The 1,153,433-nt window shown below is 37.7% G+C and overlaps 1 protein-coding gene, 2 long non-coding RNA genes and 2 pseudogenes across 13 annotated transcripts; 1 reads left to right on the top strand and 4 right to left on the bottom strand.

Moving 5' to 3' along the window:
• Positions 1-142,766: 142,766 nt before the first annotated feature.
• Positions 142,767-144,704, bottom strand: LOC144291387 (heat shock cognate 71 kDa protein pseudogene; annotated as a pseudogene).
• A 199,451-nt stretch (positions 144,705-344,155) lies between these two features.
• CNTNAP5 (contactin associated protein family member 5) lies at positions 344,156-1,140,868 on the top strand. Of its 2 annotated transcripts, XM_077861335.1 has the most exons (24): positions 344,161-344,480; positions 518,765-518,869; positions 538,655-538,848; positions 678,456-678,603; positions 700,300-700,503; positions 714,548-714,732; positions 732,702-732,845; positions 762,963-763,227; positions 779,969-780,118; positions 782,914-783,085; positions 812,851-812,957; positions 861,227-861,346; positions 887,896-888,096; positions 986,100-986,256; positions 1,002,415-1,002,542; positions 1,002,712-1,002,882; positions 1,012,367-1,012,585; positions 1,036,296-1,036,535; positions 1,044,102-1,044,323; positions 1,088,100-1,088,230; positions 1,096,013-1,096,100; positions 1,128,980-1,129,198; positions 1,130,918-1,130,989; positions 1,133,544-1,140,868. In XM_077861335.1, the coding sequence occupies exons 1-24, from the start codon at positions 344,399-344,401 to the stop codon at positions 1,133,738-1,133,740; spliced, it is 3,921 nt and encodes a 1,306-aa protein (XP_077717461.1). In that variant the 5' UTR covers positions 344,161-344,398; the 3' UTR covers positions 1,133,741-1,140,868. The 2 variants fall into 2 exon arrangements, with proteins under 2 accessions (XP_077717462.1, XP_077717461.1); XM_077861336.1 differs by lacking the exons at positions 1,088,100-1,088,230; positions 1,096,013-1,096,100; positions 1,128,980-1,129,198; positions 1,130,918-1,130,989; positions 1,133,544-1,140,868 and adding an exon at positions 1,048,349-1,048,483 and having other exon boundaries at positions 344,156-344,480.
• On the bottom strand, positions 449,638-452,618 carry LOC144291941 (uncharacterized). The gene is made up of 3 exons (XR_013359482.1): positions 452,385-452,618; positions 451,219-451,260; positions 449,638-450,661 (listed from the first exon to the last, which is right to left on the bottom strand). It is a non-coding gene; the product is annotated as an uncharacterized LOC144291941 (long non-coding RNA).
• LOC144291655 (uncharacterized) lies at positions 470,520-512,431 on the bottom strand. Of its 10 annotated transcripts, none has more exons than XR_013359017.1 (5): positions 512,160-512,431; positions 473,948-474,047; positions 473,798-473,830; positions 472,588-472,845; positions 470,520-471,077 (listed from the first exon to the last, which is right to left on the bottom strand). It is a non-coding gene; the product is annotated as an uncharacterized LOC144291655 (long non-coding RNA). The 10 variants fall into 10 exon arrangements; XR_013359015.1 differs by having other exon boundaries at positions 472,588-472,752; XR_013359019.1 differs by lacking the exon at positions 472,588-472,845.
• Positions 867,666-869,408, bottom strand: LOC144291657 (elongation factor 1-alpha 1 pseudogene; annotated as a pseudogene).
• Positions 1,140,869-1,153,433: the final 12,565 nt, after the last annotated feature.

The following is a 1,153,433-nucleotide window of genomic DNA, read 5'->3' as shown; positions in this document are numbered from 1 at the left end:
ATCTCCATATTCTTGTGACCTGTTTCATTTACCTGTTATCCTATTTAACTATTTTGATGATTTTACAAAATAAACTCAGAAAGAGCATGTAAAAGTGCAAAGAACAATTAAAGGAATACAGACTATAACTGCTCTTTTCCTTTAAGCTTCTAAGCGAAAACCTGTTATATAAATCTAATCTCTCCCTTCCCAATACACACAAAACAGCAAAATACAACAGCAGTAAAGTACATATGTGAGCTTCATGTTCAACGTTTGGTAATGATTCACAACTTCAGATAGTTTTAGCCTGCCAATTGTCTAAAATAAAATTCTGTTACCCCACTGATGATTAATCATATTCAAAAATAGGAGAGCTTAAAGCAGTGGATAAAAATAGGAAAAGGAAATGAAGAACGAAAAGATCAAAGATGAAATGTAATTTTTGTGAAAGAATTAGTTACCTTCCTTGTTGGGATTTTTAAAGTTATTCTCTAAAGCGAAGCCATCTGGGCTAAAAGGATTTAGTATTTCTCTGTCTCTGCCTTTTTAAAGCCAATACCTTATGACATGGTTAGTCATGCCCACTCAAGTCTCCACTTAATCTACTTGTGCCAGACAAAGAATGGTGATGTTGGGGAGAGGTTGATTCTGTCTTTCCTCTCTCTACATTATTGTTGTAAGTTTGCTTTAAGATCAGCTCCTAATGGAAACATTGGCTCTGTTTTATACATGTAAGATTTAATGCATTTGATAGTAATTAAAAAGAGCTTAAAGGGGGGGGGGGCAAATATTTGTTGGACTTGTACTGATGACCTTACCTTGTTTTACTCAATTTTTGTGAGGTTTTATTTTCATATCAAGTAATAGTCCCAGGATCTCTCAGCTGGAATGTGATACTGCTAGATTATATATGTGTCTGCCCTCAAAGCTATGTCCCTTGATTCTGCTATGTCTGTGGCCTGGCATCCATGTACTTCCATTTTCCTCCACTTTGATATGTATCACTGGAGGCAAGAATCTACAGTCAACTGTTAAGGATATTTACATATGAATCCTCTGCATTCCCTACCTATAAAAACATACACATTCTCTTTTAGTATGATCTAACCTTTATTTAAATAGGATCACTCTGACTGCTGGCTTGAGAATAGGCTTGAGGGAAATAAGGAAAGAGAAAGGAAGATGTATTAAGAAACCACTTCAGTGTCTCATGTATAAAAACAGAGGCAAGGAAAAAAACAGAGGCAGGGAAAAGTGGTAGGAACATGGATATATTTTGAAAGTAGAATTAATAGTATCTCCTAAAGGATTATAAATTTTGGTATGAGAGAGAAAGAGAAGCAAAGACAGAATTCAGCTTTTGGCCTGGATAAGTGGAAGACTTCCATTGATTGAGATGGAAAAGACCCACAGTGAAGGATGTTAGTGAACGCATGGCGGCCAGTGTAAATCAGAGACTCCATTTTGAAAATATTGGATTTAAGATACGATTTGCACAGGTAAGTGGAGATGTTGAGTGGAAAGGTAGATATATAGTCTGCAGTTCAGTTGGGTGGTCTAGGATGGCTATATAGATATAGGAGCCCATATACAAAGATAATATTTAAAGTCATGGGACCAAATGGAATCATTTAGGATATAAGCATAGTTAAAATTGAGAAGAGAATCAATCAATGGTAAAACATAAGATATACCAATATTAGAATACTGGGGAGAACAGGAGGAGGTGGCAAAGGCAACAGTTGTGGGATGTATCTTATACGAAAGCAAATCCAATAAAGTTTCACCAAAGGGCTTTATATGCACGGCATCCACTTCAAATAAACAGTGCTTTAGATAAACTTTATTTTGTCAATGGAACAAAACTTCTATGTTTAATTATTATTTCAGGCAGCAAACAATAATTGAACAGTTACTCAGTGCCATGTAATGTCCTGCATGTTTGCAAAATAAAGATGAATTTTTAAAATCTTTACCCTCAAATAATTCAGTTCAGAAATTTTTTAAAAAGCTAACATAGGAAAAATGCAATTAAAATTATTAAAGCATTATATCATAAATGTAAGTCAAGTGCTGTGCTCCAAGACTCCCAACTAAAACACCCTTCAAGTTTGTCAAGTTCAAGGAGAGAAGTCATGTTTGCTAATGGAAAAGGGGGACTTGTAATCAGAGTTTAGAATTCCTTTTTTTTTTTCTTTATTTAAAGGGCTTCTTGGCTAGCTCTGATGGTTCTGCAAAGTTCATATGTCATATGCAGGCATTTGACTTTTTTAATATGGCAGAGTCCAGGAGGACACCTTAACTACTTTCTTTTCTGAAACCAAGTGACCTTCAGCCCCTCTCTCCTAGATGGAACAGAGTGAAATTATCTTAAATGATACTAAAATGAAACCTCATACAATGAAATAGGTGGAGTATTTTCCAAATTCTGGAGAGTTTCAGTAAAATGGTAAATAGAAACTATACTTTTAAATATATCTAGCAATAAGCTGAAATCTTCAAAAAGAGGAGGCTTATTCTGAAGGCCCAAAAAAGTTATTTTCTTTAGACACCCCAGTCTGGAGTGTCAGGGGTGCATGTATGCTTCTCACCACATTACATGCCTTGGAAACATAGTAGACAAGCCTAAATGAAGCATCAGGCCAAATTGTCCTCTGTTCAGATTCAGGCTGCATCTGAGGCTGCATGCAGAACAGATCTTCAGTGGAAAAGGGATAAGCAGCTATTGATTTCAACAACCTAAGTAGACTAAACAAAAAATAGGGACACATAAATACACTATGCCATATAGAGTTATACAATTAGCTATTGAGACATTTTTATTACCCCAAAAAGATGAAGAACATATGGATACATGCTCCCTACAATATGCTACATGGAGAATTTACCAGAGAGTGACCTGAAAATGGAGAATTCCTGCTGTCTACCTCACCAGCTCATATCCCAAGTTCTTCTTTAAAAGATTCTTTAGCAAATATCTATTCTACAGAACACATGCTTAATTCAAAGATGAGTAATTATCATAAGAGTACCAGAGTGAAGTCTTATGGCTACAAATTATGGGGAAAAAAAAAGAGAGAGAGAGAGAGAAAGAATCTTAAGTCAAGCATAAAATGGATATAAATGAAAAGAAGAAACATGTCATAAAATAGATGTCAAAGAAATATTTCTATATTATATATATATATATATATATATATATATATATATATACACATTTCTATATAAAATAAATTAATGAATTAAGACTTAGGGTCCTGGACTGGCTCAGTCAGCAGAGCATATAACTCTTGATCTCAGGGTCATGAGGTCAAGCCCAGTGTTGGATGAGAGATTACTTAAATAAATAAATCCTTTTTAAAAAATAAAATTAATTAAAAAAAATAAAATTAATTAATTAAGCCCTTTAAAAAATATCTATATATACAACATAATAATATAAATATGACAATTGATGCAATCCAGGAAATAATTAAATAGAAAAATCAATCCAGTGATATGAATGTCTACCTTACAACCAAAATATGTAAGAAGCCAGCTGAAGACACATTGGGGGTAGGAAAAAACAGTCCTATTATCTAGTAGATACATTTGAACAAAAAAAAAGAGTTTTAAAAATAATAATAAATGAGAAAACTATAGTATTAAAAATGAAGATGTTAATTCAACATATTTGTTATCCCTGCAACAAATAAAACATACACCTAATGAAAAGTATAGTAGAAACTGTCTTGAAATAAAGAATACGTGAATCTATAGATGAAAAACATGTACAATATCCAGGAAAAATTTTACAGAGAATGATTAATCTAAGATATATCCACTTGAAGCTACAACGATTATAACAAAAAGATAATGTTAGTTTTCAATCCAAATCCAAAGTACTTACACCAAATAACTTAGAAGAGGGGATAGCTAGCTATATAGACTTTCCAGCAACAATGGAAAATAATGCAGGAAACAATGGAAAAAAGTTCCCAAAATATTCAAGAGAAAGAAGTATGAACCAAAAATTGAATACTCAAAAAAAAAAAAATTGAATACTCACCAGAAAAAAAATATAGAAAAGAAAGAAACTGAAAGAAAGGATTTGATACTTAGAACTTTGTTGTTCTAATGTAAAGGCAAAAACAAACAACAGAACTTTTATTCAAAAATGTGATTTATTAAAAAATGTGAGAATTAAAAAAATACAGCATCCTTCTTTTCTCAAATTTTTCCTTTAAAAAAATCTAGACAGTTATGTTTTATCTAGAGAAGTGCATTGTCAATTAAATGGATTTAAATACATATTAAAGCACAATAAAATGCTGTGGGATTGAATGCTGTTGATTGAATACAATGTATTTTTTTAATACTAGTCAAACCAAGAAGTAAAAAAGATGAATCTAGTCTAAGTTTGCTATTTCTTCATTATTCATTCCAAAGTCAAATAAATATTACTTAAACATAAATCAACAGAGATAGGCTTAGCATATAAAGTTATAAAAGAACTAACTTAAAAGTGAAAGGAATAGACTGTCAATCTCCAAAGTATAAAATATGACAAAGTTTAAAAAGGGAAATCTTGATAAAGTGTAAACAAAAATATTTAAAATGTATTGGAAATTAGGTAAGATAATTATGCAAATGAAATACAATTTTGCCTTTCAATTCAAGTGCAGTATTGAATGGTAGTTAATGTAACCATATGGCCCCAAGAGATTAAAGTATTTACTGTCTGGCCCTTTACAAAAAATGTTTTCAACCACTGCCTTATTCTAGAAAAACATATTATAACCATTAAAGATCTAAATGCCATGAAACTTTATTCCCCATATATCATTGCATCAAAATAGATGAATAAAAAAACTAATAAATTAAATTTAAAAATGGTAAAAAACACAACTTAATAATAAATAATTAGCCTGCCTATCTACTTCGTGACTATTCAAGTGGCAGAGCATAAGTAAGCGTATAGCAGATTTAAATAACATAACTGACAAAGCCACCTACCAGCCCAAACTATGACACAATATGAATACAGGCATATCGTATATTGTTAGCGAATGTGGGTGTAGACTCAATGAAGAGTCATCTGGCATTACCCACCAACAGCAGCAATTGCATTTCTAAGAATTGGTTCTGAATTATGATACATGCACTTTCATGTGATACAAAAATTTGTGTACAAGAATGTCTTTTGAAGCATTGCTTATGATCATAAATTCAACAAACACAAATTCAAAACAATAAAACAAAACTGGAAATAACAAAAACATTAACCAAGAAAAGAGTAGTTAATATATAAACTTTATGATAGGTATGATGTAGTCATTAAAAAGAATGAGGTGAATTTATATGCTGCAGAGAAATACAAAGTGAGATGTATATGCCAGAAGCAAAATAAAATTATAATACTCCTATGTATGTAAGTACATGCATGGAAAATTTGTGAGCAATCACATAAAAATATTAAATGAGCTTATCTTTCAGAATTAGACTTAGGAATCAGGGCTGTGGGGATTGATTCTTTTTATTTTTTTCATTATTTTGACAATATTTTTATAATAGTGAATCACTTGACTTAAAAATGTAGATGTCAAAACAATTTTAAAATAAAAATTAAAAAATGTAGATGTCACAGTTAAATGGTAGTGGTATTGGGATTTTTTTTTTTTTTTTATGAACATGGACTGTATTAAAACCAAGAGAATGGCTGAGGTTTATTCTAGGATTTCACATGCTTGACTATGGACACATTCCTGCCTTCCCTGGATCCTGGTAAGACTGTTATTATGAATATTTGTGTAATGTAAATGTATCATCTGCTCTCTTAGAGAAGTTGTGTGGACAGAGCTGAAAGCTTCAATTTCCTGCTTTGCTCCTGGGATATTATGACAACCTGCCTGTATAATTTTGCAATATCCAAGCAATTCATCTCCAAAGACAGTGGGCTACAGGACCTTACTTTCCCTCATTTCCCTTTAATGAGACATCCAATTTGGACAACTCATTTCACACTTGTTTTGTCTCTCTGCAGGTGATGTGGTGCTCATTGCTTGCTCATAATCCTAAATGTAAACACATCAGCACCTACTGACTATACTTACACAACATTTTCTGGGAACTGATTCAATGAGTTTTTTATGTGTTGTGGAATTTCTTTTTCTCTCCCAATGCTGAATCAGTTCTCTCTCTCTCTCTCTCTCTCTCTCTCTTTCTTCCCCCCTTTCTCTCTCTCTCCTTTCCTAAGGGAACCTATAAGTAGAACAAGTCTTTACTTAATAACCCAATGAAGAAACTATTTAGTTCTTATTAAAAAAAACAACAACAACAAAATTTGGCCTTAGTGTTATATTTTTGGACACAAATGGAGACTCAACATCTAGAAACTATAATTTTGCTAGGTTTCCTTTATTTTTGCCCACTAGACTTCCAGTACTAAAGACATATGAGTGACAGGCAGAATGACTTCAATCATCTGGAAGTAACTGGACCAACATGCATGATCAAAGCTGATGAGAACCCCAGTGCGACTTCTCCCACTTGGCCGGTGATGAGCTAGTCATCAGCACAAGTGCCTTTCACATGTATAAGGTTTTGTTTTCCACCTCGGCTCAAGCTTTTCTAGCTATAGGGTTGATTTTCCAGAAGGATGATCTTCTGTGACTCCACAGCTCCCAAGACTAAGGTGGACTCCTTAAAAATTTTACTTAATGAGATTTTATATTTAGAACATTTGGAATAGGGACATTGAAGTTTGGGCTCAGTTGGTTATTGATTTGGAGACCAATTTGCAGATCAAAATCCTGGAGCTTTGCAGCTACAACTATGCACGAAAGAGAAAATAAGACAAGAAGCAGAGAGAAAAGTATGAAGTGGATAGGCAGAAAGAAAGGAAGGGAGAAATTATATGTCTAAGGAGAGGCAGAGAAGGGTTCCTGATGACTTTTTAGTACAATCTTGGTTGCCAATGAATTCTTTATTTATAAGGGACAGAAAACCTAATTTTGGAATTAGGTTTGGAATTTTCTCAAGCCAAAATAGGAATTATTTATTCATTGGGATGAAAATATCAGAGGGAGCCAAATATTTTTTCAACACCATTTTTTTTTTCTTCTTTTTCCATTTCCTCACTCGACTTCCTTAAAATCTACTTCTCCATTCTGAGACCATCTCCTTCCTGATAGTGTCAAATTGGTTGCCAGTATTTCCTGATGACAAATTCAGGTTAAAGTCAAAGAAAGAAAGAGAGAGAGAGACAGAGAGAGAGAGAGAGAGAGAGAGAAGAAGAGAAGAAAGAAAGAAAGAAAGAAAGAAAGAAAGAAAGAAAGAAAGAAAGAAAGAGAAAGGAGGAAGGAAGGAAGGAAGGAAGGAAGGAAGGAAGGAAGGAAGGAAGGAAGGAAGGAAGGAAGGAAGGAAGAAGAAAGAAGAAAGAAAGAAAGAAAGAAAGAAAGAAAGAAAGAAAGAAAGAAAGAAGAAAGAAAGAAGAAAGAAAGAAAGAAAGAAAGAGAAAGAAAGAAAGAGAAAGAAAGAAAAAGAAAGAAAGAAAAAGAAAGAAAGAAAAAGAAAGAAGGAAAGAAAGAAAGAAAGAAAGAAAGAAAGAAAGAAAGAAAGAAAGAAAGAAAGAAAGAAAGAGAGAGGAAGGAAGGAAGTCCTTTGTCCAGATGTCCACTGAAATTCTTTTTTTTTTTAATTTTTTTATTGGAATTCAATTTGCCAACATATAGCATAACACCCAGTGCTCATCCTGCCAAGTGGCCCCCTCAGTGCCCATCACCCAGTCACCCCAACCCCACCACCCACTTCCCCTTCCACTACCCCTTGTTCATTTCCCAGAGTTAGGTGTCTCTCATGTTTTGTCACCCTCACTGATATTTTCACTCATTTTCTCCACTGAAATTCGTATGTGTTTTAGCAGCTCAGACTGAGTCCTCAGACCCAAATTCTGCACCCAGGCTATCTATGGACTGAATTATGTCCCTATGTTGAAGCCCTTAACCCCAAATGTGAATATATTGGGAGGAAGAGCCTGTAAAGAGGTAATTAATGTTAAGTGAGGTCATAAGTATGGAGCAGTAATCTGATAGCTCTGGTGTCTCTATAAAATGAGGAAGAGACGCTAGATACCTTTCTCTCTCTCCCTCTCACCTTCCCCCTCTTTCCCTCTCTCCATCTTTCTCCCTATCTCTTCAACCTCTCTCCATGGGGAGAAAATGCCATATGAACACACAGGGAGAAAGTGGCTTTCTACAATCTATGAGGAAAGCTTTGAAACTAACCCTGATGGCACTTTAGACTCCCAGCTACAGAACTGCAAGCAAACGCATTTCTGCTGTTTAAGCCACCTAGTGTGTGGTATTTTGTTTTGGGACCCCAAGCAGGTGAATACAAGGGTCTAGGTCTGCTAGGTGTGTTTTCTAAATGTCATTGGATAAGTTACAGCTTTCCATAAACTCCTGGTATTAAATACAAATATTTGTTTCCTGAAGTAACCTGACCCCATCCACAAGAAAGTGCATAAATTTCATCAAACATTCAAAATATCCACAGCCCCAAACCCCCAAATTCTCACATTTTAATGTATATCAGAATGGCTTAGAAGCCTTATTATAAAGCACAGAATCTCTGATTTTATTGGTCTGCACTGGGGCCAGAAATATTGCATTTCTAACAAGTTCCCAGATGCTACTGCTGTTGCCTGTCCAGACACATAGTTTGAGAGTTCGAAATATATCTTTCCCGTTTGCATTTCCTGAGAATCAGCTCCGGCTTCTGAACAACTACTTAGATACCCCAAAGGAACCAAAAACACAATACATGGACAACTGAAGTCTGCATTTCCCCTATGAACCTCTTTTCTCAATTAACTCTTCTGTGCCCTCCTTTCCACCACCTTCTAAGCCTGCAATCTAGAAACAGCCTTGAGATTCCTTCAAGGTCACATCAACCTATCTCCTTAATAGGTTTGCATTCAAGTTGTGGGTTTTTCATCCTTTTTGACACTGTTTAAATTCAGGCACTTGCCTATCTTACATGTAAGCTTACGGAAGCTGCTCTCATAGATAGCATTAAAATATCAGAAACTTTTGACTGTCATTTCTATGCTGAATTCTTTTGATGGTTCCATGTTGCTTACCAAATGCAGATTCCTAACTATGCACACAAATCTCTTTATGATTTGATCCTAATGGCCTTTTATTTTCTGCTTCTGCTCACTACATACTCTGTGCTCTACCAAAAGATTATGCCCTTGGATCAAGGCCTATTTTTCAGAACTGATCTCAAATGTGATTTCCTTCTGGAGGCTTCTTTGGCTATATTCCCCTACAAGTCTGGATTAATGAAACCTCCACTGTGCACACAGACCCCAGTAATGCCACATACCATACTGCATCACATACCAACTCGCATTTTGCCTTGTCTTCCCACTAATGAAACAGCATCAGAGGCCACAAATGGTGTGATTGTGGATGCTTTTGTTAGTATTTTAAATTTTGTGTCCTTCCTACCTCACACACTAAATGGCACACAGCAGCGGCTCAGTAAAAAGAGCTTCCTCCTCCTATATCCTCAATCCGTGAAAGGGAAATAGTAGCCATGTCTGGGGGAAGCTTTGCTACCTAGTGACTAATGCCCTATAGCATCACGAGGAGCATGCACCTATGTATAACCTATTGGTCAATCTCCCTATAGTTTGTCTTCTCAGCTCTCAAGATGGACTGTGCAGACAGCAATTTGAAAGAGAATCCACCTGAATGCTCTTCGTAAGATCTTGTTACTATAATAATATAGGATGCTTTGTAACACATGCAAATTGATGACTTCCAAAGTGTAAAAAATAACTTGAATTTATGCATACTTAGTTCAATTATAGTAGCTTATTCTTGAGGCTAGTTTGGGAGGGAAGATAATCATCTGTAGACAAATGCAATTTTGCAGTGAATAAGCCTCTTAAGATTAGAGAATTAAGACTGACATTAATTATACATAAGTCATTATTGTATTTAACTCCTTGGTTAGGGAGAAAAAGACATATATAATGATGGTGAAAATTACCAGTATTTATTCAGGTTACAGTTAGAAATCTCCTTTCTCACATCCTTGAGGAATACCATCTGGCTTGAAATATTGGAGCTTGCTAAATGCTCTCTAATTATAAGAGTACATTGAATTGATTTGAAGAGTGTTTTAATTTTTTTTCTTTCCTGAAAGCAGGAATGAAAGTATTCTTTGTAATTCTAATTATTCTATTACATTTTGGTAAAAGGGACAGTTTTCTTTTAATTCTCTCTCTCTCTCTCTCTCTCTCTCTCTAAATTCTTTGAGAATACCTATTCCAACCAAAGTGGAAATCTAGGATTGACTGCTGGAATCAACTTTTTCCTGCCCTTGTTGTTTAATTTTTCTGACACTCTGTCATATTTTACGTTGACTTGTTAATATACCATAATCGTTTTAAAATGTCCACATAATTGTATGGGTAAAAGTTAAATTCCTCTTTCCCTGTAATTGGTTATGGTGCTATGATAGAATGGAAAGGGACTGACTTGAGATAGATAAGGCTTGCTTCACATTTGTGATACCTTGGCAAGCCCCTAAATCTCCATGAGGCTGAATTATTTGATAGCCAAAAAACAATAAAACCATCTTTTTTTTTTTTTTTTTGCTTTCTGCGACAAATTATAAACTTTGGGAAATATAATACATCACATGAAATATTTTCTGTTTTCCCTTCTGAGAACTTGCAACAGTTTCAAATTTTATACTTGTTCTGTGATTATTTTGTAAATAACTGACCCACCATTTGGCTATGGTCTCCATGGCAGTACAGACATATCCGCTTTGTTTGTGTCGTAGTTTTGACATCTAGCAGAGTGCCTGGCACATGGTGGCAGCTTGGCAAATATTTCTTGAACAGTTAATGTAAAATTACAGTTTTAATCAACAACAATAGACCAATGTTTGCCTTCACCAATAAATGAAGAAAGTAACCTTAAAGTTTTCTGAGGACAGAAAGTGCAAGAAAGTGTGGTTAAAGGTGTGTTCCTCAGTTCTAGCTAATGCAATGCACAAAAATATTAAAAATACTTACAATGAAAAATCATATTTACAGTTGGTGCTCATTGCATAGTATTTACATTCTGGGAACTCCTTGAGCTGAAACCACCAGGAAATTTTGGAATCAGAACTTAAATACATTTAGATTGTCCTGAACAAATGTCCCTACAATAATGGATTATCAGACTTTTAAAATTAAAATGAACCTGAAGCTTTTTCTAGTTGAATTCTTTCCTTTAGGGGTCTTTCCTTTAGGGGACTGGATACCCAAAGTTCTAATACATGAAGAGACTTGCTTATCACAAAGTAGTAATTGAAATGGGCCCTGGTGATCTCAGAGGGCTAGATATCTCCAAAGATTGTCCTCCCTGAGAGCATCAGTCAATTTAAAATGATATTTGAAGCAGAGGAAATATGCTAAGTTAGGTGCTGTGGAGCCAAAATAGTCGAGTAAGTTACATGGATGACATTTGCAAGATGAATGGAAAGGTGGTAGTTTCATTGATAATATGAACTTAAATGTGACACCTTAACCTTAAAAATCTAGTACTTTTCCCCACTTCCTTTTAAAAAAGAAATTGAAAAAAAAAAAAAAAGAAATTGAGATATTCTCCTTGGCTCCATAGTTCTTTATGCAAACCTCTGACCTAGGACCCGTAATTTTGAAAAGTTTATTTTAGACAGAGTAAAACATTCTGAAAATTTTAAATTTTGTCTTTAAATTTTTTAAAAAAGTAAAATTTACCTCTTTGTGGTATGCAGTTCCACAAATTTTGCAAGTGTGTGGATGCTGGTAATGCCATCATAATCAAAGCAGTGCAGTTCCATCACTATATGTCACACTATACCCCCGTCCACTCCTAATCCTAGCAACACTGAGATGTTCTCTTTCTATACAACTGGATCTTTGTGACAATCAAAAATAGCATCACATAACATGCGAACTCTTGAGACTGGCTTCCTTCATTCAGTAGAATGCCACTGAAAATGTCTTTGAGTCATCTAAGTTATTTCCTATTTCAAGAGTTCACTCCTTTTTGCTGTAAAGTAGTATTCCTTGCTATAGATGTGCCATAGTTTGCTTATCCTTTCACCTGTTGAAGGATATTTGGGTGATCTCCAATTTTGGCAATTATGGATAGAGCTGCTATATATATATATATATATATATATATATATATATATATACAGATCATTTATGTGAATATAAATTTTCATTTTTCTACGACAGAGATTAGAAAGCTAAGGCCTCCAGGCCAAATCCAACCTACTGCTTTTTTTTTTTTTTTTTAAGTAAAATCTTATTGGAACACAGCCATACTCATTTGTTTGCCCATGGCTGCCTTCAGGCTATAGTTGAGTAGCTGTAATCAGGTCTTATGGTCCACAAATACAAAAACTAAAATATTTATTACATGTTTTAAAGTTTTCTTACCTTTGCTCTATGATAAATATTCAGGAATGTGCTAGGTAGTTTTTGTTTGTTTGTTTGTTTGTTTGTTTTTTGTTGTTTTTTTGGTGTGGTGGATAGGCTGAGGTGGATCTCAGCAATCTCTGCCTATGGGTTTTCACTCCTTCACGAATCCCCTGGAGCATGGGCAGGACATCCACCTTGCTTCTAACTAACACAATAGGACAAAGATCTCACTCTTGTGATTATATTATGCCATAAGACTCTCTCTGCTGATTTAGTGAAGCAGCCATCTATGGAAATCCCATGTGGCAAGGAATTGCCCCAACAGCTGTCATCTGATGACAAGCCAAAAACTAGTCCTACAGCTACAAGGAAACAAATTCTGCCAAAGAAACCTAGAAAGCTTGGAAGTAAATTATTTTCCAATAAACCTCCAAATGAGAACACAGCCTATCTGACACCTTGATTTCAGCTTTGTGAGGCCCTAGACTAAAGACACGCTGGTTGTCCCTAGACTCAACCCAGAAACCATACAATATGTGTTATTTTAAGCCAATAAATTTAGGGTAATTTGTTATATACCAATGGATACATACAGTAAATGTATGTGACACTTTATAGAAGTCTACCAAATTGTTTTCCAATGTGGTTCTACCATTTTGAATTCTCATCAGTCATGTATGAGATTGCTTTCCTGCCTTTACCTGCAGGTGTATGTGTGAATATGTTTGTATGTGTCTAATAGAAAGGTAAGAATATCTAAGTGTAGCTATAATTTGAATTACTCTAGTGGTTAATGATGCTGACTATCATTTCATTTGTATATTTATCATCCATATATTGTCTTGATGAAATATCTGTTCAAATATTTTATTCATTTTTAATTGCATTTTTTTTGAATTCTGAATTTTTTATGTAGTGTAGATACAAGTCTTTTAACAGATGTATGATTTACAATTTAAAAAAATTCATTCTCTCAATAGTGTACTTTGCAGAGCAAACGTGTAATTTAATGAGATATTGTTTCTTACCTTTTATATTATGTTTTGGTATTATCCCAAAATTCTTTACCTAAACCAAATCACAAAGGGTTTCTCTTATTTTCTTTTATACTTTATGTTTAGATCTATAGTCAATTGTGAGTTGGCACTTGTATGAGTTTACGATATCTATCAAAATGTATATCTTCATATTTGGATGTCTAATTATTCCAACACCATTTGTTAAAATACCCCCTGGCCTCACTGACTTGTCTTTGCATCTTTGCCAAAGCCAATGGGCCATATTTGTGCAGGACTTTTCTTCATTACTTGTTCACTGCCATCAATCTATCTTCATCTCTTTGCAAATACCACAATATCTTGATTGCTGTACTTTCATAGTAAGCCTTAAGATCATGCTGCATAAGTGCTTCTATTTTTTTTTCTTCTTTTTCAAAACTGGTTTACCTACTCTATTTGTTTGTTTTTTCTGCATAAGATTTAGAACTACCTTGTCTATATTTACAATAAATCCTTCAAGGATTTTGACTGGAATTGCATTAATCTATAGATAATTTGGGCAAAACTGACATATTTAAAAGATTGATTCTCCCGGCAGATAAACATGATATATTCTGACTATTTAAATCTGATTTCTTTCCTTAGCCTCTTACAGTTTTCAGCATAAAGAATCTGAATATGTTCTCTTGGGTTTATTGTTAAGTATCAAGTTTATTTTTTTTAATTTTTTCATTTGTATTTATTGAAGTTCAATTTGCCAACATATAACACCCAGTGCTCATCCCATCAAGTGCCCTCCTCAGTGCCTGTCACCCAGTCACCCCAACCCCTCGCCCACCTCCCCTTCCACAATACTTTCTTTGTTTCCCAGAGTTAGGAGTCTCTCATAGTTTGTCTCCCTCTCTAATTTTTCCCACTCAATTCCCCTCCTTTCGCTTATAATTCCTTTTTAGCTTATAGTCAAAAATATTCCTCAATCTATTAAAAGTGGTATTATTTCTTCTTATTTCTAGTTGCTCATTTCTAGTAAATATAAATACAACAGATCTTGGTCTGTTGACTTTCAATCCTGTGAAGAATATTTTTAAATGCTTCATTAGATATCCTATATACACAATCTTATTGTGTGCTAATGGGGACAGTTATTTTAGTTATCATTTTAACATGCATGTCACTTATTTTATTTTCTTGTCTCATGGCAAAGCAAACATCTTTGCCTTTGTTCTCTGTCAGGGTATACACTGAAGATACTTTATACATGCGTGAGTGTCAGATTCAAAATCTTTATGTTTTTCCTACTGTGGCAAGCTTGACTGACAGCTTTGGAATCTTCAATGACTTCCTCTGCCCTTCCCACACCCATAAACCAAGCCCATGCCCAGATGACTGATACCTCAACCCTTCTCCCTTGGAGTTGTTACCATGGCTTCTCTGAGTCATTCTTGATTGAAGAAAGAAAATAAGAAAGAAGAAAAGAAAGAAAGAAAGAAAGAAAGAAAGAAAGAAAGAAAGAAAGAAAGAAAGAAAGAAGAAAGAAAGAAAGAAAGAAAGAAAGAAAGAAAGAAAGAAGAAAAGAAAGAAAGAAAGAAAGAAAGAAAGAAAGAAAGAAAGAAAGAAAGAAAGAAAGAAAGGAGAAGAAAAAAAGAAAAGAAAAGAAAAGAAAAAAGAAAAGAAAAGAAAAGAAAAGAAAAGAAAAGAAAAGAAAAGAGACCCTTTCTCCACATTCACACAACAAGAAAAGGCAGAAAGATGCATTTGATGACCTGCTTTTCTCCTTGATTCTTCCAGGAGCTCCTTCTCTGAATGGCGATGTGGGGCAACAGAGGCAATGATGCAGTCACAAGGATGGGAGTGAGGAGAGCAGGGTGCATGTGAAGCAAATGCAGTCATCAAGCAAAAGCCCAGGATCATATCTCAATTTTTGTAATTCAAACTGCTTCATCTTTTTCCTTTCTTCATTTTGTTTCGGCTTCCTTGGCAGTTACAAAGAAAATTGATTGCTCTCTCCATCCCTGCCAACTAAACATGGTTTCCTATGAATCACTCTCCTAATGAATAAATCAATAGATTATTGCTGAATAGTCACTCAACTCTGGCCGCACACTAGAATCATCCAGGGGACCCCGGAACCTACTATACAGATTCTGATTTAATTGTCTGAAAGAAGCTCAAGCATTGTTATCTGCTAGGAGCTTCCCAAATGAGATTAACATGTAGGCAGGCTTGAATACTACAGACCTGCATCATGCCTGGCAGGGTGTAGTCTCAAAGGAGTAAAAGTTGGGAACCCACTCATAGGTTCTAACAGCCCATTTAAGTGGTGTTACCAAATCTGTAACTGAATAGACAACACAGGAAATGCTTACCTGACATACAGAGTTCAGGTCCCAAATGAAAACTTCTACAGTTGTTGGAGAAGGTTGGTGAGACATGAATGAACCTTGGCCAAATATATTTGACTGTATTCTCTTCTTTTCTAACAAGATTTTTATCTATACTTATAGTAAGTTCCAGGCAATTCCATATATTTGACCAATGTTTGAGAACGATTGGTAACTAACATGGTAGTGTGTCACAAAACATAGACGTGAGGTTCAAGATGGGACAGGGGGCTGAGGCCACAGGTAATGAAGGCCTATGGGGAGAATGGGGGCTGAACTAAGACCTGAAGTTATTGTAGGCATTTAATAGGCAAAAACGGATGAGGTTTGGGAGGTACAAGCCATATTCCAGGAGTAATGAAAAGACAACTACCGTTCTCCTTCTGGCTACATCAAGCCTCACACTGATACATACAACAGAAGACTTTTTACTCACCCAACATTATTTACAGAGAACAGAAAGTTCTGCATTTATCTTTTCTTTTCTTTTCTTTTTTAAGATTTTATTTATTTATTCTTGAGAGACAGAGAGACAGAGAGACAGAGACACAGGCAGAGGGAGAAGCAGGCTCCATGCAGGGAACCTTATGTGGGACTCAATCCTGGATCTCCAGTATCAGGCCCTGGGCAGAAGGCGGCGCTAAACCGCCGAGCCACCCGGGCTGCCCTGAATTTATCTTTTCACACTCTTTTCACATTCTCTCTGAAAAGTGAACATTAACATCTCATATATGCATTTTTTTCTAAAGAAAAATATTTTTTCTAAGAGTAATTCTTTTTTAAAAAATATTTTATTTATTTATTCATGAAAGACACACAGAGAGAGGCAGAGACATAGGCAGAGGGAAAAACAGGCTCCCTTTAGGGAGCCCAATATGGGACTAGATCCCAGCACCCCAGGATTACAACCTGAGCCAAAGGCAGATTCTCAACCACTAAGCCACTCAGGCATCCCATAAAGAATAATTCTTTATGCCAAGGTACTATGGTGCTTTAAATTATTAGGTCATTTTATTTTTATTCCAGATCTATGAAACATTCCTCCAGAGAAACAAATCTAAAACAGAGAAAATATGTAATTTGCTTAATATTCTGCAGCAAATAATAAGCTAGGTGAAGATCTAGACCATCATGTGATTGGTTTTAAAGTCAAAGGAAAACCAAATATTTTCTTTAAGTGGGAAACAACCAAATCATTTATTTGAATGCTAATGAAATTTTGAAAGCATATGATGCTCTTACCAGTGGAGAATATCTTCAATTAATTTGGCACAATGCAATTATGTCAAAAGATAGGGATGTACTTAAAAGCATAAATGGAGAGATATGATGAAACAGAAAAAGGGGATAAATAGGTGTTTGTCTGGTTGCACTTCACTCCTTTTACTGTCAAACTTTGAGGGTTAACTGACCAAACATCTATGAAAAGAGAAAAAACAAACTATCACTAACAACCTCAACAAACAAAAGCTATGTGGGACTTCCTGCATCTGAGGAAGTGATTAATGAGGTACATCATGGCGAAGAGAGGGATGTAGCATAATATATTGTCACACATGGTCAGCTAAGGTCAAGTAAATGGGTACAGTGCAAAAGATAGATGCCCATCAACGCAGGAAAATGAAAAGCACTCTTTCCATTCTCTATTTATATAGATACATTTTTTCCCCTCAATTCCATGCCTTTAAGTCGTCTGATATGTCCAGTGAAGGATCTCGCCTCCCCTCCCCCCCAGATTTGGGGCTGCGCCATTCCTACAGACATAAATGACTATGACTTGACTGGTTTGGCCAGCCTTGAAGTCTATGTGAGGACATTGACTCTTGGCCTTTACCTTTTCCCATTCATGGCCTCACCAGCAAGGATGCCCCATCCTAACTTTAGCCCCCAGGACTCAAGCTCCAAGGCAGACTCAGTTGAGGCAGAGTTACTATGATATTTATAATAATAACTTCTTTGATCTGTGTATCATTCAACGAATTCCTTTGATCTGTGTATCATTCAACGAATTCCTATGGTAGGAAGATCTAATGGGTTAGCTCACCTTCTGCATGAGAAAACTTTGGTATAAAGGACTGATGTTTATGGCTATTAAGTGACTCCTAATAGCCGGTCACTGCTATTGACGTGATGACAGACTGCAAAATAAGATTAGAAATACATACCACTGCCAACTCATCCCCTCAGTGGATGTTGAGGTTCCTTTGGGGGAGAAAAAAATGCCACTGTTACCTTCAGCTCATATTCATTACAACTTCCAGGTTTGGCGAAACTGCTGGAGAATTTATAAAATGACAATTAATTGTACATTCAGAACGAGCTCTTTTCCTCCCCCACGGAACATGTACTTCAATTATAATAACACTTTTAACAATAATGCAGCACTTTAATGTGAGATTATTTTGCCATCATTAATTAATGCATTCTGTCAAGGATATGCATCTTTTGCCTCAAATTCCTCCAGCCTGTCTCTTGCAGTTTAAAGAAAACCACTCAGCAGAGCCATCCTTCTTGGTACATCATGGCTCAGAGCGTGGAGTCTAGTTAGCTTGTTTCTTCTGTCAGTATTTGCCACAAATCTCACAATCATTGTCAAACACACAGCTTAGGTTGGCGGTTTTTCTCCCCCTAAATCTATTTTCTATACCTCCCTTTTAATTGGAGATTAAAAGTCAGTGAAAAGATTAAGTTTAATTCCATTCAGATGTGAACAGTTACTTGCTCAATCAGCTCTGGCTGCTGAATTCTTGTGTCCCAGGCTAGTACACATTAACCAAATCCACTTTATTTTTAGTTCCTGTCTTCTGTTCTGAAAATATAAAATGTTTCATCACCTTCAACAACGTCCCAGGGTACAGAAATCTCTTGGGAGCTTTATGTTCACACTGAGAGAGATCTACATAGGTAATTCAGTGACCAGGGAAAGTAAAAATATACATGATTAAAAAAATGTTAAGATAAAGAGAGGAAGGTAAAAAAGAGTCCTTTTAATTGATTGATGGACTTAATCTTCTTATATAAAAAAAATGGAATGCTGCTATGAATTTATTGATGTTGAGAATATCTCAAGATGTGTTTTTTTTTCCCCCATATAATATTCATCAAGGACCCTGTCTGCCAAGCACTGTGCTGGGTACTGCAAAGCTAATAATTCCCAAAGCCACTGAGCATTAAAATCACTAGATACGTTTGGGTTTTTGGTTGGTAGGTTGTTGATAAAACAGATATCCAAGTTCCTTTCCATTAGAATATATCAGAATCTGAGTAAGAGGTGGGGTAGCCAAGATGGGAATTATCAATATAATCTTCTCAGATGATTCTGATGCAACCCAGTTGGTCCTTAGACACTTGTGCTATCAAGGACAACAGAGCAAGGCTTCATTATCTGCTTATCTGTATACTGGTAAGACAAGATAAAAGCATCTTACTTATCATTTGATGCACTAGGTGCAAGGATTTATGCTTGGGATAAGCGAGGTGAGACCTATGGGCTAACCCTGGCCCTATTCCCTACTTTTTTATGTCCTGATAATTAAAGAATCTTTTTCTATTTTTACACAGAGAAACAAACAAACAAACAAAAAAAAAAACAAGAGCACTATTTCATGTCACATAAGATATATGTGAAATTCAAATGTCAGCCTCTGTAAATAAAATTTTATTGGAACACAGACACCCATTTGTGTACATATTGTCGATGACTGTGTTCATGCCACAATGGCTGAGTTAAATATTTCCAACAGAGACTGTATGTGAACCACAAAGCCTTATTAATATCTAATACTTTACAGAAAAAAGTTTACCAGTTCTTTATGTATCCCTTATTCTGAACAAAAAATTCCAAATGCATGCTCTACCAAAAAAAAGCACGTTTTAGTGAGAAATTGAAGGTGCAAATGCATCCAGAATCCAGTATGGGATTTGTTGCATGCCAGGAAAGAAAACTCTGACACTTTATCCTCTGTTTCTAGAAATCTGCAGCAAGAAAGATGCCCCCTAGGACAGTGGTTCTCAAAGTTTCTCGTTAGAACAAGCAACACTGCTTAAAAACATGCTGGAAATGCACATTCTCAGACCCCACCCCAGACCTACCAAATCAGCCATTCTGGGGTTGAGGTCCAACCATCCTTGTTTTAACAAGCCCTCCAGAGGATCCTGCTCCACATTGACAATAAATGGGGGCCACTGTTTGGGAATCAATGTGCTAAGAATGATTCAGAAAGAAATCAGAAAATACTTATCAAGAAGTAGAGAAAATGCTGCGTAACCAAATGTGTAAGTCCATATTTTTGGTAATTGCTTGAATGTTGGCAGAAAAAAGATATTTCTAGACAAACATGAAAAAAAAAAGAAAATAAAATTCTATTCTGTGTGGTAGAACACAAACTTAGAAAGTTTCTTAGCTGAGCCTTCAAGATAACAATGGTCCTAAATTTTATGTTGACAGGAGGTTTCTGATAGAGATCAAACACTGAGTAAAATTGAACATGTTTCTGACATCTGACATAAAAAGGCAATTTATGGGAGGTGAACTATATTCATCCTATATGCAAAAGACAGAATGTCATTAACCTAACCACTCCTCTGCAAATATTCTCTCCTCTCACATTCTCAAGAAATTTAAATAATTCACTGTGAAGATTCACACCTGTTCCAAACACATTCCTTTCAAGTTATCATACCTCCCTTTCAGAAATATAATCCTGAAAATACTTAAAAGGACAGAAATCTTGAAAGATGAGATCATAACACTGAAGAGGCTCTCCAGGGGCAGTGGGAACATTTCCAGACGATGACAGACCACAGCTTTTTCCCCAGGATTCTTGACTATGTCATGTTTTGCTTTCTAACTATAAATCCAAACCAAACAAAAACAAAAGCAAAGGAACCCACTAAAGTATTTCTTGGTGGCAATGATAATCCTAAAAACAATGATAAGAACGTGTCTCGCATTTCTGGAGCACTCTCTATGTGCCATACACTGTTCCAGAAATTCTCCATAGAGTATCACACTTTATCTTAGCAGAAATTCAGTGAGGTATGTATTGGGTCTACTTGTTAGAGGTAAGAAATTTGAGTTGTTTTAAACTTTTTGGTGGAAGAGAGGTTTGAAGGAGATATTCAGAAATATTAGTCTCTGGCTATAAAGAAATTCTTCTGGGAGCAAACTCTCCTACCCACCCTCAACCTCTCCAACAGAGAACACAGCATAACATTGTCCTGGATCTCATATTTCCATCCTCTACCAAGGCTCAGAAGCCATGAAGTGGCCTAGAAACTTGTTCTTGACATTAATAGGCCTTTCCTTCAGGATGGCACTGCCAGTAGCACATGGGGACAAGCAGTGGCTAAAGGAGGGGCTGTAAGGCAGATCAGCGTCAGTGTGAAAAAAGTGCTGGCCGACAAGGGAGCCATCACTGGACAGCCTCCCTGAACTCCTTGGGAGTCTAGGGAGCTAGTCTTCCTCCTATCCAGTTGAGAGTCAATGGATATATGGGATATGGTGTGTCTTTCAGAATTACAGTATTATTATTTTCAAAATCGAAGGTGGTCCTGCTAGGTCCTTTTGCACCATGATTTAGAAGTTTAACATACACTAGGATTGAAATTGATAGTAGCATTTATGTCAGTCACAAAGACCAAAAGCTTAAAATATTATCTCTGGGAGTAGAAAGAAGACTTACAACCCTTGCCCCTGGGTCAGCTCAAAAGGCTGAAAAGTAGATGTCCCACTTCTACCACTGACTTGCAGCACCTCCATCAGAGGTTGGACCTAAGGGAGCCAAGGATGGGTCAGGAGGAGAAAGCCAGCTCACATTTGAATCCAACTCAACCAGTGTGTTGACAAGATAGCTCATCATTTTCTCTACCGGGGAGAAGTTCTTATTCTCACACACTCTTTCCCATTCTCTTCTTTTTGCCTCTCTCTCACAAACACTCACACTTAGAGGTAACTACACACACACTAACATTCAAATCTACAAAGACAGTGTACTCCTGAAATCAGTGTATTTTACTGTTAGTAAACTGCTTTGGATTGTCCATGCATCATTAGTCACAAATAAGTGACTTTGTGTCCTGTACATGAACCATCATATTTAATCAGCAATGAATCTCAGTAAATGTTATCACTACTATTTAAAGCAGAAAACCAAGTTCACAAAGTCAAAACACTTTGCTCAAAGTCACACCTAAATTTGACTTTGGGTCTTTTGAACATATATGCTCATGATGAAAAGTCTCTTGGCTATAAATAGGCATCCTGAAAGCACTACTGAAATAAATGCTATGTTACCCCCGCATGCTACTTCCACTTCACTGCAGGCATTTGAGTGGTTTTAATTCTTCTCAAAGTATTTTCGACCTGGTCCTGTCATTTGAAATTCTACAATACATTCTTCCTTTGAGCAAACCACAGACCCAAATAGCATGAATAACCAAACAATTTTGCATCTAAGACTTTATTGTCATTGGCTTTTAACCATATTATTAATGGTGACGTTTTAAAGAAAGAAAGCACACTTTGGAATATGCAGCAAAATTTGAACTCTGAATGTCTAGATACTGTTTCTGTGTCTCCCTCTAGGTCTTTTGTAATTATGGAAGGTGAGTTCATCTTGTTTTGAGACCCATCATTTCTGCCCCAGGGCACCTTTTGGAAATAGCTATTTCATCAAAGAAATAATCGTCAGACTGATTATTTAAATAAATACAATAAAATTCTGTTGACCTTTGACCTTAGGAAAATATCATGGCAGAAAAGCCTTGGAAAGGGTTGTGCTTTCAATGGCAGGCTGCCAATCCCAGAACAGGGCCTTCCCTGTAAATTGAACTTAAAAGTAAATCTACTTTTTTTGTTTTCATGCATTAATCTCTTAAGTTAATTTTAATGTCCCCAAGATGTAAATCTTTTACAATGTGAAGATGAACTAATATAAAATATTCATTGGTTCTGAATAGAACTGGACAATTTCAGCTCTGTCCTACAAGCTTTTACAAATGAAAGATAATCTCCATGAAGAATTTAGGTGCCAGTTTGAGTTATGACTCTTGAAACAAAATAACCTCATGCATATTTAGATCTTGTATATTCATGACTGTTTTTTGTAGGAACATTTATTGCTGGTTACAATAGTATTCAGCTAACAAATCAGCCCTGAACTGTGATTTACCAGACTCCTTGCTGTCAGTTACAATGATAATCTTACAGAAGTCTGTCCATTTGCAAGAGTTTTTAAGTAGACAAGCCCTTTATTTCAATTGTATTGTATATACTGACTCATTGCTGTTTTTATCAAGAAATGGATCAAAATTAACATGGCTTTTTTTTCCAATGGAAGAAGACACATAATTTTTATATATCTTTACATAAGATATAATTTAGCTTATTTTCAAAACTTAGGGCTAGAAACATCTCCAGTGATGAAATCCTTGAATCATCTTTAACTCCACTTAAAATGGTACACAGATATATTATAATTATTCTGCCAAACACCTCTATGATTTAAGTATTATTGTGTCTGTTTTACAAAGAGCAGTCAAGGCTCCAGGTCTTGTCCGCCTACTACAGGATAATATAGCTATAGTTTCCCTAATATCTTAACAACCCCCAAAGTTGATGCTTTTTAGTCACATTTTATAAAAGAGAATCTTCTTTTCAGGTTTTCATACCTCTGTGACACAGTTCTCAAATAGAATGTGATGACCAATAGTTATTCCTCTTTCAAAAAAAAAAAAAAGCCTATTCTGTTGCTAGAGACGTCTCATTTGTAAGCAAGTTTCTCTAAGAGACACACACAAAGCAAGGTGGTGTTTTCCAAACAATTTTAGTCACAGACTCCTCTTCTTGGCACAACTCCTTATTAAACTCATTAGAACACAGCTTTACACTCCATGGAGCTATGAGAAATTTCTAGAGATATTAAGAAAGCAAAACAAAACATGATTTCCAAAAATCTTATTTCCTTTTAATTATTTTTAAAAAAGGAAAGAAAACATGCTCTTGAGAAATGTTCATTGAGGAGAAGGTCTTAATGTTTACCATGGATTTAGTTGTCCAAGTCAGTTTTAGGGTTTTACGGGGATTACACAACACCTATCAGCATTTTCCAATAATCATGACCACATATCCAAATACATTGATCTAGAGGTTTTAAAAACTGAGCCAAACATTTATGTTTTGCTCTTCTATATGATACCAAATAATTTATTTGACTATAATTGATCATTTACAACTTGTTTGTCTCTTCTTAGTCATCATGTAGAGGTGTCTCAACAAACTTTTTTTTTTTTTAAGATTTTATTTATTTATTCATGAGAGACACAGAGAGAGAGAGAGAGAGAGAGAGAGAGAGAGAGGCAGAGATACAGGCCAAGGGAGAAGTAGGCTCCCTGCAAGGAGCCTGATGAGGGACTCAATCCTAGATCCTGGGATCATGCCCTGGGCGAAAGGCAGATGCTCAACCACTGAGCCACCCAGGCGTCCCTCTCAACAAACTTTAAAACTAAGTCTGTGCTTCTCTTGTCACATCAGCATCTATCTTGCTGGACATTACAGAACATAAGCTATTATTCTTAGGCAATCCCCATAGCCTGTTTCAGTGGTTGGTATGTTTAAAAATAAGGAAAGGAAGTAGGAAAAAGGAGACAATGATAAAAAAAATAATGAGAGGATAGACTTCACAGAACATAGAAATAGGATCTAACTATCTCCTGGAACCAATTTCCTAAACTTGACACAAGTATTTGCTCTGTTACTTCCCCTGACAGTGCCCCTGTAAATCATGCTCCCTCCTTGGTGCTGGCACTCTTCAAGTGCCATATGTTGTGCTCATTATTGTAACTTGCCTGGGGCTGTTATGACAAGTGCCAGATACATGCAGAAATGGAAAGGAATAAGAATGCTTAAAGATACTTTCCCCCTAGCTATTGCTAGGTCATAATAAACATGCTAATTCTTTCAATTTTGCTTCATAAACTCCATCCTCCCAGCTTCTACTCAATCATTTTTTGGTGTGAGTGATCATCAATGCCATTATCATCCAGAAGCACTTACTGGATGTATGCATGTAAATGCAATTTGTTATTCAAAGCAAATTATACAGCCTGTATCCATTCACCTGGCATTTTAATGTTAGGAGGGGGACTAAGGACAGAAATGTGCATCTTTCAAGCCCTCTTCCATCTCAAAAGAAAGAAGAGCTTTGAGGTGGTACAAGTTAAGATGATAGACTCGCATCTCACCCTCTGCCCTTTAGGTTAGCTGAGGTGGTATGAAGTTGTACAAGCAATCCTTTGTAATTTTAAACAGGGGTTGGAGTAGTGGAGTAAGTTACTGATTGATTTATTGAGCTTTTTTTTTTTTTCTTAGAACTGCAGTCACACTTTAAATGGCCAAGAGAAAAACTTCCTTCCCTCAAAAACTACTATATAAGTGTAATGTAGCATATATCCATGAACATGCAGATAAAACCCTATGTCAACTATTCATCATAATCCACGTGCCATCCATATGCTTTCCCATTTTGGAGATGAGAAATTTAGGCCTGGAAAGCAAATTAGAAGTGGAAATACAATGTAGTAAAAAATCTCCGGATTTTAAATTATGTTTCCTCTGCATTGTTTCTGTGCAGAAGACAATTCTAGATGGTAAATACGTAAGTCCTTAAAGGAGAAGAGCAGACTTTAAAAGTGATGTTGGAAAACAAAGGAGGAAGAAATCACAGAAGGACAGAAGAAATAAAAAGAGGAGACAAAACTTGAGAAGGCTTAGGATAATGTCTTTGGAGGGAGAAGCCACAGGATTGAGGAACCAGCCCACACAAACACACGTATCAGAAGGAACAGGTCCCTAAGGAAAAAAGGTGTGTGTGTTTTGATCCATTCTGTGTGAGGAAAAATGGTAATGACAAATAAGTACGATTTTTTAAATTCAAATTTTAATTTTAATTAATTTTTTGCCAAGGAAGACTTTGAATACTGCCCTTGTTTACAGCTTCAAACAGGGAGTTGTTGCTGCCTGCAGAGCACTCAGGGCAGAAAGTAATGTTGGAATTTCACGTGTCTTAAGTCACATTAAGATTGAAGTTCGTGGCTTTCACTCTGCTTGAAAAACGAGGAGGTTTAATTCACAGAAATTCTCTTCTTATCCCTAGGTGTTACCACACTTTGTGGGTAACTCAAGTATCTCTCAGTTTACCTAAAAGCTGCACAATTTGGGGTGTGTGTTTCTGAATGTGGCACAATGCAGAGTCCGGAGCCCATAAACATCCTTTATGGATCAGGAAAGAAAATGAGAATAACAGCCTGAGCGGATCTCAGAAGATGTAGACTAAGTCCACGCATCGGCTACCAGAGCCTCCCCTCTGCCTTTTAGCATTACACAGCACTTTAAATTGTTACCTGTTTTCTTCTGTTTTTTTCTTAGTATGAAAGAGACAGCTCAATTAAAACTTGGATGGACTTAACACTCTTTTGGAAAACAAAGTAAATATTGAGACCCAGTTGGCAAAATCATGTCAGTGAGCCTGTCCTCTGTTTAGCTAGCAAATGACCCATGGGCCCAGGGACTTAAAACTCATGGCAGTATGATAACAACAAATATTCTCTCTTCTGAAAGCAGGGCTCACTACGGTACCAGCTGGTTAGCTGTCATCATCTAGTGTTGCTCAAATAGATTCAAGTCTCATGGGCTTTGAATTTCATCTGATAAGTCCTCCTTCCTCATCTGCTCCTTACAATTTTGGTTACTTCTCTGACTTTCAGATGACATAGAGTGATCTAGGACACTGGGTAAGGAGTAAGTGATCTATAGACTTGGCCATTGATTAGTTGTACATTGCTCTCAGTTTCTTTGCCCCACAAGTCCTCAGTTTCCTCCCCTGTACCATTCCAGAAGATCCATTTGGTTTTGAGATCCTGTGAAATAAAACTTTAGAAAACAAAATGTCTAGAAGCAAGACATTTAGCCTTACAGAGGTAAGACATTTAGTATCAAAGATGATGTGAAACTCAGATAGTATCTCCACAATCAATCTTTTTTTTACTATTTCTGGTAAAATGTTAATTACCAGTCCCATTGACAAATCTGAGTGATGTCTTCCCTCTTTCCAGGACTAAAAAATTCTGAAAAACTCCTAGGATACCAAATAGCCAGATTGAAAGGAGGCGGGGGGGAGTTGAACATATAGCTATCCATTTGTGGACCATGTGTTTTACCACATTATCACAAATACTATGATATATCCAGAATTATCCCTAACTTTTAAATAAGCTATTAGAATGCAGAAACCATATCTTATTTGACTTTGGAATCCTAGTACCTCAATGCTGGCACATATCAGTACTCAAAAAAAAATTTTTTTTTTTTTTGAAAATGGGAAGGGAGAGAGGAAGAGAGAAGAATCAGTCAGTAAGTCACTTTCTCTAGGCTAGCAGGAACCAGAGTCAGGGTAGATAATCCAAAGCCCTCAGCCTTTGACCAAAGCCTTCCAAGTGTGGCACTGTCCTATCAGACTTTAGTCAGAGCTAGGCAGTAAAGCTAAGCATCATCCTGAACAAAAGATAAAACAAACAAAACTATAGTGTCTTAAATCTTTTAAACACACTCCATAACCAAACATCCCATTCATTAAGAAACAGCTCTGGCCACACTGTTTTTGCTGACAGTAGACCAAGTGAAAACATGACATATGATGAGCATACAACCAACTCCTATTGTCTCACCTCTGTGTAGTCATATTGATCTATTTTTCAGTGAACTCTACTGAAATTAAAACTCAATTATATAAAATGCACTGCATTTTAATGGAGACGATTGTTCTTCAGAGTATTTGGGGAGACAAATGACCTTCTGGGTGGTGCTGATGGTTTCAGGTAGCAGAATCCCATTAATACCAGCTGGCTATTTGTTCTAAAGAAAGATTTCTGTGAGAAAGCTATTGCCAATATAAGCTACTTTTAAAACTATAAACACATGGATGATTCAGGGACTTGGCTGTTGTATAAATTGGGCATTTTGAGCAGGTAACATGTTGATGACCCCATTGTAAAGTTTGGTAATTAATATCACCCGAATGACTCAAGAATCCTTGGGTGGGGTGACCTTTGCCAACACTAGCGAAGACATTGCTTCTGTTCATGTTTTCTCACAGTTGAGAAAATCACAAGATCTTCCACTGCAGTAAGCCCATGTATTTACTAATTCCGTCATTTGCTCATTTATTTTTTTTTCTTATGCTTCTTTGTTTCCTCTCAACAATGAACATCTTTTAAATATCATCATTTATTTTTAAAAACTGAGGGATTCAAAGATGAGAACGGTATAATTATTTTTCCTAAGGACTCAATCTGGACAGGAAAAAGTAATATAAACAAAAATGTATGAGACAATGAGGTGTATGCTCTTATAGAGATTATAAGTAAGATGGTAAAGGATCACAGAACAGAGACCAGGACACTGAAGTTAGCTGGGTCCCTATGTGTGTAGAGGTGGGTGTGAGTGTGTGGGTGGGAGGAGCAGTGGAATGAATGGCTGAATGGCAAGGTATTCTGTTAGAGCAGTTACTGGAAGTAGTGACATCTGGATGAACCTTAAAATATGTATGAAGTGACATAGATGAGGGGAAAATGAAAGATATGATTGTCAATCCAAATAAAGCCAATCAAAGGAAGTGACGAAAAGTTTGGTATTTCCTTGGAAATATAAGGAGTCAACTCATACAGGGGGAAACGAGGGCCTTCTTAGTGCTAGAATGTAAACTTCAGAGTAAGAATAGGTCAAAGATAATTCTGGCTCAATAAGATGAGATCAGAGCACAGATAATCTTTGGTATCATTTTACAAGTTTTGATTATCCATCATGCAGTAATTTGGAAGCACCCACTGAAATATCAGAAGCAGGGGAGTGGTAGGATCACATGAAGTATGTAGAAAAATAGATCTAAAATACTTTATTACTTATATTTGCAAAATCAAAAAAATAATAATTTTTAAAAATCTGAAAACTATTTGCTGCTAACTCATTTTATGATAACACCTGACCTGAAATGATGCAAGTTATTTGTAGTCTTTATTTATTCCACACGGAATGAATGTTAATGTGTTTTGCTATTGAAATATTAACAGGTTCTAATATGAGATGTGGCTCCAGAACTTTCTGGCTGTCATAAAATTAAAGATATAACACTCCTTTGTGAACTACTAAAGATTCTGAATTCTGAAATTATCTGGCCTATGAGTATGGGATAAAGGAAGTATAAGTGGACCACCCTGGAAGCTGTGTAGCTGGTGGGAGGCAAAATAGTCAGCAGTTAATAATATCTAAAAAGATCTTTCTCTCTCAAAAAGATTCAACAAATTATAGACTGAAACTTATGGAATATTAAATGAATCCCAAAACAGATGAGTTGGCCCTAAGAAAACTATGGAGTATCTTTGGAGTGGGGAATCTCTCATTAAAAGTGATACAGTCCTAGGGATGCCTGGGTAGCTCAGTGGTTGAGCATCTGCCTTTGGCTCAGGTCATGATCCTGGGGTCCTAGGATGAAGTCCAACATCCAGCTCCGTGCAGGGAGCCTACTTCTCCCTCTGCCTATGTCTCTGCCTCTCTCTCTCAGTGTCTCTCATGAATAAATAAATAAACTCTTTTAAAAAAATTTTAAGGGATACAGATATTAATACATGGTCAGGACATTTGGGGAAAAATGGGTCATGGAGAACTAATTCTTCGTGTGCTAAGTGAGACTATCTTATCAGAGAAATGTCCATGCTTATAAAGACTTTAAATTCTCTTTGGTTCCTATCTTTTAAATACTTAATAATAATTTTTTAAAGATTTTATTTATTCATGAGAGACAGAAAGAGAGAGGTAGAGACATAGGTAGAGAGAGAAGCAGGCTCCCTTCGGGGAGCCTGATGTGGGACTCAATCCCAGAACCCCAGGATCACACCCTGAGCCAAAGGCAGATGCTCAACCACTTAGCCACCCAGGTGTCCCAATACTTTTTTTCCCCCAATACTTAATAATAATTAAATTTTGTTCAAACTGCCCAGAGAGTTGAAATTTCTTTATGTATATTGATCCCACTCAAACTGAGCTTGATCATGTGGCAAATGTAAACCCAAGTCGTATGTACATGAATACCTGACAATCAAAGCAGACAACAGTGATCCATGTTTTATCTATTTTCACTGTTAGTGTCCTAATTTAGGATGAATCAGGATAATTTAAACTTTCTCCTAACTGGGCTTTTTGCCTCCAGTATGGCCTGTCTCCAAATAATTCTTTAGTTACAGGCAAATTTGGTGAAGCAACACTATTATGCTATTATGCTTTGACTTGATTGTATAATTTATTTTGTTCATTTTATGTGGTCTTTTTTGCTCAATCCCCCTTTTTTCCAATATCTTTACATGGGTCCCATGCTGATACATTTCTTTTCATTATACATCTTGGGAGCCTTTTATGCCCCACTCATTTACTGACAGGCAGTGAAGAAAGGCAAAGGAATGAATTGGGCCCAGGTATTATCGGATTCTGTTGCACCATCTCTGAACCTTGTCACTAAGAGTCAGCTCCATGAGCTTGGCTCCTCTCTGAGCCAACAGGAAATTACTTGGGTAGAAATGATGCCTTATGTATCACAGATCCTTTTTTTTTTTTTTTTTTAAATCACAGGTCCTTTATGAGACCATTTAGTATCCTAGCATGTATTTCTCTTTGGTAAAGTAAGATCCTCAACTGATTGCTATGTTCTATTCTGACAACTTTCTTTTGCAAAAATGGAGTGGCTGTCTGTTTCTTTATTCAGCTTTACCTTCTATGTGACTCAGCAGTGTCAAGAGAGAGCTGTGGAACACTGAAAACTTTTCCACTTACCCAGAGCCTGTCGATCCTCACAATGGATTTTTAATAAGCATATAAACTTGGAAGATCTGTGTTGTCAATGCCTGTCTGGCATGAATTTGTCTTCAACATCCTTACTTGAGCAATTTTCACTACAGTTGACAGAGCTTTATTGATTATAGTTTGCAATTAGGTAGTTTTACATAGTTTTTATGCATGGTATTTTTCATTTCTTATTCATTTGGTTTTGATTTGAATGCAGAGAGAAAAGTCCTTAGTTCCCTTTTACTTGAAGTGCAGAGTGAACTTTCTGAAGCAAAATCTTGACTCCTTTGTTTAAAATTCTCCAGTGACTCTACTATCTTCATGGCTTATCTAAAGTTCTTATGGTAGCCTTCAGTGGTCTTCATGATCTGATCCCTGCCAACTCTCCAACAATATTGCTAAAAACTCTCCTTTCATATTCCAGGCTCAAGACATCCTGAGTCATAATCACTCAAAAAGTCCTGCAAATATCCCAATTCTGTTTACTTCGAGGCCCCTACCATTCTTCTGGAATTTCCTTTAAAGTGAGACAGACAATTTTTAAGTTGCTCATGGGTAGAATGTTGAGATAACTATTCTAAATAGTAATTTCTATTTATAATGGGATGCATGATAGATTGAAAGTTGTATTTTTATTCTCCAAGGACTTAGTTTTAAAAATTGGATTCATTTCCATTTCAAAGGGAAAAATATTATAAAAAGAAATAAGGTCCATCTACTTAATCATTTTCCCAGTAATGTGCTAAATAGGATATATACAGTGATACTTAGAAATAGCTGGTGTAAAAATTATTCCATCTTCATTTGATTTTGTATCAATTGGAGTACCAGCAGCTAGCCAATAATCAAACCTCAAATTTTCAGAAATTTCTTTCTTTCTTATGTATTAGTCCATTGCTGGTGTTTCTGGCTGTGGCACTTTACTGTCACATGGTGATTCAGGAACTCAGGGTGCCTCCATTTCAAAGCTTTGAAATCTTTTAGTTCTTTAGAATTTTCCACATCCAGATGGCAGATTAAGAAAGAGTAGGGATAGCCCAAACTTTTGTTAAAAGCCCTGACCACAGTAGCATATATAACTTGGGATACATTCATAGGCAACATCTAATTACAGAGCCAAACCTACATGCAAGGAAAGAGTTGGGAAATTGATCTTATGTGAATCTTCTTCTCAGGGGCAACTCAATAAATACTGAAGAGGAAAGATGAATGTAATCATTTCTGGCATAGTTACATACTAGGTCATATATGTCCTATAACTTCATTTTTCAATAGATTTTTCTTTGAAAGTTTATGTCACCAAATTAATACTTTGCTTAATCCATCAAGGTCAAAAAGTTAGCTGGAAAGGAAAAAAGCAAGTGTGATTATAGGGAGCATTTTTTTTTTTCTTTTCAACGTAGCAAAACAGTGTGCCAATGTCCATTCTCTTAAGCCAGGGGTGGGGTAATTAGTAATAGCCTTCTCCAGTCTGCAGGTATAGGCCCTGACTGGCTTATACCAATTGTCACGTCTTATATTCCAGGCAATTGCAACTAGCCAAGAATGGTCACAGGCACCATTTTAAATCAGGAAGAATCAAGGACATACTTTTTTTTTTTTTTTTTTAATTTTTACAGACAGTCAAAGCTTGCATTTTTTTCATTGATCTTGAAGATGAGAAACTATATGGTGTGGAACTGATGTCCTTTTTTCTGTCAGAAGGAGAGAATTTTTCTAAAAGTAAAGTTGATATTGAGGAGGCGGGGCTAAGGGAAAGGGAGGGAAGGAGAAAGAAGTTAGATTCTCTTGACATTTTTTGGACATCTGAATCAATCACGCTGAGTCTACTACTAGGATTTTTTTTTTCCTGAGAAAATAAATTCTACTTATGTTTATTTTTAATCCTTTTTTTTTCTATCAGTTGAAATGGAATTAAGTGCTACAAATTCCAAATAAATATTGTAGAGTTTAAAAGATCTGGGTTGTATTCTGAAATCTAATTAAGAAATACAAGTTACCACGATGCCTGGGTGGCTCAGAGATTGAGTGTCTGCCTTTGGCTCAGGGCGTCATCCCGGGGTCCTGGGATCTAGTCAAGTCCCACATTGGGCTCCCTGCAAGGAGTGTGCTTCTCCCTTTGCCTATGTCTCTGCCTCTCTCTCTGTGTCTCTCATGAATAAATAAATAAAATCTATTAAAAAAAGAAGTACAAGGTACCAGCAAAAACCTGAAGAAATGCCAACAAACTAGCAACATTCCAGATAAGATAAGAATATAAGCTTATGGACTTTTATTCATTGATAAAGATCTTCTATCTGAATAAGATATTGATTATGCTACCCAATATCTGATTAAAAAAATAACTGGAAAGAAGATAATGAATCATAATCTATTTGAATTTGAGAGGAATGAAGGGAGTATTTGATCATTGTTTTCTGGTGCAGAATAATAAAGCTGGAAAATATCTATAAATTTCTTACTTAAACCTAGTTTGTCTAGACAAGAACTTACAGGCACACAATTAATTGAAACAAGATCAAATAAGAAATTGCACTTTATGCAAGATATCAAGATATGAATTTTGTATGTCTATGTGCATTAAATATTTATATATTAGATTATATATAACAAAATGTATTTTATATATATGTGTATATATACATATATACGTGTGTGTGTGCATATATACATATGTATATAAATAAGAACAAGTGAGAGTCTTTTATATCAGTCAATAATATACATGCTAACATTCTACAATCTTTGTTGACTCTCATCTGGTGTGGAAAAAAGAAGTTGATAGACAACATGAAAACATTTTAATACATCACAAAGTATTAAATACATGACAAGTATCATTACCCTGGCTATGATTATGCAAGAAAAAAATTAATGTCCACCAAAATTCAAGTGTGGGAATACTAACAACATTTTAAATAGATTAAAGAAAAGGAAGTCATTTATGTAAAAGCATTGAAAACTAACATCCAAATTCTTTAAAAATGAAATTGTTTGCATTAAATGCAAATACAAGCTTTCAAGAGGCACTTAAGCCTATAAAAGAAATTTGCCAAAAAGCATTATCTTGTAGACCCTGAGAATTGTAAATGTGAATATATAATTGCATAATTAACATTATAATGTCTTTATTTTTTTAAATCACCCAGCATTTATGCAAAACACTCAAAAAATGGCATAAAATCATACAGAAGATATGGTGCTGCTGGACCACTGCAGAAATTAGAAAGAATCGAAACTTGAAAAAGGATCACTGTTTAAGAGGTACATAAATATATTTAAATATAAAGCAGAAGAAGATGATGTTGAACCATCTCAGATTGCCTCTCTGTGATTCATATTATGTGTGAGAATTTTCAGTCATCTTTGTTTAGGATCAGCTTCTGAGTTTCTTTTATTTCAAACCGTTATGCGGTAACTAAGGCAATTTGGCAAGCAATTTTAGAGGTGGTTGCAACATATCCTGCTAAATTGTCTTTTTTCTCCCCCCACAAAACACCTAAATAGCACAAATACTTTGTCGGATCAATAGTAAAATACTCTCTAAATGGAAGACTGAAGACCATTAATCAAACCTAAATCAAAGTGAACGGCTTAACTTTGCTCCATTTGGAGATTAAATGTCAGCATTTAAATACACACTCCATAAAAATATATAGTTTTCAAAATTTTTCATCCATTCACTTTTTATATGACAGGAATAGTGCCAAATTTGAAGCTTTATTTTACTCAAGAACTGTCTTACAAATTACTTTGCAAAACACTTTATATACTTTAATAGTGGAGAACCAGCTTTAGAAATAATTCTAGAAGAGGTAGGAATGGAAATCTAGAAACCTGAGGGGAGTAAGTCACAATCAAACTGAGGTACGTGTTTTGACTGGAGGCTTTAGGAGTTCCCCAACTACTAGACCCTCCATAGGAACTGCACAATTCACTGTTTTGCTTTTATTTGTATTTTTATGCTCTTAGGACCACATCACTTAAAATTAGATCCTCTTCAAATAAAAGCCCAAGAAGGAAAACTATGGCTCAGAAATCCACCTTGTATTTTTCTTAACATGGGCTCTGTATTCCTTTCCTTTCTGTGAAGTTTAGGGCTATTTGGCACCTGCCCTCCCCTTTCCTTCCAGACCTTTTGGTTTTGTCATCCCTTTCTAGGTACGTTATATTTTTTAGCTGAGAAAGGATTGATTGACCCTCCATTGCCCAGAGTTTTTCTCTAGCTCTGACTTGGTTGGTCATATTCTCCTCTGGGTGGATCCCTCTGGTTAGGGCTGATCCCCAGTCTGATCTGTGCTTGTTACACAATTCCTGGCTCCTTCCTTTTATTTAAAATCTACAGCCTAGAAAGAGGTCCCCAGAGTAAACCCTTCCCAGTAGGACAGAAACATCTTCACTTTCTACTAATGATTAAAGGACGTTTGCCATTTTTTATTTACTCAAATTGGAAGAAAGCCAAATAACAAACAGATCTTTTACTTTAAAATAAGATGATAATATCTGCCATCATTTTGTTCAAATAAAGACTTGTTCCCAAAAATTTGTGTTACAAACTTTCCAAATAATGTTGCTAAATATTATGTAAAAGTTTATCAGCCTGAAACTAAGAGCCAAGTTTTAACTGAAATATATATAAGTAGATTATGGTAGAGTTAAAAATGGTGCATAAGACCTATAAGCAGTTTCTATCTAGTAAGCAGTGAAACTAAATTTAAACTTGGAAGAATTTTTCTTTAGCTAGGGTTGGGGCCAACTTGAAATAGATCTTTTGGTAACAAAAATGTCAAACATGTACTCGCATACTCATTGTTACTGAGGAAAAATATGAAGTAATCTTGAATGTGTGTTGTTGACTGAGGAGTCCAATGTGGTTTGATAGGTACATAATTTTAGCTGTCACAGGTAAGTCTTGTTCTACTTGGTAGGGATTTTTGTTTGTTTTTGTCTGATGTATATACATAATGTGCAATGTGTCCTGTACACTATTGAAGGATCTTGACATGTGTGTGTTCTTATTTAAGCAGTTACTCCTAGGAAATGAGAAACTGAGGTAGAAATTGCTGGAGAAGGCTATGAAGGATACTTCTTCCTTTCTGCAGGAGGAAAGGTTGTAACAAAGAGATCAAAAGAGTTTGCCATGATTAAACCTGGGTTGGAATTAGAATGCCTTACACATGGCATTATTAAGGAAAGTAATCATATTGGGCTATGTATTTTGATGTTATCGTATTGGGACAGTGTAGGAGGACATGATTTACAGGTGAGGTATTCTCTGAAGGAGACTGATGTTTCCAAAGTGAGTACACTGAGATGAGAATTTGGATGGGAGGTGAGAAATGGGGAAGCCAACCATAGATTAAGTGAAAAGAGAAAAAATTCCCCTTTTAGGAATTTAAAGGTAGTTGAATTACTAGACAGCAAGTATTCTTAAAAGGATTCACATTGGTAGGCAATAGCTGATTCTCCAAAAACTGGAAATAACTTGTCCTAAATGATTCCAGATACTTTTTGCTCCAAAACTTGATTGGAAATAAGGGGAACTAATCCTTCTAGTTGCTTAGGCCAAAAACTTGAAGCCACCCTGGATCCCTTTCTTTTGCTCACATCACATATTTTATCTTCAGGAAGACTTTCTGGGTTTTATATATCCAAAGTATAAACACTTCACAACATTGTCTCTGGTACCACCTGAGCTTGATTGCATGAGTTATTACAATGGCTTGCTAACTGCTTCCACCTTGCTCACAGACAACCTATTGTACTCACAAGTCAGTCAGTGCATTACTGCTAATTTTAATTTGACCAATGTGACTATGCTTCCTCTACACCCGTGGTGGCTCCCCATTTCTCTTCAAAGTAAGAAGAAATAATGTCCCTTATTGTCTGAAAGGCCTAAGGTGCCCTATATTATCTTATTCATTGGCTCTCATTATCTCTCTAAATGTAAAGCCCATTTTTCTTCCGTTTTGTTCATTCTGCTTTTACCACTTTTGGCACATATTTTTTAAATGCCAAGCCAGGAATGATGTCTGCAAACAAGGTAGATTAAGGAACATCAGGCTCTTGTTCTCCCATGGAGACATAAAATAGGGAACTAGACAGGAACTAACATCATAGGAGCTTTGGGAATCATCAAAAGAACTACAGAAACCATGAAAATGCCCAGTCAAAAACAAAATTCAAATGATAGGAAGTTTTGTTGTTTTTACATGCCTTTGTTCCCCCTCTCTGACACAGCATGGCATGGTTTGGGGATAGCAGGGGGCTGGCTCCAATTCCCATCCATGAGCAACAGAGAACAGAACAAGTAGAATTTACAAATACAACCCCTGTGCACAGTTGTCTCTGCATCAACTAACTCAGAGCTCAAGTGGCCAAGAACTGTGGGTAGCAGTGGGCATGGGTTGTGAAAGCCAGAATTGGACTATGACCTGCAGATATGGTGTAGAAAGAGAGTACACTTCACTCAACAAAGGCAGAATACACATTTTTCTTAAGTGAGCATAGAATATTATTCAGGACAGACCACATTTTAGGCCACACACAAACAAATATTAACAAATTTATAAGGATTCAAGTCATACAAAGTATCTTTTCCAATCACAATGGAATGAAACTCAAAGTCAATAGCAGCAGGAAAAGTGAGAAATCCACAAACATGTGGAAACAAACAGCACACACTTAATCAAAGAAGAAACAATGAAGGAATGGGATGCAATGAAAATAGTGCTAAGGGAAACTCAGAACTGTAAATGTTTACATTAAAAAAAAAAGAGAGACCCAATTCAAATCAACAATGTGACTTTACACCTTGAGGAACTAGAAAAAAAAAAGAAGTTAAAACCAAAGCTACTGAAAGAAGGAAATAATAAAAGCTAGAATAGAGAGAAATGAAATAGAGAATATAAAATAGATAAAATCAACAAAATCGAAATCGTTAGCTCATTGAAAATAACAATAAAATTGACAAATCTTTAGCTAGAGTGACACAGAAATAGAGGACAAGAAAAAAACATCAGAAATGAAAGAGGGGATATCACTACCAATTTTACAGAAACTTCACTATCTATGATAGCTATAGCCTTACAAAATGCATTTTTAAAAAATAATAAGACATGAAAGTCGAAATTACTCCTTGATTCATGGACTTTGAAAATGATGATGCATTAGCATGCATGAAAACAACATAAATCTCGTTGTACATCTCCATTAGAACTCTTAGGTGAAAAAAAAAAAAAAAAAAAGAACTCTTAGGTGACCAGGAACGTTATCAATGAACAGTCATGTTTTTTTCTGAGCAGTATGTCTGGACAGATCTATGCACTCCTTTATTTATTGCAGGTTATTCACAAGGGCCAAGATATTGAAGCAATTGAAGTATCCATTCATAAATATGAATGAATAAAGAAGATGTGGCATATATTTATATGCATAATAGGATATTAGCCATAAAAAAGATAATATCTTGCCATTTGCAATAACATGAATGGGCTTAGAAGATACATGCAAAGTGAAATAAGTCCATCTGAGAAAGAGAAAAATACCTTATGATTTCACTCATATGTGGAATTTAAGAAAAAAAAAAACACAAGTGAACAAAGGAAAAAAAAAACAGAACAAACAAAAAACCCCCCAAGATTCTTAGATACAGAGAGCAAATGAGTAGTTGACAGAGGGGAGGTGGTTGGGGAATAGGTGAAATAGGTGAAGGGGATTCAAAGTACACTTATAATAAATATGATAAAATATAAAATATAATAAAAACCTACTGAATTGCACACTTAAGAATGGTTTAAGTTGAAAATTTTATGTTATATATATTTTGCCACAATAAAAACAATGCTTTAAATGTAAAAAACAAAAAGGGTGCATGGCTGGCTTATTCAGTAGAAGATGTGACTTTTGTTTGATCTTGGGGTTGTGAGTTCAAGGCCAAGTTGGATATAGAGATTATTTAAGAAAAAAAAGTATTAACAATGTAAAAAATATATACATCAAGCATGATTTCACCTCAAAGTCTGAATTGCCTGTTTCCTCTACATGGAATATTTTTTCCCAATTTACCTACAGAATTAATTTTCTTAGCTCTTCCAGTCTTCTCTCAAATGTTATTTTTAAATGAATCTATTCTCTGAGTATCCTGTACAAAACTATCCCACCCAGAAACCCCCAAACTACCTGAACCCAATATAATTTTTAATAATACTTACCACATTATACTTAACTATTTACTTATTACTTCTACCATTTTTATGTTTTCCCATCAGACAGTAGTCTTCATGAGAGCAAAAGGTTTTTTTTTTTTAAGATTTTATTTATCTATTCATGAGGGACACAGAGAGAGAGAGAGGCAAAGACAGGCAGAAGGAGAAGCAGGCTCCATGCAGGAAGCCCAATCAATCACGCAACTCTGTGATATCGCCCCGAGTCAAAGGCAGGCACTCAATTGCTGAGCCACTCAAGAGCCCCAAAAGTAAGGATTTTTATCTGTTTGCTTCCACATGATCCATGACAGTGCTTGACCCAAAATAGATGATCCATAAACCTTAATCCTGAAAAATGAAAGGATATTTCCATACAACTAAGTACATGTATGATGTCCTACCTGGGCCCATGAGTACTGAGACATACCAAGTCTAACTATAAGCTGCTGTGTAGGTTTTACCTTTCATTAACACTGGTCATAGAGATATCAAAGGCGCACTGTGATCTCAGCTGATATTTTTGGGAAAAAGACAGATAATATCCATCTAAGCTTGGAAAAAATACGGGGGAAAAATATCCTAGGGAAAGTTCAGTACAGAACTTGTAGATATGATCACAAAAGAGCAAACTGGGAAATGACAAGAGGAAATAGATCAGCCCTCAGAACCAGATGAATGGTCACGGTGCGAAGAATAATTAGATTTTATTTATGGTTATCTCCAGAGTTTTCCCAGAAATATCTGGTGTTGTAGAACCTAGTGGAAAACTGGTTTCCAGCAGTCGAGGGAGATGGCATTCCAAAGCCACTGTGTTTTGTAATATTACCAGAAATATTAATTCATAACCTGGTGAAGGATAGAATAGTCCACTAATCTTCTAAAATGATGCTACTCTAAAATAGATGTTAATATATTTTAATTTTATGAATGGGAAACCTTAAGCCCAGAATGTCCTACAATTTTCTTAATTACATTGTACCCTCATCAATCTGATTACAACATAAAACACTCTCAGAACCAAGAAAGTAGTTTTCTTGAACAATTTTTCAAGAAATCATACAATTTAGTTCTAAGATTTAATTCTATTTTCAAGATAGCTAAGAATTAAAGAGAAAAAATTATGACATGAATCAAAGGTTTTCTGATAAACCAATTTATATACTCTTCCATACTGAAAGTGTAAATGTTGAAACAAGACAGCCAAGAAAATAAATAATAATATAGAAAAATATGTAAAAAGATATTAAAAAGGACATAGGAAATTAGTAACATAATTCATGAGTTTTATCCTTCAGAATATATGATATTTTAATGAATATCTTTTGAATATAGTCATGTCATAAAGCATTTTCCCTTTGAAATTGCAATAAACTTTTGGAGATAACGTCACCAAATATCTATTTCAACTGCAGAACACAATGCACCTGGGTATAACTTAATGGTTTACATATTAATTTTCTCATCTCACTCTGATGAGCAGAAAAATTCTTTAATATAAATGCAGTTAGGTTTGTCATTTTCTATCTACTCGGTATAGTTCTCCATATTTATTATGAGTATCATCAAATTGTTCCTAGTATTTTCAAAGCATTCAGGGAAGAACAATGTGTCAAATTGAAAAAGAAGTAGAACTTTCCTGAGCATAATTAATTTCCATTTTTATTTTTATTGTTTGATCAACTGTTTTAAAAGGTTAGAAGATAATGCAATAAAATTTTGATTGATACACATAACCAATATCTTAGCACTTCAGGAGGTAAAACAAATTTCAATAAAAACAATCATAATAAATTCTACCAGAAAAGAGAAAATAATTAGTTCAACTGAGATTTCTCACTGGGCTTAAAAAAGTATGAAATTAAGGGCAGACGGAAAACCATTACAATCTCTGGCTACAGGATGCCCCAAAATGTGATTGATTTACTCTATTTCAGGACAGATTTTCAAGCCAATTACTTCACCTTGTGTTACACAAAGCAATTATTTTATTTGAAGGTTTCTGGTGATTGTCTAATGGATTGTGTGTAAAAGTACCTCTTCTGGCTGAAGACTCACCCTCGACTCAGGTACAAAAACTGTATGCAAATCTTAATCCTAATTCAAGTGCTTGTTTGTAGTTATGTTCTTGTAAATAAGACTTCGTTAATTTAATCTGAGATCCTGGGAATTCCCAGATATAATAATTCTTAAAAATTCTAAGTTATGTTTTAAACAGTCAGATGTGTGGAATCCATACATAAATGTGTATATCTATACATAAATACTTTAAGTATCCCTGACAGTCCACCAAACCTGATTCAAATAATGAAAGGCTTCCTGTTTTACAAATTTTAAAAAGAACAAAACTGTGTATCATTAATTACAAAGCATAATAAATAAATACTTTTCTGAATACTTAGGTCATTTTGCTAGGCCCTGGAGATAAATCAGTCTGTGATATCAAGTGGAAGAATCATCAATCTCGGGCAAAATGTCCTATGGAGGGCAGTCTTGTATATTAAGGGGATGGTAAGAGTTCATTGTTTGGGGCAAAGGTCAGGGCTAAAAGATAGTGGATATGATTCCTAGCAAAGTCACTGAAAATGAAAATTGCTTAACATACACAGAGAACTAATAGTATGGTTTTGAATTGTTAGCCAATAAAAATGTAAGGCAGGAGAAAGATAAAAAAGGAGATGTAGGAAGGAACCAGAGAATCATAACTATGGAGGGAGCTTGACTTATATCATATGGGTGATGCAGAGCCTTTGAAAGGTTTTAACTAGGGGACATCATTGGACATAAAGAATTAATGTTGTTAGGGGAAGCAAAACAACAAGTAGGGACCAAGGATTCCTAAAACAACCGTTATAAAATAATAGGGACATGTTTTTAGGGTTTTTTTTGGACATATTTTATGCTGTAATTTTATAATTCTTAGGATTTTTTTTCTTTCATCTATTGCTGTTTCATGTGGCTATAATTGATAGCTGTCATCAACCAAATCAACATGGAATCAGGGAAAGTTCTATGGAATACTTAAAATCTCAACTGCACCTTAAAATATGCAAAGGATAAAATATACAGAAGGACTACAATGAGATTAAACTGAGTTTATTTCAGCAACCATTTATCCATCTAATCTTTCATCCATCCATCCATCCATCCATCCATTCATTTCTCCTCATCTTTTTGCCTTGTACATGTTTTCACTTTCCAGTATGTTTGACACCATCTTCATTTTGAGTTATAAGTCATTTCAGGTTCATCTAATACATTTCTTGCTCCAAATCTGGAATTGGCTATTTATCTAAGAGCTCTTGGTTGCTTTACATACCATATGATATTATCTGGATGCAAGAGATGTTCTTTGTTACTGACTTGGTCATTATTTTTAGGACTTGTGAGTGCACAGAGTTAATATGTCATATATATATATATATATATATATATATACACACACACACACATATGTCTTTGAATATATATATATATATATATGTTCAAAGAGAAAATATATCATGAATCAATAGTGATATTTTAAATTTTTAATATTGATTAAAATATATAAATATACATGTAGCATCACTCCATTTATATAAAACTCAAGAACATAGAAAACTAAATGGTTTCATTCATGGATGCATAAGGTGGTAAAACAAGGCAAGTAAGTGATTTCTTTCCCAGACAAGATATGGTTATCTCCAGAGGAGGAGAAGTTGGATAAAGGGGTGTTCAGAAGCTTCTGGGAGCGCCGACAATGCCTTTTCCCTTGATGGAGGTGGTTATATAAAGTGTCTGTTAACTTTAGTTTGCTAAGTTAAACATATGTTCATACAACTTACTGTATATGTTAAAATTCACAGTATAAAGTTAATTTTTAAAAAATTGCTGTGGCCTGCTCTTCTCAACTTTTCTTGAGCATCCTAATTTTACTCTCCCAACTTTCTTTTCCCAATTATTTTAGTGCTATTTTTGATACTCCATGCCTTAAAAATTTCATGCACAGCATTTGAAGGTTTTTGGAAGAATAACACCAAAGACTCCTAATAAATACACTTTGGCTTGTTAGATTAGCTTTACTAGGACTTTTTTTTTTTTTTTTTCTGCCTTGTACTATTGGTCCACAATAGGTTATAACTCCATTTTTTTTCTCATTAACTAAATTATCAAAGTCCACCATCCTGGCCTCTACATCTTTAATTTGTGATTAATATATTTCAAACCAAAAACATTTGCTGAGCATTTAGTAGTTGCCAAGAACTGTGCCATACACAAACATTTGCATTATGTTGATGAAATATACTGTTAGAATATTAAATGATTGGAAATTGCTTTTACACTCAAAATCTATAATCAGTTAAAAAACAAATGCTATTTTTATTTACTCAGATTTAAAATTATAAGAAATAAATCTGATCTCTGAAATATGTTGATAATAGGTGCATGGTCTTATAAAGGAAAGGTAAATATTATTTTTTATTCACATTAAATAGGCTCAGGTACCAGATTAATTTTTTATATTTGTGGTTTAGTTTGTTTTGTGGTTATTGTTTAGAAATAATTGGTAATTGGTAGAGCTGGGATTTGAACTCTGGTCACAGGTCTTTTACTTTCTTCCAAAAAAGTTCATTCCAACTTCTTCAATCAAACATACTTGATTCATCAGCCCTACTAATTACTGCAAACATGACCCAATCCTATATGCAAGCCAAGCTTTCATTGCATCTATTTGGTGTCTCTGAACCTTCTGAATCCCAGAACACTGGGAAAACTGGGCTCTCATACAAACATACTGACTGAATCTGAAAATATCACTTACTTATAAAACTGGGAAGCTTTTATGGAAGACTCTTTTAGCATTAAAAATGGGATAAGTACTAAATTCAATGACTTTTGAGGCCTACCAAGCAGGAGAAAGAATCTTGGTTTGGAAGCTGGGAAACATGGATTTATATCCAATCTCTGTTGCTAGTGTGAGGTAGTAAGGAGGCCAGCAAACTGGCAGCTCCCTATTATTTCATAGCTCCAAATTTCACTGCATTCTTGCTTCAGCCTAGCTTTCTAGGCTAAACACCTCAGTGCTCTCTTTCTCCCTTCCTTTTTGTCCAACACGTGCATGCATGCCCACACACATCATTCTGTTTTGCACTCAGCATGCCATGAACCTTTCAACCTCATGGCTGACATGTGGGCAGTTCTCAGGAACTGTTATTTGATTTTTTCCTGAATCAGCAAAGTAGTGTTCTATTATCTTTGTCAAGGTTACACACGCATGAAATAAACTGACCTAAATAAAAATGGGAACATATTATAAGGGGCTTTCAAAGAAACCAAAGAAACAAAACACAGCTGAATCTCTTGAGAACATAGGCTGAAGATGTCAGATACTGAAGTAGGATCTGATCCCTGAAGTAATGCTAGGGTGGGAAAACCTAAAGTGTAATTTGCTGGAGGCTTAGTGTGGATGAATCTGGGAGTTTAAAGTTCCAGAGGGGAGTTTATCTTCTAGAGCTCTACAGAGTTCTCATATTTTAAGATTAGAGAAAAATCCTTCCATGCCTCTGGAAGGGAAAGGGGAAATTTTGAAATATGGTGGAATATTCTGTTCTTTTTAACCAGGTCTACCTTAAAAGGAGTTTTGTCAGGGCCTAATTGACTGGGAGAAGGGAAATACCCAACTCCAGCCCATTCTAGCTTTCGACATAGGAATGAAAATTACTGCAGCTCTCTCCAGTCATTCTGTTCCATTAAAGTGGGAGGAAAAAAACTCAGTCACTTGCAAGCTTCACAGCTGAGAAGCGTAGGCTCCTTAAAAGACTGTAGCCTAATCATAGGACTACAGAACATTTCCCTGCTCCACACATCTAACCACATCACCAAAGACCCATTTACCAGAGTTACTTTGGCCCACGACATTATATTGAGCTCTCAACAAGATACTAATAGGCATAGTAAAAGGAAAAATACACAGTGTAAAGAGATAGGGCAAGCATCAGAACCAGACTCAGATATGACAGTGATTTTGGTATTATCAGATGAAGAACTTTAAGACGTTATGATTAATAGACTAAGAACTCTAACATAAAAAGTAGGCAACATGCACAAACATGGATAGTGAAAGCAGAGAGAACGAAATTGTAAGAAAGAACCCCCCCCAAAAAAAATGCTAGAGATAAAAAACACTGTAGTGGAAATGTAGAATCCTTTAGATGAGCTCATTAGTACACTGCACGAGGCTGAGCAAAGGACCTCTGAACTTGAGAATACATGCATAGGAACTTCCAGTACTGAAAAGCAAAGAGAAAAATACTACAAGGGATTATAAAGGAAAGGAAGAAAAATGAGTGGGAAAAATTAGAGAAGGAAACTAAACATTAGAGACTCCTAACTCTGGGAAAGGAACAAAGGGTAGTGGAAGGGGAAGTGGGCAGGAGGATGGGGTAACTGGATGACAGGCACTGAGGGGGGCACTTGACAGGATGAGCACTCGGTGTTATACTATATGTTGGCAAATCGAACTCCAATTAAAAAAAAGAGAGAGAGAGAAGGAAAGTAAAAGAAATATAAAATCCCAGAACTGAGGGAGAGCTACCTAAGACTCATGTAATGGGAAAACCAGAAGAAGAATAAGAAAGAGGAGGAGGAGGAGGAGGAACATAAGAAATATTTGATAATTACAGAGCATTTACCCAATTCAATGTCACAAACCAAACCAGAGATTCAGAAAGCCCAGCGACCATCAAACACAATATATTTAAAAAACAAACAAACAAATGAAAAACAAAAACCAAAAACAGAACAAACAAATAATAATAATAAAAAAAAAAAGACACATAGGTGTGACATATCCAACTTGCAGAACATCAAAGATAAAAAATTCTGAAAGAAGCCACTGGTTAAATGACAACTTTATCTATACAGGAGTATAGATAACAATTATATTTGACTTCTCCTCAGAAACCATACAAGCAAGATGAGAGTGGAGATAAACTGTTTAGAGAAAAATTCACCAACCTAGAATTCTGCACACTGCAAAATTATCCTTCAAAAGTAAATGAGGGGACACCTGGCTGGCTCAGTTGGTAGAGCATGCAACTCTTGATCTCATAGTTGTGAGTTCAAGCCCCATTTGGTGTATAGAGCTTACTTAAAAAGAAAAGCAAATGAGAACTATAAACTGAGGAATTATACTGAAATACTGAGAAATAAAATTGAATAATTTGTTGCACATAGACCCAACTTGCATAAAATGTTAAAAAGAAATTCTTCAGGGAGAAGGAAATTAATATGTGTCAGAAACTCAGAACTATGCAAATAAAGGAATAATATTAGAGAAAAAATATGTGTTTTTCTTTTTCTTAATTGATAAAACAGAAAACAATTTGTTTAAAACATTTATATCCTTATATGTATGTTAATGTTTGTTTCTATGACTTATATATATATGTATATATATTTACTTACATAAATATAAATTAAATGAAAGAAAGCAGTGATTTAAGGGATGGGAGAAAAGAATTGGAATATTTTATTATTATAAAGTACTTGCATTATCCATGAAGTGGCATAGTGTTATCTGAAAATGGATGACTAGGCAAAGTCCAGAGGATTTTTAGAGCAGTAAAACTATTCTATATGATGCTATAATGTGAATACATACCATACATATATTTGTCAAAACCCATAGAATGTATAAACAGCAGGAGTTAACCCTGTTGTAAACTATGGAATTTCAGTGATAGTGATGTGACAAAGTAGGTTCATCAATTAAAACAAATGTACCACTCTGCTAGTGAGTGAGGAGTGAGGCTTTGCATATGTGGGGTCAGGGGGCTTATTAGAATTTTGTAGCTCTGCTCAATTTTGCTGTTTTTGTGCTAAAACTGCTCCCCTCCCAAAAAAAATAAACTCTATATAAGAAGGAAAATGTTGAGGAAGAACAACTATGGGGCTTTTCATTTTTGGTGAGATGTCAGGCCAGGTGCCTTCTACTGCTGCTGGAGCTCTGGCTGGGATCTAATCTGATCTTGTCTGATCCAATCACTGGAGTTGCAATCAATGATGATGTTTGAAAATTATTTAGTTGTTTTAAGTTGTAAGAATAGTAAGAGTAAAGGTTAATCTTTTAGGTTAAGGCTAGGTGCCTGAGTTGGCTTGACTTAAGTCCCATAGCTGGCAGGCAGGTTCATTAGAGCAAATGACCATTGATTCATTCTTTCATTCTTTCAAGCAAATTTATTTGGTGCCTATGTATCAGACTTGGCTTTGGGAGAAAACAAGACATATGGATTAGTAGTACCTTCTAGGGCTAAGCTATTCAACTTTAGACAAATCCATTTCTCTCTCTGGGTACCGACACATGACTACACTGCTTAGATTCAAATTCTACTTTGTTTCTGTCTGTTAGGTGATTGTGTGAAAGTTAATTTGATCTCCCTGAGCCTCAATTCCCTTCTCTGTATAAAGGAGATAATATAACCCATTTCCTTGGGTTGTATTGAGGCTAAAATTAAGATAACCACTGGCACATAGTCTCAAACTAGAGTGGTCATGATTGACTGGTTGATCTTTCTGGAGTGAGAGTGGGTCAGCCAGCCTAGGGACCACTGACAGGTGTCAATTAGGGCATGACTCACAGCTCCTTTGCAGAGGTGGAGGGAATATGTGGTTAGGATTTGTAAGTTCAGGATCTGGTGCTGGGTTTTCTTCAGTCTTGGGTGACATACTGGCAGTTGTTCCAGGGATAAGTGTGGTTGCCCAAAGTCCAGCAAGGAGCCAACAGGCCCAGAGTGTTTCCCAGGGGCATGCATACCCAGGCCCAGGTGTGAAGCCCACATAAGGTCAGTAGCACCTCAGCCCCCTCTGAGGATGCATGGAGAGCAGAGCTGCAATCATAGGACCAAACCAGCCCACTTCCATTGAGGAGGCATTGCTGGAACAGTCATAGTGCTGGCGACAGGATTGGCACTCCAAATTGTGGCACCTACAGCTTGGCTGCAAACTTGAACCCTAAGAAGCAAAGAGAATAAAGAAACTTTCCATTTTACCCATTACTGTAACCATTGTTGTGGAGAACAGTCATGAGAACAGAAAATACTTTGTGAAAACATGAGCACGTTGCTAGCTTTGCCAGGGACTTAGTGGCCCAGTGAAAAAAGTTGATTTTTATATAACAGAACATTGAGACTGATGGAAAAGTCTTGAAAAAGAACGATTGTTGAAAGTGCCCCAGGGAGGAGCTTCAGAAGGAGGAAAAAATGGAGAAAGACTACCAAGAAAATTGGACAGCTTCCAGAGGCCTATCAACATCCTTAACCACAGACAAGGGATAAAACAAAACAAAATTTGGAAAATTCAGAGCTGGAGAGACCTCACAAAGTATCTCATAATTGTGAGAGCAGAGATGAGAGAAAGAGGTACCCCAGAATTTCATCAGCTTATTTTTATTCTTATTCCTCAGACCAAGAATCTTCTGATGACCGCCATGCTCTGACATCTCTATCACCTCCCTGTCCTCATCAGATGTCTATGGACCATTACAGATCTCCAGTGTAGCAACACCAGCCCACACTTCCACACCAGAGACCTAGCCACATAATGGCTCCCAGAACAGTCTAGGGCTCAGTTAATAATGACACCTCACTGAGCAGAAGAGGAAATGGGCTCTGAGTCAAAACAAGGAGCACAAAGGTGCCCACAAAGAAAAACTTTTGGAGGATACCCAGGGTGATGAGAATTCATCTGCTTTGATCAGCAAGAAACCACACAAGGTAATCTCCAATGAGGAAAGCCAAAGGCAACTCTCTGGGATAGAATGAAGGAGAAACCATTCCCTAGTGGTGTGAAGAAAGAGAAGGAAGGAGAAGGCAGCAGCATCAAGAAGTTTTTACTCCCCTGGGAGATTTCTTTAGACAACCATTTTAAGAAGTCAAACTACAGTATTAGAGAAAACCAAACCAAACTAAATAAGCCAAATCAAGAGAGTAAAAACCCAAGAAAGGGGCCCAGGGTATAAGAAGCTTCTAATAACCTAAAGCCTTAAGAAGGGAAACTAAAAACTTCTAAATTGAATAAAAAGTCAGTGGGTTCTCTTCCTGAAGTGGAAGTGGAAGATATTGATAATGAATTCGAGAAGCCCATCATGTCTTTGGAGTCGTACCTTAGCTATGACCAGCCCTGGGAGAAAAAGACAATTTCCTGTTTGTGAACACGTTAATCACTGCACTTGGAGTGGAAAAAAAAAAAAAAAGACAAAAAACATTTCTAAAAGCACTAGTTAAACATGGACTCCATTCAGAAATTATCTAGAGTGAAGGAAAATTATTCAGAGAAGGTACAGCCAAGTGGAGTTGATTCTGCCAAGCTTGGAAAGGTCCTCATTGATGCATTACCATTGTTATCAGACCTCCTATTATCAAGGTTAGAGGTCCATTACCACATACTGCCTCTCCTTGAATTGATGTTCTCCTTCCAATAAAACACAAAGACCCTCTTCACCCCAGGAAAAAGAAGCTGACTTACTGAACTCAGAATGAATTCTAAGATGCAGGTATATTCTGGTTCAGTGAGTGCTTATCTCCCCAAAACAAATAAGAGTAGACAATAGGGGATCCTAGGGTGGCTCAGCAGTTTAGTGCCTGCCTTCAGCCCAGGGCGTGATCCCCGGGGGGCCCGGGATCGAGTCTGCATCGGGCTCCCTCTGCGTGTGTCTCTGCCTCTCTCTCTCCCTCTCTCTCTCCCTCTCTGTGTGTCTCTCATGAATAAATAAATAAAATCTTAAAAAAAAAAAGAGTAGACAATTGGAATAAAGTTAAATTAATCAGATAAGTAAAGAAATCTGTATTCTTGTATATCTGGTAGTGGAATGAGATTCATACCAGTTACAAATAGCTGCTGGTGACTTTCTTATGTCTTCCCTTAACAGCCAGATAGTCAACACTTATGGAGTCCCTATTTTTAATGGGTATGGTATTAGTAATTGCAAAATGAAATGCCATGTTTCCTTTAAAACCTGGAAATCTATACAGGAAGATATGCTAATAAGAAATTTAGACGTGTGATTCTTCAGTAATAACTTTTCAAGGATATTTTGGAAAAAAGTGCTTCTTGGGTACGAATTCACTTTTAATCAGCAATTTTCTTTAACGGGATTGCTTAAAATGGCATTTCACACATACCATTTGTGAGTTCAGTGGCATACATACAAAACAATCAGTAAGTGTTCTTTAATTATTTTTTCCTTTTTTTAAAAAAAAGATTTTATTTATTTATTCATGAGAGACAGACAGAGAGAGGCAGACACGGGCATAGGGAGAAGCAGGCTCCATGCAGGGAACCTGATGTGGGACTTGATCCCAGGACCCCGGGATCATGACCCCGAGCCAAAGGCAGACGCCCAACTGCTGAGCTACCCAGGAATCCCTAATTATTTTTTTTCATTTAGGGAATCATAGGTACATTTCACATTAGTTCTTAGTAAAGGACAGAGGTTTTAAAATTACTAAAGTTTCAAAAACATTTATTTAAGTAAAAACTTTAGTCAAAGTAGGCTACAATAAAATCCTAAGAATGCCCATTCTTATGGCTAATAACCTACCTGTGTTTGAAAGCAGTCTGAAAATATTATTTATTTTAATAAGCCTTGAAAATAGTAGACATGAAAAATGGCTATTGAATAAAAAGATGAACAGATAAAAATGAAAATGAGTTAATACTAGGAATCATATTTGCTAATTGAAGTGTGGAGATTTAATGAATGGACTTTCCTCAAATCATAGTTAGGCAAATGCAAATAATTTCTCACTTGTAAGTGGCTACACATATATAGTCCTCCTCCAGGCTAATACTTGAATATACATCACAATAAAAACTGGAAGAGGGATCCCTCGGGTGGCGCAGTGGTTTAGCGCCTGCCTTAGGCCCAGGGCGCGATCCTGGAGTCCCAGGATCGAATCCCACGTCAGGCTCCCGGTGCATGGAGCCTGCTTCTCCCTCTGCCTGTGTCTCTGCCTCTCTCTCTCTCTCTATGTGACTATCATAAATAAATAAAAAAATTTAAAAAATCCTTAAAAAAAAAAACTGGAAGAAACTTAGAATGGAAGAAGTTACATAAAAAATATGTGAAGAGTGTTTAGAATAATGTGTAATACACAATAAGTGTTTTATGTTTTAACTATTATTACTTGCTACTAATACCATTAACACTATAACTTTAGATAAAATAGAAATGTGAAATATCAACAATTTAAAGTTAAAACTGTCAAACATTACTTGGATTGTGTGCCTGGCTGGCTCAGCCAATAGAATATACAATTCTTCATCTCAGGGTCATGAGTTTGAGCCCCACATTAAGTATAGCACTTAATTAATTAATTAATTAATTGATTAACACTATAACATGATTATCTATCTAGAAAAAATTATACAAATATTTGAACTAATCCACAAGTGTAGCAAGGCCACTAAGTAGAAGGTTAGTATAGAAAATTCAATTGCTTTCCTATAAACCAGAAATGAATATTTTGAATTGGCATTAAAAAATAAGACCCAAAATGGAAGTGCATGAGTATAAATATTATAAAAAAATATATGGAATCTTCATGCTGAAAACTACAAAACACTGATGGAAAATCACAGATTTTGTTCCCACTGATGGGTAGATTCAATATTATTAAGATACCAATTCCTCTCAGTCTATAGATTCAGTGCAATCTCAATCATTCTAAATGGAGGAGGGCAAAAATAACTACTCATTGCTCATGAGTGGATAAAATGGTACAGCCACTTTGGAAGAAACTGAGAAAGTTTTGGAAGAAAGATGAATCATATTCAGAATAAAGAAGAATAGTATTGCTGTAAGAACTATCAATCATGCTTCTAGTTATATACCCAAATGATTTGAAAACATCTGTTTACATAAAAACCTGCATGCAAATTTTTATAACAAAATTATTCATAATAGCCAATAAATGAAAGCAATGAAGTTGTCATTCAACAGTTGAATTGAAAACCAAAAGGGCATGACTGTACAAGGAAATGCTATGCACTGATAAAAAGGAATATCTCATTAAGCCATGCAAATACATGGATGATTTTTAAATGCATATGACTATAAATGTCAACATATCAACTGCATGAAACCAGGCTGCTACCATCTGCCATTTATTACATAACTTTTCATTTCTAGCATAAATAACTAGTGGTTTTAGAATTGTTGACTCAATATTTGGGACATTCTAAAGAATAAGTCTGAAGTCTATATAATGTATGATTCCATTTATATGACATTTTGTAAATGCCAAAATTAAAGAGATTATTACACAGATCAGCATTTAACACACTTTTCGCAATGTGACATTTAAAAAAAATAGGTGAAGCACAGAGAAAATTTTAAGACAGTAGACATTATTTGTGATATATAGATGCAAAAATTTTCAACTATTTGCAAACTATATTAAACAGTACATTAAAAGATCATATACCATGATTAAGTGGAATTTATTTCAGGATGCAAAGATGATTCAATATCTGCAAATCAAACAATGTGATACACCACATTAACAAAATAAAGTTCAAAAACCATGTAATCTAATGGATGAAGAAAAAGCATTTGAAAAAACTCAGTATCCATTTATGATAAAAACTCTCAACAAAATGGGTATAGACAGAATGTATTTCAGCATAATAAAGGCCATATATGAAAGATAACATAATACTTAATGATTAAAAGATAGTACATTTCCTTTGAGATCAGAAATAAGAAAAGAATGCTCTTTCATGTACCTTTATTCAACATAGTGTTGGAAGTCTTTGCCAGGGCAGTTAGACAGAATAAATAAATAAAAAGCATGTAAATTTGAAAGGAAGAAGTAAAATTATTTGCAGACCACGAATTTATCTATGAAATGCCATGAGATCCCACCAAAAAACTCTTAGAACTAATAAGCTAATTCAGTAAAGTTGCAGGATACAAAATCAATATATAATAGTTGCATTCTTATACACTGACATGAACTATTAGAAAGAAAAACTGAGAAAACAACCACAGTTACAATTGCATCAAAAAAACAAAAACAAAAAACTAGTAATGAGGGATCCCTGGGTGGCGCAGCGGTTTGGCGCCTGCCTTTGGCCCAGGGCGCGATCCTGGAGACCCGGGATTGAATCCCACGTCGGGCTCCCGGTGCATGGAGCCTGCTTCTCCCTCTGCCTGTGTCTTTGCCTCTCTCTCTCTCTCTCTCTCTGTGTGTGTGACTATCATAAATAAAAAATAAATAAAAAATAAAAAATAAAAAAACTAGTAATGAATTTAACATAGTAGATGAAAAATCTGTATACTGAAAACTATGACATTGATTTAAAAAAATGAGGAAGACACACATAAATGGAAAGATATTTTGTGCTTATGGAGTAGGATAATTAATATCATTAAAATATCCATACTACCCAAAGCAATTGGCAGATTCAGTGTGATCCCTATCAAAATTCCAATGGAATCATACACAAACAGAACAAATAATCCTAAAATTTGTATGGAACCACAAAAGATCCTGAAGAGTTAACCCAATCTTGAGAAAAAAGAACAAAGCTGAAGACATCATATTCCTTGATTGCAAACTATACTACAAAGCGATAACAATCAAAAATAGTATGATTTTTGTCATAAAATATAGACATATAAATCAATGAAACAGAGTGAATATCCCAGAAATAAATTCACATGTATTAGGTTAGTTAATTTATGACAAAGGAGGCAAGACTACACAATGGGGAAAATTAATCACTTCAATAAAGAGTGTTGGGTAAAGTAGACTGTCCTATGCAAAAGAATGGACTACTAACTTAGAGCATACACAAAAATTAACTCAAAATGGATCGCCCAAAATGGACCAAACATTGAATCTAAGTCCTGAAACCATAAGACTCCTGGAAGAAAAGTTAAGGAGTAAACTCATTGACATCAGTCTTGACAATGAAGTTGAATCTGACTCCAAAGGCAAGGACAATAAAAGAAAAAAAAAATGGAATTACATTAAACTAAAACCTTCTCTACAGTGAAAAAAAACATCAACCAAATGAAAAGGCAACCTATTGAATGGGAGAAGTTATTTTCAGATTATATATTTGATAAGGGATTAATATCTAAAACATGAAAAAATTATACAACTCAATAAAAATCCATTTAACTCTGGGAAATGAACTAGGGGTGGTAGAAGGGGAGAAGGGCGGGGGGTGGGAGTGAATGGGTGACGGGCACTGGGGGTTATTCTGTATGTTAGTAAATTGAACACCAATAAAAAATAAATTAAAAAAATAAATAAATAAATAAATAAATAAAAACAAACAAATAAATAAATAAATAAAAAACAGAAAAAAAAAATCCATTTAAAAAATGGGTGGAAAATCTGAATGCACACTTTTCCAAAGGAGACATGCAGATGGCCAATGCTACTAATCAGTAGAAAAACGCAAATCAAAGCCATAATGAGATATCACCTCACACCTATCAGAATGGCTAGAATCAAAAAACAAGAAATAAGGGTTAGCAAGGACGTGGAAAAAATAGCACTTGTGCACTATTCAAGGGGATGTAAATTGGTACAGCCACTATGAAAACTGGTATGAAGCTTCCTCAAATTTTTTTTAAATGATAGAAATACGCTATGATCCAGAAATTCCACTTCTAGGTATTTATCCAAATAAAATGAAAATGCCAAATAACAAAGATATATGCACCTCTCTGTTCATTGCAGCATTATTTAAAATAGCCAAGCTAGAAAAGCAACCTATCTATCAATGGATAAATGGATAAAGATGCAGCATATATAAACTCTACTCAACCATAAAAACCAGTGAGCTCCTGCCATTTGTGACAACATGGGTGGATCTTGAGGGTAACATGCTAAGTGAAATAAGTCAGATAAAATTGACATTACTGTATGATTTCACGTACATGTGGAATCTAAAAAACAAAACAAAATAAACAAAATAAAACTCCAGGACGCTGAGAACACATTGGTGGTTTTCAGAAGGGAGGAGATTTGGGGGTAGGTGAAACAGGTGAAGGAAATCAAGAAGTTATAAGATAGATCATACACATGTAGTGTACAGCATGGTGACTATAGTCAATAATATTGCACTGCATATTTGAAAGCTGCTAAGAAAGTAAATCTTAAAAGGTCTCATCACCAGAAGAAAAAAAACTGTAGCATCACGTGGTGATAGATGGTAACTAGACTTATTGCATTGTTTATAATACGTACAAATATTAAATCAATATGTTGTACAACAGAAACTAATGTCAATTATACGTCAACAACAAAAAAATAAAGAGTACAGGATATAAATGGTTCAAAACAGACTTTACAGTGGATAAATCTAACAAACACTACCTCCACCGCATGATCAAGGTTAACATCAACTATACGGGTCATGCTGATAATATGCACCATTGATACCATGTAATGAAAATTACATTTTTGATATTTTCTTCTCTTGAATCCCAAACTCTAATATAATCATGAAAAAAAAAGTCTGATGAATTCCAATAAATAGGTTAACATCCTACGAAATATCTGACCATTACTTCTCAAAACTATCAATGTCATCAAGAAGATGGGGTGATGAAGAAGGTGTTACAGTCAAGGGGAGTCTAAACAGACAACATGAGTGAATGATGTTATATGGTATACTGAATGGAATCCTGCAACAAAAAAGGATAGTAGGTAAAAACTAAATAAATCTAACTGAAATATAAATTTCAGTTGATAATAATAAATTGATATTAATCTCTTAACTGTAACAAATGTACTATGCTAATATGACGTTAATAATAGTGGAAACTAGATGTGGGTACAGGAACTCTCCACTTCTTTCTTAAAAATCAAAAACTATTCCAAAACAACAAAGACCTGGGATCCCTGGGTGGCTCAGCAGTTTAGGGCCTGCCTTTGGCCCAAGGCGAGATCCTGGAGTCCCAGGATGGAGTCCTGCATCAGGCTCCCTGCATGGAGCCTGCTTCTCCCTCGCCTGTGTCTCTGCTGCTCTCTCTGTGTCTCTCATGAATATATAAAATCTTTAAACAAAACAAAACAAACAAACAAAAAAACAAAGATCTTATCTAAAAATATAACCAGACATTTGCCTGAATCATTTTGTAAAAACAAATTTTCTAATTCACACAGAAAGATAATAGTGGTAAAGTAAGGAAAGAAAAGAAGGAAAATTGGAACATTCAATATGTGCAAGTACCCCTGTAGACACATTGCATATTCCATGTAATTTACTTTATTGTTATAATAGCATGTAGGAGGACATTGTTATTGCCAATTTTTAAATGGATAAACTAAACAATTTCAAATGGCCTAATATCAAAAATGCAACAAAGAACATTAAGAGTTTAAACCTAAGCTTGTCTATTTGTTTAAATATTTTGTTGTGTGTATGTGTGCGCGCGCGCGTGTATGTGTGTGTTTCCATTTTAACCAGTTTTTAAGTGAACGATTCTGGGACATTAATTACAATCAATGTTGTATTAACCTCACCACCAATTCCAAACATTTCATCCTACCAAACATAAACTCTGTATATATTTTCCCATTTTACCAGTTACACGTAACCCCTAATCTCTATGAATTTCTTCATTCCATATATTTTATTTAAATGAAATCACACAGTATATATTATTTTGTGAATGGCCAATTTTATTTAGCATAATGTTTTTAAGGTTTATCTATGTGAAAATGTGTATCAGAACTTCATTAATTTGTATAGCTGAATAATACCCATTGAATAGTCTATTTTTGTCAATTGATATATACTTTGTTTATAATTTTATGGGAATTTAAGGAATTCCTGTTTCCATTTCGGAAAAAAATAGTGGCTGTGTCATAACTATAAATACCACTTTAGGTAGTTTTGGCATCTTTAAAATATTAAATCTTACCTGTGAACAGTAGGATATCTTTCAATTAATTTTAGGTCTTCTCTGATTTCTTTCAACAATGTTTTGTAGTTTTCATTATAGAGTATTTCACTTTTTAGTTACATTGATTCCTCAATATTTTATGCTATTATAAATGGAATTGCTTTTAAATTTCCTTTTATGATTGTTCATTGTTAGAGTGTGGAAACAACTGATTTTTTTTTTCATTTTGCTCTTGTATCACTCCACCTTGCTGAATTAATTTGGGGGGTCCTTAGGGTTTTCCATATTTAGAGTCATGCCATCTGTGAATTGAGATAGCTTTACTTCTTTCTTTCCAATTTGGATGCTTTTGTCTGTTTTCTAACTGCCCTGGCTAGAATTTCCAGTACAATGTTGAATAGCAATGATGAAATTGAATATCCTTGTCTTGTTCCTGATCTTAGCCGACAAGATTGCCATTTTTTTTTACCAATGAGCATAATGCTAGTTGTAGGATTTTCAATAATGCTTCTTATTATATTGTGGAAGTTCACTTCTATTCCTAGTAGTCTAAATGTTTTTATCATAAAAAGGTATCTGATTTTGTCAAATGCATTCTCTGCATCAGTTGAAGTGATCATGAGTGTTTGTGTTTTCATTAATTCCATTTAAAATGGTGTGTTACATTGATTAATTTTTTTTTTATTTTGAACCCCCTTGGTCCTTGGGATCAATTACACCTGGCCATGATATATAATTCTGTTAATATGTTACTGGATTCATTTTGCTAGTCATTTCTAAGAATTTGTGCATCTATATCTATAAGGGGTATTGGTCTGCAATATTCTCTCTTTTGATGTCTTTTTATGGCTTCTGAGTAACTCTGGGCTTCTAGAATCAGTTAGGAAGTGTTGCCTCCTTTTCTGTTTCTGGGAAGAGTTTGAGACAGATTGGTGTTAATTCTTCTTTAAATGTACTTAAAAATATAGTGTATTAATGGAACATTTGAGGTATAGTAAGACCAACAGAGCAGGAGATGTTTTCCACTGAAAAGATAATTTGTGATTTCAACAGAATAGGGAGTGACAGGACACAGTGGAGGCACATGGTATTTTAAGGTGGAGGGAGGTCAGTAATTTATCTTCCCGGCTGAGAAGACACTTTAATGCTAAAAAATGAAGCAAGGCTCTCCATATCATTTACACAGTTTTATTCAGGGTAACTTACTGATTGGGGCACTCAGGCAAACAGACAATATAGGGGCGTTTTCTGTCCCTATACTCCACCCCTATCCAGAACTTAATCCCCAGATTTTATGGGATGAAGAGCATCATGGTGAGGTCACAGGGTAGTTATCTAAAGTGGGGCAGCAGAGGCTCCCTTCTATTTACATAAAGTGGCATCACCTTTAGGCCAGAGGGGAGAACAGGATGGAGGATTCAAGATGCAGTCAGTGTTGCCAGCGCTTCTACACATAATAAAGCAATAAGGACTATCACAAGGCAAAGAGAGGGACAAGATCCACAGATAAGAGAATTTATTGTAGATTCTTCAGGAAAGGGAAAGGCAGGATTAAGAGGTTTAGGATCCGCTAGTTTAAATCATTTCCATGGGCTTTGGGGATCAGAGGCTGTCCTAGTTGTTTGGAACCTGGTCCTGGGGTGGTTAGGGCAAGTTAATAGTAGTCCAGAATGTGAGAGCCTGATCAAGATACTGGTAAGAGTGTGGGTTCTGGATGGTTTATATTTATGTCAATGATCCATTCTGAGTTTTTTTTTTTTTTTTTTTTTTTGGTCAGAAATGAAAGACTTGCACTTGAGATATATATATATATATATATATATATTTTTTTTTTAAGATGTTGTCCAGTTGTTCCAACACCTTGTGTTGAAAATACAGTCTGCCGAATTGCATTCTCTTTACTCCTTTTTCAAAGATCAGTTGATTATATTTTTTTGGTCCTACTTTTGGATTCTAGTCTGTGAAATTTAGCTATTTCCCATTCTTTTTTTTTTTTTTCCTATACTACAGTGCCTTTATAACAAGCCTTGAGGTCAAGTTCTTTCAGTACTCTGACTTTCTTTTCTTTCAGTACTGTGATGGCTATTATGGGTCTTTTGCCTCCCCGTATTAGTTTTAGGATCAGTTTATGAATATGTACAAAATGACTTGGTAAGATTAGAGTTGAGATTATATTGGAACTATAGATCAAGTTGGAAATAAGTGACATCTTGAAAATATTGAGTCTTCCAATTTATGAACATAGAATATTTCTGCATTTATTTAGTCCTTTTTACTTTATTTCATTAGAGTTTTGTAGAAACTAGGTCTTTATCTAGATCTTGTACATATTTTTTAGATTTATATATAAATATTTGATTTCAGAGGTGCTAATATAAATGGCATTGCATTTTTAATTTCAAATTCTACTTGTTCATTGCTGGTATATAAGACAGTGATTGAATTTCATATAGTAACCTTGCATTCTAAAACCTTGCTGTAATTACTGATTAGTTCTAACAGTTCTTTTTTCCTCCAATTATTTTGGATTTTCTACATAGGCAATCATGTCATCTATGAAAAATTTTGCTTTTAATTTCCCTATCTGTACACATTGTTTCTCTTCTTTTAATTTTCCTCTCATTATTCCCATTCTTTTTCTGTCCCTTCCCGCCCTTCCTCTTCCTTCCCCTCCCCTCCCTTTTTCTCCCTCCCTCCCTTCTCCCTCCTTCACCTTTATTTCCCTTTGTGCATTAGTTAGGACTTCCACTACAATACTATAATATTGACAAGGCACATTTTTTCCTTGTTCCTGATTTTGATGAGAGAATCTCTTACCACAGTTATGATATTACCAATGGTTTTATGTAGATGTATCAAATTGAGGAAATTCCCTTCTATTCCTAGTTTACTAAGAGATTTTATCATGAATAGGTGTTGGATTTAGTCACATGCTTTTTCTTCATTTATTGAGATGATATTTTAGTTTTTTCTTCTATTGATTTGAGACATTACATTAATGAGTTTCAAATACTTAAACATCTTTGCATACCTTAAATAAATATCACAACTAGTCTGTAATTTTTGGTTTCATTTTGTTTATAATGTCTGGTTTTATTTTATTTTTTTATATTATTTTTTTAATTTATTTTTTATTGGTGTTCAATTTACCAACATACAGAATAACCCCCAGTGCCCGTCGCCCATTCACTCCCACCCCCCGCCCTCCTCCCCTTCTACCACCCCTAGTTCGTTTCCCAGAGTTAGGAGTCTTTACGTTCTGTCTCCCTTTTTGATATTTCCCACACATTCCTTCTCCCTTCCCTTATATTCCCTTTCACTATTATTTATATTCCCCACAAATGAGAACATATAATGTTTGTCCTTCTCCGATTGACTTCCTTCACTCAGCATAATACCCTCCAGTTCCATCCACGTTGAAGCAAATGGTGGGTATTTGTCATTTCTAATAGCTGAGTAATATTCCATTGTATACATAGACCACATCTTCTTTATCCATTCATCTGTCGATGGACACCGAGGCTCCTTCCACAGTTTGGCTATGGTGGCCATTGCTGCTAGAAACATCGGGGTGCAGGTGTCCCGGCGTTTCATTGCATCTGTATCTTTGGGGTAAATCCCCAACAGGGCAATTGCTGGGTCGTAGGGCAGGTCTATTTTTAACTCTTTGAGGAACCTCCACACAGTTTTCCAGAGTGGCTGCACCAGTTCACATTCCCACCAACAGTGCAAGAGGGTTCCCTTTTCTCCACATCCTCTCCAACATTTGTGGTTTCCTGCCTTATTAATTTTCCCCATTCTCACTGGTGTGAGGTGGGATCTCATGGTGGTTTTCATTTGTATTTCCCTGATGGCAAGTGATGCAGAGCATTTTCTCATGTGCTTATTGGCCATGTCTATGTCTTCCTCTGTGAGATTTCTGTTCATGTCTTTTGCCCATTTCATGATGGGATTGTTTGTTTCTTTGGTGTTGAGTTTAATAAGTTCTTTATAGATCTTGGAAACTAGCCCTTTATCTGATATGTCATTTGCAAATATCTTCTCCCATTCTGTAGGTTGTCTTTGAGTTTTGTTGACTGTATCCTTTGCTGTGCAAAAGCTTCTTATCTTGATGAAGTCCCAATAGTTCATTTTTGCTTTTGTTTCTTTTGCCTTCGTGGATGTATCTTGCAAGAAGTTATTGTGGCCGAGTTCAAGAAGGGTGTTGGCTGTGTTCTCCTCTAGCATTTTGATGGACTCTTGTCTCACATTTAGATCTTTCATCCATTTTGAGTTTATCTTTGTGAATGGTGCAAGAGAGTGGTCGAGTTTCTTTCTTCTGCATGTGGATGTCCAATTTTACCAGCACCATTTATTGAAGAGACTGTCTTTCTTCCAGTGGAGAGTCTTTCCTCCTTTATCGAATATTAGTTGACCATAAAGTTGAGGGTCCACTTCTGGGTTCTCTATTCTGTTCCACTGATCTATGTGTCTGTGTTTGTGCCAGTACCACACTGTCTTGATGACCCCAGCTTTGTAGTACAACCTGAAATCTGGCATTGTGATGCCCCCAGATATGGTTTTCTTTTTTAAAATTCCCCTGGCTATTCGGGGTCTTTTCTGATTCCACACAAATCTTAAAATAATTTGTTCTAACTCTCTGAAGAAAGTCCATGGTATTTTGATAAGGATTGCATTAAACGTGTATATTGCCCTGGGTAACATTGACATTTTCACAATATTAATTCTGCCAATCCATGAGCATGGAATATTTTTCCATCTCTTTGTGTCTTCCTCAATTTCTTTCAGAAGTGTTCTATAATTTTGAGGGTATAGATCCTTTACATCTTTGGTTAGGTTTATTCCTAGGTATCTTATGTTTTGGGTGCAATTGTAAATGGGATTGACTCCTTAATTTCTCTTTCTTCAGTCTCATTGTTAGTGTATAGAAATGCCACTGATTTCTGGGCATTGATTTTGTATCCTGCCACACTGCCGAATTGCTGTATGAGTTCTACAAATCTTGGGGTGGAGACTTTTGGTTTTTCTATGTAGAGTATCATGTCATCGGTGAAGAGGGAGAGTTTGACTTCTTCTTTGCCAATTTGAATGCCTTTAATGTCTTTTTGTTGTCTGATTGCTGAGGCTAGGACTTCCAGTACTATGTTGAATAGCAGTGGTGAGAGTGGACATCCCTGTCTTGTTCCTGATCTTAGGGGAAAGGCTCCCAGTGCTTCCCCATTGAGAATGATATTTGCTGTGGGCTTTTCGTAGATGGCTTTTAAGATGTTGAGGAATGTTCCCTCTATCCCTACACTCTGAAGAGTTTTGATCAGGAATGGATGCTGTATTTTGTCAAATGCTTTCTCTGCATCTAATGAGAGGATCATATGATTCTTGGTTTTTCTCTTGCTGATATGATGAATCACATTGATTGTTTTATGGGTGTTGAACCAGCCTTGTGTCCCAGGGATAAATCCTACTTGGTCATGGTGAATAATTTTCTTAATGTATTGTTGGATCCTATTGGCCAGTATCTTGTTGAGAATTTTTGCATCCATGTTCATCAGGATATTGGTCTGTAATTCTCCTTTTTGGTGCGGTCTTTGTCTGGTTTTGGAATTAAGGTGATGCTGGACTCATAGAATGAATTTGGAAATCTTCCATCTCTTTCTATCTTTCCAAACAGCTTTAGGAGAATAGGTATGGTTTCTTCTTTAAACGTTTGATAGAATTCCCCTTGGAAGCCATCTGGCCCTGGACTCTTGTGTCTTGGGAGGTTTTTGATGACTGCTTCAATTTCCTCCCTGGTTATTGGCCTGTTCAGGTTTTCTATTTCTTCCTGTTCCAGTTTTGGTAGTTTGTGGCTTTCCAGGAATGCGTCCATTTCTTCTAGATTGCCTAATTTATTGGCGTATAGCTGTTCATAATATGTTTTTAAAATCGTTTGTATTTCCTTGGTGTTGGTAGTGATCTCTCCTTTCTCATTCATGATTTTATTAATTTGAGTCTTCTCTCTCTTCTTTTTAATAAGGCTGGCTAATGGTTTATCTATCTTATTAATTCTTTCAAAGAACCAACTCCTGGTTATGTTGATCTGTTCCACAGTTCTTCTGGTCTCGATTTCCTTGTGTTCTACTCGAATCTTTATTAACTCTCTTCTTCTGCTGGGTGTAGGATCTATTTGCTGTTTTTTCTCTAGCTCCTTTATGTGAAAGGTTAGCTTTTGTATTTGAGTTCTTTCCAGTTTTTGGATGGATGCTTGTATTACGATGTATTTCCCCCTTAGGACTGCTTTTGCTGCATCCGAAAGATTTTGAACGGTTGCATCTTCATTCTCATTAGTTTCCATGAATCTTTTTAATTCTTCCTTAATTTCCTGGTTGAGCCTTTCATCTTTTAGCAGGATGGTCCTTAACCTCCCCGTGTTTGAGGTCCTTCCAAACTTCTTGTTGTGATTTAGTTCTAATTTCAAGGCATTATGGTCTGAGAATATGCAGGGGATGATCCCAATCTTTTGGTATCATTTCAGACCCGATTTGTGACCCAGTATGTGGTCTATTCTGGAGAAAGTTCCATGTGCACTTGAGAAGAATGTGTATTCAGTTGAGTTTGGATGTAAAGTTCTGTAGATATCTGTGAAATCCATCTGGTCCAGTGTATCATTTAAAGCTCTCGTTTCTTTGGAGATGTTGTGCTTAGAAGACCTATCGAGTATAGAAAGAGCTAGATTGAAGTCACCAAGTATAAGTGTATTATTATCTAAGTATTTCTTCACTTTGATTAATAATTGATTTATATATTTGGCAGCTCCCACATTCGGGGCATATATATTGAGGATTGTTAAGTCCTCTTGTTGAATAGATCCTTTAAGTATGATATAGTGTCCCTCTTCATCTCTCACTACAGTCTTTGGGGTAAATTTTAGTTTATCTGATATAAGGATGGCTACCCCTGCTTTCTTTTGAGGACCATTTGAATGGTAAATGGTTCTCCAACCTTTTATTTTCAGGCTGTAGGTGTCCTGTCTAAAATGAGTCTCTTGTAGACAGCAAATAGATGGGTCCTGCTTTTTTATCCAGTCTGAAACCCTGCGCCTTTTGATGGGGTCATGAAGCCCGTTCACGTTCAGAGTTACTATTGAGAGATTTGAGTTTAGTGTCATCATGATATCTATTCAGTCCTTGTTTTTGTGGATTGTTCCACTGGAATTCTTCGTAAAGGGGAATTTTAAGAGTCCTCCTTAAAATTTCTTGCAGAGCTTGTTTGGAGGTCACATATTCTTTAGTTGCTGCCTGTCTTGGAAGCTCTTTATCTCTCCTTCCATTTTGAATGAGACCCTTGCTGGATAAAGTATTCTTGGTTGCATGTTCTTCTCATTTAGGACCCTGAATATATCCTGCCAGCCCTTTCTGGCCTGCCAGGTCTCTGTGGAGAGGTCCACTGTTACCCTAATACTCTTCCCCATAAAAGTCAGGGATTTCTTGTCTCTTGCTCCTTTAAGGATCTTCTCTTTATCTTTGGAATTTGCAAGCTTCACTATTAAATCTCGAGGTGTTGAATGTTTTTTATTGATTTTAGGGGGGGGATCTCTCTATTTCCTGGATCTGAATGCCTGTTTCCCTTCCCAGATTAGGAAAGTTTTCAGCTAGAATTTGTTCAAATACATATTCTGGCCCTCTGTCCCTTTCGGTGCCCTCGGGAACCCCAGTTAAACGAAGGTTTTTCTTCCTCAGGCTGTCGTTTATTTCCCTTAATCTGTCTTCACGGTCTTTTAATTGTCTGTTTCTTTTTTCCTCAGTTTCCCTCTTTGCCACCAACTAGTCTTCTATGTCACTCACTCGTTCTTCCACCTCGTTAACCCTCGTCGTTAGGACTTCTAGTTTGGATTGCATCTCATTCAATTGGTTTTTAATTTCTGCTTGATTGGATCTAAATTCTGCAGTCATGAAGTCTCTTGAGTCCTTTGTGCTTTTTTCTAGAGCCACCAGTAGCTGTATAATAGTGCTTCTGAATTGGCTTTCTGACATTGAATTGTAATCCAGATTTTGTAACATTGTGGGAGAGGACTGTTTCTGATTCTTTCTTTTGAGGTGAGGTTTTCCTTCTAGTCATTTTGCTCAGTGCAGAGTGGCCAAAAACAAGTTGTATTGGGAAAAGGAGAAAAAAAGAGGAGAGAAAGAAGGAAAGAAAAGAGAAAGAGAAAAAAAAAGGAAGAAAAAAGAAAAAAAAGAAAAAGAGCAAGAAAAAGAAAGAAAGGAAAAAAAGGGGTGGGGGAAGGAAACAAATCAAAAAACAAAACAAAACAAAACAAAACAAAACAACAACAACAACAAAAAAAGAAAGAAAAAAAGAACCACGGGGGAGTATCTTCTGATTCTGTGTACTTTAAGTCCCTTGGCTTCCCCTGGAACTTGTCCGTCCAGCTGGTCTTCTGGGGGAGGGGCCTGTTGTGCTGATTTTCAGGTGTTAGCCCTTGGGCGAGCTGCTCTGCCCCAGCCTGGTGCAGGGCTCAGTGGGGTTGTTTACCCCGTGACCCCAGGAGGAACAACCGCAGTGGCGGGGCCAGCTCTGCAGCCCTGGAGTCAGCTCCTGCAGTAGCTCTGGAGCTCTCCGTCTGCAGGGCCTGGAGGCTCCGGGACGGGGCCTCTGATCTGCTCAGCTCGGGGCAGGAGCGTCCTCGCTGTCCTGGGTCCTCCCAGCCTCTGCCTGTCCCGGGGGGAGGCCGGATCCTGGGCTGTGTCCCGGCGCCCTGTGCTCCGGGGCCTGCGCTGTTGGATTTGTGCTCCTGCCCCGCAGCCCCCTCCGCGGAGCCGCCCCCGAGGCCCTCCAGCTGCTCCCGCCCCGCAGCCCCCTCCGCAGAGCCGCCCACGAGCCCCCCGAGCTGCTCCCACCCCGCAACCCCCTCCGCGGAGCCGCCCCCGAGCCCCCCGAGCTGCTCCGGGTCCCGCCGTGCGCGCTGCAGCCCTTAGGGAGCTCGGCGCACTCTCCCGGGGCGCAGGTGTCCGTTAGTGTCCCCGGGAGCCCGAGGGCATCCCCGCCCTCCTGGGTCCTGCTCCACCTCCCTGGAGCCCCTTTTCCCCGGGAAGGTTGGTGCAGCTCCTGCTCCTCCGGGACGGGGCTCTCCCGTCCTGGGGACACTCGCCCCGGCCTCAGCCCGGCTCCTCGCGGGCCCCTCCCCCTTGGAGGCCTTTTGTGTCTTTATTTCTTTTTCCCCGTCTTCCTACCTTGAGAGAAGCGCGAACTCTTCTCACTGTAGCATTCCAGCTGGTCTCTCCTTAAATCTCAGGCCGAATTCGTAGATTTTCAGGATAATTTGAAGGTTATCTAGGTAAGTTGGTGGGGACAGGTGACTTGGGGACCCTACTCTCCCGCCCTCTTGCTCCTCCCCCATAATGTCTGGTTTTAGTGTTAGGGTAAAAAGCTGGTTCCATAAAATAAGTTAGGGAGTATTCCCTCTGCTTCTATCTTTCTAAGAGAGATTATACAGAATTTGTATAATTTCTTCCTTAAATATTTGATTGAATTTGTTAATAAACCTAGTTGAGTCTGATGTTTTCTAGTATTGGAAAGTGATTTATTAAATTTCATTAATACATATTAGCCTATTTAAATAATATATTTCTTCTTATGCAAGTTTTGGCAGATTGTGTCTTTCAAGGAGTTGATTCGTTTCATCTGGGCTATCAAAATTGTGGCTATTGGGTTGCATAATATTCCTTTACTATCATTATAATGTCCATAGCCTCTTTAGTAGTGTCCCTCTTTCATTTCTGATATTAGTAATATGTGTTTCTCTCTTCTTAGTCCTGTTAGAAGGTTTTCAACTTTATTTTTCCAAAGAACTAACTTTGGGCTTTATTGATCTGCTCTATTGCTTTTCTGCTTTAAATTTCATTGCTTTCTGTTATAATTTAAACCATTTCTTTAGCTTACTCTGGATTTAATTTAATTTTCTTTGTCTAGTTTCCTAGGATAGTTTATTTATTTTTTATTTTTTTAATAATAAATTTATTTTTTATTGGTGTTCTATTTGTCAACATACAGAATAACACCCAGTGCTCATCCCGTCAAGTGCCCCCCTCAGTGCCCATCACCCATTCACCCCCACTACAGCCCTCCTCCCCTTCTACCACTCCTAGGTCGTTTCCCAGAGTTAGGAGTCTTCATGTTCTGTCTCCCTTTCTGATATTTCCTACCCATTTCTTCTTCCTTCCCTTCTATTCCCTTTCACTATTATTTATATGCCCTAAATGAATGAGACCATATAATGTTTGTCCTTCTCCGATTGACTTACTTCACTCAGCATAATACCCTCCAGTTCCGTCCACATTGAAGCAAATGGTGGGTATTTGTCGTTTCTAATGGCTGAGTAATATTCCATTGTATACAAAAACCATATCTTCTTTATCCATCCATCTTTCGATGGACACCGAGGCTCCTTCCACAGTTTGCCTATTGTGGACATTGCTGCTAGAAACATCGGGGTGCAGGTGTCCCGGCGTTTCATTGCATCTGTATCTTTAGGGTGAATCTCCAGCAGCGCAATTGCTGGGTCATAGGGCAGGTCTATTTTTAACTCTTTGAAGACCCTCCACACACTTTTCCAGAGTGGCTGCACCAGTTCACATTCCCACCAACAGTGCAAGAGGGTTCCCTTTTCTCCACATCCTCTCCAACGTTTGTGGTTTTCTGCCTTGTTGATTTTCCCCATTCTCACTGGTGTGAGGTGGGATCTCATGGTGGTTTTCATTTGTATTTCCCTGATGGCAAGTGATGCGGAGCATTTTCTCATGTGCTTGTTGGCCATGTCTATGTCTTCCTCTGTGAGATTTCTGTTCATGTCTTTTGCCCATTTCATGATGGGATTGTTTGTTTCTTTGGTGTTGAGTTTAATAAGTTCTTTATAGATCTTGGAAACTAGCCCTTTATCTGATATGTCATTTGCAAATATCTTCTCCCATTCTGTAGGTTGTCTTTGAGTTTTGTTGACTGTATCCTTTGCTGTGCAAAAGCTTCTTATCTTGATGAAGTCCCAATAGTTCATTTTTGCTTTTGTTTCTTTTGCCTTCGTGGATGTATCTTGCAAGAAGTTATTGTGGCCGAGTTCAAGAAGGGTGTTGGCTGTGTTCTCCTCTAGCATTTTGATGGACTCTTGTCTCACATTTAGATCTTTCATCCATTTTGAGTTTATCTTTGTGAATGGTGCAAGAGAGTGGTCGAGTTTCATTCTTCTGCATGTGGATGTCCAATTTTACCAGCACCATTTATTGAAGAGACTGTCTTTCTTCCAGTGGAGAGTCTTTCCTCCTTTATCGAATATTAGTTGACCATAAAGTTGAGGGTGCACTTCTGGGTTCTCCATTTTGTTCCATTGATCTATGTGTCTGTGTTTGTGCCAGTACCACACTGTCTTGATGACCCCAGCTTTGTAGTACAACCTGAAATCTGGCATTGTGATGCCCCCAGATATGGTTTTCTTTTTTAAAATTCCCCTGGCTATTCGGGGTCTTTTCTGATTCCACACAAATCTTAAAATAATTTGTTCTAACTCTCTGAAGAAAGTCCATGGTATTTTGATATTGATTGCATTAAACGTGTAAATTGCCCTGCATGGAATTTTAGATTGCTGATTTTAGATCTTTCTTTCTAACATGCATTCAGTGCTATCAATTTCCCTCTAAGCACTGCTTTTGCTTCATCCTACAAATTTTCATAAGTAATGTTTCATTTAGTTCAAAATATTTTAAAAAATTATTTCTATGGTTCATTTTAGACTCATGTTTTATTTATAACAAATTGGTTAACCCCATATTTTGAGATTTTCCAACTCTTATTGATTTCAAAATAGGTAATTCTCCTCCATTCTGCCAGAAGCATAGGGAATTTTTTTCAGGTCTCCAGTATGAGAACCTTTTTGGATAACTAGATGTTAAACTTATAAAAGTATGAAGCCTCCCTAATAACGAGTCATCATGGAGTTTTTACTCTTATATTTGTTCACACCAAGGATCCAACCATTCCTCAATTACAGTTCCAGGTTGCCTTCTATCCTAAGGGATCCCATGATGTTTCTGCTCATGTATTTTTGCATTAGGAAGTCATCATTGTCTTTATTCCCCTATCTGTCCCTATTTTTGTGGCAATGGTTTGTCCAGTGACCTCACTTTTATGATAAATCCAAGAAGTATTGTTAATTTTTTTCAGGTTATTCAATTTTCTACTTGTTAGATTCTAGTAGCCAATTTCATGCTCCTTACATGCTGGACGAGAAACTGACAACTTTTGCTTTTGAATGGAGAAGTAATCCATTTACATTTAAAGAAACTATTGATAATAGAGGACTTATATCTCCATTTAGATTTTTAAAATATTTTTCTGTATATTATGCCATTCTCGTGTTTCTTATTTTCTCTATTATTGAATTCTTTTGCATTCATTTGATTGATTTTTTTTTTTTTTTTTTGTCTTTGGTAGGGGATCCTTTTGTTTCCCTTCTTATCTAGTTCACGGATATATTTTAGTGTATTTTCTTCATGGTTACCATGGGGTTACACTTAACATCTTAGCTTCATAGCAGTCTAGTTCAGGTTGATATCAACTCAATTTCAGCAGCATACAAAAACTCTACTCATATACATTTTTACCATCCCCCACAAATATTGTTGTCACAAATTACATCTTTAAACCTTGTGCCCAATAACATATTGATTATTCTTATGCATTTGTCTTTTAAATCCTATAGAAAAATAAAAAAAGTGTAGTTACAATCTAAATATATAATACTGACTTTTATACTTGCCTATGTATTTATCTTTACTGAAGACCTTTATTTCTTCATGTGCCTTTGAGTATCTTCATATGGCTGGCATCATTGCATTTCAATCTGAAGGACTCTTTTTTCACATTTTTTGTAGGGCAAGTATGGTGAAAACTACCTTATCTTTTGTTCATCTGTGAATGTCTTAATTTCTCATTCATTTTTAAAATATTATTTTTTCAGGTCATAGGATAGTTTTTCAGGTTATAGATTTCTTAGTTGTTTTATTTTCCTGTCAGCACTTCATATATTTCATTCTACTAACCTCTATCCTTCAAGTTTTCTTATTTTCTTTTCTATTTTTTTAAGATTTTATTTATTTATTCATGAGAGACACAGAGAGAGAGGCAGAGATATAGACAGAGGGAGAAGTAGGCTCCTCGAGGGGAACTTGATATGGAACTCAATCCCAGGACTCTGGGACCATGCCCCGAGCAGAAGGCAGATGCTCAACCACTGAGCCACCCAGGCATCCCAATCCTTCAAGTTTTCTGATAAGAAATCAGCTGCTATTAATTTTATTGAGAATCTCACATACATGATAAGTTGCTTCTCCTTTGCTTCTTTGAAAGATTTCTAAAAAAAAAAAAAAAAATCCCCCAATTTTGAAAACTAAATAACACATTTCTAAATTACCCACAGGACAAAAAATAAGTCAAAAGAGAAATTAAAATATATTTTAAATTGAATCAAAATGAAAACATATTGCATGATGTCAATAATTAATGGGTCACTGCTGAAGCAATTCAGAGGAGAATTTACATCACTGAATGGAAATATTAGAAAAGAGAAAAGGTCACAAAATTAGAACATCATCTAATTAAACTGAAAGAAAGCAGAAGAAATAACAGGAAAAATCACAGGATATTATTGAAACAAAAAAGTAAAATTGTAAGAACATCCATGAAACAAAAAGCTAGGTCTTTGAGAAGATAAATAAAGTTGATAAATCTCTAGGCGGGTTGATCAGGAAAAAGAGATGAAACAATTGGCCAATATCAGGAATGAAAGAGGTGATATACTGTAGATTTTAAAGATATAAAAGATACTAAATCAATATTATTAACAAATTCATGCCAATAAACAGAAAGTTAGATAAAATGTACAAGTTACTTTTTAAAAACAAACTGCTAAAAAAAAATAAAAACAAACTGCTAAACTCACTCAAGAAGAAATTGAATGGCCCTGAATCTATTAAAGACACTAAATATATAATTTAAAACTTTGCTACAAAAAACAAATATATCAATTAAGCAAGAAATAATATCAATTATATACAAACTCTTCTAAGAAATGAAGAGAAATAATATTTCTTATTCCATTCTTTGAGATCAGAATTACCCTAAAATTAATACCAAATAAAGGAAAATAGAGATCAGTAATCCTTCTGAACATGCAAAAATCCCAAATAAAATTTTAGTAAATCAAATCCAACAAAATATGAAGAGCTAAGGTATAATAACCTTGTGCCATTTATTTTAGGAACATAAGATCGATTTGCCATTTGAAAATCAGTCCACATACCAGAAAATTAATACATATGAAAAAGACAAAATCTTATGCCTAGCCCAATAGATGCAGAAAAACCATTTGTCACTACCCATCACATTTACCCAATAACAACATTTAGCAAATAGAAATGGAAGTGAACTTCCTCAGGGTTTCATGATCTGATTATGTGGGACCTCATATACTAAGATGGAGATTTTGGCTCCTGCATTGGGAATATAAGAGGTCATTGTGTAGTTAGAAATAGAGTAATGTTTCAAATCTAGCCTGCTTGATTACATAACCAGTATCCCTTTTGGTCAGGCCAGGGATAGCAGGATCCTAAGCTGATAGAGAGCCCTCTCCTGTGATTCATACTTTAAACATTTGTGGAAGGGGAGTGAATAATGCAGGAACAAGTTTTTAGAGACCAAACATAATTGCACCTTACCTCAAGCTCTTTGTATTTCTCAAACTTCATTAGGAGGAAGGGTATGTGCTCATTCATTCTCCTTTTTTCTCTTTCTCCTCTCCCCTCTCTTTTTTCCTCTCTCTCCCTTCACCTGTCCCCTCACATCTCTTTCATCAAGTTTCTTTACATACTGCGATTTCTCCAGCATTTACCTCTTTAAAATGCCCCTGACCATTCTCCTTACTCCCTGGCCTTGTCTCTCTCCCTCTTGATGGCCAACAGAAATTCACCTTCTTATTTCTGGCTACCTGGTGTTTCTGGACTGATGGGCACCAGGTGGTCCTAGTTCTTATCCATCCACCCTGCCACAGAATGTATTCCCTGACTAGAGAATGAATATATTCAGGTCTTGTTTTATTTGAGAGGAATAGGCTTCTCTGTTTCTATCTGTGCCACCCCTTACCCTCTTCTTTCCAGCTCTGTAGGTGTGAGATACTGTGAATGTGTATGTTTAATATGTGTGTGTGTGTGTGTGTGTGTGTGTGTATGTTTATGTACTGATATGGAGTGAGGAGGAACCAGCCAGACTTAATGGCCCAGATAAATGGCTGATCAATCAGAACAGCTAAGTATCTGCTCCATATATATACCTATGTATATTCACTGTCTAACCATATATTTACTAAAATAATTCTCATGTATATTTGACTTTATTATTGACACAGACTTTGAAAAATATTTTATTGGGATAAAAATGCATAACATCAAATTTACTATCCTAACAATTTCTAAGTATACAGTTCAATAGTGCTAAGCATATTCACATTGTTGTACAACTAATCTCCTGAACTTTTTTTGTCTTATAAAACTGAAACTGTATTGATTAACAGCTCTCCACTTCCCTCAACCTCAACCCTTGGCTCCTATCATTCACCTTTCTATTGCTATGAGCTTGATTACTCTAGATACCTCATATAAAAAGCATCATATAGTTTATCATCTTGTGATTGGCTTATTTCACTTATCACAATATCCTCAAGTTTCATCTGTGTTGTAGCATGTGTCACAGTTTCCTTCCTTTCAATACTAAATAATATCCCATTGTGTGTCTATACTACACTTTGTTATCCATTCAACTCTAGGTGAACAATCTGGTTGTTTCTACCTCTTGGCTATTGTAAATAATGCTGCTATGAATGTGATTGTACAAATATCTCTTTGAGATCTTACTTCAATTATTTTGGAAGCATACTAAGAAGTGGAATTGCTGTATTATGTTATAATTCTATTTTTTAATTTTTTAAATGACTTTCATACCATTTTCTTCAGCAGCTGCACTGTTTTACATTCCCAACACCAGTGCACAAGAATCCAATTTCTCCATATCTTCACTGACATTTGTTATTTTCCATTTTGTTTGTTTTTTTGACAGTAGCCATCCTAATGTTTTTCAAACTGACATATAAGCTTTAGGTTTCTTAAGGATTGAAGAGTGATTCTCGCTTGTTTGCTTGCTTTTTGCTTGACACAGTCTTGGGCACATAGTAGGTATTCAACTTATAATAAGTCATTCATAGAAGATTATATTGGTGGGGAAATATCCCTTTGCTGATAAATAATTTCTACAAAAATATTGAAATGTAAAATTTTAAAGGACAGAGTCTTGTTTTATTACAAACATATTGGGAGTTTCATACAGACCACTAGTTCACATCATCTGCATATGACCAAGGAACTACAGAATGAATTTCTGATGCATTATTCATCCCTTATGGATGTAGTTTTGCTTTTGTATGCTGATCCATAAATGCATGAGTGCTTAATTTAATCTGATGTCACTCTTCAAAGCTGGTGCAGATCTACCATTTTTTGCTGTCCCAGTTAAGGGGGGGTCAAGTTGTATCAACTAGGGAGGCCTGAACACTAGGATATATTTATGATTTAGATATAATTACTATGGTGCAGTCAAATTAATATTGAATTTATAAAAGCTATGTTCTCCATATAATCTATGTATAATTTAAAGCCATCCCTGGGTTCTCTCAAGCCAGGACTGCTGCTCTGGAGGGCTGAAGCATGCCAGGAACAGAGCAGACAAATTGTTCAGTGAGGTTTAATTTTTTATGCATGTTTTATACATAAGTAAATTGGAACATGGAGATTAGATCACACTCCAGCTGTTTCCTTTTAAACTGTGTTGTCCCTTTTATGCTACTCCAAGGTAATAAGCACTTTCTTTTCCCCAGGGTTATACATGAACATAGTACAAAAGCAATGTTCAACTGAGTCATGTGCAGACCATTGCATGTCCGTTGTTTAGGCAGTGGTCACTATCAAAGGGATGCTTCCCTTTGCTCATGCCATTAAATTGTTCTTTAGGTTTTTAAGGAGTTCATTGATAAATATGAGAATCATCGAGATTAAACCAGTCACCCAAGTTCACTCACTCTGTTAACACATGAGGTGTAACTGTTATTAATTAAGCCCTATTGAATGTAGTGAAACATGCTTTTCTCCTAGATAAACCTTGATTTCAATTCACTAAGTGTATCTTCCAGGCACTTTCTCTAGGTAAAGTATGTACTGAAAGAGATGGATGGTAAAACTATAGCCTCATTATAAAAACTTTTTAAAATTGCATATGAAGACTAGTTTATATAGGTTAAATGTATTACATCGTGTAGCAGGTGTTCATTGATTATTACATCTAAGGTATCAAGTGATCTCAGAGTTTAAAAAATACTAAGTAAATGCATGGTCTTTATGTGAAAGGAATATGTTTACTGGTTACAGGGAGAAGATATAGAATAGTCCCTGTTGTCCACAAAATATGAACATCCTGTACGAAATGTACATCTTCCACAATAGTGTGCATTCAAGGACCACGCTACACAGTATGCCTGGCTTGTTCTGGCTTATTCTTCCCCTTCCTAAATGTAGTTTTGGAACATCTTTCCTTCTCAAAATATCCCTTTCCAGTAAGAAGGACCAGCCTGAGGAATGTAGATTGACTGACTCTGGAGAGGCTTAAATATGATGTGACAACTCTGTAAAACTGACCCTGGTCAGCTTTCTCGTGCCAAAGAGCTGCATAGGAATGGAACAAGAATGGTGAACTGAGCTCCTTGAATAGATGAGATTCAAGATGTTTTGACATGTTATCAAAACCCAATAAAGTGACTATGTTATATAATAATGTAGATCAATTCCATAATTTACAAGTACTCCTTAGTAAGGTAATGATCACACCCCCTTAAGTGAGTGAGGAAGCCACTTAAATATGTTTCTTCAATTTCCTTGGCAGTTATCATAGGAAGCTGCCATCTATATGTTATTTTTCCTCTTGAAATGTTAATAGATTTCTGTGTCTCCTACTTATGACTGTGAGGCACTTAGATCACCTTCAGAAAGGTCAAACTTTCTCTATTTTTAAATGCTGTTTATTTCTCTACAACTGTAACTGGTGTTTTTACTCTGTAATCTTCCTAATCTGTTGTGTGGTTCCCTCTTTGTATATCAGATAATATTTCAAATGTCTGTCCTTAAGGAGTTGCCATTATATTACTGGGCATACACTAAATTAGACATTCATCAAATACCTTCGTTCAAAGGAACAAGGAATTCTCTGAAAAATCCTACTTTTTACTGTTAAATTGGCCTTGATAAAGAGCAAAATGCCTTTGAATTATTCCTATCCTCATCCAGAAATTTTTAAACAAAGCTATTTAATTCATATGTGAATTTTATAGTGAGAGAATTTAAAAAGAAGTAAAGCATTTGCCATTATCTTCAAGATTTTAGACTTTTTGACTGGAGAACCAAAATATTTGAGCCAGTTAGAAAAAAAAAAACAAATAATACTATTGTCAAGCAACACAAACAATATATTCTATTAGATGTTTAGTTTAAAGAGAGATTGTCATATGGACAGGAATGAACTAAATTCTATTTATAAATAACAAAAGCATATAAAGAGATTATTTTACGCACAAGATCTGACATGTCAAACTTAAATTCTGAGGTAGTAAATTTTGCGAGAATTAATTACCAGAAAACTGCCCCTGCCCTAGGCACTGTGTTATGTGATGATAACAAAATGATAGCCAAGAGTAATTGATATACAAACAAATATTGCTAAAATTGGAAAAAAGCTAAAGTAACAAAAGCATGACCCACATATGAGATGATCAAAATGAGAGATTAAGATTTGTTTGTAGTGTTTAGGTGATAGAAATGTGTGCTGATGGATGTATTTGCCAGGATCGTGTGATGTTGATAGGATCAGGGTATAACAGGGTTTGTGTGTAAAATACCAAGAATGAGGGTATACTAGTTTCCTATTGGCACTGTAATAAATTACCACAAACTTAGTAGCTTAACACAACCATAATTTACTTTCTTACCTTTCTGGAGAAGTACAACACAGATCTCACTGGACTAAAATCAGGGAATAGGCAGGGTTGTATTCTTTTCCAGAAGATATAGAGGCAAATCTGCTTCCTCACCAATTCCAGCTTTTAGAGGTCACCTGGATTCCTTGGCTCATCATATATCCTTCCTCCATCTTCAAAGCCACCAAATATTCCATTGTTTCCTGTGCTTACAGTTCTCTCTGACCACAGGAAAGAAAAGTTCTCTATTTTTAAGGAGTGGATTGATTAAATTGGCCTCACAGTGATAATCTACCATAATCTCACCTCAAGGTCCTAACTTTAATTACATTTGCCAAATGCCTTTTGCCATGCAAAGTTACCTATTCACAGATTCTTTGGCCTAGGATGTGGAGATCTTTGTGGATTTACCATAGATAGTATTTTATGTGTGCAGTCATTTTCTGTCTGCTTGCCTTGTTTTATCAACCAATGTTTTTCTACTGACCGTTATGTGACAAGCTTTTTTTAGATACTGATGACAAGAAATCCCTACTTTAAAGAAACAGACAGAAAGAAAGATAGAAGGATAAATTCTTAGGTAGTTGTAGATACAGCTATGACACATATGTGTGTAGGTAATATATATATAGATATGATTTATATTTTATTTATATATAATTATACATTTAAATATATGTGTATATATATTTATAAATTCATATAATGCACATATATGTATATAATCTTTATGTCCTATCTCCTGTTTCCACATTTCCTGCAGCATCTAAAACAGGGCTGTGTACAGGAGAGATATTTGGGAAATACCTACTGATAAATAAAATGAGCATTTTCTCTTTTGCTCTATATGATTTTTGAACTCCTGAAACTTTAGAAAGTGGCCACCATGGGTGTTCAGGTCTCTAACAAAGCACTAAGATGGTCCTGTTGCACTGATAAAATCATAGACAAAGCATAAATCAACCAACCTATAACATCATATTCATCACTCTCTCCTATCTTGAGCACAGATATAAAATACAGGCACCAATCTGCCAACCCTAATTTCTCAGAGTTGAACCCAAAGGAGGACATTCTTTCACTATGCCCTACCTTGCAGTACCAAGGAATGCGTAACAACCACATTGTGTCCTTATATTCCCGTCACTGCGTATACATGTAGGTAACTCACTTGAGTTATGTTTATAACAGCATCAATAGCTAGTTGGTTTTTGCAATGGAGCCTCACAGGCAAGAGCTGATAGAATGGGAGATGTCCCTATTTGAGTTATAGAGCTGTGCCAAAGCGACACAAAAAGCAGCAGACCCTGCAGCCACTGTCATTACCTCAAATAAATACTTGTTGAATAGATGCCCTTGCTATGCAATCTTTTTCCTTAAGGGCACCACAAGAGGGAGTTAACTATTGATGATAAAGTGAGTCTTTCCTAGCAGTGAACTTACTACATCGATTGGACTTTAAATAATCAAAATAAGTCAGAAAAAAAGTGACCAAGTTTAACTGAGTTCAACAAACCTGCAACAAACAAGCCTTTCAAGCCAGGTACAGTGCCAGGTGCAGTTAAACACAGTTAAATGAGGACTTAGATTTGGGCTCTGTTTTCGAAGAGCTAATAACTTAGTTGACAGAGTGACATAAAAGCATGTGCAGTACATTGATATGTCTATGAGATACAAAGAGAACAAAGAAAAGAAACTACACCCAGGGTATTGTAAGAGAAACTTTCATAAAGAAGGAGATTTATAGATAACTTTATTACATCCTTCATTTCTTTGTTGTGTAGAACAGTCTCTAATTTTTTGGTTTCAAGTCCTCACTTATGATCCATTAAATTTTGAGGACCCTGAAGAGTGTTTATATGAGTTATGGCAATCAATATTATTATAATAAATTAAAATTTAATTTAAGTATTAATTTGATTCATTTACAAATTATAGGAAAGATATTTTATTAATATTTTCTGAAAAATAGCTATATTTTTTAAAAGAACAATTTATTAAAGAGTGTCATTGGCTCACATTTTTATATCTTTTTAAAATCTGGTTGGAAAGAAGACAGCCATATTCTCATACCTACATTCAGTAAATTACAATATGTTCCTTTGGTTTAAGTATATGAGGAAAATTTAATGGACATAGGTATATCATTGGAAAAGAGAATTTATTTGAACAGGCATTTCAGTTCATGTGGATAACTTTTTGCTAATACATTAGAACTCAACATCTGATATTTTCTTGAGATTAGTTACAATGTGCCATTAGGAAACATTACAAAAAACGTTTGAAGTCTGTTACACTAAAATTAATTAGAGTATCTTGAATTTTGAATAAATCTTTTATCCATGTATGATTTTGTTGCATTGTGATTTGTTCACTTAGAACATATCAATTCACTAATTCATGCATATATGCCAAATATTGACACATTTCATTATATAATATCAAAAAATCCATATCATTAGTAATATAACTGATCTCATCGGGAAAACTTTGAATATTGTGAGGCTATCATATTCATATTGGCCAATACTGGTTTTCTAAGATCTAACTTTCATTTGAGAATTTAAAACTTATCATTGGCAAAAATACTACAGTTATTGTCTTTGAGGTGACAAATTCACTATATTTTCTTCAAAATGTCTGCCAAATATCCAAATTTGAATAACCATTGTGTCATTCTTTTGGGAACTTCCTTGTATTTACATTTAACTCTTAGAGGATTTTCCACAGAATATCTTTATTTCAATTTTTCCACTGAATATATGTGTTTAGAGAAAAGATTAAGATTTTGGGAGCCTAAAGATCATATAGAGTTTCTCTATTCTGTCACCGCTACTAACTAATCAAATTTCTGATTAATACATATATAGCTACATATATACATATACATGTGTGTATATAAAAATATATATATAAATTATTTAATCAATATTATGAAAGCCTTCAATATCTTTACATATGTTTCTCTGAGTTTGGCTTCACTTTAAATCCATAGATTTGAAATTTTTGGGTCATAGTGCTATGCATTGTTTGGAATTACTAACATATTTCTAAACTATATCCCAAAACACCTACAACTTTTTAAATCTCCACTAGTATTGTGTGAATATGTTCATACTATATACCAATTGAACTTTATACATCTATTTAAAATCGTCCTAATCAATGTGATTAAAACATGCTGTTCTGTAATGTTAATTTGCATCATTGGTTTGATTTCCTTGAACAGAACTTAAAAAAAAAAAAAAAGAAGATTGGACATGTGCACCTGGCTGGTTCAGTCAGAAAAGCATGTGACTCTTCATCTTGGGATCACGAGTTTAAGCCCCAATTGGGTGTAGAGATTACTTAAATAAATACAACTTTTAAAAAATGGAGGACATAATACTCTAGTTCCATCCATGTCCACAAATGGCAAGATCCCATTCTTTTTATGGCTGAGTAATATTCCATTGTGTGTATATACCACATCTTCTTTATCCATTCATCAGTTGATGGACTTGTGCTGCTTTCATAATTTGGCTATTATAAATAATGTTGCTATAAACATTGGGTTGCATGTATCCCTTTCAATTAAGTATTTTTATATTCTTTGGGTAAATACTTAGTAGTGCAATTGCTGGATTGTAGGATAGTTCTATTTTTAACTTTTTGAGGAACCTCCATACTGTTTTCCAGAGTGGCTGCACCAGTGGGGAGGATGGGGGGATGGGTAATACAGGTGATGGGGCTTAACGAGGGCACTTGTGATGAGCACCAAGTGTTGTATGGAAGTGTTGAATCACTATATTGTAAACCATAAACTAATACTGTATAATAACTAACTGGAATTTAAATAAAATTTTTTTCAGAAAAGGAAGAAGATTGGACAATCCATACATTGTAAGATTCAGGGGAGAAAAGGGATGAAAGGAGGGCTTTCATACAGGTAAAATACAGACATTTGCTATAATCATTCAATTGAAGAGTGTTTCTTTCCAGTATTTAATAGTCAACCAAATAAATTTCAGATGTATATGTATGTGTTATGTCATCCTGCAAAAGCAGGGGACCTGCTCTCAAAATTTGTCAAGACTAATGACACCACACACATAATAAGAAGCTATGAAGGGTTTATTCCTTACATAAGTGAGGTCTTTGGGGAGAGCAGGGCAAGCCTGTCAACTGTTCCCGAATGGCTAGAGAGGGCACGGGAAAGAGAGTGGCCTGGGTGCTTGCTGTGGTTGCGGTGGGGCTGGGTTCTCAGGTGCAGCCAGGGACCTGTGTAGCTAGAATCATCCACTGGCACCAGAGGAGAGAGCACCCAGGTTTTCTTATCAACTTGCCCAGAAGTGGGGCACAAGGAGATGAGGAAGGGGTGAGAGTAAAAGCTGACAGCAGTCATGTTGAAATTTGGGGTCAGACCACTCAGTGTGGTGTGTTTGTGTGTGTTTGATTATCCTCAATTGCTCCTGTTTTTGTGCATGTAAGGCTCTTCTATATACCCCCAAGTAATGCTCATCTTCATGAAAAGGCCCTATTTGCTCTTGGCTTCTGTTTCTGTAGCCTCAGCAGCGAGTTCTTGGTTTGCTTTCTCTTTCTAATATCCTTTGTTCACAAGCATCAATGATGCCCTTTAGAACTACTTTTTCATTTGCTTGGTTTAATTTAGCCTGGCGATTCTCAAAAATTTTGTGATGTTTCGAGTATTTCTAAAGCTCATCTCCAAACAACCTAATGAAAAGTGCTCTGACTTTAGAAAATAAATCAATCATTTTTGAGTAACACAGAGAAGTTCCCAACTCTGGCTTCTGTTCTTGGTCCTAGCGATGGCCACCTCTTGGAGAGGAAAGTGATAGTGTCCACTGAAGGCAATCCTAGGTGTCCAGAGTGTGGAAGGCATAATTCTAAGAGAGCACCTAAGGTTCCTGCCCTGTAGGATACACACCCTGCATAATCCTTAAGGTTTGCCAGTATGATCGATGGTCATTCCTATGAGGAGGTTTGTTAAATGATACAGCTGACATCAAGAAAAGGAAATCATCCTGGGTTGACGTGACCTAATTAGATAAGCCCTCAAAGTGGACTAGAGTTTTCCTAAAGAAGCAGATTCTCCATTGCTGGCTTCTGGGATGGAAAGGCCAACTTTCTTATGGCTGCAAGTGTCTAAGAAGTCTCTACCGGCAGCCTGCTGGATTCCCACCAATTCTTCCTACTGCTTATCCTCCTCTAACTGTGACTCCCATGACTCAGAATAGTTCATGTTAACCTAGAACCCCTACTACATGCCATGCACTGTTTTCCAGATAGCCACAAGAGAAGACTGAGCTCTTAGTGAAATATTTCTGTTATGGTTGAAATTGTCCTCAATTTCCTTAAATAACTTCAGTCAAGTAAACCCATGCATATATTGTCCCCTTTATTTTAGTCACAAACTCATTTTTTTACCCTAAATGATATGACTCAGCTGATTATTTACCGTATCTCTCAAACTTGTCCTCTAGGGCAAGGGCTGGGATGCAGAAATTTGCCAGAGCAAAGAATCTGTCCTATCCTATGAAAGATAAGTTATCCAGAATAGCTTCCAGCATCTGGATATTTTAAAAACTGGCCACACTCCTTAAGTCACTGGCTTTCAAATATATGCTTCCTTGGATTAGTGAAAAATATTGATTTCATGTCTTGAGATTGGTTAAAAAGGTATGTGGTTTATTTAGCATAGTTCCCCTCTAAACTGCTGAAAAAGCAAGAGCCAACCACCAGAAAATATAAAATTAAATGCCAACTAACATTTTATGCTTGTAACACATTTTTAGCTGTATCTCTGATTCTGAAAAGAAAATGTGTTTAACTTTACTCCTTTCTGCTGTATAATTGTCCTAGCCATTTCCATCCAGTTAAAGTAATGTTTGTGTCCTTTTCCCCAGCCTGAACTCTTCTCTGGACAAGAAGGTCAGTGTTTCTTAGGTTATCATGGAAAGAAGATTAAACCAGAATACATTTGCATTGTCAGCCAAGCACTGTGCCTCTGACATTCAAGGCCACATATCAATACTCACCAAAAATGTTATAAGATAGAATACCATTTCACAGGGGATGAAAAAAAGATGAAAGAGGGAAATCACATACTCTGCTTTGATTACCCTCTTCTCCCAAATTATCCATTACTAAATGGCAGTTGTAAGTAGCTATGGGAAGGTATTTGGTACTCCTTCAACTTTGGCAGTTACAAGTACGCCTGGTTTCCTAAAAGAGGGAAGAAATTACCTTGATAATCCCAGGGATTTCTTCTTATGGATTGTGCATCTGAATTGAGGTCACTACAGAAAACCCCAGAAGGGAAAAGTTACCATCATAACCATAACAATCTACTCACTTTCCAAATAAATTAATATCTAAGAAGCACTGAAATAGCAAAAGAAGAAAGTCATAAGTTATTGTCAAGCACTGATGAGAATAAACAAAGAGGAAAGAAGATGAGTTTAGCATTATCGGTTTCCCAAACTGGGATCACATGATTGAGGTACACAGAAGACTTACCGATAAGACACGATGTGAAACTGGAATGCAATGTCAGTCAAACTGTTCATGAAGGCAGGCAAGGTCAGTGCTCTTTCCTTAATGTGGTGGAAATAGAGCCAGAGCTGAGCAATCTCTACAGAACTTTTGCAATATTTACTCATGAGATATGACTAGATAGTACAGTATAACATCTTAACATAAGGGCGAGGGATTTTTTTTTCTTCTCCAAACTTTGCAGAAGTTTCCAAATCTCATTTTAGCATACATTAAGTCAATTGTATATTAATCACTAATTTGGGACTTTTTAAAATTGCAATTAGTAGAAAAATGGAATTTTGCATGTGTAAAAAGGTATCTCCTGACCTTTGGAAACCTTTGTTCTTTAGTTAACTAATTGTATGCAAATGAAAAAAATCAGTGAGCATATTTAAATGTTAATTTTACATCTTTTCTCTCATTTTTAAAAAAGTAGGTCTAGTTCTTTCACTGGTTTTGTGCCAACAGCTCAAGAATGTGGGTTATTTATGTTTCTATTTCTGCTGTGTACCTAAGATGTGAAAACAGTTTGTACCTTCATTAAAAAGTCATTTTAACAAATGACCATAGAAAGCCTCACTACTTCCATCCACCCTCCCGCTCTCTCAAATGAGCCAGAAGCACTTGGGTTCACACGTCCATGGAAGCCAAAGCACCCTGCATCCAAATCTGAGATGCTAATAGCACCATCTTTAGCCTGCCCTCACCACCAAGCAAGATTGATGAGGCCCCCATGTACTCATACCATTGAACCTGTCCCGGTTTGATGTTAGCTGAACAGTTCTCAGTAAAGTCAGTTATTAGGCTGATACCAATGTGATGGATACACAGGGGCACAGGGGAAAGAAAGTGAGGACAAATTCCTACTGAACATGTTGTCTGTGCCCCACACTGTGCAAGGCATTTTACATATTCCACATCATTAAATATTCATAACCTTGCAAAGTCAAGCAAACTAGGCATCATTGTACTCTTTCCAAGTAAGAAATACTAGAATCACATTGAGAAAAAAATAGCCCAAAGTAAAATAACTAAAAAGTAAGAGAATTTACATCTAGGTTTTTCTGAATCCGATTCCTTAAGGTTATATGATTTATTTTGTTTTATTTGCTTGTTTCACCTCCCTCCTACCACCATTCTCTCCCCCAGACACATACAGCCAAATAGATCCTTATCCATAAATTCAGTGAGTATTGCTCATGCACTATGACAGAGGGGCTTTGTCAAGAGTTTTTATACAATAATAATTCCCCAAGGCATTTCTTTGCCAGTGTCTGAAATTCCCTCCATTGAGATACGAGAGTAGTAGGGACTTCACCTACATGTCAATCTACTCCTCAGAAGCATTCACCTTGCTTCAACTGTGTCTGTTCCTTATTCTAATGATCAACTCAGATCAGATAAATGAAAGATATTAAAGGTGAACCACCTGAAGCAAATGTATGATCTAACGAAAAACCAAGCCCAGGCTGGTAAGTAGGAACACACAATACAGAGCACACAGGAGCCTGTTTGTTCTGTGCTCTTGCCAGGAACTACAAAGTAGCCAACAGTGGAGCAATGCTCATCATCAATATATCTTCTTTGGTCCTGTCTAATGCTGCAGAGACATAAGCTTCCCTTTGCAACCAGACTCACCTAGCCCAGGCCTTACCATTCATATGGGGGAGAAGAGGTACAAAGTTATTAAAGAAGAGTAGACCTTTTCCATTCTCCAAACCAAGATTCCATGACACCTCAGAGCATTATCAAAGTTACATAGAAAATACTTCTCTTCACGTTCAGGGTGTATTTATTGAATTTAGACGTTGTATCATTGTTAGAGTACAAATTCCACTTTAGTATTAAAAATTGGCCACCATAACCCCCAGGATTAGACAATATCTATCTAATCCCTCAAATAATGAAACACATAAGAAACAATTAGTAAACCAACAGACATATACTCACTTGTTAAATGTTTTAACAGTGCTTTGCACATAGCAACCATTTTGCGCATGTATATATATATTTAAACTGTCTACCTATCCAAATATCTAATGAATGATCTAATCTACCTATCAAATATCTAGTGAATGATATATTCACTAGTCTGTTTTCTATGTCTTTATTTATATTTTTATCTGTGCAGAAAGATAAAAAAGAGCAAATCTATTCTTTGATGGGGGAGTGACCCATCAAGGAGAGAGCATACAGGGATTTATGAAGACAGGTAAAACAAGCTCTTTAGGAATTTGTAATTAAAAACTACATACTCAAAAGTTCAACAAATACTCCAGAAAAAAATATATAAAGCAGTCAAAGTTGTGATGTGGTTGGAACATGTTCAGAGAAGCATCTGTGATATGGAGTTTGAAAGATGAGTAAGGGAGACTATTGCTATTTGCCAGGCACTAAAGATGGGTGGTAAGTATTTTGCATGACTTCTTTCATTTAATTTTCATAACATGGTAAGCTGGATGTTATTTGTCATCATTGTACAGATGAGGAATTTAAGATGAAGGTCACAGTGTTACTGTGAAGTAGAGCAGGGTTTTCGGACTCGTATTCCTTTAATCTTCATGAAAGCCTGCCCCTTCAAAGAAGAAAAAAAATCCTAGGTTATTTTAGGTGGAGAAAATGGCAAGCCCAAAGATGTGGTATGCGGAAAAGGAGGGGGAGAACAAAACATTTTATGAAAGTAAAAAGAAGCTAAAAAGTGTTTAGAATTTTAATGTTTATTTTACATTAAAGGAAGCAAAGAAACAGTAAAACCAGTGTAAACTGTAGCAAAATTCAGCATTTTGAAACATTTTGTACATAAATGATTCACCAAAATACAAATCTGATCATCCTGATATTTATGTGGTTAAATTGCTTCTGTGACTTACCACTGGAAGAAAGATAGGGTCTCAATGCTTAGGTGGCTTTACAAATTGCCCACTCTCCACCACCTCACCTCACAACACACACAAACTCTCACACATTCACTCACCTTTTTGCCCTTTTACTCTCTGGCCATTGCCTCATCAGTTTCAATTCCTGCCATATATTTGCTCCTCCAACAACTCTGTAAAGCTTGGAGTTGTTTTCAACTTGGAATTCTCCATACCACATTTTGGTGTTTTCACATCCATGTCTTTGCCTATTCCCTTTCTCTTTCTCTCTCTCTCTCTCTCTCTCTCTCTCTCTAATGAATTTTTCTCAAATTATTAGGTTTTCAAAGTCTAGGACATGCTCTAGCACTTCTATCTGGAAAACAAAAACAAAAACTATTACTTGTAGTTGACAGCTTTTGATACAGCTCCTAATGATCCCTTCCTCCTGGTCTTCTCACCCTTGTGTCATCATGTGAGTATGGACCACACCATATGACTTCCTTCTTTAACCAATAGAATAAGACAAAAGTGATCAGATGCCACTTTTAAGTTGGCTTATAAAAGATTGTGAATTTTGTCTGTCACTCTCTTTAAGCTTCTGGCTTGCCAGTTCTAATGCAGCTAGGTGCTATATGGAGAGGCTCATGTGGTAAAGATCTGAAGGCAGCTTTTGGTTGGCAGCCAAAGAAATAAAACCTTCAGTGCAATAGCTCAGAACAAACTTCATCCTGCCAATAACCACATGAGTAAGCTGGAAAGCAGATCCTTTCCCAGTTAAGCCTTAAGATGAGACTGCAGTCTACTGGCATCTTGACCACAGCCTAGGAAAGATCCTGAAGCAGAGGGTCACAGCTCAACCACGCCTTCTGTACAGAACCATGTACAGAAACCATGAACATATAAATGCTGTTGTTTCCAGTCGCTACATTTTTGGACAATCATATGCATAGCAATAGATGACTAGTACAACATACTATGAGAGTTTAAACTTTATTGAGTTTGTTTTACACAGGCACACAAGCACAAACACGCACACACACACACACACACACAGTTTAGCCATCTCATTATTTTTCATGATTTGGACAGACCTAATCAAATATAGATACATACTGATGAAATCAGACATGCCCTTTGTTGTTAAAATGAGTTAGATACTCTTAAAAATTAAAACAGAGCCTGGATATAAAATAACCTTCATGTCTCATAAACATTAAAAGGCAGAAACTTATAAAATTCTAATTCTCACAAGAAAGAGAACTCCTGAAAATCAGACAAATAATCTTTTAAAGACATTATTTTGTATTTCATCTGGTAATTGTAATCCCATTAAATAGCCAATCTCAAATATAGATTGGGATTCTGTTCAAAGTTTGGCTAACTCAGGCATTGGAAATGAATTACATTTTGAAGATTATACAATACACAATCAAAATATCTTTTAATAACATTTCAAGGCTGATTCAGTTTATTCCAGAGCAATCAGATGACATTTATTGTTATTCATTCACCTAGAGGCAGTGACAATATTTTGTTTTTCGTCTCAAAATGCCCAGAGATAACACTCAATATCTTCAGTTAAGGAGATTCAAGAACCATCAACTGGGCATCTCTGAGAAGACATAAAAATAACAAAAAGAACAATGAAACTGGTCAAACAATGCAAAGAGAAGGTAAAGTGTCAGGGAAACTTCCCCAACATAGTATGCTTTAAAGACATGTTTATTTTAACAATCCAATTTGATTTTTATCTCCAACTCAAGATTCTAAGTTGAATTAGAGCTGAGAAATGAAACTTAAAACCATATAAAATATAATTATTAAGCTAAATACTTCAAGAGGGTCAAACTCACTCATGTCTTCCCAGAGCATGAAGCACAGACAAGGTAGGAAGTGAGATGTTTCCAACTGCACAGCAGTAGGAGAACAACAAAGGGATTTTCTTGCAAAAGGCAAAGGCAATGGAATTGCTAAAGCCAAGACAATAAGTACATTAAAGAAATACATTTTAAAAATACGTCTTATTTGAACTGATTGCAAGGATTGTTATCACTGACCAAAGTTCATTCTTTACATAATTCTCAGAAAACATGAGAAAATGCAATAATATTACATATGCAATAGCATAAACACCATAAAAATAAAGGCAGTGGAATATAAAATGATGACACTGTTGGGGTGTAGGTGTTTTTATGTTTCAGTGTATCTTTTTTTTATATTTAGCAGAACTTACAACTTGAAACAAGGGTTGTGTTTTTCTTTTTGAAGAAACCATGAATATTGTAGTACCACCAAAAGTGCTTCAATAATTCTCAGAGTGCATCCTTAAAGACCCTTCAGAGACAGTTGGCAAGCAAATGCTCACAGAGAGGCAGATAATACAATTAATTTTAGCAGATTGGCTGAAGTAAGGTAAATGTGATGGAATCAAAATGAACTGGAAAATATGGATTCCGGTTATAAGGGACAACCTCCACTCAGCTCTGACCAATTGTTGCCATAAGGGCTTTCTGTAACTATATTTTCTCAGTTTCAAGAGAAGCCGGACATACGTATTTAATGTGAGCTCCCTGAATTTTATGTTGGTAATTAATTTAAATGCAAAATTATTTTGCAAGCTAAAAATGCTCAAATGAAACAAAATAGATCCATAAGTCAGATTCAGTTTAGGATAACTGGTTGGTTGTTCATCATCTATTCCATTGGCAACCCAATGGGTCTGGTTGGAAACAGTGACTGGTTATTATATAATGATGGAGGAGGGGAAACATGCAATGTTGACAATCTTTCAGTGAAAAGCATTTGCGAAATAAACTTAGGACCAGAAAAAAAAATAATAATACTGAAGGAAGTTTCCAAGGACTATAACCTAAGAGTAGAGATATATCAAACCAAATGTTTTCATTTAAGAGGAAGAGTTACACAATAAGGAAAATCTAAACAACTGAATTTGAACTAACCCTTAAATAGAAAAAGCCTCCTTATATAACCTCTTGAGAATGCCTATTGGACTAAGAAACCTATGTATGTAGTTCTGCTGCTTAGACAGAAGTCTTGTGAAATTGCTTTAAGGCTACTTGTTTGTGAGTGATAGCTTCCCAAAAAAGGATATATATTTTATGGAATAAAAAGCCAGTTGTTAAAATGATCCCATTATCTCTACTTTACATAAATATTATCTATCAGAATAAATAGGTAGACCAAATAGAAAGCTTTTAATCCCTTCCAAAATATTTGCTACAGATGTCCTTGGGATTTTGGTAGGAGTTATACTAAATCTATAGAAAATTTTGAGTTATATTGCCATCTTAGCAATATTGTTTTCCAGTAAATGAACATGATATATATGTCCATTTATTTATGTCTTCTTTAGTTTTTTTAACAAGATTTTGAATTTTCAGTGTACAAGTCTGTGAGGTTAAGTTTATTTATATATATTTCACTTTTTAGTATTCTATTGTAAATGAATTATTTTCTTAACTTCTTTTGTGGTTTGCTTATTGTTAGTGTATAGAAACCCAATTAATTTTTGTGTTGGGTTTATATATTGCAAACTTGCTAAATTCATAGTTCTAGTGGGGTTTTTTTTGGTTGGTTGTTTTGGTGTATAATCTTTAGAGTTTTCTACATAAAAGATCGTGTCATATGTAAACAAGGATAATTTTACTTCTTCCTTTGTCATTTGGGTGACTTTTATTTCTTTTTCTGCCTAATTGCTCTAGCTAGCCTTTCTAGAACTATATAAAATAGAAGTGAGAAAAGCAGACACTCTTTTCTTATTCCTAATCAGAGAGGAACACTTTTATCTTACATCACTGAGTATGATGTCAGCTGTGAGTTTTTCATATGTGGCCTTTATCATGTTGAGGAACTTTCCTTTTATTTCTAGTTTATTTGATGTTTTTATCATGAAAGTGTTGAATGTTGTCAAATATTTTTCTTCCTTTCATGGAGATGAACATTTTTCCTTTACATTCTATTAATGTAATGTCTTAGATCAATTCATTTTGATATGTTGAAACTTCCTTTGAATAGGTAATAAGTTCTGCTTGCTTCAGGTTTATAATACTCTTATTACTGTGCTCTAAATTTGGTTTGCTAGTTTTCTGTTGATGCTCTTTGCATCAATAGTCATAAGGGGTATTGATTGGTCTATCGTCTTCCTTTAGCATCTTTGTCTAGATTTGGTATGAGGGTAAAGTTGGCTTTAATAAATGAAGGAGTATTTCTTCATCTTCAGTTTTGTAAAAAGATTTTATTTATTCATTCATGAGAGACATAGAGAGAGAGGCAGAGACACAGGCAGAGGGAGAAGCAGGCTCCATGCAGGGACCCCGACGTGGGACTCGATCCCAGGCTCCAGGATCATGCCCTGGGCTGAAGGCAGCGCTAAACCACTGAACCACCTGGGCTGCTCTTCATCTTCAGTTTTTGAGGACAGTTTGAGTACCATTGGCATTAGGTCTTTTTAAACATTTGGTAACTTATAAAGTTATCAAACTTTACTAGTGACGCATCTGTTCCAGGGCTTACTTTGTTAGTATTTTATTGTTAATTTAATCAACTTACTATTTATAGATATATTCAGATTTTCCCTCAATCATGATTTAGTCCTGATAGGTTCTGTGTTTCTCAGAATTTGTGCATTTCATGTAGGCTATTTAATTTATTGATATATTCTTTTATAACATAATAATAGCATTATTTCATATATATTTATATACTCATATCTCTGTAAATATAATTTTTATTATCCTTTTATTTCTGTAAAAATAAAGGGTTTGTAGTAACATCCTTATTTCCATTTCTTACTTAGTAATTGGAATCTTTTTTTTTTCTCTTGACAAACTGTTTGTTCATTTTCTGGAATTTTTCCAAGAGCCAATTTTTGGGTTTGGGTTTATTGTTTTATTTTACTGCTTTTCTACTTTCTATTTTATTTGTCTCTGCTATATTCCATATATATATATATATATATATATATATATATATATATATATATATACTTGTTTTGATTAGTGGATAGATATTTTGTACCTTGAATTTCCCACTTTATGTATTAAAATTTTTCTATTAAAGTTGGCTACAATTTACTGAGTAAAAATATTAGTCTTTCTTATTCTATTTTTTCTTATAATTTTAAGCTTTCAGGAATGAGTGTAGTTTTATTGTCTAAAATTTATGATATGGCATATAAGATAAAGACTGATTATAATTTAATAGAAACGTATTATCCTAAAAGTCTATATTTTAAGGCAATACTTCCAGACTATTTATATAGATTTTCAAGTTTTCTTTACTCATCCTAGAGAATATTAGACTTTGCTTTGGTTTCTCTGTTCCTATTTTCTCCATTCTTCTACTGAAGAAGTATACAAATTTATTTGTAAAGTTGTGGAAGTACATTTGCATGTTTATTTTTTTCTCCTCTCCAATCATTACAAATAAATGGATCACTTTCATACAAGCAGCATTGGTTCTTGCCAAGGCTGATAATACATTCCTCAGTAGAACTGGTCTGGGCCAAGTTTGTTGCCTAGCATACTGACCTCCTGATCTGATTACTCTTTGTGACATCCTGACCTACTGAGTTAAGAGATTTTGAAACTGTAACCCCAAACATTTAATTCATTCAGATGATGTTCATATAATCATATTTTTATACAGCCAATTTCTACCTCTATTTAGATAAAAAAGGGGACGTTTTAAGATCCTCAGAAATTTGAAATTATATACAGTTTCAAAATATTCTTGGATCAGAAGATTTTGGAAGAAAAGAGGAACAGAGTCAGAATGCTCTTACCAAATTAGTGCTGGTCAGACCTACCACCTATACACACCAAGAGTTTTGGAGACTGGAGGAATAAGGAGTAGGGTAGTTGAAGGATACTGAGTTTATGCTGATCAGAAATAAATTTTCTGAAGGTATTGTTGTAGCTGCCTTAATCACATAAACATGTGCTCACTTATACTTTTATTTATTTCATGTATTTATGAGAAGTTCTTCCTCTGTCACTGGCTTGCCTTTCTCCAGAACCACCACTCAACCACTAACTAGCTTAAAGCAACTTAACAAATGGTCTCTTATGTCACCTGTTGATTAGACTAGAACATATTAGAAATCTAATACGTTTCCTGAATACGAACTTTTGATCTGAAGTACAAATGAGTGTGGACAGATGGGCAACTAAGGCTTATGATAGACTTCTTCGATAATGTTATACTAATAAGCATATCTACATTTTGAAATAATTTGAAGTTTATAACACATTTTGATATATGTCACATCATTTACAACCTCATGGAATATATGCTAATGATTTTATTATTTTCATTTATGATTAAGATTAATGAATTTATGTTATCTGATCAAGGTTTGGCAGATAATAAATAATACAGGAAGGCCTTAAAGCATACTTTTTAATCTAAATTCAGATTTTTTAAAAAGATTTTATTTATTTATTCATGAGAGACACACAGAGAGAGAGAGGCAGAGGGAGAAGCAGGTTCCACTCAAGGAGCCTGATGTGGGACTGGATCCTGGGTCTCCAGGATCACAACCCAGACTGCAGGTGACACTAAACCGCTACGCCACCGGGGCTGCCCAAAATTCGATTTTTTTTTTCAAAACAGCATAGGTTCCTGACAGAAACGTTTGTGTAGAGAATCCATGATGGAAGGCTTACCCATAAATACTGGAAGTAAACTGTGGCTACAATAATCAAAAATTTCTATTAAAAAATCTTATTCTATGTTCTTGCCATTATTTGATGCATTTTGAGCAGCAAAACTTTTTGCCATAGGCAAAAATAGGGGGATACAGTAGGCTGGATAGGATAAAGAAAAATTAAACTCTAATATTTTGATCAAAATTTAAACCTTTCATAACCAGGATATGTGTCATTTTTGATAAAATATGAAATTAAACTCTGTAATGATATAAATAGCATCTTGGATAAAATTGTGCTGATACCTAAGTGAAAGTAGCAGTAGATTTTGTAACCTAGCTTGGAAAGTGACAATTTTTATGTAATAGCATTTTCTCTGTAAATGACAAAACTACATAAATATAAAGAAAAAATGGTGTTTAAAAAGCCAGAGTACAATATTTAGTAGATATAGTCCATTGCAATAAATAAAATATTTATATGCAGAATCTGTTTTCTTATTTAACTCAAATACATATTTGTAGCATATACTATTTTTAATGCTCTTATTACCTTTATTATAATTTAGAACTTGCTCTGCAGGTCAAATGGCAATGTTGTGTTCTTGAGTTTTTCTCTCCATCATACCCTCAAAATAAAATATGGAATTTCTGATGTTAAATGCCTCAGTCCACCATTTAGAAATTTTCCCTAAGGAGTGACAAGAAAAGACGCCAAACAGAGAAAAAGTCAAATTTTTATGGAAGTGTGTATATATTTTCCCCTGAAATCTAATGGAATAACACTGGCAATATGTATATATGAGATAACTCTGATCTCTTAAGGTATAATTATCCATGTATTTGTATACTGTTTAAACAGATTTATTATTCTGATTTCCAGTTCCTAAAACTTGCAGCACCTTCACAGTTATATCTAACACCTTCCAATTTAGATGCTGTTGCATGTGAAGAATTTGCATCCACTATGTATTAAATAAAGCCTGATAAAATATGATAAAGCGTATCAAACCTCCCACTATCCATCTCTGCAAAATCACATAATCTCATTAGATATGTTTAAAGGTTAATCACTGATATTCTCTCTGCCTTAAAATTCCAACTGATAGTTACCAAAAATAGATTTTTATAAAAATAATATTTCATATGCCTACTTTATTCTTTTTCAAATTCTTTTGTATCTAATTCACTTCCACAAACCAGTATATAGGAACTAGAGAAAGTATCTCAATTCCATTTGATACATGCAGAAACTGAGGCTAGGAAAGGGGGCCACATTTATGGCAAAATTAATAACAAGCATCCTGATATCAAGTTCAATGTATGGCAAATAGTTTATGTCTAAACTATTAGAATGATAAAGTTGGGAGAAATATTGAAAAGGGCAAAGGCTGAAGTGGATGAAATGATGATGAAAATTAATTGGAAATCTCATAAATGACCTGTAACAAAATGAATTGTCACAGCCACTATAGAAATCCAATGGCTTTCTCTTATAATGTTTGACATACAGTGACCATATGATCCAGCAAGCCTACTCCTGGTTTTACTCAAGAGAAACGACTTACCTTCACACAAAAACGTGTACGTGAATTTGTGAAGCAGCTCTATTCATAATCATCCTAAAATAGAAGTAATGTAAATGTCTTTTGATGGTTGAAAGGATGAAGTATGGTGCATTTATACAATGGAATACTATCAAAGAATAACATCAGAACAAACTACTGTTGCATACAACTTAACTGAATATCAAAGCTCAGTGAAAGAAGTCCATTTCAAACAGTTACACATTGTATGTTTTCAATCATGTAATAGTGCCCCCCCAAAAAAATTACTAGTGTGACAGAAAACACATCAGTAGTTTTCAGGGGTTATGAATGGGAAGATTAGTGCAACTATTGAGATAACCAGGGAAGGACTTTGGGTTGATGAAAATGTTTTTATTCCTGACTATGCTGGTGGCTACAAGAAACTAAAGGTATGCTGAAACTTGTCAAAGTATATAAAAAAAAAACTCAGTTTTACCATAAGATAATTTAAAAACTATAATTTAAAAATCAGTAAATGAAAAATAAATAAATAAATAAAAATCAATAAATGTTTTTAAAACTGTGTATGGCCAAAATAATTAATAAAAAAAATAAAACTGTATATGGCCAATGTAGGTCAAGGCAAATTTAATTGATTTTCTAGTATACTTTGCTAGATTAAATATATCTACAGTATAAATTACAAAAACAAATTAAAGGCTTTCTTTGTCAAATTTGGATTCAAAAAAAAAAAAAACAGGTAAAGGAAAATTACCTAAATGATATAATCAAAGAAGTATCATTTCTAATTACAGCCAATATTTTCTTGATATCTTATGAGACTCCAAATATATCTTTTTAACCTACATGGCTGTCAATGTTGGTGTTATGCATTCAAAATAACTCACATTTGCAGAGACTATGCCTTTTTCTTTTGAAAACCCATACCTGAAGAGTTTTAAGGCAGTTTATTTGTCACCGATGCTCGGGAATAAACTAGAAATAATATTCTCAAGGAAGCTGGATCAAAATAATAATAGAAATGCTCTGAAAGATTGTGGACTGATTAAAGAAGAATTATCTTCTGCTCTCCCCTCAAGGATTCTGAAATTTGCAGCAGGTGCCCATAAATATTGAAGACAGATTCATGAATTCCTCTGGGGTTTCCATTCACAGTTCTATATTATTTCTGATTAACATGCTAATGAAGAGTGATCTAATTCAATAGTAATATGTTAACATTCAGAAAGCAAGCTGATAATACTCTGTGGATAAATTCAGATTTCATTTAAACGGTTTCCTTTCTATCAGATTATTTTGGGTCAACAAATTCAGATAGAAGTTGCTTCATTTGTGGCTTTTAAATTATAGTTTTTAAATGCATAAATAATTGAGGTGAACAAAATCTACATAATAATATCAGGGATTCAATAGGATAGATATTTAATGAATAGATTTACTAATAAATGATAGAAAGGAGTATCCTACCAATAAGAAAACCTCTGCGGACTTAATAGTTTTATTAAAATATAAATTATGTGCCTTACAATTTACTGTTTTAATATACAGTAGACTTTAGCATATTTACACACTTGGGCCTCCATCACTATAATCAAATTTTAGAACATTTTTAAAGCTCAAAAAAAATCTTATGTTCATTTGCAGTAACTTTCCATGTCCCCCACCTCAAGGAAATAATTAATTTACTTTTCATCTCTATAGACTTGTCTGTTCCAGGCATTTCATAGAAATGAAATTGCACAATGTGTGAACTTGCATTTTGTATGAATATGTTTTTTCATCTTGTACAGATACTTAGTAGTGGAATTTCTGGGTCTTATTGTAACTCCGTGTTTAACATTTTGGGAAAATATCAAACTGTTTTCCAATGTACCTTTAAAAATGGTACTAATTTATGTATGTACCAGCAAATTCTAAGGATTATAATTTTTCTGTATCTTCCAACACTTATTATTTTTAAAATTATAGCCATTTTAATGGGTGTGAAATGGTATCTCATTGTGGGTTTGATTTTCAGTTCTGTAATAATAACTAATCATATTGGATTACCATTTCCTTTGCTAAGTGACCACTCATATGGCCATTTTTAAAAATTGTGTTACATGCTTTCACATTATTAAATTTCACAGTACACATTTTCATATCCTAAGGATATAAGTACCCTCTTAGATAAATGATTTCCAAATATTTTCTCCCTGTGTGTATTGACTTTTCACTTTCTTATGCTGGACTCTGGACCACAAAAGTTTTACATTTTGATGATCAAGAAACTAAGGTGTATGCAGAAAATGCACATTATGAGGGTCCTGTAAATTCTAGTATTCCTTGTAATTTCATATTAGACTGAATTATGAACACAAATGTCTATTCTTCAATATGAATTTTGCGCTGAGCTAAAATGTAGTTGTGAGCAGTAGTGAGCTGCAGTTGCTATAGACATGCTGATGAGGTTTAGGTCCAGCCTTTCTGGCAGCTGTAACTTCCACCTGTGTTAACTGTGTGACTGTCTTACTGAGACTCCTAAAATCAGGGGATGGTGGACAAAAGAGATGTGGACATATTCATAGCTCTTCCAGTATTCCAGTTCTCTCCCTTCTAGGTACATGTTAAGATTGCACTCCTTCATCCTTCTAAAGCTGTGCCCATGTCTTGTGAACCAAAGCACTAACAGCATTCCTACTGTTGGTTAATAGTGATTATCATGTATTTTTCCTTTTTGCCTGGAGCCTAGCAGTGTTTGAGAGAGACACTATCTTCACAGGCTGTGCTCTAGAATGAAGATGACATGGAGCAGAGCCCCCAGCTCACTTTCAATGGACATGATCCTTGAGTAAGAAGTAATCCTTTGTGGCTTCAGGAAACTGAAATTTCATAGTTGCTCATTTCTGTAGCATCACCTAGCTTCCCTGACTTGGCAATTACAAATGTATTAAGCACACATCTCCTATGGCCATGGATCATATATTTTCTTAGTATTAAACCGGTATTTTATCTCCATTTAGCAAATAAGAAAACTGGTTTTCTGTAGGTTATAATGCCTTGGGCATTTTAGTTAATTCCCATGAACCTCAGAGTTGTCTGAATTTAAAGCTCATGTTCTAGAAAACTCTGCTTTCTTGGTCCATGAGTACATATAAAAAACAACAGCAATACCATTTAGAATCACCATAATTATAAATTCAAGTGCTGCGACTAATAGGTTTTGTTTTATCTACTTCCATCTCCTAAAATAACATCTCTGTTACAAATTCCTTAGTTGATTTGCATCTAGATATTTATAAAACTGGATTTTATATACTAGAGTTACAATCCCTTATCCAGAAAACAAACAAAAAACAGCAAAATGAAATAAAAGCTGCATTTTGTGGTCTCTTTTTTGATTAAAATATATAGACTTAAATGGAAAAGACATGAAGACAACTATTTTGCCAAATATTTCATTTGCAGACAAATAAAATAATATAGAAATGTAGATATCAGACTCCAGAACAAGGAATTAGAGACACTTGAACTTCATGAGGATATAGAAGGCAAAGCAGAGAGAGTGGGAAATCAGTCACACTTAAAGCACTGAAGCCAAGTCTTCTGCCCCAAGAAACCAAGTGCAGGATTTCTAACAGTTATGCCTTATGATTTGATGAAATAGTATGTACTATCAAAGAAAATTCTGTTACCTGTGTCATGAGACTTTACCATAACAAGAAATAGATTGTAGGGGTAGTGTTGTTGTTTGGTTGGTTTTGCTTGTTTATTTTACGCAAGTTGAAAGAAGCTATGGGACTGTCTGTGAGACTCCTATAAATTCAATAACTAAGCTATGTGGGAAAGGAGGAAAACATTCTGTGTGTGCATATGTGTGCATGTTGTATGTCCACGTGTGTACATGTTTTCTTAGAGATACATTTGCAGGCAGAGAGAATTGGAAACACAGAGTGAACATAAATCTAAAACCACCACTAACAGTGTTCATTTAAGGGTGGAACAGATGTGGGAAGCAAGGTGGGAGCAGTTGCCTTAATCCCATTAATTTCCTGTTAAGGAGAAGCATGAAACAGGGAAAGAACATGAGTTGGAAATTAGGCTTACTCATTTTGAATCGTTTTTGTTTTTAATTCATCTGGCAAAGTAGTTTACCTCCTTTGCAAGTTCATTGTGCAAATTAAAGGAGTTCATCTTGTAATATGCCTGGCATTATGCCTGGCACGCAGACACTCACACAAGCACTTGGGCAACAATGGCTATTATTATAGATGAGAGGACAGTTGCACTGAAATTTTCATTTTCTCTCCTGTAAACTAATAATAGAAATATTCTGCTGGTTGTAGTGAATACACTGACTAATAAGTGTAAAATGGCAAACAGTATTAGCCACTCTCCCGTTACAAACACACACACACACACACACACACACACACACACACACACAGAATGTTTTACTTTTTTCCCACATGGCTTGATCATTAAATTTTACTTATCTTACATAGCCATATAATTTCTTCCAGTTTATGTAAATCAAATGTTGCTCTTTCATAAAACAGGAAAAATCCTTTCCAAGCATCATATTAAACTTTATGTGACAAATAAATAAATTTAGGTCTTTTTTCAGTTTATTGCTAAATTCATATTTTCTGACAAAGCAAAACAATACAAAAACTACTAGGCCTTCTTAGAATAATCCTGACATTAAGAGTTTTATACAAATCCAACTGTAGCAATCTGTTCTCCTTCTTTCATGTGTGCTTAAACTCTTGTGTGAGCTTTTAATACTACCAGTTGTATCTATTTACCTTTTTTATACATGAATAACACATTGAACTTCTGAATGCAAGGCCCTGTTGTACTCTACCCTCTGTGCTTGTGAGTTCTCATATATTTCTGTTTCTTATTCATTTAACTATGCCTTATTTCCCTAACCAAGGAGGGAATAAGCAACAGCAGGAATGCAGTCACCATTATATCCTCCAAAGAATAAAGCACAGTAATTGACATAACCTACATGATAAACATATGTTTCACTATAATTTAATTTTATCTTTGGCTAGGAATTCAAATATGTTAGTTCTTGTAAAGTCCTGATTAAAAGGACTTTGTAATCAGAATCAACCGGTTTTAATCCCAGCTCTGTCACATTTTATATAGGTGACTGTGAGGAGAGTTCTGTAAGCCTCAATTTATTAATCTATAAAAAGGGGACACTAGTCTTTAGCTGACAGTCTATTATGAAAGTTAAAGCATGATTTTCTAACATGCCTAACATATAAAGTGCCATTCAGTAATGAGGACTTTATGTTTTACAGATGAAGGAACAATGCTTAGGTAAAATGATTTGGCCAAGGTCACATAACTTGTTAATTGCAAGGTCAGGAGATACAATATCTAATTCCCTTTATAAGATACATCTTGCTGTTCAGTTTATGTAAACCTGCAGCTTTTCCTCATGTGAAAGCCTATTTTGTGCTGCCAGTTCAAGTTTATTTATAGTCTGAGCTAGAGAACCCTTATTTTAAAATTGCTAGTTATTTGACATATTATGTTTACAAGATTTAACTAATAACTTAGGTGTCAGAATTTGTGATTTGAATTACATGTTATTGTCATAGGATGACCATACATAACTATGGTCCAAAAGAGGACACCCTGAATAGTGAAAGATGGTGAGACTAATAGCCAGAAGGAATGCCAGGACAACTAATGAGAAATGAAATTGCCCTGAGCAAGGTAGGACACATAATTACTCCATTTTCAGAATAAGTATAAGATCAAGGTGGCAGTTTTAGAAAGTAATGAATACTACAACTTTAAATAAATCTGTTGTATCTACTTAATAAATTTACTTATTTATTTATTTATTTATTTATTTATTTATTTATTTATTCATTCATTCATTCATTTATTCATTCAATACCTAAAATGAATGGAAAATGTAAGTAAAAGAAATACCTTGGATGAATCATTAACTCATAGCTATGATTATTATTCTGAGTTTTGGGAAATATCCTAGCAAACATATTTGATAATATTATCAAAGAACAATGTCTGTGTCAATTTCTAAGTAACAAATGGATAAGCTGTTTCTTCAAAATGTACTGATGAATCTCCGAGCCATAAACTTATGCAAGTTAATTCTCTGAGGTCGATATCTAGGGAGTGTGTATATATGGGTTGGGGAATCCACGCTGTTTAAGAAATGAGCAGAAAATTCATCTTAGCCCTTACTTCCCTTCAAGTTTCCAGACCTTACAATGGGCTTATAAAATGACTACATTTCTCTATATTTTTTTAAGTTAAAAAAAAAAAGTACATCCATGCCTCTCAAAGTCTGACTTTTACAGGGCATATGTACTCATGTGCTCAATATCTTGGACACTGATTTGCCATGAGAGTGAGTTTTCTTAGCTCTCTTCTAGTAACCTATGTGGCTATCACTGACTTTATAAAAGCAAGAAAAAAATATTTATTTATTTTAATTTTTTTAAAAGATTTTATTTATTTATGAGAGACACAGAGAGAGAGAGAGAGGCAGAGACACAGGTAGAGAGAGAAGCAGGTTCCCTGCAAGGAGCCTGATGAGGGATTCAATCCCGGATCCTGGGATCACAACCTGAGCTGAAGGCAGATGCTCAACTGCTGAGCCACCCAGGTGTCCCAAGAAAAAACATTTTAAAAGCCAAATAGTTAAGAGTTAAATTTTGAGATTTAAAATCATAATTCTGATACATAATAAAACTGAGGATTAGTAAGGATGACCTAAAATAAATATTGTTTCAAAATTATATCAGCAAGTTTATTAACTAACAGACTCACATCCACCATTGAGTGATATATACCTTTTCATAGAAATTGGGTAGATAGTTTTCTGCTTATGTTCCTCCATGATGAGGACTGATCCAAAGTCTGTCTTATTCACTGTCATCCAAGGCCTTAATCTTGATAGGCACCTATTTGTATTTGTTGAACATGTGAAGAATTAGTACATGAAGTGGGTAAATTACAAAGCCCCATTTGGAATGGCTGTAGTTGCAAACCAACTCCCTTTCCTGTATAGAACTTGAACAGGAGTTGGTTGGTGAGTCAGGCCTGAGTTTTCTCACTGTTTTAATAACTCACTAACCACAGTTTTTATTCTTTTCCTGAATGAGTTATGCCACACCCATAACAATCTATCCCCTAGGCTCTGGGTCATGATCTACTACAGTTGATACTTGTCAATTAAGCAAAAATATTATATGTGTATATAATCTGTGTTCTAGACATTTTTAGTTGATCTTTGTTGGAGAGAAAGAAAAATTAAAGAAATAGTAGTAAAACAATAGAGAAAACAAAAAGGGTAAATTCTGATGTTACAGGACTTTTGTATATGTCACTTCACAAAATACCATGTACTCTTATAATCCGTTATTATGTATTATATATTAATGTTATAAAATGTGAATAATAAATGCAATATTAAAATACTAGAGATCCAGTAACTTCCACCTTACACATGAAAAAACGGGGACTCAAAAATATTAAGTGATTTGCCTAAGGTTATATGCAAGTTTACAATATGCAGAAACTGTATCTGTCTCGTTCATATAGTCATGCTTTTGTCAAAATGCCACTTTACTTTTCCTAGGAAAAGGCAAATTGTGGATTAGAAGTTCTGCAAGCTTTGAAAAAAACAGATGTTAAATTGAAGTGACTAAAAGAACAAATGGTATTTATTAATCTGTCCCACTTGATTTCTCATCTTGTCACTGATAGCACAGAACTTGGAAGATCAAGCAAGATCACTCAAAAAAAAATTCCATATGTAACTTTGGGAAGTAATCTCTTAGCTCTCTTTTGTATACATGCTTTGGTAATGTGTTTGTAGCCTCAACAACTAGATTTTAAGTTTTATCAAGCTTTGCCTACACCAAAAATAAAGGGGGGGGGGGAGAGAGAAAGAGAAAGAAAGAGAAGGGAGAAAAAAAGAAAAGGAAGGAAGGAGGGAAGGAATGAAGGAAGGGAGACCAGATAGGAGGAAGGATAGGAGGGAGAGAGGAAGGATGGAAAGAGGAAGTGCTTCCATTCTGGTGTTCCCTGGTTTCCTGCAGAGCTTGGAAGCATTATTTTTTCCAACATCTTATGCTTTTATGTTTTCTGCAAAGATCTATATTCTTTATTTGTTAAATGTCTAAGAACATTTGCTTATATAAAGGGAGCCTTAAAGTATTAGATATTAAATGTTTGCCTGGTTTAGAGAAACATGGATCTTTTGGAATAAGTAGTCATGCCACCAGCAAAAAAACGTATTGAATAATAAAATGTTCACAGTGCCCAGTATTTTTTGTAACTCTAAATTTATTTATAGATTTTGACTTTCTAATAGTAATCTGTGCATCTCTGTTTTATGGTGTGCAAAGGCACCCAGAGGGAGAATTCATTCTAATCATATTTAGCATCTCAGAAATAACCGCACAAACAAATCAGCCAACCCCTCATATTGTAAACACTGGGTAGACAGATGATTACATTGCTAAGTTATTTTACCTTGAAACAAATTCTCACTGGTTGAAATGCTGATTTCCTTTTTACAAACTGCATTTTTTTTTCAGTGTAAGATACATTTTGAAAATCTACTAAGTTTCTGACAAAGTTTAAATATTCTTTCTCTTTTTTACATTATTGATTGACCTATACAATTTGTCTAAGAAAGGACCAGCTATTTTATGATAAAATTTCAGGTAGTCCAAAAAATGTTAATGCATGTAAGAATAAAATAGAATAAAAATAAGGAATTAAGGTGAAAATTGTGTATAAATTAAATCACATACATACATATTTAGTTTTTTGCCATGTCAAAAAAGAAACCCAAGGCGTTACATTGTTCTGTAGGAAAAGTAGATAACGCAGTAAGAGCCTGTAATTGAAATCCCTCACAATCTTCTGTACTTCAGCATTATTTTTTTTTTGTAGTTTGTACCAAACACCAAGTTTTAAGCATACTTTTAATTCTCAAAATTAACTTTCTTAAACAAGAATCATAAAGATAGTGGAAGATGGCATGTTAATTTATATATGTATTTCTACTACCAGATAGAAGGCTGAAGCTGTGCCTTTTTTAATTTGCTGTTGTCATTATATCCCCATTACAGTTTCTTGAAAGGCCAAGGAGTGAAAACTGTCATTGAACCAACCCCAAAATAGGTAATTATATGAGAGAGATCCTCATTAGAAACCAAGGCCATAGGTAGGGCAATGTGGCCAAAATACTAAAAACTGGAAAATGAGGAAGCCAGGGAAAATGAAGGAACCTAATTTCACCACCTGCACTCTAATTGGCTATATCTCCAAGTAACTAAACCTAACTAGAATTTAGGTTTCATTAGGATGACCTAGAACCTTCTGCTACAGTCCATAGAAATCAGCCCACCAAGATACATAACAGAATTATCAAGGATGGAATGTGGATCCAGTAAATACATAAGAACACAGTTATAAGAATAGACAAGGCATTCATTAAGAATTTCTAATTGGAAAGATTTGTCCTATCAAATGTAATGATTTCTTATAAAGCTACAATAATTAAGACAGAATGGCACTGGCATAAATTAAGTGATTAGAGCAATGAAACAGAATTAAGAGATTAGAAACAAGTTCATGCATAGGTAGCTTTTCAGAGCAGTAAAAATAGGGTAATATTTTCAACAAATGGTGTTGCTACCACTGGATATAGTATAGAAAAAATGAAACTTTCATACAATGTATAGTTCAAAAAGACTGGAAAGGCTGAAAAAATATTCATATCCAGAGTATATAAAGAATATTTATATATCAGTGAGAAATAGACAATCTAATTAAAAACAGCCAATGTACTTAAAAATATACTTTATAAAATTGGTTGTTCAATTGGCCAAGCAATGTATGAAAAACATAATTAGGAGCAAGGGTCATTTCCCCACAGGAACAGGATGGAATGGAGATTTTAAGGATCAAGATACATGTTGGTGATTACATGTTTGGGGGGAGTCTCATAGTTATCTTGTGATTACTTCTATTTTCTCATTGACATAAGAAACAAGGTTAATGACTAATGATAGTGAGAGGAAGTGCTGGACAACCTAAAGATATGGACAATTTCCTAGAAAAATAACAGCCCATCAAAACTGAATGAGGAAGAAACAGGAAATCTGAATAGACAAATAACAAGTAAAGTGAGTGAATAGGCAACAAAACTTCCAAACCAAGAAAACCCCAGAACCAGGTCCTTTTACAGATGAATTTTACCAAACATTTAAAGAAGAGATAAAAGGAATCTAAATCAGAAAGATGCAAAATCATCTCTGCCTTCACATGACATGATCATACTGTAGAAAACCCTTAAAATTCTTTAATAAAACTGTTAATATTAATAAGTAAATTCAGTGAAGTTTCAAGATACAGAATCAGCATACATAAATCAGTTGTATTTATATACATTAATAACAAACTATCTGGAAAAGAAATAACGAAAATAATCTCCCTCACTATAGCATTGAAAACAATAAAGTACCTAAAAGTAAACTTATCCGGGGATCCCTGGGTGGCTCAGCGGTTTAGCATCTGCCTTTGGTCCAGGGCGCGATCCTGGAGTCCCGGGATCAAGTTCCACGTCAGGCTCCCGGCATGGGCCTCCTCTTCCCTCCTCCTGTGTCTCTGCCTCTCTCTCTCTCTCTCTCTATCATAAATAAATGAAAATTGAAAAAAAAAATTAAAAAAAAAAAAAAATAAATAAATCTTAAAAAAAAAAGTAAACTTATCCAAAATGGTAAAAGAACTGAAATGAAACCTATAGAACATCATCGAAAGAAATTGAAGAAAAAGATATGCATAAATAAAATATGAACAAAAATAAATGGAAAGATATCCCATGTTCATAGATTGGAAGAATGAGTACTGCTAAAATATCCATACTACACAAAGCCATTTGCAGAGCCAGTGTGATCTCTATCATGATTCAATAGCGTTTTTTTAAGAAACAGAAAAAATAATTCTAAAATCTGTACAGAACCACAAAATGTGCCAAACAGCAAAAGGAATCATAAGAAAGAGAAACAAAACTGGAGTCATTATGCTTCTTGAATTCACAAAAAGCAATAGAAATCAAAATAGTATGGTACTGACATTAATATAGACACATAGATCAATACAACAAAATATAAAGCCCAGAAATAAACCCATGAAGGAATATACAGTAAAAAATGCTCAACAAAGTTGTCAAGAATATATGATGAGAAATGTCAGTCTCTTCAATAAATAGTCTTTGGGAAACTAGTTAGCCATATAGTGATAGAGTGAAACTTGACCCTTATTTGTGCCACTTACAAAAAAAAAAAAAAAAAAAAAAAAAAAAAAAACACTCTAAATAGGTTAAATACTTAAAAGGAAGACCTGAAACCATGAAACTCCTAGAAGAAAACATAGGGGAAAAACCCTTGGCATGGGTCTTGGCAATGATTTTTGGATGTGACACTAAACACAAGCAACAAAAATGAAAAATATGAAAGACTACATCAAACAAAAAGCTTCTGCACAGCAAAAGAAATGATCGACAGAATGAAAGGCAACCTATAGAATGAGAAAAATAGTTGAAAATCATATTTCTGTTAAGGGGTAAATATCTAAAATATATTTTAAAAAGTCATACCATTCGATAGCTCAATTAAAAATGAGAAAAATACCTGGATATACACTTGTCCCAAAAAGATAACTTAATGGCTAACAAGTACATTAAAAAAGGTGTTTGACATGACTGATCATAAGGGAAATGCAAACCAAAACCACAATGCAATATCAACTCACACCTGTTAGAATTGCTATGATCAAAATACAAGAGACAACGAGTGGCAATGAGGATGTGGAGAAATAAGAATTCTTGTTCACTATTCCTGGGAATGTAAATTAATGCAGTCATTATGGAAATCTGTATGAAGTTTCCTAAAGAACTTAAACACAGAACTACCATATGATCCAGAAATTCTACTTCCTGGGTTTATATCTGAGGAGTTGAAATCAGTTTCTTGAAGAGATATATGCTCCCCCACATTCATTGCAGCATTATGTGCATGCAGCCAAGACATGGAAACAAGCTAAGTGCCCATTGACAGATGAATGGGATGACCAGAACTTATTCATCTTATAACCAGAATTTTAAACCCTTTAACCACATTCAATCATTTCTTCCTTGCCCCTACTCCTGATAGTCACCAATCTACTATTTATTTCTGTGACTTACTTTCCACATATAAGTGAGATCATGTAATAATTATTTTTCTCTGATTCTTTTCACTTAGCACAATATCTAAAAAGCATTCAGTTTTTGAGGCTAAAGGAGATGTAGTTTCTTTTTTTAAAAAGATTTTATTTATTTATTCATGAGAGAACAGAGAGAGGCAAAGACATAGGCAGAGGGAGAAGCATACTCCTCGTAGGGAGCCTGATGTGGTACTCCATCCCAGGACCTCAGGATCATACTCTGAGACTAAGGCAGACCCTCACCTGCTGAGCTACCCAGGCATCCCAGAGATGTAGTTTCTTCAAGGGAAAGCAATGTCAAGCTTCAGGAAATGTTCAGAGAAGTGAATAAAAAGATATTGTGTGCTGATAACTCACTGGATAAAATGCAGTCACAAAAGAACAAGTGAGTGTGGGAGGAGGGGCAAGAGGGCGGAAGAGTAGGGTCCCCAAGTCACCTGTCCCCACCAAATTACCTAGAAAACCTTCAAATTATCCTGAAAATCTATGAATTCGGCCTGAGATTTAAAGAGAGACCAGCTGAAATGCTACAGTGAGAAGAGTTCGCGCTTCTATCAAGGTAGGAAGACGGGGAAAAAGAAATAAAGAAACAGAAGGCCTCCAAGGGGGAGGGGCCCCGCGAGGAGCCGGGCTGAGGCCGGGGCGAGTGTCCCCAGGACAGGAGAGCCCCGTCCCGGAGACGCAGGAGCTGCACCGACCTTCCCGGGCGGAAAGGGGCTCGTGGGGAGTTGGAGCAGGACCCAGGAGGGCGGGGATGCCCTCGGGCTCCCGGGGACACTAACAGACACCTGCGCCCCGGGAGAGTGCGCCGAGCTCCCTAAGGGCTGCAGCGCGCATGGCGGGGCCCGGAGCAGCTCGGGGGATGCTCGGGGGCGGCTCCGCGGAAGGGGCTGCGGGTCGGGAGCAGCTCGGGAGGCTCGGGAGGCTCGGGCGGAGGAAGAGGCTCCGGCAGAGGAATAGGCTCCACAGAGGGGGCTGCGGGGCCAGAGCGCGAATCCAACAGCCCAGGCCCCGGAGCACTGGGCGCCGGGACACAGCCCAGGATCCGGCCTCCCCCAGGACAGGCAGAGGCCGGGGGGCCAGGACAGCAAGGACGCTCCTGCCCCAAGCTGAGCAGATCAGTGGCCCCGCCCCGGAGCCTTCAGGCCCTGCAGTCCGAGAGCTCCGGAGCTACTGCGGGAGCTGACTCCAGGGCTGCAGAGCTGGCCCCGCCACTGCGGTTGTTCCTCCTGGGGCCTCATGGGGTAGACAACCCCCCCAAGCCCTGCACCAGGCAGGGGGCAGAGCAGCTCCCCCAAGTGCTAACACCTGAAAATCAGCACAACAGGCCCCTCCCCCAGAAGACCAGCTGGACGGACAACTTACAGGGGAAGTCAAGGGACTTAAAGTACACAGAAACAGAGGATACCCCCCCCCCCCCGTGGTTTTTGCTTTTTTTTTTTTTGCTTTTTTCTTTTCTTTTTTTTTTTTTTTTTTTTTGCTTTTTGATTTCTGTTTGCTTCCCCCACACCGTTTTTTTCCATTTCTTTCTTTTTCTTTCTCTTTTTCTTCTTTTTTTTCATTTATTTCTTCCTTTTTTTTCCTCTTTCTCTTTTCTTTCCTTCTTTCTCTCCTCTCTTTTTCTCCTTTTCCCAATACAACTTGCTTTTGGCCACTCTGCACTGAGCAAAATGACTAGAAGGAAAACCTCACCTCAAAAGAAAGAATCCGAAACAGTCCTCTCTCCCACAGAGTTACAAAATCTGGATTACAATTCAATGTCAGAAAGCCAATTCAGAAGCACTATTATACAGCTACTGGTGGCTCTAGAAAAAAGCATAAAGGACTCAAGAGACTTCATGAATGCAGAATTTAGAGCTAATCAGGAACAAATTAAAAATTAATTGAATGAGATGCAATCCAAACTAGAAGTCCTAACGACGAGGGTTAACGGGGTTAACGAGGTGGAAGAACAAGTGAGTGACATAGAAGACAAGTTGATAGCAAAGAGGGAAACTGAGGAAAAAAGAGACAAACAATTAAAAGACCATGAAGATAGATTAAGGGAAATAAACGACAGCCTGAGGAAGAAAAACTTACGTTTAATTGATGTTCCCAAGGGCGCCGAAAGGGAGAGAGGGCCAGAATATGTATTTGAACAAATACTAGCTGAAAACTTTCCTAATCTGGGAAGGGAAACAGGCATTGAGATCCAGGAAATAGAGAGATCCCCCCCTAAAATCAATAAAAACCGTTCAACACCTCGACATTTAATAGTGAAGCTTGCAAATTCCAAAGATAAAGAGAAGATCCTTAAAGCAGCAAGAGACAAGAAATCCCTGACTTTTATGGGGAGGAGTATTAGGGTAACAGCAGACCTCTCCACAGAGACCTGGCAGGCCAGAAAGGGCTGGCAGGATATATTCAGGGTCCTAAATGAGAAGAACATGCAACCAAGAATACTTTATCCAGCAAGGCTCTCATTCAAAATGGAAGGAGAGATAAAGAGCTTCCAAGACAGGCAGCAACTGAAAGAATATGTGACCTCCAAACCAGCTCTGCAAGAAATTTTAAGGGGAACTCTTAAAATTCCCCTTTAAGAAGAAGTTCAGTGGAACAATCCACAAAAACACGGACTGAATAGGTATCATGACGACACTAAACTCATATCTCTCAATAGTAACTCTGAATGTAAACGGGCTTCATGACCCCATCAAAAGGCGCAGGGTTTCAGACTGGATAAAAAAGCAGGACCCATCTATTTGCTGTCTACAAGAGACTCATTTTAGACAGAAGGACACCTACAGCCTGAAAATAAAAGGTTGGAGAACCATTTACCATTCAAATGATCCTCAAAAGAAAGCAGGGGTAGCCATCCTTATATCAGATAAACTAAAATTTACCCCGAAGACTGTAGTGAGAGATGAAGAGGGACACTATATCATACTTAAAGGATCTATTCAACAAGAGGACTTAACAATCCTCAATATATATGCCCCGAATGTGGGAGCTGCCAAATATATCAATCAATTATTAACCAAAGTGAAGAAATATTTAGATAATAATACACTTATACTTGGTGACTTCAATCTAGCTCTTTCTATACTCGATAGGTCTTCTAAGCACAACATCTCCAAAGAAACGAGAGCTTTAAATGATACACTGGACCAGATGGATTTCACAGATATCTACAGAACTTTATATCCAAACTCAACTGAATATACATTCTTCTCAAGTGTACATGGAACTTTCTCCAGAAGAGACCACATACTGGGTCATAAATCAGGTCTGAACCGATACCAAAAGATTGGGATCGTCCCCTGCATATTCTCAGACCATAATGCCTTGAAATTAGAACTAAATCACAACAAGAAGTTTGGAAGGACCTCAAACACGGGGAGGTTAAGGACCATCCTGCTAAAAGATGAAAGGCTCAACCAGGAAATTAAAGAGGAATTAAAAAGATTCATGGAAACTAATGAGAATGAAGATACAACCGTTCAAAATCTTTGGGATGCAGCAAAAGCAGTCCTAAGGGGAAATACATCGCAATACAAGCATCCATTCAAAAACTGGAAAGAACTCAAATACAAAAGCTAACCTTACACATAAAGGAGCTAGAAAAAAACAGCAAATAGATCCTACACCCAGGAGAAGAAGAGAGTTAATAAAGATTCGAGCAGAACTCAACGAAATCGAGACCAGAAGAACTGTGGAACAGATCAACAAACCAGGAGTTGGTTCTTTGAAAGAATTAATAAGATAGATAAACCATTAGCCAGCCTTATTAAAAAGAAGAGAGAGAAGACTCAAATTAATAAAATCATGAATGAGAAAGGAGAGATCACTACCAACACCAAGGAAATACAAACGATTTTAAAAACATATGAACAGCTATACGCCAATAAATTATGCAATCTAGAAGAAATGGATGCATTCCTGGAAAGCCACAAACTACCAAAACTGGAACAGGAAGAAATAGAAAACCTGAACAGGCCAATAACCAGGGAGGAAATTGAAGCAGTCATCAAAAACCTCTCAAGACACAAGAGTCCAGGGCCAGATGGCTTCCCAGGGGAATTCTATCAAACGTTTAAAGAAGAAACCATACCTAGTCTCCTAAAGCTGTTTGGAAAGATAGAAAGAGTTGGAGTACTTCCAAATTCGTTCTATGAGGCCAGCATCACCTTAATTCCAAAACCAGACAAAGACCCCACCAAAAAGGAGAATTACAGACCAATATGCCTGATGAACATGGATGCAAAAATTCTCAACAAGATACTGGCCAATAGGATCCAACAATACATTAAGAAAATTATTCACCATGACCAAGTAGGATTTATCCCTGGGACACAAGGCTGGTTCAACACCCATAAAACAATCAATGTGATTCATCATATCAGCAAGAGAAAAACCAAGAATCATATGATCCTCTCATTAGATGCAGAGAAAGCATTTGACAAAATACAGCATCCATTCCTGATCAAAACTCTTCAGAGTGTAGGGATAGAGGGAACATTCCTCAACATCTTAAAAGCCATCTACGAAAAGCCCACAGCAAATATCATTCTCAAAGGGGAAGCACTGGGAGCCTTTCCCCTAAGATCAGGAAGAAGACAGGGATGTCCACTCTCACCACTGCTATTCAACATAGTACTGGAAGTCCTAGCCTCAGCAATCAGACAATAAAAAGACATTAAAGGCATTCAAATTGGCAAAGAAGAAGCCAAACTCTCCCTCTTCATCGATGACATGATACTCTACATAGAAAACCCAAAAGTCTCCACCCCAAGATTGCTAGAACTCATACAGCAATTCGGTAGCGTGGCAGGATACAAAATCAATGCCCAGAAATCAGTGGCATTTCTATACACTAACAATAAGACTGAAGAAAGAGAAATTAAGGAGTCAATCCCATTTACAATTGCACCCAAAAGCATAAGACACCTAGGAATAAGCCTAACCAAAGAGGTCAAGGATCTATACCCTAAAAACTATAGAACACTTCTGAAAGAAATTGAGGAAGACACAAAGAGATGGAAAAATATTCCATGCTCATGGATTGGCAGAATTAATATTGTGAAAATGTCAATGTTACCCAGGGCAATATACACGTTTAATGCAATCCCTATCAAAATACCATGGACTTTCTTTTTTTTTTGTTTTGTTTTTTTTTTTTTTTACCATGGACTTTCTTCAGAGAGTTAGAACAAATTATTTTAAGATTTGTGTGGAATCAGAAAAGACCCCGAATAGCCAGAGGAATTTTAAAAAAGAAAACCATATCTGGAGGCATCACAATGCCAGATTTCAGGTTGTACTACAAAGCTGTGGTCATCAAGACAGTGTGGTACTGGCACAAACACAGACACATAGATCAATGGAACAGAATAGAGAACCCAGAAGTGGACCCTCAACTTTATGGTCAACTAATATTCGATAAAGGAGGAAAGACTATCCATTGGAAGAAAGACAGTCTCTTCAATAAATGGTGCTGAGAAAATTGGACATCCACATGCAGAAGAATGAAACTAGACCACTGTCTTGCACCATACACAAAGATAAACTCAAAATGGATGAAAGATCTAAATGTGAGACAAGAATCCATCAAAATCCTAGAGAAGAACACAGGCAACACCCTTTTTGAACTCGGCCACAATAACTTCTTGCAAGATATATCCACGAAGGCAAAGGAAACAAAAGCAAAAATGAACTATTGGGACTTCATCAAGATAAGAAGCTTTTGCACAGCAAAGGATACAGTCAACAAAACTAAAAGACAACCTTCAGAATGGGAGAAGATATTTGCAAATGATATATCAGATAAAGGGCTAGTTTCCAAGATCTATAAAGAACTTATTAAACTCAACACCAAAGAAACAAACAATCCAATCATGAAATGGGCAAAAGACATGAACAGAAATCTCACAGAGGAAGACATAGACATGGCCAACATGCACATGAGAAAATGCTCTGCATCACTTGCCATCAGGGAAATACAAATCAAAACCACAATGAGATACCGCCTCACACCAGTGAGAATGGGGAACATTAACAAGGCAGGAAACAACAAATGTTGGAGAGGATGCGGAGAAAGGGGAACCCTCTTACACTGTTGGTGGGAATGTGAACTGGTGCAGCCACTCTGGAAAACTGTGTGGAGGTTCCTCAAAGAGTTAAAAATAGACCTGCCCTAAGACCCAGCAATTGCACTGTGGGGGATTTTCCCCAAAGATTCAGATGCAATGAAACGCCGGGACACCTGCACCTCGATGTTTCTAGCAGCAATGGCCACGATAGCCAAACTGTGGAAGGAGCCTCGGTGTCCATCGGAAGATGAATGGATAAAGAAGATGCGGTTTATGTATACAACGGAATATTACTCAGCTATTAGAAATGACAAATACCCACCATTTGCTTCAACGTGGATGGAACTGGAGGGTATTATGCTGAGTGAAGTAAGTCAATCGGAGAAGGACAAACATTGTATGTTCTCATTCATGTGGGGAATATAAATAATAGTGAAAGGGAATATAAGGGAAGGGAGAAGAAATGTGTGGGAAATATCAGAAAGGGAGACAGAACGTAAAGACTCCTAACTCTGGGAAACGAACTAGGGGTGGTAGAAGGGGAGGAGGGCGGGGGCTGGGAGTGAATGGGCGACGGGCACTGGGGGTTATTCTGTATGTTGGTAAATTGAACACCAATAAAAATAAATAAATTAAAAATAAAAGAACAAGTGAGTGTGATTCAAGGAACATAACGGTGAAATTATAAGTGGTGGCAGCAACAAGATAGAATTTTAAAACAGAGCCAAAAGGATTTTTCACTGCATTGAAAGTGTCCCATGAATGAAAGAGGAATCCTAAGTTGATTCTATATATTTAAGATAAAGCATCTGAATTCATACTGTTATTGGCAGAGATTAGAAAGGCTGAGAGAATGACAAAATAGAGAGGTGGGTAGGAATAAAAATTTGAGCATATGGTCTATTGACAGGGAGTTGTTGAAAAGCAAATGGGTGCAAAAGGTCAAGAAAGCAGTTGGTGGCATCAGCATATACCCAAAGTATATTATTACATTGCTTTTTTTGAAAAGGACATAAAATCCACATGTAAACAGATATCAGTATAGCAAATATCCATTTTACACCCTCCAGATAAAAAAAAATGGAGCATTGTCAGAACCCTAGAATCCTCTGACTCTTGACATCTTTACCTAACTTAACCTCTCTCTCATCCCAACTAGGAGAAATCTAATCATTGAAATATGTGATACTAAATTACTTGTTAGCTTTATAATGTTCACATCTATCAAGGCACTCATAAGCAATATGTTAATTTTTTTGTTTTTGAAATTTACATGAATAAGAATATGTTATATGTATGCAATTTCATTTTGTTTCTTTTGTTCAGTATTAGGTGAGCCACGACACTTAGGTGATAGAGGTGATAGAAGGGACTCCCATCCAAATGGGAAAGGATAAAATAAAATTATCTCTTTTTGCAAATAACATGGTCTCATATATCGAAAATTGTTACAAATCCACTCAAAAATTTATAGAAATAATAACTCCAACAAAGTTGTAAGATACAAGATCGACTTTTTCCCCATTGAGAATGATATTTGCTGTGGGCCCTTCACAGATGGCTTTTAAGATGCTGAGGAATGTTCCCTATATCCCTAAACTCTGAAGAATTTAACACCCAAAAGCATAAAATACCTAGAAATAAACCTAACAAAAGAGGTAAAGGATCTATACCCTAAAAAATACAGAACACTTCTGAAAGAAATTGAGGAAGACACAAAGAGATGGAAAAATATTCCATGCCCATGGATTGGAGGAATTGATATTGTGAAAATGTCAATGCTACCCAGGGCAATTTACACATTCAATGCAATCCCTATCAAAATACCATGGACTTTCTTCAGAGAGTTGCAACAAATAATCTTGATTTCTGTGAAATCAGAAAAGATCCCATAGCCAGGGGAATATTGAAAAAGAAAACCAGAGCTGGGGGCATCACAATGCTGGACTCCAAGTTGTACTACAAAGCTGTAATCATCAAGACAGTGTGGTACTGGCACAAAAACAGACACATAGATCAATGGAACCAGAAATGGGCCCTCAACTCTATGGTCAACTAATATTGGACAAAGCAGGAAAGACCATCCACTGGAAAAAGGACAGTCTCTTCAATAAATGGTGCTGGGAAAATTGGACAGCCACGTGCAGAATAATGAAACTAGACCATTCTCTTACACCATACACAAAGATAAACTCAAAATGGATGAAAGATCTAAATGTGAGACAAGAATCCATCAAAATCCTAGAGGAGAACACAGGCAACACCCTTTTTGAACTCGGCCACAGCAACTTCTTGCAAGATGCATCTATGAAGGCAAGGGAAACAAAAGCAAAAATGAACTATTGGGACTTCATCAATATAAAAAGCTTCTGCACAGCAAAAGAAACAGTCAACAAAACCAAAAGACAACCTACAGAATGGGAGAAGATATTTGCAAATGACATATCAGATAATGGGCTAGTTTCCAAGATCTATAAAGAACTTCTTAAACTCAACAGCAAAGAAACAAACAATCCAATCATTAAATGGGCAAAAGACATGAACAGAAATTTCACCAAAGAAGACATACACATGGTCAACAAGTACGTGAGAAAATGATCTGCGTCACTTGCCATCAGGGAAATACAAATCAAAACCACAATGAGATACCGCCTCACACCAGTGAGAATGGGGAAAATTAACAAGACAGGAAACAACAAATGTTGGAAAGGATGTAGAGAAAGGGGAACCCTCTTGCACTGTTGGTGGGAATGTGAACTGGTGCAGCCACTCTGGAAAACTGTGTGGAGGTTCCTCAAAGAGTTAAAAATAGAGGTACCCTATGACCCAGCCATTGCACTATTGGGGATTTACCCCAAAGCTACAGATGCAGTGAAAAGCCGAGACACCTGTACCCAAATATTTATAGCAGCAATGTCCACAATAGCAAAAATGTGGAATGAGCCTCAGTGTCCATCGAAAGATGAATGGATAAAGAAGATGTGGTTTATATATACAAAGGAATATTACTCAGCCAATAGAAATGACAAATACCCAACATTTGCTTTGACATGGATGGATCTGGAGAGTATTATGCTGAGTGAAGTAAGTCAGAGAAGGACAATCATTATATGGTTTCACTCATACGGGGAATATAAAAAAAACTGTGAAAGGGATTAAAGGGGAAAGGAGAGAAAATGAGTGGGAAAAATCAGAGAGGGTGGCAAAACGTGAGACTCCTAACTCTGGGAAACAAAGTTTTGTTTGGATGGGAGGATGGGGTGACTGGGTAACAGGCACTGAGGGGGGCACTTGACAGAATGAGCACTGGGTGTTATACTATATGTTGGCAAATTGAACTCCAACAAAAAACATACCGAATAAAAAATATACCAAAAAAAAAAGATACAAGATCAACATACAAACTCATTATATTTCTATGTGCTAGCAACAAACAATCTAAAAAGGAGATCAAAAAAACAGTATCATTTAATGGCAATAAAAAATAAAATAAATTTAGGCATAAATTTAAGGAAGTAAAATACTTGTACACTGAAAATGTCAAAACATCACCAAAATAAATTAATGATGACCCAAGTAAATAGAAAGGCATTAATATTCATGGATTGGAAGGGAATAAATATTGCTATAATGGCAGTGCTGTCCAAGTTGATTGAAAGATTCAACACAATCCTTATAAAATCCTACTGAGCTTTTGTAGAAATAGACAAGCTCTTCCTAAAATTTATACAAAATTGTTTGGGACACTGAAATTCAGGAAAAAATATTTTAAAATTAAAACAGAGTTGGAGGGTTCAACTTCCCAATTTCTATATATATTTTTTAAAGCAACAATAATCATGGAAGATTGATACTAGCCTAAGAATGGATATATAAATAAGTGGAGTAGAATTGACTGTCCATAAATAAGCCAATATATCCATGGTCAATTGATTTTCAACAGGTGTGCCAAAACCATACAATGGAGCATGAATAAACTTCTCAGCAAATGGTACTGGAAAAATTAGATGATCCTCATGAAAATGATTGAAGTTGGGCCATTACCTGGCATTTATACATTAATTGACTCAACATGGACCAATGACTTAAATATAAAGGCTTAAATTACAAAACCCCAGAAGAAAACATGGTAAATCTTTATAACCTTGAGTTTCAAATCTTGTGATTATTAGATGTTACTTGAAGCATGAGCAAAAAATGAAAAAGTTAGATAAATTAGACTTCATAAAAAATAAAAACCTTGTATGTCAAAAGCTACTATCATAAAAAAATAAGACAGCCCACAAAATGGGAGAAAATGCTTGAAAAAGAGATGTAACAACTTCATACCCCAAAACACAGACACTCCAATTAAAAAATAAGGCACAGAAGCCAATTAGACATTTCTCCCAAGAAGATGCACATAAACACATAAAAAATACTATCATTAGGTAAGTGCTGATCAAAACCACATGATTAAAAAAATAAAATAATGGCAAGGATTATGGAGGAATTGGAACCCTCTAACATTGTTCTTAGGAATGTAATATGATTCAGTCATTGCAGACAAGTTCGGTGGCTTCTCAAAAAGTTACACAGAATCACCATATGACCTTATAGGTCTACTCCAAGGAATATAACTAGGAGAATTAAAAACTTATATTCAAATACTTCACACATGTTTATGGCAACACCATTCACAATAGCTACAAAATGGAAACAATCCAAATGTCCCAAAACTTGATAATTGGATAAACTAAATGTATTATATTTATTCAATGGAATATTAACCATAAATATAGGAATACATGCCATAAATAGATGAATCTCAAAAACATTATGCTAATTCAAAGAAATCAGATATAATATATATTGTATAAATCCATACATATGAAATGTCAGGCAAATGAAGAGACAGTAAAGTAATGCTTGCTAGGATTTGGTCAGGGTGGTACTGGAAGGGAGCTGTGGTTTTCTCTTTTTTGGGAGATGAAAATGTTCCGGATAGTGGTGATGCTTGCTCAATGTTGAAAATGTACTGAAAGCCAATTATTTGTACAATTTTAAATATTCAAAGTGAAAAAATAAATAAATAAATAAATAAATATTCAAAGTGTTGAGCTTTATATTGTGTGAATTACACCATAATAAAAATCACGTTTCAACATATTATCCTTATTCATGTATTATATTTCCTATACATTTATAACTGAGGTTTGCTTGAGTTTTCTCCTCTACTTATATGGTTTTGATATTACAATCATGCTAGCCTCATTTTGTGACTTGAGAAATTGTCTCCTTTATTATTTTTTCTGTATTCTCTGAAAGAATGTATGTATGATAGGAATTGTTTTTTCCTAGAATGCTTGATGGAATTCATCAGGGAAATCACTTGATCAAGGAGATTGTTTTGTCAGGAAATTTCTACTCTGAAATAAAGATATTTAATGATTATAGCAAAGCTGATTTATGATTTTTTTGTGTCCAATTTAGTAGCTTTCATTTTTGTGATGTCTATTTTATCTATATATTTTTTTAAATTAGTTTTTATTTAAATTCCAGTTAGCTAATATACAGTGTAATATTAGTTTCAGGTACATAATATAGTGGTTCAGCACTTCCATACAACACCCAGTGCTCGTCACAAAGTGCAATCCTTAATCCACATCACCTGTTTAAGCCACCCACACACCTCCCCTCTGGGAAGCATCAGTTTGTTTTCTGTTTCTTGGTTTCCCTCTCTATCTTCCTTTTTCCCTTTGCTTGTTTGTTTCTAAAATTCCACATATAAGTGAAATCACATGGTATTTTTCTCTCTCTGATGGACTGGTTTTGCTTAGTATAATACAAGCTATCTCCACCATGTCTTTGTGAATGACAAAATTTCATTCTTTTTTTTTTTAATTTTTTTGTTTTTATTTATTTATGATAGTCATCACAGAGAGAGAGAGAGAGAGAGAGAGAGAGAGAGAGAGGCAGAGACACAGGCAGAGGGAGAAGCAGGCTCCATGCACAGGGAGCCCCACGTGGGATTCGATCCTGAGTCTCCAGGATCGCGCCCTGGGCCAAAGGCAGGCGCCAAACCGCTGCGCCACCCAGGGATCCCTCATTCTTTTTTTATTATATACATAGAATAGAATATTACTCAGCCATAAAAAGAATGATATATCAGATATATATATATATCTGATTTTTACACTTTATCCATTCACACTTAGGCTGTTTCCATAATTTGGCTATTGTAGGTGATGCTACTGTAAATGGGTGCATGTATCCCTTTGAATTAGTACTCTTTTGTGTTCTTTGGGTAAATAACAAGCAGTGCAATTACTGGATAATAGGGTAGTCTTTTTTAACTTTTTGAGGAAACTCCATACTGTTTTTCAGAGTGACTGTACCAGTTTGCATTCTCACCAACAGTGTGAGAAGTTTTCCCTTTTCCACATCATCACCAACATCTATGGTTCTTTGTGTTGTTGATTTTAGCCATTCAGACATGTGAGTTGATAGCTCATTGTAGTTTTGATTTGCATTTCCCTGATGAGAAGCAATGTCAACCATCTTTTCATGTGTTTTTTGGCCATCTGGATGTCTTCCTGGAGAACTATCTGTTCATGTCTTCTGACCATTTTTAATTGGATTATTTATTTTGGGGTGTTGACATTTTTAAAATTTTATATTTTGTATTTCATTTATATTTTCAAATCAGTTCAAAATATTAGTAACACACTTATTTTAATATGCCAACCTTTCTTGTCAATATCCTGATTTTTCATTCCTGGCATTGCTTATTTCTGTCTCATTTCTTTTTTATAGAACCTTGAAATTTAATATCCCTTTTAAATACTTCTACTTTCGTCTTTATTGATCCACTCCGTTGTATTTGTTTTCCATGTCATTAATTTATATTTTTAACTTTATTAATCTCTTACATATAATTTGTGTTCATATTGCAGTTCTTTTTAAAGCTTTAGGAATGGATATTTAGCTCATTAATTTCAATACTTCTTTTCAGGTAAATACATATAAGCCTGATTATTTCTTCTAATTACTTTTAGTTGTAGCATATAAATTTTTATTCACAATATTTTATCATTCACTTAAACATTATTTATAAAATATGTCTTTGACACATCACTTATTTAGAATTTTATTTAAAAATTTCCAAATATATGAATCTTCCTAGTTATTTTTAGTTTTTTCTTTCTGTGTTAATCACATTGTGGTTGATAATATGTTCTATATGATTTAAAGTAGTTGAACTTTACTGAGACCCTATGACCAGTGTAATACTCAATTTTTGTAAATGTTTAGTGTGTGCTTGAAAATAATGTGTTTTCTACACATTTTTGAGAAACAAGAAAAAAATAGGAAGACAGCACCCCCTATAACTTTTCTGGGCAATAAGTATTTAGAAGGGAGGCAACTGATAGCAAATATGCATATTGATTGCCAGATTCAAGGAGCAGTTCACAGGGATCTACCAAGGCCAGATGTCAGACTACAGGAAAGGAAGTGTATATTATATCTATATTTATTATTATATTTAATTTGTAGGGGTTTTAGGCTGAATCACTCATAAATAATCAGAGATGGAGTCCAAATTGGCAGACCTTCAGTACAAGACAGCTAACCTCAGGTTCCAGTTTTGCGCCACCACTTAAACATTTATGATTTACATGATCCTTGACATAATCAGGAAGCTGAAGTTCAAGGCTTGCCTTTATAAATCTTTGATATATTGAACCAATGCCTTGAGAATTCAACCTTAGAATTCTACCAGGATCAGTTGCTTTAGCACTTCAGTTATACTTTATTTTCATGGGGCTGGGCAGAAGATTAATTGTCTTTAGGCCAACCTGAAGAACTCAGTCTTGAACGAATTGACCCACATGAATCCACACATGGTATGCCAACTTTAAATTTATCCTCTATATTAATTTTTTTTATACTGGGTGATTATTTTCTGCTTATTCTATGTGTCAGTAAAAGGAGTTTCTTTTTAAGATTTAATTTATTTATTTGAGAAAGATAGAGCACACACATGAGCACAAGCTGAGGCAGGGGCAGAGGGAGCAGGAGAAACAAACTCCCTACTGAGCATGGAGCCTGACACTAGGCTTGATCCCAGGACCCTGAGAGCATGACCTGAACCCAAGTCAGGCACTTAACTAAATATGCCACCCAGGCAACCCTGAAAGGAGTTTAATGAACTCCTTCAGTATGGTAATAGATTAGTCTATTTCCTCTTGCAGTTTTGTTAAGTATTGGATTAAAATTTTCTGACTATATAATTAAGTACATAGAAATTTAAATGTTAATATTTTTGTATTAAGTGAATGTTTATAAAAAAGTGACACTTTTTATATTTAGTGTTACTTTTAGTGTTACATTTAGTGTTACATTACCTTAAAGTGTTATTTAGTGTTACATTTAGTGTTACATTACCTTAAAGTCTAATTTTATTTGAATTAATAAATCTATATAGGTTTCTCTTGATTCATATTTGCACAATTTATCTTTTCTCAATATTTTTCTTTCAAACTTTTAGTCTACTTTATTTTTTAGATATATTGTTTTTAAGTAGCACATAGGTGGGTGGCATTTCAAAATTAGATATATTGTTTTTAAGTAGCACATAGGTGGCATTTCAAAAATCTAACTTTTGTCATTTACTACATAATTTGCGTTTACTGTTAACTCAGAACAACTTGGGTTTGAACTGCATAGGTCTACTTATATGTGAATTTTTACAGTATAATACTGTAAATATATTGCCTCTTATGATTTTCTTAATAACATTTTCTTTTTTTTATCTTACTTTATCATAAGATGAAAGTAGTATGTAACATATAAACATACATAATATGTATTAACTGATTATTTATATTCTTGGTAATGCTTCCAATCAATAGTAGACTAGTAGTAGTTAAGTTTTGGGGGATTCAAAAATTATTTGCAAATGTTTGACTGTGCAAGATGTTGTTGTCCCTATCCTCTGGATTGCTCAAGGTCGACTGTAGTATCATTATTGATACAAAAATTAAGCCTAGTATTTTAAAACATTTGTTCTGTTTCTTTTAAATTTTCCATGTTTCCTGTTTTCTTTGTTGACTTAATTTTTCATTAAAGGTTTTACCGCTATTCCCCCCCCCCCCCCGCTATCTTGGAGATTATAAACTGTATATTTTCAGGGGTTGTCTTAGAATATTCAACACACATATTTAAATTACGTGTGTAATTTAGTTTAACCAATACTTTAAACATCTTCCAGACAGATCAGGGATTTTAAACAATTTTATTTTTCTCACTCCCAAATTACATTATTATGCCCATGGTATTTTCATTATTTTATTTAATTCCTTTGAAACAATCCACATGACATTATTTTTACTGTTTTTCGACTCAACATTTATTAAGATTTAATCATAAGATTAGCTTTTCCCCAAATCATTATTTATTTTTACCTCATGCATTTTGCACTTGGAATCACAATCTGTCTGCCTAGGGTATCTAATTGAGAATCTCCTTTAAGGATCTGATGCTCTTTTTTTTTTTTTTTTTTTTTTTGGATCTGATGTTCTCAAACACTTTGGTTTTGTTGTTTGAAAAAATGTCTTTAATTTGTCACTTATCATAAAGGGAATATTCCTTGAACATAAAATCCTATGTTGGCAGTTCTTTGTAAAATAGTAAAGATATTTTCTATTACTTGCCAGCTCTCATAAATTCTGGTATTCTATTATAACATTAATATGAATGTGTTTTTTCTCCCCATGTCTAGCTCCTTTTAAAATTTTCTATGTCTTTACTGTTGGTTTGTTTGTTTTTCTCCCTCAGATGTGCCTCATTATAGTTCTCTTCCTACCTTTCTTGGTTCATTTGGGTTGTGTCAATTGAAATTTTAGATTAATTTCTTAGATTACTTATAGAAAATTTTATCCCATTATATATTCAGATATTGCTTCGATCTGGTTCCTTTTCTACTCCAATCATTTTACACCTCCTCCTGCATGTTTCTTAATCTTCATCCCAACTTTTTATCTCTGTGCCTCATTCTGGAAAATTCTTCTGATTTATCTTCAGAAATTCTCTTGAGCATTATCTATTCTGCTATTCAACCTATCTATTCAGTTTTAAATGTTATCAATTGTATTTTTCAAAGATCAATTGTATTTTTTTTAAATTTACCTAGTCATATTTTATAGTTTCCTGGTCCCTGGGGAACTTTTCAAAATAGAAGTCTTTCTTTCATTTCTCTAAACAGAGTAAGCAGGCTTGCTGTATAATCCATGTGTCTGCAATGCTCATTCTACTATATGTCTGTCTGTCTGTATATGTTAATTTCTTCTTATTTTCTCTCATAATGTCTTTCCTGTGTCTGCCTAGATTTTTTTTTTTGTCCCATGTGTCCTCATTATCAAAAGTTTAAATGTGGAGGCCAAGAATGAAATTCCTTCTTCTAACTTATAAAATATCTGAGGCCTCTGAAATGAAGTTGAAATTTTGAGTTATTCTCTAAGAACAGCTATTTCCTTCCTATTCAATTCTGGGCCACAGTATGTATACTTTCTAATCCTTGTAATGTGGTAGAGGGAAGTTTATATGAGTCTATCTTAACCCTTCTACTATCATCTCTTTGTGTCTTTAGCCTCCCGTAGATGGGTCTCCAGGTGGCTAACTTCCTTGGCCTGAAATGTTTCTGATTCTTTTTTTTTTTTAAGATCTTGTTTATTTTTTCATGAAAGACACAGAGAGCAGGCAGAGACACAGGCAGAGGGAGAAGCAGGTTCTTCTCAGGGAGCCTGATGTGGGACTCGATCCTGGAACTCCAGGATCACTCCCTGAGCTGAAGGCAGATGCTCAACTGCTTAGCCACCCAGGAATCCTAAATTACTGATTCTTTCATATATATATACAAACACATATACACACACATGTAATATATATGTATATTATGTAATGTAATATTATATATAATACACAAACACATATATAATAATATATATAATATATGATAATATATATATATATTAATTTTGGTTGCTTTTGACTGAGATTTAGTTCAAATAACCTGCCCTGTATTAGTTTAAAAAAATCACTTTAGGAATAGTATTATGACATAGCTTATTATATCCACATATTAATATCACAAGGTAACTTCAGATTAGAACTGCTAGATCTTTTTTTTTTCCTCTTAAGAGCCAAAATAGTAAGCTATTTGGGTTATCAGTGTTTGTTTAGTTGGTGGAGTGTCAGTGGTCCAAAACTCCCAACTATTTAGAAAAAAATATATGAACAAAAAATACTAAGTAATTTATTTAAGTAAATAGGAAGTCAAAACCACAGCTTCAGAATATATAGAACCAAAATTAGAGCATTGCATATTGCAAATTATAGAAATGTTTATAACAACAGTAAACCCCCTCAAAAAAATACTGTTAGAAAAAAAAACAAAAAAAATAAAAAACAAAAAAACAAAACAAAACAAAAAATACTGTTAGTTTAATTTTTAAAAATCAGAGGACTTCTATTTCTGGGGATGTGCACTAGATGTACTTTTCCTCTACCCCCCCCCCCCCCATTAAGGACAATAAAACCCCATGGCACTGTATATAAAACAAATAAATGGATAAAACAGTGATTGTCTAGAGATCTTAGGAGCCAAATAACCAATAACAGTAAGTTTTCTTATTCATCCTTTAGCCCATCTTTTATCCCACACTGTATACTGGAGAAGCTGGCAACCCAGAAATCTGATGGCATAGATGGCAAAAAAATTAAAATTAAATTAAATTAAGCCCCCCTCCCCCAAAGTCTGTTCTTTATAGCCAAAGGACCAGGAAGGGGAAGAAAACTTTTAGAAAATGAGCATTTTACTCCAGTTGAATTCTATATGCATACACTCACACATACAAATGTTGCCTCCCTCCCACTTATATTAGCTAAGTGGGGAGCCTAGATTCCCACCCTTGCCAAGTTGTAATGAGATACTTTTCCCACCACTGTCTGTGGAAACCAGATGGGGAGCCTGGCTCCAGTTAAAATAACAATACCAAGGGGCCCTTCCATGTCCTTGTAGAGGTCGTTCCAGAAAAAAACCTACTGTAGACCCAGGACTTTCAACACCACTCAGAAATGAGATCAACCACTCTACATTGTCAGCCATGTGGGGATGATGCATGTCCATCTCCACAAAGAACTAGTGAGATCACCTTCATCCTCCCCACTGTGGTGGTATGAGAAGAAGCCCGAGAAAATAAGGATTTATACCACCTTTCAGTGGTAACAAGGCCACACCTACATGGTAGCAGAGAAAATCAGTTGGTAGGCAATAACAAGGAGCCCCTGGCCTTCTGAGCCAGGATGCAGGTACAGTAAGATACCTGAACCTCTTCATCAGCAGTAGTAAGGAGCCCACTTCCTGATGTCAATGGAAGTTAATTATAAAATCTGGTAATTCACCATTTGTCTGGAAATAGAGAAGTAAACCCCCCTAAACATATTTGACATTAGAACCTTCTTAAAATATGATTTTTTTCAAAGATTCAGTCTTAATAATCCCCCTAATGTCCAGGTTTCAATAAAATATCACATATTATACCAAGAACCAGGAAGATCTAAAACTCAAGGAGAAAAGAGAATCTTAAAATGCTATCACTGAGATGACAGAGACAGTAGAATTATCTGGCAATATTTTAAGCAGCCACCATCAAATCTTCTAGTGAGACTTTCCAAACATGTTTGAAACAAATGAAAATGTTTTAACTGTCAGCAAATAAATAGAGAATTTCAGGAAATACAAAGAAGATATATAAAAAGTGAAAGTTTTAGGATTAAAAACTAAAATAATGAAAATTAAAAAGCTAAATGGGTTTAACATCAAATTGGAGAGCACAGAGGAGTGACTCCGTGAACTTGAAGATAGAATAATGAAAATTACACACTCTGAAATACAAGGAGAAAATAGACTGGGGCCAAATTAACAAAGCTTCAGCGATCTATGAATCTATGAGAAAAGATGCCACATTTTAGTCATCCCAGTCAAGAAAGGGGGCAAATCTGTACAGGAACTTAAAAAAATAGTGGCTGAAAACTTCCCCAATTTGGCAAAAGGCATAAATCTACCAATACAAGGAGTTGCTAAAACTTTAAAACATAATAAGCTAAAGAAATAAACACCAGGACATTTCTTAGTCAAATATATGAAAACTAAAGATGAAAATAAAATTTGAAAACAGCCAGATAAACAACACATTAGTATGGGAGAAACTATTTGAATGACAGCAGATTTTTTAACAGAAACCATGGAGGTTGGGGTGAAGTGGAACATTTTTCAATTGATAAAAGATAACCACTGTCAGCCTCCAATTCTATAATCAGTGAAAATACCTGCAAGTAGACTTCTAAAAAAAGTGTTGTAAAATGAAAAAGGCTCCTCCCCAACATGGGTATGTTGTAATCCTTGGAACCTGTTAATTTTATCTTAACTGGAAGAAGGGTCTTTCCAGATGTGATAAAGGAAGGGATTGTAAGAGGAAGAGATTATCCTGGGTTATTTGAGTGATTGATAAATGCCACAAGTGTCTTTTTGAGACAGGCAGAGACAGTGTAGAGACAATGTAATTCTGGGACAATGTAACTACAGAAACAGGGAGTGACACAACCACAGGTCCAGGAATGCTGACAGCCACCAGAATGTAGGAGAGGCAAGTGACAGATTTTCCTCTAAAGGCAGAAGTGTAATCCTGCCTAATTTCAATTTAAGCTTGAAGATATGGATTTTTGAACTTTGGTCTCTAGAATTGTGAAAATAAATTTCAATTATTTTAAATTATATAATCTAAAAAAAATAATAAATAAATAAATTATATAATCTAGTAATTTGCTACAGCAGCTGCAGAAAAATAATATAGAATCTATGGTAATCAGGGCTGTGTGATATTGACAGAGGAACAAATACATAGATCTGTGCAACAGAGGAAAATAAACTTAAAAATGAACTTCCACAGCTAGTTGTTTGTTGCAATTTGCTGTTGACAAAAGTATAAAAGCAATATAATCAAAGAAAAAAATTTTTTTAAATAAATAGTGCTGGATCAATTGGATATACATAGATGAAACAAAACAAACAAAAAACTAAACAAAACTTCAACCTGTCTCACGCATGATATAAATGTTAACTCAAAATGGATCATGAAGTTAAATATAAAATGTAAAACTATGTAACTTTTAGAAAAAAATGAGAGAAAATATTTAGGATCTAAGGCTAGACAAAGCATTCTTTGACTTAGTAGCAAAAGTATAATACATAAAAGAAAAATATATAAGTAAGACTTCAAAGTTTAGAATTGTTCTCTATGACAGAGACCCTGTTAAGAGCATGAAAAGAAAAGCTGGGAAACCAGAAATATTTGAAAACCAATATCTTTAAAGGACTAGTATTTAATATAAAGCTGGGAAACCAGAAATATTTGAAAACCAATATCTTTAAAGGACTAGTATTTAATATATAAAATAACTATCAAAATCTAAAAATTAAAACATAAAACTTAAAAAACAGTATAAATAGAAAAGTGCAAAAAAATGAATAGAATATCTAAATGAAGAGAATATGCTGATGAAAATTAAGCTCATGAAATGAGTTTCAATGACATTGGCTGACAGGGTATGCAAATTAAACTACAATCAGATAACATTACACACCTTTTAGTAAGGCTAAAATAAAATAGTGACCACAACAAATAACCTAAGGTTGTGGAAAAACTACATCACTCATACATTGATTATTGGAACGTAAAATGTTAAAGCCATTCTGAAAAACAGTCTGATAGTTTCTTATAAAAGACATAATTGGCATTCATCTCAGAGAAAAGAAAACTTTTTCATATGACTTGTACTTGAATATCTGTAGGAGCTTTATTTTTAATTACTCCAAATAGGAAATAATCTAGTTTTCCAATACATGAATCCTGTTTAAATTATTATTTAAGCCTGTAGTACATTCATACCTTGTAATACTATTAAGAAATAAAAGGGAATAGATTATTGATACATGAAATAATCTGAATAAATGGACAGAAAATTATGTTGAGTGAAAAAAGTCAATCCCAAGATATCACATATTATTTCATTTATGTAACATTCTTTTTACATTTGTATTTATTTATTTCTTAATTCAAGTATAATTAACTTACAGTGTTATATTAGTTTTAGGTGTACCATATAATGATTTGGCAATTCTATAGATTACTCAGTGCTCATCATGATAAGTATACTCTTTTTCCCCTTCACCTATTTCACCAACTTCCAATAGCCTCTCCCCGCTGGCAAGAGGCTATATAACATTTCTGAAATTATAAGATTATAGGAAGGCAGATTTGGTTAGTGGTTGCCAGGTCTCAAGAAGGGGTGATAGCAGAAGAGTAGTGAGTTTGGCTAAAGAAGAGAACTTGTGGTAATGGAAATGTCCTATATCTTGACTGTATTAATGGGAATATCTTGATTATAATATAGTGCAATAATTTTGTAATATAGTAACATTAAGTAAACCTAGATAAAGGGTACATAGGATCTCTGTATTATTTCTTGCTCCAAGTGAACCTATAAGTATCTCTAAATAAAAAGTTTAATTAAAAAGAAACTGTAGGAAAACAGAAGGGAGGAACTGAGAAAGATTAAAAAGCATTTTAAAATAGCAGAGAGCAAAAGAAATGATTAATACACTCAAGAACCCTATCTCTGAAAATGACAACATATTTATTTGATAGAACATATTTCAGTTGATCTTCAAATGTATATGGACTCCAGATGATCAATAGAATCTTGAAAAAGAACAAAGTTGAATTGCTCATAGTTCCTAATTTCAAAATTACTACAAAGCTTTCGGAAACACAATAATGTGACAATGATATAAGGATAGACATATAAAACAATGGAATGTAATTAAGTGTTCAAAAATAAATCCATACATCTCTGATGTATGGCTTTTTATGAGGGTGCTAAGACTCTTCAGTGATGAAACCCAGTCTATTCAACAAGTGCTGGGACAACTGAATATCCACATTGAGAAGAATGAAATTGAACTTCCTCTCATACCATATACAAAAAAATAACTCAACATGGATTAACAATCAAATGCAAGAGCTAAAAATAGGAGACTTTTAGAGGAGAGCCTAGAAATGCATCTTCATGACTTCACATTTGGCAATGGAATAATGGATTTGACCAAAAGCATGATCTATCAATTAAAGAAAATAAAAGATAAATTAGACTTCATGAAATTTAAAAACTTCTGGGCATCAAAGGACACTTCAAGGAAGTGAAAAGACAGCCTTGTGAAATGGGAGAGGATGATTTGCAAATCCTATATTTGACAAACATCTTACTCTGGACTGAATGTTGTGTCCAGAAAATTCATATGTTGAAACCGCAATGCCCATTACATGATATTTGCAGTTGCAGCTTTTAGATCTTTAGGTTTAAATGAGGTCATGAGGATGGGTGGGCCCCAGAGATAAGATTAGTGTCCTTATCAGAATAGGAAGAGACCAGAGCTGTCTCTCTTCTTCCTGTGAGGATAGAGAAAGAAGGCAGCATCTGAGAACCAGAAAAAGGACCCTTACCAGACATAGAACCTGCTGGTGCCTGGAATTTAGACATCCAGGTCTCCAGAATTATGATAAATAAATGTGTATTGTTTAAGTCACCCAGTCTGTAGCATTTTGTTATCATAGCCCAAACTAAGACAGCTCTAGTATCTAGAATCTATAAAGAAATTGTACAGCTGAAGAAGAAAAAATACATATTTAAAAATTGAACAATTAGCATAAGTATTAAATATTTCCCCAAAGAAAATATACAAATAGCTGATAAGTTCGTGAAAATATGTTCAGCATTATTAGTCAGTATGGAAATGCAAATCAAAATCACAGTATGCTAACACTTCACACCCACCAGAGTAGTTATAGTAATATTAAAAAGAAATAAAATCAGAAAATAAGAAATTTTGGTTAGAACCTGAAGAAATTGGAACCCTGTGCACTCCTGATAGGGTTGTAAAATTGATTCAGCTGCTATGGAAAATAATTTGGTGGTTCTTCAGAAAGTTAGACACAGAATTATCATATGGCCTAACAATTTTATCCCTAGCTATTAAGCTAAGGAATTCAAAACATTTATGCAAGTAAATACATGTACACATATGTTCATTGCAGTACTATTCACAATAACCGAAAAATGGAAATGGCCCAAATGGAGATAAACTTCATGGATGGATAAATCAATCATACTATATTCATACAATGAGTTATTATTCAGCCATGAAAAGGAATAAAGTACTGATGCATGTAATAACATAAATGAATCTTGAAAACATTTTGAGTAAATGAAGCCAGACACAAAAGATCACATATAGTATAATTCCATTTTCATGAAATATTCAGAATAAGTCAATCTGTATATAATACACATTGGTGGTTGCCAGATGCTGGGGGAAGAGTGGAATGGTGAGCAGGTGCTTGCTGACTGTGGTGTTTCAGTGTAATAAAAATCTGGTAATAAATACAGGTGATGGTTATACAACATTGTAAATGTACTAAAGACCACTGAATTGTTGACTCTAAAATGTCTAATTTTATGTTATGCACATCTCAACTTAATAATTTTTTATATTTTTTATTTTTTATTTTTCCTTCAACTTAATAATTTTTAAAATATTTATATGGCATTTACCAACAAAAAGATATTTCTAATGCAATTAAACTTTTGGGGAGAGAGATCCTCTGAATAGATTGTGAAAAATAAAAAAATAAAACATACTACAAGAAAACTACAAACCAATCTAATTTATGACTATTAATACAATAAAAACAAATACAAAATTACCCTACAGAGTCTAGCTATGTATTAAAACCATATTAGCCCATGACCAAGTGAGATTATCTTGAGAAATTCCTGAAAATACAGGAAAACTCTTAAAAATAATTAATCAGTTTACCTCAAAGCAAAATACAACAATATGCTTAATACTGAGAATAAATGGGACACCATTGTGGCTTAGGGGTTGAGCGTCTGCCTTCAGCTCAGGGTGTGATCCCAGAGTCCTGGGATCGAGTCCCATAAACTGGCTTCCTACATGGAGCCTGCTTCTCCTGTTTCTGCCTCTCTCTCTGCCTCTGTGTCTCTCATGAATAAGTACAAAAATCTTTTAAAAATATATTGAGAATAAAAGTAATTATATTAATCATTCAAAATAAGGACATATTCTCTCCATCTTCATAATAAGAAAATAAAATGAAAGTTTATGTACAGAATAGGAAAAGATGAACAACAATCTAATTATTCTCTGCTAACATGATAATATAGAAAAGTCTAAGTAAAGCAGCTGAAAAATTATTACAAGAAACAAGATATATTATAAAGTTCAGATTTATAAGGATGGCCATATTTTATGTAATACTTTTCTTTACACTAAATATTGAAGAAGATAAACCTTAAAGTCCAGCAAAACACATCTGTGGGCAAGATTTCTTTTTTTTCTTCTTTTTTTTTTTTAATGTTTTATTTATTTATTCATGAGAGACAGAGAGAGAGGCAGAGACACAGACAGAGGGGAAGCAGGCTCCATGCAGGGAGCCCAATGTGGGACTTGATCCCAGGACTCCAGGATCACACCCTGAGCCAAAGGCAGAGAGAGGCCCAACCACTGAACCACCCAGGCATCCCGTGGGCAAGATTTAATTCTCAATCTGATAGTTGTTGATTTTTGGCCACATGATAATTAACATTTTTCCTACATTATATCTTACAAAATAGAGATCTAAAAATATTATGCAATGTTGATAAATCTATATTGTGTTAGAATCTGTATTTATATCCTTATCTTCCTGAAACGAAATCATAATATACAATCACTAATCTATACTCTAGTAATAAAGGATTAAAAAGGACTGAATGGGTATTCATTCCTGTGTACCTATGTAATTTTAAGAGAAAATAAACATTTGGAACCCTACAGAAAAAAGTTCACATTAGTGGCAGTGTTTACTAACTGAATTCCCCCCTCCTTTGGGTCCTTTGTTCCTTTATTCCCTCCTCCCTCCTCTCTCTCTCCTCACTCCTTTCCTCTTTTCCTCCGTCCTCTCTCTCTCTCTCTCTCTTTCTCTCTCTCTTTTACTATCTATGTCTCTCTCTCTCTCTCTCTCTTCCTTTGTTTTTGGTGAGGTAGGAGTTCTTCAGAAGAACTGCTCTTATCTAGGCTAATGAAAGTATACTCCCCAGCATTACAGAGTCACACAGAGCCTAAAGTCATGCAAAAATCCAGAGGTGATCAAGGAAGAATGATAACAATTGGAACAAATGTAGCAAAAGATTATGGTGGATTGTTGCTCAAAGCCAAGAAATGAAACGGAGAATCTGAAGCATAAGCACTTTCTGAGACTTTGAAGAAATAACAAGAATGTGATCCCAGGGTGTGCTAAATAGCTTAAAAGTCCAAGAACCAAGTTGAATGGTGCAGGCAAGTCATGCCTTTAATGTTCATGCTTTTCCTTAACTTCTTTCCAGTTGCTATGAGACTTTACTTTAATGAGGCTAGGTTCAAAAATTTGTGAACTTAATGCAATTTATCAAGAGATGGAAAAGAGCCACTAAAAAAAAGTGTAATTACCTAAATATTTGCCAGCGATATCATTTTTGCTACAGCAGTATTGAGCAAGGAGATGGAAAGGGCCTTAAGTGAGTTCCACAAAATCTGTGACAAAGAGAAAATTCAGGCTATAATTCATTCTATTCTAATCAACTGATCTCATCTACATTAAATTAAATCTACAAGCAAATAAGTAATTTTGTAATGCCATTTATCAAAACAATTCTAAAAGAAGATAATTCAAAATTTCTTCACAAAGTTTGCCAAGCATGTAGCCAAAGCATTATTTTTTTTCAAGACTCTTTTAAATATGTTTTTGTGATGAAGAAGTTTTACATTTATCTTTCTACATGTATCCATCTCAGAAATGGAACAGGAGTGGTTTGCTCCTCATCATGAAAGATGAAGACATTAACATATTAGCATTCTTTTCACACTGTCCACCCTCCACACCTGTTCCTTTCATGGGCATCCAATGAGATTGTTTTTCCCCAAGGGAATAATTTTTAAATTCTGTTTATGTCATATGGCTATTATTTTAAGAATTATAATGTGTTTTTATTATGCATTATATTGTATCATAGTTGATATAAACTTGATTTCATTTTTAAGTGGACAACATATTCTCTGTAAGTCATTTCACATGCAAATTCCTGCTTCCTCTGAAGATATTTCATGATCAAGTTGAAGTGATTGTTTGCTTGTTTTTCTCCATTAAAAATCAGTGATAATAAAGCTATTGGATAATTTTCATATCTGAAAATGTCTTTGGGATTGGAATTCACATTGTACAACTTAAATGCATGTGGAAAACTCAGTTCAAGCTGTACATTCTATTCTATTTCATTCTGGAATGTAAATATGATGCAGTTGAATAGAAGGCTGTTAAAAGCCTTTTTTTTTTTCCTTTTGTACTTTAGCCCCAGTGTTTGCAGGATTTTGTTTTCATCATGCTTAAAATTAAATACTTTCTCAAAAATATAACTTCATATGTGTTACTCCTACTTATCCTGAGGAATTACTAGATAATACTGATCAACAAATTCTGTTAGCATATGACTTTTTCTCCTATTTTTTTGTGGAAAAATTGCTCTGTTCATTATTATGTTCTCTATTGGAGAAACTCAAATCATAAATTTAACTTTCTATTGTTTTTTTCCCTTAAGATACTTTCCTTGAGATCTCAAGTGCTGATGCTGTATTAAATTCTATGATCATATTATCCGTATATGTGAAATGCTCTATTTTCTCACATAGATACTTTTTCCCCAAGATTTATTTATTTATTTATTTACTTATTTACTTATTTATGAGAGGGGGGGTGCAAGTGAGGGGAAAGGCAGAGGGAGAGAATCTTTAAGCAAACTCCCCTCTGAACACTTAGCCAGATGTGGAACTCAATCCCATCACCCTGAGATCATGACCCGAGCTGAAACCAAGAGTCAGACACTTACCCAGTTTAGCCCCCCAGGTGCCCCTCACATAGGTACATTTTTAATCTACATTCTTAATTGTAACTTTTGTTTCACAGTGTTAACACTTTTGTTGTTTCCCTTTAGAGAGTAGCGTATTTTCTGCCTAAAGTTGTATTTTTTTTCTAGAGCTGAATTGTCCCAAACTCTGTATGGTTCTCTGAAAACACACACTGTCTTAAAATTTTCTTTTTTGAAGTGATTTTTACAGCTCCTGTGCTTTTTTTATATTGTTTGTTCATCTCTGAGTAGAAATATATCTAACCAAGTCTTCCTTTTTAAACCTGAAAAGATTCCTCTTGGCAACTTTGTTTACCATCCTATCACTTCAGTCACCTGGGTGGGAATAAATTTAAAAGGCTTGTGTCACAGATTTCTAAATTATATAGGGTAACTCTATCAGCTACAAAGCGGAAAGCTCAACATTTCAGTAGTTTACCACAACAAAAGTTTGTCATCCATCCAGTGTTGGTATTCCTAGTCTCAGGTAATTAAGGAATCTAGGCCTCTTTCATCTTGTAGCCATAGGATTCTCTAGGGCCCTGGCTTTTGTTTTCAACCAGCTAGCATCCAAAGAAGAGGATATGAAGAAAATGTCCTGGTCAAGAATAACACTCTGCATTTGCTAGCATCTAATTGGCTAACTTAACCTGTTAGTCATTCTTAGAAATGGGTGAGAGTGGCTGATAATTGTGCTGTCCTTCTGGGCATCTTCTCTGTATTTCTCTATACCAATATTATGGAAGGGAGGAGTACACATGCTGATGGACAGCTTCCACCTCTACAATGCCTCTCCAGGGAATATAAGCCAAAGCGCTCTCCAGTCACAAGAGCCGGCTCAGAGTTCAGGCTCTCTGGGTGATGTGCAGTCCTCTCCTTCAGTTCTGGATGTGGCTTGAAGACAAGTCATCTTATCCCTTACTATCAAGGTACTAAAATGACAAGATGAACTGCAATAAAACCCCCCATTGAGGGGCACCTGGGTGGCTCAGTGGTTGAGTGTCTGAACCTTGGCTCAGGGTGTGATCCCGGCATCCTGGGATCCAGTACTGCATCGGGCTTCCTGCATGGAGCCTGCTTCTACCTCTGCCTGTGTCTCTGCCTCTCTCTCTGAATAAATTTTTTAAAAATGTTTTGAAAAAAAAAAACCATTAAAAGAAGGGAAGAACGTCTCCATAGTGAGAAAAAATACATGCCGGTCACCTGTTATGAAGACCCCTGCCCTGGCAATAGATGCAGTTCCTTGTTTGGACGCTGCTTCTGCTCCCTGGGAATAACTATTTTGTCCAGGTTTCTCCAGATGCCCTTGGCACTGCCTTCTGGGTTGAAATTCCTTGTCTTTCCTCTAGCTCTTTCCAAGGTGGTCACTGAGAGTATGCATTCCTTGGAGGACATACAGCTCCCTCCTTGTGCCAGTTATTATGCAACTGTTTTCAGCTCCAAACACACCCTTCTACCTTCTGCTTGGTGATACTGATGCTAGTGCTATGCAAGTCACACTTCTGCTTTGCCAGCTGGCTCCTCGTTCATTTCTACCCTTAGGGGCACTGAAAGAAAACTGTGAGGCAGAAGTAGTGAGAAGAAATGTGTTCTTTCCTGTCTGCACCCCAGAAGTATTTCTTTACCATAGCTATACTAGTTCCTTCTTCCAGTTGAATCCCTGGAGTTTGGCATTTGTCCAACATTTGCAGATACAGCTAGGTTCATATCCCTCAGAGACAAGCATCAGCCCAGCAGTTCCTCAGCCTCATAGGTATGGATCCCCTCCTCAAAATACCTAAGATTTAATTATTTCAAACTCTTTGCTTTGTTCCTTCAGCTCTAGGGATAATAACTGCCTCCTGAAGTGACCGCCTCTAAAAATATCTTATTCTTGTCTCTTTTTAGCCTCTTTATTCATCTAGTTAACTATTTTATATCAGATGAGCAACTCTTTCTATTACATTATCTCTGTTAAAATGGCCCTCATGATTTCAGCCTCCTGACTGGATGGTAGCTGATGGAGACATGGGTACCAGAATAGGTACTTAGAAGTTGAAACTCGAAGATGGGGTTTGGGCATATTAGCTGAGTAGTATCCTTGGGTTTGAACACAGCTGGCTTCTTGCCAATGGGTAATGAGATTCTCCCTAATGCGTGGAATATCAATGGAGCCAGGATTCACCAAAATTTCACTCGTGGCTATTATGATAACTGAGAACTAAAGGAATTGCCTTGGGTAACCAAGGGGTTGCTGTTATTAACTCATGGCATTTATGATGACTGCAGGACTGTGATATGGGACAGATTTTTATAATTATTGTGGAACATCTACAGATAGATTACAAACCAAGGCCATTAGACTCTCAGCTCCAGCCACAGAGAATGAGAGTGCTTCTAAGGAAACCTTAAATTCCCTCTGTTTTCTTAGAGCAACAGAAATAGTATATCTGAAAATAAAACCAAAATTGAATTGTGTGGTTTTAGACTTACAGTGTAATCTGAATTCACAGGATCACCAATCTTTAGTGTAGAAATTAGAGCACGTCTGAAACATAGAACAAGGACTTGTGGTTCAATTCAGATAAAGCTAAGAATCTTGGAAGTTCAAGTCACTGTGAGTTTCCACTGACATAAAAGCACTTTTCCCTACCAAGTCTGAGAAAACTAATTTGCTTCTTCTTGAAAATCTTATAGCAAATTTATCTAGGGAAGATGTTTTATATAGAGATACCAATTATCCTCAAGAGCCCACCCCAACCAAACTTTGTTGCTGCTGGCCCCATGATTATGGTAACATATTAACATGTTCCAAGAGTCAATTACAAATCTTATCCAGTAAGAAGTAACTTATACACCCAAAGTATTGCAAGATATTATGGATTTAATTAAGCAGAAACTTGAAGGATTGTCATTCAAAATATGCTAGACGAAGAAGTACAGAATACAACACTGGATAAAATATTTTGTTCTGTTGTTTATTTGTTTTGGGTTTGGTTTTGGTTTTACTTTTGGGTTTTTATATGCATACACTTGCTAGAGAGTCTAGGAATGAATCCTCCATTTCATTTGGTTAATTGACTGAACTTGGTTTAGTAATGATTTATATTCAATGAGGCTGAGTGAGATGTCAGAATTTCCTTTGCAGGAAATATTTCCTGGAGGAAAATATCTAACAGCTTAGGGAAATAGAAATGTCAGAGAGGATTTATCATATGTATACCCTTACCTCATAGGCCAAGACAGCCCAGAGACCACTCTCCTCAGTAAGGCATTGAAAAATCTACTAGTGAAGGGAAACTTTATGGTGCTGTCCTGTCTTGGCCAGGAATGATGACAGCAAAGGCCACCATTGAACTTTCTGAATTCAAAGGGAATTATAAAATCTCAGAGTAGCAGAGGCCAAATGATAATGTTTGATTATTAAAGATGAGGCAGGTACATTTATCTGAATGGTTAGCAGGTACCAAATAGTTATCAAAATGCTTAACTGCAGGATCTTGATCAGTAGCTCATTTATGACAATGTTCCTAGGAATGAAATAGATGGGTGTTTCCTGCTATAATAGGAAAAAACTCCATTGGTGGCCAGAAATATGAACTGATCACAATGAAGCATCACACCTTTTCACTGTATTTTCAAATCTAAGCCAAAAAAGAAGAAGGTGATTCCCCTTGAGTAAAACCTCTGTAGCTCTGTCACTGTAAATCATCCTCTGAGCTTTCTTCTGAGAAATTTATAACTAATTACTTGAGTAACTATGCTTGGGGAAAAGGGATATGAAGATTTTTCAGAGATTACTAGATACTAGTCTGTGTCACTAATACCTGGGTACTGAGTCCTTAGCCATGGTGGTCTCTAGTTTAAAATGGAGTTTTTGGTGGAGTCTTGACCCAAGTTCAAAAGAGAGTGTGCCATGTACCTAGTAGATCTACACATCCCTATGGTTAATTCCATACTTGCTATACTTGAAAGGGCCATTCTTAGAAGATGGTAGAATGCCTCCATTAAATCACAGGATTTCTCACCAGGCTCATGTTCTTTTTGGTAACCCATTTCCTTCAGGAACAATATAGGTCTGATCTGTTTGCATCCTATCTGTTCAAAATCCCAGGAATCACATTGAAAGTTACCACTTAGATCTAAACAAAGCTCTCAAACACTTCTGTGCTTCCTTGCCTTATTTATGGGGCTGAAATAACTTAATAGGTGCTATCACCAGATCATCTAAAACAAATAGTCTATAATAAGGAGGCAATACCCTAATCTAATCTGGCCTTCTGAGTTGTACTAGGAAATTATTTTACCAAATATTTTGCCTATTTATTATTAGAGGCTTCTAACTTTTTTTTCTCTCTACCTAAGGAGAAGTTATGAGGAGCAGAGATTTCGGGTATTTATCTCCACTACCCAGGCTTTCTGGCCATGCCATCACTGCCTTGGCCAGGAGCTGGTCAAGTGTGTAGTGTCTAAAAACCAAAGAAAGCTGAGGCATCTCAGTGACTCAGTCAGTTAAGTGTCTGCCTTCATCTCAGGTCTTCATCCAAGGGTCCTGGAAGTGAGTCCCTGTGTTGGGCTCCCTGTTCGGTGGAGAGTCTGCTCTTCCCTCTCCCTCTACCCCTCATGCCTACTTGTTCTCTCTCTCTCTCTCATAAATAAATAAATATAAATAAATAAATAAATAAATAAATAAATAAATAAATAAATAAATTCTTTAAAAAAAATAAAAATAAATTAAACCAAAGAAAGCAATGGCCTAAAAGAACCTAGAACTGCAAGGAGTCAACCAGGGGAGAAAATGGGCTCTTCAGCAGCCTAGTGGTCTAGAACCATGAAGAGACAACCTTTTCTTCTTCCACTGTTCCGCCTGTGCCTTCTACTACAAGACCTGACATTGTGCCACTGGCAAAAAGAAATTATCTGCAGGACCCAGCTGCATTACAACAAAGAGAGCAAAAGCATGAATTTATAGTTGAGAGCCAATATGTTGATCAGTGGCACAGATGGTAATAACACATTCCCTCTGTTCACCCAGCACTGGGAAAAAGTGGTTGGTCATGTGGTCACATTTAGATAGAAAGGAGCTGAAAAAATGTACTACCTCAATGAGCAGCCTTCTCTCAATACTATGCCCTGGGACTGAGAAATGGAATTTTTCTGGAAGCAACTATTTCTGGCACAATTCAGGTTATCCATGCATTCCTCAGCTTGTTGGCAATTGAGAGAATATTAGAGGGTTTTATTTATATTCATTCATTGAAATATTTGATAAATCCACTGTGGGTCAGCTTGCTGATACTAAGGAGTTTCAGAATTTCACTGGTATTCATTTCCTTCTTTGGTGTGAGCCAGTCTATTTAGTGAGAAGTCAAGAGAGTCAAAAATCAGATTATCTGTCCTTTCTGATTTGAGGATGGTATATATTACCTAGCATGTATTTCTCTTTGTTTCTTCTAGTGTGCATTTGTGAAAGTGGTTCCCACTACATTATTTTCTGATCTACAAGAGTTTGCCACTGACACTGGACTCCTCCATGTACCATCCTTGATGCCAGTTTTTGTACTTTCATACTGGGGATATTAGTCATTTTCCTTAAATCCCTATACTGAATTTCTGGATGATATAATCCTTCTAAGAAGAGGAATTATACTCCTTTTTTAAAAAAGATTTTATTTATTTATTCATGAGAGACACAAAGAGAAAGAGAGGCAGAGATATAGGCAGAGGGAGAAGCAGCTCCATACAGGGAACCTGATTGGGACTTGATCCCGGGACCCCAAGATCACACCCTGAGCCAAAGGCAGGTGCTAAACCATTGAACCACTCTGGGATCCCCCGAGGAATAATATTCCTAATCAGGTTTTGGTTCTATTTTTCCTTACGTTTGGTTACATATTCAGATTCTTAGGGATTTCCTATTTTAAAAGTTAGTTTAATTATTGCATTATTGCTAGGAATTATTTACTTACCTTTAACTAAGTTAATTCAATGAAATGCTGATTGCAGGACAGACATGTATTAATTGTCAAATTTGTATAAAGAAGAAAAGTAATCCTCAATGATCTTATAATTCAGAAGGATCTACCATTAGTTTTAGTGGGTATGTCTTTATAGTTCCTTTTTTGTACAAGTTTAATATATTTTAATTTATGCTAAAATGAAGTTTATCCTTTTAAAAGTAGGATATAATATTAAGTCCTTGTAAATATAGTTTGTAACATTTGCAAAACACTACTAATATTAGTATGCCATGTTTGAAGTAGTCACTCTGCTACATTTGGAATTTGTATTGGATTTAATTTTTCTTTATTATGCCTAACATTGTGACAGATAGGTTTACAAATAAAGCAAAAACAAAAAATTATTCCCCTAAATTTAAATTGTCTAGAAACAGATTTACAAAGGTCAAATTTCAAATGAAAAAAATATGAAATGTTTAGGTCTTGATATATATTGACAATTGTTGTCTAAAATATTTTTTCAACTCAGGACACCTGGATGGCTCAGTCAGTTAAGTGTCCATCTCTTGATTTTTGGATAAAGTCAGGATCTCAGGGTCATAGATCAAGTCCTACATCAGCCTCCACTCCCTGTGCTCAGCAGGGAGTCTACTTGAAATTCTCTCTCTCTCTGCCGCTTCTGCCCCTCCCCCCAGGCAGACTCTCTCTCTCTCTCTCTCTCTCTCTCTCATAAATCCTTAAAAAATATTAATGATAACTTTTCATCTTAACAAGAATCATGACATCATTTTAATGAAATTCTCACCAACACCAACACACATTTTTCATGTCCACCTACTTGAACTGATATTGTCCCCTTTGTAATCCCTTTGCACCCAATATCATCCTAAACACCTGCTGTTAGAAATTTCTGTCATGTGATACTGCAGATATGTGTCTCTGAAAGTCCCCATCTGTCCCCATTTGTTTGGGGGATTATCTCAATTCTTTTTTAATATTGAATTTGTTATTTCCTCCCTGAGAAGTAACTAGGAAAGTAAAACTAACACTTCTGATATTAGGTGTTTTTGTTTTGTTCACATGTAAGGAATCTTCTGATATTCTTGATATTTATAGATAACAATACTTCCTATCTGAAATCCTATGTAATAATAAAAGAATTAGTTATGTCTTAAAACAATGTAGGACTCATGGTAATGACATTGAGTTTGGTGAGCACCCATTTGCCAAATACCTAGCAGAAATGATCACATTCAAGTTTGAAAGCAACTTTGAAATAGTGTTAACTTGGGTACTGCATATATACTGATTTCACACAGATACCAACATTCAATGGATTCAACATAGTGTAGTTGTCATCAACCTCTTTATGTCCACAGTTGGCTCACATGCCTACCATTGACTCACCAGAATACCTCTTGTAACCCTCAGTGACTCTCAGACAGGGAATGATGCCACCTTCTTCAGGAAATCATCTCAACTGCATAATGTCATACCCATCCCCCCACAAAAAAAAATAAAACAAAACAAAAACAAAAACCTTATAATTCTGTCAGCGGCCTACATGGATCCTCTGTAAGTTCCTCCTGGTTTACTCTGCAGCTACTGGAAGGTCACTTTGGAAAGATGACCTCATTCACATATCCAAAAGTTGCTGCTGGCTGTTGGCCAGGGAGTCTTGGTTTCTCCTTCACGTGGTCTCTCATACTCAATAGGTTATATTGGCTTCTATTCATGAAGGTTGTAAGACAGCATTCCAAGAAATTGAGAATAGAAGATGTAAGGTCACTTAAAGTCTAGTCTCAGAAACTGTGTAATATCACTTTTGTTAAATTGTATTGGTCAGTCAAGGTAAGTCACAAAATCACCCCACATCTAATGAGTGGGAAATCCAGTCCTCCACCCCTGGATTGGAAAAGTGGCAAAGTCACATTGAAATGGCCATGCATATCTGATTGGAAATAATTTGTGGCCATATTTTGCAATCTATCTTAGACCTTGTCCAACCACAACTATTTACATTCCTCCTTCGTGAAAAACTCACTCACAGGATCCATATGATTCATCCAATTATGGTATTGGGCTCAAAATCCGGTACCTCATGATCTGAATCTGGCTCATATACAGATGAGGCTTCTTGGGTATAGTTCCTCTTGATCCAGAAAACAACAAAACAAGTTATAAAAACACAATGATGGGATGGAACTGGATAAACATTAGACATTCACATTAAAAAGAAAGAAGAATGGAAGAACCTAGTAATTACCACTTTATAGTAATTTGTAAATTCAGTCAGACACATATTGCCAGGCCTCTTTACTCTAAAGAGCAGGGTCTGATCCTTGATAAAAACCTTTTTTTGTTTTTAATTTTTCTTTTCTTTTCTTTTCTTTCCTTTTTTTTTTTTTTTTTTTTGTCTCTTCTAGGAGTACTTTTCTAGTGTATTTTTCTAAACACCTTTTGCCTATTCCCTCTTGAATCATCTAAGAAAATTTTTTTAACAAGAAAAATAGTTTAAGTTTATGACTGCATTATTCTCTCAGCCTGCTTTCTGACCATATAAATTTGGTGAAAAAGGTCTCTTTTCATTTTGAACTATCTCAGTTATTTTAATATAAACTGACACTATTTTCAATAATACAACTCTATTCTAAAGTCTGTGGGTTTCCTAGAAATCTGATTGTTATTTCCTCATGTTCAACAGACAAATGTATAATTGTTTTGAAAACAATCATTCTACATTGGGTCATATGTGATTTTGCTATGTGGTTGCACACTCTGTTTCTTTCTATTTTTATAAACACTTTTTTTTTAAATGTAAAGTTTTACTATGTGTTTCTTAAATTTTTCAGAATGCTTAATAAAGAGTTTTCTGCTTTGTTTTCAAATTTCCTTTTTTTGCCTCAGGGTTAATTCTTATTTTGGGACTCTCTTCTGGGCTGACATGAGATGAGAAACAGCTTTATTTCCAATTCAACCATATGCTGGATCTTCTCGATTTTTTTTCTATATTCTGCTTGAGAACTAAACATTTCCTTCATAAGTTCATTTCTGTTTCACATGCCTTATAATAGCAATCCAAAAATATTCAACCACCACTTTCAGAGGCATGCCTGGAAATCTCTATAGCCAGTTTCAGATATTCGTTAATTACATGACTAATATTCCACACTACTGTAGGAGAAAATTCACCAATTTTTCTGCCACTACTGAACAACAGTTTCCCTTTTTCCAGTCTCAGAGAACAAATTTCTCACCACTCTTCCAGCTTTGATGTACTCTCTGGTCCCACGGCCAATGCCACATTTGAGGTTTCTGTTCAGGCAGCATCACATTTCCTGATACCAACTACGGTAATGTATGTAAAAACACCTCAAAACTCAGTGACTTAAAATTGTAACTACCATTTATGTCTTCACAATTTTCCATTTGGTCTTAGGCTTAGCTGGATGCCTTATTTCTGTTCCATTTGGCTCATTCATGCATTCCTAGTGATTGGCTAGAGCACAAATCTGCTATCTCAGTTATCCTAGATGACTGGCATGCTAGGATCTGGTTGTTCCTTTCTCTACTCTTGTGTCCTTTTACTCCTCAAGAGTTTCTCTTTCCATGTTCCTTTTCATCTTCAAGGATATTCTTTTTTTTTTTCTTCTGCCAATTTTAAATACAGTTTTATTTAAGACATTGCATTTTCCACTTAACAATACAGTGCTTATAAAGTGCAATGTTTATTTCCTTTCCCTGTGCACATATTCCTTATTCAAATATCAAGAATATCCAGTATATTTACTATAGCAGCTTGGCTTTAAAACTGCCATGGAATTTGCTATAAATTTGGGTCCTTCAAATGTGTGGAACAATGCTAGACCTGTCATCAGGTTGGCTCAATCTCTTCAATAGTAGGCCCAGAGGAGGCACCACCAGAGGGAGGAGCTCCACCACCAGGGAAGCCTCCAGGCATTCCTCCTGCCTGGCATGCCTCCTGCACTCTTGTATAGTTTTGTAATGATGGGGTTGCAGACTTTCTCCAGCTCTTTCTGCTGATGTTCAAATTCTTCCTTCTCTGCAGTCTGGTTCTTATCGAGCCAGTTGATGATTTCATTGCACTTGTCAAGAATCTTCTGTTTGTCTTCGTCATTGATTTTGCCCTGAAGTTTTTCATCTTCAACAGTTGCTTTCATGCTGAATGCATAAGTCTCAAGCGAATTCTTGGAAGACACCTTGTCTCGCTGCTTCTCATCTTCAGCTTTGTACTTCTCAGCTTCCTGGACCATGTGCTCAATGTCCTCCTTGCTCAAGAGGTCTTTGTCATTAGTGATGGTAATCTTGTTCTCTTTTCCTGTGCTCTTATCCACAGCAGACACATTGAGGATACCATTAGCATCAATATCAAAAGTGATTTCAACTCAAGGAACGCCATGAGGGGCGGGAGGTAAGGCTGTGAGTTCAAACTTGCCAAGTAGGTTGTTATCCTTGGTCATAGCATGCTCACCTTCATTGACCTGAATAAGCACACCAGGCTGGTTGTCAGAGTAGGTAGTAAAGGTTTGTGCCTATTTGGTAGGAATGGTAGTATTGCACTTGATGAGCACAGCCATGACTCCTCCAGCAGTTTCAATGCCAAGAGAAAGTGGGGTGACATCCAACAGCAGCAAATCTTGGACATTTTCAAATTTGTCATCAGAAAGAATGGGTGTCTGGACAGCTGTACCATAAGCAACAGCCTCATCAGGGTTGATGCTCTTATTCAGTTCCTTTCCATTGAAGAAATCTTACAGAAGTTTGTGAATCTTGGGGATACCAGTAGAACCACCTACCAGGACAATATAGTGGATCTGAGACTTGTCCAGCTTGGCATCCCGAAGAGCTTTCTCTACAGGGTCCACGGTGGCACAAAACAGGTCAGCATTTAATCCTTCAAATTGGGCATGAGTAATAGAGGTAGAGAAGTTGATTCCTTCATACAGATAATCAATCTCAATACTGGCCTGGGTGCTGGAAGAAAGTGTACACTTAGCACATTCAGAAGCAGTATGGAGACGATGGACTGCCCTCTTGTTTTTGTTGCTGTCCTTCTTGTGTTTGCGCTTGAATTCTGCAATAAAATGGTTGACCATTCGATTGTCAAAGTCTTCTCCACCTAAGTGGGTGTCTCCAGCTGTGGACTTGACCTCAAAGATCCCATCTTCAATAGTAAGGATTGACACATCAAAAGTGCCACCTCCTAAATCAAAGATCAACATGACTTTCAGCTCCAACCTTCTTGTCTAAGCCATAAGCAATAGCAGCAGCAGTCGGCTCATTGATGATTCGAAGTACCTTGAGACCAACAATAGTTTCAGCATCTTTGGTAGCCTGACGCTGAGAGTCATTGAAGTATGCAGGTACCATGACAACTGCATTGGTAATAGTCTTCCCAGGGTAGGCCTCTGCGATTTCCTTCATGTTTGTCAAAACCATAGAGGACACCTCCTCTGGATAGAAACTTTTTGTCCCCCCCCTTGTAGTCTACTTGGACCTTAGGCCTGTCAGCATCATTCACCACCACGAAGGGCCAATGCTTCATATCAGATTGGACGACAGCATCATCAAATCTACGTCCAATCAGGCATTTGGCATCAAAACCATGTTGGTAGGGTTCATCACAACTTTATTTTTCGCAGCATCACCGATCAATTGTTCAGTATCAGTGACTTGGGCTGGTTCGGTTTCCCTGATCATTGGCAATTATTTTCACTTTCCCGTGCTGGAAGACACCCACACGAGAGTAGGTGGTGCCAGGATCAATTCCAACTGCAGATCCCTTTGACATAGTTGCTTCTGTGTGGGCTGGGCTTGGCTCGAGGAGAGAACAGTTGTCTGCAGATCTGGCGCTGTGTTCAATCAAGGAGATTCCTTTAAATGGCATCTCAGAGCAGCAAGAGAGCAAAAGCAGTAGCTGGAAAGCCTTGTAAGGCCCAGTATTGGAATCTTCACAATGATATTATAATATTCTAGTATGGAAAAAAGTCAAGGATCAAGCCAGCTTCATTGTGCAACGGTAATATACAAGAGGTAAATTCAGCAAGATGTTATTCATTGATAATCTTATGACAATCCATTACATTGCCTTGGAACAAGGGATATTATATCTATACATTTATACATCTATATCTATATATCTATCTCTGTAAAGATTGAAACATCATTCTAAAGCTTACATAAATAGGAACAATCTCATTATAACCAAGTCCTACTCTGGTTAAGAATATTAACCAAGTAACTAAATATTTGTGGAGGAGCATAGCATAGTGGTTAAAGTCATAAATTAGAGATAGAATACACAGCATCCTGGGTTGGCTACCTGTTGTTACAGGATTATGCATATTGCTTTGAGTCTTAATATTTTTTTATCTGTGCAATGGGATTAGGAAGCTAATAGCTATAACCTATCTTATAGGTGAAATGAAAAAGTTTGTACAATAGTTTCTGCCTTAAGGTAGCCTTCCTCAGCTATACATGTAAAAGTGATGAATAAAATTGGAGGTAGATGAGAGGAAGCAAAAACACAATTATAGCTGAGGATTTGAATGTTTTGAAAAATGTATATTCAAGATCCTAGGGAAGCTCAGAAGTGGGGTTTGCAAGGAAGATACAAGACACCATTTTAAAATATGAGTGGGAATGAAAGGAAGGAGATGTGGCACCATGGAACCCTGAGAGAAAAACAAGCATGTGGAAATGCAGGATAGGGAAACTGAGTGGGGGCAGTGGCAGGGTCATGGTTCAGCAGCAGGAGGAGATCAGAGATGAAGGCAAGGGTCAAAAGAGTTCCGTGATCTTGATAAGATGTTTCCCTTCCTACTCGTATTTGTGGGGAGCTATGGACATACCTTATGTTGAGTAATTTCATGCATGTAATTTAGCGCTTGTCAGCAAAGTGATAAAAGTTTTAAAAGACCCTCAGAGAGAATCTCTATAACCTGGTGCCTCGTTGGATGGTACCATTTGCAAGTGAGAAGAAAGAATTGACGCTTTAATGTATAAGAAAAGATTTTTATATACATACTATTTCTTGGTAACACAGCTGCTGCATAAAATGAGGTGTATATGTACACTTATGAATATGAAAGAGTTTTCCAAAAAGTAATACAGGCCTGCAGCCATTTATACAAAATCCTGAAATCTATAAAGCTCAAAAAACAAAAAAAACTTTCTTTTGGCAACAGAAACTCACTCTACTTGACATTTGTGGTAAAATTGACTGTAACCGATATGTAGTATTTATTATGAAATTTTCCCACTTAAGTATATGTATATTCTTGTGATTTATTTTTAATACAAGGTGGATATAAAATATATTATATATACACCATATTACCATTCTAAAACAATATATGTGTTTATATATATAGGAATTCTGAAATACTTATGGTCTCAGGAGTTTCAAAGATTATGTCTCTGTGCTATATAATTATAAGAATTTAATAGCATTATTATCCAAGTCAGAGCAAGAAAAGCAGTCAAAATATCTAATTAAATGCATTTCAAACAGAGAAAAGGAATTATTTCTATACACCTTACATCATCTAGCGCCAAATATTGTTAACTTCCAATCTGGTTGACAACACCAAATTCTACCTAACCTTGTTACATTCAATCATGACTCCAGCAAAGCAGTTTGAATAAACAAGTGTGTTATGACTGTCATATCTTGTTAAAAGGAGATAAAAACACAGAGCTGGGGGAGACCACTGCATATGGCCAGGAGATTGTAAAAGCAAGTACTAACTAGAAACCAGAAGAAGAGCCCACAGCGTTGTTCTCAAACCATCTGCTTACAAACTGGCACTCCAGTGCTTGCAAGATCATTATTTTATAAATTTAGAAAGATCTCTATGTATTTCCATATCATTTAAAATAGTTAAGATGTCAAATATAGGGAAGCATTTGCAATGATTTTATGCAGCCTCTGACTCTTCTGAAGTTTATTTATTTATTTAAACATTTTATCTATTTATTTGAGAAAGAGCATAAGCGAGAAAGGGGCAGAGGGAGAGGGAGAAACAAACTCCCTGCTGAGCACAGAGCCTGACATGGGGTTCATTCCTAGGACCCCTAGATCATCACCTGAACTGAAGCAGATGCTTAGCTAACTGAACCATCCAGGCACCCCTGACTTCTGAAATTTAAAAGGTCTCAGGGGAATGAATCTGAATAGCCTTCAACCCATTTTATATTTTCCATGGCACCCAGTAGAATGTGACTTTCAGGTTTGGCCTCAGCAAACCCTTACTGGTTGCATTAATTTTCAGCTTTCTTCTAGACTTTCTAGGGATTAATGAAGTCATACATACACTACTATAATAATATATTGTGTTAGCTCATATATCATCTTGGTCACTCATGACCATGTGAGCATATTGTCCAACTTTTCTAAGTGTACATGAAATTTAGGAGTTCATGAGCCCTCTGTTGATGTCCCAAAACATTTCTAATTTCCCTATTACTGTAGCATATATTTAGTCCTATAACACATTGTAATTTTATCTCATTACATTAAGGATTTTTTTGGCAGGGCACTGGGGTGGCTTAGTCGGTAAAGCGTCCTACTCTTGGTTTTGGTTCAGGCCATGATCTCAGGGTTGTGAGTTGGAGCCCTATGTTGGACTCCACATTCAGCAGGGAGTCTGCTTTAGACTCTCTCTCCATCTGCCCCTGCCCCATAAATAAATAAACCTTTAAAAAATTTCTTTAGCTATTTAGAATTAATTGAACATATCTTTCATAGACAAGCAAAAATAAGGCACGGCAGTTGCATATTATACTATCAGAAACTAGTCAAATCTGAGAATCTCCTTACGTAACTTTCTCATATGAATGACAACTTGGTTAGATAGATAGAGTTTTTTTTTTAAGATTTTATTTATTTATTCATGAGAAACACAGAGAGGAGAGAGAGAGAGGCAGAGACACAGGCAGAGGGAGAAGCAGGCTCCATGCAGGGAGCCCGACATGAGACTCGATCCATGGTCTCCAGGATCACGCCCTGGGCCAAAGGCGGTGCTAAACTGCTCAGCCACTCGGGCTGCCCTAGATAGAGCATTTTTGAGACATCATTTTGCTCTCAACATTTATAAATGGATTCATTGCTCTCCTGGAAATAATGATGTAGAGAAGTCTACCATCACAGTGATGTTTTCTCTCTGAGTTTCTGTTTGTGCCTCAAGCTTGAAGAACTCATTACTTAACCTTGAAGTTCACGGCTTTCACCCGGATATATCTGTTTGCACATTTGCTGATGTGTGCAGTGAAACAATACTCCTAGGAAAAAAATTTTCACGGTCTCATGATTTGATAAATGGATTATTCTGTATCACCATTCCTGAAGAACTATGGTACACACTAACTTGTCAAGTTGTAAGAAATCCACAGTCTGGAAACCCAGTGAATCCTGGCTCTATCCAATGTTCTCCAAACTCTTTTAAATATTCAAACACTTGTTTCCTATCCCTTTTAGCTACATCCATGGACCATTCTTTTAAGAAATGTTTTATAGATATTAGTACCTTTTGAGTAATTTTTGGTACCTTGTAAGCTTTTACAATATATAAATCCCCATATTATATTTCAATGGGAAAGCTTTGTTTTATTACATTATCAATTATTGTTCCCATTTTTTTCTTTTTTTTAAGCAACATTTGACATCCTTTTCCTCTCCTTTATTTCAATCATTATTTCCTCCTTGTATGTTTCCATAACTTTCTGAATGAAGTTCATTCCCCAAAATCACATGAATTAGATTTCTTGGTTTTAGATAACAGAAATGAACTTTTCACAGAATTCAGCAGAAAAGGTATTTGTAGAAAGCATATTCAAATACTAAATTTGTGCCCTGAATCAGTGAGTGGGCTGCAGGACTAGACACAAACAGTTTGCAGAGACAGAGGTGGCAAAGCATGGATGAGAGCACCACCAGAGATCATCTGACTTCGAAGATGCATGGCCACCATGGCTTCTGGACACCCACCTGGCTCAATGTTTCCAATGCTTCTGGACATGCAAAGGAGTCCTCTGTGGCTCTACTCTCCAGAACTTTTGCTGCCACACTGCTGAATGCTGGATTTGAAATCTCTCCAAAAATCCCCTAATTTATCTATGCAACAGTATTCCATTCAAATTCCTGAACTATGCTTTCAACTAGGCCAACTTCAGCCACATTACTTCACTATGTGGCAGAGACACAAAGGGGGAAATACGGGCCTTTCTTTAAGAGGAGCAAAGCTTTGTGTCTTTCTCATCTTCAGATTTCCCCCAAATTAAAGAGTGCTTTTTGACTAGGCAACTGAAGAAGACACACACAGCAATGTTCATTAAATCACTAATTTGCCTTTTGAATTATCTTTTTTAAGGGTATGCGTAATGTGAAATGTTTATAATTATGTTGATGCATATTTGATTTTATAGCATTCTTTATATTATCTAGTTTATTTGTTTTAAATTTCTGCTTGCCTTTCAATTAACTTTTCACCTCACACTGTTATCCTATCTTATCTCTCATTTTGTAAAATCCATGCTCCATAAATTTGACTAAGATAACAGCAGATGCTGTTTAAAGTTTACTTCTCTTCCTTACAGTGAAGCTCTTGAAAAATATGTACTTCTGCCTTTATTGTTATTTTTTGTCTATTTGACATAATAGAAGATTTCCTTTGGTTTAATATTATTTTTTCCATCTTTATTCATCCTTTTAAAATGAGATAACTGTTAAGATTTAGTGTCTGCTCCTAAAACAAAATAAGGATAATTGTCTTTGATATGTCACATTTACATTTAGATGCCTTCTCTCCTATCTGTGTCTGGGAAGCTGATTCAGCAGCTCAGAACATGTACAAAGGGCCAGAGGCATAGGGAATTGAACAGGGGAAATTCATGACCCCTGCCAGGCACCAAATCTCATGAAGCTTATATGTTATCTTGCTACTATCACCTTTAGTATTAATGAATAGCATTTAGACTTTCTGAAGAAACTTTTGTTATTTCTCCAACCCCCCATCAAGTGTGTTTGGTGGCTTCCTCCCTGTGCTAAAACCTGTCTCACCAGAAAAGAACACTGTCATGTCTCCAAAGATGCCACAGGGGGGCATTCCATCATTCATGGATTCATGACTTAGTGAATCCTGAGTTCACTGGATTATTTTGCACACATTTTTCAGTGCCATCTGTGAACTGCCCCCTGCCATCTAAAGAACAAGGATATCCTACTTTTTCTCCATCAAGAGCTAAAGCTAATACCCTCCTTTTATCTGGGGCCCATTCCTTGGACCTCCAAGGTCTAACCCCCCTCAAATCTGTCATTGGTCCAAGTGCTACTGCCTGTTCACTAGGGCAGCACATTTCTACTCTGGGGAAAATCGTTCCCTTGATTCCACAGCCCACCATTTCCATGGCTTTTATTATTTATATATTTTTAAAATTATTTATTTATTTATTCATGTGAGACATAGAAAGAGAGGCAGAGACACTGGCAGAGGGGGAAGCAGACTCCATGCAGGGACCCCAATGTGGGACTTGATCCCAGGATCCTAGGATCAGGCCCTGAGCCAAAGGCAGATGCTCAACCACTGAGCTACCCAGGTGTCCCTCTATGGCTTTTATTCACTGTATCCAAGTGGCACATTCTCTAGATATCTCAGCCTCCTCTTTTCATTACAAACTCTAGAGAACTCATGGAATTCAGAATTTTTTTTTTTTTTAGTTAATTCCTGCCTTCGTAAAAAAAAATTTCAGTCTTGTCCTCTCTCAGAAGTAGTGGTATAGGAACATCACCTATTTTTATTTTCCAGTAGAGAGCAGTATTATTTTCATATTCTTATTTTTTATTGCTGGAATCTACTTCCTCCCAAGCTTTTCCCACATCTGGATCTGTATGAACTTCTCAGCATTCTCTTTGGATCTCATACCTTTCCTTCCTTATAAATAAATTGCAATTTTCAGGGATTTGGTCCTGATATTACTAGTTTTATATTTTTTTTAAAAGTGGCATTTATTTATACAATTTTTATGCTAATTCAGGAAGTTACCATTTTGCTATTTTACTTGATTGTAATTCATTAGGTTGACTTAGCTCAGTCTTACAGACCATTGTGACAATTTCTTCAGTTATTCTGGTAATTTTTTTAAACAACCTCTACCCTTGTGTTTTGCATTTCAGGCTTTCTATACATCCTTTTAGCTTCTTGATTAAAGTGCTAAATATAAAAGTGACAATGACAAAAGTGCAGTCCATGATATAAGACAGCCCTTCTTCCATGAATTACATTTCTACTCACCATCATTATCACCTTTCTTCACCTTATTTCTAAGGGTGGTTTGTGATGTGATAGGTTTTGGTTATTAATAACTTTGGTTAAAGCACAATAGAATTTTCCAAAATATCTCCCTAATGCAAATTAAAGTATCTCATCACAAAGGGAAAAAATATTCTATGATTTTCCTTAGGGAATTTAACTTTATTAGTGCATAAAAAGCATTATCAATAATTTATCTAGAATTGTTTCTACATTCTAATTTGTGCCATTTGTTCCTTCCATCTGACTTTCATCATGATATTTTATTGAAGTATAATTGATACAAAATGTCACATTAGTTTCAGGTGTGCAATATAGTATTTTAAGAACTCAATGCATTTATGCATGCTCACCACACGTATTTTCATGATTTCTTTAAAGATTAAACCTATAATAATATTTACTACTTTCTTTGAAGTAATCTGGTATAGAAGCACCTGGGCAGCCCAGTTGGTTAAGCATCTGACTTTTGATCTTAGCTCAAGTGTTGATCTTAGGGTTGTGAGTTCAAGCCCTCTTTTGGGCTCCAAGCTGGGCATGGAGCCTACTAAAATAATTAACTAACTAACTAACTAAATAAATAAATAAATAAATAAATAAATATTCAAAAAATAAAGTAACCTGGTACAAAAAACCAGGTTCATATTTTGCAACTGTTGCAATATGATGTCTAGATTATGTGAATACCAGGGATTGGTTGGTTTTTAATTGAACAAAATCTGCTCTGAATGGAAATTACCTCATCTAGAAATAAGCTTTTTTTTTTTCCCAATAGAATACAATACTGCTGAAAAAACAAATTCAGTAGTTGTTTTCATGGCAAAATGGGGTAAATTCTAATGATTCCAAAATTTGACCTAATCATTTTGAACACAATTGTATAATGAAAGATCAGTTTAGTGTCTCTTGACATTTTAGAAAATATACAATATCTGTACATCTTATTCTAATAACCTCTTGTCCCTAAGACCCAAGCTACCATTTCTACTTTGGCAGAAAGCTTCTTCCATGAATAGAATCATTGTGAAGAATTAATCCTTTGAAAGAAATCTGTGTTAAATTCTAGGTCATATTGGGAAGAAGGAAGAGAAACAGAATGATTGAGAAGGCCATTTAGCAAAGGTGTCATTTCTAAGACTTTAGGGAAAAATAACTTCATGCATTACTTAGTTGGTTGACCCATTAGTGTTCATTTTAAATTGGCCAGTAAATTAATACGAGGCTTATTATAAACTGCAGTCAAACTTCACCACACTTTATGGAGTGTGCTTTTTGGAAACTTATTTTTGTTAATTTTATTTTCAGTGAAAGTAAACTTGCAAGAAGGCATGGCCATGAACAGCCACAATACACAGGGTGCCTTAGCAGTAAGCATTTCTGGAGTGATTTAAAAGCAGTCCGTGCTTGTCCTGCCTTCTGCAAAATTCCCAAACTAAGACAGTTGTGTACTGATGTACACAGGAAATTGAAGCTTATCTCACTTTCTCATTCTTGTAGAAAATTAAACATACTAAAATATTTACAAAAATGTATGTGCTCTCTTAGGCTACTAGATCTTTCTTTCAAAAAGAGAGAAGATCTTCCAAACTATATGAATTTAGCATGTAAGTAACAAAAACTTAAGGATCTACAAAAAAATACTTAACATATCAAATACTGAAAACAATTATTAAGTACAGAAAAAACCCTATCAAAACCATTGTTAAAACACTAACATTGAAAAATGAAAGTTGAAAATGTCTTTGGGAGTGAAACATAATCATTAAATCAGACACATCACTGGAAACATACTGATGGGCTAGGTGTGAAGAATGGCCAGAAAACCAGGAATTTCTGAAAGTGGACTTCTCATATAGGTGTAGATAACGTGAGGAGAGAATGACACAAGCCCAAGGAAATAATTCTGAAGGACAGGGGACCTCCATCCTCATCATTATCACTCATTCCACCAGTGAGAGTCTGAAACCTAAGCTAACATATCCCCAGTAAGAGATGCTTTAATTACGTTTTATTTTCATACACCTACATTTACTTATTCATATCCACAAATATGTATTACTTTTTTAAAAATCCCATGAGTATTGACAAGATTATTGGTAATTGTATAAAACTAGAAAGAAACTAAGTGTCTAACAACAAAAATGTATTTCAGCATATATATCAGTGAACTATCAGGTTGTTGATTCAAGTGATTGTTCACATCTGATAATAATTACATGTGAAAGTAATTATGATGTATAATTACATAGAGTTAAAGTGGTTGTGTTTAGATATCAAATTATGATCTTATTTGGTTTGAGGATTCTTATCTAATTATATTAACAAATATTTAATAAAGTATGTAGTAGCAATACAGACAACACATTGAATGTATATTATTAAATAAAAGAAGCCAATCTGAACAAGTTATATGTTGTATGATTCCAACTATATGACATTCTGGAAAAGGCTAATAACCTGTGGAGGCAGTAAAAAGATCAGTGATTGCAGGGATGGGGACAGGGCTAGGAAGGGAAGGATGAAAAATCCAAGCTCAGTGCATTTTCAGGTCACTAAAAATACCCTGTATTATACAACAGCAATGGAGACATGACATTATATGCTTGTCCAAACCCATAGAATGTATAACAGCAAGAGTGAACTACATTGTAAATTATGGACTTTGAGTGATTTTCATAGGTCACTAAATCCTTCACTTGTAACAATGTACTACTTTGGTGGGGAATGTTGATAATGAGGGAGGCTATGCACGCACCGAGGCAGGGCAGATATGAGAAAGCTTTGTATCATCCTTCTAATTTTGCTGTGAACCTAAAACTTCTCTAAAAAAAATATTTAATTTAAAATGTTAATATGGATTTTGTTAAAGCACATTAGTTAAAGTAATAACTTCAGGTACTGTTCCAAATAAGCCCTCAAGCCCTAGGGTTTAAACATAATAAAACATTACAATAATTTTAAACTATTTTTAGCAATAAATAATATATTTACAAGACAGGTAGCAAGCAACACTATCATATATTTAGAGCCCAGTATATTATAAGTCCTCTACATATTCTATCTCTAATTTCAATCACTCATACCAATATGCATTATTATATATTCTTCATAAATATGAAAACTAAAGGTTGACAAACTTAAGTAACTTGCCCAAGATCATATTGCAATTAAATAGAAAAACCTGGATTCAAATCTATGTCTGTGTGACTCCATCTTCACTTCATTGTCCATGTGGAACGTTCATCCATTCATAAACCAGTATCTTCATAGTAACAATGAGGAAACTCAAGGTGACATTGCTCAAGACTTCGTTCATGACACCTTTAGAAAGAAGACAATCTATTTTTACTTTGTCCTATATTGGGAATTGTTTTCACAGAACTTCAAGTCCCCACTATGAGAAGGTCTCCATTTGATTAGCTATCACCATCCCCTGATTTACAATAGCCATTAGTTAGGGCAAGTCACTTTTACAGGCATCATGCTCCACTGAGGTGATTTGTCCATGGTCATATATAATTATAGTCCAATTGGATCAGGCAGGGACTGTCCAACTACTCAGACATTCATTTTATTATCAACCTTGATTTGAGCTTTAATTAAATAATAATTTATTCAGTACCTCCTTCAAAACAGCCTGGCACAATTAATACTCATACATCACTTCAAGTGTCTATACATACTGTGGAAACTCAATAAATGGCGCCGACTAACTTCATGCCTGGCGGAAAGAGAAATATTGTTGAGGCAGTTGAGGTGGAAACAAACCCAGTAGTGCCATATATAAAATCGAATCAGTTGATCTTTTCATTAGTTAACACAGGGACACAGCCAGGCATCTGGTGAGAGCCAAGAGTTTAAAGCCAACAGAATCAGCTGCATACCCTTTCCTGCTGTGCCCACTGGCTTATTTCTTGTGTCCTTAGAAAGATCAGGTATGGCATTTTCACCAACCTATTAGCATTTGACATAGCAGGCTTCCCTGGGGGTTAGTTGCATGGTGGGCTGAAGCCCCATCAGCTACTACAAGATAGCTCTCTTTCACTTAAGCACTGGGATCCACACAGGAATGGCAAATGCATGCTGTTGACATATAATAAGACCATGCTGTTTATTTCTAGGAGAAGGAGTTAAGATGCATTTGCAATGGAGGGAGTTCACCAGTTCTGTGCACACCATCTGCATTATACAGATAAGAATATAAACACCCAATTATAAATAAAACATAAATAAAACAAATGAAGGTAGTCAGATCACATGCACACCACACATACAAAGGCACAAAGCATTAACTATTATAATGAGGAGTATAAACGGCAAAGCCATCTCTACATGTACCTCTGAATCTCTTGCTTCTAGGAGAAACAGGGATTACTCTGTTCTCTCATCTTCCATTCCCAAGATCTCCCTTACACTCTCTGTCAGCCGAAGACAACTATGATTCCTTTTCTTGTGGACACACATCTCATGTTTCTGCTCTCAGGGTAACTGTCAACTTTATTTAATCATAGAATTTCACGAGCAATGAGGCTAAGGGATAATGGGAGTAACATTGGATTCCTTTTTTATGTGAAGATTTTTTTTCTTTTTTCATAAACAGAGCCCAATTCTTCTCCTGACTACACAGATTTTATAAGCTCCTGAGGTTTATCCAGAATTGCAAAGCTGTGAAGGTCATTGTAAACTACAGAGACTAAGCAGGATGTATAATAATGACCATGTCTTGCCAAGCTTCATGACAGAAGGAACTGCAACAAAGGATATTTTGGAATCCAGAACACCAGTAGATAATATTTTACAAGAACAGGGGTTCTCAAAAGTCCACCTTTACTGGTTTTTTCCATTTTGGCAAAGGAAAACTTTAGTTCACCAGCTGTTTAAGGCCAAAAACTTGGAATTATTTTGATTCCTTTTCTTCACTCCTGCTATACATTGAAACCATCAGCAAATGCTGGGAGCTTTGCCTTCAGATTGTGTTTTCTGTCTGCCAACTACTCCCTATGTTCTCTGTTACCAGCCTAATTGGAGCCTCCATAATTCTTTGCCAGAATGTTGGCAATAACATCTAAACTTATCTCTGTTCCCAGCATGGCAGCCCTACCCTCCTTCTCAATGGATGACCTAGCACTATTCTTTTAAAACATGAAAGCATATTTTATGTGATCCTTTTGCTTAAAAGCCCCTAAGAACTTTGATTTCATTTAGAGTAAACACAAAAACCCTATTATGGTAAAAAAGACTCTAAACAGCATGGCCCCTGCCTATCTTTCTGTCTCTGTTTATGTGGCCTTAATTCTTCTTTGCTACCCCATTCAGACTGGATTCCAATCACAGGCAGTCTCCCACCTGAGTGCTTGTTTGTATTTTATTTTCTCCAGTGGGGCTTTACTAGAAGGGTAATCTGCACATTCATAATGTTGTGCAACTATTTATTTCCAGACAGTTTTCAGCATTCCAAGCAGAAATTTTGTACCCATTACACAATATTCTCCTCCCTCCAGGACCTCATAACCTCTATTCTATTTTATACTTCTTTGAATTTACCCCAACTAAGTAGACTTATATAATACTCATCCTTTTGTGTCTAGCTTATTTCACTTAGCAAACCTTTTCATGATTTATATAGGTAATTGCAAGTATCAGAGTCTTATACCCTTTTAGGCTGAATAATGTTTCCTTATATGCATATTTCACATTTTGCTTATCTATGTATCTATTGTTGGGCATTTTAATTGTTTTCAACTTTGGGCTATAGTGAGTAATGCTGCTATGAGCATTGGCATACAAGCATCTCATCAAGTTCCTGCTTTCAGTTTCTTTGAAGCTGAATCACACGGTTATTAAATGTTGTGCTTGTTGAGAAAGAGCAGAACTATGATACCACAGACATTCCATTTTCTCCATATCTTTACTAACACTTGGCATTATCCATTTTATTGATCATAGTCATCCAAGGGTGCCTGAGTGGCACATTTGGTGAAGCATCAGACTCTTGGTTTTGGCTAAGGTCATGATCTCAGGGTCATGAAATAAAATCAAGCCCTGCCTGAGTTGGGGGGGGGGGGCAGGGGCGGTTTCCTGTGCTTAGTGGGGAGTCTACTTGGGATTCTCTCTCTTCTTCTTCTGCCCCTCTCCCCACTCACTTTCATTCTCTCTAAAATAAATAAATAAATAAATATTTTTTAAAAGAAAAGATAATAGTCATTGTAATAGGTATGTTATGGTATCATATCATGGTTTTTATTTGCATTTTCCTAATGACTAGTGATATGGAGCATCTTTTCATGAGCTTATTGGTCATTTGCATATCATATTTAGAGAAATGTCTGTTTAAGTCCTTTGCCTATTTTTAATTTGGGTTCTTTGCTTTTGCTGTTGAATTTGAGTTTTTATATAGCCTAGATAATAATGTTTATTATATGTAGGATTGGAAATATTTTCTCCCATTCCATGGATTGTTTTTTTCCAATATTGACAGTGCCCTTTGATGCCCTTTGATGCACAAACTCTTTAATTTTGATGTGGTCCACTTTATCTTTTATTTTTCTCTTGTTGCCCATGTTTTTGGTATCAAAGCCAAGAAATCATTGGCAAATTCAATTTTATAAATGTTTTCCCCTGTGTATGTATAAGAGATTTATTCTTTTAGTTTTTATTCTATTATTCTATGGCTTAGATCTATTTTCATCTAAATTTTTTGTGTGCCATCATGTAAGTGTTCAAATGTGTGCTTTTATATGTGGGTATCTAACTTTCTAAGCACCATTTGTTGAATATTATCCTTTCCTTATTGAATGATTTGGCATCCTTGTTGAAAATAATTTTCCCATATATATGAGGTTTATTTCTGGTTTCCCTATTCTATTTCCTTCGTATATACGTGTTCTTATACGAGTACCACACTGTATTAACTACTGCAGCTTTCTAGTAGGTTTTGAAATTTAGAAAGTATGAATCCTCCAAATTTGTTCTTTTTTCTAGATTTTTTTGGCTACTGTAGGTCGCTTGAGATTCCATGCGAGTTTTAGGATGGTTTTCTTGATTTCTATTAAAAAAATGCCAATGGGATTTTGATAAAAATTGAATTGAGTGTGTATATCACTTGGGGCAGTAATTTCATTGTAAAATTATTAAATCTTCCAATCTATGAGCATAGGATATCTTCTTATTTACATCTTCTTTAATTTCTTTCAGCAGTAGTTTATAGCTTTTAGTGGTGTGTACCTTTCGATTCCTTAAATTTATTCCTACAGATTTTATTCTTTTTGGTGCTATGTTAAATTGAATTGCTTTCTTAATTTACTTTCAGATTATTTATTGTTGGTGATTAGAAACAGAACTGACTTTTCTGTTTATATTTAATATCCTGAAAAGTTTCTGAATTTATATACTAACTCCCACATTTTTTAATGGAATCTTTAGGATTTTCCACATATGAGAACTGATTATCTGCAACATAATTTTAATTACTTAATTTCAGTTTGAAAGTTTCTTTTTCTTTTCTTTTTCTTTTCTTTTTCTTTTCTTTTTTTCTCTTTTCTTTTTTCAGCTAAGTGCTCTGGATAAAACTTCCAATGCTATGTTGAATAGAAATGGTGGAAGTGGACATCCTCTTATTCCTAAACTAGAATGAAATAACTTTCATTCTTTCACCACTGGGCATGACAGTATCTATCAATTTTTCATATATGATCTTTATCATGTTTAGGCAGTTTTCTTCTATTCCTAGTTCGTTGAAAAGTTTTATCAAAAAAAAAAAAAAAAAAAAAACCTGTTGAGATGCCTGGGTGGCTCATTGGTTGAGCGTCTGCCTTCAGCTCAGGGCGTGGTCCCGGAGTCCCAGGATCGTGTTCCACATCAGGCTGCCCTCGAGGAGCCTGCTGCTCTCTCTGCCTATGTCTCTGCCTCTCTGTGTCTTTCATGAATAAATTAATAAAATTTTTTTTTAAAAGATGTTGAATTTTATCAAAGGTCTTTTTTTTTTCTTTATCGATTTAGAGTATCATGTAGGATTTTTGTCTTTAATCCATTAATGTAATATATTACATCTATTGAATTCCATATGTAGAACCATCTCTGAATTATAGGAATAAATACAACTTGACCATGATTATAATCCTTTCAACACACTGCTGAATTGGTATGCTAACATTTTACTAATTTTTAAAATCAACATTCTTTTTAAAAGTTTTTATTTAAATTTCAGTTAGCTAATGTACAGTGTAATATTAGTTTCAGGTGTACAATATAGTGATTCAATACTCACTGTCCATCACAGCAAGTACATTCCTTAATCCTCATCACTTGTATCACCCATCTCTACCCCTCACCCTCACCCATCTCCCCTCTGCTAACCAGCAGCTTTTTCTCTATAGGTAAGAGTCTATTTCTTGGTTCGCCTCTCTCTCTCTTTTTTTTCCCTTTGCTCATTTGTTTTGTTTCTTAAATTCCACACTTGAGTGAAATGATAAGGTATTTAAGGTATTTTGTCTTTTTCTGACTGCCTTATTTTGCTTAGTATAATACTCTCTAGCTCCATCCATGTCCTTCAAATGGTAAGACTTCATTCATTCTATGGCTAAGTAATATTCCATTGTGTGTGTATATATGTGTGTAAATATATATACACACATATATCCAAACATATGTATGTGTGTGTGTGTGTGTGTGTATCTTCTTTATCCATTCATCAGTTCATAGACACTTGACCTCTTTCCAAAATTTGGCTACTGTAGGTAATGCTGCTAGAAACATCAGGGTGCATGTATCCCTTTGAATTAGTATTTTTGCATCCTTTGAATAGATATCTCATAGTGCAATTGCTGGATTGTAGTTACTTCTATTTTTAATTTCAGAATGGCGGCACTAGTTTGCATTCCCACCAACAGTAGAAAAGTGTTCCCCTTTCTCAGCATTCTTGTCAACACTTCTTGTTCCTTGTTTTGTTAATTTTAGCCATTCTGACAGGTGTGAGGTGATATCTCATTGTAGTTTTGCTTTGTATTTCCCTAATGGTCAGTGAATTTTAAGCATCTTTTCATGTGTCTGTTGGCTATCTGGATCTCTTCTTTGGAAAAATGTTTATTCATATTTCCTTCCCATTTTTAATTGGATTATTCTTTTTTGGACACTGAGTTTTATAAGTCCTTTATATTTGAGATGCTAACCTTTTATCAGATACATCATTTGCAAATCTCTTCTCCCATATTGTAGGTTGCCTTTTAGTTTTGTTGATTGTTTCCTATGCAGAAGCTTTTTATTTTCAACAAATGGTACTGGGAAAAGTGGACAGCAACATGCAAAAAGAATGAAACTAGACCACTTTCTTACACCAAACACAAAAATAAATTCAAAATAGAATTAGAGACCTAAATGTGAGACCTGAACCATAAAAATCCTACTGGAGACCAAAGCTGGCAAACTCTTTGACATTAACCATAGCAAATTCTTTCCAGTTATCACCTCCCGAATAAAAGGGTTACAAAAGCAAAAATAAACTATTAGAACTTCATCAAAATAAATCAACATTCTTAATGATATTGCTCTATGTTTTTTTGTTTACTTGTTTTTCATGAAATGCCTTTGTGTAACTTTGGGATCAGGGTAATACAGGCCTTGTAGAATGAGTGAAAAAGTGTTTTACTTCATTCAATACTGTGGAAGAGTTTGAGGAGGATTGTGGTTAATTCTTTAAATGAAGTAAGACTATTTAAAGACTTTATTGAGAGGTTTTGATTACTCATTTCATATCCTTACTATTTATAAATCTATTAAAATTTTGAATTTCTTTAAAGTTTAGTTCTGGTATATAGCATTCCTTTTTATTTTTCTAGGAACATGTCCATTTCATCTTTCTTATCCAATGTTTTGGGGTAAAATTTGTTTATAGTATATTCTTAAAATCCCTGTCATTTCTCTAAATTCAGTAGTGAAGTATTCACTTTCATTTCTGATTTTAAAAATTTAAGTCTTGTCTCCTTTTTATTAGTCAATCCAGCTAATAATTTTTAAAATATTGTTGATCTCTTCACTAGACAACTTTGTTTTTTTTTTTTTGACAACTCTGATTGTATTGATTTTTCTCTATTGTTTTTTTATCTCAATTATATTTATCTTTGGACTAAGTTTTATTGTTTTCTTTCTTCTGCAAGCTTTGGGTGTAGATGGCTCTTTTTCCCCCTAGTTCATTAAGGTGTAAATTTAGTTTTAGTGTCTGTGTTTACAGGTATAAATTTCCTTCTTATCACTATGCTCACTGCATTCCATAAATTTTGGCATGTGTTGTGTTTTCACTTTATTTGTCTCCAGATATGTTCTAATTTTTCTTATGATTTTGTCTCTGACAAAATAGTTGTATAAGGTGTGCTATTTAATATTCATGTATTTGTGAATTGTCCAGAATTTTTCTGTTGTTAAATTTACTTTTATTCCATTGCGGTCAGAAAAGATACAATGTAAGATTTCAATGTTGGTATATTTTTTTGAGATGTGTTTTGTGGCCTAACAAACATTAGACTTCTTTGTGGTCTAACTTGTTTTTTTGGTCTTCCTGGAGAATATTTATGTGCATTTGGAAAAAAAAAAAACATATTGTTGGATGAGTGTTTTACGTATGCCCACTAGTTCAACTTTGTTCATAGATTTTGTTTGGTCTTCTATTTTTTTTATTGGTTTTCTGACTAGATATTCTATCAATTTTTGAAAGTAGTGTATGGAAGTTTTTAAAATATTAGTGTAGAATTAATTCTCTCAATTCTGTCTATTTTGCTTTAAATATTTTTTGTTTTGATATCTGATGCATATATACCTATCATTATTATATCTTCTAGGTGAATTGACAATTTTTTATTATAAAATATCCTTTTGTTTCTTAAAAATATTTGATATAAGGTCTATTTTGTGTGATACTACTATAGCCACCACATCTGTCTTTTGGTTACTATTTTAGTACAATATCTTTTTTCATACTCTCACTTTCGATGTGTTTTATCTATTTTGATCATTTTGACCTATTAAGGTCTACTGCAGTTTCTTGTAGATAAGAGAATTAGATCATGAGCATTTGCCTATTTGAGCAATCTTTGCATTTTTATTGAAAAAAAAATACAGTTACATTTCAAGCTATTACCAATATGGAAGGAGTTATTCTGTCATTTTACTGTTTGTTTTATGTATGCTTTATAGTTTTTGTCCTTCATTAACTCCATTACTGCTTTTCATGTTTAGGTTGTTTATTGTTTTTTTGTTTTAATAGTGATACATCTTGATCTCCTTATCATTTTATTCTGTGGATATTCTATAGATATTTACTTTCTTGCTACTGTGAAGATTACAAATAACATCCTGAAATAATATCTATTTCAAATTGATGCCAACTTAACTTCAATTGCATACAAAACTATAATCCCCATTCAAATATGTCCCCTACCCATTTGTGGTTTTGGTGTCAGAAATTACATTTCATACATTGTGTGTCTAATAACAGATTTATAATTATTTTATATATTTTATTGTAAATTCTATAGTACATAAAAAGTGGAGTTATAAAACAAAATTGCAACAATATCTACTTTTTAATTTCCCTATGTATTTATTTTTATAATAGATCCTTATATTTTTATGTGGGTTTGATATCCTTTTATTTGAAGCTGAAAGACTTCCTTATCCTTCTTATCAGGTAGGTCTAGTGGTAATGAACTCACACAGCTTTTGTTTATCTAGAATTATCTTAACTTCTCTTTCAGTTTTGAAGGACATCTTTGCTGGATATATGATTCTCAGTGACAGGTTTTATTTGTTTGGTTTTGGTTTTGATCATTTTCCCCTTCAGCACTTTACCGATATTATTCCACCAAATTTCTGCCTCCAAGTTTTCTGATGAGAAAGTGAAAACATTATTGACAATCCTTTTTATGTGAGTTACTTATCTCTTGCTGTTTTCAAATTTCTTTCTTTATCTTTGATGTTTGAAATTTGGGTTGTAATGTATCTTGGTATGGGTATCTTCGAGTATTCAACTTCGGATTTCTTGAGTTTGTGGAATTGTGTCTTTCATATAATTTGGAATGTATTCAGACGTTATTTTTTGAAAATGCTTCTGCCACCTTTTCTCTCTCTTTTCTTCTGAGATTCCTACAATGGGTATATTGCTCTGCTCCACAGAATTCCACAAGTCCCTTAGGCTCTCTTCACTTCTTTATTATTATTATTTTTTCTTTTTGTTGCTCAGACTTGATAATTCCAGTTGTCATCCTATTTCGTGTTTACTGATTCTTTCTTCTGCTTGCTCTAATCTTCTTTTGAATCCTTCTGTATAATTTCCATTTCAGTTATTTTACTTTTCTGTTCCAAAATTACTTGTGGCTTTTTCTTATAGTTTTTATCCCTTTACTGATATTATAATTTTGTTCATACATATTTTCACCCTTGTCCATGTCAACCTTTAGCTCTCTGAACATTTTTAAGACAGTTGTTTTGAAGTCTTTGTTTAGTAATTCCAGCACTTCAGCTTTCTCAAGTATATTTTCCATAGATTTACTACCTTCCTTTGAATGGATCAAAGTTTCTTGTTTTTTTTTTTTCTATGCATTGTAATTTTATGTTGAAAAGTGGACATTTGAATCAGATTCTTCCTATTCCCATGGGTTTGCTGCTTTTTTCTAATTTATTTTTATTTATTTATGGTAGACATAGAGAGAGAGAAAAAGAGAGAGAGAGAGAGGCAGAGATGCAGGCAGAGAGAGAAGCAGGCTCCATGCCGGGAGCCCGACGCAGGACTCGATCCGAGACTCCAGGATCGCGCCCTGGGCCAAAGGCAGGCGCAAAACTGCTGAGCCACCCAGGGATCCCAGGTTTGCTGTTTTAATAGTCATATGAATCAGCATGAGATGAAAGCTTCTTGGGTTAAATAGAAAAAATATCAATTCCTATGTTACCTATATTCAGTTTAAATCATGGATGGATTAAAAATCTGATGTAAAATATAGAATCAGGGGATCCCTGGGTAGCCAACGGTTTGGCTCCTGCCTTTGGCCCAGGGCGCGATCCTTGAGACCCGGGATCGAATCCCACGTCCGGCTCCCGGTGCATGGAGCCTGCTTCTCCCTCTGCCTATGTCTCTGCCTCTCTCTCTCTCTCTGTGACTATCATAAATAAATCAAAATTAAAAAATAAATAAATAAATAAAATAAAATATAGAATCACAAAAGCATCAAAAAAATTTTAATAAATTGCATTGAGCTTATAAATAAATAAGATATTAGCGGACAAGATAAAAATTCAGAAGCTATAATTTGAGTATATAAAAAACTAATGGTAAACAGCAAAAGATGCAATAAATAAATAAGTAAACAAACAAAAACTATATACTGGAAGATATATTCCTTCTGATATAGCTAAAAAATACTAGAATTAATATATAAAATTTAGGAGTTCTACCAATAATATAGAAAGGCAAATAAACCAAAATATAAATTTGCAAAGGATAAAAACTGACAATTCCACAAAATAAGACATACATAAGGCCTGAATATGTGAAAATATGCCCCACTTTTCTAGTAATTAAAGAAAAGCAAATTAAAATAACAGTGTCTGTCCAGATTGGTGAAAGTTTTCCAAGTTTGATAATGTTGAGTGTTGTCATGGGGATGTGGAAATAGAGTGGCTATTTCATAAATTGTAGATGCAGAGTAAAGATTACTTCAGTCACTTTGGGTTTTCAACATGCATAGCCTTTGACTTAGAAATTTTATTTTTAAGAGTTAATGAAAAGAAATATATATGCAGGTAAAAATGTAAATGATCTATGTAGGAACAAATTGAACATAGTTAAATAAATAATATATCTATTAGGAATAGTAAGGAGTCATTAAAAAGAATATATGAAGTCTGTATATTTTGAAAAAAAAGTTAGGTAAACTTTATGTTAAAAGCAGAGTGATAGTGCAATAAAACTACTGAGATTCATATGTTCTTAGAACAGAAAAGTTTGGGAAGATGTAGTCCTATTAACAGTAGGTATCTCTAAAATTAGTGTTTGTGTTTGAAGAGAGAAAATGGGCTTGAGAGAATAGGAAGGGAGCTGATAAATTATTATTATTTTTGCTCCACAGTTTTCTGTATCATTCTTAACATAAGCATATGTCTACCCTGTAAAAAAATTTTAAAAAGATCAATAATCATAAAACAATATTATCCAATAATAGGCAGGTACTGCACATTATGAAAGGACAGAGGTGATCTCAAACTAGCAGAAAATAAGTTCTTAGTAAAGTTGGTTGGTTTATTTTTTTTAAGATTTTTTTTGTTCATGAGAGACAAAAGGAGAGAGGCAGAGACATAGGCAGAGGGATAAGCAGGCTCCCTGTAGGGAGCCTGATGCAGGACTCAATCCTAGAACCCCAGGATCACAACCTGAGGTAAGCCACCCAGGTGCCCCTGATAGAAAATTTGGTTTAAATAAAAAGAGCAGAGAGGAAACATTTTCTGAGAAGTCTGTGCTCTACAAACAGACTTTAAATCACTTTTTATTACTATTGTTAAATACCTGTAGATGAGTAAATCTTAAGATCATGCTTGCCTGTATCCTTGAATTTTATCAGAAATTTCCATATGAAATCCAGAATTTGTCTATGAACATGCATATGTGTGGTTATTGCGTATTCATGAATTTAAGATTAAAGACTTAAAAATATATTGCTTATCTGTCACTTATTGTTTTAAGGCATCAGTTAGGCAGAACTTCAAAGTATTTCCTGATTAACTTGTGTCTCTTTACCTGACTATTGCTTGAGACCTGCAGATATTTATTTCCAAATAAATTGTGGATATAAAACAACAAAGGAATGATGTTTCCCCTAGATATGCAGTGATAGAAAAAGAAGTTTTTGATCATTTTGGAAAAACTAAAATTCTTCTGTCTCCATTAAACGTGAATTTTTTTTCCTCTAAAGCCTTTTACAGTGTAGTTGCAAGATTGACTACCAATAGCTTTCCCTAGGTATATTTATTGAATTTAGTAGTTTCATTTTGTTGCCAGAAATGTCATAATTGTGAAAAAATAGCAAAAGATAATAAAATATAGATAGAATCAGCCTGATCCTGTCACCTCTGGAAATGTTTTTTGTGGGCCTTAAATTTGGATCCTGACTATTTTATTCTGTTCAGTGTTGATGGAAGAATGAAATGCAGACCTTACTAGCCAAGTAAAATACTACCTGAATCATCAGGTAGGTGTGTGGCAAGCAGCCATACAGGAATTTAGACTCAATAAATCTAAAAATCCATGCAAAGGGAGAGGCAGAGATCCTCAGAACACCATTGCTGTAGACAGCATCTGTTCATTTTGCCAATCACCCAAGGCAAGTTCAGAGCCCTACAGCTCTTGAGAGAACTGGATACACAAGATTTTTCATTTAATTCAATAGATCTAGTCTAGAAGTGCTATCTGTCTCCTAAACTCAGTTTCTAACCAAACCACTTCTCTGTGGCTGGAAAAGTAGTTGCTCATAATAACTCCTTTTTTGTTAAATATTTTTCAAAGTACTGACATATCAGATCTATGCCATATCTGGAAAGATTCAAAATTTATCTTCTGTATTTTAGAGATGGGAACACCTACATGCAGTAGAGGTTAACTGACTTGCCTAGATTCATAGCAAATTTGTGGCAAACATGAGACTATGCTCAGGATGTTTTCTCTCACAATCCAGGGCTTTTTTCTGAACCATACTATTTTATCAGCATGAAATGTGAATTCCAGAAACCATTGACAAAAAGAGGGCAAAAGAAGATTTTATATGAAAAAAAGACATGAACAAAGAAGAAAGAAATGTCAAATCCATGTCATCAAGTCTTTCCAAATAATTCAAGTTAGTTTTCATAACATAAAAAGGCAAAAATGGGGATGGGGTAGAGAGAGAGAGAGAGAAATAGAAAGAGAGAGAGAGGAATATGGAAGGAAAGAAAGCTGGGGTTTGTTTGTTTTTGCTTTTGTTTTTTTGGACCCATTTGGAATTTTTCACGTAATATTAAATTATGTAAAGCACAGAAAATTTTGGAAACAACCACATCCAGTAGGAGGAGCATGGTACAGCCATATTAGACAAGGACTTACTAGCAGGGAGTATTCCGGATTCCATTAACATCAGTCTGTAAGGTTTATGGAGTGTAGATTAATGCAGTGCATTATTAAGTGGAAGTCAGTTCAGAGAGCTTCTACTGCAAATGACCAATAACCATATGTTGCCCTTTCAGCTCTAGCTTTCTGAAATTGTTCTGGAAATGAACTCAGTTGGGAGGCATTCCTCTAAGTGATTTAAAAGAATGAATTTAGAAGCCTCAAATGTATTCTGACTGTGAATAAACCTTGTTCTAAATCCAGAAAGGATAATTTTCTCCTCTCGGGATGATACCTCAGTGTGGGAAACCCCATCTTCCAGCAGCCAGAGTGATTTCAGCACATCATCAGCACACAACTAGGATGATAGGCCCTACATGTGGCATTCTATTTTGTGTGTGTGTGGCATTCTTTCATATGATATCTGTAAGATGTGAGCCACGCTTTTCATAATGTTTTTCTCCAAGTTTAAGGCAGAGTAGCTGAGTCAGATGTGAGATAAGTTGGCCAAAATTATTCTTTTGAATTATTGAGTATTCTTGGTGATAGAAAACATAAATCTGATACAAATTAGGTCAAAGTTTCTGAGGAAAGGAGGAGGGGCAAGATGACTGAAGAGTAGGGTCCCCAAGTCACCTGTCCCCACCAAATTACCTAGATAACCTGCAAATCATCCTGAAAATCTATGAATTCCGCCTGAGATTTAAGGAGAGACCAGCTGGAATGCTACAGTGAGAAGAGTTCGCGCTTCTATCAAGGTAGGAAGACGGGGAAAAAGAAATAAAGGAACAAAAGGCCTCCAAGGGGGAAGGGCCCAGGAGGAGCCGGGCTGAGGCCGGGGCGAGGGTCCCCAGGACAGGAGAGCCCCGTCCCGGAGAAGCAGGAGCTGCACCAACCTTCCCGGGCAGAAAGGGGCTCCAGGGAGGTGGAGCAGGACCCAGGAGGGGGGGATGCCCTCGGGCTCCCGGGGACACTAGCAGACACCTGCGCCCCGGGAGAGTGCGCCGAGCTCCCTAAGGGCTGCAGCGCGCACGGCGGGGCCCGGAGCAGCTCGGAGGGGGGAGGGGGCGGCTCCGCGGAGGGGGCTGCGGGGCGGGAGCAGCTCGGGGGCTCGGGCGGAGGAAGAGGCTCCGCGGAGGGGGCTGCGGGGCGGGAGCGAGTCCAAAAGCGCAGGCTCCGGAGCACAGAGCGCCGGACACAGCCCAGGATCCGGCCTCCCCCGGGACAGGCAGAGGCCGGGAGGGCCCAGGACAGCAAGGACGCTCCTGCCCGGAGCTGAGCAGATCAGCGGCCCCGCCCGGAGCCTCCAGGCCCTGCAGACCGAGAGCTCCGGAGCTACTGGGGGAGCTGACTCCAGGGCTGCAGATCTGGCCCCGCCACTGCGGTTGTTCCTCCTGGGGCCTCACGGGGTGAACAACCCCCCTGAGCCCTGCACCAGGCAGGGGCGGAGCAGCTCCCCCAAGTGCTAACACCTGAAAATCAGCACAACAGGCCCCTCCCCCAGAACACCAGCCGGACGGACAAGTTCCAGGGGAAGTCAAGGGACTTAAAATATACAGAATCAGAAGACACTCCCCCGTGTTTTTTTTTCTTTTTTTTCCTGCTTGATTTCTGATTGCTTCCCCAACCCCCTTTTTTTCCCCTTTCTTTCTTTTTCTTTCTCTTTTTCTTCCTCTTTTTTTCTTTTTTCTTCCTTTTTTCTTTTTTCTTTTTCTCTTTTCTTTCCTTCTTTCTCTCCTCTCTTTTTCTCCTTTTCCCAATATAACTTGTTTTTGGCCATTCTGCATTGAGCAAAATGACTAGAAGGAAAACCTCACCTCAAAAGGAAGAATCAGAAACATTCCTCTCTTCCAGAGTTACAAAATCTGGATTACAATTCAATGTCAGAAAGCCAATTCAGAAGCACTATTATACAGCTACTGGTGGCTCTAGAAAAAAGCATAAAGGACTCAAGAGACTTCATGACTGCAGAATTTAGACTAGTCTAATCAGGCAGAAATTAAAAATCAATTGAATGAGATGCAATCCAACCTAGAAGTCCTAACGACGAGGGTTAATGAGGTGGAAGAACGAGTGAGTGACATAGAAGACAAGTTGATGGCAAGGAGGGAAACTGTGGAAAAAAGAGACAAACAATTAAAAGACCATGAATAGATTAAGGGAAATAAACAACAGCCTGAGGAAGAAACACCTACATTTAACTGGGGTTCCCAAGGGCGCTGAAAGGGACAGAGGACCAGAATATGTATTTGAAAAAATCATTGCTGAAAACTTTCCTAATAAATAATAAAGATTTGAGCAGAACTCAACAAAATCAAGACCAGAAGAACTGTGGAACAGATCAACAGAACCAGGAGTTGGTTCTTTGAAAGAATTAATAAGACAGATAAACCATTAGCCAGCCTTATTAAAAGAAGAGAGAAAAGACTCAAATTAATAAAATCATGAATGAGAAAGGAGAGATCACTACCAACACCAAGGAAATACAAACGATTTTAAAAACATATTTTAAAAACGATTTTAAAACCATATTATGAACAGCTATACACCAATAAATTAGGCAATCTAGAAGAAATGGACGCATTCCTGGAAAGCCACAAACTACCAAAATGGAACAGGAAGAAATAGAAAACCTGAACAGACCAATAACCAGGGAGGAAATTGAAGCAGTCATCAAAAACCTCCCAAGACACAAGAGTCCAGGGCCAGATGGCTTCCCTTGGGAATTCTATGAAATGTTTAAAGAAGAAACCATACCTATTCTACTAAAGCTCTTTGGAAAGATAGAAAGAGCTGGAGTACTTCCAAATTCGTTCTGTGAGGCAAGCATCACCTTAATTGCAAAACCAGATAAAGACCCCACCAAAAAGGAGAATTACAGACCAATATCCCTGATGAACATGGATGCAAAAATTTTAAACAAGGTACTAACCAATAGGATCCAACAGCACATTAAGAAAATTATTCACCATGACCAAGTAGGATTTATCCCCGGGACACAAGGTTGGTTCAACACTCGTAAACAATCAATGTGATTCATCATCTCAGCAAGAAAAAAACCAATAACCATATGATCCTCTCATTAGATGCAGACAAAGCATTTGACAAAATACAGCATCCATTCCTGATCAAAACTCTTCAGAGTGTAGGAATAGAAGGAACATTCCTCGACATCTTAAAAGCCATTTACGAAATGCCCACAGCAAATATCATTCTCAATGGGGAAGCACTGGCAGCCTTTCCCCTAAGATCAGGAACAAGACAGGGATGTCCACTCTCACCACTGCTATTCAACATAGTACTGGAAGTCCTAGCCTCAGCAATCAGACAACAAAAAGACATTAAAGGCATTCAAATTGGCAAAGAAGAAGTCAAACTCTCCCTCTTCACCGATGACATGATACTCTACATAGAAAACCCAAAAGACTCCACCCCAAGATTGCTAGAACTCATACAGCAATTTGGCAGCGTGGCAGGATACAAAATCAATGCCCAGAAATCAATGGCATTTCTATATACTAACAATGAGACTGAAGAAAGAGAAATTAAGGAGTCAATCCCATTTACAATTGCACCCAAAAGCATAAGATACCTAGAAATAAGCCTAACCAAAGAGGTCAAGGATCTATACCCTAAAAACTACACAACTCTTCTGAAAGAAATTGAGGAAGACACAAAGAGATGGAAAGATATCCATGCTCATGGATTGGCAGAATTAATATTGTGAAAATGTCAATGTTACCCAGGGCAATTTACACGTCTAATGCAATCCCTATCAAAATACCATGGATTTTCTTCAGAGAGTTAGAACAAATTATTTTAAGATTTGTGTGGAATCAGAAAAGACCCCGAATAGCCAGGGGAATTTTAAAAAAGAAAACCGTATCTGGGGGCATCACAATGCCAGATTTCAGGTTGTACTACAAAGCTGTGGTCATCAAGACAGTGTGGTACTGGCACAAAAACAGACACATAGATCAATGGAACAGAATAGAGAACCCAGAGGTGGACCCTGAACTTTATGGTCAACTAATATTCGATAAAGGAGGAAAGACTATCCATTGGAAGAAAGACAGTCTCTTCAATAAATGGTGCTGGGAAAATTGGACATCCACATGCAGAAGAATGAAACTCGACCACTCTCTTGCACCATACACAAAGATAAACTCAAAATGGATGAAAGATCTAAATGTGAGACAAGATTCCATCAAAATCCTAGAGGAGAACACAGGCAACACCCTTTTTGAACTCGGCCACAGTAACTTCTTGCAAGATACATCCACGAAGGCAAAAGAAACAAAAGCAAAAATGCACTATTGGGACTTCATCAAGATAAGAAGCTTTTGCACAGCAAAGGATACAGTCAACAAAACTAGAAGACAACCTACAGAATGGGAGAAGATATTTGCAAATGACGTACCAGATAAAGGGCTAGTTTCCAAGATCTATAAAGAACTTATTAAACTGAACACCAAAGAAACAAACAATCCAATCATGAAATGGGCAAAAGACATGAACAGAAATCTCACAGAGGAAGACATAGACATGGCCAACATGCACATGAGAAAATGCTCTGCATCACTTGCCATCAGGGAAATACAAATCAAAACCACCATGAGATCCCACCTCACACCAGTGAGAATGGGGAAAATTAACAAGGCAGGAAACAACAAATGTTGGAGAGGATGCAGAGTAAAGGGAACCCTCCTGCACTGTTGGTGGGAATGTGAACTGGTTCAGCCACTCTGGAAAACTGTGTGGAGGTTCCTCAAACGGTTAAAAATAGACCTGCCCTACGACCCAGCAATTGCACTGTTGGGGATTTACCCCAAAGATTCAGACGCAATGAAACGCCGGGACACCTGCACCCCGATGTTTCTAGCAGCAATGTCCACAATAGCCAAACTGTGGAAGGAGCCTCGGTGTCCATCGAAAGATGAGTGGATAAAGAAGATGTGGTTTATGTATACAATGGAATATTCCTCAGCCAGTAGAAATGACAAATACCCACCATTTGCTTCAACGTGGATGGAACTGGAGGGTATTATGCTGAGTGAAGTAAGTCAATCGGAGAAGGACAAACATTATATGTTCTCATTCATTTGGGGGAATATAAATAATAGTGAAAGGGAATATACGGGAAGGGAGAAGAAATGTGTGGGAAATATCAGAAAGGGAGACAGAACATAAAGACTCCTAACTCTGGGAAACGAACTAGGGGTGGTGGAAAGGGAGAAGGGCGGGGGGTGGGGGTGAATGGGTGACGGGCACTGAGGGGGGCACTTGACGGGATGAGCACTGGGTGTTATTCTGTATGTTGGCAAATTGAACACCAATAAAACATAAATTTATTTTTAAAAAAAGTTTCTGAAGAAAGAGGTAAAAACTGATTTTTTTTTTTTTAGGATCTGATTACTATGTCCAACTTTGTATGCATTTGTGTTCACATATATGTGTGTTCATGTGCACATTGCCTGTTTCCATTTCTTTATAAAAGCCCACTCTGTAACAATCCAAAGAAGCTAAGCAGTAATTGGGACAAGTACTCATTTTATAAAAATGTCTTTTAAATATTTATTGAAATAAAAGCTTCGTATGTGTACTTACTGTTCCACTGAAACATACATAGCTCTCTAGGACCACATTAGTGTAAATAACTTGGGATTGATGCCCACCATTAATCTTGTCTCATCATCCACAGGTAATATAATTGAAGGACAATAAAGCTTAATAGGACGCATCACCTTACAGTTATTTGTCCTGGACCCTTCTTACTTTGCTCGTAATCTTTTTCTTCTCTGATTCAGCTCCACCTGCATTTAAATGAGATTATTTTGCTACTATCAATAATACATATGCCTTTTAATTTTTAAAGCATTTTTGATACATTTCTTATTTTCTAGATAAGAAAAAAAATCAACTTGACTCCTGTCACATACAACCATGCTTGGAAACATCTACTAACTTGAAATCCACGGTTTCCCAGATTGATCCTTAGCTTCCCAGGGGATGTGGGATTTCCACTCACTATTTATTTTATCTAATTTAATGCGTATGAGTAACTTAACTTAATGCTAGCCTTTTGGAAGAGAAAACCCTAGCTCTACTACTATCTTTCTTAGTTCTGTAGAACTAGATTAGTAATATACAAAATACATATGCAATTGAACTTTAGTAAATTTAAACTTTCTGCTCTGAGAAAGAATACTATTAAGGAAATGGAAGGACAAACCAGAGAATCAGATAAATTATCTGCAAATATATACTTGAAAAAGAATTTGTTTCCAAAATATAGGATTGTAGGAACAACTCTTAAAACTTAATAATAAGAACATAGTACAAAATCGGCAAAAATACTTCACTAAAAGTGTTAAATAGATAGGAAATAAATATAAGAAGAAATGTTCAATATTGTCAGCCATTAAGTAATTGCAAATTAAAATAACAATGGGATACCACTACACCCCTATTAGAATGACTAAATAGGCAAACAAACATTATTATTGCTATACATCAGCAATATTAATTGCTAGCAAGGATGAGGAGGAACAGTGACTCTCATTCACTGCTAGCAGGAATGAAAATGAAAAATGATACAGCCACTTAGGAAGATATTTTGACATGTAAGATATTTCTCACAAAGCTAAATGTAGACATACTATATAATTTAGCAATTGTCTTCTTATTGATTTGTCCTCATCCGATTTGAAATCTTGTGCCCAAAATGAAAGAAAAATCCGCATACAAATTTTTATAGCAGCTTTATTTATTACTGCCCAAACTGGAAGCTACCAAAATGTCCTTCGGCATTTTGGTTACTGATTCAATCTTACTAGACATATGCACATTCCATTTCTTCGTGATGGGTTCTTCTTGATGGGTTTTGTGATTCTAGAAACATGTCCATTTCATCCAGGTTACCTAATTCATTGACAAATAATTACTCATAGTGCAGTCTTGTTTTTTTTTTTTTATTCTGTAAAATTGGTATTAATATCTCTAATTTCACTTCTGATTTTATCAATTTGAGTCTTCTTTTTATCTCAATAAATCTACTTAAGTTTGCCAATTTTGTTAATCTTTTCAAAGAACCAATTTTTGGTTTCCTTGATTTTCCTTACTGTTTTCTATTCTCTATTTTATTTACCTCTCATCTGTTATTTCTTCCATTCTGTTACTTTGGTTTTAGTTTGATCCTATTTTTCTACTTTGTGAAGTTTTAATTTAAGTTTCTAAATTGAGATATTTCTTACACATTTCCTTCTTAGAACTATTTTCACTGGCTTCAATAAGTTGATATGTTGTCTTTTATTTTCACTTGTCTTAAAGTATTTTTTAATCTTCATATAATTTTCTTTGATTTATTTGTTGTTTGAATGTGTTGTATAACTTCCACATATTTGTGAATTTTCCAGTATTCCTACTGTTTGATCTCTATTTTATGCTATTGTGATATGGAAAGATAGTTTGAAAAATATCAATCTTTTCAAATGTATTAAGATTCATTTGTGACATAACACATGGTCTATTCAAAAAAATTATCAATGTACACATGAGAGAAATACACTTGTTGTTTTGTGGAATATTCTTTATGTGTCTGTTAGATTCAATTAGTTTATAGTGTGGTTCAAGTCCTCTATTTCCCTTTTGATCTTCTATTTGGTAATTCTATCCATTATTAAAAGTGGGATTTTTTAAAAATTTATTTATGATAGTCACAGAGAGAGAGAGAGAGAGAGAGGCAGAGACACAGGCAGAGGGAGCAGCAGGCTCCATGCACCGGGAGCCCGACGTGGGATTCGATCCCGGGTCTCCAGGATCGCGCCCTGGGCCAAAGGCAGGCGCTAAACCGCTGCGCCACCCAGGGATCCCTAAAAGTGGGATATTCAATGGTCTTGCAGAAATGTCCGTTTCTCCATTAAATTCTCAATATATTTTTATACTCTAATGTTGGGTGTATCTATTTTTATAATTCTTACATCTTATTGATTACTGTCCCTTTTATCAATATACAGTGTCTTTCTTTGTCTCTTCTAATAGTTTCTGACATAACATCTATTTCATCTAATATTAGAATAGAGGCCTAGTTCCTTTGTGCACTCTCTCTCTTACTATTTACGTGATGTGTCTTTTTCCATTCCTTCAGTTTTAACCTAATTGTGTCTTTAGATATAAAATTATTCCCTTATGTAGTCATCATAGCATTGAATTTTTTTATATATATACCATCAATTTAAGACCTTTGGAGATTATAATCCATGTACTTTTAAAGTAATTACTAACGAGGAGAAGTTACTTTTGTCATTTTATTATTTTTTGTTTGTCTTACAAAATTTGTCCTTTATTTTCCTTATTACTGCCTTCTTTTGTATGTAGTTTTTTTTCTAGTGACAAAGTTTTTATCAAAGAATGTCTTAAATTATTCATCATTTTTAAAGAAAGTTTTCCTGGATATAGAATTATTTTTTCCCTCAATACTTTAAACATAATATCACATGGCCCTAAGGCCTTTGGTATGAAATCTACTGATGCTGCCCTCAAGATCCTCTCTTTATCTTTATCTTTGAAAACTAGATTATAATGTGTCTCAGCGTGAGGAACTTTAGGTTTTTCCCACTTAGATTTCATTGAGTGTCTTGAATTTTTAGATCCATATCTTTCCTTAATTTGAAGATGGTTTCTGCCATTATTTTCTCAAATAATGTTTGCCCACCTCTCCCTCATCTATTTGTGAGACTTCAATAATGCATATATTGATCTGTTTGATAGTATCCCTTAAGTCCATTTGTTTTCTTCACTCTTTTTTCTTTCTGTCCTTAGCCTCAATAACTTTAATTTTCCTATCCTCAAGTTTACTAATTCTGCCTTGCCCACCAATAAAAATATTCAGTTATTATTATTACTTTAGCTTCAGATTTTCTGTTTGGTTCATTTTATCAATTCTATTTTTTTTTGTTGTTGACACATTATTTTCCTGATTCCTGTAGTTCTTTTCTATGTTTCCTTTAGCTCTTTAAATAAAGTTAAGACAATTGTTTTAAAGTCTTTGTCTAGTAAATTTAATGTCTATGTTTCCTCAGAGATGATTTCTACAAACTTATTTTGTCCCTTTGAATGAATCATTTTGTTTCTTTGTAGTGTGTAAGTGTATGTGTGTTTAGTGAAAATGGTTGGTTTGAGAAAACAGTAGCCACAATTCCTAGTTTTTGCAGACTGGTTCCATGCCAATCCAGTACATGTCTGATTAGCTGGGACTCCTCTAGGCTTAGGGATCAACCCAAAATGAGAACTTGAGACATTCCCAAATATGTTCTGAACATATTTCTTGACTGAGTCTGCATGTAGCTTTCTTAATTTCCCCACATATATGACTGCTTTTGAACAACATAACTTTAAGATGTCTCAGTCCAGCATCTCACAGCATCAGATGGTCAACTATATGCCTCTAACCATTATCTCTTGGTCTTTTGTTCTAGGTGTCTGTAGTGCTCCTACCACTTTCATGCCAGGGATGTCTGCTTTTCTTTGCCTGAGACTTGAGTTAAGCATGCCAGAAATCTGTCTTTCGGGAGGTCCCCAGACATGATAAAACCTTGAAAATAAAGTCTGGCTCAATAATGTAGAAAGGAACTGGGTTATCAGATTCTCTTCCTTACCACACTGAGAAGTTGTGGGGCAAAAACAAATAAAGATGTAAAAAATTTCCTGTTCTTTTTAAGGTGGCTTTTCTTTATTGGGCATTTGGTTGGTTGGTTGTTATATACATTTCACTGTTTGCCAGGATGTCTATTGGGTTGCTTCAGTCAGTTTCTTATTATTTTGTGATGTTTTAATGGGAGAATAAAGCTTTAGAGCTTCCCTGTCTGGCATTTTGCTGATATCACTTCCCCAACTAGCCTAAACGTATGTCTTGTTACTGAAATAATTATGAGGAAGGCATTTGCCAAAACATGTTGCTACTGCTGTGTGTGTGTGTGTGTGTGTGTGTGTATGTGTCTATATTTCTAGCAATAGCACATATGGAGTTGCAACAAATTGTACCTATGAATGGAAAGATGTGATCTTTTGTTGTACTTCTTATTGCAATGTTGTAAGATGGATTGGTTTAAGTCAACAGCCATTTTTTTGAGTACCAGAGAATTGGCCAGGTATTGTGCTGAGAATTAAGTATATAAGGGGAGATAGGATAATACTAACGTCTAAAGTGTTTCACAGATTAAAATTAACATCTGAAGTTTTCACAGACAGGTAAACACATTTTATTATAGTTTGAGAGCTGCCATAGAAAAAAGTATACAGGAGATGGGCATGAGGGGGTAGTAAAGAAGTCAGTATGTGTTTTGGTGATGTCAGGAAAGAGTCCCAGAAAAGCATCATCTCCACCAAGTTTGAAATATAAATCACTGTTTTTTTTTCAGAAAGCTGATATAGGGTCTGCAGATAAGAAACAGAATTGTAAAGGTTATCTGTGTTGAATTTAGGAAGATTCACTCATTTATTCAAAAAGTGTTTATTGAGTAGCTACCACATTTTAGGCACTGCTTTGGGTGTTTGAAAGGCAGCAGTAGAAAAAAGCAAAATACTCAAACTATAAAATTTAAACTCTGTTTGAATAGAAGACAAAAGTCAATGATGATATTCTCCTTTGGTTATCAGGAAAGGTTTTACTGAGGAAGTAATATTGAGCAAAGTCTTGCAAAAAGTGAGGAAAGAAGCTACGTGAATAACTGGAGGGAAATCACAACTGGTAGTACCTAACTATAACAATGTTGTAGGTGAAGTACACTTGGCTCATTAAAGGGACAACAAAAATTTTAGGTGCCAGAAATAGCTAGAAAGTGGAAGGAAATTAAATCACTGAGGTAAGCAGATCACATAGCACCTTGTTGACCTTGTTGTGTTATAACTCTGAAAGTAGACCATAATCGTGCCATAGTCCCATGGGATTGGATGGGGAATTGGTGGTAAGAGCAACAGAGTGGAGAGCTGGATGAAACTCACAAAGCAATAACTGAGTGGCTGGTAGTCATTCTGAATTTTATATGGAAAAATACACAACTTTAGAAATATAATGTGGACAGAGGACAGCTAGAAGCAAGCATGTCAGCCAGCAAGATATGTGTATATACATATTTACCTATCTTTTTAAATTTTTATATTTTATATATATTGATATTCATATTGATATTTATATACATACAGAACTTTCTCTCTATCTCACCCCACACACACACACTCAGCAATATGTAAAGATGGTTTGAGAATAGAGCCTTTGCCTCCCAAAGTGTTATTTTCTCCACCCCCACCCTTTCTCTTTTTGGAGCTTTTGGAGGTTCCTAAATTTCTATGAGAATTTCCAAACTCTTTTTTTTTTATCAAGATGAAACCTTAAGTAGTAATACTGTTTTTGCTATATAAATTTAGGTTTAAAGCAGATACCTAATTGCACCATCCAAATATATTGCCACCTATTTCTCTTGGATAGAAGTCCACCATGAACTGGCATTTGTTTTACTGTAAGCCTAAATGGATAATGCTAAGGATGTGAGATACAGAGTAGTATGCATTTTTGATTGGCAGACTAAGCACATAGTTAGGATACCAGCTGAGCAGAGGTACCAAAGAAGTGAGAATTTTGCTATTGAAACTTCCCGGGGAAAAATACTTTTTAAATATGATTTAGTCTTATTCTATTTATTTAGGTATTTTGGGAATATGTGGGAGAAAGATTAGAGTATCAGTCTTTTTGGAACTTGCAGCCTCTAGAGTTCTTCCATTGATCTGATATGGCAATAATGGGGACATGAGGGCAACAGTCTTGAGTAATAATACAGGATGAACAAAAAAGTGGTCTTGAAGAATATAAAAACAAATATATTCTTTAGAATACTTGTTAGAAGGAAGAGAAAATTCCTGCTGAAGGAGAAAGAGATGAACCTAAAGCATCTGGCCCAAGCCAATGTCCCCATGAATATTATTCAAAAGAATACTAAAGGCATATACTAAAAAAATTAAAAGCATGTTCATGTCAGTTTGAGACACTCTGGATATAATAGAATCATTCAGAATTATTTATTTTACTTCTTACTAAAGGTGCTTCTCAGCACTTATGCTATGCTAATCCAGTTCATTTGAATAGGCAAGTTGGGGTACAGAACACAGCATTTCCTCTGATAAAAAATGCCATCATCCTGATTTCCTGGGAGCATTCATTAGCACCTCTCAAAAGTTGTGTTTGCAATGCCAAATTTGAGAAATTTTTGGACAGATAGTGTTTTTTTCTAGAAATGGAGAGCTAGTTTTAGCCTCTCAATCCTCTATAAGGATGAGGATTCCTTTGGAAGAGACTCTTTAGAGCAATTTACCATTAAGCTCTTTTTCTTTCCCCAGCTTCATTGAGATATAATTAACACATACCATTGTGTAAGTTTAAAGTGTGCAATGTGTTGATTTCATGAACTTATATATTGCAAAATGATTACCACAGTGGGGTTGGTTAACACCCCTATCACCTCCCATAATTACCAATTCCTTTTGTGGTGAGAACATTTATGTTGCTGCTCTCTTAGCAACCTTCAAGTATATAAGACAGTGTTGTTAACTATAATTACCCTGCTATGTATCAGTAATCCAGAACTTATTTCTCTGACAGTTGGAAGTTTATATCATTTGACCAACATTAACATCTTAAGCTGGTTTTTCTAAAATTTGGTATTTATTAAACAAAACTTATAATATTTCTAGAAATGAAGGTCAAAATTATGTGTTTTGAGAACCCTAATTTTTTGATAAGTTCATGCTTCCTTTTGTTTGTACAGATTTATAAATAAAATTACTGCAGTTTATGAAAATATACATTGTTAATGTTGGTTTAAAGAAGTCATGGTTATCAAGTCATAGAGCTATATGTAAATACATTTTAAAATATTTTTGCAGAGTTAGATTTCCTATTGTTCAGTATAATTGCTATCCTATAAATATTTAGATTTTTAAAAATTCTCTTACATCAATGAATTCTTACTTCCCTAAAATATAAGTGTAGGGGAGTAAATGGACCTGGAGTCTTTTACCTGGCTTTAGGAGGGCTGCCAAGAGAACAAACAAGCAACAACAAAACAAAACAAAACAAAACAAAACAAAAACACACCTAAAAAAAAAAAAAAAACAAAATACACACACACAACAACAACAACAACAACAGAAAACTAGTCAAAACCACTCGTTCACACTTACCATAGCCATGCTGGGGAATATTCCTGAAATTCAAAGAGGTCTTTCTCAACTGTCTTACCCATAAAGTTGCACCTATTTGTCATCATGTTTGCTTTTACCCTTCTTTTTTTTTTTTACTTTTCAAAATATATGTCAGTACCTGAAATTTGCTTATTTGGTTTTTAAATTAATTTATTTTCTCATCTCCCTTGAGATGGCAAACTTTATATGGATGCTTTACTTAGTTGCATTTATCACTAAATTCCTAGTGTCTAGGACAGTGACTGGCACAGAATGGAAAATAATTATATACATATTTTGCAGGAAGGATAAAAGAGAAAGATGAAGAAAATTTTTTTTAAAAGGTGGAAGATGAGAAGGGAAATTAGAAATAGAAGAGAAAAAGGGACACCTGAGTGTCTCAGTGGTTGAACGTCTGCCTTTGGCTCAGGGCATGATCTCGGGGTCCTGGGATCCAGTCCCACATCAGACTCCCAGCAGGGAATTTGCTTCTCTCTCTAAAACTAGCTCTCCATTTCTAGTCTGTGTCTCTGCCTCTCTCTTTCTGCATCTCTCTGCATCAAATAAATAAAATCTTAAAAAAAAAAGAAAGAAAAAAAAGACTAGAGGAAGAAAGGGATGAATACAAATAAAGGAGAGAGAGGAAGAAGGCAAAAATTTTCAGTGTCTCATACTTTCTGTACACTGGTAATGCCTACCATAATATTTAGTACTGCATCTTTCTTATATAGGCCAATAATCTGAAAATAACCTGAAAGCAAAACTTCAATATCTTGCCCATTGCATTTCTCCCTTGTATTCTGCACTCAACATGTGCCAACTCTTCAAGGCTCTTCAATGCTATGATGTGTGTCCCCTTTGCCCTCCAATCCTTTTGCTATCCTCCTCTTGTAGGTCTCTTTGTACCACCTAAGCCCTAGAGAGATAGCCTTTTTACAAGTACCCCTTCTTTCTCAAAATATTATCAGGTTATTCTTCCTAAAGCACAGATCAATTCATGCCCATTCAAAAACCAAAAATTAAAAGTCCTTAATTATGTAGAGAACAGGGCTGAGTCTTGTCAGCCTCATATTCAAATAGATTTTCTCATAAAACTCCCCCCCAGATTTTCTACTTGATTTCTTACCAATAGCAGTAAAACATGGTGTCTCAGAACACAAACCAAAACAAACAAACAAACAAAAAGCCTACTCTGAGGTCATGTGGTCATGTGGGGCTAATTATTTGTTTTCTGTGCTTCCAACCTTGACATAGAAAAATAATGTATATAAAAGATGTGCCTATGTTATAAAGTTGTTGCTGTGACCATGTGCTATATATAAAGTACCTGGATCTTTGGGTTCAAATCCCAGCCTCTCCATACTTACTATGTAATTCAGTTTCTTAAGTATGAAATTGGAATAATACCTACTTCATAGGCTTCTTCTAAGGATTCAATGAGTTTAAAATTTCAAAGTCTTCTAAACCACACAATAATGTTCATGTCTGCTAATTCGTAATATGCTTTCACATAAACTATCCCTTTAAAAAATAGATTTCCCTGTTTTCTTCTTCCTTTTTTTTTGTACTTTTTTTAATGGGAAGCCCCTTGACAAGTCTGTCAATAAAAATTATTTTCACTTCAATACTTCTTTCTGAACCTTCCCTGCTCCCTTCATTGAAGTCCTGGTCTACCTGCAAATCCTTGTTTCTTTCTTCTTTAAGGCTTCACTGATGCATGGCTTTCTCACAGTATTGTTCTTGCTCTTCATTTACTGACTAATTTAAAAAATAATTCCTACTTAATTGAAATGTACTTTTTTTCAGACACTATATTTTTGTTACATAGACAACTTTTAAAAATGTAACTACAATGGGACATCAGCAAGATGGCAGACTAAGAAGCTCCAGGTCCTCCTTCTCCAAAGGAAACATAAAAGCAAACAAACAAAAACAGCTAAAGAATGGTAAAATATAGCTATTACAGAAGTCAAAGATTGCAATAACCACACAAATGCTCAGCCAAGAAAAAAGCTATATGCTAGGGCACTTGGGTAGCTCAGTCTAAGTGTCTGACTCTTGGTTTTGGCTCAGGTCATGATCTCAGGGGTGTGAAATCCAGCTCCACATAGGGTTCCATGCTCAGTGCAGGTCTGCTTTAAATTTTCTTTTTCCCTCTGTCCCTCCTCCTGTTCATGCACTTTCTCTATCTCTTCCTAAAAATAAATAAATAAAATCTTTAAAAAAAAAGTAAGAAAGAAAAGTCTACATGCAAATGATAGGAAAGATTGTGGCAATTTTATTCACCCTTATTGCATGGCCTCCCTCCTGTTGTGTGATGAAGAAGAAGCCCGGTTCCTGGTTCACTCTCTTTAACAGGAAGGAGTAAAGCAGAATTTATTTGCAAAAATCTAAACTTTCCATGGTGTGTACCTTAGGGACTGGTCTGTTTTGCCTGACTGAGAGCTCAGATGAGGAAAGACAGCATAGCTCAGATTTCAGGCGGAAAGGCCACAGAGAGAAACGGTTTACTCTACCATTTGTGACAGCTTCAGGAGGACTGAACAGGTGTTCTCAAAAAAAGAACAAGAGATTGTGGCTAGAGAAATACAATCAAGCCCCTAAGGCCCTGAGAAGGAACTGAAGTTAGTCTTTGGGAAATTAAGCTCTTTAAAAGCCACTGTGTATATGAGAGGGTTTTTTTGTTTTTGTTTTTGTTTTTGTTTTAAAGCACACACACAGTTCCATGAAAGACTTTTCTGGAAAAGAGACATGAGACTATATTAAACATTCTCCCAAAACTGATCCCAAGGTCAGAACATGCCCAGTTAATTACTGAAATTCTTTCCTGCCAATCTGTTAAGACTCTGAGAAGTAACTGTTTTTCCTACTTCAAAACAAAATATCTTCAGACATACAAAGAAGTAGGAAATTAGAAACTATTAAAAAAAAAAAAATCTCCAGAAACCATCTCTGAAGAAACACAGGCATCAGACTTGTTAGACAATTACTGTAAAACAACTGTTTTAATATGCTTAAATAGCTAAAGGAATGCATTGATAAAGAACTAAAAAAAAAATTATGAGAATGACATATGAAGAAAATAGAAATATCAACAAAAATAAATATTTGGGGGGATTCCTGGGTAGCTCAGAAGTTTAGCACCTGCCTTCAGCCCACGGTGTGATCCTGGAGTCCGGTGATTGAGTCCCATGGCAGGCTCCCTGCATGGAGCCTGCTTCTCCCTCTGCCTGTGTCTCTGCCTCTCTCTCTCTCTGGGTTTCTCATGAATAAATAAATAAAATCTTTAAAAAATAATAAATAAATAAATATTTGGAAAAAGAAGCTAAATAGAAATTCTGGAACTGAAAAATATAATAACTGAATTTAAAAATTCATGAGAGAGAAATCAAATAGGCTGAAAAAAGAATCAGAAAACCTGGGGATAGAAAAATTAAAATTACTGAGCCTCAGACAGAAAAAAAGAAAAAAGAACAGTAAAATGGGCCTAAGCGATTGTGAGATATGATCAAGTCAACCAATACATACATTATGATAGCAAAAGAAGAGAGACTATTTGAAGAAGTGATAGGTAGAAACATCCCAAATTTGAGGGAAGGCATGAGTTTGCAAATCCAAGAAGCTCAATGAAATTCAAATAGGATAAACCCAAAGAGATCCACATAGAAAACATACTAAAAGCAAACAATTTGAAAGACAAAGGAAAGAGAGAATCTTGAAAGCAGTATAAGAATAGTAACTTGTCACTTAAAAAAATGATCTTTAAGAAGCTTATCAGAGATTTCTCAGCAAAATCTGCAGAGGCCAGAATGCAGTGAGATGATCTGTTAAGAGGGTTAAAGAAAAAGTATAAACCTAGAATTCTGCTTCTGCCAAAACTGTCCTTCAAAAATGATAGAGCAATTAAAGCATTTCAAAATGAAGTTGAGAGTTTTCATTACCATTACACCTGTACTACTAGAAGTACTAAATGTAGTCCTTCAAGTTGAAATGAAGTAAAACTAAACTCTTGTTCAGTCACATGAAAATATGAGTTCTCTGTTAGAGTTATACACACATGGACAAATACAAAAACCAGTGCAATCAGAATTTTGATTTATAACTCCACTTTTTATTTTATGCATAATTTTAAAGACAAACATATAAAATATGCAAAATCTATGTTAATGGGTACATATATATAATGATTTAATTTGTGACATCAACATCATAAAGTGCAGGAGAGGTTTAATTTTAAGTAGAGTTTTTATATGCAATTAAATTAATTTGGTATCAATTTAAAATAGGATTTAACACTTTAGGAAGTTATATGAAATCTCTGTGCTAATATTTATGATATGAAGAATATATCTATAGACTATATGCAAAAGAAACGAAAATGGAATCAAAATATGCCATTACAAAAAAATTGAAATGAATAGGAAAACAGTAATAGAGGAAATGAAGGACAAGAAGCTAAAAGATACAGAGCAAATAACAAATACCAAAAGTAAGTCATTACCTATCAGTAATTAATGTAAATATGTTAAATTCTCTAATCAAAGGATGTAACTGGATGAATGAATGAGAAAACAAGATTCAACTACAGCTGTCTGCAAGAGTCTAACTTTAGAACTAAGGACATGAGTAGTTTGAAATTTTTAAAAAATGAAAAAAAAATTTCCACGCAAATATTAATTAAGGGAGAGCAGGGATGACTATGCTAACATCAAAGAGCCTTTTAGTCAAAAACTGTAGTAAGAGAAAAAAAAATTATATAATGATGAAAGTGTAAGTTAACCAAAAAGATATAGCAATTAAAATCATACTTATACTAAATATTAGAGTTCCAAAATATATAAAGTAAATGCTGACAGAATTGAAGAGATAAATAAATAGCTCTACAATAATAGAAAAGACTTCAATACCCTACTTTCAATAATGGCTAGACCAATTAGAGGGCGTATGAATAAAAAGATGTTACATAATACCTTTACAACATAATGTTATTATGTTTATCTGTGTTCAGAAAAAATTGTCTACCTATGTATTAACAATGGCTATACTATTCAAATTTCTCTATTTTCTAAGTTTTTGCAGTGAATGTGTATTATTTATGAAATGAACAAAATTAATGTTAAAAAATAAGGACATAGAGGATTTGAATAACACTAAAATCAATTGGAACTAAGAGCATTTTACAGAATTCAACATCCTATTCTAATTAAGAAAAAAAAAAAGCAAAACAAAAAACAAGAAGACATTCAGTATACTGTAAATAAAAGGAAACTTCTCCAACATGATATAAGGAAATTTATAAAAACCCAGTTATCAGAGTTGAATGATGTTTTCCCTAAGATAAAGAACAATGTAAATGTGACTACTTTTGAGTTCTATTCGACATAGTACTATAAATTCTAGCCAGGTCATTTAGGTAAATAAATAAATAAATAAATAAATAAATAAATAAATATTCAAATTGGAAAGGAAGAAGTAAAATTATCTCAGTTTGCAAACTACACAATCTTACGTGCAGAAAATTAAATATTCTACACATAACACACAACAGGGAAAAAAATGAATTCTGTGAAATTCAACACACAAAATTCAGTTGCATTTCTATACGCTAACAGTGAATAATCTGAAAATGAAATTAAATAAACAACTACATTCATAAGAATGTCAACAGGAATAACTTAGAAGTAAACTTAATCAAGGAGCATACCTACACTAAAAATGACAAAACGTTATTGAAAAAATTTTAAGGAAAATACTAATAAATGGAAAGACATCTTATGTTCATGGGTTGAAATACTTAATATTGTTAAGATGTCAATAGTACCCAAATGATCACAGATTCTATACTAAACCTATCAAAAATTATAATTTTTTTCTTTTGCAGGATTAGAAATATCCACCTGAAAATTCATATAAAGCCTTGAGGAATTCTGAATAGCCAAAACAATCTTGAAAAAGAGCAATGTTGGAGGCTTCACACATCCTGATTTGTTTACTTACTACACAGCTATGGTCATCAAAACTGTGCAGTGCTGGAATAAAAAATATGGACCAATGGACTAGAATAGATTGCCCAGAAATAAAGCCTTACATTTATGGACAAATGATTCTCTTCAGTAGTTCCAAGACCATTCCATGGGGAAAAAAACATGTTTGTAATAAATGATGCTGAGAAAACTGGATAGCCACATGCAAAAAAATTAAATTGAGCCTTTATCTTACACTATACACAAAATGAATTAAAGACATAAATGTAAGACCTAAAACTAAAACCGTCAGACTGAAACAAGGGGAAATCTTCATGACACTGGATTTGGTAATAATTTCTCAAGTATGAAAATAAGAGCACAGAAAACAAAAGAAAAAATAGGCAAATTGGACCTCATCAAAATGTAAAACTTTCCCACATTAGAAGACACTATAAACCAACTAAAAAGATGACTCATAGAATTTGAGAAAACATTTACAAACCACATGTATTTTAAGAATCAATATCCAGCATATATAGAGAACTTCTAAAACTCAACAACAACAACAAAACAATTTCAAAGTGAACAAAAGGCTTAGATAGCCATTTCTCCAAAGAAGACCTATTCATGGCTGATAAGCACATGAGAAGGTGCTCAATATCACTAATCATTAGGGAAACGTAAATCAAAACTACAGCAAGATATCACTTCACACACACTGGGATTGATGGCTATTATAAGAACAAGAAAATAAGAGAAAATAAGTCTTGTTGAGTCTGTGTAATCAGAAATTTTGTGTACAGCTGGTGGGAATGTAAAATGGTGCAGCTGCTATGGAAAACTGTGTGGCAGTTTTTCATAAAATTAAACATAGAATTAACATATTACCCAGTAATTTCATTTTGGAGCACATACCTAAAAATACTTAAAAGTATGTATTCAAAGAGATAGTTGTACATTCATGTTTATAGCAGCATTATTCTTAATAGCCAAAAGGTAGAAATAACCCACATGTTCACCAATATGTGAGTAGATTTTTAAAAAGATGGTATATAAAACAATGGAATTTTATTCAACCTTAAAACATAAAAAAAATCTAATATATTCCACAACATCAATGAACCTTAAGGATATCATGCTACGTGAAACAAATTAATCACAATGGTACAATATTCCTCTTATTTGAGATATCTAAAGTAATAATAACTGTATAGAAAGAAAATAGAATGATGGTTGCCAGGAGCAAGAGAAAGGAGAGAGTTATTAGTGTTTAATGGGTATTAAAAAAAATTCTGGAGATGGATGGTGGTGATGGTTGCACAACAAGGTGAATATACTTAATGCCTTTGAGCATTTAAAAATGGAAAACCTAAAATCACAATCCAAAAATGTAACTCCTATAAAGTTTATAATCTATTCGGAATTGCAAACTCGCAGACATTCAGCACTGGGCAACAAAAGACAATGGGATAGTAGGGATGATGTTATAAACAAAGAATGGGTTTCCCACCTACTAGCATTCAAATTTAAACAAACAAATACATAAACAAAACAAGTCCATTATTATACTTAACTCACAAGTCTTACATTTAACCCTTCTAGTTTAGATTTACATTTTTTAAAAAGACCAAAAAAAAAAAATGTTGTGAAAGGTATGGTATGTAGGTAATTAGAAGGAAAACTGCAATGATAAAATACTGATTGCATTCAGAGGGAAGGGAGGTCCCTCCAGGGAAGGAAGCCAGGTTTTCCAGGCAGGCTGAGTTCCACTACTGTGGTCTACTGGATTGTCCAATCCTGCTCCCCTCCATATCTGATGCAATGCAGATCAGTCTTTTGCTAGATGGTCAAGTAATAGGTATTAGATTGTATATATTGAATTTCATCTGTATAATCACTTCTTGGCATTCCTGATTCAATTCCTTGACAGCTAGCCCATCCTGCTTCTCAGTAGCTAAAGACCTAAGCTTTAAATTGACAATTCCCCAAATTAGCCTGAAATCTTTTAATGTGAAAAAATTTCAACCTAAACACTGCTCTCTTGTGCTCCATTCTGGGCTCACATGGACATCTCTCTAGGGTTAATAATGTGACATAAAGAGACATTTTATTCAGTCTTTATAATTTAAAGGGTCACTGTGTAAAAGCAGTAAAATTAAACTCCCAAAGGTACAATTCAGGCATGAACAGAGCTGTACCATTATTCATTCAGTTCTACCATTCCTTAAGAAGAAATTTTAAACTTGCTCTTCCTATTTCTTTGTCTACTAATAAAGAAAATTATAGAATTCCCTCTATAGTTGATACTTCACTATAATGACATTTGAAATATACTGATTAGGCCATTATAGAAAGTAACTTAGCAATCTTGCCTCCTGTCTGCTTCAGAAAAAAAAAAATAAGTCAAGGCTATCAATGTGCTGTTAGAAATGATGTCCAAGAGGTACATATAAGAGCTTTCTGCCTCTCACATTTTATCTTCATTTGAGAAAAACCTTTAGAGGAACAGCATGCCCATGACTCCTTCCCATCCCATCTTGTCCATCAGAATCAATATAAAATTCATTTCTTGATTGACCCACATCTCTCTGGGGTCTTTTGCATCACTCATTCCTAGAGAGAGTCCTTCTTCCCCTCAATCCTGTACTTGCTTACCCTCATCACCTGTACCGACATTCTAATTCAAGTAAGAGGTAGTTTGAGCTTGTAGACAATGCTTTGCTTGCACTGAGTTCTTTGACAAGTTTTATATACCATGTGCCATCCTTGCTGTGTTCTTAGGGGTCTAATCTGCTAATTCATAGGAATATACTTTTTACCCATAGATAGTTCTTGAAAAATATGTTCCTATTTAAGAAGAACAAGAATATAGAAATCTAATAACTGAGTGTTTAGAATTATAGACAGCATAAATTTGGAGAGATTTTGTAGCAAAGAAGCCTTCACAAAGTGATATGCTAAAGCTAGCACTTCTTTTCCCTAGAATTCAATGTGGCTTCAATATTAGTTTTGGAGTGAGATTGATTGGGATTAACTCCCTGAGCTATCATTTCTAACTATGTGACCTTGGGAATGTTGCTTGCCTCCTCCAGTGTCTTATTTTCTTCATCTATAAAGCAATCTATAATAATAATAGTAATTAGATCAAGTTTTTTTTACAAGAGGCCAATGAGTAATTCATGTAAAATGCTAAAAAAGAGGATGTTTGACAGAAAAGAAATAGTAAATTTCTAACTGCAGGAATCATACTTATTCTGGAATCAGGCAGATGTGGTTCAAATTCCAAACCTACTTCCTAATTTAACTGCAGAGAACTTTACTCATCTGAAAAGAACAGACAAAAAGGTTATATAGGTAATCAATGAGACAATGTATATAAAAATCTTATTAAAATGATGGTAATCCAATATTAAATAACTTGGTAAACATGATGATAATGTATTTAAAATAAGAAGTTGCTATGAAGTCAATAAGGAATAAATATTAGTTTTCTGTCTCTAATATTCTAACCTCCCACTTTGTCAAGGCCTTCAGACTGTGTAAAAGATGTGACAGATAGAAGGAAAAACAAATCATTTGACCCAAATTAGCTAAGATATTTTGCACTTCAAAATCAACCCATGTTTGAAATTAATGACTATAATAGTCATCATTTACTGATTATCTTCTTACTGCTTCACACATCATCTTGGTGCTCTGTAGAGTCTTAAAGGCCCATTATTATGTAATTATTACACCTGCTTCTCTGATGGATAAACCATTGCTCACACAATGAACCAAGCCAGGTACAGACATCACAGATAATACAAAGCAGAAATTGACTTTGAAAGCAGAAATGTCCATGCTCTTTTTGTGACACCTGCCTTAAAATCAAAGTAAATGGCTTCTTTAAATATCAAAGATTTAAGTTTTATGAAGTCAGTATTCATTTTCAGGGAAATTCCTATAAATTGTTCTCAAATATCGAGACTATTAAAAATAAAAATAGAAAATTATTTCTGTTCTGAAACACAAAACAGAATACCTAGAAAGCAAATGAGCCTATTCAAAGACATGGTGAATGAGAAAGGATTATAGAACCACCAGGGCTGGTAATTAGCTCTGGAATAGCCAGCTAGCCAGCTTTTTTTAAGCAAACAGACTGGGTGGAGATCATTATATAGTGATGCCCAATTCAAAAAAAAAAAAAAAATCATACTTGTTGAACACTTAAAAGAGACTCCAGGACTGGCCTTTCCACTTTGAAATTTGAAATGTCTTGGGCTTAGAGTGCATAGTGGAATGCATTTAGTGTCTGTTTCTTTCTAATGTTGAAACTTATTAATGAAGTGAATTGTACATAAAACACTGATAATCCCCCTTCATACGCTAAAAAGGGCTAGGTTGTAAAATTTTAAAATTACAGTCATAATTTATAATAATTACAGTCTATTTTGTAATAACTACTGTAATTACATAATTATAGTCAAATAATTGTAATTGTTTATTTGAATTAAATTAAATTTAAAAAATAAAAGTTTTGAGGAATAGAGGGTTTGGCCTATTTTGTTTTTTATTTGTTTAAATGTTTATTTATTTCTGATTGGCGGGGATGGGCAGAAGAAAAGGGAGAGAGAATCACAGCAGATTCCCCACTACGCACAGAGCCAGATATGGGACCTGATCCCATGACACTGAGATCATGACCTGATACCAAGAGTCAAATGCTTAACCGACTGAGCCAGCTTGGCATCCCTGGCCTGTTTTCAAATAAGCTTCAAAGTGGTCCTCCAAATAAAAGTTCCAGAGAAGAAAAACAAGTGTTGGATGTTTATACTTAGCTAACTCAGAACGAATTTAATTCTATCTTTGACTTCCCCCTTTAATTTGGTCACTTTGTCAAATCTACCCAACCCCAACATAATTCAGTTCAACACCATTTGGTGTTGGTGCCTTTGCCAGGCATCTGCCATTCTGCTTGGCAGTGAGGGTTCAGCAAATGACCAACCAGACAGCTTGCTTCTGGCAGAACCTCTCGTCTAGTAGAGATAAGCATGATTTTCCTTGCAATTGATATTTGTCTTAGTGTAGAGGATGGAAATATTTGCAGGCCAGTTTTGGAACCAGGATGGGCTGCTGAAATGAGCTAGAATTCCATATTGTACCCTCAATAGTTCCTTTCATATAATGTTTAGGTATTGGAGAAACTTGGCAGGGCAGAGAAAACTGAAGAACTTAATTTATCTGAAGCATTCAAAATTCAGGATAGAATTTGTGGACTATATTGTTAAGGTTATGGTGGAATAGGTTGACCCTGATGTCAGTTTCTCCATCATTACAGTCTATAGAGCATTCTTTGCACTCTCATTTCATCCCCTGTAGAAATGTTCTGAATTTCTGTATATTCTGAACAATGTTATAGTTTTATGTTTATTCAGGTTCTGAGTTGTTGTGTTTTTTTAATTATTTTTTTTCTACTGAACCCATTACTAATGTGTCAACTCAAAGTTATCTTCTCAGTGGCCCCTTTCAATTGGCCCTGCTGTTAGGCTGTTTCTTCTGACTGCCACTGAACTCAAAACTTAAAAATGTTGTAGCAATGCAAACAACTTTAAATTCGGTATTAGACATTTCTATAGTTAAAAAATCACTCTTAGAAATGGTTTAAGATGGTGGAATAGGAAGATCCTGAACTTAGCTCCTTCAGTGGACACAACAAATTCACAGCTACATATGGAATAATTCACTCCAAAAAAACCTTGAGTACTTGCTGAACACCTGTTCCACAACAAAGGATGGAAGGACCACACTGAGATAGGTAGGAGAAACAGAGAAACATTCGTGCCCAAAACTCCACCCCTGGGGTGGCAGCTCACAATTTCCAGGAATCTCAACAAAACAAAGCAAATATTCAAAAGAATACATAAATATATACATATATAAATGGAGTCTCATATTACTCTATATTACAGAGTAATGCGACACTACGCACTCCAACGCTCAATTCTGGCATTAGAGAAAAGCCCCCAAAACATCTGGCTTTGAGAATCTATAATTATTACATTCAAAGTAAATATAGAGCTGTAGAGTATGAAGATTCTCTTCTTTGAGGGCTTGTGTGCAGACCCATTTACCTCAGGACTCAGCACAAAAAGCATCAGTTTGAAAAGAGCCAAGACTGTAAGTGAAGAAGATTCACTTACTAAGTTTAAAGCATCTGCCAGAGGGGCAGAAGTCTGTTGGCACTCTCTCCAGGGACAGAATGCTGGAAGATGACACTTTTTCTGGGCCCCCTCTGCATTACCAACACTGGTGCTGGTGGGTACCATTTGTCCACCTTTTCTCTTATGACCTAACAGCAGCAGGTGAATCCTCCTGTTCCCCCACCACTCACACAGTACTGCCAGGCATGGAGAGTGAGCTGTTTCACACCTCCATGCTGCTTGTATTGCTCCAACAGGCACAGCAAGTGAGGAGACATGTGGATCCCCAACCACATAACACTCATGCAGCTCTGATAGATGTAGCAGGTGAGAATTTCTGCCTCCCTGTGCTGCTCTTGCAACCTCAACAGAGTCAAGTATTCCAGTGCTCATAGAAGACTCCCCTTCAGGATCAGACTCAGGGAGAATTGTATTGCTGGGCCACACAAGTCTGAAACAAGCAGAGTGAACACAAGAGATAACAAAGCACTATGGAAAGGTTAAATGATAAGGTACATCTTTGACACAAAGCCATTCCTTTAAGACAGGGAGGGACAGCTATTTCACCTACTACAGAAACACAGAGAATCAAGAAAAATAAAGAATTGGAGAAATATGTTCCCAGTAGCACGTATGTGATACAATAGAATGGATCAGTGACCTAGAAGACAGGGTAATGGAAATCACCCAAACGGAACAAGAAAAAATAATAATAATAACAATTGAAAAAGTGAGAATAGCTTCAGGGATTGGTGAGACATCATCAAGTGTATTAACATATACTTTATAGGAGTCTCAGAAGGAGAAAAGAGAGACAAATGGGCAGAAATCTTATTTGACAGAATAATGACTAAAAGCTTTCCTACTCTGAGGAAGGAAACAGACACCTACCTTCATAAGGCACAGAGAGAGTACTAAGTAAGATGAATCCGAAGAGATCCACAGCAAGACATATTATAATTAAAATATCAAAAGCTAAGGATAAAGAAAGAACTTTAAAAGCATCAAGTGAAAGATCATGAATACAAGGGAAACCCTGCAAGAATATCAGCAAATTTTTCAGTACTTTGCAGACCAGAAGAGAATGGCACGATATATTCAAAGTGCCAAAGGAAAAACAATCCAACCAAAAATTATATATACAGCAATATTATCTATGATCATTCAGTATTGAAGGAGAGGTTAAAGAGTTTCTCAGAAAAGAGAGTTTATTGCTATCAAACCAGACTTACACGAATTGTTAAAGGAACTTTTTAAAGCTAAAATGAAAAGACCATAACTTGAAATAAGAAAATATATGAAAGAAAAGAATGTCACTGGTAAAGCAAATATATGGTAAGAGTATTGATTCAACCACTTACATAGCTAGTATGAAGGCTGAAAGCAGATATAGTGACATCAACTATAACCACAAAATTAAATAAGGGATAAACACAATAAAGAGATTTAAATATGTCACCAAAACCATGAAACGTAGGCGGAAGAAGTAAAAAGTCATGCTTTTATAATGTGGTCCAACTTAAAATAGACTGAATATATGTATATATTTTCACGTTATTATACATGTTATTATATATGAACCTCTTGGTAAATACAAACTAAAAGCCTAGAATAAATACACAAAAAATTAAGCCAGAAATCTAAACATGACACTAAAGAAGGTCATTAAACTGCAAGGGAAGACAGTAAGACAAGAATAAAGGAAAAAACCCAGAAAACAATTAAAACATATATATTCCATATTTTATATGTATATATAATATGTACATTCCTCAGCCATGAAAAATAATGAAATATTGCCATTTGCAGCAATATGGATGGATTTGGAGCATATTATTTTGAGTCAAATAAGTCACACAAAGAAAGATAAATATCACATGATTTTCTTGATATATGGAATCTATAAAACAAAACAAATAAGCACAACAAAACAAGAACAGAAACATTGACAGATACAGAGAACAGAGGTTCAAGTAGAAACTTTTAGTTATAAAATAAATTAGTCATGAGGATGTAATGTGCAGCATGGGGAACATAAACAATAATATCGTATTAAATTTGTATGTTATAGATGGTAACTAGACTTATAAGGGTGATCGTTTTGTAATGTATATTACTGTCAAATCACTATATTGTATACCTGAAACTGATATCATATTGCATGTCCATTATACTTCAATAAAAATTTTGCTGTCATTTCCCAAATTTAGACAATAGATTCTTGCATGTCCTTTACACTCCTTCCTTGTTTCAACCCTCTCTTCTAATCCCCAGGTTCCACTATCCATTTCCAGTCAAATGATTTGTTCACATATGAATCTTTGTTCCTTTGTCTAGACTAGAGATAAATTAAGCTCCTAGAGTTTTATTTGTTCCCCCAAGCATCATTTAATAATATTTCTAAAAGAAAGAAAAATTTTAGACATGAACTTCAAGATGATATACAGTTTTACTTTTCCATGGTATGTAAATAAACAGATGATTTAACAATAAAAGTCATATATATACCTTGTCTCCCAGATGGACTTTATATTCTTTATGAATGATATTCATATTTTAAATTCCTTTGAATCGTATATTTCATTTAAAATAGCACTTTAAACACACTACTCTTGGTAGGCAGGGACTGTTCTGCATGCTAAGAGAACATATGTTGTCCTTTTGGTTGCAGCAGCAGAATGTAGGAGGCAGAATGCAATGGAAAAACAAGCTTTTGATCTAGATTCTATTAGCTGCCTACTGTATGAATTTGGAGTAAATCGTTTAACTATTCTGCACTTTAGTATCTTGATTGGCCAAATTTATTCTATATGTCTCAATAATGAGAGGATTAAATAAGGTAAGAAATCAAAATGCAATTATGTTTCTTCTTTCTCTTCAATGTATATAGTTTATGAATAAAAAAAGTATAAGATGAAAAGTTTTAGGTGCTCCTTGTAGCCATCAAGTCAATGTACAGGGAAAATTTTGATTTATTGAGAGTCTGAGTATTCTGTCTTTGTTACCCTTCAGCCAACTTGCATTCACTTCTAGTGGAAAACAATGTGTTGATTTTGTTTCTAGCTTCTGTAAATATGTGTTTTAACATCTGCCCTGCATACGTATGCTGGATACACTTGCTCTGGGACAATATGATAATATGCCTGAGTTATCTGCCCTTGACCTCCTGTCTTCCATATGGCTCCTTTCCTCCTCAGGAGAAGCCCCCCTCCAAAAGGCATAATTTTCAAAAACAAACCAACCAATCCAGAGTTCACACTCCAACCTCCTCCTTTATCAGGCTCTCAAACTCTAGCTACTATATATCAGTACTATTACCCTGAGGTTAGGTACCAGACAACAAGGAACATCCCCTAGGCTTCAGAGCCTGTTGAAATTATTCAAAGTAGCCAATCCTAAGACTACTCACCCTGCCTTACCTGTTTTTCTTTCATAAATAATGACTAAGACTCTTACCCACAGTTCTCCCCTTTCCCTCTGACTTATAATCAATCCTGGTGATTCGCTGATTGCTCTATGATCCCCTCTCACATCCATGCCATGATATGTACACTTCCTCTTGGAATCTGTGATAAGTAAACTATTTTTTCAATGACAATCCTCTCATAATCTATTGTTCTTGCTATACTTCAATTTTCTAGTAACACACTTTATTTTATAACATACCATCAGCATTAATCAGTGAGGTACCAATAGGAGCTTCTGGTTCCCATTGTGCCAATAAGTTGATATTTTATCTTCACTAGATTTCAGAAAATGAATTATATTGGTGTAATAGTTATATGATTTATTTCATTTATGAAGAACACTCAGTATTTGGTTTCTTGTTGGAACTAATTATGTTATTTTTATTATTTTTGGATATATGATGAACACACAGGCCACAGGCTCTAATGGAACTCAAATGTCAGTAAAGGAGACACACACACACAAACTGAACAAATGTGAGTATATGACATTTCAACCACATGTCAGAGAGTTGGTAAAAGAAGAGCTTTGTCACTACTCTCTCATCAAACAGAGTCTTCTGGAAAAAAAATAGAAAGCCATAGAACATGTATATTCTTTAAAAATCTACAGAACTTAGCTCAACTGGCATAGTTTTGTTGTGAAATTTGATAATAGACACATTTACATTGATTAGTGACCAATCACCCATGTTAAACATATTTGGAAAGAAAAAAAAAAACTAACTCAGCAATAATACAATACAATATTAGGAGACTGAAGTTGAAAATGGAACTAACTGGAAATGTAATAAAATATTTCTTCTTTAATGTATTGGAGAGATAATACAATGCATGTAATATATGTTCAATGCATAGCAAACACCGTATCCTTCATTTGTTCATCTATGAAGTATTTACTAAGAAGCTACTGTGTTATACATACACAAGATGTAATGAAGAGTCAGATTTATTGTATGAAAGGTTTTACTACAGAAGTGAGGATGCCATATAAAGACAGACACATCATTACCACACAAAGACAGCTACACATAAAACTTCCATAAGAAGACACCTAAGAGGGAAACTATAGTAGACAGAGTCCTGAAGGCTTTATAAAGAAAAAGACACTTAAAAGGAGTCTAAAAGAAGTAGATGGCATTATTCTCACTGAGATTCTTGCCACACCTAACACCTAAGCAAAAAAAGACAGGCTGGGAACACAAGGAAATGAGAAGATTAGGAACATCTTCCATAGAAATTTTCATATAATTTCATAATCAGAATCTCAGCAACGTGTTCTTCATTTTATGACAAAAATTTGCTGAGACCTCGGGAGGTCAAGTGACTTGCTAAGGGCTACACAACTAATTAGCTCCTTAGCCAGAACCAGACTTTCTGCCTCCTAACTCCACAGCATGTGGCAGTAACTGAAGCCATACAGAAAAAGTAAAAGGGCTATAACATAATGGTGAGGTATTTTAGGGACATGTTCTTATCCTAGAGTCTTTTTCAAGGCTTTGTGCTGCCAAATGTGTTTGGGAATAGATTCATTTCCCTGTCCCCATGTATCCTCAGAAGGTTACACTACAATTGACCCTACTAGGAAAAACCCACAGGTGACAGGAAAACCTCAATGCAAAGAAGTCAGTTCACCTCTGGGGTCACTAAATAGAGAAAACAAAACTTTAAATCAAGGTTGGAAGAATTTTTTAAATAGAAACTTAGACAAAAAGTATATTGACGTATTAGTTTTTTCTCTCATTCTTTCCAGAATATATGTTAGCACAATAGAGGAACAAAATATTTTTTTCTTTCTGTTTTTGATGAAAGGACCCACATATTGGATCGGAAGTATAGTTTTAGTTTTGTTAGTTGTGTCTTCAAAAAGCTAAGGCTACTACCTTGCATAACACATAGTTTTCCCTTACCTAAATGGCATTCGTATAAGCAGTTAAAGTAGTCATTCAGAAAATAGTAATTGAGTACTTAGCAGTAAGTCTTATATTGTGTTACTATTTTGGATAGACCATTAAGCTCTCTCTTCATTTAGAGCCTAATATCTCTTAAGGTTGGAGGGGGGAAAACCTAAAAACCAAATACCAGCCTATCTCTCAGCCTGTAAAATACCCCACCTCAATTAGCCTTAGTTGTGTTTATTCTTACGATTTTTTTAAAGATTCAACTCAGGTATCATCTTCTCTGCCTTTCTTGGCCTAACCTTCCCCAAATGGATACTATGTTCTTCCTCTGTGCCCTTGATGTCACTCTTACATACTTCCATAGTACTGACTACATCAGACTGAAATCATACGTGTCTTTCTCTCTCACCTGATTGTGAACTTCTGAAGGTCAAGGAATATATTTTATTTTACACTCTTTACATTCTGAATGAAAGAATGTAGAGTGCTGTAGATGTCCACACAATAAATAACTGAAGAAAATTAAATTCGTGCCCAATTGTTGCCCTATTTATCATTTAAATTCCAATAATTATCATATAATGTATTATTGGTTTTTCAGAGGTAGAGGTGAGTGACTCATCAATCTTATATAATTTCCAGTGTTCATTAAATCATGCGACCTCCTTAATGCTCATCTCCCAGTTAGCCCATCAGGCACCCCTTTCCCCTCCAGTGACCCTGTTTGTTTCCTATGATTAAGAGTTTCTTATGGTTTGTCTCCCTCTTTGATTTCATCTTACTTTATTTTTTCCTTTCCTCCCATATGATCTTCTGTTTTGTTTCTTAAATTCCATTTATGAGTGAGATCACATATTTGTCTTTCTCTGATTGACTCTTATCATTTAGCATAATAGTTACTAGTTCCATCCACATTGTTGCAAATGTCAAAATAACATTTTTGATGGCTGAGTAGTATTCCACTGTATATACATACACACCACATCTTCTTTATCCATTCATCTGTCAATGGACATTTGGGCTCTTTCCATAGTTTGGGTATTGTGAACATTGCTGCTATAAACATTGGGGTGTAGGTGCCTCTTCAGATTAATACATATGTATCTTTGGGGTAAATAGCTCGTAATACAATTGCTGGGTCATAGGGTACCTCTATTTTCAACTTTTTGAAGAAAGAACCTCCATACTGTTTTCTAGAGTGGCTGAACCAGTTTGCATTCTTACCAATAGTGAATGAGGGTTCCCCTTTCCCACATCCTCACCAATATCCATAATGACTTGTTAATTTAAGCCATTCTGACCGGTGTAAGGTGGTATCTCATCATGGTTTTGATTTGTATTTCCCTGAAGCTAAGTATTGTTGAGCATTTTTTCATGTGTCTGTTGTATGTCTTCTTTGGAGAAATGTCTGTTCATGTCTTCTGCCCATTTCTTGATTGGATTGTTTGTTCTTTGGGTGTTGAGTTTGATTAAGTTCTTTATAAATTTTGGATACTAGCCCTTTATCTAATATGTCATTTGCAAATATTTTCTCCCATTCTGTTGGTTGCTTTTAGTTCTGCCAACTGTTTACTTTGCTGTGCAAATGCTTATTATCTTGATGGAGTTCCAGTAGTTCATTTTTGCCTTTGTTTCCCTTTCTTTTGAAGACATGTCTAGTAAGAAGCTGCTGTGTCTGAGGTCACAAAAGTTGTTGCCTGTGTTCTCCTTTGGGATTTTGATGGATTTCTGTCTCACATTTAGGTCTTTCATCCATTTTGAGTCTATTTTGGTGTATAGTGTGAGGAGATGATCCAGTTTCATTCTTCTGCATGTGGCTGCCCAATTTTCCCAACACCATTTATTGAAGAGGTGTTCTTTTTTCTATTGAATATTCTTTCCTGCTTTATCAAAGATTAGTTGACCATAGAGTTGAGGGTCAATTTTTGAGTTCTTTATTCTGTTTCATTGATTTATGTGTCTATTTTTGTGACAGTACCATACTGTCTTGATGATTACAACTTTGTAATGTAGCTTGAAGACTGGAATTGTGATGCCACTAATTTTGTTTTTCTTTTTCAACATTCCTTTGGTTATTTGGGATCTTTCCTGGTTCCATACAAATTTCAGGATTATTTGTTCCAACTCTGAAATAAATAGTATTTTGAAAGAGATTGCATTGAATGTATAGGTTGCTCTATGTAGCATAGACATTTTAAAAATGTCTCTTCTTCCAATCCTTGACATGGAAACTTTTTTCCATTTCTTTGTGTCTTCCACAATTTCTTTCATGAGTGTTCTATAGCTTTCTGAGTACAGGTCCTTTGCCTCTTTGGTTAAGTTTATTCCTGGTCATCTTATGGTTTTGGATGAAACTGTAAGTGAGATTGACTCAATTTCTCTTTTTGCTATCTTATTGCTAGTGTATAGGAATGCAACTGATTTCTGTGCATTGATTAAAATCATGCACATTGATTAAATTCTGCAACTTTGCTGAATTCTTATATGACTTCTCGTAATTTGGGGGTGAAATCTTTTGGGTTTTTAATATAGAGTATCCTGCCATCTGCAAAGAGTCAGAGTTTGACTCTTCTTTGGTGATTCAGATGCTTTTTATTTCTTTTTGTAGTCTGCTTTCTGAGGCTAGGATTTCTAGTACTACATTGAACAGCAATGATAGTGGACACCCCTGCTCTATTCCTGACCTTAGGGGAAAAGCTCTCAGTTTTTCTCCATTAAGAATGATTCATTATGGGCTTTTTGTAGATGACATTTATGATATTGAGATATGTCTCCTCTATCCATACACTGTGAATAATTTTAATCAAGAAAGGATGCTGTACTTTGTCAAATGTTTTCTCTGCATCTATTGAAAGGATCGTATGTTTTTTTTTTTCCCTTTCTTTTACTAATGTAGTATAGCATATGGGTTGATTTGTGGACATTGAACACCCTTGCAGCCCAGGAATAAATCCCACTCAGTTGTGGTGAATAAACCTTTTAGTGTACTGTTGGATTCTATTGGCTAGTATCTTGATTAAAATTTTTGCTTCCATGTTATCAGGGATAATCATCTGTAATTCTCCTTTTTTATGGGCTCTTTGTCTAGTTTTGGGATCAAGGTAATGCTGACCTCATGGAAAGGCTTTGGAAGTTTTCTTTACAGTTCTATTTTTTGAAACAGCTTCAGAAGAATAGGTATTAATTCTTTAAGTGTTTGGTGTAATTCCCCTGAGAAGTTATCTCACCCTGGGCTCTTATTTGATTGGGTGATGTTTGATTACTGCTTCAATTTCCTTGCTGTCATGCTCCTGTTTGGGTTTTCTATTTCTTCCTTTTTACAGTTTTGGTAGTTTATATGTCTCTAGGAATGCATTCATTTCTTCCAGATTGCTTAATTTTTTGGCATATAGTTGCTCATAATTTGTTCTTATAATTGTTTGTATTTCTTCAGTCTTGGCTATGATATCCTCTTTCATTCATGATTTTATTTATTTGGGTCCTTTCTCTTTTCTTTTTGATAAATCTGGCTAGGGATTTATCAATCTCATTAATTCTTTCAAAGAACTGCCTCTTAGTATTATTAATCTGTTCTGCTGTTCTTTTGGTTTCTATTTCATTAATTTCAGCTCTAATCTTTATTATTTCTTTTCTCCTACTGGGTTAAGCTTTATTTGCTGTTCTTTCTCCAGTTCCTTTATGTGTAAGGTCAGTTTATGTATGTGAGATCTTTCTTGTTTCTTGAGAAAGGCTTGTATTGCTGTATATATGTCCTTTTTAGGACCACATTTGCTGAATTCCAAAGGTTTTGAACAGTTTTTTTTTTCATTTTAATTTGTTTCCATGAATTTTTAAAAATTATTCTTTAATTTTCTGGTTGACTCATTCATTCTTTAGTGGGATTCTCTTTAGCCTCCATGTATGTGAGTTCTTTCCAAATTTAGCCTTGTGATTGAGTTCTAGTTTCAAAGCATAATATGCATAAGCATTGAAAATATGCAGGGAATGATCCTTTTCTTTTGGTACTGGTTGAGACCTGATTTGTGACCCAGTATGTGATCTATTTTGGAGAATGTTCCATGTACACCTGAAAAGAATGTGTATTTTATTGCTTTAGGAAGGAATATCCTGAATATATCTGTGAAGTCTGTTTGATTCAGTGTGTCATTCAAAGCCCTTGTTTCCTTGTTGATATTCTGCTTAGATAATCTGTCTATTGCAGTGAGTGGGGTGTCAAAGTCACCTATTATTAATGTATTATTATCTATCTGTTTTCCTTAATTTTGTTATTAATTAGCTTATATAGTTGGCTGCTCCCATGTTAGGTGCATACATATTTGTAATTGTTAGATCTTCTCGTTGGATAGATCCTTTAATTGTAATATATTGTTCTTCCTCATCTCTTATTACAGTCTTTGGTTTAAAATCTAATTTTTCTGATTTAAGGATTGCCACCCCAGCTTTCTTTTGATGTCCATTAGCATGATAAATGTAGCTTATCATTTTAAATCTGGAGGTGTCTTTGGGTCTAAAATGAGTCTCTTACAGACAGCATATCAATGGGTCTTGCTTTTTTATCCAATCTGATACCCTCTGTCTTTTGATTGGGGGCATTTAGCCCATTTACATTCAGAGTATATATTGAAAGATATGAATTTATTGTCATTGTATTACCTATAAAATCACTGTTTCTGTATATTGTCTCTGTTCCTTTCTAGTCTATGTTACTTTTGGGCTCTCTTTGCTTAAAGGATCCCTTTTAATATTTCTTATAGGGGTGGTTTGGTGGTCACAAATTCTTTTAGTTTCTGTTTGTTTTGGAAGCTATTTATCTGTCCTTCTATTGTGAATGACATCATAGTTGTATAAAGTATCCTTGGCTGCATATTTTTCTCATTTAGCACCTTGAATATATCATGCCAGTCATCTTCAGCCTGCCAGGTCTCTGCGGATAGTTCTGCTGCCTATGGATAGACTGGCAGAAACACTACGTTCTACAAGAGGTTGCAGACCTCTTGCCCTGAGTTGCTTTCAGGGTTTTCTCTTTGTTGCGGAGTTCTGCAAGTTTCACTATCCTATGTCAAGGTGTTGACCTATTTTTATTTATTTTGAGGGGGGTGTTCTGTGCCTCCTGGACTTGGATGCCTGTTTCCTTCCCCAGACAGGGGAAGCTCTCCACTATAATTTGCTATAATATACCTTCTGTCTCCCCCTCTTTAAATTTCTTCTGGGATCCCAATTATTCTAATATTATCTCACCTTGTGGTGTCACTTATCTCTCAAGTTCTCTCCTTGTGATCCAGTAGTTGTTTCTCTCTTTTTCTCAGCTTCTTTATTGTCCATTCCTTTGTGTTCCATATCACTAATTCTCTCTTCTGTCTCATTTATCCTAGCAGTTAAAGCCTCCATTTTTTGTTGCGTCACATTAATAGCCTTTTTTACTTCTATTTGATTAGATTTTAGTCTTTTATTTCTTCAGAAATTGATTCTCTAGTGTCTTCTATGCTTTTTTCAGGCCTAGCTAGTATCTTTATAATCATTATTCTGAACTTTAGTTCCAACTGATTAGGTCCTGGCAGTCAATACTGTCACTTGTTCTCTTTTTTGAGGTGAGTTTTTCCATCTTGTCATTCTGTCTAGGAAAGAATAGATGAACGAGTTACTAAAATGGGAACAACTCCAGGAAAATATATAATAAACAAACCAGAAGAGACCAGAAAAAAAAGGACTATAATCAGACAGCTGAACAGAATAAAGCAATACAATGAATCCTGTGTATATTTTGGTCCATTTGTTAGAAAACTAGATCCCAAAATTGTAATGAAGTAAAAGCTTATATATGTACAAAAAAAATTAAATGCAATAAAACGGGACACCTAGGTGGCTTAATGGTTGAATGTCTGCCTTCAGCTCAGGGCATGATCCTGGGGTCCTGGGATCAAATCCCACATCAGGCTTCCTGCACGGAGCCTGCTTCTCTCTCTGTCTCTCTCTCTGTGTCTCTCATGAATGAATAAATAAGATCTTAAAAAAATACAATTAAAGGTAGAATGTAACTGTAAAAATTAAAATTAAAAGAAGGAATATAAATAGGTTAAGAGAACAGAGCTATACACTATATCCTGAGTGTATTTTGGCCAGTTTGTTAGAAGAAACTACATCTCAAAATTGTAAAGCGAGAAAAACATATATACAAAAATAAAATTAAATATGTTGACAGAATAGAATGTAACTGTAAAGATGAAGATTTAAAAAAGATTTAAGCAAAACAGAAAAATAAAGAAGAAAAAAAAAGCAAGTATGATGAGACAGATGAAGAGAACAAGAACAGAGCCATACACTAGATTTTGAGTGTATTTTGGTTGGTTTGTTAGAAGAAACTACATTTCAAAATTGTAAAGAGAGAAAAACGTTTTTACAAAAATAAAATTAAATATGTTGACAGAATAGACCATAACTGTAAAATGACAATTTAAAAAAAGACTTAAAACAGAAAAAATAAAGAAGAAAAAGAAGGAAAAAAGCAAGTAGGATCATACAGATGAAGAGAACAGAGCCATACGCTAGATTCTGAGTGTATTTTGGTCTGTTAAAAGAAACTGCATCCCAAAATTGCATAAAAAGAAACACACACATGCGTACACACAAACGCACACATATAATTAAATACAATGAAAGGATAGCATGTAACTGTAAAAATGAAAATTAAAAAAAGATTTTTTAAAAAGAGTTGATAAAATAAGAAATGGTTTGGAAAAAGAAAGAGAAAAAAACCCTAAAATTGAAAGACGAATGGATGGGGTGGGAACCCATGAAATCTATATGCTACATTCTCCTAGCTCTGGAGTTTTGCACTTCTAAATGATCCAGTAAACTTGGTCTTTGCCGAATGTTTTTGCTGATCTTCAGTGGGAGGGTCTTGTTGCCTGATTCTCAAATGTCTTTGCCCCCTGGGGTGGAACTGCACCACCCTTACCAGTGGGCCAGGCTAACCAATCTGCTCTGGATTGCTCTAAGTGGCTTTTGTTCCCTAAAGGCTTTCGAGACTACTTTAGAGGATGAGAGTGAAAATGGTAGCCTCCTAATCCTCCTAATCTCCAGCCCGGGAGGTGAGAGCTCAGGGCCCCACTTTTCAGTGTGCCCTCAGAGGAAAGCCATCAATCACTCCCGTCTCCCTGGTCTCTGCTGGCACTCCATGCTCACCCAGCCTGTGACTCAGCATTTCTTTCTCAGGCACATGACCCCATTTTGAGCCTCCAAACCCTGCAGACCCCTATGATGTGCACTAGGGCGCTTGTCCTGGGGAATGATGGGGGTTCTCCATGATTCTGCCTGTTTGTTGGGCCACTGCTTTGAGAGCAGTCACATGAGCTGTGCTAGGGTTCATGACTTATGTCATCCCTGATCTGAAAGCCCAATCTTTGGATCGCTGATTGCAACTGGCTTCCCTGCCCCCAATTTCTGGGAACTCTGCTGCACTCAGGCACCCTCAATCTTCCTATCACCCTGAGAAACCTGAGACCACCTAGGATTCTCACCCACTTCATTGCCTGAGCACCTTTCAGGCAGGAACATCCCTCATGGTAGCAGGCTTCTAAAAGTTCCAATTTTGTGCTCTACCGCTATATCACTTTCCAGGATACTTCTGCCCAGGGATTATCTTCCTGTATATCTTTTGAATTCATGTCTCTGCACCTCCTACCTTGCAGAAAGTGGTCTCTTTTCTATTTGTAGAGTTGCAGCGTCCTTTTTCCTAGATCTCTGGTTGAGTTTGCAGGTGTTCAGAATGATTTAATAGCTATCTAACTGAATTCCTGAGAGCAGACACACTAAGGTCTCCTACTCCTCTGCCATCTTGGACTTAACTTGTACAATTTATATAGGTGGGGATTGTGTCATATTCATGTTGGCATTAGAGAATTTTGAGCTTGATACAGAGTGGAACTCAATAATTTTGATGAATGAATGTGAATGAATGGAAGGTAAATTGGAGGGGAACCATTAATGTAATAATAAAGAAGAAAAATATTAACATTAACTAAAACAACAACAACAAAGGATGTTTTTAGATAATGAGAAGGTATTAACTGGACCTTGGAAGACCCTAAATTTGGATGGACATCAAGGAAAGGGCTAAGAACTTCAAGTGGGAGACAACTAATACAATGATATATTGGTGAGAATGAACCTGGAATATTTGAAGATCCATCTTTTGGGATATTACCATATGGGTTGGGCAAGTCTGAACAGGGAAACCTACGTGTGATTCACATGCCATATCTTATAGGCTCTTGATGGTTTATTATGAGAAACATTAAATAGATATAGGTTAATACTCACATTTTAATCAATCAAGCACAGTCATTGCCTAGTGATGCAATGACAAATTTCTACAACAGTCTTTACACAAGGTTAATCTTTACTTGTCTAATTAGTGCTAAATGGGAATACAGATTTGTTAATAGACTTTTCACACTCCACAAGATGTAGCAATGAGGAAAATTAGCAGTTAATAAAATTCCTTTGGCAATATTATCTAGAAATACATAAGGTTTCATAAACATGACTTAGACAATGATAATTGAGTTCAATTTATGTAATCTCTACCAAAGCCAATAAAAGAAATTTACCAAATAAGAAGATTTAGAACTTGTCTACCCATTACTATATGATCTGACTAGGAAATTTCCAAGGATATTAGAGATAACTTCCTCCAGAAAAGCCAGAATATGCATTGGAAGCAGATGATCTTTCAAATAGCTGCTTTACTACTTACTATTTCAGAAGGTACTTAACATGTTTGAGCCTGATTCTCATCTGTAAATGCCTACCTTGTGATACTTACCTCAAAGAATTACTATTAAGATCAAAAGAAATAATTTTTTAAGGTGTTGAGTATAGTATCCAGCATATATTAGCACCAATAAATGCATTTTTTCATAATTCATATATTTTATTTATTATACTTCAGTTATGCATTGACATTCAAGTATTTCCCATTCATATATTGTGTGATAACTATGTGTGTTTAGTTCTATTGTTATGTGCTAGCAATATATCAATAAATTAAACAGAAAAAAAAACAATCCCTACTCTCCTTTGCTTATATTCTGTTGGAGAGAAGGAGAGGAAATAACAACCACAGTGAAATAAAGAAGTAAACCATATAATATCTAATATAAATGGTAATTACTGGGGAAAGGAAATAAAGCAGGGGAAAGCACAGGAGTGTCAGAGGCAGAGGGGTTATAATTCTAAATAAGGTAGTCAGGGAGTGACCCCCTAAAAACTAACAGTAAGCCCACACTTTCAAGAGGATGAAAGGCAGACTCCACCCCAAGATTGCTAGAACTCATACAGCAATTTGGCAGCGTGGCAGGATACAAAATCAATACCCAGAAATCAGTGGCATTTCTATACACTAATAATGAGACTGAAGAAAGAGAAATTAAGGAGTTAATCCCATTTACAATTGCACCCAAAAGCATAAGATACCTAGGAATAAACCTAACCAAAGAGGTAAAGGATCTATACCCTAAAAACTACAGAACACTTCTGAAAGAAATTGAGGAAGACACAAAGAGATGGAAAAATATTCCATGCTCATGGATTGGCAGAATTAATATTGTGAAAATGTCAATGTTACCCAGGGAAATTTACACATTTAATGCAATCCCTATCAAAATACCATGGACTTTCTTCAGAGAGTTGGAACAAATCATCTTAAGATTTGTGTGGAATCAGAAAAGACCCCGAATAGCCAGGGGAATATTAAAAAAGAAAACCATAGCTGGGGGCATCACAATGCCAGATTTCAGGATGTACTACAAAGCTGTGGTCATCAAGACAGTGTGGTACTGGCACAAAAACAGACACATAGATCAATGGAACAGAATAGAGGACCCAGAAATGGGCCCTCAACTCTATGGTCAACTAATATTCAACAAAGCAGGAATGACTATCCACTGGAAAAAGGACAGTCTCTTCAATAAATGGTGCTGGGAAAATTGGACAGCTGCGTGCAGAATAATGAAACTAGACCATTCTCTTATACCATACACAAAGATAAACTCAAAATGGATGAAAGATCTAAATGTGAGACAAGATTCCATCAAAATCCTAGAGGAGAACATAAGCAACACCCTTTTTTGAACTTGACCACAGCAGCTTCTTGCAAGATACATCCATGAAGGCAAGAGAAACAAAAGTAAAAATGAACTATTGGGACTTCATCAATATAAAAAGCTTCTGCACAGCAAAAGAAACAGTCAACAAAACTCAACCTACAGAATGAGAGAAGATATTTGCAAAATGACCTATCAGATAAAGGACTAGTATCCAAGATCTACAAAGAACTTATTAAACTCAACAGCAAAGAAACAAACAATCCAATCATGAAATGGGCAAAAGACATGAACAGAAATTTCACAGAGGAAGACATAGACATGGCCAAAAAGCACATGAGAAAATGCTCTGCATCACTGGCCATCAGGGAAATACAACTTAAAACTACAATCAGATCCCACCTCACACCAGTGAGAATGGGGAAAATTAAGAAGACAGGAAACAACAAATGTTGGAGAGGATGTGGAGAAAGGGGAACCCTCCTGCACTGTTGATGGGAATGTGAACTGGTGCAGCCACTCTGGGAAGCTGTGTGGAGGTTCCTCAAAGAGTTAAAAACAGACCTGCCAAAAAAAAAAAAAAAAAAAAACAGACCTGCCCTACGACCCAGCAATTGCACTGTTGGGTATTTACCCCAAAGATACAGATGCAGTGAAATGCCGGGACACCTGCACCCCAATGTTTATAGCAACCATGTCCACAATAGCCAAACTATGGAAGGAGCCTCAGTGTCCATTAAAAGATGAATGGATAAAGATGTGGTCTATATATACAATGGAATATTCCTCCGCCATTAGAAATGACAAATACCCACCATTTGCTTTGACGTGGATGGAACTGGAGGGTATTATGCTGAGTGAAATAAATCAATTGGAAAAGGACAAACATTATATGGTCTTATTCATTTGGGGCATATAAAAATTAGTGGAAGGGAATAAAGGGAAAGGAGAGAAAATGAGTGAAAATATCAGTGAGAGTGACAAAACGTGAGAGATGCCTAACTCTGGGAAATGAACAAGGGGTAGTGGAAAAGGAGGTGGGTGGGGGGTTGGGGTGACTGGGTGATGGGCACTGAGGGGGACACTTGGCGGGATGAGCACTGGGTGTTATGCTAAATGTTGGCAAATTGAACTCCAATTAAAAAAAAAAAAAAAAGATGATGAAAGGCTGAGCCATTCAAGGTCAGAGAGAACATTCCAGTCAGAGAAAAGAGGAGTGCTATTGCATGAGGTGGGTTTGGCCAGACTTCATCTAAAAACAGCAAAGAAAATGGCATTGTCGGAAAACAGGAAGCTGGGGAAAGCTAAAGGTGATTTCAGAAAGGGAGTGTGGCCAACCAGTTAAAATTTAATGTTTTTCGGACGCCTGGGTGGCTCAATAGTCAAATGTCTGCCTTGGCTCAGGTCCTGATCCCAGGGTCCTGGGATTCAGTCCTGCATCAGGCTCCCCATGGGGAGCCTGTTTCTCCCTCTGCCTAAGTCTTTGCCTCTCTGTGTCTTGCATTAATAAATAAATAAAAGTCTTTTAAAAAATTTAATGGCTTTGGCTTTATTTCTAGTTAACATGGGAAGAGTGAAGGGAACTAAGCAGAGAGAGAGGTGTTGTCACCTGACAGGTGATAGGTTTAATAAGGTAGTTTTGGCTGTCTTGTGAGAACAGACTAGCAAGAACACTAGTTAGGATGGGGCGGGGGTGGGCAGTAGAAGGATTAGAATGGGTCAGAATCTGGATACAGTGCAGATACACTAGACATAAAATGTGAGTATTCAACTCTTGGTTTTGGCACTTATCATGATCTCAGGGTCCTGAGATGGAGCCTTGCATGGGGCTCTACCCTCACCAGGGAGTCAGATTCTCCCTTTCTCTCTGCCCTTCCTCCCGGTTGCATGCTCTCTTTCTAAAATAAATAAATAAATAAATAAATAAATAAATAAATAAATAAATAAATAAATAAATGAGTGACACAGGTCTTTGGTCAAAACCATCAAGAGAAAGGAATTGCTTTAATAGGTATACAGAAAACAGTGGAAGAAATGATTCTGCCGCCCTCATGCCTCCTTCCCAAAATTGCAAATTCTGCAAAGGCCATATCATATCTATATTCTACTTGTATCTCTAAAATGTCCCGATAAAAGTACTAGTCTCATATAGCCAGTGGTCAATAAGTACTTGAACAGAAAAAACTAACTCTTGTTATAGTGTCTCTATGACAGATACTATGTTAAGAATCTCAAATAAATTATTTCATTGAATGCTTGAAGAGTTTTGTGACGTTGTTTTATTATTGAGTAAAACTTGAGGCTTTGGATGGTCTGTCTACACATTCCACTAAAATTGTCAGTGACTTTTGGCATTTGAAGCATATCATGTTATTTTTTTTTTTTAATTTCTATTTATTTATGATAGTCACAGAGAGAGAAAGAGAGGCAGAGACACAGGCAGAGAGAAGCAGGCTCCATGCACCGGGAGCCCGACGTGGGAATCGAACCTGGGTCTCCAGGATCGCGCCCTAGGCCAAAGGCAGGCGCCAAACCGCTGCGCCACCCAGGGATCCCGCATATCATGTTATTGATGAAATGTTTCCAAAACCTATAGAATCAGAATTTTTTGCTTTGAACCCTAAGAATTTTAACAAGGGCATATGATTTTAATGCACTCCCAATTTTTGGAATCATTATTTCAAAGCAAAGCTGGGTGACTGATGGATGATTATAAAGGAATAAGGTGATAGAACAGATGATCCTCCATGGTAACTATAATGGGCCTCCATTACTGCTAGGGTTCTAGCCACCACTTTATTTTTATTTCAGATGTTTGAATATGGATGTCTACAGAACATATCTGCATATAGCTTATTATGTCATCATTGTAAGTTTGTGTCGATATAGGTAAGTCACAATCTCTTTCCAAATAAGCAAGAATAATACATTCTAGATTTTATAAGTTTATATGCAAAATATCCAAACCACACCTCTATTTACAGTTACTTAAAGTAATTGGTTTACCAGGTAAGATACTGTTCTTTTAGAACCGACAGATGATATCTGTTCTTAATATTAAACCCTTAAGTGAAGTCTGTTCTTGATATCTTAAACCCACAAGTTATATCTGTTTTTATATTATGCTATAATAATCAGTGTTTAATAGATAACACTGATAGTTTTTTTCTTTAAACCCACAAGTGATATCTGTTTTTTATATCATTCTATAATACTCAGTGTTTAATTGATAACACTGGTAGGTTTTTTTTTAATAACAAAAACTTTTGACAATTTCAACCCAAGCATGCATGTATTTTCTTTTTTAAAATATCAGAATTAAAGATTAACTTTTGGGGAAAAAAGAATTCATGATGAGGAACCAGAAGGGAATTATTACTTAAAATAAAAAACAGGAACTATATTTAGGTTTGTTATTCAAACTGCTTTGTTAGTCACTCTCTGTCTACCACCCACCATGCTCACTCACTGTTGAATTAGAAAACCATAGGTGTATCCTGGCTGGAGATTTAGTTCTGCAAATAATCCAGGTAGTTTTGATAAAGTTTGGAATTTAATGAAAGTTTTTCTATTACGCTCACTGATGGCACACTAATATTAGAAAATTGAGTACAGTTTGTGCCTGTGGTGTCTTTTTTTAGAGTCAGATCAACTTCGGCAATGATGTAAGTCCTTTCTTGTACATTATAGTTTCCACAGAACTACATCATTATATATTCATGAAAGCAGACTTTTCTAATTTGTGTTCTACGGGACACTAGTTCCAGATAATGCCCTGAGGTCAAGAGGATATAGGAAATATGTTTTCTCTTAGAGCATACCATAAACTCTAGCAAATTAAGGGTCTCAGATGTCCTGTTGTAAATGAACATGCTTGATTTTGTTTAACTTGTTGTTACCGATGTTATTGTAGCATGGAACCATTTGCCACCCAACAGGGCAGCGAAATGGAATATCATGAAATGCACTTGGGAAGCACCACTCTTTTAGCTTAATATATAGGTAATTTTGACTGCTAACTGTCCGAAGTATGCTTGAGTATATACAGTTGCCATATCATTTAACAACTCCAGGCATTTCCCAAATATTAATTCTCAAGACTATAAGTTCTGTAAACTTATCATACTACCTATATGATAGGTACTGATCACACTATGTTCCAACCACTTTGGTAGGCACTGGGGATGCAGTAGAAAATATAATCTCTCAGCAAGTCACAACAGTAGGGGAAGGGTGACAAACAGTTAACAACTAGAGCTATGATAAGGTTTTATTGGGGGGGGGGTGTAACATTCTTTTTTTAAAAAATTAAGTTCAATTATTAATATATGGTGCATTATGAATTTCAGAGGTAGAGGTCAGTGATTCATAAGTCTTATATAATACCCAATGCTCATTGCATCATTTGCCCTTCTTAATGCCCATCATTCTGTTACTCCATCCCCCTACCTCTACAGCAACCCTCAGTTTGTTTCCTATAATAAAGAGCTTCTTATGGTTTGTCTCCCTCTGATTTCATCCTGTTTTATTTTTCCCTCCCCTCTCCTGTGATCTTCTGTTTTGTTTCTTAAATTCCACCTGGGAGTGAGATCATATGATAATTGCCTTGTTCTGATTGACTTATTTCACTTAGCATAATACCCTCTGGCAAATAATGTATATGAAGAGCAGGGCCTGGAAGTTGGTATATGCCTTACTGTCATTTTCTCTCCTTTCTCCTTCCCTCAATTTTGAGAAGTAGCATAGCAGTACATGAAGAGGTGAACAGTAGATATTAAGAGTAGGTCTTGGTAAGAGTTTAGCACCAACTCTCAGAAGTCTGCCTATGGAAAATAAACAGAGAATTCAAACCAAAGGTGGATGCTTAGTAGACTCAGGAGCATAGATATTTGCATAGGAATGTGGTCCCAAAGAAGACTGTGAGTAGCAATTTGGGCTCAGAAGGAAGCTCTGTCATCCTCATTCCCTGCCCCCTCAATATTAGAAAAAAATGACACTCCTAGTCAATGATACTAATATGTGAAAAAAAAAAAGGAACTAATTTTGTGAAAATGTAGCAACTGAACTGGGAAAGGCAATCTTCCATTTACTGAAGGAAGAGAAGATGATTAGTGTGTGATCCACATGGGCTGACTTGATATGGAGACTCTGGGTACTAACTTGCCATTTCCTAAAAGGACTCCTCCAGCCTCATCCCTGGGATAGAACTCCAAGTAGGGGACCAAAGGACTTCCAGAAAACTCTAATACCTCCAAGGCCATTTTGCTGATATTGATTTACTGAGCTTATTAATTGGCTCTAAGAGCTGTGATTGTCAACCTGTCAGGAGAAAAGGGAAGTCAAACCGAGTTGAGAAGAATGAGCTTTAACCTTTTAGACTCTAAACCTGATGGGGGAGTGGTTAAGGTTATAAAGAAAAATCAGGAATAAAACCAAAATGTTATAGTGCCCTGGAACAGCCTCTTGGGCCTGGTTTCTGCATTTTCCCCCTAGGAGTCCTGGGTACATACCTGCATGTGTGTGCACATGTACACTCCCACACACACACACACATTCTGAAACCAAATGAGGGGCTTTCTGGGACACTTTTAGCTAGACCCCCATGGTAAACTTTGAGCAAAGTACCCAAACTGCCCTAGATACAGTGTCCCATGAAGTAGTTATTTGGTGACTTAGTCATGTGAAGAATTATTTTTTAACCTATAGATTGTTGGCAAATTGTTCTACTTCTACCAAAGCAGGGGGCAAGACAGATCTTTCCACATCCTTTTTTTTTCTTTTAAGACATGTAAAACAAAACAGATCTTTCCACATCCTTTTTTTTTTTCTTTTAAGACATGTAAAACAAAACATCAGCAGAAAACTCTTGTTTGCTAGTTTTGTAAAGTAAATATGTTTGACACTGATACATTTCAATTATTCTCTCTCTTCTAGTTGCTATATGTCTAGCTCAGGTTGGGGAGAGGGGACCTAGCTACTATCCCCAATCCCTAAATCCCTCTGCTCTGTATGTCTACTCAGGCATCTCCTCTTCACTGATGTGTCTGTTTTAAAAATTATCTTCCCCTTTCCTCATTCTCAAATGCTCATTTTTTGGTAAAGTGTTATAGAGAAAGATGGTTGATTAAAATAGTTTGTGTTAAGGTGTGAATGACTCATAACTCACTTGATGCACCAATGGGTGCTGAATCTTAATGAACACCTTTCTGACAATGATAGTGGAAGTAAAAAATTTTATCTGAGAAAGGAGAAGACAGTACCTGCCTAGAATTTTCTAAATTTCATTATTTAATGCAAGTGTTCATTTTGAGTCTAGGTCTTCATAGCAGATATGAAATTTGAGGTAACTTTAAGGGAAAAGAGAAGGGGGATAGAATTTAGGTCTAAATGATCTATATAATTGGTTCAATTCTGTTTTATTTGGGCTTCCTATAACTGACTTTACCAAGAAAAACTTCTGCAAGAAGCCAACATTAACAATTCCAACAGAGCAGTGAAATTCTAAGAAGTATAGCTAATGGAGAAGCCATACAGAAATAATGAGCTATGAGTTTCAATTGTTGTCAAGCTAATGCTGCATCCTTATGACAGAAACACTAATCAAGTTTAGAACATCCGGTTCATTTCCAATTTTTTTCTTAAGTAACCAAATTAGTCACCCATACAATATTAAATTCCTTGTTCATTATCCATAAAATGTTTTGCTTTATTTTTGGATAGAAGTTGCTGAAATTAAACAGAGAGTGACACATAAAGCTATAACTAGTTTTCCTGTAAATGAATGTCTTAGTGTTGCATATATTTTCCTTTCTCTAATGCAGTTAGCTTCATGCACATCATAATTCCTGCAGGAAATTCAACTTTGATACTCAAAACAAACATTCCTGCAAGTTTTATTGTCCTGTATTATCTGGTATAATTCTCATCTTCCTGAAAGTTCAGCTACTTTGGTAGAAAAAAGACCAACTGAATTGGTTATTCCCTTGTTAAATTTAAGCATGAGTGTGCATGTGTGTGTTGGATATTTAATAGAGGATCAGACTTAGAGCTGGGTCAGAGTCAAAACTGTAAATCCACATCACTGAAACTGTATCAGGATCTGGTTCTTTGGGCTATCACAGAGCATACTGGAGATTAAGGAAAAGGAGATGAAGTGGATGGCAGAGTAGGAAACTATGTTTTTTTAAAAGGCTTGAGATAGATGAAGGAAGATTACAAGTCAACCTATGCTGCAAATGGAGGGCAGGTGGCTGACCTGGTTAGTTCAAGGGATATAGTCAAGAGAGAGTGTCTTTTCTGCAGGGCTGTACAATGGTGAGGTCATCCTGGAGAAAGAGTCAGGTAACCCTGTGTGTCTGGTAATGAAGCAAGATTGCTGCTCAGAGTCATGCTTGTTGCACGTTTGCAAGCAATATACGCAAATGAAAGGTGTAAACTTCCATTGCATATCTATGATGACTTTCCAAATGATTCTCTCTGAGGCTGTACTTCCTGAGAAAAGGAATGATTAGTTATAAAGAGAATTTCATACAAGCTCCAGGTAGCATATCAACTACCTGGAGAAGAACTATTTGTTGACTCGACAGCTCATATTGGCCACATTTAGCATCTCTCTTCATGGTGTAGGATACTGGGCTGCCTTTGTTCTTTTTGCTTATTTGTTCTTAATGTTCCATGTCCCTACCAGATACAGTCTTTCTTCAGTTCCATTAAGCTTACTTAAGCTATAATCAAGTAGCTGTCTATCCATTTAGGAATGCTCTGACTCTTCCTAGGTATTAGGAATTCACTTTGGAGAAATGGCAACAATATTTACTTTGTCTCCAAGAGTTTTAAAAGCACCTACTTTTATCTCCAGATGTTGCCTTCAGTGGCTCAAATCCTCTAGTTACTAACCAACATTATGGACGCTCAGATTTCCAGTAGAGAGTGGCCAAATCTATTGACAGACTTCAGAGTGTTCCATTTTGGACACAGACGTTTAATGAGCAACATCATACACTGCCCACTGACCTCATAAAAGCATCCAATATTATTAGGCTTTCATTTGGCAGCCCTTCTGCAGGGTTGATTGCCATGAGAAGTTCAGAGAGAACCTCAGGCTATTGGATTATGCTGGAAAATGTCATCCACAACTGGTAACACCATAAAATTGTGCTAACCACAGCTGGGCCCCACTGAACCTTAGTATCCCTTTATTCGTCTCCAGTTGGCTTCTCAACATACCTCTGGCAAAGGGGTTTCACTATTTCCAATGATAAAATCCTTTCACTTGCCACAGATGAAAATGTACTAGTGCTTCCCAAAGACTACCAAGGCCTTTCTATATACCTTTTCTATTTCAAAATGATCTTCCTTGCCTATTTTATGTTTTCTTCAATCCTTCTTTTCTCTACCCTACTCAGTTTCTCCTCTGTGTTTCCTTCTATTTTTGTTTAAATTTAACAAGCATCTGTTCTGAGGTTTATTAATCCCGGGGTTTATAATCTAATGCAAATTCCCTTCTATCTTGAAGTAAATGTCGCTCTTCTTCCTAAAATGAGAATTAAAGTCTTAATCAGGTAATTTTTTTTTTCTGAGAAGTGTCCTCTGAACTTTCTAGGCTGACTTGGATTCTCCCTTTCTGTGCAGTCAGAGACCACATGCTGACCCTTAGCAAACTCAACTGTAATTACCACTCACTGTTACACTGCTGGTTGCACTCACTTGTGATCTTTTTGAAGAGAATAGTTGGCTGCCTTTGGTCTTTCTTATGCTTTTTATAGTATCAGGCACAGAGGAAGTTCTCAATAAATATGTGTTGGATCATGCACACAAGCAAGCAAAATTATTTCTTATCCTTCTCTATGCTTATTCATGGACAAATTATTCCCTGTCTTTGTCTGGAACACATCCTATCTTCTATCATTCTTTTTTTTTTATAGCTTAATATGTCCTTAATCTCCCTTATTCAACAGACATCTTCTTGATCCTCCTAATAACTCAAAATATCTTTCATCACTTGGGAGAATAATTTCTATTTGTTCTCTTCACTTTATCACCTTGAATTCACCATTCTACTCCAGTGGCTTCTCACATCGTGGTTCCCATATAGGCATCACTGATATCTCCTGTGAACATGTTATACATGCAAATTCTTCGTCTCTATCCAAGAACTAGTGGATCAGAAACTCTAGGGTGAGACCCAATCATCTACAATTTAATAAGTTCTCCCTATGACACCACACCATGCCAGTATTTGAGAATTATTGTCTTTGAATTGTTTTTCCCATACAATTAAAGACCCTGAGTTTGAGGTCAAATTAAAAACAACTCTTTAGTTTTCTTCCTAATGGATATTTAGAAAGCATTCATAAAGCTCCATAATGTATCACATACTACAAACAATGACATACAGCTAAAATAGTACTTAGAAGAAAAATTATACCATTAATTGAAATTATTAAAAGATTGCTTCTTATTTTTCTCCATAAGTATTTAGAAAATCTTTGTTTCTAAATATTTCAGAGAAGTTCTTATTGGTTTCTAATTTTATTTCATTGTGATTAGAAAACAAGATCAATATGAATAACTATCCTTTATTATTTTTGGATATTTTCTTTGTGACCTAGTACGTGATCATTTTTCCCTTTGTGTTTGAAAAGAATGTGTATTCTATAAATTAATTGTTGGTTATAATTCTCTATCTATGCTATATTAGGCTTGATATTAGGGTTATTAAAATCTTCTACTAGCCCTACTTGGTTGAATGGATTGTTGTCATATGGAAATTAATATTACTGAAATAATATTAATTGTGGGTTTGTTAATTTCTACTTCAAATTTTGTTACTTTTTACTTTGTGTAGTTTGATATTATATTGTTATACATATATAATTTTACATTTCTTTTTATTTTATTTATCCATTATTTTCAGCATTTAGTCATCTTCTTTGTAAATATATTTTGCCTTACTATCATTAATGTAGCTATACTAATATCTTGGTCATTATTGGCTTGTTAGATTTTTTCCACCTTTTATTTGTGTGTGTGTGCGTGCACTTCAGAAGAAATTAGTAACGTGAATTTAGTCAAAAAGTGCTTAACATAAAAATGTTAATTTTTTTTAAAACTAGTTTCTCTTTTGGCAGAGGTGATCTAAAGTGAAAAACAAGGCATTATTGCGGCAAGAGGAATAACAGTTAAAAGTAGTAAGGAAAGATGAGGCCCCTGGGAGGCTCAGTCCACTAAGCTCAGCTCATGATTTCAGGGTCCTGGGATCCAGCTCCCACACAGGCTCCACCCTATGCATGGAACCTGCTTAAGATTCTCTCTCTCCCTCTCCCACTACCCTTCCCCACTCATGTATGCCCCTGTGAATGCTCTTTCTCTCTTTAAAAAAAAAAAAAAAAGTAAGGGAAGAGATGTGCGCAAAAAATGGAAATGTTGAAATAGAAAGAGTCTTTAAACAAAGTAAATGCAGAGGAAAAAGACCAAGAGATTAATAAAAATAGACTGTAACAGATGTCAGGACAAGGAAGAACTGTATCCCTAGCTCCTGGCACTTCAAATATAATAAGCACTGAGTTTGATCCTTGGATGTGCTGAGGGGATGACCAATGACCAGAGCTGTTCCTCTAGAGCAGGGTGGGGAGAACACCATAATGGACAGCAGCTACAAGAGAACGAGCAAAGTGAAGAAAGCAAGTATAGGCAACTTTTGTGAGCAGTTTCATTTCTAAAATAATAATGATAAAGAAATGTTTGAAACAGTCACTTATAAGAGGAAACACAAGTGTAGTTTGCAGGAAGAAAGTGGAATGACAGGAGAGAAAATTGTAGGCAAAAATACTCCCAATCTTTTATTGATTGACAGTGGACATGAAAGTTATAATTAATGTGTAAGAACTTGGAAATATATAGTATGCATGTAACTTTCTTTAAAAGAAATGAAAATTGGCAAAATCCAAACAACCTAAATGGCTGTGGTAAAAGTGCTATCTTAACTACAGAGCATAAGAAGCCACACCTCCAAGTGTCCAAGCAATTGTAAATGGCTGAATAAACTTATATTTAGCCAGCTTTTCCTCATATATAAAAACAACATGCAGACAAAGCCAATAACACAAGAAATTAGAATATGCCAGATCTAATCTATTTTTATAATAGCTATATTGTGATGAACTAGGAAAAATATAAGCCAAAATAAATGACTGAAGAGTGAAAAACCTATGGCAAACAAGCAGGCAGTGAATATTTCATCCTCTGAGACATTGAAATAGGATTAAAACCATCTGGTAATTATACTTACAGAAACAAATGCAAATGTTCTGAACTCTAACAGGGTTAATTTTTTTTCTTTTTAGTTAACTAAAAAAATATGGAGGTCAGAGGGTGGAAGAGGTGAGAAATCTTACGGTGATTATTTTCTCAAGTTCTGAAGTAGGGAAAAATCGCTATATGTAAAATTGAAATATGTAATTAATGTGAAATTATTGTAAATGTGAGATACTAATGTTTTTATAATAGTTTTATGATAATTTTTATGATAGTGAGGTATTTTAGAAATCAATATTTCTTGTTTTGTTTTTTGTTCTTTTAATATTTCTTGTTTTGATTAAATATTTATATTTATCCATTATTTAAAAATCACCTTTGTTTTATTTTCAAATTTGATGATGTATATGAAGTGATATAATTTTATTCTTTTATAAAATTATTTCTAAATACCTATTAAGCTATTTATGAATACTTATAGATCCCTTTCAGTGTATACCTATGACAAGATTTTTGGAATGTTAATACTAATTTATGCTAGGTGACAAAATTTTTTTCTCTTTTTCTTTTTTAGACTTTTCAATACTGTTGAGATTTTGTTATTGTTGTTAATAAGGATCAGGAGTCATCTTTATAAAACTATAGTATCTTTATTTGTATGAAATATAATACCTTTAAAAAAAAGAAATATAATAACTTTACTTTAAAATACATTTTGAAAACAGAAAAGAATATAGGTCTTTTGTATTCATTCCACCTGGCATCCGATTTACTTACTTAGGAAATCCTTAGCTCCCCCCACTGTCTTCAGTATGGAACTCAGGTGACTTCCTAAGTCACAGGCAAGGCTGTCAAACCCACTTAATCTCTCCTGGTACTAAAATATGCCAATCTGCTTTGAGCTGGCAAAATTAGAATATACATATTGAAGTGACTGCATAGCTGCAAATTCTCGTCCATTCATTTCTTTAAAACAAAATGAGGCTCTCACTGACACAAGTCAATTAGTCATGAGATGAGCTCACATTGGCAGAGAAGATAGAAGAATGATGTAAGTTTCTGACTCAGTGTGCTTGAGGTGATGGTAAAGAAGTTAATGGATGTGATGTAAGCAATAGAAAATGCAGGATTGGGTGGAACCTTAGGGCTGGCACTATACATTAGAGAATGTGAGAGCAATGGATTCTCCAAAGCTATCCAAGTGGTATGTGGGGGTTAGGCAGGGTGCAGAGAGTTCTAGGGGCCACCAGCATGGGCAGGTATCACAGGATGATATCATTATTTCCTGTTAGTAGCTTCTCTCCCACAGTCATTGAAGGATATCACTGTATGTGCATGCTAGGGAGATGATCACATCAAGACTGTCATTTGCAGTCTTTAAGACAATATGGAATACTGTGTGTAACTAGCACATAGAAATTAATTCCAATGGAAAGCAACTGTATCTCTACAAGAAATTTTAAATGTTAAGTTATCCTTTTATGTGCTGTGGTATATATATAATGTTTTAATGTTTCTTTCGAGCTCCAGAGATCTGTCTCCGGATAATCAAAGAAGAAAGCATGAATGTATACTTTGTTCCATTAAATACATGTGTATGAAGGTCTTAGACATTCTTGGATGATGACTGAAAGTTTCATATTTACTAGGAAATCAGAATGATAAAATCAAAATTGGTGAAGCAAAAAGTTTTCCAGATGATCCTCTTATAGACCAAAATGCTATTAAAAATAATTACTAAATAATTCAGTGGTTTTGTCTGCATTTTTTTTCTTTCATCACTCCTGCTTAACATTTTGCTATACTTTATAGTACTTAGTAATGTCGGCTCCAAAAATAATAGCAGAAAATAACACTACCATTTGGTGGAGCAAACATGGACATTAAGAGAAAAAAAAAAACTGAATGAGATTCAAATACCAGTTCTACCATTTAATGGCTGTGTGACCTTGGGAAGGAAACTCACCTTTCCTGTTATAGTTTCCTGTATAGCAATATGGGGTCATGCTTATCACACACAGGGGTTGTGAGGATGATATGGAACGATGTGTGCCAAGAGCTTAGAATGTAGTAAGGGCTCAATGACAGCTACTGTTGCAATAGACTGCAGAAAAAATATATTTTGAAAGTTTTGTGCCTTTAGAGGATGTATAATTTGACATCACAAAATCCTTATAAATTTTCAGGGTTTTTTTATTAGCATCCTCATTTAATTAGCAGATGTACTGTTATTGGCACATGCTGCTATTTCTTAGGTAGGAACATTTGCTTTCAGCTTATTTGGCTGACATTCTCAGTTATATCCTAACTAACTATGATCTCACATTCTGTCCCTGAAGTACTGAGCACTCAAAAGCACATTCATTTTTTTTTGCTTGAAACAGACATGAATATGATTGCACAGTTGTTGATGACATAAAACAGTCATCAATATGGTTTACTCATCTAATCCAAATAAGTTATGTATCCTGGATCAGATTCAACTAGATAAATCCCCCTTTCAAGCCCAGATACTTAAAACAATTTGGATAAAGAGTAAAGCATGGGTTGGACCATGTGTTCTCCCTGCTTGCAATTTCTCCTCTGCTGTAGCTCAGCTTATACTTTGAACACCAATGCTTCCATTCAATAATATCTTAAAAGTTTAAAAAATATCCATGTGTGAGGCAATGTATTAAATGATTTATATATATTTAATACATTAATTCCTTATAACAATCTTGAAAGGTTATTTTCAAATGAGAAAATTGAGGTTCAAAGGGTATATATAATTTGTCAATACTTCACACCCAGAAACCAACAGAGCTAGACTTTAAGTTTGTTTTCCTAACCCCTAGACTCAGAGGTTTCATAGAACACAGCACTGCAAAATTATGGTCACTAAAACATTCTTTCTCCCCCATCCAATTTTCCAATAAAATATCCATCCCTGACTCCTCACTGCCTAATAGGTGAAGGTCACATGTTTAGGTCATTCATAATCTCAACTTGAGCTTTGTTTCATTTTAATTAAATTACCTCCTATACCAAAGAAAGCAACCTGCCTTCTGGCAACCCTGTGTCCCTCACTCTAGTGAGCACCTGGTGTTCTGAACCCACTCTGGAAAGAAATATGTAAATCAAATCCATTTCAAGCCAGGATGACTCAGATGATTCCACAGGGAGAAGTGGAGACCTACAGAAAATGTTAGGGGGCAATCATTTAGGACATCTTTAGAATACCCTATAGCTCTTTATCTTATTTCTTTGTTTGTTTGTTTGTTTGTTTGTTTGTTTTCTTAAGGTAAGTACTTCCAGTGTTCTTTTCATCTATAACGGCTAAGGGATTTTCTTGATATGGAACATGATACAAAATAGATAACACAGTGTTTGGCTCTGGTAACTTTCGATTCATTTCAAATTTTCATTAAGTACACAGTATAGCAGTATACTAGGTTTGGTAGACGGTATAGGCATATACTGTATATGGTAGAGTGCACAGTTAAATTAAATAGTCCCTTTTATTTAAAGAGTAGAATACAGGGCAGCCCCGGTGGCTCAGCGGTTTAGCGCTGCCTTCACCCCAGGGCGGTTTCCCTGTCAGGCTCCCTGCATGGAGCTTGCTTCTCCCTTCGCCTGTGTCTCTGTCTCTGACTCTCTCTGTCTCTCTGTCTCTGTCTCTGTCTCTCTCTCTCTCTCTGTCTCTCATGAATAAATAAATAATTTTTTTTAAAAGAAAGAAAATAGTAGGATACAAAGGCAATGCCATTATTTAGACAAACAGTTTTCAATTATGGGTATGCTTGCTTGTTGTTAAATGCTCCCTTAACCACAGTAAAAAGGCTGAGAAGGAGACATGACATCCAAAAGTGAATTGACCATACAGGCATAGATTCACTTCTAGTCACCCCCCGGCTGGGTCATACATTCATTCCAATTATGAGTTCCAATTTTGGAATTGCATAAGTTGACTTCATCAGAGAAATTAATGATTGGATTCAAGTGTACTTATGTGAACTGAACTTACTTTTTTTTAAGATTTTATTTATTTATTCATGAGAGACACACAGAGAGAGGCAGAAAAGCAGACAGAGGGAGAAGCAGGCTCCATGCAGGGAGCTGGATGTGGGACTCCATCCAGGGACTCCAGGATCACGCCCTGAGCCAAAGGCAGACGCTCAACTGCTGAGCCACCCACCCAGGCGTCGGAAACTGAACTTACTTGACTCGCATATATAAATTACATTTCAGGGTGACTTTTATAATTGGGTTTTTTTCCTTTCCTATGACTGAAATATTTGACCCTTCCTTTTTGAAGTTAGGGCCAAGGAAAATGGATAGTCTCAGTAATATTTACCAGATCTAAGGTAAGCTTTGTTGAAAAAGTTTTCCCCACAATAGGATATACGACCATAGGGTTTGGAATATTTAGGTCAAGACAATCCTCTGCATTTTTATAAATAATTGCCTCTGTAATGATAACACTGCTCGAGAATCATTTTACTCATTTCTATTTTTTTTTCTTTGCAGAAGATTTCTGCGACTGACTGTATCTCACTCCCTGTGGAAGGAGTCTGTAGGCATCCATGCAGTTGCCCTGACCTACAGGGGTGCTGATTGGATGGGTGTTCCATGGGACGATGCCCCTGACACTCTCTTGTTCCCACTAAGAGAATCCAGACCTGTTCTACAGCAGTTCCTGTCTCTCCAGACTTTGTGACATTGACTCTTAAACTTTTGCCATGAAAAATAGAGTGAAAATAGAGAAGGTAGCAGGTCGCTGGGAGTGCGTGAGAGCCAGGGCTGGGGGCAGTTTTTCAAGAACACTGAGGAAAGTAGCCCAGGTGAAACCACCCTGTAAGAACTTGCTTAGCATGTAGCATGTATTGGCTTTATTTTAAGGGGGAAGCAATTGGATTTTTAAAAGCTTACAAAACAGGACTATTTTTGTTGTTGTGAAATTGTGCATCTTTTCTATGAAGAAACACAAATAGAACACATAAATTTAAAATTCCATTTGATTGCATAGGCTTAACCTTCCATTCCTTTTTAGCCTGATATTACCTTACCAATGCATTTGTCCAGTATAGCCCACTTTTTCAGTGTGCTTAATACGTTGTTTTGTTGTTATATATTAATACAAAATGCATATGTTGTTTGCATACTCTTTAATTTACTTAATGGTATATGGTTATATAGTACATTATTTCTTCAATGTTTTTATTAATCACTTAGATTTTAAGATTCATCCTTATTCCTATGTATATTCCTAATGTAGTGCTTTCATTAGTTATGCTAATGTAATGCTGCAAAAAAACTCCAAATGTTTACCTGCCCACTCTCCTGGTTTTAGCCACACAGATTGCCCCCAACTCTCAGACACTATAGAGACTACTGCAATTAGTATTTTTGTATATATTCCTTTATGGACCTAGGTGAAAATTTATTTGGTGTATATTTATTGGGATATATTTGAGATACCCAGAAGCAGAACTGTCAAGTCAAAATATATGCATATATTTAATGAAACTGTCCGTAACCACTGCAAACACTGGGGTTTCACCATCTTTATAATCTTTGTCAAATTAATAGGTTACAATCTAGTATTTCAATGGTATTGCAATTCTAGATGATATTATTTAGATGGTATTATTTTAACTATCTCAAAATTTTTTAATTGAGTTATGCAGGTTATAGTTTCTTAAGGACCACAACTCTATGGTTCCAGTTAAAATAAAGCAGATTAGGACTATTCTAGCCAAGGGGAAGGTTGAAGTCTGCATTTAATTCATTTTGGTTTGGAAGATAAAAAGACGGCAAAAGTCAAAGACCTCTAGCAAGCAATTGAGAGCTTAGCATAGTGGCTTCCAACCCTACAATGACCAATATACCGCTTCATAATAAATGTTTCATAATGCTCCTTTATTATTTTCAAGTGAAATTTATAGATAATGTAACTTACCAACACAATATTTTTAAACTATGCTCTAAGACTAATATAAAAGAGAAACTAAAGGAAAGTAATTTATAATGAAATAGTATGCTTTTCAACTTGCAAATGACCAGGAAACTCTAGTAAAGAAGACATAAAGTAATAAATGCTCCCATCTGTGCATAGAATGATAATGAAACAACAGCTATAGAAGCTGCCTGAAACAGGTGTATTTTGTTAGCAATTCAAATATTACAGCATTGTTCCTCATGATGTGCTTTTCCAAAAGAGTGAACGATTCCTGGCAGCATTCTTAACAAAAGAAAGTAAAACCTTGCCTCAATTTACAGGTTAGTTACATTATTGAAAAAACTAGTAATATTGAAACCATGAAAAAAAACTGTTTTCTAAATGTAAAATGGATTTAGTTTCTAGGATCAAAATTTTTAATGAGTTTTTCCTCCTGTATGAATGTCCATTCAGGTGTTTGAAAATGATGCAGAATGCAGGGTAATTCATTTTGGGGGATCTCCCCCATGCTCCACTATGTTTGTCTCTGTCCATGAAACCACCAGCAACACCCCTCAATAAACCAAAACATCTCCCAGATCTGGAAAACTATTGGCTTGGCTAAGTGATCCTTGAAATCAAATCTAAACATGTCACTACTATTTTAAGTATAGTTAAATCTTAACCTTACAAGTCACTAACCAGTTACTGTTCAAGCTGAGTAAATACCAACATCTAATTGCTCAGTCCAAATAAATCACGTAGACAAAACCATGATATGTGTATAAGAATAAACAACTAAATTTGATAAAGCTAGGGTCAATATCTCTCACATCATCTATGATAGAAGCAGTAGTTGCCAAGAATAAGGAATATAGGTTTTTGATCTATTCGTTTGGTTTTTAATCTGATTCTCTCAGTAGGATATAAAATCAATCAAGTTACATATCCTCCCTAAGCCTCTGACCTAACTTGATAAACTGGGTTGTTGAATTTTGGTACACTGCATTTTTGTTTAGTATATATGTGTATATATACACTACCATGCCCCAGAGCAGACAGCCAATGAAGGTCACTGTACTTCCAATGATGGATAATTTTCTGTAAATGAACTTCATGTCATTGACTGTAGGAATTGTGTCTGTGTGGCTTCATCTCAGTAAGTACACAATAAGTTCTGTAGATTGATCCACTTCTAGCTAATTATAGACAGAATCATTTAAGGTGAAATCTGCTCTATAAGCTCTACTTTGTATTAACACAAAAGAGAAAAAGAAAGATTAGTGAGAGGAAATATTAGTGAGAAGGCAGATGAAACTTTTTGAACATTGGGGTTAGGTCTTTGCTTCCAGATTCATTCTGTAGCATTCCATAAGTCTTTGGAAGGCAGAGCAGGTTGAGTTCCACATTGGATGTCTAACACACCTTGAAACACTGCACAAGAAGGGGGACATTCTCGCCTTGTTATTTATTCTCTAAAGAATCCACTGCGTATGTGTGTGTGTGTGTGTGCACGTGTGTGTGTACATTTAAAGTGCATCTGTCTATTCAACTTCATGATGGGCTTTAGATTCTTAATGTATTTAGGTCTCTTGACTCCCTTCTGTGGATTCTGTTATAACGTGCTTTTTAAGAATTGATTTTTTTAAGTAATCATTCCATCTATCATATTTCATTTATCATATATAGTTGGTCTTAAAGTTTCATCCTCCAACAGCCCTTTTAAAACACTACTCTTACACAGAAACTACATTTTAATATTTACCTACAATGCCATTTAAACAATTCATGCATTTTAAAGAAACAGGAACAGCTCCAGCAAGCACATGGACTCTTTCCATTAGTCTAGAATCCATTCAGGCAATGCAATATCATAAAGAGAGTGGCTTGCATCCAATTTCCCCTTTGGGAACGAAGGACAATAGCAAGTTTTGTAAAGCATTTATGGAGTGGTTGGAGATCCTGAGATGAAACCTGTAGGAAAAGAGGAAAGCATTATAAATGGAGTACGGTGGCTTTTATCTTTTAAAAGAACAGTCTGATCTTTGCTTTCTGCATCTCTTCATCCAGACACAATGAGATAGGGGAGGAGTGTGAGAGTGCACAGGCACACAGTGTGGGGAAGGGAAATGGGCCCAGAGAGATGAAAAGAGAAGTGGAGGCTCAGAAGCTTCTTTCCAGAGTGTGAAACAAGAAGCTTCTTGCCAGCAGACAAATTTACGAATGATTTTGATGCTCTTTTATCTTGCTGTTGTTTTTCAATAGTTGAAAGTGGTTAGGGGCAGGCATAGCTGTCTGCATTGAGACAGTCTGTTTGTTTTAACAGAACACTACATTCAAAGTCTGTCCAACAGTGAGAGTTCAGATGATCTTCCGCATTTACCTGGAGCAGAAAATAACCCAGGCTCACACCTCCACTACTGCAAAGGTGTGTGACTAATTATGGGACTGAGTTTCTGAGGTGAGGCTGCATGTAGCTGAAAATGTAGAAAAACAGAGAGGATAGTAAGAGTCTGTGGATAAAGAAGCCATACTATCAAAGAAATGCACTGCAATAGGACCAGACTAGTCATAAGGATAAAGAATAAAAATGGAATGTACGTTTGAACTGGTAAAGTAGGAATGTCAAATTTAGAGAAATCGAGTTAAGCAAACCTTGGGACAAGGAAGTTTAGAAAGATCTATCCAAATCATAAAGACCAGAAGGATCAGTCAAAATAGAAAGGAAGAGAGGGAAATCAAATGTTTACACTCTACAGATGGTTAGACCCTGTGCTAAGGCCTTTGTTTTTATCAGGTTAGGGGCTCTCAAAACATGATCTCTGGACCAGCTGTGTGAGCATTGCTACATTTTTAGCATAATTGCAAATTCTCATGGTCTACCCCGCACCTGGATTCAGAACCTCTAGGGCAAGCCTGGAAATTTCTGCTTTAACAAATCTTCAGGAGATTCTGATGTGTCCCTAATTCGAGAAACTCAGTGTTAATTTATATAATCTTTATAACAGCTCTGCGGGCTGAGGATTGTTTAGATTGACTTTTAAGATAAGGAAGCATCTCAGTGAGATTATGGAACATGTAAAATGTTAACTCTGGGCTAATATTTACACCCAGATCTGGATTGCTTTAGAACCTGCTTCCTGTCTGATTTTTCCCACACTGATTCCCAATAGGCACTATAAATATCTGGTATGGATGTAAGGGGTGGAGAGGTATTACATAACCCACCAAGGTGTGAAGGCTCAGTGAAGAGTTAGTATGAGTTAAGCAGGGAGTTATAAAGGTCAAGACTGCAAGTGTTTTGGATTCTGACAACAGAATCCTTAAAAGTGGTTTACCCATAGCAAAAGATTAGAGTAGGTTACCCACAACAAACAGTCGAACAGTGAGCCCAAAGCCCTTCTGAGCCAGCATCTCCCTGGCCAGGGCAATGATTTTCAGTGTGCCCTGAACCACAGCATCACTTAGGAACTTGTCATAAATTGCAAACTCTGGGCTCAAGAAAGAGGATCTCATGGAGCAGAGCAGCCTTTATCTTAGCAAACTCCAGGAGACCAAGATGCACGCTGAAGTTAAACTACTGAACTGGAGACAAAATTGGGCTCTGAGGGAGGACAGGAGAGAGGTCATAAAGGAAGTAATTAGTAATTAAGTGGATTGGGTGAGCAAGGGAAATGCAGGGAGCAAGCCAGGCTAAAATGTGGGGCTGCAGGAAAGTAAAACGAGGGACCTATAGAAAATCAAGACAGGCTTAGGGAAAATAGTTGTGGGTACATCGGTTTTCTTTTCCTCTAGCATCTTCTTTCTGCTTGATCAATGGAAACTACGTGTCAAAAGGTAATTTATTCACTGTTAGTGAAGCAGTTAATGGTGGTGTAATTTTGTTCTGAATAAGATATTATACACTTATTATTTTATGTATTTAACAGAGCTTGAAATTAACACTGTCGTCAGACCGAGACTCACAGACGGTGCCTCCAGCCCTGGCAGAAAGTGTCCTTTTACAGAGTATCCTCATGCTCCTCTGTCAGTGGTGATGCTGCCAGAGTAGCTGCGTGATAGACTCAGAAACAATTAGGTTCCTAACATCATTATCCTTTTTTGTTATTAGTGCTTGTTTTCAAGGTCTGTAATGATCACTTTTCAGCTTATGAGTTAATTTTACTGGTTAGTGTTAGGAAAGGGAACACATCTGAATCATCTAGCTTGTTATGGAGTAAAATAAATGTAAGAGCTCCACCTTGGATCCTTTTCTATATATTCAGGGAGGGCCACTTCCCCCCCCCCCACCCCAGAGAACCCAGTCACACTTTCCCATTTAAAAGATGATGTAAAATAAAAAAGCAATGAGATTTGGCATCAGGGAAATAGAGGTCTTTAGTCCATTAATGAGGCTCCTTGGAGCCTCTCTTATCAAATATGTACATCAGGAATAATGAATCCTAACAAAACTATTGCTTGTGGGAGTCAAACATGATAACAGATATAAACAGCATGGAACAAAATCATAACTAGGTTTATTGAGCACCTACTCTACACTAGTTATTTTTTAAATTTTTTTGCTCTAGAGCTTCTCAAACATTTCCACTGTAATAACTTTAATAGCAAAGGGGATAAAAATGATACCACAACAATCCAGAGACAGAGTCCAGTGAGACCTATAAATAGCATTAGGTTTATATGAATACATGTTTCTTGTGTTAATTTTTATGTGAATTATAACTCTGAAATATGATTCTATTTGTTTTTATTAAAATATATTTTTGGGATCCCTGGGTGATGCAGCGGTTGGCGCCTGCCTTTGGCCCAGGGCGTGATCCTGGAGACCAGGGATCGAATCCCACGTCAGGCTCCCGGTGCATGGAGGCTGCTTCTCCCTCTGCCTATGTCTCTGCCTCTCTCTCTCTGTGTGTGACTATCATAAATAAATAAAAATTTAAAAAAAAGAATATGGCATAAATAAAAATAAATAAATAAATAAAATATATTTTTAAAATTACTTAACTCAAGTAAATAGGTAATAAAAAATATGTTGCCTTTACCCCCTGGCTTCAATTACAATGAATGGTAACAAAAACTAATCGGAAAGCAGAGTGTGTCATTCCTCCCAGGGACCAGGTGAAGTGCTTTCCTTGCATTATCTTGTTCAGTAATCACAATAATTTCATGTGGTGGATTCCACTGTTATTTTCACTTTCTAGTTAAGAACAATGCACTCTGAGAGCTTAAGTAAACTCAAGATTGGAAATGTTGCAAGGGGTCAGAATTTGAACCCAGGTTGTCAGCCTACACATGCCAGGCTCCATTTCACATCCCAGTGGAGGTTTTATTTTCCTTTGATTTCTCTCCTCACCTATACATGTTTATTTCTGAGTTCTCCTTTGAACTCAATTGTTTTTCTAGTCTCTATTCCATTTATTTCTGTTCTATTTTTGCCATTTCCTTCCTTCTGCTACCTTTGGTCTTATTTTGTTCTTTCTCTAGTTCCTTGAGTTACAAGATTGGGTTGTTTATTTGAGTTCTGTCTTGTTTCTTAATATAGGCACTTATTTTTTTTTTATGATTTTACTTATTTATTCATGAGAGACAGACAGAGAGGCAGATACATATTCAGAGGGAAAAGCAGGGTCCTCGAAGGGAGCCTGATGCAGGACTCAATCTCCAGACCCAAGATCACACCCTGAGCCAGAGACAGATGCTCAACAACTGAGCCACCCAGGCATCCCAATATAGGCATTTATAGATGTAATCTTCCCTCTTAGAATTGTTTTTGCTGCATTTTATCAATTTTGGTATGTTGTTTCCATCTTCATTTGTCTTAAGATTATTTTTTCTACTTCATAAGGAGTGTATTGTTCAATTTTTATATAAATTTGAATTTTCCCATTAAAAAAAAATAAAGTTAGTAACTTTGTAGCTACACCCAGAAAAAAAAAAAGAGAGAGAGAGAAGCCTCAAATAAATAAAACTACAAGTGAAAAAGGAGACATTACACCTGATACCATAGAAATACAAAGGATGATAAAAGATTGCTATAAAAAATTACATGCCAGCAAATCAAATAACCTAGAAGAAATGAATACATCCTTAGAAACATACTGAATCTGAATCAGGAAGTAATAGAAAATCTGAAAGACAATACCAAATTAGATTAAAGTAATAATCAAAAACTTCCAAATGAACAGCTAAGGATCTAATGGCTTCACTGGTGAATTCTACTAAGAATTTATAAAAGAATTAACACCAATCCTTCCCAAATTCCTCCAAAAAATGAAGTGCAGGGAATACTTCTAAACTCATTTAATGAGGCCAGAGTTACCCTAAAAACAAAGGCAGGCAAGGTTATAAGAACACTACATGTCAATATCCCTGATAACTACAGGTACAAAAATCCTCACCAAAAAAGCAACAAACTACATTGAAATACACGTTAAAATGATCATACATCATGATCAAGTGGGATTTATCCTGGGAATACAAAGATGGTTCAACATATTCAAATCAATAAATATCATTCTTGACGAAATGAAGGATAAAAATCACATGATCATCTTAATAGTTGCAGAGAATGTATTTGACAAAACTCAACATGCTTTCATGATAAAAACTCTCAACAAATTAGATATAGGAGGAATGTACCTCAACATAATAACGCCATATATGACAAACCCACAGTTAGCATCATAGTGAAAGGTGAAAAGCTAAACAATCCAATCATGAAGTGGGCAAAAAACATGAACAGAAATCTCACAGAGGAAGACATAGATATGGCCAACATGCACATGAGAAAATGCTCTGCATCACTTGCCATCAGGGAAATACAAATCAAAACCACAATGAGATCCCACCTCACACCAGTGAGAATGGGGAAAATTAACAAGGCAGGAAACCACAAATGTTGGAGAGGATGTGGAGGAAAGGGAACCCTCTTGCACTATTGGTGGGAATGTGAACTGGTGCAGCCACTCTGGAAAACTGTGTGGAGGTTTCTCAAAGAGTTAAAAATAGACCTGCCCTACGACCCAGCAATTGCACTCTTGGGGATTTACCCCAAAGATACAGATGCAATGAAACGCCGGGACACCTGCACCCCGATGTTTCTAGCAGCAATGTCCACAATAGCCAAACTGTGGAAGGAGCCTCGGTGTCCATCGAAAGATGAATGGATAAAGAAGCTGTGGTCTATGTATGCAATGGAATATTCCTCAGCCATTAGAAACGACAAATACCCACCATTTGCTTCAAGGTGGATGGAACTGGAGGGTATTATGCTGAGTGAAATAAGTCAATTGGAGAAGGACAAACATTATATGGTCTCATTCATTTGGGGAATATAAATAATAGTGAAAGGGAATAGAGGGGAAGGGAGAAGAAATGGGTAGGAAATATCAGAAAGGGAGACAGAACATGAAGACTCCTAACTCTGGGAAATGAACTAGGGGTCGTGGAAGGGGAGGAGCGCAGGGGGTGGAAGTGACTGGGTGGCAGGCACTGAGGGGGGCACTTGATGGGATGAGCACTGGGTGTTTTTCTGTATGTTGGCAAATTGAACACCATCAAAAAATAAATTTATTATTAAAAATAATAAAAATAAAATAAAGTTAAACGTAAAAAAAAAAGAAAAAAAAAGAAAAGTGAAAAGCTCAAAGCTTTTCCTCTAAGACTGGAAATAAGACAAGTGCTACTCATCATAGCACTAGAAATCCTGGCCAGAGCAATTAGACAGGAAAGATAAATAAAAGGCATCCAAATAGAAAAGGAAGAAGTAAAATTGTGCCTGTTTGTAGATGATGTCATATTATAAATGGAAAACTGTAAAAGCTCTGCTAAAAAAAAGTTAGCAATAAAACAATTTTAGTAGTGTTGCAGAATAAAAAAGTTGATACTCAAAAATCAACTATACTTCCATACACTAACAAGAAAATATCCAAAAAAGAAATTTAGAAAATAATGCTATTTATAATAGTATGAAAATAGTAAAATAGAAATAAATTTAACCAAGGAGGTGAAAAATCCATTCACTGGAGGCTATAAAACACTGGAAACCAAATAAATAAATAAATAAATAAATAAATAAATAAATAAATAAATAAATAAGTAAAATTTAAAAAACCACTGAAAACCATAGAACACTGTTCACTGGAATGAAATTAGAGATGATACAAATAAATGGAAAGATATCTTGTGTTCATAGATTGGAATAAGTAATATTGTTAAAATATCATACTACGCAAAGAAACCTACAGACTTAATGTAATCCCTATCAAAACTCCAATGTCATTTTAAACAAAATGGCAAAAAAAATAATATCATAATTGATGTAGAATCATAAAAGACCCTGAATAGCCAAAAGGATCTTAAGCATAAAAAATAAAGCTGGAGTCATTCTGCTACCTGATTTCAAAATATACTACAAAGCTATAGTAATCAAAATAGCATGGTACTGACATAGGAACAGACATATAGACCAATAGAACAGAATAGAGAACCCAGAAATATATCCACACCTTTATGGACAATTTGTTTTCAAAAAAGTTGCCAAGAACACACAAGGGATAAAGACAGTCTCCTTAATAATAAATGATGTTGGGAAAACTGGTTATCAACATACAGAAGAATGCAATCGTTTCTCATCTCATACATACGTAAAAATTGGCTCAAATGTGTTAGAGAGTCACATATAAGACCTAAACATTTAATACTATTAGAATAAAACATTTGGGAAAACCTTTTTTTTCCTGTGACAACACGGATATGACCCTACAAAAGCAAAAATAGACAAGTAGTATTGTATCAAACTAGGACACTTCTGCATAGTAAAGAAAATAATCAACAAAGTAAAGAGACAACCTACAGTAGGGAAGAAACTATTTTCAAATCATACATCTCATAAAATATATAAGAAATTAAAAAAAGAAATTCATATAACTCAATAGCAATAATAATAAAAATTTAAAAATTGGTAAAGGACTTGAAGAGTCATTTCATAAAAGAAGACATATAAATGGCCAACAAGTGTATGAAAAACTCCTCAACTATCACTAATCCTCAGGAAATGCAAATTAAAAACTAAGAGATCACCCCACACCTGTTAGAAACATTAAAGATAACTATTGGCAAGGATGTGGACAAAAGGGAACCCTTTCAAACTGTTAGTGAGGATGTGAATTAGTATAGCCATTGTGGAAAACACTATACTAAATTTAAAAAAGAATTCCTCAGAAAATTTAAAAGAATTACAACTTTTATGATCCAGTGATACTACTTCTGGACATGTAATTGGTATCTTGAGATAAAAGCACTGCCATGTTCATTGCAGCATTATTTACAATAGCCAAGACATGGAGCTCAACCTAAGTGTCTATCACATTTGCAACCATATGGGTGAAATTTGAGTACATTATGCTAAGTGAAATAATCCAGGCACAGGAAAACACAAAGAAATAAACAAAAACACTGCATGATCTTACTCATGCTTGGAATCTAAAAAAAACAATTTCATAGAAGACAGCAGAATGGCTCTTTTCAGGGGCTGTGGGGGAAATGAGAGATGATCAAAATATACAATGTTTTTGTTATGCAAGATGAATAAATTCTGTAGGCTTAATTTACAGCATGATGACTGTATAAAACCATAGTTATATATAGTTAATATAACTACATTGTATACTCAAAATTTACTGAGAATAGACTTTAAAAGTCCTCACCACACACACAAAAATAGCTATGTGAAGTGATGAAAATGTTAATTAGCTTGATTGTGGTAATCATTTCAGGATGCACACGTACATCAAAATATTTTGCAAAGTAAATATATATAATTTTTATCAGTTCTATCATAATAAAACTGGAAAAATAGTTTTTCAAAATCTTTCCATACCCTCCGTTTCACTACTCCTGCTTTTGTTTAGGATTTCGTTACTCTGCAATGAATTACAAGTAAGCAGATATTATGAAGTAATTATTTCTATAATCGAAGATGGTAAAATTTGCCGCAAAATTCATAACAAATAGCGTGGAAGGTAATAAATAGTGTAGCCTAACACCAAGATAAACACTTTATACATAAAAAGACCTTCAATAAATGTTTGCTGAATTTAATAAAAGCTTGTAAGGAAAGCAAGTGACTAAACTAAATTAGTTATCTTAGAAGAAACTACCATATAGAATTATCATGGTAACTGACTATAATGCAAATATATTTTTTTAAATAACTTCCCAAAGTGCTTTAAATTCCATCAGTTTAATTCAAGCTGTTCATTCACTCCACCATTTATTCATTCATTTATCTGCTGTTTACAGTGTTACAGAAACTGCCGAATCCAGGAAATATAAAGGAGAATCCAACACAGCATTTGCCTTTCAGAAATCACAACTTGGTGAGACTACTGATATACTGTGTTTAATTGTTATATTATCAGAAACTAACAAGGCTATCTATCTTTACAGTCTTTCCACACAAGGATTTTACCGATTCACACTGACAACTAATCAAGTTTGTTAAATAAGGAGGATCTGAGGTAGGCTTGCCAAATTTAGCAAATAAAAATTGCACACAATAGATTTGAGTATCACGTAAGTAATGAATTTTTTAGTGTATGTCTCATGTAATACCTGGGCTATACTTATATAAAATATTATTTGTTGTTTATCTGGAACTCAAATGTATCTGTGTGTCCTGTATTTTTATCTGGCAACCCTAGCTTGGGGGCTTTTTATAATCTCTTTCTCTCTTCTGGTTTTAATAGAGTTGTAAAGGTACACAGAAAAGAGCAGAGCCCACTGAGGCCTCTTACCACCGTGCACAAACCACAGAGTCTCAGTACCTTAAACAAAGCTAATGAGGTTTTGAGACCCTTGTATGAATGGCATTTTTCTCCAGGAAAACTATGTACCCTGTCAGACATATTTTCCACTCAGAGAGCAATAGTTTTCTCATTTAAGTCTGCCTGTCAGGGAATATTTTGAGTGTGGTGATATTTTTAATATCATATTTCACTCAAGGATTTCAAAGTACTTTAGAAATAATTACATTATTAATGCCTCTGTGACCCCTGTGAAGTAGTAAGGGAGCATGTATTATTTATAATCACATTATGGATGGAGAAACTGAGATAAAGAAAGGCTTAGTGGTTCAATCAAGGTTGTGGAATGAATCACCAGGGAAGCCAAGCACAGAACTTACAACTGGTGACCAATACAGTTCTGTGCATTTAGGGTATGTGTGTTGGGGCAGGGGAGTGGAGTTCACCAGGAATAAATTTTGGTGGAGTCTTTGAAATAGAGGGGGATCACAATTACAATAAACTAGGATTATTATTTATGATCTTTCCTTGTCCCTGCTCATCTCTCCTGCCTCGTCCTGTCACATGGCAGGTGACATGGGAAATGAAGAACTTTAGGGTGTGACATGATCTGTGTTCTGCTCGTGATTCTAATCCGATGAGGCAAATATTAGAACCAAACAAGGTCAGTGTCAATACCAGCCTTGTCATTGCAGTAGATGTGTAACATTGGGCTAGGTGTGCAACCCTGAGACAGCCACCAATGTTTTCCAGCTTCAGGGCCTTTATCTCCATTATAAAGATATTAGTATCAATCTTGACATGTTGTGGCACTATAAATGTGATTCATAAAAGACTTAGCAAATTGTAAGTACATATTTTGACCAAATGGGCTGAAATAAAATATTCTACATAATTTCTCCTTCTTTCTGGTTCTTGGTTTCATCAGCAGGGGAAAATTATGGCATTATGAAGAGGTGACCTCTGGCTTTAAGATGATATGATTTTTGTGGATTGGAAGCTTTTAAAAAATCATGAAGTTTCACCTTAAAACAATGCTAGGCTTATAAACTGTCTCTTAAACAGACTTCGATTCTGTATGGTTCTGGTGCAATGATGCTGCTACTGATAATCCATGTGCAGGGGGCAGGTAACATTTTTTGCACACACATAAGTACCCTCTAATAGCTGAAGGTTTATTTTTGACATTAAATAGAACCTTTTTTTTTTTTTTAAATCTCAAAAAGCCCTGAAGTTATGGTATTTACATTCAAGCTGTGGCTGTAAAAAGCAGGGTATCTCTGCCTGAAACCAATTTCTCTGCATGTTGGGCAACACAGAAATACTCCTGGACTTTGGAGATAGATCTTCATTTGACCTTAGGTAGGACAGTTAATTTCCCTGGGCCTTCCTCAATTACTTTATATATGAAGTAGATATAACATGATCTGACTTACAAATGTGTTAGAAGTTTGTTATAAGAATGAAATGACATAGTAAAAATATTCTCTTACATAAGTTTCCATTTTAATTAAATTTCCAACAAGTTGAGGTTGGAAAGCTTCATTCATTCCTATATGCAGGTCTTTTCGGGGCACTCTGCAATGAACAAACAAAGAAGTGCATTTTTTAAAAGATTCAACCATCCATTCATTCCATTTACTCATTCATTCATTCCTAAGAATATTCTTTTTTATTTAAAAACAGTAGCAGGTTATTACAAAGAAGGACATTTTACTCATATTAACTAAAAGACCTTTTTTTTCTTAACGATTCAACATTTGAAAACATGTGCATATAAGATAAAATATCCTTTAATTTTTCTATTTCAGTCAACTGATCGTCCACCCACAATTTGAAACATCTACTCAATTTTATAGTGATGTGCCAAATGAGAATAAGAGAAAAAAAAAGTAGAAAACTACAAAATTGGTAGCAAGTTGTCACACACTCACACAATTAAAAAGAAAACATTTCAGTGAAACAACATATTCTTCTAAGTAACTGCTTATGAAATCCCAGATAATGATTCACCTTTCAAATCCCATTTCTGTAATCTTACCTACCTTTAACCATGCTATTTCAGCACCTCCCACATCAGGTAGAAGTCATGTCTCCTGGGGGATTATAGCCCTGACTGTTTACCAGGGCAGCAAAACACAAAATTGCATAAGATGATCAGCTCCCATGTGGCACCATGATCCCTGGACAACGCTGCTTGCCACATTTCCAGGCCACCTCTCTCCATTTGTCAGTGTCCTAGCTGTGACAGCCAGGTCTATCTATCAGTCCACCTCCATCAGGCACCACTCTCCTCCATTTATGCTCCTTCCCACTGCATGTCCCCCTTTCTCACTCCATGACCAAGAAACTACCAGGACTTCTACGTGAGGCTGACTCATGCCTCTATATATTTGTAGTGCTTCTGTCTCTATTCCAGACACCACCGCCAACACACTTCATTTCCCTTGATGCTTCTCTACTCAGATTCTGTTGCTTACATAAAGACTTCTGTGGCCATTCAGTCTGGCCTAGACACACTTTCTATCATGAGCTTTGATCCGTGAAGCTTCATTCAGAGCACCTATTACCATATTGATTGCCTATGAGCTTAGGAAGGCCATGACTATGAGAGACCAATTTTTTCATTTCTGAATTCCCACTGCCTGTCATGCACAAGCTAAATATATGGCGTATTAGTGAAACAGTGCGTAAATGGAAGAACATATTCATGGATGTCTTCCATAGATAACTCTGTAGCCAATCTGTAGGTTGGAAAGGAGCTTATGAAAAGGTCCTGCATGAAGAACTTGGCCCAACATAGGTAAAAGCAAGAAGATTGTGTTTAAAAGAACCAAAAAATCTTTCTCAGGAGTCTGGGTGTAAGATATATGGAGAGTAAGTGCTTGGTGTTTGAGGCAGAAGCCGGATAGATACAAGAAGAAAAAGCAGTATGTGAGCTTACAAGAAATCATCTACAGGGTGCCCGGGTGGCTCAGTCAGTTAAGTGACTGACTCTTGGTTTCAGCTCAGGTCATGATCTCATGGACTGTGGGATCCAGCCCCATGGACTCTACACTCAGCAGGGAGTCTGGTTGATATTCTCTCCCTCGGCCTCCCCTCCCCCATTCTCTCTCTCAAATAAATAAATGAATCTAAAAAAAAAAAAAAAAAGGAAATCATCTGCAGTATGGGTGTGATACATGTACTTGCCTCACAGGTATTTTGCAAAAATTTAAGAAGTGCATTTATGACACTTAGAATTGTGCTTGGTTCCAAGGACAAAGTCAGAAAATGCTAATGAAAATAATCATTATTATATTTTTAATTATAGGCTTTCATGAAGATGCTCTCTGTGCCTAAACTTTCATGATACTCTACTATATCTGTAATTAGTGATGCCTGATCTATTGATCCAAAAAATGCACTTGCCACATCCATATTGAGTGCTATATGATAGCACAAGCTCTCTTCTTGGTATTTATTTTACCCCTATGTGGTAAGCTTTTGGTGACTATATTTCTTATTGAAGCTAACTGACCTATTTCATTATATTAGTTTCAGGTGTACAATATAGTTTATTTATATACATAATGAACTGATCACTACTATAAATCTAGCTACCATCTGTTACCAAAGGTATTAGAATATTATTAACTATATTCCCTATGCTGTACACTGCATCCTTGTGTCTTATTGTATAATAGGAAGTTTGTACCTTCTGCTTCCCTATTTCCCCCACCACTTCACCCTCCTTTCCCTCTGGCAACCATCATGTTCTCTATATCTATGAGTCTTTCTCTGTTTTGCCTGTTTGTTTTCTAGATTCTGCATATAACTGAAAATATGTGTCTATTTCTGTCAGACTTATTTCACTTAGCATAATAACCTCTGACTCCATTTGTTGTTCAAATGGTAGGATTTCATTCCTTTTATGGCTGAGTAATATTCCATAGTATATATACACACCACATCTTTATCATTTATCTATTGATGGACAATAGAGAATATGAAGTACGATTAACAACTTTTTTCCCCCACCATGTGTACAGATATTTTAGCTTAAACAAAGTTCGAGCTCCTTATGGAGATTCTTTATAAGTTTCCCAAGAGGCTCCTAGTTTTCCTGAAGTTGCAAGCAGATGACTAGACTCTCTGACATCTCCAGAGCAATTATTAGAAAAGGATCTCAGTCTTTGCTTTTGAGGGAAAACAGGATCATATTGGATAAAAGATGTGTGTGGCCTTTTGTGAATATTAATTCACAAATTTGTGTTAGTATCTACTATATGCTGGGCAATTTTTCAATCACAAGAGATAATTTTTTTAAAAATCTTAGGCTTTTAGGAGCTCAGTTATGAAAACCAATCATGACAAAACAATTTGAAAATATCCATCATACAGAAGTATAAGCTATAAGAGCATATAAAAGGGATACCAGTAGGGGAAGGAGAGGCCAGGGACACCTTCCTAGAGGAGGTGCTATTTAAAATAAATTTTGAAAAAATTCAGTATTAATGAGATAGTAAAGGAGAAGATTTCAGGAATAAAGAATAGTGTTTTGAAGGCAAAAGATATAAACAGCAAAAGGTACCCAAGTGATTATCTATGCATAATTTAGACGTGTTTAACTACAATATGCAACATTGAAGTACACATTCATCTATGTATTTTACGCAATTAGATTTAAGAGAAGTGAAAAATCAAAAGAATATATTTTGATGCATAAAGCCAGATTTATTATAAGTCCAAATTTCTTGATGAAGAAATTGACCTTTGATAACTTCACTCCACTTATTTCTCTTCTTCCTACTTCCCTCTTCCCTAATGATAGTCTTTAATTGGGTGTGGACACATTTTTTTCTATGAAGGACCAGATAGTAAATATTTTAGAGCTTGTGGGCCAAATAATCTCTGTTGTGACTACTCAACTCTATTGTTGCATGAAAGCAGTCATAGGCAATACATAAACATATGGGCATGGCTGCGTTCCAAGAACACTTTTCTCATGAACTCTGATATTTGAATTTCATGTAACTTTCACATGTTATGAAATTTTATTTTCTTTTGACTTGTTTTTCAATTACTTATAAATGTAGAAAAGTCTGTTAGCTTGTAGGTTGTAAAAAACAGTGGTGGGCTGGATTTGGTCCTCAGAACATAGTTTACCAACTCCTGTTTTAGAAAATCATGACAACTTAGTGGTTGAAAGCTAATGCAGAAGGCTGATGGCCTGGGATTTACTCACAACACAGTCACTTTATTATCTTTGTAATCTTGAGCTCAATAGAGAGAGCTTAAGTAGCTTGCTCAAGATCATCTGCCCTGTAGGTGATAGGGAGTCATTCAAAGATTTTAAACAAAACAGTGGAGTAGTACGATTTGCATTTTAGAAAAATCTTTTTAACTAAGGGGTTGAACTTAACCAAGAGGGAGCCAGTTGGATAAACAAAGGACAATTAGGAAGAATTATAGAACAGATTTTATAGAACAGATTTTAGTCATTTCATTAGCTTTTTCTCACTGTAAGACCTGAAATCAGAATACACCATATTTAATTGTTGTATGTATCAATACTGAACTTACTGAGTTATTTTCTAATGTCACTTACAAATATGTTGGATTTTCCATTGCAGAGTAATTAAAGGTCAACTGTAGGTGACCTTGTGAGTATCACATTTGCTAGGAACGGATTCAGAACCTACGAACTGCAGATAGGAATGCCTTTAAAAAGCATTTTTGCCAGGAACAGAGACCATCTGTTTCCTTGGGTGATACTGTATCTCAGTCCACAAAGTGGTTCCAAATGAATAATGGAGATTGGTTTTTACAAGTCAGCTTTATCTGTTGTAGCAATGATTAATGGCCCCATGGTCCACCTTGCTTACAAAAGGGAGAAAACATTGTGAAAGCAATCTTGTATCTAAGTGAGATGAATCCAAATCTTGCAAATAAAATTAAAGTCAACAGACAGGTGCCATTGAGTGTAGAGCTTTTCCTTATTGTTGTGTTTAAGGGAAAGAATGTGGGCATAGGATACTGTATATCTTGGGTTAGGAACCAGGTTATGCCTTTATGTGGCCTCTGACAAATCACCTGACATCAGTGAGCATTTCATTTCATCTCTGTGAAATGGGGATTCCAACACATGCCTTGTACTATTTGTGTAAACATTTGTCATTTTTGCATGTAGAGCATCTAGAACATACTAAACCACATAATATTCAATAAAGTATTTAGACTTGTTTATGCAATGATATATGTGTGGTGGTGATGGGGAGCATACCCCTAAATAAATTCCAATCCAAAAAGCTCTCATTCCAAATTAGTTCTGTTTTTTAAAATTGGTACAACTTTTATTTTATTTTTAATTAAATTATTTATTTTTCTTTGTTTTTATTGGAGTTCGATGTGCCAACATATAGTATAACACCCAGTGCTCATCCCATCAAGTGACCCCCTCAGTGCCCATCACCCAGTCACCCCAACCCCCAACCACCTCCCCTTCCACCACCCCTTGATCATTTTCAAGAGTTAGGAGTCTCTCATGTTCTGTCTCCTTCACTGATATTTCCCACTCATTTTCTCTCCTTTCCCCTTTATTCCCTTTCACTATTTTTTATATTCCCCAAATGAATGAGACCATATAATGTTTGTACTTCTCTGATTGACTAATTCACTCAGCATAATACCCTCAATTCCATCCACCTTGAAGCAAATGGCGGGTATTTGTCGTTTCTAATGGCTGAGGAATATTCCATTGTATATGTAGACCACATCTTCTTCATCCATTCATCTCTCGATGGACACCGAGGCTCCTTCCACAGTTTGGCTATTGTGGACATTGCTGCTAGAAACATCAGGGTGCAGGTGTCCCAGCGCTTCACTGCATCTGTATCTTTGGGGTAAAACCCCAGCAGTGCAATTGCTGGGTCGTAGGGCAGGTTTATTTTTAACTCTTTGAGGAACCTCCACACAGTTTTCCAGAGTGGCTGCACCAGTTCACAATCCCACCAACAGTGTAAGAGGATTCCCTTTTCTCCTCATCCTCTCCAACATTTGCTGTTTCCTGCCTTGTTAATTTTCCCCATTCTCACTGGTGTGAGATGGTATCTCATTGTGGTTTTGATTTGTATTTCCCTGATGGCAAGTGATGCAGAGCATTTTCTCTTGTGCTTTTTGGCCTGTCTATGTCTTCCTTTGTGAAATTTCTGTTCATGTCTTTTGCCCATTTCATGATTGGATTGTTTGTTTCTTTGCTGTTGAGTTTAATAAGTTCTTTATAGATCTTGGATACTAGCCCTTTACCTGATAGGTCATTAGCAAATATCTTCTCCCATTCTGTAGGTTGTCTTTGAGTTTTGTTGATTGTTTCTTTTGCTGTGCAGAAGCTTCTTATATTGATGAAGTCCCAATAGTTCATTTTTGCTTTTGTTTCTCTTGCCTTCATTGATGTATCTTGCAAGAAGTTGCTGTGGCCAAGTTCAAAAAGGGTGTTGCCTGTGTTGTCCTCTAGGATTTTGATGGAATCTTGTCTCACATTTAGATCTTTCATCCATTTTGAGTTTATCTTTGTGTATGGTGTAAGAGAATGGTCTAGTTTCATTCTTCTGCATGTGGCTGTCCAATTTTCCCAGCACCATTTATTGAAGAGACTGTCCTTTTTCCAGTCGATGGTCTTTCCTGCTTTGTCAAATATTAGTTGATCATAGAGTTGAGGGCCCATTTCTGGGTCCTCTATTCTGTTCCATTGATCTATGTGTCTGGTTTTGTACCAGTATCATACTGTCTTGATGATCACGGCTTTGTAGTACAACCTGAAATCTGCCATTGTGATGCCCCCAGCTATGGTTTTCTTTTTTAATATTCCCCTGGCTATTCGGGGTCTTTTCTGATTCCACACAAATCTTAAGATGATTTGTTCCAACTCTCTGAAGAAAGTCCATGGTATTTTTATAGAGATTGAATTAAATGTGTAAATTGCCCTGGGTAGCATTGACATTTTCACAATATTAATTCCTCCAATCCATGAGCATGGAATATTTTTCCATCTCTTTGTGTCTTCCTCAATTTCTTTCAGAAATGTTATGTAGTTTTTAGGGTATAGATCCTTTACCTCTTTGGTTAGGTTTATTCCTAGGTATCTTATGCTTTTGGGTGCAATTGTAAATAGGATTGATTCCTTAATTTCTCTTTCTTCAGTCTCATTGTTATTGTATAGAAATGCCACTGATTTCTGGGCATTTTGTATCCTGCTATGCTGCCAAATTGCTGTATGAGTTATAGCAACCTTGGGGTGGAGTCTTTTGGGTTTTCTATGTACAGTATCATGTCATCTGCAAAGAGGGAGAATTGGACTTCTTCTTTGCCAATTTGAATGCCTTTTATTTCTTTTTGTTGTCTGATTGCTGAGGTAGGACTTCTAGTACTGTTTTGAATAGCAGGGGTGAGAGTGGACATCCCTGTTGTGGTCCTTATCTTAGGAGAAAGGTTCTCAGTGTTTCCCTATTGAGAATGATATTTGCTGTGGGCTTTTCGTAGATGGCTTTTAAGAGGAATGTTCCCTCTATCCCTACACTCTGAAGAATTTTGATCAGGAATGGATGCTGTATTTTGTCAAATGCTTTTTCTGCATCTATTGAGAGGATCATATGGTTCTTGTTTTTTTTTCCTCTTGTTGATCTATCATGTTGATTGCCTTATGAATGTTGAACCAGCCTTTCATCCCAGGGATAAATCTCACTTGGTGAATAATCTTCTTAATGTACTGTTGGATCCTATTGTCTAGTATCTTGTTGACAATTTTTGCATATGTGTTCATCAGGAATATTGGTCTATAATTCTCCTTTTTGGTGGGATCTTTGTCTGGTTTTGGAATTAAAGTGATGCTGGCCTCATAAAACAAGTTTGGAAGTAGTCCATTCCTTTCCATCTTTCCGAACAGCTTTAGTAGAATAGGTATTGTTTCTTCTTTAAACGTTTAATAGAAGTCCCCTGGAAAGCCATCTGGCCCTGGATTTTTGTGTCTTGGGAGGTTTTTGATGACTGCTTCAATTTCCTCCCTGGTTATTGGCCTGTTCAGGTTTTCTATTTCTTTCTGTTCCAGTTTTGGTAGTCTGTGGTTTTCCAGAAATGCATCCATTTCTTCTAGATTGCCTAATTTATTGGCATATAGCTGCTCTAATATGTTTTTAAAATTGTTTGTATTTCCTTGGTATTGGTTGTGATCTCTCCTTTTTCATTCGTGATTTTTATCAATTTATGACTTTTTTCTTTTTAATAGGTTGGCTAATGGTTTATCTATCTTATTAATTCTTTTAAAGAGCCAATTCCTGGTTTGTTGATCTTTTCTACAGTTCTTCTGGTCTCTATTTCATTGAGTTCTACTTGAATCTTTATTAACTCTCTTCTTTTGGTTGGTGTAGGTTTTATTTGCTGTTCTTTCTCCAGTTCCTTTAGGTGCAAGGTTAGCTTGGGTATTTGAGTTTTTTCCAATTTTTTGAGGGATGCTTGTATTGTGATGTATTTCCCTCTTAGGACTGCTTTTGCTGCATCTCAAAGATTTTGAACAGTTTTATCTTCATTTTCATTAGTTTCCATGAATCTTTTTAATTCTTCTCTAATTTCATGATTGGCCCTTTCATCTTTTAGCAGGATGCTCTTTAACCTCCAAGTGTTTGAGTTTCTTCCAAATTTTTTCTTGTGATTGAGTTCAAGTTTCAAAGCATTATGGTCTGAAAATATACAGGGGACAATCGCAATCTTTTGGTATCTGTTAAGACCTGATTTGTGACCCAGTATGTGGTCTATTCTGGAGAAAGTTCCATGTGCACTTAAGAAGAATGTGTATTCAGTTGTGTTTGGATGTAAAGTTCTGTAAATACCTGTGAAATCCATCTAGCCCAGTGTATCATTTAAAGCTATCGTTTCTTTGGAGATGTTGTGCTTAGAATATCTGTCATTTTCAGAAAGTGCCATGTTGAAGTCTCCCAGTATTAGTGTATTATTATCAGTATGTCTTTCTTTGGTTATTAATTGATTGATATACTTGGCAGCTCCCACATTAGGGGCATAAATATTCATGATTGTTAGGTCCTCTTGTTGGATAGATCCTTTAAGTGTGATATAGTGTCCCTCTTCATCTCTTACTACGGTCTTTGGATAAACTTTAATTTATCTGATATGAGGACGGCTACCTCAGCTTTCTTTTGAGGACCATTTGAATGGTAAATGGTTCTCCAACCATTCATTTTCAGGCTTGAGGTGTCCTTACGTCTCAAATGAGTCTCTTGTAGACAGCAAATAGATGGGTCCTGCTTTTTTATCCAGTCTGAAACCCTGCGCCTTTTGATGGGATCATTTAGCTCATTCACGTTCAGAGTTACTATTGAAAGATATGAATTTAGTGTCATAATGATACCTATTCAGTCCCTGTTTTTGTGGATTGTTCCCTTGGACTTCCTCTATTACAGAATCCCCCTTAATATTTCTTGCAGAGCTGGCTTCGTGGTCACATATTCTTTCAGTTTCTATCTTGGAAGCTATTTCTCTCTCCTTCTATTCTGAATGAGAGCCTTGCTGGATAAAGTATTCTTGGCTGCATGTTCTTCTCATTTAGGACCCTGAATAGATCCTGCCAACCCTTTCTGGCCTGCCAGGTCTCTGTGGAGAGGTCTCCTGTTAATCTAATATTTCTCCCCTTATAATTTAGGGATCTCTTGTCTCTTGCTGCTTTAAGAATTTTCTCCTTATCTTTGGAAAGTGCAAGTTTCACTATTAAATGTTGAGGTGTTGAACGGTTTCTATGATTTTTAGGGGAGGACGTCTCTATCTCCTGGATCTGAATGCCTGTTTCCCTCCCCAAATTAAGGAAGTCCTCAGCTATGATTTGTTCAAATATGTTTTCTGGCCCTCTATCCCTCTCAGCACTATCTGGAATCCCAATTATATGTAAATTTTTCCTTCTGAGGCTGTCATTTATTTCCCTTAACCTTTCCTCATGATTTTTTAATCGTTTTTCTCTTTTTTCTTCAGCTTCCTTCCTTGCCATCAACTTACCTTCTATGTCACTCTCTCTACCTCATTAACCCTCATCCTTAGAACCTTAAGTTTGGATTGCATCTCATTTAGTTGATTTTTAATTTCAGCCTGATTAGATCTAAATTGTGCAGTCATGAAGTCTCTTGATTCCTTTATTCTTTTTTCCAGAGCCACCAGTAGCTTTATAATTGTGCTTCTGAATTGGTTTTCTGACATTGAATTATTATCCAAATTCTGCAACTCTGTGGCAGAGGGTACTGTTTCTTTTCTTTTGTGGTGAGTTCTTCTTTCTAGTCATTTTGCTCAGTGCAGAACATTTGTATGAGTGGGCTGCATCAAGTATATCAACTACGACCTAAGTAAATTTCACCCTAGATGATTCTGCCAAGGTCAGAGACCAGAAATTGAAAACAAAGATCAGAATGAAATAAAACAAAAGGAGCACTAAAGTGAAAAACAAATTTTAAAACAAAGTAGTAAAAAATAAAAGGCCAGGAATCCTAAAGAAGAAGAGAGAGGAAAAAAAGAAAAGAAAATGAAAAAAGAAAAGAAAAGAGGAAAAAAAAAGGTAGGCAGGGGACTGGGAGATGGTGATGGTGACGAAGTTGTAGTGGAGGGAGAATGCAGTCCACCTGAGAGGTTCTAGAGGGTGACCTTCTTGTTTCTGAGTATATTAAGTTCTGTATGTTAGAAGATTCTCAGTCCCAAATTTATATAAACCAGAAATACTTGTAGAGGTCCCAAACATTGACCACCAAAACATAAATGAAATAAAAGACAGGGGCAGGGGGATCCCTGGGTGGCTCAGCGGTTTGGCACCTGCCTTTGGCCCAGGGCGCAATCCTGGAGAACTGGGATAGAGTCCCGAGTGGGGCTCCCTGCATGGAGCCTGCTTCTCCCTCTGCCTGTGTCTCTGCCCCTCTCTCTCTCTATGTCTATCATGAATAAATAAATAAAATCTTAAAAAAAAAAAAAAAGACAGGGGCAGAATGGGAATGAGGAATCTCACAGAATGAACCAACACAGTACAGTATACCACTTGGTTCTGGGTGAATGCAGGTCATGTTTTAGAAGGTATTAACTTCCACTACTGTAGAACAAAATAAGGCAGAGAGAACAAAAAACACAAAACAAAAAAACATATCTTGTATATCTCCCAAAATTAAGTTGAGTATGTTGAAGGGAATCTAGATGTGGAAAATATATCTAGGAATTATAATTGTAGAAATATGAAAGTCAAAAAGGAAGAATCTTAAAAGTGAAGAGGTGGTAAAATATTTTAGTTAAGGTGGGAAAAGAGAAAAGAAAATTGGAAATTTACAGTCTGATATAAAAACGAATTGTGCTGGAAAAAGGAAGGAAAAAAAAATAAAAAGGAAGGGTACCCTCTGGTTCTATATACTGTAAATCCCTTGACTCCCCCTGGAGCTTTCCAGTGCTGCTTGGTCAAGAACTTGCTCTTCCCCTGGTCCTTCCATCTGGTCTTCTGGGGAGGGGCCTGCTGTGCTGATTCTCAGGTGTGTGCACCTGCGGGACCTGCCCTGCCCCTTGCACAGTGCTGGGCTCAGTGGGAGCTGTTGACTCCGTGAAGCCCCTGTTCTCTGGCGGCCGCTCCGTCCCAGGCACAGGGTGACACCAGGAAGAACAGTAACACTGGCGGAGGCCAGCTCTCCAGCCCTGGAGTCAGCTCCCGCAACAACTCCCGCAGCTCCCAGTCCGCACTGGCCTGGATGTTCCCGGGGTGGCAGGGGGCACTGATTTGCACAGCTTGGGGGTGTCCAGCGGCAGGAGCGTCTTCACTGTTCTGTGTCCTCCCCGCCTCCGGCTGTGGGGGGCGGGGGGGCACAGGATCCTGGGTTGTGTCCCCTGGCGTCCTGGGCTCCAGTGCCTGCGCCGCTGGTATCGTGCTCACCAGGGCTGAGCAGCCCCCTCCCCGCGCTCCAGCCCTTTACCCGCTCCACGGCCCTCGGGGTGCGGGGCGCCCTCCCCCGGGGCACACCTCCTCTGGTCGTGACCCTGGGAACCTGGAGGCTCCACTGCCCCTCCTGCGATCCTGCCCAAGTTCCCTGCTAAGCGCCTTTCTGTCCGGGAAGAATACGGTGCAAATTTTTTAAAGTTCCCGCTTCTCGGGGGCTGCGTTCCCCTGTCCTGGAGGCCGTCGCCACCCCCTTAGCCCGGCTCCTCGTAGGGCTCCTCCCCCACTGGATTCTTTTTTATTTTATTTTTCCACCTTCCTACCCTGTTATAAGCAAAAACCCTTCTCTCTGTAGCATTCCAGCTGTTCTCTCTTTAAATCTCAGGTCGAATTCATAGGTTTTCAGGATGATTTGAAAGTTATCTAGGTAAGTTGGTGGAGCTGGGTGAGTTGGGGACCCTACTCCTCCGCTATCTTGCCCTGCCCCTTCCAAATTCTTTTGTTTTTATTCCTATTCCTCTGATCTCTCTCTCTCTCTCTCTCTCTCTCTCTCTCTCTCTCTCTCCTTTTGCTCTCTCTTTCTTGCACTTCTTTTTTCCTTCATTAAAAGGCCACTAAGCATCAGACCTCTTTAACGATTAGTCCTAAGGCATTATTTTCTTTTACCTCATGTTCTACTCCTAAGAGACATAATTTGTGCTCATGATTTCAAATGCTGTCTATACTCGCATGACTTACAATATATGTTTTTAATGCAGAATTTTCTTTTGTGCTCTACAATTCATTAAAACTTACTGATCACATGACACGTCTCTTTGATTGGCTAATTCAGCAATTTAAATTCCTTCAAACCCAGTATGTTTGGTGTGTTCCCTATAGTGTTATGACAGTCTTTCTTTTACACAAAATCCCTGATACCTCTTCCTTTGTCATCTCACATACCCCATCCACCATCAAGTTTTATCAATTTTTCACCTAAAATATTTTTATGCCAGGGTTTTCAACCTTAACACCATTGATCTTTGGGCTGGATGATTCTATATTTGGGGCACTTTCTTATGCATTATAGGCTTAGCATCATCCCTGAGGTTTACCACTAGAGGTCCTCCCAAGTTCTGAGAACCAAACTTACGTTGGTTGCCAAATGTCCTGGGATGGAAGTATAGAGCAAAATTGCTTCTGGTTGAGAATCATAGTGTATCCATCCATTTCTATCCAACTCACTTTGGTCACATAGCCCAAGCTTGCATCTCCCTTCTCTGGATGGCAGAAATAGACTTCTAACTGGGTTCCCACATCTACTGTTATACACTCTCCTTCTCACACTGTAGAGGAAGTTTAGTTTGGGAGTTCACAGTGTGAGTGATGAAGTCTGACAGCTGGGATCTGTTCTGCCACACTTTGTGTGAACTTGAACAAGATAAATACTCTTTAATTTTAATAAATTTCCTCACTCTTACAAACCCTGTAGGGAAGTCACAAGCATCAAAAGTGTAATACGTTCATAGTGCTCAGAACAGTGTCTGGCATAGGGTAAACTCTTACTGAGTATTAGCCATAATAGAATAGTCTTTTGAAAACAGAAATCTATAATTTCAACTCTTTACTAAAGAATATACTTCAATCAATTCCATGGCTCTTAAGATTTAAAAAAAAAGTCATTAACATAACCCACAGGATCACCTGGCATTGTCCCTATTTATATCCTTAATATTCCATTGCACAAAGCTTCCTCTTGATACATAGCCTCAGATACTATGTTTGTTTATTTTTGCTTGTTTCATATTTTGTGTGTTCATGATATGTATATCATTAATCCTTCAGCCTCCAAGTCTTTGCACCTGCTGTTCTTTCTGCAATGTCTTTTCTTCCCCTAATCTTACATTCAGTCTCAATAACCTCTACTCTTCCTTGGGCTTCTGTCCAACCAATCACCACTTCTTCAGAGAAGTCTTCCTTGGTCTCCACGACTAGATCTGTTATCTTTATTTTACCAGTCTATAGCCCCTCATATTTACTTTTCACATTTACTAATTTGTTTTGTGTGATTCTTTGTTAAAAGTGCACTTTCTCCACTAGATTTACACTCTTTCAAAACAAAGTTTCCTTGTTGTTTTTTAGTTTTGCTTACTACTATATCCATATGTCACATAATTCTGGACTTGCATTTAAGAAATATTTTGTGTTGAATGAAATACAGATACATATATAGATATAGATATATAATTTTATAGCTGATTAAATGACTTTATAGCTACAAAATTAATGTATGTCGCTTTATAATAAAGACAGATGTCTTTGCTCAGTTTCCTGAAAAAAGCAAAAACAGAGAAATAGCCTTATGTATAGGAAATTTATCCAAAGATATGTTATACAGCTGATTACCACTGTGGACAGCTATGACTAGATCCTGCTAGAGAACCTATAGAGAATGCAGCTGAGCATTGTCTGAGAAGTTAACAGGAAAGGGAGTCATTTATTTACCAGTTCCTATTACCCATGTTCATGTGTCCTCTAGGTCAGCAAACACTTTCTCATACAACCATCCATTTTTTCACATGCACTAAGAACTGAGTGGATGTCCATGTGGCAAAATCAAAGAATATATAGAATAGAAAGCTAAATAGCTGAAAAGCAAACATCGATGTTTATTTATTTAATTTATATTTCTAGTGCTTCTGTGAAATCACATTTTCATTTTTATTGGCTCCTTTCTTGTTTATGCAAGGTACAAATAAGGGGTGCCTGGGTGGCTCAGTTGGTTAAGCCTCTGCCTTGGGTCATGATTTCAGGGTCCAGGATCTGATTGAGCTCCACATTGGGCTCCCTGCTCAGCAGAGAGTCTGCTGCTTCCTCTCCTTGTGCCTGCCACCCTTTCTCTCCTTGCTTGTGCTCTCTCTCTGTGTCAAATGAATAACTAAAATCTTAAACACATGCACACAAAAGAAAAAACAATATGCAAATGAGCTGCTTGTCTTGTCTAGTCACAATTTTAAGGGGTCTTTTGTAGAGAGAGCATGCAAACTCTTTGTCTTTCATTTTAATGTAGTCGAATCTGATAGTTTATGCTCTATATATCTCCAATTTCTTCTCTTTTTTCCTGATACCAAGGGATCAAAATAATTAGAAATTTTTTTCTAAACATCTTATACAAGATATGTTATTTTTATGCAAATATTTGAGCCATAAAGATTTTATTTTGGTGCATTTAAGAAATGCATGAGTGATTCAGATTTTCCTCATCTTTGGCAACATTTGGTTATCACTATTTTTTAAAAGCCATTTTGATAGGTGTGTAGTGATATCTCATTGTAATTTTAATTTGCATTTCTCTAATGGCCAACAGTGTTGAACGTTTTTTATGTGTTTATTCATCAGCTGTATTTCCTCTTCCATGAAATGTCTGTTTATGTTGTTTTATTTTTTCATTTCCTAATTGGATTATTTGTGGATTTTTTTTTCTTTTTTCACACTGTTGAGTTTGGGGAGTTCTTTATATGTTTTAATTGCTAAATATTTTTGCAAATATTTTCTTCTACTCTTTAAGCCTATCTTTGTCTGCTTAATCATTTACAGAGCAAGAATTTTTAATTTTTTGAGGTCTAATTTATCACTTTTTCCTCGGATTGATCTTACTCTGCCCTGAAGTACTCTCTCTTCATTCACTGTTTAGATTCTCATCAACCATCTAAAAAATACAAACATATAGCTCATAAATGCCATTAGTTACTATGTAGACCTAGTTAGCCCTTGTTTTGTTTCCTTTGTCTATCAATCAACAGTAAACAAAAGTTTATCTATAAACAATCCAATCACAGTCATTGAGATATGCTGTCCCTAGAAAGAATTCTATGCCATTGTTAGTCTATGGGCTTAAACAGCCCACAGCTATTTCTACTCAATCAGAGGCATGTGGATAGGGACAAGAAAAAGAAAAAAAAAAGACTATATTAACACTACATATCTTAACCAGATTATAAGTAGCTATTAAAAATGTTATGTGAATATTAAGTGAATGATCTAGTGAAGATAAGCTGTAGACATATAGAGCAAAAAAAAAAAAATTATTGCTAAGATAAATTATCCAAAAAAAGGAGTCTATTTCATTAGACTCATGGCTTGGAATGTTATGTTCTCCCACCATTTCACCATAGAGTCAAATATCTAGTACGTGAATGGAATAACCACAACATTGATTTCATTTTTGATGAAACACTGAAGAAAGGATGAACACAAAGAAACCGAGGAAATAGGATATTCATATTTCCTTTCTGGGAAGATAAAATTTAGCTCAGCCAACAATATCTAAGGGCTGTGGGAACTCTCAGGCAGTTCTAGGGATGTTATATAAGTTGGAGAGATAAGTACTACATTTTACAGAGAAAATCATGCAGTGAACCTTGTTAGTAACTACAAGAGATGAATTTGAAAGAGTTAAGTTGAACTTGTCTGCAGATAGCAAAGAAGACCTATAGCTGAAGTCAGATTCAGTTGGACAGAGTCCTGGAGAAAATTGCTTAAGTAAAGTTGTCAGGGGTAAAGGGAACAAGAGCAATGGCTTTAAAACTGAAATCAAGCCATTTAGTAACTTGGCTTCATTTAGTTTAAATGCATTTAATGAATATTTCTCCAATTCCAGCTATGTGCTTGGTAGTTACTAGACATTAGAACTATGAAGAAGAAAACCACAGTAAAGGTTGTTAAATAATATTTTAGTATATCAGAGGAGACAATCAGCTAAAAGTAGTAAAAATCCAATTATAATGACAATGTGCAATAACAGAAATTGGTAGGAGCAAATAGCTTCTATTAATTAAATGGATTATAAGCATGACTTTTAATGAGTACAAGAGCCTGGTATCTATAATCCCTTTTCTAAATGAGAACAAAAGTCGTGTTAGTGTTACTTTCTCAATCTGACATGTTTTTCATGCCATTCCTATAATTCTTTCTGGTCCTTATGATAAATATGTTCCAAACATAATTTTGTTCATTTGGTTTTCAAATGTCTTTCCCCTGTTCTCTCTTGCAGCCACTGCAGTTAGGCTTTTGGCCCAACCTCTCCACAAAAGCTTCTCCCTGTTGCTTTCTTTCCTAAGGAGCTCTGATTGCTCCAGCATCACTTCCTGAGAAGGATGTCTTTCCTCCACTGAATTGCCTGTGTACCTGTGTCAAAACTCAACTGAACGTTCTTGGGCAGGTCTCTTGTTGGGTTCTCTTTTCTGTCTCACTGACCTCAATGCCTCTCCCTCTACCAAACCTACACTATGTTAATTAGTCTAGATAAATATTAGCTCTTTCATAAGGGGAGAGTTATTTTTTCCACTTTACTCTCCTTTTACAAGAATTTCTTTTTAGTTACCCTAGTGCCTTGTCATATAGATTTCATATAAATTCTAATGCCTTTTCATATAAACACAATCAAAAACTTGGTTTTGTCTGCAAAAGAAAAACATCTTGCTGGGATTTTAGTAGGAATTGTATTAAACTTATAGATAATGTTGGGAAGAATTAGCATATTTACTATATCAAGTCTCTTCACCTATGAACATGATGATCATTTATTTGTTTGTCCATTTATTTAGGTCTTTTATTTCTTTTATCAACATTTCATATTTTTTAGTATTTATTTATTTATTTATTTATTTACTTATTTATTTATCTACACAGGTTTTGTTAAGGGTATACCTGGCTATTCCATTTTCCTATGATCGCAAACATTTTTTTAAATATTTTATTTATTTATTTAACAGAGAGAAAGAAAGAGAGAGAGCACAAGCAGGGGGAGCAGCAGAGGAAGAGGGAGAAGCAGGCTCCCCAATGAGCAGGAGCCTGATGCAGGGCTTCAGTCCAGGACCCTGAGATCATGACCCAAGCCTGAGGCAGACACTTAACCAAATGAACCACTGAGGTGCCCTGGTATTTTGTTTAATTTGATTTCCACATGTTCATTTTTAGTATACAGAAATGTGTCTGATTTTAGTGTACTGGTCTTGGATCATATGACCTGGCCAGCCTCATGTATTCATTCTAGGATTTATTTTCTACAGATTCTTTGGGATCTTTTACACAGACTTTGAAGTCATCTATAAATAGAAGTAGTTTTTTTCTCTTCCTTTCTAATCTGTATGTTTTTAACTTTTATTACCTTAATGCAGTGGCTAGAAATGTCAATACTGTGTTGAATGAGAATGGTGAGAACAAACATCCTCACTGTGTTTCCAATCTCAAGAGAGAAAGCATTCAATCTTTTGTTATTGAGGGGGATGCTATCTTTATTTATTTATTTATTTATTTATTTATTTATTTATTTATTTATTTATTTTTGTGGGGGGATGCTATCTTTAGAATTTTTGTAGACACTCTTCAAGAAAATGGAGTTATTTTCTCTTTATTCCTAATTTGTGGAGAGTTGCTCATTATCAATAGGTTTTTAATTTTGTTAAATGCTTTTCTACATTAATTTGTATGAATGTATTTATCTTCATTAGCCTGAAAATTAGTTTATTTGGCTTTTGTCTGTCATAAAATAATTTTATATCACCTTTTGAAATTTTTGAAAGACATGTCCATTGTATATACATTGAGTGTTTCTTACCTTAGGTAAAAATTCCATGCCACTGCCTTTTGGCGTCTACTATTTCTGAGTAGATATAGTATTTTGTTTATTTTTATTATTTATTTTTGTTTTATTTTTGTTTTCCTGAATGTCACGTGTCTGATTCCTTGGCTGATTTATAGGTTTTCGTTTTATCATAGGTTTTTCAAAGTTCATCTCTAATGTGCTTAAGTGTGGTTTGGAGTTTATTGCTGTTCTTGGATCTGTGGGTTTATTTCCTTCATCATTAAAAAAGAAATTTATATCTCTATTCCTTTCACATCTTCTACTAGGATTTCAGTTACATGTGTGTTAGACCATTTAATGTTCTCACACAAGTCTCAGATGGTCAGTTCAGGTGGGTTTGTTTTTGTTTTTTTTCTTTTGAATTGTTTTTATTTTTTAAATTTTTTAAAATTTTGATTCATGAGAGACACAGAGAGAGAGGCAGAGACACAGAGGCAGAGGGAAAAGCAGGCTTCCCACTGGAAGCCCGATGTGGGACTCGATCTCAGGACCCCAGGACTACGACCTGAGTCAAAGGCAGATGCTCAACCACTGGGCCATCCAGGTGCCCCTCGGGTTTTTAAAATTCTATTTTGGTATTTGCATGCCAGTTGCCTGATCTTTTTCTTTGTTGTGTCCTGCCTATTGTCAAGTGTATCAAAGGACTATTCATTTCTAATGTATTTTTTTTAATTCTATTACTTCCTTTTGTGGTTTCCCTTGACTTTCTGAAATTCTTCATCTGATCTCATATATCCCTTTTCTTTTCCACTTGGATTTATTATATATTTACCATAGTCATTATAAAACCCTTCATTAGCCTGCTGCCTAGTACCAAGCAATGATCTTAGATGTTCTATCAACTTTATTGCTTACTCCTAAGTCTCTTCTGTACTGCTGCCCACAGTGGAAAGCCCAGGGGATAAATGAAAGTGCTGATTATTATAGACTCACTCTGTGGTCAGGATATTTGGGAACCCTATTCTTCATGCCAGGCCACTGGGTCATTTGAAGGTGGGTTTTTTCTTCAAATCCTCTGTTGTGATTGCTCTATCTAGCTCTGGACCAATGATAAAAACATCCATGGGTCTCTACACTCCTACAAACAACCTAGTCCCTTCAGAAAATTAGCTTATGTATGTTTCTTTGTGTCTTCTGATTAAGTATCTTTTTATCATTATAAGATCAGTGGGCCAGTCTTTTGCCACTTTTTATAAATTAGGGGAAAAAAAGGTCCAGAGTGATCTTTTAAAATAAAAATCCTATCATATGATTCTTCTCAAAGGCTTTACTAGATAATCTATTACTAGGTAGCTTATCTTCTCTAAGCGGAAACCAAAATCTTTAGAAATGTCCTCCAGACCAGTAAGAGCTGGGCTTCTATTAACTGTCTGATCTCATTTGTTCCTAGTCTCCTCACCAGTAACTCATTCTGCCCCACTGATCTCTCTGCTAGTCCTCTGACACACCAGGCACATTCCCTACTTTTACAATCATTTTTCCTGCCAGGAATACTCCTGGCCAATATCAGCATAGATAACACTTTGACCTCCTTCAAATTTTAAAAACACTAAAACAAACATAAGACAAGAGCAACAAAAAAGCGGGGGGAGGAGGGAGGAAAGAAAGGGAAAAAACTTAAAAGGAAGCATCTTCTCAGTGTTTTTTCCTGACCACGCTATTTAAAATTAGACCTCTCTGTCTTTGAAATATATTTGCTCTTCTTCCCTGCTTTCATTTTCTCCATAGCATTTAATCACCTTTATACATAAGGTGGTATGGTGTATGGGAGGTGTGTGTGTGTGTGTGTGTGTGTGTGTGTGTGTGTGTGATTTACCAATTTATTATCCTCTTCCCCCTATTGAATGTAAGTTTCAGACATGCAGGGATTTTTGCCTACTGTGTCCTCTGCTGTATCTATAATCCTTCAAACAATGTCTGCACGTAATAGGTGTTTGGTAACTATTGTAAAATGTGTAAATAAGTAACACATCGTTTGAAAACATGATAGTCTCTTCTATGTCCAAACCTGATTCATTATAATCTGTTTAATGATACGTGACCACTAAAGAAGGCCTGAGTTTTAGATATGGAATCAAGAACAAGGAAATACCCTTGTCAACTTGACAGATTAAAGCTTCTACTAATATCAATTCTTACTGAGCCCAGTGTACCTGATTTGTATGTACAACTGGATACTTCCTTAGAAATTCTAGGAGTACTGAGGAGATTAATGAGGTAAAATATGAAATACTTTATTTCTTCTTATGAAAATGCTGGCAGCCCAGATGGCTCAGCGGTTTAGTGCCGCCTTCAGCCCAGGGCCTGATCCTGAAGCCGCAGGATCAAGTCCCACGTTGGGCTCTCTGCATGGAGCCTGCTTCTCCCTCTGTGTCTCTCTGTCTCTCTGTCTCTCTCTCTCTCTGTCTCTCATAAATAAATAAACAAATAAATAAATAAATAAATAAATAAATAAATAAATAAATAAAATGTTTAAAAAAATGTGCTAATATGCATACGTCTGTGCAGTCTCACATAACGAGTAACACAACCAAGTAAGTGAGCCTCATGGTCAAACCAAGACATACAATTGATTTATGGGGAGAACTTAGAAAGATTTTTTTCAAAACTCGGATGAATAGAAAATCAGGAAAATAATCCTTAGTAATTTTTCTCACATTGCACATTGAACCTACAGGATGGCATGAAGTATTCAGATTCATTGGGATAAGTCCTGCCTCCATGTTTTGCTGCCCTTAATTTGGTTGGTGTGCCTCTGTTGCCTTGCCACCTAGACTCTCCTTGTGAGAGGTGGCTGGACTGGATTTCAGAGCTCCAATGGCTGCAGTGGGGAGCTCAAAGATATAAACTTTGACATCAGTAAGTCCTAGTTTAAACTCAAGTTTCATATATTACTAGCTGTGGAACTTCCTCTGGCCCCAGTTTCTTTAACTGAAAGTGAAGTTATTGACCTATTATAGGACTAATATGAGGATTAGAAATAGCAAGTGTAAAGAATCGTGCACATCACTTGGACTGCGTTGATGGTAGCAGATGCTGTGCTAAATGCTTCCTAAGGAGACACATGCTTGGACTCATTCTCAGAACAGCACATAGAGGCTAAATATGCAAAGATTCTGGCTGCAAGACTTCTTCAACTCTGGAAAGACCTCTGAGCCTTGAAGGCATGATAGAGAGATTTTATAGAACTAAAGATACATACTTAATGTTTATTTGTTACAACAATGAAAATAAAAACTAAATAACTCAGAGATGTTTTTAAATTTAATTATTTTTTAAAAAATATTTTATTTATTCATGAGAGACACAGAGAGGCAGAGACATAGGCAGAGGAAGAAGCAGGCTCCCTACCGGGAGCCTGATGGGGGACTCGATCCCAGGACTGCAGGATCATGAACTGAGCCAAAGGCAGATGCTCAACAACTGAGCCACCCAGTTGCCCCTAAATCTAATTATCTTAAAAATTATTTCATTTATGAAATATTTATGCCATATATAATTATAATAAAATATAAATATTTATGCCATATATAATTATAATAAAATATAAATATTAAATATGTGTTATAATGTGTAAATTATAATACATAACAAATTATAATAGTATACTAACATATAAATAAATATACATATTTAAATAATGTTATATATAATTACAATACATATAAAGTGTATATATGAGAAAAAGAAATCATGTGTACATTAGCTAATATTCACTGAGTATATTTCTAGGCTCTTCTATAAATAAGAATCATCAAAACAACCTAATTCCGTCTAGCAAAAGAGGAGGAGGGCACACTTGAAAAGTCAGTGGAAAGCAGTGAAAAGGGGAAGGAGTCTGCCAAGTTAATGCACACACCACACATATGTTCATGTGAGAAGAGGAAAAATGAATTGGAATGTGAAAAATGTGCACCTATAGCCTCTAAATGCATGTATCATTGCAATTTGTCTTTATAGCAAGCCTGTAGTATGGGTTCTAACATTATCCTTATTTTTTCTATGAGTAAACCAAAGAACAGAAAGCTAAATTATTTATTCTAGTTCACACAACTAGTAAGTGGTAGAGCTGGGTACAAACCCAAGCAGCAAGATAAAATTAAATATGCATTTAAGACTATCTACATGCTTACATTTTTATTTTTTAGAATATGAATAAGTAAAGTGACTTAATCACCTCTGATGTGTCTTAGTATTTCACAGACTGATTTTTGGGGCACTACTACCAGGAAGTTTCATCTTTGGCCATAGAAGCTAGAGATGGACTGATCATCGTCTTTCTTTCTTTGAGACTGACAGTGTTTATTAACATATTCAGGCCATCTGTAATAAAGAAAACTGTAATAAAAATAAACCATTTAGCTTTAACAGTTAAAGAAACCAACTTATTTATGTAAGGAGAGGATAAATATTGCTTTGTGGGTCTTTGAGATGGTATTTCTTTAACAGTACCTTGGGGAGTATGACTTGATGTCATTCTTAAATTAGGACCCAGGGGTGATACCAGCAAATTTCCTTCTATGGGAAGATTCAGCATGCTAATTGGCTTTGTGGCACTTGGTAATATCTTCATTCATTTCAGACCTTCCTTGGCACGGTTTCTGACATAGTCCTGATGCAGATGTAATTTTTTGTTTCCTTTTCCACATTGGTCAAACTGGGGAACTTTAACTTGTGGGCTTTGGGGATTATGGAACAATATTTTCCATTAAGTAAACCCTGTCCCAAGCATTACTTGCAATAAGAAATTTGCAGAAAATATTTCAAATTCAAAGTTTAATATTTGGCATATTTTAATATTCCTAGTTGAAATTTTACAAAAGAAAAGTCGAACTCAAATATAAGTCAGCCTGTTTTCTAACTGGAAACACACTGGGTGTCTGGGAGGACAGTCTAAGCTAGGTCAACAATCTTCCTCTGTCTCTTTGCAGCTTCTGTTGCAAACAGGGTGGAGGGCACAGCTGAGGACAGAGTGGGAAGCAGTGAAGGGGAAACTGCAAGTTTGTGAGTGCTTGTCACATGTCACTGTGAGAAGAGGAAAATGAATGGGACTGTGAAGACTCCTGCAACTACAGTTTAGAAATCTGTGTTGTCCTTAGGTCATGTTATGGTTCAATGCCTCAGGTTCTTTATCTGTAAAACGGGTTCCCACATTTTTCTGTTTCTACTTTTAACTTGATAGCTTATACTAGAGAACACTTTCTCTGCATGTCTTCTGAACCAGTTCCTCCCAAGAACTTGTAGGCAATTTACCAAAAACATGAAAAATTAAGATCAAACATATTTTTTAACTCAAAGTAAAATCAAAGTGAAGTATTCGACCACAGTGAAAGTGAGTACATAGAAGCATCTGCATGCAGCAAGGACTGCATAATTCTTAATGACGGAATATTAAGTTAGTTCAGAATTTCCTAGAAGCTAATGCCAATAGAACAACTGGAGGTCACAAGTTTTGTGTTGTCAATAAGTACCACTTTCTGGTGCTTCAAAGCAAGAAGGCATTTTTAGTGACAATGTGTGGAATAAACCAAGTGCAGGCTCCCTGCAAGGAGCTGTATATATTGTTTTGGCAACAGCAGGAAACTGGAGTATGATCCTGCATCACATCTGTGTGAAGAGCTCTTCAACCTATATTCTTTTACAGTCATTGTAAACATATGTGGCAGATTTGATGACATCTCCACAATTAATATGAAAAGGCTTTCAAAGTAGCTATTTCTAATAACATTGATCACAAAAGTCAGCACAATGTTTAGTCATTATAATTTTTTAGGGTCACTGGTTGAAGCTCCCTAACTACAGGCATATTAATTCGTGCTCATTGCTCGAATCAACGCAGACAGCATTGCCTCTCCAGCAAAAGTTTCTGATTTGGAGGAAAATAAACTATTTGATTTCAAGTCCCATTATGTACACTTAAGAGAATGCTTGGGACACCTGGGTGGCTCAGCGGTTGAGCGCCTGCCTTTGGCTCAGGGTATGATCCCGGAGACCCGGGATCGAGTTCCACATCGGGCTCCCTGCATGGAGCCTGCTTCTCCCTCTGCCTGTGTCTCTGCCTCTCTCTGTCTCTCATGAATAATAAATAAATAAAATCTTTTTTTTTTTAAAGGGAATGCTTAAGTGACTTTTATAGCCTAGTATACTCTTCATTACCTATGTTTGGTAGGCAATGTGCCTTCTCCACTCCCTGTTTTAGTAGGGAAGCTGTAGAAGAAAGAACGTTCCATTTGCTGGTCTTGTGACTGATGTTTCCTGTTCCCGTATCAGGATACTTTTTTTTTAATTTTTTTTTTAATTTTTATTTATTTATGATAGTCACAGAGAGAGAGAGAGAGGCAGAGACACAGGCAGAGGGAGAAACAGGCTCCATGCACCGGGAGCCCGATGTGGGATTCGATTCTGGGTCTCCAGGATCGCGCCCTGGGCCAAAGGCAGGCGCCAAACCGCTGCGCCACCCAGGGATCCCCAGGATACTTAACTGTATGAAAAAATCAATGTTGTCTGACTTGTATATGTAGTGATAATAAATATTGAGTTTATTTTATTCCTTTAAGATATATTTCCTGGGTGGCTACTATTCCAGGTACCAACCTAGGTATCAAAGAAGAAAATGGAAAGGACACACTTATTATCCAATGATGATGACCTTAAAGCTATAAAATAGCCTTTAAAAACTAGTTACTATTGTTATCACTCTTAGACTATGCTTATGTTTTAGCTAGAACAAGAATAATGGAAATATCAGGTCTGAGTATGAATAAAGGTTATGGTGATTACTATCTTCCAAACTCTTCTCATCTGCTCACTGGTGTTTGGAAAAGTAGACGGTAAAGTCTCTGCGGCTACAATTTGCTTGAAATATAAGAATCTCTCTCAGGGATGCTCCTGAGATTTCATTTCCTTATAAGGCATATCTGAATTGTGCATATCTGTTCATAAACAATTCATGTGGCATTGTGCTAGGTGATCTGTTATATACAAAAAATTTTAGAACACACTCCATATCCTAATTTGATGGAATAGTTATAATACATTTAAAATAATTATGAGGAACTATGAAATCATTTGTTTATCAGAACATCCTGTGGAGTACATAAGGGTGCAGTCTTTGGACAGATTATAATTGCAACAGGACTTCCTCTATAGATGGAAATCTTTTAAAATAGTCTTTACTTTCTCTGGGTAGATGCAACTTTATACTAGGACACACAGCTTGAATAGCTAATATGTGCTGTATATCTTTGCCCACTCACCCTATTGGCTGGGCAGCCTTGGACAGGTCCCAAAACACAGGGGAGTATGTGCAATCCTCAGTTAGTGCCACTGAAATGGATGCCAGAGTAGTAAAATATTAATTAGAAAATTAGTAAAGCAATATTGGCTTTAAGATATTCAAAGAAAAACTCCTTTAGCCACCCCCCTCCCCCCGCCCCGGGAAGACTTTATAAAAGATGAAGAAAGAGTAATTGCATTTTGAAGGATAAGTAGGATTCGCATAGGTAGAAAAAATCATAGAGATACTTTCAGCTGGGCAGATGAAACAGAGTGAAAAAAAGTACTAAGATAGGAGAGGGAAAACTGTGGGAACAGCTGGTAAAAACATTTGGTTGGAACTGTTGCATTGAGTGTGAGAATTAGGGAAAGAGAGGGAATGCAGCTTGCTGCCAGCTGACAGAGGACTTTGAATATCAGAATAAAGAATTTAAACTCTACCCTTTAGGCAACAACAAATCATTGAAGTATTTTGAGAAAATGATTGATATAATTAAAAGAAATCATTTTGGAAAATATCAGTACAACAACACAAAAGAATTTTTTTCCACTTAAAATAAAAATCAGTAATGGTTGCTCCTGAGAAATGTTAAATTGAGATAAGAGGTAAATAAAATCATCTCTAATTCAACTACAGCAAAGTAATGAGTACTAATGCTTTCATGTACTTAAATCGAGATTCTTTTCATGTGTATAGTACATTGTACTATTACACAAGTGTGTATGTTATAAAAATGATGTCCCACAGTGCATAAGATTTTAAGGATATTTTGTCATTGAAACAGATAATATAGATTTATAGCTAATAAAGAGCACATCTCCTATTGAACTCCACAGTTGTACACACACACACACACACACACACACACGTTATACAACACAGAAGCTATACACAAACACAAGTTATATGCATATAGAAGTTAAACAGTAAACTGTCATTTGTACACTGATAGATGTATGAAGCCCGGAAGAAGACTGAAGACCTGCACACAGACAAACTCCTATTAGAACTGACTAAAAAATAGTAGGTTTGAAAATTGTAAATAATTTGGGATTTTTGGTTGAGATTTAAAAATCAGAAGAAAAAATTATGATTAACTTCAAATGATATATAAAAAAGTAAAAATGACAGTTTCTATTGAAATATATGGATATAGGGATTCCTGTGTGGCTCAGCGGTTGAGTATCTGCCTTTGGCTCAGAGCATGGTCTTGGGGTCCCGGGATCGAGTCCCACATCAGGCTGCTGCATGGAGCCTACTTCTCCCCTCTCTTTCTCTCTGTGTCTCTCATGAAAAAATAAATAAAATCTTAAAGAAAAATATCTAAAAAAGGATTATAACTTAATTAGACAAAAAATATAAAATCTAAACATATCCGAGCCTTAAAAAAAAAATTACATCAGCAAGTGAAAGTTACCAGTAAATGTTATTTACAAGTTCAAAAATGTTTTATAAACAAGTGTTAGGAAAACAAGAAAAGTAGCAATTCCTACATGATACATTTTTTCAGAGAAACACTGTTTGAGTATTTAATAAATAATAGGAAATAGCTACCAAACCTTATAAGGATAGAATATGATCTAAACCAACAAAATAAAAAAAATAGTTAAAAAATATAAATATTAGACCAACTCTCTTCCTGAAAAAAATGCATTAATAATAATTAATTACAGAAATAGAAAACACATAACATTTCATCTATATTAGTTTATTTAATCCTTAAAAACCCACTGTGAGTTAAATATATTATTTTACTTTTTATAAAAGAGAGACCTATGTGACAAGGAGATTAAATACTTTTGTTGTCCCACCTACTTTTGATAAAACCAGGTAATCTAAGAAAAATGTTTGTTTTTACTTATTATATTTCAACTCCATATTAAACAAAATATTCTAAACCAAAGACAACAGAATATTTAGAAAAAAAAATATTATATGACCAAATAGGCTTTATCCCAAGTATATAATGTATTTCAAGCAAAGATAATATATTTATGTAATACATATTATTAATAGATTAGGGGAGAAAATGTAATTGCATCAATGCATAATGATAAATCACTTGATAAAGTGAATAGCTAACATCATACTCAATGGTGACAGATTTAGAATTTCCCACTAAATTCAAAAACAACAGTAGGATGGCCACTCTCATTAATTATATTTAATACTTTACAAAGATTATAGATAAGGCAATTATCCAAGAACAGAAAAAAAGACATTAAGATAAGAAAGGAAGAAATAAAACTATCTCTATTTTCATATGACATGATCTTGTGTATAGAAAGTCCTCAGAAACATATAAAAATATATAAAAAAAACATTTAGAGCTAAAAAGTAAGTTTTCAGGATACTATATCAATATACAAAAATTATTTGTGATTTTATACACTAACAATGAATAATCTGGAAATGAAATTAAGAAAACAATTTACAATAGCAAAAAATAATAAATTAAGTAGAAATCAACTTAAAAGATATACAAAACTTGTACAGTAAAAATTACCAAACATCAGTAAGATAAATTTTTAAAATACTGAATACATAAAAAAGATATACTATATTCATAGATTGGAAGATTTAATATTATTAAAATGGCAATCCTGTTCAAATTGATATACAGATACAATATAATTTCTATCAATCCCATATGTAGTTTGTTTTGTGGGTCTCTTTTTAAGTTTTAAGAACTTAATAAGCTAGTCTTCAAAATTTATATAGAAAGGCAAAGGATCTAGAATAGTCAAAACAATAGTGAAAAAAAAAAAAGAGTTGGAATCCTACCTTACATCATTTACAAAATTTAACTAAAGTTGGAATCCTACCTTACATCATTTACAAAAATTAACTAAAAATTAAAAAAAAAACAATTAGAGTTAAAGCTATAAAACTCTTAAAATAAAACATATGTGTAAATATTTTTTCCTTGAATTAGATAATGGATTCTGAGATATGATTCCTAAAGCCCAAACAAACAAAAAACAGGTAAATTAGATTGTGCCAAAACTAAAAACTTCCCCACTATCAAGGAAATGAAAACTATCCACAGAAAGGGTGAAAATATTTGCAATTCATATATCTAATGAATTTCACATTCAGAATATATTAAGAATTCTTACAAGACAGCAAAAATGACCCAATTAGAAAATGAGGAAAGGACTTGAATAGACATTTCTCAAAAAAATACATACAAATAGCCAATAAGGGGATGCAAAGAGGCACAACATCACAAGCCATTAGGTAAATACTTACACAAGCCACAATGAAATGTCACTTAATACCCATTAAGCTGGCAATCATCAATAAAGTCAGCAAATAAAAAGTGTGGCCACGTATGTAGAGAAATTAGAATCCTCATCTATTCGTTGTTAAAACATAAAATGGTGAAGCTCCTCTATAAAACAAATTGTCAATTCCTCAAATAGTCAAATATAGAGTTTTCATATGACACAACAATTCTACTAGGTGTATATTTCAAAAGGAATTGAAAACACATGTTCACATACAAAAAAACCACATGTTCATAGTAACATTATTCATAATAGCTTCAAATGGAAACAACACAAACGTCCATCAACTTAGAAATGGCTTAACAATTGTTGTACATCCATACAATGGAATACTATTCGACCATTAAAAGAAATAAAATATTGATATGCACTACAACATAGATTAATTTTTAAACATTATGCTAAGAGAAAGAGGTTGGACAGAAAAGGCCACAAATGGTATAATTTCATATAAATGAGTTGTCCAGAATAGGCAGGTCTAAGAGATTGAAATCAAAATAGCGGCTGCCAGGGCTGGGGGAGGGGAGAAGGAAACATGACCGCTAGTGGATATGGGTTTTCTCTTTGGGACTAATAAAAATATTCTGAGCATTAAATAGTGGTGATGGTTACACAACCCTGTGAATATACTAAAAACATAAAAAATGCAAAACCATATACTTTAAAATGGTGAATGTCATCGTATGTGAATTACATATCTATAAAAAGATGCCAAATCTTAAATGTGAGGTGTGATTCCTGATTGGATCCTGGAGCAGAAATATAAATTGCTGTAGGAGACCTTATTGAGACATTAACAAAACTTGAAATCTGTACTGTAGCCAATAGTATTATATCAATATTAAATTTTCAGTTTTGGAATAGTTTGGGTAGTTGCACTGACATACTTAATTAGAAGGGAGTCCAGTGATTCCTGCCTGCTCTCTAATGAATCAGAGAGTAAAATCAAATGTGATGAAATGTCAGCAATTGCTGAATCCAGGTGAAGGGCATAAAAAAATTCTTGATACTTTTCTTGTCATTTTTATGTAAGTTTAAAGTTGTTTCAAAATAAAAATGCTTGCCATAAAGTCAGAAAACAAGTGGAAAAAAAAGGAAAGGAAAACTTAATTTATCTAGCAGCATGTGGATATTATGGTCCTTTTTAAAAAGAGGAGATGTTGAATTCAATTACCCTTAAAGGTTGCTGAAAGCTTCCTCAGCCTATTAGCAGTGAACTTATATCTGGGTAAAAAAATAAAATAAAATAAAATAAAATAAAATAAAATAAAATAAAATAAAATAAAAAAGACATTTATCTGATGTACTTACAAATTTAATTTTACTATCAATATTTGCATTTGTATACATTAGTGAAGCTTATAAAAGATAGATGAGAATTTTGTAGTTCAAATAAATTTCGATCAGAATTCAAGAAAAAGGAAAAGAATTATGGATTCATAAAATATTATGATTAAATATTGATACAGAGATTATGTTCACATTTCCTGAATTTGCTTTATTTTAATCATTAGTAGTGTACTAAATCTCCAAACTTTAATTTTTTGTTTTCAAATCTCAGGTTTTTGGGTTTTTTTCCTACCTCTATGACTTATTGCATGATTGTTGATATAATTTATAAATTTGAGTTTTTCACTACTAGATTATAGTAGATATTTTTTTTAAAACTTATTTTATTTTTTTAAATTTATTTATGATAGTCACAGAGAGAGAGAGGGAGAGGCAGAGACACAGGAGGAGGGAGAAGCAGGCTCCATGCCGGGAGCCTGACGTGGGACTCGATCCTGGGACTCCAGGATCGCGCCCTGGGCCAAAGGCAGGCGCCAAACCGCTGCGCCACCCAGGGTTCCCCTATAGTAGATATTTTGGATGTGAGTTTGTGCAATAAGAAAGTGCAAATGTTTAAAATAATTCGTTTTTATTTACCCTCAGATGAAAATAAAAACTCATCTTCACTTTCTTCTCATTAGCCATTAGCTTCCATTGCAAAATATCTGATGTCAGGGAAGTGAATTAACACTCAAAGACAAGATAGAGGCCTGTCCAGTCCTGCCCAGCACTTTCCAGTCACCAGATGTACTCTGGTTCTGAGTATCTGGTACCACAACGGGGAGGCCTCTGTCACCTCAATCCCTTACAGCTTTAACCTGCACTGCATACCCTGGCTTTCCTTGCTCTCTCTCCATTTTTCTCATTTCTTCCCCACCCTTCTTGTTTTTGAATTTATTTCTCACCAAAGTCTTTAGGAGACCTCTGAGAGCTCACACCGTATATTTATAATATTCCAGGCTTTGAGTTGAGCATCACATCATGTAATCCTCACAAACATTATCTCGTTTTTTTGTTTTTTGTTTTGTTTTTCTCACAAAAATAGGCAGAAGCAGATGGGTTTCTAGTTCTTTTTTTTTTTTTTTTTTTTTGGTTTCTAGTTCTGTCAGAGTGGAGTAGTCCCATTCCTCAGGGGTCTTCCTCCGTACAACTAGAAAGCCCTGCGCATAAAGCAACAAACACACATGGGAATTCTCTGAAAGGTGGGAAGGGGAAAGTATGCTGCTTTGAGAATGGAGGACTTGAGGAATAGCATGGCAGGGAGTTCCCTGGGTTCCTTATTGCCCTTCAGAAGCATCCAATCCTGAACCACCACCAATTACAAACTGAAAAGTCTCCAAGAAAGCCTGCTACCCCTAGCCAAGTGGCCCAAAACAGGACAACCCAGCAATAGGAGGTGTTTTAATGGTAATCTACTTCCTACTCCAGTTAAATATCAGCAGAAAAACTGGGATGTGGCCCTCCCTCCCCACTGTGGTTTCACTGGGACTAAGCAAGAAGCTGATGGTTTTTCTCCCACTTCTCCTTCCCCTTCTCTCACCCTCCCAAGCAAGCAAAGTCTTTCTCACATTACCTCCATTTAATTTAAAGTTCCTGAAAAAGAAGTCTTTGGGCCCAGATAGTTTCCCTGGAGAATTTTACGAAACATTTAAAGAAAAATAATACCCATTTTATACAATTACCTCCAGAAAATAGGAGAGGAGGAAACACTTCTCAATTCATTTTCATGAGGCTAGTATTATTTTGTTACCCAAACCAGACTAAAGCGGTACAAATAGAAAAAAAAAAAAAAAAAACAGAGATAATATCTCTTATGAACTTAGATGCAGAAGTTCTCAACAAAATGTAGCAATTTCAATACAGTGATGTCTACAAAAACATATGTGTTCCATTATCAAGCAGGATTTATTCCAGTTATGCTTAAGTGTTTTAACATTCAAATACCAATCTTTGTAATCTACCATATATATGAACAGTCTTAAAAAATCATATTATGATATTAGTTGGTGTAGGAGTAGTATTTTATAAAATCCAAAATCCATTCATGTGAAAACTTTTACCAAACTTGACACAGGTGGGAGCTTCTTCAGCTTAATAAACTATCTATGAAAACCTCCTATAAGCCACATTACACTTAATAGTGGAAGGACTGAGTGCTTCTAACAAGATTGGCAACATGGAAAAGATCAATTCACCACATTCTTTTTTTTTTAAGAATTTATTTATTCATTATTCATAGAGAGAGAGAAGCAGAGACATAGGCAGAGGGAGGAGCAGGCTCCATTCAAGGAGCCGGATGTGGGACTCGATTCTGGGACTCCGGGATCACTCCCTGAGCCAAAGGCAGATGCTCAACCACTGAGCCACCCAGGCGTCCCTATTCACCCATTCTTATTCAGCAAAGTATGGAGGCTCTAGCCACTGCAATGAAATAAAAAAGAAAGAAATATATAAATTGGAAATAAGTAAATAAAACTCCTATGTGCTGATGGTATTATTGTCTATTAAAAATTCATAGAGGGGTCACATGGGTGTCTCAGTCTTTGAGCCTTTGCCTTCAGCTCAGGTCATGATCCCCGGGTCCTGGGATCAAGTCCCACATCGGGCTCCGTGCAGGGAGCCTGCTTCTCCATCTGCCTGTGTCTCTGCCTTTCTGTGTGTGTCTCTCATGAATAAACAAATAAAATATTTAAAAAAAACATAAAAATCCATAGGGAACTAACAACAACAACAACAAAACCCTAAAACTAATTAGTAGTTCAGCAAGGTCATAAGATACAAGACCAACACAAAAAAATAATCACATTTGTTTATACTAACAATGAATGTGAAAACCAAAATTAAGCACACACAATACCATTTGTAATTCTGCATAGCAAATTAAAAACATAGTTATAAACTTAATGAAACATGTATAGAATGTATATGCTAAAAATTAGAAAATGCTGATGATAAAAAAAGTAAATCTAAACAAATATGTGTCCAAGATTCAATGATCCTGTTGATTCTCCCCAAATTGTTCATTATATTTGATGCAATTCTTATCAAAATCTCAGCAAGCATTTTTGCAAGGATAAACTCATAATAAAATTACATGGAAAGGCACACATCCTGTAATAGCTAAAACAAACTTAACAAACAAAAATATAGTGATAGGAATCACTGTACCAAATATAAGGCGTGATATGTATCTATAGTTATATATCAAGGCAATGTGATGTTGGAAGAATGAAAAACATATAGATCAATGAAATAAAACAAGATAACCCCAAAACAGACCCACACAGGTATGCTCAAATGATATGTTGTCAAAAATGCAAAGAAAAAACAAACAAACAAAATACAATTTAGTGGAGGAGATTTTTTTCAGCAATTGGCACTGGAGTAGTTGGGCATCCATAAGCAAAATTTTTACTTTTATTTTTATCTTTATGAAATTCTTTAGAGAGGGAGGGAGAGGGGCAGAAAGAGAAGGAGAGAGAGAGAGAGAGACTCTCAAGCAGGTTCCACTCCCAGTGTGGAGCCCAACGTGGGACATGATCTCACAACCCTGAGATCATGACCTGAATCAAATCAAGAGTTGAACACTTACTTGCTGAGCCACCCAGGTGCCCACATAAGCAAAATTTTTAAAAGAACCACAGCCTAAATCTCAACATTACAAAAAAACTAGTGCAAACTGTATCCCCAAATTTAAAACTATAAAAGTTTTAGACAAAACTAGAAAAGTATTCTAGGATCCAAGATCTAGGCAAAGGCTTCTTAGATTTGACACCAAAAGCATGATCCATAAAAGTAAGAATTGAACAATTGTACTTCCTCATACTTAAAAATATTTGTTCTACAAAAGACCGTGTTAACGGGGGAAAAATAAGTGGAGCTACAGAATGGGATAAATCATTGGCAAATCACATATCTGACAAAGGATTGTTGTCTAAAATATTTAAAAAATTTCAAATCTCAACAATATGGAAAGAATTCATTTAGAAAATGGGCAAAAGATATGAATAGACATTTCACCAAAGAATATAAATATAAAATAAACACAAAAATATTCAACATCATCATCAACCATGGAAATGTAAATTAAAATCACAATGAATTTTCACTTTGCATGTACCACAAAGGCTGAAATTGAAAACAGTTGTCTTTACACCAAATATTCATGAGGATATAGGAAAACTGGATCATTCATACATTGTTGGTGGGATTATACAATTGTCCAGTGATTTTAAAAACAGATCATTAGTTCCTTTTTTTAAAAATATTTTATTTATTTATCCATGAGAGACCCAGAGAGAGAGAGAGGCAGAGACATAGGCAGAGGGAGGAGCAGGCTCCCTGTGGATAGCCCAATGTGGGACTCGATCCCGGAACTCTAGGATCATGCCCTGAGCCAAAGGCAGACCCTCAACCACTGAGCACCCTGATGTATCAGATTGTTAGTTTCTTATAAAACTAATTATGTAACAACCATTTGACCCAAATGCATAATTGAATATTTATCCCCAAGAAGTGAAAACTTACCCCAAAATTTGTACACAATTACTCAAAGCAGATCCATTTGTTATACAACATTCTTTAGTGGGTGATAATACAAACATTCTTTAACGGCTGATTGGTTACATATCCTGGGGTTCAACCATATCAGGGAATATTACTCAGCAACAAACTGTTGATGCACACGATGCTTGGGTAAATTTCTATGCAATTTTCTGAGCAGGGACCAAAAAAACAAAAAACAAGATCCCAAAAGTTTATATATCCTATGATTTATTTATATGACATTCTTACAAATTAGTAGTTGCAGGCATTCAGGGACCAGAAGAGGTGGGAAGAAGATGGATGTACTGCTAACAAAGCAAGAGGAAAAACCCTTGTGGTAATGGATCTGTTCTGTGTCTTGACTCCGTCAGTGTTAATATTGCAGTTGTGGTATTTTACTGTACTGCTGCATGATGTTACCATAGGGGAGACTGGGCGTGTTTGTTTTCTAGGGCTACCATAACAAAATACTGCAGACTCGATGACTGAAACAACAGAAATGTATCTCGTTGCAGTTCCGAAGGCTAAAGGTCTGAGATGAAGGTGTCAGCAGGTGTGGTTTGGCCAGGGACGGTTCTGCCTCCTGTCCTTGGCTTGCAGATGACCACCTTGTCCCTCTGAGTTCACATGATCCTTCCTCTAAGTCTCTGCCCTAGTGTCCTCTTCTTATAAAGACGCCAATCAGATTGGGTTAGGGCCTACCCAAGTGATCTCAGCTTACCTTAATTACCTGTTTAATAATCCTATCTTCAAAACAGACACATTTTGAGGCACCGAGTATTAGGGCTTCAACATAGGAATTCTGAGGGACACAGCCCAGCCCATAACACTGGGTAAAGGGTACATGTGCTTTTGTGAATGATTTCCTGTATTATTTCTTATAACTGCATGTGAATTTATAATTATCTCAAAATAGTTCTATTTAAAAAAAAAATAAAAAAAATTAAAAAAAAATTAAAAAAAAATAAAAAAATAAAAAAAATAAAAAAAAATAATGTTATTTTTTAATAATTATTATACCTCGTTCTATTAAGGAAAATGACTAAAACACAGAACATTGCAGTTACTTTGAAGTTACAGGCATTGCAAGGTAGCAACAGGCTATAATTAATTTATTCCATTCTATTGGAATAAATTTTAATAGGAATCTAATAAGTATCCAGTGTGCCAAGTGGCATAGTCGTTTTTTAAGATAGAGATAAGTAAGATCTAAGTAGCTGTGATGGTTAATTTTTCATGTGTCATCTTGAGTGGGCCAGGTATTTGGTCACACATTGTTCTAGATGTTTTTGTTCTTAGAGATCCATGAGAATGTTTTAGATGAGATTTACATTTCAATTAGTAGATTGAGTAAATCAGATTGCCCTCGCTAATGTGGCTAGTCCTCATCTAATCAGTTGAAGGCCGGATTTGAACAACAACAAAAAAAATCTATCCTCTCCCAAGTAATAAAGAATTCTTTCTGCCTGCCTAACTTCAGACTAGTATATCTGCTTGTTGTTTTTTGATTTTGCCTTTGGCCTCAAACTGAAACAAGATCTTTCCTGGCTTATAGCTGGTGCCTTCAGACTAGAACTATACCATCAGCTCTCCTGGGCCTCCAGCTTGCTGATCCACTCTGCGGATCTTGGGGCTTGCCAGCCTCTATAACTGTGAGTCAATTCCTTATAATAAATCTTTTTATACACATATACACACACATGCATGCGTACATACACACACACACACACACACACACACACACACACCTCCTATTGGTTCTGTTTCTCTCTAGGACCCTAGGTAATACACTAATTCAATGCCTATAATATTCTCTTTAAATGAAGATTGATTTTCCGACCTTCAGTTCTCCAGGGGTTATCTCTTTATCCCTGTCTTGCTTAAGCATACCTGGGCAGTGGAGTGCTATAAGTTTCTCACAAGAGTTAGCTGCCAGAGGAATTGCATGCTGCTCTTAGCGGCCCTAAGCACCTGAGACGCACCTTTCTCCTGGCTTTGACATTATTCCTGGAGTGTCCCACTTCCTGGCTGGAATGAACATCACTGGAAACATGTGATTCAAGCTAAATTCTCCCCTGTCAGAGCCTGGTTTCACTGAAGCTCTCTGATAGGACAGATATCGTGAGCATGTTTATGCTGTATTGCTAATACCTAGAACAGCATGTGTTCGGAAGTCACTGATAGAGAAAAATGGTAGATAGATAGATAGATAGATAGATAGATAGATAGATAGATAGAATAGATAAATAAATGATATATACAATGATAGATCAAGTAATAGGTTCTATCTATATTTTCAACGAATAAATCTTTTTGCTTTATATAAGCAAATTTATATCTAGAATGAGTTTGTGAGTCATAATGAGTCTTATCTAGAAGTAGGTAGGTCAGAAAAAATTTGCAGGTGGCAGATAAACACTTTCTTCCGTAAACTGTATTATGATGGTGGTTCCAAAAGGACCAATGATCATCCTCACATCCAAAGCCTTTCTTCTCTAGTCAGTGATACATGCTGGCTTTGAAAATAGGACAATTGTTGGCCTCAAACAATTTGGTTCCATGTGTCATGACTGCCTCGATACTTGCTAGATGTTATTTTTTATTAATGAAAGGTTTGTTCAAGTTAATTTGCTTAGAGATGAGTTGTCAATATTCACAAAAGTCTTAAGAGGAAGAAGTTAGAAGCGGCACATGGTGGCACTACACTAGGAAACCAAGTGCCCTAGAGGGACATACGTACATGGAATGTTGGAACGGCACACTTCATCTTTCCTGGTGCACTCAGACCTCCATTTCTTAATAACCATGGGGTACCTCATCCATCATCCATATAACATTCTTCAAGTAGGAGACACATTGGCTTGCTTGCTGAGAGCTATGATTGCTCTTTTTACTATTCCAGCACTAAAATCAGAGTAGCTGGATTCTTCGATTGGACTCAGGTAATCAGTCTCTAATATACATTTAAGAAATTAAGCCCACGATCTTATTTAGAAATCTCCTGAGGCAGACAAATAATCAATAGATAGATCTATCTGTCCTTGCCTTTCCCTTAACAATCAAAATTGCCATCATTCCAGGATTCCTTACAACAGAATGAGTGAATGTCAATATTCTTTTTGCCACAATGTTGCTGTATTATTAATAATTGCTTCCTGTGTTCTGGGGCTGGACCAGGCATGAAATCTATGAGTTGTTCCAAAGAGAACACAAAATGAGAGTGGGATGGGGACGTTGTCATTTTCTTAGAAAATGTAGCTGTCCAGAGTTGAGTCCATGGATACTGGAGGGATAGATTAGGATTCAGAAGACAAGTTGATGCAACAGGAACTGAGGAGTTACATTCACAGCAGTAACGTGGCAGTCAGTGTGGAAAGATACTGCGTCTTCATTTTTCTTTTCTGTCCAAAATCATGAACTCCTATAATCGCCTTCTACTTTTTTCAAGTGCTTTAAATTTCACTGTCCTATCCCCTAAACCTAATCCAGTGTATACACTTCCTCTTTGATACAGAAACGTTTTTTTTTTTTTAAAGAATTGGCACATTATTTCAAATATAAAGTTACAGGAAATAATATAACAAGTACATATCAGGCAGATATGACACGTGTTTGCCTTTAGTAATAGTGTTTCTGATTCTTCTTTTAAAGAAACACACCAGGGCAGCCTGGGTGGCTCAGCAGCTTAGCACCACCTTTGGTCCAGGGCGGGATGCTGGAGACCCAGGATCGAGTCCCATGCAGGCTCCCTGCATGGAGCCTGCTCCTCCCTCTGCCTGTGTCTCTGCCTCTCTCTCTCTCTCTCTCTCTCTATCTCTGTATCTATAATAAATAAATAAAATCTTAAAAAAAAAATAAAAGAAACACACCAGTGGAAGTGCTTTTTAACTCTTGGAATTGACATTTCCCTCCCATCCTCTCCAGAAATAGCAGGTGTATGAAGCTGGTGCTGCTGTGTCTCTCTGTATGTTTAACTAAGTTTACTCCATGTACAAGAGTCACAATCACTATAGTATTCTTTGGTGTGTTTGGAAAAATATAGTAGTGGTAACTCCCTCTACTTGTTCATTTGCATCTTCTTTTCTATAATGTTTCAAATATATTTTTAAAGGTGAAAGATCTTGCAGTTCTAGCCTTCTAAAATGCTAGCCCTAGTGGCACATGGGTGGCTCAGTGGTTGAGCGTCTGCCTTTGGCTCAGGTCATGATCCCAAGGTCCCGGGATGAGGTCTCACATCGGGCTCCTCGCAGGGAACCTGCTTCTCCCTCTGCCTGTGTCACTGCCTCTCTCTCTCTGTGTCTCTCATGAATAAATAAAAATAAAATCTTAAAAAAAAAAAGTGCTAGCCCTATCATATAAATCCCTGCATGTAACTATTCGGAAATCTCCTTTCTCACAACATAAACTTAAGTCTTTCTAACATAGCATAAAACACAAGGACAGGAATTACATAATTGATATTTACCTCTTTGGATCTGGGATATAGTGTTGAAATGCATTTTGTAAATGGATAAATGATCTTCTGTATCCAACTTGCATAGTTAAGTCAAGGAGTCAGTGAAGCAATGGAAGTGGAATTGCTTTAAAAGGCTCAAAGTTAAAAGTAAAAATGAGGTCATATTTGTACTCTCAGTGGCCAAAATAATAATAATAATAGTAATAATAATAATAATAATAGTGCTGAAATCATATATTCTTATTGCACTGAGAATTGCTCCCGGCTTTCCTATCCTCTGCAGTCCAGAAATGTGGTGCTACAAAAATACATCCAGGAGGAGAAGCATATCTACATTGATGTTTCATAGCTGCACTGCAATATCACTCATTGGCTCTCTGATTGTGAGGACAATCCCTGGTAAAGTTGGCACTATTTTCTTGTACTTTAAAAACAGTGCTATACATCCTTTAATTCTGTTTAGATGTTTGTTTCGAAACACTTCTCACTTTGGAATGCTTATAAATCTTATGGTATTCTCATATAATTCTCATTAATTGTGAGAAAGAATAGTCACAAATTACATATTCCCTGTTGCTATGGGCTCCTGGGAAACCCATATTTGCACCATCTAATTTTATAGCTGGACCATGTTTTGAATGTTTGCACTTTTGCAACCAGTCCCCCTGCCAGCAACTTGTCTTCTTCTGGCAGACATACTTCACTTTCCAGGGCTTACTTTTCATTCCATATGAGTTTTATTTTCATTTTGTAGTGATTATGGCTTTGAAATAAATATGTGCTTCCTCCTCCCTGTAGCTCTTTTGCACAGATTATACCTTCCTTTAAGTAGCTCTTTTTTTTTTTTTTTTCCCCTCTTGGGTACCTCTCCTCAAGCTGATCCTATGATCTATTCCATGAAATGTGTACTAGTTTTAAGCTCTTCTCTCTCAGCTTAAAGCCTGCAGTTTATACTCTGCTATGTGATGTTGGAACTGAGACTCAAAACTACATTGACACTTTCCCAGCTGCTTTCTGTTTGGCTCTGCCTGTGGAGAACGTACAGGACCTGACAAGGTCTAGAGAGAGAAGGGGCTTATTCAACCTTTTCTCTTCTTAGTCTGTGAGGAATACACCAGCCTTGTTTCTTTGCTTTGGTGGCTGTGATTTACACTAGGAGCCTCTGTTTAATTCAATTTTCCAACAGTTGCAAGACTAGTGTTGTGGAATCCCCTCAGGCTCTCTCCTCAGATGTCTCATCCCCAGGGAACCTGCAGAGACATCAGCCCCAATCCAGCCCATTCATAGAAACCAGTTTCATCACTGTAGAGTTCCTACTCCCCATTTCTAAGTTTAAATGATCCTAGCTTCATCTGCTTTGCTTAGCCAGCCCTAGAGGTGGTAACTACCTTATCAAAATCTCAGTGCTGTCTTTCTATATTTTTAATCTTTATACTTAGTTAATTCTTTATAATTACTTTTTTTCCCCTCTGATAAAATATCTAATATGGTTTCTGTCTCTAACCTAGGTCCTGCTTGATTAGGGAAATTAGTAACAAGAGTAATCTCAGGAAATAGACCAACAAAAATGAGATTCCGGAAGAGTTTAATGTGAACATGGGTAACTATTGCTGTAAAAAGCCAGATAGTAGTAAACATTTTTAGCCTTTTGGGCCACAAAAATCACTGTCACAAAAACTTACTTTTGTTATCATGTGAAGGAAGTTCTACATAATATGCAAACAAGTAGGTGGCCAGATTTAACCTATTGACTATCATTTGGAAAATCTTGGTTAATGGGAGGAGATCCAGAGTGGATTCTGGAGACAGGAGTTCCAAGCCTGGGATGGTGGCAAATAAGCTCTATGTCTATGGAAAACTTATATAGCAGATCCTTTACCTCAAGTTCCTCCTCTTGAAAAGCAGACTTTGGAGATCAAATATCTAAAAAGTCTTCTTGATCTCTATTTCTATGAGTCAGAATTATTCATTTAACTCAATTATTTATCTGTGGGTAAGATTTGGCACAAAAAACAGCTGTAGCACTAGACTTGAGGAATGACAGCGAGAGGAGCTCCACTGGCCTGCTCACCAGTAAAACTAGAAAAATAATGACAAAAAAGCAACCATTTAAAGTCTTTGGAAACAGTCCTAAAGGTATACAGCAAATGAAAAAAATGCATCTATTCAAGAAAAGCTACTGAAATTCAGTAAGGACAGCAAGAGTCTGTGGTTTAAAAAAAAAAAAAGACATCAAGGGAGGAATTTGGGAAACCCAAGAATATATGGAAATTGAAGAACACACTTCTAAATAACCGATGAATCAAAGAAGAAATAAAAATGGAAATAAGAGAGGAGCCTGGATGGCTACATTTATTTGACTCTTGATTTCGGGTCAGCTTGTGATCAGAGTCAGGGTCAGATCCAGCACTGCACTGGGCTCCAGGCCCCATGGGGAGTCAGCTTGAGGATTTTTTCCCTCTCTCTCCCTCTGTCTCTTCCCCTGATCATGCTCATGTATGCACTTTCTCTATGTCAATAAATAAATAAATCTTTCAAAAAAGTGAAATAAGAAAATACTTTGAGATAAATGAAAATGAAGACACAAGCTCCTAAAACTTATAAAGATATAGATAAGTCAATGTAAATGTCTATGGTAAAAAAAGAAGAAAGATCTCAAATTAATAACCTAACATTTCATCTAAACATTAGAGAAAAGAAGAGCAATTTAAAACCTAAAACAAGCATACAGAAAAATAATAAAAATTAGGGCAAAAATTAATGATGAAGAGAATAGAAAAACAATAGATAATAATCAATTTAAAGACAGTTGGTTCTTTGAAAAGATCCACAAATTGATAACCCTTTAGCTGTATTGACCTAGATAGAAATAGACAAGACTCAAAAAACTAGAAACAGAAATGAAAGAGGGGCTATTACTAATGATTTTATAGAAATAAAAAGAATTATGAAGGAATACTGTATATAGTTGTATGCCTATAATTAGATAATTTAAATGAAATGGACAAATTTCTGGAAATACTTGTTACTGAAACTTGACTGAAGGAGAAGTAGACAATCTGAGTAGATTTATTTTTAAAAAGCATTGATTAATAATAATAAAAATTTACACCAGCACACCCAAAAGAGCCACCCAAATGGTTTCACTGGTGAGTTATTTCAAACATTTAAAGTAGAGGGAGGGGGAAAGATGGCTGAGGAGTTGGGTCCCCAAGTCACCTGTCCCCACAAAATTACTTAGATAACTTTGAAATCATCCTGAAAACCTATGAATTCGGCTTGAGATTTAAAGAGAGAACAGCTGGAATGCTACAGTGAGAAGAGTTCGTGCTTCTATCAAGGTAGGAAGATGGGAAAAAGAAAATAAAGAGATAAAAAGCATCCAAGAGGAAGGGGCCCCAGGGAGGAGCCAGGCTAAGGCTGGGCGAGTGTCCCCAGGACAGGAGAGCCCCGTCCTGGAGGAGCAGGAGCTTCACCAATCTTCCCGGGCGGAAAGGCACTCGCAGGGAGTTAGAGCAGGACCCCAGGAGGGCGGGGGTGCCCTCAGGCTCCCTGGGACACTAACAGACACCTGTGCCCAGGGAGAGTGCACCACACCCCCCGGCCGAACTCCCTAAAGGGCTGCAGCGCGGCGCACAGCTGGACCCGGGAGCAGTTCGGAGGTGGCTTGGACCGAGGAGGCTGCGCAGCGAGGAGCGCCAATCCAGCACTGCAGGCCCGGGAGCTCAGGTCGCCAGGGGACACAGCCCAGGATCTGGCGCTTTCCCCGGGACAGGCAGAGGCCAGGAAGGCACAGGACAGCAACGACGCTCCTGCAGCAGGGGAGCTCGAGCTGTGCAGGTCAGCGCCCCACCCCACCCCCAACCCAGCATCCAGGCCCCTGCAGACTGAGAGCTGCGGTAGTTACTGCGGGAGCTGACTCTAGGGCTGGAGAGCTGGCCGCTGCCACTGTTGTTATTCCTCCTGGGGCCTCACAGGATAAATAGCCTCCACTAAGCCTCACAGTGGCCTCACAGGACAAACAGGATAAACAGCTCTCACTGAGCCTAGCACCAGGCAGGGGGCTGAGCACCTCCCCCAGGTGCACACACCTGAGAATCAGCACAGCAGGCCCGTCCCCCAGAAGACCAGCTAGATGGACAGGGGAAAAGCAAGTTATTGACCAAGAGGCACTGGAAAGTTCCAGGGGAAGTCGAGGGATTTAAAGTATATAGAATCAGAGGACACTCCTCCTTCTGTTTGTTTTTTGTTTGCTTCCCCCCCCCCCTTTTTTTCTTTTCTTCTCTTTTTTTTTTTCTTCTTCTTCTTGTCTTTTTTCTCTTCCCTCTTTTTCTCCTTTTCCCAATACGACTTGTTTTTGGCCACTCTGCACTGAGCAAAATGACTAGAAGGAAAACCTCACCTCAAAAGAAAGAATCAGAAACAGTCCTCTCTCCCACAGAGTTACAAAATTTGGATTACAATTCAAAGTCAGAAAGCCAATTCAGAAGCACAATTATAAACTACTGGTGGCTGTAGAAAAAAGCATAAAAGATTCAAGAGACTTCATGACTGCATAATTTATATCTAATCAGGCAGAAATTAAAAATCAATTAAATGACATGCGATCCAAACTAAAGGTCCTAACAACGAGGGTTAACAAGGTAGAAGAACGAGTGAGTGACACAGAAGACAAGTTGATGGTAAAGAGGGAAACTGAAGAAAACAAGAGAAAAACAATTAAAAGATCATGAGGATAGATTAAGGGAAATAAATGACAGCCTTAGAAAGAAAAATCTACGTTTAATTGGGGTTACTGAGGGTGCCAAAAGGAACAGAGGTCTAGAATATGTATTTAAACAAATCATAGCTGAAACTTTCCTAATCTGGGAAGGGAAACAGGCATTCAGATCCAGGAAATAGAGAGATCCCCCCTAAAATCAATAAAATCTGCTCAACACCTCGACATTTAATACTGAAGCTTGCAAATTCCAAAGATAAACAGAAGATCCTTAAAGCATCAAAAGACAAGAAATCTCTAACTTTTATGGGGAGAAATATTAGATTAACAGGAGACCTCTCCACAGAGACCTGGCAGGCCAGAAAGGGCTGGCAGGATCTATTCAGGGTCCTAAATGAGAAGAACAAGAATACTTTATCCAGCAAGGCTCTCATTCAGAATAGAAGGAGAGAGAAATAGCTTCCAAGATAGAAACTGAAAGAATATGTGACCACGAAGCCAGCTCTGCAAGAAATATTAAGGGGGATTCTGTAATAGAGGAAGTCCAAGGGAACAATCCACAAAAACAGGGACTGAATAGGTATCGTTATGACACTAAATTCATATCTTTCAATAGTAACTCTGAACGTGAATGGGCTCAATGACCCCATCAAAAGGTGCAGGGTTTCAGACTGGATAAAAAAGCAGGACCCATCTATTTACTGTCTACAAGAGACTCATTTGAGACATAAGGACACCTACAGCCTGAAAATAAAAGGTTGGAGAACCATTTACCATTCAAATGGTCCTCAAAAGAAAGCAGGGGTAGCCATCATTATTAGCCATCCTCATTCAGATTAACTAAAATTTATCCCAAAGACTGTAGTGAGACATTAAAAGGGAAACTATATCATACTTAAAGGATCTATCCAACATGAGGACCTAAAAATCATCAATATTTATACCCCGAATGTGGAAGCTGCCAAGTATATCAATCAATTAATAACCAAAGTTAAGACATACTTAGATAATAATACACTTATACTTGGTGACTTGAATATAGCGCTTTCTACAATCGACAGGTCTTCTAAGCACAACATCACCAAAGAAACAAGAGCTTTAAATGATACACTGGACCAGATGGATTTCACAGATATTTACAGAACTTTACATCCAAATGCAACTGAATACACATTCTTCTCAAGTGTACATGGAACTTTCTCCAGAATAGACCACATACTGGGTGACAAATCAGGTCTTAACCAATACCAAAAGATTGGGATTGTCCCTTGCATATTTTCAGACCATAATGCTTTGAAACTAGAACTAAATCACAAGAATAAGTTTGGAAGGATTTCAAACACGTGGAGGTCAAGGACCATCTTGCTAAAAGATGAAAGGGTCAACCAGGAAATTAGAGAAGAATTAAAAAGATTCATGGAAACTAATGAAAATGAAGATAAAACTGTTCAAAATCTTTCAAATACAGCAAAAGCAGTCCTGAAGGGCAGAAATACATTGCAATACAAGCTCCATCCAAAAACTGGAAAGAACTCAAATGCAAAAGCTAACCTTCCACCTAAAGGAGCTGGAGAAAAAACAGCAAATAGATCCTACACCCAGCAGAAGAAGAGAGTTAATAAAGAGTCGAGCAGAACTCAATGAAATAGAGACCAGAAGAACTGTGGAACAGATCAACAAAACCAGGAGTTGGTTCTTGGAAAGAAGATAGATAAACCATTAGCCAGCCTTACTAAAAAGAAGAGAGAAAAGCCTCAATAAAATCATGAATGAGAAAGGAGAGATCACTACCAACACCAAGGAAATACCAACGATTTTAAAGACATATTATGAGCAGCCATACGCCAATAAATTAGGCAATCTAGAAGAAATGAACGCATTTCTGGAAAACCACAAACTACCAAAACTGGAACAGGAAGAAATAGAAAACCTAAACAGGCCAATAGCCAGGCAGGAAATTGAAACAGTAATCAAAAACTTCCCAAGACACAAAAGTCCAGGGCCAGATGGCTTCCCAGGGGAATTCTATCAAACGTTTAAAGAAGAAACCGTACCTATTCTACTAAAGCTTTTTGAAAAGATACAAAGAGATGGAATACTCCCAAACTCGTTCTATGAGGTCAGCATCACCTTAATTCCAAAACCAGACAAAGACCCCACCAAAAAGGAGAATTATAGACCAATATCCCTGATGAACATGGATGCAAAAATTCTCAGCAAGATACTAGCCAATAGGATCCAACAATACATTAAGAATATTATTCACCATGACCAAGTGGGATTTAACCCTGGGATGCAAGGCTGGTTCAACACTCATGAAACAATCAAAGTGATTAATCATATCAGCAAGAGAAAAAACAAAAACCATATGATCCTCTCAATAGATGCAGAGAAAGCATTTGATAAAATACAGCTTCCATTTTTTTATCAAAATTCTTCAGGGTGTAGGGATAGAGGCTACATTCTTCAGCATCTTAAAAGTCATCTATGAAAATCCCACAGCAAATATCATTCTCAATGGGGAAACACTGGGAGCCTTTCCCCTAAGATCAGGAACAAGACAGGGATGTCCACTCTCACCACTGCTATTCAACATGGTACTAGAAGTCCTAGCCTCAGCAATCAGGCAACAAAAAGAAATAAAAGGCATTCAAATGGGCAAAGAAGAAGTCCAATTCTCCCTCTTTGCAGATGACATAATACTGTGCATAGAAAACCCAAAAGACTCCACCCCAAGATTGCTGTAACTCATATAGCAATTTGGCAGCATGGCAGGATACAAAATCAATGCCCAGAAGTCAGTGGCATTTCTATACACTAACAATGAGACTGAAGAAAGAGAAATTAAGGAGTCAATCCCATTTACAATTGCACCCAAAAGCATAAGATACCTAGGAATAAACCTAACCAAAGATGTAAAGGATCTATACCCTCAAAACTATAGAACACTTCTGAAAGAAATTGAGGAAGACACAAAGAGATGGAAAAATATTCCATGCTCATGGATTGGCAGAATTAATATTGTGAAAATGTCAATGTTACCCAGGGCAATATACACGTTTAATGCAATCCCTATCAAAATACCATGGACTTTCTTCAGAGAGTTAGAACAAATTATTTTAAGATTTGTGTGGAATCAGAAAAGACCCCGAATAGCCAGGAGAATTTTAAAAAAGAAAACCATACCTGGGGGCATCACAATGCCAGATTTCAGGTTGTACTACAAAGCTGTGGTCATCAAGACAGTGTGGTACTGGCACAAACACAGACACATAGATCAATGGAACAGAATAGAGAATCCAGAAGTGGACCCTCAACTTTATGGTCAACTAATATTCGACAAAGTAGGAAAGACTATCCACTGGAAAAAAGACAGTCTCTTCAATAAATGGTGCTGGGAAAACTGGACATCCACATGCAGAAGAATGAAACTCGACCACTCTCTTGCACCATACACAAAGATAAACTCAAAATGGATGAAAGATCTAAATGTGAGACAAGATTCCATCAAAATCCTAGAGGAGAACACAGGCAACACCCTTTTTGAACTTGGCCGCAGTAACTTCTTGCAAGATACATCCACGAAGGTAAAAGAAACAAAAGCAAAAATGAACTATTGGGACTTTATCAAGATAAGAAGTTTTTGCACAGCAAAAGAAACAGTCAACAAAACTCAAAGACAACCTACAGAATGGAAGAAGATATTTGCAAATGATGTATCAGATAAAGAACTAGTATCCAAGATCTATAAAGAAGTTATTAAACTCAAGAGCAAAGAAAGAAACAAACAATCCAATCATGAAATGGGCAAAAGACGTGAAGAGAAATCTCGCAGAGGAAGACACAGACATGGCCAACAAGCACTTGAGAAAATGCTCCACATCACCTGCCATCAGGGAAATACAAATCAAAACCACAATGAGATACCACCTCACACCAGTGAGAATGGGGAAAATTAACAAGGCAGGAAACCACAAATGTTGGAGAGAATGCAGAGAAAAGGGAACCCTCTTGCACTGTTGGTGGGAATGTGAACTGGTGCAGCCACTCTGGAAAACTGTGTGGCAGTTCCTCAAAGAGTTAAAAATAGACCTGCCCTATGACCCAGCAATTGCACTCCTGGGGATTTACCCCAAAGAGACAGATGCAGTGAAACGCTGGGATATCTGCAGCCCAATGTTTCTAGCAGCAATGTCCACAATAGCCAAACTGTGGAAGGAGCCTCGGTGTCCATCGAAAGATGAATGGATAAAGAAGATGTGGTCTACATATGCAATGGAATATTACTCAGCCTTTAGAAACAACAAATACCCACCATTTGCTTCAAGGATGGAACTGGAGAGTATTATGTGTTGTGAAAATAGTCAATCGGAGAAATACAAACATTATATGGTCTCATTCATTTGGGGAATATAAAAAATAGTGAAAGGAAATAAAGGGGAAAGGAGTAAAAATGAGTGGGAAGTAACAGAAAGGGAGACAGAACATGGGAGACTCCTGACTCTGGGAAATGAACAAGGGCTGGTAGAAAGGGAGGTGGGTGAGGGGTGGGGGTGACTGGGTGAGGGGCACTGAGGGGGGCACTTGATGAGATTAGCACTGGGTGTTATTTCTATATGTTGGCAAATTGAACTCATATATATATATATATATATATATATATATATATATTAAACATTTAAAGTAGAACTACTACAATTTTCTCATAATATCTTTTTCAAGATTTTATTTATTTATTTGAGAGAGATAGATAGTGACAGACCACAAGCAGGGGGAACAGCGGAGGGAGAGGGACAAGTAGGCTCCCCCTAAGCAAGGAGCCTGACTCAGGGCTTGGTCCCAGGACCTAACATCATGATCTGAACCAAAGGAAGACATTTAACTGACTGAGCCACCCAGGGCCCTTCTCATAATACCTTTCAAAAAGACAGAAGAGGAGAAAATATTTACTATCATTTTACAAGGCTACTTCTACCTTGCTATCAAAACTAAACAATGACATTACACGGAAAGAAAATGACAGATTGCTACCACTTCTAATGCAGTCTCAAAATTCTCAATAAAATATTAAGAAACCAAAGCTAGTTGCCTACAAAAATAATTATATACCATAACTAAGTAGGAATTCAAGATGTTTTAACACCTAAAAATCAATTAATATCATATACCATATCAATAGAATACAAAACAGAAGGCACATGATCTTCTCAATAGATTCAGAAAAGCCATTTAATAAAATCCAGTATCTGTTTATGATAAAAACTCAAAAAAAAATCCTTAACCTGGTAAACAACATGTATTAAAAAAAAAAAAAACAGCAAAAATCTTACTTAATGCTGGAAGACTGGCTTTCCCCCATAAGTTTTAGAAATAAGACAAGAATATTTTCTCTCATTATTTCTATTCAATCCACCCAGTGTTTTAGCTAAGCAAATTGAGCAATAAAAAGTGCTAAAAGGCATACAGAATGGAAAAGAAGTAAAGCCATTTCATCTGCAAGTGATAGAATCTCATATGAAGAAAATCCAAAGGCACCCACTAAAACATCATTAGAATTAGTAGATGAGTTCCATGAGGTTGAAGGACATGATAATTATACAAAAATCAATTTTCTTTCTATAAACCTGCAATGAACACTGTGAAAAAATAATTCCGTTTACAATAGGGTTAAAGGAAATAAAATAATTAGAAGTAAATTTTACAAAAGAAACTCAAAACTAATACTCTGAAAACCATAAACCTTTGTTTAAAGATATTTTTAAAATATCTAAATAAATGGAAAACTATTCTATATTCATGATTCAGAACACAACAATATTAAGATTATGGTAGTTCCCAACTGCCTTTTTTGTAGAAATCAACAAGTTGATTCTAAAATTCATATAGAACTGTAAAGGACCTAGAATAGCCAAAACAGTATTTTAAAAAATAACAAATTTGGGTGATTCGCACTTTCCAATTTTAAGATTTACTACAAAGCTACAATAATCACAAACCTGTGACACTGGCCTAAAAATAGACATATGGAACAATGAAATTAGAAGTGAATGTCCTATTCTAACACATTTATCATCAACTTATTTTTGACAAAAGGGCCAAGAGCTTTCAATAGGGAAAGAGCAATCTTTTCAACAAATGATACTGAGACAACTGGATAGCCACATGCAAAAGAATACAGTTAGATCCTTACTTCATCCCACGCTATTAACTCTAATGGATCAATGAGCAAACTATAAGATCTAAAATTATAAAATTATTAGAATAAATCATAGTATTTAATCATCATGACCTTGGGTTGAACATTAGATATAATACCAAAATCAGGAGAAAAAAAAGGAAAAATAAACAAATTGAACTTCATTATAGTTAAAAACATTAATGTTTCAAAGGACACTATGCAGAAAGTGTAAAACTAGCCAATAGAACAGAAGGAAATATTTATAAATCATTTCTGAAAAGAGACATATCGAGAACATGTAAAGAACTCATACAACTCCCAACCAAATCCATGGTGAAGGGGAGTGGGAGATACAGGTTTTCAGTTATGGAACGAAGAAGTCACGGAATAAAACATACTGCATAGGGAATATAGTCGATGGTATTGTAATAGCCTTGTATATTGACAGACAGTGGTACACTTGTGGTGAGCACAGCACAACATATACAGTTGTTGAATCACTATATTATATACCTGAAACTAACATAACACCATGTGTCAAGTATAATCAAATAAACATTTAAAAAATAATATATATTTCACCACAAACACACAAAATATGCAGAGGATCTAAATAAATGTTCCTCTTAAGCTATAGAAATTTCCGGAAAGCACGCAAAAAAATGTTTGACATTATTTGCCATAAGAAGATACTATTTCATATAGACTAGGATGACTAGAATCAAGAAGATGACAGCAGGTATTGGCAAGGATGTGCCTTACTCACTGCTGGTGGAAATACAAAATGATACAGCTGCTTTTGCAAGTAGTTGGCAGTTCCTCAAACAATTAAACACTGAGTTGCCATGTGACCCACCAATTTCCCTCCTACAGAACTCTATACCCAAAGGGAATGAAATATGTCTACACAAAAACTTTTATATAAATGATGATAGCATCCAAATGTTAGAAATCATTTAAATGCCTGCTGAGTAATGAATGGATTCAAGAAATGTGGTATATTCACGTAAAGGTATATTTTTGCTCATCAAAAGGAGCACAGTCCTGATGCATGCTATACATTGATGAACCTTGACAATATTATTCTAAATGAGAGAAGCCAGTCACAAAAGACCACATACTATGTGATTCTATTTATATGAAATTCATATGAGATATGAAACCTATAGATAAAGAAAGTGCATGAGTGATTATTTAAGACCAGGGCAGGGTAAGATAAGGAAGTGATAGCTAGAGTGTATGGGATTTCTTTTTGAGGTGATAAAAATGTCCTGAAACTTAACTGTGATCATAGTTGAATATCTCTGTGAATGTACCAAAATCATTGATTTGTATACTTTAAATGGATGCAATATATGGCATGTGAATCACAGCTTGATAAATGTGTTAAAATATTAGCTGTGACGGGACTCTGAACAGAGGCCTAAGGAAAGGGAGATACCTTAAATCATTGCACATTCGGTTAGCTTATGTGGTTAGTTGTAGTCTTTGAATCCAGATGACTTTTGCAGTTCTGAAGACTAAGAGTGGAAAAAGAGGTGAGGATATCTAGGAGGTGTCATTTTGATCCACTTGAGGGACACTAGATCTTTTCGGTGATTGATAGGGGCAGAGGTTGTGGGGAGGAGAACCTGCTTTTTTAACCTAGAGCACTTGAAACCGTTGACTGCTTCCTGGCTTGTGTTCTGTGAAATGAGGGACCCATGGTCCATTTATGTGGGCTTTAGAGGTCTGCATGACAAGGAACTTTTTGCAGAGGCTGGACCAGAAGCCTCCACAAACTGCCAGAGGACATGCTGGCTGCTGTCCCTCATCTTTTCCTTCTATTCAGAAAACCACCATTGCCTTTTTCTGTAGTTAACTCCCTGTCAAGTTTTAATAGACTGCAATATTTGTGAGGTCTCATGAGCTGAGTCATTTCTCCCTGGGAGTTAGATAAATACCGTCCATTTTGCTTCTCTTCCCTGTTTGTGTCTCCACTCTGCCAGTCATTTCCATTAACTCTGACTTATAAGGCATCCACTGCTTTGCTTCAGGCTTAAATTTTCCTACAATTTAGTAATATTTGAGCCCCATTCTGGAAACCTACCTGGTATGTAAAATGCACTCTGAGACACTTTAAACAAAGCAGTCTATGAGTGGGAGCCAGTGGACCGGAAGGATGGGGACTTCGTCTGAATGATTACCTCTGCAGTCCTCAGGGGAATGACCGGCTCATGGCAGGCTTTGAATACATGCATGTTGAACAGAGACTTGACAAGAGGAGTGAGGCAGTTGTTTTTAGGCTAGTAAGTGTTGACAAGATGCTCAAGGGTTACATCCCTGCTGCATCATTATATGAATAGGTAAATCTGACTGTGCTACTCCTGGATATAATTACAAAAGGATTCCCAGACTAAAATTTTGTTGTTTACCTTTTTTTGAAACATTAGAGTTACCTGCAACTGCATGGTTCCATACATGATATGTTTTACTTTGTGTTATTTCTGAATGTTAATTTCTTTTCCTATTGTGGAGTCTTGGATTGCATAGCTATGGGCATTCTAAAAATCAATCCATCAATGAATAAAAATGCTGACTTTTTTTTTTTTTTACCAAAATTGCTTTTATAATTAAAGGGTGTATGTTTTGCCTCAAATGTTTCCAGACCAAGGAAATAGCCTGTGGGGTAAACTGGGACATGGGTTGCTTTTTCTCCACCAAATAAATTAGTATAAATGAGAAATTGATAAAGTAATTCATTAAAAGTCAACTCTAAAATTCCTAATGTTCCTTGTGACTATGAATCCAAATGTTCACAGTCTCTTTTCTCAACCTACATAAGAGTGATTAAAATTAGTTCCTATAAGCTGTGACCTGCTAGGTTTTATGACTCTGTGGCTAGACAGGCAGGCTATTTAATGGTAAAGAGCCCACTTTGGAATTAAACACACTTTGAGTTGAGTTCTGGATCCACCATTTACTAGCTTAATGAACTTGAAAAGTCGTCTTACTTTTCTGGATCTCAGTAGCTTAATTTATAAAATGAAAGGAAGAACAAAGACCTCAGTATAAAGTAGTTATATGAATAGAACAGAGAAAAAATATAAAGGATTTAGCACAATCCCTGGCATGCGTAAAGTATTCCTGAAATGTCTGTCATTATTATCATTCCTTGGACAATGTGCAAAAGGGTATTTGGCTTATGGCATAAAATGACATGACCAATGCAGATCGTGAGAAGTGGGGCCATGAATGAGGACTTTGCCTGATCACCATTATTTTGGTTTCAAAAATAATAATTTTAATTATGAAACATATTCATTTCTCACTAAATAATTTGCTTAATAAATATACAAATGCAGAAGAAAATATATAAATAAAACTTTAAAAAGAAGAGCCCCACAATTTGAAGAATGTGACTGTTAATTAACATTTTGGTATAAGACTTTTTTCAGTCTTTTGAGTGTGTGTATGTATGTGTGTGTTATAGTTTCATTTTGCTTTTCTTTAAGACTTAATGTTTTTAGAGATGTTTTGGGCTTAGAACAAAATTGAGAGGAAAGTACAGAGACTCCCCGTATATCCTCTGCCCCCATGAAGGCCTCTCCCATCATCAACATCAGAGTGGTACATTTGTTATGACTGATGAACCTACCTTGACATATTACAATCTCCCAAAGTCCAGAGTTTATGTTACAGTTCACTCTTGGTGTTGTATTTTGTATGAGTTTGGGCAAATGTATAATGTTATACACCCATCATTCTGGTATCATGTAAAGTATTTTCACTGCTTTAAATATCCTCTATGTTCTTCCTATTCATCCCTTCCTGTTCCAGTTCCAACCCCTGCCAACCACTGACCTTTTATGGTTTCCATAGTCTTATATTTTATAGACTATCATACTGTTGGAATCATACAGTATGTGGCCTTTTCAAAGTAGCTTCTTCACTTAATGGTATGTATTTAATTGTCCTCCATGTCTTTGCACAGCTTGATAGTTCTATTCTTTTTAGGGCTGAATAATATTCCATTGTTTGAATGAACCACAGTTTATCTATTTACCAACAAAAGGATATCTTGGTTGCTTCCAAGTTTGGGCAATTATTACTAAGGCTGCTATAAGCATCCACTTGTAGATTTTTGTGTGGACATAAGTTTTCAACTACAATAGGTAAATACCAAGGAGTATAAGTGGTAGACTGTGTGACAAGAATCTGTTTCATTTTGTAAGAAACCACAAAACTGTTCTTCAAAGTGCTTGTACCATTTTGCTTTTGCCCCAGCGATGAATGAGAATTCCTGTTGCTCTACATCCTTGCCAATATTTGCTCTTGTCCCTGTTCTTGATTTTGGCCATTCTAAATAGATGTGTAGGAGTATTTCATTGTTTTAATTTGCATTTCCCTGAATACATATGATATGGCTGTTTTAAACTTTTTTTTTTTTTGGCTGTTTTAAACTTTTGATCACACTAGAGAGATAGGTAGATACATAGATTTTTTTTTTTTTACTTAATTTTTTCCAGGATTTTTTTACAAATTCCTCACAAAGATTTTTTTTAAGAACTATTTGTGATTAAAATAAGTAGAAGAGCACAAAGCATTGTGATTAAAGATGCTGACTTTGGACTCAGGCAAACCTGAGATTAAATCCTGACTCTGAAGCCTTCTGTGAATGAAGGTATCCATTACTTTTACCTCTCTGAAGTGAAGTCTTCTCAGATTAAAATGTGGATAGCATATAATTCTAAATTAAAGATTCATGGGATATTTAAATGAAATAGTGTATTTAAAATATATAGTAACATTGCTGACTCAAAGGACTTTTCCAGTAAATAACAGCCATAATTATTATAATGATTTAAACAGTTGTGCCCTATCTCATACATCCATTGCCTCGTCTTCCCTTCCCAGGACTTTTGTATTATTTAGTTAGCAATATGATAAGTACTTTTGCACATGAGGCCTTTTTTTTACTGTCACAGTAGCAAAGACCAAATAAAGGTGTGGTTTTATTCTCATTATCACATGGTCAGTATGACATCACAGACAGACATGATAAAGTGTGGTCTAGAACCCAAGCCTCTTGGTTTCCAATTCTTAGCTTATTCTCTTAAACTCTTTCTGTATAGCCCTTGCAAAGGGGAAGATGATTTTTCATATCTTCCTGTATGACTCATAGCAACCAAAGTAATTTATTTTGGACTGAATTTATTCACACATGCACTCAAATATCTCACACCCACATCAATGATCAAATAATGTAAACATTTGCCATTTTCATTCAGAGTCAAAATTTTAGGGAAAATGCGTTTACTACTAATGGTGAGCTGCCATTCCTGGTCTTGGTCACAAGATATGACATGTTTCCTTTGTTTTGTCCACTTACAGCAGAGAATAAAACTCTAAATTAGGTCAATGAAGAAAATAGGGATTCAAGGAGAATGAGGGAAAAGAGGGAAGAAACAGCTAAGTCTAAGAATCCAGGCCATTTGTCTAGTTTTTATATTTCTGACCAAACAACCTTACAATTTAGTGAAAGAACAAGTTAGTTAATCTGGATTTACAACTAAAATGGTTGATTTTTGTTTGCTTGGCAGTCATAGTGGCAGTATATGATTAGAAAAGTACTCAAAGGAGTTGAAGAGTCCCCCAGGACCAGAGATAAGGAGTCAAGAAAAGGAATCCACTGGGGAAAAAAATCAGGCCCTGGAAAACAAGATGGACAATGTCAAGATGAACTGGTCAGTATAAGATATTTATCTAGCAGTTCTCAGTGATGGAGATTCCTGCAAAGGCCACAGGTTCACTAGTCAGTTATTTTCTTCTGGGATAAAAGCCAACCAAATTAATTCAAGAGCTACAGAAAGAAGTTGCCTGAATGGTAGACTCCATAATAACCACTAATGTCCATTCATTTCATGCTCATTTTTTCCACCAATGGATACTTTTCTATTTACTACTGATCAATTGAATTAAGTAATTAGCTTAGTTAAAAATGCAATTTTTATCAGAATTGCCATAAAAATCATGTTACTCTCACAGCTGTAGCATTTCATCTGGACATGGGGTAAGATAAACATGGCATGAACTATGGCATTGTATAAAAAACTGGCTGTGCGTCTCATGATGAATGAACATTAGTTTAGTTAACCAATAAAATAAAAAAAAAACAATTATCAGCCTCCCAAGATGGCTGCAAAAGTTAAATAAAATGTAATATATAAACTTCCTTATGTACTGGACATATTTAAAAAATATTAAAGTATCAAGTAAATTCCTTTGGAGAAGTAAAAAAGTACATTTTTCAAAACTTTAACAAAAACAAATTCATACCTTGAAGCCAAATTGATTTCATTTAAAATTATGTATATAATAATATAATAATAACAGTAATAACAATAAATTACTTGATTACATGTTAGGTGCACAGTAGGTGCTAGGCATTGCTTTAAGTGTTTTACATATATTAACACAGTTTATGTTCTCAACAACCCAACAACCCCAAGGGGTAGATATTACCCTGACCGTCATTTTTCAAATGAGAAGGTCATAACACATATGGGTCAGTATCTTGCTCAACATCAGAGTTCTTGCAGGCAAAGTCAGAATTATAACTCAGGCAGTCAGACATTAGAGTGTGTCCTCTTATCCACTTTGCCATCTGTGTCGATCAGGATAGATTAAGTTAGGCTTCAATAATAACTAGTGTCAAAATGTCAGTGGACTAAAGCAAAACGTATTATTTCTCACTCATACATGTCTATCTCAATGCACATAAAGATATATCTGGTCTACAATTGCCTCATTCAAGGCCTACACCTTCTTGAACTGGTAGCCATAAAAATAAGAAAATGTGATAAATATTTTAATGCCACCCAGAAGTGACAAATATCATGTCAGCTTATATTTCACTGACCAAGTCATATGGTCATATGTAACTTCAAAGGAAGGGTTTATACAAATTAACCATGGCAACAACTAGAATACTGGTGAAGAGCCCTACTGAATAAAAAACTAGGTATCAAACATACACAAGCATACTTGCATGCACATGTATGTACACACACAAGCCTATTGCAAAACAGTGTGTATATTATTTCAATATATAGAACCAAACTAAAAATTTCTGTAAACCATTCCTCCCTTCCTATCTTCTTTCCTTCCTTCCTTCCTTCCTTCCTTCCTTCCTTCCTTCCTTCCTTCCTTCCTTTCTTCCTTCTTTCCTTCCTTCCTTCCTTCCCTCTTTCTTTCTTTATTCTCTTTCCAAAATGTGATCTTTATTGAGGATCATGTTGTGCTAGTTACTCTAAGAAGTATATGGTAAACTACTAATAACAGGATGTCTTTTAAAAAAAAAAAACAATGAATTTGGACATGAAACAGGTCAAATCCCTACAGTATGAAGTGGAATTACTTTGACATCAAACTCTGATATTCTAATTAGTCTGTGACCTTTAAGTCATATTCTATTAAGTAGCATTATGAATTACTTTGTCAATAGTTGGTCTACAGATATTCAAATGTAGTTGCATACATTTGTCTAATTTTCATCCATTTAGGAATGTTAATCTCATTTTCTTATTGGTCATTTATTAAGTATGCATATTTATACATAAGTTTCATTATATGAAACTTGACAGCTGCATGTAAACCAGCTGTCTATTGCATGGTAGCTCCCAGTTTCCAGTGTGTCTTACAACATTTTTAAGGAGTGTCCCATCATAGATATACCAGGAAAAATCCAGCATACCATCAAATATTTCCAGAGATTTAGGGTATGAGTGAATAATTACAATCTACCAGGGACCTTTTCACTCTAATTTTCTACCTCAGATTTTTAAAATCTTTCTTTTGTTTTACTTCCTGCAGTTGATGCTTTTAAGCACGAACATGGTTCCTGGCCGTTTTTCTATAATCACTTGCAAATAACATGTATTAGTCTCCTTGGGTTGCCATAACAAAATATCACAGACTAGACAGTTTAAACAAAATAAATTTATTTTCTCATAGTTCTGAAGCCTGGAAGTCCAAGATCAAGGTGTTGGCATATTTGATGTCTTCTGAACCCTCTCTCCATGACGTGCAGATAGCTTTCTTCTTATTGTGTCCTCACATGGCCATTTCTTTGTGCAAAAACATTCCTGAGATCTCTCCCTCTTCCTGTAAGGAAACCACTCATATTAGATTAGGGTCCCACTCTTATGACCTCATTTAATCTTACTTACCTACTCCAGGTGCTATCCCCAAATGTAGTCACACAGGGGGATAAACCTTCATTACATACACTTTAGAAAGGACACAATTCAGTTCATAACACATCACTACATAAGACTCAGGAGTATTCTAAACTTCTACTGAAAACAAAGTAAAAATAGAGTCAGTACATTATGACACAATCAGAAAACTATATTGTTTTAAATTAATTAGATTATATTTAGCTTTCATTTTTGCTTTTCGGCAATGTGTATAGAGCTCATAAAATAAATAATACCAGAAACTAAATCTTAGACACCAGAGTTCTAGAAACTCTCTTGGCCATTCTTTCCATTGGGAATTCCTCATAGTTGCCTCTCTATGCACAACCCTGATTTTCATCATCCCTGGGCTCCTCCTTTCTCTCTCCTCCCAGCCTAGCTGTCAGTCTTCCACTACTACTGACCTTTCCCAAGTCTTGTCTCCGTCTCTGATGTAGTAAAAGTTAGCTGTGTCCTGCTCTCCACCAGACAATTTTTCATCTTCCATCCACTACACAGCTTCTCAGAGCATTTTCCTCAACAAAGAGCCAAATACTAGCAGAGGGAAGATGATATAGTCGACTTTGATTTTCTATGGATTTTAAGTTATTAAGGTGGTAATTAGAGACAATAAAATCAAGGCTTAGGGTATTGTTTTAAAAATACTTGAGAAACTCTGGGGGCGCCTTGGTGGCACAGCCAGTTAAACATGGGACTCCTGGTTTGGGCTCAGGTTGTGATCTCAGGTTGTGAGATTGAGCCCCCAGTCAGGCTCTTCTCTCTCAGTACAGAATCTGCTTGAGATTCTCTCTCTCCCTCCCCCTTCTTGCTCTCTCTCTCTCTCAAAAAAAAAAAAATCTTTAAAATAAAAACAACTTGAGAAACTCTGAAACACAAAGGAATATATCATTTTTTGTAGAAATAAAACTAAAGTTTCCTTTTTTAAAAAAGATTTTAATTATTTATTCAGGAGACACACAGAGAGAGACAGAGACACAAGCAGAGGGAGAAGCAGACTCCTTGTGAGGAGCGTAATGTGGGACTCGATCCTGGGACTCGGGGATCATGCCCTGAGCCAAAGGCAGATGCCCATCCACTGAGCCACCCAGGTATCCTGAAATAAAACATGAGTTTTATTCTTAAAGCATATGATAAACTCTGATATTTTTTATTCTATTGCATATGCTGTTTGACCATTAAATGATTTTACAACCATTAATGGGTTGTGACCTGCAGATTGTAAAACACTAACTTAAGGAGGTTAAATTAATTAACAAAAATTCAAGAGCTATTTAGTGTTGGAGACAGAATTCCAACACTAGCCTGTCCAGATTGAAAGCTTGTACAAGCACTATTAAAAATATGAAAAGTTTATGTCTTCTCCAGGGGCTGAACAATGTATTCATGAGTCTGCAGGAGTTCTCAGTGGAAGCAGTTCACAGAGAAGTGAAGAAAGAGTTTCCACCTTTTACCCAGAATTTCTCATGCCTGCCTGGGAGGGTGACTGGCTTCTCCTTGAAATGAGAATGCAGCCTCAGTTAGGCAGTTCACTTTGAAGATGTTTTCACAACTGCTGTTTTAAAGCATTTTTATAAAACTCAATGCTGTCATTAGAACTGTGATCCTTGCACAGGGGTGATATCATACCTCATTAGGGCTGTGTGAGTTTTAATAAAAAGAGGAAGAACTGCATGGTGTACTTAATGCAGTGAGTTTAATACCATGATAAGTACCTCCAGTAGATTTTTTTTTTCTCTCCATTAGAACTGCACTGATTTTGGATTAAGTACACATGCATACATACATATACACACACAAAAAAACTATCTCACAGCCACTAAAATATAAAAATATTTTATCCTCAATGTCCAAAAGACAAATGGAAATATGTAGGAATAAAGCAGAAGTAGAATAGGAGCCAAGAATTTAGGATGAAAATGGCAAACAGAAATAGCTCCTTTGCTTTGTCCATACTTCTAAACTAAGAGCTGCTTCTAGGGCCTGGCTCCAACAGTGACAGAGGAAGCACTCACTTATGGAGATAACAAGGAGATGGACTCCAGCTTCACTTGCACATCTCCCACTGCCCCATCACTCAAGTGTGAAGGGCCACCTATAGTGGTTTATTCTCCTGGATTAGATTAGCTGTTGACCCTGAAAGGAGTTGGTACTTAAGTCACAACAGCCACCTGGAAGAGTGGACTCAAGGCATCATGAACACCGTTTGGCAAGAATGGGATGACAGATGGGATAGGCAGGAGGACATGAAGGAAAACATATATACATATATAAAATTTCATATATATATAACATATATATGTTATTTCAATATATATTTCAATATATATATTTCAATTATATATATATAATTTCAAATATCAAGAATAGGCTGTTCTGTTTTGTTTTGTCTCATCACAATAAAATGAGAGAAACTCAACAAGTTATCCCATGTGACTCCTCAAATGATGTTTGAAATTTCTCCACCACATCACCTCAAACCAGCTAGCACACTAGATGTGATAAAGAACCCCCACTGTTTAAAACAAATTCAATCCTTGCATACAGATACTTGTGTAAAACACAAAACAACCTGGATAATTTGTTCATTTCAATTTCTATAAGAATATTTAAGCACTTTTCTCACTTTCTCTATTTATCTCATCTTGGACTGTAATAAATTACAGCACTCATATAACTTATGTTTGAACTTCTCCAGTGTTACCACAAAGATAATTCTGTCTTGAGACCAGGTGATTCCATTTCTGCACCCTAACATGGTGAAGATGGTGTGTCAGGCATTCAGCTGGGTGAAGGAGATACAAATGTGAGTAAACAGGATCTGTGTGTGGAGGGGCTCTTGGCCCTGCCCAGAAACGTGAGGGTTTGGCAAAAGCTTCCAGAAGAGAGGGTCCAGAGCTGTCTTGGTAGAATAGGAATTAATCAGATATGATAGAGTAGAAGACTGTTTTGAGCAGAACAAACAGCAAAATTAAACATACAAAAACACAAATCAGTAAGCACAAAACTACAAGCGGTTTGGTGTATAGGAATTTAAGCTTCGGTTCCCTGCCCCCCTCCCCGCCTCTGTCGCTGTCTCTCTTTTTGTCTCTCTCATATAGAGCTACATTTATCTCTCTGTAGCTTCTACTCACTGATCCTAGCTATACTTGTGAGCACCAATATCAGTTAGGGAATTTATCATCACTAATGGCCAAAAGAAAACGGAGAAAAAGAAGGAGAAATGGGGTGGGGGGCAACAGAGGAGGGAGAGAGGAAGGCAAAAAGGAAGCAAGAAATCTCAAATTAAATTGCTCTAAGAAAGGAAAGTGAATTGTGTTAAATCTCACAGAAAGGGCAATATTTTCCATTTCGTAAATCTCTAGTCAATTTCTCATTGGTTTTATTAGCTACATTTCCTTAATCTAATCACTCTGCCAGAGCAATGTAGGATATGCACACAATTGGAACTTTGCACATTTTACTGCTAGAGCTGTCTCCAGTGAATACCACCTAAATCTCATGGATGCTAATTAGGAAATAGTGAATCCTCTGAACAAAAATCAGGATACATCCTGGAAAAAAGGAGAATGAATATGGGTCAGGGCCAAGTGAGAGCCACAGTAGGCCTCCCAGCATGTTCTTTTTTTTTTTTTTTTTTTAATTAAGCATTTTTTAAAAGATTTTGATTTATTTGAGAGAGACACAGAGAGATCAAAGAAGCGGGGAGGGGTAGAGGGAGAAACAGACTCCCCACGAAGCAGGAACCCTGATGTGGGACTCAATCCCAGGACCCTGGGATCATGGCTGAGCCAAAGGCAGATGCTTAGCCAACTGAGTCACCCACATGCCCTGACATGTTCTAACCCTTCATACACATGGCAGGATTGCAAATCTTTCAAGCATTTTTGAGCATTCCTTACAGTTACACTAACAGTGTCATTAAACATGCCCTATATTTCAGGTTCCCTGAATACCTTGGTGACCAAATTTGGGAAGATAAATATACCAAAATATTTCATTTTTAAAAAATAAAATATGGAAACTCTTTGGTAACTTTCTGGTAGTCCTTAGACTCATGCTCTCAAGGTCTAGTGTGACCTAAAAGTCTCCCAATATTAAGTCTTGTCTCCAAATCCAGACTCTCCTCTGCCTTACTGCCTCTCAGGTCAGACTTTTCCCACTATTCTCACTTGGCTATCCAGGTCCAATCCCTCCCCTGCCCTGGACCTTTGCATATGTGTCTTTCTGTACTCAAAATACTTCTTGCTCCTCTATTTGCCTACCTCCCCCACCCCTGACTTGAACCACACCTTGGATTCAATGTCCCTTCTTTAGATAGAGTACCTCTCTCCCCCTCCAGTCAAGGTTAAATCTCTCTAGTACATGTTCACGCTGAGCTCGCTCTCACTCTTCTGCTTTCCTCCTTCATAAAGTACTTGATAAGAATTGCAATTGCCTAATAACTGTGATATCTTACTTCCCCCCTAGGATGAAAGCTCTCTGCAGCTAGGGAACTGGTCTGTTTTATCTTTCTAGAATAGTACACTGCTTCTCCTTATTTGTCATGTAACAAATATTTCAAATGAGTATGAGAATATGTCAACTAACATTAATAAGAATTATAATTTCCAGAGTACTTACTATGTGAATCTTTAGAGACCAATATTATGGATAAGGGAAAGCAGGAAGAGGTTAAATGACTTGTCTAGGGTAAGACAGCTTAGCAAGCAGCAGAACCGGAATTTGAAGAGTGACAGCTTGACCACAGAGTGCATGTGCTTACCTACCATACTTTTCTACCTCTCATCTATTAATTGTAATAAAAACCCAACACCTTCAGAAAACTAGAATTATGGCTCTCTTTTCTCCAATCAGGACTTAAGTCTCTTTGACTCTCACACTGTCCCAATTTATTTAACTCTTTCAGAGCCTTTACTGGAAAAGGAAGGATGAGGTTTGGATCAGAAAATTGGAAGTCTATGCCCTAGAAAGTTTTGGCAATGAACTCACCTGTGGAAACAGTACTCCATCACTTACCTGGCTATGTGGACCCTTGATCCTGGGGACAAAGTCCATGAGAAAAGCAGTTCTGTAACCTCTTGTTATATGGAGGAAAAAGCAGGGAAGGCAAGGTTCTACAATCTCTGGCATTGATGGCTTGAACAGAAAGGTATAATGAAACTTCAGTCCCTCCACATGGTCCACCATCATCATTGCCAGCTTCTGCACTGAGGATTTTGCATCAACCCTCGGCTTATGGGGTAGGAGAGAAAAGGTATTCTACAAAATGGCCACTTGATCCCCACTGGGAGAAATGACCCTCATGCAGCTCTGCTAATCCCCTAATGCCACAGGTGAGACACTTAAAAATTTCATTTTGTTATTATTCTTTTCACCATGATCAGTGTACTCTTTAATCCCCATCAACTATTTCACCCACCCACCCTTCCCACCTCCCCTCTGGTAACCATCAGTTTGTTCTCTATAGTTAAGAGAGACACTTCTTTTATTTTTCATTTTTTTAAAACCAATGGATTATGCCAGAAACAGCAGAGCATACATATGTTAGGAGGAAAGTCTGAAACGTTCTCTTGCCTGTGGGAAATACAGTTTCTTAGGAAAGGAAATGGTTTTGTTTGGGAAAATGCCTTGATGAGCTTTGGGGGAGGAAAGGAGAAGCCTGAAGGTGTGAATGTTGGCAGGAAGCAAATAAGAACAGGAAAAGCTCAAGAGCTCTGCTCCACAGCATTGGCAGACTTGGTTTGTGCTCAGTGAGTGAAGGACAAAGGTCAAGGCTGGGGTGGGGAGGCTGACAAAGAAGCATGTGCGCAGTGGTGAGAACAGAGGCCACTTAAAGCTGGGTACTCTTCAGGAAGAGGCAAGCAGGAAAAGGCTAAGTGGAAGGCTGACCAAAGGCCATTTTAAACCAGAGGATACTTAACATTGCATTTGGGGAGTTTTGCACAGCTATGATGGACATCTGTCCCCTCCTATACTCTACCTCATCTCAATTCCAATAAAGTCTATTGCACACACATATATCTTTCTTTGTTTCTTTGTTTCTTTGTTTCTTTCTTTCCTTCTTTCTTTCTTTTTGCATTTGTCTTTTCTGTTGTGTCATTTTATCTGTTATGAAACATGGCAAGGGGCAGTTGCCTACCTGGAGTGAAGTGGTGCAGGAAGAAGCAGCATGTACAAGAGAACAAGGCATAGAGATTTAATTAGAAGAAAGTGGGATTTTGAGTCCCAGGGGTCTTGGAATTCTAAGAAATTACAGAGGAAAATTTAGAATTGTTTAGGCTTGGGAGTGGTCCATATGATTCTATTTAGATGTCAAAGTGACTCGGACAAACATACAAGTGAATCTCTGCCATACAAGTGAATTAAAATAAATGATGGTTTTATGCACATTGACATTGATTTGTCCTACTTTGTTTACCCACACTAGGAACACACGATAAGATTTAGGGCTCAGAAGAGACATACCACATTTACACATTCTGATATTCAGGTGAAATTCTGATTACCATTAAATCCTGTTGTGAATAAAAGTGTCAACTGAAGCATTCTCTATCAACATACTGATAATTGGTGAACAGTTTTAGACAAATACATATGCAGGGTGGTGCAGCTACTAGAGGATAGATATAAATTTTGAGCCTAAGTATGTCATCCAAAACTCCATTCACTATGTACCAACTGCATCTCAAAGGTGATCTAAAAATAAATTTTTAAAAATGAAAACCTTAAAAGTATCATTTGAATCACTCACTTTGAAAAGAGAGATGAGACTTAGTCACATTCACCAGCCCGGGAGCATTAGCAGCCAGTAGGTCCTACAGATAGATCCAAAGGGCCTTTCATACCAACACAAAGCTAAACATAGTGAGAAAGAAGGAAACCAACTTGGAAATCTTTTTTTCTCTTTTTCCTTCTAGGAAAAAGGAAGTTAGGAAATATATCTTCTTTAACTTTTTACTCACCTCTATCTTCCATCCTTGTGACTAACTTGACAAAAGTTTATTTCTGAAAATAAGTGTGCTGCTGTTGTAGCATGGGGCTTCAAGGTCTGCAAGGTCTGCATTTTGGTAGTGAGAGGGAAGGAAGGAAGGAAGGAAGGAAGGAAGGAAGGAAGGAAGGAAGGAAGGAAGGAAAGGAAGACTGGGAGGAGACAAGGGAGAGGGAGGAAAGAAAGAGAAGGAAGGAAAGGGAGAAGGGAGGAAGGGAAGAGAGAAGGAGTAAGGAGGGAGTAATCAGCACTCAGATTGAGAATATCAACAGTACCTCAGAAGTCCCCTCAACCCACCTCTCAGTTACTGTATTCCCCCCAAAGTAATAGGCAATTTTGCCTGTCTTTGAACTTAAAAAGATAAAAGCATACGGTCTATCTTTGTATTCAAAATTACTTTCTTGAGATTCAAATGTACAGTAAAGTGTGATTGTAGTTCATTTATTTTCATTGTAATAGGCTGCTTCATAAATATAAAATTTATTAATCCAGTTTACAGTTAACAGGCATTTCAGCTGGCCTGTCTCTCTCCTCTCCTCAGCTACTATGATTAATGCTGCTATAAATATTTTTGCATATGTTGGGGAACTATTTTATTCCTTACCTGGAGTTATATGACATTATCAATTATAACTTCATCTCTTTTTCCATAACACAGTGGCTTCACAAATACATTATTATTTGATGATTTGGCTTTAGCATATGATGCCTTCAAAAATTTGTTATCAGCTATATTTTTGGAAAACAAAATTTGTGCCCTTCTCAAAAGATGTGATTTCTGGCAACTCTTTTGTTCTTAAAGATTCTCTAAAAGGTGGCAGAATGCTATTCTTACATAAAGATAATTGGCAGCTAAAGAGTATTACGAAAGATGAGTCCCATAATGAGTGATTTAGTTACTTAGGCTTCGCTAAAAATTAAAACACTATGGAAGAGTGAATACTATCATTCCAAAGGGAGATGTTAGTTAGAAATAACAGGAATAATGTGATACTAAAATCATATAATAATAATGATGATGATGATGCAAGCTATGATTTATTGAAGTAGGTAGCATGGCAGAGTGGTTAATAGAAAGGGATCTGGTCCCAAACTGCTTGGTTAGAATCTCAAATATCAGCTCTGCCACTTTCTAGCTATATGAATTTGTTGTATGTCAGTTTTATCATCTGTCATATATGAAGAATCATAATAGCACCTATTTCAGAAGCTGTTGGTTAAATGAGACACCATGTACAAAGGACAAGAACAATATTTGAAATAGAGGGAACATTGTGCATGTATTAAGAGATATTATCATTGGGGCACCTGGGTAACTCGGTTGAGTATCCAACTCTTGATTTTGGCTTAGGTCATGATCTCGGGGTCATGAAATCAAGCCCTGTGTTAGTCTCCCTGCCCAGAGGGAAGTCAGCTTGAGATTCTCTCTCTTCCTCTCCCTCTGGCCCTCCCTCTGCGCGCTCTCTCTCTCTCTCTCTCTCTCTCTCCCAAATAAATAAATAAAATCTTTAAAAACAAGAGTTGGGTGGCTCAGTTAATCATATGCCTTCAGCTCAGGTCATGATCCCAGGGTCCTGGGATTGGGCCCTGCATCTGGCTCCCTGCTCAGCAGGAAGTCTGCTTCTCCCTCTACTCCTCCCTCTGTTCATGGGTGCACTCACCCTCTCCCTCTCTCTCCCTCAAATAAAATCTTAAAAAAAAAGAAAGCAAACAAACCAACCAAAACACCAAAGGAGTTATATTATTGTGATTTTTGATCATGTACATACATTATTTCTAACTCCTTTTACAACCTCTCAAGATAGCTATCACTATCTCTAAACTTATATAATCTGCCTTTTTTTCTGATGTCATATTTAATTTTCTAGTCTTGTGTGCTTCATGTGGTTTCTTTTCTTTAAAAAAAGTATCTTGTAACATATGTCATTAACTTGCCTTTTTGAGTGCCTCTCTTTACTGGGTATTTACCATCTGTGTTGTCTCAGTGCATCGAGGGCAAATCTAAGCAGAATTTTCTTCTAGCCTGGATTCAGTTATGAAAGCCCATATAAGTTAAATAACTTACCCAAGGCTTTACAGCTTATTAGGTAACCAAACTGGAGTCTGCTTTCCTGCAGGCCCAGTGGTCTCTTCCTATTTCTTGCTGCCCCCTGTGGCTTAATGGAAAAATTAAGTCTTCCATGACTTTGACTATTATGTGCTAGCCTTAATACTCTGAGTTAGTTGGATACTGATGTTCTAGATCATTTCTGGACTGCCACAACAAAAAAGTCTTGCCCAAATTGTCGGGCCAAATTTTGATTTCTAATTTTGGTGATTTGAAATGCCATAACTAGTAGATAAAAAAATTAAAGGAATGCATATGATGACATGAATATTTCTGTCTTTTCTATGCAGGACTTTTAAGCTATATTGAAGCTCATGTCAGTTATAATTTAAAAATAGTTAATAGTGAATTAAGAGGTTCTATTTCTGGTAAAGATGAGTAAGTGAGATGTCGATGTGTTTCCCACTAAATGCAACCAAAAATCTGAACAGAAGGTATCAAGAAACCATCTGAGAAATAAATAATGGCAGAAAGATTATGGTAAAAAATGTGATTTTTGGAGCTATTATTGAACTGACAATAAGTTTCCCTTTTTATTTCCTTCAGTTATTCCTAGCCTGGAATCAAAGACAGCATGCTACTAAGAGTGTAGTCTCAAGGTGGATGTAATGTGGATTTCAGAAGAATCTCTCTGTATAAGTAGTGGCACAGGGAGTCTGTATAGGTCATATACAATAGGAAAAAGCCCACTAATTTTTTGCTGTTGTTCTCTCCTAAGTTGGCCCTTGGGCAATCTCACAGTGGCACAGAAGCAGCAGCAACTTGGAAGATATCTAAAATTCAAAGACAGAAGTATCTGTGGTCAAAAGGGGGCAGGGGATCTCCACTGTCTAGAGACAGAAATAGTCACAGAAAGCTCATAACAGAATAAGAAGATGATGTCCAGTTTTTGCTGGTAGGAGGTCATAACATGGATCCTCTGGTGCAGGAAATTTTCAAGAAAATCAGAGAAGAGAGATATTTCAAGAAAATGATCTCGTACAATTATGTATGACTCACTGAACTCATTCTCAACCTGTGCATGCACCAATCTATACATCACACCCGATAGTCTGGGAACTGAACTAAAGCCCTGATCACCACTCAGGTCCTAGACTGGCCATTGAGTGATCAAATGGAAAAGACCTAAATAAAACTACAAAAGCTCTGAAAACTGACCTGACATTGGCACTGGAGCCCTTAGGTGTGGAGGGACTTGGCTGCTGAATGTGATGCAGTCAATTGCTTGCTAAGACAGAAAGATCAACATTGCCAATATGACTCTGAGACTCATAGCATCCAATAATACACTGATGTAATCCATAACTTCTCAATATATGACAGCATAGGAAATCTTGACATCTTGCAAGGGAAAACAAAACCAAAACATGTCAACTCTGTGATGATATAGATATTGGAATTATCAGGAAAAGATCTTGGAGCAGCTATTATTAACAAGATCCAAGAAGACAGGCTGAATGCTTTTGAGACAACTGAAAAAATACAAAGTCTCAGAATAAAAAATAGAAAATCACAAAAGAAATAAAATTTACAAATTAAAAACATAATAACACATTTAGAAAAAAAATGACTGGATAGGCTCAGTAGTGGATGGAGACTCCAGAGGAAATGATTTATAAATTTGAAGATATATCCATAAAAATGATCTAATATGAAAGAAAGAGGTGAGGAAGAATGAAAAAGTTAATAGAGCCTTAGGGACCTGTGAGATAAATTCAAAGATCTAGGGGCACCTGGGTGGTTCAGTTGGTTAAGCCTCTGCCTTAAACTCAGGTCATAATTCCGGGTCCTGGGATCCATCCCCTTGTCCGGCTCCCTGCTCAGCAATGAGTCTGTTTCTGCCTCTCTCTTTTCCTCTGCCCCTCTGTCTGCTTGTGCTCACTCTCTTTCTCTCTTAAAAATAAATAAATAAAACCTTAAAAAAAAAAAGATCTAATATTTATGTCATCAGAGTCCCAGAAGCAAGGCAGTAAAAGCAGGAAAGCAGGCTCAGAGGAAAAATAAATAAATAAAAAGTAAAGGAATAACGTCTGACATAAGATAGCAAAACATATGAATTAAAAGATGCAAAAATCTCAGTTAATCCCAAACAGGATAAATTTAAAAATATCCATACTCTGATACATCATGAGACAACTGAACATTTTTTTAAATATTCAAAAATATGAAAAAACTAAAGAAAAAGAAAGCATTAACTTATGAGGGGACAGTAATTCAAATGATTGTGGATTTCTAAAAGAAATAAAAGCTAAGAAGGGCTGACAACGTTTTAACATTTTTAAAGTGGTAACAGGGAAGAGCTGTGAACTCAGAATCTATATCTCTCAAAAAATATCTTCAAGGAATAAAGGGGTAATAAAGTAATTTTTAGATAAAGGAGAAGTGATAACATTTGTTAACATCAGATCTGCTTTACAAGAAATCCTAAAGGGGTTGGGGGCACCTGGGTAGTTCAGTCCATTGAGCGTCTGACTCTTGATTTATGCTCAGGTCATGATCTCAGGGTTGAAAGATCAAGCCTCCTGCTGGTTCCTCACTAGGCAAGGAGAGTCTCTCCCTTTGCCCCTCTCTCCCTTCTCTCTCCCTCTCAAAGGAAAAAAAAAAGTGGCCTAAACACCAAATAATATTTATAGTAGATAAATAAAAAGATGAAATTATACACTGTTTCCAAGAAACTGACTATAAATGTAATAGTAAAAGTAAAGGACAGAAAATGATACTCAATGCAAACACAATGAGAAGGAAACAAGTGATAGGAGACAATCTCTCCAGGTGTCTTGCATTTCTTTGCCTCTTGCAAGTCAGGTACTGACTGATCTTTGTTTCAAGCTACTTTTTCTATAGTGAATGGTCTTGGGAGATAGAAATAGTATCTTACTCCGAGTCAAAGACAGACATTACTGTTAATTTTGAAAAATGAGCGCAGTTGCCACTCAGACTTCCTTACCTGGAACACAATCTGCTGCTTATGCATACACCCTCTGGTTCTCCTCATGTGTTTCCCTTGTGGGGCTTGGGAACCTGAACCTAATAGTCTGGATACTGCAATTTCTGTGAGACACAAATTGCTCTTAGTCTCTGACTCAATACTGTGTCTTCCATCAACATTCATGGAACTGTGGCAGGCTATTAGCTTGCAAGTAAAATAAAGTCTCAGACTCTCAGAGCTCTTGACATGGAGTGGCTACATTAGTAAGAAATAAAGTATACTTCAGAACAAGAAAAATTAGGGATAAAGAGACATATTACATAATGAAAAACATGTCAGTTCACCAAGAGGACATACTGATCCTGAATGCCTAGATACAGAATAACAGCCTCAAAATACACGAAAAAGAGCTGATAAAACAAAAAAAAGAGAAAGTGGACAGATGTATAAGTACAGTTGGAAACATCAATATTCTCCTCTCATTAATAAAAACGAATTAGAAAAGATATCTATCAACTAAACATAATCAACCATTTGGAATCTAATTGACATTCATAGAACACTCCATATAACTGTAGTAAAACACAAATTATTTTCAAGTGTACATGGAACCTTCACAAGGATAAACCATATCTCGGGTTACAAAATATCCTTACTACATTTAAAATACTTAAAATCATATCTCACATATATCACCTGATTATAACAAAATTAAGCTGGATATTAATAACAAAGAGATACGGAAAATCCCCAAATATTTGGAAATGAAACAATATACATCTCAAAGATCCATTGGTCAGGAGGAGGAGTTAGGGCAAGGGTAGATGTGACTGAAACTCTATAGCCTAAAAAGATGACAAATTTTGTTGTATAGAAACAAACATTTATAACAGAAAGGTTAGAAACCATAGCTAGTGTAGACCAAGAGGCAAAAAATATATCCATTGTCGACAAATTTATTTTTAGCCAGTAGTCATATCACCTGGATATGGAATTTTGAATCTCTGTAAGAGCATAGAACACAGGTATCTCCCCCCTGGAAATGGCCAGAGGAGCAGTGACTCCATGGCTATAATGCAGCTTTAACTGATTACAAGAGAGCCTGAAGGCCTAAGGCAAATTGAAAATGGCAATGTTAATCATCAAAATATCGGTACATTGAATACACTTGTGAAAGCACCCATTATTCTCACTGCAAAGACCTTATTTATGTATAAAATAAGAAGAACGGAGGCTCTGGAGAAAACAGAATACACTACTTACCAGCTTATGATCCTGAACTGTTACATAAAATCCCTGAGCCTTTGCTTCTTCATTTTACAAATGAGGCTAATAGTAGTAACTATTTCACTGAGCTGTAGGAAAGAGAAAATTAAATCTGTATCAAGTGCTTAGAACAGGGCCTGACACAGTAGAAAGTCAATGTGTGTTAGCTATTACGGTAAGCTGAATATCAAATATATCTCCACATCCCAATCTCCAGTACACAAGAATATGCTACTTTTCATTGAAGAAGGGATTCTGCAGATGTGTTTGAGTTCAGGATTGTCCAATTACTGAATTACTCAGATGGGCCCACTGGGAAGACAAGAGTCTGTTCCTGTAAGTGGAAGAGGCAGGTCTAAGGGTCAGAGTCAGAGAGTTCAGAGATGTTCTGCTCTATACTTTGAAGTAAGGGCAAGAGCAAAGGAATGAGGTCACCCCTAAAGTTGGAAAAAGCAAGGAAATGGATTTTCCCCTGTAGATTCCAGAAGGAGCACAGCACATCAACACCTTGATGTTAGCTCTGTGAAACTCATTTCAGACTTCTGAATGCCAGTCCTGCAAAATAATACATTTGAGTTGTGTTCAGCCATTGTCTGCAGTAATTCGTTGCAGCATCGATAGGGAACTCAAACAATTGTTTAAAGCAAATAAGTTCTTGTTTTCTTCAGTTTATAACACTGCTATTTTACCACTTTCCAAAAACTCTTTCAGATCCTCTGTTATTTTCTTCGCAGGAAATAGATTCTTTGAGATCATCCATAAATACATGCTGTGTGGTGTTAGAAACTCAGACTTGGAGTTGACCAAACCTGGATTCAAATCCCAAATCCAACATTTACGGGCTCTTCTTATCTAACTTCAGGTTCCTGTTTCCTTATAATCAATACAGGGATTAAACTTCGTCAACCTGTAGGGTTGTTATGAAAAACACTTAAGATAATTGAGATATTGTCACAAATCATTTAGCACAAAATCTGGCTCTTAAGTAGTGGTCATTAATGAGAATTATTAATACAATTTTTATCCAACAGCCTCACTTTCTAGATGAGAAAACTGAAACCCAGAGAAGGCAAAAGTCTTTCCTGAGGCATATGTAGAACTGAAATGTATATCATTTTGCTTTAAGACAACTGCAAGCTTTCATAAGTTGTCTGTTTCTAAATATCTTTATTTTTCCTTTAGGAAAATTTGAAAGGTAAGCAGAGGTTGACACTGGTAGATTATGGATCCTACCCTTCTTCTTATAGAAATAACTGTTCTGGGTTCTCATGGAAAGCTCACATTTCCCTTTTCCAATCTCCTTTACCCCATGACAAAGCATTCTTAAAAAAAAAAAAAAAAAGATTTTATTTATTTATTCATGAGAGACACAGTGAGAGAGGCAGAGACATAAGCAGAGGGAGAAGCAGGCTCCATGCAGGGAGCCCGACGTGGGACTCAATCCCCATCCCAGGACTCCAGGATTACTGAGCCAAAGGCAGACTCTTAACTGCGGAGTCACCCAAGTGTCCCAATGACAAAGCATTCTTTTCAAAAGTATCCTTTTAAAATTCCAATTAAAAACCAGCTCCAAGTACAACTGCCTCCTTTACCCTTACAAAACCAAAGGTCTCCCATTTTCTTCCCCTTCAAGTGTCTTCTCCTGAAGTAAAATGGGTCAAATGACAAATGACAACATCATAACTTCCCAGGTATGGAAGCTTGCGCTTCCCTAGACATTTTTGCTAAAGAGGTAGTAGGAAGATCAGGGAGTGGGGCCCAGTTGGACCAGGATTCACTGCTGTTTGCCACCTGGTGGACATTTGCTCTCACTGCAAAATAATCTCAAATCCCTGCGTTTAAAAGCATCTCTGATCAATAACCTGAACTCCTTGGTTGTGTTTTCTGCCAGTGAGTAGAGATCTACTGATAGGAGGACAGCCATACGTGTACTTTATTATCCTTACTTTGGGAGAAAAAAAGATCTATATTCAGTAAGTAATTAGTTGCCTGGCAGTTACGATTTCTTAGATGTTCTCCAAGAAATACTCATAAACACTACCCTGTGGATCAGTATCATTGAAACCTGCATTTCTCATGACTTTAAATAAAAATGTTACTACCGTTGATCATTTTTCCAAAAATGATTTCCTTTTCTCCAGTAGAGCTGAAGTGTTCCGGGTCTATATATTTCAGTTTCCTTAAACCCAAACAAGCCCCTTCGCCCCAACTTTTGACCTAAATCCTCTTGATGTGTCCATCTTGGTCTTTGATCATTTTTTCAAACTTTATTACATCCTTCCTTCATAGGATCCTTTAGCCATAGTATATAATTTGTAATTGCCTCTATGGACTGAATGTTTACAATCCCCCCAAAATTCACAGGTCGAAATTTAATCCTGAATGTGATGGTTTGGGGAAACAGGGTCTTTCCCATTTAATTCTATGGAGGTAATTAGGTAACAAGAGTGAAATAATCATGAGGGAATGAGTGCCCTTAGAAGAAGATATACCAAGCAAGAGTATTTGCTTCCTCTCTCTCTGCTTTCAACCATACAGCAATGTGTCCATCTGCAAAGCAGGAAGTGGGTCTCACCAGGAACTGACCCAGCCAGCACCTTGGTCTTGAACTTTCCCAGCTTTCAGAAATGTGAGAACTAAATATGTGTTTGAAGCCACCCAGTCTCTGGTCTCTGGTATCTTGCTCTAACAGCCCCAGCTGAGCAGGAGAGTTTCTGTGTATGCCATGCTCTCTCACGCTACCCTTCCTTTGTGTGTGCCATCTCCTCTTCAAGGCATGAACTTTCACCCACTTGTTTTAATGCCAATTTTATTTAGTCCAATATATCCTTCAACCTGTAATCAATATACAAGAATAATAATAATCGGCTATTTTGCATTTGCTTTTTCAGACTAATTCAAAATTCAATATAAAGTTTACACTTTAAAAAAATAAAGTTTACACTTACAGAGGATTTCAATACAATTAAAAATTTAGCTTCTTGGGATCCCTGGGTGGCGCAGCGGTTTGGCGCCTGCCTTTGGCCCAGGGCGCGATCCTGGAGACCTGGGATCGAATCCCACATCAGGCTCCTGGTGCATGGAGCCTGCTTCTCTCTCTGCCTATGTCTCTGCCTCTCTCTCTCTCTCTCTGTGACTATCATAAATAAATAAAAAATTAAAAAAAAAAAGATTTAAAAATTTAGCTTCTTGGTCATATGAGACACATTTCAAATAGCCACATATGGATGGCCACATTGGACAGAGCAGCTCTATATAACCTGGGACAACTCACCTGGACACAGCCATCATTGAAACAAAGATTGTCATGTAGAAATGGGCATTATGGGTTTCTGTGTCAAAAGAATTATTTTACTCAATTTGTTGGGCACCACAGTAGATACAGTCAGCCAGAGTTGAGACAATATCGTCTTCCTCCAAAAATCCCTTACTTTTAAATCTAGCTATTTCTATGGGGTTTTTTTTTTTCTTCCCACTTAGCTCCAACTTTGTTTTTTTTTGGAGGAAGCAGAAAGCAGGTCCTGATCTCACAATCTGGTCTGGAGGGCCCCCTTGGTGTCTCCATACATCTCTCATAACAGTATGGCATCAGTGGTTTCATTGCTCCATGTTCTAACTACCTGTTTGCTTGGCAGTTTTTCCCCATTTGATGGTGTGCTCTTTACTGTGGGACTAGCTGTTCCTTCCCTGTACACTCAGGCCCACTCCTGGCACAGAGTAGTGCTAATGACCATTGGTTGAATGAATGGATGTCAATCCCTTTAATAGGCCTAAGTTAGGTAATAGTCACTAAAAAGTGTCCAATTGGATGTGATTTGAATTCAAGTAACTGGGGAAAAAATACTGCTGCTTTAACCCCAACTGAAACTCATTGTTTTATTAACCATACTTTTTGAAAATACAACTTTTGAGACTTCTGTAATACATCTTAAAGGCGTTTTTGCCACATCCCTTTGAAATTCTAACCTCTTTGGAATGTGGGACAGTGCTTTTCAACACATTAGTTATTGTTAAATGTGCTTATCAACAGTGACAGGCAGCTGAAGGTAATGTTCTTTGGGAGAAGAACAACGTGGGGAGAAGGGAGTCAAAAATAGAACAGAATATGAAAATCAAAAGTAGCAAAACAGTAAAACAACTATTTCTAACATCACAGCTTTGCCCATCAGTAGATCTTTCTCCTGCTCAAGGACCTACCATGAATTTTTTGTTAAAATACCGACATGGATTCCATCAAATCTAAATTCAAATCCAGTATCTTCTACTTTTGAAGCCTCTGAATGAGGGAAAGTTATTCATACACTCTGAGCTTCACCTTTCGTAATAGAAAAAGGGAGGATGTAATGTGTATTTTACAGGGGTTCCTTGGGGGTATGATACACACATGATGCATGCCTTACACGACGCTGTAGTTACAGCAGAAACTCAATAAACGGTAAAATATAAATCCCTTCTGCCATGTCCTCAGGCTGTTCACAATGTGTCAGTAATATATCTGATATTTTGTACAACTTCTTGTCAACGACAGAGGCTAATATCCATTTCTGTGCATTCTTCATGCATCTGACCATTGTGACTTTTCCACATGCCATTCCTATATCAAATGTGTCAAGGAGATTACCTTCAAGCTTTCCAATTAACATAGAATCATGCATGGACTTTAGAGAAAGTGTGTGGGTTGGGGTATTCATTACATGTTGGGGTGAAGAAACAGGAACATTTCTGCATTAATTGGATTTTGGAAACCACTTACTTTGCCAACTAAAATGTCTGGCTAAATATATGCACAGGGAGTTTAGACTATTTCACTGTTATTGCATGTCTTCAATGTATGTGGCTCAGAGCTGTTTTGTCTATCATCTCTAGCATTACAGGGAGGAAAGTTAACAGTCAAACGTTATACTATGTTTTTCTACAATACCTTTCCATTTCAATGGATATAAGCTCTAATTGCACGTAAATGGTATGGGTAGCCTCAGCCTAAGGATCTATCTGTTGCCCAAAAGAAGTAGACTACATTCCAAGAAACTCTGACATCAACCCATAGGAAGAAAATGTCCCCAAGGTTGAATTACAATTTCCAGATATAAGGCTGAAGCACAGAGATCCTGCAAAAGCCTTGCTTTTTCCACTAAGAAATTTGCTGATGGAGTTTGGTTTGGCCTGAGTGTGAGCTCAGCGCTCATAATATCCTGTTCCACCTCAAAATCAAATACAAGTCAATCAAAAATTATTTTGGGCCTGCACTATGTGCAATTGCTAGGAAGGCATGATGGGGATGCTGTTAAGTTCTGATAATGTGTCTGCCAAGCTGCCTCCATTCCCACAACACAACTAAAAGGGCAACTCTATCCATGACAACTATTTATCCCCATTTGGGGTATTCATGCACTCCGGGTTGTCTACCACAATTATCATCCAAGGACAATAGCCATATAGTAACATGGACACATTCTTTTCCATCATCATTTATATTTATTAAATCAATAGCCCACTAGCAAAACATGTTTCCTAACTTCTGTAGGATTTTGGCTATTACTGCCATTGGAAAAAATAGACTTTAAGGATTTACTAAAATACATTTCTAGTTTCTGAGTCAAACCTTTGATGAGTTTAACTTTATCTTAGAAAAATACTAAATAGCTGAAGAAATCATCAGCTGAAATAGATAATCTCTCTCTCAAAATATACTGAGTTCATACAAAAATACAAGGAAATCTATTCACCAAACTCCAGTACATAAGACATGTACACACACACACATACACGTGCACGCACACAATACATATTCAAGTGGAAAGTTTTTGAGGGGTGCCTGGGTGGCTCTGTGACTTAAGTGTTGAACTATTGGTTTCAGCTCACGTCATGATCTGAGGGTCCTGAGATGGGCCCTGCATGGGGCTCCACACACAGTGTGGAGTCCGCTTGTCCCTCTCTTTCTGCTCCTCCCTCCACTCATTCTTTCTCTCTGTCTCAAATAAATAAATAAATAAATACATACATAAATACATAAATAAATAGAATCTTATTAAAAAATCCTTCATGTGAGATATTATTATGACAATATTGGATTCATCTCTAAAAACTGTTCCGAGTCCTCTGTAGGGGCTAAAGTCTTGTATGCTAGTGTTTCCTAAGCATTCTGTGCCTTTTTCTATCAAAAAAAAAAAGACATTATATTTAATTATTATTTATTTTAGTGTAAATCTGCATAGGCTCCTACTTTTTTGAGTTATGCTTTATTCACCTGAAGTTTTCCTCAGCAAATCACACAACATTTGGCATACAGGTTATGCTTAAGAAATATAAGTAAAACTACAAGTGAAAAAATAAATTCAAGGTTGAATAGATGTTAGAGACATTAACCACTCATGAAATTTTGAGAATAAGGTAATCAGTGTGCAATGAACTTAAGAAGGGCATATGAAGGAGATGAGAATAGGATTGGCTGTTAAGGATTTGTAAGGAATTTATATTCATCCATGTTAAGTTTAAATGGTGTTTGAGTTCCATTTTTAATTCTGAATTTATCCATTCACTCAAACATATATATTAAGTTTCTTTTCCATACCAAATCTCATAGTGAGTCGTAGGGTTACAGAAAGGAATAAGGGAGTCTCTTGAGGACAGGAATCTATCCTCAAGGATTGTACAAGCTAACAATTGTATTTAATAGACAATGACATATTAATTTAAATAGGTTCCTATTTAAAGACCCAAAGAAGAAAAAGTATAATCTTCAATTGATGGGTGAAAACACTAAGGTTTGGAGCTTAAGTGATAAATCCTATACCTGAAAGGGCTGGATTTGGTATTCAAACCCAAGACTTCCCTGCCCTGAAACTGTTTATTTTTTTTCTACTGTACCATAGAGTCTTCCATAAACAGGAAGTTGCGGGTAGGTAAAGGGAACTGAACTGAAAGCCAGTGAGAAACATGCCCTTTCTATAATAGGGTGCGTAGTAGCCAGCACCAGTTTTGTTTCAGGAGTGATACATTAGGGATATACTTATTGACCAAGCTGAGCAGCTCCTCCTGAGCAGCGAGTTTAGGCGCCAATGCAGTTAAAAATAGGTTCTCTAGACATTTTCCTTTGCTCTAGCTCTAGGAGCTGACCACATTACCTCGGCTCACCCCCAATTAGTTCTCAATACAAAAGCACTTTGGCTACCAGCCATTTCTAGAACCAGGGAAGCAGACTTCAGACCCAGCCTGAGCGTAATTCCAAAAACAACACCATAAGGGGAATGATATGGAGTGGAGAACGTGGGCCGGAAGGAGAGAGGTCATCCAACAGCATCATCCACAGTTCATTTGCCATTAATAACAAGGCAGCCTGCTTTCCTGGGCCTGCTCCAACCTGCTAATAGGTACTCTCAGGGGATGGCCTCAGCCTTCCTCCTCCGGCAGAGTGGAGCCACAGCCGAGGCATCTAAAGACTCAAATTCTCATTTCTAACAACAACAGGATCCTATAGAGTTCTAACCTTTGGACACTCCTCCATTCCTGGTGGAAGAATTCTGGCTTCCTGGCCCTTCTTGTCTTCTGTATTCCTCATAAATAAGGGCATTTAATATGTCATCCTAATTCTCTTCTGTTTTCCATTTAAACACTCTCTTTATTAGAAGCACAAGCAATTGATTTAATTAAAAGGTTAATACCAGAGCAATCTAATCTTCACTCCCCACCCTTCTCATCTGATTTATCCGGGGTTGTAGCATACATGAGAAATCACACAGAAGGAAAAGGGGAAAAAAGAATCAGGCTAGTTTTATAACTAGATAAATCAAAGGACAGCTGGGGAGGGCTTAGTATAGTGAACACTGCTCTTTGAATGGAGATTTTTAGACTTATAACTCAGCAAGACTCGAATCACAAGGTATTTTGGGCAAGTCCCTTCCCTTTCTAGAATTCAGTTTTCTGATCTGTTAAATGAGTGGGGTTTCCCAAACTTGCCTAATTATGAGGATCATATAAGACATTTGTCAAAAATAGATTTCCAGGACCCACCTCAGATGAACTAAATTTGAATGTTCAAAGAAGAGGAGATCACCCTAGATGTTATTCATGGTCAGATGAGTTCAGAACACTTTTTAAAAAATATTCTATTTATTTATAAGAGAGAGAGTGAGAGAGAGAGAGGCATAGACACAGGCAGAGGGAGAAGCAGGCTCTATGCAGGGAGCCTGACGTGAGACTCGATCCAGGGTCTCCAGGATCAGGCCCTGGGCTGAAGGCAGCACTAAACCGCTGAGCCACCTGGGCTGCCTGAGTTCAGAACACTTGGGACAAATTGTCCCTGTGTTCCTGTCCATCTCTGATATCTTGTCTACAATCTAATCATGATTCTAAAGTACTGCTACATTTGGGGTATAGATAGAAACAAAATCAAGGATTCGAGGTTTTTTTTTTTCCCCAAAACTCCTTTGAAGATGTTAAAATACAGCAGCCAGAATGCTTACGTAGGTCATGATCAGCCCTATAAAAATTCAGACCAAGAAGTTTACTGTATATCCTGCCCAAATTTCCCTTTATATATCCCCACTCTGTCTTGATTGCTCACCTCTTTGGCCAAGATGTTATTTGGCCCAAAGCTGACTTCTACGCTTTATCTACACTTCCCATCAAGTCTGCTCCAAGGACTAGCACTCTATTCTCTTAGCCATCCCTCCTTTTCTGTCTCCTACAAAACTATTCTCAACTCTGTCTCACCAGACAATATCTGAGAACCAATTAATATTTATGTGTTAATGACTATTTTGGGTATAATGTATTTCCTCAGGCAGAGTATTTGCATTTTAACTAGATGTATCACCTAAACTTGAAAGAATTATTCTCTGTTGGAATTTTGAACAACATACACAATCTGGTGTGGAGATATTTGGGGCCAATGGGTTGCTTCTGACACGCTAAATCACATCATATCATCATGGAAGAAAGTGCATTAATGGGGCTTTATTTTTTAATACTTTGATGTGTATAGAAGATTTAGCTACTAGGCTAAAAATCTTTCTTCCTCATCCACATGAAAAGGAATTTTGAAAATTTAATCAAAAATCCATTTAGCCCTTTCTGATATTACCAAGCAAGCTTCTCTTGCCCTCCCTCCTCACTCCAGTGAGGAGCATCTCTACCCCTTAGCTTTTTCCGACAATGAAGTCTGATTTTCCACCATAAAAATCTAAAAATAAATTAGAATCTTATGAAATATGTGCATCTTTGAAAGGTTTAGAAAGGAAATATGATTGTAAGTTTCAAAACCACAGGTAACCACGTTTGAAAATAATGTGGTGCACTTTTTTTCCATAAAGCTGAATGGACACTCTTGATTTTTTAAACAATGTTTGCAACATTAAGACCGAATGCCTGAGGATTTTTCTGTGTGCAGAATAGAAAACAATGGGAGGATAATGTTAGTGGAAGAGACAAAATTTAAAAGAAGATATTTTCACCAGTATTCATCTTACAAAATTCACATAAAACCTGACAGGGAGGCCATGCACAAGTGTTTTTGGTTCTGTAAAGAACTGCACAATGGTTCAGTGCCTAAGTTCTAAACATAGACTCCCTGAACTGGAACGGTCGTCTGCCACTTTTAAACTCTGAGTCTGTAGACAAGTAGATTGATTCCCTATGCTTTCACATCTTTATTTATAAAACATTAACATATTACCTACTCAATAGGATTCCTATGAAGAATCAATGAGATCATGCATATAGCAAGCTCAGAAATAGTGCCTTGGCACTCAATTATCATGGAATGTTAGTGACAAGTGCATTATCATAACTCAACAGGTTTTTACCCAGAGGATTTACTGGGAACAATCTTTACAAATCCAAGCTCTTAATTCCTGTCTATCACTTTGGTCTCAATCATGACCAACTTCCTAACAGCATGTTGAAAAATAAAGGAAATCTCAGAAACCCTTTTCACCCTTAAGAGTTAAACCTGGCAGAGTCTTGTCCTGAGCCACCTGCTCTAGGCTTCCTCTCCCTTCAGCCTCCGCCCAGGCTGACAGGATCATTCCTGATCTTCCCCCAACAGCTCCCTACAAAGTAATAAGAGAAGCCTCAGAAGAAGAGCAAGAAAACTCTGTCTCCTTATACCCTACAGCTTCCACCAGTGAAGAGTGAGGAATGACATATTCACTGGTGGTACAAATTTGACTTTCGTTCTCCATGTGTCCATTTTCATTCATCTGCTATTGATTTTAATGTGAGTTAAATGTGTATCCCTTGAGAAATCAATAACTATTTATTGAAAGCCAACTTTGTGGCAAGCACCATCCTAGGGATTAAAGATATATTGATGAAAAAGACAAATAGGATTCTCACTGACCACGATAGTCAAGAGACAATATACATCTTTTTCCAAAAAAATACAAATGATTAAACAATCAAAAGTATGATAAGTGCCATGAAGGAAAAATAGAGGTGGTCTAATTTAGTTAAGGGAGTTGGGAAAAGGGCATATAAATTGGACGCGGTAAAGATAAGTTGCAGTTGACAGGTTGAGATAAAGAAAAAAGACATTCCATTCAGAAGAGAATATATAAGGAGGCCATATAAAGGAGGACATAACAAGCAAAAGTGTGATGCATAAAACGAATGGAGGACAGAGCAAACAGTTTCCAGAGAGAAGCAGAGCCAGGTCCTTCCTGGCCTGGGAGAATTGATTATAGATTTGATTATCTTATGATAGCAATGAAAATCACTGAAAAGTTTTTACAAAAGTAATTGAAAGTTCAGAATTTTTTTTAAGAGATCAGTCTGGCTGCCGTATAGAGGTGTCTGGCTAGAGGACAAAGAGATGTGAGTCTATTTAGGAGACTACTTAAGTGTAATAGGTAACATACTACTGTGTGTCTTACAAAGTGCTGAAAGAGGAGCTAAAAATAAGTCAACAGTTTCCGGACTTAGATAGGGGTTAGAGTTCTTGGGATGTGTGTGGGAAAGAGGAGGTAAAGGAGATTCTGAAAAATTCAGGAAAAGGTATTGTTTCTTGTGTGGGCAACACTGAAGTAAGATAACTGAGGTGTGCTGAATTTGAGGGTATCAAGGACATCCTGGGAGAAATGTCAGGTGGGCAGCTGACTATGTGCACCTGGAATTCAGAGGGGTAGTCTTGGCTTTGGATGTAATTTTCAGCATGGAGGTATAAAAATTCACCTAGGGAAAGAGTATCTGGAGGAAAAAAATGAAACAATTAAAAATTGAACCTTGAGGAACTCCAAAGTTGAGACTCAAGAGCAGAAATTAAACTCTATAAAAAGGAGCTACCAGCAAAGCAGGAGACACTGAGTAATCTGTAGATGCCAAGAGGAAAGAGTGCTTCAAAATGAAACAATGGTAGAGTGTGAGATGCTTGTGAGGGGTCAAGTATGCTAGGAGTAGCAGTTCAGTGGTTCTACCATCAGGGAGCATTGGTGATCATACCTCGAGCCATTCCAATGACTTGACATAGTTGGCATGTGACTAGAAAGTAAGGAAACCTAGATGGTAAATCTGGGGAATTCTTCATGGTTTTCAGTGAAAGAGAGGAGAAAGAATGTGAGAGTTTGATAAAGAATAGAGGTCAAGGTAATGATATATAAGGTTGTACATTGAATAGCTAAAGGAGGATATCTAATATAAAGGAAAAAGAAAGAGGTTAATCTGTCTCAGAATTCAAGAGAAAAAGTCAGGTTGATGTTCTAGAGTTTTGTCACTAGTTGCAAATATAACTTGTCTTTCTTAGACTGGAGACCTATAAAGCAAAAATACAAATCATCTACACTACCTGTACTTAAATTATACTATGGAACAGAGACAAGGTAACCATATTCAGAAAAAGAAACAAAGAGATAGCGATAGCCAGCAGACAGAGATCTATAGAAATTTGAACTTTCATTGGATGAATATTGTGCAGACTTCCTGCTCTGGATCAGAGAACATTTTTTTGGCTATGCCTGATTCTGTGTCCAAAAACTCAAAGCCCCTAGTTCTAGACTCTGGAGTGTTCTTGCTTTTCCCTTATCATTCTTGGACAAATCTGAAGTCACTATTTAGAAATAGCTCATCTTTCTGGAGGCTGCACAGCTCTGGTAGAAAATGAAAGACTTCAAAATTGTTGTGAATTTCAAAGAGTTTATAATTTAGCTCATGCTCCTGGTTCCCTAACAATACAATTTTCTCAAAAAATTGGTATATTTCTTGTGTATTTGATATCAATTAGTTTAAAGTCAATGTCTATATTTGCTGTTTTATTCCCCACTCTCCATTTGATAGAGGAATTTCTGAAACTAAACATAGTTTATTTAAAAATCTATTGCTTTAATAATCCTTGCCTAGGTCAGTTAATTCCATTTTTCGGAAAGATTTTGCTATGGGGTACATCCTTATCTTTGCCCTTTGAGATCTTTTTAATTTGAGAAGTTTTATCAACAGGTGTGAATGCCATACCTATGTGATATTTGTCAAGAAACTAGTTTAAATTAATCCCTGTCTCTTAAAGTATCCTCGACTTTATTTTTTAGTGTTTAGGATCTCAAGAATATCTGCTCTTCTTCCAGTATTGTAAGGCTGAATTTCTGGAATCACCCTATTCTGTTTCATTTCTGCTTGATACCTGAACCATTTTTTCCTGAGATGATGTTTTGCTTGTAATACCTTTCCAAATGCTCTCTGTAAATATTATTTCCCCTCTGATATTTATTAGCTCATATATGGATCATTAAAAATGCCTCTTGACTTTTCTCCCAGTAACTAATCTCTCCTGCTGTAATGCAACTTCCATTTTCTTACCTGATTAAGATCATGAAAGCACAATTCTGTTCCCATTTATTTTTTAAAGTATCCTTAGATATAACAAGAAGAGCATTTATGTAATGAGTATCCATTCTATGCCTGACATGGTTTCATGTGTTATCTCATATAATCCTCGTAGCAATATGATAAATGATCACCCCATCCAATCCATAAGCCTCTCCGACATAGGGAAGCTGAGCAACTTTTCCCAAATTAGATAGTATTAACTGGCAGACCTAGCCTTGAGACTATGGACTGCCTTGATTCCAAATCTTATCTCATTCTTTCCCATGCTTATCCCTGAAAGAGTTAAATGATGGATGCAATCTTTAAACTCTAGGCAATTAAACCAGCTGGAGTCCTGTGAATGGTTCAGATTTTGCACATTGCAGATAAGGTTTGTCTGAATTAAAATGTCTGAGTCTCAGGCACCTTGGTATCCTTAAGAAGTCACTCTAATTTAACACATCTTCTAGATATATTTAGAATGTCAAATTGTACTTTTTTTTTTTTTTCTGCTAGCTTTTTTTCACTTTCTCCTTAATAGAAATCTGGCAAGGATAAGTGTGGGTGAAATGAGGGAAACCTCTTTCAAGTTCAAAAAATGACACCACACCTCACACTACAACCTGATGACCACATTATCAAAAGCCTTAATTTAAAGAACTGGTAGGAAAAGCACTTAGGTGTGTGTGTGTGTGTGTGTGTGTGCGTGTTAAAGATTTTATTCATTTGAGAGACAGAGAAAGAGAGCATGAGTGGGGAGAGGGGCAGAGGGAGAGAGAATCCTCAAACTGACTCCGTACAGAGTGTAGAGCCCCTACTGAGAGAGCAGTGCCCAACACAGCTCGATCCTAAAACCCTGAGATTATAACCTGAGCAGAAGTCCGAGGCTTAACTGACTGAGCCACCACCCCCTTTTTTTACTGTAGCAATTTTGTCTCACTCCTTTTCTCATTTCTTAATTCACACTGTGACAGTTTTAGATTTATTTTTTTTAACAGGCAGTGCTGTTGTTTGGAACACTCAATTCACACTCTATCTTTTCCAGTTCTTTCACACTTCCAGAAAAATATTGCTTAAAACTGCCATTTATATGTCTTAGATCTTAATGTACTACACCACATCTTCTGAATTTTAATCTCTCAGTGATTACCTTTCTGAAAAAGAATAGCCCAAAATAAAAATTAAAAAATTATCCACCAGTCTATGCTCACTCACAGTGCCTGAGATATAGTAGATATGTGTGATATTCATAAACGAAACAAAAAATATGAGCTATGATTTTCTCAGTGATCACACCACTGACCCAGTCACCCTTTATTTTGCAAACTAATGAGAACTGGTCATTTCAGGTTAAAATAGTAATGGGTATCATATTCTAATTCATCATGCCTTAATTTACTTAATCAGCCTGCTATGGTTAAACATTTATCTGTCTTTTATACTCTTGTAGGGTAAATACAACTCTGGCATGGATAGCTTTCTAATATTATTTCCTTAGAATTGATCCCAAAATTGGTATTTCTGTGTCAAAATTTAGTGATGCTTTCAAGCCTCAAGTACACATTGTGGGATTGCGTTCCAAAATGGTTGTAGAGTTTTATGATTTCAACAGTGAATGACTAATAGTCATTTCACTCTAGCAAATGCTGAGATTGATTAGAACATATAACATCTTTCATTGATAACTAGTTTGTAGTAAGCATATCTGGTGTATTTAGCACTCTGTTAAGTGCTGGTATTTTTAATGTGCTTACACATACAATATTTTATTCAGGAAACCTTACCAAAAAAAAAAAAAAAAAAGGACAGAGAAGTTATTATTAGATTCTTGTATAGGTGGAGCATTTGAGGCCAATTACAATCAAATAAATTGCCTAAGGTCACTCAACGGAGATGCTGAGAGTATAGATCACATTCTTCAACCCTCAGGCTGGTACTTTTCTTTCTATTCCAACTGGCCTTGTCTGAATGAGCCCCTCTGTGCACCCATGCAGATAAGAGTCACACATCTCTATAGTACTAAGACAGGTGTATGGCCTCCATTCAGCTACCATTTTTTCTGTCAAACACATATATTATGATTGGTCACACTAAATCCTTTTAGATTATGTCTAGGGCCTTATTGATATAAAATACTGCCAAGACCTGAGATAACCCTATACATTATTGGGTCATTTACAGAAAGAGAAAACTGAGGAAGAGACACGTACCAGATTCATGATCACCCAGGATACTAGTTCATGTTTGTCACTGTTAGTAAACCTTGTGTGTATGTGAAGGAAGGATAACACAAACCACATGTGTGCCTAGTACACAGAACAAAGCCAATCATATTGATTTTCTGTTTTCCCCCATATTGTCTTCCTTGGCCACCGGTTGTTACTTTGAACTCAGAAAAATGAAATAAAATCTCACTTCTACCTCTCACTTCTCATAACAGTCTACCTCATTTGTAGATTGATTTTATACCATGAACCTGTGATAATTAGAATGCTAACATTTTAATTAATGTGGTCGTCATCAGTTCTTTTCTTCGGCTCCATGATATCCATTGCTATATTCTGAAATTATTTTTTAGACCACTAATGGATATAACAAAACTTAAGAAAAGATTCTAAAAGGAAAATCTCACAATGCTTCATACTAGCATGTCTATTTCAATAATTACTTATCCTATTATATCATTTATCCATATGTACAAAATATGTACAAAATGTCTAATTACTTATCCTATTATATCATTTATCCATATGTACAAAATGTGCACATATTCATTAAATTTTAAATCTATATTGTATGCTAATTTCCCTTTATATGTCATGCAATTTAGGGTTTGTATTTTCTCTATAATTATGGCTTGTAATGGTTATGTAAAATTTCATCGTATGTTAGGTAGCTCAGTTGGTTAAGCATTGGATTCATGATTTTGGCTCTGGTTATGATCTCAGCATAGTGAAATTGAGCCCCAAACCCCATCAGGCTCTCCTCTGGGCATGGAACCTGCTTGGAATTTTCTCTCTCCCTTTCCCTCTGCCTCTACCGTCTGGGTTGCTCTCTCTCTTTCTCTCTCTCAAAAAGAAAGAACAAAACAAAAACAGCATTGTATGTGGTGCTTGCCTCGGCAGCACATATACTAAAATTTCATTGATTATTTCAAGATTATTTGCTATACATCATATTGAAAAGGCAGACTATTTTTTTTACTCTTAAGAAGAAAGCTTTAATAAATATACTTGTGTATTTTTAGGATTTTGTATTTAGGAAAACTTCTTCATGATAAGTTCTATATTTAGAAGAAACTCCCTAAGGCCACTCAACAAAAGTGACATCACAGGGTGACAAAGTATATACATTTGGCAATTCTTGATATGTATATCATAATTACCTTCCCAGATGACAGTGCTCTTTCTATTGATTTTTTCCTCCAAGTTTTATTTAAATTCCAGCTAGTTATCTTATGGTGTGATATTATTTTTAGTTACAGAATTTACTGATTCGACACTTACAACACCCAGTGCTCATCACAAGTGCCTTCCTTAATCCCCATCACCCATTTCCCCCATCCCCACCCACCTCCTCATCCACCTCCCCTCCCCACCAACTGAACTAACCATCAGCTTGTTCTCTGTAGTTAAGAGTCTGTTTCCTGATTTGCCTCTTTTTCCCTCCTATGCTCCCCTGCTTTGTTTCTTAGATTCCACATATTAGTGAAATCATATGGTATTTGTCTTTCCCTGACTGACTTATTTTGCTTAGCAAAATACAGTCTAGCTTCATCCAAGTCATTGCAAATGGTAATATTTCATTCTTTTTTATGGCTGAGTAATATTCCCTTTTCTATCTACTTATCATCTCTCTTTTGTAGATATATATACACATATCTGTATCTATCTATATCTATCTGTATATCTCACATCTTTTTTTATCCATTCATCAGTCAATGGATAGAAATGGACTCAAAACTATATGGTCCATTAATCTTGGCAAAGCAGGAAAGAATGTCCAATGGAAAAAAGATAGTCTCTTCAACAAATGGTGTTGGGAAAACTTGAAAGCAACATACAAAAAAACTTGGAAACTTTCTTACATCATACACAGAAATAAATTCAAAATGAATTAAAATGTGAGTCAGGAAACCATTAAAATCCTAGAGGGGAAGACAGGCAGCAACCGCTTTGACCTCAGCCATAGCAATTTCTTACTAGATATGTCTCTTGAGGCCAGGGAAACAAAACCAAAAAATAAGCTACTGGGACTTCGGCAAAATATTTCTATTGATTCTTATAAATATTTCTGAAGTTGGAGACCCTAGTTAACCCATTATTGTAGATTTTTAAAGTTGTGAGCTTTCTAACATAATAAGGAAAGCCAACTGAGATATGTGTGAGACGAACACAAGTCCCTGTGATAGGGTATGTCTTGCAGGATGTGATTCTTCTCCTCAAGAAGTTCTTAAGGAAGGAAGAAGAGCTGATATTTGGTCTCTCTTTTCCAGTTCTAAATGGCAAAGTGGAGAATGATCGAATGATCAGAATAGACCAAAGTTTTAAGTCCACTCAGAGATTACAAGAGGTTGCTGTTCCAACATTGTTTCACTAGACTGATCCCTCAGGCTGCTAGGACTCAAAAGAGAACTGCATCTGAAACACTGTGTTTTCCTAACCTCTCCTACTCTGGACAGGAGACTGGAGAATGCCTGATAAGTAGGAGAATGCCTTCAAGAAACAATAAACCCTCTTTCTATGAAGATTCTAGAATCTGGAGCACATGTCAAATCTTGACAATTTGATTACAGCTACAAACATAGTCCATTATTCCTATAGTGGGTTTTGAAGAAGACATATCTGTAGCTATGGTTCCACTCACATAATCCTTTAACATTTCAATATCCAGTCTATTTAGAATTCTGTAACATGTTAACTATCATGGGGCTTTAGGGACAATAAGTGTTTGCCTAGTTCTTGTGTAAGAGATCATGTCCTAAGTCACTTCAGTTCAAAAGAATATTCTGTGAAAATTAATCAGCGGAAACCTCACTAAAGTGGACTCAGGAAGCTGAAAGGAAAAGCAGAGCTTACTCAATGCCAATTACAGGAAGTACTGTCAATTAGATCCCAATAGAAGAATCACCAACAAGGAAGAATAAGCAATCAGGTCCCAACAGGACAGATGTACATTGAATCTTCTATAAGAAACCAACTACCTCTGCAATTCAGTCAGTGAGAAACCATCATCCCTCTTAATTTTTGCTTTTCTCTACAAGCTTCCATTCAAAAAAACACCTACCAACTTTCTCCTTTTTCTCCATAAAATAATATTCCTCTCCAGTGTCTGTTGGACTTGCTTTTGCTTGCATGCTCCAAATTGAATTTCTCTGTTATTCCCAGCAGGGGAAAGAATATGCTTGCACAATAAGTCACTTATTTTTAAAGGTTAATAGTTTTATGTAGTTATAAACACTGAAAAGTCCTGTAGATTGTTCTTTAAAGTTTAAAATTTCTTCAAAGAGGGCAGCCCCGGTGGTGGTTTAGCACCACCTGCAGCCCAGGGGGTGATCCTGGAGACCCGGGATCGAATCCCACATCAGGCTCCCTGCAGGGAGCTTGCTTCTCCCTCTGTCTGTGTCTCTGCCTCTCTCTGTGTCTCTATGAATAAATAAAATAAAAAATATTTTTTTAAAAAATAAAATCTCTTCAAAGAAATTACTTGATTGTTTGCAAAATCATTTTCATATTTGCCCAATATCTACTTCTGTTGCTTTGAGAATTTAAGACATTAGGGAAAATATGACTGGAATTACTTTTTTTTTTTTTTTTTTTTTTAAGTAGCACACTGAACTAGCCAAACATTGGTTGCTCCCTTCCCATCTAGGCTAAAACTACTATAAGCATATTTGAAGAGAGGAAACCAAAAATGTTATTACAAATAATTAAAAGTTAAGACATTCAAACAAACTTTTTTCTATTTCTCTACAAAAATGCCATTGGAATATTGATAAGGTTTGAATTAGTCTGTAAACTGATTTGAGACACTTTAACAATATTCAGTTTTCCAAACCATAAAAACAGTGTATCATATATATTTGTCTGTGTTTTATTTAATTTTTGTAGTCAATGTTTTGTGGATTTCAGTGTACTAGTATTTTATGTCCATAAAATAGGTTTATTCCTAAGTATTTTATTCTTTTTTGGTGTTATTGTAAATGAGGTTATTTTCTTAATCTTATTTTCAGATAATTCATTGTTAGTGTATAAAAATGCCAACTGATTTTGTTTGTATTTTGATTTGTATCTTGCATTACTATTGAATTCGTTTATTAGTTCTAACTCCCCCATCCCAGAATCTTTAGGGTTTTCTCTTCTTTCTTTCTTTCTTTCTTTCTTTCTTTCTTTCTTTCTTTCTTTCTTTCTTTCTTTCTTCTTTTTTCTTTCTTTCTTCTTTCTTTCTTTCTTCTTTCTTTCTTTCTTTCTTTCTTTCTTTCTTTCTTTCTTTCTTTCTTTCTTTCTTCTTTTTCTTTCTCTTTCTTTCTCCTTCCTTCCTTCCTTCCTTCCTTCCTTCCTTCCTTCCTTCCTTCCTTCCTTCTTGGGTTTTCTGTATATAAGACCATATTATCTGCAAATAGGGACAATGTTATTTCTTCCTTTCTGACTTGAATGCTTTTTTGTTTGTTTGTTTGTTTTTCTTGCCTAATTGCTCTGGCTAGGACTTCTTATACTATGTTAGATAAAAAGTGATGAGAGTAGGCATTTTTGTATTATTCCAGATCTTAGAAGAAAACCTTCCAGTTTTTCACTATTGAGTATGATGTTAGCTGTGGGCTTTCATATGTGGCCTTTATTATGTTGAGGTAATTTCCTTTTGTTTCTAGTTTTTGAAACTTTATCATGAAAGGATGTTGAATTTTGTCCATGCCCCTTCTGTATCTATTTAGATAATCATGAAGATTTTATCCTTTATTATTTCAATGAGGTATATCACATGAATTGGTTTTTGTATGTTGAAACATCTCTGCATCCCAGGGATAGATCCTACTTGGTTATGCTCTCTGATCATTTTATTGTGTAGTTGAATTCAGTTTGGCAGTATTTTGTTAAGAACTTTTTCATCTACATTTATTAGGATATTGGCCTGTAGTATTATTATTTTGTGATATCTTTGGCTTTGGTGTCAGGATAATGCTAGCTTCATAAAATGAGTTCAAATGAGAAAAAAATTGCTGTTAATTCCTTTTTAAATATTTGGTAGAATTTACCAGTAAAGCCATCTAGTCCTGAGCTTTTATTTGTATAACCTTTTAAAAAACACTGATTAAAAAATAAATAAATAATAAATAATAAATAATAAAAATAATAAAAATACTGATTTAGTCTCCTTATTAGCTTTGGGTCTATTTAAACTTTCTTGCTTTAGAAATCGATCTTGGTAGGTTGTATGTTTCTAAAATTTATTTATTTATTTTAGGTTATCCAGTGTCTTGGTATATTATTGTTAATATCAGTTTTTTATTGTTAATCAGTTTTTTTCTGATCCTTTTTATTTCTATGATGTCAGATTTAATGTCTCCTCTTCATTTCTGATTGTATTTATTTTAGTCTTCCCTCTCATTTTTCTGCATCTAGCTAAAGTTTTGCTAATTTTGGTTATCTTTTTCTAAAAAGCTCAGTTTTACTGATTTTTTAATCTAGTCTCTATTTTGTTTATTTCTTCTTTTGCCCTTTTATTTTTGCTCTTCCTTTTTTCTACATTTCTACAATTTACAGGGAAATCAAAGGAACTTAATAGCCAAATCAACTTGAGAAAGAACAAAACTGAAGTTCTCACACTTTCTGATTTCATAATATATTACAAAGCTAAAGTAATCAAAACAGTCTGGTAGTGGCATAATGATAAACATATAGGCCAATAAAACAGAATATAGAGCACAGAATAAGAATGCATATATGTGGCCAACTGATTTTTGACAAGGATGCCAATACTATACAATAGAGAAAAGATAGTCTCTTCAACAAATGATGCTGGGAAAACTAGATATATACAAGAAAACAAAAGAAGCCAAAAACAAAACAAAACAAAAACAACAGAAAAAGAAAAGAAAGAAAGAGAAAAATAAATCCTTATTTTACACCACACACAAAACAACTCAAAATAAATCAAAGACCTAAATGTTAGACTCCTAGAAAAAACTGCAAAACTCTTATAAGAAAGCATATGAGGGACAGTTTCATGACATTAACAATGATTTTATGGATATGACACCAAAAGTAGAGCCAACAAAAGCAAAAACAGATGAGTAGAACTAAATCAAGAAAAAGCTTTTGCATAGCAAAGGAAACACTCAAGAGGACTAACAGGCTTCCTGTAGAGTGAAAAAAAAATATTTTTAAACTGTCTATCTCATAAAGAGTTAATTTCCAAAATATATAAGGAATTCCTACATCTCAACAGCAAAAAAAAAAAAAAAAAAAAAAAAAAAAAAAAAAAAAACCCAAAACAAACAAACTAACAACCCAATTTTAAAAATGGGATAAATACATGAATGGATACTTCTCCAAAGAAGACATACAAATAGCCAACAGATATATGAAGATTCTCAATGTCACTAATTATCTAATTCAAATCAAAACCTCAATGAGATATCATGTCATACCTATTAAGATGAATATTATCAAAAAATATCCAAAGACAATAATTTTGATAAAGATATAAGAAAATTGGAACACTTGCACACTATATGTGTTGATGAAACTGTATAACGGTATAGCCTCTATGGAAAACTGTATGAAGATTCTTCAAAAACCTAAAAATAGAGCTACCATATGATTTAGCAATCCCACTTTGGAGTATTTATCCAGAGGAATTAAAATCACAATCTTGAAGAAATATTAGTACTCCATGCTCACTGCAGTGCCATTCATTCAAATCCCCTTTCTGACAAAATGAAATATAGACAACATTGACACGTTTACTACTACATATACTATTATTCTTCTCATTGTGTCTGTATGCATCCCAGGCACACAACATTTATTCTAGTTTACTAGAAAGGTTCAAAATTTCCCCAACATATGGCACACAGACATAACTTTGGGCTTTTGCTTTCTCCTGAAATTCCCTCCTTTGTTTCCACAACAGATGAACTTTGCTCATCAGCTCATCAGATTAAAAATTTTAAAAAATCTGTGTTCTTGAATTTCAGGAAGGCAGAAGGCAGAGTCCATTTCTTTCTGCTCTAGTTTTTTCTGATACATTCATCATTTAATATATATTCAGTGAAAAAATATATTTAGTGGTTATGGTGTCTGCCTTATCATCCACGTGAGGGAGCATTCTGAGAGCAGAGAATACAGCTTATTCATTCTACAGCTAGTGCAGCTCACATGCTGACCTGGCACCTGGTAGGTGTTCCATATGGTTGTTGAATGTATAAACTCCAAATTGTTTGAGTCCTCCTATCACAAACTAAACTCCACAGCGAAAGGTCTAGAACAACATTCCTATATAGAGTCCTCAGGGCTCTAATGACACATCAAGAACATCAAACATATCTACGGAAATTGTCCAAAAAGAAAATATTTATCATTTTTTATCAATGGCCCCAGTGACCTGCTGTGCAGAATCAACCCATGTAAGCAGAAATGGGTATAATTTCAAGCCATGATTGAAAGTCTTGATAATGGAAGCAAATAGCCCGCATTCCTAAATCAGTCCAAGTAGGGAAATTTGATCTTTGATAAATTTAACCAAAGTTACCAAAGTCTTTAATTTCCTTCTTAGTAATAAAACATTATTAAGTGATGCTGTCATCTTCCTCTGTTTCACTTTAACATATTTGGTCTGGGCTGGCTTTATTTTCTGTTTATTTATTTATTTTTAATATTTTCTTCATTTATTCATGAGAGACAGAGAGAGAGAGAGAGAGAGAGAGAGACAAAGACATAGGCAGAGGGAGAAGCAGGCAGGCTCCATGCAGGGAGCCCAATGTGGGACTTGATCCCGGGTCTCCAGGATCATGACCTGAGCCAAAGGCAGAAGCTCAACCACCGAGCCACCCAGACGCCCTATTTTCTATTTAAAGCAGAACAAATGTCATTACAGAGTTATGAAAGTTGTTCAAAGATGGTGAACTGAAATAGTTAACATCCCCCATATGAAAAGCTTGATCAAGATTAAATTGTATATATACTTTATTCATAAACGCCCTTTCCCCAAAATCTAATTGAATTCTATCCAATCCTATAAATCTAAAGTTGTACACTAGCAATTCATAGACTCACACTGAATCAAGTTCTCATTTTCATCCAGGGAAAAATTGCTAGAAAACTATGATGTGGATTTTGAAACCCATTAATCAGGTTTTCTTACAAATAAAGGGAAAAAGATGGTAATACAATTTTTTATAGAATTTCAAGTCTATAGTAAGAACATTCCTAAGAAGCCAACTGAAATGTCCCCATTCTCAATACAGTATGGAAAAAATGCTTTCTGTAGTTGTAAAGGTAAGATGAATCTTTCCTAAACCAGGAAATAATATCATATCAAGAAGATAGAGTTATGCACTGTGAAGTAGAGATAGAGTCATTCAGTAAATTCCTAGCAATGGAATTTCCTTGAGAAGCATTTGTCTAGTAAATTTAGCACCAAATTTTCAAACTTCACCATCTGTAAATCTAATCTTCCCCAATTTCTAATCATTGTGACCAAAATCACTGAGCTACAACTTTTTGCTTTTACTCTAAAGTCCTCTTTTAAAAAAATAAAATAAAAAGTCCTCTTTAAATAAATTGCTCTCCATCTGTCTTTTTCCCATTATAAATTTTTAAGACAGGCTTTATTATGCCAACTCGTTCTCACTGTATTGAAAACAAATTCTCTTTTGAGGGTGAGGTATCATTTAGATTCTGAAACTTGCTATTAATTCTTCAGAAAATAAGTCATTGTCCACCAGAAATGAATCTCAGACAAACATCACACAGAAAATTTGCATTGACCACATTCTAAAGTCTCATTTTCCCAGGGCAATATAATTATTGCTGATAATTATCACCTTACCACCCCTATGAAGCTTTTTTTTTTCACTTGGAGTCACACAGGGACCCACAAAAGTCTTTATTTACAAATGAGTTGAGGTGAACTTCCCTCGTGTGTTACAAAAAAAAAAAAAAAAACCAAACACACACACACACACATACACACACACACACACTGCACCTACAAAGTTCCTCGGAGGTACATGTACTGCTGGAAGAGGGCTCTCCCTATGAAGCTTTTCTATGTGAAAGACATAGAATGGTCCCAAACAGGACTTGCTGGAAGTTGCGTATTTAATGGCACTAAATTGTGAATAACAGTAACCATTTTATGAGCACTTCAAGCACTAAGCATTGCATTTCATTTGTGATTCTCACAATCACCTCATTTGGCGCCATTCCATTTTACAGTTAAAAATAATTTAAATAATTTGCCCTTTCTATCATGTGTCTCAAGTGAGATGAAAACTTAATATATGACCAATACTCTGGACACCAAATCTCAAATCCATAAGCTGTTATTTCTTTGAGCAAGGTGTTAGAGACATCTAAAGTGAAAACAGATGTTGAAAGGAGGAGTACACATTGTCTCCTTGTAACTACAAATGCATCTCTAAGAAATGACCTGACATCTGGAGCCCAAAACTACAAAATATGAAACCGTAAGTCACTTACTTCCTTTAAAAAATAATTAAAAACCCCTACAATACCTTTATTATTTCCCACAACAGATAGCAAACTCATAACAATCTTTCTACAAGCTGAGTCTCAGCTAAATCACTTCTCCATTAGGAGGCCACTAGTAGTTCTGGTTGTCTTCCTCCTGGCCATTCTACTCCCTCCACTCAAGTTCCTTAAATACACCCTTCTCATCCATGTCTCTCACCTTGTAAATTACTTTTCCTAGGAAACTCCCTGGCTTTGAGAGAGGTCAAGTCCTCTTCCAAGTGTGAGTTCCTAGTGTTTTGGATTTTTCTCCTTGGCATGTGATGCAACTGTAATTAATTGTCAGGGACAAAATGCAGATCTCTCTTGACATATGATGGGGTTATGTCCTAATAAATCCATGACAAATTGAAAATATTGCAAGTCAAAAATGTCTTTAGTACACCTATACCGTAGCTGAGCCCAGCCTACCTTAAGGATGCTCAGGGCACTTATATTTGCCTACAGTTGGGCCAAACCATCTAACACAGAAGCTAATTTATAATAAAGTATAATATATAAAGTTGAATATCTCATGTAACTTATTGAATGCTATAATTTAAGTGAAAAGCAGAATGGTTTTATAGGTACAGAATGTATCAGTTGTTTACCCTCATGAGGAAGAAATGGTTCACTGTTGCTCCCCAGCATCATGAGAGATGATTAGTGCCACATTATCACTAGCCCAGAAAAAGATCCAAATTCAAAATTTGAAGTATCATTTCAACTTAATATGTATTAATTTCAGACTATCATAAAGTAAAATACATGTTTTATGCAAATTGAACCAACTGAAGGTAGGAACTGTCTGTATACTAAAACAAGAGTTTTCATGAGCTTTCAGTGCTATTCTATGCCTGCCACTTTCTGGACCTTTCCTTACATTGATCCAGATGTTGGATGAGTCTGATAACTTGAGGAACTATATAGAAGGTTATGGCCATAGAAAGGAAGGAAAGAGAGACAAGGAGTATATATTATTAAGTAAACAGGGTAAATTTTTTTAAAAGATGCTAAAAGTAAATATATATATAGGAGTTTTGCCATTATATAAGTTTGAAAATGTGCCACAATAAATACAAAATGTAAGCATACATGAAAACATACCATCAACGAGTTGGAAGATAATCAGAATTGCTCAATAATTTCAAAAGATCAAAAAAATGAGAACCGATGCATTTTATATTTTAAATAATGTGGATTCAAACTCAACACACTTAACAGAAATATATTTAATCCAATCCAACTAGCACAGATAAATCTATATATCCAGCCTAAATTTTCCTTATTTTCTTAGTTTATTATATGGTATCTGATATATCAAAGGGTCTTGATTAAAAAAAAAATCTGAATGGATGAACGAACCATATCATGTCCTTCATTGTACAATACTTTTATACTTTGTATTCTGCTTCAGTTTTGCACCTAGTAGACTCTACCAGGAGTCAGTAAAGAGTCATCCAGTAAATAATTTAGGCTTTGCAGGTCATATAATTTCTATGAAAACTTTTCAACTCTGCGACCATAATGCAAAGGTAACCATAGTAACATGGAAACGAATTATTATGGCTGTATTGAGAGAGAGAGAGAGAGAGAGAGAGAGAGAAGGGAGGGAGGGAAGGGAGGGAGGGAAGGAGGGAAAAAAAGAAAGAAAAGAAAAAGAAAGAAAGAAAGAAAGAAAGAAAGAAAGAAAGAAAGAAAGAAAGGAAAGAAAGAAAGAAAGAAAGAAAGAAAGAAAGAAAGAAAGAAAGAAAGAAAGAAAAGAAAAGAGAAAGAAAGAAGTTATTTGTAGACACTGTTTATAGACTAAAACTTTATAGACGCTGAAATTTGCATTTCATGTAATTTGAAGTGTCATGATACATTATCCTTTGTTTGATTTTCTTCAGCCATTAAAAAATGTGAAAAAACCATTCATAGCTTGTGTAGTATTCAAACAAAAACAACAGGCCAGATCTGATCTATGGGCTAAGGTTTCCCAAACCCTTGTCTCTATCTTTTTTGTTGCTGTTGTTTGTATACCAATCCTCTTTCTTAAATTTTATAAAGCTTTTGAGCCGTTACTATCTATGTAACCCAATAATCTTATTATGCATCGATAGATTTATAATAGAATCTCAAATAGAGATCTTATGTGAATTAAATCAAGACATATTCCACTTAAATGAATTCACCTGACTCTTACTGCAAACATCCCTACTTTAACAATTTGAATAGAAAATGTCTTAAGTCATACTTACATATTATTTTGACCTTTAAGATAGAGTTTCTTTTATGCTAAAACAAAGGAAAAATTGTATTTACCACGTAGCAAGTTTTCCTGCAATTTGAAGGCATTTATCTTCATAACTATGCCACAATTTTCTCGAACCCACAGATTATCCCTAATTAAGCTAAAATGTGCAGTTTCTCAAACAGGGCTAGAAGAGAGAAGACACTTAGTAGATAGTGACTGACGTGACTTGTAAAGAAAATAAAATGGGGTTATACAAAAAAATACAGAAAAAATACATAGTCAAATATCTATATCATACATAAATGAGACACGGAAAACATTTTTCTACATTGTACAACTTCAAGTGATTAAAAACTTTAAGTTTTTCATCGAAAGAGACAGGTAGCATATTTATTTTTAATACAAATAAAAATAATTAAGATAATATATTTTATTCATTATGTTTGATCATAATCTTGGTCATGCATGATTTCTCAATGGACATAATGCCGGAGTTGTAAGGAAAAATTTAAAGTAAGTCATCAACAGATTTGGTTTTATTCCATTACCCTCTTCAGCATCCTCTCTCCACCTTCCCCTAAATGAACAATAATTCAGCAACCTACAAAGTTTCCCACGCTGCTGCTTCAAATCTGCTCGGGTTTTTTTTTTTTTTTTCTTCCCAATAGTCAACACACCCCCTGCTGGCTCTAGGCTAACATTCATTCCACCTTATTAAAAATGCCAATAAAAAGCAAATTGTAGATGTTTTCACTGTGTTTCCTATGCTGATTCAAATGCAAAGAGGACAAAAGGATATAAATGCTAGGGATTAGGTTACATAATGAAATAATCCTTTGAAATAAGCTCTTTCTCCTTTCAAACAATTTATTTCTGGAAAAATATACCTTTGGAAAATGCTAAAATTTTGTAGAAGAGTTTTCATAATAGTGGTTACCACAGATCTTATGTTCAGATGTCAGCCTGACTTAAAGATCAGGTGTGTACCTGGCATTGAAGAGATTACTGCTGCTCTTCATTAATTTTCGTAAACCAAGTTAATAACAGCAAGTTGGCTTTAGAGACAGCTATTCCCTGAGAGACAGAAGCAGGGCAGCAGTAACCCAAAGAGAGTTTTTATCATAGAAATCAAGTTGTTGGTAATATTGGAGATCAAATGAGCAAGTTAAATATACACACACACAGAAGATTAATAGATGTATTTCATTTCTGAGTATTGTGGCACTAGAAATGGCATGATAAACCAAAACTCTGGAATCAGAACCTCTGCATTTCTGCTTAATAGCTTTGTGCTTTGGGCAATGTCACTTAAATTTCACGAGCCTCAGTATCCTTATCTGCCAAATGTAGCAAATGATACTTCCCTCAGAATTTTGTCATGAATTCTAACGAGAAAACAAAGTCACAATGCTTACTGCAAGTTGATATTTAATAAACGTTCTGTTTTCCTCTAGAGAACCTAACTAGCAGTGGCTTAAACAACACAGACATTTATTTTTCCAGAGTAGAAGTAACTCAATACTGTCATTAATGCCCATGAAATGTCTCTGTTTTTGGCCATGTCATTGTCCTGTCCATCCCCTCATATTCTCAAGCTGGCTACTGGCAGTACAAATTTTATGCCCTCATGAGATATTGACTGTACTGTGGGGAAAGCTGCAGGGACAACAAGATTTTTATTTATGCTCCTATGCCTTTTCTGAGAAGAAAATTTCTCCTTCCCCTTGAGTCTTATTGGTCAGAACTGGGCCACAAGGCAAGCACCAGATAATCACTCTCAAAGGGAAATGTAATTGTAAGGGCTTAGTCAGATCATGATTCTTTCACCAGCCTATTCTGCAATCAAGGAGGAAGTTGCAAATGGTTATTGGTCAAGAACCCAATAATGTTTGTCACTTCAATGAATTTGGAAATCTTAGATTTAGTGGTTTCTCTCCTATCAGCATTCATTACTTATGTTTGCATACACTATCTCATCTAGAAATCGAGAGCAATCTAAGAACCTTGAAGATAGGACTAGGCCAACTCTTTCTATGGCACCTATTTAACCAAAAGGAAAGGATACATGCCTAGGTACGTTAGTGTTGCTCAATCAATTAATGTTGGTTGATTGAATTATTGTGATGTCTTTAAGTAATGAATTATGTATAATTCCCATAGAATAGGTAATGTTTTTAGATACTTTCTCCACAGATGAACTGGCAAATAAAATGTATGAGAAATCTAGTGATTAGAGAGAGACTGGATAAATTGTCTTCTTTGGACTAAGGCATAATCCTGTGCCTCCATAGCAAAAACTCTTTTAGTATGATTCTATTCACTATGCCAAAATACCTAAGCCAGAAATTATCACAATTTACAGATGTGGAAGCTGAATCTCAAAAGACCAAATTATTTACTCAAGGTCTCATTCCTGGTAAGTTGCAAAGTCAAGGCTAATGCTCAGGGTTGGTTTCTGATTCTAAACTCAGAACACTTTTCATTAAACCCCAAACAGCTTTGTCCTGAAACATGGTATATATCACAAATGCCTTCTCAGTGATTGTAAGGAGGACCTCAGAAAAAGTCAGAAATACGTGAAAAAGAGAGATCCTTTTCTTGACATATGTTTCTGGACTTCATATGGCTGGGATTGTACAAATATAATTACATAAATACTTTAGAGGGTGAATTCTCCCCAAAAATAAATCCAAGTATTTGAGAAATATCTACTTAGGAAAAAATGAACTATAGAAATATTAACCTAAACTGCATTTCCATTGGTTTTCCATGTAATTGACACCTTGATTTAAAAGGTAAATAAGAGTAAACGCCCTCAAAGGAGCCTCTGAATTCTGGTGCAATGAGTGAACAGGGGTGAAAGTGGGGGGTGGGGGGTAGATGAAGCCCTGTAAAAAGTTGATAAAGTCTTTTTGTATCTAAAACTATTCATTCATCACATATTTTTTGAAAGCCTACATGTGTATGCTGAAGACTCACAATTGAATGTTAATTGATAAATTACTCCTGAGAAACTACTCAAAGTTCGCAAAACATATGTGAACAGAAGCACCACACAGGAATCAGTAAAGACTTCAAGAGAGATGTGGTAGCTGACTTTGGAGTGGAATGGCGAGTGAAAATTAGTCATTCGGGAAGAAGTAGTCCATAGAAGGAAGAACGAGTAGTATGTATAAACAGCATGACATATTACCAGCTAAGAAATACGTGTTTCTGGTAAAGGTATATGAAGGGTTGTTCTATTTGCAGGAGATTGATGTTAGAAGATGACTAGTTTTGACGTCAAAGATGAGTATGGTGGTGACAGGATTGAGTTTGAGGTGAAACAAGGAGAGAAAAATAGTGGAGAAAGGCTCATGTGAAAAGTTCTGTTTGGCTGAAGTCCATTTCCCTGAATAGAAAAGCCCATTTTTCTGTAAAAGTAGAATTTTGCCTGCATAACCCTAAAATGTGACTTCTTGTTAAGGCAAAGATACCTGATCTAACTTGACTTGAAAACAATCTTCATGGCCAGGGTGACTTAAATCCCTTTACCCCCAAAGAGATAACCACTTCATTATGCCAACTGCAAGTTTTCCTTCCCAGAGGAAGCAATCTTTGTCAACTTAAAAAATCCTATAGCACTTATTATCTGAGCCATTTGGCACTTAATCACATGCTACCTTGTATTATTACCTTAACTTTTTAATGTGTTTACATCATACTTTCCCAAATCATTTTTAGCTCCACAAGAGAAGCATTTCCAATGCCCTACAGGTATAGCATGTTACTGGCCACATGCTCCAAAGAGGAAAAAAAAAAAAAAAGAAAACATTTTTTAAAAGAAGGATGAAAGGAAAAATATTAAATTAACTTTCTGCCACATGAATATTTTTAAAAACTGTATTTTAAAGATATGAATGGCTGCAGAACCATCCTTCCATCTTTACAACAAACTTTGAGGCACTTGGGTGACTCAGTCAGTTAAGTGTCTGCTTTTGGCACAGATTATGATCTGTGGGTCCTGGGAGAGAGCTTGCATCATCAGGCTCCCTGCTCAGCAGGGAATCTGCTTCTTTCTCCCTCTCCCTCTGCCCCTCCTCCCTGCTTGTTCTCTCTCTCTCTCTCTAATAAATAAATAAAATCTTAAAAAAACCATAAATATATGAAGCTGAAATAATCCAAAAGCACTAATACAACAGAGTAGCCTATTGTGACCAATGCTGACTCTTCTTCCATACAGGCCAGGTACCCATATGTTACAGTGAATTTTATCTATTAGCTCTCTAAATATAAAGGAAAAAGATTGGGGGGGAGGGGTTCATTTAAAAGTGCCAAATGGGTTGAGCCATTAATTCTGTATGATACTTAACATGTCGATATCTGTCTCCTCTTAGGATCTCATCTGGAGAGACCAAATGCAGATTACCATACATACCTACTACATACCTCACAGAAGGATTACAAAATCAATGAGGCAAACCACATGTTGAATAGTCCAAGGCTAAGATTCCAGCTGATGAATGATTCTTTCCCTCCTGCTCTATTAAAGGGAAAGAAGTAGAAGGGCCTGAGGGAAAATTAAAGGGACATGAACACTGAATCCTGTCCACTTCATTCCCTTTTTTAAAGATTTCAGACATAAGTTTGTCTTGAGAAGATGTTCAGATTTATCATTCTAAATATGCAGGGATTTGAGGATTTCAATTATCCATTTTCCCCCATTTCCTGTTAGCAATCAATCTGCTCTATCTATGCATAATTTTTAAGCTTTTTCAAAGTAAGGCACTCTGCAAGGATGAGTTCTTCTAAATAAAGCAACATGGGGGGAAATGCGGAGATTATTCAGCTTCTACTTCAGCATTTGAAAGGTGGATTTATCAGACTAAAAGGTTTACAAAAGAATTTCTAAAGGTAAATATCAATCTGGCTGGGAACAGTTTTAACAGTGATTAATATTCTACAGCTAATAAAAACTTGTTGGCAAAATGCCCCCAGAAGATGGCATTGTTTACACTATTGTCTAAGAAGAACAGCTGTTTACCCCTCACTCTATTCAGAGCTGCAGTATTCTTACTGAAATGTTAACAAATCTTAGACAAATGTCTGCTGTTTAAGGCTCAAAGTTGCTCTGAGAACAGGTGTATTTGAGAGAGAGGGAAAAAAAGCTACAACTGTAAATAGGACTTTAAATTAGGTGCAATTTATATAGTATACACTAGGTTTGCATATGGGCATCTAAACTCAGAATTCCAATATTTACTAATATCTAGAAGATTATTCACAGTTTGGGGGCTTTGTGTAACAATTTCTCTGATTGTCTTTTAATATATATTTCAAGCACATTTTATTGACACAAATACATGCAATTTAAGTCATTGTGAAAGGAAATTAAGCCCACATCTTCCATAATTATATATAATATATAATAAATATTTTATTTATCTAAATATTTTTGGATTGGTGCAGAAGGTGGGATGATATTGTAGAGCATTAAACTCAGTGAACAAAAACTTGTATTCCCTGGATATCATTTTCCCATATGTAAAAGAGAGGCCTTTATTGGTAAGGCTGTGGAGCTGGGAGGAATCTCACACACTGCTAGTGGGGGAAGGGGTGTGAATTGCTAACATCATTTGATAGAGCAATTGGAGAGACATACTAAAGGTATAAGAGTTTATGTTGAGAAAAAAAAAAAAAAAAACCTGGAGGGATGTCTGGGTGGCTCAGTCAGTTAAGCCTCCAGCTCTTGATTTTGGCCCAGGTCATAATGTCAGGGTTGTGAGATCCAGCACTGCATAGGGCTCTGCCCCGGGGCATGGAGCCTGCTTAAGGTTCTCTCTCTCCCTCTCTCTCTGTCAGCCACTCCCCCCTCCCCCCATTGCCCAGCCCCCGCTTAAAAAATTAAAAAAGGCAAAGAAAAACAAATCTGGAAAAAGTCTGTAGATTCATAAGCAGTAGAATTAATGAATAAATTGTGGCATATTTATAAAATGAAGTATAATACAGCACTTAAAAATGAAAGAATCAGCACTACATGTATCCAAACACATAAATTTGAAAAATATAATATTAAGTAAATTGCAAGGTGCAAAATGAAACAATATGCTATCATTTATATATTGATTAAAGATAGTCAAAGTGATACCATATATTGTTTAGGTATGTAAATATGTGTGGATGTATAAATGTATAAAAACATGATGTATCAGAATGAAAAAAAAGTACTTCTAGATACGGTAGGAGATAAATGGGATTAGAAAGAATGTAAAAGTAACAAATTATACTTGTAATTTATAATTTATAAAAACGGCAGGGATGCAACGTTAAACAGCTATTTTATTTCTTCTAAAGAATGTCTAAGTGTTAAAGAACATACAAAGATGGATACTGGTGCATATTTTTCCTACACTCTCTCGTATGATTAAACTACCACATAGGTGTTTTTAAACCCGAAATGCTCAGAGGCCACAAGATGAGTGGCAGCCACTTGGGGCCCTCAGTAGGAAAAGCAGGCCTGATCAGCTTGACTTTGAACACTAGGCCCCTCCTTACTCAGACCCCTGCCACAGGGTCAGCTTTTTGAATCACCTCTGCTTTAATCCGTTGTAGTTCACCATCTCCTGGGATGGCCTTTCTTCCACAGGTAAAGCCTATGCTGGAGAAGTCTTCTGGTTGTGCAAGAGGCTAGTAGCTAACATAATTTTTTCGGTGTGAAGCTTATAGGCAAGCACCGCTCCCTCCACCCCCCCCCCCAAACCCCCAATCAGGTCAGGATCCCAGGGTTTGGGGATTGAGCTCCACCTCCCTGTTCACCGGGGCGTCTGCCTGTCTCTCTTCCCCTCCCTTTTCCAGTATCCCCCCACCCCGCTGGTTCTCTCTCTCAAATAAAATCTTTAAAAAAAAAAGAAAAAAAGAAGAAGCAGCTTACAGACAAGAGAGAGGGTCATTGTAAATTACGGGTGAAAGGCCCCTCCGAATTCTTTTTTTTTTTTTTTTTCCTCTAATAAGATAATGGTCTCGCAAATCCAACAGTCACTCAACTCCCTTTTAGTATTCCAATGCCCTGAGTCCAACCCTAACCAAAACCACGAGGTTCAGCTCAGGGTTCCTGCAGCAGCTCCCCCTGCGGTCCCCGTGCAGCTGAGAGCTGAAGGCCGGGACCGCTGTCCGGAGCCTGCAGCGTGAGCTCAGTGTGCCCGGGCGCTGCTGCCGGGTGGTGGGGAGGGCAGAGGGGGCGTCAACAGCCTCTGAGGGGATTCTGAGCCTAACTTGATTGTGAGCCTCACGGAGGAGAAGTCATTATGGCCCTTCATTTTGTTAAGGTTTGGCAGCTCTCTGACAGCTTCCAATAAGAACAAAATAAATTGATTTATGGTAAAGCAGGAGAGTCCCCAGATGTGAACCAGAAGCCAAAGACAGAACCAGAGTTTCCAAAGGAAGCTTCTAGGAAGAAGCCACAACTCCCCCCTCCACCCCCCCCCCCCCTTTAAACTGAAATCCCTCCGCAGGAGCGGGAAGAGGGGTGTGCGGGGGGCGGGGGGCGGGTCTCCGGCCTCAGAAGCCAACCAGACCCCACCCTGGTTCGCACCGTTACCTCCCCTGATCCGTGCCCCCTCCCTTGGGAACCGAGAGCCCCCGGTGCCCGCCCAAGCTGCGCGCCGACCGCGGGGAGGGCGCCTGGATGCGGCCGCCCTGGGAGTGCGAGCGGCGGGCGCGGGGCGGGGGCGCGGGCCGGGCCGAGCGGAGCCAGAACCCCGGTGCCGCCGGCGCCCGCCGACCCTCCAGGCTGGGGGCAAACGCGGAGGGAGGCCGCGCGCGTCATTCAGTGATTCAAGTCTTCCCTCTCGTCTCAAAAAAAAAAAAAAAAAAAAAAAAAAAAAAAAAGAGCCTCTCGTTAGCTCGCTGCCAAGCCTTCCCTGGGAAATTCGCTCCTGCTGATGCGTCGTGTCTTCCAAGTCGGGCAGCAGCGTCCCCGAGGCCCGGGCGCAGGCGTCGGTGCCTCTCGGCGGCCCCCGGGCGGGGCGGGGGGAGGCGGGGCGGGGGGAGAGGGCCCGGCCCGGGCAGCCGGGGCGCAGGGCAGCGGCGCGGGGCCTGGAGCCGGGGCGCCCGAGCGCGCCGAGGACCCGCCCAGGCCGCTCTCATAGGCGAGCGCGGGGCGGGCCTGGCCGGGGGCGGTGCCGCGCGCCCCGCTCGCCTATAAGGAGCGGCCGGCGCGGGTGCGGATCGCAGCGCCGGGGGCCGGGGTGCAGGGGCCGCCCGCTCGCTCGCTCGCTCGCCGCCCGGGGTTGGCGCGGGGCTCGGATCCGCACCGGGAGGCGGGCGCGGGGCGCGGCGGGCGCGGGGCGCGGCGGGCGCGGGGCAGGTGCGCCCCGACCGTAGCTTCAGCCGCAGCTCCGAGGCAGAGCCCGCCAGGCTTTCGGTGGCCCGCCCGGACACGGGATGGAGTGAAGCCGAGAGTCTCCTCCGGGGGGGCGGGAGGGGGTCAGGCGGCGCCGAGGACGGAGGGACGGACACACAGACACGCGCGCACACAAGAAGCCGCGGCTGGCGCCTGCAGATCCGGGACTCGGTGGGGGGACCGCTCGCTCGCTCGCTCGGGGAAATGGATTCTGTGCCACGGCTGACCGGCGTCTTCACTTTGCTGCTCTCCGGCTTGTGGCATTTGGGATCGTCGGCGACCAACTGTGAGTGCCCGGGGCGGGGGCGGGGGCCGGGGCCGGGCCGGGCCGGGGCGGGCGGGGCGGGGAGCGCCGGCGCCGGGAGGGACTCGCCACCGTCCGAGCAGCCTCGCCGGTGTCCGCTCCGAGCGGAGGAGAAGGGAAGGGGGGTGCTGGCCGCCGTGGTTCTGTCGCGCAAACCATCCCAAAAGTTGGCCGGGCTCGGGGGAGCCGGCCCCGCTGAATTCCCCCGCTCCTCCCGGAATCGCAAAGTTCGAGGAGAAGGGAAGGTTCTCTCCCCTGAGCCTCACGCCTGTCTGGTCTCCGCCGAGCCGTTCCGGAGCAGGGCCCGGCGTTCGGCTTGCTCGCGCCGAGGGCTGTGCTCCAGAGCCAGGGATGCTCCCAGCCGCTGCACTCGGTGGCAGAGGCTCTTCCCCGAATGCGGCCGCCCGGGGTCTGCGCTACGCCCAGTTCCTCGAGGCAGGGCTCTCCGCTCTCCCCCAGGCCGAGGGCTCCAGGTGGGGCATCGTGCAACCAACTGGCACCGGTTTAACAGGATTGGGAGTTTTGGCCTAAGAGTCATGGCCCAGGGTAGTCAAACCACAAGATCAATGGCTGCCCCTGTTACAGGAGGAAGAGCTTTGATGCACACTCCACCCCCAAAATCTTTGTGCCAAAGAACCCATAATGAGCATGCACTAAGTGTGCACTCCGTCGTCCAAGCCCTAACCTCAGCAAGTGCAGGGCATTTAATTTAATAGGCAGGAAGGCTGGACACCTGGGGATCCGCCACCTGCACTGTGTATTTAAAGAACCGAGTTCGTCAAAGTTGAATAAATCGCTAGAGCCATCGGAGGTTCAAGCTCAATTGCTCAGCTGCCTCTCTAGGCGGAGAGAGGGAAGTTTTTTCCAGCTTGGAAACTCCTAAATGAGAAAGAACGCAATTAAGCCATCTGTGTTCTTTCCAAAGATGGTTTATCAAGGTTCCTTGAGTTTCTAGGCTTAACTCCCCTGTCTGCTACCCACCCACCCACCCACCCAGGAACCTCAGAAACGCTTATCTATATTGGAACATAGCATCATTCTTAGAGAAAGATAGGAAGACTACTTAGTACTTGTGGGTCCTCCTATCTCTTACCTTGAGTAAGAGATACTCAACTCAGAGTTGCACCTCAAGGGAAGACAATTAGACAAATGTTGTTTACTGAAAATGATCCAAAGCAGAGCCAGTGTTTCTGTCTGTGATTGGAAGTTTTGGAGATTCAGAATCTGTAGTTAGTGGTAATGCCTTATCAAGATTTTATCAAAGTTAGTATTCTACTAAAGGAGTGCTGAAGAGGTCATCCTCTCAAAAAGGGAGGAGCCAGAGGGACTTAGTGTAGAAATCATTTCAGAGAATAGGTAGGAAAAGGTGACAATCTGATGTTTCTCTTCTTCTCCTCCTCCTCCTCCTCCTCCTCCTCCTCCTCCTCCTCCTCCTCCTCCTCCTCCTCCCCTCCTCCTCCTCCTTCTTTTAAGTGAAATAGTTCCCATGGTGCTTTAGAAAAACATTAAGTGGTTTAGTTAGAGGAAGTTAGGCATGGTGCTGAGCTAGCCTCTCTACCTCCTAAAACACTAGAGGTCAGTATTGTCCTAATGATGCAAAGGTGCAGCAGCCAAAGAGCTGTTTTTCCCTTAGCGCATTTACCTATCTGGAAATAGTGAATATTTTGAAGATCCACAAAGGTGGGGAGAGGAGTAAGGGTAAAATAGATAGAACATACTCTATAGGAATATGGTTGGGGCTTCCTGATGTAGCATCTTTTCTTAAGAGTAAGGGAAAAAATAAATTGTAGAATGCCAATTTCTGTAAATTAATTGAATTATGGTTAATATGTTGTAATAATGCTCATAAAACCCAAATGGCGTGGATTTAAGGCTCATGCTTATCATTACTGATGCAGCAATAAAGCTAATTCTCAACATTTAAAATGGAACTTTGTGATAATGAGCTTTAGTATTTCATCAGTGACAGTTTAATTTCCCCAGTTTCCAATCAACATTTCAATTGAATGCACGCTCCTTGCTAGATATTTTGGGGTCCATGTTCTTAAAGAATAATGATAATTTTTTTTATTATGCTGAACAAAATGTGTTAATACAATAGCATGACAGCAGAAAATTACTTCTCAACTCAGTTTATCTTGGTGGTCTTTAGAACCTGTGATGCAGAACTACTAAGGAAAAAAAAAAATTAATATTGCGCAATTCTTCCAGACTTCAACTGTCCACATACTTTATCCATTAAATTTAGGGATCTGGTTTACTATTTATCTACAATCCGTTAACATTTATATGTATGTATTGAGGAAGGTAAATCTCTTTTCAAATAGTCAATTTGTGGAAGTTTATAGATTATTTGGATAAATTTTTTCAAGATTTTTATTTTTTAGAGATAACATTTTATGTCATTTGTGAAAGTAGCCCTATAAATGGGTTATTTGCCTGAGACGCTCCATGGTATCAAAGTATGCTTGTGAACTTTGTTCAAATAAAAACAACTTTTAACTGATCGTATTATTCCAATAATAATATTTTATTATTACATTGTTGCGTGTGGAATGTATGTGTGTGTGTGTTTAATTTTCTCATAATCTGACCAAAACTTGGGCATTTGTCTGCAAGAGAGAAATGAATGCTTACCCGATTATAGATTTTATAAGTTTCTAATTAAACAAAATTAAAGTCAGGTTAGGAGGCCAGCTACAGAATAGCTATTATGAATCTGTGCAGAGAACATAATTACCAACCAGTAATAAAAAGTCTGGAAATTCCCCCATTCCAGATTTTCAGGATATTAAGTAGCTACAACATTTCCTTTGGGTTTACCCTCAGGGAATTAGTTAATTTTGAATGTAGCTCTGATAGGCCAGTGTTAAATGAAAAACCATTTTACATATAATATCAACTCCGTTGACGCAAGAAGAAACAATGTGGCTTGAGAGCTGGTTCAAGTGAAACTGAGAGTTTGAAATGCTGACCGGTTTTAGCCCTAGTTATGCCACAGCTAACATGTCAAATGCCCGTACAGTTATGGAACTTTGCTGTGCTCGCAGGCTTGGGTATAAAGCAGCAATTGAGATATGTATCTTCTCCCAAACAGAATAGCAGCTCAGTATTTGACTGAGGAGATTCTTCAAATATTAAGTGTGTTGGAAGATTGATAATGGAAGAAATTGCATTCAGAAGATCAGAGCAATGCATGGGGTACTTACAGGGTCACTCTTTATTTTGGCCAATATTCAGATGCTATGTGGTTATGACAGCCTTAATTTTGACCCAGCAAGTCACTTTGAATGATCTCCAAGCATCTTAACTGTTTGGTGGTGCATGTCAGGTTCACAGAGATAACAGCCTTGAGAAAGAAAGAAAAAACTCTTTATTCTCTGACGATGCCTTTCATCACAGACAGAACTTCATCTAAAATATACAAGGATGTCCATCATATTCATAAACACCGTTAAATAAAGAGATGCAGTATACCCGGAGTTATCTGAAGCTTAGGCACAAACCCAATCAATAGGTAATATTATAAATAAACAAAGATCAGGCTGATTTTTTTTTTTTCAGCAGGAAAGTGCGGTGTGCTTTTGTGGCATTTACCATCAGCAGAAGTGAAGGAAGCACTATAATGCTCATTTGAAAGAGTCCTAAAGGTTTTCCCATGGTTGAACAGGCTCATCTTTGACAATCCATGTGAACTCTCTTTCGCTTCGATCCCTCATAGCCCTCATCTCCAGACCAGATTGGTATTTCCACAGTCGGAACAGGTAAATGAAAAACTAGAACAGTGTCCACACTAGGGTACAGAATTGTGAGAAAATTAGTTTCCATTAGAATAACCTCACTCCAGCCCCTATTCTCATTCAAATGGTAGCTGTATTCTAACTTGAAGTTTTCTTTTTTCCCCCTGCTCTTCCCAGTAGCCTCTCCTTTCTTTTATTTGACCTAGTTTGCCTTACCTACATCACTTTACTTTTCTGTGCCCATTTGTTACGAAACAAAATAATGTTACATCATTTGAAATTTTCCTAAAAGCTTTAGTTGGTGATCCAGAGCTCTTTAGTTTGTATGCCAGAACTCTGCTGAAATATGGCTTGCATGTACAAAGCTAATTATCCTCGTTAGTTAGGAAGGTGGGGAGAAAGTCTAGTTACCACAAAGATCATAATACAGTAGTCATTCACTCAACGGAATTTTGTTTGGAAGATTCAGTGTACTCATTTGGAGCCAATAATGGCATTTTTAATACATAAGGGAAGCTGTCTTCATTCATCAAAACTCTGACACTTTCCAGAAAGTATCCTTGTAGAGGTTATCGACTTATCTTAATGATCATGGTGTGTTAATTGAAGGAGTTGGATCAAATAGTTATTCAAGGCCCTATCGAGTCCTAATGTAGTTTTGCCTTTCCTGATGTTGCCTACTGGTCATTCCATTTGGATACTTCTGGGATGGTCGTATTCTAAATTGTTAAGCAATTATATTTAGAATAACAACATAATAGGGTTTGAATTCCTACTAACTGCTGTGCTCTTTATATCTCTCACTTCATATACCATGTCTACATAATTTGGCAAGGCAGTACAGCTAGGTAGACTTTATTAAATTCAGTTTACAGATGAGTAAATTTAAGGTTAATAGAAGTTAATAATTTCCCAGGATCATAAAGCTATGCAATGGAAAAAAAAATCAGGATCTGGGCCTCTACCTATGTCCAAAGATCAGACTCTGCAAGATATGAAATTAATTCCCATGCATGCAATTGGGGGCTTTTTGAGCCTGCAAGTTGTCTTAGGATCCCTAAGGTTAGTCTCTATACCTCAATCCATAACAAAGGGCAGGGAGGTAGCAGTTTCCACCAGAGCCAACTCCTGAGTTAACCCTTGGAAAGGAAAGGAAAGGAAAGGAAAGGAAAGGAAAGGAAAGGAAAGGGAAGGAAAGGAAGAAGGAAAGGAAAAAAAAGGAAAAAGGAAAAAGGAAAAAGGAAAGGAAAGGAGAAAAGATAGATTTGATGTAAGATGCCTGACATCACTATGGTCAAAGATAAGGGGCCTCACATCGAGATGAGCGCCAGATACTTTAGTTTTCTTTTACAAGTTTCAGTAAAATACTAGATTATGGAAGAGCATAGCCTTGATGAGGACTTGTGACCACACACACACACACACACACACACTACGGAAGCTACCTCTGTTGGCATCATGTCTTCTAAGTCTCTAGATGTTAGGCCAAATGTATTAATTAAATAGCAGGTATGAGCCCCATCTCCCTGTACAGGGCTATTTCTGATCTGGCCCTGCCTAATGCTCTAAATTGCATGTCCACAATTCCTGCTCTGTCCCCTAATTTCCAATTTAGGGAACTCCACATTCTACAAGCAAGCCATACTATCCTGCATCCCACTTGCATTTTTTTGTGTATTCTTTCTGCATGGTCTAGTTATCCTTTTCCATTTTTTACCTGCCCTCACTTTCTCCAGTTACAGAGGTATGTGCATGAGCACACGCGCATGCGCGCGCACACACACACACACACACACGCGTGCGCATTCCCCGCATTAGGCTAAGTGCCTCTATGCATGACTTACGGTATGTCCATAGCACTTTCTTATAATCCTTTTCTCCCCAAGTAGATGCAAAGCTCCCTGATTATCATATTTCATTTCAGTGTCTATATTCAATACCTAAAACATTGAATGAATGAATGGATGAATCAGTGAATGGTTTCCAACTAAGAATTTCCATTTCTAAACAACAAAGAAATCTTTTTATGGCCCTGTTGTAGACTTTTTAAGTATATTTGATTTATTTTTTTAACTAGAAAGTATTACTTATTATTGTCTTAGAAATGCTAAGAAGATCTGACCTCAGTACTGCGTTTGATCTCATTTTATTAAATTGCTTTTGCAATTTTAACAATCACTTCCTATGTAGCTGAAAATACACAAATATATAGCTATGAAAATCTTTCTTCATAGCCCAGAGTTCAGTATAAAAAGGAAAAGTTTGAATGCTGTTTAATATGGCTTTAATAGTAAATTACTGGAAAGACTGTATTTTATTGCAAACCGATAACCTGACCCCAATGACACTATCCTGAACCTCTGGTATTCTCTCTCTAAGCTGTGGTTGGAAGTTTTATATATCAATAGTTTGTGCGTGTTATCCATTTGAAAAACTTATTGAAAAAATGTGTCCCAAATGAAGGCTCTCTTTCCTAAACTCCAGTTTTTCTAGAAACAGGAGAAATACAGATAAGAAGAGATCATGGACTATCCATGATCTCAAGAACTTTAAACACGGATAACCAGAAAAATAAATCTTTAATCATGTCAAAGTGATAAATGCTCTAACAAAGATAAGTGCAAGGTGTAATGTGAGGCACAAAATGAGCATCTCAAACTGGCTGGGGTGTCACTGCAGGCTCTCCAAGGGAAGCAAGATGGAAGGCAAGTCTTGAACAAAGTCACACTTCACTCATTGGAGGAATGGGGGGAGACTATCACAGGTTTTTTGTGTGAAGGCTTGAGAGTGAGGAGTGTCGTAGTGACTACTTTTGGGAGGGGCTAGGAAGCAGAAGTTTAGAAAAAGAAATGAGGGAAATTGGTAAGGAGGGGGTGTCTTATTTTTACTGTTCAAGCTATGAAGTTTCATTGAAGGATTTTTGTGTATATAATTGATAATACAGAATAAGATACTTGTTTTTAAAAAAATCACTGTGTGAAGGATAGACTGGACCGGACCAACCCTAGTAGCTGGAAAACTAGTTAAGAGCTTATCACAGTAACTTAGGTAATAATAAATAAGAGCCTGAAGAAGGAAGTTTCAGAATCTGCAAAGGTCACAAAGAACCAGAAGGAAAATAATGGCCAGGAACATTGAAAATGTAGGGATATATGAACTAGTAAACTCATAGAAGGCACAGATTTGTGGTTAAAATGTATTCTATAGCTGCTACCATTGTTTTTGACAAATGAGAGCTATAGATGCTAGAAAAGGTGCTCTGTTCTCTGAAATGAAGTTCTTCTCTGGGAATACCAAACGACCATATTCTCAGAGCAGTATATTTCATATTTGCATGACACTATATAGCATACGCTGTCTGTATCCATCATTCTGATGCATCTTCTAGTCTGTAAATTATACCGATTTTTGTCAGCAGAGTGAGAACTAGTCATTAAGAAATGTGTAATTAAACCTCAGTGTTTCTGTTCTGGATCCCCTTCTGGCGGGGGGGGGGGGGGTGCGGTAAGCCAGGGATCATTTCTACTATCAGTGGTTGCTCTTTGGAAAGAGAAACAAGGGGCAGTTGGGTGTGCCACGTTGATTTGCTATCATTGGTAATCGATTTGCTGGCATAAATTCCATGTCTCTACATTTCTAATTGCTTTTGTGCATATTCTTGGGGGTTGATTAATGCCATCTGTTCACTGGATCAGCTGAATTGATTGAGTTTTAAAGGATGACAACAGTAATGTTGAAGTTAGGGGGGAAAATGAAAGGGAAATGCCAAAACACACTCATGATGTATATTATTTTTAACTATCCACCTTTGGAAGCAGAAATATCCCTTTGAAGACAGTCCAAGGCAAATAGCAGTTTAACGAAATTCGCCTAACAGACAGATGCTTGTAGGTGTTAGTCTAGGCTAGGCCACTGTTTGCTGAATATACATGTTCAGTTCTCCCCCTCTCCACCCCCTGCCCTGTCCTCTCTCCCTCCCTGTGACTCTCCCTCCCTCTCTTTCCCACTTCTCTCTCTGTCACGTGGCCGTGTATTTTTGGTATTGCCATTGGCTGTTCCCTGAGCTCATGATTGTGTTCAGATGTGAGAGGAGGGGAAGAAAAAAAAAGTCTGTTGGATTCTAGTGTTTCCTTGTTATAAAGTATGTGGGCACAGTCACCAAATGTGAAACCTCCCATCGAGGCCTATTCTAAGGGTAGGCCTGACAGGGATCTGCCACCCACAGGACACTTGGGAAAGCCCACTTGATTCCAACACCCCCTATCCATCTGTCCCCAAACAGCTCTTCCGCCAACTTCATCAGTGCCCTGAATCTGTAAATATGGGGGAAAGCATGGAGATAAACCTGGACACAAAGCCCCACTGGGAGAGAAAATACAGGGATGTATAGGCATGTGGAAGTATTCTTTTTTTTTTTTTTTAATTTTTTTATTTATTTATGATAGTCACACAGAGAGAGAGAGAGGCAGAGACATAGGCAGAGGGAGAAGCAGGCTCCATGCACCGGGAGCCCGATGTGGGATTCGATCCCGGGCCTCCAGGATCGCGCCCCGGGCCAAAGGCAGGCGCCAAACCGCTGCACCACCCAGGGATCCCTGGAAGTATTCTTGACTGAGGAACAGACCTTTTCCAGAAAAAAAAAAAAAAAAAAGTTAATGGAAGAGATAGTGCTGGGTATCTGAAGGAAAAGAAGAGAATATTTTCAATGGGGGAATGGCAAAGAATAGGGATGTTCAAAGTGTCTAAGACAAGTGTTGCCAACTTCTTGATTTCACCCAGGACCCTCCATATTCCAAGCAGGTGGGCAATGAGTTGATGAAGAAGAGCCAAAAGGGCATATGTCACATGGTTGTGGGTTGATTTCATTCTCACTCAGCAAACATTCCCTATGGGTACTAACATGGACCTTGTAAACATAGTATGAGGAGAACATGAATTACTCTGTATACATAAAATACATATGATGTAGGAATTAATAGTTAAGCCTATTACTATAATTACTATGAACCTCACCATGAATTCTCTCAAAATCAGTTATGATACAAGTTAGGGCAAAGACGTTTCGATTCTCAAGCAAAAGGAGAACTCACTCTCCCTTCAACTGGGTGAGCAGACAGCTGAGTGATTGCCACGACAAACAGAAATTTGTTCTCATTTTAATTCCAATTTCAGGGGGACTGTGGGCAGAATCAGTCTCCACCTGACAGAAATATGATTGTCTGCATACCTCACTTGATTCCTGAGCTCTGTGAGAGTATGACCCCCGCTTCTGGGCTGTGGACCCACTCGCTGTAAAGCTCACCCTTGCAGATAACATCAGCATTCTAGGGGCAGCATCCTTGGTCAGACCTTGAGAAAATCCAGAGAACCTGGGCAGGAATATGTGTGCAGTGTTCCCTGTGTCTAAAGCCCTCCATTTGCAGGAGGCTCAGGCAAGAGTTTGGGAGAAGGTTTCTCTTTTGCACCGCTGACCCTATGTTGTATAGATAAATAATAGACATGCTCTCGTTAATGTTGAGTTAAAAATCAGGTGCTTGTACAATGATTAGTGTATTATAAGTGTCTTGTCCATTTGCAAGTGAATCATTCATTCATTCATTGCTTCGAAAATATTTGTGAAATGCCTGCTGTGCATTCATGTCTGTGTGCATTCCTGAAGACTCTGGTTCAGTGACTATCCATTGTTGGGGGATTCGGGATCCCTGTCCACATAGCCCCAGGAACAACAATAAAGCAGAACAGTATCTCTTCAAAACATTGCCAAGGCACCATGGCCCCTCCACTCTGTTCTTGATCAATTTCTTAAGCAGCCTTTCCTGTTTCAATATATTTTCTCTCTGCTTCCTTGTCTTCAGTGTTTCTTTACCTTTGCATCAACTTGCCTGCTTCCTAATGCTCCCTCCTTTTCTTTCCCCTTGTTCCATCCCTCTCTTCAAGTTCTTCTACCTTTTCCTCTTTCTCAGTTCCTTCTCTAGCTCTGTCTCTCTTCCTTCACTTGGCCTGCCTCAGTCAACATTTCATAAGTGACTTGGTTTTGTGTGTTATGGCCAATGCTAATACTTTTCTTTTTTAAGAGATTTTATTTATTTGAGGGGCGGGGTGGAGAGAGCACTCCTGCTTGCACAGGAGCAGGAGAAGGGGAAGGAGCAATGGGAGAGGGAGAAGCGACTCCCCCCTGAGCAGGGAGTGCAATTCCAGGCTCATTCCCAGGACCCTGAGATCATGACCTGAGCCAAAGGCAGATCTTAACCAACTGAGCCACCCAGGCACCTCCTGAAATTAACCCTTTTCAAACATTTTTATTGAAATGCCTCTCACCAGGAAAAATAAAAAAAGAAAGTTCAGGAAAGCCCAGAGGATTCTCAATTCTCCCTCAAGTAGCTACTGAAGCATGTAATTTCTTGAATTTTTGTCTTAAGCTCTCAGGCAAATTTACATTCTGCTCTGCATTATAGCCATGTTTATATTACGATAAGAAAAAAAGCTTCCCAGGATCTCCAATTAAAAATTGATGAGCAAAGTTCATTCACTTAACCCATGGCAGAGGGCCACATAGGCCTGGAGGTACAGGTCTGAGCTTTTTGGCTCTGTCTCCCTGCCTATGCCTTCTAGGGTTCCTGTGTGAAGAACAACTTCCCTGTTCTCCTCTCACCTTGGAACAACAGCTGCTTCATTTGCCATCAACTGTGACTGCTCTGTGAGCTGCACATTACAGTTAATCAATAATGGGAGGTGAGGGTTGCTTATCAATTCGCAGGAGAGAAGGAAACCCACAAGCCTGCGAAGTGACTAGAAATGTCGCTGTTTGCAGGGGCTGTGGGCAAGAAGTGCCCACAGCCCCCTCCAGGTCCGTGCTGCACCCCACTGCAGTCCCCGGGCTATGTGTGGCCACATGTATGAGGTTTACCTTCGAGTGAATGAGCTCTGCCGGGTGACAGGATTGGGGTCAACAGGGCAGATTCTTTCTGATTGGAGACGGGCTGAGCTCACCAGGATATTGAAAGAGAGATTAATGCCTCTCATTCTACAACAATCAGGAGCCTTTTGACACAATCAAAAGAAATGAATCCAGCAGATTAGAATGTTGGAACACTGGAGATTAGAGATAAAGTTAAGTAATGTGTTTCTTCATTGTCAGGGCTTCCAAACCTCCACCTGGTGCCAGGGGTGGTACCTGATAAGGTCTCAGTCTATTCCTAACCACAACCTTCCTCCTCTCCATTGGCGACTGAGGATGTACTGGCTTGGATGGTCAGGTTATTTACCCAATATCAAAGAGTGAGGAGGTAATCACACTGGCATTATAGTCCATGTTTTGCTGGCTGCAAAGTCTGTCCTTGTTTTCCCTCTGCTTGCTGTTTCCTTGAACCCACAGCTAAGGCCAAGCCATCCTTGAACTCAAGCTGATGTTTAACCTTGCAGGCCATGTCTTCTCTCTGATCCAGGGTGACAACACCCTTGTCTGGCTAGACCTACCAATTCCTCCCAGTCTGGAGGTAAGCTTTTCCTAACTTCTCAGTCCTTTCCCCCACATATACAAGTCTCTGTGGCAATTAGCTCCTGTACATCAAGCTATATGTAAAAGTTGATTGTGTTACTCCTTAAAGCTTGCACCATCGAATCCCTGTGGCCAGGCTCCACTATCACTAACAGCCTTGTGGATTCCATGATCAATGCCCACTGTCAGTGTGTCTGCTCCTATTTCAAGCTCCTTTGGGATCTTCCTCTGTAAGTGCAGTATTCTTTTTTTTTTCTCATCTGCATCATACTGCACTGCTTCTAGAATTTTCTAGATGTGTGTTCTTTTTTTTTTTTTTTAAGTTTGTGGTAATAAGAAAAACCCTATTTGCAATACTTAGTCACAGGTTCAAATAAAACAAAGATTGGATGGCCTTCAGATCTGTTCTGCATCTTTGGGCTACAGAGTTCATCCCCCACATGGCCCCAAACCTCCTTTCATCCAGTGGGTATAGATGGGAGGGCGAGTTTAACAAGTGTGTACCACATACCATTATTCTTTGCCATGAACTAGATGAGGTGATGAGCATCTGCCCTGCTGTCCTTGCGGTGTTTACTTGATCGAAGAGGACCAGCCCATGTGTGAACTTATGTTTATCACATGCTGTGTGGAAAGCCAGGCCACGCAATGTTTTGCTTTCTTCCTCAGCTCTGCTGTGCTTGTCCTTGTGATCTGGGCTATTGCTAGGCTCAGCTGTAAGGTATGTCTTCGTGTGTCTCCTTTGTCCTCTTTTTCAGATATTTTCTTGTCTCAGTGGACCTTCTTGCTAGGGTTTAGAGAGGCTAAGTAACTTGGTTGTCGGCTGGCACCCTGACAAGAGACTCTTGCCTTTCTTTCTCTAGCAATGGCTGTCCAGAAAGGAAACAGAGAATCTCAAAGGAACTCACGTGGAGGCAATTCACAGATGCTGTGTTCTAGCTCTCAGAAAGAATCAGTGTTTCAAAGAATAAGGCCTTAAATATTAAAATGTATTTCAGGAGCAGAAATTTTTTGCTTCCCAAATGAACTCTTACATTGAATTTCTGTATGCGAAAGAAATGATTGCTGTTTTGGAGAAATGGGACGCTCAATCTCCTCTTCTCTTTCTGATTCTTCGTGGAAGTACCATGTGAATGAAGCCTAAGACTTAATTGCAAGAATTTCTAAGTTTATAATTTTATGCAAAAAAGTGATTAGGCAGAGGAAAGTTTTGAGGAAGAGGGGGATGGTGCCCTCCATGGTGGCCAACATTTGGCTGTGTGCCTGCAGCAAGTCCACCTGGGTGCTTACCACCTGCACCTGCTTTGCAACACTTAATTTGTTGTTGAGGTTATGAAATATGTTAAATATTATCTCTACCCAAGTGCCTACTTTTAACCCCTTAAAATCTATTTTCTGTCCTGATGCTATTTTATATAAGTCTTTGGACAAGAGAATCTTACTGGCATCTACGGATTATAAAACAGAGTAGCTTATCCAGGGTGTGTCTCTTCATTTGGGTCTCTTCAGTGAACAGTCAGTTGCTCTTCTTAACGAAATATTATGTTGTAAAGGCCTTTGAGCTATCCACCTTCATCCCTTCTATCCCAGATATTCCCTTGGGACCTTCTCAAAAGAAGGTATTTCATGTTAGCCACACAATGAATAGCAAAGTAAACTACTTGCAGGACTGAATTAAAGCACAGATACTTTACGTAAAACCCAAGTGCAGCAGTGCCTCAATGGCTTAGGCAGTTAAGCATCTACCTTTGGCTCAGATCATGATCCTGGGGTCCTGGGTTCGAGCCTCACATCAGGCTCCCTTCTCAGCAGGAGCCTGTTTCTCTTTCTCCCTGTTCTTGCTCTCTCTATCTCTGTCTCTCTCAAATAAATAAAATCTTAAAGCAAAAGGAAGTGCAGATAGCAAGCCTGCATAAGGGACAGGATGGAGGCAAACCCCTGAACGCTGGCACGCATTTCACCATGTGTTAAAGGAGGCATAAGCTCATGCCTCCACCTCTTAACTTTTGTGAGAAAAATAGACCTTCTGCCTCCATCAGTGAAGTCCTCTCCATGTGCTCCCTCATGTTAATTAACGTGGCTAGCAGTGGTAAAGGTGTACCAATTAAATAAAACTGTTGCATGCCTCCGATTCAGCCTTGGTTCCTGATGCTGATGCGGGCTAGACAGTCAATTGTAATCACATGCTTATAGGTTTGCTTACAGTTCCATGCATTAGAAAATCATATTGCATTTAGATCTGCACTGTACTTTTATAAGAAAATAAAACGCCTAGTGAACTCCAAATGCTCTTGCTCTGCATTCTTAATAGAATTTAATATAATAAATAATTTAAGATAATATATGCATACACATATATATTATATATTTGAGTTTTCCTTCATGGTTAATATACCAGGTAGAGTTTTACATGTGTATACACTCTTTGCGAACTGCTTATTCTGGCAAATGTCAAAATTTATTATCCCCCAAGGTCAATATTGACTTGGGTGTCACCTTTGTGAATATTTACCTCTGTAGATAATGAATTGAAATGGGCATTTGGATGGAAATTAATATCTATTTATTTTCTGAAATCGAATATGTTTTGCCAAGAAGTTGGATAAATGCTGGGGGAGGCACACAGACATGTCCTACTGTGGCTGCTCTGTTTCAGGGTAACGTTCAAGCAAGCATCTTTTGCATCCCAATTTAATGTCGTTATTTTTTTATAGTTCTTTCACGAGTTCTTTTACCTAGTGGACAGAATGCAAATCTTCTAATATATTCAGCTTGACATTTCAGTAATGTAATTGGGAGATGATGATACTTGAGCATATGGATGAGTATACATGGGATTAATAAGCACCTTGGCCTTGGAATTTATTTAGGCCAAGATACTACTACGTCAAAAACACAAAGCTCCTTCAACAATGATCTAATTACATGAAGAATATAGGAAGAGACATAAAATCACAAAGTGGTTCTTTTGGTTTTGAGCCATTGAATTTTTGTCTTGAAATAACCTTATGGCATGTGTTTTGAAGCCTCTGTGTGTGTGTGTGTGTGTGTGTGTGTGTGTGTGTGAAGCGCTTGCTTCTTTATTTAGAAAAGTTAGTATCACATGTTTTGGCACTTTTTAACTATATCAAACCAGCTTAATATTTTTTCTAAAATTGTGAGTCTACAATATAAATATTTCCTGTTGTCCTTGTCATCGCTGTTTTATTAATCTGGGGTACTGAGTTATCAAATATATGCTTATATTTATACACACACATGCACACACACACAAAGTAATGTTCTGCCTTAAAATGAATTGATAAGACGCTTAAATGAAAGTATAATTGTGACAGGTGCTATGTGCTGTCATATATGTATGGAATGTAGATATGCTTTTCTGTACAAATATTCACACACATTGCATTCCTGATTTTGTCCTTTATAAATAAGATGGATTAGTTTAGCTGTCATGTCAGCAAATCTTTTCCTGCTGTTAACGGTCTGATAAAAGATCTGCACTTAGGAAAGAATATCATAATTAAACACAGGCCATGGCTTAGTAGTCAAGGGAATAGACCACTGTGAAAATTCATTAGTAAAGTTAATCCAAGACATTGGAGCAAGTGAAACAAAATCAATTTAAGTGGAGAATGTATAACTCTATTGATGTTCTCAACCTTGTTGATACATTGTTTGGGCTAAAGATTTCTATGTTTTCTGTATAAGTATCAACTTTATTGGAAAATTCAATTTGATTTATTGGGTTCCTATAGCTAAGCATTTTGTGGCTTCATTGGGAAAATAATGTCATTTTGTAAATGGGGAAATAAAAATACCTCACTTGGTGTCCAGTGAAACTCTCATGTTACACACCTTCCAATTCTTGTTCCAGATTAGCAACCAAAGCCAAGGTATCACTTCTGCTTTTTTGTGCTAGGAAGATTTATTTTTTTATTTTATTTTTTTAAAATTTTTATTTATTTATGATAGTCACAGAGAGAGAGAGAGGGGCAGAGACACAGGCAGAGGGAGAAGCAGGCTCCCTGCACTGGGAGCCCGATGTGGGATTCGATCCCGGGTCTCCAGGATCGCGCCCTAGGCCGAAGGCAGGTGCCAAACCGCTGCGCCACCTAGGGATCCCTTGTGCTAGGAAGATTTAATTCCTAGAAGAAGCCAAAGGCATTGGGAAGTTCCTTTGTCATTGTTTACATGTGTTTGTTGTGCATACATGCCTATACAAGACACATATGTGCTCAATGTCAATTAGCTTAGTTTGTGCTTCTCTTAAAAAAAAAAAAAATCAACCTGGTAGTATTAGATCAGTAGTTCTCAACTGGAGGTGATTTTGCCTTAGGAGACATTTGTCAATGTCTGGAGACATTTTCAGTTGTCACATCTGGAGTCTTGCTACTGTATCTAGTGGGTAGAGGAGCCAGGGATATTAGTAAGCATGCAATAAGGCACAGGAACATACACCACAATAGACAAGCAGATTAGTATCTAGCCCAAAATGTCATGGTAGCCAAAGTCTGAGAAACTCTGTTTAGATCTGTCGGTTATTTATGGGACATCATGTGTTAATTGAAAAGACAACACACACACACACACACACACACCACGCCTTTCTTCTAACATCTAGTCCTTAGGAAGATCCTTAGAATAGAAGAAGAAATATCCTGGTCCTAGTGGCACCTGGGTGGCTCAGTGGTTTAGCATTTGCCTTTGGCTCAGGTCATGATTCCCGGGTCCTGGGATCGAGTCTCATATCAGGCTCCCCACAGGGAGCCTGCTTCTCCCTCTGTCTGTGTCTCTGCCTCTCTCTCTGTGTGTCTTTAGGAATAAATACATAAAATCTTAAGAAAAAAAAGAAGTATCTTGGTCCTGATTTCACTACTTGCTGGCAATATGACTTTTTGCCCATCATTCCATATTTTTCCCAAATAAGGGTGATGATACCTGCCCTTGACTACCTGCTGTTGCAAATAACAAATGAGATAAGGAGTGTCTTTGGAGAAGCTGCACACACATTTTGATACATTGATATTTATTGTATTTTTAATTAATTAATTAATTTTTAGTTTTTGGAGAAATAATGATCTGGCTATACTGTCCTGGTAGACTTTCAGCAAACAAAGGCTAACGGGGAGATGTAAACACAATGTGGAGAGGGATGAAGGAGATGTATCTTGGACTTGGAATGGCAAGATAAATTTCACACTGTGTTTCTAGTTACTTTGTGGTTCAACTTTCAGTCTTGTTTTGAAAGTCACTTGGTCATGCCACCTTAGAGTGCCATGGTGCTCACATGCAGTAGTGAAAATCTGCTCATAGGAAAGCCTTTTATCATTACCTGTCTTTTTTTTTTTTCTTTTTATAGCACCCTCTTCTAGCATACGTATATATTTGGGACATTCTGGGAAGAAACAAAAGATGCCAAAGTGGTATATGCAAGTGCTTCCTGACATTCAACGAAGGCCATGAACCAGTCTATTCAGATGGCATCTTCTACTTCATCTAGCAACTCAGAGATCAGTTAGATAAGGATTCTGGCTTTGATTGCTTATCTGATCCAATTCAATCTTTAATTTTTAGAAGCAATTAAAGCAGATATACAGTATTTAATTTGTCTTCTCAATGGAAATGGGGTGATTGGCCTTGGCCTCTACTGGAGTTCACTTTCTGAAAAAGGCAGGTTATAAAAGTCAGAAAACGCAGAATTGGCAGAGACCTTTGAAGTTAGGTAACCCAGACATAACTGTGTAACCTATGTAGATCTCCACATTCCTCAAAAGCATTCCGGACAGTTGGACTCCATCATACTTCTTATAAGCACAGAAATATGATTTCACATTTCCTCTAACTAAATCATTTTCTCACTTTCCTTCTCCAGAACTTTAACTAATAGGTTAAGCTTTCTTTTTTTTTTTTTTTTTAATTTTTTATTCATTTATGATAGTCACAGAGAGAGAGCGAGAGAGAGAGGCAGAGAGAGAAGCAGGCTCCATGCACCGGGAGCCTGATGTGGGATTCGATCCCGGATCTCCAGGATCGCGCCCTGGGCCAAAGGCAGGCGCCAAACCGCTGCGCCACCCAGGGATCCCTAGGTTAAGCTTTCTTCAAGCTTGCCTCCACACACCACCAAACCACTGTCCTTAGCTCTGCTCACTGGGACATCTCAAACCCAGTGCCCTCCCTCTTCATCATGAATTTTCTGCAAATCCATAAGGACAGCACCTCCATTTGTCTTGGTTTTCTAATCTCTTCTTTTCCTTTATTTTTCCTATGACATGATTCCCCCTCCTTGTACTTCCCACCATTCACACTCCCTTATTTTGTACATATTCTACTTTGTCAGTGCTTATACTTACACTATAATGTCCCGGGGAAAAATAAAATATAATGTCCAGAATAGAATGCAGTCACTCCTCCAGACTTATCTTACTGATATGTGAGAGCCATGGTATGATGGCCATTAGGAAACCTGGAATGCAAAAATTCAGCAAGGTTTGGCAACAGCATAAGGCTTTTAGTAAAAAATGAGTCAAGATGGTAAGCACCAAGTAGCTGTGTTGTCTAAAGGACGTTGGTGTCATTTCTTTCTCTCTCTCACTGCTTTTACTTAATTAACACTTCATTGATATAAATGGCTCTCTTCATTCTGTTCAAGGGTATCTTGGAAAAGTCTTCTTGTCAGTTTCTCCTAAACTGAGTAAACTAGAAACTCTCATCTTAACTCCTATCTTCAGAGATCTCCATAGTTCAGTCCTTGGCCTCTCTCCTCTGTACTTCATTACTATTGCTTTCTTCTAAACCTTTAAAACCTATATGATATATATTACATCCTTAAGCTCTTAATTATATGCTGCCTTTTATTGGCCTTAGTATTTTCTATTTATTCAGAATTTCTCTGATTTCAATTCAATTTTATGTAGTCTCTGCTTATAGTGTTAGTAGCTACCATGATTGACTGCTTACTGTCTGCCAGGCCTCGTCATTAGCATGCATCACCACTAATTGGCCCTACAACTTTATGTGGTTAATGTTTGCTAAGAAACTTAAAGAGACGGCTGAGTAATCTATCCATATAACCATTAATCAATTGACCTAAAATCCAGTGCTGGTCTGTAATTCCTTTTTTTTTTTTTTTTTTTTAAAGATTTTATTTATTTAATCATAGGAGACACAGAGAGAGAGAGAGAGAGAGAGAGGCAGAGACAGGGAGAGGGAGAAGCAGGCTCCCTGTGGGGAGCCAGATACGGGACTCCTTCTGAGGACCATGGTATCACAACCTAAGCCAAAGGCAGCTGCTCAACTTCTGAGCCATCCAGGCATCCCTGGCCTGTGATTCCATAGCACTGTGTTTTTTCCACTGAGAAAAGAATTTTATTTTTTTTTATTTTTATTTTTTTTTTAATTTTATTTATTTATGATAGGCACGCAGTGAGAGAGAGAGAGAGAGAGGCAGAGACATAGGCAGAGGGAGAAGCAGGCTCCATGCACCGGGAGCCTGACGTGGGATTCGATTCCGGGTCTCCAGGATCGCGCCCTGGGCCAAAGGCAGGCGCTAAACCGATGCGCCACCCAGGGATCCCGAGAAAAGAATTTTAGACACTTGGTAGGAGCTGAGGTTCTAACAGATTCTCAATATATCATTCTGGTTTACTGGAGGAAATTACATTTATTTCCCCCTAGTTTTTGGAATACAGTTCCAAACTAGAAACTGCTTTTAGCTTTTGGTGAAGAAACACATTCAACTTCTGAATATAAACCATGGCTACTTTGGCAATGGAAGACAGAAAGTCCCACCAGCCTGGGGTTCTGCTCTCCCAAGGCCATCTTTATGAAGATGGTATCTATATCGGCCCCTAGGCAGTAGCCCCACCATGATTTTACTCCTGCTGAAATTTTTCCTAAAGCCGTATGGTTGTTCCCATCTCCTCTACTGTCATGATGATGGATGCTGGGAAATGATCACAGCATGTTTGGGGAGACATATCATTCGGGGTCACCTCATCTCTGAATCCAAGCTTTTTAATTGTAGCTTTAGCACTATTCACACCACAGAAGGAAGCAATGATAATGAAGTAATACACTGACATGGACACACATCAATTCATTCCTGGAGAATCAATTCATGCAAAGGTTAAGAAATGTACATTATTTTAATATTAAAGAAAATACAGATATGTTCTGGAGTATGATATAAAATATCATGGAATTTTCAAATGAAACCTAAGATGGCAAACATGTTTCTGGTTTCAAAATGTGTATCCAGTCAAGGCTTATCGATTGGTTCACTCTTCTCTGACTTCTGGACTCCTCAGGAAAAAACTTGATAGAGTTTCCCTGAGTCCATTTCTCTGGACTAACATTAAGCCTTTCAGTTTGGCCTCCAGTTGAAAATGTCTTTCTTGAAACACTTTCCCGCTTTTGGGACAGAGTTATTAGTTTGTGTTTACTTTCTGTTACCAAAAAAATGATATTATAGTGTGTGTGTCTGATTTCTCCTCACTCTGATAAAAAGGCACTGTATGGGTAATAATGTTAAAACTCACTTTTTATTCTAATATCAATTTATTATTATTATTATTTAAATTTTTTGAATATTTTATTTATTTGAGAGGAGCGGGAAGAGCGTGAGCCCAGGGTGGGGGGTGGAGCAGAGGGAGAGGGAGAAGCAGACTCTTTGCCAGCAGGGAGCCAGACTCAGGGCTCAATCTCAGGATCCTAAGGCAGATACTCAATTGAGTTACCCAGGTGCCCCTCTAATATCAATTCTTAAACATACCTCCACTACTGGCTTTTGTGCTGGGAAAGAAAGTGGAACAAAGTGATATTACTAAAAGCCCATATTTCTGCCCCAGTTCCCCACCAATCCTAACCTTCTCACAGAAAGTCTGGCCTAGACTCTGCATTAGCACTCTTCAGGATTTCCATTTTGCGTTTAAGAGGTGCTGCGAATCCCCTGAAATTGTGCAAGAATTGCTGTGTTTGTATATGCATCTGTGCATTTTTCTTGGATAAAGGGTTTATATTTCACCTGATTTCAAAACACGCCCATGACCCAGAAAAGATGAAGAGAAAAAGATTTTGAGAGCCTCATTACCCTGCATGTCCTCAGGGAGGGGAGGAGGGGAAGGTCTTATTCTAGATGCCAGTGATTGTGAATTTTTTCTAAATGTACATGAGTGACATGTTCTTCTGACATGTCCAGCTTCTGTCCAGCTTCTGACAGGATGAGTATGAGCTCTGGTGGAGGGTGACAAGTGGTCTGAGAAGAAGCCCCTCAAAGGGGAAAAGCCATACAGAAACTAAAAGACAAAGACAAGAAAGGGAAACTTTGAGATTTCACAATTTTACCAGTGGCCCAATATACACATGGCAAACAAGCGGAATTTATACAGATGAACATTTTTATTACAAAGAAAGGAGATTTTAAAAAGAACTTATTCAGAGCCTGTCCCTTTGTCTTTTCCAACCCCTCCCCTATTATCCCTTCATAAAAGAGGAAAAGACAGACAAAACAGCTTAATGTCTAGCATTTGCAAGTCTCTGAATATCCACCTGAAAACAGCTACCCCCCACAGAGAAATCACTGAACCTTAATCATTTTCCATTGCTTGAGAAGAAAGATGGCTGAGGTATCCATTTTTTCCTTCAAATGTCAGGTGCCCACAGCAATTAACTAATCACACTCCTACTAGGTCAAGTTACAGGGTGAGGTACATTTCATACAGGAAAAGAAGACATTTGGGTCGCTATGCTAAGGGAACTTTCTGGAGAGAGAGAAATGAAGAAAGATTTTTACAGTAGGCGAAGGCTCCCCGGGAGTGGCTTGACATCCCCTGAGTAATCCTGTGCCTTGAGACTCAGAAGCCAGGAAATAAGGGTGAGGTTGGGTGTAGCCTTAGGCACACATTTTTATTAGGTTAATAGCTGGAATGGCCTTTAAAATCTCCAATGTCAGAGACTTCTTTGATATGGAAATCTCAAAAATCCCTAAGACTAAGCATGGGAGAGCCTGCTGTTCAAGTCATCCTTCCACAGTATCTACTGTGGCTGAAAAATTGAGTGTTATTATGTGCCAGCGGTAATAAGAACAAAGAGGGTGAGGATGGCCTAACATTTATGAGACACTTACAAGACCCAAACAGTCCTGTCCTTTACATTTGTTAGCACATGATCTTTGTAATAACCCTGCATGCTAAGTATATGTCTAACCCGAGTTTATAAGTAGGGAAACAGAGGCACAGAGAGGTTAAATCCCTTGTCTGAGATCACATAGCTGGAAAGTGACAAATGTCAGCTCAGGGAGTCTGGCTCCAGGGCTCAAATCTTTTTGTCGGAGGTTGGCATTATGATCCTCATTTAAGGAAGGAGAAAATGAAGCTAGGTCAGGTGAAGAAGCTTACCCAAGGTTTATCACTGCTTCACACAGAGCTTGGCTTTGACCTAGGTCTGTCTGACTGCCCGTGCCTTTTTCCACATATTCCTTCATAGAACCTGCTTCTTGCTTATCATTATATGGGAGTTCAGCCCTAGATGAGATACTGGGCCCTAACTGCTAGCGCCTGATTATGGCCAAGCAGACAGGCTGTAGCTTAACTGGACTCTGTTAAGCCTATCACTGTGGAACTCCTGAGTCTCTTGTACATACAAGTGCAGTCAGGGACTCTGCTACAAAAGGTTTAAGGTAGAGGCTTCTTATTCAGAAATGTGAAGTCTTCCACAAGCCCCAGCTACTCTTCCTTTTCAGCCGTATCTTCCCATGTACGTGGAATCTATCTACTAAGAGTCTATGGTGTGCAGTAGTGGTAAAGAACCAGCCCTTGCTGTATAACACTGTAAATAAGACAAAATAATATTTCCTCTATCTGTCTAGGTTTTTGGCTAACCCCTACACCCCATAAAAGAAGATTAACATGAGTAAAAAAATGCAGAAGTCTAATAACATAACCTCGTGTACCCATGGGAGATAGTGGGGAAAACTGAGTAACTCCCCGAAATGGCCAAGCCTTCACCTTAAATACTTTCTTTAGCTAAAGATAAAAGAAAGGTATTTGGGTGGGAGAAGCCAATTATGGGGGGGGGGCACCAGGAAAAGCACAGTAAACAAGGGTAAGATGGTGGTGCGGATTTAAATCTTTGCTGTCTTCATTGATAAAAGTTCCTAGAATTTTAGTTCTCTTCCTCTTCTTGGAACAGAGAGGGAGACACCCTTACAAATGGGGATTTTCATTATGAATGTGACTATCTCTTGCAAGGGGGTAACCTCTATTGGGTTTCCAGAGCTTCTCTTGTGTCTGATGTTTTCTTAAAAATAACCAGCTCAATATAATCCTTATGCCAAATGATGCATTTTGGGGTAGGCATGTTCTGCTCCCTTTAAGCATGTACGAGTCAGGATCAGAGAGGCCCAATGGGGCTGTTTCTCATGCTGTCATTGCTTTCATACTACTTACTGGCCCTGCCTAAGGTGAGTGCATGCACACATGTGTGTGGGCCGCCTATACTGATCTCAGTCATAGCCACTTCTGGGATCCCTGGGTGGCGCAGCTGTTTGGAGCCTGCCTTTGGCTCAGGGCGCGATCCTGGAGACCGGGGATCGGGTTCCACGTCGGGCTCCCGGTGCATGGAGCCTGCTTCTCTCTCTGCCTGTTTCTCTGCCTCTCTCTCTCACTGTGTGCCTATCATAAATAAAAATTAAAAAAAAATCATAGCCACTCCCAAGCCTATGCTGAAACCTTCATTTCTCTGTTTCTGGGTCCCTTATGCATTTTTCTGTCTGTGTTTCTAGTTTTCCTGTCTTGCATATCTCTAATCTTCCCACCCAATAGATTGTTCCTTGAAGCTAGAGACACTTATTCATCTTTGTAGTAGTGGTCATTGGCTCCCATTAAACTGGCAGCATGGGATAGTGAAGGCATGCTTTACAGTCAGACAGAACTGGGGTCAAAACCTAGCTATTGTCACCTTGGGTAAAACCTCTTAACTACCCTTTTCCCGTCAGTAAAATGAGAATTCTCTCCCCCCTTATATTTATTGAGCACATTCTTGCCAGATATAATATTCATATGTCATTTAATGATAATTCTTTCTCTATCTAATAAGTGTTCAATAAAGACTTTTATTGATTCTTCCTAAGGTACTGATAATGAAAGTTTGCATTTAATTTCTATTTAGGGGCCTGTTAGCTGGGTCAGCATACAGAGATCCATTGGGCGGGGGGTAGATGTAAACTTCCTTAAATTATGTGTGAAGTTATTTGTGTGTACTGTTGAATTCATAATACTTTCTAATGTGGAGAAGTTAAAAAATGGTGAGGCTAATAAGCCTTTTTCTGGAACCACCACAGACTTCTGGGTTTATCTGTTCATTCCCTTTGAATGTCCTGTAGTGACATAGAGGGAACACAGTAGTACATTTATTATCACCAAGAAACCCTCATCTTGTTCTTTGGAAGCAAACAATGCCAAAGATTTCAGAAGATACGTTGCTTTGTTTGCATCTCATGAAACAAGCAGAAGTGGTGAGAGTTCATAGGTAAATCTTAAGCTAATGTTCAAAGAATGACTCGGTACTTATTTTTAACCTGGTCAAAAGCTTGGTGTGTAGTGTTCACCCTTCAATGTATAGACCTGTATTTTTCAAACCAGAATAAAATAAGTCAGGCCTGCTGTCCTTTCTGCTAGAGGAAACATAATTATAAACAACAACAAAAAAATGTTTGGAGATGAGTTGAATCTGAGTTTAAATGTAGGCTGTTAGATTCTCTAGACTGGGAACTCCCTGAGCTTCATCTGTAAGATGACAATAATATCTATCCAATAGAACTACGGAGAGAGTTAAAGAAACTACCTTTTACATTATACTTTAAGTATGGTGCTTAACATCTGGTAGGTGTTCACATAGTGAGAGATATTATTGGCTTAAAGTTCTGTGGGCTCAACCGTTAGGCGGAACTGCCTTGCTTTGAGAGAATTTGAAAAAAAAAACTGATTATCAAGAATAAATAATTAAATTTTGTTAGTAAGATCTTGGTAAAGAAGGTAGGTTGGGGGTCACAATAATAAATATGTTTGTGAGTTTGCTGGGCCTGTCCTGACAAACTCCCTAGTGCATTTGATCACCTTCCATCTCCCCTACCTTTATGCACTGCTCTTTCTCCTGATATGAGGCCTTTGACAAGACTGGTGAGAATGTTAAAGAGTTTTGGGTCCCAGGTTTTTCCCAGGATTTTAAGGCACAGCTCTGGGCTTTGATGAAGACTATTTTTGAATTAGTTTCAATGTTTCTGAAATATCAGTCAAAATGTCTGCACCTTTGGTTATAGTTGGCACCCTCTGCTCAGGCACTGCCAAATACTGAAATAAAATTTATAGAAGGAATCATCTCAGAGACACAGTCTCTCTTCAGAGTGTGTTATTTATGAATGAAATAGGCAACAGGAGTAAATCAACAGTGTTTAATCTTAGGCATGTGGAAAGTTCTCCCAAACTGTAGCATGTTAAATGTCCATGGTCAAAACCTGAAAGAGAAGTGTACACAATTTTTCAGTTAATCTAACATTACAGATAGCTAAGGTGGTATAGGAACACATATAATAGCTTGTCACAAAGTGTTTCCTGGTGACATTACAGCCTATGTGTACATCTACAATAGTTGGAGGCCTTAACAATTATAAAACCTAGTTTTCTTTCTCTCTTCTCTCTTCTCAAAACAAATGTGCACACAAACACAGTCCTTGTAGATATAAATGAAGGTCCCATTAGACGCAAAGACATGATTTGAAATATAATTGTTTCTTTTTTTATAATAAATTAATTTTTTATTGGTGTTCAATTTACCAACATACAGAATAACACCCAGTGCTCATCCCGTCAAGTGCCCCCCTCAGTGCCCGTCACCCATACACCCCCACCCCCTGCCCTCCTCCCCTTCCACCACCCCTAGTAATTGTTTCTTGATAAAGACTTGATGCAAACACTACCCTTAGTAGAAGCTTTGGCCTTCTTCTGAAAGAGTCCTTCACTTTGTTCCTCCAGAGTACTTGGTAATGCCTTTCCTTTACCTCTAAAGCAAGGGCAATTCTAGGGTGGTACCAGTTAACCAGAATATATTGAAAATCATTATTGCCTCTGGTGCTGTGCTCTGGATTATGGACATTCTTTTTGGGTTCTTGGACTCAATTCCAGATTTCTCTGCTGGAAATAGCATCAGACCCTGTGGGTTAAGGGTTCAGTTTTACAAGACTGCCCTCCATTCCCTTCAGATACCAGTTGCAAGCCTCAGACTGTTACCTGTGTTTCTGGCTGATGGTTACAGGTTGGCAGTTCCAATGGCTTCCTCCTCTGGTTTGCTTGGCTTACTTAACTAGAGTGGCTCACCAAACTTAGGAAAACACATACTTAGGCTTATCAATATATTAAAAGGTATGAATCAACCTCCAGATGAAGAGATGCATGGGGTAAGGTATGGGAGGAGGTCACAGGGCTTCCATGCTTTCTCCAGGAACACTACTCTCCACTATATCCATGTGTCCACAATTTGGAAGCTCTCTGAGCCCAATCCTCTTGAGTTTTTATAGATATATCATTATATAGCTATGATTGAGTGTCACTAGCCATTGGTTGATTCAACGCCAGCCCCAGTCCCTTCCCTGGAGAAGGAGATTAGGACCCAAAATTCCATCTCTGACCACATGGTTGACCCTCCTGGCAATCAGCCCCTGTCCTTGGGTAGGGTCTAGAATTCCCCTTCATTGGTAATAAGACACACATTTTACCTTCATAAGGCTCTGAAATGTTTTCAAGGGCTGTGGGTGAACACCAAATATAAATTAATGTGCAAATATATATTTCATATAAATCACTGTATCATAGCTATTTAAAATGGTGTGTCATGTGGGCCCTGGTCTTAATGACCTTTCTATATCTTGAAGAAGCTAAGCCTAATTTTAGCAATAAATTATATACTTTGTAACAAGGGAGCAAGGGGTAATAAAAAGAATATTGATTTGGGGATTGTATAGATTTGAGGTTGAATTCCAACCCACGTAATCTGCATAAATGCTGCCAGCTATGGTGGTTTCATTTGCAAAACGATTATAATAATGTCCATCTCACAGAGCCTTGGGAAAGGTCAAATGAGACATCCAGTTTACCTGCCTGACACATAGTCACTCAGAAATGTTAGGACTGTTTTTGCTTTATTTTATTTCCTTATGGCATTTATTTTGCAACAGAAAGTAGAACAAGGTTTCTCAGACTACCTGTGATGAAGGACAAGTTCCTCCTACATCTCTCCCTCTGGTGCCATCCATAAGAGACTGATACTTTTGTAAAACACAACAAAATGGATTACTGAAAAAGTAGAATGAAGAAAATATCAAAGATATAAAAAAAATACAAGCCAAGTTTTTACCATTAGATTCTACATAGATAAAATTATATAGCCAGGTTCCTATAGGTTTCTAAATGCTTACAGTGAAGTTCTGCACCTATCCCATCTTGGACTGGTGGCAGAGTCCCTGGGCCTGACATGGTCAGCAGTGTCGTCTGCAGATCACACTTTGAATAGCCCAAACTGAAAGACAAAGATACTGTCCTTAATATGATTAAGAGTAGAAATCACTGAGTTACTCTGATTGAAGGTTTTTTGTCCTGCCAATATCTACAGAGAGACCAATCTTCATTTGAAAGTGAAAAGAAAAAACCTGACCCAAGGAAGTAACCATGCACACACAGATATCAAGGACTGAAGCAGGAAACTCCTCAGGAGGACAGTCATCAGGCACAGTACAAGAAATGAAGGCATTAGAGGCAACCTGGCCATTCCTCTTAGTCCCTTTCACCCAAGCTTCCCAGTATTCATAGCACAGAGGAAGTAAAAACTAATGAATGTGTTTTGATGTGTAGAACTTTTCTTGTCTTATAGATTTTTCATTCTAAAGTTTCCATTCAGTAATTACTAATGATCCTTTTGCTTTCTGAAGAGGGTGGAGATCACTGGGCCTGTAGTGTGAGCTTCCACTTCCAGCCTCTTCCACTTGAATTCAAATGATCTAAATTCACATTGATCTATACCACTCTCCTTTGTGCAGCTTCAAGAACCTGAGGCCTGATTTCCGGCTAACCTCAGCTTTCCTCCCTACCTCTGCACTAGCCTGGCATTCAGTGTTCTAATTGTTCTGAATTCTTGGCAGTTCCCTGTCTGTGCCTCGTGCCTGCATTCCTTTGTGCCTTCTTTTGTTCATGTTTTTTCCACTGTGTAGCCCGGCCTCACTCTCCTTGTCTGGCTGACTTCTAGTTATCCTTCAAGAATAACTTCAGATGTCCTCCAGAATGTCTGCCCTGACTCTCCCTCCCTCATTCTGAGTGAGATGTCCCTGCTCTGTGGGCCTCTACTTTCCTCTGCGTACCTTGACCGCTGAACCAACCACATTATTCTGCAACCATCTGTTTGTCCTCATTTCTTATTCATCGACAAATGCCCAATAAATGTTTGAGAAGTGACCATAACTGAGGTAGCTGTCATGGCCATGTTGAGAGGCACTCAAGGATAGACCTGCATACTGATAAGCCAAAAGCCGAATTTTATTGCACAAATTTGGCTGAGGCAAAGCAGAACTGAAGATCATCAGATTCACTCATCAGTTAAATATATAATCAAGGCAATCTCTGGATACAGCCCTTCGTTTCTTTGCCCTGATTCCCCTTTGATATAAACTCAAAACTTGTACATACATTTTAAGCCCAATTAACTGAGCACCATCAGCCATGAGTACAAAGGTCTCCACTTTGGGGTAGCAAAGAGCATGAGTGATGTTATGCTCTGTCTAGAATAATGGAGAGAACCCCTGGGTTTGTTTGGAATTTTGACCTTGCTGCTTTCAAACGCAACAGATTGTTGACCTTCCTGATAGGATTATTTTGAGGGTTAAGTGGCATAATTTACATAAACACCTGGTACTGTGTCAGCACAATAAATTGTAGCCATTATGATTACAGGTAACTATTTGTTTATAATTTATTTTACAGTTTGATTTATGCTACTCTTCTATGTAATTTCTTATAGTCTAACGTTGCATTGCCAGAAACAAAGTTTAGGGGGAATAAACTCTAGAAGACCCATCACAGCATATCTTTACTCTTCTTAAAATCTTCCCTATAAATTATAACATAGAAGCTTAGGAAGTATTTCCTAGCCTTTCTCCTATAATGAAAATGTTGGAGAACCTGAGTTTTACTAAACGTGGAACTCCTCTGGAGGAACAAGGATGAAATGAAACGAAGGCAAAAAAAAAAAAAAAAAAAAAAGAGAGAGATGCCAAATGACTTCCTGGATGAAAATGGCTTCATATTGGCATCAGAGAGCAGTATAAATTAGACAGGGATCATGGCTATAGATACAGATACAGATGTCTCATCTAGCTTAGAGGACACTAAAGATGCAAGAGGACCAGTAAAACTTCTCCATTCGTACATAAAAAAAGAAACATGTACCCTTCGCCATCTCCCATGAAACTATGTGCTCTTGGCTTTTTGTTCAGGTGCTTGGATTGGTTATCTTTTTTAAGCTATGTATCTAGGGGGAGAAGGGATATGGACATTTGGAAGTGGGAAAGTAGGGATGCCTGGGTGGCTTGGCGGGTAAGTGTCTGCCTTTGGCCCAGGGCATGATCCTGGAATCCAGGATCGAGTCCCATATCAGGATCCTTGCAGGGAGCTTGCTTTTCCCTCTGCCCATGTCTCTGCCTCTCTCTGTGTGTCTCTCATGAACAAATAAATAAAATCTTTAAAAAAAGGAAGTGGGAAGTTACCTTTGGTTTTTCCAGTAATGTGATGGGGTAAAAATATTAAACAGGGTTAAATGTATTAAAGAACATGTTATAGCTGATGCAGTAGAGTCCTTGGGCTCCTGGGGCCCTGTTCTCCAGACACAAAAAAGGGTGAGCCTATATCATGCTTCAAAAGGAGCAAGGATCACAATGACCTGTCCAAGTAGAGCAGCTGGCTGGAAGAGTGCAGACAGCTCCAATAGCCTGACTGGAAGTTGCTGGAAGCAAGACTCAAAAAAGAAGAGGCAGACAAAAAATATAAAAACACTAATTTGTTTTTTTTTCATTCAATTTTTATTTATTTATTTTTATTTATTTATTTTTTTTTAAATTTTATTTATTTATGATAGTCACACACACACAGAGAGAGAGAGAGAGAGAGAGGCAGAGACACAGGCAGAGACACAGGCAGAGAGAGAAGCAGGCCCCATGCAGGGAGCCCGACGTGGGATTCGATCCCGGGTCTCCAGGATCACGCCCTGGGCCAAAGGCAGGCGCTAAACCGCTGCGCCACCCAGGGATCCCAATTTTTATTTTTTTATAATAATTTATTTTTTATTGGTGTTCAATTTACCAACATACAGAATAACACCCAGTGCTCATCCTGTCAAGTGCCCCCCTCAGTGCCCGTCACCCATTCACCCCCAACCCCCGCCCTCCTCCCCTTCCACCACCCCTTGTTCGTTTCCCAGAGTTAGGAGTCTTTACGTTCTGTATCCTTTTCTGATATTTCCCACACATTTCTTCTCCCTTCCCTTATATTCCCTTTCACTGTTATTTATATTCCCCAAATGAATGAGAACATACACTGTTTGTCCTTCTCCGATTGACTTACTTCACTCAGCATAATACCCTCCAGTTCCATCCACGTTGAAGCAAATGGTGGGTATTTGTCGTTTCTAATATTAATATTATATTCTATTAAATATTAATATTCTAATATTAGTAATATTCCATTGTATACATAAACCACATCTTCTTTATCCACTCATCTTTTGATGGACACCGAGGCTCCTTCCACAGTTTGGCTATTGTGGCCATTGCTGCTACAAACATCGGGGTGCAGGTGTCCCGACGTTTCATTGCATCTGTATCTTTGGGGAAAATCCCCAATAGTGCAATTGCTGGGTCGTAGGGCAGGTCTATTTTTAACTCTTTGAGGAACCTCCACACAGTTTTCCAGAGTGGCTGCACCAGTTCACATTCCCACCAACAGTGTAGGAGGGTTCCCTTTTCTCCGCATCCTCTCCAACATTTGTGGTTTCCTGCCTTGTTAATTTTCCCCATTCTCACTGGTGTGAGGTGGTATCTCATTAAAACACTAATTTGAAAAGACATATGCACCCTATGTTTGTTGTAGCGGTATTTAAAATAGCCAAATATGGCAACAAACCAAATGTCCATTTATATAGATAAAAGGATAAAGAAGAGTGAATATACATACAGACATATATAATTCAGATATTAAAATGTATGAGATTTTTGTCATTCGCAACAACATGGATGAACCTAGAGATTATAATGCTAAGTGAAGTCAGAGAAAGACAAATACCATATGATCTCATTCATATGTGGAATTTAAGAAACAAAACAAATGAAGAAAGACAAGAAGAGACAAGCCAAAAAATGGATTCTGAAATATAGGGTACAAACTGTTGGTTGACAGAGGGGAGGTGAGTGGGGAAAATGGATGAAATAGGTGAAGAGGATTAAGAGTACATATCATTATGAGCACTGAGTAATGTATGGAATGTTAAATCTGTATTTTGTACATCTGAAATAATATAACATTGTATGTTAACTATAGTGGAATTAAAATTTTTAAAAAAGGGGCAGAGTGGATAGAAAACCCAAGGAGAGAAGGATACACAAAAGAAATTTAAATATCTTGGGACTTTATTGTCGCTCAAATCTCAGAATTATTGCAGTCGATTCTGGCCTCAGGTGCCTTGGTAGTCTGTGACTGTTCCTTATAGCTCTCAGGGCTATGGAGACTACATAACACATTTCACCAAAGTTCTTTCTTTCCCTTGGTTCATTGGTAAAATTACCTTCCCACATCTAGGTGAAAGAAATATTTGACTTTTCTATTTTCCTCCCTACAACTTACCCCAGGATTTATTACTTTATTTTCAGAAATCATTTCTGGCATTAGAACAAAGAGAGTAGCTCTTCTTGTTGTATCCAAAAGGGCTCTAATTAGAAAGTGACTATTGATGCTTTCTCACTAATTATGTAGCTAAGAGAGTTTATGGACTGGAACCAAATTGGTGGGTGGGAGTGTGGACTTGGAAGCCTCTGCTTCCTACCTGTGTGACCTTGACCAAAATGGGCATAATCACTACCTATGTGAAGCCTAGATATAGTGTGTATAAAGTATCTTTCCAGCTCGGACAAGGAGTTAACCACTTTTTTCTCCTTTCCATGACATCATGGGATACGCCCGAATATGAACCTCTCTAAACCTAAAGCAGTGAAGCCAATGGTGATTTTCTACTTTGGAAATACTTGACAAGGATGAAGTTCAACTTCTTCCGCTAGACTGGAGGTCTTTTCAGAAACTAAGAATCATCTAACTTTACTCTCCAACATCCCCCAACAGTGTCCCTCTCATCCTCAAATCTCCTTCAACACTTTCATGTTAATCTATAGCCTTCAAACAATGCCTTTCCACATCTTGTGGTTGCCCATTCTTCTTGCAGTGTTTTTCTCCAGCGCCCCCCAACCAGTCCATATTCTATTCAACTTTTAAAGTTTCACCCCAAGCCTCACCCTTTCATGAACCCTCTCCAAAATGTCCTCATGCAGCTATTCTTAACCAGTGGTATGTGATCCTTCTGCTGGAACACAGAACTTGTCTAAAGTGGACATCAGGTTTTGCCACAATTTGTTGACCGTGGAAAGTGAGAGCAATCCCGGTCCTTTGGCCACTTCCAGAACTGGACCATTTAAACTCCTCAGCCTTTATTTCTATATGTCCTTGCTAACCCACCACTCTGTGTCCTCTAAAGGGTTATTCACATTTTTATTTCATTTTATTCCAGCTCCTATTTTTACCATCAGATCTCATTATTTTCAGCAAATGTCTCCTAAGTCAGTAAGAAAATGGAAAAATAAAGGCCATCTCTTTCAGGAGAACTTGCTGAATTCTTCCTCTCCCCATCTAATAACATACTGATTTGTATCCTTTATTCCTTCTCCTTCACCACTCAAATGTCTACTGCCATAGCTCTGAATTCCACTCCCCCTGTGACTGTAAAAATAAGACACTATGTATCTCTCCTATACCTTCATCTCCTCCTTTTCTACTGGCTCTTCCCCTTTGAATGGAAACATACTTTTATCTTTCTTTCTCAATTTTACATCCCTTCATCTCATGTTACTTTCCCTTTGTTTTCAGACACAAAGTTTTAGGAAAAATCACTGATGAGCAATGCCTCTTGTCTATCACTTGTTATTCACCCTTCTTATTTGACACGAGTCTCCTGACATTTCCTTCACTCAAACTTCTAGGAGGGTAGCATGTGATAGAAGATAAGCTTCCAGACTGAGCAGAGGTGAGGCTAAAGTGAGCCTTCGCCTCTCACAGGCCATGTGAATGTGAGCAATTTATGAAGTCTCTTTTGTGTCTCAGCATCTTCCATAAATCTGGTGCAAGTGTCCTGCCATGTAGTCGAGGTGAGAATGATGATAACATCATCAAGTAGAACATGGAGGCTCTGGGCACTCTGAGTCTTTATGAATCTGCCATCCCCCAAGGATTTTCACACTTTAGAAAATCTCTCTTAGAATTCATTTTACTTTTTCGTTTTTTTTTCAGTGATACCTTTCTCCTAAGTTTTTTCCTTTCTTTTCTTGGTTATTCTCTCCATCTTTTTTCCAAGTTACTATCTTCTATCAAACATTGCCTTCTCCAAAATTCTGTGGATGCCTTTGTTTTCCTTGCTTTTTTGTGTTCTTTACTCATCCAGACTCTGACTTTAACAACTATTAATAGTTTGACAATTAATAGGTGCTCAAGTCCAATGCATTGTGCCCAAGATTGCGAATCCGAGAAACCACCAAGGAGCCGACACCGATGCAAACGCACGAGGGTTTATTACAAGCTCGAGCTGGGGTCCAAGTGTACCCGACACAGCAGAGCAGGGACTTGGACCCCGAGGCTAAGAGGCCTAGCAGCTTTATAGGGGCCAGTGGCCCATGGGAGACGCAGATAGTTGCAGTCGTGTCGGTCCACACGCAGGTGGCCGATTGACTTACATCTCACCCTATAGTATCCACTTGACCTGGCCTATTACTTCGGTCGGCGGGGCACAGTTTGGGCGGGCACAAGGCGGGGTTACATCGTTATGAGCCGATTTCCAATTAGGGTGTGCCCAGCGGCTCGACTAGGGTGGGGCAGCGCCCTAAGCAATAAGCAGGTCATGTGGGGGTCATACAGGTCATACAGGAGGTGGCGGGTGCAGCACAAAATGGAATCAGTCCTGCTCTGCTTGTCCAGGGGTAGGGGATTTTTGTTAAATTTCCTGGGTCCCACACAATGCTGATTTCCTAAACTCTGTTACATGAACTGACATCACAATCCGGAAGAAGCACAGGCAAAGAATGCTGACTCTGTGCTCATCTTTCCCTAATCAAGCTCACACATTGTCCTGTCTTCTCGGTCTTCTCTCACTGGAGAATAGCACCAGTTTTCAAGAGTTATCCTTGAATCTTTCCTTTTCCTTATCTCCTACATAAATGAACAAGTTCAGCCTTACTTATGCATGTGTCACTTCTTTCCTGGATTATAGCAATAACCTATTAAGGAGTCACTCTCCCTCCCATTTGCCTCATGTTTTTTTGGGTGTCCAAACCAATCTGGAATTTACTTAACCAGAATGAAACTTCAGGTGGATGAACTTGGTTCTCCCAGTTAAAAACTTTTCAGTAATTCCTGCTCAATAGAGGAGTATGACGTTGGAAGAAATGTCATTGGAAGAAATAATATAACCTGGAGTGATTGTTTATAATGCTGACTTCTAAATTTAAACTCAGAGTATTTCCTGGCTGGGTGATATTTATGCACATTAAAATTTGGGAACAACTAACTCCAGGATAAAGATCAAATCCCATAGAAAGTTTAAAAAGGCTTTGGATAATCTAGCCTCTGACTGCCTCTCCAACCTCACTGCCAACCATCCAGCCACATCATTTGCATGCTCATCACCTGGTCTGATCCTTCATATCACTATATCTTCGCATAATGCCAGAGTCCTGCCACTCCTGGTTCACCTTCCACACGTGTTTATCTTTATAAGACTAGCTTACATCAAGTATCTCCCCCTTAGAAAGACTTCCCAGAAACTCTTTACTCACCACCCATTCAATCTGAGATAAATGTCCATTTTCCATGCTTCCATAATCCAGGGCATTATTAAGTCACAATCCTTTTCCTTCTTGTGCTATCCCGTAAGTCAACAATATTTTTACACATATATCATTGTCATTAATTGTTTATTTGCCTGTTTTTCTCACCAGCCTCTAAACTTCCTAGCACTTGAAAAAGATGCATGGCATGTATTAGGCCCTAAGATATTATTCATTAATGAAGAATTTTCCCTTTAAATCATTCTGTCTACCGGCTGCTCCTCCCAGTCCTGTGGGCTAAATCTTGTCTATCAATGACCTTCTGAAATTCAAGTAGTAACCTTGCATGGAAGGTTTTCATCCTCCTGTCCAGTCCTGCTACTTCTAAGCAAGTGCTTTTGCAAGCTGCTTCCCGCTGACCCAATCTGCCAGGGATATTTAATTGGCCTTGTGCCTATTCCCCTGGTATTCTGAAAAGTAAATTATTGTCCCACCTGGTGATGGAATTATTTCTTATTTCACAGGGTTTTTTTAAGTTATAGAACTAAATTATTATCAGCAATATTATTGCCAACAATGTTATTGAAATTTTAGTTACTAATGTATTTATTGTTCCTTGTTTATGTGATAAGTCATGGAAATAAAATGTATTTTCAATAACACTAGTGCATTTTTTATTTATTATATTCATTCTTTACTCTTACCTTAAGCAGTAAAAGTTGCCCTTAGCAGTGTTATTAACATTTTCGAAAACTAATGGACTCATTAGGTTTGTTTGTTTGTATTTTAAAGGCATGACTATAAAATGGATTCACTGGTTATTAAAATGATGTATATACATCACATCCCTGTGAGCAATAAATAAAATAATGGAAAGCTTCTAATCCTATGAATGTCCTCAGAAAATTATGCTTTTGCTTTTTTCTACCCAAAGGAAAGCCATGCTACACTTAAATGAGCAGAGCCTTTCAAATCAGACTAAGTTTGGGTCCTGGCTCTGTAAGTTATTAGCATGATCTTCAGAGTTTCCTTTTATAAAATGGGGGTAATGATATGAACTTTGTAGGGATAGGCTAGTAGAGGTAAAAATAACCTGGAGTGCTTATTGTGATACCTGGCACATGTCAGGCAGTCAATAAGTATATTTTGTGTCTTTTTATCTGTTTTCCGTCATGGTGAGGGGCAGAGGTGTTTTTCATAGATGCATTGGGAAGGAGTTGAGAAACCACTATTCTCATGGTTCTGGCACTGCTTTGTCACTCTGGATTATCCTCTGACATCCCTGTAAAATTATTCAATGTCCATGTGACTCTGGTCTCTCAACAAGATACAAGTTTGTCAAGGACAAGAGCCTATGAATGCCACAACAGAGTGTGCTCAGTAATAAAAATATCAGATGAATGCAATTTTAAAAGTGCAAGAATGGCATTACATAAGGGAAGCAACATTGTGCTTAAAAAAATCTTTTTTTACAAATATGGTTTCCTTAAAATATTGAAGTTACAAATGAAGATGCTTCAGATATTTTCTAATTCTAATGGTCAGTTACTTGTAGGACTTTTTCTGCAGTTGACTGAAGTCCATAATGTTTAAGGCTCAACACATACGTGTAGCTGAAGGAGAGTTTTATTGTGTGTAGGGTGGCCCTTTTACCTTTCCTGAACTTAAGCACAAAGTGGAATTAAAGGCTGAGAGATGCTGGCACCAGAAATCCATCCATTATGAAGACATCTGTCATGATTAATCAGGCTAAGCAATTCTCAATAAGGAAAGCATGAGTGAGTTTGTTTTGCTGCAAAGGCATGCCCTGATCACATTAATTTGGGAGGCAGCTGGAGGTGGCAACCTACCAGGGAAAAACAGATTGGGGGACCTATGAAATTATTCAGATGCTCATGGGAAACTCCTGTAATCCTTAGGTAAGCCTATTCTTACAGCTGAGAAGCAGAGTTACAGAAAAGTCCTGTCAGAAATTATAACCCCAGGTGGTCAAAAGCATAAACTGTAAGGAGCCTATGTGTGAGACACCTGTGTAAGTGCCTGCTTTATGGGCTTATGTGGATAGGGAATGGCCTTCAGAGGACAGGAAAAAAATAATAAAATTTAGCATAGGGCAGATTTTGGTTTGAATCCTGACTCTGCCACTTCCTGGCTATGTGAGCTTCTGGAAGTCATGTGAATTTGGTATTTATATCTCTAAAATAGAAACAATAAGCCATACTTCATATTATAAGGATTAAGTGAGACCAAGTTCTTTCACATGTAGTTAATAAAAAGTCCTCACCCTACCCACTCCTATTTCTAGATGGTTAGGAATATGATTTAATAAACATTTAAAAGTTATTTACAAAATCATCTCCTTCATAATCTTACAAAGTGCCAGAAATTTTCACCATGGTCATTTTACTCTTATGGTTAAAACAATGAAGCTCCTTGTTAAAATGCAACACTCCCCTGAGGGGAGAGATGACATATTATAACATAATAATATTTAAATTCAGATAAACATTTTGGTGGCATCTGGACCTCCACTGGTTCTTCAAAGGCTTGATCTCAGTGATGAGATCATGTGATAAGGTGATGAGGGAAGAAAGGGCACCTTTGTAACATAGGGGATTCTCTGGATGCTGCCCCAAAAGTCAAGACTCCAAAAACCATAGAGATTTGTCATCCAAGATGTGAGAGTAATGAGATTTGTCTTGCTACACTGGAGGTCTTGCTGGTGTGTATGCCATATGCCACCCTCTATATCTCCAGATTAGGAGTTCATCAAAAGCATGAAAAATTTCCTTTTCATCTTTATTGCCAGTGTCTAGAAGAAAGCCTGATACAGAGTAAGTCTTCAATCACTATTTATAAAATTAGGTCAAAGTGAGACTTCTATCTAGAAGAAGAGTCCAGCAGAGATCCAAGGACCTTTATTTACTTCAGAAAATGAAAATCACAATTGAATGTAGTATTCCTCAGAGACTACAGCAATAGACTTTCATCTGGAATCTCATGGATGACGTTTTTCCATTCCTTTTATGGACTCATTTTCTCTGATATTATTGTCGCAGATGTTTTTTAGTGCCAGGACCTTCAGGTCCATATTTTTCTTCGTGGAACTCAAGACCTTTTAAATATGACTCCTCTAGCCAGTTTTGTCTGTTAGGCTTTGTTCTAGTCATTCTGGTGTCCTCATCTACTGCTCCCCCTCTTGGTCCCATAGTTCAAATCTATTGTGTCTTTCCTTCTCCCAAAATGTCCTTCTTCCCCAACCACTGGTCCAGCCTAGCCAAATCATTCTCTTCAGCTACAATTGTTCCTCCAGGCCTCGGTTTTTCCAAGGGACAGCCTCCTTATGGCAGGGCACTCAGTACAGCTGACTTCTCTCTTCTCCTCCTGCACTTAACCAACCCCATGCCATTTCGCAGTTCCTTAACTTACTGCTTCCCTAATTGATTTGTGTGCAACCACTCTATCTCTCCAAATAGATTAGAGAGAAATAATGCCTACCTGTGGAACTGTGGTGAAGATTAAGTGAGGCAACAAATGAGACAAAGATTCACTCAATAGGAGTTCTGATCTTCCTCTTTCCCTTCTTTACTCTTTACATACTCTTAAAATCCTCTAGACTTTGGAAATCATGTATTTTAATATACATCAAGAAATACATCCTACAGCAGTACTTCACACAATGGTTCACATCATAGAACACAGAAAATAAAAATATGAGTATGGCCCCTTAGGTAAAGGCAAAGGCAGCTCTTGGTCATAAACAACTGGCTAGAGACATGGTTCATCCAGGCCCTGCCTTTCTACTCAAAAAATGAAAGAATCAATGCTTTGGTCCCTCTGTGACCCAGTGGGGGCATATTGACTGCAAGAGTGCTCAATGGCTGTGAGATATATCTCCCTGAGAAAGAACACTGCTATTGGGAATGCTGGATTTTACTTTAAGTTGAACAGAGTCTTCCTCGAATATCCTGAATCCTTGTTTGGACTTTCTGAAATAATAATAGGAATTAAGTTTAAAGCCCTCCTCTTACAAAAATATATTTTTTAACTTAAAAATGAATGATCCCTTATCCTACAGTTGGATGCCTACTATGACTCTGTAGTCCCTCAGCTGACTCAGGAATTCCACAGTTAGTACAGAATCCCATGTTCACTCTAAGAACCCTGCATTTACTCCAGACCCCAGAGTTACTCCAGAATCCCACAGACACTACAGTTTCACAGCTACTCCAGCCTTATAAAATTCAATTTTCAGACCTCTCACAACCCTGGCCCATTTTCCTATGTTTACCATGCATACTGCTTTCTCATTGAATAGAAGATTTATTGATATAAGCAATTATTATATGGTCCAGGAGTGTATCTGGCACTACAGTAACTTCTCTGTAACTTCCTAGAACTGTGTATACAGTATAGAAAAATGACCTGCCTTCAATGTGAGTCTCTATCCAAGTATCACGTCACTGATAGGTGGAACCCCATTTTAATCAATTGTTTTCACTAGAGTACTGATTATAGTCTCTAGCACACAGCAGATGCTCAACAAATGCTTTCCAAACACAACTGAAAGACTTCTTATAGCATGTGACATGGCTAAAGATGAGGTGGGGACCATGGATTTAAAGCTAGAGATGCAGAAAGTTCTACCCTGTCCATATAGGAAATCTTAATACTGAATTGAGGCCAAGCTGAGTAAAATCCAAAAAAATATAGAGGCTTCTTTCTTCTGTGGAGATTTTTGTTTTTGTTTTGAAAAAACACACAGAAGGTTCTTCTGGCATTTTTCCATTGGGGAACTAGCATTCATATTTATATCTTCACATTGGCAGGAAGGTCTCTGGGAGGATGTATCACATTTACTTATTTGTGAATCCATCTAACTAATGACTAAAAAGAGTTCTAATCTTAATGATGGGAGATGTAGGTTGTTTTGGTGTTTTGTTTGTTTTGTGATGCTTTTGTTTCTTTTTCTGGGTTCTGATGATTTTCTCTTGATGGTTGTGTTGTAGTAAAAAGGTCAAGAGAAGCTTGAGATCAATCATATCTGGTTTTTTAAATTCCTCATAAAGCCTGGGAAAATGATACAGCCAAAGTATGAGCTCAGAAGTATTAATTTATAAATCAATAGAAATCACAACACATAATAAAGGGTACTATGACATTGTATTTGGAGTTAGAAAATCAAGTTATATTTCCAGCTTGGTCATACCCAATTATGTCATCTTAGACTAGTTAGTGTATATCTCCAAGTGTAACTTTCCTCTGTCTTAAGTAGGAATATTGATTTAGATAATTCCTAATATTTCTTACAACTTTGGGATTCTGATTCTAAATTTTATAATTCCAGTTTAGTAATTTCAAAGTTATTTACTGAAACCTTTATGTTTAACAAAACCAGCCACAAAATAAGAAGTTCTAGTTCTTGTTCTTACTGAGTTATCATCTGGAAAGGGAAATCTAAAGCGCAAGAAACGTTAAATGAGAATTATGAAAGTACTTAGACTCAATTTGATTTACAGTACTCAACACATATTTCTCACATTCAGCAAACACCCTTTAAGTCCTTTTATATGCCAGGCACTACAATAAGTGACTGAAATACAAATGAAAAAAAAAAAAGGCAAAGTCTTTGTGTATAGTAACACAAACAGACAATTATTCAAATAATTGTTCATTTCAGGGACACCTGGGTGGCTCAGCAGTTGAGTGTCAGCCTTTGGCTCAGGGCATGATCCTGGCATCCTGGGATTGAGTCCCACATTAGGCTCTTTGCGTGGAGCCTGCTTCTCCCTCTGCCTTTCTCTCTGTCTCTATCATGAATAAATAAATAAAATCTTTATAAAAAAATAATTGTTCATTTCAATATAAGCCACTCAAAATTATAGAATTCATAATAAGTATAAGATATAACAGGATTATTAAGATAAGGCTGTCAAGGTTACCCCTGTTGTACCTTGTGTGATAGGATGGCTTCTTTTCAATAAGGTGAACTAAAAATCACAACGAAAAAAATAATCAATTTATGCTTCTTTTCCATTGGCTGCAACTTCGTCTCATGCTCACTTCTAGCTATAATATAGACTTTAGTTGTGTAAGCCATGTGCCCAGATGAAACTAAACGAAATCTACTGTAGGTTTGGATAATTATATCACTGACACAAAATGGTCTTGGGAGTCTCCATGAATAAAATCTGGGGCTATGCAGGATTCACTGGCTGAATAGAATAGGGATAGAGGTGGGAGATATGTAGACAAATGAGTTTGAGGATAACATACTAGTTAGGGAGCTATCAAAATCATCTAGCTAAGAGATAATAACCTTTGTTATATGAAAGCCATTAGGATAGAGAGCAAGGTCAAGATGCAGATTCTGATCCAAGAAAGAGTGAGACATAAATGGACTCAGAGGTCTAGGTTGAGCAGAAAGTATGGGAAACCCTCATTTCCAAGGTTGTTAGACCTCACATCTCAAGACGTAAGTGAAGCTATTGAAGTAGTAGGATAAATCTGGGCATAGGGCATTCTACCCTGGGTGAATAGTTTAAGGCAAGCATAGTATTTCCGTACAAGTGCTAGAGATTTTGTTCAGGAATGAGTAGTACTATTGTTCATTTGGGCCAGTAAGATGTGAAGTAAAATCTGCCATGTTTTCTGGAAAAGAGAAGTCAGGAGCTTTCTCTTTCTGGAAGTGACAAGAAAATATGTTGCTCCCACTGCTGCAAGAAACCATCTTACAAACACTTACAAAACCAGATTTAGGATGAAGCTGATGCTTATAGAAAGAAGGAGAGCATGGAAAGAAACTATATCTCTGATGATATAATGGAGTGGCTAAATGAATTAGCCTTAAGACTATTCTCCCTTTGGATTTCTGGATATCTAAGATGAATTCCTCTGCATTGTTTAAGCACTTGAATTTGGGTTTCTACTACTTAAAGTGGAAAGAATAAAACTGACACTGTAAATAGGCCCCAAATTGATATTAAAGGCCAAAAATTAAGAATACTATCTGATAAAGATCTGTAGGGTTAAATAATTTGTTTTAGTTGAAGAATCCAGGCAAGGATCCATAGGCCTTCCTTTCTTTCATTCAACATGTCCAATCAGTCACAAATCCTGTCAATTCTGTGACCCTCCTGTGTCTTACATACTTTGCTCTGTATCTAATGAGGTCAACCAGTGCAAACTGCCATCTTTGCACACCAGGATCACTACTCTGCTGCAGGCTCCTTACTGGTCTTGTACAGCCATTTACTTTTCACTCCTCTACTTTATTCTCTACCATACAAATCTGATATTATCATTGCCTGTCTTAAAGAACATTTTCAGGAGTAGCTCATTGCTCATTGATAAAGTCAAAACCCTTTAAAATAGCTTATGATGATGTAAATTATCAGGTTTCTGTCTACTAATCCTACATCATTATTCACCATTCTTCTATCTTCCATGACCAGATTCTGTGTTTCAGCCATCTTGAATCTCTCAAAGTCCTATTAATGCATGTATGTCCTCACATGCCACTAATCCTCAGGCATGGTTTTTGCAGTGAAATTCAAGCATGTCATACCTTTTTGGCAGTCTGACTCCTGCCATTCTTCAGGTTTTGGCTGCATTGTCAGTTTTTTGTGAAAGTTCTCTTCTAACCCTAGTTTAGATTACTTCCTTCTGCTGGACATTCTCATAGTACTTTATACATTTTGTCCCATTCTAGTATAATTGGTTGTTTGTTTCTATTCATTCTTGTAGATTCTCGTCTGTCGTGTTCACAGTTGTAATCTCTAGTGCCCACCTATAGTGAGTATTCTATATTTATTGAAGAGATGAATCATATGAGGCTGTGGATAATTAGGTGGACAGTCCTTAAGAAGGCAGTCAGGTTAGGGGAAACACAGACACTGATGATAAGTAAAATTATATTTCAGCTAAAGAGTAACAAATTACTCAATATTCTGTCCTAGATTGAGCAAATGACAAGCCCCATATATATATATATATATATATATATATATATATATATATATATATATAAAATAGTTTCTTTCCCTGATGCAGACCTTGAGCCATGTCATTACTCGTAGCCAATTTCACTCCAGTGGTCTAACCTGGTCCTTGTGTGAAGCAGAGGTAATTATTCAACCTAATAATGTGGGTACTAAGAACAGGAGATCTGCCCAAAGTCAAAGATGAACCCACAGTGTCAGTATAGAAATGAATGAATCACAAAGAGCTGGGATCAGAAGCCAACATGACCAATTTCAAGCTCTGTTACTTTGGTCAAGTTCTAAATCCCTCTAAGTGTCTGGTTCCACATCTTGAAAGTGAAAGAATATTAATTCTTCAAAGAGTTGTACAAATGCAGACTTTGTATGCATAACAGAAACTATAATGCGCTGAAAAATGAAACTTGTCATTATAATAACACAAAGGATCCAAATTTAGAACACTAGAAGAATGGCAGTAGCAACCAACAGAAAATAGGAATTCAAGTGCTGAGCAATAGCCACTTCATCTCATGGTTGGTGTTCTCAGTTTAACATGGTTGAGCTACAATCCACAAACTAGATGACTCATGATCAAAAGTAAAAAAATCCAATTTAGTTCACAGTGTTGATACTAATGTTAGTCTCCCGTCTGGAAGTTTATCAGCTTAAAGTCCATCTGCTTTATAACACTAAAAAAGGACAATGTGTTCATAGCCTGATTTCAGTTTCAAATTGAAAAATACTTTCTGGGCTATGAACAGTAAGTGGATATGCTCTCGAGGTAGAATATCAAAGTAGCCACTGCAACAGTTAGAGGAATGTTTCTCTTTTGCTGCCTCAGAGCTTAGATTCCAAAAATCTAAACTCAGCTACCATGGGAACTGCAGCAGGCAGCATGTGTGACCAGATGCTGGTAGGGGAATCCCCTGAGAGGTGGGGAGCAGCGCAAAAGACAGCCTTTCTTCTCCTCCTATTCCTTGAAGAGGGTTATGGACAATAGACACTCTTGCTAAACTTCTCGAATGCTTATGTTTAACCCCAGTGATTTCACTTTAGCTTTGAACGGAGGATGAAACCAATTTACTTTTGGAAAATTATCACATTTCTTGAAATTTAAGAGAGGCTTTGTTGTAATATCTCATTGTATTTCATTGACATTATGATACACATTTTTAATCTAGTGATGAGGTTTTTTTTTTCCTCTTTGGATACTATTATTAAATTAGTGACACCCCATTTAATCAATGGCATCTGAGCATTGAATGAAAATGGCATATATTCTTCTGGGTGGCCAAATCTCCCAACATTAGGAGAAGATACAATCCTTTTATTGTGCTTGGGGCCTTCAATGAGAAAATATGTCACGTGTTCAGTGTTCCAACATCCTTCCTCTCTCTTACCTTTTCATCCCAAAAGTACCTTCTAATGCACTCAACCAAGACAATTTTTAATAAAAATTGTTTTATAATTATTAAAAAGTCCGTGCATTGGCAGATGAAAATAAACACTAGAAACCCACTACCCAGCGAAAACTATGAATCATGCCTTGGACCATATACTTATACACATTTTTTTATACCCTGTCAAAATTATTTAATGGTATTGGGTTTTTAATATGTCAATATATGTGAAGACATTTCTAGGTCAATACATTGGTTTACAACCTCATTTTAAATGGTCAGATAATACTATACAAATATGCTACCATTTGTAACCAAGTGCTAGAATTTGAGTGATGACACTATGTTGTTACAGTTCTATTCACCTGTTTGTGTAGTTTATGAGCATCTATAAGACAGGAAACTTATTTTATTCAGATTTGTATTCCAGATGCCTAATACTTGTAGGTACTCAATAAATGTTTTTGGATTTGAATTAACTCTACAAACAAAAGGCTACTCGGGATAATATGCAAAACCTAGGAAGATAAGGCATTAGTTTCCAATGGCTGCTATAACAAATGAGCACCAACTTGATTTCTTAAAGCAACAGAAATCTGTTGTCTCACAGTCCAGAATTTGAAAGTCTGAAATTAGTATCACCTTGGCCAAAAATGAGGTGTCAGCTGGGCAAGCTCCCCACTGGGGCTCTAGGGGAGAATCTGTTTCTTGCTTCTTCCAACTTCTGGAGACTGCCAGCTTTCCTTGGCTGTGGCTGTACCTATCTAGTGTTGCCTCTGAAATCACACTGCCTCTGCCTCTACTGTGTGTAAAATGTCCTACTGCCTCCCTCTTATTAAGAATAAATATGGTTGCATGTAGGTCCCAGGTCTCAGTTCCCAGATAATTCAGGATAATCTCTCCAACTCAATATCATTAACTTCATCACATCTGTGAAGAGTTTTTTGGCCATAAGGAAAATTTACAAGTTCCAGAAATTAGGACATGGATATCTTTTTTTTGGGGGGAAGGAGGGTGTTTTTAAGCTCAACACTAATAGTACACAAATTCAGCAATAGCTTTTATCATAGATTATGCTTTTGAGGAAAAAAGTTCATAATATTTGTTATGTACTTGTTATTGTTAGTATTGTTCTAAATCTTCATTCACTGTGGGAAAAGCACTTTACATAGTTTATCTCACTTAGTCTTCAGAGCAACATAAACACTCCTTTTGTCTGTGCAAACTGACACGGTGTAAAGCAAACTCAGTGGCCAATTGTTCTCTGACTTCTATGTTTTTATTTTTTATAAAGATTTTATGTATTTATTTTGAGAGAGAAAGAAGGAGCATGCGCACGAGTGGCCAGGAAAGCAGCATGTAGCCCAATTAGGGGCTAAGTCCCAGGACCCTGGGATCATGACCTGAGCTGAATGCAGAAATTTAACCGACTGAACTCCCCAGGCACTCCTTGTTGTGTGACTTTTAAAAATCACTTTCAAGGGAGATCCCTGGGTGGCTCAGCGGGTTAGCGCCTGCCTGCCTTTGGCTCAGGGCATGATCCTGGAGTTCCGGGATCAAGTCCCACATCAGGCTCCCTGCCTAGAGCCTGCTTCTCCCTCTGCCTGTGTCTCTGCCTCTCAATCTCTCTCTCTCTCTCTTTCTCTCCATCTTAAATGAATAGATAAATAAATAAAATTACTTTCAAACATTAAAAGATATTCTCATACTTGGTTTTAAATATATAGGGATATGAAAAAATAAACTAACAATTACTTAGTACATTTTAATTTGAAATACTAGAAACACAGGGAATCAGTGTTTCTTATTTCTTTGCAAAAAACTTGCCAAAAATAATTGGAGCACTGCTTGCCTTCTTCTCATTGTACTGATTACAATATGAAACAGGTATCTTTTCCATGCCTTGGTGAATTGGTAAACTCCTTTCTCGGTTTCAATCAACTTTTACTATTTAATTGTCCTTTCGATGTTGCGAAATATCTCTGAGGGTCTCTTATTTATTTAAGTATATACTGAAGTATAGTTGACACAGAATGTTACTTTAGTTTCAGGTGTAGGACGTAGTGATTCAACAAGTCTATGCCTTATGCAATGCTCACCACGAGGGTAGCTGCCATCTGTCACCATTCAAAGCTATTAGATTAGGATATCATTGACTATATTCCCTACATGGTAGGTTTTATCCCTGTGACTTATTCGTGCCATAACTAGAAGCCTGTACCTCCCACTCCCCTTCATCTATTTTAGCCACGCCCCTACCCCCTTCCCTCTGGCAACCATCATTTTGTTCTCTGTATTTATGGGTCTGTTTCTGTATTTTGTTTATTTGTTTGTTTGTTAAAATTCCACATATAATTGAAACCATACGGTATTTGCCCTTCTTTGTCTGATACATTTCACTTAGCAACAGACTCTTAAGTTCTCCTTAATGTGGCTTTTTCCATCATTGTCACTTCCTCTGGAATATCTTTGTGTCATTTATCATGACACCTTTTTTCATTTATGTTGATAAGTTTCCCTGGAGTCTTCTGGCTTCATATCGAGTCTCTTGAAGCGCAGAATGTTGACATTCCCAAGGTCAGCTCTTGGCTTATAGTTCCATTTACATTCAGTTTGTATTTCATTTCCAGTGTCAACACTTTTCATTTCCTTATTGCACTTGCACTTTTGTTGCCCAATTCCCTCTTTCAGTTACCCACATTTCTAAGATGTTGCCTTCCTTGTATCATTTGGAACAAGGAAGCAAAACAATCCTATGCTTGGCTCTCTGCGTTTAAACTAAATAACAAACACAGTGACTTTGAGAGAATTGATGCAATTGGCCACTGACCATGATGACCATCTTGTGTGTGATGATGTGCGGACTCAGAAGCTAACAGCCAAGTTTTGACCCTATGTAGCTATTTGCACTTAATATATCACAGGCACTGAAATTTGAACCATGTCATTGGAGGGCTTTGTTTTTATACATAATTGGTGTTATGTCAAATGTGTGCATGTCAGAAACATGCAAAGTGAGTTCTGCTTCTACTCTGAAATGGGGACTATTATTTTTCCCGTTATTTGAAAGAGGAAATTGAGCCAGGCTAGATTAAATTATTTATCCAAGGTATTAGGGAGAGAAGCCAGAATTAAAATCCAAGCAAACTCTCCATACCACAGCTTCACCTTCATGCTTTTGGGCTTTAGCCTGAGTCTCCTATCCACAGCTCCTTCAACAACCAGATGCATTCTGATTGCTAATCTCAGTCACCTCTGCTTCTTAGGGATGTAGTTCATTCTGCAGCAGCTGTATTTCAGCAAAGACTCTATCTTCTCTTACTGTCAGAGCCACCAGCTTCTTCATTTTCCAGAGCAACTATGTATGACAATGTCCATATTTGATGTTCTTTCCTGTATCCTCCACCCCCAGACTATGCCCAGTTGTTTGGGAAATTCAAGCTTGTCCTTTATTTTCCTCCTTTGGTTACCTGTATTAGACCTAATGTCAACTCCCTTCTGCTCTTGCTTCCTTTTCCATAAACACCTTCTTGGTGCCTTTGATGTTTTCTCTCACTAATTTCTGCCAGCAGAAGAGAAATATGTGCAATCCTCTTTTCTTCCCAAGTAGTTCCTTTGCATTTTTCCATTTTCATGAGAGTGTGACAACCCTCATTCTCTAACTAAGGGATGGAATAAGCCTGAGTGTTTGGGACTGGAAGGAACAGAAATAGTGCACAATTGTTGAAAAGGCTGAAAGAGATAAAGCCATCTCTTCTGTTCAAATACCTAGCATTTACTCTTTTCATGATTCTAATGTGACCACTTCTTCTCTGCTTTCATTACCACTTTCCAGAAGGAATAAAAAACTAAAAAGATTAGTGCTTGCTCCAAAGTGGTGATGCTAGAGTTTGAGCCCGCATAATCAGGTATGAGATGCACAGACCAGTTCGATCACCTACCATGTCTGTGGCTTGGGGAAAGGCTGAGCATTTCAAAACCTCTTCTATAAAAAAGAAAAGCTCAAACTTTCAGTACGAGTGTCAGTAGGAATTAAAAGATAGTTTGTGTAAATGTCTTATTATAAGGACTTAGAAGAGTGGGACATAGTGACATATATAAGTTATGTACAATTATTTTTCATTCATTCATTTAGAAATATTTTGTCATATCCCCCCAAATCTGCACTCCAATATTTCTTACGAGCAAAGTCGTAGACTGATTTATTAACTATCTCCTGGGCAGCATGCTTCAAAATGACTGAATATATCCTCTTCAATTTGACAGGTGTAGCCAGAGAACTTTAATTAGAATTATAAACTTTGTTTGGGAAGAGGCACTTGGCAGTAGATTATCCTTCTAAGCCAAACTCTTTGACAAACCACAGGTAACCTCCCAAATTCACACTCCAGCACTAGTTTCCTGACATTTATGTTGTCATGAATTATGTAAGCAATTATTGCTTTATGAGAGAATGCCTTATGTATAACTGTAACCTGATAACAGTGTCTGATAAGTATACATAGGTAAGGGTATCTTGGCATAGGTCCTGGCCCTGATAAAACCCTACAGGTTCTGCAGGAGCCCCCACATTTTGTCACCCAGGGTCTGACCCAAAGCCTTTGTCTGTTATTTCAACTTTATATCTATGTTTAGTGTTCTCTCAAATGTCATCATGCCTTTGGTTTGGACTGGTTCTTCTGACTCTGATTCAACAAATGAATAAAATGAGATTTTAAAGCTCTGATACCAGCTTTAGAGAAAGTAGATAGAGTCAAAGTAGATACTCTCTAGCTTGTAATACAACTTGACTTGAATCAACCTTTCTGAATTAGGGGTTTGACATTGCTCTAAAAGGATTCTGACTATACCATTGGGATATTTTGAGGGTATTCGGTCATGGTTTTCCATTTCCTTACAAAGCTTAATGCAAGATTGCATGGGCAAAACCCCTAGGAAAAAAAATCTGGATTAAATTCTATAATATTGAGGAGGGGCAAGATGGCAGAAGAGTAGGGTCCCCAAGTCACCCGTGCCCACCAAATTACCTAGATAACCTTCAAATCATCCTGAAAATCTACGAATTCAGCCTGGGATTTAAGGAGAGACCAGCTGGAATGCTACAGTGAGAAGAGTTGGTGCTTCTATCAAGGTAGGAAGACGGGGAAAAAGAAATAAAGACACAAAAGGCCTCCAAGGGGGAGGGGCCCCGCGAGGAGCCGGGAAAGGGGCTCCAGGGAGGTGGAGCAGGACCCAGGAGGGCGGGGATGCCCTCGGGCTCCCGGGGACACTAACAGACACCTGCGCCCCGGGAGAGTGCGCCGAGCTCCCTAAGGGCTGCAGCGCGCACGGCGGGACCTGGAGCAGCTCGGGGGGCTCGGGGGCGGCTCCGCGGAGGGGGCTGCGGGGCGGGAGCAGCTCGGGGGGGCTCGGGGGCGGCTCCACGGAGGGGGCTGCGGGGCGGGAGCAGCTCGGGGGGCTCGGGGGCGGCTCCACGGAGGGGGCTGCGGGGCGGGAGCAGCTCGGGGGGGCTCGGGGGCGGCTCCGCGGAGGGGGCTGCGGGGCGGGAGCGAATCCAACAGCGCAGGCCCCGGAGCACAGGGCGCCGGGACACAGCCCAGGATCCGGCCTCCCCCGGGACAGGCAGAGGCCGGGAGGGCCCAGGACAGCGAGGACGCTCCTGCCCGGAGCTGAGCAGAGCAGCGGCCCCGCCCGGGAGCCTCCAGGCCCTGCAGACGGAGAGCTCCGTGGTTACTGCGGGAGCTGACTCCAGGGCTGCAGAACTGGCCCCGCCACTGCGGTTGTTCCTCCTGGGGGCTCACGCGGTAAACAACCCCACTGACCCCTGCACCAGGCCGGGGGCAGAGCAGCTCGCCCAAGGGCTAACACCTGAAAATCAGCACAACAGGCCCCTCCCCCAGAAGACCAGCTGGACGGACCAGTTCCAGGGGAAGTCAAGGGACTTACAGTATACAGAATCAGAAGATACTCCCCCGTGGTTTTTTTTTTTTTTTATTTTTTTTTCTGTTTGCTTCCCTCACCCCTTTTTTTCCTTTCTTTCTTTTTCTTCCTCTTTTTCTTCTTTTTTTCTCTTTTTCTTCCTTTTTTCTTTTTTCTCCTTTCCTTTCCTTTCCTTTCCTTTCCTTTCCTTTCCTTTCCTTTCCTTTCCTTTCCTTTCCTTTCCTTCTTTTCCTTTCCTTCTTTTCTTCCTTCAACAAAAGACATTAAAGGCATTCAAATTGGCAAAGAAGAAGTCAAACTCTCCCTCTTCACTGATGACATGATACTCTACATACAAAACCCAAAAGCCTCCACCCCAAGATTGCTAGAACTCATACAGTAATTTGGTAGCGTGGCAGGATACAAAATCAATGCCCAGAAATCAGTGGCATTTCTATACACTAACAATGAGACTGAAGAAAGAGAAATTAAGGAGTCAATCCCATTTACAATTGCACCCAAAAGCATAAGATACCTAGGAATAAACCTCACCAAAGAGGTGAAGGATCATTACCCTAAAAACTATAGAACACTTCTGAAAGAAATTGAGGAAGACACAAAGAGATGGAAAACTATTCCATGCTCATGGATTGGCAGAATTAATATTGTGAAAATGTCAGTGTTACCCAGGGCAATATACACGTTTAATGCAATCCCTATCAAAATACCATGGACTTTCTTCAGAGAGTTAGAACAAATTATTTTAAGATTTGTGTGGAATCAGAAAAGACCCCGAATAGTCAGGGGAATTTTAAAAAAGAAAACCATATCTGTGGGCATCACAATGGCAGATTTCGGGTTGTACTACCAAGCTGTGGTCATCAAGACAGTGTGGTACTGGCACAAAAACAGACACATAGATCAATGGAACAGAATAGAGAACCCAGAGGTGGACCCTGAACTTTATGGTCAACTAATATTCAATAAAGGAGGTAAGACCATCCATTGGAAGAAAGACAGTCTCTTCAATAAATGGTGCTGGGAAAATTGGACATCCGCATGCAGAAGAATGAAACTAGACCACTCTCTTTCACCATACACAAAGATAAACTCAAAATGGATGAAAGATCTAAATGTGAGACAAGATTCCATCAAAATCCTACAGGAGAACACAGGCAACACCCTTTTTGAACTCATCCACAGTAACTTCTTGCAAGATACATCCACAAAGGCAAAAGAAACAAAAGCAAAAATGAACTATTGGGACTTCATCAAGATAAGAAGCTTTTGCACAGCAAAGGATACAGTCAACAAAACTCAAAGACAACCTACAGAATGGGAGAAGATATTTGCAAATGACGTATCAGATAAAGGGCTAGTTTCCAAGATCTATAAAGAACTTATTAAACTGAACACCAAAGAAACAAACAATCCAATCATGAAATGGGCAAAAGACATGAACAGAAATCTCACAGAGGAAGACATAGACATGGCCAACACGCACATGAGAAAATGCTCTGCATCACTTGCTATCAGGGAAATACAAATCAAAACCACAATGAGATACCATCTCACACCAGTGAGAATGGGGAAAATTAACAAGGCAAGAAACAACTAATATTGGAGAGGTTGGGGAGAAAAGGGAACCCTCCTGCACGGTTGGTGGGAATGTGAACTGGTGCAGCCACTCTGGAAAACTGTGTGGAGGTTCCTCAAACAGTTAAAAATAGACCTGCCCTAAGACCCAGCAATTGCACCGTTGAGGATTTACCCCGAAGATTCAGATGCAATGAAACACCGGGACACCTGCACCGCGATGTTTCTAGCAGCAATGGTCAGAATAGCCAAACTGTGGAAGGAGCCTCGGTGTCCATCGAAAGATGAATGGATAAAGAAGATGTGGTTTATGTATACAATGGAATATTCCTCAGCCATTAGAAACGACAAATACCCACCATTTGCTTCAACGTGGATGGAACTGGAGGGTATTATGCTGAGTGAAGTAAGTCAATCGGAGAAGGACAAACATTATATGTTCTCATTCATTTGGGGGAATATAAATAATAGTGAAAGGGAATATAAGGTAAGGGAGAAGAAATGTGTGGGAAATATCAGAAAGGGAGACAGAACATAAAGACTCCTAACTCTGGGAAACGAACTAGGGGTGGTGGAAGGGGAGGAGGGCGGGGGGTGGGGGTGAATGGGTTACGGGCACTGAGGAGAGCACTTGATGGGATGAGCACTGAGTGTAATTCTGTATATTGGTAAATTGAACACCAATAAAAAATAAATTTATTTTAAAAAAATTCTATAATATTATTCTAAACTGCAGAGGGCTATGGACTTGCCTGGGTTTGAATTTCAATTTATTTATTAGCATTATGATATTTATCCTTAGTTTCAAATTATTTTTGGCTCCAACACATAAGTTTTACCCTGTACACTGTGATACAGTCTTTAACTACTTTATATTATTTGATTGATTATTTGATATGTACTAGGTATTCCACTAGAGGTAAAATATACTTGTCATGCAGTCCGCAAAACCACTATTAATTCTGTTTTGTTTCTCTTAATTCATATTACACTGATGGTAGAACCTGAGATATGTATTTGGGTGCAGGTACTTTATTTGTGAAGTGATCTCAAGAAGAATGAGTAAGGGAATGGAAAGAGTAATACAGAAAGGAAGGGGAAGTCAATATGAAGGACAATGGCCTGGTAGCTTCTATATGCAGTGGGGACTCACTTCTGTTGTCTCTGTCAATAGAGTAGTTTCCAATTTGTCTGTTCTGAGGACAGGAAATTGGGGATGTATTTACCAGTGGAAGATTGCCTCTTTGGGCACTAATTCCTCTGAACATCCAAAAGCTCAGGAAAAGACACAAGGCTGGACTTAGAAATGAGACTCCGTTAGTGTAAGTCTGAGCTTAGAAAAATCTTTCCCCTGAGTTGTGGTTGAACTCATAAGTAGAATGTGGTTTCCAGCAGCAAAACCATCCACTACATTATTCGAGGCTATCAGACGAGATCCCACAGAGATTAATTATTTTCCTGAGAATACTTGGATAATAATTGGCAGATACAGTCTTCAATTCTAGTTTCCTGGCTCCTAGTTCTTCCCATCATACCACATTGCCTCCAAAAATTGCAAGAACTTTATGCTTGTGTGGAAGCTCTAGGAATTCTGCTCTCCTCCATAGCCTTTAACGTACAATAGTGGCTTGCCCTGAACACCATTCATCAATCTCTAAATCTCCTGTAGCCTCAGGACTTGGATATAGGGTCTTTATCCTTTTTTTCTTTTGCAAACCCTAATTTCCCACATAGAAAAGATAATGCACTGTGCATTTTATTTCAAGCAGTAGTTTGCAATATATTGATGGATTGTGAAATTAGCTTAGTGGGCCTTGTATAGAATTTAAAAACTGAAATAGATGAGAAAAATATTGCAAGTGCATGAGTTCTAGTATTTCAAAAGTGTTTTCATTGTGTGTGTGTTTGTGTATGTGTGCTTGTGTGTATATGTTTTAGATATCTATATCATATAGCTTCCTGGATAAGAAACTTTGAAAGTCATTACTTAGGTGCTTGATAATGTTCAAACACCTGGGGTGAAATCCTGGCGCCACTACAAATTAGCTGGATGTGTCTTATTCTTCCTATCTATAAATATTACCAACCTGAAGGATTTTGAGGAGAACAAATGGATTACTATATAAAAAGAACTGTGAACAGTGACACTTTAAGATCAATAGATAAATGTTATTATTATTGCAAACATTCAATCAATCCATGAATTATAAGTTTTTGTGCAATCTTTGTTCAATATGCAACAAGGGAGAGGAAAATCACTAATATTTTCAAGGGTTTGGACAGACTTATTATTGGGATGGGATTAAAATAAAGATTTTCTGAGGCTCTGGGATGGCTCAGTCAGTTAAGCATCTGCTTTTGACTCAGGTCATGATCTACAGTTCCTGAAATTAAACCCCATGTTGGCTCCCTACTTAGTGGGGGGATTGCTTATCCCTTCCCCTCTGCCTCTCCTTCCTGCTCTTGCTCTCTCTCTCTCTCTTTCTCAAGTGAATAAATAAAATATTTTTTAAAAACTAAAAAATGATGTCCTTCAATTTTCTATGTATTCTCTCCTAACTATTCCTCATTAGCAAATGTTATAGTTCTATATACACAGTATTTATTAAACTGTGAATACCTTAAGAAAATTAATATAAACATTTTTCATTAGTAAGCTAAACTCCATTAAAAATATGTAATTTGTCCTGTATCCTAGAGGACAATCTGTATAATATACCTATGCTATAAGTAGCCTTGCAATCTAAACAAGTAACTCTTAAATTGCCATAAACTAAAAGAGAATTATACCTTCTAGCTCAGAAAGAACACTATAAACTGGACTTCTTTACTGTGACCTCAAATCACTGAAAGAGTGTGGGTGTGTTCCGTTTTGATAACCTAGAGTAGTCGTTCCTGAATAGAGTGTCCATCAAACTCATCTAGGGTATTATTAAAAGCACTTTCCCAATTGCACTGGACCAATTGTATAGGAAACTGTGAGAGAGCCCTCAAATCCATTGTGTAAATAGTATTCCTGGGAGGTGACATTGGATCCAAAAATAAGCAGTTTTGAGAATTGAATTCACTGATTACTCTTTCCTAGATTGAAATAATGTCATTGCAGTTATTTTTAGTACATCTTCAACAATTATACAATAAGTTAATTTCCATGGGTCCTTCAAAACCAATCTCAGAAAATCATGGATCTGAAGATACTGAAAAGTCAAGAAAGAATCTGACCTTTTCTAGAAGGTCAGCTATGATAAGAACCCTTCTTCCAACATCTTTGATGTTTTTTTTTTTTTAGGTCTGAGTGAAGACTTACATTGACAAATAGGTATGTGTCTCTAGTGAAAACCCACAGTTGCCTTGATAAACAGCCTACAAACTTGTCAAAGTCATGAACTATATATATTTTTATTTACTTATAGTTTTCTTTAAAAAAGAAGTCTTTTAGGGATGCCTGGGTGGCTTAGCGGTTGAGCATCTGCCTTTGGCTCAGAGCATGATCCTGGAGTCCCAGGATTGAGTCCCACATCAGGCTCCCTGCATGGAGCCTGCTTCTCCTTCTGCCCATGTCTCTGCCTCTCTCTCTGTCTCTCATGAATAAATACGTAAAATATTTAAAAAAAAAAGGTCTTTTAAAAACTAGGTCCATTTTTAATAGAGAATGTATACAACCTAGCATAAGTGAAAAATTTGTATTACTAAATGCACTATTTTCATTTTTCTAATAATAATAATAGTCTGACAAATATACAAATGAGAACATAACATTATTATTATTTTTTAAATTTTATTTGTTTATTCATGAGAGACACAGAGAGAAGGCAGAGACACAGGCAGAGGGAGAAGCAGGCTCCATGCAGGGAGCCAGATGCGGGACTCGATCCAGGGCCTCCAGGATCATGCCCTGGGCCAAAGACAGACGCTTAATGCCTGAGCCACCCTGAGAAGGTAACAATTAACATGAAATATGTTAGTTCTTACACCACCTAAAATCATCTGTGTGAACCACCCTTTGGGAAACACTCTTTATATGTAAGAGGAAATAAGCTTCCATTTGTCTTGCCTAACAGCCCTACAAATACATGTATCTGCTAACATTTCTCCTCTCCAGGCTAAATTTCCATAACTTAACTACTCCTCATATGAAATGACTTCCTGACTACTCTCTATCCTATCAACCTTTTTTAGATGCTCTCTGGTTTATCAAAATAGCTTTTAAAATGTAGAAGTTTCTCTAAGGTGTTAATTTATGACTTGTCTCCGGAAAATGTAAGTATTCCACTATTCCACTATAGCTTCTTTTCAAGCACTGCAAATCTAAGGGACTCTCTTCTGGAAGGTGTAAAGGAATCAACGGAATTTCTTACAATGCAGTAAATTTCTCTCTGTGTTTCTTTATTAGGGGATTGGATAGTGAGAGTTTGCCTTTATATGAGGACATTGGGCAAAATAAACGTACTTTTTTTCCAAGGAGAACTAGCATAAGGCCAATGTCCCATGCATTCAACATTTTAAACATATTTTTAAAAAATTTTTGAGATATTTGTAGATTCATTTGCAGTTGTAAGAAATAGTACATAGATATTCTATATACCTTTTACCAGTTTCTCTCAATGGTAACATCTTCCAAACTCTATACATCATCACAATCAGGATAATGACATTAGTACAATAAAAATATATTTTTTAAAAAAAAACTTCTATCACCACAAGGATCCCTCCTATCACTCTATTCTAGTAAAGTTCCTCCCAACCTGAATTTCTCCTTACCTTCTGGCAACCACTAAAACCTTTATTCCAGTATTCTGTATTATATAAACAGGGGTATGTGAATGGAATCATACAGAATGCATATTTTGGGATTGGCTTTTATCACAGCATAATTTCTGGAGATTCATGTATCAATAATTCTTTTTTCATTGTTGAGTAGTTTTCCATGTTATAGACTCACCACTCTTCATTTAATCATGCACCTATGAAAGGAGAATTAGGTTATTTGCAGGTTTTGGCTATTGCAAATAAAGATATAACATTCATGTACACATTTTTTTGTGTGAAAATAGTTTTTAATTACTCTGAGATAAATTCCCAGAAGTACAATTGGTGGGCCATATGGTAGTAGCATATTTACTTTTTGAAAAGGTTGCCAAAAGGTATTCCAGATGTCTGTACCATTTTACCTTCCCACTAGCAATGTGTGAATGATCCAATTTCTCCACATCCTTGACAGCAGTTGGCGTCACTATTTTTTATTTTAGACATTCTGATAGCTGGGTAGTGAGATCTCACTGTGGTTTTTTAATTTTTTCTCAAAGACTGTTTGTATGTATGTATGTATGTACGTATTCATTTGAAAGAGAGAGGGCAGCCCAGGTGGCTCAGCGGCTTAGCGCCACCTTCGGCCCAGGGCGTGATCTTGGAGACACAGGATGGAGTCCCACGTCGGGCTCCTTGCATGGAGCCTGCTTCTCCCTCTGCCTGTGTCTCTGCCTCTCTCTCTCTCTCTCTCTCTCTCTCTGTGTCCGTGTCTCTCATGAATAAATAAATAAAACCTTAAAAAAAAAAAAAAGAAAGAAAGAAAGAGCAAGTGACCACAAGCAGGTAGTGAGACAAAGGGAGAGAGAAATGGAGAAGCAAACTCTCTGCTGAGCAGGGAGCCCAGTTCAAGGCTCCATCCCAGGCCCTTGGGATCATGATCTGCGCTGAAGGCAGATGCTTAGCCAACTGAGCTACCCAGCTGCTCCCTCATTCTGGTTTGAATCAGCACTCCCCTACTGCATAATGATGTTGAACATCTTTCATGTCCTTATTTTGCTATCTGACTGTTTTGTTTGTGAAATTTCTTCATGTCTTGCCCCATTGTAATTTGTTTACTCACTATTGACTTTTGAAAGTTAGTCGTATACTCTAAATACTCTTCCTTTGTTGGATAGGTGGTTTGAAAATATTTTCTCTTACTCAGTAACTTGATTTGCAAAACCAAGTATGGGATATTTTGGAGACCAGAAGTTTTTAATCTGAATGAAGTCAAATCTATCTTTATGAATTATGCTTTTGATGTGAGGTCTAAGAGCTCTTAATCTTAAATTCTGATGATTTTCTGTGTTTTGCTAAAAGTTTTATAGTTCTTTGCTTATATTTAAATTTACTTAGAAAAATAATAAATAAATTTATGATCCTTTTTGAGTTAATTTTTATATGCAATATGAGAATTTAGTCAAGCTTATTTTATTTCATTTTATTTTGTCTATGGATACTCAATTTCTTCAGCACTCTTTGCTTAAAATATTCAATATTCATTGAATTACTTTTGAGTCTTTGTCAAAAATCAGTTAGGAAAAAAAATCAGTTAGGCATATTTGTGTGGGTCTATTTCTGAGTTCTTTTTTTATTCCATTGATTTATATGTTTATGCCTTTCACGAATGCTGTTATAGGTATAACAAATCTTGAAATTGACTAGACTGATTCTTCCCACTTTTTTCTTTATTTTGCGTGTGTGTCCAAAATTGCTTCAACTATTCTGATTTTGTTGGTGTTCTACAAAATTTTTAGAATAGTCTTGTCCATATATGTACCCTCTCCAAAAAAAAACCAAACAAGCAAACAAACAAAAACTTGCTAGGCATTTAATATAAATTGCCCTAAATCTGTATATCAACTTGGGGAGATTTGACATGTATACTATGTTGAATCTTTCAATCTATGTATGCTATATATCTATCTCTCCACTTTATATAGAACTTCTTTGGTTTCTCTCGTTGTTTTGTAGTTGTCAGCATATAACTCCTGCCCATGTTGTATTAGATTTAGATGTAACTATTAAATTTTGAGTGATTATTGGCATGGCATTACATTTTTATTTTCATTTGAAATCATTTTCATTGGTAGTATATAGAAATGCAATTGATATTTTGCTCCATCTATAATCTCATTGGACTCACTTATTAATGCTACGGGTCTTTTTGTAGATTCTTGCCTTTTTCACTGGCTGCTCTTTCCAGCATTATGTTAAGCAAGAATGGTAAGAGCAGACAGTTTTGCTTTGTCTCCTGTCTTAAGGAGAAAGCATTCAGTTTTTCACCATTACATATGTTCACCAACATACATAGGTTTTTGAAGATGCTGTTTATGAAGTTTAGAAAGGTCCTCCTCTATTTTTATTTTCTTTTTTTAAGTATTTTTTTTTTAATTTTTATTTATTTATGATAGTCACAGAGAGAGAGAGAGAGAGGCAGAGACACAGGCAGAGGGAGAAGCAGGCTCCATGCACCGGGAGCCTGACGTGGGATTCGATCCCGGGTCTCCAGGATCGCGCCCTGGGCCAAAGGCAGGCGCCAAACCGCTGCGCCACCGAGGGATCCCTATTTTTATTTTCTGAGAGCTTTTATCATGAGTGAATATTTCATTTTATGAAATGCTTTCACTTCATGATTGATATTATTACGTGATTTTTCTTCTTTAGCCTATTTATACATTAGTTTACCTTGTTTGATTTTCAGATATTTAACCTCACATCCCTGAAGGTAGAGGGGATAAATTCCAGTCAGTAACCATGTACAGTTATTTTTATATATTACGGAGTTCTACTCGCACATATTTTTCTTTAAGATTTTTGTATTTGTACTTGTGAGGAATATATATGTATATACACATGTAACAACTATTATATAGGGATTTCCTATATGCTCATATAAAATTAATATCAAATAAATATCAAATAGTGAAGAGCTTCCCTGTTCTCTTTTTCCCAGAAGACACTGTCTAGAATGATGTTGATTCATCTTTAATCCTTTGGTAAAATTCCTCTGTGAAACTCTCTGGGCTTGGAGATTTCTTCCCTGGAAGAATTTTAAAAATTATGAATTCGGGTTTCTTAATAGGCATAGGACTATCCAAATAATCTATTTCATGTTTGTTGAGTTGTAGTTGGTGTTACTTCAGAAATTGACCATTTCATAAAAGTTTCAAATTTATGATACAGGATTTAAAAATGTACATACCCATATCCTTTTGATGTTTGCAGTGATAGCCTCTGTTTCATTCCTGATAGTGTTTCTTCTCTTTTTCTTTTTATCATTTTGCTAGAGTTTTGTCAGCCTCATTGATCTTTTCAAAGACTTAACTCTTTGCTTCGTTGGTTTTCTCTATTTTTTCCTCAATTTTTTTTGATTCCTGCCCTTTATTGTTGGTGGTATTTTCTTTTTTCTGTCATTTCTGTGCTTTCTTTACTCTAAGTTCTTGAGGTTGGAGCTTATATTATGGATTTGAACTGTTTTCTGAAGAATGTAGTTAGAATTTCTGAAGTAAATTTCTCTCTTTGTCATATGCCACAAATTTTAATATGTTGTATTTTTATTTTCACTCAGTTCCATATATTTTCAATTATCTTTGAAACTTCCTCTTTTGACCCTATGGATTATTTAGGACAATGTTGCATAGTTTCCAAGAATTTGGAAATTCTCTTGCTTCTTTCTGTTGCTGATGAGTTCTATTCCATTGTGGTCAGAAAACAGGCACTACTTGATTTTAGTTCTTTTAAATTTGTTGAAGTCTGTCTTATGGCCCAGTTTATGGTCTATCTCAGAACTTGAGAAGAATGTATTTTTAGCTGCTGCTTTGGATGATGGTGTTGTGGAGTTCTATAACTTCACTGATATTCTGTCTCATTGTTCTATTAATTATTTAGAGAATTGTGTGAAAGTGTCCAACTATAACTGGATTTGTCTATAGTTCCTTTCAGTTGTGATGGTATTTGCTTCCCATATTTTGCAATTCTGTTGTTTGGTACATACACTTTTATGATACTGTATTTTCTTGATGCATTGACCCTTTTATCATCATATAATATTCCTCCCTGATTGTGGCAATTTTCTTTGCTCTGAAGTGTATTTTATTTGATACTAATATAGCCCTTCCTGTTTTTCTTTGATTAATATTTTCATGGTATATCTTTATATTTCTGTATATGTTTATATTTCTATATGTTCTTTATATATACATTATATTTTCAACCTACCTATACTGCTATAGCTGTAATAAAATTTTGGAAACAGCATAGTTTGACAATGGTGTATAATCCACACCAATGATCTATCTTTTGATTGCTATATTAAAACTATTTATATTTGATTTTAACATTGATATATTAGGGTTTAACATTTAACATTTGTTTTGTGTGTGTGTGTGTGTGTGTGTGTTATCTCTATTTTTCACTTCTCTGTTTACATTTCTTGTCTTCCTGTGGATTACTTGAACATTTTTATAGAATTTCATTGTGATTTATCTATAGTGCTTTTAAGTCTATTTCTTTATATAGCTTTAATAGTGGTGCTGTAGGTATTATATTATATATAAGTAGTTTATTTCAGAGTCTATTGGTATCATCCTTTTACCAGGGTAAGTGAAGCATAGAAAGTTTACTTCTTTTTAAGACCCTCCTCCATTTATAATTACTGTAAGTATTTCCTTCACATACATTTAGAACCACATCAGACAGTGTTATGATTTTTGCTTCAATTTTCAGAACTAAATTACAAAACTCAAGAGGAGGCGAGCCTGTAGAATCGACTCAGTTTTGCCTACTGTGTTATTTTTTCTTCTCTCTGAGAAGAAAAAAAGTTCCTTTTTTTTTAATCATTTTCTTTTTATTCAGGTAACATAGTATAGCCATTCTTTTAGGGTAAGTCTGCTGGTGACAAAACATGTAAATTTCCCTTCTGCTTTATTTCCTCTTGATTTTATTATTTCCTCCTAATTCTTGAAGAATATTTTTGCTGAATTATGATTGACAGTTTTCTTAAGCATGTAAAAAAATATGTGCCACTTATTTTTTGGCCTCTGTGGTATGTGATGAATAAAATGCTGTCACTCCAATTGTTTTCTTCTTTGTTGATAAGGTGTCAGTTTCCTCTGACTACTTTCAATGATTTTTGTCTTTAGTTTTGAGGTTTAAATACAATGTGCATTGATATGAATTTCTTTGGGTCCACCCTAACTGAGGTTTCCTCAGCTTTTTGAATCTATAGATTTATGTCTTTGTCAAATTTTGGAAATTTTCATCTCTTATTTCTTTGAGGTTTTTTTTCACTTTCTTTTCTTCTGATACTGTTTTTTTCACTTTCTTTTTCTTCTGATACTGTGAGGTTTTTTTTTTTTCACTTTCTTTTCTTCTGATACTCAAAGACCCCCAGTCTTTTTAAGTAAAAAATGTTAAATAATATTTATAGCTCTAGGTCATAGAAGCTCTGATTTTTTTCTTTTTTCAATGTATTTTCTGTTTTTCAGATTGGGCAAATTTTATTGGTTTTTCTTCCAATTTTCTGATTCTTTGACTCTTTTCCTTTTAAGATTTTATTTGTTTGTTTGTTTATTTATTTATTTATTTATTTATTTATTTTTAAGAAAAAGAAAGAAAGAGAACAAGGGGAGGGGCAGAGGGAAAAAATCTCAAGCAGATTCCATACTGAATGGGAAGCCTAATGCAGGGCTTAACTTCAAAACTCCAAAGATCATGATCTGAGCCAAAATCAAGAGCTAGAAGCTTAACCTAATGAGCCACCGAGAAACACCTCCTCTGTCTCTTTTTTGTTGTTGTTGTTGCTGAGGTTATTCACTGAAATTTTAATTTCAGTATTGAATCTTTTGGGTTTAATATTTTCATTTGGTTATTTTCCTATCTTCTATTTATTTGTTGATAACTTTTTTGCTAAAGCTTTCTAATTTGCATTTGTTTTAAATGTCTTCATAATTGATCATTGAAATGTGTTTTATCACAATTGCTTTTAAATATTTACCAGATAATTCTAACATCTATCGTCTTGGTGTTGGCATCTACTTTTTAAAAATTCAGTTTAAGATCTTCTTAGTTCTTGGTATAATGAGCAACTTTCAATTTAAACTTAGATATTTTCATAGTCTGTTACGACACTCTTGATCATGTTTAAATTTTGTTTTAAGTGGCTTTTTGTGACACTGTTTTGTCAGTCAAAGGGAAGAGCACCATCTCATGTGAATGCAGAAACCAAGGTTTCTCTACTCAACTTCCACTGGCATTTGACTCAAGGGCGTCTCATTACCGCTAGGCAGGGGTAGGAATTCTGGCTCCCAAGGTGGTCTCCATCAAAACTGTGGGTGAAGAGCTGTTTCCTGACTGGGCTAAAAGTCTTGGCTTCCTACCTGGCCTCTTTGATCCCCCCTTGGTGCTCCATTACAGTCTGATTAAGGTAGAAGTATAGTTTTTCCACTCAGCTTTTCATGGAAGAAATGGGACCATTGTTTTTAAGTGTGGTGTTAGACTAGAACAAAGTGGTTATTGTCATTAAGTTTTCTAACTTGCTACATTCTTCTTTTCCTGGTCCTTTGCCTAGAGAGAACAGGCTTCTTTTGGGGTTTTGTCTACCACAATAGGGATTTCCAGGTTGCCAGCTTCTTTGCCTCCGTGTTTGAGGTATGTGAGGCAAAAAGAAATCTCAGGGCACTCACAACTGTGTCCTTCCTCAAGTCAAGTTCCCTAGCTGGTCTGATTTTTTTCTTTACAACTTGTTTTTGTTATAATGTCCAGAATTGCTCATTGTACTTACTGGGAAGAGTTGGGAAAAGTATGTCTACTCCACCTTGGAAGCTGAATACCCCCAGTCTTTTTAAGTAAAAAAGAAGAAAACAAACATTTTGATGGATTACTGTATCCCAGGCATTTGGCTTGCATCTCATTTCATCTTTTCCCTACTCTCCTTTTGATTTCCCAAGTGTACATATGAAGTATTCAGGTTCCAGAAAGTGTAAGGAACCTGCCCTAGGTCCCACAGAGGGAATAGGAAATAGCTGGAATTCGGGACCCTCGTGTCACTAATTTACCAGTGCATGCTTTACTTGCTATGCTTTGTGCCCTTCTTCAGTGCTCTAATATTTCCAGAGTAGCATAAGCTTTGTAAAGCTTAAGTTTAACAGAAATCATTCTGAAGTGTTATAATGACTTTGTGGAATCAGAGGAAGAGTTATTAATTAAAATTATAGAATTTGAGAATAAAGAAACCTAAAAGGTAATTTAATTTCTCCAAAGAGGTAATTGTTTAGGTTCAAAATATGTTTCGTAATCCAGATCTCCTTGATCCATGATGCACCTTCTGCTACAACAAAGGGACAGTGAATTAATCCATTAATCCAGTTATTGAATTGAACACAATATAGTTGAGTACAGCTCTACAGAGATAATAGAATGATTACAAAGGCATTGGCTTCCTAGAATGTTCTGGACCCACTATCCCAGCCTTTGAGTCCATTCACAGTCATCCTCCAGGCTTTGAAGCATTACCAGAGCCACCTTTGTACATATGTCATTATGATGGTCATCTCATACTGCTGTGGCTTCTCTGAATCTGCATTTCCTCCTGAGAGCAGGGTCATTGAAAGAAAACTCAAACTTCATCTTTACAATCCTAGCACCTATACTGGCCTTCCCTCACATGTTAGGACCTCAAGAAATAATATTGATTGAATATATGAAGTAAGCAAAGAAAGTATAATCAGCCCAATAATATATTTGTGAAAGGTATTTTGTGATTGTTTTAGCTAGTAAAAATATACTGCCTATGTTGAAAAATAATTGGAGCTGATTGTAAAATTACAGAAATTATTAGTCCCATCATGCTCTAAATTTCATCTGATTCTCCCCCCTCCAAAAAAAAAAAAAAAAAAACAACAAGAACCAATTACTTTTGATGAGAATATTTGTTTTGTTTCTCTGGTAAAAATACCAATAAGAATACTTGCAAAGCAAAATAAAATAAAATAAAATAAAATAAATAAAATAATAAAATAAAATAAAAAATAAAACTTGCAAAGCACTACCTGAGGATAAACTTTCTCATAGGATTATTTGATTACCTTACCTTGAGTTGAATTCCCCCCTCTATTTAAGAGACTATACTTACTTGAATATCAATATCAAATATTTTATCGATTAATTCCTTTATGATCAACAAAATCCTAAAATCTAAAGTAATGAAAGAAGAAACATGCTATATGGTCCTTTCTTTCATGTTCTTTACATTGTAGTTTTATGGTTTCTATCAGAGAAAATACATGTTTTCTATTGGAAAAAAAGTGAGATGAAAGGAAAAAATAAGACTGGAAATGAAGCACTGAGTTATGTAGAGTATATTACATAAACACAGTGGTAGCCTAAAAAGAAAAAGAAGTAAATATGCATTAATTGCCTACTATGTAGTAGCCATGATTCACAACACTTTAAATGTTATCCCTCAGAAAAACTCTTTAAAATAGATATTTTCAGTCTCCTTTTATACATACACGAAATCTGAGACATTGGGGAGCTGAATAACTTGCTTAATGCTGCACATTAACTGAAAAAGCCAGGATCCAATGAGGTTTGAAATAAAATCTGTTCTCTGTAGAACACATCAAGCCCATTGAAGCTGAATAAGCAGTGAGAATGTAATAAATAATACATATTTTAGAAATTAAAAGAAGAATGATCAGGAGAGGGAAGAAAAGAAGTCTGTATGGAGGACTAAGTCTGTATGGAGATTAAGATGTGTAGGGTTTGGATGCATGGGGAAGAGAAGACTGAGGGAGAGCCTGGCCAGAGGCATGAAGAGATCCTTCAAACAGGGAAGAGCAGATATGGATAGAATGCATGGGAAGTGAATGAGGCCTCTCCCAGGAGAGTCAGGTGATGAACAGAGGACTATAAATTGGATTTGCTAGAAATAGAACTAGAAAGACATCAGAGACTTTTAGTTAGAAGAGTGGTATAATGATGGTATGAATCAGAGACTAATCTCGCAATTAGGGCAAAATGGATCAGAAAAATGCATACTTCCAAGGAAGAAGAACAGCTAGGGATGGGGGCAGCTTATCCAGGCCTGGATTCAGAGAGGAAGGAGGGATGTTGCCAGGAAGGATCGTCACCCTTCCTGGACCACCTCCCCACCCCCCAGATTTGGGTAGGGACCTCATGAGAGAGGAAGACAAGAATTGGCTTGCGTAGCTCATGCCTGGTTGTTAGAGCAGGAGAAGCACATGGTGGGGAGGATGATTGCAGTGGTGACCTCGCCACATACTAGTTTGTGATCTGAGAATCTTATTTCACCACTCTAAACCTCTTTATGGGTTCTTCATCATTAGAATAAATATATATAAGACCCACTCCACAACGCTACTAGGGAAATTAAATGAAATAAAATATATACAGGCTCCCGACAACTGCAAGTTTATATCCTAGGATGGATGGTATTGTCTTTCACAGAAGAGGGGACAGAAGAGGAGTGTGACTTGGAGCCCTGATGTGTAGAGAACCCACATGGCTTTGGAAGGAGACTCTTAATGTGGACCCTAAAGTAGACCGGCGCTCTTAATTATGAAGTCAGATTATTGCTTCTGTGCCATAAGATTCTTAGGTAAAAACAGCACAGAGCTGTCTGTGCCTGTGATACTGCCCATGGCTTCTGATAACAACCCAAAATAGGTCTCATATATACCACACCAAATCCCAGCAAAACGTGGAGCCTTCTGCTTTGCCTATGCCATGTCCATGGTTTCTGAGCCATTTCTTTGTCAATCTGGACTAGTGCCCTTTCGAACTTTGATAATAATCTTTACATCATTTTTTATTTCTTTTTCAAAAATATTTATTTTAAATAGAGAAAGTGTGTGTGGCAAGGGGGAGAGACAGAGGGAGAGGAAGAGAGAGATTTTCAAGCAGAACTGGACTTGGGGCTCCATCTTATAATTCTGAGATCATGACCTGATTTTCTACATTCTTAACAGACGTCAGTGTCAGATCTAACTTCTAGGTCTGGCAGCTACAGGGAATAGACCCCTTTGCCCTCTGACTTTTAGCCTCACTACAGCTGTAAGGTTGGAGATAATGAGGAAGTTTGGGGCAGGTGGTGGCCACAAGAGCATACTTCCACCCCTTGAACAGTGTGACATAAGCCTGTCCCATTCAACTTCTGGTCTGAAGAGTTTATGAGCCAGACCTCATCAGAAAGACAAGCTTCAAAATAGAGAACGAAGGATAATCAAATTTTGGCCAAGCCAAAGCCTTCCATATCAAAACTATTCTTATCATGGGCAGAGGCTTCATGACCACTCATTATTTTCATTCAAATTACCAAATGCACTGCACACAGTGGGTACACAATGCTATTGAATTTCTTGTCCATTCTGCCGATGTCTACCCCTTCCCAATATGGCTGAGGATTTTCAGTGTTTCAAGACAATATTTATTGAAGTTTTTACCTAGTCTGGTTGACTGTCGACATCGTCTTGCTGTCTGATGAGATGAAGGCCAATCTCAAGTTGATGAGGCCCAACATGCACATCTAGAAGCATCTGAGATGTTCCTCCTGAGTCTTTGCCCTGACGTACATACAGTTTCCTCCTCTTTCCCTGGCCTGCTTCCTTCTCAGGGGACATTTACGTATTCCTTCTTTGTTCTGCTTTCTAAAGCGAGGTGCATTCATAATCCCTTATCCTAGCCCAAGATACTAACCATTTGGGGCCTGTCTGTCCTCTAAGCTCTCATTTCCCAGGTACTGCTTTATCCCATCTGCTCCTTCTCTGAACCATAGTCCTTATTTTACATTCTCCATCTGGATATCTTGCAGTTTCTTGAAGACCTATACTTCAAGTTATGCTGTGCAAACAGGCTGGGAAAGGTAATTGGGGGGCACAGTCATTCCTTCACAGTGGATATTTAGTGAGCACATTTGGGGATCTGGGAATATAGTGGCAAACAAGGCAAGAACTAGTGATCTGCTTATAATTGTAGAGAGCACTATTTATTGAAGTATTTTCATGCTTGTACATTTAATTATCCCTCCTATCAAAGTAATGAACTAATGGGGATTTGACTTTCACTTACCATTCCAACAACACACTCTCACTTCTTTAGATAGTCAGTACCCTCTGTTCCCATTAAACACCTGGTCCTCCAACATCTTCATGACATTCCAGGATATTTGCAGTACAACTTTATTTCCACTCATAGAAGGAAGGGCATAATCACTTGCCAACATAATCCTCGTTAGCAAGTAGGAATAGGATTAGGGAAAGTAGGCTTTTCAACACAGCACAAATCCAGCTTATACAAATAACTGGATTTTACAAGATCTTCATTTTGTTCATGTTTTTTATTTCATAATTATTATTACATTAAAAGGCTGATTTTTTTTTATTGGCCAGACCATGGCCTGTGGAAATAGGCAAGCTCATGTTGAAATCTTATTTTGGTGTGTTCTTGCTATGTGGTTTTGACAATTACCTTGACCTTTCTCCTTCTCCATGTCCTTATCTGTGACATGAGAAATAAGAAGAGCTACCCTAAGACATGTGGAAGGAGAGGTAAATAGATAAGAAGCCTCTAGTCAAGGCTAGCATGTGATGGATATTCAATAAATGGTACCTATTATGATTACTTGCTGTAGAATTTTGCATTTTGAAGGAGTGATGATTATTTCAGCATCAGCAGCTCAGTACTGATTTGGTATCAGAAGAATGCTTGATGATTCTCTGTGAATGCCTGAATATGAATGATTAGAGAGTAGATGTTCAGGTTAGTGGAGGAGAGGATGGGATCTTTTTCTTTTAAGGAAAATGCACGCCCCTAGTCACATTAAAAATTAAAGAACACTTGACATTGTAAAAAGCAAAGTGCAACAAAGCCACAGTTGGTATTTCATCTTGCTAAATGTCTACTTTGGACTTCTTATTTTCACACTCTCTCTAATCTCTGTGCCCTGGTATAAGATAGGGGGGAAATAGCTCATGGGATATAGACCACAATGTTAATCACATTGCATTTACATGTCAGTTCAGTGGGGGTGAAAATAAAGATGTTTATTTCAACTCAGCATTATCATGCATGCTTTGTATTACTGATATCACAGCTCCAGTGTTCAAAACCAAGCTTGGAAATTTGCAGATGCTACTAAATTATGGGGAACAACAAATAATGAGGTACAGTGCATTCTGATGGAGGAGAAATTTGCTCATTTTTCACACCTTTGGCTAGCAGAGAGCTAATGGATAGCAAATACTATTTGGTGTAGATAAATGTTGAATAACGAGTTTTGAACACAGACTAAGAGAAAGAGAGAGAGAGAGAGAGAGAAGGAATGCCTAATGAATTGGAACTGCTTCCTTACAATGAATCAGAGAAGGTTGGTGAGTAATTAGAGGAGATGATCTTTTTTTTTTTTTTTTTTTGAGGGGATAGTCTTAACTGAAAGCTCAAAGTGTACCCCCTTTGCAGAGAATGGCAGAAGTGGTCACACACGGGAAGGAAGGAACACTTTGGGCAATTAGCATTTCAGAGAACAGAGAAAGCAGGGACTTTGAGTTAGGCCTATGTGAATTTAATGTCTGCCCTGTCATTTTCCAAACTCATATGATTTGGGACAATTCTATTAATGTAGCTGAACACTATTTCCTCCTGAAAATAGGAATAGTAATATTTACCAAAGCTGTTAGTATGGTGTTGTCAGTTGAACACCGTACAATATGCCTCAGCTGAGGAGGCATTCCCCACATAGGATGCAAGATACGTTAATATATTTATAGAACAATATTCTTGCAGATGGCTCCAAAATTTTATGCTTTTTAAATTAACCTATTATAGGAATCCCTGGGTGGCTCAGCGGTTTAGTGCCTGCCTTTGGCCCAGGGCGTGATCCTGGAGTCCCAGGATCGAGTCCTGTGTCAGGCTCCCGGCATGGAGCCTGCTTCTCCCTCCTCCTATGTCTCTGCCTCTCTCTCTCTCTCTCTCTCTCTATGTCTATCATAAATAAGTAAATCTTTAAAAATAAATAAATTAACCTATTATAAAGCATTTAAAATATATGGAGGCATAGTATGTTGAGAAGGGATGCTCTTTTCCTAAATTGTCAAAGATACCATAGGAAATAATGGCAGCCTCAAAAATTACATGGCTCTAGGGTGTGCAGAATTCCTTAAACAAAGAAGCACACAGTGAGGGGCCAGTTTGGGAGTAAAATGTGGGCACAATCTCTAATGGTCACTCCTTTAGGATTGACATTGCCCACCAATAACATGGTGGCCTTGCCAGGGATTGTTTAGAACTATGGAATATTACAGGGTAAATGAACTCATTGAGAGTTCATCACCACCAATCAACTGGTGGGTACTGCCCCTGTTCTTCACAATCCTACCTTTAAATGCTGTAGTGCAATTGTCAATTTAGCTGCCTGGTCTTTCCTTGAAGTGTGAAATGCTTGCAAGGATGAGGGCAAATCTCAATGTCTCTGTTTCCATAGGGAAGTGCCTGAATATATTAGATACTCGATTCATTATTTCCAAATCAGTCATGAGTGAATCCCTCTTCTGATGTCTTCCATTGAAAATAAAATTGTATTTCTAAGAGTAGGTTTTTTTTTTTTAACTTGTCTTTTTTTTTTTTTTTTCATTTTCATGTGTACCTTTTTTTTTTCTCTTCTTTATTTTTGGTTTTGTCCGCTTTTACTGAGTGATGGTTAGTCTTTATTTTAAACACTTTTCAGTCCTTATTTTATTAAATTTAAACTTCAAAACAAACTTATAAGATAAACACATCAACCCCTTTCTCCAGATGAAAAAATTGAGGCTTAGAGGGGAAAAGAGTAACTGCCCAAGGATGCACAATGAGCAGATATCAGAGCAGAGATTCAAAGCTGAATCCACTTGTCCCCAAACTGCTCAAACCCAACTCCTTAGGATATATAACAGTGCTCTACTCTCAACACCTTGCTCCCCAAAGTTACGCTGATATTTTCTGGTTAACATTGACCTACATGTGTTAAAGTATTTTTATCTCACTTCATTCTATTCCATTATATCACTCCCATACATACCCAGTGCCCCGTGAGTAATTCAACTTTCACTAATTGTCTTTAGTTCCCATTCATGTTTAGATGAATAACCTACCTAATTGGTCTTAATTTTGTCCCATTTTATATCTGCTCGTCAAAACATTCATGTGGGCCATCTGGGGGCCCTGCTAAAAGAATTACAAGAGGTTCCCGTTGGGCAAGAGTTATGCATGAGAAAATTGAGTTTGGTTTCATCATTCCCATGCAAAATCTTCCTATCTGCTGATTTCATCAGTTCCATTGCTTGTAAGTTGGGAGTCATTCCTTTGGGGTCTAGACACCATCTCCAAGCATATTTCTTTCATATCCCTTGACATAAATTCTTGTGTGACCCTCCCTGATTAGCCTATTTCAAGGATAAGAAGTTTGTACTATTCATTCCAATGAGCTATTTGGTGAACTTTATTCACTAGTCTGCATGAATTGTCTTCCTCTCTGTAATTCAAATAATGGATCTTCTCATTTATCCACATTATTGCTCTGGTATCCAAACATGATCCGTTCCTATGAATAACTAGAATGTGGATGTTCTTTTAGAGCAAATGAAGCATGTTCATGTATATTATCTTACCAAATTTTCACAATATCCCTCTGAGGAAAATATATATTAATTATTTTTATTTTTCAGATGAGACATGTAGAGGTTAGGTGATTGATTGGCCCAAGGATTGCCAAACAAATGAAAGCCCCATGTTGGTTTTCTGACATAGATATTCTGATTCTTAAGTCCCCCTTTTGCAGTTCTGCTCATGCTGCCTCACCCTGGTTCCATTTGTACCATGATACTTTTGTTTCTAACCACTCCTCCGCTTGACTTTTGCATCTTTTGATGACAAAGACAAATGTCTTCTTCAGCCTACCTGATTGTCATGATTGTATGAGCAACCAAATAAAGTAAAAGAACATATATGCTTTGCAAACACAGATTAAAAACAAGTCCCTTCCTTGCTTATATTCTCCCACCCGCATGTTTTTTAATCAAGCTCTTCTTTAAAGGCATTCTGGCAAAACCAGAGCCTGTGTTTTACTGTGCCAGTGGCACCTAACACACACCACCTTGCAGTGAATGACTGGGTCTGTCTCCTCCCTTTAATCTGTGCTTTACCTAAAGAACAAGGGAGACAACCTAAAGCACATATCCCAAAGTGGGAGGAAGATCTGCATAATATAAGCCATTAATAGCAATTGAGTTTAGTGACTACTTACCATATGCTTGAGATAGCTCTATATATCCTGTTGATTGAGTCATTTAACCCTCGCAGCAATGCCAAGAGGCAATGTACTAATTGTATTCACATTCTGTGAATGAATAAACTAAAGCGCAAGTAAAAAATACTTGTCCAGAGGCAAAGCTAGGAACTGTGAGGGTTGGGATACATTTTAAGACTTCACTCCCTTGGAGGTCTGTGTTCTGAGTCTATCTGTGCCTAGGATAGGTTAGAATTGGAAAAGTAAGAAACAAAAACCAGAAAAAACCTAGCAAGATGTCAGCTTGAAGAATGGCTTAGAGCTCTAGACAATCTAACTTTATTCCTTTGGGAAAAGTCAGGAAGGGGTATAAAGTGTCAGTAGCCTCACGGAAGAGATTTCACATGTGCGAAGGAATCAAGCTTGTGTCAGCAACATCAGTCTGAGGACAGTACACCAACTGCCCATTAGCAGAAGTAATAATAATACCATCTAACATTTATTGACTAATTTCTATGACTCTCGATGTCTCCCTACTATCTATAAATAAAGCCCCAGCTTCTTTGTGCAGGCCTCAAGAACCTCCACAATACAGGGCCAGCCCACTTTTTCAGACTCATTCTCCCGCTTTGTCCCTGCTCATGTTGTAAATTCTGATAAAAACATGGGATTCATTGATCCCACCGCACCCTAAACATTGAGGGTGTTACTTATGCTCTTCTTTTGCCTGGAAGGACTTTCATGCTTTCTGTACCTGAACAGTTCAGCTTCAATCAACCATAATCCAGTCCAGGAAGTCTCTTCTGGGCACACAGATTAGACAACAGGTATCTTTCCTCTGGCTTCTAGAGCACCAAGTCCTCACATATGTGTGGATATTTACTTATTATAATGACTTCCTCAGTTTGTGTAACTGTCATTAACTAAGTAGCAGGATCCTTGAGGGTGAATCTCCTGTATTCAGTTTTTGTGTCCAAAAACAACTGAATTATGCATCAGACCTGAGTATGGTTCCTTGAATTCAGATCTAATCTCAACAGAGCCTCATGAATTTGACATTACCAAGCCAACTTTACACATGAAGAAACATAAGCTCAGAAAAATCAAATAACATATGCAAAATTGCATCTAATAAGCAATATATATAATATGGAAATGATAAAAACAGGAAGGGCTCAAACTCAGCATGAATCAGAGTCTGGCATTTGTTCCCTGGGTAGCACACTGCACCACATTGACTTTCTTCCCACAAGTGAGACACTTTGGGGAACTGAGCAAAAGAATCAAGAGTCATGAGACTCAATAGAGCTGACACACAGAATAGCTTTTGAAATACTTTAGGCATTCCCTTCTTATCACCCATGGCTTAGCTAGAAAGGGATGAGGCACTAGAACTTGGCCAAGCCTAAATCACAGTAGTAGGGAGGTAAGAAAGCCCTGGGATGGGTCACATTAATGATGTTGCTCATGAAAATGATAATAATTGTAGCTAATATTTTCGATCACTTACATTGACATTGATGGTTTTAACTCCTTTACATGTATGATAGTTTTCCCTTACAAAACAAGTACTGCCTTGATTTATTAAATGAGAAAACCAGGAGACTGATTAAGATTTACACATACTAAGTGAAAGAACCAGATTCTAAAACTCAAGCTCAGACTGTCTGACTTCATGTCTTAAAACCCCGACAAGAATCCTACACTGTCTGATGGGGGTTGATCTCCAAGGAGGTGCTGACTCTACGGTATGTCAGAATCCCAGACAAGGGCAAAGGATGATGCCCCAGCATGCATTGCAATTTCCTTTTTAACAAGGGACTTGACTTGGGGGTAGAGGTGCTAAAGAGCAAAACCAGATAAGACATTACTCTGATTACAGAATAGATCTCAAAGTTTAATTTGAAAGCTTAGTTAATTCAGTGATTCACTCACTCCAGTACTTATAAATCCATTGACGGGATTGCCTAGGGACCGTGCCAATACACCCTTGATGTTTGAACCAAGAAAGAAGCAGCAAGTCAGTATTATCATGAAGTACTCAAATGGCCACCCCACATTGATCACATATTTGAGGCCTCTTTGCAAATAGAATTAGGTAAATTGTATTAGACATGTGCTTTATTTAACATGGATCAGTAATTCTGTCTCAAACCAAACATCACTTCCTTATACCTTCACTCTCTTACAAGCTAATGGGGTCCCTGGCAGCATATCCCTGTCAGACCACTGCCAGCTCCAGAAACTCTTGCTTATGTCTTCTCAGACCTAGTGCAAATATTAAAGACAACCAAGACCTCCCTGTAAAATGAACTCCTTCTAAACACTGAGGTTTCCAGATCACCACCACCTGAATCAGAATTAAATATCAAGGAAACAAAATGCATTGTAGTTTTTAGAAGTGACCTTGAGTTCTCTTTTACAAATATTAAAAACAATGCCACAGGCACAGAATCACATCCCAATCTGTTGGGTCACTTTTCAATGAAATAACAAGTAATTAAGTCACATGAAACAAATGAAGAAACTACAAAACTACTGGCAAAATGGCTGAATAATAAAAAAAAGAAATTTAAATCATCCTCAGGGGATGATTATATCTTGGACTCTGGATGATTTTATAGATGAAAAGAGTATAAGGCAACAAGTAGAGTGACCAGGGGCTTCATCCCAAGTCTGCCCATCCACTGGCTTTGTGGGTGCACGTCAGGAAAGCTGGCCGACTCTTTGGGGTTCAGTTACTCTTCTGCTGCAGAGAAGTGATGACATCAATAGCAGTCACAGAAGCAAACCTGAAAGCATGAGAAAGCTAACTAGTGTGTCCCTGTCTCTTTATTCTCATTGTGTTCATTCAAATGGAGACCTTGCCCCACTCTCCAGTGCCAAGAATGGAGTCTTTTAATGAAAGTTGATCTTGACATTGATGGTCTGGAAACTGACTCTTATTCCCTTGCAGAAATCTAGCCTGGGAAACTTACTGAACTTCTCTGAACTCTGTACTGACTATCTGTGAATTTGGGTTTAGAATATTACCTACCTCATAACACTGTTGTAATGATAAATGAGATAAATCAGGTAAAGGACTTGAAAAATGCCTGGCATATTCAAAGTACACAGCAAATATTAGCTTTTATTGTTTCTGGCTCTTCTTTCTCCACATATAAGAAATCCCCTTCCCCCTGAAAAAGAAAGAAATTTCCAGGTGTCTGTCATCTTAAATATGTATATATGATATTAATATACTGTGTTATATATTATTTAACTATTACATAGTATTATTAAAATATAAGCTGTGAGTTTTTTTCAGATTATATATAAGTAAGATCATAGAGTATTTGTCTTCCTCTGATTTATTTCACTTCGCAAAGCTTGTGGTAATCGTTTTGCAATATATGCATGTTAAGTCATTATGCTGTAGGCCTCAAATTTTACAGTGATATATATCAATTATAACTCAGTAAAACTGAAGAAAGACTTTATTTAATCATAATAATAAATATGAAGGATATATACCTTTACCTCTTTGGACATTTATCCTCCTCTAGCTACTAGCTACTTTATTTCTCAACTTTCTTGTATTGCAAGACTTCTTTTCCAGTGTTGAACATTGACAATCTTTGCTTCTTTTTCTATTTTTTACGATAACATAAAAATATAATGAACCTCATGTAATTCTTACTCAGATTCATCAATTATCCACTCATGTTTCATCCACTTGATCAATTTCTATCTTCGGCATCATTTCAGGCAAATTACTAACATCATATAATTTGTCCCCAAATGTCAGTAGATGTCATTGAGAGGATTATTGTTTCTATTTTTTGAATTTCCATTCAGTCCTTTACAAGGGTACACTTGTCCATATTTCTTGAGTCTCTAGAAAGTAGTGCATGGCCTACCTTTCTCCAATGTGTGATTTGGCCATTCTACCTCAATTGCTGCCACTTTCTTAAAAGTTCTATTTATTTTGGTTTTCGTTTCTCCAAGCAGGATACCTATGGCTTTCACATTGTCTGGTCTAATGGGAATTTTTCTGTCCGAACTATTCTTGATTTTCATTTTAATACTTTACAGTGAGATAGGGCTAAACTAATATCAACATCTGAGATAAGTTACCTAGCCTTGTTAATATACTCTTTTAAAGCTTTAAAATGGAAGAAAGTTATATTATAAAGCATCATATAACATAATTCTTACTCTATGAGAAGTAACATTATTAATATTATTTAATTTTCCACATGGCTTCCATGGTGCCTCACCCACATTGTTTACTTCCTACCCATCATATCTTTAAATTACTTCACAGCCACAGATCTTGTCAAGGTTTTTGTATTGGCACTGGAATCTGGGCCTTATTTCTTGGCATTCTACAAAATTATCTTTGAGAGCTCATAATCATTGCTTTAGTTTCCAAGTCTATGTATATGGCCTGATTATCCTTGGTCTATTTCCCCCTTCATTCACTGCCCATGAATACTTCCAGTCGGGTAATCTCACAAACTTCCAGTGTTTTAAAAAAAAGATTTTATTTATTTAGAGCCTGACACAGGGCTCCATCCATGACCCTGAGATCATGACCTGAGCCAGAACCAAGAATCGGAGTCTTAACTGACTGAGCCACCCAGGCATCCCCACAAGCTCCCAAGTGAAATGTTCTTAAATAAAATTTGTCACCTTTCACCCCAAAATTCTCTATGAATTATCTCAGTTATTCCAGTAACATTGCTGACACACACTTGCAGCATTATTTTTTGTTAGTAGAAAAGCCAGCTACACTTGAAGATTGGGGATGAGAAACAAATATTACTTTTATTTTCTTGCTAATAAATCTCTGAGGAGGACACAAGGTATTTCCACACCATGTTATTAATCCTTCATCCTACCACAAGAGCATTGCTTGTGCTGCTCAGTTGTCCCTGTACGTTTGTATGTTCCCTCCCACAGACTCACAACTCCTTCTAGAAAAATGAATCTTTCTTTTCTTTCTTTCTTTCTTTCTTTCTTTCTTTCTTTCTTTCTTTCTTTCTTTTTTTTTTTTTTAGTCTTTATTTTCTGTAATCCTAGTCTCTAGCTCAGTGACTGGCACACAGTTGAAAGTTAATGCCCATATTAGATTATTTTTTAATATTATTGTCTGAAGCTGAGACCCCACGTGGGGGAAAAAGTTCAAAGTCTTGTTTCTCTTGCTCTTATACGGGTGAAAAGCATTTGTGAATGCCCGGATTAATTCCACTTTTAGGTAAAAGTCAAAAGAAGTGATAAGGCTAGATGTATTGGTTAAAGAAGGAGTAGTTACAATTTTACTATTATCATCATCAATCTTCAATGAAGAGAAAAAATATGTTTATACATATTCATTTGCTCCTTTATTCTCATAAAACTTATTAAATTGTGTAGATTCAACTCATCAAAGTACACATTAAATATGTTGTATTTTGTATATCAATTAAAGCTTCAGAAAGCTGTTAAAAATAAATAAAAGAATGGTGATAAAAACTCCACTTAGGATAGGAAAGCCCATTAATTGCAGTGACAAATGTTAACAAAATTTTCTCCTCCTCTGAAGAGATTTAGAAACTGGAAGGAGGAATGAGATATGCATATAAATGACTATATATGAAAAGCACCTTGTGCGGAATGATAGGAGTGGCAGTTTTCAAGCAGTGGGCAGAATATCAGATGTACAAATCAGGGGAGGCTTGCAGAGTGAATATGAACTGACTTTCAGGATCAGTAGAGTTGGCAACTGCAGAAATAGGCATGGTGGGAGTAAATGTGAGACTCTGTGTGCCAGCAATAAAATGAGAAAGCAGTGGATTCAAGGATGCATATATGTTTGCCAACAACGGGGTATTTTGGTATCACTGGAGTAGAGGAGGATCCATATGGAATGACGTGGATGATGAGTTTCAATGCGGAGATTGCCTGGGCTGTGGATGGTCTTGGGTACCACAAGAGGGATGTAGATCTTGGACGACTATGGAATATGCACATAATGTTTGGGGAGAAGAGTGACAGTTGTGATATAAGAGTATTGTGTACCATTTCCATGTATATAAATGCCCAAATTAATAGTGGTTTCTTAGCTTTAGGAAACAGTATTTCTCAGAATTCTCTACTCTATGGTATACAGTTATCTATGGCAATATACAATAATTTTCTATGACTTTATTTTATCCTCTGAACTGTACCCCCCAGGGAGAGTCTGAGAGGGTCTGATACTTGGTGTAAATAAGAAAGGCTTTAGAAGTTATATTTAATTTCCCAGATCTGATATGAATTCTAGTCTATTATTTTCTCAGTGGAAAAGAAAAGAAAAGAAAAGAAAAGGAAAGAAAAGAAAAGAAAGGAAAAGAAAAGAAAAGAAAAAAGAAAAGAAAAGAAAAAAGATAGTTGCTTATCATACTAGTCCCTTTATTTTGTTGGGAATAGGGCTATTGTCCTTATTTTTATTTATTTTTGAAAAATTAATACAATCACGTTATACACTGTTAGAAATATATATAAAGATAGGCAAATAAAATTCTCCCAACATACCTATCTCTTAGAAAAACCGGTCCCCTCCCTGGAAGCAACCCATTTCCAGTCTACTATGTATGGTTCAGAGATATTCTACAAGTATACAAACACATATAGATATTTTTAATACACACAAATTGATATAAAGATGAACAATTTTGCATCTTGCTTTTTTCACTTAACATATCTCTGTGATTCCTTCAGATCAGCACATCTGGGACTTCATTCTTTGTTAGGATTCAGAGAATTACCTTGTGTAGGAGTATGATACTTTCTTTAACCTGCCTTTCACTAATAGCCATTTAGATTGGGAGCCCACAGCCATTAAAAACAATGTTGCTATAAATAACTCTGCACATTCCACAGTTTGCAAATGTTTGAGTACATGTATAAGAAATTTCTAGAAGTGGAACTGCTGAGTCAAACATATGAGCACTTGCTATTTTCAGAGATAGTACCAAGTTGTCCTCTAGAGAATTTGTCCCAATATATACATTCCTATCAGCAATTAAAAGAGTGGCTTTTTCCAAACACTCTCATAAAATAGTTTTATTAATCTTTCTGATCTTTCAAGTCTAATTAATGAAAAAATGGTATCTTGGTCTAATTAATTGTCATCTTCTGTCAGCTTTGCTATCTATGGATCCTTTAAATATTAATATGTTTCATGTTCATGATTGTTATTTTCTAGATATTCAGCTTTTTTTAGTATTTATCGTTCACTTTTTAACATGGGAGTTTTTTAGCACATTGTTGTCTTTTCCTGTTTATTCTTGTTATTCAGTTTCCGAGGGGTTAGTGGATTTCCTAGCTTTTCTATTGATTCTAGTTTTGCTCCACTGTGATCAGAGAGTATGGTCTGAATTATTTGTTCGAAAACATATTGATAGTTTCCTAGTGGTCATTTATTTAGAATGTTCTATGGATCATCTGAAAAATATTTACTCACAGTTATCAGGTTACAGAGGTTAAAATAGATCTACTGCACCTGCTTTTAAAAGTATATCATTCCAGTCATCTATATACTTATTTTGGCCAACTTGATGTTTCATTCCATGAAAGAGGGGAATCACATTCTACTAACAGTTTATTTCTGTTTATTCTTCCACATGCCATCCTTTCTTTTTCTTGGATAAATCTTCTTGTTATGGGAATTAGGCCTACAAATGTAAGAAAAGCTGGGGAAGTGAAGGGCCGCATGTGGCAGTGGGAGGCTTAGAAGATCAGAAGGTGCCCCCATGGACCAGCCCTCATGAAACACCAGTGCAGAGGACAGTGGAGACTTTCAGACACCTCTGAGGAGCCATCATGTTCAGTCACTGAAGTAGGACCAAAATGGGAGCTCATGGAGAACAGAAACAGATGCCTTCCTATACTGAGCACCTCCATAGCCAACCTGTGGTGATGTGCTTGGGACCACTGATAGTCAATAGGGCTAGTGGTGGGGAACAAGATCCAGGGTAGAGGACAGTCAGGGCAACTGGAGTCCATACCACCTGTATGTCTTTAGACCTAACCATGAAGACCTTCCAGACTACACCCTCCAGTCCACCTCCCAAATCTGCCTTATGTGACCTTTCTGACACTCAGAGCCATACAGGAAAGGGAAATCTGGAGAAATATTATTTCCTAGCTTAACAAGTTTGGCTTAGTACAATACAGCTCATTTTGTTCATAATCTTATTTCTAAATTCTAAATTGTTTATTATAGATGTGTCTCTCATATACAATATAAAATTGGGGTTTGCTTTTGTCCAATCTTGGCATGTCTTTTTTTTTTTTTTTTCATTTAATAGGTGAGTTTAGCTATAGACAATTTATTACATGGGAGAGATATTTTTTGTTAGTTCCTCAAATATTTTCTGTATAATTTTATTCCTTATAGCTTTATAAAAATACTTCTCCAAGTAGTCTATATGTTCTTGGCTTTGATTGATTGATTGCTTGATTATTTATTGAATTGAGAGAGAGTGAGAAAGAGCATGAGTTGAGGAGAAAGGAGGAGAGGGTGAAGCAGGCTCCTCATTGAGCAGGGAGCCAGACATGGGGCTCAATCCTGAGGAACACAACCTGAGCTGGAAGCAGATGCTTAGCAGATTGAGCCATCCAAGTGGCTCTTAGCTTTGTTTTAGTGATGTATCTGTGTGTGTGTGTGTGTGTGTGTGTGTGTATGTGCGCACGCACACACCTCATATGTGCTCAGGCATGGGGCACAGAGTGGATATTTATTTTGAGTAATTTAGAAGGCTAATATCCTTTCTGCAGTAGTTAACTTTAGAGAAGTGATTTTACATGATATCCTTCATCCTCTCTTTCATTAAAGAAAGACCTTTGCTTATGATCTGATTAAATTAAATTTACCTCTAACTTGCATCTATCTGTCACCACCTGATCTTAGTGTATTACGTGGTCTTTCTCAGTATTTCCATTTATAACATTAAATATACTTATTCCCCTATTACTTTAAGCTTTAGTGTCTTAACAACAAACAGTCCGTAAAGGATGACTTCCTCTCACCTCTAATACTTTTGCCCTACTGAAGTTTCTCTTTTACACCATTTCTGTATTGTTAGTGTTTGTAACATGGCTTGAATTTCTTTTTTTTTTTTTAATTAATTAATTAATTATTTAGAGTGAGTTGAACAAGGAACAGAGGGAGAGAATCTCAAGCAGACTCCACATGGAGCCCAGAGTCTGACGTGGGTTTCCATCTCACGACCCCAAGGTGACAACCAGAGCCCAAATCCAGAGTCAGTGCCCCACCTAACCAAGCCCCAGGTGCCCCCGTAATTTGCATTTCTGATACTTTGGTTCTTAATGCTTTTATGTCCTTTCTCAGGAAAGAAGAGGAATTGCCTACTTCACTCTGTCATATGCACATTAGAAGCACCTGGGTAATTTTTAATATAAAGTAATCATTTTTAATCATTAAATGATTAACAATTATTTTTTCAAAATAAATCATTCCCAATTGTGATCCTTTAGATGGTATTAAAACCAGTTTATCTGCCACAGAGCCTGCTGCTTTTAGTCACACACAAGTTTGTGGAAACCCCACAGTGGTGAACCACTATTTCAGTACAGATATAATAGCAATTTCCTTAATACATTTCAAAAACCGAAAAGTAATCAGAAAATGTGTTTTCAAGTTGAGGTCATAAAGCTTATGCCTTGCATAAGAGATTTTCTTAGTCTTTCACTTCAACTGGTGTCTTCTTTATGTACCCACAAGTCAACAAACCAGATTATTAGCAAGCTCCCAACACATTAAAAGCACAGAATCAGAATTTTTGAGCACCATATTGAGTAAAGCATACCTCTTGGCAGAAAGCAAGGGAGATTACAGGAAATATAACAACATAAGGTCATCAGGACCAGCTTCATGAGTATGCACCAGTGTGTTCACACAGAGCCCCATGCCCAGAAGAGTTTCTACTTGGGCACCCTTGAAATTATTAATAATTTTACCTTTGAATTTGTACTTTGTAAGCAATGTCCAATGGGACAAAGAAGCATGTGCAGGGGGCTTAGAAACTCACATCACAGATGGATTTTTGAGCTGCCAACTTCCCCACCCACTGATGCTCCAGGCTTTTACTCCTGGCACCCATATAGGAACAGCTGCCACATGCCACTCATGGCAGGACCTGGGCAAAAGCATGGAAGAGAGTTAGGAATACACACACGTTTCATGGCATTTCAAGGTAGGGCATGACAGTGCTCTGCCTGTGCCAGGTGGGTAACACAACAGCACATTAGGCAGGTGACTCAGTGGAGGCAAACCTCTTACTCTACTCACTCCCAATTCAGATACCAAGTACATCCTGGAACAGACTTTCCAATCCTTTAGGGGTTCCCTAAGTTCCATAAATTGGCGTGCAGGCCCTTGGGAAGAAACATCGACTTTCCTACTAAGGCCTGGGCATGGTGCATCTGTTGGGTAGCTGGCAGGAGGGTAAACTGACAGCTGGTGAGCCCACAAGCACCTGTGAGAGTCTTCACTCACCTAGAAATCATCCCTTTGCCTGGCAGAGTGTGACATTAAATAAAAAAACACCATAACAGGTCAAAGACACTAGGAAAAAACGAAAATATATGTATTTTGTGTACTTTTGATGGCATTTTTTTCTATTTATTTTTTACGGAATGGACCCAGATTTTTATATTCCAATGGGCATCTCAAAGCATGTACTCAGCCCTGCAAGTAATTTAGGTACAAGACAAATTGCTGTACTAATGGTTCTTTTATTGCTTAATTCCATGAAATTATAGTAAGTGTTCAAAAACACTATCGCAGGTTATACACAAGACACTGAACACGTGGAGCAGTAAGAATCAGGGTTTTGTTGTTTGCTTGCTACGGTAAATCCAATCATTTGCAGAATTCCTCTCCAGGTTTTGATTTTCTTGCTGTCAGCTCAGTGGAAGTGTCTAGATTCCTATCTGCGTCATCTTGCAATTAAATCATCTGTACACATGCATGGACTTCCTCCATGGAGCTAAGCTCAGGGCTTCCTATTTAAGAGTGGGCACTATATCCAAGGGTAAGTAATGTGATATGTAGAGATTCCACTTGTGTAGCTCTCTGTGGGCTCCTACTGTCAGTGAGTCCAAACACATGTATTTGGCACTCTATCTGGTCCCAAGCGGGGAAGTTAAGACAATATGGAACTTGGAATCAAACTGACAACTAAACACATATGCACATTAAAGAAAAACAAGCAAAAAGCATAAATACATTCATGATGCTGCCAAATGAGCCATGCCATCAAAGAGCTATAGGAAAAAGAAAACTCCACTTTTGATCTTTTGGTCTACCTGTGGTAGACATGGCACATGCTAGAATTTCACATGTGTGACTTCATGTCTTCCTTCCACCCATCCTGAGAGATGGCTTTTGGTATCCTCATTTTATAGACAATGCAACTGAGTCACCTATAGCTAAACTGTTCCTCTGGGTCATGCAAGTGGTTGGCGTTCAAAGGCAGATCTATGTGACCTCAAAGCAATCCACTTTAAGAGCGGGCCTCCCAAGGACAACCATCTCTATTTATTCAGTACATTTACCATTCAAAGAACTCATCATTTATTACCTCATTTGATCTTCACAAAAGCCCTTGATAGCTCACCACCAGAAAGGGGAGCCGGGGACACAGAGGGGGTGAAGGACCCAAGTTCATTATCCATTCACACGTGTGGCTCCTCTGATCTCCCATGATCTCTACTTGTCTGGTAAATGAATGGACTGAAAAATGACTGTATAATCAAAGTGCAATTTGTCCAGGGTGGTACTGTATGAATAATTTATGTAGCATAAATACTGCTGGATGGAGCACTTAACTAAACCCTTGATCAGATGCCTGTTATTATCTGGCTGGCAGACAATCAAAAAATGAAATGAAATTTGGGCAAATTCCATACACACTTGGGAAAGGCCACAGAGAGCAAAGGAAGAACAGGAAAAATAAAAGCGAGGGAAGTATTGAGAGTTTAAAGTGAATGTAGATTTCTGGGACTGCTGGAAGCCCATTATGAAAACAGGCTAAAGCATCACAGAATATCTTAGAGTGAAATTATGTGCAGTGAATATGATTGCAGATCAACCACCGCCTCCTTTCTGGCTATAAGATGGGGGTTGGGTGTCCCCTACCTTTTCTGGCTGTAGCGACTGATTGTGACATTGTTCACGGGCTCCCTATCATCTGTATGCTGATATATAGGAATCTGTTACAATGTATATTTGACAATTCATGGAACATAAAATTATTGATCTCTCCTAGACCCTCCAATCATTGTACCCTCACCGCATGCTCCATGAGTGATGTGGATACCTGGAAACAGCATCTCATGAAGAAATTACTAGGTGCCTGAAACAAAATCAGGAGGGTAGCTATAGTAAGAAATACTGAGTGTGCAAAACTCTGAGGCCCTGGGAAGATGATACATTGGGGGAGTCATAAAAATTTCTGTAACACCACATTGTCTTCTTTCTGGCCTTTGTCCACATTAATCATAGAGTGGGTCTCCCTTCCAAGTAACAGCTTTCGTTTCTGACTTCACAATTTCTCCAAACCCAAAGCTCTGAGTCACCAGCCTGTGTCAGTCTGGGGATTTTTCATCACCATGTAGTCCAGCACACCCATTGCTATGGGGCTGCTCAGGGCCTTCTGTCCCATCCTGAGAGATATCTCCTCTGATGGGTGACAATACCTGTAATGATTTAGCCCTCAGTGAACATCAGAGTCCCACCTACTGGAGTTTGCTGGAATCTTGTGCAGCTATGAATATAATAGTAGTATCTGATGTGTCTTCCCAAGGAAATTTAAACTTCTTGAGGGCTCACAGAGTGCATGCTTTTCCCATTCAGGTTTTTGTATATAAGCCTTGCTTGCGCAGTTGTCAAACTAAAAGAATGAACTGATACCTGTCACTGGCTGGCTTCCTTAATATTCACAAGAATTAACTTCCAGGTCACTCACTGTGGTTTGTCATTGCGTGATATTATTTTTCCTAGTTCTCAAAGACACTGATTTCCCTTTCTAGCTCCTAGTACTGCCTTCGATTTTCCTTGAATTGACTGTGTACTTTAGCCTGATGTTCAGATCGGATCCAGGGCTCTGTCTCAAACATGAAACATTGTCCCCCCCTCTGGTTAGAAGTCTCAAAATTCCATCTATGAGATGTTCTGACTACCTGCTCTGCTCAAAGGACCTATGTCAGCCAAGCCAGCTTGTCACACTCCTCTTAAAGAGGACAATTAAATTAGAAATCCTCTTTCTTCACAAAATGAAAATGCTAACTTAATGATATTACAAAATGTTACCTGTATAGGTACCATTTCATATCAAGGAAAAAAAAATATCGCCACCACCCAAAAGCCCTTGACTGGGCCCCCATACCAAAAAGACAACTACTTCCTACACTGTTGTAGTAACGATTTTCATGTTTGTTTGTTTTTGTAATTTTATCTCTGGAGAAAGCATCCTAAGGCACCATACATTTTTAAATCTATAAATAGAATCATTTTGTGTTTGGCTTCTTTTGTTCCATATTATTTTCTTTTGAGATTATTTCAAGTTGCTATTTGTAACTATAAGTTCATTAATTTTGAATAGCAATTAGGGAAAAGTACACTAAAGAAGATTCCATATTCAAATGACAGAAGGTCTAAAAATTTTTTTAGATCCTGACAATATCAAGACTAATAACACCAGGTGTTACACTGTCAGGGGAATGATACAGACACTTTGGAAATCAGTTTGCTATTATATACTAAAATTTGAAATGTGCATACCCATGGCCTGGGACTCAGCAATCCTATACCTAGATATACAATCCCCAGAAAGGCATGCACAATTTGATCATAGAAATACACAAGAATGATCATAGCAGTGTTATTCACAGTATCAAAAACTAGAAACATTCCAAATGAATCAAGAGTAAGAGATAAATAATTACATTCATACAATGAATTATAATGTGTGAGAAATATTTGGGGTTTTTTGTATGGCGCCCCTGGGTGACTCAGTTGGTTAAGCACCTGCCTTCCATTCAGGTCATGATCACAGGGTCCTGGGATCAAGGCTGGTGCTGGGCTCCCAGTTCAGCAGGGAGTCTACTTCTCTCCCTCTCCCACCCACTCATGTTTTCTCTCTCTCTCTCTCATAAACAAATTATAAAATCTTTTAAGTTTTTTGTATACTTTTCTGTACAGGTGTTATATTTCTCACATTTACAAAGAGGCTTAAAAAAAAACAACTTTCATTTAACAAATTTAAATACAAGGAGCACCTTACACCCCATTCTGGATAAATGAACTGCTAGATCTATTCAAGCCTTCTGCCCATTTTTCTATTGGATTACATACATTTTTTTAATTTATGGGAATTCTATTTATATTCTAGATAGAAGCCGTTGGTCTATCCTGTGTTGCAAATATCTCCTCCCATCCCATTTTTTATTCACTCTTTTAATTAAGTTCAAACAGAAGTTCTTAATTGTGATTTAGTTCAGCAATGTTTTTCTTTACAGTATCTTGTATCTTATTTAGGAAATCATAAGGTAGTCTATCATCTACAAGCTTTATGTTTTACCTATCACATTTGTATCTATCTTCCTTCTGGACTGTATTTTTGTGGGTGATGTGGGCTGAGGTCACATTTTCTATTTTTTCCAATTGTTCTAGCATTGTTGAAAAGACCATTATGTTTCCACAGCTCTACTCTGTCACTTTTGCTATACATCAATTGTACCAACAGATCAAATGTAGGGGTCTATTTCTAGGTTTCTGATTCTATTCCACCAGTCTATTTGTCTAACCTTGAGCCAATATCGCATAGTCCTAACTACTGTAGTTGTAATAATTCTTGGCAGATGAGAGAACAAGTCCTCCCCCCTTATCCAAGAGCACCATTTGCTCTCCGTGTCTTTTGCTTTAAATTTCCATATAAATTTTTAAATCAACCTATCAAGTTCCAGAAGAAAATGAGCTGGAATATTGCTCCCAAACTGAGTCAATAAACTAGTTTGGGAATAACTGACATTAGTATAACATGAAGAAATGAGCCAATATATTTGGTTTGTCTCTCTTTTCATTTATTCAAGTCTTATTGTATATTTCTCTCAGTAATAAAGTTATCTACAAAGAAGAGACCATATCTTTTATTAGATTTATTCTTAAGTTTTATATTTTCAAGGCTGTTATAAATTGTATATAAATTTCAAATATAATGTCCCAATTATTTGCTCCCAGCACACACAAGTAAATTTATTTTAGCAAATTGACCTTTCTAACTTCATCAACCCTAATCAGTCATCTATGAGTGCATATTTTCTATACATGTAATGCTAGCATACATGATTAATGGCAGTTATATGTTTTCCCCTCTGATTTTAATGTTTAAATAATTATTTTGCTTTATTGCATTGGATAGGTCCTTTAGTACAATGTTCAGTAGAAGTGAAGATAATGGACAATCTGTTCATCCTTGATCTCAAATAATAGCTTTCAAAATTTCATCAGTAAATATGTCTGTAGATTCCTTTTATCAGATAAAGAATTTCCTTTCATATATGCAATATTCTCTCTATATATATGTAATTGTCAGATGCTTTTTCTGCATCTAAGATGATATTTTCATTTTGTTAATATAATTAATTACACTAATTTTCAAATATTAAGCCAACCTTGCATTCTGAAATACATCCAAACTGCTTATGAGAAATACTTATATATGCAAAATGGAATGCCATGATATTCTGATAATAGTATGTGATCATTATAGTGTTATGTCATGACATAAAATCAAGTTTTCTATATATACTTTTTAGTATTGCTAATTCAGTTTTTAAATCTTAGTGTTTTATTGAGGCATGACAAATATGCAGAAACATGCAATAAACCATCACAGAATGGATCACAGAATCAATATATCCACAAAATTAAGTTTGCTAATACTTTGTGTCAGATTTTACTAGATTCATGAACCCATAACATTCTCTTAAACCATGGGCAAATTATGAGTTGCATGATTTTCAAAAATCAGTACACTTAGGAAGCTGAGACTTGAAGCCAGAGGGTTGGGAGTAAGGATCTTGGCGCAAAGCTTATTGACATTCTACCCAACTAAGAACTATCCAGGTCCCCACCTTTTGGATGAAATTGAAAAGAATAATACATTTTGAAAACAAATAGAGTGAGATTGGGGCAGAACCATAAGGAATCCTTAAGGTAGGAAAAAATCAAGGACTCAAGTCAGACGGATCTAGGCTTCCCATAGCACTTTGATTATTTACCAATTGTGTCACCTCGGGTTTGCCTTCTCTGAAATCCAGAGGCCTTGCTGATACAACCAAGAAATAATAGCTTTCTTTACTAGCATCTCAAGGAACTAAACTGTGCTAATTTGTAAAGTACAGTGCTTACCACACAATAGACGCTCAATAATAATTAATTTCCCTCTCTCTGCATCTGTTCTCAACACATAGCCAAAATGATGAAGAAAAACGTTGACTTGTTCAAAAGGCTGGGTCTTTTTAGATCTAAACTAAGAACTGACAAGAAGGAAAATGTGGGAGCAATTACTTCTGAAGGAAGGTTCAGACCAGACTGTATCTTAGATTGTGGGTCCTCCCTCTGCTTTTAGAACAGGGATAAAATGGGCAACAGGCATTCAAACTAGAAAATGATGGACAGGAGACACTGCCTATGAGGGTGTGGTCCTCCCACCTCAGCCCCCACAGCAGGAGCACATGACCTGTTACTTTCCTCAGGGTAGCAGGAGGACCAGAGGTGATTTCTTTTCTGCCTAGTGTTGACACAAAGGAATCTGAGAGAAGGGAAAGGGTGACAGGAGCTGTGCTAGTAGCTGGGCATCTTCAGTTTATTCAGTTTTATCCATGTACTGGGTCCCCTGAGGTGAGCTTTGCTGTATCTCCACTTTGGTGGCTTAACATGGGCTTCCTAGCTGTGCAGGGATCACCACAGATACTTGAGTTTTCTCAAGGTGGTTGTGCTCTTCTTACATGAATTTCAGTGCGTAGCCCAGAACTCCTAGACATTTTCGGCCATTTCTTATATGAATTTTGCATTTGTCTATTAATAATTTTCAAGTATCTGAGTTTCTGTTAAGACTACCTTAAAGGGGCACCTGAGTGGCTCAGTGGTTGAGCATCTGCCTTTGGCTCAGATCATGACCCCGGGGTCCTGGGATCAAGTTCCACCTCAGGTTCCTGGCAGGTGGCCTGCTTCTCTCTCTGCCTGTGTCTCTGCCTCTTTCTGTGTCTCTCATGAATAAATAAGTAAAAAAAAAAAAAAAAAAAAAATAAGACTACCCTAAAGGTTGGCCTTTCTTTTTCTTTCTTTCTCTTTCTTTCTTTCTTTCTTTCTTTCTTTCTTTCTTTCTTTCTTTCTTTCTTTCTTTCTTTCTTTTTTCTTTCTTTCTTTCTTTCTTTCTTTCTTTCTTTCTTTCTTTCTTTCTTTCTTTCTTTCTTCTTTCTCTTTCTTTCTTTTCTTCTTTCTCTTTCTTTCTTTCTTTCTTTCTTTTTCTTTCTTTCTTTCTTTCTTTCTTTCTTTCTTTCTTTCTTTCTTTCTTTCTTTCTCTTTCTTTTCCTTTCTTTCTTTCTTTCTTTCTTTCTTTCTTTCTTTCTTTCTTTCTTTCTTTTCTTTCTCTTTCTTTCCTTCTTTCTAAAAATTTTATTTCTTCTATCTGACAGAGTGTGCACAAGAAGGGAGTGTGGCAGGTAGAGGGAGAGGGAGAAGCAGGCTCCCCACTGAGCAGAGAGCCCGAAATGGGACTTGATCCCAGATCCTGGAATCATCACCTGAGCCAAAGGCAGGTGCCTAATTGACTGAAGCACCCAGGCACCTAAGAATCTCTATGTGACATTCTTCCTACATCATACATCATGTATTTCAGTGTTGCGTGCATTTCCCCATCAAACTTGGTTCTAAGTCCAATACAGTTTACTGCAACTGAACTAGAATCTCAGGTGCAAGAAGGCAGGCTGGGACTTAGAAGAAAATGAAACATGGTTACAATTTTAAACCTAAGTCTTTCTGTCTTTTGCTAGTGTTTCCATTTTATTGACCTTAAAACTCTTAAGAGATTTCTTGAATTACTTTCTCCCCTACTTACTTCCCCAATGAGTGTGCCAGACTAACAATGTCCACATAATTCTCAAAGTATTGCTTCAGCTTGCCTTCTGCTTACCTCCTTTTGATTTTCTGCTTTGGCTTTCAGGGGATGCAAGCCAAATCAACAATTTCAGTCCTCTGAGGACTGAAATCTGAGGCTGACTCTGGCCACTTTATCTAAAGCCTGACCTCTTCTCAAAACTTTCTCATTCTACTTTCTCAGTTGATATTTCTCTATCACTATTAACCTACTATATATTTTAGTTAATTAACTTGTCTCTTCTCATCTCCCTTACCAGAATATAAATTCTACAAGGCAGGTATTTGACTATAGGTGTCCTGATGCCTAAAACAGTAGTACATGGCATCTATAGCATGTATTCAATAAATATTTGTCAAGATAATTATCTCAATTTCAAACAAAATTCATTGAATTCTAAATTATTTAGGCTAGTTTGGGATGAGGAGTTAGGTTGGAGGATGGGAGAGAGAAATATTCAAACATTCTGTAATGAAGCATACTGATTCAGTGAGTACTTAACACTAATAAAATAGTACTCTCATCCCAAGAAGAATTTGTCCCAGAGAAGTGAGGTTCCTTTTGTAATACCTGTTCCTTCTGGAATTCTTACTGATCTAGTCTCCTGTTCTGCACTCAAGCGCAAATATGACTAAATTACTGAGACTCAGTATCCTCAAATACAAATTCCAAGGCTCTGCCCCAGGGTGACTAAACCAGAAACCCTGAGTGTGAGATTCTGAGCAACATGGGCTTTAGGCTCCCCAAAGGGTTCTGGTATGTGCTCCAGTTTGAGAACTATCAGTCTATGTTTTCTTTGAAAAGAGAGACTACTGTTTTATCTTAAAATCATCCTGTTTCTGTTCTAAGAGAGGATTTAAAGAAAGAAGATCATGACTATGCAAGACATTCATATTCATATGTATATGTATATGCATATTAAATACACACACAGGCATTTAAAAACCAAATGTACATTCTCCACTGTTTTGATAATTGAAGAGCATTAAAAACCATGATACCTGCCTCAGATGGTTATTTGTGTAAGCTACATACATGTCTTGCATTCAACTTAGAAGAGCTGACAAGTTATTCTCAGACCTATCCCTTCTAGAGGATGCCTCTGTCATGGGACTGATTGAAGGGATAATAAAGAGGGTGCAAAAATGATGATGCTTATTTCCCAGGAAGGAAGTGACATGACAGTAAGCCAGTTTGCTTCTTAAATCATCATGACCAGGTCTGCTTGGGGGAATTCTGCGCTTTACACAGAAGACAGAAAGAGTATTTTGGAGGGGAATAAGGGTAGTGGAAGGTCAAGGAAAAATAGCTCTGTGATAGAGCTCATGCTTCTTCATCCAAGCTGCCTATTCTATGACTTAGGGAAATCTGCTATTGCTACTTCAGGGAAATGAGTGAGGTGAGGAGAATTGACACCTGCTAAGTGTCCACTATGGATCGAGTGTTTACATGTGTATCTCAATCTTTATATGACATACTGTCTAAAGTTATATCTCTATTTTAGAGAAGGAAACTGAAGTTTACAGTGGCCATGTAATTTGTCCAGGATCATAGATCTAGTCAATGGGATCATTCCTCAACAATTACTGTACACTTATTGTTGAACATTCTGAAGCAGTGATTCTCTAACATGGAACTACCTCAGAGTTTTCTGATTTAATTCTTCTATAGAATAACCTGGGCATGGGGATATGAAAGGGGCCCTCAGATCACTCAACTACACAGCCAGTTTGAGAACCTCTGCTCTGGGAATAGAGCACCAACTTTAGTAGATGTCAGAGTCTGAAAAAAGTGACAGATCCAGCAGTTATGGTACAAGGCCGGAAGTGGCATCTAATAGTAACAGTGACCTGAGGGTGCTTTGGAAGCACAAAGTAGTCAATGCTCCTCAACCAGGCTGCTTGTCACTGCCCAGAATCTAAGTAGACTTATGAAGAACAGAGAGGCAAAAAAAGAGAATGGACATTTATGGCAGAAATAGAGTTCACATCAAATGGGGAGGAACAAAGATAAGCTAGAGAGAACTGGTTTGGCATCCTTGGAGCATGAGGAAATGAAAGGTGAGGGAGAGGAAAAAAAACCATGTCTGGGCATGAATCTTTGAAAGACTTGAAGTGTAAGTGGTATCTTAAAAGATGGACAAAATATGAAGAGCCTTAGAGGAAATAAGCCTAGACTTAGGGAAAAGTAGAGTTATAAAGTGTTTAGGAATTATCTGACCTGATCAGCTCATTTTACACATGAGGAAACTGAGGTACAAAAATGTTAGTCAACTTGTCCCAAGCCAGCAACTAAAACGTGTCAGGGCAGCGCCCGCATATAGACTTGGAGACTTTCAGGCAAGTTTCAACCACTAAAGTGCTGTCGGAAGTTACATTAATGAAAGCAGAAAGATCCTGAGTGAGAATACTCATTTTACAGAGAAAAGAAGACACCAACTGAATGGAGACAAATATACTTCTGTTTGGTTGTATGACCTCAAAAAAGTCCCCAGGCATGTATTCACCCATACTCTGGTCTTGTTTCCAAAGATGCTCTTCATTTAAAATAGTTGTCTGAGGACGCCTGGGTGGATCAGCGGTTTGGCACCTGCCTTCGGCCCAGGGTGTGATCCCGGGGCCCGGGGATCGAGTCCCACATCAGTCTCCCTGCATGGAGCCTGCTTCTCCCTCTGCCTGTATCTCTGCCCTTCTCTCTCTCTGTGTGTCTCTCATGAGTAAATAAATAAATAAATAAAAATCTAAATAAATTAAATTAAATTAAATTAAATTAAATTAAATTAAATAGTTGTCTGTGAGTGCAGTCTACCCTCTGTGTCTTCAGTGTGGTATAAGTGAGATTTTGGAGTAGCAAAGGTTTGTGGACTAGTCGTGGTGCCATAGTGAATTCGAGATATTTAGACCAGACCATCCAATGTGTTCCTAAACTTGGCTACCTCCATCTTACCAGCAGTGTCTCTTCACCTTGAAAGCTGAAAGGATGGGAGCTTTTGGTATTAATGCTCCTTCCACTCCACACACACACACACACACACACACACACAGATGTGCACGTACATCCATGGCCTTTGCTTTGAATTTGAAAGAGTTTTCATAAGCCTCCTGTGAGTATTGTAACTCAGTCTGCACTCGGTACAGACTGACCATTTCAAGCACATTTCATCAATGAAAACCATTGATGAAAAAATGCAACACTTCCTCCCCAGCTGGTTTTCTAGCACGTTTTTACATTTTCCTTCCCTGCTTCCCATATTTATTTTCATCCCTGAAATATTTCAGAAGCTTTCTCCTTTCTCTGTATTTTGGTTTCATTGAAGTCTGCACAGTCAACACAATTACTGCTTATGTCTGGCTTCCAGGACTTTTATCATTATTGAAGAGAAATGCAAAACCAAAAGCACATGCCTTTGTGGTCAAATGCTGAATTGGGCTTTAAAATAGTCTACACGCAGGAAAATTCTGGCATATTTTGAGTCATACCAGAGGAAATGAGCTAAGGAATTCATTGTCTCTATGCCCCAACACAACCTGAATTATCCAATGCACCAACTTTTACAACCCCCATCAGGACCTGAAGCTTTTCTTAGCACTGCAACCCACATGTTGATCTTTCTCTTATATGAACATCAGCTGAGTTTTATACTGTGTACCAAACAATTTAGCACTTAGTGCTAATTAAATGAGGTTAAATAAAATCACTTCTGTAGAAGTGCCTGCTGTGAACTGTAGTAGACAGATGCATGGGACTATTACCACCATTAATTAGATTAATTGCCTTTTGTATGTTCATTCTTTTTCCTCGACTCTTTTGTAAGTTCTCTACTGGAGGTTTATATCAGCTAATTCATGGTAGAAGATGCTAAATAGCTGTGGATTGATGAAAGATGGAACTTCCTGAAGGGTCTGATCCATGGCTTCTTATAGAAGGTAGTCTCATTTCTTCCTGCCACCATTTTCTCCTTGAAAATTCTCACTCATCCCTGCAAAGGGAACAATGCCAGAACGCTAGCCAGCTATATTTAGACAGCCAGAAATGAAATAACTGTAACATGATTGATAACCTTAAGTCCAGGGAAATGATATTACTAATTAAATCGTGAAACATTAGGCAGGCTGTCAAGCACAGATATATTTAAAGTCGTAACAGCTCTTGCTTATTTTTAAAGTGTTTGCATATTGAATGATTCTGGTAAAATTGTTTCTATTTATCAGACCAAGTATAAAGTGCTCATTTCCATGGTATCTGCAAGCATAACAGGCAACCTAAGAGAAATCTGGGTCCAAGAAAGTAATGCAGAGATCCCATGAATCTGAGCCTTACTCAATTTTGGAACTAGAAAATCTACAAACTTTATAATTTCTAGAAGCAAAGTGTGTGGGTGAGGTGAGGTGGAAGGGAAAGATAGAAGTAACCAAGCCTCAATATACTGAATGCCTATTTTGTGCTAGACTCATCCACAGATTTCTAACCTTACCAGGCCCATTTCACAGATGAGAAAACCCAAACACAGAGATGTGGGAAGAAAGAAAAAGCAAACAAAGATCATCTTCCCTGGGATGCCTGGGTGACTCAATGGTTGAGCATCTGCCTTCAGCTTAGGACATGATCCTGGTCCTGGGATCCAGTCCCACATCGGGCTCCCTGCATGGAGCCTGCTTCTCCTTCTTCCTATGTCTCTGTCTTTCTCTATGTGTATCTCATGAATAATAATAATAATAATAATAATAATAATAATAATAATAATAGAAAGATCATCTTCCCCATATGGTTCAACTAACAAGGGGCAGACTGTGCTTTGAACTGAGGGCTCTCAGAAGCCAATGTCAGAGTTCCTTCTTCTAGGTGATTTCCACTTCCTCTGAGGGATTTCCTTTCTTCGTATCTGGTAAAACCCTTAAGTTTGATGATAAGAAAGGCTAAGAGTAGGTGAAGGTATAATTCTTCTTTAGAAATGATCACATTCGGGCAGCCCAGGTGGCTCAGCGGTTTAGCTCCTGCCTTCAACCCATGGTGTGATCCTGGAGACCGGGATCAAGTTCCACGTCGGGCTCCCTGCCTGGAGCCTGCTTCTCCCTCTGCCTATGTCTCTGCCTCTCTTTCTCTCTGTGTCTCTCATGAATAAATAAATAAAATATTAAAAAAATGATTACATTCATGAGTTAAATCTTTTAAGAGATAAATCTCTAAAGCCAGGGAGGAGTGAAGAACACTTTTGGGCTCTAGGGTCAAGCAGATCTTATGTCCCACTGGCAGGTCAGACAGAGGATGGTGTGACCACTGACATACTACTCCTCAAGCGAGGAGTCCTCGCCCCCTTCTCTAGAATAGGGTAATGATACCTACTTTGGGTTTAAGAAGATTTAATGTAGATAATTGTAAGATACCTACAAGATGAGAAAGAAGGGGAAGATGGGGAGAGAGCAGGACATCCCAACATTTCCAAAATTACATTCCTGTGAATGTTTGCTTATTCTCTGTTTAAAGATGGCTGACACACCAATATGCTGATATTGCATATTGTACAAAATTTGGCAAACATAATAGGCATATCCTGCTCCAGCATAAGGTATTATATTGGGCATAAAAAATTGTGGTTTAAGATGAAAATACTGAAAATCATGTTAAATAGGATAAGGAAGCCTTAATTGAAGTTCCAGCATGATTGCTTTAAAATCTCTTTATCTAGGTTTGTTATTTTCCCATCTGATTGGGAGGGAAGGATGACCCTAGCTGACCTATCATACATTCATTCTAATAGGCTTTCTGTCACTGTTGCAAATGAGTAAACAGATACTGTCCCTAATCCTGAATGCTGCAGAATCACAGTGAATTACATGCACAGAGGTAAAGAAAGAGGTAAAGAAAGGTCTTTAAATCCCAGCCTGGGACCTCATCTTCATTCCATATTGATTGCCAACTTGCCAAAATCAAGGCTACAAGCTATTGTTGTAATTAGACTTTGAAAACCTTCTGATTTCTCTCTCTTTTTTTTTTTTTTTTCTCTGACAAGGATTTGCTACTTACAATTATAAATTGCAAATATATTGCCAGGGTCTGGATCTGATCATCTTTCATTTCCTCCCTAAGCTCCAAGAAATTGCTTTTATTTTAGGTGTTGAATTTGGGTGGTTTTAAAGTGCTAATTCTAATATGAGTGAGCGGGGGAAGGAATGAGAAGGAAGTGCGGACCCTTTCGTCCTTGGGCAGCAAGGGTTATTCCCAAGACCAATGCTGGATCTTTGGCCCTACTGACTCTATGCCTCAATATCTACAGCACTGCTGCAGACTTCCACCCAGCCACCTATTCCCTTCTTTCACCCAAGCTGATTGTTTCACATGAAATGACTGCCTTTTGGCCTATCCATGCAGTGACCATATAACTTTGAGGGTGAAAGGAACACCTAATTGTTATGCCTGAAAAAGATGCAAAAACTGAGACTCATCTCTGGGCCAGTCAGGATATCCTGGTCACCCCACCTATGCTACCCTCCCTTACAGTAATCTCTGAATCCCCCTAATGTTAATTGTGAGCCCAGGTTCTTTTTGATATTTAATCTTTTCATTTTGCATGATTTTGTTTTTTTAAATATTTTGAATATATACTTTATCTCACCAACTAGGCTTCTAACTTCAGCATAGAAATGCTCCTCCTTTAGTGCCAAATAATGTGTTATGGGATGTTCAGAGTAGACATTCAAATGCTAAATGAATAAATACACATCAATTAAAACTATTTGGATTGTTTTTCTCTTTTTTTAAATAGGAAAGAAAAAGGTGGTCCTGGTATAACAGTAGCAGTCCCCAAAAGGATAAAAATGCCAAGAAAAATATTCTCATAAACATCAGTAGCAGCAGCTGCTTTGCCAGTTTGATTTCTTTAGAAAAATCTAACAAGTAGGGTAGTAGTTGACCTGTTTTCCATTAATATGAGTGCTTGTGTTTTAATAAAAGGAGCACTGGACATTAGTTGACTTGTATTGTAGTCCTGACTCTGATGGAATGACTGACCTTATATGTGTCATTTCAAGTTGATGGAGCTCTACTTTTCTGATTTCTTTATTGGGTTAAGAGTAGATCTTTTAATAGCAGACCTTTTTTCTTTAATTCACAGCCATGTTGTGATGATGCATCTGATATATGACTGTAAAGATCACATTGTAAATAGGAGATGCTTTATCGTTCAATCTGTATAGGAATATCGTAGAGTGTTTCTGATACAGGACAATTAGTTCTTCCTAATCCTACTCACAGATAAGGAGGTGGTGATGAAGGGTTAAATAAATTGACCAAGATTATAACTGCCAGAGCTGGGATTCAATCTCAGGCTCACTGGACTCTGTAATCAGGAATTGAATTGTGTCATTGCTTCAGCAAACCCAACAATTTCCTGATGGGTAAGTGATTGGGAGGTAATAGATTGGGAATTGATCTCAGGATTCATTTAACTGCAGTGGTTCCATGCAGATTCAATCCAAATGTGTTTTTGTAGGTACAGCTGCAAGACATTGCTTTTATTTCTCTATTGAGGGAAGTGGGTGGTTTCTGTGCAGAAGCTAAATGAAAGCCTTTTAAAGGGGGGGAAAAAAGTCCCATCGGTATGTTACAAGCATTCCTTTGTTTACATACTTTTCCTTCCCACTACACAAATTTTAGAAAGCGATTCTTTCTTTTATGAACCCCCTCTTTTTTAGATAAGCAAGGGCAAGGACAAGGTTTCGTTTAGCTTTCTGTTCTGACACTGTGCCTCAAACATAAGCGTGTCCGAGTTGTGTGTAAAGAACGGATGAAAACCAAGGGCCTGACCCTCTCCAGGTAAGACATCAAAGAGGCATGAGCAGAAGTATATTCTTAAGTATCTATTTAGTCTATTGAATGTGTTCACTTTCTTTGAAAAAAGAAAACGGGAGGTATCCTGTTCTACCTTGGTGGGATAAAGGAGAATATTTAAATGTGCTATATAGGCAGTGCCATTAGGCTTAGAAGGAGCCTGTATTCAGAGCACATCTGAGCAGGAGAGATGCTGACACACCAACAGGTGTTGAAACCTTTCCCATGGCCATAGTCAGAAGAGATGCTGCCTTAGAGCTGAGGTCTCAGAGAACATGGAAGCAGGGAGGTAAAGCTAGAGGGACACAGGACAGCAGCAACGCTGCCGAGAGTTGGCCTAGAAGGACTGGGGCTGTGTCAGTGATCTACCGTCAGGACCTAAAGAAAGAGGCAGGCATCCAAACTGTGAAGAGACCACACACTGACCTCAAGTGTGCGCTTGCTTAGGCTGTGTAACAATTATCTTGTTCCCGAGTAGACAGGCCTGGATACTTGGGTAGAGGCTATTCCTTCTCCTTTACAGATTGCTGACTGTAGGAGCCCTCAGCCTTGCAGGTACTGCTCAGTATAACGAATGGGCATGGTTACTCTCAACAAATCCTTCAGTTGGCTTCAGGAAGTGCAGAGTTTATGGCTTATGTTATTATAGTTAGATATTTGAATATAGTGAAACATGCCCGGCTATTAGACTTAAGATTTTCTTGCACAAATTGCTCTTCTCTATGGAATATGGTCTTACTGTGACTTGCATTTATCTGGCCATATTACACAATATATACTTTCAGGTGGGTCATCTGACTTTACCCCTCAAATAATTCTATGAGAGAAGTAGAATCAACCTTCCTGACTCCATTTTATAGATCAGTAGCTTGGTTAATTATTATTGCTCCCAATGATATCCAAATATTCAAACCATATGAACATGAAGTAATTATGATAAGATAGTAGTAGTGCTAAAATAACAATGTTAACTAACAACTATCTAATGAGCACTCACTATGTGTCGGGCACTCAGCTAACAATTATCTCCATTTCTCACCTGTAAATGGAGGTATAATTACTGTCCCATCAATTTCACAGGGTTGCTGAAGAATTAGATGCAGTAATGCATGGCCAAGTGCGTTGGCATGTTAAATGCCACTCAGTAATAAGTGTTCACTTTACAGCCTGTCAACTGTACAAACACTCTCCTCTCTGTCGCTCACTGAATCAACTGTCAGTTCTACTTTTCTCAGGCACCTCTACTTACATGTCCCCCTTTAACTCTGACAGAGAAATAATAATAAGAAGGATAATAATAGTGCATTTCTTCCATTGTGGAAGCCTATCTGGTTTACAAAGCATTTTATATATTTGATCTACAAACCACCCCTGTGAAGAGGATAGAGCAGATATCATAATTCTAATTTTCTAGAAGAGGTAGCTGAAAGTCAGGAAGACTAATGTTTCTAATTCATGTCAGTAGCAACATGGGACTCACACCCAGAGTTTTGTCATTCTCCTCCACAGCTGTCTCTGCTTTAAGTGACTGTTCTTCTCCCTTCCAAGCCCTTTTTGTCTGGAAAAAGTGCCTGGAAGAGTCCCTCAGCCTCCTTCAAAGCTTCTTACATAACAGCTTCTGCAATGTTAACTTGCCACCCCAGGTGATCTGAGCTCCCAAGCAGTCTGGAGGAGGCTCTCCTACAATGATCATTTCTTGTGCTACTCCTCTCTGGAGGGCCTGGTCACACAGATAGAGGTCCTGGGGTCACAACATTCTCTCTACAGGAAATGCTTTTACTGTGCTTATCTCAATGGAGTGTTAGAAGATGCAGCTCAAGTGTCTCCTCTCCTGTGAAGCCTTTGCCAGCACTCTTCATCGAGCACTGCTCTCCGTGTGCGTCCCTTTTGTACCCAGCACCAATTTCCAGTGAAACTTGGCCATGTCTTCCTTTCCCCATGTAGTCATAGATCTGTCACAAGGGGCACACTGTGGTGCGAGGTGGTACTGCACCTTGGCCTGTCGATGTGTCCATACTCTAGCACACTAGATGCCAAAGCCACAGTAGATTTTTTTTTTTTTTGATACAGTAGATTTTTGAATGAATGAATAGAAACACACACACACACACACACACACACACACACACACACACACAAACCAATACATAAAACCTGTTGCCCTGTGAAAGGACAAAGCATCTGTTGCTGTGGTAAAGCCGCCGTGCTCTGACAGGAGCTGAAGTGGCTGAAGCAGCCCCCTCTTTTGTCTTGGCCCTTAATTGCTGCTCTTCCCTGCAACATTACCAGTGTAATGTGCTAATTCTTCCTATATGTCATCTAAATGCATTTTCGAGTGTATGTGGAGCCTAATTCTGATTTCACTCATTTGTAAAGACTAAAGGTGAGGTGTTGTGACAGTTTCACCTCCATGAATCAATGGGTTTCTTTGGGGTTCATTCCACGGGGCCATTAGTTACCTACTCTCACCCTCATTCTCATCCTGTAGTGAAAAGGAAAAAATTACAAGGATAATGTGACTGTCTCCTTTAAAGGGAAAGAGAAGTGAGACAATTAAAAAACACTTCCCACACTAATTAGTGCAAGGAAAAGAAAAGGGGGGTGGGTAAAGTTTTCCTTGACATTTACATTAATGAACTGGGGTTTCAGACAGTAACTGTGGAGTCTATTAATAAAAATTAGTTTGGAAACAACATTGTAGTGAGTTCTTTTATATGGCAATCTCTTTTTCAGAAGCTTGCTATTAGTAAAATACCCTCAGCAAGGGGTCTGGCACAATGATATTTCTATCTTATAAAATCCATATTGTCTACCTCTAGTCAATAAAACATACTATCTAATAAAACTCAATTGTGCGTGGTCCGGGGACACGAAAATCATGTGGATAATTGAAATGAAAGACACAGAAATACTGTGTCTTTCAAATAATCAGCTGTAGTCAACAGTTCTAATCATCTGCCCCACTTGGTGTTTGAGATATACCTGCATTTCTCACCACTCTTTCCTGATCTTAGCAGTCAGTGTTCCTTATCAGTCCCCTTGACCTGACCCACCCTGAAACTTCATCCTCGTGGAAGACGTTATATTGCAGAAAGAGCACTGTGCTTCACAGTCAGATCCACTAGGCTTCACATTGTGATCCTTCCTTGTCCTGGTTGAGTGAGCTGGGATTTTAGGCAAGCATTTAACTTTCTTCATTTGTATAATTGAGATAGAAATATCTAGCAAATATCTCCAAATATCTCCAAAATATCTTTTGGGAGAATTGAATGAAATTGAAAGGGACGGTGTGGGGGCATGCCAGGATGACTTACTCAGCTCCATCTCAATTCCCATTTCTGTCCCTTTGAAGCAGAGAGGTCCTCAACAGAAAGGCAGGAGGGACAGGAGTAAGAACCCAAAAACCTGAAAATTGTATAATTGTTCTCTGTGTAAGCTAACCAATGGCCAGGCTTCTTTTGAAGCCTCTTTTGAAGGCTTATAATTACAATTTCCCAAGAGTTTATATCTGCAGGAGAGCAGGGCATTTCCCAAGCTAGCTCTAGTGGAGGGTCAGGTTTGTATCCAGAAAGCAAGATGAATGCTGGTGGCTGATGATTCAGCTTTGCATCAAAGCTCAACTGTGGGGAGGACGGAGAACTTGGGCAGTCTTATGCCTCTGTGGGCTTCAATCCTTCCCTATATGAAGAGACATATGCTTAATGGCCTCCTTTGCTTGTGTTTCTACTACATATGTCTACACAGAGTTAGGGTGGGCTTGAAGAGAGATAAGAAAAGAAAACAATTAATGGACAGTTCAAAGGTTCCTAAAAAGAATTTAATGCATACTTTATAGACATTGAGGATTTAGCTTCAGAGCATCACAATTAGGTGAATATTGATATAAGGCAAGTCAAAAAATATATATATAAGGCAAGTCAAATGAATTTTTTAGTTTCCCAGTGCAAAAGTTCTATTTATACTTTAGCCTATTGAGTGTCTAATACATTTATTAATCTATTAATTATGTGTAGAAAAACAATGTACACATATTAATTAAAAATACTTTATTGCTGAAAATGCTAAGCATCATCTGAGCTCTCAGTGAGTTACAATCATTAATCACAGATCACAATAGCAAAGATAATAATAATGAAAAAAGTTAGATATATGGCAGGAATTACCAAAATGGGACATAGAGACTCAAAGTAATCAAACACTGTTGGAAAATGGCACTCACAGATTTCCTTAATTGAAATATTGCCACAATCTTTTAATTTGTAAAAAACAAAAACAAAAAAAAAACCACACAGTATCTGTAAAGTGCAGTTAAGTAAAGTACAATAAAATGAGGTGTGCTGATATATTTGTCAAAGAGATGTCTGTTTCCCAGTGAAGCTTCAAATGTGAGTCCCTCTACTGGAGACTTTCCACTCCTGAACCTTTACCCACATCCATATCCATGTCACCATCTTTCTCAGTACCAAAAATGAGGTGTGGAGACCTTGGTTTCATTGGTTCATTTTGTTTTGTTTCTAAATTGTTTACATTGACTGTGATTCTTGTGTCTTGTGATTCATGCTGCTTTTTTCCCAATAAACTTCATTCTTATATCATCCCCTAAAGCTAGGACAAGCACAGCCTCTTTCATAAAGATGTATTGATAGCCTTGATTTTTATTTATCATGCAAATCTCTGAACTCCTACATAGAGTATTATGGTGGCAACCATGAACCCTAAATCTATATGAACTAACATTACATTAGAAGTGTTGAAATTTTGTATTAATCTGGGGCATGTGGTCTTCATACTTAGAGAATCTGATGCCCATTTTCAATTAAATACACTTTCCCATTTGTTAAGGGTATAGAGATATGTAATAATCTGAGGCTTCCAAGAATCGGGGCCATGGGTGTTCCATCATAGATAGCTCCATAGCTCTAGCTAAATCAGAAAAGCCTGAAAAATGGACTCAAGCCTTCATGTTTTGAGCCTTTCCATAGCTGCAGCCATAGCGTGACTAGAATGGGAAGAGGAACCAACAATAGGGAAAGAAGGTGAAACAATGAGTGGCAACCAGAGGGCAAAGATATGCACCTGTGCAGGCATGTGTATATATGTCTGTGCTAGAAACATACAGAATCATGTTGGAATGTTGGAATTGCTGCCTGGGACCAGTGGAGATCTTCTATACATATCAGTTAGATTAACTGTCAAGTCCTCTAGGAAGTGTCCCTTCATCAGGAAAGCTATAGCAATTGTAAACAACATGCTTTTCTTCTTACATGCTCTATGTTCTTTTGCCATTGTATATACTATACTATACCCCCCTTTGGGGATGTCCTGTCCCAACCTCTTTAGGGACGTAGGCATAGCATCCTCTATGAGGGGTGACTCTTTCTAATCTAGGTTGGATAAAATGTTTTTCCCCTGGGTTATCCTAACTCTTTTTTTTTCTTTAGCATGACTTACATTGCATTCTATGTGCACATCTGTCTTCTTCACCAGGTCATGAATTTCTCAAGAGTTAGATGGCGCTTTTCATCTGCACATTTCACCACCTAGAACAGGTTTCCCCCTCAACATTGACATCCCATCAGTGTTCTTGGTTTTTTTTTTTTTTTTTTAAAGATTTTTTTTATTTATTCATGAGAAACAGAGAGAGAGAGAGAGAGGCAGAGACACAGGCAGAGGGAGAAGCAGGCTCCATGCAAGGAGCCCAACATGGGACTCGATCCCGGGACCCCAGGATCATACCCTGGGCCGAAGGCAGGCACTAAACCGCTGAGTCACTCCGGGATCCCCCATCAGAGTTCTTTGAATGTGTGAATGAATGAATGAGTGAATGAATAAGTAGGTGAATAAATAAAGCCACCTATTCCACATTCATGATGTTATTTTTCCACTGTTACTTTTTTTTCAACTTTGCTCTTCATGTTAACTAGATTTTATTTGTACATAAATGAAAAAAGAAAGGAAAGAAAGTAAAAGTTCGATTCTGGCTGAATCCCCACATGGCTTGGTATAGAGAAAAATCCCAGTGAAATCTATTCACCATGAATAGTAATCTAACATAAACTCTGAGCCCATTCACTAATTATGTAGCTTTAATAGCTCAGAACCAAATTACATGAGTAAAGTCTGATTCTAGAGAAATTTTTCTTCATCAGTACTCACATGTTGGAACAAACACAAGACATTGCTCTTTTGGATGCTTTAAGGGAATTTAACTAAAACCAGTCTCTTAGTTCAAGAAGCTTATGCCATAGTAAGGAGAATTTGACAGGTATGTGTATATCAATGCTGCTGCCAGGTATAGAAACATTGTCCAAAGCTGTAGAGATCAAGATCAATTTGAGATTGCCATTGACGAGATGGAAAAACACAGGGAGAAGTTGGTGGCCATTCTGGGTTAAAAGCAATCACAGGATCATGGTAAACAGACAGTTGTGAGCCTAGAGCCCAATGTTGTTTTGCTGAAGTAAACAGCATGTAGAGAAGGGTACTGGGGTAAAAACCAGAAGATAAGCCAAGGGGATACCTTGCCAAGCAAGGCCGTCTCTGTCCCACTTGATCCATACTTGGGGGCTGAATTCAGTTTTGCTGGATTTTCTGGGAAACCGCAGCAATGATAGATTTCCTCAGTGAAAAACAAAGAATTGAAAAATGTTAGCTCAAAGAGGAATGTTAGAGATTATCCATTGCAGATGAGGAAGCTGGGGGAGGGCAGGCCAAAGGCCCTGTATGCTTCTTAATATCAGCATCTCATGGGAGCTTGTGATTAGAGTTGAGTAGAACCCAGGTACTGACTAGGGATAAAATATCTCTGCATTCCTTTTCCCTTTGCCTCTTCACATGGTCTTTCCTATATAGCAGCAAGCAAGTAAGAGCAGAGGGGCAAGCATATGCCAAGGTCTACTGGTTCCTTAAAAACATTTGTGTCATGATTCCATATGGAGCAATTATCAGTAACTTTTTTCATTCAGAGTTCTTTTTTTTTTAAGATTTTATTTGTTTATTCATGAGAGAGAGAGAGGCAGAGACACAGGCAGAGGGAGAAGCAGGCTCCATGCAGGAAGCCTGACGTGGAACTCGATCCCGGGTCTCCAGGATCAGGCCCTGGGTGGAAGGCGGCGCTAAACAGCTGCGCCACCCGGGTTGCCCCACTCAGAGTTCTTAAAATCAGTCAAAAGTACTGCTCTAGAGCATCTTGCATTCTTAATGGGGCAGTATTGAAAGAAGTTTTGGTACGAAATAGCTTTTTGTGTCACATACACACACAGTCACACAAACCGATTTGTGACTTTTAGAGATAAAGTACGCCTTTTCATAAAGGCCTTAGTATATGCGCTGCTGAAGCAAGCAAACATAAAGGCCTTAAACTTTGTTTTTTTCACTGAAGGGTTTCTTTGAGATTCACCATTTTATCCCTCAACTGCCATACATTGAGGCTTCAACAGTTCTGGCATTGTTGGAATATGTGGAGCTGTAGAGGAAGCCGGGCTCTGCTCTCAAAACCAAATTGAAGAATTAGTCCCTGAGGTTGAAAGAAAACCTATTTAATTTGATTATTGACACAAGAATAGGCGGCTCTGTTACTTCAGCCTAATCTCCTTATATGGCATATATGAACCCACATGATTTCTCTCCAGCTGCCTTCTTCCCTCCAGTCTCTCTCTCTCAATACACGCACACATGCACACACACACAGAGCTGTGTGTCAGCTCTCTAGATTTACTCCTAATTCTACAAGAAGCTCTGTTCTGCCCACCACAGCAAATGTTTCCTCTCCAGAACACTTTTTGCATAACCCCTATTAGTCCTGGGGGATGGCATTAGGGTGCCATATACTGAGATGGATTCCTCTCCACTTCACCCCTGCAGCTCTTCAGACTCCCCTTCATCCTGGAAATGAACCTGTCATGATCATTACTCATTAACTTATTTTATTCTTTTTTCTTATTAGACTATGAGCCACTCCTAGGTAAAGGCCATGATTTTATCGTGAATCAAGAAATCCTAGAATATTTCTAACACAACAAATGGTGTAGAACAAAGCATTTAATGTAAAAGTTTCCTATCATTGCACACCATAGCACACAGGCATACACACACACACACACACACACACACACACACACGAGTCCCAAGAGTTGAAGAACTCCACAAAATGCCAGCTGATCATCTGCATGCCATTGAACAAAGAATTATTGCTGATTGAGACACACTACAGATAAGTTAAAAGAATCTCCTGAAGTGCATCCAGCCCCTGAAAAAGTAGCAGGGTGGTATGCACTGTGACATTGCTTGTCTTCAGTGGAAAAAAGATGAGGTCTCAGTGTCAACACTCAGAGATAGTACACTTGTCACATGAGGAAGGCTTCAATTTGCTCATGTTCTTGGTTCTCTTTAGAGTGGCAAAGGAGACTCTGGTCTATAATTATCTACTTCCTTCAGTTTCTCATTAGTACTTGGTGTTGCTGAATAAAGATAAGTCTATTTTTGAGAATTTTATGCCCGATCATTGTTATTAATTATAGGGAGGATTTGATGTTTTTAAGTATCTTTAATGGGATTTTGAGCTTTGGATTTCATGGGAAGAATTGAGATTTGATACATGTTGCTAGTGACTGTAAATAGTACACAGCTGACACAAATTTCCATTGCTGGTGTGTTGAATAAATAACACCTTGCAGTTGAACAGCAATTTTTACTTTAAGAGGCCTTTCATGAGAACTGCTTTATCTTCAGAAGAGCCCATTTAAGGCAGTAAGGCAGAGGTCACCATGCCTATTAACAAGGAGAAAGGAAAACACAGAGGAGGAGAGAGAAACAGGTATTTGAAGCCAGGAAGCTGGTGCCAGCTTTCTTGACACCTGGGCACGTATACTTTCCACTGGAAGCTGCCACTTCAGTTTGCCTCCTCGTTGCTAAGTGCCCAGATTTGAACGTGCCCAAATCACTCATACTGCTAAGTTTTGTTCTGAAACATGTGCACACACACTCAGGCACACACACACCACACACACACATGAACAGACACACAAAACCCACCTTTCCTGATCTTTCCTGAAACAGGGGTAAGACTCAAGAATATTAGAAATTTTTCAAATCAAATTCAATTTCTTTCAATGCTAACAAGCTTAACACCCTAGCCCGTTAGGTAGGAGTCCTTCTTCTAGAAATCTACTCAAATAGATAGAGACATGTGAAGAGTTTTCGATGTTCATCTCAGAATTATGAAAGCAAATATTTGAAAATGAGCTCCTACATTAGAAGAATACTTAAATAATTTATATTGTATCTGTATGCCAGAATTGTATTAAGCTGTTAAAATTCATACTTACCAAGAATATTTCCCAAAGACAGGGAATGCTTTGTGACTGAACCTTAAATAAATAAAAAATAAACAAAAATAGAAAGATACATCAAACTGTTATTAGTATCTTGTATCATAGGATTATGGATGATTTTTTATTCTCTTATTTCTTTGTTTTAGTTACAATATTTTAAAAACCTATCATTTGACTAACGAATATTTTAAGTTCTATTTGTCAAAACAATAAACTAAACTAACAAATTCTTTCATTTGTTGTGTTTTATGAAGTTCCTTTTATGGCCAAATACTCTTCTAAGGAGTTGGGGTACACTAATCCCTACCCTGTGGAGCTCACATTCGGGTGGTTGGGAAGTAAGAGGTGCACAATTCAGATAATGAGCAATAAACATACCAAATGAATACCATAGCATTTCTTTATTTAACAAACATTTTATAATGCTTTCTCTTTGCCAGGTGCTAGTAGTACCAAGTAATTAGGTGATATGAAAAAGATAAGATACAGAGTTTTCAGGAGAAGGGAAAGTTGCAATTTAAAAAGGTGGTGATCAGAGTCAAGCCTATCATGAAGAGGGTCATAAAGAAATGAGGGTCTTAGCCAAAACACAACCCCATTATTTGAAACCTTGGCAACAGGTTTGTTTTCAGAATTTTTTAAAATGTGGAGAAAGATTTCAGTGTGCGTGCTGTATACTAATTAACACTCCAGTAAGGTCTAAGGCATTACTTTTGATCAAACACATTAATATTTCTATAGGAAAATGTATGAATATTCACACAAAGTGAAATAAAGAGTTTGTTAGCCTACTTTAGTTCAGGTTAGGTTTCTTCATCAAATTAGCTATGGGGGGAAAAAGTGGTTTAATTTCAGATCTTTTTGGATTTCAGAAATGAAGACTGGGCTTGCAAAATTATACCACACAGAGTTCGGTTGAAGCTCTGCAACCTGAAATAACCTTTCATAATTATTGCCGTAGAAGCATTCTATTTTGCTCCAGATGCCATTCTGAAAACACTGCAGCCCTAGGGTATACTTGGCCATAGCTTAGATGTTAGGAGATGGAGTGAGCTCCTTACAACCTATGTTCCTGAGCTGCTTTTCCTCTGGAGCCCAAGTGGGCCAGGCTTTGTACCAGAGAGAATTCTTGCTTTGCACAGAGGCTTAAGCTAGCTTACCTCCTTGAGTGTTCTCTACTTTGAGAAGATCCCAGTCCATCAAGACATAAATATACTGCATAATCTCTTGATGCCTGTCTCCAACAGTGACTATTCCAAAGGGAGTACATACTGGCATGGATGCTGGAAAGATGGTGGGTAAAACACACCATTTGCATTTGTGAACATGATCTTGATACATGTGAAGGATTCAATAATTATGAGTTGAAAGGATTTTTGAATAAATGAAGATGCCTGACTGCATGCACTTTCACCCATGCTTCTCAAGCCTTGCCCCACCCCAGAGTCTCCCAGGTTAACTCTCATGTCTTTCAGGATTGTGGGCTACTTCAATACATTGTTTACTGTTTAAGTCACTCTAGGCAGCATGCTTTCCAAAATTTCGAGGACATCGCCTTATTTGAATATTCTCACTTAGCTTTGGTTTACATATCCCAAGAGCTAATTCAGAAAATAATTTACCATGGAAATGCCATGAGGCGGGGACTTGTGTTGTTTTTGTTCCCTGTTATACCCTAAGCTCCTTAAACTATGCCTATAAAATAGTATACATTACATACACACTCACACACATATATACACAGAGGGAATAAATGAATCTTATTAACAGTTTTTCTTGAACGTATTGAGTTCTTATAAAATTGTGGGCAAATACAGCATTTTTAACTTTTGTTAATCTTATATATTGTTTTTGTGGAACCCTTCAAGGCTTTCCAGCCAGACCATATAACTCCCTTCAGTTTGTCTGTGCACATCTCCCTCTCTACTCCACCATTCTTCCAGTAATTCCATCATTTTGAGTCCTTGTATATTACATTTAATTTTGATAAATGAGTAAAGAGAGAATGTGGCCATTTAGACATTAAATGTCGATGCTTGCCATTACAAAGAAGACTGAAATGCAGGACGGAGGGGAAATAGGAGTTTGCTACCATGTAATCCAAGGAAGTGCCTGTCACTGAGGAAGCAAACTCAGAAAAAGAACTTTATTTGGATGGTAGTGAAAATAGAGGTTGATACCACAAACAAGCCAGTTTTATGTTTGCATTATTTGGATTCAGAACTCTCTTTAAGATGTGTCACCATGGGTGCCTGTGCCGTTGTCTCAGGTCATGATCCTAGGATCCTGAAATAAAGAGCCCCGTCAAGCACCTTGCTCAGCAGGGAACCTGCTTCTTCCTCTCCCTCTGCCTGCTGCTCTACTTACTTGTGTACTCTCTCTATCTCTCTTTCTCTTTCTATCAGACAAATAAATAAATCTTAAAAAAAGATGTGTTACCAAGGCAAACAGCATGATTTTCTGCATTACTTCTCCATGGCTAAGAAATTTTCTTCAAATAGAAGGAAAATATAAATGAAAAAAAAGAACAATTTTTAAGGACAATTGTGAGTTCTAAGAGCTGCATGGGATGAGTAGTGAGAATCCAAGGGAAAAATCATGGCATCCAAGTGGCTGCACTCCTTCTCTTTTTGTGACCCTGACTACAAAATAAAATCCTAGAGCTTTAGCAGAAGCAACAAACATTGGACAACTTACATCTGGCCAGGCTACCTGTACATCTTTTGTTGCTGCCAAAACAATCCCCTTGTCATTTGTGAGCAGCAGGGAGGCAGCCTCTTGGCCCTACTGCTTGTCCAGGTGTTAAGCTCTGTGCTGAAGATCCACAAGTGAGTTCCAAGTAGAGGACTTGATCTAGGAGGGGATGTCCTAGCTAATTCCCGAGAGTGGGACAGAGAAGATCATATATCAAGAGCCATAGGAGGGGATCCCTGGGTGGCGCAGTGGTTTGGCGCCTGCCTTTGGCCCAGGGCGCGTTCTCGGAGACCCGGGATCGAGTCCCACATCGGGCTCCCGGTGCATGGAGCCTGCTTCTCCCTCTGCCTGTGTCTCTGCCTCTCTCTCTCTGTCTCTCTGTGACTATCATAAATAAATTTAAAAATAAATTAAAAAAAAAAAAGAGCCATAGGAAAGAGAGCCTACCATTGAAAGAATTCCTGGGTGACAAATAGTTCACTGAGTACAGTGAGGAGAAGCAGTCCATGACTCAGGGTGAATTGGACCGAGAACATACTGGAAAGCTTTATGGCTAGTATCAGGAACTGGGGCTGCATCTTAAGAGCAATGCTAAGCCATGGAAAGTTTCTAAACAGAAGTGACAGAAACATATTCAACCTTCTTGTTCTTCAGGCTCTTCCTGCTTTGTCTGCTCACATGGTCGCTGTCCCTTCTCTGACCACCCTCCTGAGCGAGTGGTCTTACTTAGTGCTGCTAACCTTGCCAGGACTTGCTCAGTGCTGCTAACCTGCCAGGAGGACTTGGAAGTATGATGAACCAGGTTTAAAAATCTGTTCTGCCACTTACTGGTTGTGTGATTTTAGACATTGCATCGCTAAGATGTTCTTCCTTAATTGGACCTCCTAATGGGCTACTAATTAAGTCTATGTTTCAACACTTTAAAAATGTTCTCCTCTGTTGTCGTTGTCATATGAATTTCAATTAAACGTCTTAACTCACTGGCCTTAGGCCCTTAAGAGGATTGCCAAGATGAATTCATTTAAAACTATGTATATCTACATTTCGAGACTGCTGTGTCAGAAAGATAACCCAGGACCTAGCTTTATGAAGTTGCCTCATATAGATGACGATGCTCCCTTGTCTCCTCAGCCTAAACAATCTCTATTTATCCTCCTGCCTAGGTGGGCAAAGCCCTCAGACCCAGGGATCAAGAACATCCACTGTTAGCTTAGCATGCACATGCTCTGCATGTGGTCACGCCAAAGGTATATGTATCCTCAGTCATATAACAATGCATTAATTATCTGGTGAACATCAGACACTTATTGTTATTAAGGAAATTACAACTTTGTAAAGGGAAGAAGATAAGTGAGGCAAGAGAAATAAATGCATGGGACATCCACCAAAAGCACCATAGTTGGTGCTTCCATGTAGTGATTCATTGGGTTAAACTCAATCAACGTTATGTGAAGTAGGTGATGGCAGAATGTGCTCTATCCGCAAACCTGTGCACATGTAGGAGAGTCATGAAACAGAATTTGTCTGACTCTCCCATTCGTGCTCCTGATGTGAGTGTTCCCTCATGAAGAGACCCAACTATGAAAGTGGATCCTGATTTAGCTATTTTTTACTGAATGTACACTACATGCCAGGCACTGTGCTAAGATATCCCATCCACTATCCCATGAATCCCTTACCACAGAGATGGTCAGTTCTGCTGTAATACAAATTTTGCCGATGAAGAAATTTGAGACCCTGACAAATGAAGCCAATAGCCCAAAGCCTCAGGAGTTAAGTAGCAGAGCTAGAATCACAGACCTGCCTTTTGCCAACTTCTTTGTTCTTAAGCACAACAACATAATCATTATATACATAGTATGGAATTAAAATCTATATATCCCCTAGAATTGATACTTGTTAATAAGGCTAAGAGGAGATTTTGTTGAGGGAGAAGGTGGCAGACACGGAACTAGTAGCTGGAGAAAATACAGAAAGGCAGAGGAAAATGGAGGGCATTCCAAGAAAGACAGCATCACAAGGCAGGGTGTGGGAGAAGAACATGACAGATTTGAAGGACCTTGAAGAGAACAGACAAGCCAGAATCTAAATTTCAGAACAAAATAGCTGGTAATCCTATCCTATAATAGGATATACCCCTCTGCTTGATAATCACATTTCATATTTCTCCTCTAGCTTCCTATTAAAAGAAAGTTGTAACTCAGAGACAGGCAAATCAGAATCATCCTCATTTATCAACTTTGGTTGCTATGGAAACTATTGGTGAGGCTCTGTACAAAATTCTGGAATCAAGGTCATCTAGACGATCACTGGGGTTAATTCCACTTAGAATATTCCAGGAGTGATTAGCCAACCTAAAACTACCCTTAGGCTGAGGTTGGAGGTTGAGGTCAGGATTACTGACAGATTTATAAAAATTTAACCCTTCATACCATAATGACATGATTTAAATAATTCATACCATCCATTGATTTTCTGAAGAAGGGAGAAAGGATAATGACATTGATCAAAAACTGGAAAAAAATAGAAAACTAGACAAAAATATGAAGACAAAATGTGGGGAGGGTATGTACAATAAATGCTGCTTAATAAATATTTAAAATGATAGACTCTATCATTTAGAGAGGACATAAAATGCAGGCTTAGAGTATGACCCCTGGCATCAAATTATGCTTGACTCAGATCCCAATTTGGCTACCTGAGAACAGAGTGTAATGCAGCAGCTAGGTAACCTCCAGAGCCTTCCATTTCATCTGAATATTTAGGATATGGTCCCTCTTAGTTACAAGATTTGCTCACTGATTGGCTTTCCTCATTGTGATGTGAGCTCCCCAAGTCTGAATGAGCCTGGTTGGGATTCCCTCAGAGCAGACTCTGAGATAGTTATTCAGCTGCAAAGAGTTTGTTTGGGAGGTAAATGAAAGGAGTTTGTAGGGTGCAGAGAAGAGAAAGAAGGTATCACAAAATGGGTGTTATTGGCAAATGGAGGTGGGGAGAGGTGGTTGGACCTTAATTCTACCCAAGAAACTGTGAGGGCCAGTGTAGAACACACGCCTCAGATTTACCCATCTATGGGATGAGTGAGTTCCCATTCATCCTGGGTTGAGGTATACTTCCAAGGAGGAATGATGCTCTGGCACTTCTGTCCTGCTATGGGATGTGTAAAGAGGCCTCTTACAGGAAGACAAAATCTTCATATGATGAAAAGCAGGTGCTGCAGTGAGAAGTCTGTTGTGTTGAAGTGTTAGGGGTGAGGGGTACTAGTGCGTACCACTAGCATCTGCTACTTTCCCTTCCTCAGTGCAAAGAATCAGGCCTCTGGTATTTGCTCCATCAATATCTGTCAACAGAGTGAGGAATAAAATGAATGCCTTCCCTAGCCCCATGGTTCTTTATCTGGTTGCACACTGAATCAGATGGGGAGCTTTTATTTTTTTTTTTTTAAGATTTTATTTATTTATCCATGAGAGATACAGAGGGACACAGGCAGAGGGAGAAGCAGGCTCCATGCAGGGAGCCCGACGTGGGACTCTATCCCGGGTCTCCAGAATCCCACCCCGGGCTGAAGGCGGCGCTAAACCGCGGAGCCACCCGGGCTGCCCAGATGGGGAGCTTTTAAATATCCTAATGTCTAGGCTCCACTGTGGACCATTAAACCAAAATCTGTGGGGTGAGGCCCCAGTCTCAGAATTTTTAATAGCTGCATCTGAGAACCACCACCATTGTTCAAGTAATGTGTGAATTCTTTCTACAAAATCCTTGACAGGTAACCCACACAAGCCTCTTTTTAAATTACTTCATGAGGAAAGACTTTACTATTCTCAGAAGCAAACCATTTCCTTTTTTGATAGAACTAATTGTTTCAATGTTTTTATACTTATGTTGGCCAAAACTTGCCTCTGTACCTTCCATCAGTCATCCTGGCTCTGCACTTTGGAACAATGAAATGAGTCTATTCCATTTTCTACATGACTGCCCTGTAGATATTCAAAAGCGGTGATAATGCCCCAACTTGACCTTCGTTTTTATACTCTGAATACTCTTAGCTCTTTCAACAACTGCTATTCAACCTCCTCTAATCATATTTGAGTTTGCCAAAGCACTTTTAGCCTTTGGAATTCTCAAATGAACCTATGGTCTATGTCCGCACATGAAAAGAAAGATCATGAGGTAAATGAAGTGTGTGTATGTGCATGAGCATGTGTGTAAAATGTTATCAGTGATAGGTCAACTTAAATTATATCCACTTTAACTGGCTTATTAGGAAACAATAGGATTTTCACTCTTTCTTTCCCTTCTCCCAGAAGCTACCTTTTCTTACTATGTTTATTTTTCTCCCTTGGCTAATTTGTTTGTGCACCTTAATCCTTGCATTGCTTTTCAGGGTGGTGCAGATATATTTTTAACATGCATAACTAGGATAGAGAGGAACAGAAGGGTTTATGCTGAAGTCTGTTATGAGCCCTTTTGGATTCATGAACTCAATTAATAAATAATTAATTAATGTACCTTTGAGAGAAAGAGATTAAGTGACTGTGGTACTCCAGGGTAAGCCATTGTCAGCTCAGTGACCAAGTCCACTGAAAATTTGGAGCCAAAGCAGTGAAGTGTCTTCTGGACACATGCAATGGAAAAAGCCTTTGCTGCTCTAGAGACAGTGTGCATGACTGGTCACGCCTTCCAGACACAAGACTTCAGCTGGCTTTGGAAAGTGCTTCTAAAAGAAGGTTTGAGGAAAAGGTAGATCTGTGCCAGTTGATGTAACATGATCTCAGAAAACACAGACAAATTGAACTGGCAGATGTCTGTAATCAGCAGTCTCAATCAGTAAATAGGATTAAGACTTGAAGACGCTCATGGCCAAGTCTGAACAACATAAACAGGTAGTTTGGTATATTGGCAAAGCTGAGGGGGGATCGTAGGACAGTAAAAATGCCTTGAGAGCAAAAGGAGAGACTGGAATCAGAGAGGCAGTACTGTGACCCCAGATCCGCTACAGATCATCAGAATGACCTGAAGGTGATCTTGCTTTCCAAGCCTCAGTTTGTGCATCTGCGAAAGGAAGGAAAATAATCATCATTAGGCTGATGTCCAACCACAGCACAACAATTACTTACTGTAGGAATGGCAATATCTAATGTCTGTGTCAGGCCCAGAGTAGAATTCTTTGAAGGTGAGCATTTTCCCTAATCCTTAAGTATCTATAGACCTAGAACTACTGGGTGTGGTAAACCCTAGCTCCATCATGCACTCAGCAATGTGATTGGTCCAGGGAAGTTCCTTATCGTCTCTGTGCCTCAGCTACCTCCTCTGTAGAATGAGATCAGAACAAACCCTACCTTACAGAGTTATCGGGAGGACTGAATGATCTAATATGTATGCAGAGTTTATGGAGCAGAGCCTGGTACATAATAAGCATGCAAAAGACTTAGCTAGTATTTAAAGATTTGTCCCTAAGTGTTCCCATTAGTTCAAAAACCTTTGAGGCTCAGTTTTCTTAAGTGTGAAACAGAGAAGGGGCATTACAGTCATTTTTAGTGATTATTTATTGAAGCATTTGACAAGTTGTGCTGGGAATCCTGCTGCATGTTGGGTCTTGCTCACAGCTGCCTTTTTCTAAGAACAGAGCCTGGGTGTTACCTTTCTACCTGAACAGGGTTGGCATTTGGTGTTTCTTCCTATCAATAAGGTGAACCTGAATTGACTGTTGTAGGTGGAGAGTAAGTGTTCTGGAGGTGTGTTGTATGACCAGTAGATTGTACGTTGATGACTAAGGCAGTGAGCTGCCTTCGGTACCCACAGGAATATTCCAGTTCACCCCCACCCCAATACACACACACACACACACACACAGGTCTCTTCCTTTCAGTAAGAACTCCTTAGTGGTCAGCACAGACCCGAGGGAGAAAGTTTATGTGAAGTGACTCAGAGACATGTATGTTTTATGGGTTTTACCACATGCTTTACACAATCCTGTCCCTTAATGGGAACAGCTACCTTTAACATTGACATTTCACTAGTGACACGGTGTATCTCTTGGGATATAAAACTCACTGCAGATGAAAAAATGTTGAACATTGTTGGTTTGTTGGTTTTTCCACTCAGATTAAAAAAAGAAAATATTTGGGTGATAGCTCACTTCATGAGTTGGAGTTTTGGAACTGTTCTTGATCAGGGGTTCACAAACTTTTTCTGAAGTGCCAGATAGTAAATTTCTGGGGTTACAGACCATATGGTCTCTGTCACAACGATTCACTCTGCTGTTGTAGCAGGAACATCATAGACAATATGTAAATGAGTGAATATGTCACTGTTCTAATAAAATTCTATTTACGAAAATGAGAGGCAGGTCATATTTGGCCTGTGGGTCATAGTTTGCCAACCTTTGTACTTAGTGGAAAGATCAGTGTGAACATTTTGTTCCTGTTTTGTCACTAACCAGCTGTGAGACCATAGTGAAGTCATTTAACCTTTCTGGATTCCAGTGTTCTTCATTGAAAATGAAGGTACTGGACAAGTTACCCTTACGTTTCCTTGTACACATAATATATGATGTTATGTGACTCCAGTTGTGACACTTCAAAGGCTTAGCTTAAAACCAAGCAGGCAGGCAAGGGTAAGAAGGTTATGGTCTTCTTTTGAAAGCCAGCTGTCATATCTGAGCGCATTATCAAATATCAGCAAACAACATGTCTGTCTGTATGAAAGAATAAAGGATTCTAGGGAATCCACAAGGAAAAAGAGTTCATCCAGGTTTTGAAGGACTTCAGGGATTCTTATCTGGAGGGATGGATACATTTGAAAAATGAAGATAGGAGAACCTACCACTTATTTAGAGCTTCCCAAACACTAAACTGTATTCCTATTCTTCACAGACATTGTTTACTCTTATAAAGAGCCTATGAAAGAGGTATCAGCATTCCTATTTGAAGAAGCTGAGATTATGCACAGTCAGGAAATATACACCAATCACTTTATGCCAAGTAAATGGCAGAGCTTTGAATCCACATCTACTAAATCTCATCTTTTTACCATGTCAGATTTTCCTAAACTAATGGATAAAAAAGACAGTTACTGCCACCAAGGGAATGAAAAAACCCAAAGCTACAGTGGGCAGGAGCAGGCTAACATTAGGACCATCAAATTAATAGGCTGGACCCCTCTCTTCCCCAACAATCAATTTTTCGGTGGTAGATATCACATGTTTTAGTCCTCTTCTCTCCAATGGTTGCTCTCTCTCTCTCTCTCTCTCTCTTTTTTTGAGCCCGAGAGCAATTGACCATGGTACATAAGCAACAAACTATAAAAAGTGAGCATGCAGGTGAGAAGAGTAGTGGCATAATCAAATAAAACTTACAACAGAGTTAATTTGACACACACCTAATGATATACATAATGCAATTTTGAGGCATGGTAATTAGGTATAAATGGTAAGCTGTTGACATAAATGACTGCAATTAGTATTGCTTCTGCACAGACAAGCCCTGTGTTAAATTTTACATTTCCCACTTTGTTGGTTCTTTGGGATTTATAAATTATCATCATTGTTGACAGAGTTTAAAACTGGAGAATTTGAGGCTTTGGGAATTTGTGGCCAAAGGCCATATTTATTTGTTTTATTTTACATGTTTGCTTATATTGTTTGTTTATATTATTCACTGCCAGTTTCACAAAGGCTTTGTGGATTATCTGCAATAGCCATTTACAATGCAACAGGAAAATATACTAATTCAAGATAAACAAAAAAGCAAGATCAGAGGAAATATCAATGAGAAAAAGAAGGTTAGACCATAAAAGAGGCTAAAAGTTGACTATGCTTCTTGAAGCACTAGAGAGATGATAATAACTTTCGTAAACTGAGGGCCTAGTACGTCAATTTATTTCTAATTATCTTAACAACCCTGAAAAATAGATATTCTAATTCCCACCTTACATATAGGTCAGATAGACAAAAATATGTTTACTAAGTTCATTCAGCTAGTAAATTAATAGAGCTGAGGTGAAAACTCAGTCTGCGTGAGCTTAGACTCAGTCTACTCTGCTGGGTAGGAGAATCAGAGAGGGGAGATGATGCAGGCAATGATGGGACTGAGATTTGGAGGATATAACCTGAATCTCAGCATCTAGAGTATTGAGGGAGACAGAGAGGCCAGAAGTCAGATGCTTTGTGAAGTCAATGTACACATACACCGTAACTGGAACCGCAGGAAGAGCACTCCTGGAGGCCACCAGAACTTAGCAAGTACTCAGCGTTTATTACAGTGAATTATCAACAGAAGTGGATGTAAATTCAAAAAGGTATTAAGTATATGAGTTCAATTTACTAACATTATTATATGTTCATTTTAGTTTGGACCCCTTCCTTACTTGAAAGAGACTGCCACACTTCAAAAAAAATCCTGAAAGGAGATTTCTGTGCTTATTACAAATGTACAGGGGGAAAAAAAAGCTAAAGCAAATGGTAACTGCCCTACATTGAAAAGAGCTACTAATATCATGGCCTATGACCACTCTCAAATTAAAGAACAAACAAAACACCACCCCCCCCCCCAAACCACATATTTTGATAATTAAATTTCAGGATTTTAACAACTTGAGCTCCCTCTTTTTATTTTCAAATTCAAATGGTAACATTTACCTTAGAGAACACTTGATTTCAAAGTGCTCTGCCTATCATTGGTGTTTTCACTGGGTTAGTGGTATTTAGCAATGTGAGGAGGTATAAGGAGGAGCAGAAGCCATGGTGGCATACATAGAGTGCATCCTTGAAATACACTGCGGTACATTTGTGATTATTATGATTATTACAGTTACTAATCCATATAGTCATATAATAACCAAATAATTCTTAGCTTGGTTTTCAAAATGGGATCAGTTAGTGTTTCTGAAGAAACAGAAGCTTAGAAATGGCAGTTACCACTTGCTTTAGCTTTTTTTGTTTTCCTATTTTCTTAATTTTACATAAAATCCTAGGAGGGGGGCACTAATGATCTTAACTTTATTTTGATTTCTACTTTTCTCTCTTCATTTCAAATGATGGATGAAAGTAAGACAGTTTTTAATAAACACAGAGAATCATATTTCCTCAATTTTTTTTAAATTTTTATTTATGATAGTCACAGAGAGAGAGAGGGAGAGGCAGAGACATAGGCAGAGGAAGAAGCAGGCTCCATGCACCAGGAGCCCGATATGGGATTCGATCCCGGGTCTCCAGGATCGCGCCCTGGGCCAAAGGCAGGCACAAAACCGCTGCGCCACCCAGGGATCCCATATTTCCTCAATTTTAACAATAGCACCAACATTCCCAACTCAATGATGAGGGTTTGTATGTGCCTAGTCTAGACAGGTTATGGGGAGAGGTGTCTAATTTTGAGGGCTGTCATAAGAGGTGGCAGCTTTTCTGTAGTACACATGAAAGGGAGGGAATCCCATTGATTTCAAAATGGGAGCTTTAAGCAAAGTCAGCGTTGCTTTTATTGACCTTTAAGAAGGTAAGGTAAATAGAGTGGGCTTGGTTAGGTTCATGTAGAATGATGGGCCCTGATAGCCAGTATATCTGTCCTGAAGAGTCTTCATGTAGATAAGATTAGACCCATCTCCCCATTCTCTTACCTCTGTCTCTCATCTCATTTTCCAACTTAAGAGGCAAAGAAAACAGCATTTATTCTTCTTCCATAAAAAACAAATCTCTTTCTTTTAACTTCAAGTTATTTTCTCTGCATGAATCTTTGAAAGAATTGAAATCTCTCCTAACAACATTCACAGGTTAATTATTTTTATTCTCTGTTCTAAGGTCTATGTTCTTCACTTACTTAGTTGGAACCCATCAGGCATTTCTTACATAGCATTTATTCATAGCATTTGTTTTCAGTGGATTTAAAAACATGACTGTTCTCCTCATATTTTGGCTCTGAAAATATCAACACACATGCCAAATTTTTGCGAATGTACCTGGATCCTTGAAGTCACTCGGCCATTGATGAAAAGAGATTCATGCATGTCAGACTTATTCAGACACTGTTCTAAGTGCTTAGACACAGCTGCAAATGCAGCAATAACCTTGCCTTCATGGAATTTACATTCCAGTAGGGGTGATAGGCAATAAGAAAATACAGATATAATTTTAGATAATTCTATGTGATAAAAGGAAAAACTCAGTACAGGGACTCATTTTATTTTTATTTTTATTTATTTATTTTTAAAGATTTTATTTATTTATTCATGAGAGACATAGGGAGAGAGAGAGAGAGAGAGGGAGAGGGAGAGAGAGAGAGAGAGAGGCAGAGACACAGGCAGAGGGAGAAGCAGGCTCCATGCAGGGAGCCCGATGTGGGACTTGATCCCGGGATTCCAGGATTATGCCCTGGGCTGAAGGCAGTGCTAAACTGCTGAGCCACCCATGGATCCCTATTTTTTAAAATTTTATTTTAGATTTATTTATTTATTTAAAGAGAGAGAGTGAATGCAAGCAGGGAGAGTAACAGAAGGAGAGGAACACAAGCAGATTCTTTGCTGAATGGGGAGCTCAATGTAGGGCTCAATCCCAGGACCCTGAGATCATGATCTGAATCAAAATAAAAAGTCGGATGCTTAATTGATAGAGCCATCCAGGCACCTTCTTTTAGATAATGATTTCTAATGTTGCCTTTTTGAGGAAGTGATATTTGATCAATGATATGAGGGCACAAGATTTGGAAGAGGAAAATTCTCACTGGAAGGGGCAGTCCATGAGACTAAGATACCCTTGGTTAATTGGAGGAACTCCACAAATGCCGAGGTGACTGGAAAGACAGAAAGGATGGTGGAGAGGGAGAAGAGGGGTAGGCAAGGACAGATTATATAGGGCCACATAAATCCTATGAAAGAATTTGGATTTTATTCTGAGTATAAGGAGAAGCTACTAGAAGCATTGGAGCAGAGATTTAAATGACAGGTTTTTTTTTTTTAAGATTTTATTTATTTATTCATGAGACACACACACAGAGAGAGAGAGAGAGAGAGAGAGAGAGAGGCAGAGACACAGGTGCATCCTGGGCCGAAGGCGGTGCTAAACTGCCGGGCCACTGGGGCTGCCCTAGATGACAGTGTAATGTTCTCAAACACACCTAGGCAACCCTGTAGAGAGATTTTACTGGGGAAGAGTGAAGCTGAAGTTTTGTCTTAAGCTATCAGTGGGTAGGTGGAGGGCTGAGGAGTGAGTTTACACAGGGGAAGTACTAGGGGACTGTGCAGCATGAAGCTCGCTGGAGCCAGACAGGATTGAGCTTACACATCAGATTGCAATCTATGCTTGGATTGACTTAATATCTATACACACTTGGACAAGGAGCTTGACCTCGACTGTGATCATGCTCTGTAGGGATATTACAAACCATCATGTTATAATACAAACAGAGCTTGTGGAAAAACAATTCTTGTTATTAGTGTAAAAGGCATGTTCTTTTGAGTCAATAGACCACGATTTGAATCTCAGCTTTAGCTAGTCACTTGCTCTGTGGATGACTATTTTGACATTAGCAAGACTTAACCTCTCCCTTGAAATGTGTGTAAAATGATCATCTATTTTGCATGTTCATTTTGAGAACTAAAGCCATGTGTGGAAGCACCTAAAGTAAGGTGAATTCGGTTTAGTAGCTGCATGATTTTGGACTTCTTCTCTTAATTTCTCTTTCCTACAGTTTCCTCTTCTATAGCGTGGAATTGCTTGATATGTTTGTGAAGATCAAATGAGAGAATATATCTGTAGTGTTTACCAGAATGCCTGGAATATCATTCGCATTTAAAAATACAAGATAATATAATAATTATCACCAGCACCTTTCTCTCACCCCTTCTTCCACCCCATGCATATGAAACAAAATTTCTTGTTAAAGATATGGGATATGAATGGTTTTCCATGCACAGCCTAATGGATATCTGCAATTCTCTTCCTCTGCCTTTACATCACTAAAACCTTGAGAAGTGGAATAGCATAGGCTCAAGGACACTAGACCGAAATTGAAATGATCTCTATCTGCCCCTGTCAGTACCTACCTGCCCATGGAAGAGTCCCTTTTCATGTTAATATCATTACACCCATTGGTATCTTTTATTCATTTATTCCACACACATTCAAGGGTCTATTCCATTTCAGGGCACTAGACAATGAAAAAGATGCCAATAATAATCACAATAATAACAATGGTATTAGTAAATAATAATAATAATAAATGAAAGGATTTGTGATATCTATTCCTGAAATATACACAGTTCAGAGCAGAAGCCCCAAACTAATGGAATGGAATGGTCCCATGCATAAAGATGTTTTATTAGCATTTCCCAGACTTAAAATCTGGGATTTTTTTAAACATTAGGAGCCCCAAACTATTGACTTTCCTTTGTAAAAATATGAATATTTTATAACAATTATATGCAGCAATATAGCAGCTGGCTCGGTCTATGAGGCATGGCCCTTCATTAAGACACAACCCCCTCAACCCTCAGTTACTTTTATATCCAGCTCCCTCATTCATCCATATTACCCAAAGGGTACACAGGCCTATAAGTGTGAAACCCTGGTTGACTACAAGAAAGAATGTGGTCTAGACATGGAGACTCTCCAAAACTTCAGGTCATAGAATTCATTTCTATGATTGAAACATGAATGCTAATATTCCAAACAAAAGTATCCAAACAGCCAATTATTTGGGCTGTGATTTGCCTGCTTTGCTTCATCATCTATCGTTCCTATGGCTTAACATCTGTGAGTTTGTAAACAGGACATGGATTGAATTACACAGACTGTTGTTTTGTTTAGAACTGATGTGCCATAATCCTGATTAAAGCATCATGTGGGAGATTTTATAAAAATAATTATATGCAGTTCTCATTAGAGCAAGTAAGAGCCTAAATCACATTTAATGATCTAAAGCTTGGAACTAGTTACACTTACTTACCTCGGGGTTTAAGTACAGGAAGCCCATAGATGAGGAAATGGACATTGCTGCCTTGCATACTTAGGTCTTAGGCAGAACAGCTTAGACCGGTTCATAGGAGAGTCTTGTCTGGCTTCATTAGCTATTGTTTATTTTTATTTTTTTTTAAGATTTTTATTTATTTATTCGTGAGAGACAGAGAGAGAGAGAGAGAGAGAGAGAGGCAGAGACACAGGTAGAGGGAGAAGCAGGCTCCATGCAGGGAGCCCGATGTAGGACTCGATCCCTGGACTCCAGGATCACGCTCTGGGCCGAAGGCAGACGCTAAACCACTGAGCCACCCAGGGATCCCCTCATTAGCTATTGTTTAGCTAGTTTTTGCCAGTTTTCCCTTTTACCTAGTTGTCTTACTGGATTCTATCCTTCCTATTCTAAATGGTGGTGGCAGTTCTACTCCTGTGCCTGGAACCCAAGCTAATTAACAAAAGCCACCAAAGGAAAGAAATGTAGCCCCTGGGGTTTCTTTCCAGGCAGTGTTGGCTACTAAGAGAAATTAATGGGACACCTGGGATATATAATTAGAATATTAACATCGACAAAGACTACACCATTGAGAGCCATGGGGGATCTACAGAATCTAAGGAATTCCCAAGCTTGAGACACAGCCCCACTCTCTTTGTCTTTGGACAAAACTTCCTTAATTTCCTCTCCAAATCTTCTCCCAAGATGGAGTGAGCAGGTCAAGTACTGCTGAGTTCCTATTCCTGTTCCTTTGCTTTCCAAACTTGCATATGGCAATAGCCTATAACCAAGGAAGAAAGACCATGGCTCCTGGAAAGTTCAATTCTAAGACTTTAGTTCCATGTGGTAGAATTAGAATGCTTGTGATTTTTTTTTTAAACTACCTTGTCTTTTGTATTTATGAAGATAAAAACTCTTCATTATTCTTCTGCCATTATATCTTGTACATTATCTCCTTTAAATTCTTCAAATTAACACATTCCATTTCATAAACTTTGTGTCATATCTCTCTTTCAAAATAAAATATTTTTAATTATTACACAGTTTAGTTTCTCCTCCCACCCAAAGATTCACTTTTATGTGAAGCTCTATAGTTTATGGAAACCATACACCATTCAGGAAAAAAAAAAAAAAATCTTGCTCTTCAAAAGGAGTTTGACAGGTGGTCCTTTGTTTAATACATTTCCATATGTGATTGCAGCATGATGATCATAAGAGATTTAAAAAAGTTTCTCTTACACTCTAGAGCCCATATTTTTCTTGGCCGTTTCAACTCTACTTATCACTTAGAGTTGTCAAGTTAAAAACAAAAAAAAAAAAGATTTTTTTTTTTTTTTTTTTTTATGAAACAATTTTTTTAAAGTTTCTCACTTTTCTCCACACTGGATAAAAAAATCCTGAAAAAAACCCCCCACAATTTTTTGTCACTTTTTTTTTTAAATACAAACACAAGGTAGCAAGTTGCATGTGGAGAAACCGATTGCATTAAACATGTAGTCTTCACAGGATTCGAAACAATCACAGGATGGTAGAGAACAGATTATGTCTTCACATCTCCTAATTGGCTGGTGACAGGGAGCTTATCTAGCCTGGACCCTCAAGGGCAGGTGAGCTGCTTCCTTGCAGGATCAGAGCTCCTCTGCTGTGCAAGTGGACCAGCCCAGGAAGATCTCAAGAGTCCAGAAAGATCAGATACAGGACTGCTTTCCCTTTCTGTGTACTGGCTGCTCATCTGAGACTTGAAGAAAGAGAAGGAAAACCCCAAATGGTGCAAGGCCAGAGCAGGCAGTCAAAACACATCTATGGCCAAAAGAAGGAAAGGAGGGAGAAAGGAAAGAGGGAGGAAATGTAGGGAGGAAGAGAGGAAAGAGGGCCAGCAAGGAGAAGATCAGAAGCATTCTAATTCTCAGCCTTTTCTGGATGTGTGATCTGGGGCGAGGCAGTTCCTTGCTGCAAAAGAGGCAGAGGAGCTCTACATTTATGAAAAGATCATTGGTTCCCTTCTTCCCTCCTGAAAAAAATATTCTCATTGTAAATTATTAATGATATGCAAGAGCAGAAAGTTGTTTTTTAAGTTATTAAATTATTATTAACTATATTCCCATGTTGCAACTTTTCATCCCTGTGACGTATTTATTTTATGACTGGGAGTTTGTACCTCTTAATCCCCTTCACCCATTTCACTGACCCCTCACCCCCTTCCTTCTGGTTCTCTGTATTTATGAGTCGGTTTCTGTTTCGTTGGCTAGGGCTCTTAGGTTTACAATACACAATACAGATCCATGGGAATCTAATAATTCCCTCAAAGTTTATACAGAAACTAGGCAAAGATTGTACACAGCGCTCAGGCTCTTGGAGAACAGAAGGGAAACTCTTGACTGCTAAAACATTGTTCCAAATTTTCACGATTTTCTTAATATAGGCTCTGTTTGTTTGGTACTAGTCGTGACAAATGTAAGCCTTAGTGTCCCTACAACCCAATCGCTCAGTTTATTGGGCAGAAAGTCCTTTTCCTACTACATTTTTAAGTTAGGGTTGACAGAGCCCTTGGAGCAAATCTATCTGGATGTGGTAGAAAGAAAGAGTAAGTTAGAAAAAAATATCTCGATTTTTCTCCAAAGCCTGCCAGAAGATCCCGCGTGGGAGGAGGCTTGACCTGCAGAGGGAGAAGAGCAGACAAAGGAGCAGCAACTGGAATTGCTGAGCATCATCTGTATTGTAGGAGCATCAACACTGATCACCAGCTGCCTCAAATCCTCTGTATAAAGAGATGGAGTGTAAATAAATACCAATAGCAATTATTATCATCATTACCATTTAGTGATGCACATTTCTCACCCAAAAGCAAGCTGAGCATTTATATGTTCTTAAAGACCATAAATTGGGGATATAGACTCTCTAGTGCTTTGAGGTGGATGCAAACTCTAATGGGTCCCAGAAGCCTTCCCTACCACCCAAATTGAACACCTGACCACTCCACCCTCCCCAACAGGGTCCAAAGAAGCCCCTCCTCCCCAAAGGCCCAGCTATTGCTGTACTCAGTGTTGCCTCCTTCCCCTTTTCTTCCTCATTTTCTTCACTGTTTTATTTTTTATTTTTATTTTTTTAAGATTTTATTTATTTATTCATGAGAGATGCAGAGAGAGAGAGAGAGAGAGAGAGGCAGAGACACAGGCAGAGGGAGAAGCAGGCTCCATGCAGGAAGCCTGATGTGGGACTCGATTCCAGGTCCCCAGGATCACACCCTGGGCTGAAGGTGGAGCTAAACCGCTGAGCCACCCAGGCTGCCCTTCGCTATTTTATTTACATTCGTGTCTTCTTGCCATCAGGCTGTAAGCCTCCTTGAGGGCAGAGGCTGGACATTTTTTATCATGCCCTTCACAGCCCTTACTGTTCTACTGGTGAGGATGAAGGCAAAGCACACCTGGGGCACCTGGGTGGCTCAGTCAGTTAAGTGTCCGCCTTCAGCTCGGTCATGATCCCAGGGTCCTGGAATCAAGCCCGACATCAGCCTCCCTGCTCAGTGAGGAAAATACTTCTCTCTCTGCCTGCCTCCTGCTTATGTGCTGTCTCTCTAAAATCAGTAAATACAATCTTAAAAAAAAAAAAAGTCTCTCTTTGAAAGAAAGCTTTAATATGGGAGAAATTTCTATAAAAACCCTTGATTTATAAATAGAAACCACAAAGACGACATTTGTTGTGAACTTTCACGGAACACTGGACGAAATATAGTTATTGCTTTTTAGAAAAATAATAACTAGTAACGCTGTGATGCACTTTTAGCAAAATCTGCAGGAAAGCTCCATTTCTAAGATCTGAGAACCTCAGCCTATTAGAAATACAGTGCCCCAACAATTTAATTATAGTGCCTAAATATTCCTATTTTGGTTTTGATTTTAAGGTGCAGACCAAGATGATGGGGTCAGGCTTAGGCTCAGCATAACTCTGCAGTTGATATGAAGAAGAGTCATGGGAAGGCCATAGTATCTAGTTCTTGAGCTGAGTAAGGGGCAAAGCTTGTCATAGCACAGAGATCTGGCTTGTTTTTATCTGGTGGTGGGCAAAAGCCTGGTCAGGAGCAGCACCAATGAAAAAATTCTATCTATAGCAAAGGCCAGACTGACACAGGGGGCATTTAAGAGAGCCAGGTGATATCTTCATGCTTTGGAAGGAGAAGAGGCAGGGCAGCAAACCAGGATGGCACACTCATGAGTGTCACAGGGCCTGAGGACCAGAACGGAGAAAATACGGAAACAGTTAAGAAGGAGTCTACTTTAAGCCTTTATATGACTTTAATTTTTTTTTTTTTTTTCTAGAAAGGGTTAACTTCTGTTTCAGTCACTGACTTAACCTTTACTTTTCTCTCTGAGAGTTACCTTGGGAGAAGCCCAATAAGGATCTGACTTGTTCATTTGGCATGATTTAGTACCTGAGTTAGCTTTTCAGAAATCTTGCCAATATTAGCATTGTGTGCAGACGCTTCGCAAATGAGTGGCGCCCTGGGACACTAGTGGAGATGGCACTATTAAATCATACAGCAGTGTCCTCTGCCACTCTGAAAGGCAGACGGTGGGGCAGTGGCTTCTCAATGCCATCCTCTGGGTCAACTGCGTGGACTTGTAGCACAGCGTCCTGGGTACACTTCCACAGCGGTGAGGCGCTGCAGGGTGAGCGCAGGGCAAAGACAGGGCATGGTCAGTCAGGGTGGCTGTTCTGGGCCACAGTGAGCTGTGTCAGCATCTCCCACCACATGGGGATGCCCCCCTCCATGGCAGAGCGCGACCGTGGGCTGAAGTAGACAAAGGATTGATGAGACAACTGTAGAAGCAGGAGCAGGGGAGGACGTCCCCCCCTAACATAAGATGGAATAGAAAAAGGGCACAGTGGAAGGGCAGAGCTCACAGACCTGGCCTGCCCCTTCCAGCTGAGTGACCTTGAGACAGTTGCGCTGACCTTTCTGAACTTCAGCCTTAATACTCTCAAATAGGCAACCCAGCAGATTTCTGTGGCCATGATCTGACCCATTAGCATTTGAGAAGCCCCTTCCTTACCCCACCGTCTCAGTGGACTTTTCCATTTCTAAGTTGCTGAGGACTATAGTAACAACCCCATATGGCTGTCACTCAGATGGGAAGAAAGTTACTGCTTTTTCAAACCAGGATAGAATTACAGCAGGGATATAAAATGTTGGCTTCCATCAAGTAATTTCAGATGTTGTATTGGCTCCTCTGCCTTCCACAAATGCTCTTTCCCTGCCCACTGGCCTGACGCTACCTCTTTTTGAGCAAGGTCAGATAGAGGAGCTGCATTTAATTCATGTTTTTTATTGAACACACAAATTACAGTATTCCAATTTGCCGGCTGTAAAATGTCCTTGTACAGTTTTTGATCACTGGTGGTGCTGGCATAACAAGATCCCCACCACCCCTCATCACACAGCTAATTTGAGCTCTTCTTTACATGTGAAAAAGATGAAGGACTTGTGACAACAGCTCCTGGCTGGATTCTAAGAGTCACTGGAAGGCAGAGGAATGGTAGTGAAGACTGGCCTTAAACAGGCCTCACCAGAAATCTTGGGATCGAGCTAGCTAGAGCTGTCCTCAGAGGCCATATGATCCATACAGTTTCTGCTTTTATCTCAGACTCTTGACCTTCTCCTATTTCTGGTTTTGGCATTTATTGTTTCCCTGGAGTTGAGGCCTGTCTACTAGAGTTAAAGACAAGGTGTCCTCACCATGGTGCGCATTCAGTAGAGTAAAGGTCAAGCTGTTCTGGTACATGTGGTAAATGCTGAAACAGGCCTCTCTGAGGAAATGGTCTAGAAAGGTTTTCTGTCAGCCAAACTTGGTGGTGGTTCATGTTCTTTATCAGCAAAGAGCAACACACTGACCTCTTCCACCTATGGGCAAGACACAGTCTCTGTTGGCCAATTTATCAGCCCAGTAGCTAGCTATGTTCATTTGTTGTTGTGTGCAAAGCTCGGTCGCAGCATCTGCCATTAAAGACACCAAAATGTGTCATGACTGAGTAATTAATCGTTAACAGTCCTATTTACTTTTCTCTGTGAGGATTTAATTGAATATAGTTTCCTTTTTTTCCCCCTAAGCAGTTGAAGTTTCTATATCGTAAATGTTCATGTTAAAAACAAATGATCTCAAGGAAGGCTGCATTTCCCTTCAAAACAGCAGGGGAAACGGTAGGAATTCTTAAGAGTAATGGGAAACACACACACATTAAGATGGGCATTATATACTATTATTATTATTATTATTATTATTATTATTATTTATGTGGGATAAGTTGTTAAATAATGTTTTTATACTTTTCAGATTATAAAAGTAACACATGTTCAATTCAGAAAGTTTATAAATTACAAAAAAAAATTAGAAAATACAAAAAACCTGTAATGGAATTCCAGAGGGCTAATGCCTGAACATTTTAATTCTGTGGCATTTATTTTGCTATGTTTTGAAATCCTCTCTCATTCTCTCTCTCTCTCTTTTTCTTTCTCTCTCTCTCTCTCTCTCTATATATATGTATATATACACACACACACACACACATACACATAAATATATATAGTTAGCCTTGGAATATATACTTGTACATGTAGCACAGAGATGGTAACTACATATGCATATGCATATACATTCATATACATGAGAATTCATAGAATTCTACATATTTAAAATTCAGTATCCTGATTTTTTTATATTTTGTATTACGATCTTTTCCCTTGACATTAAATGGTCCTCAAAACTATGCTTTTAAAATGTTTTTAATTTATCATTATGCAAACTCACAAATTTGAGACCTTGAGGCTGAAAATTCTGCATCCATAGGAGAGTTTGTTATGTCCTTCCCATTCCATTCCCCCAAATCTCTCTTTTTTCTAATCTCTTCATTGCCCACCCCCCATCCCTGGTCTAAAAGAATGACTGTACCTGCCAGCATGTGCTCCGATGAACTTCAGTCCCCTAAAACACAACAAATGGTCATTAACTGAGAGATAATACCCCTGGCTTCACACCTCATTATTGAGAGACATGAATTAATTTGTGTGGCTGAATTAAGGGGAAGGAAATGCCACTTACTGAGCTTAATGATGAAATAACTCAAAGTAGAAAGCTTAGAGCTCTGAAGAGGCCTTCCTCTCAGGGGTTTTGTGGCCGCCAAGCCAGGCAACACTCGTACCTAGGAGACAGACGACAATCTAATTTCTTCAGGAAAGCTGCTGTCTTCTCTATCAGCATTGGATAAGAAAATAGAGGCTCTGAAGTCAGATAGCTTTGAATTCAGATTTTGCCCCTTCTGCTTGAAACGTGCATCTATACATGTTATTTCTTCCTTTTTTGTGTCATTTTCCTCTTATGAAAAAAAAAAAAAGAAAGAAAGAAAGAAAGAAAGAAAGAAAGAAAGAAGAAAGAAAGAAAGAAAGAAAGAAAGAAAGAAAGAAGAAAGAAAGAAAGAAAGAAAGAAAGAAAGAAAGAAAGAAAGAAAGAAAGAAAAAGAAAGAAAATGTGGCAAAACTTGTATTTATTTTGGAGTTTGGGGCGGGGAATAGAAACTTAGGGGTGAATAGTGATTGGCACGTGGGAGTTATCAGTGTTCATTCTGTGTGTGTACACCTGCCCAGACATACTGCTCTTAGAACCTGACAGCAAGGAGATACTTAGGGTACGTTCAATAATGCCTCTGCAGTGGTGTATTAAAAACTCTTCCTACTTATTTATCAACTATCAGACCTTTTTTAAGATTTTAATTACTTTTTCATGAGAGACACTGAGAGATAGAGAGGCACAGACACAGGCAGAGGGAGAAGCAGGCTCCATGCAGGAAGCCCGACGTGGGACTTGGTCTCGGAACTCCGGCATCATGCCCTGAGCCAAAGGCAGATACTCAACCGCTGAGCCACCCAGGAGTCCCGACCTCATCCATATTCTTGATATTATCATGCAGTTGCTGAGACTGCACACTGGACTATCACTCTTTTTTTTTTAAGATTTTATTTATTTATTCATGAAAGACAGACAGTGAAGCAGAGACATAGGCAGAGAGAGAAGCGGGCTCTGCGCAGGGAACCTGATGTGGGACTCGATCCCAGGACCCCAGGATCATGACCTGGAGTCAAAGGCAGATGCTCAACCACTGAACCACTCAGTTGCCCTGGACTATTACTCTAAAGTAGAGTCTGATCACAAAATTTAGGAGTCAAATGGTGTTTTCTCCCATACTGAAATATCCTACAGGTATCCTGACATCTTATTTAATGTTATAGTTTTGGTATTCCTTGTATACCACCATGTAGCTTGTGTTCCACTAAGACTGCTGAGTCTACTTTGGTCTCAGTCCCTCCAAGGCAATATTTATTCTCCATCTTAGATTTGAAATGCTTTTGTTGTTGTGATGGTAGTGGTGGTAGTTGTTTTTGTTTGTTTTAACTCCTGAGATCAAGGCAAAGTTTTAAGGTACCTATATTTTTACATTTTAGGTTCTTGGAAGTTTGCTCCTTATCATAAGATTGATATAATTTAGAAATAGATCTCTGAAGCAGTTAGTTTGAATAAGGAGGAAAAAAGTATTTTAGGGCTTTCCCAAGAAAACCCGTGTCAAAATTAGTTTCTCACCCATCCCAATGCCCTCTCGCACTTACTTGTGCTCCTGGCCTGGCACACATATGCATCTGTACTCACTGTAGCTTTAATCAGATATTAGGGTGATATACATCACAAGGTCAATTTGACTTAAGGGAATGTGCACATTCTTTATTTCTTTTTCTTTTCTTAATCACAAAACAATGACGTTAGCGTGTTTCTTAGAGTGATTACATTATTGTCAGAGACTGCATTCTACAAAATCAGGAGTGATCAAAATTCAAGATGAAGATGCGTCCTTTTAATTATATGAAATGTCAGTCTGCAAGTCACATGGAGGGGAAGGGGGAGTTTTACTTCAATTCACTCAAAGACAGATGCACTTCCAACTTCCAACTATTAAAATCCAAACCCTGTGGCTCTAGCAGAATTAATAGGATTTTGATGCATTTCTGATAGGTTTGACTTTTAGATTTCAATGGTTGGCCCCATGCCTGTGCTTGACGCTGCTCATCTGCTCATTTCTGCTCCCCTAGGACAAGGCTATTTCAGAGTACACATTTTATATTTCCATCAAAACCAGTGAGAGTGTCTTTGAAAAATAAACCTGTGGTATTTTTTTTCTACCAATGTGATTTGGATGATTCCACGGTAAATAAAAGAGATGAAAAGACATGATTTGAGAAACATTAAGATTATAAATAAAGGGGGAAAATGTTTGGCTTCTGGTATCTTTTCCAACAATTAATTTCATGAAAGAGTATTCTGATAGTTTACAAACAATGCATGAAAATGCACAATGGTCTTTGACAGGACTTCAAAAAGCCTGCAGAGCTGAGATGATTTCCATCACAGAAAATCAATTTCCTGTAAATGGTGAAGAAGCAAAGATTTTAGGCCAACATCAGATAGGATTCTCGAGAGTCTATTTTCTGCTTGTTTTCTGGAAGCACTCAACGGAAATTTGAAATAGATATATTGTACCATCATTTAATTTCTTTTTTCTTTCCATCATATTCAGTGATATCAAAGTTCATGTTTTATGTGTATTTTTAGACCTAGTTTTCTTCCATAAAGAATGTACTACAGTTAAATACATATTGGGTGTTTCCTGTTTATAATCTAAACATAAGTTCTAGTGAGAGATGGAGAAAAGATAAATGTGCAGTAATAAGTCCCAATTACCACCCCCTTCCAATCTGCTGGTTGTCAGGAACTCAAAGCCTAAATCTATACAAATTGAAAATAAAATGAGAGATTTAGAAAATCTTACCCAAATAAGGTTAAAATTGCATTTAGGAGCACCTGAGTGGCTCAGTTGGTTAAGTGTCTGACTTTGGCTCAGGTCATGATCTCAGGGTCCTGGGATGGTGCCCCAGTCAGGCTCCTTGCTCAGTGTGGCATCTGCTTCTCCCTCTCCATCTGCCCTTCCTCCCACTTGTGCTCTCTCTCTCCCTCTCAAATAAATAAATAAAATATTTTTAAAAATTGTATATAAATTCCAGATGAGTTTTATTATCACTCATTATAACTAATCCCGATAGCTAATAGAAATCATTTTTAAAATTACAAAACTGATGGTCATATGTTACATAAAAACGTATGGATAAGAAGTGTTTCCATTTTCTGGGCTATGGATTTCAGGAAATGAAAATTTCCCCCTTGTTAATTCCAGTGTTGCTGTGTAAGTAACAGGAAATGCCCTCCTCTGCCATCTCATTTCCTCTTATTGTTCATTTTCAATGGGCCCCCTCAGCCACATTTTTGTGCCACCCTCTCCCTTCAGATGTATCGAGCCGGGTAAAAGCCAGCAGCTTCCACTGGAAAAGAGCTGGGTCAGAGATAGGCAAGAGCATGATGAATTTCCCTTCTGTAAGAAAAAGTGAAGGGTAATTGTGGAGAAGCTAGAAGTTTTCATCAAGCAAAGTCCTGACATTTAGATGGATACCTTAAAGAAAACAAAACAGATCTTTTAAAAACATTTTCATAAAATTTTATATTTGATTTCACTTTAATATTAATTTTGTATTTCTATTACTTATATTTTTAATGTAACTATATTTTTCTATAAAGCCCTTGATGTTTCTTTGAATAGTCATAGCAATTAGTACAGTATCTTGCTTTGGGAGCCCAATTAAAAACTTGTTAAATGAATGAAGATAAAGAGTATAAGAATTTCTGTGCTCCAAAAAGTGATTTTATTATATTTCTGAGTCAAAATTTATAGTATGCAGGAATTCCTTCCTTTGTACATAATCAAGGTGTGGCCATATAAAATAAAATTTAGCATATTGAGCATCATGAAGATATTCTAGGAATATGTGCTACCTATACACAAATAAACCTATATCCAGGAGTTCCTTTTTCTTTCATTCCTTTGTTGATTTTTGAGCTAGCTACCGTCTATATCTCTCAATACGTTTTCATTCTAGAAGCATTTGAACCCTTTATCCCACAAATGGTTCGATGTGATCAAGTTACTTCGTTTTATGTGTTCTATTCTTTTTTTATGTAATGAAAGTCACATATCTGCTGTCTGTATCACAAGTTTGTGGTAGGGAGCAAGTAAGATTATCAATGCATTCAGAAATGTAGAGAGTGCCTTATACTTATATGATGGTATTATTTATAAAATAGTGATAATAGTATTAGTTAAATGGTAGACCTATATTAACAAAGAGATTAGGATTCTCTCTTTCACACCTTCCATCTTAATCAAATCAGTAGCTGTTTTGGCTGTAAGTTTTGAAGTTGGCTATGGGACAGGAGGGTATGTTTCAATTCTAAAAAGAAAGTCAATAATCAAACAGCCTAGTACAGTTTTGATTTGGCTGTAGTTACCTATAATCTAGGTAAAGTAGATTCAAGATTACATTTTTCTAAGTATGATTTCTTCCCTAAAGAATCAGATTTAGGAACACACTTTTGGTCATTACATTTTCTCTCACTCTTTGAGTGTGATATTTTGAAAAGTCAAAATGTGTTTGTTCCTTATCTGCCAACATAGTATTTATTTATAGGAGCACTGTTTATCTGCAGTGGAAATCGCCCTCACATTCTCCTCAAAGGAAATATAAGGAGATAATATCTCAAACACAGTTATGTATTCTTTGTTAAATGTAGTGGTTGATGACATTATAAACAGTATCCCATTTAGTTCTCAAAGCGTTTTTCACAGGGAAGATTACCCCAATTTTACTGATGAAGAAACTGAGGCTCAGCAAGAGGAAGTAAGTTCCTGAAGCTAAAAAAGCTGTCAGGAAACTCCAGTTGGACCCCAGGTTTCTTTGACTGCCAATGCCACACATCTTTACTTCTCTTTTCTCTGGGAAGCTTAAAGCTTGTATCACTCAAATCAAGCATGTTGACTTTGGCACAATAAAGTTCTGGAACCTATTTCATCACTGACAAATCCAGGAAAGAATCCTTCTGTCTCATCCCTGTAGTTCTTTAACCAACCATATGTTTTTGTCTGGTTTGCCAGTTGTTTGAAATCATGTCTACCAAAACTCTCTAATGTGTTTGCACTAACCAAGAATCTGCCATTGCAGCACTACCTTCACATTCTTGCCTTCAAATCATTCTTTGTCTCTAAGGTACTAACTTTTCTCTGCCCTCTTCTGTCTGTGCCTTGAGTCCCAACAAACAGACTCAGCTGTGCTGTCTTTTCTCTTTCTGTCAGAAGCTTTCTGCCATTTGTTCCCTACTAGCAAAATTATTTCGCTTTTGCACTTCCAAATTCTCTACGCTTAAATTTTGCCTTCCTTACCATGAAACCTCTGCATATTGGATGCAGAAATTTTGCTATCCATTCTCATAAGTAGCAAAAGAGTATCAAATCAATCACTTAGTATGGAAGATGTTTCACATTTTGCTTATTAATTTTTGTGGCTTGTGCTGGCCTTTCAATATTTGGCTTAGACAGGGGTGCCTGGGTGGTTCAGTGGCTTAAGCGTCTGCCTTCAGCCTAGGTCATGATCCCAGGGTCCTAGGATAGAGCCCTGCATTGGGCTCCCTGCTCAGCCGGGAGTCTGCTTCTCCCTTTCTTCCTGCCCCACTTGTACTTGCTCTCTCTAGAGCTCTCTCCCCCATAAATTAAATACAACCTTTAAAAAAATATTTGGCTTAGACATCACTTCCACCAAAAATTCCATATGATATATGACCCATATAATCAGTCTGATTTAGACTTTTCTTCTCTACAGTCATTTATTTCTGTATCCCTACCACTGGATATAGTGATTGACGTTTTATAAACAGGCATTAATGAAATAAATAAGTGAACATTTGAATGAATGAATGAACTATATGTTCATAAATGAGAGAGTTAAAATTCTCTATTTCTCTGATCCAATTTATAATGTCACCTCCTAAAAATTGTATTGTCTGCTAATTATTTTATGGTAACCTTGAAACCCTTGAAAGATTTTCCCTCTTCACTATTTTCAATAAATAGTAAAAATGTCCATTTTTCTTTGAAATATGTTCAAGTCTTCTGAAAAGTTGAAAATGAAATGTACATTCAATGTGTTGTAATCCAGTAGAATCAATTGATATTGAATTTGTGTCACTGTGCTTCTTCTGGGTTGAATAGCTTCCTTTCAGAAACCATCATCCATTGCATTAATCAATCTAATCAAATAGTAAATCACAGTCAATCCTTTCTCACAAATGTAGAAAACATAGTTAATGTATTTCACTGCAACCCGCACATGGTCTATTTCTAATGTTTTTTTTAAAGAAAGGTTATAATGAGGCTGACTTAATTTATTCATACATTCATTCAAAACAATTTTTTGGTGTAACATACAAGTACAGGAACTTTTCAAAGGCTGAGGGTAAAGAGATGAAAGATAATATCCACCCCCTCAGATGTTCACTATCAAGGTAGAGAGGCAGATAAGTATATAATTACAACAAATTATGTTACTGGGTTTAAGATGGATAGGTACCTAGGACTTTATGACAAAGAGCAGAAGGAAAAGCCACACAGATCAGGGAATTTGAAGGATTCCAAAGGAAGTTATATTTTTGTTAAAGATGAGAAGATGCTGGTAGGTTATGAAAGTGGAGGAGGTTGAGGAAGCATTTGAAGAAGAGAGAGCAAGCGGTTTGTGTGAAGACAAATAGACAACAATGACAAATGTGTTCGGAATGGAAAATATATCGGACTGCTGAGAGGAACATTGAAATTGCATATCTGAGAGAAGAAGGGAAGGCAATAAAGCTAGAAATAATATGCAGGAACTCCTTCAAAAGGACCATCTATGCCCTTCCCAGCATTTTAGAGGGGAGGGTAGGAGAGTTATACAGAGGAGCAGTGTGATTCAGAAGAACGCTTGGATACAGCGCTCTGGTGGAGAGTTGTCAGATAAAATACGATTAAATTTCAGATAAATAATGAATAACTTTTTAGCATAAACACATTCCAAGTATTGTGAGGGACATACACTAAAAAGTTTTTCATTGCTGACCTGAAATTCAACTTTAACTGGGTACTCTATATTTTTACATGTTCAATCTGAACTAAAAAACAAGGTGAGGAGAACCTGGGTGGCTCAGTGGTTGAGCATCTGCCTTTGGCTCAGGTTGTGATCCCAGGGTTCTGGGATCGAATACCACATCAAGCTCCCCACTGGAATCTGCTTCTCCCTCTGCCTGTGTCTCTGCCTCTTTTTCTGTATCTCTCATGAATAAATAAAATCTAAAAAAAAAAAAAAAAAAAAAAAGGAAAGGGAAAAAAGAAACAAGGCGGGAAGGACAATTTGGGGAATAGGTAATTAAAAATCTCAAATTACCCTCTGAGCCACAGTGGCAATGAGGATGGAGTGTGCTAACTTTCAGAATGTGGACCACCTAGTGACGGTTACTGAGACTCAGAGAGGTACAGCTTGAGGAAAAAGTTGTCCTTAGATCTTTAAACCTTATTTGGAAGTCAGTGGAATTTTTGGAAAGAGTAACATTACTGGCCAAGGTTGACACATTATCCACTGGGGGGAGGGTGGCATGTATGTATGTCTGCCCTGAAGACTGAGGTGACATAGATGTTCTGGTAAGAAAACCTAGGATACAAAATACAAAGACCCAATGTGCTTATCTTGGTCTCAGGGAAATATTCTCAAAATGTGCCATATTGATGTTTATATGATGCTTTGAAGTTTTCAAAATCTCTCACATCCATCATCTCACATCTACACCCAATGGTCTCACAGTCAGGGGTCAGTTATTATTAACCCAAATTGGCAGATAAGGAAATGTGCACATGTAAAAGGACTCTACCTTAGCTTTCCTTTGCTGTTCAAATTCCAGTTGAAATGCCACATTTTCTATGAAAACTGTCATTGTTTGCAGTTTACTCTCCCTGCCACATACAATGTCAGCATTACTTTTTTTTAAGATTTTATGTTTTAAAATTAATCTCTACACCCAGCATAGGGCAGAAACTTACAGCCCTGAAATCAAGAGTCACATGATCTACAGACTGAGGCAGACAGGCACCCCAATGTCAGGATTATTACATCCAACATAATGCTGCTCTCCGTGACCTTATTTGATCTCACCTTATGCATTCATATTGCCAGCCACTAGACCGTAAGCTGCCAAAAGGCAAGGGAAATGCTTGCATGTATTGGAAACTTATATAGTCACTTAGTGAGTTTGGGGCATTTAAAAGGCTCTTAGTAAATGTTTCATTATCAGACTAGCATTGGCACAGCCAGAAATAAAAGTTCCTTGATTCTCAGCCTTCTTTTCTGGCTTATCCTCATACCCTTTTTTGTTCCATCATGTGCAGAACCAGGCAGAGATATGTTTGTGAGCAAACACAGAAACTTTAGGCCAAAGTACTATTCAGAGGATATTTCATTTGCCCCCCAGACGTAATGCAGGATTGGTCTCAACTGCACTAAAGGGACAGCGTCTATATAAATTGCATGATGGTTCAGGTTAGCAGAGTGACAGAATGAGAAGTCTACACCTGTTGCACACTTACCCTCTTCAGGTGGCTTGCTCCAATTCTTGGCTCCTTTCCACAAACATTAGAGGTGTGACTTCAATCCTTCTCAGTCACAACTCAGATTCTAGAAGTTCTGAGCTGAGAAACAGATTGTGAGCAAGGTTCCTCTGTATGCCAAAGGGACCATGCAATGACTAGTTGACCCAGCTTTAACTAAAGGGCAGTTGCTCTACATTTGTGACTCTATTCAAGTATTTGTTTTATTTATTTGTTAGCATAAGAGTATATGTATGCACATCTATAAATAAAATATGTGCAAAGTACATTTACTATATATTATATAGAAAGTCATTTTCATTCTAAAGTGTAAATCAGAAATCCCTAGAAGCCTTGTTAAAACAAACTTTCTGAATCTCAGGGCTTCTGATTCAGTTAGTCTGGTGGGGTCTGAGAATCTGTAGGTGTAACAAGTTCCCAGGTGATACTGATTATACTGATCCAGGACCACACTTTGAGATTGATGGGTATAGAATATATAGTCTTATATTTTTTGTGGATGTGTCTTGTACACATTGGTTTACATATGCATGCATCTCTTTCGTAGTTGTGTATTATGATTAGAGACAAATTAGTATACATATGCTTATCTAAGTACTTAAATATACACACATATGTAAATATATATAAATAATATACATATTCATAAAGTTGTTTATATGTGAATGTAAATGTATATAAATGCATATGCAAATGTATAAGCCCAAATATATAATGATATGTATTTATATACATGCACACATACATTTTATACACAAAAATATGATCAAAAATATGTTTGTAGGTGATGCTTACACTGTGCATGTGTATGTTATCAATGTGTCTTCCCCTTTTACACAAAAACTTTAGTCAGTCAAACATACAACTCAATCTCTTATGTTAAACTTATCATGAAAAGCATTGGTTAAATGTTCCAACCTGAAGCAGAGATATCTTCATACTGGTCTTGTTAAACTTTATTAGTTAGATGATCTCAATTTCTCTGGAGTCTCTTCTACATTTCCCATATTTCACATGTGCAACTACCGAATTAAACAAGTTCCATGTTCTTTTAGAACCACGAAGACTGGTCCTCCTGTGAAGTCAAATTTCAATTTTTTTGCCTTCCCCTTAAAAGATAGTGCAGTTTTTCTGGCATTTAACTTGCAAAATTAATGAAAATGTAATACAAACTCAATGTGCTGTGTGCTCCTGGGTCATATCTCCCCCTTGCTGCTGACAGGGTCTGTTTTGTTTTCAAAGGCAAACATTGTCTCTAGAGGAGGAGGAAAGGAGAACCATGAATTTGGGACCTGATGCTTAGGAAGACAGAGGTAGAAGTGAAAGAAACAAAGGTTACCTGGTTTATCAGGTTTCATGGGACACTCAGGATAGTAATAGCTTATTTTTCTCGCTTGTCTCCACTCCTATCCTCTCTGCTCCAAAGTTCTTCCAATTCATTTTTTTAAAGATTTTATTTATTTATTTATTTATTTATTTATTTATTTATTTATTTATTCCTGAGAGGCACACAGAGACAGAGAGAGGCAAAGACACAGGCAGAGGGAAAAGCAGGTTCCATGCAGGGAGTGTGAGGTGGGACTCGATCCCAGGTCTCCAGGGTCACACCCCAGGATGAAGACGGCGCTAAACCGCTGAGCCACCGGGGCTGCCCAAGTTCTTCCCATTCAATGGAAGAGAAGAAGGAATAACTTAGAAGAAGAAAAGAAAATGCAGAGGGAAAAGATTTCTCATGTTTTATGAATGTGATCATGGTCTGCTTATATCTCATGACACTATATTGTAGTAAATATTGTCCTTGGTGTAGAACTATTTGAGCTGAGCTTCAGAGTCTTTTAGTAACATGCTCAAGGACTCTCAACTTATAAGTGGGAGCCAGAATTTGAACGAAGATCTGTCTGATTTCAAAGCATAGAGCCAGAACTTTTGATTAAGGCTTTCCTAAAACAATATGCAAGAGAAGCCTGGATAATAATTCAACATCCCTAGGAATTTATCAAAGTACACATTTCCCCAAGGGATTAAAAGGAATAGCAGGAGACCTAGTGGAATTGTGCATTTTGAAGTAGGAAAATAAACCTGTGATATGCAGGATAGGAGGGCAGGTTTATGCGGTGGGCTGTCAGCAACACGGTTTGCCAAATACAGTGTGGTGAGTTGGTCAGTGGGGCTCTTCTTTGGTGTGAAGTATGAGCTTCATGTACTTTTGTGTCCCTAGCTTTTATTGGAGTGTCTGCCTGTGGTAAATTCACAACAAAAAAATCATTAAATTAATTGACAATTTGAGTTGGCCTTGCTTAAAGGTAGTCTTTCCTGACCTGTTCTCTTTTTTTTTTTTTTTTGACCTGTTCTCTTTTAACAAGGGATAAGATTTTATTTCATAAAATGAGATCATGTGAATGTAAATAATGCAGAAAGAGAAAACATCGACTCAGCATCTGAAAATATAATCAATGGAGAATCATCTTCTGAGATTATGGTTTATTAGAGAGATAAAGAAGGACACTGAATGTCCCATCAGAAGTTGGGAGAGTCATAAAAATGAAAGAATCTAGTGGTATTAGGTAAAATGTTCTGATCTCACTAATGTTTTGGGAAGGATCTGATATTTTGAGGAGACTTTAGACAAAAGAAAGGTGAAGGGAGGCTTTTGGAGCAGGGAAACCCCATGAACAAAGGCTTTCCTGACAGTATGTTTATCCTGGTACATTGCTTTTGGAGTCACCACTCAGGCAAAAAGGATATCTATCATTGACCATTGTAGAAACAAGAGATCCTGAAGGTAGAGAAAACACTGAATCAGCCACATCAGTGTTTCCAATGATGTTTGGGGAAGTTTGGAAATCAAACCATCTAACCAAACCCAGAGTAAATTCTCAAAATAAAATAATTATTTGAAGGATCTATTCTCACACATACGCAAAAAGGAAAGTAAAAAAGACAAGGAGAGACATAGAATTATTTCAACACCAACCAGAATTAAAGAGTGGCATCTGCCATGCTTTGGACTTTCTGCTGTCATGAAGAATAAGATGAATCATGGCCTGAGGGATTTTTACATCTGGATGGCTTAAAGTCTGGTCTAGAAGATTGAATTCAAGACCATGTGGAATAGGATTTCAGTATTTTGAAGATTAAGACTTTTATGGGTTCTTCATATGTTTTCTTCCATCAAGTAATCAAACTGAAATGAACCAAAATGTTTATGAAATGCATATTCTAATCATGCACATCCTCTGAATGATTAGGAAGTGTCATTTTACATTTTAATTCCTGTTGTTTATACAAAAAATAGTTGTTGAGCACTTGTGTCAGGTACTCTTTTAGATGCTGAAATACAGCAGTAAACAATGCAGAAATCTCTGACCTCGTGGAACTTATATTCTAGTGCAGGAAGATAAGCAAGATAAATCAGTAAAATATGTAATAGTCTGGATATTGTTGAAAACCTTCATAAAAGTCTTCTCCAGAGCCTTGTGGATCACGATGTCTCCAGGAGCCATTGTTAACCTTGAGAGAAGTAGAAACCATGCAGGCTGGAGTGGTTCTCATACATCTGCTCTGCAATTTCCTAGTCCCTGGGCCCTGGACAGATCATTGATACACCCCAATCCTCAATTACTGCAGCTCCAGTATCATGGCTATTATATTTACCTTGAAATGTATTGCGAATTTTATAGGAGATAATATATGTGAAAAAATGTGAATGTAACTAGTGATGAGGAGAGCCCTGAGTAATTGTCATTAACACACTTTTGTCAACATAAGTAATTCAGAATAACCAAGGAGAAAATTTCCTTTTGTTTTAGTTTATTGCTGTTGCTCTTGTTGTTTTGTCCTGTTTGTTTGTATTTACTGGGCTGGACAAAGGTCTATATCATAAGAATTGGCAAGACGTTTGCCATTAGATGGCTAATCAAGTTCAAAGCACCTTGTGAGGTCACAGGATTGTTACTCTCTCTATATAAGGGATAATGAGTTCATCTATAGGACAGAGGGTGAAGGTAAAGGAGGTTACCCTCTGCACATGCCCTATGAAAGTCAGTGCTGTAGAGTAGAACAGGTACCACTCCTCTACCTGGCTTCCATCTGCCTTTTGTGTCCTGTTGCACATATCTTTTAACCCCATCAAGGTTCTTTTGCATGTGGAAAATTAGAAAAAAGTATCAACTGGCCTATTTGTGGGACCTTAGAAAAGAGGCTTCCAAAGAGAAAAAAAAAAAAAAAGATACAAAGGCTTCATGCTTGAATTAAAAAGGACAACCTTCATATCTTTGGTTAGACCACTTCTCTTAAGTGCCCTTAAGGGTGAACTTCCTCCCTCTTTGTTCCATAATGTGCATGTTATTTAAAAAATTTATTGAAAAAAATTATTGCTTTGGTGATCTGAATAGGGATAGGATATGAGCCACCACTAAGCTAACAATTGGTAGCAATGATATTTATGAGCAAACTTCAAGAGTAGTTGGAGAAGAAGTCTAACAGTACCTGTTTCATGAGTTAAACACAACAGTGATAGTAACCAAGAAAATCTCCATTAATGAGGAGGAAGAGATTAGTGTAGTTTCAAATAACACACTTTCCCCATGTGTGAGCAGAGAACCCACTCACACCACACGGGTCCCATGGGACACTTACAGGATCAAGGACCCTGAATTTTAAAGTCGGATATATCCCATACTAGCAAATAACCACTTCTTAGTGTATCAATTTAATAAAAAAATGTGTGTAGTAAAAGAAAAAAATCTCAACTAATCTACTTGCACTCCTTGGCAATGCAATTCATTACAGGATATCCAATTCTTTGGAGCTGCCTCTTCTTCATGAAAACAGAAATGAAGGTGTAGCAACAGATGCCCATCTCATTAAGATCATATGATATCTAATAATTAATATCATTGTTAATAATATTATATATAAATATTACATATCTGTGTGTATATATGTATAAATATATGTAAATTCCATGTCTGTGAAGGCTTTGTTCTAAGCTTTTTCTCCAGCTTTCCTCATTTGTAGAGACTGTTGACTATGTGTTATTTCCCATAGCATCATGTTTTTTAAAGTTTCATTTATATATTGAGAGAGAGGGAGAGATAATGAAAACATGAGCAGGGGGAAGGGCAGATGGAGAGAATCCTCAAGCAGATTCCTCACTGAGCATGGAGCCCGAAGTCATATGGCTTGATCTCAGGATTCTGAGGTCATGACTTGAGCTGAAATCTTAAGTCTGATGCACACCAACTGAGCCACCCAGGCTCGCTCCATTCCCACCCTGCTGTGTCCAATAGGTCAGTTTTTTTAACTCTTCTCCTAATCTGGGATGATACTACTCATCAAGGTGTTTATTTTTCATCCTGCAAAAGTAGGTGCCTCTTCAACTATTGGATGACAATAGTACAAGCTTAACTTTTTGGGACATATTTTAATGGAACTCATAAAGTTGAATCCATACTTTTGCGTTTTGTGAATTATGTTTTATTGGTGTTTTTGGAGAAATGTTGGTATCTCTCGAGAGCAAACACTGAAATCTATCTGGGTTTTCTAACGGCTTGAAAAAGACTCTGAGTCTTTTATTCTATCCATTTACTTAGGTTAACAGATATGCATGACATAGACCTGGTCTTTTATATATATACATATATAAAGTTTTTTGGTGTGTGGAAAAAAAACCTCAAAGGGTGGGGATTTTATGAACTGCCTTTGTTGTGCATTTCAGTTTGTGCTTGTCCCTTTGGGTTTTTTAACTTCCATGTTTCCACATATACTTCTTTGATTTAAGAAGTTTAACTTGTGTTCTTTTTTCTCTTTCAAGCAAATTTATAAAAATGCTTCCAGTTCTTGAAAAAAAAAAAAAAAACTGTTTTTAAGTAGGTTCCACACCCAGCATGGAGCTCAATGCAGAACTTGAACTCACAGCCCTGAGATCAAGACCTGAGCTGAGATCAAGAGGTCAGACACTTAACTGACTGAGCCCCCGAGGGTCTCCCAGTTCTTAAAATTCTTGAAAATATTCTAGTTTATTTTCAGTTACAAAACTGTGGCATTAACATTAACTAGTGTATTAAGAAGGATAAAAATGTTTGTATCCCACATCAGTGATCCCAAAATCTTCTCTAACTTCCATCACCCACTTTCACTCCTCTCATGTCAGCTCAAGTCAGAAACTACACGGTCTAATGATTATTGATTATTGATAAATAAATGATTATTCTTCCATTTAGAATAATTGAGCTCACATTAAATTGACCTTTTAAGTTTAGTTGCTTTTCTAGGTTGAAAACACAAGACCACAGATTGATAGCCCAAATGTTCTGTTTTCCAAGAGAAATATAGTAAAAAGGAGGGAACTGTCACTAACATCACGTGGCTTGTTATACACAAAGCAAGGGATCATTGGTTTCCTCTCTCTGGCCTTAGTACCATTACTGGTTCTAAGACAATTTTTGGTCTTCAATTTTTTTTTTTTCAAATACATTACTAATAATTTGCTCTTTATTCCCCCTTTCTTAAAAAAAGAGACATAATCCTCCAAAATAAAGTTGTATTAGTATACTGTTTAGAGAAACTATATTTTTTGGAAAATGTTGATGTTCACTGAAATGGAAATCTCTAGGGAAATCTGGCTTAACAAGTTAATGTAAAGGGCAAGTGTGTATATTAATTTGAATGATAATTGTATTCAGACTGAAGAACAGATGTCCTCCTTTCACGGTGGAGTGCCTTGATGTCATGAGAATCTAGAGGTTAGTCACTATTGATAAACTAGACTTTCTGGTCTTAAAATCTGGATAATTTGAGTCAGTATTCTTAATATTAATCACTGCTCTAAAAGGTTCTTTTGCCTATGTTGCTTTTCCAAGTTAGACATGGTAATGAACATAGACTACATGCTGATTTAAAGGCTATTAGCCAGATTTATAAAGACAAAAAAATCCCTATATTTTTTCTTTTATTTCATCTTATAACTAACATTTTTTTTCCTGAAGCAAAATAAACAAGAAGAAAGTATTAATTAGTACTTATAAATCAATAGCTTTAGCTCACACATTTTATTCAGAATAAAATTTTTTTTGTATCCAGATGTATAATGGAAGGTCATATTTAACTGTTCAATCAATATATTTTTATAGAGTCAAAACTAGACCCAAAACTTGTTCTATTTCTTAATCCTCTAACATCTGAGTGTCCCCAAAGAATAATTTTAACTCTCTATAAATAAAATTATTCAAGTCACATCCTACTTTTGAACCATTGTTGAGGTTTAAAAGACTTTATTTCTAGGTATGAATGCATGTATCTCACATGTTTTGCTATATTGGAACAAGAGTGACTCAGGTTTACAATTGAAATTAATTATTTTTAAAGAAGCATATTTTAAAGAAGCAGAAGAGATATGGCATTTTATATTTAGACAGTGAAATCTCCCGGTTAGAGTTAACCTCTCATACTTATATGTAGAATAAAAGAAAAAGAAAGGAAAAAAAATACTTTTGCAAGCATTCTGTAGTTTCTTTGGAGGTCCTAATATGTGAGGAAATATTTGAAGTCACTTCAGATGATACTACTTGGAAGAAAGGTTTAGATTATTTTTGGGTCCTTCATGGGATAGAGCATACAAGATAACAGGATTATGCCCTTTGAAGGGAACTACAAGGAGAGTGGAGACAGAGCTAAAGGACGTAAACTCAACATTTATACATTCATTCAACAAGGGGGTATGGGTGCCCATGACGCATGAAATCTATATGAGAGAAAAAGATGAATATGGATTTCATCAAAAGGTAAAAAGATATAGACAAATACATTTCTAAATATGGCAGTATAATCCATTAGATGACATTGGCAATCATAGGGAAGAACCTCAGAAGAACTCCTAAACAGACTGGCCTGGCACCGGAGGGTTTAAACTCTTTTGGGTGACGTGGTGGATGGAAGAAGGCCCCCTTCAACAAGTCCACAGGAGGTGGTTTCCACAGGCTCCAATCCCTCCGCTGGCCTCCAGTGAATCTGCACTGATACCCCCCGCCCCCCTGCTCCCACCTCCTCTCCTGGAAACATGGTCTCAATGAAAAAGACTGAGCAAACAGTACCTGCTTGGGATATTGAGGAGATATTGAGGTGGAGAGGGTTACTGGGATTTCCAGGAAAAAGAACAACATTCCAAGGCCAAGGAGGCAGGAAAGAACTGACCCACTGGGATAATTGAAAGTTATTTGGTGGGGAAAAAAAAAAAGGGAGAAAATGGAAACATCAAGCCAAAGAGCTCGAGAAGGGCCGTAGTTGATGCCATAGTTGATATACTAAGGGTTTGACCTTTTTTAAAAGCTGTGAGGAGCCATTGGTGAATTTTAATGTGAATTACCTGAAAAGACCCAAAGAATAAACTACTAATTTGTCACACAGGGAGATTACAAAACCCCCTTCTTTGGGGTGCTTTGATAAGCTGCAGTCACTTCATTTTCAGACCTTCTGTACTTGTGTAGGTGATTGACCTATGATGAGGAATCTGAAATTCTTCAACTGCTGGGAAAACTAGCTTAAGTGTTGAGGTAAATGATTTGCTGACTCTGCATATCCACTCTCCAGCTTTCTCTGGCTCTGATCCCAGGAGCTTAACTTCATCAGTTGGTGTTCTTTTTTTCTGGCTTCTGCTGGGATCTGTTCTGGGTGGCATGAGGAGGAGATCCAAGGGCTGAGGGAAAATGTGGTCAGAATGATTATTGCGCAGTCCATTCCTGTTCCCTGCTACTACAGCTGGCTGCCTGTCCTTAGAGAAGACCCTCCCTTCTGCCCTCATTTTCACTTCCTGCTGTATTTTGCAGCCCTGTTCCTGGCCTATGCATGCACACCTTCCAAGCTGACCACTTCCACTAGGAATTATTCATGGTACTCCATCATCATGCATGGGTTTCTCTTCACTCTTCCCACACTGCAAGGACAGTCCTTTTGTTAGATCCTTCTCCATGCATATCCAAGTGCCATCTGCTTCTTGCCAGCACCCAGACTAGATAATGATGTTTAGTAACATTTAAGATGTCTAAAATATCAAGACGGAACTCCATAACACTCTACCTGTAAGCATCTGCATCATCTCACTTGTGGCAACGCCATCCTTCCAGCTGTCAAATTGAAAACCTGAGAGCCCCTCACCCCACAACTACCTTCTTTTTTTCCTATGCACCCCATACAATCTGTTAGGAAATCACATTGGCTCTATCTTAAAAATACAAGCTTGCCTCTCCTCATCAACCTCTTGGATGCCATTCAGGTTTGAGCCACCTTAGTGCCTTGCCTTGATTAGTACCTAGTGCCTCCCATGGTCCCCTTGTCCCCTTGTAGCTACACTGGCCTCCTGAGAGCTTATGCCCAATAGAGTAACTGTACAACTGCATTAAAGTATGAAATAGATCGTGTCACTCCATGAAACCTCCAACCACTGGCTCCTCTCCCACTCAAAGTGGCCAAGAAGGCCCTCATGATCTGGCCCATGACTGCATAGACAACTTGTTCTACTCCCTTCTCCCTCAATGTTAGCCATACCACCTACAATTTGCTGGACTTTGGTCCATCAATTCCCGTACCTACTTACCCTTCACTTAGATATCCTCTGGGCTACCACCCTTAACTTTTGGTGAATGGTTTGGTTCCAAAAAGTCCTACCCTGACCATACTAATTAGTACTGTACCTCATTTCTTCTTTCCCCAAAAGCCCTACTCCTCCTTATTTTGTTATCTTTTTTTTTCTTTGTTTTGCACCATTTATCATTTTCAAAGATTTATGTGGTATTAGTTCCCTAGGGCTGCCATAACAAATAACCAAAAACTGGGGAGCCTAAAACAATACCAATTTATTGGCTTACAGTTCTGGAGGCTGAAAATTCCAAATCCAGCTATCAGCAGTGCCATGCTTCCTCTAAGCCTCTAAGGAGAGGATCTGTCCATCCCTCTGCTAGTTTCTGGCAGCCTCAGTCCTTCCTTGGCATGTGGAAGCATAATTCCAATCTCTGCCTCTGTCTTCATGTGGCCATATTCTCTCTGTGTCTTTGTGTTTCTGTGTTATCATATGCATTTTTCCTGTGTGTCTGTGTGTCTAAACATCCCCCCCCCCTTTTTTTTTTCGGAAGGACATCCGTCATATTGGATTAAGTAAGGTCCATCCTCCCTAATTACCTCATGTTAACTTGATTAAATTAAATCCACAAAGACCCAATTTTGAGTAAGGTGGCATTCACAGGTACTATGGTTAAGATATTTACTAGATCTTTTCTGGGGGGAAGGAGGGGTGGAGGAACACAATTCAACATATAACACATAATTTTCTTATTTATTATGTGAATTGTTTATTGTCTGTCTTCACGGGCCAAGAGTTAGATTTCTCAGAGTAGTAATATTTGTCTCTTTGTTCACTAATTCTAAGTATCAAGTCCACTGATCAAGTATCTAAGGTTGTGTGGCCACAAAGTGTTGAATGAAGGAAAAATCTGAGTAACAGGCTGTTTTAGAGATAAATGTGAGTGGAACTTTATGCTGAATGGAAAAAGAAGTCTCTGAAGCTCTGGTTTGACAATCTTAATTTTTGAAAAGCAAAATACTTTGCTTAAGATTTTAAAAGATACCAAACCATGAATCTTTTCACTTGGAAAGCAATACCTCACTGACATGGAAGACCCACATTTTATTCTCATGATTTATTTCCTGTATTTTACAACCTATTCATGCAATTTGAAGCACTTATTTTTAAGCCGATTCATGTTACATCCTTTGAATTTCAGACCTGGGATGTGAATCTTCAGCAGATGGTTGATATGTACATTGGAGAAGAAGGCGTGGTAAGAGGGTGGAGGTGGAGATGGGAGGTACAAATCTCATCTGTAAGCAAGCTTTAGAGATAAAGGGGAGTGAGATGTAGCAAGACCCTGTGTGGCACTGGCCTCATCACTGTCCTCTAGCTCTGGATCTTAAGTGGCTTAATCAAGCTTAATCAGGCATTGCTCTGCCTACTGCTCTGTGCCTATTTGCTGCACATAGATCTACCTCTCACTCCTCCCGAGCCTGTGGCTGCATTCAGATCCCTTCATGGGTTCCTGGACACAGCTGTTGGAGTATCTCTTCATCTTAAATTGCTCCTAGTCCCTCCCCCATTTTGTTTTTCTGGGGGCTACTGAGCCTTTCCAAAACTTAATATATCAGCACGCTCTTCACACTGTTCCTAGATGATTCAGTCAGCTATGGAGGAGCAGGAGCAAACAGCTGTCATATATATTAGTGAAACCTGAATTGCTCATATTTCAGATATAAACCAGGTCCCTCATATACAGGTATGTCATATCTTTACATAACCCCTCACGGCCTGGATTCTCTAGTCTTGAACATGGGGTCATTTGACAAAGACGTATCCCCTAGGCCTCCATGTGCTTCCTAAAGTAAGTAATCTCAAATATTTGAAAGTAGTTCATATCAATTACTAAACCAGAGGAAAAAAATCTATATTATTTGAAAATAAAAGCAGACCCATGAAAAAACTTAGAATATTTGTTATAAAGTTATAGCAATGACATGGTAATATATAATATATAATATATAAGTATATACTATGCAACATATATACTGTTATATATAACAGTACACACAATGTGATGGCATGTATAATGCAATTCTACATGGGTATATATAGCATATAAGATTGTCACATTATAATGACAACTCCATCAGTTCATCGTTAATCCTCCAAGAAAGGATTTCTTTCCAGCATTAGATACAGTAAGATAAGTTAATAGATGAATGACAGGTGGCAGTAGTTATTTGAAATGTCCCAATTGAGTAAGGGATTGTTGTCAAAATACATAAGGGTTCCTACATACCAAAAATAATGCCTGGAAGGACAACCATTTCAATGGAGATAGGCCAAATATAGACCATAGCTACTTTTAGAAGAAATAACTCAAAAAGCATAAAAAGCTTCTGAAGAGGAACTCAACCTTTTTAAAACTCAGTAATGTAAATTTAACCAACAACAAGACATTACTTAACGTCTGTTAACCTGGCAAGAAACAGACACTTGAGTAAGGTCAAAAGTTGGGTGGACAAGGTGGCAATGGTAGTATGGGCTAGTGTGATTGTGCTGGGGAGCCAGCTCACTCCACTGTGGTCCCACATTCTGGTCCTGAGCATGTGTTCTAGAGAAAGTCTCACTCAGGCCCATGGAGGCATGCTCCTGAAAATGTTTGTTTAGTACTTTTTAGAGTTTGGGGAGGAGGTGGCAGGCTCAGCACCCTCTGCTGCAAAAGTGGATGGGTAGAGTATGGTCAACAAACAGCCTAGAGCAGTTGTAAGCAAACTTGTTCTATAAAGGGTCTGGAAGTAAATATATTTGGCTTTGTGAGCCAGAGGGTCTCTCTTGCCATTGCTCAGCACTGATACTATGGCATAAAAACAGTCCCATTGACATGACCCAAAGGAATGGATATACATGTGATCTGTGAAATAACATTTACAAAAAAATGTTTGGACTTGGCCTGGACTATCGTTTGTCCATTCCTATATGACTAATTCTGTTTACAAAGATTGTGTTAAATATACCTAAAAAACAATTAGCAAAACTAAATATAATAAAAGATCCACATTAATCACATAAGAGTGACTTCTTGTGGTAAATGGAGAAGGGAATAAGGATGATATAGCAAAGAGTAAGCGGTGAAGGAGTGATGAAAATGAACCTAGAAATAAGGATTATAATTAACTCAAGATTTTGTACTTACATTCAGTTTAATTTTTTTCTAAAAAGGGCAAACAAACTACAGTTTTGAATAGGGGCTTTAATTTGCTCACAACTTTCAGAACTGAAGTACTATGTGAGTGCAGCTGAGTGCCTGCTGTGGGTTAACACGATGTGTGGGCCTCTGGTTTGATGTTGTACCTAAATATGGCAGGGAATCACGATACTCTGTGCAAAGTCATTTTTAGTGCCCTTCTTTTGAAAATAAGTGGCACTAGGTAAAAATAGCAGCTTTTTTTTTTTAAATTTTTATTTATTTATGATAGTCACACACAGATAGAGAGAGAGAGGCAGAGACACAGGCAGAGGGAGAAGCAGGCTCCATGCACCGGGAGCCCGACGTGGGATTCGATCCCAGGTCTCCAGGATCGCGCCCTGGGCCAAAGGCAGGCGCCAAACCGCTGCGCCACCCAGGGATCCCAGCTTTTTTTTTTTCTTGATCAGGAAATAATGATTTGAAAAATGCCCAAGAGGAGAAGAAAATTGTCAAGCTGCATGTACAATGGCTTAAATTTTTCAAGGTATTACCTCTGATAAAGAAGAAGTGGAGCTCTGTGTTATAAGAAAATCGGTCCATATGGGAGATGTAGTAAGGGATAAGTATGCAACAATGGTTAAAAGCAAGGGATGGAAGTAAATTTTGGAATCGTATCCTGGATCTTCTACTTTCTAGCCAAGTTACTGAAACTTGGTCAGTCCCTATTTCCTCATGTTAAGATAAAGATACCTTAAAGGGCTGTTTTGAGGCTGAGAAGCTCAATTTAAAAATAGGTTGGGCACATAGGAATAACAGAGTAGTACTCTTACGGGAGATGCCTTAATGGTTTGTATGAACAGCAATTCCTCATTTCTGTGTTTTTCCAGGTTTCCATACAAAGATTATAGACTCATTATCAGGGAGATGATCATTGCCACAAAAATATAGTGTATTCTATGGAAGAGCTACTAATGTATTGCCTTTAGACTCCCTGAAGCATCTAGAAAGCATCCCAGGTCCCATTGTAAAATACTCAAAAATATTTTTAAAAGAGATTAACTCAAAGGAAAGGCCATGTTAATAAATTAATTAGAAAATTAGTACAATGTAAAGGATCACATCATGATAGGCAAAAGTCATCCAGGGTCATCCATGATACTTCTATCTCAAAAGCCCAGTAACAAGCTGCAGAAGACCCTCTCATCTGCTTTAGTCCTTTCCAGGTTGCAAGACTTGAAGATAATGTTGACTTTTCTTAAAGATTCAGCCCCAGCCTGATTCTCAGCATTTTTTGACATTGACACCAAGTGTCACCAAGCCTCCAGGTGAAATGATAGTGGTCTGGATAAATGGCATTTATGTAGAGCCTCATGTTTCCAAATCAGTTCTAAATAATGTATATACTCCCGTTCTCACGTTAATTTATTTCACCTCTGCAATTCTTTTTTTAAATTGAGAGTTTATTACAAGATTTTTAAAATGTGTGGAAGATAGGACTAATAAACAGCACATACATATCTATATGCTCACACCTTAATTCAGGGAAAATGACAAAGTCATCATGTGAGAATCGGCCTGTGGGCCTCTCTCCAGACTTTCTCTTTCTTCCACATTTGCCAATATTCCATGTCCTGAAAAGTTTTGTGTTTGTTGTTCCCTTGTTTTCCTTTAAGAAAGTTTTACCACATACAGTTCTATTTTTATTTTTTTGTGATTTTAGACTTCATATGCATAGATTAAATCACTGTATCTTCTATGACTTGGCTCTTTACTCAGTATTACATCCTTTTGAGTTTTGTAGATGTTTTTGCAGGTAGCTTTAGTTTGCTTTCTATGTAGAATGATTTTCCTTTGTAACAATACATAACAGTCTATTTATCCCTTCCATGTTAATTGGCATTTGTGTTGCTTTTGGTTTTCTGCTATACCATGATGAATAACTTTGCACATGTCCTTGTGCACTTGGAACAACATTTGTTGAGAGTATGACTCAAGCAAGGGGATTTTTGTGGTCATAAATTGTGCATGTCTTTAACTTTATTAGCAGTATCAAGGTATTGTCCAAAATGTTTTTACCAATTTATAAGCAACTTGTAGGTCTTCCAATTGGTTTTTATCCTCATCAAAACTTCTCATTGTCAAAAATTTTGTTTTACCTCAAAATGGAGAATGTGAAATGGTATTTCATTTCCATTTTAATTTCCCTAAATACTAATGAGAATTTTTTTTTTTTTTGGTTAAACATACGAGCCATTTGACTTTTTTTTTTAAAGATACTCTTCATGTATTTTTCATTGTACCATATGCCTTTAAAATTTATTTGTAGGCTTTATTTATATATTCCAAACTATTATTTTGTCAGTTAGATGGTTGCCAAAATTACCTCCCAGTCTGAGGCTTGTACTTTTATTCTGCCTCTATTTTTTAAAAAATGAACAGAAGTTATTAATCTTTATATAGGGGATTTAATCCTTCATTTCCTTTATAATTTGTATTTTCTGTGTTTTGTTAAGAAATAATGTTCTACTTCAAAGTAAAAAAAAAAAAGGTTGTCTTACATGGTTTTCTAATTTTTTTGGTTTTGTCTTTCACATTTAAATCTTTAATCCACCTGGAATGTATTTTCTATATATGGAATGAGAAGAGGTTTGTCCAATTTCATGTATTTCCACATGAATATTTTTTCAGCATCATGAATTGTAAAGTCTATTCCTTCCCTACTGACTCATAGGACCAATTCTATAATAAATCAAGTCTCCCTATATTTCAGGGGCTGTGTCAGTTTGATTGATTGATTCTTGATTTATTTGTTTTTGAATTGGTATTATTCTATCTCATGCCAATACTTGTACCGCTTTAATTACTACAGATTTTTAAGTAATATTTATCTATACAAAGCATTTTTACTCCTTATTTTATTTTTCTTATTTGGGAATATTTCAACTTTTTGGCTCTTCTAAATAAATGTTAGTATTGGATTATCCAAGTCATACAGCAAAGAAGGAAGGAAGGAAGGGAGACAGGAGAGAAAGAAATTCAGATATGACATTTAAGATTGATGTTTCAATAAATTTATAGATCTCTTTAGGGAGCAATACAATTGCCAGTTTTACAATACCAAGTCTTCCTAATTTCTCTCTATTTACCTGGGTCTTTTAAAATGTCTTTCAAATATGTTTTATAATATTCTCACTGTTTTATTAGATTTATTCCAAGCTACTCAAGACTATCATAAACTTTGTTCTTAAAATGATATTTTCAATTATTTGCAGCTGGTGTGTATAAACACAATTGATTTTTTTACATTGATTTTATGCCTAGCTACTTGAATGTTCTTATTAATTCTAATAATTTCTATGCAGATTGTTGACAGTTCTTTTCTAACAATTTTTACGTAGACTGTTTATGGGTTTCTAAGTATACATTCATCTCACAGGCAGATGATGAGGGCTGTGCTCCATCTTTTTTAATGATCAAAAATTCTTTTTCTCTTTCTTGCCACACTATGCTACTGGCTAGGCTCTGTGTAGAGTAAGAATTGTTCATGATGGGCATGTTGGTTTTTTTAATGATCCTGGAGAAATGCTTTCAGCAGTTGATCACGAAGGATCACATTTGTTCTAGGTTGGGCATACATACCCTTTTATTCTAATTTGCTACAAGTTTTTGTCAGGAATAGATGTTGAGATGTTTTTATTTGGTAATGAATTTGGTATTTCCTATCTATGAACCAATCACATTATTTCTCTTTTTTTTATACCTTAGTTTGGTAAGTCATATTAAACAATTTTCTAACATGAACAGTCTTCTTTTTTTTTTTTTTTAAGAGTTTACTTACTTGAGAGAGTACAAGCACGAGGAGGAGAAGAGGGGGAGGGAGAAGCAGGCTCCCTGCTGAGCAGGGAGCCCAAGACAGGGTTCGATCCCTGGACCCTGGGATCATGACCTGAGCCAGAGGCAGACAGTTAACTGACTGAGTCAGCCAGGTGCCCCTAACATGAACAGTATTGTCATGTTGACTATTGCTGAATCCTCTGTAGGATTTGGTCTATTCGATCAAGTTCTGTGCTCTCCTTAGGATTTACCTGATGTGGCCATGCTGATGATCTTTAGTATATTGCTGGATCTGTTCCAGATTCTTGCCTCAGTGGTGATGAGACTGGCCTAGAACTTTCTTTCATGATCTTTGTTGAGTTTCAGTAGTTTCTGTCAGTGTCAGAGAATTAGTTGTAGAGTTACTTCTTTATTTATGCTCTGAACAGATTTATGGAAGGCTGGAATGATAGGGTTTTTTTGTTTTTTTGTTTTGTTTTGTTTTTTTTTTTTGGAAAATTTGGCAGAGTTCTGTTAAACTCTCTGTTACACACACGTGGTACACACACATGTGCACACAAACACATTTCTTCTTGAGAGACCACGGATTATGTAATATTTTCCCAAGATATTTGCATTTAACTTAACAAATTTACTGGCATAATGTTGTTTAAAATATCTTCTTTATAGCTTGAAAATCCTTTCTGCACCTTCAGTCACACTCTGTTTTTAATCTCTAGCTTTGGTCAAGGGCTGTAGGCATTTCTGTCTGATTTTGAATTTCTCACCCTTCTACCTAGGTCCTAAACCTCTTGTCCAGAGGCACAAATTGTCTGCACGTTGGCTGCTATCAATCTGCTTGTTTAACATCTACCTGCTGACCAAAACCTAGATTCCCTTGTGCTTGGCTGTGCTCTCCATCTATCCTCTCGAGTAGAGTCCTCCTCAAACTGAATCTTCTCTGAGGCCCACAGGCCCTCTTGACCTATTCCACGCAGTATCAACACCTTTCTCAGCATCTATTTCATCCACAGGCATAGGTGGTGACCTGCTATGTTTCATTTTCTCCCTTTCCTGGACTTCTCCTTCATGAGTGCTGAGAGTAGACAAGTATGGCTTGGAAATAAAACTCAATCCAGCTATTATTCATTTTCTATGATTTACTTAAATGGTTTTTAGTACCAGTATGGAACCCTGAGGCATATAGTACTGTCCTACCTACAAGTCACTCCTGCTTCCTATCTCTGTCTGGATTGTTCTGCTTTTCCTAGTGCTGGCAGATTGTCTTGTTTGAAGCCTGTGGACCAATGCTCAGCCTCCCTGCCCATCCTGGCCTATAAGTCTTGAGAAACAAAACACCTGGGGATGCCTTGCAGCTCCTTTCCTCATTCAGGGAGTGAGCATCCTTCCACAGATTTCAGAGCAGTAGCATGAAATTCCAAGACTGGAACTGCCTAAACCCTACCTCTTCTGTTTTCTACTCCATTGTCTTGTTCATAGTTAACAGAGAAGTAAACTGTCCTTGAAGGCCATATGTTTGCCCATTCATGTTATTTTTTTCCATTTTCTTTCAAGATGATCTATTTCCAACCCTAAATGACTGAAACCATTCCACTTGCCAGGACCCCACACCTTCAATGGAGCCATCCTCCCCTACCCAAGATCCATCCAAGTTACTATAGCTCTAGGCAGTCTGGACCTTCCTTCCCCACCATACTGTCTTCTTAGAATTCTCAATCAGAGTCCTGTCTTCCAGTCAAGAAATATATCCCAAGTCCCTGTGAATGATCTTCTGTCACTTTTCACTTGCCCCAATGTTTATGTTGCCATTACTCAGGTATACACTTATTCAGGGCATGCTTAACAGTACCTACAATGTGACCAATCCTGCATTAAGCACTAGATGAAAAAGAATTGAAGCCTTCAGTAGATTAAGCATGTGGTTGTGCTGACAGACAAGTGTACAGTCCCCTTTCATCCTTGGAGTAGAAATGTGTGTGAGGACAGTGAAAAGGGACAGGGGAGAAGAGTAGCCTCATAGGGACAAGGCGATTCACAGGGAAGACTTCTGCATCATATGAGGTCAGGATGAGGATGGAAAATGGGAAAAGCTGAACTGAAAAAGAAGATGATAGACAGCAGGAAAATCAAGTAGCATTCTTGTCATGGTTATGGTGAGAAACTCAGGTTAAAACACAATTAGCTGGGGAACCCTGGGTGGTGCAGTGGTTTGGCGCCTGCCTTTGGCCCAGGGCGCGATCCTGGAGACCTGGGATCGAATCCCACATCGAATGCCACATCCCTCCCTGCATGGAGCCTGCTTCTCCCTCTGCCTGTGTCTCTGCCTCTCTCTCTCTCTCTCTCTGTGACTATCATGCATAAATAAATAAAATCTTTAAAATAAAAAAAAAAACAATTAAAAAAATTAAAAAAAAAAACACAATTAGCCTGAAATCTGAGAGGAATGTAAAGTTTAGTTTAACACAAGTAAAGACTGGGTAAAGATGCTATAACTATATAATGTACAATTTAGTATCCAAAATATATGATAGACTCCTAAAATCAGTAAGAAAGCAAGCAATGCAATGAAAAAAACCCAAATCAGCAGAGTATAGACATTTCATTCAAGAGGAAATTTAAATGGTTAACAGAATATTAAAAAGACAACCCCTTCTCATAATCAGGAAAATATTGTTTACCTAGCATATTACCAAAGCAAAAAAATCTACAGTATCAAAGTTTGAGAGATATAAAAAATAAAGTTATATTATTGGGGGTGGGTGCAAATTGATACAACTTTGAAAAATAATATGACAATTTCTTCTAAAAATGAAAATGTGCATATATTATAGCCCAGAAGCTTTACTTCTGGATATATTCACACATGTACACAGTGTTGTTTATCAAAAAGTTATTTGTAGTAACAGAAAACAAAAAATAAAAACAACCTAAATTCAATAGGAAAGTGAATAACTAAAATGTAGAATATTCACATGATAAAAAACAAACACAAAGCTTTAAAAGAATGGGTAGATTTAGATATATGGGTGGGGAGAGAACCAAAACTCAAATTTTGACTGGAAAAAGAAGTTGCAGAATGATTTAACACTAACTTCTGTTTCATAGAGCTATGTTTCATTCTGTGTTATGAAATTCCAAATGATCCTGGAATTGAGAAATTTCTAAGAAAATTTATGTATATAAAACTAGTGTTTCTTTTATTCTTTCCTTCCCTCCCTCTCCCTCCTTTCCTTGCCTCCCCCATCCCTCCTTCCATCCTTCTGTCCTTCTATCCTTCCTTCCTTCCTTTCCTTTTTGGGGGGAAGGGGGGTCACTGTGGTTGAATACAAAGTTGGAGGTTGGTGAGTGATTTGATGTAAGGGGATGATCATCAGAGATTTGAGTTAAATATAGATTCACTTTCACTTACACCTTGGAATGCTTGGCTCTTTATGGCAATCATTTCAAAATGGGTCAAAAAAGTCATTTGTATTACTACTTTTCATCCTCTTTCAAAAGCCAATGTATGAGCATAAAACCATTTAATGATAGTTGCATTTAATGATAGTTGCAGTGCCAAGAAAATCAAGAAATAGCTTTATCTTAAGTTTATGAGAATTGAAGAAAGAAAAGAAGGGGGATTAAAAATTTGATAAAATTTTGGTAAATTTTGACAAAACCCAGAGATATCTGCCCAGTTCTATGTGAAATGATTTATCTTGACCAATTTTTAAGTTTCTTCCTCCAGCGAATACATAGGTCCACGTAGTTCTCAAAACATCTTTCAGCCCATTCTACCTCTAGAGGGGTCCATATTGGGTCTTTTTCAATAGTCATGCGATAAAGAGTATAGGCTTGTATCTTCCAAGGGTCGGCAGCCTACAGAAATGAAGATGTGTATCATCCTTCTACATGACATTAGAGTGTGTGGCACTGGTATATAGTCTTTAAAGATGACTAAATTGGGATAACAGATCAAAATCTTCAGGGAGAACCTTCCAAAGCCCTCTCTTAAGTATGTGCACTACTTAGAAACCAAACCAAGAAAAACACAAACATGATTAAAGTGTCCCAATTTATAATTATGAAAATGATACTAATCAATCAAGTAATCAGGAGATATTTGACCATAATTGTCTTTTGAAAAAGAACAAGAATGAGCAATTACTAAATCCTTACAATAAATAAAATCTTTTATATGTTACCACATTTAATTTTCCTCAAAACAATCACCCTAAAAAGGGGTAATTATCTCATTTTATGCCAAAGAAAACAAAGTTCGTAAAAGCCAAATAAATCATTCAAAGGTATGCATCTGAAACCCTGTTCCTTTTACATGATACTAGTCCCCCCATGGGGCTCACCATTAGGCTGGAGTATAGAGGAATGCATAGGGCTCTTCCTGAGCCTCAATATCTAATTGAGGGGACAGTAACTATCATGTGTCATAGTAAGTGACAGAAGCCACCCATTGCTTAGTTCCAAAGCAGGGAACAAGAATTTGATCAGGGTGTTCAGGAGTGGTGCTTGAAATTGATGCAGAAGATTAGGATTTTGCACACTTGGATTTGTTCTCAAATGTCTACAATGTAGGCTTAGAGAAGCAATATTTCAGGATATGTCCCATATTCCATAGTATTATTTCATCTTAGGTATCAAAATTGGCAAAGAACTATAGACTTTGCCCATTAGTTTCATCATGAATATTGCTTTGCTTTTTCTTTCCCTTTGCCCCCAAAACAGTGTTTGCATAATTGAGATCTGATCCCTTTATGAAAAGAAACTTCTTAAAGCATAAAGATCTATGTTGTAACATAGTCTGATTCTAATTCAAATACTAATACAATTATGTGTATGCTCTAAATTTCCGGAGATAATATGAAAAATATTAATATGATCATTCAAAACTTTTTAAAATCAAGGTAGAAGAATGTATTCTATCATTTAATTAATGTCCCTACAATTCTGGACAGAGGCTTCTCCCAATTTCCTATTCTCAATAGGACTGTTACAGTGACAATTCAAAATTACCGGTACAGCTCTACTGGAAATGGATTGTGGGAGTGCCACTGAGGCCTCACTAACATGATTCATTGGCCGTCCCAAGAGCTTTCAGAGGAAGGCCTTGATTTTTACATGCTGTTTCATATTAGTATCTCTTCCAGAATATAAATCTTAAGAGCAAAACTGTTATGCAGGTCTGTGAGTGGAAACCTGCTGGTCAGGTGAAGCTGGACTCTAGAGGAAAGAGAAGGGCCAGCTTGAGGAGCACAGTTTGCATATCATCTTTCTATTTAGGCCAGAAGACAGATAGAATCTGAGGGTCCATAGGCAAGTTATCCAGGAAGATCCTCAAAAGCCAAGGTAAATTCTGGTGGAGGTCAGAAAGTTCAGGACAGCAGGAGGACTTGTATATCTGGGGTGTCACAGAGGACAAAAATTCTAAATTTCATAAGGGTGAAGCCAATTAGTTGCTGTCCCAGGAGCAGAGGTAGTAGAGTGGATCTCATTCTAAATCAGTAATCACTCTCCTTTTTGCCTCCTCTGTAGACTCTGGAGATACAGTCCTGGGTATAACCAGGGTAACTAAATTTCAGGTAATAAAATCTCAGAAAAGGACTTGGATGAAGTCTTCCTGAGGAAGTTTTAGTAGTGGACCTTTTACCTATGCCTGCTGATTTAATGGTTGGTTTGGGCATACTCTCATAGATGTGATAGCACTTGGCAGAGTGTATTTAAAGATCCTTTGTATTTTTTTTTCTAAACATTCCAAGGTTCAAGATTGGTCAAGATATTGAGAAAAAAATGAACAGACTGGACTGAAGAGTCCTGGGTCAATTCTGAACGATGGTAATAAGGTAGTTATTGCTAACAGGCATTGGACAAGATCTAGGGCCAATCCAAGTGCTGTGACCTTGGGTAAGTTACCTAAATACTCTAAAATTGTTTCCTTATCAAACCAAGACAATAATATCTAATTCATAATTAGTATCAGGAGGAATAAACGAGGTAATTTATGTAAATCCCATCACAGTATGCCATTGTCTAAATTGAATAAGTGATGTGTTCTGTTATAATGCTGCCAGCTATAACACTGGAACAGGATACAGAAGATCTATGTTGCCAGACACTTTGTGATAGGAAGGGAAACTTTGTCCATATAACTTTCATGCTGATAATCTTCCCTTCTCTGCGTCTATCATTCTTTTTTCTTCCACCATGGGGTGAGGGAGCTTTGTCAAGCTCTGTCTGTGTGTTAGATAAATTCCAGAGGTCCAAATTAGCAATGGAGGGAGTCACATGAACTATCAAAATGAGATCAAGCTACAAAATAGAGGCCACCAGTGTCCTAGGGTTTCTCTTGACCCAAGTGTAGCATCAGAGATCTGGGAGCTTGATCTTGAATCAGGATCTATACCAGGGAGTGCCCCCAAGAAATTAAAAACAGACACATGAACTGTAATAGGCCACAGAAAACATGAGGATGATGGAATGATGTGAAGTACTACAGGTAGATGACCAAAGTAGAATTCCATCAAGGTCCAACTCTTTTGAAGGCACAGGCACAGCAGGAACACCACCACCACCAAAAACTATCCAGTTCAAACATCAGTACCTATTAAACATGAACAAATGACTAATTTTTTTCAACTAGTCAGTATTCATAGAGATTCAGTCCAAGTCTGTGTGGCAAATACAGTATTTAGTATCAAATGGCATGCGTTCACATTTTCCTAGTACACTAAATTTACTCCCCAATTAAAATTCCATTTAAACAAACCAGAATGCCTTCCTCACACATTATACCGACTCGAAGGAACTAGACTCTGTGGCCCAGTTCATCAAAATGCACTTGAAAAATTATGTCTGGAACTCTCAGACCGATGCTACTACGCATTAAAGGTTTTATTTTCTTCATTCTGTCTTTTCTCTTCCAAGGCTTGACTCATAACCACTTGAGATAGAGCTAAAGCTGACATAGAAAGTGAAAATCCTCTGCCTTCTTGCCTGCAGGAAATCCTCGGCAGGAGATTTCCAGGCTGTGCTGTCATCAAAGCTAAACTTAACCTTGTTCAGGAAAAGAACCCTTCACTTTCAGACCAACTCCTTGTCAGACCCATTCAACTTGCAGAGTACAGTGTTGGGGGGAAAAGGGAGTGAAAAATAGCAATGAATGCATTTCAGTTTGAGGTTATTGAGTCTTGAAATGATGACTTCTTGTGTTTTGCAATGACATTAAAGTTAAATATCTTGGTTCACGGCCACTTACCATTCTCTTCATCTCCATTAATCTTTGCTCACAGTTTTGAAATATACCACTTTCTGTCTTGAGCAATGAAATGAAATTTTCCCAGGGTTATAATTGCTTTCCAGTGTGTCTTTTCTCATGTTATTTGATTGCTAAAGATTTCCTCCAAAATGAGAGATATTTAGTGAACACAATACAATGTATTTTCCTGCTATTTTTAATCTGTTCATGCATAATTTGAAGGGTTGGGTATGGGAAAAATGGAAATTGAACTCATCTGACCGTGACAGATTTGCAAACTCTGAATACAACTCAAACTTTATTGATGCTTTTAAATTATAGCACCAAATACCTGGACATGTCCATATAACATTTATAGCATTTTATGTCTTCATAGCTACAGCCAACATTTGCTTAAGAGTCACAATTGTAATTCAGGATGAGCAAGAAGAGCATTTTACAAGGAAAAGTAGAACATGCTGAAGCATTTTGCCTGGAACAAGCTTTTATTTTTAGCCTGTCCCCAAAAAATCATTATCTAGAGGCTTGAAATGTCTCAAAAAATCATTATATTTGAGTGTCTGGTAGGTTATTTCATAGAGTCCTGCAGGATCAGATAATATTTGGTATCAGATGGGTAAGCTCTCTGAACCACAAAAACAATTGGTAGAATGGATTGTCTGTTGGAATCTACCCGTTTCTCTCTCTTCTGATGAGCAAACATTCTCTAGAGAATGTTTTAACAAATTGCACACCACACTTCAATCCAGTAAATTATATCCAGGATTTTTTATTGAGTTATATAAAAGATAGCATTTCCAAAATTGAAATATGATCAGCTGAGGGGCTCAGATAATTAATATCTGTCTGCATATAATAAATGAAGATCTTCTCTCTACTGCAGTAGCTTGGCTGTATCTTGTATGAGTGACAAAGTACAAAGGATGACAGAGACAGAAGGGCCAGATTTGAGACTTAGCTCTGAACTCTATTTGGTTCCTTCCCTTCCAATGAGAAAATTGTTTTTAGAAGAGAATAAACAGATAAGGTAGAGCCATCCATCATCAATTAAAGGGAAGCAGCTGGTAAGTTGGGACCACTAATGCCAGTTTATTGGCCACCCTTGCCCAGTTCCCATCCTCAAATCCTAAAAGCAATATTAAGAGAGGTCTAGTGATAAATTAAGGGAGATGATCATTGAGAACTGGAAATGTTTTCATTTCAAAATTTTAGGATTCAAGTTTATGCATTCTGTAAACATCATTTCCTTACTCAAAAATCCATACAGAGGCTTACTGGATAATTATAATGTTATAGTTACCATTAATTGAGCACTTTTATCTGCTGAACATTATTTTCTCTGTTGCTTGTTCATAATAATCCCAATTTGTCACAATCTCCCTGTGGAGAACAAGCATCTCCACCACTATTTTAGGGAGGAAAACTGCAGCACAGAGAAGGGAATGGATTTGCCTAAATGTATCAAGTAAGTCAGTAGAACAATTAAATGCATAGACAGGCTGATGCAACTCAACAGTAATTTTATTCTACGTGATACTTGCATACTCATTGTATTTACACAGTCAAGCTCCCCTTCATATTTACTGTTTTTCAAGCCGTGCTTTTGTTATCAGCAGAATTAGGTGGGAGAGATGTTTGAGGCTAGAACAAGTACTTTGGAGAGAAGATGTGTTTGTATTTCCAGCTAATTACTTGTGTGTTGTTCATAACTGTGCTTCTCACCTGTTAGATGGTCACCTATATAGCTGTCCTACTCACCTGAGACATCTTTTTTCCCCCAAAGATCAACTAAAGAAGGTTTTTGAAAATCACACACATATAAAAATAGTAATGATGATCTCATCAAAATTATCTTTAAGGATTCAGTTTTTATTTCATTCCCCTATATGACTTGGGGAAAGTCTTTACTGTTGTCCAGACATTTCCCATTTTAGAAAGCTGCCTTGTCCCTGCTCAGATTTCTAATCTGGATTTAAGACTCTCCTTCATTTATCTAAGATTCTACTCAACAAGTAATTATTGAACAACTGATCTGTGATCATCACTTTGAAAGGCAATGAGAATAGGAAGTAAGACATAGTCCCAGTTCTTAAAGAGCTTGATGCCTCATGTAAAACAATATCATCAAAATAAAAGCACATTGCCATTCTAGGTCCTCCTACTGAGGCTGAGTACAAGACCTAAAAGGCCCCAAAGAAGGAAGTCTGCCTGAAGAGATCTCTGCCTGAAGAGATCAGACATGCTCTGGGAGCACTTGCAGGAAACAGAAGTTGATGAGTGGGCAAGAGGAAGGTGATATAGAGGTTATTTAGGACACAGTCAAATATAGAAGGGCACAGAGGTACAGGACAGCATGTACAGAAAGCTGTTGAGAAATTGGCAATTTTGAGCACAGACTGAGAAATAAGGAACACTAGAAGATAAAATAACCAACAGTCTGATTATGGATGGATATAGAGAGGCAAGGAACTAGAATTGTATTCTGAAAGCACGGGAGAACTATCTCCGGTCAATGTGATGTTTCTTTTTTTTACTGAATATAGTACTCACTGCTCACTTCTCTCTTTGGACTATTAAGAACTTACCACTTTACAACATTATATGACTTTCCATATTATTTGTAAGCTTCCAGGTCTCTAGAATAATAAAATAGTCATTGAGACCAGAAACCTTGAAGTTATCCTTTATTCTTCCCTCCCTTTCAATGCACCACGCAATGATGATTCTTATATAATATACCTCAATTTCCTTACCCTTTCTCCATTCCAGTTTCCATTGCTTTAGTTAAGGCACTTATTATTTCTCTTTACTATTTCCATAGGCCTTGATTGGTTCTCTCTGTCTTTTACCCTCACTACTGTACATCCTTCCTTACCCCAGACATGCACACACAGACATGCCCCATTCTCTATGTTAAAACCAGAACAAACTTCACAAGATACAAATTGGTGAGACTCTTTCACCCAGAGCAGTGTTTCTCGGCTTTTTAAGCTTCTGATCTAAAAACACAAACATATCAGGCCCATGTTTTTAGTATGTCTATTTAAAAAAATAAATCAAATATAAGGTCTAGAAAGAAAACCACGTATTTTCTACAACCTTGTTCTTTGTAATGTCATCTAAGATCTGTGCCTTGTGTTCCTCTTAAGACTCACCAGTATAATGAACCAGGCAGCATGATGCCTGGCACATTATGCTTAAGAACTATTATTGAATACAAGAAAAAAAAAAGTGATAAAACTTAGAAAGTGTGCTGGGTTTAGTCTTGGAGCATGTAAGTAATGTATAAACAGAATAGCTCTTGGTACAGAATTATCTTAAGAGCCCTAAAGTGCTGATAAAGAAACAGTGTTAAAACCATCTGGATGTGAAAAGTCTAAAATATGTAATAAACTGTACAAGAAATGTCATTTTTCAAATGCAGTGACTGCAACTGGAGATGGTGAGCTTGAATCTAGTGAAGAAAGGGGACAGCAAATGAAGGGAATGAATGTGCATCCAGTCATGTGCCAACCACTGGGTTAAATATTTTACATGAATTGTCTCTTTTTGTTCTCATAACAAGCCTGTGTACACTTATTATCCCCATTATACATAGAGAAGACTGAGATTAAATGACATCCCAAAGGACATATAATTAGTAAGCTGCAGAGTCAGGATCTGAATTCAGACTGGGCTGGACTCCAATGTCTGGGTTCTTTCCAAATATACTACAGTCTCCAACTGGTCCAGAAAGAACACACACACACACACACACACACACATACACACACAGCCAGATTATGATCTTGAAAGACCATTGCTTCTGTCTCTGGGCTGTCATTATTTTTTTTTTATCTACAAAGACCAATAAAGATCAATATTTGTTCACATTATCAGTACATGTTTATCCCATCCACTCATAAATGGTTGGCATTGACCTCACTGGGTTGTGCTGTCAGCCAGCTGGCCAGTTTCCAATCCAAACCTATCTTTTTAATCAGGCCTTTTCCCTCAATTCCAAAGAGTAGATTGATGACACACAGAGACGTTAGTGTTTCCTTTAGAAATTCTGTGTCTATACCCATTAAAGATGAAGAGGGTTTTACAAATGTCTAAGGATTGATTGATCTGCACTTTAAAATCGGGGTTTCCAGAGTAACCAGAATTTTTATTGTAATTTAGAACTACTCAATGCAGGATCATGAGTAGCTATTGGAAGTTTAGCTTCACTGTATTCAAAGAAAGAATAGATATCTACTGAAAAAGACAAAGCTCTAGAAAAGAAATTCTCAGCTCTGATGAGCATTAAATTGGCATAACACTGTCTTTATAATTCTTCACTTGCCTCCATTTATTCATCTTAATATTCCATACATAATACCTTAAAGTGCTCTTAAAAGTAAAAAGACATCATCTGTATTTTTAATTTTTTTAAACCTGTGATCTTTGTGTGTGTGTGTGTATGTGTGTGTCTGTGTTGTGTTCTTTGTAATGTTGATGGGTGTGTTCTATGTGGAGTGTTGATAGGTGGGGATGGGAAGAAAGTATCAGGAGTGTATAGAAATAAAATTGAATTTAGAATTGTTTTAATAGGTAAATTTTTACCTATTAATTTTTTTTTCAAAGTTTGGATTTTCTTTATATTTGCTATTAAAACCCTCCAAATAATCTAGTCACCACTCTCGGTTTATATCCAGAAATTTCTAATACGTTTTATCTGTAAATCTTACCTTGTTTTACCATTAAATATTTCATATCTTCTAGCTAAACCAGCTCACTATGAAGGAACATTCATAGTCCTACAGGTTTAATAATTTTAGTATATTCGACTTTAGACACTACCAGTAATGCTTTTAGCAGTTGTGTTTTTTGGTCTCTGACCAAAGCTGATCTCAGCAACAGGCACGTTACTCCTGAATCTGATGGTTGGACCTCAGTTTCTAGTTCTCTGACCAGTCTGTGACCCTATCAGTGACATCCTGGCCTTATGCTCAGTCTATTATGTGCTCACAACCCTCTCTTTGTTCCTTCATCTTCATGATGCCACCAATGGAAACCAAATTTAAGGCTGACATATTAGTAGGGCTTGGTGAGAACAGAGGTTTAGAAATGATGATTGAATGAAGATAGACACAAGTGGTAAACTGAGAAGACAGTTGCAAAAATTATAACATGGTATTCAAAAAAATCTGATAGGAAAAAAAAATCTGATAGGATCAAGTAGTAGACAAGTGAGAGGAAAAAAAAAACGAATGCAAATCTGAGAGGTCTTTCTTTTTTTTCAGATTTTATTTGAGAGAGAGAGAGAGCAAGAGAGTGAGCTCAAGTTGGGGGGAGGGCAGAGGGAGAGGGAGAAGCAGGCTCCCCGCTGAACAGAAAGCCTGACTCTGACTCTGGACTAGATCCTCAGACCCTGGGATCATGACCTGAGATGAAGACAGATGCTTAACCAACTGAGCCACCCAGGCACCTCCTAAGAAATCTTTCAACTGTTTAGAGCAAATATTTATTGAACATATATATAGTCCTGGACACTAAATGCTAGAGTAAAATAATATCCTCGCTTAACAAGATATTTTGTGTGCCTTACATTGCCCCACAATTAGTATGTATAACATATGCCTCACACACAAGGGATTTAGGAAACATTTGTTCCATTAGATTAAATCATTAATAAACTATATTTAAGGTTAAAATGGAAAATTAAAACAGTTGAGAATCCAGTATTACTAACATGAGACTTAAAAAAAAAATCTGGGGGTGAAAAAGAGTAATATGAAAGGAAAAGTAACTTAGAAAAGCATGTTTCAAGGTGCATTTTGAGTTTGGGCTAATTATGGAACATTCATGTAAGGATGAAAAAATCCAAGAAGGGCTTACCTCATATAAGACAGTCAAATGGAAGACTCACCAGTGCCCATCTAGGAGGCATTCCTGATGTTATTTTAGGAATTGGAAGCCACTTTTCAGATAGGTGATATGCAAGGAATCACACCGACCTGGGTTCAAAGCCCAGTATAGACATTGACTAGAGTGTGAAATGGACAAAAGCCCTTGTATCTTCCTCAGCCATACAGTACGAATGATGGTTTCCCTCTTGATAGGCCTCAGTGACTGCCAACAACCTAGACAGACACTGTGCCACCGGCTGCCACTGCTGCCGTGCTGTCATACTTATTATGCTTGATTATGACGTAGTCCTAGCAAGCCACCTACAAGTGAAGGACCTCCAAATCAAACCTAACATAAAAAATGAGTAGAACTGTTTTTAAATCTAGGAAAATATCCTAGAGTGCTCTTGTCAATCCCTAGACAGCACTAGCCTCTCTTCTAGATGCTCGTGCAGCCTACTGCATCCCATCCATCACCAATCACTAGTGCAGTGCAGCCAGTGGTGTGCCCATCTTCACCATGTTTGAGGAATTTGCTATCATTGTCTTTACTATCTTTAAAGTCTTATGGACACTCAGAAGTCTAGAATGTGCCCAGTTATGGTTTGTTGATTGAACAAATGAGCAATATCCCCTGCCATTTACAACTGAGGAATCTGAAATACAGAAAGGTAAAATGAGAGCGTGTTCACAGTGAAGGTAAAAGAGCCCGGGGTTCCTGGATCCCAAGTCAAAGGTCTTTTGCATGGAATTGTTCATAAACATAAGGAGCTTCTTAAAAATATAGAGAGAGATTATCTTTCAACCCAAAGTAAATACTTGGTTTCTTGAACTCAGGGTCTGTGTCTTGGACTTTAATTGTATCCTCCTATAGCAAAGAATACAACCGTGAGTATTCAGCAAGCAGAGACTGCATTAAGTTGGAGATGAATGTCAGGACAGAGAAGGTTTAACCTTCTTTTCATGACTCATTTTAGAGAGTCATGTTTTTTGATCTGTTCATTATGAGGTAATTTATATTTTAGGATTTCACGGTGGAAAAGAGGAACAGGGTCAGATTCAAGAGTAATATTAGAATATTTATTTTTGTTGTTTACTAAGTGAAATTATAGGTAACAAGGGGAAAAAATAAAGGAAGCTAAAAGCATGAGTTGTCACTTCTAAGCACCATTGTAGGCACTACACGAAATGCATGCTTTATGTCTCTTAAACAAAGTAGGCCATTAAGTGTGCAATGCTAAGAGGAATTTTATCTCACCTATAAATACAAGTGAATCTTTTAAGTTCCAAATCCCCATATACAGACAATTTACTGTGGTAATCAAGACGATACTCACAATTTAACTTCAGGGCCATCTGTTACTGGAGTGGTATTTTAATAATAATGTATAAAAATATATGTTGGCAACAAAAAATGTTACTTAAAGTAGAATCATCTTAAAGAGTCAATGATAATTTCTAAAAAGCTATGTAAATATCATATTTACTCAGAACTCTCTCTTGTGCCTTTACCTTTTAATTAATGTGATAGGAGACCTTTAATATGTAGCTGTTCATATACATTAAGGAACAAATTATCCCCACTTCTTCAGACTGGAAATATCAAATAAAATGCTTGACTTGAGGAGCCACACAAATATTCATAAGGAAACAAGTCACTTTTCTTTATCTCTTCTTACTTTTTTAAATCCTCCCTTTATTGTTCTCTTTTTGATGCTGAAGGAAGACATAAGAAGGCAAGAAAAATAGAGAAGAAATTCAAGTTCTTTTGAAAATCATAGGCTATTCTGCACTGGTTTTCTGTTATCCGGGAGATGCAATTGTGCCCTTCTTTTTGCATAAGAAAAGTTATTTGTTAAAACAAATGTTATGAAAAATAATATAATTATGATTACTGGACTTATGCAGAGGTGGCAGATCACCCCTGGGAAAGGGGAAATCTGAGCTTTGGTCCAGGCTAGTCCATCAGTGACTGAATAATCCTGAGCAGACTCCTAAATCTCCCTAAAGCCTGATGTCCTCATTTGTAAAGTAAAGGGCTTGAATTTCACTATTTCAAAAGTTCCTTGGGTTCCAGTATCCTCTTGCTTTATGAATGTAGGGCTTAGTCATTTGCAAATAAGAATGGGGTTGTTCAGCAGTTACTGATTGGAAAGAGCTGAGTTACTTTCCATCACACTCAGAGGCATGGATTTTCACTAGCCTGGGAATGGGGTGGGGTAGGAAGTGGACTTTATGTTATAAAGGAAAATTAGTAGATATGGCAATAAAGTTATCTGCTGAGGAAAAAAGGAAAATTAGTAGATTATACATGAGTAAGAGTTTGCATTATTAGATAGCTTTTAAACTTTATCTTTTTTTGCAAAAAAAATATCTTATTTTTTTAAAGATTTGTCTGCTTATTTTAAACAGAAAGACAGCATGAGCACAAGCAGGAAGGGCAGAGGTAGAGATGGAGAGAGAGAGAATCTCAAGCAGACTTGATGCTGAGCCTGGAGCCCAATGTGAGGCTCAATCTGAACAACCCTGATATCACTACCTGAGCCAAAACCAAGAGTCTGACTGACACTTAACCGATTGAACCACCACCCAGGCACCCCCGTAAAAAATCTTTTAAAGACAAGCCCCATCTATTTAAAATGCATTCATCAACTGTGGAAAATGATATTCTGGTAAAATCATGAAAGCCTATCTCGGGTTGTATATGTCCCCTTGAAAGCCTAGTGTCAGTCCCTTGGTATGTTTCCCCCTCCAAACATCTCTCAGCCCACCTGAGTTTCTTCATCCTTTCCTTTTTCCTCATGTAAATACAGATAAACATCCACCACAGTTTTGGAGGAACGAACTGATGGGTTTAGTGTTGTGCAGACACACTGTCAGAAGGCAGAGATGTGAGTGGTGCCTAAAATGCGATGACAACATGGGTTTGCTTATTTAAAGCCTGCAGGAATGGTGGAGCAGATGGTGCTTTGTTTCTTTCCTTCCCAGCCATGTGTTTGGTGTGATGTTGGCCCAGTCTCTGCAAGGTGGCTGGTCCACAGAAGGGGAGGACTGCCCCATGCAATATTTTCCTCACTCTCCGGTGATTCTTTACCCCTTCGTTTCCCCACCATTTCATATTCTCCCTCTCATCTGGCCCTTGGTAAACCTTTAGGGCAATAGAGCTACTGGTGACATCAATTACTGAGCAAGTATTGTGATATGTCATAAAGTTCAAGAAATGAAAATATTGAAATGGTTGGTCTCAATTACAGCAAATATTACAGACGATTCATATAGTGCTCTGTGTTTTCATTCTGTTCTTTATCCTTTAAAGGGGGTTTTCTTGCATATTTTTCCATATATTCTCATTCTTTTTAAAAATGATTCTGTGGCTGAATATGTCAGAGATGACTCTCTTGATTTTTCAGACAATGAAGATACTATTTAGTGCATTTGAATGTATTACCCGGAGTCATTGGGGCAATAGAAAAAATAATCTAGAATGAAGAGCTCCTAGCTCTAGCCTTCCTGATACTTTCCACAGTCCCAGACTGTCCCAAATCATGAATTATAATATGTATAAGCTGTTCTAATTTATGCTAGATCATTTCTCTTCTGCCTTAAGAATAGGACACATGTCTAAAAATAATACACACTTTTGGATTTAGAATGGTTATATGGACAAATTCTTTCTTTTAAGATTTTATTTATTTATTCATGAGACACAGAGAAAGAGAAAGAGAGAGAGAGAGGAAGAGGGAGAGGGAGAGGCAGAGACACAGGCAGAGGGAGAAGCAGACTCCCCACAAGGAGCCGGATGTGGGACTCGATTCCGGACTCAAGGATCATGCCCTGAGCCAAAGGCAGATGCTCAACCGCTGAGACAACCAGGCATCCCTATATGGACAAATCTTAATTCCCAATGACCAAGATTAATTTGATTAGAGGCCTGGTCTATTCCCAATTTAGATGACAAGAGAAGACGGAGAGAGAGCCCAGAGCTATGTACTGGCTGGGGAGGACATGTCTTTCTTCCTTTCTGATTTGAGATTTTCCCATTATTAGCGCTTTTAGGGAAAGAACAAAAGTTCAGCCACATTCTCTAAAAGCCACTATTGCAATGCACAGGGCCCATGACGAGAGGAGTCCTGCACAATCTCCTGTCACGGATCTTCTTTTTAGCACAGATTGTTTTTGATGGGTTTACTAATTTCCAAAGTGGAAATATTGACTCCACAAATGGAGATACAAGGAAGGTACAATTCAGAAGAGAAATGGCCAGTGAGAAAATGACAGTTGGTATTGAGGCCAAGAGAGTCTGGAACCTGACCTCTCCGTGAAGCCAACACCTTCCGAAAGGGGAGACTGCATAGGGCTAGAGGAGATGGACCAGATCACTTTTCTGGATGTCTGTTTAAGTGGATCCCATTGTACTGGCTGGGATGTAACCTTGGTGAAATTCTCCTAAACTTTCTCATGAGATTGATTGATTGATTGACTCTTTCCATTTTTCAGTGATCTCAGTGCTCCATGAGATCTGAGACTCAATTTACTCAACTCTACCCCTAGTGCTTGTCCAAGGTCAAACATCAAGTATGTCCTTATAAATATTTTTTGGACTGAATTAAACTGAAACACTTAGGCCACTTTTATTCTTACTTTAGAGGAAAAATAGGATTAGGGGCCCAAAGCTCAAACATGTCATTAACAGCATTTAAAAAAAACAAAACAAAACAAAACTTCAATTTGCTTGTGGAAGTGGATGTCAGAAGGGTTGTGAACTATCAGGGAGTAGTGGGAGGCGTGCTTTCTGAAACTGGAGGATGATTGTAACTACAGTTGCAGACAGGTGTGGCTCATAGCATAGCTGTGAAATCTGATAGTGTGTGGTGTTTGATGTGGGTATGTACAAGTACGATATATTTCCACTGAGTTCTGTTTTCTGTATTCACCTAATGTTTCCTAATGATAAGATGAGTATAAACAAATGGAATATTTGCATCATATAAAAATTATTTACTAATGTATAAATAGAGTAACCAATCTGTGTTTCCAAATAAATGCACTGCAAGTATGTATGCACCTCCCCTCACCTGCATCTTATGCCTGGAATAAAGGAGCCTTGAACTCTCCTTCCTATTTGCAGAATGACCATAACTGCAGAGGTGTCCTTGCTGTGATTTTTATGTCATTCCTCCTTTAGTGAGAATCTGGCTCTGTTTTGTTTTTGTCAAGTACCTCAAAATATTTTTCAAACATTTGTGTTTGGGGAAAAACTCAAAATACACTTTGCCAGTTGATTTTTTTAACACATTTAACAAACAAAAATTTAATCCTTATGTTTCTCATTAATTTTCCTGTAGTTAGACGAAATAGTCCCCTCAGAATTTTCTGGATAAACAAACAACCTCCTATCCAACGTACATTAAAAAAATCAGAACCATTTTTCTTAAGAGCCTTTAATACATAAAGTTTACCTTCGAACTGAATGACATAGAATTATGTTTGAATGAGATATATCTAGATTTCGTGACATCATTTTGCAAAGTCCTGAAAGGTCAATTGTATACTTAATGGAAAAATAGAAAAAAAACATGTTGGTACTGTTGTGTGAACTAATTCCTCCCTCCCTCTTTCCCTCCCTACCTCTCTTCTTTCCTTCCTTCCTTCCTTCCTTCCTTCCTTCCTTCCTTCCTTCACCATCCATTTCTTTCAACAAACCTTTATTGAAGGCTTATTATGTATCAGATTATTTGCTAAAGTCCTACAAAGAGTGTGCCACTTAGTGTAAGATGCAAACAAACAAATGACTAATGATTACAGAACATTTAGATGACCAGTTTGCTATGTGAAGTGCAGGGTCCTCTGTATGAGATTGCATGCTCAATCTGGAGGAACAGGTCTGTGTTGTCAAGACCACATTTCTCCCCATGACCCCATTCTGTTCCACATTTGAACAGCATCAAAGAAACCTTAGAGAGCATACCTGTTACATTAGGGAAGACTGGAAGGGCTGCTTCTAAATATCAGATTCAAAATTGTACAAGATCAGGGACGATACTCCCTTACTTTGTGGAATAGACATTACTCATTAGAATTAGTTTTTCATTTTCAAAAGATTTTCATACAACTAGGAGTGAGACTATCTAAATAATTCTGTCCATCTAGATACCCTATGGCAGGAGTCCCAGGAACTGAAGATGGAAGAGCAAGTAAACAATTGTAGCCGCCCTTCAACAATCTCACTTCTTCTAAAATAGGTTCAATAGCCATAACTTGAGACTTTGTTCAAGTAACTGATTAAAGGAACAGATGATAGTTAGACATCTGAGTTAGACAAATCAGTGAGATTTCTAGCCACACCATTTTCTAGTGTTGTGACCTTGGACAAACTTCGTAACATCTCTGAATGTCAGTGTCTCCAACTGTGAAAGACATTTATACCTGTCATTCAGGACTGTGAGGAGTAAATGAAATAGCACATGGAAACAAGTGCTACTAGCCTTGTTCAGAGCAATAGTTAATAAATAATGGTGATTAATGCCTGATTCCTCTCTTTACAAGCTATCTCTTACTAATAATATTTACTTTCTTTCTCTCTTATCGTTACAGACAACTGTGATGACCCGTTAGCGTCCCTGCTCTCTCCGATGGCTTTTTCCAGTTCCTCAGACCTCACGGGTACTCACAGCCCAGCTCAACTCAACCGAAGAGTTGGTAAGTAAGGTGACTAAAACTCTAAAAGTAGTGCTGAATAAGCACACTGTGGGGAAATGGAAGAAAAAGAATACCTCCATTCCCTGGGCTCATGTCCAAGAGCATCGTTCAGAAGAAGAATGGGAAGAGGGGGGTTAAAATGGAATTAAACCATGTTTCCCTGTGCGTAATGGATATTCAAAGTGTGCTGGTTCTTGTCTCCCCAACCTATACTATTCTCTAATTATTATGAAAGGCCTTTGTGAAAATAAGTTTTTTTTAATTGCTTTCTTTTTATATTTCATGTATCTAACAAGAGCATGTTTATAATAAACATGATTTAAATCTACCAAGATTTTCCTTCAATAACTTTAATTTTTACAATCTTATTTTATTTAAGAATACATAGTACTGTTAAGTAAAAGTAAGAATATGCAAATAATATGTAAGCCCACCAGCTAGTGATAGCTGTGGTTAAATATTGAGTGTATACCTTTACAACATGTGATGGAAATAAGAGCAAACATACTTAACTGATCTCTTTTGTGAAATGTCTTCAAAAAATATAATGTTGAGTATTTAGATAGATATATTTTTAGTCAGATTTGGTTGACTTTTATGATGTGTAGATATACACATATATGTGTAGTTGTGTAATTGAAGTTTTTAATTTTTAAAGATGGTTAAAGTTTATTTTTTAATTTTTAAAGATTATTAAATATCTAATTATATTTGTATATGTATACATCAAGTGAACATTATAAACTATTTTTTCAAGTTGAGAAAAAAATGTGTATGCAACTTCAAGAAGTACACTGATCTGTTAGAGTTCATATTAATTATTCCTGACTATATATTCTCATTGATAATATGAGACCCATCATATTAGGAAGTTTTCCAATATTGGCATATCTTTACATTATGGAATAAGTTTTAATTGATCATTGAGTTATGGATATAAAGTGCAGAATGATTTAACTTGTTGACATTTTATTTTATAATTATGGATCTCCATTAATCATGAGAGAGATTTGCAATTTTTATTTGTATATTTGGTATTTGTTTTGTACTATATGTCACAGGTTATATTGTATTACAATGGGATCAGTAATTTAAGTTAGCAAGTTGTATGGTTTTTTTAAGAAAGGAGTTTAAGAATGCTATAAGAGACTCTTAACTATAGGAAACAAATTGAAGTTTGCTGGAGGCAAGGTGGGTGATGGAAGGGGTAACAGGTGATGGACATTCAAAGGATACATGATGAAATGAGCATTGGATGTTATATGCAACTGATGAATCACTAAATTCTACTTCTAAAATCAATAATGCACCATATGTTAATTAAACTGAATTTAAATAAAAAATACAAAATAAATTTAAAAAGAATGCTATTCCAAAGGAAAAAGAATGACCACTCAGAGACCTAACAGGAAAATATTAATAACAATTGTGTACTAACACTATCTTTTTGCTGCATACCCTGTTCCAAGAATGTTATAGATTATTTCACCTATATTAAGGTATTTCATCTTCAGAAAGATAGATACTATGAGTATTATTACCTTTTAACTTCAGATAGGGTTCCTGAGGCTCAGAAAAATACCGTATCTTGCTTAAAATCACACAGTTATGAAGGGGAAATGCTTTGACTCAAGTCATCCAAACCCCAAGTTTTGCTCCCTAATCACCACGTGAGCAAACTGATTCACTAACACAGGTTTAAAAAGGCTATATTAGAAAAGACTTGGAAATGTACCGACCAGAGCTCAAATGCTGCTTATGGCATTTACTTGCAAGCTCTGTGAGGATCACAAGTCACCTATCTGCTCTTGAGCTCAGTTCCTTATCTGTCAAGTGGACCAGTAATGCCTGACTTGACACATTATGTGCAGCTGAGGAAGATTTCACATCCAAAAGATACTTCTCACTGCAGGGTAGAGAGCTGGACCAGAGCAGGGAGATTCACTTGCCATTTCTGGAAGAAACACAGATTGGAAGATTTTAATATGAGTCTTGGATGGGTCATCCAGAGCAGAGTCCCAACCCCATCCAACTATACAGTTGCAGAAAGTCATTACTGCCTAGTAACACCTGGACAGTTTCTGGGGAAGCTGTGAATCTGAATCTGAGAATCTGATCACAGGCCAGCTCATCCCCTAGTGGACAGATATTGACAGAGCACAGATGTCTCTACTCCAATTTATTAACTATCCTACTCACTGGAGCATCTGTATCTGAGCCCAAGGATAGCATGAGTGTACGCAGAGATGTTGACTGCTCTGTCTTCTCCCAACTACAGTCTAAATCTGGAAGGCTATGCAGAAGATACAGTCTCAGAGAGTTGAGATATATTGGACTAGAACTCACCCTCTAGCACAACTGCCCAGGCCTGGCTGGCAGCCTCCACTTCCTTCACTGGGTGCAACAATTGCCTTCAGGGGAAATTTAACACAATCTTTTTTTTTTTATATATATATTTTATTTATTCATAGAGACACAGGCAGAGGGAGAAGCAGGCTCCATACAGGGAGCCTGACGTGGGACTTGATCCCGGGTCTCCAGGATCACACCTTGGGCTGAAGGCAGCGCTAAACCGCTGAGTCACCCGGGCTGCCCAATTTAACACAGTCTTGAGGGGAGGTTCTATCACTGGTTCTCAGCCAAGAGCTATACATTTGAATCACCTGGATAGTTTTATAAGTAACACTGCCTAAGCTCTTACCTCAGATATTTTGAATTAATTATCTGAAATGGGATCCAAGGGTGGATATTGATAAGTAAACAAATACAAGCTTTCCAGGTGATTCTAAAATGCAATGAGTAAAAAAAAAAAAAAAAAAATAATGCAATGAGTTGCAAACTACTAGGTTGAATTAAAATTTATAAATAACAAATTCTTCTGTTAACATTTATTGGCACCTACTATGTGCTAGTGAATTCAGAACTCTGGTACATAGTTGATAAAAATAGGGACGAATCCTATTCATAAAGAGTTTACTTGGATAATGTAGATTAGCATGTAAGTAATTAATAGCTAACATTTGTTGTTAATGATAATATTGATATTATTTTCACATATGCAACATAAATAATATGCATATATACATATATATAGTAGGGTAGATAGAAAGCCAATATATACACATATAGTTATATATATATATATATATATATACACACACACACAATGGAGTCATATATAAAGAGGTGGATATATACAGGTTTGGATATATACATATACACACACACACCTATATATTAGGACATACATACATATAGTTATATACATGTGTAAATATGCATACATAGAACATATAAATATATAGCATATATTATAATAAAACCTAAGTGATGTTAATGTTATTAAAGACTAGATTTTTGCCATATGAGTTTTCCAAATATAAAAATCTAAAATTTGAGAAAACTATATTTTTTATTTGGATTGGAAATATCAGTATAGTAATGACTTATTTTTTTCATGCTAAAAGCAGACTTATACGTCATCTGTCCACTAAAACGACCTAGAAGTATTCTGTATCTCTGCCTAATGAACACTCCTTTCTACACATCTTTGGTTAAAACTTCCCTTTTATTTTAAAAGAGGAAAAACGTCAAATACAACCAGAAGTGCGAACTGTTCTGCATGGTTAGTAACCTAGGATACTTTAGATACACAAGAGATTTCAAAGAACATCTTGGTTTTAATTTAAAATCTCCATATAGTGTTTTTTTAATTAATTAATTTGTTAACTCATTCTTTTTTTAAAGATTTTAATTTTTTTTAAGATTTCATTCATTTATTCACGAGAGAGAGAGAGAGAGGCAAAGAAACAGGCAGAGGAAGAAGCACTCGATCCTGGGTCTCCAGGATCAGACCCTGGGCTGAAGGTGACGCTAAACCACTGAGCCACCCAGGCTGCCCATAAAGATTTTATTCGTTCAAGAGTGAGAAAGAGAGATTGAATGGTGGAGAGCGGTAGAGTGAGAGGGAGAAGCAGGCTCTTCACTGAGCAGGGAGCCAGACTCAGGGCTCAATCCCAGGACCCTTAGATCATGACCTGAGCTGAAGGCATATGCTCAACCAACTGAGCCACCTAGGAACCCCTCCATATAGTGTTTTAAATAGCAAGTTCACAAACAGATACTAAATCATTGCTACTAGGGATCCCTGGGTGGCGCAGCAGTTTAGCGCCTGCCTTTAGCCCAGGGCGTGATCCTGGAGACCCGGGATCGAATCCCACATTGGGCTCCCGGGGCATGGAGCCTGCTTCTCCCTCTGCCTATGTCTCTGCCTCTTTCTCTCTCTCTCTCTCTCTCTGTGTGACTATCTTAAATTAATAAAAAAAAAATTAAATCATTGCTACTAAGCACTATCATGATCAAGTTTGGCTCCCCCCAACTGGTGAGATTGTGTACCTGCCAGCATAAGACTAAAAATCATCACAGCAATATAATCATTGTTTACCATGAGCCATCACTGTTCTGAGCTTTTAAGGTAAATCAATTCAATCTCCACAACCCCTCTCTATATAAGAATTATCAGTATCCTGGTTTCGTAGATTTTTTTAAAAAATGCCATGGCACAGAGCAGAGAAAAAATAAAGAATATTAGAATAAAACTTCTAGGTAGATACAAAGCCAATCAATGTCCTACAGTAGAGTAAAATTTTGGGGTTATATTTTCTTTTAGACAAACACTTATACATGAATATGTAACTTCACAGTGTCTAAGATCTAATAACCAATGGATAAGAGAACCAAATGACAGGTATATTCTCCTAGAGAATTAAAAATCATTGAGTGGTCCTGTTAAAATTGCCCAGGATGATACGTAGAAGACATACTGTACTCTTCTTTTTTTTTTTTTTCTCCCAAGTTCTGGATTTTTTAAAAACTGTTTTATTTATTTATTTGAGCAAGAAAGAGAGAGCTCAAGTAGAGGAGTGGACAAAGGGGGAGGAAGAAGCAGACTCCCCACTGAGTGGGGATCAATTCCAGGGCCCCATGACCATGACTGGAGCCAAAGGCAGGTGCTTAACCAACTGAGCCACCCAGGCGCCCAAGTTCTGGATATTTTTTTTTTCCTAACATACTCCATTCGTTCACTTGCTCATTCATTCAGTCATTCACTGATTATCATACTATTTCATGAATTCCTTCTACTCTACTCCATTCAGACTTCTATACATTTATAAATAAATTTCCTGATATGCCACCTAAGATGAAATCCAAGTTGTAAAAAGTTTTACGTCCATGAAACTATATCTCATATGGAGCGTGCTTAACAGCGTCCCTGTAGCTATTCACTGTTGAGCTATTTTTCAAAGATGAGCCTGTCCACAAGTCCTGACACTGTGTAAAACTGCTGACTCCTGGCAACCATCTACACCTTTAGCAAACTTTGAACATAGGTAATGAAGGACTACTTTACCTCTGTGTGTGCTCAGAACTTAAGCAGGCACATCTCTGACCTATATACAGGAAGAAAGGATGCCCCGCTGGTGAATTTGTCATGTCAGAAACAAAGATCAATTCAAAAGTTGGAAAGAAAATTATAGGAAAGGTATGCTGATGAGTTTCCTCAGACCCTGAGTAAAGGAAATGTCATGAGTTTGGTCGGTGACAAAGTAATCTTTCTGAGAAAAATACACCCTTTGCCCCAAGGTACTACTATGAGAGCCAAGGTCTGGGTAACCCACCAAACCAGGAGGGAGATTGGGCGGTTAGCGCCCACTGTAATAGTGTTCACACTGTTATCTCATCTAGGGAAGGGATTTGCCAAATAGAATTTTTGCTCTCTCCCTCTACACATCCCTCAGTCCTTTCTCATCCACACACAAAGTAATACAAAGCAAAAAAAGAGAACTAATTGCCTTTTAAAAAGGACAAAATACATTAAACTGGGGGGTCAGATCACTAATAATTTAGGTTACTAAGTCAATCTGTGTAATTGTGGCTTAAGAGGGATCTGACTTTGTCAAATGTGATTTGTTTTGTGGCCAGAAAGCTTTTGATCTGAGCTTTAAAGTCAGCTGGGCTTCGAGAAGCACTTACTGTCAGCAGGAAGTGCAGAACTGGTGGCGCAGCATGAAGCTGCTCAACAGTAGGTTAGACCTGATCCAAAGCGAGAGGAAGGTTTGAAGTTACTTGATATGATTAAAAGGCAAGTAAGAACAGACATCTCTGGCCCCATGAGAGGAGAGGTTTGTATTTTTCTTTCCCATCCCTTTGTCCCTCCACCCCCCCACAGTTTTGCAAACAATTACATTTACCATTTGTTCCTTGAAATTGTAATCTCTCTTCCTCACTTGATATATTTTTGAGATACTTGCCTGTGTAAGTTAAGATTGTATGTTTCTAGCATAACAATTTTGTTGCCATAGAGAATCTGATTTTCTATGTCAAATTCTTCTTATCTTCCTGGGCTTATGGACCATTGAAGAGGCTCAAAACCCTTGCCCCCGTTAGGCACAGCATCCATGAACACTTTTTATTTTCTCTCTGGGAAGCACTAGTTGCAAAAATTTAAGGACCCATGAAGGTCTTTGGAAGTTGGTTTTCAGTTTGGTGTCCCTGGTCCTTCTGTAAGGAGAGTTGGATCTGGAACAATTTAGGAATCAGGGTTCTCACAATTACCATGCTATCAGCTATCTGGGGACTTGTTCCAGGTAGCTTGCTAGATGACAATCCTGAAGATCCAATTTCACAGTCAGCACTAAGATGCCTGCCTACAAATGACAGCACCAATCTCCCATCTGAATTGATTGAGTCAGACAGGATATGGATATCATCTAATCTGTTTATTTATTTTTTTTTTATCTAATCTGTTTAAAAAGACAATGAGAAGTACAGAATTTTGTCACTACATCTCCACCTGAAGGATTCTTTCCTTCTTTCCAGCTCTTTTCCTCTCTTTTATCCTGTCTTCATTGCTCTCCAGCCCCAGCATGACTAGTGTCAAGTCCTATGTTTTTCTCACTATTCGAAGTGTGGACTCCATGTGGATATGCAGGCATTACCTGGGAGCTTGTTAGACATGCAAAATCAGAACTTGTGTTTTAGCAACAGTTGCATTTAAACAGTCGAATTTGGGATGCCCCTATTCTGGAGCATCCCTAAATCTTCTGCTTCTTTGATTCTTAACCTCTGTGGCCTTTTCAGCATCTCATAGGAGAGTGCGGGGTTGGGTGAAATGGGAGGAAATCAAAGTTATCTAAGTTATTATGAATAAGAAACCATGCTTGAAACCAAGAAGTAGAAATATAAGCTCTATTTGTGTCATTACATTGGTACTAAGAAAGTTGGTATCATTCACATTTTTAAGGATGAGGAAATAGACTCAGAGATGTCAAGTCACTGACCTAAGGATACATAGCTAATTATTCAGAATTGAATCAAATTCTACCTACCCCAGGGTAACTAATATCTTTATTCTCATTGATATGAGATCTTGATCTAAGTAGAGGTGGGGTTGGCATAATAGTCACTTTTTTCAGGTCATTTTGGCATTTCAGGTGGTATTGCCAGTATTTTAACCACAAAGATTGGATTTTCAAGCATCAAAGGAGAAAAAGATATGGACACCTCTGTCTCCTCCATGTCCCTGATCCTACTGTGGCCTAATAGGCCTGTCGGCAAAACTAACCTTGACCTACATATTTAAACAATGCCCTAGGCCTCTTCTCTGACTAGGCCAGCAATACATCATTGAGAGATACAGAACAGAAATCTTCTGCTATTTAATAGGAGCCTTGGGACCCTGCCTCAATGTAGACAAATCTATGATGATCCTCTATCCGACCAAGATAACTGCAAAACACAATGATGTTAAGAGGGAAAGGAGGAATCATGAACACCTTTGCTCACTAATAATGTTTCAGAGATTCTAAACACCAACCTTTGGCACAATGAGATGATAGATAAACCCATGTAATTGACCTTTTACTTTTTCTTCTGATAGCCAGTCACTTCCTTTGAAATGCCAAACTGAGATTATTTCTATGTAGCACTCTAAAATGCTAGTTTACGCAATCCCCTATCTTATGCCACTAATACTTTTCAAAGAAACAAGATCTTTAGTTTGCCAGTTCACTGCATTTAACTTAAAGCATTGTGACTTAAAATTATAGTAATGCAATTAAGGGCAGGGTAATTAATGACATATATTTAGTCTAGCAGATGACAGTTTACCACTGTATTTGCAATGAAGGTCACATCCAGGTGAAATAAGTTGTATTTGAGTAGCATATTTTATGGTGGATGCTTTTACTTTGTCTAACCTGGATTAGTTAGGTAGCGCCTATTCAATTCCTTTGTTTAAAATCTATTTGAATTCTTTCACTTAAGATATTGTGGAAATGGCATTAAAAAGATGAGCTAAGGATTATTAAATCTACTGTTGGGGTGAAAATGGAAACACATAACCAACTCTAAGAAATCAGAAAACAGGAGTTAATATTAACAAGCAGTTCATCCTTCTCCAGGATTCCAGTTTGGATACTCCATGTCCTGTGGTGGTCCCTTACCTGGGGGCCCCTTTTAAGTGTCTCGAACTACACCTCTCTTAAACTTGTCTATGCAGTCACTTACCTGTATCTGGACTTCATTATTCTAATCAATGTACATGTTTGATGAAAATCCAGATTTTATGAGAATCCATGTTGTTTTGCTGAGGACTTGCTTTTAATCAATCCCTTCTACAGAAATATTCGGAACAATCAATATTATCCCTGGGATATCTCTGTTAGGGTAATTTTGTGTGGAAGTAATAGAAAATTCATTTGAAGAAAAACTCAGTAACATGAACAAATATTAAATAATTAAAGCTAGGTGCAAGGAGATTGAGAGGTGTCCATACTTCTATTTCTTGAACGCATGGTGTTGCAAGGGTGTTCACCCTGGAATAGTGTGGTAAGCTAAGTATTGGGTTTGTGAGGTTTTTCTATACTGTGTTTAATTCTACTTTTTTTTTCAAAAAAGGGGAATAAAAATGAAATTTATACCTCACATCAAAGGAAGACCTCAGCAAACACAGCCTTCAGAGCTGGTGGATTCAGTTCAATGAAGCCATTCTCAGAGTCCACATCCTTCTCCAGCTAAAATGCCCACTCAGCATCTCAGCCAGTCTCAACAGCATTCTGGGAAACAAAGCATGGACTCCTAATCCTTGCTTTGAAGCCTAAGTTGATTCCTCAGAACAGCAGCATGCTAAATGTCACCTCAGAACTTGTTAACAAAAATGTAGATTGACTGGACTTATCCCAGACCTGCTGGACCAGAAACTCTGGCAGTGGGACCTGAGAACCTCTATTTTTCCAAGTCCCTTGACTAAACGTGCTCAGGTTTGAGAACCATGGTGTAGAGCTGTAAGACTCTTCTGAGACCCAAACCCGCCTCTGCTTCACATCAGCAGCAGTTTTTCTCTGTCCAATTAGCCATAATTTGGTCATAGGTCCACTCCTAGACTCAATCACAGGTAAGGATTGTAGAATTACCTTTACTGGCTTTAGACTAATAATCTTGTACAGAGTAAGAGAATAATTGATTATGTTTCTTCTCTGTGTGTGTCTCTGTCTCTCTGTCTCTCTCTCTCAAGCTGTATCTCCTACCATTTTGATGGGTTATATTGTACATCTTCCAGTCAAAGGAGTAACTTCCTAATGGGTTGAACTGATGCCAGAGTTAATTTTTAGAACCCAAATTGAAGCTTTTGAAGTAATAGTTAAATATACTTGTATTTCACCATTTTTATAGTCAATAAATCTGTGAGTAGACAAATATCATCTTGATCCTTGATCCTTGTTAGAGTGAACACTTAACTATATTATTTTTATAGAAGTAGAGAAATTACTTGCTCAAAGTCATGGAGTCAAAAGTGACTCTTTCAATTGAAACCCAGACTTAGACTAGGCACTGTCTTTCAAATAAAACAGCCCCAGGAAACCAAGGTAAATGTAGTATGTGAGCTGTGCAAAAATTATGCTGCTCATGAGAGAAAAGTTTTAAGTGGTAATGCCAACAATATGAGATCTGCAGGTTTAAATGACTTTCAATTCCACTGCTCCATTTTCCTTTCAAAAATCTTGGGAGAGTCATTTTTTTCTCTCTATGCCTAAAAATAGGAAGAGTGTCTTATCTTGCTCCTCAATCTTTTATACTGCTTTACTCATGGATGGAACTCAATAATTATATACCCATTAAATGGGGAATAAATAATCCACAAAAAGCCCCCCTCAGGCCTAAGCAGCTGATGAGTAGGGTTAAATTGTATTGATCTGACAAATTAAATAGAATGTAGCTTTCAACATTTTATATGAGAAATTCTAGAGCAATGCTATCCAATAGAAATTTCTGCAAGGATGGAATATTCTTTAGCTGTGCTGTCTAATAAGGTAGCCAGCAGCTACACATGGATATTGAAATTTGGTTAAGGCTACTTAAAAACTGAAACTTTAATTCAAGTCAAGCTAATTTAAATTTAAAGAGCTACATGTGGTTAGCGGCTACCACATTGAACAGTGTAGTTCTATGGTCTTTTCAAGTTTTATATACATGACCTTCTCACCTGGGTTTTTTTTTGTGTGTGTGTGTGTGTGTGTGTGTGTGTGTGTGTGTGAGAATCAACCCTTGGCTTGCAAGGGGCATAAATATGAGATACCTTCCTTGGGACCGACTTCCAAGTTTTCCAGGTCCCAGGTGCCTTCCTGCTGATTTCCCTCACTTCTGGTATAACTTCTGAACCGTGAAATGTGAAGCCTGATATACTTTTGTGTTCCATGAGGGCTTTAATGTTTCTACTCTTCATAAGGGAAGTATTCACTGAAGGACATCACAGCTGAGCTATCTGAGTAATGAGCATTAGAATTCTTCAAATTAATAATACAGCTTTCTCCCATAAATGCGGACACATAGGCGTGTGAACAAGTACACACACTATAGCTAAGGCTGTCAGAGCCCATATCTCCTAGGCTTCACTACTTTCAGTACAGGGACAACAACTGAGGATCTCAGCTGAGGTGGGACTTCCTATTCAAATTATTTGTGGAAGAGTGATTTCTGGAGACAGGTTATGAGGGAAGGCAAAGGGATAGGCTAGTGAAGTCTCAGCTGAGGCCTAGCTTCCTTCTGATGCCAGGAGGAAGATCTAAACCACAGATTGCACCATAAATATCAACCATGTCTTGATATAATGGGATTGACTTTTGGAACTTTGTATCAGTCCATCACTGGCTGAGGTAGAAGTGGGAAGTGGCAGCTTTCTGAGCAAGTATGCTTCTGCTTGGCCACGGGCAAATCTCTGGAGCAGGGGACAGTTCTAGTTGTCAGCCTGCACCCACAGTTGAGAGATGAATCCATTCCCTAAGAAAGACGGGAGTGGAACCCTGAGGAATCTCCCAATGCAACCACTTTCAACCACAGTAACTACACATTCCCTACTCTGCCTGAGGGCTCTATCACTGCCTTCCAGAAGTTTCAAGCAGTGCCTGACTGAGTTGCTGTATATCAAAAAGAAAACAAAAATAAACACAGTTATGATAATGCTCTGGTAACAGAACCCTTAGGTGCATCCTGCACTGATGGGATTAAGCTCATTCTACAGGAAGGTTGGCTTGCTGGTGTGCTATAGATTGGCAGCTCCATCTGCCTAACCCAACTTCCTGGGGTCAATTCCCAAATAAACTACTTACATTCAAACTCATGTCTCATAATTGACTTCTGGGTATCCAAGCCAAGTCACACAGAGGGAGCCACTGCCCCCCATCATTACTCTTGAGGCAGCCTCAGTTATGACTGGGTCTGAATCAGACCCAGACTCTCCCCTCCCTTTTATGAGTCTCCTCTTATAATCCGCTTTGGTCTTCTCTGCAAATCGGCCTCAGTAGGACCACTTCAAATTTTCCTATGAGTTTTTATCTGTTTTGAAAACCACAGGGTATTTGGTCAGGTTCCCACTTTTCTTTTTCCCCAGGAGGCTCCTTAGTGCCTAAATAAATGTGCAGATAAAAGTGTAGGATCCTTGGCTAAGGCTGGCCTACAACCCCTAGAATCTACCACACCTGCCCAGTAGCAGAAAGATGATGCCTTGGCTTCCAGCCCACATCCCCACCAGTCTCAGAAATCCTTGCCCAGTCACAGATCCTACTACAAATGGAAAATAACAACTCCGTGCATGGAGGTGCAAGAAGCCCTCCTGAGTGCTGTGTGCAAACTTATGAATATTGTTATCACTCTTATTCATACTGTATAATGTTAAATATTTATGGGACAGTGTCTCTCTCTGCCTTTCTCATTACCATCACTAGGTAGTTTTGTCCCTGAAAAAAATCTTGAACTGTTGCTTACACAGGCACCAAATATTTAATAATTAATGATGCCGCTAGTAATTCAAGCTAACCTCCCAGACATTTGTGACAATGTGCTTATAGCTTTTTAGGGCCTTGAGTAAATCTGGGGGAAGGCACGTGCCTAAGAAATCTATTCCCCATAGGGTTTATTGTAGGGTTTTTAAAAATGACTGTGTGCTTCGAACAGATTAGGGGTAAAATGTTCTGTGTATATGTATGACTATTCTAGCTCCTGTTGGTCTTGTACTAAATGGACTCTCGTTTTGAATGATAGTTATAAAATTCCACTGAACAGAGGGTTATATGTAATCTGTCTTGCGTCCATTTCCAGTGTGTGACATCAGTCAACTCTCATTTCCTTTTCTGAGTTAGAAGTGGAAATAACTGTAGAAACTGAGGAATTTCTGCATTTTCTACCAGTTATTCTATTTCATGCTTAGAGTCTCCCCTAGTATGTGAAGTGGAAAATAAATATTATGGTATAAAGGGCTGAAAAGGGAGTCTGCTGGAACTCAGAAGACCTGTGTCTCTTGTCTTACTTTAAACTTTGTTTAGAATTTTCCATGAGGGTCATTTCTAAGGCGGAAGACATTGGTCCCCGTTAGAACCTCAGGCAGGGAGGAGATATCAGAAGGACTGGTTTAGAGAATAGTTTCTCACCACCATAAGCTGGTTGGCCTTTGAGGATGCTTTATTCTCTCGTAAATAGAAATTAAAAATACATTGCTGATTGCTATGAGAATAAGGTGAGATATTCAAAACAAAATATGAAATGCAAATTATGTGTCTCATGAGAATTGCTATTTTGGAAAAGCAAATGGAGCAGGAGAAGGGTTTTCTGTTCATCCTTTTCAGAGGCAATGTTGCTGAGTGGTCAAGAGTTTGGGCTCTGGGTCCTGGTTTTGTGGGTTTGAATCCCCAGTTCTGCCACTCACTAGTCATATGATCTTGGAAATGCTGTCCAACCTTTCTGGCCTCAGTGTCACCTCCTGTAAAATGGGCATAATAATAATATCTATCATATAGAGCTACTGTGATGATGAATGAGGCCATGTGTTCTAAATGCACAAGGTGGTGCTAAGTAAGCACTTACCAAAGACCATCCATCAGCTAATAGTGTGTATGAATGAACCTTACAAGGGCATGTGAGATGAGGGTGATGAGAAGGGGCAATAGGATTAATCGCAAGTGCAAATAACCATTCAAGCAAAAGCCCAGGTGGATATTTCTCAATTCACAATTTTTCAGATTTCCTTGGCAATTGTTTTTTTTTTTTAATTTTTTATTGGTGTTCAATTTACTAACATACAGAATAACCCCCAGTGGCCTGTCACCCATTCACTCCCACCCCCCGCCCTCCTCCCCTTCTACCACCCCTAGTTCGTTTCCCAGAGTTAGCAGTCTTTACGTTCTGTCTCCCTTTCTGATATTTCCCACACATTTCTTCTCCCTTCCCTTATATTCCCTTTCACTATTATTTATATTCCCCAAATGAATGAGAACATATAATGTTTGTCCTTCTCCGACTGACTTACTTCACTCAGCATAATACCCTCCAGTTCCATCCACATTGAAGCAAATGGTGGGTATTTGTCATTTCTAATAGCTGAGTAATATTCCATTGTATACATAAACCACATCTTCTTTATCCATTCATCTTTCGTTGGACACCGAGGTTCCTTCCACAGTTTGGCTATCGTGGCCATTGCTGCTATAAACATTGGGGTGCAGGTGTCCCGGCGTTTCACTGCATCTGTATCTTTGGGGTAAATCCCCAATAGTGCAATTGCTGGGTCGTAGGGCAGGTCTATTTTTAACTCTTTGAGGAACCTCCACACAGTTTTCCAGAGTGGCTGCACCAGTTCACATTCCCACCAACAGTGTAAGAGGGTTCCCTTTTCTCCGCATCCCCTCCAACATTTGTTGTTTCCTGCCTTGTTAATTTGCCCCATTCTCACCGGTGTGAGGTGGTATCTCATTGTGGTTTTGATTTGTATTTCCCTGATGGCAAGTGATGCAGAGCATTTTCTCATATGCATGTTGGCCATGTCTATGTCTTCCTCTGTGAGATTTCTCTTCATGTCTTTTGCCCATTTCATGATTGGATTGTTTGTTTCTTTGGTGTTGAGTTGAATAAGTTCTTTATAGATCTTGGAAACTAGCCCTTTATCTGATATGTCATTTGCAAATATCTTCTCCCATTCTGTAGGTTGTCTTTGAGTTTTGTTGACTGTATTCTTTGATGTGCAAAAGCTTCTTATCTTGATGACGTCCCAATAGTTCATTTTTGCTTTTGTTTCTTTTGCTTTCGTGGATGTATCTTGCAAGAAGTTACTGTGGCCGAGTTCAAAAAGGGTGTTGCCTGTGTTCTTCTCTAGGATTTTGATGGAATCTTGTCTCACATTTAGATCTTTCATCCATTTTGAGTTTATCTTTGTGTATGGTGCAAGAGAGTGGTCTAGTTTCATTCTGCTGCATGTGGATGTCCAATTTTCCCAGCACCATTTATTGAAGAGACTGTCTTTCTTCCAATGGATAGTCTTTCCTCCTTTATCGAATATTAGTTGACCATAAAGTTCAGGGTCCACTTCTGGGTTCTCTATTCTGTTCCACTGATCTATGTGTCTGTTTTTGTGACTTGGCAATTGTTAAGTCTGAATTTAACTACACATCTTTGTTTGGTGTGGAGAATTGGGGGACAAATGAGAGAGGATGTTCATATTTAGATTCAGAGGCAATTTCATGTTATGTTGTTGTTACTGTTGTTTTCAATAATCAAAAATAGCATGTTGGATTTAAGCTGTTTTGGACCACTACATAGATAAATAAAGCAATCCTTATTTGTAAAATATTAGAACTGAAATTGTAGAAGCTAAGTCATCCACTTTTTCCCAAAACACTTAGCATATCAGGAACAATTTCAAAAAATCAGATTCCCAGGTTAGGCTCTTGAATAAATTATTGAGGAGAAGGCCCAGAACGTGTATTATCATCTTCATAAGCCCTCAAGGTATTTCTGATGATTGAACTCCTTTGAGAATTTCTCATCCAGACTGACCTCAGGAGTAGAACTGTGTCTTCAACCAGGTCTCTTACGGCTTGCAGTCCATGATCTCCTTTTGCCATCTTCTTCCCAAAAGTCATATAAAGCGAATGTAATGTTTGGGGTGTGGGCTGTGCTAAGATAGAGCACGGAAATCATTCAAGATCCCATGTTTGAAAACTATTGGAAACTTCTAGATGATATTAAAATATAAAGTGAAGTTATTTTTCCTTTAAAATTGAAATCTTCCCTTAACTTTTTGTTAAATTCTCTTAAATTTAAACTGCAGTGATTATGCAAATAGTGATCATTGATACCTTAGCCACAATTACAGGCAGCATTGCCTTAATTAACACGTTTGACTTGCCAAACGTAGGTATCTGTGTGTATGTTCCACCCCCAATTTAGATAATAATTCAGAAACAGAAAGCTAGTGTGGGCACATTGTGTCTTAGAGTAGCTGCAAATAGTATCTTTAGGCTTCTCTCATCATTTTGAAAACACATTTATTGTTTGGTGCAAGGAACAAAATGTTTGCCATAGCAACCATGGTGACCCTGGATGCCTGGCCTATTAGCTGTAATGCAGGGAACATCTTCAACAGCGGGAAAGAGTTCTTGGCAATTAACACCCAGATAGTGTCCCTCTGTTTTAAGACCTTAGGCTGAAGCTTCTAGATTAGGAGCATTTTTAATTTGATGTGTTAATGAAGGTGAACAGCAACAATTCCATTTTGGTTAATTTCAGGGTGATTTTACTGTGGGCAAAAGGGAGATGTGATTTTCTTTAGACAAATTTGAAGAAATCATCTAGCATTAACACTCCCTCTTTTGTTTTGTCTTGTCTTGGTTTGGTTTGGTTTGGTTTTTGGTCAGTCTTTTGTGATTTTATGCTTTGCAAGGTGACAGGAAGAGTTCTTTGTCATTTTGTTTTCTCTCTTCCATTCTTAACATAAGGTCCTATCATATATGAGTATGATAAGGATAATTATAATAAATGAAGAAAAAATCCTACAGCATGACTAGGAAGTCTGGCTGTGGATTATTGAGGATAAAAGATAAATAGTTAATTAAGGTTTGAAGATTTTGATTTCAAAAATAGTGATGATCACACAAAAAGTCACGAGTTGTCACCAGCTGTCCAATTGCTGTACATATTCTTTATGCAATAAACCATATAAATATGAATAATGCGAGTCTCCATTTATATAAGAAAGGCAAGCTGATAATAGAAAATATGTTACAGGCAAAAAGCATAAAAGAATGAAATCACTCATATTTTCATCACTCAGAAGAAATCACCATACAAATTTCTCTTCTATCATGTTTTAATACTGTTGAGATCATATAGTTTATACAACTTTGCTTTTTCTTTCCACTTAAGAAGAAGGAGGCTTCACGAAATGGGCAGGAGGTGAAATTGAATGGAAATAAAGAGTAGGCTCAGAATCACTTTGGAATTTTTTTTTCTTGAAATGTAAAAGCTCTTCTTACGCCTCCCTGTCAGTTGTGAGAAGTTGAGAGAAGGCAGTCCAGACAGGGAATTTTGGACAGGTTAGTGAAGACAGAGCTGGTTGATAAAAATGTACTTCCAGATCTGGCATGGCAGACTGTCTGCTCAAATGCCTCCTCCAAGTGCCTTTCCTCTTCATTGATTTTTCTGGATTTTTAAAAACATTTTTTTCTGCTACAAAATAGTCTCAAAGAGCTATGCTTGAATCCTGAGTGTCAAATGTTCTAAACTTGCTGGATCTCAGTCTCCTTAGCCAAATAACGGGAACTGTGCATTTATTTCACAGAATATCATGTATGTTTTAAAGTAGAATGAACTACAATATCAAATAAGTTCCAATGTGCAATGTCTTAAACAACATAGATGTTTAGTTCTTGTTCACGTTATTATTTGGGGCAGGCATTCAAGTGGGCAGATGCTTTCCTTCATGTGATGATACTGGAATCCAGGATCTTTCTGTGTTGTTCTACTACTTAATTAGTGGGCCTTGGTGCCAACTGCGTCCATCAATAGTAGAAGGGGAACTTCAGCAACTGCCCTACTGGGTATTTACCCCACAGGTACAAATGTAGTGATTGAAAGGGGCATCTGCGCCCCAATGTTCATAGCAGTAATGTCTGTAATAGCCAAACTGTGAAAAGAGCTGAGATGTCCATTGACAGATGAATGGATAAAGAAGATATAGTATAAAGATACAGTGGAACACTACTGAGCCTTTAGGAAGGGTGTATACCTACCATTTACATCTACATGGATGGAACTGGAGGGTATTATGCTGAGCAAAATAAGTCAACCAGAGAATGATAATTATCATATGGTTTCACATTTACGGAATAGCTCAGAGGATCATAGGGGAGGGGAGGAAAAACTGAATGAGCAGTCATCAGAGAGGGAGAAAAGCCATGAGAGACTTAATTATACAAAACAAACTGAGGGTTGCTGGAGAGGAGGTGGGTGGAGGGATGTGGTGCTTCAGTGATGGACATTAAGGAGGGGATGTGATGTGATGAGCACTGGGTGTTATATGCAGCTGATAAATTATTGAACACTACGTTCAAAAGTAATGGTGTACTATATGTTGGCTAATTGAATTTAAATACACACACACACACACACACACACAGAAAGCAAATGGGGGAAGAGACCAGTTGGCTTAGAAGTAGCACATCTTCTTCCTAGTCATGTTTTGATTGGAGAGAACTTATCTCTGTGGCTATAACTGTAATAGTATGGAGAGATGAAAATGAAATTAAGCCTTACACCCACCACAGAAGAAGAAAGAATGCATATTAGGGAAATCAGTCATATCTACAACTGTATGCATGTCTTGTGAATCACTTAATAAAATGCATTCCATAATAGATGCTGAATATATTCCTTCTCTTCCTTTCTCTACATTTCAATCTTCTAGGAAATGTTTTAAAAATATCAAATAAAAGCCCAACAGCAGTAGCTATTTATTAGAAAAAAATCAACCCACAACTTGTACGAAGTGCCTATGACCAAAGTACAGTCCACCTCGCATCCTCCATCTCCCATGTCTACATGTCGGCTTCCATCAATGACAGGCTGTCTGCACTGGGGAGTCAGGGCTCAGAATAGTTCTCAGTTTCCAAGGAAAAGTCCCATTGTCTCCTCCCGAGATAGTGAGAAAGCAGACCAGGACATTACGAAAATGATCTTAAATGACATAGTTTGAAGTACAAAGGAATTTGTTGATTAAGCCCTCTAAGTAGAAAATTTAATTAACTCACCATTTTGACCCCGAGCAAGGTACTTCACAGAGGTGTTGTTTCCCTCTCACCCCCTCCAGCCCCCACCCCCCCCCCCCCACCCCTGTGGCATACACATTCTGCCTTCCCAGGATTCCCCTTCGGGATTTGGAAGATTTGTGAACTCTTGGGTCTAGTAAAAATGATTATTGACTTCTTCATTCCTATGTGAAATTAATATAGAAGATGGAGGCCACAAGTCTTCCAACTAAACGAGAGCTAATATTGGTCTTCTGCAAAGTTCCAGTGTGTCAAATAATGAAATTGTAGGGCCTAAAGGCTTTTGTCACATGTCAATGTTTCTGTGTGGCAAGTATACTGAATCTCACGTAGATCCAGAAAAGCAGCACGCTCTTTCATGTCCCTCTGAGATTTTGTGTATGCTGTTCCCTTGGCCCTGTCTGATCTCACCAATGTTTTCTTTCTTTAACCTTATTTGCCTGCAAAATGGTTGTTCTTGCTTTGGATTTCAGCTCTACTGTCTCAAGAACTTTCCAATCATCCCTGAGACATCCTGTCCACTGTGCTCCTATTATACCTGTGTTTGCCTTTTCATGAGGCTTCCTGTCACATCACATTGCACATTTTTGTTTGTATGTCCCTCTTTGGTACCCAAAATGCTCTAGGTGCTCTGTGTACATGAGTCGAATGGATGAGACAGAATCAAAGACACAGTCAATGATCTTTCACCTTTGTATCCACAGTTAAAAGTCTGGGCTGTGGTAGAGGGAGGGATGAAACAGTGGAGAAAAGAAGAAAAGAAGGAGATCCCCGTCAGGTGGGGGTTAGAAAACATCTTACAAGATTAGGATTGTAAGAAAATAAAAATATATAAGTAATACTGATTTTACTAAGAATCCAGAAAATGCAACTAATGCCTGAGGAAAGACAGGAAGAGTTATGGAAGGAACCAAGTTATAGAAGGAACAACAGGAAGAGTTATGGATTCATCCTGAACCATGAAAGGGAATAGGATGGAAAATGAGAATGGAAGTCAGGCCAAGCAAGGATAAGCAGGGCACATTGGGGGGTAAAGACATCTTAGTGGCACACCATTTCATTTCTTTTTGAGAGCTGAAAGTTGCAGCTATGTGGGATGTTACTACAACTCTCTTTCTCTCTGATCTTCTTCCAGGAACTGGCGGTTGGTCCCCAGCAGATTCCAATGCTCAACAGTGGCTCCAGATGGACCTGGGAAACAGAGTGGAGATTACAGCAGTGGCCACGCAGGGAAGATACGGAAGCTCTGACTGGGTGACGAGTTACAGCCTGATGTTCAGTGACACAGGACGCAACTGGAAACAGTACAAGCAAGAAGACAGCATCTGGGTAGGACATCTTTTTTCTTCCGATGAATGAATCTGAGATGTAATGATCGTAACCAGTGAGCATTTCTATCATTTTCCTATACCCAGATTGTTGGTAGCTTAATTACTGTGGAGTGCCCATTCAGAAATAATTAGACAGTATATGCGTCCTATCTCCAGCATGGCTACAGTTCCAAGGGAAATTAGGATGTCCGCTGCAAAAAAGTTTCATGTTTCCTCCTCTTCTGGTAACTTGAGTAATTCACTGACTGGGTCTCCATTCTTTATCTATGAAAACAGAAGGATACTACAAGAGTCTGATTGTTAATGAGAACATATTGATTTATTGGGTATGTATTTATTTACTCACTTATTCATCATGTATCAGGCATCCTTCATATCTCATAGTGACCCAGCTAGCTCAGTTATGTAATCTGACCAACACTTAACAATTGGCAAATCTCGGTATGAGAATCTGTAGTCTGGTCTGACTTTAAAGGCTCTATGCTCAACGGCCTCTATTCAAGATTTGAAAATGAATAAAAGGTTTAAAAAGACAAATGCAAAATGCAAACTCATTTTGTCATTATAAACAATATTCACCTAGAAGCAAAGGATAATGTGCTCCAAGTTGTGAAAAGGCACTTTACTCCCCCGCCCAAGACCCAAGCTCTTGACCTTCCTTGTATAGTGAAAGGCTGTCCCCAGACCGAAGTTAGAAAGGAAGACAGAGGCACAGCAAGAGGCACCTAGAGGGGGCTTCAGAAACTCATGCACTAATAATGTGTTATTTTATGTTGCTAACAATTTAGGGAAAAACATCTCCCAATATTCATTTATTTTTTCTAAATGTACATAATTCGTGAAGATTTGGCGGTTGATAGAGTAATCTGTCCTCATAGTCTCCCTCATTGTTTCCACTGTTAAACTAATGCCACATATGTTTCGAATTGCTATTGTCCATATTTTTCTGTGTGTTGGCCCCACCTCGTTGGAAACAAATTCCTATTTTATGTTCATTGTTATTTGATAATAGCCTACTCATCAATATTGCTAATTGAAAATAATAGTAAATTGAGGATTGAGATTAGTTATGGCAGATTGGATCTTGATAATACTATTGTTATCATCTTTATTCTGGATTGCCTGTAATGGATCCCTAGTAGCTCGCCGTGATCATATAGTGGTTAGTACTCTGCGTTGTGGATTGCCTGTAACATTAAGTTGTAATATTTATAGGGAGCATGGGTTTTCTTCTTAAAAATTGGATTTTAAGGTGTGACTGGCTGGCTCAGTTGGAAGATCATGTGATCCTTGATCTTGGGGTCATGAGTTCAAGCCCACATTGAGGGTAGGAATTACTTAAATAAATAAGACTTTAAAATGTTTTTTTTTTAAATAGGGCTTTGGGGGACTATTCTATTTTATTCACTCAGTTTTGAAGCCTCCATAAATTTTTACAGGTGTTTGCTTTCTTTTGTTTTGCTTTTAGTTTGAAATGAGAAATAAGCACACCTTCTATTTTGAGGAACAATTTTATGGTTTTATGTTGACTTGAGAGGGACAAATAGATGTTGGATTATTTATTTTCTTTGGCATTTTCAATCAGAACTGGTCATTTTTCAGAATGAATTGTATTTTTGAGTCATTTTGTCTAAATATTTTTATTGAGGTATAACCGATATGCAAGATTATATTCGTTTCAGGTATACAATGTATGATTCAACATTTGTCTACATTGCAAAAAGGTTACCACAATAAGTTTAGTTACCATCTGTGGTCATATAATACTATTGTCCATATAATATTATTGTCTGTATCCTCCATGATGTACATTGTATTCCCATGACTTCTTATTTTATAACTGCAGGATTGTATTTCTTGATCTTCTTCACCCACTTTGTCCAAACCCCAACTCCTCCCTTCTGGCAACAGGAATCAGTTCTCCATACTTAAGAGTCTAGATTTTATTTGTTTATTTTGTTAGTTTCAACATGTAAATGAAATTACATGGCATTTGTCTTTTTCTAATTGACTTATACTAAGCATAATACCCTTGTGGATCATCCATATTGTTGTAAATGGCAAGATTTCATTCTTTCTTATGGTTAAGTATAAAATGTGTGTATGTGTGTACACAACATCTTTATTCATTCACCCACTGATGGAAACTTAGGTTGTTAGCATACATTGACTATTATAAATAATTCTGCATTGAACATAGGGTTGCATATCTCTTTGAATTAGCATTTTCATTTTTTTTGGATAGATGCTCAGTATGGAAATTGCAGGATCATATGGTTATTCTTTTTTTTAATTTTTTGAGGCACCTCCATGCTGTTTTCTATAGTGGCTGCACCAGTTTGCATTCCCAACAACAGTGCATGAGGGTTGCTTATTCTCCACATCCTTGCCAACACTTGTTATTTCTTGTCTTTTCTAATAATAACCACTCTGACAAGCGTAACACAATATCTTATTGTGGTTTTGATTTGTAGTCCCTTGATGATTAGTGATGATGAACATCTTTTCATGTACCTGTTAACCATCTGGATGTCTTCTTTGGAAAAATGTCCATTCAGATTTCCTTCCCACATTCAGTCTTTAATCCATTTTAAATTAGTTTATGTTGATGTTGTCAGATAGTGGTCTAGTTTCACTTTTTTGCATGTAGCTCTCCAGTGTTGCCAGCACCATTTGTTGAAGACACAGTCTTTTCTCCACTATATATTTTGCCTCCTTTGTCATAAATTAATTAACCATGTATGCATGGGTTTATTTCTGGGCTCTTTATGTTGTCCCATTGATCTATATGTCTGTTTTTATGCCAATGCCATACCATATTTTGACTACTATGGCTTTGTAGTTTGGTTTGAAATTGGGAAGCATGATGCCTTCAGCTTTGCTCTTTCTCAAGATTGTGTTGGCTATTTGGGGCCTTTTGTGGTTCCATATACATTTTAGAATTCTTTTTTCTACTTCTATGAAAAATGCCATTGTAATTTTCATAGGGATTGCACTGAATCTATACAATGCTTTGGGTAGTATGGACATTTTAACAATAGTGAGTCTTCCAATCCATAAGCATGAAATATCTTTCCAATATTTGTGTTCTCAGTTTCTTTCATCAGGAGTTATAGTTTTACGTGTACAAGTGTTTCACTTCTTAGGTTAAAATTATTTTTAGGTATTTTGTTTTTTTTCTGATGCAATTGTAAATGGGTTATCTTTATTTCTCTTTCTGATACTTTGTTATTAGTGTGTAGAGACACAACAGATTTTTTGCACAAGATTGTTATGCCTATGATTTGCAATACTATATTGAATGAAAGTGGCGAGAGTGGGCATACTTAGGAGTTTTCCTAAGCTTTCAGCTTTAGCTTTCCTAAGCTTTCCATAAGCTTTCAGCTTTATGCTGTTGAATATGATATTAGCTGTGGTTCAGTCACATATGACATTTATTATGTTGAGCTACATTCCCATACCACTTTGTTGAGAGTTTTTATCACAAATGGATGTTGAGTTTTGTCAAATGTTTTTTCCCTATATATTGAGGTGATCATATGATTTCTATCTTTCACTTTTGTTAATGTGATATATCACATTGATTGATGTGTAGATGTTGAATCTTGTATCCATGTGATAAATCCTACTTGATAATGGTGTATAACTCTTTTAACGTATTGTTACATTCAATTTACTAATATTTAGTTGAGGATTTTTGCATCTATGTTCATTAGGGATATTGGCTTTGATTTTCTTCTTTATGTTGTCCTTGTCTAGTTTTAGTATCAGGGTAATGCTGGCTCCATAAAATGAGTTTGGGAGCATTCCCGCCTCTTTATTTTTTTGGATGTTTGAAAATAGGTATTAAATCTTTTTTTTTTTTTTTTTAATTTTTTTTTTATTTTTATTTATTTATGATAGTCACACAGAGAGAGAGAGAGAGAGAGGCAGAGACACAGGCAGAGGGAGAAGCAGGCTCCATGCACCGGGAGCCCGATGTGGGATTCGATCCCGGGTCTCCAGGATCGCGCCCGGGGCCAAAGGCAGGCGCCAAACCGCTGCGCCACCCAGGGATCCCCGAAAATAGGTATTAAATCTTTGAATATTTGGTAGAATTAACCAATGAAGCCATCTAGTCCTAGACTTTTGTTTCTTGGAAAAATTTTTTATTGCTGACTCAATCTCCTTACTAGCAATTGGTCTACTCAAATTTTCTATTTCTTCATGATTGTCTTAGATAAATCTAGGTTTCTAGGACTTTAACCATTTCTACTAGGTTGTCCAACTTATTGGCATGTAATCATTCATAATAGTCTTTTCCAATCCCTCTTATTTCTGTGGTATGAATTATAACTTCTCCTTCATTTCTAATTTTATTTGAGCCCTCTCCCTTTTGTGGTAAGTCTAGCAAAAAGTTTGTCAGTTTTTGTCTTTTTAAAGAGCCCGTTGTTAGTTTCATTGATGTTCTCTATTATGTTGTGTTTGATGGTGGTGGTGGTAGTCTTTTGTTTTTATTTTGTTTTGTTTTTAGTTTTTATTTCATTTATTTCCACTCTGATCTTTCTTATTTCCCTCTTTCTACTAATTTTGAACTTTGTTCTTATTTTTCTAGTTCCTTTAGGTGTCAAGTTAAATTACTTATTTGAGATTTTTTTTATTTCTTGAGGTAGGCCTGTATTACTATGAACTTCCTTCTTAGAATTGCTGTTGCTTCACCCCATATATTTTAGTATGCCATATTTCCATTTTCATTTGTCTCTAGGTTTTTCTTTCTCTTTTGACTTCCTCTCTGATCCAGTAGTAGTTTACTAACATGTTGTTTAATCCCCATGCATTTGTAGTTTTTCTAGCTTTCTTCTTATAATTGATTTCTTTTTTAAAAAGATTTTATTTATTTTTATTTATTTGAGAGAGAGAACTTGTGAACAGGGGAGAAAAGGGGTGCAGAGGGAGAGGGACAAGCAGATTTCATGCTGATCATGGGCCATGATGCAGGGTTCGATCCTATGACCCTGAGATTATGACCTGAGCCAACATCAAGAGTCAGATACTTAGCCAGCTGAGACCACCCAAGCACCCATTGTAATTTCTAGTTTCGTAACATTGTTATCAGAAAAGATGTTTGATATGATTTCAATTTTTCTTGAATTTAGTGAGATTTGTTTTGAGGCCTAACATGTGATATATCCTAGAGAATGTTCCATGTGTATTTGAGAAGAATGTGTATCCTGCTGCTTTTGAATGGAATGTTCTATCTATACCTGTTAAATCCTTCTGGCAAAATGTGCCTTTTAAGGTTGATGTTTCCTTATTAATTTTTCTGTCTGGAAAATCTTTTCATTGATGTAAGTGAAGAGTTAAAGTCTCCTATTTTTACCCTTAAGTCTATAAATATTTCCTCTATATATTTGATGCTCCTATGCATACTGCATAGATATTTATGTTATACCTTCTTCTTTTGATTCTTTTACCATTATGTACCACTCTCTTTTCCTTTTATCACAGTCTTTGTTTTAAAGTCTATTTTGTCTGATTGAATATAGCTACCCCAGCTTTCATTTGCTTTCCATTCGCATGGAATGTCCTTTTTCATCCCTTACCTTTCAGTCACCATTGCTTTATCTCTGAAGTGTCTCATAGACAGCACATAGAGGCGTGAAGCTCACAGAGACTGACACAAGCTCCTACTGGTGGTGCCAGAATACAAAACTAAGCTTTATTTCTAAAAGTACATGATTGCAAAACTGTACTTTCTATTTCTCCTTTATTGAACTTGATTATTTTTTTCAGTTTCACAAAATTGATTTACCTTTCTCACTTTAAATACAAACTTTATTAGACCCACTCTGTAAAAATAATGTTAAGCTCTATTGTTTTATTCACGTTGCTAAAATATGAGTGAGAACACAGCAATAATATCAAACTGTGTTTCTATATCATATAGAGGGCTCAAACTCTGAAACTCTATGTCCATCAAACATAGACTCAGTATTTTACCAGATACTTCATGGACATAAGTAAAATCTGACTTGTGGTTAATATTCATTATTATTTCCACAAGATTAGGGTGCTGGATGAATAGATTACCTTGAGAAGTTTTATGTATTCATTTTATTTTTTATTTTAAATTTTTAATTAGAGTAAGATTATAGATTTACCAGAGTTAAGCCTGATAAGCAAGATGAGAGCAACGGCCAAACAAGAGACTTTTTATAAAAATCTCTAAATTATTCTATTTAACTTTTCATAAAAAGTCAACCCTAAAAGCATCAATATCAAGTACTGAATTAATTAAGGAATGATATATCTTGTGGAAGTAGAGAATCTCTAGAATGAGACTTTCACACAGTCTTTCGAAGATTGTCAATTTTCAGATGATATGAAGTTTGTAATGCTTTTTAAAATTGAGTTAGCAAACAATACAACTTAGGACATGTCGCGGATGGGATATCAATTTACCAGTACTCAAGGGATTTATTGTATTTTACAAAGTTCTCATCCTGAAAATATATCTATCTGTACAATGTACAATATCAAATATTCATGCCCTAAAAATTCAATTTGAAGAATTTCTGATCTGGCACTGAATGGAATGTTCATGAATGAGGCCACCAAGCAGCTGCTTAGAGATGAATCATGATTTATGAACAAGCCAGAGTTTCCCACTTCACTAAATAATCAGGTGTGAAGGTCTCAGGGACAAATTCAGTGACAATTTTAGAATCTTAGCAGATTTAAAATCTTTTCCTGGTTGGCTTGTAGACATGCCAAAAAAATACAAATATTAAGATTCTAACTCTGAGGAGCGACATTAACCTATGTTTGGTAAAATGGATAAATATATTTGGAACAAAGGGACCTCTAATTAAATCCATGCAGACTAGAGTCCTGTTACCAGTCATTTGGAAAGATAGGCCCAAATGCATGAAATACTGCTTCAATTCTGAGTCCCTTCTATGTATGTTCAAACCCTTAATGAATCCATCTCTGTTTCCCACAAAAGCATGTAAGTATTCTATAAACTCATTATCCTTTATGTGCATTGACACTTTCCTTTATTTTCTGATATTTATCACTCTGAAATTTAAAGACAACCACTCATGCCTGTGTTTTAAAATATGGTGTTCTATTTTTAAGTCAGTTTATCCGGCAGCCCGGGTGGCTCAGCGGTTTAGCGCCACCTTCAGCTCAGGGCATGATCCTGGAGTCCCAGGATCCAGTCCCACATCAAGGCTTCCTGCATGGAGCCTGCTTATCCCTCTGCCTGTGTCTCTGCCTCTCTCTCTCTCTCTCTGTGTGTGTGTGTGTCTCATGAATAAATAAATAAAATCTTTAGTAAATAAATACATAAAATCACTTTATCCACATTGCTTATGATTGTGTGCAAGTCAGTTAGGATCCTTTCCTCTTCTCACCTAAGATAGATTTCTCCATCTTTAGATCTATTATAAAATTTTAGGGAAATTTTCTTTTTCTTGAGCTTTTTCTCTTTTCTCTGCATGTTTCTGCATAAATCAGCTACGCCAAGTACATTAGCTATGGATACAAAAGCCTCATATGAGGATTGAATGATATATATTTCATTTTCAATATCCTTTCTGATGGCAAATTTCATACCCATTCTGGCTACAGCAGCATCTCAGGGTAATCTTTCCAGTCAATGGACTCACAAGTATTTAATAAATTCTTATTGGGACAGGGCAAGAAGCTAATAGAAGGATCTTCAACTCATAAGGTAGGTTCCGTCAGCACATGTTAAAGGTGCATTCACTCCATCGTCAGAGCTCCCAGATTCTATTACCTTTCACCACACTTCTTGGATGTAAAAGATAATATATATCACAATTCTGTTACCCTTTTGTATCCAAGAACTTCACCACTAGAAAACCACCATGCACAAAAGACAAAGAAAAGTCTACCTGAAGTCCCTAAAGTCATTTTATACCTAATCTCCAGGCCCCATCTCAACCGCATTTAGTTTATAAAGAAAATACTTTTTATTGAGGCATATAGGATAATATGTTTGCCTTTTCTGGCCACTTTTACACACATACATACATACATTCATACAAACTCTATACTTCAACTCTGCCTTCTACTTAGAGACTTTAATGTCACCTATAAACTTCAGTAAGTTTTATGCTTCTCCTACTGCATTTTATTATGATGATGACAGAAAATAAGAATTAGAAGTAAATTATAAGAATCCTGGATTTTACTAATTTTTCTTTCTTTTAGTCATTTGCCTTTTTTTTTCTAGGTTTAATCCTATTACCAATGTTAAAGTTCTGTTGATCCTTTGTAGAAAAACTTACTCTACTCACCTTTTCCAGAGATAATCTAAGGAGCCCCTCTCAGGTACTGATTTTAAACAAGTATCTGTTGTCAGTGGATTCCTCAGTATTGACCATGAAGATATTAGAGGTCTGTTTTACCTACATGATCACTTACTTCTTTCTAGTCTCCATTAAACTAGACATTCACAATCAGTCTCTGCTTGATGCAGGTCATATATTTTGAGATGGTACCACTCTGATCATTCCTCATGCCATAATATAGGAAGGTTCTTTCATAAAGGATGCAAGGACCACAGTGATATAGACCACTGGAGGAGACAAGAAGCTTAAAGAGTTGAGGTCATGACTAAAGCAAGGAATTTCACAGGTCTGGCACCTACAAACGAAATAATAGCAGTTCAGAATACATCCAAAGGGTTGTAGTGAATTTGATTGATTCTTCTGGGATCTATATTCCAGGAAGCCCAATGCTGTGAAGGAGCTACTTTATCTGACACTCAATATGAATAAGCACTCAGCTAAGATTACCAAAGATATTACCTAATACCTTCTAAATAAGCCTAATGAATTGTTTCTATTTTGAGGGAGAAAATTTAGGTTCTGAAGAGCCAAGAAACCTAGCCCGTATCACATGAGTAGTAAAATGATGGACCAAGATGCACATTAACTCTGTCTGTCCATAAAACTCAAGCACCTAAATGACCAGATAACACCTTAGGTAATGGTTGATGACATAAGAATTAAGACCTAATATTCTCAAAGGGCTGGTGCCAAATGGGTAGGAATCAGGACACATTCTGGTCCAGGGGAAAAGTAGCCTGCTAAGTAAAACCAAAGTGGAAATTCAAGTACCATCTGGTCTGAACCAACATGGTGAGGTTTGAGGGGGAAGCTTACAGGACATGACAATGCCCAGAAGGGATCCATAACACATTATAGCTTTGTTAACTGATTTCATATCCTTCCTGCTGGTGGTTCTGCAATCAGTGCTGTGATGAGAAGGAGGTTTAGAACTAGCTTTCTGGCCTTAGTCTTCTGTTGATGATTCTGTAAAAGAGATCATCACATCTAGAGTTGGGAGAGACTAATGTATACAAAGCCAAAGTCTGCCTCAAGTGTTTACTCACTGAACCAATTGTTTGCTAATGCAACGTAGACATGAAAATGTCTTCTCCTCCACTACAGAATAGTTTTTCAAATCCTTTCATAACTAGGGGCTTTGATACCTTTCCTTCAGTGATGCAATTTCCATGCCAGTAGGCCTCACTGATGACCAATAATACATGACAGATTCCAGCCTCCTCACAATCTCCCCACTCCTTTCTGAATATACTGTATATAAGTAATATTTAGATTACAGTTTTCTTTTCTGAAAATCATGTTGCCTCTTCCTAAATACATCAGGAATCTAGTCCTTTATTGTATAGTCTTTTGGCCTATATGATAAGGTGGTCTATGATTTCCTGTAGCTTTATGGAATCTTTCTTAATATAAAGGGCTTGCATATGTTACCTAGCACTTTTCTCACACAGAGATCAACTGAAACAATGGATTATACATTTAGCTGATCAGTTCTCTGATTTCATCCTTGAGTGACTTCTGAATTATCTGGGAGATGCTCTCTTTTTTAAAAGATTTTATTTATTTATTCATGAGACACACAGAAAGAGAGGGGCAGAGACAAAGGCAGAGGGAGAGGGAGAAGCAGGATCCATGCAGGGAGCCTGATGTAGAAGTCGATCCCAGCACTCCAGGATCATGCCCTAAGCCAAAGGCAGATGTGCTTAACCACTGAGCCACTCATACATCCCAGGGAGACATTCTTTGATCTTCATGATTCATACACATTTATTTTGCCAGGTTGGTCTAGAACATCCTGAGTATTGATCACTATTTGATATAGTATTTTTTAAGCCTACCAATTTCAGAAAACAATTTGAGATCAAGAATCTCATGACCATCAACATATATCTTTTAAACTCTCATTACACACCACATAGTATACTAGGTGTTTGACAAAAAAAAAAAAAAAGAGGGGGTGTTCTGGTGTGGTTAATGCCTTCCCTGGATGTGCAGAGCCATCAAGGAGAAGGTAAATGACACTGCAACAGAGCATATGTATACAAGCAGCACTGATGACCATCCAGGAGCAGGAAGCTTTGAGAAAGTGTCCTGGTGAGTAGAGTGCAAGGAACACAGATGATTCCACAGGGCAAGGAACATGTTCAAGTTACTTTGGATTCCCAGCAACTACAGAAGGCTGAGTGACTAATACAAACGTAGCATAGGAAGGGAGGAAGAGAAAGTTATAGGAAGGGAGGAACATTCACAGAAGGATAAGTGCTGTAAACAAAATCAGAAAGGAAGATGTATAAGATATAAACAGATTCTTACAGGAACCTGTATAAGATGTATCTGAGATATACAGAATTAATAATAATCTAAAATAATCTAAATACTCTAATAATAATCTAAATTGATACAAGATTTCTCTGATGAATTCTATAAGATAAACCTGAAGACCAAAGGTGGCTAGATATTGCAGACTACCAGCTCATACATATCTTCTTTCGCTACATACGAAGAAATTAAGTCATTATGTGTTTATTTCTTTGTTTTGATGGGTTTTTTGTTGTTATTGTTGTCAAATAACAAGGACTACATATCAGAAAATGGTATCAAATATATTTTTTGAGATTTTGTTAATAGTACTCTCCTTGGTTCTCTCTCTTATACAGCTTTTAATACAGATATTTATTTCATAGTTAATCATAACTAAAAGCTCAATTAAGAAGTTAGCCCCTGGCTAGAATTTTGCCTCTGACTTAATGGAGACCACTGGTTCAAAAGTGACATAGTACCACATACCAGACCAACAGAAACAAGGAGTGGAGGGAAATGCAGAGGCTTTTGAGTAGAGTCAAATTCCATTTGCACCACCAGTTGCTTGTATGATCTTGAAAATATCACTTAACCTTATTATAATGATTCTCCCCATCCATGACAGGCATATATCTAGAAAATTCCAGGCCCTTTGCATCAATTCCTCTTCCCTGCTTGGACTCCGGTTTATGGGCTCTGCTGTGGGTTCAATAATACCTGGCAAGAAAGCCTGAGCTTCACTAGGGATCCAGCTTAGAACAGACCCTCAACGCTTGATATTTCCCATGTATCATCCCCTTGATTTTGTCCTTAGCACTTTTTATTGATCTTAGATTCTCTTATCGCTGGATGAGGCTCTGCAGAAAAGGGAAGAAGGAACAACTGGCCAATCAACATTGTGAAAGCAACAGCCTGGTCTTTTACCCCAGAATCAGCAGGCTTCCTTCCAGCCCTCTGGCTCCACATGAGCCCTTGAAAGTTCCACAATGAAGTCCATCTGTTTTCCCTTCTTAATGTTAGAATTTGTTGAGATGTTTCAGAAAACTTCCCAACATGGGGTCTAGCCTCTTTAAGGAGTAAATACTTTCACACATTAACACATGTGGCATTTAAACACATCACATGGACAGAGACTCAACATGCAGTCTTCAGGATTAATATTCATGTGGACACTTTCTAGGGGTGAGCAGATGTTTGCATTCTCCTACAAACCGGTTGCATTTGTAATGGGATGAAATCCAGCAGCTGGTAATCATGGGAAGGAGGATAATCTGGTTAAAATTAATTCTTCTAAATCCACTGCTATTAAATTAATCTTATTGTTAAAGTCCCTCATCAGTTCACAGGAAACTTGACTTATAAGTGCATTTCCAATATATATAAACCAGTTAGGTTTGGGAGACACCCACTTTAGATTTAGAAAACAGAGTTAATACCTCAACTTTAACACGGAGCAAAGCATTAGATTTTTTTATGTGAATATATTGAATTATTTTAGCAATGCATAGTGACTGAGAGGAAGAAATCTAATTAGCTACCTTTGATTCATTTAGTCTTTATCATGATTTTTTTCTTTTCTTTCTCCCTTAGATTATATCAGTCTTTGAAGTCCAGCAGCTAGAAATTCTATGACTTTGATAAATGATTTAATCCATAGAAGGCTCGGTTTCCTCCTCTGCAAAGTGGGTATATGAATGTGTTTACTTAATGTGGTCCATGAAGCAGAGATTCTCAAAAATAAAAGTGCTTCAAAATGTCGTATACAGCTTAAGACACAAATTGCTGGGCGCCACCTGCAGAGCTTCTAATCCAGTAAATTTAGAATGGGGCTGAGAATTTAGATTTATAAGAAAATCCCTAGTAATTCTGGTGCTGCTCGTCAGGGACCTTATGTTGAGAACCATTGCAGAAACTGCAAATGGGTTAATGTGTGTCAACTTTACACAGTGCTAAATAAATAAAAAATAGATACTACTATCAGTATTGAAGGTAGGTGTATGTGATGCACCTAGTGAAGATACCCAGAGGAAATTGGCTTGCAATTTTCTTTCTTTTGAGCTTTGTATACAAAATGGAAAGCAATTTCAATAAGTCAGATTTTTTTTCAATAAACTAAATAGTGGAGAAGGTAAAATCTTGTGGTTACAGGTGAAGATAGTTACCCACTCAGGCTCATTAAAAACAATTAACTGAGAATCCTGGTAGCAGACAGAAGAGCTAGAGGAAGAGCCTGGGGGAGTTACTGACACCTAAATAAAAAGGCTCTGGGCCAAAGTCTGAAGCCCCGGGTGCCTACTTGGCTCTAGTCAGATGGAAGGATTCCAGGCCTGGCAAGGACCTCAAGGAGGCAATGAGTCTCTCTAGTATTCTTTAAAAAGTCCAAAAGAAAGCAAGCTTCATTAAGTTTGCGATTAAAATGATAGCAGTTGATAGTAAAGAGAAAAGCATAATCTAGTCAGCATAGGTATCGATTCCTGTTAAGTATGGTTTCCAGTTCTGTTTCCCTTCATGTTAATAAGAAAAAGAAGAGAGAACCCAGAAAATATGAGCATGAGCAGGAGTCAATCTTGTGTTTCAATTCCCTGGCCAATTGTGACTGTTCATGTGGGAGAGCATCCTTCCCCGTCATGTTACCAAACGCACCATTCCTCTTGCAGCAGCTGTCTGAACTAGAGAAGCAACTGCACGGTGTCACTAAATTTGTTTAGGCTCTAGCCTACAAATAATTCTCGTTTCATGATTTAATAATTATTTGGACTTTAATTCTCAAGTCTATATAAAAGAGCAATGACTTTTGTGGTGTTTTTTTTTTGGGGGGGGTGGTCTTAATTTTTTTTTTAGTTATTGTAAGTAGGGAGAAAGGAGTCATAAAAACCAGGCTGGAATTATTTTGGTCTGAACACCACAGGTGCTTTGTCGTGTGGGAAAGATGTACTTGCAGAAAAAATCTGTACCAGAGAATCATGGAACCCTAACATCCTGTCTTATCTGATTGTAATTTAGGATATTAAGCATCTGTTAGGCACATTCTGCATGCAATAAATTAAGGGAACTTCAAGAGTAGAATGTAGAAATCCCTCGTCAAAAGTAAGATAAATGTTTGTTAAGGTACACAATGAAAGGATATGCACAGATGGGCATGTAGATGAGAGCATGGAGTTTCTGACTTGTCAGTAGGGTAAGTGCTATGATTTTTTTTTTCCCCAGCTATTTTGATAGATTTTTTAGATTTTTTTGATCTTGAAATGGTTCTTCTACAATTTTGTCCTATCTGTCCTCATTATGACACCCTGCAATAATCAGCAGCCAAAGTCCCATTAATGGATTACAAAACAAAGTGGAAAAAACCGATAAGATAAGGAAGGACTGAGTAGATAAGCATGAACAAGTTGGTGCTATGTTCTAAACACACGGGCTGCCTGTGTGTGGTAGCTTCTGTGAATAGGAAGGAGTCTGAGCCAGGCTGGAGAAAGGGGAGCTCTGTGTAGCACAGAGATCCTGGACACAAGGCTGCATTTACTCTGAGGAGGCAGGTCCTTTCTGTCTTAAGTTTCTATGACCACAACCCTCACCTTTCCCCATGTAGTGCATATCTTTGTGCCATGTCATGTAGTGTTTCAGACATTGTGTTTAGATGAGTGTTTTAAGCATGTGAGAATTTTGGAGTAAATGCAGCCTTGTAATTTTTTTTTTTTTTTTTTTGAACTTGAAACCTTACAGATGACCTTATTTAAACATAGATATATGAATGAAACTGCTGTGGTAAAAGTGTGATCCTGTTATTTAAGCTAGAGTTGAAAAATTACATTGTAATTTTTTTCAATGTACAAATATGTACATACACATGCATAGTAGTATTTAAAGACATATTGTAAATATAAATTTATAGATTTAAATATTACATGAATATATTTCTAGATTTATATACATGTATGTACATTTTTCTTTAAATAAATCTAAATATATGTGTTGAATATATGTGCATATATATCATATATCTTTAAATCTTAGGATGTTTTATCTTGATTTCTCCATAATTATAAATTCTGATCTTTCAAATATTGTACCTGAATGCCAGATGCTAGAGGATTTAGAAGATTTTTGCCCCATTTACTTTGTGTTAAAATGCTCATGTTGAAAATAGATGTCACAACAGTTGTAATATATAAATTATGCCAAATTATTGTACAGTTTTGTTGCAATTGCCAAAGTCATACTGAACTGCAACAAATGAGCATAGTACTTTAATGGCATAATGGCCAAGCTGGACTCTACCTTTTGTAATAGATGTTACTTTTATTTTGTTTTAAAGATTTATTTATTTATGATAGACATAGAGAGAGAGAGAGAGGCAGAGACACAGGATGGGGGAGAAGCAGGCTCCATGCTGGGAGCCCGTCGCGGGACTCGATCCCGGGACTCCAGGATCGCGCCCTGGGCCAAAGGCAGGCACTAAACCACTGAGCCACCCAGGGATCCCCTAGATGTTACTTTTAAATGAGAGTCATTATTAGATGGGATTGCAGGTACAGATAGAGATATAGATAGAGATATATATTTTGACAACATATATATATGTATATTTGCCTGAAACCATCTTTCAAGCATATTAGAAATAATGGCACTAGCAACACATATTGAGTGCCTACCATGAGTGACATTTGTGCTGATAATTTTCTATAAACACTGCAAAGCAGAGGTCATCCTTATTTAGAGATCAGAACATAGGGCTCATGAAGTTATTCATCAACCCAGCCTGATGTGAGTAGCAGGACTGAGACTTGACAAGGGGCCATCTGAACCCACGGCTCATGTCCTTCCCATTGCACCATTCATTCATAATCAACAAAAGTACTACCTGCTTGCTAACACAAACATGCCAGCTGCCTTATTTTAAAATGTGGCAATCGAAATAAAATAAAATAAAATAAAATAAAATAAAATAAAATAAAATAAAATAAATAAAATAATAAGATAAAATAAAATAAAATAAAAAATGTGGCAATCACAATAATTCTTTGAAATAATCGTAATTCTCTGTTTTCTCTACTCAAGATGACCCCTGATGAAGGAACATACTAAGGATTTGTTGAGTGTGTTGCTCTGTTGTTCAATGACTTATGTAATTTCCTTATTTAAATATGAAATAGAAACCAAAGACAATAAATTAATGTGCTTTGGATATAACTGGGCGCTACTTATCAGAGTTCCTGAAGATTGGATATTAATGAAGAGAGTGGACTCTGAATTAGTCATCTTCTACTTAGAACTACCTTGCTTGTCCAGTATTAGATACTGGCAACTAGTGCTGCCAGTAATTGAGACTGTACTCCATGGATTCAGGTAAGACAGTGATGGTGAAGGTAGAATTTTATTTTATTTTACTTAGTTTTAAAGCTTCAGTACAGTTGACATGCAATGTTAAATTGGTCTCAGGTGTCCAAAAGAGTGATTCAACATTTCTACATGTTATGCTATGCTCACCGCAAGTGTGGCCACCATCTGTCAGGGAAAGAGGATTTTTAATTCAAATTGGATCTGGATTACTATTTCATTTGAGTCTCTTTTAATTTAAGAGTACTTTAAAAAATCCTCCTTTATGAACAGATTTGGAACATGAACTTTGGATTGAGGCAAATCTGAGTGTGAATCCCTGCTGCTTCCTAACATTGTCAACTCTGAGCAGCATTTTATGTCTCTGAGCCTTAAAGTTCACATCTCTAAAAGTATATAAAACCTACCTCTGAGCAATACAAGAATTCACATAAATATCGATATGTATAGACACCCCAGTGTCCCTAAAATATAAGAAGCAGTCAAATTATTAATCTCTGAATCTTTATTGGAAGCAACTTGGATTAGTAACCAAGACTGTGCCAAAAGGCACCTTTTTTTCCTTCAAACATAAGATGATAAGTGAGGCCAACATACCCCTGTTTGTGTTCCCAGTATATTTTCTAGGCCAGTGGCATTTGCCAATTCTTGAGGCTATAACATACTAGGAGCCTGCTGGTAAGAGACGAGTGGTGCCTTTGAGGCTCTGAAGAGTCGAGCATTTCCCCAGTGGGGGACTGTGCTGCCCAACATAGTCCCAGGATGAATGAAGCATCTGCCATTCTTGTGCATAGACACAGGTTACTAAGTAATGACAGAAAATGTAAGTGACTCTGGAGAAAAGGTGAACCACCTGGATGGCTAGGGATTTAACACCGAGCAAATTTTTAGTCACTGATGTTTTGTTGAAATTAGTTCCCGGAAAATCATTTCAGCACAGCTTCAAAGTAAAAGCTGGGGCCTTGATTGAGGATATCTTATGTCGGACACCTTGCTGAAGGCCCAGAGCCTCAGAAACCATTCATCAACATCCATTTTTGCAATGCTAGGTAATACCAGAGCATTTGTTCATTTCAGAATGAGTTGGCTAGTCAATCAAAACACTGACTTTTGCCTGATTTCCAGAAGCACAAGCTAGTTTTGTAATTTGTTTTGCTACTGACATAGATTCTTTAACCTTCTTCCACTAAATAAATATATTGCCTAACAAAGACTTCCATGTGCACAAACATTGTTACCCAAAGTCTCAAGTAGCAGGAGGTTCTGGACAGAGATGTAGGAGATAAGATGTAGAGAAAGGAGGTAGGGAGACATTGGGGAAGAAACATGCTGGACAGGGTACAGGAATAAGGACCAAGATAGATCTGGGTGGTGTTTGAGGTACCAGATTCAGAACCATCTTTATCTAGTGAGACTTAAAGAACCTTTCAAAAGAGGTACCAGGTAGAATGAACAGTAGGATTTGGAATTAAGGAATCTATGTCCCCATCCTGACCCTTTCCTTAATTGTTGTGCACAACTTCAAGGCCACTTAACCTTTCAGAGCCCCAAGAGTATATCATATTCCAATGTAAGTACCTTGTCCAGGCACATAGTAGGTATTTAATAAATTCTGGCTGTAATTGCTATATCATTTTCAACAAATATTAACTAAATATGTATTGTGACATGTCACAGGATTGAATTTTGGAAAGGATACATATAATATCTTTTATCTGCCCAGAAAATAAAGAAATGCCATCTGTTTGGCCAAAATGCAGGACTTGTGTTGGACACAAAGGAGATAAGCCTGGACGGGTACATTGGCAGATGCAGCTTCTGGGTTTGTTCTGGTAAATTTCTTGTTTACACTGGCTTACACCTGCAAGTTTTAATTGTGTCACCTTTCGCTCTCAAAAATGTTTTGGTTTGGATGATAAATTATTATGGTCAATATGCTTCTAGGGTCCATTAACTTAGTGGAAGCAAATTATAATTAACTAGAGAGAAAAGAAGACTAAGGAAATGTAATACCTTTTGAATGTGTGTGACCAGAGAATAAGTAGTGATATTAATTGATGTTGGATGATCTTTACCCTCATGTTAATTCAGGAGATGGCCAGCAATGATTTTTTTTTAAGAGTTTCAACTTAAAGCATGATGAAAGAAAGACCATAGATAAAATTGTGGATTTAAGCCCCCAGTGGTCTTAAAGTTTAAGATCTTTAGGAAATCTATGACATTAGTGTGAGCAATAATGCAGCATGTATAGAAACCTTAATTTCTTTTTTTTTAATATTTTATTTATTTATTCATGAGATACATAGAGAAAAAGAGAGAGAGAGAGAGAGAGAGGCAGAGACACAAGCAGAGGGAGAAGCAGGCTCCATGCAGGGAGCCTGATGTGGGACTCGATCCCGGGATTCCAGGATCATGCCCTGGGCCAAAGACTGGCACTAAACTGCTGAGCCACCCAGCAATCCCCCAGAAACCCTAATTTCTAAGGAGTTCCTGCAGGATACTTTTGAGGATAATCAAGGAGGGGGCCTACCTGCCTTAATTTTTACTAAAGATAAAATTAGTTTACTTAATAAAAAGATGTTCATAGAATGTGGATCAGCCTGTAACAGATATACACTTGGTTTTAAAACTTTAGAGGAGGCACCCCTGGGTGGCTCAGTCAGTTAAGCATCTGACTTGATTTATGCTCAGGTCATGATCTCAGAGTCCTGAGATGGAGACCCTGCATGGAGCCCTGCATTAGTCTCCACACTCAGAGCAGAGTCTGCTTGAGACTCTCTCTCCCTCCGCCTTTGCTGCCTCCCTATTCATGAGCTCTCTCTCTCTCTCTAAATACATACGATAATAAAATCTTTAAAAATAAATACAGAAAGAGATAAAAATAAAGCTTCAGAGGAATCAAGTCACCCTTCCACTCAGTGGAAGAGTATGTAGGGACCACAAGATTATCTTCTTTTGGTCACTTTTTAACATGTGCACAGACTTGTAATGGGCTGAATAGTGCCCTGCCTCCCACCAATGCAAGTCCACCTGGAAACTCAAAATGTGGTCTTCTTTGTTTTTTTTTTTTTTTTTAATTTTTTTTTTAATTTTTAAATCATTCTCTCTTGTTTTTTAAGATTTTTTATTTATTTATTCATAGAGATGCAGAGAGAGAGAGAGAGAGGCAGAGACACAGGCAGAGTGAGAAGCAGGCTCCATGCAGAGAGCCTGACGTGGGACTCGATCCCGGGTCTCCAGGATCACGCCCTGGGCTGCACGCGGCGCTAAACCGCTGCGCCACCGGGGCTGCCCGGTCTTCTTTGTTAATAAGGTCTTTGTGAATTAAGTAGTTAAGGATCTTGAGGTGAGATCATCCTGGAATTCGAGAGAGCTGTAAATCCAGTGACTGTTGTACTAATACAAAGAGGAGAGGACACCAAGAAACACAAAGAAGGTCATACAAACATGAGACTGGAGTGATGCAGCTATGAGCCAAGGGACACCAAGGATTTCCAGGGGCTACCAGTAGCGAGGAAGAGGGAAGGAAGGAGTCTTTACTAGAGCTTTCAGGAAGAGCCCCACCTTGCCAACACTTTGATGTTGGACTTTGGGCTTCCCGGGCTCTAAGAGAATAATTTTATTTTGTTTTAAGCCTCTCAGTTTGTGGGAATTTGTGTGGCTGCCCTAAGAAACTATTACACCTCATCTAGGAGTTTGTGAAATGTTCTATGATTCCACATATATAACCTTGAGCTTCTCTACTGGAGCATGGGCACTGTGCATAGTAGCCTTGTATAACAAACCTCCTCAACTTGGGCACGGGTGGCTCAGTCGGTTAAGCATCTGCCTTCCCTTTGGCTCAGATCATGATCCCTGGGTCCTGAGATCAAGCCCCGCATCAGATTCCCAACTCTTCTCCCTCTCCCCACCCCTCCTTCTCACTTGTTCTCTCTCTCTCTCTTTCTTTCTCTCTCTCTCTCTCTCAAATGAATAGATAAATCTTTTTTAAAAAGTCAAAAACAACAGCAAAAAAAAAATAGAAACAACCTCCCTTACTTACCCATAGCACTGAGCACAATGCTGCCACTGGCCCCATACAGCCACACTGGCTGTGTGTTTTAAACCTTTTCCATTTTAAGCTTTTACTCATAATAACACCATCATCTGCAATTCTTCTTCAATCCTCCCCCATCAGTTGTCCCTTGTTCCCTCAACACATACACCTCCACCTCTGGACATTCTCTCTCAGCTTTTTTGAAATCCAAAGCAAGTACAATCCCAGACCCACAGTGACACTTCTCCTGTTTCAGTTACTTCAGGTAGAAGTGATTTATTGCATGTCCATATTCCCTTCCCACTTTGTTGGTTCATCTTTTAGGATTATAGCAGTTCTTCTTTATATTTTGTTATAATTCCTTCAAATGTTGTTCCATGTGAGCTAGCCTTGTCTAAGAAACTAGCCAGGGTATGTTTGGAAGACAGAGCCTAGTCTAATTTGTATCCCCACCTTTGTACTTTGCCTTGCACAAAGTAAATGTTCAATAGTAACATGCTGACTGTTTGCCCTGACTGCCTCATTCCACAGTGATAAAACTGAAATAGTCTCTAAAATTACTTTTTCCTTCATTATAAGTTTGATTTGAAAGCCATGCAATTGATGCGTTTGCAAGGGATTATCTTTTGCCCATAGCTCATTAAGGCTGTCCTCATAAAGCACACACATTCATAGAAACAGCCATGTGTAAGACCCCAAGTGAAAAAGAGACCGGTGCAAATGGCCTGGCATGAGGAAAATACCCACAACAATGCAGCTTCATATCACAACTCTGCTGGGTGGCTATAGATCTGAGATGCGGGCGATGGATGAGCTAACTTGGAGAAAGCAGCCAGAGTTGTCAGGGGAAAGAAGAGGGTGCAATGCCTCATTAATTTGTTCCCAGCAAACAATTTTCAAGGATTAGCCACATACTGATGCTTCTAGAATATGCTCTTTGTAAATGAACAAAGATGATATGACAGGCATTTCAAAACAGTAATTGTTGGATTAATGACACTGCTGAGAAATGAGGGCTCATTATATCTAATTTAGAAGATTGTGAATATGTTGCATTGATGAGTTACAAGGTGGCATTTGGGCAAAATGGCTGGACAAATGGGAGATGACATTAGAGTGCCCCCTTGGATGTCTTATATATACAGTATCTTCTCTCATCCTTCATTATTTCAAGAATATAGAGTAATATTGCATATTTAATTATATGAGTTCAAACTGAGTCCAGCTGTATGCTGTGCTACAGGAAGGAATCGGCTGTCTGGGTGATACACAACGTTCTAGGGAAATGTGAAACTGTAGCTGTGCTATCACAGTGCTACACTTAAAGGAACTTCGTTTGAAAAAAGATAATATTGTGGCAAAGAGAATTTCATGGCAGTTACCTTCTGAGACTCATATGTCTTCCTACAATAATGCAAGTATTCATCACTGGTCATTTGACACTGGACGTGTAAAGTGATTTTATTTTTTTTTAAGTTTGTATTTACATTCCCGTTAGCATACAGTGTAATATTAATTTCAAGTGTACAATTTAGTGACTTCTATACCACACCTGGTGCTCATAGCAGCTGCCTTCCTTAATCCTCAACTATTTCTCCCATCTCCCACCCACCTCCCCCCTGGTAACCACCAGTTTGTTCTCTATAGTTTAGAGCCTGTTTCTTGGTTTTCCTCTCTCTCTTTCCCCTAGGCTTATTTGTTTTGTTTTTTTAAATTCCACATTATGAGTGAAATCATTCGGTGTTTGTCTTTCTCTGACTGACTTATTTCGCTTAGCATAATACACTCTAGCTCCATCCATTTCATGCAAATGGCAAAATTTTATTTTTTTATGGCTGAGTAATATTCCATTTTATGTATGTACCACAGATTCTTTATCCATTCATCAGTCAATGGATGCTTGGGTTATTTCCATAATAATGTAGATAATGCTACTACTGCATTGGGGTGCATGTATCTCTATGAATTAATATTTTCATATTCTTTGGGTAGCTATCCACTAGTGTAATTGCTAGATTATAGGGTAGTTTTATTTTTAACGTTTTGAGGAACCTCCATACTGTTTTTCAGAGTGGCTACAATGTAAAGTGATTTTAAGTGCATATATCCATAACCAGTAATACATCCAATAGGTTAGCTTAATATGCTCCATAATACAAAACACTTTGGATGAAACAGGTAGATTCTTAGAGTTTAAAAGGAAATGTTCATTCATCCATGAATACAGAAAAAGCTACATGCTGAAATTAAAATACCATGCAATGAAAAATAGAATCCCTTGCCTGCAGATCCGATGCTAGGTAAATGCAATAGACATCATACATGCATGCACACATACACACAGAAAAATGAATACAATTTTCACATTTTAAATAAATTTGACAAATTACTAGGTTTACTAAAGAATTATTCCCTTTCATAATGTCATTTTAAAATAGCTTAAGAAAGTTAGTCTTATTTTTTATTTACCTTTTATATGGGAATGCATCCTTAATTTTGTATAATTTATATAAAAACACATTTTCAAATAAAACTAGAGGGATGCCTGGGTGGCTCAGCGGTTCAGTGTCTGCCTTTGGCTTGGGCCGTGATCCCAGTGTCCCGGGATCGAATCCCACATCGGGCTCCTGCTTCTCCCTCTGCCTGTGTCTCTGCCTCTCTGTCTCTCACGAATAAATAAAATCTTAAAAAAAAATAAAACAAATAAAACTAGAGAGGGCAAAGGGTTCAATGTATCAGAAATTCCATGACAGTAAGTAAAAACTGAAATGCCATCCTGAAGAGTGATGCACATGGATACAAAGATTCATGGCAGTGATCTTTATTGGATAATTCAATTAATCTAGGAACTGGAGAAGTAGTGAGCTTCCTGTGTTGGGACTTATTTAAATATAGAGGTCTCTAAAATAGATATTCCCCCAGCAGAATTAATGACCTCCATATTTCCCTGCTACTGCCTCTTATTTATTTTTTTTTGTTACTGCCTCTTAAAGAGGATATATCGCATGCTATTCTAATAAGCTTTTTGTTTGTCTCTCCCCCCAAAAGAGAGTAGCTTTGAGAGGTGGCAAAACTGAGATTTAGGAAAGAAGAGCAGTAAAGAGTGATGATAATGATAAGGGCAACAAGCAACAGCAGCAGTAGTTGTAGTATGTCCTCGTTTCCCTTCCCCTGCCCCATGCACACATCTGCCCCTTTGCTTCCTGAGCTCCCTGTGTCCAGATCTGTGGCAAAAAGAGCTCTCCATCCAGGTCACGTTCTACCTGCCTGCTGCCTGTCGCAATGTTTGCCTTGCAACCAGGCCATTCTGTACTTGGGAGCTGCAGGCAAGATGCTATTTCTGCAGTGACATTTCCTTCCTTCTTGGCTGTCAAAAGCAGAGGCTGTTCAGGTACCAATCCTCAGACTCTTGGAATAAGAGAAAAACTGCTCTATAGGTAGTTGGAAGGATGAAGTTAGGACCCAAGCAGGATTTTCTAACTGCAAGAGTCAGGGAAGCATGGGAAGATAGGACAGGTACAGCTCTCAGTTTCACTGTGACTGCTTTAGCTGTTGGTTAGATATTTACAACCTACCCATTCCAAGCAGAAGTAAAATGGCTCCTGAAAATGTATGTAATAGACAAGTTTGAAATGAAGCAATGAGGGAGTCACACAAAGGAAGGAGTCATTGTACAGAAATAAAATAAACTCAACAAATTAGATTGAGTACAGAGCAGGTTTCCCTATGATGAGTATCATCTTTGCTAACACTGCTATTGCAGTGAAATGCAAACATCATTCTGTAAATTTAAGAAATTAGGTTAGAAATATTTGCAATCTGTCCCTAATCCCCTTACTTCTATCAAACCAGGTAGATGCTATGTAGGTCACAGAAAAGAGAGGTGTTTTTGTTGTTGTTGTCTGTTTTGTTTCATTTTGTTTTGTGGAACATAGTATGGAACTTACCCAAAAGCCTTCTGGGAAGCAGCAAGTGAAGAGGCTTCACCAGTCAGTGAGTGGCCCAGAATGCCATGCCAGTATTGAGAAGGAGATGGAGGCAGCAGGTGGACGGCAGTAGGACATGTGAAATAATGTCTTCCCTTGAGGAATCCCACCTGGATCTATGCCCTTGTTTTTAAAATACACAGAAAATGAACCATTTGCATTGATCTCATTCACTAGTAGTGGATACATGCTCCAGGGTCTCTATGGTAAAATTCAAGGACTGTCTCTGCCCGTGCCAAAACTTTAATTGGGCTTTGTGACCAACCCGTTTTAGTCACCTGACCAATTTTTCAAAGGTCATACATGATTTGGAGGCTCTTTGCTCTCCGCTGACACTCTTTTGTATATGACAAGTGCTCCCAAAATCCTACTGAAGGAGACATGAGGATGGCACCAGAAAGAGCATGGAGTGTAAGTCCGCAGTGCCTTGGCTTTGAATCTCTGCTCTCCCGCCACAACTCTCCTGTGCCCTTGGACCAGTTATTTACTTTGCTGCCCTGCACAATTTCCTTGTCTATGAAATGAAAATTACAGTGTCTCCTATGTCAGATTATTGGGGGATTAGTGGTAATGTATATGAGATATCTGTCACATAATAGGTGGTCAACTGATTGATATCAATCAGTTGACACATTAGCCACTTTTGCTTTATGCTAACCCATTTTGCCATATATAGGAAGAGAATATTTTCAACCTCTAGATGCCAGAGTAGTGGAAACCAGCCTGCCCTTGGGAGCTATGTGAATACTCAAACTATGGGCCTTGATAAGAGACTTCTGAGTTGATTAACAAAATGAATTCACTTAAACCATGTAAATATTTTAATCTATTCTTGTAAATAACTGCCGAAACTAGACTCTTCTTTAAAACAACACAGAAATGGTCCTCTAGTTGACAGTCTTTGAGTAAGCTAAATGATGCTCGAATACACACACACAAGCACACACACACACACACACACACACACTGATCTCCATGCCCAGTGATCAATATCAGAACTAGATTCTAAGACACCAGAACTAGAAATATTGATCCTTCCTGAGCCAACATGAATGTGGGCAGCCAAAGGGTTAGTTCCATCAAGATTCCTTGGGGAAGTCTAGAAGCAGGTATCTGAAAGATACATTATCAATACTAAGACCTAAAACCCAGAATCAAGACTGAATTTAGGTTGTCAAATGGAGATTTCAGGCTCATGGAGGGTAGTATGGAGTGAAACTAGATCTGATCCAAGGTAGAAGGGTCTTAGATGATCATCTCCTGCTATCTCTTGTGGCTTTATGCATTTACTCAAAGCCCAGAAGCAGGTCAGATAAGCAAACTTGTTCTTGTTATTTTACTTGCAGGTGTCACTGTACCAGAATCTCTGTATAGTACTGTTGTGTGAGTGTGTGCATAGGTAAGTGCACTTGTGTGTTTCTTTCTGTGTCTGTATTTTTGAGTATGCAACAATTCCTTTCAATGACAGAGTTTACCCTGTGGTGAAGGTCACGTGGGGTGTCAGTAACACTGACCCCATGAGACATCCTAGAGTCACAGTTGTCACCCTGAGCGGTGCTTGCTAGGGTGGTGTTAGAGGATCCAAGAGGCCTTCTGGCTCAAAGTATTTGGGCTGGAAATGTGTATATTCATTGTTTGGGGTGTAAATTTTCAGACAGAGACAATGATGAATACTTCCAGCCTCTCTCACAGTTTGTGGAGTGGTGCAGTCATCCTATCTCCACTTTGGCATGCAAAAGGCTATGAAGAAAGCTCCCACTGTGCACACTTTGCCATCTGGGGTCCCTAAAGTGAGACCAGTGTCATTCCAGTACCACTTGCCAATTTCTGTTTGCCTCATCCCTTAGTGTCAGTTTCACTTTCTGTGTCCAAAAAGGTCCAAATGGATGGCAAGGCACCTCCACACACTCTGGTTTTACTAATAATGGTTTGATGACTACGCTAATGTGGTCATTATCCCCTCTCATGTTCACGGGGTGCAAATTACCACTTTAACATCCGTCGCTTCTGTCTTAATCCACCACTCTCCTTCCTTACCAACTGCTCTTAGAACCCAGGAAATTCTTTCTAAAAAGACCTCATTGTGCCTATGCTTCCCACAAGCATTTGGAGATGAAAGAAAGGGTACTGAGGGCAACATGCCTGAGAGAGATTATAGCGAGTTAGGGAAGAGAGGAGCCCCTCTGGCAAGGTTTTTAGATGCAGCAAATGAAACTAATTCATGAGTAAAGGATCCTGACATGAAACTGGAAATGGTGCAGTGTGTATGTACAGTCTGGCTTATCTAGGTGACAGAGAGCTGGTTTGGGAGCCTGGGATCTGTCTTCTGCTCCAGCAGCTCTGGCTGGACTGCACAAAATTAATGGGCCTTCACATTTCCATTTGTGGCATGAGAATGGTAAAAAAGAACTGAGTCGGTCAGTCAGGATCTGGGTCAGTGCAAAGTCAAACAACCAAGCAGATGATCCAAGTGCCACAAGCAGACAGACCGCACAGTCTCAACTGTGGTCTGTGTTGACAATCCTCTCTGGGCCCAGCACACTGATGGTGCTGATGAGTTCAGCCTCTGGGGTCCCACCTTCGGGGAGCCCTTATTAACTGTGTGACTTTGAATTGCTGCTTAATCTCTCCAAACCTTAGTTTCTTCATCTATAGAAAGAAACAAAATTCCTGACTCCATGAGACTGATATAATTATTAAGTCTTTTTTCCTGAGCTTCTTTTGCAGTAAATGCTCATCCAGTGGCTACTGATAGTACTTTTCTTTTTTTTTTTTAAGCATGTATTGTTTTTTTCTTTTAAGAATTTATTTATTTATTCATAGAAACACACACAGAGAGAGGCAGAGACACAGGCAGAGGGAGAAGCAGGCTCCACGCAAAAAGCCTGATGTGGGACTCGATCCAGAGTCTCCAGGATCACGCCCTGGGCTGCAGGCGGGGCTAAACCGCTGTGCCACCGGGGCTGCCCTGATAGTACTTTTCTTTATGGAATCGGATGGAAGTTTGAGAGTTTGAGGTATCTTAGCTGTGGTAGCCCAGCATCACCGTGCCTACTTAACCAGGTAGAATTTTCAGTCTACATGACGAGAAATGACCATTTTTAAGAACTGAATTGACATGTTATTAAACTAGATGAAATCAACCACTTGGCATTTACGGGCAAAATACCAATTTCTTTGCAGACTTCAGAAACTGATTTTGCTCCACTTGACTCTGGGAGAGAGTTAAATTTCACCTTCTAAAAAAAAAAAGTTGGGCAACCCTAAGAATGATTTATGAATAGGTCTCTGATGCATAAAATCTCATTTTCTTCAGTGCATTTGTCAAAAGATTTTCCGATGTGTGTCTTGTGTAGGACTTGGCTAGTGTAATCCCCTCAGCCGCCCATGCAGGAGGTGTATTTTTGCTGAAACTTTCTCTTGACAGGTCTTGGGGTGATCATATTTGACTGATGTATTGGTGTTCTTCCTTTAACTCCTGCACTATGAACTTTATATCAAGTTTTACTTCCCCGCATATTAATCCTCGGGTCTTCATGTGCAGATGAAGTGAAGCCATAAAACTCAGTCCCATCAGCCAATTAGGATTCATCTGACAAGCGACACTTTGTCTTTTGTGTGCTAACCCAGGAATGGTGAAAAGACAGAGTCTTGTTTGCCTTTCCAAAAATACACCCCCATGGAATAGAAATTACATACACTTTTTTGCTGGCTTAAGCATAATATGGATTTATTGTATGGGGAAGATGGATGAGAGATTTTTTTTTTAACGTGCAGCACAGGCTTTAAAATTATTTACTGTCCTCATTATCATTAGGAAGCAGGCGTTATCTGATCTACCTCTCCAGTTTTTTATGGTGAAACTCTATTTTAAGACTCATAATTTTTAAGCATCGCCTGTTCCTGCACAGAATACGCATGCTGTATGGGAAAGAGTGACGTCTGATGGATGTCCAATGGCTTTCACAAAAGCATATTTGAAAAGTTGAGAACATGTTTTCTAGCAGAATGCAACAATTGGGTCCTAAAAAAAGTGGATGGTGCTCAGAAGAATGTTTGGAAAGGAATGGCTGCTGAATTTATGTAATGAGAACATTTAAAGTAAAAATTCAAACCCTCACCTTTGGGGTCATGGTGATTAATTTCCATTCCAAATGTAACTCTTCTTATAGGCAAGAATTCCAGTAAATATTCCCCTGTGACCAACAACCCATGAGCTGTTGACAGAATTAATAAAGCTGTCAGGATTTCTTTGGAATGTTGCACGTCTCTCTGTATGTCATTTAATTGTGAAGTGTAAATATGCATATGGCACATCCAAGAAGACCAAATATATTAGTCTTTAGGGCTTCAGCTCCTGTTTCTGTACTCATTTATCAATTTTGATTAAATTAGGGGAGAGCATTTTGATACAAAAATATATAAAATTTATGTAGTTTTCCAGGAGAATGACTTGCATTGTTTATACAACCTAAATGTCTAGGGAGAAATATATATTTTTCTAATATGCAGCTTTGGATAATATAAAATGTTCTGTATATAAGATTATGTTCACAGCTTGGGAGAATTTGGGGAAAATGCTCCTGGCAAGCAAACAGTTTTTAAGAAGAAAAAGTAGAATACCCGGGAGCAGAGGGAAAACGTAATGAAACTTAGTTTCTGGTGCTTTAAAATATGCAGCTTCTAACGCATACTCTCAATCCAAGGGAGACTTCTCTCAGGAGGATTCTGGGTATGCCGAGAGAGGGGATATCTAGATTGAGGGAGAAAGCTTCTGGTTATGTCAAGATCAAGCTTGATTCTTAAAAGCAATGCTTTTAGTACAAATGGATCTTATTAAAAGGAGATTGTCATGTCCTTTACTGAGTGAACTTGGGGCCTCCCGTCCACTTGAGTGCTCCTCCCACTAGTTGAACTACCCTGTCTTTGGAATGATATTGGCACAGACAGGAATAAGTCAGTGTTTTGTGACTATCACTACTGCTTTCCCATTGAAACAAAGAAGAAGACTATCTTTTAAAAACAGTAATAAGGCACGTGTAAGTATAATTGAATTGTATTAAAATCCAGGTATTGAAGTTTTTTATTTGTTTTGATTACTTTGTTTTTTGTTTTGTTTTTACTTTCCTTTCCAGATGGAGCATTAGTTTGGAGGAAAAGATTAATGCATTTTATTAACTGGCCAGTTAACCTATGGTCTATGTTGTTACAAATATTATAAAATTAACTACAGCATATTGGAGGTGTTATTGTCCCATTTTATAGATTAAACAATTGTAGTCCATAGACATTAATCCACTTACTTCAAGTCATATAGTGAGACAGTACTTTCCCTGACAATGAAGAGAGTTGGGATAAAATTATAAATGCTATCATTTTGCACCATATGTTTACATATGTGAAGGCCATAAATCATGTCAACAAACTGTGAAATAACTTGTGCTTTCTTTGTTAACAAATATACTTTCATAACAACACGGAGGTTCAGGTTCAAATAAGAACATGTTGCACACCCTACTCTCTTCCCTTCTGACTGGGCATAGCTCATATTTCCAGGCTCTGCTCACGTTTCTCCCAACACCCAGCTGAACCTTGCTCATGCCCACACTGGTCTTGGAGCCTGTCCCATATCCTTTGAAGGGGATGAGCCTGGGAGAGGCCTGCAGAGGCCCAGGAAGTGAGCTTGGGGAGGTTGGGCATGGAATTCTCAGGTCTGTATACCTGAAAGAGTGATGGTCTAGACTAGCATGAAGGAGGGTTATGGGGTGCCCAGGCTCCTGGTGAGCTCACTACCTGACCGGTTCCACAGAGTCTTCATCTTCAGGGAGGAACTCCTGAAAAGGAATGCCCAAGTAGGGTCCCTGTAAAGCATGGAGCCTGGAACAGGGGAACCCCTACTTGGTCTAAGGGAGATATGACAGCCTGAGAGTAATGATTGAAATACATTGATTCAAACTCAGATCATGTGACTTGAAAGCTAGTATCTTATTCATTATACCTTGCTGACTTACTAAAGTGTTTTTAAGTTAAAAAAAAAAAACAACTAAAAATAAAAACGTGAATTTGGCTTTCTGACAATTTGATGACTCCGTTTCACATGAACAAAATGAAAAGATTTCAAGAGTTGGGCCTCAGTGTAAAACATTCATGTCCCTGTGTGACCTTGAGAAGTGGCCAGGGGCCCCAAATCAGGGTCTTCATTAAACTATGCTAGATTTCTTTCTTTGGAGACTTTTCGAATTGGGCCTTAGGAGCACCTCAGGACCACTTATCTGCTAGTAGTGCCTCAGATAAGATATTCTGAGCTCTGCAGATTTCTCAACTGTGCTTCCAGTGAGCGATAGGAGCTTTGGGATGCTTTCTGTCTGCAATCACTAGGAATGAGAGGCCATGATAAGCACCAGGGAGAGGGATTTTTCTTGCCTGTAGTCTAAGCACAGAAAGTGATAAGAGAGGAAGGCCTCAGCAGACTGACCCCAAAAGCAAATGCAAGCTGAACAAAAGGAAGCCCTGAATGCAAGAAGATAAGGCAGTTACACAATTGGTAACTAGCTGTAGAATATCCATCCATTCAAGTCACAACTGTATCCAATGGAATACATTGGAGCAAAAAATATATATATATTTATAATATGAAAAAGTCTCAAGGTCTCCACTATTAAAGTAGGTCAGAGCATCCAATCAGATTTAAATAAAATAAGGCTGAAACCTAAGTCAATTGGAAAATGGAAGGCATTGTTGGATCAGATCAATAGCCTGCTTCCTCAAACTGTGTCCATGAGTGTGAATGAGGACATAGCAGTGATGGACGAGAGGAAGCACAATGGGTCTTACATTAAAAAATTTACAAGTATAAATGAAATGTCACTAAGTAATTTGTAAAAATGAGATTTTGGATCATGCAGGAAGGAGTATGATGGTAATACCCCGCAACAACCATCAGCTACACGTCACATCACAGCTCCCTTCTTTGCAAGATTCTCTTAAGTGCGATCCTATACATGTAGAGCTTTTAGGTGAGCCACTGGCCATGGCCAGTGTGTAGGATGCCCTGGTTTACCCGTTGTGTGCTCTGTGACCACCTAGAACCATTTCTATCAACAAGCACAATATTCAAGCTCTGTGAGTTTTGAAAGGGGAATGAAAATTTCTTTTTCTTTTCTTTTTTTTAAGATTTTCATTTATTTATTCATGAGAGACAGAAAGAAAGAGAGAGAGAGAGAGAAATGCAGAGACACAGGCAGAGGGAGAAGCAGGCTCCATGCAGGGAGCCCGATGTAGGACTGGATCCCAGGACTCCAGGATCACGCCCTGGGCCGAAGGCAGGCGCTAAACTGCTGAGCCATGCAGGGATCCTGAAAATTTCTGTTCCATGCATGGCTTGACAACTTTTAAGTTTGTAAATCAAATGAGTTTGTGTTTTTAGATGGAGGCAAAATGTCACCGCTTCAAAAGTCCTATTAAACACTGTGTCAAATATTCCTGTTCCAAACAGTATTGAAGGGGCCATATCAAAGTGACTGAATCAAAACATCAGACCTCCATTTCCCCTACCCCATTTCTCGCCCTGTTAAAATAGGCAGGCTTACCACACTAAATACCTGGTTTTGCATTCCCCACTTATGGCCATCAGAAGCAGAGCTTCTTGGCTGCTAAATTATGGGAAGGAGAGTAGGTTGTTTTTATACAAAGCCACTCATTCTCAGTTCTTGGAGCTGATGGGCAGGGCCTGGGGAGAGCTCCAGTTCCCAATGACCAAGCAACCTCATACTGCACTGTGCAAGCATAATTGTTGTGTGTTGTATTCTGAAAAGGGTTGGGAGACAGTGGCAGACAAGTCTAGAGAAAAGAAAGGTGAAATTGGGTTGAATAAATCAGAGAAAATATACAAAAGAGGTAGATTTTTACATATGTATAATTGGGAGAGGCACTGAATTTAAAATAAAGAGGGAAGGAAGTAGATTGCACAAGAAGAGAATAACAAGAGACAGAGTTGGAGGGTACAACTGAAGGTGAGAAAAAATGAATGGGGTGACATTATGAAGGAACGGGTCCTTTCAGGCTACAGGACAAGACCTGAGCCCAGCCCTCTGGTTCAAAGGGTCTAATACTGAGCTGTGCGAAGACAGCTGGAAGAGGAAGAGGTCCCGGGCAAAGTTGTGACATGATGAAAATGAGGTTCAGGAAAATGCACCCTTGAACTGCAGGCATAGAGGACAGATGGGAAGAGAAGAAAAAGCAGGCTGAGAAATCGGATAAGGTCCCTGAATCTATACTTCAATATTCATCTAAAATTTGGCATCAAAAAGATACAGCTTTAGTTTTCTCCTTCTTTTCAAATTGACTTTATATATATTTTTTAAAAACTGTTTTCCATGTGAGAATTTCATCTTCTTTTTGTTTTTAGGTTTTATATTGTGGTACCTGTGACCAAAACTTACTTTTCTTGTCCCTCCACATTTGAGACTTTGCTATAGATAGCTATCATCAAAAATTAAGTAGAGAGAGAGCTTATTTCTAAGATATTTTTAGTTTTCCCAATCCCTGATCTGGACTTCCGGTTTTCGTTTATTTTCTTTAGTTCAGATAAGATGGATTGCTTTGGCTTATGAAGTGAGTACTTTTTCCAGCAATAAACTTTACTTTTAAATATGTTATGAAAGTGGACTGAAATGGACTTTAATAGGAACTAGCTGTAGTGTATACGCACCAGACATTTTTATACAGAATGTGCTTACGGAAAGGGAGTCTGAAACCTGAAAACTTCCCAGAAGCCATCTGCTTTGTCCCCAACCTCTTTAGGGTAGGAAAGAAAAAAAAGAGAGGGGGAGAGAGAGAGAGAGAGAGAGAGAGAGGGAACGCTTAAGCATAATATTTTAGGGTAAAATAACGTAACTCAGTTTTATCATTGCACAGAAGTCAAAGAAGGGGTGGGTGAATAAAATAAATTTCAGTACAGCTTCCTTGCCATTTATTAGCTGTGGGTTGATAGTCAAATGGCTTAAGGTCTCTGAGTCTATTTCCTCATCTGTGAAATTAGATAATAGTGTCTACCTTACAAGACTTTTAGAATGATTAAATAGCATAGTGTATGTAAAATACCTCTCATGAAGGAAGTGTTCAATAAATTATACCTATACATGATTAATTTATTAATATTATTTTCATAAAAATGAATTGGAAATATGACAGCAAGATTCTCATGTTTTATTTGGAGAAGTAAATAATTCAATGCATGAGTCTGACTACTCAAAATGCATGAAAGACTATCTCTAAACATTGGATGAAAAAAATGCATGAGCTTGTAGGTCATTTCCTCATGATCCTTGCTCTTGACCTTGTTTCCAAAGGAGATGTTTAAATGTAGAAGGAGTAGTGATAGTCTAGATTCGGATACTTACTACCTATATATCCTTAAGAAAGTCATTTAAATTTTCTAGCTAAGAGATCTATAAAAATTAAATACAATAGTGTACAACAAGCCCAGAGTAATGGCTTTCACATATTGTGTTCTATAATTAGTTCCCTATCCTAGCACCTCACCTCTAACATAACAAAGTCTGCTACCAGACTTTCCTACTCTCCAGGGTTATTTGAGGTTCACAAGAGATAGTGAACAATAAGATAGTAGCTATATATATGGATGACTATACATATGTGAACTTAAAATTAAAAACAGTTGTCAGAGATTGGTGTCCTGCCATGGAACAAAATAGATGAGTAATGGATACCTTGATAAGTTGAAGAGAAATTTAGACTTCCAGGTTTCCCCATATTGAATATATGTTCTGCTTCCTCATTTAATCTATCACTGTGTAGACTTGAGACATAAACACTTTTCTCAGCCCGACCATTGAAAGTGTTGTCCAGAACAACTCAAATGTCTTTCCTATGCATGGAACAATTATAAAATATGTTTCCATATTGGATGCCATATTGGCCTGTGGGCTCCAAAAGACCAAAAGTGATACCCCACTCTTCTGCTTGCCAGGCTGGGAACACTGGTTCATCTTCCTGTGACTGGAGCTCAGTTCAGTGGTCTCATCAAAGACCCCAGAGGAAGATAGATGGGGGTGCCACTGATAAAATCTCCTTCATAATAAAAATATGTGCCTTTTCTAATTTGCTGCTTATCTTTACATTAATGCTGAAACAGACATTATTGATACCAGTATTTTATATGTTGACATTGAAGCTCTAAAAGGGTAACTTGTCTAAAGTACATATGGCTGAAGAAATGGTATAGGTGCACAGTTCTGTGTGATTCCAAAGTACATAGACCTGCACTGCCAAAAAAGAAATAGAATGCAAACTACGTATGAATTTTATGTATTCCAGGAGCTCATGAAAAAGGGCCCCAAAAGCAGTTGACATTATTTTAACTGCATATTTTATTTAACCCAATATGCCCAAAATATTATTTCAACATATGATGTAAAATTATTAATCAGATATTTTGGTTTTTTTTTTTTTTAGTCGCTAAATCTCATTGTGTACGTTACACCGCTACGTGCACATCTTTTTTAACTTCTTTTTTAGATATGTTCGACATACAAAAAGCTGTACATATTTAATGTATGCAATTCGATGAGTTTGGAGTTAGGTATACTCTCATAAAACTATCACCACAGCCACAGTCTATGCCATAAGCATATCCATCACCCTCAAAAATGTCTTCCCACGTTCTATTTATTATTATTTTGTAGTGGCAAATGACACTCAATATAAAACCTACTCTCCACAAATTTTAAGTATACAAAACAGAATTATTTTAACTAAGGCTCCCTTGGTATATCATAGGTCTCTAGGATTTATTCGTCTTTATTCATTCCCTTTGACTAAGACTTTCCTCAGCTCCTGGCAACCACAATTCTACTTTCTGCTTCTATGAGTTTGAATATTTTAAATGCCTCCTGTGAGTAGTATCACATAGTATTTGTCATTCTGTATCTGGCTTATTTCACTTAGCATAATGTTCTCCAGGTTCCTCCATGTTGTCACAAATAACAGGATTTCCTTCTTTTTTAAAGCTCAGTAATATTACCTTATATGTATGTATGTATATGTCACATTTCTTTTATCAACCCATCTGCCATTGACATTTAGGTTGCTTCTTTGTCTTGGTCATTGTGAATAATGCTGAAATGAATATGAGAGTACACATATCTCGTCAAGATCCTGATTTCAATTCTTTTGGATTTATACTCAGAAATAGGAACACTGGATCACATGGAAGTTCTGTTTTTTAATTTTTTGACTAACCCCTACTATTTTCTTTTCCATAATGGCTGCACCAATTTACATTTCCACCAACAGTGCCCAAGGGTTCCACTTCTTCCACATTCTTGCAACCCTTTTATATTCTGTGTTTGTTTTTTCTATACCCTGTAACTTCCTCCTTTTTCAAAGTTTGTCCTCAAGGCACAAGATATACAGCAGATTTATCCATATTTGGTGAAATATTGAACCCTTTCAGTGAATCAAAATTAGCCAGACTGATTGTTTGCCTGAATGGATTAATTGGCCAATCCAATAACAGCTTATAGAAGTAATTAGAGAATCAAACATCACAAGTTAGGCCCTTCACTGCTTGAACAGAAAGTACCGTTTCTCAGAGATAGGAGATGCTCATATGCTGTCCTTTGGAACTCCTCACTCTTTCTGAGCATCTGTATCTTCTTTTCCAACTCTAGGTTGGTCTAAGGGGCCAATATTTATAAGTGAGGTAAATGTAGTTATTTTTCTTTTACTGCCTCTTCTTTTATATTAGATGTTGGCAACTGAAAACAAGGTTATGCATCATTTTATTTTTGACTATTACACCAACTGGACACCCTACAGTCTGTGTGGGGACAGGATATGAGTATGTGGTCTTGTCCTTTGTGTACTTTCCCAGCAAGAAACTTAAAGGGACCATCTAGATCCCCACTAAAGCTGATGAATTATTCTGGGCTATCCATGCATCTGAACTTGGGAGAAGCAAATGTGAACAGCAGAAACAGGAACTCTTAAGACTATTCAAACGACTTATTACCCATATTTTGTGTTTTTGATGATAGCTATCCTGGCATGAGGTGATAGCTCATTATGGCCTTTGTTTGTATTTCTGCAGTGGTTAATAATGTCAAGTATCTTTGCATATACTTGTTGGCCATTTGTATGTCTTCTCTGGAAAAATGTCTATTTAGCGTGTTTGCCCATTTTTTAAAATTAGTTTATTTTTTGCAATTGAGTTGTAGGAGTTCCTTATATATTTTGAATATTAATCCTTTATTGGATATATGGTTTGCAAATATTTTCACCCATTCTGTAGGTTGCCTTTTCATATTGTTGATTTTTTCCTTTGTTGTTCAGAAGATTTTTGACGCAGTTCCACGTGTCTATTTTTTTCTTTTGTTGCCTGTGCTTTTTGATGTTATATCCAAGAAGTCATTAACAAGACTACTTTCAAGAAACTTTTCCCTTATGTGTTCTTCTAGGATCTTTATGATGTCAGGTCTTACATTTAAATCTTCAATCCTTTTTGAATCAAAGTGATTAATAGATTCAATGCAATTCCTATAAAAAAAAAGCCCTCGATGTCATTTTTTTTTTTTACAGAATTAGAAAAAGAATCCTAAAATTTATATGGAACCATACAAGACCCTGATATCCAAAGCAATTTTGAATAAGAACAAAATTGGAAAAAACATGCCTTCTGATTTCAAAATATATTACAAAGCTTCAGTGATCAAAATAGTATGGTAATGGCATAAAAATAGAGATATAAACAAACAGAACAGAGAGCCCAGAAATAAACCCATATAGTCAACTGATTTTTCCACAAGAGTGCCAAGAATACACATTGGGGAAAAGATAGTCTTTTCAACAGATGGCGTTGGAAAAACTGGATATCCACATACAAAAGAATAAAATTGGACTGTTATATCATATCCCAAAAGTGTATCTTAATTGAAACTAACAATATAGCAATTGCTTAACAGCCACATATGAGAAGACCAGGTAGATAATGTCAGTATATTGTGCTACTGCTCTATTAATCTTCCCTCTTTTGACAATTTCTGCATAGATCATTTAAATTATACTACACTTCAATTTTCTGATGCTTGTGGAGGTTTGAAAGGAACCAAAAGTGAAAGAAAAACCATTTTCCTTCCCTGTATTTTCCTGCAGTTTCTAAGTATCATTTCAGAATATATATCCTACTACCATTATCTTATGTGCCCCGTCCAATCAGTCCGAATGACACATCTGCTTATGACCTACACACCCCCAGCATCCTCACCTTGACCTGAGTTTCTACTTTCAAATATAGCACATAGAGATCTCCAACAGGAGCCCAGATCCCATCTCATTGTCTTCATGGCTTCACCATCCCCTGGCTGTTGATGCTTTGTATTGATACATTTTTGTTTATTTGAATTTCTGACCTACTGTTGGATCTTAATCTCTGGTCATTTTGTAACCCATACTCCCACCTCTTGCAGCTTCCTTGACCCACAGCTTCCTGTTTCCCTTACCTTCTGAGAGAAATACTTCTTCACCATGATTTCTCCAGTGTGGCATCTGATAACTTAGCTTGACTCATGGGACTATTCTTCAGCCTTGCCCCTCAGCTCTAGTGTTCTTGGCAATTGTTGCCTCCTCACTGGGCTTCAGACCTCACTCTACATGAGCTGTCATTTGAAGCCTTCCCCAATGGCCTTTCAGGGACTCTTGCTTTGCACCTGGTTGTCAGGCTTTCTCCTCACTTGAATCCCCCTCTGACTCTTAGTTGCCTGCCAAGCTTTGCTGCCAGTGGAGCTATGTAATGTCTGCCAAGTGGAAAGGGTTTTTTTGGTTTTGGTTTCTTTTTTGTTTGTTTGTTTTTTGGTTGTATTTTTCCCCCTTAATTTCAAATGAGTTTTCTCAGAAATAAGCCTGGCATCCTTATTCAGCAAACTTCACACAGAAATATTCTGTACTCCTGGGAAATCTTTTAAGAGCCAAAAAGCCAAAGGTATATGAAAACAACTTCTTAAACAAGAGATCCCCATGAATTTACATTTACTGTGTGTGATAGAATGCAGTTCTGAAGTCAATAAGTACAGGAAACTAGGAAGTAAAAAAAGGAAAACTAATATTGCATGCCTTCAGGCAAGCTAAACATGCTTCTGATTGAAATGGATTAAAAACAAAAGACCTATAAAACAGTATGGAGGTTCCTGAAAAAAGTTAAAAATAGAGCTACCCAATGACCCAGCAATTGCACTAAGTATTTATCCAGAGGATACAAATATAGTGATCTGAAGGGACACATGAATCCCAATATTAACAGCAACAATGTTCGCAATAGTCAAAATATGGAAAGAGCCCAGGTATTCGTTGATAGATGAAAGGATAAAGAAGATGTGTGATACACACATACACACACAATGGAATATTACTCAGCCATGAAAAACAATGAAATGCAGTGATGCCGATGGAACTAGAACATATTTTGCTAAGTGAAAAGTCAGTCAGAAAAAACCAATACCATATGATTTCAGTCATATGTGGAATTTTTTTAAACTTTTATTTATTTATTCTTGAGAGACACAGAGAGAGAAGCAGAGACATAAGCAGAGGGAGAAGCAGGCTTCCTGCAGAGAGGCTGATGCAGGACTCGATCCCAGGACCCCAGAATCATGCCTTAAGCCAAAGGCAGACATTCAAACACTGAGCCACTCAGGTACTCCTCATATGTGGAATTTAAGAAACAAAACAGATGAACATAGGGAAAGGGAAGATCAACAACAACAAAAAAAGTAGAGAGGAAGATAACTCATAATAGACTCTTAACTCTAGGAAACAAGCTGAGGGTTGCTGGAAGAGAGGTAGGGGTAGGATGCATCAATGAGTGATGCGCATTAAGGAAGTCACCTGAAGTAATGAGCACTTGGTGTTATATGTAACTGATGAATTGCTAAGTTCTACCTCTAGAGCTAATAATACAGTATATGTTAATTAAATTGAACTTAAATAAAAATTTAAAAAATAAATTAATTTATAAAAATTAAAAAATAAAATAAATAAAAACCAAAGACTTTAACAGGCAAGATTTTCTCTCTGATTTTAACTTAAAGAAAAGTTTGTTGACTGATCCAGTTAAAAACCTAATCAAGAAAAAAAAAAGGATAAACGTCTCAGTTGTAATTTATGAAAATATGCCCCTTAATTTGTTTAAATTATACCTACATCTAGTAAATATCATTTACATGCTTGGAGCCATAATGGGCCCAATCCATTATTTGGGTCCAAACTTCTAATATTCCAAGGTCACTCTTGGTGAAAACTACTTTCCCATTTAGGGAATTTAGCAATTTTAACTGATTCTATTGTAGGTAATACTCAAACATGTGGCATGCTCTTTTCCCCCAAATTCACTCATGAGAAGGGCTTTAGGACATTTCTTCTCTGGCTTGGTAAAGAAAAATTTTAACTGGGGAATTATGTCAGGTGTTATACATGTAAAGAGTAATGCAGAAAGATGAATGTATGCCCAAGAGGAAAGCAACAAGACAGTAAGCACATTAGAGCCAAGTCACATGGAAAAGTTTGAAAAACGCTGCACACGTCCAGTCTAGTAGGATTACTATTTTGCCAGGATTGGTAATAGATGACATGTGGCCCCCACGACAAAAACAAGAAGTCGAAAAAAAAGGGCTCTCAGGACACATCTGCCAGTCTGAACAGGTGACGGTGCAGACTCAAGTTGGGGGAGTTAATATTAATGACCTTGAAGAGCTCCTCCTGGCTTAGGATTCTATCATAAAATATTCCTCTCCTACAACCACATGTGAAATATAAATGCTGTTTTATGAAACACAACCAAAAGCAGACGGCTTTTAACCATGCTAGAAAAGGGTATTCCTGCTAGTGAAGAGTTTGTGCTCTGACCTGGGGCTTGTTTTTCTATAAATAATCAGCAGTGCACGTGGCCGTGCAAGGCAGGGTCAGTCCCAGTCCCATCTCATTAGATGAAGGGTGGAAAACCAGGCCCTTTCTGGCCTTGGGCAAGGAAGCTTTTATTGATTACAGTTGTCATGAGTCATCTGCAGCCAAAGAAGAGAAACCATAGGAACCCTATAAACTGTAACTCCTGGTCTTGCATTTGCCATATTTTCAAAGTATATACAATATACAGGAGCTATGCAGAAACCTATATTGTCCATATCCTTATTCCTGTTTCCAGGAAACCCCAATATTTATTTCCTTTATAAGTGATTGGCTAAAACCAATCCTCATTAACTCTTAGTTCCAAAAGGTTTACTACATACTACTGTGTTACATCAAAATAAATATTGAGCCCACCATCCTTTTTAAATTATTATTTAGTAGTAGTAGTAGTAGTAGTAGTAGTAGTAGTAGTAGTAGTATCAACAATGGCCTTAACACATCAATTAGGATTAGTAGGTTTATAAAAAAAAAAAAAAAAGGAATAGGTTTATCTACTAGCAAGAACAGGTTTAATGGAATGGGGGAAGAGTGTGTATATGTATGTGTAATTATTTACTTGTATTTTGCAATCAGAAATCCCATGGCAGGCAATTTAGGGCTGGCAGAGCAAATGTCAAGTAACTAGTAAGTGATGAAGCTACGATTTGAATCCTGATTCAGGTCAAGTCAGTGTCCATGCATTTGTAATCATCGCCATGTTGACATGCAGAAGAGACCAGCCTAAGGAAGTGGGTCATCCCATGACTGACTTTGTTACCTTCCTGCCAAGCATTCCTATGTTCCCAGCAGATGAAACAGCAATGTTCTCATTGTGTTAAACTGTCAGTGCCAGTTCATCCTCCAGTGAATATTTGTAGCATCTTCGCTAGATGTGATTAAAGCTAAGAAAGCTGAAGGAAGTTTTAGGGCTGAGATGGTACATTTCATAAATACATATGAAAACAATGCTTATGTTAGATGGGATAATAAAATATTGGATTTGTGAAGAATATCCAAGATCATCAAGTTTAATAGACCCAATGCTATATTTAAGGGGAGACATTGAAAATGACATGTTTATAATAAGGTATAAGCAGATTCTACTCATTTAACTAATTCCCACCAAAGGAATGAAATTATTTTCAAAAGAAAAATACTGAAAAAAGTGTGGTAATTCAAAAAAAAAAAAAAAAAACAAATTTAATTCTACTAAGAAGTAATCCAAACAGACTTTAGAAAACATTTACCTTTGCCTAATTATTCTTTATAGTCAACTTTATATGAAAATGATCAAATCTTAATGCCCCCAGATGGCCAATCATGCGTTTGCTTATCTGTCCACAATCAAAACAAAGCCCCAAACAGACAATGACTTCAACATTTTCTACAAATTAGAAGAGATTTTTGAACAAACAGGCCTCAAGTGGCTGATACAGTACCTTTCCTGAGAGATCAAACTTAAAAATTAAGATAATGTAGATTCATGTCTTTCAAAGCTGCAACTTCTCACTGAAGAATGGTGATCTTTGACAAGCAGCTCAAATTAAATGAGAGAGAGATATATACCATACTGAACTATAGCTGGTTCTATCTCTTGATTTTACTAATGTTTTGAATGATTCTTTCTTCCCTACTTCATGTAATCTTCTTATTCTTTTTCTCTTTAAATTATCCTGAATTCTGTATGAGGAAGCATATATATCCTTAAAGAATGTTTCTACTGTAAGTCATCATAGGTCTTATTTATGCCTCAGGTTATTCCTATTCCCTCCTTCACTTTTATATTCAATATTTACTGAACATTCACTAGGTGTCAATAGTTTGGCATTGTTCTTTCTAGGAAATAAAAAAGACAGGTTGTAGAAGTGCTATTGTTTGCTGCTCCAAAGCCCAGATAAAGATAATCCTCCATTGGCCGTTTACAAATGTTTCCAGGGATTGTCTTGGTTTATGCCTATTGTCTGAGCTTAACTATGTCTGGTTTTTTTTGTTTGTTTGTTTGTGTGTTTTTTCATCTTCAAGTATTCCAGTTTAGAGGATAAATTATGCTTATCCTAGTTAAAACCATAGGAAATGTGGTTACTTATGTTGATGACCATGTTAGCATGCCTTCCTATGTGTAGTCTCTAATAGGTAAAAAAAACTTCAGATCATGTGATTTGACAAGGCAGTGCTATTGTTCACATATGGAAAAGAATAAAATGAGAGGTATCACACTCCTTGATTTTAAACTGTATTACAAAGCTACATAAAAACAGTATGATACTGGCATAAAAACAGACACATAGATCAATGTACCAGTATAGAGAGCCCAGAAAAATGTGGTAAATCAATTTAAGACAAAGGAGCTGAGAGTATGTAATAAGGAAAGGATAATATCTTCATAGACAAATACTATGGTGCTGGGAAAACTGGAGACCCACATGCAGAAGAGTGAAATTGGACCACTCTCTTACAACATACACAAAAATAAACTCAAAATGGATTAAAAATTTGAACACAAGATCTGAACCCATAAAACTCCTAAAAGAAAACATAGGTGATGAGCTCCTTGACATAGGTCTTGGAAATGATTTTGTGAATCTGACACCAAAAGCAAAAGTAAACAAGTGGGAACGAATTAAACTAAAACAGTTTTTTGCACAGCGAAGGAAACCATCAACAAAATAAAAAGGCAAAACTATCAAAAGGAAGAAATATCTGATAAAGAGTTAATATCCAAAATATATAAAATCTCATACACCTGAAAAAAATAACTCCTACAACTGAGTGGAAAAAAACAAACAGTCCTTTTAAAAAATGGGCAGAGGATCTGAAAAGGCATTTTTCCAAAGAAGAGATACAAATGGTCAAGAGTAAGTGAAAAGATGCTCAACATTACTAATCATCAGGAAATGCAAATCAAAATCACAATGAGATGTGGCCTCACACCTGTCAGAATGGCTTGTATCAAATAGACTAGAAATAACAGTGTTGGTGCAGATGTGGAACCCTTGTACACTGTTGATGGGAGTATAAATTGGTGCAGCCGCTGTGGAAAATAGTATGTAGGTTCCTCAGAAAATTAAAAATAGAACTTATCATAGGATCCAGCAATTCAGCTTCTTGGTATTTATCCAGAGAAAATGAAAACACCAATTCAAAAGGATATATGACCTTCCATTTTCATTGCAGCATTGTTTACAATAGTCAAAATATGGAAACAGCCTAAGCATCCATCGATGAATGGGTAAAGAGGGTGTGATATATATACATAATGGACTTTTTAAATTTAAATTCAATTAGCTAACATATAGTACATCATTAGTTTCAGATACAGAGTTCAGTAATGAGTTCATAATTCATCAGTTGCATATAACACCCACTGCTCATCACATCATGTGCCCTTCTTATTGCTTGTCACCCAGTACATAAAAAATAATGAAATTTTGCCATTTGCCAAAACATGGATGGATTTTGAGGGAATTATGCTACATGAAATAAGTCAGAGAGAAAGACAAATACTATATGATCTCTTATCTATGGAATATAAAAAGAAGAAAAAAAGGATCCTACCTATACAAAACAAACTGGTAGTTGTGAAACATGGGGGGCGGGCAGCAAAAACCCCTCAGATCATGTTTTGACAAGCTAGTGCATTGTTCATATATGGATTCAAGTTCCAGTGCCTACCGAAAAGCAAAGTAACCACCTAGAATGCTCTGTGTAGTATTAGCTTATAGTAGAGAAGTAAAAATAGATAATATTTGTTGACTGTATACTATATAGCAGACTGTGCAAAGGGCCCTTGAACACCATCTAACCCTCAGGAAAAATCCTATAGGGTGGGATTGTTTATTTCCAAATTATTTTTGAGGATATTAAGGTTCTGATAGGTGGGGGGAAGTGCCAATTATAACCTCCCTGGAATTGACCTATGGGATGATGTATATGGATTCACTGTATTGAAACAGTTGTACTCACAAATGACAAAGAACCTGTTCCCACTTGGCTGTAGTGGGAACAATGAGCTGGGGCAGAAGAACATAGTCACAGACACTGTTTTTTGGTGAGTTGGTGTGGTTTTCCACTGTCTGCTGGTATCTGTTGGATTCCGGGACTCATTCCATCATTCACTCTTACTACACATACCCTAACCTCCCTGCCTTCAAGTTCCCCAGTCCCTGTATATGCGCATTACTTATTTGTCACCAAAAAGTAATGCATATTTAAATTTTGTTGCATGCCTCTCTGCCTTCTAGCATTATTCTCAATATCCAAATACATAAATATCTATCTAGCTTTTGCTTGTAGGAAATGTAACATTCCCCACTTTCATCAGACACTTTCTATTGCATGTGTTTCAAGACCTGATTGATATCCTTAACCTCCAAGTATCTTTTGAAAACTTTTTTCCCCAGTTTTATTGAGATGTAATTGACATACAACAGTGTGTGAATTTAAGGTACAGGAAGTGTTGACTTGATACATTTACATATTGCAAAATAATTAGCTACCACCTCCATCAAATCACATAATTACCATTTATTTTTTGTGGTGAGAACATTTAAGACCTACTCTTTTAATAACTTGCACATTTTTTTTAAATGGCTCAGCCGCCTCCTCTGTGATCACTGCTTGCTATGAATTCCACACAACACCATATAAACAAGACTGTTTATTGCATAGCATCGACTTACACTAAAGCTTTGGTGACCGTGTAGAGTGATCATAGCATCAGAAAGACACAATGAAGATTGAAGCCTCATGTCACTCTCCCATAATCATCAGCTGTTCTACAGCTTTGGGTCCCTCCCTTCGGAAGCCCCAGTGTACCCTGAAAACACCACATCTTCAAATCAAGCCCTTCCCCTTATCTGATGTTATTTTACATGGTCCTGGGTCCCCGGGGGTGGGGGCGGCGGCGAAAGGAACAGATTTTGGTCTTACTTGCAGTTATTAAATAACTCTAAAAACAGCAAACAAAATCTCTCTACCAGAGAACAACCATTTCACCAAAAGAAGGAAGATGCCTATTCCTGTTATTGTACCCTGCAGATTAACTTTACCTAGACCTTCCCATAACCAACATATTCACTAAGCTATTTTCCTAAACAGATAAATAAGCTCTCTTTCTTCTGCTACTGTTCTAGAACAAGGAAATGCTGAAATCAGCTTTTAAACTAGCAATTTTCTTCTAATGGTAGAAATGAAATATATTTAATCACTAAAAATGTATTTATTGAGCACTTGTAATTCTCCAGCAATGTGGGGAAGATTATGGGGCTATAAAATAGCATAATATATGGATCCTGAAGGGGCTTTCAAGTCAGCTGAAGAGAACAAATCCTTGTTACATAGATAGAATAGATAGAAAGTGGAAAGAGGGTAAAAAGGGTAGGTGTTTCTTTCACACTCCCTTCTCCTACCTAGCTAGACAAAACTGTTTTTTTTTTTTTTTTAAAAACTTTTTATTTATTTATGATAGTCACAGAGAGAGAGAGAGAGAGAGAGGCAGAGACACAGGCAGAGGGAGGAGCAGGCTCCATGCACCGGGAGCCCGATGTGGGATTCGATCCCAGGTCTCCAGGATCGCGCCCTGGGCCAAAGACAGGCGCTAAACCGCTGCGCCACCTAGGGATCCCCGACAAAACTGGTTTGAAGATGAAAAGGAAAGCACCTATGGAAGGAAATATGTCGTTTAAACTTTAAATAAATTAATTGAGATTAACTGAATGCTTATTTATTTCCCAAACCCCCATCACTTAAGTAAGTGATGGCTTCCAGAGATTTTGCAAAAGATAGTTTTAAATTGCTAATTCAAGAGGTACTTTATTGAGCAAAATCAGAGTAGAAAAGATAGACCTATAAAAAATAATTTACCATGCAAAGATTAAGGTGAATGATTTCTTCTCAGAAAAGAGATATTGTTTTGTTTTGATTGCACATGGAGGTATTTAAAAGACTGTCATCCCTATGAAGCTAGCGTCATCCCATAGGTCAACCCCAAGGAAAAGCCAGCTAATTGAAGAAACTTGGCAAATGTGGATTCTCCTGGGACCAATTAGATAAGAATAGGAGAAATGAGCTTTTGCTTTCTTTTGTGGCAGTTTTACAAACTGGCTGCAGGATTGTTGCTGACCAAATATGGAAGCCAGATGGGACCTTTTAAGCAAGAAAGCAAGAAGCATCTTTTAGAGCTCTACTTCCCTAAGCTCAGGTTAAAGACCTAGGTCCTTCCATCCCTAACCCAGGCTAGCATGTAACTCCTCCCAGGCATCCTGATGGCATTTGTCTGCAGGCAGGTTACACCTTCACTCTCACATAAAAACAATATCCTTATCCCTTCCTCTTTTTTGAGGCTGAATCCTCAGTCCACCATGTTCGAGATGCAAAGATTCAAACTAGTGTGGTTTCCAGGCTTTTAAGACGGAGATGTTTCAAAGCTTAAATGAATCGCATTAAGTAGAGATTCTAAGTGTAGACACTCAATAAAGGCAAAACAAACTATTGGTGGCCAAAGGGCTTTGGAATCAGATACACTTGTGTTTGGATCCCAGCTTTTCAGTAAACTAGCTCAGCTCAATGATATGGGGCTAATGTCTAGCTCAGTTATATAAGCCTCAGTATACTTAACTTCTAAAATGGAAATAATAGTAGGTTCTGAGGTTTGGAATTGATGGGTATAGAGAATCAGATGTTTAATAAGCTATGGCCATGTGGTTGAAATAAAAGTGATATAGCAACCTGGAGTTATTCTCCCTTCATTCATCATTGAAATTGTCTGTGATGGCTGGAATATGGCATGCATGCAAAAGAGCGATCGCAGCCAGCCGTCTCTGAGTGGTTCACATCTCTCCAGCATATATATTCATAGCATCAAGCATTTCTCCTTAATGTATCACAGTTAGAGTTTTCTATTTATTCCCAAGTGTAGTGAAAATGTTTCTCCTTCCAGATTGTATGTAAGCTCCTTAAGGGCAAGTACCATTTTGGTTTAGCTTTTTGCAATGGCACAAGCAGCCCCAGAGCACACAGAAATACCTTGTTCATGATCAGCACACGCAGATTTTGACCAAATAAAATTTTAAAACCTTGCCTTCCAATTTCGCAGGTGAGGAAGCTGAGGCTCTGAAGGAATAATTTTCTTGAAGTAACTTAGATCTTAGGTGGAGAGCCTACGATTTAGACCTAACAGTGATACTTGAGAGTCAGTATGGGTCCTGATAAGATAGACAGTATCACATTACCATTATATTTATTTGTTTGTTTGTTTTTATAGACAAGTAAACATAAGCTTAAAGGATGTTAAATAATTTTCCCAGGCAGATCCGTGCAGTGCTGAGGCCCAAACCCAGGCTTCCAATTAGATGCCTACAGCTCCTTCCCTATAACCTACATTCTGTTCACCATGAGAACTGTTCTCAGGATATTGCTAGAGCATTCCTTAACAGTCCTTTCTGCTGGCTGTACAGGATTTGTTTGGTCCAGGCAGGAATGATTTCTTTTTTTAACTTTCTCCCAATGATCTAGAGGAGTCAGTCCTACCAGAGTCTTGGATTGGCACTGGTTGGGGAGGTAGGACTCAGCTTCTACCTGCTTACTTATTGTAGTTTTTGCTGGAGGGCATTTTCTCAGAATATTTTTGACAGGCAGTCAGGCCTTTTCATTAGGTGAAAGTGAGCCTAGGAATCCATCACAGTGGAGTGTGGGAGTGTGATGCTGCCAGGAAGTTAAGTAAAAGAGGTTTGCAAGATTTACCAGCTCAGGAGCAGAGGGTCAAGCAATCTGCCCATAGGATCTGCTGGCCCAACCACATGAGTGCCAAGCTAGAACGATCCTAGCATGTGTTTGGAGTCCAGGGTAGGCTCTGTGAATCTTGGGCTCTTGACAGCCAAGCAGGGATGCAGGCTCAAATACTTCAAATGTCACTTTTTCACCCTGCCAAGGGAAATAAACTCAGGAAACTATAGGAAACCTACTTTGTCTTGGCAATATTAATTTTTGCCATGAAGCTTTGGGTAGTCCACAACCAATCTTGAGAATTCCTGTGGGCTAGCCCAGTACCTGTACTGAATTTCTACTTAAATCTAGGATGAACCAGTATTGCTGAAGTGGTAGAAATATCAAAATATTTCCTTTTCAATTAGCAAAACACCAGAGCTATCCAAATAGCCCCATAATTCTGTGTCTATCCTGTCACCTCCCCAGGAACCCCCAATCTTCTCTGATCCAGCCATGACCCATCTGGAAACCAGTTCCTGTACTGTGTTACTAGAACCCTAATGGGCATATATTTATTAAATATTTGAAATACTACTGTGCTTTTGATATTGCTTTGACTTACCTGGGTCTCTGCTCTACTATAAACTTCCTGGGGGCAAGAATTATGCTTAACTCACTTGCTTAGCCCTAACACCTAGCACAAGAGTTGGCAATGCCTTGTTTTCAAGAAATCAGAAGACGTAGTCAGGTCTACCTTTTTAGTACAGTTTGTTATTTTAAAACCAGTTACTGATTGAAGTATCAATACGCATTCAATGGTGTGGATGTGTTTTCTCTTCCTCCAGCCCAGTGACTAGTTTCAGTTTCTAAGATCACAGGTTGCATTCCCTTTGTTTTTCGTTACTACCTCAATACTTCTATCATACTGGAGTCCTGCAGTTCTACGAGAAGAGTTGCCCCAGATAACTAGTTTCACGAACCGTGGCCACTTTGGCAGCTTTCCCCTCTCCTGGCACTCCTGGGAATATCCGGGACATAGGATATGCTTTCTTTTCATAGAATTATCTTAAATGAAAGTAACTCTACACTATGTAATATATACATTAAACAGTAGGAAACTAGATTATATAGAGTCATTAAAAAATGCTGGCCAACTTTTATATGGCTTTCTCCTCATCCACAGCGTTGGACTCTGTGTCATTCCTTGTGCTCATAAATGGAATCCTGGATGTGTAACACTTGTTAAAATAATTTCATACATTCAGAGTTCCCAGAACACCATTAAATGTAGGGAGTTTGGTCATTTGGATACCTTTTCATCTGGTATAGCAAAGTATGTTGTTATTAATAATTCTTATTTAGTGACTGAGTATTATTTTTATTTAGTGAATGCTTTTTGTTTATTGATCCCCCACCATACAGCAAGCCAATACACTGCCTTTTATTTTGATCATGACACTCCAAACTAGATGTTCTTATCCTCATTTTACCTATGAGAAAACCAAAAGCCAAAGAGAGATTAAATAATTTCCCCAAGGCCCTCCAGACACTAATTGGTGGTTCTGGGATTCACCCTGAGTCTGCTTGGCTCCAGGCTATCAACGCCTTTCCCCTGGTACTGCCATGCTGTTCATTCCCCACTGACCCATGCCTTCCCAAGGACAGCCTGCTTCTCCTGACAAACACAAGATGAACCCTGACAGGAGGCAAGCCATCTTCATAGTTACCATATGGACAACAGGTGTCAAATTCTGGGAAACTTAGAAATTACCAAGGGAATTGCAGAAGTTGTAGATGCCTAGATTGCAGCTTCTAGATATTCTGTGAAGTGGTCTGGAGTTGGTCTGAGCATCTGGGGTTTTCGTTTTGTTTTGTTTTGTTTTGTTTGTTTTGTTTTGTTTTGTTTTCAGTCAATTCAAGTGTACAGCAAAGTCAGAACCATTGTTCCAGTGCAGTGGCACCCCAAGTTTTGTGTGCATATGAATCCCCTGAGAATTTGTGAAGGATGCTCCTGAATCTGTAGAACTGGCATTGGGCCTGAGTTTCTACGTTTCCAGAAAGCTCCTGTGACCCCAAGGCCTCAGACCTTCCACTGCTTCTCTTGACAGACAGCAGGTCTCATCGTTTCTTCTCCAGTTTGCTCTCCTTCTGGGAGAAATTCCCCTGACAGTGGTTTGCACTGAGCTCTAGGCCACTCCCTCCCAGCAGCCTTGCTAAGTCATGTGAAAGCTCTGCCTTCCACTAAAGCAACCTGTTAGCAAAGTAGATAAAGGGTGATTGAGTAATGAAGTCTGGGTCACAAGTTCAGTGCCCACATTCAGAGCCTACAGGGATCAGTTAGCTGTTCTCTGCTCCTAGCCACAGTCCCCAGGCCAGACATTGTACACACGTGTGTGATTGGCCCTCAGGGATGGATGCACAAAACACTCGTCAGAAGAGCAGTCAGTATCTGATCCTTTCCCACAAAGAGGCCAATGGCATCATCTTGATAGGAAGAAGCATTCAACAATATTGACTATCACTGAGTGCTTCCATGTTCTAGGCACTGTGCTAAACACTGTAGAATCTTTACAACATTCTATGAGATGTGAGGTCTCATTACCCCCACTTCAAAGAAGAAGAGATTGGGCTTATGGTTCTAATCTTCTGATTAAACACACACACACACACAAAGCAACCTGTAAGCATCTGGAATTGTGAGGATTCAGATTGTGAGGATTCAGAGGCTAGTGTGCTACATGCTATAGAGTGGAAATTAGGGTAATACATTTTGTGTAATTTTTTAGGGCTAGAAACTTAAAAATTGATTCTTCTAGGCATATCTTGCTTCTCGATCCCCCTCAGTTTATAATGATGATGACTGCTTCACTATTTTCAGAGAAACATGAATCAGACTGTCCCTATGTTAAAAACAAAACAAAACAAACAAACAAAAAAAACCAGCTGATTAACTCTGTAATATTGGAGTGTTTTACTTACATCTAAGATGAAAAGCAAATGTATCCACAGATTTAATTACCATAATAAAAGCCCTGTTTTTTCTGACACATCTGCTTAGACGTCTCGTTTGTCCTAAGTTTATAAGAAATACATCTAGGTTTAGGAGCCCAGGAATTTCTCCATTCAAATTTAGGTTTGATTCCTATGTGTCTGAATAGTATGGTCAGCTTTATTTTCACTTGTTAAGGAGTCACTCATTTGGACACAGGTGTTTTCTTTTTAAGCATCAAAATCAAGTGGAAGTTGTATCTGTTTTGCTTCAGGGTTCAGAAATATACATTTTTGAAATTTACAGTGAATATTGAATGCTAACAATGGAAAAAATCGTGATTCCGGTAAAGTCAAAAGACTGTATGATTAAGCACTAAAGCCAAATTGCTAAAAATTAAGTAGCAGATCACACAACTTTTTGGAGGTATTCCCTTATTACTTTTTCCTATTAAGTGTGTCAGTTGCTCTGAATCAAGCCAATCAATTCGTCAATGCATTTTTATTGACAACTCATATGTCCCATTATACTGGGACTGTCTTAAGCCCTAGGAATTGAAGCAGTCAGGCATATGGCCTGCCCACATAGAGATTTTGTCCTTTCTTATAAATGGAAAATTTTATTTTTTTTTATTGAATGCTTGCTTGCTATCCCTAAGGAGTCTTTTATCCTGTTTTAATGGAAGACTTATAAATTCTGATAAACATTTTGCTCTTGAGTGAGTATTCCTCAAGATATTTCAGGTGGTAATAAAAAATAAAACCCATACATCCCTACTATTTTAACTGAAATACCTCCTTCTCTCAAACAGAAATACCTTTGGTGATTTTCAACCCCTCCACCTGCTTTATTTTTTTATTGGTATTTTATCACTCTCTGAGATTCTTTATTAGTGCCTTTATACACACTACCTATCTTTCTCACACTGAATGTAAGCTCTCGGACCACAGAACTTTTTATCTAGTTTGGTGGTATGTCATTGTTACCAAGAATAGGAGTTAGAAAATAGGAGGCACTCAACAAATATTCCTTGGAAGGATGGGTAGATAAATGAATGAACAAATATTGGTCATGGATTCAGTACAAGAAATTCATCACTACAAAATGGATCAGTATAAGAAATCCATCTTACATTGAATGAGAAGTTAGTAAAGATAGCTTTTTAGCCTTCTCTATCTAACCATAAGATTTGAGGATTTTAGAATTCAGTTCCCTGATGACCATTAAATACAGTCACATTGATTCCACAGTATGTGATTAGGGTGGCTTTGTGGTTAATAATCCAAGGACACTGTAGACCTATCAAAACAGCATTCAGTATTGACATTTGACTATAGCATTAGGCTATGTTTCAGCATTTGAAGACTTTTGGTATACAACAACTTTTATTTTCTTTTGTACCAGCTGAAGACCACTTCACTTATTACCAACACTTCCATTTTTGTGAGGAACCCAAAATTATTATGCCCTGAATCGCTTTAATAAAGATTGTTTTTAATCAAGTTGGCAAGTAGACTATTGCTAACAATAAACTAGAAGAATGAATGTAAATTGTCAAATGTCTTGAGAGTAAATGACAATATGTATAAAATTGATTGCACATGTTTTAAGTGTATGGCCATTTAAAGGAGTATATTTAAAGAGTATGAAAAAGTATGAATTTATGTATACAAATTTGTCATCAGTTCCCATAATATTAAAACAGGATCTAATTAGTTTGGTTTTTGAAGTAAAAGAAAGCAGAACCTATGCATTTTTTAGCAATTACCATTACAAATGCCAACTATGTAGCTAGACGGTGGGCCAAGTGGACCAGGCACTAAATATATCTATTTCCTACAGACTTAACTACAGTCTAAGAGGTAGATATATCAACTATATCACAGATGAAACTGAGGGCTAGAGAGATAAAAGAAATAATGAGAAACTGAATCTGGATTTTGAACCAGATTTACTCACTCCACCACTTTGCATGCTGCAACACTGCCTCCTGTGGCCTAGGCTGAAATTACACACATTAATTTATAGCAAGCACACATACATATATAAAGGATTATTATACATAATATATATATTATATATATAATAAAACTGGTAAGATTATGAGTGATATTTTATATTATAATTTCTGTTGTCTAAATTTCTTCAAAAAATATAAATTAATGTTTACATTTGTATTTTTAAAACATTCATTGCCGGGGCACCTGGGTGGCTCAGTCAGTTAAGCATGTGCCTTTGGCTCAGGTTGTGATCCCAGCTTCCTGGGATTGAACACCACATCAAGCTCCATGCCTCTCCCTCTCCTCCCTGGCTTGTGCTCTCTGTTACTATCTCTGTCTCTCAAATAAATAAAATAAAATCTTTTAAAAATTCAAGTGGGCTTTTGGAGGGTATTTATAGGTCTTTGGAGACTGATTTCAAAGGATGCTAACCATGCTTACCCCAACTGTGTCTTGGAACTGCAGCAGGAAGCAGGATATTAGCCTAACAGATTGCTGGTCAGCCTCAGTGTCACATACCTGAAGATAAACTACTCATCAAGTTAAATCCAATGTGACTTCCACTTTTGTAGCACTTCCTGCAACTCAGTGCCTAATAGAATGCCATATTCAGATAGCATTGCACTATTTAATGTGTCTTTCCCAGTGAGTTGAGTTTGGAAATCACTATATAAGTTATTACTACAATTATTTTCCACCTTCATCTGCCAAAGAAAGAAATCAATTCAGTCCACATCTTGACTGCAAGGCTGTTATAAAAGATCCATTGTCTGCACCTATTCTATACATGGATTTTTGAAATTGAACCCAGTGATGCAACATAAATTTTAGAAAAAATGATCTTCAACTGCCAGACAGGCCACAGGACTATTTGAAACATGATTTGGGGACTTCCATTTTAATTTCCATTACTCACAGGTCTTCACCTTTGCTTAGGCAGGTTCTAGACCTAATGTTCTCACTAAATAGTTCTGCCATTTTCCGTAGGTCACTTGGTCTCCCATCACAGCGTCTAATTGTGTAAAGTGGGACTGTCACATCTCCAGGTGATTCATCACATCTGCATTTTGTGATTGCCCTTGGTCGTGGTGGTGTGAGAACCTGTGGGTCTCTCACATGGTCCTGAATGGCAAGGTTATCTAAGTCAGAATGGCACCACCTCCTGCTACATAACTTACTTGCGTTAGACATTGGTGGACCAATGGTGGACTTCCCTGAGCCTCATTTTCCCATTCTTAAAGTATGGATGATTATATATATGCCTCAGAGTCATTGTGGCTAGAAAGTGAAATACCATGGGCAAAGAAATGGGTCAATGACAGTCACAGAATGAGTTCTCCAAGGGTGGATGGCAGACACCAACTATCCAAAGACATACATGCAAATCATTTTTAATATTGGTTCTTTTTTTTTAAGAGTTTATTTATTCATGAGAGACAGAGAGGCAGAGACATAAGCAGAGGGAGAAGCAAGCTCTGTGCAGGGAGCCTGATGTGGGATTCGATCCCAGGACTCCGGGATCACAACCCAAGCCGAAGGCAGACACTCAACCACTGAGCCAGTCAAGGTGCCCCTTAATGTTGGTTCTTGTGTTTAGTTTTCGTTATTATTTGTTTTTTTTGTTGATGGATATGCTAAAAATGTATGCATATATGTATATTAGATATTTATTATTGAAAATGGACAAAGAAAAAGTCAGGCTGGGATCCATAATCCTATCACAGCCATCGACTATCATTTAAAATTTACTGTTAACATTTTGGTGTTTCTCTGTTTTGTTTATATTAATTCTATAAGTATTTTCATAAATAGAGTCATATATAATTATATAGGTTTTATTATATCTTCTTCATCAGCTAAGTACTTTATCTCGTTTTTAAAATACTGGCCTTTTTAAATTACTATTTTCATTACATAAGTAATTATGCATATATATTATTTATTTAGAAACTACAAATAGCAAATTTAGAAAATTATAATTATTTGTAATTCCATAGGCCAGAGATGGCCTACTAATATTTTAAGATATTTTCTTCTGGTCTTTTTTTATATACATATATTTATATTAATACAAAATGCCAATAATTATAACATCTACCAGTATTTCCTTTTTTTTTTTTTTTTTTAAGATTTTATTTACTTATGCATGAGAGACATAGAAGCAGAGACACAGGCAGAGGGAAAAGCAAGCTCCATGCAGGAAGCCTGACGTGGGACTCGATCCCTGTCTCCAGGATCAGACCCTGGGCTGAAGGCAGCGCTAAACCTCTGAGCCACCCGGGTTGCCCTCTACCACTATTTCCTAAGAAAGGAAAGAAATGCTACCTCATTGACATTAACACAGTGCCTTTTTATTGCTAAGAACTTTTATTTTGCATGTCTTTACATGATCCTCTTTTTTTTTTTTTTTTTGAGATTTATTTATTTATTTGATAGAGAGTGCAGGGAAAGGGGCAGAGGGAAAAGGAAAGAGAACAGCCTCCAGCAGACTCCTCACTGTGTGCCAAGCCCAACATGGGACTGAATCCTAGGAATCTGAGATCATGACCTGAGCCAAAATCAAGAGTTGGATGCTTAACCGACTGAGCCACCCAGGCACCCTTTAAGTGGCCCTCTTAAGTTATATGAGCAGAGGTTGTTATCATGGTATCATTTTTGTGCATACATAAAAAGAAAATAGATGGAAAATTAAATTAATAAAATATTCATAAAACTCCTGCACCTTCAGAGTCTGTCCTGAGTCATCTTTGGCACATCCATGTTTGTGTCCAACACAATGTCCTCTTCTATGCTGTTGCTCTTCCACATAAGCAACATGTTTTCAAAGCTGAATAATAGTATATAATATTTTAACACAATTTTAAGTAGCAGTTAAACTAAACCTTGTAGTACCAACAATGAGCATAGCTCATATAGTGACAAAATATGCACCTGCACTTTTCAAATCTACACAATTTTTATGAGGTCATCACAATTCCATGATGGCCAACCATAAACCATTGAAGGAGAGATAAACCCCAATTTCAAGCACATTGCAGATGAAAAAGACATACAGCTTAGAGCTAATGGAAAAGGAATATTTATATAATTTTTCTGGTATGACATTTTATTTATCTTTATCTTTTTTTTTTAATTTCCATTCAATATTAAATTGGGAACATTAAATAAATAAAATTTAAAAAAAAAAAAAAAAAAAAAAAGGGATCCCTGGGTGGCGCAGCGGTTTGGCGCCTGCCTTTGGCCCAGGGGGCGATCCTGGAGACCCGGGATCGAATCCCACATCGGGCTCCCGGTGCATGGAGCCTGCTTCTCCCTCTGCCTGTCTCTGCGCCTCTCTCTCTCTCTGTGACTATCACAAATAAATAAAATTTAAAAAAAAAAAAAAATTAATTGGGAACATTTCCCAGTATCTTTAAAACTCTTTAGACTATCATTTCTTTCAAAGTATTCAACAAATGTAGAGCCAAAAACCTTAGCTTTTGAAGCTTTTGGAAAACTACCATTATTGAAAACAAAACTTTCAAACAGGAATATATTAAAAATTATTTCTACAAAAGGAAGGGAGGAACTGAACAAATTAAATGATGAATGTTCAAATGTGTATAAAATTTAATATTAAAACTCCATAATTGCATGTTGGAATATCTTGACTTCTGCGAAGAATATTTTGATGAAGTGCCTATTTTCAATTAGATAAATACATATTCTATATAAGAAGGGTATGAAATTGAGAAAGCCTATGATTTCACATAAATCGAAAACTTATAAAACATTCAAGAGAATCATAGAGGCGATTTGACAAGTTTTGTTGTGTAAAAATATCTATCAGAGGAAGATATTGTGAAAGGAGGCAAAAACATTGCAAATATAAATTATTTGGGCTCAAATATATAAACATTTTTATACAGAGAAATATTGGGAGTTAGGATTTCCTCCATTTAGCAAGTTTGCATCGAATATGTTAACAATTTCTGATATAAGAACTATAATTATGAAAAAAAACTATAAGTAATATTTTATTTTAAAATACTATGATTAGGGATCCCTGGGTGGCGCAGCGGTTTGGCGCCTGCCTTTGGCCGGGGCGCGATCCTGGAGACCCCGGATCGAATCCCACGTCGGGCTCCCGGTGCATGGGGCCTGCTTCTCCCTCTGCCTGTGTCTCTGCCTCTCTCTCTCTCTCTCTGTGACTATCATAAAAAAAAAAAAAAAAAAAAAAAAAAAATACTGTGATTAACCATATTGAAAAAAGTAAATTTTTCCAAAATGTAATAATGAGGTGTTATATACAGATTGAGCTAAGGAACTGACTAAAGCTTATGAATAAATGATAATTATTTTGTTTATTTTGCTTTTAACATTCAAGTCATTCATAGTAAGCCTTAAAATATATATATAAATATACTGGATAATTGTTATTTTTATTTTTTAGAAATAATTTAGTTAGCAAAAATAGTTCATTTTCTTAGTTTTAAAAAGCTTACCAGTTATTGTATATTACATTTATACAATGTCAATGTATAATTTACATATTTTACATATATTACATATTATTATGTAATAACTGTACATATTACATACTAAATTTTATTACATACTAATTTGTTAATTAGCAAATAAATATTTAATAATTTATTTTAAATAATAATATATTAAATAATACTTAATACATATTAAATAATAATATTTTCAAATATTTAAAAATCTTCTTTACACCAGAAATTAATCCCTCTTATGATCTGTAATAAAAGATTTAATCCTTCTCATTGTAAAGCATTTAAGTTGTTGCTATTTCCCTTATTATACTGATTATTACACATATTAAACAGATATCTTTTCATGTGAAATCCTGATCATTTCATTAGGATAGATTTCAAGTAGTGGAACTTCTGATAATTACATTCTATATCTTATAATATGAACATTTTAAAATTAAATTGCATTAAAGTCTTTTTTTTTTGCATTAAAGTCTTTTGAAAGATTTAATATGTTCTCTGAATATCAGGAAATAATAGTAATAAAAATCCAATGCATAATTTAAACAAATTATTTAAAATAGGTTTTAAATAACTAAAAGAAAATCAATAGCACTTTGCAAAAAGATAATGTTAGGCAAATAAGGTAAACGATACTTGTGAAAATTATTTAAAATAATTATATTTTTGTTCAATCCATTATATTTTTAAGTCTCAGGGAGTAATGTACCTGGCATTATGCATAATGTTCTAGATATGAAGGTAAATAAGACACAGACTTTGTCCTTAAAGGATTCACTGATGGTGACTAACAAACACAGAGGGTGGCCTGCCCTTCTGCCTAAGAATGGATAGGGTGATGGAGCACATACCTGGCAGATTTCAAAAGCAACATGACAGGAACTAAGGCTGGAAGGCTGAATAGTTTGATAGTAGAGTGGAGGGAAAGTATAAATATAGAAGAACAATATGGACAGAGTCTTCAGATTTGGAAAAGCATAGCATATTTGAGAATCAGAGAGATAATTGTGAAGTTGGACTTAGCACAGCATGGAGCTGGACAGAAAGAGGGGGCAGGGCAGGGGCTAGGTGTCCAGGATTAAACTGAGATAAGTCTTCTTGTCTTACTATGGATGCCCTCATTATGTTAACTCACACTTTTGTGGCTAAGACTGCCACTTCTACCACTATTCACATTGTATATTCATTCAAGATTTACTTATTAATACCTTATTTTCTGTGTGCTGGACACGGTTCAAATCCCCAGAAAGAGCACTGGGCACAGCAGATAAGCACAATGGCAATAAATGGTAATAATGATAATAAGAATGATAATTTAAAATAATGACAAATGTTTAAAAAAAAGGGTAGAATTTTATTTTTTAATTATTTTTTTAAAGGGTAGAATTTTAAAGAATGCCTGGCTGATTTGCAACAATGTGGACATAACTAAGGGTACTCTACTAAAAGAAATAAGTCTGTTGGAGAAAGACAAATGCCATATGATTTCACTCATATGTGGAATTTAAGAAACAAAACAGATGGATATAGAGGAAAGGAAAGAAAACTAAAATAAGATGAAAATTAAGAGTGAAGCAAACCACAAGAGATGCTAAACTCTAGGAAACAAACTGAGGGTTGCTGGAGATGAGGTGGATGGGGGGACAGGATAATTGGGTGATGAATGGGATGTCTGGCTGGCTCAGCGGTTGAGCACCTGCCTTCGGCCCAGGGCCTGATCCTGGAGACCCGGATCAAGTCCCACATCGGGTTCCCTGCATGGAGCCTGCTTCTCTCTCTGCCTCTGTCTCTGCCTCTCTCTCTCTCTCTCTCTCTCTGTGTGTGTGTGTGTGTGTGTGCCCCTCATGAATAAATAAATAAAATCTTTTAAAAAATTGGGTGATGGGCATTAAGGAGGGCATTTGATATAATGAGCGCTGGCTGTTCTAGGCAACTGATAAATCACTAAATTCTACCTCTGAAACTAATTTTTTTTTTTTTTAAAAAAAAGAAAAGAATGGTTGGTTGGAGTTAGATGTGGAAATATTCTGGATCAAGAGGTCAAGGAAGGCCTCTCTAGAAAGATGATATGTGGAATATAGCATAGTAAGGGTTTAGCCTTCTTTAGTAGTGCCAGAGGAAAACTAGTCCAGACAGAATGGCAAAATAGCAAGTGCAAATATCCTGGGGCAAGGGCAGGCCTGGCATGTTTGAAGAACTGGAAGAAAGCCAGTGATTGAATTTCAGGAGGTACATAAGAATGAGAGAAGTAGAAGAGGATGCAGAGATAAAGGGTAGGATGACTTTAGAGCTGGACATCTAAGTGGCTCAGTGGTTGAGTGCCTGTCTTTGGCTCAGGTCATGATCCTGGGGTCCTGGGATCGAGTTCCACATCAGGCTCACTACAGGGAGCCTGTTTCTCACTCTGCCTATGTCTCTCTCTCTCTCTCTGTTTCTCATGAATAAATAAATAAAATCTTTAAGAAAAAAAAGGATGACTTTAGACCTTATAGGTCTTGATGAGGGGTTTAAATGTTATGCTAAATGTTATGGGGCTACTGCATTTTTCTAGAGTGAAATAATGTGATTTTAAGAGCCTATTTTTTCTTGTATTACTGTTATTACTCTAATGTGGAAGAGAGTATGTGCTACATGTATGTGTCTCAGAATAATGCATCTCCTTTTTATATTTAATATTTGAAGATGTGGCTTTGCATAAAACTAAAGTAGAGCTTGAATATTGTTCTGAAATCTTTTTTTTTTTTTTGTTATTAACTATGCAGGCCATTCTGGATTGCTTTTTTAATTGAGGAAAAATGCTATTCTCTCTAAAGTTTGAACTCTTGGACTACTCATCCTGGGCAGAGATGGGATGAGTCTTCCAAGTGGGACCAGTGGTATGTTGTAGACAACACAGGTCTCCCCTGCGAGGCCTCGGTTTTAGTCTTATAAACTTGAGTGTAGAATGGAGCCTTTCCGATAATTTTTCTTTGAATATATTATTGCTTCAGAAATGAGTTAATTTCCCCTCTGATCATCCTTATGTCAGTGGTTACTACCATTTTGACTTTGATTGATTTTGCCTCAGTCTCTTTCAAGGAGGTAATCATCTGCACAAAATGAGCAATTAAAAATATCCTGTAGGCGATTAGAAAGTAACTAAAATATGTGGCTAAGTAGTATATTATGTTTGTATGTTCAAAAAAGAAAGTATACATATTTATATCACATCTCCCTTCTATTAATATTTTGGCCGATTTGCTTTCTCTCTTTTCTTGATGAATGTTTTATATAGTTTTGTTCATATCATGTAGGCTGCTATTCGCTTGATTATAAGGGTAATGCACATTTTAAGCTATTTGTCAAAGTAATTAATGCTAGCTGCCCAGAACAGAAAAAACACCTTTGAAATCTTGGTGGCTTAATGCCACAAAGATTTATTTCTGGAGTCATCCACCATCTTGTACACCTCCATTTAAACCAAGCACCCTGGTGAAACACCTGGATGGCTCAGCAGTTGAGCATCTGCTCAGGGTGTGATCCCGGAATGCTGGGTTCGAGTCCCACATCGGGCTCCCTACATGGAGCCTGCTTTTCCCTCCGTCTGTGTCTCTGCCTTTCTCTCTCTCTCTCTCTGTGCTCTTATGAATAAATAAGTAAAATCTTTAAAAAAATAAACATACAACAAGCACCTTGCAAAGTTGCAATGGTGAGGGAAAAATGGGAGTGTATAAGCACACTAATTCTTAAATGACCAGAAATGGCCAAAAAAAAAAAATAATAAAAAGGCTAAAAAAAGGCTACAGTCCACTGGGCTGATACGGTTTCGTGTCTAAGTACAGTGGAGGACATGGATGTTTGGTGAGCACTGTCTGTGTCACTGGTGCCCTCACACAAATATCTGCCCCCCTCGCACACACATACATTCTGACCTTCTATCTCACCACATGCTGGATTTTCCATACCCTTCCTGAAGGAAGACATTTCATGGTCTCCTTCATTCACTGCATCTTCTATGAAGTTTAGGTGTTTTTGCTATCTCCAAAGTCTGTATGTGTGTGGCTTCTTTTGGTACAAAGATTTTCAACTTAAGAAAAAAGGAAAAAGTGAGTATCTTTTCCTCATCATCTTTTTCTGCATCATCACTATTCATATATCATAACTTATACACATATACATCCAATGGGCAAAGGTGGAGCAGAGATAAAACAGTCAAAATAGACACCACCACCCAGAGAGAGGAAGACTGGGGAAGATGACACAGGACACACCACAGTCACTGGCTTGTGGCCTTTCTGCAATCCTATTCAGCAAATGCTAAAAAGTCCTCCTACCCTGGAACATGGAGGCTTGATTTACTCTCTCAAACAGCTCCTTCATTGATCATCATCTGGACTCTTCAACTCCTCTCTAGAAGGTTCTTCCTTTCTTATTATCTTCCCTGAAATCAGCAAAAATGAGCATCAGGAGATATGCCCACTTTGGGGGCTATGAAGCTTTCTCATCTCACTTGCTATTCTCAGAAAGTTGGAGCTACCAGGAATATTTCAAGGATCAAATATTAAAAGGCTTTTTTTGTTCCAAATCTGTGATATGTTTATGTATTTATATTCATATTTGCCTCAAAAACTAGAAAATTTCTGACCAACATACTCCCCCCTTAGTTCTATGTCCCTAAAGTTCTTTCTGAAGTGTATCTTGTGTCTCAGAAGCCCTATTCTTTTTTTTTTAATTTTTTTTTTTTTTAATTTATGATAGTCACACAGAGAGAGAGAGAGGCAGAGACACAGGCAGAGGGAGAAGCAGGCTCCATGCACCGGAAGCCCGACGTGGGATTCGATCCCGGGTCTCCAGGATCGCGCCCTGGGCCAGAGGCAGGTGCTAAACCGCTGCGCCACCCAGGGATCCCCAGAAGCCCTATTCTTAAAGTCTTTCTCTCTCAATTCAATGGCAAATACTTACCTGGAAAAATACATAGAAATGGCACATACTTAATCTGATCTTTGCTTTGATTTGCTGTATCTTATCAAGAGGTTTTATTGAACTTTTTTCACTCAAGGTCTTTGTAAAGATCCATTATTTTCCTTGGGTAACTAGAAGCACTCAAGTTTTTCCAATCAGGAGGACCTCAAATTTCTGTAATCCTCCAAGTCCTTTATCTCCTCATATAAACTGGCAGATTCTTTCCCGAGTCTTTCTCTTCTAAACTTTGGCAAACATGGCCAATGCACACTTCTCATATTCTACTTCCCACCATCTTCCCTTAAGCCATAAGTCCACTGTGCATATGGTTGGTCCTCCAGGTTAATGATTTCACTTAATGTTTCACCACTACCAAACATAGATCTCTATCTTTCCCACTTCCAGTATCAAACCCTGTACTACCCTTCAAAGAATCACAAAGCCTGGCCACCAACATATAATTAGTGACATGTTCTTCTTTCTTTTTCTTCCAATTAATTATTTCTTTTGCAGTAGCTCTTCACTTCAAGGTACTGATTTATGTATGAATCTAAATAATTATAACTAACTCCTCACAAAAGACGAACTTCTGAAATCCCAATGTGAAATGCAACACTTTGTTCCTAACATCTTTTTTAAGATTGTATGTATTTATTTGAAAGAGCAAGAGAGTGCACATGTGCGCACTTGCACACATGCACGCAACTGCGTGCAAGGGAGAATGGGAGAGGGGCAGAAGGAGCCTGAGAGAATCCCAAACAGACTCCCCGCTAACCCTGGAGCACAATCTCACCACCCTCAGATCACGACCTGAGCCAAATCAAGCATCCAACACTCTACTAACTGAGCTACCCAGGGGCCCCTGTTCCTCACACTTAAATTGGATTGGATGAGGCAGGCTTTTTTTTTCATCCTCCAGCTATGCCACTTGTCAGGATGGCTGACATCTTGCTCCACACATGATCTACGCAACCTTCCCTTAGGTCTATTTGCAGGAACTAGTTTGATGGCCCCAATGTAAATTTAAGTCTGGCTGGTGAATTTAAGGAAACACAGAACATGTGGTTAAGTCTCCACCACATTATTGTAAACCAGTTTATATTTTAAAAAACGCTTTCTCATCTGTGATTTAATGTGAGTTTCAAGGTTCTCTTAGAACTGAGGCAGGAAACTCAAGACTCGGTCCATCTTAGTGTATAATAAAAGCTGTGGGGCTCCATACCTGTCTTTGCACTAGCTTTTGTAGCATGTTCTCTTAGGTCTAGCACACCTAGAAATCTGTTTTCTTAATTCCCCAAAAAGTACCACTGGGCCCGAACATTCCTACAATGATGACTAAGAGAGATAAGTTATTCCATTAAACTATGGCAAGTACTAAGGGAATCCATAGCAGAAGCCCCTTAGTCTGTGGGCTAGGAAGGGTCTCCTGGAGGAAGGGGTATTTAAGTGGCTGTGCCAGAGATGGGTAGAAATGAGTCATCTGAAGCTAGGAGAGGAGGACAGTGATCCAGGGACAGAGCAGGCAAAGAGGAAGAGAGAGCATGAATCCTTGGTGTAGTGAAAGAAGGTCAGCAGGACTGCAAGCTGAATGCAGAGGAGGCATCAGTGAGAGGGAAAATGGGCAGAGAGCCCAAATAAGAGGTCTGGTAGGCTCTGTTAAGGACATGAGAGTTTATCCTGAGGACAGCAGATTTAAGCAAACCACTGCCAGGAGCTGTTCACCTCCTCTGCCTTCCGCCATCGCACCCCTGGCTATGTTAACTTAGAAACATGTTTGGCCTGAGGGCTGACAGCAGTTTTTCAGGACATGGGTTTTCCAGCTGGTTCTACAAAGGTAATCAGAGGGCCAAAGGACCTGACTCTCCTACAATTTTAATCTTGAAAACCTGGGCAGAAATCTACTTATCTATCAGATTGAGTTACAAGAACTATAGAACCCAGGCAGTCTATTCAGGATATATTTTTGCTGTGGAGACAATTGCACTTTCAGATACCTTTGTACAGGGTACAAAAGTAAAAAGTAAAAAACCAAACAAACAAAAACAGCATTTTTTTTTTTAAATGAGCTCTTCTGAAGCAGTTGCAGTAGCTAAGGGCACACTTGTTTCTTCTCCAACCTGTGATTTAGCAATTATATGATTAAGCACTACAGGTTTTACAAGGGCATCATTCTGTTATTCCTACAACCACTAAAGCTTCTGCTTTGATGATGGACTATGTAACACTTGCAACTGACAGTCTCTGAGTCTTTATTTTCTTTGCAGAGGCAGTGTGCAAGCTCCAAAAACTGGACAGCTGTACTTGCTATATAAAGTAGAATATTGATCACCCTCAAACTATTGTGCCTTTTGCAATTTGTGAATTAACATTGGACTATTCATTTTGCCTGTATCCATCACACGTGATTCTTGCCTTCATCCTCTTCCCTCTTCCCACCCCCGATATATGAAGGGAAATCATTAATGAAAAATTTAAGCTTAGTGTGGTATTATTGGCTTTCCTACTCTAGCTCAATTTATGCATATTATTTTGAAAAGATGATTTTTCATTTATTACACATATTGTCTTATTAAACTATACTGCTCAGCTTGGTTTGCTGTCTTAAGTTCTTTCTGACACCCACACACTATTCGGTGAAAGCAAGAATGATACCCACTCATATCCCACCCATTGCAGGCATTCTGTAGGCTCATTCTCAAGAGCCTCTATTTGGATACCATTTTGCATTCCATCCTTGCTCTTGGTATGTTATCAGGCCAATTGTGATAGGCCTGATGCTCTGCTCTTGCCATTTTGTCTCTGGTATCTCTGGGTACTATTCTGTGGGTCTACCTTAAGCGCTCAATTTCAGATAATTTGGGGGAGGATACCCACCAGAGGTGACTCCTCTGGAAAGGAAAAACTTACTGAAATAAGACTATTTACTCTTATGGATAATGATGATGGTGATAAAAAGGACACTTTCTCCAGCCTTTTCATCTGTTTTACATTTATGTGACCATTTCTTCATCTGTAGATTTGACCTCTCCCCTCCATCAAAGCAGTTCTTGGTCTGAGTAAACTAAGCATGGTGTAAGGAATACTTAGTTTAGGAAGCAGTTAATTCAGGGAGGCCTAGGTGGCTCAGTCAGTTGAGTGTCTGAATGATTGATTTCAGCTCAGATCATGATCTCTGGGTGGTGAGATGGAGCCCCACATAGGGCTCCATGCTGAATGCAGGGTCTGCTCAGATATTTTCTCTCCTTCTGCCTCTACTCTTCCCCCAGGCCACATGCTCTGTCTCTCTCCCTCTCTCTCTTAAAAAAGAAAAAAAGAAAAAAAAGAAAAGAAAAGAAAAAAGAAAAAGAAAAAGAAAGAATTTCACTTAATATCAAATTCATTTTTTTTCCCTCTTTATAATGTCCCTCATCTACAGATTTCTGACCAGGATCATGTCCTCCAATGCTAAGGACTTCTACCTAAGAATTGAATTTTTCGTTGTTCTTTGTTTTCTGCATTCTCATTACATATGTTTGATCTTTGCCCACAGAAAAGTACAAATATCCTCCTACTTGTTTCTTCCACAACAAATCTATTCTTTTATATTTGACCGCAGTTCACCATGAATTATATTTTCCACCAGTTTTCGGTGAGTTGTGACAACAGCTTCTCTCCCTCTCATGAACATTTGGGAGGTCTATTTAGTCATGTCACTTAAGGCCTGCTTTATCATTTACCTGCATGAGGGGTAAAGGGAAGCTGGAGCCTAACATCACTTCCCAGAATGGACTCAAAACGGGCAGTGCCTGTTTGGGCACACAACTAGGTGGTCTGGGTGATACACATGTAAATTTACATATTCAATCATGGCACACATTTTCTAAACTAGATTTTTGAAACTAAATGGTTCCACCTTGCAAACTCTTGTGCAGATGTTTATAGCAGACAGATAAAGCATCTGCTCACCCATGACACAGTCACAGAAGTATCTGACCCTTCCTCTATGGATAAAAGCAGCTGTAAGTGTAGGCCCCAACAATCAGGATAGGTGTTCAACTTAGAAACAAACAATTGCTAAAAATATTACCTCTGCCTCTTTCTACATAACAGCAACATATTAGGGTGAATTGTAGTTTCCAGCTATTCATGGCACTGAAAATATGAATTATCTGAAAGAAATGAAAACTATTGCCAGGGCATCCCTTTTGGGCTTAATTGTTTTGACTTGGTGAGGCATGACCTAATTCACTTCTCTAGAACATTGTCATCATCATTATTGCCATCATCATCATCCCCTTAATTCTTATCATAAGTTCTATTTGTGCTGAAAACTCTTAATTAAGGGCTGGGAATAAATGATGGACAAGACAGACAAAAGCCTAGTCTTACAAACTATATTTTCTAGCAACAGGGATAATTAAGGAAATAATAAAGCAAATAAGTAGAAACATAAATAATTTAAATTACTATGCTAAGAAGGAGAAGTTCTTTATGCAGAGAGAATTCAATACTTGACCTCAACTGAAGAACCTACAAACACTTCTCTGAGGCAATGGCATTTAAGCCAAGATCCAACACATAAGGAGAAATAATGTTGGGGAGAAAAATGAAATAGTAAGTCCAGAGAGGGAACAGACTGAAAACCCTGAACCAAGTGGAACTCATTAAAATTGCAGAAGTTACAGGAGTTAGGCGGGGGAGGGACCAAATCCTTCAGGTTCCTGATGGCAAAAATAAGAACTGGAGAACTGGACAGCTATCAAAGGATATTAAGTGGGGAGTAATATGATTAGTGATTAGACCTCCCCTCATTTTAAAATAACATTCTGGCTATAGTGTGGAGAGTAAGGTCTTTCAGACCATACCTCTAAGCATGTCCAATAGCTTTTAATTTGATTTCTGCATTTCCAAAAATATTCATGAATCCTAGGTGTTTTCATGAAGATGACTTCAGTCCTTCAGCAACTCATTCAACCTCACTTTATTATGCACTTTATTATGTGAGGCACTGGGGTTCAGGAAAGAAATGCACAACGCCAGCCACCAAGGAGCACTCCAGGAGAGTCAGGCATGTGACTTATAGTATGAGAGGTGCCATCACAGAAGGAGGCAAAAAAACAAGGGTCACACTGGGAAAGGTACCTAATGAGGTATTGATCCAGAGAGGTAATGCTGTAGATGCATAGAACTGAAGCAAGAAGCAAAATTAGCCAGATATCTCTGGTAGGTATTGACTGTTTTCTCTAAGTTGTTAGTTTGGGACTTTGAAGAGTTGAAAACAAAAGTCCCAAATGCTACTTTTAATTATATCCTCTTTTGGGGCTTCAGAAAAAAAAAAAAAAAAAAAAAAAAAAAGAATATCATGTTTTCATCTGCATTCTTTATTGCTCACAATAGTAATTGCCTATATATGCCCTTGCAGAGGTTCTCAAATCTTGTTTTAATTAGGCCTCATTTCTCTTGCCCAAACTCATTTTTCACTCTTTTTCAGCCCTGCCTCTTTCTTATGATTGACTCTGTCTCTTTAATACCTTTTACTAGTCAGAGAACATAAGGTTGCATTTGACAGAACCTTACTGGAATGGTTAATAAAAGAAGGAACATGATTGGTTTAAATAGCTGATAACTGAAGACTATACCAGTTCCAGGCGACTCTGGATATGGAAATCAAATAATGCCCTGGAGGCTTGGTCTCTCTCCCAAGTCCACTTTCATTTGCTCCCACTGCCTTACACATGTTCACTTTCTCTAGCTTCCATGTCTGCTGCACTCACAGGCAGATCTTTCTACCAGGACACAAGCTAGCTACCCACTGTCCCAATATTCCAGCGTAGCAGTATGTCCAACACAGTAGAAAGTCATCTTTTCTTTCCAAGTGGTTCTACCAAAAATCTAGAAGTGAGCCCCATATGGTCACATCCAGGTTGGAGAACTAATGACTCTAGCTAGAAGTATGACCTATGTTGTCTGGCCGAATTTGAGCCACACATTCTGCAGGCATGCATCCATGAAAGAGGAAGAGTATGGGTGACATCTGCTCCACACAGATGGAGTGGATTAGCAGTGGATATCGTGCGGATTCTCCAGGAGACTGGTGAAGTGTCAACATCAGAATGGGGAGAAATATAGGACAGTGTCTGCTACACTTCTCACATAACACACCTGTTCATTCTGACCTCCCATTTTTGCTGACTTAATTTCTCATCAAAGTCTTTTCCTCCAATGGAAGCAGAGATGAAGAAGCTTTGTCCTTTGTTGACAAATTGAACACCAATAAAAAATAAATTTATTAAAAAATAAAAAGAAGCTTCGTCCTTGAAATCACCCATATTTGTTACATCTACAATTCTTGCTAGGCATTGATTCCACCTTTGATTTTTGGTACCAGCATTTTATCTTGGACCTGAAATCTGTAGAATTAAGGGCTTTGTCTTTAACTCCAGCTATTATTTTTCCTTTTGGTTTCATCCTGAATATACTATGGGATATTCTGTTCATCCCTGGAGAGAGTGATCATTGTCCTTTAGGATTATTCTGGAAAGAATACTACTAGAAATCAGAGCCTTGGAAGGAAGGAAAGCAAGGACTTTCATTTTGGGCCCAAATGACAAAAGTTGAAGATGGTTAGGTATCTGCTAAAGGACAGTGAATGCTCCATTGGTATTTCTAGGTCTCCAGCAAGGAAGGGGAAACACTAATAGGGGAAATAAAATGATGCTTTAATAGCCAGATCTCATGGTTTCTTGATACATATTGCTTTGTTTCTCCATTATTCCTTCACAGCTTCAGCAGAGTCTTCATTAAAATCTTTCTGGTAGCTAGTTAAAAATGCAGAATTTTAAATACCATTCCAGGCCTACGATCGGAATCTGTAATATACAGCAAGGCTTATAGGTGATTTGTAAGCACTTAGTAGTTAGATAAACATTGCTCTGAAAGTTTTAGTCTCAAGCACACTATGCCTCAGGTTATAGGGAGAGATTCAAGGTTCTGCATTTGACCATAATATTAACAGGACATAAGTATTTAGAAAGCTCTCCCCACGGCGATGTGATTTCAAGGGAGAAATGTTGAACCTACATGAAAGTCCTTTCCCTGCATGAAAATGCTCCCTTCTTTGCCAATATTGGGAGACTTTTTTTTTTTTTTTTTTTTAAGAAAGTTATATTTTGTTACATATAAATGCAGGTTCATTGTGACCTTACAAGTCTGAGTGCCAGTCTTGGCCACTTACCCATGGTTTTGACTCTGCTTCCAAACACTTTCTCCAGGATCTGCAATGGTTTCTAACATGATTCTTTATTACCTGCTTAGCTAATGAACTGAACTTAACTCATTTTCCATTTTCTTCAAAAGAGTAGCCAATACCAGAGTTGCTAACTAAAATCAAACCAGATATACTAAGAATTTTATTGATGATTTTATGTAACTACTTGAAAGTAATAACTACAAAAAGCTCAAACCAAATTCATGGCAAATTAAAGCATAGGAATCTTAAGACAGAAACTATTTAAATAGGCTTAAAAGGTTACCACAGCAAAAGAACAGGATCAGTTTGTTTGAGCGATAAATAAGAACTTAAGCTGAATCAGGGAGAGAAAAACCTGCCTGTTGGTCTATAGATTTATCTCCTTCATGACATATCAGCTGTTTTACTGTTTGGGGAATTAAGTATGAACTAATATATAAATTTAGAAGCACCAAATTGGGGCACCTGGGTGGTTCAATTGGTTAAGCAACTGCAATTCCTGGGCTCAAACCCTCGGTCTGGCTCCCTGCTCCAGGGGAGCCTACTTTTCCCTCTCTACTCCCCTCTCTGTGTGCTCTCTGTCAAATAAATAAATAGAATCTTTTAAAAAATAAATAAAAGCACTGAATTGGCAAGCATCCCACATATTGTACTGAAAAATCATTTTGTAGATTTGCAGGATTTGAAAAGGATTTCCCATCCTTGCAGTAGGGAAAAAGCATGTGTCTGTGAATGAGGCTGAGTTGGTCTCCAATCTACATGAACCATGCATTTGGGCAAGTAACTTCAATTCTCAGACTTGCACTCCTTATCTACCAAATGGAAATAATAATAAAATCGATAAAGAGCTGTTGTACAAATTAAATGAGATTATTTCTTTATAGAGCCTGCCATATGCTACAGATATTCAGTAAAGGGGAGCTAGGAATATTAGGAAAAAAAGTTGGTTAGAGAAGTGATGGCAGGAGGAGACACTACATGATGCTAGGGAACATTTGTCAATCTATTTAAAGTTTTTGAAAAAGAAGGTCATCTCTATTTTCATTTTTGAGACTTACAGACAGCCTTTGGAGTAGCAAAGATAGATATTCTTCCGACGTAATAGATGCAGATGGAACACAAGTAGCAATGAGATAAAGTGACTGCCTTAAGGCTCCCAGCCCTTCCATAGAAGAGTCAGGGCTGCACTGCAGCTTCTAGACTTTGACATTCTGGGTTTTTTAACCAGAGTGATGCTTCTTGGACTTTAGCTACTTTGCATCAGGCATCCTTTAGTGCTATGACCCATGCCCCTGCTCCTTGCCAACCGAGTTTCCCACTAAGACAGTTGAGTGATGGAATGGAAATGGAGTTCTGCATAGAATTAAAAGAGTGTTGGCTCCACAGGCAGATGTTCTTTTCTGTTAGACGGATTTATTCCAGGTACCTGCAAAAGTGTCTCCCACATAGGAGACATCAGAAATATTTGTTGGGATAATCCCTAAGTATGTGTTTTAATACTACAAGGGAAAGGTGGGTAGCCTACAGAATCAGTCTATGTGTGTGTGTGCATGTGTGAGCATGCACTCACACAGGCACATGCAAGGGCATCTGTGATTGTGTATCTGTGTTTTGATGGGTGAGGAAGGAGGGGCCAAGTGTTAAAGAAAACATGCAAATGTGTGGCACTTCTTACTTAGCGAGTTGGTAAACTCTTTACCCTCCATTAATAATAACCTTTATCTCTACATCCTTTCAGAAGGAAAGGTCAAGATTGGCTAGAACCATAACTTACCATTATAATTTAATTCCCTTCCTTCCTCTGCTGCCCCCTTTACTGTACTCAACCCCTCCCTTAATGAGCTCTTGGAGAGAGTGAGAAAAGAAAACAGGCCTCATCAATTTCCCTAATGACCCTTTCACAATGTCTTTTTCTTAAACTTTTTATTTTTAGATCTTTTCAAACAATGTTCCTATTAGAAGGTTGTCAACGGCCCCATGGGATTTACGGAAACTTTCATTAAGAAAAATAGGCAATGATTTCAAGGACAGTGTCAAATGTCACAAAAAGAGCTATTTTTAAAGTTATGGAAAAGTAGACAAAGTTTCATTAAGTAGTTAGCCAGATTCACAGTGGGAGCTTGAGGTTGGCAGGAGCATGGTACACTGCAGCAGGCTTGGGTTTGAAGCCTGATACTTACTGGCCCCAACGCCCTCATGCAGGTGCCTAAGTACTTTGAGGACAAAGTCCTCTCCTTGAAAGTTCCTTTATTATTATTTTTTTAAATTTGGATTAAGATGAGGCAGTTTTTATAGACAAAAATCAGTACATGTCCTTAGTAGTAGTTAGAAAGGCATCCAACAACCATTGAACTCCTTCACTCTGATCATGTTTGAGAAGTTTCTTATTTGAATTCTCCTCAAAATCTCTTCAGATGAACTTCTTTTATTTTTTTTCCTCCTATATAATATCTAATTGACTTTTTTTTTCTTACCTATAGGAATCTGCTCAAACTGCTGTAACAAAATACCATAGACTAAACAAATAACAAAAAAATAGCAAAAAACAAAATACCATAGACTAGATGATTTAAATTTATTTCTTACTGTTCTGGAGCCAGAGAGGGCCAAAATTAAGGTGTCAGCCCATTCAGTTCCTGGTGAGGAACCTCTTCTTGGCTGGTAGATAGCTGCCTTCTGATGTACACTCACACAACCTTTCTTTGGGGCATGCTGGTGAAGAGAGAAGGAGATCTCTACTCTTTCTACTTCTTATGAGGCCATCAATCTTATCAGATCAGGACCCCACCCTCATGACATCATCCAACTTTAGTTACATCCTAAAAGCTGTATATAGTATATGTATATATATATACTATATATATACATATATATATATGTATATATGTACATATATGTAGTATATGTGTATATAGACACATCAGGGATTATGGCTTCTATATGAATTTGGGGCTGGGGGTCACAGCTAAACCACAGTACTACCCACATCCCAAACAGCAGTCCTCAGGTTTTCCAATTTTCTAATGTTCACACAGGAAGTAAATCTGCACAAATCACCTAATGGTAAGGTGTACTCATTCAATAAAACTTTGTTAATAAACTACTGTCTGGTGGACTCTATAATAAGATCTGGATTATCTTCATTAATAAGACATGATCTCCATCTTATGAAATCTAATAGGAGAGAGATAGATACTTAAAAACAGAAGCAATAGAATATTGCTGACGTGATCACAGAAATAGGTCTATAGTAAAGGAAGATTTCACAGAGTCTTGAATTATTAGTAGGAAGGGATGTGGAGAGAAAATGGAAGGCAAGAAGCAGCCTAGTGCTAGGAAGGCAATAAACGATCTGCAGACAATTTGGAGAATCTAGCAGTTGGATTAGAAGTGGGTGACTCAGTGAACCATAAAACCAGCATTTCAGATGGAAACTGGTTTGTAGAAGACCTTATATGTCTTGCTGAAGAACAACTTCTTTGTCCTTCAAGGCATTAAATATATTTTAAGAATAACATACTCTGTTTGAAATAAGAATTGGGTTGGAGATATGTGGAACTAGGACGAGAGTGGGCTTTGCAATTGAATAAGAATGTAGTGTTATAATTGCTAGTGATCAGTCCTTCCACCAGGGGACTACTGGATGCATAAGACCCAGGCCTCTGAATAGGTTGGAAATTATAGTGTATCCATTTGTACCATTGTATCAAGAAACCATTTGTCATTGTTTCTCAATTAACCTTGTACCATCATTGATATTTAAGAGTCACTTCAGGCTTATGCAGTCAATTCATACCAAAAATAGTCTACAAGGTAATTACTTTCAATTATTATATGATTAATCACTAGTCAGGTGGCTGGAAAATACTTTTAAGTTACTTTTATGAATCATATCATTAAATATATTTATAACCTAAGTGGCAAAAGTTCTAGATTCTTCCTTACCACAATAAAAAATGTACTCAAGATGTTGTCACAGATTTTAATACCATTGGAGTTCATTAGACATAGCCAACCCCTAACACCGGTTAGTATATCAGGCCAGACGCCCACTCAAGAAAGATATGAACAGGGCAGCCCGGGTGGCGCAGTGGTTTAGTGTCGCCTTCAGCCCAGGGGCTGATACTGGGGACCCCGGATCGAGTCCTGCGTGGGGATCTGCGTGGAGCCTGCTTTTCCCTCTGCCTGTGTCTCTGCCTCTCTCTCTGTGTCTCTCATGAATAAATAAAATCTTTAAGAAAAAGAAAGATATGAACATACCTAATAGATAATCAAGCTCTAAGGACTCTATTTCTATTTTCAGTATTGTCTAAAGACCCAAAATTCGGGTTTGCTCCTTATACCTCCTTCTCTATCTTAGTATATTAACTTTTGTCTCTTGACTTGAAAACATAAAAAGTTTTGGTTTTGTTCTCACATTCCTTTGACACTTGTCAAGATATGAGTTTATGGTACTGTCTGGATCATCCCAGTCATGTCCATGTGACTAACTGGGGATACTGAATACACCCCAGGTGAGTTACCCCAAGAGAATAATTTGGAATTGAACAAAGTCATGGGACTGGCAGGGGAGTTGGTGGCGGATTCCTGAAATCAAATCCAGATCAATCCTGTTCTCCATTTAATTGTTAATGAATGGTTTGCCTGAGACATCAAAATTTGTACTTACGGAGAAACTTAGTATTTCCTTCATTTTGTCATCTGTAGTGATAGAACTAAATCACAGACTTCAGTTGCTTTTCTTAATAACCAAAAACTTACTGTATTATATTCCTTTCCCTTCAAAGTAGCCTTTGATTTGTTGCCCCAATGGATCCTTTCAGAAATACTGTGGATGGATGATTTGTAGGAAAGCCAAGATGCTGTATTATTTTCCAAGTACTGGATTCACAAAGAATAATATGATTGTGTAGCCTTGTTTTCTCAAGCTTTCAGATGTTCAGGCCTGGAGCTGGCAACATGCAATCTTTTGCTACTTCATCTGGATTACTTAAATGGGGACTTTCTGTCTGCATTCTATTACTGACTTTTGTGTTTCACAACCAGCAGTTTCCAAATCTTCAGGGGTAAAGAAAGCATAGCTCAAATTAGAAAGTGCCTTGCCCAAGCCTGTAAGAACAGCCATTTCTCCATGATTTGCAGTGACTTGTTTGAATCTCCGTAGTGAGCCCTGAGAGACCTATATTTTGTCTTTGGGAGCAAGCACAACACAGAGTTGATTCATGATTTTAGCTGAGGAAACACATTGAGGCATCAATTGGCTGAATTATTTTCATGTGGATAATGTACTTAGGGGTTCCAGCTTCTCCCAGTCTGAGCTCAGGATTCCCACTTTGATGTTTTAAATTAATAATATTCATTGGATTAGTCTTCCATTTATAAAAATAATACATGCTAATTTAAAATATATATATGTATATATAGTGGAAAATAAAAATCTCTCATAATCTCACTGTTATTTTAGTTTTTTAATGACCACCCATATATGTATTTATTCAACCATCCATTTATTCATCCATTTATCCATCCATCCATCCACCCACTCTTGCACATCCATCTTTTTTGCACATCCATCTTTAAGAATGTATTGAAGACAGCTTACTTTATATTATGAGCCTTTCCTCATCAAATTATTGAAACATACATCAAAAATAATTTTTCTTTTCTATAACAATTTTACTTTAAAGAAAATATAGAGAAAAAGTTTAAAAAGAATGTATCTGAATATGTATATACTATATGTACACGTGTGTAAATGATGTGCATAATTCATACAATAGGCAAATAAGCATTTCTGTTTTGTTGGTTGAGTCAAAGCTCTGCTTTGCCAGTGCTATTCTTCCTCCAATTAGAGGGAAACTTGATAATGTGGAGTATATAATTTTAAGGTTGAAAGTAAGCTCAGAGACCATCTGGCCCTGTGGTTTTCAAATCTCAAGGGTTCCAAGAAGTTGCCTCAGGGGTTGCCTTGGGCAACAGGGCTTCATTCACCTCCTATTGCCAGAACTCCTCCATTTCTGTTTCATAAATAGTGTTGTTTCCCAGAATAATTTATTTAAATTTGTGTGTGTGTGTGTGTGTGTGTGTGAAGCTTTCTACTGCTTTAAAACAAGAAAATCAAAGAAAAAATAAAAAAAAAATAAAACAAGAAAATCTTTGAAAGCTGCTGATCTTGTCCAACTCCTTTACTCAAAGTGGTTGTCTCTCCTGCCACAGACCTGTCAGGTAGCCATTTAGATGCTACTAAATCGCCCTCCATCCTCAGTAATTTCAGCTAAGCATATAAATATAGCAGCTCTCTCCTGAAGGCAGGGGCCTGAATGATTCAAGCAAAATCCACCTTCTTTTACCAGTGACTTGTAGTTTAGGAATTCAGGTGTATGTTTCCTCATGGGTTAATTGTATGAACAGTAGGAAAAGACTTTTGCTAAGAGCTTTTGAGAAAAAAGCTTCCTCAGTTTTGACAAAACAAACAACACAGAAGAGACAAGACCTCTTCCTACCTTGCTGAAGTATGGCCGGGAACAATTGCTGTAACTCCCAAGGCAGTCTATAGAAGGGTAGATGCGGACAAAGGCAGGGATCACACGACTACATAGATGTGGAAATAGACTAGCCCATTGAATTGCCCTACTTCTCATCCTTACCCTCCCCACTCTCAACCCCCAACTATTACGTTTTATTGCCATAACGAGCCAGGCCAGTGGGAGTTGGGTGTTCTGCTGCACATCTGCTGACGTACAATGTGGTCCCCACTATGCCTGCAGTCTGAAGCTTTGCAGACAAGCTTAGAAACCTGCTGGGTTATGCACAAGTGAGCTGGTCTGAAGCCAGAGGACTTCACTGTGATTCCAAGTAGAATTGCCTACCTTTTTCTTCATGTGAAAGTTGCCTAATTATCATATGCATGTTGGCCATGTCTATGTCTTCCTCTGTGAGATTTCTGTTCATGTCTTTTGCCCATTTCATGATTGGATTGTTTGTTTCTTTGGTGTTGAGTTTAAAAAATAAATTAAAAAAAAAAAAAAAAAGAAAGTTGCCTAATTAGTAACCAGGATAGTAAATTGGTGATAAATACCTACACGATACCTAAATGACAAAATTGCTGAAGGGCTCACATTCAAATGTGTGAACTATGACTCAAAACGTGAGATGGCTCTCTCAAGGCTACGGTGACTGGATTGTTCTCATAATAGCTATCATTTCTGGGGGCTTTTTTGTGTGCCGGGGTCTCCATGGAATACTTGCCTTTTATGCTCACACAAAACTCATGACTTAGATATAAGCCCTCATTTTTGTATCTGAAATTCTTAGGAATTTTAAGTGGAGAAGCTCCACTTTGAAGTGGAGAAGCTAAGACTGAATCCAAGTCATTGGTCCCAGAAGCCCAGCACTCAAGCACCCTGCAAGCCCTTTTTCACTGGATAGGCTCCTCTGTCTCCAGCCTCACAGTTTATTAATATAATAATCTACGTTACTTTCTTAAGAGGAGTTTTAGAACATCACAAGTATGTTTAAAAAAATCTCAGCGATTAGCCTTTGGAGTAGAAGAATAAACAAATACATTTTTCTACTTTTGCTGCTTCCATATTTTCTGTACACGTTTGGTCAAAAGAGAAGTTAGACACTTATTAAAGTCTCAGAGACAAAAAACATCAAAGAGAACAAGCACAGATACAAGCATAGGTGCCAGTTTGGTGGTCATGGAAGTCACAGATTTAAAATACAAATATTGCACATACATATTTAAATTTATATGCACATATTATATATATAGCTTCTGATGTATAGGACATGTGTGTGTGTGCCTGTTTGTATATATGTGTGCAAATTACCTCTTAATATACCAGAACCTCTGTGTGTATGTGTGTGTATGTTACCTATTATGTCTCAGAACCCCGGGTCCTCTAGTAAGATAGAGGCAGATAAGCAGATAACTCACATTTTTCAAAATTTCAATATGTGTAATAAATTCTAGAGTGGAATGTGTGCAAGTCTTTAAAGGAAAAATGAAAATGAAGACTTATCCAGTAAGTGTTTCTCAGAAGACTCGGCATTGAAGCAAGACAGGAAGACGACCTGACACTTCTCTGGAAAAGTGAAGCAGAGGAAAGCATTTGCAGTCCAGGGGAACAACCGGGTATATCTGCTTCGGTGTTGCTCCACCACAAAGTTGAAGGGTGGGCGGTGGACAGCAAGAAGCAAACAGAGGCCAAATTACAAAGACCTATTTTGCTTTGAAGCAGTGACACTATCCTCATGTTAAAATTAATATCTAAACCTTAAGTAACTTAAGCTAGAGATCACTATTAAAATATGCCTTCAGTTCAAAGAACACATATATTTATACCACCTGTTTTTATAAAGCCCTGAGCCAAACATACATATGACTTAAATAATCAGCAATTCCTCAAAATATGGATGAATCTGTCTTAACATTCCAGGTGCAATGCATAGACTTGTGATCGGAAATAATGAGATAATTATATTACTTTATGCTCCACAGTTAGGCTTTATCATTTTTAAAGAATGTCTAAAATTCTATTAAGCTTAATTGTTGCAGCTATTAATAACCCAAGGGAAGAGTTTGGAAAACAGCACTTAGAGTTTTGCTTTAGTGATTCAGATCATGTCTGAGAATAGGGATCTTTATAAAATCCCAGGACGGGATATTTTTGTAGTATTTCAACTAATTCCCAATGTGAATAGCTGGCCACAAAACCACCCTGTTCCCCAAACCAGAAGCCTAAGAGCCTCCTTCACCTTTTTAAACCCTCACTTCCAATCAATTTATTTCTCTCTTAAGTATGTTTCCTTCCCTTTCTTTCAAATCTGTTGCCACTCTTATGATTACAGAATCCACTTACTCTCAATGACCATCATGACTCAGCTTACTGTGAGGCTTTCCTGCACCTTCTCCTCTACCTAAGAAGAGCTGATCACTCATATCTGAAACTCCTACAATAGCTTGAGACCTATTTTTCACTATGTCTGAATCCCCTCCTGGACTATGTATAACCTGCCTTTTGAAAACAAACATGGGTTTTGTATTCACTTTTTTATCCTTGCTCTTGGCACTTGGAATGCTCCCAACACAGATGATCAGCCAGCATTTGTTGAGTGAATGACAAAACCTCTATAAACGTTTTCCTGCCTCTTAGTTCTATTCTTTGATTTCTGTAAATGGTTTTTCCCATTAATTAACATGCTCATTAATACAGAAGGCCAAAGCAGATGGCAATTATTTGCTCTTGGGATTTTTAGAATGTTGATATGGTAAGTGGCAAGAAGGCATAGAAACAACTAATTTTCAACGTGACACCAAGAAAATGAAGAGGTCTCCTAGGTTCCTGAAGAATGTATCAGAGACTCTCTCCTATTAGGCTTCTCCTCCTGGTGAAGAAAAGGTAGATTCTAAACTGGGAAGGTCAAGATAGGTACATGACCTCACATTTCAATGTAGTCTTGCATATGCCTGACTTTTGCCTTTATTTTAGTAATGTTGTGTCTATTTATTTGTTTGGTGCATGGTGTATGTGTGTATGTGTGTGTGTGTGTGTGTGTGTGTGTGTTGGTGTAAACTGCTTTAAAATATATATAGCCATTTTTCTTTTTTAACTTCATCATCTCCTATATCCTCTTTCCTTTTTCCACCTTCAGTCCCTAGGTTAGTATTTCTCAGCCTGAGCACCATTGATTTTTTTGAGTCAGATCATCCATTGGCATGGGCTGCCTTCCTGTGCATTGTAGAATGTTTAGCAGCATTCTAACCTCCACCCACCAGATGTTCCCATACTACGACCCCCTACAATCTGTGTCAACCTAAATTGTCTTCAGATGTTATCAAATGTGCCTGGGGTGCTGGGAGGTTGACCTGAAGTGAAAACCACTCTCCTGGATAGCTGGTACTGAGGCCCTGATGGATATCCTTTTGCAACTGATTGAATAATCTTATGACCATATATTAAAGGGCATGCATAGGATTTCTAGTTATTCCTTGTTTTATAAATCAAGATCCTGCTATATCCCCCTCTCAGCTTCCTGTAAACCAGTAGGTAAGGCACCAACCTCTTTTTTTCTTTTTTTTTTTTTTTTTTTTAAGAAAGGGAGAGTGGGGTGAGGGGCCGAGGGAGAGGGAGAGGGAGAGAGAATCTTAAGCAGGCTCCACACCCAGTGCAGGGCTCAGCCTCACAGCCCTAGATCATAACCTGAGCTAAAATCAAGAGTTAGGGGCTCAACCCATTGACCCACCCAGGTGCCCTCCACCTGCTCTTTTTGAATGTTCATACCAGCTTCCTCAGTAGATATGTTACAGTCTTTTTAGCCATCATTTCTTTGTAAACATTCGCTTAGTTTCTATTTAGGTGCAAACACACAAAGCTGCAATAAGTACCTTAGTAGTGACAGTCATGCATGCTGCTGCTTCTATTTCTATAGCTTACCTTCCCTGGAGTGAGCTTTCTGCACTGCTAAGTATGTATATGTTTATTGGAAATGGAAGTTGATAGATTGATTTCCTAAAAGACTGAAACAATACTCATTTTCTCCAGCAAAGCCTAAGTGGACACACCCTTCTCCCTGCCTGCTTACCAATCAACACTGGTTGTCAAGACTACTTTTTTCTATTCTAATAGATCTAAAGAGCTGTCCCACTGTCACCATAATTTGCATTTCCCTGACTAGCTGTGATGTTGAAGAGCCAGCTTAATGGAGTATCTAACTGGAGTAGCATGACATCAGACACCTGAGGGACCCCACATCACTACTCCACTGCCCACCTCTAATTTCTGGAGCAGCTGCCTTGGACACTTTAGTACCAGCACTGACTCACCTCATCTCACATGCATTAAGACAATGTTCTAGGCTATAAGTCTTTAGTCATTTCATCAAATAAGCTTTCCCTGTACCCCAAATCATCATCATCATCGTCATCATCATTATCGTCATCATAAAATACAGGAGGATTTGGATATTTTGTTCACCGTCATTCAGAGGTTAAAAAAAAAAAAAAACTATACTCATAATTGAATTGTTTTTTGAAAATGATTGAATTGTTTTCCTCACATTTTAAATTTGTGGGCATTTGTGTATTGAGTGTGTGTGTGTGCGTCCTCCAAACAGAAAACTGAATACGTGTTCACTGGTGGACTATGCATTTCTGATGTCACATTAAGTATTCTCGGTTTTTAGGAATGTGTCACAATGGGCAACAAGATTTGGTATTAAAAAGATGACTGCAGATTTTAGTTTAAGAGGAAATGGAATGCTCTGAAAGGGAGATTGGAGTCACTACGTTCCAGGACCCAGACAAGTAGTCATTCTCAAGCTCTTGTGAAATCTTTAAAAGCAGCTACTACAGTACAGCTCCACAGAGGATGAGCTAGAGAAAATAAGTCTATGAAGCAAGAAGGATGTAGGGGCAATTTTTTTTTTTAAGATTTTATTTATTTATTTGAGAGAAAGAGAGACAGAGAAAGCTTGGGGGCAGGGGAGTGGTGGGCAGGGAGAGAGGGGGACAAGCAAACTCCCCAATGAACATGGAGTCCCACTCAGGACTCTATCCCAGGACCCTGAGATCATGACCTGAGCTAGAGACAGGTACTTAACCAACCAACAGCCACGCAGGCACCCCAATGTAGAAACAATTCTGTTTGGGGGCTAAAAATCAAAGATAAAATTAGAACTTTTTTTTCCACCTTGTCCTTTTAACATTGAGCAAGCAGGAAAAATATTAACTCCTTTTTGCCTTTTTTGAAAATATTTTTCCATCATAAGGGAACCATGCTCATTAGAAGAAATCTGAAAAATATTTTTTAATGGACAATCTAGTAGTGGTGGCCTGGAAATTGTGTTTTTACAAGCGAATTTGATTGGAAGTTAGTAGAAATGCCTCCCAGATTCTGGTATTGGGTTGTATGTCAGTTCCAATTTTCAGTATGAGTTTTAATGTATTCTGGACTTTAAAAATATGAACAAAGTTGGGGCAGATTCTGTTGAGGCCTCTTGAATTTGAGGCTGTAAATTTAAAGTCTAACATTCTTGTATTGCTGTTATAAGGCATTTTCCTATTGATTTATTTTTCAAAACAAATCTGCAAAGACAACAAATTATTCTTATTTGATAGATGATACATTTAGAATGTGCCAAAACCAGTTACATATGATAAAGGTTAGTGATGTCCATCATTTCTAGTTCCATCAGAAGTCAGGGAAGTCATTCACTAGCCTGTATTAGTCTGTTACAAGCTTTAGAGTTTACCATCTGTAGGTATTTAGGTTAATCTAAGAAACTTCAAGATAGCCAAATACCAAATAAGAGAGTAAGGTGATGTAAAGGGGCTAAGGGGCAAAACAGTGAAGGAATAAAAGGATAATAAAATGATTTTGACAATCTGCATTAAGACAAAATGAATAACAACAACAACAATAATAATAGAAATCAGGACGATAAGTATATATGTAAAATGGCTATTTAATAGAGCTGGCTTGATCTTGTTTGGGGACTCTTGGCTGAAAATAGATTGATTTGCACTTTATTAGCTGTTTTGTTTTGTAATGACCTCCTTGTGCTGTTGGAATTTTCTGTGTAAAGATGTCCATGAAGTAGGTGCTCAGATGACAAATGCATCACTTTCTTCTAGATTACAAAACCTTGCCTGGTAGAAATGCAGTCCACTAGCATCCTTGTGCTGCCTGCTCAAAATTTCAGGCACTTAAAATTATGCTTTCAGTAAACATTAACTTAACATCTAACACGTGGCTAGCACTGCATAGGTGCTTCAATACATAAAGTTGCCACATGTGCCCAGCTGGGTCATAGACACTTTCCAAGGGGAAGCACTTGATCTGGGCACCAAAGTGCCCATGGAAGTCAAGAACTTACCAAAACCGGTACCTTACACCCTTAATTCTTAGTGCTCTCGCTGCCTGGTTTGATCTTAAGGCTATAGAGAAGTCCTAAAACAGAATTTCACAGACTCAAGTCTATGCCTAATTTTACATTCAAATGTGGGTAAGGTCTTGATATAAGTGTGAGAATCCTTAGTGTCCTATGAGTCATAAAATTCAACAACACATCTCTTGCATCAACTAAGCTATCCAAGAGAATCAAGAATAGCAAATCAGGCAGGGGCAGGGGTTCTATCTAGGAGGAGATGGCTCATAGGGGCCTAGTCCTTGAGGGGGACAGAGGCACCAGCCCTGGGTAGAGATGGGAGCACCATGTGTAGATGTAACACAAGCAAAGGGCCAGCTAAATCAGGTCTGCCAACCCCAGCCTCCTGGGGAGGCTTTGAGAATTAAGATAGTGCTTGTCCAGATAGTAGCTATAGCTTAGGTGGGAAAGCATTACCTCATCCTTGCATTGTCTCATAGACCTTTAGTTACTCCTTCAATTATTCAAATTGGAAGTCAAAATAAAGAGGAAAACATCATAGACTTTGTGTATGCGTCTAGATGTGTATGTGTGCCCATGTGTATGTGAGAGAGGGAGATGGAGAACAGAGAGAGAAAGATTTGAGGTGAATTATAGTGGTAGAAAGAGATGGAGGAGACGATATTTGTCTTGAGATCTGGAGGTCCAATTTGGGAAAAGTATTAGATAGAATCTGAACAACAACAACAACAAGAAACAGTCGGAGCCAGAAATGGATGCATTAATTGACATTCATTAACCTGTTTGCTTTTTAATTTGTCTTTTAATTGATCATCTAATACATATCAAGCACTGTGACAGACAGTGAAAATGGCAAATAAACAAAACACATATGACCCATTTCCAGAGTTCCCAGAGCCAGAGTGGATGTGAGGCTGCCTTGACAATGGTTATGAAAGACAGGGCCTAGCAACTGAATTTCTAGGTCCATATGGTGAACTTTGGGAATATAGGTGAGGTCCAAAGCCAAAGACCACGAATGAATTCTTGAAACGTCTTTGGTGCAAAATAGGGATTTTATTAAAGCACAGGGACAGGACTGGTGGGCAGGAAGAGCTGCTACCCCGGGCCTGTGAGGAGTGGCTGATTATATACCCAGGAGTTGGGGGAGGTAAGCAAAAGGGAGATTCCAAAAGGATTTCCATATCCTACAGAGGACCTCCAGGATACTGAGGGCCTTACCATTGTCAAGTTAAAGATTGCTTTTCCCTCTAGCAAGGCATTAACATTAAGGCAGTGGGAAACTTCCTGAAGAATGTCACACATATCCCATCTTGGGTGGGGAGTTGTTTGTGGGATATCAGCTGTGCTTTGTCCTCAGCTAGCCCTGCTCCTTCATCACATAGGTGTATATGTCAGATCCAGACGGGGCTATGGAAAATTAAAACAAAGAGAAAATAGGACTGAAATGAAGATGACAAAAGGGAATGAGCAGATCTGTGGCAAATGGAAGGCAGGACCCAGAGAGAGTGTGTGGAGTGCTTGTGTGTACAGATAATTCATTGGTTTCCCCAAAACTTGAGGGTATGGGTAAAACGTGGTGAGTCAGTTTAGATATTTAAGGAGAGATCTTGCCAAAGGACAATGCTCATATGCATTTAAAAGGAGTGATAAAAAGAAGGAAACTCCTGGAGGGTGAGGAGGGAGAAAGCTTCTGGGGGTTTAAGAGTGAAATGAATTACTTCCTTTAATTAAGGAGCCTGGGGATCCCTGGGTGGCGCAGCGGTTTCGCGCGTGCCTTTGGCCCAGGGCGCGATCCTGGAGACCGGGGATCGAATCCCACGTCGGGCTCCCGGTGCATGGAGCCTGTTTCTCCCTCTGCCTGTGTCTCTGCCTCTCTCTCTCTGTGACTATCATAAATAAAAAATAAAAAAAAAAAATAATTAAGGAGCCTGTGGCCCAAGAAGCCAGGCAGTCCTGTCAACTGACAACCTCAAAACAACATGGTGTGTAATGGAAGCAAGACCCTGAAAGTAGGATGGCTGGCCAGATAGAAGGGTCAAGAAAGAAGGCATCCGAAGACCTCAAGGGAGAGAAAGGGGAAATTAGTTCCTCATAATGGAAAGTTCCCATTTGTAAAATAAGTTCCCGTTAACCTCAAGGATTTTGTAGTTCTATGACTTTGAAGGCAGTTAACTAGGTCTTCTAGAAATGCTTTGAGGGAGAATGACATAAGCATACAGCTTATGAAATATTGTTTAATTACAGTTATAAGCAGGATAGTTTGAAAATGAATGGAAAATGAAATAGAATCATTCGTTTGGTAACAGGGTTTCCAAGCATGGGTGGTGAGAGATTGAACCAGCATCATGACTCGTCATATGGAAGGGAAAAAGCAATTCACAACCCCGTGATGGAATCCTGTAAAAGCTTTCTCATCAATGATATGTGTCTCTGGGAAGTTTTTATTATTTTTTTTTCTTTTTTTCCTTCTTTTTTTTTTCCTTTTGGCCAGTAGTGCCACTGGTTAGAAAGTATTAATCTTGGAGTCAAAAACTTTTTTCCAACCTCCAAGTCTGGCTCTTATTAACATAATTGAAGACATTGATCAAGTCTCTTCTCCCGCTGGCTGTTTCTCCATGTGTAAGATGAGAAAGGGAAATGAGCATATTTCCAAGCTTCCTTCCGAATTGAATATTTTATATTCTAACTATTCACTTGTTGAAAATAAGGAAGAGGATGCAGAAGTAGGAAACTGACTGCCTTAACTCAATTTTATTTATAATCAGAGAAGAAACCTCAATGTAAACCTTCCCTGGGCTGGGCCCCATTCCCCTCAGGCACCTCTAAGGTGGGTGGGGCAGTGTCAGGGCTTTGTGCAGAGAGAACAAGCATGAGCCACACCAGCCAGAGGCTTAAGATTTCAGCAAGGCCACTCTGGCTCCAACAATGAGAACGCGAAATGAGTATAAGGAGGATAAATGCAGATAACAAACCAGTAATAAGTAGGATTGAATGTTTGCAGAATGTATCAGGGTGGAGTGCAGGCTTGGGAGAGAGCCAAGAGAACTTTAAGTTTAGACATAGGAGGGTAGGCAACGAGGGGGGTAGGGGAATGACATTTCTCTATAGACGGCTCTTGATGAAGAGTTCATCCCTTCTGAGCCTATGCATGGGGCTTAAAATTTCTGATAAGGTTTGCACACGGCTTTAACAAAATACACTTCCTCCTTGAACCTGTCTACAATTAGGAAATTTTCAGTTTGATTTTTAAAGCAGTGAACTTGCCCTTTTGGCTAAGGATTAGTGATGTGTGTTTGTATGCTCAAGTGTACACATGTGATGATTATGGGAAGAAACCCCTGAAGGAAAGCGTCAAGCTTTTTCAGACATGACCCCAAATCTGAGTATGAAGCATTTGCTTGACAGAGACAGTGAATCAATTAGAATTATACTATATTGGAAATGAAGTTTATTAAAGCAATTAAATACATAGACTCTGGAGGCAGATTCCTTGGTTGAAATCCTGCTCTGAAATTTATTATTAGCTGTGTGACCCAAGCACACAGCACTTAGCTTTTCTCTGCTTCACCTTCCTCATGCATAAAATGAGTATTGTAAAAATGCTTTACTCACAAGATTGTCGTGAGAATTAAATGAGTATTCAAAAAAAAAAAAAAGCCACCACTTAGAGCAGGGCCTAAGTTTGTACTCAAAATTACTGAAAGATTTAATGGAAGGAGAGTTTTCAAACCAGAGGATGCAGAGAGTTAAGGGGAAACAAAGTGGGATTTTTTTTTTTTCAGTTAACTTAATATCAGATTCTATAATATATATACTATATTTTAAAAGACAAATGCTCTCCTTTTTCTTATATCATGTGTAAGACAGAGAACGTCTAGGAATTGTTCTTAGGAAATTTCATAGGGACATAATAGTTTCTAAATTGCAGGTCTTTTATCGTTCTCTGTTCTTCAAACCAGGAGTTTCCTGTTCATTTGCCTTCCCCACGTGAGGCTGTGAGCTACTAGCTCACCTTGCTCATATCATGGATACTGCTTATAATATCTTGCTTCTTACTCAGAATTCTATGAACTCATTCAAATCTCAGTCTTATCCCAGAGCTCTACCAAAAAAAAAAAAAAAGATTTTCCTTTTTGTTCTCTAAATTAGTGACTTCCCCCTCCTCACCCTCCAAGAGTTTCCTTCTTTTTATCATTCCTTTTAAATGCATATAAGTACTGTCCTTCGCAAGAGCTCTCTTCAAAGAAATGCAAATGGTGCAACTATTTTCTTGCTGCAGAGGGTAAAGAGAAGACTGAAATATGCAATATCACCAGACAATAAGATTTTTGCTGAAAAGTTCTAATAGAACTGGCTGAAGCAAGAATTTCTTTTTTTTTTTTTTTTAATTTTTATTTATTTATGATAGTCACACAGAGAGAGAGAGAGAGAGGCAGAGACACAGGCAGAGGGAGAAGCAGGCTCCATGCACCGGGAACCCGATGTGGGATTCGATCCCGGGTTTCCGGGATCGCGCCCCGGGCCAAAGGCAGGCGCCAAACCGCTGCGCCACCCAGGGATCCCTGAAGCAAGAATTTCTATAACAGAAATATAAAAAAGGAAAGCTAGGGAGATCCAAGGATGAAATGTTTAATCTAGATAATGTGAAAATAAAAGTTCTCATGGAAAAAGCGCTTTTAAAATTGAACCCCGTGGATGGGCATGACTTGGTATTATGGATATGGTGGAGGGGGAGGAACCTCCCAGTGGGGGGAATCTCAAGAGCAGAAAAGGGATGGGTGGTCATAGAGGGTCCTACTCCTAGAATTACCAATAACCCTTTCTGTCTGAGACTTGGGATGCATGTAGGGAGTGGTCAGAGTTAGGTGAGGCTACAGAGAAGAGAAGAGCTCCATCCTCTTGCTGGATGCTTTGTAATTTATTCTGTATCATCTGATCATATCCCAGCTCTGAGAGGTAAATTTCACATCCATTTTACTTGAAGGAAATCATTGGAGTGTTGAAAACCATGCCAAAAATTGCTCAGTTAAAATGTATTAGGCCTCTTTGGCAACTTCCATCCTACGAAAATGGCCAGAAATGTTTCAATAATCAGTTATATAAGGTCATTGACCTTTTTAAAAGCAAGAGTGCAATGTGATTAAAGCTGTAGATGAAGATAAATCCTGTAGAAGTCTGTTGACTAGGTTGGAGAAGAGAAAGAGAAGAGGTGAGTGACCAGTTGTGAAGAGTAATATAGTTATACAAGGAAAAGTCAACTTGGGCCAGAAATACCTGAATACCTGTAAGAAAGGAAAGTAGAGGATAACTGTGTGTAATATTGCAGAGTTAACAAAAGCCTTCGGATCTAAGGCAACACAGTCCTTTGACTTTAAACCATTGAAGGTTTTGTTGTAACTACTAGAGTTTGAATGCACTTACCTCCTACAATATTTTAACTATGTCAGGATATGTATTTTAGTCACCTCCATCATGGGGTAGTCAGGCAGGTTTCTAAGAAACAATTTCCTCCTGCTCATATTTTGCTCTATTACTGTGACCCAAATAAAAACTCAGTGGAAACCAGGACAACATTATAGCAAGCTCATTATCAGTTGTGTGGAGGTGGAAACCTGCTGTCATTAGCATGGGGGAGGACAGATGCTAAAATCTGACTTTCCCAAAGAGGAATTATACAGCAAATTGAATTGGGGCTTAAATTGAACAGAGTGGAAAGAAGTGCTTATGAAAATGTCAGCATTCACAAATAAAATAATGTAGTGGATGTATTCGGAATACAGATCTAACTCTCTTCATATGTCCTTACATGATGACAATTATTTTTCAAAGTGTTTTTCATATTCACCATCTCATTTACTCATCACAATAAATGGAATAGAGCAGAGGAGAAAGTGAGGATCTAAATGCCAAATGACTTTGCCAAGATTCAACCAACTTTCTTCTTGCTTCAGTATGGCTTGTTTCCTTACTGAATTCAGTAAAATGATCCTTTGCCCCTCTAGTTCTAGCTTTTTTTCCCTCCCACTCACATACATTTACCCAATCATCTTGAAGTAGTTAACTAAGATTGAAAAATTACAATAAGGAAAAAACCAAGTTGCTTGACCTTGCTGTACTCTGAAGATTACAGAACATAAGGCACTAAGTTCCAAACACATGTATCTGTTGGTTGTAAATCAACAGCTTGCCACACCAGTAAGTTGAGATCAATTCTAAATCGTACTGCAAATATTTTTCTATCATAATAACGTGTTAAAGTTTGTGAATGATTTACTTTTTAAAATAAACTAAGGTGCATTCAAGGTTATCTCAATAGTATCTGTAGAATAAATATTACTCTCACTTACTTGCTTCCTTGAATTCAAATGTATTTTCTTCACTGAGCAGAAAGAACCATGGCATTACAATGAGCAAAATAAGAAATTTTACAGCTGTGGGACATCTGGGTGGCTCAGCGGTTAAGCATCTGTCTTCGGCTCAGGGCGTGATCCTGGAGTCCAGTGGAGTCCCACTTCGGGCTACCTGCATGGAGCCTGCTTCTCCCTCTGCCTGTGTCTCTGCCTCTGTCTCTGTGTCTCACATGCATAAATAAATACAATCTTAAAAAAAAAAAAAAAGATTTTACAACTCTAGTACTGGATATATGATTGCAAGTATTTTTTCCCATCCTATGAGGCTGTTTTTTCACTTTCTTATTTTTGATTTAGTCCACAATTAAAAAAAAAAAATAATAAAGTCCAGTTTCTCTTTTTTTTTTCTTTTTTCACTTTTCTTTTGATGTCTTGGTAAGAAATTATTGTCTAATCCATGGTCATGAAGATTTACCCCATATCTTTTTCTGAGAGTTTTATATTTTCAGCTCCTACATTTAGGTCTCAGATCCATCTCATGTAAATTTTTATGGATGATATAATAGAGGGATCTAAATATTGTCTCCTGCATGTGGAATCGTTTTCCTGGCACCATTTCTTGCAACCACTGTTCTTTCTCCAGTGAATTGTCTTGGCATCTTTGTTAAAAATCAGCATAAGGGTTTATTACAGGGCTCTCTCTCTCTCTCTTTTTTTTTTTTTTGGTAACGATTTCATTTATATATTTATTTGAAAGAGAGAGAATAGGAGAGACAGTGCATGTGCAAGTAGGTGTGGAAGAGGGATGGGGGGTGGAGTGTGTGGGGTGGTGAGGAGGGCCAGAGGGAGAAAAAGGGAATATCCAGCCAATTTACAAATGAGCACAGAGCCTGATATGGGGCTCAATCTTACCTTTCTGAGATTATGACTCTGAGATCATGACTGAGCCAAAACCAAGAGTCGGACAATTAACTGACTGACCCACCCTGGCACCCTTATTATAAGACTGTTAATACTATTCCATTTATCTATAGTTTTGTTTTTATTCGAGGACCACACTGCTATGTTCACTATAGCTTTGTAGTAGTTTTGAAATTGAAAAGTATGAATTGTCCAATTTTATTTTTCTTTCTCCATGCTCTTTTGGCTATTCAGGGTTCTGGGCCTCTAATATTTTCATATGAATTTTAGTATTGGCTTATATATTTTTTTCCCAAAAAAAGCCAAACTTCAGTAGGTTTTGCATTGAATCTGTTGATCAACTCAGAAAGTATTGACATCCTAACAATATTAATTAAGTATTTTAATCCATGAAAAAAGTAGAGTCTTTCTACTTGTTTATATTTTTTATTTCCTTCAACAGTGTTTTGTAACTTTTAGTGTACATATTTCATATTTCATTTGTTAACTGTTTTTTACTATATTGTAAATTGTTTTCTCAATTTCACTTTCTAATTGTTCATTGCTAATGTATGGAAATAAGATTGATTATTTTTTGTATTTTGATCTTGGATACTACTCCTGCTGAACTAAATATCTACTGTGTGTATATAGGTGTTCTTCAGGGTTTTCTACATATAAGTTCTTATGAGCTATAAACAAAGATAGTTTTACTTCTTTCTTTCCAACCTGAAAATATTTAATTTCATTTTCCTACCAAATTGCTGGAGCTAGAAACTATAGTAAAACACTGAATCAATGTGAGGAGAGTGTCACCATTGTCTTATTTCTAACTGTAGGAGAAAAGCTTTCAATCTGTCACTATTAAATATAGTGTTGATTATATTTTTAGTAGTAGATGACCTTTAACAACTTGTTGAAATAGGAGACATTTTTGAAGGGATTTTCTAATAATAAATCTTCATTTTTAATTATTAAAAATTTATGATTATGATATTAAATTTAGAAAATGCAGACATGCAGAAAGAAGATTTTGAATCAGTCATCCACTACATAAACAAAACCATAACTAAGTTCAATCTGGCACACACTAAAAAGAAAATATTAGACTTCAAACTTTCTCCTCTAGTTTTCACCTTCATAGATGTTGTAATTAGTATATTTTTGTACACTACTTTTTTCCCCATTGTGATGGGTGACTTTCTGAAATATTTCTAGAAGTTGTGCTTTAAGATCAAAGAATGTATATATTGTGCATTTCAATCTCTTATCCATCTACCTCTCTTATCTATTCTCAATCATTTGTCTTTCATCTATCCATCTGTCATTTATATATTAAGTATCTACCTGCAGATACAGTTTCCCCTATATATTTATTTATTTATTAAAGATTTATTTATTTATTCATGATAGACATAGAGAGAGAGAGAGAGGCAGAGACACAGGCAGAGGGATAAGCAGGCTCCATGCCGGGAGCCAGACATGGGACTCAATTCAGGGACTTAGGATCTTGCCCAGGGCCACCCAGGGATCCCCTCCCCTATATATTTATATATATAAATACATATAAAATTAAAATTTATTTTCAGGAATTCTTATTTCAATCTATACTACTCTCAGGAATGTGTATTTTCATTCTTTGGTATCCCATAAACATTTGATATTGTCTTTTCTTTCCTTATTTTAATATTTGCTAATTTAAGTAGAGATTGTATAGCATTGTTGCTTTGATCTGGCATTTCCAGTTTATTTATTTATTTTTTAAGACTTTATTTATTTATTCATGAGAGACACAGAGAGAGAGGCAAAGACATAGGCAGAGAAGGAAGTAGGCTCTGTGTGGGAGCCTTATGTAGGACTCAATTCCAGGACCCCAGGATCATGACCTGAGCCAAAGGCAGACACACTCTACTGCTGAACATCCAGGTGCTCCTGGCATTTCCAGTTTAAAATGTTACTTTGAACTACATATTTCCTAGATTGTGTGAATTCAATTCTCTCCCTTTGTGAATTGTTGTTCATGTCCTTTACACATCTATTACGTTGTTAATGCTTTCTCTTAAATTGTTTGTGCCCTGTATGTAGTAAAAGCGCCAGTCCTTTGTTTATCATACCTATAAGAAAACTGACTTTTTCAGATAGTAGAGATTATACTTCCAATTAAGTAGCATTTCCTTCAAAATAGTCACTAGAAATTACACTTATTTCAACAATGTTTCCATTTATTATAACACTGTGACATATTTTCACTGTAGAATGACCTTAAGATCTCTAATGCAAACCACAGAATTAACCCAGCCTTTTTCATCATTGTGAACCCAATTAGTGTAACCAGGTTGCTCATTCATCTATTCCCCAGACTTGATTTTGAAATAATGTCTGGCTATTTCTAAACTAACATTCACTTTGAAAGAATGAATATTTGCTGCTATTGATAGCATCAAAATCATGAGATCTTAGTTCCAAAGTAAATTTGTTAGAAAGAAAAAGAGTTATAAACTCTTAAGTAAGCTTAGCATTATCAGGAAAATTTAATTGCCTCCCACCCATGACTACTTGGAATGCTAAAATATGCTTTATGTTGTCTGATACTTTTAAATATCTATGTATATTTATGCATTTTATAGAAATACAAATGACTTGTTCCTTGTTTTAATCCCTCATTTCTTCCTGTCAGTTTTTACACCTCTACACTCATAAAATGCTGGGTTTTTTTTTTTTAACATTTCTTCAACAAATATACACAAAGCTATCAACCTTTTTCACATCTCTTAAAAAATAAATCTCAATATCTAGAATTTGTGAAAGAGACATGGCTTTAGTAACTTTAAGAAAGAATAAGATGCTCTGATTTTTCTTTTTTGCTAGCTTATCTACAAATTTTGATTCAAATTAATGGAAATCAATTGAGTTTATATCACATGTAAGATTCTATACAGACTACCTAGATGCAAATGGTTGAAAGTAAAATTCCTGGACCCTCCAAATGCACATAATGAAGTCTTTGTGAATTCTAAGAAAGTAGCTAGGACTGGTTACCTTATGGCCCTGTCTTTCAAGGATTTCTCTTTTAGTGCTTTACCTGATATTCTAAAAATACAGGAAAGCTAGGCTTTTGTGTGCCTCCCCAAAGAGGCTACTGCCCTGAACATCATTAGAAATGTTTCCCTTTAAACGTTCTATTTTCCAAAGACTTCGACTTACACTGGCTTATACTCTTCTATATTGTCCCCAGACTTCACCTTATCTGTACACCACAGATAGTGCCTTTGATAGTTACATTTCTCTAGAGAAGAGAACGAGTTTTGAACATCAAACCGAGAACTTATTCCTTTTGGGGGCTGGGGGAAGTGTTTGCAGAAATGTCATAGAAAAGATGTTTCTTAAAACCAAAGATATTCTTTACATTCTTTTCTTAACACTTTGCAGATCCTTGAGAGTGTCCTGCTTTCAGGGATGACCCCTTTCAAGGCAATCTCTTTTTTTCACTTTAATGCCAAGGGTTAAAGTCAAGACATAGGCTAGGTATTGGGATAATTCTTTCTGTTCTGTGAGTATATACCCTATCTTTACTGGCTGTCCACCATTTGTCAAGCCCACTTTCTATGGCAGGCAGGCCAGTACCCCTGGCAGTGCTCTCATTGGTGTGATAAAAACATCATCTCATTTTTAACCTCAGCCACAGGCAGGAAGACCAATGGAAGGTTCAAAGAGTGGGTTCAAATGAGTATATTGGAAAATCTCATTTGAATGACTTTTCAAAGCAAGAAGTACATGTTATGTTGATGGTTGGGGATTGGAGGAAGATAATAGAACAAAAAAGACTGAGGAAACAGAAAAAATAAGAAGAGAAATAGAAGGAGGAGCAGGCTTAAAGAATAAAAAAGAAGTGATTTCCCATATCTGTTGAGTAATCTGGCCAAGTGTAGTTAATTGATATGGGCAAATTGTATATAACAATTGGTAGTGCCAAAGAATATTTTGCTTTAATATTAAAGGAGATTGGCAGTCACTCATTCATCAAATGTCTATTGTATTTACTTATAATTAATTTCTGTAATTATATTACAGAAATAAAATACACAGTTCTAAGAGCTGATATTTATGTGGAAGAGTAAACATGTACACAATTTAATATGGTAACTACAAGGATAGAGTTAGGGAAGGAACAGAGGAAAGACACTGAGCATAATCTGGGGAGTAGGGGAAGGATTCCAAGAATAGGAAACATTGACCTGTAGTATTAGGGTGAAGCTATAATTCTAGAGAAAATTTTTGGAGACTGCCAGTGCGCTTTTGCCTTTTGAGATACAAGTAAGAGAGTCACACAAGACAATTGTCTGCTACAATGGCCTTTTCCTTATTTCACCAAATCCATCTGAAATAAACATTGTTATGAAGGTCCATTTTCCTATTACATATGATGTTTTCTATTGGTTGCTATATTGAGAAGAAACTTATAAAGGGAGAAAGAAGGATATTAGTATCAAGCATGCATTGTATGTGCAACACTGTCGTACCCATGGGGAGTCTTTATATCATAAGACTATTCTGTATGTGAATATTTCACACGTGAGGAACTGAGCCTCACTTTGATAAGCAGCTTACCGAGGGTACATATAGAAGGCAAGGGCTGGAGCTCTTTGTGCTTCTAGTGCCTTGGAAACATTCTGGAGGAAAGACTGTCGTCCTACAAACTGATTGGGAAATCTGTCACTGACCAGTTGTGCAAGTTCGGGAAGTCACCTGATTTCTTTGAACTTTTGCAGCTGCTTTGTAAAGCAATGATATCAACCCAAAGGTATGGTAAATAAGAAGTATAGAGAAAATTTTGTGGATTTGTTTGTTTGGCAACTCTGGTGAAAACTACAATTTGTTTTTTTTTTTTATATTTTATTTATTCATGAGAGACACAGAGAGAGAGAGGCAGAGACACAGGCAGAGGGAGAAGCAGGCTCCATGTAGGGAGCTTGACATGGGACTCGATCCCAGGTCTCCAGGATCACACCCTAGGCTGAAGGCAGCCTAAACCACAGAGCCACCCGGGCTGCCCGAAAACTACAATTTATAAACACATTTCTGGATAAATTTAGGTTCCAGGGCCTAAATATAGGTTAAATTTCTCTGTTTATGAGACAAAAGAAAAATGTTTAGTGTTGCTTCAGAGTGTGAGTAGAGCCAGCAGGATAATTGAAAGCTGGAAATCCATGAATTGACCCTTCCTTCAAAACCCACAAATATTTGGTAAAGCTATTAAACTCATAAAATACTTGGGTAAAGGTGTTTTGTTTTGTTTTTGATAGGAAGACCAATAAAGTCTGTTTCAGGCCTGGATCAAGATGGGGCATGACTGAAGCAGGATGTGCAGGCATGGAAAATAGACAAAGAGAAAAACCAAGAGAGAAAGAAATGTGCTGGACCTTCAGACAGCCACAGAGCTGGGTTTGGGCCACTTCAAGCTAAGTCTTTAGGGAGAAGAGGGACTTAACTAACATCTTGCAAAATGCTATCAAGATCACAATAGATGACAAAGAAAACATATTTTCAATGTACAGTAACACTACTATGATCAATACAACGAGTTTGATGTACTCTACCTTACTCTCAGGGACTGAGGGTGTTGTAATGAATCTAAGATCAATCTTTGACTCTTAGACTCTTTCCCAACTTCTCACAAAAAGAAAAACAAAGAGAGAGAAAGAAGGTGAAAACCAGGATAGTATTAAGAAGACAATGTAATGTTAAACAAATGCTGTGAATCTTGAGCTGTTTGCAGATTAGAAGTCTGGTGGAATCACCATTGAAGGTAAATCACAGAACCACGCATGTTCTGCAGACAGCCACCTGTCCTCCTAAAAGTGGTGTGTCCTAAGTAAGAAACAAAAATGTGTTTAAAGCAGGAATCTAGGTAACTGCTTTATTGCAGATATGCTTTGAAGCAATTGCGACAAGTACCATCCTCCTTCACTACATCTTCATAACAGACTGCCTCAGCTTCCTACATAAATTTCTCCATTCCCACAGAATGCAGAACAGAAGTAGTGATATCTGTGCAAGCTTAGAAATAGAGAAAGAATCCAGAGGCAGAAACTGATTATCAGGGAGTGGTAATCTGCGAAAGTTAAACTTATGGAGAAGATTGGAGACAAGAATACACAGAGCAGGTATTTCAGGGGATTTCAATTTTCCTTGTGTTTCTTCTTGACTCTGTATCTGAGCCATAGGTGTGAGGACAGGGTGGATCACGTTTCAGTTGAAGAGGGATACATTTGATAAAATCTGTTACAGACAGCAAGTTTATCTAAGAGGCACAAATGACAATATGACACCCATCAGACAGATGGAAGTAATTTATTATTTGAACATGAAGAATGATTCATAAGAATTCTACAGTATTCAGGAAGACATGTCTACAATGAAACAAGGACATAAGTATAAAGAAGAGGCATCAAAGTGAAATGAAATAAACATGATTAAATAAGAAAGAATTGAAAAGAAATTTAAAAATGGCCACATAGGATTTATTGTCTTCTTCCCTGGAGGCAGTAAAGAACATAAATAGCCCTGCAGATATTTAAAACATAGATGAAGGGATCCCTGGGTGGCGCAGCGGTTTGGCGCCTGCCTTTGGCCCAGGGCGCGATCCTGGAGACCTGGGATCGAATCCCACATCGGGCTCCCAGTGCATGGAGCCTGCTTCTCCCTCTGCCTGAGTCTCTGCCTCTCTCTCTCTCTCTCTCTGTGACTATCATAAATAAATAAAAATTTAAAAAAAAAAAAAAATAAAATAAAACATAGATGAAGAGAAAAAATACACCAAAAAAACAAACAAAAAAAGAAACTTTAAAAATTAGTCCAGAGCCTCAGAGAATGATTTTGTCTTTTTTTTTTTAATAGTTTATAATGACAACTCCTCAAAAACAATCATAAAAACACAACGCCTGAGCAAAAAGCAATGGGTATATGTAATAGGGGAGAACCTCCTTTGTCAGAGTCTCAGTAGTATCTCTGAAGAGGAAAGGCACAGGAGAATTTTTTTTTTTTCTAAGAATATTTTTAGGGGTGAAGGACCTGGGCTGAGTTACTTCAAGATTAATCTGCTAAGACTCCCATGATGGGGAATTGGTTGCCACTGGGTAGTTTATACCTGATCTCTTGGATGGATGAGGAAGGAATCAAGAACCCTGAAGTAAATCTTGATGAATAGCTGTTAGTCTTGATAAGATAACCATCTTAGTTGGTTTACAGTTTTATGTTAGGAGACAAGAGTCTTAATGGTATTGGCTTATTCTCTGTATTACTCAATATAGAGGCAGAATATTAAGTTGGTTATATTCCTCAATAGTTAATCTTTTCTTTCTGTCTTTTTCCCCTTTATTCTTCTATCTTGAAAAAAAGTGACCAGATTTTTGTCACATGTGGAGTTTTTGTCATTAATTTTGCTTGAGTATAGTCCTGTTTTTTGATAACCACGATGAGATTGATTATCAATTTGTGTGCATTGTGTCTCAGAGATAATTCTTGTCCTATGCATGAGTTCTTTATTCTGTAAGAACAGTTCTCCCTAAATCAGTCCATGTTCTGTACACTCCATATATATCATCTTTCTCTTCATCGTTTTTTTTTCTTTTCTATATAATTTGTTTTCTAAAAGAAGTGAGTGATAACTTCAAAACTTAAAAATAGACATTTAAATATATGTGTACAAAAAAGGATCAGAGGATAAATGTTCTAAAATCTTTACAAAGTCTGTTTTATTTTGGAAAATGGGCCAACTAGGTAAATTTTTAAAGTCTACTATTCTTATTTTCCCCATCCCTTTGAGGAATACGTATAATTGTGGCCATTGGTGGAAACATCATTTTAATTTATATATATATAAAAAATAACAAAAGAGATGCACAAGCTTTCAAGCTCTCTTTTCCTCTCTTAACTTTTGTAAGAGTATGATTTGTGTATGAGAGAATGTCCTGGTGGAAGGGAGCAGAGCAGGTCAGTGTGATAACAGACAGCCCCTCAGCAGCAGCACCACTTCTGTTCCATTGAACCAAATTTCACATCACTTCTTTGTGCTACATGAGCTATCTTCAGTAGAACACCTATGAAAATGTAGTGACTTTTCTGTAGTCCATCTCATTACCCTCTTGGGAAGTGAGACACTCTTGCTTCCACTTTCAGGAGTGAGCTTAATGTCACAGCAAGGAAAATACCTACATAAGTTTATGGCTTTTATAGCTAGGGTCCATTTTCATTTGTCCAACTTTTGAGATCTAAACATAGAGGTCAGGGGAGGTGGGCAGGGGGATGGGGTGACTGGGCGATGGGCACTGAGGGGGGTACTTGACAGGATGAGCACTGGATGTTATATGTTGGCAAATTGAACTCCAATAAAATATTTAAAAATATAAAATAAAATAAACATAGAGGTGAAGCTTGGATATTTCTAATTTGTATTTACTAGACATGATAAAAAGTCACATATATTGAAGAGGAAGGAGGGTATTTCTCTGGTTGGAAAGACCGTAGCTGTGAGCTTCATTTTGCATTTGGCATATCCAGTGTCAACAAAGACAGATGTAATGCCAGGATAACATATCTGCCAATGAACTGGAAGTAACTCTAGCTTTCCCTCACGAATTTTATAATTCTGTGGGTGTTAAGAATAGGTGATAAACAATGCTTGTAGATGAAACATAAACACAATTTCCTCTCTCTAAGCCTTGGTAGTATAGATAAATATATTATGACCAAATGACAGAATCAAGATTGTTACATGATTCAAAAACTATCTTTAGTAAAACCGTTATAAAAATGTGATAAAATCATAACAAATTATTTGAAGATATAAAAATTAAAGTAATATCTTGTTTCCATTAAAATATATACACACTTCATGATTTTAGCATTTCTCTTTAGAAATATCCTGACAGATGCTGATGCATAGAAATCCAACACACCTTAAATTTCATAAAGAAGAAATAGCTGAGTCTGAAAGCAATAAGTATCATGCACCTAGGAGATTCCAGAATCTTATCTCTCTGTTTAGTATCTTATCATAAATTTAACAAGTAGTTCAGCTTATTTCTATATCACTTGCTCCCATTCTGATTTCTTTTTTCTTTTTTTTTTTTTTTTTTAGATTTTATTTATTTTTTTGAGAGAGCACACAAGAGAGAGCTAGCAGGAGCAGGGGGGAAGGGCATAAGGAGAGGAGAAGCAGACTCCCTGTTGAGTAGGGAGCTGGACTCTGGGATCACAACCTGAGCCTAAGGCAAACACTTAACCCACTGAGCAACCCATGCACCCCCATTCTGATTTCTTTAGCCTTTGTTTACCTCAGTAACTTTGGGCATGTTTTTGAGCTTCTCTACCAAAAATGATTGTAGTGCATAAAGTCAGAAAAAGAAAGCTATTGTCCACTGGGCTGTGAGGGAATAAACATGACAGCACATTAGCTGGATACCTCTGCTTTCACCTGGTTGTCAGTTTTAATTGTTTCAACCCTCCAGGTCTAGGCTGAGGTTTGACCTTATTGGAAGTACATCTGTATTTCCTTAGTCCAGCTCCATTAACTCACTTTACACCCGACCATGTAGCAATGGATTTTGTGTTGGGCAAGCCCCCATCGAATTGTCAATAAATAACTGACTACATTTGATTTGTCAATACATATTCAGTCACTGTTCAATACGTTTTGATGACCACACCTACTGTGTGTCAGTCAGTCTTTTTCTAGGAATTCAAGATACAGCAGAAAACAATCAAAGAATGTGGCTTATGGTAGAGTAAAAAAGACAGACACTAAACAAATAAATATGCAAATAAGTTTTACTCATTTCAGTTTTATGAAAGGATTATGATTGTTTGTAATGTCTCATATTGATTTTTCCTGCTGCTGGCTATCAACTGGGATGTACAGATGTAATTCCACTATAAATTATGTTTTGTTACTTTCTTCATTGGCTCCCTGGACACCTCACCCTTTGGGTTTTCCTCTTGTATCAGTGGTAGGTCCTTATCAGATTTGATTGCAAAATTGATTCTTTTCTCTGACTTGATTCAACTATTGTCATATTACCAAATGTGTATGTCCAGAAAGACCCCCTGCTGACCTCTAGACCCATAAATCCTGTCTTCTCAACATCTCCCTTGTATCAACTCAGCAAGACTGAAACAAAATGACTTCCTCTCCAAACTTGCTCACCCTCAGCTTTTGAAATCCTAGTGGATGACAACTCAATCCTTCTAGCAGCCCCCACACCTTAGCTATATCCCTGCAACTTTTCTCTTTCATACAACTCATAATCCATCAACTCTGCCTTCAAAAATATCCCCCTAACTTATACCACCCCATCACTACCCCCGGCTCCAAGTCACTGTCATCCTTCCCTCAGAGTGTCATTGCCTCCCTCTTTATCTCTCTGTAATCTATTCTCCACTCAGAAATCTGAGGCATCCCTTTTATAGTTTACATCAGATTATGTCTCTCCTCGCTCAATCCCAGGCAGAGGCTTCTGATTGAACTCAGAATATTAAATGATGAAGTCCTTATAGTGGTCTATAAAGATACATAATGCATATAACTTCCTGAGACCTCTCTCATCCTTCTGTTCTTTTACTCCAGCTGCATTGGCTGCCTTCTTCCTGCTGGAAAACACCAGGGTCTTTGCTCTAGTTGCTTCTCATTTCTGGATCACTTCTCTGGTAGCATATAGCTCACTCACTACTCCTTTAATTTTTTGCTCAGATCTCAGTCTTTCAATAAATACTTCCATGATGAACGTCTTTCATGTTGCAAACTATCCCCCTTCACCTATGACCTCTGGCTTTCCTTACCCTAAACTCATTTTTCTTTTGTCCATAGCACCCATATCTTTCTATCATACTATTTCATTGATTTATATTTCTGTCTGGCTAGAATGTGAGGTCCATGAAGGAATAAATCTTTTTTTTCTGATTTGTATGTTGCAGTATTCCAAGTGTGGTGAAGAATATCTGGTTCAGAGTAGGTGCTCAGGGAACATTCAGTGAACAAATGAATGAAATAATCCATGCACTTAAGAGATTGTTTGTTTGTTTTTTTTTTAATTTCTAAAGGAAGAAACTAATGTCATAATGCTGGTTAATTTCCCAACATAGAATCCTTAGAATATTCTGAATTCAGACAGTGACTGCACTAGATAGAATACCAGAAAGAAGAAAAAAAAAATCTACAAGACATACATAAAATCTACAAGCTGCATTGGCTGCCTTCTTCCTGCTGGAAAACACCATAAAATCTACAAGAGGAGAGAAAGGAAATTAATGACAGATAATACAGTAGAACTTTGCTTTCAATAGTTGTGAGACAAAGCACTTACCTTCCTAATGTATTCATCACCCTCCTTCCTCCTTACATGGTGCATGGCACATGGTAGACTCACAATAAATGTTAGCTGAACTAAAATGAAATTCTAGAAGAGATATGAATTAACCACCAACAATGACCATAAAGTTGATATAGCACTAGTTAGTGGTTCTTGAATGGATTTGTCCAAGAAATATTAGAAATCCTAATAGATATTCCATTCAATTGGAAGAATGTTAAGGGGGAATCTGCGGGGAAGCTATTTTGGGGAATCCTTGTATACTTTGCCACTTTTCAAAAATGCATGATTCACATGAATTAAGTTAGGTTTAGGGGACATATTGCAATAAGGAAACTAAATTAGTAAAGTTTTGCTGATTATTTTCTAAATATCTCACTCAAAATTGGTTCATGGTGTTGGAAATATTGAAAAGGATAGTCTTGAATTTCCTCTTTCAATACTAACACTGTAGGGAAGCAGAATAAAAGCTAGACTTTAAATCTGGAGACCTGATTTTAAGCTCTAGTTTTACAGCTTAGAAAAGTTTTCTTAGGAAAGTCCTTTCTATTTTGTGAGGTCCATTTTATTAATCTGAAACATGAAGTTATTAATGAACTTCTTCACCAGGTGGTTGTGGGGATTATATAGGCCAATTAATGGTCCTTCCCTTCTTCCTCCCTTTCCTCTTCATTATGCAGTTATTTCCTTTAGTCAAATGTATTCAATTTAAAAACATAGTAAGACAATCACAGTCAATTCCAATCTACATTGAAATTTTGGGGGCAAGACTGGCAGTGGCCATCTTGGGGCATTCATAGGAAAAAATTAATCAGGTAAGTATCCTTTATATTGCAAAGTATACAGCCTCAAGAGAAGGAAATCAACATTGGGCTGAAGCCCTGGTTCCAGAGGAAATTTCTCCAAAGAGAAGTGGCAGCCTGAGCTTTGCACAATCTTACCTCTCAAGGTGTTATTCTAAAGACAATCACAGAGCATAATTCACCAGCAGAAAAATAAGGACATACTCTAATTAGAAGCCTAGTAGAATATATATCTATTTTCACCAATAAAATATTTTACTTAGGGTTATTGATTTAAAGCTATTCACTTTCTGGACAATCTGGGATACTCTCTCTTCCTCTGTATTTGGAAACTTTGTAAGGTAGAGAACATTGCCCCATTAACAAAATGCAGAAAAGGGGATCCCTGGGTGGTGCAGCGGTTTAGCACCTGCCTTTGGCCCAGGGTGCGATCCTGGAGACCCGGGATTGAATCCCACGTCGGGCTCCCTGCATGGGGCCTGCTTCTCCCTCTGCCTATGTCTCTGCCTCTCTCTCTCTCTCTCTGTGTGTGTGACTATCATAAATAAATAAAAAAATAAAAAATAAAAATTAAATTAAAAAAAAATGCAGAAATTGAGGCTTAAAGAGGACTAATGAATTAGTCTTAGGTCACCCAGGTCATCAGTGGCTAAGCCAGGATTCGATCCTTCATCAATCTGCCTCCAAAGATCATAGTCTTTAGATTTTTAATTATAGTTAATAGCAAACTTAAAATTTGTTAGCACCCCCATGACCAGCAGGAGGCCCAGAGCAAACTGAGGAGGAGTTAAGAGAAAACAAAATGTGATGTTGCAATCACTATGCCCAAAGAGAACAGAAGACTCTTGGTGATATCACTAGACTGAAAGTCAGGCATTATATATTCACAATGTATCCTGCATCACCAGAAAGCTGCACACATCTCCTTTTCTTGTAGCAATAATAAGGGGATGGGATGTCTCTGGTGTTTGATTCTCACCATGATAGTGTCATTAATTCTGAAATTAGCAAAATGCTGGCAGAAGGGATCAATGTCATATGCAGAATAATAATTGCTGTACCTGGTACACCTACATGAAAAAGAACCAGCACAGACCTTGTCCAGAATTGCAGAAAACAAGGCAGAGTGACATATTTAAAGGCTCTGACTCTGTGCTCATTAGGTTTCTTTTTTACCAGATATATGTCCAGTATTGAGGTACAGGAGTCTTTACTTGTGACTTGGCTTTTGTTAATGTCTTTACTCTTGGCATCTAGTTAGTCTGTGCCACATGATAGGTTCTGGATAAATAAATATACAATGCTGAATGTGTCAATTAATATTGACTAGCGTGCATGTGTACATACCAGGGAGCTAGTGCTCCAAATGAGACTGTGGGTGTTGGTCATGTTGCCTGGGAAACAGACTTTGGAACAGGGATTAGTGTGTAGGATGATAATTGGAAGGTGTTTTAGAAGTCAGTAGCAGTTAAAGGAGGAAAAGGCAGCATGGCTAGGCAGAGGGAGAGGCTGGGCTGTGATATAATCCTAGCCAAAGCCATAGTCAATCTCATGGAAACTCTAGAGCTGAGACAGCCCAGCAAGTTGTCCAAATTGAGATAAGAGGGCTGAGACTTATTCTAGTCTCCCGCAGATGTGGACCAATCTTAAGTTACAGGCCCTAAGGAGGAGACATGACTTTGGACAAGGAGGCTCTATTCCACTAAGGCAATTCCCAGTTGTGGACTCAGGCAAAGATTGTCTAGTGCCAACATCCACATCAGCTAAGAGGATGAGAGCCCCTCACTCCTGAGTGGGGATTGGACCCTTGTGTCCTAGCACCCATGATAGGTGCATGTGGTCACTAAGTCCACGTCATGAATGAGTAAAGGTCATTCAATACATGGTCAGAAGAAAGAAAAAAGTATGGTTGACTTCTGAGGAAGGTGGGGGTCAAGGCCACTAACCCCCAGGCAGTCAATAATCTGCCTGCAAACTTTCGACACCCCAAAGCTTTACTAATAACATACCATTGACTGGAAGCTTTACCCATAAGTAAACAGTTTACTAACATATTTTTTTTTTTATGTTATAGGTAGGTATCTTATTCTGTACTCTTACTGTAAATTAATCTAGAAAAAAAGGAAATATTAAGAAAATCATAAGGAAGTGTGAATACATTTACAGTCTTGTATGTATATTATTGAAAAAGAATTCAGGTGCAGGTAGGTGAGGCCAGGGGCCGGGGCAGTGGAGAGACAGGGCTGCAGGGCAGGGCCTGACCATTGGCTGGCTCTGGACCACAACAGCAGGGCCTTCCCTCACCAAACCCCTGAGGCCTGCCTGCATCTGCAGCCTGGAGCACAGTACAGCAGCCCCATCTGCCTTGAGGTGCACCACTAGCCCCAGGCTCTGGCAGCTGACGTCACATGTGAGTGCTGTGACCCCTTGGAGGTGGCAGGATGGAGTTGGGAAGTTGCTCTGGGGAGGAACCTCAGCCCGAGGCTGCCCCAGTGCAACCCAGCAGCAGGCCTGCAGAGAACTGAGGGCAGAGGTGCTGGGGAACAGGCAGCAAGCCCGGGCAGAGGTGCTGGGGAACAGGCAGCAAGCCCTGTGCCTTTCCAGCCATCTAGGAACATTCTTCTGCATCAGCCTAGCCCCCTGCCTGCTGGCCTGGATGCTAGATCTGACCACCCCCTTGGCACTTCTGGACACCTTCAGGCCTGCATGGGCCTGGGCCTGGGCCAGGGTTGCTGATGGCTGGGGCACACTTCCTGGGCACTAAGCAGGCAGCAAGTGCCACACCTGTACCAGTTGCCTGTATTAGATCCCTTGGAGGCTGGGCTGGGCAGTTGCAAATAAATGCCCTAGGGCTCTTGTTGTCAACTCTTAAAAAAAAAAAAAAAAGGAAATAGAATCCCATGTTTAAGTGGACCAGCGCCATTCAAACCCGTGTTGTTTCAGGGTCAATTGTAGTTAGAAGTTCAGAATGATCCTTTAGGATAATTATTAAAGTTTGGGACTTTTGCTTCCTGAACAGAGACACAGGTGGGTTTGAACTGATGAAGGCAGAGAGGGGTAAGGAGAAACCTTTGTGCTCGGGGCTGGAGGCCAGGTTCTGATTCCTGCCCCATCAACCTGCAGCATGATTCTATGCCTGCTACTAGCCCCCTGGCCTCCATTTCACATCTGAAAGCTCTGTGTTGGCATAAATTGATTTCTGAGGGCCTTGGGTTTTAAACTGTGCTCTATCTGAATCACAGAAAGGATTGGGCTCCCTGATGTGATGGAAAATTATAAAATTCACAAAACCTTCTAAAATGCTAACTCTTTTATTATGGCCATTTAATGACTTTCATTCAAAGAGCAATTACTCATGGAAAGAAATCAATTCTTGGAAGGGGACTAGCAGATAATTTCTGAATGTACTTGCTTTTCAGCGCTGTGTATCTGAGCAGATATTTTGTTCCAGTCAAATATGTAGCACATGAGTGGTGTGAGGCCCAGGGACTGCCCTCCTCTACATAGTGTAATTTTCAAGTGTGTATTTATAAATAAGTTATACAGAACAAGTTGATTTGTTTACACATTAAAAAAATGTTGTAAATACTGGCAAAATTCCCTGACAAGTCCATCTATTAGCCTCTTAAGCTTATATTGAAACAAACACTTGCAGTAATAAATAGCAAGTTCGATTGGTGAAACATTAAGAATTAATATGAGAAACACAAAAATATAGCTTTAAAATTTAGCTTCTAAAACTTGATCATAAAAAGAGATATGCAAAATAAAACAATGGTGAAAAGCCATTTTCCCCTGTCTGATTGACATATAGATCAAAATGCTTTATAACACAGTGTGTTGGTGGGGGTGTAAGGAAAGCCACTTTCTCAGATACGCTAGTCAGAGTGAAAATTGGTGCAGCCTCCAAAGAAATCAGTTTGGCAATATCTATCAAAGTTACAAATGTACATACTCTGACCCAGCAATTTCATTTCTAGAAATTTATCTTAGAAATATACATCACATGGGCAAACTAATGGAATGAGTTAGTTTAGAACCTTTCCTGTAATAACAAAAGGTTAGGAGCAAATGTCTATCATCTGTAGGAGAGTCAGATATAATTGAAAACAAAAAGACATTAAACAGAATAAGAAAGTAACTTATATACTGATAGGGAAAGATATCCAAAATGTATTACTCATGGAAAAAAGGAAGATGTGAAACAGTTTATGTAGGGTAATATCATCTGTGTAAAAAATGAAAAAAATACATATCTTTTTGGTATAGGCATAGGATGTCTCTGGAAAGATACAGAAGACATTAGCCATTGTCACTTCTGGACAAAGAAGCTGAGGAGCCAGCAGTGCATGCAAGGAGAGAGAGAAATCTTTAGTGAAAACCCATCCAATTTTTAGCCATGTTTTTAAAAAAATGGTTAGCCCTGTGAAATTGTTATCTGTATAAACCAAAACAATTTTTTTTTAGAGCTAAGAAAGCTGGTAGTTTGAAGAAAAGCTTATTTAATTAGAAAGGGATAAGAGGGAGAAGAAAAAGGGTTGTGGCAACTTGGTAGCTCCTGCTTGAGTGAGCCCGTTTGTTCGATGGGGTCCCAGGGTTTTCCCAGAGCACTGGGGATAGTGAGGAGAGAGCATAATTCTTGGGGAAAGGGAACAAGTGAGCTACACCTGTCATAGCTCATTCTTCTAGTTGTTGCAGAAGAGTCAGGGACTCATAATCTCAGTGTCTTTAAAGGATTTTGTATATTTGCATAGGAAAAAAAAATTGTGGATACCACTGAGCCCAGAAGAAAGATAACATGCATAAAAATCAGGAGATTCTAGTTTTAATTACAGTCAGTTATGGGGTTTTAGTTGTATCATTTAATGTCATGATTCCTAACTCTTGCTAAGATTGGATATAACTGGAGAGCTTTTAAAAAATAAACCCATGTTGGAGGCCTCACCTCAAACCAATTATAACAGAATCTCTAAAGGGATGTAGGCATGTAGGCATTGATATTTTTAAAAAGAGTCCCAGATGATTTCAAATTGGAGCCAGGGTTAAAAACCTTTTATTTTATTTTTTTTGCATTCAGTTGTGTAACTTGTCAAATTGTGATTTCTAAGCATCAATTGAAATAACAAATAGGTAGTGACACATTTTTACTTCATATTCTAAGAATAAGTAGACACTTTTAAAGAGTTTGTAGTTATTTTAGCACATACAAAGTGTCCAGCAAATAGTATATATATATATATATATATATATATATATATATATTTTTTTTTTTTTTTAAGTGTCCATGGAACAAATGTAAGAAGATCTTAATTTACACCTGTAGTGATTATACTATATGCACATCAAAAGTAAAGGCAGTTTCCTGGGGCTTATTAGGAAAAGCACCAAATTAAAATCAGAGCCATTTGGGGTCAATTGAACTAGTTACTCATTCTCATTCTTTTTTTAGTGGTTGAGTAATAATATTCCATTGTCCATATACCACATCTTCTTCATTCATCCATCAGTGGACACTTGTTTTGCTTCGATATCTTGGCTATAATGTTTCAATAAACATAACAGTGCATAAATCTTTTTGAATTAGTGTCTTGTTTTTGGTTTTGTTTTTGGTAAATACATGATAGTGGAATTAGAGGATCATATAGACAATTCTTTTGTTTTTAATTTTTTTCCAGTTTTATTGAGAAATAATTGGAATGTATCACTGTATAAGTTTAAGTTGTATAGAATGATGATTTGACTTATATTATGAAATGGTTATCACAATAGGTTCAGCTAATATCCATCTTCTCATAAAGATACAATAAAAATAAAAGAAGAATAAAAAAAAATTCTCCTTATGATGAGAACTCCTAGGATTTACTCTCTTGACAATTTTTCTTCTGTATATCATATAGCAGTATTAACTGTAGTCATCATATTGTACATCACATCCCTGGACTTATTTCTCTTATAACTGGAAATTTGTACCTTTTACCCATCTTCCTCCAGTGTTCCTGCCCCCTGACTCCTTCTCTTGAAGCACAAATCTGTTTTATTTTACTATGAGTTTCGTATTTTGTTTTCTGTTTTCTTAGATTCTACATATAAGTGATATCTTACTTTTTCTGAATTATGTGGTGTATATATATATATATATATAAAATCACAAATATATATATATTTATATATATATAAAATTATGTGGTATATATATATATATATATAAAATCACAAATATATATATATAAAATCACAACTTTATCCATTCATCTAACAATGGACTCTAGGTTTCCCATGCCTCGGCTATTATAAATAATACTGCTATGAACATGGAAGTGCAGATATCTTTTAGAGTTAATATTTTCATTCCCATTGGATATATTCCCCAAAGTGGAATTGCTGGATTATTTGGTACCTCTAGTTTTAATTTTTTGAGGATTCTCCATAGTGTTTTCCTAGTGGCATCACCAAGTTACAACCCCACCAAAAGTTCAAGAGTTTCCTTTTCTCTACATTCACAACAGCACTTATTATCTCTTGTTTTTTTATTTTCATTCTACCAGATATAAGATAATATCTCATTATGGTTTTAATTTGCATTTCCCTAGTAACCTTAAGCATCTTTTGTGTACCTGTTGGCCTAGCATATATCTTTTTTTTGGAGAAATTTATGTTCAGTAGACAAATCTTGAGACTCTGAAGTCCTTGAGAGAAGCATGAACTCTTGGATATCTGGTCATTTTAATTTCCTACTTCCCGCTCTACATCAAGGGAGAGGAAACTAGGGAAACAAAGTTGGATATAAAGTACAAACTGTTGGTTATGGATTTGATATTTGACATCACAATTTGATTTTTTTGGAATCATGCTTTAGATGCCCTCAGCTGGAGACTGATTGTACCTCAAGGAGTATGGGAAGAATATGTTTGTTCTGACATTTGAGATGTTATCAGAATTGTCTTAGTCTACCAAAGTATGGAATGAGAGATAAAATATCTAATTAAAGTAACTATTATATAAAATAGAGAAGCTTTTCCCAAAGTGTCCTTTTGGGGAACATTACCATAAGATCAAAGAAAGTGTATGCAACGTGAGAGTTCTATGATAGAGCTGGTTTGGAAAGTGCTGGGTTAAATATGCCAAAGGGACTTTTGCTTTTAATCACAGAGCTTCTCATAGACTTAGCATGTTAATATGAACTATGAATCCCCTCTGACAGATATAGCACATGAGTTTTTTTTTTTTTAAGATTTATTTATTTATTCATGGGAGACACACAGAGAGAGAGGCAGAGACACAGGCAGAGGGAGAAGCAGGCTCCATGCAGGGAGCCTGATGCGGGACTTGATGCAGGACTCGATCCCGGGACTTGATCCCAGAACTCAATCCCAGGACTTGATCCCAGAACTCAATCCCGGGGCTCCAGCACCATGCCCTGGGCCAAAGGCAGGTGCTAAACCGCTGAGCCACCAAGGGATCCCCCAGAACATGAGTTTCATAAAGCTGTGGTATTCACAACTGAAGTACTCTGAGAAACTTTGTAGTCATTGGTAAGAAGAAAGTTGAGTAACAGTAAATGTGGGGGAAGATGTGGAAGGATATAGGGAATCATAGATCTGATCTTAACTTACTATATATAAATACTAAATCTGTGGGTAATTAAGACATAGATAGAATGTGTCTATATCATCCCCAGTTTCAGGGATGCATTTAAAAGTACAGAGATTGTGCTGCACTGGGGATGGCCATATGTCCTAAGTTTTCAAAAAGGACTGCAAAGGAGGATTTATATTTTATTGTTAATTTTTCCCTACTTAAGAGACCTGGGAAACAAGTTGCCTGGTACTGATCAGCAGCCAATTTCTGACAATGAAGTGAATCAACTTTAGGATAAAGGTGCATCTAGGGACAGTAGCAAGGGCAATTGTAAAGAACTAAAGTTTCTGAAGATATTACAGCATCATTCAATCAAACAACCCCAAAGTTTCCCCCACTTCTCGACTTACTAATGTGTAAAGTATGAAATTCTGTTTTATTTAAACCAATTTGACTGTTTACGCTAACTAGAACATCCTCAAAGAATTAATAATATGGCGCTCATTAACACAGAATGGAAGAGTAACTGTGTTCAAAAGAATGAGAATTTTTTGGAGGAAGCAAGATGGAATCTAATATGCATGTGAGAAAAATATGCTACTGTCTAGAATTCCTTAAACCTGATGGTTTGAGCACATTTGATGAACTTTGCATACATGCAAATAAAGAAGGCAGCATTATATCCCTGAAGAGATATACTATCATTCAACCTCAAGACAGAGATATGGCAATCCAAAGATAGATAAAAGAATAGTCACATATGGAGGGTACCACTGTGTCAGAGCAACATCACTATTCTTGACATTAGCTTGGAGTTTCAGCATAAGAGGAACATTTGATAAATTTTTTATTTGCTTTTCAGACAACCTTAAACTCTTGAAATGTATGTAAAGGATAAAGAGTACTATTATTTCTATTCACAAGAGGATGTTTCTTTATAAAAATTAGAAACAGAAGGCTTATGAAAGCATTAAATCTCAAAGATTCAAATCAAAGATTCACATACTCATTCAATGGTGACCACAATTACAATTCCCAGAAAGGAGAATTATAAAGGGAATATATCAAGAAAGGTGGAACACAATATGACATGAAATTGTGATTTTAAAAAAATCAGCAATGACCTTGATAAATGAATTGACAAGGAGGAACTAAAATATTTGAAGTGGTTGCGTGAAGTGTTCACTATTAAACTGAGATTTTAGCAAGATGTCTATAAGTCATCTGAAGAAAGACATGTCATTAAGAATGAATACAAAAGCATGGCACAAGATCATAAAAATACTACCTAGAAGCCTAAAGCCCAGAATAATTGAGACTTTCAAAAAATTGTAAAGAAAAACAAAATAAAACACTTTCAATTATGTTAAATGAATTTTCAGTTAAATTAGGACTTATGTGATTTTACTTCTAAAGACCTCTTTTGAATAGGTGATTATAAATGTGGACAAAGATTTATATACAAAGATGTTTATTATACTGCTACTCATGATGATACAATATTGAAAGAAAACAATCCAATAATGGAGATTTAGTTAATTCTAATGAATATCTAAAGTGATATACTATCCATTATTAAAATTATAATCATGAATAATCTTACATGTGAATTTACTCCCATGATAATTGTGTTAGATGAAAATAGCAGAATATAGAAATGTATATTCAGTGTAATCTCATATATATATATATATTTGTATATATGTGTGTATGTGTGCACAATAGGTAAAATATATATCTCTGATGATGACATTATGGAATTTTTAATTCTACAGTGACCTTATATTACAACAGCTTGATATTAAAGACAAATTCTTAAAAAGATAAGATAAAGACAGATTCTTAAACTTTATTTTAATTTATTTTAGAGAGAGAGTTCAAGTGGTGCATAGGAGAGGGACAAGGAGACTTCACTCTGAGCTTGGAGCCCAATGTGGGGCTCAATCCCATGACCCTGAAATAATAGCCTGAGCTGAAATCAAGAGTCAGACATTCAACCAACTGAGTCACTCAAGCATGTCTGTAGAATTTTATCATATCTAATTTTCTTCAGATCTGTAAAAATTGAAACAAAATGATCAGTAGGGAATTGAACTTCAACTAGTAGAGAGATCATAAGAGAGATTCTAGTTGCTCTTAATGAATACTAATCTCCTGGATCCTATCCTCCAGACATGCTAAATCCCTGGGTACTGAGTGTACTTCCAGAAAGAGTCAATACTTTTCCTTTCAGAAATAATGAAGAACAGATATGTAGGAATACTAGGAATGGTCCCAAATAACCCTCATTTACAGTAAAGTAAAATAAAAGTTAGAAAGCCATAAAACAAGTGTTAGTGAACAAAATACTTATATTAGGTCAAATTATAGTATGTCTTAGTTAATAGTGTGTGTGTCCAGTATGTGAAATGCTAATTACTACGAGCTGATAAGTGGTCATCAGGAGTAAGTCAAACCTGCTCCAATAGGAATGAGCACACTTTGTGGCAAGATCTTGGCTTCTAAATACTATTCTCCAATAAACAAAGCCACGGATTCTTAGAGAGTGTTTGATACCAGAGTTGGGGCAGGAAGAATACAAGGTGGGCCTGGATCATCTTGTGATGCCAAAAAAGTAAGGAAGTACTGAAAATAAAAGATGAGGATGTGCCATGTGACAAAGAGTCAACCTAAAAGAGCTCCTAAAGCTGGAACAATTTGAGAAACATAATAAATCATGGCCATAATAGATTATAAACCATAATCTAAACTAAATACCCATGAGTCCCTCTAATATAGGTAGATAATTGAATAAGTAAATACAAAGTGAGAGAAGGGACTGCTCTTTCTTATAGAAGAATTCTAATTAACAAAGAAGATTGAGTGAACAAATTAGAAAATCACCATGGGAGAACCACAGTAATAAGCAGACTAGAATCATCTATGGATGCTAAAATTAGTGGATAAATGTTTGGGGAGGGACAATATATCTACAGAGTCTCAATGTATCTCTCCAAAAATATTAATTACAAAAGGGAGAATTATATCTTTACAATAAAGACACCTGCAGACTCCTCCATAACTGTGATCAAGGTGGGTTTCATCAGTAATAAAGCATAGCAATATTACCATCCCCCAACATGATGCACTGTCACGGGTACAGTGTCACTCTTATGGTTTCTTGTCCCAAATATATAACCTCAATATCATCATTAAAAAACAGAGGCCCAAGTTGAGGAGCATTCTACAAGATAATTGACAAGCCTTCTTTAAGTCTGAGGGTCATGGAAGATGAGGGAAGACTATGGGACTGCCATCGGTTACAGGGACATAAGAGGACATGGCAGTGCAATGGTTTGGATCCTGGACCAGAAAGGAGACAGCCATGGAGGCCCTGGTGAAATGCAATGGAAGACTATATTAGGGGTACTAGAATGACCCCAATGTACTTTTCTCATCTTGGTAATTGTACTGTGGTTATGCAAGTTATTAACAGCAGGGGGATCTGGCTGAACAGTTTTTAGGTACTTTCTGTGTAGCTTTGCAATTTTCTTGTAAGTCTAAAATTATTTCAAAACAAGAGGTTTAGAAAAAATAGAGCAATCCAGTTTAACATGTTCTTGTATATTTATATAGATGCAATTTTAAAATGTACTAAATGTTAACTCTGGTGAATTCAAAACTGTTGACCACGTAATACTCAAAACGCTTTGTGAGAGCATTACCCTGAAGAGTGGCTTCAAAAAGGAATCACAAAGTCTTTACAGACCTTGGCCTGCAGCTCCATATTGTAGTCGGGTTGGGCAAGGTATGAAGCTTGCAAATTTTCCATTAAATATAAAACTAGGAAGGAGGAAAAATGTAATAGATAATAGAACTTGGGTCCCAAATTTAATGAACCGGAAGAGAAAATGTTGCCCTTAGTTTCAAAATAATCATCCACACATGGAAAGATGCTGGTTATCATGAGTTCGGGAGAAGAAGAATGATTGACAGCTGCCATTCATTTAACAAAAATGAGGTTTCTTTGTTGAAAATCCATAATAAAGAATATACAGTTTTCTTTTTAATAAAAATCTCAAAGACAAAAGTAAGAACAATACTGAAAGTTACTGGAAAGTACATGGTGCCTCAGAAAACCCTAGCAGTGGTTACTTATGAGTAGTATGTCACACATCCATGGTTATGTTCAGGAAGAGGGGGATGGTCACTTTATGGTTGATTGGCCAAGATTCTCTGTGTTGAGGATGAATTTTTCATGATCCCTAAGAGTCTGTCTAAACTAAAATGCTGTGACATTAAAGTATATGCTTTGTGTATGTATGTGTAATGCAAAGTTGAAAGAGCAAGCATTATGATTATTATTATAAAGTTTGGCATTTGTGGGGTGGCAGTTTGTGGTTGCATAAATGCCTTTTTGTGAGCATGTCATTCCATGTTAATATCTAATTTCTCCTATTTTTAAGAAGATATTTACTTTGGTGTGAGCTTCCACGAAGGATCCAGATGGCCCAACCTTTTTTCTCTTAAGCTTAAGAAAGTAATGAGAAATGAATTAGAGTTCTTTGATGAGTCAGGTTTCATGCCTCCAGAGAAGTGCTGGGGAAGGCACTATCGATTTATTTTCTTCAACTCATTTCCTGTATTTAAATGGAAATATTGATACCTGTAAACAGGTTTCTCCTGAGGTTCTGGGGATGTGAAGCTGTATTTTGTATTTGAATCAAAGTGAGATTTAGATTTTATAGCATTAAAGTAAGAAATGTGAGGGATTAAAATAAAAGTTTCTAGGGAGAAAGAAGCACGAAAATCTTTGCTAATAGCCTTAAAGCAGCCCCAGAGGCAGTTACTAATTTCAATGATAATGTGCTAGGCAAAACTCAAGCTTACCAAGTAGCTAATGAAGGAGGTGGTTAGTTACATTATGAACACTTTCTTCCACTTTAGAAATCATTCCTTCTTTTAGTAGAAGGATTTATTCTTCAAAAAGGGTCTCTTTCTAGGTTTCTGAATGTTAGCATATGTGTCACTCTTTATGTGAGAAAAAGAATGAAGAGGCTATTGGGTGTAGAAATGAAAGAATTATGGAGAAAAATCATAGTAGGGGCCACCAAAAATTTCTGCAAACAAAAACAGGAAAAAAACAAAAACAAAAACAGGAATAGGGTTCTTAAGAATAATAATCAACATCACTGGAACACAGGAAATTGGTTTTGGAAAATTTTATGGTTAAAAAGAATGCAGTACCTACAATTTAAACTTTCTTTTTAGTTCTAGGAAATACAGGAATTTCTGAGCTAAATGTGCAAATGATATTGAAAGGAAAACTTTCATATGTACCTTATGTGCAAACCTTAATACTGTCTCAATTCAAATGGTGCTCTTGGCTGAGCCAGGAGACAACTAGCCTTTGGATTCACCCTCTTTGCCACTGGCAATTCTAGGAGCCAAAGTTAATTCCTGGGAATGTTGTTTTTACTCTTTTGGTATCCCCTTTTGGCACCATCACATGCCATATGCTCACAAGATTTTGTACATGGGGACTGATGCTTCTCTAGAATTTTTATGAGGTAGTTTAAGAGGACTGAACTGGTTACAAACATGCGTCAAAAAAAAATCTAAATCTTTTAAATAGGGACTTCATGAAGATGACAAAAAGACTGATTAAAGACTCACTGCAAGGAATAAACTCTATATCATATATTTAAATAATTATATATATAAAACAGAGGTGGCTATTTTTAGTATTTTTGCTTGTGTTTTTTCCAAATATTTCTCAAAATATGCAAGTATAACCATATACATATAAATGTCAAAGGATACATATTTTTAAATGTTTTTCTGTCATCACGTGAACATTTGCTTCATTTTTTTTTCAATAACTGCTTACAATTCCATTACATAGTCTCACCACTATTTCCTTGATTTTTGGACAATCAGGTTGATTTCAACTAGGTTTTCATGTTTCAACAGTAGTGCAGACACAGTCCTTGTAAATTTTTCTTGGCATACTTAAGGGAGAAATAGTAGAGGGTCATTTCCTAGGAGTGGAACTGTTAAGGCACAAGGTATATGTATTTATAGATCTATTGTATGTTGCTTTGTGCTGAGATGTTGTTGACCTCAGTTATTATTGACATTTGGGAATATTTGTTAGTCTCTGTTTACGTCTTGTTAGAGGGAAACAGTATTCCATTTCAGAAAGCCAGGGAACAAGCTCATTTTGCATATGAATCATCTTGCATAAGAGGCTTGTTTTCTCTAATACCCTATGAAAAATAGCTACTGTTAATTTTTTGATTATTTTTATGAGGCCTGGTAACATGCTGGTGCTGACCTCCCTGAGAATTCTACACTCAAGGCAATGTTCTGCATCCACTCTTGACATTCTACTCCTATATATGGTAAATGCAGCTTCCTGAGTAGTAGAGTCTATCCTGAATGTGGATCCATGGCTGGGCAGAAAGTTAGGTGGCATAATGTGTCCTTAGGAATAGCATAATGATACTCAGGGACAGCAGATGGTCAAAGGTGTTACAATTTAAGTTTGCTGTTTCTCATACTTTAGTTTTAACAACTTCTTCCTATACAATTTAGGACATAAATCAAAATTGGAATTAGGACCTGTGTTAACATATTTGTCTTATGTTTGTTTTATTGTTTTTCCTTAAACTGGTTTTCTGTCATTCTGAGTACAGTCTATTTGTTTTGGATATCCAGAAATTTTATCCTATTTATTGAATTATTATTGAATTGATGAAGATTTTGTACACATATTAAGACTTAAAGATGCTATTCCAGATATTATTAGCTTTAGTTTATTAAGACTAACCATACATCAAGAACTGTGTTTTGTACATCATCTCATTTAATCTTAAAAATGATCTTGTAAGATAAGAAAACCTAAGATTTAAGAAAAAAGGAAAATTGCCAGAGCTGGTAAGTGGCTGAGCTTTAAGGTTCAAGGTCAGATTTTTCTTCCTGCAATGTTCATACTTTTTCACTTCATTGACCGATTTATATTGAACTTGAGCTTGGGCAGATTGGGTAGTATGATGTCTCCATACTGTGGTAGAGAAGAAGACAGATAAATGCATAGACTTCAGTTTATTTCCATCTTCATCAAATAAGCATATGCTTTATAGGACTTGCCTTAATATCATGTATTTTAACATTTAATTGCATATCTTGTGCTGTTCACTCTTCTCTCTTCCACATTTCTAATAAAAACTATCAAATCTTTTTTATTCCCCTCTCCCTTCTTTAAAGCAGTTTTGGAACAGACAGCCACGCATAACACAAATATTCCTTGGGAATCTTACTAAATGTATGGCACCATTGTAGACTCTGACGATAAAACAACAATCAAAACAGAGTCCATGCTTTCACAAAATTCATATTCCTCTTGGAAAAAAAAAAACGAAAACAAACACACCAAAAATAAAGAAATAATTTTAGATAATGATATGTATCTTGCAAAAAGTAAAATACTGGTCTATTGAATAGAAAATTATTTAGAAACCACAGAAAGGGTTATTCCACTGGAGAAGGGAGAGCTAGGATGTCTGGCACTTGAGCTGGTACTTAACTGTTCAAAACAGGCAGCTATGGGGAAGGAGAGTGTATCTGGGGGAACTGAATTCTATCCAGAAGGAAAGTTAAGTGCAGAGAACCTGATATGGAAGCTAGCTGGGTGTGTCTGGGGATCAACACAGGTCTGATGTAGCTGGGTGGTTGGAGACAAGTACATGTGGCATCAAGAATGGTAGAGAGCAAGGTAGACAGCTATCATGTAGGGATCTTACAGAACTTAGTAAAAAGTATGGAGTTTGAACTTCACTTAAATTGGAATAGACTGCCAACACAATGTTCTACATGAAGGAATAGTGTGATTTGTTTTACCTGTGAGAACAAGTACACCAACTGGGAAAATGGACAGCAGGCAGAACAAGAGTGGAAGAAGTAACACCAGTTACAAAGTCATTGCAGCAGCTCAAGAAAGACATGATTATGGCTTGGACCAGAATGCAATGGCGAGGAAATTTAAAAGTGATATTTGATTGAGCCAATGAGAAGGGCTGATGAATTATTTCTAGTATATGAAGAAAAGATAGGAATAGGAGTGTCCCCAAGACTGAGCCTCTTGAGGGCATCTTCTTATGGTGGTGCCATTAACCGACAGAAGTAAGTGTCCAGCAAAAGATCATCTGTTGGCAGATGTGGAAAGGGTGGAAGGTTTTATTTTAGCTCTAAAACTTTGAGTTGCCTATTAGCCAGCCTGCGAGATGTGGAGAATGACCTGCAAGCCAACGGGCTAGAGGATTACATCTATAGACACAGAGTCACTGAGCATTATCAGTGGTAGTTATAGCTATGGGCTTGAATGGGATTGCCTAGGAAAAGACCTTCCTCTTGGTGATGAAGATAATAGGTCACAGGACAACAGAACCCCAGGGCCTCCAGCAGTAGGAAGCAGGAATAGCAGGACCAGGGAGCAGACTGAGAATGAGAGATAGTGAAAGTTTAGGGAAGCAAGGAGGACATGATATCAAGGAAGCAATGTGGGGAAGCAGGGAAACAGAAGCAGGTGGTAGCAACAAGGGGTAGTACAATCTAGGTCAGCTTTATTATTTGCTTTATTTTTGTTACTTGCTTTCGAAGATGAGGGTCATTGAGGCATACTTACATGCCCAGGTGAATGATGCAGTAGAAAAAGAAAGCTGATGACAAGGAGTAACTGAAGAAGGGAAGGGCAGGCAGGAGGATAAAGGTAAGACTGGTTAGCTGGTGCCATGTGCCAAGGGGGGACCCCCTGCTCAGCTGGCTGCTCTGGATGGCAGGTGCCCTATGTGAGCAGATTTAGGCAGGGTATGGCTTTTAGGAAGGGTAGATGAGCAAGTTCTAGTCTGTTTCTGTTATGTTCTAAAAATATGAAGGAGTCATCAGCCAAGTGTGGGAGTGAGGAGGGAATTTTGGAGGTTTGAGAAGAGAGAAGATTGCATGAAATTATCTGCTTATAGAGTGGGAAAGTGAATTTATCCAGCGGTGGTTTTAAAACTCTGAACAACAGATTTGAGTTTCAATTTATTCCCCTCCTCAGCTTCACGATCTTACAAAAACTGTTTAAATATTTTAACCTAGTCTCTTCCATCAATACTATTAAAATAATTATTGAGAATCTTTGCATAAAAACCTTGTGATGTCAGGCGCTTTCATATATAACCTTCGATTTAATCTGTACAATGAGGATAATGACGGTTACTAGGAGATTTTTTGGATGAAATATATATACATATATATATATATATATATATGAAAGGGCAATATAAACTATTCAAAAAACCAAGCAATTAAAATACTTTGCTGCGATTTTTCTTACCCACAAATCTTAGGTCAAACTATTTGATGGTTGATTGATTTTAAGGACTCTTTCTGGTTTAATCCCTATGTCAGAAGTTTAGAAATTGAATCTCTGTGTCTTTTAAAGCAAAACAAGTTATTTAACATAGAAAGGGCTATCTTTTCTTTCTTTTTTTTTTTTTTTTTAATGTTCTTAACATTCCTCAGAGTCCAACATTTTCTTGAAATGAAATTAGGTGTATATTTTGAAATGAAATTAGGTGTATATTTTGAAATCAGAGAGTTTTCAAATGCTCCCTTGCAGACCAGCTGCAAAGTCCTCCCTTTGTTTCAGTAAATTCTGCAAACATACCTTCCATTAGGTTCCAAGCCCCCAGCCCCAGCTCACAGTGGCTCTGTGCATTTCCCTGTCACCTTCCTTTCAAGGAGTTTAAAGCACTTGGCAAACATTAACTCTGGAGTAATGATAACAGTTCTTTAGGGTTGCATAGCTGCAGCCTTCCCTGGAGCCTACTATCTGCATTCATATTGCCTGATTTACTCTTCCATTACCATCTTGAAGCAAATGTTAGCTTTGGACATGTGGACAGGGAAACCAAGGTCTTGAAAGTTTACAGGCATAGCTGTATCGTTTCCCAGTAATGTCCTTCTTCCTAACTTGCCAGCTTCTATCAGCCTTCTGAGGCCCATCGCGGCCCCTCTGCACCATGAAGCCTTCCCTAATCACTGCAGCAATGATCCACACTGCTCCTGAACTACCTTAGTTGCTGTATTGACGGCCCCAGGCAGGGTGCTGCAGTGGTAGGCAATGTGGTCTAGTAGAATGAAAACAACACACAGCAGAACCAAACTGGAATTTCAAGCAAAGCCCATCATTTACTACCTGTTACAGAAAATCTCTGAGCTTCCCTTTACCTTTTTTGTAGAAATTGCAGGGCTTGTTATGAGGGTCAAGACTAATTCATGCAAAGTGCTTCAGTAACTTCTTTCTTACCATAATTGGGCTCAATGAATTATAACTCATGAGCTATAATCAACATGTATTTTATCATTTGCTAATTGTTTCAATAAATATGCTTTTATCTTTTTGATAATAATAAGGTCCTGTAGGATATGATAGATATCACATTGTAAGATGTGAGTTCTTAGGTTTGACTTCGCTCACTTGCCTTTATGCTTCCATATTTTCTAACCAGTGTAGTCAAGCCACACATTTCCCTCTAGATAATGCTTTAACCTGGATGTGGAGCCCATTACTTGTTTAGCTTTAAAAGCATTACGATTTCTCCTATTATTTCCCCTTTCATTCATGATTTACTATTAGTGGGTTTTGATTTTCCAGGTATATAATTTTTAAAATGTATTCTGTGGTTATGTATTTTTATTGCATTTCTTTCTTTTAATAAATTAAAAAAAATTTAAATTTATTTATGATAGTCATCAGAGAGAGAGAGAGAGAGGCAGAGACATAGGCAGAGGGAGAAGCAGGCTCCATGCACCAGGAGACCGACGTGGGATTCGATCCCGGGTCTCCAGGATCGCGCCCTGGGCCAAAGGCAGGCGCCAAACCGCTGCGCTACCCAGGGATCCCTGTATTTCTTTGTGATCTGTGAACATAGGTCTAGATGTGTTTAAGTCTTGGAATTTTTTAAAGTCCCTTATCTGACATCATGTAAGGTAGATTTTTTTTCTTTTTCATTTTTTTTCATCATGTAATGTAGATATTTATAAATATTCCAAGCATACCAGAGAAGAATGGGCATTCTCTGCTATACTGACTTTACATGGCCACGTTGTATTGAATTTTAACTGCATATAGAACTTAGCACTTCAGGCCCCTTCTCTTTCTCACATGGAGACATCTATGTGTGTATGTAGTTGTACTGGGGAATTTGGAAGTTTACTTGGATTGATTTGGAGAGGTTTGTTTTACTGTCCAATGTAGGACAGAGGATAGAGAGGGGCAATAAGGAAGAGGGGAGATATTTATTGAGTAACTATTATGTATAAGGTCCTTTATATGTATCCCCATTTGGGATAAAGGCATATTATCTTCACTTTAAAGATGAGGAAGCCAAAACTTAGTAAAGATAAATTCAGTCTGAGTTCTTCTGAATCCCAAGATTATCGTTCCTCCTGTTGAATAGAAAAAATAAATAACCATGTTGAATGAGCTATGGATTTGTTTTGTTCTCCCTCTGCTATTTAATTTCCTCAGTCTTATAACCTACAGGGAAAGAACAGGTACTCTTTCTGGGCTAAAGGTGCCCCTACCCATTTTCTTTTGTTCGCCTTACTGTCTGCCTTTCCCATCCATCGCTATACGTTGACAAGTGAGATTGTAGAAGACATGGATGCCATATGGACTCAAATATGGGACTCGTGCCTCACTGGGTTGATTATTCCACAGAAGCAGCTGGTATGTAACAAATGATTAGAGGTCACTTTGCAAATGGCAGACAACCAGCCTTGGAGCAAGAGGTCCCTACCACACCTCACTTTTTGATATAAAAGGCATTTTGTTTTAACACAGATTGAAGATATAAATTAGTTTCGTAGATGTACCAGGGACATTCAGCTTCAAAATCAGGACAAGAAGGCCTGTTGGTAAATGAGGTTGGTTGTTATGTCTGTTCTCATCACAGAAGCATCAAAGGGAAAGGCATATATATCATCATCACTGACATTATGTAAATATTGAATGTTTCCATCATGTTCTGTGCTAGTTACCATGCTAAGCAGTTTTTTGCATGTATTGTTTCACTTTAGCCTTATATCAATCCTGAGAAATAAGTGTGTTTATTATCCCTGGTACCCATGGCCAAACTAGGCCCCTGTTCCTCTTATTACAGTGATGCTATACAAGAATTTAAAAAAATTGATATGCGATTAATGACTACCTCCCCCCTTAAGACTTTATCCCCTGCAGGGACAGGGTCTGTGTCTGTCTTTTCATAACTCTATCTTTAGTGCTTTGTACAATGCTGGCCACATGATTAAGCACTCAAAAATATATTTTTTTTGGGGGGGTGCAGGTAAATGAATCTGCTTTTACAGATACTTAAGTAGCAAGTAAGTGGCAGAATTAGGATACAGTTCCAGGCCCATCTGAACATCTTTAAGTACTACATTAAACAAATCTGTGCTTCCTTCTTGACCAAGAAGGATCATACGTATCCCTTCAAGACAAGTAAAATGTCCTTTCTTGAGCAGTGAGAAGAGGCCTCTAAGTGTTCAAGCCCTATATAGGAGCACAATACCTTCTCCAATCTCCACTCCCTTCTTTAGCATTCTGGACAAAGTGTGTTTGTTCTCTTTTTCCTACTTTCTTCCTTTCAGCTGTAGATTCCTACAGAATGCATCATTCAGTTTGTATCTCTGTAGTGTCCAGCATGCAGACAGCATTCATATTTGTTGAGCGAATGAATGAGTGAGTGAATAAGTAAACTTCCGGAGGCTGAATGCAGCTAATAAATGGTGGGCATGCTTAGTAGTAACCAGGATTGAGACACAGGATCAGTCCTTTCACATTGTAGGTGACCTTGGCAATCCTCCAACCTGGTCTACCTCCTTCAGGAATTCCCCCTGCGCCATCCCTGGAGAGCCTGGACAGCCAGCAGGTGATGCTACTACCTCATCATGCAGACTTTCCCATTCTTAAACAGTATTACTCCCAATAATTCCTTCCAGTTTGTTCTATATCTGTAATTTAAAACTACATAAAAGAAGGCTCACTTTTCTTCAATAGTGATCTGATGGTAATTTTCATCTACTTTTTTCACCATCCTCCTTCCCACACTTTGTGTTTTTATCTCTCTTTATCTATCTATCTATCTATCTATCTATCTATCTATCTATCTATCTATCATCTATCTATCATGCCTCAGTGGCTTCAGTGTTCTTTATGTGATCATTCTCAAATATCTTTACAATCTTGTAGCCTCTTCTGATCATACTCTGTAGATGTTTTTCTAAAAATACATCAGTCATCTCAACCCCCACCCCAACACACACTTCAGATTTGGCCTGATAAGTAGAGGCTAACTGGAATGTCATCCCTCCACTGGGGACAGACATTGGCTATTTTGCCTACTATGTTACATTGCTAATTTTCTTACAATCCATTATTTTCAAGGAAGAAGCTTGGTGTGTGTTTTTCTCTTGTTGTTTTGAGTTTTGTTTTTGTTTTAAATTAAATCTCTGGATTTGTACTCTGAGATCAGAATGAATAGAAATGGAGGCTAATTTTGAGTTCAGTCCATTGCCATTGAATCTTAGCCAGTATTTCCTGAGAAAACCAAGCCTAAGGCCAAAGCTGTTTTTTTTAATAATTTCTTTTTTTTTAAAGGTTTTTATTTATTTTTCATGAAAGACACAGAGAAAGAGAGAGAGAGAGAGGCAGAGACACAGGCAGAGGGAGAAGCAGGCTCCTGATGTGGGTCTCTACCTGGGACTCCAGGATCATGTCCTGGGCTAAAGGCAGGTGCTAAACCCCTGAGCCAACCAGGGATCCCCGCCAAAGCTGTTTTGACAAATGAAAGTCCAAGGAAGCAAAAGTAAGGATAAAGGGGATGGAGGAGGAAAAAGAGGGAAGGCCACTATAAAGAAGTGACATTCTAAGCTGATCACATCTCCTTAAGACTTCCTAGTGGCCTCATGGAGCTACTACACATCCTAACAGCATGCCCAAGTACCAAGGGGAGGAATTTATCCATCAACTCTGTGTCATTGATCAATTACCTCTCCATGTGCTACCTCCTCACATATTCAGTTGACCATCTGTGAACACAGACTGCCCCTAGGGCAGGAGCATAGAGATGTGTGGCTTGGGCTCAACCTGATGTGCTGTTAGGCTGTAGTTGGGAGGGCTGGAGCTGGAAGAGCATTTGCTGCTGGAGGGATCCTGCCCTACAGCAGGAGCAGCCACCACAGCCCCCAGAACTCAGGATCCATGCAGAGCACCTGGGGAGCCACTCCCGCATTGCAAGTGTGGGGCTCTTCAGAGACCTCTGGATGTGACTCATCACACTTGAGTGGGTTATATCCTTCCTTCGTCCTGTGTTTATCAAAACTCTTGGCTTTTAAGAAGCTTAGGGAGCAAGCCTCACTCAGCTTAAGCATCAGTTTTCTGGGAGGGTATTTTGTGAGCCTTCATTCTAGGCCAGGTACCAGGATTACGCACTCTTAAGGAATAGATAGGCACCTTTCCTCCCCTTTCATCATCACGAGTCCATCTGTGTGAGTATTACATTATGTCCATCCTGGGCCTGACTTCAGACCTAGCACAGGGCTTTTTTTTTTTTTTTCTTTCACCATTACCCCAGTGCTTTACAGAATGTCAAGCACACAAAAGGGCTTAGTGTTCATTCATTCAGGAGCCAAAGTGAATAAGCTGTGTTGATGGGACCTGAGAGACTAAAGGAACCCATTTCCCCACACACATCTTCTTTCCAGAACCTCAATTCAGTAGAGCCAAACTCAGTGGGGGCAAATGAAAGGAAACAGAACTAAAACAAAACAAAACAAAACAGACAGACAAAACACCTTTTCTGTGGGGTAATGTTTAGGTACAGATAGGAAATGCAAACAAAAAGTTTGAAAATCTAATAAAATGCATTGCTTAAAAATACATATATGTCCCTACAATATGGGAGAAAAGATTGTCTACTGGAAATACTAACATTTCACCTTTCTCCTTTCCAATCCCACTCAAAATAAAATTCTACAAGTTTTTGTTTGTTTGTTTTTATATGCCGATTTTCTACCAGTAATAAGAATATGACATTTAGTGTCTTTCTTACTCATTCGATGCTTTCACAGCCCCTGGTATGGTTAATTAGCCCCCAGGTTATGTCTCTTGCCTTCTAAAATAGGCTTTTGCTTCTATGTTTTTCACACCAGAACTAGTTTTTGACAGGCAAAAGGAATACATATACTTAACAAATAATTTAATTATTCACATAATAAGATTCTGGTATTAGTTTTGTTGAGAAAAAAAAAACAAAACAAAGGCATTTCTGCCTTTCACAGAGAATACAGATGCAAACAGATGCAAAAAATTGGTAGACCTTTATTAAAAAAAAAAAAAAAAAAAACTAAACTAAACAACAACAACAGTAAGAACAACAAAGCATGCTTTGGTCACCGATGTGAAGGTGAGCCCCAAAGTCCTGTCCAGCTAAAGAATCAGAGGTGTAAGTGCCCCAAAAGCATGCCTAAACATAGCAAAAATTTCATAGGAAGTGAATTTGGTCTGGTCTCCCAGTTAACAAACCATGGGCTAGTTCCTCTCCTTGGCTTCAGATAACCCAACTGCTTGACCAAATCAACTGCTAGATGCTTTTCATTTATTTATTGTATGTTCACGTGTGATTTTAGTTCCTCATCTGCATCCTCTGGTTCACCCCTCACCTGTCTACCTATCAGCTTGGCAGCCAGCCCTGATGAGTGACTTCTGACTTCCTAAATTTCACAACATTTGTTCCCAGTAGGTAGGAAAGTTGACTTTCCAGCAGAATTTCTCTATTGGAAAACCAGAGCAGCCCACCAGTCCCTTTCTCCTGGCCTACACTTGCTGATCCCAATCAGCTTATAAGAAAGGAGACAATGGTAGACAAAGACAACCAGAGGTGAACATACTGAAGAGAAACGCAGTGGCATATAATTGGAGGCACCTAATTGACTAAACTATACAACCTGGGAAAGGTTCATTTGTGTAGCAGCTGAGGCAAAAATGGTAACATGTTGAGTTGCATACTCTTCATCTATATTAATAGAAAATATACATTTAGTTTTGAAATAAGTTATTTTTCTATGATTAACTCAAGAAGGAATTATTTAATCACACCTCTATATAAAATCATTGAATGTCATCATGGGCAGTGCATTAAAAAGTAGTTTTACACGCCATGCATAAAAGATGTGACAAAAATGCAGTTCAGCGATATTTTTGCACAAGATCAGGAAAGCATATCCACTCTCCATAAAGGCAGAGAACTAGGATTGAGACAGTTTTGTAAAGGCATTTCTGCAAGGAAGATATAATGAGAAGATATAACTGCGAAATCAGTTTTAAGAGCTGTGGGTTCACTTATTATTCTGCATTGTCCTGTAGAAATGTTAAATTTTGAAGCCAAACCAGCATGGGTTTAGATCTCGATTCTATGAATTACCAGAAGTGTGCCATGGAGATGTTATTTGAATTCTGTGTGTCTGAGTCTTCATCAAAAGATGGGTATAAATAAATCTATCTCACAGAGACTGTTTAGGGAATTAGCTAAAATAACAGATTCCTTTTTTTTTTTTTTTAAATAACAGATTCCTAATGTGTGTGTGTGTGTGTGTGTGTGTGTGTGTGTGTGTGGAAGCTATTACATAACAGATGCATAATATTTGCTAAGAATGATGTATAAGGAGTAAGATGTTTTGCACACTGAAGATACTTTAAATGTTAAACTATTAACATATTTGTGTTAACAAGAACAGAAAATATAGAACTTTTAAACTGAAAGTAGACACAACTTGATCATAAAAATGGATGGAATTGATAAAGTCATCTTGTTGAGTTCAATTTATTGACCTACTCACATCACTTTGTACCTGGCACTGGCATAACTCAGATAATAAAAATAGAAGAAAGTGGCCCCCTTCACTCATTGACCTCAGGAAACTGCCATTTGCACTGGGGGAGTGGTAATGTGGCAGTCTGCCTCAGAGCTTTTCTTGGTAATCTTTGAGCCTTTTGTTTTAGTACTGGTGTAGAAACCCTAAACGGGACTAGTGACAGTATCATTAATCCAGAGCACTTGCTGTTCTCGCCAAAAAAGGCAAGGTGAGACCAGGCATCAGGAATGACAGCTGAAAAAGGCAAGGAGCAAGTAATCAAACGTTGCTCAGAGTGAGAAAGGTGACAGAGGATGTGGATCTGGATGAAAGACACAGAGCAAAGTGACCTCTACCATCTCTGCTTTGTTCAGAAACCTTAAATTGAAGCATAAAGATATTTATCATGGGAACCTTTTAAAGGGCCAATTAGCATTTACCATATACCAGGACTGCTTACTGTGAAGAAATGTTAGCAGGAATGAAGAACTATAAAAGCTGACAAGGAAAAGGTCAAATAATCTAAACAGGATAAAATGGTGTATACTCAACAATTACCCCTGATGATGGAAAGAAATGGCTTTGATTGCCTTTAAAAGGAAAACAGTTAAAAGGATGCTAATCCTTTAAGCCAGTTGTCTTTATAAGTCTCTAGGAATGGGTTAGTTAAATGAAATCTCTAAATAGCTCAGTAAGTCAGTTCACAAAACCAAAATCTCTTTAATGGAGACAGAGCTCTCATGCATTTTGACAGCCACATTGGAAATTAAGACTGAGATTATATCATAACAAAGTAAAGCCATAATGAAATTTATTCATTCGATCCTGCCGTCTCTGTCAAAATCCCTAGTTCCTGCTCTGAATAATTTGCTCAGATATGTTTCCTATGTAATATTTGATTAACTCTAACTTTTGGTTTATATTGTGTTTTTTACCAAAAGAAAATATGGAAGGAAGGAAGGAAGGAAGGAAGGAAGGAAGGAAGGAAGGAAGGACAAAAGGGAAAAAAAATTCTTTGATCAATTTGTTTTGGCAATTTGGATATCAGGTTAACTGAGGAATTATGAAAAAAGCACTTTTAAAAATACCACTTTTCAGAACTTTTCCTTAAATATATTCTGGGATGTGCAAGACAATTGAGATAATCTACATTGACCTCAGAACACTCCTTAACATTGTTTGGCTTTTTAGTTTGCTTTATAACCAATTTCCAAATATTAGCTTATGTTATCTTGTGTTTTTTTTTTTTTTTTCCTCCTGATCATTGAATCTAAACATGGGAATGAGAGAATATAGTTAAGTGGCATAGTTTTTTTTTTTGTTTGTTTGTTTGTTTGTTTGTTTGTTTTTGTCAGCTCTGAGCCTATCTATGCCTGTTTACTGTCACATGCTGTAAAGTGTGGAGACTGTTATGTGGCATCCCTGAGCTCCTGGCCTACAAGGATCCCTTTTCTCCTTAATTCTCACAGTGTTAGCCAAACCTCCATTTTTCATGACTTCTCTAACCTCTAAATATTTCTGAGATGCTGAAAAATATGTACATGTCCTTCAAATCCATCCTGGCGGTTACTCTTCATTTCAGCCAGGACTCGAGGCCTTTTTGCTATATCAGGATTTATGTCTCCAAGTTCCCCTAGGTGAAGACACAGTTCCCTCAAAGAATTCTCTAAATACCATTTAAAACTCAACTGTAGAGTTTGGATATAAGAAAGCAGCTTGGAAATAAGTAAAAGAAAATTACAATCTAGTACGACTTCAAACCGATTATCACATGTTAGAGATCCTAGACCAGCTTGCTCAGCACCTCCTAGCAGGCTATCCTGAGGTGCATCTCTCTTCTGTTGGCATTTCACTCTGTTGCAGACACTCAGGTAACTGTCTAGCCTCTACAGGGTGCCTTTGCCTGGATTGCCTATGTTCCAAAACCATTGGTGCCACTCCTCCTGGCTTACTCCAAGGGGGCAGGACAGTTTCCCTCACTTCAAGTGCAGGCTTGCTCTGAGCACAGTCAATATGCAGAGGAGCTACACATGTCATTATTCCAGGTGTCACTCCACCCAAACCAGATTTTGGCTTTACTTTGGGAAGATCAAGGACTAACTGAAGCATTGTGTTTTATTTCTACAAAACGATTTGCGATTTCTTTCCATACATGAATGAATCAGTGCAAGCCAGCTTTAAACTAGCTGTTCATCCTGGATTCCAACAACCAAAGTTTTAAAATATTTGGAGTAAATTAGAGAACTCTGTAGGAGATATCCCTCATATTTTTAGGTGTTTCTAATATTTAATTGTTACAGCCATTGTGTCCTTTTCTAGCTGTTAATAAAAGAGAATAAAGAGATGGAAACAGGAGAGACAGAAATGATACATCCCTAGGCCAGCACCAGCACCATAGTTCCTAGCAGAACATGGCTTAGACCCCCAGGGACAGTTTGAGCCCAACCTGACCCTATATGACAAATGATATATTATTCAAGAGAAGGAGAAGATGGGTCATAGACATGTGATGAGCATTTGCTGCATGGAAGATTACTACGTATTTTGTATGTACCATTATCTTCTATCCTTACAACAGCCCTGCGATGCACACACTGCCATGATCCCCATTTTACAAAGGCATAAAGAGCTAAGGTAACTTATGGAAGCCCCAATGTGATGGAGACAAGAGTGGTCTCCATTGGGTTGAATTTTACCCTTCTTTTTGAATGCACTCTTGCTCCTGAATCATGCTTTCTGCCTGCACTCCATAGGAATCTAGTTGAGCTCAGATTTAGCCAAAAATCCCATGAAAATGTCAAGACCACTTGTCACAGCAGTTATCTATTTACTTTTTTTTCCCCATGTTACCCATGATAAATCCTCAGGTGAGTCTTCTGAAAACTAAGTTCACTCAAGGAATGTAGACTCTAACAGAGGAGCATTTATCCTTTGCAGTTGATAAAGCAAGGGAAAGAACCAAGATAGAAAGAGGTGGGGCTGTGTATCTACCTTATAAGGTCAAGCTTTAAGCCCATGTTTAATACATGATAGTAGGCAAGTGAGAAGGTTATGAGATGCAATTATATATAAAATCCCACACTACAAAATGTTTATTCTTTCATTATAAAAGTCCTGGGTGCATAGGCATTGCTATAAAACAAAATAGAAAGTATTAAGTGCCCAGACGGAGTTAGAAATAACATACAATTGCAGTTCAGAGGACAAGAAGACCATGGTTCCTAAAAAGCAAACTGCGTGGGTCGAGGAGAACTAAGGCTTGAACAGATGGGCAGCCCTGTGCTCGCATCCCGGCTCCACTGCCAGGGATTCACTGGACCTCTAAGTCTCAGTCTCCAAAAGGCCCAGGAAAAATGTAGAGTGATGGCAGAATGGCAGATGGCAGAATGCTTGCCTGGATCATGATTGACATTCGATAAATATGAGCCCCCTCCCTCTTCTGCCTGGGGAATTAAGATTTGTTTAATAAACAAATTGACATTCGATGTGGGCTTGATAAATAATTATGACCTAACTAAACATGTAGAACTAACAATAATAATAGTATTTATACGGGTAATACTTTATGCCAGAACTTCATACTTCTTGCAAGAACTATTCTAAGCAATACCCAAGCCATCTATATATATGTATATATTACTTAGGATAATTCTGGCATGATATATGAAACATGTATGTGTTAACAAATATACACATAGGGGCACCTGAGTGGCTCAGTGGTTGAGTGTCTGCCTTTGGCTCAGGACATGATCCCAGGGTCCTGGGATTGAGTCCCACATCAGGCTCCCTGCATGGAGCTTGCTTCTCCCTCTGCCTATGTCTTTGCCTCTTCCTGTGTGTGTCTCTCATAAGTAAATAAATAAAATTAAAAAAAAAAAACAAAACAAATATACATACAGACATGCCTGCACACACACACACACACACACACACACACATTTCAATAATCCTGAGGAATATACACTCTCATCCTCATTTTAAATTTGGGCAGATATTAGTACAGAAACATGAGGTACTCATCCAAGTTCTCCCACCCATTAAAGATTTGAACTTAGGCACACGCTCTAAAATTTGTTCTCCTAAATCTACACTGACATGCTACAAAAGCATAGCATGAAGGTACTGAACAAAATTCCATGTAATACCCAGGGCCACTGACAGTGAAAAGCCTAGTTTTTGGACTTCACAGGGCATGCAGGGATTGTGAGAAATAAGACTTATAAAACAGAATAGGATCAGCTGACAGGGCCTTGAATACCATGGTAAGGAACTCAAAATGCCTGTTTGACTGGGTTCAGACATGGTCAAGAAAGAAGTCAGACCAAGTATAGAATTATGTAGCTGGATAGTCTGAAAGCAACTATTATAATTTGGGGATGAAGCAGAGTATGAACAGGGCCTGAGTGTTCCTTGACACAATAAGGTACAGATGCAAAAAAAAAATAAAAAAAAAAATAAGGTACAGATGCATTATCCAAGTTGAATCCTCTCTATTCTATCTGGAGCATGCAGACCTCCCTGTTACTTATGCGCAGGGGCAGCAAGAAGGACAGTTAATGTGAGCAGCAGCAGCCACTGTGCAAACTATTGGAGAAGAGCTCATCAATTTGTAGTTCTAGGGAATCTTTTCTTGGAAGAGGGAAGTTTTAATATATAATTCCTTTCATAAGTATTACTATTCCCATTTAATACAGAAAGAGAACCAAGATTCTGAAAGACAGAATAAATGGCCTTTGGCTATCTGTGAAATAATGGTAGGAGGTTGTTTTCAAGGGTACCTTCATTGAAAGCCCAGCAGCTTCATCAGGCAGCTGAGGAACCAGTAACACAGTTCAAGAAGGGTCAGCGATAATAATTGACATGAAGAATGAAAATGTCATGTATTTCCCCCCTGCCATGTGTCAGGTGCTAGAGACACAAAATGACCAGGGAAGAAGTCTTCAAGGTCATTGTTATCTGCAGGAGGGGACCAGAATAATGCACACATTTCAGCCCTGTTGGTGTGATGCCATGACCGAAGAGATAGCAAGTATCAATAAGGGGAGTGTCACCAGCTTAAACAAAGAGGTGGGGAAGAGCACAGCAGAAAAGGACCTTAAAGTAGGAGTCTGATGATGTGTTTGAGGGAAATTCTAGCAGTGTGGTACCATAGAAGGATATGGTAAGGAGAGAAGCAGAAGGAGATGGTTTGGAAAACAGAGGCTTTATAGGGCATACTAGAAATTTTCCCTTGGTTTTATTTATTTTTTATTTTTTATTTTTTTTTAATTATTTTTTCTTTTTTTCTTTTTTTTCCCTTGGTTTTAAAAGTAATAAACTCTCTTGTAAGAAAGAAGGCCTCGCCTCAGCAATCAGATAACAAAAAGATATAAAAGGCATTCAACTTGGCAAAGAAGAAGTCAAACTTTCCATCTTTGCAGATGACATGATACTGTACATAGAAAACCCAAAAGACTCCACCCCAAGGTTGCTAGAACTCATACAGCAATTTGGCAATGTGGCAGGATACAAAATCAATGCCCCAAATTATTGTCATTTCTATACACTCACAATGAGACTGAAGAAAGATAAATTAATGAGTCAATTCCATTTACAATTGCACCCAAAAGCATAAGATACCTAGAAATAAACCTAACCGAAGAGGTAAAAGATCTATACCCTAAAAACTTCAGAACACTTCTGAAAGAAATTGAGGAAGACACAAGGAGATAGAAAAATATTCCATGCTTATGGATTGGAAGAATTAATATTGTGAAAATGTCAATGCTACCCAGGGAAATTTACACATTTAATGCAATCCCTATCAAAATACCATGGATTTTCTTCAGAGAGTTGGAACAAATCATCTTAAGATTTGTGTGGAGTCAGAAAAGACCCCAAATAACCAGGGGAATATTGAAAAAGAAAACCAGAGCCAAGAGCATCACAATGCTGGATTTCAAATTGTACTACAAAGCTGTGATCATCAAGACAGTGTGGTACTGGCACAAAAACAGACACATAGATCAGTGAAACAGAATAGAGAACCCAGAAATGGTCTCTCAACTCTGTGGTCAACTAATATTCGACAAAGGAGGAAAGACTATCCACTGGAAAAAGGACAGTCTCTTCAATAAATGGTGCTGGGAAAATTGAACATCCACATGCAGAAGAATGAAACTAGACCATTCTCTTACAACATACACAAAGATAAACTCAAAATGGATGAAAGATCTAAATGTGAGACAAGATTCCATCAAAATCCTAGAGGAGAACACAGGCAACACCCTTTTTGAACTTGGCCACAGTAACTTCTTGCAGGATACATCTATGAAGGCAAGAGAAACAAAAGCAAAAATGAACTATTGGGACTTCATCAAGATTAAAAAAAAAACAGCAAAATAAATAGTCAACAAAACTAAAGACAACCTACAGAATGGGAGAAGATATTTGCAAATGACGTATCAGATAAAGGGCTAGTATCCAAGATCTACCAAGAACTTATTAAACTCAACAGCAAACAAACATACAATCCAATCCTGAAATTTTCAGAAGACATGAACAGAAATCTCATATAGGAAGACACAGACATGGCCAACAAGCACATGAGAAAATTCTCCGCATCACTGGCCATCAGGGAAATACACATCAAAACCACAATGAGATACCACCTCACACCAATGAGAATGGGGAAAATTAACAAGAGAGGAAACCGCAAATGTTGGAGAGGATGTGGAGAAAGGGGAACCCTATTGCACTGTTGGTGGGAATGTGAACTGGTGCAGCTACTCTGGAAAACTGTGTGGAGGTTCCTCAGAGAGTTAAGAATAGAGCTACCCTACAACCCAGCAATTGCATTGCTGGGATTTACCCTAAAGATACATATTCAGTGAAACACTGGGACACCTGCACCCCAATGTTTATAGCAACAATGTCCATAATAGCCAAACTATGGAAGGAGCCTCTATGTCCATCGAAAGATGAATGGATAAAGAAGATGTGGTTTATGTATTCAATGGAATATTACTCAGCCATTAGAAACAACGAATACCCACCATTTGCTTTGATGGAACAGGATGCTATTATGCTGAGTGAAGTAAGTCAGTTGAAGGACAATTATTTTATGGTTTCACTCATACGGGAAATATAAAAAATAGTGGAAGGGATTATAGGGGAAAGGAGAGAAAGTGAATGGGAAAAATCAGAGAGGGTGACAGAACATGAGAGACTCCTAACTCTGGGAAACGAATAAGGGGTAGTAGAAGGGGAGCTGGGCAGGGGGACGGGGCGACTGGGTGACAGGCACTGAGGGGGGCACTTGACAGGATGAGCACTGGGTGTTATTCTATATGTTGGCAAATTGAACTCCAATAAAAAATATACAATAAAAAAAAGATTGTTTAAATGGAGTAACGCTAGAGGGAGAAAAATTATCTGGTGCTTCTCACAGTCAGTCAGGGAAGAACTGATGAAGGTGGTGCAGAGGAAAAAAAGAAGCGAACCATTCACCAGATGTTTTCTATGTTCCCATGTACTCAGGGTCACACCTGAGTACAAATATCCAGGTATTTGATTTCAAGTAATTAACCACACTATCAGCAGAAATGAAATATTTTTGTATGCATTTTTTTCTTCCTTTCTTTCCTCCTTCCTTCTTTCCTCCTTCATTTCTTTCTACTTCATGTGTTCCTGAAAACATCAACCACAGTGTGATATCACCTCACACTTGTTAGAATGGCCGTCATTAAAAAAACAAGAGATAAATGCTGGTGAGGATGTGGAGAAAAGGGAACCCCAGTGCTCTGTTGGTGGGGTTGTAAATTGGAACAGCCACTATGGAAAACAGTTTGGAGGATCCTCAAATAATTAGAAATAGAACCACCATATAGTCCAGCACTTCCACTTCTGCGAAAATATCCAAAGGAAATGAAAACACTAATAAAAAAGGATATCTATACCTTCATGTTAACAGCCACATTATTTACAATTGGCCAAGCCACAGAAACAAGCTAAGGATCCATTGGCAAATGAATGGATAAAGGAGGTGTTGGGGGAGGGGGACTGGATGGAGGTGGTCAGAACCTAGAAACTACCAGTTATCAGATAAATACTAGGGATGTAACACACAGCATGATGACGGCTGTAGCTTGCACTGCCATGTGATATCATAGGGGAGTCATTGAGAGTAAACCCTAAGAATTTTCATCACAAGGAGAATTTTGTTTTCCTTTTCTTTTTATTGTATTTCAATGAGATGATGGATATTATCTAAACCTTTTGTGGGAATCATTTCACAATATAGGTAAGTCAAACCACCATTCTGTATACCTTATACACTGATGTGTGTCAATTATTTCTCAATAAAATGAGAAAAAATGGAAGTTCTAATTTTCCCTAGGAAGAGTCCTTGCTTAAGCTACTCACAAGTTAACAACAACAAAGCTGAAAGCTAAGAGCAGAAATGGAACTAAGGAGGAAAGGAGAAGAGAAGTAGATCATGATAAACTTGGCCTATAATATGGTTTTGCCAAAGGCTGACAATGAGCTAAAATCTTCTCTTCTGAGTGCTAGTTTGAGATCCAAATCTCAGGAAAACGAATGGGGGAAAAAGACACATGTTGTCTGCTTTCATGCTCTTATTTCTAGAGAAATCTGCTCTCTCCTCAAAGATTTCTATTCAGCAAGGTTAAATTATCTTAAGAGAAAATCAGCTACATGACAGGTGAATTGGAACTTATCACTGGTGTACACATTGCTATTTGGAAGTGAACCCATAAAGCACTATGAAGGAAATAATGGTAACAGCATCCTAGAACCTTTTAGTCTTCTATTTGTCCTCATGGGACTAGAATCAGGCTTAGCCTCTTCTCTGGCCAATTGAATGTAAAGGACTGTGGGAACCAGACTCATAATCTGCAAATAGCTTTTGAGGCCAACAATTGGACCCTCATAGTCAGAATAACATTAAGGAGGAATTATGCACAGTGTGTGTTACCCACTCTCTCTTTGTGACACGTGTCCCTCAGGTAGTTTCTGATAGGTTGGATAGCACAGGCTTTCTTAACTATATAGATTGAAACTTCACTGTCCCTTTGCCTCTCTGAAGTGCTCTAGTCTAGGAATTAAGAGCATTAAAGTCAGCTATGGTAGTGGAAGTTACTCTCATATGTGATCTTGTTTCAATGCCCCCTTCAACTAATGATCTTTCCTTGAAAAAAATGTCTTAAAAACTCCATCTTTGGTTTTCCCTCCAAATTGTGAATATGAGATTCTCTCAAGATATTATGTACACATTCCTAGGGAGCACAGTTCCTTTAAGATATTCTATGCAAATATAGTAGGGTTCCATAATGAAACAAGTTAAGGGAACAAATGTGGAATCTTCCTTCATTCAGCTTTACCTGTGATTCCAGGTAAGACCCTGGTCTCTTGAAGCTTGCAGTGACAGAGACAAATAAGTAAAGCAAGATGCATTTAGAAAGGAAAATAAAGAAAGACAGGAGGGCAGGCTGTGTTGGAGAGGGAAAAGGAGTTGGCAAGATCCCTTACTAAGGCCACTGAAGAGCACATGAAGGGATTAAAGAGTTCAACAGTCTTTCCATCTTGGTATTTACCAATGACTTTACTCTGGACACATCAATTAGTCTCTTTCCAACTCTGGGCTTGGCCTTTACTATAATGTCCCTTTGCTCCAGGTCCTGTAGTACAAGACCAGGCCCTCTTGGTAACCCCCCAAGATCAGTTCTCCATTTTATTGAGGAGGAAGTTCATAAAGCTTCCTATTCCTTTTTCAGAAATCAGAAGAAGGCAAAGCATTGCCTCTTTTTGTTTTCATGAAGTGTGAAAAACATGATTTTGCTAAGTGGGTATTACAGTTTTCTCCAGTTGTGCACCATATGGTCAAGCTCCCATACATTTTGGTGTTCTAGCTCTCAACACAGAGATGGAAATGTAAATAGATGACATTGTTGTCAACACTCACTTTATTACCCCTTATACTTATTGCAGCAAAAGTCAAATAAAAATCAGAACATCTGAATAAATATAGCAATGACAGTAGAAGAATTTGATGCCTCAAATATATACTCATATTTAAATAGATACTTATCAGTACATGCATAGTGTCTTCAAGAATAATTAGGGATCTGGATGATCCAAGTCCAAGAACAAAATTCCATGTTTCTATTTAGCTGTGGGGTGATATACCTGATTTTCACATTATTAGTCAATCATATTTTATTATCTATAAAATGTGACCCATATCAATAATTGTCACAAGGAAGCTGATAACCTAATTGTATGCATAAGGTTCCTCTTGGTCTAGGAAGAGTTTTAAGTAACTTAACTCAGGAACTTCTTTTAAATCAATGATGATTTGTTAAAGCTATAAATGGGCAGAGGCCAATGGTGATATGAGAACCCTTCAACTTTTACTTTATTTTTTATTTTTATTTTTTTTCAACTTTTACTTTAACAAAGCTTTAGCAATGCCTTTTCCTGGTGCTTGTAACTCTTGACATTCAATGAACTCTTTTTGTACTTGAGTTATTGATGGAATTGTTTTCATGCAAGTAGTTACAGAGGAACACACTGAGTCATCAAACTAGGAGAACAATGAGGAAATGGGATATAGAATTAATCACTCTTGATGGAAGAAGTGGAGGTAGAGATCCAGATGTCATGGCCATGTTGTGCTGCTTCTATGAGAAACCAGTTGTCTTGCCAGGAACTGGGCACTGGGTTCTAAAGGCACTGGTGCCTCCAATGAGAGAGGTATTTGATGGAGGACGTTACCTTTAATCTTTGTAAGTTACTCAGTAACTTCGGCTGGCAAGTCTCACTATCTACATTTACTAGAATTAAACAAGAATGAGTGTGTGATGGGTTAATGCCTCTGGGGACTTTATTTTATACCTGATGAGATTTCATGCGAAAACTTTTATATGTGTAAATTAATAATAAAGTCACCGCTATTAGGACTGATATTAGGATTCCATTTTCTAAAGTGGCCACACAGTAACCATATTTCAAGAGGATGATTGACAGTTAAGGGGAGAGTGGAGCAAAATGACAATTAACTGTTGACTGCATAAGACTGTGTGTGACAGAGGTTGTGTCAGGTTTTGTGTGTGTGTGTGTGTGTGTGTGTGTGTGTCAAGGTTTAGATGGGAATGAGGAAATACTCATGCCTCATGCTGGAAGGCATTTCTACTGCTACAAATAGAGGAGAAAACAAATATCCCTTCAGTGATACAGTCACATAATCTGGAAAGAGCAAGAACACATCATTCTTAAGAGAAGGAACAGAACATGAGTGTGTGATTATAACTAGCAGGGTTCCACCTGAATGCCCCACTTAACTTGTGGTCAAGGTCAAGTGGAAGTGAGAGTTTTTCTCTCCTGTTGCCCTGAATCCTTGAATTGTTGTACTCTGGAGGCCACATTGACAATGGAGGCAAAGTGGATGGTGGCATGGATTAGTTTTCCTCTTTGCCAACTATCAGGATTAAGCAACAGAAGTGGAGCCATTCTTATATAACAATCAAGTTCAGGGTGGTCTTCTAGCCCAATTAAATCACTGTCTATGAAATTCAAATAGATACATGACATCTGTGCTTATAATGATATAATAATGTCATGTACTACAAACAAGAGTAGAATAAAAAATAATTCAGCAGTCTGTCTTCTTTTTACACCCCTAAAATCTATCACTTAGGGAATATAGTCAGTGATATTGTAATAGTGATGTATGGTGACAGATGGTAGCTACATTTGTGGCGAAAATGGCATAACACATGAACTTGTCAAATCACCATGTTGTGCACCTGAAACTAATGTGACACTGTGTGTCAATTATACTCAAATTTTAAAAATGATAAAAAAATAAATAAGTGCTTAAAAAAAGAAAGAATTCCTGTCAGCCACCAATAGTGTCCAGTGCCTAACACCTATCTCTTTCATTTCCTTTTCTCTAAGTGCCTGTCTGAAATATCCATTTCAACACACACCCCTACAGAGCAGTTTGGAACATCGAAGTCTGAGTGGGTTTTTCAGTTTAAGTTTTAACTCCGTGGTTTGCATGTTAATTACCCTCTGCCTTATTAAATATATCTTATTAAACTTAAAAAAATTGCATTTCTAATTAGCTCTGAGCTGCTAGTCCTTCCTTAGCTTTCATTTGTACTGTTTTTCTGGGAGAACCCTTTGAATGTCATTCAGAAAATTTAAGTATGATTGACAAATGCCTTGCATGGGGCTTGAGAGTATTAATAAGTCACAGTTTCAGAATATACTCTCACAAAAAACATTTTTACACAAGAATTGGCGATCAGAACTTCTTTCACTCTCTGTGAGTATTGTGTGTATCTGTGAGAATCTATTAGGTGCCATGTCATTTGCATATAGCATTTAATGTAAGATTCACAACTGCCTTGGAGACTTTATTTTCACTCTTCTCCTGATGAGAAAACCAAGAGTCAGAAAAGTTGTCTTCCTTTGCGTATCCATTCATTCAATGAATTCAGCAACTTACTAATAACTGTGTGAGCCAAGTCAGGGTGCTGTTGGTAACTCACTGATTTTGAAATAACTACAGTGCACAGATTTGCTTTGGGTTACTGAATGCCATTTCAGCCATACCTTTAAGACGTACTGTTTCCTGCACTAAGCATTTCAGTTTAAAATAAGATACAGTCTATATCCCCAAAGGAATTACAGCCCTAGTTCCTTGCTGAGGATGACAGAGCAAATCAGCAGGGTGGTTAGGATTAGCACTCAAAGCTTATCTCCTTTCTCTCCCACTCTCCTGCTTCTTTTAAAACAGACCCTTAGGCAGCATGATGATTGGCAGAGCACCAGACTTGAAATAGGTCTCCCTGAGAATTCCTGATATTCCCTGTCAAGGTTACAGAGGCGGAGTTTGGTTGTTGCACCTGTTAGTTATTGCTCAAACTGCAGTTAGGCAAATTAATGACATCTTCCCCGTGGCACCTGGATGCTTGCAATCTCACTGCCAGTCAAAGTCATCAGTGGGGTTGGCTCAATGGGATGTATTTGTCGAAGCCATTTGAGTTGCTCTGGTGGCAGCTAACACATACCCATCCATTCTCCACCAATAATTGCCAGTGGCCGTCCCGTCTTAGCCTCATAGTTTGTGCCTACTCGGTTAGCTGCCTAGTAAAGAGTAAGAAGAACATCAGCGTCTTCATTATGACCAACGTGCTTCCATTCATAAGCCAAAATGTTGTTTGCTGTTAAGGAATGAACGTCTTGGAATCTCTGGGTGGCTCAGCGGTTAGGCCTGCCTTCAGCCCAGGGTGTTATCCTGGAGTCCTGGGATCGAGTCCCACGTAGGGCTCCCTGCATGGAGCCTGCTTCTCTCAATGTTCTTTGAGCTCAGGCATGAGAAGGAGATGCAATGATATCATAGACCTCACTGAGCCTCCTTTTCTGTCTGCAGACCTTTGCAGGAAACATGAATGCTGACAGTGTGATGCACCACAAGTTACTGCACTCAGTGAGAGCCCGCTTCGTTCGCTTTGTGCCCCTAGAATGGAATCCAAGTGGAAAGATTGGCATGAGAGTGGAGGTCTATGGATGCTCCTATAGTAAGTATGTGCATGTGCCCTCAACTTGTGTATTATGAGCAGCCCTCCCCACTCATACTAGTTTATCTACATTGAGATGGCAATCTCAGTTGTTTTAACATTCTTTCAAGTCTCTAATAAGTTCTGCACATTAGAAAATGTAAAATTCAATCCAGAGGTAGAAACACTCTACTTCTGTCTAGGAATGAAGGAGCTTTGGGGTGATAACACAATAAAAGCTTGAGAACAACAACACAAAGTTCAAAGTTAAGAGCTCTTGGATTCTGAGCATCATTTGTCCTTGAAGTAGAAGAGTAATTTGAGCTCCATTCTTTCTCAGAAGAGGGGTGAAGTATTATGAATTCACTCTTCCTTCAGAACCATCAGGGAAAAAGGTTCTCCCTCTTCACCTGTTCTAGAAGAGGAAGAAATGGAACATTTCAATCCAGTGTAGCCCAGGGAATGCTTCTTTCCTGGAATTATGCTAGCTATGCACTAGTCTGTTAGTTGTTGTGTATTGAACGTAAAAGCAGTGCTCCGTCTAGCAAATAAGAAAGGTTGTAATGGTGGGTAGAACTGGCAATCACTCTAGAATAAAGTAAAAATTATGCAAAAAATGTAATTTTCCCTGCAAGTTTTATATTTAAATCTAAAATTTCATCATCATAAATTATTTTTCTACCTTAGCAGTGACATCTCTTGCTTATATGCCAAAACCCAGTGACCTCCAATGAATGAACACACACATGATTTGCTACCGCTAAAATTTGTTCAACAGATCCTGCTGAAGTGTCTATTTGGGTTACCTCCTTGTACAATTTTCTGTAATGTAGTCAACCGAATGCCTGTATCAGGATCATCTGCAGTGGTCCTTAAAAATGCATTTGCCTAGCCATGTTTTATATATCCCGGATTATGATTCTGGGCATAGGGACCTAGAAAGCCGAATATTAACAAGCTCCCTAGGGAAGCTATGGACATAGAGTATCCAGTAAAAATAAATCTCTGCACAGGGGATTTACTTGTGAAATGATTGTCTTTATCTTGAACAAGCACTTGCAGAAAGAATGTATTATACAACAGATACATCAACAAACCATTAGATTAGGGAGACACTTCCTTCCACTCTAGCCCTTCCATAACAAAGCATACAGCGTCTGTAAGTGTTCAGGCTTCCTATCCCAGGATCTCTGGCACACCCAGATTCTCTTGTTACCTCTTCTCTTGATAATAATTGTCACTACTCAGAGGTTTACTTTTAGGTACAACAGGAAACCTTCATGCTGAGGTAAAAGGGTTATTTATATTATAACTCCAGCCACCTATTTTGGTGTAACAATCCTATTGCTATTTAACATGTCCTCATTGTTTTCCGCCAGTTCAGTCCATTGCCCTTGTTCTTTATGCACATTGTTTGATGTGCCTGCACAGAAAGACTCATGGCACCAAGTTAAATAGCTGACTGTAGGGTTGAAAGAGACCTTTGAGCAGCATGTTAAGCTTTTTCTGGTGCCAGAACCCTTTGAGAACCTGATGGCAGCAAGGAACCCTCTCTTAAGAAAAGTGCCCACAATAGCATTCTTTTTATAAGTAGATTTTTCAACATAGGAAGTCCACAGATCCACTAAAAGCCAATCCTTGACCTAGCTAACAGCCCCCAATTTGGAATAGCGCAGTCCTGTGTGGATTCCTCTCCAGGTAGGCTCTGTGTCTATTGAGTGCATCCCCTCAGGAGTATCTTACCTTCGGGTACCTAGTGTGAGTGGTGGGATGTTAGGCACCTGGGGAGCTGCTGGACACACATCTCTACAACCATCCTCAAGCCTTCCTCTGGTTCTTTTAAGTCACTAGTCTTTTTTTTTTTTTTTTTTAAGATTTTATTTATTTATTTATGAGAGACACACAGAGAGAGACAGAGACACAGGCAGAGGGAGAAGCAGGGAGCCTGATGTGGAACTTGATCCCAGGACCCCAGGATCATGACCTGAGCCCAAGGTGGACCTCAACCCCTGAGCCACCCAAGTGCCCTATCAGTCACTAGTCTTATAGTTTTGCTGCTTTTTCCCTTGGGGAAAAAAGAATATATTTCTCATTTATTTTCCTTTTTTCTTTTCTTTCTTTTCTTTCTTTTCTTTTCTTTTCTTTTTTTCTTTTCTTTTCTTTTCTTTTCTTTTCTTTTCTTTTCTTTCCTTTCCTTTCCTTTCCTTTCCTTTCCTTTCCTTTCCTTTCCTTTTCTTTTCTTTTCTTTTCCTTTCTCCCTCTTCTTCTTCTTCTTCTTCTTCTTCTTCTTCTTCTTCTTCTTCTTCTTCTTCTTCTTCTTCTTTCTTCTTTTAATGTCTCTTATTTCTATCTAGAAACATGCTTTAGCTTGTCCTCTGGATCCCAACTGTCTTTCCCAATGTCATCTCATCCCCCTTTTGACTGGATTATTCTTATAAATATAAAAATTTGCATGTAAACTATCAAACAAAGCAGCAACAACAAAAACCCTAAGGTCCTGCTTAGCACCCACTTCTCCTTCTCTCCCTACCTTTGCCCAGAATAGCTTCTCTCTAAAACTTGTCTGTAGTTGCTGACTCTACCTTCTTACCTCCAGGTACACTGAAGCTGATTCTCTTCAGTATGTACAAATCTGGTGTTTAGTTTAAAGTGTTAGCTTGGCCAAGTCTTGTCATTCAACCAAACACGAAGCTAGGCATTGCTGTGATGTGGTGAACATCTGCAATCACTGGACTTTATGTAAAGGAGATTATCCTTGATGTCCGGGTGGGCCAGATGCAATCAGTTGAAAGGTTTTAAGATCAGAACTAAGGTTTCCCTGAGGAAGAAGAAATTCTACCTGTGACATGCAGCTTTAGCTCTTGCCAGAGTATCTGGCCTGCCCCTCCTGACCTGACCTCCTGTTTGAAGATGGATTTCAAACTTGCCTAGCCTGCCCAACAATCATGTAAGCCATTCCTTGTAATACAGCTATATCTGTATCTGTACATCTATCTATCTGTCTCTTTATCTATCTATCTTCATCCTATTTCTCTGGGGGAATCATGACTAATGCAGAATGCCCCACAGAAGCTACTTCATTCAAGACCACCAGTGACCTCCACATCGCCAAATCCAATGGTCACTTCGTTTTTCTCACTTCACTCAACCTCTCAGTGGCATTTGGTTCAATTAGCCATTTCTACTTTTTAAAAACCTGGTTTTCCCTTCTAGGTCCCTTGTTACCTATGCTAAATCTCAGGGCTGAGCCTCAGGACCTCTTCCCCTTTCCACCTACACCCCAGGCCTCCTGAATTTACAGAGTTCCATATGTTTAAATACGGTGGATATGCTGATCATTGGCACATCTGCACCTGGCCTGTCCTCTAGAATTACATAGGCAATATACTAGATCTCTCCAGATGAATGTCTACTAGTATATGTGCTGCCGAAGCGAGCACTCCATATGAATGTCTCTACTAAATTTAATAGAGCAGAAACACAACTCTTGACTACCATTCCCTCAGACACCTGCTTGTTAACATCTCCCTCCCATCTCAGTAAATGGCACCACTCTTCATTCACTTGGTAGAGCAAAAAACCCAGAAAACAGTCTTGATTCCTCCTTTCCTATAACCTATACTCTCATGTGCAACTTATTTACAGTTCACAGCAGCTCCACCAGCTCTGTCCTCCAAAACATATCCTAAATCCACATCCTTCTTCTGCCTTCCAGAGCTGCAGCCTCTGTTAGTAGTCACTTTGTGTATTTAAATAGCCTTCAAGCTGGACTTCCTGCTCCATGCCACAGTCTCTCCAAACCTATTTAATACAATCAGCAGCCAAAGTGATCTTTGTAAATAAGGGACAAAACTGCATCACTCCCCTGCCTTCTTCACTTAAAATAGACTCCTTTCAGGCAAGTACACTTTCTTTTTGGATGTTCCATGTCAGCCTTTTCAAATTTCTTCTATTTCTTTCTGTCCTTAGAGGCCTTCTAGCTATTCCTGAAACATGCCAAGCTGTTCTACCTCAGGGCCTTTGCACTTTCTGTTCCCTGGGCACAGAACAGCTTTTCCAAGAATTTATGTAGTTAGTTCTTTCCACCAATGCAATTTTTAATTCCGATTCAGCTACTTTAGAGAAGTCCACTCTGATCACCTTTCTAAGGTCTCCTGCTCTACTTCCCATGCATCAACCAACATCCCCTGACTATCTGATGTGCTTTTATTTTCCTTTTGGTGCCTGTCACAAAAATCTTGTTTGCCTGTTTGCTAATCTTGTTTGTTGTTTGCCCTGCTAAATCCCTGCAGCAGAATGTAAGTTCCATGAGAACAGGCAACTTGTCTGTTAAGTCTCAGGACCTAATAGGCACAAGTAGATATTAAATAATACTTGTGAATGAATGGACACATATATCAGTCCAATCTCAGCAGGGGCAACCATGTAATGTATCTGAAATTACTTTCTGTTAAACACCCAATGTAGTTTCTAGGAAACTGCTTTTTTTCTTATGGGCTTATAAATCTTTTTCTCAAAATTCCATTTAAGTAAGTTGCCAAGACTATAGAAAACTTACAGTTCTATGATTTTCTAAGATGTCAAGTCTTGCCATTTTTGCAATACTGTGTAGTCAAGCATTCATTCATCCATTCACTCATTTATTCCTTCAGCTAACAACTTTATTTAACACTTAAGATACACCAAGCATCACGCAGAGCCTTAAGGGGTATAAGAAATAAAAAATGAACTTTTCCTGGACTTTCGTAAGTCCTGTACTTTTTTCTTTGAAGAAATTTTTTATGATTGCATATCATTAATTAATTATGTAACTGTTTCTTTGACATATGCCTCCTTCGACTAGATTCTAAGCTTTGAAAAGGCAGTCACTGTGCCTGTCAGGCATGTCGGGTATACGGTATATTTTTAGTGAGCATTTGTTGAGTGATTGATACTGCTGAGAGTCAAAGATGGGGTAACAAGTATGTAAATAAAAACATGCCATAAAGAATTGAATGTGCCTGTTAGGAATCTGCAAAGGGAGTCCAGGGGATGAAGAGGACAAAGGAAGCAGGTGTCGCTGCTGGCATCAGAAAGATTCTGGAGATATCATCCACCTCAGCTGGGTCTCAAAAGTTAGTAGTGACTTCCCCAGCACAGAAGGTATCTCCAGGCAGCAGGAGGTGTGGGCACATAGGGAAGCAGGGACAAAGCCTTGGGGTTTTGTTGTTTTAGTGCACAAGCAGCAATGACAGGAAAGTGGGAAATGAAGCCACTTGCCTCTCTTTGCTTCAGCAGTTTCTTTCAGTAACATAAAAAAAAAAAAAAAAAAAGTTCCTCTGGTGATCCTATGGGTCCTAGAGCCTCTGTGCCTTAGCCTGCCTATGACTTGCCAGCCTTGTCCCTCCTTGTTCCTCAGCCAGTGCTTCTGCAGCTGTTCCGGTAATCCTCTGTTTCCCCGAAAGGAGCAGTGACTCACCCTTTAGGGGCTCCTCATAGCTCACAGGTCTCTGCCCCTCTCATTTGCTCCATTCCCCATATCCAAATTCCACTGAGTGTGCATGTACAGTTAGTTCCCTGCAAAGACATGAGCTTCTCTCCTGATTCCATATTTTCATATTTGCAGCTTCCTTTTTTCAGAAAAATCCTCCTTGTCCTTTGCCAGGCTGACTCCTGATCGCCCTTCACCAGCCAGATCAAATATCACCTACTTTTGAAATCTTTTTGCCTCCTAGACCTTGTCATGTGATCCTCTTTTAGGTTTAATGTTTCAGGTCTAGGTTTTATCATATTAAATTAAAGTTACCTGGTGCTTCCCCACCTAACCACCAGTCTGTTCTATAAGGTGGGATCATGTCCTACCTTTCTGCTACCCAGGACTTAGATCAGTGTCTGACAACTGCTATATACTCCATGAATATTTAAGGTGTATTTAATTTTTAGATCTAGAGGCTAGCCATACTTTTTCATTTTTGAAAGTTTTTATTGTATTTTTAAATTGTATTTTGTAAAATCACGATACTTTTTTTAAATTATTTATTTATTTATTCACGAGACACACAGAAAAAGAGGCAGAGACACAGGCAAAGGGAGAAACAGGATCCCTGCAGGAAGCCTGATACAGGACTTGATCCCAAGACCCCAGGATCATGACCTGAGCCAAAGGCAGATGCTCAACCACTGAGCGACCCAGGTGCCCTTACTTTTTTTTTTTTTTTTTCAGGTGCCCTTACAATACTGTGTTTTATAATAATCTTTCTAATGAAGGCCTCTTTTCTCTTGTATGTGTATATATGTACACACATGCATATATATATATATATATATACACATTTTATAAATAATAAAAAGATACAAGCTTATTAGAATCTTCCTTATATACAGGTTTAATATCTCACACTTTTTCTCCTTGAACAACTGAGATTATCAGTGGCTATAGTTCCCAAATTAAATGTATTTAGAGCTTCCTTAGGCTATTCTGGTATTATGCTGCCTTAAAAATCTCTAGAAGTAAGAATGTATCTAATCTCCATTTTCCTTAACTATTGACTTTTTAAAAGATTTTATGTATTTATTCATGAGAGACACACAGATAGAGGCAGAGACAGAAGGAGAAGCAGGTCCCTCATAGGGAGCCTGATGCGGGACTCAATCCCTAGACAGGGATCATGCCCTGACCCAAAGACAGATGCTCAACTGCTAAGCCACCCAAGCATCCCAAGTATTGATGTTTTTAAAATATTTTCTTTTTGATTGCCTTCATTTCCTTTTATTTATTTATTTTAAAATATTTTTACATATTGGGGTGCCTGGATGGCTCAGTCGGTTAAGTGTCTGCCTTCAGCTCAGGTCATGATTCCGGGGTCCTGGGATCAAGCCCCGGAGTAGGGCTCTCTGCTCAGCGGGGAGTCTCCCTCTCCCTCTCCCTCTCCCTCTCCCTCTCCCTCTCCCTCTCCCTCTCCCTCAGCTCATGCTCTCTCTCTCTCTCTCTCATATCTTATTTATTTGAGAGGGAGCAGGAGTAAGAGAGTGTGCATGAGTGAGGGGAGGGGCAGAGGCAGAAGGACAAACAGACTACCCTCTGAGCGCAGACACAGGGCTTCATCCCACGACCTTGAGATCACAACCTGAGCTGAAACCAAGAGTCAGATGCTTTAACCAACTGCTCCACCCGGGTTCACCCTGCCTTCATTCCCTTTTATATATTCCAGGGTGACTGTCTCATTTTATGGAAGTTCCCATTGCTTTCATGTCATCAGTGCCATCTTTTTGCCATGGTCACAATGAAGTTCAAAGCAACAGATTCCTTTTGTGGGCTCAGATATGAACAATTGAACAAACGGTCTGTTCTTAAAAACATGAACTTTCCAGCAAACCCTGTTAACTTCTTTGAGCCTCTGTTTCCTCATCTGCAAATCACAGTGGTAATTACTTTAAAGACTACAATGTCACTTCAGAGTTTTTAAGTATCAAGCATAGAACAGAATATGTAGCCAATAGTCTATGTTTAGTAACTGACATTCTGACTTAGGTGTGTATCCCTGGAGGAAATCCCTGTACTGCCATTATGTGTTGCCTTTTTGGGAAACATTAACCTTATCCTCTATTAGACTAGGGGCCGTCTCAGATTGAGATATGTCCTGTTCTTGTTTCTACTTCTGCTGTCATAGGCGCTGGGATCTCAGTTCTCTGCCACCTTCAGGTTCTCTCTCTGTGCTCAAGAAAAGGATCAAACATGGTCTCCCATGGCATTCTACAAAGACTAAAAACAAGATTTTCTCCTATTTTGATTGCTACTGATAAATAATTCCATGGAGTAAATAATTCCATGGCGAACCAAGAAAATAATTTTTAACATCCTTCCAGATAGTTATTTCAAACACATTATATCCACTTTCTGCTATATGTTGAGTTCATTATGGCTGTGACACATTTTGCATGTATGGATGTTTGGCAACCAAACTTGCTACATTGCATTCTCATAAGAACTCTAGAATACCTCTTCCGTTACCATTTTTCCTCCTGTGTCACCTCAATTATAAAATGAGGTATGTGGTTTTTGAATTTTGCATGGGTGTTTCCTCTCTCTGATCAGTTTTCAGGTTGATTGGTTTTTGGCCAAACATGTGTGAGTAAACCAAGTAAGTAAAAGACATGGATTCTGCTACATCACTGAGTTGCTGATGTTAAGATGAACACTTGAAGTAGAGATGTCAATAGAGAATTGCGCAAAATAATTCATCTCCTGTAGAGACTACAAAAGAGGAAGAGGTGGGAGAATGAAGAGCACCATTCTGAATTAATGGTGATTCTTTCTGGAAGACAGAGCCAGTATGTTCCCTATTGGTGGCAACTTTTCCATTGTTAAATTACAATTTCTGGAGGGCGCCTGAATGGCTCAGTGTTTGAGCATCTGCCTTTGGCTCGGGTTGTGATCCCAGGGTTCTGGGATCGAGTCCCACATCAGGCTCCCCACAGGGAGCCTGCTTCTCCCTCTGCCTATGTCTCTGCCTCTCCTCTCTCTGTGTGTCTCTCATGAATAAAAATAAAATCTTAAAAAGTTACAATTTCCATTATAAATGTCACCATCATCATCAATATCCCCCTTCCCCCACTCTCATTTAATATGCTCATTATGGTGGAACACACTCCAAACCTCAATAGTCTTTCAAATAGAAATTGCTATTCCTATGTACTATACAAAGAGAGACTGAAATTTATAAAACTGAAGTGTCTTTTAGATAAGTAATTTGCATCCTAAGCCAAATATTTCTTCTGAGCTCTAAAAATATATATTCATTTGCCTGATTGATATCTCAATTTGGTTATGTCATAAATAGCTCAAATTTAACATATCCCAAAGGGAACTCTTAAAATCAACTTGTACCCTCCAACCATGCTCAGTTTCTTCTTCTTGTGGACTTCCCTATATCCGGAGATAACACCAGTTGCCACCACCAGGCATGGGGAACTTTCTTTAAGTCTCTCCTCTCACTTCTTTCCTGTGGTAGATCCATCAGCACGTTCTATCAGTATTACTTCCAAAATTCATCTCAAATATATCCATTTCTTTTCCTCTAGCCTGGTTCAGTTATATCTCTGATCACCTGGATTTTTAACTCAGTAACCCCCTTTCAATCCCTTTTTTTCTTTCTTTCTTTCTTTTAGTCCATTATCTCTGCTATAGTCAGCAGGATTGTCATAAAATGCAGAGTTGACCCACTTCCTGCTGAAAACCTTTTACTGGCTTCTGCCTGCATTTAACAAAACCAAAGTCATGTGTGTGAAGAAGAGGCCTTGGACGATCAGACCTTTGCCTGCTTCCCTGACTTCACTGCCCCATCATATCCCCTCCCTATCTGGGCTCAAGCCCCATGGGTTGACTACTCCATCTGCAGGGCTCCCCACCTCCTCTGCCTTCTTGAGCTCACCTTTTAAATCATCTTAGCTTTATTATCATTTTCTCAGAAAGGTACCAATTGATTCCCAATTTAAATAAACTTACTCTTGCTTTTTTTTTTTTTTTTTTTTTAAATCTTAAAACATGCTGTTCTTTTCTTTCAAAGCAGGGATCTCTGTCTTAGTCTGTTCAAGCTGGAATATGATAGACTGAGTAGCTTATAAACAGTGGACAGTTATTTCTCACAGTTTTGGAGGTTGGAAAGTCCAAGATTAAGGCAGAGTGAATTTGGTGTCTGGCAAGGGCCCACTTCCTGGTTCATAATTGGCCTTCTCACAGTGTTCTTACCTGGCAGAAGGGATAAAAGAACTCTGTGCTTCTCTTTTTTAAGAGCACTAATCCCGCTGATATAACCACCTCTCCAAAAGCCCATCTCCAAATAACATCATATTGGGGATCAGATTTCAACATATGAATTTTGGGGAGATATAAACATTCAGCATATAGGATGAATAACATACATACACACAGAGACAGAAAAAGAAATAGATAGAAACAGATAGATCGATATAGTTATCTACTAGTTATTTACATGTGTATTTCATTGTGAATTACCTGTCTCACCTACCAGTTTTCAATCCCCATAAGATCAAAGACCATACCTACTTAAATACCCTGTTCATAGCACAGAATGAGGCCCATTTCAATTAATAGCAAATGAATTTGTTGAATGAGCAACTTCCCCAAAATGGCACAACCAGTTGGCATTTGAAGACAGGTTTTGAACCTGGTTTTGTATTATTTCTATAACCTTGGGCTTTACCCTGTGTATCTGCAAGACTTAGCCATACGACATGGGAAAATCTTATTAGAAAGAAAGCATCATATTCAGTCTCCTAATACCCGTATTATTGCTTTACTCACAAGGCCCAAAATGAGCAACCCTCAGTTCCCAAGCATATGTAACTAAGATGTCCAGGGACAGAGTTTAGCTACTGTCCAGTCCAGGAGCTCCTTACTTCTTTATCCCTTACCTTCATCTCAGACCTAACGCTACTTAAGAATCATCTGGGGAATAGAGGTCCCAGTATAAGTAATTTCTTGCTGTTCCTAGGTGATTGTTATATGGAGCCAGAATTTAAAACTCTACTTTCAAATTCCTTCTCTAACTATGAGAGTCACTTCATTCTTCTACATTGTCATTTTCATGTCTGTGATTGCTAAACTTAAGGGTTTAAAATGAAATGTGGATACTATTAAAGATAGTATACAATAATATTAGACACATGGGCATACTTGCCACCAGCGATGCAAACCTAGCTTTATCACCTGCTGGTTGTATAATCCTGGACAATCTTGAGTCTTCTGTAGACACAGTTTCCTTTTTAGTGAAGACAGAGGTAAAAATAATGCTCATTTCATATATGCAAATTGCTTGAAAGAGTGCTTGGCATATGATAAGCATTCAAAAAGTGTTAGCTATGATCTTCATTATCTTCATCTGTATTTAAGCTGGTCACCACACTTCTCCCTATTTTTCCTTTACCCTCTTTTTCAGGACCACATTCCACCTGTACCTCAAAAGAAGGAAGTAAACTTTTTTTATATACCCTCAGCAGGCCATCTGGTGACTTTTAGGCTATGTGGACTTCTGTCTGGGGGCTTCTACTTGAATTCCTTACCATATGGGAAGCTAATTAATTTTAAAAAGCATTATAAATTCTGGTAAGGTTTAATGATCTGTCAGCCTTCCTAATCTCATTAAAAATTACAACCATCATTTTATATCTCAAGTTGCCTCCTTTTCATACACAAAAAAGACTTTGCCCCTATTTGGTTAATTACGGCCAAGTGGTGTCATCCAAAATTCATCAGCCTCAGAGCTGAAGTCATATTCTCTTTCCCCAAATAAATCTCTTTGTAATTCCAGCTTCAGCTGCTCGCTCTGTTGTTCTCATCATCTGGAGGCATTTGTTATACATGTTAGAGGCCACAAAGTTGTGAATTTCATCTTTGGCATGTTAAGGCCCAGATCACAGGGGGGACCTCAAAAGGCTAGGTTTATAGCTATGCAAACCCTGGAGGGGGCAGGATGACAGCAGTGAGGTCTGTGGGCTTGGAGACTCCAGTCTTTGGGATCTTTGAGTCCCAGTTTGGAAATCATAGCATTGTATGACTCGAAATACCTTCATGATTGCTTGTTGCAATTCCTTCATTCTATAGCGGAGGAAATTGAGGCCCAGAAAGGTCTTAAAATTTGAGTTAGTCAACTTCTTTTCTCTTTTTTTGCTTTTCATTCATAGAGTAAAAACTAGTATGCATATATATGTACAGTAAGATCACATAACCTCAAAAGCTCTATGATATTCTTCTACCTTAAGTCAAGTTTTCTGATAAGCCTGGAATAACTTTTCTTATTGATTGAGGATCTTAAAAGTCCTTCAACAGATAGTGAACATTACTTAGTAGTCCCTCTCTGCTAGGTTTTGGAATATAGAAATAAATAAGACAGGACTGAGAATTTTTAGTAGCTACAAAAGGGATATAAGAAATGCTTCTAAACTTGAAGGTTGAGGATGCAAAGTGTTTTATAAGGTTAGCAATGTAGGAGAAATCCACAGCTAACAATTTTTCCTGATTAATTCAAGTTCTGCTGCTTGCTGTGTGCTCAGAGCGTATGGCTCTGATTCCTAGGACCGGTATGCTAATGGTTGTGATTTTAAAGGAACCTTAAGAGGCAAAATGAACTAGTAGTTAGATCAACTGCTTTGTGCAGCAGTGGATTTCCTCACAAATGTCAAGGTCTTGTCCCCTACAGTTTATTTTATATTTACTCTGTCCAGGGACACCTGAGTGGCTCAGTGCTTGAGCGTCTGCCTTCTGCCTGGGGTCCTGGGATCAAGTCTCACATTGGGGCTCCCTGAAAGGAGCCTGCTTCTTCCTCTGCCTCCGTCTCTGCCTCTCTCTCTGTGTCTCTCATGAATAAATAAATAGTATTTTTAAAAATCCAAACATTTATTCTCTGTCCAAATGATCACTGGAGTGGCTTGTTTCCTGCAGTGACCTTCTCTTGCTCACTTTCACAGTTTGCAGCCAGGTAGAATCATTAGCAAGGGGTATTCAAAATGAAACCATAGTAAATCTTACTTTAGAAAAAAAAAAAATACCAACTGGTTTTAGGGTGGGAAATAACAGCTCTATTTCTCCAGTTTTGACACTCCTATTTAAACATTACCTCAATGCACAAACAGCGTTTCACAAGAAACATTTGTATATTGTGGCTGAAGATTATTGATGATCTATAAAGTGAAGGGACATAATTGTGTTATGCCATTTGCACAACAAGGGCTGGCTGTTCAGGATCAGCCTTTGCCTTGACCATTCCTTCTGGGAACTTATGAATAAGATTTGTGAAACAGAACTCCTTAAAACCTCCTATTAACCTGTGGTGCCTCACTGGCTGTGACTGTCTACTTCTCATGGCCCGCCCTGTACTTTTTACTTGGGAAAACCCCATGTCCCAGCTAGTTCTACCCAGTCCTGGTCCATGCTGTTGTCCCAGTTGAGTTATCTAATGTTCCCTGTAGTCCCACAAGTCCCTACTTGGGCAACAAGATGTAGAGACCATAATCATGCTTTCCTTTATCACCTCCTTCTCTACCAAAGCAATTCATTTGCTGGGTTTACAATGTTACTATGTCAGAGTCCCTGGATGGAACAACCCATATCTCAATCATCTGCATCTCATAGCTCAATATAGTAACCAAGAAGAGTACAAAATATGCCCAATATCTGCCAATGAATTTAAGAATAGGCAAATCAAAAAAAGCATCTCTACTATTTATTATTATTATTATTATTATATTATTATCATTATTACTGAGTCTCTACTATTTAAAAAGTTCTTTAAAATTATTGCATTATTTGGGCATTATCTTTGGAGTTAGCAAACCAGTTGAACAACAAATTTTAAGTGTGCTCAGAGATGTCTATATGTCTAAGATATCCAAAAAAGCCTAGGCATTTTAAGAAGGCGCATCTGACTGTCAGAGCTAAAAATTCTATCTGCTAAAGTTAGGATTGGAATTCAAAGTTTTGCCTCTTTTTTTTTTTTTTTTTTTGTACTATGACTGTTTTTCATGTTGTCTTCTTAAGATCTATTCTGTATATTCCCTGCTATATAGTACATAGAAATGTCAGAAGTTCCGCAAGGAAAGCGATTCTTGGGGGTTGTCAGTGCTAACTTTAGAAACTAACATTGCTTTCATAGTTCATCTGAGGTTATCATGAGCTTCTGATAAGGCCTGGAAAAGTCAGGATTGGTGGAGGATCTGTGTAAATTTGAGCTGACTGTGGAAACCTTTGTGGTTTGTGGATTGCAAGCCAAAGCCCTGGAGTCCTCAGCACAAGTGCATAGTCTGAATAATAATCATTTTTCTTATATAATGTATCATCAGCTAAGCTTCAAATTGTAACTGTATTGAAAATCATGTTTACTGTGAACAACCAAAGAGTCTGAGTGGGACTAATTGTCTCAGGGTATATCGATGGTTTCTCCTGTCAACTTTGAGCTTGGGCTTTCATGTCTGTGAGAAAACAGTGTGTCACAGGCCTATGCCAGAATCCTTTTCAGCTCACTTGGGGATTCAAGCTTGGAATCTTTTATTCAGTGGAGCCCTTGTTTTAGCTGGTTTGTTGACAAGCTACCAACATCCATCAAATATGCCAGAGTATGCCTCCAGAACTCTGTCTTTCTCAGAAAACAAGCTATGACAGCAGGGTCAGCAATTATGGGACCAGTGGGAAGTTGGCCAGCACTGGTGTTGCTCAGTACCGCAGGGATGGAGGGGAATGTGTGCTGGTTTTATCTTGACCTAAAAGGAGAGCTGTGTGAGCTGTAGGACCTGTACTTACCCTGAAGACTTTTGGGTCCCCCAACGGGCTCTTCTTCATATTCTAGAGAAATCTGTCGACGTATAACCACCTTAACGAACCACAAATTGAGTTGAATTGAATTCACAATAATGAGATACTAAAAATTGATTTTGAGAAAGAGGAAGAAATTGTCCTCTTCCCGACTCTGCGAAGTAAATATCTAACATCTGTGTTCTAGCCAGCATTGTTGATAAAATAAGAAACTCTGAAAGAAGAAATTGGGTAACTCCACTGGGGAGGGGCAGGATGGGTATCCAGGACTGGAATACAGGCTGACTGAACAATACAGAAGAACTTTCTAAAAACCAGAACTAGACATGCACTTTCCCTAGTGAAAATACTTGGACAATTATTTCTCCATCGACCTCAGGGTCACATTGAAACCCATTTTATTTTTAGCAGGATGCTCCCTCATAGAAGCCTTGACTCCGGGACGACTGAGTGGCTCAGCGGTTGAACACCTGCCTTAGCCTCAGGGAGTGATCCTGGAGCCCCGGGATCCAGTCCCACATTGGGCTCCCTGCATGGAGCCTGCTTCTCCCTCTGCCTCTCTCTCTCTCTCTCTCTCTGTGTCTCTCATGGATAAATAAATAAAATCTTAAAAAAAAAAAAAAAGCCCTGACTCCATCCCCAGGCTCTGGATTCCCTACTGCCTCACCATTCTATGCTTTCGCACAGAGTTCTCAGACCTAGGCTAGTCTTAGAATCACCTAGAGAGCTCAATACAACTTGTATTTCTGTGCCTTATGCTCAGAGTTTCTGATTCCATAGGACTGTGGTGAGGTCTGAAAATGTGAAAGTCGTAACAAATTTCTGGTGATACTAAAGTTGCTAATGCAGAGAGCACACTTCTAGAGTCAGTGCACCAACAAATCTGAATCCTTGCAGATCCTAGATCTGACCCCATGTCCTCTCCATGCCTCAAACAGGCAGCTCCTTCTCTCTGCTGGCAGTCCCCTGTCTCCACACCTCACCTGCCTGATTTTCATTTATCCCTCATGACCTAGGAGAAGCATTATCTCCTTCTAAAGAGGGTTAGGCACCCCTCCTTTGGGAACCCCCCAGGACACAGTGCTCACCTTCCCACCCAGGGATGTGTGATTATGTGTTTGCTGTCTCTAGCTTAGCCCTGGAGAGTAAGGACTTCTCTGGAGTTTATCGCTGTCTACCTGTGCTGAACATAGACGCTGCCATGTTGAGGGGGTTCAATGAAGTTTTCAATACAAGAATGCCTTACTGAAATAAGACCACAGAAATAGACTAGGATAGAGGGTTTGAGCTTAGTGGAGATAGTGAGAGTGGGGAGGGCAATGCATGTCTACCCTAAAAAAGTCTCTCAGATATTTGTGTGGTTTCCCTGGTCCTCTTAGGAAGAGCACTGCTCTGACTATACGTGGATTCTGAGTGTAACAGGTAGTGCAGAAAAGCAGGGACCATGGGGAAATTCATACCAGCTTTTTAAGGAAAACCAAATTTCCTACTTAACATTATCTTCCTTTTAAGTTGGCATCTCCTTTCTTATATACCCATTCCCCGTACATACATCCTCCCCAGTGCATGCTTGATGCTCATTGTGCAAAGTCATGTGCATTCTCATTGGGTATGAGATGTAAATTTGATGCAGCCTTCACACCAACCCCCCACTTTTTAAGAGGAAACATTGGTGGTTTCTGTGTCACACAACTCATTCCCATGTGTATGCCTTTGGGCAAGGTACATAATCTTTCTAGGCTTTGGCTTCCCCATGTTACAAATGGGAAAAAATATGGACCTTGCAGGGCTGTTGAGAGCATTAAATCAGGCAATGTGTGCTAATTTGTTCCTTTTTTCCCCTAGAGAATGGATTACTTCATTCAGAATAAGAAATCGCTATGGGTGGCAAAGAGAGGCAGCAATAAAGAACAAGAAAGATATATTTAGTTTTGTCAGTTACTTTCTTGGTGCCCTTAAAACTACATTCTGAGGTGATTACACACTTTCAGTGCCAGTAGGGGCCTATCTCTACTCAATACACACCTTCCGACACACTTCATTTTACTTCTTTTCCTTCCATTTCTTTTTTTTTTCTTTTCTTTTTTCATCTTTTCTTTCCTTTATCTTCTTTCCTTTCCTTTCTTGTCTTGTTTTTTCTTGGTATTTTGAAAGAGGATCTTCTTTCAAGTTGCTTGTAAGACATGAAGGAAGGTGTTCACATCCATACCCAGACCTCAAGCCACAAACTAAGTGCTAAAAGTGCTGAGTGAGAGAATCAGAACAAAGCAGTTACAAAAAGATCTAAAGAGGAAAAAATAGCATAAAATAGAATTGTTTCTCTCAACAACCACAACTTAAAAATATGGGCTTTTTTTATTTTTGTTTGAAATCTACTTATCTAAGTGAAGTTGAGAATGCTGAGTACTTCACCTAGCTCCATGCCAGGAGGAAGTATTAAATATTTGACTGGGGAAGGTTTTAATTCTTCTATAAAGTTTTTTTTTTTTTTTTTTTTTTTCTTAACTCCCCGTTTCTCCTTCTGAAAAATGGTTGATGCAGTTTGTGTGTGGCTCCATATTGTAAAGGTTCAGGGTGTTTGCTTTCCCTTAGATTGGTGACGTGATTCTCTAATTAGTTGTTGGTGTTCTTAGGAAGAAAGCTTCCAATCTGCTAGGCCAATTTTGTGCTTTCTAAAGGGGGCTTCTCACCTCTGCACTAGTAAGGGTCATCCCTGAACATGTGTCTCCACGGAAATGGATGTTCTGTGTGTGACTCAGCAGCTAGACTCTTAAAAGGTAGGGGCAGGCGATGTGACAGGAAGTTAGGGGACAATCGACAGTATTTTTATATTTGTCACAGGTTCCTTACTGGATCACTAAATCATTTCACAGATGTCTCTGAACAGCATCATGTTCTGGGACCAGTGCTGGGCTCTGAATTAATGAGGTAGTTAATACATATCTGGCCCCTGCCCTCATGGGATGCACTCTCATGCTGGAGAGCTGGACTAGAAGCACATTGGGAAATAACCAAGTACTAAATTCCAATTGGGAGGTGAATTCCGAAGGAAGTAGCAGGGTGTTTGGGGGGGATTAGCTACAGGAGGAACCTGTTAGGGAAGGTCAACCACTTGCCTGACAGATGAACATCAGAGCCTGGTGTGAGAGAGGGGTGGCATTTGTGAAAATGCTCAGCCTACTCAGAATAGGTTAAGTCAGTTGGAACAGGTCGGAATCCAGGTTCTGCCACTTGCTAACTTCGTATTTTACCTTTTTAAAACATAGTTGTTTTGTTTTTTTTTTTTTATTCGTAAAATTGGAATAATAATAGTTTATTTCTCATAGGTTAATTGAAATTAAGTAAGTTCACATGTAAAAAACAAAAACAGAAACAAACAAACAAAAAAAACCCTGTACCATTTCAGGGCTCATGATAGGTGCTCTGCGTATATTATCCGGACTAATCCCCACATTGCACATGCACACACATTGAAAGTACATCGTATAAGACATCTAGTCAGGGTTCGGGAAAGAAGTAAAAGACAAGGTGGGAAAGCAGGAAAGCCAGATCATGGGAGGTCTCAGAGAGATAATTTAATTCTTAGTGGAAAGGGAATTCACTGACAGGCTTTAGCAAAGGTGATGTGTAATGAATGTTACTTATGTTTTATGAGGATGAGAGAATGGTCAGAAGGAGGTAGCAAATGTTGAATCAGGGAGAGCAGTTATGAGACTATTTTAAGAATATGGCAGGTGATGATGTAGGCTTGAGTGAATATCTGCTCAGTGTGATATGACAGATACCGAATCAAACCATGTTCTTTGTATCATCTCCACACTGTAATGTGCAAATCTTTACTACTGTAGTAATGCCTTTGGATTAATGATGGATGAAGGAGGGGATAAAAAAACTGAGTGATTCTTTATTCCAGGTATGGTTTATGTAATTATCGACACGGCTTTGTAGGGTGAGCTTCTCTTAGCTTTATTGCACGGATAGAAAGGCTGAAGCCCAAAGAGGTCAAGATAACTTTCAAATAAGCAAAACCATAATTGACGCCCATGACAGTTAGAATTCAAAAATGTTCTCTTGTTCCTGTCTGCTGATTGCTTCCATTAGTTTTAGGTTTCATGGCAATACAGAGATGTGTTTTCTTAGAGGTAACCTAGGTCATCAACACTTGCATCACTAAGTAAGTCACTAGATTAGCCAGACATTTGAGGGAATGGAATGTAGAACATAAATTCCGTGATGGATCAAGAGAGAAGAAAATAGGGTCCTGAAGTGGAGAGAGGAAGAACCTGGGCACTTCAGGCTGAGACACAGGGCATGAGGTGTGTCTTTGAAGCAATAACACATCCCATGTTTACTCATGAAAGCATTTGTCCCACAATCATAGACAATATAGTGTTTCAGCTTTCTGTTCCCATAGCAGTGGGTGCACCCTCTATATTAGCTACAAGTCATATTAGCTTGCCTCTCCATAAATAGTATATGTCATTTCTACTCAACGCCAAAGCTCCTAAGCACCCAGAGTCTGGTGCAGTAACAGAGGGGAACAATTGGAAGGGAACGTGGACTCATAATTTACACACCCTGCACACAAAAAGAATTTCAACTAGAATGTGAGAACTAAAATATGGCAAAAAAAGGAAAGTTGGGGTACACTTGGCATCCCATGTGCAGTAATCCATTGAATCAAAAAGTGGAATCACACCATTTTGGGTGAGAAGGTGAAGTGTCAGCCACCAGATTAGACTGGTTAGGAACTCTAGCCCCTCCATTTATCTCAATCACTATGAAAACCCTACTATCTATTATTGTTTTAACACAAACAATGTGCCAGACATGATGGCATCCCTTTGTATGTATTATCACTTTATATGTGTTAGCAGATTCAACTCTTATCACAGTCTTCTCTGAAGGATGCTAATTACTCCATTTTATAGATGAGGACATCAAGTCTCAGAGAGGTAGAGTTGTCCAAAGTGCATCAGTTAACAAGCTATTACTACTGTAGTTTAAAGCTATGACCTCTCTTATTCCACGATTGATCACAGATTGTTGTCTGTAGCTTCAATTTGGTGGGGTAGGATTGAATTCAGGCAGCAGGTGTAGTGGTGGTAGCAGGCAGTAGGTGGTGTAGGAAGGGTCTAAGGGATGTTGGAATTGGTGAAAACTTCTCTGTATCTGGACTATTTCTTTTTAGGGTCTAGGGAGTTATCAGCAACCTTTTGTTTAGAATCACTTTGTTCCATAGGAATAAATTGTGAAATTGCATTTTAAAACTAATTACAGTGAAAGTGTGATTTCATTTTTACTTTCATTTCAGAATTTGGGCGTTACAAATAATGTTCCAATTTGGGCAGCTTGAACTTGGCCAAAATAATATATTTAATTTATCATTGTGTATGCTCAAGCTGAGCATTTTAACTGCTTGGAAATACTGAAAAATTGAGTTTTTCTGAGTACTTGATTTCAAATAAGACTAATCCCACCACCTCCATACACCCATTCACCACTGTCCCACCCGCATAAAATGGTATATAATGAATCTTTTTCAAGTTATAATAAATAGCCTTAATTTTTTCTATTGTAAAAGTAATAAAAGCTCTTTGTAAAAGTTTTCATAATTAAAAAATGGGAGAAATAATGTGAAAATAACATAGAACACCTCCCAAATAGAGTGTCTATTAAATGGTTTATAAAGGCTTACTTTTTTTAGAGCAGTTTTAGATTCACATAAAAATTAGGTATGCAGATTTCTCACATACCCTCTCCTTCCACATATGCAGAGCGTTCTCTATTATCAGCATCCTCCACCAGAGCAGTAAATTTACTGAAATTGATGAACCTACATTGACATATCATAATCACATAAAGTTCATACTTCACATTATGTTTCACTGTTAGTGCTTTATATTATATGGATTTGGACAAATGTATAATGACATGGTACCTCCATCATTATAGTATCATGCAGAATCTTTCCAATGCCCTAGAAATCCTCCGTGCCCATCAGTTCATCCTTCCCTCCACCAACCCCAGGCAACCACTGATCTTTTTACTGTCCCTATAATTTTGCTCTTTCTAGACCATTGTATAGTTAGAATCATACAAGAGCCTCTTCAGATTGGTTTCTTTCACTTGGTAATATATATTTAAGTTTCATTCATGTCTTTTCATGGCTTGCTAGCTCATTTCTTTTTAGTGCTGAATAATATTCCACTGTCTCAGTGTACCAGTTTATTTATACATCCACCTACTAAAGAACATCTTGGTTGCTTCCAAGATTTGGCAATTATAAATAAAGCTGCTATAAAGCTGCTATAAAGAGGTTTTTGTGTGAACATAAGTTTCAACTCTTTTGTGTAAATACCAAGCAGTGAGGTTGGTGGATACTGTGATAAGAGTTTGTTTAGTTTTGTGAGAAACCACCAAATTGTTTTCCAAAATTACTGCACCATTGTGCATCCCTACCATGAATGAATGAGAGTTTCTATTACTCTACATCCTCGCCAGCATTTCTTGTTGTCAGTGTTCCATATTTAGGTCATTTTATTAGGTATACAGTGGTATATAATTATTGTTTTAATTTGCATTTTCTTAATAACATCTGATGTGGAGGATTTTTTCATATACTTATATGCCATTTGTCTGTATTATTTGGTGAGGTGAGAATCTCTGTTAATATTTTGGCATAACGTTTCCAGACATGTTTATACATATCCACTAAGTGAGTTGATTTAGATCATCATTACTTGACTTTCTCTTTTTTGCTTTAACAGTAATAACTGAACATTTTTGTACGTAAACAATAAAATGATATATATCACCAACACAGGATAAGGGAGGGATGGTAAGGATGCCATACATTTGCCCTCCCTGTACAAACTACAATTCTTCCTTTACTGCACATTATTTTGCATAGAACTCAGAGAGACCTCAGAATCTTTCTCAACACAAGTTCTAGGAAGACAGTACTATTCAGTTAGATGTGGAATAATAGACTATGTTTTTATCTCTAACCTTGAACCTGAAATGAGAGGATCAAGTGGCTCCAGCTATCAGAAACAAACTAATAATTAAGATAAATCATGAAAGAATATTACTACCAGGCATTTGACACCATAAAGCCTGACATAGGTACTTGTGGTTTTCTTATCCTATCCCCTCAAGCAAAATATGACATATCACTAATAAGGGGTTTTACTTCCAAGCTAATGATCAGTTCACTTTGACTCAGTATGTGATGCTTAGTTGTGTAATAATTCCCCTGAGTCTAATTAGGTTAGGTCTACTCCATATGTTAAGATGGGACCTTCCAGATACCAAGAACATTCCTATAAATTAGACAACAACCAAGATGGGAAGCAGAAAGAGCAATTATGAGGATGTGCACTGATCTCTCTCTCTTTCTCTTCGTCTAGAATCAGATGTCGCTGACTTTGATGGCCGAAGCTCCCTTCTGTATAGGTTCAATCAGAAGCTGATGAGCACTCTTAAAGATGTGATCTCTCTGAAGTTCAAGAGCATGCAAGGAGATGGGGTTCTGTTTCATGGAGAAGGTCAACGTGGAGACCACATCACCCTGGAGCTCCAGAAGGGGAGGCTCGCCCTGCACCTCAATTTGGGTAGAGTCAGGCTTTTTTCCTCTCCATGTTGAGCTATTACGAACTTTATTTTATAGTGGATCCTTGTTGTCCTGGTCTGTCAAGTGGAAGTCGCTGGAACACAATCTAAATGATATTTCCCCCTTTTACATATTGGAGAAGAAAAAAATAACTATTTTGTGAAATATTTAAGTCATAGATAATATTCTTTGAAGCAAGGTAATATTGGTAGATAGGAAGCACTACAAGCTTATTGCTATATATTTATTTATTTATCTATCTACCTATTTATCTGTTTATCTCTGACTACAATTTAACTTGAGCAAGTTTAACACACATGCACACATATTTTAATCAAGCTTGCTCACAATCTATTTTGATTGGTACATTTTTGAAAGTTCAGCCCTAAGGCAAAATAGAGAAGAGATATTTTAATTAATTTATTTATTTTTTCTTTGTTTGGTTTGTTTTGAGTTGCTTTTTTGTTTGTCTTTTGGTAAGAAGAGAGGGTCATATGTATAGTAGGAAAGTCTAAGTCTATGTTTCTGGGCATTTCTATGTCTTGTTAAGGGAAACACTGTTTCACTTAAGTGCCCTGGCTGTGCCAGTGTGAGCCCTAGACTTGCCAAATGCCAGCTAAATGAGTACAATGTCCTGCGTTCTGTGTATTTGGGACACCACCTTCCACCTGTAGATTGGCATCTAGCATGGCCTGCCTCACCATAGGTAGGCCATCATTGTCATTACATGGTAATCAACTTCCTCTCCCCGAGAAAGAGAAGGGCTAAACCTCCTTTGTCTGCTCAAAGGTACTTTTGAAGGAAGAGTGAACCAAATGCTGAGGGAGGGCAGGGGGCAAAATTCCCAAAGGTGAAAAGGCAAACCAAAATGCTCTTCCACAGAAAAAGAAGGAAAAAAAGAGGGTGGGGAAGAGAGAGAGAGGCCAAGCTGAAGAAAAAGGAAGTGCCATTCCTTATCAGAATGATTCCCTGCCTCACACTAATGTTTGTTAGTATCAAGGGTGAATATTGTATTTATGGAAGAGAATTGTCACTAAGTATTTGCTATCAAAGCAAAGAAGGACAGTCATAGCAGAACTGAGTTTGTAAGTTTAAGTTGCATGGAAAACTGGAAAAAAATAATATCAGATAAATACATTTTCACAATTAGGAGGAGAGACATAAAAAAGATTAGCATGGATTCACTTCAAAAGCCAGACAATGTCTTTATTTTGAGGCATTTCTGAGTACCTTCTTAGCTGCCATGGTGAATATTGACAGGGAGAACATCTGAAATTGACATCTAAAGCATTAGATTTAATATACACCAAAAGCATCTTTAGAGGGAGAATTTTACCCAAAAAAGAACAGTAAGAGGATTTGTTAGTAACTTGATTAATTGTATTAGCATACCTAAAGAAGCAACTTATCAATGAATTATCTGAAGAGTGAGCACGCAAATATTCAACAAAAACGCATCAGTTCATTAATTAGCCTTAAATTTTCAGGAAGAGGATGTGGGTGAATGAAGTGGAGCTCTGCAACTTCCCATGGCTTAAAGAGCATTGTGAGTTGTGAGTGAAGTTATTGTTACTTGTCAATAGCAGAGCAGGTGTCTTCTACTGGTAACAATCAATCTGCCAGTTACTGCCATTTAGATTCCCAATTAGATATACCATTCCTCTTCCAAAGCTTTGCTCCACTATGCATGATCCAATGCTGTGAACCAGTTTCACTCAGTGAAACTCATGCACACAGTGTTGCATGATGGAAAAGAGGAAGTGTGATCATGCAATAGGTCTATTTTAATTGCACACATGTGCTAGCTATTTGTTATAGGGAAAGTTCCATAATCCAGAAGCCTCTTTTTACTTATGCTAAGGAATAACTGTATTGCAGAGCATGGACATGAAAACCAAAAATAATATAAATGAATATGACAGTAAGTAAATATAATGAAGTATCAAAAAGAGAAGCTCTTAATATTCCTCATTTATTCAACAAACAATATCTGAATGTTCTGTACTCTGTGCTATCCCAGTATTCCTGAAAAGAAATGGTATATGAAATGAATAGGACCTGCTCCTTGCTTTGCAACATAGAAAATAAAGTAAGTCTCTCCTCCCCACCAGATTCCACAGTCCCTATATTTCTAATCATGGTGGTGACAAAGTAAAACTTCATTTAGTGAACGATTCAGTAGTAAGAACATGTTCTTTCAATATTCTGCATAGTTTGAAAATTTCTTCATCTTTTTCATCTGCTTGTGAAATGCTGGGATGCCTGGGTGGCTCAGTGGTTGAGTGCCTGCCTTCGGCTCAGGGCATGATCCTGGAGTCCCAGGATCGAGTCCCACATTGGGCACCCTGCATGGAGCCTGCTTCTCCCTCTGCCTATGTCTCTGCCTCTCTCTCTGTCTCTCATGGATAAATAAATAATATATTTAAATTTTTAAAAAAAAGAAAGTAAAAATGCTGTGGATTTTAATGTTCCTTGTACTTACCTGTTTGAAACAGCCACCTAAGTTTCTTGTAAATTAGTACCAACCTTCATGTTTCTTCTCTAGTGAGACACTGCCACATACCAGTTCTTTAGCATTTCATACCTCAGAAGTAGTCAGCAGATCTCTGAAAGCACCAGGTTAAAGGGAAAGGAGGATAGATGCTTTGATTTGCTCATAATAGAAAATTTGTAGTGTAGGTTGCACAAGGACCAAGACAATATCTGTTCATTGCTGTAGCTACAGAAATTAGGAAAGCACCTGCCTAAGGAAAGTACTCAAGGTAAAATGAGTACAATGGGAAAAGGGGTTTCCATCTCAAATATCAGGGCCTGACACAATACACATTATTACCATTGGGCATGCTTACCCCCAATATTGTGCTTCTGGCTTTCCCATGTGCCTCTCTCTCTCCTCTGATGTGGTCTTGATATTTACAGAACACCCACAATATGTTAATATCCTATCCAATCCTCAGAGCAGCCCTATTAGGTAAATAAATAATAGCTCCAAATTACCCATAAGGAATATTAAGCTCAAAAAGGATAAGTCACTTATTTATACAACTAGCTATTAGGTGTGGCCACTATTAAAATGTAGTTATAGCTAATAACATTTTTCACTATTATCTTCAGATTATAAAATATATGTCAGTTTTAGAAAACCTGAAGAAAAAACAAAAGTAATTATATTTAAGGAAAAGAAAAAAAAAAGTCACTTGAAATCCTACAATTCAGTCATCTCTCCTATAAACATTTTGGTATATTTTTAAAATGCTTTTCTTAATTACTTATAAGAAATTTTATATATTATATAAAATTCATTGTTCTTTCCATGTTGCCATACAGCCTCCAGAATGGAAAGAATCCATATTATCCATGATCATGCTTACCTTTTAAAAGATTATTTAAAATCAATTAATTAACATATAGCATATTATTAGTTTCAGTGACTCATCAGTTGCATATAACACTGAGTGCTCATTACATCAAGTGCCCTCCTTAATGCCCATTATCCAGTTACCCCACCCCCCAACCACCCCCCTCCAGCAACCCTCAGTTTGTTTCCTAGAATTAAGTCTCTTTTTGCCTCCTTTTGATTTCTTCTTCTTCTTTTTTTTTTTTTTTTGTAAGATTTTATTTATTCATGCATGAGAGACAGAGAGAGAGAGAGGCAGAGACACAGGCAGAGGGAGAAGCAGGCTCCATGCAGGGAGCCTGACGTGGCATTCGATCCCGGGACTCCAGGATCATACCCTGGGCCTAAGGCAGGCACCAAACTGCTGAGCTACCCAGGGATCCCCTCCTTTTGATTTCACCTTATTTTATTTTTCCCTCCCTTCCCCTATGTCCATCTGTTTTGTTTCTGAAATTCCATGTATGAGTGAAATCATGATAAATGCCTTTCTCTGATTAGCTTATGCTTATATATTTTTATTATTATTATTTTTTACTTTTCAAAAAATGAATCAAGAATGAGAGGAAAGAAGGAAGAAAGAGAGACATGTGAAGAGGAGGGGAGGGATGGATGGGGAGAAAGAGGCAGGGGGAGGGAGGGACAGAAAGAGGAGGGAAGGAGAGAGAGACAGAGAGAGGGGGAAGTAGAGAGGGACAGAAGAAAGGGAGGCAGAGGGAGAAGAAAAGAGAGAGGAGAGGCAGAGAGAAAGAGGGAGGAAGGCAGGAAGGGAAGGAGGAGGGAGAGGGAAGGAGGGAGGAAGAATCCAAGAATCCAAGTTAGTGGGCTAAAGGGTGGTGCTAGGCCAAGGTAGGAGGTAGTTTTCCCCTTCGCAGATCCCATGGACACTCCAGTAGTGCTTCTTTTAGTGACAGTTCTCCAGTGTGTGTCCCTTATTTAATCTGACTTTACAATTCAGCAATTCAGGATAGTAGGGGTTCAGCACCATGGCCAGCTGCCGAGGCTACCCTGGACTGTGTGATTCTTTTCAAGTAATGCTCATTGCTGACTGTCTGATTCACATTGCCTAGTTACCCCTACTGTAGCTCACTTGGACATGTCCGTTCTGTGGTGAAATTGACCTAGGTCATTCCCATTTAATTAATTTCTTAGGGTAGAGGTTTTTTTTTTTTTTTTTTTTTTTTTTTTTCTGAAAGTACTAATGGGAAAGAGATTTCTTCTCTTACTCTGTAAGGAGAGATTCCTCTTCTCACTTTGTACCTATATCATTCACACCACCTGTGGTAGTTTGCCCTCTGCAGGGCTCCAACAGCACTAACCCATACATGCAGGTGGGAGAATCAAAGAGCAGGTATTACATGACTGGGAAACTGTTGTAAGAACTAAGCAAGACATCAATAGTACATGTAGGTCATTCATCCTTATAAGAGTTTAGCGCCTTTTAACTGAGGCAGAATGTGCAATTGCGATGAGCACAGCTATAGTAAAGTGAGAATCCTGGAATAGCATAAACACATGCACAGCAAAGTCCTTGGGGAGGCAAGCATAGGTCTCAGAGGCCAAAGCAATTGAGTGAATAATCAACTCATTGTGAAATCTTGAGATATTGGTGAAAGATCTGCACATTCTCCAAAAAGCCAAATGGACATTTACATTAGCTTTTTTGAAATCTAAACATTTGAATAGGGACACCTGGGTGACTCAGCAATTGAGCACCTGCCTCAGGCCCAGGGCGTGATCCTGGAGACCCGGGATCGAGTCCCACATCAGGCTTCCTGCATGGAACCTGCTTCTTCCTCTGCCTGTGTCTCTGCTTCTCTCTCTCTCTCTCTCTCTGTGTGTCTCTCATGAATAAATAAATAAAATAAAATAAAATAATAAACATTTGAATAAACCAACCCACATGTATTTATAAAATGTTTATCATGCTTCTCAGTTTGTACTGAATACTATGGAAGATATTTTAAGTGTTGCTCTTTTCTGAAAGCCTGCACTTAAGCACTATACTAGATATTTTAAATATGTATCTCATTTAAAATCCCATTTAAAATCACATAATAGCCCTACAAACTATACCCAAACCCATTTTACAGATGACCAAACTGAGGGTCAGTGATGTGTAGTCACTTGTCCAAGATCACATAGTTCTATTATTATGTACCTGGGATCAGAATCCCCTCCAGCCCTATCCCATTGTTCTTACATTAATAATTAAAATGTTACAAACCTTCACAAAACAATTACATATTAAAGATAATTAAGTCCATGTTCACGATTAGACTGTGACAATGGAGGGATCATGGTTAAATATAGGGGCCCAGGAAGGCTTTATGGATGAACTCTGATTTATCTGGACATTTTATTATAAAAAGTAGAGGAAGACAGGTGTTTCTAAGTGTCAAGTGGATAAGATGCACCCCGTTTTTCATAAATTTTGTCATTAATATAGTAAAAATTTATTGAACAAGCACATTAAGTCAGGTACTGAGCTAGCCACTAGGGGTTAAAAGTTGTATTTACCCATCCCTGATTTCAAGAAGCTCTCAACCAGGTAAAATAATTATTTCTATTTACATTTAACTTTGTGATATTAATTTAAAGTATAAGATTATGTATTATCAAAACCATATACCACCACTGTAATAAGATAGCATTTTTTTTACAGTAGCAAAATCACAGAAGATGGATATGAATTAGAGGCTGGACTTGAGCAACCACCCCTAAATCTAGAGAGTGTTTTATTGAATGGAATTTAGAAATATCCTAACAGCTAAAGACCTATGTTTCATTGTTTTAGTAATATATATAAAGATTTACTCTGGTTTGAATGTTGGCCCCACTGGAATCATGTCTCTTATTGTTAGTTTTCTTTCTTTTTCTTCTTTCTTTCTTTTTCTTTCTTTCTTTCTTTCTTTCTTTCTTTCTTTCTTTCTTTCTTTCTTTCTTTCTTTTTCTTTCCTTTCTTTTTCTTTCTTTCTTTCTTTTCTTCTTTTTTCCCAGAAAGCCTCCCCTGGGCACATAGGAGAACATTTATTAGCCCTGCATTTTTCTAAGCAAGAGCCTTTACGATATTGGATAGCTTATAGAGTTGAACTTTGCTTTCTCACTCTAAAGACTGTTTCCCCTTTAGCATTGCCCCCATTTTTCTTTTCCACAACTCTCTCCTTTCCATTCATCAGATTCTTTCCTGAAACCCCTCATTCCTGCTAAGTTACATAGCTTACATGTGTGTATGGTGGTATGAAGATGGTCAGAAAGGGTCAGGAGGTAAGAAATGAGGGTGAATGGGAGTATCATTTTTTCTCCCAATGAGGTGGTAGTGAGAATATTAATGTTGGAGTCAGGGAGAGCTTGATCATAACCCTAATTCTTTGTGTTCTTGAGTAAGTCATATGGCTTCTTTGACACAGCTTTTTGCAGGTTTTGTTCAGGGATGATTGAAACAGCACATACAAAGTGCTTGCTTTATGTGAGAAGCTTAATAGTATAAATGAATACCAATATTGATAATCTGAAAAGTTAAAAGTAGAAAGGTCAGTTATGAAGGTCGGATGGAGGCAGGCATTGAGGACTTCCATATGAGCGGCCACCTATATCATTAAGCATAAATGGAGCCCTTTCCGTAAGTGACTTTTTGCTGAAATACAATCTTGAGCAAGAGTTCCCATTCCCTTTTGTTCAGACTATCTGAAGTTCACAGATTGTGAAAGTTAAAGTGACATCCATGTTTGAACTGTTAAGGTAAGACCATGCAAGAAGATCTAATCAAAGAAGACTTTTGGGTGGAAACACTGCAATATGTATGCCCTTAGATGGAAAATGTTAGTTCTAAGGGTGTAGAAATTGACATGTTTATCCACAATATGTTGACAGAGAAGAAAGATGAAAAATTAAGTTAGAAATATTTTAGAAATATTTCAAGCTTCCTGTAAAATTGTTATGTGCTCTAGGGCCTTGAGAAGTATTTACATTGTTTCATTTTAACTATATCTCAAACCATATGAAAACAAGTTTTTATTTAATTAGTAAGAAATTATTTTTCTCCCTAACATGTTTCTAGTTATAAAGGTAGCTTCTGCATATTTTTGTCTTTGACCTCTACAGTTGCCCATTAGAATTTTTGTCTTGTCTTGAGAAATTGGAAGTTAGTAAAGATAGTAGTTGAACCTCAATTGCCACTGAGGTAAAACTGGAGATACATATTTCAGTATAAGGAGTCTGATAATCTCTTGAGAATGAATTTTTTTTTAATTCCTAATAATGAACATTTCTAAGCAAGATAGAACATTTCCTAGGGCTGACATTCTTCTTTCTTCATAGCAACATCTAGTGTAAATAGAATTCAAAACATCTTTTTTTTTTTTTAAAACATCTTTCTTGATGAATTTCAGAAATTCCCTGTTTCCCCAATTGTTTAAACAAACTCATTTTCACTCAATTTGTTTTAATACAAGATTTCTAGTGTTAGCATGGGCTAATGGATGGAGGAGTGGGCGAAATTCATTTGCAACTACCATTTTCTTTGTTAATTAAAAAGGAACTTGTACTGGAGGGGATAGTCAATAATTTACACATCACTCATATACAGTGAACCAGCTATGCAGGATAAGGAATTTGTTTTTAATGAAGCTTATTTATTTTTCCCATTATCAAAGATAGTTATGTCCACTACAAATACAGAGAAAACAGAAAAGAAAAAAGAAAATCAAAGCTTCTGTTAATAATTTAGTAAATGCATTCTTTGGTTTGTTCTCTCATTGTGCTTATCTGTTTCTTTCCCAAATTTGTGATTTAGTCTTTATATGTTCTTTTCTATCCTGATTTTATATATTTTAAATCAGGCAGGTGTAAACCCTGATTTTATTAAATGTTACTTTTTAATTTTATCAAAAAATGACAGTCAGTACTGAGTATAATTTTGAAATGATGTAAGTACTTTATAAGTATCATTAAGATGCTTATAAAATATTCCATCTTGTGATTTTAAGTTTATCAAAGTCTTATTATTTTTTCTCTCTTTCCAAGTGTTTAGACATCAACTTCCATTTTTAAATTATTAGATATTTTGAAAGAATCACCATATTTCAGTTTGTTTTCTTAGAAGAGACTTCCAGAATGTAGATTACAAGATAAAAAGTTATGAACATTTTTTTGTTCCTCAATACTTACTGATTTTTTTTTCAAAAATAATGGTGAGAATTTGTTTTGCATAATTTTTAAGCAATAAAAAGATTTGGCTAAGTAAGTAAACAGTGTAAAGAAGAAATAATATTAATTCACTTTTGAGGGAAGGTCATCAAATTGCTATAAATATTCATGAAAATTCCATAACCTATTTTGCATGAGAAGATAAGTGTGTTAATTAAGGCTCAAGTTTTCATTAGATGCAGTTGAGGGAAGTAGCTGCCTTTTATTTAAGAAGATATACACTTTTATTCCTCTAAAGTCTTAGAATTATGAGTAGGATCATTGCATGGAACAAAAAACTTGCTAAAACAAGGTTAGGATGTGGGAGAGGAAGGCCGATTTTAACCTTGATGAGAATGTGGATGGGGCTATAGATGCTGACTCTGCTTCCTCCTGTCCGGATGTTCTGAGGCATGAAGATTATGATGATGATGGTGGCATTGGATGGAAGTAGAATATGGGGGCATCAGCCAACTTGGAAACGTACTATTAGAAGTTTTAGGATTTATTTATTTTTTTTGAAGTTTTAGAATTTAAAGATACCAATATACACGTCCAGAGAACTTATATCACATACCAGATTAAATCCAAATGAGGTTTACTGTGGCACTATTTACAATAGCCAAGATATGGAAGCAACCCAAATGTCCATCAATAGATAAATAGGTAAAGACGTGGTGTATATATACAAAGAATTATTATTCAGCCATAAAAAGAATGCGATCTCACCGTTTGTGACAACATGGATAGACCCAGACAGTATCATGCTAAGCGAAATAAGTCAGAGAAAGACAAATACCATATGATTTCACTTACATGTGAAATCTAAAAAACAAATGAATAGAAAACAAACAAAAAACAGAATCAGACTCGTAAATACAGAGAACACTGATGGTTGCCAGAGGAAGTGGAAGAAAATAGGATAATTCTTTAACAATCTCAGAAAGGGAGGACATATTAAGCTATTAAACTATAACACAAGTCCATAAAACAAGCCATAAATGAAAAAAGAAAATGATTTTCTTTTCATGTGCTTTTTTCAGCACATGAATGTCTGAATAATAAAAAATTAGAAAAAAATTAACAAAGCAAAAAAACAACAGCAAAAAGATGTTCGCATAATCCATGTTACAGAAAGTGGACTAAATACAAATTGACAAGAAAATGAAAGAAAAACTAGGTAAGAAATATGAGGAGTTAGATCATAAAAAAGGAAATACAAATGAAAAGGTTTTCAAACTGATCCCTTTCAAGAGGGATGTATATTAAAAATATACTGTTTTTGCCTATCACACAGACAGAATTCTAAAGGCTTGAACATATTTTTTTGACAAGCCTGTAGAGAAAAACCACTCTCATAAATTGCTGGTAGGGGTTTGAATAGCCACAACTTTTACAGAGGACAATTTGGCAGTGCCTGTCAAAATTGCAAATGTGAAAACTTTTGACCGCTCATTCCTTACCTACAGGAAGGCTTGTACGCATCCAAAATGATGGCTACATGCAAGGTATGTCAGCAGTATTAGGTATCAAGAATAGATTGAAACCTAAATATTTATCAGTAATAAACTGGCTAAAAAAAATATATATCACATATATCATCCAATAAATACTCTGAAGCTGTAAAAAAAAAAAACTATACAATTTTTAAATACTGATATAAGAAAATTTCCTGGATAGGTTAAGTGAAAATGAAAAGGCACGTAAAAATGTGCATTGTATTTCATCATTAGGGTAAAAAATTAAAAGAGGAGAAATAAAGAATACATATATTTATATATATATAAAGCCTTGCATATATTGCCATATATTTGCATATGATGCATATATAAGCATTTATAAATTGCATGTATAAAGTATATGTGGATTGCATACTAGTAAAAAGTATACATAAAATGTATGTATATAAAGTATAGATACAGCGTATATGTGGATTGCATATGCCTCAATTTTTTTTTCTGGAAGGGGAAATGGGGCATTGGTAACAGTGATTACCTATGGAAGTTTAGCATATGGAGGCAGGGATGTGAGGAAGATTCATCACTATATCCAAAAAGTTAAATAAAAAATATAGTCACTTTGACCCTTTTATAATTAAATTCATCTTTTGAAGCTGGAATAATAGTATAGAAAAATATTTGAATATTTGACTTTAGCTCTCTGAAAGTACTCAGGATGTCACTAAAATCCACCAAAAGCAACACCTTGAATAAATACATAGGAAGAAAGGATGTGAGTCCTTTTCTTTTTTCCTTCCTTCTGTGACCTATAGTGGATGTGCATTTTCAAATGCTTAATGCTTTTGGCTTATTGTTAAGAAATAATTGTTGGGACACCTGCATTTGGCTCAGGTCATAATCCCAGGATCCAATATCGAGTCCCACATTAGGGTCCCAGCAAGGAGTCTGTTTCTCCCTCTGCCTATGTCTCTGCGTCTCTCTCAGTCTGTGTCTCTCATGAAAAAATAAATAAATATTTAAAAAAAGAAAAAATAAATAATTGTTAAATGTCTTTTTCACTTTTAAGAAGAAAATTGAAGCACATATCAAAGTGAAATCTCTAATATTAATTTCTCTTGCCTTATTACCCAGAACTGACATAAGGCACACCAAGTTTCTTTCAATAGTTCATTAGCTCTTGGACAAATTTATTTTATAGATTAAGGGTGTGTGTGTGTGTGTGTGTGTGTGTGTGTGTGTGTGTGCGTGTGTGTGTATGTGTGTCCTGTGGAGTGAAAGAGAGAGGGAGAGGTATTGTTTCTATGTTGAGTGTATCTCATGATTGGTACCATTTGCACCCTCCTACTCAAGGAAAGAAAACCTAGTGATCATCCTTAGGGGAGTCTCCCTTTATCACTTCTCCCTCCAACATCCAAGTGACAATATCCAAGTAAGGCTACCACCTTATTATCACTTGGAAATCCGTCCCTCTTGCCCTTTCTTTACCGAAGGCCTGGGTCCCTCATCTAGATTACTGCCAGTGTTACTGTCAGCCTTGCCTTCTTTTTTTTTTTTTTCTTTTTAAGATTTTATTTATTTATTAATGAGAGATACAGAGAGAGAAGAAGAGACATAGGCAGAGGGAGAAGTAGACTCCATGCAGGAAGCCAGATATGGGACTTGATCCTGGGACTCTGGGATCATGCCTTGAACCAAAGGTAGATGCTCAACCACTGAGCCACCCAGGTGCCCCAGCCTTGCCTTCTCATACAGCTGACAGAATCATCTTTTTTATATAACAGTAAGCACACAATAAAAAAATGTTAAAGACTCTGTCCTCTTATCCTCAGTGTGATTGGAGTACTTAATAAACTTTTTTAAATGTTAATTTGAGTTAGTAATCTCTGATTTATTAATTCACCAATGCCCATTCCTTAAAGGTAAATATAATACACGGTTACCTTGCACATACTAGCATACTAGTCCTAGATGATATAAGCCAGACTGGCATGATTATGGCACTGCTGCATGGACTCCCCTACCATGTTTCCCTGCACCTCCAAGCCTTGTCAATGCTTCTTCTGGCTGTGTGATTGTGCTCCATCTTCCATCCAAATCTCAGACCTGTCAGTGCTCTATTGGAGCTTCACAGTTCCCTGTCCTGCATTTGCTTAGCTCCTGGTACTAAACATTGTATGCCACCAATATACCTTTTATCAATTTACTTATTGAGACTCCACATTATGACTTTCAGAGAGGAGAGTATGCCTTTTAACTCTGTATCTCCTTTATCTCCTTTATACATCACCTGCCACTATGGCCAGCACAGGTAGGTATCGGTACCTTTATGTGGAAGGAAATAAAGAAGAAAGAGAAGGAGGAAGGGAGGGGAGAAAGAGGGAAGGAAGGAAGGAAGGAAAGAAGAGGGAAGAGAATAAAAGAAGAGATGGAGAGAGGGAAGGGAGGAGGGAGAAAGAAAAAGAAGAAGTATCTTTTAATTATTGGCATAATTTGACCAATCGAGAGAATGTAAAAGTTGTGGAAGAAATAATGAAAAAAAATATGAAATAAAGTCAGCAATGAATGCACCATCTATTATTTTTCAATTACAATAAGTTTGATGCTCACCCCCCCCCCCCCCATCTGAAGCAACCAAGTGTTATTCAGTACAGGAAGCAGTGCCATGAGGCCATAATGGAGGTGGGAGTGAACAGCCTACAGGGGAAATGGTGGCTCCTGCCCCCTTAATGCCACACTGTTCAAGCAGACTGTTGCAGCTGTCCTGGTAAATGTGTCTTAGGAGATGGGAGGGAGACATTTAGCTTTCAGTTTCTAAGGGGACTGAATAATAAAACATTTAAAACCTGTAAATTTATACATAAGTCTTAATTAATTGCATTTAACTGTTCATTTAGCTAAGTCTGAGCTATTCTGCAGTAGGAAAAATGCAGTAATCTTTTCGATAAAAGGGTATTGGCAGGAACTTCCATAATATTGGAGGAGGGACAGAGGGAAGGGGGAACCAGCTCAATTTGATAGAAAAAAATGTACCTCCTAAGGTACATTTGAGTCTCTCACAGCCTCCTAAGGAGTGTCTCCCAAGCTCAGTTTATTTATTTTTTATTTTTTTAAGGTTTTATTTATTTATTCATGAGAGACACACACAGAGAGAGGCAGAGACAAAGACAGAGGGAGAAACAGGCTTCTAGCACGGAGCCCGAAGCAGGACTCAATCCCCAGACCAGCATCACACTCTGAGCCGAAGGCAGATACTCAACCGCTAAACTAGCCAGGTGTCCCCCAAGTTCAGTTTAGATGGAATCAATGCATATGGTCCATGCCACACAGAGTAAAAAGAGTTAAATGGACCTGGGTTTGAATGCCGGCTACACCTCTGGGTCATAGGTGCTGATTCTCACTGGTTCTCAGGTTCGTTATTTATGAAATGTAGATAGTAATCTTCCCTTAGAGGATTAAAGATATAGTGTATAAACTTCTTACTTAAGTGCTATTCATATGGTAGGCACTTGAAAATCACGGCTAAAATGATTATTTCTTCACCTTTGCCTTTGCAAGGTAACAATGTAACTTGATGCCCACTGTCTTCCTTTACTTATCCAGAATTCACTCTTCCTCCAAAGCATAACTCAAGATTTGTTTCCTCTATTCAAGAGCCATTCAAACACAAAACTGTGTATTATTTCTAAATGTGATACTCCTTGTTTTCAATATTATTGATGGCCATTAGGATATAGTATATTTTATTACTTAATTGTTCACATTCTGAAAGCGTGTCCTTTCACATCCATAAGGGGATGTGTACATCATCTGACCTAGAATTTGGTCCTGGAATCTGTGGGCAAAGCTTGTTATTGCTTTACAAGCCCAACACCGTTCTGGTCCTGGAGAGAGAGAATTCTTTACCTTTAGTATATAGAGAGAGTTGTCCTTGCTTGCAAAATGTGCTAGTCCTCAAGGCTGTCCTTGGGCACGGATGCCATCCTGTCTTCCTTTTGCTTTCACAGATGACAGCAAACCTCGCCTCAGCAGCAGCCCACCCTCGGTCACCCTAGGCAGTCTGTTGGACGACCAGCAGTGGCACTCAGTCCTAATCGAGCGGGTTGGCAAGCAGGTGAACTTCTCTGTGGACAAGCACACACAGCACTTTCGCACCAAGGGTGAAGCAGATGCCTTAGACATCGACTATGAGGTGAGTTGACTCTCCCTGTGGGTCCCCAGGCTCCTTGCTCAGTGTCAGTAAAAATATCAGGAAACAAAAGAGCTATTGAGAAAACATGGGGGAGCCCAACAAGTCTTAACCTGTGTTCATCTCTGTTTAAGTCCAGGCAGCCTTCTGGAATGGTCCAAGGAGGGCATCTGAGCAGTGTGTGTGGAGGGGAAATGCCTTATCAATAATGGGATGTAAGCAAATTGTGTGCATTTTAAAATCAGGACATCTCCTTTTTTCACTTTTAAAAATGTTTTCTGTTTATAGCCTTTCTGTATCACTGTGTAATCTAGTAGTGACACTCAGTTGTTCTTTTTCAAAAATAAATTTCAAATAGCTCAAAAATACAGAAATTATACTAATATTATATGTCAAATATTTCTGAGTATAAAAAGATAATAAATAAATAAAATCCAAAGAAATCTAAAATCCATATTATAGGCACTGTGTTTAACCTTCATTCCTGTGCAAAATTTGACAATATGAATGGTTAGTTCTTTCTTGCTTTCTTGTGCAAGAAGCACAGTAAAATGCACTGAGGCTGCAACACAAAGAAGATTGCACAGGTTCTGCAAACTGGCAGCCAAAAGTCATCCATCTTTGCTAGTAGTTCAGTTCAACAAGTGTGCCCCTGCTGCATATCAGACTTTGTTCTAGGCAATAGATATACAGAGATGGTAGACCCAGGGTAAGGCCAGTTTTATGTTTTAGGCCAGTAATTCTGAATGTCTGTTTCAGGAGTCAGCCCAATTAGCATCCCTTGTGGATTTGTTAAAAATGAAAATACTCAGGTCCCACCCAGACCTACTGAATCAGAACTCTCAAAAATTTTTTTAGAAATTCTCCGGGTGACAACCTACCTTTGAAGAGAACTATTTTAGAGCAGTTACTATGTGGTTGAGACCTGTGGGGAGATAGAGGCAGGGGATTGCTGGACAGATAATGGGAAACTGTTAAGCAACAAATTCATTAACCAGTGGGGTGCATACTAGAACAGAGGAGGTGGAGATGAATAATTGAAAAATTGGGGTTTGACTTACCTTTTTTCAATCACCATCATGAGCTATAAGAAAGATTTCCTCTTTTGATCCTAACTTCAGCTTGGTGTACTGTTGATAAGAAACACCATTCATTAACTTCAGAAAAGAGTTTGTTACTCTGACTCAGAAGGATATCGGGTAGGTTTTTTTTTGAGTTGTTGATAACTGGAAATTTATAAATATCAATCATCTTCTTTTGTCAACTTTAACTGATTGAAAAAATAAAAAATAAGGAATACACAGATATTGAAAGAGATATCTTTTATGAACTTGAGGACAATAGAAAACATAAAATCATCTGTACATCTTACCATTTCCCCAAATACTTTAACTCTACCCACCTAAAAGATGGTTCTAAAATTCTCCCAGTTGCCTGATTTAACATTTATTTTTAAGCCTATGCTACCTATCTCTCTTGTGTGGAGAATGTTTATAAGATCACAGCTGAGTGGCATTAAAGTGAATGTCAGCATTTGAGGGAAATGAAATCCAGTGATGTCACTCAATTTATGAAATTGGAAAGATTTTTTCAGGAAATGCCTGAATTTCATGTTGTCTTATAAAAAGTACCTCCTGGGAAAGAAACATCTTGGAGTATTCCTTTGAAGTAAACTCTGCTTCAGAGAATTCAAGCCCCTGCCAGACTGCCTAGCCATGTTGCTCCAATGACCATATAAGAAGACAGACTGACTCTAATGGTGACATTAGATGTCGACTGTACTAGAATATGAGAGTTGTGTGTTGGGAGAAGTCTCTGGAACAACTGGAGTTCTCCAATCTTTGCAGATTCATCTTAAAGGCTATGTGGAAAAGAAAGAACAGTAGAATAGGAGTCTTATGTTCTAATTGCCACTTTACTACTAATGAGTTATATAAACCTGGAAAATGAAAACTCTTAACTTCAATTACTCAGAAGCAATATTAGCACCTTGTTGGCAGGATAAATAAAATATCTAATTCTAAAGTTTATTTTGTAACAATGTTGTCTGTTAATGAGAATCTATATTCTTGATTTGATTTCTGCCATGGGACCATATGTGCCCATATGAGCCCCAGATACCATCAACTAGCAGGATAACCAAAAACAGGTTCTTGGGTTCTTATGACCCATTGTCAGAGCACACCCTGCTGCTCCAAAGCTATGCTCTTTCAAATTTAATACCAAGGTTAATTATATTATGAAAATCTATGTCCCTCTTAAAATTTTAGCATTATGAGCCAATAATTGGCAAGAAAATATGGTAATCTTCATCCCCCCATCTTAGACTACCTTAAGGATATCCATCCGTCCTCATGCTTTTCTATGGAGCCCCCTGAGGACTTTTGTCACAGTAAGATGTATTAAGTTGTTTGTTTCTCCTCCCATCTAGGGCTAGGAAATTTCTGTCCAAAAAAAAAAAAAAAAAAATGCAGAAAGAATGTAGATCCTTTGCTTCTCTTTGGAATGTGATCCTAGCTCACATCACTCAGCCAATATGATTTTCTCCAAAAGCATGTGAGAAAACTATAGCAATCCACTTCACTTCCAGTCTTGAGCAGAAGGATTTAGCAGAGATATTTTTAGGTTCTTATAAAGGGCCCATTTCTCTGAGATTCTTATAATCCAATAATTATTTCCCTATCAAAAGTGCTCCATGATCCTGTTCACATAGCCATTTTATAAGCACCAAAACTATTAAAACATTTCTAAAAATATTGATTTGCATAATACCATGTCATAAATACTGCAAAAGCATTTTACAAAATAAAAATATTTTAATAAGAATACTTAGTTAAAAAAAAAGAATACTTAGTTAAATAAAACTATATTAGATTTATCCCTGTAAGCACTTAAAAACATATAAGTATACATATATCTTCAAATGTAAGTTTTATCAAAATTTTAAAGAAAATATGAGATAGTATTTTTTAACCAAGGATTGTGGATGGTTCTTCTACGTCTGACATAAATTTCAGAAACCTGGAAATAATATGTATGACAAATATCCACATAAAATTTTTTCCACATAATTTTTAAAAGATTTTATTTATTTATTATTTATTATTTATTCATGATAGACCTAGAGAGAGAGAGAGAGAGAGAGAGAGAGAGAGAGGCAGAGACACAGGCAGAGGGAGAAGCAGGTTCCATGCAGGGAGCCTGACGTGGGACTCATCCCGGGATTCCAGGATCGCACCCTGGCCCAAAGGCAGGTGCTAAACCACTGAGCCACCCAGGGATCCCCTCACATAAAATTTTTTAAAAATTCTATGTGACTTTCCTAAAAAGACATATATAATGACATTACTCCCCCAAACTTAGAAAAGTACTTCAAAATTTAATTAATAATTAAAAACTCCTACAAAGAATTCTTAATAGTTAAAGGAGAATTAAAGAACATGAATATGTAAAAAGTACAAACTGCTCTCAAATATATGAAAAGATGTTCAACTGCACTCATTAAGAAAAGGAATGCAAATTCATGCTACAATGATATTTTTCAATTAGATTACAAAGACTAAAAACATTATAATGTTGACATGGGTATGGAGAAACCGGAGCTATTTCATCTATTGTTAGTGGGATGGTAATTAATATTATATCAAAGAAAGGTCATTGTCTTCAAAATTGTAAGCACATGGTCTTCAACCCCACAATCTGTTTCTAGCAGTTTATCCTATAGTTATAAGCAAATATGTGTATTTTAGGAATAATAAAAGATTGGGAATTCCCCAAAAGTCGGGGGTTAATTAAGAATTATGCTAAGCTCCATAGGGAAACAGCTCTGCCAGGGTGCCCTAGGGACCTCACACTATCTACGTGGTCACACAACCAGAGCTTTGCACACTAGCTGATCTGAGTCTTGGCAGGATGCCTTATGATCTTCCTGGAACACCAGAAGATGGAGGCCTGTGATCAGCAGCTTCAAGGCTGTTTGCCCCTCACTGCACCTCCCCCGGGGGAAGTGGTCATGACACAGTTTCTTGTTGCTTCCTAGGTTCTGATAAGGCATGAGACATTCTGCCCTGCACTCTCAGAATAGAGTTGTGTCATCAAGAATTGCTTAGCTAAAGGATGCTTCTCTTAGAACTCTGACTTGATTAAAGGACTGGACAGACATTATACAAGTGCTTATTTAGTGGTTGAAATAACTAGATAAGGCCCATAGCAACAGGGAACTCCCTATATTGTGGTCATCTGACCCCTTTTTATTTGGATCATTTTTTGGTGCATAGGACAGGGACAATGGTGGGCAGCAATGTTTGGCTACTCTTGCCCTTTTTGACTCTATAAGTCACAAACAATCTGAATCTGTAAGTGACTCCTTTATCCTTATAAGTGGTTCAGTCAGATCTTGGCCTTGGGCTCACCTTGTTTGTTGTGTGTGCTTGACAAAACCACACAGAAGTATTATGCAGCCATTAGAAAGAAGGAGGCAGCCCTATATATTCTGATATTTATTAAAAATTTATGTGTAAATTTTTAAAAGGAAAGAAAAACAATGTGCACTGCAGTATAAAGAGTATCTGTGTTTAAGATTAGAAAGAAAACATGGACTTGATAGCAAACAGCATGTAGATAGAAATCTCTGGAAGTGACTAAAGAGACAGAGAAGGCAGATAATAAAATACTGGATTCAATGAAGAAGGAAGCCTTACTTTTTACTGACCACTTTTAAAAAAAACTTTGAATTTTGAACCACATATAGAAGTATTTTAGGAGAAACTGAGGCAATAGAATATATGACTTAAAAGATATTTCATATATTGCCTGCTAAAATTACAACATCTGATTTATGTTTATTGATAGTGTTTTTGAAAAACACTTACCACTTTAGAATATTATTGAATTTACTTATTTTTAATTGTCTATCTCTTCATCTTCACCCTAGACATAGAATTCAAGCTCATCATAAGGATTGACATTTTCTTTTTTACTTTTATTTATTTTTATAGAAATCTGTTGCTATATATATATATATATATATATATATATATATATATATATATAAATCTGTCTGGTACATAATGCACAGTCCATAAATATATGTTAAGTAAATGAAGGAAGTTTCTTTCGGTAATTATGAAAGGTAACAATTGGCCAACTTTGGTTCCCATAAGAAGTTCCTTATAGGTCCATCATGCTTGAAGGCCACCTCTTGCCATCACCCTTACTTGATGTTGCCTAAAGGACACTTCTCTTAGAATTCAGACATGTTTAAAGGACTGGCCAGACAATATAACTACTTATTTAGTGATCAAAATAACCACAAATCACTAAGGAAACCGTTTTCCAGATCATGTGGCAGTGTAATTGTTATTGATCCTTTTTTCTTTGGAAACTCAGCTGCAAGGATAAAGTAGAAGGCCTACATGGAGAAAAATAAATGAAAGAAAATAAAAAAGAAAAAGAAAGTGAGTAGATGCAAAGCAGAAATAAAGACAAAGAAAGTGGAGGGAAAAATATGAAATGCTATTTTGTTGGTATTTTGTGATTTTGTTTAACCTCTAAAGCAGCTTGTGAGGGAAATTATTATGTTGTACATTACAAACAGAAAACCGAGACCAGAGAGACTGATGACCATCCCCATCCCCATTCCCCAATAGCTATTGTGTAATGAAAACAAGATTTGAGCTCAGATCTGTGCAGTGTTCTACTGGAGATCCCTCACTGACCAGAAATTCTCTCTGAAATAGGAATAATCCAAGATACAAGCATGGGTTCTGGTCCTTATTCTGGCCTCTGAATGTATACAGGACTTGAAGCCCTATTAATCCCTGCCATTTTCCTTTCTGCTTTTAAATTTAAGATTGTTAGGAGTTGTGGATTTGCTAATTTTGTGTTCTCCCAAGTTTTGTAATGGCAAACTGGAATATAAAAACTTCTCTTAAATGTAAATTAAAAATAAAGTAATTGTGTTGAACATGATGGAGGGAGTATTTCAGTATTACTATTATACCAAAAAGGAAAAAAAAATCTTTGTTTTTATTAACATGAGCTAAAAGAACAAATGAAAAAAAATTCCTTCTTGGGGATCCCTGGGTGGCGCAGCGGTTTAGCGCCTGCCTTTGGCCCAGGGCTCGATCCTGGAGTCCCAGGATCAAGTCCCATGTGGGGCTCCGGGCATGGAGCCTGCTTCTCCCTCCTTCTGTGTCTGCCTCTTTCTCTGTCTCTCTCTGTCTCTCTCTATCTATCATCAATCAATCAATCTTAAAAAAAATTCCTTATTTTATTTCAGCTGCTATTGGTGGAGGTGGTACCAGATTTTAATTATCTAATGACATCTTGAGGCTGGCTGAATTTGGGCTGAATTATTATAACCATCAATAAAATATAGAATTAGCCAGGCCACAGTTGAATATGTGTAGAGCCTGAGGCAAGAGTACAAATGGAGACCCACATACCACAAGTTTAAATATTTAAAGGGTTACAAATAAGCTAACAAACTGTTGAATAAAATATGTTCTAATCTCCTGCTTTGATGAATGTACCTTTCCAGCCACATCCCATATGTTCAAGCCCTGTCCATAGTGTAAACAACTGTCCCCTAGCCACTACTCAGACCTGTCAGCCCATGGTTCATCCTCAAGAGGGCAGATGGGGAGATAGCTCTTCAGGCCCTCAAAGCCCTTTCAGAATTATTTAGACAAGAAGCTCTGAAGTGCTGTGTAGGAAGGTCATGGTTTATAAGGGTGGTAGCAGCTTCCTATAGTTGTTTCCTCTTGACTCCCCATGAGGAAAAATTGAACTGGAGGATGGTCAAAGTGGGGCCTTTCTGGGGCCAGCTCCACGGCAGAAGCCCCAACTGCTTGGGTGTACGGGGGATACTGCAGTTAGGATTTCCTATGAGCTCCTTGTTTGAATGCTAAAATAAACATGATTTAAGATATTGTCCAAAAACCTAAACTAAAACTAAGTTCAATCAGGTCAAAACAAGTTAGAAGAATGAGTTGAACCAACTGGGCTGTGTCAGCCGCTGATGTCCATGAGTCTGTAAAAAGATACCCATTTAGGGGCACCTGAGTGTTTCAGTCAGCTAAGCATCTGACTCTTGGTTTCCACTCATGTCATGATCTCAGGGTCATGAGATCAAGCCCCATGTTGGGCTCCACACTCAGCGTGGAATCTGCTTGAGATTCTCTCTCTTCCTCTCCCTCTGCCCCTCCCCCTGCTTTCTCTCTAAAAATAAATAAATAAAATCTTTTTTTAAGAAGACACCTATTTAGAGACAGAACTATAGGCTAGCATTTGACAAGATTTGGGCCATGAGAATGCTAACAATACTGCAACAACAACAAAAAGTGGTAGAATCCAGCCCCTGGTGCAAAACCTACTTGTAGATTGAGAGCATTAGTGTTGCTCGGCAGAGAAAATATGAGGAACTGATTTATGTTTTTGAGAAAACATTGGTTGTTTCTGCTGCTAAGTAATAGTACATCACCTCTTCTTTTCTTCCCATCAAAGAGACTACAGAAATCCCACCAAATAGTGTATAACACAGTTTGCCCAAAATTAAGGGGGTTCTGGATATATGAGACTTTCAGTTTTAAAAATGGGAAAGTTTCAGGCAAATCAGGACAAGCTGTTGATCCTAGCCTAGAGCCTGATTCACTGAGAGACCAACTCCATGGAACCAGTAATAGAAAAAGCAAGAGTGGGAGCAGTGTATGTAGTGGATAAAAGATGGAGTTCTCGATTGAAGGACTTGAAATTTCAACAGCTCCACCTCTTGACTGAGGCCTTAGTCAAGCTGCTAAATTTCTGTGTGCCATCATTTTCTTTTCTTCTCTTAAAATATTTTTATATTTATTGTTTTAGAGAGAAAGAGATAAAGAGAGCAGTGGGGAAGGGGCAGAGGGAGAAGAAGAGAGAGAATCTCAAGCAGGCTCCACACTGAGTGTGGAGCCCAACATGGGGCTTGATCTCATGACCCTGAGATGTGACCCTAAAGTAGGAACAAAAATAAGACATTATATGCACCATAGGCCTTTTAAAGTTAAAAAAAGATCAGACATTCCAATGAATTTACAAACTGAGTCATTGATCAAGTCAAATAGTAGAGCAGAAGCCATAAATGGTGGCCCTAGGAAAGATTTGGACTGCTGTTATCTCACATGACCTATTTGGTATTTTTCAGTTTTAACTATTTGCATTTGAGCTAATATTTAAAAATCAAGAGATTTCATGGGAAAATTGAGATTTATGGTGTCATTTGAAATGGGAGAAACTCATCAACCTTTGAGAATATTCCAAAGGTCAGTGATGTGCTTCTTTTCCATAAAGACCATGAACTCTACACATGGCTCAACAAACACAAAGCCAGAGCAAGTTTTAAAGACTGAAAAAGAAGACATCTGTTTGAATCTGTTTTCATACACCCTCTATTATAAAGTGGATTATCAGAGCAAAAGTGAGATAAATATTTACAAATGAGAAACTTCAAAAGTATCTGAAATCCAAATTTGACAGAAAATGGAATCTTCTAAACAGGGAGACTCCCAAATTTAAACAAGGCCAGAGAAAAAGCCAATGAGAAGTGAACTCATTGCCATGGAAGTAACATCAAAGATTGAAAAAGATAGAAGAAAATGCCAGACAAAGAAGCGAATGAGATCAAAGGAAGAGAGAGTAGCAGATTCTGGGACCTCATACATTTAACATCAAAGCAGACTTTCTTCTGGGAGTCATCTAGTTGGAGCCCACCTGTGACACCAGCAAGTCCATCAGGTTACCAGATGGACTATGTTACCTAAGACACTGAGACTGTGAGTGAAACTTTACAATCTAACACCTGGTTTTGTTGACTACTAAGATCAGTGAAAGGCACACTATGCAATTTGCCAAGAACAAACAAACAAGAAAAGTAAGCACAGAAAGCAGCTGAATTGACCAAAACAAAAGGACAATAAGGCAAAAGCAACTTTAGAAGTAAATTGCTAGTGTTCTTTTTTTAAGCAATTCAACAAATATTTGTTGGATTTATTATGTTTGAATCATACCTCTTGCATTAAATATTAAAAAGTGAATAAGATATTGCCTTTGTCCTTGAGAAACATTTTTAGAGAGATATTTCAAAACATTTAACAAATATTTATTCTGCATCTATTATATATCAGGCATTGTTTTAAGTTCTTGAATAATTGGAATGTGTCAGGGAAAAGAACAAAGATGCCTACCCTCATGGCGCTTGCATTTTAATAGGAGAGACAAACCATAAGCAGTAAATATAACAAGTAAATTACACATGTAATGGAAAGAAGAAAACAAATACATATATAGGTAATGGATTGGATGTTCAAAGATGAAGGAAGAGGCACGTGTGTGGTTAAGTCAGTTAGGCATCTGACTCTTGATTTGGGCTCAGGTCATGATCTTGTGGTTGTGAGACTGAACCCCAAGTTGGGCTCTATGCTGAGAGGGGAGCCTGCTTGAGATACTGTCTCTCCCTCCCTCTCTGTCCCCCACTGTGGCCTGCACACATGCTCTCTCTCTTTCTATAAAAAATTAAAATTAAAATAAAAAAAATCATGTTAAAAAAGATGAAGAGAAACAGGTTGCAATATTGGATGTGCTGATCAGGGTAGACATAATTGAGATAGTGTCAATTGAACAAAGACTTAAGAAAAAAAGTGAGTTTATTAAAGACTATTTGGAAACAACTGGTTCAGAGCATCTGGCTCCCTTATACTGCAATAACTATGCAATGTTATATAAGCCCATGAGCTAATAGAAGCTGGGTTTCCAGCTCTGTGACACATATCCTGAAGGCCCTTGAGCAACATCATACAGATGATGTACTCTGAAATATAATCTCTGTTCAATATCATCAATATTTGCCCCATGGTGAAATATGCTGGAGTCTGAATGGATGGGCAGTGTTATATCATTAGAATCCTAGACAATAAAATTAATGAATGAAGAGGTTCAAGGATTGCAGCCATGTTTGTCTTAAAAGCAAAGATTAATTCAACAAGACTCATTAAAGTTTGAAGGAAATACATGGGTAATTGTCAACAAAAAAATGATATGGCAGGCAATAAAAATAATAGTTTATGCAACAGAGACAATTGAAGTTACTGAAAAAAATAGGATAGAAATTCAGGAAATCAAACAAACAAACCAAACAAATCAAAAACAATATTTTTTAGAATGATGACTGAATTAAAAAAAATGCAGAACATGAACCTGAGAAGCTATTCCCCTACGTGTGGAACAAGTGATACAGAATTTCACACACAGCTGTATAACTACATGTTCTGATAATCTGAAAACCAGAAGAAGGCTTCTACAGGACCTTGGGAGAAAGTCTGTCTGCTTATTAATTCAAAACAAAGAAAAGGCACTCAATAGAATGGCCATTGAATAAAATATCAATATGTAATATCACAACCTTCAGTTGGAAAAATATTAGAAGAATTATTATCCATATAGCTTTTATTCAGAAATTGTTGGACTTAATGCCGCAAAATAATATTTTGGAAGAACTTCTTAACTGAGAAGTTGCTACAGTGTGGACAACCTTACTAACAGCAAGTACTGTGTGCCATGGTCCATTCTCAATTCTTTGGGTGTAGGAAAGTTTTTTGTTCTCACGTTACCCAGTCAAGCTCAATTTATAAACAATTGTCATATAAACTGACATAAGTATTATCATTATCCTTATCTTGTATATGAGGAACATGAATCCCATCGAAGTTAGGTATTTTTCCCAAGGTCCCACAGAAAGTGCAAAGCAGATCTGGATTTGAATCCAGTCAGGGAAGTTCCAGAAACATTGCTTTTAAACACATAGCTGTGGAAAGGGAGAAGGTGAATGCTGATATAATTTATAAATTTATGCAATTTTGTTACAAATTGCTACATAATATAATATCTTAAAAGGGAATTACAAAGTGGAAAAAATGTGGGGGGCTGATTAATAATAACAATAATAGTTTAAGTAAACAAAATTCAGAATAAATTGGGGTTGAAGGAAAAATATAGCAATCTGTGCTTCATAGAAGGTAATCCATAGTTTGAGAAGCTAGAGAATCACAGCAACTGTCTTCCAGGTGAGCTTCAAAAACAGTAAACATTACACAATAAACTTGAAAATTATGTAAATTTCCTCAGGTGTTAAGTAGTGTCATACTGCTGTAATAAACGAACACCAGACACATGCGTGATTTACAAGAAACACACTTTTGCAGAAACAATAAAAAATTAGATTTTTAATAAAAATTTGGATTGGGGACAAAGATACACCAACTAAATTTATAGAATAAAACAGAATTGGAAAAAATAATATCACTGAAAGTAAAAATTAAGATCAGAAGATAAAGGCCATCATAAAATAATAATCATAGTGCTCTCTAATTAAAAACATCTATATTGGGCGGAAGTATATATCAAGTAAAAGATCAATCAAATACAAAAAAATAACAAATAAAACTGTCCATTCCTACCAGTTAGATATTGGTTAACACTATCATACATGAGTTGCCTGTGTGACATTTCAGGATGTGGAGACCCAGGAGCCAAGCTCAAGGAATTGGTCACTGGTTTCCAGTTAGGCTGCCAAAGAATGAACTAATAGAATTAAAGGAGAAAAGCCAGTGTTGCAAACCTGGGAGACAGTCAGTCAGATGCCAGCTGAACTAAGCAGAATGGCTTGGGAATAATCAATATTCAATTTTTGCAAATAATAGCTAAAATAAGTTGGCTATCCCAGGTCATGCAGAAGAATGAATTTAGTGTGAATGGCTTGATGGACAGAAACATAGATTAGAATAATATTTTAATTTTTATTCTCACAATTTTGATGGAATGTAAATGATCTGAGGAATATAATTATTAATGTAAAATTAATAAATATATACCAAGTACAACCTACAAGTGTTTATGAAGTATTGAGAAAAAGTCAGTACTACATGTGTAGGAAAGAAATCAATATATGAGGCAAATCTTTCCATTCTAATGTATCTGATAACAAACTATCTATAATTCAAGAATATAATTATAACTTCAAATCCTTAGCTTCTTAAAAATTTTGAAAATATAAACTATGTCAAAAATGTACACTTTCACTCAAATGTGCAGAAACATAATTATGTTCCTTCTTCCCAACTGAATCTGACTTCCCTGATGGCAGAAAAATCTTTGATAATGAACGGCAACTAGTTAATGCTGTTTAAAACTTAGTGCACTGTGTAAATATTGAGATTGTACCGATGTTTCTTCTTTCCCCTTCTTTCCTTTTCTCTGGACAGATCACTGGCTGGGGGGCTTGTGTATTATCCTACATTACAGGAGGCTTGGGGATAAAGTGTTAGCTTGGTGGCTGCTGTCCATGGTACTTGTTTGGGCTCATGCTTTGAGGTCTGGTCACTTGGACTCTCTCAGACCTGCAGATCCAGCTACCATCTCAGTCCTTCCATATTCCTGCTCTCACAGGCTAGAAGACCCTCAGCAGTCTACCTTCCACTATACTAGAGTGACCACGTTATTGTGAAGAGCACTCAGGCCTTTCTGCATTGTCATTTCCCTCAGCTATTGATACTCTGTCTCCCTTCTGGCCAAGTTTTGTTCTGGGATCCTGCTGAACTTGTGACATCTCTAGTAAACTGTAGCCATCACTATTTGGGGAATGAGGGGAGGAATAACTATGCTTTCCAAAATCTGTCTTGTAATCGATATGAACATCCCCTCAAACCTCAGCAGTTTTCAGTTTTGCCAAAAATCAAAGAACAGGGCCTACACTACCAACTATTTTTTTGTCTCCACCAAATTTCTCCAAACGTCCACCACTCGGACTAGAAATAGCTTTTGCTGTCCTTAATGTGACAGAAAATTACAATTTTGCAGTACCTAGTATTCTCTATACTACTGGGCTTCTAAGACAAACAAACAACCTACCCCAAATCTTTCAAACACTAATTTTTGCCATATAAAAGACAGTGTTCTTTGTTCTTCTCTCTTTTTCATGTATTTATCTGTGACTTCTATTTTCCTAAATCACAAGTGAATGAAGTAGAGCATTAAAAACATTTTTACAAATTGAGGAATGTATCATTATATATTTAAAATTACAAAAATGATTAAGAACTTATGTCCACACAAAAACCTGCACATGGATATTTACAGTAACTTTATTCCTGGTTGCCAAAACTTGGAGGTAACCATGATGTCCTTTAGTAAATGAATGAACAAATAAACTATGGTATATCCAGATGGAATATATTCAACACTAAAGAGAAATGAGCCATCAAGCCATGAAAAGGCATGGGAAAACTTTAAAATCATATTACTAAGTGGAAGAAGCCAATCTGGAAAGGCTACATACTATATGATTCCAACAGTATGACATTCTGGAAACGGAAAATCTACCAAGAGAGGAAAAAGATTAATGGTTGCCAGGGCTTACAACTGGGGAGCATGGAGGCGGGGGGATGAATTGACAGAGCTCAGAGGTTTTTTTTGTGCAGTGAAACTATTCTATATGATACAATAATTATAGATACATGGCATTATACATTTGTCCAAACCCCAAAAATGCATAACACCAAGGTGAACTGTAATGTAAACTATGGGTTTTGGGTGATTATAATGTGTCTGTAGGTTCACCAATTGAAACAAATGTATATTCCGGTGAAGGATGTTGATAATGCATGTGTGAGGACAGAGGGTGTATGGGAAACCTCTGTACCTTCCCCTCAATTTTGCTGTGAACACAAATCTCTCCAAAAAATTGTATTTACAAAAAGAATTAGTAAAAATAACAAATATTATATTTAGTTTTACATTATAAATTTGATTTATGGAAACAATTTAGAAAACAGAAATGGATCTCTTTTTTTTCAATATAACTGAATCAAATTGAAAATATTTGAATCTTGCAACTGATCAACAAGGAAAATTTTATACAAGTTATCAAAGGAAAATTTTACAAAATATTTCTCAGCTAAATAAATTTGTTGGTGTTTTTAAAATTTTCTTGAGTATTTCCCAAGAGTTTTGAGTCATCCTTAGATAGAATCAAAGATAAGGGGCACCTAGTTGGCTCAGTTGGTTAGGCGTCTGCTTTCAACTCAGGTTATGATCTTGGAGTCCTGGGATCAAGCCCCACTTTGGACTCAATGCTCAGTGGGGGGTCTGCTTCTCCCTCTTCCTCCGTATCAAGTAAATAAATAAAATCTTAAAAAAAAAATCAAAGATAAAACTCCCATAGTTTTTTCTCAGAGATAAATCTAGACTTGATCTAAATACTTGACAAAAGAAGAAAATAAGAGCTCAAATTCATTTACTATTTAAAATATGAGCACATGTATTTTAGGGCAAAAGGAGCACATGTATGGTTTAATCAAAGAGAATCTATTAATTTATGACCCATTAATATAACTAAACCTATCAGGAGTTTTTGTTTTGTTTTGTTTTGTTTTTTTTAGATTTTATTTACTTATTCATGAGAGACACAGAGACACAGGAAGAGGGAGAAGAAGCAGGCTCCATGCAGAGACCCCCATGTGGGACTTGATTCCGGGACTCCAGGATCACGCCCTGAGCCAAAGGCAGATGCTCAACCACTGACCCATCCAAACGTCCCACTCATTAGGAGTTTAAACAAAATACCCTGTATTCTTATTTCATAGGGATTTCTGGAAAACCAGTGGATAATAAAACAGCATTCATTTCTCAGTTTAAATAAATAAACAATCAAATAAATAATTTATGTGTTAAATAGTAAGAAGGATATCTAATGTGATATGGAGTCAGAATCAGTATTATATGTACTCAGGAAATATATAAAAACACTATTTTTTGCAAAATTTTATATTGTGATTATTCTTTAGTATTGTTTAAAATGTTTTTTGTTTTGTTTTGTTTTGTTTTTTGTTTTGTTTAAAATGTTTTGGACACGGGCACCTGGGTGGCACAGTCTATTGAGTGTCTGACTCTTGGTTTCAGCTCAGTTTGTGATCTCAGTACCCTGATTTCAGGGTCATAAAATTGAGTCTTGACTTGAGTTTGGTGCTGCATGAGAAGTCGGCTTAAGTTTCTCTCCCCTCTCCCTCTGTCCTTCTGTGCCTTTCTGCATGCACACTCTATCTTTTACTCTCGCTCTCTCTCAAATAAATAAATATTTAAAGAATTTTGGACAGATTTTAGAAAGTTTTTACAAAGACAATGGAATAAGAAAAAAATATATAAACATTGGCTTGGAAGAGGGTTAAGTGTTTTAAATATGTTTTATGATTATTTCCTTTAAAAGTTTAGTAAAATCAGCTAAAACACATATTATTTAATATAAAATTTAATGTAAATATATATTATTTAATATAAATAAATATTCTATCTATCTAGAGAAAATAGTAATATAGTCATGTAATTTATATGACAATGCTTAGTTAATAAAAACAATTCATTTACAATGGAAGTTTTTGAACTGTATTTGACATATATTACTTTCAGGTGTACAACATACTGATTCAATATGTGTATATATTGTGACATGATCACCACACATCGTTACAAATTTATTTTTTTATGATAAGAACTTTTAAGAGCTACTCTCTTAGCAACTTTGAAACATATAATACAGTATTATTAACTCTAGTCACCATGCTACCTTACATTGTACAATTTATTTATTTCATGACTGGAAGTTTGTACCTTTTGAGTTCCTCCACCCCCACCCCTGCCTCTGGGAGCCACCAATCTGTTGCCTATATTTATGAGTTCATTTTTTTCTTTTCTTTTCTTTTCTTTTTTTTTTAACATTCCATACGGTGGCAAACTTTGAAAGCATGGAATTCACAGGACTTAATTTAATTATGAGTATGTAAACTAGAGTAAAAAAAAAAAAGATAACCTTAAGTGATGTGCCTTACCAAAAACATTTGAAAATGATAAAGACACTGTGTTCTTATATAGAAAGATGAAATACTTCAAAAATATTCATTCTTCTTCAAGTAAATGTGTTTAGGGAAATAACAAATTCTCAATAAATTCTCAATCAAAATTCCAACAGGCTATTTGAAGTAAAACAATTGTGAAATTTAACTTTAAGATAAAATAGGCAAAAATATAAAATAATTCTAATAGAATAAAGCAATGATAAGTAAAAATTAGACAGCAGGATTAATAATCTTAATCACATATTACAATTTTTCTAAGATAATATGGGACTTTTTTTTTCTTAAATTTTTATTTATTTATGATAGTCACAGAAAGAGAGAGAGAGAGAGAGAGGCAGAGACACAGGCAGAGGGAGAAGCAGGCTCCATGCACCGGGAGCCCGATGTGGGATTCGATCCCGGGTCTCCAGGATCACGCCCTAGGCCAAAGGCAGGCGCCAAACCGCTGCGCCACCTAGGGATCCCTAATATGGGACTTTTGAAGAAAAAATAGACATCTAGAAGTAGCACTGGGTATATGAGAAGCTATTCATATAGAACAAAGGCATTCTGGTTGGGAGAACACATCTTCCTGAAACACCTAGCATCAATACGGCTTAAATTCTTTCTGGAGGTAATATTTCAAAGCGGTGAAGAAACCTGGCTTACACATTGAATCATGTGATAAATGTGTTTATAAAAACTATCGTCTCTCTCTTTTTTTTTAAAGACTTTATTCATTTATTCATGAGAGAGACACACAGAGAGAGAGGCAGAGACACAGGCAGAGGGAGAAGCAGGCTCCACACAGGAAGCCTGATGCGGGACTCGATCCCAAGACTCCGGATCACGCCCTGGGCCGAAGGCAGGCGCTAAACCGCTGAGCCACCCAGGGATCCCCCCCGCTTTTCTCTGAATTTTGTTTATTTTATTTTATTTTATTTTATTTTATTTTATTTTATTTTATTTTATTTTATTTATTTTTTTACTATCGTCTCTCTTGTATAATGGGAAGAATATTCACAACCAATCAAGTTTGTTCTTTAAATAGTATTAATATTAAAAAAGTAATTTGTAATATTTTACTACAGTAAAAGAACCGTAGTAAAAAAAAATACAAAAATGAGTATCTCATGTTCTTCCCAAAGACAACCATGATGAACAGTTCGGTGTATTCCCTCCAAGTCTATACTGTATAAACAATTTTTTGTTGTTAACATCATATCCAATTATAACTTGATTTTTCAATCAACATTATGCTTATTTGCCATTTTATCACATTTAATGAACACCATTATTGACAACTAAGTAAGTTTCCATCACATTAACTATTGATTATTTACTTTTAAGAAATTGATGGGATATTTGGATTATTTCCTATCTTTCACCTTTATAGAAAATAATTTGGAAATAATCATGTACATAGGCTTTTTCAGCACAATGCAGACCTTTATTTATTTATTTTTTTAAAGATTTTATTTATTCAGGAGAGACAGAGAGAGAGAGAGAGGCAAAGACACAGGCAGAAAGAGAAGCAGGTTCCATGCAGGGAGCCCGACATGGGACTTGATCCTGGGAATCCAGGATCACGCCCTGGGCCGAAGGCAGGCGCCAAACCGCTGAGCCACCCAGGGATCCCCAATGCAGACCTTTAAACTAGGTTTTTCTGTAGGTGAACAGAGGTATATTATGTTTGTCCCTTAGTTTTCATTTGGCCATACTCTCTCAGATGTTTAAACAAGAGATAAATATAAAGTTGTTGATTTTCTTTTATTTTTTCCCTCCTTCTATAAATTATTGTTTTATTTAGTATTAAAAAGGTTCAGAAAGGAAGTGAAATAGTTTTGTAAAATAAGCCCTTAAAAAGCGAGCAATTATAGTTATTTTTATGTGGGCTAATCAGTATCCTTTTAAATGTGCAATCAAGTGGCATCTATAATTATTTGAGCCACTTGGCTCGCACATACAATTGGAACTACTAAAATTCACTCACTTTCCTTTCCTACTGCTTCAGGGCTTATAACTAAGAGTTGATTTTTTTTTTTTCTCTTCATAAAGCTTAGTTTTGGAGGAATTCCAGTACCAGGCAAACCTGGGACCTTTTTAAAGAAAAACTTTCATGGATGTATTGAAAACCTTTACTACAATGGAGTAAACATAATTGACCTGGCTAAGAGACGAAAGCATCAGATCTACACTGTGGTAAGTTAACATCTTTCTCAGCATGGTGGTTTCTAAAACATTGGAGTAAGTCTTTTTTCCATCCCTTCTCCTGAACCTCTTTATAATGTGTTTATATTATACTCTTTGAGGTCCTATCAATCTCGCAGGTGAAACTGGAGTATAAGAGAAAAGGCAGGAACTGAATGAGTGTGAACTGCGTTATCAGGAGTAACAATACATTAGAGGCTCCTAAAGAATTCCAATTTCCTGGCTATCAGTTGTGTGCCAGCTGTGGGGAATGTTTGCAGCTAACCCTGTGTTAACATCAGTCTCTTTATTATCTCTGGGAAATGCAAAAGTAGAGCCACAGATCCTATTAAATTCTGTAGCTTGGGAATTATGTATTTGTTTACCTATTATTTATATTGAAATATGGAATTTTGAATGAGAGGTTAAACTTTTTGTGTTTTTGAGATTTCCTTTGAAGCATTTATCATGCTGGCAAGTTATATAGTTTTCTAATTGATTAACATTTATCATCCCCAATAGACTGAGGATGAGAGCTATCTTTCTTTCTTACCACTGCATTCTAATACCTAGCAGAATGCCTTATACATAGTAGGTACGCAATAATGGTGTTAATATTTCCAACTATAATTATGAATTTGTTCATTTCTCCTTCCAGTTCTTTCTGTTTTGCTTCATGTATTTTATATCTCTGTTGTTTAGTACATACACAGTTAGTACTGCCGTCTTCTTGGTGGATTGGTATTTTTATCATTATATAATGTTCTTCTCTATGATAATTTTTGTTGCTCTGAAGTCTACTTTATCTAATATTAATATAAACACTTCTGGTATTTTTCAATTGATGTTTATATGACATATTTTTTCATTTTTATACATTTAACTGGCATATATCGAATATTTGTAGTGAGTTTCTTATAGACACTAAATAGTATAGTCATTTTTAAATCCACTTTGTCAATCTCTTTTTTTAAGAGTTCACCTTCAAGTAATCTCTACACCCAATGTGGGGCTCTACCTCACAACCCCGAGATCAAGAATCCCATGCTCTTGCAACTGAGCCAGACAGGCCCCTCATCAGTCTCTTAATTTTATACTTAAATCAATTACATCTAATTGTAGTTATTGATATTAGTGCTCAAATACCTGTTTATTTTTTGTTTTCTGTTTGTTATCTATTTTTTATTTTTTTCTCTAACTTCCAGTGTGTTTCTTGAATGATTTTTAGAATTTTGCTTTGATTTATCTAGTATTTGAATGTGTTTCTGTGTACAGTTTTGTTGTGGTTTCTTAAGATATTAGGTACACATATTAACAAATTTTACAAAAAAAAAAACAAAAAACAAAAAACAAAAAACAAAACAAAAAAAAAAACAAATTTTACTAGTATTTCACCAATTCAATTGAAGTTTAGAAACCTTACCTCCTTTTATATTCGTTTATCTAGCCCTGTTTATTATATAATTCTCTTATTATTTCCTCTATATATTTAGAATCATTAGTATCAACATCTAGATAATTTTCTTATTATATCCTCTTTACATATTTCAAATCATACTATTTTTTTTAAGATTTTATTTATTTATTCATGAGAGACATAGAGAGAGAGAGACAGAGAGAGAGAGAGAGAGAGGCAGAGACACAGGCAGAGGGAGAAGCAGGCTCCATGCAGGGAGCCTGACATGGGGACTCGATCCCAAGTCTCCAGGTTCAGGCCCTGGGCTGAAGGCGGCGCTAAACCGCTGAGCCACCGGGGATGCCTATCAAATCATACTATTTTTGCTTTTTGTTATTCTTTCTTCCCTCCTGAGTTTCCAGTTTCCTTGTTTCATCCTCTCATTTCTGTTTTAAACAACTTTCTTTTGCTATTTTTCAAGGTATGTGCTTGTGACAAATTCTTGGTTGTCCTTCAATCTATAATGTCTTGGTAGCTATTCCATTCTTAAAAGATATGTTCTCTGTATAGAAAACTCCGGTTTGGTTTTTGTTTTCCTTCAGTCTTTGAAAAATATTAGGCCATTTTCTTCTGGCTTCAATGGTTTCTGGCAACAAATCCATTATTGTTAAAAGATTTTGCCCCAGAGATAAGCTTTCATTTCTCTCTCAGTGCTTTCAAGATATTCCTTTGTCTTTAGTTTTCAGAAATTTGACCATTTGGAATTATGTGATTTCTTTTGGTTCATCCTGTTTGGATTTCATTCAGTTCCTTGAATCTGTGGCCTGTTGTCTTTCACCAAATTTGAGAATTGTTCTGCCACTTATCTGAGTTTTTTTTAGTCCTCCTCTCTTTCTCTTTTCTGAATTCCATGACTATGAATGTAGATCTTTCATTTTAATCCCACAAGTCTTTGATCCTCTGTTCATATTTTTTCTTGGTTTCTTTTGCCTTTTGTTCATTTGGGTAATTTCTATTGCTAGATCCTTAAGTTCACTAATTCTTTCCTTATTCTCTTCATTCTGTTACTGCACATATCTGTTAAATATTTTTATGTCTGTTATTATATTTTTCAGTTTTAAAATTTTTATTTGGTTCTTCTTTACCTTTTCTGTTTCCATGCTAAGACTTTCTATTTTTTGCTGGATCTTCCTATTTTCTTATTTGTCTCAAATATGTTATTGTTCCTTGAAGGAATTTTATTATAATGGCTGCTTAAACATATTTGTCACATAATTTGAACATTTTTTTTTGTCATCTCAGAGTTAGCATCTATTGATTGTATTTCTTCATGCAATTTGAGGTCTTCGTGTTTCTTGGTATGACCAGAGGATTTTTATTTCTTTTTTATTTTTTATTTTTTGAGGATTTCTCTTTTAACCTGGGCATTTTAGGGATTATGCTATGTTTAATCATATTAACTGTCTGTTAGCTATTCTCTATTAGATATCTTTTTCTGACACTATTCCAATAGGGGAGGGGAGGATTTTACCTCAATTCTCCTAGGTGGGGGTAGCCTCCAGGGTTTCTCCTCAGCCCCCATTGACATGTAAGGGTAAAGTGGAAAGGAATGAGAGTTCCAGCTCCCCATTAGCTCTTCAGTAATAACTCCCACTGGCTGGGATGTGTATAAAAGCCTCATTACTGTTCTCCACATGACCTCCATTTCCATCTAGTGTGTATGTGTGGGGGAATATTCTTGTTATCACTAGACTGGTATGAAAGTCATGACTCGGGATCCCTGGGTGGCGCAGTGGTTCGGCGCCTGCCTCTGGCCCAGGGCGCGATCCTGGAGACCCGGGATCGAATCCCACGTCGGGCTCCCGGTGCATGGAGCCTGCTTCTCCCTCTGCCTGTGTCTCTGCCTCTCTCACTCTCTGTGTGTGACTATCATAAATAAATAAAAATTAAAAAAAAAAAAGAAAGTCATGACTCTGCATTAATACCTCTCCAACATAACAGCTGAGCGGAGGTACACAGTCCAAGCTCTGTCAGACAGGCGGTTTGAACGTACTACAGGGAGAGGCTTGCTACTCTTTGGGAAGGCTTAAAGTCTGCTCTCTACTCAGTCTTCTCTGATACAATCTTGACTAGAGGCTTTGACACCTTGTTATAGGATGAATGGAAATAGGGTCAGAATTTTTTGTACGGAGTTTGTCTGACATAGAGCAGTTATTATTTAAAGATTTTCTCTCTTACTATACTGTCCCTCTCCTGGGCCTATGATTATAAAGAATAGGCTTCTTTTTTTAAGATTTTATTTATTTATTCATAAGAGACACACAGAGAGAGAGAGAGACAGAGACATAGGCAGAGAGAGAAGCAGGCTCCCTGTAGGAAACCTGTTATGGGACTCAATCCCAGGACCGTGGGATCATGACCTGAGTCCAAGGCAGACGTTCAACCACTGAGTCACCCAAGTGCCCCAAGAACAGGCATCTAATTGGGATTTACTTTTGATCCGCACCAGTTGGTCTTTCCAGGTTGTTGACTTCTTCAGCAATACATCTAAGATGTAGGAGACAAAAAAAAAAAAAAAAAAGAAGGAGGAATTCTTCACTGTTGTTTATTGGGTCTCAAGATCCTTATGCATGCTTTCTTCTCTCCACCATTCAGAGTCATCTTAAGTTTGTTTCATAATTTCCAGCAGTTTTTAGTTATACTTAGTGGGAGAAATAGGGAAAATTGTACTACTCCATCTTCCCAGAAGTGGAAGTCCTTTAAACTGACACTCTTTCAAAAGCCCTGACAAGAGTAGGCCACTGCATCATTTGACACACAAAATCTGATTCTCTTTGTAATCTGGACAGTAGACTCTCTGGAAAACCTATGAGAATGACCTTATGACCATTAAATGACCTTAATGTTTATGTTCCCCCATGGAAAGTATACCTTATAATGAATATTTTATTTCTTTTAGGTATTTGAATTTTATATAAGTAAAGCATTTTCTAAAGTGGCCATTGGATTACAGGATGTGAGCTAGACTTGCTTGAGGGGAATCATATGTGGTTTAAAGATTGCCAATATTTTTAAAAGTTTGTATCAAATTTTTGACTCCTGTAGTTCTGAAGAGTAAGGATGATGCTAAGAAGGGGTTAATCCTCTGACTCTGGTTCTAAGAGATCAAGTGACATTACTTACCCATCCTTGGCTCATGCTCAGCAGTCTTGACAATTATCTTACCCATGTGTATTCAGGTTGTCCATCTCCCGATTGACCTAAGCACTAGATAGCTAGTGATATTTTTCTTTTTTTTTTTTTTAGATTTTATTTATTGATTCATGAGACACACACACACACAAGGAAAGAGAGAGAGAGAGTGAGAGAGAGAGAGAGAGAGAGAGAGAGAGGCAGAGACACAGGCAGAAGGAGAAGCAGGCTCCATGCAGGGAGCCCGACATGGGACTCGATCCTGGGTCTCCAGGATCACGCCCTGGGCTGAAGGCAGGTGCTAAACCACTAGTGATATTTTTCTTGAGTCTCATTCAGGAGACTTGAGCCATGTAAGATACAGTCGTGCCCACCCATCACCAATATTACTAACAAATATATCATAATATACCAGTGTCATTGAGTTCAGTCTGCCTGTTGGCAGTAAGACTCCATGCTACTGAGAGTTTAATGACATGAACATCAACACATCTGAAAGGCAGGACACTACTTGCCGTTGTGCAAGGAGTTGGCAGAGCATGTTGAAACACAAGGAGCTCGTGACATTATTCACTTCCATTGTTTATAGACAGGTCCAAAAGTATGTGAGCCTGAGTCTTACATATAAATAACTAAGATCCTTATGGCAGGATTCAAATAGGAAATATCCATACATATTATGTGTTCTATGTATCTTTAATTATTATATATATTTAAAAATGTGCTGGTTACACAGAGCAAGAAGGAGAAATAAAGGAAAACATGGAGAAAAAATGAATTTCTGAATTTTGGAAGCTTTCATGATCTCTTTTTTTCTGAGAGAATGGTTAACCAAAACTTTAATAAATGTTTTGTTGATTTTATACTACTTTAGCACTTATCAAGTTGCCCGAAACTTTACTAGTATACTTCATTCCTCAGAGTTTAATTGGCAATATTGTTAATATGAAGCACAAGAAATCCATTTAGCACTAATGTACTTGGAAAAAAAATCCCAAGAAAACGGTTTTAGTTTGTAGGTAGACAACCTTTAGTTTTAACCTTCAAAATTTAAAGGAAAAAAAAAAGAGAAGCATTATTTTTATTCCAAAGTGCTTCCATCACCTTGCTTAAGTGAGAATTTATATCACTACACAGACACATACACACCTTTATATACCTAGTCTTTTTCCTTTAGGAATTCTGTGAGGGAAGGGATAGCTTGCACTGTTAATTACAAGTATAAACTCTTTTATTCCCCTACTCAGGCTTAACGTGTTCCCCCAAAGACATAATATCAGCTACAAAATCAGCTTTGCTCGAGTGACTAAGTCACTGCCATGCTAAGTAAGGGCTTTTGAAAGGGATGGTGCTTTTGTCCTTTGCCAGTGTTTACAGACTCTCACACAGTTATTGAGTCTTGGAAAGTTCAGAGTTTAGCAGGAGAGTTGAGGAATCAACAAATCAGGAGCAGGGTATGATAACACCCATAAATTACAAAATGTGATTCAAGGCTCAAGGAAGCACCTGTGTTGGCCTCCTCCAGCACAAACCTCTCTAGCAGGCAGCACTCAGGGAGCATCCCCATTGCAATTTGTCATTCCCTTCTGTGGGACCTGCCCATTCCCTGGAGATTTAACAGCTGTTCCATGGGGATAATTCAATTTAGTCTTTATGGCTCGATTTGACTACAAGACGATCCTCCACATCCCGAAATGCAGTAAAACTAACAGCTTAAAGTAGACATAAAAAATACCTCACTATTCTTCCTCAAATCTTTCATCCTATGCTAATACAGTACCATATAATAAACAATCAGAAAGTAAATGGCCCATTGAAGTGTGTGTACAGTACCTGTAATGTGGATTATTATATACATAATATAAGAAATATATTGCCCTGCTAGTTTCCTGAAAATGATTAATTTCACACCTTCCACTTCACAAGAAATGCTGCTTCCTTGAGCTCTGCTTTCTGAATGTTACATACCCTATTCTAGAGGTAAGGAGAATAACATGATTGGTTGTTGGCTGAGGTCTAACTTTCTTCACTATAGGTCTTAAAATGATTTTTTTTTCCATTATAAAGAAGAGCATAGTAGAAATGGTCTTGTTGCTTTACTTTGTCTTCAGTACAGGAGGGAAAAAAGCAAATGGCTAGTTGCAGGACTATGAATATACACTTGGCTTTGGAGTTAATTAACCATGTCAATTCACTCCCGTGCCTTTGTCTCCAAATAATTGAAATTAGAGAATGGAATGATAGCCAATACTAAATACATAGAATGATACTCCCAGCCTCATGGCTGTAATTACTTAATGCAATCCCAAAACGTGTTTCCACTCAGCTGATAGGGAAGCCTCAAGGTCTTCTCAAACCAGCACCTGGAGTAGCATAGTAACTAGGCTGATAGACTAGTTACATTCCTAAACACATAGGCTTTATTTATTTATTTATTTATTTTAATTTTTATTTATTTATGATAGTCACACAGAGAGAAAGAGAGGCAGAGACACAGGCAGAAGGAGAGGCAGAGACACAGGCAGAGGGAGAAGCAGGCTCCATGCACCGGGAGCCCGACGTGGGATTCGATCCCGGGTCTCCAGGATCGCGCCCTGGGCCAAAGGCAGGCGCTAAACCGCTGCGCCACCCAGGGATCCCAAACACATAGGCTTTATATTCGATGATCCCAACAAGTACTAAAAGTAGATTGGTGACATCTTAGGTCCTACTTCCTGAATCTAAAGTTTAATTTATTTCCAAACCATATGAACCATGAAGTGCGTTTGAGTAGATATATTACAAGCTTGCTTACCTCATTCATTTGAGGAAATTGAATGGGCATCTCTAGTTCAGATTTTACCAAATGATGGGCTCCAATGAAATAAGGAATATAAAAAAGATGTTGCCCAGTGGGCTTGAGTGTAACAGACATACAGATAGGTAAAACAGCAAGCTTCTGTGAGGTTTATTGTCTTGTTTGCATCTGCTGCCACGACAGTCATTGCAGCGTGGTTATTTCCTGCAGCTCTGAAGCCAAGAAAACACAGAGATAAATATGTTTGCACAAGAGATCGTATGCACGCTTACATTGTATATCCACACATCCACACATACGCACACACACACACTTGGTGACAGCAACCTTTGTCCTACCTTCCTGTGACCCAGAAAGTTCATGAAAATTGCTCAAAGTCCCTAGTGTCTAGTGAAGCCTATAATCTCTTCAGTTTGTCCCCAGGATCATGTGCTCTGTGATAAATGATACTTTCCCTTGATGGAAGGAATCACTTGAAAAAGCAACTAACATATCATGTCTTCTCTCTCCACATTCCCTGGGTCTTTCACTGTCATTTGACCAGTCTGGCATTCACATCACCAGCTTCTCAGTTGTATGCTCCTCATATCCTGGAAAAAATATTTCTAAATTATTAACTTCTGGAGAAGTTGTTTCCTTTCTTTTGGTGAGAACATTAAAATTAGTTTCAAGGTCATATGAGGAATAAAGTGACATAAAGTTAAAAAAATAGTGGAATGATCATCCTCTCTGAAAATCATTCTACCTAAATCTGTGCTATGACTTGTTTTTCTAAGATGGCTGATTTCATTAGCTCATCAAGTAAAATAATTACTTGAAGCTATTAAACAAAATTTCTTTAAAATGTTAAAAATATTCATTTCTCTCTATTTTTTATGAATATTTGGAATACACAGAATAAAACACAAAACCAACCAGAGAGGGAAACACTGTTCTCATTATATGTATTTTGTTTCCATATTTTAAATGTATATTTTAAATAGCATAGACCATATTTTACTGACTCTTTTTTAGCTTACTTCTTATAGTTAATATTTTTCTTAAAATATATTTTATATCTTAAAAAATATTTTTAAGATTTTATTCATTTATTTGAGATCGAGAGGGAATGGGCATGAGCAGGGGTAGGGGCAGAGGGAGAGTGAGAAGCAGACTTCCTACTGAGCAGGGAGCCCTACTCAGGGCTCAATCCCAGGACTCTGGATTCATGATCCGAGCTGAAGGCAGATGCTTAACTGACTGAGCCACCCAGGTGCCCCATCTTTAAAAGTTTTATTAAAAACTGTTAATCTTTTTATGTATGTACATAATTTAAACATTAATTCAATTCACTAAATGCCTTTAAATTCTACTGTGCTTAGGGGATCCTGGATGACTCAGTTACATGTCCAACTCTTGATTTTGGCTCAGGTCATGATCTCAGGGTCCTGAGATCAAGCCCCTCATTGGGCTCCACACTCAGTGCAGAGTCTGCTTGTCCATTTCCCTCTGCTCCTCCCCCTGCTCTCTCTCTCTCTTCCAAATTTTTAAAAACTTTTAAAAAAGAGTTTACTGCGCTTAAATTTTCAGTGGCTCGAATTTTTACTGCCAAAAATAATGTGGTGATTGTAAACATAATAAAAAAGTAATTTTCTAAGATTTAGAATAGGTAACCAGGAGTGAAGATTATTGGGTGAACAATTATGGATTTTTGACTCAATTGTTTAAAGTCTGTACCAGTTTCCCTACATAAACACAGTGTGCAGAAGCACCTGCTTCTCCTGCCAGTTCCACCTCATACTTTCCCCTCATTTGAATATTTAAATACCTTTCAAAAGAGTGAAGCTAATTCACAACAAGGTGGATAGACAGAGTGTATATGCTAAGTCAAGTAAGTCATTCAGAGAAAAATAAATATATGATTTCACTCATGTACAATATAAGAAACAAACAAACAAAAAAAACAAACAGGAATAAAAGAAACAAAGAACAGACTCTTAATACAGAGGAAAAACTGGTGGGTATCGGAGGGTAGGGGATAGATGAAATACGTAAAGGAGAGTACACTTAAATTGATGAGCACTGAGAAATGTATTGAACTGTAGAATCATTATATCATACACCTGAAACTAATATAACATGGTGTGATAGTTATACCTCAATAGGAAATTAAAAAAAAAAAAAAAAAGAATGGGTCTAAATGAAACTTGAAATCAACTCAGGGGGCAGCCCAGGTGGCTCAGCAGTTTAGCGCCTGCCTTCAGCCCAGGGTGTGATCCTGGAGACCCGGGGTCAAGTCCCACATCGGGCTCCCTGCATAGAGCCTGCTTCTCCCCCTGCCTGTGTCTCTGCCTCTCTCTGTCTTTGTCTCTCGTGAATAAATAAATTTAAAAAATCTTAAAAGAAAAGAAATAAACTCAGGTTCCTTTTTTCAACAAAACTTCCAGCTAATGAGCTGAGTCTTTTTAGGCTCTTCTGCCCCTCAATAATGCCAGCAAATATAATCCCTTCATTTGAAGACTTCTTGTTTCAGAGAGCTGTCTTATAGATAATCATGATGCCACAAATCATGATGCTAATGCCAGAGGACAGTAAGGGGGGTGACAGATGGACCTGTGGCTGTGTTTGCTCCTTTATCCCTGAAACCTCTGCGGGAGGCAGACAGGGGCAGACATCATTGTCCACACTTTATACTGAAAGATGCTTTATGCCCAAGACCAGGGAAAGTCAATGATATATAGTCAGCGTCTGTGTCATTCACAGTCCTCTTCCTCTTCTGGAAAGCACTACACCATCAGCTTTTATTCATTTTTATTATACATCTATTTTTTCCTAGGGCCTTGAATGACTTTCACATCAAAGTGAAAAAAAAAATACAAGGCTGGGCAGATTCGTGAATAGCACTGCCTACCCGGGAATTGAAGACCAATGAGGTGTTTCAGAAATGGCCCCTATGTAGTTTGCTAATTGCCAAATAAATCTCTCTGGGGTATCTCTTGCTGTGTCTGAGCTATGGGGCAGAATCCTTGCCTTCAGCCAGAGGATGAAAGATGGCAGCAGGGGCAGAGCCTAACTCCTTGACACTTGCATGGCTGTGCTTCTTGGCAGGATCTCCCCTCTGGCCTTGTGGCTCTCACCTCAGTATGTCCAGTTGCCAGCATCTGCTTCTCCAATATATAGAATTTTACTTCCCAATTTCTTGTCAATGATGCTTCTTTTCTAGCCACGCCTAGATGCTTCACTGTTTCTGGAATTGACTATATGCATACTCCTCTCTAAGCCTTTTCATTCCATGTTGCTTCTGTACCAGTTGAGCTGCTTTTCTCCTTGGGCTCTTCCCTGACCTAGTCCCAAACCAGCCATCATTCTCTAAACTCACAAGTAGGGTTAACATTCTGAATCAGGATGAGACTCAAAATATTTAATGGTTTCTTGAGGTGGAGCAGAGTACTGAAGCCCCCAGGCTGTGCCAACCATGGACTCTTGAATTGTTGCCTTGTGGGGAAGCCCAGAGAGAACTGGCAATCAATCAGACAGGCCTAGGTTTCAGGGAGACACTGAAGATCTTTGGGGCCATGGCTACCTAGCAAATAATTAGGAAGTTTCAAAATTTTAAAAACGAAACCACCCATAGTGTATATAGTGTGAACCTGCTATACGCCTGCCATGCCTACGTCAACTCCAGTGGATTGTTTGTGGCCCTCTGGAGCATAGTGCTAGGGAAAATCATGGTGCTCGGTCCAGCCTGCAAAGAAGAAGCTGCTATGATCCATAGGCAGAATCCACCATGGGTTTGCAGAAGGTGTAGCATCAAATATACTGTGTCTGCCAGCCTTGTGTGGCCATTCCAGATGCCAACATCTCCTCAGAGCACCTTCACTATTCAGCTCCATTATATTTTCTTTGCTGTGACACTCACACTCACACTACATTACATAATTCAGCATTTAATTTATCATCATCATTAAACATAGTTTATTGAGTATCTACTATGCTCATAGCAAATGATCCTTGCCTTCAATGGACTGGAAACCTCAAAGCTCTCTCTGCAGCAATTTCCACATACTGGGCATTGGGTCAGCATTTCAGAACTCAGAATTAAAAGCTGATGCACTTACTTTGCCTGTCTCCTTGTAACATGCTTTCTACTCTCCGGGATACCATTTTGATGACCTCCTCTCCTCCTTTCCTCTCATTTGCCTTAACAGTTTGACATATACTTTCTATTCATTTTGCCACCTTGATTACTCTTTATGATTATCAGTGATTCTCGCAATGATTCCATTTGGTTTTATAGCTTCTTGCTTTCTTACTTTGACTACAGCTCTGCTGTCCCAACAGTGCTCCTGACTGTCATATCCCCAGCCACTGAAAACTAATGACAGGATGCAAAATACCTTATGAAAATTAAGTAGGAGAAAAAAAAAAAAAAGAAAATTAAGTAGGAGAAACCACAGGGCTAGTGGGTACAGGAAAGACTTCATGAATGCACAGGAACTTGGTGTAGGTTTTGAAGAAAGATATCTCTTAGGACAATTCCAAGGTAATAGGAGGGCACTCCGGGTAGGGATGTGGAAACTCAAAGTGGGAACATAGTATTTCTGGGAAGCAATGTCTAGTCTAGTCTAGTCTAGTCTAGTTCCTTGTAAGAGTTTCTTCCTTCACCTAACACTTTAGGTATTTTGTAAGTTGCACCAAAAAAACCATACCTTTCTGTATCATTCATTCATCATGTTGAAATGTACGTAATGAAGGTACTGCATGTTGAGGAAGAATATAACCTTTGAAGGAAGTAAGATTAAATCCCACCATCACCATGTAATAGCTACAGAATCTGGACAAAGTTACTCAACCTCATCATATTTCAGTGTCATCAATTCCAAGATAGAGCTAATAAATACCTACTTTGTGATTGGTGGATCTTGGGATTGAATCCCTAGTAGCTAATAATAGTGTTATAATTATTTTTATTGCCCCACTTTGCTCACCATTTCTCCATGTATGTTCCCCACGAAAACCACAGTCCTATGGTTGTCTATCTTGTTCTGTAAATCGCCTACAAGAACAACTGTAAAGATTTTAGGTCAGTGATTATTAATATTTTAGGGGGATATATCTCTTGAAGAATAGAATGAAAATTATAAACATATTTTATTTTGTGTAACGGTTTTGGAGCATATAGATTCCCTGAAGTTCATCCATGGACAGTAAATTAAGAGTTCCAGAATGCATTTTTAGATTAGGAAAATAGTACATAAAATCAAATCTTTTCTGTGTCTTTATAAATTCCTAATGATCTTATATAAATTCTCATTGTTGAATCACCAGGACCTCAATAAGTAGAGACCTGACGCTAACTCTGTTCCTTGTGGGACAGTTGAACTGGCTTCCAAGAAGCTTTTCCACCTTGTGTCACAAGATTTAGAAGACGTCTCTATCTGTCGAGGTCCTGGTTGTTTGAAAAGGAAAATTTTAGTATATATATAAGAAAAAATGTTAGCTAGTAGGAGGTGGTTAACTGCTAAAATGGATAAAAGAGGACTTAATGGTCCAGAAAGAGCAAGTGCAAAAAAAGTCCAGTACTTTCTCCAGGCTGAGGGAAAATAGACAGTGCAGGAAGTAGGGAGTAGGGGAGCCCCCCCTGCCTGCCTCTCAGGCTGAGATTCACACTTCTTCAAAGAAGGTGGTTACCAGGGGACCGTGCAGTCTGCAAATAGCACAGGTATTGCCAGACAGCACAGAACTGAGCTGCCTGTGGGAGCTGCTACCAGGGGGCAAAGTGTCAGCTGAGGGCCCAGCTGGAGCTCAACCTACAGAATTACTGGGTTCCCCACTGACTATCAATAATGGAGGACAGGACCCCAGAAAAGGCCGCCCAAACTCTCTCTTGCAGTGGCTCTCTAGCGCCCTCTTCTGGCAAATCCTGACATTGGGGCGGGAAATGTTGACAGAGCCCGACCCCAAGTTGTCAAGAAGCAAGGCAAGGAAGGGTGGCTTTGGAGCTGAAACTCAGAAATGGATAGCTGCTACACCCTCTAATCTCTTTTCATCCTTTTAAATTGTAGGTTAAAAACCAGAGGCAATAGACATCTGCAATAGGGGGTAGGGAAGACAAAGGGAAGCACGTTCATGTTCATGTTTTAACATCCCTTGAGAATAACCTTTGGCTATCATAGCATGTCTCACAGGGGTATGAACACAAATTCTTAAATACAGGTGCAGGCTCTTGTGAGTAGAGAGTTAATAATTTATTTCATTTTGTCATCACCTATTTCCTCAGTAGAAAATAGTGAAACTACATTCATTCTCTTCTATGAGTCCATGTAATTTATTAAATTAAAAGGAATTTCTCATATTCAAAAAGTTTGGGGTATGCTGTATGTAGGTAGATCTTCACTTGTTTTTTTGTTTTTTTGTTTTGTTTTGTTTTGTTTTTTGTTTGTTTTGTTTCATTTTTTAGATTTTATTTATTTATTTATTTATTTTTAATTTTTTTTTTTTAGATTTTTATTTATTTATGATAGTCACAGAGAGAGAGAGAGAGGCAGAGACATAAGCAGAGGGAGAAGCAGGCTCCATGCACCGGGAGCCCGATGTGGGATTCGATCCCGGGTCTCCAGGATCGCGCCCTGGGCCAAAGGCAGGCGCCAAACCGCTGCACCACCCAGGGATCCCAGTTGATTATTTATTTATTTGACACACTGAGAGAGAGCAAGCAAGCACAAGCAGGGCGAGTGGCAGGCAGAGGGAGAGAGAGAGAAGCCAGCTCCTGGCTCAGCAGGGAGCCAGAAGTGAGGCTCAATCCCAGAACCCTGGGATCATGACTTAAGTCAAAGGCAGATGCTAACCTACTGAGCCACCCAGGTGCCCCCTTAGACCTACATTTGGATTACCTAAACAATTCACCCCTCCAATGAGGATTTCTTATGCCTCAATCTCATAAGACTTCTTCCCATGTTTCACTTAAAGGTTGTCTCTTGCAACTCACTGCCCTCCTCTGAAATAGTTTTATTTCTGTGCCATTTCTTTCCATCTTTTTTTTTTTAATATCCTAATTCAGCTCATCCTTCTATTCCTAAGTTAGCCCATGGGGTTATCCATTCTCACCCATGGTGGTCAATTATTTCATCAATTTCTTCCCCGACAACAAGGTCCAGAATTTACCTTGCTTCTGCCAAGGAAACAAGCCCCTTTTTTTTTTTTAGGTGAGTTTCTCTTCATTTCCTGTTTTTTTTTTTTTAATTAATTAATTAATTTATTTTTTATTGGTGTTCAATTTACTAACATACAGAATAACACCCAGTGCCCGTCACCCATTCACTCCCACCCCCCGCCCTCCTCCCCTTCTACCACCCCTAGTTCGTTTCCCAGAGTTAGCAGTCTTTACGTTCTGTCTCCCTTTCTGATATTTCCCACACATTTCTTCTCCCTTCCCTTATTTTCCCTTTCACTATTATTTATATTCCCCAAATGAATGAGAACATATAAAGGAAACAAGCCCTTTGATGGACATTCATATTTGTCTTCATTGCATCAATGCAATCCAGTAGCTAAATAATCATTTTTCCCTTTAAAAATAATAAGGATAATTTAAAAATGAAAAATAGATTGACTAGGCCTTTAAAAAAGGTACCCTGAGATCAAGAATATGGCTAAATGGACACCTTCAACCTCCACAAGCCACATTTGATGTGTCTGCTAGAAATCTTATATATGAATAGATTTGGGGCTAAGGGCATGCCCTAAACCTGCCCTTTACTTCAGTTATAGATGACACATGGTGGAAGCTTATAAGCACGGTATGATTTTACAGAGCACTGCAAGAACACAGCTGAGAATCAGACCCTGAGGATGGAGCATCCAATGTTAGCTTCTCAAGGTGATTGAAAGACCAAGTTCCAGAAGATACTCTTAGTTTTATGGGCCGAAGCTTTGGTGAATGCTTGTCATTCTGTATGCATGGGCAGATGCAGTATTCCACATTGAAACAATTGCAAGAGCCTGTTCTCTAGTCTTCAAGGCAACTAGAAAACACATGAATTTTACCGGATTGTTAACTCTTAAGAATGTGATGACTGGCAAAAACCATTAAGATAAGATAAGCATCTTGTTTTTTTGTTTTTTTTTTTTATCTTTTTGTTCAGAAAATTAAGTGTTTATAAGCAGGTTATGTGTCAAATTTTAGTACTATGTGATTGATATGCCTACAACTTCATTCTCTTTATAAGAAGCAGCGGGTCCCCATGTTTTATACGTTTGTAAGATAATTAGAGCTGATACTGCTCTGGGAAAGCACAAGAATCACAGTCCTCCACCAATGTAATTAAATAACCAGAAATATCCTAAAAGTGAAATGCAATTCCCATTTTTTCATGAGAATTCATGTTTACAGATTATAGGAAATTTGGAAAATGCAGAAAAGTTGAATGAAAGAAAAAAATCACCTGCATTCCCATCAAACAGAGTCAACCATAAATGGTTATAGAGTGCCAATGTAGATTTTCTAGTCTTCTTTTAAAAAAGGACTGTTCTTCCGTGTAACTTATTTTCTTTTTTTTTCTTATTATTCACACAGTATGTAATGAAAATAGTAACTTACTGAGCATTTAGTATGTGCCAGATACTCTGCCAACTGATTTTCATATTTATCTATTGCAGTCCTTGAATTCACCTTATGAAATGGACAACTATTTGTGGTTTTGTTTTGAAGTTGAGAAACACGAGTCTTTTTTTTTTATAAATTTATTTTTTATAAATTTATTTTTTATTGGTGTTCAATTTGCCAGCATATAGAATAACACCCAGTGCTCATCCCATCAAGTGCCCTTCTCAGTGCCTGTCACCCAGTCACCCCCACCCCCCACCTGCCTCCCCTTCCACCACCTCTAGTTCGGAGAAACACGAGTCTTATGCTATTAAAACACTTGCCCAAGATACATAGTTAGGAAGTCCCTATCCCTGGCCTTTCTGATGCCAAATCCATGTTCATCTGCTGTGATATGCGTTATGCACATGTTATATCTGCTATACTCACTGAGTTTTTGAATTTTAGCAAAGTAACATTACATCAGAAAAATGATCAACAAATGTTGAATAAGTAAATTATATTTTTTTAATAGGGGGAGAAAAGACTAATTTGAGTTCCCAGTGAGGAAGCTAGCATACTACAGATAGTATGTGCTTAAGAAATATTTATTTAAGGATCTCCTAGATGGCTCCATAGTTGAGCATCTGCCTTTGGCCCAGGTCACGATCTGGGGTCCTAAGGTCGAGTCCTACATCGGGCTTCCGACGAGCCTGCTTCTCCCTCTGCCTATGTCTCTGCATCTCTCTGTGTGTCTCTCGTGAATAAATACAATCTTTAAAAAAAGAAATATTTATTTAAGCTTGTGCTGAGTTGATTATACCAAGACAAACTTGCAGATCTGATTAGCAGTGAGAAAGTCTCCTTATTTAACACTGGAGAGTAGAAACATCTTCTGAAGGGAGGCTGTTCCTCTATATTTAGTGATCTTCACATATAAGTAAGAGATCCTTGGCGCCACCTAACTCTTAGCCTGCTTAGCCACCTGAGATAGAGAATTAGAAGATGATCTTCAGGGGGCACCTGAGTGGATCAGTCAGTTAAGCATCTGCCTTCGGCTCAGGACTAGATCTCAGGGTCCTGGGATAGAGCACTGCATCTGGCCCTCTGCTCAGTGGGGAGTCTGCTTCTTTCTCTCCCTCTGGGGGTCTTTCCCTCTCTCTCAAGTAAATAAATAAATAAATCTTTAAAAGAGAGAGAGAGAGAGAGATGATCTTCAGGTTAATGATTTCCTTCAACTAATGATTTCTATGTCCCTGATGTGGAAGTGGTGTGGCCTGCAGAAACACCACTGTGTGAGTTAGGAGTTGTGGCTTCTCTATCCAATTGGGTTACTAGGTAGTTGGATAAACTTCATGATTAACTTATTCTTTCTGGTGCTGTGACTGAGAAACATCCTTTAGAACATCTAAAATACTTTTCAACACAATGACTTCATTAAGGGGAATTATTTAAAAGCCCTCTAACACTGTATTAGCTAACAAGGACTTCCATAACAAAATACCACAGGCTGACTTGGTTTAAACAGTAGAAATGTATATTCTCATAGTTCTGGTGAGTAGAAGTCTGAGCTCAAGGTGTCAACAGGTTTAATTTCTCCTGAGGCCTTTCTCCTTGGCTTGCACAAGGGCACCTTCTGTCCAGCTCCTTAAGTGACCTCTCCCCTGTGTCTCCAGATAGTTGATTTTTCTTTGTCCAATTTTCCTCTTCCTGTGCAGACACCAGTTAGATGTCTCATCTTCAAATTACATTCTTCAAATTACATTCTGAAGTACTAGGGGTTAGAGTTTCAACATATGGATTCTGGGGAAACACAATTCAGCTCATAATAATCACTTAAAATTTTATTGTCCAGGGGTGCCTGGGTGGCTCAGATGGTTAAGCATCTGCATTTGGCTCAAGTCAATGATCTCCGGGTCTTGGGATCAAGCCCCACATCAGACCCCTGGCTCAGTAGGGAGTCTGCTTCTCCTTCTGCCCCTCTCCCTGCTCATGCTCTCTCTCTGTCTCAAATGAATACGTAAAATCATTAAGAATTTTAAAATAAAATAATAAAATATTAAATTTTATTATCTGAAGACCACTGGAAGTACTGTGTCATTTATCTATAACCTCCTCCTCTGTTACCTCGACAAACAATAACATAGAAAGTAGAATCCCCAAGAAATAGTTAGGGATCCAGACTATTCTATCCTTCAGAGAAACCACTCTTACTCTATGGTTTCTATCCTGAGTGTCCCAGTAGGTTTCTGGAACTTGAGGTATCATCTTTATATGCAAAGCTTTCAGAGGAAGGGGAAAAAAGAGGCAAAAGGAGTATCCCTGTCAGCTAAATTGGCTCTTTTTAAGGTTTCCAGGAAGTCCTAACCAATGCTTCTGCCCTGCCATGCCTCACAGGCCAGACTAAGTCACCTGGCCATGCAGATTTGTAGGGGGATTGGGGACATATAGCCACCCACTTGAAAATCCTGTTGCCTCAAAAGAGTTCCACTATAAGAAAGGCAAGGAGAATGGATTTTGAGAGGGATACTCTGCCCAAGTCTCTTCAAGCAATAAAGGTCAATATATGAGAATCCTCATGTAAAAAGTGATAGAGTTTCTGCCTTGGCATCAAGGTCTACCATCACCATTTTAACGACACTTGAGACTTGAGCTGTTCAATATGGTAGCCACTAGTCATGTGTTGCTATTGAGCATTTGAAATGTGGCTAGATCAAATTGAGATGTGCTGGAAAGATTAAAAAAAAATTCAATAATTTTAATATCAACTGCATATTTAAATAATATTTGCATGTATTGAGATAAATCACTTAATATCCAAATTAGAATTAATCTCTTTCATTTTGCTTTTTTCTTTTTAATATAGCTACAGAAAATTTTAAATTACATGTGTAGCTCACATTATATTTCTATTAGACAGTGTTGTTCTAGCATATTCACCACCTCAAATATAAGTATTCCAGTTTCAGCTTCTATTTTTGAAAATTATTTTTTTAAAGAAAGTTGTTTTTATTAGGAAAACTTTTAAAATGTTTATTTAGAGATAACAGCAATAATTGGAATTAGATGTTTCTTCTCATTTCTAAATCATTATTGATAAAATTGAGAAGCTGACTTTTATAATGTATTCATTTTGAGCTATAAATTTGCTTAATTTTCCAGGCCAGGTAAGGATATTTGCCCTGCACACAAACTTGTTACTTTTCAGTCTCTTCTTAGGACACAAAAAGCCCATAGTATGTTTTCAGAGCCAGGAACATTTGTTCCTCACTAATGTGAATTTAGTCTAAAGAGGCATCAGTCTATGCATGTAGAGAAAAGTTGCTTTGTCTGTGGGCCAAGTACTCTGTATAAGAAAGTTTACTTAAAAGGAAAAAGTAAACACATGTTCACAGACATACACATGCTTTCACATGACATCTTCTTTTGACTTTTCTACCATAATGACTTGTCACCTTTGCCTACTTCAGTGGAATAGACATGTAACTAAAGGTTGCAGTGGAGGGGACAAACATTGTGAAATTACTCAGGTGTGGGAAACATTTGAAAACTAGTAGCCATGGGGTTTAATATCCAGTTGCTTCTATCCCTACTTGGATTAACTGCTATTATTTTTTTTCAATAATCTGCACTAATGGCCTTGATAGTAGTTACTAATCCTCAATACTCTTGTCATGAAAACTTTCAAATAATACTTGGAAACCTATTTAACTTAAACTTCCACTATAAAAGTTTTAATTTTTCATTTTAAATAAGTTTAAAATGGAGGAAAAATTAATTATGTGAATAAAAGTCACCATAATTCCACAAGCCAGATAGAGAGCTACTATTTAGCAAAGGAGTTTCTGTTCTATACTTACATATTTATATAGATATATTTGATCTGTTTCTACAATTTGTATTCTGTTCATTTCATTTGATGTTCTATTAAAAGCAAATTTCATACTTACCATAAAAATTATTATTAGTGGTGGCAAAATAGTATGTCATATGAATAGTATGTCATATGAATAGTATGTCACACTGTAGTTTACATAACTATTCTTCTAGTTTTAGAGCCAGGTTTGTATTATTATAAATAATCATGGCTTAGTATATAAATCTTGGCTTAATTTCAGATTATTTCCTGAATATAGATTTCTAGAAGTGAACATAAAGTGTCAAAAAGGATTATTAATATTCTTAAGCTTCTTGATTCTTATTTCCAAATATCTTTGCATAATATTTGGAAATAGAAATTAAGGAGTTTTCAAGGTAGTTACAGCCTTATCTTCTGCCTTAAAACTGAGAGGTTATCAGTGTAATCTTGGGTCTATTTGTCACTCCCTTCCACTCCTCAACTCCCAAGGACCTCACCTGGGACTTGTTTCTAGGTGAAAGACATCACTATTTGCAAAAACTGAAATTCAGGTGGGGATATTCATCTTTGATGCATAGGGAATAAGCATGAAATATGGGGCCAGAAACAGGGGCACACATAGGCAGGAAACTAACAGAGTCCATAGCCAAGGAGTTGAATTTGGGAACTTGGGCGAGGGGGGCTGGTGGGCAAAATTGAGGCAAAGTCAAGAGAGACCCTCTGAGGCCAAAGGCAGCATATGGCTTTCAGTGGGTCCCTGTTTACTGATATGTACATGTAGCCAGCTCGTGGAAAGCCAGAGAAGTGGACCATGTGTGGAACCACCTGCCAATGAACCCAAGCTCTTAGGCCAAAAGTGGGACATTCCCTTCAATATTAAAGATGCTTCCCCTAGTATCCTTTAAATGAAACCCAAGAGACATGATTTCTATCCTCGAAGGCCTTCTTTGGCAGAAACGATATGTTGCCTGTGTAGACTAATGCTAGGCATCTCGTTTCCCTTAAATTCCAGAACTTTGGAATGACTTTGTTTCTAGTGATTGTCCTCCTCTGCTTTCTCACCCTCCACCCCAATCCTGTTCCTACTCCCACTTCTTCCTAATTATCCAAATCAAAAGGTACTTCAGGAATCCCTGTTACATACTTTCCTATCAACATTGACTTCTCCCTCCTGGCACCTCATCATAGTTGTGATGACATGTTTCATGTCCCTCTTCTAGTGTAGTGCAAGCTCCAAGTGGCTGTCCCCTGGACTTGCCACCAAGCTGCAAGTCCCAGGTGGCCTTTGCCACCAAGCCTGACCCATATGAGCTGCTTAGTAAATATCTGTTAAATAAATAAATAAAAGAATGAAGGAGTGTATCTTTGTCTAAACATGAAAAATTACCCTATTTTGGCTCGCTGCTCTTCCTAAGTTTGTGAATCAGAAAGATAGCTTTAGCTTATAAAGCAGCCTTTTCTCTACATTTGCCGATAGCATGCCAGTCAGTCCTGGGAGTTTTCAGACAAATCAAATTAGAAATGGTTGTACTCATTTGGAAAATCAAGAACTGGCTTGAAATCTTTCCCCACAAATTAGATTGAATCAAGATCATTTTCCCCCAGCTTATAAATGCTTGATTGGCTTTGTTTGATGCCTCCTGATTGAAACTCAGCCTTGCACTGCTAGCTTTATTTTTTACTCACCAGGGTGTTGTGATGTCTGGATGATGATTAAAAACAAAACAAACACCCACAATGAAAATGCTTTGTAAATAACAGCTCAGCATTGTAATATAACCCTTAGAAGTGCGCATTTAAGAAACTTTAAAGCCAGTCAAGGTAAGCAGAACCTCAAGATGGGTCTGCTATTAATCCCTTCAGATCTTAAAAATTGGTTTTCTGATACAGCAAGACAGTCATTTCTAACATAGCATCTTTACTCAGGACCCAAGGAAGGGATGTACCGGGACTTGGTTGTGACGATATTTGAGGAGTCCCAGTGGGAGTAGAGTGGCCCCAATCCTCCATCTCCCCTAGCCACTCACATAGCCCACCTATCTAGCCCTTACCTTATGCCCCAGACTAGATTCAAATTCATCCTAACTTTAGTCAAGTTCCTTTCCCAGCCTACCTCAATCAATCACCTCAAGTTTCTTTTCAACAGATAAATACTGGCCTATTCTTTGAATTCTTGTTTTCCCTTCTCTTTTTCTGCTGGGGTGGACAGAGGTATTCTTAGATGAGTGACAGCTACAGCCAGGTGTCCTTAGGGCCAGAGGCCTTGAGTCCCAGATCTGATAGATGGATTTCTGGATCATGTCAACCTTCCAGCTAAAGCCAATACCTACAGCCACCCCATCCCCACATCAGAGGCTGGTGGAGGTGTAGGCTAGCCCCTTTGTGGGACAGTGAACTGTGACTGCACATGTGTGTGCTTTGGGGCACTTCCCTCCCCCACCATTGGGGAATCATCTGCCAAGGTCAAAGGCCACAGCATCCCAACTGCATCAGTTCCATTGCACATCCTGGTGTGCCAGTAGGTGGCCAGTAGGTCCCAGACCAGGACCTGGCAACTGTCTTACCTCTGTCCTACTTTCTCCAGTTAACTCTAAGCCAGGCCGGGGTCTTATTGTTAGGTGGTGAGTAGCATTTGGTGGGTGAAATGAAGGCCTAGAAAAGAGTCAGAAAGCAGTGGCAAACAGCCTGATTGAGAATGAGTTAGAGACATTGACCTTGCAGGCTCCTCATATGCCTTTCATCTATGACTTCTTTAAGACTATCATTTAAAGCAGAGGATAATATTCTGGTGCCTTCCACAAAACAGTTAAATGGCCTGAATCACTCTTATAGGCAGGAATAAATATCTTTGAGTAGTGAAATGAGTTGGGAAGGAATGTACTTGCTAAACCAAGATAACTAGGAGAAGGTGGTGTCTATCATAACTGATCAAATTTTTTTTTTTTTTTTTTTTTTTTTTTTTATAACTGATCAAATTTTGATTGGAGAAAAATGCCCATGAGTAACAAATGTCCATGAACAATGCATCACTCATGGCTCCTTTAGCCATAACCTGTAGTCCATGCAGCCAACACAAGTAAGGAATAATCTTGAAACAAAGTAGATCCCTTAGTGGATAGATAAGGTAAAGATAGCACCTAGCTAAAAATTCAGTAGAGTAAGCTTTAGCTGCTCTGGTCTAAAGTGCCTCAGGTACATCCATGACCTCATCTAAAATAAACAAAGGGTTATGTTCGATCCTGCAGCTGTGAAGTAGGCACAAATTAAGCCATTCATGAATTTCTTTCTTCTGAAATTTGTTAGCTCCTTGTTCTAGTGTGGTAAATTATGGCATTTTCACCCTGTGCTGTCTGAGGCCTGGCTAACATATCTGGTGACCAATGAAATAATGATGATGATTTACATGTTTAGCAACGTTTGACAAACTGGAGACCATTAATTCACCATTCATTGCATTTCAGGCTGTTTCCCCTATTACACATTCCCATTCAGACCATGATAGCATTTCCTCTACTGTGTCCATAAGCAGAACAGCAGCTTCTAAAGTTTGTCCCTTTGTATGAACAAGTCTTGTTTGTGACAGTTCATCTGATTGATTCTGTGCTCACATGACAAAGACTTAAATGTACAGGCAGGCGATCTCTGTCAGATACTCCTCACTCACAAGTCATCAGGAGACCATGGTAATTATGCTATTACTGCGAGATCTTTTTGACGAGCCTCTCTTTTTACGAGTTAAAAGAATGCTTTCAGTTGGATGGATTTTGTTTGGAACCAGTCAGCATTTGACAGACTTCTGATTTTGTGGCAGAATGACTTGGATTTATTTGGAAGGAAGCTGCTACTCAGAATCTGTGTTCTTTCTCATTGTTTTCTTCTGATTTTAATTGCACCGTCCTTGGACCAGCACCAAGCTAAGCAGGTTATAATTTCATATAATTTTACCTATTTTATTAACTCCAGGAAATTGTTAAACAATGTAAAATCCTGCTGCAATTCAATGTAAACGTAGCATTCTCTTTGTAAAGTGTTTACAGATGCTTTTTTGAAAAGGGGGGGCAGGGAGAGGAATGGTCACTCAATTGGTTGTTATTCTTTGCTAATTATATTTATGGAATGTGGGCCTCTTTTTAAAAATATGAAACAATGTCATTTTCTGTTTATTGCTTTTCAAATATATATCATCATCTACGGAGACTCTTGCTTTGTTCCCTGCAGTTAGAAGAGAATTGGCAGGAGAAAGGCCTGAGTGCCCTTTCTTATGCTCTGAATTATTATAAAGAAAAATATTTTAAAATATAAATACTTGGTTACACTTCTCATGCCAACAATAGGAATGGTTCAAATGGTGCCTGTGCAGCACTCCAAAAAGGAGACAGATGATAAGGATGTGGATGTTTAGTCCCAGGTACCCTAAGAATGGGGAAGCAGGGAGGACCTGACCCAGTCTAATGGTTTCAGGTTACAAAACAGGAAACTAAGACATAGATGTGACTTGCCTCAGATCTCACAAAAAATTAGTAGACCCGGGAAAGCAGAAAAACAACCATCACGAACAATGCTGGGCATGTTGCTCGTGTTCTCATTTGATTTTAAGTCAACTCTCTACCATTATCCTCCAAATTATAGTAGCCAAAAATAAGGATTAGATAGAATATATGGGTTTCCAGTAAATATTGATAATAAGAATCCATTTCTGCCTAAATTGAAGAATTTTACTTACTTCTCAAAATTCAAAGCAAGACGCTCTATACCCAAGTACAAATGTATTATTGCATAAAGTCTATGTAAGTATTCAAGAGTAGCTAATTATGACAAGGCAGCATTAAGAGATATGATAAGTGTGTGGTAATATATGTGTAGTGAATATGTTATGCTGCTAATACAATGAAAACTGGTGGACAAGGTGGCCACCTTGTGGATGGAGGATCTGGAACAGGCTTGGGCATGTGGCCCATGGGAGAGGGAATGGGAAGTTGGGTGCAGATGCCTTAAGAAGCCACTCCTGGCCGAGGGAAAAAGGCAGGAAGTGTGTTTGGGGGGCAAGCTCCCATAGCAACTATACAACTTGATTGGATGAGTGAGCTTAAGGACTTCTGTTTGCTGTCAGTGTCTTCACACTCTCCTGGGGGTGGGTGCCAGCCATGGCAGGTTGCAGTCAGTCAGTGGTCAAGGACTATCTCTGCTCTTTCCTACATGAATTCCCCTGTTCAAGAGTTCAAGAGAGTTCAAGTAGAGTTCAAGAGAGTGGGAGCTATGTTTGATTTTCCTGTCCCTCCACCTTGTACAGCACCTCCTATCCATTTTACCTGCAAAATATCTGTTTACTTTTCTCCCTTTCCCCTTTTGCCATTCTAGATAGAGCTCTCTATGAGCCCTTAACTGCTCTGGTCTACTAATCGCAACAGCTGCCTGAGTTGCAACACGTGGCCACTCAGCTCTACACACAATACAGTCCATTCCCTAAAGACCTGAAACACCTTATGACTGTGCATCCTAGCCTTGATGTCAACCCCCTCTTCCCCACTTTCCATTCTCTTTTTTCCATAGCATCCATTTCTAGTGCCTCAATATACTCTACAAGCTTACATGATTGCCCCTCTCCCTGTCCTTTCAACTTCAATTGCTGCCTGGCTTTTGAACTGTAGTCAGCTGACCTGCTCAGGCCCCTGACTATGCCTGTCATACACCTTCCAGCCTCTGCCTTTGCAAATGCTTTCCTTCTGTGCTTAGATAACAACACTTTCTTTATTCTCCACATTGCCACTCCTGTGCCTCTGGGAAATCAAAGGTCTAGTGTCACCTCCTTAGGAAGTCTTTTGTAACTATCCATATTAGGATAGGCTCCTTTTGCATTAGACCATGTACTGCTCCTTCAAGACTCTGAGTGTGGTAGGGGTTTTTATCTGCCCTCTGGAGGGAGGGCCTCCTTGTGGAGGATGAATCAATGAAAAGGGTTTACTTCCTTCATTGAAACATACTTGGTTCTTGGGTTCCAGGTCCTGAACACCTGTAGAAGGCCATCAGGCTTCTCATTACAGGAAACAGCATCAGCTCTTGCTGTTTATGGTCCAGAATAGCATTTTTACACAGATATGCACAATCTCTCAAGGATGGTCTATGAACAGATCTTCAGGGTTTCAAAGTTCTGTACTCCATCTAGAGAGATCACTCTTTTGTCTGAGAAAGGTAGGATAGGAACTTCTGTGTTTTAAGGGTTGTAAAGGAAAGGCCTTGGTGGATCCTTGAGAAGGAATGTGGCTATTGCTTGAGGGTCTCTAATGGACAGATGGCTGCTCTATCTTGGGGTCAGCACTTTTGGAGGATGGGCACGTATGAAATGAAAACCGAGGGTGCTAAAAACTGCCATCCTGGGGACAAAGTGAGGTCCCCACTCAGGCATTCCAGATACCTTTTTTGTCAGTTGTGTCTTTGGGGCGCAAACACACAGTCTTGACTGGCATCCTCAGTCATGTAGTAGAAGGTCGCTATCCAACCAGGACATGGTGGAGTTGTCACAAGAAATACATCAGGTACCAAGGATTTAGCCTCCTTGATGTAGAGTGACCTCCTTTTTGAACAGTGAAAGACCCTGTGAGTCTTATAGTGAAAAAGGGACCCATGGCAGTGATAAAGACTTCCTCTTCATTTCATCAATAAGGCCAAGGGTGGCTGATTTACCTTGAAGATTTGTCCATAGTGTGCTTCTGTGTTATGGCACACTTTGTGCCTATTACAGTCAAAACATACATTTAAGGACTAATTCAAAGGATTTCAATCACACTTATAACTTATGTATAACTCTTGTACTTAGCACATTGTTTTATAATGCTTGAGAAATCTTGAATAAATGTGAAGTCCTTAATGAATTAAATATGCAGGGGGAGAGGGGATCTGAGAAATGGAGCTTTCTTCTCGGCAGGCAGGACAGTGGGGATGGGGGCGATAGAATTAAAGTTGAATTAATAGATTGAAGGAATATATATGGTTGAATATAGTCTGTAGACTTTTGCCACTTTCTGCTTTGACACTGTTCTAAAGTATATTGCCTTTTCACATATTGTTTCTAAATCATGGCAGGGACTTCCTCAAATGTCGCCTGGAGAAGGATTCCAAAGTCACAAATGGTATTATTGAAAAAGATTAAATAATCTGTGCTGATTTCAAAAGTAACACTTTTGCATTAGCTTTTTTTTTTTTTTTTCTTCTTCTTTCTGTCTACTGGGAAGATGGGGGTGGAGTGGATATTGATGTTTCTCAACACTGTGACATTTCTGCCAACAGTAAGTGTAGCTGAGATGGGATTAGAAGCAGAAATGGCAGCACAACAGCTGTGTGATGGGGAGCTGAGCTGGAAACATTCACTTGCCAGGAGAACTGGGTCAGATTAGGTATGGAGGGCATTTCCCATCTACTCCCATCTCTTCTCTCCTACTCTTTTGTCCTTGGACTTGCCCATCCGAGAACAAAGCAAAGATGTGTTCGAACAATGGGGAAGTTTGGACAGCTCAGGCAACTGCTCTAGAGCAAGGACCACAGAGGACAGTGTGAAGGCATAGGAAGAACGGACTGGAAGAGCATGAGCTGCAGTGAACTAGGGACACTCCAATGCATTTCAACGCTGTCCTACTCCCCCAGGAGGAAAAGTACTGGTTGCCACACATGGCTTTCCTCTAAGTGGGGAGAAAGCCTGAAGCGTTTATCTGCATTTCTTGCTACCAAAATCTAGCAAGGACATTTGAGTGTCCTTCAAGGGATATTGAGGCCCCTTGCCTATTTCGCAAGTACCTGAGGTCCATCAGACATCCTGTGGATGGAGCAAATCTAAGGAAGGGGGCTCCCAGACCTGTCAGATGTGAGTGAACTGCTCAGATAAGGGGAGAATCTCAGTTTCTGTAGACCCTCACTTCCCGTGGCTATCTATCCAGAGAACACTCAGAGAATGGCTTGGGTTGTGCTAAACTTTGGGATTTATTTATTTATTTAAAAAAGATTTTATTTATTTGACAGAGAGAGAGAGAGAGAGAGATCACAAGAAGCAGGGGAAGCTGCAGGCCGAGGGAGAAGAAGCAGACTTACCACAGAGCAGAGAACCCAATGTGGGGCTGGATCCCAAGACTCTGGGATCATGACTTGAGCCCAAGGCAGACACTTAACCGACTGAGTCACCCAGGTGCCCCTAAATAATGGATTTTAAATCAACGGGGAAATGGGTCATGTTTATGACCTCCTATTCTTCTACCTGCAGCCTCATCACAGCCTCCCAACCGTTCCCCCTTCTGCACAGGCTCAGAATTTGGGTACAGCTTTATTCTGGCAAATTTGTTACCAGAGGAGGTAACACTGACCTCAGAAAAAGAGGAAGAATAGTTACTCTTATCTCTGGACTTTGCTGTAGGAATATTTGTGATTTTGCTTCTTGCAAATTACAGCTCTGCCTCAATCAATCTGTCATCAGTGGAATATTTTCATTCTTGAAAAGAAGCCCATCGAGATTTTTAAAACAATGTTATTTATTTATTTGAGAGAGAGAGGGAAAGAGAGGGAGAACACTAGCGTGAGCTGGGTGAGAAGCAGAGGGAGAGGGAGAAGCAGACACCCTACTGAGCTGGGAGCCCGACAACACAGGTCTAGATCCCAGGACACTGAGATCATGACCTGAGCAGAAGTCAGACAGTTAACCAACTGAGCCACCAAAGTGCCCTAGAATTTTTTTTAATGCAAATTAGAACAACAAGGGATATCATGAGCAAATGGGTAGAATTTTTAGACTGTTGCTACCTGGCACAGAGGAGAGATGTGTCAGAAATGGTGGCTAAAAGAAAGTCTTCCATGTCAGACAAACAGATATCTGTATCCTGTTGTCACTGCTAAGGAGGCACAGGGCTTCTGTTGCACGCTTACCTTCTTTAAGCCTAGTTGGTGAACTATTTAAATGGATACAGTGTTACTGTACAGAAAATGTGAGGTATGTATGTGGGCACTTGGCCTACTGCCAGGCACAGTGGGGCAATATGAACTGTAGGCAATTTCTTAATGCATATCAAGGGCCTTGCCCTTTGACACATTAATTAACTTCTGGGGATCCAACCCAAAGAAGAGGAAACATCTACGCAACTACAACAAATGATTAATATAAGCATGGACTCATGGAGGCATGATTGATGAGTGAACCATCAGAAATGTGCTTCTGGTATCAGTTTGGAGATTGCTGTTTGCTTTCAGAAATGCAGGGCTATCATAAACAGACATGGTTGGGACCTATGGATGTTTTTCCAGACTATGAGGATTTTGGAGTTGAACAATTAACCTGCTCCAGTACCGGGAGCTGCACTATGTATCTAAGCTCCCTGTGTGGCCACCGTAGTGGAAAGTTGAACTCAGGCAGCCAGGGTGGTCACCCCTGGAAAACTTGAACCAGTTTTCCCTCACTTTTGCAAAGAATAATCTTCCTCTTTCTCTTCCTGGTCCTGGTGGATGCACACTTAATATTCCTCACCTCTAGTCTTCCCATATGCTCCTCATGCTACTAAAAATCCTCTTTATACCTTAAAATCTGACCAGTGTCACTTTATTGTTTGTAAGCTTAGATGATAACTTGAGCAAACATTAAAGGGCTTTTAAATTCTGCTTCTACTCATCTTTCTCATCTTATCTCCTTCATGGCCTCCCTGCCTCACTTAATGTTCAGCAATGACAAGTTCCCTGTAATTCCCAGGAATGCCATTTTGCTAATTTCTCCAAATCTTGGTACACAACATGCCATTTTGCTGAAAAGGCTAGCCAGGCACATTCACTTCTCTCCTTCCCCACCTCCTTCCAGAAAAGCATCACCTCCCTTGTGAAATCTTTGCTTGCTAGTTATTTTTTCCACCAGGCTCCCCTGGGAGCTTGTGTCAGTCTCTCCTGTAGCACATTCTATGTTGTAACAAAGTTTTTCATGTGTATCTCTTCAAACTGTATCCCCTCTTAGCCTATGATTGATTTGCAGTATGTATTTATTCAATGGATGAACGTACTTGTTTTTGTATCTCTTTCCTTAGGAAATGTTGACTCTTTCCATCCCATCGCCTACCCCAACTGGGGTCTTCTATGGCCTTTCTCACAGATAACAGAGAAATCCATGTAATACATAAAAGAGGAATGGAAACAGTCTCATAGGTGTATCTGAACAAAGCTGACATATTTTTTCCTTTAAGATCTTGCAGCTGAATGTGGAATAATCTTGAAATTAAGGTCAGCTCCAGGTGGTTGTTTATATCAGCTGTCAGATTGCAGAATAAAAAATGGCTTTTATATGTTTGATTTTTATTGTTTTCCAGGGCAATGTCACTTTTTCCTGCTCTGAACCACAAATTGTTCCCATCACATTTGTCAACTCCAGCAGCAGTTACTTGCTGCTGCCCGGCACCCCCCAAATTGATGGGCTCTCAGTGAGTTTCCAGTTTCGAACATGGAACAAGGATGGTCTGCTTCTGTCCACAGAGCTGTCTGAGGGCTCGGGGACCCTGCTGCTGAGCCTGGAGGGTGGAACCGTGAGACTTGTGATTCAGAAAATGACTGAACGCACAGCTGAAATCCTCACAGGTACTTTGTGCTGACAACTGCTAGGTCGCTTTTTTTGTTCAGCCAAGTATTTTATAGGTACTTTGTAGATAAGGAAATGGAGAGTCATGGAAGCTCAGTAACTTCTAAAGTCACATGTTATTAAGTGATGGAGCTACGAATTCACCCTGAATTCTCTGGCTTCAGAGTCTGTAGTTTCCCTGTATATCATACACATTACCATGGACCTTTTACAGCCACCAAATTTTATTTTGAGTAACAATCAGTCAGGTTTTTTGTTTTGTTTTGTTTTGTTTTGTTTTTTTTAATTAGCCAGTTTTAAGAAATAGTTTTCAGGCACACCTGGTGGCTCTGTCAGTTAAGCATCTGCCTTAGGCTCAACTCATGATCTTAGGGTCCTGGAACTAAGCCCCTCCCTGCTCAGCGGGAAGTCTGCTTTTCCTTCTCCCTTTTGCCCTTCCCCCTCCTCCCTTTCCCTCTGTCCCTTCCCTAGCTCCTAAATAAATAAAAATCTTTAAATAAAATGTTTTTAAAGTATATTTTTAAGATATTAAGTAAATACTGATACATACGGCATCTAAGTATGGCAAACCTTTTTTATTTTTTTATTTTTATTTTTTAAAGATTTTATTTATTCATTCATGAGAGACATACAGAGAGAGGGGCAGAGACACAGGCAGAGGGAGAAGCAGGCTCCATGCAGGGAGCCCAATGTAAGACTTGATCCTGGGACTCCAGGATCACACTCTGGGCCAAAGACAAGCGCTAAACCACTGAGCCACCAAGGGATCCCTGGCAAAACTTTTTATTTATTTATTTTTTATTTTTTTTTATTTTTTAACTTTTTAAATTAGTCCTTGAATAGCTGAATTTTGGAAAGACTTTTATGGCGCTATAACATAGATTCTAATATGTAGCAATACAGAAGAGATTTAGGACTAAGTCATGTTTTTTCAAAACCCTCACTCTTCTCTGTGATGTTTATGCAATGTCGGACAGCAGAATTTTTTTCCCTCCTTCTCCTTTTATTATCTTACTAATGTTGCCTGTTCTTCCAGAGGCAGTATTGACTTAGTCCACAAGTACTTACTGAGGTTAGACCACATGCTAGGCATTATATTAGGGGATGAGGCATGTTCCCAGGTCAACGAAACATTTGAAAAGCCTCCCTGGTTCTACAGTCTGAATCAAATACTGTTCTCTGTGTGTCTTGGGCCAATAGCCATCCTTAACTATATATACTACATTGTATTTTTCTTTAAGTGTCTTCCTTCTCCCACTGGACTACGAGTTTTGTTATCCAAATAAATAAGAGAAAATTGATGTAAATATAAAGGGCACGGCTTAATACCCAACGTCAGGTCAGACTGTGGGAGAACTTCATATGCCAATAAGTGAACAAAAAGTCCATTAAACTCCCAGAATAGCAGGAGAGTTTGGGTCTGGAACTTAGTTAGGTTCAAAACACACCTACTTTTCTTACTGTTCTATGGCCCTGAATAAACTTCTTAACCTTTCTCATATGTAAGTGAGAGTGTATTAGTTATCTATGGTTGTGTAACAAACTATACCAAAATATAGTGGTTGAAAATGTTTATTGTGTCCTAGTTCATAAGAGTCAGGAATGCAGGGGCATCTTGGCTGGATAATTCTGGCTGTAATCAAGTTGTTGGCAGGGGCAACTGTCATCTCAAAGTTCAATTATGGGTAAATCTGCTCCCAAGCTAATTTATATGACTGTTGGCAGTCCTCAGAAAATGTACTTCCAAGTTTATCTCATGGCCTCTCCAGAAGGCTGCCTCATGAAATGATAGCACTTTTACCCCAAAATGAGTGATTCAAGGAAGAGAAAGAACACTCAAGACAAAAGCCATAGTCTTTTTATAACCTAACACCAGGAGTGACATTCCATCACTTTTACCATGCTCTGTTCAGTAAAGAAACAAGTGCCTTAGCCCTTGCTCAAGGCACAGGGGTTATTACAAAGCTGTGGATATGAGGAGTCATGGATCACTGGGGACTATCTCAGAATTTGCCTATAACATGAATGAAAAAAACAAAAAAAACCTCTTACATCAAGTGATTGCCATGATGATGATTCAATGAGATAATGTGTCTAAAATCCTAAGCACAGTGTTGAGAAGCTATTCAACAAATTCCTTTTCCTTCCATGCTGACTCAAGACCTATAGCTAGAAGGGGCCTCCTTACTCCATAGAGTCATAAAAGCTGAGTCAATTTGGGAAGTCATAGAACTTTTATAAAATTTATGAAATTTCTAGTAATGGAGGTGAGTTAATCACTTAGAAGCATAATATTCATGTTCAGAGTTATAAAAGTTAAACCTCAGTCCTCCCTATTTGAAGAAGAAAAATGTGAACTGACACTAGGTTGTTTCTCTCTCTAATCGGTGAGATGTTTGAGTATAGAGACTTGTAGGCCTCAGGTCAATAATGCAGTTTTAATACAGGATAGGCCCTGGCGGCACTTTGCTCTAAAACATCCAGGTGCTGCCTGTATTATTAAGCACATGTCAGTCCATTAAAACACGTTTATGACTGAGAGAGGCTGGTAAAAGCTGCCACGTTACCAAGCTGCAGAAGGAGAGGAAATCATCTGTTATTTCAGACCTGTCTCTCAAGAAATGAAACAAGTGAAAGGAAGTTTTTAAAATGTGCTGAGTTCTTGAAGTCTGTCTCAAAAACTCTTGGTTTATTCTTTCCCCAAAAAGAATCTCTGAATTTTGGAAAATTTGAACTTCCCTCATTTTTTCTTTGAATTGGAGCTATGCCGTATGTCTGCTGGAATTTTTCTATCTTGGTGGTGGGGTGGGGAGACACAAGCAAAACAAAACAAAACAAAAAAAACAAAAAGTCAAACAAAAATAGCTTTCTTGTTCCTCACGTTTCTGAGGAAACTTGTTTTCGAAGTACTTGAGATCATAATGGCTTTCTAAGGGATGACAGCCTCGTATGAAAAAGTAGAAGGTAATGGCAACTGTCCCTATGATGTTTGAAGCCAAGTGGAGCTACTGTGACATATGGTAGGTGCATCAGGGAAAACAGACAGTAGCACACTGCATTTTGTTAGTGGGGCAGGGAATCCAGATATTTAAAGATTAATTGGAGACTAGTTCAGGTGTTTCTAACATCTTGGGTCTAAAGAGAAGACAACCCCCATGGAAGCGAGGGTAGAGAGATGCCTGGCTCATTCACTCTTGTTTTCAGGCTTCCTACAGTGTACATAGCTCTTTGTTTTGGAGATTGGGACAGAAGTGCAAACTAAGTGCATCCTCAAAGTAGGAAGCATATAAATTAGGTTGTTCTAGGTGATGAAGTTTCCAGAAGATGAAAGAAAATGGTGTAATCCTTTCTTTATGTTTTTCTTTATTTTTTGTTTTTATTGTCTTTCTTGTAAGCCTTGTTCATGTGGAGATGAGGAAAAGTTGAGGACATCCTTTCACTGTAAATGACGCAAGAGTAGAGTCGTCAATCATTGTAGATCTCTTGCAGGTCAGGCACTGTGTAATACTGCAGGTAAAAAACAAACATGAAACTTATGAGGTGGTTATTATTTTCCCAACATGCATACGATGAAACTGGGAACCAAAAAATTTGAGTTAAGCTGACCAAGATGGTGTTCAACCTCAGGATTTTCCTTTGGATTCCTAAGTTTGTGGTCTTTATACTAGAACTTGCTGCCAGCCATATTCATGTTTTATACTGTAATTCAAATGTAAGAGAACTTTGGAGGAAAGATCTATAGACATATGTTCAACAAGCTATTCAGGTAAATAGCTATCTACTGTCTAAAGTTAGTTCTTCCTAGAACATTTTATTTGGTGGTCCCATTGATGGATTCTTGGGTTGGGTGGGATTAACACAAGATGGTGAGTCCATTTGTCTTTAAGACTTCTTATATAATTTAGCTAAAGTTTGCCTGTATTATATTATAAAATAAATAATCCATATCTATATTTCAATACACAAACATACACACACTCACACGCACATTCTGGTATTCATTAAGTATATATGGCATAAATACTTAGTGCCACTTCCTTAGTAAGATTATCATCTAAAGACTAAGGGTACTAAAGCAGCATGAGGTAGTGCTTACAGTCTATCTGCTTCCAAAGACTTTGCCCTGTATTGTAGAGCCTTTCCCATCCTGATAACCCCATGCTCCAAGCCCCACCTGGATCTTGGGGCTGCCCTGGAACAGAAAAAATACCTTCAAAGTGTCCTGCTGCATGGTGAAATTTTCCAATTTCTCCTTTCATGAACCAGAAAAGATATATATAGGCAAATCTTAAATAAATGAACAAACAACTGGATTTTCTACTTTATGCATTTCAAACTCTCAGTTTTTGGCTACATTTCATGAGGTGCTATGTGTCACAGGGACTACTCCATCCCTCAAATCCACACCTGTTCATTGGGCAATAGATACTCTGTTCTATTTTTTAATGTAGGAAATAGGTGCCATTTTAGACTCTTAGAGATACTGAAAATGGAGGTTGGTATCATCCAAATTCATCTAAGTGACTAAGAGAACAGGGAATTGTATGCAGGTAAATAATACCACCAACCCTGTTTCCTTGAAGAATCAGGGATGAGTGTTTTGAATTTTGTGTGCAACATTAAATATTCTAGAGCAAAAGCTAGCATCACTATAAGTATTTTAAATTTTATCTGGACTTTCAATACTATTTTTATTTTTCTGATGGGAGGATGCTGGGGAATGAGAATAGGAAGAAGAGGTCTGGGGGCTTCAGTCATTAAGGTTTGGAATCTGCATTTTCTACTTGATGTTTCTTAAAATGTCAACTCCCCACTGAAAAGTGAGCCTGGGCAAAAAGCTTGAACTCAGGCTTCAGCGTTCAGGCCTCTGGCTTACCTGGGCTCTGCATGGATGTAGAATGTGAATAACTCTTGTTCTGTTAGATCTCATTGTTCTGTTCTGCTAAAGGGGAGATTTGGTTTAAAATTAGTAAAAACCCTTCTAGTCTGTTATGAGTTCCTGAAGAACAGCAGAGGTCAGCCCTTTTCCTTATTATCTTCAAGGAAATCATCAACCCAAGAGTCTTCTTTTGAAAATATGGTAAATGGCCTTCACTGTCTGAGATCATGTTTCTCACATCCCAAATTGTGTTACATTTTGTGCAGTAAGAAAGGTGAACTTGGCCTTTGCCATACAATGATTTTTGTGAATGAGGCTTGGATGTCCTAGAAGGGTTATGCATGTGACTGACTCTCAGTGACATGTTAGGAGCCAAAAATCCCAATATGAGAAGTTGGTTTTGGGGAACCTTCTTTAAACTGATCTAGGAGAGAGAGAGAGAGAGAGAGAGAGAGTAAGGGACTGATCAGAATGTATAAGATCTTCAAACCGTGTTAATAGAGGAACAGTTGTAGGTACTGGAGCTATTACAGGTGGAGAGACAAGGACAGAAACATGACAAGAATCTTTGAATATGGAACAAGCTTTCTCATAGTTGAAGGTTTTTATATGTTTATGTCACTGCAGAAAGTAGAACAAGCACCAGTAAGGTCAAATGATATAAAGACCAGTTTTGGTTTTCCAATAGAAGAATAATATATCCAAAGCTTTCCTCAGTATCACTAGAGTCATCAAACTCAGAGTGGAGTTTTCAGGATAAAGAGATGAGTGAAACTTGAGAGATGGAAGAGGAAGTCTCCAAAATGAGAGATGTCAACCTAATAGCTAGGCACCACTGAATGATTATAAGCTGGAAGAAGGAAAGTAAAAATCAGTCCACAGGTACAGAACAGAATTCTTGGGTAAGAGGAGACACAACAAGCAAAGATCTAGAAATCAACCAGATGCCATGGAAAAATTTTCAGTTAAGGCCAAGAGCTTATTAAAGATACCCTCCCAGCTTACTCCATTTAATTTCTAGGTACAAGCAATTGTGTTCACTGTATTTCCTAAACCACCTTGCAACTCTCAGTATGACTATATAATAGCTTGAATAGGAAGAATTCTAGAAATGGCATTCCAAAAATACCAGTTAAGCTATATGTTCTGATTAGCTATCCATGTTCTATACTTACGTGACTGAAGATAGGATGAAATTCTAATGGCATAACCTTAGATAACAGCCATGATGAATGTTTATCTGAACACTATTTAACATTGACTATGTTTAAACGAATTAAGTTCTAGAACTATGGTCAACATCATCCCACTAATCTTTGAGAATGCATCTCAATTGATATTTTTTCAAGAAACCTTTCCAAAGCTAGCCAGATGCTCCATCACCCAGCCATCTAGGTCTTCTCCTATGTAGCATTTGCCCTGAAGATATGTGTATGTGTGTGAATTAGTTTGCTGTGACAACTATAACCAAACACCGTAGACTAGGTGACTTGGAAATTTATTTTCATAGTTCATGAGACCTAATATCATCTTCTTGTAAAGATATCAGTCATACTGGATATGGGCCCACTCATATAACCCCATCTTATCTCAACTATCTATTTAAAGGTCCTTGTCTCCAAATAGACTTATTCTCAGGTATTGAAAGTTAGAATCTCAGCCTATGAATTTTGGAGAGCACCATTCAGTCCATAACAATGTATATCAATCATGTGTCTATTAATTGGTTACTCGTTGCTCCTCTGCCCATTACAATGTAAAGATCCATGGGAGTAATAATACTGACTTGCTCATCACTGTTTGCCCAAGTTCTATTATAGCACCTTGCTGATAACAGGTTTTCAATAACTATTTGCCCAATGTATAAGCAACTGCCTAAATGAATAAACCAGTAGAGCTGACCTCCAAAATAATTCAGAAGGATGTAATTTTAATAGTGAAAGAAGTGTTAATAGTGATTTTTTTTTTTAGCAAACATTCATGTTACCACAGTTTTATGCTGCATAATGTGTCAAAACTAGGGATGAGCTACATTTAGTGGAAGTACTAATTAGATAAAGGCCAGCGGAACTCCCAGAGGTGAAGATATGGCTTGAAGAACTGTATCATTCAAGATAGAAGTGCTCACCCTGATTAATACTTGTGGCCAGATGGTTTTAGGCTACCGCCCTGCAATTAACAGAGCTGCTCCCCAAATATTGTCCTTTTTCATATAAGTCATTTGTATCTAGCCACCATCTGCACATCAAGTAAACATGATAACTTTGTGAACTTCGTCCACTGCTTCAATTAAGTTGTCATTAATGCCTCTGTATTTCAGCTAAGATAATGTTGATGAGAAAATTCCATTAGCGAGGGCAAATACATAAATAGCCACAAGGCTATGATGGTCACAACAAGCTGTCTGCTGAGAACAGAGTTCAAGTTTCAAAAGTCAGAAATATGATGAGGCATTCCATTTTATGGGAAACTGAGAAATGCAATTGCTTGAGTTTCAAGATATCCTGCAAAGGTTGGAAATGTTTACCAAAACAGTGATCTCTTGGGCATCTGCAGCTTTGTCAAGTCTGAGTAATGACAGTGGTGTTATTTTATTTCATAGCTTACTCTTCTTTTTTTCCACTTAATCAAAAAAGGAACTGAGGGAGCTAGATTTTTATTACTACATCAGAATACTCTAATACAAACCTGATTTCACTTCCTTTGCTTGTTCCTATTTTTTGCTTTGATAATTATCTTATATAATTGACTTTGCCTCTATTAATTCAGGAAGGTTTTGAAGTGTCTACTCTCGGCTGGCGCTATACTCAGGCCTGAGGATGGAGGCATTGCCCACAGGAGCTCATAGGCATAGCTGGAAGGGATGGTCTTAAGGCATTTGTAGTGCAAGACGACACATGCTTAGGATAGTGGGGGAGCATTGAGGAGAGGATGAGTGAGAAAGAAGAGTTTTTCCAGGGGCAGCGTGAACACAGCTTGGTTTCGAAGAAAGGATAGAATTTGGCCAAAGAGGGAATGAAAGAATGTTCCAATCAGAGGAGAGAAGTAGGAGATCTAGAAGTATAAGAATCTACAGGTAACCCAGGATGACTGGGTCACAGAAGGCAAAAGAGAACAGACAAAATATAAAGCAACATTCTGGCAGGGACATCTGAGTTTGGACTGTATTGTGAAGGTGATTGAGAAATATCTGTCTCTGAAATTGAGCTTGATTTTTTACCATGTAGATTTTGGGGCTGAGCATTCAAGTCTATATCAAGGAAACAAGGGCATAAACATCAGCCACAAATATGTCACATTTCCTGTCTGACTCTAATGGATCACAAACCCAGATGTTTTCCTTGCATACCCTGACCAAGAGTTTCTGGGATCCAAGTTACCCTGACATATGGACCAGGCTCTAATAACTAGGAAAGGTTTAACCTGTGATTTATGGCCCAAGAACCAGGGAGATCCTGCTGCTAACACTTGGCAGTGGAACTTCAGCTGGTGAGATGCAAAATCAATCAATGAGCATTTGGAGAGGACAGGATGCTGCCCTGTTGATGCTGAGGGGGATACCAAAACAGGACTCAGAGCCTGACCCCCAGGAACTTGTAATCTCATTGAGGAGATGAGACTTGCAGTGATGCATTGTTAATTAATGGTAAAAAGCAGTAAATGATATTAACTAAATGCATAAATCAGACAGCAGATATTCTAGGAATTTGGAAGGAGAAATAATTATATTGGTCTGGTCAAGATAAGCATGCTTTGTTCATTTCTTGGTGTATTAACTGACTCATTCATTCATTTGGCACTTGTTATAAGCCCTGAACTATGCTAGGTGATTAGGATAGAAAGTCAAAAAAATATATGCTTCCTAATGCCTTTGGATAGCTCAGTCAGTTAAAGGTTTGACTCTTTTGATCAGGTTATGTATGATCTCAGGGTCTTGAGATCGAGCCCTAGTTGGGCTGTGCACTCAGTGGGGAGTCTGCTTGGGATTCTCTCACTCCCATCACCCTCTGCTCCTCCCCTTACTCTCTTTCTCTTAAATAAATAAATTTTTAAAAATTGTATGCTTTCTGTCCCTACAGTGGAGGAGAAGAAGCTCTAGAACAAATATGGGGATTGGAGGACAGGGAGATGGGCTTGGATATTGGAAAGCTAGGAGTAGAGGCACTGATTAGGTAAATGTATTCACTTGGAGCATAATGAATGTATTAGCCTAGCTACAGTAGGAAATTTAGGTAGGAATACTAGGAAATGGGATTGAGAGGATAGACGGAGACTTGATTATAGAAGGCATAGATTGTGAAGCTAAGCAGTTTGAGATTTGTTCTCTGGGCTTCATGACCCACTAGAATGACATTTGCTAAGAGGTGTTCTTTAGGCAGTTCAATCTAGTAGGCTGTCCTGTACCAGAAAGAAGTCAGAGGCTGGGAAAAGAGGGAGGCCATCACAAAAATTCCCAGCTATAGTGATAAAGGATAAAATAAAGGCTAGAGAGGGAATTTGAGGAAAAATGTGAATTCAGTCTACTATATAAGGAAGAGTTAATAAAATTTGATAATTTATGAATAAACAGCATCCAAAAAAAATAGAACTCAGGATCTAAATGGTAGCATAATGGTACTAATAATTGTAATATGCTCTTTTACGATGTGATTGGCATTTTAAGATTGCTTTATTCAATTATTTATGTATTCCCCACTTTGTTCTCACAAAAATTGAAACTACCTTTGAACTATTAAGTAAAGGTAGACATGACAGGGTGTGGAAAAAACACCTGAACTGGGTTTTCTAGACAAGATAAACCCTAGAAACTTCCAAGCCAAGCCAGGTAATTCTGCCTCTATTTTACAGATGAAGAAGCAGGTTTAGAGAGATTAAGAAATCTGTCTAAATTTCTAGAAATTATAAGTGACAGGGCCTTGAGCAAGGGGTAACAGGTGAATAAAGGCATTGAGGAAATCTGTGACAAGTTATTTCCAGGGTTGGAAATAGAGTCTTTGAGAACTTTGCTCTGGCCTGGGCTGAATCTCTGCATGTTGGCATGTGGCTCTAACAGCTCTTGCTTAGGGGTCCTGGGACAGCCAGGTTTCAAAGGTTCTGTATTCAAACCATCAAGAGAGATACTGAAATAAGATGAAATCTAAAATGCAAATACCTGTTAGGTATTTAAGGACAAGAAAAATACAGAAAGTAGGAGTGAGAGAGAAAGAGAGAGAGCACCCAGGCTCTGCAGCCTCCAAAATTATTTAACATGTCATTCCCAACCAACATTCCCCATCCACTCACCCCAGGCTCCCATTCCCCCAAACCCACCCAAACGACTTTTGTCAGTATTTGGAGACATTTTTGCTCCTAGGAGTAGGGGACTGTTACTGGCTCTAATGAGTCAGGGATGCTGCTAAACATGCCTACAAGAAGCATAGTGCATAACAGCCTACCCTCTCTAAGAATCATACTGTCTGAATGATCCAATGCCAGTGGATTATTGAAGGACACTGCTTCAAGGAAAACCTTACTTCTAAAAAAAAAATAAATAAAAAAAAAAAAAGATTTTAGGTCTTTCAGATTATTACTTAACTTCTCTTGAGTCTCAGTTCCAATAAATGTGAACTGTATGTTGCTATGAAGATCTCATCACAAAGTGTACTAAAAAAAGCATATTAAAGGGTGCTGGGTGGCGAACTTGGTTAAGTGTCTGACTCTTGTTTTCCGCTCAGGTCATGATCACAGGGTCATGATATTAAGCCCTACAACTGGCTCTGCGCTCAGTGAGGAGTCTGCTTGAGATTCTCCCCCTCTCTCTGCCCCTCCTTCTCTCTCTGTCTCTCAAATAAATAAATCTTTAAAAATAAAAAAGAAAATAAAAAGTCATATTAAATCTCCAATAATAGGGCAGCCCCGGTAGCGCAGCGGTTTCCTGCGGCCCGGAGTGTGGTCCTGGAGACTCTGGATCGAGTCCCACGTCGGGCTCCCTGCATGGAGCCTGCTTCTCCCTCTGCCTGTGTCTATGCATCTCTCTCTCTCTGTGTCTCTCATGAATAAATGGATAAAATCTTAAAAAAATAAATAAATCTTCAATAATATTACTTATCTGGAAAACTAAAATCAAAGTAATTAGCTAGAATGCCAAGTCAGATCTAAGTAGAATTCTAAGAAGAAACAGTAGTTGGATTGTATTTTAATTCTTAGAAGCTAGAAGATCCACAAAAGGCCCGGATCAAAGTTTGAACTCTGTATTGTCAAAATGGAAGTTTCCTTGTGAGAAGATGAACTGGTGTAGACACTTTGAAAACAGCATTTCCTCCAAAGATGAACTATGGAGTTACATATGACCGAGCACTTGTACTCCAAGATGCACATCTAAGAAAACCGAAAGCTCAGTTCTACACAGAAATGTGCACACGTGCTCACAGAAACATTATTTATAATCCTTTCCAAAATGGAAACAACCCAGATGTCCATCAACCAGTGAAATGGATAAATAAAATGTGATATAGCCCTACAATGGAGTATCATTCAGCTATAAAAATATCCTGATATAAGCTATAGCACAGGATGAACCTTGAAAAGGTGCTAAGTGAAAGAATCCAGTCACAAAAGGGAATCTAGGGTATGATTTCATGTATAGTAAGTGCCCAGGAGACAGAAATCCATACAGACAGAAGCAGACTCATGGTTGACTAGGGTGGGAGGTAAAGGGGTGAGAAGATTAGGGAAGTGATAGCTGCATGTTCCAGCATTTCTTTGAGGGGTTATAAAATGCTTTAGAATTAATTGTGGTGATGGTTGCCTAACTCTGTGAATATTTTAAAAACCATTAAATTGTGCATTTTAGATAAATGAATTGTATGGTATGTGAATTTTATCTCAAACTGTTTCAAAAATATAAATAATGAAACACAAAGTTGAATTCAATGGCAGAAAATAGACCTTTGCAGACGTAATTGGCCATCAGTTCCTGAAGCAGGGCAGGGCTGGCTTTGGTGATGTGGAGAGCAGGAGCTCAGTCTGGGTCCCCGGAACCACCCCTTCAATTCTGGTTCCAACCCAGTAGCCACGTGAACCTGAGCAGCTTCTCTGGCTTTTCATTTTAGCATCTATAGCATGAGAACAATAAAACTTGGCCTTCTGGACCATTGTAAGAGTTAGGAATTATACATTTAAAGGGCTTGACACATTGCGGTTATTAGATACTGTTAGCATGCATTATTAGCTATTTTTACAATCGTCCTGTGTTTCAAAATTTCATTTTCAAGTTCAGTTAAAAAAAAATATATATATATATATATATATATATATATATATATTTTTTTTTTTTTTTTTTTTTTTTTTTTTTTCACGGAGAAAAACTTTTCAGTCTTGGCTTGGATCCTGAGCAAAGCACAGAACATCTTTTTTAACCCTTTTTGTAAAGGATCTTTATCTGAATGCCTTAGGCTGGATTCAGGAAACTGGGAGCAGCTGCTTTAAACCATGAGGGCAAGAAATGAGAAAGAATCAAAACATTTCCTATCCTTTATCTCAACTTAAACTGTTTGTTACTCTTAAAAAAAATCATAAAACTTGTACATTTTGTTTTTAGAAATTTGAAATTTCCAGTACTCTGTATGAGAGGAAAAAAAAAAAGAATTAATCATTCCAGGTCATTCTGCATTTTCTCTTTCTAGGAATTTTTAACAAAATGGAAACCATAACTACACATACTATTTAGCCTGAGTTTTTCACTTATCAGGATTTCACATGCATTCTTGGACATTATAATTTTTAATGACTGCATTATATTTTGTATTATTAAATACACCATATTTGATTTAGCTAACCTGGAAACATTGGTAATTGTGGATTTTTGATCTGTGGAAATAATAGTGTTATGAAGCCTTTTCACGATAAATCTTGGCTGCAGCTCTTGTGCTATTTTAGGATTAATTCTTTGCAATATAATTTATGGAGAATGAAGTATCATATTTTAGGGTTTTTTTTACTTTGTTTGATATTTTGCCTTCCATTTAATGCACAAACTTATGTTGCCACAAACACTATATGAAATTTCTTGTTTCCCACTAACTTAGTTGTTATCCACTAACTTTGCATATTGGTTTTTATGTTTTGTCTGGGAGATGGCAAATATTATTTGACATCACTCTGAAGGTCAGAAAAGTTACATTTGTCATCATCCAACATTCTTTCCAGAATCCAAATCCCACATTTGAATGCTTAGAACTCCAAAGTGACCCTAATTACACCTCCAGGGGCTTTTCCCCATCAGGTGTTCCTGACCTCAAAGCTAGTGCTTCCCCATTCTCTCCACTGAAAACTTCTATTCTTTCAGAACTTTTTGTCTCAGGGGAGGTTTTGGGGAGGAAAGCAACCCAATAGAATTGATTTTCCCTAATTTATGTATAATTAATAGCACTTAAACCTGTACCTTTAAAAAAAGAATTCTTAGAAACTAAACCTTGAAGGACCCCTAGCAGTGTTATATATATTATAGCTATTAACAGGATGAAGTAGGAAGGAGGACCTAGACAGAAAGCAGATTTTTAGAAGGAAACATACCACTTTGCTTGCCTTGGAATTTGTTCCCAGCTCAGCCCCTCTCTAAAACCAGCTTTTTCTTTCCCAGCTTCTTTTCTCCCTCTCTGGAAACCTCAAATGATGTAGTTCTTAACCCAGGCTGCACAACTGACTCTGGGGATCTTTGAAACTTCCAAGGCCTGGGGACCACCCCTGAAGCCTGCCTTAATTAACCTGGTGTGGGGCCCAGGGACCTGTCTTTTCAGAAGCTCCCCAGGTGCCCTTTGTGTGGTCAGCATGGGGAACTACTGCCCCAATAATTTTCTTCAGAAGAGTGAAGATTTCACACAGGCTCCCCTGCAGGGACTCAGGACCATGGAGGAAAAGATCAAAAAGATCAAACCAAAAAGAAAAGCAGAGTAAAAAGGGAAGAAAAAAAAAAGAAGGAAAAATGAAAAAAGGAAAAAGAAAACAACCAACCAAGCAATTGATGTTAAAGGGAGTGACAAGGATAGTGATCTGGGAAGGGGGGTGGGGTGGGGGAGACCCAGACCCAGCTTTCAAAGGCCATGCTCTTGCCCTGCCACTCAGGGGGGTCAGACTTATTCTTTTAGGCCACCTTCATTTGTAAAATGACTAGAGGATGTATCTCTGATTAGGTAGGACACTCCCCTTGATCTCTGTCTGTGGCTTCTTTCTTATTGTATCCTGATGCTTAGCAGGGCACTGGGCCCTTAGGGGCTATTTACATCCTCTAAACTGAATTAGTTACTGACTCCTTTCCAGTTTAAACAGTCTATAGATTGTCTGCAGATGCAGTCTCCTATGTTATGCAAATGTATTTCAATCAGTATGCAAATAAGGGTAAAAAGAAGTAACGACATACAGCTGGGTATGCCCCCCAAATGCCCCTGCCAGAAGTCAAATGTTCATCACCAGGAAACATCTGACAGAGCCTCTACCTCATTAGCAGAGACCCTGTGGTTAGGACCCAGGCTCTGGCTTTTGGGAGGAAGTAAGGCCGCCAGGTTGAGCCACCCCTGGGTTCACCCCTAGCAGATGTTCAGGGCTGCAGTGAAGACTGCTAGGGAGCTGGCTGGAAATGCAGGAGGGTCCCTTACATCTGGCCTATTGTGAGCAGATGGGGCACAGCTGCCCTGGTGCAATGCAGCTGGGCCCCTGCCTGGTGCTGTGCTTCTCCTTGGGCAGCTTCTCCAACCATCTGAGAGCTCAGGGGCACAAGCTCTTCAGTAGCTGTTCTGAAGAGCCCTGCAGACCTCTGCTCTGATTTTCAGGGCTTGCTTCCCAGCTGGTTTCTTAGGGACTGCTCCCGTAGGCTCTCCTAAGTCTTATCCCTTCTACCTCCAGAAATAGCTCTTAATCCATCCCTTGCTCTCCATTTTCACTGCTGCTACTTTGGCTGAGATTCTCATTCTGTCCCCTGGGGCCAGCGCAAAAAGTAGACTCCCTCAGTTCTGCTTCCAGCCCTGATTCCTCCCAGCTGTCCTCTGCCACCAGAGTCTTTGGATAAGTATCTCCAGCCAGGTCTTCCCCAGGCTAAGGACTCCTCATGGGCTCCCTTTGTTCCAAAGCAACGATTTTCATTCTTGGCTATACATTAGAATCACCCAAGGAGCTTTTAAAAAATTCAGATGCCTAGGGTGTCATCCTCAAAGATTCTGATGGAATGGCTTGAACAAAGAACTCTTCAGAATCATTTCTCCAAGGAAATTGTGGAAACCCATTCCTTAGTTTCGCATGCCAGGCCCCTGCGTGATTGATTCCTTTCTCATTTGCCTTCCTCTTGTTTCCCCCTGCTTCTCATTCCAGACCTTCGCTTTTTTTTTTTTTTTTTTTTTGTATAGGCTGTCTCCTGGACTCTTGCTTTGTGAGTAGAGAGCTCTTGTGCATTTTTCAGAACTTCCCTGAACTGTCACTATCTCATTTGTGAAGCCTTTTTGGCACCCTCACATGCCATTACTTAGGCTTGCTTTCTTCTCTGCACCCAAAATTGCAAGTGTTGCTCTTTGCTTGCTTGTTTGTGTATCCCACTACCCTGAACTCAAAGGACAGTATTTGAATCCTTCTTACATATTTCTCTTCTATTTAGTGATGGACCATAGACACCAGGTGTTGTTTCTCTCCACACTTCCAGATATGAGGGACCATTTTGCAGTTGCTATTCTGACCATTTGTTTTAGCTAACATCAGTGTCTACTTACGATGTGACATGAACGGTGCTAGATGCGCTCCTGTAGTAACTACTGTATAATTCTCACAATGGTGTATAAGTACAATCATTTCCCTCATTTTGCAGGGGAAAAACTGAGCAATAAGAGTAAGAAGGCCACTCAACACCTAGCAAGGCACAATAAATGTCTGTTGAGGGAAGACATGCGTGGTGGTGTGCTTTTGTCACAGACACATCTTTGGGACCAGATTGGTGAATAAGATTATCTTTCCTTCAGCAAGTACTTGGCACCAACAACCTTAATAGATGATATATTTTGTAGAAGGAAATAGTTCCAATATTCATGACTAGTTCCCAAATCAAATTCTCAGTCAGATAGGCCAGCACGGTAGTGTGCACAAAAGACATTTGGGGCATGAGAACAAGAGAGGAATTAACTTGTAATCAACACCTACCATGCCTGCAACTGTCCTTGAAACTTCCCTACCAGATCTCAATTGATCCTTTGAATGATAACACAAACTACGAATTATGATCTTTGCAGATGATAAAGCCAGAGTTCAGGGAAATTCTCACTGGATAACTCAGCCAGTGTCACCTAATTAGTTAAGGAAAAATGTTGGGATTGAAATAGTCTGTTACTTCTCTGACAGGACACTGCCTCTGCCTGGCACATCATTAGAATTTACCATGCTTCAGATCTATTTTTGATTTTTTACTGAAAAAGGCAGAAAAGGCGTTTGTGGAAAACTGTGAGAAAACTAAAATCTCCTATAACCCCCACTACCCAGGGATAAAATCTCTATGGGCATTTTGAGATTTTCTCTTTCAACCTTTTACTCTGAATTTCTATCAAAAGGTCAATTCATTTAGCCACGCCTTTGGTTGTAGTATACAAATTTGTGTTTTGCCCTTTTGTTTTGAAACCAAACATATTAGATGTGGTTCAGCCACTTTGAAAATAATAGAATTAAAGTGGTAAACAGAGAAAGAAAGGTGAAATTTGTGGAGACACTGGGGGTTTGGTTTAAGCACAAGGAGACATGGGGAGCATACTGAGGATGCACAGGAACGCAGCAAGTGAAGAGGATGAGCCCCACTTGCTCCAGACCTCCCCAATCAATCATCCCTATGCTTGCCTTTCCTGTTTCTTTTGCAGGCAGCAGCTTGAATGATGGCTTGTGGCATTCAGTTAGCATCAACGCCAGAAGGGACCGCATCACTCTCTCTCTGGATAATGATGCAGCATCCCCGGCCCAGGATACTACCCGTGTACAGATCTATTCTGGAAATAGCTACTACTTTGGAGGTAAATTCCTTAGCTTTTGAGAATTAAAGAGGGAGGGAGAATGCAGTGAACAATTATTTCTCCCTGATGATTCTTTTTTGTCAATTTGACTATACTGTCTCTCTCTCACACACACATAGGTACCCACTCCCAAAAACAAAATAATGAGAAACCAACTCTCTAACAGCTGTGCAAATATAAACTATCTAGGTCAGTTAAGAAGAAAAAAAAAACTAGCTATAAGAGCCAGTGTTATATAACATGTCCAAAGGAGATTTTTGTAGTCATGCCAAGCTCTGTGATCACATTGGGAAGGAGAAAGTCAGCTGAAAACTTAGAGAATGTGTACTAACAGTCAGCAGTATGTGCAAAAGGAAAAATCCAGGTGGGAAGGCACAACCGGCACGTTCAACTTTCTAGGCTATCCTTTGCTCCTTTGCTGCCTGAATCCCTATCTGTTCATTCCTTCCTGGCATCCCTGCAGGCCATGCTCATGGAATGGGGCTCTAAAAATGGGGAAGGTCCATGAACTTGTAGCTCCACATGGAGCAGACAGTACAGAACTAGCTCTCTCCATCGCTAGGTGAATCCTAGGGAACTTCCCTATGATGAAAACACAGGGCAAACTAGAAAAGATGAAAAATATGTGATTAGGAATTCACTACCTTTTTATGGATGTATGTGCATTTATATTTACTTCTTTCAAGGCATTTATTTCATTAAAAATATAGTATCTAATTTCCTAGTCTTCTGTTTGCATTAGAAAAACAGTCTCTGGAGAGTAATCTCAATTACTGTGTGACCTTGAGCAAGACACTGAACTTCCTTAATTTAAGCAAGTCCCTGAACTTCCTTATCTAGGACATGGGGAAGCAAAGCCAAATTGTTGGAAAACTTGAGTAAGGTCAGCGTTTAAGTGTATAGCCCAGGGCTTCCAATAGGGCACAGAATGGACAAACTGGCTTTGACTTTTGCAAATATGGGCATGGGCTGCCCCTGTCCTCTGGTTGCTAATTCTTTTTCCATTAGGAAACTGAAAGGAAGTATTGTGTAAAATTACGAAGTACAGTCTCTCAAATGGAATTTACAAATCATCTCTCTCATGTCATGACATGTGGTTAAGCTTTGAAATACAAAATGAGCTTTGTATAGGTGCAGCATATTTATTGGGGCATCCTGGAAGAGAATCAGCATAGAGCAATATTTTTGTGGTTTGATTTTTAAGGCCCCAGGAAGGGTCTCTGTCCTTCATTCTAAGTTTTCTCCATGTATGCAAGGACAATGATTCCTCCAAGAAGGGAGCACTTCCATTCACTGCAAATGGTCTTACCTCATTTAGTTCATGTAGCAACTTTGGAAGATAGGCAAATTTAGCTCATTTCACAGATAAAATAAGACTGGTGTTTACTAAGGTAATATAATTTATTTAAATATTAGAATTGGGATTCACCCCCAAGTCTGTATTCTCCACAACCCACTAGGTTGGGACATCTAGCAAATGTATCATAAAGGATGCAGAAGAAGAGTTTCGGGGGTCCCAGAGATCCATGTCACGGAGTGCATAATTTTTGGCATCTTATGCAATGTTCACCAACAAAGAGAGAGAAACATTCTTATACCTGTTTCTGGGGAAAACAGTGTTCAATAATGATGGCATCTGCAATGCTTCAAAGGGAAAATGTCTGCCTTCCCCAAGTTAAGGGGGCACTGGGTTTAGAAGGTGAAGATTTATCTGTGATTTAAACAGTATTTAAAGAAGCGACCCACATGTAGACTATAAACTTAAGGAAGGTGAAAAATGAGTTTGAGTAATAATAGTCAACTTACATAAATTCTCTCTACAGCTTCAATTAGAACTTGTAGCATCTCTCTTCGTTTTATAGTGTGCCTGTGAGCTGTTAACCAGCTGCTGGGCTTCAGCCCAGCAGTGACTGTCTATTAGGAATGGCTGAAATAATTCCCAATTATTTATGGGTTATTGCCATGTTTTCAAGCTTGCATTCCCATATGCTCCGAACCTATTAAAACCATTGGGATGGAGTTTATAAAGAGCACAAGCACTCGTATACCTATGTTGCTCTGTACCTGTCTTAATGAGAAGTAGATATGCCCTGGATGCAAGCTATGCTAAATTAGTGTAATGTAGTTTTCTTTAAAGAACACTCTTTAAAAAGGTATGGTGTTAACCTTTCACGTGTGCTATTATAGCCCTATAACTATGTGCATTTAAACACCTAGTTCCTTTGGCGTCGGCGTCCTTTGGTGCCGTTTGCTTTGCGCAACTCTTCAAAATTCCAGTTACATTCCTATGTGTACCTTTTTCAGGAACTAAGCCTGTTAATGCTAACAATTAGCCAGACAATTACTCTGCCACCATTCTTACCCAAAGCATAATTTCCTTTGAAAGTGTAATTCAGAATTGAATTGTGCATTTAGAATGTGTTTCAAGACAGAAGCAACATTCCCAAGTAGTTATAATATGTTGCCTCCTTGGGATGAGTGAAGTATACCACGCGGTGGAATGGTGGGTAGCTTACCAACAGGCAAAAAGAAATAAGAACGAGATAAATGCTGTAGTATTGGTATTCCCTTTAACACATTTTGTTTTTTGTTCTGTACAGCGATTGAGGACACCCCGTTTTGTACCAATTCTGTCCCTTCTGTGAGAATGCTAGGATTTACAACAAAAATGCATGCACTGCTGTGAATGAAAAAGCCCCAGAATAATTAGACCTCCAGGTCCTCCATCAATAGGTCGCCAAAGCAATGACTGATCATTTCAGTATTCTTCTTCATTTTTTTTCTCTGTCCCACAGGGTGCCCCGACAATCTCACCGATTCCCAATGTTTAAATCCCATTAAGGCTTTCCAAGGCTGCATGAGGCTCATCTTTATTGATAACCAGCCCAAGGACCTCATTTCAGTTCAGCAAGGTTCCCTGGGGAATTTTAGTGATTTACACATTGATCTGTGTAGCATCAAAGACAGGTAATTATTGTCTCTTCTCTGTTCTCCCACCCCCTTCCCATTCTCACTGTTCTAAATATGAGTTTCTTTAAGCAAAATTCTAATCCACTGACATTAGCCACATTAGACATAATTGAGTCGCCTAATGGAAAATATTTCTGAAAGGATTTCAGGCCCAGAGAAAAATGGTTTAAATTAGTTGAGTCTCTCTTCATGTTGACTTGCAGTAAATGGGATATGCAAATTAAATCAAAATACAAATTTGTGACAGGATTAAAATTTTATGCATAAACAACAGTTGATTACTTTGAAGTTAAGAGTAAAGCATAAAGGAGGGAGGGATTACTTCTCTCTTAAACCATTTTGTTCTTTACTGTAGTGAGCCTTTCTAATGGGGGCAGATGAGCATTAGGCTCTCAAGGTCTAGAAGAGAGGTTCAGGTGCTGCCAGTGGTGCAGTAACTCCTGGGGCAGCCGGCCTTTGCTTGTGCTATCCCTAACCTATTGCTTCTTTGGCCCAGAAGAGACCAGGCTGCAGACAGAGAGAATCAGCACTTAGACTCTGCAGCCCACAAATCTAGCAGAAACTCAGCTTCTCTATTTCTTCTGGGCTCTGACTCCTTTTATATATAAAGTTTCTAGGATCAAAGACATGCTGCAGAAAATTAAAGAGGATCAATTCTGATTTTTCATCCAGGTTTATCATGATCTTCATGTTTTATCTCTAGCACTTACTTCCTTTATTCTCACAATTATACTCATCCCCATCAAAATATCATCTATTAAGTGGGTGAATATATATGTTACATGTTTGCCTGTGTGTTGGTGATACAGGGTCTCTGCTCATGTCTCATCAGGGAATGAATTAACCGTTACAATAAAGTACAATAAACACCCAAGAAGTTCACCTTTATCTGTGGGACTTATGGTAGCCACAACTCCATCTGGCCTTAGGGAGAATAAGGTCGAGAAGGTTTTTAAGAAGTGGTGCTGAGCTGGATTTTAAAGGACAAGCAAGACTTAGCTGAGGAATGGTGAGGGGTGCTCAGGTAGGATGGATTTTCAGGGTGCAGCATGGGAAATGGCATAGAAATAGAAGAAATCATGGCTGGCAAGTATTTTGTCAATTTGAGGTGCATATTTTTCATTTTAAAATCTCTAATATTCAGACACATTTTGCAATCAATGGTGCATCATTTTTCGATTGGCAACATTTTTTCTCAGTGGCATATAAAATAATGGTATGTCTTGCAGTGAATAGTGTCTTAGAGTCAATAAAATATAACTTGGTAGAGTTGGGTACGTCACTCCACCACAGTGACCTACATGGTGTGAATGTGGCTAGAGATGGGGGCCAAAAGTAACTATGACGAAATTTGTTTGTTTGTGGAATGCTGACTCCTGTGCTAGGTGAGAGTCAGGAAGGAAGGTATGAGACTTGCTTCTTAGATGGAATACTTAGGAAAAATTGAAAAGGATGAATCAAAGAGAACCAGCCCAGAGATGGGAAGGTAACTGCCTCTGTCCCAGGGAGCAATGATGAGAAGTAGCAGGTGCCTCTTCTGAGAAGCACAGAAATTAGCTATGCAGGTTGTGTCCTCTGATGCTCAGAATGACCAATATAATTTGATGGAGCTTTATGTGCATGTTTCTTTGTTAATACCACTACACATGGGATCCTCAACAAATCACACAGACTTCCTGCCTCTTCTGCTTTTTTTTTTTTTTTTTTTCTATTTGACCAGCTGGAAAAGTGGGTAATAAAATGTGTGCTTCATTAGGATGTGTTAGTTTAGAGACCTCAGAATAAAAGATACTACACAGAATGGTTGCCACCCCTATAGTCTTTATTAACAACGAGAGGGAAGCATCCAGCTTCATCAGCCAGCAGAGCCTTTTGCAAAGTGGAGATCAATAGAGGGAACATTTATCAGCAGGGATCTCTTATGATACCTTAATTTCTAATCAAGGACGCTGTCATTATTTTCGATTACATGAAAGTCATTGCCATCTATACTGCATCATTACTTTTGTGTAATTGTAGTCTGTATAATTGTATTACATACAATTGTGTTTTGGTTAATTATATAATAAGGGATTGTGTTTAGTTTAGTGAGTAAATGGTACGTTTTTCTTGATTTACCAGACAGTGTCTCTAACAGAAGGGGATACTGTGGTACAAGACTTTGCTTGATTAGTTGTTTCTTGAAGTTATATTTAACATTTGTTGGAGAGGGGCAGGAGTTTGAAAAGCTAAGTTGTGTGCTTTATTTTTAATGTGTTGGTCAACTGAAACTGATTTAAGGGCAAATGCGAAGTCTTTGTCAACCTCTAGACATTGTCTACCTGCTTGCCATTTAGGGGTGGGGTGTGGTGTGGTGGAAGAGGTTGGGGTAGAGAAGTCTGGCTGTGTGTGTATTTTCTTGGCTCTGTTGTTTTTTTTGTTTTGTTTTGTTTTGTTTTGTTTTGTTGTTTTGTTTTGTTTTGTTTTTAACTGTGTTCCATTCTGGAAAGTGCAAGAAGAACAGCCTTTGATCCGGCCTAAGTGTCTCTTTTCTCCCAGACTCAATTCTCTGTCCCTTCCTCTAGGGCTGTAGAGACCCAGGCCTCCTTCCCTGCTTCTCTGTGATTGCCTGCCCCAACCTCCCTCTCCTCCCTCAGAGTGAGCCCACCTGGCTTCTAGAGATACTCTGCACTCTCATTGTCCCTTGGGTTCTCAGTTCCAGTCACTGTGGGAAAGCCAAGGTAGCATTCACAGAAGAGGCCAAAATTTGAAAAGCTTCCTCTAGTGGGGGTCCCTTTAGCAGGTTGCCTTTGGGATGTCACCTTTGCTGCCCAGCCTGAGCAAATTCACAAGCTGGCCATGAGACAATGCTGGCAACAGTAGAGAGGGTCCCTTCTCAAGGATTAAGGAACCTAAACAGTTTGAATTTTGATGAGCGCAAATTAGTAAGTCTTCTAGTCTCAGGGAAGAAAAGAGGTGGAGTAATTGGCCTGGCCCCAGTCTGGCAGCCAAGAGCCAAGAGCTTTAGGAGGCTTGATCTATAGAACTGCCTGGTGCCTGGCAGTCCAGTGATGAGTTAGGAGGAAGAGGTAGAGCATCCTTGTAGGAATCACATTTGGGATCAGAATGGAGCACTCCCAGCAGACCTCACACATTTACAATAGTCTTTCTAAACCTCTGGAACATGATTTTCATCTACTATCCCTCCTCTGTGAGCTGAATCTTCAACCTCACATTTTCCACATCCCAGACCTCCTGTTCTTTGAGATCTACACTTACCTCTTGCAACCCTCTTGGACTTAAAGTAGGCAAGACATGATATTCTAAACCACATAGAGCAAAGTCCCCCTCAATAAATGCTGCATCCCATGAACAACTCCATCGTACCCGCAGGGACTCAACCTCATAGACATTGAATGAAGGAGTCAGGCAGCCCTATATAGATATACTTGGGTAGCATTAAGAAGTGGTAAGAACTACAGAAGCCCTGGCAGTGCAAGGGCATCATTATCTCCATTTTTAAAGAGGTAAACTAAGACCTGAAGACATATGTCAATTTTTCCATGGTCACAGGATTGAAGTTGTGGTTCAGAGTTGAACCCTGCCAGTGTTCTCTCCCTGAACTTCCGCTCGGCAGGCACTGGCCTGGACATGGCAGTCACTGTGTGTCTGTGGCTCCTAAACAAGCCACCCCATCTTTTGCATAATTAGGTTTTTCAGTGATAATCAGCACGTTAAATTCTTTGTAAACATTAGGTGCCGAATGAAATTTAATTTAGAAAGGGGACAGTCAGAGTGGTGCTCATTGTCAGGCAGGGTCTGAGTGAAGTAAGTCCTGGTGGTCCAGGTCAAGAAGTACCTTTCCCTGGGATTTTTGTTGAAAGATCTACCAAGTCCATTGGAGGAGCCATGCCCAGTCCCTCTGAGTCCAATGTCCAGAGCAGAAGAAACAAATCACCAAATGTGTCTACAAGTTTGATTGGGAGACAGGATCCAAGGTGTGAAGCCAAACTTGGAAGAGCAAATAGAGACACTGTCTGAGATGGGGGCAAGTGGAAGTTACACCGAGGAGAATTCATTAATCTCCATGCAGGTGGCAGCAAGTTTGAGAGGTGATAGAATGTGTTTAATTCCCAGGCTACAGTTTATCAGCACATATTATTTAACATTTTTGCTTCTGTTTCTTCTTTTGCAAAACCAAGATCATAAAAATGATAAAACCTACCTTTCAATGAGAGTCAAATGAGACAGTATGAGAAATCAGGTGCTCAGCTCCATGTCTAGTAAACAGTATATACTCAGTAAATAGTCTCCATGTTAATTCCCATGGCCAAAGGTTTGCTAGCTCTCTAGATCCATGGGAAGAGGAAAGAACTCAGGTCATCCTCTGAAGTTCTTCCAGCCCACCATGGCCAAGTGATCCCGATAGCTTCTGGGGTGGATCCCCATAAATATACCTCACATGTGCCCTCAAATCAGTCTTCTCACTGACTTGGACTTGGTGCTTTGATTCCCACTTGTTCAAAGGAGCTGCTCCTCTGGGCCACCATCAACCATGCATTAGGAAAGTACCCATCAATTTGGGTGCCAAGGTTGCAGTCTTTGGATTCCCCCTCAGGGTCTGGATAGGATAAGGAAAGCATGTGGTCAATATGCTAAGGACACAAAATTTAAGGCAGCCTTTATTTCCTGGTTCATGCACCTGCAGACACTGAATTTACATAAACCCGGAAGTGCATGCATCAATACATTTTGCAGGTGAATTCCAGCATGTTTATGTCAGAATCAATGGGAGGTTCTTCTTAAAACCCAAGTTCCTGGACCCTACCCCTAGAGTTTCTAATTTTACTTTGATGGGCCAGGGAATTTGCATTTCTAACAAATTCCTAGAGTACTGGTAGTCTGGTCCAGGGAGCAGTCTTTGAGAATTACTGCCCTAAAGCCTCTGATCCTGGAGGTGGTGGGATTGTGTAGATTCTCTACAAACGTGGTGTAGATGTGGGAGAGAGGGATGGCTGCTTGCACCTACTGGGCCCCCAAGCAGCTGTCCTTCTGAGAAAAATCTCATGGGGTCTCTGATGAGTCCCGGCAGGTCTGTCTCAATGTTCATCTCCAAAGGGATGTTGAAATCAGTCCATGGGACACTACGGGGGGAGGGGCACAATTGAATTCCATCTCCCTCTAGACTTCTCTGGTTTTGTCACTCAGCTTCTCCCTGGCTTCCCATTATAAATAAAACTTTTGGGAATATAAATGAAAACAGTTGGATCCTTAGTAGCCCCTGAACAAAGGGATATTTTGGTGTGGTGGGAGTGTGGGTCTTAGAGTGGCTGCAGCTACTAACAAACATAACTTGTCTTTGTATTCTCTGGGGGACAGTGGACTTGCTGGCCCTGCTGACAGTCCTTGTCCCATTTTTCTCCCTCTGCCTAAGCCTTGGGTGGTGGTAGTGACATTCTAAATGAGAGTGACTCCACCCACCAAAACCTATTGCTCCAAACCTTTATGAAGATTCATAGAGACTGACTTCATCTAGTCTTCTGATACCTAGCAAAGTGTCTCTGTGGTCACATGTCCCATTTCCTGCCTCCCTTCCTCCCAGAATTGTGGTATTGAGGAACATCCTTGGAGATCATCCAGCTCTGATTTTGCGTAGAAGTTAATGGAAGTCTAGCCGAGTGTAGCAAAGCCACATAGAGAAGTCAGGTCTTTGCTATTGCATCCTGTGGGGACTTTTTTGCATTGACCCTTTTAAAAATGAAACAATTTGCTTGTTCCAATGAGTGAATCACACGTGAAACGCTGTTTTAAATGTCTTGCAGCCAAATAAGTTATGAAATGTAGCTTCTCACTCTATAACCACTTCCTTTTTCCCCAGCACACATTGGTTTAAGAAAAGCATCTGCTAAACTCTCCGGTCAAGATTCTTACCTTTTTGGTTCAGAGTTTGGAGTGTTGTAAACACTGAGAGTGGAGAAGCATTATTTTGGATGACCTCCCATAAACAGACTTATGCTAAAGCCCCACTCTGTGTGTGGGAGTCTGTTAAAAACAGTAGGCTATATAAAAAGATTACATTGCCTGGTAATGCATATGTTTTAGTTCTTCTCAAAAATTGAAAGCCTTTCCGCTGGGTGCCAGAAAAGCCATTGTAAGGCCAATGCCCACACAATCTGAGCTTCTAACTCTAAAGTGAGAAATGCTACAATATGGTGTTCTCCTTTAACTCATGGGATGGAGCCAACATCAAAACAAGAGCACTTCTGCTGTTTTTATTTATCATTTTAGTCGATTTCATGAAGGAAAAGAAAAGGTTATAGTTTATGTAATAGTCACTGTGCAAACATTCTCTAAATATGATTTCATTTAATTCTCTTTGCCATCTTGCAAGCCACAGAGTGGTTGTCAAAGTGCGACTCCTAGACCAGCAGCACCAGCAGCACTTGGTAACTTGTTAGAATGCATAGTCTCAGGCCTCAACCCGTACCTTCTAGATCAGAAACTGAGGGGAGTGAGCAACCTGAGTTTTAACAAGCGCCCCTACTCCCCAGGTGATTCTGATGTACATTCAGATTTGAGAACAATGAGGTTGCTCCATAAAAGTGATTTTAGGGATAAAATCGCCCCTAATTAGGAAGGTTCAGTAAGCTGCCTGACGTCATGTTTTTAGTATTTGGTGGAACCTGGACTCAAATCCAGATTTTGCTGATTCTTCAATCCATAGAGAGGCGGAGGGCTTTTTGCCCAAAGGGCAGAGAAAGAGGAATGATGTGTTCTGGTATCCAGAGCAAGTCAAGGGGATATCACAGAGGAAATAAGATTTCCAGAACTTGATGCATGGGCTGGGTTGAGGGAGGTCAGGCAGGGCTGTTTCAGGTGGGGTGGAGTGCATGATGCTGGATCTGAGAATGGGTGAGGTGCTGGATGTTTGTTTGCCTGCATGGGAAAAGCTGCAGTGACATCAAGGGGTAAAAAGAGAACTTAAAGTCAAGGCCATAGGGAACTTGAAGCAAACAAAACAGTTTAAAATCTAAATGACAGGCCATATTAATAGCTAATCCTAAAAAATGCTGACTGTGCGTCAGGACATTTTATAAGTGTTTTGTATATATGATATATATCCTCACACTAGCCCTACGGAGTGGGTCATCTTATTAACTCTGTTGTACGGAAGAGGATTGAGACACGTTGGCATTAAGTAACGAGTCCACGGTCACACAGCCAGTACATGGCAGAGGCTGACTGCTCACCAAGGAGTCTGGGTGAAGAGATCTGGCCTGTCCTTGCACTCAACCACTGGTACCTTCATAGCTAGGAGGCATCCTACATTCTTCAGCAGGACTGCAAAGTACAAAATGATGTACTTTCACCTTATGTCCTAATCATGAAGGGGGTTGTATTACTACAGGAAGAGAAGGGACATGGTCTGCAATGGCTGGCCCACCTCAGATGCCTGAGGGGTCTCCTCCTTCTAGCAGCTCACTGTCACCATCTTGTGACAAGTGCAGTGGCACGTGAGCGAAAGCCTCCACCTCTGTTCTTTGGGCTGGTAAGGCAATGGAGAAGCCTCAGAACTCAGAATGACTGTCTTGAGGAGGTAGATATGAGTGGATTTGTTAAGTGCCTTCCATCTAAAAAATAACTGATTTACTCACTCGCTTATTAAATGAGGGTTACTCTCCCCACCTATCTTATACTTCTCTGAAAGTCAGAGGGTAGAGGGACGCTGGAGGAATATGGAACCTGGCTTTGATTTGAATATGTGACCCTAAACGAATGCATCTGTGTTCTGTTGCCAACCTCATCTCTCTCAGTCCTTGTTTTTACAAGAAAAGTGGATCATTATCTTGATGAAATGGCACTTCTCTACCTGTGCGTGTGGAAAGGCACCAGGATGCCTTTGATTAGTGGAAAACACAGAGTGCCAACAAACCCAGCAGTGGTACTTCCTTCTGTCCCATCAGAACATGGTGAGACTGATTTTTTCCTCACCAGCTCAGTACTCTGAAATATTGATGTAGAAAACAAAGCCAGAGCAATGAGCTGGGTGTATGATCCCAAGTGCTTCTGGGGAGGAAGGATTCATTCTAGGAGCTATTAGTTATGAGGTTGAGGTGAGGTGTGCACCTTCAGTAGCAGTAAGAAGATGTCTTTCCAAGTTAGGAGGGGCTTGGGGCATCTCTCCTGAGACATACTGGCTAAGAAACTCAGATGTTTTAGATGACATAGAAACCAAGGAAAACTTTTGATCTGTATCAAAACATGGAAAAAAAAAAAAGAGGCTATTTTAAATTCTTAAGTCACTTCTGGCAGGCAGTGCTTATATTTAACTGTGCAGAAAACATTTCTAAATTAATAAGAACGCAGAGATTTTTCTTGCTCCCTTCACACAATCATTACCTCACTAAGCCTCACCCTGCACCCTGATAAAGGCCTTCCGTCTGTTTCTCTCATTCTCCGAAGAGTGTGCCTTTCTATGTGGCCAATGTCACATTCAGTCTTTTTCCTCATTTACACTGATGTCCACTCACTGGGCTGCTGCGGCAAAGCCTCTGTCACCTTTAACACTCTTTTCCCCTAGTCTAAAAGCATGCATTGGGGCTCATTGTAAGCACTGTTTAGGGGCACAGTTGGAAGAGAAAAGGAGCTTAATATGTTTTTAGTTGGGGAAAAAGCAGATCTGACCTGCGATAAAATGTCCTCACCTGTTTCTAAATTTAAAATCAGTTGTCTGCTATTTTTATCTTGCATTAAGATATCTCACAGGAAGTTCTGGGAACTCGAATCTGGTCTCCTGGGTTTTACTGTGACCCGGAATTCTGAGTGCTGCGTTTCACCACCCCCCCCTCACCCCCACTGCCTACCTAACATGCATGGTTGGCATGATGATACACTATTGCTGTAACCTCTCCACAAAGGGAACATTGGCTTCTCTGGGCAGCAGATAAGGAAACCCACTTTCACCTAAATACAAGAATTTACCTCAGGACACAATCAAACTCAGGCTTTCAAGGGGATAAAGCCTCTGCTGTTTACATTAAGCCTACCTTTGGACACAACCAGTCACTGAATCTCTGCATATCTCAGCTCCCTCTATGTTCAAACGGGGACAACGGGTGAATTTTGTCACTCCAGGGGGTTGATGAGAGCCATGCGATATTATTACTGCCTACCTCTTGGACTTGTGGTAAGGATTGACTGAGAGGAGGAAAATAAAAGTTCTTAAAGTTAAAAGCAAGGGAGACAGAAATGGATGGGTCTGTATGTATCTCAGCGGGCCAGATTTTAGAAAACCCATATACAGGCAGAAAAAGATGACACTTTTCTGAATAATTTACCTACATACATAACCCATTTTATTTTTTTGGACAAGTGATTAATGGTTTCCCTTGGTTCAAGTTACAGATTTGAAATCTTCCCTCCAGGTTTAGCTTCATCGTCAACAGATCGCTTCAACATGATTTACTAGGGTCTTTCTCTCCTAACATTGGGATATACTGTGGACGGAGCAGGAGATTATCTCAACACCTGGAAAATGCAAAGGGAAGCATTACAAATGTAAAGCAGATAGTTATGCAAGACAATATGGACATATAAAACTTTATAGTCTCTAGACTCGTGCAATACCTCATGTGTCCAGAACACCATTAGCTTTATTATGACAAAAATGTCATTGTCGTCTTGCTACCTGCTTTTATCCATGCTGAATAACATAATTTCCACTGTAATAATTGGATAAGAGCCTATCCTTGCTTTCAATATTAAAATAATCCCAGATGGCATTAATCAGCTTCAGGTTTATAGATCTGACCAAATAATTTTGTTGAGAATTACAGAACCTCCCACTCTGAAACGAGATTCATATGCATCAGCTTCACCATTTGCACAGATATTTACATACACAGTACACAAAATATGAGCCTGTCCAGTGAGTCCTGGTGTATTCTTGTTCCTGCTTGCTGAGAGACTGTCCATGCTCTGCTAATCTTTCTCTGGTACCCACAGATTCAGCAAATCTTTTCATAGGGCATATGTGCCAGGCACCTTTCCCCCCCCCCCCGGAGATCCAAGGGTGTACAAGACAGACAGTGGCTGTGGTCTTCCTGGTGTTCTTAGATCAGGAGTCTGTTTATTACAATTGTGGGTCATTCATGCATATTTCATTCATTCATTCATTCATTCATTCATTTAAATCTTGTGTTTGGAACGTCTCTGCTGGGCCAGGTGCTGGGTAGGAACTGAGATTGTATTTTTTTTTAAAGATTTATTTATTTATTCATGATAGACATAGAGAGAAAGAGGCAGAGACACAGGAGGAGGGAGAAGCAGGCTCCATGCACCGGAAGCCCGACGTGGGACTCGATCCCGGGTCTCCAGGATCGCGCCCTGGGCCAAAGGCAGGCGCCAAACCGCTGCGCCACCCAGGGATCCCTGAGATTGTATTTATGTCACAAACAGAGTAGACTATCCCTGACTACAGAAGCTCCACAGAGAGACACAGATCTTGACCAAATAATCGTAGACGTAATCATATGTGCTTCCAAATATGATGATTGGCATGAAGTGAATACACAGGTGCTAGAAGAGCCTGAGAGGAAAGCTAGTTTTTAAGGAGGTGGGGGCCGTGTGTCAGGAAGAGGAGATGTAGGTGTCCTTGTCTTTAGACTCTGCCAAAAGAACTGTTCTGAGGTCACTGACAGTCTGGATCAGTGACTTTTCTCAGAGGTTTACACTTTCTAATGACTCCTGCAAACCTCTGACTGGTGATTCTGATCTCAATGCCCTGCCTGTGGGTCCTCTGCTGAAATCACTATTTTCTGTGAGGGTGAGATTATAAGGAATGGAAAGGTTCTGCTTTCTTTCTAACTGGGTTTTTAACAGAAAGCAAATTCCTTAAATTTTCCTCAAACATGAGTGTGCTGGGAATTCCTCTGCCTGCCAGGCATAGTAACATCTCCTTAATCCTCCCTGGTCCCCACATACGCTGTCCTGCCTGCTATGGCTAAGGATTCACCTTTACCTTTCTAGTAGCTCATTTTTAGTATTATATAGGTTGCCCCTATGCTTAGCAAAATAGAAAGAAAAAAACACAACGAGCCACAAATCCCCATCTTCCATCCAAAATGAACCCCAGTATAAAGGTGGGAATGATATTTCAGCTGGCAGTTTGGTAAAGCCCAAGAATCTGAAAGTGACAGGAACATATGCATTTTAAAGGTCATTCCAATTACCATGCTTATTCATGCTAAGCTGCAACTCTGGGGTTCTTGTGAGAAGATCCACACATGGGGGTGGGGGTGGCAGGGGATGAGAACATGTGGTTGGCAGGTACTTGAGCAAATAGTAAGGATGATAATACAAATTACTATTGTTTCCAGTGATGTTAAATAATTCTTCAACATCTGAGACATCTGAGAAGAGTGGTAGCAAGCGTTGATAAAAAGCAGGGCAAATCCTCACAGTTCTAAAAGCTGTGATGCCATGATGTCTTTTCCTGGAATCCACATTTTTACATGGTCCTATGGGGACCCATGAGAAGAAACCCTATGGAAGAGCTCTTGGCTGCATTAAATTTCCCATTTGCAACCACTTCATTCTCCACATCATAGTGAATTTGTAACACAACTTTTCTTGATAGAATTATCCTAAATGTAGAGGTGCTTTTTTAGATAGGGAAATAAAATAGCGGAGAACTATTCTCTTAGTGGCAATTTAAAATCTCTCTTCTGCTTCTTGAAATATATATTTTATTACAAGTCTCACTGTGGTGAAATTCAGATTCTGTGTATGCGTGTCACATGTTCTCTGGCACTTGATGGAGCAAGGCATTAAATACAAAGATCCACGTCCCCCTGCTTACCTTTTGAGGTTTCCCCTTGACCTCTCCTCCCCTTTCCTCCCTTTTCCTGTTCACCTTTATCTCCTATATTAATGCATCATTCTATCTATATGCATTTACTGAGCCTCTGCTGTGTTCCAATGTACTTATAATAATATAATCTCTGCCTGTAGGAAACTCAAGAGCAAGAAAGCCAGGCAAAAAAGCAGACATTGTTCACAGGGACACTCATGGTGCTGAGGGCCATGAAGTCACATCTGAGCTACATTTTGACAGGCAAGCAGAAGTGAAAATAGCAGTAGTGGAAGGGTATTCCCCAAATGAACATACTCCCTGCCCCATAGCAGCTTATCTCATTCCAGCTCCCAGGCACCAGGCATTTGGCTGGAGTTCCCTTCCTTTTGCCCAAATTCTGCCCCTCTCTCAGCAACTCCTCCGGATCCCACTTATTCTGTCAAGTATCCCTGACAGTGCCTGATGTTCACCAAGACCTTTCGTTCTGTGACTGTCTCTAGCACTTTAGTTTCTCTTTGATTTAGCTCCCAGTCATGACGGTTACCTGTTTTGTATCTATATTTTGCCTTCCCAGAGAAAGTTCTTGATTCCTACTGATGCCTTCTGTTGAAAGCACATGCTTTGTGATTATTGTTGAATCTATTGAACCTTAACAGCATCTGCCATCAGTAGCTGGACGTGAACTGGGTGTGTAACTGCCAGAAGTCAACACTCCTCTTGGAGTTAGATGTAACACTTCCTCGAGAGGTGGAATGAACTCAGTAATCTTTAATATCTTTGCACATCCCAAACTCTGGAGACGGTTGTCCAAGATTTGGGAATTAAAGTCCTTCACCTCTTTCTCATATTGAAGACTTCCCAATGTGGTTCACATGAAGTATCAGTCTATTTGAATAGATAGAGTGCCTAATAAAAGCAGCTGGTGCCAGCTGTCATCGTTCACGTGGTGTTAAGTGCTCCTTCTGTAAGCACTAGCAAGCAAGAGTATTTTTGTTTAGCAAGGCCATCATAAAATTAGACAAGCAAACCAGAGCAATGTATTTGAGCAATGTAGCCTATAAATATTACAGTGGAAGGAAGCATGTGAGCACATTATCCTTATTACAATCTTATACTTTAAGAAAAAAAGTGGGGGCAGCTCTGCAAGAGAAGGCGAGTCTGAACAGAATCCAGCTCCAGAGAAACATACAAAATGTCTGTTGTGATTGTCAAAGAATGTCACTAGTCTTCTGGTAATAGGATCTAGGGAGTGCACCCCCTGGATACAGTGAGCTCTCAACAGCCTCCTGGAGGCTGAGTTGGGAAGGCTTGAGAAATTGGCACTGTTTACCTATTAGGAGTGGGATAAAAAAAATAATAATACTGAGGGGTGCCAGTGTGTCTGTAACTCTGTCAGCTGTTTATCTGCAAGTGAAGTCATTGAAGAAGAGTAAAGGTTTCCTGCGAGCCCAGAGAGCAGCTTCAGAATCATATACAATCCATACTCTGTCACGGCTTTATTTTTTCTCTTTCTTTTTCTGAAGTGCCTGGCAGAGACTTAAACAACATTGTTATTATTCAGTGGGCTGTCAAATTCTCTAGTGTTTTCTAGTAACATAGAAAGCTACTTCCAACTTTTGCTAAATGCCATATAAAGTCTCTCCGTAAAATATTTAAGATGTATTTTTTTCTTTTCCTATGAAGTTTTTCTCTTGGTTGTTTTTATACTATACCTGGAATCACCTAAATTTAGTAGAATTCAACCATGGGCAGGGTGCCATGCTAGGTTTTATCCTCTGCTAATTATCTTGCTCAAATCTATGAAGACATATATTAAAATGTTTAAAATAAAACCATTCTCATTTTATAAAGGAGAGAACCGAGGTTTATAGGTGTTATGTGACTTTTTTAAGATTATATAGTTAGCAAGTATTTTCATTAGAAGCTAATGGGCTCCCAAACAACTTGGAAATAAAAGGAATAGTGTTGCCCTGTCAAAATTAAGCCAAACATCTCATAGTTCTTAATGGATTATCTTGAAGATACACAGCAACTATGACAGGCCAAATCATACCTGAATTAATGGCATCAAATGCAACACCTGCATTCTTGTACTCCTGAAGTCAGAGTGAAGGACCATCATGAATCTCACTCTCCCTCCCTAGGAATGGATGAAGCCTATGGGGATGTAATATAAATTATTGTTTCAAGGAATTGAATACTAATTAGACTAGAACTTTACTGCCCAATGCAACATTGGGCAGTGATGGAAAGGATCTCTTTTATGTTGTCTACACCTAATCACTAGTAATTATTGAGAACCTGAAGTGTGGATGTCATGGCTGAGGGAGTGAATTTTTAATTTAATTTAATTTTAATAAAATTACATTTAGATGGGCATGTGTGACTAGTGTCTACCCTATTGGATAATACAGGACTAGACTCTCTGCTGGTGCGAGTCCTCATGGAGCTATAGTTTTTCCCCTAAGTTAGCAACCTAGGGCTGCACCTGGGGTAACTCTACAGATTAGGCATGGGCCTCAGAATCAAGACCCAGTGAGTGGATATAATGTCAACTGTAGCCACCCAAGCTGTATATGACCATGGTTTACCTTTCTATAAATTTCCTCACAGACATTTATATCAGAAGAGACAAGCATATTACTCTTTGCCTTAATTTCTCCCAAGATTCTGGGCAGACAAGTGCTTTAACTGTTATTAGTTCAAACGTCAAAACCCTTACATTAGGTAAGAGATAACTCTACTACACCATGTATTCTTTTGCTGTGTCTGTTTACCAGTTCAGAATTGCCTTCAAAATAAGGATATATTTTGAGCAAATATGTACTTATAATCTAATTATATATCATCAATAAGGTTTTAGTTTCTAATTTTTTAAGGAAGAGAATCTTCACTTTTTAAAAATCTCAAGTATCATAGAATATGCTAAAGTTAGTTATTGTTAGATCTCTAAAAGCTGCATGCCCGAATCCAAGCAATTTGGAGTAAGAAGTGGACTTGAGGCCAACAAAATCTGTGTGAGTTCACTCACTAACATAGGTTTGGATCTGTCTGTCTGTCAGAGAGTACTGACATTAAACCCAGAAATTCTGGCACCATCCTTATTCTGATTTCAAGTTTAACTTACTGACCTTCTACTATTTTGCAATCCATGAAGATTCCTTACCTACACGAAAAGGACATATTGGACAATCTGGTGGAACTATCAAGCCCTTTGTAAATTATACTCTTCAATGTAAATCCACAAATTGGAATTCTAGTACACACTTGTGTCTTGCTAGATTCACTTGCATGAGTCACAATACTGGTGATTAACGGTCCTGGTAATTCGTGAAGATTGGATTATAGTGCTTGCAGGTTGATACCCATCCTTGGATGGGATGTTTTCCAAGGTAAAGGCCATTTAATGTGGTCTCTGTAGGCAAATAGTTGACTTCACCTGATTATTTGTACCAGCACAAACGGCCTCACATAAAGATTCATACCAGACTGCAGGTGTAAACTTAGCACAATTTCCAATGCTATCAGTGGAAAGTAATCTTAAGATTTGACCCCAGCCTATTGGAGAGTAGCTTAAATTTTAGAATGCATAAAAATCACTTGAAATGCACTTTTAAAATGCAGATTTCTGGGCTCTACAACCCCAGAAATTCTCATTAGTCCAAATGAGATGGAGACATGGAATCTGTATTTTATCCAACACCCCAGGATGTCTGTTGATCAGTCATTCAGAAATATTGTGTCAGCAGATTAAACAAATTTCCTTATTTTGCTCATCATAATACAGTTGCATCCAAATTTTCTCTACACAGTGGGAAACAACACTCCTAGTTCTGCCTGATGTTAATGATATTCTCGGAAAACCAATTGCTTTGTTCAAATAAGTTTGAGAAATGCTGGAGTAAGTAAAATTAAATGGGTTTCTTTACTGCAGGATTTCTCAATGTGTCATGTGGTGGTGGTTGTGTAGTGTGTGTGTGTGTGTGTGTGTATGAATGTGCACCATGCACTTAAAAGCTGTACAAGAGGTGAATTAATTAGAAGTTCAGAATTTCACAAGTATATTTGACCCTTTTTTCCACAAAGTACTCATCCACATAATAAACTTTTGGACATGATGCCCTTATGTATATAGTAAGTACATCAGAGTAAACACTGGGAGGTGGTCAGTAGTGTAGACATAGTGACCTCAAAAGTTAGCATTAAAAAGAACAAGAGTGTCATAAGCAGACATTAGACTTCCTTTTTCATTTTTCTCAATAAAACAAATTGAGATGATTCCTCTGCCTCTTTTCTCCTTCTAATTTTGTTGCATAGAACTTCTGCATTTGGTTTGTACACGCCCAGATTTATAGCCTGCCTTTTACACTTCTATAATCTTAAATAAGCTATTTAATATGTGATCTTCACTTTCCTAGAGATAGTGATAACTGTCTTACAGGGTTGTTTTAGCTGAAGTAATTACTGTGATAGCCTAACACTAAGTCTAGCATGCCAAATATAACATTTAATATATGGTAGAGAAGTTAATATTTTTTTCACATATATAATTATTTGGGGAAATTCAGGCATTAAAGGGTAGAGCACAGTGTATAAGTTATTTCCTAAAGCCCTAGAGCTCAGCAGTTTAGCGCTTGCCTTCGGTCTGGGTCATGATCATGATCCTGGAGACCCGGGATTGAGTCCCACGTCGGGCTCCGAGCATGGAGCCTGCTTCTCCTTCTGCCTGTGTCTCTGCCTCTCTCTCTCTTTCTCTCAATAATACATAAATAAAATCTTTAAAAAATAAAAAATAAATAAAAATACGTCAGAGAGAACTGTCTGTCAGCATGCCATTCAATTGCAATGGAAGAAAAATATAATTAATGAACAGTTACAATCTGAACTTTGCCATATGGATTACTAATTTCGAGAAGAGACAGATTAGTGTAGGTTTGGAACACGTGTACAGTTTTAGGATGTCACTTAAACTCAGCCTAAAATGACAGAGATTAGATTTTTAAAAAATGTTTTATTTATTTATTTGAGAGAGAGTGAGAGAAAAAACAAGAAGCAGGGAGGGGCAGAGGAAGAAGCAGACTCCCTCTGAGCAGGGAGCTGGATGCCAGGTTTGATCCCAGAACCCTGAGATCAAGCGCTGAGCCAAAGGCAGTGGCTTAACCCACTGAGCCACCAAGGTACCTGACAGGGAAGGTTCTTATGCGAAATTGAAAACCAGTGAATGCAGGCAGTGTGCAGATTCCTGTGTTAAAATGGGGACTGTGGGCAGTCCTTTAGAGGCCATTTATAATTTTCTGTGTCTAGGACCTCTCATCCTTTATTATCTGGAACTGCTCTTTCTCCTTCCCTTCCCATCACATACTTCTGTAGAACTGTACTCTTACATGGTTCCTGGCCCTTGGCCAGAGTGGATTGACCCATTGAGCTGGGCTAAACTGGTCTCCCCTAAGGAGTCCCAAACTTGACATTAGAGAGAAAAATCCCTTCCTAATAGAGGACACCTTATGTCAAAACTTGGCCATTCACAGTCATACTTCATGCCTCATCGGGGAAGATAAGATACAGGCAGACTGAAGGAAGTCAACCCACAGAGCAAAGCAAAGGCCAGGGAGCAGAGAATCCCCTAGCTGTGTTCACCTGCACGGGTTTGCCTGTTCTGAGGTCCAGCTGCATCCCTGTTCTCCTTGCTGCTTGGGGTTCCACTCTTAACTGTATTCTGTGAGCCTGTGCCCCCGCCTTGACCTAGGATGGCTTATGTTTTGAGGACTTTCAACTAAGGTTCTTCTGAAGAGAAGGCTTTTCATATCATATTTTCCATACTTGTAAGTTAGATAATAAAGAATCTAAACAAGCTGAAAGAGGAAAAAATGTATATATATGATGGTCATAGGAAAGATTCCGTATTTTATTTCTTGTTTGTGTTCTTCATAATCTCCATGTGCAAGGGTCATAGCATTTTAGCTCAGATTTGGGGCCTCTGCCCAGAACAGACACAAAGTCAGGGACCAAGGAAACTATTCACTGGCTGTGAGTGGAATCATTAGCAACTGTCTGTGGCCAGTGGTTTGGCCACTAAGCAGGGCATGGCGCCTGAGTGGTTCTGGTCTCTGCTATCTTACCTCTCAAGTCCCAGACACAGGTCTTAACTCAAACAGAGCAGGAAGCCAGGTTTGCTGCTCAAGTGGACAGGACACTGATGAAACTTAAATGAGCAAAGATGAAGTGTGACCTTTCTTAGCAACTCCTGAGGTTAGCAACAGAGAATGGAAATGTCAGATCTGCATAGACAGGCCAAGTAGCAAACCCAGCTTAGCAGACCAAACGTCTCTCTTCATGTACTGGGCAAAACATATCTACTACAAAAAGAAAGAAAATAAAATACACAGTCTGGGTCTGTGTCATAAACCACCTATAAGTATCCATGAAAAAAAATAATGAGTTTATTGACACTTATTCATGTTCTGTCAGGCCTGATTTAATTTTCAAAATGATTTAGAGATTATTTTTGCCTTGGTTATGCTAACGAAGAAATTAAAGCTCAGGAAAGCATAAATAATTTTGAATGTCATACAAGCTAGAAAATGACAGACAAGGATTTGAACTTGGATCCTCCTAATCTGAAGTCTGGGTTGTTGGAGGGCACCCAGTCCCCTCCCCAGTGAGGAAGGCCACACTGTCCTTCTGCAAGGATGCAAGGGGACTGTCCCAGACCAGCCCTGAGTCATAGTAGAGTCCCCACGCTAAAAAATGAGAGCCCTGGTAGAGCCATGAATTCTCCAGTCCTTAAACAACAGCTCAAATTCAATATGAAATGACCTTTAAAGTGAAAAATTAAATAACCTTATAAACATGCTCAAATTGATCAGCATCCCATATAATCCAGGCCCTGCTGGTGTCTTGTCTATCCCCACTCTTTGTAGATTCTGGGGGCCATGACAGTGACTGTAGCAGCCAGGGCCAGCCTGGCCAGCACTAGCATCCACAGGAAAATAAGACATTGGAGGAGTCTGGATAATAAAACCTGAAAGAAGATTGATGAACCCAATCATAACCTGTGTCCTTCTTGTCTTGTATCTAAGAGGTTTTCCTTCTTTCTTGTTTCATCAATGAATTTTTTTTTATTCTGCCAAATAAAATTATAGGACTATTTATAAAAGAAAAAAAGCAATATTTGAACATCAAATTAAATATTTCTAAACTTTGTCTATGAAAACAATGAGGCATTTTGACTGAGTGGTCACTCATTGTAGTTGTGCCTTAGTCTCAGGACTCATTTTATGTGGCTCTTCTAAATATTACAAAGATCCTGATTCACATAGGTAAGTAGCTGCCATCTGATATAGGTTTCGAATGCCTTTCCCTAAAATAGCTGATATATTTCATGAAGATTTATCCAGAAGTGTTCAAGAGTAGGTACAATTTTTTTATTTCAAATTTGAGACCTGTATTCATTTCTTATAAATACAAAAGCCAGATAAATGCATAGCCAGTGCTATCATTTTCTATAATATGACAATTTTTTGGTGTCATGTTCATCCATTCACTTGTTCTTGCTCTGTTATTATACAGTGGAAAGAGCATGTGGCTAGCAGATGTTCTTGAGCTTGGCTGGGTTTAAATGGATTTAAGTGGGTTTAAGTGTAGCAGGGCCTTCCCTTCAGCTGCTCTACCTTCTGTGGCCTGAGCAGACCGGATGGCACCCAGCTGGTGCAGTGCAGCATCCTTTCTCATAGATAATACTTGTACATTCTTATTCCCATAAATACACAGGGAAGGCAGAAAAAGACTGACATCAGGGTCTCCAGGGTTAGCCTGGGCACAAAACTAGCAAATTGTGAGTGCAGTATATTAAAATCTGATATAGGGGCACATGGGTAGCTCAAATATTGAGCATCTGAGTTCAGCTCAGGTCGTGATCTCAGACTCCTGAGATCAAGCCCTGTGTCAGGCTCCAGCTCAGCAAAGAGTCTGCTTGAGATTCTCTCTCTCCCTCTCCCTCTGTCCCTCCCTGCACCCTCTCTCTTAAATAAATAAATAAAACCTTTAAAAAATTAAATCTCATACAAAGTACATTGGAAAACTCTATTTTAATTTAAAGCTAAAAGAATTAAAAAGATTTGCAAAAAGAACACGAGAACTAGAAAAGGGAAAAGAGAAATCTCCATAATTTGCAATCCTTCTGACCCATCTCTACAGGATGGTTCTTGAACTTGACCTCAACTAGATCCTTGGTATTCACTGCACTTTGAGGACCAGCAGCTCTGGCATCTTTAGGGAGCTTACTATAAATGCAGAATCTCAGTTTCTACCCCAGACCCACTGTATCACATTTAAGAAAAAAAAAATTGGAAGCAATGAGCCAGACAACAGAATTATTCCCATTCGTAGTGGGATATGAATGATGGTCTAAATTTTAAGAATAAGACCATTCTGGTAATCTGGAAAGTTCTATTGTTTGCATTTCCTGATTGACTTTAACAATTGAGATGTCATCTCAATTATATATGCTAAACAAAATCATTACACTGTGAGGCGCAGAAAATCATTTACCTTATTGATATGTAGTAGATAAACCCAGACCAAATTTCTTCCCCATAGTCCAGAACCTGTCTGTAAACGATGTGGTATGTTTCCATTCCAATGAAGCACTTCTAGGCCATTGAGACAAATTAATTGATTAGGGAAATTCCATTCTGCCTTATTTGGTCAAAAGGATCCGTATCAAGCTAGTAGGGAATTCTCTTCCTTTGTGATTTTTAAAAAACATTATTTTGTTATTTGGAGAAAGAGACACGTATCTTTGTAATCAAATAGCAATGATTTGGTATTAGTTTCATGGTCTCAGCTTACTTCTCATATTAACAGCATGGGAATAGCGAATGCTGATTTATTCTTCTTGAATCACAACATCTTCTGCTTTGAAGACATGGCCTTTGAAGAGCACTGAGCAGCTCTTGGTCATAAACTTTAGGTTTGCCGATGTGTGGAGAGGACTGTTCCATTTTACCATCCAAAGCCAGGACAGGGAGGCGGAGTGCCTGCTGTGGGTGCTGGGCTCTGTCTGGAAGCCAGGCAGTGATACTGGGATCCCTGATGTGCTCAGCACACTCCTTTGACCACCATTACTTTGTCCATTATCTGGGGATCTACTCGGCAACAATTGACAATTGGCTCCCTGCTGTGAACTAGACCCTTGGAAATTTAGGAAACTGACTTCTGACACTTTTCTTTTTATTCACTTAATTCCTTAATGTCTGCATCTGCTGTAATTACAACAAATTTCAATTATAATGAAGATCCAACCGTGGGGGTAAAATGAGATTATGGTAATTGTTAGAATGGAGAGGCATAGAAATAGGTTTCAAAAGCTTTCAGAGAAGCTATCTGATCAAAATAAGATCAATGCAGTTGGCTGCTAATTAAAGCAAACAGACAAAGGAACACAACCTAGCTGATTTTTAATGTATGAGCTTCATTAAAAAGCTTACATTAGTCAGCTTGCATTTTGAGGACTATTGAAATGTTTTGTTCTTTTTGTCTCTAAGGAAAGCATATAGAAATTGAAACTGACCTTCAACTGTATAAAGGAGGGATGAGAATTCTTAAAAAGGGAAGTAACTCAATGGAGCATAAATACATTCAGACTCATTTATAGGTAACCATTTATCTGAACATTTGGGAATTTCAGAGGCCTGCCAATAGATGTCCTATTCATTTCAATCTGTTATGGGGAATGAGGAAGAGGGAAATTTCATACTGAGGAAAAAAACATTTCTGTAGGTGTTTATAGAAATACACAGTGTTTTTTTAGGCTGATCTAAACAGATGACTTCCTCTAGCTGTGTTCAGGTTGGGGATTTTTTTGGGATATGTGTGTTCATGTGCCTAACAGTGCACATGTTTAAATAACTGTAATAGAAGGATAGGTACTCAGGGACACACAGTTAACCATTGTGCTGATTTTCTCAGACAAAAGACCCTTTTCTTTTAATTTTTCAAGAGACTTTAAAAATGTACATGAATCAATAGAGAGCCATAATCAATGTGATATTTGGAGCATATTACCAGGTGGGCTTTGTTCCAAGGAACAGGGAGGTCTCACTCACTGAATTTTATTTTCAGGGTTTACTGAAGGAGGTAGAAGATGTTCATTTAGACCTGGATTTGAGTGCCTGCTGTGCTCTAGAGGGTGACTTGGGAGCTCACTGAGCCTCAGTGGCTTTATGCAGAAAATAAGATCCATTCACCTGAACCTCCTCTCTTGTTCAGCTGGTCTCCTACCTGTATTGAGAATATGTCTTGGGACACCCTGACTCACTCTTCTTAGAGACCATTTCTTAAGTGAATGAGGTCTCTTTGCTATTGTCTAATATCAAAATAAAATGTGAAATGTAAGCACCTGTATAAGTTTATTTCCAGTTTCATTGTAAAAGCCATGACGAACCCAGAAATAAACGAAGAATGGGATGGTAACTTTTATTCCCACACTTAACCACTATTAGCAGATTACTAATTTGGACTATTTCCTTCTAGACTTTATTTTCTCCTTATAACAATGAGGGCAGTAACAGTAGAAGCTACATATGATATTCTGCAATATGCTTTCTGTACTTAAAAGTATATTATACATGTAGAACTTTCCAATATCCTTACGTATACATGTATGGATTCATTTTAATTGCCTTATAATGCCATAGTATGGAGATGCCATCATTTCTTTACCATTCCCCAAATGGTGGACTATGGCTCCATTTTTTTAAGTTGTTAATAATAATTATAATTTTACATATGTGTTTTTAAAAAGATTTTATTTATTTATTTATTTATTTATTTATTTATTTATTTGAGAGAGAGAGCGAGAGAGCACACACATTTGCATGCTTGTATGTGAATAGGGAAGTGGCAGAGGGAGAGAGAGAATTCTAAGCCGACTCCACACTGAGCAAGAAGCCTTGGCACAGGACTCAATCCCAGGACCCTGAGCCAAAATCATGAGTTGGATGCTTAACCAACTGAGCCACCTAGGCACCCCAATAATTATACATATATTTTTGTGCACATAAGAAAGTATTTTGGGGGCATTATCTCAAGTGGAATTGCTAAGTCAAAGTACGTACATAAGCTAAATTTTGGAAATGCGTTAATGGTAAATGGCTTCCCAAGTTACATGAACAGCAAGGAGCATAAGAGGGCAATACTAACAAAGGCCATAGAGGAGCAATGTGTAAAATAAGAGAAAATACTCATAAACATAAAGAAAATAAAAAGATAAATATCCAATATTTTAAAAAATAATACAAATTAAAGGAGATAATGCTTTTTTCCCTGACACTTGAAAATTAAGACAAATAAAATAAAATCCAAGGTTGTCTAGTTTTGAAGAGACAGATTCACTTCACTATTGTTTAGGGGAGATTAGGGCATTTGGGAGGAGAATTTGGTTAATAGATTGAACCTAAAATCTGTTGTTTTCAACCAAAAAGTACTCACTAATGTGACAGAGACACAGAGAAGCAGGGGAACTAGAGACAGAATTCAGAGGTCAGCAAAAAGAAGTTGTTCTCAGGGTGAAGCTCAGGGGTGCTGTGCAGAGCCTGTGGATGGGCATGGTGCTCTCCCACAAAGTGGGTTAGGGAGGTAAGATTTAATACCTAAATAATCAACCAGCACAGGTGTGATGAATGTGGTATCCACAAAGGAGGATTTTGTAAGGTTATTTTTGTTTCAGAGTGATACTGAAATTCTTAAAGTTACAAATTCAAAATTTTGTTTTTTAAAGTTTTCTTTTTTACTTTTTAAAAATTCAGCTTATAAAATTATATTCTACTTAGAAGTCTAGCAAGTATTAGCACACAGGTCTAAAAACTCTTTGAAAAATCCCGTTTATGGATTTAATTACTTAAATACCTTCCAATATATTAACTACATTTATAATATGATTTATTGCCTTTCTAAGTTGTGCAATTTACTGCATTAAAAGATAGAATGCCACGGATATTTCTAAAAGTTAAGTATCCAGAAAATGAACATTTAATTTTGGTGAATTTAATTTATATTAGATGTTCTACTAAGGAAGATTTTTAAGGTCTAAATCAGTTATTCTATACTTTTTAAATTGGAGTTTACAAGGCTTATATTAAATAAGCCAAATTCCCTTAAAAATTACAAATACTAAAGAACTATTAATTTTTTTCAGTTTTATTACAATCTTCCTACAAGAGAAAAGACCCATCTCTGGTCAATTCAAAGACTCATTCTTGGAAGGAGCCATTTTGAGGACAAGTTTTTAGGGGCCTTTTAAAGATATCCCTTCTTAGACTGAATTTTTAAAAAAATGAAGTAATTATAATTAGACTCCTTGACTTGTTGCAAGACTGTTTAAATTAGGTTCATTTTAAGGTTGACCATTGACCGACATTGGTCTTAATCCTATTAAACTCCATTATAAATATGCTTAGGCATTTTATCAAAGTCAAGAACACTAGTTTCTTCCCAGGAAGACACAGATCACATCATATAGACATTTCTGGCTGAGATCAGCTTTGGGACCATTTTTTCTCTTTCAGTACCTTACTCCTTCTTAACTCCCAAATATTAATACTAAGGTTTTGATTATCATAAACTTTTGATACTGAATTCAGAAATTTGTAAATTAAAAATGTCATGTCTAAAGAAGATACTAAAAAAAAATAATAATAAAGAAGATACTTATTATCCTGAGTGATGGAGATATGAGCATGATCCTTGTTGATGCCAGCGGAGCATCCTGAGTGCTGTGTATGTATGGGTGCTCAGTCAAGGACTCCAGGACATCTTGGTGGGCTGTCCGTTAAGCCCATAGCCCTGCATTCAAGGCTAAATTTGGATCCTAAATTTACTTTCCATTTTGCTTAGTAGACCTTGCTGGGGTTTTGCATTTTTCTCTATTTGTAAGATTTTACAATTAAGAAGTTTATTTTAATATTATGCCATAGCTTTGTCTTACTTGTGATAACTTAAATGCCCATTCTACAGAAAGCATGCAGAGACTAGAAGCAATCACATTAACTCATGAAATGTAGAGGAAGTCTCTGTCATCTGAAAAAAAAAAATCAAAGTAAGAGCAGAACAGGGACAGGGGCTAGCTTAGTAGTAGCTGTATTTTAAGAATTTCTTATTATTTTAAGAATTCAACACTTTGGTTATGAAAAGGATTGAAAATAGAATCAAAACCTCTTTTCTCTATTTTTCATCACCGAATTTATAGAATTTGTAGAATGAATTATATATCGTTAAGCTAATTATATGATAAATATATCCTTTATTCTCTAGTTCAGTTTGTTTATTGCCAATTAACCCTTTGTCACTATCATCAAGACCTCTCTACCTACCAAAAGTATCTTTAAAAACTCTAACCTCACAGGTCCAAGTTTGCTAATGAGTTTCTCGAATCAGTGGGCAACTATGTGAGGCTCCCCTCCCTCCCATTCTTTGCCGAAATGGTGCTTTAATGCATGCTGGGAGTTTATTTTTAAGGAGGTGGATCATCTGGTATTTGGTAGATAGAGGATGCATGGTCATTGAGAATACAGGCTTCAGTGACAAGTAGCATAGCTCATGTGTCTGGCTCTGTCACTTCACACTTGGGCAAGTTATTTATCCTCATCTTGTCTTACTTTCTTCATTTATTAAACAGGGAAAATAATACCATTAAAGCAACATCTCAGATATGGTTGTGAGATGTTAAAGTTAAAGTTTCATTTCAAGATTATTTCTAAGAGGAAAGTTTCCGAGAAGGCAAACCTAGATTGACTCTTGGTGGATGTATTTTATGGATTAGCCATGAAAACAATGTTTGGTTAAATGTCATTAGGATAGTTAAAAGGCTGGTTAAAGGTAATTGCATTTTATGATACATGGCAAAAAGGTGACAGTAACCAGTGTGAATAAGTGTCTTGATCTTGCTGAAGGCTGTCTTTGTTAGACAGTGTGCACCTAGCGAAAGCACATCCATCCAGATTCAGTCTGATATGAAATATCATTAAAGCGCACCTGGGTGGTTTGGATGGTTGGGCATCTGCCTTCAGCTCAGGTCATGATCCTGGGGTCCTGGGATTGAGTCCCGTATCAGGTTCCCAGCTCAGCAGGGACTCTTTTTCTCTGCCCCTCTCCCCTGCTTGTGCTCTCTCTCTCATGCTAGCTCTCTCTTTCAAATTAAAAAGTAAATAAATAAAAATCTTAAAAAAATAAAATAAAAAAAAACTATCATTAGAATTTTAGGAGATAGGAATTCAGAGTACTTATCTCCTAACAATTTGAAGTGAGGGCCTTACCCCTAAGATTGTGACAGCGCTCACCTTTAATGGGCCTTTCTTACTTCTGTACCTCTGTTCTCTTTCTGGGTCATGCCTTCAGTGCGCAATTTATGGCAAGTAGGGAGAAAAAGAAACAAAACACCAGTTTAATAAACTGATTAAAGAATATGGAAATTATACTCATAAAACCGTCCTTGTTAAATAAGCAAATTGGGGTTATGCATCTTTTATTTTGAGTGTCAGCTTTACAGATGAGTTTTTCTAATCATAGTCTGTGTTGAACCAAAATGAACCAAGCTAGAAGCATCCATTCATTTTTTTCTTCTCGTTCTAGACATATTAGATTTTGTTTTAGCAAAGTACTCTTTCTTTCAGAAGTATATTATATTTTTTAAAGTGACCATAAGCAATGAATTTCTCTCCTACACTTTCTTGGTAAATTGAGTTTATTAACCCTGCAAAACAAAGTCTATGTGAGGCTTATAAAAGATGTGTTCAAAGTGTCCAGATATTTCTTATTGTTTTCCCCAAGGCCCCTCCTACTACAGGCCCAAATGAATTTGTCAATCTTGAGTTTTAAAATATTTAAAAGTGTTGAATAGAGGGGAAAATGTGTGCTTTCACTTCTTTTTGTATTTACAGGATGCTGTTTTATAAAAAGTTAAGATTCCTGCCTTGAACTAGCCTGAATGGAATGGGGGTTTTTCTAGATCTTGGGTTATCTCACAATATTGATACAGATGAAAACAGGCAGTCCTCAGAAAGTTCAGGGGTGCAACCAAATCTTGGAACAATAGGAACCAGCCACACAAGTACTGTCAGCACTCTCCATCTGTCTTTTCTGCTGCATTCTGTACTCCAGTATTCATATTCTCTCTCTCTCTCTCTCTCTCTTTCTGTACACTGCACACAAACTTTCTTCTTGTGGCTGAAAACATGGCCCCTGAGAACTTCTGAATTTTCTATTTTATAGCTTCAGCCATTAAAAAGAGGTGGCCTGAACCTTCTTGGTACTGAAATCAAGAGAACCATAGGATTAAATGCCTACAGACCTGGCTTTGCTCAAATTTCCATCTTTATTTTCTTTTAAAATTTATTTATTTATTTACATGAGAGAGCGAGTGAGGCAGGGAGTGTTGGGGAGAGGAAGAGAGAGTCTACAGCAGACTTCTCTCTGAATGAAGATCCTGACACGGGGTTTGATCTCACGGCCCTGAAATCATGACCTGATCTAAAACCAAGAGCCAGATGCTTAACCAACTGAACCACTCAGGTGTTCGTCAGGTTTCCATCTTTAAAGCAATTAATTTTATGTTGGAGGAGGAAGGGGAGCAAATAATAGTATAATTTACCAACTATGGAGTGTGTGTGAGTGTGTGCATGAGTGTATGTGTGGGAGTGTATTTGACATTGGAGGAAGGGGAGTAGAATGGAGTTGGATGGGGGGATGGGGGTAAAGACAGGCCTTGAAAGTTCCAGAGGGGAAAACTATGGAGAAAATGCACTGCAGGATCAGCATAATTCAGAAGCAGGCAGATGCCGGGATGTAAGGGAAGAAAGATGTAGGGCGAATGGGTTTTCATGAGCTTGCCCCTCAGGCTCTCAGTCAGGGCACACCTTGAGGCAGAGGTCCTCACTTGGACAGGACACTGTCCTGTCCATCAGAGGACACTGATGCTTCAAGTTTCTATAACTCCTCACAGCACAAGGTTACTGGAGGCAGGGAGGTCTATCTCAGTGATGAACCTGTTTCTTTCCCTTTCTGCCAAGATCAGGAGCTGGGAATGGGAATCAAGAGGGAGGATAAAATCTGGAGTAAGGAAGAGGACCCCTTGTTTTTGTTTATGTGTTGATCAGTTGGTTTCTGTGAACATGTTCCGTAGAAAATTTACTGGTTCCTTTCTTTCCCCTTCTATTCCTTAAGCCATAGTTGGATACCATGGAGTTACCAATATGCTTTTCCCAAACATAAGCCCTGTCAGCACAATTGCATGTTTGCTGTGCTGAGTGGAAAATTTCTAATAATATGTCTGAACATATGCAGGAATATTAGTTTCTGGGCTTTGAAACAATCATTGCTGGAGGGTTTCCTACCTATATAGGGCATTTACGATAAATCGTCTTACTTTTGCTTGGCTCACATTCTCAGAGGCTACACAATGAACCCTTTTATTGTATTAGACTACTTCTATAGCTTCATTGCTCACACCTTCTCCCCTTTTAAATCTGTGGGATTTTTTTCCCTTTAAATATTTTTTTTTTCAAGAACTCCAGGATTTATCACTGCTTTTGGTCTTAATTTTATTCATTACAAGTATTGAGCACTCACCAGGTTATTTCTTGGTAACAATAGTGCCTGCTGTGTAGATTTTTAAAAATATTTTATTTATTTATTCATGAGAGACATGGAAAGAGAGGCAGAAACATAGGCAGAGGGAGAAGTAGGCTCCCTGCAAGGAGCCTGATGCAGGACTCAATCCCCCCCGGGATCACAACTGAGCCAAAGGCAGACGCTCAACCACTGAGCCACCAGGTGCTCCTGGGATTTTAAATCACATATGTAGGGAGTGAAGAGAATTGTCCAAAGCCAAGGGCTGAGCTGGGATTTGAATTCAGATATAAGTGACTCTGATGCCCACGATCTTTGTCCAGAAGATAGGAACATTGCCTCTAATCCCATTACTTCAAGTAACACATGACATCTGTCCTTCCCATCAGTGTTTGGTTTGCTTTGTCGTGGCCATGCCTCATATCTTGAATTTTCATTTAATCCAGTCTCAGTCTGTTATAATCCTTTTTGCTAACCGTTTGTGGTAGCTGTATGATAACCCATTAATTTTATGTATTACAACGTCCTCAAGAAATTTTCCAGTGTTGGACATTTATATTGATTCATCATGACTTCCTTGTGAATGATGATAATTAGCACGCTTAGTTTTTATATTTTGAAATATATGCTTAAGATGGAGCCATTTGAGTGTGATTGTGAGGTCAGATTCTATGAATGCTTGAGAGCATTCTTAACACGTGTGGTGAAAATATTTTTCAGCATAGTCATACTGTTTTCATTGTAAGTAGTAGAGGCCTCATTTTAAGGGTGGGCTGGCATTTTGTGAAATGACAGAATTTCCCCGCAGGTTAAATGATTAGGTACCATGTTTCCAGATTTTGTGTGTAGTTTAAAATAGATTCTTGGCCATCACCCAAAAGAGAGTCGTGAGGACAGTGACCTCCATTATCTGCTCCTTTCCCCATCCCTTTAAAAGTGCAGAACCTTTCAAAAATGTAAAAATGATCTTTGTACAGTTTATTCTATAGTAAATGAAAAAAATCTGATGAATTCTGACCACTTCAAATAAACTTTAAGTCAATGGCAATTTGCCCCAATGTTGAAATGCCCAACGTCATCACCTAAATCAGCTCTGAGCCTTCATGACACATAGTGTTAGATGTACCTACCTCTGTGGTGAAGCCCAGAATTATTTTACTGTTGCTCAAGTCTGACTTATATACATACAGACATACAGCAGACCAATTTCTACGATCAATTCATGCAGTTGGATATTAATTTTTTTTTCCTGTCATTTCAACTGAGTTGGTTTATTTTGTTTGCTTTTGGTTTAATCTTCCATTAGGTGTTTGCCGAACTACTGTGAACACGGAGGATTCTGCTCACAGTCCTGGACTACCTTCTACTGTAACTGCAGTAACACGGGCTATACTGGTGCCACCTGCCACAACTGTGAGTAGTCACGATTTACCCACAGACTGGGCAAACATCCAGGAATACCAGTGTTAACTTCAGGATGCATTCAACACTGGGTGGACACTTTTTGTTCATTCGTTCAACATGTGCTTCTCAAAAGGCGGCTATATATGCCCAGCACTGTGGTGGCCCTTTGGGATAGATAGACGGACACAATCCATAGCCTCATGGAGTTTATGGCCTGTCAGGAACACAGACAAGAAATAGAATAAGTATTGGAGGCAGAAGTGAAACAATGTCCTTAGGTCGACAAAAGAGAGCTATTGAGTCAAATACATGGTCTAGATGGGCTCAGTTGTGCTGCTGTAATAAATAACATCTCAGGGGCCTTAAATAACCAGTGGTTGTGTCATGCCTGTGTTACATGCTCATCTCACATTGGCAGAGACTCCTCTTCCATTGTGTCCTCATTCTGTGATGCTGACAGAGGCTCCATCATCCAGGTTGCCATGGCAGAGACAAGCACAAGGAAGCGTGTATTCACTGTTGAAAGTTTCTGCCTTGAAGCGGCAAACATTATCTCCATTCACATTCTGTTAGCCAAATAGTGTCACAAGGACATGCCTGAATTCAAGAGGAGAGGAAGAACACTCTTGCCATGGGATCAAAGAGAATGGAACCAGCATATAGTGATTAAGGGCAGATGACTACATGCCAATGTTAAAGAGGCTAAAGCCTGGGTTAGAAGCTAGAAGCTAGAAGCCCTGGGTTGGTCTTTGTAGGAATGTGGGAGAAAAAGAAAAGCAAAAGAAAACTGAATTTCTAAGTGGTTTCATATGGATGGAGGGTACTGAAAATGAGAAGCAGGAAGAGAGGAAGCCAGGAATGAGGCAGGCTGGAGCACACAAGGAGTAAGAGGTGATGAGTAAAAAATAAATGAATATTATGAGCCCTGATTACTATAGTTTTATAGTCTCTGTGGGGTCACCAAACAAAAACACATGACAAAATCGAGGTTTTCCATTTAGGGAATTGTGTGTCAAACTGTGAAATGAACTCTAAGTATAATTTAGAAAGACATAATCTGACGGTGCTGGCTCTAGTTGTAAGAGATTTCGTTGAAAATTCTGTCTTTGGGCAGAGCCCCCGCGCAGTGGGGTTTTGGGGTCCGGGAGGCCGGCACCTGCACCTGGCGGACCTCTGGACACACCTGGCCCAGGGCCAGCAGGGGCTGTCACCAGCCGAGGTCACAGCAATAAATGGTGACTCCGCCAAAAAGAAAAAAAAAAAAGAAATTGACTTAAAAGGTAGACAGGTAGAAGAAGGACCTGCTAGAAAAAATGTAAGAACCAAACCAATGAGCTGTTGAGGACTACAGTGAGGTCCACCTGGGGCTGACCTCACCAGGGTTTCTTAAATTCCTACTATTGCTTGGGATGACATGTAAGTATTTGGAAAATGAATGGGAGATGCCAGCAGGGCTAAGATCAGACTGTGATCCAGGGTGGACATTGTCTACACTCTCATCTCTGAAGAGCTCTCAGTCCTTCTATGGGCCTTTCTGTGCCTTGCAAGGTAGTATTCGCCAGTGATACCAACAGAGGTGTCTAATCCAGAGAAGACATAGCCCAAAGTTCATTACTGTTGTTGGTTGCCTGTGGAAAAGAATAACACCACCTGGCTATCTAATCTAATCTAATCTAATCTAATCTAATCTAACCTAATCTAACTATGTCATTCAAATTTTTCTATTCAGAAATTTGGAACAGTGAAGTGAATGCCAGACTTAAAAGAGATTAGATTTAGATTTTACCTTGCTATTATACTTGAATAAATTTATGATTGTATCACTCCAGAGATCAATTCCATTACAGAACCTATAAGGAAATCTAATGAAATCTTGTGGGCCCTTTTAAGGCTAAAATTACATGTTTTGTTTAAGATTCCCAGTAAATACCAATCTATGTGTTGAGCCTTGTTCCAGAAATATCATCCTTAAATAGACCTGAACAATGTATACCTGCACAGAAACATTGCATGATATATACAGTACTGTCCAGGCTGCCATGTCAGTGTTCTTATAAGAAGCAAACAGAATAGCCACTAATGTAATAGTGAGGACCTTGAAGGAGATTATGGCCAAATCACATGACAACATGCCTATGATTTTTCAAACTGATTCTGTTCAATTTCTCCTACAGTAATTTAACACTATTTTGAGGAGTTCATCTCTATGGATACTCTTCTCCTTTAATTTTCTCCATCCATCAGGATAAAAATAGAATATTTCCAGCTTTTAAAAAAAAGTGTGAAGTTGAAAATCAATGGAGGTGAGGTGCTGATTTTTAAAGGAACGCTGTCAAAGCTGATGAGCAGGAGACCCAACACGTGAGGTCTTAAAAAAAATACCATTCTGTTTTATAACACCTTCTGATTCCCCTTGCTGTGAAATTTCTCAGTGCCTATACTGTAGGTCACAACATTATTAAACTCTCTTTTCCCTTCTGCACACCTAGCCAGGAGAAATCAGAGGTACTTGGGGGACTCTGAGGTCTGGCAAACACACCTGGTATACTTAGGTAATACAGGAATTTGTCTCCCTCTAACTCATTTCTCCCCTTCCCCAGTTAGATGAGGACCATTTTTTTTTAAATCAGATATGTAAATTGAGTGAATCCAAGGCATGCCTTCCTGCCTGCAAAGTGCATATGCCCTTGATGTGGGGCATCAGAGATGAGAGCTGCCAAAATACAGAATACAACACATAGGATATCCTTGGGTAGAACAAAACATACAAGTTCACAGCCTTAAAAAAAAAAAAAAATGGTTCACAGCCTTACTCTTGTGGAAGTGGCAGTGTCCTTGATGTGTTGCGGCATACTTCCTTGAAGCAATCATCCACAATCAGAACAGTAAATAACATCTTCAGATTTATAAGGCATTTATCATACTATTTAAGACTGATAATTTCTTGAATAGTCTTAGTCTTTTGTCTCTTCAAGCTCTTCAGGTTCTATTTATTTATTTATATTTTTTTCATAATGGGTGCTTCCAAGTGAATGTGAATCAACAGTGTTCAAGATACATAGGATTAACTTTCTTCTGTCCAGCATTTGTGGGTAAGAGATGAGTCTGGGTGAGGGGGAGAGTGTGTTGGACTCTAAGAAATAGCAAAATAGGAATTCCCAAAGTCTCTAGGCATAGTGGGTTGCTGTTAAAAGTAGATATGTCATCATTCCATTTCAATTTTCTTTCCTCCCTGCCTGATGACACATGAAGAACTTGGGTGGACAAGTTACATTACTTTTCAAACACACTTCACTCAAAACCACCTGTTCAAGAAGGAGGTGGTAAGCATGTGGACAATTCCTACCCAGTCTGGCAGCCTTCTCACATAAAGAGGAAATGTGAGACTCTCACTTATCCCGTAAACTGTCACTGAACACCATTATGTCATGTCTGTAAGGTTTTTTTGGTTAGGAATTTTCTTCTCTATGTTGTATCCTATTCTCCAGAGTAATAGCTGAAGGTATATCACAGTTTGCTGTCTACATAAGTCCTTTCAACCCAACCAATGATCAGAGCCTTCAGATGATCAGAGATGGTTCTTGATTTTATACAATGAGCAACGTTAGAAGGTTGTGCAGCAAAAGTCAGAATTCTAAGTATTTAGTCTATATCTTGGTCATGATATACCATAAGTCCAAGTTAATATTAAAAGAGGTTTTGATAATAGAATCTTAATGCATAGTCTATAACGTAAGGATAAAGTGAGATGGATATTATTATTTCCATTTTATAGATGAACACATTGAAGCCCAGAGAAGTTACACACCTTCCTCAAGTTCACATAACTAGTGGAGCTGGGACTTGAATGAGTGGAATCTGGCTACAGATAACTGTCTTATCTGCCAGACAGTTAAGCCCTGTATCTTTTTTTTTTTTTTGTAAGATTTATTGATTTAGGGACACCTGGGTGGCTCAGCAGTTGGGCACCTGCCTTCGGCTCAGGTTGTGATCCTGGGGTCCGAGATCAAGTCCCACATCAGGCTCCCTGTGAGGAGCTTGCTTCTCTCTCTGCCTGTGTCTCTGCCTCTCTCTCTCAGTCTGTGTCTCTCATGAATAAATAAATATTAAAAAAATATTTATTGATTTACTTTAGAGTGAGAACACCCGTGGGTGTGTGTCTGTGCCCTAGAGAGAAAGAGAGAGAGAGAGAGGGCTCACACACATGTTCACAAGCATGGGTGGGGGGACGGGTAGAGAGAGAGAATCTTCAAGTAGATTCTGTGCTCTGCCTGGAGCCCAATGTGGGGCTTGATCTCATACCCATGAGATCATGACCTGAGCCGAAACCAGGAGTCTGCCACCCAACCAAATGAGCTCCCCACACATCCGAACCCCTGTATCTTATTTCCTTTCTCAAACAAATAAGATATTTGCAAACCTCTCTATGGGAACTTAGTGATGAGACATCCATGACTTACTTCTTATTGCTTGAGGTACACTAAGCTATCATGATACTATAATTGAAAATGCAGTTCTAGAAGACCAAAAGATGAGGAAGTTTTTGTGTTATTGAATAATCACGCAATCATCATGGAAGAAAGTAGGATGGATTAGCACTTGAAAGATAGCTATATAAAAGAAAGAAAGAAAGATAGCTATAATAAAAATAAATATAAGAAATAGAGAGGCCTGTTGAAAACAGCAGATAGCCAAGAACCAAGACATGATGGTAAGAATATCTATGCTACATTTTGGAGCACTGTATATGTATCCCTGGCTCAAGAAAGGAAAAATAAATAGCTCTATGCATTCATTCCTGAAGCCCAAGTGATATTCCCATGAAGCACTTTTCCTTAGGGGAAATCTGAGCTCACTTCTCATTATAGCCAAAGCTTTTTATGTGCTATTGCAACATCTATAAATACTACTTTAATGACTACATAATAAATAGTCTACTTAATGACTTTATTCAAACGTTTTCTTTCGTTTTTTAAATATTTTATTTATTTGAGAGAAAGAATGAGCAAGAGTGAGAGAGAGAGAGAGAGAGAGAGAGAGAGAGAGAACACAGTGAGGGGAGGGGCAGAGGCAGAGGGAGAAGCAGACTCTTCCACTGAGCCAGGAAGCCTGATGCAGGGCTCTATCCCAGGACCCTGAGATAATGACCTGAGCCAAAGGCAGACTCTTTAACCAACTGAGTCACACAGGCGCTCCTTTCTTTCTTTCTTTCTTTCTTTCTTTCTTTCTTTCTTTCTTTCTTTCTTTCTTTCTTTCTTTCTTTCTTCTTCTTTTTCTTTTTTCCTTTCTTCCTTTCTTTCAGATTTTATTTATTTATTGAGAAAGAGAGCATAAGCAAGGGGGGAGGCAGAGGGAGAAGCAGACTCTCTGCTGAGCAGGGAGCCTGATGCAGGATTCTATCCTGAACCAAATGCAGACGCTCAATCGACTGAGCCACCCAGGTGTCCTATTCAAACATTGTCATCTACTTTTTTTTTTTTTTTTCTTTTTGGTGGGGAGGCGACATGTGTTGTTTCCAAATATTTATTATTGTAACCAACACTGTAGTGGTCACCTTTGCACTTAAATAATCTTTAAATCCTTCATGTTCTATTGTTTTCTTAGAATGCCTTAGTAATGACATTACTGAGTCAAAGATGATGAATAGTGTTAAGGATCTTGGTTCATATTTTCAGCTTGCTTTTCTAAAAGTCTTGCCAGTTTGTTTTCTGGTCACTGTTTTCTGGTATCTTCTTTTATCTTCTCTGCCACAAGTGTTTAGTATAACTTATAAAACTGTTAGACATGCATTTTTACCAAAACATTTGTTTATTGAGATGGAAATTATTATTGACCCTCATGATGAGTTCCAGATGAAGAAAAGGTGGATTTTGTTGTTGTTGTTGTTGTTGTTATTTTTAGGTGACTCATACAGTAAGATTGTCTCTGCAGAATTTTATTTCATCAAACAAGTACCTTGTGAAAGCACATCTGATGTCAGTAACTATGCATTTGATGATTCCTTCCACATTGAGTGGACTCAATAACTTACTTTTCATCTTCTCAATGTCTCCTATTGACTGGAATTGTCCTTGATCTTCTCACTATGTCTGATGACATTCACATGAGCCCTTCTCAAGATCTCTTCACCATTTCCCAGCCTGTGCTAATCTCTTTTTGCAGCATGGCATCTCTGACATCCTAACAATGCCTTTTAGCTCACTTTGCAGTTGGGCAAGAGGATGTCAGTTTTCCTCCTCTCCCAAGCCTGATATAGTGTTTCTCTCATTGAGCAGTCAATAGTCAGGTATTGATTAGGAGCATGTCAAGTTGTCTGGCTATCAGACTCTACACTAGTCATCACAGAGGGATAACAGTTTTGATGTTTTAGCAGTAGGTAAATGGTCCTCTAACTGTATGGTATTTCATTGTTGGAGTGACAGGTTGGAGAGGGTAGGGGATTTTGGTAATAAAAAGGTTTATTTAAAAACATTGCTTACAGGGACACCTGGGTGGCTCAGCAGTTGAGCGTTTGCCTTCAGCCCAGGGTGTGATCCTGGAGACTCGGATCGAGTCCCACATCGGGCTCCCTGCGTGGAGCCTGCTTCTCCTTCTGCCTGTGTCTCTGCCTTTCTCTCTCTGTGTCTCTCATGAATAAATAAACAAAATCTTAAAAACAAAACAAAACAAAAAACCACTGCTTACAGCTCTTAACTAAGAGCAGCTCATATCTTAATATTATCCTGTGGGTTGCTTATCAAGATCTAAAGAAAATTCATCTTCCTGCTTAACCCCCGATGCCTTCTGCAGATGTTCCTAGCTACAACTAGACACCTAAAGGAGAAGAAAAGAAAAATAACAGTAATGAATTGTTGAATCCACACCCTGCTTCATTTTATGACACTAACCACAGTCTTTTGTGTCATCATTATTTTTATTTATGCTAACTCTCCTACTGAGACTATAAACTTCTTTAGAGAAGGAACTCTGTCTTATTTATATTTGTAGTAAACATATCCAAGGAATTAGTAACATAAAAAGTGTATCATGTAATTGGTGAGACAGACAATGAAGTGGGAAAGGGTCACTCAACATGCCATTAGATGAAGACTCCATAAGGACGGAGTGGTGTTTGAATCTTTTCTGTGTCTCCATCCCCTTGTCTAATCCTGTACACATGGTGGAAATCAGCTGCTTGCTATATACACCAATAGATAAACGAGCTACATGCACACAGTAATGGTTAGTTACCTGGATAAGGGTACTGTCACTTTCCAGGGAGGTGAGAAAGTTTTCTCAGCAATTGACCTTGGAGTAGAGCCTTAGAGGATGAGAAAGTACAAGAGCAAGAAGGAAGAGTGAGCCACGTGTATAAAGGCAGAGAGGCATGGTCATGCAGCAAAGAGAGGACTATCCAATGCCTAGCATTGCTAGAATCTAAGGTGCAATGGGAAAAGATGGAAAGGGAGGAAATGCAACTAGAGAGAAGATGGGTGATCATTTCAGAAGGAGGTTGCTTCTCTGTTGAGCATTTAGGAAGGAGTCAGCCACATTTTGTTGGTTTTGCTTTCTATCCGGGGAATGACTTACTAATTTTACTTTGTTGTTGTCTGTGTTCTTCTTATTACATTTTTAAAAGGGAATTATAACTGTGATGGTTTTGTAGAGTACACACTGAAGTTGGAAGATGAGATGTGGGTGCAAGGAAGAGATACTGAATGCTCTTTGCAGTTGTGTGGACAGCAAAAAATGAGAGTCAGAGCAAGCTAGAAAGAAGGGACCTGACTTGAAAGGCATATCTAAAATTGGATCAAACAGACTTGAAGACAAATTGAATACAGCAGAAAGAAGGATGACTTTTAGCTTTTTAGCTAGGAAGCCTTCATGAATGAAGAATATAGTGACTAAGTCCCCAGGTCTTCCTGGGCTTGACAGTCTCTTGTCAAATCCAGACCCTACAACTTACAAGCTGTATAACCTAGGGCAAGTTATATGAGTTCTGTGTGCTTTTAATTCCTTATTTGTGATATGGGACTAATAATGGCATCCGCCTAATGGAAATATCATGAGGATTAAATAAAATAATCCTTCCGGAGTATTTAACCAGGTGCTTGTTCCATGTTCTCTGCTATTCGAACAGAGAGAGGAAAATATTCAGTGGATGCTGTTATCAGTTCAGCTTGGAGAACAGTGCCAGTCTGGAGAGGTGCTCACTGTGCTGAAGTAGCTGGAAATCCCTGAATGATGAGGAAGATCAGAACCATGAGGTGTGTAGTGGCTGAAGCTTTTGAAGTAGCTGAAGTCACTTGGTGTGACAGGCCAAGGGTGGAACCTACAAAGTAAACCATTTTAAAGGACTCAAGAAGAGATACAAGTGAGACACAACTGAAGGAATGGTGGAGAAAGAGAAAGGAAGCCTAAGGAAAGTGGTACCTTGAAAGGCAGAAGAGAAACCTTCCAAGAATAGGTTATAAACAAAAGTGTCTGAGTGAGAACCCCCAGATTACTTCATCATGGTGTTTGGTGATTGTTGAATGACTTATGGGTGTTTAGAAAGAAACCATTTATCTAGAGGCGATCTGTGACTGCAGAAGTATTGGAATGCACTGGGATTCGCTGTTCCAAGAAATTTGTGAATTGATGGCTATCACAGGTGTTGTCAGGATCCAAGGGATTCAGAGCCACTACCTGCCATTGAGAGGGTTTTAGTTTTCTTTAGGAGAAAAGACCATTATCTTTGCACTCATTAATAAATGAGTGACAGAAGCAGTATGGAAGGATGTAGGGTGATTGCTTCTCTGTGAAAAAAAGAGATCTGAGCAAACTGAGCTGGTGTGTGTGTGTGTGTGTGTGTGTGTGTGTGTAGTTCTCAAAGGATTAATCAGGCCTGTACAGAAGGGCCAAATATTAATAGAGAAGTCTTAGGAATGTGTTTCCAAAGGGAGAACTAAAGGAAGGATTTTGCTCTAAGGATTATCACTGAGGATGTTTGGGTTTGTCTCAAAGTACTAACACAGGGGCATGGGAATGATTATTTATTTAACTTCTTTTAAGTGCCATGAATTGTACTCTGTGGCTTACCCATGTCATCTCACTTTCTGAGGCCCCTTTAATTCTTAACTCTGATCTTGTTAGACTATGGCAATTCTTAAAAAGCCTGGGTCTTTAGATGTGCAGATCTCTTGACCAAATCTCTTTTTGGCCCAAGTGACCTTGTCAACTCCTGCTGGAAGCCTACCAAGAACTTTCCTGGTTGTTGTTCCATTTTGCTCCTTTAGTAGCCTTTCATACAGAATTTATTCCACCATATTAACATGGAAGTCTTGATTCTGATTTTCCTTACCAAATTGCCAATATTCTATGCATACTACTTTGTATAATATATGGCACATATGGGTGCCCAGTAGAGGATCAATGGATATAAACATCTTTTATGGCCAAATGCTTAAAGCCACAGAGCTAGAGGAAGTGGGATTTGAACCCAGTTCTAGATGGCTTGAAAGTACTTCCTCTTCACATTACAACATCTCTAAGTGGAAGAAAGAGCACTCTTAAATATTTTATCGAACATGGCAGGATTTAAAAACAAAATTGATACAAAGACTTCTTATCATAAAGGATTAGAAATCAAGGTTGCATGCTCACCTTGGATCGATTTTCTTCCTTTCAAACACATCTCAGTGATATAAGAGTTTCCCACAGTCATTTCCTACATGTTAATTTGTTCTGTTTGTTCTTTCCTTCCTCTTTTCTCCATCCCCCCCTTCGCCTCCCCTTCCCGTCATTAATTGAGGTTAAGTAAAACCAACTTCAAATACTTACGTTGGATTGACAATGTGCAAGAAATGTAATCACAAGTTGTGGCTTTATTCCAAATCCTTAGAAGCAACAAAAGATCCGAAATATGAAAGAATATAATTAACTGGAGATAATTTAATTGTTGATGTTGCCTTCATTTGGAGAACCATTGATATTTACTTTGAACACTGAGCAGGAACAACAACCATTTATTTTTAATGTATTTCAATCAACAGAAGACTAATTGCCATAGAAATGTAAAGCACTGGTATGTCCCATGAGTTGGAAGTAATCTGGACTGGATACATACATATTAAACTCAATATATGAAGACACATTTTCCATCTGTGCTTCAGCTTTGTATCCAGACAGATACAGATTGCATTTACAACTCTCTGGTCTTGGACATACTACTTAACTTTTTTCAGCCTTGGTTGCTTGATCTCTAAAATTTTACTAACTCATTCAAACAGCTATTGTGTGCGCTGCAGCTAAGGAATGAGCAACATCTAGCACCATATTTGCAATTTGGCATTTCCACATTACATGGTATCTATTATATATTTAAAATCATGTTTATGAAAGTTTTGGTATATTTTTCACATAAGAGACATTCAATAGTTTATCTGCCTAGGCTAATAAGTCATATGGCTATACGAACACCTTTTAGATTATAGGTTGCTAAACAGGTTCTGGCATAGATAGTTCATTAGCAGAACTGAGAAATCCCATGTCACTGAAAAAAAGCCCAAGCTGGGGCTCAAGAGACCAGAAGTTAGCTCTGTCTCTGCTACAAATGACCTTAGGCAAGTCACATACTTCATATAGCCCATATTCCTCAAGGGTAAGGTGTGGATTATATATGGATTATATGTAGTCACTAAGAAAGATTATTTTGATCTGCTCTGACAGCATGACTAAGGATGAGTGTGCTGGCTCTCTGTAGTGCATTGTTATCATTCTGTGCAGTTGCTATTTCTCATCTTAGCCATTTCCCATGTTCTAGCTCAGGATATTATTTATGTAGGTCATATAGCCCATCTCTTAAGTGTGGTTTAGAAAACACTAAGAACTCTTTTACAGTGTTACCTCAAAAAAATCTTTCAAAGTAAAACAAGTTAAAATGTGAAGGTGTAAGTGTCACACATATTGAAACTCTTGCATCCTGCTTTTGAAGCATGTGCTTGAATTGAACTGCTGTGTTTTTTATCAGGAGAGGATCAACTCAAAGAATAATAGTAAGAGTAAGGAATGAGAGAATGAGAGAGACAGCATGATCACTTAATATAGTTTACCAATTTTACTTTAAATGGTAGAGTGAAACTGGACTATCTAAGGTGTCATGAAACAAAGGACTTTTAGTGTGCTCAGCTTGAACCTTGCAAAAATATTTTGACTATGTAGAGATAAAATTTAGAAAATATTTCTTTATCCATTGAAATTCCATGACACAGGGGGGCCTGGGTGGCTCAATCAGTTAAGCAAGCAACTGCCTTCAGCTTGGGTCATGATTTCCAGATCCTGGGATCTAGCCCCAAGTCTGGGGGGGGGTCCCTGATCAGCAGAGTCTGCTTCTCTCTCTGCTTCTGCCCCTCTCCCCACTTGTGTTCTCTCTCTCTCTCTCTCTATTTCTCTCTCTCTTTCAAATTAAATAAATAAATAAATAAATAAATAAATAAATAAATAAATAAATAAAATCTTTAAAAATAAAATGCCAAAAAAATAAAAATAAAAATAAATAAAATTCCATGGCACAATAACACGATGACCTATGGCAAGTTATTTCACCAATTTGAGCCTCACTTGCACCATATACCAAGGGAATATAATAGAATCTGTTCCTTATTGCTCCTAGGATAAATTCATGAATCAATGCGCATGAAATCCCTTTGACAAGTATGATTCTAGCCCTGTCTTATAGGTTCTTTCTTCTTATATATTTGCATCATTTTGTTTCCACCACAACTTTGGTGAATGGTGACAAGGCAAGTATCCAGAAGAAGGACCCAAAATTCAGAGCAGTTTAGAATGCAGAGCCCAACAACATTCAATTAAAGACCCAAACAGGACTCAAACCTGGATATTCTTATTGTCTCTGACTTTATCAGTGTGTGTATCCCACAAAAAGTTCCTTGTCTACATTATGCTCTAGCCAAGGTAGGTTGTTGGTGGTGAAATTCTGGTGAAATTTCAAAATTTCTTACCTGTTTTCTAAAAGGAACTCCGAATGTATCACTTCTCAGCTTCAGATTCTTCAGTGGCTCTCCATTATCTTAATTATAAAATCCCCGCTTCTCAGCTCAGTAAGTATGGCTCTTCATCAACTGGAACCCTCATAAATCACAGTTTTCAGTCATGGCCCCATATATATCCATGTTATTATATCTTTGATTGACTTTCACTCCTAAGAGCATCAAATTCTTTTTATCTTCATTCTTCTGATCCTGAATGTTTGTTTGTTTGTTCTTAAGTAATCTCTACACATAAATGGGACTTGAACCTATAACCCCAAGATCAAGAGTCACATACCCTATCGCTAAGCCAACCATGTGCCCCTGACCCTGAATGTTTTTCCTGACTTTCCCTTCCAGGTAATTCTCTACTCTACTTCAACTCGCTGCTTGAGTATCACCTTTTGATCTTTCTTTAGCATTAGTTTAAGCTCCTTGAGGACAGGTACTTGGGTTTTTCATGTCTATGTCCTCAATACTTAGCACTAGCTCTGGAATACCACATACACAAAATAAATGTTGAGATAATGGAACTTTAATTTTCAAAAAGTGTCTTCACTCCACACTTCCCTGTGTATTTGTATGTCTTTTCCACTGAGAGGAGAAAGACAAGAAACCATATGATATCCCATGACATCTGTTAGGCTTTCTCTTTGGCTACTATGAAGAGAAACTTCCTGTTCTTAACTTGATGAGAGACCTGAGGCTCCTGCTTTGAATTCAGAGCACACTTCTGGAAGACCCCCTCGTCTAGTCCTCCATTAGCTCTCAAACTGGCTTGTAAATCACCTTTCATGTGGTATAGTTGTAGTCATAATTTTAAGATCCTAGCACAAAGACGTTTGGATAAGTAAATATATGTAGAAAACATAAAAAGGAAAAAAAGCTGTCCATTGTCAGAGCGGGACATGTAACTGAGTTTATTAGTCTGTCAACGGAGGAGTTGTCAAAATCAGTTTTTGGCAACACAGATATCTCACTTGTAGCTAACGTTATGATGAAGACCTTGGCAATCATTCCCTTGCTCTTGTCTCCCTGATCCTGCTGTTGTGATGGCTGAAAGAGAAAATGAGTGAATCTGTCTGCTAACATTTGATTTCACTGCTGTGTATTATCTAAATGGGCAGTCAGTGGAATAACTGTGATATAACCTGCAGTCTGAGGATGCCTAGAGCTCACAGGCCATCAGATTAGGGACCTATGCTCCCTATTACCTAAGAGGACTCTCAGTCCAATGACGTACCTAGGGGATTAGAAAAAGATGTAGAGGGCAGCCCTGGTGGCCCAGCGGTTTAGCGCCACCTTCAGCCCAAGGTGTGATCCTGGAATAAATAAATAAATAAATAAATAAATAAATAAATAAATAAAATCTTAAAAAAAAGAAAAAGATGTAGACAATACATGTTTTTTTTAAGGTTTTATTTATTTATTTATTCATGAGAGACACAGAGAGAGGCAGAGATATAGGCAGAGGAAGAAACAGGCTCCATGCAGGGAGACCACTGTGAGACTCAATCCTAGAACTCCAAGATCACGTCCTGAGCCGAAGGCAGATGCTCAACTGCTGAGCCACCCAGGGGTCCCACAGTACATGTTTTTAAGTTTTGTTTTGTTTTATAGAGATGAAACATGAAAAGGAAATACTTTTGAAAATTAATCTGCCTAGGGTTCAGTTCCAGGCTCTGGCAGTTACTAAATGAGTAAGCTGGGAAGGAAAACTTACTCAGATTCCTTGAAACTTGGTTTCCTCATCTCTAAAATGTAGGAATAATCATGTGTATGTCTTAGATTTTTTTGTTAATTTTTTTATGAAAAATAGATCACCTTGGAGCATCAGACGTAGTGCCTATATAGGAGGCTCTTCATTTACTTACTTTTTTTCATAAATCCTCTTCAGTTTTACCTTTTCTGGTGGTCTGTAGAGAGCTTTTAGATTAGTAACAGATGCTTATTTCTATGTTTGGAAGGGACCTTTCAGTACAAATATGTTATTTACATCCTTCCTCAAGTGATGCCGTAGAACCAGGGTAATCAATACCTCCTGCTATTATTGTGTCTCTCTGGTGGGCAGAAGATTTGTTTCTCTTAGAAGCTAGAATGTAGCCTCTTTTACCTTTCTCTGGTTAGTCTTTCTTGGGTGTCCAACGAGCCTGCCCTGGATAACCTTCCATGTAAGCCCTCTTTGCCGAGTGTTGAAAAGGCCCCCAAAGAACAGAACTTGACATCATTTTCCTCTGTTTGCATCACACCTCTGTTGCCTCTAATTAATTATGATGTTGGTGATCTCCACAGTCCTTATTATCACTCGATTCAGAAAGGACTTAGGTAATATTAATCAGGGAAGGAAATTGCTTTTATTTACATTAAGCAATGTACAGTATACTTATTATCATCATATTATAATAATCACAGTTGATCCCCAAATCTGTGAACATAGATGATTCCCACATTCTATTTTTACTGTTATTTTAGAATTTAATTAATATGTTTATTATAATTTAGCTTTAATTTGTGAAAATCTCTTCTTCTCTTTTCAGATTGCTCTTTTATGCAACATAATATTCTATTAGGCATGTGTAAATAAGTACCCACTCTGGGTCCAACAGTATGACTATGGGTGATAATTGAGCAATTGAAGATCTTATTCCTGTTCTCAAGGACTTTAAAATTAGCAAGAATAGTTTGGACCTATATTATATACTCAGAAATTAGTTCAAGATCATACATGGTCAAATAATTAATTGAATATAGGTAAAGATAAATTATAGGCACAGAGCAGGAGAGACCAGATGAGACATGAAGGAGGTGAGGGGAATGCTCAGTAATTCTAGACCTGAGCTATACCTGATATGTAAGTGTGATCTGCACAGTCAGAGAAAGTGGGGGAGGGTCAAGAATACAGGGGGAAAATAACTTGGCTGGAGTTGGGATAAATAAGGAGACTGACTTGTATAGAGTTTCTTACTAACAAGGGTGATAATGATGATAAGCACAATTGACATCAATCAGTAGGCTTTAAGCAGAGAAACAAAATCAGGTGGAGATATGTATTAAGAGATTTATTACAAAACATTGGCTTCTGTGAGTGTGAGAGCTGGCCAGGCACAACTAAAGTCCATAGGGTGGGCAGTCAGGAGGTGCAGGCTGGAATCCTAAGGCAGCAGACCACAGGTTCAACTTCTTTTTTCTTTAGGAAAGCCAAAGCTCTGTTCTTAGGCCTCTTTACTGATTTAAACAATCCCATCCAGATATTTTAGAATGATCTCTGTTACTTAAAGTCATTTGATAACAGACTTTAATCATATTTCCAAAATATCCTCAAAGTTAGTGTTTGATTGAATAACTAGGGACTATAGTCTATTCAGGTTGGCATATAAAATTGACCATTACTGTCTGCCCAACTGTCACCTTGGTACTTGCATTCATTTTATTATATTTGGTTATACTTCCACCTAAGATGTCATACTTCTGCTCTATGTGGTACAACTATCTTGTTACAGCTGATATCATATAGGATTGTTTAGCACCTTAATGATAATAGTAGTCACAATGCTATCCCCATCAGCCATGGTGTGACTAAAGTGCTGCCTAGGTGATATTTTATGCAATAAAAACACAGCTCTATATTTGTTTCCTACCCTTGCTTTACATTTTATTTAATGAAGATAATTTCTTCTGCCTTTTGATACAATCTTGGTCAAGAATCATATTTTCTTCTTACGTGTAGGTGATAAACATTCTTATGAATCCTTTAGATCACAAGACATAAACCCAAATGCAAGATTTAAAAAGATCCCATTTACAATAGGCATTAATACTTTGATCTTCAATCAGAGATGGGATTTTAAAAAGGCTAGTGGCAGGAGAGGACCTACCTATAAGAAGGGAAGAGTTGTGTGGGTTAAATTAACTGTTTTTACTCAGTGTAATTCCCTAAAGATTCATCCAGGTTGTTGCCCTTTTCTTTGTTCAGTAGAGTTCCATTGAAGCACCACACTTTGTGTTTCTGGATAGTGCAGCTCATCCTTCTGCTTCCCATCTGACTGCTTTCTTCCATGGTGAGATCTGTCCTGTAGGTGCTGCCTGGCTTACCTGGTGCCTTTTGGTGAGGAGGACGAGTGCTAGCCCCAGTGATGAAGAACACTACTTCTCCTGGCCACTTATTGGTAGTGGGGATCCCAAGGCCAGGTTCTGCCCGATACTGCCACATTCACCTGGTGTTGTCAGAGGTAGTGTCTTTCGATTCAGTAGACTAGTGGACTGGGAGTAAGGGGAGGATGATCCTATCTGGGCTGCCTTATGTGCTACATTAAGGTCTGAAAATGCTGGCTTTGGGCCACCTTCTTGGATTAAAGGCAGGTATAGAATCACTATTGTGTTATCCCTTCAGTTCTGAGGTCTCGAACCATGTTACCTTCCTCTTTCCACATCTCAGAGTCCTCCTTGGCAACTTCATGCTACTTCTAGGGTGATAGTTGTAGCTAGCAAGGAAGATCAGAGGGGAATGAATCTAAGTTATCTTCTCTGAACTGGAAGTCCCTCCCCAGATTTTAAGAATGTAATTTTTAAACATTTTTTATAATAATTTTTTTTTATTGGTGTTCAATTTGCCAACTTACAGAATAACACCCAGTGCTCATCCCGTCAAGTGCCCCCCTCAGTGTCCATCACCCATTCACGCCCAACCCCCGCCCTCCTCCCCTTCCACCACCCCTAGTTCATTTCCCAGAGTTAGGAGTCTTCATGTTCTGTCTCCCTTTCTGATATTTCCTACCCATTTCTTCTCCCTTCCCTTCTATTCCCTTTCACTATTATTTATATTCCCCAAATGAATGAGACCATATAATGTTTGTCCTTCTCCGATTGACTTACTTCACTCAGCATAATACCCTCCAGTTCCATCCACATCGAAGCAAATGGTGGGTATTTGTCATTTCTAATGGCTGAGTAATATTCCATTGTATACACAAACCACATCTTCTTTATCCATTCATCTTTCGATGGAATTTTTAAACATTTTTTTAAAAAAAGATTTTATTGGTTTATTTTAGAGAGAGAGAGAGAGATGGGAGGGACAGAGGGAGAGACAGAATCTCAAGCAGACTGCCTGCTGAGTGTGGAGCCTGATGCTGGGCTCAATCTAATGACCCTGAGACCATGACCTGAGCTGAAATCAAGAGCCAATGCTCAACTAACTGAGCCACCCAGGTGCCCCAAGAATGTAATTTTAAGTATATAAAAATGATGCTTGAATTTTTGTATTTAAATTTTGAATGGGTACTATGTTCACAAATCAATTCATATAAAAGATATTTAGTGACATCCTGATTTTCAATCCTGTCTTCTAGTTGCCTAGACCTACTTTGAGGCTGTTATAGGTAACTTCTGTCTTCTACTTGAGGTTTTTTTTTTTTTTTAATATGGAAATACAAATGAACATGAATGCACGTTATACACACTATTTTTTGAACAGTGATCGATCTTAGAGCTCATCTTTTCATATCAGCATGTAGAGTTCCATTGTTCTTGTTTCACCTCTTTGGGATTCAGTTGTGGAGCTGTGCCATAATTCATTGAATAAAGCCCAGATTGATAGGCTTTTGTAGATTTTCTTTTTCTAATCCCATACAAATGAAACCACAATAAGTAAACTTAAACATATGCCATTTCACACACTTGCATGTATATCTGTAAGTTACATTCCCAGAAGAGAGATTGCTGGGTCAAAGGACAGGTATGATTTTGCTACATACCACTAAATTGACTTCCACAGGCGTTCAGCCAGTTTTTACTCCCACAAGCAACACATGACAGTGCCAGCTTCTCCACATACTCACTAACAAAGAGTGTTGTCAAAAGTTTGGAATGTTGCCAGCCTGATAATTATTTCTTAAGAAGATAGAAATAACATTTTTAAAGCTCTGGTGGTGTTTAGCAAATGATAGGAGAGCCTTATGAATGTTTGGCCTCCTCCTCACAGCCTTCAATATGCTTCATCGTTTCATTTGATCATGATGCTGGAAAGCATACAATCCATGTCTGTGTCTATATCTACATCTATCTTTGTAACTATATATCTCTTTATATTTATATCTATATATCTATATATCTATATCTACATCTACAATCTGTATCTATATCTAGTTTCTGTCTTTGCAAAGTGTTTTGGGGACAAAATCTATGCATATGGAGTGATTATGAAGGTTAATACTTTGTTAAATAAGTGGAATAGATAAGATTTTAGAAACCAGAACAATATAGGACACATAAATTTGGGACACCAGTGTGAAGCAGCAAGTCCTTACAAGATGCAGGTGTTTACACAAGTAGGGAAGACTTAAGAAAAGGCATCATGGTGGCAGAAGAGATGCCTGACTTCTCAAAGTCTCTCACTAAAGGATCATGGCATATTGATAGAGATGATAAAGGGGAGCATGAATAGCTGCCTTGGGAGGCAATAAAGAGAGCAGGTTGACTGGGCAGACTGCATAGGGAGGCAATGGACAACCAGAGTGGGCGCCATCAGCAATTTGGGGTGGGAATAGCCTCTCTACACTTTGCAATTCTTCAAAAGTTGTCTCTGAACAATATGGATATTTTTATTTCTTGATTAGTAGAGATCATTTCAGGTTTCATAATTGTAAGTTAAAATCATGTTAAAGCGGGAATAAAAGTGAAAGGGGTAAAAAGCGAAGGTTGAAATAACGTCTGTGATAACCTTCTCTTAGTCTCTTCATTCTTCTACTAAAAACAACAACAACAAACTACTTTCCAATCTTCTAATTAGAAGATAAAGAATAAAAGGGAGTGCACAGACTCCCTCTAAGAAATCAAAGCTCTTTCATTTTCAATTTTCTAGCGTGACAACATAAAACAATCTCATTAAGGACTTTGTGGAATATTGGTAAAGGTTAGGTAGAGTTCAGGCAGCAGTGACTGAGAAAAAGTGTTTGAGAATTTGTACAGAAATTGGGTAACTTCAGGTAAGTTTTCCAGAAGCTGGGATTGTACATGAAGAGAAAGCTCACAGGTAATGATCAGTCACCCCCTCAGACTCTCAGACCTGGCAGGCACAGGAGGCAAATAGATACCCCAAATGCAAGCTTACTGGGGAAAAATAAATAGGAGGAAAAGAAAATGGTTATATATGCACGTAATGGGTATCCAAGAAAGATGAAGATTATCTCTGTGGTAGCCAAGCCATCTTCCCCAAAGGTGAATGTCATGTTGCAGTATAAATAGTGCCACAGGGAATCTACTCCAGAGTCCAAGAATGAGGCACATTCTCAAGCTGTGGCTCTTTTACAGACAAGGAGGCAACTTTTTAAGTTACATATTAAAACAGATGGTGAAATTTCTCTACTTTAAATCTGCCTTAAAATGAATCTTGAAAGATTGACATGCCAGCGATCTGGGAAGACTATAAATTGAAGTTGCTGTATAAATCTGATGCAGTTTCCAGCACCAAGGAGTTACACACTGTCCTGAATGAGCTGCTTTTCTCTGGGTCAGAAGGTCTCAGTGGCTGTGTTGTCTACCAGGTTGTAGACATGCAGTTAGGGAACAGGAGCCCATGCAGATAGCGAGCAGCCTCATTGGGACAACTGTGAAGTGGTGGTAACTGCTGCTTCTGAGCTTTGTCCATTCTGGGAACCAGCATTTAACTCTAAGAGGTGGGTAGAATTCTCCAATCAAGCCATTCACTTAAAAGTTTCCCCTCAGGGGCTTTATCTCAAGGTGTCTGACAAGGACAAAAGGATAACTGAAGAGTCTAGAATGGGAATTAAATTCAGCTTAATATGTATACTTATAAAAAGTGGTAGTAGAATTAATGAATGGTGAGATCAGGCTCCACGATCCCCTTGCTGGGAAGCTGTATACCACCTAACTAGCAAAATGACTATTTCTCCTGGCCTCTTTCTCTCTTAGGTCCCAAACCTATATCCCTCTGCACTATATCTTATCTGTCCCTCACTGTCTGACCAGGGGTGGTGTCTTCTTTCTCTAGAAACCTTTGCACAGAGTTCTTACTTGGGTTTATGCAAGTGCTCAACAAAGATTCTTTATATAGCAAGATGATATGGCTTGTCTTGGTGGAAGGCCCTGGTTATGACCCCTGCTCGTTCACTGAATGCCTTTGTCTTCCCTCCTCTCCAGGCAAATGAATGCCTCCTTCACAAACCATCATCTCAGAATGTGTTTGGGAATCTGAAGAGTTCTCCCACAGTATTTCCAATATTCCACACTATAGCTTCTGCTTTCTCCCTCTCACCTTGCCCCTCCTCAGTTTCTCAGGCACCAACAATATATTAACTAGACAGTTTAAAAGCACATTCCAGTGGTCTCATTTATTCTTCAAAACAGGCCCATGAGGTAAACAGTATTATTATATTTTACAGAAGAGGAAATTGGATGCAATGATAATTGCATAGCTTCTCTCTCTTTGCCTGGTTCTAGTGCTCTATCCACTTTTCAATTTTCTAAGACACTGCTACACACATGATTTTACTTAAGAATAAAGTCAAAGACAGGCTGAAGGTCCTTGGATACCAAGTGAAGCCTATGTCAAGGGTCCCAGGGGCTCTTGCTGACTTGAGAGAAGTGCTCAGTCACATTCCTGGGAAAGGCAGGCTGGTGGCTTTGTTCCTTGACTTTGGAAATGATCCACTACCAGTGCTGCTCTCACTCTCTGTACTCTGAGCTGGGGCAGATCAAAGTTTCAAAAGCCCCAAAACTTATATAATTCTGAAAATCCAATTTAATAAAATTTTTCTACATTATTTTTAGAATGAGAAAATAAATCACTACAAATGCCAAATTTAAAAGAAAGGCACCTATCACAAACATTTCCCAATTTAAAACAAATAATGTTTCTATGAACCTCCTAACATTTTATATTCTTTTTATTTTGTTATGTATCTTTGGGCTGTTTTTTCTTTCTCTTTAAAATAAATATTTAATTTTAGAGAGTGAGAGCCTGTGAGCGTGAGTAGGGCAGGGGCAGAGGGAGAGAGACTCTCAAGAAGACTCCTTGTTGAGCAAGGAGCCCAATGTGGGGCTCGATCCCAGGACCCTGAGATTATGACCTGAGCTGAAATCAAGAGTCAGCCATTTAACTGACTGATCCACCCAAGTACCCCTTTCCTTTGTCTCTTTACAAGATGCTTTTATTTATTTATTTTTTCACAAAGCATAAAGTGGTAATTCAGCTTTTCCTCTAGTATGGTTGTTTGAAATAATGTAAAAAATATGCCGATCACTTAGAATATTATCTCTTAGAGATTTACATTTTGTTATTGGTAATGCCACATACACATTCAAAATATCCATTGCTTGTTTACCTTAATGTAAACATGCTAATAGAATTGAAGGTTTCGAAATACTCATTTTCTCATCTGGTTATATGATGAATGAAACTTCACATAATGATGTTAAATGTCAATACTTTTTAGGCACGCCTAGTACTAAATATATCTATTTTTGTGAATATCTTCAGATGTTTAAAGCAAACATTCAAACTTGTTTTTCCCCCTTTTTTTGTTATGGTAAGATACACATTATTTAAAATTTACCATTTTAGCCATTTTTAAGTGTACAGTTCAGTGGTATTAAATACATTCATAATGTGCAACCATGCTGACCACCCATTTCCAGAGCTCTTCTCATCTTATAAAACTGAAACTATGCAAATTTACCAAAAACTCCCATCTTTGCCTCCTGTGCCATATAAATAAACATTTATGGATGTGGTTGAAATTGGGAGAATTCCTGTCAAGTTTCACAAATTAGAAGATTTAAAAGTATTTCCTACATATGTGATTCTGGCTGTGTACACTTCAAACCTGGCTTCTCCATGATGACACAGACATTTCTGGTGCTAGATGCTACTGGAGACATTTCTATTGATATATGAACTATGGCTCTGGCAGCTTTGGGGAATAGTATTGCACGAGTTTGTGGAGGAGACAGCAGAAGTGTTTGTGGAATCTCCAACCAAATCACAATGGCTAGCAATAATGATTGATATGTATGAATGCCTGCAAACCATGTGATTATAACCCAGTGATCTGCCCTTAAATATAGTATCCACAGCACACCTTCCCCTTAAGGGGATCTTAAATTTTTCTGTGGTTTCTCCAATGCTACCTGGCATGAGTAGTGTGACCATAGGGAGGGTAAGGGAAAGAGACAATGGTATTAACCAGTTGCAGTTAATACTTCGGTTTGGGTCACCTAGGAGGCTTAGTGGGTTAAGTGTCTGCCTTCAACTCAGGTCAGGATCCCAGGGTTCTGTGTTCAAGCCCAGCATCAGGTTCCCTGCTCAGTGGGAAGCCTGCTTCTCCCTCTCCCTCTGCCTACCACTCCTCTGCTTGTGCTCCCTTTCTCTCTCTCTCTCTCTCTCTCTCTCTCTCTCTCTCTCTCTCCCCTCTCCCTCTCTTTCTGTCAAATGGATAAATAAAAATCTTTAAAATGATAAAAAAAAATTTACTTTAACTGATTATAATTAAAATGTCCCACTTTTACAAATTTGGTAGCTTTATAGGTGTCACTTGGTTTGGCTGAACTCTATTTCCCAGAATTTTCTTTCCTACATGTTTCTACTTAAAGATGACCAAAAGAGAGATACTTTTAAGAGGTTTGGATGGTGACAGGGAGCAGCAACATTGTACAGTTCACACTCACTGTTGCTGATTCAGTGCCTCACCTTGGTTGCTTGGGGCAGTGTCTATGCCTGCTACTGCTCCACCTTCCTCTAGATCTTACCTCAGCTTTTTTGACTCCTAGGCCAGGTGAGTGTGTTTAGCTCCGTGACAAAGGGCCAAGGTTTCGCAGGATACTCATCTGCTAAAGTGAGAAACAAAAAGTAATCTCCCAGGTTTCAGTCTATCCTGGGCTCCGGCACACACTCAAGGGTTCCAGCATGCCCTTGCTCCCCTCACCTTACATCCATCTTCCCTGCTAGACTGTGCCTTCAAGTTCTGGTATCCAACAGAAGAACCGCAACCTTTCAGAGACTGCTTTGCCAGCTCCCACAAATCCCATAACAGATGTCCCCTAACAGATCCATGTAATTTCCCAATGGTCTACTTCTATGACTGAACCCCAACTGACACACAATGTTTACAAAATGCATAACCAGTCAACACATTGCTGGGACACTGGTTAGGGCTTTGCAAGGGGGTCCTAGAGCTTCAGCCTGTTTACCCTTATAATATATACACCTCTAGCCCAGAGATTTGTCTCTCGGTTTTCTCTTTTCAGGATGATTAGTATTCTGTGAACAGGGTGATGAGAAGGATTTGTAAACATAATCTGGTAGGAAGAATTACAGTGCACTTTGACTTTAATCTGGTGGGAAATGGACATCCTACATTGTACCAACACAAGATGCCCTGAGTGACAAAATTAAGTGTCCACAGTAAGGGGAGCTCCAGGCATTTTTGCTAATCTCTTTATGTCAAATATATAGCCTGCAAATACTAAAAAAAAGACATTTTTAATTTTAAAATGTCTCATATCTTTAAAAAATAGACATCTGCCAATTTGTACAGGAAGACACATTCTATATGGTGTGCAAAAGCAAAGTATTAATTTCTTTTACACTGTGGCCTTTACACAGGGAATTCTGGACCTATTAACAATGATGGTAAAATATAGACAGATAAATATTGTGTAATTATTTCCAAGATGCCTTCAAGGAACTTTTACTAGGATTGCCCTTATTACTCTGTCTATTTGAGACCAGTTTCAGGAACTTACGACCACAATATAACTCTTTTATTAGTTTTTGTTTGTTGGTAGCATTTAGAGGAGAGAGCAAGGAGTTTAGAGTCAGGGAACTGCTATCAGATTTCTTGACCCAGCCCTCACCAGTTGGGATGGCTTGGGGCCAAGCTCTTGAATCCTATGAGCTCATTTGCATTATCCAAAAATAAAAAATGCTTGTTACCAAGCTTGGCACTCAAGAATCTCCCGAAATTTTAAGGAGCGTGGGAAAAGTAGGCTAACTAGGGTGATAGGCAACTCCCAAATCTCAGTGCATTACCAAAATAAAAGTTTATTTTTGTCTTATATCACACTGTAGAGGGGCTGATCTATGCAGCCACATGAGGACTCAGTCCACTTCTCTTATAATGTTCTACTTCATTCTAAGTCCTTGGGAATGAACCTTCATTCAGCTGGTGAAGGAGAAAGAAGATGAGAATCACACATGGTAAATTTCTTAGGGCCACATCTGGAAGAGAGTCACGTGTCCCTGTGCCATTTCTGCTGGAGCAACACTAAACTAGTCTTAATGACCCACACGTATCATGCTGTTCTACCTCTGACTTTTAAAATACACTGTCACTTCTGCTGGAAAGGCTGAAGATTGCTTGCCAGCTTAGAAAACTTCTATTCAGCTTTTCACACCCAGATCAAGTGTCATCAAACTAATGCCTTTAGTAGGTTTGGATATTCTTTTGGTCAAATGTATACTTGGCTTTGTATATTTCCTCATCGTAGAACATATCATATTATAAATGGTGATATGTCTATTTCTTTGTTATTCTGTTAGAGAATATAAATTGCTTTTTCTTCTTAAGTTCCTGAAAATTAGTGTAGGCATATAGATATCAGTGTAGTAATTGCAGAGCAGAACTGATAATGTAGAACAACAAATGGTGTGGGAAGCACACTTGCTGATTAGAAAGATGCTCACCCAATCAGTACACTTGCTGGATATAAACCTTCGATGCAGCTAGAACGTGAGCCCTGGCTGCTTCCACTCTGGGCTGGAATGTTCTCAATCAACACTTGATGAATGTAATTCTGTGGAGGAGAATTAAGAAGAGAAGTAGGAACTGACTGATTTTGAGCACCAACTATGCATTTGCTTGAAAATTCATTATAACCTTCTGAAATAGACCTATTAACACCCTTTTAGGTTTAGGAAAATGTAAACCTAGCATGGTAATCAGGCTAGGTTTATAAAATTTATAAGCAGGAAGGTTAGGGTTTTAATATAAAACTCCTTGGCTAAATCAACAAAACCTCTCTTTTTCACTGTACCCCTGAACTCTTCTCTCAAGGGAATCACCATTTGGTTGTGAAGTCAAGGCTTACTCCCATGGAACAAGTATGGATCATTCCAAATATGGTATGAGTCTACTTTCCAAAGCTTGATCCCAACCAGAAGCAGACAGATTAGAGACAGACTGTGTTCCTCAAGTCAGGCCTCCAGGAGGTAGATGTGGAAGGGCTTAGTTTATTTTTTCTCCTCTGCCTGGGGTAAAGAGGTTGGAGATCCTCACTTGGAGGGCCCCCTCACCAGATGGCAATTTCAGTACCAAAGCCAAAGTCACAGAATAACTTATGTTGTCTCATCTTTCAAGATTATTTTCCAGCTGTATAAATCAACCAGCAATTTGTACTCCTTATCTAATCTGTTGACAACATGCCAGCCTGCTACATTAGTGAGGTTTTGTTCTGTGTAAGATGATAGGAATGCCATGAATCAGGGGTTCTTGAACACTGTGAGTGAGCCTTAGGAGAAGCCAGCTTAACCCCAATGAAACCAAGTCTAGATTTGACACTAGCTTGTCTATAGGGTTTATGAGTTTTTGTTTGGATTGGATTTTTGTTTTATTTTGTTATGCTTTTATGTGTAAAATGGAGAATAAAATATCCTCATAATATCATATCAGATATCATCTTAAAATCTTCACTTTTTTGTTTTTTTAGCTTGGGAAGAGGTAAAATGATGTGATCAAGTTAGAAGCCCCAGGCGAATGCAAAGACAATTATCATCTATGGGTGCTTTTCTAAATTTAAGTACTACAACAATCTAAAAGCTTTCTTTGTTATGAGTAAAGCTAGAAAGTCACAATTAGGTGGAAAGGTCCTTCTGGGGACCTTGGGGGAACTCCCTGAGCTATAAGGGCAGCTGTGTTTACATAACTCACTCTGAGGGATAAGAAAGTTTGCAAACGTTTGTTGGAGACTCTGAAATTGAAATAAATTTGTGAATATCACATTTGATTTTTCATATTAAGTGTATCTAAATGAGATGCAAGAACATCTATATGAAGGAGAGAATATGCAGAGCACGGCCATGCCTGGGGTCAGATATCAGTTGCTGTGCTGCTGAGTGGGGACTCAGATAAATGAAGGTGATCCTCTGAGCTTTTGTTATACATCCATAAAATTGAAGCTCAATATTGCTGTCTGAGGCTTTAGCTATCCTGCATGTAATGTGTCCACGGCACATAGTAGGCATCGCATCAGCATCAAATGGTAACTATTATCATTATGTGATCCAATGATCTGTCTCTCTGCCATTTCCTTATGCTGGATGCATTTGTACCCAACATTTTTATGTTTTTCTATTGCAGGGTAGCCTAGACTTATACTGAATCTTTGTATAATTTGAAATGGATTTTTGGATTACAGCAATAGATACATTTAAGGCTTAAATCTTACCATTGTATTAAATCAACTTGTAAACACTTTATTTTCCTCCAGAAGAAAATAATACTTCTTCCTATTTATCTTTAATTGATTTCTGATTAATTCTTTCCAAATGAGATGCCAGATGTATGGAGTCCTAGATAAACTGTAGAATAGTTGTCTTCAAATTCAAATATTCATAGAAATGCCCCCGTGGCATACTCATACCTCTTTAGAAAGACCTACAATGGCCTTTTTCTTGCTTAGATTTTCATTCTTACTCAGGGGAACTATGCAATGTTCTTCTCACTTGTCTACCCATATTCAGTCTAACTCATTTCAGTCTGGCTTCCAGAGATGTTTCTCAGAAGAGCACGTCTGCTGAAGACATGTGTGGTCCTCACTGGTCCCCACAGGGGCTCTTTTAGTCTGTTCATTTATATGTTTCTAAACTCACCAACAGTCATTTCCTGAACACCTACTAGGAACAAGGCTAGCCCCTGAAAATACAGGACATTCAAGATCCAATTCCACCTAAATTTATTGGAGAATATAACTCAACCTTCTCCCTCACTTACCTTAAAGTCTGATACCAGGGCAATATCTTATTCATTTTTGTATCCCTAGCACCTAACTCTACACCTAATACAGGGCTGGTGTGCCATATATATTTCAATAAATTTCCTGATAAATATCCTAAATTTACTGTGTACATGTACTCAATCCTTTTGTTTGTTTAATTGTTTTAAATTATTTATAAATGATAACAATTGGATAGCTCTCATTGTCTGAATCCCTACTGTGGTCAAAGTATCTTGACAGCCAAATTACATAGATTACCTCATCTAATTTTTATAAAAATCTTGAAAGAAAAGTAAGAGTCAAGAGATTAACCAATTTAACAAAGTCTTTTAAATTATTGGTCGTGTTTGAACCCAGAGTTTTTGGCTTCTGAAGGTTTTCTAGAAAGACGTCAAATGGTACAATGATAAAATTTTTAATAAAGAGTAGGGTCATATATTGAGTGAGCTGATAATCACTCTTAATTGACCCAGATACATGATAAACATTACTCCCCATAAGAAGTGCAGTATCATGAAGAAACACAAAAGGGAGGAGAAAAATATATGGAGAAAGCATTCTGGGCAAAAGTCGAAATTATTTTGTCTATAGGCATGCCGATGCCAATACTTAAAAACTTGAATTTTCAGCTAATGGAACAGAATTGTAAAAAAAAAGTCCCACTAGCTGCCACTATCTAATAAGTATGGCTTTTAAAGTTTCTTTCTTTTCTTTCTTTCTTTCTTTCTTTCTTTCTTTCTTTCTTTCTTTCTTTCTTTTCTTTCTTTCTTTCTTTCTTTCTTTCTTCTTTCTTTCTCTCCCTCCCTCCCTCCCTCCCTCCCTCCCTCCCTCCCTCCCTTCCTTCCTTCCTTCCTTCCTTCCTTCCTTCCTTCCTTCCTTCCTTCCTTCCTTCCTTCCTTCCTTTTCTTTCTCTCTTTTTCTTTTAGAGCAAGGCTTCCCAAGTTTTAACTTGCAAAAGAATCACCTGGAGATCTTGTTAAAACACAGTTTCTACACTGCTGCCCAGAGATTCTGATTCAAGGTAGAGTCCGTGAATTTGCAAGGCCAGTGAGCTCAGAGTGTTGCCAGTTGCTGCTGGTTTAAGGACCACAGTCAGAACTACTGCTTTAGAAGCTGTGTTTCCCCCCCTGAGGTTCATGCCAGTAGCTGCCTACAGTCCCACTGCTTTGCTTCCATGCACCTGATAAGCTATATTTAATTCAGATGTGGATTATTAAAAAGGTTTATATTAAGCATGTTTACACATTCATCATTTACATATAACACATTATTAAGGATAATTACTATAAGTTTTATAGATTAATTTACTGGATCACAGAGGGTCAGGATGGCAACATAGCAGGAATATTAAACACAAGATTTTCTATTTAGCAACTGGTGTTTCATCTTATCTTCATTTTAATGAAATGTGGCTTTCAAGGAGAAAATAAAATATTGGTGTCTCAGGTGGAGGTAAAGTAGGAATCAGGCATGCTCTTTTGCCTCTGGAACTCACGACGGGTCATTTGATGGATGTGTGCTGTATTCAGACATGTGGTTCAAATGTAATAGACACCATGGCTCTGATGCAATGTGTTCTCAAGGTTTGAGGTAAAACAACTTTTGGGATCTTTCCTGTGACCTAACATCCTGCACCTGGCTTTTTTCTTTTCAGGTTTATTGAGGTCTATTTTTACATCATAAATTTCACCTTAAGTGTACATTCAGTGGTGTTTAGTATACTTACACGGTTGTACAACCACCATCACTACATAATTATAAAATATTTCCACACCCACCAAAAAACCCTGTACACTTTAGCAGTCATTTCTCATTCTACCTTTTAAATAACCTACCCTTAGCTGCTAGCTGCCACCAATACACTCTCTGTATATATAGACTTGCCTCATGTCTATACGGTATATGAAAGTATACAGTATGTGACCTTTCTTGACTGGCAAATTTCACTTAATATAATGGTTTGAAGGTTCAAGTTTCATCCATTTTGTTGCATGTGTTTATACTTAACTCTTTCCTATTGCCTAGCATTCCACTCTATGGATGCACTTTGTTTCCTCATTCATCATTTGATTGGCATTGGGATGTTCCATTGTTTGGCTGTTAAGAATAGTGCTCCCATGAACATTCATGTACAGATTTTTATGTGGACATGTGTTTTCATTTCTGTAGAGTATATACCTAGGATTAGAATTGTTTGGTCATATCTCCCCTTTTAAAGCTTTTTATTTTGAAATAACTCACAATAAATTGAAAAAAAAAAGTACTAGGAGATCGTGCATACCCTTTATCTCATTTCCTCCAATGATAACATCTTGGATAACTGTGGTACAATACCAAAAACAGGAAAAATGGCATTGATAATATACACAGAGTTTTTTCAGATTATTCCACTTGGCATGCATGTCTGCGTGTATGTGTGTGTTTGTGTGTGTGTGTGTGTGTGTCTGTCTGTCTGTCTGGTTCTGTGCAATTCTATCACACATGTATGGATTTGTGTAATTGCTGCCATAACCAGGATGAAGATACTTTCATCACAAAGACCCTTCATGATGTTCCTTTGTAGTCATATATCTTCTCTTATTCTCCCCATTCCTAACCTTTAACCGCCACTAATCTGTTTATGTCTCTACTAGCCTACTTTCCAGTAATGCAAATGCAACAGAATCTATGCCTGTTTTCAACCTACACCATATAACTGTGACATTGAAAGATCTGTTTTCTAATTTAATTTCTTGACACATTTTTTGAACTAATGTCAGCAATCCCATCAGTCTTAACATAGTATTTTTTTTCTTTCTTGTACTAAAAACAGGCAAGGCAAAGTCCCATAGACCTACTTGCACAAGGGGTTTGCTAAATGTAATTAAATAAATGGTTGTTAAGTGCAAAATGCTTCACAAGCATTTACTTAATTACTAGGATTAATTTGATCTTATTTATGTCTGTAGGCCGTGTATGTAGATCTGTAACTAAATATTCAATCATGTGGTAAATATTACATTGCCAGGGACATGGAAGGAAAGGAAGGAAATAGGACTGAACCATTTTAAGGACTCAAAAAACATGTATTTGTCTTGTAAGCAAGTTTCTTGTCTATTCCTATAGTTTTACAAAAGGAATATACTACAGCTCTGACCTTGGTACTCGAAAAGGTGAAATCTAAATAAAACTATTTTGCTGTCTGAATACTATCATTATCTTTAATGAGAGTGGGCATCACAAGGACATTTCAAATTGTACCTTAGGCAATAAATTAGCTGCCAGAACTAGATTCAGACTATTTTCCTTAAATATGAAAACACTGATCCATCTGCTCTGTCTAGCTACATTATACATCAGTTTATATTAATATAAAAATCTATTCTAACGAGTCTTAATATGTCCATCATTGTCCTTTTCATTGACGAGCACATATCTTTGTCTGCACCCATAATATTAGACCTTTAAATGTAGCACATTTACTATTTGCTGTTCTGACTGCTTTGAGTGGAGGTAACTCTTGCTCTACTGATAGAATTTCTTTAGTTTTTCCTTTGTGGTCTCTCTTCTTCCTGACAGGAAATGTGGTGTTTTTCCTGTAGAGGACCTCCAATAGCAATTTAGAGACCATATAAGACATAGCAAGTCTTTTTTTAAAAAGATTTTATTTCTTTATTTGAGAAAGAGGGCACGGGCATGGGGGAGGGGCAGAGGTAGAAGCAGACAGCCGGCTGAGCAGGGAGCCCAACCAGGCAGAGCTGGTTCCAAGGACCCAGAGATCATGACCCGAGTAGACGGTTAACTGACTGAGCCACCCAGGCATCCTCATATCAAGTATTTTTACATGAGTGGAAATGATCATATAATTTTTCTTTTTGGCTCTACGATTGGATTAAGCCCACACTTGGCTATGATATTCTTTCAAAATATGCTTTTGAGTTCTAATTGCTGATATTTTAAGTAAAATTTTGTTAGTGATATTCACAAGGTCTGTAGGTCTTTTTTTTTGGGGGGGGGGTGATCTCTGTTAGGTTTGGACATCATCTTTATACTATATATCATATTTGGAAAATTTCTTTTTTTTCTGTACCTTGGAGAAATATAAATAGCATTAGGCTTATCTACTCCTTAAAATATTTCCTTGAGAAATTATATGATCCTATGCCTTTTTAAATTTTTTCTTTAAATTCAATTAGCCAACATATAGTACATCATTAGTCTCAGATGTTTTGTTCAACAATTTATCAGTTGTGTATAACACCCAATTCTCATCACATCATGCTTCCTCCTTAATGCCCATCACTCAATCACCCCAACTCCCACCAACCTCCCCTCCAGCAACCTTCAGTTTGTTATCTATAATTAGGTTCAGTTTGCTTCCTCTGGTAGTTTCTCTCCCTCTCTGATGACTTCCCATTCAGCTTTCCCTCTTTGGAGGAGGGAAAATACTTGTTTTTACTTTTTATATTTTAGGAAGTAGGTCTTTAAAATTTTTTCATCTATATTGGGATTAATTTTGTTAAGTTGAAGATCTGAATTATGTGATATCTAGAACCATGCCAGTGAGGCTTGCACTCAGCAGGGAGTCTGTTTCAGATTCCTCCCTCTGGCCCTTGCCCTTGCTCATGCTCTCTGTCTCTCTTTCTAAAATAAATAATATGGCACCTGTGTGGCTCAATCAGTGGAGCATCTGCCTTTGGCTGAAGTCATGATCCTGGGGTTCTAGAATTGAGCCCCTGAATCAGGCTCCCTGCTCAGTGGAGAGTCTGCTTCCCCTCTCCCTCTCCCTCTCCCCCTTGCTCATGCTCTCTCTCTCTCTCATGTTCTCTTTCTCTCTCAAATAAATATTAAAAATATATATTTAAAAAAAATAAAATAATAAAATAATAAATAAATAAATAAATCTTAAAAAAAAAAAAAAAGAATGGCTGGCATGATGGTGGTATAAGACCAGGGAGACAGCTGTGTACCAGATAGAAACCATACCATCTATATGCATCAGATCAGAAAGATCCAGAAGGTAATTTTTTAAAGAAGTTGAAATTCATAGAGTACCTGAAATGCCTGAATATTAACACAAAATATTTATTATGAGAGACATTTTCAAATACACATAATGATAGAATAGTACAGTTGTTCTCTTTGTATTCTTCCCTCAGGTTCAACATTTATCAATATGCTGTGATTTTTGTTGTAACTATTTTCATTTCTCTTTTTTTTAGATGGAGCAATGTATTCCTTTTTTTATTTGAATTCCAGTAGATTATACAAATAGTGTTGTATTAGTTTTTAGTTTCAGGTATGCAAGATAGTGATTCAATAATTCAATACATTACTCAGTGTTCATCACAATAAGTGTACTCAATCCGCTTCATCTGTTTCCTCCATCTCTCCACCCACTTCCCCTCTGGTAACCAGCAGTTTGTCCTCTATATTTTTAAGACTCTGTTTTTAGAGTCCTCTCTTTTTTCTTTATGCATTTGTTGTTGTTTTTTTCTTAAATTCCTCATTTGAGTGAAATAATATGGTATTTATCTTTCACTGACTGACTTATTTCACTTTTAGTGCTTTATCTCTAGATCCATCCATATCGTTGCAAGTGGCAAGATTTCATTCTTTTTTATGGTGGAATAATATTGCACTGTGTATATATACCACATCTTCTTTATCCATTCATCTACTAATGGACACTCGGACTGCTTCTATAATTTGGCTGTTTTACGTAATGCTGCAATAAACATAGGGCTGCATTTATCTTTCAAATTAGTGTTTCCATATTCTTTGGGTAAATATCCAATAGTGGGATTATTGGATTATATGATAGCTCTATTTTTAATTTTCTGAGAAAATGCCATACTTTCACAGTGGCTGCATCAGCTTGCATTCCCACCAACGGTGCATGAGAGTTCCTTTCTCTCCACATTCTCGCCAGTACTTGTTTTAGGTATTTTTTATTTTAGCCATTCTGACAAGTGTGTAGTAATATCTCATTGTAATTTTTATTTGCATTTCCCTAGTGATGAGTGATGTTGAGCATCTTTTCATGTGTCTATTGGCCATCCGGATGTCTTCTTTGGTGAAATGTCTCTTTATGTCTTCTGCCCACTTTTTTTTTTTTTCTGCCCACTTTTAATTGGATCATTTGGCTTTATCTGATATGTCATTTGCAAATATCTTCTCCCATTCAATAGGTCATCTTTTAGTTTTGTGGACTATTTCCTTTGCTGTGCAGATGCTTTTTATTTTGATATGGCCCCAATAGTTTATTTTTACTTTTGTTTCCTTTGCCTCAGGAGGCATATCTAGAAAAAGGTTTCTACAGCGCATGTCAGAGAAATTATTGCTTGTGTTCCCTTCTAGGATTTTTATGGTTTCGGGTCTCATATTCTTAATCCATTTTGAGTTTATTTTTGTGTACAGTGTAAGAAGTGATCCAGTGTCATTATTTTGTGTGTAGCTGTCCAGTTTTCCCAATACCATTTCTTGGAGAGACATTTCTCATTGCATATTCTTGCCTCATTTGTCAAGGATTAATTAATTATACAATCATAGGTTTATTTCTGGTCTCTCTGTTCTATTCCATTGATTTTATGTCTGTTTTTGTGCCAATACCATACTATTTTGATTACTGTATCTTTGTAGTATATCTTGAAATATGGGATCGTGATACCTCCAGCTTTGTTCTTTTTCAAGATTGTGCTGGCTATTTCAGGATCTTTTGTGGTTTTATACAAATTTTAGGATTCTTTGATCTAGGTCTGCGAAGACTGCTGTTGGTATTTTGACAGAGGTTGCATTAAATCTGTAGGTTGCTTTGGGTAGTATGGATATTTTAGCAATATTTGTTCTTCCAATTTATGAGCATAGAATATCTTTGTATTTGTGTAATCTTAAATTTTTTTTCATCAGCATTTTATAGTTTTCATAGTACAGGCCTTTTACCTCCTTGGTTAAGTTTATTCCTAGGTATTTTATTATTTTTGATGGAATTGTAAATGGGATTGCTATCTTAATTTCTCTTTCTGTGTTTCATTATTGGTGTATAGGAATGCACCAGATTTCTGTGTATTGATTTTGTAGCCTGTGACTAAATTTATTTATCAGTTCTAGTAGTGTTTTGGGAGTCTTTATGGTTTTTTGTATATACTATCATGTCCTCTGCAAATAGGGAAAGTTTTTCTTCTTCCTTGCCAATTTAGGTGTTTTTAAATTTCTTTTTCTTGTCTGATTGCTGTGACTATGTTGAATAAAGTGGTAATGTGGACATTATTTCCTTGTTCTTGATCTTAGGGGAAAACTCTCAGGTTTCCCCTATTGAATGATATTAGCTGTGGATTTTTCACATATGGCCTTTAGTATTTTGACGTATGTTCCTTCTAAACTTACTTTGTTAGGGTTTGTTGTTGTTTTGCCTTTTAAAATTAATTATTATTATTTTTTTAAGAGGTAGAGTTGTGTGAGCAGGCAAGGAGGGGCAGAGAGAGAAGGAGAAAGAGAATCTCAAGCAGGCTCCATGCTCAGAGCAAAGCCGAGCATGGTGCTCAATCTCACAACCGTAAGATCATGACCTGACCCAAAATTAAGAGTTGAAGGCTCAGCCAACTGAGCCACTCAGGTACCCCAAGGCTTTTTTTTTTTTTAATTCATATTATTGTGAATGGATACTGTACTATCTCACATGTTTTTCTGCATTTATTGAAAATGTCATATGGTTATTACCCTTTCTCTTATTGGTATGATGTATCATGCTGATGGATTCACAAATTTTGAACCACTCTAGCATCTCAGAAATAAATAAATTCCACTTGGTCACGGTGAATGATTTTGTTAATGTGTTGTTGGATTCAGTTTGCTAATATTTTTCTGAGGATTTTTGCATCTTTGTTCATCAGTGATATTGGCCTGACTTTGATTGATTGATTTATCATGTCTTTATTGTTTTGGTATCAGGGTAATGGTGCCTTCATAGAATGCATTTGGAAGCCTTCCTTTCTCTTCTGTTTTTAGCATACTTTTAGAAGAATAGGTATTAATACTTCTTTAAATGTTCAATTGAATTTGCCTTTGAAAGAGGTGGGGCAAGATGGCGGGAGAGTAGGGTCCCCAAGTCACCTGTCCCCACCAAATTACCTAGATAACTTTCAAATCATCCTGAAAATCTATGAATTCGGCCTGAGATTTAAGGAGAGACCAGCTGGAATGCTACAGTGAGAAGAGTTCGCGCTTCTATCAAGGTAGGAAGACCGGGAAAAAGAAATAAAGACACAAAAGGCCTTCAAGGGGGAGGGGCCCCGCGAGGAGCCGGGCTGAGGCCGGGGCGAGGGTCCCCAGGACAGGAGAGCCCCGTCCCGGAGACGCAGGAGCTGCACCGACCTTCCCGGGGGAAAGGGGCTCGCGGGGAGTTGGAGCAGGACCCAGGAGGGCGGGGATGCCCTCGGGCTCCCGGGGACACTAACAGACACCTGCGCCCCGGGAGAGTGCGCCGAGCTCCCTAAGGGCTGCAGCGCACGGCGGGGCCCGGAGCAGCTCGGGGGGCTCGGGGGCGGCTCCGCGGAGGGGGCTGCGGGGCGGGAGGGGCTCGGAGGGGCTCGGGAGAGGCTCCGCGGAGGGGGCTGCGGGGCGGGAGCGAATCCAACAGCGCAGGCCCCAGAGCACAGGGCGCCGGGACACAGCCCAGGATCCCGCCTCCCCCGGGACAGGCAGAGGCCGGGAGGGCCCAGGACAGCGAGGACGCTCCTGCCCTGAGCTGAGATCAGCGGCCCCGCCCCGGAGCCTCCAGGCCCTGCAGACGGAGAGCTCTGTGGTTCCTGCGGGAGCTGACTCCAGGGCTCCAGAGCTGGCCCCGCCACTAGGGCTGTTCCTCCTGGGGCCTCGCGGGGTAAACAACCCCCCTGAGCCCTGCACCAGGCAGGGGCAGAGCAGCTCCCCCAAGTGCTAACACCTGAGAATCAGCACAACAGGCCCCTCCCCCAGAAGACCAGCTGGACGGACAAGTTCCAGGGGAAGTCAAGGGACTTAAAGTACACAGAATCAGAAGATACTCCCCCGTGGGTTTTTTTGTTTGTTTGTTTGTTTTTCTTTTTGATTTGTTTGCTTCCCCCACCCCCTTTTTTTCCTTTCTTTCTTTTTCTTTCTCTTTTTCTTCTCTTTTTTTCTTATTTCTCTTCCTTTTTTCTTTTTTCTTTTTCTCTTTTCTTTCTTTCTTTCTCTCCTCTCTTTTTCTCCTTTTCCCAATACAACTTGTTTTTGGCCACTCTGCACTGAGCAAAATGACTAGAAGGAAAACCTCACCTCAAAAGAAAGAATCAGAAACAGTCCTCTCTCCCACAGAGTTACAAAATCTGGATTACAATTCACTGTCAGAAAGCCAATTCAGAAGCACTATTATACCGCTACTGGTGGCTCTAGAAAAAAGCATAAAGGACTCAAGAGACTTCATGACTGCAGAATTTAGATCCAATCAGGCAGAAAGTAAAAATCAATTGAATGAGATGCAATCCAAACTAGAAGTCCTAACGACGAGGGTTAATGAATGATGTGGAAGAACGAGTCAGTGACATAGAAGACAAGTTGATAGCAAAGAGGGAAACTGAGGAAAAAAGAGACAATTAAAAGACCATGAATGAAGATAGATTAAGGGAAATGAACGACAGCCTGAGGAAGAAAAACCTACGTTTAATTGGTGTTCCCAAAGGCGCCGAAAGGGCCAGAGGGCCAGAATATGTATTTGAACAAAACATAGATGAAAACTTTCCTAATCTGGGAAGGGAAACAGGCATTCAGATCCATGAATTAGAGAGATCCCCCCCTAAAATCAATAAAAACCATTCAACACCTCGACATTTAATAGTGAAGCTTGCAAATTCCAAAGATAAAGAGAAGATCCTTAAAGCAGCAAGAGACAAGAAATCCCTGACTTTTATGGGGAGGAGTATTAGGGTAACAGCAGACCTCTCCACAGAGACCTGGCAGGCCAGAAAGGGCTGGCAGGATGTATTCAGGGTCCTAAATGAGAAAAGCATGCAACCAAGAATACTTGACCCAGCAAGGCTCTCATTCAGAATGGAAGGAGAGATAAAGAGCTTCCAAGACAGGCAGGAACTGAAAGAATATGTGACTTCCAAACCAGCTCTGCAAGAAATTTTAAGGGGGACTCTTAAAATTCCCCTTTAAGAAGAAGTCCAGTGGAACAATCCACAAAAACAAAGACTGAATAGATATCATGGTGACACTAAACTCATATTTGTCAATAGTACTCTGAACGTGAACGGGCTTAATGACCCCATCAAAAGGCGCAGGGTTTCAGACTGGATAAAAAAGCAGGACCCATCTATTTGCTGTCTACAAGAGACTCATTTTAGACAGAAGGACACCTACAGCCTGAAAATAAAAGGTTGGAGAACCATTTACCATTCAAATGGTCCTCAAAAGAAAGCAGGGGTAGCCATCCTTATATCAGATAAACTAAAATTTACCCGGAAGACTGTAGTGAGAGATGAAGAGGGACACTATATCATACTTAAAGGATCTATTCAACAAGAGGACTTAACAGTCCTCAATATATATGCCCTGAATGTGGGAGCTGCCAAATATTTAAATCAATTAATAACCAAAGTGAAGAAATACTTAGACAATAATACACTTATACTTGGTGACTTCAATCTATCTCTTTCTACACTCGATAGGTCTTCTAAGCACAACATCTCCAAAGAAACGAGAGCTTTAAATGATACACTGGACCAGATGGATTTCACAGATATCTACAGAACTTTACATCCAAACTCAACTGAATACACATTCTTTTCAAGTGCACATGGAACTTTCTCCAGAATAGACTACATACTAGATCACGAATCGGGTCTGAACCGATACCAAAAGATTGGGATCGTCCCCTGCATATTCTCAGACCATAATGCCTTGAAATTAGAACTAAATCACAACAAGAAGTTTGGAAGGACCTCAAACACGGGGAGGTTAAGGACCATCCTGCTAAAAGATGAAAGGGTCAACCAGGAAATTAAGGAAGAATTAAAAAGATTCATGGAAACTAATGAGAATGAAGATGCAACCGTTCAAAATCTGGGATGCAGCAAAAGCAGTCCTAAGGGGGAAATACATAGCAATACAAGCATCCATTCAAAAACTGGAAAGAACTCAAATACAAAAGCTAACCTTACACCTAAAGGAGCTAGAGACAAAACAGCAAATAGACCCTACACCCAGCAGAAGAAGAGAGTTAATAAAGATTCGAGCAGAACACAACGAAATCGAGACCAGAAGAACTGTGGAACAGATCAACAGAACCAGGAGTTGGTTCTTTGAAAGAATTAATAAGATATATAAACCATTAGCCAGCCTTATTAAAGAGAAGAGAGAGAAGACTTAAATTAATAAAATCATGAATGAGAAAGGAGAGATCACTACCAACACCAAGGAAATACAAACGATTTTAAAAACATATTATGAACAGCTATACGCCAATAAACTAGGCAGTCTAGAAGAAAATAAATGGACGCATTCCTGGAAAGCCACAAACTATCAAAACTGGAACAGGAAGAAATAGAAAACCTACAGGCCAATAACCAGGAAGGAAATTGAAGCAGTCATCAAAAACCTTCCAAGACACAAAAATCCAGGGTCAGATGGCTTCCCAGGGAATTCTATCAAACGTTTAAAGAAGAAACCATACCTATTCTACTAAAGATGTTTGAAAAGATAGAAAGAGATGGAGTACTTCCAAACTCGTTCAATGAGGGCATCATCACCTTAATTCCAAAAGCAGACAAAGACCCCATCAAAAAGGAGAATTACAGATCAATATCCCTGATGAACATGGATGCAAAAATTCTCAACAGTTACTAGCCAATAGGATACAACAGTACATTAAGAAAATTATTCACCATGACCAAGTAGGATTTATCCCCAGGACACAAGGCTCTTTCAACACTCGTAAAACAATCAATGTGATTCATCATATCAGCAAGAGAAAAACCAAGAACCATATGATTCTCTCATTAGATGCAGAGAAAGCATTTGACAAAATACAGCATCTATTCCTGATCAAAACTCTTCAGAGTGTAGGGATAGAGGGAACATTCCTCAACATCTTAAAAGCCATCTACGAAAAGCCCACAGCAAATATCATTCTCAATGGGGAAGCACTGGGAGCCTTTCCCCTAAGATCAGGAACAAGACAGGGATGTCCACTCATACCACTGCTATTCAACATAGTACTGGAAGTCCTAGCCTCAGCAATCAGACAACAGCAATTGACAATCAGACAATGCCTTTAAAAGACATTAAAGGCATTCAAATTGCCAAAGAAGTCAAACTCTCCCTCTTCACAGATGACATGATACTCTACATAGAAAACCCAAAAGCCTCCACCCCAAGATTGCTAGAACTCATACAGCAATTCGGCAATGTGGCAGGATACAAAATCAATGCCCAGAAATCAGTGGCATTTCTATACACTAACAATGAGACTGAAGAAAAAGAAATGAAAAAAATAAATAAATAAAAAATAAAAAAAAAGAAAAAGAAATGAAGGAGTCAATCCCATTTAAAATTGCACCCAAAAGCATAAGATACCTGGGAATAAACCTAACCAAAGAGGTAAAGGATCTATACCCTTAAAACTATAGAACACTTCTGAAAGAAATTGAGGAAGACACAAAGAGATGGAAAAATATTCCATGCTCATGGATTGGCAGAATTAATATTGTGAAAATGTCAATGTTACCCAGGGCAATATACACGTTTAATGCAATCCCTATCAAAATACCATGGACTTTCTTCAGAGAGTTAGAAGAAATTATTTTAAGATTTGTGTGGAATCAGAAAAGACCCCGAATAGCCAGGGGAATTTTAAAAAAGAAAACCATATCTGGGGGCATCACAATGCCAGATTTCAGGTTGTACTACAAAGCTGTGGTCATCAAGACAGTGTGGTACTGGCACAAAAACAGACACATAGATCAGTGGAACAGAATAGAGAACCCAGAAGTGGACCCTGAACTTTATGGTCAACTAATATTTGATAAAGAAAAAAAAGACTATCCACTGGAAGAAAGACAGTCTCTTCAATCAATGGTGCTGGGAAAATTGGACATCCACATGCAGAAGAATGAAACTAGACCACTCTCTTGCACCAGACACAAAGATAAACTCAAAATGGATGAAAGATCTAAATGTGAGACAAGATTCCATCAAAATCCTACAGGAGAACATAGGCAACACCCTTTTTGAACTCGGCCACAGTAACTTCTTGCAAGATACATCCACGAAGGCAAAAGAAACAAAAGCAAAAATGAACTATTGGGACTTCATCAAGATAAGAAGCTTTTGCACAGTAACGGATATAGTCAACAGAACTAAAAGACAACCTACAGAATGGCAGAAGATATTTGCAAATGACATATCAGATAAAGGGCTAGTATCCAAGATCTATAAAGAACTTATTAAACTCAACACCAAAGAAACAAACAATCCAATCATGAAATGGGCAAAAGACATGAAGAGAAATCTCACAGAGAAGACATAGACATGGCCAACACGCACATGAGAAAATGCTCTGCATCACTTGCCATCAGGGAAATACAAATCAAAACCACAATGAGATACCACCTCACACCAGTGAGGATGGGGAAAATTAACAAGGCAGGAAACAACAAATGTTGTTCCAGTGTAAGGGAACCCTCTTACACTGTTGGTGGGAATGTGAACTGGTGCAGCCACTCTGGAAAACTGTGTGGAGGTTCCTCAAAGAGTTAAAAATAGACCTGCCCTACGACCCAGCAATTGCACTGCTGGGGATTTACCCCAAAGATACAGATGCAATGAAACGACGGGACACCTGCACCCCGATGTTTCTAGCAGCAATGGCCACAATAGCCAAACTGTGGAAGGAGCCTCGGTGTCCATCGCAAGATGAATGGATAAAGAAGATGTGGTCTATGTATACAATGGAATATTCCTCAGCCATTAGAAACGACAAATACCCACCATTTGCTTCAACGTGGATGGAACTGGAGGGTATTATGCTGAGTGAAGTAAGTCAATCGGAGAAGGACAAACATTATATGTTCTCATTCATTTGGGGAATATAAATAATAGTGAAAGGGAATATAAGGGAAGGGAGAAGAAATGTGTGGGAAATATCAGAAAGGGAGACAGAACATAAAGACTCCTAACTCTGGGAAAGGAACTAGGGGTGGTGGAAGGGGAGGAGGGCAGTGGGTGGGGGTGAATGGGTGACGGGCACTGAGGGGGGCACTTGACGGGATGAGCACTGGGTGTTATTCTGTATATTGGTAAATTGAACACCAATAAAAAGTAAACTTTTTATAAAAAAAAGAATTTTTATTTGAAGCTGTCTGATCCTGGACTTTTGTTGGGAGTTTTTTGATAACTGATTCAGTTTCATTGCTGGTGATCAGTCTGTTCAAATTCTCTTTTTCATCCTAATTCGATTTTGAGGAGTTAAATGTTACTAGGAATTTATCCATTTCTTCTAGGTCGTCCAATTTGTTGGATATAATCTTTCATGATATTGTCTAATAACCCTTCCTATTCCAGTGGTGTTGATTGTTATTTCTCCTCTTTCATTTCTGATTTTGCTTACTTGAATCCTTTCTCTTTGTCTTTTTATAAGCCTGGCTAAAGGTTTATCAATTGTGTGGAACTCTTCAAAAAACCAGTTCTTGGGCAGCCCGGGTGGCTCAGTGGTTTAGCGCCTGCTTTGGCCCAGGGCATGATCCTGGGGACCCAGGATCGAGTCCCACGACGGGCTCCCTGCATGGGGCCTGCTTCTCCCTCTGCCTGTGTCTCTGCCTCTCTCTCTCTCTCTCTCTCTCTCTCTCTCTCTCTGTTTCTCTCATGAATAAATAAATAAAATCTTAAAAAAAAGAACCAGTTCCTCATTTTAATGATCTGTTCTACTTTTTGTTTGTTTGTTTCTATTTGTTTGTCTCTGCTCTAATCTTTATCATTTCTTTCCTTCTATTAGCATGGGGTTCTGTTTGTCCTTTTTCTAGCTCTTTTAGCTCGTTTATTTGATATTTTTCTTACTTCTTAATGCAGGTCTGTATTGCTATAAACTTTCCTCTAGAACCACTTTTGCTGCATCCCAAAGATTTTGGATTATTCTTTTCTTCATTTTCAAGTATTTATTGATTTATTCTTTGATTTCTTGGTTGATCCATTCATTGTTTAGTAGCATGTTATTTAACCTCCATGTATTTATGTTTTTTCCAGATTTTTTTCTTGCTCTTGATTTCTAGTTTCATAGCATTGTGGTTGGAAAAGATGCACGTTATAACTTCAATCCTTTTAAATTTGTTGAAACTTGTTTTATGGCCTAATATGTGAACTATGTCCATGTGCTCTTGAGAAGAATAGAGATTCTGCTTTTTTAGGATAGAATGTTCTGAATATATCTGGTAGATCCATCTAGTCCAATGTGTTATTCAAAGCCAGTGTTTCTTTATTGATTTTCTGTTTGGATGATCTATCAATTGATGTAAGTGATTAATGTCACCTACTATTATTGTATTACTATCAACTCCTTCTTTAATAGATCTTTATGTATTTGAATACTCCCATGTTGGGTGCATAAATATTTACAATTGCTATATCTTCTTGTTGAATTGTTCCCTTTATGATTATATGTGTCCTTTTTTTAATTGTTGTTGTTACAGTCTTTTTTTAAAGTCATCTTGTCCAATATGAGTATTGCTACTCTAGCTTTCTTTTCAGTTTATTTTGCATGAAAAGTATTTTTTCATCCCTTTATTTTCAGTCTGCATGTGTGTTTAGATCTGAAATGAGTCTTTTGCAGGCAGCATATAGATGGTCTTGCTTTTCTACTATGGAACACTTTAAAAACAAGTGTACTGATGATTTCATTACGACTGTATGCATCTTTAACAAAGAAGACCTTTTTATCTGTTGCAATAAAACCAATTTCCACTATCATACCAAACCAAAATTAAATTTAAAAAATACTTTCTTGATATCATCTGATGCCAAATTGTATTTATTTATGTTTTGCTTGTCTTTGTGTGTGTGTGTGTGTGTGTGTGTAAGTCTACACATAGTGTTTGACTGCTGTGTCTCTTGCATCCCTATCTTCTTTTTACTATCTTTTTTTTTAAGGAAACTGAGTCATATGTTCCCACATTCTGGATTTAGCTAATTGCATCCTTGGAGTGTTGGTGAGCATGTTTCTTTACCTCTTTTTGTAAATTAATGTTTAAATTTTGGAACTTGATTAGATCGCCTTCAGATTTTTGGCAAGTCTGATGTAGTGCTGTGAATTTCTGATTATATTACATTAGAGGCACCTTAGTAATTACTTTGGGGAATGTTGAGATTGATCTGTGAGTTTGGGTATTGTTAATTTAATCCATCCATTACAAAGTCCTCTGTCAACTTATTTTTTTAATGGAATATTAAGTTACCATCAAATATATTCCATACAAGAAAGGAAGGACATGATTTGTACTTTTTCCAATTTTTAGAATAGGACTTTATTCTGTAGCATCTTCCAGGGGTGACCAAGGGACTTAGAGAGATAGATCAATGATAAATAAGTAGATGATAGATAGATAGATATTTAGATACATAATAGATAAAAAAACTAGCAGATTGTATATCTTCAAATATATAAATACAGTCATTAATTTTTTTGATACTCAAATCCTTGCATCAAATTGGCTCCAATACCATTCTTTACATACTCTAATTTTTATAGCTTTCTTATTTTCAAGCAAAAAAGGCATTTTAATCTCATTCTGTCCAAACATAAACTCAGTAAAACCCTTCTTCCTTTTAGTGGGAAAATGTGTTTAGAAACCATAGTCTGTGCATTAGAGTGCTTCCAGTACTTTCAGTGGTCCAAATGTGAAAATACATCATTAAAAATATTAAATAATGAGTTCATACTGATACTACCAACTTAAATTAAAATTTCAGAGTTATATTCTTTTACATTTTACATTTTTATTTTTTATGGTAAAATTTTAGCTTCTGTTGTCATTGACAACATAATTAGCTATTAGTTGTTCTTGATATGTATAATAGTTTAATAAATCAATACCAATATTATTTAACATGAAGGCAGTTTAATATATTTTAATATTTTTGCTATTTTTTTCTGATAAATATATCCTATTTTCTACTAATCAAGTTACTGTTTTCAATGTGTTTAAGTTTGTGAATTTATAATAAAGCTAAAGATATTTTCATTAGTCGCTTGTGGAAGATAGGGGACAACTCGTGTTTTGAAGCTGATAAAGAGGAAGCATCAGCTATCACTCTGGTTTTTCATATAATCTTGTTTATTATAAACTCATAATTAAGTGACAAATAATATTTCATTTTTATAAAATGCTCCCAGTAATCAATCAAGAAAGAATGATAGATCAGCAACATACAAATGTGTGTTTTTGGGCAAAGTCCTTATGTTTTATGAGCTTATTTATAGTATTTATAAGAGGGGATGCTTATTACAGTCTTCCCTCAGCTATCTCCCTGTAACTGAGCCAAAATTTCAGGATAAAGTGTATTAGAAATGTAGGCTAACTAAGGTAGTAATTAGTCCCCAAATATCAATGCCTTAGTAAAATAAAAGGGCTTTTTAATACCTCCTCCTCCCATTACATGCCATGTGACCCTGTTCCATGAATTCAAAGATGATACAATCTACCTCTATAACTCCATTTCCTTTTAGGTCCTTGTGATGCTCTATTTGGATTTTGGTTAGCTAAGTGATTTCCTTTGGTCAAAATTGCATTGAGCAAACCTTGCAGTCAGAGGCCTGACAATCGCTTGCCTTTTTGTTGGTTTCAGAGCCTTTATTTATGGGAATTTGCATCTGAAAGACCACAAAGGGAGAACCACGGCACCCCAACAAGCTCTGCTGACCCAGGAGCTAGGAGCAGACAAACATGCAGGCCTCATATGACATTCTGAACCTGACCAGGAACTTCCCAGATTAGCCCAGACCTGTAGAATCCTGGAATGATTGTTGTTTTAAGTTAGTTTTTTCAATGGTTTATTATATGGCAATGGATAACTGATACACTGAGAATATTAAATAAAACAAGATTAGCCAATATTATAATAGTGTGATAATACCAGGTCCATTTTATTACTGTGCATTCTTTACATGAATTCCAAACATTCTTTAAAGAAAAGTTACAAAGAAACGACTGAATGTCAGTATCACCTGAAACAATTTTTAATTTGTTTTCATTTCTCTTCACAGTGTTTAAAGATTTCTTTTTCTTTTTTTTTTTTTTTTTTTTTTTTAATTTTTATTTATTTATGATAGTGAGAGAGAGAGAGAGAGGCAGAGACACAGGCAGAGGGAGAAGCAGGCTCCATGCAGGGAGCCCGACGTGGGATTCGATCCCGGGTCTCCAGGATCGCGCCCTGGGCCAAAGGCAGGCGCCAAACCACTGCGCCACCCAGGGATCCCAAGATTTCTTTTTCTATATCTGATTTTTAAAAAAATATATTTAAAATATTTGTTTTGTTTCAAAACTTAAAATATAAATATCCACAAAGTTCTAGCTTTCATCTCTGTACCCTCTCCTCATTCTTTCTTTCTCTCCCCTTAGGTATCCATTTATATTAGTTGTTACATTAATATTTCGGGAGGCATTTTAGAGATTTGTTAGTGAATTTGGTAACTGATACAAATACAGTTAAATTTGTAATTGATACATAGACAACTAGGCTAACGAGAGAATAAGGCAGTTATTAATTTACAGAAGAACTACATTTGTTTCAGAAAAAGAAAATCACTTTATAAGATTAGCTAATTGTGAATAGCATGTAAATTGTCACATCAATGTAAACAGTATCCATTGATATAACTAAAACTATAATACAACTATATTGGAAGTTTGGGAATGGGGGAAAGTTCTTTGAATATGGGGAGTGAGTGAAAAGCCAGTCTTATCTCTTATGCTGGTAAGTGAATAAATAACCTGTATAAGTGAAAAAAACCCCAAGAAATAGCAATTTGGACATGTTATACAGAGAAAGAAACAGTCAATATCAAAAGAATGAACTAAGAACTAAAAGTCATCATCTCTGCAGAAGGGAGGTAGAACCTGTTTGTTGGTTTTTCACAACGAGCCCTGTGATTATCTTATGAGTGTCTCTTTGAAGTCTTACTAGTTGTATGAGGTACTCTCTTTCTTATAATTATGGCCCCTTGAGAAATTAATGCATTGAGAGTTTATCAGCTATCTATTGCTGTGTAATGACTTATAGCAAAACTTGGCATCTGGAAACAACAGATATTAATATCTCATAGTTTCCCTGGGTTCTTGAAAAATTTAGCTGGATGGATCTGGCTCAATCTCTCCTATGTCTGCAATTAAGATGTCAGTCAGAAATGCAGTCGTTTTGGTGTTTGACTCTGGAAATCTGCTTCAGGGCTCAGTCACATGGCATGCCCAGAAGACTTCAAGCTCACCCAAGTGGGCCTTTTCCCAGGACAGCCTCAGGACAGAATACTTGGCTTTTCTGACAGCAAATGATCCAGGAGCATCCAAGATGGAGGCCACAGCCTTTTTAAAATCTAGTCTTGGAAATGACATCTATCACCTTTGTCATATTCTGTTAGAGGCATCTCCGTAAGTTCAGCCCACACACAAGAGGAGAGCATTAATTCAGGAACAAAATATGAATGCTAAGGATGTGGATAAGATGAATTATCTTAGAGGTTGCTTACCGCAGGAGAAGTGGCTTCTCCCAGTTCCCATAAGTAAGTGTAAGTGGTAGCCCTATGATGCAGAATCACCCAATTTGATTCCAGGGCTCATGTTCTTAACCACTACGTAACTCCCACATGTTGCCTGCATGGTCTTTACCCTGCAGGGGAAAGCAGTACCTCCTTTCACGCCATCTTGGAAGTGTGGGGGTGGTGGGAGGGATAACAACACATAAGAGCTGACTTTCATATGTGTGGCACACAGCCAGGTATGTTAGATTTGGGCAAACAGAAGTAAACTATATGTTATACTCAATATATAAGATGAAAACTATGACTCACCCATTTACCTCTGGTTCCGAAAGTGTGCATGACTGCAAGAAAGAATTATAGGAGTACAAGGATAACCTTGAATTCACTCTAATTTATAAAAAGTCAAACCCTCTCAAGCTTTAGAACTTTATTGGTAATGAATTATCTGAGGCACCCCTCACACTTGATCATGACAAAGTACAGCTTCATATTTCTGGGATGGGGCATTAGTCACAGGGGCATGTTGGCTAAGGTGAAGAGTTGGTGCTATATCTTTAAAGCTGTTGGGAGCCACTGAACTGTTTTAAGCATGGGAGGATGACATAATTGGATATGTACTTGCTGCTCTGAGCTATACCATTTTGTCTAAAACATCAGATGACATTCTACATTCTCATGCATGAGACAGCAGATGCCTCCTTTACACACCACCAAATTCATTCATGTTACTGTAATGAGATTTATAAATTTCTCATATCTATATATTGGTCAAAGTACCCTATCTCAAGGCACCCGTGTCTGCCTCTCTCTGTGCACATAAACAACTTTGTGGCTACAGTCAGGCTCTGAGTTTTCTACGGCACAGACTGATTGCCTCATTCATGGTCTGTTGTCAGGTGGCAACCCCACTGTTGACACATATTAGGAACTCAAGCTGTTAAATCAAAATGGACTCTTCTTGATGTGGCACCTGCTCTATGTTTTAGGAACTATACTGAGTTCTGGATGTGCAGAAATAAGATAATGTCATTTTATTTTATTAATTAAAAAGTCATGACCATATATATTCATTCAGTTTTTCATTCACTAATCAAACACTTTTGAACTCCTGTGAATGTGGCACTGTGCCCGGTGCTGGGACACAGCATCATACAGTACAGGGCCACAGCTCTTGCAGCTTCTGGGGTTCCTGGGGAGACAGAGCAGTGTATGATGATCCTACCTCAGTACAGGCTCCTACATGAGTGCAGAAAAGGACCACAGTTGAAGGAAGGGGAGACTTTTTGGAGGAGGAACCTCTGAGCTGCTCAGAAGAATGGATGCTAGGAAGAATGGAGAGGCAATTCCATTAAGTATTGGGACAGTGGGTTGCTAAGAATTGAGTGGGGGGAGTGGGAAATCAAGGCTATTTAAGGGGAAGGAATCAACAATGAAAGTAAATATTAGTAGAAATTACTGATCCTTCCAAAATGATACACAGAGCCTCCCAAAGCTTCATCTCTGCTGTCTTTGTGTCTTTTCAGCTCTGTATGAGCAATCCTGCGAGGTATACAGGCATCAAGGGAACACAGCTGGCTTCTTCTACATCGATTCTGATGGCAGCGGGCCATTGGGACCCCTCCAAGTGTACTGCAACATCACAGGTAAGGATCAGAATCTCCACTCATGCTTAACCTAGCTATGTGATGGTACACAGCAGAGGGAGGGCCACTGGAAGGGGACGTGTGTAAATAACAATGTAAAGAACCAACTTCAGGGAGGGTGTATTTAAGTAAATAATAGAAATTAGGAGCTGAATTATCTTCATGGGAGAGGAAGACTTAAAGGTCTTGATCACATTCTGCAGAACCACGAATTTACTATGACGCATTTTCTGTAGAGCTTGCCAAGGACATTTTCTCTCTTAAAACTCAAAAGCAGAAAGAAAAGAAAAACAACTAAATAAACAAAAAACAAAACTCAAAATCAATAAGGGAACTTTGAGTCAGGAAGTGAGAAAGTGTGATTCATGCCTGGCCTCGGGGATAGTGTGAATCCTTTATGCTCTCTGGGCTTCAGTTGATCATCAGTGAAATGGGAAAAGTAGTTCCTTCTTCCCAGAGTTGAGGATTAGACACAATCATGAGTATTGGAGAAAGTAGCCAGGCTAGTCATCCAGTAGAGGCCTAATTAAAAAAAAAAAAAAAAAAAGTGAGCTATTTGCATTTTCCTGGCCACTCCTTTCTTTCTAAACTGCAGAAAGATATAGTGAGAATCAATTATTGCATGGATTTAGAAACAATATATGATCACTAAGTTATTCTGAACAATAATTCCATGAAGCCAAAACCTGATGCAATAGTTCTTGAAAATACAGCAGTGCAGGTACACTCTCCACTGTGTGTCCTTAAATGGCATATACACATTTTTGTGTGTTTGTCTCAGGCACTTACCTTTGGAAATGACAGCAGAATCGTGTAATAAAGTAGGAAAGTAGGGGATATTAAGGCTCACTGAGTCCTCAGGCCTCAGGCTTTCCTGCAACAAGGCACACACATTCAAAGAGCTCTTTCTGTAGTCACAGGCTGGAGTGGGCACTGAGGGCTTGCAGAGAAATAAGACATGGACACTCTCACTTAGGAAGCAGTAATATTGGGGAAAATGCCATGCACTTTCACAGATACAAATGTAAGCAAACCATTGCAAAAATGGTGATTATGGGCACTTAGCAATTTGTTCATCTGGATACAAACAGCCACACTTTTTCTGCAGTAGATGCTAGTTACACAGAATTAGATGCATTTCATCACATTTCCTTAATACTTCATCTCTCCAAACTGCATATATGCTGGCTGCTTCTCAACTGTCCCATAACATAATTAGAATTTGTGATACTGTTTCCTTTTCTTTGTTACGGTAACCTATAGTGTTGAACCATAGGTGAAGAACTAGTTTTCTCTGTGGATCTTGAGTATTTTCAAAATGTAATTAACAAACGGAACTCCAGGATTCTTGTTAAAAATTCAGACTTTCTAGCTTGAGAAATTCGAATTCAGTAAATGCCCTTTTACTAAGTCACCTAAATGATTCTGATGCAAACTGTCCCTGGCCTACAAGTTACCAAAAAATGGAGAAAGTGATTTGTCTACAGAATAAGAGCAAGGGCACCAATGCCTGCTAAAGAGAGATTAGGTGTGATTGCTCAGCTCCTGCCCCCTTTGGGAGCTGAACTGAGTTTACCAATACCATCTCTTGCACTCCTCACGATAAAAACCTGAGTTAGATATTTTTATCTCTATCTTACATAGAAGGAAAGAAAATATGAGAATTTCATGACTTGCTCGAGGTAATAAATACTGGGACTAATAGTCAAGACTCAGGAAGCAAACAAAACCTTCTGGTGCAGTAATAATTTATATCATTCAAACAGTAATTGGATACTTTGTATTGCTTATGTTTTGCTTTATACAGTGATTTTATTTTTGTTATAAAATAAATCAATATTAATTATAGAAAATTTAAGGAAAAAACAAGGTCTGAAGAAATTGTTAAACTTACCTATAAACCACAATCCACAGATTGCTGTTGTTATTTTGTTAGGATTTCCTTGGGATTTTTTTTTTTTCTGTGAATATTTGTGTGTTTCTTCTATGAATGTATATATTTTTAAATATATATTTTAAAATCATGAATTTGATAGAACAAACATAGACTTGCCTTTATATCATGAAAGTATATTTTGAGACTAAAATATATGCATTAAATATAGCTGAAATTTTTAAAACTCTTCAAAATAGTATGTCATGGGGAGTATAATTCATTCATAGGTCTTATTAACATGGTGCTCCCTGATTCTTTGTAAAGGTTTCTCTTGGGATGTATGTATGATATTTTGTCCAGGAGTGGCTAAAGAGGAATTCTTACTTGTACTTTAAAGGTTGCTGTTTTGCTGATGTGATACTAAAGGAATCAGGACCTCAGGGTTGTGTCCTGGAGTTCATATGCTTGATTAGGAATTAGTGGGCATTTCTTTAACTATGCTTTTCTGGTTACATGGAGTTGCAAAACAGTTTTGCTTTCATTTTTGTTTTCTAAAAGAACTATAGAAATAAAAGCAAACCTTGGTACAGGCTAAATTCTGTAATTCTCATATTTAACCAACACACATTTTAATACATAAATATATAATGATAATCAGATACATATTTTTCTGAGTGTTAAATGTTAAGTATGAGTGACTTGTGACACCAATAGAAGTGTGACAAAGTGGCTGAGGGAAGAGAGAGGAGGAGGGACAGAAGGAATGGACAAAGAGAAGAGAGGACACAGAACAGTGTGGGGTGGGGTGGAGGGAGACTCTGTGCCTAACTCCACTCTCTGAAAACACAAAACACGCTGTTCTCTGCACTTTCCAGCAGCATTATTGGGGTAATCGCACAGAGTATAAATGACACCAGAAGGCGGGGGACCTGGATTCTCTCTCTGCACCTTGCGCCAGTCAGCTGAGTGCCCCTGGCCTAGTTACACATAAATAAGATCTGGGAATCCTAAAATAAGGATCTGGGGCCAGGTGGTCTCACAGGCCTACCTCATTTAGAATTCCCTGAGAGATCATTTGAGGCTTGACAGAAAAGGAGATGTTTCTCCTAAGAAGTCTACAGATACTTGCAAATAGATGTCAGGAGGGTGAAGGACAGGTTTTAGTTTGGAAAACAGTAAATTCAATCTCAGCTGCATCTCTCTTCACAATGTGCCCTGGGGGAACATTGGCTTCCTATTCCTATAGGCGAGGTGGCACCTTACCCCATCCAGGAGATTTATGTCTGTGCATGTCACCTAGCACAGGGTGGTCTTGGGGAGAAGAGCTCCTCAAAAGCTCACAAAGCAAAGGTCCCATTCACTGGAAGGCAGCATGATCTCTGCATGGAGATGGTATGTCAATTAATGGGAGTAACCAAAGGGGGTGATTAGGCTTATTTATAAAGTGGACTGAATCTAAACCTCTACACGTTTTGACAGTGTGCCTGCCATATCCCACGCTGTGTTTTAAGTTGGTTCACCGCAGCACTAGTGGATAGGAGAGAGGGAAGGCCTACCATTTGGATGGAGTGTTGAGTGAAATTATGGTAAAGAAGATAAAAAGTTTCAGTAGGAATAAACATTTGGCCTACTTCTAACATCTCTATATATGATTTACAATTCAGTTCAGCTCAATATAAGTTTGCACATTTCAGGCACTGTGCATACTGCTAAGGGTATACAAAATAGTGCCTGTATAAGTTTCTCTAGGCTGCTGTAACAAATTGAGTGGCTTAAAAATATCCAGAAATGTATGTGTCACAGTTCTGGAGGCTGCAAGTCCAAAATCAAGGTTCTTTAGGGGCACACTACCTCTGAAACCTGTAGGGGAGAATCCTTTCTTGCCTCTTCTGCCTTCTGCTGGATTGCCTACCTCTGGGCATTCCTAGGCCTTAACAGCAACATTTTGGTGACTGCCTCCCCATATTGTCACCCTGCTTCCATGTCAGGGTCACATGTAATTTTTTCCTCTCATGTGTCTGTTTCTTCTTTTCTTATACAGATATTAGTCATATTGGATTAGGATCTACTCTAATGGAGTATCACATCCTAGGTTGATTACATTGCAAAGAACCTATTTTCAACTAAGGTCACACACACAGATGTCAAGGGTTAGTACTTCCACGTATCTTTTTGCACAGAATTCAACCTATAATGGTATCATTTCAGTCTCCTTTGCAGTCTCCTTAATCATAGAAAAGACACAGAAGCAATTATAAGGCTCATGACAGGGTATGTATAGTGTTCTGGGATCCCACTGGAGGGACACCCTAACCCAGTCTCCTATAGAGTCCAAGGGCTTTTGGGCAGGCAGGCAACATATCTCTAGAACCTGGATGGGGAGTAGGAACTGGACATAAGAAGGGGAAAAGGAGAGGGACGTCTGGGTGGCTCAGTGGTTGAGCATCTTCCTTTGGCTCAGGGTATGATCGTGGGGTCCTGGGATTGAGTCCCGCGTTAGACTCCCCACAGGGAACCTGCTTCTCCCTCTGCCTAGGTCTCTACCTTCTGCCTCTCTCTCTGTGTCTCTCATGAATAAATAAATAAAATCTAAAAGAAAAGAAGGAAGAAGAAGGAGAAGGAGAAGAAGAAGAAGAAGAAGAAGAAGAAGAAGAAGAAGAAGAAGAAGACATTTCCAGGAAGAGTAAATGAAGGTCAGGAAGAAAGTTCAAGGGTCCCCTGAGCCTGCATATTTGTGGGGCCCACCAAACTCACCAAGATGAGCTGCCAGTTTAGAACACTAAGGAAGTCATCAGGCTGAAAGAATAGGAAAGGATCACATTTATTTGAGTAGGGGCAAGCAAAAGCTGTTGAAGGTCCATAATCTGAACATAGTTTCCCAGCAAGGAAATCTACTAAGTCAATTTCAGGGAAGAGAAGGAATATTTTATCATAGGCAGTTATTGAGTATACAGACTGGTTAACTGTCCCTGAATGAGAGATGAACCATTTTCTGAGCACTAGCCGGAAGAGGCCATTCTCATATAATGCATGGACTGTAGCACTGTTCCCTTATCTTGAGGAGAGTGGATCACTCAGAGGGCTTGCTCAAATTAGTGACTGTTTACAAAGGTGTGAGCCTACAAAAGGAAATTACTGGAAGGGGAACACTCAGCAGAGCTAGTAGCAGAGGGGCTGTTCCCACCATCAGGCCCATGGAGGTGAAGGGAGGGGTGTTTCCAGAGTGGGAAGGAAGGCAGCATGCAGAGAAGGGGTTCTTGAGAGAACTGTAAACTCCTGTGAGGGAATAGCCAACTAGGAGCTTGGAGAATGCACTATCTATTCTTGTACTGTCCAGTCTCTTCCCTGTGTCTCCGCTGAGAACCCAGCTAGAATTCAGAAGGCAAGAGCAATTGTTGATGCAGTGTTTTTCATCAGCCTTTCTGGGCTCAGAGAAGGCAGCAGACAGATGGAGAGTGCATTGCTAGGGGGCAAATGGAAAATATCGAGGTTAGCCTGTTTAAAGAACTGTGCAAAGAAGTCTGGGGAAGCAAATGATTAGAATTCATTGAGGATCAAGGATGGTGGTGAGGTAGGAGCTATCAGCAAAATCCACAAAGCATGCAAATATAGGAAGCATGGATTTGTTTAATAGATTTCAACTTCAAGCAGAAAGGACCTCCCGTTGCACGTTAAATGGGAGTGAGATTAAGATGAATGCAAGAGGGGTGCCTGAGTGGCTCAATCATATGGACATCAACTCTTGATTTCAGCTCAGGTCATGATCTCAGAGTGGTGGGATTGAACCCCAGGTCAGGCTTTGTACTCAGCACTGCTTGAAATTGTCTTTCCTTTTGCCTCTGCCCCCCCCCTTTAAATAAATAAATACAATCTTAAAAAAAGATAAATGCAAGAAACATGCATTGAACAAGAGACCAAGAGAGCTAATGAACTAAAAGTTGGTAAGTCACTCAGTTGGTGATTAACTGAGGGACACATAGACCATTAAGAGAAACTATGGCATACAAAAATGTAATGTTTTGTTAAAAGGGGCACCGGGCCCCTTTTACCACTACCTGGTGGTAAAAACTCCTGGCCTTCATGTGGATAATTAAGCCAATGATGTGAAGTTTGTGGTCATCCTTGGCTGTGTCAATCCAGTTGGGCAAGTAGGGAGGAGTGCATTTAAGACAACAAGGACTCAGAGTTAGGTTGCTGGGAGAAAATTCATATAAGGTGGGCCTGTAGAGTAGGTTGGATGCCATCAGGAAGTGAGGGAGTTCTGGGCACTGGGATCAATACAAAGGAGAAGATGGGAATGGAGAAAGACCAGGGCACAGAATGTAGTTGAAATTAGTGAACATCTGAGGAATCTGTGCAGGAAGCTGGGGTTGAAAGATAGGAGAATGAGACTTCTTGGGTGTTTCCTGCTTCCCTCAGTACAATGATTTTTTTTTTTTTCTCATTAAACTTTTGTTTTAATGGGTCTTAAAATTCTATGACAGATTTTTGGTCAAGTTGTTTCCATTAAAAAGTACTGATTTTAAAAACTAATAACTTAAAACTGCCACACATGCACACACAAAAAAACAAATGGTCCACAACACATTCTCCTTTCCTTCTGAAGGTTTTACGATGCATTGTTATCATTAACCAGTCTTTTACTATTAAGCTTAAATGGTCAATTGACACAAACAGTTCTGAGACCATTCTTCTACCACTGGTTAAGACTGGGGTGGCAGGTATTGGGGATAAAACTCATTTAGCCTTCTGAGCTTTCTGGGCAGACTTGGTGACTTTGCCAGCTCCAGCTGCCTTCTTGTCCACTGCTTTGATGACATCCACAGCAACCCTCTGTCTCATGTCATGAACATCAAAACAGCCCAGAGAAGGATAGTCAGAGAATCTCTTAACACACATAGGTTTGCCAGGAACCATATCAACAATGGCAGCATCCCCAGATTTCAAGAACTTAGGACCATCTTCCAGCTTTTTTCCAGAACAACGATCTATCTTCTCCATCAGCTCAACAAACTTGCAAGCAATGTGAGCTGTGTGACAATCCATCAGAGGTGCATATCCAGCACTGATTTGGTCTGGATGGTTCAGGATAATCACCCGAGCCATGAAGCCAGCTGCTTCCATTGGTGGGTCAATTTTGCTGTCACCAGCCATGTTGTCACGACGAACATCTTTGACAGATACGTTCTTGACATTGAAGCCCACATCGTTCCCAGGTAGAGCCTCACTCAAAGCTTCATGGTGCATTTCAACAGACTTTACTTCAGTTGTAACATTAACTGGAGCAAAGGTGACCACCATGCCAGGCTTAAGAACATCAGTCTCCCCTCAGCTCACTGGGACAGTACCAATACCACCAATTTTGTAGACGTCCTGGAAAGGCAGACGCAAGGGCTTATCAGTTGGAGGAGTTGGTGGCAGAATGCGATCCAGAGCTTCAAGCAGTGTGGTTCCACTGGCATTCCCATCTTTACGGGTGACTTTCCATCCCTTGAACCAAGGCATGTTAGCACTTGGCTCCAGCATGTTGTCACCATTCCAACTAGAAATTGGCACAAATGCCAATTTGTGTTGGGGTTGTAGCCAATTTTCTTAATGCAGGTGCTGACTTCCTTAACGACTTCCTCGTATCTCTTCTGGCTGTAGGGGGGTTCAGTGGAATCCATTTTGTTAATGCCAACAATTAGTTGTTTTACACCCAGTGTGTAAGCCAGAAGGGCATCTCACGGGTCTGCCCATTCTTGGAGACCCTGCTTCAAATTCACCAACACCAGTGGCAACAATCAGGACAGCACAGTCAGCCTGAGATGTGCCTGTAATCATGTTTTTGATAAAGTCTCTGTGTCCTGGGGCATCAATGATGGTCACATAATACTTGCTGGTCTCGAATTTCCACAGGGAGATATCAATGGTGATACCTCGTTCACATTCAGCTTTCAGTTTATCCAAGACCCAGGCATACTTGAAGGAGCCTTTTCCCACCTCAGCAGCCTCCTTCTCAAATTTTTCAATAGTTCTTTTGTCGATCCCACCACATTTGTAGATCAGGTGGCCAGTAGTGGTAGACTTGCCCGAATCTACGTGTCCAATGAGGACGATGTTGATGTGAGTCTTTTCCTTTCCCATTTTGATTTAGGTTTAGCGGTGGTTTTCATGACACCTGTGTTCTGGTGGCAAACCTGTTGTGAAAAAGCCAGTGCAATGATCAATTTGATGTTTCAACTTGGCTGGACCATGGTGCCTAGATATTGGGTCACAACTACATTAATATTTCTGTGAGGGTGTTTTTAAATGAGAGTAACATTTAAATCCGTGAACTGTGAGCAAAGCAGATTACCCTCCAATATGTGAATGGGCCTCCTCCGATAAGTTCAAGCCCTTGGTAGAACAGAGACTGACCTCTACCAAGCAAAAAGAAATTCTGCCAGCAGACAGCCTTCAGACTCCAAATGCAATTCTTTGCTGGGTCTCCATGATCTTGTAACTCAATTCCTTAAAATTGATTGATAGATTGATTGATAGATACATGATAGACTTACACATATATAGATATGGGTAGATATTTATACTCACATCCGGTTGGCTCTGTTTTTCTGGACGACTGGGTCTAATAGACTTGGAGTGCCTATAGTCTAGGTGCTCTGACTCTGTGATCTCCTCTCCTTTCTATTTCTATCATGACATCACATTACATTATAGCTGCTAGTGTCTACTTGTGTGTACTCATGGATCTTCCAACTCCTTGACGGAAAATGAGGGACAGGAGGTGATGAATCCTGAATCTACTTTATGAAAATTCCAATGAGTTCAGTGTAAATGAAACTCTGAAAAATCTCAGCCAAATTAAATATTAATTTCTACCTTCCCCCTTTTTTTTCTACTCTTACTAATATATCTTAAAGTCCTGTCCCATTAAATCAATAGCAGTTTTTAGAACTGTGGATGCTGCCTCAGTGTCTGATTTAACTGGGTTTGAGTCATTTCTACTATGTGCAACGTCTTCTACAAATCCAAGAATGCAAATGCTCATTGTTCCCATTGCCTCCAAGACCTCCTTCTGATGGCCTTCCCCAAATCCCTTCTTTTCTTCAAACACAGGGATGACCAATGGGAATAGCAGATGTTTGGGACTCACACTGGAATTCAGATTCTAGTGCTGGCACATTCCAGCTGTGTGTGACCTTGGACAAGTCATTTAGTATTTCTGGATCTTGTATTACTTATCAGTGAAATGAAGATGTTAAAAATGGCTGCCTTCAAGATTAATGTGGAGATTAGAACACATATGCAAACTTCCCTGGCCCAAGAAGCACATGATCATGAAACTGGTTAACCAAATATCCTGGTTTAATGATTAATCATGCCCTCATTCTCTCTCACTGCTGTCCCAGTATATATAATATCTGTATAATCATCCTAGCTGTAAAAGATACCTGTCTCCTCTTGCCAGTGATAAAGTCTGTGATCCTTCTGTAGATGCCATGAGGTTTCTGAGGCTCTAGGAGCCTGGAGGGAGCTTCTAGTACTCCTGAGGGAGAGTTTCTAGTACTGATAAAGCATAATTAGAGAGGTGGGGCATTCTGACAAGATTTTCCTTAGAACTTGACATTTAAACTCATTCTATGCAGCTTCCATTTTGCCATTTTTAATGTTAACAGGACACCTTGTCAACATGTTAAAAGATGTTTGCCAGACAGGCACTGTTTCTCCTCTGTATACAGTACAATTGCATATTGATATGCAAAATTGTTTGTTCAGAACCACTAACAAAAACACATTTATTTTCTCCCTTGATGGATACAATGCCAATTTCGTGTATCTAGACCTATACAGCAATCATCAGGCATTGCAAGGAGTTTACAAGGACTGTTTAGTCAAATCTCTAAAGCAAAACTTGTTTTTCATTCTCAAACAGCTCATAATCCATTTGCAAACCACCTTACAAGTCTCCATATCTTATCACTCGTTATTATGATGCTCTGTTTCTCCTTTCTTTGGCAGCAGGCTCTGTTTTCATTAAAACTCATCAAAGCATGCATAATGGAGTAGGTACAGAAGCTGCAATTGAAGTCTCTCTAATATTCCTGCACATAATTGTACAGTGTGATTGCAGGTAATAGATTATCATCCAGACTATTGACAGAAAGAAAGAAACGTGTCCACTCAGGTCTAACAGCCTTGCTTTAAAAGTTAGAGCGATGTCTGCAAATTTACAGTTTGTATATGGGCTGCACAAGGGTCTATCAGTGTAAAGAAACAAGAGTTACCCATGACCATTACATGGAACCAAATTATATCACATTTATCTTTCTCTGAGTTTCTTAGTATGTTGTTAATTTTCAGAAGCTGTATTTTACACCAAGAAGAAGTAGAATTCAGTTGTTGCCATCTTGTGCATCTGTAATGAAGTTCTGTCCTAGCACCTCCTATCGGCATTGCCCTGCTGGCTTCTAGCCCAAACATTGCACTTACGCACACATGTACGTTTATAGGGCACAAAAAGGAAATGTTAACTTCCTTGACAATGTCTTCTGTAAGAACAATTGAGGCTCAAATTCTCAAGCTTGCCTTTCATTATAAGTTAGACAGCCATCATTGCAGAAGTATGGTTGCCAAAAAAATTGTCATTTGATTATAGACTGCATACAACTGTGCCAGATATCTACAGGGTACTGGGTTAGTTCAAGATGCATCACTATGAAATACCTGGAATTGTTTTTACTTCACAAATATGTTAATGAGGCTAATAAGTTATATAAACAAGGTTCCAATTATAGCCACCAGACTTAAAGCAGTTCCTTTGTCTGGTGTGTTCAAAGGCCTAGGAAGCACTTTCCTCTCTTACTTTAAATCAGTATCCATTGCTTGTCTGCTTGGGCCAGGCACTGACAAGGCATTGAGAATATAGAAATGATTAAGATATGGTCCCCTAAGTCCACAGAGTTTATAATGCCCTGTACTTGTGGTAAAAAAAAAAAAAAAAAAAAAAGGAAACAAACCCTAGTTCTCAGCCTTCCCCACTCTAATTCATATTTCGTACAACAGCTGGGGGGATCTTTTGAAAACCCAGGTCTAACTGTGCCTCCCATGCCCTTCTACCTGTGCAAATCCCAAGCTCCTTCTTCATGGTTTACAATTTTGAAGGGCATGGTTGTGAGGGTAAGTGAGTTCATACGCATTAATTAAAAGTCTTAGAGCAAGTCCTGGTGCTTATTACATCCTTCAAATTATTATAATTAATATCTATTATAATTATTGTCTTGGGACCATGGGCAAGGCCCTCAATCTTTGGATCTTGGTTTCTATCTCTGTACATGATTTTGTGATTGGTATATACACAATTAAATGAGCTAACATTTAAAGAATGTCAGAGAATGGCTGACGCAGATCAGGTAGTAGAGGAAAGATAGGTCTTTTTCCTTCTCTTCTTTCCCCTTCCCTTCCCACTGTCTCTCTGGGAAGCAGGCTCAGCTCATCCTGGGGAGGAGCCAGCAAGCTGTGTCCCTGTCCCCAGGTGGCACAAGCACATTTCCCGCTTGAGACTCACTCATGGATGACATACGTGCCGTGGCTCACTAGCAGTTTAATCAGTTGGAATAATACTTGTATTGTTGCTTATATTTCAGAGGGACAATTTGCTTTCTGTAAATTAAGTGTTTTCTAGAGGACTGGTTTAGGCTGAGGAAGAATGGCAATTCAACAATTTAGAGGAAGGAAACTTTTTTGAAGTGTCTCTCTCCCTGTTTGATATGCTGTCAGCCAAGGTGTGGTGACCTCACAGGGCTTCCAGAAGGCTGGTCTCTTAGGTGAAGCTAGGGAGCAGATCTGCTAGTGTCGAATGTGTGAGTGTTAAAGTGTTCTCTCCGGGCTAGTGGCAGGAGGCATAATCTCCTGCTAAATTGGGCCATTAAATAAAACTACTAAGTCATAAAGCTGTAGCATTACCCTGAAATTAAAGCATTGTCACCTTTGAATTGCCAAGAATTTTAACAAGCACTTAGAGAAATTCCTTTCACACACCCATTTAGCACGGCCAGTTGACTCCAACCACGTGGATGAGAACAGAAGGCTCAGGACAGAAGATAGGAGGATGATTGCAATGTGATTTTCATTCATCTATTTGCTTATTCACTCATTCACACATACATACTTTACTAACACATTTACTGATTTCTTGAATTTCTTTATTCGTCTCTCATTTATTTACTCATTAATTCTCACATGTATTTACTTCTGCATTTATTTTTCATGTGTGCAATTACTTATACATTATTCATTCATTCTTTGAGTCAGGCACTCACTCAGTTATTCAGGTGGTCATTCAGAAATTAAGCCATTCACATAAACTTTTGGGAAGTGACTGAGTTAAGTGTCAAGGTTACAAAATGAATGTCTGTCCTTGTCCTTAAGGAACTCAGTTGGGAGACAGAGACAGATATTGTAATCAGATTATTTATACATGGTGAAGAAAATAAAATAGAAGTCAATAGATGGTACATGATAGTACAGGGAAGGCAGGGTTGAATCAAGGGATCAAGAAGACTGGGGATGGTGGTCAGAGAAGGTGTCCCTGAAGAGCTATCCTCTGAGCAAGGTTTTGTAGTAGAAACAGCCAACATTTAACTGGGCCAGTAGATACTGGTATGAGGCACCATGTTAGGTACTTTATATTCATGATGTCATTCAGTTTTTCTGGCAATCATGTGACAAGGGTATCATTCTTTCCATTTTGTAGAGTAGGACACTGAAATCGAGAGGCTGAATTACTTGTCCCGGGTCTCACAAGTTGACATGTTAGCCATAAGTTGGAACTGGGTGTGCACTTCCTATCTCTGGGTCCCTAGGACAGGTGACACAGGGGTCCTGAGGCAAAGGAAGACCCATGTGTCCAAACAGACGCTTCCTCTGGCTCCCCCTGGTTTGTCCTGCTGTCATTCATTGGTCAATAACACAGTGGAAAACTTCTCAAGGAAATGACCCTGAAGGAATGAGGTCTCTCTAATATCCACTTTACCTCCCTTATTACCAGCTTCCTCATACCAGCTTCCTCATCTATAAAATGGAGACCTTTCAAAGTTTTCTGAATATTGCATGAGAATTATATAAAGCAAAGAATCCTAAATTTTATTTCCCCAAAGGATGACCTGGGATAAATGTTTAAAATGCTATTTTGTAGGATATCCTCATAAATGGTTATTCAGTAGGTTTAGGACAGTGATCAGAAATAGTATTTTTAATAAGTACCTAAAGATATCAAACTTTGGAAAAATTACTCCATCAGGTGATTAGCACAGTGTTTAACCATTAACAAGTTGGGTCCTTATTCATTTCCCACTTCTAAGAGGGACCTGGTCAGTGACTAAAAGAGCTGTTCTTCTTAACACCTGAACACAGGACCTATCCTGGCACCCTCCTGGTAGATCTTTTGCGGCACATTTGTATTACAAATATCTGGTGATCCCTTCCTTTTAGTGCTGTGGGGATCAGGGCACAGTCCAATCAATGTGGGTTTTTTTTGTTTTTTTTTTTTTTTGATACTGTGCTCTATAAGCTATTGTAAACCACTAGCCTCTATGCCCAGGAATCTCATATTTAACTTCTAGCTCTTAAAGCACTTTTATCTAGGTCATTCTATTTAAGTCATGCAATTATCTTGTAGATTTGACAGCCGTGGAATCCCAGGAACATTAACTTCTAAGAGACTCAATTGCCTCATCTGTATAATAGGGATGATCAGTTACACTTACCCCAATGTGCTGATGTGTAGATTAAATAAAATTAAGTGAGTGATGTGCTTAATGCACTCAATCCAAAATGTGGCATTCTCTAAGAGCTTCTGAAATAGAAGCCATCATCAGCAAGTACCATTATCATAGGAAGATCTAGATGTTGAAGGAATTCAGATATAGGAGCAATCAAGAAAGGCTTTGTGGGAGACATAGGGCTTACATCTTGATCTTGACCGTGAAAGATAGTTATCCCAGGGCTGGGTAGAGAGGGAAAAAGAGGAATAAATAAATCCTGTTGAGCTCAGTAGAGTCGCAGATGTGGAGATGCAATGAGCAGGTAGGTGCCTAAGGGCCCTTGATCTTCTTTGAGGGCTCCTGGCTCACCCATGTATTTTGAAACTGCTATGATTGGTGTGAATGCTTTCCTTGTCTGGAAGAGTGAAATAACAGGTGGGAGTCAAAAGCACCTCCCAGAAGGCTCACTTGCTCTTGTTCACTTTTACTCTGGGCCCAGGATTCCAGAGACAGATGATGAATTGAAGTCAGTCTAGACATTTCAAAGAATAAAAGAAAGATGTGCTAGCAGCTAGTGATTCCATTCTCTCTCTGCAAAGTAGGGGAAGCAGAGGAGAAATTCTCTAGGAGCAATTTTCCTATTATTCAAGTCAAGAGAGCACCCATCAGCCTTGTGCTTGCAGGATGCAAGGGTTTGAATATGTTAAACATATTTGCAAGGAGAAATTGGTAAGAGCATTGACTGGTTAGCCTGTCCATTGAGACAATTGCCACACGGATGTAACAGTGCCACCTCTGCCACCATTCTGTCCAGCCCTCAATGCCCTGTTCCCAGTTCTGTTCTTCTGGAATCTCATTCCTTCACCAACTTCTTTAGACCTAGCTCTCATCCCTCTCTATTATGAAATGTCTTTGTCTGTCACAGTCTCATGGTTCCTCTTTCAAATCACACAACAGACAAACATGTACCAAATCTAGCATTGTCATTAAAAACTTGGGCTTGGGGCATCCCTGGGTGGCTCAGTGGTTTAGAGCCTGCCTTTGGCCCAAGGCGTGATCCTGGAGTGCTGGGATCGAGTCCCACGTCGGGCTCCCTGCATGGGGCCTGCTTCTCCCTCTGCCTGTGTCTCTGCCTCTCTCTCTGTCTCTTGTGAATAAATAAATAAAATCTTAAAAAAAAAAAAAAAAAAACCACTTGGGCTTGGTTTGAATCCAAGCCCTAGTACTTCTTAGTTTTCTCAAATTAGCTGATGTAATTGAGCTACTCAACTTCCCTGTTACTTGGATTCCACTTCTATAATTAAAAATAGAACCTATTTTTAAGGTGGTTATGAGGCTTGTATGAGATAATTGATGTAACCCATAAGGAAAAATGCCTGGCATTATATACTTAATGCATGATAGTTATTATTACTTATTTTTACCACCCTAGCCCTAGAAACCTTGACTCTGGTTTCTGAGGATGCAATAATGCAAATAATTAATAATTTTTATGAACTCACAACACCTGATATACTGAATGCACTCCTGAGAATTAATTCAACATTATTAATAAATATGCACTTGAAAATGGATATGCTATCATGTGTGAATGATTGAATATGAAACTAATTTTTTTTTCTATTTGATAATTATTAGGCCAATTAGTCCTTAGTTATGTGTGTGGTGGTAATAGGGCAAATGCACATGAATTTATCAGAACATAGTAGGATAGCTTTGAGCACTTACTACAGGTGAAGTACTGTGAAAAGCATTATCTTTTTCTCCCTAAAGTTTTTATTCTAAAATGTTCAAACTTACAGAAAAGTTGAAAGGACACCAACATGAGCACTCATGCATCTTTCCCCTAGCATCTTCAAATGTCAAACTTTTGCTGTATTTGCACATTTGTGCCATCCTCGTTTCCCTCTCCCTCTTTTGTCCCCCTCTCCCACTTCCCTTTCTTCTGGTATAAAATATTTCTTTTTTTTTTTTTTCTGAGCATTTTGAAAGTAAGTTGTAGACATACTGAAAAATTTAAACCTAAACACTTCTGCTCATATCTTTAAGAACAAAAATATCACCCTACATAACCATAGTACCAAAACCACACATAAGAACATAACCATTAATTCAATCAAAACTATCCAATATATATAGTCTATCTTGTTCCTACAATGTCTTTTTTGGCAGCATTTTTTTTTAATTTTTATTTATTTATGAGTCACAGAGAGAGAGAGAGAGAGAGAGGCAGAGACACAGGCAGAGGGAGAAGCAGGCTCCATGCACCGGGAGCCCGACGTGGGACTCGATCCCGGGTCTCCAGGATCACGCCCTGGGCCAAAGGCAGGCGCTAAACCGCTGCGCCACCCAGGGATCCCCAGCATTTGTTTTTGTATGTCTATTAAGGATTCAAGGAGTGTCCACGTGTTGGGTTTGATTGTCATACCCTTCCCCAACCCATCTCTTTTGTATGGTTTTCATCCCAGTAACCTTTTTGGAAGATATCAGCCAGTTATTAAGCAAAATGTTCCATATTTTTTGGAATGTTTTCTGATAATTTCTTTTTTTTTTTATTTTTTTTATTTTTTTTTTTTTGATAATTTCTTTATTGTTGGAATACTTTGGCAAGAAAACCTCATGGGTGATGTCTGTCTCTCCAGAGCATGCCACCAGGGGGCAGGTGGTGTTATTGGGGAGCTTCAGCCCCATCACTGGCTAAAGCACTTCTGCATCTCTATGTTATAAAGATGTTTATAATCCGTGAATCGTCTGTGGGGTTATATTTAGACTCTGTGTGACTATCCAGTTCCCAAACATTTCCTCCCCGTCCAGGAATGACCCTAACCCATATGCTATTACACTGGAATTTGTAAAATGCTGTTTTACTAATCCTATAATTCCTTCTGCATTTTCAGCTGTCATTCTGCATTCTTCTCTACAGAAGAGTCTTTTTTTTTTCCCAGAAAAGCTTTTTATCCCTTGCCTTGCCTCCACCTCTCTTGTGTTGCTCTAGACTCATAAATTATCTCATTTTGAAATGTCACTATTATTGTTATATATTTTGATGTTCAAATTGCCCCAAATACAGCTAGTTATGATCCCACTAATTCTGTTCCTGTGTCTTTCTTACCTGCCTCCATTAATCTTGGAGTACTTCCTTGTTTTCTACCAGATGTTACCTTGGATTTGCCTTGCTTAGACTAAGACTCAGGGGTTTTCCCAAAGAAGCAAAAGACACATTTTCATAGCAAATGGTATTTGGAAATTAGAATCTAGGTGTTAGGTTTGCTTATTACATCTAGTCCATTTCAGTGGACAGAACTTGGAAATGTGTGTGTGTGAGTGAGTGTGTGTGTGTGTGTGTGTGCATGGGTGCATACTTATGTATACTTAAATTATCATTTCTTATGGTTATCTGTAATGCAAATGGAGCACTGTTAGATTTTTCCTCATCATTCTCTTTTCCATCTCTCTCTTCTCTCTCAGTAAAACCTGTCTCAACAATACCAATATATTTATTCATTTGTTCTACCTGACAAAATATACAAAATAGCTTCAGAGTCATATCAGCAATATAACTACCAACAACAAAGTGAAGCATAACATTTACTGAATTTTAATTTTAGTTCTTGGAATGTATTCTATCAAAGGTGTATAGCTAGACAGACTATTTCTTTATTATGAGTGCATAGAATTTCACTGTGCCAATTGACTATGTTTTATTAATTCAGAAACCCCTTGGTGGATATTTGATTTTTTCCCTTTATATTTATTCATTTATTTGAGAGAGAGAGAGAGAGAGAGAGAGAGAGAGAGAATTCCAGCTAGACTCCCCATTGAGCACTGAGACTAGTCAGGGTTTGATCTCCTGACCCCAGCCAAAACCAAGAGTTGGACACTCAATGACTGAGCCAACCAGGCATCCCTGAACTTTTTCTTCAATATGCTGCTCTTGCAATAGATATTCTGGGCTGCAGAGCAGAATTTCAAGTACATATCTGAACATACTTCCCCATCCTATATCACTTTTTGCTGATTTCAGGAAATGTCACTGAAGTCAGTGAAATCCTGGCAATCTGTCGGATGTTTAGTCACATGGTAAGTAAATGCCATGGTGTTTGGTATACAAAGACGTACCAGATCGTCTTTTGCCTTGTAGAGCTTACAGTTTAGCAGGGATTTGAGTAAACAAGTTTTTATAACGGTTCTTGAGCAAGACCAGAATGGGATGCTGGTGGAGTTAGAAGAGGCTTCACACTGGAGAAGACACTGGCACTTTGGGAATATCATTAATACTGTGATGAGCTCCAGAGCAGAGATGTTTGCTGAAAGAAAGATGAATCATTCCAGGCTCTTCTTTAATATTCTTTTTTGTCAGTCACCTCTAGCATCAGAGTATAAGATCCTTGAAACTGAGTATTAGACAATCTGTGCCTTGTCTTCCTTTGTTAGCTTGTAAAAGGAGATGTAAATGCTGCCCTTGGATATCCCTCCTCAGCACTATGGTAAGAAGTCAATTCTCTCCTTTCCAGACTCCTAAATTCAATCTTGGCTACTTTAGCTCTTCTTAACCAAAGGAATGGAAAATACTACTTGTTGTCTACTTACGTTCCAGATACTGGGCTATATCGTCTTAATGTTTATTTCATGGAATCCACATGATGAAGTATGAGGTAGAGATCACTTTTAACTTGTATTTTAGAAAACAGAGGCTCAGATACATTGAAGAACACGTCCAGCATCACTCAGTTAGTAAGTACCATATGTAGGAACTGGATTTAGATCTGTGTGCGTGCCAGCCTTTTCCTCAGAATGCACCAAAACAAAGGTACTCCTAAAGATTTCATAAATACCTCTAATAGCAACCGGAGCCTACTCACCAGCTACACAGCCCATTTTCCCTCAGGTGATTTTGATATGGGGGCTTCTTTCTACTCTCCCTTGCCCAGAAGCCTGGACACCTGGCTTGTCCACATCTGCCCCTCCTGCTCCACACTGCCAGACTCTCGGCTTCCATGTGAACTTCTCTCCCAGAACTGGCTGTGAAGGCCTTGAGCTGGTGTCCAGAGTGTCACTTAGCCTCATAACCCTCACCCTACCTTCCCAGTCCCTAACATAATGTTCTGCACACTCCAGACATTTAATACATTTTCCTTGAGGAAGCCAGCGAGTAACAATCAAGTATGATATAATGTGCATGGAGCCTGGTCACCCTCACCACGGCCCGCCCCCCTCCCTCCCCCCGACCCCCAAGCATAAAACAGCTTTCCCAGGCCTCTGTGATCATACCACCTGTTTTAAAGCAAGGCAAGAGAAAAATACCCCCCCCCCCCCAAAAAAAAAAAGATATATAAAAAGTAAAGGCTCCAGCGAAGGAGGAGAATAAATCAGAGTCAAGTGTGTTGTCTGGAAGTCCTAAAGCGTGACCCGCGCAGGCAGGTGGGGCCCCAGGGCGCTGCGGTGTCTGCCTTAGAGCCCGAGTGCGCTGCGCTGCATCGCCCCCCTCAGCACAGGTTCCCAGAACTGCGTCCGATGATGAAGTTGTCCTTTCCAGTGCTCCCTGAGCGGCTTCATCCGGAGGCGTGATGGCCTTGGCCTCTGATTTTCTGTCTGGTGCCCAGGTTCTGGGCTCAGCACCCCCCGCCCCCTCCCCCAGCCCCTGCGTTTTATTCTGCTCTGCCGTCGTCACTGCACAGTGGGTTGCATCCAGTTCACAGATGAGAAGACTGAGGCGTGGGGAGGTGAAGTTCTCTGCGCTGTTCAGGGATCCGAGCTGGTAGGGTCCGGCCAGCCTGCGGTCCCACGCCCTCGCTTTTCTCCCTCGCATCTGCCTCCATTAACCAGAGAAGCCCTTGCCAAGCTGATATTTACTCAGCAGTCATTGCCCGTGATTTAAATGGAGAGATAAGGTACAAACATATGAAAAATTAAATAACTATCAATGCAAAACGACAAGAGATGTCACTAGGCTGTACATGGGTAGATGGCAAATGAGTGGTACAGGCAGTGGTTTGAGGATTATTTAAACTGTCTTTACCCTTGGCACAGAAAATTCACTTTGTCAACATAGATAACTGTACCAAAAGTGACCCCAGGGACCTTAATATAGACTTGCTTTATTACAATAGGGGCATAAGTGAATTGGCACACTTTTCAAAGGACTATAAGCAGCTCCCCACGGTGATTTAAGTTCAATTAAGCTGGGTATTGACAATCTGTAGACTTCCCTTCCTCCCATGCATTGCGATAGAAAAATTGCACATTTTTTTGGCCCTGCAAATAGACAGATATGTGCATAGAATGAGGTCTTATTAATCAGAGTTATTTCTTCTCTCTCTGTCTCTCTCCTTTTTTTTTTTACTTTCCTTTAGTTTGTTCTTTCTTCTCAGTGGTGATATCCATGGTAACAGAACAGCTTACATCATCTGCAATTACTGCTATTGTTAATAATAATAATGATCATCATCATCATAATAGCAATCAGATAGAATGAGAGAAGAAATATGAAAGAAAATTAAATTGTGGCTCTGTATGTAAACAGTTTACGGTTTCTGAAATGAGAGCAAGTGAAACTAGCAGGTCACAGAGAGACCCAGGATGAGGGTTCATAGAGGGCTTTCTTGGAGGACAACTGGAAAAGATTTCACAACAGAGATGAAGATACAGAATGTTCAAAAATATCTCATCATTACTGTGCTAGCACTTTGTGTAACTTCTTTTTCTTTTCTCTTGTTGTTGATATTGCTGGTGGTCATACTGAATGTGTATACGTGTTTGTGTATGTTGATCTTATAACTTGAAACCTCTTTTACATTTGGATCACTACATATGCATAGAGGAGTGGCTTTGAAAAAGCTAGAAGAAAAAACCTGTTAGAGACAAAAGATAGTGGTTAACTAATCTCCTTGTTTGACAATGATTTCCTGAAATCCTACAAAGTGCTCAGTGGCCCCCTTGGTGGTCTGAGGATGAAAGACTTCAATAGATCTGTCCATTCTCAAGGCAAACATTGCAGTCTCTGTTGGGCAATGTCCTCTGACATCCACTCCCAACCCTGCCCCCACCAGATCTCTGGGCAGCCTCACTTACTTGTAGTAATTTCAAGAGTACTTATAATAGCCTGAGACATTTGTCATTCTTCTGTACACAATTTTACCCCATAACAATGATAAGCTTTTAGAGAGTTAGGCAGTATATTACCCATCTGAGCAGGTACTCTTGCGGCTGGCACAGCATTAACTGGGTACATATTTGAACATTAGAATGAATAATATACTTCATATTTTGGAGATCTCATAGCTCTATGGGAAGATAGCCTTCAAAACTTAATTCACAATGCAGTTTGAGAAATGGCTTGCTAGCCTCCATAACAATACATTGTTATGTCTATGAGATGATGTTTTAGAATTTTATCACATATGCTCCTTGATGCTCCATGGCCTATAATTCCTTTATGCATAAAGGTGGCAAATAACTGGTGGGGGTCTGGGTTATGAGATCATTTACACTCATCCAGTACATTGGGCATCCTTAAACAACATCCTCCGATTTCTTCAAAGCTCTAGTAATTAAAACAGTATGGTACTGTCATAAAAAAAAAATAGGCACATAGATCAACAGAATAAAATGGAGAGCCCAGAATTATATCCCCACAGATGTGTTCAATTAATATTTGACAAGGGAGCTAAGAACACTCAACGGAGAAAGGATAGTCTCTTAACAAATGGTGGTGGGGAAACTAGATAGCCACATGCAAAAAAGAGAGAGAGAGAGAGAGAAAGAGAGCGAGAGAGGGAGAGAAATTGGGCCCCTATTTATACCATTCACAAAAATTAACTCAAAATAAAGTAAAGGCTTAAACCTAAGACCTGATACCATAAAAATCCTAGAAACACAAAGAAGTCACTCCTTGACCTTGGTCTTTGCAATAATTTTTTGGCTGGGACACCAAAATTACAGGCAACAAAAACAAAACTCAACAAGTGGGATTACATCAAACCAAAAATGTTTCTGCCCAGTAAAGGAAACCATCAACAAAATAAAAAATGGAGTCTATAAAACGGTAGAAAATATCTGCAAACTATGTATCACATAAAAAAGCAAATATATAATTATTGTTACTTTAAACTAACTAAGAGCCTTAGTGAATTGAATAAATTCCTGCTGCCAGTTCAAAAGTCTCCAAATACAGTGGTCTCTTAAGCAGGGAATTTGTCTTGGATAATTGAATACATGTATTATTTTGAACAAGTAGAAAGATAGGGCTATGCTTATCATTAGGGGACTGAATGGTAGCATACACTAAGAAATAATGGAGAATGAACTGAGTAGCAAAAAAGTAGTAGCAAAAGCAGTGCCTTTCCCGTGTTTCTGGGACCATGAGGACTAACCAGCAAATTCCACTGACAAAATTTCAGGAAATGAAAGGGACACAAATATATATAAAGACACAGGAGACTCTTCTAAAGTATAAAGATAATTGAACAAGATAGTAATAAGTAATACACCACAATAGCTATATTACAAGAAATTGCAGTTAAGCCCACTTGTTAACCTCGTTTCCTGGATGAGCTTCCCACCCTCAATTCCCTAAGGAACAAAGTTCGAGTCCTCAGTCTCATGTTGTAAAAAAGTTTCAAAACATAGATTCTTTACACCTTTGCATGCCGGACAGACTGTTACATGTCCATGTGAAATGTGATGCCAAATCACTATGATATTATCATGGATAGAAAGATTGATATTAATATCCCATTTTCCAAAGCAGAAATTTCAGAGGTTAATAACTTGCCCAAAGCTTCACTACTGAGATGTAGCAGAACACATTTTCCAACCAGACAAGCAGATTTCTAAAGCCAGGCAGTCTCATGGGACCTTGAAGTCCTAGATTCATCTCTAGAGATAAGAATATATGCCCTGTGGTAGGTGGTCTGGTTTGGAGGCAGACCAGCAGAGGATGGAGCTTGGAGCTTGGAGAATTTTATAATTCTCCCAATCATAGAATTTAGATAATTTACTCCTCCGACCCTGAGTGTAACTGGACTTTCTTAAGTTATAGGTAAACCTCTAAAGGTTTGTGTAAGAGTTCAAGTTCACAGAACTGTGGAAAGGATGAATTTCCTGTTCCAGGTCTCTTGAAACTGGTGTGTTTTCCTCATGGATCTGTAGAGAGAGAGAGAGGACCAATCTCAGTTTGCCCCCACCCCCTCCAAGTGCCTCATATGTCTTACTTTATGTTCTGGGAAAGAACCCCGTTAGTAAGAACTATTGTGAGAACCACCAGAAGCCATCTCCTCCTTGATGCTATTGTCAATAATAGTACCAACTGATATCTGTGGGATCCTTAGGAAAGAGATGATACATCTATTATATAATAGACACATACAGATTTTTGTGGAATGCTTAATAATTTAGTTAATAATGGACCTTCTCACACAAACCCCCTCCATCCTTACAACCACCCTAAATGGTTGACATGATTTCTGCTTTCCAAATACTACTGATGAGGAAACTGAACTCTAGAGAAGTAATGATTTGACCAAGGCTAGTGTTAACCAGTAAGTGTTGAGTTGGCATACAAATCCAGGTCTTATAACAGCAGAGCCCCTTCTGTGTCCATAAATATCCACATGCCCGTTGACTAAATTGACCATCTTTTTTTTTTTTTTTTTTTTTATGATAGTCACAGAGAGAGAGAGAGAGAGAGGCAGAGACACAGGCAGAGGGAGAAGCAGGCTCCATGCACCGGGAGCCCGATGTGGGATTCCATCCCGGGTCTCCAGGATCGCGCCCTGGGCCAAAGGCAGGCGCCAAACCGCTGCGCCACCCAGGGATCCCTAAATTGACCATCTTTAACATTTAGCTCCATGCCTTCAATATTCAGTTAAGCCATGTGCATGCTGTTCCATGAATGGGTTTCCACCTCTGTCCACCTAAAAGACGGTTCAAATGAATCTTACTTGTTTGAAAATCCTTAGAGGTAAACTTCACATAGACATTCCCTAGCTAAAACTACCTGTCCCCATCCTAGAAGAGACACTGGGAGCATCAAGCACGAAAGCCAACTTTCATGAATGGCATTGACCCCTAGCCTTTAATATTTTGTCAGAGTGCAGGGCTTAATCTGCACCTGCTACCAATGAAATAGAGAGGAAAAAAAGAAAAAAAAAAGCAGAAAGTGAAAAGAAATAGCATCCAATTACCTCCTTCTTTTCAATCTGTCTTCTGCTATCTCCTAGGAGGAAAAAAATAATCAAAGGACAAAGGGCATCTTTGAAAGGAAAGCCAGCTAAGAGGCTCTAGGTTTCCCATCATCACCTCTCCTTGTGTCTCTCATACTGTGTATGCAGGGTTTGTGATGTCTTTGTGAGTCATGGGGAGCACTTTGGAGCTCTTAATTGTTCCTTTGTATCTTGTGTATATTTGCATATGTCAAAAGGTGCCAATAGTTGAGCTATTAGGACTTCCATTCATCCTTAGGTTCCAGAAGGCAGAGTTGGCAACATTAATGGCTTTAAGATGAGAGGTTGTCTCTCCCACACATTTTCCTTTTCCATCTTGCTAAAGATAGAATATGATTCTGGCAATATGAGTCTGTGAGTAAATGAATAAGCAAATCAATGAGTGAATGTATGAATAATCAGATGAATGGATATATGGATATAAGAATCTGTGTATATTTGGAGGGAAATCTAAATTCGTATGATTTAATGATACTATGCGGACCATTTCTGGCATCAGATTGGACACAGTGAGACTGGGAACAAGTTTATTTTTCTTTCTCTAAGCCTTCGTATATCTATACCTCTATGCATATGTCTGTGTCTATACATATGGCTGTGTCAATATCTATGTCTTTCTGTCTATATTTATCTATCTATGTTGACATCTACCATGGTGGATTGTTATGTACACCAGAAATAAGGTACGTAAAATGCCCTCACATGAAACAGTAACACAACACCTAGTATTATACGTTAAATTGGTGGTTCTTTTCTTCTTCTACATACCATGGACATTTCAGAACTGTCAGTCTTTATTTCTCTCTATGATATTGTGTTATTAAACAATTACCTTTCTTTGGTAATTTAACAGAGTTTGTCTCATCAGTACTGACATTTTCGGTGTTATAGGTTAACTACTTGTGTAATATTATTTTTACCAATTAGAAATAATGTCCTATTATTACTTTAAAGTCCGAATTAATAACCTTCTTTCTGATTTGTTTTTTAGACTTTATAGAAAATGTTTTATACCTCCATTAAACATTGGAGACGTGGTTATCATTGGGCTGGTTTTAGAAAATAGTCTGAAGCTTAATCAGAATACTTGAATAGGGTTTAATAATTTTGCTTCAAGAAATACTTCCTTCTCTGTGGTTGGAAAATACTTTAGGGATAATGGAAACCAAATTTTCTTTCTCTCCCCTCTACTAATATAGGGAAATAGAAGTGCAAGCAGTGACATTACTTCTTCCAAGTCACGTACAGAGTTAGGGTAGAGAAAATACTAAAACTGGGGATCTTGGTTGCCTGTGCTTTTCCTTTTTTGATAAATATGCTTAAAGTTGTGATCCTGCTTATTAGTAGTACAAATTAATAATAGTAACTTTTAATGTGGGCACTGATCACTATTGTTTAATAGATATGACTTGGGTCATTTCTTTACTTCCTAGCCCTTGGTTTCCTCCTTTATAAAAATTAGGAGGGTGAAGTAGGAGGGAAACCACATGATAGCTATGTTAAGTTATTTTTCAGCTCTGAGAATCTATGAAGAGTAATGATGTTATTATGTGGGCAAGATTCTCGGATGACAAAAGCTTTTTGAGTCTTCCTATTTCCTCCTTTGCTTTATTTGTGAGCATGTTCGGAATGAGATTTTATGTCCAATTGCAGTAAATGTTTTAGTCTAGGTTATTAGTACAGAATGTCTGATAGATCTCAGATAGTGCCTTGCAACTTCATATGTTTGGTTGCTGTTCCATAGTAACAGCCCTGCTACTGGGATTGCTGTCTTTTTTTTTTTTTTTTTTTTTTCCTGATAATAAAACTGAGCCCTAGAAAACTGAAGTGATTTTTTCCAAGCTTGTTGTTGGCAGAGATAGGTGTCAAATACACATGTCTCAAGCTGTAAAACTCAAATTTCTCTCCTCTCTCCTCACCTCCCATTCTTACCTGTAATGGGTAAAACGTGTCCTCCAATCCTGATGTGAAGGTCCTCATCTCTGCATGTTATTTTATTGTAAAACTCTTAAAATATTTCTTTGGCAAATAGAGGTAGCAGAGAGAATTTTTTTTAAAAGGAACTTCAGTTAAGTGTCTTGTATGTACAGTGTGGATCACGCAACCTCATCCTTGTTAATTAGGTGTATTTGATAGTTGACTTTCTATATGGAGGTCTTTCTGTGTATAGTAAACATTCAGTGTGATACCTGTGTATCTGCGAGATGGTTATCTGTTCTAGTGTTTGTCTTGTGGGGAAGTGTGTGTGAGTAGCTGGAAGTATGGGCTTTGCAGTCAGACACCCTTGGTTCCTATTCTTGCTTGGTCACTTGCACATGGGTAAGCTGCTCAGTTTCGGTCATTCACTTTTCCTTCATTTCTAGCACGCCATTTCTAAATTCCTTCCAGGTTAGGTGATGCCAGTTTAAAATTATGGGCATTAAATGCTTAGCATAATGGGCCCCACAAACTTAGTTCCTAGGATTATTAACCCCTGTACTAACTCTGGGTGGAGCTCTATGAGAAACAGAAATTCTCTGGTCATTTGAATTTGCATAAGTGGAGCACTCCTGTAGATTATTTGTCCCATGTTGAGTCAAACATCGCATTACTTGTATGATCCTTTTCCCCACCTGCCCACCCCCAGCTTTATTGAATTATATAAGTATGATCCTCTTTTGACCTTCTTTTTAATGTTTCCTGCCTTGGGTTGTGTTTTCTGGATAGAGGACAAGATTTGGACATCAGTGCAGCACAACAATACAGAGCTGACCCATGTGCGGGGCGCCAACCCGGAGAAGCCCTACACCATGGCTTTGGATTATGGTGGCAGCATGGAGCAGCTGGAAGCCATGATTGACAGTTCAGAGCACTGTGAACAGGAAGTGGCCTACCATTGTAGAAGGTCCCGCTTGCTCAACACGCCAGGTAAGGCTCACCCCCAGCCCTCTGTGTGAGCTGCACAGGGTGACCACAGATAGTCCTGGAAAACATGGAATGTCAAGGAGAAGGGTATTTGCCCACAAGGTGGGGTGCAGTGATGGTTGTTCATTGTGTGGTGGAAAGAAATGAAGCCAAGACAGGACTGGGGATGTACCCATCCTGGCTCTGATTCCCAGGTATGACCAAAAGGAAGTCTCTCAAGGTAACCTCTCAAGGTTGCATCCTAATCTTCAAAGAGAAAATGGTGACAACACACATTCTTCAACAATTGAGAGAATGAGGAGTTGCTTGAAATCAATAGCACTTGAAGAGAGCATTGAACTAGATATAGATGGTTTGGAGGTGGAAAGGAATGTTTCTGGGAAAGGGAACAGCATCTTAGAAAGCATGAAGGATCTCTGCACATTTACCAAAGAACAGTGAGTCATGTCCAAGGCAAGAGGTGCAGAGGGAAGAGGGCAGCCCTGTGTGTGTACAGTACTAATGTTGCTTGGAAAATGTGGGTCTCGATGGAAATGACTCTTTTTAAACATAAAGTTTGCTTTTAGGGAAAACAAAACCAATCCACAAACAAAAAAACTTCTAGGACCAGTTCCCAAAACCCAAAAGGGTTTTCACAGAATGTCAAAAGGGCTTTGTCAAAGTTCATGAGTGCCCTGGGAATCGGTCATTTTTGTGAATATCTTCATCCTGTGTTCCATGGTGCGTGTGTGCGCACGTGCATGCAGACAGACAGACCCCCCACCACACACACACACACACACACACACACACACACACACACACAAGCTGAGGATCATAGGGGTGTGGAATATCCAAGAATGGTGTCACAATCTGTAATCTCGAGAAATTTATAACCCCATGCTTGGAGGTTAGGAATTTTGAAAGGCTTGAGAAGATTAAACAGTGGAATGTCAACAAAGGAGAAGTGATAGAAGCCTAACTAAATATAACACACCGCCTCACTGATCTAGAATCTTTAGGAAAGACGTTGTTCCACATAAGTGAATTTTCCAGATAACTGTCACTTATCCCTTTAAGCACCAAAAATGTTTTCAAAGAATTTTTAACTATTTGAAATGAAAATCTTTCTCAAATGGATTACATGCTTCCCTGCCTTCTTAAACAGAGAGTTCTGAACATAAAATGTAACCTTTTCTTGATGACTCAGAATCATCATTGTGAAAATCAATTATTGTACTCTCCTCAGATTCAGCCATGCTTGCAGGGCTGATTAGATCTGAGGCAGCAGTGGTTGCCCCTCTTCCCCGTGTTCTTAGGTGGTGCTGCTTGAGAGGCTCAGTGTGTATATTGTTTGTATTTTTTCCATCCTGGCTGTCAAGCCTGCACCTGTCACTATTGTCACTATTCAGAATACCCGTGTCTCGAAAACTAACCTACCCTCTTTGCATTGTGTGGCTTCTAGTTTTCTAAGAATTGAGTTTGATGGAATTTTAGGAAAAATGGATTCTGTTCATTCAGACCATGGATTTCCTTTAGTGTATGTATTAAGTGATCCCAATTTCATGATACTATTGCCTTTGTTGATGTTTTTGTTGTTATAGTTGCTGTTGTTATAATTCAACTGTCATGAATTCCCTGAGTGTATGAGAGCATGGATTTGGGGGCAGGCCATATTGAGAGTGACTCTGTTTTTCCTACCTATAGAAACTTGTACAAGTTGCTAAATTTCCACTAGCAATTTCAGCACTTGAGCAATTTACACAAAAATCCTGAACTAATAAGACTGATATGAGGACTGCAGGAAAAAATGTAGTCTGCACTCTTTGTACTGTGCCTGGTACTCATCCTGTGCTCAACAAAAACTGGGGTCTTATTTCTTTCCTCTTTCATAGCTTCCATCCCAGCAGGGAAGGTCCAAATTTGTACTGTAATGAGACAGAAACTCAAAGAATCACTTTATTTCTATTGTAATGGTGTAAATAGAATAATAATTATAACTCATGCATATAGATAATCTCACTACCCAGAGACACAAATGCTGCATTTAGGTGTGCATCCTTCCAGACATTTTCCCATTTTAAAAAAAGATTTTATTTATTCATGAGAGACACAGAGAGAGACAGAGACACAGGCAGAGGGAGAATCAGGCTCCCTGTGGGGAGCCTGATGAGGACTCAGTCCCAAGAGCCAGTATCATGACCTGAGCCAAAAGCAGATGCTCAACCTCTGAGCCACCCAGATGCCCTGACATTTTTTCCATTTTTTGCACATTCACAAAAACACAGTGAATGTTAGGGTTGAGAAACTCATTAATCCTCTTTTCTTCCATGGGTTATGAAACAAATGAGGGAGATGGAGGACAATACGCATGTATATAGAGTGTCTACTCTTTTCTGGTGAGCTGGATTGTAGAATGGTATATACCAGGTATTGCTTGTTTGGGGGATGGGACTGAGAAGAGAGCCCCATAGAAATATGGCCCCAACTCCACACCCCTCAGTATGGGGATGAGCACTGACTCAGTTGTACTTACTTCACAGAAATAGGGGCAGAGACAACAATGTGCACCATTGTAGGCACATGAATCCCAGAGCCAGGGCCTAGCATACTTCCTTTGTTGAGTTGCTATAACAAAATATGATAGATTGATGGGTTTATAGAAAACAGAAATTTATGTTTCATGGTTCCAGAGGCTGGAATTCCATGATCAGTGTGCCCACATAGTTGGATTCTGGTGAAGACCCTCTTTTAGTCCCAGACACCTCACTTGTTCTTATATCCTAACGTGCCGGAAAGAGAATGAGAGATCTTTTTGGAGCCCCTTTTAGAAAGGCACTAATCCCATTCATGGGGACTCTGCCCTTATGACCTAATTACCCTCCAGAGGTCCTATCTCCTAATATCATCATATTGAAGGTTAAGATTGTGACATAAGAATTTTGAAGAGACATAAACATTCAGTCCTTAATAGGCACACACTTGCAGAGTTGTTTTTCTCATTTCTCTAATTATTTAGGCAACCCCTTTCCTATGGAAAAGACCACGGAAAGGGGAGATGAGTAGAGGCCATCTCCTACTTACCTACCTGCTGTATGGAAGAGATGGACAAGTCTCTCCCTTACCTGCTGAAGCCAGAGCCCCCCAGTGATACTATTTTATTACTTTGTCACACACATGCACATATACACACATGTACATGGTAAACATATCTTTCCATATCAATAAATATGACTCTATGTCATAATGTCTATTAACAACAGATAATATGAGAATGTGGAGGATTCTTTATTTGCTATAGATTCTCCTTCATTGTATGGACATACCACAATGGATATACAAAATTCACAAATCTATTTTGGACATTTAGTTCTCTCTTTTTTGTAATACAGATGCTGCCAGAACATTTTTTTGCACATAGATCTTTTATGAGCAAAGCTGATTATATCCTTAGTATAAATTCCTTGAGGTGCCATTATCAGAGCAAAGAGTGCACCTGTTTTTAAGGTTTTTGACATATTGACTTCTGCAACATATCAAGTTTGTGCCAATTTATACTCCCAAGAATACAGTAGGATTAAGTACCTACTTGTCAGCAACATATATCTTATTTTCCCTTGGGCAATTTGAAAGAAGCAGAAGAAGGTCAAAGACAATTATAATTTTGTTTAATTAAAACAATGTATAGTATGATTCCTTTAGGTTATTGGAGGGAGTTTCTACTGGTAGTCAGGGTTAGGAGAAGCTATAAAGTGTTATAAATTATGGTGACTGTGGACTTAAATCAATATGAAGACAATGTGGAGGATGCTTTATTTGTTATAGATTCTCCTCCATATTACACACAAAGATAATATAGAGAGGAAATAAAAGAAGGCAAGATGAGGGAAAAATAAATAACTTTTCAAATGGCCACCAATGACTAAGCATTTCGCATGTTTGCAGCTATGTCTGGGGAGCCATATAAGCATTATTTCTAATCCAGACAAGGGCTCTGCACAGTAAGGGTTGTTATCCCCATCTGGCACTTGAGGAAGCAGAAGTTCAGAAACAAGAAGATGCTTGATTAATGCCGCATAGCTGTGGAGGGGCAGATCAGGTTCTTGGACCAGACTTCACCTATGGTCAAAGCAAGGATACTATTTCTGATATACCCTGCAAATCTCTAAGACCCAGAAGTTAGAGGGAAATCAAGCAGTCAGGGTAAACATGAGTTTCTGTGAATTTCCTTATTCTGTAAGAAAATGGAGATAAAAAGATAAAAGAGGTGACACATCCCCCATCTCTCAAGGCCCTATGATTGTCACAGCAGCTTGAATTAGGGCAAATTCCTGGGTAGCTACAAAAGTTTTGTAGCATCCTTGATGAGTTGCTCATGCACCCCTTCCCAGGGTGGCCTGGAGGACCCCCACAACAGCATTCCTAGAACCTCTTCCTGCTGGCTCTCAGCTCTGGCTTTGGTTCCATTCATCCAGGAGCAGCAAAGGGAGAAGGTAAAGAAGGTCAGGCAGGCTAAGTTCAGGCCTGGTTGGTTCACCACTGTGTATTTTTCATTCAGTCAGTGATTGAACCATGACACTGTCATTTTCTGACAGTTTCCTCTGATATGCTTGCCCAGAGCTGCTGATAAGTGCCAGCCAATGGAATGTGTCATCTGTCTCTTTAACTGAAAGTTTATGCTAGAAACTCTCTGAAGAACTAGAATTCCAAGCCACAGAGGTCCATGGGAAAGGTATCTTTGCTATCCCTGTGCATCTTTTAAGTTGTCTTCCCTATGCTTCTACTTACTATCCTGAGCATTGTGCAGGGCCTACAATCCTGTGCTACAGAGAAGTTTCCAAGACAGGAATCATCAGCCTACCTGTGCTCTTTGTCACCAGGAGTGGAGGTGGCCACTTGACCCTAGGAATAAGGGTTACCCTGCTTGAGCTCAGACCTTTGTCATGGTGAGCATCTTCACAGGAATTTTGCCCAAGGCCAGGGTCCTGAAGGTAACATGTGATGAACTTATGAAATAAAATAGAACCCAGCTCATGAAACATCCACACAGAAGATGCAGAAAGAAATATGGAATCCACAGTCTGGAGGATGCTTTAATTATGTGGCCAATTAGCTCTATAATCCACAACTTACCTCTGCAGGGGAGACAAGATTGAAAGGGTACAGGAAGGTGATTACCTGGGGAAGCCCAGTGCCCCAGTCCCTGCTGGGAATGAGGGTGGAAAGTCCTACCTATCCAAAAACTGTCTTCCATAGTCTCCAAGACTTCCCTCATTAGATTTCCTCATTGGAGTGTATCTGGTGTATGTACCTTTCGTACTTACCAGTCTGTATAATGGAAGTCTATTTGGGAATACTCTTCCCAATAAAGCTGTGAGCTCTCTAAGGCAGAGGTAAGAAGTCATAATTGAAACATGAAACCACTGAAATGGTTTGAAAATATGTATTAAAATTGAGAGTCCATTACTTTGAAATCTAATAGCCACAGGACAGCTTAAGCTGGAGTTTACTTTGGTTCTGAAGAGAAAGCATTTGCCAAGCAAATCAGTCATGCAAACAAGTTTGCCATGAAGATTAGTTTCCTCAGTAGAACTAATTATTCAGTGTTGTGAAGTGCTTCAAAGTCCTTGTTTCCCTACTCGTATGGGCAAACATCATTAATTAATTAATTAATTCATTCATTCATTCATTCTTCATTCAGATAGGCAGGCACTTGAGTGGTTTCCACCTGGGGTCAATTGCTTTGTTGCTTTACCTACTTGTTTTCCCAAGGATTTGAAAGCTCTGAAATCCTATTTTTTCCTCCCTCCCTCCCTCCCTCTCTCTCTTTTTCTTTCTTTCTTTCTTTCTTTCTTTCTTTCTTTCTTTCTTTCTTTCTTTCTTCTTCTTTCTTTCTTTCTCTTTCTTCTTCCTTTCTTTCTTTTCTTTCTTTTCTTTCTTTCTTTCTTTCTTTCTTTCTTTCTTTCTTTCTTGTTTTTTTTTTTTCTTTTTTAGAGAGGGAGAGGGAGAGGGAGGGGCAGACACACACAGAGAGAATTTTAAGCAGACTCCACACCCAGCACAGAGCCTGACATTGGCTTCATCTATAATAACCCTGAGATCATGATCATGAGCCAAAATCAAGAGTTAGGTGCATAACCAACTGAGCCACCCAGATGCCCCTGAAGTCCAATTTCTTTTAAAGACTTCCAAAAAAAAAAAAAAAAAAGACTTCCAAAACTTTCTATTTTCTTATTTTCCCTTAATTGATGATATTTTAATGAGTATATGGCTAACTGGGCTATATATATAATATGTGATATGTAGTTTAGATTATATATGAATATATAGCATATCATGAATGGATATATTATATATACATACTATGCACTATAGGGTTGTATATACACTATGCAGTATGGAGTACATACTATATAATATATATTATGTAACTATATATCCTTTTTATATGTCCAAATATAAAATGTAATGTAAATGTACTTGTGTGTATAAACCCTCATGTCCATTTGTAATATTTGGCTTCAGATGTGTATAAAATGAATGATCAGCCTTAGAAATCTAGGTAAGGAATTATGATGGAGAAAAGTCAAATTATGGATAGGAAAAAAAAATGAGCTTTTCAGGATACTTTAAAGAGTTTAAAACTCTTTGTCCCCAGTATTTGTACCAATCATGACCAATTAGCAGATGATTACATTTTCTTTCAAACAGTAAGTATTTATTGATTTTCCGTTATGTGACACATACTTTTCTATCCAGTAGGTATGAAACATTGAAAAATGGAGTTCCTGCCCACATGATTGTAGCAGGAGTATGAGAGAGACAGATCAAACACACACACACACATGCACTCCCACCCCCAAACATATTTAGTTCATGATGAACATAAGGAAGAAAAATCAAGAAGCAAAAGAAGCCTGAGAGTGACCAGGCATGGGGAGTTCTATTTCATGAAAGGGTAGCAAAGCCTCCTAGTTTAGGAGGGGAGGGGTGTGCCATAGAGTCCTGTTTGAAGAGAAGGTGTGGGCCATATGGTATCTGGGGCAGAAGATTCCAGGCAGAGGAATTGAAAGAGGGCCAGTATGGCTAGTGGAGAGAGAAGAGTAAGTGAGAGTGACAGGAGAATGAGGCTGGGATGTCCAGAAACCAGATCATGACAGCCCTAGTGCTATCAATTTTATTCTAAGTGTACAGGGGAAAGTCACTGGAACATAGAAGCAAAGGATTACTCTTTCTCTTCCTATTTCAAATCCAAAGAATTTGTTAGTTTATTTAAGTCAGGCTAAACAAGGTATCCATAATTTGCTACAACCATAGATATTTTAGGTCACTTCCTAAGCCTGGTGAACTAAAAATAGCTATGAGCTCCCTGAGGACAGAAGCCTTGTCTTATATAGTCCTGATCCACACAGTCTAGCTCAGCACTCTGAGCAGAAGGCTCAGAGGCCCCTCTGGTTACTTCTGATTCATGGTAGTATTTTTGTACTTGTTCCCCCAGTTACACTGATTTGAGGTTGCATTGGCTCCTTCACTCATTATTTCACTACTTGCCACTTACCTCCACCACACTTACAAATTCTAGAGGTCACCTTTGGAGCTGGAATCTGTCCTCTGCAGCATACCCACTTCTTCCCTCCCTTCCTTCTTTCCTTGATCCCTTCCTTCCTTCCTTCCTTCCTTCCTTCCTTCCTTCCTTCCTTCCTTCCTTCTTTCCCTCCTTCCCTTCTTTCTTTCTTTCTTTCTTTCTTTCTTTCTTTCTTTCTTTCTTTCTTTCTTTCTTTCTTTTTTCTTTCTTCTTCCGTCCTTCCCTCCTTTCCTGCAACACACACACACATACACACACGCGCACGCACACACGCACATACACATGTGATAGATAGATAGATAGATGATAGATAGATAGATAGATAGATAGATAGATAGATAGATAGATAGAACTGATCCTAAAGTCCATAATGGTCCTTTTGTTATGCCATATTTTAATCGTACTACTTAAAACAAGAAGAAAAGGTCTTACAGAGGGAAGGGATATAATAAAAGGAGCTTTCAGGTACCGAAGAAAAGGTTTATCTTTTGTTCTGATTATCAATTTTTAGGTAACAAACCACCATAAACCTTAATGTGTTAAAACAACAATAACATCCATCTTGCCCACCCATCTGCAGTGTGGTTAGGTACCAGTAGGACTTACCCATCTCGGCTCCGGCCTGGGTCATCAGGGCTGTGGCTGTGGCTGGGGCTGCTGTCCTCCAGGGCTCTCACTCACTCAGTTGGTGCTGTCTGGGTCCTCAATTGGGCACATGGTCTTTCCATGTGGCTGCTTCATTTTCTCATAAGACAGTGGCCGAGTCTCAGGGACAAACATCCCAAAAGAGGGAGAGGGGCAGGTGGGACCTATACTGCATTTTATTACCTAGTATTGAAAGTTATACATTATTATTTCTGTCACTTTCTAATTATTAGAAGACAGTCATTCAGGCTGGCCCATATTGAATGGGAGGAGAATTTCATTCCGTTTTTTTCATGGGGTGAGTGTATGAACATGCTTTAAAACTACCATGTTTTCTTCAAAATGTTTCATGGATAGTCAACTACTCTAATAAAATAGAGCAAATGGCAGGCAGAACTAGGAGTCAAACCTACATCTTTCCAACTCTGGACTGGAGCTTACACTTTGATATCCTGCTGGCCATTGATGAGTCAGTTTTAGTTCAGGCAGGAAATGTGTCTGACTCTGCATTTTTTCCCTTTTATGGACTTTTTGTTGCCCTTAAAGTAGTATGGCTAAAATGTGTTTATAAGAGTTTACCATAGGTCTTAAAAAAATATAAAGAGACTATCACATGAATCAAGTCAGTGCATTTTACTGTGCATGAAAGCCACCTCTCCGAAGTTCCTAATATTTAATTCTTGGTGTTTTGCTGGGGACATAAAGTCAAAATTAGAAGTGGGTGGATTTTACAAAGAAGACATACACCTTAGTTGAGCTAGAGATGTGGGTATGTGTCTAAGGAAAATAAAAAATATCCCACATAAATTCGAGAGATAATATGTGCCTGATTGCAAATGAATTGCTTTCTAGACCATTAATTACTTTGGTAGTTAACATGGATTGCTCAAGAATCAACAAATGAACCCCGTATGAGATAAAGATTTTATTTTTCTCATTGCTCTATGAAAGACTGTGTTCGCTTAATTTATTTTGAATGTACTTAGAGGTAAAAGTGTTCTATTTTCTAATCTTAAGATGTAGTACAGTGGCAGCTACATGAAAGTAGCATGAATTTTGGAATCACAGAAAATGGCATGAAATTTACTTTTTCTACTTCTTAACTATGAGAGTATGAGTATGTTACATGGACTTTCTGAGCCTCAGTTTCCTTATCTGTAAATGTAGTAAGATAGATGCTGTGTCTTGCTTATAGTAGACATTCAAGATACTATGGTTATTTTAGTCAATATTTTATTATATTTTCAAAAGAGCAAGGGAACATTCATTCTCCTAGCTGCCAGGAGAGGGTCTCAGAATCCCGCTGTATGTCTGGTGAAGTTGAATTTTGGGATCTGCCTCTTGTTTTATGGGCTTACTTACTTTTAGACTGCATTTTAAGTATTTACAAATATGATATTTGCCTACCTAATAGCACTGTTGAAAGTGTTAATGTTAAGTCTATGTCCATTCCCCTCCTCTGGCAACGGCTCAATTCCATTTATTTTTCTATTTTTCTCATTTCAATAAATGACACTATCCAGTTTCTCAAAGCCAAAACCTATGGCTCATTCCCTCCTTATCATTTCCATTCCCATCCAGTATATTAACAAATACTCAAACTCATCAGTCACAGCTAACTTTGACCCCAGCTCTTCCCTTCACTTCCACTGTTACCACTTAAGTTTAGACTTCATCATCTCCAGACTGGACAAGTGCATCATCCCTGCTTCTCTTCTATCCCACTGTTACCCCATCTCCCTATGGTTTCTATCTCACACAGCAGGCGATGTGATTATTTTTTCCAAAATGAGATTATATAAACCTGGCTATAAACCCTTTCCAGTGTCCTTGAGACAGAACTCAGACTCCTTACCATGGCCTACAGAGCTCTGTAGGCTGAGCCCATTCCCTACTTCCCATTCACCCACCTGCTCCCTAAACAGAGCCCTATATCCTTTTATTCTGCTCCATGCCAAGCTAGCTTTCTATGTTTTAAACTAATGCATTAGATGCTCTTTCTACTCAAAACTTTCATTCCTCCTCCCATGCTTAGCTCTCAACTTAAATTTTACACACCTCTAAAGTATATGGTTTTTCATTCTTTATCACTATATCCCATTTTAGTATTCTCCGTAGAAGTTATTACTACCCAATATTTTCTATTTGTCTGCTTACTGTCTACCTCTGCCAGTAGAATGCGAGCTCCATGGGGGAGAGACTTTCTTTTTTTACTCATTCACCATTTTATGTCCCAAATGCTTAGAATAGTAGTACCTGACACCTAGCAAACTTTTAGTAAGTCGTTGTTGAAGGAATAGAATAATCCACCTCAATCAATAGTAAAATGTCACCAGTGTCCATATTTTGTCAGAGGACCCATGATAAAACAAGTGCATTTCATTAAGCCTGCTGCAGAAACCCTTGCAAGCAGAGAGCAGTTTGGGAGTGGAAAGGGCAGGACTGGAAGTGGGGAGGCACTGTCCCACTTCTGGCCCCAACACAGTCTCTGCAATTTTGAGTAACTTACTTCTATTTTAATGACCTCAAATTTCCCTTATTTAATCCTAGTGGGTTATTTTTTGTTTTTGTTTTTTTTTGTTTTGTTTTTTGTTTTTTGTTTTTTAATCCTAGTGGGTTATATTTAATTTTCTCCAGGTGTCCTTCCCACTGTGACACTTCATGACTAGGGTAACCACTACAAAGTGAGTTAAAATGTATGTTACAGTTTATTACTTTCTTGTTACCATAAGGAACTATAGGAGTTGGTAAAACAAACATCTAAAAAGGAGACTTTTCTGGCTCTTAAGACAATGAAATATGGTAATTTATTTATATAGTAGGTGCCGGTTTTGATACCTTCATGTACCTGATCTTTGCCTCAGAACGTATTTTCCATATGGTAATACTGATTTGTGCAGTGAAGATGTGAAACTCCCCCAAAGTCATAACAAGTCAATACAGCAGGGATAACAGATTTTTACCTTAGAGTATGTATGCAAGTATTAGAGTAGTTACTTTATAAACACTTCGGTGGTTGATAGAAATCTTAGGATGCCAACTGCACTGATGAGGCCTGTCAGTCTACACAGACTTTGTGCATAATGGCATCTCAACTTGTTATGGAGAGTCAGGGCTGACACTGGATTTCCTTCCCACCTGGCCTCTCACTATAACTGTGTCAAAGGGAAGGCAGCAGTGTGCTGATGAAGAGCCCAGGCTTGGTTTGCCTTGGCTCAAGCACTTGGTCTACTGTGTGTCAGCCTTGTGACCTCCGAATAGGTACTCAACATCTGCCAGCCTCAGTTTCCCCATCTCTAGGCATGAAAACAAAACAAAACAAAAAAATTAATTAATTAATTGTACCCACATAATTTCTAAGGATGAAAATGGTTGGAAACTTTCACTCTATAATTTAAGTTCCCAATTTAGCTAAGTTCATTTTAAGGTGTCTTTCTATATCTAATTCCCACTGTCCTTTCACTTTTGCTGAGAGACAGGGATGAGTGTATTATGGTATTTTTATTTCTCCATGCTTTCCTGTGTGTGTGCGTGTGTACCTGCATGCAAGCATATGTGTATAGGATTTGATGAGGAATACCAAGCAGTGTTCTGGGTAGTGTACAGATGTCAAACCATAATCTTAGTGTTGCACAGTGGAAATATTTTAGGCTCCAAAGCCATAGGTAGATAGATAGATAGATAGATAGATAGATAGATAGAAAGAAAGAAAGAAAAATAACTGAACTCCCCTGCTCTGCCACTTCCTTGCTGAGAGGCCGTTGTCAGGCTATATGACCAAAATCTCTGAGACATCTTTCTCAACTGCAAAATACGTAATATATTATCCCAGCTTGACAACTTTTTCAGATATTGCAATGCATATGTAAAGGGGTTGGCCACGGTGGCTATTACCATTTACGGATGCTATGCCCTTGTTGGTAGAATTAGAGACAATATTTATAAGCCAGAAAGATGAAAAGTACTCTGGAAAGGAAAAATCAATTCTACTTATATGAATCTCAGAGATCTTCTGTGGAAAAGAATCACTTCTTTTTAGACACAGCATGGATAGGAGTCATTGGGAAGATGGGGAAGAGCATGGAGGGAGACCATTCTTAAGGAATGGGGGAGAATCCTATTTAGGAATGTAGCAGTTGAGGCTTATTTCAATGAGAAGGCAGAGAGGATGAGAACAAGGGTAGGAATGGTAGGAAGGGCCATCTATGAGGGTAGAAAGAAAGGAGGGCCTTCTATGTTGTAGATACTTTGCAACATGCTTTTATTGATGAACTCCGTTAACCTCCACTGAATGAAGACTGGAAAGGGATATAATAGGAAGATTTAGCCATATGACTGTAGAGATAACTGACTGGGTCAGGTGAAGACTACAGACAAGGGGACCATTAGGTATATCTCTCCAGTCAAGGAATGAGGGAAGAAGCATGGGGTCATACAAAAAGGAAGGGAAAGCAAAGAATGATTGCTGATGAAACAAAATAGACTCAAGCAATACTGTTAAATGGAAATGTTATAATTTTCTACTAGCTTCTTTGTAAACATAAAAAGAAATCCATGAAATGATTTTTAATACATGTTTTATTTGTGACAATTTATCCAAAATAGTATCCATTCAATGTGTAATTAGCAGAAGAAATGATTGATTTATTTTACATTATTTTTTTATTCCAGATATTCAAAATCTGGTGGGCATTTTGCATTTACAACACATTTTAATTCATATTGACCCCATTTCAAGAGATGAATAGTTGGGATCCCTGGGTGGCGCAGCGGTTTGGCGCCTGCCTTTGGCCCAGGGCGCGATCCTGGAGACCCGGGATCGAATCCCACATCGGGCTCCCGGTGCATGGAGCCTGTTCCTCCCTCTGCCTGTGTCTCTGCCGCGCGCTCTCTCTCTCTCTGTGACTATCATAAATAAATAAAAAATTAAAAAAAAAAAAAAGAGGTGAATAGTTATATGTGGCTAGTGGCTACCATAGTGGATAGTACAGGTCAAAAACGTTTTCATTCTGGATAAGGCTTCCAATGCCTTATTGGACATATCCAGACAAAAAATGGAGATAAGAGGCTGGAGGGAATTGATTCTAGTAGGGAATAAATTTGACTTTTTACTAAATAAGTTGATTTCGAGATATAGGGTGGGCAACAGGTGGTGCTGAAGCCTGAAGTCAGAGGTCAGAGTGATAGGGTGGCAAGCAACCAGAGTAGAAGGCATAAGGTCGGTTAAATAGCACTAGGGACAGGGTGTTGAGGGGAAGCAGCGGTGGGGAGTGGTGGAAGAAAGCTATAAACAGTGAGAATAGGGGTCTGGGGGCCTGTGATAAAGGAAGCACTGTGGGAAGCAAACAGTGCCTGAGCCCTGGAGCTCACATAAGTGCAGAGAGCAAATGTTCTAAGAAACAGCCATAGAAATGTTCCAGGGGTGAGGGGAATCTCTGCAGCTCTAAGGATGGCTTACTGTAAGGAATACTATACTCTTACACCTTGAAAGTTTGGTGTAAAGGCATAGAGGGGATCCAAAGCCCCTGCAACCAGGTGTGGAAGACCAGCCAACAAAAGAGTCAAGAGATATCACTAATTGTACAATAACAACCCCAACAGTGATAGCACCACGTGCCATCTGCTAACATACGTATATGTACATATACATGCCTATGTGTGTATGTATATTTACACACAATTTTATATTCTCATATCAACCACTGAATACGGTGTTATTATTCCACACATTTAAGTGAGGGAATGGAGACTTCAAGACTAAGTAACTTGCCATAGGTCTTACAGGGAGGATCCAAATTCAAGTAGCTCTAACTTCAAAGCTAATGCTTCTGAAAGTCAAGGAGAAATGTCAAGAGAAGATGAAGGAGAAGCAGGATCATGACCCTGAGTTCAGATACCCTATTCTGTGTGCTGGTTCTTCCAAATGAGGAGAGATGTGTTTATTGAAGAGTACATATTGATAGAGGCTACATGTAGCTGGTTACAATATGTCATGTCTATATACATATGTAAAACAAACTCATTTATAAATACTTGTATATTATATGTATAGAAACCTTTATTTATATATACCTATATATGATATGTATACATACATGTTAAGTATATATGCATTTTATTCATTTTTTTTCTTTTTGGGTTCCTAATAATTCCCATGTAGGAGACACTTAAAATATAGAAAAAAGGAAAAAGAACAATATTAGTATTAAGCCAGCCTTTGAATCTAATAGCTTTAATGTGCCAAAAATTTTAATACGTATTTTTAGTTCCCAGTATAGATGGATTACAAAACCATCTAATTTAATCTTTATGATCCCATAAATCAAAGGTTTCTACTGATAAATATACTGAGTGTCAAAGAGTTTAAGTAAGGAACACATGACCCTATCCATATTTGAAAAAATACAAGTGAGTCTAATAAAACCTGTTGTGATTAAATCCAGTTTGATGGATAAATGTAAGCAATCCTGTTTTAGTCTGGCAGGTCACCAGTTACTCAGGTGCCAGTTATACTACATTCCCTTGAACTGAATCAAGCCAATGCTGGATTTTGCCTAGTAAACCAGTATTATATGTACAGTCAAGTCACCATAAAATCTATCTGGACAATCATTTCATAAGATGTCTCTAAGAATAGAAAACTAATTCTCTCCATGAACACGTCACTGACAGGGAAAAGAAGTCAGATAAGGAGAAAATCGGAAATGAAGTTGCTGACACTCTAACAATGCATCTGTATATTCAGCAGAGTTTTTGATTAAGTTTAGAGAGGATAAGATGTCTCAATATTAGAGTAGTTGCAGAAACCACCTTGGGAAGACTAAGACAGAGGAGGGAAGGAGGGAAGGAGGGAAGGAAGGAAGGAAATAGAAAGGTAAGGAAATAGAAAAGGGACAAAGGAAAGAGAGTGAATGGCAGGGAAAGAGCGTGGGGGAAGAAAGAAAAACAACCTTCCAGGGAATTGTCTCTGAATTAGAATCCTGTATTTTGTCTCATTGTGTATCTTGAATAAAGTTGAATAGATTCTCAACTTGGAGGCATGATCCTAGGCAAAAAGCACTATGTGATCTTCCCAAGGGCCTCAAGTTATGATGTTGAAAACAAAAGTCCATGACAACAGATGTGAACATAACAACTATTCTAAACAGCTCATCCTACAAAGAACTTATTAAAGGGAGAAATGAATATGATGGCAGTAGGATCCAAGGATGGCAACTTGTTGGCAACTGAGTGGAACAGAAGACGTTCATTTCCTCAGTGGCATAATTGAAATAAAAATTATTTTTCAAGTGAAACTTTCCACCTCTGAGTTTTTAAGCGTAGCTTCTCTGTCTTACTCATTTCTGAACATTTCTAGAGCCTGGACTGATGCCTGGCACAAAGTAGGTGCTCAAAATTATTTCTTGTATCTGAAAATCATGTAAGAATATGATTTTAAAAAAGAACTTTGAAAACAACAATTGGCATTCCTATATCAGTCAGGATAGGCTAAATATCTGATGACCAGATACTCTTAGGGATGGCTGGGGGCTCTGCTCTGGGTCTTCTCCCTCCATGACCCAGAATGATAGAGTAGCTCCCACTCAGATGTCACTGGTCACCTTGGAAAAGGAAAAGAGATTGAGTCCTGCTACAGCCTAGAGTGATAGATGTCATTTCTACTTACAATTCATCCCCCAGAATGAAATACATAGGGGAGGAAAAATAATTTTCCCATGAAACTTTTGAGTTTCTTGGCTAAGATCCCTTTAAGAAAACACAGGTGAACAAGAAAAAAACAAATAGAGGTTTGTCAACATGTATTATCTCATGTATACATAGGAAATGCCCGGGGAAAAATGAATAATTTAAAGAAATGGCTTAGAACACCAGCTTATATGGTACCTTCAATGAAGAACAGTAAATCTGTAAAGAAATGATATGACAAAGGAGAACAGTTTTAGGCTTCCAAGAATAGAGATAAAGGCTAGTTAGTAATATTTGTTATGTAGAATCTTCTGGTGCCATTGCTAGGCTGAGAGGGTCTAAAGTTGTTTCCAAATGGTTAACTTTTGTCCTCTGACAAAAAGGGGAGGAGGGATGGATACCTTTGTAAATTTGTGTCCTGGTTTTAGGCAAACATAGGGAGAACAGAGAGCTTTGTTTGTCTCTACTTCTCAGGTACCTTCCACTCAAAATAACCTATAGGAGAAGTGGCATATTTTGAAGTGGCATATTGTACTAGCCTTCAAATACCTATAAGCCCAAATACCTATAAGCCCACCAAGCATAATGCTACTATTTGCCTGGAAGGTGAAGAAGCAAAAATAATTGGTGCATAGCCTCAATGCCTATCACACAGTGGGGAAGTAGGAGAGGAAAGAACAGGGACAAAAAAGAAGCAAAAACAAAATCAAACCCAAATTGGGATTGAAATAAAAGGGTATGCTTACAGTATCACTTTTCTCATCTACTATAAAATATATTACTTTTTTCAATGCAGGACACACCAGAAAGAAAAGTGTATTAGATCTCTAAAATACTATAAGCTATTTTGAAACCTGCAAGTCTACTTACGGATCTTTATGTATGAATATATATACATATATATATTCATATATATATGTATATATATAGCATGGATTTTAGTTTTAGCTAAGATCAAATATTTTATTAATTTCAAAATTAGCTTTATTATTTAGTTAATATTACAGTTTCTGTGTTAGTTCATGCTAGTGTCAACATAAATTGTAGGGCTAATATTTAGAAAGTATTATAATACTCCTTTTTTTCCTAAATCAAAGCAAAATTTCAAATTTAATTATATAATTAGTCAAGAAGCCCTAACATACGTGTGGATAAAAATGTCTCTATATACATGAATTATACATTTTTTGATTCACACAAATGTGTTGATTCACACAAATGTCACACAAAAATGTTACTTTTATGAATCTGTTTGCCTCTGAAATATTCTTATATGTGTGTACTTGTGCAAATGTATAAAATAGTACATCACAGTGCCCTGTTTATATATTTTTGCTCATGCTCTGAATGCTAGCATACTCAATCTGGTATCTGGAGAGCTGGCAAAGCAGATGGTGCTGGACAGTCTTGGCCAACAGGACTGGTGTGCCATACTGCAAATGCCCCAGGGCGACAAGCACAACACTGGGCCATCTTGCACTGAGTGCATCCCAGTAACCTGGGTTACTTTCCCACAGTGGCTTCTTCTACTGCCCCATATCGTATGTTTAGGGGAGTTGCTTTGATATTTTAAAACTTTCACATATGTTCAAGTGATTGAGCATGAACTGCAGCAAGGAACCAAAGGGACATTATTACTCTGGAGGTTATGAGATTAACAGTTTATGGCAGCTAGAAGTACTTTCTGAAAAAGATGTGGGGAACATTACAATGACTGGGCAGTTAGAGATTGGTAGAAATCATTTGATACCATGAGGATTAACCAATAAATGAATGAAGGGAGCTAAAAGAAAATATGTCCTGCAGTGGTTTATGCTGCAAGCGATTCGAATGTGTCTCTATAGGGTCTGCTGAGAACATTATAGTACTGACTGAATAGCGACAGAAAAACCATCCTACCACCTGCTAAATGAAGGACTGAAGGGAGAAGTCTCTGTGCTGTCTCCAAGTAGTCTATTCTACATGACTGTGCCTTGGGTGCCATGGAATTATGTGTACTTGATTTGATAATTTAGATCTCCAGTGTCTTAGTGATAATTTAGGTCTCCAGTGTCTTAGCGATAGCATGTTTCTCCCATTTTCTGTATCAGGATATCGTTGTACCTAAGCCTGCTCCATGCCACCTGCTCTGTGGTACTATTTTGATCAAAGTATGTATAACTCCTCCTCCAGTTATTCATCAGTGCCCTTGGGTCTTTGGGAGATATGTTCTTCCCTGCCTCAGGGCTACGCTGATTTCATTCCTCATCTTCCATCGTGCCTGAATACACAGTTTACCTAAAGGTTAAGAATTATGAGTCTAATTAAGAGGATAGAGCAATTCCACTACATTAACATTAATAGCGCATGAAAAGCACTCCCCATGGCTTCATTTTTTAAGCAGTAGCCATTTCTACGTCTCTTCTCTCTTTCCTATTTTTCCTTCCTGCACCACTTAATGATAATTTTATGGTAGTGATGGCACCTATGTTGATGAAAGAGAAAAGGTGAGAACTGTCCCTGCCTGTCTCTTTCTCATTCTCCCACTGCTAAGGGCAGTGTCCTTGAGACAGGTTTGCTTTACTGATCAAAGGCAGTCCACGGGAGAAGAGGCCCAAATGATGGGGAGTTGCCAAGAAAGCTTCACTGCAGACAAATATGATGGAACTCATTTATCACATGATAAAATGTGAACTTCTCTTTAATCCTGGAATTGAAAGGTCATTATAGTAGAGGCAGTTTTTTAAAGGTTAAATAAAAGTAAGTCACCAATGGTGATGTATCATGGAATTCCCGGGCCTTGTAGCGCTGCCTGCATCAGGCTCTCGTGCCCTGCTTGAAGTTTTAAAACACCAATAAGGCCTCTGAACCAACATAGAAGGCATGGTTCAGTCACTGTCTGTCCAGAAAATCCTATGGCATTAGGAGCTTCCAGAGGGAGCAATCCTAGAAGTCCCATTCTGCTCTAGATTTCCTTCAGACTTTCCTCAGGGCTCCCCTGGAGAAGGGGCCAGGGTCTGAGATCTGTAGCTACTAATTGAAAGATTAAGAAGCAACTATTCAGCGTGACATGTGTTCCAGAAGCATTGAAGGGAAAGTAACAAATTGAACATATGTCGAATCATTACTAGAAGGAAAAAATTGTCCAGGAAACTGGATGATGTGGAGTGAGCCTTCAAAAATATTTTATTTACCAAGACTTGGCAGGGTGCAGCTTATTTTCCCTCCATAAGTCCCTTCTTGTCCTTATTTCTTTATGTATATTCTTATGCATTATTTATCAAATAATCTATCATTATTTAAATATTATTATTTATTTATAATCTTATTTCCCTCCATGGGTCCTTCCTGATACTGTACACTTGAATTCAGGGGTTCACAAAGCATGAAATGCAAGAAGGCTTTATGTGGTCTATGGATGAACTTTTCAAAAACATTATTTGTATTTTTATTTTAATATACGTTAGAAGAAATATATACAATTAACATATTAACCACATGATTTCAAATCTCTTGTTACTTAGAGAATAGTGTAAACTGAAAAGTCAGTAAATTTAAGGTCAATTAATTTTTTAAGAAAGATGTGATACAATAAGATAAACTCAAAGTCGGTTCTGCTCTGACAGAAGGTTAGGAAGTGTTAGGATGCTTTTCCTTCCCCCAGGAGGTTGGCTGTGTTACATACCATGTCTTATTCACTCCTGGTTCCACTTCCAGAGGTCCCTGCCCCATGCAGCAGGGATGGTGATATTTCTTGGTGTCTGCTCTTGCTCTCTTTTTTTTAAAAAATATTTTATTTATTTATTCATGAGAGGCTCAGAGAGAGAGAGAGAGGCAGAAACACAGGCAGAGGGAGAAGCAGGCTCCATGCAGGGAGCCCGATGTGGGACTCGATCCCGGGTCTCCAAGATAACACACTGGTCTGAAGGCGGTGCTAAACCGCTGAGCCACCAAGCTGCCCATATTGTCACTGTATTAAGTATCCACTTTTGTTGTAATGGGTTGCATACCAACAGCAAATGGCATCCATTTATATTTTCTCAATGCATAGGCCTGCATTTAGAAGATACTACATAATTTGTTTTGAATACACCATTAATTTCCCCAGAACTTCTCTTAGGAAGTTCACCAATTAGCTTCGCAGTTGCTTAATTCCATGGGGATCCTGGGAGATCTTTTCTTGATGTAGCAACATTTGGCACTCCCACTTTGAAGCACATGCTTCACTTGACATTGAAGATGCTATGCTCACCTTCCTACCTGACTGTGCTTTCATCTTCACTGGTTCTTTCTTTTCTCCTCACAACTAAAATGAGGAGTTATCTTTGGGACTCAGTCCCTGGCTCTCTTCTTCATTCTCCTTTGGGGTTACAATCTATTCACATGCTGGAAACTGTCAAATTTAGATCTCCAACCAAGATTCATTTTCTGAATGTGAGATTAACATACCCACCTGCCGACTGGTGTTACAGTATCCAGAAAGAATTTTCTAATTTTCCTCCTCCACATCTGCTCTCCAGCATTCTTGCCTAGCTCTATAAATGGCAACCTATTTTGTCAGATGCTCACACCAAGAAACCCTGGAATTATACCTTGATTCCTCTTTTTCCCATTATTTAATTCTGTTCACTGCAATCAAAATGTATTGCAAATTTAACCAACTATCACCACCGTGCTGATCACTCCCTGAGATCCGAGATGCATCGTCTATCATTGGGATTGTTATGATTGCCTCCTTTTTTTTGTTTTTTTTTATGATTGCCTCCTAAGTGGATTTACTTGCTCCTTCCCATCACAGCCTTCAAGTTTGTTCTCAACATACAAGTCAGTGTGTATTTCTTCCTGAAACAATGATCCAGTGTCTCCCTATCTCACTTAAAGTGAGACCAGCGACTTCTCAGGCCTTCCATATTTTGGACCCACTTGATTCCTTCAGCAACTTGTTACTTTCTCTTTTTTTCATTTGTAGCCATCCTAGCAGGAGTGAAGTGCTGATCTCATGGTTTTTGGTTTGCATTTCTTTAACAATGAATGATGCCAATCATCTTTTCACGTGCCTATTGGTCATTTGTATATCTTCTCCGGAGAAATGTTTGCTCAAATCCTTTGCCCATTTTTTAGTGGGGTTGTCTTCTTTTGTTGAGTTGTAGGGGTTACATACATATTCTGGACACTAGACTCTTGGCAGATATATGAGTGCAAATATCTTCTCCCATTCCCTAGTTCACTTTCTTCATAGTAAGTTTCTAATGAAGTTCAATTTCTCTTTCTTCTTTTGTTGTTTGTACGTTTGGTTTCCAATCACTTACTCCTCCGTCTGCAAAGGTATTTTCCAATTTGCCACATGCCTTAGTACTTTATCTCTTTCAGAACTTGGCATAAATACAACTTCTTAACAGGGCCTTCACTATTAATCGTATTTAAAACGGTAATCCTTCCTGACCCCAGCACTCCCTACCCCATTTTACTGTTCTATTTTTCTCTGTCAGTTATTTGCATGTGATAGGACTGACTTACTTATGTGTACATGCTTTCAGAGTTAATCTAGATAAGGCAGAGGTCAGTGGCTGATAATGTTCTGCTGCAGTCCTCATGCTTGAAGCAGAGCCTACTATGGGGAAGGTGCGCAATATACTAACTGGCAAGGGACTTCAGCCGATCACCAAGAAGCTGACTCTTCTTGTGTGAAGGCAATTTTATGTCTCTACTCACCTGCCTTTGACTTCCAAGTGTTACTTCATCATTGGTGTAATTATCAGCATAATCATCACTATCAAGCAATATTTAGAAAGGTTCCACCTCTTCATGGGGCTAAGGATAGCACTGGAAACATGCATCTGGGATATTCCAGGACAGCCTTGATTTAAGAATAAATTTGTTAGACAATGTAACCTAGTTTTCTCTAAAAAAAAAAAAAAAAAAGAAATAGGCCTAAGAAATAACAATTTTGCATCACTGCTTATGAGCTGAGCTTCTGACCTTAAATCAATGTCATGGCTTTTCTGAGCTACAGTTTCCTCATCTGTACAATGAGGTTGTTGTGAAGATTAAGGAAAATCATTTCTCACAATGGGAACTGTGTACTCAATTTTATTCACTGGTAAGCCAGGCATAAGAATACTTAAAATGGTAGCTATTATAAGAAGTATTAAGCTTATTAGTAATAACTGTGATGTTTTTAAGTTTAAGAATCAGAGTACTCAGGCCTAAAGCACTACATCATCTTAAAGAAATTAACTTGTGCTCAGAATGTGCTTTCTTAATGGATTTAATTTAGTGATTACAGTAGTGGTGATGGTACTGATGATGATCATTAAAATGATAAATACTGAATTAAGAATCCATAGTTCCTGATCGGGGAGTAGTAATACAGTGTCATAAACAATGTCAAGGTATTTGTGAGATACATTTTTTTCCTCCCCACTTGCCTGAGTCCTAAATATTTTAGCTAACTTTTGTTTCTTTAAGGCCTCAAATGTGAGGGTACATGTCATATTCCAAATAGTCACTATTTGTTGGGATATGTTCATATACAAAATGAAGTATCTGCTAGGATAATGGAAATAGAATCCATTTATTGGATACCTACTCTGTGCTAGAAAACCAGGCTAATTATTTTGTGCTTTAGATAATTTAATCATCCATATTTTTCTGATTTTATAGAGAAGCTCCTGAGTCACAGAAAAAACAAGGAATTACTGCAGTTACACAGCTATAAAAGGGGAAATGGAAATTTCAACTCAGTTTTTTTCTGAATTCAAAGCTCTAAAATATTTTCATGACGATGAGGTGCTATTTTTTTTACAGTTTTATTAAAATAAATTTAACATGCCATAAAAGTTTCCCAAAGTCTGTGATTTGTGGTTTAGGTATATTTAGAATTGTAAACATCACCATAGTCTGATTTTAGAACATTTTTTTAGCATCTCCAAAATAACACCCCCTACATATCTACAGTCATTCCCCAATGTTTCATTGTCCACAATGCCCCAACCGCAGGCAAATACTAATCTACTTTCTGTACTCATGCACTTACCTGTTCCAGACATTTCATGTAAATGTACTCATGCAATGTGTTGTTTCTGTAATTGGATATGTTTTACTTAGCATAATGTTTTTAAAATTAGTTCACATTATAGGATGTGTCAGTATTTAAGTATTTTCTATTGTCAATTAATATTCCAAATATTAATCATTAATATTTTGTTAATATATGGATATACTACATTTTGTTTATCCATTCATCAGTTTATGAGCATTTTAAATTGTTCCCATTTTTTTCGCTGTTATGAATACTGTCACTATAAACATTAAGGCCAAAATAAAGCTTTCCTTTCTCCTGAATTATGTACATGGGAGTAGAAGTGGATCATGAAATTTCATGTTTAGCACTTTGAGGAACCACCAAACCATTTTCCAAAGCCATTGGACAGTTTTATGTATCCATCAGCTATGTAGGAGGGTTCCAATTTCAATACACCTCTTCCAACATTTGTTATTCTCTATCTTGTTTATTTTAGTTGAGTAGGTGTGAAGTGACATCTCATTGTAGCTTTGATAATCATATTTCCTAATCACTAATGTTATTGACCAACTTCTCATGTGCTTACTGGGGTCTTTTAGATCTTCTTTAAAGATATATTTAAATTATTCACCTATCTTTAAACCAGATTATTTGTGTTTTCATTGTTGACTTACAAGGTTTCTTTATATATTCTGGAGCCTACTCTGTTATCAGATATATGATTTGAAAATATTTCTCCCATCTGTAAGATGCAGGTTTACTTCTTGATGGTTACCTTTGATATTCAGTTTATTTTTTTAATATGAAGTCCAACTTACCTATATGTCTTTTGTCACTTGTATTTTTGATATCATATGTAGGAAATCATTATTTAGACCAAGGTCACAAAGATTTATTTCTGTTTTATATTCTGTTTTCTATTTCTCTAGGATTTTTAGAATTCTAGCTCTTAAATTTAGAAATATGACCCATTTTCAGTTAATTTTTATTTATAGCATGAGGTAGGGGTACTATACCAATTGAACTGGCACCATTTGTTTAAAAGGCTAATATTTCCCATTGCATGGTCTTTATGTCCCTGTCAAAAATTATTTGATCATAAATGTGAATGTTTATTTCTTCACTCTCAATTATATACCATTGGTCCATTTGTCTGTCCAATATCACAATCTCAATTACTAAAGTGCTGGATAAGGTTGTGAAAAGGATAAACCATTAAATCCTCTAACCTCTAACCATTAAATCCTTTTCAGAATTGGTTCGGCTATTTTATGTCTCTTGCATTCCCATGTGAATTTTCAAATTCATATGTTGTATCAGTTTCTGTAAAGAAAAAGCAATGTTCTTGATAAGGATGATGTCGATCTATAGATTAATTTGAGAATTATTGTTAAGATGTTAACTCTTCTGATCCATAAATGTATGTCTTTCCCTTTGTTTAGATCTTCTTTAAATTATTTCAACAGTATTTTCTAGTGTACAAATCTTACAATTCTTTTGTTAAATTTATTCCTAGTTATTTCCTTCTTTATTAATGCTATTATAAACATTTCTTTATTTTCTTTTTCTTTTTACATGTCTATTTTATTATATATCATTTTCTTTATTTTTATATTATTCATTGCCAGTATATAAAAATATATTTAATTCCATATATTGAACTTGTATCCTGCCACAATCTTAAATTATTTATTGTATAACTTTTTATTTGATTCCTTAGCATTTTTATACACAAGATTGTGTCATCTGAAAATAGTGCGTTTTACTTCTTTCTTTCTAATGTAGTTGACTATCTCTTCTGCTTGCCTGATTACCCTACCTAGAACCTCCAGTACAATATTGAGTAGAAGTAGCAAAAGTAGAAAGACATCCTTGACTTGTTCCTGATCTTAGAAGGAAAATATTCAATCTTTCTTCATTATGTATAATGGTAGCTATAGGTATTTCATAGGTATCCTTTATCAGATGCAGAAAGTTTCCTTCTAAACCTGATGTCTGGCTTTTTTTTTTTTTTTGGTCTTTTTTAAAAATTATTATTATAAAATATGTTGGGTTTTGCAAAATGATTTGTGTGAGTTTACTGAGATGATTATATAGTTTTTATTTTTTTAATATTGTATGTTATACTATGGATTTTCATATACCAATGATTTGTCCTATTGTTTAATCTTTTTATATGTTGTTGAATTTGCTTTGCTGGTATTTCATTGGGTATTTTTATATCAATATTCATCAATGGTATTGGTCTATAGATACCTTTTCTCTTGATGTCTTTATCTGGGTTCAGTATCAGAGTAATGCTGGTCTCATAGAATGCATTAGAAATTGTCCCCTTTTCTGTATTTTTTGGAAAAGTTTGGGAAGGGAGAATGTTAATGGTAGAACTGGATAAAGCTATCAGGACCCAGGATTCTGTGTATATGTGTGGCTGAGGGGGGAGGGAAGGACAGATTTTTTTTTTTTTTTTTGGTTTGTTTTTCAGTGATTCAATCTCTTTGTTACAAGTCTATTCAAATTTTATGTTTCTTCTTGAATCAGATTCAATATCTTTTTTGTTTCTAAGAATTTTTCCACCTCATCTACATTATCTAGTCTCTTTCTATACAATTGTTCATCATATTTCATTATTATCCTATATATTTATGTAAGGTCAGTAGTGTTGTATCTTCTTATATTCTAAATGATAGTAATTTTCATCTTCTGGGGTTTTTTGTGCTCAGTATAGCTAAACTTTTATAAAATCTGTTAATCTTTTTTTAAAGGATTTTATTTATTTATTCATGAGAGAGAGAGAGAGAGAGAGAGAGAGAAAAGCAGTCTCCATGCAGGGAGCCTGATCCCGGGACTACAGGATCGTGCCCTGAGCCGAAGGCAGCCATTGAACTGCTGAGCCACCCAGGGATCCCCAGTGTTAATCTTTTTAAAGAATCTTTTGGTTTCATGGATTTTTCTCTATCATTTTGCCATTATATATTTCACTTATTTATTCTAATCTTTATTATTTCCTTCTTTCTACTTAATTTTGGATTAGTTTGTTTTTTTCCTAGTATCTTAAGGTAAAAAAATTAGGTTGTTCATTTGAGATCCTTTTTTCTTCTTTTTCTTTTCTTTTTTCAATTTAGGCATTTGTTGTTGCATCCTGTAGATATTTTAGCTGCATCCTGTAAATTGTCTTTTGTGTTTTTGTTTTCATTTGTCTGAAAGTTTTTCTTGTATCTCTTGTGAGTTTTTGTTTGACTCATGGGTTATTTAGGAGAATGATGTTTAATTTTCACTTATTTGTGACTTTCCCTATTTTATTTTTTATTTTAACATAATTGCAACATCTTTGTATAACATGTTTTGTATGATATCAGTAATTTTAAATTTACTGAGTCTTGTTTATCTCCTAACATATCATCTATCTTGGAAATGTTTGTTATGTACTTGAGATTATATATTCTGCTATAATTGTTGAGTATTCAAATGATATCTCATAGATCTAGATGGCGTATGGTGTTAAGTCTTTTGTTTTCTTTTTGTTCTTCTACCTAGTTCTAACCTTTATTAACACTGGGGTATTGAATTTTCCAATTATTATTGAATTATCTATCACTCCAACTGTTTATGTTTTTGATTCAATATTTTGGGGCTCTTTTGTTAGTTGTATATATGTTTATAATTATTGTATCTTCATGACGATTTGATCACTTGTCATTATAAAATGTCCCTTTTTGTCTCTCGTAACAAATTCTTTTTTTTTCTCGTAACAAATTCTTAATATTTGTTTTCTCTAATATTAGTATAGCTATTATACTTCTCTTAGTTATGCTTGCATAGTACATATTTTCTCATCCATTTATGTTCAGCATGTTTGTATTTAAAATATATCATATTATTATAGAGACTATATATTTGGATCTTGGATTTTTTTGTATACGCCTATTCTCTCTCTTTATCTATCTCTACCTTTGAGTTATTTAATCTATTTCTTATCTAATTACTGATACGATAAGATATACATTTATTGTTTTCTATTTGTTTCTATGTGTTTTATGACCTTTGTCCCCGATTTTTTATTTCTGTCTTACAGTTTTTTAATAGTTATTTTCTAAGATATCTCTTAAATTTTTTTTGGATGTTTTTCTTACTGTATTGTTTGGGTCATTTTCTTACTAGTTACAGTTAGTATCTTAATTTAAAACAGTATAGTTTGGATTAATGCTAACTTAATTTTAATAATGTACAAAAACTTTTCTATGACACGCTTTTATTCACTTTCCCACCTTGGTATTATCATTAAAACACTAATTAAATCTTTATACCTTATAAATCCATCATTGTAGTTTTTTATTTATCACTTTAGTCCAATATTTGGGCTTCCACAGGGACAGTTTTTATCATTCCTTGTTTGTTTTGTATGGGCCATAATTTCCTGTTTATATTTCATATTTTCTTTAAAAAGTGGACATTTTAGATAATACAGTGTAGCAACCTTGAAAATTAGCTCTCCCCTCCCCAGGTTTTGTTTTTTGTTGCTGTTTTCTTGTTGTTGCTTCATTGTTCATGCTGCTGTTGTTTGTTTAGTGAATTTAAAGTTTATACTACTTTTACTTTTTACACACAGTCACTAAAGTTTCTGCTCAGGTAGCATTTTTTTACAGCTAATGATTAGGCAACTTTCCCTAAGTGCTCCACACCAATCAGTCTTCTAGTCTTCACTAAGGGTCTCTAAGTATGTATTGGGGCATTATTTCAATATAGGCATCTTACAACTCTGCCTTTGTCTTCACATTCTGCTTCTGCATGTCCTTAAAATCAGCCATATGTGAGAAATTAGGACCTTTTTAGGTCTTTTCTGAGTATATGCACAGCCCTGCACATGTGCATAGACTTCTAGATTCCCAGAAATCTACATAAGTTTTCTAAAGCCATCTGTAGACATCTCCTTTTTTTTTTTTTAAGATTTATTTATTTATTTATTTATTTATTTATTTATGATAGACAGAGAGAGAGAGAAAGAGGCAGAGACACAGGAGGAGGGAGAAGCAGGCTCCATGCAGGGATCCCGACGCAGGACTTGATCCCGGGACTCCAGGATCCTGCCCTGGGCCAAAGGCAGGCGCCAAACTGCTGAGCCACCCAGGGATCCCTGTAGACATCTCCTTTCCCAGTTTTTCCTTTTATGTTTTTAGTCATCCTCTTGGTAGTCCCACTTGACATCACTGATATTAAACAATTTTCATTGATTGTTTTCAACACGCATCCTCAGGACAGGGATGCTCACACAGAGTGAGCAGTGAGTCAGGTCATAATAGAGATAAGCTCTGAGACTGGATTATTTCAGAGAGTTTTCAGACAGATCAAATAGTGACAATTCTTGGTGGTGTGGCTTTTGGGAAATATCAGGCTCATTCTACTCCTTTGATTGGCTGTTAGGCTATGGTAGTTGTGAAGCTGTTAGTTTTCAAGGCTGCCATGTTTCTGAGGATGAGATGAGAATAGGCAGGCTAAACATCTAACAGGCTAAACATTTAGGCAGGCTAAATATAACTTCTTCTTTATCAAAATTCAGTTATAGTTCTTAAATAAATGCTCCTCAGTTTGTTGCAAACTTAATTAATTTACAGATCTCTAGAAAAGTTGTTTTTTTGACGATGTTCTAATTGCTTTCATGGAAAAGCAGGTTTTCAAAGGCCCTTACTCCACCATTCTGGAAATGGGTTTTGGTTTGTTTTATTTTTGTAGTTGGGGCCTTTGTGTGAGACCTGATGCTTACATTTGCTGAGGGTCATTTCCTGTGTTGGGAGCTGCCTGATCCAACAAGCACTCCCAAACCTAGGGTAGAAAAGTATATATTATAGCAAAATTAAATCTCTGCTAAACAAAGGAGAAGCTAAGAAGGAAGTTTGCTTTCTTTCTTCTGACTGCTCTTTCCTTGATATTTGGCTTCTCTTGGCTCCTTTCATTCTCATGCTTATCTTTATTATATAGCTCTGACCACTTAGTACCTCAACTGTATCCCTTTGCTAGAAAAGGAGTTTCCTCAAGGACAGAAACAATGATAGTTGTTTTGCCTCTCTATTGCTTAAATAAGACCTGCTATACAATAGGCACTCAGTAAATGTTTATTAAATAAAGTGAACTGTCTACACTTTTCGTTTCAGAATCCCAAATACATGTTAGGCAAGACATGTTGAACTCTCAGCTACAAACTCATTTCCAGCAGAAAAGTAAAAAAAAAAGGAGAAATGTCTGCAACACCCACATTCTCCTTATTAGAGAGATGACTGTCTTGAGGCAAAGCCACAAAAAACAAACAGGCACAGGGCTGGTAAGGCGTGGTAGGATGTGACTCCTTATCCTTTGAGGGGTACCTCTGTGGTAAGCAAGACAAAAACCTGTTCAATGACAAGTCTCCTCGGGACACGTGGGTGGCTCAGTGGTTGAGCATCTGCCTTTGGCTCAGGGAGTGATCCTGAGATCCAGGATGGAGCCCCATATTGGGCTTCCTGCGAGGAGCCTGCTTCTCCCTCTGCCTATGTCTCTGTCTCTCTCTGTCTGCGTCTCTCATGAATAAATAAGTAAAATATTTTTAAAAAATGACAAGTCTCCTCAAAGAGGTGAGCTGAGCTAAGAGCTAGACCTCCCGGCTGGTGCACACCTGGAAGAGGCATTGTTTAGGACCCAGGAGTCTTATCCTTTCCCAATAAGGCAAGCCTGCCATACCAGTTTTCTGTGGCTAATGAAAACAATCTTTATCACCATTGTTACTTCATCCCTTGTGATTCTAAAGCACTTCAAGGTTTGCAAAACTCTTACCTACCATGATCCTCATGGTGGTCAGGTAATTTTCAGTCTCTACTTTACGGGTGAGAAAACTGAAGCTAAGGATCATTCCCCAAATCATTAGTCAAAATAAGTGAAAGAGCTGTGCCTAGAACCCAGGTTTCTGGCTAATTATCCCATTTCTTTTATTGTCTGTCTTGAATTCAATGCAAAATACATTTCCTTGCTAATTCCTTGGGATATATGACTAGTTACATTCTTATTTGGCTCAGCATCATCTCTGTGACACTCTCCCTCTCTCCATCCTCTGTTTAGTCAATGGACACACTAGTTACTACAGTCTTTCACTTTGAAGTTTTAAGGAGTGGAAATTTTATCTGATGCTCAGATGGGCACCTAGATAAAGGTATATCATTTCTAGCCAGATGCCCTCAAGGTTCTTTGCCAAATTTCTCATTTGTATGAGGGTCACTCCAACTCCTCTCTGTCCTTCAAGATTCGGTTTAGATGGCATATCGTCTGGGAACTTGTTTTGCACTCTCCAGTGTAGGATAGATTCCACTTTCCTCAGTTTCCACAGCATCCCATACTTTTCTCTACAGAGACAATAACAATATGACTCTGTGCTGTCACTTCTTATAATATTTTTTTCTTACCTTCCCTTTACTGATCTGAGTCAGCAGCAAGGGTGGATGCCTAGAAAAGCTAGTAATGACTTACTATTCCCAACCATATCCTTGTGCCTCACACAAAGCCTGACACATAATAGGCTCCCATAAGCATTTTCCAAATGACTAACATCGATCTTTCCCCCGGCCATCCTAGCTCTGACATCAATAGTCACCCCACTGCGGCAGCAGAGATTTCCAGAGGACATGCATTTTGGACAAAATATTGACCATGATCTGATGATGATGATGATGGTGCTTTTAATGGAACTGCAGATCACTCCATTATCTGCAAGGTTGCAGGTTATTAGCTACCAAGCCACTGAACTGGGGCAAGAGAGAAAACAGAACATCAAATCCATCTCTACTGTCTTCCTGAGGTTCAGTAGTTTCACTTGGATTCCGTGGCTTAGGTTAATTACCAGAGTTCTGAAATGGTTGATTTTAGTTGTTCTGCCTAGAGTTTTGTTGTTTTAGAGGGAGAATAAGTTCAGCAAGGTCTTCACTCTGCCATTTTGGAAGAGATGCTGACTTTATCATTTTGAAATTGTGAGAGTATAGGCTGGGTTTGGAGTGAATTGCACCTTGTTACCAGCTACATAAAAAGAAGTTGGCTAATTAGTGATACAAAAATAAGAGACAAGCCATTTAAGTGCTTAAAGAAACAAATTGTTTCAATCACTCTGTAAATATTTACTTATCTGCAAACAACTATAGCGATCATAATAAACTTCATCTATTCCAACTGATTTTATAGATTTTTGTTGCTGCCATTGGTGGTAAGGGTAGTGGTGGCAGGTGCGTGGGCGTATTGTGTATGTTTGAGATGTTCATTTTAACTTAAGAACATTTTATTGAGGATAAAATCAACTATTTTCAGAACCTAAAAGCAATAATCTGGATGTTTCCTCCAGTTAATATAAATTATTCAGAAGTCTCTGTAAGCACAGTGTGGCTGAATATGAATATCTGCTATTGGGGGATTAACATGCCTCACTTTTTCCCAAACACTGTGTACATGAGACTGCTTGGTTAGTCCATTATAAGCTCTACAAATAGGGAAGTCTATGAAGTATCTTCCAATAATTGCACTGATTTTGTTGTAGTTTCACTAATCACTGGAAGGGAATATTTGTGATTTTGCTTGTCCTAAATTCTGTGATACTAAGTTATATATGCACTACATTAGTTTTTCTGTCATTTTCCTCATAAAAAAAAAAAGAAAAGAAAATAGCCCTCTAGTCAATCCTGCAAAATGTTAGGCAACTGACATTTATTGACTGACTAATCACCTTACTTTATTGAGTGAGTAATCATCTTATCTACATGGTACCATGGGGTTGGGGGATAGTAAATTGTGAAATGCCACCTTGGACAACACATTTTCTTTCTCTGCACAAGGCTTGGGATCTTTCTAGCCAGATTGTACTGAAGAATGTCATGTTTCCAAAGGATAAGCTTTATCTTCCGTGAAACAGACCATTTGCAAAATTAATAGGTAAATTAGCAAAGTGTAACAGCCCATTAAACCCACTGTCATAGTTTAGAATCTGGGCTGGGGAAAGGAAGCAAAAGCTAAGTGTGTAAACAGAAGTTCCCTGAGATGACAGGAACTATCTGTCTGTGTGGAGAGTTGTGGCCACTCAAATGGAGCCCACAAACTGCTATTAACATGCGGTCCCCACAGAATGTCAGTGCATGTGCACCAGGGGAAAGCTCTTGAGCTTTAACACTGGAGCTAGCAACCTTACTTTGTGCATCCTGGAAGCATTATATTGCAGCAAAAGTGCTACAGCCTACTCTACTAACCATTTCTTCTTCTTTTTTCCCCCCAAAAAAGTATCTATTGAATACTTAAGTGTTGAAATTTTAATAGCCCTTACTATATACCAAGGACTGCATATGGCCACAGTTTTCTACTTGGAGAGCTAACTCTTAATTTAGACTGGAAACTACTATGGGCCAAAACACTATGGGCCATATCAGATAAAATCAGGAACTTTACAATCAAAGACTAATGTGTGATCTTGGGAACTTCTCCAGTCTCTTTTTAAAGCCTACTTTCATTAGATATAAAGCGAGGATAATATCATTTTGTGGGGTGGTTTTAATTGTAGTAATTAAATTTAAAAAGCCTATGTCAATAATAACCACAGGTAACTCTTCTTGAATTCTTAGTATATGCCAGATAGTATGTTAAGAGATTTACAATGCACTGTGTCACTTAAGTCTCACAATTAACCTGTAAGCTGGGAGCTACTATTGTGTACATCTTACATTTGAAGAAACTGAGGTTGGAAACATCAAACAGCTTGTCCAGCATCACCGAGCAAGTGACTGATGGAGGTGGACTGCAGCTCTACGATGTCTGGCCCCAGAGCCCTGATCAGCCTTGGCTGTTCATCATCCAAAATAATTGCATTTGTAAATGGTAGCTCTCAACCAATGCCAGGTTCCTTCCTTTGCTCTTATTACCACTTCCACCTCTCATATCTGCCATGGGGATTAAAACTCTATTTGAGTACTTTTCTAGCTAGCCTCTGAGGTACACAATCTTCAAATTGGTTAATAAAGGCTCTTGATCTTCAAAATGTAAATTACTTGAGTGCTGAGATGCACCTGGATGAAAATCCCCTTGGATGCTTCTTTTAATTCCAGCTGCCAAAGTGCAAGGGGTTCATTTCCCTTTTGCCTTTCATATAAATTAAAGAAGACACCCTATTTCCATTTTCCTGTCTCAGATCTCGCCTTCTTCACTATTTTGGAGGCTGTGCAGAATAAATACAGTAAAATGGCTCATTTCTGCTTACACTTTATTTCTTAGTACCCACATAGATCATCTCAATCACCTATAGAAATATTTGTGTCAAAGGCTAAGGCAGCTGATAAAATTTTTTCCTTGTAGGTTATGAGTCTGAGTATCCCAGCATCCCTGCATTGAAAGAAAAATAGTTACATTTGGTGTTTGTGATGACTTGCGGTAGTGAAAATATTTTTACTGCCAACAAAAGCAGTTTTATGGTGTTCAATCCTGAATCACTAAAATCTGGATTTTCAGTAGAGCAAATTGCACTGCCTACAACTGAGGTTTTTTAAAATGAGTGCAATTTATTATTTAAGCAGTCTTCATTGGCAAGTTTGTCCATATGGTTAATGTCTTTAAAGAGTCCAGGGACACACAACACCTAAAATGTGTGTGTGTGTGTGTGTGTATCTCTGTGTGTGTGTGTGTGTGTGCATATGTCATTGACTATTCCTATTAGAAAGAGGGAATGGCATGTAAGCGAAAACGCTGACCTTGTAAGCAATGTAAGGTCCAGAAACCTCAGGTCGTAGTTTCTTTAAGAGTTGTCATTTTTGCTATTGTTTCCTTGTACTTTTTAAAATTCTTATTCCAGAGTTAAATTTTCTCAGATTTATTATTATTATTTTAAATATTTTATTTATTTATTCGTGAGAGACACAGAAAGAAAGAGAGAGAGAGAGGCAGAGGGAGAGGGAGAAGCAGGCTTCATGCAGGGAGCCCAACGTGGGACTCGATCCCAGGTCCCCAGGATCAGGCCCTGGCTGAAGGCGGTGCTAAACCACTGAGCCACCCGGGCTGCTCAAATTTTCTCAGATTTAAATCATCTCTACAATTACATTAGAAAGCCCCTACAATTGTTTTTGAAACAATATGATGTAGTGGGCCATTAGATCTGAGATTTAGACCTCGTCCTTCTAAATCCAAAGTTTATTGTCATACTACCCTAGACAGAAATCGATGGACACTCTCCTGCTTTTGAACAGAGACAATGGGGTCTGGGATGGATGGTTGTGAAGGCATAGTCAATTGATTCTTTTATTTATTAATGGGTTAATTTGTCCACAGTGTTCAGCTAAGTACTGGAAGGCTGTGAGAGGTACATAGATACTAGACATTTTGGACTTGATTCCTTTAAGAAATTAAATATGTATTTTGGTAGAGTGGGGTGGAGAAAGAGACATGAACTCAAGGAAGATTAAAGGACAACATGACGTTTATGTGAACTTGTAAGTTCATATATGAAGGCTAGAAGGAAAGTCGTTGTATTCAAGTTTATAGAACTATGATCTAAAGTGGTAGATCACTTCATGAAAGACTGTAATTTATGGATATACTAAAAGTTCTTCAAAAAGAGATCACTTGGAGAGGAAGAGAATCTGGGACAACATGGTGAGAGGTGGAGGAATGGGGGGAGAGAGACAGACAGACAGACAGACAGACCCAACTTAGTACTCCAGACAAGCTCAGCCTTTCCAACATGCCAATATGCCATGGAGGTAAAGTCCACACTCATGGGGGTAAAGTCATCTTGACATTCCAACTTCAGCTGACATCTCATCACAAGTATGAGAAACTCAGTGAGATGAGAAAAAGAATTGTCTGGCTGAGATCTAGTCAACCCACAGAATTGTGAGAAATAATAAAATAACTATTTAAAGCCACAAGGTGTTGGGGTAGCTGGTTATGCAGCACTGGATAAGTGCAACAGTGGAGCTTTGAAGCTTGGATAATTTGAGTAAATAGATAGGAACTGTAAGCACCAGAAGTTATGACAAATAATTTGGAATTTATTCATTTTTTATTATTTATTTATTGAATTTGTTAGGATTCTAAATAATCTAATTCATAATTTTCCAATAGAACTTACTGCAATGGCATAAATACTCTTTAGTTAATTTCTCCAATGTAGTGGTTACATGTGGCTGTGGAGAACTTGGAGTGTAGTCATTATGAATAAGAAATTGAAAATTTAATTTTAATTAATTTAATTTTAAACTTAAATGACTGCATGCAACTACAATATTGGGCAATACAGCTGTAAAGCTTTGGAAGTGGATACATTTGAGTGGTAGATGATATTAATTCTTAGCTTTTCCAATCAGAAGTTGAGTTGTTGGGATAGGAATTAGGTGACTTGGTGGCTGTATTCCTTCTAGGTTTGGCATGTGACTAACTGGATGACAAGGGCCAGAGTGATATAGGGAAGAAGTGGTATATTTACTACTAAAAGACTTGAAATCAGTGTTTCTCAAATTGTTGTATAAAAGATTAGGTTGTCTATTAACAATGGCCCACCCCAGTTGTTCCGTGTGAAGGGCCCAAGAACTACATTATAAGGAGGCCCCTGGCTGACATGGGTACAGGTGCAGTTCCTTCTTTTAATGATCAATTTACCATGTCTGTGGGTGACAAAAAAGGCTCCTCAAATAGTTATTAAGCATTTCATTATATATGTTTGACATTCTTCAGGATCCTCTGGCTTAGTTTCTCTTTTCTTTTTTCTTTTCTTTTCTTTTCTTTTTTCTTTTCTTCTTTTCTTTTCTTTCTTTTCTTTTCTTTTCTTTCTCTTCTCTTCTCTTCTCTTCTCTTCTCTTCTCTTCTCTCTCTCTCTCTCTCTGAAATGCATTACTTTGGAAGTTTCATAGGTTCATGAGTTTCCTTTTCAAGCAGAATTACATTTTTCTTAAGTTCCTCCCTTGAATGTTTAGGGAATATTGATGTGAAAGGTAGTTGGTAATCATAGGAAGCAATTTCTGTATTCAGAAAGGACACTACTTTCTGTGCATGGAAACTACAGAGAAACCTATAAGTGGCAGACAGGAAGCTCCAACTGAATTACAAAATATCGGTCATGAAAAATAGCTAGTTTTCTTTAGAGCATATATTCTATTCTGTAGATCTACTCTTGGTTTTAGTGAAAACAGAATATTATTTGTAGTTATTAGTAACCAGGTACATTCAATTAGAGTATTGAAATGTTAGGAAATACTATGACATCTTAGTAAGTTAATTTTGCCCTATTTACAGTGAATTAGATATTTAAGTATTAGAATATTTATTCAAAAATTGAGAAATTTGTTCAAGTACATTTTACTAGCACTACTTCTGAAGTAACGGGGCCCAAATACATGAAACTGCTATATTCATGAAAGGTGTGCTGGGTTCCCAGTGTCGCATGCTCTCTAGACCTTAGGTTCTTTCCCATATATGTTGAAGGAAACACTGCTGTCTAAAAGACACTTATTGCCTAGATCTAGCTGTGAATATCTTTTCCAAATCCCATTCTTTAAGCAATAAGCTTTATAGTGTTTACTAACAACGATGACAACAACAACAACAACATCTCAAATTTGTTTTGTTGAAACGAAATCATGATTAAGCCTTTGGCAATGATATTTTTGGAACTGGTGTTTTATTTATATACTTATTTTTTAGGAAGCAGAATCCTGAGTACACTTGGGGGTTTGGGGTAGGGAGATGTCTAGAGCAGGTTAGGCAATCATGTGACATGGTCTGGTTTGTGGCTTGGAATTCTCAGCAGAGTGAATTTGAGGGGAGAGACTGAGGAAAGAAGACTGATTGGGAGCCTGAGATCTAACTAGGGACACTGTCAGTAGCTGGGCTAGAGAATGGGGCCAATTTCAGGAAAAGTTTGTCAGCTTCCATGACTGTGTAAGAAGATGAAGAGAGCAAGAAAGTGAGGCAGACAGAATGGTCTGGGGTTCAAGAATGACTTCTAGAAGTTTGGCTTCATGAAAGAGGTAAATGTTAATTGAGTTCATTCAGAGGGGAGGGAGACTCCTTGGTGTGACTGGAAATAAACTGAGTTCATCTGGGGACATGTAGTTACAGTGAGTGTTACATCTTGGGGCATGGGAAGGAATTAAAAAACAAAGATGTGAAATACAGCATCAGATGGGCCTGTTAAGCAATAATGTATTGCCAAACTGATGAAAAGTCATTACCCTTAAATAATGGCCTGCATCTGAAAGTTAATTATTATAGGGTGAGATTATGGGTGCCTCATGCAGACAAGGTCAATTATCTTATACCCATTTAAAATGTATTATGAATAATTCACAGGTAAAAGTTGGCTGTAAAATATGTTAAAAAATAAAAGGTAGGGAAAACATTGAATTCAGTGGTGATATATTTTGATGATAGCAGGTAGATAATTATACGTGGCCAATGTTTATACTTAGGATATAAAGAATTACTCATTAGAATGAAGGCTTTCAACCCTTGCCACTATCCTGTTTCTGGGAGCTGTGACATTATTGTTCTTAGTGCCATCACCATGTTCATTTTGCATTTGACCACACCCAGCACAGTAACCATTTATCAAGCATTTACTCTTTTCCCGGCTTTATGTTAACTCCCAGGGATATAATGTAAGTAACACAAGAGCACTGCTCTTCAGGAGTTCAGTCTAATGGAGGAGAGAAATCAGTATACAAATAATTTTAAATAAAATAATCATTGTTAGGATGGAAGTAGAGAGGCTGGGCCCTGGGAATTGATTCTTGAGTAAGATTAGATTCAAAGCAAGTCCTAAAGGATCCATGAGAATTACACAAATTAGGATGCTGTAGCCTGGGGGGTGCAGCTGAGTCAACGTCATAGGCTCTACAGTATGAAACAGCATTTTTCATCGACATTCATACATGCATGCATGTGTGTATACCCATATGTATTTATGTGTGCCATGTGTACGTGTATCTCTGCATGTGTATATACGTGTGTTTGTGTGGTATTTGTGTGACTGGGGGAGGGTGGTGGGACCAGAGGTAGCTGGTTTATCTCTAGATTATAGGTCAAAAGGCATTCAGTCTCCGTTTACAATCTCCATGGTGTTTTCTTTTCTCATTTCAATTGGTTTTGCTCTGAGCCCTAAACCAAAGATTTCTATATGAAGTAAAATTAACATTACTATTTCTTTATATTTCCATTCTGCCTGCTTGTCCCCAGGTTAGGATAATGCCTCCTCACACTTGTGGAGAGTGAAGTAGGGACATGCAAGAGAGACTAGAAGGGAAAGTTGTCTGGTCCTGCATTCTCTCTCCTTTTTTTTATTACTCTTCCCTCTTTGGAAAAACTATCTATAATGAATGAATACATGTTACTTATATAACTTGAGGAGGAAGAGATGCTTTTAAAATATATTTTAAAACTTTGACACTAATATGAATTCTTGCTTGGTGTTTAAAATACACACACACAAAAATAAATTAATAAAATACACACACAGTAGTCTCTACCCGTTTAAAATGTATTAAATGTCCATACAAGGCTCCTTACTGAAGTTAAAAATACTTTAATTATTGAAGGTCAAATTAATTCTTTGGATTTTTTTCAGAATGAAGCTTTATTCCAGGAATCTTTCTACAAGACAACATGCTTTGTATTTGTTATTTCTTTGTGTATGCTTCCTCGTGTATTGTTCTTCCTCTATACCAAAGTCTCCCGAAGCAGATTTCCCCCTCACTGAGCAGCATGAATAAACAAAAAAGTTGAAATGTGTTTTTTTCCCAAGTGGTCATCAATTCATGCCTGCAGTACTTTAATTCCCTTCAAACAGATATCTCTGTTTCTTGTTTCTTGTTTCACCAGTTTCTGTTCTACACTGTTGCTTAAAATGCTTAGGATTTTGAAATCCCGCCTCAGATCACTTGTCCACAGGGAGAATGCAGGAATCTTTGCTTGTCACTCAAGGCCTCTGTGGCTGTTCCCAGCTAGGCCCCCTCAGACCCTTCCCTATCATTTGTGGGCAGTCCCTCTGGGCAGTCAAGCCCTTCCTGCCTCCTCCCATTTCCCACTGTTCCTTCTGACTAGGACACCCTACACCTGAGCCATTGTGTTAACCTCTCCTTAGTCATTAGATTTTGTTCTCATATTATCTATCCTCAAAGCCTCCTCTGCATCTCCAGGCAGAATTTCCCCAGGGTGCTCCCATGGGTCTTTGATCACTCACTTTTCTGGTCTCTAATGTACTATATTGCTGAAATTGTTCTCTTTCGGCCCCTTCTTTCTCATATCATGTGAACTTGAAGAGAGAGAAGTGTCTGTCTTTATCCGTGTCTCTGGCATTCTAGCACAGTAACTAGGACTTACTGAAAACCAAGTCAACATTTGAGAAATGGATTATTCCCTTCCATACCTTCAGTGGTCCTAATTTTCTTCAGTTAAACCCTGAACTTCTGTGACCTGGTACCTCTGCACACACCATTATTTTATGATTAATTATGTGATAAAAAATGTGAGAAGTCCTGTGATAGGTTGTTTGTGAAGGAGGCTACTGACAATCCCTTTCATTCCTGTATGTTTTCTTCTCATAAGGAGACAGAATCTATTTCCCTTCCCCATGAGTCTAAGCTATCTTCTTGTTAGGACTTGCTTTGACCACATAATTAGTTCTGTGCCGGTTCTCTGTCCAGGCACCAGGAAGCCTAAAAGTTTTTACTTTTGTACTTTTGGAAATCTATCCAACTTCCATATAAAGAAGTGAGAACTGGACTATTGTTTTTCTCATATGAAAGACACCATATGAGAAAAGAAAGGAACAGAAAGCCCCCAACTGTTCCAACCACTCCAGCTGAGGCACCAGACATGTAAGTGAAGCTTTTTGGCATATTCCAACCCAAGCAAAGCTTCCTGAATAATATGGGCATGATCTATGTCACATGTAGAGAATAATAGCCCAGAAAATTGTGAGAAATAATAAATTATTGCTTTCCGCAAAGGGTGAACAAACTGTAACCCATGTGGTCCATCGATTGTTTTTTAATAAAGATTTATTGGAACAGAGGCATGTATATTTATTTCTCTTTTTTAAATATTTTATTTATTTATTCATGACAGACACACAGAGAGAGTCAGAGACACAGGCAGAGTGAGAGCAGGCTACCTGTGGGGAGCCTGATGTGGGACTCTATCCAAGGACCCCAGGAACATGCCCTGAGCCAAAGGCAGATGCTCAACCATTGAACCACCCAGGCATCCCTATTTATTTCTATGTTGACTATTGCCACTTACCAGAACAGAATTGAGTAGTTGTGACTGAGACCAACATTATGGTTTTCAGTCTAAAATGTATATTATCTGGTCCCTTACAGGAAGATATGTGGATGATAATCAGTTTCTGAGAGTTATGAATCAGGAGGGGCTCAGTTAGGTGATTCTGGTTCAACATTTCTCATCAGGTTGTAAACAAGTATCATCTAGGGATGCATCATCTGAAGGCTTGACTGAGGCTGGAGGGGATTCGTCTTTTAAGGCACTAATAGTGGAAATATAATAAATAATAAATATGCATAATAAATACATTTTTAATCTTAAAATGAAAAAAAATTAGTTGTTCAAATATGATCTCATTCAGTGTTCATTTTTTTATTGGGGTTAGATTTGCCAACATATAGCATAACACCCAGTGCTCATCCCATCAAGTGCACCCCTCAGTGCCCATCGCCCAGTCACCCCATTCCCCCCGCCCACCTCCTTTCCACTACCCCTTGTTCGTTTCCCAGAGTTAGGAGTCTCTCATGTTCTGTCACCCTCTCTGATATTTCCCACTCATTTTCTCTCCTTTCCCCTCTATCCCCCTTCACTATTTTTTATATTCCCCAAATGAATGAGACCATATAATGTTTGTCCTTCTTGGACTGACTTACTTCATTCAGCATAATACCCTCCAGTTCTATCCACATTGAAGCAAATGGTGGGTATTTGTCATTTCTAATGGCTGAGTAATATTCCATTGTATACATAAACCACATCTTCTTTATCCATTTATCTTTTGATGGACACCGAGGCTCCTTCCACAGTTTGGCTACTGTGGACATTGCTGCTATAAACATTGGGGTGCCTGTGTCCTGGTGTTTCACTGCATCTGTATCATTGGGGTAAATCCCCAGCAGTACAATTGCTGGGTCCTAGGGCAGTTCTATTTTTAACTCTTTGAGGAACCTCTACACAGCTTCCCAGAGTTGGCTGTACCAGTTCACAATCCAACAAACAGTGCAGGAGAGTTCCCCTTTCTCCACATCCTCTCCAACATTTGTTGTTTGTTTGTTAATTTTCCCCATTCTCACTGGCATGAGGTGGTATCTCATCGTGGTTTTGATTTGTATTTCCCTGATGGCAAGTGATGCAGAGCATTTTCTCATGTGCGTGTTGGCCATGTCTATGTCTTCCTCTGTGAGATTTCTGTTCATGTCTTTTGCCCATTTCATGATTTGATTGTTTGTTTCTTGCTGTTGAGTTTAATAAGTTCCTTATAGATCTTTAATTCTAGACCTTTATCTGATATGTCATTTGCAAATATCTTCTCCCATTCTGTAGGTTGTCTTCTAGTTTTGTTGACTGTTTCTTTTACTGTGCAGAAGCTTTTTCTCTTGATTATGTCCCAATAGTTCATTTTTGCTATTGTTTCCCTTGTATTCATAGATGTATCTTGCAAGAAGTTGCTGTGGCCAAGTTCGAAAAGGGTGTTGCCTGTGTTCTTCTCTAGGATTTTGAGTGATTCTTGTCTCACATTTAGATCTTTCATCCATTTGAGTTTGTATTTGTGTATAGTGTAAGAGAATGGTCTAGTTTCATTCAAATCCACGTGGATGTCCAATTTTCCCAGCACCATTTATTGAAGAGACTGTCCTTTTTCCAGTAGATAGTCTTTCCTGCTTTGTCAAATATTAGTTGATCATAGAATTGAGGGCCCATTTTTGGGTTCTCTATTCTGTTCCATTGATCTATGTGTCTGTTTTTGTGCCAGTACCACACTGTCTTGATGATCACAGCTTTGTAGTACAACTTCAAATCTGGCATTGTGATGCCCCTGGCTCTGGTTTTCTTTTTCAATATTCCACTGGCTATTAGGAGTCTTTTGTGATTCCACACAAATCTTAAGATTATTTGTTCCAACTCTCTGAAGAATGTCCATGGTATTTTGATAGGGATTGCATTGAATGTGTATGAATGTGTAAATTGCCCTGCGTAGCATTGACATTTTCACAATATGAATTCTTCCAATCCATGAGCATGGAATATTTTTTCCATCTCTTTGTGTCTTCCTCAATTTCTTTCAGACGTGTTCTGTAGTTTTTAGGGTATAGGTCCTTTACCTCTTTGGTTAGGTTTATTACTAGCTATCTTATGCTTTTGGGTGCAATTGTAAATGGGATTGACTCCTTAATTTCTCTTTCTTCAGTCTCATTGCTAGTGCATAGAAATGCCACTGATTTGGGGGCATAGATTTTGTATCCTGCCACATGCCGAATTGCTGTATGAGTTCTAGCAATCTTGGGGTAGAGTGTTTTGGGTTTTTATGTACAGTATCATGTCATGTGAAAAGAGGGAGAGTTTGACTTCTTCTTTGCCAATTTGAATGCCTTTTACTTCTTTCTGTTGTCTGATTGCTGAGGCTAGGACTTCTAGGACTATGTTGAATAGCAGTGGTGAGAGTGGACATCCCTGTCTTGTTCCTGATCTTAGGGGAAAGGCTCCCAGTGTTTCCCCATTAAGAATTATATTTGCTGTGGGCTTTTCATAGGTGACTTTTAAGATGCTGAGGAATGTTCCCTCTATCCCTAGACTCTGAAGAGTTTTAGTCAGGAATGGATGCTGTATTTTGTCAAATGCTTTCTCTGCATCTATTGAGAGGATCATATGGTTCTTGTTGGTTCTCTTGTTGATATGATCTATCACATTGATTGCTTTACAAGTGTTGAACCAGTCTTGCATCCCTGGGATAAATCCCACTTGGTCATGGTGAATAATCTTCTTAATGTACTGTTGGATCCTATTGGCTAGTATCTTGTTAACAATTTTTACATCTGTGTTCATCAGGGATATTGGTCTATGATTCTTCTTTTTGGTGGGGTCTTTATCTGGTTTTGGAATAAAGGTGATGCTGGTTTCATAGAATGAGTTTGGAAGTACTCCATCCTTTTCTACCTTTCAGAACAGCTTTAGTAGAATAGGTATTATTTCTTCTTTAAATGTTTGCTAGAATTCCCCTGTGAAGCCATCTGGCCCTGGACTTTTGTGTCTTGGGAGGTTTTTGATGACTGCCTCAGTTTCCTCCCTGGTTATCAGCCTGTTCAGGTTTTCTATTTCTTCTTGTTCCAGTTTTGGTAGTTTATGGTTTTCAAGAAATGTGTCCATTTCTTCTAGATTGCCTAATTTATTGGTGTATAGCTGCTCATGTTTTTAAAATCGTTTGTATTTCCTTGGTACTGGTTGTGATCTCTCCTTTTTTCATTCATGATTTTATTAATGAGTCTTTTCTCTTTTGTTTTTAATAAGACTGGCTAATGGTTTATCTATCTTACTAATTCTTTCAAAGAACCAACTCCTGGTTTTGTTGGTCTCTTCCACAGTTCTTCTGGTCTCTATTTCATTGAGTTCTGTTTGAATATTTATTAATTCTCTTCTTCTGCTTGTTGTGGGTTTTATTTGCTGTTCTTTCTCCAGTTCTTTTAAATGCATGGTTAGCTTGTGTATTTGAGTTTTTTCCAATTTTTTGAGGGAGGCTTGTATTGCCATGTATTTCCCTCTTAGAAATGCTTTTGCTATATCCCAAAGATTTTGAATAGTTGTACTTTCATTTTCATTAGTTTCCATGAATCTTTTTAATTCTTCTCTAATTTCCTGGTTGACCCATTCATCTTTTAGCAGGATGCTCTTTAACCTCCATGTGTTTGAGTTTCTTCCAAATTTCTTCTTGTTATTGAGTTCAAGTTTCAAAGTATTATGGTCTGAAAATATGCAGGGGACAACCCCAGTCTTTTGGTATTGTTAAGACCTGATTTGTGACCCAGTATGTGGTTTATTCTGGACAATTTCCATGTGCACTTGAGAAGAATGTGTATTCAGTTGCATTTGGATGTAAAGTTCTGTAAATATCTGTGAAATCCATCTGGTCCAGTGTATCATTTAAAGCTCTTGTTTCTTTGGTCATGTTCTACTTAGAAGATCTGTCTTTTGCAGAAAGCACAGTTTTGAAGTCTCCCAGTATTAGTGTATTATTATCTACATATATCTTTACTTTCATTATTAATTGATGATTTACTTGGCAGCTCCCACATTAGGGGCATAAATGTTCATGATTGGTAGGTGTTCTTGTTGGATAGATCCTTTAAATATTAAATAGTGTCCCTCTTCATCTCTTACTACAGTCTTTGGGATAAACTTTATATCATATGAGGATTGCTACCCCAGCTTTCTTTTGAGGACCATTTGAATGGTAAATGGTTCTCCAGTCTTTCATTTTCAGGCTGTAGGTGTCCTTAGGTCTAAAATGAGTCTCTTGTAGACAGCAAATATATTGGTCTTGCTTTTTTCATTCATTCTGAAACCCTGTCTTTTGATGGGATCATTTAGCCCATTCACATTCAGAGTTACTATTGAAAGATATGAATTTAGTGTCATCATAATACCTATTCAATCCCTGTTTTAGTGGATTATTTCTTTGGGCTTCCTTTATTTTACAGAGTCCCTCTTAGTATTTCTTGCAGAGGAGGTTGAGTGGTCACATATTCTTTCAGTTTCTGCCTATCTTGGAATCTCTTTATCTCTCCTTCTATTCTGAATGAGAGCCTTGCTGGATAAAGTATTCTTGGCTGCAGGTTCTTCTCATTTAGGACCCTGAATAGATCCTGCCAGCCCTTTCTGGCCTGCCAGGTCTCTGTGGAGAGGTCTGCTGTTAATCTCATATTTCTTCCCATATAAGTTAGGGATCTCTTGTTTCTTGCTGCCTTAAGGATTTTCTCTTTATCTTTGGAATTTGCAAGTTTCACTATTAAATGTCGAGATGTTGAATGGTTTTTATTGATTTTTAGGGGAGGACCTTTCTACCTCCTGGATCTGAATGCCTGTTTCCCTCCCCAAATTAGGGAAGTTCTCAGTTATGATTTGTTCAGATATGCTTTCTGGCCCTCTATCCCTCTCAGCACCATCTGGAACCCCAATTATCTGTAGATTTTTCTTTCTGAGGCTGTCATTTATTTCCCTTAACCTTTCCTCATGGTCTTTTAATTGTTTTTCTCTTTTTTCTTCAGCTTCCTTCCTTGCCATCAACTTACCTTCTATGTCACTCTCTCTTCTACCTCGTTAACCCTCGTTGTTAGGACCTCCTGTTTGGATTACATTTAATTTAATTGATTTTTATTTTTTATTTTATTATTTTTTAATAAATTTATTTTTTATTGGTGTTCAATTCATCAACATACATATTAACACCCAGTGCTCATCCCATCAAATGCCCACCTCACTGCCTGCCACCCAGTCACCCCCACCCCCTGCCCACCTCCCCTTCCACCACCCCTAGCTCGTTTCCCAGAGTTAGGAGTCTTTCATGTTCTGTCTCCCTTTCTGATATTTCCCACTTATTTTTTTCCTTTCCCCTTTATTCCCTTTCACTATTTTTTATATTCCCCAAATAAATGAGACCATATAATGTTTGTCCTTCTCCGATTGACTTATTTAATTGATTTTTAATTTTGGCCTGATTAGGTCTAAATTCTACAGTCATGAAGTCTCTTGAATCCTTTATGCTTTTTTCCAGAGCCACCAGTAGCTTTATAATTGTGCTTCTGAATTGGCTTTCTGACATCGTATTGTAATCCAAATTCTGTAACTTTGTGGCAGAGAGTACTGTTTCTGATTCTCTCTTCTTTCTAGTCATTTTGCTCAGTGCAGAGTGGTTGTATGAGTGGGCTGATTCAAGAATATCAACCACGACCTTAGTAAATTTCACCCTAGATGATTCTGCTGAGGTCAGAGACCAGAAATTGAAAACAAAGATCAGAATGAAATAAAACAAAAGGACCACTAAAGTGAAAAACAAATTTTAAAACAAAGTAGTAAAAAATAAATGTCCAGGAATCCTAAAGAAGAAGATAAAAAGAAAAAGAAAAAGAAAAAGAAAAGAAAGAAAAGAAAAGAAAAGAAAAGAAAAGAAAAGAAAAGAAAAGAAAAGAAAAGAAAAGAAAAGAAATAGAAGAAAAGGGGTTACTGGGAGATGGTGGTGGTGAAGAAGTTGTAATGAAGGGAGAATGTAGTATATATGAAGGGTTCTAGAGAGTGATCCTCTTGTTTTTGAATATATGAAGCTCTGTATGTTGGAAGATGCTCAGTCCCCAATTTATATAAACCAGAAATACTTGTAGGGGTCCCCAATATTGACCACCAAAACATAAATAAAGTTAAAGAGGGGGGCAGAATGGCAATGAGGAATCTCACAGAATGAAGCAGCATGGTATGTATACCACTTGATTCTGGGTGCTTGCAGGTCATGTTTTTAGAAGTTATTCACTTCTGTCTTTGTAGAACAAAATGAGGCAGAGAAAATGAAAAATACAAAACAAAACAACAAAAAAAAAGGTATCTTGTATATCTCCCAAAATTAAGTTGAGTGTGTTGAGGGGAATCTAGAAGTGGAAAATATATCTAGGATCTGAAATTGTAGAAATATGAAAGTCGAAAAGGAAGAAGCTTAAAAGTGAAGAGGTGGTAAAATATTGTAGTTAAGGTGGGAAAAGGGAAAAAAATGGAAATTTGCAGTCTCATATACAAACGAGTTGTACTGGAGAAAGGAAGATAAAAAAAGGAGGGCTACCCTCTGGTCTTACATACTGAAAATCCCTCGATTTCCCCTGGAGCTTTCCAACGCTGCCTGGTCAAGAACTTGCTCTTCCCCTGTCCTTCCAGCTGGTCTTCGGGGGAGGGGCCTACTGTGCTGATTCTCAGTGTGTGCACCTGGAGGAGCTGCCCCACCCCCTACCAGGTGCACGGCTCAGTGGGAGCTGTTTACTCCGTGAGGCCTCTGTTCCCTGTGGTCCCACTCTATCCCAGGCACAGGGTGACACCAGGAGGGACAACAACACTGGCGGGGCCAGCTCCCCAGCTGGAGTCAGCTCCCGCAGTAACAACCGCAGCTCCCAGTCTGCAGGGGCCTGGATGCTCCAGGGGCGGGGGCGCCGATCTGCACAGCTCAGGGGCGCCCGGGGCAGGAGGGTCCTCGCCGTCCTGGGCCCTCCCGGCCTCCACCTGTCCCGGGGGAGCTCAGGATCGGGGGCTGTGTCCCCCTGCGCCCTGGGCTCCCGGCGCTCCAGCCCTTTACCCGCTGGGCCCGCGGGTGCGGGGCGCCCTCCCCCGGGCGCACCTCCTCTGGTAGTGACCCTGGAAGACTGGGGGCTCCACCGCCCCTCCTGGGATCCTGCCCGAGTGCCCTGCTAAGAGCCTTTCCCTCCGGGAAGAATCTGGTGCGGATTTTTTAAAGTTCCTGCTTCTCCGGGGCCGGGCCCTCCTGACCAGGAGGCTTTCGCTGCCCCCCTTAGCCCGGCTCCTCGTAGGCCCCTCCCTGCGTTGATTCTTTTTGTTTTTTTGTTTTTTGTTTTCCACCTTCCTATCTTGTTAGAAGCAAAAACTCTTCTCTCTGTAGCATCCTCAGGTCGAATTTCTAGGTTTTCAGGATGATTTGCAAGTTACCTAGGTAAGTTGGTGGGGCCAGGTGAGGTGAGGGCCCTACTCCTCCACCGTCTTGCCCGCCCTCCTCACTCAGTCTTCAAAATAAAGATCCCAGGAATATACCTGCTTTCCCAGAACAGTTTAACAGTGATCACAACTTGGCATAGTTTACTAAGCAGTAAAGGATCACCAGAATGAATGCTGTCCGTTATCAGCTGATCCCTGGAGGAGAGAGTAAAGAAAGATGTCATAGGTGATATGAATTAGAGGGGAGACTTTGATATGCAATTATTGATGAGAGTCCAGTACATGGAGAGTTGTTACAAATAAAAATCAATACCGTTTTTGTTCCAGGTCTTATTCTTTTTCCATCTTTTGCTATTGTCGGAAAATAAGAATGCAGAGAAAGAGAAATTCAGTAAATATATTTCCCAATTATGTGCAGGTGATGGGATTTAAGTACTGTTTTCTGATATTACCAAATTGAGTCCAAGAATGAACTGTTCAGAAGCCGGAATAATGAGCTGTAATGGTCTCTGGGGAATGTCCCCACAGATGAATAGACCCTTTCTTCATTTAGCTTCTTTTGCTAGCTCTTGGCCTTTCCTGTGATTCCTCAAAGGAGTAATCCATCTGTTCTGTTGAAATGAGGTATTTTTTTTTCTATGAGACATGAATCTTTTCTGGTGAATTCTGAAATTCTTCACAGACAGATCTAGAGTATGGAAAGAAAGCAGTATGTGATAGTGACAAGAACATGGGTTTTGGAATCCATGGTTCCAGGTTCAAATCCTGGCATCACCAATTAATTGCAACAAATTAAACCTTTACTGACGACAAATTTAAACCTTTCTGTGCACTACTTTTCTATATAGTATGGACAAAAGTGGGAATATGGTTGGCACATGACATGCATTTGGGTGCTTTTTATAATGTAGATATATTATTTTAATATATTCAGAAATGATTTTATTCCTGATTCAAAATAAAATCCCAGGAATATCACTGCTTCTCTAGAACAGTTTAACAGTGATAACCATTTGTTGAGAACATAATGCATCCAAGACATTGTGCCAAGCTCTGAAAATACAAAGATGGATATCATAAGTGATAAAAGTCTCTTTAATATGAGGGATCAGAGATCTGAACTGTTACATCGACTAGGATTTAGGGTTAGACTACATTTTATTCAATATTTTCAGAAATAAGAATGCAAACTGATATCCATCAAATGTTGTCTTAGTGTCTAATTCTAAGCACTTTACACAGTTTTCTTCTGAGGTTCCTGTGAAATCCATGGTTATGACATAAATATGCCATAGTGGGCTGTACTTTTGCTACTGCAAATCATGTCCCTACTGCCATTATTGGCTTATGCCAATCTATTTTCAATATAATGGAACCACTTTTTCTTTCTAGACATTTTTAAATATTTGAATCTAACATTTCATTTTAAATGAAGTTACATGGCAAACAAAACAAATACAAGAAAACAAACCCAAGAAACATAACTCTTCTGTTTCATTACAGCTGAGTCTAACCAGCTGCAGCTAATAAAGGACTGTGATTTTTGACCATTACTGGACCTAGCTAAAGATATTTGCCTAACCCGTGACCAAATATAAGATTTTTATAATCAGGGATCCCTGGGTGGCGTAGCGGTTTGGCGCCTGCCTTTGGCCCAGGGCGCGATCTTGGAGACCCGGGATCGAATCCCACGTCGGGCTCCCGGTGTGTGGAGCCTGCTTCTCCCTCTGCCTATGTCTCTGCCTCTCTCTCTCTCTCTCTCTCTCTCTCTGTGACTATCATAAATAAAAATTTAAAAAAAAACCTTCTCAAAAAAAAAAAAGATTTTTATAATCATATGAGTACAGGCATATTTGCACTTTCTGTTCTTTCTCGGCAATGATTTCATCGCAAAGTTGGTACATTCTATTGTTTCTCCTTAGAACATTCAAAAAGCCCTGATTTACCCCTCTTCAGTGAACTTTTCAGTGAATTTGTTTCCAAAAGAGTATTCCCTGGCTGAGCAAATAGAATTAGCGTTATAATTTTTTTAAGATTTTATTTATTTATTTATTTATTTATTTATTTATTTATTTGCATGAGCCAGTGGGGGAGGGTGCGCAGAGGGAGAGGGAAAAGCAGACTTCTCCCCCCCTAGCAGGTAGCCTGACTCATGGCTTGATTCTAGCACCTCTAGATCATGACCTGAGCCAAAGGTAGCCGCTTAACGAACTGAGCCACCCAGGTATCCGAAGGAGTGTAATTTTTAAAAACTTTTGTATATCTTTACACTCTAGTATTTTTTGTTTTATTATTTTATGAGATAATAAGTGAATAAATAATTTGTTTGCAGACATTAGCTTGTACGTGGCAGGGCTGGGATTTGAATCCAAACAGTGTTGGTACCACTCCAGTGGCAAAGGGAAGGGACAATAACTCAAAGGACTTGGGAAGGAAAGAAAGAGATACCATCTAGGAGACTAGGTGCAGTATCAAGAAAAACAGTAGAGAACACTTTTCTGGATACCAAAGAAAGGTTTTCAAAGAAATTAGAACAGTCTCAGATGCCACAGAAAACTGAGGTTAGATAGAGACTAATAAAAGTTTGCTCTATTTAACAAAGACTAGGCCTCAGATTTCCCTGAAAAGAATAGTTTCAGAATAGTGCTTAAAAGATGAGGTATTCTGAAATAGTTGAAGGAAGTATCTGAGGGCTAAAAGTTAACAAGTGGGAAATCTGGCTGCAATGGTTCAAACAGAAATGGAATTGTATCTGTCTTTATGTTTTCAGCAGAGCAGTTGGCCTATCATCTATATACAGTAGACATTTGCTGGATGGATGAATGGAAGGATAGGTAAATGGCTGGGTGAATGGATTAATGGAAGGATGGACAGATAGACGGATGGGCCGATAGATGAAGGGGTAGATGAATAGATGGATGGATGGATGGATGGATGGATGGATGGATGGATGATGGATGGATAGATGGAGATGGATGAATGAATCAATGAATCAATGAATGAGCAGATAGAGAATGTTAAGTCTTCTTGTTAAACTGAGAAGACTTAAGGATTCTAGGTTGAAAGATCCAAATTTATATAGGCTTATCCACTGGTTTTCTATCACAACTCACGCACAGAGATATCAAATAAACTAAAATTTCCCTACCCTAGCTTGTTCTACTTAAGAAATTCTGAGATAGAAAAATCCCTAAGCAGGGGTAGCCTGTAATTTTTTACCAAAGCATGTTTTTAGCTTTTCAAACCAATTTGCCAACATTTAAAAATCAAGAGATTTAACCTAAAAAGTTTAGATTTCTGATCCTGCTTGGAAAACCAGAATAACCAGTATCACTGGGCCCACATTCCCACAAAACAGTTTCTCCATTGAGGATAGAGTTGGGCTTCCAATTCATGTTCTCATCATCTCCAGCACAACACATCCTCTTCAGGAATGGAGGGAGGGTTTCAGCCACCATCTATTCATTCACCATGAATAGCAAAACAATGGGATCTTGGACTTACTTTCGTTGTTGTAATTTTATAGAATAATTAAAAGGAAAGTATTTATTTTGCTTTTACATCTATCAAAAATGGGAAACCAAAGGATACCATGGTGATTTTGTGGTTTAAGAAAAATAGAAGACAGCATGTTCCTTTGTTAAGAAAAGTCATTTGAAACTTGAAAATAAGGAGAAGGATGGCTGGCATTCCTTCAAGGTCATATTAAAGCATGATATGTTTAACAGGCCCATCCAATGCTTAATTTAATTCTCTAAAAGATTATTTAATTATCTAGGGGATTAATTATTTCTTTAAGGGATTTATCTTTGTTTGACTTGTTCTTTATTATTGATTAGGACCACAATACACATTAACTTGTGGATTTTTGTCCAGTAGAGATAAAAATGATTTCTAACTCCAAAAGTTATAGTTTTATTGACCTATAAAGTTTGACCAGTTTTGTCTCTAACAAACTAACTTGTTTTAGCATGTTTTCCTAACTATGTAAATCTGTGTTCTCAAGTGATTTTTGAACTGAGTTTACCACCCTGCTGGTTCTCTTATTAATGATTTATAAAAATCTTCCACATGCATTGTTCCATATTTGTATGCAAGCTATGTTTTTAACTTTATGATAATTATAATTTTATATTTTGAGAAAGATAGAAATTTTACTTAATATTTTTGTTAATACAAAATGAGTCTTTGTAGAAATAATGCCTTTATTTATGTAAGCTGCTTGGCCTATGAAGATACTTCCATTGGTGATCTATTAAAATGAACACACACACCCCCATGAAGCTGGCAGTATTTCCTTAAGCTATTAATTCTACTTGGATCCCGATGTGAATAATTTGCAATAGGAATTTCCCAAAGAAACGGTACTTTACAAAGCCTGGGGGCAGAAGAAATATCAAATAAAAGTGATGTCTGATGTCCACTTCACAGTTCTGCCCAAGAGAGACTGTGTTCCACACTCCGTTGAACTGAGAAAGTTATTACAATTTAATGTTCAGAGAAGTCACAGGCTGGGCTCTCTGCCCAGGGTGCAGAACAGAAAAAACCCATTTCTGAAGCTTCTGTATAGTCAGGTAAGACCACATTAAAGAAAAACTGTACATAAGTAATTGCTGATTCACCACAATTGTCAACCGCTGAGCAATTCTGGCTCAGAGAACTCGGCAATTAACACCAATGGTTAATGATCACTAAGCAATGGTGTGGGAATTCACTGCCACCATAAACATGGAATCACACTCATTCTTAGAAATTAGGTAGTAGCAAGGAAACTATTTGAAGCATCCTTAATCTATGAAATCTCAGGAAGCTATTTTGCAACTGCAGTTCCAAGAAAGACACATAAATGCCAGTATCTGACATGATAATATACAGCAATTTAATTTACAACCCTCTCATGCTGGCTATTCCCTAAGTACCTCTATCACCCAAGATACATTCTCTATCTGTGTTTGCCCTTCTTAGTGGCCTTGGGAGCTGCCTCTGCAGACTTCTCCACTCAAGTTCCCATGTCTGCTGGCAATGAAAACACCAGCAGGAGGTTCAGAGGAGTGGGAAGTCAGGATATTTGTTTCTGGCTTCCTCTCTGCATTGTTAGAACTAGCAATGCTTGAGCTTCTTAACTGAACCCAGCTTTTCTATGGTAGCCCTCTTACACTACTGTCAGTCCCAGTGATAGTGATGGCCACTGCTTTTGCTAGTATCCAGGGGCCTTCACTTTTTGACCGTATCTCCATTCCTGCTGTCACCTCAGTAGGCAATGACTTCATTAAAGCCTGATCACTTTGAAATAAAAATAGAACTACCATATAATCCAGTAATTCCACTACTGAGTATTTATCCAAAGCATATGAAAAAACCAATTCAAAAAGATATATGCACCCATATGTTTACTGCAGCATTATTTAGAAGAGCCAATTATGAAAGCAAACTAAGTATTCATCAACAGATACATGGATAAAGAAGATGTGGTACACACATGTACACACACACACACACAATGGAATATTACTCAGACATAAAGAAAAAAAGAATGAAATCTTGCCATTTGCAACAACATGTTTGGATCTAGAGGGATCTAAGTGAAATAAGTCACTCAGAGAAAAACAAATATATGATTTTGCACATATGTGAAATTTAAGAAACAAAAATGGACCAAGCAAAAAAAAAAAAAAACAGAATATAGAGAACAAACTGATATTATCAGAGAGGTGATTGATGGGTGGATGGGTGAAATAGATGATGGGGATTAAAAGTACACTTAGCTAATTAGCATGGGATAAATGTATAGAATTTTTAAATCACTATATTGTACAAGTGAAACTAATATAACACTATATATTAACTATACTGGAAGAAAAATTAACAGAAAAAAAAGAAACAAAAACCCTCTTCATTCTGCTAAACATGCACTCTACCACCGAGCTACACCCCCAGCTTTCATTCTGATTGAGTTGAAGTATAGATCATACATTAACAGATGTGAAAAAGAAAGTCTGTTGGATTTTCAATTTATTTATTATAAACTCAAAGAACATTATAAGCTCAATTGTAAATGCTCGAATGATTTACCAAACAATAACAAAAATCACCAGAAAACCATATGGGTCCAACTAGTTATTTGACATGTAAATTTCCTTTACACAAAAGAGTAGTTTCTATTTACATCATTCTGGATATAATTTTTATTTTGAATTTTATCCTGCCAACATTCACTAGTATATGAAAAGCTATTCATCCTCACTTACACTTTAAAATATCTAAATTAGAATCATTGTTTTATGTATTTTTGCTTGCATGGAAAGGAAACTTACAATACTGGATGCTGATGAGAAAGACTTTTCTTTATAATTAATTTTTTAAGTAATCTTTAATCTAAACCTTTATTTTTCCAAAAAGGAAGAGATGCTCATTTTATAAAACTAGAAAATGGGACAGGGAGGTGTTAGGCATCTTCAGGGTCATGGGCTGAACCACTCCAGAACTGAGATAAAATCTGGTGCTTCTCTCTTCCCTTCCTCCAACCCTGAATGTGCTAGCAATTCCTGGCCATGATCTAAAGGTGATTATTTATTTGGATTATCTGTATCCTAAGTGGCTGAGAGATAGCAATCATGGGATAGGTGATTCTCTTCTTCAAACTTTATTTACACTTATTATAACCTGGATTTATTTAGATAATATGCAATATGTGATGCAGCTCAATAAACAAGCAATTCTTTCTAGGAGTATTTATATTTCCATTTACTTGAAAAGATGGCATTTTTCCCCATCAAAAATGAAACTTTATTTTAGATTTTGATGGAGATTTTTGGAGATCTTTTTCTCCCCATCATCAGGTCATCTCATGGGACCTTCACGTGGCAGAGACTACCAAATTCTCTTCTCAAAGTCACTAAATGGTTCTAAGTTTCTTCTTCTATCTTAGGATACCTTAAAGGCCATAACAATCATGACAAATGAGCAATGGAATAACAAACAGTACTTTAGGAGGAAACACACATATTACCATATTTTCATGTAGATGTAATTCTCCCAAAATAAAATAATTCTCATCAAGAAATTAGCAATTAGCATTGGATTTCAGTTGTGGCTAAGAGGAATGAAAGAGTTGAAACCACATGGAACTTTAATCTTTTCCTTTCTTCCTAAACTGATAGACATTGGCCCCAACTCACACAAGACCAATTATTTCGAACATTTGAAAAGCAATACTCGATGTTTTACCAAGTCTGTTCATGCCAGTGATGAAATCTCATATGGTGTGGAGAAGTAATCTAGGATTGGATCTTCCACACTTCACAATTCTCAAGTTTCAAGGCCAAACCCACAAGGAGTCACTACTCTCTTCTAAATTTCGTAGGAACAGGTTATATGTCTTCTGGGCCCAGCACCTGTTATGAAGGTGGGAGAGATGACACCTGGGCAGAATGACCCGTCAGATTTCCCTTTCACCTGGGAAAGCCATCAACAAGCAAGGGAAGAATCAAACTGATAGTCTATTTCAAACTAAAGATATTATGAAAAGTGACAAGGCAGTAATCCATGTTTTATTAATAGTTACCTTATTAATTACAAAGTCTGTTTCTAGGCATTTGAATACCTTGAAGCTTTACTTTGATTTTATGCTATTTTATTATGAAGTATATCTGCTTCATTTTTAAAGAGTCATCATTCTATCAAATTGTATTATTCTATTCTTACTACAAATCATATATAATGCCAACCCCAATTCATTTACCAAATGTTTAGAAAGCACCTACTATATGCCAGACACTATTCTACATCCATGACATATATCACTAGATTTAAAAAGAACAAATATAACCTGTTCCTATGAAATTTAGATTCTGAAAAGCGGAGTTACCTCACCACACACACATACATACACACACCACTCTATAAAATATATGTATGTATGAATGTGTGCAATGTATAACCATATGTTTCATAATATAGTTACACAGTATACAACTAAGTGAAAAGTACTAAAACAATTGAAAATCAGGGCCCCTGAGTACCTCAGTGGTTGAACGTCTCCCTTTGGCTCAGGTCAGGATCCTAGGATTGAGTCTTGCATCAGGTTCCCTGCAGGAAGCCTGTTTCTCCCTCTGCCTGTGTCTCTGCCTCTCTCTCTCTCTTTGCATCTCTATGAATAAATAAATAAATAAAATCCTTAAAAAAATTGAAAGTAGGAGACATGGGAATTGGATATGAAGAGAAGAAAAAGCAGGAGCCATACTAAATAGAAAGATCTCCAAGAGGATAGACTTTTTAGAGGGGGGAAAAAAGTATGTTTTACTAAGTTCTTGCTGCTATAATAAAATACCATGGAGTGAGTTGCTTAAATACACACTCAGTTGCACAGATATGGAGGCTGGAATCCACGATCAAGAAGCTGGAAGACAGATGTCTAGCTGTGTTCTCACATGGCCAAGAAAGACATGGTCTCTGTCCTGTCTCTGAGAGAGTTTGGGGAACATAAATATTCATTCCAGAGCCAAACAGTATTTGATGAAAATTTGAAGAATGTCAGAGAACCACTAAGCATTGCACACAGGGAGAAAGTCCCCGGCGGTAGTACCACCTGGCACCGAGATGTTAAGCTAAGAGCTTGGGCAATAACAAGCATGCTGGTTTAACTGGGGAATGAGGGCATGTGTAGAGGAGATTCTAGGTGTTGGGGTAGGGACAGAGAGAGATAGGCAGCCAGATGACGTAGGTATTTGTAAGCCACCGCAAAGAACACTATTATCAGAAGACAATCATAAACAATCTGCTATTTTTCCTCCTGACTTTTTTTCCTGTTTACACTCAGGCAAACATTTAAAATGCTTGAAAAAACATTAAACATTAAATCTTGTATGAGGTACTCTCCTACCAATTAAGGATATTTTAAAATTACTTCCCTATAACATAAAAAAAGCAATCTGTATAAAAGCATCCAAGGACTGTAGATAGTCTAGTTATCTTTCAAATGGACAGGCTTAAAACAGATATAGCCTCTGTCATCTTCCCGGAATAATGGTATAATGAGTTTCACACTTGATGCCCAAACATTTCCTTGTTATGTTTGTTTAATACTTTGAGAAAATCAGGAAAAATATTAAAAATAAAATACTTCACTTAGGCATTAATGATCTTTTCAGTGGAGATCTGCTTTTCCAGGTAGAGAAGCCCCTTACTTAGCCCCCTGGGGCAATGCCTGTATTTGTAACCACCAAGTTAGATCAGGGCTACCTATTCTGTCCCTGTGAATCAAGTTATCTCCAGTGCATTTCTTAGAATGGAAACTGAAATCCTACATTTTATATCTTAATAAAGAATACAGAATTACAGTAATATAATAGAGATAATTTTTGCTCTTTCTGTTAGTGCACCACAAACAGGGAAGAAAAAAAAAGGAAGTCTGATGGGCAAAGTCATTCAAATGGTGACAGCCATCACAATTCATGGACATTTGCCTACAGCAATATAACCAGCCTTTCGCAGCTGTGGATGAAATCCTAAAAACTCAAGCCTAAATATCTGGGACAAATTTCTTAAACTTGATTTTGTCCTGTAAATTATGAAAGAATGCCATTGACGGGCTGATACCGCAGGCATTGATCTGTGATACATCCAGAAATGGCACATATTATTCCAAGAAACCTTGGTTTTTCTCAAGAGAGATGAGAAAAGAAGAAAGGAAGCAAAGTGTCATTTATTCAGATGTTTGAGAGCAGAGGTTTAAAAACTTTGTTTTACTTTTAAATAAAATGCATAGATGCTTATTCTGACATAAGAACAGCTGGCACATTTAACATTATAATGTAAACATCTGCTCATGTTCATATGTCGAAATAAGCACATCAGATGGTAATGCTCAAAAAATCAGATTGGTTTTAAAATAGTGTTTTTTGATAGCCTCTGAAGTAAATGACAGGATCAGAAAGAGAGAACAGGGAAGGGGGCAAATAAATCTTTTAACTGTGCCCCCAACTCTCCTTAATGCTGCATCCCATTCCTTTGCCAATCATCCTAACTTCATTCGCATCTTCTTAATAGCTGATTTTACATAATGGAAAATTTCATCTCAGTTCTCTTTCCCAGGTGCTGTGCAAAATTGATATAGAGCAGGCATTGCTTGACATGCAATTCTCCAGCCCCTCTGAAATTCTGCTGAACTTTCTCTTTAGAGCAAATAAAGCAGGTAAACTCAACAGCCATGGAATTGGCACTATTAAATTTAGGGACATAAAATAAGGCACTAGAGGAGATAACTTCCCACGCACAAAGACCTTTAAAAAAAAAGTCTATATCCCTAAGCGGTCACCTTAGTTGTTGGAACACACAAAGTTGAGAGTGGTGTTATCAGTCCTTTCTCCCTGGGAAGTCCTTCACTAACAAAGGAGAAGGAATAGCTAATGGACCCTCATCATTATGCATTACGATGCAGAAGGGCATCATAAGTCTGAATCTCAAATGATCTGAAAGACCAAGTGCTCCCACTCAATGGAATCCTTTTTTTTTTTTTTTTGACATTTTAAGAGGATGTTTATTTATTTATTTATGTATTTATTTATTTATTTATTTGGAGTTCACTTTGCCAACATATAGCATAACATCCAGTGCTCATCCCATCAAGCGCCCCCTTCAGTGCCCATCACCCAGTCACCCCCACCCCTGCCCACCTCCCTTTCCAGCACCCCTTGTTCGTTTCCCAGAGTTAGGAGTCTCTCATGTTCTGTCTCCCTCTCTGATATTTCCCACTCATTTTTTCTCCTTTCCCCTTTAAAAATAATTAGTCTTAGGAAACATCTGAACTAGTATTCATTCCTACCATGAAATTATCAAATCTAACATTTAAGAAATAGTTAGACTGGTTTTTTTTAAATAAATTTATTTTTTATTGGTGTTCAATTTGCCAACATATAGCATAACATCCAGTGCTCATCCCATCAAGCGCCCCCCTCAGTGCCCATCACCCAGTCACCCCCCCCCGCCCACCTCCTCTTCCCCCACCCCTAGTTCGTTTCCCAGAGTTAGGAGTCTCTCATGTTCTGTCTCCCTTTCGGATATTTCCCACTCATTTTTTCTCCTTTCCCCTTTATTCCCTGTCACTATTTTTTATATTCCCCAAATGAATGAGACCATATAATGTTTGTTCTTCTCCAATTGACTTATTTCACTCAGCATAACACCCTCCAGTTCCATCCACCTCGAAGATGCAATGAAATGCTGGGACACCTGCACCCCGATGTTTATAGCAGCAATGTCCACAATAGCTAAACTGTGGAAGAAGCCTTGGTGTCCACTCAATGGAATCCTTAAAAAAACTGATAGGACCCTTTAAATTTAAATCTTCAAAGTAAATGCCCTTATTTTTGATCAGAACAATTTGGTTTTGTTGTTGTTGTTATTGTTCTTTTGTCCCAGGTCATGAATGATTTAATGCCTTAGTAGACGTTGAGAAAAAGAGGTAGTAAGGTTTAGGAAGGAGGAAAGGGTCCCGAAGAGATGTCCAGAAAAGCTCAAGGGCAAAATGAAAATAAGATCAGCAGATAAAGATATGAGATAAAGCAAAAAAGAGCAAAATATTAATTGTAGAATAAGTGTAAAGCTATGAGAGTCCACTGTACAATTTCTAAGTGTTTTTATGTATGTATATTTGAAAAATTTACCATTAAGATGTTGGGAAAAAGTAGGATAGAAATTCTTCTTGAATTGATCATACAATTATGTGAAAAGACAACTCATGAAAATGGAAGAAATATTTTCAAATCATGTATCTGACAAGAGTCTAGGGAGAATAAAAAACTCTTACAACGAACTCAACAAAGAAAAATACAGAGAAAAATAATCCGATTTAAACACACACACACACACACACACACACACACACCAAATCCTTTGCCATGAAAAGATACTGAATATCACTAGTCATTTGGAAAATGCAAATCAAAACCACAATGAAATACCTGTGCACTGAATAGGATGACTATAAGAAACTAGATAAACACTACAAGCATTGGCAAGAATGTGGAAAAAACTAGATTAAAATCCAATTGAAACATGGATTTAAACACTCCTGGTAAAAGTGTAAAATGATGCAGCATCTGAGGAAAATAGTTTAGTGATTCCTTAAACTGAAACATAGAATTACCTTATGACCCAGCCCTTTTACTTCTAGACATACAACTAGAAGAAATGAAAACTTGTGTTCCTGAAAAATATATTGTCTTAATAGTAGCATTATTTATAATAGTCTAAAAGTATAAATAATTCAAATGCTCATTAACTGATAAATGGATAAATGAAAGGTGGCATGTTCATACAGTGGAATATTATTTGGCCATACAAAAGAATGAAGTATTGATATATGTTCCAACAGGGATGAACCATGAAAAAATAATTACAAAAAGAGAAAGAAGCCAGAAACAAAAGGCAGCATATCTCATGGTATTAATTATATGAAATATCCAATAGGATGAATTCATAAAGACAGTAGATTAATGCTTAAAAGGGGCTGGGATACTACTCATTAGAGTGACTAATGAGTACAGGGTTTCAGTTTAGGTTGCTTTGGGATGAGAGTGGTGACAGTTCTGCCACCTTGTGAAAATTCTAAGATTGTGCACTTTAAAATAGTGAGCTTTATGGTATGAAGTCATATACCAATAGTAAAAAGAAAGAATGAATGAAAAAGAAAACAAATCAAACATAAGAATCTAAAACTGAGAGCGTATATAAAAAGCCTGGAAGTGACTTTAGCGTACAACCAAAGTGATGGCAACTGTGCCTTGGCCGTCTCAACCAGCTGATCTTATGGGCTTGTAAAGAATGGTGTGTTTCCAGGAGCAGTGAAAGATGCCACAGAGAGGGGCGGGTGAGTGAGCAAGGGAGAATGGGTGGTGGGCACACTTGGCATTGGTTGTGGGACTTTGAGGAATCTCATTTCATGGAACAGCCTGCTCACTTGACCCTGTGGACTAGAGTGATGCTGAAGCTGACCTGGCCCACCTTTGAATATCCTGAAGCTCTGGGTCATTCCAGCCAGGCATCTAGTTGGTGTGTTGAGGGCACAGCATAGAGTCTGGAAAACACATTCCAAATGTGGAAAACACATTTGTTTCAATTATTACTCTGAGCTCCTCCCCCAACTTGTAGGTGGGTGCTGCATGCAAACTATGTAAGAATGGAAGAGAATGTATCTGTGTCAGGATGCTTTATTGAGATAGCAAACAGTATCTTTTCCTCCCCATTCTAAGCAGGTAACTATGCCTCTTGCTCCCAGCGTTGAGGGTGGTTTGTAGCTCATGGCAGAAAGCCCAACCTGCTTAAAACAACTGCCTTACTGGCTTTTCTCTGTCTTACATTGTCTGATATTATAGCTAATAGCCATGGGAGACTATTTAAACTTCAATTTAAATTAATTAAAATTAAATATTCAGTCCCTCCTTGGCACTAGCCATATTTTAAGTGATCAATAGTCACATGTGGCCAGTGGCTACAATGTTGGATAGTGCAGAATTGAACATTCCCACCATCACAGAATGTTTCATGGGACACACATTGCAGCTCCTTGGGAGGGATACAGACAGAAACAGTGGGAGAAAGACAGAAGATGTTTGTCCATGGAAAAAAGACAAAATGGGTCTCTCAGGCAGGCTAAATGATGGGCTGGGAGCAGAAAATCCTCAGAGAGAAAAGCTCCTGGTTTATCAAGGATGGCTGGACTCTGGACCTCAGCACTTCTAGCAAAAACAAAGATTCTGGACTACATCACCAAGGAGTTGGTAATGGAAGCACTCACTTGTACAATGGCAATATTGGTGGCGATCATGATAACAGAAGCTTGGAAGCCCTTCCTCCATTATGGTATACTGTGTCAGCTTTCCTAATTCCTCTTGCTAGGGAAGATTCCCCTAAAATCACCAAGACCACATTTCTTATCGGACCAGCTCAGATTCAGATTCAATTTGAAATGAAGAAAATACAAAAAGATTCTATTTATATTTGCCAAAGTTTATGAACAAGAGATTCATATTTGCTATCAATCAAATATCCCATGATACACACACACACACACACACACACACACACACACACACACATCCACATATCCGCATGTATAATATTTTTAGGAATATTAAATCTATGAGTTTTCTATTTGCAACTCCAGGAGTATCTGTAGAAAATGATGATGAGTGAGGCCTGCCTAAAGCAAAATTTCTAAGACTGGTGATGTCCCCATTGCTCCTGCCTTCATGCAGACCACCATCTCTCTCACCTATATTAGATAACAGCCTCTGGTTCTAGTCAAGTCCATTCTGAACACTGCAGGAAAAGTGATTACCTGAAAAAATAAATTTGATCATGCCATGCCCCTTGTTATAACCCTTTCATTGTTACCTATGTCCTAGGCCAAGAGAAATTCGATAGCATTAGCATGGTCAGAAAGGGTCTCTAGGATGCAGTCCCTGCTCATCCTGCTAGTCCACCATTTGTTACTCACTCCCTTCCAGGCTTCATGTGCCCTGAAATGTTTTCTACTTTTCCAAGAGTCCACCTCTGTCTCTCTTCTTAGTTTTGGTGCACTCTATATACTTTGGTTGCCTTGTATAAAAGGAAGATGTGAATTGGAACTTCGACTTTGGATTGTTGCAATGCTTAACACAAGTGCATAGAACAGTATCAGGTGTGTAGTAGGGAGAATTAAAAAAAAATCAGTTGTGCTGGGTGGTTAATAGACGACAGAGGGCTAATGTGCTGCCTCAGCTTGGGTGGTGCCACACTCCAGATGAAGGAATCTCTGTTGGAGTATGTGCAGGCCTAATGGCAGGCTTCTGGAAGGAGATGACTTTTTCTTATTCTCCCTTCTTCTTTTCCTCCTTTATCTCATCCTCTTCCTTCTTCTTTTTAATTAAGAATGGGCTTTTCCATTAAATCATTCATTAACATCGCTCACTTAAGATAAGCTTTGTTGAATCTGTCTTTAAAAAAAAAAAAGTCAGTATTGAATAAATGGAGAGATGACATTGGATTCAAAATCAGGGCATCATCCTGCAAAGCACCTAACCAGAACTCCTCAAAACTGTCAAGGTCATCAAAACTAAGGAGATTCTGAAAAATTGTCACAGACAAGAGATGCCTAAGGAGACATGATAAGTAAATGTAATGTGGTACACTGGATGGGATCCTGAAATAGAAAAAGACATTAGGTAAAACTAAGAGAATCCAAATAAACTATGGACTTTTGCTAATAATAATGCATTAATATGGGCTTATCAATTAAAACAAATTATCATACTGGGACACCTGGTGCCTCAGTCTGTTAATTGTCTGCCTTCCACTTAGGTAATGATCTCAGGGTCCTAGGATGGAGCCTGGAGTAAGGCTCCATGCTCAGCAGGGAGTCTCTGCTTCTCCCTCTTCCCCTCCCTACCACTTGTGTGCACATGTGCTCCTTAAATAAATTAATTAATTAATTAATTAAATCTAAAAAAAAAAAAACAAATTACCATACTATTAGGTACAGGGCATATGGAGAGTCTGTTTTAATCTTCTCAATTTTTCTAAAAATCTAAAACTATTCTAAAAAGTAAGACTGTTTTTAAAAAACAGGTATTCATTGCCAAAACTTGGAAGCAATCAAGATGTCCTTCCATTGGTGAATGAACATCCAGGCAATGGAATATTATTCAACACTAAAAGAAAGTATGTTATCAAGCCATGACAAGACATGGAGAAACCTCAAGGGCATATTACTAAGCGAAATAAGCCAATCTGGAAAGGCTACCATTATATGATTCTAAGCATATGACATGCTGGAAAATGCAAAATTATAGTGTATTGCAGTATTTGCCAGGGGTTGGGGACTGGAGAGGGATAAATGGGTAGAACACAGAGGATTTTTAGAGCAGTGAAAATATTCTGTATGATACTATAATGAGGGATACACGTCATTATTATGCATTTGTCCAAATTCATAGAATGTGCAAAACTAAAAGTAAAATCTAATTTATGATTTGAAATTTGGGTGATTGTCATGGTCAATGTAGGCTCATCAATTATAACAAATGTACCACTCTGGTGGAGGATGCTGATAATAAAAAAGGCTATGCATGTGTTGAGGCAAGAGGTATATGCTAACTGAAATTTTTGTACCTTCTCAATTTTGCTGTAAATCTAAAGCTATTCAAAAAATAGTCTTTAAAAAAATCAAGATATCTGAGATATATAAACAAACCCACCATTGAGTAGATGCATGACTGTGGTTTAGATTAATTAGCCTTTCTGAGAGATTTTCTCATGCAAAGAGTTGGTTAAAAGGAACAAAATTTACTGTCTCACAAAGTTCTAAAATGTCATGAATTTCTGAGAGAAAAGACTCAGTTTGTAAATAATGAACTAGCAATATCAAGTAACATTTTGTTGAAGCAAATCTTAATCTGGAAATTAAAAGAAAAATGCACTTGTGAGTGTGTATGTATGTGTGTGACTTCATGATGTGAGGCTGTCAGAGATGGGTAGATTTACGAATTGAAGAATGTTTATAGCAGCATTATCAACAATAGCCAAATTATGGAAACAGCCCTACTGCCCACCACCTGATGAATGGATAAAAAAGCGAGATATATATATAGTATATATTACTCAGCCATAAAAACGAATGAAATCTTGCCATACACAGCAATGTGGATGCAGCTAGAGAGTATCAGGCTAAGCAAAACAAATCATAGACAAATACCATATGATTTCACTCATATCTGGAATTTATGAAATAAAACATATGATCACAGGGGGAATAAAGAGGGAGGAAAACAAGAAACAGATTCTTAACTAAAGAAAGAATAAACTGATGGTTACCAGAGAAGACGTGGGTGAGGGACGTGTGAAATAAGTAATGTGGATTAAGGAGGGTGCTTGTGTTGTGTGGACGTGTTGAATCACTATATTATACAACTGAAACTAATACTACATTGTATGCTAACTAACTGAAACTTAAAAAAAACTTAAAGAATTGAAGAATATCCCTCATTTATGATGCTTCAGAAGTCAGCAAGTCAGCCTGAGCTATGGTTGTCTTCATGAATTCACTGATTTATAGATGAATGAAATATTTTAGGAAATTTTTAAATGAACTGAACATCCTGCTCCCCTTCAGGAACATACAAATCAATGATTTAGACCAGGACAGAGTACCTTGAGAGAGGTTAGGCAGCACTGACTGTGTATGGCTATGAGGAAAGAGTCAGCTTTTTGCTGGTCCTTTAAAGACTACTTTTTACTGAGAGGCAGAAGGAAAAAAAATGAAATAAGTGCATTTAAGATGAGATGGGAAATCAAAGGAATTATTTCTCTAGGAAAGAAAAAATTTCAAGCCTTTTTTTAATTTGAATTGCAACTCTAGGATAAAAGTGCAAGAGGAAGAGATGAGATCAGAGGTATTAAACCATAATTTCCTGCTTCTCTGATTTATTCTGCAAAGGAACCACTGTTTTTGAACAAAGGCACAAGAAAACTTGGAAAAGCTTTCTTCCTCAACCAAAACCTCGAAAGCAAATACTCCCAAATATACCAAACTTTCTACTGATAACATTTTCTCACTTTTACTAGGAATCATGCTGGTTATTTAAAGATCACATTTTCCTGAAAGGCAGGTCTTAGTGGTACCAAGATATATATTTCCCCTCTGAGGTAACCAAGTTTTTGTTTTGTTTTCTGTAGCTAACTCTTCAGAAGGGATGCCTGGGTGGCCCAGTTAGTTAAGTGGTTGACTCTTGATTTCAGCTCATGTCATAATCTCAGTGTCCTGGGATCGAACCCCATGTCAGGCTCCACACTCAGCCGAGAGTCTGATTCAGGATTCTCTCTCTCCCGCTGCCCCTCCTCCTGCTTGCCTGCTTTCTCTCTCTCAAATCAGTCAATCAATCAATCAATCAGTAAATAACTAGATAGATAGATAGATAGATAGATGATAGATAGATAGATAGATAGATAGATAAATAAATAAATAAATAAATAAATAAATAAATAAATAAATAACTTTCAGGATAAAAGAATGAAGGCTTTGGGGTCTTTTCCGGGTTGACATTCTGGTTCTATCTCTTTACCTCTTAATTGATAAGTGATTTTGAACACATTATTTCACTATTCTTCAACTTCAGTTTCATTGTTTTAAGAATAGGAACAATACTTTTACCTAGGAGATTTGCTTTAACGTAAGCAAAAAGTTATCTAAGGAACCTATGACAGTACTAGGCATTCTCCATTCCTTTCCAATGATATTCTCCACTCCACTGCAATGCTCATCCAGAAAACAGTTGAGAGTGTGAGCTTCCATCTATCTTGTAAGGACAGCCCTGGTGTAGGAGCATTAGCATTAGCAGGTTTGGCCAGGCTCCCTCTATCTGTGCCCCGTGGTGTGTTCCCACAAGAGATGAAATAATTACTCAGAGTCTTGGAGGGGTTACGAGGCCAGAGGCCAGAGGGGTTACACCATCAGGCACCGCCAAGAAGTGCAGGTGCCAAGGTGAAGCCCCGAGTCTGGGTTGGCTCCTGGTTTTATTCTCATTGAATGTAAAATATGTGGAAACAAGGGAGGAAAAACAGTTCAAGAAACCAATCACTAGAGGAACAGCAGGGAACTGCATCTGTGACTATCTGCACAGGTCTCAGAGGAGCATTAACTAGGGGGTTGTGGGGGACAGGAGAACAGACCTCAGCTGGCCTGGCCATCTATCCACCATCATTGCTGTTATCAGACCAATGGCAGGAATAATTGGCTTTTGCCACATGCGTAAAGCTGTTGTCATTTATGCAGACCCCTGTTCTTATTGTTTCTTTTACCCACTGGGGTTTTGCTCTTCCGTATATCTGGACCTAATGTGGATTTCTAGGCTGATGAGATCCCCTTTGATGAGAACATTATTTCTTTAAATATTCTTTATACCCTACTTGGTTTAGGAGATGCTTGGTCTTTTTTAGATGATTTGAAAATATCTGATAGTTTAGGTGCATATTTTAAAGTCTAAGTCACAACTGAGATTACATTTTTCCTGTGCCAAATTTGTCAGGGATACCCAGAGGTGTTCTGTGTTCAGTTAATGTTGGCTCAAGAGAGTGCACTGGTAAATATTCAGAAATTTCATGAGCTGGCTGTGAAGCTTTCTCATTATTAGAGAATCAAGTATATAACCTTATTATTAATAATTAAATTAAAAACAAAGAGACTACTCAAGGATTTTTATTTTTCAATCATTTCATTGCACCTTACAACTACTTATGTTCTTATGGCTATTTTTGTTCACTGTAACTGAATATACCATAGCACCTCACTGCTGTGCATGTCTTTCCAGCTCCACTTTCAGTGATGCCATGTTGGTAGCCATGAAATCGGCCATGGTGAGCATGTTCACATCATAGAAACTGACAACATTATAAATCAGGGCTTGATGGATTGTTTAATTGCTTAGACTTCAGAAAGTGTTGGAAAAAAACAATACAGATTAATGTTGTATCCATTACATTTAAATGACACAAAAATTTGAGGAAATATTCTACTAATATTTAAAAAGTATTAACTGATTCACCAAAGAAGCTGTTCATATCATAAAGAAACAAGTGAAATTTCAACATCTGTCTTCATTGTTTCACTTTTGTCCTACTCATTAATATATATGAAAATATTAACAAAATTCATGTTGGAGCTATATTCTTTGATCAACTCTCACCATAGGCTGGCCATAAATACTGCAATTTGGCAAAAAACAAAAAAATCATTCTGTGAGAATCAGATGTCCACATGGAATTTATACTAAGAGTAATATGTATTTTATTTTTATTTATAAATTGTATGGTAGGCATCCTTTATATAAGTAAATTTATAATAAAAATATATACACATACACATAAACATTTTATTGGAGAGCTTGTTGTTAAACATTTACCATGGACACCAAAAATTGCATCTATGTGTTGTTTACATGCATTATGGTGAATAATTCATATCTTTTTATATATTAAGGTCTTTACCAACGTTTCTGCAAACCATACCACTATGAGTTCATTCCAAGATGTGCTAAAGTATTTGGCATTTTCCTGTGAAAAAAGAACTTAGTGTTTAATGTTTAACGATATGCAGGCAAGCATGGTAAGGATACCAGGTGTGTATATTCTACAACAGAACTAGTCCTGTCTTCCTTGCCCTTGACATTCAAATAGTCACTGGTTCTTTTATATACTACATCCTTAAAATTTTCTAAATCAACTTCTTTATCTCTATCTGCTTTACTTCAGTTTCTTCTCATTTTGTATCAATTATAATAGTCAAGGGATGCCTGTGTGGCTCAGTGGCTGCCTTTGGCTCAGGGTGTGATCCTGGAGCTCCAGGGTCGAGTCCTGCATCAGGCTTCCCATGGGGAGCCCGCTTCTCCCTCTGCCTGTGTCTCTGCCCCTCTCTCTGTGTCTCTCATGAATAAATAAATAAAATCTCAAGAAAAGATTATTTCTAAAAAAAAAATTCTAATAGTCAAGATGCCTGAGTACAAAAGTAACAGAAAACTCAGTACAAAAAGATTTACACAAAAATTTTCTTATTTTATTTACCAAAAGTTGTACATTTTGACACTTTCAGGATTGTGTAATTCAGCATCTCATCGCACACAAGTTTCTTACCATTTTTTCAATGTTTTCCTCATGCTTCACTCTCATGGTCCCCTACTGTATGTAGGAGTTCCAGCCTCCCAGCAGAAAGAATAGCATCCATTAGCAGAGTAAGGCCCTCCTTAGGACCCATTTTAAGCCCCTGGCCTGATATCCTTTTACATTTTATTGGCCAGAATTATATAATACTTCCCTGTCTAAAACAATTACTGAAAAGAAATTGAATTGCATCTATCAGTTTAGGCCAGTTACGGTTTACTTTTCATCTGGGACCCACCTCCTCAGAGGCTCACTTATTATGGATACATGAACAAATAACAACAAGGACAATAATGATAGCTAAACTTGAGCATGCCAGATGCTTTTGTAAGCATTTGCCTGTATTACTTCATTCAATCCTCACAATAACTGTATTTGGTAGGTAGAATTATCTCTATTTTTCAGAAGTGAAAACTAAAGCTTAGAAAGTTTAAGGGCTTGAACACGATTACATAGCCTTCAGGATTTATACCCAAGCTGACTTATCCAGAGTTTTGTTCTTTATCCCCGTATATCCTACCTAACATAGGTTTTATTAGCAGTGAAAGGAGGATCTGTGGGAGGAAGTGTTGCTGGATTGGGTGCCAATGGTACGTGCTATATTTCTACCTCAATGACATTCTAATAATGTTTCTTATTTCAGTATTGTTTCTCTTCTCACCTCCCTCTCAAACCAGCTTCCATACTGCTACCAGAGTAAAACACAAATTTGGTCATATTATTCTACTTTGATGTATAAATCTCTTGGTGTCTTACTATTGCCTTTAGGGAAAACTTCAACTTCTTTATGAAAGCGCATATGGCCCATTACCATCTGATTCCCTATCTCTTCCCTTTGGTTCAGAATATGTTTGGACTCTTCTTTTCCAGGGTTAATAGGTCACCTCCTTAGGTTTTCTTTCCTGACATCATTTCCATTCTCAGTTTGATGAGCCTCATTTTTGTTCCCATAGGACTCCACGTATAATGAAATATTTTGTCTGCCCATATGTCCCCCTCTAAGTTCCTTGAGAGTAGTCACCATGCCTTATGAATCTTTATATCCACAGTACATCTTGCTGTAAACCTTTAATACATTTTCTTTTTTTTTCTTTTTTTTTTTTTTTTTTTACAAATTTGTATTTAAATTGTAGCTAGTTAACACACAGTGTAATATTAGTTCAGGTGTAGAATTTAGTGATTCAACAATTCCATACAATACCCGGTGTTCACCACAAGTGCCCTCCTTAATACCCATCATCTATTTACCTATCTCTCATCCATCTCCCCTCCAGTAACCATCAATTTGTTTTCTGTAGTTAAGTGTTTATTTCTTGGTTTTCCTTCCCCCCCCCAAGTTCATTTGTTTCTTAAATTCCACATATGAGGGAAATCGTATGGTTTTTGTTTTTCTCTGACTTATTTCACTTAGCATAATACTCTCTAGCTCCTTTCATATCATTGCAAATGGCAAGATTTGATTGTTTTTTATGGCTGAGTAATATTCTGGTATATATATATATATATATATATATATATATATATATATATACACTCACACACACACACACACACACACACACAACATATCTTCTCTATTCATCCATCAGTCAATAGGCATTTTTGGGCCTTTTCCATAATTTCGCTATTGTTCAGAATGCTGCTATAAATATCAGGCTGCATGTATCCCTTTGAATAAGCATTTTTGTATCCTTTGGGTAAATGCCTAGTGCAATTGCTAGATTATAGGGTAGTTCTATTTTTAACTTTTTTAGAAGAAGAAAAGAGAGAAAGGGGGCAAAAAATTTATTTGAGAAGCTGATAGCTGAAAACTTCCCTAATCTGAGGAAGGGAACAGACATCCAGATCAAGGAGGCATCAGAGAACTCCCATCAATATCAACATTTAAAACATTTTCACTGAACAGATGAAGAGAGCTACCCTCAAGGAGCTCAGAATTTAGTGAGTTAAGGTATAAATTTAAATTAGGCATTTATATAGTAAGGGAAATATTAAAATAAACCATTGGGCTTAAAAACAGAACCCCATCACAGCTGAATACAATTACTTAATTCAATTCATTTCTTATAATTCATGTCCATTTCCTTGATGAATTATTACACACACTTGGTGAAATGTAAGGGCTCCACATGGAATGGAAGAACAGATTGAAAGATTTATTCATTATTTTATACAGTGAACTCAATTGACCATAAATCATGGGCTAGGTGCTTGAGACATGGAAATTAAAGAAGTAATACAATGGGATGCCTGGGTTGTTCAGTGCTTGAGCTTCCATCTCTTAATATCAGATCTTTATCTCAGGGTAGTGAATTCAAACCTCATGTTGGGCTTCATGCTGGGCATGGAGCCTACTTTAAAAATAATAAAAATAAAATAATTTTACTAATAGAAGTAAAACAAAACAAAGAACCATAAGCACTGATATTGTTCTTGTGATTCACTGTCTAGGAGGAAAAAAAGAAACAAGCACATAAGTAGTAGAAGTAGGATGTGATCCACTCTGTCAGCAACACAAATCCTGGGTGATACAGGAACCTGAGAATGGTTTCTAACCATCTGTGGCATGAGGAAAGGCTGTGATTCTTATGGGAGGAGTCAAGCTCATGATCAGGTGTGCCTGTGAGTTAACTGTCAAGAAGGGCATTCTAGTTGGAGGATGAGGGTGTGTATCAGGATGCCTCCCTGTATATCACCATTCATATCTCTTGTGTTCCCATAGTTGACCTTAGCTCTCTGCTAATAAACAATTCAGCTCTAGTTTTTAACTATTGTCACCTCAAGAGGTTCATACCCTTTGGCTACTGACAGATGCTGCATTAAATAAACAATCCACATAGATTTCACACTGAGTGGTTTTCTGATTATGGCCCCTAGTGTTTCACTGTCTGATGATATTTCAGAAAATGTTGTGCGATCCTTGAACCTTGATCCTTGCAATGAGGATATACTTAGTTCCATGACATTTGAGGTCCAAAACATACTGAAGTGATCATTCTTATCACTGACAACACAGAATTTACACTCATGAACTACACCAAGCAAACAGTGGGCTACTCCAATTAATGTATGTTGGAATTTGGTTGCGAAGAAAATGCTTGGGCCAAATGAGTAGTTTGGTAAAGTTCACCTATTGCCTTTTAACACCTGGGTTTGAGGCCTCATAGAGCTTACAGCATTATTTATTCTGCATTAAGGGCAACGTGGGTGTCCACTTTTCGTTGCCTCTCAATTGCCTGCAATTTTAACATGAAAATGATGGTGATGATGCGACACCTTTTAAGTATTTTAGAACATTGTTTTTGCACCTAAAAATAACTATTCAAATTTATTTTTGGTTTAAACAATTGATATTCAGTATCTTACAGTTATATAGCCTTTCTTACAAGATTGATTGATTGATTGATTGATTGATTTATGAGAGACATAGGGAAAGAGGCAGAGACATAGGCAGAGGGAGAAGCAGGTTTCTCCCGGGAGCCTGATGCACTACTCGATCCCAGGACCCTGGAATCAGGACCTGAGCCAAAGGCAGATGCTTATCTACTGAGCCACCCAGGTGCTCCAAACTTTAAAAACATAATTTTTAATGCTTTTAAATTTATATTAAAATCTTATTCCATTTCTATGCCTAAAAGATTTTAATAATCACATTTAAAGGAACTTTGAATAAAAATTGGCTCCATTTACAAAGCTTATTAAACACCTTTAAAAGTTTCAGTATGCATTTACGAATCTACTCAATCTAATGTCCTTTTTAACTAGAATGAAGCCTGGTAATAACACAAATTTTGATGTAGAACCATTGGTAATTGACATATTTTCTTAGTCTGGCCCTTGGTTCTCAAATGCTGAGGAGGAATGGCTATCACAAATAAAGTCATCAGGTTTATTGTCTCCTTCTGCCCGCTACTCCTGCCCTCTAAGGCAACACAAATGTTTTATGTTTTAATTTTTGTTTTTGTTTTCTGTGCTTGGAAATCACTCCTGATTCTTTTCTTCACTTCACACCAACCTGACCACATATAACAAGGACTGACTAGATTTTGAGTAGAAACCAAATCTTTTGGAAAACATCTAAAGAAAACTCAGACCATGATAGTTGTGAAAACCAGGACTTTTGTTTTGAGGGTTGTAAGCTTTAGGTGTGGTCAAGTTTCAGACATCGTGTTATTTCAAAGATAAAGGTGTTACCTTCAATTGGTATCTAGAATTTACTATTACTGTCTATTTATAAAAAGCTCTTTTTTCTTCGAAGTAAGCCCAAAGTATTTATTCACTTAGGGAATTCTGGAAACAATATTGCTTGTGGATTTAAAATATATGGGTATAGATATAGCGTGATGTGTAATATGTACATCATATATTATGCTGTATATTATACATTATACTATATTAAGATGTGTAGATGTAGATGCATAATGTGATAAGTGAATTATGAGTGAATTCTATAGATTTATTTATTTATTTATTTATTTATTTATTTATTTATTTATGACAGAGACAGAGAGAGAGAGAGGCAGAGACACAGGCAGAGGGAGAAGCAGGCTCCATGCAGGGAGCCTGACATGGGACTCGATCCTGACACTCCGGGATCACGCCCTGGGCTGAAGTCAGCCCTAAACCACTGAGCCACGCAGGTTGCCCTGAATCATGTGTTACATATATACTATATATATGTCTATTATATATTATAGATTTACTATTGCAATAGTTAAATATGTGATTATATTTTTACAGGTCACTTATATATTAAATATAAATTATATTTTACTAGAGCCACATATACATAGATTTTTGACTCTTGAAACACATCTGAAAATCCAGAATTCAATCCAAAAAACAGACAATCTGGATAAACCTCAATGTGAAGATTCACAAAGGCATGTTCATGACTTACAGAAAATACCTCATTGACACTTCAGGCATAACTCCAACACAATTTGTTTACTGACTTTTAGGACAAATTGGAAAATACAAGTTCACAGAAGAAATGAAAAAAGATAGGCCTACTAGAACAAGACTAGACAGTAAGAAATTGTAATAAGAGATAAAATGTGTTCCTGTTATTGGCCACAGAAATTCAGAGTTATGCTCAATATTTAGTCAGATATATATGGCAGCTGAACTTAGTGGGTATTTCACTAAGGAAGATGCCATTTGATCTCCAAACTTTCTACTTCAGCTGTTCAGGCAACTACTGTGTCAGGCATCGGGCTAGCACACAAAAGTAAGACATTCCACACGCTCTCCTTATATTGGGATCCTGTTACTTAGAAAACACGTTTGACTATTGAAATAATCAAAGTAGCAATGCCTTGAACACAAGACACATTTGTGTCTCTCACATAATGATCCTTGGTTATTTTAGTTCTGGCTTCTTCTTTCTCATTGCTTTGCCATTACCAAGAGATTGAACCTCTCTGTGTTTTCTTGGGCTTTTCACCACCATGTTCCCAAGGATGCTGCAGTACAGAAGCAAGGGCATTGTCTCTTCATTTAAAGGACACAAATCAGGGCACCTGGGTGGCTCAGTCAGTTAGGCATCTGCCTTTAGCTCAGGGGCCTGAGATCAAGCCTTACGTTGGTCTCCCTACTTAGTGGGAAGCCTGCTTCTCTCTCTGTCCCTTCCCCTGCTTGTACTTGCTCTCTCTCTCTCTCTCTCTCTCTCTCGCTCTCTTTCCCAAATAAATAAATAAATAAATAATCTTTAAACCTCACAGCAAAGAAGCATTGGAAACACAACCTTTTATCTAGGGAACATACCTCCCTAAAAATTCCATTGTTATAGGAAAAGGAAGAATGTCGTATGGAAGAATAACTACCATTCTCCATCACCTTATCTAATACAGGAAGATGGATATGTGAATAAATAGACAGACACAGACCATGACTTCCAAGTCCCCTTCTTGGTGTAAAAATTTTATAAACTTAATACTACCCAAGATGACCTCCCATTGAAATATACTAGAACCAATAAAAAATACAAGTTTGCAACTTATCTAAAGTCAACCCTACTGTGAATTACATTTTCAAACTCAGATGTATTTTGATTTAATTCTTCTTTTATTTCTTAACTTTAAGGTTGCATTTAAAAAAGGTCATCTGCATTCTTCCATTTATTCTCTACATCTTTCTCTTTCCAATGGACAGTTCTTTATTTTTAAATTCTTATATTCCTGCCAAGCTCCCTACACAACCACCACCAAAAATAAAATGATAAAAAATTGAAAAAAATTAAAGTAGCTCTAAATATATAAACAATCCCTGGTACATACAGTTCTTGCTCATGATAAAGACTCTGAATGTTTTAAACTATATTCTGCTTTAAAAAGCTTGGGAAGATTAAAAATTGGTAGAAAAACATTATTATTATTATTTTTCTTAAAATTGCATGATAAGTGATACATCTATCACTTGGGAAATGCACTTATGGAATACCTCCCTTTCTGAAACTGCTGGACAAATCATGTGTAGCAATAGCAGTATTGGTAGTAGTAGAAGTTATTACCTACATGATACCTGGAAACTCTAAATATCTTTAATAGAGTACTATCTTACCAATGCACATTTGTTTCTTTAATTATGTAGACTGTAAACAACTTAAGAAAAATGAAAAAAAAATTTGATTTCTCTATATTCTATCCATACTTAAACAGTGATCGAACACCTGCTGTGTGTAAAAACCCATGGTAGATATTGGGGCTGCCTAGGTGGTTGGAAAATGCAAACATACACACATTTTTTTAGAATAGGCAACTTTTAGATGAAGAGTAAATAGGTATTGATTAGCTGATAGATTTTTCTGGCATGGTACCTAGTTAGGATGAGAGGAAATAAAATTAGGCGGTTAGTCTCTTTGCAATTTCCAACAACCTGTGGATAAATATTCATCTCTTGGGAAATCATTCTGCTCTAAAATAGGGCTGGTCTGGCAAAACTTCTGTGGTATTCAGTGAAGTGTTCTTTTGCCTAATTTCTTCCTGTTACTCATAATCACCCCCTGCTTAAATACTCTGGGTGCTTATCCTCTTCAACATGATTCTACATATCTAGATATCATCCCCCACACTTTATTTTCATTTGGCCAAGCTCCCACTATATAATTATTTTAATCAAGAGCACCATCTCCTTTAACCATAATAGCAAATGATGCCATTTCCAGAGTACAGTGGAAATTAAAATGGTTAGATTCAATTTGGTTTGCTCTGTGATGGTGATTCAAAGGGGATGGAGGAGAGGAGAGGAGTGTATAGTGTGTTTGCCACCATGAAGTTCAGAGGCTGCATGCTGCCAGATTAGCATAATTTCTACCTATGCAAGGTTTTAATTTCAGAATAGAATTGTAGAATTTGTATTATTGAAACATTTAGGGAATACTTGAGTAGTGTTGACTATTGCATGTTAGTGTGTAGAATAAAAGCTCTTACCTAGAGACACTCAATAATTGGTTTAAATAGGCGATAATACAGACAATTGTAAAATAAACCACTGACTCGACACAGTGTCTCCCAAACCACGGTGTGCCTAAGAATCATCTAGGGAGCTACAGAAATTCTGATTTCTAGGCCTTATCCCCAGAAATTCTGATTAAGTCAAAGCAACGGAAGGCCCTGAATCTGCAATTTAAATAATTAAAGATACTATGCGTGAGTCTGTTGCAGCTGGGATGTAGATTCCAAACCTTTACAAAATACTGGGAGATCTGACATCAATAATATAAGCCACGCTGGTTTAAGTGGACTGTGAAATGTAAGGGAATGAGGATAGAATTCTCATAGGTCACTCATACCTTCAAGAGGAATTTGACTTGTTCCTCTTTAAATTCATATTTGACTGCTGGATACAAATACAAATATATTCACACAGGGTTTTACAGAAGTAAATACGGATGGATAGTTCCATGGTAAACATTAGACACTCCTATGGCTGGGGATACGCAAAGTTCCAAATTGCTTAGCTCCTCTCAAAGCTAGTCTTGAAGTGTGAATGCAGGTTTATACACCTAGACGTGACAGTACTGATTATGTGCTGACATCGCTGTCTGTCCACAGCAGTTGTTTCAAACCTTTGTAACAATTAAATTAGAAGATTAACAGATGCAGAGAGGACAATAGCTTGATCTAAATGCCCAAATTTCCAGCCTCACCTCATTCTGACTAAATGAGATCAGAACATGAAAACTTTAAATTAGAAAAATATAAAAAGATGAAGACAAATGATTATTATTTATTAAGCTCCCCCTTCTTTGCCCAAGAAAGTGATCTGATTTGGGTTTGGTAATAAGGAATGGTGACTTTTTCTATTTTCGCTTTATAAACCCACCCTTCCATCTAGAGAAAAAAGTATAAAACTCCGTCCAACAAACTATTTTTCAGTAGAAGCTAATATCAGTGAACTTCCCTGACTTTTGTTCTTCCTGTATCATTTTTCTTTTGCATTTTCCAACTGTGCTATACTTGTCAGGGTATAAGCTATGGAAGGGGAAAAAAAGAGCCCAAATGGTCCATTTATTGAAACGCAAACAAACAAAAACCCAACCATTGCTTTCATATATGCTGCCTGTCCTGTTGCCGAGATAGTGTTGGTGAGTATATGTGCTGAACATAATCCCATTGGGTGTGCTGGGTTTTCATATTCTGATTCCTTTGGAACCATGTGCATTTGCTGAACCTGGAAACATTACAGAAGTGATATGAGGTCAGTGACTTTGAAGAATGGCATGGACTCATTAAAGGGCAAGCCAATTACTTTACTGAACAGTGACTAAGTGCCCCTTAAGAGAATAGACAGAGCCCTGCCATGGATAAGAGAATAGGTGGACTCTGACAAGCCCCACTTCTTGTTATACATTGGGTACATTGTTTAACCTCTCTGAGCCTCAGCCTCTCCAGCTATAAAATGGGTCTAATAAAACTTTCTTTATAGAATATTAAAAGAATTAAAAAGACTCTTATAATCATTAATGAATAATAGATACGTAAGAAATATTTAATTCCTTTATTTAATTGCCTCCTGTGATGTACATGCATCTTAGGGGATAATAAAATTTTTAATACTATGCTTTACATAAAGAAATGTTTTATGAATGAATGAAATCAAAGTCCTGTCTTTGAGAGCTTATAATCCATAAGTAAATATGAGGGACAGATATAAAGAATGGTCTGACCCAGTTGTAAGCTTATGATGGGGTTAGAAATGGAGGAGATATCATTTGTTCTGATAGCTGGTTAGAAGGGATTTTATTTTATTTTATTTTTTATTATTTTTAAAGATTTTATTTATCTATTCATGAGAGACACACACACACAGAGAGAGAGAGAGGCAGAGACACAGGCAGAGGGAGGAGCAGGCTCCATGCAGGGAGCCCGATGTGGGACTTGATCCTGGAACTCCAGGATCACAACCTGAGCTGAAGGCAGATGCTCAACCGGTGAACCACCCAGGTGTCCCTGGAAGGGATTTTAAAATGAAATTTAGTTTTAATTTACTTTCCAATTTACAATTTCACAATAGAAATTTGGAAAACTTCTTGTATAAGGTGATTTTCAATGGCTGCATAATAGTTCCTTATGTGATCGTGTGGCAATTTATTCAACCATTCCTCTATTGAAGGAATTTAGATTGTATCTGATTTTTAAAATTATGAATAATGTGATGAACATTCTTATCAAAATATTTTTAAAAAGGTCTTTAGAATTGGAGTTGTTAAGATTAAAAAAAAAAAAAAGATTACCAGTGTTCCTTTAGAAAGTTTGTCTATTGTTTAAGACCGTGAATGGCTAAGATTTAGGGGTGGACTGCTTGCAGTTTTCTTTGCTTGAAATCTGATTTCTTTGGGACTAGTCCCAGAGAAAGTAGAGAATGGTGAATTCTTAGGTGAGTGAGATTCTCTCAGGGATGAATTCAGGATTATGTGTAGCCCAGTCAATGGACATGAGATGGGAGTGATGCTCCTAGCTCAAAGACAGTTCTGGATTATTTGTGAATCCAGTGTTGTCTATGTCCCCTGATTCCAAGGTGTTTGGATTCTCTTGGTGACCCCACATGGGGAGACCTGTCCTCAAAGCTGGTTTTCCATTCCTTCATTTGTGAGAGAAAAGTGTGGACTGCTGGATGTCTTGTGTTGACTAATTTATTGGTTGTTTTCAGAGTTTGTATCTGAAGCATTTTAACTGCTAAATATTGTCACTAAAGCTGTTGAAAAACCCAGTGGTTTCCTCCTTTGAATATTTTCTGAAAACATGTGTTCCCATTTCCCCTGTTGAAGCTGAATTCAGTAACATCTGGTTGTTTCTTCCAATCTCTGTTCCGTGGTGATGAGTTTTGAGTGTACAACTGATGAAACCAGAAATAACTTAGCAGCTGATGGTATTTCAGGAAACAAGTTTTTTTGTTTTCAATCCCCAATTTTTAAATGACTCAGAAAATGAAAAAAAAATAATTTAAAATTTTCAGGTGACTCTACTACTTTTAGAACTAGTTTTAGCAGAAACTAGTTCATGGCACAGGGAGAAAACGTAGAGCCAAGAATTTCATTGTCCCTGAACAAGCCTTCCTGGGAGTCTTATGGGTACAAAACACAACTAGGTTCAGAAATTAAAATGTAAAGTTTAAATCAATTTGCGGTAGCAAAATATTCATTGTATTTTCCCCCCAAATGACAAAATATATCATTTTTGTGCCTATACCCATTTAGGTATAAAAATAGAATGCTAAATTTCTTTGAAGGCTAATGATAAGTTTATAGTTTACTAGATCATACTGAGAATGCAACTTTTGAACTTTTATTATTATTTTTCTTTTTTTATATATTTTAAAGTGGCAAATAATGTTTTCTTTACTAATAACCTAAATAATATTGTTTCACCAACTGTGGAACATTTGTCTGTCTAGCTTCCATCTTTTTACAAAACTCACTTACCTCCGGAGTAGGAAGCTGACAAATCCTATTAAACACATAGAAGAAAAGAGTATATCCCAACAGTCACCTTTGCCTCTGCCCAGCTCCCTCTTTGCACTGGGTGGTAGACAGATGTCAGTACTCAGAATTGCTAGATAGATTTCCACTTTGTTTATCTATAAGAATCAAATGAAGGGTGGGGGTTGGGGGTGACTGGGTAATGGGCACTGAGGTGGGCACTTGACGGAATGAGCACTGAGTCTTATTCTATATGTTGGCAAATTGAACACTAATAAAAATAAATTTATATAAAAAAAGAATCAAATGAAGGGTGCTGGAAACAGACTAACCAAACAAAACAAAACAAAAAGGAATCACAGAAGAAATCAAAGATAGTAGCTGTTAAAAACATACTGGAGAACTAAATTTGTCTTTCCCTATTTCCTTTCATGAATACCACTACCTCTCTTAATACTTAAGAACCATTAGACTTACCTTCAAGGTGTTAGAGATTTTAAAATTCAAAACTTTCGAAAATCAGGGGGAAATCCCAAATGGTACTGATTTCACTTACTAGGGCTGTTATGATGAAATACCACTATTTGGGTGGTTTAAAAACAGAAATCTACTCTCTTATAGTTCTTAAAACTAGAAGCCCAAGATTAAGGTGTAGGCAGGCTTGGTTTCTTATTCTGAGGCCTTTCCTCTTGACTTCCCAGATGTTTACCTTCTTGCTGTGTCCTCACATGGTCTTTGCACTGTGCACGTGCATCCACTTGTATCTTTTTGGAAGAAGAGACTTTATAAGGGTACCAGTCATATTAGATTAGGGCCTCACACTAACAACTTCATTTTAACTTAATCACCTCTTGAGATACTTGGAGTTGGCAGCTCAACATATGAATTAGTGCGTGGAGGAGAACTCTGCAGTCCACAACCAGCATAAAGACCTAAAAATAATTACACATGTCATTAATCAGTTACCAATCTTTTCTGAGAGCCTCAGAAATCACCTCAAATCACCTGGATGGTAATGTGTATGAGGATGTAGGTGGAGGTTCCAACGTTCCCCTTTTTTCCCTTGCCCAGCTTGAGTACACAGTGTGGATGGTGGCTTCTTTGTGTCATCTGTTCTCTAAAGCAGTTGGTCCTGATTCAAAGCAGCATCACATATCACAGACCCTAGTCAGAGAGTCTGTTTTCAAAATGTCTTCAATCAATCATTTACTCTGAGCCCAGTTCAGAAAAGTAGTACTGGAAGAGGAGAGGGTCATGGGAAGGCCATGTATTCAATCTATTTCTTTTTTTTTTTTTTTTTAATTCAATCTATTTCTTAATTTCACTCTTTAGATCAAGCCTGTAATTTGAAGGTTCTTAACTGCAATGCACTGCCTTATCAACAATAGTCCCTTTACTTTTTCCTTTTCCCAAAGGACTTCCAAGTAAAATTCAGTGTATAGCTTTTGTGGTAGGCATGCTATTGAAGACATTTTTCTGGTAGATTTATTTGTGCCTTCCTATAGAGGAGCTCATATGAAAACTTACTTTCTAAACTCAATGTAAAAAAAAAAAAAATCCTGTACCTCCCTTGAGAATTGGTAAGCTTTCTTCTTTTTGTAAGAAATGTGTAACTGATGGTATCTTCCTCGTCTCTTTTACTGACAAAATAGAATTTTACCAAATAATTTACCTCTATAATTTTATTTTCTATTCTTACTAGGACAACCCTAATCTATATTTTATCATACATTTATTGGTCATTTTCTTCCTGAAAGCCATCTGAAGTCAAAGGATTGAATAGAGACAAATAATATTGTTGTTTTAAAGAACTTAAAATATCTTTAAAATACAGAAGTTTTTACAAATACTTTTTCAAATAAAAGTTTCTAATGAGTACTAGCCATCTGTAGCTGGAGTTGATCAAAGAAAGCCTCATGGAAGAGGTAAAATTTGTAGTAAAAGTAAGGCATGGAGGAGAGCCTGGGTGGCTCAGTTGGTTAAGCATCTGCCTATGATCTCAAGGCCCTGAGATCAAGCCCATGTTGGGCTCCCTGCTCAATGGGGAGTCTGTTTCTCCCTCTCCCTCTGCCCCTCCCCCGACTCATGGACTCTCTCTCTCTCTTTCAAATACATAAATAAAATCTTGTTTAAGAAAAGTAAGTCATGAGGATATTGGCTTAAAAACTTTAAGACAATTCTAAGTCTTTCTTGAATCTTCTGAATGATCTTTTTTTTGAAATCTGGTAATTCCATGAAAAGAATGCTGACTGGTTCTTTATAATCCAATATTTAAGCCAAACTGAAGGGTAATTCATAATTTAACTTGTAAACTAAGATATTTTCTATTATCCTCTGTCAAATTCCAAATATATAGGTTATCTTAGACTGTCGGATAGGCCTTCTCACCTCTTTGGTGCACAAGAGGGATTGTTTCAGGCAACTGGACATAATTAACAATGCTCTCCCATGAAATCACAGTCCAGAAACTACCAGACATGGTGTGCAAGGACCTCACTTGCCAAGTCACTTAGCACCTCTTCTGCCCTGCTTCCTTGGTTGACATTCACAAGTCTACACAGATTTAAAGGCAAAGGAGTGTCAGAGAATTTTTAGACACTCTTTCGAAATCACCATGTGTATACTCATTTCTTATCTGAAAACCCTTGTCTTCAAATATTTTTTGAGAATACTTATATTGAGTGTATAATTTAAGCTAGACAGTAGAAATTGTTCATAAGAAAAGTGTTAAAATCTTGATGGATTTTCTGTGACTGTTTTTTGTTTTAGACGTTATTTTTCATCCTTGTTATCTCTCTTTTTTAAAAGATTTTATTCATTCATTCATTCATTCATTCATGTGAGAGTCAGAGAGAGGAGGCAGAGACATAGGCAGAGGGAGAAGTAGGCTCCATGCAGGGAGCCTGTTGTGGGACTCGATCCTGGGACTCCAGGATCACACCCTGGGCTGAAGTCAGACACTCAACTGCTGAGCGACCCAGACATCCCTCCTTGTTATCTCTACAATAAGCAAACAAATAAATACTAATCAATTTTCCTAACTAGATAAAAAAAGAGCATTAATTGCAGATTGAATGAGTTATGGGAAACTTAACTATATATGTAAATGTAATTGAAACCAAGTTTCTTTTTGCACTTTTAATATCTCTGAAATTGGAATAAATCTTATAATCAATGAGGTATTTTAGTTGAACCAGTAGTTTTTCTTTCTTAGAGGTATATTAAATAATGGCACAACCTATTATCTATGGCAACTAACCTTTAATGAAATATGATAGCAATTCAAAAATAACCAAAGAAAATTATCATACAATAATACCCTCCATTTTGAGAGATTTTTCCATATCACCAGAACAAGTCCTAGATCTTAGATCTTTCTTGAATTGCACTATCCTAGACACCTGTTAACCCTCAGAGGTATTTTTTCCCTGTTGTTAATGTGCTCATTTTCCTAATTTGATTCTAGACTTCTAAGAGCAGCCAACAATGCATTAGCTATCTGTGTCAACTGAAAGGCCCCTTAATTGACTCATTCCTATTGACTGAGATCCTAGAAGACAGTCTCTGTTAATGGTGAATCCTGATGGATACAAGGACTGGGTTTAGCCAGCATTGGGGCTGAATGCTAGATGTAGTGTATCATGTTATATTCTCATCACTTAGTTTTTCTTTATGATAGCAACAAAATGATTTCTTGGAAAATGAAGCCTTGCATCATGTTATTTGATAAAATATATACCGCCTGTGAGCAATATAGCTACACATTCTTGGTAATGATCCTGTCTCAAATCTTAGGCAAATTAGTCATCTTTTGGAAAATTGTAGTGAAGTTATTTAAAGTGGTTGTGCTGCTATACTTTTCAAATAGGATTGTGTTTTGTGTTGTGTACTAGACATTGTGCGCGTGTGCACATGGACATATATCTACAAATATATGTGCTTGTAGTCATTTAAACAATTACTGAAAATCTAATATACAGTGAGTGTCTAATGATTACTAATCATCTCTGCCCTTAATTGGATTACTGTCAACTTCTACAACCTCATTTCTTCCTCTGCAGCTTTTGTGATGTACACACATAGCAAGTAGTACACTGTAAATCCTGAGTGATCACTAGCCAATGTTCTCACTTTTTTATTTAGAAGATTACTTTATATCAACATACATAGTTAATCAGTTTTTTCAACTGGTCATTTTATCTAATTTTTTCAAATGTAGAGTACTCCTTTAAATAGCCTATTCCTGTTCAGAAGCCAAAATTATCACTTTCATGTATTTTCTGTTTGTAGAATATCTTTCAAAATAAATAAATGACCTTTGTGGTCTGTCAGGGAACAGAAAATCCTTGAAGGCAGGAAACTCATAGCCTTGTTTTATTTTTTGTTATGTACCCTGCAAATAACCATAAACAGGAGAGTGGTTAATAAATATTATTCAGATTTGGAGATGTGAAATAGGAGATACAGGCATGAAATCCTATTTTTATTACTATCATTATGCTGATGATCCTCTGGCCACTTCTCTCTGGTCTGTGTAATTGCAGAGCTCTTCATATTTTATTCATTAGAAGAGCTGCTCTGTGTCCATTCTTCTTATGTTGCTGCCTTGGACTGTTTCGAGGACTGCCTGGTGGGTGTGTTCTGTGGGTTCCATCAACTTTCTGTCTGTGCCGTGTTCAGGTCTCTAATGAATATTAGACTTACAGCCATTAGTTATGTTTCAAGTACAGAAATGAATGAAGAGGGAGTTTTTGTTTGTTCATTAACACTATGAAAAGCAAACTCACTTTATCTCCTTCACGCTCTCTTTCATGAATTTGCTCACCTATTATAATTGGAAGGGAAACTTGATTCTTATAAGGATTTACACAGAGGGTTCCAACTAGCTCTTTCTTTTTTTTCTTGTTTGTATTTATTTTTTAAATCATAATCAGATAATGTCTATTAAATATCAGTCAGAGAACATTATAGACAGAATTGTGAACAATTCTTGTATTTATGATTGTGTTTATGTATTTAAGAAAGAAGTTGAGAATTACTTTGGGTAGTAGTTTAAGAAAGAGTATGGAGAAGAGAAGGAATAAAAGAAGCAAAAATGATTCTGGAGGGAGAGATATGAGGGAGAAGAAAGAGATAGAGAAGGTGAAATGAGAGAAAGAGAAGTGATGGAGGGAGGAAGGGAGAGAGACAGAAATGAAGGGAGAAGGGAGAAGAGAGAAAGAATGAAAAAGAAAAGGAGGATCAGGGAAGAGGAAAGAAGAAATTAAACTGACCACTCAGGCAAGAAAGGATCTGGATGTGTGGGGGTGTTTCTAATGTTCTGCAATTTACCGTTGAGTCTGTAGTAGTTGTTAAAGGACAGGAAATATTGATGGCCTTACATAAATATCCTCACCTTCTGTTACATGGTTTTCAACACAAAAAAGCCCCACAAAATGTTCCATTAGCAAAAGGAATTTACAATGTGGATGGGAAAAATCATGCTATACACCACAGCGGGGGTTAGGTACTATCTTGATAAATGTTAACAATCATTTAGTGCTGATCTATTAACATGAATGATCACAATGGCATTTTGATTAGCAATGCGACATTTACTCCTTTCCCACTTCAACACACAATTACTGGTTTATTGAGTGCCTTATTTAATAAAAGACTAGGAGCTTTTTGGGGAATATGTATGTTTGAATACCTCCATGTGTATATTTCATATTCATTCATGTAGGATAATTAGTAATAAATATTTTTCAAAATCTGTAAAGAAGTATTGGAAAATACTGATGGGGCAGTCATGTCCCTCAAACAACTCAGGAAAGAATGCAGGGCTAGGAATCTAGGCTTTTTAGACATCTGCGATAAGTAATAGATGAAATATTTAGGAAGAAGAACAAAGAAAGTACTCCACATCTCCAAGGTCTAGGCCCAATGAAGGGCTGTGGGTGAGAAAAAGCTCAGTTAAAACATCTAAGTGGATGGATGAGTGGATGGGCTACGGAGTAAATGGAGTAAGAGAATGGAGAGATGAGTACCTTCATCATCTTCCCATCAAAACAAATTAAAACTGAACATGGAAGAGCCATTTGACCCAGGAAGGGGAAGATAGTAACTTTCTGTTCTGTTCTGTTTTGTTTTGTTTTGTTTTGTTTTGTTTTGTTTTGTGAATCATAGTAGAAGAAAACTAAGAGAATGTGAACTGGTGCTTTCTAATCTTTCCAAATTATGGAACAGAGTTTACTAAAGGAAATGAACTGAAGTAGAATGGGGATGGGAGTTAGAGAAGGAAGGATAACTGTGGGAGATACTTCTCTGGTGAATCTTCTAGGGAATTCGTGAGAAGATTAGCAGCATCAAATGTACCTTAACTGAATTTATATTAAACCAAAACAAAAGAGAAGAAATTAGTTAATATATATTCTGGTGACCTTTTCTCAGTTACAAGTTAAACTAATTTTTAGTATGTATTTTATTCATCTCCTATCATTATATCTTTCCTTAGCTGGAACTAATAAAACTTAATGTCTGTGTTTTGATAATAGAATTAAATCTAAAACTAAGGAGCTCTTTAGTATTTAGTAATCCATCGTGTCATTCAACAAGAATTCTTCAAAAATAAAAGGAGGATGGTATTTGAATCTTTTGAATGAAGTTCAAACCATCTAGCCAATGATTCTAAAATTTCTGTGCATAAAATTTTGGTGTCATTGCTTGGTGAGTATGATAGAATTGGAGAATCTTGAACTCTACTCCTGGGGAAAGATAGAGAGCACTTGTTCTTACAAGCACGCCAAGTCATTGTGATTTAAGTCAGACTGAAACTGCACTTTGAAAAATACTGATCTAAGATTTCTAAAGAGAAACTCCAGTTAGTTCCTGTTTATAGTATTAGCCTGTCACTCCTTAGGTAGCTATTGAGCAGTTATAAAAATTCAAGCAAACTGGCTTTCTGAGAAACAATTATAATTAATAGAACATTTATTTTTGCAGGGTTTTTTTTGGTTTGAGTGTTAGGTAAATCAAAGATATACCAATATAGTTGGGAAGACAGTGCAGTTTGGAATATCTCCAAGAGAGCTGGGGATACAAAACTCAATAAAGCCCTTCAGTTTTACAAATAAAATATTTGTTTGATGTATCTCTTATAATTTTGACTAAAGACCAATTGCTGTGAAGACCTATGATGCCCTTTCACTTCTATTTATTATTAAGCCTGGGTTTCATTTGATATTGTAAAAATAGTATTGGAATTTGGAGCCTTAAGATGTAATGTCACATCTTCCTAATTGTGCAATCTTGGGGAATTTACTAATCTTTTATTACCTTGAATTTATTTGTGAAATGAGAATAAACATCTTCACAGAATTGGAAGGGGCATTGAATGACCTAAGTTACGTGAACCTTGTTTTGAAGGCTAATATACAGAAATACAATTTTATTTCACTGGTTGGAAAACTGAAATGACAGGTATATTAAAAAAAAAGGTGACTTCAGAGTTTTCCCCTGGAACTGTGCTTTCCACTAAACATTAATCTTGTTTTTTTTTTTTCCCCTTGACTCTCCACATGTTGCTTAAAATTCTACTTCAAATCTATTTCATTCCAACTTTGTACTTAAAGATAATGTTTGCCTTTCCCTTCACCCCATTGTCTACTACATTGTGAGGTCCCAATGGCAGGGCTTATATCTATTTTGTGTTCTGTACTCCATCCAGATAAGTGTTTTGTCCACTATAGGTATTTTATGCTGTTATGTTAAATGCACAAATGAACTGGTGTATGAACACTCTTGTATGTGGTTATCTCATTCTAAGCCACATTTATAATAAGTTCTTATTCAAAAGCATGATAGACTCTATCCCTAAAATGACAAAAAAAAAAAAATTGATGTCTGCAATGATGGCCCAGAATGCCAAAGATGAATATACCTATAGAGAGACTAAAGGTATCCTAATCATATGATATTCTATAACAATATATTTTTGTAAAATTATTTTAATATAATCTATGCAAAACCTCTCTGGGCTGATGTTCCTTTTTCTTGGTATTTAGCCATTTGTTTATTCAACAAATATGTATTTTATTCTTGGCTTAAATCAGGAACATTCTATATTCTGAGGATACAGTCCATAGAAGGAGTTAAAAGCCCTTGCTTTAATTCACATGACGGTTGACATATGAGGAACATGTTAAACAAACAAAACAAATAGAAGTGTAGTTTAAGGAAGTGGTAAGTACTACTAAGAAAATAAATGAGTGATATTGGAGCACTTTAAATAGGGTCAGCGGGGGGATGCCTGGGTGGCTCAGTGGTTGAGCCCCTGCCTTTGGCCCAGGGTGTGATCCTGGAGTCCTGGGATCCTCACATCGGGTTTCCTGCATGGAGCCTGCTTCTCTCTCTGCCTATGTCTCTGCCACTCTCTCTCATGAATAAATAAATAGAATCTTTTAAATAAATAAATAAATAAATAAATAAATAAATAAATAGGGTCAGTGGGGAAGAGGTAAGATTTAATTTCAGGTCCAGTGATACAACACAAACAGCCACTATAAAAACTCATGAAAAGACAGATTTGGGGAGGGAAGAGCAAAGATAAAAGAGCATGTGTGAGGGTCCATAGTAAGGTCAGTGCAGTTGGAGTAGGCTGGAGCACCAATAAAAATCAGGCTGAGAAGTTTGCAGGAACCAGATATGTCTGCTTGGGGTCTATGGTAGGGAGGAGTTTGGATTTTATTCTTGTAGTAGGATAATACAGAAAGATTTTAAATGAGAGAGCAATCATCTAATATAAACTTTTAAAAATATAATTTTCTATTATTAGAATAACTTTTAGGGGGTGGAATAACAGTGCAGGCAAGCATTTTACTTTTGAATCTGTTGCAGTCACCTACAAGAGCTCTCAGTGGCTTTGGCCAGACATAGATGAGGGACCTCAGGCGAGTAGTATAGCCTTAGGCTAATACCTCATCCGTAAAATGGGATAAAAATATTTACCTCATAGGGAGATTGGATAAGCTAGAATATAAAAAGTACATACAACTGACTGAAATATTTTAAATGCTCAATAAATGCTGGTTGTTGTTTTTTTAAGCTTTTATTTATTTATTCATGAGAGACAGAGAGAGAGGCAGAGAGACAAGCAGGCTCCATGCAGGGAGCCTGACATGGGACTGGATCCCGGGTCTCCAGGATCCAGCCCTTGGGCTGAAGGCGGTGCTAAAAAGCTAAGCCACCCGGGCTGCCCAATGCTGGTTGTTTTAAATTAGGATTAGTAGTATTAAATAGGCACATTAGCTTTAATCCCCAGATTTTTGCGATTATTTCTATGACTGTGTAGATATTAGGTGTTTTACTTTTCTAACTCTTTTTCTCATTCATTTTTTTAACATATAGGTTAGCTATGCCATGGTAATAATTACATCCCACCCCAAGTCTCTGGGGCTACCCACAATGATGGTTTCTTTCTTCTCACATTGCAGTTTGATGTGAACAGGGAAAACCTCCTCCATCCTTGTCACCCAGCATCTGAAACTACTACTTTCAAGTTTGTCCTGTCAGAGAAATGGTGTGTCAAACCAAATATCTTATTTTATTAGCAGTTCACACACATTTATCATAACTGATCATTTTCTGCTACCAGGCTCATATATCCATAGTTTTTTTGGCACAATAAAAAGTAAAAAAGTCTGTGCATCTGTGTGAAGGTAAGTGTTCCAAACACGAGCCATGGCGTGGTGGGCCTTCGGGACCCAGAGCCGTGAATCCAGGTTTTCTCTCTGTTACTGTGTGACTTAGGACAAGTCATTGAACCTTGAGAGGGTTCTTCATTATAGCTCTTAGGATAAAATATACTGCTAAATGCAAAGTATTATTATATTCTCTCACAAAACTGGAACAGTGTAAATAGAATTAAGTTATTCACTTTGTTTATCTCTTTGCCTAATCAGGGGGAATTCCTGTGGCCCCTTCTAGAGACGTTTGTCTAGTTCTGCTTTAAATAACCCCATCACAGTGATTTTTATCATTTGTTTTGAGAGGGCAGTATCATTAATCTTTCCTGTCCCCCCTCCCTCTTTTGTGCTCACTTCAATTAAATAGGTAGGGAGAAGAGACCATTGAACAACATTATAAAAATGTTAATTCCTAATGTCACTGAGTAGCTCTTAATCACACTATTAGACATATGTTCTGATTTAATGATCCTGACCAACAAGCAGTAAGACCAAGATTGACTTTGATAAATGTCTACCATTATTTTCTGATATGGATGAGGTTGTTTTTCTTTCTTACTAAATGTTTCCTCAGAAATGATACTCTACTCAGATTATATAAAATGCTTTCTTTGGTGTTTGAAATTTTCTTTCCTAAACCACTGCTTTGATGATTTGTATTTCGATCGTACATGGAAACATTTTGGTGCAATTACCTGTAATTATTTGTCCTTTCACCTTGGGTGGCATCATTTTTCCCTCTTATTTTTCAAGCGCACATGCTCAAGTACAATCAGCGAAGTAGCTTATCTTTAGTATGTGCAGAAATATTATTTCAAACAGTTGCTTCCTAAGGATGCTATAGTAAGTTTTGGGTCACCTTTTGTGTCTCATGTCCGCACAGGCTCTTCCCAGTGGCACGATCCCCCTCAACACCAAGCAACTAGTTAAATGTCATGATTTCCGTGAAATTAAACCATTTCCAAGAAACTTTTCTCAAGATTCCTAGACAAAATTTATAGTTTCTTATTCTGGGCTCCCCTAGCATTTTATTTACTGCTCTATTTTGGCCCTAATCTCATTCTGACTTTCATTTCTCTCAGCAGTGTACATGTCCTTCCCCTAAATGTTATGAGCTCCTTTGGGGCAGTGATAGTCTATTAAAATTATATCACTGGATACACACCATGACCTTCATGCAGCATAGAATTAAGAAATAATTGAATGGAATGATATATAAAAATATATATACACACAATACACATATATACAGTGCATATATATGCATAGATACATATATATCATTATATACACACACACTAATTTATATTATATTTAATTACATTGTTTTAGAGATCATAGTTATATGCAATATATACATATATATGTATATATATATATATATATTTAAATCTTATATTACTCTATTAGTGGAAGCTGTGACAGGCGACAGTCTTGTGATCATACATTTGGAATAATTCCTCCAAAGTCCTATGCATGATTTCTAATCAAATGCATGGGTGGGTGGCATTGAGCCTAGAGAAGGTGAACCAGGACTATTACCATTGGGAAAACTGTTATCTGGATTGGAGGAAGATCTAAGCACCATCTTTGAAGGGGACAGAATTAGGTGTGAGAGTCAAAGTTCCACTGGCAATAATTGGCACTGTGTTGGGATAGGCTCAGAGTGAGCCACGATTGGGCTCAAGTAAGGAATATGTGGGAGGGGAAGAAAGGCAACTATAGAAGAGACTCCCAGAGCAACCACTCAAGTGTCTGCTACAACTGCTTGCATATATGGGCTAGAAGATAGATAATTAATTGGGTCAAAACAGAATTGATATTTCTCTTTATTCTCCTCATCCACCTATATTTCTCTGTATTTATATTTCTAACCAAACTGCAAATCCTTTGAAAGCAGAGCCATCAACCTTTCTGTTTACTACCTCATAATCCCTACAGAATATTTTTCTGTGGCTGATATCTAATTTTTATTACCAGTGATTGTCACAATAGTTTTATCTAGCTGAGTGACAAAGCTCAGTGGCGTACAGCATTCAATACTTATTCTTAGCTCACACATCTGTGTCTCAGATGTGACAAATGTGCTTCAGGTATCTTATTCTGGGGCCCAAGCTGGACAGGTTGTAACTCCCTGAAACATGTTCTTATTTTCATGTCAGAAGAAATCCCCAGGATAAAGTAGAAATATGCTTAATTCTTTAGGTCTAACCTCTGAATGGATACACTGCCATTTCTGTCCACATTCAATGGGTCAAAGTATGTAGCAAGAGCAAGTCTAACATCAAGGGGACAGTGATGCTTACTACTCCCATGAAACCACTATAACATATATTTACTGATTAGAGTAGACATTTTTGAAACTGTAAAAGAAATGAGAGCTAAAACTCTTTCTGTTGGAACATTGAATTTACCAGAATTTAATTCTATGAGCATACTACTTGTAAATGCAGAAATAAAATAAGGAAAAACAGTGACAACAGCTCAATATTGTAGCCTGTCTCTATATATTTACAGAACTTTCCAGCTGCATGCTGGATTTGTTTGGAATTTTGGACTGTTCACAGTAATGGCAACAGCCAAATTCTCTTGGCTCTGGCTACAGTTATCACTGAGAAACTATTGTGCTTATTGTTTTCTCGGTTGTCAAGACTTTAATTTAAACAATTGCAAGATTAAGGAGGGATCTCCAATTTGAATTCTGTTCAACAACTCAGTGATTAAGCCATAAAAGTGCAGCTAATCTGCCTCATGATATCTTTTAAATTTCTGACATTAGGAAAATCATAATTTGAATTAAGAATGTATAGGTTGGGTTTCTGCTTAGGTGTTCTATAAAACTTATTTTGATTTTTCTCTCCTTAAACTGTCTCTGTATATATCATATAAATGCCTCACTGGAGGAAACCCGTGCTTATGTACTCACTAGCAAAACTCGTAGTTTGACTTTCTATAATGTTTTAAATTCAGATATAGTATTTTCTGATGTTTTCATAAAGGAATTAATATAGGCCTAAATTTCTGAGGTCAAATGTCAGGATAAAGATTGCCGCTCATCTGCATCCTCTTATAGGTCTCTGTTTTCTCTCTCTCTCTCTCTCTCTCTCTCTCTCTCTCTGTCCCTATCAGTCACACACACACACACACTCACTGCTTCTCAAAACTCAAGTTCCCTTTATAAGATATTCTACAATATGCAGTTCATTTCTAGCTTCCTTTAGCTCCATTGCAAGAATTATTTTCCAAGTTTATGTTGCATTACTTTCTGGAGGATAATTAGAATAATAGGAACTTAGGGGCTGTCAATCTAAATGGGAAATGAAGTACATACAAAAATTTCTACATGAGCCCAGGGATGGAGAAAAGTTGTAGATTCTTGGACTTCATTCCTTCCCTGATTAAGAGTCTCCTCATGTTGAAATGACCTGAGAGGAATTCTGTGGCAAGGAATTATTGTGGACAAACCTAAGTCTACATACCTTGAGTGGTTTACTGTGTCAAGTGGGTTACATGGTTGTCTGCACAATTTTCTTGTTTAACTTGTTTGTCAAATACTCTAGCCACTTTAAAACTTGAGAAGCAACTCAGGTTCTAAGAAATGGATGTTTAAAAAAAAGGAAAAGAAAAAAGAAAACTGTGCAAAAGCTCAGAAAGGTACAGAGATTTTGAAAGGAAGTCTAGCTACAAGGGGATAAACTGTGCCTCTTAGTGTATGTGCTGTCTTTAGCAAAACCAAGTACACTTCTGACTCTCTTCTGGAAATTCCTGGTGAGAAAGTCCTAAGAAGTTTCTAGCAAGCAATACTAAAGTTAAATTCTGCTGTGGCATTATTAGTGTGTATAAATATATAGTAGATATATTTATTTATTCTGTTGTCTTTATTTTAGTGAACGTAAGAGATTATTCATCACTTGCAATTTTCTGAGTTATCACTTAAATCCACCTGTATGTATTTCCTGAAAGGCACAAAGTTTTGTTTTGTCTTTTGGGGGTTTTTTGGCCCTAAGTATTTTAAGCATGAATTATTTCTCCACATGTCTCGCACAATGTCATAACATAGGATTAAACCCATAAACTCTTGGGCAAGAATGCTTGGATTCAAGTCCTGACTCTGAACTTTATATGGCCCCAAGACAGTCATTTAAATTTTCTCTGCCTTAGTCCCTTTGCCTATTAAGTGAAGGATAATAATACCTATCTCCTAGGATAGCAGTGATGATGAATTGGATTAATTTATGTACAGCATGTTAGAATAGTGCCTGTAACCTAGCACATGCTCAGTTATGTTTCCTATTGTTATTTTTATAAGCCTCATGACAAATGATTGATGTTGGTTTGGTGATATTCTTTTTGGTATTAACAAAAGGTGAGTGATCACCTTCTGTGCTCACTTACTGCCATGCATTGAGGTCATTCACTCTAAGCCATAAACTTTCTTAGGAGGGTTTTTGCTTAATATATATGTAAGATGAATTTTCCCAGACCTTTTTGCGTACAAGAGATTACATAACAATAATAATCCCCAATGCATAGAAATAATGCAAATGAAAGCAATTCCTTAGTAATTTTTCCTATATTCTGTATACAGAAGACCTTACTACCTCTCTCAGGCCTCTGCGCCTACTGCCAAGTTTCTGGTGCTACCATACTCTGGGAGGATCTAGTCCTCCCACATTCTTCTCCCCAGTTCTCTTGTGGAAGTCTCCCATAGGGTTGCTGGACCTGTGCATGGAAACATTGCTTCTTTGACAAGAGTCTTACCCCTAAAACCATGTAGCATTGGGCCCCAGAAGCACAAAGCAGTGTGTGGACCTTCCGTTGTGGAGTGCATAAACCCTGTCCCTTTAAGTTCAGAGTTCTGATCCAGTAAGTGATACTAAGTGTATGTTTAGGTCCAGAAGAGCTATTTGTTTTATTCATACCTGTCCCATATCTTTGAGTAACATTTCTCTATTAGGTGAAAGTTCTAACTGTGAGTACGGCCTCTACAGAACTCAGAATTCACATCCCCAGTCTCCCTTCCAGCTGGGATGCAGGCATATCATCTTGCTTTCTTCATCAGACTCCTGTGTGTAGCTCTGACTGGAGGTGAGCCCTGGGAAGCAGGCTCTCCATGGAGCTTCTATTCTGAGGGTTGAGATCAGGGGCCACAAAAACATCTCTCTTTGAGGTCATGGAGCCTGTTTACCTGAGATCCTCAGAACGGAATGGTTGTGTCACTGGCAAGGTAACATCTTCAGCTGGATAGGTCTCCGACATTTGCCTTTCAGTGGCCGTGAGACAGGCAGAGTCCCCTCTGCAGGCCGGTGAGCAATATGGTGAGCCAATTAGCCCAAAACACATTTCTTCCCTGGTCATGGTTGTTATCTTCTTAATAAATACCCTGTGGCTTGGAACTATCGGAATGAATTCTTAGCTTATAGCCAAGAATCTAATTAATACATTTTCTATTTTACCTTTTCCCTGTTACTTTTTTTTTTTTTTCAATTAAACCTTCTAATTAGAATTTCCTCAAAACTTTGAAAATTGTAGTTTGAAAACCTGGTAATGGATTTTAGGAAATTCCTTTATTTTACATTGATCCTACACATCCTAAATGATTAAATGATTACATTTAATCGTTTGCACTGAATGTTTCATTTGTTTGCTTTGTTATCCTCCAGATAGCCAGCCATGTGTCACTTACTCCTGCCTTGAAGTTTTGCTCAGTATTTATTTTTTTGTATCAATTTCTATCCTGACCACTCTAAAATTGTAGCCCACCCTTCTTTGCAGCCTACCTTACCTTGCTTGATTGTATTGTTTCCATACCTCTTGTTCTTTTCTAATAAAAAATTATTATTGGGGTGCCTGGGTGCTTCAGTTGGTTATGTGTCCAAGTCTTGATTTCGCCTCAGGTCATGATCCAAGGGTTGTGAAAACAAGCCCTGTGTTGGACTCCATGCTGGGCATAGATCCTGTTAAAGATTCTCTCTCTCCCTCTCCCTCTGCCTCTCTTAGCCTCAAATAAATAAATAAATAAACAAATAAACAAATAAATAGGAAATTATTATTATTGTCTGTTTCCTACAATTACAATGTAAGCTTTTGGGGCATGTTTTCTTTGCTTGGTTGGTTTGGTTTGTCTTAAACTGATTTATCCCAAGTACCCAGTATAGTTCCTAGAATGTTATAGATCTTCAGTAAATATTTGTTTAATGAATACATATTGAAATATGTCTATATATTTATAAATGTGCTTTTTTCCTTCACCTTTTTTATTCATCTGCTCAAGAGAAAATAAATTCAATTTCTCCAGTGGTCGAAATGTGCAGCTAGGATGTAGATTCCTTTCCTGACTATATCATTAGAGTCATGAATCAGGGCAAGTCTCATCCTTTTTGATCTTCAATTTCCCTTTTTGTTATACTCTACAGGAAAACAAACACAAAGCTGGGACATCCACAAGGAAAATTTAGCAACAATTCTCCTGCTTTCAAATATCTGTGTGTGTGTCTGTGTGTGTGTGTGTGTATTTTCCCCCTCTTTTTCCTTCCTTTCTTCTTACACATTGACATGCATTCAGTGAACACGATTTAAAACCATTATACTAATTTCTAGACATGAGAAGGGGAACCCAAGCCTCAGTTCTATAAGACACTGACGGATTTGAAACAGAACAAAGCCTGGGCTGCTGTGGAACTTCTAGAGGTTTAAGACACAAAGTGAGAATTAGTAAAAACTCCTAGAAAGCAATACCATTAGTAATGATGTTATTAATATGATTACAACCTTGGTTTTGCTCTTAAACAAAAATAATCCATGATGATATTGAACATTGTTATGTGATCTGGATTCAAGATAATGGTGGGCGGCGGGGAGGCCTGAATAGTGCCAGAAGGAGGGAGAGGTGAAGAGATTTCTTCCCATTTTTTGGACCCAAAACCAACATTGGGAACCATACATACACAATGTTTTAGCCTTGTGTTGCCTGGACTCACACACTGGGAAAATCTATCTGAGCTTACTCCAGTGCTGAGAATAGTATTCTGTGCCCTAAATCAATCCATCAGGTCTCAGGGCCACTTGAGCATGGCATACCTAAGCTAGATTTTAGAAATAAAGCAATTCATTTGAACTATTGTTCCATGATTTATAGCTGTTTGAAACTAGAGAAAATGGATTTATACCATTGAGAATTAGTATTTAAAATGAAGATACTGGTTTACAGACATTGCTAACTGGAATTCTAGCTTAAAAGATAAAAAAGGGGGATGTGGGAAATTTTAGGCAGAATCACGGTGTTATTTTGGGGTGAGTATGGTCCCTCAGGCTGTTCTCCCTCTAACTCAGTGACCCTAAGATATTTCCGCTTTCACAGTATCTTCCTTATCTTTTCCTTATGACCTACTGATTCTTGGAAGCTCCAGATTGTCATTCCTCTTCCTATTTGCCTCAGCGACGTTCATAAGGTTATTAGCACTGAGAGTAATTCAGAGAAAGTTGTTGCTCTCTGTGCATACACAAATAAATTGTAAATTATGTGTTTGTAAATCAGGAGTCATATGCACAATTAAATCTTGGCTTGGCTAAATTCCAACCTAGAACATCATTGGAGAAGTATTATTCTACTTTGAAATGGTACATCATTAAAAACTGGCCTCTAATAAGCATTTCTTTCATTTTTAAATAATCACATATTTAGTGCCTGTTGTGTGCCAAACAGAAACAAAACAGCAATTTCTGAAAGGAACTTAGACCTGACTCCATGCAGCCTAATGATGATACCTCCACCTCTTTCTACAACCTGTTTCTTGGATACACTGTCATCTTCCAAGTAATCTTTAATCTACTGAAATATTTCAATCATAAAAGAAAACTCCAACAGATTTATTAAATTAAGCTCTGAAAAAAGGGGAAAAGAAATGGAAAAACAGAAATTGACAAAGACAAGATTTTAAAGTAATTTTCTGTCAACTACATAAACCAGAAATTGGAGTTTATATACCAACTTCGTGTGAGTTAAATACGACATTCAGAGGAATTATTTGGGCCACACAGTATTGACCTTCGACAGGTTTTATTTTTCTCTTTCAAATCTTTGAATCTGAAGTATATGACCTCTCTTTAAACAAATTAGAAGCTATGGTAATCCAGGGTACCACATTCTTTCTTCAGTTTAGTATCCACCTGTCCTCAGAGTCCATCAGAAACTGAGAACTAAGTTCAGGCCAATCTTGGCCTCATGTTGTTGTTTTCCTTTTGGTAGTTTTATAGGGGAATTAATTTCTGTATCTGTATCTTAATTTTTTTGGGTCTGTAATCTGGCCCAATTTACTTAACTGTGATACCTGTCTGATTTGAGTGTGACACTGCCCTTGAACATTGTGATGGATCCATGTCCTACTACATAAATGCTTTTCATGAAAGTGTTGTTTATGTCTGTATCTGTATATATCTATATCTATATCTATATATGCATAATATAGATATATAGATATAGATGTGTGTGGATATATTTTACATATATATGGATTTATTTTAAAATATATATATTTTAGGGATCCCTGGGTGGCGCAGCGGTTTAGCGCCTGCCTTTGGCCCAGGGCGCGATCCTGGAGACCCGGGATCGAATCCCACGTCAGGCTCCCGGTGCATGGAGCCTGCTTCTTCCTCTGCCTATGTCTCTGCCTCTCTCTCTCTCTGTGTGTGACTATCATAAGTAAATGAAAAAAATAAAATAAAATAAATAAAAAAAATAAAAAATATATATTTTATATATATTTTATTTATATATATTATATATATATATTATATATATATGAGAGAGATATGTATATATGTATAGCTAGAGATCCATATACAGGAAGAGAGAAAGAAAGAAAGGAAGTACAGAAGAAAGAAAAGAAGAGAGGAAATGAGAGAGGGAGGATATATATATGTAGATATATATGCATATTACATATGTATAGGTATATATGTACACGTATAAATACATATTTATCCTTCAAGAATGTTTCATGTAAGCTTCTGACACCCTCTACAAACTATTTTGTCTTCCAGATGGAACACCGTTTACCTGGTGGATTGGGCGGTCCAATGAAAAGCACCCTTATTGGGGAGGTGCCCCACCTGGGGTTCAGCAGTGTGAATGTGGCCTAGATGAGAGTTGCCTTGATGTTCGACACTTCTGCAATTGTGATGCTGACAAAGATGAATGGTAATGGGGATGATGATCTTTCTGCAGTTGTGGGGGAAACCCATTAATTAATGCATAAAATTTCCCCCCAAGAGAAAAAGACATGGATGAGAAATTCAATATGAACTAGGTCTCCCTAATGATTGCGATTGTTTTTAACTTTGAAAATTGCCAGTTCTAGTACTTTTAGGGCTATTGCTGAGATCTGTAACATAAAACATGTTGTCACATCATCACCTCCTTATAGTCCGAACATTCCATTTTACACAACAGAATGAATACTAAGCTTTGTGATTTAGTCAGTATTTCTGTAATGTGTGGAATATAGCTTCTGGGAGACAGTGTGGGAGATAGGAACGTGCAATTATATAGACCATGTCTTCATTCTTGCATTTTCTCTCTGATGTTTCAGTCACCAGCCTACCTTATCATGGAATAAAAATATAGCAAAGAAAATTTATATTTATTGAGTATCCATTTAATCTTCCACAAAAAGACTTATTAAATCCTTATAATTTCCCCACTTTTGCATCTTTAATATTGAGGAATACAGTTTACAGAGAAGTTAGATAATTTTCCCAAGGTTATACACAAGTATTGAGTGACAGATCCAGACCTTGAGCTTAGTTATGGCTGGGTCCAGGGTCATTTTTGCTCTCCCACAACATGTTGCTTTTGTAACGTAAATCTCAGTTTGTAGTTCTCATATCCATAACTTTGCCTGTGTCCTCCAGGTGAACTGCCTGTTTTTTAACTGTATTATGAAAATATGCACAGAACTTTTCCAAACCCACTTTCGTTTTCACAAAATTTAAGGCATTCTTCAGTTTTGGCTTTGTAATTTTGCTTGCTTCATGAAATTCTGCTCAATTGTAATTAAGAATTCCTATATCAAGCTGCTCTCAACCCACTTGAAATTTATTTTAAGTACTTTTTCTTCACTGTTTAAATTGATAACAGCAGGGACTCTTTTGAATGAAATTTAAGATGCAGTCAAAATCTCAGTTCAATGAGGAAAGGAGCAAACATTTGCCTGCACTGGGTTCTCCTACATGGGCCACCTCTTCAGACTGCTGAAGGGCTGCTTGGGCCTTGGGGCAAGTTACCCAGATGCCTGCTTCTAACCTCAAATCTTCACGTAGGTAAAATCAGACAAAGTTTCTATATTTTGTAAAATAAAAAACTGCAGACCAGAGGTAGTCGGGTCCTCTCTATTCTTTGGACCCCCACTTTGCCCTGCAGTGTATTCTTTCATAACATCAGGGAGACATACAATCAAATATAATTCATAGATGGAGATCGTGTCTCTTTTAATATTATATCCTTCAAGATCTATTCCTTGTACAGCAGAAATTCAGTGGTAGTTAGCTAAATAAATGAATCTAGAAGACCTTTGAGGGAGAGAGATGACAGCAAAATAATTCCTACAAGCTTGAGAGATATGTATGGAAAAGTTAAATGGTTTTGTTGCCAGGAAAACATATTCAAAATGGTCTGCAACCAGTAGCCTAGATTCACTCATTTTTCTGTGATTCATTAATTTCCCTTCTCTATTCTTGATATCAGAAATGTATAGATGTATAGACCTGCATGGAAACACCTTTATTTAATTATGTATAATTAGAGAAGTCGATGTGGAGTGGTGGAATATAAAGGGAAGGGGAAGTAGTTCTCCTCATTATTTTAATTCACTCCCTTTCAGCTGAATTCTTGATCTTTGTTCACGTTTTATTTCCTGTGGTGTTGCCCTTTCCATACTGAACACCACTTTAGTGTCTTTCCTTCCTAGGGAACAACCAACCAGGGCTGGGCTTAATTTATTGAGCAATGAGAAGCAGTGGGGGAGAATGACATCACATTACATAAAAGTAGAAAATAGGCCACCATGTTGATGAGCTCTCACACTGTCTTCTCTGGGACTTTCCACTGACCATCTCTTTTACTCAGATTCCAGCCTCTTCCTCCCTTGACCTACTCACTAGTTCACTAAGCTTTGAACCCTTTACATATTTACTTAACTTAATCATCTAGGCTGTATTCAGGAGTGTTTCAAAATGTGCTTCCTGTCAACCCTGGTGCCATCATACTTTTGTCAACATAGAGGTTGTTGCATATTTCATAACCCTTTCTAGTTCCTTTACAGCCAGGGAAAAAGCTCCATTATCTTCCACTTTCTGTGGCAAGTGACCTCTATTAGGGGCAGCAATATTTAATTCTAGATATAAATTTTGTTCAACAACCCACATAACAAGGATCAAAAGAAATGATCTGAACTTCCTTTTATAAAGATGCCTACTTCATTGTGACTAGAATAACATGTTCAGCATCTCAGGGCAAAATTTAGGTGAAATCAGGGAGTTCCTTCTGTTATTCTTACAAAGGAGTAGAGGCTGAGATTCCAATTTAACTTTTGGATTGCACTCATTTGGCTCAGGATGGTCACAGCCTGTTATATATGAATCTGGAAAATACTTTGTTACAGGAAAAGCTGTACTTACTATTCTATCTGACATTTACTCATGTATCGCCTGTTTATTCCACGCCTGGTCTTTGCCAGTCATGCAGTCTGCTGTGCAGAGAACGTCAAGGGCCTTATAGTCTCTGCCCTTGAGGAACTCACAGGAGAATGAGAAAGACAGAGCTAGTTAGTTAGCAATCAATGTATCAGTGTGACAAATTTGGTAATATACATGTGCCCAGAGCCATGGTGGATATGGGCTGGGAAAAGTGGCAGTTAGGTTTCAAAGGACCAGAAGAAGTTAGCTAAAGTTAGTATAGTACGGGTAGGTGGAACCTCCATATGCTCCGACAGGGGAATGTGAAATAATATAGAGATCATTACTTCCCCAAGACACAAATATTTTGGTGTGATCATTGCCCCATTTTCATGTGGAGAATTTAAAAGAGAAAAGGCAGGAAAGAAGACCAAATCCACATCAAGAAGCAACTTGTAAGTGAACTAATCATGAGATATCCCTTTGTAACAAAATTATAGACACAAAATACCCATTCTGCCATGAAAACTGGTAGAGCCTTGTGGAAATGCATCCATTACTTACCTATTCAAGTCTATTATTTACTGTAGAAGGGAAAAGTACAGAAGCTCACATAATGTGAAATAGTCTATTTTTTTTTTTAACATTCTTCCAAGCACATTCCTAGCTTCCACGTGGTCAAACTGTCATCCACACATGTGAAATTTTTGTTTCATCTGAGCATGTCCCTGTTAGTATCGCTGGTATTTGTATGTGCTCCTAAGAAACCTCAAATATATTTATCTTATACAATTCCCTCAAGTTTCTACTCTTGGTAAAATTGATCAGAAAACTGATTTGGGGCTGGTAAAACATCTAGCAGATAGCAGGTTGATGTATTACAACTGCTAGGTAGTATAGTTGCTTAAAAGTGTTACATATCATAGACTTCTGTGTTCTTCACATTTAATATACTGAATCCCAGAGCATCATCCCACCAACCCTTGAAGTAAGTTTTATCATCTCTTTTCTCCAGAAAAGGAGACTGAGGTGCTGTTGTGGTAAGTGGCTCAGTGAAGTTCACATGACTAAGAGAGCAGAGTAGGATCCTCCTGAATCTGAGGATGCTCTTAGTGACTATATGAAAGGAACCACCAAGTTGAGATTCTGATTTTAGACATGGGGTGAGAATTCCAGAGAAACCTCTCCCAAGGGCTTCTCCAATCTCATCACAACAGCCCATGAGTTTCTTTTTGCTAAATCAGGCTGTTTGGGAGGCTCAGTCAACATCATGGCCTCTGGTAATTGACAATAGTTTATTCTGTTTTAATCAACCTCTGTAACCGAATAAATTGCTGCCATATATTTCAATGAGACCAAGTAAACGAGGAAAATGATTGCAGGGTAGATGTGAGAGGAAATGAGTCAGCTCAGAAGATGGAGGTGGATGGAGGGGAAAAAACTTGATGAACACCCAAAGCATGACTTCTTAGAATAAATGGAAGTGTCAGGTAGGCATATGAATCAGGTAAACAGGAAGAAAAAGAAAAGAAAAAGTGAGAAAACTTGAAATGAGTAATAGTTTTACAGTCAATGATTGTTTGCAAAAGAACTTCTCTTCAACTTAATGGTTCAATGTATAGAAATCCTGCCAATCAGGTGTTTTCTCATCCCCTTACTTCAGACTGATAGACTGTGGAGAATAGCAAAGGACAGAGAGGATAGCTGCAGGCTGGAGACAGCACAGGGGCAGTGAGGCTATGTAGGATGGGAAACCATCATCTAGGTAAAGGGATCCAAAGGATGGTCTGGCAGCAAGTGAGAGGAGGTAAGATTTTTCAAAGTGTGCCTCTTGGTAGTGGCCTGCAGCCCTAATGAGGATTTCTTTCGACCCAACAACGAAGTAGACCTGAAATGAAGTTCTATTGTTTAACAGTAGAGCATCTTTTAAAATTTATTCATAAGAAAGTGTATTTGATTTTTGGTAACTTTGTTCTTTGCCTCCTATCCTTAATGCACTCTTATATAAAGTGATGTGGTACAAGATAGGAAGAGAAAATGATGTAAGGTTTAAATTCTGGTCATCTGGTCATCCAAAAAAAGAGAACCTATTATTCTGTTTCTTAAAAAAAAATACAGGATATTTTTAGGTTTCTTTCTTTTTTTTTTTTTTTTTTTTTAGGTATATGGAATCCTAAAGCTTCAAACTACTCTTTAGTCATTGATTCCACTTCTCTACCACAGAGAAATTATTTAATAAATGGTGTCAAATCTGTGAATGAACAATTGAATGACTTCTATTGGACATATTTTTACTTTTCGTAGGTCAGGCCATGGTCATTCTAGGATTAACTGATCTTTATTTCATTGTTAGTTATCCATCTTTTATAACCTCACAAGAAACATTTACCCAAAGTTTAGCCTAAACTTTCTGCTGCACATTCATTTTTCTTTTGGCTATCAAAGAGTAGTTAGAAGTGGCCACTCTGTTCCAAAAGTTATTTTTAAAAATTTATTTATTTCTAGAGAAATAGAGAGTGCACAAGCAAAGGGAAGGGCAGAGGATGAGAATATCAAGCAGACTCCCTGCTGAGTGTGGCCCCTGATGGGATGCAGTGCTTGGATCAGATAGCAGGACCCTGAGATCATGACCTGAGCCAAATCCAGAGTCAGACACTTAACCAACTGAGTCACCCAGGTGCCCTAAAATGTATCATTTTATACATTTGCTTTCAACTTTTCTCTTTGGTAAATACATGTCTTACCCAGTCCCAGGATCTTAACCTTCACGAGAACCCTTTATGCCTTTCCTATGAGGTTTGATGAGACAGATGCCTCTAGGAAGAGGATGCTGGATACATCCGAGTAGTTTAGGGTTTCTTAACATAGGCTGTTCTTTGATCTCCCAGACCTTTCTTCAACCTTCCATACCTGAAGATCTCAGACTTGGTGCAGTGAGGGTGCTTCATCCTTGGTGGTTTCCTAAGATGGGGCAGGAGTCCTGAATCCTGAGAGAAAGGAAAGGATCACCTCAGAACACACTAATGCTCTACCTCACATACATATATAGATACTCGCACATATACACACACATATGTATATTTCTATTATAATTTCTGCTGGTTGAATTTTATTATTCATGAATCTATTTATGAGCTATTCCAATGCCTATTGAGCTTTGCAAGTGCTTTTGTCCTTTGCAAGCAGAAATTCTGAAAGTTTTATCTGGATTTTTGTTCTCACTAAATTTCCACATGTCTAGTGGTGCAATCAGGACTTACACCTTGTGCTATAGAGAAGTGTGCATGGCACATGGCAGGACCCTTGTGTACAAACTGCTGAAAGAATGAATGATATAATGGCTACATGGGGTGGCCGTCCTCCAGATCCTCTCTCCTTGGCCAAATATGACCTTCACTTACTAGTTATAGTCTGCTGTTTCATTCGTGACATTTTCACTTAAAATTTATGTCTTGGGGCAACTTGATTTTGGCTTGTTCACACTAAGTATCCCATGACTAGATTCCAGATTGTTTTTAGACAGAATGTTTTATGGTGTATCTGATTGGAGAGAACAGAAGGCATAACATACTCAAGAAGGGACAATACAAAAGTGGAGGAAAAGAACTTATATCAGAGGTTGATAACTCAAAACCAATCTATCACATCATTATTTTATAAAATTCTAGATAGAGTAAAATAGCTGATATTTACCAAAGACAACACTTAGGATTTTTTAAAAGATTTTATTTATTTATTCGAGAGAGAGAGAGAGAAAAAGAGAGAGAGGAAGAGACATGGGCAGAGAGAGAAGCAGGCTCCCTGCAGGGAGCCCAATGTGGGACTTGACCCCTGGGACTCAAGGATCATACCCTGAGCTGAAGGCAGACGTTTCACTGCTGAGCCACCCAGGCATCCCTAGGATTGTTTTTTGATTGTTTGTTTCAATTCAATGATGCCGCCATCCTATCTATTGGAAAAATATTCAACATGAGGCATTTAAGACCTGTTGGTTCTAGTAAACAAAACACAGCTATAAAATACTCCTTCTAATGCTTCTAGGAAACAAAGATGTAGACTGAAACTTATATTGCATCAGTTCCCTGCCAAGCTTTACAAATATACTATCTCAAAATTGTCTGTGGAGTCACATTACTTAGGTAATTGCAAAATTGTATCAGAAATAGAATTCAAAGTCAATATCAAGATTAAGAGTTGGCATTTAAATAGTATATTTTATATAACATTTTGATTTGTACTGCTATTGTTTAAAACATAATTTTTTTAATTGTTTTTTATTATTTATTTATGATAGGCAGACAGTGAGAGAGAGAGGCAGAGATACAGGCAGAGGGAGAAGCAGGCTCCATGCACCGGGAGCCCGACGTGGGATTCGATCCTGGGTCTCCAGGATCGCGCCCTGGGCCAAAGGCAGGCGCTAAACCACTGCGCCACCCAGGGATCCCTAAAACATAATTATACTTAAAAATGCAGTGAAACTTTAGGTTCTATTTTAATTTGCCTACTTATCACTAAGTGTATGGCATTACTCACCTAACAGTAGCTCTTAGTCAGATCCAAATTACATGAGCTGCTTACCTCTTTCATGTACTCTGCAAGTTTGCTCACAATTGTCAGTTCTGATTCACCCAATTTAGGTTTCTATATTTAACAAAGGATAAGGGGAATGTTTTTTTATTTTTTTTAATTTTAGGAGTTCATTTTCATAAAAATAAATCTATTCTGTCGTATCCTTACTACAAAAATTCAAATATTTAAGAAAAAATGTAAAATCTGCTTCCTCACCACCATTTGGAATTCTTACTTGTACCCCATGTGTAAAATAAATCTGACACCTAGAGATAATAGTTGAGCATATTGGGCATTTCCACATAGAAATATCTTCCTATACATATGACACATTTACTAAGTGTGAGATCATATTAAATATGTTATTCCACAACTCACTTTTTTCCACATAAAATATGTCTCGGAGAGCTTTTATATGGTATCATTAAATAAGCATAAAAATGAGTGTATCCTGTCCATTTTATTTTTTTTATTTTTTTTTTCATTTATTTATGATAGTCACACAGAGAGAGAGAGAGAGGCAGAGACAGGCAGAGGGAGAAGCAGGCTCCATGCACCGAGAGCCTGATGTGGGATTCGATCCCGGGTCTCCAGGATCGCGCCCTGGGCCAAAGGCAGGCGCTAAACCGCTGCGCCACCCAGGGATCCCCTATCCTGTCCATTTTAATGGCTTCAAAGTATCCAGTGTGGTTGTATCGTAACTTATTTTATCATTTCTTTATGATAAATATTTTCCTAATAAATGATTTTTCACTCTTAGAAAAAAAAAGCTGCAATGAACATTTTTGAGTTTTGATTTATACGTTTTTCCACTCGGAAAATTATTTCTATTTCATAGATCCCTAGCTTAAAATTGTTAAATTATCCACTTTTCTATTTTGATAGATGTGGCCAAATTGCTGAAGGGACTTAGGGTGTTACACAGACAACAAAGGGATCAGTTCAGAACTGGATAACTTGACTCTGTGGGGGAAATGATTCTCTGCCCGAGGAGGAAGATGCAGAACTCACCAGAGTCAAAACAGGTCCACACAAGGAGATGTCAATTACAATCACTTTTTGCACAGAGCTTGCTGGAACCTTTAGCCAAGAGCAGAGGGCTGGGATGGACCCCTGTGATGCTAAGTTCCTCTGCAGTTCCTTCTCCCTGCCTTTGCCATATCTGCTGTGTCTGGTGCCACTTCTAAGGTCCAAGGGGATGCTCTTGGCTAAACAGAGAAATCCTAGCATCTTCGCACTTTTTTTTTTTCAAAGTGTAGAAACTTCATCATTAAGAGCAAGAAGGAGGAAGAGAAGAGCAAGTGGAGAGGGAAGGAGGAAGAGAGGAAATGATTCCATCTCCTTTGCAAATCTGCTTTTCAGATTTTCGGTGAAAATATCACAAACAAATATGTATAATACAGTTAGAATGCACTAAATTGTAGCTACTTTTGCTGGCAACACTCATTTTCTGGATGTGAAATGTAATTTATCTCTAAGTAACATTTTATTATGTAATGAGATGATGAAATCCTGAATTTGTCAGTTATTAACTATACAGCCTAAATCATTTATCCTCTCTGGGCTTCAGGTTCCTATTTTATTTAAAAGAAAGAAAAAAAGAAGAAAGGAAGAGAGGGAGGGAGGGAGGAAGGAAGGAAGGAAGGAAGGAAGGAAGGAAGGAAGGAAGGAAAAGAGAGAGAGAGAGAGAGAAAGAAAGAAAGAAGAAAGAAAGAAAGAAAGAAAGAAAGAAAGAAAGAAAGAAAGAAAAAAGAAAGAAAGAAAGAAAGAAAGAAAGAAAGAAAGAAAGGAAGGAAGGAAGGAAGAAAGAAAAAAGAAAGAAAGAAAGAAAGAAAGAAAGAAAGAAAGAAAGAAAGAAAGGAAGGAAGGAAGGAAGGAAGAAAGAAAAAAGAAAGAAAGAAAGAAAGAAAGAAAGAAAGAAAGAAAGAAAGGAAGGAAGGAAGGAAGAAAGAAAAAAGAAAGAAAGAAAGAAAGAAAGAAAGAAAGAAAGAAAGAAAGAAAGGAAGGAAGGAAGGAAGAAAGAAAAAAGAAAGAAAGAAAGAAAGAAAGAAAGAAAGAAAGAAAGAAAGAAAGAAAGGAAGGAAGGAAGGAAGAAAGAAAAAAGAAAGAAAGAAAGAAAGAAAGAAAGAAAGAAAGAAAGAAAGAAAGAGAAAGAAAGAAAGAAAGAAAGAAAGAAAGAAAGAAAAGAAAGAAAGAAAGAAGAAAGAAAGAAAGAAAGAAAGAAAGAAAGAAAGAAAGAAAGAAAGAAAGAAAGGCCTCTGTGGAGTTGGGGAGTACTGGCTGAGTTAGCAGTAATTTGTGCATTGAGCATATGTGCCATGAATTTGGTTCTCAAAAATTTGTAATAGTCATTTTTATTATTTTCCCTACTTTTTACAGTATCTTAAATAAAAGGTAAGAGGTAACATTTATCTATAGAAGTTAAACTAATTTCTAAGAAAAAAAAATACATACATCTATGTCATAAAATACATAGCAGATAGAACAACCAAAGGTATCATTCGGCCATTTAACTCTAGGTGAAGTGAGGAAAGAACAAGGAAAGACCCTTCCCCCCAAACAGAGCTGCCCTCTGAAAGTCACTAGTGAAAATCACCATGTAATGGATCCTTCTGCCCGCAGTAGAAATAAACTAAGAGATTGCTTGTAAATGTGTAACTGAAGAATTTGTGAGCTCCAGCAACTCCTGCCAAGGTGACCCACGTGTAATCTCAGGGAATGCAGGGTTGGAAAATGATTGCAAATTAGTAAACTGAAACCTAGTCAATTGAATTGTATCTTGTGTGGAGAAAGCCTGTGTGAATGGAATGGGGACGGTCAGCCAGAGGCCCAGGAGGGCAGCTCAAGGACTCAGGGCCGGTGCCATTATCCCAGCACTACCTGGAAAAGATGTAGGGACTACCTGTGAGAAGGAGCTGTGTCCCCATGTGAGAGAGCCCCTCTCTGGAGGACTGAGACCAGGAGACTAGAGGAGCACCATGGTTGCTACAGCAGAGATGGTTGCTACAGCCAAATCCTGGCCCCCTACTGGCAAATAATGGACCCTGGGAAGTTTGGTCATCTCTATAAGGTTCCATTTCCTCTTCTGCACAAGGCAGGTGCTGGTTACAACATTGTCACAGGGATGTTCTGTGGAGTAAATGAGATCATGTGTAAAAATCTATTTTTATCTATTTCATGTGGCCAGGGAAAGGCAAGAGGCAGCTTCCGCGTGCACGTTCAGTGATAGAAAGCATTCAGCTGAGCCACAGAGCCAGCAATAGGTTCTAAGAATAGCAGTCCTAGACTCAAGCCATACCTCTAACCCCTGGATCATTTTTTTTTTTTTTTAGAAAGAACTGTCTGTAAAAGGCAATCATGATTTAAATGAGCAATTTATTGTCCACTTTATGTTAAATATTTCGGAAATGGGCTATACTTGTAAGAGACTGAGACCTCTTATCATAAGGAGTTTTTGAGCAATGAAGTATGAATCACCACACTGGTAAATGTGTTACTGGGAGTGTTATGGAGGAAAACGAGAGTAGGAAGACAGCAGTGAGATTGGCAGCAGGCAGCCAGTGTAGGTAACCATCACCAAGGCTCAGGCAGAGAACCTGGAGCTCCCTCAAAATACAACTGAGGCCGGGAGGGTGAGGATAAGGCAGCTGGACAGAGCCACATAAGACAGGTGAGCTTGGTGGAAGTGGTCAATCAAGAATGCGGGAGGAGAGAGGAAAAGAGGAAGGGAAGATATGTGTATGTACAGCCTCAGCCAGTGGAGCAAGGGGTCTCATCCTTCACATAACATAACAAGCAGGAGGGCAGATCCCTGAAGCAGCAACAATGGGAGGGGGTTGGGGCATATTCCTTAGAGGTGACTGCTGACATCCAAGGCAAGTGTTCAGTAGGCACCTGTATTCATCGTGTGTGTCACAGGGAAGAAGGCAACACGGTGAAATGCTGCTACAGGGTAGAATGAGTTAGGGGCCAATGTGTCCATGGAAGTTAGCCATTCAGTAAGAGGGCTTGCCCTGTCTTGAAAGAAGAGAAGGCGGATTGTGGGAGTTGAGGAGGCAAGGGAGGAGCAGGAGAAGAGGGAGAGTGCAGACAGTTGTGGTAAGAACTTTTCTGGCACCGCTAAAGACTGCCTTTGTTCATATCCAGAGCAGGTTAATCAAATCATGCCTCCAGAAATCTTCATCTGTGGTAGTATTTTTTATATTAATTTTATGCTCATAAAATCTTGAGGGCCATGGTAATATCTTAATAATAAGATAATATTGGGTAGACTTTGTCTGTCTTCATACACCAAGACCTGATTATGTTTTCCCATCTATTTGAGGAAAGCCCTATGGTTTCAAGTTTCTAGAATATTTATAGAAGAACTGTAGTTTCCAAAATGTTTAAACATTTGAAAAATTGTGTTGTTTTGTCCTTCATGTTCCTTATCCTGGGAACAGAAAACAAGACTCCAGACATTGTCTGGTTGGGGTAGGGTAGAGAGGAATGGATATGACCTCCTGGTTTGCACTTGTCTATGTGACCACTGTCAATGCTTGCACTTGCTTTTTTTTTTGCAATCAAGTGACAACCAACCTTTAATCTAATCCCCTAAATCTTTTTTTATCAGGAAGTCTTAAGAAGGAAGACAAAAGGGAAATAATTGCCTTAACCAAAGTTAGGGTAGAATCACTGGCAAGCATCACTACAGTACTTCAGACTTGCAGATTTGCCTATGGGCGTCTTACTGTCATTCCTCCCTTGCAGTCACAGGAAGTGGAGGACATCATGTCACCCACTCAAGGGAAGGCTGTGCAGACTGATTCACTTAGATTCACACAGGGGCTTCAAAGGGTGCTAGGGTTTTCAGTTTTTGAATAATTTGCTAGGTTTTTACTACCTTGAGCGTAATGTGTTTTGTTTTTTACTTACAAGTGACTAAAAGAAATAAGGATAGAATGAGGAAACAAAAATCTTTCTTGACAGGCTCAGTGACCCAAGTGACTCTACTAAAAGAAGCTTACAGAACCAAAATTAACCAAAATTTTGTTAACTTAACCAAATTAAGTTAACCAAAATTGATTGGTTCATGGAAAACAAATGGCAGCATGTGACTTTTCGCCACATTTTACTCCAATGAATCACTAAAGAAATCAGCAGCCCCTGTTTTGCTCAGCAATCCTGAATCTGGTAATAACGCAAGATGCAGATAGTTAAAGGAAAAGGAGAACACATTGCTTCTGACATGTTTTTCCATTAACTCATGTGTGTTTCCTGAGGACCACATATGTCTATGCTTTGTATGCTTGGAGCCGCCATAACCTGGTGTCGACAGGTGTCTGTGACTGGCCTCTGCTCATTCACACCAGCGGCTAGGTTCCCTTTCTTACTTTTCCTTTAAAAATTCTTTTCATTTCACATTTTTATTTCAAGTTTTACAGGGAATTCCAACAACTATTTATTGAATTCCCACTTTGTGTTAGTATGTTAATAGTTTTATCGTTGTTGTCTTCTTTAATTTATACAATATCAAAGTGATATTATCCCCATGTTAGAGATAAGAAAACATAGGCCAAGAGTGACTTCACTGACACTCTATAATAAGTATGGTGAGGCACATGGATTCAACTTGTAACAGTCTTGTCCAAATGGCAATGTTTTTCCACTACATATTAATCATTTCTGCACTTAATCAAATACATGAGTACCTAGTACCCTTAGGAAGAATCTTATATATTATTTCAAAAGAGGACAAAATCCATAAAGTGTTTGCCCTTGGAAAAGCAAATTCAAACAAAAGAGAAAGGAAAACAAGTTAGTGTGTAGAAATGTACAGCTGTTGATTTCCTGCTTATTAATAGGTACTACCCTGATTTGTATCACTGTGTATCATCTTATACGCTAAAATCCACCATCACCATCCACTCCCCCAAATATTCCACCCATTGATGCTTTGAAATGTTTGAATCATACCTGTCACTAAGTTGAATTAAATCCAATTTTGCTCTTACTGTGACCTTAAGAGCATGAATAAAATATGCAAAGACTCTTTGACGCCTAGGTTGTCTATGAGCCGAACACAACCCTCACCTGCATCTTATTGCCCAGTGCAGTGTTGGCTCCCACTATGTATATGTTTTTTTTTTGTTTTGTTTTGTTTTTTTGTTGTTTTTAGAATTTAAAATCCATTGTCAAGATTTTAAAACTTGAGAAGTTTTATATTAATATTCCAGTCCGAGTCACTTGTTTGACATTCCTGAATGGCATAATTACTTGTTACTAATGGATATCATCATTTCCCTTTAGCCAGAACAAGTATTTTCTACCAGTTTTCTTCCCTCTATCTCTCTTTTTCTCTTCTTCTCTTTTTCTCTCTCTCTTTACCTCTGACAATGAAGGTATATGTCAGGTTCCATTTATTATCTAACACAAAGCTGGCTCACTCATTTTTATTACTCATCTGGCCCCTGTAGGAATTTAAGTTTGTATCCAAAAAAAAGTATTTTTGGTATTGTGCCTTGCAACATCAAACTAAATATGAATTTTTTCACTGTTACATGGAAAAGATTTTTATTCTTAGAATGCTATTTGTATATCCCAACACTTTGACATAGGACATCAAATTGATTCAGACAAGGTGCCATAGTGTGTAAGGGAGGCAGTAGTTAGCATTGATGGACAGACTTCAGAATCTCCCATTTTCACCTTGAAAATAAAAATGGAGAGGAAAAAAACCTAGAGCAGTGTAGTTTCTTCAGGATTACATATGGGTTTTCTTTACTTTGACTACTTGGAATTTACTGTAAATTCTCTGCTTAAAGGATATTGAAATATGAAGACTAAAATTTTATTCTATGTCTTTGTAACAGTCATAGTTGTTCTTTCAAACAGAAACAAAAGTCTTATTTCCTGATCCTTTGAATGGCCTCTAAATATAGGTACTCAAATAATAGAAAATGGATAATGCATTTCTTTACCATTTTGGTTACTTGACCTGAAGGGTACATGTGCAGGTGAATATTTCATTTATTTATAGCCAAGATGAACTGATATGTTTTTCTCCAAATCTCATGAGCTGGATGCCAAATCTTAACATTTAATTTTCTACAATGTTCTGTGTAGTATGAGATCTCTAATACAGAGTAATAGCTTGATGCATAAAAAGATGGATTGAATTGCCTAAGGCTACAGAAGGACAAAGATAAGAACTAAAATGAGTGTTGCCACTACCATTTTCAAGCATTTTCCATAGATCAGGCACTATTCTAAGTGACTATGTGATCTCATTTAATTCTCTCAAGAACTCTGTTATATAGACTTTATCACCATTTTAAAATTGAGGATGCTGGAGAATCTCAGAAATAAAGTGATTCGCCAACCTAACATAGCTAGGAGCTGGCGACTTGGGATTCCAGAACAAATCTATATGCTTCTGAAGCTATGTCCCAAGCACCACATCACAGTACTCCTGCAATGCTTCTCCAGTTAAGAATTTGAGATATTATTTTCTTGGGCTCTAAACTCAGAGTTGTGAGGGATATGTAAATGACAATGAAATATTACACTGATTTCGAGTGTGTGTTGTTTTGTTGATTTCTTTGTGACTACAGAGAGAGAATCAATATGAATTTGCTCCTTTATGTTCTTGTTATCAAATTGCTACATTATATGCTTTGCCCTGAATATTGGTTCGTGGTGCTGTGTCTCCCAATTCCCATGTACTGGCAAGATGAACCATCCTGTGCTTAACTAGGGCTGTGTGGGTGGGGGGTCCAGGCCACTCTGTGCAGGTTTCAGGCCACCTCATATGATTCAGTTCAACTTGTCATTTAAATTGGTAGCATGCCTAATGGATAGAGCATGGAAATGAAAACGTCCCATCATCTTTTCTAGCAGGCCATCTGATGTTTGGATGAGTAAAATGGAGCAAGACAGAAATGCGAAGTTCACCTTGCCCAGTTAAAAAAGCTTTTGGAGAATTTTGGTTACCATTTCAAGACTTGCTGTTATGTAATATATTTTGTGTTCTTCCCCTTCTTTTAGAAATTTCAGTCTTTTATTAGTCATAAGTTTCAAATTATTATGTCAGAATGATATGTTAGCTCATAACATATAGGCATCTTCATATATATATATATATATATATATATATATATATATATATGCTTAGCCATGGCTATTTTGTATGTTTGTTAAATTTAGACATGAGGCAGATACCACGTATGTGACCAAGCCCCTGACCCTTGTGCCCTGTGAACTTAGGCATTGTCTGATATATCTTAGACTCAGTTTTCTCATCTGTGAATGAAAATAATGGTACCCACTGCACAAAGGTATTGTGTGGGAAAATTTACTTGTCCCCTAGTATATTTCTGGCTCAGAATAGTTATTCATTCAATGCAGGTTTCTTATCTATATTTTTCTTCTCTCAGTTAAATGGTACGTCTTTACCATGAGTCCAAAAACATAGCTTTAAAAAAGGGAAAAAACAATAGCTTCACCCATTTATTTCTAACATTTTTTTTGCCAAAAGGTGACTAGTTAGTTATCTATTTGCATAATTAACAAGGACAAATCATTCCCCAAATCTTTAAAACATAGAGCAAAATATAGAGCAACAAATCGATAACTCTAAAGACTTGTTTTTACCTAGAGTTAAAAGGTGCTAAGAAACATCCCCAGCTGATTAAAACCTGTAGGCAGGTGGCTGAAACAAGTCCTGGGAGTGATTTCAAGTAGGATTTGTGGCGCCCATTTCAAGTTAGTTACTGAGATAGCCAATCTCTGTGGAAAGAGAGATGCTATTTCATGTTACATCAGCGCTGCATGGGGGCAGGTAGGGTGCTGTCAGCCTCAACAAGCAACAGCAAGCTCTGTAAATTACCTGTGTTTCTGGAAAGATGTAGGGAAAATGTGAATTCCACCGGATTTTGGAAGCTGGCCAAGGGTTTTGTGATTGGCATTCCAGTCTTTTGCATATGCTTATGAGATGAAAAGCCTTCTGGTTCCCCCTCCCTGGCCTCACCCTGCTGCTGCAAGCACCCAAATCACCTTTGAAAAAAGGAGTCTTGGTAAAAGAGTCCCTACATTATCCACATTTTTTCCTCTCTTTTCTTAAATTTATGTTTTTCAGGACAAACGATACTGGCTTTCTTTCCTTCAAAGACCACTTGCCTGTCACTCAGATAGTTATCACCGATACCAACAGATCAAACTCAGAAGCTGCTTGGAGAATTGGTCCCTTGCGTTGCTATGGAGACCGTGAGTACTAAATCTAAAGAAGCTTTCTCTCTTCATTACATAAGCACAAGATGTTTTTATTCTCTTATCTCTTTTCCCTGCAGTGTCCCTCAGTCTTGAAAATTATTCACATGTCCAATGCTTTTCTATATCCCATTCTAAAACAATGAACCATTTTTTTTTCATCCAGGGCACTTCTGGAATGCGGTATCATTTTATACAGAAGCTTCTTACCTCCACTTTCCTACCTTCCATGCGGAATTCAGTGCCGATATTTCTTTCTTCTTTAAAACTACGGCTTTATCGGGCGTTTTTCTAGAAAACCTTGGCATTAAAGACTTCATCCGACTTGAAATAAGCTGTAAGTGCCCTCATTTATTAATTTAATGTAATGTCAACAGAAGAAGTTCAAGTCTTGTCTTTGCCACCAACAACTAGTACATGTTGATACTATCAAATTAATGTCTCTGGAAATCTGTAAAATTAGCCATGATAACTTCTAGTTCTTTCTAATGCTTTTTGTTTTATTATTACCTATTAACATTTAATCTTTCTCTCTTCAAAATAGTGCATTCCTCAAATTTCCATAGATACCTACAATGTCTTTTCCACACCTCAGAAATTTTTCAGTGCAGTTTCTATGGAAAGCTTAATGTATTATTATTATTATGCATTCTGTTATGCATATTTGGGGTCTACTTTTTGTTGTACTTTTGCTCTGAAAGTAATTTCCTGATTTATTTCCCACCTTTGGAGGGTGTGACTACCCAATCAGAATTCCCATTGTTTCTCTACCACTTCACCCTAAGCAGTGGTGTATCTAAAGAATTTGACACCAGGATATGGATCATTTTCTAATATCCCATCTCTTATCTACAAGGTTCTATTCAGTAATGATCATAAAGTTAAATGAGGAATAATAGAAATGCAGATAGCAAACTTGTCCTTTGAACTCCCATATGTAATCATGCCAATAAAAAAATTCCAGTACAAAAAAGAAGACATGAATATTTTCTTGTCTGAATATTATTTTAGTCTTTTTTTAATAAAAAGGGCAAAAACATACCTGTACATTGGTTTGTTCCATTAATAATTACATTAACATTTTTCTTCCTTCAAGTTTACTTCTGCAAATTTGTAGTTGACTTCATCAAAATTAATTGTCTTCCCATGTGTGTGTTCAAAATATAGTATAATCAGATTTGCCCGTCTATCTTATATCGATCAAAAGATACTTCTACAGGGCAGCCTGGGTGGCTCAACGGTTTAGCGCCACCTTCAGCCCAGGGTGTGATCCTGGAGACCTGGGATTGAGTCCCATGTCAGGCTCCCTGCTTCTCCCCTCTGCCTGTGTCTGTGCCTCCCTCTCTCTGTGTCTTTCATGAATAAATAAGTAAAATCTTTAAAAAAAGGATACTTTTACAATTTTAAATTTAAAATATTTTTTCACATTAAGCAACAGACATATAAATTTTAAGAAATGTTTTAAACATAAAGATAAATTTGGTAGATATTCATAAAAATATTTTATTTTACAATAAATTCCAGGAACTGCATTTCTTTCCATGTGTTTTCTTCAAGATCAATTCTAGCAACTTTTAAATTTGTCTGCAATCAATAAAAAATTCAATAAGATATTTTCACCAGAAATTTCATCACAGATTACTATCCTATTTGGTAAAATATTATGGAGTTCCTAAAGGTTTGCAGTGTGTGAGCTCCCTTTGGGTGCAATCTGTGTCCACAAGCCCTGTGATAATGTGTGTTCATATGTGTCAACAGATTTGGGTTAAACAATGATAGCACAGTAATTACAAAAATGAGAAATCAAAAATTGAATTCTTACTCTTAAAGCTAAGTCTATATATTTGAATCTGCATGTTTAGGAGCCAAAGGTATATCTGGAGTTTTTTATATTAACTTACCTCTTGAATATATTTATTAAGTGGTAAGTAATAAAATGTGCTATTTGAAGCTTACATATACATTATTAAAGATTCATACTGACATCAGCATTTGTTAGAACTTAGACCAACAAAAGGCTTTTTTTGGTAGAGGAATGTTTTTTCACTGATACTGTTTAGAATTCCTGGTGCGTGACAATAATAAAAGCATCTACCTTTAATTGCTTTTGCTGATTTTCAGTTTTCTGCACTCATTATCCACCTCCCCCCCTTATTTCTTTTACACAGACAAATTGCTCCCACCATCTTGCCCTCATTATGCCCATGGCCATGATCACTTATGCTTGTCATTAGATGTCTCATTTATCTGTGTCTAAACGGAGTTTTTGATAGTTTGATGGAGGCAATTGACCCATACTATGATAATGATGTGATGTGACTTCATGAAATATCCTTAAAAGCATAAGTAATGTCTTGGCAACAGGAGCTTGGAAATTTGAGAGTTCCAGAGAAAGACACAAAAGCATTGCTGGAGGAGATGGTGGAGGTGTTTACACCAGACCCCTGCAAATCACCAAGTAGCAAGTGTTCCTTTTGCAGTTACAGCACAATATATACAGGGAAAGAGATCTCTTTAATTCATAGTTTTAACCTCCTTTTACTCCAACTATTTAGACTATTAATGGGAGGAAGCTTCTGTGGCTTTAGTGTGAAATAAGATCTCTCCTATCTAAGTTAACCAGGCTCTGAAAATGTGGGGTTGAGTGCCAACCATTGCATAATATGGATATAATAACCTCAATGTAAATTTAATAAAAATCAGGCCCTAAGGCCTTTTGATTCATTAAAGCAGCACAAATGTCATGGCATATTATCACAAGGTAATGAGCAATGATTTAGTGTTAATTACATTTCAATGTCCAATTTGTTTGTACTTTCTGGTACTATATTTTGTCCTCTGGGTTATAAAAAATGATTTAAATGAAGGCGGTATTAAATTTGATGAAAATTTAAAAATACATTGATGTAATTGTTTGTTGTACCTTTTTTCACCAGGTTTGAGAACATATAGTTTTTTGAAATTTTATGTAAAAGTTTTAAAGCAAAACATCATATTTTCCAAAATATTTTATTATTTAAAAGGAAAAAAAAAACAAATTAGAAGGGATCCTGCATTTCTTATTGAAAGCTACACTCATCCCATGCTTTTTCTGCAGATAAAATTTTCACCTTAAGGGATTCATAACAAGATACTTCTGTAGATCAGTTACTTACGAAGGAAATGGCCTTTAAAAACATGAAGTGGCTCAGAATAGATTCCTCTTCCATCCTCAAGGAATGTTCCTATCTAACTATCTGAACAGAAGCTTCCAAAGTTGATATATCCATATTGTTCGACAGGGAATAAGAAGTTTCCATGAAATTTTCAGTCCATTTTCCACTTCCAGCTAAGATGTGTGAATTCTGTAGCCTTGAGATTAGTCCATATTCTAAGAGAAACAAGACATTTCACAGTGTCAAGTCTTAGTGGGTCTGTTTCAAATGAGACTGAGGAAAAAAAAAGAGCTGTTTTGACAATTATCTAACAATTGCTGTGCAGATGGAAATGGGTATTTTGGAGTGGGTGAGGAGAAGCAGAAGGGAGTGGCTGTTGAGAGTGTGGTGTAGTGGAAAGAGCCTATAGCTTACAATCCCAGGTGGATTCAATTTCCATTCCTCTAAATTTGTCAGCATATTCTTCATCTGTTTAGTGCTTACTTATGCAAAAATGGGATTTATGACATCCATATGCCAATCATATGTATTTGGCTGCAATTAAAAGAAAACATGATCTGAACTACTGGACACAAGGACAGGAATTCACCAGGATTGTGACATGTGACTAAGTCCAGAATTGACAAGACACTTTATTTCTGGTTGGATTCATCAGTTTTATAATGTTATCTGTGATTTATTTCCCTCCTTACACCGACTCCTGAATATCTGCTTCAGTCTGAAACTAGCTCTCCTCCAAGGGAGAGCTGCATTTCAGTTGAGAGATGAAATTCCTCATGTGCAGCTCACCTGGCCACCTCTGACCAATGCCTCTGGCTGTGGAAGTAAGATTGCAGACTAGTTTTGCCAGGGCCCACCTTTATATCTGGCAAGGGACCTAATATGTCCTAAAATCTATAAAGAGGGAAAAATAATTTCCCTCTTAACTTCTCTATTCTTGGCTGTAACCCCTGCAATGAGGGTTACATAACTTCTTTATGAGAGAAAAACAAAAAGAAGTTTACTAATATGCACACATTGTGTGAACATGAGAAATGGACAGAGAAAAATGAGTAACTCAAAGAAGTGGCTTAGAACTACAGCTTATCTGTCAACAGAGAATAATAAATTTGTGGAGAAATTATAGACAAAAAAAGGAAGCTTTAGGTTTCTAAGAGTAGAGATAAAGGCTAGTTAGTGAAGTTTGTTATGCAGATTCCTCTGGTGCCAATAGGGTCTATAGTTGTCTAGACCCTATCTCTGGACTGATAGGGTCTACAGTTGTCTCCAGGCAATTAATTTTTGTCCTTCTGGTAGACAGGGGAGGAGAGGAGAGACATCTCTGTAACTTTATATACTGCTTTATTTTTTTTTTAAATTTTATTTATTTATTCATGAGAGACAGAGAGGGAGAGAGAGAGAGAGAGAGAGAGAGGCAGAGACACAGGCAGAGAAAGAAGCAGGCTCCATGTAGGGAGCCCGATGTGGGACTCAATCCTGGGACTCCAGAGTCATGCCCTGGGCCGAAGGTAGGCACTAAAGCGCTGAGCCATCCAGGGATCCCCTATGTCCTACTCTAAATAACAGGGGGAGCACAGGGAGTTTTCCTTGCTTCTGCTTCTTCTCAATTGCCTTCAGCTCAAAATCATCCTGAGATTAAAGTAGCATATTTTGGAGGGGTATATTCTGCTAGCCTTCAAGACCATGGACGAAGTGAATGAGATAGACATATATATATGTATATATGTTTATTATATGTCATATATATCATTTTTGTGGATATATATGTATATATGACCTATATCCATACATGTCATATATATGATATCTATGATATACATATATATGGAAGGGGGATGGGAGAAAGAAAGATTTGAGTTGTAATATTCAGCAGTATCATATCAAGAATAATACCAGGGCAGCCCTGGTGGGGCTTCAGCTCAGGGTGTGATCCTGGAGACCCGGGATCGAGTCCCATGTCAGGCTCCCTGCATGGTGCCTGCTTCTCCCTCTGCCTGTGTCTTGGCCTCTCTCTCTCTGTGTCTCTCTCCCATGAATAAATAAATAAAATCTTTAAAAAAAATAAAGATTAAAAAAAAGAATAATACCAAAAAAACCCCAATATTACCAGATATGATGAGAACTTGAAGATAGACTCTCAGATCCTCCGAGAAGGTAAAATTAGTACTGATAATAATTAAATTTATATATTTGTATAATATAAATAGTATAATGTATTATACTTAAACTAAATTGTTGAGTGTCCACATTGATTAGACACTGTATTAAATAATTTACATTTATTATTCATTAGTTTTCAAATATTTTATTTATTTATTCATGAGAGACACAGAAAGAGAGAGGCAGAGACACAGACAGAGGGAGAAGCAGGCTCTATGCAGCGATCCCGATGTAGGACTAGATCCCAGTACTCCAGGATCACGCCCTGAGCCGGAGAGTAGACATTTAACTGCTGAGCCACCCAGGCGTCCCTATTCATTAGTTTTTAAAGAATCCTATTGACAATATTCAAGACACTGCACTATAAATTTCATTGTTCAATTCCAAGTCAGATATGCAGATGAAGAAAGTGACCGTAGAGAGAGTTAATAACACACCCAGAGTCACACAGCTAGTAAGAGTCAGAATCCAGGATCAAGCAACCACTCTGTTCCTTTTTTTAAATATTTTATTTATTTATTCATGAGAGACACAGAGAGAGAAGCAGAGACACAGAGACGGAGAAGCAGGCTCCTCGATCCAGGTATCAGGATTGCGCCCTGAGCCAAAGGCAGACGCTCAACCACTGAGCCACCCAGGTGTCCCTACCACTCTGTTCCTTAATACAACTTCCTATTCTGCTTTGCCAGACTGCTTCAACACACAAGAATGTTAGGACTAAAGAGAAAATAGAATTGTTTTTCTCCATGATTTGGGACATAAGACATTTAGGAAGTCCTCAAAATTTTATGCAAAGTGTATGTGATTTTTTCCTAGAGGTATCTTGTCCCCAAAAATGTTTAACAATATATCATGTAGTTCATATTTCCCATTTTGTAAATGTATGCTTGGAAGATCAGAGAGGGTAAGTGACTTCTTTGTCCATAAATTGTCCCTGGGATTTATCTCACACCTGACATGGGGTCAGGGCTGAGGACACAGACATGGGATTCAAGGAAGAGAGAACATTATACAGGAACCTTAACTCAGCTTCTCATCCTCTAGAAGTACCTGGTAGACATTCTCTTGAACTTATGGCATTTTCTTCCACATAGTATGTCCCTTTGTCTGCCTTCTCAATAGCACACTGTGAGATCATTGGGTTTCTTTTGTATGTGCATTCTCAGGGCCTTGCATAGACCTGGATTGGTAAAACCCACTGAAGGGCCAAGTGACTCTTCAGCTTTGTCTTGAGCCACAAGGGAGTAAATAATGAGGAAAAATATTTGTCAGACAGGTGAGAGAAGGAAAAGCCAGGGGGTAAATTCATACTGGAACTATGGTTGACACAGGACTTCTGGTTTTCCCCTCCAGGGCCATCAGGTGATAACCATCCCTCTAGCAAACGAGAGCGGGCTTATGTTTGCCTCAGGTTCCCATCCTCAGAGGCATTAGGCAATGTTGGATGAATCACTTACTTACTTACATTATTCTTCTCAGTTGTTTCCAGGCATCTCAATTATATAATTGCACTTTGACACACCCCCCACAGGACACTGCATAGGTTTGGGGGAATATTTTTTTCATAAGAAGAGTGGGTTTAAAAAATGAGTTCCAGAGACACATTGCCTGGATTTAAATCTTGACTCTGCCCCATCTGGGTTGAAGCAACTTGTCAACTCAGCTCCCTCGGCTGCATTATGTTACCTGTCTCATAAGATGATAGTGAATTCCTTAAAATATTAAGGAATTCATTCACAAAAAATGCTTAGCCAGGTAAGTGTCTGGCTTGTGGTAAGCACTCAGTAGACATTAGCTGTGATTATTACATTTTACTGATTGTCCCCAGTTCTAGGAGGAATGGATTAAACAAAGTAGGTCTTTAATAGTGACCTAAATAAAATTAAATAATGATAATTTTAAAAAATTCAAGGAAGTTAAGTCCAGGGTATAAAATTAAAACAAAACAAAACAAAACAAAAACAAACGAAAATCACCTAAAGAAAATTATAAATTATATTTAGTATGTATAATGTTTTAATGAATGAGTCTTTGGTTGGATGAGAGCTTCCTATATACCAGCCCTGGTGCTAGGTGTCCAATTAGTGAGGTGTTCATCTAGAGTTTGCAGACTAGTTGGGGTGACAGACCATAAACAGATCATTATAAAACAGGGGGATAAATCTTGGAGCAGGGATAAGCCTGGACAGGAAGCCTAACAAGCAGAGGGGTGGCAGGGGGTGGTGGGCAGATGCAGCAGTAGAGGAAGAGCTCCATAAAGATATGCTGTCCATGTAGAACTTAATATCCACAAAACCAGCTTTGCAGGAAGGCTTTTAGCAAAATCTTTAATGTTTTTCCTTTCCAATTCTCACCAATCTTTACCTTTGTTCTGTAGAGAGAAATAAATTGAGATCCCAGTTATCTCACAGTTAGTGTTTATTTGATCTCAAAATGTGCAGGGCTTCAAGGTGCCATCTGTGGCCTGAATAAGAAACAGAAAATAGCTCAAAGGGCCAAATTCACTCTTATTTAATCATTTAATTGTTGAACCCAATTTTTTGCCTCAGTTCTGTCTTCTTTAATGCATGGGTTTATGAGCCAAAGCCATGTGGCTGAATTGGTCAGCCATATCACGATAATAATAGCAATAGCTAATAGGTGTGACAAGATCGAAAACATGCTTTAGGTCCTGATGGCTCCAGAGACGATGCTTTCAAATCCCATTTCCGGGCCTCTACCTCCTTGCCTCTCTTTTAGGTCAGGGCTCACTTTGACCAGAATGCAAAACAATTCAAGCTCTCCAGTTACTTTAAATGCCACCTACTGGGGGCTTCTTATACTAAGGCTGGTTCTTTGGGTTTAAAGGCTGAGAAGAAAAAAAAAAAATGAGTGGGAAATATCAGAAAGGGAGACAAAACATGAAAGACTCCTAACCCTGGGAAACGAACTAGGGGTGGTGGAAGGGGAGGTGGGTGGGGGGTGGTGACTGGGTGACGGGCACTGAGGTGGGCACTTGACAGGATGAACACTGGGTGTTATTCTATATGTTGGCAAATTGAACACCAATAAAAAATAAATTTATAAAAAAAATAAATAAATAAAGGCTGAGAAGAGAGTGGTCCAGAGTGCTATTTGACATTTGGTATCACTGATAATTCAGATGTGGCAGTGGATGACTTTATCAAATAAATATCCATGTCCTGTTTTAAGTGAAAAGGAGGAGGGCTCCTCCTCCTAAAGGAGAGGGGGCTGCCTAAGATGCTTAGAAGGAAGAGAAGATCTGTCATAGGAAGTCTCCTGTGACTGAAAGGGGACTGTATTCTCATCAATATCAATTTATAATTTACCCCTACATATCCTTCAGATTTAGAAACTTCTTATGTAATAATGTAAAATATGAAAAGACATACTCTAAGTAGAGAAAAATGGAGAATTCTACTTTTTGAGTCAGATTCTTTGTACTATATAAGAAACAGAAAATTATAACTTTAGTTTTCTCATCCATAAGATGGGCTTAAAAATGATGCCTTTCTCATGCATTGTTTTGAGAGTTAAAATGACAGGATCTATGGTCAGTACTTAGTACATAGCACTCAGCAGAACTCATTGTACTTATTGTGGTCCTGCTATTTCTCTTTCTCTGTCCCTCAATGGCTATATGTCACCACCACCACCATCACCACCACCAATACCACCATTACCATCACCATCACCATCATAACCACCATCACCACTATCACCACCACCATCACCACCATCACCACCACCATCACTATCATCACCATCATCAGCACCACCACTATCATCACCACCAACACTACCACTGCCAACACCACTACCATGACCATCGTCATTGTCATCATCATCATTGGTATTATTACTCCTGATTGACTGATCCCTGGCATGTGTGTTATGCAGATTTTTATAGAAAGGGAGAAAGAGTCATGAAAGGTGGATGGGGGCTTCTGTTTTATCCCAGGCATCACTACTTGCAGTGAAATGTCCTTGAGAAATGCACTTAAACTTTCTGAGTCTCATTGAAAAAGAGAAAAAAGTCCTAAGAATAGCATAAATGATTACAATCATATATATTAATGAAATAACATAGAGGAGAACACTGGACTTTCAAGAATGTGAATCCTCTCCCTGTGGGAATGTAGTGGTCTTGTTAATCTAGTATCTACAGATAACCATGAGAATACCATTGCAGCCCAAATAGGCCCATAAAACTCCAAGCCTTGGCATCTATGCATGTTTATCAGATAGGCATCTGTGGCCTTGTCCCTTATCCTATTTCTTGAATTCTCATGATAAGTATCAAGTAGGCCAAACAAAGAGTTTAGGATTTAGTATTTGGTAATTTTCACAATCAATTGGTAATTTAAATACTGCAGAGATTTCAACTGAAGACCTCTTTACCTCATATTGACTTGCAGTCATTCGTACCATTTATTCAGGGCGTGCCTATGACCTCAATGCACTGACATCCCTCATCTTCCTACCTGTTTCCTTTGTTGGTTTCAGCTCCATCTGAGATCACTTTTGCTATTGATGTTGGAAATGGCCCTGTAGAGCTCATAGTTCACTCTCCTTCTCTTCTGAATGACAACCAATGGCATTACGTCCGGGCTGAAAGGAATCTCAAGGAGACTTCACTCCAGGTGGACAGCCTCCCGAGGATGACCAGGGAGACTTCGGAGGAAGGTCATTTCCGATTGCAGCTGAACAGCCAGCTGTTTGTAGGTAAGGAATATCTTGATGCCCGTCTGTGCTAAAACCCTACAAGACTTCTGTGTGAGTAGGCCCGGGGAAAACTATGATTTTGTTTCAGAACTGAAGGATGATTAAAATATGTCATAAAGCATTTATAAACATAAATATGATTTTACAAATTCTTCCTTTCTAGCTTCATCATCCTCAGCAATAGGAAGTTATGTCACCCCTCAGCAAATTTCGAGGTGATCTCAGACTCTTTGTATCTTTTCTCCTTGTACATATTATCTTCAGATGTCTGAGGACCCCTATTATTTTTCATTCTTACAGTCAAAATCTACTTGTAGAAAAAGAATATATCAACTATTTACACCTTAGTAGGTGTTGCCTCTAAGTCAGTGAGCCCACCCTTCACCCTTCCTAGTGATACCTGACTCTTGATAATTATTGATAATTGTGCAATAAAATATATTACAGTATCTCACAGGGATGTGTCACCAGTCATATGGTGGGGAAGGAACTACTGTTTTCCATGGTATTCTTTGATGCCCCCTGAAATCACACCATTGAGGTAGCTGCCTTGCTTTTGCACAGAAAATTAGGCCTGGTTCCTGAGCTGATGTCCCTCCATTAGGCAGTTTCTCCTGAGACTCAGAATCAGCCTCTAGACAAGTTGTTCATCTCAACTACTTAGAGTGGGACCAGAAAAGTTCAAACATCACTTACTGAGTCCATTCATTCATTCATTCATTCATTCCGTAAGTAGTCACTGAGCACCAAAAACAAGCCAGGAACCTTGTTGGATGACGGGAACTGAAAGATAAATTGTTCAGTGACACTACTTTTCAAAGAGCTGTGTGTGTGTGTGTGTGTGTGTGTGTGTGTGTGTGTGTGTACATAAAAGAGAGAGAATGAGAGAGAGAGAGGAAGAGAATTTAGCCACACAAGTCCAGGTAGGAAAGGTCAGCCTCATAGCTATAATTTAGTAAAGATTTTTTGAAAGTAGGTTAAACAGGACTTGTAAATCTTTATAGTACAAAACATAGCTGTAAATATTAGGGCAATTGTAATATTATCAAAGCTAAGAAGTTGTTCTTATATAAAACTTAAAGTTTTATATAAGTGATATAAGTAAGGTCCAAAATTTTCCAGTCAACCCAGATTTGATTTTCTTTCCTCATTTATTTATTTAGCCAATTCTCACACTACATAACTTTACTACTAGTAATGAAATGTCATCAGCAATCAATGGATATTTCTTACATGTTTCTTTAAATTGCGTTTGTGCCACTTTTAATTCTGACAAAAGCATTCGCTAAAAGCACACCAGCTAAAAGGAAAAAAAGTAACAGAATATGTCATATTTTCTCTTCTCAAGAGGAATCATATTTCTTTCTTCATCTGTCATGTTTTATCTATGTAGCAGAACCAATGATTTAAGTGATTAAGAGCATTTTTATGATTCTAAGGCATTTACTTAATTAATAACCTACATGAGTGATATGATTTAATCTTAAAATATTTTTGGAAATTTATATTGCTGTTTTAATTCTATTTAAACATCATATTTTATTTCTCTGAAGAAGTTTGCTAGTCATCAAGATTTAATGTCTTTTTTGTTGAAATCAATTCAAGTAGTTTGCAATTTTCATAAATTATATTCCATGCCAAAGTTTAATTTATTTCAGGGAGTATTTATGAATCTTTCTGGCAGAAAGGTGTATATAAAGATGGAATAATATTTTTTATCCTTCCATGCAAATTTCATGTCCTCATGAAATTATCATATGTCCTGAATATGTGATAAACTTTGTGCAAGTCAAAAGGGAAAAGTCGCAGCTGTGTTTCATGGCAGGTTTTTATCTCCAGACATTTCAGTTAAATTGATCACAAATGCAGTGAGTTGTAGGAGCATGTCAATGGGACTGGAGGACATATCTTGCTTGAGCTGGAGCCAAGGTCAGCTGTGGTGAGAGCACCTGCTTCTGTTATGTTTCTCTCCAATAAGTTCCATCTCAGATGTTACTCTGCTTTATTGAATTTGTCTTAATGTACTTGAAGGCGAAGAAAAAAACAACGTGCTATTAGAGGTCATTTTAGTCTGTTGGTTTGAATTCTGTTGTTTAGTGTTCAGTAATACACTCATTTAGAAATGTCAGGTGGTCAAAAATGCTGAAGTCCCAATATTTCCATTTTGTATAATTCAGTGGTCCAAAAACAAAAAACAAAACCCTCTACTTAGCTCTAACGGACAAAATGAAGAATTGCATTCCCTATCATTCAAAACTTTAGAGACACTGGATATTTATATTTGCTAGGCAGAAAAAAAATATCATTGATGTGTACTTCTTCCCAGGGATAGATTGAAGGTAGCAGTATTTAAATATTCATTTGGATATGCCTGTCTGGATACCTTTAGCCACTAAAGGATCTTTTGATCAAAACAGAGCATTGTTCAGCATTGTAATCACTGCTGTAGATGTGTGCTTGTGAGTGCTTTCTGAGTACTGGAAACAGGTTGAATTTTATAGAACAGCATGTACCTCTTCACTGTCCTTGTCATTGGAATGTGACAAGTTGAAGTGCTCATATATGAGTCAATGCATGCTGGATTCCCAGAATTGATATTTTTATCTTCAGACTTTTATTACCATGATAGTTAGGGATATTTGCAACCATGCCATCCTACTGGTTACATTTTTTTAATGGAATAGGAGAAACTTCATAACACATAGATTCTGAAATATATGCTGCAAGTATGTAATTAGCTCATCCTTGAAACTCTTGGAGGTATTAATTACCCCTCTGGTTTGCTGTTCCCTATGAATGTGCCAGTCAGTGAGCAGATGAGGCAAGAGGAATCCAAGAACTAGCACCCATTGCTGAAAGTGAAATGGAGAGATATGGGTGTGTATACCAGGTCAACTGGCAACAGGTCACAGGAAATTGGTTAAAAAACCAAACCAAAACCAAACCAAAACAAAACAGCTAGCCTTGGTTTACCCATTGTCTTTATCTGCAGAATGGAAAAGCTATCTGGTAGCTGATCTCTCAGTACCCAATGGTCTGCAATCTCCATGTTTATGCTAGGAATGACAATCATCTTTATCCTCATTCTCCCCAAATCTGAATCGCATTTTTCCAAATTTGCTGAATTATAGACATTTTGTAAAGATGTGGGCCTGTTTCATTTTCATGTGATTTTTACTGCCTTCTTAATTTTTTTCTTTCATGGACTCATGTTTCGTTTTGTTTTTTATTGTTTATTGTTGTTGTGTCAAAGTAAACTGAAGTTGTTCCCACTTGATAGCTCCTTAGGGAAAATAGTAGACTATGAAAGATAAAAACATGATTCTTGATAAATCATAAAGTTTAAAGAGATCTCTAAAAATGCTGCTCCAGCCTCCATGCTCATAGGGAACTATTATTCCTGTTTTCAGGTGAAGCATGCGAAACTTAGTAGGGTCTATGGTGAAGCCAGTTAGGGAGCAACTTTGAGCTCTGGCACTGCATAAACAGGTGCTCTGTGGCAAAAATGCAGCCACATACATTAGCTGCCACAGAGTCTGTATGGAAATAGTTGCTTAGATTTATCCTTATGAGGGCAGCCTGGGTGGCTCAGAGGTTCGGCGCCTGCCGTGGGCCTGGGGCATGATCCTGGAGATCTGGGATCGAGTCCCATGTTGGGCTCCCTGTGTGGAGCCTGCTTCTCCCTCTGCTTGTGTCTCTGCCTCTCTCTTTCTCTCTCTGTGTGTCCCTCATGAATAAATAAATAAGGTCTTTAAAAAAAAAGGTTTATCCTTATAAGTGCCTCAGGAAGATGGATTTCTTGATGAAGACCAGTAGAGTTTTCTATTTGAGAGGATATAATGTGTCTCAAAGCACAGGAGGAGGTATGTATCCTTTTCACATTAAAAAGTAACTGAAAAATCACCTTTTAGCATATTTATTATATAAACCATAGTGCATAGAAGATGTTACTTAACATGACATCAGTGGTGAAACAAAAAGTAAAGGAATCACTGTCTTTTCAACATCATATAACTTTCCAATGATAACATCCAATATACCAAAAAGTTTATTTTTTCAAAGGTAAGTCATTTGTTAAATATTCTTAAATTGTTTTACTTAGTAAAAAATTTAATATGTGATTTCTGATGTTCCTCACTAATAGTTACATCTAAAAAATTGTTGTGATGAGTTTAAGAAGTTGGCAAGAGACCTCAGATCGCCAGCAGGGCAAGTCCCAGAAATGCTGTGCTTTGTTGCTATGCACCCAGTACTTAGAGGAGCATGCAGTGTCCACTCAATACAAAATTTTATGATGGACAAAATACAGAAAACAAAACAAAACAAAAAACAATGATATAGAACTACCTGCCCCTCCATGCATTTTCCCTCCCCAACACCACTGTTTCAACAAATCACACTCTTATAGCTTGAAAATATTTTGAAGGAACATTGGTTTTATTTTCATATTTGGACAAGTAAATTATTAATCACCCCCTTCTGCAAAATATCTCTTCTTTAAGATGCTCAGAGTTGAAGGCATTTAACCCATTCCCACAGTCCACTTTAGTATTTTCTGCCCACCAATAGTCCAGAAACTTTCTTGAAATGTTAATCTACAGCATCTTCTGCTTTAACTGAAGCTCATTTCATCATATGCTGGTCTGCATTGGATTGATAATGGCCAATTGAAGGAGACTGTAAAGTTTTCTTCTTTGGTTTGATTGACTACCATTGGTAAAACATATCGCAAGTCATACTGTCTTTTTTAAAGGAGGGTACAGTATGGCATATGGCGTCATTTTCTCATACAAACCAGGAAAAGAAGCCCTGAGATTTAGACTACACAAAAACACAATGTTAGAAGCAGTTATTCTGATTCCTCTGGCACTGCCATCATCAAAATTTGTAACACGGTAAAAGAAAAAAAATTAGGGCAGTGTCATTTATGTGGAGCTGGAGTGATAATTGTAAAAATGAAAGTAAGTCCAGGTCTTTCTGGAAAATAAAATCAGTACTCCCTGGACACTCAAGGACCTGATCTGAGGGAAAAAGGAAGGTGAGAAGTTGTTTATGCATTTTTCCAAAGCCAAGGTGCCATTGAGTGTTAACTATCAGGGAGACTCTAGGTTTGGAAAAAAGCAGACCCAGCAAGACATGCGGATGCTGGAACCCTACCTGCAGCCTAGGGAGCCTGTTTTGATTTCTCCAAGGCTTTGTCAAGATAGCTGAGGATTCAGAGAAGGTGGTAGAGGGATGCCTAGGTGGCTCAGTGGTTGAGGGTCTGCCTTTGCCTCAGGGCATGATCTCAGGGTCCTGGGATTAAGTTCCACATCAGGCTTCCCGAAGGGAGCCTGCTTCTCCTTCTGCCTGTGTATCCACCTCTCTCTGTGTGTCTCCCATGAATAAATAATATCCTTAAAAAAAAGGAGAAAAAGTGAGAAAGCCCTTGAGTAGAGTGATGGAGGGGAAGGAAATGTAATGGAAATCCTCTGCAAAGTGTTACTGGCAGATTTACACTGAGTTCACATGTTATTACAAGTTCCTTCTGATTCAAAAAGGAAAAGATTGGACTTCAAAGCCACTTGTGTAGGGGAAGGCAATTTTGTAGAAGAGGTGACAAGTGCCACATTTGGATTCAGCTTTCTTCATCATCCAGGTGCCAGGCTAAATGGTGAGGGTCGTCTCAGCACCTATTTATGGTGTAGAGAAAGGCTTAGGAACCCATAGTAGACATAGAAATGTGCTGCTCAGGTTCCCCTTTAAGAAGGACCTGTTGCCCTGCCATGGGAAGGCAGTTGACAGACGGTCTTCATGTGTCTGCTTCTTCAGGAGCTGCCTCAGCTGCAGAGAAACCCCTGGTCACAGTCACATCCATTCTAAGGGTGTCGCATACAATGACCATTTGAGTCCATGGCAGAAAGGTTTGGCCATTTGGGCCCAAAGAGGTACATCTCTCATGGGTTTTTCTAACTCTAGTGCTCTCTGTGGGTTTTCTAGATTGTTGTCAGGTCTGCACTGCAGTTCTCACCTCCCCTTTCCCCTTCCTGCTTTCTTCCCCTCCCGTCTACAGGTGTGGTCCCCAAGGGCACCCCTAACATACCTCTTGCCCCTTTAACTTCATCCACAGCATGCTTGCAGAAGAATCCAACCTAAGCCAGAATCATGTAGATTTCTTGTACAACACACACACACACACACACACACACACACACACACACACACATTTAAAAAAAAGGTAGTAATCTTCTTAAGCAAAGTTTATTCTTCATTTCTCCACAGGACTAGCTACAATGTAACTCCTCCTCCCTCTTTCTTTTCTAAAACACTCTTTAAAGCTGAGGGGTTCCTTAGAGTCCAGTTTGCATTGTTTTCATTTCTACCTTTTTAATGGTCCTATTCTTCAAAGTAGGATGCGCACTTTTACCCCTGATCTACTTGGCAGATTCCTCTTCATTAATGGCACAGGTTTTTGATGATTCAGATCAACCGTCTTCTCATAGGGGAAGGTACTTCCACTCCACCCTCTACCTGTGATCATACCCATCACACCAGCTTATAATGATCTGGTTATTACCACTCTCCCCCTAGTGGTTTCCTTGTGGTCATAGTGTCTATTTACCTTTACATCTTTGTGCATGGTGCAGGTTCTCGGATATATTTTGAATTCAGTCCAGGTATAATGAAAGCGACTGAATGCAAAGTTCCAAAAATGCTGGCCTTTTTACTACTGGCTTTATGTTAAGACATTTACCTTTTCTGAGCCTCAGTTATCCCATCTGTCCACTGGGCTTAATAACCAACACTTCAGAAATCAGTTGCAAAGCTTAAATGAACATTTTTTCTCCTACTTGGAATTCCCTATCAAGCAAGGGCTATTAAAAAGGAGTTGCAAGCAAAGTATCAATTTCAATGGGAATCATTTGTGCCCACACCCCAGGGGGATAATGAGACACTGCTTTGCCTGGAAATTTATGAGATTTGACATTTAAAGGACACATTCAATTAATGCAATAGCTCCCAGGGGAGGGATCCTGCCCCACACTGGGTTTTATCCCTTCTTTGCACAAATCAGCAAAAGTGTCCCCACGTGGTAGTGTATCTGATGTGTGGATGCCTCAAAAGCTGAGGTAGGGCCTTTATAAAACGGGAAGTTACAATCGCTGTTGTCTTAGCAACTGGCTTTCAAAGGGAAAGGACTTTTCAAAACCCCATTTTTATATTCTTACCTGGTACCCACAAGCTTGCTCCGAGGTGATGTCACCTTTGTGATTGCTGTCGTTTTCCCTCTGCTCTGGTGGGTGTACAGGGCCTTATTTCTGGAGAATCCTATCGGATCAGAGGAGGTGCTCAGGCCAGTCCCTCCGTTTGTGATTGAATGATACTGTACGTTTTATGAAATAGACTGAAAGCCGTCCACTTCCAACACCCATTTGTGGAGACATCTGAGCAATCACGACCTTCTGGGACAGCCCTTCTCTCAGCCTATGCTGCCAGTGAGGCAGCTGCAAAAAGCCAAACCAGTTCTTTTTTTCTTTATTGGAATAATTTTCAGTTTTTAATTGAAGTAATTTTTTAAACAAAGTTTATTTTTTGTTCTTTCAAGTATCAGCCTTATCCTTTCCTTCCTTTCTGTCCAAATGGCTCTATGAACCAAAAAGTTCTTCATAACAGATGATGCACCATTTTGCCAGATTGGGGAGGAAACACTGCAAAGTATCTGATCCTGTCCATCCATTTGCCACTGTGTCCTTCCTCTTTTCTCTCACTATTTTTTTGGAAACCATTTACTTGACAAATATTTTCTGAGCATATTCTCCATTATCAGCCCAAGAGTAGGCAACAAGACCATAAAAATGAAGATCCATTTGCTATTTAAGAAGTACAGGCTTTGGGGCAGCCCGGGTGGCTCAGCGGTTTAGCTCCTGCCTTCAGCCCAGGGCCTGATCCTTGAGACCTGGGATCGAGTCCCACATCAGGCTCCCTGTATGGAGCCTGCTTCTCCTTCTGCCTGTGTCTCTGCCTCTCTCTCTCTCTCTCTGTATGTCTCATGAATAAATAAATAAAATCTTTAAAAAAAGGTTTAAGAAGTGCAAGCTTTGAATGGGGAGGAGGGGTTTCAAGCAAGGTGCCTTGCTCTCAGGTCTAATGTATTCAGGCTATCCTTCATAAAAGTGCTGTTCACCAGGCCATCTTTGGAGTTATGTCCTCTACTCAGAGAAATTATTTTCATCTCTACTGGATAAATATCATCTATGATTTTTGCTTTATTTCCAAGTTTCAGCTATTCAAATGTAAGAAGAGAGCTGCTTCTTACATTTGACGGTGTGTCAGTAGTCACACTGCAGCCAGCACTTCCCCAAAGGAAGCTTGGAGTACGAAAGTGCCCCAAAGTGATTGCTGCAGAAATGCTTTAATGTGTCATGACAATATTAATAAATTGGATGGTAAAAAGTGGCTGCCCCTGACTTGCTGATGCTACTATCCTATTTGGTGAAATGCAGCCTTTTAAAAATATATTTTAGTGTGTCCTGGTGTCACCCATAAAATTACTCCGGGCCAGGTGAAATATTAGAGAAAATTCTGAAAGCTTAAAATTATGGAACTTTTCCTTTATCTGCTTATTCCTTTGAATGAGTCTGTGCTTTAGCTTCTGGGACTATCTATTCTCAGTAGGGCCATGATGGAAAAGACTAACCAGCGATTGCCAGGGGCCGAAGCAGGTGGGAAATCCAGATATTGATGTTAATAGGACAATGACTTGGCCAGGTAGCCAGCTGGGAAGAATGTAGGTGCTCCAGCTGATTCTAGTAATGACCTGAAGCTCATATGGTATTTCGCATCCAGTTGCTCTTGCAAGAAGGGCAATAATCCCTCCTCTTTCACAGGAGCCTTTGTAACTTTTCTTTGAAGCTCTTTTTGATAGTGATTTTTCATCTTCAAAAACTTTGGCAGAAGGGAGTACAGTGAGGCATGACTTGGCACTCAGCTTTGCAAGATGGGAGAGGATCATTTTGTCAAAATGGCACTCGTGGCTACTCTAGACCAATAATTACAATTATGGGAACTTTTCTGCCCCATCATCATGATACTCTTTCGGGGGTGCCTCCAAACAATATGCAAAGCAATAATCAGCCACCTTGGACTGCACTGGGCTTTGTTCTCTATGGCTCCACATTAGCAACAAAAACAGAAACACAATTCAAGTGTGTGCTTCTTTCTTTCCCCTCCTCCTGAATTGTAAATAATAACCGAATGGAGATTTCCACAGAAGGTTTATTTAGCACTCTGGGCAAAATGTTGTGCCCTGCCACCATTCTGTTAAAAAGAAAGCAAATGTTTGTTTTGGGCCAGTAGTCTTGAAAAAAAACCAACAAAAAAGGAAGACTTTTTGCAGAAAATCCAAATAGCAAGATAAATACATCCTACACACCCATACCCCATACCCAGACACAAACATGCTAAAGCTGTCAAAGGTATCCTTTAATATCCAAATACCACATGGTACTAAAAGACTTTTAGAGATACACACAATTCTATAGTAAGAAGTTTCATTTGAAACTTGATATAATAAATTATTTCTAAAATGACTTTTAGAAGGAGACTAACAGTGTTGTACACAATATACATAATAAATGAAAATATTGATTTTAAATTACACAATCAATATGCAAATGCATGCTCACTGAAAATTAGTCAATAATACCTCCAAGTACTCCTATCAGAGGCAGCCAATATTAGCACTGTATGAGATTTTCCAGGCATTGTTCACGGTTCTTACATACATTTAAATACCCTAGGAAACACTGTACAATATTACTATTTGTGGATATATTTACATAAATGATATATTTATATGTATTATACCACAGCTTTCTCACTGTTTTTTGTTTTTGTTTTCTTTTTTACCTCAAATGTTCTGCAGAAACCATAGCATGTCAATATAAATAGCATATTAACAGCTATATAGTGTTTTACCTAATATTTTCAGTTTTTGCTTATTTAGTTGCTATGTTTATGTCTTTAATGCACCTGGAATTTGTTTAAGATTCTGGTAGGATTGTAATTTTATTTATTTTCCAAAATAATATTTTCCCATCTCCATTTATTTCATGGTTCCTCTTTTTCATAGTTACTTAGAACTCCAATGTACATTATAATGTAAAAAAAAAATCTTTCTATATAAAGAGTCTATCTCTGTATTTCTTAGAAATGTCTGGTTTTATTGGGTGCCTGGCTGGCTTAGTTGGTAGAGCATGCAACTCTTGTCCTGGGGTTGTGAGTTCCAGACCCATGTTGGGTGTAGAGCTTACTAAAAAAAAGAAACAGAACCAAAAGAAACAAAACCCAGGAATTTCTGATTTCTGATTTATTTATTTATTTATTTATTTATTTAATATTTATTTATTGATTTATTTATTCACGAGAGACAGAGAGAGAGAGAGAGAGAGAGAGGCAGAGGCACAGGCAGAGGGAGAAGCAGGCTCCATGCAGGGAGCCTAATGTGGGACTCGATCCCAAGTCTCCAGGATCAGGCCCTGGGCTGAAGGCAGCGCTAAACTACTGAGCCACCCGGGCTGCCCTATCTACATTCTTATACTTTCATTTTAATTGTAATAGTTTGTCATTATTGTTTTGGGATGATTTTCTAGGTAGATAATTATACTATATGTGCACATAATGAAGTATTTGTAATGACTATGTATGAAATAAAATTAATTATATTTGGGTGTAATCATCACCCCTTGCTCCATTTTGGGGTGTTTCTATAAAAAGGTAGAACAAGGCCAATGATAATAATATTTTCATGGGTCTTGATACATGTTGCTGAATTGTTCTTGAAAAGATTTTCACAGCATTCATTTCCACCAAACATAAATAGGAAATACTTTCAATTTGCTGTTAAGTGATGCTGTTATTAATCTCTTTACCAATTTTTTGAGGAGGATTAGTGTTTTATTTGAGGTTCTACAATTTGTAGTGAGGATTACATCAGAAAATGTCTCTAAAGCACAATCCTCGGAAGGTGCTTTATAAGAAGTAACTTCTTAGGGGCACCCAGGAAGCTCAGTCCATTAAACGTCAGCCTTCAGTTTAGGTCATGATCCCAGGGTCCTGATATACTCCTGTATCTGCTCTTCTGTTCATCAGGCAGCCTACTCCCTTCCCTCCAATTTGTGATCTATCTTTCTTTCTTTCTTTCTTTCTTTCTTTCTTTCTTTCTTTCTTTCTTTCTTTCTTCTTTCTTTCTTTCTCTTCTTTCTTTCTTTCTTTCTTTCTTTCTTTCTTTCTTTCTTTCTTTCTTCTCTCTTTCTCTCTCTCTCTCTGTCTCTCTCTCTCTCTCTCCCCCTCTCTCCCTCTCTCCTTCTCTTCCTTCTTTACTCTCATAAATAAGTAAATAAAAAAGAAGTAAGCTCTTAGTTCAAATTGACTACTGCCTCATTATTTTACCTTTTCAACATCCAGTTAATGCCACACCTATATTATGAAATGGTATGTGTTGATTGACTTATGAGCAAGCAATCACTATATCTGGCCAAACTCAACCAGATGCCTGCCTTGTTCTTACATAAATGATATTTTATTTTTTTAATTTTTTTTCATAAATGATATTTTAGAATTAAAGTTTCTACCAGGATTTCCTTCTGGAGCCAAAACTCTGTCAGTTGGAGGAGCAGGATAAGAGCAGAAGATAGCTGATGGCTAGTATATTTGTTTTTATTCTTCACGTATATTCTAAATCTGCTGCCAGTTCAGAATTTGGAATCTAGGTGGTAAATATACCTATGGTTGAGTTGGCTGTTGTAATTTATATAAAAAAACAGCTACTCCAAGTTCAAAGTAAAAAATCCAAGCAAGAAAAGAAGGTAGGGAAAGAAAAAAGAAAAGAAAGAGTTATTATCTTTATGAATCAGGAGCCCAACCTGGCACATTCAGTGTTTTATCAGAAGAGTTCTCAACAAAGGAGTTTTTCTTGAGCATATGGAGGAAAGATAGCAGGCACCCAGAAGAGAAATAGAGACTTTTGCACTTAGTACCAAAGATCACAAAAAATTAAGATGTTCCTCTGGAAGTGATGAGCATTTATGGAGCTGATGGAGCATTTATGGAGCTTATGGAGGTTTTCTAAGGCAGGCTTAGAATGGTGATAGTGACATTTTTAAGAGTTGATTCATTCTCAGTTGATGGAAATGACATCATAATAAACAGGCTTGATAACAAGGGCCAACTATGGAGAATGTAGAATTGCTTCTAGCTAGGCCAGTCAACTAATGGTGATAGTTATCCAGAAGAGTGAGGTAGAAGTTCAGAGAATAAATTCATGCATGTATACTACTTGCTGGAAGAAACCATGTTAGGGATAAGGATAAGAAGTTAGAAGAATCATTTAGTAATAGTACTGGCTCAAGTTGTCTAGTCAAATCAATCATTTTAGGATTTTAGAGCTCTCAAGGTATGCAGGCTTTGAAGATCAAGAGATCTCAGTGAGATGCTGGGCTCTGCCACATAAAATCTGATTCTTGACTCTGGCCAAAGCAATGTCTCTGACACTAAGTTTCAACTAGGTGAGTTTCAACTAGGTGAGGTGAATAATATGAAAAATATCTCCTTTTCATTTGGGTATTCAGTGAGTTAGTGATAAAGTTTCTAGCAAATAAGTATGTTTGAAATGTATTTTTTTTAATTAGAAGCATTGTACTGATTCTCTGTCAGCTTGCAGATTAAATGCAAGCCTCAAAAATGTGGCTTTCAGCTGCTTTAAGGATGATGCTACAGTTTTATTGTTGTTCTTCCTCTTCCAACCTTTTAGTGAACTCCAGACAAGAGATACACAAGTAAAAAGCAAAGTATCGAAGAATAGCAGTTGAAGAGCACCTAGATGGTTCAGTGATTGAGCATCTACCTTTGGCTCAGGTTGTGATCCCAGGCTCCTTAGATTGAGTCCCACATGAGGCTTCTCTGCCTATGTCTCTGCCTCTCTCTGTGTCTCTCATAAATAAATAAATAAATAAATAAATAAATAAATAAATAAATAAATCTTAAAGAAAAGAAAAAGAACAGCATTTGAAAAATCAAAAACCTACAAGGGCCTGGAAGGCCATATGAATGAATGAAGTGATCCTGATGGAGATGTGGCTAAGTGGAGATTAAATTCCCCATCTTAAGGGAACTGACCACAGTGCAGCTGCGGCTGAACTCTGCTGTGCAGGAAAGCAGGGTTACTGATAACAGATCTTCTGATTTTTTCTCAAAGATGTATTAGAATTTTTAAAAATATTTCTCATTTACAAAAAAAATAGCAACTAATTAAAATAATTAAATACTGGATGGCAGAAGATATGTGAGGAAAGAACGTGTGTATATGAGTGCAGGTGTGTATGTTTGTAATAGTAGGGATAGAGTACTATGAGCCCTTGAATGCATGGGGAAGATAACATACCACATAAATGTAAAGTACATGAAGAGATCCAAAGTCAAGATAGACCACACGGCACTGGGAAGCCACTGTTAGTTCAGCAGGCCTGGTGCAGTGAAGTCAGAGAAGGAATGTGGGAGGACAAAGCTGCAGCAGTAAGTGGAGGCCAGATCTTTCATTCTGTATCATCTGTACAATAGAATTTGAACTTGATTGTGAGGACAATTAATTGTCTCTGAAGAGCATTAAATAGGAATGGTAAAATCAAATTTTCAAATTTGGTTGATTTTTTTTTTTAAGATTTTATTTATTTATTCATGAGAGAAACAGAGGGGGGGGGGGAGAGAGAGAGAAAGGTGGAGACACAGGAAGAGGGAGAAGCTGGCTCCACGCAGGGAGCCTGACATGGGACTTGATCCCCGGACTCCAGGGTCATGCCTGGGCCAAAGGCAGGTGTTAAACTGCTGAGCCACCCGGGCTGAGCCACCAGCCCTTGGTTGATCTTTCTGATTCCAAAGTGATGAATGGATAAGAAGAGTCAGGACTGAGGGTAGAAAGATTAGTTAGAAGGTTGTTAAAGGGGGCAGCCTGGGTGGCTCAGCCGTTTAGCACCACCTTTGGCCCAGGGCATGATCCTGGAGACCCAGGATCCAGTCCCATGTCGGGCTCCCTGTGTGGAGCCTGCTTCTCCCTCTGCCTGTGTCTCTGCCTCTCTCTCTCTCTGTCTCTCTCTCTCTGTGTGTGTCTCATGAATAAATAAATCTTAAAAAAAAAAGAAGGTTGTTAAAGGGAGTCCAGTTGAGGTGAGAAGAATTGTACTAGGACCATGGCTCTAGGTATATAAAGAAGCAGATGGCACTCTACGTTAACTATATTGGCATTAAAAGAAGAAGAAGGGAAGAAGCAGCCGCCAGAGATACCTGGGAGAGCAAATCCATAGATGCTTGGTTTGGGGGTTGGGAAAGATCATGAGTGAGAAGGGAGGGAAAGATTATGGCTGCATCTCTGTTGAGTATTCAAGGTTCACAAAAGATTTACACCTGGAACAAAACTCTGCACATAGCAAGTAATGTCAGAAAAAGGAGAGCACCAACAACCTGATTGGGTGTGAGTGTGTGGGCAAGAAGCATATATCTGGAATTATTCTATTCTTAGTCTACCTATTACCTCTCCATAAAGAAAGAGGAGACTGACCTCCAGTTTTTATCCTTTGTAAAGAATGAAAAGCAGTCAGGTGAAAACTGAACTTTAGTTCATTGCACAATTTAGTTCATAGTTCTTTGCATCATGTGTTTTGTCAGTATCTCAGAGTGAAATGATCCACTTGTTTTGGGTCATTCTCTCCATACTTCTGTATGTCTCAAACCTCAAGGAGTGTATTTCTGCCAGAGAAAAGGCCCCAGCCACTTTCATCTCCATTTATAAACTTGTTGACTAAGTCACACGTAAGAAAATGTGCAGTAGATCTTGCATTCTCCACCTCTGCTAGGAAAAAAAAGTGCCACTAACAAGATATATGAAGAGTTATTCAAATCTACCACAGAGAGTGACTGCAAAATAAGGGGGAAAAAAAACCAAGACAAAACATTTGACTACATAAATCCTCTTCTCTTTATTCTGCACAATCTCTGGGAAAGAAATAATGAACCTTCCTTTATGATCTGCTTGTATTTATAATTGATTTATCTTGTGGTTAAAAGTAGATTTACTCACTAAAACTGAGACAGACAGGAGCATGCAATTTGGGTTTGACCTCCTGGCCTTTTTGGCTATCACTTATCAGACCTGAAAATACAGTAGAATTTCAGCATTATTTCAGAATAAAAGAGTAGGTTAATTCTTTTGGAGCATTATGTCTGTCAGTGGATGCAGCCAGTGACTGCCATACACATAGTTATGTGTTTATAGACCTCTTGTGATTCAGGGAGGGCACAGTACTCCCTCAGCCCCACCCGATACTCCCATCAACCCCATTTCCAATTATTTCCTTGTCCACCCTGCCAGGCTGACTGATGCGAAGAATGTTTAGGTTACCTAACTCATTTATTTAACTTCCTGCTTTGTTTCTTGTTTAACATTTATATTCCTGGTCTGAAATGACACATTTGGAATTCTCATATGTATCTACCTTTGTGGGACTATATTTTTATCTGGTCATTTGCTAGTTCAAGATTTAATAGAGTTGTAAGGCCAGAAATTAATGAGGCTCAGAAAAGAGAATTGATGGATACAGAAAATAAATGGTAAACCCATCCTGCCTGTTGTTTTTGTCTCTGTTAGTACACTTTGTAGACCTTGAAGACTTGAGGGTGCCCTCCAGTTATCTGTCTGTGTGGACTTGAGCTCACAGTGTTGAATTTAAAGCCTGTATCTTTAAAGGCAGGCTGGACCCGTGTCTTCTCAGGGATCTCCCAGAACTCCAAACACCAAATAAATACTTGCTGATGGGGGCAGCCCAGGTGGCTCAGCGGTTTAGCACCGCCTTTGGCCCAGGGCATGATCCTGGAGACCTGGGATCGAGTCCCACGTCGGGCTCCCTGCATGGAGCCTGCTTCTCCCTCTGCCTGTGTTTCTGCCTCTCTCTCTCTCTCTCTCTCTCTCTCTCTCTGGTGTGTGTCTCATGAATAAATAAATAAAATCTTAAAAAAATATTTTAAAAAGAGTACTTGCTGATGGGATTTAGCTTAATTTCTTGGCTTGTGTTTCTCAATGTACATTTTTCTGATATCAGAGGTTTATGCTAGTAGAATCCTGGATTTTCAGTGGTAATAAAATCCTCTGTCACTTTGAGTCCACTCCATTCTTGAACAATTTACAACAAGTATTGTGACTCTCTCTGAAAACTTCATGATATGCCTGCAACAGAAAGTCGGGTTAGTATCCTGTCCTGTATTCCAGGAGAACATATTTGCCTTCTAAACAACACGATATGTATATATGTCTGTGTGTATGTAAACAACCTCCTGTTCCAGTCATTGTAAGGGCTCAGAAGGCATAGCAAAAAGTAGTGATTGAGCACATGCTATATTCCATTATCTTCATTAAGCTTTACTGTAAACACACTAAACAGGGGGGAGGAGCAAGATGGCGGAAGAGTAGGGTCTCCAAATCACCTGTCTCCACCAAACTACCTAGAAAACCTTCAAATTATCCTGAAAATCTATGAATTCGGCCTGAGATTTAAAGAGAGAACAGCTGGAATGCTACAGTGAGAAGAGTTCGCGCATCTATCAAGGTAGGAAGACGGGGAAAAAGAAATAAAGGAACAAAGGCCTCCAAGGGGGAGGGGCCCCGCGAGGAGCCGGGCTGAGGCCGGGGCGAGTGTCCCCAGGAGAGGAGAGCCCCGTCCCGGAGACGCAGGAGCTGCACCGACCTTCCCGGGCGGAAAGGGGATCGCGGGGAGTTGGAGCAGGACCAGGAGGGCGAGGAGGCCCTCGGGCTCCCGGGGACAGTAACAGCAACTGCGCGCCCAGGAGAGTGCGCCGAGCTCCCTAAGGGCTGCAGCGCGCACGGCGGGACCCGGCGGGACACGGAGCAGCTGAAGGGGCTCGGGCGGCGGCTCCGCGGAGGGGGCTGCGCGGCCCCGGGAGCAGCTCGGAGGGGCTCGGGCAGAAGAAGAGGCTCCGTGCGGAGGGGGCTGCGCGGTTCCAGGAGCAGCTCGGAGGGGCTCGGGCGGCAGCTCCGCGGAGGGGGTTGCGCGGCCCGGGAGCGCGAATCCAGCAGCGCAGGCCCCGGAGCACAGGGCGCCGGGACACAGCCCAGGATCCGGCCTCCCCCGGGACAGGCAGAGGCCGGGAGGGCCCAGGACAGCGAGGACGCTCCTGCCCCAGCTGAGCACATCAGCGGCCCCGCCCCGGAGCCTCCAGGCCCTGCAGACGGAGTTCCTGCCGGAGCTGACTCCAGGTTTCCAGAGCTGCCCCGCCACTGGGGCTGTTCCTCCTGCGGCCTCACGGGGTAAACAACCCCCACTGAGCCCTGCACCAGGCAGGGGCACAGCAGCTCCCCCAACTGCTAACACCTGAAAATCAGCACAACAGGCCCCTCCCCCAGAAGATCAGCTAGACGGACAACTTCCAGGAGAAGCCAAGGGACTTAAAGTACACAGAATCAGAAGATACTCCCCCGTGGTTCTTTTTTTTTTTTTTTTTTTTTTTTTGGTTTTTTTTTTTTTTTTTGGTTTTGCTTTGTTTTGTTTTGCTTTTTGATTTGTTTCCTTCCCCCACCCCCTTTTTTTTCTCCTTTCTTTTTCTTTCTCTTTTTCTTTTTTTTTTCGTTTTTTTTCTTTTTCTTCCCTTTTTTTTTCTCTTTCTCTTTTCTTTCCTTCTTTCTCTCCTCTCTTTTTCTCTTTTTCCCAATACAACTTGCTTTTGGCCACTCTGCACTGAGCAAAATGACTAGAAGGAAAACCTCACCTCAAAAGAAAGAATCAGAAACAGTCCTCTCTCCCACAGAGTTACAAAATCTGGATTACAATTCAATGTCAGAAAGCCAATTCAGAAGCACTATTATACAGCTACTGGTGGCTCTAGAAAAAAGTATAAAGGACTCAAGAGACTTCATGACTGCAGAATTTAGAGCTAATCAGGCAGAAATTAAAAACCAATTGAATGAGATGCAATCCAAACTAGAAGTCCTAACGACGAGGGTTAACGAGGTGGAAGAACGAGTGAGTGACCTAGAAGACAAGTTGACAGCAAAGAGGGAAACTGAGGAAAAAAGAGACAAACAATTAAAAGACCATGAAGATAGATTAAGGGAAATAAACGACAGCCTGAGGAAGAAAAACCTACGTTTAATTGGGGTTCCCGAGGGCGCCGAAAGGGACAGAGGGCCAGAATATGTATTTGAACAAATTCTAGCTGAAAACTTTCCTAATCTGGGAAGGGAAACAGGCATTCAGATCCAGGAAATAGAGAGATCCCCCCCTAAAATCAATAAAAACCGTTCAACACCTCGACATTTAATTGTGAAGCTTGCAAATTCCAAAGATAAGGAGAAGATCCTTAAAGCAGCAAGAGACAAGAAATCCCTGACTTTTATGGGAAGGAGTATTAGGGTAACAGCAGACCTCTCCACAGAGACCTGGCAGGCCAGAAAGGGCTGGCAGGATATATTCAGGGTCCTAAATGAAAAGAACATACAACCAAGAATACTTTATCCAGCAAGGCTCTCATTCAAAATGGAAGGAGAGATAAAGAGCTTCCAAGACAGGCAGCAACTAAAAGAATATGTGACCTCCAAACCAGCTCTGCAAGAAATTTTAAGGGGGACTCTTAAAATTCCCCTTTAAGAAGAAGTTCAGTGGAACAGTCCACAAAAACAAAGACTGAATAGATATCATGATGACACTAAACTCATATCTCTCAATAGTAACTCTGAATGTGAACGGGCTTAATGACCCCATCAAAAGGCGCAGGGTTTCAGACTGGATAAAAAAGCAGGACCCATCTATTTGCTGTCTACAAGAGACTCATTTTAGACAGAAGGACACCTACAGCCTGAAAATAAAAGGTTGGAGAACCATTTACCATTCGAATGGTCCTCAAAAGAAAGCAGGGGTAGCCATCCTTATATCAGATAAACTAAAATTTACCCCAAAGACTGTAGTGAGAGATGAAGAGGGACACTATATCATACTTAAAGGATCTATTCAACAAGAGGACTTAACAATCCTCAATATATATGCTCCAAATGTGGGAGCTGCCAAATATATAAATCAATTATTAACCAAAGTGAAGAAATACTTAGATAATAATACACTTATACTTGGTGACTTCAATCTAGCTCTTTCTATACTCGATAGGTCTTCTAAGCAAAACATCTCCAAAGAAACGAGAGCTTTAAATGATACACTGGACCAGATGGATTTCACAGATATCTACAGAACTTTACATCCAAACTCAACTGAATACACATTCTTCTCAAGCGCACATGGAACTTTCTCCAGAATAGACCACATATTGGGTCACAAATCGGGTCTGAACCGATACCAAAAGATTGGGATTGTCCCCTGCGTATTCTCGGACCATAATGCCTTGAAATTAGAACTAAATCACAACAAGAAGTTTGGAAGGACCTCAAACACATGGAGGTTAAGGACCATCCTGCTAAAAGATAAAAGGGTCAACCAGGAAATTAAGGAAGAATTAAAAAGATTCATGGAAACTAATGAGAATGAAGATACAACCGTTCAAAATCTTTGGGATGCAGCAAAAGCAGTCCTAAGGGGGAAATACATCGCAATACAAGCATCCATTCAAAAACTGGAAAGAACTCAAATACAAAAGCTAACCTTACACATAAAGGAGCTAGAGAAAAAACAGCAAATAGATCCTACACCCAAGAGAAGAAGGGAGCTAATAAAGATTCGAGCAGAACTCAACGAAATCGAGACCAGAAGAACTGTGGAACAGATCAACAGAACCAGGAGTTGGTTCTTTGAAAGAATTAATAAGATAGATAAACCATTAGCCAGCCTTATTAAAAAGAAGAGAGAGAAGACTCAAATTAATAAAATCATGAATGAGAAAGGAGAGATCACTACCAACACCAAGGAAATACAAACGATTTTAAAAACCTATTATGAACAGCTATACGCCAATAAATTAGGCAATCTAGAAGAAATGGACGCATTCCTGGAAAGCCACAAACTACCAAAACTGGAACAGGAAGAAATAGAAAACCTGAACAGGCCAATAACCAGGGAGGAAATTGAAGCAGTCATCAAAAACCTCCCAAGACACAAGAGTCCAGGGCCAGATGGCTTCCCAGGAGAATTTTATCAAACGTTTAAAGAAGAAATCATACCTATTCTCCTAAAGCTGTTTGGAAAGATAGAAAGAGATGGAGTACTTCCAAATTCGTTCTATGAAGCCAGCATCACCTTAATTCCAAAGCCGGACAAAGACCCCGCCAAAAAGGAGAATTACAGACCAATATCCCTGATGAACATGGATGCAAAAATTCTCAACAAGATACTGGCCAATAGGATCCAACAGTACATTAAGAAAATTATTCACCATGACCAAGTAGGATTTATCCCTGGGACACAAGGCTGGTTCAACACCCGTAAAACAATCAATGTGATTCATCATATCAGCAAGAGAAAAACCAAGAACCATATGATCCTCTCATTGGATGCAGAGAAAGCATTTGACAAAATACAGCATCCATTCCTGATCAAAACTCTTCAGAGTGTAGGGATAGAGGGAACATTCCTCGACATCTTAAAAGCCATCTATGAAAAGCCCACAGCAAATATCATTCTCAATGGGGAAGCACTGGGAGCCTTTCCCCTAAGATCAGGAACAAGACAGGGATGTCCACTCTCACCACTGCTATTCAACATAGTACTGGAAGTCCTAGCCTCAGCAATCAGACAACAAAAAGACATTAAAGGCATTCAAATTGGCAAAGAAGAAGTCAAACTCTCCCTCTTCGCCGATGACATGATACTCTACATAGAAAACCCAAAAGTCTCCACCCCAAGATTGCTAGAACTCATACAGCAATTCGGTAGCGTGGCAGGATACAAAATCAATGCCCAGAAGTCAGTGGCATTTCTATACACTAACAATGAGACTGAAGAAAGAGAAATTAAGGAGTCAATCCCATTTACAATTGCACCCAAAAGCATCAGATACCTAGGAATAAACCTAACCAAAGATGTAAAGGATCTATACCCTCAAAACTATAGAACACTTCTGAAAGAAATTGAGGAAGACACAAAGAGATGGAAAAATATTCCATGCTCATGGATTGGCAGAATTAATATTGTGAAAATGTCAATGTTACCCAGGGCAATATACACGTTTAATGCAATCCCTATCAAAATACCATGGACTTTCTTCAGAGAGTTAGAACAAATTATTTTAAGATTTGTGTGGAATCAGAAAAGACCCCGAATAGCCAGGGGAATTTTAAAAAAGAAAACCATATCTGGGGGCATCACAATGCCAGATTTCAGGTTGTACTACAAAGCTGTGGTCATCAAGACAGTGTGGTACTGGCACAAAAACAGACACATAGATCAGTGGAACAGAATAGAGAATCCAGAAGTGGACCCTGAACTTTATGGGCAACTAATATTCGATAAAGGAGGAAAGACTATCCATTGGAAGAAAGACAGTCTCTTCAATAAATGGTGCTGGGAAAATTGGACATCCACATGCAGAAGAATGAAACTAGACCACTCTCTTTCACCATACACAAAGATAAACTCAAAATGGATGAAAGATCTAAATGTGAGGCAAGATTCCATCAAAATCCTAGAGAAGAACACAGGCAACACCCTTTTTGAACTCGGCCATAGTAACTTCTTGCAAGATACATCCACGAAGGCAAAAGAAACAAAAGCAAAAATGAACTATTGGGACTTAATCAAGATAAGAAGCTTTTGCACAGCAAAGGATACAGTCAACAAAACTCAAAGACAACCTACAGAATGGGAGAAGATATTTGCAAATGACATATCAGATAAAGGGCTAGTTTCCAAGATCTATAAAGAACTTATTAAACTCAACACCAAAGAAACAAACAATCCAATCATGAAATGGGCAAAAGACATGAACAGAAATCTCACAGAAGAAGACATAGACATGGCCAACATGCACATGAGAAAATGCTCTGCATCACTTGCCATCAGGGAAATACAAATCAAAACCACAATGAGATACCACCTCACACCAGTGAGAATGGGAAAAATTAACAAGGCAGGAAACAACAAATGTTGGAGAGGATGTGGAGAAAAGGGAACCCTCTTACACTGTTGGTGGGAATGTGAACTGGTGCAGCCACTGTGGAAAACTGTGTGGAGGTTCCTCAAACAGTTAAAAATAGACCTGCCCTACGACCCAGCAATTGCACTGTTGGGGATTTACCCCAAAGATACAAATGCAATGAAACGCTGGGACACCTGCACCCCGATGTTTCTAGCAGCAATGGCCACGATAGCCAAACTGTGGAAGGAGCCTCGGTGTCCAACGAAAGATGAATGGATAAAGAAGATGTGGTTTATGTATACAATGGAATATTACTCAGCTATTAGAAATGACAAATACCCACCATTTGCTTCAACGTGGATGGAACTGGAGGGTATTATGCTGAGTGAAGTAAGTCAGTCGGAGAAGGACAAACATTATATGTTCTCATTCATTTGGGGAATATAAATAATAGTGAAAGGGAAAATAAGGGAAGGGAGAAGAAATGTGTGGGAAATATCAGAAAGGGAGACAGAACATAAAGACTGCTAACTCTGGGAAACGAACTAGGGGTGGTAGAAGGGGAGGAGGGCGGGGGGTGGGAGTGAATGGGTGACGGGCACTGGGTGTTATTCTGTATGTTAGTAAATTGAACACCAATAAAAAAAAAAAAAAAAAAACAAAAGATGAAAAAAAAAAAAAAAAACACACTAAACAGACATATTTTATAGATTTAGTAGATAAAACTGAGGTGAACAGTGGTCAACATGGCTAATCATCTAATGACATGGAGTATGACTCCGTATCTATCTGTCCTAAAGCCTAATGCAAGCACTGCATGAGCAACATAAAGCTTATTGCAGTTTTCTAAGTTGATGTGCTTGATAGCTTGCTTCTAACTCTGTCAGAAGGGACAATCTGCTCGAGCATTCTACTTCAGACAGAAGTCCACTATAGACTATGTCATGACACATTTTATTTCATTTACAAGGAACATAGTGATCTGAAATTTCTGTCTGAAACATGTAAAGTATAGGATTCCACATGAAATATAATCTTTCCTTGTTTCTTTCCTCCCCCTTCCTTCCTTTTTTCCTCCCTTCTTCCCTCCCTCCTTCTCTCTTTCTTTTTCTTTTTTCTTCCTTTCTTTCCCTTCTTTCTTTCTTCTTAAAGATTTATTTATTTATCTGAGAGAAAGAGAGAGAGAGAGAGAGAAGGGGGAGGAGCAGAGGGAGAGAATTCTCAAGCAGACTTCCCGCTGAGCATGGAGTCTGACATGGGGCTTAATCCCATGACCCTATGATCATAACTTGAACAGAAACCAAGAGTCAAATGCTCAACCAACTGAGACATCCAGGCACACCATTTTTTTTTTTGTTTTGCTTTGTTTCGATTTTTGGAGTTAGGGGTGAGGAGATTCCCAACATGGAAAGAAGTGCATTTTGCTCATGCTATTTGAATTCCTAATTCTCATTGGAACCTGTAATGGAAAAGTACAACACAGTATGACAACAGAACAATGCTTAACTGTTACAAGTGTCAATATTAAACCTAGAAGAATTGAACTGTATGACATCTTACTTTTTTTTTGTTCCTTTTATTTCTCATTTCTTAGGGGGAACGTCATCAAGGCAGAAAGGCTTCCTAGGATGCATACGCTCCTTACACTTGAATGGGCAGAAACTGGACCTGGAAGAGAGGGCAAAGGTGACTTCTGGAGTCCGGCCAGGATGCCCGGGCCATTGCAGCACTTATGGTAGCATTTGTCACAATGGGGGCAAATGTGTGGAGAAGTACAGTGGATACTTCTGTGATTGCACCAATTCACCATATGAAGGGCCCTTTTGCAAAAAAGGTACAGTTGGCACCTCTGCTTTTCTCCTGTGCTGTATTGCAGTACCTACAAGCCATGGCCAAGTCATGCTCTTAGTCCTCAAGTGATCATTCATCTTTGTCAGTTTTGCTCTGTTTAAAGACTCTGTGTAGCCCCTCAAAATAATTACATATATCCATTTTCACTGTGTGCAGACATTGGCAGTGCAACTAATCTGGGTTGATAGTAATAGTGCAACACCATCTTCTTGCTGAACACTGGGAAAGGTGGACTTCATTTCTATTGTATGAACCCTATAGTTTGTTTTGTTTGTTTGTTTTGTTTTTGGTTTTAATGAGCCCTGTTGTGAGGGGCACACTAATCATTCCAGTTCCAATTCCTTAGCCCACACGTATAATCAGAATTGTAGAATCTACCCCTAGAAGAGCCTTAGGGATCCTTGAGTCACTTTAAAGTATTTTTACAATAGGGAACTTATATGTAAATTAGTAGGAACAATATCACACATTTAATAAAATCTCCCTATTCTGCAGGTGATGTGAGTGGGGCCTGAAGCTTTAAAAGCCCTGCCTGAAGTTTCACATTTAGTTCATTAGAGTGCTGGGAATGGAACACAGGGATCAAAATCCCTGTCTCAGTCTTTCTACATCCTTTCCTAATCTTATGAATTCATTGCATGGACAAAACTAACAATTAGAGATATGTATCTTGAACTAGTAGTGATGGTCATGGTGTAAATTCTCTAGAAAATTCAAGATAACTCTACAAACTATAAAATTGCATTATTCAGTATAAACAGTATTTTTTTCAAATACAAGGGCAAAAGATTAGGTCTTCCATCTTTGCAGGATTTAAAGTTTATTTTATCCATGGGGGAAAATGTTTGTTAAGCAAATAATGTAAACAGTATTTTGAAAGCAGCATTTAAACTATTAAAATAAAATGTTTTAATTACTTTGAAACACCATTTACATACAAACAATGATGGCAATTATACATAATTCTTGTTAATTCATTAAAATGTATTTCCCAAACACCTCTACCAAACAATGCTTTATTTAGTCCAATTTACTGTTGGAAGTTAAAAACAATAGACAAAAGAAGAGCACCCAGTGTTCTCATTGAAGGACTCTGTAATTTGAGCTCTTCATCATTTACTGACCTTCTCTGCAGTTATGTTGAATTACTTGCTTGTTATTGTTGAGAAGCATTGTACTTCTTGGGAGAAAATTAATGGTACAAATTTTAGGGCCAACAGCATGTTGGGACCTGCATGGAGCTTGACATAAAGTGGCCCCATCACAGTATGTGTTCAACGTGAGCTAAGACAAGCAAAGCACCACTGGATTTTCATACTGAGGAAGGTATCTGAATAAATGCCCCTAAAAAAATGTAAATGCCACCGTTAGTTTGGTCCCACATGGCCAGAAGAAGTAAACACAGAATAAACACTACCAGGCCTGCTTACAAAGGTATACTAGCATTATTTTACAGGCTCTATACCCAAGTTCTGTTTGGGAAAACGAAGCAAAACAAAAGCAAACAAACAAAAAAACAGTAAGAGTCTACATTTCTCCAGGGACATTGTTCAACCATCTCATAGATCATATTGTTCTAAATTTAGCCTAATTTTTCATTGGGTTTTATTTTTTCCCTGAAACAACTCCAATTACCTTCTGTCCATACCACCATATCTTTTGGCTGCATATGTTAAAGCAGCCTCTGTGCTCTCTCCCCACTTTTTACTTTGATCTATAACAAAAATAGACAAATATGTGCTTAGCCTTTTCAGCTTGCTTCATTTTGCACAGTTCCAAACTTTCTCCCCTTTCTCATAAACCTAAGGAAATGATTCCCTGTATGTTCAGTAGCTGCAGATATGTAGGATGAACCTTTTAACCAAGTCCTCTAGCCATACGAGTTGCCGGGGGGAAATGTCGCTTGGAATGGAAAAAAGAGCCATTAGCTAGGAGGTAGTACTGAACAAGGGTGCTGTCTATTGGGATATCTTCTATGTTAACTTACCAGGGCATGTAAATTTTAGGGGGTGCAAATACTGGAAATAAATGAGGTGGAATTGCCAATACCTGAGGCAGAACCATGATCCATTGACCTATTTTTTGTTTCTGATCATAGTACAAAGTAATAATAATCATGCAATTAGCAGTGATTATTGACTACAACATACATTCCTCATAATGAACCTAATGGGGAAGATACCAACATATTGAGAACATTGAAGTTCACAGAAGTTTAATAACTTGCTAATAAATGTCAGGGCTGGAGACACATCCAGCATCTTTGTGGTTTCTTTATTCTCTTTAAAACTCAAATTTCATTCTGTAGAGGAATATGGCCATAGGATTCAAATGTTGTTGTTTTTTTTCCTTTTACTGAGGTGTAATTTTCGTACATTAAAATCCATCCTTTTAAATTGTATAATGCAATGATTTTTAGCATAGTCACAAAGTTGCACAACCAAACTATTATCTAATTTCAGACTACTTTTCATCACTCCAAGAAGGAATCCTATACTCATTAGTAGCTCCCTCTCCTTCACCTCTCTTCTCTGTCCCTGGAAACAACTGATTTATTTTCTGTCACTAAGGATTTACTTATTCTGGTTATTTCATATAAATGGAATCATACACTATGTGGCTTTTTTATGTCTAGTTTCTTTCACTTAGCATAATGTTTCCAAGGTTCATTCATGTTGTAGCATTTTTCTTTTGTTGTTCCTTTTTTTTTTTATTTTCAGAGTATTTTATTCCATTATGTGGCTACAACACATTTTGTTGACCTGTTCTTTATTTAGTTGATGGACATCAGGATGTTTCCATTTCTTTGGTTAATATAAATAATGTTGCTCTTAACATTCAGATACATGTTTTTGTGTGGATTTATGATTTCTGTTTTCTTGAGTGTATACCTAGAAGCAGGATTACTTCGTCATATGGTAACTATATGTTTAACTTTTTGAGGATACTGGCACAGTGTTTTCAAAGTGGCTGCTCCATTTTACTTTCTTACCAGCAAAGTATAAGGATTCCACTTTATCCAAATCCTCACCAACATTTGCTATTATCCTCCTTTTGATAAAAGACATATTATTGTGAATGTGTAAAATAGTACCTCATTGCGGTTTTGACTTGTCTTTCCCTAATGACTAAAAACAATGGAAATCTTTTCATGTTCTTATTGGCTGTTTGTATACCTTCTGTGATGAAATTTTTTTTTCAAAGTCTTGCCCATTTTTTGAGAGTTATTTTTCTTTTTATTGTTTAGTTGTAGGGATTTGCATATTCTGAATACGATTTGCACATTAGATATATACTTTGCAAATATTTTCTCTCCTTTTCATATCCTTGATAGTATCTTGGGAAGCAAAAAGTTTTTAATTCTCCTAACATCCAGTTCTTACTGTTTTCTTTTTGTTGCTTGTGCTTTTGGCTTTAGGGCTAACAAATTATTGCCTCACTGAAGGTCCTGAAGATTTATGTCCATGGTTTCTTCTAAGAGTTCTATAGTTTTAGCTTTTACATTTCGTCTTTTATCCAGTTTGAGTTCATTTTTGTAGATGGTATGAGGTAAGGGTTCAGCTTCATTCTTTTGCCTGTGGATATCCAGGTAGTCTGACACCATTTTTTAAAGTATATTCTACTTTAGCCCCCTTCCACCGCCACCATTATAGGAAGAATCTAGGTATGACAGTCTTAGTGGTATCATTTTTTTTTCTAATTAAAAAGTTAGACAATGTATTTGGAACTCTACTTGGAAATATATATATAGGAATTTAGGAAAAAAATCTAATTACTCAAAGACAAACATTAAAAAGAAAATCTGATTTCCTTCTCTTTTCTTTGCATTTAATCTAGTGGCAATGATTCTGTATTCATATCTACATTTTATATCTTAAATTTTATTTACTTCATTTAATAGACATTTCTATATAATTCATCAGTTTTAATGATCTCAATGTATTTCATGCCGTGGGGTTGCCTCTGCTTACTTAGTCCCCAGAACAGTTTAGCTTAACAATAGTGGCACAATTCTGTACTTGATCTGCCTAAATTCAGAACCTGGCTCATCTACAATCTATATTGTGTGATGCCATTTGTGTAACTCACCTCCCAATCTCTGATTTTATCACCTATAAAATAAGAAAATTTAAAAACTCTTCACAGAGGGTTGTGATGAACATTTAATGATCATTTCACAAAGCACTCAGGATAATGCCTAGCAAATAAAGTCTCACTAAGTGCTAGCTCTTATTATTGTTTTGGAATTTTAGATTACCCCAACTTTTGCACATAAATAATGCTGTGATAAATGCATACATTAATTAGTTTCTTGGTAATGGAATTTCAGAGAAAAAATATTATCTATATTTAGGTACACTTAGCCAGTTGCCAAAAACCTGTTGAAAAATTCTTTCATATTGACCTCCCTGCCAATGCATTTCACTTTTTTTTTTACTTTTCATTACCAAAAAACTTAATTCTCTGTAATAATAGGGAGAGTTTCAGAACCCTCATTCGCCCATGAATGAGCTTCAAAAATGATCAATTCATGACCATTTTGATTTCATCTATACACTCATATAGTCTTCTCTTCCTTTATTATTTTGAAGCAAACTTCAAATATTACATCATTTCATCTATAAATATTACAACATGTTTTGCTAAAAGATAAAAGCTTATTAAAAACACAGATCCACAGGATCATTATTGTAAGAAAAATGAGTAATGTCTAGTATTATGAAATATCCACTCAGCATTCAAATTGCCAACTGTTTCATTTATTTTTAGTTTGATGTCTTGCTAAATTAATTCTAGTTTGACTGCTTTCTAAGTAATCACTAGCCTCCTCACTACCTTTATGCTTATTCTAATTCTAAATTCTATCATTATTATTAAGACCAGCTGTTATCTATTGAGTTCCTACTATGTGTCATGCTTCTACATGATGTTTTCAGTCCTTCTTCCCACTGCAAGAATGAATCCATCCCTACTTGTATCTGAGGTTATGAGCTGAGATTGAGTGGGATCCTGTGAGAGTGTTAGAGAAGGAATACAGTCAGGTGCCAGTTCCCATCTGTCAGACTTCACAGCTGGCTCAGATACATGCTCTTTTCAGTGCCACACTGTTGCCTAGCTGTTTCCCTTAGTTCATTGCACACTTTGCTCCTGGTCAGTGTTGGTCAAGCTACTGTGGCCACAGAGACCTCCAGCTCCAGGAATCATTGGCTCTGTCACACACATCACACTCTAGGCTTTCTTCCATTGTATTTTGTTTTGTTTTGTTTTTTTTGTTTGTTTTGTTTTGTTTGATAAGTATCCTTTCTTGTCAGAAGCCAATCAGCATAATTATTTCTACTGGGTTGGTGCTCAGTAGATATTGCTAATATTGGTTCTGTGGCCTTGGAGTAACATGATGGTCATTGATGATCACATCCAATTTAAGAGTTTTCTTCTAATGAGCCCAGTAATTTTGTGTGTTCAGACAAATCACTCAGAGAGCTTAAATATGGTCAGGGAACTTAAACTCTTAGATTATAAAATGTAAGAAACTTAGAGAATAATAGAATCCAGGTGTTTTGCTGAAGGAAGCTTTATGTTGAAATTGACAGTATCTAAACATTAGACATCAAAATAATTAAACATTAAGAAAAATTAGAACTGGGACTAAGGGAGAAAGGAAGATAGAAACTTGGTAGGACATTTCTAGTTTAAAAGTGGTTCACATTTTAATTTCCTGTCCTAAGTATTAAGAAAAAATGTAATATATGTGCCCATATCGAATATGCTATTCATAACAGAATGCTCTGAATTATAGTTACATTTGAATACACTCACAACATCAAATAAAAGCCATTATTCAGTTAAGTAAGGAGATAGTAGCTCAAAATACAGGCCAAATGTCCCTGAGGAAATTTACTCAAGGAAAGTGCTTGAATCAAGCTGATGATTAACCGGAATCCTCACTGTCACAAGTCTCTGCTGCATATCTTTGTAATCAGGCGTACTGATGTCGTAACTCGAATGATAAATGCAGAACATATCCTCGGAACCTTTAGTCAAAATGAACTGGTATTCCCAATCTGCTAAGCAATATGCATAAATATGCAACTTTATTTTTTTGGCATTCTTACAGGCTGTTATAGAATTTTCACAAAGGCAGAACAAATTTGCAATAGAATTAGTAAGAGAAATCCAGATTTGATTATGTTCTAGGTGTCACCAACTCAATCAGGGAATTTCACGGGGAATTAGAAAAATTCCACATATCATTCAAGAAAAAGAGAAATCAATCATGCCTATATGGGTTCTTGTTTACTGTGCTATCTTTATGATAGGAGGTTGCCTCCAGAATCAAGTATGTTATTCTATGAAGGAAACTTTCCTCCATGACCTGGTACTATATTACCATATAGAGATAAAAGTGAAAGAGAACTTAAGAGCAACCTGGATTGAAAAAAAAAAAGAATATGTCAGTGTTTGGATGGATACTGTAAAGGAAATTGGGATGGTTTCAGGTTAAAGTCTCTTCTCATGTGGAGAGCCTGAAGGTTCCAACTGTAGTGTCTATCTCTTGTAAGTACTATACACATATTATCTCATTTATCCCCCAGAAATGCTGTTGAAGTGGGTGTGATATTTCCCATTCACCAGGTGACAAAACAGTCTCCACAGGGGTTCACTAGCTGGCTTGGTACCACACAGCCAGGATGGTATCGAGGTTTCAGATCCAAAACCGAAGCCATACTTCCACCAGACTAAAACAATAATCTGATGTTTTAATGAGTGCATGATACAGGGAAGGTGGGTGATTTGCACATTCCTGCTAATTGAATGTCATCGGTTTGTAGATGCTGCCTTTCTCCACAGTGGTGACAAAACTCCATCCAACATGTTATGCTACAGGAATTGACTCCCATAGGAAGGCCTGTTTGCTTAAGTCTTTGCTGTCTTTGGAATTGGTATTTACCAATTCTTAGACATCCACACACACACACACATATAAGAGTCTGGGGGTTAGCTACTCATGCCTTTTCTATTAGTTCCACAGATTCTCTGTCTTGTTTCTGGGGAATTACTGCTGCCTCCCCCAGTGTCCTATTTTCAGTAACTTAGAACTCACTCACAATCTTCCTAGCACACCAGAAAAGCACAAGCTGGAACCGTTAGAATCTCAGTTTTGAAACTAAGAAAGTCTCAGTAAAATTGATCTCTACTATGCTGGAGGCAGGGACAGTTTATCTTTGCTTCTTGAGAAATCAGCCTGGCACATGGTGGTTATCCCACAGATGTATGTTAAATTTGAACTAAACTTCAGAATTCAAATCTCAGCTCTCTTTTCTTAGCTATGCAACCTTGTTCAAGGTGCTTAACCTCTGCAAGCCTCATGTTTCTCATTTTTAAATGAGAGTAATGACTTCTGACACCTCAAACTTATTGTAGAAAGCATATAATTCAGGTGAAAACCCTTACATGGTACTTGATGCATAGCAAACAATAAACAGTTATTGCTGTCCTTAATAATTGACTAAATGTTGCAATGTGTGCATTCCTCTCTTCTATTTTTCAGAGGTTTCTGCTGTTTTTGAGGCTGGCACTTCAGTTACTTATATGTTTCAGGAACCCTACCCAGTGACCAAAAATATAAGCCTCTCATCCTCAGCGATTTATGCAGATGCGGCTCCATCCAAGGAAAATATTGCATTTAGCTTTGTGACAGCCCAGGCACCCAGCCTCTTGCTCTACATCAATTCTTCTCAGGATTACCTGGCTGTCCTGCTCTGCAAGAATGGTGAGTACTGACAAGCATGAAGCCTGATGGAGTGTCACAGTGGGCTAGAGGGACAGTGCATGCCCTCCAGAACCCTGCATAATTTCTACCTAAATTTGGTCCCACCTGGGCAGCTTAATTCCAGACCTCCAGCCAAAGTCTTGATTGTACTTTACCTTTATGACTTGCAATTGGTATTCAGGGCCAGTGTCAATTCATTGCTGAAGTCTCAAATGCATTGACTTTAATTTGCCTCAACTGTGTAGCAGTAATTTTTTATTATTTATTCTGTGCTGGAATCCATTAAGTGTAGAGGAGACAATCATAAGCATATCTGAATTTCAGAAGGACACTCGTCACATATATCGTGTCATCTTTGCTGCAGTCTCCTTTACTGAGGGCTGTTAAAACAACTAGCATAAATGCAGGCTGTATTAATAGAAGTTGATTGCCTAGGTCTTGGAAAGAAATGGTATATGTGAATCATAACCTGGTGCAATGTGGGGCATGGTGCTGAGAACCAGACTTTGAAGACAACGTGCACAAAATGGAATATGCAAAGGTTAGATGGGTACAGAGCCTGGAACCCACTTCATGCAAGGGATGTTGAAGGACACCAGTTCTGACAGCTGTAAGGAGAAATGAGATTTTCTTCCCTCACTGTGTAATTCTACCTCACAATGAGGAGGGTTGTTGATATAGTCATGGTCAAGGGCATTGTGAGATCAAAATCCTAGGGGATGGAACAACAGAACAAAGAGGGCAAAGACATGGACATCCCTATAGTCTGGTCTCAAATAACACGTTCCCATGATCAAGAGCATGTTCTTCCTCCTTCTGTAATTTGCTGATATAATGAGAGTAGCCCAGGTTTTAGAACCATCCCCTGGGATGGACCATGGTGGGGCAGAGGCTTAAATTTTGCAGCACACCCTTTGCCTTCTCTAGACCTTAGGACAGAGAAGAGACTCCACAGAGACTCCAGCTATTTCTCTTGCTCTTCTTTTTTTTATGCGGGGTTGGGGTGGGGGTGGGTATTATTCTTTTTTGCTTCATCTTGCTTTCTGACTAGGGCACTGAAAATAAAGACTGATGTGTGGACCTAATGCAAGGATCAAAACTGGTGGGCATAGGAGTTGAATCATGCCTGAAGTACATTAATAATAACAGTGGCTCACTAACAATAACAGGACTCATTCATTCTAAGAGCAAATGTAAGGGAAGGAATAAAGAGGGAGAGAGGACCTGGGGTACTGACTGACCACTCCAAGACTATCTGATCTTGAAGAGCCTGTAAGACAAAAAAGAACCATTATGGGTTATTAGACCTCTTATTTATCAGCAGACCTTTGTATGATTAGAACCATTATATTAACTTGTCACATCTTAAACTTTGCCCCCATAATGTCTCTGTGAGGTGGATAAGTCTGGCTGAGGATGCTGAGGCATAGATTAACTAATTAACATAGGCCAGCCAAATAATTCATGACACAGTTGGGGCCAGAAGCTAGATCTCCTGATAATCAGCTCCTCTGTTTTTCCTCTAAGCTAGACCATTCTGCTGTGACGTAGCTGGACTATAGTAAGATAGTTACAGAACACTGAGATGCATGATTTTCCCCAAACCTTCTTTTAGGTGTGATTCCATGGCACATCCGTACCTGCCAGGCTGTGCCTATTGATACAGACATTGCATAACAGGAATAACTATATCCAATTACATATACGTACTACTCCATATGCTCTCTCTCCCTCTCTCTCTCTCTCTCTACACACACACACACACACACACACACACACATGCACATTCTGGGCACTATTCTCTCTTTTTTTTAATAATAAATTTATTTTTTTATTGGTGTTCAATTTGCCAACATACAGAATAACACCCAGTGCTCATCCTGTCAAGTGCCCCCCTCAGTGCCTGCCACCCAGTCACCCCCCCCTCCCCCCCTTCCATCACCCCTAGTTCGTTTCCCAGAGTTAGGAGTCTTCCATGTTCTGTCTCCCTTTCTGATATTTCCTACCTATTTCTTCTCTCTTCCTCTCTATTCCCTTTCACTATTTTTTATATTCCCCAAATGAATGAGACCATACAAAGTTTGTCCTTCTCCGACTGACTTACTTCACTCAGCATAATACCCTCCAGTTCCATCCACGTCAAAGTAAATGGTGGGTATTTGTAATTTCTAATGGCTGAGTACTATTCCATTGTATACATAAATCTGGGCACTATTCTAATTAATGTGGACATCTCTTAATTCTCACAACAATCTTATGTGGTTGGTGGTATTAATCTCATAGCTCCAGAAACTAAGGCATGCAGACACCACATAACTTGCTTAAATTCTCACAGCAAGTAAGTGAAAGAGTTAGAATTCAAGCCTCCCTCCCTGACTTTGGTAGCATATTTTGTGTGTGTGTGTGTGTGTGTGTGTGTGTGTGTTTAAGATTTTATTTATTTATTCATGAGAGACACAGAAAGAGAGAGAGGCAGAGACAGGCAGAGGGAGAAGTAGGCTCCCTGCAAGGAGCCCATGCAGGACTCAATCTTCGATCCCGGGATCAGGACCTGAGCCAAAGGCCGACGCTAACCACTGCGAGCAATCCATGTGTCCCGCGTATTTTGTGTTCTTAAACCACAGCTCTAAATGAAGGGTGTTATTTATTTTCTGAAACACAGTGTGTTTTAAATAACTTGAATTTATTTAACTGGGAAGAAGTCTTGAATTTGACCTGATCGCCTATTTTCTTATACTCTAAAGCCTCACTTCCCTGAAAGTTCTACTTGACCCCATAGATATTTGCATTTTCTAAGCACTGGCTAAGTACAGGAAGCAAGGAGATATTTGTGCCATCTTTGTTTGCTTTTTTGTTTTAAGCTCAGGTCCCAGGGCGAGTGTGAAAGTTCAGGCTTCATATCTGACTCTGCATCAAGGAAGACAGGTGTCCAGGCAGTGGCTAGTCATGGAGTGCTGTGCCCTCCTTCCCCTCACTCTGCCTCACAGAACCTCCTACCCCAATGCTCTAAGGAACTCTTGTCACACTGGGCAGTGGTAGATGCATTCATGATTTAGGATCCTGGGCATTTCCTGCCATCTTATCCTATAGAGATGCAGTAGAGGTATGTATTCATTCATTCATTCATTCATTCCCTCACCAACTCACAGCACAGTATCAGGAACTGTGGAGAGCAAGAAAAATAAACAGGATACTATGCTGTCTAAATATGATAAGGAAAAAGACTCAAAAGAGAGACTTATGGTTTTTGATGGACAATCTAGATACATGAAGGAATCAGATTGTCCAGATTTCGCAAGCAATCTAACCAGAAGTTATATTTTTGAGAATGAATCTCCTAGGGATTCAGGGGTTAAAACAATAGGGCAAATGCCTTGAGCAAGAGTGGATTTCTTGTCATCAGAGGTCTTCAAAAAGTAATTAAATGACAATTTGTTGGAGAAACTATAATAAGAATTCTGGCAGTGGATGAGAGAGAAAAATAATCTCTGAGTTTCTTTCCAAGTCTAAGATTTTGTGATTCTCTATTCCCTTCTTATGTAGTCTTACATTTATATTTCTTTCTGTTGGAGCTGCATTTGCAGCCTTTGAAATGTTCCTACAAGGAATTCATAATTGGTATTGGTATGCTCATGGTATTAGGCCACTGACCTAATTGCCAGTGAATAATACAGGAGCCCTGCTTCATGGAAAGCTAGGAATACATTTAATAACACTTTGATAGACTTCAGTGAGAAATATACCCCTGAAAATACTAATGGAAGTTAAGAATACCTGTAGCTTGGGAAAACAAAACAAAATAAAACAAAACAAAAAGATAGCAAACATGGTAAAGGGTTAACTAGGGAAGGTCTTTCTCTGGAAGGGTTTTATAAGATTGATTCACACCTCTCTGAGATGAAGTTAAGAGTTTTCTATTAGTGCAGGTTTCTTAACCTTTCTTTGGCTTAAGACACCTCTGGGAATCTTATGGAAATTATGATGAGAGGATCACACTTAAAAAGAGTGCTTTTTGTTCTCCCCAGGAGGAAGGAAATGCCCATGGCCATGTCATACAAAATGGCTCCAATTTCAGCACTGTGGGTTAAGAAGCCAGGAGGTGGAGACAAGTGGATGAACTGCATAAATACTGAACAAAATCCTTGGCTTGCAAATCTATTTAATATGGGTATACAGGCCAGAGGAGAGAAGAGCAGTGGGACTCAAAGTCATACTTCCACGTCTCTCCCTGGCAGGGGTTTGGTTTGGCACACCTGGAATTTTTCTTTGCCCTTTATCATTTTCCTTGAAATTTCTCCAACTAGAGACTTATTCAGGTTAAATTGTAGCTGTCTTTTGGAATGAAAACAGGTCCTTTTTCCTAGAAGATGAAAAGGATTTTCATTTCTGGGATGGAAGATTAGAGAATGAAAAGGAGGCATTTGGGGTTAGAGAGTCCTTAGGAGAGCAAAGATAGTTGTGTTCTCATAGGTTGGAGCTTTGGACAGTAGGCAACTTCTTGGAGGTGTGGCAGTTGGAGAAGAAGTGGCATATGAGGAGGAAAGGGTCCAGAGAAGGCAATGAGAGTATTCTAAAGAATAAAGAATATTTTAAAGAATACACATAAATTTCACAGCATTTTATTGAGCAATGGCTCTGCCTTCTGCACGGTACCAGGGAGTTCACCTTCAGATTTGTCGTTTAACAAATATTCAGAGTATCTACCATGTGGCAGGCACTATTTCATGCAGGGAAGAGATGGATTCAGACAGGCTTCTGCCTTTAAGGATCTAGTTTTGGGACAGAGATACAACAAAGAAGGACAACAATGTGTCATAGATGTGAGATAGAGTCTGTTCCAGGTAGATTGAGGCAAAGAAAGGAAGACTGACCGATTCATTCTGGGAGGAAGGGTCAAAGGGGCTTCAGGGAGATACTGAAACTTCAGTTGAGACATGAAAGATAAGACAGTGTTTTTCAGGCAGACATTAGATATTTGTTTAATGAAACGAGAGATTTCTTTGACTGTTCTTCATTTTCTCCATTTCATTTCCACTGCATGTGAAATATACATATTTTTTCCTATCAATTCCCCTTTTTACTCTTTCCTCGTATGTCCTTCTTGACTCCTTGATAGTAAAAATGTTTCAAAAAATCAAATTTAGAATATATGCTAAGTCTAAGGCCATCAACCTATGGTGAAATCATTTGGATACCAAATTCAAACAGGACCCCCAGGTCACCTTCCCAAGGTGGCTCTTCAGCTGCCTTCCAGCACTAAATCGTTTGTCTGGCTTTGCTTCAGCATTTCCTTTTTATCAATCATTTTTTTTTAACATATACATTCACAAGGATGTGCTGTCTGCATTTGTGATTGCACACACCTTGGAGGGAATAATGATGAACCCAGACACTTTACATTTTGAATAGAATGACTCAAGGGAGACAAGGGTAAGGAGGAATCCAGTGAGGGAGTGTCTTCAAAGTACAAACTTCAACAGCTGCTAACCAGGGCTAGTTTGACCCTAGACTACTCTCTGCCTTTGCTGCTTTCTTGCAGAAGACTTCCAAAGTTTAGTGCTGCCTCCTATCACTCCTTCTCTGACACCAGCGTATATTTGAGTTCCTCAGAGCAGCAGAAATGTTGATAAACAGGCAGAGAAAAGCACATCTCTCAAGGCATCACCATGACCATCTCAGTCGCTGGGCTCCTGTCAAGCAACTTCCTGCTGCTATTGAACTTAAAATTCTCCACTGTCTTTTGATATCTGCAGGACTATTTTGGTTGATGCATTTTCTCCATTTCTGGGCTTTCTAATAATCTCTTGTTGTGGGGAGATACAGGTCTTGCTGTGCTTTTCTCCTTCATTTCAGAGTAATGTGTTTATGATACATCATGACTTTGAGAGGCTATCAGTAGTCTCTCCTCATCACCTCCTCTTATAGGAAGGACAAAAATGTGGGCATGCACAAAAGGCACCTCCGGAATAGACAGTTAATCCACTGTTCCAACGGGAGGGCCTGAGTACAGAAATGAAGGTATGATGAATAAAACTAGATCTAGGTTGGGGCACCAGGATAGCTCAGTCAATTAAGCATCTGACCCTTGGTTTTGGCTCACATCATGATCTCAGGGTTGTGAGATTGAGTCCTTTGTCAAGCCCTATATTGGATTCCATGCTCAGTGCTGTCTGCTCAAGCTTCTCTCTTCATCTACTCTTCCTCTGACTCATGCTCTCTCTCCTTCTCGCATATATATATATATATATATATATATATATATATACACGAAATGAAGTCAGACGCTTAACCTACTGAGCCATTTGGGTGCCTGTCCTTGTATTTAGAGTAAGAAGGAAGTCAAGGTTAATTTAGATAATAAGGAGAAAGCACTGATCTGCTAGGGTTAGTGTTCTTAAAAGAGGCAATACCAGATTTTCTCCTGTCTCTGTCTCTCTTTTCCACATAAGGACGTAGTGAGAAGGTGGCCATCTACAAATCAGGCAGAGAGCCCTCACTGGTGACTGAATTGACTGTCACCTTGATCTTGCTGGCATCCAGAGTTGTGGGAAAATAGATTTCTGTTGGTTGGTCTATGTAGTCTGCAGTTTTTTGTTATAGCAGTTCGATCAGACTAAGACAAAGATCAAATGAGATAATGCAAGAAGATGTGCTTCATAAACTGTAAAGAACAAAACACATTGCATTTCCCATTGATAATAATAAAAATAATAATATGAATTATCTGAATGCTTGGATCTACAGAGCATGAATGTGAAAGTCAAGATTCAGGATGACTGAGATTAAATTTTAATCAAATAGGGCAAAGAGAACATGAAAATCACCCATTGTCTAGAGGCAGAGCATCTAGTTGGGAGGAGGGCATTACCTTGAAGAAGGAGAAAGAGAAGGCACAGGGTTATCAACCTCCATGTTAGCTGTTGTCATTAGGTACCAGCAGCAGCTTTTGATATATGTAAGTATGAAAACAAAAACGCTTTAAGAACAGCTTTCTCAAATCCCTCTTGAACTAGACTTTTGGAGAACTTGCCTGATGTTTCTGAAATAAAGACAGACAGAGACAAAATAACTGAAGAACAGATTCTGTGCACAGGACTAAGTAAGCTCTCCTCACTATAGGGCCAGGGCCAGCAACATGTGACTGAAGGGATATAGTTCAATGCTTGGAAACTCCAACCTTAAGCCCAGCCCCTCTGGCTGTGGAGCTGGCTGGACAGTAAGCACCAGCATCAAGGAAACCAAAATAGGAAGAGCAGAGTTACTGAGTCAGTGTTCTAAGTCTCTGGGTAAAAAGCAATAATCAAAGGCCAGTATGTAATTAACAGTAACAGAAATGACAAGGGGCACCTCAGTGGCTCAGTTGATTGAGCATTTGACATCTGGTTTCATTTCAGGTCATGATTTCAGGGTCCCTGACAGGCGTGGAACCTGCTTTAGAGTCTCTCTCTCTTCTTCCTCTATCCCTCCCCTGCCTTTTCCAACTCATACTCTCTCTCTCAAAAACAAAACAAAAATAAACAGAAAAACAACCCCCCCCCAAAAAAAAAATACAAAATACAATTATCTCTACAAACATTTATTTACTACCTACTGTTTTTATCTGCCAGCGCTGCTATAACAAATTACTAGACTAGTAGTACTAGTTTCACAGTACTTTCTCACAGTTCTGAAGACTGGAAGTCTAATATAAACGTGCCAGTTGGGTCAGTTGGGTTAGCTCTCCCATCAGGTTATAGATGACTCCTTTCTTACTGTGGGTTCACATGGCCTTTTCTTAGTATGCATGTGCCTGAGAGAGAAAGAGAGCATGCTCTGGTTTCTCTTCTGTAAAGGACATTCATCCTATTGATTAGAGCCCCACCCTTATTTAATTAGCCACAACTACTTCCCTAGAGTCTCTATTTCCAAATATGGCCACAATGGGATTAGGGCTTCAACATAAGAACTGGGGGGAGGGGTATAAACATTCAGTCTACAACACCTACTATGTGCTAGATGCTGTCCTATGTGCTCACATTAGAAGAACAAATAGGGTATATATAGTTAGCTCCAGGGAGAAACTTAAAGTTGGACTCCATATATAATTTTCATCTTTGTAAGGTCAGCATCTAGCAGAAAACTTAGCACAGAGTTGGCCTCTGGTATTCTTGGATTGAATTATGCCTAGCAAGTGTCAGGACTCCCCAGAGTCCATGAGAGGTCTTTCTAGAATGCCAGTGGGGCTGTGTTGGGGGGAAATACGGCAGTCCTCAGTCTATCACAAAAGGTTTTCAAGTAAATTTGGGCATGAACATACATTATATTAATTATTAATATTCTTAATTCTGGCCTTCCTGAGATTCCATTTTGTCACCTGTGATGTACTTTTGAGAGGCAGGGTTGTTTGGGTAGTGGAGCTCTGTGGAGCTGGCGTTCTTTGATTTTATTTTCTGAGGGCCTTTGGGATCTTTGTACTTTCTCAATTTAAAAAAAAATAAATAAATAAACTCCTTAGAAATTTTCTAAGAATTGAGCAACTGTTTTTATTTTTTTTTCAGCAAAGCTGGTTGCTTACAACTGTACTGTGAGAACTAAGAGAATTATTATCTGCTTTTATGCTTCATTGTAAAAAGAGAAAAGGCGTGCCCTTGGTTTCTTCATCTGTAAATTTGGGATAATTGCAATGGTCAAGGGTCGTGCAGCAATGTTGTTGAGGATTAATAAGATCCTGTCTGTAAAGGGTTTGAAGGAGCTCCGATGAAAGATGTGGGATAAATACAAGGAAGAGTTATTATAAAACAGAGCAAAGCGCTGGCTGGTGATTGAGCCACCTTGATATTTTTTAAAGCCAGGGTTGGAGAGAACAGGGAACTGAATGGTTAGCTTTTGGACTAGAACTCTAATTAGGAGTTTAAAGATTAAGAAAGTAGTTGAAGTCTGTGTGAAGAAAGCTTTTCTCAGAGAAAAGACATGTTTTTATTCTTCTTAGAACACTGGATCTGTAAATACTTACATCTCAAGACGTGAAACAGTCAGCAGATAGTCCAAGCTTGGGGTTTATTCAGTTCTCTGTGCAGTTAATTACCTTTTGTGCAGCAAGTAGGCCTTGGATTATCATTATTTCTCTTCATTCAAAGTTATTGGAGATGTGTTTCCACTTTAATAAGTAGCTTATTCTCTCAAAGTTTAGAAATGAGAGCTCTGGAAATCGAATCCCCTATTATAAAGCTGCCGTGGAGACATGGTAAGCAGGCTTTCAATCTTAGGAGTCCAGTCTGAATTTCTAACACCGCCCACCAGAAACCTTCCCTAACCTTCTAGCTCAAAAACCGTTGATAACAGCTAATATTTGAGAAGTGCTTAATGTGTACCAAAATGTAGTTTTAGCAGTTTTAGTTTTGTGTTAGTTCATCTCATTCCCTTACATTGGCTGTGAAGTTAGTACCAACATTTCCAATTTTATAGATGAAGAAACTTAGGCACAGAAAGGTTTAAGTGACTTGTCCAAGAAGACACAGCATTGAACCAGTGAGGCTGAAAAGTAAACACTGCTGGTCTCTTTTTAGCCTATGAACTATTCTCCTCTGTTCTCTGACCTCTCATGGTTCTGTGTGCTACTTTCATGGAACCTGCTATTTTCTTTCTGGTGCTTGCTTCAGCTTTTATGTAGGGTGTGTGCTATTGTCAGGAAGGACATATTCACTCCTTGTAGTCCTTCACAGTGCCTTGTTTCCAGAACTCTGTTTAAAAGGTGGGCCAGACAGAAAGGATGGGGCAAATCTATAACGAGGACTAAAACCCTGTGGGATATTTAGAAATGCATTGCCAGTGGAAGAGGTGCCAGATATCTCCTTCTATTTGGTAAATTGTACTTTGGTGCACACTGAAGCACACGGGACTATCCAGTGGAAACAAAACAAAACAAAACAAAAACAGACAAACTAGCATTCCTTATTGATGCCTAATTCTGTGATGCAAGTTGCAGTGTATAGCTAGAGCCCCTGCACAGAGACTAGCCAAGCTAAATTTGACAGTCACTGTTGAGTGAAAGTTTGAAGTGAAATAGCACATGGGGGAGTGCTACTTTCTCAGAACAAGTGATTTTAATATTATTAATAGGGCTCAACAGAACTTTTCTGGTTCAAAAAAATCTTGTGTAATAAATACATGTTCTTATTTAAACATGAGGGATAAATATATAAATTTATTGCTGTTCTCTTCATACACTCCTCCACAATGACATAAAGAAATTTAAAAAAAAATTAAAAAGGTAAAAACCCCAAAAGACAAAGAATCAGAACAGAGCTTATGATGGTTAAGAAATATGAAAATATTTTTAAAAACTGAACAGCAGATGGAGGAGGAAAGCTGCCTCAGTCCAAGTCACTAGGAAGGGATGCTAATGGGATGGTTTCATGAGAAAGGATCAAGCCTGGGCATTCTGTACACCATGGAGTCCAGGATGAGGCATGAAGTCAGAGAAGGGAAAATGAGAAACTCTTACAGAGAACTGTTGACCCTAAATCTGTTTTTCCTTGTCTAGGAAGACAAACAAGTTCCTTTTCACCTCCATCCCAGAAGATCAGACATATTTAGTAGCATATAGAAATTGAACCAGAGTTTCCAAAGCTGATGGCAAGATCTAGATACAGGGCTAAAGGGAGAAAGGGCCTTAACTTTCCCTTCTTCCAAGAGCTCTTACAGAGATGCATTTCTTTCTTCATGTAGGAGATGAGAGAGTTTTTCACAGAAGAACTGAACAACTCCATGAAAAATATATGTGATAACTGGAATTTTAGGAATGCCTCCATTGAAAAGAATAGTTTACCCATGTAGTCACCTATTGGAAAACTCAGTCCCTGCACAAAATCTTCAATCCAATTTATAGTGCCTCAGTCACAGTTGTGAACAGATGACCAGGACCATCACATATTTCCATAAAACCTCCAAGATGAAAGAAAAAGATCAAAGCAGATAAATAAACAGAGATAAGTGCAGAAAACAGGGATAATGTGAAAGGTAGAAGAAACTAAAAATATAGCATTTCAGGGAAGTAGGAGAATATATAAATCTATGAAGCAAGAACGTGATTCTTTAAACTAAAACTAGAAAACAATAAGTAAGAACTCTTGGAAATGAAGTAGAGATGATTGTTAAAAATCTAGAAAGTTGGAAGATAGATAACACATTTGAAATCTCTCTGAAGGTCAAACAAAAAATACCAAAATGTGGGCAATATGAAGACAAAAGAAAATTGGAGGGCAAAACATGATGTTCACTATCTAATTGTATTTATAAAAAGGGGAATAGGTGGGGAAAGTACATTAGCAGAAGTGTACTAAAAAATACTTTATAGGATAAAAGAAATTGGATGTAAAACTGCTTCTCTACCCAGCAGTGAACAGACTCACACATAAAGGCAAATGGAGAACCCTAACTTTGCTAAAGACAGGATTAGGACTCAAACTAGCAAACAACTTAACAGAATCACTAGAAATTTGAAGATTTTGGACAAGTATCTTCACAATCCTAATGGTAAATGGTTTTCCAACTGGAATGCCATGCTTAGTCCAATTATTAGTCATGTGTGAAGATATGAACAATTTCATACATAAAAGGGTAGAGGTAGCTTGGGTGATTAAGACTCCCTAAACACCTTTTTAAAGATACTATTTGATATGCATATATTAGTCATCAAAGTCTGTGTAAAAAATTACCCCCAAATTTAGCACCTTTAAACAACAAAAATGTATCCCTTTACACAGTTCTGTGAAAGGTTGGAAACCTGGGATTGGCTTAGTTGGATGTTTCTGGCTCATGGTCTCTAGTGAGATCACACCTCTTGACCTGGGCTGCAGTAGTCTGAAGGGACTGGATAATCTGCTTTCCAGTTCCATCATGTGGCTATTGACAGGAGCTTTCAGTAATTAATTCTTCAACTTTTTCACAGGGCTTCACAGCATGTCAGTCAGCCTCCCCAAGAAAAAAAATGGTGGAGAATAGTGGGAAGAAGAGAGAGAGAGAGAGAGAGAGACAGAAACAGAGAGAGGGAGAAAAAATACACAAAAAACAGAGTACCTATGACAGAAACTGGGGTATTTTTAGAACCTAAACTCAGCAGTGACATCTAGTACAATGTGATGTTGAAGGAGGTGACATAAAGTTATGACTACTGGAAGATAGGGATCCATGGTGCCATGGTAGAGGCAGCCTGCTACAATGTGCTTCATCCAAAAAAAAGAAGTATATCCAAAAGAATGATATGAGATCCAGGAAACAGGTCTCCCCGCGGCTCCCCCCCCCCCCCCCCCCCCCCCGGCCACAGAACAGGCAAGGTAATTTTGGGATAATAGCTACAGTGAAATCCTAGTCCAGACCAGTGGTTCTCAACTGGGCATGATTTTGGCCCCCAGGGGATACTTGGTAATATTTGGAGACATTCCTAGTTATAAAGATGACAAGCACAACTAGTGTGTAGTGGATAGAGGCTAGGGATGATGCTAAATATCTTAAGGACCCCAGCCTCCCTTCTCCCTAACCCCCCATGCCCCCCCCCCACAAAGAATTATCTGACTCAGAATGTCAATACCTTAGAAGTTGAGAAAACCTGGTCCTGAATAAGGCATATTGACAGAGGACTTTTGAAGAGAAGCTCTTACAGAAAACATACAAGCGATAGATACCATCAAAGGGTGATACTTACATCAGACACAACAACATGGACTTTGAAAACCAATCTAACCAAAATTGTAACTTGCCTGTATTGGAAATATGGGGAGAATCGACCCATATGTGACTGGGTCCAAGGAAGGTAATTCCTCCTCTGCCATTGTGGGAAGGCAAAATATAATATTTAAAATTAATGCACCAGGAAAGAACAACATATTTAAGAAAATAAAGTTGAAGGAAAATAACAAGAAAACTTACAGAACTAAAAGTCAAAGCATAGAAGCACGAGGGCCCATAGTAGGACGGTGTGGGGAAGAAGTTGCTTTGTCTTGTTAAATCTTGTTAAATCTTGTTAAATCTTTCTATATTAATGACAAATACCCACCATTTGCTTCAACGTGGATGGAACTGGAAGGTGTTATGCTGAGTGAAGTAAAACAAATTGTTTTACTTCTATAACTGTTAAGCACACTTTATTGAAGTGGCACATGCCAAGACCACTAAGAAGTCATCTTACTGCCAGAGCTCTTTCAGGCCTTAACTTCCATGGGTTTGCTACAACACATTATGCTGTTGACTGCTTCTTCAGCCTTCTCTGTGGATACCTCATCCTCAGGCTGCCCTTTACATACTGGCTTCCTTGGGGCAGTTCTGGGGTTTTTTTTTTGGAGTAAGAATACACCTTTACTGAGATATCATCTATTCTCGTGACTTCATTTAGTGATTATGCAGATCTTCGTGGCTTTGGGAAAATTGTCCCAACTGCTTGACGGGGCAATGTTAATTGGCTGTCATACAGACTCCTCAAGCTCCACGTGTCCCAAACTAACCTCAAGCTTACCCCACCTCCAGCACACACAGGTGCATACACATACATGCATGCACACACATGTAATACACACATACACATACATATGCACACAGATACACTCATGTAGACATATGTTCATGAACACATACACGTAAGCACACACACACATACACATGCACATAGCTACATCTTCCCTTGCTTGAGTCTTTCCTTTCTCAAAGGAGTGCTCTATGTTCATGCAATCAGAGACATGCTTCACCCATATCTTCCTTTTCCTTACCCCTCCAGAGACCATCAATCACCAAGTTTTATTCTACCCTCTTGCATCACATTGTATTTACTTCTTCAGTCTCTTACATCTGTCAATTTTGTACACCCTCACTGGGTTCTCTTTGCTCTAACCATTTAACCCCAGGATCAGATTACTACAACAGTGTCCAACAATAGTTTCTCAGCCTCCAGGCTGTGCCCTTTTAATTAATTCATTCTCTATTCTGACCAGGGTGATCCTTTTAAAATTCAAACATATTCATGTCACTCATTTCTGATAGCTCCCACTGCCCTTGGGCTAATTTCCCAACTTGGCTCAGCCCTAGGTCCTTGCTTTCCTGTGAAGTTTCAATTCATATTATTCTCATACCCGACTGTACCCTCTCCTCATATTGAATTGTGTTTCCAGGATTGAATACATCTTGCTGTTTCACCTCTGTGTCTTTGAACAATTTGTTACCTTTGCTTGAATCATTCTTTCCTTTCCTACCTTCATCTCTTCTTTGTTGGCAAATTCTTATTTCTTCCAGTCTAAATTTAATGTCACTTCTGGGAAGCATTCGAGTTCCCTCCCAAATACTGTGTTAAGTGCCCTTTTACCAGGTTTCTGCAGCAGCCTGTTATCGAAATTGTCTCAGTCTCTGCTAACTTGTTGGATCCATCACTATAACACTAATTTAAGGACTCAGCACGGGTCCAGGACCATTGGAGGCCTGATATGTACACATGATACATACATTGCCACTATAGACAACATTTTCATGTGAAATTGCTTGAGAGCTTTTAATGAAAATGGGGCATTTTTTTTTTTTTTTTTTGCCAAGCAAAAGAGCCTTTTTAGAAGCATATTCTAATGGTTCATCTTCAAAAGAGTTCACTGTCATATCTTTATGGTGTACTAAAGTGCAGCTAAGAATCAAGCAGAATAAATTAAATTGGATAACAACTTTACTTAAAAGCATGAAGCGAAAATGAGAGAAAAACCTTAAGAAATAGCAAATCACAAAACTGGATTACCATTATCCTTTTATTTCTAATTTTGATAGGTATTTTTCCTCTCAACGTACATGAAGGGTCTGGGGAAAGGTATCTTAAAAGAGAGGCAGTGTGAAACAGATAAAATATTGCATTTAAAAAGGGTAGAGGAAAAGCTGTGAACAGGTCATCAGCTCCATAATGGTACTGCTGTTGGGTTTTAGTTGTTTGTGATGCCATCCTTAGGTGGGGCCTCTAAAAGACAAATGAGATTAAAGATGAAATTCCTGATGGTTCAAATGAAAGCACAACAATAAAAATCAAAGAAACAGCACACATAAATCCTCTTTGAAGGTCCTGATTTCCAGCTCTCTGTAGCAATAACTAAGTAAGCCTGGGTGTCCTGTACCATAGGCCACCAACATTTGTCAGGCTTTCCAATAAATTGGCAATGAAAGACAAAATCCATGCAAGGTGGGAGATAAATTAGCACACAGCCAAAGTACTGGAGAAATAAGCACTGGTTTCGTAGCTGAAATATTTTTTGATAAAGTAATAATCCCCGGTAATCTCTCTCTAGCTTTAAATAACAGCCGGTCTTTGTGCCGGCAGTTTAATTTTGTTGGCTGCCCTTGTCTTACAAATATATTTAGTGGAGTCTGGAATATCATTTTGTACTGAAAGCTGAAGCCTTTGTCGTGCTGAAGCTGGGCAAAGGCAATAAATCAAGGACAAAGTGAAAAGGAGTAGAAACGGGGTATCGGAAACTTATTTCCCCAGAGCGGGCAAGCGTTCTTCTCATGCGAGCAGGTGTATTGCATCAGTCATGTCTTCCTGTTAAGTGCCTGTGTTGTAATGATATTGACTTATATCTACGTTGCACCCTGGTTGGCATTGCTCCAAAGTGCTTAAGATGCATCTATGGGAAATACATGCTGAAAATAGCATCATGAAAATATACAGCCCCCGTTTTCTTTTTTTTTTTTCTTTTCCTCCTCTAAGATCATTCTTCCCAGGAAGTGTTCTGAGATGCCCAACCTTAACTGCTTCTGTTTTTTCATCTGTGTCTGACCAACTAATAAATGGCTTTTTAAAGTTAAAGGACAGGCTGCTGTAGATTTAAAATGATTAAACTGGGACTAATATACTTCATGATTTGCATTTGCCACATTGGTTATCGTTGAAAATGGATTACGGAGAAAGAATATGGAGTTGTTTATAGGGTGTTTGTTTTTCCTGCAGCAACACAAAGGGATAAAAATCACGATGCTAGAAAGCCAGAGATCCGGGTTCTTGTATTAGTTTTCCATTTCATTTCCAATTAGTGGCTCAAAAGAGCACACATTTCTTATCTCACAGTTTCCTTGAGTCAGGAATACAAGCAGTGTATTTGGTCTCCTGCTCAGGATTTCACAGGTGGGTTGTGGTCTGATCAGGGACTCCACTGAGGAAAGAGCCGCTTCTGAGCTTCCTCGGGCTGTTGGCAAAACTCAGGTCTTTGAGGTTTTAGAATGGAGGTCTCAGTTTCTAACTGGCTGACCACCAGCCCTTGCTCTCAGTTCCTAGGAGCGCTGGCAGTTCCTGGCCACATGGAACTTCCCATATGTCCTCATAGCTTAACTCTGCAAACCAGCAAGGGAGCACCAGCAGATATATACATGGATAGATCTTGATATAGAATCCCAGGAGTGATATCCCATCACCTTTGCCATTTCCTGTTTGTTAAAAGCAAGCCACAGGTCCCCACCTACACTCAAGGGTTGGGCTTACCTATAGAATGTGAACATGAGACCCACCCTAGAGTCTGCCAACCACATTTTTAGTGTTTCTTGGGCATTAAAACATGGTACTTTTATATATTCACTAAACGCAGTAAGAATGACCTAAAAATGCATCAAACACAATCGATAAATCACAAATTTAATGTTGAAAGAAACCAGATTTTAAAAAAGATTTCTGTGATTTCAATTTTTATAAATTTTAAAAACATGAAAAATTAATCTATGTCATTAGAAATTGTAATAATGGCTAACCTTGGCAGGGGAATAGTGACAATAAGGGATCTGAGTGTACTTCTGTGTTGTTAGAATACTGTCTCCTGGATTAGATGATTCCATTTGCAAATGGCTGTTTCATTTAGGTCCCATGAATGGCATCTTATCTGAGAATCCATCCTGGGCCACAGGCTGCAGTATTAGGACCCCAAGGAGTGGGGTTTATAAGGACCACACTGTCTCTAAGTCAGGCTGTACTTTTCTTTCTCTGCCTTCTACATTGCCTGGTGCTCCTTAATCATCTTATTACCCGGCATTATATTATACATTTATTTGCTTGTTGCCTGTCATTAAAGCCAGAATATAAATTTTGGCTATCACAAACTTTGTCTTTTGTATCTCTAGAATGAAGTTCAGCACATGGTAGACATTCACTAAAGTATTAGTTGATTGAATGATTGGAAGTTCAGTTTACCTTTTATACTAGTCATATGAGATCACCAGCATCACGGCTGTGGGGCTCCTCTTTACTATTGGTAGAATATTCCTAATTAATAAATGGCAGTATGAATCTGTTAGTATCCAATGACCTGAAGCTTCTTGGAGATTTTCATCATCTGTCACCAGAACACTTATATTAAATCAGCATTCCACCCAAGAAAGAGTTAAAGTTGACTTCAAAGTAACAGTTGGTCAGTAGGATCTGATGAATTGAGATTTGTTTTTAAGATTTAATCCTTCAGCTTCAAAGCTAAATTTAAAAACCAGACTAAATAATATAAAGTTAAGGGAAAGAAATAAAAACAGAAATGAAAAGAAGCAAGCACAGGAAGCCATAACAGCAAAACAGTTTTTTTTTTAAAAAAAAAAAAGGGGGGAAAAAAAAAAAGCAATTGCCAAGCAGAATGAGAGACAAAAGAAAAATAAGAATAGTAGGAAAAATCCATGCCACCAGGCTACATGTTCTATGAGCTTCTCTACCAGTGGTAACTCACCCCATAAGGCTGCATACTTACCATGTGTCCTTTTCTTGAAGTGTCTTTTCCTGTTCCCCATGCTTTTCCTTTATTGGCCATATATTACTTTTTAGGCCTCTGCGTCTAGAGATGTTAGTTTGGGAAGTGTAATTGCATATTGTCTTAGGGCCTTAGAGCAACACAACTGTTTGATTTGTAAACTGATAGAACTATCTGGAAGGGATAAGTTTTTCTCCCTTATAGAAATGGGTCAGGTCTGGAGAAAGTCACTGAATCTCCATTAGTATGCATTGTACATTCTTCACACACTTCTGTTCTGTTACACACTCAGAGTCAAGCTGTTGTCTACTGTGACAACTAAGAACTTAGTCCATTTGTTTGCTTCAAATCATATTTGAAGGTAAATGTGATTTCAAGCTATCGAGGCATTTTTAAAGATTCAGATTTAGAGGTCTCATCATGCTGATAATCAGATGACTATATCCATCTAGAATACACATTCCAGTACTTTTGGCCCATTTTATCATCCCTTGGAGAATGATGATTTTCTGCTCTGGAATCAAGACCTGATTAGTAACCAGAATGGGAGTATCTTCCCTCTCTTTCCATTTCATCCCCAGCCCTACTCCTCACATCAGCTGGAGAAGTAAGGGGAAAAACAGAAGTAAAACTGCACAGAAGGTGGGAGAGATAGAAGGAGGAAAGGAGGAATGAACGAAGGACAAAGGAGAGAGAGAAAACGAAAGCGAGGCAATCTCATTAAAGTGGCACAGTTAGGAAAATCCCAGCAGTTGTGCCCCTAAGTTATTGTTTTCAATCTTTGCCCTAAATTATAGTGGCCCCTCATTCAACAAGTTTTTATGTACATTATGTCTTTCGTCTGCATACGATGCCTGTGTTAGCCTTACTATCACAACTAACACAACCCAAATCTCAGTGTCTCACAACAAATATCCACATTATTTCCCTCTGGCTGTGGGTCAGGTTCTATGATTTTGCTCCGTGTGTCATCTCATTTTGAAGGCCTAGGCTGAAGCAATAGATCTATGTGGGATTCTCTCTTCTCTGATAGAGGAAAAAAAGCAAGCTTGTCTGTGGAAACATGCAGTGCTTCTTAAAGCTTCTGCTTGTAGACGCTTGGACAAGGCAAGTCAGGTAGTTGAGCCCAACAGCAACCAGGGCACAACCAGTCTCATGACCATGGACAATGGTGTGTAATCCCTTTATAGGAAATATCAATATGTATTTGGAGACAATAATACAACCTACCTTAATACCTGAGTAATTAGGGAGGAACCCTCCACTTATAGGTAAGAAAATTGAATGACAGAAAGCTGAAGTGGTATGTGTAAGAGTCATAAAACTGAGAAACAGAGCTTGGCATCAATCTCAGGTTATCTGATTTCTAGCCCATTGATTTGTACATCCATCTACATATCTCTCCCATCAGCATTTTCTTTCATCTTTAGGTAGTGCTTCTCAAACTTAGGGGGATCAGAACCACCCACAGGCCTCCTTGAAGCACAGATTGATGGGCCCTACAGTGGGAATGCCTACAGGGGGGCCTAAAAAATTAGATTTTTATCAAAATCTCAGGTGATGCTGAGGGACACACTTTAAAACTACTGCTTTGGTGCAATGTACAACTCCTACATTAGATTTTGTGTGTATGTATTTATTTTGAAAAAGTGAACAGGGATGCCTGGGTGGCTCAGCATTTGAGCGTCTGCCTTTAGCTCAGGGCATGATTCTGGAGTCCTGGGATCGAGACCCACATCAGGCTCCCTGCATGGAGCCTGCTTCTCCCTCTGCCTGTGTCTCTGCCTCTCTTTCTGTGTCTCTCATGAATAAATAAAAAAAATCTAAAAAGAAAAAAAAAAAGAAAAAGTGAACAAAGAATTGGATGATTCAGTCATATATCTTTAACAGTGACTCCCTAAAACTTAGGAGAGGCTGGCACACCTGGGTGGCTCAGTTGGCTAAGTGTCTGCCTTTGGCTCAGGTCATGATCCTGGAGTCCTGGGACCTGGTCCCACATCAGGCACCCTGCTTAGTGAGGTATCCACTTTCCCCTCTCCCTCTGACCCTCCCCCCTGCTCTCTCTCAAACAAATAAATAGAACATCTTAAAAAACAAAACAAAATGAAAACTTAGGAGTGACTGAAGAGTGCTTACAGCAGTAGTTCTCAAAGTGTGGTTCCCAGCTCACTAGCATCAGCGTCGCCTGGAGACTTATTGGAGATGCAGTATATTGGCTTTGCCTTAGACCTCCTGACTCCTAATATCTGAAGATGGGGCTGAGGCTTCTGTGTTTTTATCAGTGACCCCAGTGATTTTTGATGTACACTAACCTTTGAGAATCATGGTTTGGTCCTACAGAAACCTCTATGAAGACACTGCCACACTTTGCAGAAGGTCTTCAGGCTACTGCTATTCAACGTGTGGCCCACAGATCAGCAGTCTCTTTATCACCAGGAACCTTGTGAGAGATGTAGGTTTTCAGGCCTCATTCTAGACCTACTGATTTCTCCTCATGTTCTGGGGTTTCTTCTCCTTGCAGAGTATCTGCCTTCTGTCTTATCATCCAGCCTTTTTTTTTTTTTCCTGTCACAGCTGACTTTTTATTTGACTGTTGATTATAATTTTATCCCTGGATTAGCCTTGGTTTTGTAGTCTGTAACCTTGGGATTTGATAAGGCCTCCCATCTTCCTGGCTAAGATGGGTCCTCAGACCTCTATTGGGTAATAGCTTCTGTCCCTCTTCTCTACTAGGTTGAGGTGGGGGGTTTAGGTAAAGGAGTCTTGGAGTGAGAACCTCTGATTCTTCCAATTTGCATTTTTCCATTAAGACCCTTCACCTTCCTTCATTATCTATTTAACTCTTCTCTTTATCCTTTGAGACTAGCATTAGAGCAATTTTAACCAGTCTATTAAATAAATTACTATAGCCATGCTATTGTGTATTTATGGAACACAAATCATCTAAAGAACCACTGTGACTGCCTTTGCATGAATTGTTCATAGAAAAACATTATGTGATTAGTAACCCCTTGAACTAGATGCATTATTACCATTTTTTGAGAAGTATTTCTGTATCTAAAAGTTATTTAGTCTTTGCTTCAAGTTAAAAAAAAAAGCAGGTTTCAGACAATGAAATCAGAAAAACAAATCAACATCTCAAATGATTTCTAGGCAAACTCTGAGTCATTTCACTCTAAATCTGTGGTGTTTATATAGCAAATGCAGATGTTATGTTTACTCACTTCTAGAGCATTTGCTAAAAAGGCTTGGCTTGTATGGGAAACTTTCCTGGGATATTCTGTTAGACTGTGCATGTTTTGCCTACTGAGAGAGATTTTAAATTAAAACAAAAACAAAAATAAAATAGCAACTATATCTCTGGCAGAAATTGAGGTAAGTGTATCTTAAGCAAAAACTTCAGTAAGTAAATATTGAATAATATGTCTACATATAGGGAACCTCAATTATACCTGCGTGTACCCAGCATTGTGCTGAAATGTGGAGAGATGGAGGTTTAAGTGCCTAAAACATTCTTTCTATGCTCAAGGAGCTCATGGCTTGCAGAATAAAAATAACTCAGAAAAATAAATGTGGTATGTATCATAAATGCTGTAATTAGTGCAACCAATAATTTATCACCAGTGCAAGGAAACTTGATACTAAAAAGGAATGTTAATAATAATTTTACCCTCATAACTTGGGTAATTTGGGGTTGTTCCTGGCACGCTGATTATGGGGTCATCCTATCTACAATTGATGAGCAAAAGTATGGTGTAGGCTTACAACCAACCTCTTCCTGGGGCGTGATTCTGGAAAAGTTACCTGTGACACCACATCAAGTGCTAAAACAAAACAAGCAAACAAACAAAAACCCAAACAACAACAACAAAAGAAAACCTAGCATGCTCCATTGTCATATAGGGGCCACTTCTTATATATACTAACGAGCTGTTGCATTTGGTGTGGGGGCCACATTCTAAACCTGACCCCTCATCAAGTGCCTATTGTCCCCTACTCACCAGCAACCCCCATCCCTGTGATTATCCTTGCCACCACCACATATTCCACCTTGGCAAAGACCTTCACCACACTAACCTGGGCCCTAAAGATTAAATGCAGAAGGAATTATGGAGTAAGATTTACAAGAATCCAGGCTTAACCCTGACTTTATTGCAAACTAGGTATGCCACTTTTTGCAAATCAATGAAATCTTTCTAACTCAGGAAGGAAAAGCAGTGTTCCTTTTCACATTGTTCTCTGGTGCCCCCATCAGACTAAAGAGTGGTATAGTAGATGGAAACAGGTAGACTTGGGGATGCATCTCAGCTCTGATGTTCCCTAGCTAGATGATCTTGGATGAGTCCCTGAATACATCTGAATCAGAGTATCTCCATTTGCAATAACAACAGAACCACAGAGGGCAGGCCTGTGGACTGACAACAATGATGAGTACGATACGTGAAATGCCTAACAGAGTGGCCACTACAAAGTAAGTATTCAGTAACATGGTGATGAGTTGCTATCATCACTATTACTGATGGAGTTGGGTTATTTTAGAGATTTTATTTATTTATTTGACAGAGGGAGAGAGAGAGAGCGAGAGAGAGAAACATAAGGAGGGGGAGCAGCAGAGGAAGAAGGAGAAGCAGGCTGTCTGCTAAGCAGGGAGCCCAATGCGGGGCTCCATCCCAGGACCCTGAGATCATGACCTGAGCTGAAGACAGATGCTTAACCACTGAGCCACCCAGGCACCTCAGCTGATGTAGTTAATGACTGTACCATGGGGTTGGCAAAGAGCAACAGTACTGATGTTCTTTCAGACAAGGGACTGTATCCTTTCCCAGAACCACCTGGGAATAATCATTCCGTTTTTTTTTTTTTTCCATCCTTGTATGATGTTTTCAATTTTCTTGCTAAAATTCCAGAAACAGTTTGCTGCTCATTCCCCTGCTGCATTCCCAAGCAGCAAGTAGCATGCTTGCTTGCAGGTGTTGGCTGTTTGACTGAAAGGAATAAACAAAACACTGTGATGATACAGTTTGCTAGAATGTTTTATACATTGTGTGCAGTGGAAGGGGGTTCATTAGTGAGAAGCTCACTCTGAAGGGTGCCCAAGTCAGAACAGTCAAAAGAGGCATCAGTCAGTATTGGCATCTGGTTAATTTTGGCATGAGAGAACCTGTGTCATGTCAATTATTTAAAAGATCACCTTTTCCAAAAATGGCGATCCGCATGGCAATTCCTACTGATTAGTAGTGGTGCCCTGGGAATAACTGGAAAGCTCCTTGGCCCTAGCTGGAAGAAGGGCATGATTAGTGGTGTCTGCTTGTGATGGAAAAGGAAAGTACATGTACATTCTCTTACGGCCCTACCTGTCCTAGTACCTGAATTAATTGCTTGGGCATGGGTCTGTCATGTAACCAGATATGTTATAATTCATTCACTAATTTCTCCATTTTTAATAGTTCTTGTATTCCTGGATTTAACATGTTTTTTTATAAGATCTTAGAGATCAAAGACTTGTTTAATTCATGTTGTTCTCTACCCACTCCCTTCCCCCCCACCTGAAAACAATAGACTTCTATTCATGCAACTATTACAACTACTCATATATTCATAACAATTGTAAAAATGGGAGAATGGCCAATATAGAAGACAATAGAAAAAAGCTGGGAAATATTAGATAAATGAAGATAATGATTATTTAAACCATCTGTATATAGAGTTCTTTTTTTTTTTTTTCTGTATATAGAGTTCTTGATAAAAATACCATTTTCTTCTAAGGTCTACCTAACTTCTATTTTCTCTTATACAGAGCATAGGATATGTGTGATTTCATAAACCATAGCAGAGATCACAAATTTATATTCTTTTAGTAATTGGAAAATGGTGATTTATTTGCCTTTAAGAGGAGTTGTTTAACTATGTATTTCTCATCTCCAACAAATACTTTTTTGTATTCAGAGATGGGTATGTCAGCTTTGGGAATGTTGCCATGAAATTGTTAATTTAAAGTCCCACTTATGCCAGTTCTCCCTCGGGAAGGATTCTTAACAGGTAATAAGGCAAAGCTATGAGAAGCCACTGCAGAAATTTGATATTGACTGTAGATCGTCCCTCCCTCCGAGAGTTTACACCATAATGAGGGAGATGGAGAACTAACTCACCATAGATCAGAATGGAATGAACATAAGGACATAAGAAAACCTCGCCATTTGGTAATGGTGATCTGGTTCCATGAAATAATTCAAATTAATCACATTTTCTGTTGTACTTCTAAAATCAGCCAACCATGTATCATTTGTTGAACTGTGCAAAAGGTGAGATGTAGAATAAATACATAATAAGGCAAAATGTAGCTTTCTGATTTCCGCCTTTGTGAAACATGCATACTTTGTGAAGAGAAACTTTCTAGAACATCAAAGCTGGGAGAGGGAGGGGCAAGATGGCAGAGGAGTAGGGTCCTCAACCCACCTGGCCCCACCAACTTACCTAGATGACTTCCAAAACATCCTCAACACCTACGAATTCGACCTGAGATTTAAGGAGAGAGCAGCTGGAATGCTAAAAGGGAAAAGTTTTCACTTCTAACAAGGTAGGAAGGCGGAAAAACAACACAAAACAAAACAAAACAAAAAATCAAGTGGGGAGGAGCCGTGAAGAGCAGGACTTCAGAGGGAGAAATGACTGCATCCTGAAGGCTCTTGTTCTAACAGCACCCTTCCCAATCAGAACAGCCTTTGAGATGGAAATACTTGGGGGAATTATACTTTAGGGCCTGCGGGTAGCTGCCCATCTGAAGTCTCCTTTTATTCTGGGATCTGGAGAAAAGGAAAGACAATATGCTTTCTGCAGAAGATCTGCTGTGCTGTCTACAGATCTTGGAACGGCACCATGAGGAGACCCACTTCAGCACGTCTAGGAACATCTAGAGTTAGATCCATGTGTTTTGTATGTGAGATGTTTCTGTGGACAGGATGCCCAGCTTTTATTAGAACCTCAGAAGTGTCTTTAATTGTAGAAAAGTAAGAAGGCTCAGGAAGGAGTCCTCATAAATCGCATTGGCTTATTTTAATAAAAGTCATTTCAGTCTCTCTTCTGGCTATTGTATTTTAGCATACTTAGCTTATTTTTATATAACCAAAAATACTTGTATATTAATTTAGTTAACATAGTATTTTCAAATGGTATTTATTTTTTTTTAAGATCTGATCTGGATTTGAGACCTTACCAGAGATTTATGACTGCACTAAATATTAAAAACTGGAAGAAAAAAAAATAAAAAAAAAATAAAAACTGGAAGAGATACCTTAGTTTAAGAAAACTTTATGGTCAGGGTACACCTGGGTAGTTTGGTAAATTAAGCATACACACTCCTGATTTTGGCTTAGGTCAAGATCTCAGGGTTGTGAGATTGAGCCACATCTGGGATCCCAGCATGGAGCCTGCTTAGGATTCTCTCTCCTCTGTCCCTCAAAGCAAACATGAGCTCCCTCTCTCTCTTCCTCTCTCAAAAAATAAATAAATAAGGAGTAAGCAGCCTGTTAAAACAAGAAAGAAAGAAAAGAAAAGAAAAGAAAAGAAAAGAAAAGAAAAGAAAAGAAAAGAAAAGAAAAGAAAAGAAAAAAGAAAGAAAAGAGAAGAGAAGAGGAAAAGAAAAGAAAAGAAAAAAAAGAAAAGAAAAGAAGAAAGAAACTTTGTGGTCATATCCCTATCCTGTTAAAGACTTTCCAAGGTAATTAATCTTGTCTAATCTTGTTTCCCAGAGTTACTAGTGAAGTACAAAATTTTAAGTTAGTTGCATGGCTTTTTCACACACACACACAAAGGCCCCACAGATGTCCAGATTTTTTTTTAATATTCTTTTTTTTTAATTTTATCCCTTTTTTTAGATTTTATTTATTCATAAGAGACAGAGAGAGAGAGAGAGAGAGAGGCACAGACACAGACAGAGGGAGAAGCAGGCTCCATGCAGGGACCCCGACGTGGGACTCGATCCCAGGTCTCCGGGACACACCCTGGGCTGAAGGCAGCGCTAAACCGCTGAGCCACCCGGGCTGCCCAGTTGTTCAGATTCATTGATGGAGCAAACTTAGAATTGGGACCAGGGTGAACTCCTCCCCCTTCCAAAGGAATATGTTCAAAAGGAGGTAAAGGACGAAAGGAGGGAGGTCAGATAGTGAGCGAGCTTCCAGACCCAATTGCCAGCCCCTTCAAAGACCCTGCCTGCTTGACTCTGGAACACAGCCCAGAATTCCTCCTCCTCCCTCCCTGTTTGCTCCAGGGCCAGATATGTTATCGTAATCCAGAGGATCGCAAAATATGGTCTTTGGACCATCAGTATCAATCTTACATGGGAATTGGCTGGAAATGTGAATTCGGATGCTCTCCCTAGACCTACTAAATTGGAAATTTGAGGGGGACCCAGTAATCTGTGCTTTTAGCAAGGCTGCAGGCAATTCTGTCTTGAGGTCCAGGTTGAGAAACACTACCTTAACCAGATATTTCCAAAACTTCCTGTGATAGGATTCACTGAAGCAGTTGGTTAAACATATACCTTCCCAGGTCTCTTCTGAGATTTTGATTAAGTGGGTGTGATGAGGCCCCTGAAATGTTGATTGTTAATGAGTTACCTACAGGGATTCTCATCATCAGGAAGCTTTGGCACCACCAGGCAGGCTTCCCTCCCATATCCCATGGCACATTGCCTGCTGCCCAGGGGCCGTGACAGTTTTCAGCAGTGCATCCCCTCAACCCTCAGGGTCCAGGCAGACCTGGGGCAGATGACATTCCTGGACCAGCCATCTCTGAACAGTCAAGTCAGTGCACTGCATCATCTCTACAGATACTAAATGAGAATGTCATGACGCCTCTCAGGCCTGACGCCTCACCCCCGCCTGGAATAGCCCACAGGAACCAAGCCCTTCTTCTCCCATCTTGGTCCTGTGAGAGACTCAGGCCACCCAGACAGCAGCCTTTCAGACCAGCACCCTGGGCCTCTCACAGATGGAGAGTAACAGAAGACAAAGGGAGGAAATCAAGGGAGACCATTGCCCACTTATATCCTTATTTGATTTTTAAATAAAACACCACGCTTTCAGCATTTGTTGTGTGCAATACATTGTGTTTCTTTATTGCAATTATCAGCTAAATGTGATGTATACTTTTGTAAGTAGTTCCATGTCAGGATAATAAACACTAATGCTTATTGCCTGCTGTAATAGAGTAGTTCTAAGGCAGCTGTGTTCTCTAGCCTGTGTCTATAGCTTTTCTCCTGCCTCCTTGCTGGCAGCTGTCTCAGATGGAGGCTTTCGGGGCCCAGGGAGCCCGTTAGCTTCTGTCAGCAACTGGTTCTGGTCTGGGTGAACTGTACACCACGTGTCAGGGGTGGATGAAAAGTCAGAAGAAAAGGGTCTCAAGTCAGCTCCACGGTGCTCTTCCTCTGAGATGTGCTCACAGTGGGGTCACGGCTGAGCGGGCTGACCAGATGCCACGAGGAGTGTTGTACTTGACACATCCTACCTGGAGTCCTGATACCCTACAACCATGACCTTAGAGGAGCCATTTCATTTCTCAGAGACCATGTCAATGCCATAGTTTTTGATAATGTTGCCTACTGCTCTCTCTCTCTCTCTCTTTTGTGATTCTGTGTTATGAAAAAGGAAGAATTTGTAGGATCCCTAAAACCATACCTGCTACATTTTCAAAAAATGCAGGTTTCCTTCTTCTCTTAGTTATTCCTTGGCCATTTGTACCATTGATTTGCTTGAGAAGTGGCTTCTCTAGAACTATAATGTAAGTATCTGCTTGATAGAGACCAACTGTGTGCACACAAAACCCAAGAAATAAGAGAAGATTGAAAGGTGACGAACCTATGTAACATTCACTCTATTTCAGACACTGCACCAAGTGCCCTCCTATGCAGAAAATACCATTAGTATCATCCCAAATCACAGATGATGGAGCTGAGACAGAGCAGGTTTACGTAAATTGCTGACAAAGTCACAGCCAAGATTTGCATCAGATAATTCCACTCAAAAGTCTCAATTCTTCACTATTGATATCTAGACATTAGCTTTGAGAGGTTCTCAGTCTAGAGCCTGAAGTCTAGTGTCTTAATTCAAACAAAGCCCTCCTACACACACACACACACACACACACACACACACACACACGTGATGTTTCCCTTAAAAACGAATTTTTAGACAATTGACTTTGTTGTTTCATTTCGCCAGCTGTACTTTCTCTGAAGAGTTGAATTTACTGAGCACGAATCCCCAGGGAGAAATGGCTAATTAAGGCACAGGCTTCCTAGCCAGCTGTTGCATGCAGAGAGAGGTAGTTTGTGTTTAAATATCCAGGCTGTAAAGGGGAGGTGAGGCAGCAGAAGGCCTCTGCAAGCTGCCAGGAGGTATTTCCTGTTGAATGGCACTGGAGGCAGGGACTGACACAGCGCAATCTGTAAGTAACAGGACAGTGGACTCCTCTAAATCATGTCAAGGAAGCTCTGGGCAGCACTGTAACCATGGATTCAAGTACACTATGGCATTGAAGGTGCCACTTAGATATCCAGCAGGTATCTCCTCCATACCTTCCTCTGTTGTGCTTGCTTTCAAGATATCGTTAAAATGACTCACAATTAATACCTACTCTGAAGAGTTATTGCGGGGATTAAATAGCAGTGCATCCAACAGAGAGCATAATTAATGTGACTTTTATCTATTCCTATATAAATACAAATATAATCGGACTGTGCGTACTGTTTTAGAAATATTCTTTAATATTGTATTGTGGAATCTTTCCATATAGTTATATACTAGCAGATAAATTGTATTAGATGATAACTTGTTCGCATCTTTCCTATGTTTGAATATTAACATTGATTTTAATGTTTTACTGGTTTTTTTTTTTTTTTGAAGGCTATGATGAATTACTTACTACTGAATCTTGGGGCCTCAACTATTGCCTTGGGTAATTGCTCATTCTACGTGTATGCATATTTTTTAAGGCTTCACATATACGCTGCCAGATTGTCAAAGGTGCTGCAGATCTTGGTACACATGACACCCCTGGCCAAGCTCCTAGAATGCAGAGGGACTTGCCTCTGGTTGAGCATCCTCTGGGATGGCAACATCCAGATCCACACATAGTATTAGGGAGTCTAAAAATCATAAAATCAAACCCTGGTGTGGCATTTAGCACCACTTTGTCCCCAGTCATGGAACTAGATGTCTGGCTTCTGAAAATTGGTATTTGCTGAATGTCTGTTATATGGTGTGTAAGGCTAGAGCCTACAATACTGGGTTGTTTGTTTTTCTTTCTCAAAATCTAATGAGATATCTGCAGAATAGATACTGATATTGTTATTCTGCTTTGGGGAACAGAGAGATTAGGTGACTTGCTAAAGCCCACATGGTAAAGAATGGTTGCCTAATTCTTTCTATGTGATTGACCTAACACAGCTGTACCAAGAAGCTTCATCTCTTGCCCCAGATCACAAATGCTGGTATTAATAAGGAGGACACTAATATCATGGCAAGCACATTGACTTTGCACTCTCCCAGTTAGAAAAGTAACACCTCCGTCCTTCTTTCAATTGAAAGCATATCAGAGAGAGGAAGGGGAGTTGGAACAGAGGTGGGTAGCCCATGGTAGGTGACTTCAGCTTTGTTCTCTGGTAAGCCAAAGATTTAAGATGGGGAGGGTAGAAAGGAGAATGAAGAGACAGTGGAAAAAATATAGCATTTTCCAAGGGATGAGTATAGGGGGAAAATGCCTATAAACAGATTTAAGAAACTTATTCACCTCAGAACCACAAGCAAGGTTCTGGGGTCATTGGGTGGTTAGCCAAGTGCCCTGTAAAGCTCAGAACTGCACACCATATAGCTCTATGTTAGGAGCAGTACTGAGAAGCTAATAAGTTAGAGCAGATATTTAAATCGTAATATCGTCTAAAAATAAAAGTGGCCTCTAAATTGAAATTGTTTCTGCCACAAACAGCTCACTCCCTTGCAGGTTTTTATTGTATCCATATGTTCAGGTCAAATACCTGTGTGTGCTTTGTGGCCTGTTTATAGAGGGAATAATTGGGACCAGGGATTGGTTTTCTGTTTTGGTTTATGATTCTTCAGAGAATCCTTGGCACGTCTAGTCATGACTATCACTGTCCTTTCTGCCAGTCCTCAAGTGAGACTAGTGGGGTCATTTCTCAAGTCCTGTCATCTTCTGACATGGGAGCTTAATGAAACATGCTGTATCCGTGGTAGCTTCTATCCAGGCTCTTGAGTGCTCTGCAAATGAGTTCTCCCTACATGCATGGAGAGTACACCTTGGGTTTTGTTTTTTTTTTGTTTTTTTGTTTTTGTTTTTGTTTTTTTTTTCTGAAATTGTTTAACTGTCTTCCATGAGTGTCAATGTACAAATACTCTCTTACCCTAAGAGGCCATAATCCTTACTGAAGAGTTATTAATTATACACATACCTAGTGTTTGTATTCCAGCTTTCCCCAGGGAGCTCAAAGCACTTTGCAAATATGAATTGCAAACAATAAATAATGACTTTGACTTCTAAGAAACCTATTTCTGAGGGTTTAAGTCAATGCCTCTCTGAGCATTCTCATAAGAGTGAAGCCCTCCCTTCCGTAGGGCAAGAAATCACTTCCTGTCTTCTGTAAGAAAGAGCAGTGGATTAATTTTACGAAAGTGGAACTGGGATATGTGAGGGGACACTTTGTGATGTTTTAAAAACCAGATACATGACAGCAAGTGGCTTTTGGAAAGAAAACACGGGTTTACACTAATATTGGGCCATCAGAAATTTTCATTAATCAACAATAATGATAAGGGGAGGGGGCATGTAGGCGTGTACAAAGCATGGACTACAATTTGACAATCCCAAGTTAAGTACTGGCTCTGGACACCCGAGTGACTAAATCTCCTCGTTGGCTAAAAGAACTCATTTCTTGCCCAACTGATGGGAGTTATCCAAAATGAAATATGTGCAGTTAAGATGGGCCTATTTAGTTCACAGCGTGCTCTATTTTGAGTCCCTCACCCAGGGAAAGCAGCAGAAAAATTATTTGGGCCATGTTTGGGTTTAGCACAGAATCCAACTGCAATTGAATTAGTATGTAGCAAATGTGATATTTTAGGAACAGTTTTGTTTGCAAAATAGTAAATAAGTAAGAACCACTGGTTGCTTTCTATATAAACCTGCTTCTCCTAGGAAATAATCTGTTCTGAAATTTCCCTTTCATAAAGCAGAAATTTGAACTTGAGATGAGGATCAAGTCTTTCAGAATTCTTTGAGGCTGCTGCCTACCCAGCAATTTGTACACATTCAATTGATATCAATTGGTAATGAGACCAGCTCTCCAGGTGGCTGTTTCAGAGCTCACCACCATTCTTGCTTCTTCCCAATTCCCTGTTGTGTAAATGGAGCTCTTAAATATGGTGCTGCATTAATAGAGCTCTTTGAAGAATCATTTTGCAACAACAAAAATGATGACACAGTATCAAGCCAAGCCAACTAAAATGATGATGATGATGATGATGATGATGATGATGATGATGATGATTCACCCTTTATCCTGATTCCATAAGGAATTCTTGCAAAACAGCTTCAGGAATTACATAATAATCAAAATAATAATTATGACACAAGCTCACATTTATGAATGTCATGTTGCAGATACTTTAAAAGTACTAAATATGGCTTGAATTCACAGAATTTCATGAAGTAAATGTTATAATTGTACTCATTTTGCACCACAGGAAGCGAGGTACTGGGAGTCCATTTGATTTACCCAGGGCCTCACCGATAATATAGAGAGATATTGGGATCTGATCCTGGAAGACTAGCTAATAATAACTATTACTCTGCCCTGCCTCTCAGAAAACATGTTGACAGGCACACAGGCTCAGGATTTGAACTGGGCCACCATGTCATGGAATTCTATAATGATTCTGTCATTGGAAAGGGTAGAGTGTCTTATGAAGGAATACATCTTTTGTTCCCATGCATTATAACCAGACTTTGAACTGGACAGCAATATTCCCAACTTAGGATAAGGCAGTATCTTATCACACATGGCTGACTGAATCTAATTGGGTTATAGTCAACACAACCTCCCTGTCAATGGCTCTTAGCTGTTTATTTCCAGCCAATGCTTTTCTCCAATATTCCAGTTCCCATATTTCTTGCTGTTTGTTGCCATTTTTTCCTTTATATCTTTAATACATCACATAAATTTTAGTAGTTAAAACCTACTTTTTGTTCCATTTTAAGACTTGTCTTTTTTTCTTTCCATATTGCCAGTATTATTAAAGCTATCAATTAATTCCTTAATTCATTAGATGACTATTAATGAACTACTATATACCAGATGCCTTTGATAAGTACTGAAGATCCAGAGGTTGAGTGAAATAGAGAGGACCTCTGTCCTCTTGGATCTTGCATTCCTTTGGAAGAGTCACATATTAATACACTAAGAGAAATAGAATTACAAACTGTGAAGTTTCCTATGAGAAGATGCAGCATATTATGAGAGCTCCTATCAAAACTGGGGGAGGGGTGAAAAAAGGGCATTCCTGGGGGGAGAGATGGTTCTCCTCCAGTAGGAAGGGTGGGTGGGGCCCCCTGGATGGATGGGGTGGATTCCTGTAGAGGAGATACTGGCAGCAGGCACTTTCTTAAGAGGGCAGACAATGTGTGGAGTTGCTGACAGATGGTTCATCTGCCCACAGAGAATGGAGAGTGATATGATAGGGGTCAGCTGAACACAGCACCGTCAGGCCCAGAACCTTATGGTCATGCTTCTTCTCTTTGTCTTCCATTAAATCCTGCTGATTTCAGTGTTGCCTTCTGAAAATTATCTTTTCTCTTATCCAGTCTTGCCTTGACTCTGACTATAGGCCTTTAAATTGCTTTCAGGGCTCCCATCTCTAGCCACCCTAAGGCACTAAGGCCTGGAATTTTTCTCTGCAATTTTTCCAAGATATATCCTACAATATTCTTTCCATTAGAAACTTCACTGACTCCTCAACCATTGCAGTATAGGCCCTGACTTATGAGACAGTGTATACAGACCCTTAGCATCTGGCATAGCCTGCTTTTACATGACGAACTCAACTTCTTGTCAGAAAGTTTCTTGCTTTAACACTCTTCTCTAAACTAGAATGTATTGTCAACCATTGTAGAAGTGTTTGGGGAGCTCTGGAGCTCTTTACTAAATATTGGAAAACACAAATGTGATTATTTTATTTTTCAATCAAGAAAAGCACACTGGTCTCTTTTTCAGTGTTTCCATAAGTGAACAAATATACTGATGTCTTGAAAAAATAACATTAGCTTTCTTTGTATGTACAGGTTTTCTGAAATGCATTCATTCTTTCATTTGGTAGGTATTTCAGCAGCTCTTACTGTGACATAAGAATGGTGGAGGAAAAACTTTAAAGGATGTGAACCTCTTTTGCGTGGAATATAAGACTACAGGAGGGCTTTGGGGAGATATAGCTAAAAGGTTGAGATAAGATTAGGTGATATAAGTATCTGGACCTGATTATGTTGACAGGTATGGAGGGTTCTTCACAGTGAGGTAAAGCTGTCAGGCATGATGAAGGAAGGTAAATTTGATATTAATACAGGGGAAAGTGCTAGAGAAAAGGTGGTCAGTAGGTCATGTATGGCTCAGGCATTGTAGAATATTGGAGGAATGTCCTTGAATAAAGGGCCACCTTTCCACCCGTTACATGCTCCCATCAAGGCTGGGACATTTCCTTTAGGAACTGTTTTATTCATAAATTTAGGTTTACTTTCCATCCTCACTGGGAGGTATAAGCTCCATGAGAGGAGAATCCTTGGCTGTCCAGTCCTAGTGCCCAGCAAAAAATAGATAAATGAATGAATGAATGAATGAATGAATGAATGAATACATACATACATACATACCTAAATAAATAATAAAAAAATTTGCAAAGTAGCAGAGTAGGCAGTCAATAGGCAAAAATGTGGAGTCTTAACTACACAGCCTCAGATGTTTTTTTTTTTTCCTCCAAGGACTATTATTAATATTTACTCCTATTTTTTTTCTCTCATAGGACTACGATAGAACCTTCATTATCTCAGTAGAGGGCAAAGACTCGTATCTTTTCTCTTCAGTGCATATATAATGTGTATATATTTTTTTGATAGATTAACCTGAGTAGTTGAGCAAGGGTATGCCATATGTCTAAGCATACGTGAGTGAGAGGGTTTGCGTATGTTACTATGGGGAGAGATGTCTTTATCATTATTTCATTTCTGTTATACTTCATATTTAGAAAAAAAGGGGTTGAGGAGAAAAAAAGTATTCTGCGCTGCTATTCTAGTCTCTTCTCTCCATTCTGTCTCGGATCAGGAGGTGAGAACCTTCTCCAGCTTACCTACCTCAAATCCATGGTGGCAAGGAAATACAGTAGAAAGGCCTTGGCTTCAAAGCCTTGTATTGCAACTGAGACTTAAGGTACATTTTTAACTTCCCTGAGATTTCTCATTTGTAACAAAAATAATGACTATTCCAAACTGTCATGTCATAGGCTCTGACCCAGGGAAGTGGCCGGTTCCTCTTAGGGATGGGGCAGGAATCTTGGGAAAGGGTTTTGGGGAGGAGCCAGAAACAAGATCTTCAAGCCTGGATGAAGATCCCCACGAGGGACATCCCCAAATGCAAGTGAAGCGCCCCACATAAATGCACAAGAGCTTTCACAAGGAGTGTCCCAGGATAGGCACTTGGTTAACTTCTTATTTATCCTCTTCTTTGAGCTCATTTCTCAGACACAAATGACCATCTCCATGGCTAGGGCCCCATGTTTGAATAAGAAAGACTAAGGGATCCCTAAGGGAGAACATCCTGGATGTGGCCTTCACTTCTGAACCGTTGGGAGTCCCCGTTGGAGGACCCCTACCAGGCAGGAAAGGCCTCCATGTGATTGTCTCTGTGCCATTAAACAGGATCCTGTGGTTATATCTTGATGACTTTGCATTGTGAAAAGTGCCTGAAGTTATTCAGAGCTAGTTACACTATTTGTTAATGATTTTAGAAAATGGTTTAGGAAATCATCTCTAATTGACCATCATTTATATTTTCATTTATGGAAGTGCCTGAAGCCAGCACTGACTGCTCTGCAATTTCTGTACTTGGCAGGCTGCATGGCACTGACAGGCATCAGGAAAACACAAAAGCCCAGGCATGTGGGTGCTGTTCAGACCATGCTACACCTTTCATTTCTTTAAGTTTTAACGAATCATCATCCTATGCTCAACATTTTTCTTAACATTCCTTCTTCATCATTTCCAAGTGGTGTGCACAGTATTAGATGCCCAGAATACTTTCAGACTTGATTATTCAATGCAGGTTGGCTCAGCTCCCCATCATATGGATGTATTTGTGCTGTGGTCAATCATGCTAGCCCAGTCCCTGGAATGACATCATTAGAAAATGTATCAGAGCTGTCATCTGGAGCAGTGCTTTTGAACCTAGCTTAATAAATAACATTTAGAAAAGGCAAAATTATGATTTGAAGAAATAATGGCTTCATAGAGGTAATGGTTTCCTTAAGGAACAAAAGGTTTACATCTTAAATTCATTATCTTCTGCTTATTCTCCATGGGTACACCTGCATTCCATCTAACCACAGACACGCACACCCTCCTCTTTTTCTTCTCCCTGCTATTTCCTCTTTTTTCATCTTTTCTTCCCCTTGTCTGCGTGACTAAGTTTTATGTGTTCTTTATGACTCCAATTCGGGGATCATCACCACTAGCAAACATTCTCTGATTTTCCAGTTTTCTTACCTGGACAGATGCATTTCCAGAATTTGTCTTCACTATACCCTGTGCTATACTAGTCTTCGCATGGTCCTGGGTCACTTAGTAGGCTGTTCATGCTTTGTCTTTCTTCTCTGAGCCGGTGTTCATAACACCATTCCTGGAACATCATGGCGTGGCCCTACTGTCTGCTGCACATTGACGGAAGGCCTGCTTATGTGGAGCTCCATACTGGGCACTATGAGAGATGGAAAGAAATATTTATAGCTCCTAGTTAGAGAGAAGTACAAACTCTCAGTGGCATTTTAGCCAATCCAATAACAAGTCACAAATGGTGACCCAAGATTTCTGTGGATTTGATCCTTTTTACTGTCAGTACCTGTTGTTATCAAAATTTTTTTAATATTCAAAAATACATGCACAGCTAACATTAGTTCCAAATAGTGTAAAGTTTTAAGCACCATGATCAAAAGCATCTATATTCAAAAGCAATTGGATCATAAAAAGTGAACATAAAATTTACAAAGCCGCCTCATCCTGAATACTTTAAAGACTAATTACTATGTTGAGTTCTAATGACTATTGCCTACAAACCCCATAAATCATATACAAATAAGAGGAAAGGGTTTTTTAAATGTAAGTGAACTCTAATTGGGTCTCAGCAGAAAGGAAAATAGATCTTTAGTAGCTCAATGAAATTTCTAAGCACATAAAGCACCAGCCAGTGTTTCCCATGGAGTTTTGTGGTCTGTGCCTTGTACACATGTTGTAAAGACTGAATTTAGAGAACAAACCTGAGCCAGAGGAATCCATTTGGTTTCATTCCTTTATATCATTTGAAAAATAAAAATTAAAAAAATAAGTAATTAATTTTGTAATTCAGTGTATTTTTCTTTTGTTGGAAAGAGGCTGACATCCCATAATGTAGACCATAAGGAAAAAAGGAGTTTGGGCACAGGGCCATGTAAGAGGGCAGTTGGTCTGCCTTTATTCCCAGTAATGGGACTCTTTTGCTATGCAAATGACTTTTGAATTAAAGGTAAGGCAGGTTGTGGAATATTTTGTGCAAACATAAACAGAAGCACTGAAATAGAAGAAGATAATTGTTACTTATTAAGGTGCTTACAATAGGGCTGAAAGAAGCAAACCAGAACCCATCACCGAATAAGCTGGAGGATTTGGTACCTGTTTATGACTTCCTCTGAGAGTTTTCAAGGTTGTTTTTGAATAAGAAATGAATTGAGCCCTAGAAAACCATCATAGCTGAGTAGATCTGGGAATGCTCAACGCATTGCAGTTACTGACTCATGAGAAATTCTCAAATAGCTGAGAATTTTTTTTTTTAAGGATAGCTGATTCTTTTCACTTCTAATCTCTCTTCACCTTGCCCAAGATAGTATTAAGAAGAACAACCTTAATGTTTAACTTTGCCATGAAAATCTACTTTATCTTCCATGGGGTTTGCAATTCTTTTAGTATCAATGTCTCCTTTTTCCAAAAAGCTTTAAAATTTAAGATATTTTTTGTTTTAATTTAGGGACATTTCATTAAATTTAGCATTCAGTTATGCATGCAGTGATTTGAGAACAAGCTCTGGACAATTGAGTTTGGCTTCAGAGTGGCCACAAATTGGTTTTTAATGTTTTATCTGTGAAATATGGCAAGTAGGATTATCATGCAAATATATGCCTTTATCCAAAGGGCTTTATTTTTATATGGTGCGCCCTAAGGAAGAGATGCAAAGTATGGCTGCTACCCTACAGAGAAATTCAGATTACAATTAGATTAAAGGGAAGATCTGTATGAAATGACTGATATCTAAATGTCCAACCAGATTAGACAAACTACATTCTCTTTACATGTAAAATTAGTGTAAAATATTAATGTATATGTCATAATTTTTGAGATATAAAGGTGAAATATGAAAAAAAAGTTTAGACAATCCCTAGAACAAAATAGGCAGGTGATGATATTTTAATACTACTGATTATATGCATAACAATAACATTTCTAGCTGTAACAGTGACTATTGAAATTATCATGATCGACTCTTAAAAATTGATTTCATTAGAAATGTTTAAGCATAAGTGAGATAAAAGAAATATTTTTTCATATATCACCAAACTTACCTATCCACTCATTCAGCCTATTAAAAAAAAATCAGTGAATATTTAATGCCTTCCTTCCTCCTTATTATATGCTAGACATTTTTTTCTCAACACTGAGAATACCTTGGGAAAAAATACAGATAAATTTCTGTTATCATGGAGCTTATAATTAAATGAATGATGAAAATTACTGAACGAGTTTAAAAATGTATGACTTAAGAAAAGAACAGAATGGTGATAAGTACTGTAAAAACCAGTTATTTGAAAAACCAGACATTTCTACAATGTCTGACTAAAATATCTGTAAGGAATATTTTTACCTAGTGACTCAGAATGAGTTTATGATTTTGTGTGACTGAAACAATATTTCCCGTAAGTATACTGAATCATATTCATATCTTCTGTTCTAGACTCTTCCATTTTATTAACTCTGCCTTTATGCAACTTACATTCTAGTACAGGGAGATAGACAATAAATAATAAATGTAACAATAAGGAAAATGTTACAAGGTTATGAGTTCTGTTGGGGGGGAAGCAGAGTAAAGAGGTCAGGAATATGTATAAGTAAGGTGAAGTTCTCACAGTTTTCAACATGACTATCAGAGAACTCTTTAAGCAGGTGGTATTTGAGCAGAAATTTGGAGGATTTGTGGGATGGGGGATTGTTTGTTGGGGATCCATGTATATATCCAGAGAAGAGCATTCCAGGCAAAGAAAACAGGGAATACAAAGTCTGAGACAGTTGTATGATTGTTGTTTAAGAACTATTAAGAGAAGCATTGTGACTGGACCCCAGTGAGAAGGCAAAATGGAGTAGATGATGAGGAAAAAGAAGTAATGAAAGCCTTAGGACCCTATAATCACAACAAAGGTATCTCCTTCTACTCTGGGTAAGATGGGGAGTTATTAAAGAGCTTTGAGCAGGGGAGTAGTAGATCTGATTGATACTGATTTATATGATTTACACATCTGATTTGTTTATAACAGGATTGTTTTACATGCTCTGGTAAGAATCCTTTATAAGGGGCTAAAGCTAGAAAAGGCATAATTAGGAGGCTATTGAAATAATCTGGGTGAGAAATGCTGGCTGTTTGGATGAGGGTGGCAGTAATAGAACTGGTGGGAGGTAAAGAAATAGTTGGAGTAAGGACATATTTTGGAGTAAGGGTGTATAAAAGTATGCCATACCCTACTGGAAATAGGGTATGAAACAAAGAGACATCAGGGGTGATTCTAAGATTTTTGGTCAATCATCTGGAAGTATAGGCTTACTAGTACTTAAGGTGAGAAGTTATGGAAGGAATGATTTAGAAAAGAGGATCATAAATTCAGGCATATTAATGTTTGAAGTTATTAGGCATTCAGGTAGAGATGTTGAGAAGATAATTGTATAGAGGAGACTGCAGGTATGGGGAGAAGATCAATATGGAGATATAAATTTGGAATTGATCTACATTTAGGTAATGTACTGCTTTCAGTAGTGTCCCTCCAAATTCACCTAAGAACTTCAGAATTTGATTTTATGTAGAAACAGTGTCTTACCACAACTAATTGGTTAAGATAAAGTCATGCTGGATTATAGTGGATCCTAAATCAAATTACTGGTGTCTTTATAAGGAGAAGAGATGTTGATACACAGACTTAGAGACACATGGATACATGCAGAGAGCAGGACATGTGACATGACAGTAGAGGCAGAGATTGAAATGATGCAACTATAAACCAAGGAAAACCAAAGATTGTCAGATCCCAGCAGAAACTAGGAAGAGGCAGGAAAGATTTTCCCCTGTGGAAATGCTGACACTTTGATTTCAAACTTCTAACTTCCAGAATTATGTGTAACAGCAATTCTAGGAAACCAAAAAGATAATAGTGAAACCATAATACTGGATGAGATGGTCAAGAGAGTAAGAGTTGATAGAGAAAAGTCCATAGACTGAGCCCTCGGACTTCAACATCAAGAGGGCAAGGAGAAATAGAGGAACTAGTCATGCAGAAGGATGGGCCAATTAAGAAGGAAGGAAAGCAGGAGAGAGAATGTTCTAGAAGCTAAGCGAAGAATTTTACAGAAAAGAGAGTGACTGTATAGAATGTTAAAGAGACTTAAGATGGGGATTTTGAGTGGAAATTTGGTTTAGCAACTTGAAGGTCATTGATGACTTTACCAATAGAAGTTTTTGGTAGAGACCTAGAGCTAAAATCCTACTGGAAGGATTTTAAAAGTAGATGAAAGAGAGGAATTGGACATAGGAAATATAGATAAAACCTCAGGAGTTTTATCATAGACCAGAAGAGAACAGAGAAATATAGCAATAGCTACGGTTAAGAAGGTTGAAGAGTTTTCTTTTCTTTTCATTTTTCCCCCTTTAAGATAGGAAAAATGCTAATGGAAATGTAATACAGAGGATGAAACAAAAAAATTGTAAAGGAAGGGGGATGTTTCCTGACTGATGTCTTGAAGTACATGAGAAGGATGAAAAGGAATGCATAAAATGATATTAGGTGAGATCGTGGACAGTTTATCAAAGTAAAGAAAAAAAGTAGAACATACGGGTTTAGAAAGTGATAGTTTAGTAAATATGGTAGCAGGAGGTTGTGGGAGTTCTTTTCTGGTTGCTTCAATTTTGTTGGAGGATGGGAGGCATCAGCTGAAAGTTGGGAAGAAGGCAGAGTTGGGGGCCAGAGGACAGAAGAGAAGACATTAAAGAACTGTCTAACCCATCAAGTGCACTGAGACAGAGATGATGCAAGAAAGACCCACTTGAAGTTGTGGACAAATCTGAAGTGGCCTACCAGCAGTATACATGGTTTGTATTGTCTTCTGCCAGCTAAACCTGGCAGGAGTAGAGACTGTGTAGGTTGCATTTTAGTAGTTACAGTTCTGCGAAACAAATATGTCCATTCAGTAAAGAGTGGCCAAGGGAATTAAGACCCTGTGAAGGAGGATGATTTACAGGCAGTTTGAGCTAGGTCAGGAGAAAAAAGAGGATATGAAGGGGTTGAGAAACATCAAGTAGTTGGTGAGATTGCTTCTTACACTAGGGATTTGGGGAATCCAGGCGTTAAAAGAAGGGAGCCAGAAAGGGAGGAGGTTGTATTCAGGGAGTGAGACACTTTCCTTGCAGTTATGGAGGGGTTGTAATTATTAGTAATAGCAAATACCAAATTCTGATATTGATTCCATGATGCACTGATCATTCATGACTAGCAGTTTCGGAAAACATTGTTCCATGGAGGTGCCGAGGTAGGTTTGTATGGATATAAAAAGCATGACTGCATGGATCACTTCTGATCCATGAATGAGGAGAGACTTTCTGGCAATGATCTGTATGAGGAGCATTCCAGATGGTGAGAAAACTAAATGTAAGACTCTAATGCAGGAGTGAACTTGTCACATTGGGGATTATGAAGCAGGTCAATAGTGGTCAGAGCTTAGTGAGCAGGAGCAAATGTGGAATGCAATAAGATCAAAGAGGTGTAGAAGAAGATCAAAAACATCTTGAAGGCCATGGCAAATAATTTGGATTTTATTCTAAGTGCACTTAGGAGTTATTAAAATCTTTTAATCAGTGGAACCAAAATTTCAAGTGTATTTCAACTGCTATGTAGAGAATGGATGGGTATGGGATAAGAGGAGTTAAGACTAGAATCTGGGAGAGGACTTCAGATGTGTTGCAATAGTCCACATGAGAGTTGGTGATGGATTGAATGAGGTTGTGGTGGTTGATCTAGAAAGAATCTTGGAATGCAGAATTTACTTTGTAGAGACCAGATAGCTGCTGATGACTTGGGTATGCATTATGTGTGTAGGGGTACTAGCAAAGGAAACCAACAAAACAAGGAGTTTTGACATAAGCAACCAGTGGATGGGTATTGCTACTGAGGGGGGCAGTGAAGACAGAAGAGAAGTCTAATTGAAAGAAAGAAGGAAAGAAAAAGAAAAGAGAAAAAAAGGAAGGAAGGAAGGAAGGAAGGAAGGAAGGAAGGAAGGAAGGAAGGAAGGAAGGAAGGAAGGAAGGAGGAAGGAAGAAGGAAGGAAGGAAGGAAGGAAGGAAGGAAGGAAGGAAGGAAGGAAGGAAGAAGGAAGGAAGGAAGGAAGGAAGGAAGGAAGGAAGGAAGGAAGGAAGGAAGAAAGAAAGAAAGAAAGAAAGAAAGAAAGAAAGAAAGAAAGAAAGAAAGAAAAAGAAAGAAAGAAAGAAGAAAGAAAGAGAAAGAAAGAAAAAGAAAGAAAAAGAAAGAAAGAAGAAAGAAAAGAAAGAAAGAGAAAGAAAGAAAGAAAAAGAAAGAAAGAAAGAAAGAAAGAAAGAAAGAAAGAAAGAAAGAAAGAAAGAAAGAAAGAAAGAATATCTTTAGTACAGGGTCAAATGTCTAAAAGTAGGCATCTGTGGTTTTGTCTTTGCTTTCAACTAGGTTATAAAACTCTTAAAAATAGAACTATAATATTGTAACTGTTTATTTAGTATCTGACACACAGTGAGTAATTTTTAGCTTATAATTTTGGTGGAGTGGTAATAAAATTCTCCAGAGTAGATATTTTATTCAACAAATGTCTTCTGGAGATTTACGATAGCAAACCACATGTTATACTTTGTAGACACAAAGATGAATAAGCAGCTATCCCTCCTAGGGGACCTTAAATTCAAGAAAAAAAAAAAGACAAGATAAACATGATAAATTGAGTCTGTTACTAAAAGCGAGCACAGTGGTAACATAATACAATAAAAGATTATGTCAGACTTAAGGGTTAGTGAAGACCTGGTTCATAGGAGATGGGTTTTAAAGAATGAGGAGGAGGTTGCCAGGCAGATGAGGAGGCAGAGGAAAAGAAATACACACAGTGGTAAAGAGGAACATTATTTGGGGAGATGCTGAGTGTTCAGGTGTGATTCAGATATGAGTAAGATGTACATGATAAAATTGGAAAGGTAAAAAATAAATAAATAAATAAATAAATAAATAAATAAATAAATAAATAAATAAATGGCTTTGTACATCAGGCTAAGAAGTTGGAATATATCATGTAGTATTAAGGAGGCTTGGAATTTTTTTAAGTGCGAGAGTCACATGTCCAAATATGTGTTACAATACACTAATGGCAGTGTAGAAGACAGTAGAGTAAGAGGACTGGAAAAGTGGGAACTGGTTAAATAAAATAAAACAAAATGATGTTTTTGAATAATTGAGATGCAAGAATCTTTAAGGCCCAACTTAAGGATTTTAACTGGATATTACTTAGACTTTTTAATTTTCAGTTTCTACTTCATATTTTCCACTTTTATGAGTAGACAATTGTCAAGAAGGACATGAATAATAAAATTAATGAAATGAAAATCAAAACACCAAGATTCTTAGAATTAGAAGGAATCTGGAAGAGCATGCTACCCAACAGCCCACTAGTGCACATGATGGGTGTTTCCTTAAAATAGGCTGGCTTTGGCCAGGTCCCCTTGCCCTACACCTACATATTTCCACCACTATCCTGGTTCAACTCCTCTCAGTACTAAATATGCTACTGCTACAGAGCTATTATTTATATTTAGGTGGTAAAAACCCAAATAATAATAATTGGGCAACAATATTTGGGAATATGCAACAGTCAGAGCCAGAAAGAGAGAGCAAATCAGAAAAACCAGCATTAGCTGTTCTTATATCAGCTGACTCTATTGTGTATTGGTCTCGTAGACCAAACATGTTTCTTCTAATCTGGCTTAGATTATTTTATAATCTTATTTTGCATTATGTATTCTGAAATGCCATAAAGGCAATAGGAAGAAAAGGAATTCTAGGAAGTAGAAAGAATTAAAGAGAGAATGGAAAGGATTCTATTTTATCGAAGTTTTCACAATTCAATTACAAAATAGACCTGTGGCTGTTATATTTTCCAGTCTGGCATTGTGGTTTCTGATCTCTCTCTCTCTCTCTCTCTCTCTCTCTCTCTCTCACACACACACACACACACACACATACACGCACACACAGGATTTTGCACCTATACTTAGTCCATATGGACCCAGATGCTATAGTAATAGCATATGTGAATACCTTTTTAAAACTTGAATAATAAACCCTAGAAAATAGTAACGATCAACTAAAAGACAATTCTATCAAATTTTTGCATTTTATGAATCCTATGTTTAATTCTAATTTCTAATATATATTTTTTCAAGGAAGCTTACAGGTTCGCTATCAGCTAAGCAAGGAAGAAACCCAAGTTTTCAATATTGATGCAGAGAACTTTGCCAACAGAAGGATGCACCATTTGAAGATTAACCGGGAAGGAAGAGAGCTTGCTATTCAGGTACCTTACTTCTCTTCTCATTCAGCCAAATGTGCTTTGACTGTTCAGCAAAATTTTCTGAGCTTCTACTCTGATCCATGTATGCATCCAAGTTCCGGGGATATATATTAAGTACACTTGACTCCAGCCTTTGAAGAACTAGACAAAGTGAACTACAGTGTGTTCCCCACTTTCTACCAGCATCAACATCACCTGAGACCTTGCTAGAAATGCAGATTTGTGGGCATTACATCAGATTACTTAAGACATTTTTGCAAGGGAGGTACCAGATGATCAGAAGCCTAATCAAGTTTGATAATCTTGAAATGGAGTCTAAAAGGAAGACACACAGCTGAAGAGGAAATTATAAGAAACTGGCGAGGGCTAGGGTAGAAATGTGCACAGGTGATATGGGAGCACAGGGGAGGGCATTCAATATTTGTTTCTTGGAGAAAGTTAAGAATAAACTGAGTCTTTAAGGTGAGTAGGAATTGGCTAAGTGAAGAAGAGAGAAAGAAATACTCTGATGGTTAGTCCATGTGAGAAGCAAAGATGTCCAGAAGAGCAGAGCAGGTGGCAGGTACTCTGGAATTCCAGGGGTCTTGGTATAGACAACAGGGAGCAGGTGAGGGCACATCACAACAGAGAATTGGCAGAGTCCAGATCATCCTATTCAGAATCATGACTTCAAGTGAGCTCTTCATCTGACCAACAATCAGTTCTTATGTGTTTAATCTATTACTCTCTTGATCGCCTGGATGATAATTTTAAACTCCTTCTTTCTCCTTATAGCCCAACAATTACAACCCCATCTTCACTTGTACAAGATGACTTTGTTTTCTTCCTTCTTGTGATAAATGTAGCATTCAGAAGAGAATACCTGCACACTCTCTCACCACCACATTAACCCACTCACCTGCATTGGTGTCTGGGCAGTCTGTCTCCCTCATGTTGATGAATATGAGCAGGCAGGGCTTCTAGCTAAGGCTGAACACACCAGTTGTAGGCCTGGTCTCATACCCCACTCAAGAACATCACTCCAGCATCTAGATCTTCCCCTCCCTTGTCAACATTCCCCAGTTCGGTTGAATGACTTCCTAAAACATAAACACACAAGGATTTCATGCATTAGGAACATAACTACAATACAACGCAACACAATACAACATGATAGAAAACATTCTTTAGGTCAGAGAAGGAAACCTCTCTCTTATGACTTCATATACTGCCCCATTTTCTCTTTCAGTTTATTGCCCACGTACTTGGGAATGTTTATATATTTGGTTTTCCAAATTCCCCTTACTTTTTCTTAAACCTGCACCAATGAAGGATTTGTCACTATGCTGGAGTAAAATTATACTTCTCAAGACACCAGTGATCTTCAAGAATCTAGCAATCCTTTCCTTACTTGTCTTCTCACTGGCATTTGACACAGTGATACCTCTGCTTTTGAGACACATTCTTATTTGACTTGTAGAATACCACTCTCACCTGTTTCTTCTGCATCTCTTTTGTTACCTTCTTGTCATTATCTGAACTAGAGCATCCCAGGACTCATCTTCACATTCCTTTTATTTTGAGTTTATACTCATTCCATGTCTAATGTGATTCAGACTCACATCTTTAAATGCCATGGAATGCTAATTAGTTAATTCCAAAGGTACATCTAACTCCAGTGCATTCTCTGAATTCCAGACCTATCTCTCATTGCCTACATGGTATATCTCTTTGAATGTCTATTGGGCATCTTAAACATTACATATTTTGCACTGAGCTACTGAGAATCTTTCCCCAAACACACCTTATATCCATAATCTTCCACATCTCAGTTAAAGACAGCTCCATTCTTGCAAATTCTCAGTCTAAACACTATGGTGTTATCTCTGATATCACTCTTCTCTCATGTGCAACATCCTGTTGAACTTCTACCCTGCCCCAGCCACCTTCATCTCATCCTTGGATTGTTACAGTTTGAAATTGCATCTTAATCGACAGATCTCTGCTTCACTTTTTGTTCCCCTACAGCCTGTTCTCTACACATTAGCCATAGAGATCCTATTAAAACATAAATCAGGGATGCCTGGGTGGCTCAGCGGCTGAGCATCTGCCTTCGGCCCAGGACGTGATCTTGGAGTCCCAGAATCGAGCCCCACATTGGGCTCCCTGCATGGAGCCTGCTTCTCCCTCTGCCTCTGCCTCTGCCTCTGTCTCTGCCTCTCTCTCTCTCTCTCTCTCTCTCTCTGTCTCTCATGAATAAATAAATAAAATCTTAAAAAAAAAAAAACATAAATCAGATGGTGGAGCTCTTCCATCTGAACACCTTGATGATTTTCTTTCTCATGTAGAATAAAAGCTAAAGACCTTGCAGAGACTTAGGAGATCTCTATGACCCAGCATCTGCTGCTCCATTCTCATATTACTTCTCATATATCAGTACTTTCTTTGACTCCATTCATGCCACTCTGGCCTTCTTGTTTTCGAGGCTCTTGAATGTACTTGAATATGCTTTGCCTAGAATGCATATATATCCATATATCTACATTCCTAATTGAACTTGCACTTAAAATTTTTATTTATTTATTTATTTGAGAAAGAGCATAAGCAGAGGGAGAGGCAGAGGGAAAAGCAGACTCCCCACTAAGCAGGGAGGCCTATGCTGGAATTGATCCCAGGACCCTGGGATCATGATCTGAGCCCAGGGCTTAACTGATTAGCCACCTAGGTGCCCTGTACTTGCACTTCTCCCCAAGGTTTACTCAAAATGTTATTCTCAATGAGACAATTTTTGATCATCTTGTTTCGTACAGCGACCTAGCCCTTTGACTTCCACCCTACAATGCTTATGCACAATCTAACTTTCAATATAATTTAATTATTTATCTAATTTTTTTTTGTCCTCTCTCTTTCCTCTAGAGGACAGGGATTTTTCTCTATTTTCATTACCATAGAATCCTCACCTTATCAAGCAGTGCCTAACATACAGCAAGTATTCAATTAATATTTATGAAGGAAATGAATGAATTCTAGAGGATTTATTGTACTATGTGGAGGAGATCAAATTCGCCCTGTGAAGAAGTGAAGGGAAACCATTGGATTTTAGGCAGGGGAAGTAGTAGCATGGTTAGATTTTCATTTTCAGGGATTTACTGAGATTACTGCATAGAAATACACGTTTGGGAGTGATAAGACATAAGACAGAGGCTGGTCAGAAAGAAATCATGGGGACTTCAATTAGTACAGTGGGGGAACCATGGAGATGAAGATGTTAAATGTCATAGAAGCAACATCCACCTTTTGGATATGGGCTATGGGAGAAGTCAACGGTTGTCTACTAGTTTTTTTTTCTTGACTGAGTGGGAGTTCAGGAATAATTGTCAAGTGTATGGTACAAAATCAATCCCTGAGTGATTATAATTTAATGAGCTCACCTCTAGAATTTACTCTTGAAATAAGGGCACACATCTTTGGAGAAAGTTTAGGTTGGGGAAAGATTGAGGGAGGAAAGGTATGGGAATGATGACTTCTCAAAATCTCAATGACTTTTGACTGAGGTGCTGATGGGACATGCAGGACGCATTCTAGTAGGCATGCATATGTATGATTCAGTTTTCCTTCTTAATATTTCCTGTATTCTTTTCCATAAATGAAAGACACAAACAGGTCAGGGAGAGAACAATAAGTATTTCCTTCTCTTTTCTATCAAAAGATTTCCAATCAATTTAATACTCAGTGATAAGCACATATTGGTTGAAAAGATATTTCCAAAACACTGAAGGAGCAGAAAAACCTAGAGCCAGAGACTTTTTTTTATATGTAATTTTAAATCAGTTTATTGACACAGTAACACAACACACCTGCCTCCCAGATACCCCCACCCCTCTTATCCTATCTAGATCTCTTCTTCCTCCTGCTTAGAACAAAGTTCAGTAAAAACAGAAAAGGGTAGGCAACTACTACATCTCCAGTCCTACCCTTAGGCTGAAGCAGAGTGTAGGCCTTACTCAGAAGTGGTTAGAGAGGCCGGGTGGGCATCACTCTACTCAACCAACTAGAGGCATGTAGTACTTAAAAACAAATTCCCTTCTAACCCCTAGACCTTGAGCTGCTTTTCCTCCTTCTTTCTTTGTGATGCTATGAAGATCATGGGGACTGAGCCTGCAACCAGCAGCAAGTACTCCTAGCGATGATTTAAGAATTGTAATTTGGTTAGTGTTTCAAGGTACAGGTGCCCCCTAAAATGCTTCAGTGGTGGAGGTGAATTTCATTGTTCCTATTTAAAATGCATTCATGACATTAAACAGATTAAGCCAATTTACCAAAATGCCAACTCAACAAGCTGTAAAGAAGGAGGTGCTAAGCACTTTTGAAACAAAGTAATTACTTTTTTCCTTTGAGAGATGAAGATCCTGAGGTCAAGAGAGGCATCCCTATATGACTTGAGTGTGAATCCCTGTTCAACCACTTACATTATGTGATCTTAGACCACTACTTACTGTTCTAAGCTTCAGTCTACTGCTTTATTAAAGAAGAGGGGGGTGCAAATGCAAACTGAGCTCAGTCAATTTTCATAAAGATTATATGAAAGAACATAGCTAAAAGACCAAGCATGAGGCCTAGCATGTAGGACTTACTGAAAAAAAGGTTTGTCCCATTTTCTTCTTTTTCTATCCCATTTAACAACTTGACAAGAAAACTGGGCATCCTAGATTCTGAGATCAACAAAGCTTCTGTAGGCCAAATTACAAACTAGATATCCAGCAATTACAAAGGACTACAGATAGTACTTCACCCCTTACCACCCCACCAATTATAATTAAAGCAATACTAAACCATAAAATAAGTAAAACAAAAGCAATACTAAACATAAAATAATAAAAGGAAATCTGGCAAAATAGTGTATTTCCTGTTGAAAATCTCAGTGATTGCAATAACCCATATTAAAAATGTTTAAAGCCTAAAAATAAAGACCTCTGGTACACCCCTCTTTTGTGTATATATGCTTTTGTTCTATGAATTTGCTAAGTTTTTTTTTTTTTTTTTTTTTTTCAAATTGGTAATCCAGCGCCTGAACCAGTACTAGCACTCAGGTACCCATGTTCCATGTTGGGGCTCAACCCCATTCCCCAATTTCCATGGTCCAGCCTTAGGTATCCTTTGAGTCATCTTTCTTTCCTCTCCAAACCTTTACAAATACTCATCTTTTTCTAAAAACTCCCCAATTGAGTGGCATTTACTTCCTTCTGTATTTCACTGGTCATCTAATTTAAGTACTAAAGACCAGGTAAGTTCCCACAAAATAGAACAGCAGGATAGGGATAACTCATGTATTTGAACAGTAAGTTCTCCCACATGTAACATGTAAGCATGGACCAATCAAGGTTCAGGAGCAACTTGTATAGGAAGCTGATCCAGTGGACCCTGGGTGGCAGATGACCAGCAGAAGGTAGGGGAATCTCAGCTCAACCTTTAGTTCTAAGAATTCTTTTTTTTTAAGATTTATTTATTTATTTATTCATTCATGAGAAACACAGAGAGACAGAGAGAGGCAGAGACACAGGCATAGGGAGAAGCAGGCTCCATGCAGGGAGCCTGACATAGGACTCGATCCCGGGTCTCCAGGATCAGGCCCTGGGCTGAAGGTGGTGCTAAACTGCTGAGCCACCCGGGCTGCCTGAGCTCTAAGAATTCTTCTACTGTTCTCCACTCTGCAGGAAATTCCCACTCATTTCAGCCTCCTCTCCAATCTGGACAAGAGCGCATGAGAGGAGGCCCCTGCTCCTGCTGGAAGGGGCAGTTTTAGAGAGTAGAAGAGGCAAGAGAGAGCTTTGAAGTAGGGTAGGAAGAAAACTCCTTCAGGGAAAGGATTGAATCTGATCTCTTGAGTTTGGTAAATGGAGACCATGGGGACCAAAAACCCTATGCTGTACCTAAAGATGTAAGGGTTACCGGGCAGTGAGAGGCATCCTGGTAGTGTGACCATCTCTGTCCCCATAGCCCCAAGATAGAAAGTGAATCAATACACTCAACAAACTTGTGTCAGGAGTTACTCTGCCAGTTTCTGTAGTAGATCCTATGGAAAACATATATTGAAAAGATGTCTGAATTCTCAAAGAGGCCATAGTTTAGTAAGGGTGGGAGGGAGAGAGGAGGAAGGAAAAAGAGAGAGGGAAGTAGATCATTATAATGCAACACTTTAAATTCAAACTTACGGGCAGAGAAAAAGCCACCATGAGAATACAAAAGAGTGTCAACTGATCTAACCAAGACATCATAGAAAGCTTCCTGGAGGACGTGGATTCCTAGAGCACTTAGAACAGTGTTTGGCGCATAGTAGATTCTTAGATGTTTGCTGATGAGTTTTGTTGAAATCTAGAAGTGAAAACATATAATGATTGTCTACAAGTTGCTCAGATACCTAGAGAGGTGTGGACAAGTAAAGCAAACGCCGTAAGGAGTGATGAGTGGGCCACATGACAATGGGACACTGCTTTGTGGCACTGTCTGGCCTTGGCCAAGTTATTGATCTCTAGGATATCAGTTCCTCAGTTGTAAAACAGGGGCAATAATACCTATTTCACAGTATTTTGGAGAGGCATATATTTTGAAATGTGATGTCTCACACATACCAAGTGTTCAATAAATAGCAAATATTAGTCCACTCTAATTTAATAAATGAAATAGTAGTAAAGCTTCTAATCATGTACAAGTCATAGCTGGTGACTTCTCTCACAGCAGAGACCACTACAAAATGAGGATTCTAGAGGACAGTTAATGTGAGCAGAACTGGGTGTGGAGGGACCGGAGATCTGGGAGAATTAGGTGTCAGTCCTGGACTAGTTGCTCCCCAAGGGGCGGGGAGGTTTGGCACACAGTTCTAAGAGATTTTTTTTTTTTTTTTTTTTTTAGTTCTAAGAGATCTTAAACTCCTTTTCTTCCAAGTGAAACTGTGAGATAACAGGGATCCTACCTAGGGATAATATCACATAAATGTTCAGTATAGAGTCTAGAAGAAATTGCAATCCAAAAAAAAAAAAAAAAAAAAAAAAAAGAAAAGAAAGAAATTGCAGATTTGACTAGACCAAAAGGCTGGGAATGGATGGATAACACTGCCTTGGAATGAGGAGGGGGTGCAGAAGGGGATAGAGAGGGGATTTGGTACCCCGAAAGGAGGGTGCCCTAAAGGATTATTCTGGAAATAAAGTTCTAAAGAATCCCAGTGGGGGCTTTTGCTCACCCCTGTGAGGGGGGCTTATCAGGTGTTTATGTTAGTGGCAACTGTTCAGCTAGCCTCTCCTCCCCAGGGTCCAACTTTTTGCCAAACTGAAATATTTGCTCAGCAAAATTCCCTAGTCCACACCCGAATGAGGCCAGATCAGAATTATTGCAGCAAAGGAGGTGTCGGAGGCCAAATGGGAAAAGGGGGCAATGGGGAATGAATGTGTGTTTTCCATTCAATGTCAATCCTGCACAGTGTGGTCCCAAGAAGGCTTCATTTGTTTGCTTGTTTGCAGCAAAGAACTTGGGGAGAAAATCTCAGTGGGGAGATAAGTACCTGTCAAAAGCTGTACAGAATTTCCCAGGGAGAAGCCTTGTATGAAAGCCTTTATTTAACCAAGGGGAAGAAAGGGGTATTTTATGTGCATTGTGGGAGAATTAGCAAGACATTTCTCATCTCTCCAGAGAGAAAGTCTCAAAGAGGGGTCTGCTCTGTGTGTGTTTCCAAGCTCTTTCTTTATGGGAGGGTTTTATGCCCTTTACTGGCAGATCTCTGCTGATGCACCTTTGTTTTCTCTTCTTCTGCAGGTAGATCATCAACTGAGACTCAGTTATAACTTCTCCTCAGAAGTTGAATTCAGGGCCATACGGTCACTCACCTTGGGCAAAGTCAGAGGTTTGTTGTTCTTGTCCGTTCTTTTCCAGTGGGCTTTATTGAAATAAATGAAGAAATAATTTCCATTTGGGCTGGTTAGTGATTCAGATCTGGAGGTTCTTGTTCCTATAACATGCAAGATCTAAAACCAGGGTTTCTGGTGTAGGACTTGCTGAGACACATGTGGCATTGTTGGGAGCTGGCGTTTATATCTACTTTATAGAAGTCTCAATGAGGCACAGTAACAAAGAAATTAAGTAAAATCATTAATGTTTACTTACTTTCTAATTAATTAATTTTAAATGTTTCTTGAATTTTTTGCTGAAATTTTCTAAATTTTTAGTCAAAGAAATTAAGGATTTGAGCTACCCAATTATTGGATAGTTCAGATGCTTAATCTCTTTATTAATTCATCACCAACTGAAAGAGGATTGAAATCTCCTATAATAGTGGATTTTGTTTTTTCTACTGGAAGTTCTGTGAATTTTCATCTTGTATACAATAAAGGTCTTTATTAGGTGCACACAGGATTGAAATTTGTGTATCTTGATAAATTGAACATTTTTTTTTCATACTGAAGTGGTCTTTTTAAAACTTAATTTCTTCTTGGGGTTAAGTCTCTTTTGTCTATTATTAATAAGTCTGATTTCTTTTTGCTTTAGTTAGTATTTTCCCATATATTTCCTTTCAATTTTTCTTCCCTTTTTTCTTTCTTATTTTTTAAAAATTCAAGTAAAATGAACATATAGTATTATATCCCTTTAAGTGTACTATATAATCATTCAGCAATTCTATGCATTGTTCAGTGCTCATCACAGTAAGTGTATTTTAAAAAATACATTTATTTATTTATTTATTTATTTATTTATTTATTTATTTGAGAGAGAAAGAGAGAACATGAGCGGGGGAGGGGCAGAGGGAAAGGGAAAGAATCTCAAGCAGACTCCCCACTGAGGGCAGAGCTCTATGCAAGGCTTGATCTCAGGACCCTGAGATCATGACTTGAGCCTAAATCAAGAATCTGATGTTTAACTGACTGAGCCACCCAGGCACCCTATGGTAAGCATATTCTTAATTTTTCTTTTTCTTTAAGCCTGTGTGTGATCTTGTGAAGAACATATGGCCGAATTTTGCACTTTATCCTATCTGGCCATCTTTGTGTTATAAATTGGCTACTGTAAGCTTCTCTACATTGTTGGGTTGCTTGTATGGTTGGATTTGTTTTTGCTTCCTTATTTTCTATTCATTCAACTTTTTAGGCATTTTAAGCAAGAATGCATATAACACTGGAAATGAGTTGCTTGCAAAATTGTGGCACCTCTTCCAATACTGGTAGATTCTTGTTGCAGTCTTTTGGAATGCTCTTCAGTAGTTCTGAGGGGATTTATGGGGAGCTATTAGCTCTGAGGCCATCACTGATGAGAAGCTAGAGTCCAGAAGTCACTGAGGCCCCAATACATAGTGTTCCTCCCCAGGAGGCAGAAAAAGATCTCTGAAAAGTGATGGCAGAAGACACTTCATGTTACCATGATTTTCCTTGCCAGAAACAGCTCAAAAGGCATAAAAATGACTCATTTCTTACCGCAGACTTCCAGATGCAAAAATTTATTTAATTTCCAGAATATAATGCATGTCCAGAAACCCAGCTGCCATCAGGTCTGGCTTCCAAAATGGCAATTGAATGATCCAGTCATCATTGACCAACCTCTAGATTGAATTTTGTGAGTTTTTTTTTCTTATTTCAATCCCCTCTTATTAATAATAATTATTTTATGTAGGCACTATTATTATTGTTATTATTATTATTATTATTATTATTATTATATTTTATTTTTTAAAAAGGAAGAGTGCAAGCAGGGTTAGGGAGGGGCAGAGGGAGAGGGAGGGAGAGAATCCCAGGCAGACATAAAGCTGAGCACGAAGCCCAACATGGGCTGCATCTCATACTCCCAATATCATGACCTAGGCAGATATCAAGGGTCCAACACTTAAGTACAGAGCCACTTAGGTGCCCGGGAGCTATTATTTTTTACTTACCAATGGAGTCACTAATCCATTTGTTCCTCATTCCTTCATATACATCATAACTTTCTATTTACTAAAAAGTTAGATTTCCTTCTTTCTGACATAAATCCTTATGAGTTTCTGTTGTTTAAGTGTCTCTTCATCTGATAAAAGACTTCATTTCACCTTTATTATTGGAAGATAATTTTGCTAGACATACAATCCAATAATAAAGGGTATTTTCCCTCTAATATTGAGAGAATTGTTCAGGTATGTGATGGAGCCAGCTCACACTAGCTCATAAGGACCTGTTATCCACATCTGTACCCAATTCTGCATCCACTGATGTTACAATTCAGTTTGAAACTGGCTAAACTCAGTGCTTAATGAGAATCACAAATGCTACAGGACTTTTGCACTGCTGGGGGGGGCTAGTTTTAAACCCTCCCCAATCACTGTAGTCTTCTTTTGCTCTTACTGTTGAAAAGTTGGCTGGCTGTCTGACTTTGAAAGTGCTCTGGCCTTTCCCACCCTCAACACCCACAAGCTACTTTTAAGGTCTTATTTTTTATTTTGGTTCTTTGCAGTTTTATCATTTTGTGTCTGTTAGTGTATTTATTTTATTTTTTTAATTATTATTTTTTTCTTTTTTTATAAATTTATTTTTTATTGGTGTTCAATTTCCCAACATATAGAATAACACCCAGTGCTCATCCCATCAAGTGCCCCCCTCAGTGCCCATCACCCAGTCACCCCCACCCCCCGCCCACCTCCCCTTCCACCACCCCCAGTTCGTTTCTCAGAGTTAGGAGTCTTTCATGTTCTGTCTCCCTTTTTGATATTTCCCACTCATCTTTTCTCCTTTCACCTTTATTCCATTTCACTATTTTTTATATTCCCCAAATGAATGAGACCATATAATGTTTGTCCTTCTCCGATTGACTTATTTCACTCAGCATAATACCCTCCAGTTCCATCCAAGTCAAAGCAAATGGTGGGTATTTGTCCTTTTTAATGGCTGAATAATATATGTATACAATGGAATATTACTCAGTATATTTCTTTTAAAGTATCTTATTTGATGTGTTTCCTGTTCGTATGTAATTTATTAGTTCTTATGTGTGAATGTATCTAGATCATATGTACAATTCACATGTATCCATGTGTTAATTCTCAGAAATTCTCAGCATGTCAAATCACTCTTCTTCTTTATGCTCTAAATCAAGGATGTACAAACATTTTGTTATAGTAGATACCCAGGCCAGGACAAACAAGTGTAATAAATATATTCCCTCAGTTTTCTTCAGCATCGTTAAAAGCATTTCACTGTGATATGAGAAAAAGTTGTTTGTTTTTCTGTTTGTTTTTCATTTTCTTTCTGTAAGAGGAAGGGCCAGTTCACCTTTATAGAGGACAGTGACTTAGTACATAGTCTGTACCAGCCATAATGTTCCATAATATATGATATATTATATACATATATAATATGTCATGATGAGTATAACACTTTCTTTCCTGAGAATTCCCTTGATGCAGGGACTGGTCTATGAAAGTAACATATAATCATTGTCATTAAAAACTGGATTGTGGGTGTTCACTCTGGTATCATGGGACATTGATAGGCTTTTTCCTTTATTTATTTATTTATTTGAAAGAGAGAGAGAGAGAGAAGCCAGGTGATGGGCAGAGGGAGAAGGGGACTCCCCGCTGAACAGGGAGCAGGATGCAGGCAGGGCTCAATGCCGGGATTCTGGGATCATGGCCTGAGCTGAAGGCAGATGTTTAACTGACTGAGCCATCCAGATGCCTTGATGCTGACTTTTAAGGGAGATTTTTCAGCTTTGTTCTATTGTATCAATGGTTTTTCAGAGAAATTAACATTAAAAGGAAAAAAGAGAGAGTATGTGTTTAGGCAAGTCACTCTTTTGGACAATATCATCTGTAAAATAACTTTATTCTTAGGGTGCTTGGGTAGCTCTTTAGCTCAGATCCTGCCTCCAGGGTCCTGGATCAAGTCGCAGGTTAGGCTCCCTGCTCAAGGGAGGGCAGAGGAGGGAGGAGGAAGGGGCCTGCTTTCCCCCCTTCCCTCTGCTGCTCTCTGGCTTTCTCCCTGTCAAATAAATAAATAAAACCTTTAAAAAAGAAAATAACTTCTTAATTATTTAGAAAACATAGAAGTGCATTCTTTAGATTCAAATAGTGTGACTTTTCCGGGTGTTTCTAAGTCTCTGTCTGACTTGGCCTGGGTGGGCAAGAGAGCATGGACATTTAGACAAATTTAGGAATTCAAAACCTTTTAAACTTTTAAGAGAAAATGCCTGTTTTGGTTTTGGTTTTGGTTTAATATTTTTCTGGTCCTGGTTTTCCCTAATTTACTGTGCCAGAATATATCATTAAATTTGATTATAACATTAAAAAAAAGAACAACTATTTTTGGTAAAACTAACAATTAAAGGTGATGATGATGATGATGATGATGATGATGATGATGATGATGATTTTCCTGAGAAGACCTTCTTAACTGTACTACAGATTCAGGAAGTAGCTACTTTTTACAATATGGAAACATGTTAAAGTTTAAGTGGAAAAAAATCATAGCACTGCCCTATACCATAGCTACCAGTTACTGAATAGATATTAGCATGAGACTTGCACTCAGGGTGTGCTTACAGGGTTGTCTATATACGCAGCCAGCATTGAGTAGTTCCTGCCTACTTGCCAGTTTGCAAGGCCATAGCTCACACCTGGCAGAGACATTATTTTTGTGCTCTGATGGCTGTTTGCTGACATAACTTCAAAGTTCAGTTGGTCTTAAGAAGCAATATAGAAATTGAAAGATACCTTCTCAACCTGCATAAAACCCAGCTAATCTAGAAATTGCAAGGCTAGCCATGGGCACTAGTAGATGCTTTTTTGGTCTATTAAAATGAAGTGAGTTTTGTGTCTATAAAGCAGGGTTCTTGAATTCTTCCAAATCCCTCAGTTTTGAACTTCAAGCATACTGTACAGGTGTCTTCAGTAACATCAGAGCCTTGTTGAATGAATGCCCTGATTGTTGTTATGTTAAACTATTTCTCGAGCATCTTGTAGAAGATGAGTTAGGGCTGCCATTTTTAGAAAGCACAGCAGGATCTATGTATAAAAATGAAAGGTGCGTACTTCAAAGTACTCATTTGAGAAGACTGAATACACCCTGATTTTTTTTTATTTTGTACAGAGTTGGGCATCCCTTATGATTCAAATCTGGTAGAGTTGATATTAAACTTAGAAGCAAAATTAAAAAGTGAAAGATGCTCAGCTTTTTAGGGACAAAGTGACATATGTTTGGTTCTCTGTTGCAATTGCTGTCATGTGACCATGGGGAAGTTGTCCAATCTGTCTGTAGTTCCTCCTCAGTAAAATGAGGATCATTTAACTTACTTAATTCATTTAACTCATAGAGCTGTGTAAGGATTACATGAGACTATATAAAAAGCATTTATTATTTAAAACACACTCAATAAATGTTAGTTTAAGCAGCTTAAGATTGTGGAAACATAAAAAACTAATGTTTTGTTTTGTTTGAAGACTCTGGAAAGGCAACTGTAAAAGTAACTTCCAAGGAGACACACAAGTGTGTTCTAAATGAGCAGTTTTGAACCGGATGGGTCTCGAAGACATGAGTGTAATTCACCATCAAAGCTGTTTCAAGGGTATATCAAGCTCATAACAACTTAAACAGTGGTGATAGTAAAGAATATAACAGTTGGTGAAAGTGGAACATTCAGAGCGTAGGCTTTGCTTCAGGCACAGCTGGATTCAGAAGCTCAAATGTGACCATGATTTAGTGTTTGTCGATCTCTCTGCCTCTTGCTGTACTTATCACTCTGCTACCTTTCTGGGGGCTTCATTCTCAGGCAGAATTTTAAGAGTAACAAAGGTGGAATCAGCAACTCCAAGCTTAAATACTAGAATTTCAGCCTCTCTGATAGAAAGAAAGCCTTTGATTTCTTAAAATTTCCATGTACTGAGAATAAGGAAACTGAGGTACTCCTAGAAAGTTAGATGGATTGTGAGAAGGGAAAACAACAATAATCCAATAATGGCACTGCATTTTCTCAGTTGCATTTCTCCTCCTCCTCTTCTTCTCCTCCCCTTCTCTTCCTCCTTCTTCTTCCATTATTATTATTATTATTATTATTATTATTATTATTAATTATTATCATTAAGAGAGAGAAGGGGGTAAGGGCAGAAGGAGAGGGAGAAAAAAGTCTCAAGCGTGGTCCATGAGCCTGATGCAGGGCTGGATCTCACGATCCCTGAGATTGTGACCTGAGCTGAAATCAAGAGTCAGATGCCTAACTGACAAAGCCACCCAGGCACCCCCATACTCTGCTTCTTTGAGCAGGAGAGAGAGCTGGATGCAGTTACAGAGGACAGGCTAGAAGTTGCTCATAATTTTGGGACTGCATTCTGCTTGTAAGCATCAACAGTCCATATGTATCACAATAGAAAAGATAGAAGTTGAGAGATGCTCTTTTAAGAAATTCATGTTATCTTCCTTGGGACAAGTTTATAGCTTTCCAAGGGACTCCTTTGAGGAAGTTTTCACTTTGAAGAAAGTATTCATTCATTCATTCACTCATTCATTCATTCATTCTGAAAGCATAGGTTTCTTAAAAAATGTTTACTTAGTCTCTGTTCATTCCTAATTCTTCAGTAAATAAAAAGATTGCCAAACCATAACCTTTTCTGACTTCTGATAATGTGTGATTGTCTCCTACTATGCCCAGAAATTTCTTCAATGATATGTTTTTCGAGTAATAAGATATTTCAGATTCATTAATCTAATCTGATCTTCTCATGAAGTGAATGATGTGTTTGCAAGCATTCTGAAATACCAGCTTGCAGTAACCATGCCAATTTCTTAAATACACATACCTTGTCCTTCATATTTTGAAGATAGCCAACATTGAATTGCAATTGGGTTATAAAGGATTTGCTCCTGTTCTTTTAAAAACAACAAACTGCCTTTGTTCCCCATAGAGAATTTCAATAGATGATTTAGTTTCATCTCATGCAGACGGAATGTGTGTTATCTTCTGATTTAAAATGCAATTTTATTTTGTATTTGAAATGAATCACTTCATAATAGGAGCCTAGACCTACTCTTTGCTCTGTGCAGCTCTGCAAAAGTCATCTTCTTTGTTAAAGCGAAAGCACACTTTGAACAGCATGCCCCTTAGTTAACCATTCAATATAATCACTTACTTGCTCTGTCTAAACTAGTAGGTAATACATGAATGAAGACAATGCATCTAAGATGTTGTTTCCAAATGTGGACTATCCTCAGCTGGGAAGAGCTATTTCTAATCTACTTGAAAGAGGGATGACAGGGCACCTGAGTGGCTCAATTTGTTAAGCATTTGCCTCCAGCTCAGGTCATGAAACCCAGGGTCCTGGAATCAAGTCCCATATCAGGCTCCCTGCTCAGCAGAGAGCCTGCTTCTCCCTCTCCCTCTGCCCTCCTCATCTCTCTCTCTCTCTCTCTCTCTCTTTCTACTCCCCCCTCTCTGTCAAATAAATAAATAAAATATTTCTGAAAAATGAAAGAGGGTGGCCCTTCCAAGGAAGTGTCAAACTTTGTACATCTTTGCCTGCCTCTGATAGCAAAGGATGTTTCCTGTGGTCTACCAGAAGCATCATGACATGACTGTTATTGATACAAGTTCAATCAATTTTTATCATACAAAATATATTTAACAAATGGTCCCTATTCTAAAGATGCTTCTTAAAGTAATTATCTAAAGTAATTAAAAGTATTTTTCAAAGGAAAGTCATCAGGGTAAGTTTGGGAATATTAAAGTTTTTCAAAGTTTTGAAGTATTTCTTTTAGGCTATGGTAAGTACTAGGTTTTCTTCACTAATCAAATAATAATAATACCTGTATAATATTTATAGCATATTGATATTAAAAGTATAAGAATGAGTGGAAATTATTTGTGGTATTATTATTTAATAATATACTGCTCTGTGTTAGACCTAAGTTCCTATGTTAACTCATTTTTTAAAATTTTTCTCCCAACATCTCAGGAAGGTCAGTGCTGTTATATTGCTATTTCATAGGTGAGGAAACTAAGTCACAGAGGTTAAGTGACTTGCCCAATACCACTGACTTAACAAATGGTAGACTTGGTATTTAAAGTCAGACCCTGGGATGCCTGGGGGGCTCAGCGATTAAGCCCGTCTGCCTTCGGCTTAGGATGTGATCCTGGAGTCCCAGGATCCAGTCCCACATTGGGCTCCCTGCCTGGAGCCTGTTTCTCTCTCTCTGCCTGTGTCTTTGCCTCTCTCTCTCTCCCTGTCTCTCATGAATAAATAACTAAAATCTTAAAAAAATAAAATAAAGTCAGACCCTATGAGTCTGGGTTCCACGCTCCTGATCAGTTCTGTCATAATTTGTTTTTTTTTTAAGGAATGACAGATATTCCAGACAATGTACACTTCCTTATTTTCTGATGAGGACTCATGAATTAAAGCCTTGTGTCTTTAGCTATAATGGGCTTAAAGGTAGAATGTAGGACCAGGTTTTAATCATGGGAACAGAGCAGCATATTTATTATAAGTCAGGCTTTGGAATCAGCCCTGAGTTCTGATCATAATGCCAGCACTAACTAGCTGACCTGTGCAAATTACTTAATTTCCTGAGCTTCACTATTTTCCATTAGAGATAGGCATACATTATTATACTTCCTGTTACTCTTTGAAAGATTAAGTTATAATGAAGATAAAGTGACTAGCATGATGACTGACCTATAAGAAAAGCTCAATAAATGTTTGCAATAATAGTAATGATGATGATGATGATGATGTAAGAAGCCACTTGATCTGAACCAACACCTTTTCTTTTGAAAATTGCACTAGACTCTAATATCTTCCAGATATAAAGGACGTCTTCCAGGGAAGGAAAAGGTGGCTATCCACTCCTTATATAACAAAACTTGCATTTCACTCTTCTTTCCTGTTCAGGGGGATCAATGAATAAGGTATTATATAACCTTGACTCTAACTGATGCTCAATAGCTAATTCTTAGTTTCTCATGAATACATCATAAAAGAGTTAAACCAGTACAAGCCTACCTGATATTATTTACATGTATATTTTCAAGAGTAAAGCTGCCTCTGATGGATTTTTAACCATGTGATAGTTGGTGAATCAACTATCTTAAAAGCATGGGATCCAGTGTGATTTTTAAAAATGTCAGTCACAGTGTCTACCCTTCTCCCACTCACAGAATAGGGGAATCATAGGGTTCCAAAGACTGGACCTGCATCTTATTTATGGCTTTACCTCCTTGCTATATCAGGAAGTATATACTGCATGCTCCATAACATTTAGTTAAGGAAAAACAGTGGATAATTATAAATATTAGAGTTCTAAGAAATGAAAGATCATTCTACTACAGATTAATGGGCTCAATGCCATATAGCTCAATTAGCTATAGTTTGATCTTAGATGAGGATCTCCGGGCTTTCTATACACTGTGTTTTTCCTTATAATGGTGCCTGGCAGTGGGGTGGACAATTAATGGGTTTGGAATCTGACAGTATTGGGGCTTAAATCCAACAACAGTCACTTACTAGCTGTGTCACCACTAACTTCACCACTTTGGCGCTCAGTTTCCTCATCTGTAAAGTAATGGTAATACTTGCTGTATTGACGGATGATGAAGATAAGAGGTAATGCATGTAAAGTGTCTGGCACACAGTGGTATTTCAAAACAGCAGCTATTGTTAATAAGATCATACAGCCATCCTACCTATTGATTTTCTTCAGCTGGTATCTCTTTTCCTTGCCAATGGCACTGCTATTGATTTGTTTACCGTTGGCCTGAGGGACCTGGGACAATGTTATAAATGTCAGTGTTGACAGGGTAATGAAGTGAATGGGATCCTAGCTGAGTAATGAACTCTCCAGCAGCCCTTCGGTTACCCCTCCCCAGCTTAGTGGGCATGGAAGCACCGACCTGCTCAGAAGCTGGGACAGTAGAACAAACACACATTAGAATTCTAGATGTTTCCCCATGAAATGGAGAGAAAAATCAAGGTACAAAGAATGTCATGTGGCCACTGGTTACTCAGTCTACTGGGGCTTTATTTTCAGAAGATGCTATTAACAATAAGTATTAAAACAGGTTAATACGGCATGAAGTTCATTTCCACTTATGCATGGTATTCTAGGAGGGATTTGATCTGAATCCCTGCATTTTCTTTCCATTTCACTTCCACAAGGATTATTCCCAAGTGATCAGTGGCAGGACTTGACATCTGTAGCTAATATACTAATGATCTCTACCTTTGGCTTAAGAAAGAGTCACATTGCCTGCTTTCCAGAGGAAAGGATAAATACATAAATCTTTCTACCTAGAAAATTTCTGGCTTAAGTTGATCCCTTAAGATGAATCATTGCCTTTTCTAATCTACCAACACTTGGCTATGTGATTTAGCTTTCCCATCTATTTCCTTGCTTTTTCCAAAATACTAATATAGATAATAAGCTTTGCATAGGCCATTCCATTATTAAAAGGTTAACATTATATAAATGTTTGGAATTGGGAAGATTACTCTCGAGTATTCCTTGTGGGTAATTAATTCAATGAACAGCTTTTGAGCACCCAATATGTATAAGGCAAGATTTTAAATCAAACTGAGACTACTTTAACAAGGTATAGCTTAGGGATCATTGTTACCCAAATGATAAAACACAAATTATGCAGATAGGATCCTTATTTAATGATTAAAATATGTGTTATTTTGATACATGTTTCTAGGATTCTTGAGGGAGAGACCATTTCCAGCCAGGATGATTCAGAGTATTGTCAAGGAAGAGATCGCCCTGACACTAGTGTTGAAGCACAGAGGTGGTCTCAATAGATGGAGAGCATTCTTGGAAGGACTGGTGTAAACCAAATAAGAGAGGGTGCTAGCAACAATAAATAGGCCATCTTCAGATGTTCTCCTTCATGATGAGGAGTAGGGTGCAGTAAGGTGAATAAGAAGGTTCAGAAGACCTATGTTCTGCTGAGATGTTCAGACTTCATTATATAAATGGCAGAAGCCACTTAGGGGAACTCCCATTGTCAGAGCTACTAGTGTAACGCTCTTTTAAGGGTAACACGTAGGATGGAGAAAAGAGAGGGGGTGTGCAAGTTATGCTAATACTGTCCTTTGAGTAGGAAAGGACAAGAGCCTGGACCAAAGGATCGCAATTAGACTTGGGAGCATGTGCCGGGGAAGTTTATGAAGTAGAAATTGGGACACTTGGGTAATTCCCTGGGTAGTTGGTTAGAAAGGTATAAGGTGGACTAAAAGGGATGTAAGAGAATAGGATTAAGTTGCAGCTTTGGTCAGTCATTGCAGAGGGAAATCTGTCAGTTATGGGCAGGCCTGAGCTCATGTTTACTAACCTAAGGCAGGCCTTACAGTGGATTATAACGCTGATACGTTACACGCTTCCTTTAACCAGCACTCCAGACCTGCTCAACTGCTTCTGTATTTATGAAATCCCTCTTATCAAGGACAGGGCGAAGAGCCACAGAACAGATTGTATTGGGAAGTCTAGTTTGGACCCTTCAAATTTCTGTATTAGTGTGGTGTGTGGTGGTGATTTCTGTATTAGTCCGCTTCTACATGGGACATCTCTCCCCATCCTGAGTAGCTCACCATTCCCCTGACTTGTATTTCTTATATGTGTATGTATCTGTTTTCCTGGGGGAAGACTGTGGTCTTTCAATGTGAGAACTTTTTGTTATCTGTATTCCTATCACTCCCATGTCACAGCACATGCCTTTGTGCCGTGTCTGTTCTCCATATGCATTTTACAATACACTCCTCTTGGCTAGTGTATTACAGATAGAAAGTCTGTTCTCAGGGCAGGAGGAAAACTCCTGCGTCAGTATTCCTGATTTTATAATCCATGCTAGGGTGAACAACCATTCCAATCTGTGGGAGACTGGGGGGTTTCCAAGGACAAGGAATTATCAGTGCTAGAACTGAAACAATCCTGGACAACACTGAGCAATTAGTCACTCTGCACCATGCTTAGTTGAGAGGTTTTGAATAGTTTGGAGGAACTAGGCTCAGAGCTTTGGATGCCAGCTGAACAATCAGGTCTCCTGTTATTCATAGTCACAGCAAAGCCCAGCAGTCACTAACCCAGCAGGCTGACCCAGGTGAGGTTGGAAAAGGAGTGAGAAAGAACCAATCAGCATATTGACTAGCACTTCCCAGGCCCCTGCTGCGGTGCAGATCTTGGCAACTTTGTGTGCAGAGATGACTGGAGAAAGGTGTGAGGTTGCTTCTGCCCTTGCAAATCCAGTGGGCTCAGTGGAGACATGAAAGTGCATGCAAGCAGTAATCACACAACAATTAATCTCTAACTCTCAAAAATTGGATTGTTAGGGTATTAAAGGCCCAGGGAAAGGAATCGGAAGTAGAGCATTGGTAGCCAGGATACTGTCCCCCTACTGATTCTGGGTGGGGGTGAGGGGGTCGGGCCCTTGTTTTTGAACATATCATTTCTAGCTATGCTGAGCAGTGGGGTCTTTCCATTAGAGGTACTTTGTAAACCGATGAGTGTCAAATGCACATAGCATGAGTTGCTCTCCATCTCTGAACAGGAAAACTCATCTGCATCTTCCATTCCAGCAAGGGGTCACATTATCTTGGGGCCGGTGGGGGTTACTTTGGCATGTTATGGATGTTGGGGGCCTTGGTTATTGGTAGAGTGATTCTCTTGAGGACTGAGTGGATTTTTTTATACACGGGAAGCTTAGCTCTTGCAGATTAATATTAGGTTTCAAAATAGAGTTATCTTTCCTTATCCCTCTGAGTATATTGGTCTCCTTATTTATGTGTAAATGTAGGGGTGTCCCTGTGTTCTGCTTATTTCTGCATACTTTGTCCCAAGTTATTTTCTGTTATGTCATTTGATCTCCCTCACTTTGATTAAAGGGTTTTCTTAGAGTTCTAGTGATCCCAATCTTTTTGCCTGTAATGAATAATGAATTGGTGAGCATGTGTTGATTGGGAACTACACTGAAGGGTATGGCTGGGCCTTTAATTAGAGAAAATCCAATTGCATCTCAGGTCATTCTTCTTGGGATAACAATATTTCTTAGGAAAGATTTTTCCAGTCTCCTCTTGAACAGAGGGTGGTTCTGAAAGTCATGATGGCAAAGAACACTGGTGGGGCTCATCATCTGCTGGGGAAAAGACCTTGTATTTCCTTTGTTTTCCACTGAGCATCTGTGGCCTGATTGGTGGGCATTTCCCTGACCTGTCATAATCCTGCAATAACACTTACTTATTCATTTCTCTAAGAAGTATGGGCAGTTGAGGTTCTAAAGAGCACTGTTTGGAGCTATTTTCTCCTCCTCTACGATTTCTGTCTTTGTGAGGGGATCACTGCAGAGTTGGCTGTGACAGAACAAAAGGCTTTAGGATGCCAAATATTCCAAATTTAGAACCCACTCATATCAGTCAGAGTGCAGCCAGTGAAGATACTATACTGAGACTTATTGCAAAGAGTGGATTTATGTGATCATGGAGGCTGGGCAGGAGCTCTGAAGTCCTCACGGTGAACCCTTGGGAAGTGTGGGCTGGAACTCTCAGGTATTGGTTGTGCACAGTGGGATTTCTTCTTCAGCAAAGCTGAAAAAGCCACTTTGCTCTTACATCTTTGCAACGGATTGAATCAGACCCACATAGATTATCTAAGATAACCAGTCAACTGATTATGGATTTCATTCACAGCTACAAAATACCTGCGTGGCAACAGCTGGATTGGGCTATAACAGCAGACCATTGCCTGGCCAAGGTAATGGATCAATAGACTATTGTAGCAACTTCTCTTTATTTGTATTGTTTTTATCAAAGTAAAATTCTCACAACATAAAATTATCAATGTAAGGTGTACAATTCAATAATATTTACCACATTAACAGTGTTGACCTAGCATTACTTATACACAGTTCCCAAACATCACCATAAAGGGGACCCTGAACCAGTTCACCATCATTCCCCATTGCCCCTTCCTCCTTGCTCTAGGCAAGCACAAATCTGCTTTCTGAATCTATTGATTTACCTATTCAGGATATGTTGTATAATAGAATCATACAGTTTATGACTTTTGGTGTCTTGTTTTTGTTTTTTCACTTAGCACAATTTTTGAGGTTCAGCAACATTGTAGCATGCATCAGTACTTTATTCCTTATTATGATTAAATACTATTCCATTGTATGGATATACCAGGTTTTGTTGTCCATTTAGTTACTGATGGATATTGGGTACATTTTTACCTTTTGGCTTCTGCAAATATTGCTGTTGTGAACATTCATGTATATGTATTTATTTGAATGACTGTTTTCAGTTTTCTTAGATAGATTTCTAGGAGTGGAATTGCTGTCTTTGGAAAGCCGTCATACCCAAAGTTTTGACAAACAGTGCAATTTAGGAAATCCTATGTTGTTACCTATTTGCCCATGCCTCCAGTCACCCCCCTCTGTCAATATAAATATGTCTTTAAAGAGGACTCCTAAAAAAAAAAAAAATGGGCTCCTTTGAAGACTCTACCTGTGTACATTCTGGAGAAGGCAAACATACTACCACATCTTATCTTCCTAAGCCTCAAATGTCAAAGAATGCATATCTTTCCTTGGACTCTGTCCCTGGAGCCTCTAGAATTCTATGAGTCATATCTAAGTAGTTAGAAATTGCAATTTGCTTTTCAACATGTTGGTAACATTGAAAAGCTCTGAATTGAAATTTCCAACTCTTTCCTTGGGTGACTCATGTACAGATACTTTTAGTGATCATAAGAACTATTTCTATCCAGTGCTTCCATAGGCATTGAGGATTGATTGATTGATTGATTGATTGATTTTACTTACTTATTTACTTATTATTATTATTATTATTATTATTATTATTATTATTTTAGAGAGAGAGAAAGTAGGGGGAGCTCCAAGTAGGCTCCATGCTCGGGACAGGGCTCAATTCCATGATTCTGAGATCATGACCTTAGTTGAACTCAAGAGTCAGACACTCAAGAAACTGAACCACCCACATGCCCCCTATCTTTTTTTTTTTTTTTAACTTAGTGGTCCCACCTCCCCAAATAGTGTTGCTAGGTCTGTATCTCTCATTCAGGAGTGAGCTACTTATTAATCATCAGCTGGGACTCATCTGAGTACCTGAGTGCATGCAGTGCAGCTTGCACAGGTAGTAAAGGAAGGAAAGTATAAGGAGAGAGCATAAGCTCTGATATCAGGCAAACCAATCCTGAAACTTGGCTCAAGCTTGGCTCAAACACTGGTTTCTTGAGACGTTGGTGATTTCCTCATTTTACCTAGGCCTCAGTTTTCCTATTTGTAAAGCAAGACTAATCATTCCTTACCTATCAGAATTGTTTTGATATCTAAATAATTGTGTGTGTGTGTGTGTGTGTGTGTGTAAGAATATGTATGCACTATATACAGTACTTAATACACAGTGACTACCTGATATTTCAATATTAAATGGAGGCACAGTTACAAAAGGAGAATATGGAAATGGAAATAATAGAAAGATTTCTTGTGAAATTCATGCCTGAAAGAAAACTTGGCAGATGAGAAACTCCATGCCTCCTAACTCTTTCTTTTATAATGTTTTTATTCTCAGGATACTTAGGTGGCTCAGTCAGTTGAGCCTCTGACTCTTTGGTTCAGCTCAGGTCATGATCTCAGGGTCTTGAGATCAAGCCCTCCATCAGGGTCTACACTCAGCTGTGAGTCTACTTGAAGTTTTTTCTCAAGTGTGTTTATACGAACAGTCAGGTCCAGATCCTCAAAAGTCAGGACTATTTGTTTGATGTCCTGTAATTTGATAGAAAACCATAGATGGTTTTAATCAGGAAGGGGATAAAATTCTTAAATACACCATTTTGTCTTCTTTAGCTAGAGAGCTCTTTTCTAACCTGTGGTATTATTTTTGTTATCATAGTGTGAGGTGTTTTTGCAGTCATATACGCAAGTGCCCCTATATGATGGGTGGTATTTATTGATCAATTTAAAATGCAAAAACTTTTATCTGTTACTGCTAATGCCAATAATTGATAGGATAAAAATGGCAGCACATGTTTTCCCATTATCATTATGTCACACAAGTTTTTTTTTTCCCCATTTGCTTGGTATATTCATTTTGCTTTTATTAAAGTATTTGAATGTTTTTTTTAAAGATTTTATATATTCATGAGAGACACAGAGAGAGAGGCAGAGACATAGGCAGAGGGAGAGGCAGACTCTTCGTGGAGAGCCCAATGTGGGACTCGATCCCAGGACTCCAGGATTATGACCTGAGCCGAAGGCTGATGCTCAACCGCTGAGCCACCCATCGTCCCAGTATTTGAATGTTTTAAACTAAGTAGCATCTCTACTGTTATCTCTGCTGTTTCTAGGATGACTGGAATACATATTTTAAAGAGGGTAATGGATTGTTATTTTTAATAGAATGAGTTCCTATCAAATATCATCTACTGATTTCAGCTATTTCCCCAACTTTACTCGATGATATCTGTGAATTCCATAAGAACAGGACTCTGAGAATAGTAGGAATAATACTCTAAAGCATAATGATTTTTTGATTAGTTATTTTTATCCTAATTTGAGAGATGGGGAAATTAAAGTTCAGTAACTTGCCTTTTCCATTTTAATGCCAGCTCATTTCCAGTTTCCAGCACCTAAAGTCATTTTACAGAGGGCTTTCTTTGGCTACTAGAGCATGCTTTGCCTGTTTACTTGGCAGGCCAGACATGTCAGTGTTTCAATGCCTGCTGGGAAAAACCCACCATCATGATGGGTGGTAGTGTATGAGCTAGTGTATAAATACCCCAGCTCCTGGGGTATTTATATGAGCTAGTGTATAAATACCCCAGCTCCTTTCCACCAGTCAGGATAAATCTGATGTGTGTTCCTCGTTTTCTTCTAGTGTTTTCCCAGGAGGATTTAGTTATAGTTGGGCTCTGGTTGGTATGATAATGCACACATCACTAGTTTCTTTCCCACTTTTATCTTCTCCCCTACCCCGCCAGTGTTTTACTTCACTTCCCAAGTAAAGTACTGCAACTTTAGTGCTTGCCTTATAGTCTGATTTTGGGAAAATTCAAACTATAATGCCCAACCACCCATTCATTAATTGGAAGAAGTGGTAAGCAAGCCAGATTTACCTGGTTCCAGAGATCATATTTATTCTACTATGCCATACAGTGTTTAATAAGAAGTATATGAAATATAAACCCCGTTTCACAGAACTTGAGATCTTATACAAAAAATTAGCACATGAGGAGGAATGACATAGCTAAATCAAAGTTAACATGTTAGCTTAAAGGTTAATTAGGAAACTTAGTTCTGAAGTGGTGAGTGCATGATAGAGATCTGCATTGAACAGACAGGCATCTCCTTCCATAGGCAGCAGTGTGGAATCTTAGAGAATAATATATTAGATTTATTAGATAAGCATTGTTAAGTATTTACTGTGTGCAAGGCCATAAGGAGCTTGAGGAGCTTTACCTTCATTTTACATGTAATCTTCACATCAAATATGAGGCAGAATCTTAAGTATTTTTTGCTGGATGTCAAACGATCCCATAATTTAGTAGTTTAATCCAACATCTATTTAAAAATATTTAATGATTGTGTGGGATAGGAATGTGGGCAGATCTTGCCTCATTGGTCCTTTAGCTCCTTGAAGAATTAACTAGAGTATCTTGGTGATATCTGGCTAATAGCCAGGCCAGTCTGGAGAATCTAAGACATATTTGTTCATGAGTGTGGTGCCTTGGAAGGTGCATCTAGAAGGCTTAGCTCAAGCAAGCCCTTCTCTTTCTCTGTTTAGTCTCAAGATCTGTCCACATGATTGATCAGGGCAGTAGGGCTTCTTACATGGTAGCTTGGGGCAGAAGGTGCCAGCCCACATGACAATTAGTTCTGGAATTGGCAGAGTATCATTTGCAATGTGTTCCATTGATCAAAGCAATCACAAGTCAATTCATGTTCAAAGGGAGGGAATACAGAGCTATGTCTCAATGGAAGGAATGTAAATTATTGTGGCCCCTTGTGCCCATGCATGCACTCTACTCATTCCCATTTTATAAACGAGTAAACAGCTCAAAAAATATCATGGAATATACTAAGGACACAATGTTAATCAGTGAGATATTCAAATGTTGAACCCAGGGAGCAGTCTGATTCATTGATAACAAAAATCTGTGTCTGGAGGGGAAGTTGCACAATTGTTTAATTGAATGAAAATGTAAAGAAGAAAGTTTGGCTGAAGAATGTTGAGTCAGAGAGTGTAAAAATGATACATGATATTCAATACATGATATTCAATATTTATTCTCCTCTTCTTAATAGAACATAGTAGTGTTTTCTGGTTTTGTTTTTGTTCCCAATTGTTTAGTACATTCCTAGCCTTCTTCTTGGGATAAAACTGGTCGTGCAACATTGTCTGGACAATGAGCTTGAAGCAAAAGTCACTAGATTTTTCCAAAAGGCCTGACTTAGCAAGTGTGCCCTTCACCCTCCCTACTTTCTACTGCCTGGAACATAGACCTAGTAGCTGGTGCTCCTAAACTTAGATTATGAAGAGGAAGAAAAAGGATCTAATCTATGGAGCTGAAAGTGTAAATCTAGGAAAAAATCTAGTGATATCTGGAACTAAGATACTAACTCTACACTGGTTCACATCCAACCTACTAGCTGAGAAAAAATAGTTTTGAGCTATTATTATTTCTTCATTTCTCTTTTTCCTGATATATGCAGTCAAATGCAAATAACTATGGATAATTTGTGGGTTTGTACTCTTTGAGTCAGATGGAGAAAGAGGAAAGGAAATGCCACTATTTTAGCCAAACCCAAAAACTCTGATAGAAGAACAATGATATATATTACCAAGAACTGATGACTGAGGGTTGCAACATTCCCTTATGTGTCCCTTGCCTTACAGAGAAGTCAGTGGATGAAATCTTTGTTCACATCTGGGTCATGAAACCAGTTTGATCTCTATTATTTTGGAAGTCATCTTGTTGTGAATTCTGTAGGTTTTGAGGAGAGAACACACTCTGTAAACTTGCATGGAAAGGAGACTACCTGGAGGAGGAGGTTTCTGGGCTGGGGCAATTGCCCTGCTGGTGGATACTGCACTATAATTGTGGCGTACCTGCTTGTCTTCAATTACTATTTACTGAATTACGTATGTGGTATGATTCAAAGCATTCTATAAAACACACCAATTCCAGGCTCAGAAATCTCAGAAATATGCTGCTTCTTTTTATGAAATCTTTGAAGATTCATTTTTAAAATATAAATATAAATGTGCTCCGGAAGAAGAGCATAGTAACTAGTTACCGAACATTATTACTTCATTAGATTGACAGTCACTTAACATCTCCTTTCATCAGGAAGAGTTTGGTTCTCTCGGATGAGCACACTTTGCCAAAGAAGGTTAAATTCATGGAAAAAATTCTAACCTTGTTCTGAGGGAAAAACAAAACAAAACATATAGAATAGAATTTAAAGGTCTAATCACGGAACACATTTATTGAGTTTCTACATCTCCACACCTAGGCTCTGTCTGGAATCAAGGTTTACCACTGACTATAGGAATTTGGACAAGTGGCTTATTTCTCTAAACCTTAATTTCTTTATTCTGTAGCATGGAGATTAACATCGTTCCTATTCTACAAGATTGTTGTGATGTGATCATCACACAGACATGCTCATTTAGCTTAAGCAACACAAAGCCTCATACATGACTGAAGCTCTATGAGTGTTAGCAGTTTGAGAGAGGAAGACAGTGTCATGTCCTGCAGTCTGGGGCTGAGCTACACAGGCTAAGTTCAAATCTTAGCTCTGTCACTTTGGGTATATTGTTTAACTATTTTTTGTCTTTGTTTCCTAACTTTTAAAAAGTAGGTAATAATACAAATGGTGTTTTATTATCACAAGGCACTTAAAATAAGCATTTGGTATAGACTTAGTCATCTTTTCATTGTGAATATGATACAGGCAATTCTTGTTTAACATGGCACTGTAGAACAGTTAGAAGTGATCACACATGCTACACTTGGGATGAAAGTTCTTAATAATACATGAGAAAAATTTTGATAGTTCTATTACCTTTAACTTTTTCTCCCACAGCATTAAAAACTCTCTTAGGGAAATGAAAAAAAAATAGTAAAACTGATATTTGTTTAGTAATATTAGTTACATACTGTAACCCAAAATATTAGAAACATTGAGAATTACTGTGTTTGGAAAAAAAAAACAACCTTATAAAGTGTAGTTTTAACAGTGCTTGCCTTCTCATTGTATGACAAATAGGGAGGGAATATCTTTTCTATGCTATGGTGACTTGTCATATGCCTAAGTTTGGATCAGTTTCTAACATGTTATCCTTTGTGCTTTCAATGTCATGAAATGTCTTGGCTATTTCTTTTAATGTAAGGATTACTGCCGTATCACTTCCTCTGGGACATTGTCATTCTCTTTGTCATGAATCCACTTCATTTGTATCAATTTATATTTCCTCTGATAATTTCCTGTGGCTGAAGATCTAGAGTCTGTCAAATAGTGTGTGTCAGCATTTCCATGGTCAGCTATTTTTTTTATAAATCCCTTTACATTTGAATTTAACTTTCAGTGTAATTTTTAATCTCTTTTCTGTATTTTCATCCTTGTTGACCAATTCCCCTTTTGATTATCTATTTTTGTAAAATGTCACATGGGCTTATGATTGAGAGACGAAGAAGCAACACAACTCTGTGCTTTGCTGTCTGTGTGGGACCTGAATAACAGATGGCCCAGTGACCAATCACCTGTAGACTTTGAAAGAAATGATGTGATTGGTCCCTAATTATGGTGAGCATCTGCAATTTACATATTTGTGGACTGAAGAACAAGCAGGAGAATTTGTACTTTATAAATTATTCCTAGTTAGTATACTATGATCAGTAAAATTTAAACTATGTTGCTTGGGGACTGGAGTTATTTAAATTGTGGTAATTGAAATTGGAGCCATACAAAGTGGAGACTTTGCAAGCACCAACTTTATTGAATAGAAATATTTAAATGAAAAAATTACTATTGTTATATAGCCACTAAAATATTAATATCTAAGCATGTTTTAAAAGTGGAAATAGAACCACTTTAACATTCATAAAGAATGTTCCTATGTGTACTGTTTTCTTATTGTTGCTGTAACAAATTATCACAAACTTGGTGGCTAATAACAACATAAATTTGTCATATAGTTCTGGAGGTTAGAAGTGTTAAATAATCTTTATGAGGGTGAAATGAGGCAGAGCTGTGTTCCTTTTGGGAGTTTCAGGGGCAAATCTCTTCCCTTTTCCTTACAGTAGTCATTTGCATTCTTTGGCTTATAGCACTTGCCTCATATTGTTAGAACTTCTTGCTTCTCTTACCACATCTCCTGCTGCTGCCTTTGACCTTCTTGTCTTATTCTTATACGGACCCTTGTGATTATACTGGGCTTACCTGGATAACCCAGGATAATCTTTGCATCTCATGACCCTTAACTTAATCATACTATAAAGTCCCTTTTCCCAGATAAAGTGACATATTCAATGTTCTGAGGATTAGGATATGGACATCTTCAGGGGACTATTCTCTACCACATCATATGTCTTGCAAATCAAAATATCAAAATATATATTATGATCAGCTCAATATCACCTACTGGGGAACTGAGAAATGAAGTATGTTCTTCATGGTTAACCTGTCACAGATGTTATTTTAATGAATCCTACCTATTTAATATAAAAATCATCAATTGCTTATTGGGTGATAGTCTAGAAATACAAAGACAAATTATGTCTCCCTTCCATCCCCAAGGTGCTAAGAGCAGCACAGATAGTGTTATGTTCACCAGAAAGTTCAGGTGCCAGGCCCTTGGACTATACTGATCCAGTCACTTCTACAGACACACAGCCAGAGGACACAGAGTTCAAGCCTGCACTGCACTGTTATGTAGCCTCACCATAACACAATATATCTGTGGTGTACTAATTGTCTAAAATTATCAGGTAAACCATTTTGTAAATTAAGCAAGCTATTAAGCTCTTGTTTGTAGGTTCAGAGGGATAGTATGATACATAAGGGGAAAATTATAATAGAAGAGCCAAGCATTCTAGCTACAGTGATTTTGAATCCTTGTGAATTTATTTTCTTCATCACAGAGACAGTATAATTCCATACTACTTTGTCTTTTCCAACTCTTAAAGCTAATGTGTGCTATTTATCTATATGATGCTTTCCCACTTAATCTGATAGATGCTCAATAATTAGTACTCCTAGTATTATTATGGAGCAGTATTTCAAAGGTTTATCTGAATGACATAAACATATAATAGTGTCTAGTGTTATGAGGTATGTGATACAGGTTAGAATAGAAGATAATTGGGAAAGAAAGAAAGAAAAGAAAGAAAGAAAGAAAGAAAGAAAGAAAGAAAGAAAGAAAGAAAGAAAGAAAGAAAGAAAGAAAAAAGGCAGCATCAAATATAATCATCACCAGCAGGATAATTTTGTTGTGGCTGGTCTCCATTCTGTCCCTAAAGAATAGCTCTATTTTCCCTTATTTGGAGCAGCCAAATTTAGGTCATTCAACCTAGACATTAAGATCTTCATAAAAGGTCAATGTATAGCTTATCAAAACTAACTGCCATTTAAACTGAATATGTGGGGAAAGGTAGGGTTTTTAAAAGGTAGAACTTTTGTTTACTGAAATGACTTTGTTATTTAATGTTATTTAGATGGCTTCCTATATATGTATGTATGTATATATGTATCTTGCTTGGCTTCCAGAGATTGGTGTGTGTGTGTGTGTATGCAGCTAACAGTATTAGTTGCCTACCCATCATCCTTTTTTACTTTCCCCCTTCCTAACAAAATCCCAGTTTTATTTAAGCATTCATGCTCCTCCATGAAGCCATGTGCTCTTTGAAAGTTTTCCTCCATCTGAAGTCCTGGAGGATACCTCCTAATTGTCTGAAACTGTGGTTTTCAAAGTTTGGTCCATGGTTATTGGGGTGGGCTTGGAGGGAGTCCTGGGACCCTTTCAGAGAATCCACAACATTAAAACCATCTTCATTTTCACACTAGACATGTGTTTTTGTTATGTCCTCTCACACATGTAGAATGGTGTTTTTTCAGAGGCTACAAGATGTGTTATGGTATCTCCACTCAGACAGCTAATGGAATGTGTACTGTGAGTTCTTGTTTTCAAATTTCCTGAGCTTTGATTTCTAATACAGGGGATATTGATAGATACAAAACAGATATAGATATTCAAAAATTTCTTCAGAATTTTTTTTTCAGAATTTTTAAGAGTAGAAATGGGTCTTAATATCAGAAAGGGAGACAGAACATAAAGACTGCTAACTCTGGGAAACGAACTAGGGGTGGTAGAAGGGGAGGAGGGCGGGGGGTGGGAGTGAATGGGTGACGGGCACTGGGTGTTATTCTGTATGTTAGTAAATTGAACACCAATAAAAAAAAAAAAAAAAAAAAGATCAAAAGCAGCTCTTAAGCACTTCTGATCTAAGCAAAAACTATGGTCCATTTTCACTGCCAGAGATTTGAATAGGCATGAACATGTGACACAATATGGCCAATTAGAGGAAGTCTGCAGGTAGCAGAGGTTGCCGAGTAAATATTTTCTGAGAAAGGATTCTTCATTCTTAAAAAAAAAAAAAAAAAAAAAAAAAAAGATTTATTTATTTATTTTAGAGAGGGCATGTGCATGGTGTCAAGGAGCAAGAGGAAGAGAGAAACTTAAGCAGACTCTGCACTGAGCATGGAGCCTGATGTGGGACTTGATTTTATGACATGAGATCCCACCTTCAAGGGTTGGACACTTAACTAATTGTGTGCCTGCCACAGGTGCTCCAAGATTCTTCATTCTTAAAAAACAAAAACAAAAACAAAACAAAACAAAACAAAAAAACACAGGATGAGGAATGAGGTGGCTTTTTTCTTTTCTTTTCTCCTGGATTTTGCTGGGTCTGGATGTGGTCATGGTGTGATGCCTGGAACTGCACAACCACCTTGCTACAGCTTGAAGTTGAGACAGCCACAGAGGAGGAACCCTTACCTTCCATGCTCAGAGCATTCCTTGTCTCACTTAAATCTGTTACAACAAACAAACAAACAAAAAAGAAAGAAAGAACATCAAAAATCTGAAAGGTGCTCAGGATGGCTTTTACTCTTCTTGATGCTTTAACTCCACAATTAGCAATTCCATATCAGAGTAGAATATATTTCTTTTTTTTTTTTAGAATGTATTTCTATAGATTATTTTTGGACTCTGTTAAAAGGCTGTTAGGAAATGTAGGATCTCAGTTTTCCTCATTTCCTCTAACAGAATAAACAACATAGGTATAAATTAATACACCTGAGTTTGATTCTGACCCCCACATCAAATAATCAGTAACCTAGAAGGAACTATTTTTGTTTCTTTGAATCTCAGCTTCCAAATTCCAGTTTTAAAGTCAGAAAAGTGATTTTTCTATGGAAAACAAGCAGAATTGCAATTGGGGGTATGATAGCTAAAGCTTTTTATTTTGGAAATTGTTGCTAAGGTTTAACTGGTTCAGTAGTCACTATCCTACATCCATAGAGGTGCCTGTGCATAATGTACATAACCAAGCAACCCAATTTAAAAATGAAAAATATAGTTCAGGTACTGAGTTGTTCAGTTCAAATAATGAATCTTTAAATGGCAGAACTTTTGTTTACTGAATTGGCCTGGTTATTTTTTAGTCTTCTTGCATCATTAGCATTTATATGTATGCATGTATGTATATATTTTTACTTTAAAGAGTTATGGAAGACCTATTATGGGCCAGACCCCGTTCCATGCAGACTCATTCAATCATCCAACAGATTTATTTAGCAACCTCTATGTCTGAAATACTATGTTAGAAATTAAGTAGTTAGTGGTAGGCAAATAAGCACACTTTCTTCCTAAAACTTGTCGTTTGGAGTGGTGCCTAAATGCTAAACCAATAATCACACATGCACACACACACACACACATATATACACAATTACAAACTTCGAGGAAATGAATTAAAAAGGAAATCATCTTGTTTCAGTGCTAGAGACTAAGAGGAGAAATGTGGTCCTTGGTAAGGTATCTAAAGAAGTGCTCACTGACAAAGGGACTTTTAGGCTGATACTGAAGAAAAGGAGGCTGTCATGCAGTGTTTGGGAAATGCTTCCTTGGCCAATGTGTAGGCCCTGACTCTTGAAGCCTATGGGGTCATAATGAACAGGACAGACACTGGGATGTATAGCAACAAATGTCCTTGGCTACTCAGACTCCATATGAACAGTGCATTTAGCTCTAGGTAACAGGTGCTGAAATAATGAGGAATCTATTCCATGTGCACTCTTGGCAGAGCTGTACGAAATATTAATGAACTTGGCTGGCCTCATCAAAGAGAGTTCCACATAGTGTGTCCTGAGTGTGAATGTGAAAGTAAAGAAACTATATGCTGATCAATGGCCAGAATGAAGAAGTTTGAAATGTATGTAAATATTCCTGATTAGGCTGCGTTACTGCTCAGATTACGAAACATTTATTTTTTCATTCATTAATTCCTTTTAGTGTTTACTAAACACACAGTCTGTGTGTTGGACACAGTGTCCTAGTTATTGAAGGTGGAAATCGAAAAGGACAGTTCCCCTGAAAACATGAAGCTTCCAATCTTGTCAGGGGACAGATTCATAAACATTATTGTGAAATAAATAAGTATCATAGAAGTGGGCAAAATATCTTTCTTTTTTCCTGCCTATCTTTTGAAAATCATATTTTGCTTTGCTTTAAGGCAGAGTTAACTTGATTTTTCAGTGTTTTGAATGTGCTGGACTTTCTCATTTGAGGCCTTATATGATCTTTACTGGAACATTCTGCACATCCACTCATCCATGATTATTGTCTATTCATCACTTAAGCATTTATTTAAATACATTTATTCCAAGCCATCTATTTTTTAAGAGTCTATTTATTTATCTGAGAGAGAGAAAGAGAGAGAGAACCATCAGGGGGAGCAGTAGAGGGAGAGCAGGGAGCCTGATGTGGGGTTTGATCCAGGACCTGGGATCATGACGGAAGCCAAAGGCAGACGCCCCGTGGACTGAGCCATCCAGTAGCTCCTGGTAGTTAAATTTCAGACTACTTCAGGTTTTTCTTTGTATGATAACCTGTGGTTTTTCCAGATGTTGATAAATAGTATGAGGAGAAATCCTGTTATTCTCCTTGATTGGAAAGGAAAATCTTGGGAAGAGTAAGAGAGAGAACAGCATTTTCCCCTGGTGGGGACATTATTTGCATTCTCGTTCTACTATTTCTAGGTGATAGCATTCATTCATTCATTCATTCTGTAGTCATTCCATAACCCACACATAAATTAATCCCTCCCTTGCTCCTGATGAATGCAATTGCAACCTAAAAACAAACAAACATACAAACAAAAAAATGAATTAGGGAATGCAGGGCAGCTCTGGTGGCTCAACGGTTTAGCGCCGCCTGCAGCCTGGGGTGTGATCCTGGAGACCTGGGATCGAGTCCCATGTCAGGCTTCCTGCATGGAGCCGGCTTCTCCCTCTACCTCTCTCTCTCTCTGGAAAATAATAATAATAATAATAATAATAATAATAATAATAATAAATCTTTAAAAAAAAGAATTAATTATGTCTTTACTATAATACAGAATTCAGTATAAAACAAAGTTTGTGCTTTCCTTTGTTTTTGCTACTTATTTCTTCTTAGTTATATAAAAATATCCTTTCTACCTAGGATATGTAGAAAATATCTTTTCTACCTAGGATTTGTTGGTGGAACTTTTTAGGCTGGCAGCATAGCTTAGATAAAGAGTTTGGAATTTCACTTGCAAATCCAAAGCATAATATCACCTCATAACATTCAGAATGGCTAGAATAAAAAAAAAAAAAAGATAAGTAATAAGTGTTGTCAAGGATGTGGAGGAAAGAGAGCCCTCATGCACTATTTGTGGGAATATAAATTGATGCAACCAATATGGAAAACAATATGGAGGGTCCTCAAAAATTTTTAAAAAGTAGAGCTACCATATGATCCAGTAATTGCCCTGCTGGGTATTTCCCCAAAGAAAACTAAAACATTGACTTACAAAGATCTATGCACACCAGTGTTTATTGCAGCAGTATTTACCATAGCCAACATACAGAAGCAACCCACATAATCATGGACAGATGAATGGATAAGGAAAATACACACACAATAGAATATTACTCAGCCATAGGAGATTGTGTCATGTGCAGCAAGATGGATGGGCCAAGAGGGTATTATACTAAGCAAAATAAGTCAGAGAAAGACAAATAACATATGACTTTATTTATATATGGAATCTAAGAAACAAAACAAACGAACAAACAACCATAAAACCTGAATCAGACCCAAAGATACAGAAAGCAAACTGATGGCTGCCAGAGGGAAATGAGGTGGGGGGATGGGTAAAATAGTGAAGGAGGTTAAGAGGTACAACATTCCAATTATAAAATAAAGAAGTCATGGGGCTGAAAAGTGCAGCATAGACAATATAGTCAATAATATTTTACAATCATGTGACAGATGATAAAACTACACTTGTATTTTGTAATGTACATAATTGTCAATTCACTATATTATATACTTGAAATTACTATTCTATTATATATCAACTCAATTTCAGTTACAAATAAAAGGCATTTACGGGTGTCTGTGTGGCTCAGTTGATTAAGCATTGACTCTTGGTTTCAGCTCAGGTAATGATCTCAGGGTCATGAGATGGAGCCCCACCTAGGGCTCTGCGCTCGTAGGTGAGTCTACTTCTCTCTCTCTCTCTTTCCTTCTCACTCTGCCTCTCTACCCACTTAAGCTCTAAATATATAAATAAATCAATCAATCTAAAAAAATTAAAAAGGAATTGACATCAACAATTTAATTTAATTTAATTTAATTTGTTATCTCTACCTTCTGGTAATAGAAAATAAATCCCAGAAAGGTTAATTTACCCAATAATCCACAGAAAATGGTGGAGATGGAATCAAACCAGATGTTTCCAGCAGAGGGGTTAACTGAACAGGAAGAATTAAAAAAAAAAAAAAGTTTGGCATTTCAAGTTATAACCTCAACTTTAATTGAGCTTCAACTTCGCCATATGATCTTTTTATATTCTTTTAATTTTTCTGAGTACCAGTGTCTCCATCCATAAATTTTGGGTGATAGTAACAGATATCTGGAAGAACCTTTGAGGGGAAAAGAAATAATACTCTGACACAATTGTAGCATAGTTATGTGAGAGGTGTTTAATAAATGGGGATTATTATTTGCAGCTTTTAAATTATTTTTAGCAAATGAGTACTCCCTACCACATATTAGTTAACAAGGTTATAAGAAGGATAATAATTTGGAGTAATCCTAACATTTTTATTTTTTATTTTGCCTCTCCATATGTGCAAAGATCTGAGAAATGATTCTATCAGACCTCATGGTGGGAGTATTTTCTCCTATCAGGGATTCTTTCCCTCTTCATTTCTTTTCAGAAACATTTCCAAGTTCCCATCTTTATTATATATCTAGAATAAATACACTTTCCTAAACGTAAGACTTTATTCAAAACATCTCTTCCTTTAAGGAGAGAATGTCATTTTCTGTCATTTTCCCCTATTTATCTATATACTTTTTCTTGTATCTGGAGCTTGTATTCCTAGCAGTTACTATAGTGATGTCTTTCAAGGACCTTGGCCCTGATAGAGGCTTCTTTCTACCTGGGTTCTGGGAATGAGATTGGGCATTTTTGACTTAGACCCTTAAGGTATGGTGACAATGACATGTTACTTTCCACTGCTTTCCTACAATGCAAAAACTTCATGCTAGTTTCTGCTCTTCTTTTCCTATCTTCTGCTCTTCTAAATGCTCTGATCTCTAACTTTACCTCTTGAGAACTACCAATCAGTAGAGAATGTGCATTTGGAATTATAGCTGGGTACATTGAATTCTAGTGCCATTTAGCAAGAGTACACAGTCTTCATTAAAGAAAGCTTTTTGGCCTGGGAAATAGTTGCATGACAGTGTTCAAAAAGTCTCTTACGCGACAGTCTTTTGAAGCCCATATTAAGAAATAAATACACAGGGATGGCTCAGCAGTTGAGAATCTGCCTTTGGCCCAGGGCGTGATCTGGGAGTTCTGGGATCAAGTCTCACATTGGGCTTCCTGCAGGGAGCCTGCTTCTCCCTCTGCCTGTGTATCTGCCTCTCTCTGTGTCTCTCATGAATAAACAAATAAAATCTTAAAAAAAAGAGAAAAAAATATACATGTAATCCTTTAACGAGTAACAAATATGTACCACTACTGTGGCATATGTATTGGAATATTTGGAAATCAGCAGTTTCCTCTCCACTCCAATGTTCTTTTACATTTAAAGAAGTGTCACCTTACATATCTGTTGAATTCTCATTATCTTTACCTGAAAAATTCTCATGGAATCTCAGATATGCAGTAGTAGGAAGAATAATGAGCCACAGAAATACCCAAGTCCTAATCCTCAGAACCTGTGAATATATTTCGTTAAGTGGCAAGAAGGAAATAAGATTGCAAATGAAATCAATGTTACTAATCAGCTAGCTTTAAAATAAAGAGATTATCCTAGAGCATTTGGGTGAGCCCGCTGTATTCACAAGGTTCCTTAGAGTGAAAAACGGAGTCAACAAAAGAGAATTAGAAGCAGGTGTAACTGTGGAGGAAAGACACAAAGACATGCAACAGAGCTAGCTTTGAAGATATGGGAAGCCACAGGAATGTGGGTGGCTCATGCAGAAGAATGAAGCTAGACCATTCTCTTACACCATACACAAAGATAAACTTAAAATGGATGAAAGGTCTAAATGTGAGACAAGAATCCATCAAAATCCTAGAGGGAGGGGATTCCTGGGTGGCTCAGTGGTTTAGTGCCTGCATTCTGCCCAGGGCGTAATCCTGGAGTCTCGGGATTGAGTCCCACATAGGGCTCCCTGCATGACTGTGTCTCTGCCTCTGTCTATCTGTGTCTCTCATGAATAAATAAATAAAATCTTTAAAAAAAAATCCTAGAGGAAAACACAGGCAACACCCTTTTTGAACTTGGCCACAGCAACTTCTTGCAAGATACATCTATGAAGGCAAGGGAAACAAAAGCAAAAATGAACTATTGGGACTTCATCAAGAGAAAAAGCTTCTGCACAGCAAAAGAAACAGTCAGTAAAACCAAAAGACAACCTACAGAATGGGAGAAGATCTTGGCAAATGACATATCAGATAACGGGCTAGTATCCAAGATCTATAAAGAACTTCTTAAACTCAACAGCAAAGAAACAAACAATCCAATCATGAAATGGCAGAAGACATGAACAGAAATCTCACCAAAGAAGACCTACACATGGCCAACAAGTACATGAGAAAATGCTTTGCATCACTTGCCATTAGGGAAATACAAATCAAAACCACAATGAGATACCACCTCACGCCAGTGAGAATGGGGAAAATTAACAAGGCAGGAAACAACAAATATTGGAGAGGATGTGGAGAAAGGGGAACCCTTTTGCACTGCTGGTGGGAATGTGAACTGGTGCAGCCACTCTGGACAACTGTGTTGTAGTTCCGCAAAGAGTTAAAAATAGACCTGCCCTACGACCCAGCAATTGCACTGCTGGGGATTTACCCCAAAGATACAGATGCAGTGAAACGCCAGGACACCTGCACCGCGATGTTTCTAGCAGCAATGTCCACAATAGCCAAACTGTGGAAGGAGCCTCGGTGTCCATCGAAAGATGAATGGATAAAGAAGATGTGGTCTATGTATACAATGGAATATTCCTCAGCCATTAGAAACGACAAATAGTCACCATTTGCTTCAACGTGGATGTAACTGGAGGGTATTATGCTGAGTGAAGTAAGTTGATAGAAGAAAGACAAACATTATATGGTTTCATTCATTTGGGGAATATAAAAAATAGTGAAAGGGATTATGGGGGATAGGAGAGAAAATGAATGGGAAGTATCAGTGAGGGTGACAGAACATGAGAGACTCCTAACTCTGGGAAACGAACAAGGGGTAGTGGAAAGGGAGGTGGGCGGGGGGTTGGGGGGGTGACTGGGTGATGGGCACTGAGGGGGGCACTTGATGGGATGAGCACTGGGTGTTATACTATATGTTGGCAAATCGAACTCCAATAAAAAAATACACACACACACAAAAAAAAAAAGAATGTGGGTGGCTCATGGGAGCTAGAAAAGGCAAAGAAATGGATTATCCCCTAGAACTTTTAGAAGAAATGCAGCCTTGTCAGCACCTTGATTTTATTTTTTTTTTAATTTTTATTTATTTATGATAGTCACAGAGAGAGAGAGAGAGGCAGAGACACAAGCAGGCTCCATGCACCGGGAGCCCGACGTGGGATTCGATCCCGGGTCTCCAGGATCGCGCCCTGGGCCAAAGGCAGGCACCAAACCGCTGCGCCACCCAGGGATCCCAGCACCTTGATTTTAGTGCAGGGAAACCCATGTCAGACTTCTATAGAATTATAACACAATAAAGTTGTGTTGCATTGTTTAATTTAAATTGTTCGTATTTGTGGCAATTTGTTACAATGGCCTCATAAAATGAATACACATGGTTTCTTTACTTTTCCAGTAAGAAGAGAGGGATGATAAACTAGTGAGGTTTATATGGGTATTGAAGGCGGAGAACATAAGGGAAAACTAGAAAAGGCATTAACAAGAGATATTAATTTTTCCTTTTTTTCCGTATTCTCATCACATCTTTTCCTACATACTGCCAAAATAATTCTTGCTTGGAGATACATGGAGGCAATCTGATCTTTGTGGATTTGAAATAAATTATAATCTCTGCTGGGTGGAGAGGGAAGTCCTTGCCCTCTTCCAGAAAATAAACAGATCATCACAATTAGATAACCTTTTGAACCATTTAGGTAGGTTGAAACCGTTATACCTTAAGAAAAAAAGAAGCAGCTCATGTGTATTGCAATTTTATGTAATTGTATCTTAGCAATTTGTTCAAATGATCTTTACTAAAAGAGAAAGGGGCTACTGAATAATCTGACTACCAAACTTGAAGAAAATAAGACATTAGATCTTGCTGTGAATCATAAATGATTGCCTCTTCACCTTTTACAAAGACTCAAAGATACTTTGGAAAATTGCTATCAGAAAATCAGTGCTCTCCAACCAGCACCATGAACAGAACTAAGCAGGTGAAAATCTTGAATAGATGGTCAGTTTATACAGGCCACTTAAAACACTGAACATGAGACATTTATGGAAGGGCTACTTTGACTTCTATTCTCTTTAATCCATTTTTTTTTCTTTGTGACATTTTTGAGTTCAATGTTGTAATGAACACTGTAATGTACTTGTACTAATTCCCAGCATCCATAGATAAATGGTGATGGGGATAATGAAATACATTTTATAAAACATCTAGACTGTAGAACAGATTTATTAAGTCTTTGTTACAGTTCATAAAATACATGAATGAGAATTTAGAAGTTTGAAATGTTATCTCAAGGCAAAGATGGCCCTAACGGTTTTCTATGATATGTTGTTGATAAATTGATGCTTATAGTGTGGAGGTAAGGTATGGGAAGAGAGACAGGAGATGATTTCCCGTACTCAACGGACTGTAAGGTAAATTCCGTGATTTTAGACATTATTTAAAGAGGATATGGAACATAGTTTGGAAAACAAACAACTGTAAAACACAGGAGTGTCTTTCATGTTGCAGAGCATCTTGGATTGGATTCTGAAATTGCCAAAGCCAACACCCTGGGTTTTGTTGGATGCCTGTCTTCAGTCCAGTATAACCAGGTAGCACCCTTGAAGGCAGCCCTGCGTCATGCCACCATTGCACCTGTGACTGTCCAAGGGACCCTGATGGAATCCAGCTGTGGCTCCATGGTGGATGTGGATGTGAATACAGTGACCACGGTGCACTCTTCATCAGGTACACAGAATACCCAGGGGAAACTGCCTTCTTTTGATAGCACTACTTTTGATATCTTCAAGAAGTTTCTAGGTTAAAGGCTAGTATTACGCAAGCCCTTACTTTATATGATTACAGATAGTTAAGAATTATGACTGGTTTCTCATGGTTTTGAATATTATATGTGTTGAATATAATCCCACTTTTAATATGATGAGTAGTTAGAACTCAATGCATGTGTGTGTGTGTGTGTGTGTGTGTGTATATATACATACATATATATGTATGTGTATACATATCACTACAGTTTGACTACTTCTCTGAGGATCGAAGAGTTTAGGATCAGAGATGGGCAGGCTAGTTGTTGAACTAATATAAATCATGTGATTAAAATCAGCCTTTCATAATAATAAAAAGGCCCCACAGCATTATCATTTATACATCTTCTCTTATTTTACCCCTCCCTAAAACACCTTTTCTGTCTTTCCTTAGTCACCACCATCATGAGTGTCTTGAACTGTACCTGGGATTTGTCTTAATCAAGCATGGTAATCAACTGCCAAATAAGTTATTAATCATGAACAAAGAAAGGGGACTGATTTTTGCTGTTGCCTACTCATCACCAAGTTTGGTGTTTTCCTGGAAGCAGTGAGGTGTAATAGAAGGAAACAGAATGTGACAGTTGACTAGCCTTGATTTGAATTCTAACTCTTATAGAACTCCAGACATGTTACTAAATAACTTCAATGTAGGGATTCCTGGGTGTCTTAGTGGTTGAGCTTCTGCCTTCGACTTGTCCCAGAGTCCCAGGATTGAGTCCTGCATCAGGCTCCCTGCATGGAGTCTGCTTCTCCCTCTGCCTGTGTCTCTGCTTCTCTCTCTCTCTCTCTCTCTCTCTGTGTGTGTCTCATGAAAAAAAATAGAAAACATTTTTAAAAACAAATAAACAAACAAATAACTTCAACCTAATCTCCTATCCGTGAAGTGGGAAAAATAATACTTATGTTGTAGGCGTTTTCTGAGGATGAAGGGATGCTGATGTCATCCAATATTGTATTGAACATTCCACGTGTGCTATATGCATACATATGGATATCATTACCCCCTTGTAATACATTTGCAGATTTGTTATTTAAAAATGTCTCTAGTTCAACAAGTGGCAGAGCAAGATTCAAATCCAGGTCTATGTGCCTTCAAATTTAATGATCTTTTTTCTTTGACCATTTATGTTAATGTACATAGTGAAATCCCTCTCCCTGTCATTGAGGGTTTCTTGGGGGTGTTAATCCTCCAGCACTTTTGTCTTTCCCTGTCAATGGACTCAGAATCCTTGAGCAGCTAAAGAAACCTCTGAAGCAGAGAGCATATGCATGCTTGAGGTAAGAGGCTATTGTAATGAAGAAGGAGAGTCCAACCAAGCAGAGAGGGTACCCTAGGTTAGGCTGGGAGGTAAAATGTAGGTGAAAGCAGATATGGGTGGGTTCTACCATCATTTGTTTCAGCCAATTATCTTACAGCTGACATAGAAGCTACTAGTCATGGAACTATGGGGTGGAAGTTTTGTACTTTTGTGTGTATGTTTGTCTGGGTTTCTAAAAAAAAAAAAAAAAAAGCAAGCTCACAACTGTTTGAGAGCACTTGGTCTAATCCACAGATACGTCATCATCTCAAGTCCATATTGTAGACCTCCTTCCTGTACTTTGAGTCAGGAGTGAGTGTCATGTCTTTTACTCTTTGCAGATCCCTTTGGGAAGACAGATGAGCGAGAACCACTCACCAATGCAGTTCGAAGTGACTCAGCTGTCATTGGAGGTAAATCATTCCTGTTGCTGAAAACAGAGGGGACATAAATGATTCTGTACTTGGGAGAGATTTGATTCCTTCCTTAATTATGGCCACCTAGCATACAGAATCCTGCATGATCTGCAAGACTGTGAGCCTTTTCATGAATAGGCATGGGTGCTGTATGATTCAAGGCACCCCCTCCCCCTAAGCATCCGCAGCTCCATGGACGCATCCTGCCCTTGATCCATCAGGCAGCTGACTACCGAGTCAACAGCTGGAACATTTACTTAGCGACAGACAGTGCACTGTGTTCATCTCATCCGGTTGTCAGTTTTCCTAAAGCACAAACAAAGCGCACCAATAAAACATATGGGAAGAAGCCACGTTGGGGCAGACAGATGGGTGAAGCTCCAGTCCTGTTGGTTTTCTCCACCAAGTGATTTGGGTTGGATCTAATGAGCAGGGTGAAGCCCACAGGAATGGAGTTTCAAATCCAGCAGCACATATGTTACAGATACAGATCTTGTCTGCTCTGCTGTGAGCTCAGCTCTCCCTCCCACCTCCCCTGTCTTTCCATTTTCTCACCGACTGTCGGTCTCACCTCTTTTTATCTTGCCTCAGCCTGGCCACTGCCTCCAGTAACTTTTTTTTTCCCCTTCTGGGCTTGCAACACAGAATGATTCCCAAACCTTGTTTAATGTAAGATGCCCCTGAAAGACTGAATTCATTGCCATCCAAGAACCATAGCTCCAGCAGGTGCCCCCATCACTGCCTTCTGGCAGGCAAGATTAACTGATCCACACCAGATGGAGTTCTTTTAAAAGTCAGCAGTATCCATTCATTTAGCTTCTATTTAATGAGTCTTAGCTATGGGTCAGGCCCTGTGCTAAGTATAGGAATACATGGTGAAAGATGTGGATGCTGCCCGCAATGAGCCCACAGCCTGGTACAGGAGGGCACTGGTAAACAGAACACGTTGGAATTGGTGAGTGGTGTTTTGAGGAGGAAGTACAAACGGCTGTGGGTGCACCATTACAATGCAATTGTGAGGAATAAAAACCATAACCTTTCCTTAAGAAGTTCTTAAAATGACTGACCTGAATTTCTGCTTCAGGGGAGAGAGTCCAACTTGATTTTTATTTGGCATTAAGAAACATAGAAAAGAATGTGCCTGTTTCTCTTCCTACAGTTTCACATTTGACAAGAAAAGACTTTTGTGACTGCTGACATTTTCTCACCCAGTAACGTGCTTCTGTGAGTCTCTAAGAGCAGGAAAGGCATCCCAATCCCTTGGGAAAACTCCTCCAATTCTGAACAGTCTGTGTACTAAAGGAGTAGAAACTGGTTCTGTACTGTATCTCATAAAGCTGCGGCCCGATCGTAGGAGTCCCTCACTACGATCCGGTTTACTCATGTTGTTAACTTGGGTGGTTTTCCTCTGCCTTGTTCTAAAATAGTCAGGGAGGATGATGTATAATGGTTTTAGAGTATTAAAAAAAAAGTAAACCATCTTAATCATGGCCCCAGCTCTGATACAAATCATAAAAAATGTACAGTCAACATATCTAGCTCTCAAATGCCCATACATGTAAATCAAAATGCAAGATGTCCAAAACTATCTTTCTAAAATAAGCATATTTCGTCACCATCCGTTCTACTTAGAAAAACAAAAACAGCGGCATGTATGCTTTCTTGGGAATACATTTATATTTGAATATCATAAACACATCTCAAAATTTAATGATGAAAAACCTACATCCACGTATAGATGCATTCTCTCTTTAAGAGTCACTAGTTTCTACATTGTCACCCTCTTTTTGCTGACTTTGTTTTTCTCATCCCCAGAGGCTGCTGGCGAAGGTAGGGACAAGACCTTTGAGTCAGCAAGGGCAACTTGCCGAGTAGAAGCAGTAAAATCACATGCAATCAAAGCAGGCAGAAATCCGACCTAACTGGAAGAAGTTTGCCATTTCAGTTGACTCTGAGTCTCTGGATGATAGAGGCATACTGTTCTGAACTGTCCCATGTCTAGCAGAGTGCACAGCAGTGAAGAATGTCCTACATGTTTGGGAAGCATTCCATTATTAACAAAAAATGTTTGGCAAAGCAAGCATATACCAGAAACAAATTTAGACCAGGAGAATATGTACTGAGGCCTGGGATACTCCACTATGGTTTTCTAGGGTGCTAAAGTAGTTCTAAAATACTCAGTTGTAAGAAGTGACGAATGATTAAACATCACAAATATGCTAATTAAATGATTCTGTCGCATTCTTTAAATCAGGTCTTGAGGAAATAACTAAGAAATCCTTTGCCAGTCTGAGTCCATATTTAAATGATGACATTCTCTGATTTAGACTGACTTTATTCCTGGCCAGTCTGGAAGAGGAGATTTTTCAGTAACTGAAGACTGAATGCAGTTTAGCTGGTCTTCAGTTCTAAGCATGCAGCAGGGTTTGTTGCTGTTTGTTTTGTCTTGTTTCTTTCTCCTAAGTGCCTTCCCTGTCTAGACTGAATCACCTCTTTTGAGTGGATGATCTGTGATGATTTCCATCTCTCTTTCTTTCCTCTTTATCAACAGGAGTAATAGCGGTGGTGATATTCATCATCTTCTCTATCATCGGCATCATGACCCGGTTCCTTTACCAGCATAAGCAGTCACACCGTACTAACCAGATGAAGGAGAAGGAATACCCAGAAAATTTGGACAGTTCCTTTAGAAATGACATTGACTTGCAAAACACAGTGAGCGAATGTAAGCGGGAATATTTCATCTGAAAAACTGCAGGGTCACCTAATATTCTCTTTTGGGTTGTTGTTATTTTTTTCTCCTTTTTCCTCTCTTTTAATTTTGGTCATTCTCCTTTTCCTATTAGTTTGCCAATTATTTTTGGCACATACCCGTATCAGCCACAGCTTCTATATCCCCTTAACCCAGCCCAGAAGACCAGGCAGCTATGGCCACTGCCTTCCTTTCTGATAAACTTATTGTGATGATAATGATCACTCAAGAGACTGACTTTGCTCCTCTAGATAAAGAAGAGACACATGTGTGCACATGTGCATATTTAGTTCTGTATTTCCAGTTTCTAAGTAAGATGCACTCTTTAGTTCCACAGCTGTTCTGTCTTGCATTAAACCTCAGGCTTGCTTTGAACCTGAGCTCTGTGACTTAGGCTTATGACACTCATCCTTGACATCCTCCCCCATCTCAAGTTCATTCCTACCAGGGAACTCAGGGTAGAGGAAGAAGATGCTAAAGGTCTGGTTCGCTTCAGTGGCACTTTCAAAGGAATAAGAGAGGTTCGTTATGTGTTGATTTTCCTTAGCAAGGGACGCCCATTGCCCTAACTCATCACCTTTTTTCACTTTGACTCTTATCCCCTGAGTATTTCAAATATAGGATTCCTGACAGTAGTGAGCTATTCCTTTGCTCCTTTCTTACCAGTCTCTCCTGGGGCCGACACTTTAGAACAGCACACAATAGCATAAACCTAGGGGAAGCATGGAAAATAGTAGCTTGAAACTAGGAGGTAAAAAAGGAAGCTGCTAGGAAGTAGATGTTCTATAACTTCAAAAATGCCTCTTCCAATTTTGTAAGAAATGTTAGCTAGGTTATTCCTGGGATTATTATACTGAGGTATATATATACATATATAAGTTGCTGCAGCATAAAGAAATTTAAATAAAAGTCTAAAATAGCACCTGTCCATGAAAGAGTTTAAACCATCTTAACTAAGCTTTAAAAACAAAAACAAAATTTAAGAAAAAATCAAAACTGCGTGAAAGAAGAGAAATACCAAGCAGGATTCTTCCCTTCCATCTACTCACCAAAGATCCGGTGAATAAAGCAAATGCAGATTTCATGTTTTAGGGCAGACACATTATCCACCTCTGTCCATAGAGCCATTCTCTGGAAGGTTCGAGGTGTACTGACTGATGGAGCATATGATTTGTGTAGTGAATCCTCACTGCTTAGTTTCAGAGGAGCCCATAAGTTCTACAGTAGATCACATTTTCAAGTCATCTACACCCTATGTATATAAAGCCCCCTCCCCCATCTTTGTGTAGGCGTAGACTCCCAGATGAGATGATGGTAAGTTTCAGCACCTTTTCCCCTCTGGATAACAAAGCTTCAAAGAAATACAGTCATTCCTTCAAGAAGGCATCTCCAGTTCATTCATGAAGTGGTGGTAAGAATCCTGATGATTTTTTGCTATGGCAACAGGTCTAGATCTTTGCTTCTGGGCCATCTTGGAGAAAAAGAGAAGAGAAAACAATATCAATCCTTCAGAATGCTGGGAATGCCAATATAATGATCCACAGATGTGGAAAGTACTTGCCGATTCTCTTTACAAGACAGATTTGGTTTGGGAAACGATTACCACATCGAAGTTTGCCAGCCTTGACAGTTAGCAGACATTCCATCTTGTTCTTAGAGTGTCTCTCGCTTCTGATTATTTAACACTCCCCTGCGTGGCCAGATTCCCAATGAACAACTCATTAGCTCCATCTCATTTCAAATCCATTTCAGGCTTTTCTTTCAGTGTCTGAGCACATGGGTAAGGATTCATCTTATAATCATATTTCTCAAATTTAGGGTGTTGTTCTAAATATACATTCTCTTCTAAAAACTTTCTGTGGATTCTTAATCACTTCATCATTATATCGTTTTGCTAGTAAACTTATTTAAAGTGATTCCAACATGAGCATCTTTTTTTTTCCTTCCAGCTTTTTAATAAGATGAATGATCCATCAATAAGAGGAAAGATTTTTAATATTGTTTTCTCCTGCCCTGTCCACCTCTATTTCCCATTTTCATTTTTGAATTTTCTACTTCCATAAAGGCTGTATAAATCAGCCTTTTGCTTGGATACATAGTCCTTTGTCCCCTGAAATAAAAGTCACCATGAAGTGCAATGGGTTTAGCCTGAAGCATCTCCAGTAATGAAGTGGAAAGGCAAAGGAAGGTGTGAGTAATAAAACTGGAACCCCTCATTATTCAAGTCTCTGAGAAACGAGGACTATATTTGCTGACATGGTGCTAATAGAAGAAATGGAGAACTAGCAAAGGCCAACTCAGAGTACTTGCTTTCCTCATCTACTTATATATGCTCGTAGGTAGTTCTATAGTGTGAAGAATATATGAAGCTCTATCCTTGCCGCATCTGCACTGCAGAATCCACCAGCACGCCTCTCCGTGCACGTAGACGATGTATACATACGCACGACGTATCCAGACCTACGAACCAATGCCAAGACCGTGCAGTCAGCACATCACTCTTACAAGTAGAGTCTCAGGGCTAAACCAGAATTACTTTTACAGGGTTGGATTATTTCGTAACCCCAGAGAACACTAACTTTCACTAGGTGTATATGGAAATAAGCAAGCTGCTCCCTCCAAAGCAAAACACAATTTCCCCTCAGAATTAAGTGCTAACTCTGCCTGTCTTTCCTCAGTGGTACCAAATCCATGTAGTTTTGTGCAATTGTTCAATTGTGTGAGTGTTTGGATATTTGAGTGATTATAATCTAAAACAAATAGTCTTTGAAAGCATTCTGACCCTCCTTAATCACTGTTTTCTGCTTGGATAATCAAGGTCCCTGACATGCCAGCTGGACCACCATAATCCTCCACTGTAACACTTGGTCCTTGGTAACTGCTGATTACAGAAAGATTTTATGGAGTGTGGTCACTTTATAGCAAAACCAAAAACACCTGTGCAATTTCACATTCTAAGGGGCATATTTTATCAATATAATTACCACCAAACAAGCTTATTTATGTAGCAATAGTATATTTGCTTACCCTAAAATATATTAAACACCCACTGCATCACTCATTGTGCATATAGGTTAGACTGCCGTGGTCTCTATGAGAATTAATCTAGAGAATTAGACATTTGTCACTTCTCTAGACATATGTTTATGAATAGCTTAGCCTCTTCTATTCACTCTCAACTGCATATGGGAGATTTATTTTAAAGGTCCTGAGACTGAATTTTTAAAACAGTTTCTGTTCTCTTTAGTAATAACAGAGGTGGTATAACCTGACTTCTACGCCACCCCAGGGTAGCAGGAGCAGGATCAGAACAAAAGAAATAAACGTTTTTCTTTCTTTGTTCATCATGAAGTATTTACTGAATGCCCAGTGCTCCAAGGGTTATGCTAGATATGGGCTGTACAATAATAAAGTATACCTTGTTCTTGCCCTTGGAAGAGCTCAAAGTCTATCAGGGTGGGTACATATTGTTGTAACAGAGGTATGCAGAAGGTGCTAGAATGGAAAGCAAGGTCCAGCATAATCATTTTTGCAAAGCCTTGGCTAGAGACTTAAGCAGATGAATTTCTGGAAATACTCATAATTTTTTTCTTGCATAGCCCATCTTAACAAGCTGCTTTGTTTCTCTTCCTCAAAGCAAATATCTACCTATGCAGATATTTTTCTCTAGAGGGAAATAGACTAACTCTTTAGGAACAGCAAGAAAAGATGATCCTTGTCTCTAAAGAACTTTGGAGGAGGGAGAATTCTCTCCATCTTTACTTCATTTCAGGTTGGGGGATTCTGAAAATCCTTCCCATCAATCAGACCTGATAGTGACGGCTTGGGGACCCTCCCTGGGGTAGAGACAAAAATCTCCATTTCCACCCCTCTCCTCTTTTATCTGTTCTTTCAGTGCCATGTGTTTATGACCTTTTGCATCTCATTTGCTCTTCCGGATGACACTTAAGGTGTCTGCTGTCCTTCCGCCCCTCCTAAAACTCTTCTTTGTCCCCATGAACCATTTGACTCTATTTAGAATGATCTCTGAGAACTAAATGAAGTATCTTTGAGTAAGTAACTGACTAAAAGTTGTTGGCCATCTACGTGAGGTCTCACCTCTGTACTCTGGGTGAGTTTTTTTCCAATCCTGAAAGTCACACCTGTCTCTTCTCTGCAGGAAGCTTATTCACTTACAGGAGCCTCACTGGGAGGCTACAGAGTGTCTTTTCCAAGATATTCAAGGAAATAGAAATCGGGCTGTTGAAATCTTTCTTATAAAAGCCTTGACAGTTTGTCTACCAACATCCTAGATTCCTTTGAATCCCTCATAGCTGCAATCCATCAAATCCACATTGTAATACCAGCTCGCCAAGGGGAATTTGAGACAGTGTGTAGCTCTGCTACTCATTTTTCTTTAACCTAAATGCTTTGACATACTTAGGCTTCAATTGTCCTACAGATCACAAGTGGACCAAATAAATAGAGGTTTCCTTGTTCCTGTAGATGTGAAAGTGGTTAATGGAAGAAGGTGTAAGCAAACCCCAAACTTTCAGAATACCTGGAGGATAACTGAGTGCTATTTCATGTCTCTCATGCAGTTTGAAAATGTTTTCTTTATTTTTATTTTTTGAAAATGTTTCCTTTAAAAGACACATAGTGTACTTGAATTACTTCCACATACTGTTCTTGGTTCTTTGTCAACCTGTACTCTTATACCCGCACCCTTACTTGGTGGGCATTGCAGATTTGGGTGTCCCCAGTTTTCATCTCTGTTTCCACAAATCCTAAATAGTTGAACCTTTTAAAGGGAAAAACAGTGTAAACAGACACATACACAAAGACTTTGTAAAATAGGGCTGTTAGTCAAGCTTTCTTCAGGATGTTCTACATACACATCTGTTTAGTAGGGATAGACAAATTTCCTCTTGAGTTGGCAGTTATTTGAAACCTTCATATAAGGTTTTAATATTGAACTCTTGCTATGTTTGAGTGAGTTTTCTCTTATTTTGCACTAAGGTACTCTGAGGAAGAACAGAAAAGCACATTTTTTTAGTGAAATATTGTACTTTGTAAGCTAGTTGTCTGTCTTTTGTAATGTTTATAGACTACAAAGTGGCTGAGCAGACATAAGCAAGGATAAAGGCAAAAGTTGGTGTTGGTGTTTTGACCACACCTGCCAAGAACATGTTGAGGAGGAAGAGGGAATCTGTGGCAACAATTGGTGGCCTCTCAGATGTAGAGGGTCATTGTTCCCATCATGGATCAGTGGCAGCAGCTCTTCCCATGCTCTTGGCTCCTAAATCAGGAGTTCCTTCAGTGCATTTGGACCATTGTCTTACACATTAGGGAAAGAGGCAATATCATGGGGTTTACATAAATAATTCATTACCTACCTTTGCATGACACATTTTTTACCCTTCCCAGCCTATTGCAACCACATCTTTTTTTCTTTTAAATTATGTTTATTTCCTCAAGATTTTCCCAGGATGCTTTAGTGCTATCACCACAATGATCTATCCTGCCCAGGTTGAACACCCAGATGCAATTTTAAGGAAAAGAAACTGTCAAAAGACTCTTTAGGTTCACTATCCCAAATCAAAACTCCCATGAGTGGAAGGCTTGAGGTCCTTAAATCAGTCTACTGGTCCTTCTTTCCCCTTCATTGGTCCCGCCATAGGCATGACATTATAAACATTATATTATATGACATTATAAAAAGATACGATACTCTCCATTCCTGATAGTGAATACTCCCAGGGACCCACCATCTAACACTATTTGTAAACACTGCCTTTCTTAATCATTCCCAGTGACACAGGGAAAATTTTACAAAATACCAGTATAAAATTTAGAGAGTAGTACATGACCATGACCAAAGATGAATCTAATTGTTTCAGTAATTAAATACTGGTCTTATTTTCATTTGCTTCATGTTCTCCCATGCCTCAGATGCCAGAAGTAGCCTCAGAGGACATGAACAAGGTGCTGGGTATGAAAGAGGAGCATTGTATTACTCTGCAGACTCTTTGGGAGGCACATAAGTAGAAATATTATTATCCTTAAAGTTTCATTGAAACTTTAAGGATAATATTCACAGGCATCTGCTTAGTCATATTTTTCCATTATAGTCAACCCCATCCCAAAGGCTTTACATGAAATATTAACATAGTCTCTTCTATTTGAATGGCAGTGTCAAACTGTGTAACCTTGTCCTGCCTTAAATACTCATGCAAAAAATACCAAACCCTGCTTTAGAGCAACATAGTTATAGTATGAGGAGGACTTTCCATTTAGTGAGATCTAATGCCAAGACTTTTCTCCTTCTGAAGCCAGTAGTTGACAGGCCTTCTGATATTCTGAGCCGTCTTGGGTTGTCACTTCCCTCAGTCAACTGGTAGAGGCAAAAAGGGTACAGGGTTGTTACTGGGAATACACATGCCCGCTGGGGGGTGGCGGGGGGGACCAGGAGTCTGCCTCCAGGATTTGACAGGTAAGGAGTCAGTAAACATTTTCAGTTAAAAGGCTGGATGGTCAATACTTTAGGCTCTGAAACCAGACAGTCTTGGTTGCACATATTCACTTCTGCTTTTGTAGCGGGAAGTGGGACATACATGCCATGGCTACATTCCAATAAAACTTTATTTACAAAAACAGGCAACTGGTCATATTTGAACCATGGACTGCAGTTTGCTGATCTCTGTGACAGAGCATTATTACCATGTCCATTTCAAATGGGATATCAGTCTCTCTGGCATGCAGTGGCCCTCATTTTTTGAGGAATTAGAGTGGGAAGATTATTTTTAACAAATAAACAATAAAATGCAAAATAACCTCTCCCCTCAAAAACTATATGTTGGACTTTTTGTTATGGCAAAAGCACAAAACAGGTCACCTCTCTTTGTAGATCTGCCACAGTCTAGCTTTTCCTTTGGAGCTTCTCATTTTTGTTCTTAAAACAGAATCCCAAGTGATGTTGCCTCGTTCCAAGTCAGTTTTGTAGACCACGTAACATGTCTTAATACACTGTATGGGGAAAAATAAAAGTTAGCCTTAGATTTCTTTGTTTTCTATGGTTACTGTTGTACAGAAGAAAGACTTAAACTGTAAATAATGTATATTTAATAAAGAGAGATTTTGTATGATTTTGTGTGGAAGCTAAATGTGTCTTGCCGTGTTTTCTTGGGTTAATGAAGTGTCAAACAATTAATCCCTTAGCTCCCATTCTCATCCCTTAGACCATTAACTCCCAGAAAACATGACCTGTTCTGTTGCTGGAGAAACATGAAACTCCCACTCCCTGGGTTTATTGATCTCAGCAGGCCTGAAAGTGCTGTCTTGGGCTGTCTCATCACTCAGCTGAATTATACTTGCTTGTGTGTCTGGCTCAAATGTGTACAAGAGCAAGCTCATTGACTTGGTCAAAAGTCACTTCAGGGTTCTGGAGCCATCCAGGTTTCAGCTTCCCACATGAGATCCTGGGCTTCTGTTAAGCCTTTATCAGAGCCCATTTCCAGCAGCCACATTTCTTACCTCACTTTGCCTTCTCTATCTTTTCAGAGTCCTAAGCCCAACCATACTCTATGTGTTTAAGGTACTAAACATCCATTGTCATGAAATAGAACTCACTTCATATGTTGCTTATTGACATTTCTGTGTATGGGGCAGTTAGTCAACAAATAGACATGAAAAATTGGCAAAGTTTTTAGACAGGAGAGGGACACTGTCAGATTTACCTTTTATAAAATCACATCTAACTTTTCAATGAATAATAGGCCATAGGCAAATATGAAAAGAGAAAAGAATGATTAGGATCCACCACTCCAATGGTGGTTTGGACAAGGGCTGTAGTAGGAAAGACTACCATAGTAGCTGGTCCAGACAAAACCCAGAGGGCTTGCTGATGGACTCAAAGGAGATTGTGAGCAGAAAGAAAGGAATCAAGAATGATTAGAATTTTAGGCTTAAGCAACTGAATGGACAGGAGCAAATAGCTTTGTTTTGGAGAAGAGAGGCTGGGAAGTAGGAAGGGTGAATCATGAGTTCAATTTGGGATTTTTTAAAGTTTGAGATTCTCTAGGCAGGTATCAATGTATGTGTCTGCCGTTCAGGAGTGTGGTCTAGTCTGGAGAGACATGTGGGATATATATATATGCAAGAGAGAAAGAAAGTCTGGTTGAGAATAACCAGGGCATAACTAGAAAACAGAGCCTGGTCTGTTAGAGGAAAAGAAGGCAGACACTGAGGAAGGAACAAGACCAGGTGAGTAAGTTGGAGCCCAGAGAAACAAGTACTTAACCAAGAGGAAATGAACAGTCCTTAAATGCTACTGAAAACTAAGTCAGATGAGAATACACAAACACTACAGGCTTTAGCAAGATTAAAGTACTGAAGACCCTTCTTAAATCCACTTAATGAAGAAGTAAGGAGTAAATACAATTTTTAAGTCAACTGAAGGGATGGAGAAGCTAGAGGACAGCATGGGATAAGGCTCAATGCCATAATTATATGGTAGAAATGCATGGACTTTGTAGCCAGGCAAACTACCAGGGCTCAAATCCCATAAAGTACCATTATTTAGTTTTGTCACTTGAAATAAATTAACCACCATAATTCTTAGGTTTTGAAGATGTAAATTGGAAAATTAAAAACAAAACCTTTAGTAACCCTGAGTATCAAATGAAGTAATACATGCAAACCACTTAGCTGCATACGTGGACAGTAGAGCCCTCCATAAATGCTGTCATTAATTATCTCTTCATCCTTTCCTAGTGTTTTGAAAACAAATGATACATATCATACATAATTTAAAAAGCCAGGTACAGAAAAGGCAGTCATGCTTTGTTCTGTAAGGAGGCTCAGTAGTAGTTTGCAAGCAGATTGGACTATGAAGAGGTCTTAAGTTCTAGCTCTGGCTCTGCCGTAAATGAACTTTTGAGATGCCCTTTCCCCACAAAAGCAGATACAAGATTGTAAATAACGAAACAAATCAATTACCTTAAATGTCAATAATAATCTTTCATATTAGAGAACTTGACCTCATGGGCTTTTGGCCAGAAAGTGCTTCAAATTCCAACTCTATTAATTAGTAGCTGAAGGACAGTAATAAATATGTCCTTTCTTATCTTTGAGTTTCAGTACCTGATCATTCAATGGATTTTAAAACAACATTTATGTTAAACATATATTAGTTTCCCTACTCTCTTTATCATGAGCTGCTTTCTAGTCATATAATCAGAGAGTAACATGCAAAGTTAATAAAGAACTATAATAACTTTATCCACCTTGCCATATCCATATTTGATTTAAGCCTGCAAAACAAAAAAGAAAAAAAATGGCTGAGTCCAAATGGACATATGGGGGAGAGGGCAGGGAAGGAATAACTCTATGGTGTTTTTAATAATACAATTTTTAAACTGTGTGAATTGATTTCATTGTTCATGATGGTTCAAAAAGAACAAATTTCCAAGGGCCAACATTTGATCATGTAGATGGGCTCACATTGTCTGCACATCTGAGACAGGTTATACAGGCTCTGACACTGTGTGCCAGCTGCTGAAAGCCCAGTCTGAAATGTGAAATCCATCCGTGGGGAGGAAACACCAGCTAGCTAATGACAGCGCTGACTAGCCGAAAAGGCAAATCCGCTTCAGCTGCGCCCTCCAAGGAGCTCCAACTGTTCAAACAGGCCTTACTTAGAGCATATCTTTCACTGAATGGAGGAGAAATGCCATCAAGGGAGAGCACAGGAGGACTGTCCCCATAAAAGGGCAGGTGGTTGCTCTCAAGTCCCTGACACATTGGTTTGGAGAATGTGACAACTTGTTCTTGTCTCCAACGGCCTTTTGTTGTGTGCAAAGCTCTCATTTAAGAGATAATTTATGAAGAGAACTAGTATGAGTCAAATATTCTCATACAATGGTAATGTAATAATAAAATAATTACCAATTGCTGTGGACCTAGTGTATGTCAAATATTTATACAAGCTACTTCTTTTGTCACAATGAAGCTATCAGACATTGTTTTTCTCATTTTGCAAATAAATATATTTAGCATGAGAAAATTGATTTGCTAAAAGAACTGCATAGTCTTTGATAATACAGATGCTTGGATTCAGTGCCCACTCTGTTATTTGTGTAGCTTTAGGCAAGGGTCTTACCCTGTGTGTGACTCTGCTTCTCATCTGGAAAATAAGAATGTTAACTCCAATTTCACAGATTGATATAGGTAGTTAGTGGAAGTGTAAAGATTTAGCTAATTTCAGCCTTAAACTACATATAGCTATACCCAGCTACAGCTAAAAAAAGTCAAATAATGTATTTTGACCCTGGTATAACTGCTCTGTTCCTGGCTTTTACTGCTCTATGAAACTAGAGGAAAGTCTCCAATAAAGGGATAAACAAAAATGCCATAAATACCAAATTGAGGTGTTCTCAGACTATAACCACTTACACTGAACCAACACTGAATCTGTGATACCAACAGAATATGTAGGAATCATTCTGTGTCTGTAGGAAACCCTCTGTGATATACCTACTCACTGGGCCAATCTCCTGTGAATCAGGAGTGTAGCTGATCTTTACTTGCCAGATGTCTTAAGAGGCAGAGCCTCTTCTGGAAGACAATGACAGTATTCAATGTTCACTTAAAACCAGGGCCCATAGAAAACATTTTTGAGCACAGAATTTTTTAAAAAGATTTTATTTATTTATTCATGAAAGGCACAGAGAGAGAGAGAGGCAGAGACACAGGTAGAGGGAGAAACAGTCTCCCCATGGGGAGCCTGATGTGGGACTCGATCTCAGGACCTTGGGATCAGGCCCTGAGCCAAAGGCAGACGCTCAACCCCTGAACCACCCAGGTGTCCCCAGCACAGAAATTTATAACAGGTAAAACCAAATGCTCCTTTCTAATAAACAGGCAGAGATCTTCCACCAGTCATGGCTCCATTTTGGAATTTTGGTGGGATATTCATGCTGTAGCATATTCTAATTCTTGCGGATCTTCTCTTTAGGCGTCTGTGAAGAAGCTGGTGAGCTTATTAAAGAAACTTTATGATACGACGTTAATTGAGAGCCTGCAGTGTGCTAGATGCTGCACTTCCCACGTATGCTTCTGGTTTTGTTGTTGTTGTTGTTGTTTTAAGATTTATTTATTTATTCATTCAGAGAGAGCGAGAGAGAGGCAGAGACACAGGCAGAGGGAGAAGCAGGCTCCATGCAGGGAACCCGATGTGGGACTCGATCCCCGGTCTCCAGGATCACACCCTGGGCTGCAGGCAGCGCTAAACCGCTGCCACCAGGGCTTCCCCATGCTTCTGTTTTTAAATTATAAGGAAAGGCAAAGTTAAAAATAAAACTGTCAGAAACCAAATAAAAAGAGATCAATGTCATGTGCTGTGTATATATGTTCTTTAACATTTTATCTCATAAAAAAGACACCTAATTTTGTCATCCTTTAGATTTTGCAAGATAATTTTATAATATTAATATTATAGTGTATAATATGAACTCTACTATATATTCTGAGAGTAACCATTAATTTTCTTTCTCATTCATTCAGTAAATATTGCTAAGCAATTTTGATGTGGATTTTGAGTGAGATGATGGGAATAATCACATAATATTTGGGGAGTCCAACAGATAACAAGTCTGTAGAGGAGGTGCTATAGAGAATGCTCAGGTTCCAATTAGCACACATGAGCAGAGAGCAGGCATTTGACTAAAGAAGATGTGATTTCCGTTGTGTCTTGTAGGTCTAGAGGATGATCAGAAGTTAAGTCGAAAATGACATGTAAGAGAAAGGAAATAACATTTGAAAAAAGGCACTGAGGCAAGAATGACTGTACCCATTCAAGAAATTTTACATAGCTCAATGTAGCTTAGAATAAAGTTAGAAAGTTCTTATTCAAAAATGACAGGCAACTCAGCAAAGATGTGAGAATGACCTTTTATTTTAAAGTTTCCTCACTGGGATAAGGAAAGCAAAGATAAGAAATAAGGAAAGTGCAAAAGTGAAATGGAATCATATTTCAGTTGCATCATATTTAAGTAAGTATTAGATGAGATTTGATATCAGAAGATTTCCATTTGGTACCACCCCTCCCTTTCCCAGCTATGTAGACCAGAGGCAGTTGAGCCACTATTTTGAGCTTTAGGTGTCTAATTTATAATATGAATTGTTATGAGTAATTAATGAAAGAAATACAAAAGTATTTTAAAAACTACAGAGAGCAATACAAATATTAGTTATTTTTATTGCACCTTCAAGCTCAGAGTGGGAGAAAATATACATCAATTTTAGCAGGGAAAGATAGTAAATATTTTGGGCTTTAAGGATCAATGTCTATTTAAAGCATTCAACTCTACTATTTTAGTATGAAAGCAGACATGGACAGTGTGTGAGTGAATGAGTATGGCTGAGTTCCAAAATAACTTTATATATGGAAGCTGAAATTTAAATTTCATATAACTTCCATGAAATTTTATTCTTCTTTTGGTTTTGTTCAACCATTTACAAATGCAAAAAAAAATAAAATGCTTAGCTCACAAGCTGTGCAATAACAGACAATTGGCCAGATTTGACCCATGGGACATACTTTGTAAATCCTTTAAGTAGACAAATATTCATTGAATTTGAAACCTAGCTTGTCTTAGTGTTAAAAGTGGATATATAAAATATATACTTGTTTTCTTTTGGAGACCAATACCATGAAAATGTACATGCAATGTAGAAAATAAGGCTGAGAATGCGGAGAGGTCTCTAAGTGGTGTGGTATGCAAGAGATTAAGACTGCTCTTGAGTTGGTTGAATGGAGAAGAGTATAAAGCAGCTCCTTGGGCTACAGCTTCTACAGGCTGGATGACCTTAGTTTCCTGCTTACCTCAAAAAGCTGCCATGGAGATAAGAAACAAACAGGTTATGAATATGAAAACACTTCTTATCTATAAAACATATGAATGTGAGTTATAATAGAGACACTCTGTTGTAATCTTGTTTGTTCAGACTGAAAGACCCAAAGGAAATTAGCAACTTTTACAGAAATCATGGATATGACCAGATTACATATTTAATTTTGTGATCAAGTTAATTAGGTTTAGCCACTTTAAAGGGAAATAAACATGCTTGTGGAGAAAGGCAGTTTCGTTTGCTCAGTAGAGAGGATATTAATGTATGGGATCAACTGGATAATTTTAAGCTTCTAAACCTATGCATAATTCATGGGCAATGGGTATATAGTAAGATATTGAATCCTTAATCCCTTGGTGAGGAATCCTTGCCAGACTTCAGGTGGCTGGGACACTCCAGCTAGTGAACTTGCCCAAAGCTCCTGAAATGATGGCCTTTTAAGACGGCATTGTAGGGATGGTGGATCAAATTCAGTAATTCCAGATCTCCATTGTTGTGTTGGGATAGACAGTACAGACAAAACAGCTAAGCAGAAAGCATAAAGAAAGGCAATTTAAGGATTAAATTTAGGAAGACTATAGCTAGCAAGACAATGCCAAGCAAAGGAAATGGAGGGGGGGAAAAAGCTGAAAATTTACATAAGACAATTGGTCAAAAAGTTTTGTGCTCTTCTAGAAAGGAAGAGCTCTTAACAGAAAGCCATAAAAATCCTGAGGGTTTGTATAGCTTTTTCACTTCTCCCTTTTAACACAACTGGATGTGAATTCTTGAGTTGAATAACTGTCAGTTTTGTTGCAAGGTCAAATCCAAATGTTGAAAGATAAAGAACCAGGAACAGTGTCATATTTAAATCAGAAGAATTGAATGCCATGCTCTTCAGGCTTTCAATGAGCTTGGCCATGATCCCTGGCATTGACCCTAACTACCTGTTCTAAAGAAGGAAACATTCAGAAAAGTCAGGAAAAAAGAGAAAGAGGGGAGAGAGAGAGAGAGAGAGAGAGAGAGAGAGAGAGAGAGAGAAAGAAAAAGAAAGAAAGAAAGAAAGAAAGAAAAGAAAGAAAGAAAGAAAGAAAGAAAGGAAAGAGAAAGAAAGAAAGAAAGAAAGAAAGAAAGAAAGAAAGAAAGAAAGAAAGAAAGAAAGAAAAAGAAAGAAAGAAAGAAAGAAAGAAAGAAAGAAAGAAAGAAAGAAAGAAAGAAAGATCCTAGCAAACCCATTAAATAACCCATCTGGGGTAATCTAAAATAGCATGAAATGTTATTGTATTAGAACACAATATTCTGGAAGAAAGCAAAGCTTTTTAGATCAATTTAATTTATTTCAGCAAAAGGGTATAAGAACACAAGAATAAGGTAGAAAGAATAAAAGTCATTTATCTTCTTTTCAAGAAGGCTTCGATCAATCTCAAAAGACTCGTTCTCCTCTGTGTATTATTCATACATGCCATAGATATTGGCTCCACAGCTTTTCTCCTATTGCAACATAGGTATCCCTCTGTTATTAAGACTTTGCTTACCTTTTACCTGTTTCCAGTCTTGCCTGTCAGTCTCGGAGAATTTTGAGGGCAGTGGCCAAGCCTTACTATTCTCCGTTATACACATAAGAGAAAACAGAAAAAATACAAAAGGTGTTTGGCCTTTCCATTCATATTGTTGGATGGATCAATGGTTAAATGTCAGGCTAAAATACCATGATAACTTTATGGAGAAGTGTGGGACAAAGAGGTTTGGGATGAGTGCTCAGAAAATAATATAAAGTATTTTTAAATATCTCCCACAAAATATGTTGGGCATGATGAAATAAAAAATGAGGTAGAGCATAAATCCCTGAAAACCTTGAAGAGAATAATTTTTTATCTCAGAAAATTTAACTACTGTCTTTACTTTCTTGTCATCAAACATTTATTGAGTTTCCTTACACTGAGTTTCATAATTGTCCTTTAAATGTAACCTCGTGTTAAGGAAATCATTTAAAAAGTTTTAGTTGATTATTAATAACTGATGAAGAGACAAGTCTTACATTCAATTTATTAAAATACATTCCAGTAGTAACATGGTAGGCTACCACAGAAACGTCAGTTATTGGGCTAACTGCTCATTGATATTGTTTTTGTTTAATGGTGAAAAAATAAGCACTAATATTAAAAACTCACAGACACCTGTCAGGTCTTCAGTAGTCTTAGAGATATGGGATGACTGATGCTAGTTCTGGGTTTGAAGGCATTAAGGTCAGGCTGGAGTAAGATTTTGAGTAGTTAATTAGGTACCATCTGAACTGTGGTTTGCAAAGACTTCTAAGAGCTGTGCATATTGGGACGCCTGGGTGGCTGAGTGTTTAAGCATCTGCCTTTGGCTCAGGGTGTGATCCTGGAGTCCCAGGATCGAGTCACACATCGGGCTCCCTGCATGGAGCCTGCTTCTCCCTCTGCCTGTGTCTCTGCCTCTCTCTCTGTGTCTCTCATGATAAATAAGTAAAATCTTTAAAAAAAATAGTTGTGCATATTAATTTCTATGGAATACTAAAATATTATAGAAATAAAAAGGATTGCATGAGTAATTAATCTTTGAGGAGCAAAATATATTTTCTAAATCTGGCACTTCAATGTATGTGGACAAATTGTAAGAATCTCCGCAGTAAAGAAATACAATGAATTTTGTGTATCCCATGTATGTCAGTGTTTTTGAACATGGAACATCCTCTCCCAAACCCCATTAATTAGCTTCTATTTATGGAAGTGAACAGTACACTGATCCAGGAGTCAAAAGGTCAGTGAGATCCTACCATCAATTCTATTCCTGACACATTATTTGACCTTGGACAAAACAATTCTACTTTCAACAACACAGTTTCCTCTAATGTAAAGTGAGAGAGCTGATCCACAGGTATCTCAGCGCCGTCATTCCCCTCCAGCTCGATGACAGAAAGGCCTTGACAGAGAGGACACCACTTCCTCTATATTGATTTTCCACTTAGTCTAAGTCAACCCTAAGGACATGTAACAATAATATTAATGAAGAATGAGATTAAGGACTGGCAAAATCAGTTACCTTTTAAAAAAATAGCATAGATGAGAAACATTAAGAATTTTAAAAATTGTTCTGAATGTGATATAGAATTTGAACCTCGTTGAGTCTGAAGGAATGAACAGGGAAACTGAAGAGTGATATACAGAGGAAAATGCAAGGCTCTGACACATCAGCCTCAGGATTGTAACATTTTGGCAGAAGACGCCAAGGAATGTTTTATATTAAGACATGACGTCATCAGCCACAAGGTGAAATATGCCTTCTATCCCAGTCTATAGGTGTCACTATTGAGAAGCTCCCAGGAATCCGTTATCTGTGAATTAGTCAACTCTTCTTCAACTTAATGTGAAAGAGGACTTCAACTCCCTCCAATTTGACCTCAAACTTTCTTATTGATTAAATTCTTCTTTCCAGTTTCCCTTAACTGAGGCAAAAGACCCTGTGGACAAAGAATCCCCTGATGGAATGGAAACTACTCCCTCAAGCCATAAAGACAGCCAGCCCCTGTCCATGATTGACTCCAAGACAGTAATCAATTTAACCTTCACTGCCCACCTGCAGGTACTGGTACTCACCAGGCTTTGCCTCAGATTTTCCTTTTATAAACTTGGAAATATTTTTGGTGCCTTGGACATTCTATCCCCCTTTTCCACATATAGAAACTGAAGAAAAGAAAGATGAAGGCAAAAGTCTAAGGTCACACTGAAAGGGTCAGAATTTGAGCCCAGGTGAATCTGAAGGAATGAAAGGGAAATCCAAGAGACAGTAATGTGTGGAGAAGGTGAGGCATGGGCACATCACCAAGCTCTATCATCCTTCCCCAAACTCCATCTTCCTTCTTTGTTATACCTCCAGACAAGGAATGATCTTAGTTACAAAATGTCTCTATGAGCCGTGGAATGATGTTGCCTCTTTTTTTTTTTTTTTGTCTTTATTTTTTCTGTCCCTTTCCATTGTCACAAATGTAGGCTAAAGACACCTAATTTGTCAAAGTCTGTCCTCACATTCTTTTATCAGGGAGAATTTCCCCACTGAGTCCATTCAAATGACTAAAATGCCCTTACACCCTGGGAACCTCCCTATGGCAGAAGAAAAGACAGAACACTGAGGAGATAATGGATAAAAGGAGAAATTAGCAGAATTAGCAGCATTCAGATGAAAATTGAGAAGGGCTTAGTCAACATGGTGCTCTTTCCCAGTGTCAGAAATTTGAATATTCAGAAATTTGTCAATCTGAGGAGACTGTTCATTTTAAGGGATGCTTTTCTGAATAGCTCTGTGGAAATCAGAACAAGCTGCCAGATAAGATCACTGCCCTGTAGCTAGGAGTGAAACAGATCAAAGACATTAACTGGGAAGATGAGATTGCATTTCTGCACAGAGAAGATGCTTTCTTGAGATTGGAGAGTGCAGCACGAAGTAAAAGGATAACAGGGCTGTGACTTAATTGTCAGTTTACTTTGCACATAGCAATAATCTCGAATGCTCAGAAGATGTCAAGAAAGCAGAATATAGTATTAAACCTCATCAAAGAACAGACAGTGAAAGACAGGAAGCCCTGGGAATGGGCAGAATTTTCTTTAGGAGCTTTGTGTGTGTGCAGGGTAGGCTTCTGCCATTCTGGGCCTCAGTTTCTATCCCCTTCAAATGAAAGGAATAGACAAGATGGGCTCTGGGGCTTTTCCTCCTCAATTTATGAGTCTGTCCTGAGAAAAGCGAAGTCCATTGAGAATTCAGAAGCGTTTTCAGAAGATTTGGGGAAGAATCACAGGATTCAAATAGAATCACCTCCCCATAAAACAAAAACAAACACAAAAACAAACAAACACAAAAACATGAAAATAAATCTTAGTTTCTCTCATGATCAAATTCTGAAGTGAAAATAATGATCAGTCAATATATTCTTCTAGCTAACAGCCATACAGCCATAACAGTGACAACTTCTACCATTATCGCTAATCCTCACAGTATCTCTGCAGAGTAAATCCCTGCATTCTCAATTTACCGATGAGAGAATCTTGTCTTCAAAAGATCACATAACTTCTCCAATTTCTGCTCTTTTAACCATTTGGAAGAGGGAGAAATCCAATGTGAGGTGATATGATTCCAAATGTTTTTCAGAGTAATCACCACTATATTCACCTCCTTATCCAATCTTAACTGGGCTGTCCCAAGAGCGGAAAAAGACAAAATCCAGAGACTTAAAATCGGAAGTTGGTAGAAAGTGGCTGGTTAACATGAACTTGGTGGTTAATTCTGAAGTTAGCATACTCAGGAGTGACCCTCACATAACCAGTGAGTTGATTGGGATTAAGATGGAACACGCAGTAATAAATTCTTTGAGAAAGTTTTGAAAAATTAAAAGCAAACCAAATAAAAAACAATATTTGACATTAATTGAAATCTTAAAACGTTAAGTGTTGTGCTAAAATCTTTATGATTATTTTCCCTTTAATCCATCAGCTCCATGGAATAGGCATTATCTTTTCCTTTCCTGGTTTTTGGCTAAAGAAGCAGAGTTTTAGAGAATTTAAGTACTAAGGTCTTAGAGCAAGATTCCAAGACAGATCTTGAATCCAAATCCCATGATCTCAACCATTGTTTTACTCCATTCAGCAGCCAGTAGCCAGGTAACATTAGGCTTAGCTCTTAATACTGGGTAAGTACATGCAGACTCAAGTACCTTTGGTGTATGAGGTGCATGCATGTGAAACTGGAAATGAAGAAAGTAAATGCTTTACTCTGGGTCAAGCATCTAGCCAAAATACCCAGCTTAGAGTCCAAGTTAAAAACCCTTGAACCCATAAACTGGGCTGTTTTCCAAACATAGAAATCACTAACCTAGAATCCAAGCAATAGCCACTTTTCAACAGTGATGGAGAGGACCTGTGGTCACAAGACCAAACTACCTAGTGCATTATTGACTTTTTGAACATTGGGGTCTTAACCATCATCCACTCTCCTTTCTTTCTTTTTCTTTCTTTCTTTCTTTCTTTCTTTCTTTCTTTCTTTCTTTCTTTCTTTCTCTGTCTGTCTTCATCTTTGTCTTCTTCTTCTAAACTTGGAGTGAAATGGGTACTATTACTCAAATTGTAAAAACAAGACGTAACTATGCTGAGTCCTTGCTGCTTTGCCTACCCTAACCCTAGTCAAGCCCCAAGACAAGTCACAATTAGGTATCATAGGATTGAAGAATCTGGGATTCACATGGTTTAATATATTTATTTTTCAGATAAAAAACAGAACTATCACACAGCTTGCTCATTAACCCCAAAATTATTATTTACAATTTATATGGGTTTAGGGAAGACATTCAATTTGTCCAGATCCTCAGGTGTTTCGTGTGTAAAATGGGGATAATATTAACCAAGCCTCCTGCACAGGATTGAATCAGGAATTAAATGAACTAAGAAAATTATCAAGGACAGTATCTGGGACAGAGTTCAGTAAATGCTGACAAATTTTAGCTCACATCAAATATCTCTTACCAAGGTCTTTTGAAACTGCAACTCCCCTGTGACATTCCCATGACTACTTAAATCCACATGGAATTGCTTTCTCTGACTAAATTATTACTCTAGAAAACTTACCACTTAATTTTACATTTGTAAGTAGTTTATTTATATACAAGCCTTTGGCTCTTAATTCCAGATTCTCTGCAGAATATATATTGAAATGTCTCATTGGAGACATTGGTGAACATTGGTTCACCATGGCCCCCATGCTGCCAACTTCAATGCCTAGGTCATAGTAGATACCCATAGCTAACTTTTAATT

The sequence above is a fragment of the Canis aureus genome, chromosome 20 (genome assembly GCF_053574225.1).
Source record: "Canis aureus isolate CA01 chromosome 20, VMU_Caureus_v.1.0, whole genome shotgun sequence".
NCBI classification, from domain to species: domain Eukaryota; kingdom Metazoa; phylum Chordata; class Mammalia; order Carnivora; family Canidae; genus Canis; species Canis aureus.
Note: the sequence above shows the minus strand (reverse complement) of the source record. Positions and strands in the feature narration are given on the sequence as shown.

Bases quoted from the DNA above. Each gene is read 5' to 3' on its own strand.
- CNTNAP5 (XM_077861335.1), top strand. From the start codon at position 344,399: ATGGATTCTGTGCCACGGCTGACCGGCGTCTTCACTTTGCTGCTCTCC. The intron at 678,604-700,299 runs GTAAGTATGTGC...CTCTTCGTCTAG, and splicing joins GGTCTATGGATGCTCCTATA to AATCAGATGTCGCTGACTTT. The intron at 1,036,536-1,044,101 runs GTACAGTTGGCA...TCTATTTTTCAG, and splicing joins AGGGCCCTTTTGCAAAAAAG to AGGTTTCTGCTGTTTTTGAG.